We start from the raw sequence: 1,074,734 nt of genomic DNA on the forward strand, positions 1-1,074,734 counted from the left end.
AATTTCAGAACTACTGTGAATACAAAAGAAAGAAAGGTCCTGCCCAGGATGGGAGTCACTCCTATATATGGTGGCCCTGGGACAGCAGACCTTTCCTGTCACACCTCTTCCATGAGGGCCCTTACTTCAGTGACTGTGGTGCTTTCCTTCTCTCTATGGTCCATCTATCTATCTATCCAGTTGGTTGGGTTTCTCTGGAGAACCCTAATATACCAATGGACAGTAAGCAAATAAAACCTAGTATTACCACTAATTGCCATTGAGAAAAATATGCCTAGGCCAGAAGATTGGTGATGGTGGGAATAGCAGGGACATAGTTTAGACAAGGTCATTGAGCAAGACGTTTCTGAGAACTTGACCACTGGTTATCTGAGAAGAGACCTGAATCGTGTGAGGAGTGAGTCATGTGAATCCCTGGGGAGCAGGTACATGTGGGAGTCAGAGCATGGGTAGGTGGCAGAAATAGGGCAGAGCAGTGACAAGAGGCTGGTGTGAGTGGAGACAAGTGAGCTGGGCTGAGAGGAGTGGGATGAGCCCAGAGTTGACAGAGGGGCCCTGTGTTGAGGGGCTTGTAGGAAATGGTGAGACATTGGGGTTTCATTGCACTAAGAGGGGAAGAAGCTAGAGTGGCTTTGGGATGTGGTGGTGATGATGTGCCCTAATTCCCGTTTGAAAGGTTTACTCTACCTGTTGTGTGGGTGATGGACAGCGGCGTGAATGTCTCTTCATGTCCATTACCCATTTTTGAATGGCGTTGTTTTTTTAATGGATGAGTTGTAGTTTTTTTATGTATTTTGAATATTAATTCTTCATCAGATGTATGATTGGCAAATAGCTCCTCCCATTCTGTGCATTTTCTTTCCACTCTTTTAATAATGTCACTTGTTGCAAAAAAGTTTTTAAATCTGATAAAGTCTAATTTATCATTTTTCTTTAATTGCTCATGCTTTGGGTCATCCAGCCAAGAAACTACTACCAAATCCAATGTTCACAAGACTTTCCTCAATGTTTTCTTCTAAGGGTTTTACAGGTTTGACTCTTAAGCTTCGTTGTTTGATACATTCTGAGTTAATTGTTGAGTATGGTGTAGGGAAGGCTATGAATTGTGTCCAACATCATTCTTTTGCATGCGGATATCCAGTTTCTCAGCACCACTTGTTGCAGCACCATCTGTGGAAGTGAGGCTGACACATTTGCAAAATGCATTGAGCACTAGTACACCATGCATTTATTTACTTTTCTTTACTCCACAGTTGTTTTGAGGAGGCTTCCAGTGACAAACACAACAGAAATGAAAATACATGAATTCTTATAAAATCAATATCAAGTAGAATTATAAACTTTAAAATGTTAAGAGTGAGGCAAGGCTAGATCATTACTAGACAAGCTGAAACATAGACTGAAATGGAGGGTTTACGGTTTTCCTTGCTACAAATTTTGTTGGCCCACAATCTGTCATGCTTACTGCATAAGGGAGCCAGCCACAGGGTGGGTTGATAGCTCACATAACCAGTCCCTGGTTTCCTGCTTCAGAAACAAGTTCAGATTCTCTCCACTTACAGTAAAAAAGTGAATTGCAGGATGTTCAAAGTGAAGTTGACATCTACAAAGTCAACAAATAAGTAGTAAGTGTAGACCTCAGAAATTTAACAAGATTCTACTTTTTCCCCCAAAAAAATGTCCTCACAATTTCCTGCTGAAAGGAGAGGGTTCATTCAGGGGACCACATGATGCCGTTCTTCTGCTGCAGTTCTAAATTAAGTTGTCCTTCCCTCTAACTACAGGTCTCACAAACCCTTGCAGCCAGCTTCAATGATTTTAGCTTGACTAAGGTTTTGGGTTTTTGATATTGTTTGTATTTGAGCTGCAGCCTGGGGCTTAGAAATGTGACTTGGGTATTTTGCCAAAATGGTATGTTTTTCTATAGAATTTGACGTTGTGGAGACCCTGCTTTTCTGCCAGGTCCCCAGAGGGGATACAGTGCTTTGTACCTCTTTTTAGTACTTCATTAGCAGTGATAGAAGATTTGGAGTGAGGGCCTCCCTCAATCTCTACCCTCTGCCTAGTGCAGAGGATCATGGACTGTTGCAGTTATGGCAACAAAAAATTTCTCCAGACATAGCTCCTGTCCTCTGGTGGGAAAATCTCCCCTGGATGAGAACACTAGTTTGAGAGGTAGAGACACTCAGGAGCTGGGCTTGGACAGGGGAAGGGAAGAGGAGACAGACACAAAACGGAGTGGGGCTGGGAAACAGGCAAAGGGAGTTCAGGCCTGGAGGGACCTGGCCTGATGAGGCACATGAGGAATGGGGAGAGTGGCAGGATCTCCTATTGCCAGAAAATCGTACTTGTACCCACTGCATTCCCAGCCCTGGTGTATGCATCTCTAGGAAATCAGAATGAATTTGGCTATTATGGTGTCAGAAAGAGCCCTGAAGAGCCTCGTGTGCCTGTCAATGTAATGAAAGTGCAGGTGACAGCCCCTCCTGGAAATATTGTTGCCAAATGTTTAACCCAGATCTGCCTCGGTCTTTAGGAAACACAGCAGAGAGAAGAGCAAAGTAAAAGGCATCAGGGGAAATAATATGATAAATTCGGTGTGGAGAGCATGCTAAAGTTATTTGGCCTGCAATAAGTAATGCTGTTCTAAAAGAAAAAAGGATTAGTGGATTGTTGTAGATTACAGGTAACTAAAGGACACATAATCAAAGGCAATGAGTGGATATTTTATGGAACCAAGTTATAAAAATGTACAAAGAATAGATTGAAGAAGTGAAGATACTTGAATATGAAAGGACTTTAGATAATATGGAATTATTGTTTATTTTCTTTGGTGTGATAATGTAGGTTTTTACTCTTAGGAGATGCACGATGAGGTGTTTAGTGGTGAAATATCATGGGTCTAGCAAGTTACTTTAGAATGGTTCAGTCAAAAATCTTAGTCTCTTCATTCTGTCTCTCTTCATACATACACACACACATACACTCACATATACACACTATACAAACACATATAGCTGAAGCAGCATAAAACCTAGTTTCTAGTAGAGGGATGCAAAAAGGGAGGAGAATTGGTAAGTTAGAGTTTTTTGGCAAAGGACTGACAATGCGCCACATGGATAGGACTTCTATTCCGCTAGCTGGTGCTGTTGACCTTGAAACTCCATGTGCACTCCAGACCAAGGGCAGAGAGAGATGCTCACTGTGGCGGGTAGGGGGGATGTGTTCCTAGAAAATCACAATGACATTCCCCTGAGCTATATCCCTGGTTACTACAGCATTTCCTGATCTTGCCTAACAGGATTACTTCCCTGAACTGTAAAATTCCTGCAGCATTGTATACAGAGAAAGAATAGGAGACATGGCAATCATGGACAAGAAAGGAGGAAATCGTGATAGGAAAGTTAGAGATCCTGTTGCCAACACCCAGTCAGGCATTCGGAGGCTGGGGTCAGTCTAGAAGCCTTTCATAATGCCACGTGGTAGCTCCATCCAGAAATCCTCAGTTGCTCCCTGACTTCTTCCAGCCCCAGGTGATGGCTAGATCCTCCATGAAAGGAAACTGGTTCAAACACGGCCAATATGCCCAGCAACCCATGGGTAATGGGGGATTCTCCATGTTCTCCCCAGGAAGCCTGTCTCCCGTCTTGTAATGCTGGGAGCCACACTAATCATTTTTAAATGGCTGAAGGGGACCCAGTATTTGGTTTGATTTGATTCTAAAAATGGAGGCCAAGAGCCTCAAAATAAAAAAACAGAGTGGAGGTCTGCTCCTGTACTCACCATTCTGATGAATGTACCTTGGGATCCTGAATGAGCACCAAAAATAAAGCAGCACCTTTGTCTGGGGTGATACCTGAGATGCATTGCCTCATGCCAAGAAAATTAAGGACACAGACACACACAAGGAGTGAGTTTAGGAGTAGAGGTTTAATAGGCAAAAGAAAAGAAAGAGAAAGAAGAATAGCTCTCTCTCCTGTGAGAGAAGGGGCACGCAAGTGGGAATTCCAGCCCATGGCAGAGTGCACTGGATTTTATACACAGGCTGAAAGAGGTGTCTGATTTGCACAGGGCCCACAGATTGGTTGGACCAGGTGTGATGTTTACATAGTGCATGGGGAAGCTGACCACCCCACCCTAATCTTCTTATGCAAATAGGCTTTCCACTTGGCTGACACCATGTTGTCTGCTCCCTGCTGCACACGTGGTTGGAAAGGAAAAGAGAAGATGGAGCCGCCATTTGAACATGCCTAGTCCCAGGTAGCCTTTTCCTATTGGCACAACTGCTGGCATTCACTCAGGCAAGCTTCCAGCTTGCTTGTCTATGTCTGCAGCTCAATTTTACAGGCTGCTCTTTGTTAGAAAAGAAAATGATTTGGGGGCTGCTTTTCATTAAAAGGAAAACCTTACCAAGGACTTCTTTACTCTCACTATCTGCCTAAATAATTTCTTTTTAACTCCTCTATCAGTTACAAAATCAGTTTTAAAGCACATACTGTTCTGTGATATTGGGATATCTGGACATTTTGTTGTCATAGGAGTTTATCCTTGCAGGTATTACCAAACTGCTTCCTTAGCTATCAACATCCTAGGACCATGGGTCATGACAAGCAAGGAATGTACCCTGCTAGTTTAAAGATAAACTTGATTTGCGGGGAGGGGGTGGTTTTTAGTTACATGGGTAAGTTCTTTTGTGGTGGTTTCTGAGATTTTGGTGCATCCATCATCTGAGGAGTGTACATGTACCCAATGTGTAGTCTTTTCTCCCGCACCATCCTATGACCCTACCCTCTGAGTCCCCAACGTTCATTATATCATTCTTTTGCCTTTGCATGCCCATATAAGTGAGAACACATGACATTTAGATTTCAATTCCTGAATTACTTCTCTTAGAATAATGGCCTCCAACGTCATTCAGGCTGCTGCAATTGCCGTTATTTCACTTCTTTTTGTGGCTGAGTAGCATTCTACGGTATATATATATATACACCACATTTTCTTTTTTTTAATTACACTTTTTATTTTGAGGTAATCATAGATCCACATGTAACTGTAAGAAATAGTAAAGAGGGCAGGCATGGTGGCTCAGGTCTGTAATCCCAGCACTTTGGGAGGTGGAGAGAGCAGGATCACTTGAGACCAGGAGCTCAAGACCAACCTGGGCAACACAGCAAGACCCTGTGTCTTACCAATAAAATAATAATAATAATATAGAGAAATGTCATACATTCTTTACCCATTATTCTTCAATGACATGTTACAAACTACAGCATAATATCACAAGGGACACTGACATTGATATGGTCAAGACACAGAACAGTTCTACCACCACAAGGAGCCCTCATGTTACCCTTTTATAATCACACTGACCTTTCCCCGCTTCCATGCCTAACCCCTGGCAACCACTAATATATTCTCTACTTCTATTAAACTTGTCATTTCAAGAAAGTGATATGAATGGAATCATGCAGTATGTGTTCTTTTGATATTGGCTTTTTTTTTCACTCAGCATGATTCCCTAAAGATTCAAGGATTCATTTACATTCTTGGATGTATCTATCAATAGATTGTTGGTTTTTTTGTTTTTTTGTTGTTGTTTTTTTTAATTATACTTTAGGCTCTAGGGTACATGTGCACAACGTGCAGGTTTGTTACATATGTATACATGTGCCATGTTGGTGTTCTGCACCCATTAACTCTTCATTTACATTAGGTATTTCTCCTAATGCTTTCCCTCCCCCCTCTTCCCTCCCCCAACCCCACGACAGGCCCCAGTGTGTGATGTTCTCCACCCCGTGTCCAGGTGTTCTCATTGTTCAATTCCCACCTATGAGTGAGAATATGCGGCGTTCAGTTTTCTGTCCTTGTGATAGTTTGCTCAGAATGATGGTTTCCAGCTTCATCCATGTCCCTACAAAGGACATAAACTCATCCTTTTTATGGCTGCACAGTATTCCACGATATACACCACATTTTCATTTTCCACTCATTGATTGACGGACATTTGGGCTGGTTCCATATTTTTGCAACTGTGAATTGTGCTGCTATAAACATGTGTGTGCAAGTATCTTTTTCATATAATGACTTCTTTTCCTCTGGTACATACCCAGTAGTAGGATTGCTGGATAAAATTGTAAATCTACTTTTAGTTCCCTAAGGAATCTCCATACTGTTTTCTATAGTGATTGTACTAGTTTACATTCCTGCCAGCTGTGTAAAAGTGTTCCCTTTTTACCACATCCACACCAACACCTATTATTTTTTTATTTTTCAATTATGGCCACTATTACAGAAGTAAGGTGGTATTGCATTGTGGTTTTCACTGGCATTTCCCTGATAATTAGGGATGCTGAGCATTTTTTTATGTTTGCTGGCCATTTGTATATCCTCTTTTGAGAATTTTCTATTCCTGTACTTAGCCTTCTTTTTGATGGGATTATTCATTTTCCTCTTGCTGATTTGTTTGAGTTCCTTGTAGATTCTGGACATCAGTCCTTTGTCAAATGCATAGTTTGTGTATATGTTCTCCCTCTCTATGGGTCGTCTGTTAACTCTGTTGATTATTTCTTTTGCTATGCGGAGGCTTTTTTGCTGAATTAGGTCCCATGAATTTATTTTTGTTTTTGTTGCATTTGCTTTTGGGTTCTTGCTCATGAAGTCATTGCCTAAACCAATGTCTAGAAGGGTTTTGTTCAGTGTTATCTTCTAGAATTTTTATGGTTTCAGGTCTTAGATTTAAGTCTTTGATCCATCTTGAGTTAATTTTTGTATACGGTGAGACATAGGATCCAGTTTCATTCTTCTACATGTGAGTTGCCAATTATCCCAGCAACATTTGTTGAATAGGGTGTCATTTCCCCACTTTATGTTTTCATTTCCTTTGTCAGAGATCAGTTGACTGTAAGTATTTGGTTTTATTTCTGGGTTCTCTATTCTGTTTCATTGGTCTACATGAGTCTTTAGGGTTTTCTAGCTGTACAATCATATCATCAGCAAACAGCAACAGTTTGACTTTCTCTTTGCCAATTCGGATGCCCTTTATTTCTTTCTCTTGTCTGATTGCTCTGGCTAGAACTTTCAATACAATGTTGAAGACAAGTGGTGAAAGTGGACATCCTTACCTTGTTTCAGTTATCGGGGGAATGATTTCTAATTTCCCTCATTCAATATAATGTTGCCTGTAGGTTTGTCATAAATGGCTTTTACTACCTTCAGGTATGTTCCTTGTATGCCAACTTTGTTGAAGCTTTTAATCATAAAGCAATGCTGGATTTTGTAAAATGTTTGTCAAATGTTTTTTGTGCATGGTTAATACTAAGTGTCAACTTGATTTGGATTGAAGGATACAAAGTATTGATCCTCGGTGTGTCTATGAGGGTGTTGCCAAAAGAGATTAACATTTGAGACAGTGGGCTGGGGAAGGCAGATCCACCCTTAATCTGGTGGGCACAGTCTAATCAGCTGCCATTTAACATAAAGCAAACAGAAAAACAAGAAAAGGAGAGACACTGGCCTAGCCTCCCAGCCTACATCTTTCTCCCATGCTGGATGCTTCCTGCCCTTGAACATTGGACTCCAAGTTCTTCCCTTTTGGGACTCAGGCTGGCTCTCCTTGCTCCTCAGCTTGCAGACAGCCTATTATGTGACCCTGTGATTGTGTAAGTTAGTACTCAATAAGCATATATATATATTATATATTATATATGTTTTATATATATTATATATTATATATGTTTTATATATAATATATATTATAATATATATTATTCTATTATTATATTATTCTGTTAATATTAAATACTAACATAATATATATTATATATAAAATAATATATATATAACGTACTAACTTACATTTTGTGTGTGTGTGTATATATATATTCTATATATATATTCTATATATATATTCTATATATATATTCTATATATATTCTATATATATATTCTATATCTATTCTATATATTCTATATATCTATTCTATATATTCTATATATCTATTCTATATATGTTCTATATATTCTATATATATATTCTATATATATATTCTATATATATTCTATATATATATTCTATATATATTCTATATATATATTCTATATATATTCTATATATATATTCTATATATATATTCTATATATATTCTATATATATATTCTATATATATTCTATATATATTCTATATATATATTCTATATATATTCTATATATATTCTATATATATATTCTATATATATTCTATATATATATTCTATATATATATTCTATATATATATTCTATATATATATTCTATATGTATTCTATATATATATTCTATATGTATTCTATATATATTCTATATGTATTCTATATATTCTATATATATTCTATATATATTCTATATATTCTATATATATTCTATATATATTCTATATATTCTATATATATTCTATATATATTCTATATATATTCTATATATATTCTATATATATTCTATATATATTCTATATATTCTATATATATTCTATATATATTCTATATATTCTATATATATTCTATATATATTCTATATATATTCTATATATATTCTATATATATTCTATATATTCTATATATATTATATATATATATTCTATATATATATATTCCATATATATATTCTATATATATATTCCATATATATATTCTATATATATATTCCATATATATATTCTATATATATATTCCATATATATATTCTATATATATATTCCATATATATATTCTATATATATATTCTATATATATTCTATATATATATTCTATATATATCCTATATATATTCTATATATTCTATATATATATCCTATATATATTCTATATATTCTATATATATATCCTATATATATTCTATATATTCTATATATATATCCTATATATATCCTATATATATCCTATATATCCTATATATATATATCCTACATATATATCCTACATATATATATCCTATATATATATCCTATATATATCCTATATATATATATCCTATATATATCCTATATATATCCTATATATATATCCTATATATATATCCTATATATATATCCTATATATATCCTATATATATATCCTATATATATATCCTATATATATATCCTATATATATATCCTATATATATCCTATATATATATATCCTATGTATATATCCTATATATATATATCCTATGTATATATCCTATATATATATCCTATGTATATATCCTATATATATATCCTATATATATATCCTATATATATATCCTATATATATATCCTATGTATATATCCTATATATATATATCCTATGTATATATCCTATGTATATATCCTATATATATATCCTATATATATATCCTATATATATATATCCTATATATATATCCTATATATATATCCTATATATATATCCTATATATATATATCCTATATATATATCCTATATATATATCCTATATATATATCCTATATATATATATCCTATATATATCCTATATATATATATCCTATATATATCCTATATATATATCCTATATATGTATATCCTATATGTATATCCTATATGTATATCCTATATGTATATCCTATATGTATATCCTATATATATATTCTATATACATTCTATATATATATTCTATATACATTCTATATATATATTCTATATATATTCTATATATATATTCTATATATATACTATATATTCTATATATATAGTATATATATTCTATATGTATATATTCTATATATATTCTATATACATATATTCTATATATATATTCTATATATATTCTATATATATATTCTGTATATATATATTCTGTATATATATATTCTATATATATATTCTATATATATATTCTATATACATATTCTATATATATATATTCTATATATATATATTCTATATACATATATATTCTATATATATATTCTATATACATATATATTCTATATATATATTCTATATACATATATATTCTATATATATATATTCTATATACATATTCTATATATATATTCTATATACATATTCTATATATATATTCTATATACATATTCTATATATATATATTCTATATACATATTCTATATATATATTCTATATATATATTCTATATATATATTCTATATATATATTCTATATATATATTCTATATATATATATTCTATATATATATTCTATATGTATATTCTATATATATATTCTATATGTATATATTCTATATATATATATTCTATTAGTTCTGTCCCTCTAGAAAACCTGACTAATACAGATTTTGGTAACAGGAGTGGTTCTAGAGGAACAGAATATTAAGGATGGAGTTCTTTTGTTAGTTTAGGGGTTTCTGGAGTTGGTTGCTTAATATGATTAGACCCAAAAATGCTAAGGACTCTACTTCTAATAGTGTGGAGAATGCTGATAGTCCCTGGCATGAACTGTTTAGAGAGTAACGCAAAATAAATGCATTTCACACTATTCACTGCTCCTGAGAGGCAAGTTTAGTGACTCTAACCTAATAATTTTGACCATATGTAGAGAACCAAGGAACATAATGAAGCTGGTTGGTTGCTCCTAAGTTCAGTGGACAAAGTGATAAAAGAAGATAATGAACTCAGGGATTCTGTCTCCCAGCTTCAGAAGCAGATACTGAGCCTCAAATCTGCTAAGATTGCCCCATGAGTGACAGTCTTATCTCCTGTAGAGAAAGAGCTGAAATTGTGGAAAAACAGACAAAAGCTCCTATCATGTGAGTAGCTGACCTGCGATGAAAGATGCATACACAGCCTCACCAAGTGTCTACTGTTAAAGTGAGGGCATTGATCAGAAAAGAATGAGACCCTGCAACTTGGAATGGGGATATGTGGGAGGATCCTAATGAAGCTGGGGACACTAAGTGTGTAAATTATGATGAAACTTTTTTTGCTAGAAGAATCAGCTTCCCCGTCCCTAGTATTGGCAACATCCCCTCCCCAGCCCATGCTGTCATCAGCCTTTCCACCTTTATCTGAGAAGACAAACCCTGCACTGCCTGAGGCAACAGTGATGGCCTGCCCTGAAGCAGTTGCCAGGCAAGATAATGTTGATTCTCCTCAGGAGCCACCCCTAACACCTCTGTTTGCTTCTAGACCTATGACTAGACTAAAGTCCCAGCGGTCCCCTAGAGGTGAGGTTGAGAGTGTGACCCATGAGGAGGTGCACTACACTCAAAAAGAGCTGTTTCAGTTTTCTAATTTATATCAATAGAAATGTGGAGAACAGGCATGGGAATGGATATTACAGGTATGGGATAATGGTGAAAGGAACATAGAGTTGGATAAGGCTGAATTTATTGATTTGGGCCATTAAGTAAGGACTCTGCTTTTAATGTTGCAGCTCGGGGAGTTAAAGAAGGTCGTAATAGTTTATTTTCTTGGTTAGCTGAAATATGGATTAAAAGGTGGCCCACTGTGAGCAAGCTGGAAATGTCTGATCTCCCTTGGTTTAATGTAGAGGAAGGAATTAAAAAGCTTAGGGAGATTGGGATGGTGGAATGGATTAGTCAGTTTAGACCTACTCATCCCAACTGGGAAGGTCTAGAAGATTTACCCTTGACCAGTGCCTTGTGAAATAGGTTTGTGAGGGCAGCACCTGCATCTTTGAAGAGCCCTGTAATTGCTCTTCTCTGCATGTCAGAGCTAACAGTGGGAATCACAGTACTCAACTATAAAATTTAAATACAATGGGAATAATTGGATCCCGAGGTGTCAGGGGCCAAGTGGCAGCATTCAACCATCAAAGGCAAGGTGAGTGTAGCTACCATAATGGACAGCAGAGGCAAAGTGGCAGTCATAATAGTCCAACTCATGCAGAGCTCTGGCATTGGCTAATTAATCATGGTGTTCCTAGGAATGAAATTGATAGGAAGCCTACTTCATTCCTACTTAATTTATACAAGCAGAAAACTTCTATGTGCAATGGACAAAAGACTAATTTTAATCATAAAAACAAAGAATCATGGCCCCTCAGTCAATTTCCAGACTTGAGCCAGTTTACAGACCCAGAACCCCTTGAATGAAAAGGAAGCTGGGTCTCCTTGAAGAAGGACCCCACTACATTACTGACAATTTATGCAGTGAATCTTCTTCCATCCTTCTGTGAGGAGACCTCCAGCCTTTTACCAGGGTAACTGTGCACTGGGGAGAGGAAAATGATTAGATATTTCAGGAATACAGGACACTGGCTCTGAGCTGACATTGATTCCAGGGAACCCAAAACATCATTGTGGCCCTCCAGTTAAAGTAGGAGCTTATGGAGTTCAGGTAATTAATGGAGTTTTAGCTCAGGTCTGACTTACAATGGGTACAATGAATCCCCAGACTCATCCTGTGGTCATTTCCCCACTTAATGCATTTTCCCAATTAATTTTCCCAATTAATGCATCATTTCCCCAATGCAATTTCCCCAATTAATGCATAATTGGCATAGGAATAGTTAGCAGCTGGCAGAACCCCCACACTGGCATGCTGACTGGTAGAGTGAGGGATATTATGGTGGGATAGGCCAAATGGAAGCCATCGGAGCTGCCTTTACCTGGAAAAATAGTAAATCAACAATGTCACATCCCTGGAGGTACAGAGGAGATTAGTGCCACCATGAAGAACTTAAAAGACACAGGGGTGGTGATTCAAATCACATCCCCATTCAACTCTCCCAAATGGCCTGTGCAGAAGACAGACAGATCTTGGAGAATGACAGTGGATTATTGTAAGCTTAACCAAGTGGTGACGACTCCAACTGCAGCTGCTGCACCAGATGTGGTTTCATTGCTTGAGCAAATTAACACATCTCCTGGTACCTGGTATGCAGCCATTGACTTGGCAAATGCCTTTTTCTCCATTCCTGTCCATAAGGCCCACAAGAAGCAATTTGCCTTCAGCTGGCAAGGCCAGCAATATGCGTTTACTGTCCTGCCTCAGGGGTATATCAACAATCCAGCTTTGTGTCATAATCTGATTCAAAGAAACCTTGATCACTTTCCGCTTCTGCAAGATATCACACTGGTCCATTACCTTAATGACATTGTGCTGATTGGATCCGGTGAGCAAAAAGTAGCAAACACACTGGACTTATTGATGAGACATTTGCGTGCCAGAGGATAGGAAATAAATCTGACTAAAATTCAGGGACCTTCTACCTCAGTAAAATTCTAGGGGTCCAATGGTGTGGGACCTGCCAAGATATTCCTTCTAAGGTGAAGAATAAGTTGCTGCATTTGGCTCCTCCTACAACCAAGAAAGAGGCACAATGCCTAGTGGGCCGATTTGGATTTTGGAGGCAACACATTCCTCATTTGGGTATGTTACTCCGGCCCATTTATCAAGTGACCTGAAAGGCTGCCAGTTTTGGGTAGGGTACAGAACAGGAGAAGGCTCTGCAACATGTCCAGGCTGCTGTGCAAGCTGCTCTGCCCTTTGGGCTATATGACCCAGCAAACCCAATGATGTTTGAGGTGTCAGTGGTAGATAGGGATGCTGTTGGAGCCTTTGGCAGGCCCACATAGTTGAATCACAGCAGAGGCCTCCAGGATTTTGGAGCAAGGCCCTGCCATCTTCTGCAGATAACTACTCTCCTTTTGAGAGACAGCTCTTAGCCTGTTACTGGGCTTTGGTAGAAACTGAACATTTGACTATGGGTCATCAAGTCACCATGCAACCTGAACTGCCTATCATGAACTGGATGCTTTGTGACTAATCTAGCCATAAAGTGGGTCATGCACAGCAGCATTCCATCATCAAATGGAAGTGGCATGTACATGATCGGGCTCAAGCAGATCCCGAAGGCACAAGTAAGGTACATGAGGAAGTGGCTCAGATGCCCAGGGTCTCCACTCCTGCCACCCTGCTTTCTCTTCCTCAGCCTGCACCGATGGCCTCATGAGGAGTTCCCTATGATCAGTTGACAGAGGAACAGAAGAATAGGGCCTTGTTCACAGATTGTTCTGCACGATATGGAGGCACCACCCAAAAGTGGACAGCTGCAGCACTACAGCCCCTTTCTAGGACATCCCTGAAGGGCAGCAGTGAAAGGAAATCTTCCTAGTGAGCAGTTCACCTGGTTGTGCAGTTTGCATGGAATGAGAAATAGCCAGATGTGCGATTATATACTGATTCATAGGCTGTAGCCAATGGTTTGGCTGGAGGGTCAGGGACTTGGAAGAAGCATGATTGGAAAATTGGTGACAAAGAAATTTGGGGAAGAGGTTTGTGGATGGACCTCTCTGGTCAAAACCCACAAAGATATTTGTATCCCATGTGAGTGCCCACCAATGGGTGATCTAAGCAGAGGAGGATTTTAATAATCAAATAGGATGACCCGTTCTGTGGACACCACTCAGTCTGTTTTCCCAGCCACTTCTGTCATCGCCCAATGGGCCAATGAACAAAGTGGCTATGGCAGTAGGGATGGAGGGTATACATAGGCTTAGCAACATAGACTTTCACTCACCAAGGCTGACCTGGCTATGGCCACTTCTGAGTGCCCAATTTGCCAGCAGCAGAGACCAACACTGAGCTCTCAATATGACACCATTCCTTGGGCGATCAGCCAGCTACCTGGTGACAGGTTGATTATTGGACCTCTTCCATTATGGAAAGGGCAGAAGTTTGTCTTCACTGGAATAGACACTTACTCCGGATATGGGTTTGCCTATCCTGCATGCAATGCTTCTGCCAAGACTACCATCATGGAGTCACAGAATGCCTTGTCCACCCTTATGGTATTCCACACAGCATTGCCTCTAACCAAGGCACTCACTTCATGGCTAAAGAAGTGCAGCAGTGGGCTCATGCTCATGGAATTCACTGGTCTTACCATGTTCTCCATCCTGAAGCAGCTGGATTGATAGAATGGTGTAATGACCTTTTGAAGTCACAATAACAATGCCAACTAGGTGACGATACTTTGCAGGGCTGGGGCAAAGTTCTCCAGAAGACTGTGTATGCTCTGAATCAGCATCCAATATAGGATAGTGTTTCTCCCATAGCCAGAATTCTCGAGTACAGGAATCAAGGATTGGAAGTGGCAGCACTCACCATCACCCCTAGTGACCCACTAGCAAAATTTTTGCTTCCTGCTCCCACAACATTATGTTCTGCTGGCCTAGAGGTCTTAGTTCCAGAGGGAGGAATGCTGCCACCAGGAGACACAACATCGATTTCATTAAACTAGAAGTTAAGATTGCCACCTGGATACTTTGGGCTCCTCCTACATTTAAGTCAACAGGCTATGAAGGGAGTTACAGTGTTGGCTGGCGTGATTGACCTGGACTATCAAGATGAAATCAGTCTACTACTCCACAACAGAGGTAAGGAAGAGTATGCATGGAATACAGGCGATCCATTAGGATGCCTCTTAGTATTACCATGCCCTGTGATTAAGGTCAATGGGAAACTACAACAGCCCGATCCGGGCAGGACTACAAATGGCCCAGATCCCTCAGGAATGTAGGTTTGGGTCACTCCACCAGGAAAAAAAAACACAACCTGCTGAGGTGCTTGCTGAAGGCAAAGGGAATACAGAATGGGTAGTAGAAGAAGGTAGTCATCAATACCAGCTATGCCCACGTGACCACCTGCAGAAACAGGGACTGCAATGGTCATGAATATTTCCTCCTTCTTTTGCTAAAAGTCATGTTTGTGCATGTATACACTTGGACTAAGAAAATACCTTTATTTTATTTCCTTTTCCTTTATCATGTGACATAAGATTTATTGACTTCATGTCAGCATTTAAGTTTTATTAACTTTATGTAATAGTACTTGGGGATTGGTGCGTTTCTGGTTGTACGAAGGATCATTGTATTATGTTGGTGTAATTATGACCTTATTATTGTCTTTGTTTGAAGATTATGTATGATCTCAGGAGATGAGTATGGGTTCAAGTTGACAAGGGGTGGACTTGTGATGGTTAATACTGAGTGTCAGCTTGATTAAATTGAATGATACAAAGTATTGATCCTGGGTGTGTCTATGAGGGTATTGCCAAAAGAGATTAACATTTGAGACAGTGGACCAGGGAAGGCAGATCCATTCTTAATCTGGTGGGCACAGTCTAATCAGCTGCCAGCAAATATAAAGCAAGAAGAAAAATTTGAAAAGGAGAGAGACTGGCCTAGCCTCCCAGCCTACATCTTTCTCCCATGCTGGATGCTTCCTGCCCTCGAACATCAGATTCCAAGTTCTTCAGTTTTGAGACTCGAACTGGCTCTCCTTTCTCCTCAGCTTGCAGACAGCCTATTGTGTGAACTTGTGATTGTGTAAATTAATACTTAATAAACTCTTATATATATATATACACACACACACGTATATGTGCTATTAGTTCTGTTCCTCTAGAGAACCGTGACTAATACATGTATCTATCGAGATAACAATATTATTTTTGTTTTTCATTCTGTTTATGTGATGTATCACATTTATTGACTTGCGTATGTTAAACCATCCCTGCATCCCTGGTATGAAACCCACTTGATCATGGTGGATTATCTTTTTGATATGCTGTTGGATGGATTAACCAGTATTTTGTTGAGAATTTTTGCATCTATGTTTATTAGGGATATTGGTGTGTAGTTTACTTTTTTGGTTATGTCTTTTCCTGCTTTTGGCTTCATAGAATGATTTAGGGAGGATGCCGTCTTTACCTTTTGAAATAGTTTCAGTAAGATTGAGACCAATTCTTCTTTGAATGTCTGATGGAATTCAGCTGTGAATTCATCTGGTCCTGGACTTTTTTTGGTTGGCAATTTTTTTTTATTGCTCTTTCAATCTTGCTACTTGTTATTGGTCTGTTCAGTTTCTGTTTTTTCCTGATTTAATCTGGAGGGTTGTATATTTCCAGGAATTTATCAATATCAATCTATTCTAGATTTTCTAGTTTGTGTGTGTAAAGGTATTCATGGTAGCCTTGAATTTCTGTGGTATCAGTTGTAATATATCCTGTTTCATTTCTACTTCAGCTCGTTTGGGTCTTTTCTTCTCTTGGTTAATTTCACTAATGGTCTATCAATTGCTTATCTTTTCAAAGAACCAGCTTTTTGTTTCATTTATCATTTTTCATGCTTCAATTTTATTTAGTTCTGCTCAGATCTTTGTTATTTTATTTCTTATGCTGGGTTTGAGTTTGGTTTGTTCTTGTTTCTCTAGTTCCTTGAGGTTTGACCTTAGATTGTCTTTTTGTGCTCTTTCAGACATTTTCATGTAGGCATTTAATGCTATGAACTTTCGTCTTAGTACTTCTTTTGCTGTATTCCAGGGTTTTAATAGGTTGTGTCACTATTATCATTCAGTTCAAAGAATTTTTAAATTTCCATCTTGATTTTAATGTTGACTCAAAGATCATTGAAGAGCAAGTTATTTAATTTCCATGTATTCACACAGTTTTGAGGGTTCCTTTGGAGTTAATTTCCAGTTTCAGTCCACTGTGGTCTGAGAGAGTACTTGATATAATTTTGATTTTCTTAAATGTATTGAGACTTACTTTGTGACCTATCATATGGTCTACCTTGGAGAATGTTCCATGTGATAATGACAAAAATGTATATTCTGCAGTTGTTGGGTAGAATGTTCTGTAAATATCTGTTAAGTCCATTTGTTCTAGGGTATAGTTTAAGTCCATTTTGTCTTTGTTGACTTTCTTGATGACCTGTCTAGTGCTGTCAGTGAAGTATTGAAGTCCCCCACTATTATTGTGTTGCCACCTATCTCATTTATTAGATCCAGTAATAATTGTTTTATAAATTTGGAACCCCTAGTGTTAGGTGCATATATATTAAGGATTGTGATACTTTCCTGTTAGACTAATCCTTTTGTCATTATATAGTGTTCCTCTTTGTCTTTTTTTTTTTAAACTGTTGTTGCTTTAAAGGCTGTTTTGTCTGATATAACAATAGCTACTCCTGCTCACTTTTGGCTTCCATTTGCATGAAATATTTCCACCCCTTTACCTTCAGTTTATGTGAGTCCTTATGTGTTAGGCATTCTCTTGAAGACAGCAGATACTCGATTGGTGGATTTTTACCCATTCTGCCAATCTGTATCTTTTAAGTGGAGCATTTAGATTATTGACATTCAACATTAGCATTGAGATGTGAGGTACTATTTTATTCATCATGCAGGTTGTTGCCTTAATACCTTGTTTTTTCCATTTCATAGTGTTGTTGAAGAGTGATGGCTAAATGTATCCAGCATAATTCACCTACACTTAGTTTTCTAGATAATTGAGTTGGGTGGCCCCATTTTAATAATGACAAACATGAAATTCTAAATGCAATATCATCTTGGAGAGATTATTTGATTTTTTCCTATAGGAATTGTCTCCAAACTGCTTTCTAGACAGCCTCACAAAGCATCTAGAATGTATAAATTTGACTTTCATAATGCATTAATGATATGGTTTGGCTGTGTTCCCACCCAAATCTCATCTTGAATTGTAGTTCCCATAATTCCCATGTGTCATGGGAGAAATGTAGTGGGAGTTAATTGAATCATGGGGGCAGATCCCCCATGCTGTTCTCATGATAGAGTGACTCTCATGAAATCTGATGCTTTTATAAGCATCTGACATTTCCCCTGATTACACTAATTCTCTCTTCTGCTGCCATGTGACAAGGTGCCTTCTGCCATGATTATAAGTTTCCTAAGGCCTCCCCAGCAATGCGGAACTGTAAGTCAATTAAACCTCTGTTGTTTATAAATTACCCAGCCTCAGGTATTTCTTCATAGCAGTGTGAGAATGGACTAATACAGTAAATTAGTACCAGGAGTGGGGTGCTACTATAAAGATACCCAGGAATGTGGAAGTGACTTTGGAACTGGGTAACAAGCAGAGGTTGGGACAGGTTAGAGGGCTCAGAAGAAGACATGAACATGTGGGAAAGTTTGGAACTTCCTAGAGACTCAGAGGGCTCCGAAGACAGGAAGATATGGGAAAGCTTGAAACTTCCTAGAGACTTGTTGAATGGTTTTGACCAAAATGCTGATAGTAATATGGACAATGAAGTCCAGGCTGAGGTGGCCTCAGATGGAGATGAGAAACTTGTTGGGAGCTGGAATAAAGGTGATTCTTGCTACGCTTTAGCAATGAGACTGGCAGCATTTTTCCCCTGCCCTAGAGATATGTGGAACTTTGAACTTGAGAGAGATGATTTAGTGTATCTGCCAGAAGAAATTTCTAAGCAGCAAAGTGTTCAAGAGGAAGCAGAGCATAAAAGTTTGAAAAATTCGCATCCTGATGATGCAATAGAAAATAAAAACCCATTTTCTGGAGAGAAATTCAAGCCCACTGCAGAAATTTGCATCAGTAAGGGGGAGCTCAATGTCAATCACCATGACAATGGGGAAAATATCTCCAGGGAATGTCAGAGACTTTCACAGCAACCTCTCCCATCACAAGCCCAGAGGTCATCCTTAAGTGAAAAAATCAACCACAGGAGATGACATGATAATAGGCTTATTACAGTAGAGGAAGGTACAAAGTGTTTCTCATCATTGGTGTGTTTGTTAAAATGGGGAGGGGTTACTGAGTGAGTGGGCAGTGGGTGGTGGTGGTGACAACCACATTCTCTCACTGTGGCCCAACACTTTTGAAGCAGTTTCCCATTTCTCCATTAGATGTGTCTTCTCCACATGCAGAAAATGTAGTCTCATAGCTTCCCTATTGGGTGCTGGACTGTTGGCATTTCATTATTTTTTTTAAATCAAAGACATGGATATCTTTTTTCTTAGTTGATTTCTAGGACTTCAAGGTTATTTGGGGGAAGAAGTTGCTTGAGGAGGCTCCTGGGTGGACCATGGAGTCCCTCCTAGGGATTTATTTGGTGCTCCTGGTGTGGGTGACTATCTCCCTGAGTCCCAAAAGACAGCACATTCTGCCGGGTACCCAGAGGTGGGGACAGATGCTAACAGGTCCATCTTATAAGTGCAACATGAAATTTAAGGTCAGGGAATCTCTTAACTTTTCTTGAAGGACCTCATATTTAGCTTCTTGACTCAAAATCATTTGTGGATTTGAACAGGTTTCCTCTGCAATGTACTCTCTGGAGGGGAATACATTGAAAATACAGTTCATTTTCAGATACTCAATGGGATTGAAAAGTTGAATTGTGTGCTTTCTTGCAGTGAGCACAGAGGAATTTGCTGTCCCATGCCACTGGGACATTTTTAGGAGCACCATTCTCTTCCAGAGGGCTTGAGTAAGGTCAGTGAGGAATTAACATGTAGCATATTGGCAACTCCAGGGTTGAGCAGGGAGACACACATGTTTTTCTGATGTGTGAAGTTCTGAGGGCATTTTCCAAAGTACTTGTTCACTGAGCAGGTGTTTCCACTACTTGCATTAAGTCAGGGGATATGGAAGCCACTTTTCCAGCAATCAAACTCAATGAGAAGATGAACAAGAAGTGTTCTGAAAGTAAGCAGAAAAGGCCCTTTCCATGAATTTTCCTAATTTTTAGATTTCTCTTAAACAACATGCCTGAAGTTACAACCGCATCCTTCTCTAGCAGCTTCTAAATGAGAAAATCATCAAAAGGGTATTTAGTACTCAAGTGGTGGACACAGGATAAATGCTGAAAATCAGTGCTCGATTCGAAGATAGTGATGTTCCAGGATGTTGGAGTCTCTCAGGTGTCAGTAGGGAGGCGGGCCGGGAACTTCTCCCAGTAACCAGAAAGAAGAGCCTCAGGGAGATGAGGATGTCTCACAGCCAGGGACGGGACAGTAAAGGGCCCCATGTGAGTGCATCACAGGGATCTGTTCCTGTTTAGACTCCAATGCTCAGTACCCAGTGCAGAACATGGCAAGACTTCAGCAAATACATCAGTCAGCTGGATGAAGGAGGCAGGTGTGAGCCAGCAAAAAAAAGCTTGTGATTTTATTGGAGCATGAATTTAAAAGTGTTGATGTGGCTGGGCGCGGTGGCTCATGCCTGTAATCCCAGCACTTTGGGAGGCCGAGGTGGGTGGATCACGAGGTCAGGAGTACGAGACCAGCTTGACCAACATGGTAAAACCCCATCTCTACTAAAAATACAAAAATTAGCCGGGCATGGTGGCAGACGCCTGTAATCCCAGCTACTTGGGAAGCTGAGGCAGAGAATTGCTTGAACCCAGGAGGCGGAGATTGCAGTGAGCTGAGATCATGCCACTGCACTCCAGCCTGGGTGACAGAGCGAGACTCCATCTCAAAAAAAAAAAAGTGTTGATGTACCTACCTTGCAAGGAGGTAGATAGGTAGACAGAAGCATGGATAGATGGATGGATATTCTTTTTCTGTGTTTTTCTATTTCTGTTCTTTCTCTGTGTTTTGTCTCTTTCTCTTGCTCTGTCTGTATCTTCCACTGTTCCTTCATAATCATGTCTTAGCCATCATCAGTGACATCTTTTATCTGGTCTTATAAGATCTTGTCTGTCTGTTGTATTAGTAGCCACAGGACAGAAAAAGGAAAGGAGTCGTGAAAAACAAGATAAGGAAAAAGATGCTCCTGACATGGGGCATCGGGAGGATGTGTGGCCCTGAGGCTCCCGGGAGACAGGGGCTGCGCCTCACTGCAGAGTCCATCCTGCTGAACACAGAGGGGAAAAGCGCCCTGACAGCCCCGTCCGTGCTGCTCAGAAAAGACGGCTCCGTCTCCAGATCCTTCTCTCTATGTCCTTCAGTCTTGGCTCTCTAGGTACAATTTACTGCTATGAAAAGGGATTTGAGAATTCCCAGAGGAGGCTTTCAGCCTCTTTGCATGGCTCTTTCTGGCCTTTCAAAAGCGCCAGAGACATCAGAAATGAAATCGTACACACTTATTCGGAGTTTTCCACAATCATTGAAATTTCTGTGAGTGCCAAAGTTAAGTTTTTGGCAACCCCGTCAAAGCCGGGTGTGCCCAGGACAGTCAACTCAGGCGCTGGACTCTCATTCTGGTTGGATTTTATGACAGCCGTATTCGCCATAAGAATTCTAGAGCCAGACCTTGTTACTTCACAATTGCCTCACGTTGCAGGACAAGCAAATCTAGCCTGAGTCCTGTGGATTCCAGGGCTGCTCAGGAGACGCCTCCATCCTGGCGTGGATGACCTCAGGATCAGCCCCGTCTGCCCCACTCAGCCCGCAGCCTGGTCCCCGAAAGCGCTCAGTCAGAATCCGAGAGCACTGTGGCGGCGCCCCCGTGTGGCCACAGGACTGAAGACAGAGGACCCCGCTCCCCTTTCTCCCCAGCCAGGACGTCCCAGGCTCTCCCCCTGTTCCCCGCACCTGGACGGGACTCTGCACAGAAGAGAGTCTCCCGGTCTCGTGTCAGGCTCTGAGTTCATCCAGCTTCCCAAAATCCATGTTGATATGAACGTTTTCTCCCACAACTGATTGACTGGACTTTTGTCTCAGGGCAGAGGGAGGCCTCCAGACCAAAACAGCAGGATCAGGTCTGGAGCTGACTCAACCCCAAACCCTTGCTAATGCACGACCCAGTCCCCCAGCCTCCAGGATGGGACCTTGGCCTCCTGTCCCCTCCCTTGTTCCTGCCACTGCTCCTGCAGGTGGAGGCTGCTCATCCCAGGAATCAGTCTGTGAGCTCCAACCTTGGGGCCTCGGTCCAGGAAGGAGGGAGGCTCCAGAGAGCAGAAGGGAGATGAAATGGATCATAAGAGAAGAAGGAATCATACCAAACACTGGAACTGTAGGTCAATTAAACCTTTTTCTTTATAAGGGGGGGGGAGGAAGAGGAGGAGGAAAAAGGAGGAGGGTGAAAGGAGTCAGGGAGGAGAGAAAAGTGGGAAGTGTTTCTTTAGAAGGGGTGTGTGTGTGTGTGTGTGTGTGTGTGTGTGTGTGTAGGTGTGTGTAAAGCAGGAGGGAGTTCCTAGGATCCTGAAGAAAAGAGAGTGAAGGACAGGGGCTAAGGGGCCCAGCCCTGGTAGGTTGAGGGCCCCACTTTCTGTGCTCGGGCCTTACTGTCCTAGCAGAGTCCAGCCCCGGGAAGCCTGGGGTCACAGCACTCGGCTTGCTGGATGGCTGCCTCTTCATTGTCTTTGACAGCAGGAGCTACCTTGCCAGGCCCAGTGGCCACAGGGTCACAGGCAGAGAGCAGGTCCCTCTGCTGGCAGCCAAGGAGATGCTCTTGGAGGATACGTGCACAACTTAGCTGGGAGTCTGAAGATGGTGGTGGGTTACAAAGAGCTCAGCGATGAGCCTGGCCCAAGATTCTGACCCCTTGCCCTGGATCCTGAGGGTTCCACCCTTCCCTATTCCCAACAGGTCTCAAGAATTCTTCTGTTAGTCTCCTGCCCTCTTGGGACAGCCCCGCACTTCCCTCACTTTGATACCCTGGTACCCAGGCATCTGCCTCCTTCATTCTCCTCCAGCTACCCAAGCACCCCCAGGCCCTGCTCTCTGCCAACCCTGATCCCTGAACTCCAGCACTTTCCAAACCCACCCCCGAATTGCTGGATAATATAGTGGTTCTATTTTTAGATTTTTTAAAACTCTCCATACTGTCTTCTATAGTGGCTGTACTAATTTAAATTCCTATCAACAGCGTACAAGAGTTCCCTTTTCTCCACATCACCAGCATCTGTTATTTTATTTTATTTTATTTATTTTATTTTTGTCTTTTCAGTTGTGGCTATTCTATCTGGGGTAAGATGACATCTCATTGTGGTTTTGATTTGCATTTCCCTAATGATTAGTGATGTTGAACATTTTTTTATGTATCTGTTGGCCATTTATATTCTTCTTCTGAAAAATATTTATTCATGCCCTTTGCCCACTTTTTAATAAGATTGTTTGGTTTTTTAATTCTTGAGTTGTTTGAGTTTCTTATAGTATTCTGGATATTAGTCCCTTGTCAGATAAATTGTTTGAAAATGTTTTCTCCTGTTCAGCAGATTGTCTCTTCACTCTGTCAATTGTTTTATTTGCTATGCAGAAGCTTTTTTAGTTATTATAGTCCTATTTGTCTGGTTTTATTTGTGTTTTCTATATTTTTGAAGTCTTAGCCATAAAACCTTTGCCCGGACCACTGGCCTAGAATGTTTCCCCTGTTTTCTTCCAGTTGTTTTATAGTTTCAGGTCTTTCATTTTATTTAAGTCAACTTGAGTTGATTTTTAATAGGGTGAGAGATAAGAATCTAATTTCATTCTTCTGCATACGGGATATCCATTTTCCCAGCCCTTTTACTGAAGAGGGTGTCCTTTTCCCAAATGTGTGTTCTTGGCACCTTTGTTAAAAGTCAGTTGGCTGTAAATATATGGATTTATTTCTGCATTCTCTATTATGTTCCATTGATTGGCATGTCTGTTTTTATATCAATACCATTCTGTTTTGGATACTATAGCCTTGTAATGTATTTTAAAGTCAAGTAGTGTGATGGCCCTAGCTTTGTTCTTTTTGCTCAGGATTTCTTTGGCTATTTGGACTTTTTAAAAATGTTTTGGGTCCATAGAAATATTAGAATTATTTTTTCTAATTCTGTGGAAAAATAACCTTGGTATTTTTGTTGGAATTCCCTTGAATCTTTAGATTGCTTTGGGAACTATGGTCATTTTACTAATATTAATTCTTCTGATTCATGAGCATGGAATATCTTTCCATTTGTTTGTGTCCTCTTCTTTCTTTCATCAGTGTTGTATAGATTTATTTTTAAGAGATCTTTGACTTCCTTGCATAAACTTATTCCTAGGCATTTTTTTCTAGTTATCGTAAATGGAATTGCTTTTTTGATTTCTTTCTCAGCTACTTCATTAATAATGTATAGACATTATACTGATTTTTGTATGTTGATTTTGCATCCCACAACTCTACTGAATTTACTTATCATATCTAATAGTTCTTTGATGGAGTCTTCAGATTTTTCTAGAAATAGGATCATTTCATTGGCAGGGAGGGGAGAGAGGCTGAAGGTTAAGCTGATGGCCAATGATTTAATGAATCATGCCTAAGAAATATGACTTCCATCAAAACCCAAAAGGGCAGGGTTTGGAGAGCTTCTGGATAGCTGAACACAGGGAAGCTAACAGGAGGGTGAACAAGAACTCAGCCATGTGCCAGAGAGGGTGGCGCATCCCAACCCCATGGGACAGAAGCTCCTGCACTGGAAACCCTTCTGACCTTGCCCTATGTGTCTGTTCATGGGGCTCTTTATTTGTGTCTTTTAAAATATCTTTTTAAATAAACTGGTAAATATATGTAAGTGTTTTCCTGAGTTCTGTGAGCCATTCTAGCAAATTAATCAAACCTGAGAAACGGGTTATGGGAACACTGATTTAAAGCAAGTTAGTTAGAAACACGGGCAAAATGGCTTGAGACTGGCATCAGGAGTGGGAGGCTTGAGACTGGCATCAGGAGTGGGAGGGGGACAGTCATGGGGACTGAGCTCTCAACCCATGGGATGCGATGCTATCTCCAGGGAAAGAGTGGCAGAATTCAGTTAGAGGACACCCAGCTGGTGTCCATCACAGAACTGATTGCTTGTTTGTTGGAGAAATTCCCTACATTTGGTCAGAGAAGTCTTCTGTGTTGATAGTTGTTGTGGTGTGAGAGTAGTGGAAAACAATGTGAGATTTTCCACACTCAGAGTGGATCTAAATGTTGAGTTGCTTTTAAATTTGACTTAGTCGTGGCCTGACTAAACAGGATTAGATGTGAGAAATTTTTTGGTATAATGTATAGGAAGGAACTAAAGGCTGATGAGGATGGGAGTGTTGGAATAGATGTTCTGTGCATGAGTACCCCCTTCATCCTCTCTGTCTCCCAAGAACCAAAAAATACTCTCTCTGCAGCTTTAACAAATACTGGTTTGGAAGAGAGTGACTGCGTTTTTCAAAGTTCTAAATGGCTATGATTGCAGGACCTTTGTGATGCTCAGGAATGTCCTGATGTCAGCGGAGATGAAGGAAAACCAGAGATTCAAAAGTCAAAGGAAAGGGCCATTTACCATAATTCATATCATACATATTTCCTGGAAAAAAAAAGAAAAATTCCTTGGGGAAAAAGCATCAAAATCATCAGGAAGTCTTCCACACAGAAATGACTTCATTAATTTGATCTCTGTCATTCTTTCTTTTCATTCATGTATTATTATCCATAGAGATTTCTATCCTGTGGGTTTTTTATTTAATTTTTGTTTGTTTGGTTTTTTCAGACACAGTGAGACCCTGTCTCAAACAAACAAACGTCACAGGCTGCAGTGCAGTGGCACAATCATTGCTCACTGCAGCCTCGACCTCCCTGTCTGAAGCAATCCTCCAGCCTCAGCCTCATGAGTAGCTGAAACTACAGGAACATGCCACCATGCCCAACTAATTTTTTAAAAAATTTTTTTGTAGAGATGAGGTATCACTATGTTGCCGAGGCTGGTCTCAAACTCCTGGGTTCAAACAATTCACCCACCTTGGCTCCCCAGAATGCTGGGATTACAGGCCTGAGCCACGTACCCAGCCTCTATCCCATGTTTTGATTCATCATCATCTCCTAAGCCCTTTCCCAGCATCGATAGTCTACTAAACATGCCATGATTAAATTATATCTCTATACCTTGATATAAACAAAAAATTATATGAGCAGTAAAGACAAATATGAAAAAGTAAAATTACTGCCAAAGTTATTAGGAGGATAACCTAAATTATTTGGGTAGGAAAATCTTTCTTTTTTATTTTATTTTTTTTTCCAGCCAGGGTCTCATTCTGTCACTCAGGCTAAATTACAGTGGCCCGATCATGGCTCACTGCAGCCTTGACCTCCCAAGATTCAGGTGATCCTCTTGCCTCAGCCCCCTGAGTAGCTGAGACAACAGGCATGTGAGACAATGCCTGGCTCCTTTTTATATTTTTAGTAGAGATGGGGTTTTGCCATGTTACCCAGGCTGGTCTCAAACTTCTAGGCTCAAACGATCCACCCACCTCAGCCTCCCAAAGTGCTGGTATTACAGGCATGAGGCACTGTGCCAGCCTTTTTTTTTTTTCACATCTGCTGGAATGGAAAATATTTCTTAAATGAGACACAAATGTATCAAATTGAAAATGTTTAAACTTCAAAGGACTTACATACATATACAGTCATTCTTCGCTCAATGGTGAGATAGCTTCTGAGAAATGAGTCCTTAGGTGATTTTGTCATGTGTGGACATCATAGAGTGTCCTTACATGAACCTAGATGGTATAACCTACTTCACACTTAGGCTACGTGATAAGCCCATTGCTTCTAGGCTACAAATTATATAGCATGTTACCGTATGGAACATTGCAGCCAATTCTAACACAATGGTAAGTATTTGTGGATCTAAGCATGTGTAAACAGAGAAAAGGTACAGTAAAAATGTGATTAACAAAAAGATCTTTAAAATGGCGTATCTGTCTAGGACACTTACCATGAATGGAGCTTGCAGGACTAGAAGTGCCCTGGGTGAGTGAGTGAGTGGTGAGTGAATGTGAAGGCTAGGGCATTACTGTACACTACTTAGACTTTATAAACTTAGGCTACACTAAATTGATTTTAACATTGTCTTTCTTTAATAATAAATTAACTTATTAATAATTAACTAATAATTTTATTATTTATTTATTAACAATTAATAACTAATTAATAATTAGTTACCATAGCTTTCTGTAACCTTTTGAACTTTTTTGTTTTATTATTATACTTTAAGTTTTAGGGTACATATGCACATTGTGCAGGTTAGTTACATATGTATACATGTGCCATGCTGGTGTGCTGCACCCATTAACTCGTCATTTAGCATTAGGTATATCTCCTAATGCTATCCCTCCCCTTTCCTGCCACCCCACAACAGTCCCCAGAGTGTGATGTTCCCCTTCCTGTGTCCATGTGTTCTCATTGTTCAATTCCCACTTATGAGTGAGAACATGCGGTGTTTGGTGTTTTGTCCTTGCGATAGTTTACTAAGAATGATGATTTCCAATTTCATCCGTGTCCCTACAAAGGACATGAACTCATCCTTTTTTATGGTTGCATAGTATTCCATGGTGTATATGTGCCACATTTTCTTAATCCAGTCTATCATTGTTGGACATTTGGGTTGGTTCCAAGTCTTTACTATTGTGAATAGTGCCGCAATAAACATACGTGTGCATGTGTCTTTACAGCAGCATGATTTATAGTCCTTTGGGTATATACCCAGTAATGGGATGGCTGGGTCAAATGGTATTTCTAGTTCTAGACCCCTGAGGAATCGCCACACTGACTTCCACAATGGTTGAACTAGTTTACAGTCCCACCAACAGTGTAAAAGTGTTCCTATTTCTCCACATCCTCTCCAGCACCTGTTGTTTCCTGACTTTTTAATGATTGCCATTCTAACTGGTGTGAGATGGTATCTCATTGGGTTTTGATTTGCATTTCTCTGATGGCCAGTGATGGTGAGCATTTTCTCATGTGTTTTTTGGCTGCATAAATGTCTTCTTTTGAGAAGTGTCTGTTCATGTCCTTCGCCCACTTTTTTATGGGGTTGTTTGTTTTTTTCTTGTAAATTTGTTTGAGTTCATTGTACATTCTGGATATTAGCCCTTTGTCAGATGAGTAGGTTGCGAAAATTTTCTCCCATTTTGTAGGTTGCCTGTTCACTCTGGTGGTAGTTTCTTTTGTTGTGCAGAAGCTCTTTAGTTTAATTAGATCCCATTTGTCAATTTTGGCTTTTGTTGCCATTGCTTGGTGTTTTAGACATGAAGTCCTTTATAAACTTTTTAAACTTTTCTACTCTTTTGTAATAGCACTTAGCTTAAAACGTCAACACATTATACAGCTCTACAAAAATATTTTTCTTTATATTCCCATTCTAGAAGCTTATTCCTATTTAATTATCTTTACCTTTTAATCTTTTTTGGTAAAAATAAAGACATACATTAGCATAGGCTGACACAGGGTCAAGACCAACAATATCAACCATCTTCAGCCTTCACATCTTGTCCCACTGGAAGATTTTCAGGTGTAATAACACGCATGGAGCTGCATCTCCTATGATAACAATGCCTTCTTCTGGAATACCTCCTAAAGGACCTGGCTGAGGCTGTTTTAATTTTTTTATATATATAGAAGGAGCACACTCTAAAATAACAATAAAAAGTATAGTAAATACATAAAACATAGCATAGTCATTTATTATCATTATGAAGTATTATGTACTGTGCATAGCTGTATATGCTAGACTTTTTATAGGACTGGCAGTGCAGTAGGTTTGTTGACAGCAGCATCACCACAAACACATGATTAATGCATCATACTATGAGGTTATGATGGCTTCAATGTCACTAGGTGATAGGAATTTTTCAGGTCCATTAAACTCTCATGGGACGACAGTCATATATGCAATTCATCATTGACCCAAACATCATTATACAATGCATGACTCTATAACACAGTGGGGTGTGTGTGTGTGTGTTTGTATTTTGTGTGTAAGATTAACACTGAAATTGAGGTATCAACTAGGCACCAAGGTAAAAACATATTAACTTTTCCTGTGAGGTGTCAAATTACCCCATGCAGAATTTGAAATGCAAACGACCATTGGAGGCTTAGAGGTCTTCGGGTTCAAACCGTCAGAGAATAGCTCATTTTAAACTCATCCTCCCACAGTAAACAAGTATAAAAGTCACAAAAAACATACAATGCAGTTGTGCAGCCACAAAACAGCAACCAGCACAGGACTATCACCTTTTGGAGAATGGAAGTTCCTGAAAGGGAGATTCACATCCTTATCAGCTTTCTTTCCAGAAGCATTTGCCAAAATACAATGAAGAGAAATGGAACCCAAGCAGAGAAAATCAGTCTCATCGGCAAAGGAAACAGAGATCAGAGTTCAGGCTTGGCACATTGACTGGGATTTAGGGGTAGGGTGCTGAGGGAGGGAGTTACAGACAAGAAACCCCCAAAATCTGCACTCCTGAGCTGCATATGCTCCAGATGACACTCTAAGAAGCCCACTGGAGAACAGCTTCTTGGAGATTGCATGCTAAGTAGAAATGTCACAGGCTCCATAGTGTGAGGAGATGTTGGAATTTCAGCCCTGCAAAACCTGTGTTGAGACATCAGGATGGGGAAGCCGTGTAAGTGAGGACCGTGACCTTGGAGTAAGAACCACACTGAAATAGACTCACCCTAGCAAAGGCTAAAATCAAGAGGAAGCAGAATCAAAGTGGGTCTGATTTTTACTAAAGGTGATTCTTTGATAATTACCTAACTGTCAAACTATTACCAGTCTTTGGAGGAAGATAACAAAACCCAGAGCCTCTAAAATCCATCATGTAGAATATGTGCCATGCCAAGCAGCAGAGAGAATGCAGCAACTAAAGAAGAAATAATCAACAGAAGCCAACTCAAAGATGATCTGAATATTGAAGTCAGCAAACAAGGACATTCTTCAAAATATTTATGATTAATATGTTAAGGAAAATAGAGGAAAAGATGGGCAAACTATTTCAAAATTCCCAGAAAGATTAATCATAAGAAGAGAGAAAACACAAATGAACACTATGAGAAGGGACATTATAAAACTGTAGATTTTATTAAAACAAAAATAAGAGAAAGTTAGACACAACTTCATGGAAAGAGCTTTTAAAATTTAGGTATAGTGACATGAGTTCTTGAAAAAGACGGTTGAACAAAGCCAACAGAAAACTAAGTAGAAAATATAAATAATCCTATATCCATTAAGAAATTGAGTTCTAAATACATTCCTTCCCACCAGAGAAACTCCATGCCCAGACTTCTTCACCTGTCAATTCTTTCAAAAACTTTTTAAAAGGCATGTCAGCCTTATACAGTCTTCCTCTGGTACCTTTTGGGATGGGTTCTAGGGCACCTGTGGATACCAAAATCCATGGATGCTCAGGTCCCATATATAAAATAGCCTAGTATTTGCCTATTAGCTATGCACATCCTCCCATATACTTTAAATCATCTCTAGATTACTTATAATTCCTAATGCAATGTAAATGATTTGTAAATAGTTGTTACACTGTATTGCTTAGGAAATAATGACAAGAAAAATGTCTATACATCTTCAGTACAGACATAACCACTGTAGGTACTCCTAACTACAGAGTATACATCAGCAACAACATAACATTTTCAATCCTAAGGTTGTTGAATTCACAGATGTGGAACTCACAGACATGAAAGGCAGACTGTGTGCTATGGTTTGTCTGTTTGCCCACCCAAATCTCATCTTGAATTGTAGTTATCATAATCCCCACGCGTTGTTGGAGGGACTCGATGGGAGACAATTTAATCATGGGGGTGGTTCCCCTCATGCTGTTCTCATGATAGTGTGTTCTCACAATACTTCATGGTTTTATAAGGGGCTTTTTCTGCTTCGGTTTGGCACTTCTCCTTGTTGCTGCCATGTGAGGAAGGATGTGTTTGCTTCCTCTTCTGCCATGATTATAAGTTTCCTGAGGCCTCCCCAGTCATGCTGAACTCTGAGTCAATTAAACCTCTTTCCTTTTAAATTGCCCAGTCTTGAGTATGTCTTTATTAGCAGTATGATAACAGATTAATACACTGTCTTATATTTTTTAGATAATAAAGAGTAAACACCTTCCAACTAATTTTATGAGGCAACATAAGTCAGACAAGGACCTAAACATGACAATTATATTACAAGAAAAATAAACTCATCATCAAAATGATCTGATGAACATAGCCACCAAAATTCCAATTAAAATATTAGTAAATAGAACCAAATAATATATGAAATGGATAACACATAATGACCAAATGGGATTTATAAGAGAAATACATGGTAGATTTAACTTCAAAATGTCAGAATAATCTACCCCAAGAATAGAGAAAAGTAGGACAACATGTGGTTATATCAATAGATGCAGGAAAACCATTTGATAAAGTTCAGTAGGCATTCATAATAAAAACTAAATAAACTAGACATAAAAGGGAACTTCCCTAACAGAATACAGTTATTTACAACAAAGAAATACAAAGAAATACCTAAATCTAAAGTCATAATTAATGAAGAAATATTAAACACTCCTCTGAGGTGGGGACAAGAGAAGGATGTCCACTATCATCACTTTTATTTAACATTGTACTGTGTGTCCAACAGCAAAAATAGATTACATAAGATATATGACTGTCTTCTTCAAGGAAAACATTATCGTGTATGAAGAAAATTTAAGAAGCTCTATGAACAGACTATTAAAAATAAGTGAATTTGGCAAGGCCAGTATAAAGCAAAAAGTAACATTTCTATACGTGAGTAATAAACAGTGAGAAGAACTGACATTCTTTAAATAGCTCTATGTACAATACCACAAAGAAACATAAATTGTAGAAATAAATATAAAAGTTATACAAAATCTCATCATTCAGAATTACAAAACATTGCTGAGACAAATTAAGTGGATAGTTATTTCATATATATGAAGAAGACAATATTGCTAAGATACCGTTTATCCACAAAGTGATCCATGGAGTCAATGCAATTGTAATAAAACTCCCAACAGTTTTTTTTGTGGGAATTGACATGCTCCTTCTAAAATGTATACAAAAATGTGAGGAGCTTAAAATAGCCAGAACAATATTGGAAGAGAACACAATTGGAGGACTTAAACTATCAGATATCAACAGATATTTGAAAGCCATAGTGATTAGAAAAGTGAAGTATTTGTTCAGGGATAAACAAACAGGAAAAAATTATTAAAATAGAGCCCTCTCTATTTTCTTCTATGAGTTTTATAATTTAGCCCTTACATGTAGGTCTCTGATCCATTTTGTGTTGATTTATACATATGCTGTGAGGTAGGGTTTCAACTTCTTTGTTTTTTTTCTTTTGCAGAGACAGTGTCTGTGTCACCCAGGCTAGAGTGCAGTGGTGCAATCAGAGCTCATGGTAACCTTGAACTCCTGGGTCCAAGCAATTCTCCTGTCTCAGCCCCTCAAAATGCTGAGATTGCAGGTGGAGTCACCACTTCCAGCCCCTCAACTTCATCCTTTAGAATGTGGGCATCCAGGTGCCCAGCTCCATTAGATGAAGAGTGTATACTTTAACACATTGAGTTGTCTTAACACCTTTACTGAGGTTCTTTGCATATATCTCTTTATGTGTCTCTGAGCTGTTGTCTAGTGCCCTTTCATTTTAATCTGAATGACTCACATTAGTATTTCTTATAGGAAAAATCTACTGGCAATGGAATCTGTCAGTTAGTTGTTAATTAACTGGAAACATCTCAATTTCTCCTTCATTTATTTTAATTTATTAATTGTGATAAAATGCACATAACATAAAATTTACCATCTTAACCATTTGTAGTGGTAGTGTTCAGTAGTGCTAAGAACACTCACACTGTTTTGCAAACCAATCTCCAGAACTCCTTTCATATTGCAAAACTGCATATTTTCATTTTTGAAGAATAAGTTTTCTAGATATAGAACTTTTGGTTGACAGCTTTATTTTTGTAGCACTTTAAACATGTCATACCACTCTGACTTTCCTCAGTGTTTTCTGGTATGAAATTGGCTGTTAATCTCAATGAGGATCCCTTGTACATGATGCATTATTTGTTTCTTGCTGCTGTCCAAGTTCTCTCTGCTTCTATTTCAACAGTTTGGTTATAATGTTTCTTGGTTTGGATGTCTTTGAGTTTATTCTGCTTGGTAGATTCACAGATTTTTATCAACTTTGGCAAGGTTTCACCTGTTACCCTATATTTTTACTCTCTCTTTCTATCTCTCCTCTACTTTGGGAACTCCCATTATGCATCTGTCAGTCCACTTGATGCTGTACAGAGGTGTCATAGCCTCTGATCATTTCCCTTTATTTTTTTTTCTTCCTGCTCTTCAGATTGCATAATCGTAATTGGCCTATCTTCAATTTGCTGGTTCTTCTGCCTGCTAAACTCTGCATATATTAGTCAGCATGGCAGTGTCCCACAAGTCCCTTAGGCTCTGTTCACTATTTTTTGTTCCTTTTTTCATTTCTATTCCTCAAAGTCTATGATTTAAGATGACTTGGCTTCGAGTTTGCTGATTCTTTCTTCTACCTGTTCAAGTCTGCTATTGAACATCTCTAATGAATTTTTTTTCAGTAATTATATTTTCCCTTCTAGAATTGCTGTTTCCTTATTATATATATATATATTTTTTTTTATTTTAATTTTTATTTTTTTTATTGATCATTCTTGGGTGTTTCTCGCAGAGGGGGATTTGGCAGGGTCATAGGACAATAGTGGAGGGAAGGTTGGCAGATAAACAAGTGAACAAAGGTCTCTGGTTTTCCTAGGCAGAGGACCCTGCGGCCTTCCGCAGTGTTTGTGTCCCTGGGTACTTGAGATTAGGGAGTGGTGATGATTCTTAACGAGCATGCTGCCTTTCAAGCATCTGTTTAACAAAGCACATCTTGCACCGCCCTTAATCCATTTAACCCTGAGTGGACACAGCACATGTTTCAGAGAGCACAGGGTTGGGGGTAAGGTCACCGATCAACAGGATCCCAAGGCAGAAGAATTTATCTTAGTACAGAACAAAATGAAAAGTCTCCCATGTCTACTTCTTTCTACACAGACACGGCAACCATCCGATTTCTCAATCTTTTCCCCACCTTTTCCCCCTTTCTATTCCACAAAACCGCCATTGTCATCCCGGCCCGTTCTCAATGAGCTGTTGGGTACACCTCCCAGACGAGGTGGTGGCTGGGCAGAGGGGCTCCTCACTTCCTAGTAGGGGTGGCCGGGCAGAGGCGCCCCTCACCTCCCGGACGGGGCAGCTGGCCGGGCGGGGGGCTGACCCCCCCACCTCCCTCCCGGACGTGGGGCTGACCCCCCCACCTCCCTCCCGGATGGGGCGGCTGGCCGGGCGGGGGGCTGACCCTGCCACCTCCCTCCCGGACGGGGCGTCTGGCCGGGCGGGGGGCTGACCCCCCCACCTCCCTCCCGGAGGGGGCGGCTGGCCGGGCGGGGTGCTGATCCCCCCACCTCCCTCCCGGACGGGTCGGCTGGCCGGGCGGGGGGCTGAGCCCCCCACCTCCCTCCCGGACGGGGTGGCTGGCCTGGCAGAGGGGCTCCTCACTTCCCAGTAGGGGCGGCTGGGCAGAGGCGCCCCTCACCTCCCGGACGGGGCAGCTGGCTGGGCGGGGAGCTGACCCCACCTCCCTCCCAGACGGGGCGGCTGGCCGGGCGGGGGGCTGACCCCCCCCACCTCCCTCCCGGACGTGGGGCTGACCCCCCCACCTCCCTCCCGGATGGGGCGGCTGGCCAGGCAGAGGGGCTCCTCACTTCCCAGTAGGGGCGGCTGGGCAGAGGCGCCCCTCACCTCCCGGACGGGGCGGCTGGCCGGGCGGGGGGCTGACCCCCCCACCTCCCTCCCGGATGGGGCGGCTGCCGGGCAGGGGGCTGACCACCCCCACCTCCCTCCTGGACGGGGTGGCTGGCCAGGCAGAGGGGCTCCTCACTTCCCAGTAGGGGCGGCTGGGCAGAGGCGCCCCTCACCTCCCGGACGGGGCGTCTGGCCGGGCGGGGGGCTAACCCCCCCACCTCCCTCCCGGACGGGGCGGCTGGCCGGGCGGGGTGCTGATCCCCCCACCTCCCTCCCGGACGGGTCGGCTGGCCGGGCGGGGGGCTGAGCCCCCCACCTCCCTCCCGGACGGGGTGGCTGGCCTGGCAGAGGGGCTCCTCACTTCCCAGTAGGGGCGGCTGGGCAGAGGCGCCCCTCACCTCCCGGACGGGGCGGCTGGCTGGGCGGGGAGCTGACCCCACCTCCCTCCCAGACGGGGCAGCTGGCCGGGCGGGGGGCTGACCCCCCCACCTCCCTCCCGGACGTGGGGCTGACCCCCCCACCTCCTTCCCGGACGGGGCGGCTGGCCGGGCGGGGGGCTGACCCCCCCACCTCCCTCCCGGATGGGGCGGCTGGCCAGGCAGAGGGGCTCCTCACTTCCCAGTAGGGGCGGCTGGGCAGAGGCGCCCCTCACCTCCCGGACGGGGCAGCTGGCCGGGTGGGGGGCTGACCCCCCCACCTCCCTCCCGGATGGGGCGGCTGCTGGGCGGGGGGCTGACCCCCCCACCTCCCTCCCGGACGGGGCGGCTGCCGGGCGGAGATGCTCCTCACTTCCCAGACGGGGTGGCTGCCGGGCAGAGGGACTCCTCACTTCTCAGATGGGGCGGATGCTGGGCGGAGGGTCTCCTCACTTCTCAGACGGGGCAGCTGGGCAGAGACGCTCCTCACCTCCCAGACGGGGTCGCGGCCGGGCAGAGGCGCTCCTCACATCCCAGACGGGGCGGCGGGGCAGAGGCGCTCCCCACATCTCAGACGATGGGCGGCCGGGCAGAGACGCTCCTCACTTCCCAGATGGGATGGCTGCCGGGAAGAGGCGCTCCTCACTTCCTAGATGGGATGGCGGCCGGGCAGAGACGCTCCTCACTTTCCAGACTGGGCAGCCAGGCAGAGGGGCTCCTCACGTCCCAGACGATGGGCGGCCAGGCAGAGACGCTCCTCACTTCCCAGACGGGGTGGTGGCTGGGCAGAGGCTGCAATCTCGGCACTTTGGGAGGCCAAGGCAGGCGGCTGGGAGATGGAGGTTGTAGCGAGCTGAGATCACACCACTGCACTCCAGCCTGGGCACCATTGAGCACTGAGTGAACCAGACTCCGTCTGCAATCCCGGCACCTCGGGAGGCCAAGGCTGGCGGATCACTCGCGGTTAGGAGCTGGAGACCAGCCTGGCCAACACAGCGAAACCCCGTCTCCACCAAAAAAGTACGAAAACCAGTCAGGCGTGGTGGCGCGCGCCTGCAATCGCAGGCACTCGGCCGGCTGAGGCAGGAGAATCAGGCAGGGAGGTTGCAGTGAGCCGAGATGGCAGCAGTACAGTCCAGCTTCGGCTCGGCATCAGAGGGAGACCATGGAAAGAGAGGGAGAGGGAGACCGAGAGGGAGAGGGGAGAGGGGAGAGGGGAGAGGGGAGAGGGGAGAGGCAGAGGCAGAGGCAGAGGCAGAGCAGGAATTCAGATTTTTTTTTTTCCTTATATTTTTAATGAGTCTTTATTTGGTGAGATATTGTTCTTCTGGTTCCTTTACATATATACATATATATATACACACACATACACATATATGTGTATATATATACATATATATATACACACACATACACATATATGTGTATATATATACATATATATATACACACACATACACATATATGTGTATATATATACATATATATATATATTTACATATATAGAGAGAGAGTCCACGGTCTTTTTTATCTATTTGAGCATATTTAAACTATTGGTTTAAAGTCTTGGTCTAGTAAGTCCAATGACTTGGCTTCCTTAGGGACAGGTTCTGCTGATGTATTTTTTTCTGCAAATGGGCCACTTTCTTAAACTTCTAAATACCTCAAGAATTTTCGCTGAAAACTGAACACTTTGAATACAACAATCTAGTAACTCTGGATACCATATTCTTTCCACTCCCCAGAGTTTCTTGTTGCCACTTGAGGATGGAGTTGTTTCTTAGTGACTTTTCTAAACTATTGTTAAGCTGTTCTATGTCATGTGTGGTCACTAAAATCTATTCTGTTAGCTTCATGGTCAGCTAGTGATTTGACAGAGGTTTCCTTAAACAGCTGGAGCCAAAAAAATAAATAATTAATGCCCTCCCAGGTTTTGCAGATGGACTCTGAGTTGGGACACTTCTTCAACACTTAACCAGGCAGTTTAGACGTCCACCTTAACCTTCACTGGCTGCTTACTTGGAGGCTAAAGATCACCCAGAGGTAAAAGCCTAAGGTCATCTCAGGTCTTTTTAAAGAGTGTGGGCATCCAGGGCTAAATATCCAGTGTTTAGCCCTGGCCATGTATGTGACATTCTGATTTCCTCAGTATATGCGGGATATTTTGAAAGCCATATTGCCTTATGTATCTCCATCTCCAGCCTCTACCTCCCTAGGCTTTTCAGTCTGTCTGCTGTTAACCCATCCATCATTCCATGCCCCAGGCATCTGTGACTAGTATTTGCCTTTAAATGCTTTTGACAAACATTGCTATGGAGACCTCTCCAATCTTAATAAAGTTCCAAGAGGAGTGAAGCAAAGACCAGCCTCTAAGCTGATCTTTTTGGGGGCTATCATACATGTCAAAGGACACAAACACAATTCTTTGAAAAGAAAGTTCATTTTGCCTTTTCTGGCATCAGGAAACTACACCAGGAATGTGGGACACCGTCCCCATGGCTGCCTCATAGCTGAGGGTGTGGGGGTGGGAGTGAGTAGGTGGCTAAGGAATAGTGGCACATGCTCTCCTACCAAAATCTAGAGCTCCTTTTTCATTAAGCACTACTTTGGTTGTTGTAAAAAAAAAAAAAAAATTCATAGACTCCAGAGTACAGAAAAACTTAATTTTGATAGTTTTTTTCCAGGTTAATAGTTGCTTTAGTTGGGGAATGTGTTGTTGGAGTTCTCTACCATTTTTGGTGAAGGCATTACAGTTGTCTTTTAATAAGATTTTAAAATTATGAAAAAATCTTATGTATCTACCCATGTGCTTACCATTTCTGGTGCTCTTCATTACATATTTGCTTTTGGTATAATTTTCTTTTTGCCTGAAGGACTGAAACACTTATTACAGTTCGTGTCTGCTGGTTATGTATTTTTTCACTCCCTATAAGTCTAAAATCCCTTTTTTTATAGATATCTTTAGAGTCTGTTAAGTAGCTTGATGCAATCATTACACATGGTATACATATATCAGTACATCACACAGTACCTCATGAATGTATTATTATATGTCAATTAAAATTATACATATATATATGTTTTTAAAAGGTTTTTTTTCTGGAAATAGAATCTAGTTTGACAGCAGTTGTCTTTCAGAACTTTAGCGATGTTGGTCATCTGTCCCTCATTTGCATTGTTTCCAATGAAATAACTGCTGTCATCTTTATTATTCTTCTTATGTGTTGTGTTTTGTGTTTTTCATTTTTGCTTTCTGCTTTTTCAATTTTCTCTCCTTCTCTGGTTTTGAACAAATACATGTTACTCTCACTCACAACTATAAAGCGAACTTAGGAAACAATCTATAGGGAGAGTTTGTTGATGATTGGTTATACATTTTCAGAAACAGTTGTTTATTCCTTCCTTTACAAAGGCTAATTTCCTTAGAATATTATTGTATTGAAGAATGTCATAAATAATTTTATTTGTCACCTGGACCTGGTGCCAAGATACGTGGTCAAGCATTATTCTGGATGATCTTTTTAGGATGTTTCTTGGATATGATTAACATATAAATTGCTATACTTTGAGTAAAGTAGATTGACCTCTATAATGTGGACAGGCTTCATTCAATTCATTGAAGGTGTAAATTGAATGAAACACTGACCTTCCCCAAGCAAGATGGAATTCTGTCCTGGGATTTGAACTGCAGTATCAGTCACCTGACCCATAAAGAGCTGGTTGGTTTGTGTACAGCATTTGCAAGATGAATGGACAACACCCTGTTTGGAAGTCTACCCCTTTGATCAAAGAAGATAAAAACAGAACAGCTCTTGTGGGCTGAATTGCAGGGTGTTTTCTTAGCAGTGATGGAAGAATTGAACAATGATAAAAGCTCCTATGTTTTAGTTTTACTGACTTATGGGCAGTGACTGATGGCCTGGCCATATAATTAATTAAGAAAGCAGTGGAAAACTGGCCTATGAAAAGAATGCCCATATGAGACACAGTCCTATGGAAATCACTATGGTAATTTGAGGGGTGCATTAACGTAAGACATGTTGATGCCTGATATAGATTGGATGTTGTCCCCACCCAAATCTCATGTCGAGATGTAATTCCCAGTGTTGGAGTTGGGGTCTGGTGGGAGGTGACTCAATCATGGGGTGGTTTCTCATGAATGGTTTAGTACCATCCCCTCAGTGCTGTTCAATACCCATCAGAATAACTCCCTTCCAGGTTTGGAAGGTGATTGAAATCAACAAGCATTTATCTCTAAGTGCTTGCCAGGTGCACCTGTAGTCCCAGCTATGAGAGTGTCTGAGGCAGAAGGATATCTTGAGTACAGGCATTTGGGTTTAGCCTGAGAAATATTTGAGTCTAGCCTGGGAAACATATCAAGACCACATCTCAAAAAAATTTACATTTGCTTGTGAAGATCACCGGGGTCTACGAAATAAGTAGACACTGAGGCTGTAGCAATGCAGAGATGGGCTGAATCAAGACATACTCCCCTTGCATCCCCCACCTCTAATAAGCACAAAATACTCAGTAAAACTGTTCTTTTTAACAAGACTGGGCACAGTGGCTCACACCTGTAATCCCAGCACTTTGGCAGGCCAAGGTGGGTAGATCACTTGAGATCAGGAGTTTGAGACCAGCCTGGCCAACATGGCGAAACCCTGTCTCAACTAAAACTACATCAATTAGCCAGGCATGGTGGTGCACGCCTGTAATTCCAGCTACTCAGGAAACTGAGGCAGGACAATGGCTTGAACCTGGGAGGCAGAGGCTGCAGTGAGCCGAGATGGCGCCACTATACTGCACCCAGGGCAACAGAGCAAGACTGTGTCTCAAAAGAAGAAAAAAAAAGAAGTATTCTCTTTAACAAGAAAAGAGACAGAGACAGAGACCAAAAAAAAAAAAAAAAAACGTGAATGGGAGGTATTGCCACCATGTGGACCACTGAGCCACATTACACTAGGAAACACACTTGCCCAGAATGTCCAACAATGGTCAGAGAAATTTGTTCCTCAGAAGAAGAGTTTCAGAGAGAATTAAAATAGTCATTTGAAACATTGAGTGTATAAATCAGGAGCGGGGAGACATAAGCATGAAGGGCGGGCCTATACACCTTCATGAGTGTGCTCGCTCTTGACATGAGTGTGGACAAAGGAATGTCCCCACTAGAGAGTGTCCTCTTTTTCCCTGCTGGATCAGGGAAAGGTGCTGGTGTGATTCTACATACAATTCTTCCCTAAAAAATAATAAATAAATAAATAAATAAATAAATAAATAAATAAAAACAATCCTTCCCAAGGCCAGAAGACACTAGAATTATGACTATACTTTACCTCAACTTGCTTTTCTCATACCTGATGCAGTGGTCTCAGGACTAGGGATGCAAATAAAAGTCCAGGCACAGGAATTATTCCTGAGCAAGAAACCGTTAACATATTTAAAAACCATTATGCAAGACTGCCTAAGGGCCTGGAGTAGATGTGCCTTCACTGCATCTGGCAAAGTTGGAGCTAACATTGAATGCAGCTGTATTGCCTGGAAGCCAGATAGCCAACCAGTTCTCTGCCTGAATAACCCTAACCTCTATGAACTGGAATGGACTGATGGGAGACACTCGCTGTTACTAGCATGGTATAGCTCCCTGCATAGGCCAGCACAGCAGGAAAACCTAATGTCCCTTCCAAAATGAGAAATATTTGGTATAAATGCAGAAGAGGAAGAATAGTAGCTGAGGTGAAATGAATGAATAAATGGGGTATGTAATGAGGAAAATCCAATATAACATGATCTCCTCAAAAGAGGTATAAACAAATGATGATATTGTCTTTTATCTCATTTTTACCAGATGTCTGAAAGGTTGAAGCCGTATGTTGCTGAGACCATTGCTATTTTTGGACTGCAATGGGCGAATTGATAATGACTAAACAGGACTCTGGTAATGGGCCAGTATCTTTTTACTGCTATGATTCTTCTGCTATAGGAGATCTGTGGTTGGCCAAGCAAAGGGGCTCACATTTATAATTTCACCACTTTGAGAGGCCATGGTGGGAAGATTGCTTTTGAGGCCAACAGTTGCAGAACAGCCTGGGGCACATAATGAGACTGCATTTCTACAAAATATTTAAAAATTAGTCAGCCATGGTGGTGTGCACCTATAGTGCCAGCTGCTCAGGAGACTTGAGGCGGAAGGATCACTTGAGTCCAAGAATTTGAGGTTACAGTGAGCTATGATTGTGCCACTGCATTCTACCCTGGGCAACAGAGCAAGACATTGTCTCTAAAATAAAATAATAAATAAATAAATAGAAATTATAAGAAGAAATAATGTGGTTAAAGACCAGGAAGTGATCTGTGATCCAATAAATATATTTGGTCTTTGCCCCTAGTCCCTGACAGGCAGGTCCTAAAACGCTTGCAGTCCCTCAGTGATAAGCATGATTTTAATATGGCAATGAGATGACTATGGGGTGAGGGGCTCCTAGATAGTTTCAGGATGGAGGCTGCTTGCCAGAAACACCAGCTGTGATTAGAGGATTGGAACTTTCACTGCCATCCCCATCCTCTGGGGAAGAAAAGGGGGCTGGAAGTTGAGCTCAGTCATCAATGGCCAATGATTTCACCAATCTTGCCTACACAATGAAACTTCCATAGACACCTCTAGACAGTGAGTTTTGGAGAACTTCCCAGTTGGTGAGCACATCCGCATGTCCACGTGCTGGGAGGACGGCACACCTCATCTCCATAGAGACAGAGGCTTCTGCGCTTATATCTTTCTGTAAGGCAGACACCCTTGTTTCTAGGAGGGACCTAGGGTGGACTGTGGATTCTTTCTCTGGGGCAAATAAAAATGTAGAATCAGAAAATTCAGGCACTTTGCACTCCTCATGGGACACTCCAGCAGCACTCACGTGACCATCCTGAGAATGGACAGGACACCTGAGGTGGGGAAGGGAGCACAGAACCCAGACACCAGCCTGGACACAGGCACCTGGGATAATCTCCTATTCCTTGGAAAGTTCCAGTATCTGAGGGAGGAACAGTGACTTCTGGTCCTGACCTGAGTGGAGACCGAGGGACTCAGAAGAGCTGGAATCAGACCCCCACACACACTGAGTATGAGTCAGAGAACAAGGCCTGAGAGAAAAAGTCACAGTGCCCAAGACTGCTGCAGGGGTCAAAGGGGACTGCTGATCAGTGTTCCAGGGATTTGCTCCAGATTAATCTGAGTCATGGAAAAACTGCCTTTCTTTTGTTTCTAAACAAATACCTGCAAAGACAAAAGACCACATAAATCCCCAGGTGCACAACTTTTTCAGATTTAAAGAAAAAACAACCCCCGTCTTTCCCTCCATTCCCAGGAGAAGCTCACTCTGTGGCATCAAGCTGCCTGGGTGAGCTCTCTTCTAGAAGAGTCCAGGGGGACAGGCAAGGAATGGGAGGCAGGAAGTCCAGTTCAGGGAGGGGGATTCTGGGATGAAAAGTGAAGGGAGAGGGACTGAGCCCATGCTGAGGGTTTTTCTCTGGTTTCTCAGACAGCTCCGGGGCCAAGATTCGGGGAGACATTGAGACAGAGCGTTTGATATAAAAGAAGGGGGTAAGAGCCAAGTCCCAGGGCCCGGAGCTTGGCTCTCTGGGCTTCAGGCCCCGAGGGCGGTGCCTGGGATGGGCCGGCTCAGCTTTGGGGTTTCCCGAGCTCCGCTCTCTCTCTTCCACCTTTCCCAACCTGTGTCAGGTCCTTTTACCTGGATACTCATGATGCGGCCTCAGTTCTCACTTCCATTGGGTGTTGGGTTCCTAGATCAGCCAATCAGTGTCGCCGCGGTTCCTGGTTCTAAAGTCCTCGCCGGCCCACCGGGACTCAGATTCTCCCCAGACGCCAAGGTTGCGGGTCATGGAGTCCCGAACCCTCCTCCTGCTGTTCTCGGGAGCCGTGGCCCTGATCCAGACCTGGGCAGGTGAGTGCGGGGTCGGGAGGGAAAAAGCCTCTGCGGGAAGGAGCGAGGGGCCCGCCCGGAGGAGTAAATCTGCACATATATTTAATTACAGATTACAATTACAATCAAGGCAGAAATGATCTCATTTTTACATTACAACTCTGGAAAAGGCAATAGACTGAGATGCAAGTGTGCCCCCAAGTGATGGGCAGAAGGAGAGAAGGTGTTTTGGATGCATTCTAGAACACAGGTAATCTAAGGAGAGTTGATCAAGGCCGTGGAAGAGTCCTCCAGCCACTATTGGCCATCAAAGGAGTCCTCTGTGTCCCAGGAATGGTCCTGCTTTGGTGTCCCTGGTGTGACCCATCACCCGCTGGGAACAGCCTGAGAGAAGTAGGGCCTCTGCACCAATGCTGCTGAGGATGTCAGAGCACAGGAACGAGGCCTTGGGAAATTACCTGGAAATGCGACTGAAATCTTCCTTCCTGAGGGGTCTGGGCTCTTGGAAATCAAACCCTCTCAGGTTGGGTGGCTGGACGATTCTCCTCACACTTACAATGGGACAAGGGGAACCAGGAGGCCCCCAAGGGGATCCCTGGGTTCCACACGAACTCCTCCTACCCTCATTGTGTGACAGCAGCCATGCCTCCTCCTGGGGATCAGGATCTATTACCTGTGCCTGGAGAGGAGGGGACTCCTCTTCTCACCCGCTGGTCTCTGGACACATACTGTCCAATTCCCCTGTGGCAGCTGTAATGTGTAGTTCAATGGGCACTCATTTGTCCCCTTTTAAGGGTACCCTCCTTTAGAATCCAGGACCTTCTACCCTGCAGAGTGTGGTTTTGGGAGAGAAGTGCAAAATCCCACGACAGGTGAGTTGAAGGAATGGGATATGGAGCCACATCCACTTCCACCCCTTGGTATCTGGACCCACGTGTTCTTCCTACTGAGATTACAGAACTGTAGAGATGTCTTTGATTTTTAAAATGCACCATGTCCTGAAAGATGGCACCCTCCCACCCGCAGAGTGCTTCCTGCAAGCTGGCGTTGAGCTGTGCCTATAGAAGCTCTTTTCAACATTCTTTATGGCCAGCAGCCCTTGGTTGGTGCAGATGGTGATAGGACCAGTGGGTCCCACAGCATGGCCACACTGCACCTCCTTCGCTGTCAAGTGGGTCCCCCACGAAGATACTGCACGGAGAGCAGTGCCAAGCCTGTGGATCAGGAATATCAACAGCCCCCAGAGAGTGGTGCTGGCTGAGGGTCTGAGAGCAGGACAGGAAAACCCACCTATGGAATAGGTGCCTATCCCTGTGAAGATGAACCTCTGGCCCTTCCAGGATGGAAGGAGTGCAATGTAGTCAACTCCTCACTTAGGGTCTGGTTGGTCACCTAAAGAAATAGAGCCCTACCAGGGAAGATCATTGGGTTCAAATGCTGATGAGTAGGACATTTAGAGGTGGCAGTGTCTGGATCTACCTTGGTAGGAGGGAGTCAGTACTGTTGGACCCATAGGTAGCCTCATCCCTGCCACTGTGTTTGCTCCATTTATGTACCCATCCTACCCGGCCTGGGCTGACCCATGGGGAAGGCTGGCTAATTTCAGTGCTTCTGCTTGGTTGTTCAGGGCCATTTCAGGTTTGGGTGTTTTCTGGGGATGTTAACATGGGATTCAGGCTCAACTCACAAGAAACTTTTCCATCTCATGATGGATGCTGTTGGGCATGTCCAATGTATGACTTCATGAGTTACACAGATGCTAATTCGTAGGGGCACTTGGAATCACATGGTTGTTTTGTGTCCCATGGTCAAGCATTCTATCTTATCAGGGCCTACAGTAACATGCCAAAAGTTGCTTCCAACATATTTCTCTGCTTTGGATGGGGCATATTTCTGTGCTGTGGATGACATGGCCTTACTCCAGAATCCCAGGCCCTCCACTGTGACTCTCCTACTGGTGCTTGGTTCAGCTCCACCCCAAATCTTACCCCACCACTGGCACTTTCAGCACCAGGGGGTCTGAAGGATGGTGACTGCGCCATGGCCTGGATCTGCTGCAGTGTCCTTTCCTGTGGAGGCTCCACTCAAAGCTGGCATCCTCCTATGTCACCTAGAGTGTGGGTCAAAGCAATACACCTACATGTAGAATGTGATGTCAGAACTCAAACAGGCTCACCAGGCAGTGTGCTTCCTTCCTTGCATGAGGATGCAAGATGCAACAGTTTGTCTTTCACATTGGAAGGGACACCCCTGGATGCCCCTAACCACTAGACCTGTAAAACTTCACTGCAGTGGCCACTTCTGAATCTCTGTAAGGTTTATTTATCTTCACCCTCTGGAGAGAAGATGTTTTACCAAAGCCTCTAGTGTACCTTCCTCCTCTTACTCATCCATCCCAGTCAACATGATGTTGTCAATGAAATAAAGGAATTTAATATTCTATAGTATATCCAGGTTCTCCAGATCTCTTAAGACTGTACTATAGAGGCCTGGGGAATTATAATAGCCCTGAGGCAAACTATGAATTAAAGTGTTGTGGATCCCACATGAATCACTTTATATCCACTTTTGTGTGTGTGTGTGTGAGGCAGAGTCTTACTCTGTCACCCAGGCTGGATTACAGGTGCACACCACCATGCCTGGCTAATGTTTTGTTTTTGGTTTTGGTTTTGTTTTTGTTTTGTTTTTGGACAGAGTTTCACTCTTTTTGCCCAGGCTGGAGTGCGATGGCATGATCTCAGCTCACCGCAATGTCCGCCTCCCAGGTTCAAGTTATTCTCCTTCCTCAGTCTCCCAAGTAGCTGAGATTAGAGGCATGTGCCACCACGCCCGGCTAATTTGGTATTTTTAGTAGAGAGAGGTTTTCTCCATGTTGGTCAGGCTGGTCTCGAACTCCCAGCCTCAGGTGATCCGCCCTCCTCTGCCTCCCAAAGTGCTGGGATTACAGGCATGAGCCACCACACCCGGGCTATATCCACTTCTAATTGGAATGGAAGGGAATGCACTCACCACATCCACAGCTGCACACTGTGTGCCTGAGGCCTTATTAATCTGCTCTACCAGATATATCCAGCCAGCATGCTAGCTGCAATCAGGACTCCTACTTGGTCACATCTGGAGTAATCCCATTCATTCCTTAGTAATCCCATTCATTCCTTAGGCTCCATCAGGCTTATTTGCTAAATTACATGGAGATAATAGGCAACCCCAACACCACCCCACATCCTCCAGCTCTCTAATGGTGGTGCTACCCCCACAGCACTTGCAGTGCCTTCCACAAGATTCACCCTGGGACATACGATCATTTTTGATTTGGCCAGAATGGAGGCAGTTTCAGAGGTTTCCCTTTGGCCTTCAGCACAATGAGAGCCCTTACTCCACAGACTAGGGATGCAGTGTGGGGGTGACTCCAGCTGCCAGGGCATCAGTGTCAATTATGCACTAGGAGAATGGGGAGATAACCAGGGCTGGGTCTGTGGACTCAGTGACCCCATGGTGAGCCGTGATGTGTCCAGGTTTATTTCGTGGTCTCCGTAATCCCCAATGTGAGGGGGTCATGATGATGCTGTGGGCCTCTGGGCATCAATGTCATCTCACACCCAAAGTCAGTACTCCCCCAAGTTCTCCCTATTTCCCTTTCCCAGGGTACAGTCTCTAAAGTAAATGGCTGTAGGTCCCTTTGCACAATGGCTCAGGGAATTGACCCAGCATACACTTGCCACAGGGTTGCAGGGTCCTTCCTCCTAGGAATATGGACACCTCCTCCGTCACTGGGTTCTGAATCTGAAGCTTGGCTGAGATCTAGGCACTGAGAATGGATCATGATTTTGTATTGGTTCAAACACCCTCAGCCTCCTGCTCCTCAATTCTTGCTTTCTTATCATAGATACCAAGCAGTGCTCTTGCTGGCTGCCCTTCTGTTCTGACCCTGGAACACCACCCTCTATTAACCTTACCCACAACTGCAGGCAGGTCAAGCCCCCTCGGCTGCTCCTCTGGGGTTGCCATGGTAACCGTGTCCTCTGGCTTTTGCAGGTCACTGCCACCACTTGTTCTCTATCTCTTCAGGGCCACACCCTCTCCGTGGATATTAATGAGCCCAACTCTGGGACATCTTTTCCTACCATCACCCTCAGCCTTCAGAGAACAATACAATGAAACTTCTTAGTGATGCAGGTCCCTGTTGCCAGCACGTTCCTGAGGCTCTGGTGGAAGGTGGGCCCCCTGGGTCCTCTTATAAAGCACGGTTCCGGTGGGCTTTCCGGCCTCACGTAATGTCTCCATCCCACAGGCCAAATTCCCCCAGCCTCATTATTCCCTCTTCTACATGTTCCGGGGCAACTAAGTCAGGTCTAGCTTGTGAGATACCGGCATCATTTTTTCCCAGTCTACATGGATCACCCCAGCAGTGGGTTTGCCCCATGCCCTGGGGTCTTTGAAAAACCCATGTGATACGGTTGGCTGTGTCCCCAACCAAATCTCGTCTTGAATTTCCACGTGTTGTGGGAGGGACCAGGAGGGAAGCAATTAAATCATGGGGGCAGGTCTTTCCCATGCTGTTCTCATGATAGTGAATAAGTCTCATGAGATCTGATGGTTTTAAAAGGAGAAATCCCTTTCGCTTGGTTCTCATTCTTCTCTTATCTGCTGCCACGTGAGACATGGCTTTCACCTTCTGCCGTGATTCTGAGGCCTCCCTAGCCACATGGAACTGTGAGTCCATTAAACCTCTTTTGGTAAATTGCCCATTCTGGGGTATGTCTTTATCAGCAACATGAAATGGACTAATACATCATGCCTTGAGAAAGTGTTCCCAAGTCAAAGGATTTTTATCTATCTAGCTTGAAATTCTGTCCCTTTGATCAAATGCCCTCAAATTCCAATCCCAGAAGTGTTCCCCAGGATCCTATGTGGACATGCCAGCTAGTTCCTGCAAAGCTCCTGAGTGGAATTCCCGCTGCATTATAAGGGTGAGGCTTCTGCAGCATCTTCCAGCGTAGGAAGTGGGAACTATTACTGGAAAAGGCGAGCCTTCTCTGCATGCCCAGAGGGTACTGGAGGGCACCCATCTGATAATGCTGTCCTAGTTTGCAGAATCTCATGTTTCCCCACCAGGGCCCTGATTTTCCACAACAGGCCTGCCTTGGCTGAATGTCAAACATCTCTGGAGGTCTGTAACCCTCACAATGATATCTTCAGCTACCATTCCACACTATCTACCCTTTCGCTACAGGAAACAAGGGCCTCTCCATGAGACACTGCAGAGGCCCTCACACATAGCCAGTGACAGCTGTTAGAATCCCTCAGATTCTCATTCTCCTTTTATAGGGCATCAACACAGCTGAGCAGTAACCAGCCAGCTTCCCTGTTGTAGGTTTTCCCTCCCACCCTGTCATTATTGTGTAGAGGCTTCTATCACACCACCTGCCATAGCACCCGGTAACCAGGGCATCTTCTCAGGTCGGTGCTGGGGATATCCACAGCAGCTCAGCTGCACCTTGTGCCATGGACTTTCTCTGTCCCCAACCAACGTGGATGGCATTCTTGGCCTGCCAGGCAGTGGGCAAGCTCAGGCCCAATCCCCGTTTTTGTCTGTGTCTATGGACCACTCCTGAAGCCACTTGTGTTGGTTAGCATCCCCTGAGGAGCAGACTGCAATACAGAATTAAATGTGCCAGGATTTATTAGGGGAAATAGCCATGAAAGAAATTGGGGAGCAAGACAGAAAAGACTGGGAAAGCCATAAGACTGTGATGCAAGTGGCTTTTTTATTTTTATTTTTTGAGCAATCTCAGCTCACTGCAACCTCCACCTCCCAGGTGCAAGTGATTCTCATGCCTCAGCCTCCCAAGTAGCTGGGATTACACGCATGCACCACCAAACCTGGCAAATTTTTGTCTTTGTAGTAGAGGCGGGTTTTCACCATGTTAGCTAGGCCGGTCTCAAACTCCTGACCTCATGTGATCTGCCCACCTTGGCCTCCCAAAGTGCTGGGATTACAGGCGTGAGCCACTGTGCCCAACCAGACTGCAATGCAAGTTTAAACCCCAGTGAAGGAGAGAGGGAAGGAAGTTTGGCTGAAAGTATCCTAGACCCAGTGCAGGTTAAGAGAAGTTCAGTAATGGTGAGCCCTGGAGCCTCAGTGGGCCTTTAAAGGAGAGACAATCCTGTCTTTGTTTCTCCTGTTCTCTCAATTATTGAATCGAAGAAGCCAATGGCAAGTATGGTCTGAGAGCAAACGTAGCAATAGATTTCAGGCGGCAACAGCTGGAGCATCATCAGCTGTGCTTCCTCTAGCTGAGGGGCTGGGATGTGCATTCTCAAGACTGCCACAACAATCCAGTGGGGAGAAAGGACAAAGGGTAATGATCAAAGAGAAAAAAAGGTATGAACTGATGAACTGATACCTTTAAGTAGATGAGAAGGATGATGTTTGGGACACCAGTAGAGGGACTGCCTCTGGCTGGGAGCGGGAAGGTTAACCCACAACAACCATCCATGTGGTAGAAGACCCAGCATGCAGTGCAGCTGCAAATGCATGAGCAGATGGAATCTGTGAAATTGTCTTCTAGTGTGTTCAGTTTTCTCAGTGAAGTAGGAAGCAAGGTCATCAGCTGAAGTAAGAATGCAGATAGAAGGTTGGATGTGTGAGCAGAGAGAAGGTGTGTGAGAGTCACCCAGACCAGTAGGAGGCTGAGGGTGAGCCATGCTTGGAGAGGGTGATTGCTGGTCGTGGTGGGGGGTCCCCATGAGGTTTGGGTCATGAAGTTAGAGAGAGAAGTCAGCATGCTGTGTGCTGCTTTCCAGCCTCCTTCAGCTCATGGGGGCAGGTGCAGCGTAGGCAGAGGTGGATTCCACCAGCTGTGTAGTTTTGCCAAACAAGTATGGCAACGCAAGGGAGGGGCAAGGGAGGGATGGAAATTATTTACAATAGAATTCAAAATGGCTGAAGAGGGAGGAGAGGACATCAAGGGTGAGGGACAGTGAGTAGATGGCAGGATCACTGGATTGGGAATCCCAGAGTGGGTGGAAGGATTGTTGGAATTGATGTACTACAGGGCAGACTCCAAGCCTGGAAAGCAGGCACATAGGCAATGAGTGGTTCACTGATATTACGTCACAGCATATGATAAAATGATAGTATAAGTATCCTCAGAGCCTGTGGCCTCCGTGCAAGGGGATGAGTGGAAAGATGGTCAGAGAATGGGAAGTGTGAGATAGAGAGTATGGAAGGGCTGGGGTTCTTGGCCATGATGAGACCTAGGACTCTTTAGGGGAGAACAACAACAAAGCAACAGGATCCTGGTGTCAGGGACAGACCATGGCCATGGCGGGATGATAGCAGCTCTCCTACAAAATAATGCTTATATGACAAGGGCATGAGATTCAGGCAGAGGGAGGAGAAGGTCATGGAGGAGAGGAGTCCCAGCATCTGAGAAGCCAGAGGGCGATGCATCCTCTCTGCTCTATGGGTGTTTATTGCTGCCATAAAAATTAACACAAAACAAGTGGCTTTAAACAGCATCTCTTTATCATGTCACAGTCATGTGTGTTACAACTTCAACAGTCTCATGGGGCTAAAATCAAGGTAAGGGGAGGTCTGTGTTCCTTCTGACTCTGAGGAAAAATCTACTGTCAAGCTCATTCAGGTTCTTGTCTGAATTCACTTCCTTGCAGATAGGACTGAGATCCCCACTTCCTTGCTGGCTCCTGTCCAGGGGCCACCCTTAGCTCCTAGAGCCCTCTCTCAGTTCCTCACACATATCCCATGCAACATATCCAATCCTCCTGCTTGGAACCTCTGACCTCCCCCTTCTGCGGTGTCTCCTCTGCCTTCCTCCTCTGCAGCATCTGACTCCAGCCAGAGCAGCTTCTCTGCTTTTAATGGCTTGTGAGATTTGATCGGGCCCACACAGATAGTCCAAAATAATCTTGCAATTTTAAGGTCCTTAATCTTCATCACATCAGTATTTTCCCTTTTGCCATGTAATGCAACCTACTCGTGGGTGCCCAGGATTGAGATTGGACGTCTTTGGGAACCATTACTCGGCCCATCACATCTGAGTATGTTGAAGTCACCGAGGATCAAGGAGACAGCACTGCTGGAGAGGGCGATAGTGAACCAGGAACTACAAGAGTCAGGACTGAGAGGAACGGCCTGGGGCCCACAGGGAATGGCTGCAATGAGGGGAGTGGGGCCTGAATCTGATGACAGCTTTGGGGGCTTAGGAAGGAAGGAGGCAGAAAGGTCTGAGAACCACAGTGAGGAGTGAGGATGCCACCCCACCTCTGGGCCAAGGGTACAAGGTCCCTGTGCAAACTCCCCCATGTGGGAGGACTTTGGAAGGGACCACATCCTCTGGCAGACACAGACATCGCTGGAGCTGTGAGGTCCAGGAACATCCTGAGACAGGATGTGGAGGTTTTGCTGATCATGGGCTGAGAATTCCAAGGGGCACAGCGGGAAGACTTCTGGATTTGGGAATGGGGTATGGGGAGACAAAATAGGGGTGTGCAGAGCCTTGTGGGGATGTGAATGCAGGGTGTTTGGGGGACCCAGTGTGACTGACACAAACAGGGAAAAGGCATGATGAGCTCAGTCCTGGTGGACTCAAGGCAGATGATGGTGCTGAGGCTGTGGGAGACGAGGGAGGAGGCTCAGGGGTGGCTTTCACCTGGGCTCTGTCCATGGAGGTGAGGACAGGGAGATAGTTGGGCCTCAGTGCTGTGTGGACCCTTTCTTGTCTCCCTGATGACTGGATGGAGGGCCTGGAGGAAGAGGGGTCTTAGAGGATTCACTCATGTCCCTGGGGGAGGGGGACTCACTCCAGGTCTCAGGTCTGCACTGACACATTTGTTTGTGGCTTGGGGCTGCCTGCTATAAACTATTGGGGGTTCGTCCATTTTGGAGTTATAACCTAAGGCAGAAACTCAGATGGTTCAAATGTCCTCTTCATGAAGCAATGTTATCAGCGTATCATTTAGATTGTCTTGCAAGAGTCTCATTTGTTGTTTTTCTAAATGCCTGCCAATATTGTTTGAAAATCTACAAATGTGATAAATGTATCTTCAAAGTTAACTGGTTGCAGGTTGTTTAACCTTATATGTACAGTTTCACATATGTATAAAAACAGTAGTTTGGGCCTCTTATATTCTAATGATTAAGACTTTAAGCTGTGTACACATTGCAATGCAAGTATGCGTCATGCATAACCCTAGCACTAAGAGTCAAGAGGGAAAGTACCTCTCCCCTAACATTTTACAAAGTTTCTGTGTTCTTTTTCCACTGAGTGGGAACAAGTCAGCTAGTGAGGAACATGAGGCCTTTGGCCTCATCTAAAGTTACTTTAGCTACCAATTGTGAGAAGCACTGACCACCGGGAAGGCCTCCCTGCCTGGTTCCTGGACCTCTATACCATGGCAGAGGCCATCTTCCCTCCTAGTGCAGAGTGATGTCCCAGGTAGTGACCTGGTTAGCCATTGTCCACTCTCGGGCAGTTTTGCCTTCTAAGACATTGGTTTTTCTCTGAGGACCTCCCTGTTTTCAGATGATCAAAACTGGGGCCATCCACTCCCTTCTGAACCACCTCTGCCCAGTGGCCTGTGGCTGTGCCCTCAGTCACAACAGGACACCCCTTCAGAACACGCTGCAGGAAGCCGACATCTCTACACAGGCTCACACATGCACAGTGTGTGCACGGAGCTTTGGTTCTAGTTCAGGAAGAATGGGAGGAGGCTCACTAGTCCAACAGAGCTTGAGCCCTGTACCAGTGTCATATTCCAGGAGCCAGAGTTACAAGGGATACAAAGTGCCCAGACCTACCAGAGAAGGCAAACCCCTACAGCATGCAGGGCTAGACAGGGGCAAGAAACAAGGTCATTCTGGGCCAGCAAGAAGAGGGAAAGGGAAATTACAGTCATACTTCAGATATATGCAGGTTTGGCTCCAGACCATGGCAACAAAGCAAGTCACACAAATTTTTCAGTTTCCCAGTGCATATAAAAGTTATATTTACACTTGACTGTAGTCTCTTAAGTGTACAATAGCATTATGTACAAAATGAACTATGTACATACCTTAATGTAAAACTACTTTATTGCTAAAAAATGCTAACAATCACCTGAGGCTTCAGCTAATCCTAACCTTCTTGCTGTGGAGGGTCTTGCCTCAATGTTAATAATTGCTGACTGATCAGAAGGGTGGTTGCTGAAATCGCTGTGGCAATTTCTTAAAATAACACAACGAAGTTTGCAGCAAGATTATTCTCCTCACTTGGACACTTAGAGGCCATTGTAGGGTTACTAATCGGCCTGCCTTCAATATTTTTGTGTCTCACAGAATAGGGAAGGCCGGGAGAGAGAGAGAGAGTCAAGAAACCAGCCAGTTGGTGGAGAAGTCACAACATACACAACATTTATCAATAAGGTTCACCATTTTATAAGGGTGTGGGTCATGGTGTCCCAAAACAGTTACGAGAGTAACTTCAAAGATCACTGACCACAGGTCACCATACAGGTGTAATAATGAACAAGGTTGAAATACTTCAAGAATTACCAAAATGTGACACAGAGACATGAAGTGAGCACATGCTGTTGGAAAAATGGTGCCAAATAGACCTGCTTGACACAGGGTTGCCACAAACATTCGGTCTATAAATAAAAAAGCAAGAAAAAAGAAAGAAAGATGGAAAGAAAGAAAAAGCAAAGGAAAAAATGCAGTGTCAGCAAACAGTAATAAAGGAAAGCACAGTGGAAGGTGCACCTGCAAAGGGGAAATCAGCACTGAAGCAAAGTCAGGAAAAGCTTTCAAGTCAGATGGGCCTGGACCTGGGCATGAACCCTCCAGGTCCTCCCACCAGCCAGCTGAAGAGGCCTGAGCACATCTGACCCAGAGCTGGCCCCGACAGACACTTGCCCAGTGAGTGAGTGCTGAATGAAACCATCTGAGCCAGTTTCCTCATCTGCAAACCAGTGACATAATTCCTGCCTTGCAGAGTTTCAGAAGAATAAGTGAGAAAAGACACAGTGCCAAGAGAAACAGACACAAGACCTGTGGCGGGCTGGACACCAGGGCTCTAAAGCAAGTTCTGCCTAAACTGGCAAGAACATTTTTCAGGTCAGGAACAGGAGTTGTTCTGGATTCTGTCTGGGGTCAGGCTGGGAGGGAGCTGGGGGTGGCAGAGTAGGATGGGGGCAAGGGCTGTGGCAGGGCCTGGCACTGAAGTGAGGCCAAAGCCTGGAGAGAGTGGCTCCTGGTGGCTTTTGGGCAGCTCACGCAACTCCCTGCCTCACCCACTGTGTGAGTCAGCGTTCTCTAGAGGAGCAGAACTAATAGGATGTATGTACATATGTAAGGGAGTTTATTAAGGAGAATTGACTCACACGATCACAAGGTGAAGTCCCACGACAGACCGTCTGCAAGTTGAGGTGCAAGAAAGCCAGTGATGGATCAGTCCAAGTCCCAAAACCTCAAAAGTAGGGAAGCTGACAGTGCAGCCTTCAGTCTGTGGCCAAAGGTGTTTGGCTGCAGATTCCAGGACAGGACCTTCTTGTCCTCTGCAGTGACCCCCCACCTCGCCTGACTATATCTGTCCAACTTGATGGTGCCACCGAGGGTTCTGATGCAGGGAAGGAGCTGTGTGCTCTGTGTGGGAGGATGCCTTCTGCCTTTCTAGCTGGGCCTCAGGTCAGGGCTTTGAGCCTGAGCAGGGAGAGGAGATGGAAGGGAGATGGCCTTGGAGCAAACGTCTGCCCCTGCCAGTGCATCCCGTAGGTATCATCCCATCCACCAGTGCCTTGGCAGGACCCCACTCACTCAACCCTCCCCCTGGTGGTAGTCCCTGGTGGTGCCTCCTCAGGACCTCCTGCCTCCAGCCGCACAAATCCCCAAGAATGGCACGTGGGTACAAGGGTGTTGGGAAGTGTCATCCTCCAGTGCTGACTTGAGTGTGTGTGTGTGGCTGCACACGTGTGTGCATGTGTGCACAAGTGGGAATTGGAGTGTGTGTACACGTGTGTAAGTGTGAGTGTGAGAGTGGAGCATGAATGTGCAGGTGCCCACAGGCAGCAGTTGGGGTGCCAGTGTCCTCACTCCTGCCTGCTTTCCTTTCTCTCCAAAACGTGACCACACAGCAACTTAGTGACTATCTAGATTTAAGTCTATCAAACAGAAGGGAAACACAACTAGGATTCCTGTAGTGTAGGGAAGGGAAATGCCTAGCCCAGCTCTCTGATTCCCCTTTTAATGGGTTTGAGCTGCAATATGGGTGCAGAAGAGCCTCCCACAGCGCCACTGGTGGTGGAGGAAATAGCCCCTCTCATTGGCCCATTTTCACGCTGCTGATAAAGACATACTGGGAAGAAAAAGAGGTTTAATTGGACTTACAATTCCACATGGCTGAGGAGGCCTCAGAATCATGGCGGCAGGTGAAAGGCACTTCTTACATGGCAGTGGCAAGAGAAAATGAGGAGGAAGCAAAAGCGGAAACCCCTGATAAACCCATTAGATCTCGTGAGACTATCACAAGAATACCATGGGAAAAACTGGCCCCAGTGATTCAGTTACCTCCCCCTGGGTCCCTCCCACAACATGTGGGAATTCTGGGAGATACCATTCAAGTTGAGATTCGAATGGGGACACAGCCAAACCGTATCACTGGATGAGAGCAATTAGATTGATGTCATGATGTATATGGGTCCATGGGAACTTGAAAAAGTCTTCCCCTTCCACCTAGTTTAACAAGATAAACAGGAAAGGAACTTCCCTTAAGGGAAGATATTGACTCTATCCCTGAAATTAAATCACAAGAAAATAAGAAATGCATGAGATCTAAACTAAGCCATTTGGGTAAACTGTCTCAGAATTTAAAGCATCAGCAGTCACAAGCTATCAGTATCAGTGACGATTCTTTCACTCCATGGTCTAGTCCAACGAGACTGGTCAGGGCTTGCCGCCTGCTCCTCGGTGCTGTCCTGGTACTTTGAAAGTATCTGTGATTCTGTGAACTGCACCGCCAGCTGCCCAACAACTTCCCTTTGCTGATCTGAGCCAGACTCTGCTTTTATGGCTTACACCCAAATAATTCAAGTTATTTTAAAAAAATAATAATAAATCAAGTTATTCATTTATGAGTTATACAGTCCCATGTGGGGAAAGGGAAGGAGAGTGAGGTAATACTCAATTTTACTACCTGCTATGCATTTATAAGTGAGATACTTCTTTTTAAAGTCATATTTTTGGATTAGAACAAACTCTGGTATATTTAAGTAAATTCCCTGAAGAATGTGAACACCGTAAGCAGGTGAGTGCATTATTCTCTGCTTCCCCTCCACAGAGCTGTGGTTCACTCTCCTCCATCCTGCCCCCTGCACTGGGGGCACCACAGAGACAGCACGGCCTGTGCTCCTGCACCACCTGCTTCTGCTTGGGTGTGGATGATAACAGGCACCTGCAGGAGATGGGAGCGTGGGGGGAGAAGTAACTCAGGGTTTTCACTTCCCTCACTCCCTTTGGACAGCTCTGCGGTTCTGTAATCATTGCCGTCCTCTACCTACAGCCACAGGCCTGCAGGGCTGCCCCTAGTGAAAGCTACAGATTTCCGTGAGTTCTGGAAACTGCTCCCTCTTCCTTGTTCTTTCAACTCAGAGATGGAAACAGTTTCCTGCCACTGATCATCCCAGGGAGCTTCAGCACCCCTTGTGGCTTTCTTAGGCCTGCCAGCACCTCTGTAATGTGTGTCTTCTTTCTTTGTCATCTCTTTCCTGCCAGGACCCTGACTGTCCCACAGAAGAAGTGACAAGAATTTATTTATGACATGACAATAACACATGTATTCATGGTGTTAATTCGATTTGTTTCATAGAGACAGGGTCTTGCTATGTTGCCCAGGCTGGTCTTCCACTCCTGGCCTCAAGCAATCCCCCTGACTTGGACTTCCAAAGTGCTAGCATTACAGGTGTGAGCCATTGTGCCCAGCCCTTAACTTGAAAATCTGACAGTATAATAAAAGAAAAAAATAGAAGTATTCTGGAAATGGAAGAGGAAAGAAGGCTAAGGTGGAAATCATCAATCTGTGTCATCTGAGAAGCCCCACGTGCAGAGGCTGTCCCGGGACTTTAGGGGAGAACAAAAACAAAGCACCCAGGATCCTGGTGTCAGGGACAGAGCATGGCCACGGCGGGATGGTAGTGGCTCTCCTATGAAATAATGCTCATAAACATCCCTTGTGAGAAGGATCAGATCAACATATAAAAATATGCCAAATAAAGTGAAACTCAAGGCAGGAGTGGGACTGGCCATTCTCAGCCCGTGACCTCCATGGACTTGGAGAAAGGCTCAGCCTGGAGATGTGTGAGGCCTCCGACCTGGAGCAGCACCCGCCCCTAAAGACCAGGCACAAATCCCAGCACATGGAGGGATCCAGACAAATACACAAGAGATGACCACAGCAGGAGCTTTACTGGGCACAGAGCGAGGCCACACACCACTCAGCTCCTGCCCCTCCACCTGCCCTTCTCTCCCCACCTGCCCCTGCCCCAGCACAGCAGATCCTCAGAATCCAAAAAGAGAACCTAACTTCCATGTTTTATTAATGGCTTATAATATTTTATCACATCTTCAGAAAACACTATGCAGAAGATAACTGTAGAGCAAGACATCTATTTAGGGTGAGTGAGTCACAGTGGAGATCTGGGAGGGAGACCCTGTAACCCTTTCATTCCAAGAAAAGAAAGGTCGATCCAAAGAAGGGGACCCCAGGCCTGGATATTGGGATTACATGAAAGGGGTTCTGGGGCATCAGGGGAATGGGTCCCTCTCCCTACATCCTCCCGGGGCTGTGCTTGGGAGGACAGCAGCTGGGGGAAGAAAAGTCAGGGTCCACAGAGATATAAGGGGGCTGAGAACTATCTGTGTCTTGCTGGTCTGCACAAGGCAGCTCTCAAACTGTGGAGAACATGGTAATGACCAGATTCAGCTCAGCCACTCTCAGCCTTTACACCTAGAGCATTATGGGCAGCCCATCACCATCCCCTACCTTCAAATCCAAAGATCGCTACAGCCCAAAGCTGCTCCCTGGCCTCAACTCCTGTTGGTATCAGGCCCCAAGGAAGCTGTGAGCACGTCTGCCTGGGACCCTGTCACCATCTGGAGAATGACAATAAAGAGGACCCAGCAGCCTGCAGGAGGAGACTGTATTTGAGGCAGGACCATGGGATGGGTGAGGCACAGGACTGTGGCTCCATCCTCTCTATTTGAGGAGTTAGAGATGAGCTGCCTCTGCCACCCCTTCCATGGTGATATTTCTAGAGTACACCCCTGTGCTGAAATTCTTATGAGGAAAGAGACCTGATGAGATGCTATGGTGAAGAGGGGCCATAAGGGTCTTGAATACCAAGTTAATTTTGCTACCAGCTGAGATTAGGAAGTGAAGCCCAGGACCCAGGAGAGGAGGAGGAGGAGATAACACAGGACCCTGTGATCACTCTCCTGGCCATCTGTGTACAGTGAGATGCTTCCCTTCGGGGTTGGGAGCACCCAGTGTCATGGTCCTGAGTGTTGCTACCCTGCTGTTCTCATCTGTGAATGCAGCCAGACCACTTTCTTCCTCTGATATAAATAACTTGGAGGATCTGTCACCAGACACCTCATATCTACATATTAATAAATTCTGTACAGTGGTTTGGCTTAATGTTTTATATGTTATAAGAAATAAGCAAAACATAGGGATGATATTTTTAGTAAAGGTATTTCAGGGTATATGAGAATCAGATTCCTAGGGCCCTGGGTACCTCATCTTGCTGTTTAAAGTCCTCATGGAGGATCAGTGGAGTGCAGAGCCCAGAAATCATCCTGAAGGCTGAAGCTCCCTGGTGAAAAGGACCCTCTCCTGCACCCTGGGGCTCAGAGGGAACAACAAAGCTCCCTCCCAGGGTCTCCAGCCTCTGGCCTATACTGTCAGCCTGCACTTTCTTGGCCTTCCTGGCTGCTAATATTCCAGTTCCCAGCAGCCTCCTCTCTCACCCTTCACCTCTTCTGACTGGGTGCGAATGGTAACTAGACCAGGCAGTGCCCTCCTTGTCAGTCTGCCTGTCTGCCTGGTTCCCTCTCAGAGTTTGTGTCTTCACTCGGTTCATCATCCCCAGCCCCAGCAGGAACAGGGAGAAGTGACTTGGCAAATGCCCCACTCAAAATGGGATCCCTCAACCAGAGACCACTTGTGAAAGTCAGTTTTCCCTGACTAAAGAAACAGGACATTTACCCTGTTAGAAGTTGATGTCTGCCAGAGACCTCCACCTGGGAAATGCTGGTTCATGGCAGGGTCTCTCTTTTAGTAAAGGGAAAAATTCCTGGCTAATTGATAGCTAATAAGTCATTTAGAATCCAGTTCATGTAAAAGGATTACCTACTTAAAGGATTAACTCCATTATAATAAGGACACACATCCCACACCGCACATCCAATGTCATTTGTGAGATTGCTTTGATTCGCTCATGTAGAATGTTACTCTGCTGCTTTGCAGAGAGGCTTGCCACACATTTCAAATCTCTGCTCCTCATTTCACACCATCTGGCTCATGAGGTGAAGGTGATGAGAAGTGTCTTCAGACAATACTCCGAGGTTTGTCTATCAGAGTCATAGTCATATATTACATATAGAGATTATTTTCTTAGAAGTTGTAATTTATTGATATGTATTTTACTCATGGCATAGATAGATACTATCCAACAATTCGTTTTTATTACCTCTACATTACACTGCTTAGGTAGCCACTACTGGTACCTCTGCATTTTCTTTCTTGTATGTGACATTAACGTATAAGATTGTATGTACATGGTGGCTTGGTTTCCAGGAATTGCTGATTAGGTAATTTAGACCATTCCTTCCACTGAGTACAATGGGAAAAGGAGGAAAACATACATATTTGAAAAATCTGGTTGAGCAAATGGATGGGCTAACAAAGCAGTGAAGATTTGCCTGGCCAGGAACCAGGAGAGGGGAGAAATCCAGAAGAGCAACTTGAGCTGTGGGGCTGCTTTTGTGGATCAGAGGCAGTAACACCTGCTCCCTGGCCAGAAGCCAACTTCCAGGATTCAGGACTCAGAATTCAGAACTTAGACAGTCCCTTGGTCTCTCTAGAATTCAGTGCTCATTTAGACCGGGCTAAGACCCTCACACTCAATGGCTGGAGGATCCAAGCTTATGGCATGACTGCCTCTGGAGCATTTCATGCTAGAGAGATCCCAACAGGTGTAGGTAAATGGTCTAGAGGGTACTAGCCAGGCTTCCATGGAACTCTGTGTAAGGCACTTCCCTGTGTTGTTACTCATGTTGGCCATGTCCTCGGGAATTTAGTGGAACGGCCATGTCGTCTTGAGTGGAAGTGAGGACGGTGAGGGGGTCCCTGGGCAGTCAGAGATTTTGTGTCCCTGCGTCCTTTCCTTCCATCTCAACCAGAGACCACTTGTGAAAGCCCAAGAACAAATGTCATTAAATGTCCGAGGCGAATCCAAGACCACCGATCCATTGCGCCCAGGAGCCTTGGGCCATGTAGCCCAGCAGTAGTGAGGTCTGTGAGGCCTTGGTCACCCCCAAAGTGTTGCCCCAAGAGGAGCTGCCGCTCGTTGCCATCAGGCACCTCAGGAGCTGGACATGGTATTCATTATAATTTCTGATGAGGAACTAGAGAGGTCTCATAGCATATAGACCTTGATCAAATTGGGTCATGGTGGAGTCAGGCAAAACTCTGCAATGACTCACAGGTACCTAAGTATAAAACAAAGTCTCAACTCAGAGCATCCATCAGAGCTTCAGGCTCAGTAGTCATTCCTTTATGCTGTTGCTGTGTTTGTACTGTGATAACTGGTGCTTGAAGGGAGGACATATAGTTACATGTTGCGGGAAAACACATGTCATTAGAAAACTTGGCATGATTTAGGGACCATTGCCTTTTCCATGGTAGATGTGGGACTCTCTGTCATCTTCACCTTGTTGTTCCAAGTGCAGAAGAGAAAGCTTCTTCCTGCTTTCAGCTGCGTGACTGACAAGGGAAGCTGGAATTCAGAGAATCAGTGGCAGCCTCTGTCTCTCCAGGCCCCAACCCTGCAGGTTTAAGGAATGGACTTAGGTCTCTGGCACTTTGTTCTCAACACACATTTTCCTTCACTCATTCAGAAAAAAAAAAATAATAATAGAAAATGAACCAAAGGCTGCAATTCTCATGGCACCTAGAGAACTGGAGTACGGACCAAGGTTGCCACATGCCTGTCATTGCTCCACCACACTCGGTTGCCATGTGACCTCGGGAGAAGCTCTCTACCACTAGGGACTTTTAAACTCATCTGTGAATCCTGGATAAACACAGACATTCCGGTAACCTTACTGAAATGAAGTGAGGACCAATGAGTTGACAGGTGGAGAAAAATTTTTTTTTTTTTTTTTTTTGAGACGGAGTCTTGCTCTGTCACCCAGGCTGGAGTGCAGTGGAGCGATTTCGGCTCACTGAAAGCTCCACCTCCTGGGTTCATGCCATTCTCCTGCCTCAGCCTACCGAGTAGCTGGGACTACAGGCGCTCACCACCACACTCGGCTAATTTTTTGTATTTTTAGTGGAGACGGGGTTTCACCATGTTAGCCAGGATGGTCTCGATCTCCTGACCTCGTGATCCGCCCGCCTTGGCCTCCCAAAGTGCTGGGATTACAAGCGTGAGCCTCCGCGCCCGGCCGCAGAAACAGAAAAATTTAAGTGATGGCCTTTACTCCTAGACAGGGCTTTTTTAGGAACATGCACCTTAAAAGTAGGAGGAAAACATAATGCCAGCAACACCCTGCCTAAAAGCCCCTTTAGTGATGATAATTATCATTCATCTTTCTATAAAAGTACAGCAAGACTTTCTACCTCAATATCTCAAATCAGTTAAATATATCTTCTGATCATATACCAGTGTGGACCCACATGTTTTGCTCCAAGTGAAAATGAAAAGGAATGAGAACATCTCCACCTTTGTGTGGTGACCATGGGACCACGGAGGCTTGGAAGCCAGCCTACATCTGCCCAAACTCTACATCACCTGCCATTGTCAATTTTCAATCTATCCGTTCTATGCTTTGGAATCCTACATAATTCATACTCTTGAAAAATCTCATTTTCATATGTAGGGCAGGGTAGAAAAGGTGATATCTCTGTTTTAATTTGCTAAGACTTCCATAATAAAGTGGCACAGACTGGGTAAGTTAAACAGTAGAAATGTATTATCTCCCAGTTCTGGAGGCTACAGGTCCACGATGGAATGTATTGCAGGGCTGATTGCTCCTGAGGCCTGTCTCTGGCTTACAGATGGCCATCTTCTCCCTCTATCTTGTCAACATTGGCCTCAAAATATGTGTACAGGGACACAGTTTAGCCCATAAGAGTCTGCGCCATCCTTGGCGGTGCATATTATAAGAAATAAAAGAGAATACAACCCTTTGGCTGGACTCTGTTGATATTTTGAAATGTTGGTCTTGCAATAAGAACACCACCAAAGGCCAGGCGCAGTGGCTCACGCCTGTAATCCCAGCACTTTAGGAGGCCGAGGCGGGCGGATCACGAGGTCAGGAGATCGAGACTACCCTGGCTAACACGGTGAAACCCCTTCTCTACTAAAAATACAAAAAGAAAAATTAGCCGGGCGTGGTGGTGGATGCCTGTAGTCCCAGCTGCTCGGGAGGCTGAGGCGGGAGAATGGTGTGAACCCAGGAGGCAGAGCTTGCAGTGAGCCAAGATCTCGCCACTGCACTCCAGCCTGGGCGACAGACCAAGACTCCATCTCAAAAAAAAAAAAAAAAAAAGAACACTACCAAAACAAGGGAGCCGAAGTTTAGTTTTCCCTGGAAGGTGAGCACTCCCTGAGCCTGGCCGCCCCAGGGCAGCAAGACCCAGTGCTATGTAGTTCTCCAAAGTCCTATTTACTTTAGTGATTCTGATTCTGTATTTTTAACTGGGAAAAGGATTCTCTTTCAGGAAAGCAACCACTTCTGATGCTATTTAGGTATTATTCTCCTTATACTTATAGGAGAAAAAATTGATGTTAATGAACAGGAAATATTTGCCAAATTATCACACAAATAATTTTTGTATCATTTTAAAATACTCCTTATTGTACTGAGCTTGTTGGTATTTTAATAAAAATTATTGGCATATAATATTTATACATACTTTGGGGTACACATAATATTTTCATGCATGTGTAGAATGTGAAATGATCGAGTCAGGATATTTAGGATACTCATCACCTCAAGCATTTATCAGTTATTTGTGTTGGGTGAATTTCAAATCCACTCTTATAGCTATTGTGAAATACACAATACATTGTTGTTAACTACAGCCAGCCTGCTGTGCTATCGAATATTAGAATTTATTCCTCCTATTTAACTGTATCTTTGTACCCATTAAGCTACCTCATTTTATCTCCCAGATCCCCCACACACCCTTCCCAGCTTCTGGTAACTATTATTCTACTCTCCACCTCCATAAGATCAACTTTTTTTCAGTTCTCACATGTGAGTGAGAACATGTGATATTTGTCTTTCTTTGCCTGGTCTATTTCACTTAACATACTGACCTCCAGTTCCATCCATGTTGCTGCTAGTTATTATGAGGTAGTTCTAGCTGGAAGAATAGAGAATTAAAAGAAATCTTTGTGAAGCCCCTACCCAGGTTTGTCAATTTGTAACATTTTAATATTATTGGCTATATGTAGTATACATAGAAAATAATAGAAATATATGCAGATAGCCCTGATTCTCCACAGTTCTGTTATGTATGTGTTTCCGCTGAAACACATACAGTACAGTACTCTATGTACTGTACAGTACTACTGTACTGAGTACTGGACTGCCAGTGGGGAGTGGCGGATGTCTTGAATTTGGTGAATGCCTTTATATTGCTACAAAGTGTTTTTTTTTTTTGGTTGTTTGTTTTGAGACGGAGTCTCGCTCTGTCGTCCAGGCTGGAGTGCAGTGGCGGGATCTCGGCTCACTGCAAGCTCCGCCTCCCGGGTTCACGCCATTCTCCTGCCTCAGCCTCCCAAGTAGCTGGGACTACAGGAGCCCACCACCACGACCGGCTAATTTTTTTGTATTTTTAGTACAGACGGGGTTTCACTGTGTTAGCCAGGGTGGTCTCGGTCTCCTGACCTTGTGATCCGCCCGCCTCAGCCTCCCAATGTGCTGGCGTGAGCCACCGCGCCCGGCCTACAAAGTTTTTTAAATCCTTTCGTTTGACATGATTTTAGACTTTGTAAAAATTGTTTTTTGTTGAATGTATCATTCTGTGGCTTGCTTTATCGTTTAATATGGTCTATGAGGTGAACCCACACACCCATAGAAACAGTTCATTTGTTTTCAGTGCTGGATAGCATTTATGAGACGAATATCCCACAATTTATCTCTTCTCCTGTCCGCGACCTTTAGCTTGTTTCTGTTACAGACACTGCCACAATGAACATCCTGGGTCATCTCTCTCTGGTCCCCTGTGTGAGTTCCCCAAGATACGGATGTAGGAATGGGATTACTGTGCTTTTACCATGTGATGTTATAGGATGTCAAATTGTTCTCTGAAGAGGTTGTATCAACTCCCCCCTTTAAAATCTTCTTTGACATTTTACAGGTCAAGTTATCTTCCTCCCCAACTAGCTGCTCAGCCTCAGTCCCCCTTCATTGGCTCCTTTTGCTGTAGATGCTGGAGCACTGTGGGGTTTTACTGCCTCCCAATCACTCTAGTGTCCTCCACTCCCAGGATTTTAAATATCGTCTAGACACAGATGGCTCCCAAATGTATATCTCTACATATTTCTATAATCAAAAAACTAATGGTACCAAAACAGGTACTCTGATATATTGCAGATGGGCCTGCAAACTGGAAATGTTTTCAGGAAAGGCAGTATGGCAATTTCTGTCTAAATTAAAAATGCATACACCCAGTAGTCCCACTTCTAGAAATGTGTCCAAAAATAGACCTGCATTCCTGAAAAATGACTGTATTCAGAATTATATGATGCAACCCTGTTTGTAAAATCAAAAAGGAAAGAAGAAAGAAAATGAAAGATAAAAGAAAAAATAATCCAAATGTCTGTCACTAGCGGACTAGTTAAAAAAGCATTGCAAGCTGGGCACAGTAGCATTCACCTGTGAATACACTCTACTCCACTCTGGGTAACATGAGGAGGCCTCCCTACCTTCCTAAGAAAACCCAAACAAGCACTGCATATCTACACGGCTGAGTCTACAAACATTTAACACAAAAGAAGAAAGACATAGGAAACTCTTGATATTCCCTCATGGGATGGTCTCCATGATACATTGTTAAGAAGAAATAAAGCAAGGTGTAGAATAACATATAGAGTCTGCTAAAATTTGTGTGAAAAGGGACAAAGAGATATATATACACATTTATATTTGCTTGCATATGCATAAAATATATTTGGAAGAATAAGCAAGAAGATATCCCTGGTTGCCTGTTGGGGATGAGACAAGGTAAGAAAGAGACATTTTACCTTTTGAATATTTTGAATTTTGAATTTTGAACTATATCAAGAAATAAAAGATAATTCCTAGGGCAACCAAACAAACCCCAAAAAAATTCAAAATGAAAAACCTTTTAAAAACTAATAGAATTTTTTTACCTTTATTAAAATAAATTTTAAAAATTTTCTAAATATTATATTATTCCTTTAACAAGGAGGTTTACTGCCATTTTAATTCAGTACGTTGTTTTCTTTTTAATCGCATGATCTTTCTTTACATCTATCTTTTTTCCATTACAAGGTAAAATAACAGCATGATTAATTAAATGCAATTTGTTTGGTGAAGGAAATTTTGTTCAAATCTTGGTCTAAGTGGGAAAGGGATTCTAGGGGATCCAGTGCAGCAGTTATGGGTTTCAGTATGCTCACGACGCCCTCCAGTGTTTGTGTGGGCTCATGGATGCCATATCTAGAAAACACTGGAATTCTCAAGCACACGTGACTGAAGCCATTTGCCAAATGTTCAAGGTCCTATTAATGGCCCATCTGAGTACTTGTCATACGCGGTCACCCTATCTTTGGATCAGAAGGTACACTCAGAGCTCCTAGTGTCACATCCCAGGCCCAACCTGCTGAGATTAGTCGAGGAAGGTCTGGAGGTCAGTGTCGTGAGGGGTGGGAAGACTGAGGGTGTGGGGGCCAGTTGTGGAGTGGCGGGAGCCCCAGGTGCTGTATGAAGCCGAGCCTCTGGATCACCCTGTGACCCCACATTTGGTCCCTTCCTGGGTGTCTTCCATTCCCAGGACTCCCAGGAAATAAAATGCTGCAAGATTGGGGTGGGGAGCTGTCCAGGGTAGGTCAGGTGTGTTCTCACTGATCCCACACCTCTGCCTCCCAGCCCACTCCCAGCCCTCTTCTGATATTAGAAACCAACACAGATTGCCTTAGGGTGGTGGTTCTCAAAGTGTGGTCCTGGGGGAAGCAGCATTGGCATCACCTGGGAACTTAGATATGCAATCTTCAGGGCCTGGCCTGGACCTACTGTATCAGAAACTCTGCATTTAACAAGCCCCCAGCAGAATTCTGCTTTTCAAATCAGATCTCTCTCTCTCTCTCTCTCTCTCTCTCTCTGTTTCAAGTCTCAATATTGAGTAGCTGTGACTTCTGGATAGTCAGGTGTCAGACACCCTTTCTTGCCAGGAGGCACCAGGCTCCTCAATCAGCTTAGTCTCATTCTTGGCCTGGCCCAGGGAAAGATGTTCACTTCCTGGATTCTGAGCAAAGCTCTCCTATCCTGGGTGCCTGTGGGGCTCCCACTTACACCACAAAACAAAGCTCAAATAATATTTTTTTCTTTTATGAGATTTTTGGTATTCCTTCATTAGTCAGAGCTGAAGATCTACATATATGTCTACCAAGCAAGTGTGCATGTCCCACTAGCCAGTTTGTTAGTCTTGCCAATGCACCACAACGTAGCAGCCTCTCAGTCTCTCCTTGTGAGGTGTTACCTGGAGTTCTTTGTCTCACCACCAAGAGAATTAAGGAGCGTGGATACAAAGGGTGAGGTTGGAGCAAAAGTTTAATAAGCAAAAGAAGAAAGCTCTCCCCTGCAGAGAGGGGACTTGGAAGATGGTTGCCATTTTTACAGCTGAATGCAAAGGCTTTTACAAGAAACTGATGAGGGCTGGGTGTCTCATTTGCATAAGGCACGAATTTCCGGTAGCTCCACCCCATCCTCCTAGTGCCCATGCAGGCCCTTAGCTTGAGTTACTCCATATTGCTTTGTTTCCCTGACTGCCCACGTATCGGGGGACAGAATTTTCCATTGCGGGCATGTCTGGGCAAGTCTCCTGTGCAGCCTTTCTTATTTGTGCAGCTGTGGGCATGTCTTAGGCAAGCCCCCCTGTGCAAGTTCCCTTCTCTGTGCCTGCAGGCCGTTCTTTTGTTTGAAATAATTCAACTGAGGACCCACCATAACTGCCCGCCTGACCAGTTTCTTCCTTTTTTCTCTCTCAATTTGTGTTATGATTTCCTTACTGATCTCTGCCTGAGCAAGACTGGGCACGCCTTGAGGGCAAGGAGGGTTTATTTGCTCTTACCTCAGTTCCAGCTCCTCTTAAAACAATGCCCCACGCACAGTAGGTATTTGATAAATGTTTACCAAATGAAGGGATTGCCTGGAATGGCTTGGCAGACAGGAAAGCAGAATGAAAACCCACAGGCCAAAAATGGCTGGGAAAAGATTTTCCAAATCCTAGTGCTGGGCACAGGGCCCACTGAAATTCACTTTCGGAAACTTCCCATCTGTCTCGTTCTCCTCTCATCAGGATAGAGCCCACCTAGTCACACACTACCTTTCAGGACCACCTTCCAGATCAGCCAGGTACAAATCCCACAGACTTCCTGCCTGTGGCTCCAAATGCTCAGCTGAAATTCTGAGGCTAATTTCAGTGGAGTTAGAGGCTTATCCCTTAGGAGTGGCAATGGCTGGCTTTAAGATTCGAGAAGTAGTGTTTACATCTCAAAAGAGAAGACCGCTCCACCAGAAATGCAGAGTTTTTGTATGTGCGGGTCCGGGGTCTTCAGGAGATAAAGAATGATAGCTCCAGGAGCGCTGGGACCCCCGTGCAGCCACCAGTCACCACAGCCTAGGCAGGGGTTGGGCTCTCACCTCGGCCCCTCCTCTGCACGTCCTGGATGTGGATGGTCCCCGAGTGTGAACTAGCCTGGGCTCTGACCCTGGGTGCTCTTCCCGCCGTTGTGGAGCCTCTGCGGGTGTGGTGCATGCACAGGGGGCTTCACAGGAGACCCGGGGCCCTTTAGAGTCTCAAGGCCAACATTCTTGGAGAATCCATGTCAAGCATTCAGGCTCTCAGGGACTCAGATGCCCAAACTATGAAAATGAGGGAATCTATCCCACTCTCTCAGGTGTGGTGAGATTCCTATTATATGACTATCGGTCATCTATACATGGATTGTACTCTCAGAGTTGCCTTTATCAGTCGGCCAATGCCTAAAACCCAAAGATAGGTCAGGCATGGTGGAGGACGAGTTCCTTTCTTACCTTCTGAAGGTGCCATCAACAGGAATTTCTACCCTGTGGAGTCTAGAGGAGACTTTCCTTGAAGCTGAGTTGGGAATGGACATTTGGACTTTTTTTTTTAAGAGTTAGTAACTCCGTGGAGAACCACACATTTATTTGCTTACTTTAATTCTACAGCAACATTCGAGGTGGCTTACTGCAACAAACCCAGTGTAATAAATACATACGAATTACTTTAAAATAACACCAAGGAAAATATACATTTTAAAAGATTAAGGCTGGGGTAAAGCTGGAACATTACTAGGCGGGAAGGAACATCTGAAACATTTGCTGAAATGGAGTTGACCCTTTACCTGGCCATAGATTTGTTGCCTCACGATTTCATTACATCTGAGCACCAGGGAGGGGGGTGGCAGTTCAGGTCACCAGTCCCTTGTTTCCTGCTTCAGGAACAGTGTCCTGTTCTACACTTACAGTCAAAGCAAATTACATCGTTGTAAGATGTTTAATGATGAAGTCAAAGTCCACAGAGTCAGCAAGTAAGTGTAAAAACCTCAGGAGTCCAAGGACAGTCTACGTTTCTCCCCAGAAATGGCCTCACTATGCACTGTTGAAGGGAGAGGGTCCTTTCAAGGGGCCCCAAGATGCAGGAGCAATTGGGCTGCAGCTCTAAATAAAGATGTCCTTTCTACCTGCAGATTCCACAAAACCTCACAGGCAAATTTGGTGATCTCACCTGAGCTAGGAATTCGGTTTTTTGATGTTGGTTCTCTTTGAGCCATTGTGTGAGCTTTAAAATGTGATGTGGAGATTTTGCTATACTGGTATTTCCTTGCTGGAATTTGACATCCACAGTGGCTCTGGCTTCCCTGTCTGGTCCCAGGAGGAAATGGAGTGTCCTGCACTTTTTTTCAGCATCGCTTTGTGTAAGAAGGATCAGGAGACCTGGAGTCAGGGGCTCCTCCAATCTCACTCTCCTTCATAAAACAGTGTCCCTTAAGCTTTCTGGGGGTGAGGGCCTTAACACCGTGCTGTTCTGATGAATATAATTGTCCCAGCTCCCGAAACAAAAGCACAGGTGCACAAAATACCGACTGTTGCAAGCAATGCCAAGGTGGGGATGTTTCCTAGGTGCCAGGTTTAGCACTTTGACTTTGTATATACACACACAGGGGCCAGGCGTTGTGGTTTATGCCCGTAATCTCAGCACTTTGGGAGGCTGAGGCATGAGAATTGCTTGAAGCCAGAAGTTCAAGACCAGCATGGGTAACAAAGCAAGACCCAGTCTCTACCAAAAAAAAAAAGAAAAGAAAAGAAAAGAAAAAAATACACACACACACACACACACACACACACATACTGGGTGTGGTGGCTCCAGTCTGTAGTCCCAGCTACTCGAGAAGCTGAGGTGGGAGGATTGCCTGAATCCAGGAGTTGGAGCCTGCAATGAGCTGTGATCGGGACACTGCTCTAGCTTGACCATCAGAGTGAGACCCTGTCTCAAAAACAAACAAACAAAACAAAACAAAATACATACACACACACAGCCAGAGCCAGCACTGAGGGAGAGGCTGGCCTCAGGGGTGGGGTCACAGGCATTTCTCAGGTCCCTCTCAGTGGTCTTTGTCTCTTTTTCCTGGAGGTGGAGGAGTCTGTACTTCATGAGGAGAAGTCCTCTGAAGAAGGCGGGAGATACTCAGGAGCGGGGTCCGGAGAGGGAAAAGGATGAGGAAGTGGAGACAAAGTGGAGGGGGCAGGGCAAGAAGGGCACATGTGAGGAATGGGGAGGGGGAGGACCTTCCAGCTGTCAGAAAGGTCCCACGCAGAATTTGGCTCTTGGTTTTTCTGCTTTATCAGGATGGATTTGGGAAACCAGCCGGAGCGGGAGATAAGGAGTCTACTTTGCAAAGGACACGTGTGAGTCTCGTCCTAATTTGAACTCATGAGTAGCAGCTGACAGCCAGGACCCTTGCGTGGGGCGCGTGACGCCCCTTTGCAACCAGGGCGTTTTCTGCACCCCACCAGCCATCCCTCCTGGGACCACGCTGGTCCTCTCCAACCCTAACAGGGAGAGAAGGAAGGAGAGGTCTGGAGGCTTTGGGTCCTCCCTCGTGCTCCTTCTTCCTCTGCCATTTATTCCCTGAGTGTCCTTGACTTTCCTCCGCTACCCGGACCCCACTACAGCAAAGCACATCCTGCACACTGGCCTGGACTCCCTTTGTAACCACCCAGTGTGTTCACCTTGCTGACTGCCTAGACAAAGCCGATTTATCAAGGCAGGGGAATTACAATAGAGAAAGAGTAATTCATGCAGAGCCGGCCGTGCGGGAGACCAGAGTTTTATTACTCAAATCAGTCTCCCCGAAAACTCTGATCAGTTTTTAAGGATAATTTGGTGGATGGGGGGGGCCAGTGAATCAGGAGTGCTGATTGGTTGGCTCCGGTATGAAATCATAGTGAGTGGAGGCTGTTCTCTTAGGCTGAGTCAGTTCCTGAGTGGGGGGCCACAGGACTGGTTGGCAGGTCCAGATGGGGTCCTCCAGTTGTTAGAAATGCAAAAACCTGGCCTGGCGTGGTGGCTCACGCCTGTAATCCCAGCACTTTGGGAGCCCGAGGCGGGCGGATCACGAGGTCAGGAGATCGAGACCATCCTTGCTAACACGGTGAAACCCGGTCTCTACTAAAAATACAAAAAATTAGCCGGGTGTGGTGGCGGGAGCCTGTAGTCCCAGCTACTCAGTAGGCTGAGGAAGGAGAATGGCGTGAACCCGGGAGGCGGAGCTTGCAGTGAACCGAGATCGCGCCACTGCACTCCAGCCTGGGCGACAGAGCGAGACTCCGTCAAAAAAAAAAAAAAAAAAAAAAGCAAGAAAAGAAAGAAAGAAAAAGAAAAAAGAAATGCAAAATACATCTCAAAAGGCCGCTCTGAGGTTCACAATAGTGATGTTACCTTCAAGAGTAACTGGGGAAGTTGCAAATCTTATGACCTCCGGAATAATGGCTGGTAATATTCAGAATTCCAGCCCCTCTCATCCTAACTTAATGGCTGGCGGCCTTTCATTCGTTTTAAAAGAACACTTTCCCTTTAAACTATAAATTCCTTCCCAAGGCTAGTTCGGCCTATGCCCAGAAATGAACAAGGGCAGGTTAGCGGTTAGAAGCAAGATAGGGTGAGTTAGGTTTGATATCTTTCACTGTCATCATTTCCTTACTTATAATTTTGCAAAGGCGGTTTCACCTTGGCTTCAGCCCCACCCATGCAGTAACACTGTGCCCTGTCCTTCCAACCACTGCCACTAGGTGAAAGCAGAGAGAGCATCGCCCAGATGGGCTAGATTCTTCTCACAGGCTCACTGCTAGAACGAACATTCTTGAGACTTTAGATCTAAGCCAGCCTGATTTCTGAAAGCCTTGGACCGTTTCCAAAATCAAATCAATACTCCAGGAACAAGATCTGCCTCGACTTTGTCTCCATCCAAGGACGCTATGGCAACGCAGTTTTCAAACGTGCTTTGAGAATAAATGGAACAGGGTCCCCTGTGTCCCCACTCATTTGCGTTTTCCTTTTTATTACAGCCAACCCCTTTTGTAAATATTGTTACACATCTCTCTATTCCACTGAAAACATCTCTTTCAAAGGCACTTTAAGAAAGATTCAATGACATGAAAATATGAAGGATCCTCTTGAAAGAGTTTCTGGTGGTGGGTTTTAAAGAACATTTTGGTTTTTAAAACTCTGTAACCATTTTGGTGTGGGGCTTAGCTTCGTATTTTCAAATTGAAATATTCTCTTCCTTAACGTCCGCATAAATCCAAGTTCACAATTTTTATTATTTTAAAATTTTATTTATTTTTGTTTTGGGGACAGGTTCTCCTCCTGTCACCCAGGCTGGATTGCAATGGCACAATCATAGCTCACTGCAGCCTGGAACTCCCCGGCTCAAGCGATCCTCCTGCCTCCAATTCCCAAAGAGCTGAGATTATAGGCATGAACCACTGCAACTCACCCAAATCCAAGTTTATACTAAAAGATAAAATTCCAACATTTCAGAGAAAATGAAAGTCACAAAGTTATCCCAGTCTCTGAAGTCACTGTCAAAACTTTGGTGAGGAATCTTCCAGGTTTTCCCCTACTTAAAATATATATTAATATTATGTAAGTAATATTAGCGGCATTTTCACCCAGGCTGGAGTGCAGTGGCACGATCTCAGCTCACTGCAACCTCCACCTCCCGGGTTCAAGCAATCCTCCTGCCTCAGCCTCCCGAGTAGCTGGGACTACAGGCGCCGGCCACCATGCCTGGCTAATTTTTGTATTTTCAGTGGAGACAGGGTTTCACCATATTGACCAGGCTGATCTCCAACTCCTGACCTCAGGTGATCTGCCCACCTTGGCCTTCCAAAGTTCTGGGATTACAGGCGTGAGCCACTGGGCCCAGCCTCCTTAACCTTTTAAAAAAGGTTAAAAGTATGCTGGGCACTTCTTTTCATAGCAATACTTAAAAGCAATCTTACTCTTTTTAATGACTGTATAGAATTTTATAATATAACTCTTCTTTGGGAGACAATTGAAATGTTCTTTATCTTCACTGTGGTAGTGGAGATGTGGGTGTGTACAACAGCTAAAATTCAACAAGTTGAACACTTTAAATAGATGCAGTTTATTGCATGCAAAGTATGTCCCAATATGATGATTTAAAAATATTATCGTCTTTGAGATTTGTACTTTGCTTATGTGAAACAAAACAAAACAAAAACCCTGTTCTTGTGCCCAGGAGACACACCCTGACACATCTGGAGGTAGAGGGTCATGCTGTCTGCAACTTACCCTCACAGGCTCTGAAATAACAATAATAGCAGTATATTTACAGATTCAGAAAGAGAGAAAGCTATAGTAAAAATGTTCATAAGTAAAACTAGATAAAGGGCAAAAATAAATAATAAAACTACGTCTTTTAAATTTTATCTCTCCTTTATTTTTTCTCTCCCCTTTTCTTCCTATCTCTTCCCTCCTTTCTTAACACGTCCCCCTATCCTTCCCTCCTTTCACCACTCTCTGCACTTGATCCCCGGTGTATTCCAGCCTCCAGGCCAACACACTTCACCGCGTCCGCCTGGGGCAGGTCAGAAAAGGGACGCGAGGCGGCGCTGTCACAGCATTCTATGCGCCCCAGCGCCCTGGGCCGCGCTGGTCTTGTATCATTTCAGTGGTCCCTCCCGTCTTTGACGGGGCCAAACTCGGGGTGTAAATTAGGATCCTCACTGAAGCGGCGGGACCCTGAGAGGCTTTTTCCTGGCCCCTTAGTTGTGGGTTTTCCTGCGGGCGGTGGAGCCCGTTTCCATCAGAACCGCCCAGAGGCGGGCGCTGCCTTCCAGGGGTGAAGTGTTTTCGGACCCCGGAATCTGTGGGCGGCCTGCGGGAGGGGCTGAGGCGCAGTTCCCTACTCACCCAGGTCCGAATCCACCGCGGTGCTGTTTCCAGCGAGTCAGATTCCAGATCGCGCTCCAGCCTGGACTCGGAATTCCTGCCCCGCGGGTCTGCATTTTCACAGCGGCAGGTGTGAGTGCCGCGCAGCTGGAGACCAGAAGCCTGAGGCAGCTCGGCCCTCCCCAGCCCAAAGTGCCGTTATTCCGTTTCTGTATCAGTAAACACGTTTCATTTTCCGTAGACCAGGGAAGGGTGATGGGTGATCCCAGTCCTCGCAGTGAATTCCGGGCCACAAAATTCAAAACGCTTGCGGGCAAAGCCGTGCGCGGTGGCTCAAGCCTGTAATTCCAGCACTTTGGGAGGCCGAGGCGGGCGGATCACCTGAGGTCGGGATTTCCAGACCAGCCTGACCAACATAGAGAAACCCCGCCTCTACTAAAAATACAAAATTAGCCGGGGGTGGCGCATGCCTGTAATCCCAGCTAGTCGGGAGGCTGAGGCAGGAGACTCACTTGAACCCGGGAGGCGGAGGTTGCTGTGAGCCGAGATCGCGCCACTGCACTCCAGCCTGGGCAACAAGAGCGAAACTCCGTTTCAAAAAAAAACAAAAAACAAAAAGCTTTCGGGCGCCGAGGGCAGCCCCGCCCTGAATTTTGTGAGCGACCGCGCTGGGCCGTTTCTCTTTCTTTTCCGGACCCTGCAGTGGCGCCTAAAGTCTGCGAGGAGGAAGTCGCCTCTGTGCTCGTGAGTCCAGGGATCTAAGGCAAGTGCTGAGGGAGAAAACATAGTTGATGGGGCAGAGCAGAGGGGGCTGGAGGTGGGGTGGAGGGGGAGGGCTTTGAACAGAAGACCTGGGAGGCTTGGTGGGGGAGGGGACCCAGGCCTCGGCGCTGAGAAGCAACTCCCCTGGAGCTCAAGACCTTCTTGGCCTCCCCTAGCCCAGGGGAGGACTGGCTTCATGTCTCCCTGAAACCGCTTCTAAATGCCTTAGAACAAACCTTAAATATTCATTATTATTATTGAACTATTAAAAGTCTTTTTTGGAGGCGAGCTGAATGAGACCCTTTGCTGGAGCTGGCACACGGAGGAAGTCCTGGAGGGAGGGTAGACACCGTGGAGGGAAGGGCTTGGGACCTGTGTCAGGAGAGCTGGGTCCATCTGCCTCTCTGTCTCAAACTATGCTTATGATCTTTAGCAGTGAAAATAATCTCTCTAAGGTGGGGACAGGACCCCAGTCCCTGCTGTGCTTAATAAATTATGAGGATCAAAATAAATTATCAGTGAATGTGTATGGGAAGACTAAGAAATTGTTAAAATTCTCGAATACATTACATTTTCATCCACAGAAAAGTGTAGGCTAGGGATGATAGGGGAATAGTTAGTAATGACAGGGATAGTTGAACTTAAAAAAAAAGGTTGTGAGGCCAACAAAAAAGAAATGGACACAGTTCCTGATCCTGGAGGGTTCATAGTCTAATGGGGGAGGAGGGTAGAAGATGGTAGGTGATGGCTGGGTGTGTGGCACTCGCCTGTAGTCCCAGCTACTCAAGAGGCTGTGGTGGGAGGATTGCTTGAGCCCAGGCATTTGAGGCTGCAGTGAGCTATAATCACACCACTGCATTCCAACTGAGTGACACAGCAAGACTCCTCTCTTAAAAAAATAAAATAAAGTAAATGAAAAAAATAAGATTCAAGACAGGGCACAGTCGGTACCATCAGGAAGGTTCAAACCATGGGCTAGATCAGTAGTTCTAAAACTTGACTACACATCGGAATCACGTAGGGAACTTTAAAAGATACTAAGGTTTAGGTCCAACCTAGGTTTACTGATTTAACTGGTTGTGGCTGTGGCCTGGGAACATGGATATTAAAAACTCTCCAGGTGGTTCTACGCAGTGGCTAGGTTTGAAGACCACTGCCTAGATGTCCCAATGACTAAGAATGTGCGCTGGGGACAAGCCAATTCTCTTAGTAGAGGCTTTCCAGACAGAATTCTTATTATTGAGAATTGAGAATTCACATGCCACACATAATTTATCGTTTTAAAGTGTACAGATCAGTGGCTTCTAGCATAATCACAAGGTTGTGCCACCGTCACCACTATCTACTTGGGAAGATTTTCTTCCTTTTTTTCTTTTTTTTTTTTTTTTTTGAGGCGGAGCCTTGCTCTGTTGCCCAGGCTGGAGTGCAGTGGCGCAATCTCAGCTCACTGCAAGCTCCGCCTCCCGGGTTGACCCCATTCTCCTGCCTCAGCCTTCTGAGCAGCTGGGACTACAGGTACCCGCCACCACGCCCAGCTAAGTTTTTTGTATTTTTAGTAGAGACGGGGTTTCACTGTGTTAGCAGGATGCTCTCGATCTCCTGACCTCGTGATCTGCCCACCTCGACCTCCCAAAGTGCTGGGATTACAGGCGTGAGCCACCGTGCCCGGACCCTTTTTCCTTTTTTTTTTTTTTTAAAGGCTAGTCAAGTGAAACAGTGGGAGTGAAGATGAAACAAAAACATCTATAACTGGTTGTGATCAATTAGTTGTAAACACCACTGCACTCAGACCAGCCTAACTGGGAAGATTTTGAGGATATGCTGTGGTCTGATGGGTTCCAAGGCAGAGGTGACAGTAACCTGGAAGAGGGAGACTGCTTAGGCAGTGGCATCCTGGTGGGATAGGGTGAGGAGATCCCAGAGCCCACGTTTACTGCAACCCTGGGGAAATGTCACCAGAGAAATGGGGGTGGTGCCAGACAATAGATTGTGGGAGCTATGGTTTCCATGGTAGAGTAGAAGCATCCACCATGTGTGACATTCAGCAGATGGGGCGCTGTGGGTGGCTTGGAGCACTCTGGTTGTAACTGAGGCAGGCACAGTGTTTAGGAAGCCTGTGCAGTAATCCAGACTGAAGGGAGGGGAAAGCCTAGACTAAGACTATGGCTGTGGGATTGAAATAGCGTTGAAGGAGCTGACTTTGACTCCCGGAGATGAAGGAGAAAGAGGAAATCAGAAGGGACCAAGGATGGTGAAGTTCTTAAGAGAAACTGAGGAGGAAGAGAGGATGATGTGGTGGGAGACGTGTAGAGAGTCCTTGTAGATCTGTCATATTGAAGGGGACTATGGTCCCAGAGGTACAGATGTCCTAAAACAGGCTGGAAAAGGGAGTCTGGAGAGAGCTTGGTGTTGTAATGAACCATGGGGAGCCGCCTCGTTGGCCCTGTGATTACCCAGGAACTGAATAGAGAGGGGGCCCTGGGAGACCTCAGACACTTAGAGGATATAAGGGGGTGAAAGGGGGGACCTGGCTTTGAGTCGAAGGGAGGAGAAGGAGATTATATAGCTGAAACGTCTAAGAGAATTTGTGATCTGAGCGTTTCTACTGGGGCAAGTGCTTCTGAAAGGCAGAGGCGGCTGAGATCTGGAAACAGGTCTGCAAATCTGGTCACTGGTCTCATTGCAGTAACGCTGTGCGCGGTTGAGGGAGTGTATTGGGAGAAAAACCACGCGTTGTCTGTCCCGGAAGGAACAAGCCAGTGAGAGCCGGCCTGATGGGAGGACCGGCGAAAGGGGCTTGGTGAAGCCCGCGCTCCTTGGGGGTGGGAATGCGGGGATGGGGTGGTCGCGATGCAGGGAGGGCGACAGGGTCCAGGTCGTGCTCATAAGTTTGGAGCTGTACTCTCAGCTACTCGGGGCTGGTCCTTGATTTTGGCTGCGCTCGCGCACGCTCCCCCTTTTCTGGCCGCCAGGTCCCGCCTTCTAAATTTCCCCAGGTCTCCAGGCCGCTAGAATTTTCTCTTCTGAACGTGGCCCCGCCCTCTCCACTCATGATTGGCCCTAAGTTCCGGGCCTCAGTTTTCACTGGATAAGCGGTCGCTGAGCGGGGCGCAGGTGACTAAATTTCGACGGGGTCTTCTCACGGGTTTCATTCAGTTGGCCACTGCTGAGCAGCTGAGAAGGTGGCGACGTAGGGGCCATGGGGCTGGGCCGGGTCCTGCTGTTTCTGGCCGTCGCCTTCCCTTTTGCACCCCCGGCAGCCGCCGCTGGTGAGTGGGGTTCCTGGCGGTCCCCGGCGGAGCGGGAGCGGCGGGGCGTTTCCGGGGGTCCGGGTGGGTTGCCGCGAGCGCTGTGCGGTCAGGGCGGGGCTCAGGTGTGCTGTCTGGAGTGCAGGGAGCTGGACGCCGCCTGTTCCCGCCACACCTCAGCCCTGCTTTCCCATCTCCCGTCTCTTTTTTTTTTTTTTTTTTTTTTTTTTTTTTTTTTTTTCTTTCTGAGACGGAGTCTCTGTCGCCTAGGCTGTAGTGCAGTGGCGCGATCTTGGCTCACTGCAAGCGCCGCCTCCCGGGTTCACGCCATTCTCCTGCCTCAGCCTCCCTAGTAGCTGGGACTACAGGCGCCCGCCACCACGCCCGGCTAATTTTTTGTGTTTTTAGTAGAGATGGGGTTTCACCGTGTTAGTCAGGATGGTCTCGATCTCCTGACCTCGTGATCCGCCCGCCTCGGCCTCCCAAAGTGCTGGGATTACAGGCGTGAGCCACCGCGCCCGACCTCCTGTCTCCTTTCAGTCCTCCTCGGGATCGCGCATCACCCGCATTTTCTGGTCTCTCCTGCACTTGCTCTCCTCGCCTCTCCTCCGTCTCCTCTCACTTTTCGGACAAACCAGTCCTTCTGAGGCCCCTGGGTTCCCGGGCTGCTCCTGTGAATGGCATTGGAAGGCCGTTCCAGCGCGGCCGCTGAGGCAGCCACTTCCCCCGGTGCTGGGGGCGGATCTCAGGTCCCTGAAGTCCTGTCCTCTCCCGGAGCCGATGTGTTCTCAGCTCCTGGGCCGCAGCTCCTGGAGTTGGGGCCCTCCTTTCTTGGGACCCGGAGGTGGTGCTTCTTGCTGCTGTGGGGACTGTGGGGGGTCCTGACTCTCAAGCTGAGGGGTTGGAGTCTGCAGGCTCCGGGCAGAGGATTCTTCCTGCGACTTCTGTCATCCCCAGCTCATTCTCCCCTCGCCTCCGGCTCCGGGGGTCCTCTCCTCTCTCGCATCCCACCCCTACTAATGACCAATGATCTAAGGACACCAGATTCCCTCTCACCTCCTCCCTGCCCATCTTACGGCGCCCTGGGTCCTGTTGCTCTCCCAGCTCCCTGCTACCCCTTCCTGTGTGCTGTTCTCTGATCCATTTCTAGGGTGTCCTCTGCCTTCATCCCCCGCCCCCGCCACTGAAGGTCCCTCCTGCCTCCTTTATGGGCCTTTCCTGCAAGCAGCCTTCACTCCGTGCTGCCCCTATGCCTCCCCATTCCCAAATGTCCCTGACTCTAACTTTCTGGTGCTGCCTTTTGTCCGGGGGGGTCTTCCCTCCATCCCACTCCCCTCCAGACCCCCAAGGAGAGCCCTGATGCTAATGGCAGTTGGGCCTTAGGCAGGGCGCAGGGCAGCGCAGATGCCCCCTCCCCTCCAGTGCAGGTGCCTGCTCTGGGCCCTGCCTCATTGTGGCCCCTTCCCCACTCCTTCATCCTCAGCCTCACCCTCTTGAGGACCCCACCCTCCAGCCCACAGGTGCTGGACCATCCCTCCCTGGTCCCTCCGCCCCTCTCCACCTTGGGACCTTGTGCTGCTCCTATCTCTTGCCCAGCTGCCTGGGGCCCTCAGCAAGTTCTCATCTTTCAGTGGGAAAGTGGGAGTGCTGGAGCATATGACAGTGCTGAGAATCTTTCCCAAGCCCCACCCTCCCCCAGAGCACCCTCCCCTCCTGTCCTCACCCTACCCCAAGTTCTCCCACAGTCACTCCTGCCCCATGCTCATGCCGCCCTCCAGTTCTTGCTCTGCCCATCTCCCCTCCCCAACCCAGACCTAAAACAGGCTGTTGGGCCAGCTGTTCCTTGACCTTCCTTCTTTTCTTTTGGTTCCTTGACCCCAGTGGGCTCTCACTCCCCACACCGCATATCTAAAATCTGTTTTGCCTGCTCTTGGGGTGCCACTGCTCCCCCTCCAGCATTACTCCTTTTGGCAGGTCCTTCCTCAGGCTGAGAATCTCCCCCTCTACCTTGGTTTTCTCTCTCTGGCCAGCACCCCCACCCCTTGCTTTGTTTTTAATTTTTAACTTTTGTTTGGGTACGTAGTAGATATGTATGTATATATTTATGGGGTACATGGGATATTTTGACACAGGCCTACAATATGTCATAATCACATCAGGGTAAATGGGTTATCTATCACAACAAGCATTTATCCTTTCTTTGTGCTACAAACAATCCCATTATGCTCTTTCAGTTATTTTTAAATGTACAATAAATTATTGTTGGCTGTACTCACCCTGCTGTGCTATCTACTAGATCTTATTCATTCTAACTATATTTTTGTACCCATTAACCATCCGCACTCCCCCACTCCCCACTACCCTTCTCAGCCTCTGGTAGTCGTCATTCTATTGTCTCTCCCCATGAGGTCCATTGTTTTAATTTTTGGCTGCCACAAATAAGTGAGAACATGCGAAGTTTGTCTCTCTGGGCCTGGGGCTTATTTCACTTCACATGATGACCTCCAGTTCTTTGCAAATGACATGATGGCTGAATAGTACTCCACATACACGTGTGCACCACATTTTCTTTCTCCATTCGTCTGTTGATGGACACTTAGGTCGCTTGCAGATCTTGGCTATTTTGAATAGTGCTGCAATAAACATGGAAAAGTAGATAGCTCTTTAATATACCGATTTCCTTTCTTTTGGGTATATGCCTAACAGTGGGAGTGCTGGAGCATATGACAGCTCTATTATATTTTTAGTTTTTGGAAGAACCTCCACATTATTTCCCACAGTGGTTATACTAGTTTACGTTCCCACCAACAGTGTACAAGGGTTCTCTTTTGCTACATCCTCGCCAGGATTCCTTATTGCCTGTCTTCTGGATAAAAGCCAGTTTATCTGGGGTGGGATGATATCTCGTAGGAGTTTTGATTTGCCTTCATCTGATGACGAATGATGTTGAGCACCTTTTGATATACCTGTTTGCCATTTGTATGTCTTCTTTTGAGAAATGACTATTCAGATCTTTTGCTCATTTTTAAGTTGGATTATTAGATATTTTTCCTATAGAGTTGTTTGAGATCCTTATATGTTTTGGTTACTAATCCTTTGTCAGATGAATAGTTTGAAAATATTTTCTCCCATTCTTGGATGGTCTCTTCACTTTGTTTATTGTTTCCTTTGCTGTGCAGAAGCTTTTTAACTTGATATGATCCCATTTATGCATTTTTACTTTGGTTGCCTCTGCTTGTGGGGTATTACTTAAAAAATCTTTGCCAGTCCAATATCTTAGAGAGTTTCCCCAATGTTTTCTTTCATAGTTTTCATAGTTTGAGGTCATAGATTTACATCTTTAATCCTTTTTGATTGGATTTTTATATGTGGTGAGAGATAGGGTCCAGTTTCATTCTTCTGCATAAGGATATCTAGTTTCCCCAGCACCATTTATTGAAGAGACTCTCCTTTGCCCTGTATGTGTTCTTGGTAACTTTGTTAGAAATAACTTCACTGTAGATATATGGATTTGTTTCTGGGTTCTCTATTCTGTTTCATTGGTCCGTGTGTCTGTTTTTATGCCACTACCGTGCTGTTTTGATTACTCTAGCTCTGTAGTATAATTTGAAGTCAGATAATGTGATTCCGCTAGTTTTGTTCTTTTTGCTCAGGGTAGCTTTATCTATTCTGGGTTTTTTGTGATTCCATATACATTTTAGGATTGTTTTTCTATTTCTGTGAAGAATGTCATTGGTGTTTTGATAGCAATTGCATTGAATTTGTAGATTGCTTTGGGTAGGATGGATATTTTAACAAAATTGATTCTTCCGGCTGGGCACGGTGGCTCACTCCTGTAATCCCAGCACTTTGGGAGGCCGAGTCAGGTGGATCACTTGAGATCAGGAGTTCAAGACCAGCCTGATCAACATGGGGAAACCCCGCCTCTACTAAAAATACAAAATTAGCCAGGCGTGGTGGCATATGCCTGTAATCCCAGCTACTCAGGAAAGCTGAGGCAGGAGAATCGCTTGAACCCAGGAGGCAGAGGTTGTGGTGAGCTGAGATTGCACCATTGCACTCCAGCCTGGGCAACAGGAGCAAAACTCCATCTCAGAAAATAAAAATAAACATTGATTCTTCCAGTCCGTGAACATGGAATGCCTTTTCCATTTTTTGTGTCCTCTTCAATGTTTTGCATCAGTGCTTTATAGTTTTTATTGGAGAGATCTTTCACTTCTTCAGTTAAGTCTATTCCTAGGTATTTTATTTTATTTGTAGCTAATGAAAATGGGATTCGTTTCTTGATTTCTTTTTCAGATTATTTGCTGTTAGCACATAGAAGTGCTATTGTTTTTTGCATGTTGATTTTGTATCCTGCAACTTTACTGAATTTGTTCTTCAGTTCTAATAGTTTTTTGGTGGAGTCTTTAGGTTTTCCAAATATCAGACCACATGATGTGCAAACAAGGATAATTTGACTTCTTCTTTTCCAATTTTGATGCCCTTTATTTCCTTCTCCTGTCAGATTGCTCTAGCTAGGACTTGCAGTATTGTGTTGCATAACTGTAGTGAAAGTAGTCATCCTTGTCTTGTTCCAGATCTTAAAGAAAAGGCTTTCAGTTTTCCCCCATTCAGTATGTTACTAGCTGTGAGTTGTCATATATGGCTTTTGTTATATTGAGGTCTGTTCCTTGTATACTCAGTTTTTTTAGAGTTTTTATCATGAAGGGATGTTAAACTTATCAAATGCTTTTTCAGTATCAATTGAAATGGTGATATGGCTTTTGTCCTTTATTCTGTTGATACGATGTATTACATTGATTGATTTGTGTATGCATACCTGGAATACATTCCACTTGGTCATGAAGAATGATCTTTTTAATATACTGTTGAATGTGGTTTGCTAGTATTTCATTGATGATATTTGCCTCAATGTTCATCAGGGATATAGGCCTGTAGTTTTCTTTTTTTGATGTGTCTTTGCCTGATTTTGATATCAGGATATTCCTGGCTTTGTAAAATGAGTTTGGAAGTATTCCCTCCTCCTCTGTTTTTCAGAACAATTTGAATAGGACTGATATTTCTTGTTCTTTAAACGTTTAATTGTGGTAAATTATACATTACATACATTTTACTGTTTTAACCGCTTTTAAGTGTATACTCGGTGGCATTAGATACATTCACATTTTTGTGCAACCCAAAACTCTGTACCCATTAATCAGTAACTCCCCATTCCTCCCTACCTCTGGCCCCTGGTAACCATCATTCTACTTTTTGTTTCTATGAATTTGACCACTCTAGGTACCTCATTTAAGTAGAATCGTGTAATGTTTGTCTTTTTGATTCTGGCTTATTTCACTTATAATATTTCGAGGTTCATCCAGGTTGTAGTATGGGTCAGATTTTCATTCCTTTTAATGATGAATAATACTCATTATATGTATGTACCACATCTTGGTTATCCATTCCTCAGACAATGGACACTTGGGTTACTTCTACCTTTTGGATATTGGCAAATATTTCATTTCTCTTGGGTATATATTTATTTCTTTTGAGTATTTCTTTTGGGTATATATCCAGAAATAGAATTGTTGGATCATACGGTATTTCATTTTTTAATTTTTAGAGGAATCACCATAGTGTTTTCCATTGCAGGCGTGCCATTTTGTATTTCTAGAAGCAGTATACAGGGGCTTCAGTTTCTCTACCTCCTTGCCAAACTTGCTGTGTGTGTGTGTGTGTGTGTGTGTGTGTGTGTGTGTGATAATAGCCACCCTGATTGGTTTGAAGTGGTATCTCATTGTGGTTTGGATTTGCATTTTCCTAATGAGTACTGATATTGAGCATCTTTTCATGTGTTTATTGATCATTTGTATATTTTCTTTGAAGAATTGGCCATTGAAGTCTTGCCCATTTTTCTCCCCCACATAGCTTCTCATGGCTATTTTGCCCATTTTTGAGTGGGTTGACTGTTTTGTTGTTTTTGTCAAACTTTTTTGCATATTCTGGAAACTAATCTCTCTCTTTTTCTTTTTTTTTTTTTTTTTTTTTTTGAGATGGAGTCTTGCTCTGTTGCCCAGGCTGGAGTGCAGTGGCACGATCTCAGCTCACTGCAAGCTCCGCCCGCTAGCTTCATGCCATTCTCCCGCCTCAGCCTCCCGAGTAGCTGGGACTACAGGCGCCCGCCACCACACCCGGCTAATTTTTTGTATTTTTAGTAGAGATAGGGTTTCACCATGTTAGCCAGGATGGTCTCAATCTCCTGACCTGGTGATACACCCGCCTCGGCCTCCCAAAGTGCTGGAACTACAGGCTTGAGCCACCACGCCTGGCCTTCTGGAAACTAATCTCTTATCAGATATATGACTTGCAATATTTATTTCATTTCAGGGGTTGATTGCTTTCTCACTCTGATTGTGCCCTTTGATGCACAGATATTTTGAATTTTTCATGAGTCCAGTTTGTCAGTTCTTTCTATTCTATCTGTGCTTTGGCGTCATATCCATGAAAGCACTGTCAAACCCTATGTCATGAACATTATACCCAATGTTTTTTTCTAAGATATTTTTATGTTTTAGTTCTTGAGTTTAGAGTTTAGGTCTTTGATTCATTTTGAGTTAATTTTTGTATATAGTACAAATTAAGGGTCCAATTTTATATTATTTGAACATCCAGTTCCCCCAGCACTATTTGCTGAAAAGATGGACTTACTCTTTGAGACCCTGTCACCTGCCCACCCCAGTGGACACTAGCTGGTCCATCCAATTGCTGTCCTGGGGCCTTGTCATGCTACTCTTCCACTTTGGACCCAAGCCCACATCATTGCTCCCCTCTGGGATACTGACCCCACTATAAACTTCACTGGGGCTACAACCTTCCTACCCCTTGTGCCTCATGACCACCCCCTCCCTTGTCCCCACCATGCCCATGATGAGTCTTTTCTCAAGGCAGCTCGCCTTGCCTCCATCTCACCCTCACCTGTGCACCACAGCCACACTGGACATGGGTCCCTCTGAGCCTGAGTCCCTTCCCATTCCCACTGTCCCCTCTGGCAAGACCTTCCTTCCAACACTGCCTTCATGCTCCTCCCTTGCCCCTGCAGGGCAGCCTCTCCCCTTGGCCCCTATTCCCTTAGGGGGCTTGTGGCCACCCAGTCCTGGCACCTGACCTACAAGTTTGCCATCTTCATTCCCCCTTCTTCTGTTCATCAGCCCCCTCCTCTATCCTCCCACCCTCACAGTTTTCCTTGTATATGAAATCTTCGTTCTTGTCCTTTTGCCCATGCGCATTTCCTGCCTCCTCAGGGAGGTCGGGACAGCAGACCTGTGTGTTAAACATCAATGTGAAGTTATTTCCAGGAAGAAGTTTCACCTGTGATTTCCTCTTCCCCAGAGCCCCACAGTCTTCGTTACAACCTCATGGTGCTGTCCCAGGATGGATCTGTGCAGTCAGGGTTTCTCGCTGAGGGACATCTGGATGGTCAGCCCTTCCTGCGCTATGACAGGCAGAAACGCAGGGCAAAGCCCCAGGGACAGTGGGCAGAAAATGTCCTGGGAGCTAAGACCTGGGACACAGAGACCGAGGACTTGACAGAGAATGGGCAAGACCTCAGGAGGACCCTGACTCATATCAAGGACCAGAAAGGAGGTGAGAGTCGGCAGGGGCAAGAGTAATGGGAGGCCTTCTCCAGGAAAGTTGGAGACAGAGAGCAGGGACCTGTCTCTTCCCGCTGGATCTGGCTGGGGGTGGGGATGAGGAATAGGGTCAGGGAGGCTCAGCAGGGTGGTGAGCCGGAACTCAGCCCACACAGGGAGGCATGGAGGAGGGCCAGGGAGGGGTCGCTGCTGGGCTGAGTTCCTCACTTGGGTGGAAAGGTGATGGGTTCGGGAATGGAGAAGTCACTGCTGGGTGGGGGCAGGCTTGCATTCCCTCCAGGAGATTAGGGTCTGTGAGATCCATGAAGACAGCAGCACCAGGGGCTCCCGGCATTTCTACTACGATGGGGAGCTCTTCCTCTCCCAAAACCTGGAGACTCAAGAATCGACAGTGCCCCAGTCCTCCAGAGCTCAGACCTTGGCTATGAACGTCACAAATTTCTGGAAGGAAGATGCCATGAAGACCAAGACACACTATCGCGCTATGCAGGCAGACTGCCTGCAGAAACTACAGCGATATCTGAAATCCGGGGTGGCCATCAGGAGAACAGGTACCGACCCTGGCCAGGGGCTCTACTGTTCCCGCAATTCTGCTAGAGTTGCCTCGCCTCCCAGCTCTGTCCGGGGAAACCCTCCCTGTGCTATGGATGCAGGCGTTTCCTGTTGGCATATTGTGTCCTGATTTGCCTCTCCTGTTAGAGCCATTGGATAAAGACAGTGGGTCTGGGACTGAACTGTCCAGTGTTGTAATCTGGGAAAGCAGTGGGCCCTCTGACAGAAGCCTGAGCCTGGTGTGGGAGTTAGGCAGGAGAGGAAGCCCTCAGGGCCAGGGCTGCCCCCTCTGCCTCCCGGCCTGCCCATCCCGGAGAGTTCCCTCCTGGCCCCATGACCCAGGAGTCCACCCTTGACATCCCCCTCCTCAGCATCAATGTGGGGATCCCAGAGCCTGAGGCCACAGTCCCAAGGCCCATCCTCCTGCTAGCCTGGAGGAATTAGGCCCCAGGGTGAGGACAGACTTACAGAAGGTCCGGTATCTGTGAGGGATTCAGCCAGAGTGAGAACAGTGGAGAGGAGCAGCCCTGTTCCCTGCATCTCCCTTAGAGGGGAGCAGGGCTTCACTGGCTCTGCCCTTTCTTCTCCAGTGCCCCCCATGGTGAATGTCACCTGCAGCGAGGTCTCAGAGGGCAACATCACCGTGACATGCAGGGCTTCCAGCTTCTATCCCCGGAATATCACACTGACCTGGCGTCAGGATGGGGTATCTTTGAGCCACAACACCCAGCAGTGGGGGGATGTCCTGCCTGATGGGAATGGAACCTACCAGACCTGGGTGGCCACCAGGATTCGCCAAGGAGAGGAGCAGAGGTTCACCTGCTACATGGAACACAGCGGGAATCACGGCACTCACCCTGTGCCCTCTGGTGAGCCTGGGGTGACCCTGGAGAGGGTCAGGCCAGGGTAGGAACAGCAAGGACGGCTGTGGCTCTCTGCCCAGTGTATAACAAGTCCCTTTTTTTCAGGGAAGGCGCTGGTGCTTCAGAGTCAACGGACAGACTTTCCATATGTTTCTGCTGCTATGCCATGTTTTGTTATTATTATTATTCTCTGTGTCCCTTGTTGCAAGAAGAAAACATCAGCGGCAGAGGGTCCAGGTGAGAAAAGGGGACAGTTTCTGGAGATGGGAAAGCTCCTTTCTAGGCAGTAGGGTCTCCTCATTGCTCCTGCCCAGACAAGACGTAGGTGACAAGGCTGCTGGGACAGGGGATGGAAGCTGGGGTATTTGGGAGGGGAATGGGAGCTGCATCTCCATCTACACCCATAAGTGCTTCCCAAGCCAGGGCTGGGGCAAGGCCTTCGAATATCCAGCTGTGGCCTCCTCCTGCTGCAAGTGAGGAGTGGGCAGCAGGGAGGGCTGTGGCACCTGCTCTGTCCCCATCCCAGCCTCTCTGTCTCTCGGGCTCACTAGGGTGCGTCCAGGTGGGGTGAGTTGGGAATCACGTGCTGATTGCTGAGGGCCTGGATGATCATGGTGTCAGAGGGAGGAAATAGTAAAGGTGGCTGTGATCTGGGGAGGGCCAGAAACTGGAGAGGAATCCAAGGAGAGGCGATGCCCACCCGTGTGCCTCCTCCAGGAGGCACTTTCCAGGTTCCCACTACCTGGCCTCCCTGAGTTTCCTTGCAGATGACACAGATGAATAGATAAGCAGATGTCCCTGGGCCATTTGAGGAGCGGGGCCCAGCCCCTCATCAGGGCAGATGTGGTCCCTGTTTTCATCCTACCTCCAGCGTGTTTTCTTCTGCAGTCCCTGAGGGACACAGTCCCCAGGCGCCATCTCTTTGAGGCTTTGTTCTGTGCTCTGTGGCCTTACCTTGCCCTCCCTGAGCCAATTTCCCTTTCTCAAGGTGGTCACTGCCTGGTAAGTTTGGAGTAAGGGACAGTCAGAAGCATTTCCCCCACAGTCAGGTTGTTTGATGGGAGATGAAAAGAGACAGCAGAAGTTTTGTGTTTCTGCAAAAACAGAGGCAGTGCAGGGGACAGTGAGAGGCTGGGGTGTCCAGGAGACCTGAGTCTGGCGGTAGGGGCGCTGGTTTCTCATCCTTGAACCTAGTTGCACTGTCAGTCGGCCCCTCATGCCTGAGCAGATGGGAAGGTTCGTCCCCTGCCCTGCAGCAAGAGGGCCCCATCCAGGAGGCACCCACAGCAGGGGCAGTGCAGGTCTGTGGTCACTCCTGCTCTCACCTGCGGCGTCTCCCGTGGAGGGATTGTCACTTCTGGTTCCCTGTGGGCAGGAATGGTTTCCTCGTAGGTCACTGGGGTTTTGGCCAGGAAAAGGGTATGAAATTCATGTGCCAGTTTCTCAAAATTCCTGCTTTCAATGTTGATGTCCAATAAAGATGTTCGTAATTTCAGCTCTATAATCTTAATAGGATTTCCTCTAATACTGCTGTTGTAAAGCATATTAAATAAAACAGGAACTCAAATTTGGAGCCCCCTCTCCAGAAGGGTCTGTGTGGAGATGGTGGCTGTGGCAGCGGCAGTTCCCAGGTGCAGAGGGTGGGCAGAGGCAGCCTCAGGCTAAGGGGTCTCCCCTACTCCACGTGGAGAAAAGTCCTTGTAGGTTGCAAGGGCAGTGGCCTGGGTGGAATCCCTGCTAGGGACAGAGCAGGAAGGCCTCACAGCCTCACCAAGCAGCAGCCCTGGGGTGAAGTAAGTGGACCAGGAGTAAGTGGACCAGGCAGGAGCAGTAGTGACTCAACAGCAGGTCACAGGCCTAGGTGGGTGCTGAAGGTCATGGGAGGCCAGGCCTCCTCGAGCAAGGTGGGGGGTCCCAGGGTCAGGTCAGGTGCAGATCCTGTGGCAGCCACGTCTTTCCATGCTGGGCCTGCTGGGCCCCCCAGGCTTCCTGATGGGGTCCCCAGTTAGGAGCTGCCTGCTCAGGGCTGGGAGGGGAGGAGTGCTGAGCTGCAGATAGAGGGCAGGGCCCACAGTGGGCAGGGCCTGCCCTGGTGTGCAGGTGCCTCTGCAGGAGAGAAGGGCCTGGGGACTGAGAGCAAGGGTCAGGGCCTCTCTTTGGGGAGGCCTCTCACTGTAACAGGACTGGTCAGGCCTGAGAGGAGGGCACTGGGTTCCCTCTTGGGTCTTGTCCTTTTGTCTTGGGGCCCTTTCACTCCCTGCACGGTGAGTGGTGGGCACAGGACAGGGGCTGATGTTGATGGAGTGATGGGAGAGAACTGACAGGGGCTGGGAAAAGCAAGGAGGGAGGAAGAAAAAAGTGGGGGCCTCATCTTCTCTCAGAGAAAGGGCGAATCTGATTTTGGGGCAACTGAAGAGAGAAAAGTCCTTAGGGAATAAACACAACACTGCACCCAGTGGAGCATTTACCCGTTTCCCTCTTCTCCAGAGCTTGTGAGCCTGCAGGTCCTGGATCAACACCCAGTTGGGACAGGAGACCACAGGGATGCAGCACAGCTGGGATTTCAGCCTCTGATGTCAGCTACTGGGTCCACTGGTTCCACTGAGGGCACCTAGACTCTACAGCCAGGCGGCCAGGATTCAACTCCCTGCCTGGATCTCACCAGCACTTTCCCTCTGTTTCCTGACCTATGAAACAGAGAAAATAACATCACTTATTTATTGTTGTTGGATGCTGCAAAGTGTTAGTAGGTATGAGGTGTTTGCTGCTCTGCCACGTAGAGAGCCAGCAAAGGGATCATGACCAACTCAACATTCCATTGGAGGCTATATGATCAAACAGCAAATTGTTTATCATGAATGCAGGATGTGGGCAAACTCACGACTGCTCCTGCCAACAGAAGGTTTGCTGAGGGCATTCACTCCATGGTGCTCATTGGAGTTATCTACTGGGTCATCTAGAGCCTATTGTTTGAGGAATGCAGTCTTACAAGCCTACTCTGGACCCAGCAGCTGACTCCTTCTTCCACCCCTCTTCTTGCTATCTCCTATACCAATAAATACGAAGGGCTGTGGAAGATCAGAGCCCTTGTTCACGAGAAGCAAGAAGCCCCCTGACCCCTTGTTCCAAATATACTCTTTTGTCTTTCTCTTTATTCCCACGTTCGCCCTTTGTTCAGTCCAATACAGGGTTGTGGGGCCCTTAACAGTGCCATATTAATTGGTATCATTATTTCTGTTGTTTTTGTTTTTGTTTTTGTTTTTGTTTTTGAGACAGAGTCTCACTCTGTCACCCAGGCTGCAGTTCACTGGTGTGATCTCAGCTCACTGCAACCTCTGCCTCCCAGGTTCAAGCACTTCTCGTACCTCAGACTCCCGAATAGCTGGGATTACAGACAGGCACCACCACACCCAGCTAATTTTTGTATTTTTTGTAGAGACGGGGTTTCGCCAAGTTGACCAGCCCAGTTTCAAACTCCTGACCTCAGGTGATCTGCCTGCCTTGGCATCCCAAAGTGCTGGGATTACAAGAATGAGCCACCGTGCCTGGCCTATTTTATTATATTGTAATATATTTTATTATATTAGCCACCATGCCTGTCCTATTTTCTTATGTTTTAATATATTTTAATATATTACATGTGCAGTAATTAGATTATCATGGGTGAACTTTATGAGTGAGTATCTTGGTGATGACTCCTCCTGACCAGCCCAGGACCAGCTTTCTTGTCACCTTGAGGTCCCCTCGCCCCGTCACACCGTTATGCATTACTCTGTGTCTACTATTATGTGTGCATAATTTATACCGTAAATGTTTACTCTTTAAATAGACATTTCTGGTCTGTGTTTTATTTCATGCGTCTGGGAGCGGATAAAGTGTGAGGTTCAGGGAGAAGGAGAGGTCTGTCTCAATGCCTTGACCCAGCATCAAAGCAATCTCCCCTCCTTGTTCCCTTTCCCTGCTAGTTCCCAATGACTGACAGATTCACAGCAGAACAGAAAGGACTGGGAAGGGATGGAGGTGGGACATCTGGCGCCAATATTCAGGGGCTGACCCTGTGAGGGAACATCTGCCCTGAAGAGTTGGAGCCTTCATGTGATGACACAGAGATCTCTGTCACTGTATTCAGGGAAAGGATCAAGCCTCACTCCCCATGCAGGGAGGAGGTTCTGGCTGTGATCCGGCCTGTGGGAGAAGTGAGGACCCGCTCCCTCTACAGTGACAGCCAAGAACCTGCAGGTGACAGAGAAGGCTTCCCCTCAACTGTCTCCTATCAGGTTCTTCCAGGCATCAAGGAATAGACCTGGGACATTGCCTCCAGTGACATGAACACACCCAGAAGTGAGGTGGCCCTGCCAGGGGGTCCTGGTGCTGCCACTTGTTTTGGGAGCTCAGTGTCTGGAGAGGGGTGTGGAGAGTAGGCTTTCTGCAAAACAGTAATCATGACCTATAAATTATTTTATTCTTCATTAGCTTTTTGCCATAAAATAAAACAGGTACCCAAAAAGAAAAACTGTCTGAAAATGTTGCCCTTTAATAATAATAATAAATAATAATAATAAAAGATAAACACTCTTTAACCACCAGAGATATAGAAGTTTGTCAGCCAGCCCAGAAACCATCATTTGCCCCAGCTCAGTGATAAAGGCTTCCCTTCCCCACATAAAATCACAGCCTGACCTTTATGATGATTGCTTCTTTGTTCTATTTTATATTTTCATCCTCTGAAATTGTAGTTTAGTTTTACCTTGGGATGTATAATTTTTGTTCTCTTTTTTCTTTTTTTTTTTAAGACGGAGTCTCACTCTGTCACCCAGGCTGGAGTGCAGTGGCATGATCTCGGCTCACTGCAAGCTCCGCCTCACGGGTTCATGCGATTCTCCTGCCTCAGCCTCCCGAGTAGCTGGGACTACAGGCGTCTGCCACCACGCCCGGCTAATTTTTTTGTATTTTTAGTAGAGACAGGGTTTCACCATGTTAGCCAGGATGGTCTCAATCTCCTGACCTCATGATCTGCCTGCCTCGGCCTCCCAAAGTGCTGGGATTACAGGCGTGAGCCACCGCACCTGGCCTGTTCTCTTTTTTTCTCTATGCTCCTCCTTGAAATTTTATTGTCTGGCTGAGTTTTCCATAGTTTGCATTTTGCTGGCTCCACCCCAAGGCATAGTTTAATATGGACCTGTTTTATCTGTACTTTCTACAAATTGGTAGTTGGCTACAGAGATTTGCTTATAGACTGACTTGATTTTCTTCTTGAATACTTCATTTATGGCACTCCATTGTATTCTTCCATCAGGAGGAAGAACTTAGTACTGGTTATTTACTTCTACTCTACTTTTAATTGCCATTGCTTTTCAATGGCTAAATCTGTTAATTCGTTATGGGTTGCAAAAGAATTATAGTCTCAGTCTCTCATTCCTTCCCCATTCACTAGCTGAATAATTTCTAAAATAAGAGATTTACCCTTGGCTGGATGCGGTGACTTACGCCTGTAATCCCAGCACTTGGGGAGGCCGAGGCTGGTGGATCACCTGAGGTCGGGAGTTCAAGACCATCCTGACCAACATGAAGAAACTGTGTCTCTACTAAAAACACAGAACTAGCCGGGAGTGGTGGCGCATGCCTGTAATCCCAGCTACTCGGGAGGCGGAAGTAGGAGAATTGCTTGAACCGGGAAGGCGGAGGTTGCAGTGAGCCGAGATGGCGCCATTGCACTCCAGCCTGGGCATCAAGAGTGAAACTCCGTCTCAAAATAAATAAATAAATAAAGTGGAGCACTTGACGGCCATGGGAGAGAATCGGCTATGACCACACACAGCAAGATGATGAGCCCAGCAAAGATGATGAGCCCAACTACATGAAAACAACTTCTAATTTCATTCAATCAGAACCAACAGAACTCATCTACAGTGTTAAAAATCAAGACAGTGGCTACTCTAGGGTGGGGGAGGCTGGTTTATGACTCAACGGTGTTTCTTGGAGGGTGAAAATGATGTTGCTTGATGAAGGTGTTGTTTATCCGAGTTTTTACTTGGGCAAAATCCACTGCCCACCTGTGATTTGTCCACCTTTCTCCATGCATGTTGTCCTTCATTCAAGTTTACATTTCTGGTGTTTTGAAACAATTCTCTCTAAGCTAATATAGAATTTCTCCTACTCCAAGTCCTTAGAAATGCTGCATTGAAAATACCAGTGAATTTTTTTTTAATTCCAGGAAATAAATGCCCATGACTCAGATATAAAAAGGAGAATCTACAAGAGCAGTAGGCTTGGGAGCTGACACCAGAACAGCTTTGGAAAGGGCTGTCGAGCCAGGAACTAGGAATCAAAACCCAAACAAGACCACAGGAGGTAGAGGGTAGAAATTATGCCCCAGTAGTGCATGAATGAATGAATCAAGGGCAGTGACTCATGGGTTGCCTGGCCAGTCTGGAACTTGGGGAAAATAAAGTTGGAAAATTGGCGGATGGAAGAGAGAAGTGTGCACTGACCACTTTCCATGGGAAGAGCATGTGAAGATAGAGGTTGCATATGGATGCCTGCCAGAGGGTCTCCAAGGGGCTGGGGCTCCCTGTAACCAGGTGAGCGAGATGGCTTGATGGATGATGCCACTCAGCCGCACAAGGCTTGCTCATGAGTCCCTGCACAAAGTGGCCGTGGTGGCTGGGATGGACACTGCATGGACAGAGCAATTGAGTCACCACTCACCAAGGCTGACCTGGCAGCTGCCACTGCTGAGGACCCAGCCTGCCAAAAGCAGCTGTTTCTTTGAACAGAGAAAAAAAACAGACAATGTTAATTAAGAGCAAGACAGTGTTATGACAGATAAATATGCCACTGCAGCTATAGTAGAGATGTAAACAATCTTGAAATTATAAAAAAAAAATGTCGATGGAAAAGACTTACTGCAAGTAAGAAGTTAAAACAGTTGTAAAAATTCTATCTCTGCCCAACTATATACAGATTGTTTCACAGGGAAGTCCTACTAAACCTTCAAAGAAGGTTATTGGACTTATTTAAAATATTCAAGAGAATGGAGCAAAATACAGAAAGCTAGGCAACTCACTTTATCAGCTATGAATAGTGTTAATTCTAAAGCCAGTTAGGGAACAAATAATAAAGAAACAAGATAGGAAAATCACTATTAGTAATTAGATGTAAAATAGATGAGAAAAATAGTAGACTGTGTCCATCAGTGTGCTATAAACAAATTAAATATCTTGACCAAGTTATGAATCCCAAGAATAAAAGAATATTTAAACTTTAAATCTTTTAATGCATTTTAACACTTAATTCAATAATTTAAAAAGAGACAATCATATTTCACTAGATGTAGAAATCACTGTAGATGAAATCTAACACTACACCTGACCTACATTTCTTCAGTTATCTCCACTTTTAAGAATTTGTGATCAGTGCAGCACTATTCACAATAGCAAAGGTAAGGAATCAACCCAGATGCCCATCAACAGTGGAATGGATAAAGAAAACTGCGGCACAGGGCCAGGCGCGGTGGCTCACGCCTGTAATCCCAGCACTTTGGGAGGGTGAGGCGGGCAGATCACGAAGTCAGGAGTTCGAGACCATCCTGGCTAACACAGTGAAACCCCGTCTCTACTAAAAATACAAAAAATTAGCCGGGTGTGGTGGCGGGCACCTGTAGTCCCAGCTACTCGGGAGGCTGAGGCAGGAGAATGGCATGAACCCAGGAGGTGGAGTTTGCAGTGAGCCGAGATCACGCCACTGCACTCCAGCCTGGGTGACAGAATGAGACTCCGTCTCAAAAAAAAAAGAAAAGAAAAGAAAACTGCAGCACTTATACACCATGGTACGCTACCCAGCCAAAAAAACAAGAACGAAATCATGTCCTTCACAGCAACATGGATGGAGGTGGAGACCATTATTCTAAGCAAATTAATGTAGGAACAGAAAGCCAAATACCACATATTCTCACCTATAAGTGGCAGCTAAACATTGAGTACACATGGACACAAAGAAGGGAACAATAGACACTGGGGCCTCCTTGAGGGTGGAGGGTGGGAGGAGGGGGAGGATTAAAAAACTACCTATTGGGTATTGTGCTGATTACCTGAGTAACAAAATTATCTGCACACCAAACACCCGTGATACACAATTTACCCATGTAACAAACCTGAATATGTATCCCTTGAACCTAAAAAATCAAAAAGAAAAAAGTAAAAAAGAATTCCTGATCAGATTGAGCCAGGACAATGGCCGGGCGTGGTGGCTCACGCCTGTAATCCCAGCACTTTGGGAGGCCGAGGCAGGTGGTCAGGGTAGGCCTCTTGGAGGAGCCATGTGAGCAGACTTGAGAAGGAGAGACACAGCCATGCAGATATTTGAAGGAAGAACCTTCCAGTATCCCGCTCTAAGCATACCCAGGACTCTGCTCTGGGGCAGACCCTAAAGCTGCAGTGGAAATGGAGGTGGCCACACTCACAGAGACTGTGGCAGAGAGTGATGGGGATTTGGGTCTCCCCTTCCTGCTGTGGCTGTTAGAAGTGCTGGAGTTGGGGAGGGAAAGGCACTGGCATGTGGAGGAAGACTAGGAGAGGAGGGGAGGCTGAAGTGTGTCCCACTCTCACTCCACCTCTCTGTTCTCTATCTCCTGCATCCGGTGCCTCCCCGACTTCCCCAAAGTTGTGGTCCCTGACAAGGAAGACCCTGAGGGCAACCACACCTTGCCATGTAGAGCACCTGGCTTCTCACTTGCCAACATCACTCTGACCTGGCTGCAGGAAGGGGAGGAGCCAACTCTGGACTCAAGACTCAAGGGGACCAGACCCAGGAAGATGAGACATATCAGGGCTGGGCAGCTGTGGGGGGCCCTCCCAGAGAAGGCCTGAGATACACCTGCCTGCAGGTGCTCCTGGGCCTGGAGAAGCCCCTCAGTGTGACTAGGTGAGGTGTTGTCAGAGGACCAGAGGCTGAGGGTGGGGTGTCCCATCCAGATCCTGCCCCTCTCTCTGCCCCAGCACCCAAGGCCCCTTCCTCCCTCCTCTATGGAGATGCTGGGGATGTCCTCATTCTCCCTCTGAGCACTCACATCTCACCCCTCATCTGTCTCTCTAACCTCCTTCCTTCCTGCTGCAGCTTCTGCCCCAGCCCCAGGCTCTGGCCTCTCTCTCCCCAGTTCCACCCTCCAGGGGGTGATGGTTCACTTCCCTCTGAGGAGCCAGCACTAGGTGAGAGGCTAGGAGAAGGAAAAGCTCATGGGCCATGGGTTGGGAGGGAGAATGGGCACTGAAATGGAAGGGTAGGGAGACAGAAGAGGCAGGTATTTCCAAATCACCATTTTTCTGTCATGGTCCAAGGGTGCCATCCTTCTCCCAGGCCCAGGGATGTGGAAAGAGCAGCAGGAATTGGGAAATACTCCACAGGAAAGAACAATGTGCCTCCTCCCTCCACCGGCTTCTTCCTCTTGCCTATTCTGGTCAATTCTCTAAGTGAATCATGTAACCAAAATGTGAAATGTTTATTTTAGGAAAGTCTCCAAATATTAGGGAATAAAATTACTAGTGCCTAAGCCCTGCATACTGAAAAACAGAAGCTTTAAGAAATAAAGACCTGCATGGAAAATTGCTCATCAAGTCGGGGAAGTCAAAGTCTGAGCTGAATCAGCTCTTTTTTTCTTTCTCTCTCTTTTTTTTTTTTTTTTTTTTTTTTTTTGAGACGGAGTCTTGCTCTGTCGCCCAGGCTGGAGTGCAGTGGCATGATCTCAGCTCACTGCAACCTCTGCCTCCCCGACTCAAGCAATTCTCCTGTCTCAGGCTCCCAAGTAGCTGGGATTACAGGCATGAGCCACCATGCCCAGCTAATTTTTGTATTTTTCAGCAGAGACGAGGTTTCGCCATGTTGGCCAGGCTGGTCTCAAACTCCTGACCTCAGGTGATCCGCCTGCCTCAGCCTGCCAAAGTTCTGGGATTACAGGCATGAGCCACCATGCCCAGCTGAATCAGCTCTAAAGTGGTGCTGAAGTGAGAGCCATTTATGTGCCTGTGTGAGTTCACACAGGTCTTGAGACCTCTGTGTCCTCCTTAGAAGAGTGAAGTGAGCACCCAGTGCCTAGACCTTGGTTGTGCTAAGTCATTCTCTGATAAAAGGATTCAGGGCTCCATAGAAAAACAGCTGATTCTAGGGCTGGCATAGGAAAAATATAAGGTGAGCCTGGAACATCTTGTAATGCCAGAAAGTAACCGCCACCCATCTCCCAACCCTCACCACCAAAAAATAAGGGCATGTCAGAGGGACACAGGAGTCAGCCTGAAAGAGCTCCCTATGGACAAAGCCGGAATAATCCGAGCAACAAAGTTACAATAGTATTGGATTATGACCCAAAATATAAATAAATATTCATTCCACACTGATTTATTTAATCAAAAATAATTAAATAAATAAATAGGGAAGAAGGGGCAAATCTTCCTTACAGAAGAATTTCAAAACATATATTACGAGAATCTCTTTCCCAGGAGATTGGAATTTTATTTCTCTCACCTTGAATATGGGCTGGACTTGCTGACTTGCTTCCAAAGACTAGAGTATGAAAAAGGAAAAATAATAACTTTACAGTGGAGAAATGTAGCAGACACTACCAAGCAATCAGAGTCATGTTAACATCTTGCCCCCCAGAAATGATGTGATGAGGACACTCCCCTCTATGGTATTCTTCCCTTAAACCCATAACCCCAATCTAATCATAAGGAAGCATCAGGCAAACCCAAAGTGAGGGACATCCTACAAATTATCTATCCAGTATTCTTCAAAACTTTCAAGGTCATGAAAACAGGTAAAGACTGAGAAACTCATGATCAGAAAGACTAGGGAGACCCAAAAGCTAAATGCATTAATGGGCCCTGGAAAAACTGGTGAAGTCCAAATAAAGTCTACAGTTTAGCGAATAGTATTATAGCAATGTTAATTTCTTAGTTTCTTAGTCTTGACAGAATTTTGTTAGATGTTAACATTAAGGAAAGCTGGGGTTTATGGAAACTCTGTGTTCTAGCTTTGCAACTCTTTAAATCTATTATTGTTATTGTTATTGGGTTTTTTTGTTTGTTTTGTTTTTGTTTTTTTTTTGAGATGGAGTCTCGCTCTGTCGCCCAGGCTGGAGTGCAATGGCGCGATCTCAGCTCACTGCAACCTCCACCTCCTGGGTTCAAGCAATTGCCCTGCCTCAGCCTCCCCAGTAGCTGGGATTCCAGGCACCCATCACCACGCTCGGCTAGTTTTTGTATTTTTAGTAGAGATGGGGTTTCGCCATGTTGGCCAGGGTGGTCTCGAACTCCCGACCTCAGGTGATCTGTCCGCCTCGGCCTCCCAAAGTTAAATCTATTATTATTCAAAACAAATTTAACTAAAAGTGAAATGAAGCTAGGTACAGTAGCTCATGCCTGTAATCCCAGCCCTTTGGGAGGCCAATTTAAGCCCAGGAGTTTGAGAGAAGCCTGGGCAACATAGTGAGACCTTGTCTTATAAAAAAAATTAATTTAAAAAATGAAATGAATAGACATATATTAAATTAAATCGATAATTAATAACATTCAGAAACAGAAAACATCAGCCCCAAATGGGTTTACTGATAAATTCTATCAAACATTTAAGGAAAAAATTATACCAATTTTCTATAATCTCTTCCAGAAGACATACTTTCTTTTGTTGTTGTTGTTATTCAGTGTTAATTTCATAATCATAAACTTAATGCTGCAATCCAGCTAGGCATGGAAGGGAACAAGGAAAACATGAAACCCAAAGGGAACTGCAGTGAGAGCACAAAGATTCTAGATACTGCGAGCAGATGGATGGAGGGTGTTCTCCTGAGCTACAGAAGCAATGGTCTAGTGGTTAAGATAAAACACAAGTCAGGCCGGGCGCGGTGGCTCACACCTGTAATTCCAGCACTTTGGGAGGCTGACGCAGGTGGGATCACCTGAGGTCAGGAGTTCAAGACCAGCCTGACCAACACGGAGAAACCCCGTCTCTACTAAAAATACAGAATTAGCCAGGTGTGGTGGCGCATGCCTGTAATCCCAGCTACTCGGGAGGCTGAGGCAGAAGAATCGCCTGAACTCAGGAAGCAGAGGTTGCAGTGAGCCGAGATGGCGCCATTGCACTCCAGCCTGGCAACAAGAGCGAAACTCAGTCTCAAAAAAAAACACAAGTCAAACTTAGTCAAGTTGTGTACAGTCAGCGATGGTGATCTTCTTGATGGTCTTGCCATTCCCAGACCCAAAGTGCTCCATGGCCTCCACAATATTCATGCCATCTTTCACCTTGCCAAAGACCATGGGCTTGCCATCCAACCACTCAGTCTTGGCAGTGCAGATGAAAAACTGGGAATTGCCCGGGCTAGGTGGCTCATGCCGTAATCCCAGCACTTTGGGAGGCCGAGATGGGCAGATCACCTGAGGTCAGGAGTTCAAGACCAGCCTGACCAACATGGTGAAACCCTGTCTCTAATAAAAATACAAATATTAGCCAGGCATGGTGGTGCATGCCTGTAATCCCAGCTACTCAGGAGGCTGAGGCAGGAGAATTGCTTGAACCTGGGAGGCGGAAGTTGCAGTGAGCCAAGATCGCGCCACTGCACTCCAGCCTGGGCGACAGAGTTAAGACTCCATCTCAAAAAAAAGAGAAAAAAGAAAAACCGGGAATCATTTGTGTTGGGTCCAGCATTTGCCATGGACAAGATGCCAGGACCTGTATGCTTTAGGATGAAGTTCTCATCATCAAATTTCTCCCCGTAGATGGACTTGCCACCAGTGCCATTATGGCGTGTGAAGTCACCACCCTGACACATAAACCCTGGAATAATTCTGTGAAAGGAGGAACATTTATAATCAAATCCTTTCTCTCCAGTGCTCAGAGCACGAAAGTTTTCTGCTGTCTTTGGAAACTTGTCTGCAAACAGCTTGAAGGAGACACAGCCCAAGGGCTCACCATTGACAGCGATGTTGAAGGACACGGTGGGGTTGACCATGGCTGATAGTATGGGGCTCCTGATGGTGGCGTCTGCAAAGCCAAGACAGACACTTTCTATCTCATTTCATGAGGCCAGGATTCCATGAGGGAATACTTTCTAACTAATTCCATGAGGCCAGCATTAGCCAAATACCAAAATCAGATGAAGACTTCACAAAAAAAGAAAACCACAGACCAATATCTCTCATGAACATAGGTGCAAAAATCCTCAGCAAAATGCTAGCAAATCAAATCCACAATGTATGAGAAGAACAATACACCATGCCTAAGTAAGATTTATCCCAGGTATGCAAAGTTACTTCAACATTGGAAAATCAGTTAATGTAATCCATTAAATCAACTGGCTAAAGAAGAAAATCACATGATCATATCAATAGAGGCAGAAAAAGCAATTGACAACATCCAACACCCATTCATGATGATTAAAAAAAAAAATCTCTTAGCAAGCTAGGAATAGAGAAGACCTTACTCAACTTGATAAACAACATCCACAAAACATCCACAGCTAACATCACACTTAATGGTGAGAAACTAAAAGCTTGCCTGCTAAGATCAGAACAAGGCAGGAATGACCCTCTCAACACAGCTTTTCAACGTTGTACTGGAAGTCCTAGCTAAAGTAGTAAGACAAGAAAAGGAACTAAAAGGTATACAAATTTGGAACAAGAAATAAAACTGTCTTTGTTTACAGATGATATGATTGTCTATGTAGAAAATCAAAAAGAATCCACACATAAAAAACTCCTGGAACTAACAAGCAATTATAGCAAGGTTGCAGGATATAAAGTTAATATGTAAAAGCCAATCACTTTTCTATGTATCAGCAATGAGCACGTAGAATTCGCCATTTAATTTTTTTTTTTCAAGACGGAGTCTTGTTCTGTCGCCCAGGCTAGAGTGCAGTGGCGCGATCTCAACTCACTGCAACCTCCTCCTCCCAGGTTCAAGCAATTCTCCTGCCTCAGCCTCCTGAGTAGCTGGGATTACAGGTGTGCCCCACCATGCCCAGCTAATTTTTGTATTTTTAGTAGAGACGGGGTTTTACCATGTTGGCCAGGCTGATCTCGAACTTCTGACCTCATGTTCTGCCTGCCTCAGCCTCCCAAAGTGCTGGGATTACAGGCGTGAGCCACCGTGCCTGGTCCAGAATTTGCCATTTAAAACACAATACCACTTACATTAGCACCCCCAAAAATGAAACACTTAGGTACAAATCTAAGAAAATATGTACAAGATCTATATGAACAAAACTACAAAACTGACAAAAGAAATCAAAGAACTAAACAAATGGAGAGATATTCCATGTTCATAGTCAGGAAGGCTCAATACTGTTAATATATCTGTTCTTTCCAACTTGATCTGTGGAATGAATGCAATCTCAATAAAAAACCTCAGTAAGTTATTTTGTGGATATTAACAAACTGATTCAAACTTTATATGGTGAGGCAAAAGACCTAGCCAGCACAATATAGGAGAAAAATAAAGTCAAAGACCACCACTACCTGACTTAGACTTTCTATAAAGCCATAGTAATCAAGACAGAGTGGTGATTAGCATAGCCATTGTGGGAAACAGTATGGAGGTTCTGCAAAAATTTTAAAAATAGAAATACCACATGATCCAGCAATCCCACTAATGGGTATATATCCAAAGGATATGAAATCAGTACGTTGAGATATTTGCACTCCCATATTCATTGCATCATTATTCTTTTTTTTTTTTTTTCCTTTAGAGATAGAGTCTATGTTGCCCAGGGCAACTCCTGGCCTCAAGCGATCCTGCTGTCTCAGCTTCCCAATTATCTGGGATTATAAGCACGAGACACTGCACCTGGCTGCAGCATTATTCTCAATAGCCAAGATATAGAATCCACCTAAGTGTCCATCAATGGATGAATGGATAAAGAAAATGTGGTATATATAAAAAATGGAATACTATTCAGCCTTAAAAAACAAAATCCTGTCATTTGTGACAACATGGATGAACCTGGAAGACATTATGTTAAGTGAAATAAGCCAGGCACAGAAAGACAAATACAATCTCACTTATATGTGGAGTATAGAAAAAGCCAGACTCATAAATAGAGAGTAAACTGGTGGTTATCAGAGGCTGGGAGGTCGGGGAATTGGGGAGATGTTAGTCAAAGAACACAAGATTTCAGTTAGGAAGAATAAGTTCAAGAGATCTATTGTACCTTATGGTGACTAAACTTAATAACAACATATTGTGTATTTCAAAATAGTATGAGAATAGCTTTAAGCATTCTCATCACATACACACAAAATATGTATGTGAGGTAATGTACATATTATTAAATTGTTTGGTTTATCCATTCCACAATGTGTGTGTATGTATGTGCATATATATATAAACATGATGTACACCACAAATGTATAAAATTAGTCAATCGAAAAATTAATTTTAGAAAGACAGAGTGGCATTGGCAAAGAATAGACAAATTGATCCACTTGAGCAGAATAGAGAGCCAAGAAATAGTCCCACATAAATACAAGGAGCAAAGACAATACAATAAAGATAGTCTTTTCAGCAAATGCTGCTGGAACAACTGGACAGCCATGTACAAGAAAAATGAAAAGAGCTCTCTTAAAAGGTTACTGTGAAAGCCACCTGTGACAGTAACAGAAAGTGCCCAGCAGGGTCTCTGACACTTAGTAATGTAATCTCTCTCACTGTAATGTAATGGCTAAACTTCAACATCCCTCAGCCCCCATCTCCATAAGACTTTCCCATAGAGGCAACAATGATTCCTGTCAGTCACCCAGTCCTGCCAATCCACTGGGTAGGATACAATATTGAGGGGCCCATCAGCACACTGGCCTTAGGGGGCTCTGCAGCCCCTTGACCTTGTGGATGATGCTGGCCTTAATCTCCTCTTGTCCGTGGCTAAAGACAGGCCCCTTCTGCGGAGACCAGGCCAGAATGCTCATCTGATTAAGACTCTATATTAAGAGTCAGGAATAACAAAAACAACAATAAATAAATAAACACAGTAACATAATCTATGTGTCTTAGTCCGTTTCCTGCCGCTATAACAGAATACTACAGACTGGGTAATTTATTTTGTTGTTTTTTCAGACAGGGTCTCTCTCTGTCGCTCAGACTGGAGTGCAGTGGCATGATCTCGACTCACTGCAACCTCCACCTCCCAGACTCAAGTGATCCTCCCACCTCAGCCTCCTAAATAACTGGGACCACAGACCCGCACGACCACACCAGCTAATTTTTGTGTTTTTTTGTAGAGATGGGTTTTGCCATGTTGCCCAGGCTGGTCTCAAACTCCTGGGCTCAAGCCTTCCACCCACCTTGGCCTCCCAAAGTGCTGGGATTACAGGCTTGAGCCACCACACCCAGCACAGACTGGGTAATTTATAAAGACAATAAATGTTTTTCCCACAGAGCTGGAGGCTGAGAAGTCCAAGAGCATGACACTGGCATCTTATGAGGGCCTGGCTGCAGTATCATCCCATAGTGAGAGGTGGAAGGGCAAAGAGGCTGAACTGATTTCTATCATGCCATACAATGGCATTAATCTATTCAATCTAATCAACCCTGAAAGGTCCCACATCGGCTGGGCACGGTGGCTCATGCCTGTAATCCCAGCACTTTGGGAGGCCAAGGCAGGTGGATCACCTGAGGTCAGGAGTTCAAGACCAGCCTGACCAATATGATGAAACCCCGTCTCTACTAAAAATACAAAAATTAGCTGGGCGTGGTGGCATGTGCCTGTAATTCCAACTACTCAGGAGGCTGAGACAGGAGAATCACTTGAACATGGGAGGCGGAGGTTGCAGTGAGCTGAGATTGTGCCATTGCACTCCAGCCTGGGCAACAAGAGCGAAACTCCATCTCAAAAAAAGAAAAAAAAAAAGTCTTGCATCTTAATACCATTAGGATAGCAATTAAATGTCAACATGAGTTTTGGTGGGGACATTCCACTTTAGCACTAGGTATTCTGGTTTATGTATTTTTTTAGCTTAATTCCTTCATTTCTACAATTATGAGATCCACGATTATCCACTATATTTGGTTTTCTTTCTTTTTGGTTTTGTTTTTTGTTTTTTGAGACAAGAGTCTCGCTCTGTCGCCAGGCTGGAGTGCAGTGGCATGATCTCAGCTCACTGTAACCTCTGGCTCCCGGGTTCAAGTGATTCTCCTGCCTCAGCCTCCCGAGTGGCTGGGACTACAGGCGTGCACCACCATGCCCGGCTAATTTTTGTATTTTTAGTAGAGACGGGGTTTCACCATGTTGGCCAGGATGGTCTCGATCTCTTGACCTCATGATCCGCCCGCCTCGGCCTCCCAAAGTGCTGAGATTACAGGTGTGAGCCACTGCGCCTGGCCTCATCCACTATATTTGAACCGACCCAAAGGCCAGTGCTTTCTTAATTAAGTTCCCACAGGTGAACAAAGCCAAAATTCAGATTCTATTTTATTTATGGTTTAGAATTACCTACTGTGAAAAAAAAAAAAAACTAGCTACTATAAATTATTGGGGGTTAGTCCATTTAGTCCATTTTGGAGTTCATAACCTAAAGCAGAAACTCACATGGTTGAAATGTCACTTTCCCAAAGGATTGTTATTAGTGTATCATTTAGATTGTCTTGCAAAAGTCTCATTTGTTGTTTTTTCTAAATGGCTGCTAATCTTTTAAATTAACAGATAGAGGGCCAGGCACGGTGGTTCACACCTGTAATCCCAGCACTCTGGGAGGCTGAGGCAGTCGGATCACTTGAGGCCAGGTGTTCAAGACCAGCCTGGCCAACATGGTGAAACCCTGTCTGTACTAAAAATACAAAAATTAGCTCGGCATAGTGGCACACGTCTGTAATCCCAGCTTCTTGGGAGGCAGAGGCATAAGAATTGCTTGAACCCGGCAAGCGGAGGTTCCAGCAAGCAGAGATTGTGCCATTGCACTCCAGCCTGGGTGACAGAGCATTGCTCTGTCCACCTCCCAAAAATGTAGTTAATTTTTTTTCTTTTCTTTTTTTTTTTTTTTTTTTTTTTTTTTTTTTTTTTTTGAGAGACGGAGTCTTGCTCTGTCGCCCAGGCTGGAGTGCAGTGGCACAATCTCAGCTCACTGCAACCTCCGCCTCCCAGGTTCAAGCAATTCTCCTGCCTCAGCCTCACAAGTAGCTGGGATTACAGGTGGCTACCACCACGCTTAGCTAATTTTTTGTATTTTTAGTAGAGACGGGGTTTCATCATGTTCGCCAGGCTAGTCTTGAACTCCTGACCTTAAGCGATCCCCCTGCCTCGGCCTCCCAAAGTGCCGGGATTACAAGCATGAGCCACTGCGCCCGGCCAACTTTCAATGTTAATTAGTTGTGGTTTGTTTAACCATATACTGCATAGTTTCGCTTATCTATAATAACAGTAGTTTGGGGCTCTTATATTCTAATAATTAAGACTTTAGCTGTGTACACATTGCAATTAAAGTATGAGTCATGCATAACCTTATCACCAAGATACAAGAGGGAAAGCCCTTCTCCCCTTAAACTTTTACAAAGGTTCTGGGTTCTTTTTCCACTTAAGTGGGAAAAAGTCAGCTAATGAGGAACGTAAAGTCTTTGGCCTCATCTAAAGGTGCTTTGGCCCGCAAGTGTGAGAAGCACTGACCGCTGGGAAGTCCTCACTGCCTGGTTCCTGGACTCTTACACCATGGCAGAGGCCATCTTCCCTCCCAATGCAGAGTGATATCCAGATAGCGAGCTGGCTAGCAGCTGTCCACTCTCCAGCAATCCTGCCTTCTGGGGCATGGTTTTCTAAGGACCTTCCTGTTCCTAGATGATCAAAATTGGGACCAGCCACTCCCTTCTGAGCCACTCCTGCCTCTGGGCCTGTGGCTATGTCACAGTCCAGTCACAACAGGACATCCCTTCAGAACACCCTGCAGGAAGCTGACATCTCTATGCAGACTCACACATGCACGGTGTGTGCACAGGCCTTTGGTTCTACTTCAGGAGGTGTTGGGGGAGGCTCACTAGTCCAACAGAACTTGAGGCCAGTTGTACCAGTGTCATATCCCAGGAGCCAAGGTTACAAGGGATACAAAGTGCCCAGACCTACCAGAGAAGGCAAACCCCTACAGCATGCAGGGCTAGACAGGGGCAAGAAACAAGGTCATTCTGGGCCAGCAAGAAGAGGGAAAGGGAAATGACAGGCATACCTCGGAGATACTGAAGATTTGTTTCCAGACCATAGCAACAAAGTGAGTCACACAAACTTTTTAGTTTCCTATTGTGCATAAAAGTTATGTTTGTACTATATTGTAGTCTGTTAAGTGTACAGTAGCATTGTGTACAAAAAACTGTGTATATACTTAATGGAGTCTCGCTCTGTCACCCAGGCTGGAGTGCAGTGCCACGATTTTGGCTCACTGCAACCTCCGCCTCCTGAGTTCAAGCCATTCTCCTGCTCAGCCTCCCAAGTAGCTGGGACTACAGGTGCCCATCACCATGCCCAGCTAATTTTTGTATTTTTAGTAGAGATGAGGTTTCACCATGTTGGCCAGGCTAATCTTGAACTCCTGACCTCAAGTGATCCACCCACCTCGGCCTCCCAAAGTGCTGGGATTACAGGCGTGAGCCACTGTATCTGGCCATATACTTTAATTTTAAAATACTTAATTGCTAAACAAATGCTAACCATCATATGAGGCTTCAGCTAATCCTGATCTTTTTGCTGGGGGAGGGTCTTGCCTCCATGGATCAGGGGCATGGCTGCTGAAGGCTGCTTTGACAACTTCTTAAAATAAGACAATGATGTTTGCCATTTGCCGCATGGATTATTCCTTTCAATATTGTTGTGCCTCAGGGAATAGGGAGGCCTGGAAAGCAGAGTCGGGAGAATGGCCAGTTGGTGAAGCAGTCACAACACACACATTTTTCCATTAAGTTTGCTGTCTTATATGAGCATCGCTCATGGTGTCCCAAAACAATCACAATAGTTAACTTCAGTAACTGATTACAGGTCACTGTAACAAGTATAATAATGAAAACGCTTGAAACATTTTGAGAATTCCACAGCGTGACATGGAGACATGATGTCTGCCTGCTGTTGGGAAAATAGCACCAATAGACCTGTTTGATGTGCTTGACACAGGGTTGCCACAAGCCTCCAATCTCTAAATAAAAAACAGCATCTGCAAAGAGCAATAAAGGGAAGCACAATAAAAGGTACATCTGCAAAGGGGAATCAGCACTTAAGCAAGGTCAGGATGAGCTTTCAAGTCAGGTGGACCTAGACATGAACCCTCCAGGCCCTACCAACAACCAGCTATGGACCTTCGAGCACATCCAGCCTAGAGCTGCCCCCAACAGACACTTCCCCAGTGAATGCTGAATGAAACCATCTGAGCCAGTTTCCTCAGGTGCAAACCAGTGAGGTAATTCCTACCTTGCAGAGTGAAGTGAGAAAAGACAGTGTTAAGAAATGCCGGGTGCGGTGGCTCACGCCTGTAATCCCAGCACTTTGGGAGGCCAAGACGGGCGGATCATGAGGTCAGGAGATCGAGACCACCCTGGCTAACACGGTGAAACCCCGTCTCCACTAAAAATACAAAAAATTAGCCGGGCGTAGTGGCGAGCACCTGTAGTCCCAGCTCCTCGGGAGGGTGAGGCAGGAGAATGGCGTGAACCCGGGAGGCAGAGCTTGCAGTGAGCCCAGATTGCGCCACTGCACTCCAGCCTGGGCAACAGAGCGAGACTCCGTCTCAAAAAAAAAAAAAAAAAAAAAAAGACACAAGACCTGTGGTAGCCTTTCCTTTCTGTCTGGCAGCAGCCACTGGGTAAACCAAGATGGTGCATACAAGTACATCCAGAAGCTATGGAAGAAGCAGTCTGATGTCATGAGCTTTCTTCTGAGGGTCCGCTGCTGGCAGTACCACCAGCTCTCTGCTCTCCACAGGGATCCCCGCCCCACCCAGCCCAATAAAGCACGCTACTGGGCTACAGCCAAGCAAGGTTATGTTACATATAAGCGCCACGGTGGCTGAAAATCTAGTTCCTAAGAAGGCAACTTAACAGCAAGCCTGTCTATCATGGTGTTAACCAGCTAGTTTGCTTAAAGCCTTCAGTCTGTTACAGAAGAGCAAGCTGGATGCCACTGTGGGGCTCTGAGTCCTGAATTCTCACTGGGCTGGTTAAAGATTCCACATACAAAGTTTTTGAGGCTATCCTAGTTGATCCATTCCATAACACTATCAGAAGGAAACCTGACACCCAGTGGTCCACAACAAGCATAGGGAGATGCGTAGGCTATCTGCAGGCCAAGAGAGCCACGGCCTTGGAAAGGGCTGTAAGTTCTACCACACTATTGGTGGTTCTCGCCATGCAGCTTGGAGAAGGTGCAATACTCTCCAGCTCCACAGCTACCGCTAATGTTTGTAAAATTCATACCTAATAAACACTAGATCAAAAAAAAAAAATCACAGACCTGTGGTAGGCTGGGCACCAGTGCTCTAAAGCAAGTTCTGCCTAAACTGGCAGGGACATTTTTCACATCAGGAACAGGAGTTGTTCCTGGACTCTGTCTGGGGCCAGGCTGGGAGAGACGTGGGGCAGAGTGGGGCAGGGGCAGGGGCAGGGCTGGGGGCTGGGGCCTGGGCAGGGCCAGGCACTCAAGTGAGGCCAAGTCCTGGAGCGAACCAGTTCCTGGTGGCCGTTGGACAGCTCACACAGCTCCCTGCCAGGTCACCCGCCATGGTCCTCCCTCTGCCCTGGCTCTCTCGGTACCATTTCCTTCGCCTCCTTCTGCCCTCCTGGTCCTTGGCACCCCAGGGCTCCCATGGGTGCTGCTCCCAAAACCCCAAAGCAAGCATGGAAGAGCAGACCAGCTCCAGAGGAAATGGGAAGATGACGTCCCCTCCCAGGGTAAGTGGCACCACAGGTAGGAACAGAGGGTGTGAGAATTTACACTGGGGTGTGGGAAAAAAAAACCCTCAATCCCACCCTGCACCACCCCACACCATGCCTACCCCTGCAGCTCTTTTCTTAGTTCAGCTACCAACTCCTCTCCCCACCTCCCCCAGCCCAGACCTCAGGGTTCCCTTCCCTCACCCCACCCCCACCCACAACAGCACAGTCCACAAAGTCCTTGAACAGGATCTATTCCCCCTCACCTAACAGTTAATTATTTCTTAGCGGGGAGGAGCAGCTGATCCTCTTTCCAGTGACCCCATATCCTTGTTCAAGGAAGCCAGTTACAGCCCCTGGGCCAGGGAACTCTATTTGCTCCCCCTACTACCACCCAGAGGCCTATGCCCAAGACAGGAAGCTACCTGGCCTTCTCAGTACAGGTGTCCTTAAACGACCGGTTCAAAAACGAATAGGGAAGGTGGAATTTCTCACTTCCAGCCACAGCCTGCAACAAAGCTTCCCAGGGCCTCAGCCCCCTGCCCTGGCTGATGCTCCCTCCCTTAATTCCCTGACCAGGGCCCTGGGACCCACCGCACAGCTGAGCTGGCCCGAGCTGAAGAGTTGTTGGAGCAGCAGCTGGAGCTGTACCAGGCCCTCCTTGAAGGGCAGGAGGGAGCCTGGGAGGCCCAAGCCCTGGTGCTCAAGATCCAGAAGCTGAAGGAACAGATGAGGAGGCACCAAGAGAGCCTTGGAGGAGGCGCCTAAGTTTCCCCCAGTGCCCACAGCACCCTCCGGCGCTGAAAATACACGCACCACCCACCAGGAGCCTTGGGATCATAAACACCCCAGCGTCTTCCCAGGCCAGAGAAAGTGGAAGAGACCACAAAGCGCAGGCAATTGGCAGGCAGTGGGGGAGCCAGGGCTCTGCAGTCTTAGTCCCATTCCCCTTTGATCTCACAGCAGGCAGGGCACCCAGGCCTTATAGGAATTCACCCTGGACCATGCCCTAAAATAACCTCACCCCAAATACAATAAAGGGACGAAGCACTTATAGATACCACAGACACATGTGTTTCATTTTTAGTTTTGTTAAAAAAAAATTCTGACAAATCAGAAATGGGGGTTCAGGAGTGGTGGTGATGCAAAAGATGGAAGCCATGGGGTGGGGGCTGTCAGGGGTGGGGGCAGTAGTGTCTCCTTCACCCCCACCCTGGTGTCCTCTCCTGAAGGACAGACGGTCACATTCCAAAATGGGCGAGTCTTCTACCGTGTCTGTTCAACTGAGAAGAAAACGTAGCATGGTCAGAATAAGGCATGAAAAGGGGAAAGTGAGGCAGGAACACACGGCACACATGCAGACACTGGTGTACTGCCTGGGTTCAGAGGACGGACGTGGGGGTGAGGGAAGGGATGTAATATGATGAGAGAAGACAAGACACCCCACATAAAGGTCAGAAAAACATCCCAACACAGCATCAAAGACCAGGGGGCATGAACCAGTCAAGTGTCCATTATGCATCAGATGCCCATGACCTATGTGATGGGATTTCGGACAAACACACTAAGGAACAGGGAGGACCTAAAGGGTTTCATGAGATCAGTACTCACTGTAGGAGGAGATGTCTATCTCATCAGGCAGCTCACTAATATTGACCTCAAAGCGATCCTGCACATCATTGAGGATCTTGGCATCATTCTCATCGGACACAAATGTGATAGCCAAGCCCTTGGTGCCAAACCGGCCTGCTCTGGCCACCTGGAGGGAGACAGAGGGTAGCACTGGAAGACCGAAGAGGAAAGAGACCCAGAGGCAGGAATGAAGATGTACAAACAGAAAACAAGGGAATGGGAGAGTGGGATTTTTTCAGCCTGTGAGGTTTACCCGATGCAGGTAGGTGTCAGAATCCTCAGGCATGTCATAATTAAAAGCAATGTTCACCCGCTCGATGTCCATGCCTCGGCCAAATAGGTTGGTAGCCACAAGAATTCGTCGTTGAAAATCTTTAAACTGCTGATACCGAGAAAGCCTTTGTGAGAAAGGAAATTTAAAACATGTTGAGATTCCCTTCTCTCAACTGTCTTTTTCTCCCAAGGACACAAAATATCTTTCCCATCTTCAGCTCACCTCTCCTCCTGGGGCATCCCACGGTGGATGGCAATGGCTGGGAAGTTCTGCTCCACTAGTAGCTGGGCCAAGGCAATGCACCGCTGCACAGACTTCACAAAGATCACCACCTGTTGTGGGGTGGGGTGGGGGGTCGCAAATTGGGGGAATAGGGGTCCATGGTGTGTGAGAGACATTACGTGGGAGAGGGGAGTTTCTAGTAATTACGTTCTCAGGAATTCCTCTTCATTTCTCTTATTCCCCCACTATATATTTAGAGCAGAAAAGGAAATATAACTTTACTTCAGCACTGATTTTTCCCTAAGGAAGCTGGCCTCTGAGGTAGCACAGAGTTCAGAAATCAAAATTGCCAGACATGCTAGGAGATGAGGATGAGATCACCTCATGAAAAAGTGATAAAAAACTAGAATTAAGATCTGGAGGGGTAACTGATATTCCTGCTCACCAAAACATTAAACCTAAGGGAGCTATCCTAATTCTAGAAAGCAGTTTTAAATGCAAATAGACCACTCACAAGTATATTAATTAAACACTTTTTTGAGATGGGGTCTCACTCTGTCCCCCAGACTGGAGTGCAGTGGTGCAATCGCAAGTCACTGCAGCCTCCACCCTCCTGGGTTTAAGAGATCCTTCCACCTCAGCATCCCAAGCAGCTGGGACCACAGGTGCACACCACCACGCCCAGCTACTTTTTTTATTTTTTATTTTTACTATTTGTAGAGACGGGCGTCTCCCTATGTTACCCAGGCTGGTCTTGAAGTCCTGGGCTCAAGCAATGCTCCTGCCTCAGCCTCCCAAAGTACTGGGATTATGGGCATGAGCCACTGCCCTGCACCCAGTCAGAAATGCTTCTCTTGAATAAGCAGTTATTAGAGGAATTAAACATTCAAGAACCCTAACATGCCCCCAAACATCGTTTCAAGACTTTTAACAACTTCCTAAAATCCTTCAAGGACTTTTGGAGACAAGATCTCACTCTGTTGCCCAAGCTGGAGCACAGTAGTGCAATCATAGTTCACTGCAGCCTCAATTTCCTGGGCTCAAGCTATCCTCTCACCTCAGCCACCAGAGTATCTGGGACTACAGGCATACACCACCACACCTGGCTAATTTTTTTCTTCTTTGGTAGTGATGAAGTTTCGCCATGTTGCCCCGACTGGTCTCAAACTCCTGGACTCAAGTGATCCACCTCCCTCAGCCTCCCCAAGTGCTGGGATTACACACATAAGCCACCGTGCCTGGCCAAGGATCTTAATTTTTGAAGTTTATTTTCCTTGAGGTTATTGAGGACATACCCGTGCCAGCCATAGAATAGAAAAGCAGCTCCCACCTTACTCATGCTCAGCCCCTAAGATATTTATACCCTCATTATTCTCTCCCACATCACACATGTGATTTCCTCAATAAAAGTGTACTTAATATCCAGGTTTCTGCTACAGCTGGAGTGCTCCAATGCTCATCCCCCTACTGGACGTCTAACTGACCTGGTTGAACTCAAGGACATCCAGAAGGTCAAAGAGCTTCCGGTTCTTCTCGTTGTCCTTCAGTTTCACGTAGTACTGCTGCAACCCATGCAGCGTCAACTTCGTCTCATCATCCACGAAGATCTCCATTGGCTGGGGGGGAGGAAGGGGGTGGGGAACGGGAGGAGGGCAGAGTGGGGGGGTTAAACCTGGGGGGGTGGAGGAAGTTGATCTCCAATACACCCCATGGGGGGATGGGGAGGAAAGAGAAGATTGAAAACCCCACCCCACTCCCAAAAATACCCACATTTTACTGTGGTCTCTCTCACATTACATCTAATTTCCTTCCTATCAGATGAGTTTTAAGACTGCCCAACTAAAAACTATCATGGGAAAGAAACTGCAAATGAAGTCAAGGAGCAGTGAAACCACCCAATGGCACAGATGCCATTACCTCAAATAGAGGTGGGAGAGGAAAGAAAATGGGAGATGATTCTCAAAGGGAGAGCAAGGACCAAACATCTGGGAAATGATGGGAGGCAGTGACTCAAGGTCAGAATAACTCCATCAGAGGTGCTTCTAAGAACATGGGGTGGGGGGAGGACAACTGCTCCATTTGATTCTCCTACTTCAACTAAGAGAATCTCGTGTGCATTAGCAAAGTGGATGTCTTTTAAGATCAGAATGCTGCAATGGACAGTCAAAATGCCACTTAAGGAGAAACAAAAATTACTCAAGATGAGTTACTTGCCGTCAGACCACAACAGGATAGTTTTAGATGAGACTGGTCTCTTGACTAAGAATTAAACCATCTACAGGTTTACAGGAAAGGTATCAGTAAGTGGTGTTAAAATACCAAATTCAGAGCAGCAGATACACTTTTAAGGGACAGGATCTCACCATGTTGCCCAGGCTGGAGTGCAGTGGCTATTCACTGGCACAATCATAGCACACTATAGCCTCAAATTCCTGGGCTCAAGTGATCCTCCTGCTTCAGTCTCCTGAATAGCTGGGACTACAGGCACACACCATTATACCTCACTGCATTCATCTTTAAAATTAAAAAACCCCCTGAAGGGGAGGAAAGTAACAAAGACAGAAATTACCACAACTCCAAAGCCCAACTTTCCTAACACTTTTTATACTATCCTGGGGGAAGATAGTTAATATGAAGACCCAGAGGACAAAATAGGAAAGGATGCGTGTGTCATGGGAAAAAAACCAGAAGCCCAATCCCAGAAGGCAGGTTTTGTTTTTTGTTTTGTTTTGATACAGGGTCTCTCTCTATCACCCAGGCTGGAGTACAGTGGCACAATTACAGCTTACTGCCACCTCCACGTCCCGGGCTCAAGCAAACCCTCCTGCCTCAGCTTCCCAAGTAGCTGGGACTACAGGCATGCGCCACCACGCCCGGTTTTTCTGGTAGAGACAAAGTCTCACTACACTGCCCCAGCTAGTCTCAAATTCCTGGGCTCAAGCAATCCTCCCACCTTGGCCTCCCAAAGTGCTGGGATTAGAGGTGAGCCACCAGGCCCAGCCAAGGCAGGCTTTCTAAAGAGAAGTTCCATGGCCTCCTTCAAATCTCATTCTAGCCCCAAATACAGCTAAAGAGTGATCATCCCACGGGAAGGAACACTGCAGGGAGGGGAAGAACACACTCCACTGCTTATGCAATTGGCCCCACCTAGCCCCAAACCCTAACAACCACCCGATTACATCCACTTTACCTTTCCTATGTCCCTCTCCTCTGAGTATTAAAAAAAACAAAAAAATTTTTTTAAGAAAAAAAATCTACCACCCCATTCAGGACACCCCTCCCCAACACATATTGGGGGAAACGGGGCACGGCACGCGTTGGGTTCAGGAAAAAAACCGGGAACGGAAAAAGAGGCTGGTTTGGTCCTCAGCTTCCTGGTCAGGTTTCCCCGCGGCCTCCGCTGCCGCCATCCACCGCTGGGTGCCGTCTGCATTCCCTCGCCGCGCCACGGTGCTTCTCTGTTGCCGGCTCACATCAACCGAGGTTCCAGATGGGTGCAAGGAGATGTGGGTGGGAAGGAGTAGGGTATCGGGGATTGAGGTGCCAAAGGCCCCCACCCCTGGAGGTGGGGAAGGGGAGGATTCATTTGTGCTGATGCTCTTCTTTTGGACATGCCCTGCCATCTGTCTGTCCCTCTCTTGCTCTCCTGCCACCGGGAAGTAGGAGTTTTGGTGAGCAGAAGGCTCCAGCTGTACGCTCGATGCCACCTTGAGGGTGCGTGGCTGTAGGGTGCATGTAAGAGACGATGGATGGGTGGGTGGTAGGGCAGAAAAATCCTGCCCTCCCCCAAAGGGAGAAGAGGTTCAAAAATGTTGTGATTTATGAAAAAGTCGAACACTACCCGCTCTCACATTAACCCGACCAAGTCTTCCGGAGTTTCCCTGGCACCCGCGCAGGCCCTAACACTAGCTGTCTCTGCTTCTGTATGTCTCTTCAAGGAGTCATTACTCCCAGTTGGGCACAAGCCGCCTTCTTGGCACTTGAATGACAAGGGAGTCTGAGGAAGAGGGCGAGGAAGGGGAGGAGGCAGCGGGCGGGGAGTGGAGGGAGAGAAGGTAGAAGGGTATTTACATCTTGCATGAACTTGCGGCAGACTGGACGGATCTCTTTGCTCAAGGTAGCACTGAACATCATGACCTGCTTCTCGTGGGGGGTCATGCGAAAAATTTCCTGGACATCCCGACGCATGTCTACAAGAACAAGGAAAAAAATTGTAGGAGAAAATAAGCAGGTATGATAAACAAAGATTAGAGGTAGACTTCCCAGTGAGGTGAAGATTGCTGGAAATAGTAACAACACAATGGAAAGAGCAATGGACTTGGAATCAAGAAGTGGGATCAGATTCCAGCTGTTTGTTTTAACCAAGCAAGAAATAAGGTAAAACCCCAAAGTTCCCAACTATGAAATGGGGATAAAGCCCAGTGCAGAGGCTCTCAAGGCCTTCAAAACATGCTTTATGGGACCTTCTCCCAACCCTTTCCTGCCCAAGCCCCAGCCAGCCTTCAGCAGACTACAAATATCAAGCACATATTATATTCCAGATATCAGAGTCCATCTATGACTCTCTGGATTACTTTTCTATCAAGTCAGGCAAATATGACATCCCTACCTGGAGCCCACCTTTATAGCTCACCATATAGAATTGCCAAAGATCATTTGTAATGACTTATGGGGCCTATGTCCAACCCCACTCTCATTCACCAAGATTCAATTCTTACAGAAAAATCTTCCATTAACCCCACCTGGCACACTAGAATACCACATCACACAAACTGCTACAAACACTCTCTACATTAATCCCAGACCTGAGTCTAGACACTTATTCAGCTATAAATTCTGACTGTAAATGCTGTGCTGGAGATGCCAGAAGGGTACTGTCTTCTCTTTCAGTTTAGAATCTCCGCTATGACTCCCAGTATATGAATCTATAATGAAAACGGTGGTGGTGGTGATGACTTATGCCTAAAATTATCAAAGTCCCCTATTCTCAAAGGTTAAAAACAAAAATCATAGAAAGATGATAGATGACACCCTTTACTGTGCTTAAAAGCATAATAAAGACCAACCAGGGAACCCAGAGCCATCAGTCATGGGTGATAGATAAGAGTCGTCCTTGCACTGAGGTGCTCCTGTTTCAAATAAACATCATTTGGCTCCAAAGAACAACTCCCCAGCATTAGCCAAGCCCCAGCACTGCCACTCACCGAGCTGTTCAAGCATCTTATCACATTCATCCAAAATAAAGTGTTTAATGTGTTTGAGGTTGAGGCTCTTATTTCGAGCCAGGGCTAGGATACGGCCTGGAGTCCCCACGACGATATGCGGGCAGTTCTTCTTCAGCACCTCTTCATCCTTCTTGATAGACAGACCACCAAAAAAAACAGCAACCTGCCGAGCCAGAAGCAAAGAGTCTCAAAACAGAGGAAGGAAAGAGTCCAATCCCCCCAGGGTTCCCACTCTGTTTGAGCTAAACCAATTTTTAGCATGTTTCCAAACTAAAACTAACTTTAGAGGGCACCTAATTTAAAAATTTTATGTCCCCCCCACCAAACACTGAGGGTGATTGCCTAAAGTTACATGGCTAGTCGGAGCAGTCAGGACAATAATTCAGTTCTACTGACTTAATCTAACCAACTTCCTTCATTTATGAGGCCAGGCTTCATTTAAAAAATAAAGGAGCCAGGTGTGGTGGCACACGCCTATAATTCCAGCTACTCAGGAGGCTGAGGCACGAGAACCTGGGAGGCAGAGGTTGTGGTGAGCCAAGATCCCACCGTTGTACTCCAGCCTGGGCAACAAGAGTGATACTCCATCTCAAAAAGAAATAAAATAAATAAAAATAAAATAAAGCCAGGCCCAGTGGCTCACGCCTGTAATCCCAGCAGTTTGGGAGGTCAAGGAAAGTGGATCACTTGAAGCCAGGAGTTCAAGACCAGCCTGGCCAACACGGTGAAACCCCATCTCTACTAAAATACAAAATTTACAAATTTACTACTAAAAAACAAAAAATACAAAATTTAGCCGGGAGGCTGAGGCAGGAGAATCGCTTGAACCCGGGAGGTGGAGATTGCAGTGAGGCGAGATTGAGCCACTGTACTCCAGCCTGGATGACAGAGCGAGACTCCATCTCAAAAAATAAAAAATAAATAAATAAAGGACAGCAAGAAATCACCAGATTAGTGTAAAGTACCACAAAAAACACATGGAACATTAAGGTTTCCTAAATAAACCCAGAATCTCAAACTCTTTTCACACAAACCCCATGAAATTACTGCTTCGGGCTAAATATTATCATTTCATGTTAAAACCATTAGGTGAATAGTTGTTTGGGGATCTGGGCCTTGGTACAGTATCAAATAACACCAGAAACTACTTTCTGGTTTCAAGGGGGAAAAGAACAACTGTGGAATCAGACTGTCACGACGCTAATCCTATGGTAAATCTAAAATCATTAATGAGGCCAGGTGCAGTGGCTCACTCCTGTAATCCCAGCACTTTGGGAGGCCGAGGTGGGTGGATCACTTGAGGTCAGGAGTTCGAGACCAGCCTGGCCAACATGGCGAAACCCTGTCACTACTAAAAAAAAACAAAAATTAGCCAGGCATGATGGCACACTGTAGTCCCAGCTACTCGGGGGGTTGAGGCGGGAGAATCGCTTGAACGTGGGAGGCGCAGGTTGCAGTGAGCTGAGATCGCGCCACTACACTCACAGCCTGAGGGACACAGCGAGACTCCATCTCAAAACAAATAAATAAAAATAAAATAAAATAACTAACATAAGTCGACCAGATTTGTGGCATAACAGGAGATACAGTATCACCTATGAAGGATTCTTGCCAAAAATGCTTAACTTCAATCAGATTTTTTCTTTTTTTTTGAGATGGGAGTCTCACTCTGCCACCCAGGCTGGAGTGTAATGGCACAATCCCAGCTCACTACAACCTCTGCTTCCTGGGTTCAAGCGATTCCCCTGCCTCAGCCTCCCAAGCAGGTGGGACTATAGGTGTGTGCCACCATGCACGGCTAATTTTTGCATTTTTAGTAGAGAGAGGGTTTCATCCTGTTGGCCACATTGGTCTTAAACTCCTGACCTCAAATAATCCACACGCCTTGGCCTCCCAAACTGCTGAGATTACAGGTGTAAGCCATTGTGCACTTGGCCAGAATCCTCAATATTCACACACCACTGGAGCTGTTTTAAAGTTTCCGGCTTTCTCTGCCACATACCCCAAAATTATTAAACTGATATGATTCAAAGTCAGTATAAAGTAGTAAGAAAAGGGTGGTCTTGTGTTAAGCATCATCCATAGCCCAATTACGAATCCTCCTGTTACATAGGAACTCAACACTCTGTTACACCACAGCAAACTAAAGCTTCTCCAAAATTAAAGAGACTATTGGCCTACAAGTTTCTTATCCCTCCAACTTGCCACACCCTCACTCTCAGGTCTCTTTACCTTGGCTTACCTTGACATTGGGCATGTATTTAGAGAAGCGCTCATATTCCTTGCTGATCTGAAAAGCCAACTCCCGAGTGTGACACATCACCAGTACAGACACCTTAGGCAGGAAGTAGACGGAGACATATGGTAAATGTAGCTCTTCATTATCCCCTCTAGGGAAGTGACTGTCACAAAAACACACCTGGGCCGATAATAAATGACTTCAATTATGTGATCTAAATCATGAACCCCACGCTTGCGACAGAACATCCCCCACAGCTGTCAGGTTGTCAAGGGTAACAGAGGTCATGTGCTCATGGCTCTGCAAGCATCATGTAGCTAGGACAAAAACACCCTTCCCTTATAGTCCTAACCAAAATCCCCTCCCCAGCACTCTCCCCAAATATACCTGCCCAGTAACTGGCTCCAGCTGTTGCAGTGTGGCCAAGACAAACACTGCTGTCTTTCCCATGCCCGACTTGGCCTGGCACAGGACATCCATTCCCAGAATGGCCTGAGGGATGCACTCATGCTGGACTAAAAGTTGGGGGGGGAGGAAGATAAATTAGACTTCAGTCTCCAGATAACTCTACCTTTTTCACCATGCCAAGCCCATTTCTTACCACTCAATTCTCAAAGTCTAGTATTTACCTGGTTCTTGCCAACTTCCAGACCCATTTTACCTCTCTCTGCTCAATTACATTCACCTCAAAATCAGACTCTCCTAATTCCTCCTAGCTTTAGCCTCCTCCAGATCTAGGCCTTCCCAGTCCTAGTAACAAACCCCTTGCATCTACCAACCGCTCACCTTCAATGATCCTAGCTCTGTCCTTATTTTTCTTAATCTGTAACAATTCATGACATTTGAATACCTGCCACAGACCACTTCTCCTGCTTAGGTTGCTATACTTCGGGTCACGTAACTACTACAACCCTGGACAAAATGAAGGACTTGGTACCTGACCCAGAAGCCAGTCATCTCTAAACCAGTCATAGAGGTTTCCAGAGACCACAGTTGGCCTGGCCCAACAGAGGGAGACTACAGGTCCAAGCAGGACCTTTCTGGAAATTTAAAATTAGAAGTCAAGTGACAAAATTAAAAATAAGCAGACAAGAAAAGCCAGTCACAAGAATGAATGGCAGACCTGGAAGTCACTTTTGGATCATTAGCACTTTGGTGCTATCACGAAAGAAAGAATAAGCCTGTATAAGCCTCCTCTATCCAAAATTGTTTTTGATACTTATCCCCTGATTTTTTCTTCCTCACTGTCGCCCCGGCTGGTGCACAGTGGTGCAATCACGGCTCACTGAAGCCTCAACCTTCACCTGCTTAATTTCTGAACGTTTTGTAGAGACAGGAGTCTCGCTGTGTTGCCCAGGCTTCTCTTGCACTTTTGAGCTCAAGTGGCCACCCTCCTGCCTCGGCCTCCCAAAGTGCTGGGATTACAGGCGTGAGCCACTGCACCTGGCCCTGATCTAGCCTTAAGTATAAACCCTTACCACCACCTGAGCAACGACAAACACATCTTTGTATTGTACCCTTAAAGAGCCCAATGAGCACTACATGCCCAAGAGAAAATTTACCTTCTGACGGATGCTCAAAGCCACAGTCGACAATGGCCCGGAGCAACTCTGGCTTGAGCAGGAAGTCACGAAAGCCAGAGCTGTGGATGGAGACATAGGAGCCCTTGACATCCTTCTTGGCAGGGGCCTCAGCCCCATCTCCCCCAGCTGCTGTCTCCACCTCATCATCTTCATAGTCCAAGAGCTCATTGTCCACATCGTTCTCTGCCATAACTGGGCCGGCAGGGGAAGAAGGGAAGGGGGATCTGGATGGGTTCTCGCAAAATAGGTGAAAACAAGGGGTGAAGAGTAGGGGATTGAGGAACAGCAAAGGAAAACAAAGATACTATTTCTAACAGAAGAGCTGGAGGGGGGAAAAAAAAAAGCAAGACTTAATCACGAGCACAGCCTTCACCACCTCTTTTCCATCCCCAGTTCCCACTTTCCCTAAACCAGGAAACTTTTACCTGGAAAGAAAAACAGATACAAAACATAAAAACGAAAAGCAAATATAACAGAACAGAAAAAGCAGTACCAGGGAAAGTGGTTAGGACAGAGGTTCCCAACAAGATTAGCAATCACAGTAGCGGAAACCAGAAAAGTTGGAAGGGGAAGACCAACTTATAAATTCTTGATCTGAAAGTAACAGTGAGGAAATAGAATAGATAATAAAAGGTAAAATACGACTAATAACTTAGTAAAGTGGAAAATGGAGATGACAAGTAGAGTCCTGAAAAGTCCTCAAAGGAAGACTCCGCTTTCCCTATTATAATCCCACCGTTATGGATGCCTAACTCAGCAGCCATCAGTCAAGGGTGATAGATGAGGGTCATCACTGCGCAAAGCGCTCACCTTTCGAAAAGAAAACATCATATGGCCGCCGTCCACCTCCCATAGCTCTCAGCCTCCCACTTCTCAGTATCCTCCCTTCCGCTGTTTAAGCAAGCCTTGTGTAATTAGCATGGGGGGGAGGGGCGGTGCAAGACAAATGGCTCGGCCACAAAAAAACAAAATTCATGTCTCCACCCTACAATAAGAAAGCTAATAGGTGACAGAGAAAGGCAATCCCCGCCCAGGCTTTAACAGGATCTTTACCAAGTGGTCTCACATCACTGTTACGCTACGAAGGTGAGACTCCTTTTGGAGAAACATACAATGACACCAATCGTATCGTAAACACTTGGAAGGCACTCCAAATTAAGTTGGGCAAGTCAAGGTGAGAAAAATCCAACTGGGCCCAGAAACCAGCTCCTCCTCCCAGTCCCACCGAGGGCCGAGAAAGAGCTCAAGAAAGGACAAGGAAGGTGAGAAGAGCCCCGCCCTCCGCAAATACCAAGACCAAGGGACGCCGAGCGCCGCCTCTCATTGATGCTGAGGCCTCCAATATGAGAAGAACCCATTGGAAGAAGGGAGCAAAACGAACACAATGGCGCCGAGGACACCATCTTGGATTGGGTCCCCCCTTAGCTTCCCTTCCTTCCCCCAGGAGCTCTTTGCTCTCGAAAGGGATGCAAGCTAAGGAAATAGCGAACCAACTAGGCCCCAGCGACCAGACCATCGCCTGTGAAAAGGGTATCAGGAACCCATGTGACGGGATGGGTGCGGAGAAGCGCAGATGGAAACGGATTGTAGCGAAGGCCAAAGCTTACCTAAACAGGGAGAGCGCGTATGGCGGCAGCAACAGCGACGAAGGAGGGAAATCTGCCTTCACTTCCGGTTGCAGGCTTCCCTCTACTCCAGCCTCCCGCCTTCTTGGCTGCAAGAGCGCAGGCGCAAGGGACCGGAAACAGGGCCTTCCGCGGTTATACAGATCCGTGCGCTCCAGGCTTGCCTTTGGAAAATGCCTGTCTGAAATTTGTTTTAAAACCGTTTCTAACTTCACTGCTACCGCCAGTAACAAAAGATATAAAGGAAACTAACGTCTCCCCCCCACTGTTATCTTTATTCTCTTATCCTACTCCTCTCCATGCCCCTCATCTCTTCGTTTAGGTTTTTGCCACGCAGGTCTTCTCTGTAGGCACCCCTCCATGGATGCGCGAGGAACGAGTGTGGCGAAGGCTGCGAGTTCCCACGGGGTCCTTGGCCCGGTAGTGAAGGTGACCTGAGGACTGCTGGGCACGCACTAGGAACCGGCAGGCCCTAGCTGAGGGGAGGGAGGAGGGAAGTCTCAGGGAACTGGATTGCTCGGGGGTGTTTCCCGACTCTTTCCCAGTCGTGGGGCTGGTGGGCGGTATTTTCCCAAAAGGATGCTGTCCGAGGTAGCTGATGCCCTAGGGCCAGTGAGTCAGGAAGGTGTTCTGAATCCGAGCGGGAAGACGGGGTCTGGATTCGGCCCCAAGTGTTAATAGTAGGGCTTGAGGGTTATACTACATTCCATTAATACTGTTTTTGTTTTTGTTTTGAGACAGAGTCTCGCCCTGTCGCCCAGGCGGGAGTGCAATGTCCTGATCTCGGCTCACTGCAACCGCTGCTTCCCGGGTTCAAGCGATTCTCCTGCCTCAGCCTCCCGAGTAGCTAGGATTACAGGCGCCCGCCACCACGCCCAGCAAATTTTTGTTTTTTTAGTAGAGACGGGGCTTCACCCATGTATGACCTCAGGTGATCCACCCACTTCGGCCTCCCAGAGTGCTGGGATTACAGGCGTGAGCCACCGCGCCCGGCCCATTAATACTGTTAATTCGAGCAGAATGTTCTTGGCCCCGCCCCAACAGCCCCATTGTTCAACCTGGATTTTTTTCCTGAATGAAACATTTGCTATCCCCGTCTTTGAGATGGGGAGCTACAAAAGTAAGACCTGATGTCCTGCTGTGTAATAAAACAACAAACGTTTGGCCCTCTCCCTGTTAACATACTTAATCATTTAATACTAAGGAGTAGGTACCGTTATTCTCATCTTATTGACAGAAGCGAAGCAAAGCAACATATCTCAAGCAGTACGGCTGGTGAGGTTACAGCCAGGATGCAAACATCTCTCATTCTCTATTGTATTCTGCCTCCCTGCTCAAAGAATCTGGTTAGTAAATACACTGCAGGTTACCTTATTGGTTCAAATTCTTGGTGAAGTAAGCTTGTCTTCAGTGACAAATGAAGTAACTAATTCAAGAATGGTGTCATAGAAGGTATTTTCCCAAGTATCATTTAATTTATTCAAAAGTATTTATCAACTGCCTCCCTTGTGCCACATGTTGTCCTAGGATCTGGGGACACAACGGTGAACAGCCCTGTTCTCACAGTGTTTACATTACAGGAAAGAAAACACATAAACACAAATATAATGTCAAGTATCGATAAGTGGTCAGGGTGCAGTGGCTCAGGCCTGTAACCCAACCCTTGAGGAAGCCGAGCCCGAAGGATTGCTTGAGCCCAGGAGTTTCAGACCAGCCTGGGCAAGTGAGACCCCATCTCTACAAAAAATTTTAAAATTAGCAAGGCATAGTGGCACTCGCCCGTAATCCCAGCTACTCAGGAGGCTGAAGTGGGAGGATCATTTGAGTCCAGGGGGTCAAGGCTGCCGTGAGCTGGAACTCCAGCCTGGGCAACACAGCAGGACCTTGTCTCAAAAAACCAGTAGCAGTAAGTGCTATGAAGAAAATGCAAGGTAAAGGGGCAAAGAGCACTTGCTCCTACACTCCAGCTTTTCTCTACAGTTGCGATCTATAGTCCTCAGATTCCCAAATGAGGAACCATGTTTCTCACTTTAGAGAAATAATAAAGTACTACTTGTTCTTGTTTCTCCAAGAAGTTTCAAAGGATAGCCATTTGGGCTGTTTAGGGAATATGTAAACAAAAAACAAGAAAGTGACTGAAGGCCAGGCACAGTGGCTCACACCTCTAATCTCAGCACTTTGGGAGGCCAAGGCAGGTGGATCACTTGAGGTCAGGAGTTTGAGACCAGCCTGACCAACATGGCGAAACCCCATCTCTACTAAAAATACAAAAAATAGCCAGGCGTGGTGGCACACACCCATAATTCCAGCAACTTGGGAGGCTGAGGCAGGAGAATCGCTTGAACCTGGGAGGCAGAGGTTGCAATGAGCTGAGATCACGCCATTGTATTCCAGCCTGGGCAACAAGAGCAAAACTCCATCTCAAAAAAAAAAAAAACAAAGTGACTGAAAATGAGAAATGATGAGGCAAAAGGAGGCTGCTTCAACTCACCAATTTATTTGCCAATAATTATTTTATTGATACTTTTTTTATTGTTACAATGGGAAAGTAAGGTGTCAAGGATATAGAAAGGAAGGGCATGCATATGAGGGAACACAGTATCATTTTAGATCTTAGAAAGCAATGAGCATCTGATAAGTCTTTGGGGAAATAGGAAAGGAGGAAAATCTAATAAAGACAAAGATCAGCAAAAGAAAAACAAAGAGAGGCTACAAAATGCAGTTATCTACCTGGAATTATAAGAGAGGGGCTAAATGTAGTCATCTCCTCTTTTTGGAGATCAGAAGGTCTCTGGGAAAAGAGAAGAACCAATTTTTCAGAAAATAACTAGGGTCACAGAATGAACAAGTGGAATTAGAGAGCCAGTGATGGACGTGAGGAAACAGCTGTGTAGGTTTTGACCAGTGAGCAGGTGGTGGTAATAGTATCACAGGGTTGCTACTTACTGAATCACTGCTACAACATGCAAGGAACTGTGCTAGACTTTACAGAATGATTCCTAATCATTGAAGCAACCCTCACAAGGTAGGCATTATTATCATCCCAGTTTCACAGAGGAGGACATCGAGGCTACCAAGTTAAGTAGCTTGTCCTGGTTTCACAGCCAGCAAGTGACAGGGTCAAGAGAGGGACCCACATCGGCCAGACACTGAAGTCAGGATGTTTTCCACATTCCTACTTCCCCATATTACAAATTTCACAGAGGGTTTAGGTGAGAATGACTTGGAAGTTTACAAAGTCCCAGTGAGGGTTAAAGAACAACAAGGAGATTCAGATGTGAGCAGGATATTTATAAGTGTCACAGGAAAATTATTGGATCCTGCCTCCCAGGATTTCTAGGGGATGGAAAGAAGACAGGGATTATGGTGGGAGGTGATTTTGATTGGAGGATTTCTTTGAGGGAGGGAACTGGCAGAAGGAGTCAGGCCCTACGGTGGCCCTAGGCAGAAATCCGGTAGTTGGGGTGGACCTGGGGCCTGACGTCGCAGACCATGCCAAGAAGCTGGGCCAGGACACGCTCTCGGTTTCTCTGCTGGGAGCTCTGCATGCCCTGCACCTGGCGCCTTGTAGCCTGCTCCACCTCAGCAGACAGGTTCCCCTGGGAGCCCATGGCCTGGGGGGTAGGGAGAGGGGTGGAAGAGAGAAAGGGAAAAGCAGAAACAGACAAGGGTCCAGGCATATGAGGGGAAAGATCCTGAAACAAAGCCTAGAAGAAAGGCCCTCTCAGAAACCACCCCCATCCCACAGAAATATCCCAACACCAAAGAGATCAACACAGTCCCCTTTCCCCTTAGACCTAACATGCAACTTCATCCTAAAACAGACCGTAATATCCCCACCACCTCACCATCCATGACCATAAAACTCTACCCTCCACCACAAATGTTAATCATACTCCACATAGATGTTATACTTTACACAGACTGTGGCATTCCGCCCACAAGCTCTATGTGGCCTTCAAAACTCCCAGACTCTCCTACATATCATCACAAAGTTTCACCAATGTTGTGGTCCCTGCCAGGGTCCCCTCAGCCTCAGCCCTCTGCCACCATATTTTCTTGTTGAGTCACCCTTACACACCTCACTAGATGCACCCACCAACTTGCAGTGGGGTCTCAACCCGACTCTGCCTCAACTCACCGCCTGCTGCTTGCTCTGGAATTCGTGCTCTCGCTCTCTGCGGTATTGCTCCACCTCCATCTGTGCCTCCTCCTTTGCCTGCTTCAGTCGCCGGGCCTTCCCTGGAGGCAGAAGAAAGGACAGTGAGTGGGGATGGACCCACACACACACAATGTAATAGCAGGAGTCAGTCCCTTCCAGAAAGTTATACAGCCTTCTCTCAGCCAACCAGGTGCCAGATTCTAATATCCATCCATTTCTTCCCTCCTAACCAGCCTCCAGACCCTAGCTGTCTGTCTTCCCGCCAGCCTTGGGTTTTCCCAAAATGTTTGCTGTCCCCCACCCCCAATTTTCTTTCCAAACTCCTAAGGGAGGAAAGAGGAGACTCACTCTTTCTGGCATCTGCCACCTTCTCAGCTGCCCGCTTCTCAGCTTGCAGAAGCTGCTGGATACCTTGGGACTGACTGGCCATTTCTGTTGTTATGGCCGATGCTGTTTTGAATGCTGTCAAAGTACCAGATGGCTCCCACCCCCCACCGCTTACTTCTCCTCCTCCAGCTCGTTGCTGCAGTCCTCCACTACCCCTGGGTCTTAGTGCTCCCCTGCTCACTCAGCCTCCTGCACCGAGTGTCTCTCCCAATCTCATCCTCCTATTGATGACTGGTCCTCCTCTCCAGCACTTCTTGCTCAGGCAGTACCCAAAGGGGCCGCCTGGGAGCAGCAGAGACCAGGCCCAAAGCTGCGGGCTTACAACAGGTTAGCCATCCCAGTCGGAAAGGTCTAGGGATGAGGCAGGGGCGGAGACGGGGGAGTACTGAGGTGAGAGAAGGAGAACTTGATTGGTGGTAACAGAGGAAGCATAAAGGGTTGTGAATGCGGTGAAAAGGTAAGGATGTCATCATGCAACCTGTGTTGGGAAAAGAGCATTCTGGGCTTAATTCTAAACTAACTCTCTACCTTTCTCTCTCTCTCCACCATCCCGCCCCCTCCCCTGCCTCCCGTTGTTAACATCTCCATCTTTTTCTACATATTTCTCAAGTCCAAATTTTTGCATCTCACTTGCCCCATCCTACGATAGTCTTCTTCCGTCTTTTGTCTGTATTTTTTCTTTTTTTTTGATCTGTCCCTGTTGTTGTCCCACTGTGGTTTTTGTTTTTGTTTTCCATGTTTAATGTGATTTTTATCCTGTCTTTATCTCCTCTATTTTCTCTGTCTTCTCATCTTTTCGTCCATCACTGAACCATCTCCTCTCTCTGCCAAGTTAGAGGAGGCGGGAAAAAACCTCCAAATAACTCTCTTTTCTCCCTCCCCTCCCCTCGCCTCCTTTTCCTCGCCTCCAGTCCAGTCTTCTGGTTTCAGACGGCCCCTTTAATTTAAGTTCCCTAGTTTCCCCTGGGAGATCTGGCCAAGAACTACCCGGTCGGGGCGGAACGACATCCGGTAACGCCCCTCACAGTTCACTTCCGTCCTCCACCTGCGTCTCTGCTTGCGCCATTTCCTCCAGCCTGGAGTGTCTCCGCCCTTCCCGCCTCCCGTCTCCGAGCTTCTTAAACACAGGCCTTGGGCCTACGGCTCTGGGGGTACTTGGGGGGGCGGGGGCAGGTCTGATGAGTAACCCCTCCCCCCAGGTTCCAGAGGAAGAAGCCTCCACATCTGTCTGCCGGGTACATGATATTCAATTTCTAGATCATTATTGGAGATTATCTGTGACTTTTTAAAACTCAGATTTCTGCTGATAAAAATTTTCCCCATCCGGCCCTGTTGGGTTTTTTTAAAGTTCTTTGTTAAAAATTAAAAATTTACCTGGGCTCCTGAGCCTTAAACCAATTATTTACCCTTTTCTCGAATTTTACATTAAAAAAATTAAACCTCTGATCCTATCACCCCCCTCAAAAAAAATTTTTTTTCAAATCTATCATCTGATAAAGGATCAGGGTTAGGTTAGGCCTCATCTCTTGCTGAAGATATTAAAAAAAGACGGAACCAAAGGGAGAAACAACAGGGGATGTCAGAGATGGAGGGAGAAGGACCAGCCAAGGCTGAAGTCCTGACTGCTGCCTTTTTTCCTTCCCCAGCCCAAGAGTTCCATGGCCTCCACTTCCCGCCGCCAACGCCGAGAACGTCGCTTTCGTCGTTACTTGTCTGCAGGACGGCTGGTCCGGGCCCAGGCCCTCCTCCAGCGACACCCAGGCCTCGATGTAGATGCTGGGCAGCCCCCACCACTGCACCGGGCCTGTGCCCGCCACGATGCCCCTGCCCTGTGCCTGCTGCTTCGGCTCGGGGCTGACCCTGCCCACCAGGACCGCCATGGGGACACGGCACTGCATGCTGCTGCCCGCCAGGGCCCAGATGGTGAGTCTGCTCAGTGGGGAACAAGGTCATAAGCAGCTGACCAGACCTGAAATGAAAGCCAACCAATAGTTGAGAAATAAGCTGGTTATTTGGTCATCAGGACCTAGGGAAGGAGTTAACCAAGTTGGCATGTGGCTGTCATTTGTCCCTTTACATTACTGAGCTACCATTGTCTGAAGAACCCAACATTCCCCAAAGATCAACTGGTCTTCAAATTTCACATCTGTTTAGATTAGTAGCTACTTTGTTTCTTGACAGATTGTTTGCTCGTAGCCAAAAAGTAGCATAGAAGGTAGGCTCTGGAGTTAGATTGCCTGGATTCAAACCCCAGCTCCAAATCCCAGCTCCACACTTCATAGCTACGTATTCTTGGACAGGTTACTTGAGGCTTAGTTTGCCCATGTGTAAAAATTAAAATAATAACAACCTTTGCTATGTGCCAGACATTTCTTATAAAGTAACACATTTAATCCTCACAACAATCTTAGGAGGTGAGTACTGATATTATCCCCCATTTCCCAGCTGAGGAAACAGGGCATAGAGAAGTCATTTGCCAGAGTTACAGTTATTCACTGGTAGAGCAGAGATTATAACCCAGATGGACTAGATAGAGTGTCCATGCTTTTAACAGCTACATTGTCCTGTGTTATACATTATAGCATTGTACATTGATTGTGCCCATGTTCAGAGTACCCATGTTGTGCCATATATGTTTTGAGAATCAACTGACATAGTACATAATTAGAGTACCTGGCACACACGATAAGCACTTGGTATATGCTGGCGATTGTTGTTCCTGTTTCTCTGTTTTTTGTTTTTGTTTTTGTTTTTTATGAAGTTTCACTCTTCTTGCCCAGGCTGGAATGCAATGGTGCGATCCTGGCTCACTGCAACCTCTACCTCCCAGGTTCAAGTGATTCTCATGCGTCAGCCTCCCAAGTAGCTAGGATTACAGGCGCATGCCACCACGCCCAGCTAATTTTTATATTTTTAGAAGAGATGGGTTTTCGCCATGTTGGACAAGCTGATCTCGAATGCCTGACCTCAGGTGATCCACCAACCTCAGCCTCTCAAAGTGCTGGGATTACAGGTGTGAGCCACCACACCTGGCCTTGTTCCTGTTTTTGTTATCAACAGGTCCATACTCCCTTAACCACAATTCTAAACTCAAAAACACTCTGAGAACCAACATTTTTCATCAGGCTGCCACCAAAATTCATTTGGTGACAGAAACCTAATCTGAACTAAAGTAAGACTATTATTTATTTTCATCCTACTGATGTCAATATTCATACATTTCCCTGCAGAAACACTCATGTGTTTGGTTCTTGGGCTGCCTAGGCCCTCCTGGGCTACCTAATATAGAGTGAGTGTACTTTTAGGTCAGCCCTATCAAGTCCCAAAAACATTTGAATTCTGCAAAACCTTTGGCACTGAAGGATTCAAATGGGGAACCTGGTGATATTATAATAGTGGTGGAGGCCAGGTGCGGTGGGTCATGCCTGTAATCCCAGCACTTTGGGAGGCCAAGGCAGTCAGATCACGAGGTCAGGAGTTCGAGACCAGCCTGACCAACATAGTGAAACCCCCATCTGTACTAAAAATACAAAAATTAGCCAGGCATGGTGGCACACACCTGTAGTCTCAGCTACTTGGGAGGCTGAGGCAGGAGAATCACTTGAACCCGGAAGACAGAGGTTGTGGTGAGCCGAGATTGCACTACTGCATTCCAACCTGGGCAACACAGCAAGACTCCGTCTCAAAAAAAAAAAAAAGAGTGGTGGAAGCAGCTCTTTATAGGTAGAGCCCTGCTTACTAGAATAAAAGCTGAAACCTTCTTTCCCCATCTAGAGATTTCCTTCTGGAGTAAGAACATTACAGGAAAACCTCTAGATCCAGATGAACAACCCTAACATCCCCCAGCTCAAGTATAGACAGAAGGCCCCTCCCCCAAAACTCCCCCAAATGGTCAAAAAACCCCCTATTTAAAAATTTCCTTTAACGTACCTGAGATAGGCTAGCATATTCAGATTTGTTTCTTGTTGTTTTTACTTAAAACAGAGTAGGTTTACTGAGTGCAGGCATCTAACTTGACAGCTCATATTGTAAGAGGCAGGACCCTGGAAGGCAAAAGAGCGGATTACCCCGAAGCAGACCTGCATCCAGACCCCAGCTCTGCCATCAACAGGGACATGCAGCTTACCTCTGTGAGCCCAATTTGCCTCGCAAAAATGGGAGTTTTGTTTTTTGTTTTGTTTTGTTTTTTTGAGATGGAGTTTCCCTGTTGTTGCCCAGGCTAGAGTGCAATGGCGCGATTTCAGCCCACCTCAACCTCTGCCTCCTGGGTTCAAGAGATTCTCCTGCCTCAGCCTCCCAAGTAGCTGGGATTACAGGCATGCACCATCACGCCCGGCTAATTTTGTATTTTTGGTAGAGACGGTTTCTCCGTGTTGGTCAGGCTGGTCTCAAACTCCCGACCTCAGGTGACCTGCCAGCCTAGCCTCCCAAAGTGCTGGGATTACAGGCGTGAGCCACCGCGCTCAGCCAAAATGCCCCTGATAGTGTGGTAGGGATTTCCTTTATTGTTTGTTTGCTTGTTTGTTTTGAGACAGGGTCTCATTCTGTCTCCCAGCCTGGAGTGCAGTGGTGCAATCATGGCTCACTGCAGCCTCTACCTCGTGGGCTCAAGCAGTCCTCCCACCTCAGCCTCCCTAGTAGCTGGGACTACAAGCACACACCACCATGCCCAGCTAATTGTTTGTATTTTTGGTAGAGACTGTTTTGCTATGTTATCCAGGCTGTTCTGCATCTCCTGAGTTCAAACAGTCTGCCCACCTCGGCTTCCCAAAGTGCCGGGACTAGAGGCGTGAGCCACCACACCCAACTCCATTGTATTGAATTTTAAGAAGCTGGTGAGACTGATATTATCCCATTTACAGATGAGGAAAGCAGGGCCCAAAAGGTTCGGGAACTTGTCTGAAATCTCACAGCTCTCAGGTCATTGTCTTCCAAAGGGGGACCCAAGCTCAGTGCCTTCACTCCCAGACCCTGGTGTCCTCTCTGGCCTTATTTACTCCTGGTCCTCTGCCAGCCCTGCCACCAGATGGCCTTCTAACTCCTTGGTTGAAAGGCCCATCTCATTCAGCTTCCAGCTTCCTTTTTCTTTTCCTTTTGAGACGGAGTCTTGCTTTGTCGCCCAGGCTGGAGTGCAGTGGCATGATCTCGGCTCACTATAACTTCTGCTTCCTGGGTTCAAGCGATTCTCCTGCTTCAGCCTCCCAAGTAGCTGAGATTACAGGCACACACCACCATGCCCAGCTAATTTTTTTATTTTTATTTATTAATTTTTAAATTTTTATTTGTTTATTTATTTTTGAGACGGAGTCTCCCTCTGTTCCCCAGGCTGGAGTGCAGTGGCAGTATCTTGACTCACTGCCACCTCCGCCTCCTGGGTTCAAGTGATTCTCCTTCCTCAGCCTCCTGAGTAGCCGGGACTACAGGAGCCTGCCACCATGCCCGACTAACTTTTGTATTTTTAATAGAGATGGGGTTTCACCATGTTGGCCAGACTGCTCTCGAACTCCTGACCTTAGATGATCCACCTGCCTCGGCCTCCCAAAGTGCTGGGATTACAGGCATGAGCCACCATGCCCGACCTAATTTTTGTGTTTTTAGTAGAGATGGGGTTTCAACATGTTGGCCAGGCTGGTCTCAAACTCCTGACCTCAAGTGATCCACCCACCTCAGCCTCCCAAAATGTTGGGATTATAGGCATGAGCCACCGTGCCCATCCCACAGAATGTCTTTTGGTTTTGTTTTTGTTTTCTGTTTTGTTTTGTTTTGTTTTGTTTGAAAAGGAGTCTCATTCTGTCGCCCAGGCTGGAGTGCAGTGGCACAATCTCGGCTCACTGCAACCTCCACCTCCCAGGTTCAAGAGATTCTCCTGCCTCAGCCTCCCAAGTAGCTGGGACTATAGGCGTAGGGACTGTAGGCGTATGCCACCACGCCTGGCTAATTTTTTGTATTTTTAGTAGACACGGGGTTTCACCATGTTAGCCAGGATGGTCTCGATCTCTTGACCTTGTGATCTGCTCACCTCAGCCTCCCAAAGTGTTGGGATTACAGGCGTGAGCCACAGCGCCTGGCCAAAATGTTTTTATGTTTATTTTTCTTAGTATGAAACTCCAGCGTATTAAAGAGCATTGAGAACGGTTGATCTGGTAAATCGCTATAAAGGCGGCATTTCTTTTTTTTTTTTTTTTTTTTTTTTTTTGGCGAAGTGGGGGATGGAGTCTCATTCTGTCGCCCAAGCTGGAGTGCAGTAGTGTGATCTCGGCTCACTGCAAGCTCCGCTTCCCAGGTTCAAGCCATTCTCCTGCCTCAGCCTCCCAAGTAGCTGGGATTACAGGCGCCCGCCACCACGCCCAGCTAATTTTTTGTATTTTTAGTAGAGACAGGGTTTCACTGTGTTGGCCAGGCTGGTCTCGAACTCCTGACCTCATGATCCGCCCGCCTCGGCCTCCCAAAATGCTGGGATTAGAGGCGTGAGCCACCGCGCCAGGCCTAAAGGGGGCATTTCTAATACTGGAGAAAGGTGAACTTTTTTTTTTTTTTTTTTCCGAGACAGAGTCTCGCTGTGTCACCCAGGCTGGAGTGCAATGGCGCAATCTCAGCTTGCTACAACCTCCGCCTCCCGGGTTCAAGCAATTCTCCTGCCTCAGCCTCCTGAGTAGCTGGGCACCTGCCATCATGCCCAGCTAATTTTTGTATTTTTGTAGAGATGGGGGTTTCACCGTGTTGGCCAGGCTGGTCTTAAACTCCTGTCCTGACCTGAGGTGATCCACCCACCTCAGCTTCCCAAAGTGCTGGGATTACAGGCATGAGCCACTGTGCCTGACCAGGTGAACTATTTTATAAATAATATTGGAACATTTGGCTCATCTAGGGAAAAACAAGAGTCCCACCTCACACCTAATCAAAAAGTAAATTCCAGCAGATTAAATACCTGAATATGACAGGAAGGTACACACCAAATTCATGGGACAGATGGCCTGGGGAGGAATGAAACTTGGAAGGCGGTATCACGGTAAACTACCTTTATCTGTGATGATTTTATTTCCTTAAAATAAATTATACTACAAACATGACAGTACATTAACAAACCCTGTGGTAGGAATGGGGTTGTGTATTGTATTATACTTTGTATTTTTGAGAGTTTTTTAATTTCTTTTTTGTTGTTGTTGAGACAGAGTCTCACTCTGTCACCCAGGCTGGAGTCCAGTCGCGCAATCTTGGCTCACTGCAACCTCTGCCTCCCGGGTTCAAGCAGTTCTCTGCCTCAGCCTCCCAAGTAGCTGGGATTACAGGCATCCGCCACCACGTCAGGCTAATTTTTGTATTTTTAGTGGAGACGGGGTTTCACCATCTTGGCCAGACTGGTCTTGAACTCCTGACCTCATGATCCACCCACCTTGGGCTCCCAGAGTGCTGGGATTACAGGCATGAGCCACCGCGCCTGGCCGAGTTTTTTAATTTCTAAAAATAAAAATGAGTATACATCTAAAGTAGTAGAAGAAAATGCAGAGAATGTTTTATAATCTTAAAATAGAGCCTTCCTAAGAGTGAAGTGAAATAAAAAGTCAGAAAATAATATATTGATATAGATTTAACTACATGAAAATTTTAGGCCGGGTGCGATAGCTCACACCTGTAATCCCACACTTTGGGATGCCAAGGTAGGCAGATCACTTGAGCCAGGAGTTCAAGACCAGCCTGAACAACACAGTGAGACCTGGTCTGTACAAAAAATACAAAATTAGCCAGGCGTGGTGGTACGTGGCTGTCGTCCTGTAGTCCCAGTTACTCAGGAGGCTGAGGTGGGAGGATCGCTTGAGCCCAGGTGGGGCAGAGTTTGCAGTGAGCAAGATCATGCCACCGCACTGCAGCCTGGGCAACAGGGTGAGACCTTGTCTCAAAAAGAAAAAAAAAGCTTTTTTAAAGATAGATAGAAGAAAATGTTTGCAATATGTATAACACATACAGTATATAGAACCCTCATATCAATATATATAATTTCCAAAGAAAAAGTGGATAAAGAATATGAGCAATTCATTCACAAAAAATACAAATAGCCAAAAGACATGAAAAAGAAAAAAACATTGTTAATAAAATAATTTTTTAATCTATCCAACTGGCAAAATTAAAAGGGTTGATGATATTCAATTTTGGTAAAGGAAGACATAGGCACACTTGTATATTGGCACAAACTTATTGAGAGCAGTTTGACCAAATTGCGCATGTCCTTTGACTCAGAAATTCCACTTATGAAAATCTACCCCCACAGAAAGACTGTAAGATACTCATGAGGCTGAACATTTTTTGAAACAAAGTCTATCGATATTGGGGTAAGGAGATTTGTTTTGTACACACAGTGGAACACTAATTATAAAGTCGTCAAAAAGTATGAGGTAGACTGTATATATTCCTGTGGAAAAATATAAATGAGATGTTAAATGAAAGAAGCAAGTTGCCAAGCAATATTTGTAGTATGGTTACATATCTCCAAATAAATGTGTCATATGTATGCTTTTAGGTACACCAAGGTGGGACTGGAAGGGATCACAGTACACTGTTAATAGTTATCAAATTTGTTCGTCCTTCTTTAAAAAGAAAATTTCAACTTAATTATATCCCTTTCACATTAAAATGTCAAATAAAATTGGGGGAAAAGCCACCTACAGCCCCACCACCCATAGGCTAGAATTTTTACATATTTTTTGCCAGTCTATTTTTTTTCTTTTTTTTTTTTTTTTTTTGAGATGGGAGTCTCCCTCTGTTGCCCAGGCTGGAGTGCACTGGCATGATCTCAGCTCACTGCAACCTCTGCCTTCCAGGTTCAAGTGATTCTCCTGACTCAGCCTCCCAAGTAGCTGGGATTACAGGCACATGCTACCACGCCTGGCTAATTTTTGTATTTTTAGTAGAGACAGGATTTCACCATGTTGGCCAGGCTGGTCTCGAACTCCTGACCTCAGGTGATCCACCCGCCTCAGCCTCCCAAAGTGCTGGGATTACAGGCCATGAGCCACCACGCCCGGCCTCTTTTTTTCCAACCATAGGATTTGGTCTCTTGTTTTAGACAGTTATTATCTGATCCTCTCTCTCTCTCTCTTTTTTTTTTTTTTTTTTTTTTTTGAGATAGAGTCTCACCCTGTCACCCAGGCTGGAATGCAGAGGCGCGATCTCGGCTCACTGCAACCTCCGCCTCCCAGGTTCAAGCAGTTCTCTGCCTCAACCTCCCAAGTAGCTGGGATTACAGGCGTCAGCCACCACGCCTGGCTAATTTTATATATAATATAAAATATAATTATATATATATTTTGTTTGTTTGTTTTAGTAAAGACGGGTTTTCACCATCTTGGCCAGGCTGGTATTGAACTCCTGACCTTGTGATCCATTGTCCCCCCCCCCCAGCCTCCCAAAGTGCTGGGATTACAGGCGTGAGCCACCGTGCCTGGCCACATCTGATCCTCTCTACAGTTTTGTAGCCAGCTTTTTTCAAACACATGCCTCAGTTGTAGTGGCTGTTTAATATTATGTTTTTATAGTTGGAGGCCCTACTCCTTAAAACCTATGAATGTAAACCTCCCATGCAAGCCTGAGCACTCACCATGCTCACCACCTGAGCTCAGGTGGGGAACAAGCGAATGAGAGACAGGACCAGGTACTTTCTGGGTGGGACAAGTTGAGAGGGTCTGTGACAGGTCACAGCAGCACTAGGGAGAAGTGCCCCCCCCCACCAACCCTGATGTGATTTGGGTAGGGATGGTGGGCCTTCGCCAGCCACACCTGGGCCATTCTGTCTTCTTGCCTTCCTGGCCTTGCCTTCCCCTATTCCAGCTTTCTGCCAGGTAAACAGTACTTTCCAGCACTACCAAATAAAGATTTAAGGACTGCTAGCCCATTTCCTCTTACCCCGGGGAAAGAAAGTAGGTCCACAGGAAGGAAGGCTGCCTCCCTCCCCTTCTTCTATCCCCCAAGTGAAAGAGGTGGTTGGTGGCCACAGCAGGTGGGCCTGGCCAGGATGCCTGGGTTGGCAGTGAAGGAAGTAGCATGGCACTCAGCTAACCTTGGGCCAGATGCAGCAAGGTTGGGACTGAAGAAAAGGGGAGTTCAGGAACGTCGGTTCCTCTCCTGTTTTCTCTCAGCCCATGGGTGAGACCCTCTGTCACACTCCACTCCCTTTCCCCTGCCCTAGGTCAGCAGTCATTTGGAAAGAGCTTGCTCTGCCGCCGGCCATAGTTGTTGCCGGTTCACCTCCCCACCCCTCTCCCATCATCCCCTGGTAAGGCTGGCTGAGAGAAATTCCCCTGAAAACATTTATTTTACTCAGTTTATTGATAAGTGATAATAAAAGATAAGTATTACATATTTGTGTATTTATTAATGGCCCAGAGTAGAGCATTCAGATATTTTCCCAGTCTGATATATGGTTTCAGGTGAGAAAATAAGGGATTTATATAGTGACAATATTTTTAAGTGAAAAGTGGAATACATAGTCAAAGAATTTGGGCACTGCCTTGGTGGCTGGAGGCAGGTCAGAAAATGTCAGTTGGCATGGTAGAACTTCTAGGACGCTGAAATAGTTTGTGGAGACACAAGTAAGAATTTTTTTTTTTTTTTTTTTGAGACGGAGTCTTGCTCTGTCACCTAGGCTGGAGTGCAGTGGCACGATCTCGGCTTACTACAAGCTCCACCTCCCGGGTTCACATCATTCTCCTGCCTCAGCCTGCCGAGTAGCTGGGACTGCAGGCGCCCGCCACCAGGCCTGGCTAATTTTTTGTATTTTTTAGTAGAGATGGGATTTCACCATGTTAGCCAGGATGGTCTTGATCTCCTGACCTCGTGATCCGCCCGCCTCGGACTCCCAAAGTGCTGGGATTACAGGCGTGAGCCACCGCGCCTGGCCGAGAATATTTTAAACTACCACACTTACCATGCATGTGGTAAACTATCAGTCTGTATTTATCAGTGATGGTTATTTCCTAATACCCAGGAGGCATCCATGTGAGCCACCCTTCCATTGCTTTAAGACCAAGGGAGCGAGTGACCAGCAGGATTCAAGATGGCAGCTCTGCCGAGGAGTGGGAGTCCCAGCTAACTTCTGCTCCCTGCTCTCCCACCAACAGCCTACACCGATTTCTTCCTCCCGCTGCTAAGCCGCTGTCCCTCCGCCATGGGAATAAAGAATAAGGATGGGGAGACCCCTGGCCAAATTTTGGGCTGGGGACCCCCCTGGGATTCTGCTGAAGAGGAGGAAGAAGATGATGCCTCCAAGGAGCGGGAATGGAGACAGAAGCTCCAGGGTGAGCTGGAGGACGAGTGGCAGGAAGTCATGGGGAGGTTTGAAGGTGAGAAGTCCACTGCTATCCACAGCTGCCCTTCCCCACTGGCTGCTTTCCATCTGCATGAATGCGTCACACTAGGCTCCTCTGCCCCCTCCTCTGTGCTTCCCTGCTTCTTGGGGCCCATCACCTTCTCACAGCCTCTCTCCAACTACCCCCATCCCACCCTCCCAAACAGGTGATGCCTCCCATGAAACCCAGGAACCTGAGTCCTTCTCAGCCTGGTCAGATCGCCTGGCCCGGGAACATGCCCAGAAGTGCCAGCAGCAGCAGCGAGAAGCAGAGGGATCCCGTCGACCCCCACGTGCTGAGGGCTCCAGCCAGAGCTGGCGACAGCAGGAGGAGGAGCAGCGGCTCTTCAGGGAGCGAGCCCGGGCCAAGGAGGAAGAGCTGCGTGAGAGCCGAGCCAGGAGGGCGCAGGAGGCTCTAGGGGACCGAGAACCCAAGCCAACCAGGGCCGGGCCCAGGGAAGAGCACCCCAGAGGAGCGGGGAGGGGCAGCCTCTGGCGATTTGGTGATGTGCCCTGGCCCTGCCCTGGGGGAGGGGACCCAGAGGCCATGGCTGCAGCCCTGGTGGCCAGGGGCCCCCCTTTGGAGGAACAGGGGGCTCTGAGGAGGTACTTGAGGGTCCAGCAGGTCCGCTGGCACCCTGACCGCTTCCTGCAGCGATTCCGAAGCCAGATTGAGACCTGGGAGCTGGGCCGTGTGATGGGAGCAGTGACAGCCCTTTCTCAGGCCCTGAATCGCCATGCAGAGGCCCTCAAGTGACCCTAGGGAAGAAGCAAGAAACTTCGGGGCTGCAGCCTCAGGATGAGGCAGAAGGAAGGGTAAGGGAAAGGATGGGGACCACAAGGAAGAGCCAGGTGCTGCTCAGCAGAGGATATGGGTGGGAGCGAAAGTTGTAACAAGTGGGGGTGGGGGGTGCGGGCCGCCACCACTGCTCCTTGACTCTGCCGTTTCCTAATAAGACCTGGTTCCACATCTCACTCCCAGTGTCTCCTCTGTCTTTTTCCATTGCTGTGGTTTTCATCACCCATGACATCTCCTTTCCCGCCCCGCCTGCTGAAACCCACAGCTCCCACACACCTGCAACACACACGCACACGCTAACACGGGCTCTGAGCTGGAGGCAAGAAGCCTCTGCATGCCCCCTCAGTTCAGCCCTAAGAAGGCCCAGTTTGCCATCCAGTCTCACTCCACTCCCTACACTGGGGTCTTGTCCACCCTGCAATCTGTGGCTGGAGAAATAGATGCGAACAGAGGCAAAAAGGGGAACAAAACCAGTTTCCCTCCCCTCCCTGGCTCCCCAAGCTGAACCACATCCTCCTCCCCACTTAACACCCCCTTCCCCCAACACAGGGCTTTCCCTTTGCTGAGTCACTGAATGAGCGAGTTGGGGGTAGCCGGCGCTGGGGGGCCATGAGGAGGCTGGGGGAGGATGGGGAATACAAGCAGAATGGCTGGAGGAAGAGCCCTGTGGGGGAGTGGAATTTCAGTTGCTAAAATTAGGAGCAGGGGAAGGAGGTGGAAAGAGCAAAATTATGTAACATGGGTTGTCTGTTCTTGGGCAACTGGAGCTCCACACCCAAAGCCAGCCAGGCTGCTGGCTCCATCCATCTCTGCCCTCTAGCTTGTCAGTTGTATCTCTCTTCCTCCAGGGCCCCAATCCTCATCTCCGCCATTCAGCTGCTGCCCCATCCTAAACCTGAGTTCATCTCTGGGCAGCCCAGGCATGGCCTTCCCTATAAACATTTCCTTTTCCAAGAACCAGTAGTTGAAGTCCTGAGAGGTGGAGGGAGAGTCTGGGATTCCCACGGAGGAGAGAGGGGGGCTCCCTGGAAACTAAGATAGGTAGACCCCACTACCATCGCCCAGGACACAACTGGGAACTTGGCAAAAAGAAAGGACAGGGCTGCAAGGAGAGTACAGACATGTGCTGGTGAGTGCACTGTCTGCATAGTTACACCAGAGCATCTTATCAATCAGAAACTTATCTTTCAGGTTTTGAGCCCAGTTCTCTACAGGAGAATCCCAGGAGTGGAAGTGGAAGGCAGTAGAAGACAGGGAGGGCACGCCTCTGGGAACACGGGAACATGGGTGGGCATGAGATCCTTGAATAAGACAGCCTGAAGTTCGGAAGAGACCAAGGCCTCTGAAGGACCAGGCAGATGTTCAGGGTGCAGGAGGGGGAAGGGCTGGTGAGAAAGATCCTGTGAGAGGAAGCTGCTGTGATTCAGAGAAGAGACTTCAAGCTGTGTGTGACCCTGGCGTCCGGTTCCTCTCACAGGCTGGAGCTTTTCGGAAGTGGCATGCAAAGAGTCCAGGTTTGGCCTTGGGGGGAGTTGGGGTTAGGATCCCTAAGCTGGAGGTTGAGAAGTAAATTACAGAAAACTCTGGTGACCAAATTTGCTCCTCCACCCAGGAGATTTCTCACTGGTTTTTAAGCACATCATTTCCCCTTCTGCAAGAGTTACATAAAACCAAAGCAAAATAAGCCCTGAAACCTGGGCCCACCGGACCACAGTCTTTTCAACGTCCCTTCCTGGTGTCTGGCCCCCAGCCCTGGTGGGGGTTCCCCTGAGATAAGGGCTGTTCACTTTCTCTGACCACATGGTTTCCGCTTCTGTGTCTCTTGTTTCCTAGGCTGATAAAAATACTGAGCCCTAGAGGCCCTGGCTTCCTCTGACCCCTTGGGGCAGGCAGCAGGCATCCTGTCCAGCATGGTGGGGGCAGGGACAGGGGCCAGGGATTCCCAAGGGGTGACTCAGTGCCTGCCATGAAACAGTGGGTAGGTGGAAGTGTATCTCTGCTCTCTAGAGCTGGCACCAGGAGTTGAGTCTCAGTGGAGGATGCATTGGGATTCAATTGGAGGAACAGGCCTGGAAAAGAATAATGAGATTGAAGAGGGTCAGTTTGAGGACTCAGGTTGGGGCAGGTTTGGATTAAGTTAGGAAAAGGATCTGGGAGGGACTCTGTTCAGTGTAGGTCAACTGAGCATTATGTAGCCCAAAGATAAATTTAAACCCTGCTTCAAGCTTACAATCTAGTGGGGAGGCAGACCCATACCTAGTTAACTGATTCAAGGCATGATGAGTAAACTTTAAGATGATTACAGAAAGAGGGGAGATTAAGTCCATTTGAAAGCATCCAGGGAGCCTCTGAGGAGACAGCATTTGAACTTGCTCTAATGAATGGGTTCACTAGGTGGAGGTGGATGGAAAGGTTCCATAGGCGAATAACACGTCTTGAGCGAGCCTGACAAGTCAGAAAATGCAGTATGTTCTGGGAAAGGAGCGTCCTGAGGGAGAAGAAGCACAGGTGTGAGGGAACATGTGATGAAGAAAGGACCACAGAAAGTCAAGGTCAGAGATTGGACTGCATCCTGTGGGCAGTGGTCCAGGTGACGATGAAAAAGAGGGAGAACAGGTGAGTGCTGCAGTACAGACAAGGAGTAAGAAAACGGCCATCATCTTGTGAATTAATACCTACTGTGTGTTAACCAGCCCTTTTCCTAACACCACAAATCCTCTCAACGTCTGTCCAAAAGGTGGGTGGTGGTGGCCAGGCACCTCACTCCTGTAATCACAGCACTTTGGGAGGCCAAGGTGGGAGCACTTTGGGAGGATCACTTGAGGCCAGGAGTTCGAGACCAGCCTGGCCAACATGGTGAAACCCCGTCTCTACTAAAAATATAAAAACTAGCTGGGTGTGGTCTTGGGCACCTGTAATCCCAGCTACTCAGGTGTCTGAGGCACAAGAATCACTTGAACCCGGGAGGCAGAGGTTGCAGTGAGCTGAGATCATGCCTCTGCTCTCCAGTCTGGGTGACAGAGCAAGACTCTGTATCCAAAAAAAAAAAAAATTATTAAGCACCTATTAGGAGCAGGGCACTGCTTGACAATAGGTATAAATAATAAAGTCACTGCCTTCATAGAACTTGCAGTCTAATGAGACAGTATACAAATAATAACTATACATTATAGTTATAATGTATAGGTATGCCTGCTTAGGGTAATAAAGTGCTCAATGAAGGTTTGAGGTACCAGCATGACTCTCAGGTGGAGATTTCCAGAAAGCAGGTCTGGAGCTCAAGAGAAGTTGGGTCTGGAGGAACAGATTTGGGCATCATTCCCTTCCCAGTAGAGGTTGAGCCTTTGAGTGGACAGGATCTTCAAGGGAGGGGGCGGAGTGACCAGAAGAGCCCTGAGCATGATCAAAGGAAGAGAACCAATAAAGGAGAGGTTGGGGAGCAGTCAGAGAAGCAGGGCACGGGGGGCGGGGGATGCCAAGCAGAGACAGGGCAGCCATGTTTGAGGCTTCAAAGAGGTCTAGTAAATGAGGGTTGAAAAGATTGTTGGGTTCAGGAACTAGACGATTACAAATTTTGAGAAAACCGTTTCCATTTAATAGAGGGGCAGAAATCACTTTACATAGGTTGAGGAATGAGTGGGAGGTGAGGAAAAGGAGGTGGTGGGCATGAGGTCAGAATGGTGAACACAGAATAACTGAGAATCATCTCTTAGTTCTACCCACAGATTTTACAGTTGAGGGAAATTTTACCAGTTCCTGAAAAAGTGGTTCGTTAAGGGGGCTAGTCTTTTGAGACATCACACGAAAACGGAAGGTGAGATAGACTGGACATTTGAGGGAGAAATATTCCAAGGAAGGATCTTTTTTGTTGTTTATTTTCAAGAAATAAAATTGAAGGTAAAATGAAGATGCTTAAAGAGACAAAGATAGGCCAGGTGCAGTGGCTCACACCTGTAATCCCAGCACTGTGGGAGGCCAAGGTGGGCAGATCACTTGAGGCCAGGGGTTCAAGACTAGTATGGCCAACATGGCAAAACCGCATCTCTACGAAAGATACAAAAATTAGCCAGGCGTGGTGGCACATGCCTGTGGTCCCAGCTATTCACTGAGGTGGGAGAATCGCTTGAACTCAGGAGGCAGAGGGTGCAGTGAGCCGAGATCACACCACTGCACTCCAGCCTGGGTGACAGAGCGAGACTCAGTCTCAAAAAAAAAAAAAAAAAAAGCCCAGGTGCGGTGGCTCACCCTTGTAATCCCAGCGCTTTGGGAGGCTGAGGTGGGCAGACTATAGATATCAGGAGTTCAAAACCAACCTAGCCAACATAGTGAAATGCTGTCTTTACTAAAAATACAAAAATTAGCTGGGCGTGGTGGCACACGCCTGTAACCCCAGCTACTCAGGAGGCTGAGGCAGGAGAATCACTTGAACCCGAGAGGTAGAGGTTGCAGTGAGCCGAGATCGCGCCACTGCACTCCAGCCTGGGCAACAGAGCAAGCCTATCCCAAAAACAAACAAGAAAGGGAGAGATAGTGAAAACATAAGCAAGAAGTGGGGAGAGAATATAGTAAAGATAGAGGAAGTGGGATAGAGTACAGATAAAAGGATCAGTCTTGGAAACAAGAAAAAGTACTGTGAGTCAGTATGTAAGGAAAGATTAAATATAACAAAATTAAGGAAAAAGAGGGAAGTGAGATCCACACTTGATGGCCTTAAGCTCAATGAAATATTAATAGATGAGAGTGAAGAACATCAGAGGCACGGAGATTTAGAACATCACGCACAGTAGTATAATGGGGAGTCAACAAAGAATGAGTAAAAGTTGTGTCCAAGAACACTGATGACTCTCTGAGATTAGCTGGCCAGGATTAGTTATAGGCCTCTTATGGTGACTCAGCTGTCTACTGCAGCGCTTGGCAGCCTAAGACAAAGCCCCAAGAATGAGACCACTTAGTTTACCCAAGTCAATTTTTGAGACAGAGTTTCACTCTTGTTGCCCAGGCTGGAGTGCAATGGCTCAATCTTGGTTCCCTGCAACCTCTGCCTCCCGGGTTCAAGCGATTCTCCTCCCTCAGCCTCCAGAGTAGCTGGGATTACAGTTGCCCACCATCACGCCCAGCTAATTTTTGTATTTTTAGTAGAGATGGGGCTTCACCACATTGGCCGGGCTGGTCTCGAACTCCTGACCTCAGGTGATCCGCCCACCTTGGCCTCCCAAAGTGCTGGGATTACAGGTGTGAGCTACGGTGCCCGGCGGTAAGAGATTCTAAAATGCAGACAAAGTGGAGTTGAAATTGTTGACCATGCAGTACATGTTAAATCAACAAGCAAAACCAGGAAAGCAGAAGCAGCCGGAAGTCTTGGTAAGAATAAAGAACTGATTCAAGGGGAGGCAGAGAGTGGGAGATGTGAAAAGTGAGTGGTTGTGATGAGAAGGGTAATTCAGAGATCAAGATCTTGAAGGCATAATTCTTCCAAGTGATGCTGGGGTTTGAGGTACAACCTTACTCCTGGGTGGCTAAAATGGAGGAGGGAAGAAGAGGCTGTAAAACCAGTAGACTTGAGAAACTTGGAGAATTGAGAGGCCAGACTGTAAGACTCATCTGATCTGTGTGGCTTCTTTTTTTATTTTTATTTTTTTCCTCTGAGACGAAGTCTCGCTCTGTCACCCAGGCTGGAGTGCAGTGGTGTGATCTGGGCTCACTGCAAGATCCGCCTCCCGGGTTAATGCCATTCTCTCGCCTCAGCCTTCCGAGTAGCTGGGGCTACAGGCACCCACCACCACGCCCAGCTAATTTTGTTTTTGTATTTTTAGTAGAGACGGGGTTTCACCTTGTTAGCCAGGATGGTCTCGATCTCCTGACCTCGTGATCCACCCGCCTCAGCCTCCCAAAGTGCTGGGATTACAAGTGTGAGCCACTGCGCCCAGCCGATCTTTGTGGCTTTTAAAGTCACTAAAGATGGTGGTAGGAGGCCGGGTGCGGTGGGTCATGCCTGTAATCCCAGCACTTTGGGAGGCTGAGGCGGGTGGATTGCTTGAGCTCAGGAGTTCAAGACCAGCCTAGGCAACATAGCAAAACCCTATCTCTGGAAAAAAAAAAAAAATACAAAACTTAGCCGGGCACGGTGGTATGCGCCTGTAGTCCTAGCTACTCAGGAGGCTGACGTGGGAGGATCACTTGAGCCCAGGAGGTCGAGGCTGCAGTGAGCCAAGATCACGCCACTGCACTCCAGCCTGGGTGACAGAGCAATACCTTGTCTCAAAAAACAAACAAACAAGGATGATGGTAGGGATAAGATGTGGAGAAAGACTGAGCTAGTTATACAAGTTGTTAAGAGCATAATAAATATTTTGATGGATAAGATTGTGCTGTGAAGACAGGAAAAGCATGGCAAATGCAAAAGGCACGTGCTTTGGGAGATGAGGAGGAGTTTATCAGTGGTCTGGGGGAGAGAAAATAACGACCCCTCTCTTCTGCCTTCATTCCCCTAGTGATGGAGGTCGAAGAAAGAGCAACCTTCACCACAGAGAGGAGTAGCATCATTAGGGGAAAGCCAGGTTTCAAAATGCCCAGAGGAAAATGCTTTCAAACATAGAAGACAGGATTTGAAAATGTGAAGAGTTCCACCAAATATTGTGAAATGGATTGGTAGAAGGGTCCTTGTGGGGTAGGGAATTGAATCCAGGGAGGTTAAATCCCAGTGGGAATTCAGAAGACTAAGTCTGGAGAGTTTAGCTTCTAGGAGCAGGAGGTTGTTGCCTCTGGAATTCAGAATGGAAGATGCACTGCATCCATTGTGAGGGGAAACAAGTGCCTCAAAGGGGTCTTATAGGGATGCACAAGATAAGTTCCATGGCTTTAAACACCATCCTCATGCTGACCATGCCCAGGTTTCTTTCTCTAGCTTGGACCTTGCCCCTGAAATCCAGATGTGTATCTGCCCAGTGGCATCTCTACTTGCATGTCTAATAGACTTAGACTTACCACACCCAAAATAGAATTTTTTAGTTTTTCCATCCATCAGAATCCTGCTTCTCTCCCAGTATCTACATCTCCCACCCATCAATCCATCATCTAGTCCTGTTGTTTCTACCCCTGGAATGTATAATATATCCCAAACTTGTCTACTTCTCTCCATCTCCATGGCTGCCACTATTTTCTCTTCACCATCAATGCCACTGCCACCTGTCTCCTACCAGCCAGCCTAAACACAGGAGCCACAGTGATCTTTTAAAAACAAGTCCAGGCTGGGCGCGTTGGCTATGCCTATAATCCCAGCACTTTGGGAGGCCGAGGTGGGTGGATCACGAGGTCAGGAGTTCAAGACCAGCCTGCCCAACATGATGAAACCCTATCTCTACTAAAAATACCAAAATTAGCCAGGCACGGTGGCGCATGCCTGTAATCCCAGCTACTCGGGGGGCCGAGGCAAGAGAATCACTTGAACCTGGGAGGTGGAAGTTGCAGTGAGCCAAGATCATGCCGTAGCACTCCAACCTGGGCAACAGAGCGAGACGCCATCTCAAAAAAAAAAAAAAGTCCAGGCAAGGCTCAGTGGCTCATGCCTGTAATCCCAACACTTTGCGAGGCTAAGGTGCAAGGATTGCCTGAGGCCAAGAGTTGAAGGCTGCAGTGAGCTATGATGGTGCCATTGCACTCCAACCTGGGCAGAAAAGTGAGACTCCATCTCTTAGAAAAAAAAAACCAGGCCGGGTGCAGTGGCACATGTCTGTAATTCCAGCACTTCGGGAGGCTGAGGCAGGCGGATCACTTGAAGTCAGGAGTTCAAGACCAGCCTGGCCAACATGGTGTACTTTCTATACTAAAAGTACAAAAATTAGCCAGGCATGGTGACATGCACCTATAATCCCAGCTACTTGGGAGACTGACATAGGTGGATTGCTTAAACCTGGGAGGCAGAGGTTGCAGTGAGCCGAGATTGTGCCACTGCACTCCAGCCTGGGTGACAGAGCGATTCTGTCTTAAAAGAAAAAAAAAAAAAAAAAAGGCTGGGTGCGGTGTCTCACGCCTGTAATCCCAGCACTTTGGGAGGCCGACGCAAGTGGATCACCTGAGGTCAGGAGTTCGAGACCAGCCTGGCCAAGATGGTGTACTTTCTCTACTAAAAGTACAAAAATTAGCCAGGCATGGTGGCATGCACCTATAATCCCAGCTACTCAGGAGGCTAAGACAGGAGAATCGTTTGAACCCGGGCAGCAGAGGTTGCAGTGAGCTGAGATTACGCCATTGCACTCCAGCCTGGGCAACAGAGTGAGACTCCGTCTCCAAAAAAAAGAAAGAAAAAAAATCCAGGGCCAGTGTGGTGACTCATGCCTGTAATCCCAAAACTTTGGGAGGCTGGCCCAGCATGGTGGCTCACACCTGTAATCCCAAAACTTTGGGAGGCTGAGGCAGGCGGATCACCTGAGGTCAGGAGTTTGAGATCAGCCTGACTAACATGGTGAAACCCCATCTCTACTAAATACAAAAAATTAGCCGGGAATGGTGGCATGCACCTGTAATCCCAGCTACTTGGGAGGCTGAAGCAGGAGAATCGCTTGAACCCAGGAGGCAGAGGTTGCAGTGAGATGAGATCAGTCATTGCACTCCAGCCTGGGCAACGAGCGAAACCGCCTCTCAAACAAACAAAAAAAAACTTTGGGAGGCCAAGATGGGCAGATCACTTGAAACCAGGAGTTCGAGACCAGCCTGAGCAGCATAGACCCTGTCTCAACAAAAATTTTAAAATATTTTTTAAAATTAGCCAGGCACAGTGGCACACACCTGTAGTCCTAGATACTTGGGAAGCTGAGGTGGAAGGATGACTTGAGCCCATGGTTTTGAGGTTGCAGTGGGCTATGATGGTGCCACTGCACTCCAGCCTAGGCCACAGAGCAAGACACCATGTCAAAAGAAAAAAAAATCCAATCACCTCTGCTCACCTCCCTCTTTCTCTCTCTCTCTCTCTCTCCCTCCCCCTCTCTCCCCTGCAACACACACACACACACACACACACACACACACGCACGCATGCACGCACCACACACTCTGACGACCTTTAAAGGCTTCCTGTGGCTGGATGAAATCTAGAGGCTTTACCCTTCTTGCATGGCCCTGCATGACCTGGCCCCTGCCCTCCTCTCTGACCTCATCTCCCACCCGCCTCCCAGTCTCTCTCTCTGCTCCAGCCACACTGGCCTTCTGTTTGTCGTCAACACCCCCAGCTTGGTTCCGCCTTCCAGCCTTTGCAGTAGCTGCTCCCTTTACCTGAAATGCTTTGCTCCCAAACTTTTACCTGGTCACTATTTTTTGTCATTTGGGTCTCAGCTCCAGTGCCACCCAAACACTCAAAGAGGATTTTGCTGACTACTGTATTTAAAAGTAGCTCCCTGCCACTCTTACAACATCAGCCTGTCTTATTTTCTCATAGTACCAATTTCTTCTTCAGTTTCTTTCTTTTCCGTCTGGCCTCACTGGAATACAAGCTCCACAGGTGCTGGTACCTTCTCTGATCCCTTTGCCTCCATGTCCCTCCTGCCTTAGGACAATGCCCAGCATGTGTTAGGCACGCAGATACTCACTAAATGGAGGAATGGATGAATAATTCATAAAGCAGGATAAAGTTCAACTTTAGGCTTGTGGCTCAGATTGGACTTACATTTAGAGTCAGATTTAAGTTTAGTGTTAGGAGTGGTGGTAAACTGGTTTCAAGATTAGCCCTAGAAACAGGGTTGGGTTGGGGTAGAGGAGAAGTTTTATTTAGGGGGTTATTAATTGGGATGTGTTTAGATTTAAGGTTAGGGTTACAGTTGGGGTTGAGTTTGAGTTGTGATTTGGGTTGAGGTTAAATTTGGGTTAGGGTTGATGTTGGTATTAAATCCCAATTCAGGTTTTGAGGCTAAGTTCAAGTTTGAAGCTAATGTCATTTCAGTCTCATTTGGAGGCTTCAGAGATTTCACTAGTTTCTCCACAAAGACCACTATAAAGACTGTATTTCCCTGAGTCTGGGGCACAAGACTCCAGTCATCAGCTCTCCCACCCAGGGAAAGTCCCAAACCAACTGCTGGCCTGCCCAAGAAAGAAACCAAATTCATACAACCTCCGAAACTGAGATTGAAACCAAGATTGGCCCATCTCAAGGAGCATCCTTCGCATATCTCACATGCACGTGACACTGAGCCTCAGCCCAGTCTTACCCTTCCTTCCTCTGTGTCTCTCATGTCTCCCCATCACCCTTCTTGCCTTCCCTTTTTTGTCTTTCAATGTCCCATTCTTCCTCTTTAATTTAAATTTCTCTCTGTGTCTCACTGTTAATTGCAATACCTTTTTTTGTTTGCTTGTTTTGTTTTGTTTTGTTTTTTGGTTTGTTTGTTTGAAATGGAGTCTCACTTTGTTGCCCAGGCTGGAGGGCAGTGGCACGATCTCGGCTCACTGCAACCTCCGCCTCCTGGGTTCAAGCAGTTCTCCTGCCTCAGCTTCCCTAGTAGCTAGGATTACAGGCGCGTGCCACCATGCTCGGCTAATTTTTTGTATTTTTAGCAGTGATGGAGTTTCACCGTATTAGCCAGGATTGTCTCTATCTCCTGACCTTGTGATCTGCTCGCCTCAGCCTCCCAAAGTGCTGGGATGACAGGCATGTGCCACTGCTCCTGGCCTTGTAATAACATTTTATATTTTAATATAGCTCAGCTGGGGTCCCAGTCCATCAGCTCATACCATTAGAGAAGCAGAAAGAGACAACAGGAAGCAAAAAGGACCCTGAGAGAAAGGGCAACACAGAGAAAAAGAAAGGAGCAGGGGCTAAAAGGGAAACCCACACTGACACAAGAGATAATAAGGTTAAAAGAATGAGAAGAAGGTTGGGCGCAGTGGCTCACGCCCATAATCCCAGCACTTTGGGAGGCCAAGGCTGGTGGGTCACCTGTGGTCAGGAATTCAAGACCAACCTGGCCAACATGGTGAGACCCCGTCTCTACTAAAAATACAAAAAAAAATTTGGCGGGCTTGGTGGCGTGTGCCTGTAATCCCAGCTACTCGGGAGGCTGAGGCAGGAGAATAGCTTGAACCTGGGAGGCAGAGGTTGCAGTGAGCCAAGATCGTGCCACTGCACTCCAGCCTGTGCGACAGTGAGAAACTGTCTCAAAAAAAAAAAAAAAGGAAAAGAAATTTTCTGACCTATCTCATCTGATAGTAGGTTATAAGACCCTCATTCCAGAAGAGGTTCTGCCCTATACCTGGGAGGAAGGAATGCTGTACAGAGAGACCAAGAAGAATATGGCCAGGCCTTGCTGGGATCCCCCCAGTCCCAGTCTGTGACCATTAGATGATACTCCTTTTGTTCAATTACATTTCTGCACAGCTGTTCATTCTTCATCAAATCTAAGCATAAAAATAGTTTTCCCCTGGGTCCTTGGGTCTTCATTTCTGAAGGCTCCCATGTCACCTAAAACTTTGATTAAATAAATGTATTATGCTTTTCTCTTGTTAATCTGTCTTTTATTATAGGAGTATTGGCCATAACCCTTATGATGGGTCAGGAAGGGATCACCCCTTTCTGCCCCTACAGAAATAATAGCTAAGACTAGTAAAGCATAAAAGGCAAAGGGGCAGGTCCTCAAGTAGAGAAGAACAGGAGAAATAGCTCATACACACCCAGAATGTTACTTACATGTCCCTCCATGTTACACCAAGACCCCTCAGGGACCTTGTGCCTGGGGAGAGAAGTGGTCTGCCCCATGCAACAGTGGGCTTTACCCCGGGTCACCACCAGCCCCAGCTCCAACCCCTCTAACACTCTCCAAGTAAAATCACATCAGTAGCAGTAATAATATTTGAGGTGACAAGTTGGTATTATCTCAAACTTAGGAAAAGTGAATAAAGTCATCTTTAGAAACTGCTTTTTTTAAACCTTGTAACTTGCAAGCTAAGTGAAAATGGGCTCATGTATGAGAATGTTCGTGTTAGACATTTTTTGTGTTAGACAAAAACTAGAAACAAACCAAATCCCCATCAACAGAATATATTAGAATATATTGATACAATAGAATATTACATCATAATTTTTTTTAAAAACATTACTGATACATACAACCACGTATATGAATCTCACAAACATAATGCTGACTGAAAGAAGTCAAACAGAAATGAGTACATTCTGTGTGATTTCATTTATATGATGCCCCAAACCAGGAGGAAATAATCTATGGTGATAAAAGTGAGAGAGTGGTTGGTTATCTTTGGAGGGTATCAGCAGGGAGGGGGCATGAGGGAACCTGCTGGGGACCTGAAAATACGTGGAGCTGGGTGGTGGCTACATACAGATGGAAAAATTCATCAGCTGTACACTTAAGAGGTGTCCACCTCATACCTAAGTTACATATCAATAAAAAGGAAAAAAATTTTGGAAACTTTTTTTTTTTTTTTTTGAGACAGAGTCTTGCTCTGTCCCCCAGGCTGGAATACAGTGGTGCGATCTTGACTCACTGCAGCCTCCGCCTCCCAGGTTCAAATAATTCTCCAGCCTCAGCCTCCCGAGTAGCTGGGACTGCAGATGCGCACCAGCACGCCTGGCTAATTTTTGTATTTATTATAGAGATGGGGTTTCACCATGTTGGCCAGCTGGTCTCAAACTCCTGACCTCAAGTAATCCGCCCACCTCAGACTCCCAAAGTGCCAGGATTACAGGTGTGAGCCACTGCACCAGGCCTGGAACAATTTTAAAATAATGTATTGGCTCTGCAAATGCAGCTTCAGAACAAGTCCCTTAGCTGTCCCCACCCCACCCTAAGTCACCACCCTTAAGCCTCACCCATGTGGAATTCTGAAACTTCCTTTGTAGAAAACTTTGGAAGGTGTCTGCCACATTGATCCTGGAATGTGTGTTTATTTGGGGTTATATAAATCTGTTCTGTGGAAGCCACCTGAAGTCAGGAAGAGATGGAGGGCATCCTTCAGGAGTGAGATGAGACCTCATCATACTTGACTGTCCAGCATCATCTCTGAGTAAGGGGACCAAAAAATTTATCTTCCAAACTAGGACACTTTCAAGAGTGGAAGGGGGATCCATTAATATTTTCACCTGGACAAGAGGCAAACACCAGAATGTCCCCGATGAAGGGGATATATAATGGACCTTCTTGATGTGAAACCTGCCAGATGGGCTGGAAAGTCCGTATACTGGGACAAGTATGATTTGAGTTGTTTGGGACAAGGACAGGGGTACAAGAGAAGGAAATGGGCAAAGAGAGAAGCCTGTACTCAGCCAAGGGTGCAGAGATGTTATATATGATTGCTCTTCAGGGAACCGGGCCTCCAGCTCACACCCCAGCTGCTCAACCACCTCCTCTCTGAATTGACTGTCCCTTCTTTGGAACTCTAGGCCTGACCCCACTCCCTGGCCCTCCCAGCCCACGATTCCCCTGACCCGACTCCCTTTCCCAGAACTCAGTCGCCTGAACCCCCAGCCTGTGGTTCTCTCCTAGGCCTCAGCCTTTCCTGCCTTTGACTGAAACAGCAGTATCTTCTAAGCCCTGGGGGCTTCCCCGGGCCCCAGCCCCGACCTAGAACCCGCCCGCTGCCTGCCACGCTGCCACTGCCGCTTCCTCTATAAAGGGACCTGAGCGTCCGGGCCCAGGGGCTCCGCACAGCAGGTGAGGCTCTCCTGCCCCATCTCCTTGGGCTGCCCGTGCTTCGTGCTTTGGACTACCGCCCAGCAGTGTCCTGCCCTCTGCCTGGGCCTCGGTCCCTCCTGCACCTGCTGCCTGGATCCCCGGCCTGCCTGGGCCTGGGCCTTGGTGGGTTTGGTTTTGGTTTCCTTCTCTGTCTCTGACTCTCCATCTGTCAGTCTCATTGTCTCTGTCACACATTCTCTGTTTCTGCCATGATTCCTCTCTGTTCCCTTCCTGTCTCTCTCTGTCTCCCTCTGCTCACCTTGGGGTTTCTCTGACTGCATCTTGTCCCCTTCTCTGTCGATCTCTCTCTCGGGGGTCGGGGGGTGCTCTCTCCCAGGGCGGGAGGTCTGTCTTCCGCCGCGTGCCCCGCCCCGCTCACTGTCTCTCTCTCTCTCTCTCTTTCTCTGCAGGTTCTCCCCATGACACCACCTGAACGTCTCTTCCTCCCAAGGGTGTGTGGCACCACCCTACACCTCCTCCTTCTGGGGCTGCTGCTGGTTCTGCTGCCTGGGGCCCAGGTGAGGCAGCAGGAGAATGGGGGCTGCTGGGGTGGCTCAGCCAAACCTTGAGCCCTAGAGCCCCCCTCAACTCTGTTCTCCCCTAGGGGCTCCCTGGTGTTGGCCTCACACCTTCAGCTGCCCAGACTGCCCGTCAGCACCCCAAGATGCATCTTGCCCACAGCACCCTCAAACCTGCTGCTCACCTCATTGGTAAACATCCACCTGACCTCCCAGACATGTCCCCACCAGCTCTCCTCCTACCCCTGCCTCAGGAACCCAAGCATCCACCCCTCTCCCCCAACTTCCCCCACGCTAAAAAAAACAGAGGGAGCCCACTCCTATGCCTCCCCCTGCCATCCCCCAGGAACTCAGTTGTTCAGTGCCCACTTCCTCAGGGATTGAGACCTCTGATCCAGACCCCTGATCTCCCACCCCCATCCCCTATGGCTCTTCCTAGGAGACCCCAGCAAGCAGAACTCACTGCTCTGGAGAGCAAACACGGACCGTGCCTTCCTCCAGGATGGTTTCTCCTTGAGCAACAATTCTCTCCTGGTCCCCACCAGTGGCATCTACTTCGTCTACTCCCAGGTGGTCTTCTCTGGGAAAGCCTACTCTCCCAAGGCCACCTCCTCCCCACTCTACCTGGCCCATGAGGTCCAGCTCTTCTCCTCCCAGTACCCCTTCCATGTGCCTCTCCTCAGCTCCCAGAAGATGGTGTATCCAGGGCTGCAGGAACCCTGGCTGCACTCGATGTACCACGGGGCTGCGTTCCAGCTCACCCAGGGAGACCAGCTATCCACCCACACAGATGGCATCCCCCACCTAGTCCTCAGCCCTAGTACTGTCTTCTTTGGAGCCTTCGCTCTGTAGAACTTGGAAAAATCCAGAAAGAAAAAATAATTGATTTCAAGACCTTCTCCCCATTCTGCCTCCATTCTGACCATTTCAGGGGTCGTCACCACCTCTCCTTTGGCCATTCCAACAGCTCAAGTCTTCCCTGATCAAGTCACCGGAGCTTTCAAAGAAGGAATTCTAGGCATCCCAGGGGACCACACCTCCCTGAACCATCCCTGATGTCTGTCTGGCTGAGGATTTCAAGCCTGCCTAGGAATTCCCAGCCCAAAGCTGTTGGTCTGTCCCACCAGCTAGGTGGGGCCTAGATCCACACACAGAGGAAGAGCAGGCACATGGAGGAGCTTGGGGGATGACTAGAGGCAGGGAGGGGACTATTTATGAAGGCAAAAAAATTAAATTATTTATTTATGGAGGATGGAGAGAGGGGAATAATAGAAGAACATCCAAGGAGAAACAGAGACAGGCCCAAGAGATGAAGAGTGAGAGGGCATGCGCACAAGGCTGACCAAGAGAGAAAGAAGTAGGCATGAGGGATCACAGGGCCCCAGAAGGCAGGGAAAGGCTCTGAAAGCCAGCTGCCGACCAGAGCCCCACACGGAGGCATCTGCACCCTCGATGAAGCCCAATAAACCTCTTTTCTCTGAAATGCTGTCTGCTTGTGTGTGTGTGTCTGGGAGTGAGAACTTCCCAGTCTATCTAAGGAATGGAGGGAGGGACAGAGGGCTCAAAGGGAGCAAGAGCTGTGGGGAGAACAAAAGGATAAGGGCTCAGAGAGCTTCAGGGATATGTGATGGACTCACCAGGTGAGGCCGCCAGACTGCTGCAGGGGAAGCAAAGGAGAAGCTGAGAAGATGAAGGAAAAGTCAGGGTCTGGAGGGGCGGGGGTCAGGGAGCTCCTGGGAGATATGGCCACATGTAGCGGCTCTGAGGAATGGGTTACAGGAGACCTCTGGGGAGATGTGACCACAGCAATGGGTAGGAGAATGTCCAGGGCTATGGAAGTCGAGTATGGGGACCCCCCCTTAACGAAGACAGGGCCATGTAGAGGGCCCCAGGGAGTGAAAGAGCCTCCAGGACCTCCAGGTATGGAATACAGGGGACGTTTAAGAAGATATGGCCACACACTGGGGCCCTGAGAAGTGAGAGCTTCATGAAAAAAATCAGGGACCCCAGAGTTCCTTGGAAGCCAAGACTGAAACCAGCATTATGAGTCTCCGGGTCAGAATGAAAGAAGAAGGCCTGCCCCAGTGGGGTCTGTGAATTCCCGGGGGTGATTTCACTCCCCGGGGCTGTCCCAGGCTTGTCCCTGCTACCCCCACCCAGCCTTTCCTGAGGCCTCAAGCCTGCCACCAAGCCCCCAGCTCCTTCTCCCCGCAGGGACCCAAACACAGGCCTCAGGACTCAACACAGCTTTTCCCTCCAACCCCGTTTTCTCTCCCTCAAGGACTCAGCTTTCTGAAGCCCCTCCCAGTTCTAGTTCTATCTTTTTCCTGCATCCTGTCTGGAAGTTAGAAGGAAACAGACCACAGACCTGGTCCCCAAAAGAAATGGAGGCAATAGGTTTTGAGGGGCATGGGGACGGGGTTCAGCCTCCAGGGTCCTACACACAAATCAGTCAGTGGCCCAGAAGACCCCCCTCGGAATCGGAGCAGGGAGGATGGGGAGTGTGAGGGGTATCCTTGATGCTTGTGTGTCCCCAACTTTCCAAATCCCCGCCCCCGCGATGGAGAAGAAACCGAGACAGAAGGTGCAGGGCCCACTACCGCTTCCTCCAGATGAGCTCATGGGTTTCTCCACCAAGGAAGTTTTCCGCTGGTTGAATGATTCTTTCCCCGCCCTCCTCTCGCCCCAGGGACATATAAAGGCAGTTGTTGGCACACCCAGCCAGCAGACGCTCCCTCAGCAAGGACAGCAGAGGACCAGCTAAGAGGGAGAGAAGCAACTACAGACCCCCCCTGAAAACAACCCTCAGACGCCACATCCCCTGACAAGCTGCCAGGCAGGTTCTCTTCCTCTCACATACTGACCCACGGCTCCACCCTCTCTCCCCTGGAAAGGACACCATGAGCACTGAAAGCATGATCCGGGACGTGGAGCTGGCCGAGGAGGCGCTCCCCAAGAAGACAGGGGGGCCCCAGGGCTCCAGGCGGTGCTTGTTCCTCAGCCTCTTCTCCTTCCTGATCGTGGCAGGCGCCACCACGCTCTTCTGCCTGCTGCACTTTGGAGTGATCGGCCCCCAGAGGGAAGAGGTGAGTGCCTGGCCAGCCTTCATCCACTCTCCCACCCAAGGGGAAATGGAGACGCAAGAGAGGGAGAGAGATGGGATGGGTGAAAGATGTGCGCTGATAGGGAGGGATGGAGAGAAAAAAACGTGGAGAAAGACGGGGATGCAGAAAGAGATGTGGCAAGAGATGGGGAAGAGAGAGAGAGAAAGATGGAGAGACAGGATGTCTGGCACATGGAAGGTGCTCACTAAGTGTGTATGGAGTGAATGAATGAATGAATGAATGAACAAGCAGATATATAAATAAGATATGGAGACAGATGTGGGGTGTGAGAAGAGAGATGGGGGAAGAAACAAGTGATATGAATAAAGATGGTGAGACAGAAAGAGCGGGAAATATGACAGCTAAGGAGAGAGATGGGGGAGATAAGGAGAGAAGAAGATAGGGTGTCTGGCACACAGAAGACACTCAGGGAAAGAGCTGTTGAATGCCTGGAAGGTGAATACACAGATGAATGGAGAGAGAAAACCAGACACCTCAGGGCTAAGAGCGCAGGCCAGACAGGCAGCCAGCTGTTCCTCCTTTAAGGGTGACTCCCTCGATGTTAACCATTCTCCTTCTCCCCAACAGTTCCCCAGGGACCTCTCTCTAATCAGCCCTCTGGCCCAGGCAGTCAGTAAGTGTCTCCAAACCTCTTTCCTAATTCTGGGTTTGGGTTTGGGGGTAGGGTTAGTACCGGTATGGAAGCAGTGGGGGAAATTTAAAGTTTTGGTCTTGGGGGAGGATGGATGGAGGTGAAAGTAGGGGGGTATTTTCTAGGAAGTTTAAGGGTCTCAGCTTTTTCTTTTCTCTCTCCTCTTCAGGATCATCTTCTCGAACCCCGAGTGACAAGCCTGTAGCCCATGTTGTAGGTAAGAGCTCTGAGGATGTGTCTTGGAACTTGGAGGGCTAGGATTTGGGGATTGAAGCCCGGCTGATGGTAGGCAGAACTTGGAGACAATGTGAGAAGGACTCGCTGAGCTCAAGGGAAGGGTGGAGGAACAGCACAGGCCTTAGTGGGATACTCAGAACGTCATGGCCAGGTGGGATGTGGGATGACAGACAGAGAGGACAGGAACCGGATGTGGGGTGGGCAGAGCTCGAGGGCCAGGATGTGGAGAGTGAACCGACATGGCCACACTGACTCTCCTCTCCCTCTCTCCCTCCCTCCAGCAAACCCTCAAGCTGAGGGGCAGCTCCAGTGGCTGAACCGCCGGGCCAATGCCCTCCTGGCCAATGGCGTGGAGCTGAGAGATAACCAGCTGGTGGTGCCATCAGAGGGCCTGTACCTCATCTACTCCCAGGTCCTCTTCAAGGGCCAAGGCTGCCCCTCCACCCATGTGCTCCTCACCCACACCATCAGCCGCATCGCCGTCTCCTACCAGACCAAGGTCAACCTCCTCTCTGCCATCAAGAGCCCCTGCCAGAGGGAGACCCCAGAGGGGGCTGAGGCCAAGCCCTGGTATGAGCCCATCTATCTGGGAGGGGTCTTCCAGCTGGAGAAGGGTGACCGACTCAGCGCTGAGATCAATCGGCCCGACTATCTCGACTTTGCCGAGTCTGGGCAGGTCTACTTTGGGATCATTGCCCTGTGAGGAGGACGAACATCCAACCTTCCCAAACGCCTCCCCTGCCCCAATCCCTTTATTACCCCCTCCTTCAGACACCCTCAACCTCTTCTGGCTCAAAAAGAGAATTGGGGGCTTAGGGTCGGAACCCAAGCTTAGAACTTTAAGCAACAAGACCACCACTTCGAAACCTGGGATTCAGGAATGTGTGGCCTGCACAGTGAAGTGCTGGCAACCACTAAGAATTCAAACTGGGGCCTCCAGAACTCACTGGGGCCTACAGCTTTGATCCCTGACATCTGGAATCTGGAGACCAGGGAGCCTTTGGTTCTGGCCAGAATGCTGCAGGACTTGAGAAGACCTCACCTAGAAATTGACACAAGTGGACCTTAGGCCTTCCTCTCTCCAGATGTTTCCAGACTTCCTTGAGACACGGAGCCCAGCCCTCCCCATGGAGCCAGCTCCCTCTATTTATGTTTGCACTTGTGATTATTTATTATTTATTTATTATTTATTTATTTACAGATGAATGTATTTATTTGGGAGACCGGGGTATCCTGGGGGACCCAATGTAGGAGCTGCCTTGGCTCAGACATGTTTTCCGTGAAAACGGAGCTGAACAATAGGCTGTTCCCATGTAGCCCCCTGGCCTCTGTGCCTTCTTTTGATTATGTTTTTTAAAATATTTATCTGATTAAGTTGTCTAAACAATGCTGATTTGGTGACCAACTGTCACTCATTGCTGAGCCTCTGCTCCCCAGGGGAGTTGTGTCTGTAATCGCCCTACTATTCAGTGGCGAGAAATAAAGTTTGCTTAGAAAAGAAACATGGTCTCCTTCTTGGAATTAATTCTGCATCTGCCTCTTCTTGTGGGTGGGAAGAAGCTCCCTAAGTCCTCTCTCCACAGGCTTTAAGATCCCTCGGACCCAGTCCCATCCTTAGACTCCTAGGGCCCTGGAGACCCTACATAAACAAAGCCCAACAGAATATTCCCCATCCCCCAGGAAACAAGAGCCTGAACCTAATTACCTCTCCCTCAGGGCATGGGAATTTCCAACTCTGGGAATTCCAATCCTTGCTGGGAAAATCCTGCAGCTCAGGTGAGATTTCCGGCTGTTGCAGCTGGCCAGCAGTCCGGAGAGAGCTGGAGAGGAGCCGCATTCTCAGGTACCTGAATCACACAGCCAAGGGACTTCCAGAGATTCGGGTGTCTAGGCTTCAAATCACCCTGTCCTAACTCTGCAACCTGAACCAGCCACTTAACCTATCTATCCAATGGGGATAGGAATGTCCACCACACATAGGGCATGTGAGAGAAGGCCTGACCTCCATCAGAGGACCTCACTCAGCCCTTGGCACAGTGGGCACTTAGTGAATTCTGGCTTCCTTCAACCAGTTTCCAGCTGTTCTATCCCCTTCCATTCTCTCAGTGGGTGAAATCGAAGAGACTGAGGACAATAAAGAACAAGGAACCGAACTGCCGGACGTGGTGGCATGCACCTGTAATCCTACCACTTTGCAAGGCCAAGGTGAGAGGATCGCTTGAACCCAGGAGTTCCAGAGCAACCTGGGCAACATAGTGAGATCCTGTCTCTATTTTTTAAAAAAGAATGAAACATAGGAATAAGATGTGGGTGAAGGACTCACATGCCGGCTTGGTCCCACTGGTCTTTGTGGTGAAGGAGGGGAGAGGTGAGAGGTGGGTAATCCGGAAAGAGAAAAGCACCCCCTCCCTGGATGAAGGCTCTTCTGGAGAGAGTCAAAGACAAATAAGGGTGGGGCGCAGTGGCTCATGCCTGTTATCCCAACACTTTGGGAGGCTGAGGTGGGAGGACCACTTGAGCCCACTAGTTCAAGACCAGCCTGTGCAACATAGCAAGACCTTGTTTCTAGAAAAAAAATTAAAGATTAGTCAGGTGTAGTGGTGCATGCCTGTAATCCTAGCTCCTCAGGAGGCTGAGGCAGGAGGATCACTCAAGCCCAGGAGTTTGAGGTTACAGTAAGCTATGATCATGCCACTGTACCCCCGTCTGGGTGACAGAACGAGACCCTGTCTCAAAAAAATAATAATTCCAAAAACAAATATGGAGACGGAAATTGAGCCCCCCTAGACTGGGAGCCCCCACTGAGTTCGGAAATTAGGCTTTACCTCCAGCCCTGGGGTGCCAGGCAGGAGAAAACCATGTGGTAGGCTGAGGGGGTAGGGTGACCCATTGGGGTGACCTAGATAGGGCCTTGGGTCACCCTCTGCCTCCTCCAGCCTGTGGCTGAAAGTCAGCCATGAAGTAATGGGGGACACTGTTACTCATCCCAGAAGCACCCACACTTACTCACTTTTGGGAAGGGGGACCTAAAGTGTGAAAAAAAGGTGAGGATTTTCCGTCTCACCCTAAATGGGACACCCTAAGTGGGGCATCGGTTTTTCCTCCTCCCCAGAACTTCCTGGTGTTTTCAGGCACCACAGGCTCCTTCCTGCCATCCCCATCTCTCTCTAATATTCTCCCCTTCTTTCTCCTTCAGCCTCCTCCCTTCAGACCCCATGAGCCTTGAATTAAGCTCCTTGGAGGAGAAGAGTTGACTGTCGGGTAGGAGACAGAGAGGCCTTCAGGCAGCTCTAGGGGGAGAAGTGCGGGGCCCCTCCAGGCTTCATTCCTCTGTCATGATAGGGGCTTACTCTGCTGCTGGGCCTTTCTGAGTGGTGCTTGCTGGGCTCTGTAATGACCCCTCTCACTGTTGGGGGGTACCCAAGAGAAAAGAGTATGGTGCAGAGTCTGGTTGGGACCATGTGGCCCTGAAAATCAGGATGCCTAGAGAAGCTTCGGAGTTTGAGAAGTCCCCCTTCCTCCCACCCTCCAACTGGGCTAATGGTGGGGCCTGGCCATTCAGAGGCAGGGAGGGGGTGGGACAGGCAGACCATCATCCCTAGGAGCAAAGGCCATACACTGTGTTGTGATGAATTGTTTCAAGCAACCAGAAGAGTACTGAGAATATTTAACCCGCACCCGTGCACCCACCCTGAATTAAGACGTGTGTCGCAACTCAGCATCTTTATCGGCAGCACTGAAGCTTTCCATTCTTTATTTTCATCAGGTTCAAAATCAATTTCCAAACAGTCTCCTACATTTTTCCCACTGCCATGGGGTCCTGGGCGTCCGGGCCCCCAATATTCACGCACTCGCACCACGCACTCATATTCCCTCACCCCACCATCACGGCCCCAAAGAAGGTCTTCCCTCTCGCGAAGTCCACCATATCGGGGTGACTGATGTTGACGTACACCCTCTCGCCCCTCCGGAGCTGCACCAGGCCGCCGAACCCCACGCTCGTGTACCAGAGAGGCCCGTACCCTTGTCTCCTGGCCGGGTCCAGCACTGGAGTCACCGTCTCGGCGCCCTCGAGCAGCAGCTCGGGAGTGCCCGGCCCGTAGGCGCCCCCCGCCCGGTACAGAGAGCTGCGCAGCGTGACCGAGCGGCCCTGGGGGTCCCCGCCGCCAGGGGGCGCCCGGCCCCGGTAGCCGACGAGACAGTAGAGGTAATAGAGGCCGTCCTGCGGGAGCGCCAGCCCCTCGGCGTCCGAGAACTGCGTCCCGCTCGTCAGAAACGCCTGTTCCTTCGTCGTCTCCCAGCCTAGCCCCTGCCCCTTCAGCGGAGCGCCTGCGGAGACACGGGCCGACGCGCTCTTGGGAATGCGATCCTAAAGGCTTGGGACTTCTGGGGAAGTGGCGGCTTTTAGCCCCTGCGGGAGCCGAGCCGGGCCGGGGGAGGAGGGATGGTGCTGTTTCTGGGATGAGTGCGAGTTGGGGGCCGAGGGAACACGGATGTGGGGTGCAGAACGCTGTAGTGGGGACCTCCAGGCCGGCTTTTGCTTGCACCGGAGGGAAGAAGAAACTACACTGCGGGGACGAGCGTAAGAGTGGGCACGAGCGACAAAAGGTCGTGAAGCGGGTGGGAAACCGAGCACTGGAATCATGGAGCCGAAGGACTCTGGGCGAGCAGAACTGGAACCTTCGGATTATTTACACTCTTATTCAGGTCTTGGAGGTCCTTACCTATGAGGTGGGCAGCTGGGAGCCCGGGGCTGAGATCTGTTTCTGGCTCCTCCTCTGGCAGCTTCTGAAACCCTGGAAGGGGCAAAGAGTCCACGATTGGGGGCAGGGCAGCCACCCATGCAGGCTACCCTTGAGAGAACAGGGCGCAGGGATGGGGAGCCTGGATTCCTAGAGGAAGAGGTATCTGGGGACGCAGCAGGGAGCTGGGAGCCCCTGAGGGTCTGAAGCGGGGAAGGAGAGACAGTCTGCTCTTACCCAGTCCTTGCTGGGCCTGTGCCCCGGGGTCGGCCGTCTCCGTTACCTGGTTGGGTGGGGTCACAGTGCCCAGAGTTCAGATTCAGCTCATGTCACCCCTACCCCTCTGAAAGTGGACCCAAGCTGCAGGCCTGGGGTTTCTCCTACCAGCACCATCCCCAACACACACCTCCTTAGAAGGGAGAACAAGCAAGGCATAGGTACTTGGGCGGAGAAACAGATGTACCTCGGGAAGAGGAGAGGAGACACAAGGGGCTTATGTCGGGACACAAGCACAACATCACAGGAACATGGAAAGAGAGTCAGCAAAGAGACAAGACATCCCCACCAGGGACAGCCGAGCCAGCTGAGCCAGAGGGGGCAAAAGACCACAGGCACAACCAGAGGGAGCCAAGCATCCGCAAGATACAACTCTCCACCAGGGCCTGTTGCAGCCACTCACCAGTCCTCCCTGATCCTGGGGCACTAAGGCCAGCACAGCCAGGACAGTGATAGGCACCGCCAGCAACAAGGTCACCAGAGAAGTGGCTCCTGCCACAGCTAGCAGGAGGGAACCCCTCCCCTGGAGCCTCCCACCCCTGCCCTCCAGCCCCAGTGCCCCCATTGAGACTGAACCAGAGCCAGAGCAGGGGGCTTTCATACCTCAGGGACGGGCCCACCCCCTCCCTGTAGACCTGCACACCTGGCTGGGACTTTCCGCACACCCCTGCTCCCCTCACCCAGCTTCCTGTTTACCCAGAGCTGGGGTGGGGCAGCTGGATGCCTGGGTTCTCTGAACTGGGGAAGAAGTTGAGGTTAGGGAGACAGGCTCTCAGGGTGGAACCAAAGGGGTCTTTAGACATCTTCTGGCTCAGCAGAGAGAGAAACTGAGGCCCAGGGAGGGAAGGTAGCTTGCAGGAAGCCAGTCAGCAGAGCTGAAATGAGAACACAGATCTCCAGGTTTCCAATGTGGTTTGCATTCTTCTATACCCTCAAGGTAGGTGCTGGAGGAAGAGCTGATCCCGTCTCTGAGGTCAAGGGCCGGACTAGGACAAGGACTGGAATCTTGAGGGATGGATGTCTGGGTTCCCTGAGAAGAACTGATTCCCATACTGGGCTGACCTCCTCCCGTTCCCTTGCTCATCTCCAGCCCCCTGTGCTGAGTGAGAAAGGGAGAGGTAAGCCTTAGCCTCACCACTGACTACTGACTCACTAAGGAGGGATGGAAATGGAGCTTTACCTCCCTTGCTACAAAAAGTAAAGACAGATGGACGAGGCATACTCCCACCCTCAGAGAGCTTCCAAGTCTACAATGAGCCCTATCCATTAGTAGGTGCTTACTAAATGTTTATACATAAATGAATAAAAGGACAAATAAATGCAGGAATAACCAAAACAAAGCAGCAAGGACCACATGAATGGTAGATGTAGGCAGCATGAGTGGTTAAGAGTCAAGGGAGTAGCCGGGGTAGTGGCTTACACCTGTAATCCCAACACTTTGGGAGGCTGAGGCAGGTGGATCACTTGAGGTCAGGAGTTCGAGACCAGCCTGGCCAACATGGTGAAACCCTGTCTCTACTAAAGATACAAAAAGTTAGCCGGGCGTGGTGGCACGCGCCTGTAATTCCAGCTACACAGGAGGCTGAGGCAGGAGAATCACTTAAACCTGGGAGGCAGAGGTTGCAGTGAGCCAAGATTGCACCATTGCACTCCAGCCTGGGCAACAGGCTGAGACTCTCTCTCTCAAAAAAAAAAAAAAAAAAAAAAAAAGAGTCAAGGGAAGAAAGACCAGGTCCAAGGAAGCTGGAAGTGGCTCCAATCATCTCCCCTTCTTGGTAACATCTCTATGTGTTTCCGTAATACTAATAATAATATAGCTGACCCACAAAATGCACTTAACATGTTTATGCCACTGATTTACACACTTTAATAATTTTTTTTTTTGAGACAGGGTCTCGCTATGTCACCCAGACTGGAATGCAATGGCAGGATCATGGCTCACTGCAGCCTTGACCTCCCAGGATCTATGGATTCACCTACCTCAGCCTCCTGAATAGCTGGGACTATAGGCACATGCCACCATGCCCAGCTAATTTTTGCATTTTTTGTAGAGATGGATTTTTGCCACATTGCCCAGGCTGGGCTCAAACTCCTGGACTCACGTGATCTGCCCGTGTTGGCCTCCTAAAGTGCTGGGATTACAAGCATGAGCCATCATGCCCAGCCAATAATTATAATCCTGACAAAAACCCTAAGAGGAAACTGAGGTACAGAGAGGTTAAGAAACTTATGGAGCTCACAGAGTCAGTGGCAGAACCAGAATTTGAACCCAGGCATCTGGCTCCAGAGCCTTGATAACAAGACAGTTTAAAAACTGAATACTGGGGCTGGGCGCAGTGGCTCTTGCCTATAATACCAGCACTTTGGGAGGCCAAGGAAGGTGGATCATCTGAGGTAAGGAGCTCGAGAGCAGCCTGATCAACATGGTGAAACCCCATCTCTACTAAAAATATAAAAATTAGCGGGGCGTGGTGGTAGGCACCTTTAATTCCAGCTACTTGGGAGGCTGAGGCAGGAGAATCACTTGAACCCAGGAGGCGGAAGTTGCAGTGAGCCGAAATCATGCCATTGCACTCCAGCCTGGGTGACAAGAACAAGACTCTGTCTTAAAAACAAAAACAAACAAACAAAACAGTATTAGGCCAGGCGAGATGGCTCACACCTATAATCCCAGCACTTTAGGAGACCAAGGCAGGTGGATCACTTGAGGTCAAGAGTTTGAGACCAGCCTGGCCAACATGGTGAAACCCCTTCTCCATTAAAAATACAAAAATTAGCTGGATATGGTGGCACAAACCTGTAGTCCCAGCTACTTGGGAGGCTGAGACAGGAGAATCGCTTGTACCCAGAAGGCAGAGGTTGCAGTGAGCCAAGATCACACCACTGGACTCCAGCCTGGGCAACAGAGCAAGACTCCGTCTCAAAAAAAAAAAAGAGTACTGACTTGAGATTTGTATGTAAAATTTGCCTTCCTCAGGCCAGAAAAGAAATGGGGAAATAAATACTGAACTCCAGTCAATGTTAAGCTTCTGAAGGGTTTAGATGTAAAATGTACTGATATTTGTAATTTTAAAAGATATTTAAAAGTGAGATGGATTGATAAATATGTGATAAAGCAAATAAAAAATGTTAATAGAGCCAGGTGCAGTGGCCCACTCCTGTAATTCCAGCACTTTGGAAGGCTAAGGTGGAAAGATTGCTTGAGACCAGGAGTTCAAAATCAGCCTGGGCAACATAGTAAGACCCCATTTCTACAAAGCCTCATGTGGTAGCTGGTGTCTGTAGTCCTAGCTACTCAGAAGGCTAAGGTGGGAGGACCTCTGAGCCCAGGAATTCAAGGCTGCAGTGAGCTATGATTTCACCACTGCACTTCAGGCTGAGTGACAGAGTGAGACCCCATCTCAAAAACAAAACAAAACAAAAAATGTTAATAGTAGCATCTAGGTGGTAAGAATATGTTCACTGTACAATTATTCTCATTTCACCCTATGTTTGCACTTTTTAATAATAAAATGTAAAAAAAACAAAACAAACAAACAAAAAACCCTGAATATTATTCAGCATGGGGAACATGGAGGATGGGGAGAAGGGTGGGGGAGGAAGTAGAAGGTTCTTGAATTTGGAAGGGGAAACGCAAATTAATATGGACCCACCCAGGCACCACATCTCCTCCTCACCCCTTGCCTTACAGGCGCTCCCCAGTCTTCACCCTCCTCAAGGAGTGGGTGTGCAATCCTCCAGCACCCATCTCCTTCTCCATCACAGTGCCACTAAGAAGCCTTCACCCAGGTCTCTCCAGAGAGCCTCAGGCCGCTGCCTTTACTTAGTTCTGTGTTCAATGCCAGAATGCTGCCTCCTACAGGAAGTCCACCTGTATTGCCCACACCTCCTTTCCTGTCACCAACTTGTCACCAACTTTCTGTCCTTGATCTATCCACAGGGCTCATGTAGATCTAGTATGGCTGCCTTTAACTCTCATGTTTGTTAATCAGACAGCCAAGCAGCCTGCTGCATAGAGCTGCAGAACACCAAGTGGGTCACCAGAACACCAAATATGCCAGAGCTCCCAGTCTGAACTGGAGCAGGGTACATGTGTCCACAGACATATGCCAAGATCAAGAGGTCTCAACAGATGCAGTGTAAGAGGTAATAGAGAAGAGTTAATCAAGGAAGACACCTGAAGGTGGTGGGTGTTTGCTGACTAGTGGCAGGATCAGTGAAATGACTGGAGCTGAGGCAGATTATGGCCCTAGCTACAGGCCCAGAAGTTTGAAAAGAAAGATGTTGTAACCCTAACCCTGGAGCCGAACTTCCTCTCCTAACAATGCTGGGGAGGAACCCAGGCTGGGGGAGAAGTTAAAGCCAGAGGAGGGGCAGGAATGTCTGAGGTGGCAACACTTCTCTTCAGCCAGACAGCACTGGCCAGTTTGGAGTCTGTCCATCCTGCAGGCCACAAGCTCTGGGTAAGCTGGGAATGGGCAGGGACCTTGGTGGAAGGATGGTCACACCCCAGAGTGGGGTGAAGCTAAGATGAGGGGAGGGAGAGTATGGGTTTGAGTTTCCCTGGGCCGTCGAGGAATCCTCTGAGTCTCTGCTCCCCAAAGAAATTAAAGACAATTCATTTCTGTGCCCACGGCCCTTATGGCCTCCACCTGCACTTCTGCTCCCCACCCCCCAGAATTCCTCTTAAACCCAGAAGGGTCCCAGTTTCCAGACCCTAGTCAGTATATCTGGCTCTGGGGTGAAGAGAACGGCCCCCTCTTCACCCTCAAACAGGAACCAGTGGTTGGAGGGGAGGAAGTGCCTGAGGGGAAGTTATGGGGCCCCAGATACTCCTCCATGCCCCACTTCAGCCCTAGCAGCATCTGCCTGTGGGAAGCAGCTCTCCACACCAGCCAAGGGGGCCCCCACACTCCCGCGCTGCTCTGCGGCTCAGGGAGCAGCCCACCTGCTGGGTGTGCTGATATCACCCTCCCTTCTTCCCCCCAGTGCCCACACCCACCCAGGCCCAGGCTCCTTCCCCTCCATCATCCCCTTACCAGCACCTAGAACCATCCAGGGCTGAAAAGTCCCCTCCAAACCACGTGGTCAGCCCAGGGCAGAGGAAAGGGCTGGGCTCTGGAGTTGGGCAGAGCTGGCCTTAAACCCCAGCTCCACCTTTCTGGGATGGGTGACCTAGTAAAGTCCAGGCTTGAATCTCGGGTCTTTACTTGGGCAACGGGCACCATGATACCCTATGTTCTGGGGATTAGCAGTGAGGAATGGAAAGTGCCCAGCTCAGGGTTGGCACATAAGGGAGGCTCCCCAGCCTGGGAACGATTATAACAGAGGGCCCCTCACTTCACAGATGAGGAACTTGAGGCAAGTCACCAGCCCCTGATCATTTCGCCTAAAAGAGCAAGGACTAGAGTTCCTGACCTCCAGGCCAGTCCCTGATCCCTGACCTAATGTTATCGCGGAATGATGGTAAGTAAAGTGTCTCTTGCATCTGCATAGAGAGAGTCCTGGGAGCTTAGGAAGTGATGGGGAACAGTGATGTATGCAGCTCATGACTAGGTGGACAGGCCTCTGGGGACAGCTGGTACAGGAGGGAAAGGGACCTCACGGGAGGCCCAGAAACCTGGTAAGAGGTGAGGTATTAAGGTCTGGGATGGAGAAGCTCTGAGGGTATATTTTTCTGCCTCTAAAACTGTTGGAGAGGGAATCTGAGAAAGCTGCAACCAACCAGGAGGCTGGGGTACGCTGGAGAAGGAATGGGCTTCCTAACCTTGAGCCCTCTTCCCTGAAGATATATGTATCTACGGGGGCCTGGGGCTGGGCGGGCTCCTGCTTCTGGCAGTGGTCCTTCTGTCCGCCTGCCTGTGTTGGCTGCATCGAAGAGGTGAGCGCTGCACTCCCTCCCTCCCCCTGCAGCAGTGCCCCCTGTGCCCCCACCCCCACACGCTTTCCCACTGCTTTCCCAGAACACTGCCTGGCCCTGGAGCCACTGGGAAGCCAACAGGGGAGTCCACGCCTGCTGGTGGGGGGAGCCCGGGAGGGCCCGGGAGAAGCACAAAGGGTGGGCTGTGTTGAGCTTCTTCTTTTCTTCCAGTAAAGAGGCTGGAGAGGAGCTGGGTGAGTCTGGGGACAGGGAAGGGGGAGGGCAAGAGAGATCCTGAGTGGGTGAGTGGGGAGAAGCATGGCTGAGCGCTGAGAGGAGGGTTGGGGACGGGAGACAAGGAGAGAGAAAGTAGGAGCATGAGAGAGGCAGAGAAAATCGAGGCAAAAGAGAAAGAGAAAATGAGACAGAAACCAAGAGAAAAAGTGAGACAGAGGATAGGAGAGACAGGGAGAAAATGAGAGTGAGAGAGACACAAAGAGAAGAGCAATGAAAGAGAGAGAGAGAGAGAGGCTCCAGAACCAGGCACAGTGGCTCACGTCTGTCATTCCAGCTATCGCAAGGCTGAGGCAGGAAGATAGCTTGAGCTCAGGGGTTGAAGACAATCCTGGACAACATAGTGGGACTCTGTCTCCAAAGAAAAAAGAGAGAGAGAGAGAGAGAGAGAGAGAGGGAGAGAGAGAGAGAGAGAGGGAGAGAAGTAAGAAAGGCTGGAGGTGGGAGCAGAACTCACAGGGAAGGATCTGACGGCATCGCCTCCCATCAGCACCTTCTGTCCTGGTCCCAGGCCCAGGGCTCCTCAGAGCAGGAACTCCACTATGCATCTCTGCAGAGGCTGCCAGTGCCCAGCAGTGAGGGACCTGACCTCAGGGGCAGAGACAAGAGAGGCACCAAGGAGGATCCAAGAGCTGACTATGCCTGCATTGCTGAGAACAAACCCACCTGAGCACCCCAGACACCTTCCTCAACCCAGGCGGGTGGACAGGGTCCCCCTGTGGTCCAGCCAGTAAAAACCATGGTCCCCCCACTTCTGTGTCTCAGTCCTCTCAGTCCATCTCGAGCCTCCGTTCAAATTGATCATCATCAAAACTTATGTGGCTTTTTGACCTTTGAATAGGGAATTTTTTAAATTTTTTAAAAATTAAAATAAAAAAAACACATGGCTCACCCTTCCACCCACTCTGGGGTCAAATAGTAATTTATTGGGTGAATGACAGTGTTCAGGGACCCAAGCTCCCCTAACAGCCAGAAGAGGGTATGTGTGGGCCTGGCAGGAAAGGGCAGTTGCCAAGGAGGAGTCATATCTGATCCTTCCCATTTCTCAGGACAATCAGGCTCAGCCTCCTGGGACTGGGGGAAGCAGATGTGCTGAGCTCCCACATGGTGGTGGGAGGGGCGCTGGGACCACAGCCGGCAGCTGCCTTCTTGGACCTTTCCAGGTCAGACCTGGTGGAAGGGAAAGTTCAGAGTTGGGGGAATCCGGAGAGAGTAGATTTGGCATCTGGAGAATGGAGAAGAAAACACTTGAGACTCATGAGGAGTTAGTGGTGGGGCAGATTTATTGGGGTCTTTTGAAGAGGACTAGGGACATCTGGGCTCTGGAATCACTCCTCGGGGCCCATCTGAGGAGTGGCAGTGTGTTCCCATGTGACAGTGGCCTGGTCAGAGAGAGGACAGGAGCTGCTCAGTGTTGCAGTCCCGAGGCTCTCCTCTTCCTGGTCTCTGTCCTCCCTCCTCCCACTCTCTTACTGCCCCTCCCATCCCGTCCACTATTGCCCCTGGCTCCATTACTCACATTTGCCCTGGTAATAGACGGTGCTGCCCACGGCCACAGAGAGAAAGCTGACAGCATAGAATCCAGCCCGAAGGAGGAGGACTGTACCAGCCCCTAGCTGAGGATGTTCTGCATGGGGCAATGGAGACGGGGGTTGGGGAAGAAGTGCACACAGGCTCAGGGAGGGAAGGGGCCTCAGAGGAGCATCCCTGCCTCCCAAGGACATTGCCTCTTGGGGCCTCCAGCCAGGAGGAGACACCACCTCCCAGCATCTCACCTTTCTCCACCACCAGCCGAGTCCCATTCCCTGTCCCGACACCAAGGCCCAGCACCTCCACTCTGCACACGTAGATGCTGGCGTCATGGCCTCGCACGTCCCGGATGTGCAGCTCAGCCTGGTGGTCATGGAGGAAACGGGAAGAAGCAAGTGGGGCCAGGCGGCCCCTGAACTCTGGGGTTCCATTCCTCACCTCCTTCCCTGGAACCACCTCATCTCGGAACCACGTGACGGAGCCAATGGCCAGTCTCCCTTGGCTGGCATTGAAGGAGCAGGGCAGGAAGGCAGAGGATCCTTCCAGGGTACGAATCTCAGGGGGCTGGGACACCCAGAGAGCACAGGATCCTGGGGGCAGAAGGAAGACCCAGAGAAACACCTCCCCAGTTATTCCAAAGAGAAAAGACAACAGAGCTTGGAGTAGAACATCCCAGCTTTCTCCAGGCATAGGGTGCATGGGAATAGATACTTTGGGTGCCTCATTAAACCCTTCCCTCTTAACCAATCTGATTTCTTAACATTGCTTATTAAATCATTTTTCGGCTGGGTGCAGTGGCTCACGCCTGTAATCCCAGCACTTTGGGAGGCCGAGGTGGGCGGATCACCAGGTCAGGAGATCGAGACCATCCTGGCCAACATGGTGAAACCCCGTCTCTACTAAAAAAATACAAAAATTAGCCGGGCATGGTGGTGTGCACCTGTAATCCCAGCTACTCGGGAGGCTGAGGCAGGAGAATCGCTTGAACCCGGGAGGCAGAGGTTGCAGTGAGCCAAGATTGCGCCATTGCACTCCAGCCTGGGCGACAAAGCAAGACTCCATCTCAAAAAATAAAAAATAAAAATCATTTTTCAAATTCTTCCTATACCAACTCTCACTCTCACCCTCTGCCATCATTCTCCAGCCAGTTCAGTAGTAACTTGTCTAGCTGAAATGTAAACCATCATGGTGAAATTAAGCTCATTAATGAATGCAGCTGCCTAGTTAACTAATATCACTCATTATATTATCCAGGTATTATTTTAGTACAAATGGCATTGTACAGTAAGCCATCCTTCCTCTTTTTCTTTTTTCTTTTTTTGAGATGGGGTCTTGCTCTGTTGCCCAGGCTGGAATGCAGTGGTGCAATCTTGGCTCACTGCAAACTCCGTCCCCTGGGTTCAAGCGATCCTGGTGCCTCAGCCTCCCAAGTAGCTGGGACTACAGGCACCCACCACCACGACTGGCTAATTTTTGTATTTTCAGTCGAGACAGGGTTTCACCATCTGGTCTCAAACTCCTGACCTCAAGTGATCCACCCACCTCGGACCAGGCTGGTCTCAAACTCCTGATCTCAAGTGATCCACCTGCCTCGGCCTCCCAAAGTGCACCCAGCCACTCTTGGTTTTCGTTAAAGAAAGTAACTAATTAAATCTCCAGGTGAAGACGTGGCCTTAATTGGTTGAGATTCCTATTTAACCCGTCCATGTTGATGAATTAAACCAAATATTAAAATCCCTGATTAAATTATCTACTTAGGGAAATTTACAAGTCATTCTATTTCAGTGGTTCTCAAACTTGAGTGTGTATGGAAATTACCTGGAGCATCTGCTAGAACAGATTCCTGGGCCTACCCCCCGAGTTTTTGACTCAGTAGGTCTGGAGTGGGGCCTAAGAATTTGTTCTAGGTTCCCAGAAATCCACATTTTGAGAACTCCTGCATTTAGTTAATAATATGCCTGATAGTTAAGGTCTCTCAGTTCATTAAAAACAGTTTCGGCCGGGTGCAGTGGCTCACGCCTATAATCCCAACACTTTGGAAGGCCAAGGCGAGTGGATCACCTGAGGTCAGGAGTTTGAGACCAGCCTGGCCAACATGGTGAAACCTCGTCTCTACTAAAAATACACAAGTTAGCCAGCAGTAATGGCATGCACCTGTAATCCTAGCTACTTGGGAGGCTGAGACAGGAGAATCATTTTTACCCAGGAGGTGGAGGCTGCAGTGAGCTGAGATACCGCCACTGTACTCTAGACTGGACAACAGAATGAAACTGTCTCAAAAAAAAAGTTTCACCACCAGGCGGGCGCAGTGGCTCATGCCTATAATTCCAGTAATTTGGGAGACCGAGGCAGGCAGATCACTTGAGATCAGGAGTTTGAGACCAACCTGGCCAACATAGCAAAACCCCATCTCTACTAAAAATACAAAAATGGCTGGGCGCAGTGGCTCAGGCCTGTAATCCCCGCACTTTAGGAGGCCGAGGCAGGCAGATCACCTGAGGTCAGGAGTTCAAGACCAGCCCGGCCAACATGGTAAAACCCTGTCTCTACTAAAAATACAAAAATTAGTTGGGTGTGGTGGTGCGCGCTTGTAATCCCAGCTACCTAGGAGGCTGAGGCAGGAGAATTGCTTGAATCTAGGAGGCAGAGGTTGCAGTGAGCCAAGATCATGCCACTGCACTCCAGCCTAGGTGACAGAGCAAGACTCCGTCTCAAAAAAAAAAAAAATTAGCCAGGTGTGGTCGTGCGTGCGTGTAGTCCCAGCTACTCAGGAGGCTGAGGCAGGAGAATCACCTGAACATGGGAGGCAGAGGTTGCAGTGAGCCAAAATCGCACCACGGCACTCCAGCCAGGCGACAGAGCGAGACTCAGTCTCAAAAAAAAAAAAAAAAAAGTTTCACCAAGAAATTTATCATAGATTTACTTGGATCTCTCAAACTAAAAAGCCTCACAGTGGGTGACACAGAGAGACTGTGAATTGGGGGAGTCCACTGAGTGTCACCTTTGGAGCAGTCCCACTCCTCCCTCAGAGCCGTGTGTTTCAGCCCCCACCAAGCCCGTTCCCTATAGCATCTAGTCCAGCCTCCTGGATCTCCCTCCTCCCACCCACACTCCTTGGGGTCCTGAGCGCACGCCCTGTCACCTGGATGGACCATGATCAAGATGAGCAACAGCATCCAGGCCATGTCGGAAGATGTCCCAGTTGGCGAAGGGGATCTGAGCAGTGAGGTCTGGGTGGAGGAGGAAGGACTCACTACTTGTAGCCAGGCCTTTGGTCACCAGATGGGGATGGGGAGCTTCCTATGACACACGGGACTCACACATCACTTGCCAAGGACCACAACTGCCAGGGACCTCGAGCATCAAATGCTTGCCTCCCTGAGGAGAGAGGACAGATGCTGCTGGAGGAGATGTCAGGGTCTCTAGGAGGCCAAGGGGCCAGCTTGTGGCAGGCTAGCTAAGCGTGTGAGGGGGAGGGTGGGGCTTAGATGGCTGCTAACCCAAGGGTGAGTGGGCGGTTGGGCGGGTGAGACCAGGATGTGGGTTCCCCCACCTTCCGAGGTTCAAGGAGACCAGCTTTTACCCAGAACAAGCCTCCAGGAGCCCTCCTTGGCCCAGAAGCTAACCTACTTACCCTCCCTGCTGCTCACCAGTACCCAGACCCATCCCACCCATTCCCTTCCTGGAATCTGGCCTCACTGCACCCCAGGGCTACTCCAAGATTTCTATGAGGGATTAGGAGAAGCAAGCTGATTGGTGAAGCTATATTTAATTTGCATAGCAATCACCTTGTGTGTGTGTGTGTGTGTGTGTGTGTGTGTGTGTGTGTGTGTGTGTGTGTGTTTGGTTGGGTTTTTTTGTTTTTTGTTTTTTTTTTGAGCTGGAGTCTCACTCTGTTGCCCAGGCTGGAATGCAGTGGCACAATCTCGGCTCACTGCAACCTCTGCCTCCTGGGTTCAAGCAATTCTCTTGCCTCAGCCTCCCAAGTAGCTGGGATTACAGGCGCACATCACCAAGCCCAGCTAAATTTTGTATTTTTTGTAGAGACAGGGTTTTACCATGTTGGCCAGGCTGGTCTCCAACTCCTGATCTCAAGTGATCCACCAGCCTCGCCCTCCCAAAGTGCTGGGATTCCTGTTTTGGTTTTTTGAGACAGGGTCTGGCTCTGTCTCACCCAGGCTGGAGTTCAGTGGCGCCATCACGGCTCACTGCAGCCTCAACCTCCAGGGCTCAGTTGATCCTCCCACTTCAGTCTCCTGAGTAGCTGGGACTGCAGGCGCACACCACCACACCAGGCTAATTTTTGTATTTTTTGTAGAGATGGGGTCTCCCTGTGTTGCCCAGGCCGGTATCCAACTCCTGGGCTCAAACAATCCATCCACTTAGGCCTCCCAAAGTGCATGAGTCACCATGCCTGGCGAAATGTATTTCTTAAATAATGAGACTTGAAAGTCTAAATTACTCCTTAAACCATGGACTACAGGATGGATGTTATGTTAGCAGGCAGGAAAACAACATTCAGCTGGGCGTGGTGGCTCATGCCTGTAATCCCAGCACTTTGGGAGGCTGAGGTGGGAGGATCACCTGAGGTCAGGAGTCCGAGACCAGTCTGATCAACATAGAGAAACCCCGTCTCTACTAAAAATACAAAATTAGCCGGGTGTGGTGGGGCGCACCTGTAATCCCAGCTACTCGGGAGGCTGAGGCAGGAGAATCACTTGAACCCAGGAGGCGGAAGTTGCAGTGAGCTGATATCGCACCATTGCACTCCAGCCTGGGCAACAAGAGCGAAACTCCGTCTCAAAAAAAAAAAAAAAGAAAAAGAAAACAACATTCGTCTCTTTGGACATCTCCATCAGAGCTCTTGGATAACTATGTACATTGTCAATGAGCAGTAATCATTTTAAAGAAATCTTGTTTTTCGGAGCAGTAGACCTCAACAGTAGGCTTAAAATATTCAGTAAACCAGCGGGGCATAGTGGCTTACACTTGTAATCCCAGCACTTTGGGAGGCCAAGGTGAGAGGACGGCTTGAGGCCAGGGGTTTGAGACCAGCCTGGGCAACATGGCAAGACCCTGTCTCTACAAAAAAATTTAAACTTAGCTGGACATAGTGGCACACACCTATAGTACCAGCTACTCAGGAAGTTGAGGAAGGAGGATTCCTTGAGCCCAGGAGTTTCAAGGATGCAGTGAGCTATGATTTTGCCACTGCATTTCAGCCTGAGCAATGGAGGGAGACCTTGTCTCTAAATAAAATACAATTTAAATTGGGAATAGTAGTAAATGGAGTTTAAAAAAAAATAATTTTGGCTAGGTATGGTGGGTCACACCTGTAATCCCAGTACTTTGGGAAGCCCAGGAGGGCAGATCACTTGAGTTAAAGAGTTGGAGGCCAGGCCAGGCATGGTGGCTCATGCCTGTAATCCCAGCACTTTGGGAGGCTGAGGCGGGCGGATCACGAGTTCAGGAGATCGAGACCATCCTGGCTAACACGGTGAAACCCCATCTCTACTAAAAATACAAAAAATTAGCTGGGTGTGGTGGCATCTGCCTGTAGTCCCAGCTACTCAGGAGGCTGAGGCAGGAGAATCACTTGAACCTTGGAGGCAGAGGTTGCAGTTAGCCGAGATTGCGCCACTGCACTCCAGCCTGGGTGACAGAGCAAGACTTTGTCTCAAAAAAAAAAAAAAAAAAAAAAGAGTTGGAGATCAGCCTGGACAACCTGACGAAACCCTATCTCTACAAAAAATACAAAAATTAGCTGAGCATAGTGGCTCATGTCTGTGGTCCCAACTACTCAGGAGGCTGAGGTAGGAGGATCATTTGACTCTGGAAGGCAGAGGTTTCAATGAGTTGAGATCATGCTGCTGTACTACAGCCTGGGCAACATATTGAGACCGTGTCTCAAAAAAAAACAAACAAACAAAAAAAAGAAAAATTTTAAAATCAGTAAACCACGTTGTAAACAGATGTACTATCATCTAGGCTTTTATTTATTTATTTATTTATTTATATATTTTTTTGAGATGGAGTCTTGCTCTGTCACCCAGGCTGGAGTGCAGTGGTGCAATTTTAGCTCACTGCAACCTCCGCCCTCTGGGTTCAAGTGATTTTCCTGCCTCAGCCTCCCTAGTATCTGGGATTACAGGTGACTGCCACCACACCCGGCTAATTTTTGTATTTTTAGTAGAGACAGGGTTTGACCATCTTGGCCAGGCTGGTCTTGAACTCCTGACCTCAGGTGATCCGCCCACCTCAGCTTCCCAAAGTGCTGGGATTATAGGCATGAGCCACCACATCCAGCCATCTAGGCTTTATTGTTCCATTTACACAGCGTGGCAGAGTAAATTTAGCTAATTCTTGCCAAGTGCAGTGGTATGTGCCTATGTCTCTGCTACTCAGAAGGCTGAGGTGGAAGGATCACTTGAGGACAGAAGTTCAAGACTGCAGTATGCTACGATTTTGCTTGTGAAAGCCATGGCTCCATGGCACTCCAGCCTGGGCAACAGAGCAAGACCTTCTCTCTCTCTCTCTCTTTTTGAGACAAGGTCTCACTCTGTTGCCTAGGCTAGAGTGCAGTGGCACAATCACGGCTCACTGCAGCTTCAACCTCATGGGCTCACACCATCTTCCCACCTCAGCCTCCTGAGTAGCTGCCACACACCACCATGCCTAGATAATTTTTGTATTTTTTGTAGAGACAGGGTCTTACCATGTTGTCCAGGCTGGTCTCAAACTCCTGGGCTCAAGTGATTTGCCCACTCGACCTCTCAAAGTACTGGGATTACAAGCATGAGCCACTGCGCTTGGCCAACCTCAGCTCTACAAAAAAGAAAAAAAAAGTCCAGGCACAGTGGCTGACTCCTGTCATCCCAGCACTTTGGGAGGCCAAGGAGGGCAGATCACTTGAGGTCGTTAGTTCAAGACCAACCTGACCAACATGGAGAAACCCCGTCTCTACTAAAAATACAAAATTAGTCGGGCGTGGTGGCGCATGCCGGTAATCCCAGCTACTCGGGAGGCGGAGGCAGGAGAATCACTGGGAGACGGAGGTAGTGGTGAACTGGGATCGTGCCATTGTACTCCAGCTTGGGCAACAAGAACAAAACTCTGCCTAAATAAATAAATAGATAAAATTAGCCAGGTGTGCTGGTGTGTTCCAGTAGTCTTAGCTACTTGGGAGGCTGAAGCAGGAGAATCACTTGAGCCCAGGATTTCGAGGCTGCAGTGAGCTATGATCTTGCCACTGCACTCCAGCCTGAATGACAGGGTGAGACCCTGTCTCAAAAAAAAAAAATCACTACTGACAGATCATAACAGATAAAATAATCAAGAAAAAGTTTGAAATATTGCAAGAATTACCAAAATGTGCCACTGAGACACAAAGTGAGCACAGGCTATTGGAAAAGTGGCACCTACAGACTTGCTCAACACAGGGTTGCCACAAACTTCAATATATAAAAAAATGCACATCTGTGGAACACAATAAAACAAGGTAATACCTCTACAGGGATTGGTACAAGAGTATGCCAGACACTCTTGTATGTGTATCACACAGCTACAGGAGATAATACAGCACATAGAAGTGAAGGATGACATGTAATATGCCATGTGTCCACCCCTTACCGCATGCCCCCTTCTGGCTCCTTTTACTATTACATTTTTTAGAGACAAGGGTCTCACTCTATCACTCAAGCAGGAATACAGTGGTGTGATCATTGCTCACTGCAGCCTCGATCTCCTGGACTCAAGCAATCCTCCTGCCTCAGCCTCCCAAGTAGCTTGGAATACTGGTATGTGCCATCACACCTGACTTTTTACTTTTATTTATTTTTGAAAGACAGCATCTTGCTATGTTGTCCAGGTCTCAAACTCCTGGTCTGGCTCCTTTTATTTATTTTATTTATTTATTTATTTTGAGATGGAGTCTTGTTCTTGTTGCCCAGGCTGGAGTGCAATGGCTCAATCTCAGCTCACTGCAACCTCTGCCTCCCGGGTTCAAGCGATTCTCCTGCCTCCGCCTCCCGAGTAGCTGGGAGTACAGACGTGCGCCACCACACCCAGCTAATTTTTGTATTTTTAGTAGAGACTGAGTTTCACCATGTTGGCCAGGCTGGTCTCAAACTCCTGACCTTGTGATCCGCCCGCCTTGGCCTCCCAAAGTGCTGGGATTACAGGCGTGAGCCACCGCGCCCAGCCTGGCTCATTTTATATGAATACATGTTGTTGTTGTTGCTGTTGTTGTTGTGAGACAGTCTCGTTCAGTCGCCCAGGCTGGAGTGCAGTGGCACAATCTTGGCTCATTGCAACCTCTGCTTCCCAGGCTCAAGCGATTCACGTGCCTCAGCCTCCCGAGTATCTGGGTTCACAGGCGTGTGCCACCACACTCGGCTAATTTTTGTGTTTTTAGTACTGACGGAGTTTTGCCATGTTGGCCAGGCTGGTCTTAAACACCTGGCCTTAAGTGATCCACCCGCCTTGGCCTCCCAAAGTGCTGGGATTACAGGTGTGAGCCACCACACCTGACCTAATATATGTTTTTTCCTTTGTATCTGTGTTTCTAGCTCTGTGTCACAGTACTTTTGTAGACTGTCCAGTTCCCACCCATCACTGAAGTAATTCAGAGCTTTCTTTTGGAGAAGCAGTCATCTCATGGTTAAGAATGCTGGTTTGGAATGAGTCTAGGTTCAAATGTCAGCTCCCCCGCAATCCCCACAATTATGTTATACAACCTTTTTTTTTTTGAGACAGGGTCTCACTCTGTCAACCATTCTGGAGTGCAGCGGTGTGATCATATGATCATAGCTCCCCGTGGCCTTGAACTTTGAACTCCTGAGCTCAAGTGACCCTCCCACGTCAGCCTCCAGAGTATTTGGGACTACAGACACACATCATCACGTTTGGCTCACTTATTTTTATTTTTTGTACAGACAGAGTCTCACCGTGTTGCCCAGGCTGATCTAAAACTCCTGGCCTAAAGCAATCCTCCCACTTCGGCCTCCCAAAGTGCTGGGATTACAGGTGTGAGCCACTGTGCCCAGTCTAATCTTGAACAAATTATTTTACCTCCCTAAGCTACCGGAACAACCACACATGCCACACAACCTGGGAAGGACCAACTCAGCCATTCTCCAGCAGCGAAGTGGCTGCCACCCCAGGGATATCTAACTAGAGGATGTGGGATGGAGGCGTCATGGCAAGGCAAGGCCTGCCCCCTGGTGGTCAGAGAGCATGGGAGGCCCGAGCTACCAATGGTGGCTTTTCTCAACTGGGCCTTGATTCCAGCTTCTGCCCGATCCCCTACCTTGCTTGCCTCCTTCTATCAACACCCCATTCACACCCCAAAGGATCAATATAGGAAAAATTGTCTCTACTATCTCAGCTGTAAGAAGCCCACGGTTTGGGGAGGGAGAAGAGGTCACCACCAGTGGGGACGTGGAATAAGTAACTGGCTGGGGATAAAACTCCACTCTTCCGGCCGGGAGCAGTGGCCCACGCCTGTAATCCCAGCACTTTGGGTGGCCGAGGTGGGCAGATCACCTGAGGTCGGGAGTTCGAGACCAGTCTGGCCAACATGGTGAATCCCCATCTCTACTAAAAATACAAAACTTAGCCAGACGTGGTGGTGCGTGCCTGTAATCCCAGCTACTTGGGTGGCTGAGGCACGAGAATCACTTGAATCCAGGAGGCGGAGGTTGCAGTGAGCCAACATTGTGCCACTGCACTCCAGCCTGGGCAACGAGCAAAACTCCGTCTCAAAAAAAAAAAAAAACAAACTCCACTCTTCCACAGTGTACACTCAATCACATGGTTCTACTCCACGTCCCAAGGCAATGTGGCTTAGAAGACAAATCAGCCTAGGTTGGAGTCCTGGTGCCACTACTGTAAACTGGGGGTACCACCTGTAAACTTCCAGACCCCATTGCCCTAGGTGTTCAATGTGTGGTTCTTCTCCAGTGCTTCCCCCGTCCTGTGCAAGGGTGGCAGTGCCATTGCTACACCTGGACTCAAGGGCATCCTGCTCTCCCAGCTCTTTTCTATATCTAAGACTTCTAAACATTTGTCATAGCTAAAAATGTTCCAGATTCCAAAGACAGTATGTGGGGTTTTTTTTTCAGTCCATCTAGAATAAATCCTGATATGTGTGTACATTCAAGGGACCCCTTTTAATAACTCTGAGAACCTCTAGGGAAGGCTAACCTGCAAGACAGGAACTGCTGCGCTAATCAGCACAGTGGGCACAAGAATGGAACTTTTTTTTTCTTTTTTTTTTCTTGAGACAGAGTCTTGTTCTGTTACCCAGGCTAGAGTGCAGTGGTGCGATCTCGGCTCACTGCAACCTCCGCCTCCCGGGTTCAAGAGATTCTCCTGCCTCAGCCTCCTGAGTAGCCAGGATTACAGGCACCCACTACCATGCCCAGCTAATTTTCATATTTTTAGTAGAGACGGGGTTTCACTATCTTGGCCAGGCTGGTCTTGAACTCCTGACCTCGTGATCCACCCACGTCGGCCTCCCAAAGTGCTGGGATTACAGGCGTGAGCCACTGCATCCATCCTGGCCAAGGATGGAACTTTTCTAAAGAAATTATTCCCAGGCACTCAAGAGGAAAGGCAACAAATAAAACAGTGTTGAAGTGGATGTGCACTGGTCTCTGTTTTTGTGTGTGTTTTTTTTGTTTTTTTTTTTTTGAGAGGGAGTCTCGCTCTGTCGCCCAGGCTGGAGTGCAGTGGTGTGATTTCCGCTCACTGCAACCTCTGCCTCCCGGGTTCAAGCGATTCTCCTGCCTCAGCCTCCCAAGTAGCTGGGACTACAGCGCCTGTCACCATGCCTGGCTAACTTTTTTGTATTTTTACTAGAGACAGGGTTTCACCATGTTGGCCAGGCTGGTTTTGAACTCCTGACCTCAAGTGATCCACCTGCTTCAGCCTCCCAAAGTGCTAGGATTACAGGCGTGAGCCGCCGCACCCAGTCTCTGGTCTGACTTCTTTAACAACAAGCTGTGGGCTGGCTGGATGTAGTTGAGGCCAATAAACTCCCAACTCAGACCATGAAAACAGGTGAAAACACAAAAGTCCACAATCCAGCACAGGTGATCTCATCTTTCCCCCACCCCCACCAGGGTTCCTCTACGTGCTGGCAGGGGTGAGATTGGGTGACTTCTCTGGCCAAGTCTTATCAATATTTTTCAACTAATGAATGGCTCCCAGGTGATGATACTTTCAGCTTCTGAGAACAGCTTCTCCTCTGAGGCTCATAGCATCTGACCTCACGACCTTCAATCTCTCCTTGGTGTCGTCCACTCGCCCTCACATTCATCAAGAGCCCATCCCTGACTCTGCAGCCTCTTCTCTATTTATTTTTTCTTTCTTTTTTCTTTTTTCTTTTTTTTTTTTTTTGAGACAGAGTTTTGCTGTTGTTGCTGGAGTGCAATGGCGTGATCTTGGTTCACCGCAACCTCTGCCTCCCAGGTTCAAGCGATTCTCCTGCCCCAGCCTCCAGAGTAGCTGGGATTACAGGCACCTGCCACCATGCCAGGCTAATTTTTGTATTTTTAGTAGAGAAAAGGTTTCACCATGTTAGCCAGGCTGGTCTCGAACTCCAGACCTTGTGATCCGCCCACCTCGGCCTCCCAAAGTGCTGGGATTATAGGCGTGAGCCACCATGCCCAGCCCACTTCCTCTCTATTTCAACCTCTGCCAACTCCTTAATGGACTTAATGTCCATATGAATGACTTTTTTTTTTTTTTTTTTTGAGAGAGAGTCTTGCTCTGTCACCCAGGCTGGAGTGCAGTGGCGTGATCTCGGCTCCCTGCAAGCTCCACCTCCTGGGTTCACGCCATTCTCCTGCCTCAGCCTCCCTAGTAGCTGGGACTACAGGCACCAGCCACCATACCTGGCTAATTTTTTTGTATTTTTTAGTAGAGACAGGGTTTCACCATGTTAGCCAGGATGGTCTCAATCTCCTGACCTCGTGATCCACCTGCCTCGGCCTCCCAAAGTGCTGGGATTACAGGCGTGAGCCACCGTGCCCAGCCATAAATGACATTTTTAAACATTGATATATAATTTCATACAGTAAAATGCACAGATCTTAATGTACAGTTTGATGACCTTTGGCCAATATGTACACCCATGCAACCACACTGTAATAGAGATATAGATAATTCTCATTATCCTGGAAAATTCCTCCATGCCCCTTTTTGGTAAATCCCTTTCCCCTCCTAGATGCAACCATTTTACCATTTTTAACCTCTGTAGACTTTTTTCTTGGGACAGAGTCTTGCTCTGTTACCCAGGTTGGAATGCAGTAGTGCAATTATAGTTCACTGCTGCCTTGACCTCCTGGGCTCAAGCCATCCTCCCACCTCAGTCTCCTGAGTAGCTACGACTACAGGCATATGCCACCGCACCCAGCTAATTTTTTAACAGTTTTTTTGTAGGCTGGGTGCAGTGGTTTAGGCCTATAATCCTAGCACTTTGGGAGGCCGAGGCAGGGGGATCACAAGGTCAGGAGCTCAAGACCATGCTGGCTAACACAGTGAAACCCCGTCTCTACTAAAAATACAAAAAAAAAAAAAAAAATCAGCCGGGCGTGGTGGCACATGCCTATAGTCCCAGCTACTCGGGAGGCTGAGGCAGGAGAATTGCTTGAACCTGGGAGGCAGAGGTTGCAGTGAGCCGAGATCGCGTCATTGCACTCCAGCCCGGGTGACAGAGCAAGACTCTGTCTCAAAAAAAAAAAAAAAATTTTTTTTTGTAGAGACGAGGTCCTTCTATGTTGCCCAGACTGGATTCTAACTCCTGGGCTCAAGTGATCCTCCTGCCTTGACCTCTCTAAGTGTTGGGATTACAGGCCTGAGCCACTGCGCTCGGCCTCTATAGATTAGTCTGTTCTTGAACATCATATTAATGGAGTCATATAGTACATACTCTTGTATCTGGCTCCTTTCATTCTGCTTAATGTCTGTGAGATTCGCCCACGCTGTTGTATGTATCAGTGTTTCATTCCTTTTTTTTGCTGAGTGGTAATCCTTTATATGATGTAGCACAGCTTGTTGATCTATTCACCTGATGAAGTACAATTGGGTTGTTTCTATTTTTTGTTTTTCTTATTATGGCTCAATCTGCTATGAAACTTCTTGTACCCATCTCGCAAATGCCTTTTCAATACCCTAAGTGTGCAACTTCACAGTTATTTCACCTTGTCCACTCCAATCATCACCTTGACTCTCCATGACCTACATCTCAGATCCTGTCACCATGGAAGCTGTTTCACTTTGAAATCTCACCTCCTCTTTCCCAAGGACATAAAAGCCATCCAACCTGAGTCCCCCAGACTCCTGTACCCTAAACGTGTGCTTTTATACCACTGTCCTGTTGGAAAATTTTTGGGTTGTTTCTCCCACTTTTTTTTTTTTTTTTTTTTGAGACAGAATTTTGCTCTTGTTGCCCAGGCTGGAGTGCAATGGTGCGATCTCGGCTCACTGCAACCTCCGCCTCCTGCGTTCAAGTGATTCTTCTGCCTTAGCCTCCCAAGTAGCTGGGATTACAGGCATGTGCCACCACACCCAGCTAATTTTGTATTTTTGGTAGAGATGGGGTTTCACCATGTCGGTCAGGCTGGTCTCGAACTCCTGACCTCAAGTGATCCGCCTGCCTCGGCCTCCCAAAGTGCTGGGATTATAGGCATGAGCTAGCACCCCTGGCCCCACTTTCTTTTTAAAAAGTGTTATTATATATTTTTTATTATATATATTTTTGAGATGAGATCTCACTATGTTGCCCAGGCTAGTCTCAAAGTCCTGACTCCGGGCTTTAGGTGTTCCTCCGACCTCAGCCTTTCACGTAGCTGGGATTATAGGCATGCACCTGGCTTCCCACTTTCATTCAATAAATTTTGCGCATCTACCATGGCTTTCCTAGGCAATCCTGTCATAGCCACAGTTGTCACTACTGCTTATTCTCTGTCAAGTCCCCAATCTACATCTCCCCCTCAGGCCTCTTTCTTGAGACCTAAGTCCACACTATCTAACTGCTCTCTAGGCGGCTTACCCTGAATACTCCACAGGCATTTCAAAGTCATCAGTGTCCACTCAGACCAGGTCAGCCTCCTGTCATCCCTGTCCCAGTGAATGGAAACACAAAGCCCCAGTCACTTAAGGCAAACACCTGGGATTCATCCTACTCTGCCTTCTCCCTCAGTTCCCCCATCCAAAAGATCTCCAGGCCCTGTCCATTTTGCTTCTGAAAGATCGCAGGTGTCTTTCCCTTGCTCTTCATTCCACTGGTTGCTAAATCCCTCATCAACTCAAGGGGAAACGAGCAGAGTTGCTTCTCTGATGGGTAGTGTGGTTTCTGCACAGCATCCCCTTCATCCCACCACTGCTGGGCATTGAGGTTCATTCATCTATTCAGCATTGCTCTTCACGAGGGCCTTCCATGGGCCAGACACCCTATCTTCATCTCTCTTAATCGCTCTTTTCAGTATCTCTCTCCTTATCTCTCATATTTCCCACAGCTCTGTCCACAACTCTTTCTGTCTCACCATGTTATTCATATTACTTGTTTCTTCCCCCGTGTCCACTCAAACGCCACATCTCTACACACCCCTACCCCTCTGCCTCTCTGTCACATGCATACACACTTCTGCTTATTCACTCATTCAACAAATATTCAGCGAGCACCTTCCACGTGAGACATTCTATTTTTTTTCTTTTTTTTTTTTTGCGCTCTCAGCTCACTGTAACCTCCACCTCCCAGGTTCAAATGATTCTCCTGCCCCAGCCTCCAGAGTAGCTGGGATTACAGGCACATGCCACCACCCCTGGCTAATTTTTGTATTTTTAGTAGAGATGGGGTTTTGCCATGTTGGCCAGGCTGGTCTTGAACTCCTGGCCTCAAGTGATCCACCTGCCTCAGCCTCCCAAAGTGCTGGGATTACAGGTGTGAGCTGCCGTGTCTGGTCTGCCTCTCCGTCTTTCTCTCTCTCTGTCTTCCTCCATCTCTCTTCGCATCGCTTTCTGCCTCCCCATCATTCTCCATGTTTTCCCTTCCCATCTCTCCCCATCTACATACCTTATTCTTTTACTCCATTTCTCTTCCTTCCCCATTTCTCTCTGGGTGAGAGAATGAAGGAAGGCTAGTGACTAGTCACCTCTTCCCTTTAGGGGCCAGAGTTCAGGCCTGCCTCAGCTCTGCCAGGCTGGTTGGCACTACTCTTGTTTGCCCTTGGAGTCTCTGCACAAGGATGCTTAAAAAAAAAAGTTTAGGCCAGGCACAGTGGCTACCGCTTGTAATCCCAACACTTTGGGAGGCCGAGGAGGGTGCATCACGAGGTCAGGAGTTCGAGACCAGCCTGACCAATATGGTGAAACTCCGTCTCTACTAAAAATACAAAAAGTAGCCAGGCGTGGTAGCATGCACCTGTAATCCCAGCTACTCAAGAGAAGAATCGCTTGAACCCAGGAGGCAGAGGTTGCAGTGGGCCAAAATCACGCCACTGCACTCCAGTCTGGGCGACAGAGTGAGACTCCATCTCAAAAAAAAAAAAAAATTTGTGCAGCAGCGACAGAAAAGTAACCTACAATATTAGAGGAAGACTCACATCTCTCAGAAACTATATATTAAGCAGGCAAAAAAATTATTAAAGACAACGGGTGCGGTGGCTCATGCCTGTAATCGCAGCACTTTGGGAGGCTGAGGAGGGTGGATCACGAGGTCAGGAGGTCAAGGCTATCCTGGCTAACACGGTGAAGCCCCATCTCTACTGAAAATACAAAAAATTAGCCAGGCGTGGTGGCATGCATCTGTAGTCCCAGCTACTAGGGAGGCTGAGGCAGGAGAATCGCTTGAACCTGGGAGGTGGAGGTTGCACTGAGCTGACATCACTTCACTGCACTCCAGCCTGGGTGACAGAGCGAGACTCCATCCCAAAAACAAAACAAAACAAACAAAACACACGCACACACAAAGGTGGGAGTGTTATGTAAGAGAACTGCAGGGGATATTTCCACTCCCAGGCTCAAAGGGGTGAGGGGAGAGAGAGGTTACAGCAGTGGTTCTTAGTTATTTTGTGCCACAGATCCCTTTGGCATTCTAGTAAAGCATAAAATTTAAAAAATATACATACAAAAACAAATCGGCCAGGCGCAGTGGCTCACGCCTGTAATCCCAACACTTTGGGAGGCCGAGGCAGGTGGATCACCCGAGGTCAGGAGTTCGAGAGCAGCCTGGCCAACATGACAAAACCCTGTCTCTACTAAAAACAAAAAATTAGCTAGGCATGGTGGTCGGCGCCTGTAATCTTAACTACCTGGGAGGCTGAGGCAGGAGAATTGCTGGAACCGGGAGGCGGAGGTTGCAGTGAGCCGAGATCACGCCATTGCACTCCAGTCTGGGTGACAGAGCAAGACTCCGTCTCAAAAAAAAAAAATTGCATCGAAATCAAATTCCAGTTATCAAAATATTAATAAAAACTTTCAATAGAGTAAATTGAAACTGTCCCAAGATTGACAAGAATTGCATGCTGGGATCTGGGCAGAAATATAGTTATAATTAAGCATAAACCAGGCTGCACTTTGGCTCACTGCTCTATTCCTGCAAGTCTCCAGATCCTGACCATCTGCATCCCCGTTGTGCTAACATTAGGATGAGAATGTCTCTATATTATGATCCATTGTCTCTATATTTAAAAAAAAAAAAAAAAAGAAGCCAGGCACGGTGACTTACGCCTGTAATCCTGACACTTTGGGAGGCTGAGGAGGGCGGATCACGAGGTCAAGAAATCCAGACCATCCTGGCCAACATGGCAAAACCCTGTCTCTACTAAACATACAAAAAAATTAGCTGGGCTTGGTGGCGCGCATCTGTAGTCCCAGCTACTCAGGAGGCTGAGGCGGGAGAATCTCTTGAACCCATGAGGCAGAGGTTGCAGTGAGCCAAGATCATGCCACTGCACTCCAGCCTGGGTGACAAAGCAAGACTCTATCTAAAAAAAAAAAAAAAAAAGACCAGCACTGTGGCTCACGCCTGTAATCCCAGCACTTTGGGAGGCCAAGGTGGGCAGATCACGAGGTCAAGAGTTTGAGACCAGCCTGGGCAACATAGTGAAACCCCATCTCTACTAAAAATACAAAAAAATAATGGCATGAACCCAGGAAGTGGAGCTTGCAGTAAGCTGAGATCCTGTCACTGCACACCAGCCTGGGCGACAGAGCGAGACTCCGTCTCAAAAAAAAAAAAAAATTGCTGGACGTGGTGGCGGGTGCCTGCAATCCTAGCTACTTGGGAGGCTGAGGCAGGGGTATCACTTGAATCCGGAAGGTGGAGGTTGCAGTGAGCCGAGATCGCGCTACTGCACACCAGCCCGGGCGACAGTGTGAGACTCTGTCTCAAAAAAAAAAAAAAAAAGATAATTAGTCACCATGGCTGGGTGCAGTGGCTCATGTCTGTAATCCCAGCACTTTAGGAGGGCAAGGCAGGTGGATCACCTGAGGTCAGGAGTTCGAGATCAGCCAGAGCCAACATGATGAAACTCCTTCTCTCCTAAAAAATACAAAACTTAGCTGGGCGTGGTGGCGGGCGCCTGTAACCCCAGCTACTCCGGAGGCTGAGGCAGGAGAATTGCTTGAACCCAGGAGGAGGAGGTTGCAGTGAGCTGAGATCATGTCACTGCACTCCAGCCTGGGTGACAGAGAGAGACTCCATCTCAAAAAAAAAAAAAAAAAAAACCTAAGGCGTGGTGGCACATGCCTGTCGTCCCAGCTACTCAGGAGGCTAGGGTGGGAGGATCACTTGAGCCTGGAGGTTGAGGCTGCAGTGAGCCATGACCATGCCACTGCACTCCAGGCTGGGCAACAGAACAAGACGCTGACTCAAAAGGAAGAAAAGAAAGAGAAGAAAAGTCTATCTGGGTATGATGATGACTCCTAATATCTTCTCTCTGGTGGTTGATCTGGTCATTTGATAAGATCTCTAGGCAGGAGGTCTTAAGACAATTGCACTTCTTTTGCAAAGAAGTTTTTTCAGTCAGATAAGGAAATTCCAGAAAGTGTGGTAGGACAATTCTAAGGCAGCTTCTAAGGCCTCTCAGCATTTCAAAGCACCAGTCTTTGGGGTATCACTTTCTGAGCCCCAGCATCTTCTTGCATGTCTATTCTTTTCCCCTCATCTCTGTTTCCTTCTCAGAAGGCCCTGAGTTTCCTTCTCCACCCGCTTGTCTTCCTATATACCCTTCAGTATTCACTTTTTTTGGTGGGGGGGATGGAGTTTCGCTTATTGCCCAGGCTGGAGTGCAATGGCGTGATCTCGGCTCACTGCAATCTCCACCTCCCAGGTTCAAGCGATTCTCCTGCCTCAGCCACCCAAGTAGCTGGGATTACAGGCATGCGCCACCATGCCTGGCTAATTTTGTACATTTAGTAGAAACGGGGTTTCTCCATGTTTGTCGGGCTGATCTCAAACTCCTGACCTCAGGTGATCTGCCTGCCTCGGCCTCCCAAAGTGCTGGGATTACAGGAGTGAGCCACCGCGCCAGGCCTAGTCTTCATTTTTGTCCCACAGTCAGAGCAGCTGTCATTCTCTCTATCCCAGGCAGTTTTTCTGAGCATCTAAGCACTGTCTCACCCCAGTAGTCTGTCAAGCCATTCTCAATGGAAAGACCAGTCTGGGAGGCAGTCTCACTCAGAATAAAAGCCAGAGTCTTTACAAGGCCCTACCCAAGCTGACCTCCTCCTCACCTGGCTTCAGCAGCACAGGCCTCCCTGCTACTCCATGAACACTCCAGATATCCACACTGCTCTCACATCAGGGCCTTTGAACTTGCTGTTCCCTCCACCTGAAATGTTCTTCTCCCATTGTGATATTGTTATAATAAAAATATATATTTTTGGGCCCGGGTGTGGTGGCTCACACCTGTAATCCCAGCACTTTGGGAGGCCGAGGGGGGCAGATCACGAGGTCAGGAGATCAAGACCATCCTGGCTAACATGGTGAAACCTCGTCTCTACTAAAAATACAAAAAAAAATTAGCCGGGTGTGGGGGCAGGCACCTGTAGTCCCAGCTACTCGGGAGGCTGAGGCAGGAGAATGGCGTGAAACCAGGAGGCGGAGCTTGCAGTGAGCCGAGATCGCCACTGCACTCCAGCCTGGGCGACAGAGCGAGACTCCATCCCCCCACAAAAAAAAAGGCCAGGCGCGGTGGCTCATACCTGTAATCCCAACACTTTGGGAGGCCAAGGCGGTCAGATCACAAGGTCAGGAGATCGAGACCATCCTGGCTAACATGGTGAAACCCCGTCTCTACTAAAAACACAAAAAATTAGCCGGGCGTGGTGGCAGGCGCCTGTAGTCCCAGCTACTCAGGAGGCTGAGGCAGGAGAATGGCGTGAACCTGGGAGGTGGAGCTTGCAGTGAGCGGAGATCGCGCCACTGCACTCTAACCTGGGCAACAGAGCAAGACTCCATCTCGGGGAAAAAATAAATAAATATGTATATATATGGGTTGGGTGTGGTGGTTAACACATGTAATCCCAGCACTCTAGAAGGCTGAGACCAGAGGATCACTTGAGCCCAGGAGTTCAAGACCAGCCTGGGCAACCTGGCGAGACTTCATCTCTACAAAAAATTTTAAAATGAGCCAGGCATGGTGGTGCGGGTCCCAGCTGCTTGGGAGGCTGAGATGGAAGGATTGCTTGAGCCCAAGAAGTTGAGGCTGCAGTGAGCTATGATGGTGCCACTGCACTCCAACCTGGATGACAGAACAAGAAACTGTCTCAAAAAAAAAAAAATAAAAAAAAAAAAAAGGTCAGGCACGGTGGCTCAGGCCTGTAATCCCAGCACTTTGGGAGGCCAAGGTGGGAGGATTACTTGAGCCCAGGCAGTCAAGACCAGCCTGGGCAACACAAGGAGACCCTGTCTCTAAAAAAAATTTTAAAAATTAGCCAGGTGTGGTGGCACATGCCTGTAGTCCCAGTTACTCAGGAGGCTGACAAGGGAGGATCGCTTGAGCCTGGGAGGTCAAAGCTGCAGTAGCCATGTTTGTGCCACTGCACTCCAGCCTGGATAACAGAACGAGACCCTGTCTCCCTGTCTCAAAATATTAATGTGTGTGTGCGTGCGTGTGTGTGTGTGTGTGTGTGTGTGTGTTTTGGTCTCCATCCTGGCTCCTGGCCAGACCTCCTAAAGCCCTTGTAATTTCCTAAATGATAAAGTGAAGGGAGCTTTTGTTATTCATAACAAGCTCTTTTCAACCACAACTGAGTTTATGTTAGTAAGTTGACTTTTAGAAAGCCCCTAAGGTTGGGGTTTGTTGCCAAGGTAGGCAACTGTGTGATTAGAGAGTTAGAACTTTTAGCTCCAACCCTCTGACCTCCAACTAATGGCTATTGAATCAAGTATGCCTGCATAATGAAGCCTCCATAAAAAAAAACAAAAAAGATGAGGGTTGGAGAGCTGCCAGGTTGATGAACACATGGAGGTGCAGGGAGGTGCCCAGAGAGGACAAGAAAACTCCAAATCCCCCTTCCCCGATACTTTGTCCGGAGCAACTCTTCCATCTGACTGTTCCTAAGTTTTATCCTTCATAATAAACTAGCTAACATAAGTAAAGTGTTTACCTGAGTTCTGCGTGCTATTCCAGCGAATTACTGAGCCAGAAGAGGGAGTCATAAAAACAGTTAGGAGGCCTGGACTTGTTTGTGATTGGTATCTGGAGTGGGGGCAGCCTTGTAGAACTGAGCCCTTCAACTTGGGGATTAGATAACTGGTAATTATGGGTAGAGTGTCAGAACTGAATTAAACTGCAGGACTCCCAGTTAATATCTACCAAGAACTGAAGAATTGATTGGTGTGGGAGAAGTCTCCACATGATTGGTGTAAGAAGTGGTGTTCTTGGCCAGGCGCAGTGGCTCACGCCTGTAATCCCAGCACTTTGGGAGGCCGAGGCGGGCCGATCATGAGGTCAGGAGATTGAGACCATCCTGGCTAACATGGTGAAACCCTGTCTCTACTAAAAATACAAAAAATTAGCCAGGCATGGTGGCGGGTGCCTGTAGTCCCAGCTACTCGGGAGGCTGAGGCAGGAGAATCACTTGAACCTGGGAGGTGGAGGTTGCAGTGAGCAGAGACTGCACCACTGCACTCCAGCCTGGCCAACAGAGCAAGACTCCATCTCAAAACAAAATAAAACAAACAAACAAAAAAAACTGAGATTCTTTGCAAAGAGCCTGGAATAACTTCCTTTTAGTCCTGGACTATAATGATGATGATAAATATACCTCGATGTAACCCTGAGATCCCAAGATTCACTAGCCCTTGAATAAAAAAAAGGAAAAAGAAAAAAACAGTATATTTTTTCGTTTTGCAAATCACAGTTCCCTTATTAAGATGGAATTGCTGCCAATTACAGAGAAGCTATTTGCCTAAGCCAAAAATCCATGAGGTTCACATGGACTTATAGTTACACAAATTAGAAACAAATGTTATATTTAAAACCATAGAGAAATGCCCAGGTGATGAAAGCTGGGGTGAAGGAGTCTGCACATTCATTTCAAACTGTTAAAGGATTTGTGGGCCATGCAATGGTCCCTTGCATTAGAGAAGTCAAAGAGCTTTGTGCAATCCTCTCCTGTCTGTGATCTGGAAGACACGTGCTCATCACAGAGCTCCAGCTGCTCCGAGACTTTACTCCTTTCTTCAGCTGCACGCACTGCTCTCTCGCTTTTGTTAGGAATTGACTAATTCCTCCTCTTCCTCTTCCTCCTCCTCCTTGCCATCTCTAGGCCCAGTCAGCATCTCTTGTTCATCCTCTGATCCCATGTCCAGCTATGGTTCTGGATTCAACACTAGCAGCAACAGTGGCGCTGACTCCACTTTAGGATCAATAAATATTTTTCTGGCTAGGCGCAGTGGCTCACATCTATAATCTCAGTACTTTGGGAGGCCAAGGTGGGTGGATCACAAGGTCAAGAGATCGAGACCATCTTGGCCAACATGGTGAAACCTCGTCTCCACTAAAATTACAAAAATTAGTTGAACATGGTGGTGCGCACCTGTAGTCCCAGCTACTTGGGAGGCTGAGGCAGGAGAGTCGCTTGAACCCAGGATGTGGAGGTTGAAGTGAGCCAAGATCGCGCCACTGCACTCCAGTCTAGCGACAGATGGAGACTCTGTCTCAAAAAAAAAAAAATAAGTATTTTTCTTTCTAGCCGTATATCCACCTTACATGGTCCCTCAACTCCCCAAGCCCACTCTGCCTGCCCCATCTCCTCCTTCCACATCCTCTCCTCAACCTAGCACTTGGTTGGCAATGCCTTCCTCGATCCTCTGCCAAAGACCCTCTAGCCAGTGCTTACCCTGTCTGTTCTCTCTCTTTACCCAAAGAAATACATAAAGTTTGACCAGAATGGAAACAGAGATATCAGTGAAAAAAGGTGATTTGGGGAAGTGTGCAGGCCTAGGAAGACAGAGGCTTGTTCCTTTGCTTGCTTAAAATCTTTGATCAAACGGCCAGGCGTGGTGGCTCACACCTGTAATCCCAGCACTTTGGGAGGGCGAGGTGGGCGAATCATGAGATCAGGAGTTCAAGACCAGCCTGGCCAACATAGTAAAACCCCGTCTCACTAAAAATACAAAAAATTAGCCAGCTGGGCGTGGTGGCAGGTGCCTGTAATCCCAGCTACTCTGGAGGCTGAGGCAGGAGAATCACTTGAACCCGGGAGGTGGAGGTTGCAGTGAGTGGAGATTGCACCACTGCACTCTAGCCTGAGTGACAGAGTGAGACTCCATCTCAAAAAAAAGAAAAGAAATCTTTGCTCAAATATCACTTTTTCAGAGAACGCTTCTCTAACCACTCTATTTATTTTATTATTTTATTGTATTTTTTGAGACAGGGTCTCACTCTGTTGCCCAGACTGGAGTGTAATGGCACGGTCATGGCTCACTGCAGCCTTGATCTCCTGGGCTCAAGCGATCCTCTCACTTCAGCCTCCCAAGTGGCTAGGACCACAGGCGTAAGCCACCGTGTCTGGCCAGACCACCATATTTAAAACTGGGGACAAGTCAGGCTCACACCTGTAATCCCAGCACTTTGGGAGGCCAAGGTGGGAGGATCACAAGGTTAGGAGTTCAAGACCAGCCTGGCCAACTTGGTGAAACCCCATCTCTACTAAAAATACAAAAATTAGCCGGGTATAGTGGTGATCGCCTGTAATCCCAGCTATTCGTTAGGCTGAGGCAGGAGAATCGCTTGAACCCGGGAGGCAGAGGTTGCAGTGAGCTGAGATTGTGCCACTGCACTCCAGCCTGGGCAACAGAGCGAGATTCTGTCTCAACAAAAAAAGCTGGGTGCAGTGGCTCACGCCTGTAATCCTAGCACTTTGGGAGTCCGAGGTGGGTAGATCACCTAAGGTCAGGAGTTCAAGACCAGCCTGGTCAACATGGTGAAACCCCGCCTCTACAAAAATACAAAAATTAGCTAGGTATGATGGCAGGTGGCTGTAATCCCAGCTACTCGGAAGGCTGAGGCAGGAGAATCGCTTGAACCCAGGAGGCGGAGGTTACAGTGAGCTGAGATCAAGCCATTGCACTCTAGCCTGGGCGACAGAGTGAGACTCCGTTTAAAAAAAAAACAAAAAACAAAAAACAAAAAACTGGGGACCATTGGCAATAATACTCCTATGTCCCCTCTTCCCTACTTTGTTTTCCTCCATAGGCACCTGGCGCCTTTTTTTTTTTTTTTTTTTTTTTTTTGAGACGGAGTCTCACTCTGTTGCCCAGGCTGGAGTGCAATGGCGCGATCTCAGCTCACTGCAACCTCTGCCTCCCGGGTTTAAGCGATTCGCCTGCGTCAGCCTCCTGAGCAGCTGGGATTACAGGCACGCACCACCAGGCCCTGCTAATTTTTGTATTTTTAGTAGAGATGGGGTTTCACCATGTTGGTCAGGCTGGTCTCCAACTCCTGACCTTGTGATCCGCCTGCCCCAGCCTCCCAAAGTGCTGTGATTACAGGCGTGAGCCACTGCGCCTGGCCACCTAGCACCTTTAATATACTTATTTATTTGTATTGTCTGCCTTCCCCAATTAGATCAACCATGAAGACAAGAGTTTTCATTTGTTGGGTTCTCTGGGCCTAGAGGCATGTCTGGCATATAGTAAGCATTCAGTAAATATCTGTTGAGTGAACGTATGAATAAAGAAGTGAGTTCCTCCCAGCAGGCACTGAGAACATTGGGAGTACAGGGTTGCAGCTCTCTCTGCAGCAGGAGAATGTAGCTGCAATAAAGGGAAGTCAAGAAGCCAGAGTCCAGCCAGGTGCAGTGGCTCATGCCTGTAATCCCAGCACTTTGGGAGGCTGAGGTGGGTGGATCACAAGGTCAAGAGATAGAGACCATCCTGGCCAACATGGCGAAACCCCATCTGTACTAAAAATACAAAAATTAGCTGGGCGTGGTGGTGGGCGCCTGTAGTCCCAGCTACTCAGGAGGCTGAGGTAGGAGAATTGCTTGAACCCAGGAGGCAGTGGTTGCAGTGAGCCGAGATTGCACCATTGCACTCCCGCCTGGGCGACAGAGCAAGACTCCGACTCAAAAAAAAAAAAAAAAGCAGCAGCAGCAGCCAGAGGCCACTCCAGCATCTCCCCTACCTGGCTTGGGTCAGGGAGAGGGCAGTGAGAAGTGAAAACTCCCAGCTACAGAAAAGGAAATATGTTGGGGGGAAGGGAGAAGGAAAGGTGTCTTCATCAATGCCGGGGCAGGGTAGATGGAGCCCTGGGCAGGGAGTTTGGACCAGGAAATCTCAATGAGGGAAATGTGCTGTCCTCACCTCTCCAAGAAGCGACTGGCCAAACAGAGTGACAGAGGGGATAAAGGTTATGCCTAGGGAGGCATGTGTCAGAGGCTATCATCCACTCTGTTGAACCCACAGTGACCAGCACCACCATCACACAAACATGCCTGCATGTGTGCACGCACGTGCAGTGTGCAAACCTGATGTCAGCCTCACTCCCTGGCTCTTCTGTCCACAAACGCTGTTTCTTTAAGTACCACTTTCAGTTCCTCCAAAGAATCTACTTAAACTCTTAAATTCCTGATCTCTATAGATTTTACTAAAGATTTCAAAGGAGATAAGATGAGAGGGTTACGTTGCACATTCTAAAGCAAACAAATTAAAATGTTTTGTTAGACATTTCCATATTTTTAAGGGCCTCCTTGGAGCTGCCAGGCTGGGAGTGAGGTTTCTCTCCCTTTCTAAACCCTGTGCCCATCTTGTCACCCTCCTGGAGCTGCCAGCAGACTTCAGATTCTTCTCCGATCTACAGAGCAGAAAAATTCAGCCAGCCCTTCCTTGTCTTCCTATCCACAGCTGCCTGCCCAGACTCATGAAACCTGACAAAATGCAAGGTCTTATCATTACCTGAACCTTGGACCTGTTCAAAAATACTAGTTCCTGAGAATAAATATCCCTGGTGTCTTCCTGCCCTTCCTGCACACCTCCAGTGGCTTATCAAAATATTTGTTTCATGCGCACACTGGGCTCTCATTTAAGAGGAATTTGGGAGAATGTTATTTTCTAATCTGCATTTCACACCAGGCTCCCCCTCCTTCCTGGGGTGCTAGTGTCAGCAGAACCTGATGGGGAAGTGAGGTCTGGGAGGCAGAGGAGGAAGGAATGAGGGGAAAGGGGAAGTTTGGGAGGAAGGCTTCTGAGAAGACTGGTGGGAGAGAAGGAGAGCCTGCAGACAGAGGCCTCCAGCTTGGTCTGTCTCCCCACCTCTACCAGCATCTGCTGAGCTATGAGCCAAACCAGGGATTTACAGGGTAGGGAGGGTGGGATAGGCAGCGGCATTAGATCGGAGGAATGAGATGGACAGACCTGGGCTGTGGGCTAGGAGGGCAGTCAGCTGGCCTAGGGTAGCCCGGGCTGGTGTCAGGGTAAGGAGAGGAAGGGAGGGATGAGGGCTGATTAATTTTTTTCACCCCACAGGAGGAAAAGCTTTCGGACTGCTGAAGGCCCAGCAGGAAGAGAGGCTGGATGAGATCAACAAGGTAGAAGGAAGAACTAAGGGGGCAGAGCCAGGGGGATGGGGCGTGGATGGGGAGGGCCTACCCTGGCTCTTATTTTCCCCTCCATAGCAATTCCTAGACGATCCCAAATATAGCAGTGATGAGGATCTGCCCTCCAAACTGGAAGGCTTCAAAGGTGAGGGGGAAACTGTAGGCGGTGGAGACAGGGCTGGGGGTAGGAGGGTTAGGATTTCCACAAGAACAAGGCAGGAACAGCAGAGATAAAAAGTTTACTTTTGTGGTAGCAAAAGGGGAACCTGCCTTTATTGCCCTCCTGCCACACTGCGGTCCCTTTCCCGGGCCTGCCTCTCTCAGCATCCCCTCTAGCTCCTTACACCCTAGCGGGGCCCCTCAACTCCCCAACCCCACTTCCTCTGCCTGCCCCTCCTCCTCCTTCCACGTTGTCTCCTCCACCTAGCAGTTGGTTGGCAACCCCTTCCTCAGTCCCCTGCTGAAAACCCTCCAGTCAGCGCTTATCCCTTCTGCTCTCTCCCCTCACCCAGAGAAATACATGGAGTTTGACCTTAATGGAAATGGCGATATTGGTGAGAAACGGGTGATTTGCGGGGGCAGGGTGGTGTGCAGGCCTAAGAAGACAGAGGTCTCTCCTACATGCTCCATTCCTCATGATTTGGGAGGGGGCCCACCTACCACAGTGGGAGGAAGGAGAATGGGGATGCGGAAGTGGGAGAGGAGAGAGAGGGTCTCCCCACCTTCTCCCCATCCCCATCCTCTGCCCCCAGATATCATGTCCCTGAAACGAATGCTGGAGAAACTTGGAGTCCCCAAGACTCACCTAGAGCTAAAGAAATTAATTGGAGAGGTGTCCAGTGGCTCCGGGGAGACGTTCAGCTACCCTGACTTTCTCAGGATGATGCTGGGCAAGAGATCTGCCATCCTAAAAATGTGAGTGTCAATTTCCAACCTCCCCTGTACTTACCTGTTTTCTCCTCCCCCATCCCTACCCTTGTCCACAGGCTCAACATTTCTACACGTTGCCCATCATCCCTTCTTCCATCCTTAGAGGGACCCTTCCAAGGTCCCGACCCCATCCCTATCCATAGTCCTGGTCCCCAGAAACTCCAACCCCTGCCCTTCCTCTTCCCCCTTCCACCCTCACATCCCCATCCCCTTCTAGCCTTTCCTAGCACCCTATGATTTATTCCCTTGAGAGGAGTGTTCCCTGATCCCTGTGCCTCTTCCCATCTCAACCAGGATCCTGATGTATGAGGAAAAAGCGAGAGAAAAGGAAAAGCCAACAGGCCCCCCAGCCAAGAAAGCTATCTCTGAGTTGCCCTGATTTGAAGGGAAAAGGGATGATGGGATTGAAGGGGCTTCTAATGACCCAGATATGGAAACAGAAGACAAAATTGTAAGCCAGAGTCAACAAATTAAATAAATTACCCCCTCCTCCAGATCAAGTCAGCTTAGTTTTTATTTGGGTGATTTTTTTCCTGGGTTTGGGAAGGAGAGACAGGTCTTGAGGGAAAGGTGGCAAGGATTTGGCCATATGAACAATCCATCAACAACGCTATAGTGTGTCCACTACAGCAGATGGTTTCACGCACCAAGGGGGATTCCAGCTGTGTAAGACAGCCTTAACCTCAAAGAATGCAGGCAGGTCAAAAACACATGTCCAAACAAGGTACTCAGGCCCATGACAGATTTCATGAAGAGCAAGGAATACCATGAACCAACATTCTCCACCACTATAAGCTTTGTCACTTTGACAAATCACTCAGCCTCTGTGAGGCTTTTTTCTAAAAATGGGGATAAAGTGACCTATGCTATTGTGCCTGACATATCATAAGCCCTCAATAATGTTTAAAACTTGAATGAGCCGGGGCCGATGGCTTATGCCTGTAATCCCAGCACTTTGGGAGGATGGGGTGGGCAGATCACCTGAGGTCAGGAGTTCGAGACCAGCCTGACGAACATGAAGAAACCCCGTCTCTACTAAAAATACAAAATTAGCCTGGTGTGGTGGCGCATGCCTGTAATCCCAGCTACTTGGGAAGCTGAGGCAGGAGAATCTCTTGAACCCAGGAGGTGGAGGTTGTGGTGATCCGAGATCGCATCATTGCACTCCAGCCTGGGCAACTAAAAAGCGAACTCCGTCTCAAAAAAAAAAAACCGAACATACAAACAAACAAAAAACACTTGAATGGGTAGATGAATGAAAGAACTGGTGCTATTAAATAAAGCAAAGAATTTACAGCTGGGCGTGGTGGCTCACGCCTGTAATCCCAGCACTTCAGGAGGCCGAAGCGGGCAGATTACCTGAAATCAGGAGTTGGAGACCAGCCTGGCCAACATGGTGAAACCCCATCTCTACTAAAATACAAAAAATTAGCTGGGCATGGTGGCAGGTGCCTGTAATCCCAGCTACTCGGGAGACTGAGGCAGGAGAATCGCTTGAACCCGGGAGGTGGAGGTTGCGGTGAGCCGAGATCACGCCATGGCACTCCAGCCTGGGTGACAAGAGTGAGACTCTGTCTCAAAAAAAAAAAAAAAAAAAAAAAAAGACTGGAAGGAGAAACTCATTGGAGACAATGACTATGGACATCCCTTTTAAGAATTTTGCTGCAAAGGGTAACAAAACGGTATGTGTGGTAGCCGGCCGGGGAGAAGGGAGAAGAGAATCATTTTGGAAGTTTGAAAACAGAAGTCATCTTAAATCTTACTGAGCCTCTGACTAAAATTCTCATCTGATTTCCGCAAACTTTTCTGCCTTCACTTTTCATAATGAATAAGCCGCCTCCTTTATTTAGCCATATCAGCCTAGGCACAGGCCCCCAAACTCATGCCTCCACTAATCTGTTCTCTGCACCTGAGATGTACACCTTCTTCTGAAACTTGGGTAAGTTCTAACTCGTTCTTCATATCTATTTATTTATATATTTTTGACAGATATCTACTCCGATCATTCTTCATATCATTTTTTTTTTTTTTTCCTGAGATGGAGTCTCATGTTGGCCAGGCTGGTCTCCAACTCCTGACCTCAGGTGACCCACCCACCTTGGCCTCTCAAAGTGCTGGGATTACAGGCGTGAGCCACTGCTCCCGCTCCCGGCCCTTTTTTTCTTCTTTTTCTTTTTTTTTTTTTTTTGAGACGTAGTCTCACTCTGTCGCTAGGCTGGAGTGCAGTGGCGTGATCTCAGCTCACTGCAACCTCCGTCTCCCAGGTTCAAGCGATTCTCCTGCCTCAGCCTCCCAAGTAGCTGAGACTACAGGCACGCGCCACCAGTCCAGCTAATTTTTGTATTTTTAGTAGAGACGGGGTTTTGCCATGTTGGCCAGGATGGTCTCCATTTCTTGACCTTGTGATCTGCCCGCCTCAGCCTCCCAAAGTGCCAGGACTACAGGCATAAGCCACCACGCCCGGCCTCATATCTCTTAATAAGAGTTTTTCTAGAAACATTTCTCAATCACCCCAGGCATAATCATATTTTATTTCTCTACTTCTTTCTTTTTTTTTTTTTTTTGAGATAGAGTTTCGCTCTTGTTGCCCAGGCTGGAGTGCAATGGCACGATCTTGGCTCACCACAACCTCCGCCTCCCAGGTTCAAGCGATTCTCCCGACTCAGCCTCCCGAGTAGCTGGGATCATAGGCATGCGCCACCACGCCTGGGTAATTGTATTTTTAGTAGAGACGGGGTTTCTCCATGTTGGTCAGGCTGGTCTCGAACTCGTGACCTCAGGTGATCCGCCCGCCTGAGCCTCCCAAAGTGCTGGGATTACAGGCGTGAGCCACCGCGCCCATCCTTCTTTTTTTTTTTTTTTTTTTTTTTTTTTTGAGACGTAGTCTTGCTCTGTCACCCAGGCTGGAGTGCAACCTCCGCCTCCCTGGTTCAAGGAATTCTCTGCCTCAGCTTCCCGAGTAGTTGGGATTACAGGCGCCCGCCACCACGTAGGGCAAATTTTTGTATTTTTAGTAGAAATGGGGTTTCATCATGTTGGCCAGGCTGGTCTTGAACTCCTGATCTCGTGATCCACCTGCCTAGGCCTCCCAAAGTGCTGGGATTACAGGCGTGAGCCACCGCGCCAGGCCTTATTTCTCTACTTCTATAATATCCTGTGCATTATCTCCAGCGCCTTCAAATCATAGTCATTGAATGATCTGTTGAATGGGTATAACTCTGATGGGAGCAGAGAGTTCTAGAATCGGGTAGTAAGAGACAAAGGAGGGTAACAGTACTGCATTTCACAAAATGAAACCCATTGTTAAGAAATTACAAATTCCCAATAATTTCAAATATAAAAATTTATTCATGAAAATTATAGGTTATAAAATTAAATGTCCGTCTTAGTCGATGGTTGCCCATATTTTGATGAACGAGTCATTCCTAGCCTATCTTTGTTCAAATGATTTGCATACATTATGCAAATAGGTAGAACTGCCCGAAGAATGCCTACGCTGCGTGGTGCGGACGAAACGCTTCCCGGGGCCTTTGGATTGGTCTGTCTAGCCACCTCATTTGCATGACGTAATATAATAACTGGAAGGCCCCGCCCCTCTGGTGCATTTCCCCGCTCCAACCACCTCCTCAAACTCACGGCAAAGGGATGCGAGAGCTGGAACTCTTACCAGGCCTGCGGAAACTCAGCCCTCCGGCAGCTAATCCCGCCCGCCAGCCCCCGTCCTCTCTCTCTTTCTCCCTAGCTGAAGGCGCCACGGGCCGTGTGTCGTTGCCTTCCACTTTTGGCGTCCCAACGTCTCTCCGCTCCCATCTTTCTACTAACGTCCGACGCACGCTCCGCCTCTTTCTCCCACATTCGTCGTGTAAATTCTGCGTCCCAACCGCCCAGCCGACCTGCACCGCATTCCCGCCCCCTCAACACGGCTCAACGGCCGACGCTGGGGGCCCGCCTCCTTAGCCAATCGGGGTCCTAGTGCCCTTAAGTCCCTCCTCTTTATGCAAATAACCTCCGCATGCTCCGCGCGCCCGGCCCTTTTTTTTTTTTTTTTAAACTAAAGACAGCCCTGGAAGTAGAGGGTTAGGGTAGAAAGTGCCCCGCCCTTTATGCAAATTAAGGGGCGTGTCTAGGCGCGGAGGGAGGTGGGAGGTGGGAGGGGGTGCTCCCGGGGGCGGCGGTTGCCCGGATGGGCCGTTAGTCGGGGCTCAGCCGCGGAGTGAGCGAGGGAGACGGGAGGAGCCGAACCCGGCGCCATCCGCCGCCATCCTCCCCCGCCCCACCGCCATCCCGTCCCGGGGAGCCCCTAGGCCCGGGTCCCGGATCCCCGCGCACCCGGCCAGGTGAGTCTGGGTGAACCGTGCGCTGACGCCCTTTTCCGGCGCGGGAGAGGTGGTGGCGGTGGCGGTGGCGGCGGCGGCGGCGGTGGTGGGCCGGGGGGAGGAGAAGCTGCCATTAGCCGCCGCCATTTTGTCCTCCTGCTGCCGGGCCTGCTTGCCCCTCCCCCTCCGGTACCTCTACTCCGGGACCCGCACCTCCGGCAGTTCATTCAGGATCCGTAGTCTGCCCCTAACCACCCACCGTCTTGGCTTCAGGGGGTGACCCCTGCGCCTGGGTCCGTAACTCCCTACCCTCCGCTGCGCTCCTGGCTTTTCACCCCCATTTGTGGGCCCCCTCCCCGGCTGCCGCCCCGTGGTGGTGGGCCGCGCCCGACGGTTCTCTCGGAAGGGCGCTTTTCCTCCATATTGGACCCCCTCCTATCATCCAGCGCTGTGTTCCCCCCTCTGGACGCCCCTCTTCGTGTCGAGCCACTCCCACTCTAGAATCCTGCTTTTATCCCAGCATCTTTGCTTTCTATGTTGCTCAGTCGCCCTATGTCTGCTTTTTCATTTTTCCTGTTCCTCGTCTCCTTTCTCCCCCAACCCCGTTTTTCTTCTTGGGCCTCTGCCCCCTTACTTCGTTGTCTACATCCTTTTTTTTTTTGCCATTCCTGTTTCCATATATTTTCCACCTGCTTTCGTATTCATTATTTTCTGTTAGTTTTGGTCTATTCGCTACATGACTCTTGTATTCGTTTTCCCTTCATATATTTATCTTCACAGATTGGCCTCCTCAAACACCTACGAAGCAACATCCATCTTATCTCTAGCTTGTCATAAAGTTCTTTCTCCCCAATTTTAGCTTTCATTCTGGGCCTGTCTGGATTTCCCTGCTTTCTTCCCCACTATTTCTCATCTCTTTACACTGTTCCCGTCCATAAACGAATGCCTGGTCACTCTGGAATGGACTGAGAGACCTGTCGTCCGGCTTGCTTAGGGAGCTGGAGGTATCGAGTAAAGAAACACTGGTGATGGACATTTTTAATGAGGATAGGAAAACGAAGATGGCTCTGGCCTTGGCCCTCTGTTTTCTGGCCCATGGTTACAGGGTGCTAAGGTGGCTCCATAATGCTTTTTCTCAGTTCTTCATATGGTAAAACAGTATTTCATCTGGAGGCGATTTTTTCCAGGAGCCAATACAGGAGCAAGTTTAGGAAAAGATGGGATATTTCAAATACTTGAGGTTCCTATAGCCTGGGAGTATGTACAGCCCTAGTTGTTCTATGAGGATTTCTCTGGTACCAACCCCCATTCCGGCTGAGCAAGCTCATAAAATCCTTAAACTCCCAGCATACCTTCCTGCAAACCTTCCCAGATGGACACGAGGCTGCTGGGCTGGGAGCCTGGGGTACAGGGCCCTGGGGGCATGATTAGGGAGCTTGTGTCCAATAAACAGGGAATCTAAAGTGTTGTTTCTTCTTCTCTGATGGAATTGTATGCTTCTTTTTTAGTTTTCTCTTGCTTGAATTTGTCCTGTTGTAAGTCTCTGAAACGATTTTGGTGGAGAGAGAAGAGATTATTACTTGTAGGGAATTACTCTTTGTAGACAGGCACAAAGGGCAGAGTGTTTATACTAGGAGGATGCTGGATTTTTACTTAGATTTCCTTGACAAAGGTGTCTGGGGGAAAGGAGGGAACATGGCATTTGAGCTATGAGGGAGCTAAGTAGATCATGGTTGCTTGAGAAGAGTGGGCAGTTTACATAGACTGGAGGAAAAGACACCAGAGGGCCTCATATCTGAGTCCCTAATGATAATGCAATGGAGTTTTTAAGTTTCTGTTATGGTCTGTACAGGGGACAGAGACTGAGACACTTGCTGTCTGGCCCACAGGCTCTGGCACGTTTTGGGGGAGGTGCCTGCAGGACCCAACATACTCAATGAGCTTCCAGCGCAATGTCCGATCGCTCGGGGCCGACTGCCAAGGGAAAGGATGGAAAGAAGTATTCCTCGCTCAACCTGTTTGATACGTATAAGGGCAAGTCCTTAGAGATCCAGAAACCCGCTGGTGAGAGTCCTGCAAAGATGCTTCTGATGGTTGAAAGCTAGGCATGCATGGGGCATACGTTTTAGAGCTCTTTAAAGGGAAGTGGCTGTAGTAGAAATACCAAAAGACTAGAGGAGATTTCCCAACTTTACACTGGGTCCTTTAAAGGGGGTGTGGGCTCTGGGTGAACACCAGTTATCCTCCTACAAAGGCGTGTCTGTGGTTCCCTGTCTTTGGACACGTAAGAATTGGAGGAAAATAAATGTGGATTTGGGAAACTTTGAGGCCAGCTTGCTTCTTGCAGGCTCATGATCAACCAATCTCACATAAAAGTATTGAATGTTACATATCTCAGCCTTCTTGATAGGGATTTCATAGATTTTTTTTTTTTTTTTTTTTTTTTTGAGACCAAGTTTAGCTCCTGTTGCCCAGGCTGGAGTGCAATGGTGTGATCTTGACTTACCACAACCTCCACCTCCTGGGTTTAAGCGATTATCCTGCCTCAGCCTCCTGAGTAGCTGGGATTACAGGCATGCGCCACCACACCCGGCTAATTTTGTGTTTTTAGTAGAGACAGGGTTTCTCCATTTTGGTCAAGCTGGTCTTGAACTCCTGACCTCAGGTGATCCGCCTGCCTCGGCCTGCCAAAGTGCTGGGATTGCAAAGTGTGAGCCACCACAATCAGCGCGATTTCAGAGATTATTAAGGGCAGGGGAAGGAATCCCTTCTAAGAGAAGTTTGGAGGAAGTAGGTAATAAAATATTCAACATGTATAAATGTGTCCCAGGATAGGAGGCCATCAGATCTCCCACATGAGGCATTTTCGACCCTCTCTCCGTCTTGTTCTCCAGTTGCCCCTCGCCATGGCCTGCAGAGTCTCGGGAAAGTTGCCATTGCCCGGCGTATGCCACCTCCAGCCAACCTTCCAAGCCTGAAAGCCGAGAACAAAGGCAATGACCCCAATGTCTCACTAGTGCCAAAAGACGGAACAGGATGGGCAAGCAAACAGGAGCAGTCCGACCCCAAGAGGTAGACAGAGGCTTGGGGGACCTAGAGTGATGGGTATTTTAACTTGAACTTCAGGGAGCATTGGGGCTTGGTTTAGTCCAGCCACGTCTGAGCCAGAGACGAAGAGGTCCCTTTCTTACCTATTGCAGGTTCCTTGTTAAATGACTAAGGAATGGTACTAAACTTTAGCTTTTTGTCTTGGAGAGAGAGCATGAAAAAATAGACAACAGCCTACAAAGGATGACAAAATTAATTTGTCCTTATATTTGTAAATGGTAGCAATGGGCATGATTTCAGTCCTGAGTCTCCACCAGTTGGAGAAGTCAGGGAGGCATCTCAGGTGTGAATAACCTTCCCATTCTGTCCCCTCAGTTCCGATGCCTCAACCGCTCAGCCGCCGGAATCGCAGCCACTGCCGGCTTCACAGACGCCTGCCTCCAACCAGCCGAAACGACCCCCAGCAGCCCCCGAGGTACCTGGAGAACTGGAGGGGTGGGGAGGAAGAATGGTTCATAGCTGCCCCACCCACATCATTTATCATCTTTCTGAACACTTCCCCAGAACACTCCTTTGGTTCCAAGCGGGGTAAAGTCCTGGGCACAAGCCAGCGTCACCCATGGAGCACATGGAGATGGTGAGTGCAGCACTTAATTGGGGAGCTGTGTCTGGGCACCATGGGATGCATGAACCCTGCACTGTATTTTCAGCCAAGTGACCTTGGTCCTCTTTGGCTAAATCAAGGACCACCCATATTCAGTTTCATGGAGGCACATGAGCAAGTTTAAGTCTCAGTCTTATATGATGGAGTGTAGTGGTGCCAGAACTGACCTCCTTGGGGAATAAGCAGTTATTCTGTAGGGGGGTGAGTTTGAAGGCGGGAAACCTGATGGTCTGGTACCTGTCAGAGCCTTCCACTTTTTTTTTTTTTGAGACGGAGTCTCATTCTGTCACCCAGGCTGGAGTGCAGTGGCGCAATCTCGGCTCACTGCAACCTCTGCCTCCTGGGTTCAAGCGATTTTCCTGCCTCAGCCTCCAGAGTAGCGGGACTACAGGCACACGCCAACACACCCAGCTAATTTTTTGTGTGTTTTTAGTAGAGATGGGGTTTCACATGTTGGCCAGGATGGTCTCGATCTCTTGACCTCGTGATCCGCCCGCCTCAGCCTCCCAGAGTGCTGGGATTACAGGCGTGAGCCACCGCGCCCAGCCAGAGTCTTCCACTTTTATAGCATGTCCTCAGGAAATGTCTTCTGTCTCCTGTTCTGCATCCCCATCCTAATAGGTGGAAGGGCATCAAGCCTACTGTCACGATTCTCTCGAGAGGAATTTCCGACCCTGCAGGCGGCTGGCGACCAGGACAAGGCTGCCAAGGAAAGGGAGTCTGCCGAACAGTCGTCTGGGCCCGGACCAAGCCTCCGCCCCCAAAGTGAGTGGCTGCCTTTTGGCCAAGACATTACCTATTGCATCTCAGAGCTAGGTGCTGGCTTATTCACCTTCCTCCCCATCACTTTCAGCTGTGTTCACTTGTCCTCCAATCATTGATACCTCTCTCTACCTTTTCCAAAATACAGATTCTACAACTTGGAGGGACGGAGGTGGGCGTGGCCCTGATGAGCTGGAGGGCCCGGACTCCAAACTTCATCATGGTCATGATCCCCGGGGTGGGCTACAGCCTTCAGGCCCACCCCAGTTCCCTCCCTACCGCGGAATGATGCCGCCTTTCGTGAGTCTTGGTGTCTTGTCTTGGAACGATTACACTGGAAGCTGGAGAGCTAGGAATCAGGACTTAGTCTTTGACCTATGAGATAGAAGGGAGGGTGGGAGGATGATTGATAGCAGGCTTAAGGAGCTAGAAGGGTATATGACTGTCCCTCTGAGCAGCTACTGTTGGACCCTTTTACAGATGTATCCCCCATATCTCCCGTTCCCTCCGCCCTATGGACCCCAGGGGCCTTACCGATACCCCACTCCTGATGGGCCCAGGTGAGCAATCCAGGTCTGGGTTTGTGGCTGGGGGCAGGGGAAGCTTATTGGGGGAGGAGATGGTTTTCTAGCCAGGAGGCTCAGTCTAGGATCAGTCTCGCATGTGGTTATACAACATGCCATATTTCATTTTCTTTTTTGTGTACAGCCGTTTTCCCCGTGTGGCGGGCCCCCGAGGCTCAGGGCCACCAATGCGCTTAGTAGAGCCTGTGGGTCGTCCCTCTATTCTCAAAGAGGATAATCTCAAAGAGTTTGATCAGTTGGATCAGGAGAATGATGATGGTTGGGCAGGTAAGTGGATATTAAGGGTCAAGAATTTGGATCTTGAAAGGCAAAACCTAATGAGGAAAAAAAAATACAGGGTTATGTGGGTGAAAGGCAGACATTGAAGTGTAGGAAGACCAGGCCCAATGGCTCACATCTGTAATCCCAGTGCTTTGGGAGTGTTAGGTGAGAGGATCGCTTGAAGCCAGGAGTTCAAGACCAGCCTGGGCAACACAGCAAGACCCCCCACCTCTACAAAAAAAAAAAAATTTTTTAGTTGGGTGTGGACTGTGCATCTGTGGTCCCAGCTACTCTGGAGGTTGTGGTGGGAGGATCAGTTGAGCCCAGGAGTTGGAGGTCACAGTGAGCTATGATCGTGCCACTGAACTCCATCCTGGGCAACAGAGCGAGACTTTTAAAAGGAAAAAAAAAAAAGAGTAGGGGAGGATGGATGGGGAATACCAAGTCCTTGCAAAGTGGTGAGAGGAGTAAGAATGACAAGACTTCATTGGTGGATCTAGACTTCGGAGGGAAGGATATTGGCATTGGTAGTCCATCTTGTTACATAGTTCCAGACTACCTCCCAAGATTGGAGGGCAGAATGCTTGGGTTACTAATACTCATATTTCCCCTCAGGGGCCCATGAAGAGGTTGACTACACTGAAAAGCTCAAGTTCAGCGATGAGGAAGATGGGCGAGACTCTGATGAGGAGGGTGCTGAGGGCCAGTGAGTTAGGGCCATCAGGGGAGAAGAGGAGGGGGTCTTGGTTTGTATTTTGGTAATATACTCTTAGAGGAGTATATTAGTTGCAGCTGATTTTAATTTCACTGTTGATCTGCTCACAGCAGGGATTCCCAATCAGCTTCTGGTGAGGAACGGCCCCCTGAAGCAGATGGCAAAAAGGGCAACTCCCCCAACAGCGAACCGCCCACTCCTAAGACGGCCTGGGCAGAAACCTCTCGGCCTCCAGAGACAGAGCCGGGACCTCCTGCCCCAAAGCCTCCCCTACCCCCACCTCACCGGGGCCCCGCCGGGAACTGGGGCCCCCCTGGGGACTACCCAGTGAGTGTCTCCAATAAGGGATTGAGAGGGTCAGCTGTGGGAAATTGGTGTCAGCTGAGTAATTGAAGCGGTTGTGATATAGAGGAAGGGGGGTGCTAAAAATGGGCTGTGTGAAGTGCCAGGCTGCAGAACATCCTGGGAAGCTTTTAAATATCTTTGGTAATAGGGGAGTCTGGGTAAGAAGTGAGAAACTGGGATGCTAATGAGGAAAGAAGAAAAAGGAGCCCTGGGTGTTTGGGTTTCGGAAGGAGAGAGGGAACAGAAAAATAAAAAGACTAGGGTGGCTAGATAGCTGGATCTGTTAGTATGCATCAGTAGTCCAAGCTACTCAGCAGGCTGAAGCAGAAGGATCACTTGAGCCCAAGTTCAAGACCAGCCTGGGCAACATAGCAAGACGTGGTCTCAAAGAAGACCAGGATAATGAGTTTGTCACCACCCAGAGAGATCAACCCCAAAGCCTGGGTCGTTGCATCCTGCAAGTAGCGACAGTTGATTTGTTGTAAAAGAGATGATAGAAAGCATAGTAACTGATTCCCCTGGCCCTGCTGGGTCTTGCCAATTGACAGGATCGTGGGGGTCCTCCCTGCAAGCCCCCAGCACCTGAAGATGAGGATGAGGCATGGCGGCAGCGACGAAAGCAGTCGTCATCTGAGATTTCCCTGGCAGTGGAGCGGGCCCGGCGACGGCGAGAAGAAGAGGAGCGGCGCATGCAAGAAGAGCGCCGGGCAGCCTGTGCTGAGAAGCTCAAGCGACTCGATGAAAAGTTTGGGGCACCTGACAAGCGGCTCAAAGCAGAGCCTGCTGCCCCACCTGCTGCCCCTTCTACCCCAGCTCCACCACCTGCAGTCCCTAAAGAACTCCCTGCACCTCCAGCTCCACCTCCAGCATCAGCCCCAACACCAGAGACAGAACCTGAAGAGCCAGCACAGGCCCCTCCTGCCCAATCTACTCCTACTCCAGGTGTGGCTGCGGCTCCCACTCTGGTGAGTGGTGGTGGCAGTACCAGTAGCACCAGCAGTGGCAGCTTCGAAGCCAGCCCAGGTATGGAGATGGGGATAGGTACTACCAGATGTCAGATCACTGCTTCAAGGTGCTTAAAGGTGCAGGGTGGTAAGGCTGGGGATAAATGAAGTAGAAGGCAGTTGTTTTGGTTTATTGGACTATCAGTGATAGTGTTCTATCATTTGTATATCTGAAGGAGGGAAGGTTTTGTCTGGAATCTTAGGTTGTAGTCTAATACCATTTCTTGGCAGAGTACTGTAGCTCACGCCTATAATCCCAACACTTAGGGAGGCTTGGGGTGGAGGATCGCTTGAGCCTAGGGAGTTTGAGACCAGCCTGGGCAACAAAGCAAGACCCTGTCGGCCAGGCATGGTGGCTCACACTTGTAATCCCAGCACTCTGGGAGGCCGAGGCGGGCAGAACATGAGGTCAGGAGTTCAAGATCAGCCTGGCCAACATAGTGAAACCCGTCTCTACTAAAAATACAAAAATTAGCCAAGTGTGGTGGCATGTGCTTGTAGTCCCAGCTGCTTGGGAGGCTGAGGTAGTAGAATCGCTTTAACCCGGGAGGCAGAGATTTCTGTGAGCCAAGACCATGCCATTGCACTCCAGCCTGGGTGACAGAGCAAGACTCTGTCTCAAAAAAAAATCCTGTCTCACAAGAAATACATAAATAAAAATGAAAACTATTTCCTATAGGCCAAGACTGAAGAAAGTACTGTTGTTCTAATGGTTTCATAGAAAGTTAATGCCACCACCATAGGCTCATGAGAGGCCATGAAGTGCTTTAATGGGTCTTAAATGGGAGGGGCTTCAATAGAATAGATGTTGAATAGAATATTTTAGTCTTAAGGGAGCTAGAGATGAGACGTGAGATTCCTGGGGTGTTCATGGAGTGTCTATTGTTGGACTAGATCACTCTGTTGTGTTTTTTCCGATGCAGTGGAACCACAACTGCCCTCAAAAGAGGGTCCTGAACCACCAGAAGAGGTTCCTCCTCCTACCACACCCCCAGTTCCAAAGGTGGAACCCAAGGGTGATGGGATTGGTCCCACCCGCCAGCCCCCTAGTCAGGGCTTGGGCTACCCCAAATATCAGAAGTCGTTGCCTCCTCGTTTCCAGCGGCAGCAGCAGGTGAAATCAAGTTGTTTACCCTCTAAGGGCTGCTTTTCTTCCTGGCTTCGGTCCCTAATTCTCTTCATAAGTTACCTTCTGGGTCCCTTTGCTTCTTTGTCCAGTTGTCTCCATTGTCACGCCAATTTCCCCTAGTCCAAGTTTTTTCTTTGCTGATTCCTTTGTCCATGTGTGCTTTGAGCCTCTCTCATCTTGTCTTTCCTCCTTTCCTAGGAGCAGCTCCTGAAGCAGCAGCAGCAGCACCAGTGGCAGCAGCATCAACAGGGCTCTGCCCCTCCTACCCCAGTGCCCCCATCACCACCACAGCCTGTGACCCTGGGGGCTGTGCCAGCTCCACAGGCTCCACCCCCGCCCCCCAAGGCCCTGTACCCAGGTGCTCTGGGCCGGCCCCCACCCATGCCCCCAATGAACTTTGATCCCCGATGGATGATGATTCCTCCTTATGTGGACCCCCGGCTCCTCCAGGGTCGTCCCCCTCTAGACTTCTACCCTCCTGGTGTGCATCCCTCTGGTAAGGGGGCATGGGAGGAGTGAGAAACAGGAAAGTCCCCTCAGTCTTAGGCATTGGATATTAGGGTCTTACTGTGACTCTGGTACGATAGGTTTTGCCCATCATAGTGATGAGGGAAGGGCATATGCTTGGCACTGCTGAGATAGCTCTGTTGCAAAAATGGGCTTAGTTAAGAAATAAGCAGTGGTTGGCCAGGCATTGTGGCTCACGCCTGTAATCCCAGCACTTAGGGAGGCCGAGGTGGGCAGATCAACTGAGTTCAGGAGTTCGAGACCACCATGGCTAACGTGGTAAAACCCCATTTCTACTAAAAATACAAAAAAGTAGCCGGCGTGGTGGCGCTCGCCTGTAGTCCCAGCTACTCGGGAGACTGAGGCAGGAGAAACGCTTGAACCCAGGAGGTGGAGGTTGTAGTGAGCCGAGATTGTGCCATCGCACTCCAGCTTAGGCAACGAGCGAAACTCCGTCTCAAAAATGAATGAATGAATAGCACAACTCCATCTCAAAAATGAATGAATGAATGAAAGAAGCAGTGGTCCTTCATTTGCCAGGATTTATTTGGGGTGGGTTGATTCTCTTGTAGGGAATCTGAGTGGATAACCTTGTTATATAAGAGCAGGCAAGGCCCGGACCTACTGGGAACAAGAGATGGAAGAGCTGACTTGACCGCGAGGGGAGATGCTTTTTGGGCTGGAGGGCTTGTGACATGAATAGGATTATTTTTCTTTTTCTTTGGTTTCTTCAGGCCTAGTTCCCCGAGAGCGTTCAGACAGTGGGGGCTCAAGCTCAGAGCCATTTGACCGTCATGCACCTGCTATGTTACGGGAACGGGGCACTCCACCGGTGGATCCAAAGTTGGCCTGGGTAGGAGATGTCTTCACCGCCACACCCGCTGAACCCCGCCCACTTACCTCACCTCTGCGCCAGGCTGCGGATGAGGATGACAAGGGGATGAGGTGAGTCTTGGTCATGAGAAATGGGTGAGTTCACAGTGAAAGGATCTAGGCCTGGGAGAAAGGTACTTTGGGTTAGTGGTAGGGATAGGGATGAACGGGAAAGGAGAGGCTGGATGGAGTGGCTCATGCCTGTAATCCCAGCATTTTGGGAGGCTGAGGCAAGAAGATTGCTTGAGCCCAGCAGTTCGAGACTAGCCTCGGCAACTGGATGCCATCTCTGCCAAAACAAACAGAAAAATAGTAAAAGAGAGTCTGCATCATAATAAAGTGTTCTTTTCCCACCTAGTTCTGGTTTTCCTGAGATACTTATTTCCATTCTTTCTGTCTGTCTCTTCAGGAGCGAGACTCCTCCAGTACCTCCCCCACCACCCTATCTGGCCAGTTATCCAGGCTTTCCTGAGAATGGAGCCCCTGGGCCCCCAATCTCTCGCTTTCCTCTGGAGGAACCAGGGCCCCGTCCACTCCCCTGGCCCCCAGGCAGTGATGAAGTGGCCAAGATACAAACTCCACCACCCAAGAAGGAGCCCCCTAAGGAGGAGACTGCACAGCTGACGGGGCCAGAAGCAGGCCGAAAGCCTGCCCGCGGAGTCGGGAGTGGAGGCCAGGGCCCCCCACCACCACGCAGAGAGAGTCGCACAGAGACCCGCTGGGGCCCTCGTCCAGGGAGCAGTCGTCGTGGAATCCCTCCAGAGGAGCCAGGGGCCCCACCCCGCCGGGCTGGGCCTATAAAGAAACCTCCACCACCTACAAAAGTAGAAGAGCTGCCTCCCAAGCCCCTCGAACAGGGGGATGAAACCCCCAAACCCCCAAAGCCAGACCCACTCAAGATAACCAAGGGGAAGCTAGGGGGCCCCAAGGAGACCCCACCCAATGGAAATCTTTCCCCTGCCCCAAGGCTTCGGAGGGACTATTCGTATGAAAGAGTGGGTCCTACCTCTTGCCGGGGTCGGGGCCGAGGCGAGTATTTTGCCAGAGGGAGGGGTTTTCGGGGGACCTATGGGGGACGAGGGCGGGGAGCCCGAAGCCGGGAATTCCGCAGTTACCGAGAGTTTCGAGGAGATGATGGGCGTGGAGGTGGGACAGGGGGACCAAACCACCCTCCTGCTCCCCGAGGCCGCACTGCCAGCGAGACACGGAGCGAGGGTTCAGAGTATGAGGAAATCCCCAAGCGGCGCCGGCAGCGGGGCTCAGAAACAGGCAGCGAGACCCATGAGAGTGATCTGGCTCCTTCAGACAAGGAGGCTCCCACACCCAAGGAGGGAACACTCACCCAGGTCCCTCTCGCTCCCCCACCACCAGGAGCCCCACCTTCACCAGCCCCAGCCCGCTTCACTGCCCGGGGTGGGCGAGTCTTCACTCCCAGAGGGGTGCCATCTCGCCGGGGCCGAGGAGGAGGGAGGCCCCCTCCTCAAGTTTGCCCAGGCTGGAGCCCTCCAGCCAAGTCTCTGGCTCCCAAGAAACCTCCCACAGGCCCTTTGCCACCAAGTAAGGAGCCTTTGAAAGAGAAGTTGATCCCAGGGCCTCTGTCCCCTGTGGCGCGCGGAGGCAGCAATGGAGGTAGCAATGTGGGCATGGAAGATGGGGAGCGACCCCGAAGGAGGCGACATGGGAGGGCTCAGCAGCAGGATAAACCGCCTCGTTTCCGGAGGCTGAAGCAGGAACGGGAGAATGCCGCAAGGGGGTCTGAGGGCAAGCCCTCCCTAACCCTTCCAGCCTCCGCTCCTGGACCTGAGGAGGCCCTCACAACAGTCACAGTGGCCCCAGCACCTCGCCGGGCAGCTGCCAAGTCTCCTGATCTGTCAAACCAGAACTCAGACCAAGCCAATGAGGAATGGGAGACTGCATCAGAGAGCAGTGACTTCACCAGTGAGCGCCGAGGGGACAAAGAGGCACCCCCACCAGTACTGCTGACACCCAAGGCTGTGGGAACTCCTGGGGGAGGTGGAGGTGGAGCCGTACCAGGTATTTCAGCCATGTCCCGCGGAGATCTGAGCCAGAGAGCCAAGGATTTGAGTAAACGGAGCTTCTCAAGTCAGCGGCCAGGCATGGAACGGCAGAATCGGCGCCCTGGCCCAGGGGGCAAGGCTGGCAGCAGTGGCAGCAGCAGTGGAGGAGGCGGTGGGGGTCCTGGAGGAAGGACCGGGCCAGGACGAGGCGACAAGAGGAGCTGGCCCTCTCCCAAGAACCGAAGGTGGGTAGGAACAAACAAATTTATTGTGGTTTAAAAATTGGAGGAGGGGGAAAAAGCCTGAGGGAAAGATAAGTTTGGGTGGAGTGGAGATTGTGGCCTGAGGGGCCATGGGCTCTAGAATGTCAGTAGGATTTCCATGTCTGGCTAAGGCAACTGGAAAGCGGTTGGTAGGGTGTTAGAGTCAAGAACACCCACCTATGTATTCATTGCTGGTTCTTTGCTTTCCAGTCTGTGCATCTGTATGCATAGGAATCCTTAGAAGGACTCAAAAACACCTGGACTTTAATAGGGAAGAGAATAGGTTGTAAGCAGAAGTTGGGAAACATAACTTGTGGGAAAAAGTAACGATTTAGTGGATACTGGAGCTAATGCTCTGTTTTCTCCAGTCGTCCTCCAGAGGAGCGTCCCCCGGGGCTTCCCCTGCCTCCCCCACCTCCCAGCAGTTCTGCTGTCTTCCGCCTGGACCAAGTTATCCACAGCAACCCTGCTGGCATCCAACAGGCTCTGGCCCAGCTTAGTAGCCGTCAAGGGAGTGTAACTGCACCAGGGGGTCATCCAAGGCACAAGCCTGGGCTTCCCCAAGCCCCTCAGGGCCCCTCTCCTAGGCCCCCAACCCGATACGAGCCCCAGAGGGTCAACAGCGGCCTCAGTTCTGGTAAGCTGGAGGGGTTATGGGTGGGAATATCTCCATCCCCAGAGAAGGTCAAGTGCTGGAGGGAGCGGGTGGAGAACCTGGCCTAGGGACCCTGCTGCTGGGTGCGTTTCTGCAGGGAGCAAGGGTAGAAGAATTGGGAGGTGGAGTAGAGAGGAAAAGTTAGGGTCAGTGGCAGAGCCAGGCAGATGCTGACCCTTTTTCTCTTTCCCAGACCCCCACTTTGAGGAGCCGGGGCCAATGGTGAGAGGGGTGGGTGGGACTCCTCGGGACTCTGCCGGGGTTAGTCCCTTTCCCCCTAAACGTCGGGAGCGGCCTCCCAGAAAACCAGAGCTGCTACAGGAGGTAAGGGATGGGTTTGAGATTGTGCTTCACTGCACTCTTACTCGTGAAAATTCTTCTGGGTTATGTTTTCTCTGTTTTCTTTCCTGTTTCTTTCACTGTGTTTTTACTCCAGAATTCTCAGTATTAGTCTCCCATGTGTCTCCCTTGTTGTCCCCACACCCTGTGTCACCCCACTCTGTCCTGGCTTCCTATAATTCCCAATTCCCACCCAATTCATGTTTTGCTTCTGGCCCTTCTCATCTGTAGGAATCTTTGCCACCTCCTCATAGCTCTGGATTCTTGGGCTCTAAGCCTGAGGGCCCAGGCCCTCAGGCAGAGTCCAGAGATACAGGCACAGAGGCCCTGACCCCTCACATCTGGAACCGTTTACATACTGGTGAGTAAAGCTGAGTGAAAGGACTATGGTAGAAGGGTTAAGAATGAGAGGGGCTTCTGAACTGTCATCTCCTCACTTCTCTTCTGGTTGGTGCTCCCTTCTCCAGCCACTAGCCGAAAGAGTTACCGGCCCAGCTCCATGGAGCCTTGGATGGAGCCCCTGAGTCCTTTTGAGGATGTGGCTGGCACAGAAGTGAGTGAGGGTGGGAGGGTGTGTCTGAGCTGGGACTTTTTTGAGCACTGGTCATACCCCCCACCTGCTCTGGGTTGAGTCTGGAGCTGTTCTCTCACTTGGCTGTCCCCTTTCTGCAGTTTGTATGTGTGCATCAGTCAGGTATTGGGGTGCTTTCTACCCTGACTTAACTAGCTCCTTCTCCACTCCTCTCAGATGAGTCAGTCTGACAGTGGGGTGGACCTGAGTGGGGATTCTCAGGTGTCATCAGGTCCCTGCAGCCAGCGAAGTTCCCCTGATGGAGGACTCAAGGGGGCAGCAGAGGGACCCCCCAAGAGGCCTGGAGGCTCCTCACCCCTGAATGCTGTTCCTTGTGAGGGTCCACCTGGCTCTGAACCTCCTAGGAGACCACCACCTGCCCCCCACGATGGGGACAGAAAGGTAAAAGACCAAAAAAGGATAAGGGGAATGTTTCCAGGAATCTGACTTTGGCCCTACCTTTTTCTGCTTTTTCTCTCTGCGTGTGTGTTCTGGGCATTCCAATTTGGATTTCCCTTTCCCTCCCCCAATGCACTTTACTGTGTGCCCAATCCAGGAGCTGCCCCGGGAGCAGCCTCTGCCCCCTGGCCCCATTGGCACAGAACGATCACAGCGTACAGACCGAGGCACAGAGCCTGGCCCCATTCGGCCATCCCATCGACCTGGTCCCCCAGTCCAGTTTGGCACTAGTGACAAGGTCTGTGTGGGCTGGATCTGGGTATCCTGAGTTGGGTGGAGAGAAGGGAAGGACTAAAGGTGGGACATAGAGGACACATGTCTGTCACGGGACAATGTCTCCTGCCTTCTTGTGATCACAGGACTCAGACTTACGCCTAGTGGTAGGAGACAGCTTGAAAGCAGAGAAGGAGCTAACAGCATCAGTCACTGAGGTAAGTGGGAGTAAGAGTTTGGTGGAAAGGCCCAAGATTTCTGGGGAAGATTGCTGGGAGTGACCAGGGCGTCCAGGATGCCAGACATCCCTCTCCACGAGGCCTCTCCTTCCCAGGCCATTCCTGTATCACGAGACTGGGAGCTGCTTCCCAGTGCTGCTGCCTCTGCTGAGCCACAATCCAAGAACCTGGATTCTGGGCACTGTGTCCCGGAGCCCAGCTCCTCAGGCCAGCGCCTGTATCCTGAGGTTTTCTATGGCAGTGCTGGGCCTTCCAGTTCTCAGGTAGGCCCCGCTTCCCATTGCATGACCCCTTCAGTGAATAATAATTTTTTTCTGCCTGGTATGTATTTATAATCAAGCCTTTCTACGTTGCAGAGTTGTGAGATACCACTTTGTCACATCATTTTTCTCCCTACTTTTTGCTTCTATGGGTGGGATGGTGATCTTTTTTCTTGACCACAGATACTAAAGCTGTTTCAACCGTGCTCCTCTCCTGCAGATCTCTGGGGGAGCCATGGACTCTCAATTACATCCAAACAGTGGAGGCTTCCGCCCTGGGACACCCTCACTGCACCCTTACAGGTAAGACTCGATGCCTGTGGATCACAGAAGTACTTGGAGATGTGTTTCGGGGAGAGGGAAGGGGAAGACACAGTTCTAGGGTACTAGAAGCTAGTGGACTTAAGGCATTGCTAGGACTCTGGCTTCCTAACAGCTTTTCTCCCCACAATTTATTTTCAGATCACAGCCCCTATACCTACCCCCCGGCCCAGCCCCTCCCTCAGCACTGCTCTCTGGGTTAGCTCTCAAGGGCCAGTTTCTGGATTTCTCCACAATGCAAGCTACAGAGCTGGGGAAGTTGCCGGCTGGAGGAGTTCTCTACCCTCCACCTTCCTTCCTCTACTCTCCGGCTTTCTGCCCCAGTCCTTTGCCTGACACATCGTTGCTTCAGGTAAGAGGGGGGCAGGTATTAGATATTGGGGGATAGGGTAGGGAGAATGATTTTGTGGGGGTTGATATATTTCTCCCTGTTTCCCGACAGGTACGCCAGGATCTGCCATCCCCTTCGGATTTTTATTCTACTCCTCTGCAGCCTGGTGGCCAAAGTGGCTTTCTCCCTTCAGGGGCTCCTGCCCAGCAGGTATATTGTATCTTCACACTTCCCCTTCATTTGATTTCTCTGTCCAGTTGCTGGCTTTGATTTTCCCTGGTTTTCTGACATTCCTCCCTGCCCCCAACATGCACACCCAAATTTCTTGTTACAGATGCTTCTACCCATGGTAGACTCACAGCTGCCTGTGGTGAACTTTGGCTCCCTGCCGCCAGCACCACCTCCTGCCCCACCTCCCCTTTCTCTGTTACCTGTGGGCCCTGCTCTGCAGCCCCCCAGCCTGGCTGTGCGGCCCCCACCTGCTCCTGCTACTCGGGTGCTGCCTTCACCTGCCAGGCCCTTCCCCGCTAGCTTGGGGCGAGCAGAGGTAAGGTACAGGAACTGAGGGGCTAGGGAGCGCCAAGACTTGGGAGTAGGGATTCTGTATTTCAAGGTAGGCAGCTCATGATTTTTTTCCCCTCAGCTGCATCCAGTGGAACTAAAGCCGTTCCAGGATTATCAAAAACTGAGCAGCAACCTTGGGGGACCTGGATCATCACGGACTCCCCCAACTGGAAGGTGAAACGGAATAGGGATGTGGACTTTCCAAGTGCTTCCTTACTTTGGAACCAGGGTCTGGATCCTAGGCTTGCCTTAGACGCCCTTCTTCCCTTAGGTCCTTCTCTGGCCTCAATTCCCGTCTCAAGGCCACGCCTTCCACCTACAGTGGAGTCTTCCGCACCCAGCGCGTCGACCTTTACCAGCAGGTGAAGGAGAAACCCTTGTGGCCCCAACTCTAAATTCGAGTTGCCACCTGATTTCCTGTCCTTCCGTCTCATCGCTGACCTCTCACTGTGACTCACTGTTTAACACATGCCTGTCCCCTAGGCCTCCCCACCAGATGCCCTGCGCTGGATACCTAAGCCTTGGGAGCGGACAGGGCCGCCACCTCGAGAAGGGCCCTCCCGACGGGCAGAGGAGCCTGGGTCCCGAGGGGACAAGGAGCCTGGGTTGCCCCCACCCCGCTGAGGGAGTTCCTCTTGCCCCCTACCCCCGGGGCTTGTATATAGATTATAAATATATAAGGGGGAAAGGGGTGGGCGGGGAGGGGTTCTGGGGCTGGGGCCTCACTTCCCCTCCTCCCCCTTCCCCTGGTCCCCTGTCCCTGGGGCTGTTTGTTAAAAAAGAGTAATAAAAGGATTTAAAAAAAAAAACTTCTACAATGATTTGGGGGATGAGTTGTTTGCATTGTCTTAAAGCATGGTGCTGAGTGATCTGTAGTTTCAGTCAGGGAAATATTCATTACTTATTCCAGTGAGCTGTTGAAACTAAAAACATGACCATCGTATTGGATCTTTAAATTTTTGTGAGTCTGGAATTTGGGCTGAGCTCAGCTGGATAAATCTGCTTTTTTGTGCCAGTGAGCGAGGTCAACTGGTTATCAGTCTGCAGCTGACACCTGGGCTGGTCCCAATATGGCTTCCTTTGCATATCTAGGGCCTTGGTGGGACATCTGTAACATTACTGGGTTATCAACCAGTGTCTTCACATGGACTCTCCAGCAGGCCTGTTAAATGTCCGTGAGCTCATGTTCCAAGAGGTCTAGCTGGAATTTTCTAAGCTTATGCCATGCTTAGTTGATAAGAGCACTAAACTAGCCAAGGTAGGGGATGGGGGGGTTTAGAAGGGACTTCAACTGCATCTCAAAGGGACTAGCAAAGAATTTGCAGCCATGGGACTTCAGTTCTTTATGATGAACTAAGGGGAAATCTCTGTTAAGGCCTCAATGTTGGAGCACACTTAAGGGGCTCTTTGAATTGGATAGACCAATTCCAGCATTGTCAAACTAAGTGGGATTTCACATGGTAACGCTGCATGCTAGTTATGCTAAAGACTATACTTAGGTCTGCAGCTGCTCAGAAACTTTTTTTGATGGGTAATTTGAGAGCTCTATGCTAGTGTGCACCTGGAATATGCTCCCAACTCAAAATACAGGTTTTTTATTTATATATAAAGTGCTTTCGCACAAAAAATACAAACATCAGGCTGGGCGCGGTGGCCCACGCCTGTAATTCCAGCACTTTGGGAGGCCAAGGCGGGTGGATCACAAGGTCAGGAGTTCGAGACCAGCCTGGCCAATATGGTGAAACCCTGTCTCTACTAAAAATACAAAAATTAGCCGGGCGTCGTGGCGGACGCCTGTAGTCCCAGCTACTCAGGAGGCTGAGGCATGAGTGAGAATCACTTGAACCCGGGAGGTGGAGGTTGTAGTGAGCCGAGCTCGAGATCGGGCCACTGCACTCCAGCCTGGGAGACAGCAATACTCTGTCTCAAAAAAAAAAAAAAACAAACATCAAAACTGGCTTGTACAATTTAGCGTGCTGAGTAGAACACAACAGTGTTCCAAGGAAGTATTAATTTAAAAAAGTTCACACAAGATTAAGGGACACACTACCTAATGGAGACAATGTAGAGAGAAAGCAGCCAGAAAAATCCGACTTTTATTTCTTAAATACTGTGAAGGAAGAGGGGGGAAACGGTCCCCTGATGAGGAAGGGCCATAGAGCAAAGAGCTAAGGATCATCAGCAAAGGCCCGCTGGGCATTGGGGAAGCGCTGGGGACTGTAGTTGGGGTCTTCCTGCAGTCGTTTTTGTATATCAGACCGGAGCTAAAGAGAAAAAGTAAGCAGGTTGGAGAAACGCTGGCCAAGTCCCCATGATCCCAGCAAGCACACAAGGCCATCCCTCAGAAGCTAACATTTCCCCCCCCAAGCACACTGTCAAATAGCCCGGGGTGGCACTGTCAAGCCTTCCCAGATGCCAAAGGGGAAAACAAATGGTAGCACCAGGCTGACCAGTTCATCGCTGAAGGGATCCAGGGAAGAGGGACCCTAGCCCAACCCCTCCCACTAGACCATCCCTATTCTGCTTCAAGGTGGCACCTGCTGCCTGTAGCTCTCCTGAACCTCTGGTGCCTCCAGGTCCCGGCTCAGGCTCTCGGGGCTCGTCAGGGGCCGAGCTCCGGCTGCCTTAGCTGCCCGGCTCACAGCCTCTGAGAGAAGCAGCTGGGGGCCCTCACCCTGCATCGTCTGGGGGACAGGGGGTTGGGAGGGAAAAGAGGATCAACGTCAGATCCAGTGCCACCATCCGGCTCACCCTTTCCATGAGTCAACCACTCCACTGAGTCTCCATGCTAGTGGAGAGAGGGGAAATTAAGAGTCCAGGATGTGGTTTTTACAGCAGAAATGCCTTCCTAATTCTCTTTGGCACTAGCCAAAACTAAAGTGAATGTGCTTGAACGTGCTCTTCAAAACGAAAGGCAGAAGGGGTCAAGCCATCCGGGATTCAGAGCTAGGTAATCCACAAGAGGAAACCCACCTTAAAGGAAAATGGGATCTAAGCACATGGGGATTAGGCAGCTGAGCAACTAATACAGGACTGCTAGCAAACAGACTAAGGTCAAGTCCTGTATGGTTATGCAACAACCAAGAGCAAGTCTGAATCCCAGAAAAAGTTTCCTCATTAAACGAGGGGAGGGGAGACTGAATAACAAGAGCTCCCACCATCTCTACATAGTTTGATTCCAGGCATGACGGGGAAACCTGGATAGAGAGAGAGGCTTAGGGAAGAGGAAAACCAACCTTGCGTCTCTTGGCAGGCATACCACTGAGGTAGGCATCACTCAGAGGGGGCTGCGGTTTCACCTTCCGCTGGCTCTGAATGTCCTGCTGGATAATAGGGACCCATTCCTGGGGAGGAAAAGAGAAAATAGTAATGTCCTTGACTTTCAGCTGCCATGACCCACTGGATTACTTCCTGACACTTACTGGGGGGACTGCAGCTGCCCAAGGTTCTGTCTCAGCTGAAGCTCCATCCTGTTCATCCCGGGAGCCCCCCTCAGGAGCAGGAGGTGGACCTCGGGACATGGCCTCTTCTGCTGTTGTTCCAGGGGCTGGGGAAGCATTCTCCCGCTGGGTGTCAGATGGCGGGAAGAGCCAGGCTTCAGAATTTTTAGCCTCCAAACCTTTCTCCCCCAGCCCTCCACTCCACATTATCTGGCCCCTCAACCTCCCCCTCTCTAGAGTACCTGAGGCTCAGGGGAAGCTCTTTCTGCTCCCTGAACTTCCATTGGCTCCTCAGGAAGTGGCTGTGAAATTAAAGAACACCATACTTCCTCTCAGATCTCTCCAGTTCTCTCAAGTACCCTGACCCCATCGCCCAACAGGTCCCTTACCTGGGGGGGATCACCAACCCTGCGAACGTATCTGAGAATGGCATCAGGGCCTACAGGCATGTGCTCCAGTACCACCTGAAGCCTCAGTCCCATCATAGTGGTCAGCCAGCTCACCAAGGAGGGATTCACCCCACGAGACATACGACGCTGAGGGACAGAAAGCAGATTTAGAACACAAAACCCTCAACCACCTTTAGAAATAGATTAGATCCAGGTTACAGAATGTCAGTTTAGAAAAGAAAAATGAAAACTGCAGAGAATGGAAACCTCAGGAAACAAAAGGCTAAGGATCTGGGGCTAGGTGGTGCTTACAATTCGGCCATTGATAACAGCAGCAAGCTCCATCTGCTGTCCCCCCAAGCAGTGCAGGTTTAGGGCCAGGCATTCAAACAGGCCTTGGTTACACAACTCCAGCAACCGGGCCCCAAATCCACTATCTGTGGGCAAAATACAAGGAGGGAATGCTGGCACGTGGCAGCCCTGCACATGCAACAGGCCCCACTTGCCCCCGCCTGGCCAGCCCCTGACCTGTGCAATGCAGCACATGCGCAGCAATGCTATTAAACTGCTCTTGGAGAAATTCCAGGTTTGTCCGGATGATGTCCACACCTGGCTGAACCTGCACCAAGGACTGAGAGACAAGATAACACAAAGATCCCAAAATCAAGAATCATAAGACTGGGAGTGGAGGAGGCAGCTGCCTTGACCAGACCCAGGAGAGGAAAGGAATAGAGAAGGGTTACTCACAAAACTCTCCCGCACATACTCTTCTAGCCCCGTGATCAATGTGTGGGTTGCCATCTGTGGAGGAAACAGAACAGGTTTAGTTCAAAGCCTCAGTCCTCCCAAGACTTCCACCTCGACCCCAACAAGTCCAGGGCTTGTGTGGGGGCAATTGGAGCTTTACCTGGCAGAGAAGCAGTCAGAAATAAGGAATAAAATGTGCAAAAGAGGAGAGTTCTGGGGCCCCTGGCCTTCATTTACCCGGATGTTACTGGGTGTGGGCTCCTGACCACCCAGGTAGTGCTGGTGGAAGAAGGATCGCAGCTGGGGCTGGAGCCGTTGTAGTGGCTGGAAATGCCCATGGAGAAGCATCACTACGTCCACCATAGAGAAGTTCTGGCACAGAAGAGAAAGCAAGGCCCCAAAGAATCCTGGGGGACAAGGGCAGATGTTAGCAATGGCCTTTACCACCTGGCCTGCCCACCCACAACCAGATCATCAACCTCATCCCACCTTGGCAACACCCCTAAACCAAGGCCATCTACATTCCTCTGGCTGCCCCTTCCTGGAGCAAGCCAAAGCATCCTTTTTGCTCACCAAGGGCCCCATCAGCTCCAGGCTCAAAGATGTTGCTGGATCCACTGAGGCGTTGTATGAAGGCAGCAATACTTTCACTGCTGCCAGCCCGAGCCCCCAGGGAGCCCAGCAGGGAGCTGAGCACACCCTGCACCACTGAGGTAAAAAACTCCGGTGACAGGCTCTCAAGACCCAGGCCTCCAGGACTCCCTGCGCCACCAGAAGGGGAGCCTGGTGGGGGCATGGTCTGCTGCTCTGGGGCAGGTGGTGGGGGTGGAGGAGGTGGGGGTGGTGGAGGGGCTGTCTGTGTTGCCTGGCAAATAAAGAAAGAACAAAGAACAGAAAGTGAGGTGAGAATGAAGACACACGGAAATAATACGGCATCAAGAGGGCACAAACCAACGGGTCTGGGAAGATGGGGAGTTACATTCTGATCTTCACTGCTTAAAGCAGAAGTATGGTAGGTATTTAACAGAGTCAGGCAGCACAACTTACCTACCTCTTCCTCTGAACAGGCTGTCAGAAAGCAGTGACACTAATTACTATACTTTCTTTTTCTAAACCTCATTTTCTTCATCTTTAAAATGAAAGGTTCAGAGTCAATGAATTCCCAGGGCCCCTTCCCCTAACATGTCACTAGGGGCTCTTACCCAGTGGTTATATAATGGCAAGAAGGTACCACTGCCTGGCTGGGCCGGGGGACAGGAAGATGAGGTGAATGGCAAGCCAGCCACTCACCTGCAAGAAGTCAGTCATGCCTTGGAGAAAGGCAGGGACACCAGGCATCGCCACAGTGATGGTGGGAGAAGCCACACCAGACCCTCCAGCCCCTGGCCCTGCAGGCCCTAGCAGGTTCCCCAGAAGCTGAGAGAACTGAAGATCAGCCATGGAGGGTTGAGGGGTGGGTGGAGGCTGGGCAGGCCCCCCAGGAGCGGGGCCAGCTGTGGTAGCTGTGTTGGTGGTGCCAGCACTGGCAGAAGCAGTGGCAGGGGCTGGCGGTGGAGCCATACCTGGGGTCCCCTGAGCTGTAAGAAACCAAAAAAAGAAAGCTGGGCTGAGCATGGTGGCTCTTGGCTGTAATCCTAGCAACTTTGGGAGGCCAAGGCATGAGAACTGCTTGAGCCCAGGAGTCTAGGCCACATAGCAAGACCCCATCTCTACCAGAAAAAAAAAAAGACAATTACTAGCCAGGAGCTAGTACTGCTAGCTACTCAGGAGGCTGAGGTGGGAGAACTGTTTGAGCCCAGGAGTTCAAGGTTACAGTGAGCTTTAACTCACTGGATTGCACCATTGCACTCCAGTCTGGGTGACAGAGCAAGACTCTGTAACTTAAAAAAAAAAGAAAAAAGCTGGCCGGGCACGATGGCTCAAGCCTGTAATCCCAGCACTTTGGGAGGCCAAGGTGGGTGGATCACAAGGTCAAGAGTTCGAGACCATCCTGGCCAACATGGTGAAACCCCCTTCTCTACTAAAAACATAAAAAATTAGCTGGGCGTGGTGGCGTGCACCTGTAGTCCCAGCTACTCAGGAGGCTGAGGCAGGAGAATCACTTGAACCCGGGAGGCAGAGGTTGCAGTGAGCCAAGATTGTACACTGCACTCCAGCCTAGCAACAGAGTGAGACTCCATCTCAAAAAAAAAAAAAAAAAAAAAAAAAGCTGAAACCTGAAGACACAAGACACTACAGCAGCCCCATTCCAGGAAAGCAGGAACCAAGAAAATATGGAAAGAACTGGAAAGTGCCAGTGAGCAGACTAGGAAAGGAGTTTAAACTCTGAGTGGGGAAGAATGAAAACTCACCCACAAGGACTGGCTGCATAAGAAGCTGCCCCACAAGGCCGCTCACCATCTGGGCCAACGAGGCATTGGTACCCAGACCGGCGCCCTGCTGGATAGAGAGCAAGGGAGAATTTCAGACCTGCCCTTCCATGCACCACCACAGGAGTCTCTCCCTAGACTGTTACGCACTAGAACTCCCCGACCCTTGCTCACCAGTGTCCCAGAGACTGGGGGCCCTCCAGGATGGGAAGGCCGAGCCTGTGGAGGAGTGGGCCGGGCAATCACCACCCGGGTTGGAGCTGTTGGGAAGCCTGGCACCTGCTGTCCTGTGGGTGGCAGAAGAGACAGACCGAAGAGGGCTGAGGGCCAGGCCCTTGCCAGCCAGCTGCCACCATGGACTGTGCCCTACCTCCCAAGCCTCCCCTTCCAGGTCATTACCTGCGGCCGCGGAGGCAACAGCTGCCACCATGGCCTGATGAGTGATCTGGTGGGCGACGGCGTGCATGAACTCAGGGGGCAGGGAGGGCAGCTGGATGAGGGTGGAGCCTGGGGGGCGGGTCTGATGTAACCTTGAACCTGGACCCCTTCAACCCACCCACTCAGCCCTTCCCTTTCTCTACCCAGAGCTCAGCCTGCCCTGATGCCCTCACTCTTACCCAGGGTTTGGCCATGACCAGGGGGTCCCAGGGGGCCAGTGGGAGCACTCGGAACACCACCAGGCTGTGTGCCAGAATCTGGGCAGGGAGACAGAGACAGTGGCCCTGAGGTAGGTAGGGCCAAGGCCTAACTATATCCTTCTGAGATCAGGCATACTTCAGGCCCATAATCCCCCAATCAGAAAGCCTGCCTTTCCCTCCATCTAAACAGGGAGAGGTACTCCCTTCACCACACAAACACACCTCCAAAGACAAACCAACCCCCACACCCCCCACATCTGTCTACTTAAGCTTCTGCTCTGGTCCCCAGGCTACCACCACCAGCATGTGCCTCTCCCTTCCCCACCCTGTTCCCTCACACCTCAGCATGAACCTCCCTCATCATGCTGATCCTGCTCTTCTCGCCAGCAACTATTCTCACCTTGAATGTTCATGTGCATCATGACCACGGGTTCCACACTCTGGTGGGAAATCCGGATGACCCTCGGGTGGCTGGTGGCTGGCGGGGGAGCTGGACCTGGCGGGGGAGCCCCCTCAGCTGAGGACTCGACATTGGTAGAAGACGGAGCCACGGATGAGGCCTGCCCAGGACCAGGGGGAGGTGCCTCTGCATTGGGAGTTGGGGGGGGCCGAGTCCCATTTCCTGTCATGGTCACAGTGGTTCCCACATTGATCTGAAAAAGACAGATGGACAGGCAGATGTGAGAAAAATACAAGAGCCTAACCAAGAAAACCTCATGATAAACCTCTAAAGTATCTCCAGCCTTCATCACCATGTTTCCAGTCTCCTCCTTTCCTAACCTCCTTCAGGCCCAGTAGCTACCCTGGGTCACTCTATCAACACCCCTCACTCTCCCTCAGGCCAGACTCCCCCTAACCCACCTGTATGGGAATGGCTGCCTGCTGGAGCACCATGGGGGTGGTGTAGTGAGACATAGGCCGGACCACATGCAGGTGTCGTGGGGGCGTGCAGGCCAGATTGCAGCGCAGGTCAGACAGTGCAACAAAGGTGTTGCCCAGCAGTCGCAGGCTCTCCCCTACCAAGTTGATCAACCGCTGATCCTCCTCCCGGCCCTCGTGCTGCGCACAACCAGCCAAACACAAAAAGGCAGAAAATATCAAGCTGGAGTCCATCTCACTAATAAAAGCAATAATGCCTACTGAGAATACCATGTCCTCCAAAACTTTCAGTTATATCCTTGGAAGTTTACATGTAGACCAAATCTTTGCAAATAAATTATATCTTATTCACATAAGGAACATCCTATTAAAACACTACTATGAATCAGTAAGTCATCATATACTGATCTCCTGTACTTTACATTTTCTAAATTCATTCAGGGGCACAAGGGGTACGATACGAGGACAGTGCTTACAGCAAAGATTATCACCTTCTCTGTAAGGGAGGACAAAATCACTTACAGGTTTAGAGAGAAATTGTTTTGTTGCAATGTGTGTTTTTTTGTTTTGTTTTGTTTTTTGAGACAGTCTCGCTCTGTCACCCAGGCTAGAGTGCAGTAGTGCAATCTCGGCTCACTGCAACCCCCTCCTCCCGAGTTCTAGCGATTCTCCTGCCTCAGCCTCCTGAGTAGCTGGGATTACAGGTGTGCACCACTACATCCAGCTAATGTTTATATTTTCAGTAGAGATGGGGTTGCACCATGTTGGCCAGGCTGGTCTCAAACTCCCAATCTCAGATGATCCGCCCACCTTGGCCTCCCAAAGTGCTGGGATTACAGGCGTGAGCCACTGCACCTGGCCCTGTTGCAATGTTTTTCCAGGGAGGGAAAGAGTTATCTGCATTTCAGCCTGTTCTGTTTTGGGAGTACTGGGGCTGAGGAGAAAGGGCAGGGCCATCAAAGGGCTCACATTGTTATTGTAGTCCGTGGTGGCAGCAGCACCCAGAACCTCGTAGTAGCGCTGCAAGAAGGGCTGGAGGCGACTCTCCAGCCGCTGTAGCTCCTGGAGCACCTCGACATACTCCGCAGGGGAAGGATGGCTGTGGACAAACCCAAGGGGCAATGAGCCAAAGCCTTCCTCAGATTCCCACCCTCACAGTCAACAGGGACCACATGTGCCCTCTTTCTCCCTGGTCTCCCAGAGCCCTGGCCCAATCCTTCTCTGGACCAGCAGAGCTTCTATTCTCTTCAACCTCCGCCTCCCAGGTTCAAACGATTCTCCTGCCTCTGCCTCCCAAGTAGCTGGGATTAAGTTGCCTGCCACCACACCCGGCTAATTTTTGTTTTTTTTTTTTTTTTTTTTTTTTTGAGACAGAGTCTCGCTCTATCACCCAGGCTGGAGTGCAGTGGTGCGACCTCAGCTCACTGCAAGCTCCGTCTCCTGGGTTCACACCATTCTCCTGACTCAGCCTCCCGAGTAGCTGGGACTACAGGTGCCCGCCACCATGCCCAGCTAATTTTTTGTATTTTTAGTAGAGACGGGGTTTCATCATGTTAGCCAGGATAGTCTCGATCTCTTGACCTCATGATCCACCCGCCTCGGCCTCCCAAAGTGCTGGGATTACAGGCGTGAGCCACTGTGCCCGGCCTGTATTTTTTAGTAGAGACAGGGTTTCACCATGTTGGCCAGGCTGGTCTCGAACTCCTGACCTCAGGTGATCTGCCCGCCTCTGCCTCCCAAAGTGCTGAGATTACAGGCATGAGCCACTGCACCCAGCCAAAGCTTCTATTCTTTACTCCCACCCATGAGAGGATAGGGAGAAGAAAATGAACTGCTCCCACCCTCCCCACCACAATCCTGCACCTACAATGGTGAAAGACTAATTCTAAGAAAGAGAGCAGGCCTTCGTGAACTCAGAGGAGAATTCCGATCAGGCTCAGGAGATACCATTTGGATTTCCTTGCCGTAGGGAGAGCAGCAGTTCTTCTCAGCTGCCTGTCCTAGCGTCATTTACCTATACCGAGAGAGCCCCTCCTCGCCCCTCAATGCTAACCCTTCAACTAAGACCTCCAAGTAATCCTTTCCCTCCCTTGCCATGGTTCATTTCCTTCTCCCCATACTTCACTTAGGATTCCCCACCCACTAAAGATTCCCTCCATCTCTCACTTGGGTGCATTTGTTTCCGGGGCAGGTGTTGGGCCCGCTGGGGCTGGGCCAGGAGTGAGCTCCGGGTTCTGGGCTGGGGCACGCTCCTCCACTTCTTCTGCCTCCATGGGCTCCCGGGGAGGTGCTTCACTTTCAACTGGTTCTGATGTTTGAGAGCTCAAGGCTACTGGCTCCGGGGTCACAGCCGGTGGCTGCGGGGGCGGCTGACTGTGCTGCGGTTGGGGCCCTCCTCGACACTGAAGGTAGGGGAGAGTCAGGATACCAAAGGCAGGGTAAGACTGCTGCAGAGGATTACTCTACAGGAGACTGAACAGAGAAAGTATCCTAACTAGACTCCCTGAAGGCATGGCTCTGCAATTTTATCTCCGACTCGCTAGCAACTAGCATAAGACTGACACAAATTAGATGCATAATAAGCATCTGTAATTTTTTTTTTTTTTTTTGAGACAGAGTCTCGCTCTGTTGCCCAGGCTGGAGTGCAGTGGCATGATCTCAGCTCACTGTAACCTCCGCCTCCCAGGTTCAAGAAATTCTCTTGCCTCAGCCTTCTAAGTAGCCAGGCCTACAGGCGCGTGCCACCACACCCAACTAATTTTTGTACTTGTAGTAGAGACAGGGTTTCACCATGTTGGCCAGGCTGGATTGGAACTCCTGACCACACGTTATCCCCCTGCCATGGCGACCCAAAGTGCTGGGATTACAGGCAGGAGCCACCACACCCGGCCACAGCATCTGTAATATTTGTAAATAAATTTCTAACAAAGAGTAGAGATTGTGGTTTCCTTTCCTCCACAAGTTGGTTTCCCAGCCTCCACAAGTTAAGAGAGTAGAATCCTTTAATTGAAAAGAGATGCCATGAGACTAAGTCTGAAACAAACTCCCCAGATACCAGGCACCAAGAGGATTGGCAGAAATGAGAGAGCCTCACAAAGATACTTTTTCTGCCCAAAAGAATGAATACTGCAGAGAAGACTAGATTATGAAGGCCAAACCCTGTGGATGTGGCCAGTGAAGCCCTAACTCCCAGGCTGAGAGAAAAGGGAGAGGGAGGGTGGAGAGAGACCCTAGCCAGCCTTGCCCACTTACCTCCATCCGGGATAGTAAGGTCTGTATATCCCTGATCATGTGCTGAGCCATCACCAGCCGTACCCGGGGCTCACTCTACAATGAGAGAAGGTTTATCAGGGTAGGTTACAGATGAAGCCATGAGTTCTACCACCTACTAAATCAGGTCCCAGCCATCTCTCAGCCAGGTCCACCCCACCTCCCAGCCTCCTTCTCCCAGATCCCCTTCCCTGACCCTCGGAGGCCCCTCAATACCTGAATCGGGGCCTGTTCCATGTTGATGTGAACATCCACAGCAGAGCCGTCACTCTGGGGAAAGGGTAAGGGAAGTTGTTCTGGGAGAAGCCAACACTAAGGCCTCCACACCTCCAATTCATTCCCTGGAGCCCTACCTCCTTTTCTCCTTAAAGACTGAGACCAATAGCACACCACAGGGCCCCCTGAACCCAATCTAAAGATGGAAGCATCTATCTTATTAATTCCCTGGTGCTACCACAACCAAAGCTACCCACAAAAGCCCTCCCCTGTGGAACATAAGCTTACAGGAAGATTGAAGGTTCCAACCATGACATAGCTGTTGGCATTCCGGTCATGAACAGAGGCCCCAGGCCCCCGAGTACCAGGGGGGGATCCCCCACCATGAGTGGCTGAGGCAGACCCCGTCCCAGAAGATGCCCCAGAAGGGAGGTGAGTCTGAGGAGGAGCCCGTTCCACCAGGTGGATAACCTTTCCCCCAACATCTGCAGAAAAATAGACACACACCAAAACATAGTATGAACAGGTAAACCCATGGCCTCAGTTCATCCCTCCAGACAGTAGCCCCAACCTCTGAACTGCCTCCCCAGCCCCCTTACTGTATTCCTGAAGCTTCTTATCATCTTGCAGAACTCGTCCCTGGTAAATGAGCCGTTGTTTTTCAGATGGGATGCTGACAGAGGCAGCAATGTGCTCCTTAAACTCTTTTACATTCATCTGAAAAGAAGAGGCATGCACAGGAATGGAAAGAATGGAGGAAAGAGGAAGAACAAAGACAGACAACCGAGTTGTGGAGGTGAGGGGTAAAAACCACCACAGAATCACTACCCGTTTGTCTTGACCGTGAGATCATTACTGTGCAAACCCTTAAACTAAAGTAACAGCTGTCAAAATACAGACAATAAATTTGGCTTGGCGCGGTGGCTCACACCTGTAATCCCAGCACTTTGGGAGGCCAAGGCAGGCAGATCACATTAGGTCAGGAGTTCGAGACCAGCCTGGCCAACATGGTAAAACCCCTTTTTTACCAAAAATACAAAAAAATAAGCCAGGCATGGTGGTCGCCTGTAATCCCAGCTACTAGGGAGGCTGAAGCAAGAGAATCACTTGAATTCGGGAGGCGGAGGTTGCAGTGAGCCGAGATCGCATCACTACACTCTAGCCTGGGTGACAGAGAGGGACTCCATCTCAAAAAATTAAATAAATAAACTTAATGAAGCTCAGGTTATAGATCCAGGAAAAATAACACGGATGAAAAACAAAAAAAAAACACATGGACATTATATTATCTGTCTGGCATCCAAGGGAGTATGTGTCTAGAGACATCAGTGACCCCTTTCCAAACACAAGATGATACCAGTTTATTTACCAGACTCTCCTGTGATTTCCAAGATTAAAAAATGGCAAAGAAGATGGGGTCTGGTATCAGGTTAATGAAGAAAGACTAAGAAGATAAGAAAGCAAAAAAGGTCCCAGCACAGTGGCTCACACCTGTAATCCCAGCACTTTGGGAGGCCGAGGCAGGTGGATCACCTGAGGTCAGGAGTTCAAGACCAGCCTGGCCAACACGGTAAAACCCTGTCTCTACTAAAAATACAAAAATTAGCCGGGCGTGGTAGTAGGCGTCGTCTGTAATCCCAGATACTCAGGAGGCTGAGGCAGGAAAATTGCTTGAACCCAGGAGGCAGAGGTTGCAGTGAGCTGAGATTGCGCCCCAGCCCTCCATCCTGGGCAACAAGAGCAAAACTCCATCTCAAAAAAAAAAAAAAAAGCAAAAAGAGAAATATTTTTCCTAACTACAAACTGACTCTTGGGAAGTACCAGAGTATTTATATACATCTAATCACAAGTCTATATATGGCTTTCTTATATCCAGGTAATATCACATTTTAGAAAACCATGGACCACCCCACATGCAATTTGTCTCCAAGTATTACAGGAGTAAAGACACAGATAGCTATGTCCAAGGCTTTAAGCTCAAGAGACTCAAGCTATGCCATAAAAATTAGTAATTTCACTCAACAGTCTATCAAGGACCTATCTCCATTATGGGTTCTGATTTCTACCCTTTAAGAACACAGCATAGACCTGACCAATGTCTATCAGTAAGACACACTTGCTTAGGGTTCCTGTGCTGTTTCCCTTCCCAAAGGCCAGAGCCATGCCTGTCCCTTTGGGTTGGGGTCCACCCATGATGATGACACACAGATTCTTCCTTCCTCTGTATTTCCCTCTGCATTAAGTTCTATCCATGTGGAGGACAGAACAAAATCAGCCTCACTCACAAAACATCAGAAAACGTTCTACTGGAATACGAACAAAGGGATCAATAAAAATAAAATCTGAGGCCAGGTGCGGTGGCTCATGCCTGTAATACCAGCACTTTGGGAGGCCGAGGAGGGCACATCACCTGAGGTAAGGAGTTCGAGACCAGCCTGACCAACATGGTGAAACCCCGTCTCTACTAAAAATACAAAAATCAGCTGGGTATAGTGGCACACGCCTATAATCCCAGCTACTCAGGAGGCTGAGATAGGAAAATCGCTTGAACCCAAGAGGTGGAAGTTTCAGTGAGTCGAGATCGCGCCACTGCACTCCAGCCTGGAAGACAGGGCGTGACTCCATCTCAAAAAAAAGAAAAAAAAAGAAAATCTGGTGACCAGAAAATCAAGCTCATCTCTCAGGCTAAGGGGCCTAAACGAGGAAAAGCTAAAGGTGTCTTCCAGAACTAGTGAGGTGTCTCACCTGGGCCCCCACAATAAAGGTACGAGTTTGAGAGTCCAAGGTCTTCACCAACACCTCCAAGCTGTCAGGCTCCTCCACAGCGGTACTGGTACTATCATTAGGCTCCATGGCCGACAGGTCTCTAAAGAAGAACGAAGGAAGGAAGGCCCGCTGTTGCCCAGACCAGAGTGTACCCGAAAGACTCCCTAGCATTAATCCCTGCCCCAATACCTAAAAAGTTTCTCCTGCACACACACACATTCACACCTGTCCCCATCCCCCTTCTGATTCCGGGGCACAGGGAGAGAAACACAAAGGGCAGGAGATCGACGGCTTAGGGAGCTGGAGGACGAGAGGTGGGAGGGGCTCCACGACGCCAATCACAATAAGCAGGGAGCCAGTCAGATTAGGAAGGAAGCACGAGACCAGAGACTAGTGTCATCACCGGTCACGGCAGGACAAGCGCCCCAGAGGTCGGAAAATCCTGGGACAACGCGAAAGCGGTGGTCGCCCCACACTCTGCGGAGAAAGTGGTTTCGCGCACGCGCGCCACGCCCATCGAACCCTCCTAACTCACTATAGACCCGAAACGGCACTCACGGGGCGACAGACCTGCTAGCTGACTGCCCGCGTCTACTGCCTTCCCACGGTGTTCCAGCAGAACGGCACAACTAACCCACAGCCAAACACACACACACACACACACACACACACACACACACACACCCACCACCCCGCGGCTCCGCCCCCGACTTCCCCACGGACCGTCACTTCCGGTCTCCCCCAAACCTGCCACCGACGGCCACTTCCGTTTCCCCGATAGTATTTGGGGATCTCGAAGCGATACTTCCGGCTCCCCCCAGGTCCCCAAGCTTTACTTTTGTGGGGCACGACGAGAAAGTCCGCAGCCCCAAACAGTGAGTTTCTGAGGGCGAGTCGGGCCGGGGCCGGCCTAGGTGGGAGGGAGCCGAGCACCCCGAGGAGCCGCCACCGCTGTCGCCCGGGGGACCGTACTACGCCTGCGTGCGTCGCACTACGGATGCGTGGACACTTAAGCATCGCCCCACCCCCTCCCCCCTCTGGCGGCGTTCACGTCTGTGCGCGCGCTTGAGCGCTAGAAGATTGAGGTGGCTACCGTAAATGCCTGAAAAACAGTCACCAGCTGGGACTCTACCACTGCCTCGAGAGGGGCTATGGACGGTCGTATGGACCTTGGACTTTGGAGATGGGGGATTATGCCACATTCATCTATGTTTAAATCTTGGCAGGCTGATAATTTCAGGCGGCACTGTCCTAGCCAGCTAAAACTCTTCTCCACCCTATTGCCCTCGCTGCGCCCTTTCTTCTGTGCCTCCGGAAGTTACTCTTTCAGTAGGCGTTTGGGGGCGGCACTGGTCAATTTTGTTCTCGGTTGCTTGGTTGGGCTAGATTTCGGTTCTGCCGGGTGGGCGTTTTAAGGGCTGTGGGCGTCACATTCGTCGGTGTGTGGCCAAGGGGACATGACACGTTTTAGGAAAAGTAAACGTGCTACTAAGTTGCACGACTTGTCAAGAAAAGAGGCGCTTCCGAGTTTGAGAATTGGGAGCAAATGGAGTCCGAGTGGACAGAAAGACAAGACCCTGACCGTGGGGAATTTAAAGGCCGGCCAGCGTGCTTCCGAAGGCCGGGGGTGGAGGCATTACCGCCTCTCCGTGCCCTCTTCTCTTAACCTGCCCTGGGCCAAGGGCCTCGGCCCCGCGAAACTGCGAGTCCTCCAGAAAGACACATCGCTGTTGGGGTGTCCAACCTTTCTGGGATTCGTAGTTTATACCCAGGTCCTGGTTATATTTTAGTTAAGAGTTCTAATAAGCAGCTGTTTAATGAGCACTTGTGCCAGCCCATATACTACGGGTTTTGTGTATTATTTTAAAAAGCCTTTTAACGAGCTTTTAACATTTTTTAAGTGAGTACACTTAGACGAACATAAGTGTCAGAATTGACAAATCCAGGCCTACAGGACTCCAGATCGAGCACTTGTACTTTACTGCCCCAATAAAAAGCTGTTAACATTTTAGCTTATTTTTTTGAGAGAGGGTCTCGCTTTGTCGCCCAGGCTGGAGTGCAGTGGCGCAATCACAACTCACTGTAGCCTCTGCCTCCCGAGCCCAACCGATCTTCCCACCTCAGCCTCCCTAGTAGGGACCACAGATGCACACCACCACACCTGGCTAATTTTATTTTTATAGAGATGGGGTCTTGCTATGTTGCCCAGCCTGGTCTTGCAGACTTGGCCTCCCAAAGTGCTGGGATTATAGGTGTGAGCTACTGTGCCTAACCACATTTTAGCTTTTTATTACAAAAATTTTCGGCCGGGCGCAGTGACTCACACTTGGGAGGATGAGGCGGGTGGATCACGAGGTCAGGAGTTCAAGACCAGCCTGGCCAAAATGGTGAAACCCCATCTCTACTAAAAATACAAAAATTAGCCTGGCGTGGTGGCGGGCGCCTGTAATCCCAGCTACTTGGGAGGCTGAGGCAGAGAATTGCTTTGAACCCGGGAGGTGGAGATTGCAGTGAGCCAAGATCGCGCCACTGCACTCCAGCTTGGGCAACAGAACGAGACTCCCATCTCAAAAAAAAAAAAAAAAAAATTCAAACATTACACCAAAATAGAACAGTATTAATAAACTCTAATATACTGGTCACCCAAATTTTGTTTGTTTTTTAACTAAATCGCAAGCCTCAGCCCTCGGCAAATTTTTTGTGGCAGTCCATGGGATATAAATTTATCAAGCTAGGTGTGGTGGCTCATGCCTGTAATCCCAACACTTTAGGAGGCTAAGGTGGGCCGACTGCTTGAGCTCAGGAGTTTAATACCAGCCTGGGGCAACATGGTGAAACTCCGTGTCTACAAAAAATTAGCTAGGCGTGATGGCGTGCACCTATACCTCCTACTCGGGAATCATCTGAGCCGGGGAAGTCAAAGTCATGCCTGGGCGACAGAGTGAGACCCTGTCTTAAAAATAAATAAGTAAATAAATAATCTATCGAGGAAGATCCATCTCTCACAGCATTAACTGCTCCAGTCACTTGGTGCTATCCAAGGACAACCTATTTGGCAATTCTTACTGCCTATTATTTGAGAACTTATTACCCACCAGAAACTAAGTGCTTTGCAAACATTACTATTAATTATAGCAAATATATACTTTGGACTTACCATGTGCAAGTCTTTGCTAAGGGCTTTATGTGCATTATTTCATTTAATCCTATAAGATTGATGATTTGCCAATTTTACAGATGAAAAAACAGACATAGCAGTTAGGGGTTGGTGGTGTTTTGTTTGTTTGGAGACAGAGTCTCTGTCGCCCAAGCTGGAGTGCAGTGGCACAATCAGGGCTCATTGCAGCCTCGACATCCCAGGCTCAAGCAATCCTCCCTCCTCAGCCTCCCTAGTAGCTGGGACTACAGGCGTGTGCCACCACATCGGCTAATTTTTGTATTTTTTGTAGAGACAGAGTTTTGCCATGTAGCCCAGGCTGGTTTTGAACTCCTGGGCTCAAGCCATCCGCCCACCTTGGCCTCTCAAAGTGCTGAGATTACAGGCATGAGCTACCTGCCCTGCCTGTAGTTAGGGTTTGGACACATTCTGCCTGACACCAACATCTATCCTCTCTAACAGCCAGATTACATAGCCTCTTTGTAGTAATAAATGTTGAGTGAATGTGTCAGTGAACACTGCCAGGGTATACATATTTTTCTAATTGTAAACTAAAGAGAGCAATCCACCGTGCCCCAGCACCTGCATCATACCTGTTCTAAAGCATTTACCAAGTTGTATTGCAATGGTTTGTCTACACAGCTAGTTTTCCCTCTAACGACTTCTTCAAGATCAGGGGCTATGTCTTATTCGTTTTTTTATGTCCCCGGGGATTAGCTAGTTCTTGGGAAACAACTGGGACTTGGGATTCAAAACAGTTTGCTAAGTGAATGAATGAGAGGCCCAGTCAAGCTACTTCCCTTCAGTGCTGCACAGTGCAACAAATAACCAGCTCAGATACAGGTTCAAAGACCACAGGCTTCTCCCTGGACAGCTCAGCTCTCCTCATAACTCCTGAGAAACCCTGGACATGCCAGGGTGTACTATGGAGTGGTTGCATCCGGAAGAGGGGGAGGAAGTCCCAAACACTAAGTAATCCAGGTTTGGGTTGGAAAACAAGGTTGAAGTTACTCATTAGCAGGTGAAAGGGTCAAGGGTCGAACGCAAGGGAGCTGAAAGCAGAGTGGACTGAGCAGCCAGTAGGGGAGAGAGCAGTTAAGGCACACAGAGCACCAGCTCCCTCCTGCCTGAAGATGTTCCACCAAATTTGGGCAGCTCTGCTCTACTTCTATGGTATTATCCTTAACTCCATCTACCAGTGCCCTGAGCACAGTCAACTGACAACTCTGGGCGTGGATGGGAAGGAGGTATGGACTGAGATTGGGGGAAGCCTATGGTGGAGGCTCTGAGGGACTTGGGTGGATGGCCTAGGATGACTGGAGACCATCTTGGGAAAGGAAGAGAGGAAGGGGGTGTGAGTGTTGTGATAATGAAAGCAAGAAGAAAAATATCAGTACTGTGGCCATCAATGCAGAGGCATGGCAGAATTGGGGGGTGGGGTGGTTACCCAGGTTGACTGGGGAGGGGCAAAGAGGAAAAGTCATTTAATGACTCTTTGTCATGGATCCAATCCCCAGTTGGAAAGAGGAAGGCAGCCAACACCTCTACCCCTAAATCTTGCTGTTTTGACTGATGAAGAGGTTGAACCCATCCTGTGCTGGAACCCACCCTCTTTTGCTCCCTTCATTGTCTCTCCAGTTCCCAGAGGTCCACTTGGGCCAGTGGTACTTTATCGCAGGGGCAGCTCCCACCAAGGAGGAGTTGGCAACTTTTGACCCTGTGGACAACATTGTCTTCAATATGGCTGCTGGCTCTGCCCCGATGCAGCTCCACCTTCGTGCTACCATCCGCATGTGAGTGGTAAGGAGGCAGAAGCATCACTGGGTTCAGTCTCTGCCCAAAGTGTGAGAATCCACCCACCAAGAGCTGGCCTCTTAGCTGGTATATCTACTATGCTTGGCCCACGGAATTCAGTGGCTGTATTAATTGCCCTCTGGAGAAAGATGTGCCTAACCAATGCTTGGTAGCTTGAAACCCAAGGAGAGCTGGGCTTCAATAACAAATACAATGGAGTAAATAGAAGCCGGGACAGGCCAGACGTGGTGGCTCACGCCTGTAATCCCAGCACTTTGGGAGGCTGAGGCGGACAGATCACGAGGTCAGGAGATCGAGACCATCCTGGCTAACACAGTGAAACCCCGTCTCTACTAAAAATATAAAAAACTAGCTGGGCATGGTGGTGGGCACCTGTAGTCCCAGCTACTCACGAGGTTGAGGCAGGAGAATGGCGTGAACCCGGGAGGCAGAGCTTGCAGTGAGCCGAGATGGCGCCACTGCACTCCAGCCTGGGCAACAGAGTGAGACTCTGTCTCAAAAAAAAAAAAAAGAAGCTGGGACACTATGGTTGGGGTGATGCTCATTCTTTCCTCCTTGCCACCACCACCTCTGCAGGAAAGATGGGCTCTGTGTGCCCCGGAAATGGATCTACCACCTGACTGAAGGGAGCACAGATCTCAGAACTGAAGGTTGGTTCTTCCCAGCCCTCACCCTCCCTTGAGTTTGGTTCTGCATCTCTGTTCTCATACTTCTCCCACCTGCCTTGACAGGCCGCCCTGACATGAAGACTGAGCTCTTTTCCAGCTCATGCCCAGGTGGAATCATGCTGAATGAGACAGGCCAGGGTTACCAGCGCTTTCTCCTCTACAGTGAGTAGGGATACAAGGCAGGAAGGGTTGGAGGGAAACAAGGGAGGGCAGGAGAACTCCTCACTCTGGGTCCTATGACACCCTCCCAGGAAGAGCTAGGTGCTTCCAGGGGTTTTGACTGGCCTGACCCCACCTTGCCCTTCCAGATCGCTCACCACATCCTCCCGAAAAGTGTGTGGAGGAATTCAAGTCCCTGACTTCCTGCCTGGACTCCAAAGCCTTCTTATTGACTCCTAGGAATCAAGGTAAGGGGTTAAAATCTCATAAAACAGGATTAGGACTCACCAAGTCTTCTGGTGTTACAGGGTGAAAGAGGCTCGTGTGATGTCACCAGAGGGATGTGGCTAAGAGCTGTGATGTCACCTGAGGGAGGCAGGATGGGTTCTGGGCTACTCAAAAGAGAGGTTTCTGAGTTTGCACTGGATAAAGGGGGCAGAGGGTCATACGTGGAGGGAAAAGAGCCTTAGAGACTCCCCTTTGACACAGGGAATGAAAGAACACGTTCTCCCCCACCCCATTACTATCAACTTTGCTTTTCTCCCTGGACTTCCCTTCTGTCCTTCTTTTTCCCTCCCCCCATCACAGAGGCCTGTGAGCTGTCCAATAACTGACCTGTAACTTCATCTAAGTCCCCAGATGGGTACAATGGGAGCTGAGTTGTTGGAGGGAGAAGCTGGAGACTTCCAGCTCCAGCTCCCACTCAAGATAATAAAGATAATTTTTCAATCCTCATCTCATTCTGGGGTTTGTCTCCAGACGTCATTCCCACTCCTCCCATTTCAACATTCCCCCTGGATCCTCTACCACCTAAACTCCCAGCTGGACGGTGTCAGTAAGAACAGAGTGGCAGTAACTCTCACTTTGTAGTGGTATATTTAGGATTTGATGTGACACAGTTATTTATTGCTGAGTGAGCAAACCCCTAGCCCCCAAGTGGGGACTACAGGCTTCAGTGCTTCCCCCACACTGCCTGAGCTACCAGCCCTTCTGCACTGGCCCTCCTGCCAATACTGCCTGCACTGTCCCCACTCCCTCTGGCTCCCATGATCACCAGATCCGCCCTGCAGGCTCCCTGTCACCTGTGGGGCCCTATCCAGACCCCCTAATCCACTTGCCTAGCAGCCCCACTCTTCCCTCGATGGCTCAGATCCTGAGATCCAAGGAACACCCTGGGTTTCCCAACCACTCTCTTACTGCAGAGGTCTGTCTATCCTGCCCTGGTCTCCTCCACCCCAGGAGAGTTTTCAAAGGTAGAGAGGACCCTTTGGTCTTTATTCACCACCATCATACTTTTTTTTTTTTTTGCTTTTAAAAAGTGGAGGTGGAAAAAAAAAAAAAACTGAAGGTGGGAGAAAAGTAAAAGCAAAAATAACAGCTGGTGAATCCAAGAGCAGTGCCCTCACTGTCCATAAACACAAACACCCTAAATAGTTCTGTTCTCTCCTGTGTATGAAGGGGGGCCCTGCACCCTCGTACTCGGGTTTCTTCCCCATCCCTGAGGTCCCTATGCTTACAATTTGGGTCATGCCTCACACTTTTCTCCTAAAGCCCACACTCTCTTCACCCTTTGCCCCCACCCCACGGTCACAGCCCCTTTCCCGGGTCTCCCCTCTGCTCCTCACCTTCCCTCTCCAACCCCTCACTCTCCCAGTCAGTGGCCGCCTCATCCCCATTGGGCTCCCGGAGGCTGACAGCCAGCACCAAGGCCTGCAGGAGACCAAAGAGGCAGGCGAAGTGCAAAGGGTGGGCAGTAAGTAGGCTCAGAACAGCATGGAGCCCATGCAGGGCAGCCAGGAAGGACAGTAGGCCATGTAGCCAGAGGCCCAGCGGTCCACGCAGGCCCAGTGTGTCCAAGGCTGCCCGCAGTGGTCGTGAGCACAGGGCCAGCAGGGCAGAGGCCAGCAGCTCCAGAAGATGCAGGGTCAGGTTGGTGGAGATCTGCAGACACTCTTCTGGGCCCCCCAAGTACCGGGAGGGAGCTCCTGGTTCCCCCCGCAGCCAGCCCAACAGCTTCTCACGCCTACCAGGTTTCTCCAATGGGGCTCCTGGCCCAGGGACGCTCAGTCCCCCTTCAGGGGACACCCCTGGTCTCCTGGTGCCACCTGAATCCACATGATCCCATCTGAGTTTGGGACTGGCCCCTCCAGCCTCCAGTCTCCCAGACTCTTGAGTGCTAGAGATAGGCTGGTCCCACTTGAGGGAATCCATTCTTTTGCTCCCTAGCTGCTCAACTTGGGGCTCCTCCTTGCTTGGTTCGGAAGCAGCCCCAGAAACCCTCAATGCCCCCGAGTCCTTAGTCTTGGGATGCCCCACATCTTCCATGGTTTCTGGGGCACTATCCCAGTCACTTCCTGAATTCTCCGAGGAGCTGTCCACCCGTCTGGGTTCTGGGTAAGGCGGGTCAGGCCTCATTGGTTTCCGGCGGCCCCAAGGGCGAGGTAGCCAGCCACCAAGCCGTCGCAGGAACATGGCTGGGGTGTGTAATGGGCCCCCAAATTCTGAGGCTGCTTCCTGGCACTACTCAGACTCTCAGGATCTCCTCAGAAGCCAGAGTCTTTCTGGCTCAGAACAGGTATTTGCCTGGTGATGCAGTCCTACTCTGAATTCAGAAGTGGCTCCTCCCTTCTCTGAATAGTCATGCAGCCTCAAGTGTGGCAAGTAGTTTGCTTCCTCTTCAGTTCTGGGGTAAAGGGGGGCATACCCAAATTCATTCACCATCCACACCCCCACAATCTGAGATTCCAAGAATCTCAGATCTGACAAGGCCTGGGTCACCACCAGAGAGTCCTCTCTGCGTTTCCGGATTTCCTTCCCAGCAGGCAGCACCCCAAGTTTCACTCACCAAGGCCACACCCCAAGGTGTCCCAGAAACTGGGGAGGCAGTGCTCCATCCAATAAAGCGGGCAGGAAGGTGGCCCCAGGTCCTAGGTGCTCCTGGATCGTGTAGTCTTTAACTGCTGCCCCAAGGGACCTCAAGGAATAGGAATTCTCTTTGTTAGGAGGTGGAATGAAAGTGTCCAGCAAACTCCAGCCAGCAGCGTTCGTCCCTTGATTTAGAGGGCTATGATTTCTACAAAGTGGCCCGACTGGCCCGCGAACACGCAGCAGAGACGCGGCCTCCACAAGGTCAGAACTAAGATGTCCTCAGAGATCCCCAGTTACGAAGCAAAGCGCGGGCCTACTTCGGGACCTACGCGTCCGGGCGCTGTGCGCGGGGACCGCTCCCGGGCCCAGCGTCGGGGCCGCGGCCTTGGGGAGCCGCCGGGAGCCGCGAAGCCCGGAAGCAGCTGCACCAGGACTGGAAGGACCCGCGGGGGCGGTGCCGCAGCTCATGGGGCGGACCCTGCGAATAGACCGCCCCCGTATACCCCGCGCTGTCTGTGCGCGCCGGACCGCCAAACCGAGATTAGCAAGGACCAGGACCTTAATATAAACCCAGCTCCCCATTTTCCCGGGTTTCTCATGCTTCCCTAAACTCGGTCGCCCCCTACAGCCCCCTGCCCCTGGGTTCTTTTCCACATCCCCCACCACTCCTCCATTTCGCATCCAAGACTTCATGAAAGGCTTTCCCAGAAAAGAAAAAATGAGGAGTCTTGCGACTTGAACAGCCCTCCCCTGCCCGTCTGCAAATTTGAATTCCTGGATTTCACAACAGTGAGCTCTTCTTGTGCCTACCACCCGGCATGAGCAAGACAAGGGGGTGGGTGGTGGGAGAGTGGGGAAGTGTGGGAAAGAAAAGTGTAGACAAATGGGTGGAACAAAGAAGTTTAAAGTTTAGATTTGGGGGCTAGAGTTCTGGTCCCAGTTCAACTAAGTGTACAAGCTTGATAATCGTGGGCCTTCCTATCACACTGGCCTCTTCCAGCAAAACCCTACCCATTCTCATCTCTAGAGGCCTTGACTTCCCTTATCACCCTGCATTATAATATTTGATAACATGGGCCGGGAGTGGTGGCTCATGCCTGCAACCCCAGCACTTTGGGAAGCCGAGGCCGGCGGATCACCTGAGGTCGGGAGTTCAAGACCAGCTTGGCCAACATGGAGAAACCCCGTCTCTACTAAAAATACAAAATTAGCTGGGCGTGGTGGGGCATGCCTGTAATCCCAGCTACTGGGGAGGCTGAGGCAGGAGAATCCCTTGAACTCGGGGGGCAGAGGTTGTGGTGAGCCGAGATCATGCCATTGCACTCCAGCCTGGGCAATGAGAGCGAAACTGCATCTCAAAAAAAAAAGAAAAAAATTGATAACATGGCACTTTCCCTCTCCAGCTGTGAACTCTTTGAGGGTTGGGAATGTCTTTACCTGTATTCTTGGCACATAGTATATGGACTTATGTTTGTGAAATCAGTGAATTGGCTGTAGTCAGGGAACTCCTCCTGGGGGAAGTGAGACTTGCACGAAGCTGGGCAATTCTTGGTCCAGGGGGGTTGAAAGAATAGGTGGGGGACTCCCAGGAGGGTCTGGGACCTGAAAGTGAACCCAGATTGGCAGGGAGGTGACCTTATCATGCCACCTGGAGAGGCTGCCCCTTCTGACTCAGGTGGGACTTGCATGTGGCTCCCAGGCTTCTGTTTGGCTTCCTCAAAATAGCTTCCAGAAAAGTGAATAAACCACAAATGGTTGATTTATTTCTGACTCTCAGCCCGTCTCTCACGAAGACAGAGCCTATTGACCAAAAACTTCAGGATCTGCATCTGAGCAGATCCCAGGAAGGGGAAGTCAAAGGGCCCAGGTCAGAGGCCCAAGTTCAGACTTCAGCAGCAGACTAGGGTCAGACTTTACCAAAGTCAGAACTCGAGGTTCATGTAAGTCCTTAGATCCCGCTCCCAAGCCCTGTCTTTCTCCTCCCTCCTTCTCTCCTCCCTCCAGCTCAGTGTGGCCACCCGAGGGGGTCTCTCCCTCCCAGCCACAGCTCGGGTATCCCAAGCTGGGAAATGTGTCACTCGGGGCTGGGGTGCTGATCTGTAGCCTAGTCCTTCCTGGTCCCTCTTGAGGACAGTGGGGATGGGATTGGCACGGCCCTCACCCCGGGGTCCCAGCCCCATTCCTGGCTCCCAGCCCCCCCTCAGCAGCAGTTTGAAGCCCGGGCTGGAGATGGGCACCCCAAGTGGAAGGTTGGGAGGCTGAGGACCCTGCGACAGTGACAGCAGGTGAGCAGTGGATGTGCGGTGGTTGGAATCTTGGAAGTGGGTGTCACAGTTCTCGCAGTACTGGAGGGAGGGAGTAGGAGACCTGCAGAGAAAGAAGAAAAAGCATTAAGGGCAGGGGAAGGAAAAGGGGAAGAGTTGAGGCCTCAGAGGGGGCTGGCAGGGTAGAATAGGATCTTTTCAGCTTTTCTGCTAAGGAACAAATTGCCAGCTAGGCATAGTGGCTCACGCCTGTAATCCCAACACTTTGGGAGGCAGAGGCGGGCAGATGGCTTTGAGCTCAGGAGTTTGAGACCAGCCTGGGCAAAATGGCAACGCCTGCTTTTTTTTTTTTTTTTTTTGAGATGGAGTCTTGCTCTGCTGCCCAGGTTGGAGTGCAGTGCCATGATCCTGGCTCACTGCAACTTCCACCTTAGCGATTCTCCTGCCTCAGCCTCCCAAGTAGCCGGGATTACAGGCACATGCCACCATGTCCCGGCAAAGCCTGCTTTCTACAAAAAATATGCTTGAGCCCAGGAAGCGGAGGTTGCAGTGAGCTGAAATCACACCATTGCACACCAGCCTGGGCGACAGAGTGAGATGAGTGAGACTTTGTCTCAAAAAAAAAAAAAAAAAAAAAAGGGACAAATTGCCTTCCTTCCTACTTAACAGTGAGGGATCCAGGCTGGTCCAAAGGTGGTGGTGAGTTATCTGAATTAATTGTTCACTCAGTTACAGATCAAACTCCTTACTCCACTTTTCCCCTCCTTCTCACTACTGCACTTGACTTGTCTTAAAAACAAATTTCTTTAAACCATTGTGGGATCCAGAGCAGAATAGTTGAAAGAAAAAAATGGTAACCAGACCTAGCAAACTCTTGGGCAAGGGGAGGGACATTAGTCATAATGACTATAGCTAACATTCATGTATTGCATACTATGCGGCATGCACTATTCTAGCATTTTACATATATTAACCCATTGAATCCTAACAACAATTCTTACTACCCCCATTTCTAAGATGAGAAAACTGGAACATGTAGACATTAGGTTGTTTGCCCAAGTAAGTGGAATCAGGCTTTAAATCCAGGGAGCTCATGTTTATAACCACTTGACTATACTACCCTGTCAACCTACACATGAGGATAAGGAAAGAACTCTTCAGCACTGTGCTGGGGCGTCTGGTGTGGTGTGGCTGGGAGAGGCAGAACACAATGAGACATGGGTCTGAGCTAAAGTTTCCCCTTACCGGTTTTCCGGGCTCCTTGTCTCTCCATGGCTCTCCCTGACCATGCGGGCTACCTCAGGGAAGCCAGCTTCTTCAGCGAGCTGAGCCGCATCCCTGCCACTCAGCTCACAGACCCCCACCCAGGCAGCCCCACGGCCCAGGAGATAGCTCACAGCTGCCCCCTGGCCCGCTCGAGCAGCACACATCAGTGGGGTCCACCAGAAGGCATCCCGGGCGTTGATATTCCCCCCAGCTCCTCCTGCCTCATGCGGTTCCAGCAGTCTCCTAAGTTCTGGCAGGTCCCCCTCCTGGGCTGCCCTCAGTATCCGGTGAGTCATCTTATCCTCAGCCTCAAGGGATCTCCCTTGTCCATGTCTTCCTGATGCTCCTTCTGCCACTGCTTCTGCTGCTGGTGCCTTCATTATTCTTCTTTTCTTTCTCTTTCTTTCTCTGGCAGGTTCAGTCTGAGATCTCTGGGAGTCAGGAGCGCTGCTCTCATCCCCAATCAGGGCCTCATAGAAAGCTCGGGCTGCAGCCCCATCCAGGGTGGACTCTGGCTTCTCGGGCTGTGGCTGCTGCTGCCCATCCTTCCAGAGGTCGCTGGGGTCAGTGGCTGGGGTGAAGGTGATGAGCAAGGGCCGGGACATGGCTTTTGGGAGAACTGAGAAAATGATACCAGGCAAGGGAAGGATGAGACAAGTAAGCCAAGCTCGTGGTGACCCTGTAGCAACCACAGCCTCAGAGACCTGCTGGGATGAGAAAAAGTAGTCAAAAACACTTTCCTGCCACTAAAGTAACCCCACAACTTAGGACTCTGCAGGGCCTAAGGGAGAGAGACTTTGCGTAAAAACATGGAACCCTACAATACCGACTTTGCTCCTTAGTAAAGATTAATAAAACTCCATGAGACTGTTGTCCAGAGGTCCTGCGTCCGGCCCCCACCCCCATCCTCACCAACAATAAACACCAGCCTCTTTCTGAAACCACTTTCCCACCCCGTAAGACATACCAGTAGGAAAAAAAAATCAGCCTGGCCCTTTAAGTCTTCCGCGATCCCATTTCGGAGTTTCCTCTTCCCAAACAAAAATAGATGGGTCACTCCCTAGAAGATCTCGGGGAGAGTCTCCTATACGTGTTGCTGTGTAGCTTCCGTACCGCAAAATGGCGCCATTCTAATCAGAAGAGTTGACACAATCAAATAGCCACACGGCACGAAGACGCATGCGTGGCGACAACAACAACAAAAACCACAACCCACATTACTTGAGGGCTCGGGCGTGCGCAAAGCTCCGGGTTCAGTTTCCCGCGCTGGAACTTTTTCAATAGTAAACGAGCAAAGCTCCGCGCGCCCAGGTGGCGCGAGCACTAGGATCTGTCGGTTGGGGTCCTACTTTTACATAACGCCCCCACAATGCCCTTCGCCTTCCTCAACGTGGCCCCCGCTCCAAGCCCATTTTCTGGAGCCAGGAATCCACTCTGTGGGTTAGGAAAGGCCCTCAGGAGGCGGAGGGAAACCTGTGGAATGCCGAGAAGCCGTGTAATGAAATAACGTCACGCCTGCCCCTCACCATTACTCTGACCAGGGTTCGAAGGTCACACTTAGAGCCTAAGGGGAAATGGAGAAGTGCAAAGGGACGAGCAGAATGGCTGGCACCACCTCAGGTTAGCGCACTGGGACGTTCCAGTTCTCACACCGCCCACCCCACCCCACCCAAGTCCCTACGCACGGAGCCAAGCCGCACCTCTCCCCTCATGAGGCAGGAGCCCGGAGGAAACAGTATGCCCGTCAAGGGTCTCTGGCGGGACTGATTCGCACTAGGGGCCCAACAGGCAATAAGGACCCAGCGGATTGGCCGAGGATAGGCCAGTCCCCTGGGCAGCAGCGCCGCGCCGGGACTAGAGGGGAACGTGAGGAGAGCTGCGGAAAGAGATCCAGCCTGGCTCCCTCCTTTCCCCGCCCTAAGTCAGCCTCTTCACCCAGTGAGCACAAAACTGTATTGCCCAGACTCCCGGGCCCCGAACGCCATACCTGGCTTCCGCTTCCGGTGGCTTCTCGTTGTGCCCCGCCCGCAAGCGCCCTCCTCCGGGCCTTCGTGACAGCCAGGTCGTGCGCGGGTCATCCTGGGATTGGTAGTTCGCTTTCTCTCATTTAGCCAGTTTCTTTCTCTACCGGGGACTCCGTGTCCCGGCATCCACCGCGGCACCTGACCCTTGGCGCTTGCGTGTTGCCCTCTTCCCCACCCTCCCTAATTTCCACTCCCCCCACCCCACTTCGCCTGCCGCGGTCGGGTCCGCGGCCTGCGCTGTAGCGGTCGCCGCCGTTCCCTGGAAGTAGCAACTTCCCTACCCCACCCCAGTCCTGGTCCCCGTCCAGCCGGTGAGTCTGAAGTCGTCGCTGCTCCGAGTCCCTTGTCGCTGGGAGCGGCACATGGGGTCTCCGGACTTTGATGTGGGGGCGGGGGAGGAAGCGACCAGGTCCGGCACGAAGGAGGGAGAGGTGGCCTGAGGAGCGGAGGGGGGATGTGTGGATTCCGGTGAAAGGGACCTGACAATCGCCCCCAACCCGTGAGAAAAGGAGGAGCCCAGTTCTTGCTTGAGAATGATAAACTTGGAAACCCTTGGGAAAGGCGTGGGGGTCATGCAGAGACTTGTATTGGTAGGGAGCCTGAGTCGAGGTCCCTGCCGGAGTTGACACAGAGGAGAGAGGGCCCTGGCCTTCGGGAGCTCCAGGGATGTGGGTCGGGCTGGTGGGTCAAAGTATCTGTTGGCTTCTTTCAAGTGGTGGGACCCCAAAGAATGTTTAACTTCAAAGAAAAGGGGCTGAGATGTAAATTAGAGGAGCTGGAGAGGAGTGCTTCAGAGTTTGGGTTGCTTTAAGAAAGGGTGGTTCCGAATTCTCCCGTGGTTGGAGGGCCGAATGTGGGAGGAGGGAGGATACCAGAGGCAGGGAAGGAGAACTTGAGCTTTACTGACACTGTTCTTTTTCTAGCTGACGTGAAGATGAGCAGCTCAGAGGAGGTGTCCTGGATTTCCTGGTTCTGTGGGCTCCGTGGCAATGAATTCTTCTGTGAAGTGAGTTCTCTTCAACCTCCCTACTTGCCAGCTTCACATATCTTCCCACCAGACGTTCCTTCACATATTCCACTTCTGCACTGTTCTCTTACATGCTATTTGAAAACTTCCTATCAGCAAAGAGTCCCCCCTATAAACCCCGACGAACCTGTGCTAAAGTGGCAAAACTGGGGCCCAAGTCCTGAGTCTGCCACCGTCCAGCAATATAACGTTGGGCTAGTCAATTTGTGTCTTTTTCTTTTTTTTGAGACTGGGTCTCACTCTGTCACCGAGGCTGGAGGGTAGTGGTGCGATCTCGGCTTACTGCCACCTCTGCCTCCCAGGTTCAAGCGATTCTCCTGCTCCAGCCTCCCAAGTAGCTGGGATTACAAGTGCCTGCCACCATGCCTGGCTAATTTTTGTATTTTTAGTAGAGACAGGGTTTCACTATGTTGGCCAGGCTGGTCTCGAACTCCAGACCTCAGGTGATCTGCCTGCCTCGGCCTCCCAAAGTGCTGGGATTACAGGCGTGAGCCATTGCGCCCGGCCTGTATCTTTTGTTACTAAAGTGGCACTGCTAGTACTTGTCTCAGGTGGCCTTTAGGAAAACTGAAATGCTACACATTGAAATGTTTTGTTCAGAAACCATGCTGTTCAGCTTCCACCTTCCTTAGCCAGCTGAGAGGACAAAACTGGTTCCTAGAGACGGGATACAGGAGTGGAGTAGGGACAAAGATCTTGAAAAGAATGTCTAAGAAAAAGATTGCTGTATCTACTTATCCTTAGAAAAGAAAAGCCAAAGCTTTTATGGGAGAGAGTGTAGGTGAACTAGGGAGAGACACAAGTACTTCTGCTGAGTTGGGAGTGAGAAACAAGCACAACAGATGCAGTTGTGTTGATGATAAGGCATCACTTAGAGCATTTTGCCCAGGTCAAAGATGAGGATTTTGATATGGGTTCCCTCTTGGCTTCCATGTCCTGACAGGTGGATGAAGACTACATCCAGGACAAATTTAATCTTACTGGACTCAATGAGCAGGTCCCTCACTATCGACAAGCTCTAGACATGATCTTGGACCTGGAGCCTGGTGAGGCACCCTCAGGGTTGTTTTGTGTGTGTGCGTGCACTATTTTTCTCTTCAAATCTCTATTCACTTGCCTGAATTTTGAAATTTCCTTTGGTTCTCTGATTTCTTTAACCCCAAATTCATGCTTTATTTTGATCCTCCACCTGACTCTTGTCTAGTTTTGTGACGTATATCACTTGTTCTCATGTTTTCTAAATCCGCAATTCAGACCTATTCCAAAATGCGTTTCCTCATGGGTCTGGTTTGTTGTCTGTTTCTCCTGCTTTGCACCTTCCAGTCTAGAATTTCATCTTCTGCATTGACATTGTTGCAGTTATGTATTGAGGAGGGAGTTGGGAGGGAGAGCAAGGAGCAGAGGCTGAAAAGGTGTGAAGGGAAGGCAGAGCTGTCTTCGTTTGATGCAAGGGTCAGAAGCCCAGGTTTCTGGGTCCCATGCCCAGATGTTGGATGGGGTAAGGCCCAAAAGTAGGTGCTAGGCAAACTGAATAGCCCGCAGCCCCTGGATATGGGCAGGGCACCTAGGAAAGCTGAAAAACAAGTAGTTGCATTTGGCCGGGCTGTGTTTCAGATGAAGAACTGGAAGACAACCCCAACCAGAGTGACCTGATTGAGCAGGCAGCCGAGATGCTTTATGGATTGATCCACGCCCGCTACATCCTTACCAACCGTGGCATCGCCCAGATGGTGAGGCCTCTCTGCTCCTACCTGCCTCCTTCTGAGCAGTAAGAGACACAGGTTCCTGCAGCAAGAAGTCATGTTTAAGCCCTGTTTAAGGAAGCTAGCTGAGAAGAGGGGAAGAACCCCAGAACTTGGGCCTGGGAATTGAATTCTGATTGGGGGTCATCCTGAAGGGATTGTTTTCAGGGAGGGAGACAGACCTTGAATCAGAGAGTTGTGATAGACTGCCTCTTCCTCAAGGAACAAACAACAAATGGCTCTGATGGTTTGTAGCCTGCCTAATTGGAAGAAAGGCAACACAGAAGTTTGAGAGCCCATCTAGTCCAGAGAAGGGGCCTCTGGACAGAGGTGGGAGGAGTGGGGGACAGAGTGGTATGGGTTGGGCTGCGAAGGGAGTTGCCTCTTCTTTACATCTACCTGCCAACCCCTTCCATTGTATTCACCTCAGTTGGAAAAGTACCAGCAAGGAGACTTTGGTTACTGTCCTCGTGTGTACTGTGAGAACCAGCCAATGCTTCCCATTGGTGAGTGTTGAAGAAGGGAAAGGAAAGCACCGTGTGGCAGTCTTATGGGAAGGAGTTGGGGCTCAACACATTGGAGCCTGAGTCCTGAGGGGAGGTTAGGTAGGAATAGGGGGATACCTGGCCTGCTGAGTCTGGCTGTCTCCCAGGCCTTTCAGACATCCCAGGTGAAGCCATGGTGAAGCTCTACTGCCCCAAGTGCATGGATGTGTACACACCCAAGTCATCAAGACACCATCACACGGATGGCGCCTACTTCGGCACTGGTTTCCCTCACATGCTCTTCATGGTGCATCCCGAGTACCGGCCCAAGAGACCTGCCAACCAGTTTGTGCCCAGGTAGGGAGCAGGGAGAGTCATTAAGGGTCAAAGGAAAGGCCCAAGATCCCCCAGAGAGGGGAGGACAGGGCATGGCCCTTTCTTGAGGTCTGCTTCTCCCAGAATCAGGGCATCTCCCTGCTGAGTGACTGTGGGAAAGTTATTTGATTATCTGTGCTTGAGTTACCTTATTGTAGAATGTTCTTGAGCTGAGAAGTTGGGAACCACGAGGCTTTAGCTCTGAGCAGGTCCATAGAGGAGCTCAGGTGGGGAGGTGGGAATGCAGGTGACTGGCAGGGCCTGGATGGGGCTCATGCTGCTGCCTCTCTGACCTCTGCCCTGGCCTAGGCTCTACGGTTTCAAGATCCATCCGATGGCCTACCAGCTGCAGCTCCAAGCCGCCAGCAACTTCAAGAGCCCAGTCAAGACGATTCGCTGATTCCCTCCCCCACCTGTCCTGCAGTCTTTGACTTTTCCTTTCTTTTTTGCCACCCTTTCAGGAACCCTGTATGGTTTTTAGTTTAAATTAAAGGAGTCGTTATCGTGGTGGGAATATGAAATAAAGTAGAAGAAAAGGCCATGAGCTAGTCTGCTGGTGCTTGCTGTTGGGGAAGGGAAGGTGATGGTGTGTTGGACTCCAGGGGCCCTCATGGCCCAGCCCACCCTCCCCAGATTGAAAACCAGGACAGATTTGTGCTCAGTGGATTGGGTGGTGTTTTTAGTATGGAGCAGAACAGAATTCCTAGGACTGCGTGTGATGAAATGCAAGGTCAAAAGGAAAAGACAAAGCATATTTCAAAGATGAGAAATATTTGTTTGGATATCTATGACTGTCTGTTTATACTGTAAGGGGCTTAATCAGCAGCTCCATCTTTTAGTTTTAGTTCTAAAGGAAAAGTAGCCTAAAGTCAGTATAACTAAAGGGTGGAACGAGGTGGGACAAGGTCCGGAATTGCTGCTCAGTGATGTGTGTGTGCCTGCCGCTGGTGGAGCTGAGACTGCTCATCTCAGAAGGATGGGGATGCTTGATTTCCTGGCCAGGTTGTCCCAGCACAGTGGGGATTGGCCCTGTTGTATGACGAAGACAGCACATGGTGGCAGAGATAGATACTAACCCATGGACTTTCCAAGGGAGGGAATAGGTCTTTGGAGGGTATGCAAGACAAAGGTAGACACTGGATAAAGAACCCGGTAGTGCCCAGGTATTACCCCATCTGGGCCATTACTCCCACACTCAGGAACCAGACGTTGTGGGTGAGGACATGCTGTCCCTCCTGCCAAGTAATAACTTCCTTCCCAGCCAGGATCCTGCCCCAAGTAGGAATATAGCTCTGCATTTACAGCAGCTCCTGCTCAGACCTTGTCAAAACCACCCTGCAGCTTAGGATTAAGGAGCATGGTCACAGGAAGGTGGGGTTTCAGGGCATCCCCTCAGGAACTGCCCATCTCCCCAGAATTCCAAAATGAAGGTCCATATGCTTGTAGGTGTGCTGGTCATGGTGGGCTTCACAGTAGGAAAGGGTAAGTGGGGCCCAGGGGCAGGGAGGGAGGAAGGGGTAACTGAGTCCAGGAAGGGGGTGGAGCGTGGCCATGGATAATCGGGCTTCCTACTGGCCCAGGGTATTTGAGAGTGACCCAGTGCCTCCATCCCTCCTTCTGCCTCCCCAGTTCCTGTTCCCGACATCCGGACGTGCCACTTCTGCCTCGTAGAAGACCCTTCTGTAGGATGCATTTCAGGCTCAGAGAAGTGTACCATCAGCAGCTCATCCCTGTGCATGGTGATCACCATCTATTATGGTAAATAAGGTCCCAGGAAGGGGCTGCTGGTGGGGCAGCCAATGGCTTGGTCTTCTCTCCTCTCACAGATCAGGGCTGCTCCGGGCATGGGGTACAAGAAGAGAGGAGGGGCTGAGTGCAATGGCTCATGCCTGTAACCCTAGCACTTTGGGAGGCTGAGGCAGGTGGATCACTTAAGCTCTAGAGTTCAAGACCAGCCTAGGCAACATAGTGAGACCCTGTCTCTACAAAAAAATAGCCAGGCATGGTGGTATGCACCTGTAGTCCCAGCTACTCGGGAGGCTGAGGTGGGAGATCTCTTAAACTCAGGAGGCATAGGTTGCAGTGAGCCAAGATTGCGCCACCATGCTCCAGCCTGAGTAACAGAGCTAGACCCTGTCTCAAAAAAAACCAGAAGAATCTTGGAAGGAGGGGTCTAAGGTTCTAGGGGGCCAGCAGAGCTCACTTTTCTAGCCTCTTGAAGGACTCTGGGTTAGAAGTAAATTAGGTCTGGGTGAAGGATGGGAAAAGTCAGTAGCAGGGGTTCTTGGACTATGGGAAGCTATTGGAAGGGGTTATCAGCTTTCCCCTCTCCCTCAGATGTCAAGGTTCGCTTCATCGTTCGAGGCTGTGGACAGTACATTTCCTACCGCTGCCAAGAAAAACGCAACACCTACTTTGCAGAGTACTGGTATCAGGCCCAGTGCTGTCAGTACGATTATTGCAACTCCTGGTCAAGCCCCCAACTCCAGAGCTCTCTGCCGGAGCCCCATGACAGGCCCCTGGCCCTGCCTCTGTCTGACTCCCAGATTCAGTGGTTCTACCAGGCCCTGAACCTCTCCCTGCCCCTCCCCAATTTCCATGCTGGGACGGAGCCTGATGGCCTGGACCCCATGGTCACACTGTCCCTGAACCTGGGCTTGTCTTTTGCTGAGCTGCGCCGCATGTACTTGTTCCTCAATAGTTCAGGACTTTTGGTTCTTCCCCAGGCTGGACTCTTGACACCTCACCCTTCCTGAATTCCACAGTGCAAATATCTTTCTGTAACACCCTCAGCATCCTGCACTGCCCTCTCTGAAAACACCCACATTCTTTGGTCACTGTGATTTCTTAGGCCTCCGTCTGTTGTACCACTAGCATCTATATGACTTTTGTGTAATTTTCTCTCTTGAACTCTGGTGCTGTTTTTTTGTTTGTTTGAGACAAAGTCTCGCTCTGTCACCCAGGGTGGAGTGCAGTGGCATGATCTCTGCTCACTACAACCTCCACCTCCCGGGTTCCAGCGATTCTCCTGCCTCAGCCTCCCGAGTAGCTGGGACTACAGGCGTGCACCACCACGCCTGGCTAATTTTTTGTATTTTTAGTAGAGACGGGGTTTCACCATGTTGGTCAGGCTGGTCTCGAACTCCTGACCTCGTAATCTGCCCTCCTCGACCTCCCAAAGTGCCGGGATTACAGGTGTGAGCCACTGTGCCTGTCTGAGCTCTGGTGCTGTTCTTCCCCCTAGAAAAGAATCTCTAGTGTGGATTCTGCCCAGACAGGCTGACCTGAGAAAGGCACAGTGGTTCCTCCATTCCTTCCCCATCATCTGAGTGTTCCAGTATCCCCCATCCCTCTCAATCCAGTCACCTGCCTATTGACATCTAGCTCTGTTTCCCCTGTCTTGTCCATGTCTCTAAGACCCAGTACCAGACTGAACTAGCAGCAAGAAGGACGAGGAGGCCGGGCATGGTGGCTCACGCCGGTAATCCCAGCACTTTGGGAGGCCGAGGTGGGCGGATCACTTGAGATTGGGAGTTTGAGACCAGCCTGGCCAACATGGTAAAACCCGCTCTCTATTAAAAATAGAAAAATCAGCTGGGTGTGGTGGCACACCTCTGTAATCCCAGCTACTCAGGAGGCTGAGACAGGAGAATCACTTGAACCCGGGAGGCAGAGGTTGCAGTGAGCCGAGATCGCGCCACTGCACTCCAGCCTGGGTGACACAGTGAGACTCCGTCTCCAAAAAAAAGGATGAGGAATAGAATTCTGTGCAGATGTCCTGACTTGGCAATTTTGTGTCCCTGCCTCACTGTCTCCACCAACCCCCGCCTGTCCTAGTGTTGTTCTGCCTCCTGTCCTCTCTTGCTCTCTTGTCAGTCTCTGGCTTCCTCGGCCCCATTTCACTTCACTGAGTCCTGACACCCATCTCCCTAGGGGCCTGTGAGAGGAGAGGGAAGGGTCTGTTCTGCTCAGCTCCATGTCCCCCATTTTCCTCCACAATAAACTGGGACTGGGCTAAAACTGTGTCACATTGTTTGTGGGGTCAGGCTCAGGTGTGGGCAGGTAAACACAGATTAAAGAGGGTTAATGCCTGGCGCAGTGGCTCACGCCTGTAATCCCAGCACTTTGGGAGGCTGAGGCAGGCGGATCACCTGAGATTGGGAGTTTGAGACCAGCCTGACTAATATGGAGAAACCCCATCGCTACTAAAAATACAAAATTAGCCGGGCTTGGTAGCGCATACCTGTAATTACAGCTACTCGGGAGGCTGAGGCCGGAGAATCACTTGAACCTGGAAGGTGGAGGTGGCGATGAGCCGAGATTGCACCATTGCACTCCAGCCTGGGCAACAAGAGTGAAACTGTGTCTCAAAAAAAAAAAAAAAAAAAAGGGTTAGTGAGGTTTGGGATCCAAATAGGATTGCAGAGCCCTCTCCATTGCACTTGGCGTTTGTCGCTTCCTCTCGGCCTCCTGTAAAGGGCACACATCCCTCCCCACCCTCTGCTTAGCTGGAGATCAAAGCATGGGGACTGTGATTCTTCCCAGCCTTAAACATACCCTACAAAACCTGGAAAGTTAGACCCTGATGATGCCAGGTCTTTTCACCTAAGAAAAGAAACTTTAGGCCAGGTGCGGTGGCTCATGCTTGTAATCCCTGAACTTTGGGAGGCCGAGGTGGGTGGATCACCTGAGGTCGGGTTTGAGACCAGCCTGACCAACATGGTGAAATCTTGTCTCTACTAAATATGAAAAATTAGCTGGGCATGGTGGCTCATGCTTGTAATCCCAGCTACTTGGGAGGCTGAGGCAGGAGAATTGCTTGAACCGGGGAGGTGTAGGTTGCAGTGAGCTGAGATCACGCCATTGCACTCCAGACAGGGCAACAAGAGCGAAACTCTGTCTTAAAAAAAAAAAAAAAAGCCTGGGCGCGGTGGCTTGCCTGTAATCCCAGCACTTTGGGAGGCCGAAGCAGGCGGATCATGAGGTCAGGAGTTCGACACCAGCCTGACCAACATGGTGAAAGCCCATCTCTACTAAAAAAAAAAAAAAAAAAATTAGTTGGGCATGGTGGCACGTGTCTGTGATCCCAGCTACTCAGGAGGCTGAGGCAGGAGAATCGCTTGAACCTGGGAGGCAGAGTTTGCAGTGAGCCGAGATCGTGCCACTGTACTCCAGCCTGGGTGACAGACCGAGACTGTCTCCAAAAAAAAAAAAAAAGAAACTTTCTCTTTAAACCAGAAAGACTCAGGAACTCAGAGCCACATGCCAGAGTTACCTGCTGCTGGGGCCCTGGACTCCTGCCATTCCTTAGTTCTTTTCAAGGATTCTGGCATCCAGGATGCCCTCTCGAGGGGCCCAATTTGAGGGGCAAAGTGCTGAGAGCACTGATGTTGGGCTGCAGTGGTTGGATCTTCATGCTAATATTTTAATTTTGAAATAGTGCAAACGTATAGAAAGCAAGGATGGATACAACAGCCTTTTCCATACACTGGATAAACATGCTGGACATAACGCTGCTCTGAGTCAGGCTTGGTATTGAGCAGCAGGACTCCCAGATGAGTATAGCCAGGTGTCTGCCCTTCCAAGTCTTGCAGCCCAGTGCTTGGGTTATGAAACCTTTTTCTGAAAAGCAGTGCAGCTTTGTGGCTGGGAGGTCCAATCCCAGCCCCTCTACCACTTGGATATGTCAGTCTCTTCAGCCCCACCTTGGTCACCTGTCAAGTAGGGATAGTGCCTCAGATGATTGAGAAAACACATGTAAATGTGCATACACAAGTAGAAGTTAAGGCCTTTTCCCCCTCAAAAAAATATATTTGCCCTAGAGTCAAATGCATACACAATGTTCAGCTTTTTTTTCTAAGGTTCTTACTATGTTGCCCAAGCTGGCCTTGAACTCCTGGGCTCAAGAGATTCTTCTGCCTCAGCCTCCAAGTAGCTGGGACTACAGATGCACACCACCATGCTCACCTGGCTGATTTACTTATTTTCAAACCTTTTTGGTAAAACATTCAGAAGCTTGCACATATCACAAGATGGATTTTTGTAAACCACACATCTGTGTAACCAGCCACCAAATCAGCGTGAAGACCTTTACCTGCAGCCAAGCCTGCCTCTGTTCCCCTCTCCCAGGTGCTCTTCCCAGCTCTGGGGTAGCCGCTGTCCTGACTGGTAGTAGCTTAGATGAGTTCTGTCTGTGCTTGATGGAAATGGCATCGTACGCATCTGCTTTTACCTATATAGTGTTTTGCACACGTGTTAACAAATCTGTGTGGCCTGTACTCTGACGGAAAATACCAAACCAATGATAATTAAGTCATGAGGCAGTTGGCGTACAAAGAGAGGTACAAACCCTTAATGTGCCCCCCAACCCCCACCTTGCTAAGTCCACCCTTCTCCATGACCTCTGACGTCAGTATAAGACAGAGAAAGGCCCAGGTTTATAGCAGGTCAACCTGGAAGACACCCTCAGAGGCTGAAGAACTTGGCCCAGAATTGAAGAGACCAGGACTCCAATAAGGTCTAACATCTCTTTGAGAGTGGCCTTCTCGGCTCGGGGTGACTCACGCCTGTAATCCCAGCCCTTTGGGAGGCCAACGCAGGCAGATCACTTGAAGTCAGGAGTTCGAGACCAGCCTGGCCAACTGGTGAAACCCCGTCTCTACTAATAAAATATAAAAATTAGCCAGGTGTGGTGGCATGTGCTTGTAATCCCAGCTACTCGGGAGGCTGAGGCAGAAGAATCACTTGAACCTGGGAGGCAGAAGTTGCAATGAGCCAAGATCACACCACTGCACTCCAGCCTAGGTGACAGTGAGACTGTCTCAAAAAAAGAGTGGCCTTCTCACCCACCTCCTTCTACCTGGGCCTGGTCCTTTCGCAGCCCCCTTCCCACCAACATAGCCCTCTAAACGCCCCTAGCCCCCACACAGCTCTGGTCTGACAGCACTGCCGAGGATGCCCACTAACTTTCTGGCATTCACCATAGGAGGGCTTTCATTTCCTCTTTCTCTTTTTGTGTCTAGAGCAAATCACATACCAAGGCAGGACAAGAGGACAGCTCAGCAGAGCTGGGGGTCCCTTACCTGACCCATGGTAGGGCAGTTAGGCAGGTGCACCTCCCTCAGCCTTCACCTCCACCAGAAGAAAGAGACATACCAAACAGTTTACACACAAATTTATTTGGGAGAAACATCCAGGGACTAGGGGACAAGAGAGGAAACCTGGTGGGCAGTAGGGCTGGGGGTACAGAGTAGCAGTAAGTGTGCTGAAGGGCGTCAACCAAGAGGAAGAGCCAAGGCTGGGGTCCAGTGGCTGGAGGGAGGCAAGGAGGGCTGGTATGAGGGACTAGAAGTCCTGGCCAAGCCCAGATAGAAGTCAGGAAGGTGGCTGGAAACTGGTGGAATTTTACACCAAAGTTTGCTGCAGTCACACTAAGGAGTATAGAGCCCTCTGTTTTGAGGGTCATTGCAGAAATCCAGGAAGCAGTATTGAGAGAATATCCAGAAGCCAGACACCGGAGAAGTTCGGGTATTTGAACAATCACTCATCTGCTCCTTACTTCGGCAGTCACTCACCATGACGTCAGAACCGCTGCCTGGGGAGGGACAGTGGGCACCAGTGATACGGAAGTCCCCAGGAAGAGCCCCAAATCCTCTCATCCCCACACTCATAAGTCAAAAAAAAAAGAAAAAGAAAAGATTCCTGTAGTTAGGCATGGGTGGACATGCCCAGTGTTCACCAGCCATGGAACTCCACTGAAGTTCCCATGCAAGGCTGGAGGAAAAGAGCCATATGAAATGTAATGGTTGGAGGGGGAGTTGGGAGTTACTGAGCCAAGTGAGGAGAACTAGCACCATAGGACCATGTGAGAAAAAGCTGGGAAATGTTTTGGAGATTGGGTGGCAGGAAGGAGGTGTATTGTTATTTATTTTTCAGACCAAAAGAGAATAAGATGATGTCTGCTGCTGTTATACATAATAGAGAAAAATCTTTGTGCCTGCATCCCAAGAAGTCATGTTCAGGGATGTTTGCTGCTGCCCTGCTTGAGAGAAATGACCAAAATGCCCATCAATAGTGGGATGGGGAAATCAGCTGTGATATGCGCATGCTATGGAGTAGTATACAGCAGGTCAATAAAACAAGGAAGCTGTTTACAAACTGATATCGGAACATTCAGTTCCCCTAACTTAAATGTGGAATAATGTTTACAGTGGGATGCTACTATCTTGGGTTGGGGCGGGGGAAGAGGTGAAAAAATAGTAAACAGCATATTTGTGCAGGGTGGAATGTGCATAAAAGATTGCAGGAGGGATCATCCAGAAAGTAAAAAAAGTGGTCACATGTGCAGGGGAGCCAGGTGGGTTAGGGTAGTAGCGGGAGACTTTGGTTTGATGGTATTGTATACTCTGATATTTGACCCACATCTGTGCATCGGCTATGTTAAAAGGGTAGTAAGAGGACTTGAACACAGGCAGCTGCATGCAGTGGTTGTTGAGAGCACCATCTCTGGAGCCATCACAAATTCTGGCTCAGCATCTGTGAGACTCAGGCAAGGTTATGACCTTTCTGCACCTGTTTCCTCATCTGTAAAATGCACATAGTAATAATACCTGCCTCAGCGGATTGCAAGTGTTTAGAACAGTGCCTAGCACATATTATGTGTTACGTTTTTGCTAACTTAAGAAAGGTGGGGGGTCGGTGGAAGAGCAGGCATCGGGAAGGAGTCAATTTTCAGCGAGGGAGATGTCCAGTGGTCAACGGGATATGAGGAGAGCGGTTTGACATAACATTCAGATTCAGAAGGAAGTGGTATGTGGCTGCTGGTTGAAGCCAGCAAAGCAGATAAAATCCTCTGCTTTTGAGTATATGAAGTGGGAAGACAGCTAAGGACCAAACCTTGGTGAACATGAACCACTAAGGGTCAGAGAGAAAACGCTCCATGAAGGAGACTGAAGAAGCCGTGGAGGATGCAGGAGAAGAGCAACACCAGCAGTAACTGCAGACAGATGCGGAAGCAGACAGCTTGAGGACAGGCAAGGGCACCTGGAGATCTGGAGGGTCCCCGTCAAAGCTGCGCACCTTGATAGGGTAGAAGCTATTCAGCTACAGATTGAGGAGAGAAGGTTAGTGGAAGTGGAGACAGAGTGTGGCTCTGAAGAAAAGGGAAGAGAGGCTGGGCACGGTGGCTCACGCCTGTAATCCCAGCACTCTGGGAAGCTAAGGTGGGTGGATCACCTGAGGTCAGGAGTTCGAGACCAGCCTGGCCAACATGGTGAATCCCCATCTCTACTAAAAATACAAAAAATTAGCTGGGCGTGGTGGCGTGCACCTTTAATCCCAGCTGCTTGGGAGACTGAGGCACAAGAATTGCTTGAACTGGAGAGGTGGAGGTTGCAGTGAGCCAAGATTGCGCCACTGCACTCCAGCCTGGGTGACAGAGCAGCAAAAAAAAAAAGACAGGATTGGAGCAATGTCTTATGGGATTATGGGAACAAGACTTGGGGTGCAGCTTAGGAGGCTGAGAGAGTTTCCGTTTGGGAGAGTGCTGGGCCCATGACAGGAGAAGGCCACTTACTGTTCTTTTTGTGGAGAGTGATGCAGCTGCTGCCAGCTGGGGTGAGGCAGATGTCAGATCCCAGAAGGCACCCTAACTCCTTGGTCTCCAAGAGGCATCGGTAGCAGCGCAGGTATTTGGGGAATGGAAGTGGTTGAGGGGGTTCCCAATTGACAGGAACAAACTTACCTAGAACACAGAGAAGTGCTGACCCCACTCACACCCCATTCTACCTCACACCCTACCACTGCCTGATTCCAGGCCACTCAGCCCCACTCCTCCCTCCCTTCCTGTCTCAGAAAACCATCAAAGCCCCAATTCTCTGCTTCCTTCCCCAACTGCATACACATACATCCCCCTTTTCCTCTGGTCCTAAGGCCAGACCACATGTTAACAAATCCCCAGACCCAGCAGAGCACTTGGTGTTAGGCAGAGGAAAGTGCTAAACCAACACTTTGAATCCTGTGTCTCTGTGGCTGGTGCTTTGCAGCCAAGTGGGGAGCCCAGCAGGCTGGACTCAGTCTTGTTCTATCCTGTGGATTCTGGTTTTCTCATCCAGCACACTCCCTAACCCTCCCTATTCTATGTTGCCCTCAGATCCAGAGAGGATTCCTTCAGTATCTCTATTCAGGTCACTGCTGTGAAGTGAGACAGCCCTGGGGTGGTCACTAGAAATCTCCTTCAGAGGCTGGGTGCGGTGGCTCACGCCTGTAATCCCAGCACTTTGGGAGGCCAAGGCGGGCAGGTACCTGAGGTCAGGAGTTCGAGACCAGCCTGGCCAACATGGTGAAACCCCGTCTCTACTAAATATACAAAAATTAGCTGGGCTTGGTGGCTTATGCCTGTAATCCCAGTTATTCGGGAGGCTGAGGCATGAGAATCGCTTGAACCCGGGAGGTGGAGGTTGCAGTGAGCCGAGATCTCGCCACTGCACTCCGGCCTGGGATACAGAGCGAGACTCCATCTCAAAAATAATAATAATAATAAATTTTTAAAAATCTTCAGATTGCACATCAGTCCATGAGCAGGCATTCCCTACCAAACCCATCTGTCCCATCTCTCCTCCTGCATGGGTTTACCTGAGCATCCTGGACAGGTGTACCCAGACACTTGGTGTCTGTGGGTTTCTCCATCCAGGCCAGGAGACCCTTCTGAACCCTTGGAGCCACTTACCAAACACCAAGCTCATCATGACCAGCACTATTAAGAGGACCGTGTAGAGGGCTTGGGGGCTGCTGTGGAAGCACAGGGGACCCAGACTCTGGCTCCCTGCAGGGCCTGCCATAAAACGCATGACTGCCTGCTGGCCTCCAGTTTGGGCTTATATTGGTGGAAGAGAGGTTGGCCAAGAGGAAGGAGAGAGGCAACACCAGCTCAGGGTGGAAATCAGTGCCAGACCAGCCAGAGGGGCAGAATGTTCGCACCCACAGCCACTCTGGGGCATAACATCCTGCTTGAGGGCAGGGGACCAGCAATAGGGGAATGAGAAAAGGAACTGTCTTTCCTATTAATTGGACAGATGTTTATTGAATCACTGCATCAGATGCTGGGGATACAACCCTGCACAAAGTCTCCACCCTCACAGGGCACAGTCTAGTAGGGGAGACAAGTCCACCAGCAATGATGTGGGGAGGGCAGAGTGCTGCCAGGAGCACCTCGACAGTTAAACCACTGACCAGAGGGATTTCGGCAGAGGAGTAACTTGATCGGATTTCTGTTTATAAAAGATTGCCATGGCTGCACATTGCATTTGGGTCAAGAGTGGAGGCCGCCGGGAAGTAGGACGCTATTCCCGAGTCCGGTCACAAGATGGCGGACTGGTCCGGCAGAAGACGAGCAGGGACGAGGAAGCGGGGCTAATGAACCTGAGATACAGTTAGAAGACTGGACAGATTTGCTGTTGGACTGAACGAGGGGTGAGGGAACAGGGGTAGGCTTGCACAAGGAAGTGGTACCATTTTCCAAGATAGGAAACATGTGGTCTGTCTCAAAAAAAAAAAAAAAAAAGCAAATAGGGGGTGCCCAGTCCCACTTCTCATACCCTGGGGACACCTGTCAGACATCCTAAAACAAGGACACCTGGATCCCAAGCGATACGTACTCAGCTCAGTGCTCCCTTGGGGTTCCAGGAACCCAGCGCCTTCCCTCACCTCATCCTTTTTCCTGCCCCGCCTGTGCTCAGCTGCGGCTCAGTGGGCCTGAACTCCGGAGCCCACAGAATCTGGCGCTGGGCGTCCGCTCTCCGCGCCTGACCGCACCTCAGAACTCCGGTAGGACGGGGGGGTGGCCCCCCGCTCAAGCTCTGTTCCCTGGGGAAGAAACCTGGAAAGTGCGAACCGCGCGTCGGGACCCAAGCGTCGGGCCCCAGCGGACATCCGGAGCCCGAAGCGGCTCCCCAGGAAGGCGGCGCCGTAGCGCCACTCTCCCTCCCAGGCGAATTCTGGAGACCGCGGCCCCAGGCGTCTCACCCATTTTCTCCGCTGGGGACCCGCTGGGCTCCCCATCCACGCCTACTCGGTCCCCACCCCACCAGCTCAGTCTTGACTCAGAAACTCAGGGTTTTTACTTTTAGGATCGTTGGGCTGTGCGTTAGGGGAGGAGGTGGTCCTCAGCGTCCTGGAACGACACCACCTGCTCCAATTTCCCGTCTGGAGGTTCTGGTCGAGGCTCCGAACTCGGGTTCCCTGCTACCTCCCAGACTATTCAAGAATTATCCAGTCCCAGGATGATAAGGGGGAAGATGGGAAGAAACAGACGGGAGACGCCCGCCCAGAAAGACTGCGGGAAGAAAGAAATTCGAGAGGAAACTGCACGCCACTGAGCGCCTCCCAAAAGCCTTGGAATGAATGAATTTAAAAACTATATTAGGGCCGGACTGCGGTGGCTCACGCCTGTAATCCCAGCACTTTGGGAGGCCAAGGCGGGTGGACTACCTGAGGTCAGGAGTTCGCACCCAGCCTGGCTAACATGGTGAAACCCCGTTTCTACTACAAATACCAAAAATTAGCCGGGCGTGGCGGCTCATGCCTGTAATCCCAGCACTTTGGGAGGCCAAGGTGGGGGATCATTCGAGGTCAGGAGTTCGCAACCAGCCTGAGCAACATGGTGAAACCCCGTCTCTATCAAAAAATACAAAAACATTAGCCAGGTGTGGTGGCGCACGCCTGTAGTCCTGGCTACTCGGGAGGCTGAGGCAGGAGAATCTCTTGAACCTGGGAGGCAGAGGTTGCAGTGAGCCGAGATCGCACCACTGCACTCCAGCCTGGGCGACAGAGTGAGACTCTGTCTTAAAGAAATAATAACACAAAATAAATTGTATTAGAGAAAAGCCAGAGTAGTGGAGAACTGCAGAGGAACGCGGGGCACCTACATAAATGTCTTGAATGAATGAGTGCACAGAGTGATAGACAAAAAGAATCAGAGGGCCGGGCTCCGTGGCTCACGCCTGTAATCCCAGCACTTTGGGAGGCCGAGCTGGGCGGATCACAAGGTTAAGAGATCGAGACCATCCTGGACAATATGGTGAAACCCCGTCTCTACTAAACATACAAAAATTAGCCAGGAGTGGTGGCGCCTGCCTGTAGTCCCAGCTACTCAGGAGGCTGAGGCAGGAGAATCGCTTGAACCCGGGAGACGGAGGTTGCAGTGAGCCGAGATCGCGCCACTGCACTCCAGCTTGGCGACAGAGCAAGACTCCGTCTCAAAAAAAAAAAAAAAAAAAAAAAAAAGAGAGCCAGGGGCTCCTCTTGAAGCGAAGAGGGCAAAGGGCAAAGGGGAAGCACAGGGGAACTTCGCGGCGCCCTCTGAAGCTCCCTCTCGAATATAATCGCAACGAAAAGGCCAACGACTAGAGGCTTTGCGAGGCTGAGGCTGGGCTTCGGGAGGGGATTGCCCTGAGAGGTCCGGGAGGACTTGCTGTGGAATTCAAGCGACCGTGGGCCTTGAGGGAACCGGGGGGCAAGACACCCACCCAGCATTCGCGGAATATTTCCTCGAATTATTTCGGGGAGGGGTGAGGCCGGGGCAGGGTGGGGCCTTCTTCGGAGGGGGCGCGGCCTCCGAGTAATTAATCCCGTCTTTGTTGCGTTTTGCTCCTCTCCTGTCCACCCAGCAGGGCCAGCCCAGGGCGCGCTAAGAGTCCAGAGAGTTCGTTTCCATGGTGACGGGTTCCGCGAAGGTTTTCCTGGGGTGAAGAGGCAGGGCGTTGAATAATCGCCATGGCGACAGCAGCAGATGACGGTGTCCCTTCTGAGTGCTCCTACCTAGAGTTAAGGGATACCTGAGGGTAAGCAACCGAGTGACGAAACAAAGAAGGCGGGGCCTGAGGACAGAACGCCAAGGTTAGGGGAATGGAGCCAGGCAAACGAGGGGCGGGGCTGTAGATGACCCGGTCGGGAGAGGGCCACGGTTTGTTGGGGGAGCGGCTCGAGATTGCGTTCTAGAGAGGAACCAGAGAGAGGGTCTTTAACCTAAATATAAATGAATGACTGGATTCCTGAAGAATCCGGAATGGCTTGTTGATTGGATAGATGGATGGATGGATGGACGGACGGACGGACCGATGGATGGAAATCTGGCTATCACTGACGCCTGAGCTCCCCACCCTCTTGGGCCCTCCACCTCCGGAGCCCTCACTCGCTTGTGACAGCTGTACGAGAAATACATGCCTCTCCTAGGAGCAAACCCTCAACCCAAACAGGCAGCACAGAGCCAGTCCAGCACCTCACACTGGAGGCACTCAGGGTGGAGCCCAGGTCGATGAGACGGCGTAGGATGAGGCTTTTTGGCCCAGCTGGGAACCACTTCTTTCCAGATTTCCCGTCCAGAGTCTAACTTTCCTTTCTCCCAGCGCCATCTTTTCTGCTAGTTTGCCCAGCTCCTCAGGGTGCCTGGACTTTCAGGCCTCACCTTGTGTCCAGTATAGCAGGGTCCAGCGCCCCAGCAACTGGGAAGGTCTGCATCTCTGCTGATCATCCCCTGGAACTGCTGGAACTTTGCTATATAGGGTGAGGAGTGGACAGGGGCCTGCTTCCACCCCTGGGTGGGGATTAGTTCTGAAAACAAACACAGCTGCTCTGAACCTTATTGCATAGGGAGTAATCTGAAGTAGGCTGAGGCCCCTGGATGGGGGGGTTCAGAATTCACATGTTGAGCCTACCTTTCTTTCCCTACCCAATTTCAGGTATCTAAGGGCCCCTCAGGTCATCCACTGTTGTCTACAATTACATGCAGTAAGATGGGGGAAAGTGGCAGTAGGGGCAGTTCAGCAGAGTCCCTAATGGCCATGTCCAGGGAGGGGTGTCCTTTGTCCCCAGGGTATGGGAGGTGAGACTGGGCACCCCTATTTGCTTTTTTTTTTTTTTTTTGAGACAGAGTCTCACTCTGTCACCCAAGCTGGAGTCCGGTGGCACGATCACAGCTCACTGCAGCCTCAACCTACCGTGATCCTCAGCCAAGCGATCCTCTTACCTCAGCCTCCAGAGTAGCTTGGAACACGGGTGCATGCCACCATGCCTGGGTAATTTTTAAATTTTTTGTACTGATGGAGTCTCCCTATGTTGCCCTGTCCAGTCTTGAACTTCTAGGCTCAAGTGATCCTCCTGCCCCAGCCTCCCAAAGTGCTGGGATTACAGATGTGAGCCACCATGCCCAGCTCCTCTTTGCATTTAAGGAGCTTCCCTTAGCTGAACAAAAATTTAGTTTTCAGGGGATTAACTCTTCTGTTGGATCTGGGAGGATGGGATTCAGAACTGTGCAGCTGGCTCCAGAGCTTCATGTTCCACACTTCCCATCGTTTGCCCCCCTGGAATGGGATAGAGGAGAGGGCACCAGTATCAGCTATCCACCTGTTTGCTAACGGTGGAGCATTATGGAGCTGTGGTCACCTGCCTCTTCTAACTCCAAATTTCAGGCATCACATCACCTGATTAAGTCTCAGATCTCCACTTCCAGTGGAGACTCAGTATATCTTCCCTTAAGGAGTTGCAGCGCTAATGGGGGCACACACAGCCTCTGCCCTGGGGTTTCAAGAAGAGCTTCATGCACTGGGTTTGGAGAAGACACAGAAATTTAGCCAGAGACTCCATCTAGGACATTAGAACATTGTCGCCCACGTTAAGTATCTTGCTCAAAAGAATGGAGTTGGCCGGGCGCGGTGGCTCACGCCTGTAATCCCAGCACTTTGGGAGGCAGAGGCGGGTGGATCACGAGGTCAGGAGATCGAGACCATCCTGGCTAACACAGTGAAACCCCGTCTCTACTAAGAATACAAAAAATTAGCCAGGCGTGGTGGCAGGCGCCTGTAGTCCCAGGTACTAGGGAGGCTGAGGCAGGAGAATGGCGTGAACCCAGGAGGCGGAGCTTGCAGTGAGCCGAGATTGTGCCACTGCACTCCAGCCTGGGTGACAGAGCGAGACTCCGTCTCAAAAAAAAAAAAAAAAAAAGAATGGAGTCGGCTGAGGTGGGTGGATTGCCTGAGCTCAGGAGTTTGAGACCAGCCTGGGCAACATGGTGAAACCTGTCTCTACTAAAATACGAAAAATCAGCTGTGTGTAGTGGCACACACCTGTAATCCCAGCTACTTGGGAGGCTGAGACAGGAGAATCGCTTGAACTTGGGAGGCAGAGGTTGCAATGAGCTGAGATCGTGCCACTGCACTCCAGCCTAGGCGACAGAGTGAGAATCCATCTCAAAAAACAAACAAAAAACCATCCCCAACAAAATAAAACAAAACAAAAATGGACTCAGGGCGATAAACTTTGGGGTCTTTCATCTGGAAAAGAGAAGTTTCCAAATGAAGAAAGTGGCCAGCGGCCAGGCGCAGTGGCTCACACCTTTAATCCCCAACACTTTGGGAAGCCAAGGCGGTTGGATCACCTGAGGTCAGGAGTTCGAGACCAACTTGGCCAACATGGCGAAACCTCATCTTCACTAAAAATACAAAAATCAACTGGGTATGGTGGCGCATACCTGTAATCCCAGCTACTAGAGGGGCTGAGGCTGGAGGATCACTTGAACCTGGGAGGTGGAGGTTGCAGCAAGCTCAGATTGTGCCACTGCACTCCAGCCTGGGCAACATAGTAAGACTCCATCTCCAAAAAAATAAAAAAAACTGCCAGGCAACAAACCAATGGGTGGAAGAGGGATTTATTCACTGTGTTCCACAAGGTCCAAAGTTAGAGATAGATGGCAGTTATAGGGAACCAATTTCCTCAGGTACAACCTAAGCATCTTCTCCTAACAGAGCCGTCCAAAAGGCAAAGTATGGCTCTGAGAAGACATGAGTCCTTGGCACCTGGCCCTCCGTCCCTGGCAGGGCCTGTGTTTGTTGAACTGCAAAAAGGCTGTGAGGACAGAGACTTGATGACATGGCAAGGTGGGTGTGCAGGGTTTGCTGCATAAGACGTGGGGAGCAGGCCCTTCCTCACTCTTCACCAAGATAACAAGAGGTGAGCAATGAAAATTGGGGGTACTGCTAGTAACACCATGCAGGTTGAACCTGGAAACCAGCAGAAGCACTGGGTAGGTGAAATCGGATCCTAGAAAGCTCATGAGCCGTAAGCAGGAGGGGGCAACCATGGGCTCCTGGGGTGGTTGTATGCAGGAAGAACTGAAGAAGGAGGCGGGAGGGGCCAGGGAGGCTGCACAGTTGTGATAACAGTAGGCACATCAGGGACCGGGGAGGTTTGGGGACCTGCTGCCTGAGGAAAGCTCAGGTTAGGGGCTGAAGGCCTAGGGGGACACAGAGATGGGAAGGGTTAGATTAGCTAGATTGTCTAGAGTTAGGGTTTCCCAAAGCCCAGCTCTTTGGGGCCTCTGCTCTCCCCACTACCTGCCCCTGGCTCCCTGGACACTTGAGAAGTTATACAATTAGCCTGATAGTAGAAAAAATACCTTTTTATTAATTATTAGGAATAATCCATTCATGTAATGCAGGATGTATGTTGGAGAAGGTTAAGTACAGCCACATGAATGAGGGGAAACGTGCAAGAGGAACAGTGGTGAGAAGGGGGATGGTCCCCCACTTTCCACAAACTATAAACAGCAACATGAACACAGAGAATCACAAATAAGAGGGTCTTTCCTCATGTCTCCTCTCACCCCATTCTTCCATAATGAGTCCCAGTTGGTCCCTAGAGGTGCCAGGGCATCTGGAAGTTCTGGGCTGGGAGTGGGGTGCAGTGAGTGGCCTCAAAGTTGTGCAGATGCTTCCGAGCCTGAGGAAAGGAGGTGGGACAGGTGGGGTACAGAGCACTGTTGGGAGGGGCAGCCACTGGACTCCCTCCCCACCCTCCACTTCCGCATCCACCACCCACTCTACAAAAGCTGCCACTTCCAATGCTTATAGGGTATCCCCAGTCCCCCTATGTGAGCCCTGGCCATTCAAGAACCCTTCCCACTTCCCACTCCTTAGCTCACCAGAAACAAAGCCAGCTGCCGCCGTCCATCTGCACTCATGTCCTCCCCTGCAGAGAGGAGGCGCTCAAAATAGGCCACACATCTGGGTATTCATCCCCTTCCTAGGCCCTTCCCACCCTCTCTCCTGCCCCAGGAGCTCCTTACCCACGCTCCAGGGGAAGTCGGGCCCGTGTTCTGCCTGGTAGGAGCGGAGGACAGACAGACACCAGTCCTCTTCCACCTCCCATCGGCTATAAATTGAGGCTGGTCAGGGAGAGAGATGACAGCCAGTCAGCAACCTGACCTTGCTGGGCCCCCGCCCCAAGCCTCACTGGATCCCTTCTCACCTTCCTCCAGCTGTGAGGAGGCCTCCAACCACTGCCTCACCACTCGAAGACCCTCCTCTGCCATCACCCGGGGATACCTACGGAGGAAGTGCCAGGACAGGTCAGGGCTGATTTTTTTTCATTCACCATCCCTGAACCTTCCTCCCTCCTTCCCTGTGCTGGTATCAGTATCTGTGTGTGTACACTGCCCCCAGCGCGCACACACCCTGGCTCTCACCGATGCTGCAGGAGCTTCAGCAGGAGGTCATTGCCTCGGTTGGACATGATGTCCTCAGGAACCCTGGGGGTGAGAAGAATGTACCCTGGAGGGGCTGGAGGTTAGGAGGAAGGGTCTAGATACCCAGGTTTCTGGTGGGCAGAGGTAGAAGGGACAAGTTCCTGGCCATCTCTGGGGTTCCTGAGGGCCGAGATTCCCACGCACTCACGTGGTGGTGATGATCTCATCCTTGGTTCTCCGGATCAGCAGTACAGGACCCTGGTATCTTCAGAGAACAGAGCAGTGGGAAGGGAGAGCTCAGAGGGAGACGGGTGACAACTGGCCCACCCCTATCCCTGCACTGGTAGCATTCTTACCCTCCCCTTGCTATAGCACAGCCCTTGACCTAGCCCTTCACTCAGGGGTGAGAGGGGATTATTTAAGGGGCATGGTTCAGTCTGGCCCTGCTGGGAGACCCCTGCCGTGCCAGGCCTTAACCCTTTGGTTGCCAGATCCTGAGGTGGTCCAGAGTCCCAGGGGACCTGGGAGGGGTTAGGCCAGTTGAGGTGGTGGCAGGGTCACTCAGGATGTGAGCCAGTGGCCTTTTACCAACTTGCACTTTAGTACTAGTTTCAGGGTTTGAGCGCCCAGCAGAGCTGTATGGGGGGCAGGTGTTCAATGCCGGACGCTGGCCGGCCCTCACCTGCACAGCTGCTCCGCGTTGTTTAGATTGAGATGCTGCCTCACGGTCCTGGTCACCAGGCCCCCTAGAGTGGGATAAAGGTGAAGGGATGGCAGAGACAAAGCCCTTGCCCAACATAAAGGTCCTCACTATTCACGGAGAAAGAAAACTGAGGCCCCCAGACAAAGGAGTCCTCCTGCTTCCAACAATGGGGCGACTTACTCCCCACCCAAGAAAAGGGAGCCATCTCAGAACAGTTCCCAGTTCCAGCCCACCCCTTCCCAGGAAGGGCAGGCCTGGGAGCTGCACTCACTCCAGCTGTCTGGCATGACCTTCAAGGCCAAGGGCACCAGGTCATCAAAGGAGGCATCCAGGATCATGGCACTAACATCTGGGTAGGACATGGCTGCCCACGTGGCTGGTACCAGGGCAGGGAAGAAGAGTAAGAACTGAGAAAGGCTCCTTTCTCCCCACCACCCATGCTCTCATCCCACTGACCCTATAGGCCAACCCCATTCCCCCTATGTTATCCCTTGTTTTTTTCTTAACCTACTTCACTTGGTTAGGGAACTATCTGGAGAGGATGGGGATAGAACACTGGAGATAGTGCACTGAAGATAATGGGCAGGAAACATTCACTTTCCCTGATCTCCCCACCCAGGACCTGGGTCTGCTTTTCCTTTTAATGACTGGGCACAAGAGGGGAAGGAAAGGTGAAGTGTATGCAAATAGGATAGCTTCTTCCAGGCCCACTCAGAGATTCTACTTCCTCTCTCTTCTTCCTTGAGCCTCCACCCCACCCCATTTCCCCACCTCTCCCGGGTGGGGCTGGGTGGTCATGAATGTGTCTACAGTGGGGGATGGGAGGGAGGCTGGTACCAGTGAAGCCGCCGATGGACCAGGCGTAGATGATGATGTCCTGGGGCTGGAAGCCTAGGCGGTGGATGGCAAACTGGACCACCACATCCATGGCATTAGCCTCATTCTGCGGGAATGGCACCCCCTGCAGGAGAAAGGGCAAAGTCAGGAGTGTGTCAGCACCAAAGGCCAGCTCACCTGTCCCTCCCAACGTGGACCCCTCCTGCAGCCACCTATGACAGGCAGAGAAGGTGTAGAAGGAAGGGATGGTAGGAGAGGTTGTTCTCTCCAGAAGACGGATGTGTACAATGAGATCTACCTCCTCCTCTCCTGCTAGCCCCGCACTGTGGGGATGGGGGCATGGCTCCCAATGCTGCCTTCACAACCTCCTAGACCCCAGCCCTCAGGTGAGTGGGACGCCTTCAAGAAATCCACAGCCCCTCTCCTCCCTCCAATGGCTGACCAGAGGGAAACAGACATAATTCAGGAAAAGGAAGGGATTCCTGAGATGGTCTCACCGTGCTTCCAGCAAAGCCTGGATGATTCCAGCCCAGGACTGAATATCCAGCTGTAACACAGGGGGAGGAGGGACTGAGACCTTGTGGCCCACAGCCCTTTCTCCATCCCTGGGGGAAGGAAGAGCAGAAGTACCCCCCAGCTTAGATGCAAATAACTCCAAGCCTTCCCAGAAATAGGAGATGACACCAGAGGTTCTGAGGCAGCACAGGGAGCAGCATGTGATTGTGTGGGGTGTGTGGTGGGGGAATGGAACAGAATGAAAAGCATAATAGCTAGGGACACAGGCCAGGGGAGGGATGTAAGGTTATCAAAGCAAATGGCGAGTGGACTTTTCCCTAAAGCTGAGAGACTCAAAACCTCACCCAGAGAAAGCAGAGGCCAGGGGAGGTCAGGTCAGTGTGGGAGGCAGGGACATTCCCTTTCAAAGGGCGGAGATAAGGAGGCTGAGTCACCGTCCTACCTTCCAGGGGCGTGGAGACGCAGCCCACCTCATAAAACCCAGCATTCCCCTCACAGCAGATCACCTAGGAAGGAGGCAGGAAGGAAGGGCTGGGGGGCCAAGTTGGGACTGAAAAACTCCCTTTGGGCAGGGAGGGCAGCCCATGAAGAGCTTTGCAGGGAAGAGGAAAGGGCAGGTTTCTGTTTTCTCCAAGGGGAATGGAAGCTTCTCATTCCACAGGGTCCATAAGAGGAGAAGCAAAGGGATTACAAATACTCCTCAGAGGCTGACCTGCTCGACCACCCAGCCATGTCTTTTCCTTGGAAGATTACCAGCTGGATCTCTTTCAGGAAGGGGACTATGGAGATGTTTTTCCTTTCTCGTTTTCGGGTCTGTTATCTTCTGTGACCATTGCTATTGTGTGGTATGCTGATTGCTCTCCCTATCCCTCTCTGAGCTCCAGTCTTATGGTCAGATAAACTGTAATGCCATGGCGCCCCAAGCTGAAACCCACGAATGGTGGGATTTGCATGAACTCTCATAACAGATGGGCAGAGCCAGGACTAGAACCCAGCTCCCTAGACTCCTGGCTTAGCGCTCTTTCCACGGCTGCTTCATGGAGGTAGGAGACTTTGAGGCCAGGCTGCCTGGGTCCAAATACCAGCTCTACCACTTACTGTGAGGTCCAGGAAAGGTTTTCTGTGCCCCAGTTTCATCTCCTGTAAAATGGGCTAATATAAGCAGTACCTATCTCACGGGATTCTTTTGAGAATTAAATATATATGCTTCATATATATATGAGAATTAAATATATATAAGTGTGAAGTGCTGTCAAAGTGGTAACTATTAATATTAGTTTCTCGTCCTTGAACGTCTCTCCTACTTCATCTGTTTCTCTATCACAGGGTTTCACTACATCACAAGGTCTTTAGCGTGGAGCTAGGACATGAGATTATCCCCAGTAGTGGTTCCTTCAGGGAGGTGCTATAGCATTGGGGTCCCCAGACCTCTACTGCCTTCCTCACACTCACCCCACCTCTGGGCTCTCTGCTCCCTCTTACCAGCTTCTGTCCCTGGGGCTCAGCTGTCCCCCGCCGGTCCACAAACATGGTGTCAATCTCATTGCCATCACAGGCCAGCAGCTTTGCCCGGCGCCCATTACACTGAGTACGGAAGACGCAATGGCCAAGATGCAAGGGTCAGGAGGCCACATCACAGGGGTGGGGCGGGGTGGGTGGGGGTGAGAGGGGAGGGCTTTAGGGGATGTGCGGGCAGGGAAGCCTCACCTCTTCCACCAGTCGGGCCTGGCCCTGCAGCAGCACAGGCATGAGGGCCTTCTGCAGCAGGTACACAGAGCCTGGATACAGCATCCGGCGCCCTAGGGTGTGCGCCACCAGGTAGCTGTGGGGAACACAGGTTAACAAACCCCAACCCTGTTGAGGCCTGGGGACTGTGCTGGGGACCATCCCAGCCCTAGCACTCACAGACTGTAAGGCCTGCTTTACCCCTGACCTTCACAGCTTTACTTTCCTCTTTCAAGCCTTAATGAAATATGTACCAGGCTAGTGTTTTGCAAACTTTTCTTACTGCAACCTTTGTAAGATAAACATTTTATATTGTGGCTCAGTGCACACATATCCTGTATGTACAGAATTCTGAGAGTTTTATGATGTAACTGTCTATACATAATAAGTAAATGCAAAGTTATCATCAGATTATGATTCTGTTAAAATATAAGTACAACATATTAAAGGTCCCCAAATAAATAATGCTTTAAAAAATGATGGTTATAATTCAAAACCTCAAATATGGCTTGCCTCCCTGACTAATTAGCACACTGTCAACAACCAACCACTAAGTCCACCCTGTTCCTTGGTATTCTAGAAGCTGCCTCCTAACTCCCAGCAAAAGAAAATTCCCAGTGTCTGTTCCACTATAAGATATAGGTGGTTATTTCCGTTCCTTCTGACATCATCAGTACCCACGACTGAGCTTTATTTGGGATTTACCATGTGCTCTCAAGCACCCAGGCAAGGCAGGAGCCCTTCAGAACATGTTACCTTACTTAATCTCCTCAGCAACCTTGCAGGGCAGGTTCATCACAGGTGCAGACACTGAGGCACACAGGGGCCCGGAGCCAAGGTGGAATAACAACAGGGCAGAGGGGCCACGATGGGTACACAGATGCTACCAGAGCCTGCCCTAGCTACAAGTGTGTGTCCTCCCCACCCCCACCCCACCCCCACTGCTCCTTTTCAGCCTCACTGAAGGAGCTTTTGTTCATATCCCAGTTCTTTACTTACTACATTTGAGACTCCAGACCTCTCTGAGCCTCTTTTCTTCAAACATAAATATGGATAAAAATGACTTTGCCATAAATGATCTACACAAACCATACAGCACTAGGCCCAATGAGTGACAGCTATTTTACAATGGAGCGCCCACTCCCAGAGCACTCCTGAAATGGCCCCTCCACCCCAGTGGGCCTCTCCTCGCTGCTGTTTCCCACCTGGTGATCTGACAAGGCAGCTTCTTAACCCGGTTGAGGAGGGTGTCTGCTGTCCCCCGGTGCAGGGGCTCTGGGCGAAGCAGGGCCACACCCCGGCGGGAAGGGCCCCCTCGAGACTCCTTCCTGAGGAAGGGAAAGATGCAGGGAAGGATAGGGTCAGGAGCAGCAAGCTGGATGTCTGAGGTCTGGAGAACAGTGGGGTCTAGGAACGACATAATGGCATTGGAAGGCAGGCACTGTGACCTGAGAGGGCATGGAGGTGGGAGGGCAGAGCAGAGATTTTCTGGAATGGTTCTAAGGGGAGAGATACAGCAAAAGAACTGGGGCCTCACCGGCTGCTGGGTTCTTCCCAGTGGAAGTCGACTGGCCAGCTCCGGAAGTCAAAGTTGTAGTTGGCAAGCTGCCTCTGCAGTGGGCACGAGAGGCAAAGGGGTACTGAGAACTCAGGGGAGGCTCTCCTACCCACCCTCAACAACACCTTCGTTATCCAGGGGTCTGATCCCCACACATCATGGGGAAACCAAGCGGAGGTCAATACCCTCCCAATTCTCAGATGGAAAATTCTAACAGGACCAGAAAATCAGGGGAGATGGTATGCCCCATCAGGTATCAGGACTGGCCTGTCTGCCCTCTTCCAAGCTAAGAACCTAACACTCTGCTTTTCTAAAAAACTAAGTCTGACCCATCCCCAGGAGGAGTGGCTGAAGGTGCTAGTGCTTTTGAGTGACGGGTAGTAGGGGTCGCTGGCTGGTCACGGTCTATTCCCCACCTGGGTCCCTTATAGGGTGCTGTCTTAGAAGCTTAGAAATCTCCCAGCAGATCACACTGACAGACCCAAGGTTGAGTGAGACAGAGAGGAGGGAAGTCACGCCCACAGTGGGCTCCTCTGCCATGTGGGGCCACCCGTTGAAGGAAGCTCTGACTTCCATCCTCACAACTACATCCCTTCCTCAACTCCTGCAGCCATGGATCAGTGTTGCCCTACAGCCCATCCGAACCTCGGGCCACCCCACTGAGCCAGTCCACATGCCTTTTTTTTTTTTTTTGAGGCAGGGTCTCGTGCTGTTGCCCAGGCTGGAATGCAGTTGGTGCAATCATAGCTCACTGCAGCCTCAAACTCCCAGGCCCAAGTGATCCTCCTACCTTAGCCTCTGGAGTAGCTGGGACTACAGACATGTGCTACCATGCCCAGCTAATTTTTAAAATTTTCTTTAGAGACAAGGTCTTACTATGTTGCCCAGGCTGGTCTCCAACTCCTGGGCTGAAGCGATCCTCCTGCCTTGGCTTCCGAAAGTGCTGGGATTATAGGCATGAACCACCTCACCAGCTCCACGTTTTTTGACGGCAGTGGGAGCTGTGTCTTTTTTTTTTTTTTTTTTTTTGAGATGGAGTCTCACTCTGTCGCCCAGGCTGGAGTGCAGTGGCACGATCTCGGATCACTGCAAGCTCTGCCTCCCGGCTTCACGCCATTCTCCCGCCTCAGCCTCCAAGTAGCTGGGACTACAGGTGCCTGCCACCACCATGCCCGGCTAATTTTTGTACCTTTAGCAGAGATGGGGTTTCACCATGTTAGCCAGGATGGTCTTGATCTCCTGACCTCGTGATCCACCCGCCTCGGCCTTCCAAAGTGCTGGGATTACAGGTGTGAGCCACCGCGCCCGGCCTAGCTGTGTCTTAATACTTGACTATATTCGTCCCCCACCCCCTGAGCTCCTAGCACTCTATTTTGAGGGTTTTTATTTTCTGCACAGAAATTTTTTGACATTTCAAAAATAATTTGACTAACAGAGAGCAATAGAAAAATTATACAAAAAGGTAAATGGCAAAACAAAACAAGATGACTAAAAGCAAATTTCAGGCAGGCTTTGCTCAGACCTGCTCTCAAATCTGGACTTAGCCACTTTCTTGCTCTATGACTCCGAATGGGTCACTTAACCTCTTTTTGCCTCTGTTTTCTCACATTTACAAATAAAGGTAATAATGCCACCTCACTCAGCTGTTGTGAGGATCAGAAAGGGTGTGTGCCAAATGCTTCAGCCAGTAGCATAGTACAGGGCATCATTACGCAGCTCCATAGTGTGGAGTAGCCAGGAATGTGATGATGGTGGTCATAGCTGTTTGATCCTAGAAACCTCCCATAACAGAAAAGAGCTCTATGGGGCCCCAAAGCCCATCCTCAAAGATAATCACAGTCCAGCACCAGCCGGCTTGGCATAATTCCCAAGACACTGAGCCCTAGCTTTTCTCCCTCCTGGCACCATGCTGTACTCCCAGGCATAGGAGTGGACACACCTGTCCACCTTGTCCCATCCACAAACAAGGATAGCATGGTATTCAATGCATACAACAAAATTAAACATTTATAGAACTGAGCTGCTGTGATACAGAGAAAACTACCTTCTAAGAAACATTGTGGGCTGGGTGCAGTGGCTCACACCTGTAATCCCAGCACTTTGGGAGGCCAAGGCAGGTGGATCACCTGAGGTCAGGAGTTTGAGACCAGCCTGACCAACACAGCTAAACCCCATCTCTACTAAAAATACAATATTAGCTGGGCGTGGTGGCGCATGCCTGTAATCCCAGCTACTTGGGAGGCTGAGGCAGGAGAATCGCTTGAACCCAGGAGGCGGAGGTTGCAGTGAGCTGGAATCATGCCATTGCACGCCAGCCTGGGCAACAAGAGCGAAACTCCATCTCAAAAGAAAAAAAAAGAAACACTGTGGGCCAGGCACAGTGGCTCACACCTATAATCCCAGCACTTTGGAAGGCCAAGGCAGGCAGATCGTCTGCAGTCAGGAGTTCAAGACTAGCCTGGCCAACATGATGAAACCCTGTCTCTGCTAAAAATACAAAAATTGGCCAGGCACGGTGGCTCACGCCTGTAATCCCAGCACTTTGGGAGGCCGAGGCAGGCGGATCACAAGGTCAGGAGATCAAGACCATCCTGGCTAACATGGTGAAACCCCGTCTCTACTAAAAATAAAAAAATTAGCCGGGCGTGGTGGCAGGCGCCTGTAGTCCCAGCTACTCAGGGGGCTGAGGCAGGACAATGGCATGAACCCGGGAGGCCGAGCTTGCAGTAAGCTGAGATGGCGCCACTGCACTCCAGCCTGGGCGACAGAGTGAGACTCCGTCTCAAAAAAAAAAAAAAAAAATTAACTGGGCGTGGTGGTGTGCACCTGTAATTCCAGCTACTCAGGAGGCTGAGGCATGAGCATTGTTTGAACCCGGGAGTTGGAGGTTGTAGTAAACTGAGATTGTACCACTATACTCCAGCCTGAGTAAGAGTGAGACTCTGTCTCAAAGAAGAAAAAAAAAAAAAGAGGCCAGGAGTGGTGGCTCACGCCTGTAATCCCAGCACTTTGGGAGGCTGGGGCAGGCAGATCGCCTGAGGTCATGAGTTGGAGACCAGCCTAGCCAACATGGTGAAACCCCGTCTCTACAAAAAATACAAAAATTAGAGGGTGTGGGTGGTGCGTGCCTGTAATCCTAGCTACTCAGGAAGCTGAGACAGGAGAATCACTTGAACCTGGGAGGTGGAGAGTGCAGTGAGCCGAGATCGTGCCATTGCACTCCAGCCTGGGCAACAAGAGCGAAACTCCATCTCAAAAAAAAAAAAAGAAAAAGAAAAAAGAAACATTGTGGAATGTTTCTAGTTTAGCCAGTTCTTACAGGTGAGGGAGGGGGAAGATTGTTCTAGCAGAATATTCCATTAGAAGTGGTAGGGAGGAAAAATTCCTCAGGTGGACAGTTCACTAATGGAGGTGAGAAGGGATACAGCAATGTGCAAGCAAACACCCAGTGTGGTGGGTGGTAAAACACACCTCCTCTTCCTGCAGAAGCCAGTGTCTGGTGCTCTGAGGGACAACTGAGAAAGCTGCTATTGGGTGCCTGTGTGGCACTTTTCCTAGGGCCTCTCACCTTGTTTTCTGAAGACTGGTTCCGATGTGTTGCTTCCAAGATGGTGATGAACTGCCGGTACTGGGGGTTGGTCCAGCGGCCAATGCCTGGTAGAAAAAGGACAGGAAACAGTGCTAGGAAAACTGGGAAGCAGAAAGCCTAGGTTTTAGGAAAAGAATTGGAGATGGGCTAGAAGAAGGCCCTGTAAGAAAAAGTGAAAGAAAAAGGAACTGAGGGCATAGGATGCGGAGAAATAGATGTGAGCCAACCCCCTTCCTCCAAATCCAGCAACTGGCTACAGGACGCTTCTTCTCCCTAGCTTCTGCAGTTTGTGTCTTTATAGACAATCCTTAACCTACCATCTTCCAGAATGTTCCTCTTCCTCAGTCTTTAAACACTGTCATATAACCTATTAAATGACACTATTAAACACTATCATATAATACTATTCTCCCTTGCGAATATCAAATTTCTCTATTTTTCACTGCCATTCTTCTCCAATGTTTGCTTTCTGCCTCTTTTCTGTATATTCTAGCCCCTTGCCATCTGGCTTCAGAGTCTCCGACTCCTGCCCATAATTACTTCCTCACTGAATTCCTGACTCTTCTATCCTCATTCTCTTCAACTGTACTACTCAGCATTCTCCCTGTCCCTCAAGATTCTTCCTGCCTCTGCTTCCTGGGCCCATCCTTGACTCCTTCCAGTTCCTGAACAGTTCCTCTCCTGCCTCCTTTCTGCTTTCCTTTCTGAAGCAGAAGCAACTCTCAGTGCTGACTCTCTCTCCTCTCTCTTTTCACTTACACAGTCAGTGATTGCATCCACTCTCCTTTCACTGCTGAGCCACCTCAAACCCTAACTTCTCTCCTCACTGACTTGGCAGGTGTCGTGTGTCAGACAGGCACCGTACTACACACGGGAGACTCAGCAGGAAATGAGATACACAGCTCCTGGCTCTCAGAGAGCTGGCATTCTGGTTGGGGTTAGGTACAGCCAGGAGAAGACAATAAACAACATTTCAGAGAGGGATAAGTGCTACAGAGAAAATACAACAAGAATGAACCAGAACTTTATGTGTCATCAATGGTATTCCCCCAAAACGATATGATGAGAGAATGATGTGTGCTGCAGAATGATTTGTACAACATTTATGCCAAAAATGTAAAATGTGCAAAATAATACATACTGCTTATAGATACCATATTTCATAGATTCTAAAATGTATATTTTTTAACCCTTGAAAACTCTGAAATTAGAATTCATTTTACAATTGATGGCAGCTTAGACTTGAGGAACTGAGGTATATGTTTCATAAAAGTATGTGCCAGAAAAAAAAAAAACCCACACCAAATGACAATTATTACTTCTGAGGAAAGAGGAAGATGGGACTGAAAGGATTCCAATGGGAACTCCAACCCTAACTGTGGTGCTTTAGTATTTTGTTGACAGAAAGCATTTAAAGCAAATATCACAAAACTATATATAAAAAAAAAATCACAAAACTATACATCAAAAAATTTAAAAAGGCTTTTATATTTTGTTCTCTGGACTTTTCTGTATTTTTTCTTTTTTCTTTTTTTTGAGACAGTTTTGCTCTTGTTGCCCAGGCGGGAGTGCAATGATGTGCTCTCGGCTCACTGCAACCTCCGCCTCCCGGGTTCAAGTGATTCTCCTGCCACAGCCTCCCAAATAGCTGGGATTACAAGCGCCCGCCACCATGCACAGCTAATTTTTTCTGTATTTTTTCTAAATTAAAAATAAATAAAATAAAAAACTAAGACAAAACTGAGCAGTGGGAGCTACTTTTAGACAGGGTGGTCAGGGAAGGCCTCTCTGAGGAGAGAGCCCAGCCCTGCAGAGATCAGGGGGCAGAACACCTCAGGCAGAAGGTCCTGGACCCAACTGCGACCATCCAGCCCTGACCCCACCACCCCCATGTTGAAGCATCGCCCATCACCTGGTTGTCATCTTATGTACCCACTAGGGGTAGGTGATCTGTCCTCTTTATTTTTTTAAATTGCGAGATACAACATATGTACATAAAACATATATTCAGTTTAAAAAATACAAAGCAAACATTCATGTGACTATCACCTAGGTCAACAAAGAGAACACAGCCACCTCTCAGCAGGGCTCTCCCCCACTCTGTTCTCCCCCACCCCAGGTAATCACTCTCCTAACTTTTGAGAAAACCATGCCCTTGCTGGGCGCGGTGGCTCAAGCCTGTAATCTCAGCACTTTGGGAGGCCGAGGCGGGTGGATCACGAGGTCAGGAGATTGAGACCATCCTGGCTAACACGGTGAAACCCCATCTCTACTAAAAAATACAAAAAAACCTAGCCGGGTGTGGTGGTGGGCGCCTGTAGTCCCAGCTACTCGGGAGGCTGAAGCAGGAGAATGGCGTGAACCCGGGAGGCGGAGCTTGCAGTGAGCCGAGATCGCGCCACTGCACTCCAGCCTGGGGGACAGAGCGAGACTCCGTCTCAAAAAAAAAAAAAAAAAAAAAGAAAACCATGCCCTTGTTGTCTTCGGTGTTCTACCTCAAACATGCACATCCCTTTTGAATTTTATATAAATGAAAACATACTGCATACATTATTTTGTGGTTAGCTTCTTCTATTTAACACAACATTTGAGAAATTCATCTGCATTGCTTTTGTTTATCTGGAGACAGAGTCTCGCTCTGTCACCCAGACTGGAGTGCAGTGGTGCTATCTTGGCTCACTGCAACCTCTGCCTCCCAGGTTCAAGCAGTTCTCATGCCTTAGCCTCCCAAGCAGTTAAGACTATAGGCATGTGCCACCATGCCCAGTTAATTTTTTGTATTTTATTTTTTCTGAGATGGAGCCTTGCTCTGTTGCCCAGGATGCAGTACAGTAGCGCAATCTTGGCTCACTGCAACCTCTGCCTCTTGGATTCAAGCAATTCTACTGCCTCAGCCTCCCGAATAGCTGGGATTACAGGTGCTCACCACCATACCTGGCTAATTTTTTTTTGTATGTTTAGTAGAGACGGGGTTTCACCATGTTGGACAGACTGGTCTTGAACTCCTGACCTCTGGTGATCTGCCTGCTTCAGCCTACCAAACTGCTAGGATTACAGGCATGAGCCACTGCACCTGGCTTCATCTGCGTTGTTGAGCGTAGCTACAGTTTGTTCATTTGCATTGCTATATAGTGTTCTCTTGCATGGCTATTGCATGGAACTTTTTTTTTTTTTTGAGACGGAGTCTTGCTCTGTTGCCCAGGATGGAGTGCAGTAGCGCAATCTCGTCTCACTGCAACCTTTGCCTCCCAGGTTCAAGCTATTCTCCTGCCTCAGCCTCCTAAGTAGCTGGGATTACAGGCACGTGCCACCATGCCCAGCTAATTTTTGTATTTTTGGTAGAGACGGGGTTTTACCATGTTGGTCAGGCTGGTCTCAAATTCCTGACCTCGTGATCCACTGGCCTCTGCCTCCCAAAGTGCTGGGATTACAGGCATGAGCCACCACACCCGGCCACACAGAACATATTTTATCCATCCTACTATTTGTAGCCACTGGAGTTGTTTCCAGCTTAGGATTATTACAAACAATGTTGTATGCTGTATTCTTGTACATCTATATTGTTTATACATGTGCAGGAGTTTTCCTAGTATGTATACATATATAGAATTGTTGTAGGGTATATGCATCTTTTCTAGATAAAAGCAGCCAGGCATAGTGGCTCACATCTATAATCCCAGTACTTCGGGAGGCTGAGGTGGGAGGATCACTTTGAGTTCAGGAGTTTGAGACCAGCCTGGACAACATGGTGAGACCCTATCTCTTAAAAAAAAAAAAGCAAACCTTTTTGTTACTTTTCAGTTATTTTTTCATATTTATAACCCAAGTCTTTTAAGGAAAAGATCATGCCTTAAACCATTCTCAATGATTCCCTCTCGGAGGCCCATCACTAAAATGTATTTGCACAAGGTACTTAATTTTTAACCAGTGACAGTGACAGATAAGATTCAAACCAGGTTTCCTCTCCACCTACCTCGGAGGCAGGCCACACCTGCCAGAAGTAGCAGCAATGTCCCAGCATAGTGAGAAAACGGCACCACTTTGGACAAACTCAAGTAACCTGGGAAGGGAGAGGGACAATGTGAGACCCTCTCCGCAATGTCCCTCAGCTCCTCTTCCCAGTTCAGCCCCAACCTCCACCCCACACTCCCTGTTTGGAACAGCCATACCCTAAGAGGAAGAAGATGCCTGATGGAAGAGGGAAGCCAAGCCATCTTCACAGGTCCCCTCTCCTCTTTAGGGAGCTGGCTCATCTGCCAACAACCTGCCCATTTGCTACCCCACCACCTTTGAAACCACACTGACCTTTCCTGTACAAGTAGAAGAAGGCGAAGGGAGAGGAGTAATAAGAGATGGACCAGAATACTGAAGCCTGCAGCAGAGAGACAGGGACAGGCAATCAATACACACACACACACACACCTGCCATTCCAGGCATATACTATACACTCTGAGCAAGATGGACAACCTGAGGGATATCATATCATATTTGGTGTATGACACCATGAATACAGTAGGTGCTCAGTATTTGTTGAAAAGTAGTGTGTCAATGTAATGGAGGCTGGGAAAATTTGGTACAGGCTCTATTTTCTTCCTCTGGAATTATGGAAGAATTATGTCTTCCATCTCCAGACATAATTCCATCACATTTAAAGGCAGTCTCTCTGTCTACTCAAGTTAATCAAGCCTTTTCAATTGGCCCTGCTCAGGACAGCCCCTGGCCTGGTCCCCAAGAGATGCGCAAACGTCACCACAGGAACTGTGCCAGAAAGAACAGCTGTCCCTGCAGCCAAAGAGGTTAGTTGCCAGGGAGGACAGGTCACTGGGGAACTGCAGGACTTAGCACCTGCAGATGGTCCCAAGAGTAAACATGTTTTCCTTACGGCTCAGGTTGCCCCCAGAGAAAGCAGTGCTACATACCAAAGGGGAGTGCCAAGTATGCACATTTAGAGTGTGCCTGTGTGTCTGTGTTGGAGAGGTCTGCTGCAGAGCCCAGGGCATCCCCCAACCCCAGGGCACTGTTGCTCCCAAGTTAGGGAGGGCTAAGTTCAAGAGGACAGGTGGGTCTGAAAGATGCAGAGTCCCAGATGCCAGGGTAGACATACCAGTGCCAGGATGCTGTCAGCATGTTTCTCCAGGGCACGGGGCTGATAGTACGTATCCTGCCAAAACAGATGGCCTCCTTAAGGACCCTGCCCACTGGCAGGTCCTTTCCCTTCCCTTTCAGAAGCCCTGCTGTGTGTCCTCTGGTTCTAGTCTCGTTGACTATCTCTCTTGAAACATCCCTGGCCCCCACAGAAACTCCTCTTCCTCACCCTCACTCTGAACCTAATTTCCCACCCCTGACCATGGGAACAAACACAGGGAGCTGGATTTGGAAGCAAAAGTGAAAGCAGCATTGGACGATTTTTGCTCCTTTTCCACAGCCTAGTTTCAAATGGATTGCAGGCGCGTGCATGTGGGGAGAAGGGTTAGTTTGAGAAGAAAGAAAAGACACCTAGACAATCTAAGAAGGAAAGAAAAGCATCAGAAATAAGAGTAGTTGACTAAGAAGAGAATGTGGGTAGGAGCGGGCAGTTTGTAGGAGACAGTAACACAATGAGACAACTGATAAAAAGGAAGAGAATATTTAGAACAGCCTACCACCACCCGCCAGCTCTCCAGAATACAATGACTCGGGTCTCCAGGCTAGGTTGGGCGGGGGTTGAGGGGAGGACCGACGGATACAGGATCTGTAAAAGTCATTCTGAAATTCAAGGCGAGGGTAAAGGGAAGATAAAAACAGAGCCGGGGGAGGCATGAAGAGGCACTGAAGAAGAGGAAACTGGGAGTCTGACAGCAAAATTCAACGGCTCCCCAGTCCGCGCAGGGTCTCTTCCCGGGACTCAAGACTCAACTGGGACCGGCACGAACCACGACACACAGGGTCGGGGGGACGCGGAGAGGAAAGAACAAAGAGTGGCAGTCGGAATGAGAAAGCGGTAAAGAGCGAAAAAGAAAGGAGGCGGCCAGTCCGTAGGCGTGACTTTAACTCAGGAAGCACACAGAGCGCAGATTTTGCGGATAACTGGCTTGACAAGCAGGCTCCCCTTATTTCCCATTATGGGCACTTCTGGGGAGCAAAAGGCCGTAAAGGGTTTGGACTGTACCACGTTCTTCGGTGGGGAGGAACTCGACTCACCCAGGAGCTGGAATGGGGGGCAGTGACTGCCGTTGGCGTCTCAGGGACGCTGGCCGGGGCCCTTTCAGAGTCCCTCTCCCGGTAGATTTTGTAGAGCCGGGGGCCTAGGACGCAGCTCAGCAGCTTCGCCATGGCCCCGGCTCGGGCCGCTGCTCTTCCAGCAGCAGGTCCCCCTGCCGGCCCCGCCCTCCCTGCCTCTGAGGTGTTGTGTGCCCTTGACGTCAGCCCGTACCGGCTCCGCCTCCGGGCGAGTTGCGACATTTTCAGTGCTTCCTGAGAAGAGTTTCGCGCAGTTGGAGCTACGGGTACAGCAGTGGTCCGAAACTAGTGGAAGACCACTAGAACGCGGAGAATCAGAAAATTACCGGGCATGGTTCAATAATTTTTTTCTGTCTCATTATTGGCAGACTCTAGAGCGACAGCGGAAACGAGGGGTGAGATTAGGAGTACTTGATAAGAGTAACCGAAAACATAAGGTGTCTAGGAATGTATCTAGTACAAGAAATGCAAGGTTTTATGAAGAAAACTATAAAAAGTTATTGAAAAGGCAAACTGGCCCGGCCCGGCGCAGTGGCTCACGCCTGTAGTCCTAGCACTTTGGGAGGCCGAGGCGGGGGGATCACTTGAGGCCAGGAGTTCGAGACCAGCCTGGCCAACATGGTGAAACCCCATCTCTACTAAAAATACAAAAATTAGCCTGGCATGGGTGGTGCGCGCCTGTAATCCCAGCTACTCGGGAGGCCGAGACGCGAGAATCGCTTGAACGCGGGAGGCAGAGGTTGCAGTGAGCCGAGATCTTCCCACTGCACTTCAGCCTTGGTGACAGAGCAAGACTCTGTCTCTAAATAAATAAATAAAGGTAAACTGGCCCAGCGCGGTGGCTCACGCCTGTAATTCCAACACTTTGGGTGGCCGAGGGATGATTGCTTGCGTCCAGGAGTTCCAGGCCATGGCTCATGCCTGTAATTCCAACACTTGGGGTGGCTGAGAGAGGATTGCTTGCGCCCTGGAGTTCCAAGCCAGCCCAGGCAACATAGTGAGACCCCATCTCTACACAAAATACCAAGGGGGAAAAAAAAAAGACCTAGCAGGGTGTGGTGGTGCCCACCTGTAGTCCCAGCTACTTGGGAGGCCAAGGTGGGAGGGTCGCTTGAGCCCGGGAGTTTGAGATCGCTCCATGCACTCCAGCCTGGGTGACAGAGCCAGACCCTGCCTCAAAATAATAACAATAATAATTGAAAAAATAAAAAAAGAAAGAGGTAAACGAAAAGCTTTTCAATAAATGGAAAGCTACACCATGGTCCTGGATACGAAAATTCAGCACAGTAAGATATGCGGAATATTTGTAAAAAGAAAATAAATGAATCATTACTGTTATGCATGAACTGGATCTTAAAACCATGATGCTGAGTGAAAATAGAAAGCCACAGAAGAATGTATACGTGATACTAGTATATTAGATTCAAAAACACATAAAATTTAATGATAAAGCAAGTGGAGAAGAAAGAGAAAATTCAGAATTGTGGTTACACAGCATAGAGGATCTCTGACTGAAACGGAATATTCTTTTTTTCTGTTTTTTTTTTTTTTTTTTTTTGAGACAGGGTCTAGCTCTTTCACCCAGGCTGGAGCACAGTGGCACAATCACGGCTCACTGCCCTGATCCTCCACCTGCTGGGCTCAACCATCTTTCTGCCTCAACCTCCTGAGTAGCTGGGACTATAGGCCCACACCACCATACTCGGCTAATTTTACAAGGTCTCACCATGTTGCCCAGGCTGGTCTCGAACTCCTGGGCTCAAGTGAACCTCCTGCTTTGGCCTCACAGAGTGCTGGGATTACAGGCATGAGCCACTGTGCCTGGCCTGGAATATTCTATTTCTTTTTCTTTTTTTTTTTTCGAGACCGAGTTTCGCTCTTATTGCCCAGGCTGGAGTGCAATGGCCCGATCTCGGCTCACCACAACCTCTGCCTCTGGGGTTCAAGCGATTCTCCTGCCTCAGCCTCCCAAGTAGCTGAGATTACAGGCATGTACCACCATGCCCTGCTAATTTTTTTATTTTTAGTAGAGATGGGGTTTCTCCATGTTGGTCAGGCTGGTCTTGAACTCCTGACCTCAGGTGATCCGCCTGTCTCATCCTCCCAAAGTGGTGGGATTACAGGCATGAGCAACCGAGTCCGGCCTGGAATATTCTATTTATTTATTTATTTATTTATTTATTATTTATTTATTTTTTTGAGACGGAGTCTCGCTCTGTCACCAGGCTGGAGTATAGTGGCATGATCTCTGCTCACCGCAGCCTCTGCCTCCTGAGTTCAAGCGATTCTCCTGCCTCAGCCTCCTGAGTAGCTGGGACTACAGGCATCCACCACCACACTCAGCTAATTTTTGTATTTTTAGTAGAGACAGGGTTTCACCATGTTGGCCAGGATAGTCTCGATCTCTTGACCTCGTGATCCGCCTGCCTCAGCCTCCCAAAGTGCTGGGATTACAGGCGTGAGCCACGGCGTCTGGCCTTTATTTTCAGAGTTGGGGTCTTGCTCTGTTGCCCAACCTCAAACTTCTGGCTTCAATCAACCCTCCCACCTTGGCCTCCAAAAGTGTTAGGATTGTAGACATGAGCCACCATGCCTGGCCAGGCTTCTTTTACTCTCATTATATTGTGAGATTCAACTTTGTTGCAAATCACTAGGTTTGTTCATTCTCATTGCTGTCCAGTCTTCTACTCTGTTAAGCATTTATCCATTATATAGTTGTACTTCATATAGTTTTTGGTATGTATGGAATATTTCATCAAAATAATTTTAAAAATAAATAAATTACACATTAAAACTGTAATAACTGCATGAAGATCTGCCTTAGGAGTTTTTGCCGTTCAGAAGGATGAATCAGCCCGTTAGCCTTGTCCCTGAGTAATAATTTAATACACTTATTAGGGTTTCAGGAGAGGTCCGGGGTATGCCAGACAACCACAGGGAAAGTCATTCCAAATCATTTACGGGACACTGACTCGATACACAGTCTTGTGCTGGGTTCTGTGGAGGACCAACATAAAAACTCAAACTCAGTTTCTTCACTCATAGCTGACATTTCTTTTCTTTTCTTTTCTTTTTCTTTTTTTTTTTTTTTTTTTTTTTTTTTGAGATGAAGTCTCGCTCTGTCTCCCAGGCTGGAGTGCAGTAGCACGATCTCGGCTCACTGCAACCTCCACCTCCCGGGTTCAAGCGATTCTGGTGCCTCTCAGCTTCCTAAGTAGCTGGGATTACAGGCACATGTCACCACGCCTGGCTAATTTTTGTATTTTTTGTAGAGACAGGGTTTCGCCATGTTGGCCACGCTGGTCTCGAACTCCTGACCTCAAGTGATCCACCCAACTCATGGCTGACCTTTCTTAGGAGTGAAAGAGACCTCAGAATGTACTTCCAGACTGACAAGAGCTAGACAGGCAGGACCACTTCTCTGCATGGTTTTTTGCATGGAAAGTCTTTATTTGAGCCCCTTAGCTGATGTGGAATCAGAAGAGCAAAAAGGTCATCTTCAGAGTGGCCTGGGCTGGGTCCTTTTCTCTCCAGGATAGAAAAGTGGTGGTCACTTTATCCCTAGTAGACATGCTGCTGGGCTTTATCGCCCCAGCATTCCCATCCCCTCCAGAGCCCCTTGTCACTCCAGACCAGCGAGTGTGGGCCTTTATCTGGACTCTGCTTCCTCCCTGGGGACACCAGGTCTTGGAGCAAGAGAACTTGGCAGGCTCTCCCCATGGCAGTCTTATTCCTCCTCCTGTTCCTATGTGGAACTCCCCAGGCTGCAGGTAAGGGGCAAGAGGTACGGGATTCCTTAGCTATTTGCAAGGTTGGGGAGGGACTACTGCTCTTTCTCCTAGGAGCCTGGCGAAGGCATCTGACTCAAGAAGATAGAATTACCCCAACCAACCTCCTCCTGCCTCTGACACTAGGGAAGACCCAGAGGCAACGAGGGTCCAGGTTATGCAGTTTCCTTTATAAAATAAGAAGAATGAGTAAATGCTTCCAGAAAAGTAGAAATGAGTAGAAGAGATGTGGGCATTTGCCAACTTTCAGCCTTTTCCCTCTTGCCCTCAGACCCCCTCACTGGCTGGGGGAGAGAGGAGGAAAGCCCTTACCCTCTTCTCTCCACCTGTCTTATTTTTGTAGCTGTCACTTGAGAAATGTGGTCACCAGCCAGGCCTGTGCTGGGGGACCCCAGAAGGGAAGGAAGCCAGGGTTGAAGATCAAATGGGGGGTTATTGATCTGATGGAGGTCTCTGGCCTCATACAACCCTCTTCCCACAGACAACATGCAGGCCATCTATGTGGCCTTGGGGGAGGCAGTAGAGCTGCCATGTCCCTCACCACCTACTCTACATGGGGACGAACACCTGTCATGGTTCTGCAGCCCTGCAGCAGGCTCCTTCACCACCCTGGTAGCCCAAGTCCAAGTGGGCAGGCCAGCCCCAGACCCTGGAAAACCAGGAAGGGAATCCAGGCTCAGACTGCTGGGGAACTATTCTTTGTGGTTGGAGGGATCCAAAGAGGAAGATGCCGGGCGGTACTGGTGCGCTGTGCTAGGTCAGCACCACAACTACCAGAACTGGAGGGTGTACGACGTCTTGGTGCTCAAAGGTGAGTGGGGGCATGCAGACCAGGGGCTACTGTGGCCCAGGAAGTCCAGGTGAAGAACTGAGGAATCCCTCTCTCCCCTACAGGATCCCAGTTATCTGCAAGGGCTGCAGATGGATCCCCCTGCAATGTCCTCCTGTGCTCTGTGGTCCCCAGCAGACGCATGGACTCTGTGACCTGGCAGGAAGGGAAGGGTCCCGTGAGGGGCCGTGTTCAGTCCTTCTGGGGCAGTGAGGCTGCCCTGCTCTTGGTGTGTCCTGGGGAGGGGCTTTCTGAGCCCAGGAGCCGAAGACCAAGAATCATCCGCTGCCTCATGACTCACAACAAAGGGGTCAGCTTTAGCCTGGCAGGTAAACTGAGGAAGGAGACGGAAAGGGATGTTCTTTCACTTCAGCCTCCCAAGTAGCTGGAATTACAGGCGCCCGCCACCATGCCTGGATAATTTTTTGTACTTTTAGTAGAGACGAGATTTCACCATTTTGGCCAGGCTGGTATCAACCTCCTGACTTCTAGTGATCTGCCTGCCTCAGTCTCCCAAAGTGCTGGGATTATAGGCATGAGCCACCGCACCTTTAAATTTTTTGTAGAGACAGGATCTTGCTATGTTGCCCAGTCTGGTCTCAAACTACTGGCCTCAAATGATCCTCCTATCTTGGTCTCCCAAAGTGCTGGGGTTACAGGCATGAGCCATCACATCTGGCTATTTTTTCTTGAAAGAAAGGGTGAATTACTATAAAGGGTGTGAGGGGAAAGTGTGGTTATGGCTGGTGGTCTGCTCTGTAGTTGGTTGCCCATGCGTGAGCAGGGGGCATTGCCATTCTCTACTTTTTATTTTATTTTATTTTATTTTATTATTATTAGGCCAGGCATGGTAGCTCAATCCTGTAATCCCAGCACTTTGGGAGGCCGAAGCAGGCGGATCACTTGAGGTTGGGAGTTCAAGACCAGCCTGACTAACATGGAGAAATTCTGTCTCTACTAAAAATACAAAATTAGCCGGGTATGGTGGCACATGCCTCTAACCCCAGCTACTCGGGAGGCTGAGGCAGGAGAATCACTTGAACCTGGGAGGTGGAGGGCGCAGTGAGCCAAGATCACGCCATTGCACTCCAGCCTGGGCAACAAGAGCGAAGCTCTATCTCAAAAAAAAAATTGTATTTTTAGTAGAGACGGGGTTTCACCATGTTGGCCAGGATGGCCTTGATCTCTTGACCTCATGATCTGCCTGCCTCAGTCTCCCAAAGTGTTAGGATTATAGGTGTGAGCCACCACGCCTGGCCTTTTTTTTTTTTTTTTTTTTTTTTTTGGGATGGAGACTTGTTCTGTTGGCCAGGCTGGAATGCAGTGGCACGATCTTGGCTCACTGCAACCTCTGCCTCTTGGGTTCAAGCTATTCTCCCATCTCAGCCTCCTGAGTAGCTGGACTACAGGTGCCTGCCACCACGCCTGGCTAACTTTTGTGTGTGTGTGTGTGTTTTTTTTTGTTTTTTTTTTGAGACAGAGTCTCTCTCTGTCGCCAGGCTGGAGTGCAGTGGCGCAATCCCGGCTCACTGCAACCTCTGACTCCCTGGTTCAAGTGATTCTCCTGCCTCAGCCTCTCGAGTAGCTAGGATTACAGGCATATGCCACCACGTCCAGCTAATTTTTGTATTTTTAGTGGAGCCGGGGTTTCACCATGTTGGCCAGGATAGTCTCAATCTCCTGACCTCGTGATCTGCCCGCCTTGGTCTCCCAAAGTGCTGGGATTACAGGTGTGAGCCACAGCGCCCGGCCTCTTTTTTGTGTTTTTAGTAGAGATGGGGTTTCACCATGTTGGTCAGGCTGGTCTCGACCTCCTGACCTCAGGTGATCCACCCACCTCGGCCTCCCAAAGTGCTGGGATTACAGGTGTGAACCACTGCGCCTGGCCTCAATTTTTATACTTTCAGTAGAGATGAGGTTTCATCATGTTGACCAGGCTGGTCTTGAACTCCTGACCTCAAGTGGTCTGCTCGCCTTGGCCTCCTAATGTGCTGGAATTACAGGCATGAGCCACTGTGCCTGGCCGCCATTCTCTATGGGTCAGGGTGAGAGGCCTGGAAAGGGGCAGAGTAGGGTGGAGGATATTGTGGGCAGGGAAGCTTACAAAGTCTTCTGTTGGAAGAGCCCACCAGACTGTGGAGGGGAAGCCTCTCTTTGGGGCACAGGGACAGGGCCCCTCACTACCTCCCTCCCATCCCTCTGGTCTGGCCCTTACTACAGCCTCCATCGATGCTTCTCCTGCCCTCTGTGCCCCTTCCACGGGCTGGGACATGCCTTGGATTCTGATGCTGCTGCTCACAATGGGCCAGGGAGTTGTCATCCTGGCCCTCAGCATCGTGCTCTGGAGGCAGAGGGTCCGTGGGGCTCCAGGCAGAGGTGAGTCCCTCCCTCCCCGGGGAAAGAAGAGGGCACATGGGTGGGAGGCAAAGGGCTAGGCTCACACCCCGCCTCTGTACCCCACCTCCTCTAGGGGAGGGGGCGAGGAACACGGCTCTAAGTTGTCTGCTGACTTCTCTTCTGTATCCCTGATGGCTCCTTCTCCCCAGATGCCTCGATTCCTCAGTTCAAACCCGAAATCCAGGTCTATGAGAACATCCATTTGGCCCGTCTTGGGTGAGGAACAGCTAGGGAACAGAGGCTTAAATCCTGGAGGGGACTGGGGATGGAGAGGAAACACGGGTTGGGTTGGGGATGGGCCCTCGTTCCTGAGGATGTGAAAAGTAGAGGTATCCTTAATCTGTCTCTCTGGAAAACCCCACAGCCCACCTGCCCACAAGCCCAGGTGATTTTGGTGACATCTGCTGGGAAGTGTGACCTGCTGTCTCGCTGGCCATCTGGCACCTGGAAGATTCCTCGACAACCTTAGCAAGGGGGGCGGGACTGAGAGTTCGACTTCACCATCCAGCTGGCCTCCAGCAGCCACCAAGCTGTGTATGGGGAGGGGTGGGGGACTGAAGGAAAGGAGGAGCATTATTCTGTGATGTAACCTACAAAAAGGTTTGGTCTCCTGTCTTGTAGCAGCAGTGGAGGGATGGCCCTGAGCCCATAGTACTGTGGGGTTGAGGGGAGCCTGAGGTTGCTGGTGGGGGCAAGGAGGATGGGTGTGCACAGGGAGGAGACAGGAATCTGGAGACTTGAGCAATGGTGAGGAATCCATTGCAGTGGAGCTGAAGGACAAATGGGGAAAACGGGGGAAGAGAGAGAAGGGAAGAGACTCAAGTCAGAGAAAGTGGAAAGAGATGGACAGAGGGAGAAAAATAGAAGCACAAAGTGGGAGGATGGAGGGACAGAGAAAATGGAAAGCCTCAACCCATCTCTAAATTAAGCCAGACCCCCACTACCCCATGTCTCATCCTCACAAAGAAGAGAGGGAACAGGCATATTTAATCAACCCCAGACTTCCTCACATGCAAGGGGAGGGAACTGAGTCAGGATAGAGATGCCTGTGCTCAGCTCCCACCCGGGGCCCCCTCCTTATCCTTCCTTATCCTAGGCACACACTCTTCCCTGTGGCGCCTTACCGGGGCATTCAGAGCATGTGAGCAGCTATCGCCACTCTGGCACTTCCTTCCTGCTGCCCTGAGGTCACACCCTATTTCTCGGGGGCAGAGGGAGTGTCTACTCAGGCTGGCAGGCCCAGTGGGGGTATGTTATTTATTGGGCCGGGGCCATGCTGGGATGTCTGTGAACCATGGGCGAGTCTGGGCTGGTGAAGCGAGGGAGGATATTGATGCTCCCAACTTGGCCATTCCCTAGTCTCAGGCAGAAATGAGCTGAGCTCCAGCCACACCCTCACAAGCAGCTCCACTGGGTGCCCTTTTGTGTCTCTGCTCAAGCTTGGGCCTTACTGGAAAAAAGCTTTCTCAGAAGTCTCACCTAAAGGCTTCAGGCTGCAGGGGCTTAAACTAAGCCATTGGCAAGAAAAAGGACGAAAATGACACAGATGGAGAATGAGGGGAGTGCCGTGGTCCAGGTTCCAGCTCCAGCCCAACCCACCAAGCAGCTACAGTTTGCTCTTAGAGCACACACACACAGACACACACACACACACACACACACACACACACACACACTGCAGTATCTGCAGTATTACTGGACTCCTAGATAGACCTTTTATTAAAGGTACTCTTCATAGTCCCCCAAGCCCTCCATCCTGAGTTCCCGACCTACCACATTAGTCTTTCCTAGCAAGACTCTCCTCCTTACCATACCTGATGCTCCTTTGATCCCCTTGCCTGAGATCCACAGTGTCATCAAAATGCCTGCCTTGCCAGTGACCTGGGCTGACACGGGGCATCAGCAATGGGCATCTAGAAAAGACAAAAGACGCAGAATAGGTGTTCTTTATGAGGTTGGACTCTGGGCAGGTGCCTCCCCAGGCCTTGTGAGGGGTCTGTGAGGGGTCTGCTGAGAGATCTGGGGTCTCTGTACAAAATTAGGTTCTCGGGCATGTCTCAAAGTGTCTGTGCAGGTGTTTCCAGGGCCGCAGTGATGGCGGGGGGTATCCTGGGTTGGGGGCTGCAGATCCACGGAAGCTAGTGGAGGAGGTGTCCTCTCCCAGCGAAGCTGGCCACAAAGAGGGGCAGGGAGGCGAGGAGGCTGGTGAGCTGCTGTGGGGAAGCGGCTATGTTGCACAGGTCCTGCTCGCAGCAGTGGTGCCACAGAGTGTAGGAGTGCAGCCAGTAGGTGGCATAGCCTGGCAGAGGGCACTGGGCCCTTGAGAGGCAGCTTTTTCACTCAGTGATCTCACTCTGGTCTGTGGGATGAAAGAGGCATGCTGAGGCGGGGGCCACAGGAAAGGCCGGATGGATGGAGGTAGGGAGCCTCCTGGAGAAGGGCCATTGGACCAGAGTCCTACCTGAAGTGCCAATACTGATGCCACAAGCTTCATCGTCCCGACACTCGGTGGGAACAGGGTGGCAGGGTTTGGTGAAGCCACAGATGTAGCAGCGGAGCCTTCCCCGGGCAGGGGACATGGTGAGACCTGTTGAGGCAGCAGAGATTAGGAGAGCAGGAGAGGCAAACCCTCCCTGTGGGGCAGGCAGAGGCCAGATCCGGAGAGGGATCACAGAGAGAGGTGACACATGAAGCAGAGAGAGGAAAGCTGTGGAATAAGGGAGGAAAGCTGACAGAAGTAGAAAAAATAGCTGGGCGCAGTGGCTCACGCCTGTAATCCCAGCACGTTGGGAGGCCGAGGCGGGCTGATCATGAGGTCAGAAGATTGAGACCATCCTGGCTAACACAGTGAAACCCCGTCTCTACTAAAAATACAAAAAATTAGCCGGGCATGGTGGCACATGCCTCTAGTCCCAGCTACTTGGGAGGCTGAGGCAGGAGAATCTCTTGAATCTGGGTGGCTGAGGTTGCAGTGAGCCGAGATCATGCCACTGCACTCCAGCCTGGGTGACAGAACGAGACTCTGTCTCAAAAAAAAAGAGGGAGACGATGCAGGAAAAGAAACAGAGATGGAGGCAAGAGGGGTACAGGGATTGAGAGATGCGCAGACATGAACAGAAGCCACAAGAATCAGAGACCAACATAAAAAGAGTGAGACAAAAAGCCAGACCCAGCAGCAGGGAAGTTGAGGGGGTCAGTGAAAAAGTTAAGTAAATGGCACCAGAGACAGATAGGAAAATAGAAATTGACATTGACCAAAGGGCCCAGCACAGAAGCAACACGTGAAATAAGGGATAGGGGAGACAGGGGCGGATCAAAGATGCAGCAAGGGGGAGACAGTTATTCTCAAATGCCTTGAAAGGAAACTCTTCCTTTCCCACCTCATCAGGCTGGCCTTCCCAGTGGCTGGTCTCCCTGAAGTCCCCCACTCCCCCAGCTCTCTTCTTGGCCTCTTCCAGCACCCACACCCCTCTCCTCCCCAGCCCTCAGGTTCCTCCACATGCCCTTGTCCCCACCCCCAGCCCCCTGACCACTGAAGGTTCCCCAGCCCACCCTTACCCAGTGCCCCACAGAGGAACAGCACGCAGAGGAAGATGCTGGAGGTGCCCATGGCCAGACACAGGCTCAGGAATCTGGGAGAGGTGATCTGCACCCCGAGATCCCGGGATTTGTAGAGTTGGAGCATTTGAGCAAGACAGTGAGGAACCAGTAAACAAACACACCTAGGGAGTGAATCTGGGGGGCGGAACCATGACCAGATTCACCAGCCTGACCCAGCAGGCAGCGGGGGCCCCCAGCCTGCCCCTGCAAGGAGTCTGCCCTTGCCTGGAGGGTCTCCTCTGCTCTCTCAGCATGTTGTCTCTGTAACTTAGCTTCCTCTCCTGCTCCTGAGTTGTGTCTGTCGCCTTCCCTCCTACTCCTCCCCCTCCCTCCCCATGTCTCAAGCTGCTCCCTGGCTCTCTCAGCTTCTCTCTGTCTTTGTTTTCTCTGTCTTTCCCCCTCAGTGCTTTCATGTCTCTCAAAGTCACCCTCCTAAACAGCCCCGGCGTGGATCTGTTTGAGTGTAGAATCAACAATACCCCCACCCACACACCCACATGCACACACAAAGCCCAGCTGTGTAAGGGCGGACCCCACCCAGCTTCAGATCCCTTTGATCCCCCCAAGCTTCAACATTCCTACCCTGTAATTATCCCTGCCAGCTTTACTACCTTGGAGGAAAGAAATAACCACGGGTGGGGCTGGAGGGCCTGCTGATGTGCTTGCACTGGGGAGAAATCACTAGAAAGGAAGGCATGGATGGGATTTGGGGTAGGGGGGTGGTGATACAGCCTGGAAGGCTGGGGTTGAAGAGACTGGGAAGGAGGAAGGCCCATCTGGGGAATCAGAGCCAGCATGTACCAGGAGGAGTAAGACTAGGAACAGGGAGTGAAGATAGGGGAGACACAGGTGCCCAGGAGAGCAGCTCTTTTCAAAAATATTGATCTCAGGACCTCTTTACACTTTTCAAAGTTACTTAAGACTCTGAAGAGCTTTTCTTTATGAGGTTATATCAATATTTACTACATTAAAAATTAAAACAGAAAATTTAAAGTAGGTATTTATTGATTTATTTAAACAATAAAAATAATAAAGTATTACATGCTAACAAAATACAGTTTTGTGAAAAATAACTATTATTTCTCCACAGCACAGTGAGAAGCTGAGCATTGCTTTACATTTTTGTGAATCTAGTGTCAGGCTTCGTGGGAGATGCCTGGGTTTTCCTATCTGCTTCTGCATTCAGTCTGTTGGGATATGTTGTTTTCGTTGAAGTCCAGTATATGAAGAAAATCTGACCTTACACAGATAGTTGCAAAAGGAGGACCCTCAAGGACCCTGTGAAAGGGTATCAGGGATCCTCAGGGGTTCTTGTTGGTCCACAGACTGCTGCTGAGGATAAAGGAGTTTGAGGACTCCAGAGGATGCTGAGAGCATGCTGTGGGGCCCCTCCCTGTCCCCACTGGGGCCCTTGGTGCCTGCTGGGGGAGACTCTTTCTTCCTTTTTTATAGCCCTATAAAGCTCAAGGCACGGGGGATATAAGGCAGGCAGAGCCGGGCTGGGGAGGGGGGTGGGCAGGAGGTAGAGGCGGTCCTGACACGGGCAGACTGCGATGAAACCCCAGTTTGTTGGGATCTTGCTCAGCTCCCTGCTAGGGGCTGCCTTGGGTAAGGAGGCGGCCAGCTAGCTTCTCACACAGGCCTTCTGCCAGCCGGCTCCACCGAGGGCCCAGGTCCAGCGCCTCTTTTCTCCTGCCAGGAAACCGAATGCGGTGCTACAACTGTGGTGGAAGCCCCAGCAGTTCTTGCAAAGAGGCCGTGACCACCTGTGGCGAGGGCAGACCCCAGCCAGGCCTGGAACAGATCAAGCTACCTGGAAACCGTGAGTCCTCAGTTTCTCCCTCTTCCAGCAGCCTTTCCCTGCCTCCAGCCCCATGTCAATCCTTCTGGCTTCCAGAACCCTCCAGGCTCAGTCTGGCTCTGGGCAGATGGTGCAGCTGTTAGAGGAGAGCAGTCTGTACCCCTTCTGGCTCCTGGCACGGAGCCCCTGAGAGGCCCACAGTCCTTGTGCCCCCACTTCCCCACCTCCTTATTCTCCTAAAAGAATCTCATAGGCCCATTAGCTCACAAATGAAGAGCTCTGGCCCTGAAAGGCCAAAGTTAAAACCAAACTTCAAATTTTCGGCATTAGTTAAGGACCAGGGAGGGGTGTGTGTGTGTGTGTGTGTGTGTGTGTGTGTGTGTGTGTACATGTTTTTAATATTTTATTTTAACATAATTTTGGATTGACAGAAAAGTTGCAGAAATACTCAACTTCTCCTAATGCTAACATCTTACATAACCATAGCACAATTATCAAAATCACAAAATAACTGATACAATACTACTAACTAATCTACAGACTTTATTTGATTTAGCAAGATCCTACATTGCATTTAGCTCTCATGTCTTCTTAGTCTCCTCTGATCTGTGCCAGTTCTGTTTTTCTTTGTCTTTCATGACCCTGACACATTTGAAGAGCCCTGATAAATTATTTTATACCTGGAGTTTAAAAAATTACTTTTAGGGCCAGTGCAGTCACTCGCACCTGTAATCCCAGCACTTTAGGAGGCCAAGGTGGGAGGACCACTTGAGCCCAAGAGTTGAGACCAGCCTGGGCAACATAGGGAGACCCTGTCTCTACAAAAAACAAACAAACAAACAAACAAACAGATTAAAAAATTAGTTGGGTGTGGTGGCACATGCTTGTAGTCCTAGCTACTCAGGGGGCTGAAGAGGGAGGATCGCTTGAGCCTGGGAGATTGAAGCTACAATGAGCCATGATCACGCCACTACACTCCAGCCTGGGGAACAAAATGAGACCCTGTCTCAAAAATAATAATAATAATAATTTTTAGGCTAGGCTTGGTGGCACACACTTGTAATCCCAGCACTTTGGGAGGCCAAGGCTGAAGAGTCACCTGAGGTCAGGAGTTTGACACCAGCCTGGGCAGCAAAGTGAGACCCCCATCTCTACAAAAAATGTTTTTAAAAAATTAGCCAGGCATAGTGGCACACACCTGTAATCTCAGTTTCCTGAGAGGCTGAGGCAGGAGGATTACTTGAGCCCAGGAGTTTGAGGCTATAGGGAGGTATGATTGCACCACCACACTCCAGCCTGAGTGAGAGAGCAAGATCTTTTCTCTAAAATTAAATAAAATCATTTTTAGATTAAACAAAAATTACGTGCCGGATGCAGTGGCTCACGCCTGTAATCCCAGCACTTTGGGAGGCCAAGGCGGGTGGATAACCTGAGGTCGGGAGTTCAAGACCAGCCTGATCAATGTGGAGAAATCTCGTCTCTACTAAAAATACAAAATTAGCCGGGTGTAGTGGTGCCCGCCTGTAATACCAGCTACTCGGGAACCTGAGGCAGGAGAATTGCTTGAACCCAAGAGGTGGAGGTCGCGGTGAGCCGAGATCACACCATTGCACTCCAGCTGGGCAATAAGAGTGAAACTCCGTCTCAAAAAAAAAAAAAAAATTACAGATACTTGAAATACTAAAAATTATTTTATAGAATGTCCCTCGATATTTATTTATCTGATATTTGCCATGATGAGATTGAGGTCATGCATTTTAAGCAAGAATACTGCAGAAGTGATGTTGCATCCTTCTTGCTGCATCACATCAGGAGTTTACAAGGTCAATGCATTAACTTTGATCACTTGGTTTCAGGGAGGTGTTTTTTGAGGGGGCTGAAAATCCCTTTGGGCTCCTTGAAATCACATCTGCTCTGCCCCAGAAGGCAAGTCCTGAAGCCAGGAGTCCAACACCCCAGTTTCATTCTCTCTCTCAGCCCCAGTGACCTTGATTCACCAACATCCAGCCTGCGTCGCAGCCCATCATTGCAATCAAGTGGAGACAGAGTCGGTGGGAGACGTGACTTATCCAGCCCACAGGGACTGCTACCTGGGAGACCTGTGCAACAGCGCCGTGGCAAGCCATGTGGCCCCTGCAGGCATTTTGGCTGCAGCAGCTACCGCCCTGACCTGTCTCTTGCCAGGACTGTGGAGCGGATAGGGGGAGTAGGAGTAGAGAAGGGAACAAGGGAGCAAGGGAACAAGGGACATCTGAACATCTAATGTGAGAAGAGAAACATCCTTCTGTGAGTCATTAAAATCTATGAACCACTCTACAGCTGACTGGAAAATTACATCTATCTTTGGTTGATGGGAGGGCTAAAAGCGTAATATGGGGCATCCAGGTTCTAGTTTGGGGGTTACCAAGCAACAGCGGGCTTAATTACAGTGGTGCACTCCTTAACCAACTAAACCCCAAAGGGCAATGGCTTATCTGCCTTCTGTGGCTCCTGGATCCTGTTGCTGGGTTGAATCTTCCTTAGCAATGAGATTCATTGAGTGGGGTTGCCAGGGTTTTGTGAGCCTGAGTCTGGGTTTGCTCCCCTATTTCCCATTTGCAAGTTGGCTCCCAATAGGACTATTTTGAATTGAGAAAAGAAATGTAAAAACTGTGATAGGTAAAAACTGCTTGATGCCCTACTTACTAACTAGGCTAGGTGAGGCCTTTGACTCTAACCTGAGAGAAACTGAAGAAACAGGGTCTCAGGCCCCATCTCCATGTACCTCTCCTATCCTTTCTGGAGAGCCCTCAAGCCAGGCCGCACCTTCTTCTTGGCAATACATCAGGGGTGTGGCCTAAATTTAGGATATGAGTTGTTGTGTGCCACCTGGAGACACTGGAAGGGAGGATGAAGACCTGAAAAACCTGTTTCTCCATTTTCCCCAGCCCAGCCTCCCAGGGAACCTCCCTGAAGGATTCCTGTGTAAGGGAGGGAGATTGAGAGTATTATTTCCTGGGAGGTGACCTGACCCTTAGGTCTTCTTATAATAAATGTACATTTTATCAGACTCAGACATTTATTACTCAAAATGGAAAGAGGTGAGTATGGGGGATGGGGTACATATGGGAGCCTGGGTTTGGGGAGTCAGCTCTGTACAGTGAGGTCATCAGGTCCTTGTGGGAGCCTTCACTGGGGACAACACAGAAGCCCCATTTCAGGCCCAGATCCCAATCCCTCCTCAAGTAGGGGACAGCAGAGTATAGGAAGCAAAGTGGGGAGCCCTTCTAGGAGCCAATGGAGGTCCTGGAAGGAAGTGGGAAGGGACCCAGAAAAAGGAGAGTGAAGGGTGTGAGGTGGGAAGGATGGATGAGGAGACCACTCGGAACAGTGTTTAATTAAAGAAATGGGAGCTAGGGAGAGACGATTCTGTAAAGCCAGGGGATACAGAGACACAGGGAGAGAGGCTCAGGCCAAGGCAGGTGGGAGGAGGGGCAGCCAATGGAATGAGTCTCAGTGCAGCAGCCAGAGGCCAAGGCCAGCCAAGGAGGTAAGGAAGACAAGGCCCAGGGCTGGAGTGGGCCGGGGTCCTGCGCTGTTGCAGTTGTCCTTGTTGCAGCAGGTGGTGTTATATGTCAGACCCAGCTTGCGGTTGGTTTGGTTGAAGGCCTCCTGACAGGGCTCTTCTGGTGTGCCACAGCGCAGATTGGAGAAAACCCACATCTTACCTAGGGGTGGGAATGGGCAGGGAATCGGCCAGGATGGGCACCTGGCATGCCTGTGTCCACCTCCCCACCCCATCCACCCACCTAGGCTTCCTTCCTTCCCAACTCTGTCCCTGGCCCTCCCCTTCTCTTTTCTTAGTCTGATCTTCCTTCTGCACATCCTTACCCACCACTCCCCCAGTCCTGGTTCTATCACTTGCTGGCCATGGACCTGTTACTGTCTCTGTTTTTTGTTTTTTTGTTTTTTCCAAGACAGAGTCTCACTCTCGCCCAGGCTGGAGTGCAGTGGTGCCATCTCAGCTCACTGCAACCTCCGCCTCCCAGGTTCAAGCGATTCTCCTGCCTCAGCCTCCCGAGTAGCTGGGATTACAGGCGCCCACTACCATGCCTGGCTAATTTTTGTATATTTAGTAGAAATGGGGTTTCACCATGTTGGCCAGGCTGGTCTTGAACTCCTGACCTCAAGTGATCCAACCACCTTGGCCTCCCAAAGTGCTGGGATTACAGGCATGAGCCACCATGCCCGGCTGTGTTACTGTCTCTTTTTGAGGCCGTTTTCTCAGTATAATAATAGCACCCACATCACAGGGTTGTCATGAACATTAATTGAAAAAAAGGCATGCAAAGACATAGGATGTTGCCTGGCACACAACCATCTTTGGCCAAATATTATCATTGCTATAATCCTCTGCTTCTCCATCTCAGTCTTAGACCCATTTGGGCCTCAGTCCTGGTCATAGAGGCTCCCACCTCCCTGTTCACCCCACTAAGGAAGGGGATGTTACCAAGGTATGCATGTGTTGTCAGGCATTGCTGTCCTGGCTCCAGGCGGCAGGACTGCCGGTCCACACAGCCCAGCACAGGGACCTTGTAGCAGGAGTGACAGCGAATGTCAGCTGGGAAGACACAAGTCAGGCTGAGGTGATGGGGTCTCTGACTTACCTGGGGATAAGCTGAGCTGGGGGCAGGGGTGGAGGGTGGAGAAGAGCCCATCCCGTAGGTGCTCCAACCTGTTTGGCTGTTTGGTCTAGCAAGCACAGAGCAGGTGAGTGATGCAGGGAAAATGGAAAGTGGGCGGCAGGTAAGGGTAGAGCTGTTGCTTTGTGAAAGGCCCACGCCCTACATATCTTCCATCACTCCACCCCGTTTGGAGGTGAGTCAAGAGGGACAGAACTATGAAGAAAAACATGGGGCTGGAGATAGATGGAATGTGAGGAAGATACCATGGGGAAAGAATGTGGATGGTGAAGGAGGAGATGGAAACTTGAAAGAAGGAGAAATAATAAAAATGAAAATCATGAGGGTTACAACACTGTCAGAAATGCCTTGGAACTTGAGGCTGGCGAGAAAGCCATCTGTGGCCAGCTTTAGCAATTTACAATTTACTCTTCACCTCCTGGAGCTGGCAAGAGTGTGGCAAGAGGAACCAGACCTGAATAGAATCCTCTCACCCCAGTAGCTCTTCAGCAGAAAGGAATGATACCTGAGAGACAGATCACCAGATTCCATCTTAGCACCTTATCAAAATGGAGAGGGTGGATACAGAAGGTGGCACCCCAAGTTTCCTGCTTCAGTTAATTCAAGGTTTGGGCAGGCAAGATTTGGTGACGCAGGGTCCGAGGGTGGAAGAGCCTGGTAAGTGTACCTCAGTGAAATCCACTTCACCCTGGAGGTAAGTGGCCCAGTTGTCCCCTCTTCAGAAGGCTCAAGAAAACGCTCTGTTTCCATGGAGGCTCTTAGATGTCACTGCAACCATCTAGAAAGTTTGTATCCCCTGTATGGGAGGAGGTATGCAACCCAGGAGGGGAGTAGGGGGTATCTAGGAAAGGCCATGGCTGAGAGACTGAACATGTGAGTCCCTGATGGAGTAGATGGGGAGGGTAGGTTACAAAAGGAGCCTGGGGCTGGATGCCTAGGTCTTCGAGAGGACACCTTACTGAGCACAGCAGATAGAGGAGAAGGCAGGTAAGCTAGACTCTGGAGAGTTGCATATTGAAGTGGGGCTGGTTGGGGAACTGGATACCAGAGTTTCCAAGGAGGAGACACCTTGGAGTGGGGAACAGGGGACCCAGAGCCCTGGCAGGTGAGAGAAATGGGTCTTTCTTGGAGGTGGGGAGGATGGATGGAGACCTGGCTTTTTGAGAAATAGAGCAAGGAGGCTGTCATAGGGAAGCCTGGTCTTGGTGGCACAGGAGAGCTGAGCCAGTTGGGGCTGGGGGTGTTGGGATCCCGAGTGGTGGGTAGGGCCGGGAAGTGGGTAGAGCAGGGTGTAAAGGTCCTGACCAGGCAAACCAGGTCTTTGGGGCCCCCAGGTGCTCACCTGAGACCCAGCAGAGCAGAACAGACAGGGTGAGCAGCATAAGGGCTTTCATGGCGAGGGTCCTGAGAATGGTGGCAACCACAGCAGCTGATAGAGTAGATTTTCAAGGATCCAGCTCTAGGAGTTGAGTGGCCTTTTTGGAATTTATAAACCCAAAGGCTCCTCCCTTCCCTGCCTCTGGTAGCCCCTCCCTTCTCACTTACTACGCAGCTGACCAGAGAAAAGACAAGGGGTGGGAAGGCACTGAGCAGGACTGAGTGGGGAGTAGGGATGGGAGAGAGGGATGGGGGAAGGCAGGTGCCACTAGTGGCCAATGCCATTGTGGTTCTTGGTTTCAGGCCAAGATGCCCTTCCTGGTCCCCAGCTAAGAGTCCTGCTGCTCAGTCCTCTGAATGAGCATCATCAAAGGCCTCTGTGATTTACAGTGTCCATGGTGGCAGCTTCTGCTGGTTCCTGGAAAATGGACAAAAGGATGTGGCCCAAATTAATTGCTGAATTTGGGTCCCTGGGTCCCTGCTGGGCATTGATAGGGGCATGCTGGTGGAAATTGGGGGAGGAATGGGTCAAATTAATCTCCATTCAGCCCCCACTCGGTCTTTCCAATGCCTGCTCAGCAATAAGTGACTCACTGATGGCTTCTGTGATGCCACAGCAGCAGAGGCAGGGGCTGGGGCTACTCATCCAGGAGAGCCACCACAGGTCTGCTAAGTAGGGCTGCCTCAGGCTCCCATGAAGGTTCTCAGGATGTCACCCGTGCTCCACTTGCGCTTGGTGTGGCCTTGTTGCTCCAGTCCAGCAGCAGCAATTGTCCTAGGTGTGGCTGTGTGCACCTGCTCCAAAGCACCTCCCCAGTCAAAACCTGCCAACTTGGGCAGGGTACCAAGCCAGGAGGAACAGCATGGGCACAGAGAGGTGAGGTAGAAGCTAAAATAAGAATAGAAATAGTAGGCCGGGTGTGGTGGCTCACACCTGTAATCTCAGCACTTTGGGAGGCCGAGGTGGGTGGATCACAAGGTCAAGAGATCGAGACCATCCTGGCCAACATGGTGAAACCCCATCTCTACTGAAAATACAAAAATTAGTCAGGTGTGGTGGCATGCACCTGTAGTTCCAGCTACTCAGGAGGCTGAGACAGGAGACTCACTTGAATCCAGGAGCCGGAGGCTGCAGTGAGTCGAGATTGCACTCCAGCCTGGCCACAGAGCAAGACTCTGACTCAAAAAAAAAAAAAAAAAAAAGAATAGAAATAGTAATAATAATGGCAAGCACTTACATAGTGATCCTATGTATTCTAAGCAGTTTACATGTATTACTTTATTTCGTTATCACAATCCCCTACAAAACAGGAGTTTTTTTTGTTGTTGTTTTTGAGACAGGGTCTGGCTGGCTCTGTCGCCCAGGCTGGAGTGCAATGGCCTGATCACAGTTCACTGCAACCTCGACCTCCTGAGCTCAAGCGATCCTCCCTCCTCAGCCTCCTAAGTAGCTGGGATTACAGGCGCACCTGAAAAGTTAAGCAGGCCAAAGCATTTGTGTAAATGGCCCGAGCACACATTTTAAGTGAGAACCATTTGAAGACTCCGAGTTTGCCTGCGAGGATTCCCAAAGGGATCTGGGCAGCTGGTGGCCCCGCCCCCTCTCTTATCGGAGCCCCCCAGCCCCTCCGTTCTCCCCACGCCTAACTTCCCTCCGGTCCCCCCCCAACCGGCCCCACGCCGCTGATTCGCTCGCAGCTTCTCCTCACCACATCCTAACCATGGCTGTGTTTCTGCAGCTGCTACCGCTGCTGCTCTCGAGGGCCCAAGGGAACCCTGGGGGTAAGCGATCCCTGGGAGAGTTGTGATAGACGCAGAGGGGCTGAAGCAAGATAAGGGCCGCCTAGTAGGGTGGGTTGTGTGTGGGAAGATCCAGGATGGCTGGAGTGCAGAACAGAGAAGAGAAAGAGGAGACGGGATGGAGGGTCGTCTTGCCCTGTGGACGTGCCCTAACCACAGCCTCCGGCCTCTCCTAGCTTCTCTGGACGGCCGCCCTGGGGACCGGGTGAATCTCTCCTGCGGAGGAGTCTCTCATCCCATCCGCTGGGTCTGGGCACCCAGCTTCCCGGCCTGCAAGGGCCTGTCCAAAGGACGCCGACCGATCCTGTGGGCCTCTTCGAGCGGGACCCCCACCGTGCCTCCCCTCCAGCCTTTCGTCGGCCGCCTACGCTCCCTGGACTCTGGTATCCGGCGGCTGGAGCTCCTCTTGAGCGCGGGGGACTCGGGCACTTTTTTCTGCAAGGGCCGCCACGAGGACGAGAGCCGTACAGTGCTTCACGTGCTGGGGGACAGGACCTATTGCAAGGCCCCCGGGCCTACCCATGGTAGGTGCAGGCCTGTGCGCACAAGGGTACTTAACTCCGACACATACCCGGAGGAGGGAAGAGGGCCTTGGCTGGGGGTTCTTGAGCGGGACTGCTGGCTGTCCCTCGTCAAACCCCTGACCTCAGCATCCCTCCCCGCCACGCCTTTCCCCCAGGGTCCGTGTATCCCCAGCTCCTGATCCCGCTGCTGGGCGCTGGGTTGGTGCTCGGACTGGGAGCTTTGGGCCTGGTCTGGTGGCTGCACAGGTGAGCAGGAGGGACCCGGCCTCGTTAAATGGGGAGTGACCAGAGGTGGAAGGGGCAGGACCAGAACCTTCGCAAAAGAAAGAGCTAGACCTAGAGCTCTGGTCCTGGCTTGGCGAAGAATGGGAGAGGTCAAAGGTGGGAGCGAGGCCGCTGACTGGTGAGTAGAGCCCCACCAGAGCAGATGAGCTGGAAGTGCAGCAGAGTTAGAGCCTGGGCTGGACTGTCGGTGGGGTAGAGTCTAAGTTGTTTCCGGTCTGAGCCTTCAAGTTGCTGGGCTGTCCTTGGCGTGGCGAGTCCCAGGAGAACCAGTGAGACAAGACTGGTGGTTCTCAAAGACTCATATGTCCCTTACAGGCGCCTGCCCCCGCAACCGATTCGACCACTCCCTAGATTTGGTGAGACTAATTCCACCCCATTTTCTTTCTCCTACATGCCCACTCCCCACCCCTCAATTCCTGAGTCTGAGCCCTTGCTGGGAGCAGACACGTTGGTCACCTTCTCTCCATCCTTCAGCTCTGTCCCCCCCACATAGCTCCACTTGTGAAAACCGAGCCCCAGAGGCCAGTAAAGGAGGAAGAGCCCAAGATTCCAGGGGACCTGGACCAGGAACCGGTAAGGGCATGGGGATGGGAAGGGGATAGCCAGAATCTCTGAGGAAAATGGACCAAAAAAAAAAAGGCCTGAACCCCAAGGAAGACTGTGGAGACCATCTTGTCTTCCTCCCCTTCCTCCTCCAGAGCCTGCTCTATGCGGATCTGGACCATCTAGCCCTCAGCAGGCCCCGCCGGCTGTCCACAGCGGACCCTGCTGATGCCTCCACCATCTATGCAGTTGTAGTTTGAAGGGAAGCCCTTACTCCAAACCTCCCAAGCTAGGGGATCCCAGCTCCCCATAATCCCTCTCCCCTCCTTGGTTCCTCACCTGGAAGAGGAAGGCACCATGGTATAGAAATAAGTGCTAGACTGGGAGTTGGGAGACCTGGGTTCCAGGCTGTCTCTGCCACTGGTCTTACTTCTAAACTTACTCCCATCTCTCCTATAACCTCCATGTCTCCCTCACCACCAGTGTCCTCTCTATACCCAATCAAGCCCTAGCTCCTTTTTTTTTTTTTTTTGAGACGGAGTCTCGCTCTGTTGCCCAGGCTGGAGTGCAGTGACACCATCTCCCTCACTGCAAGCTCCGCCTGCCGGGTTCACACCATTCTCCTGCCTCAGGCTCCTGAGTAGCTGGGACTACAGGCGCCCGCCACCACGCCCAGCTAATTTTTTGTATTTTTAGTAGAGACGGGGTTTCACTGTGTTAGCCAGGATGGTCTTGATCTGCTAACCTCGTGATCCACCCGCCCCGGCCTCCCAAAGTGCTAGGATTACAGGTGTGAGCCACCGCGCCCGGCCTGATTCTTTAAGCTGTTTTTCTTTGTTGCTGGTGTTTTCTTTTTGGACTCCTCTTCCTTGCTCCATATCCCTACAGTATTTCCCACCATTCTAGGTTTGTCCCTTTCTCTTCTTCTGGGACACTCTCATCAACAGTCAGTCCTCAGCCCCCTCCTCTGCAAATGACACTCAGAACTCTCTCTGGCTCAGATCTCAGATTTGGGATTAACAAACTTCCACTTAGACATTCTGCCTGACTGACCTCAGGCATTTCGCACTCTGAATGTCAAACCCAACTCATTGTCATCTCTGAAGCTGCTCACTTAATTCTCCTCTGTATTCTCTTTAACAACCCAGTTGCCCAACCCAGAAACTGGGAGTCACGCAGACCTCCTTTCTCTCTTACTCCCACACAATGAGCCATGAAGTCCAGTCTTTCTATCTTAACATCACTGTCAAACCCACACTGTATTCCATGCCCAGCGCTGCCACGTGAATGTACTCTGCTCACTTCCTTCCTGGATTACCCATAGCCCCACCTCATCCTCCTACCCTTGCTTTCCTCCCTGAAGTCAGAGAGATCCTACTCAAGAGATAACTGCTCCTGACAGCCCTTATTACAGAACTGAAGTACTCTCCTTAGCTTCAGCTCTGTGCCCACGTGCCTTGGCTTTGGATACAAGGTACTACAGCACTTTGTCCACTCTCCAGGCTTACCTGTGTCATTCCACATGCACATCTTAGAAAATGCCAGCCTTAGAGAATTCTCCCTAGCCCCAAAATGTCTTTGCCCAGTGCAATTCCTTCTTCCTGTATTACCCCTTTCCCTCCTTCACACTATCTGCCTGGCTAATTCTTATTTATCCTTAGTTCAAGTATGGCCTTTTCTGGGAAGGTGACCCTCCTTGGCCACCCCTTGCATATACTTTGATGCCCTAGGGCGCACCCCCTTTATTTCCCTCATAGAAACAGCCTTCTGTAAATTGTTCCATGACAACCTGTATTTCAATTTGTAAGAAATTTGCATGTACTGTGAGCTCCCCAACGTCAGGAGACTGACCCTTTTGATATCATTGCTAAGCCTCATTAAATGAATGAATGAAAATGAATGTCCCTGGAAGTGTCATTTCTTTTTCTTTATCAAATAGGGGTGGACTGGTAATCTACCAGTCTCTGAATCATCTAACATTTAGATAAATTCAGTGAGCAATCCACCCATACACTCTTTTCTCTGCCCTGGACACACTTCCCATGATAGAAATTCTGTCTTGTTCATCTTGTGCTCAAGTACCTATGACATGGTTGGGCAATGAGTTGATAAGTACCTAACAAGATTTTTGAATAAGAGGCCTTCTTCCCTGCACTGACCCCAAACTCAGGTTTCAGCCCTGCCCTATCCCTTTGCCCCAGTAAGACACCAGTCACAGCCCAGTCTAAAAGGTCAATTCTATTTTATTGGTTCTGAGAGGGAGGATTCACCCAGTGGATCCTTTTCCCTACACTCTCCCCTCCCCCAATATTGAGGCTCTCTCCCAACTACTGCCTATTCAGCATTCTCTATCTAACCCTCCTTCCCCTTCTACTTCCTATACTATCCTACCCCTGGCCAGCAGTACCCCAAGGCCAGGCCCTCAGCTGTGGGGGCGTGTGCTGAGCACCAAGCAGAGGGAGCTGAGCCCGGCGCCAGCCTTCTCCAGTTCTGAGCAGGACACAGGTACCAGGGTGACATCAGAGAGCTTCTGCAGTGCCTGCACAGGGAAGACATGGAGTGGGGAGAGGGGAGTGAGACCTCAGGCTGAGCCAGGCCACTCTTCCAGCCAGCTCAGAGTGGCCCCACCCAGGCTTCTAGAGAAGGTACCCTTCCTTCCTCCCACTAGGAAAGCCTGAAACTCTTTTCTCTGATGGTGCTTGGTGTTGGAGTTCCTGCCCTCTCTCACCTCCTGGCTGTTGGGCAGATCCCCACCTCCACGGTGCAGGAGGAAAGGGGGCACACCAGGCAACCCAGGACGAAGAAAGAGACAGTCAGCAGCTGCGTCATCTGGGAGGGTCAGGGAGGCATATGGGTGATCTGTCAGCACTGCCATTGCCTAGAGGAAAGAGGAAGTGTTCGAGTCTCAGAACCTCTCCACAGCTGTGTCTGCCTGCTCAACCACCACTAAGGGCTGGGGACGGACTGACATTTGTGGAAAATAATGACAGCAAGCACATAGAGCTTACGATATGTCAGACACTAAGTACTTTAGTTACCTTTGCTAATTTCCACCTTGGAATCACATGCAGTTATTTTCAACCCCCTACCTTCCCCAGCCCCTCCTATCTGTCCTACCCATCCTTAGAGTCACAGTTTAGGTGCCACCTTTGGGGTTTCCTGAAACTCCGGAAGAGCAAATTAATCACCCCTGTTCCCAGTCCTGCTGTTGTAACTTCTTATTTTCTCCTGTGTTCTTTCATGTAAGATGGACAGCCCATTGAGGGCAGGGGTTAGGGCTAATTTCCTAAGCCTCCCAGCTCCCGGCCTCCCGGGCCCAGAACTGCGCCCACTTTCGTTGGCCCCGCCCCCTCCTCACCCGGACAGCCTTTTGGGCAGCGTCGCTGCTGCCTGCCACAACAGTGCGAGGTCCCCCCATGCCGCAGAGACCGCGCAGGTGGGAGGGACCCGAGACTGGCACAGTGGAGACGGCGAAGTCCTAGGGAGAGCGAAGGGAGGTATTCAGGGGCGCGGGAGGGGTGATGGGGTATCTTCAAACATAGGCTGCTCTCTGCCTCTCATTTCCTCAGCGGGCGCCCAGGCCCTTCCGACCCCCACCTGCACCCCCTCCCTCCCTAGGCTGGTCCCGCTCCGCACCCGGAACGTGTCCGCCACGATCTCAGCTCCTCGGTGATTGGTCCATTTGGAGAGGCCTACGAAAAACTCCCGGCCTGAGTCCGGGAGGCCGCGGAGGTTTGAGGGCGGGAGTGAGTTAGAAACAAGGCTCCAGACGGCCGAGTCTCCCAAACTCTACTTCCCTGTGCCAAGACCTATGCCTCCCCCCAGCCTCACCGGTGAAGAGAACGTCAGTGCCATCCAGCGTCGCGTTCTCGTCTCCTATTTCCACAATTCGGAGCCCCAGGTCTTGCAGGGCTTTGCGGACTCCATCGACCTTAGGATAGGAGAAGAGGGCACGGAGCTGTGACACCCCCATCCTCAATTCTTCCCCAAAGCCCCGACATCCAGTTCCTTCTGCCTTTCCCCATACCACACCCGCGCCACGGCGCTCACCTCTGGCCTACGAGCGGGGCTCCAGGGCCGCGTGATTAGGGCCGTGTCCCCTTGGATCACGGCCGTGTCGCCAAGCAGCGGTCCCAGCGGCAATGACTCCTCAGGTGGCAGTTCTAGCAGCTGTAGCCCCAGTCGTTGCCTCAGTTTACCTCCCAGCACCCCGTGCTCCCTTTGAGCTTTGGCCAGATCCAGAGCGGGAAGGCCAGCCCCCGCACCTTCCCCCGACGCCAGGCTCTCTGGGACTCCCCGGATCAGGGCATGGGAGCAGCGGCCCAGCCCCTCCCCCGGCGTCCCCATCCCATCCACACAGACTCCCCCTCCAACCGCTCGGATTTCTTAGTTTTCTTGTTTCTTCACCTGTCTGGGAGAAGAAACAGAAAAGGAGGAGACAGAGAAAAAGACATGCAGACAAGGGCGTTGGGGGTGGTTAAGAGCGCCCAGGTCTTCCTCCTGCCATCTCTAGGCGTCCCTCCCACTCCGCCCCACCCACTCCAGACCTTCCGCTCCTGTCGACCTCACTCTACCCAGCACCCTCAGGGGTCAGATTCTTTAAGAGGAGCCTGAGGAACAAGGCTAGGGTCTCTAATCTCCAAAACACCTGTTGCCCCTGCTTGGGGGCTTGTGAGGTCCCTGTCGGGCGCCCCTCTTGGCAGCCACTAGGATGCGCTCACTCCCCAAAAATGCAGCAGCCCCGCCCCCTTAACCCTCAGCTGCTCGCTACCGCAGGGACTGGAAGTCCAGCCCGCGACCCGCAGGGGTTATGGGACAGAAGGAGAAAGCTGGAGAGGCAGGGGCTGGGGAATGGAAGTCCTGAATACCCGAACGAGAAGGGAGAGAGGTGGGTAGGAAGGGAGGAGTTCGAGCCTAAGGAGTTAAGCATCCTCTCTCCGCCCTGGCTGGTCACGCTGCCCCTAGCGCGACCTAGTATAAACCAGACCGAGTCCCGAAGGACTGGGAGAGGTCTAAAACGAAATGCGAGGGGCGGGGTAACAGGGGGCGTGGTTCCGGGGCGCTGGCACTACTCCCGGCTCCAGGACCCGGTTCCCCGTCTATGTCCCAAAGTCCACCCCGCCTAGCTCCGCGCCCAAATACCGGCTCCCCATACTCTCTGTCTGGTGCAGGCATGGGCCCGGCACCCCCAAACTCCGGCCCCCACACGGTTCAGGGCCCCCCACGCAAGACTCACCTCCAGCGGCCACCCCCACTCCTGTCGCGCTGTGATCTCGGCTGGGGCCCCACCCCCCGAGGACAGAGTTGGTGGAGAAGGGAGTCCCCGTCTTCAAGCCTCGGGGACTGGGAGCTCTGGCTTTTAGCGCGGGTCCTTGTGTAGGCGAGCTCATATACTACGATGGGGCAGGGGCGCGACGGTCTGGCGGCTCCGGGGCATTGTCTAAGCGGGACGGGGCGGGGCTTCTTCGGGCCACGCCCATTCCGCCCTGCTAAGCCTCGCCCATTACATCCAGACTGCGCCCCCCTTGCCAGAAATCGGCACCGCCCAGCGAGCGCTGCCCAGGCCCACCCAGATCTGGCCGGCCCTGGCGACGGGGCTGCAAACGCTTCGTAGACCTCAGAACAGCGCAACGGCGGACCGGCGGACCGGCACGAAACATAGCAGCCCCACCACAAACATTTCCCTTCTTAATTCCTGGCTTCTGCCCTGAGCTCAAGATCACTGACCCACCCCTCATTCCATGTCGCCCACACTTTAAATCCCCATTGCGTAAAAACACTTGATTTTTATTCTGTATTTTATTACTGAAATATGTTGTCCTACTCATCCCACCCCACAATAAAAATCTGACCCAGGCCCCCCATTTCTTTCCCTCATCCCCTCTTCCACCACACCATCCCGGAACAAGTGCTCCAGGATTCCCTGCCCACTGGCCATTTTGGAGTGTGTCCATTGGGTAGCAATGTGGAAACCACCAGGGCCTTTGTGGAGAAAATGGAGGGGGTTGAGGGAGTCCCAGGAGGGGCTTATTTGAGGGCCTTTGCCACTTGCTCATAGGCGAGCTCGATCTCCTCATCATCTGGACAGGTGGAAGCGAATTCTTCCCGGGCGTAGGCATTGCTCAAGTACCGATGCACTCCCCGGAAGGCCTCGGGGATGGTGAATCCCCGGTACTTCTTACACACCACCTGAGGATGGGGAGAGGAGAGGGACCAACATGTTAGACCCAGGGAAGCCACCTTGGCTTTCCCTTCTCCCCAGGCCGACATGATAAAACCAGCTCAACTCCTCACTGTCTTGTACTGTCGTTAGCCTTCCTTCTCACTTACTGAAATCCTGGCTTTTAATAACCAGCCATTTTTCCTGAGTTTTTAAAACTTGAGATATAATTTACTTATAAAATTCTCCTCTTGAATTTCCACAGTGACTTTTTCCCCCTATACCACTTCAGGCACTGACACAGGTGACTTTTGTCTCTATATTTTTCATCAGACTTTTTTTTTTTTGAGATGGAGTCTTGCTGTCACCCAGGCTGGAGTGCAATGGCGCGATCTTGGCTCACTGCAACCTCCGCCTCCCGGGTTCAAGTGATTCTCCTGCCTCAGCCTCCCAAATAGCTGTGATTACAGGTGCCCACCACCATGTGCGGCTAATTTTTGTAATTTTAGTAGAGATGGGGTTTCACCATGTTGGCCAGGCTGGTCTCGAACTCCTAACCTCAGGTGGTCCACCAGCCTTGGCCGCCCAAAGTGTTGGGATTATAGGCGTGAGCCACCACGCCCGGCCCATCTGACTTTTCATCATATATTCTTAACTTTCATGTGAATATTTTATTGTCTCAGATTTCAACCCTTTGAGAGCAAGGCCCAGTCACCATACACTTGTGTATCTTTCAATGCTTAGTACACAGATGTTCACTACATAGTTGTGTGGCAGACTGATGTCAGGCCCATGTTGCACAAACTAAACCATAGCTTTGAGACTATGACAAAAACATGGGAACCAGCAGTTTTGATCTTCCACAAGAGGAAGTGAAGACTGAAGTTATAAAGAAAGTTAAAGCTTTGACTTTAGGAAAAGCCTGCTCTGTCTAATCTGGGAATTTGGCAGTGATACCGAGACAGGAAGAGCATTCTTCAAAAGTAATACTGGGATGTATTCCTCTTTGCTAGTCTGTTTGCACCCATGACTTACATCATGGAATATAATTATCTCAAGCAGTGGTCTTGTTAGCAATGACTGCTGCAAAGGACTGGGGTGGGGTCTGCCATTGGTAGCAATTTATGAAAACCACCCTAAGAAAGAAATCGTCTTTAGAGTGGTTGTCAGGGGAAGCCCATGTGGGAGCTCCTTAAAGGGCCACTCCAGTGGTCATCCTCTCCTCCCGCAATAACCACACACCTGTACTATGTGTAACTTTGGCAACAGGTTGCAGTCAGCCAGGGTGAGCTCGTTGCCATCCAAAAACTTCCTCTGAGAGACACCTTCATCTTCAGCACTGGTTTCATCCACTTCTTCTGGGAGGGGGGATGTTAAGTAATTGTCTAAAACCTTCAGGGCTTTCAGGAGTCCCTTCTCCAGATCTGTGCAAGAGAGGGAACTGATTAGAACTTCAGGAAAAGATTGACATAGTCCGAAAAGGCCCGTTGGGGGTGGATACTAATGGTGAGTCCAAAATAATAATAGCTAACACTCATGTAGTTACTTTTCTATGTGTTATTCTAAGCACTTTACATTTTATTTTATGTTAGACGGAGTCTTGCTCCGTTGCCCAGGCTGGAGTGCAGTGGCATGATCCCGGCTCACTGCAACCTCTGCCTCCTAGATTCAAATGATTCTCCTGCCTCAGCCTCCTGAGTAGCTGGGATTACAGGTGCCTGCCACCACAACTGGCTAATTTTTGTATTTTTTTCAGTAGAGACCAGTCATGTTGGCCAGGCTGGTCTCCAACTCCTAACCTCAGGTGGTGCGCTAGCCTCGGCCTCCCAAAGTGAACACTTTACATTTTACAAACTCATTTATATCGCCGGGTGCAGTGGCTCACTCCTGTAATCCCAGCACTTTGGGAGGCCGAGGCAGGTGGATCACCTGAGGTCGGGAGTTCAAGACCAGCCTGGCCAACATGGTGAAACCCTGTCTCTACTAAAAATACAAAAATTAGCTGGGCGTGGTGATGCACGTCTGTAATCCCAGCTACTCAGGAGGCTGAGGCAGGAGAATTGCTTGAACCCGGCAGGCAGAGGTTGCAGTGAGCTGATTGCACCACTGCACTCCAGCCTGGGCGACAGAACGAGACTCCATCTCAAAAAAAAAGAAAAAAAAAAATTTATATCAACCCATGAAATAGGTATTGTCATCCTAATTTTGTGGATCTGGAAATGGACTTACAGAGAGGTGAAATGATTGCTCAAAATTATACGGCTAGTTGGATTTGTACTCAGGTAGTCTGGATCTAGAGTGATGACTGTTCTTAAGCATGACCCTATTCTGCCAGAAAACAGGCCAGCAGCCAACTAACGTCCTCAGTGGGGCAGAAGAGGCTAGGGAACAAATGAGAAAAGCTTAAAAGTCTTGGCCAATGAAAATGCAGGGAAATATAGAGGTAAAGCAAAAATGGGAAGCTGGGGGAAATTTACGAACATCTGCTTCATCTCCCTGATATCTGAACGTCCAGGTGCCCCTAATGTCTCCTACCCGCTGGGTCCTCTCTATTCCTCCCAGGACCCAGGCCTCTGACCCACAAGACTCACTGTCATTGAGTGCTGGGTTTGAATTCTTGATGTAGGCAGAAAATTTGGCAAATATGTCCAGCCCAGCTGTGTTGGACTCAGGGTTCAGAGCTGCCAGCTTGGGGTACCTGAAAGCCAATGGGAAAAATGAGGTAAGATGTCTTCCTGGGAGGAACCTCAGCTAGCTCTCCTGCCCCAGCCCCACCACCATCTCTGTTTTCCATTTCTGCAAACTGTCTGTTTCCCAGAATCTCCCTGCTCCACCTCTCCACTTTCTGAGTGCCCCTATACCTGGGAGGGCACAGCACTGCCTCCAGAAATTCCTCAATCTTGTTGGTGTCTGTGTGCACTTCAGTGCCATACAGCAGGAATGGGAGCTGCCCCCCTGGGCACAGCTTCTGCACTGTCTCGGTCCGCCTGGAGAAAGGATCAGGAATCAGGACTGGAAATGGGGGTCAGGAAGAACCAGAAAGGGGGAATGGAGGACGTGGGATAAGAAAGGGACTCCAGGGGGAGGGCAAAAATGTTCATGACAGAAGGACTCGGGTGGGTGTGTGTTTGCACACATGTGTACACCAGGGGTGTTTCAAGGAACATAAGCAGGCCTACCTTTTGGTGTCAACGGTGGTAACATTGAAGGTGACTCCCTTGAGCCACAGTACCATGAACAGTCTCTGGGAGAATGGGCAGTTCCCAATCTTGGCCCCATCACTGCCAGCCTGAAAAGTAACCCCAACCCAAGGTTATGCCTGATGCACCCCACCCATCCCTAGGCCAGTCCCTGCATTCCCACTCCCAGACCAGCTGTTTTCTGCCTAGTCATGACACATACACTGTCCCCTCACTATGGGCTCTTTGCCCTTGGGCCTGGGTCAAACCTAAGGCAGATCAATGGGAAACTGTTTTGCAAAGGCAGGCTTCTGGTTCCCCAGACACTGAGGACAGGTGGGAGGTAGGTAGAGGGAGGAGGTCCTGGAGAACTTGGGAGGATCTGAATCCTAGAGAGGGAAGGGTGTGGAACTTCAGTGAGGCCAGAGTTGTAGGCTAGAAGCCTGGATTTCTGGGTTCCTGAAGGGAGTAGAGTCTGAAGACAGGAGAGGTGGGTGGGGTTTGGGAGCCAGAGTTTTGGTTCTCTACACCTCCAATCCAAGGTGTCTTTGGGTGGGGAGTCTAGTCAAGGGGCCCTGGGCCTCGCGCTAGAGATGTGGAGGGCCCTACAGAGAGGGGCTGCCCTCTAATTAGCAAGTGGTGACCTCATTGGCCCAAGGGACACCTCCCCCTAAGCTGAGGGTGATTCATCTCTCTGTCTCCGGCTTCCTTCCTGTCAAGGATGTGGGGGAAGGGACAGTGAGGATGAGGCCTGGGCAGCTAAGGCTACCCCTAACCTGCTGCCAGGGTCTCCCAGCACAAGTCCTCTGACTGCAATAACCATCCTCTCACAGGACACAGGGCCGGAATCTCTGCGGCACAGCCTCACCCACGAGTAAAAATAGCCCCGGAGGCGAATGTGAGAGTGAGGTGGGGACCACACCTAAGGGGGCGGACCCAAGCAGGCTCCGACTTCCCTGGGCCCAGGGAGAGGGAATGGCTGCCCGAGAAACCCAAGCAGAAGGGAGAGGGAGACACAGGCAGAGACACACAAAGATGAGAGAAACAAAAGGGGGGAAGGGGAAAGAAAGGCGGCAGGAAAGTGGAGAGTGGGGAGACGTGCGTGCCAACGGAGAGACACAAACGGAGCGGGGAGAAGAGGACACTGTTAAGGAAGGGAGGGAGGGGCACAGCCAGGAGGTCCCAAGACTGGGAAATGAATGCAGCAGCGGTAGGGAGGGGAGCGGCCGCTGCAATCAGAGGGGGGCTGGGTGACACCGAGAAGCCTGCTGCCTGCAGTTTTGCTACCCAAATGCCATAGGACCATCTCTCCTTACCCACACCCGCAGAGAGAGGAGAGAGTTGGGGCAAGTCTTCTACTTCTCCAACCCCCAAATCCCAAAATGCCCTAACCGAGCTCTTCTCCTCCGTCTGATCTCTCTCCCACCCATCCTTGTGGTAGCTACGTTAAACTCACGTCTTCTTGCCACCTCCCCTTCTGTCCCTTTCCCCAGTCCTGGGGATATTCAATGCCACCCGATCACCTCTCCAGCTCTGCTTTTCAAACTCCGATCCCAGTCTCCTGTTTTGTTCCGCCCCTCCAAAGCTTCCCAATTTACTTGCTCTCACTCTCAGGCCTCCCTCAACACACCGTCTTCCCTGAAGCGTCTCCATCCACACACACACACACACACACACACACACACACACACACACACCTCTCCTACTGCACTACTCACCCTCAGATCTTGTAGGGACACATGTCCTAACTGAGGTTCCCCTCTGTCCCTTCTAAACCCTGCTGGGCCCCCACTGTCCCTTCACCAGCTCGCCCTCTAACCCCACCCCAGTCTCACTTTTGGGAATTCTCCTTTTTCTCCACTTCCCTTCCTTTAGTCTGCTAGAAACTTGCACTTTTACAAACTTTTCAGGGTTGATCCTAGAATTCTCATTACTTGCTAACAAGTTAATGTCTTCCCCTCTCAAAACCACCCCTCAACCAAAGAGTGCACGTGGGATTGGGGGTGGGAGTCAAGGAGGGAAGGGATTGGGGAGTTAAGGCTGGACCGGGGGAAAGGTGAGAGTTGGCTTCCAGGAATTTGGGTGGCTGAGGAGAGAAGTGTTCTTACCTTCACGAACAATTCGACCTGCGGTTGTTCTTCAGCCATGGTTGCGTCGGGGACCAGGAAGTGGCCGTCCCTGGGGGAACTGGGAGGGGCTGGGACCGGGGAAGGCGGGTCTCACACTCAGGGACTCTCTCCCCTAGACCCAGGGCTGTCCCTTCAGCACAACACAAGCTCAATCAGACCTACTTGCACCCAAACTAGGCCTCCCCACCAGCCCAACGCACCCCACACCCAGCTCCTCCAGCTCGGTCCTCTCCCGGGCTGGATCAGAGAGCCGCTGACTCACCGACCGGCCCCGCCCTGAACCTGGGGAGGGGACTGGAGGGGGGCGGGACTCGACGATGTAGGGAGTGAGTCCGGAAGGGGAATCCTCGGATCTCCCACAGGATGGGGATGGGGGTGTTAAGGAGGAGTCCTGAAAACCTCCTTGTTTCTCCGACCTCTCCTGAACACAGGACTCTTTTCTGCCTCAGTTTCCCTGCTTCATTAATCTGAGTACAACCCGACTGACCCTCATATAAAAAACTTGACACTAACAGCTTGGGCACACCCGTGAAGATTCAGGGATGGGGACTTCAAATGGAAAGGTGGTCGTTTAATCATTCTGCATTTCTTCCAGACTCCAATCCAAATTCTGGGTTGCTGGGACTGTGGTCTGAGAGAAGAACTCGGAAGTGGAAGGCTGGGACTGCAGATAGGAACCGTTAGCCATGCAGCCTGGGATTAGGGAAGGGGTGACGCCAGCACTCCCTGAGCTGCCCAGACTGGTGTCTCAGTAGGTCCTGTGCCCCCCGCAGTCTACTGTCTCCGGGCCCAGCTCAGCACTAGGACTTGCAGTCCTTGTGGCCTACACTTGGGATTGGGCATAGGAAATAGAGTTAGGGGCCGGGTGAGGTGGCTCACGCCTGTAATCCCAACACTTTAGGAGGCCAAGGGGGGTGGATCACCTGAGGTCAGGGAGTCAAGACCAGACTGGCCAACATGGTGAAACCCTGTCTCTACTAAAAATACAAAAATTTGCCAGGCGGGGTGGTGGGCACCTGTAATCCCAGCTACTTGGGAGGCTGAGGCAGGAGAATCAATTGAACCCGGGAGGTGAAGGTTGCAGTGAGCTGAGATGGTGCCATTGCACTCCAGCCTGGGCAATAAGAGCGAAACTCCATCTCAAAAAAAAAAAAAAAAAAAGAAGAAGAAGAAAAGAAAAAGAAAGTAGAGTTAGGGATGGGAAGGGAGATGACGAAGTCTTTTGCGAAGGAAACATAAAGCCGAGGCAAGGGGCTTTGTTGCAGGGAGGGGTCTGTTCCTGTAGCTTGGTCAGCTTTGTGCTTCCACTTATGTTTCCTATTGGGGCCCCTTCCTGTGCCCTTTGTCCTCGTCTCACTGACAGGTTGCCTTGGAGATGGGGCAGAGGGGTGGGATTATCATGGCCCGATCCTGAAGTATGTGTATAGGGGGTGGGGTAGGGGTGTTGTTAGCTGGTCCTGTCATGGGGATAAAGAAAGATCAGACAGAATAGTGGGAGTAGAGTCCTTGGGGACACCTAAATAAATAAGCAGGGAGGACATAGGAGGAGCAGCTCTCTCTCCAGTAACCTTGATTTCTATTAAACCTTTATGACCTGCTGAAAAAATAAACCCAGAATTCCAGCCTCCATATCCTGAATTTCTCTCCTGTCCAACCATCCCTTCTCTATCCTCCTCATCACCCTCTGTCCAACAAAAGACCTACAGTTCCAGAAAACCATGGTGGAGTGCAAGAACACAGAACTAAAACAGAGCTTGAAACTTAAAGAAAGGGAGAGACTTGGGGGAGGAGTGGGGTGGAGTGACGTGATGTGCTGCTGGAAACCAGCAGTTGGTGGTTTCCTCTTGTGCTTCCTCTTCTGTGGGTTTTCTCCTGCTTGTGGGAGGGCCTTTTTCTCTCCTCCCGACAGAAAGGCTATCTTTGGTGTTCGTTCCCTTGAACTGTAACATCCTGTAAGGGTATGATTCCATGCCTCTGTGTGGGTGTGAATTCCCTCATGGTGACCCTCAAAATCTGCACACAGGACCCCTTCCCATTGAGGGGAGGGGATCAAAACAACTCTACTTCTCAGGGTCCTCTCCTGTTCCAACTGGTCTGTGTCCAAGAGAAGCCTTAGGTAAATGGGGCCAGCTTGAAGATCAAACAGGTTTGGCAGCCTCTCCCGGCCTCTCTTTTCTCTCCTACAGCTTTATAGCTACAGCTGCCTTGATATCAATATTGACTTTGGCTGGCTGGCATGACTACCCACAGGGTATCGTGCCTTAATTTACCAGGTGACAGGCAACGCTGCCCTCTCCTGGAACCATCCAGCAGAGCCAGGGCTGTACCCCCAAATCCTGCAACAGAGGTTTCCCTCCATCTCACCTCCCTGTCCCTGCATTTCTCCTATCTCAGTAGCTCCTCTTTCCCTCTCTGGGCTTCTCTTTCCACTCCCTCCCCTTCCTGGGCTTGGTAAACTAGTCCCTAATCTCTTCACACCCCAGATTGGAAGGTGGGTCCCTCCCTGACACTCCCCAGAGCTGTCACCAACCTCCTCCAAGTTTCTATAGCTCCATTGCTCAACAGATTTGCCAGGGGTAACCATTAACCCAGCCCTTAACTCTGTTCCCCCACCTTTCTTGCTGGAGGGGATTTTCCAATTACTGGTTAGCACAGCTAGGTCATCTCACCCCCACCATCTTTCCTAACTTCTTGGGTTGGGGGGCTGGGGAGGAATCTCCCCATCTCAGGGTACTAGGAACAAAGCTGGGGAGGATGGTGCATTTAAAGGGATTATATATATATATATATATATTTTTTTTCTTTCTCCCTCATAACCCCACCCCCGCAACACACACACACACACACACACACACACACACACACACAGACGCACAAATAAGCTTTATGGAGCAGTGACTTCATTATGTTCACCGCTTTGAGTCCAACCCCTGGCCCAAAATAGGCACTAAATAGTTGCCGAATGCATGAATGATAGATACCTCTCTGTCTTCAGGGGTGTGTAGAAGTGCGAAGGGGTATGGGCATGTCCCAGTAGGGGTGTGAGTGTTCTGATCAGAACTACTTCTCTCTGCCAGAATTTGATGTAATTCGAATGCTTCCACCTCTGCTTGAAGGGTTTAAATAATAAATTAGGCCCTGTCGTGCCATTATGGGGGTGGTCATACCCTGTACCCAGGAAACAGGCACGGTAGGGCTGAGACAGAAGTCCTGCTTGTTTCCGCTTATTTATTTGAAACACCGCTCATTTAGGTCTTACTTTGTTTGCCAGGCACTGTTCTAAGCTCTGTATAAATATTAACTCAGAGGGTACAAATATTAACTTAAGAGTTGTTGCAGGAAAAAAAATAAGCGCCTCTGGCTCTTTAAGTTTGGCCTCCCCCTCAAAACCCCCGCAACGGTCCCAAACCCCTTCCAGGGACTGGGACTACGGACCCTGGTCCGACCTTCTCGCGGGCTTCCCACTGCGCCAATCAAATCCCAGAAACAGTGAGTGCTAGAGGCCCGGCTGCTAAGCAACGGCAGAGGGCGGGAAGTTTGAACGTTCTGGACCCGCCCCGAAGGCAAATAGGCCAATCAGCGTCCAGACTCTTCAGCTACGGCAGTCCGCTTCTCCTCCTCGCCCTGTCGGATCTCTAGGCTGGATCCGGGCCTCTCCAATCAACAGCGGTTAGGAGGGCGGGGCGCGTGCGCGCGCACCTCGCTCACGCGCCGGCGCGCTCCTTTTGCAGGCTCGTGGCGGTCGGTCAGCGGGGCGTTCTCCCACCTGTAGCGACTCAGGTTACTGAAAAGGCGGGAAAACGCTGCGATGGCGGCAGCTGGGGGAGGAGGAAGATAAGCGCGTGAGGCTGGGGTCCTGGCGCGTGGTTGGCAGAGGCAGAGACATAAGACGTGCACGACTCGCCCCACAGGGCCCTCAGACCCCTTCCTTCCAAAGGGTAACCTCCGCGTGACAGGAATGAGGGTGGGGCGCGTGGAGTTTCCCACAATCTGTACTTTAGTTAAATACCCGAGAATTCACCTCCTGTGTCCACAGCTCTCCACGCCCCTCAGCCCTGCCCCGCAGCCCTGTAGCAGAAGTACTTAGTGCTTTGCATTCTGCGCGCCACCCTACCCCGGCCTCCTCTGTGAATCGTTGCTTCCGAACCGCCCTCACTTTTTGCATCCGCAGAGCCTCCAAGCTCATGGCCTCCTTAGGAGCGAACCCAAGGAGGACACCGCAGGGACCGAGACCTGGGGCGGCCTCCTCCGGCTTCCCCAGCCCGGCCCCAGTGCCGGGCCCCAGGGAGGCCGAGGAGGAGGAAGTCGAGGAGGAGGAGGAGCTGGCCGAGGTCTCTGAGGGGAGTAGAAACTTGAATGGAGAGTTGATGGGAAGTTAGAATAAAAGAGGGTTGGGAGCCGGGCGCGGTGGCTCACACCTGTAATCTTAGCACTTTGGGAGACTGAGGCGGGCGGATCACCTGAGCTCAGGAGTTGGAGACCAGCCTGGGCAACATGGCGAAACCCCGTCTCTACTAAAAATATAAAAATTAGCCGAGCGTGGTGGCACGTGCCTGTTATCCCAGCTACTGGGAAGGCTGAGGCAGGAGAATCACTGTAACTCGGGAGGCGGAGGTTGCAATGAGCTGAGATTGCTCCACTGCACTTCAGCCTGGGCGACAGAGCAAGACTCCGTCTCAAAGAAAGAAAGAAAAAAAAAACAGGGTTGGGAAGAGCTGGGCAAGTCTCTTACCTCCTGAGTGGCTGTTTCACATTCACTAAATGGGGGTGATGATGCCTATCTCAGAGATTTGAGAAAATGATTAAATTATATAAGACATGGTAAACCCTACACTTATGAGTGATTCTAATAGTGATTTCCTTTCTTCCTTGCTGGACAGATCCATCTGTGTGTGCTGTGGAATTCAGGATACTTGGGCATTGCCTACTATGATACTAGTGACTCCACTATCCACTTCATGCCAGATGCCCCAGACCACGAGAGCCTCAAGCTTCTCCAGAGAGGTGGGGATGGAACCATGAATTCCTCTGCTCTCTGGGATTGCAGATGTGTTACACACACACACACACACACACACACACACACACACACACACACACATATTTTTTTTTTCTAGACAGAGTCTTGCTCTGTTACCCAGGCTCAAGTGCAGTGGCGCAATCTTGGCTCACTGCAGCCTCCACCTCCTGGGTTCAAGCAATTCTCCTGACTCAACCTCCCGAGTAGCTGGGACTACAGGCGTGTGCCACCACACCCAGCTAGTTTTTTGTGTGTGTTTTTAGCACAGACGGTGTTTCACCATGTTGGCCAGGGTGGTCTCAAACTCCTGACCTTGTGATCCGCCCACCTTGGCCTCCTAAAGTGCTGGGACTACAGGTGTGAGTCACCACGCCCAGCCATGTTTTACTTACATTAACTCACCTCACTGTCTAGCATATTTTGTGTTGCTGTAAGGAAATACCTGACTCTGAGTAATTTGTTAAAAAAAAAAAAAAAGTTTTATTTGGCTTATGGTTCTGGATGGTTGGAAAGCTCAAAATTGGGCATCTTCACTGGTGAGAGCCTCAGACTGCTTCAACTCATGGAAGAAGGGAAGGCAGGGTGTGTAGAGGTCACATGGCAGAGAAGAAGCAAGGGGGAGGGAGATGCCAGGCTCTTTTTGACAACCAGCTCTCTCAGGAACTAATAGAGTGAGAACCTCTCACTCATACCCACCAACACACTCCAGGAAGGGCATTAATCTGTTCATGAGCGATCCACTCCCATCACCCACACACCTCCTGCTAGGCCCTACCTCACAACACTATCACACTGGGGATTAAATTTCAACACGATATTTGGCAGGGACAAATCACATCCAAACTATAGCACTGACTCAATATATTTTACAGTTGCTTCACAGAGGCTCCCTCTTTTGTTTTTATGAATTCATTTCATTATTTAACAAATATTTGTGAGGCTGTTTTTTGGTTTGTTTGGTTGTTCTTTTTTGAGACAGTGTCTTGCTCCGTCACTCAGGCTGGAAGTGTAGTGGTGCCATCTTGGCTCACTGCAACCTCCGTCTCCCGGATTCAAGCAATTCTCCTGCCTCAGTCTCCCGAGTAGCTGGGATTACAAGAATCTGCCATCACGCCTGGCTAATTTTTATATTTTTAGTAGAGGCAGGGTTTCACCACGTTGGCTAGGCTTGTCTTGAGCTCCTGGCCTCCAGTGATCTGCCTGCCTTGGCCTCCCAAAGGGCAGGGATTATAGGCATGAGCCACTGTGCCTGGCCACAAATATATATGACGTATTTACAATGTTTCAGGTGCTTCAGATTCAGCCCTGGGCAAATCAGTCATGTCTGTTCTCCAGGGGTTTACAGCCTAGTGACAACATCCAGAACATCCCACTTCCCTCTCACCATCCCACCACTCTTAACTACTTTTCTAAATCTCAACTTCTACCTGTGTTCCCACTGTGCAGAGCACTCCCTACTCCTAGGGAGGAAATGTTTTTGAGAAGGAGAGGGGTAGGAAGAGGAGGGCTATGGGTTTTCTCTTAGTCAAAGACAAAGATCCTTTAACTCATTTGATCTCTGTTCTCCTTCCAAGTTCTGGATGAGATCAATCCCCAGTCTGTTGTTACGAGTGCCAAACAGGATGAGAATATGACTCGATTTCTGGGAAAGCTTGGTAAGGACTTGGTAAAGGATAGAGGGAAAATGGGGAAGGACTAATATATGGAATATTCCAGGGGGCTAGAATTGGGTGAGAGGGAGTGTCAGACAGAGGTAGAAGGACTGAGATGTAAAGAATGATAGCCTTTTCTTTCCTCCCCCACAGCCTCCCAGGAGCACAGAGAGCCTAAAAGACCTGAAATCATATTTTTGCCAAGTGTGGATTTTGGTATCTCCTTCCTTTTGCTTTGCCTAACTCCCTGTTCCGGTGTCCCATTCTTTCCCCCAACTCTACCTTCATCATCACAGATCTCCCCTCTGCCTTATGTCATCCTAAACCTTTGTGCTCCTCATGCCCTATGACCTGTCCCCCCAAGATCTCTCCTGCTCCCTACCCTTTAATAACCTGCAGCTTATTGGGAAGCCTCTGCTTAAGTCATGTCTAGGGATGAGGGCCTCCCCTGAGGAGTGGTGACACTTTTTGGACAGGGTTTTATTGTTGGAATTCTCCCCATTAAGTTAAAGCCTTTTATCACCAAACCAAAAGGCACTGCCTCAGTGACCCTTATTATGATCCATAAGGCACTTCTATAACTTTCCTAGGTTTACAATAAGAACAGGAGTGTACTATCCTAATTAGATATTAAGGCATTAGTGTTACTAGTTCTATTAATACCATTATTTTGACCAAAATCCTCAATTCCAGACAGATGTCTACTTTCCTCAGCCATTTATCTTTCTCAGGCTGTGCTTTCAGACAAGTATCTTTATATTATATGTAGAATAAAAAGAGAATTAGACTAAGAGTCTGAAAATTTGGTTCTTGCTCTAGCTTTCCATTAACTGCCTGTGTGAGCTTGGGCAAGTCAAATAATCTCTCTTGCTTCTATTGTCTCATTCTTAAAATGGGGTGAAAAAATTGAGCTACAAGACCGTTCCCTTTGCTTGCCTCCCTCAAATAGGTCTGGAGATAAGCAAACAACGCCTCCTTTCTGGAAACTACTCCTTCATCCCAGACGCCATGACTGCCACTGAGAAAATCCTCTTCCTCTCTTCCATTATTCCCTTTGACTGCCTCCTCACAGTGAGATTGGTCCTGGGGGATAAGGGCTGGGAGGCGGCACAAGTGCTAGGGCTGAATTCTGGGAGGTACTGGCCTAGCCCTGGAAAATAGTAACTTTCCCTGGTGCTCTGCAGCCCCCAGGAGATTTAAGATTTACCCCGATTCCACTGCTGATCCCCTCCCAGGTTCGAGCACTTGGAGGGCTGCTGAAGTTCCTGGGTCGAAGAAGAATCGGGGTTGAACTGGAAGACTATAATGTCAGCGTCCCCATCCTGGGCTTTAAGAAATTTATGTTGTAGGTGATTCACCCCAACCCCAACCAAAGTAATGTGGGATTGGGAGGCCTGAAAAGTAAAGTGGGGGTGGGGTGTGGATGTGGCTGTGACCCAGTGGGTCAAGTGCTCTAGGACACCCGGGAGAATCTAAGGGCTAATGAGACTTTGGGAAGAAGACTGGGACAATATTCAGAGAGGGGGACAAAGGAAGTGGAGTTGTGGAACGAACTCAGACTGCTTCCTGCTTTTTTGTTTTCTGTCCTCAGGACTCATCTGGTGAACATAGATCAAGACACTTACAGGTAAAGAGGTGGAGGCATGCTGCTGTCTCTGGGGAGGGAGAAGGATTAAGTTTAATGCCCCAATAATCCTAATGAGGCTCTAGTTTCCCTAATCCTGGGGCTATTAAGATCTCTCTCCTTGAAGGAAAGGGAAGGGGGGTTTTGAGGGAAAGAGAGGAAGAAAAGCATAAAGATACTAGCTTTCTTTTCTATAGGGAGAAACTGAGGCAAAGAAAAGTAAGGGACAAACCTTACATCAAGATATGATCTCGGCTGGGCGCGGTGGCTCATGCCTGTAATCCCCGCGCTTTGGGAGGCCAAGGCGGGTGGATCGCCTGAGGTCAGGAGTTTGAGACCTGACCAATATGGTAAAACCCCGTCTCTACTAAAAATATAAAAATTAGCTGGGTGTGTTGTGCGCCTGTAATCCCAGCCACTCAGGAGGCTGAGGCAGGATTGCTTGAATCCAGGAGGCAGAGGTTGCAGTGAGCTGAAATTGCACCACTGCACTCCAGCCTGGGCGACAGAGCGAGACTCCATCTCAAAAAAAAAAAAAAAAAAAAAAAGACGTGATCTCAGGAGGATATCCCCTGTCCCCATTCCATTTATCAGTCCTCAATTCTTATTCCCTTCAAAAGTCCAAGTTACCCCAAACTCCTCCATTTCTCCTCGACAGTGTTCTACAGATTTTTAAGAGTGAGTCTCACCCCTCAGTGTACAAAGTGGCCAGTGGACTGAAGGAGGGGCTCAGCCTCTTTGGTAGGTGTGCCCCATCCCTCATCTCACATTACAAAGACCTACCAGAAAAGCAATTGGCTCCAAAGATGTGTCCCAGCCTCCCTTCCCACTTCACTCCCATTGTCAGATATCTCTTTCATGCCAATCCAAATTTCTTACCTATTTGTACCCCCCGCCCCCCAAGCTTGAGCATCTTCCCATACTTTGTGGCTGTACAGTGTTGTTGCATATCAGCCATTACTTTACCAATTCTGTGTTCCTTCCCTGGGTTTGTATGAATGTTTCTACTAGTTGGGTACCTGTTAGGGACTTTGGGAGACCTTGTGTATAGAGAAGAGTTTTGTAACTGCATAACTGCCTATTTGATTTGTATAGAGTCTTTATCAGTTGTCTCTGGCTTTAGGGTATATTAGGGACATCTCCGCAAATATCCATATAGTTTCATATCTCAGTAAGTTGTGTCCAGGTTTTTTTTTTTTTTTTTTTTGATACAGAGTCTCGCTCTGTCGCCCAGGCTGGAGTGCAGTGGTGCAATATCAGCTCACTGCAAGCTCTGCCTCCTGGGTTCACACCATTCTGCTGCCTCAGCCTCCTGAGTAGCTAGGACTACAGGTGCCCACCACGATGCCTGGCTAATTTTTGTATTTTTAGTAGAGAACGGGTTTCACTGTGTTAGCCAGGATGATCTCGATCTCCTGACCTCGTGATCCGTCCACCTCGGCCTCCCAAAGTGCTGGGATTACAGGCGTGAGCCACCGCGCCTGGCCAGTTGTGTCCAGTTTTGTGTGTGTGTGTGTGTGTGTGTGTGTGTGTGTGAGACGAAGTCTCGCTCTTGTCCCCCAGGCTGGAGTGCAATGGTGCGATCTCGGCTCAATGCAACCTCTGCCTCCTGGGTTCAAGCGATTCTCCTGCCTCAGCCTCCTGAGTAACTGGGATTACAGGCACCTGCCACCACGCCCAGCTAATTTTTGTATTTTTAGTAGAGACGGGGTTTCACCATGTTGCCCAGGCTGGTCTTGAACTCCTGACCTCAGGGGATCCACTCGCCTCAGCCTCCCAAGGTGCTGGGATTACAGGCATGAGCGACCGCGCCCGGCCGTCCAGTTTTTTACATATGTGTGTTGGGCTCTTGAGTTTTTTGTTTGTTTGTTTGTTTTTTAGATGGAATCTTGCTGTGTCACCCAGGCTGGAGTGCAGTGGTACAATTTAGGCTCACTGCAACCTCCGCCTCTTGGGTTCAAGTGATTCTTCTGCCTCATCCTACCTCAGCCTCCTGAATAGCTGGAACTACAGGCCTGCACCACCATGCCCAGCTAATTTTTTTGTATTTTTAGTAGAGATGGTGTTTCGCCATGTTGCCCAGGCTGGTCTCAAACTCCTGAGCTCAAGTGATCCTCCTGCCTTGGCCTCCCAAAGTGCTGGGATTATAGGCATGAGCCACCCTGCCCGGCCAGCTATTGAGTTTTTGTATTTTTGGAGGGGCGGGAGGGCTCTTGAGTTTTTTGTGTTTTGTTTGTTTGTTTATTTGTTTCGTTTTGTTTTGAGACGGAGTCTTGCTCTGTCACCCAGGCTGGAGTGCAGTGGCGCGATCTCCGCTCACTGCAAGCTCTGCCTCCCGGGTTCATGCCATTCTGCTTCAGCCTCCCGAGTAGCTGGGACTACAGGTGCCTGCCACCATGCCCGGCTAATTTTTTGTATTTTTAGTAGAGACTGCGTTTCACCATGTTAGCCAGGATGGTCTCGATCTCCTGACCACGTGATCCGTCTGCCTCGGCCTCCCAGAGTGCTGGGATTACAGGCGTGAGCCACCGTGCCTGGCCAGTTCTTGAGTTTTAACTAGGTCTGCTTTGTGTATTTTTCTGGCTAAGTGTCCCTGTGAGTGTCCATCCCTTCCCCCATCTCCATGTACGGTAATCCCAGCTCATATTTGTGGCCAGGCACCAGCTTTGGCTGCCTTTGTGCCCTCCCAGGCCAGCTTCCTCAACAACCAGCACCTCTGACCTGGATGCCTCAGCTTAGACACATAAACACATTCCATTCCCTGTCCCTGCCTTGTAACAAGTTCACTCCCTGCCTTATCCCTCACAGGAATCCTCAACAGATGCCACTGTAAGTGGGGAGAGAAGCTGCTCAGGTGAGTGGGTCCCACACATACTACACACTAATGCATGAATTCCATATGCACACTACATACTAAAGCCTACTAATGGCAGTATACAGATTCTCACATACACCACCCCACCTAGTAGTAGTAAAGCAACTGCCCTTTACTGAGCACTGGCTAACTGCATTTCATCCTTATAACAGCTTTGTGTAGTAGCTGATATGCATCTCATTTTTTGTTGTCAGCGCAGGTACACATATACCCATTGATGATACACAGACTTGCACACATACAAGCAGCAGGAAAAAACACAAAATGTAAGGCCGGGCACAGTGGCTCACACCTGTAATCCCAGCACTTTGGGGGGCCAAGGTGGGTGAATCACTTGAGGTCAGGAGTTTGAGACCAGCTGGCCAACATGGTAAAGCCCCATCTCTACTAAAATGCAAAAATTAGCCAAGCGTGTTGGTAGGTGCCTGTAATTCCAGCTACTCAGGAGACTAAGGCAGGAGAATCGCTTGAACCCAGGAGGTGGAGGTTGCAGTGAGCCAAGATTGTGCACTGCACTTCAGCCTGGGCAACAGAGTGAGACTCCGTCTCAAAAAAAAAAAAAAATGCTAATGTAACACATGGCTATGTTAGCATGGTTATCTTTAGTTATAGAAAACACACTTCACATTTCTGTGATGACTCTCAAATTTGTGTCTCTAGTTTTGAACTCCGTATGTGAATGTTAATTGCATATCACCACCTGCAGTTTTCACAGGCAGCTCAAACTCAGAGCATCCAAACTGATGCCCACCAGATCTGTTCCTCTTCCTGCATTCCCTTTGCTGGTTAATGGCATTGCTGGCAGTACACCTTCTCAAGCCATGAACCTTGGATTGATGCTAGAAACAAAAAACCTGTCATTCCAAAACAGAGATCTAAGCATGTCACTCCTTTTTTTTTTTTTTTTTTTTTGTGACTGAGTTTCGCTCTTGTTGCCCAGGCTGGAGTACAATGGCACGATCTCTGCTCACTGCAACCTCCACTTCCCGGGTTCAAGCAATTCTTCTGCCTCAGCCTCCCAAGTAGCTGGGATTACAGGCGCCCACCACCACACCTGGCTAATTTTTGTATTTTCAGTAGAGGCGGGGTTTCACCATGTTGGTCAGGCTGGTCTCGAACTCCTGGTGATCCGCCCACCTCGGCCTCCCAAAGTGCTGGGATTACAGGCATGAGTCACTGCGCCTGGCCGTCACTCCACTTTTTAAATAGCCTAAGTAGAAAGAAAATAACATAAACCTTAGGAGGTTTTCCCATTACCTTCAGGATTAAGATTAGCATCTTAAGCAGTATAATGATGTTCAGGGTCCATCACGTTTACCCCAGTTTTAATTTCCAGACTCACCTTCCAAAGCCCCTTCTAAGTCCTTTCCTACTGGATCTACCTTATATTCTAGTCATTTAGGGCCACTTGCCATTATGGAAACATGTCATGCCTGTGTTTATGCTGCTCCTTCTGGAAAGTCTTTTTTTTTTTTTTTTTGAGACGGAGTCTCCCTCTGTCACCCAGGCTGGAGTGCAGTGGCGCGGTCTTTGCTCACTGCAACCTCCACCTCCCAGGTTCAAGCAATTCTCCTGCCTCAGCCTCCGGAGTAGCTGGGATTACAGGGACCCACCACCATGCCTGGCTAATTTTTGTATTTTTAGTAGAGATGGGATTTCACCATGTTGGCCACGCTGGTCTTGAACTGCTGACCTCGTGATCTGCCCACCTCGGCCTCCCAAAGTGCTGGGATTACAGGCATAAGCCACTGTGCCCGGCCTGGAAAGTCTTTTCCTTGTTCTGTACCTATCAAAATCTTACATCCAGGTCAGGCGCGGTGGCTCACGCCTGTAGTCTCAGCATTTTGGGAGGCTGAGGTGGGTGGATGATTTGAGGTCAGGAGTTCAAGACCAGCCTGGCCAACTTGGTGAAACTTCACGTCTACCGAAAATACAAAAATTAGCCCAGCATCATGGCGCATGCCTCTAGTACCAGCTACTCAGGAGGCTGAGGCAGGAGAATTGCTTGAACTCGGGAGGTAGAGGTTGAAGTGAGCCCAGATTGCCCCACTGCACTCCAGCCTGGGCAACAGAGTGAGATTCTGTCTTAAAAAAAAAAAAAAGTGCATCCTCTTCAAGGTGCAATCCAACTGTTACCCTTTGGCTTTTACAGGTACCTGTAAGGAGTTGATGTGCACCTTCTTTGTGCTCACATAGTGCTTGTTTATGTTTTTCTAGTTGCACTGTCACATCATGTTAGAATTAGCAGTCAGTGAATCTGCTTGCCTCCATAGCTATGAACTCTATCTAGTAGCTATACCTGTTACCTCAGTGTCTGACACATGGTCTTGTACATAGTAGCACTCAATGTGTGAACACAACGCAAATGTAAACGCACTGGTGACATCATCTCTAAACAGAGTGGAAACCTTTGCTAGCCTCAGGTGCACAATCCTTCCCCTACCTCACCTCCCGCTGCAATATGTATCTTGTAGGAGTTAATTTAGGATAATCTCTGAGGTCATCTCCAGGTAATCAGCATCTCCAGGAATCGGCAGGGTAATTTAATTACCCACACATTCTTCAGTGCTTCAGGTGCAGATCTTTAATCTCAGCCACAGATGGGAGGGAGAGAATTCTCAGTGGAGAAGAGAGCTGGATTTAAGGTCGGGGAGGAATGCGTATTCCCCAAATGGAATCAGACAGGGCATGAGATCATATAACTTGAAGAATCATCATATAATCTAATGAACTAAGGACAGGTGACATATTTATTAATATTTCTGTATACGAATTTATTTTAATTTATTAGGAAATACCTCTAACGTACAAAAAGATGTAAATAATAATATAGGGCCAGATGTGGTGGCTCACGCCTATAATCCCAGCATTTGGGAGGCTGAGGCAGGAGGATTGCTTGAGGCCAGGAGTTCAAGAACTAAAAGCTGTACAGGCACCAAGAATATGACTGAATGTCACAGTATGCTCTAAAGGGCACTGTCCTAGGAGTCTGGAGACATGATTTTGAGACTTAGCTGTTCTCATTGGCGGTATGACTTTGGGCAAGTTGCTTATCTTTTAACGGTTTCATTTTCTCAGTTGTTAAATTTACAGTTTGGTTTAACTAAAGTCTCTCCCAGTACGAGCAGGGCGTGAGTCAGAGATACCTAAGTGTTTAGTGCAGCGCATGTGCTTTCTAAAGTGGGGATGGCTATTTACAGACTGGCCTACACTGTTCTGGTGGGAGCCCTCAGTGACCAAGGAGCAGAGGTACCTGAAACCCACCCTTGAAGCCATCTGGATGCTCCGCTTCATTCAAATCTGGGGTGTTCTAACCCAAAGTAACTGGCCACAGACTGCAATGTAAGATACAAATCTTCAGGACCTAGTGTGTGCACATGTTGGCTCTTATATAAGATGGCATCCTTAGTACTTGTTCTATGTAGAAAAGAATTTGTGGGCTCACAAGTCCCTACAGAGTCTCACACTCTCATGGCCAATAAGTATACAGGGATACCCGGAATTAGACAAACACAGATGAGACATTTATTTCTGTATATGAATTTATTTTATTTATTTATTTATTTTTTGAGACAGAGTCTCACTCTGTCACCCATCCTGGAGTGCAGTGGCCTGGCTCATTGCAAGCTCCACCTCCCGGGTTTACACCATTCTGCCTCACCCTCCCGAGTAGCTGGGACTATAGGTGCCCGCCAACACGCCCGGCTAATTTTGTTGTGTTTTTAGTAGAGACGGGGTTTCACCGCGTTAGCCAGGATGGTCTTGATCTCCTGACCTCGTGACCCGCCCTCCTTGGCCTGCCAAAGTGCTGGGATTACAGGCGTGAGCCACCGCACCTGGCCTGAATTTATTTTCATTTATTAGGAAATACCTCCAACACACAAAAAGATGTAAATAATTAGCCGGGCGTGGTGGCTCATGACTGTAATCCCAGCACTTTGGGAGGCCGAGGCAGGTGGAACACCAGAGGTCCGGAGTTTGAGACCAGGCTGGCCAACATGGTGAAACCTCATCTCTACTAAAAATACAAAAATTAGCCGGGAGTGGTGGTGCACCCCTGTAATCCCAGCTACTCCAGAGGCTGAGACACGAGAATCGCTTGAACCTGGGAGGCGGAGGTTGCAGTGAGCTGAGATCGCACCACTGCACTCCAGCCTGGACAACAGAGCAAGACTCTGTCTCAGAAAAAAAAAAAAAGATGTAAATAATAATACTATCGGGCCAGGTGCAGTGGCTTATGCTTGTAATCCCAGCACTTTGGGAGGCCATGGCAGGAGGACTGCTTGAGGCCAGGAGCTTGAGAACAGCCTGGGCAACATAGCAAGACCTCGTCTCTATAAAAACTATTAATAGTAATACAAATGGCCAGGCGCAGTAGCTCATGCCTGTAATTCCAGCACTTTAGGAGGCTGAGGCAGGCAGATCACCTGAGGTCACGATTTTGAGACCAGCCTGGCCAACACAGCGAAACCCTATCTCTACTAAAAATACAAAATTTAGCTGGGCATGGTGGCACACACCTGTAGTTCCAGCTGCTGGGGAGGCTGAGGCAGGAGAATCACTTAAGCCTGTGAGGCAGAGGTTGCAGTGACCCGAGATCCCGCCACTGTACCCTAGCCTGGGCGACAGAGCAAGACTCCATCTCAAAAATAATAATAATAATACAAATATCTATATATCCATCAGCCAATTTAAGAATAAGACATGCCGGGCGCGGTGGCTCATGCCTGTAATCCCAGCACTTTGGGAGGCCGAGGCGGGTGGATCACAAGGTCAGGAGTTCAAGACCAGCCTGGCCAAGATGGTGAAACCCCGTCTCTACTAAAAATACAAAAATTAGCTGAGCACAGTGGCGGGTGCCTGTAATTCCAGAACCTGGGAGGTGGAGGTTGCAGTAAGCCAAGATTGTGCTACTGCACTCTAGCCTGGGCGACAGAGCAAGACTCTATATAAAAAATAAAATAAAAAAAAAGAATAAGACACTATTGGCCGGGTATGGTGACTCACGCCTGTAATCCCAGCACTTTGGGAGCCGAGGCGGGCAGATCACGAGGTCAAGAGATCGAGATCATTCTGGCCAACATAGTGAAACCCTGACTCTACTAAAAATACAACAATTAGCTGGGCATGGTGGCGCATACCTGCAGTCCCAGCTACTCGGGAGGCTGAGGCACGAAAATCACTTGAACCCGGGAGGTGGAGGTTGCAGTGAGCCGAGATCGCATCACTGCACTCCAGCCTGGCGACAAAGCGAGACTCTGTCTCAAAAAAAAAAAAAAAACGAAAGAATAAGACGTTGTTGAAGCCCCTTAAATGTCCCTCCCCAATCCTTTTTTCTCTGCAGTGTTGACCATTATTATGAATTAAAGCTTATCATCCCTAATGGGACAGTTATGTTTTCACAGGAAGAATATGAAAAGATGAATGTCTGTTGCTGTTACCCAGAGACACTTTCACAGCTAAAAAGACATACAAACTCATACTGACTCACCGTCTCTTACTCAGCCTCAGAGTGAGCTGCAGTGTTGGCACACAAATACCTCAACACACTGCTCTCCTTCTAAAATATTGACAAGCTCCGTTACTTATATACATGGAATGACACACGGTCTTATCCGTTGAAACTGTGATATGTAGACACAATTATGCTCACATCTAGCAATTTTCAGTAGATACATGTAAACACACCTGAATGGGTAGGACACTGCACTTGCCACTACATTCCCATAGCACATCGTGGATACATATTGCCACAATCCCCAGGGACTGCAAGCACACTTTTTGGCAAACTGAGATCAAGATGATAGATGTAACTTGTAGTACCCCCACCCAAACCCTCACTTCCAGGCTATGGTTCACACGTCCGACTCATGACCTGGGGGAGCTCAGTTCTCGTCTGGACGTCATTCAGTTTTTTCTGCTGCCCCAGAATCTGGACATGGCTCAGATGCTGCATCGGCTCCTGGGTCACATCAAGAACGTGCCTGTGAGCCCAGGGTGGAGGGCAGGGAGGTGGGGAAGGAGGTTGAGGGCTGATACTGGGCAGTGGGCTTCTTGAGGGGCATTAGAGTGAGGGAAGAGAAAACAGCGGCTGTAACCTTGTCTGACTGTAGCTGATTCTGAAACGCATGAAGTTGTCCCACACCAAGGTCAGCGACTGGCAGGTTCTCTACAAGGTAAGGCCTTCCTTCTTGAATCCCAAAAGTCCAGGTAAAGGCCCTCAGCCTGTATTCCAGACTGTCTGTACCCTAGACATGCTGTCCAATTTTATTCTACCCTCTTTTTTTTTTTTTTGGAGACAGCCTCGCTCTGTCGCCCAGGCTGAAGTGCCATGGGGCGATCTTGGCTCACTGCAACCTCCGCCTCCTGGGTTCAAGCAATTCTGCCTCAGCCTCCCGAGAAGTTGGGATTACAAGCGCCCGCCACCATGCCTGGCAAATTTTTGTATTTTTAGTAGAGACAGGATTTCACCATGTTGGCCAGGCTGGTCTTGAACTCCTGACTTCAGGTGATCCACCTGCCTCAGCCTCCCAAGGTGCTGGGATTACAGGTGTGAACCACCAGGCCCGGCCTCCCTCTTTTTTTTTTTAACTTTGTATTCAGGAAAATGTAAAAAATATTTAGAATAATATAATTAACCCCCATGTACCCACCATGCAGTTTCAACACTTTAACTTACGCCAATTTTTTTTTATTTCTTTTTCTTTTTTTTTTTAGACAGAGTCTTGCTCTGTCGCCCAGGCTGGATTGCAGTGGTGCGATCTCGGCTCACTGCAACCTCTGCCTCCCAAGTTCAAGTGATTCTCCTACCTCAGCCTCCCAAATAGCTGGGATTACAGGTGCCCACCACCACACTGGAGTGATTTTTGTATTTTTAGTAGAGATGGGATTTCACCATGTTGGCCAGGCTGGTCTCAAATTCCTGGCCTCAAGTGATCTGCCCATCTCGGCCTCCCAAAGTGCTAGGATTATAGGTGGGAGCCACCGTGCCCAGCCTAGTATGTGTCATCTATATCTTTTTCTACTTTCCCCTCTTGGATTATTTTGTGGGTTTTGTTGTCGTTTGTTTGTTTTTTTAAATAAGGTCCTGCTTTGTCACCCATACTAGAGCAGAGTGGTGCAGTCATATTTCATTGCAGCCTCTAACTTCTGGGCTCAAGCAATCCTCCCACCTTAGCCTCCAGAGTAACTGGGACTATAAGCCTGAGATGCTGCACCTGGCTTTCTTGGATTATTTTGAAGCAAGTCCCAGCCATTATATCATTTCATCCATAAATATTTCAGTGTAATTTCTTTTTTCTTTTTTTTTTTTTTTTTGAGATGGAGTCTCACTCTGTCACCAGGCTGGAGTGCAGTGGCATGATCTCGGCTCACTGCAACCTCCGCCTCCCAGGTTCAAGCGATTCTCCTGCCTCAGCCTCCCATGTAGCTGGGATAACAGGCACATGCCACCATGCCCAAGTTTTTTTTTTGTATTTTTAGTAGAGACAGGGTTTCACCATGTTGGCCAGGATGGTCTTGATCTCCTGACCTCGTGATCCACCCGCCTCGGCCTCCCAGAGTGCTGGGATTACAGGCGTGAGCCACCTCACCCGGCCAATATTTCAGGGTAATTTCTAAAAGAAAATTATTTTTTAAAAAGAATAACAGTATTGTTATCTTACTTTAAAAATTGTATTATTTGGTATCATCAAATATCTGAAATTTTTCTTTTTTGAGACAGGGTCTCACTCTGTCACCCAGGCTTGAGTGCAATGGCACAATTGTAGCTCACTGCAGCCTCAAACTGTTGGGCTCAAGCGATCCTCCCCCCTCAGCCTCCTGAGTAGCAGGGACCACAGGTGATGGCCATCACACCGAACTAAGTTTTTATTTTTTGCTTGCATTTATTTATTTATTTATTTATTTATTTATTTATTTATTTTTGAGACGGGATTTTGCTCTTGTAGCCCAGGCTGGAGTGCAATGGTGTGATCTCGGCTCACCGCAACCTCCACCTCCTGGGTTCAAGTGATTCTCTTGCCTCAGCCTCCCAAGTAGCTGGGATTACAGGTGCGTGCCACCACGCCCAGCTAATTTTGTATTTTTAGTAGAGACAGGGTTTCTCCCTGTTGGTCGGGCTGGTCTCGAACTCCCGACCTCAGATGATCTGCCTGCCCCGGCCTCCCAAAGTGCTGGGATTACAGGCGTGAGCCATTGCACCTGACCAATTTTTTATTTTTTGTAGAGACAGGATCTCACTATGTTGCTCAAGGTGGTCTCAAACTCCTGAGCTCAAGTGATCCTCCTGCTTGGGCCTCCCAAAGTGCTGAGACTATTGGTGTGAGCCACGATGCCCAGTCAGATGATGGCCCTAGTCCTTTTTAATCTACCGGTTCCTTCTCTATCTTTTCTCTCTTGTTCTTTCTTTCTTTTTCTCTTTTTCTTCTCCTGGCAATTTGTTGAAGAAACTAGATTATTATTTGTCTTATAGTGTTTTCCATTAGCCTGGATTTTGCTGTTTGCATTTCCTAGATGTTTTTGGCACATTTCTCTCTCTTCTATAGTTTCTGTAAATTAATATTTAGTTCTAGAAGCATGATTAGGTTCAGAGTTTTTTTTTTTTCAATACTGTTTTAGAAGTAGAGGAACATAATGTCTGATATGTCCGATTGTCTCTCTTTTTCTGATGTTGGCAAATGTTCTGATGTTTAATACCTAAATCTATTATTCATTTATTTATTTATTTATTTAGTTTGAGGTGAGTCTCCCTCTGTCGCCAGGCTGAAGTGCAGTGGCACGATCTTGGCTCACTGCAACCTCCGCCTCCTGAGTTCAAGTGATTCTCCTGCCTCAGCCTCCTGAGTAGCTGGGACTTACAGGCGCACACCACCACGCCCAGCTAATTTTTGTATTTTTAGTAGAGACGGGATTTCACCATGTTGGCCAGGATGGTCTTGATCTCTTGACCTCAGGTGATCCACCCGCCTCAGCCTCCCAAAGTGCTGGGATTACAGGCGTGAACCACTACACCCAGCCATCTATTAATTCTTTAGCAATTACAAAGTAGTAGCATTTAAATCTCTGATTCTTTCTTCATTTATTAGCCAGAAATTTCTGTAAAGAGAAACTTCCTTTTATGTACTATTTGGTTGCCAAGTGATAGAAATCATATAGAAATACAGAAAATTGCTTGATATTTCCCCCACTCTTTTTTTTTTGAGACAGAGTCTTGCTCTGTCACCAGGCTGGAGTGCAGTGGCACAATCTTGGCTCACTGCAACCTCCACCTCCCGGGTTGGGTTTCAAGTGATTCTCCTGCCTCAGCCTCCCGAGTAGCTGGGACTATAGGCGTGTGCCACCATGCCTGGCTAATTTTTGTATTTTTAGTAGAGACAGGGTTTCACCATGATGGCCAGGATGGTCTTGATCTCTTGACCTCGTGATCCACCCGCCTCGGCCTCCCAAAGTGCTGGGATTACAGGTGTGAGCCACCATGCCCAGCCCTTTTTTTTTTCCCCAATATGGAACGCTTCTTGAATTTGTGTCATCCGTGCCCAGTGGCCGTGCTAATCCCTGTAACCTTCGAAATTTCAGTATATGTGCTGCAGAAATGAGCACCCCCCACCTTTATTTACTAGCTATCAATATGGTAAATTAGTTCCCTAACATTCTCCAAGATAGCCATGAGATTTTTTTGTTTTTTGTTTGTTTGTTTGTTTGTTTGTTTGAGATGGAGTCTTGCACTGTTGCCCAGGCAGGAGTGCAGTGGCGCGATCTCGGCTCACTGCAAGCTCTGCCTCCCGGGTTCGCGCCATTCTCCTACCTCAGCCTCCTGAGTGCCTGGGACTACAGGCGCCCGCCACCACGCCTGGCTAATTTTTTGTACTTTTAGTAGAGACAGGGTTTCACCCTCTTAACCAGGATGGTCTCAATCTCCTGACCTCGTGATCCACCCGCCTCAGCCTCCCAAAGTGCTGGGATTACAGGTGTGAGCCACCGCGCCCGGCCCTGATAGCCGATGAGGTTTTTTTGTCATTGTTCTTCTTGTATCATTACAGACTCATGGCCTTTTATAGCTATATTTCTCTTTCTCCCGACTCTGTACAAACTCCTTTGTTTTAGAGTTTGCACAACCCTCTATCAAAGCACCTACCACCTCACTTTTAAATCTTCTGCATGTATTTCTGTCTTCCTTCCTAGACTGTGAGCACATCTGGGACAGGGACCATATCTTTTTTTGTTTATTTGTTTTGTTTTGAGACAGAGTCTCGCTCTGTCGGCCAGGCTGGAGTGCAATGGCGTGATCTGGCTATAACCTCCACCTCCCGGGTTCAAGAGATTCTCCTGCCTCAGCCTCCCAAGTAGCTGGAATTACATGTGCATGCCACCAAGCCCAGTTAATTTTTGTATTTTGAGTAGAGACAGGGTTTCACCATGTTGGTGAGGCTGATCTCGAACTCCTGACCTCAGGTGATCTACCCACCTCAGCCTCCCAAAGTGCTGGGATTACAGGCATGAGCCACTGTGCCTGGCCAGGACCATATCTTAATTGTCTTTGTAGTTTCAGTGTTTGGTACAGTGCCTCTCACTGTTTCTTTTTGCCTTTGAGATCTTCCCTCTTTGTTACTGTGATCTTCCCTACTGGTCTTTGTTCTTCTGAGTCTGTCCCTATCACCACCTCAACCCGAGCTGGATGTGGCCTGTCCTCCTTTTTGTGTTTCTCTCACAGACTGTGTACAGTGCCCTGGGCCTGAGGGATGCCTGCCGCTCCCTGCCGCAGTCCATCCAGCTCTTTCGGGACATTGCCCAAGAGTTCTCTGATGACCTGCACCATATCGCCAGCCTCATTGGGAAAGTAGTGAGTAGAAGGAAAAAGGGAGTGCACCCAGGGAGGTCAGGGAGAGAGAATGCAGTGTGCAAGATGGGGAAACATGGAAGATATTGAGGTCAATTGGATAAAGAATGGGATGGTGGGAGGAGGCAGCAGAACTTCAGGGAAGTATCTGGAGGGTGAGAGTTAAAGGAGGACTGCAGGGAGAATTGGGGCCCAAGGAGAGCTGAGGAACAGGACAGAGGGTGCCAGGTCCTAAGAAACAGTACTTATCTCCTCAGGTGGACTTTGAGGGCAGCCTTGCTGAAAATCGCTTCACAGTCCTCCCCAACATAGATCCTGAAATTGATGAGAGTGAGTGTTGGGTGTGGATGGGCCTGTGAGCCCTGCGCAGTGATGGAGTACCATCCTTGGCAGGTGGTCACCACAGCTGGGGATCTTCATAGCAACCAGGGCAGGAGACTCACTTTTGATAACCACGTGTCTTCCACCCTCGTAGAAAAGCGAAGACTGATGGGACTTCCCAGTTTCCTTACTGAGGTTGCCCGCAAGGAGCTGGAGAATCTGGACTCCCGTATTCCTTCATGCAGTGTCATCTACATCCCTCTGGTGAGGGCAGGAGAGTGGGTGTAGCCTTCAGATGTCTTTTGGGGGAGATATTAGGCTTATGAAAGACATACTGGTAGATAAGAAAACTTGTGGGGCAGCCTGAAGAACATGAACACTTTTTTGTGGGGATACAGGGATCTTTTAAGCTCCCTCTAGGGTGGGGAGGTGTCCAGTAAGTCTCCAAGCAGGAGAGTAGAGTATCTCCTCTTTACTCTCCCCAGATTGGCTTCCTTCTTTCTATTCCCCGCCTGCCTTCCATGGTAGAGGCCAGTGACTTTGAGATTAATGGACTGGACTTCATGGTAAGACCCTCAACCTCTGTAAGGTGAGTGATGAGGAAAATGAGTCAGCAGCTGAGGAAGAGCGTTACTCTACAGCAGCACTGCCCAATATGGGATCTCTCCTCTGTAGTTTTACTCTGAGCTTTACCAGCACTGAGACAAAGGAAAGAGAAGTCAGAGTTAGGGGCTGGAGGTGGGGTTAGAAAGATGGGGAAGGAGAGGAGGACCAAGAGATGCAAAGTCCACAGCTTTGAACCCCTGTACCCAGTTTCTCTCAGAGGAGAAGCTGCACTATCGTAGTGCCCGAACCAAGGAGCTGGATGCATTGCTGGGGGACCTGCACTGCGAGATCCGGGGTGAGGAAAAGCCAGAGGTTATATGCATTGTAAGATGTTTAAAAAAAGCAGCAGCCAGGGGAAGGAGGGGAGTGGGCAACTTGGGGATGCTTCCAACAGGCCCCTCCTCTTCCTGCTCTCTGTCTCGCTCACTCTGACTCTATCTTTTCCTCTGAATGTCTTGAGGTCTCAGATTGTATCTGCAACCTGTTTCCAGATCCCCCTAGGGGCCTCTGCCTCTCCTTCACTTTCCCCTGGAACTGACCTCCAGCTCCCTTCCTCACCCACTCCCAGACCAGGAGACGCTGCTGATGTACCAGCTACAGTGCCAGGTGCTGGCACGAGCAGCTGTCTTAACCCGAGTATTGGACCTTGCCTCCCGCCTGGACGTCCTGCTGGCTCTTGCCAGTGCTGCCCGGGACTATGGCTACTCAAGGCCGCGTTACTCCCCACAAGTCCTTGGGGTACGAATCCAGAATGGCAGGTAAGAATAGAGGCGGGTGGAGGAATAGACATGAGGGGCCCAAAGGCTACATCTTCTGGGGGTTCATCTATCTTGATCCACAAGCCATGCGAGGTGCCTCTCCGCCCACTGCAGACATCCTCTGATGGAACTCTGTGCCCGAACCTTTGTGCCCAACTCCACAGAATGTGGTGGGGACAAAGGGAGGGTCAAAGTCATCACTGGACCCAACTCATCAGGGAAGAGCATATACCTCAAACAGGTGAGGAGAAGCCCTGCAGCCTGGGCCTCTGGCGTCTCCTGCATCTACTCCACCCCTACTTGCCAGCCAACTCAGGCTCCTGCAGCTCTTCTCCCATTTTCTGACCCCGCTCTTCATGAAAGGACCATCACCCACATCCCTGTGCTTCCACCTCACATGTTCTTATTCTCCACTGGAGAGCCATGCTCTAATGGAACTTTCCGTGGCCCAAATTCCTTCACCTGCCTCTGAGTAGGTACACACCACTCCCAAGTATGTCTCTGCCCACGTCCCGTGCCTCTTCACTGATTCTAAATTAGCCCACAGGGCTATGGTCAGGATTCGGGGAGGAGAGACAGAGTCAGTGTGTCTGTTACCTATTTCTCCTGTTTCACCCTGTCCATTTCTCTTTGATGTGCCATTCATGCCTTGAGCCTCACTTTCACCTCAGCCCACGGCACCAGGCCCCAGGCCCTGTCTCCTTCCCTATTCAGGTAGGCTTGATCACATTCATGGCCCTGGTAGGCAGCTTTGTGCCAGCAGAGGAGGCCGAAATTGGGGCAGTAGACGCCATCTTCACACGAATTCATAGCTGCGAATCCATCTCCCTTGGCCTCTCCACCTTCATGATCGACCTCAACCAGGTCAAAGGGAACAAAGGGAGGTGGGATTGAGGAAGGGGATAATGGGAAAGGAACCCCTGAAAATGCTCATAACAGGAAAGCATGCCCTCTGCTGCATGCCCTTTATACTAAAAGTGGGGAGCACTAAGGTCAGAGATAAGAAGAATCAATACCATAAACATTTCTTGAACCCTTGTTTCATGTGAGTCACTGTTGGCAAAGAGGATGAACAAAGCGTGCACCTCACCATTCAAGAACTTGCAGTGCAGTAGGGAGGGCATGTATACAGCTTTATTCACAGGCCAACTGTGGTCAGTGCGTTACGGGCTTCCAATACTAACTTTCCCTTGTCCACCTTATACCCAGCAGGTGGCGAAAGCAGTGAACAATGCCACTGCACAGTCGCTGGTCCTTATTGATGAATTTGGAAAGGGAACCAACACGGTGAGGGGAGAAACTGATGAGGGGAGAAACTAAGGAGGGGAAAATGGAGGAGGATGAAGGAGCATGACAGTGAGGCTGGGCCTCTGGAATGGAATAGGGCTGTGTGGGCAGAAAAGAAATAGAACACGAGACAGGGAAAGGCAGTGCAAGTGCAGAGGGGCATATGGGGTCCCCATGGCTCCGAATGCTAACCTCTGCCCTCTTTGCAGGTGGATGGGCTCGCGCTTCTGGCCGCTGTGCTCCGACACTGGCTGGCACGTGGACCCACATGCCCCCACATCTTTGTGGCCACCAACTTTCTGAGCCTTGTTCAGCTACAACTGCTGCCACAAGGGCCCCTGGTGCAGTATTTGGTGAGGAGACCAATCTAGCTCCTCGGGGACCCCCAGGCTGGGCATTTCCCAGAGGTGGGGATTGGCTCCTCTATCAGAACAAGGGCTCCCTCAGCACAGAGACCACATCCCTTCCCTTTTCTCCCTCCCCACAGGATTGGCCAAGGGTTTCAGGACAGGAAGGAGGTGATTGATGATACACTGTCTTTTATTCTCTTTTAAGACCATGGAGACCTGTGAGGATGGCAACGATCTTGTCTTCTTCTATCAGGTTTGCGAAGGTGTTGCGAAGGCCAGCCATGCCTCCCACACAGCTGCCCAGGCTGGGCTTCCTGACAAGCTTGTGGCTCGTGGCAAGGAGGTGATGAGATCCAAATGTGCAACCACCTCCACATCAGAGCTCCCTTTCATTCCTAGTCCTACTGGGCCTGGGTCTAGGTCCACAGGATTTCTGACCCTTATTTCCCCTTCTCTTCCCCACTCCCCTTACTCCTCCCACCTTCTTGCTTGTTCCTAGGTCTCAGACTTGATCCGCAGTGGAAAACCCATCAAGCCTGTCAAGGATTTGCTAAAGAAGAACCAAATGGAAAAGTGCGTATATGGCCCCAGTGTCTTTACCCTCTCTGCATCTTCTCCTGCAACTCTTCTCCCCTTTTCAGGGACTCAGCCTTCCTCCAGCACTTTGCCCTTCAGAAACCCACCATTTCTTTCTGAAATCCCTAAATCTTCAAGATCCCAGGTTTTCTGTGCCACAGCCTCTCCCCTCTGCCCAGGGATTTGGTTGTCCATTCTGCCATAAATCTTGCGATTTTCTCTCTTCTTCAGTTGCCAGACATTAGTGGATAAGTTTATGAAACTGGATTTGGAAGATCCTAACCTGGACTTGAACGTTTTCATGAGCCAGGAAGTGCTGCCTGCTGCCACCAGCATCCTCTGAGAGTCCTTCCAGTGTCCTCCCCAGCCTCCTGAGACTCCGGTGGGCTGCCATGCCCTCTTTGTTTCCTTATCTCCCTCAGACGCAGAGTTTTTAGTTTCTCTAGAAATTTTGTTTCATATTAGGAATAAAGTTTATTTTGAAGAAAGATATTGTTTCTTTAGTCTCAAAACAAGAGACTAGGAAAGATCCAAAACACAGAGCAGGAGTCCACAGGGGAACCTGCCCTGCCTCAGTAAAAATACAGTGTTGTTGCTGTAGGAAGACTCCCGGATTCTACCCCAGGATACTTCATGAGAACGAACCCCTTCAGAGAGGCCCTACAAAACAGATTAGAGGGAAGACAGAGGGGTCCAAGGGAGATGGTCTCTCTTCTCAAGTAGGAACACCCCAGCCTCAGACAGACACAGCAGGAAGGGGCCTGAGAGGCTGACAGAGGCAGGATGGGTGCAAGGCAGGGGTGGAGGGGAGGGACCAGCCCGGGCTGCACCAGTGGGAGTGGCTCCACCCTTCCCACCTCAGAGCCATGGGGAGCCAGGGCTCTGGCGGGGTGCCCTTGGTGCAGGCTCCCTACACAGTCCTGCTGCTGCCGCTGGGGACAAGCCGCCAAGACCCAGGGGCCCAGAGCTTCTTCCTTTGGGTGAGTATCAGCCCAACAAGAGGTCCCAGGGGAACTCTCTCAATAGATCTGCCCTTTATATTTCCATTCAACTTGAGGGCCCACAGTGTTCCCGCCTGCCTCCCCTTGCCCTCCAGGTCCTCAGTGGCCAGTCTGGGTTCACACTCAGTGACCACACAGTGAACCCAACTAGGGGTGGAGAGAAAGGGCCATAACCCAGAGCCCTACTGTGGCGTGAGAGTCAGCCTCTGTGATTGCCTTTCCCAGCTACGCAGGATGCAGGCTCTGGAGAGAGAACAGGATGCCCTGTGGCAGGGTCTGGAGCTGCTACAGCATGGCCAGGCCTGGTTTGAAGACCATCTGAGGGAGGCACAGCGACAGCAGCTGCATCTAGGGGCCCTTGGTGAGGTATGGGGGCTGCCCCTCTGTGTGAATGGGGGGAGGACCAGGGAGGGAGGAACAGGGAATGTGTAGACACAGCCTGAGACCACTCTGGAGAGGGGAGAGTTAATGGTCAGGGATCATGAGTTGGAGGCAGCATCGTAATGACAGGATGCCACCAAGTGTTAAGTTGGTGTTCATTGTTGGGGCTGGAGGAAGCTGGTCTGCATTCCATTCAGAGGGATTTGGATCACTCCATGGAGATGAGGGTGTGGCCTGGATTATTCCAATGGGGCAGGGATGGACAGGGAGGCTCCATGAAGAGTAGTGAAAGGGGGTATTGTGCTATTTGAGGGAGATGGAGGAACTGATGTGCTAAAGAGATGGAGGTGGAGAGTACTGGATTTTCCCACCTGCCTGGGAGGGTACTGGGACGAGGGGATCCAGATGAGAGGGATGGCCTGTGGTGACAGGAATAGAGTGGCAGACGACCTCAGGTTTTCACCATGTTGTCAGCCTCCAACTCCTCCTCTAGAATTTTCTAACAGATTTACACTCAGAGCCTGGTCGCCCCCCGTTAGCCCAGATTCAAAAGGTGAACATCTGTTTGCAGAATCTGATTCATGAGAAGGTGAGTTTATTGTTTTCAGTTTAGACTTTTGGGAAGTTGGACTAGAGAGGGGAGTTGTTGGGGTCAGTGCTGGCTTAACAGAAAACACAGCGAATTTCCCCTCCAGTTCTCCCCAAGTCCACTGAACAAGGCTAGTTCCTGCACCACCCAGGATTCAAAGGAAAGACGAAGGGAGCAGAACTTGTGGCAGCAACAGGTAAACTTCAAGAAGGAGGGCAGGAGCCCCACCCTACAGGGCTGGGAGGAGCCCAGAGGCCCCATCTGTTTCTCCTCCAGGAGTTGTCAAGGCAGCAGAAAGGAGTCACCCAGCCAAAGGAGGAGATGGCTCAGCGGGGCTGCACCAAGGGGCCAAGAGGCCCTACCCGTGTCTAAACCCTCCTCTCACTCCCCTAAGCCTGGTGAAAGAGTCAGAAGCCCCAGGCTCCTTTTTCTGTTTCTTAACTCAACAGCTAAAAAATGGCTCCAGGTAGTGAGTCAATGAAGTTCAGACATGTTGGTGTAAAGTTTCTCCTCTGCTCCTGAAAACTTCATCTTCTTGGTGTCTCATGTCCTCATTCTCCCCTATATGACATGCAAAAACGATCTTTCTTTGAAATCCCTCTGGGAAGAAGCATGTTTATTGAAACTGTCCTTCAGCCTTAAATACAAAAATAAAACTGAAACTGCTCCAGAAAGCAGCTTTCTCCAAAAATGTCTTTGGTTTGTTTCTCATAGGGTTAGGAAAAGTGCATTGTGGGAATATCCATTGCCCTCTATCCCAGTCTTGCAGGGTGTTTTGTTTTGTTTTGTTTCTGAGATAGGGTCTCACTGTCGCTCAGGCTGTAGTGCAGTGGTTCGACCACAACTCACTGCAGCCTCAACCTCCTGGGCTCAAGTGATCCTCCTGCCTCAGCCTCCCAGAGTGCTGGGATTACAGGCGTGAGCCACTGCACCCAGCCCCAGTCTCGAAGTTTCTAAGAAAGGAAAGGGATGTGATGGAGAAAGAAAACCTTCATTGGCTGGGCACGGTGGCTCACGCCTGTAATCCCAGCACTTTGGGAGGCCGAGGCAGGCAGATCACCTGAGGTCAGGAGTTTGAGACCAGCCTGGCCAACATAGTGAAACCCTGTCTCTACTAAAAATACAAAAAATTAGCCGGGCGTGGTGGCGGGCACCTGTGATCCCAGCTACTTGGGAGGCTGAGGCAGGAGAATCGCTTGAACCTAGGAGGCAGAGGTTGCAGCGAGCCGAGATTGCGCCGCTGCACTCCAGCCTGGGCAATGAGCAAAACTACATCTCAAAAAAAAAACAACAACAACAAAAAAGAGAAAACCTTCATCCCAGCTAGGAGAGGTAAGGTCCTAAGACCTATGTGACAAATGTGTCCCAGGTCTTCTTACCAATGGGGCAGGTTGAAAATAGTGCTGGAGACCCATCCCTTTAGAGCCCGTTGTGTCACCAGGAGGCCAGGCCTAGCAGAAGCAGCACCCCTCCAACTGTGCCCCACCAGGGGCTGCCCGCAGCCAGCCCTGCCCCAGCCCTGCCTTGAGTCACCAATGTGAAGGGGGAAAAGGCAGGGGTGGCCGTGGTGAGGATCGGGTCAGATGAGCCGGTAGGGGTGGTGTGCCGGTCCTGTGGGGAAAAGGAAGAGAATGACAGGGTGTGCTAGAGCTGTACTCAAATTAAACCTACACCACCCTCCCCGGCCTTGCCCACCCTGTGATGGAAAGTAGTGGTTCCTCACCTGCGGGGCTGGGGCCGATACCAGGAGCCGGAGGAAAGCATGAGTCGGGGGTACTGGGTTGGCTTCTCGTCCCCCTGCAGTCACAGTCACCATCACCACGGAATCCGGGGCCGCTGAATCTGGGACCTCCAGCCACAGGCGGCCCCAGGCCGACTCATTCAGTTCCAGGTGAGCCCTGGAGAGAGGATATAGGCGTCGCTAAAGCTCCAGGCTGCCCAGAGCCTAGAGTCGGGACGCCTGCAGGGGCACGGGAGCGGAGAGGAGGATTCTGAGGGCCAGTCGGAGGGGGACAGGGGCAGGGCTTGGGATAAGCATTGGCCGGGCAAGATGCCAGAGGGAGCTGGAGGGTTCATGAGCCTCACCTGGAGAGGTTGGAGGTGAGGGAGAAGCTGGGGTTGACGAAAGTCCTAAGGTCAAGATCCTGAGGGCCCGAGAAGCTGGCGATGCGGAGACTGAGCGGGACTTTGCTGCCCGGGGCCAAGAAACCCGAGGGGCCACTAAGCTGCAGAGAAGGGTTCTTCAGGGAAGGGGCCGCTCTAACTCTCTCCAGCCCCAGCCGCACTTTCCCCTGGCGTCTCACCTCCAGAAGGACAGGGACTACAGTGCTAGGCTGAGGGGCAGCCCTGTGCAGGCGCCGCCCCGCTGCGTCCTGGCCAATCAGCTCCAGGGAGAAGGGTCTAGGGGTGGACAGCAGCGTGGGCGACAGCGAGGCTGCGAGGAGACCTCGCTCCGGAGGTCCCACGGGCTCCAAGGGCACCTGGCCTAGTTCGGCACCCTCTGGGACCCCTCGAAGGATGACGTGGGAGAAATGCGGCTGAGGATCCCCAGGATTGGCTCTGGAACCCAACCCTGTCACTTCTACCAGCAGCTGGGTCTGAAGACCTGGGACAGGGGCGAGGAGGGGAGAACATTGTGAGATTCGGAGACACAGGGAGAAAAGAATTAATGGCCTTCAAAATAGGGGTTCCCTCTGGGGAGTATGGATGGGAAAATAGGTTACCTTCGAGGGGTATTGATGGGGAGCATCAGGAGGGAGTTCTGGGGTGCTGGAAATGTTCTATATCCTGAACTGGGTGTATTATATGAAATCCATCAAACTGTACACTTTAGTGCACATTATGTAAATTATAACTCAATATAAAAGTTATGCATATGCACAGATGTATGTATACATATATACATTATATATATAATATATATATTATATATTATATATTTTATATATATATATAAAACTGGGGGTTAGGTGGGTGGGGGCTCAGGGAATAAATGTACCTGCAACTGGCTGAGTCAGGGGGTAGAGGCCAGGGTGGGGTCCATCCTCCATGGGGATCCCAAAGTGGAAGAGGAAGTCCAGGGAGGTCTGGGCTGGGAAAGGGCAAAGGCAGTCAGAGCCCTTCCTGAAAGGAATGTGACTGATCGTGTTCTCTGAGGCCTGCAGTCTCTGCTTCCCCTTCCCAGGAACACCTCCCTCCTTACCTTGCACTCTCACCCCAGGGGTGTCCTCAGCTGTGACCTGGATCTCCCAGGTTCCTGTCTGTGGAGGGTCATCCATGGTCACCATCCAGAACTGCCCAAAGCGGCGAGTGTGACCTAGAGGACCCCCGCCTTCCTCCTGGCCCTGGGAGACCCCTGGGGTCAGGGAAGAGATTGTCACATGAAGCACTTGCTCTCCTTGAGTACATCCCCTCGATTGTCTATTCCCCGGTCCCCTCTCTTCCCTCTACCTTCAGAGGTACCTGCAGGGTTCTTGATCCAGAAGCTGCTGATGTCTCCGTGGATCCGGACTGTGATCTTCTGGAGCAGCCCATCCACGCTGAACACAAGTGGCTGCCCAGGCACCACAACAGGAGGGTCCAGGGGAAGAGTCACCTTGAGGGATTGGCAGGACCAGAAAATGGGGAAGAAGATGAGGTATGGGATGAGGAACAAAGAAGAAAGGGGAGATAGAAAGAAACCACGTCATTGGGCCGGGCGCAGTTGGTCACGCCTGTAATCCCAGCACTTTGGGAGGCTGAGGCGGGTGGATCACAAGGTCAAGAGTTCGAGACCAGCCTGGCCAACACAGTGAAACTACATCTCTACTAAAAAAAAAAAAATACAAAAAATTAGCCAGGTGTGGTGGTGGGCTCCTGTAATCCCAGCTACTTGGGAGGCTGGAGCAGGAGAATCGCTTGAACCCAACAGGCAGAGGCTGCAGTGAGCCAAGATTGTACCATTGCACTCCAGCCTGGGCGACAGTGCAAGACTCTGTCTCAAAAAAAAAAAAAAAAAAAAAAAGAAAGAAAAAGAAAAAAGAAAGAAACCACGTCAAACAGGCAGAAAGGGATACCAGTAAGAGAGGGGCACGGGGCCAGGGATGAAGTTATTATGGTCAGAGACAAAGTTGGAGGCAAGGGATTCAGGATGAGACAATCACATCTTGTGCCCCATTAAAAGATGATAGGCCAGGCGTGGTGGCTCATGTCTGTAATCCCAGCACCTGGGAGACCAAGGCAGGAGGATCACTTGAGGCCAGGGGTTCAAGAACAGCTTAGTCAATATAGCAAGACTCTGTCTCTGCAAAATACAAGCCACCTCCCCAAAAAGATGGTAGGACTTCCTGTGGTAACCCTGGAGGCAGAATACTGGAAGCCAAGTGGGGAGAGGTTTACTGATATAAAAGGACAATGCAGGCCAGGCGTGGTGGCTCGCGCCTGTAATCCCAGCACTGTGGGAGGCCAAGGTAGGCGGATCACTTGCGGTCAGGAGTACGAAACCAGCCTGGCCAAAAAAACGGTGAAACCCCGGCTCTACTAAAAAAATACAAAAATTAGCCAGGCCTGGTGGTGGGCACTGGTAACTCTAGCGACTTGGGAGGCTGAGGCAGGAGAATCCCTTGAACCCGGGAGGTGGAGGTTGCAATGAGCCGAGATTGTGCCACTGCACTCCAACCTGGGTGACCATAAGACTCCATCTCAAAAAAAAAAAAAGAAGTGGCTAGTCATGGATCTAAGAGGAAGAGAAACTTCCTTTCCTGCCCCGTGACTGGAAGAACAACACAGCAGTGAGAGTGATTCCCCTTTCTCCTATAAGAAGAGAGGTGCAGCCTGACCACCCTTCAGTTCCTAAGTGAGGGCCCTGGCCCCCACTTACCAGGGCAGCCATGCTCTCCCCAACAATGGCTGCCACGTCTCGAATGTGCTGGTCTTTGGTGAAGATCACCTCTCCTCCTGAGGCCAGGGCCACTGCTTTGTATGGCTCAAAACGCAGAGGGGACAAGATCTCACGCCGAGCTCGACCCTGAACCCTTGATGTATCTTCAGTCACCAGGAATGTTACCTGTACCCAGAAGAGAGCTCAGTGATTGGGGTGTCCAAGTGCCATCCACTATTATGAATGAGAATCCCTGTGCTCAAGCTTTCTCCAGAGCTGATGGTTTGTGATAAGGTCTCTGCCTGCCTTCTGGCTGCTGGGGTGGGGAATCCCAATGACAGAACCCCCTGCCTTCAGTTAGTAGTTGGCCACCCCCTTGTAACTGTCACAGTGGATTTTTGGCGACTAGAGCCCCAGTTCTTCACATTGTTTATTAGGCAGGGTCAAATAAAAATTCAGCGTTATTAAGGGTAGGGCCTCTTACGTATATCATTAAAGGTATCAGGAAATGTTCCACTCATTGTCTGCTTCTCCCACCATATACCAAGGCTTGTTGGGCCACCATAGTGTGGTGCAACCCTCGTTATGAGATTGTCATCACAGGGTCTCTCACATCCCTGGGAGGCTAACACTGGGTCTCCCACTAGCTCTGCTCACCCGGCAGCGCCGCTCCTGAGTCAGGGATTCCACCTGGTTGGTGAGAAAGGCATCCTTGGGGGAGGCATCCGTGAAGACAAAGATATCTGAGAGTGGAGGTGTGTGCAGCAGGGCCAGCTGGCAGGGAAGGCAACGACCAGTGTTAACAATGGCAGTAGGAGGGGAATGGGTAGAGCCACGGAGGATGAAGCAGAAGGGAATATGGCCCGGGAACCCTACAGTGAAGCTAGTGGATCTAGGTGCTGAAGGTGGTGGGGAGCCCCAGGAGGGATCTAGCTCCCCCTGGTGGTGGGGCCAGGAAACGGGGAAGAAGGGAGGGGCCAGACCTGCAGGGCTGACAGGCACATCTCAGGCTCGTCTCCACCCCCCAAGGCATGGATCTCATTAAGCTGTTGCCAGAAGCTGTCAGGGTCACTGGTTGTAAAGACAGGGCCGAACCCTGGGAAGGGGAAAGGAGGTTAAGATAAGTGAGGAAAGAGCTCCCCTCATTCTTACCCAGAGCCACCTCCCCAGTTGAGGGGCCTGGTGTGCTTCTGGAGCCGACAGGTATTGAAATAACAATACTCCATTATAAGACTCATACTTGGCCGGGTGCGGTGGCTCACACCTGTAATCCCAGCATTTTGGGAGGCCAAGGTGGGTGGATCATGAGGTCAAGAGATCAAAACCATCCTGGCCAACATGGTGAAACCTCGTCTCTACTAAAAAATATAAAAATTAGCTGGGCATGGTGATGCATGCCCGTAGCCTCCCCAGTAGCCTCCCCAGAGGCTCCCCAGTAGCCTCCCCAGCTACTGGGGAGGCTGAGGCAGGAGAATCACTTGAACCCGGGAGGCAGAGGTTGCAGTGAGCCGAGATCGTGCCGCTGCACTCCAGTCTGGCGACAGACTCCATCTCAAAAAAAAAAAAAAAAAGTCATACTTGTCAGTGCAGGGCGGGGCAGGGCGGGGCAGGGCAGGGCAGACCTAGGTGTCCCTGGTGGGAAGGTGGCCTCCACTCCCTGAAAAAAATGGTGGCATTTCCTGTAGGCCTTTATTGGCTACATGTGCGTATATAAAAAAAAAAATGGTCACACCTATTATCCCAGCACTTTGAGAGGCTGAAGTGGGAGGATCACTTGAGCCCAGGAGCTCGAGATCAGCCTGGGTAACATAGTGAGACCCCATCTCTACAAAAAAATACAAAAATTAGCCAGATATGGTGGTGCTCATCTGTAGTCCCAGCTACTCAGGAGGCTGTGGCAGGAGGATTGCTTGAATCGAGGCTGCAGTGAGGCATGATTGTACCATTGCACTCCAACCTGGGTGACAGAGTGAGACTCTCCCTCTCTCTCTCTCAAAAAAAAAAAAAAAGAAAGAAAAGAAAAAAAAAAACTGGGTTTCCTCATAAGAAAAGAGACCGAATAGCACTTACCTCAGAGGTTTATTGGGAGGACTAAATGAGTTGATTTTGCAAATCTTAAGATAGTGCTTTGACACATAAGTGCTAAGTTCTTAGTTATACCTTTATTTATATCTTCATCAAACATAATAAGTCTATTAAATGCCAGCCACTGTAGGATGTATGCAGGCAAATAAGACTCAAATTTAGGCAACTCTCAGTCCAGTAGGCATTTTATTTGATCATCATTTCAACTCTGGGAGTTAGGCAGGATGAGGGAGGTGTCAGGCCTCTGAGCCCAAGCTAACCAATCATATCCCCTGTGACTGGCACTTATACATCCAGATGGCCTGAAGCAACTGAAGATCCACAAAAGAAGTGAAAATAGCCTTAACTGATGACATTCCAACATCCTGCCCCACCCTGATGTGATAACTGATACCCATTTTACAGATGATGAAATCGAGGCAAAGAAAGTTTACATGACCAGCCTAAAGACACACAGTCAGACTCAAGCCAGAGAGTCTAACTTCTAATCAATGGAAAAGGAATACAATGTAGCTAGTTATCTCAGATGCTTCCCAGAAGCCTGGCCCCAACAACCCCATCTTGATACCAATCTCTGTCTATAGGAAATGGAGAGAATTGAAAATGGCGGCCGGGCACGGTGGCTCACACCTGTAATCCCAGCACTTTGGGAGGCCGAGGCGGGCGGATCACGAGGTCAGGAGATGGAGACCATCCTGGTTAACACGGTGAAACTCCGTCTCTACTAAAAATACAAAAATTAGCCGGGCGTGGTGGCGGGCGCCTGTAGTCCCAGCTACTCAGGAGGCTGAGACAGGAGAATGGCGTGAACCCGGGAGACGGAGCTTGTAGTGAGCCGAGATCGCGCCATGGCACTCCAGCCTGGGCGACAGAGCGAGACTCCGTCTCAAAAAAAAAAAAAAAAAAAAAAAAAAGAAAATGGTTTATTAGCATGAAAGCCTAAGAAAGCAGAGGCCACGTGCCAAAGCATGAATCATGCATTAAACTCATGGAAAGTGCTGCCATTTTAGAAAGAGTGGGAGGCAAGTCTGCTAGTTATCTTTTTTTTTTTTTTTAGAGACAGGGTCTCACTGCGTCACCCAGGCCGCTCTGGAGTGCAGTAGTGCCATCACGGCTCACTGCAACCTCAGTCTCCTGGGCTCAAGTGATCCTCCTGCCTCAGCTTCCCAAGTAGCTGGGACTATAGGCATGTGCCACCACACCCACACATAATTTTTATTAATTTTTTTGTAGAGACCTGTGTTTCTCTGTGTTGCCCAGGTTGGTCTTGAAATCCTGGGCTCAAACGATCCACCCACCTCTGCCTCCCAAAGTGCTGGGATTACAGGTGTGAGCCACCCCACCCAGGTTGCTGCTAATTTTCTGTATGCACACAGTAGAGGCTCACTCGGGACTACAGGAAGTGCCACCCCGAGCCCACTTCCTCACCACAGGCCTTTATCCCTTACCTTTTTATCTTTTCTTTTTTTTTTCTTTCTTTTCTTTTTTTTTTTTTTTTTTTTTTTTTTTTGTGACAGAGCTTTTTGCTCTTGTTGCCCAGGCTGGAGTGCAAAGGCACGATCTCGGGGCTCACCGCAACCTCTGCCTCCTGGGTTCAAGCGATTCTCCTGCCTCAGCCTCCCGAGTAGCTGGGATTATAGGTGCCCACCACCACGCCCGGCTAATTTTGTATTTTTAGTAGAGACGGGGTTTCTCCATATTAGTCAGGCTGGTCTCAAACTCCCGACCTCAGGTGATCCACCTGCCTCAGCCTCCCAAAGTGCTGGGATTACAGGCGTGAGCCACCACGCCCAGTCTATCCCTTACCTTGAATTTTCCTCCCCTCTACTGTCCTAGCCAGACCACACTTACCTGGGTCATGAAAAGGCACCAGGACATAGTGGACAGGCTCCATGGGGCTGCCTCTCCGCTGCTCCACAAGGTGGCGAGCCTGGATTTTGGCAGCGTTGATCTCCTCACCCATGCTGCCCGTGGTGTCCAGGACAAAGCTCAGGCTGGAGGCTGGGGTGATGTCCAGCAGCCTGGGGAGCAAGCCAGAGACACAGTGAAGGGCCTGCACGTTTGTCCCCAGCGCCTGGTTTCTCCCTTCCCGCAGGAGCGCCTCCCCATGAAGGGGTCCATCCCCAGGAGGCCACTCACCTGGAGAAATCCCTGTCTCCCAGGCGGCTTCGCAGAAGGCTGAAGGCCTGGATGGAGGCTAGAAGGGCCAGTTTTGCAGCCTGGAGGTGCAGCATGTGGTGAGGGGAGAAGCCTGGGGATGTGCTGTCCTTGTTGATGCCTCCCCTCGGTGGCTGGGAGCTGCTCCGGTCAAAATGGCCCCCGTGGCTACATTTCCCTGGGTTGGGGAAAGGGATCTGGAGAGTGGAGGTCAAAAACCCACTGCCTCCTAAGAAAATGAGGCCCTTTCAGGCCTGGCCTGACCCTCTCACCCCTCAGCAAGGGTTCAGCAAGAAATGATGACGGGGTTGGCGCGGTGGCTCACGCCTGGAATCCCAGCGCTTTGGGAGGCCGAGGCCGGCAGATCATCTGAGATCAGGAGTTCAAGACCAGCCTGGCCAACATGGTGAAGCTCTGTTTCTACTAAAACTATAAAAATTAGCCAGGTGTGGTGGCGCGTGCTTGTAATCCCAGCTACTTAGGAGGCTGAGGAAGGAAAATAGCTTGATCCCAAGAGGCGGAGGTTGCAGTGAACCGAGATCACGCCACTGCACTCCAGCCTGGGTGGCAGAGCAAGACTCGGTCTCAAAAAATAAATAAATAAATAAATGATGGCTGGGCACGGTGGCTCACACCAGTAATCCCAGCATTTTGGGAGGCTGAGGTGGGTGGATCACCTGAAGTCAGGAGTTTGAGACAAGCCTGGCCAACATGATGAAACCCTGTCTCTACTAAAAGTACAAAATTAGCCGGGCGTGGTGGCACATGCCCGTAATCCCAGCTACTCGGGAGGCTGAGGCAGGAGAATCGCTTGAACCTGGGAGGCGGAGGTTGCAGTGAGCCGAGATCGTGCCACTGTACTCCAGCCTGGGCAAAAAGAACAAAACTCCATCTCAAAAAAAAAAAAAAAAAAAAAGGATAAAAAGGATGGTGCTTTGTGGAGGGGAATTCTGGAGTAAATCTTAGGGCGTGGTGGTCAGTCACCACAGCACATGGTGGATCCCCTGATCCCTCCAGCCAGTCCCCCAAAACTGCCTATGACAAGGGAGAAATCCTATCAGCGGAGGAAGAAGTTGCTCCCCTACCTCAACCCCACCACAGCCTCCTCAGGGGACTTTCCTCCACCCACCCTGTTCCCAGCATCCTCTCCTCCTAGGAGGAGATGCCATAGCAAAGGCATACGGGCCTACAGGACAGAGATCCTGTAAGGGAATGACTTTCTCCCCTTACTTCTGGGGAACTTTCTTGTCTGGTACCTGGAGGTTTCGGGGGATGAGTTCCAAAGTAGCCAGAGGTGAGGAGTGTGAAGCCCAGCCAATTCCTGGGGCAGCTCAACTCCTCGCAATCGGAGCAGGTAGGATCGGCCACTGGGAAGAGAGGGCAGGGCTAGAACCCAAGATTCTGCCACCCCCAGCCTTTATCCCCACCCACCCAAACCTTTTCAGCTTCTCCTCCCAGCTGGGATGAGGCGAACACCCAGAAGTTCCCTAGCAAAGCTTTCTGAACTAAAACCTAGGATCATGGGCCCGCAGTGAGCCTGAATGTTTGAAACTAGGGCTGTGCTGGAAAACACAGCACAGGCTGGGTGCGGTGGCTCACGACTGTAATCCCAGCACTTTAGGAGGCTAAGGCGGGCAGAGCAGCCTGCGCCACACAGTGAGACCTCATCTCTAAAAAATAAATACATAAATAAATAATAAGAAAAAAACAAACACAGTACGTGTAGGGACCAATCCTATGGGGATTATGCCCTCTGTGAGTTGTGGACAGGAGGCAGCTTCCAGGTGAGAGGGTGAGGGGGCTGTGAGAGAAGGCCCCATGGGAGTCAGTGCGGGGAGGAAGCCACACTTAAGACGGGACTGAGGTCTGGAGACCTGGTCCTAGCTACTTTTCCCTGTGTGACCTTGGGGAAGCTGCTTAACTGAGCCAGGCGTTGCTTGGACTGGGGGACCTCAGTCCTTGTGGAGATTAAGTAACATCATACCCTCTGGGACTTCAGAATGTGACACAGTGGCTGGGTGGACTGAGGTGGCCCTGTGGACTCCTGCCTCACCACCAGGGTCACAGCCATACCTTGTGCCAGGTTCTGGAGCTCCTGCCTTGGCCAGAGGAGGTGAGGGTGTGGCTGCTGCTCGCCCAGCTCCACCCAGTTGCTATGACTGTAGAAATCCTGGTCCGGAGGACAGGAGAAGGGGAGTGAGGCACTAGTCTGGCCTTTCTCACCATCTCCAGCACTAATATGCCACTCCTTTGAGTTCCCCATCCCGAAAGTCCCCTCCCACCCCTACTGCTCCCACCAGACACCCCAAGTCCCCTCCACTGCCCTCTCTCCATTGCTCAGAGCAGAGCTTTGCCCAGGTGGAAACTGTCCCAGCATCTCTTCCCAGCTCAGAGTCTAACCCAAGGCCTCTCTCGGCCTGCAGAGTCCTGCTGCGTGTGCTGCTCCCTCAGCTCTCTGACCTCGCAGCCTTCCTCTCTCACCCTCACTTCTCTCCAGCCACAGCGCCCTCCTTGCTGTTCCTACAGGAAGCACTGCCAGCTTGGAGGTGGGGAACTGGGACACAGCCTCGGGGCACCGCGTGCCAGTGCCCACCCCTTCCAGAGTGGAGGAGACATGATCAAGAAGGCACCATAGGACGCGCTCCATCCCGGACAGGCACGGAAGTGAAGACCCCTCTGACCATCAACCCAACCCTGTTCTCACCTGCAGGGCATGAAGTGCAGCCCCGAGGCGCTGGCGAGCCAGGGTGTGGTCAAGGGCCCTGGCTGCCACCACGGTCTCCCGCAGAGCCCCTACCAGGCGCGCGCGTCCCTGACCCAGTCGCTCAGCATCAAAGTGCAGGTCGGGGTCATTCCTGGAAGTTGGCAGGAAGTCCTGGGCTGCATTGGCACGAGACACCTCACCTAAGGCTGCTCGGAACCGCCGAGAAGAACCAGGTCCAAAGTAGGCGGCAAAGAGGTCATCAGCAAGGAGTGTTCGACCCTGGGGAGAATAGCGGGCGACGGGGCTCCAGGGAGGCCCTTTGGATTGACTGTTGCCCACCTTATCTCAGCAACTGACACTCAAGGCTGGGTATGAGGGTCCTGAGCCCCACAAAGGAGGGACAGTCCCGGACCTTTCTAAGGAGGGGGACTCCTAATTTCAGGACCAAGACTACTGGGTATTATTGCTGCAGGGGTGGGGCCATGGGTGTCTCTTCTCTTGGCAACCAGAGCCCTCAAGGAGTAGAGGCCCCATGGAATTGGGGACTCTGGCAGGGGTGTGACAGGACCCTGGGATGCTCACCAGGAAGTCCTCAAGACGAAGAGGGGGGCGGCCTGGGGGTGGCTGCTCCAGGAAGAGCTGCAGGGTGACGTTGAGCGCTGCCTCCTCAGTTAGGTCTTGGTGGGTGATGGAGCCAGGGGCAGCCAGCAGGCTCCAGATGTTGGGGAAGAAGGCAGATGTGGGGGGCAGCAACAGCTGCAGCAGAAGCAACGCTGAGGGGCCCGGGTGGGATTGGGGGACCTCCGTGGGGAGCATGGCTGAGACATGGACCTGGGAGACAGAAGGCTCTCAAGGGAGGAGGAAGCAGCCGCGATTCCAGGGCAGGCCGGCTCTGCGGGTCTCCATGGGAACCTGCTTTACCTCAAAAGTCGTGTCTGCTCCAGCCTGGCTTCCCCACCCTCTCGCTGTCACCCAGACAACCTGAGGGCCTCATCGGACCATTAGGGACATACACACCTGCCAGGAGAGGGGTCCAAGGTTCCTCCCCCACGCCCCCCTCCCCAGTCCCTGGCTGCGTCCCCAGCCCTGCCGCAGAAACACTCCCCATGCTCAGGAAGCCTGAGTCCTCTCAGGCCCTCCCCTACCTGGTTGCTGGGTCTCCTGGGCAGGGCTGGCCCGGGCTTGACGTCACAGGGCACTTAGGTCAGAGTTATAATTAACCGAGGCTCAGCAGAGGGGGAGGAAGGCCTCAACAGGGTGGGGGAGGACAGGCAACCCCTGGCCCTTTCGCTCCTGCCTGCCCAAAGCCACAGGCAGCAGCCCACGCCAGGGCGGGCCTCCCTTGGCTGCAGTGCGGAGGTGAGTGAGAGCTGGGGAGGAGGAAGGGAGTAAGCAGCGTGACTCAGGCCTGGCACAGTGCCAGGGACAGACCCAGATAGACGCACCCCTCTGCCCTCCAGAACCAGGGCCTCACTCCCACCCTGCAGCCCCCAAGGATTCAGGCACCCAGCCCCTCTGCTCCCCTCTCTGCCCCCACCACAGACGACAAGAGGATTTTGTGGGAAAATATTTTATTGCTGCCATCCCCATGGTGAGCCGCTGGGGGTGAGGGGTGAAGCTGGGTGGTGGATCACAGCATCTTCTGGAATAGGGCGATGGCCTCATCCACCTTCCTGAGCTCTGCTTCTGTCTGTTGGAGCTGGAGTGGAACCAGGGGGTGGGTGAGGACCCAGGTCCAAGTGAAGAGACCCCCAAACACCCAGGACAACAAAGTTGGAAAGATGAGCGAGGACCATGGGAGGTCAGTAGCTCAGAGGAGGCGTGAACCTGGCTGGCCTGGCTCCCCACCCATTCCCACCAGCACCCCCACTTCCACCACCACCTCTTGGGTCTTGCCTTTTTCCACCAAGTGGTGAGTCCCCAAGAACAAAGGAACCTCAGAGCCTACGTGTTCCCCATTCAGTGTCCCCACCTAAGCAGGAGAGCACAGTCTCCCAGGCCGGTCACTTCATTTGTCAGATGATGATGATGATATTGCCCCCCTCCCAGGGCTCTTGGGAGAACCAAGTGAGATTAACCACGTCCACTCAAGGCTCTCTAGCTCTTGGCCTCCATGACTGGTTTTCTCTGTGTCTGTGCAGTTTACTCCACTGCTTCTCTCTGGCGGAACCCAGGAGGCAGGGGACAAACAAGACTGGCCTTCCAGGGTCAGCCCAGTAGGCTTGAAAGTAAGTGGTGGGAGGCCCAGGGCTCCCCGACTACATGTGGACCCCAAGCCCAGCCCCAGGCATGCAGGTTTCCACATTTTGGGCAGCTGGGTGGGGTACGAAGGGTCTGGCTGGGAGATAGGATGCCTGGTTCTAGGTCAGCCTCCGTCTCCCACCTGTTGTGTGACCCTGGGTTGTGCCCAGCCCCCAGCTGCTCCCCATGTGTAAGGGGAGGGCCTTCTATGGTCCCTGCTCAAAGCGCCTGGGCTCCATGCTCCCCAGTGGATTCCCCAGGGTTGGGTACAGAGTCCAGCTTCCAGACCAGGATTGGTTTTTGTTTTGTTTTGTTTTTTTTCCAGACAGGGTCTTCTCTCTGTTGCCCAGGCTCAAGTGCAGTGGCATGATCTCGGCTCACTGCAGTCTTGACCTCCCAGGCTCAAGCAATCCGCCCACCTCAGCCCCCCGAGTAGCTGGGACCCCAAGTGTGTGCCACTATGGCCAGCTAATTTTTGTATTTTTGTTGTAGAGATGGGATTTCACCATGTTGGCTGGTCTCAAACCCCTGGGCTCAAGTGATCCACCCACCTTGGCCTCCCAAATTTCTGGGATTACAGGTGTGAGCCACTGAGCCAGGCTGTTTTGTTTTTTAAGGCTAGTGGGAGTGGAGAAGGAACAAAGAAATCTGTAACTGGTTACGATCAATTAGTTGTCAACACCACTGCACTCGGACCAGCCCAGACCAGGGTTTTGATGGAGGAAGGGGATGGTGTGGGAAATGCCCACCCAGGCCACACACCTTGGCTTCATCTGCCTCCTGGACTTCGAGCGGCACCTTGACAGGATAGCCCGAGGCAGCACGGCGTTCCCGCAGACGCTGGGCCTGCCGCTGGGCCTCAACTCGCTTGGCTTGCAGCTTGCCCAGCTCCCGTGCAGGGTCCACCAGCCCCTGAAGCTGCAGGTGGATGGAGCAGCGATCAGAAGCCAGAGCCACAGCGCAACCCTGGGGGGCGGGAGCCCCCAGGGCCAGAACAGCCACCACACCTGCGCTGGCCAGGGCCTGCACGTAGCCCGACACCGCCGATGCCAGGGCGCCCGTGGCCTCATCCGCCACTTCCAGGAAACCTGCCAGGGAGGGAGAAAGGTGAGGCCTAGCTCCATGGAGACAGGAAACCAAGCAGTCACTGCCGGACACTGGGTCCCAGAGTAGGCTGAGGGGACAGTGGGATGGGGCGGACATGGGGGCCTGAGGCTCACAGTCAGGCCGGATCCGGGTGAGGTTGTAGTCGGCCCGCAGGGAGCGCACGGCTCGCGTGATGCTTAGCGCCAGCTCAAGGGCGGCTTCTGCCTCGGGGTCCTTCCAGGAGCACTGTGGGGTGGAGGAGGGGGTGAGGGGGCCTGGAGGGCAGGTCAGACTCCCCTCTCCAGGCCATGCCATACCTCTGAGGGCTCCGGGTAGGGGGTAACACAGAGGCTAGGGGGAGCTTGCGGCATCCTCCGGGGCAGCCTCTGGAACAGCTCCTCCGTCACGAAGGGCATGAAGGGTGAGAGCAGCCGCAGGCCAACGTCCAGGCAAGTGTACAGGGTCTGGCGGGCACACTCAGCTGCCACCTGGTCCACCCCATTCAGTACAGGTTTCAGGCACTCCTAGGGGACGAGAGGTACAGGGCTCACGGCTGGAGGTCTAGCCTTGAGCCCTCGCTGTGCCTGTGAGGACTGGGAAGGGGATGGGTTGGCTTAGGTCTCAAGGCCAACTCTGGCAAAACTGAGCCCAGGGCTCTGCTGCCCACCTGCCCCCACCATCCCCTGCCCCGCTGTGCTCCTTCTCACCAAGTAGACATCACAGAGCTCATAGAGCCAGAAGCTGTACTGGGCAGTGGTGACGGCCGGGAAGTCGTAGGCCTGGAAGCCTTGATTGCTGAGCCTCACAGCCTCTGTCAGGCGGCTGCGGATCCAGCGGTCCACCAGGCTCTCATGGCCTCCGGGCTTGGGGAGAGAGGGTGTATCAGCCGGCGGGCCAGGGGAGGGTGCCAGAACCCCATGGGGGCAGGAGTCATGGGCAAATCTTCATCCAGAGTCTGATGAGTCCAAAGCAACCACCTATGTGCCAGGATCTGGGAAGAAGTGACAGGCCCCAGCCCCCAATGCGCTGGGCTTTCCCTTTAACTGTCTGTCTCTGTGTCTATCTGTCCCCCCAGCTACATGGAGGCTGCTCCGGACAGGGGTACAGCCTGTGTGAGTGCTGCCAGCTTTGCTGCCCACCAGGCCCTTACCTGGGAGGTGGGTGAGGGCACAAAACCCTTCCCAAGGCCACGAAGGGCAAACTTGGTGGCATTCCAGAGCTTGTTGCAGAAGTGGCGGTAACCCAGTATCCGGTTCACATCCAGGTTGATGTCACGACCTGGGTCGGGGGTGAGATGTGAGTCCTCATCACCCTCTTCCCAGCCCATGCCCACCAGAGGCTCAGGGTGGAGAAGAGGGATGGGCCTCACAGAAGGAGGAAGGAGTGGCTGGGAGGGACGCTTTGGGGGCCATACCCTGGGACATGTAGGCACATAATCCAAACCGGAGAGCATCGGTGCCACATTCAGGAATCCCCGCTGGGAAGTCAGCTTTCTACAGGGAAGAGGCAGGGGGAGGAGCGTCCTCAGCCAGCCCCATCCACGCTGTGCTCCTGCTTAGCCCAGCCCAACCCTCCATACCTGCCCTTCTTTGGCCTTCTCCACCTCGCTGGGATCCAGGTTGCTGTTCAGCAGCTGGTTGTGGAGGCCCTGAGGGTGGAGTGGGAGCAGTCAGGTGGCTGTGACCACAGCCCCACGGCCCTTCCTGGCTGGCCCAGCACCCAGCCCACCTGCAGGGAGATTCCATAGATGACGTCCAGGGGATCGATGACATTGCCTAGAGACTTGCTCATCTTCCGGCCGTGAGCATCTCGCACGATGGCATGGAGGTAGACCTGCAGAGCAGGTGGGGAGGCCCATGAGACTCAGTCCTCTCCTTCCCCGGCCTCAGTGCCCCGACCAGGACTGTGTCTGGTCTACCCCACTGTGAACCTCAGGTCCCACTGAGTGTCCCCAAGAGCTCGTTGAGCGCCTTTATGTGAATCAGAAGCACTCCTTCCTCTGGGAAGATGAAGCCCTGGGCACAGGAATCACTGAGCAGGGCCCAGGCTGGATTTCAACCCCACACCAGCCCCCGGGTCAGGCCTGCCCACAGCTAACCCCATGCCCCAGCCACGCGGGGTCTGCGCTGCAGCACAGGACGGTAGGAGAGGAGGCTGGGGGCGATGGGAGGGTCTCGGCTGTCTCCGCACCTCTCTAAAGGGCAGCCTGCCCGTGAGCTTCAGGCCCAGCATGACCATCCGGGCCACCCAGAAGAAGAGGATGTCATGACCGGTCTCCAGCAGTGTCCCGGGGTAGAACACACTCAGGTCTTCTGACTGAGGGCAGACCAGGGTGTGAAGGGGAGCCAACACCCACCCTCCAGTCCCCTGTCCCGCCAAGCCCCGGCCCCAGGAACACACCTGGTTGGGCCAGCCCAAAATGGATAAGGGGAAGAGGCCAGAGGAGAACCAGGTATCCAATACATCCTCATCTGAGAGAGGCCAAAGGTCAGAGGTCAGAGGGAGTGGAGCTCTGCCCCCCACAACTCCCTCCAGACCCTCAAAGCCCCGCCTTGCCTTGCTGGAGACTGATCTTGTCAGGGGACACTCCGAACTCCTTGGCTGCCTTCTCCCGGGCCTCCGCCTCATTGCGTCCACTCACCCAGTACCGCCCATCAGGGTCCTGCCACAGGTGCAGTGATTACCCAAGGGGGTGTGTCTGCTTCTGGCTCACCCTGCCCCTCCCCCCACCAAGGACCCAGTAAACCCACCACTCCAGCAGGGTGTCCCAGCAGCTAGCTCTGGCCCTCTGCTCACCTCCCCAGGGGGCACCGCTGGGTCACTGACAGTGACAAAGTAGGCTGGGATGCGATGGCCCCACCACAGCTGCCTGGAAATGCACCACTCCCTGCAAATGTCGGGGAGGAGAAATCAGGGAGGGCCTGATGGAGCCTGGCCCGAGTGAGCCCTGCTCAGCCCTCGGCAAGCCCCTCCCACACTGAGGACCCTACACACCGGATGTTGTCCATCCAGGCATGCCATGTGCGCTGATGGGCCTCAGGCAGGATGCGGAGGTCACCCCGAGTCACAGCGGCGCTGGCAGCCTGGGCCATCTCCCCGCAGCGAACGTACCACTGCGGCCGCAGCAGAGGCTCTACCACGTCCTTCGACCGGCTGGGGGTACACGTAGGTGAGAAGGCCAGGCGGTAAAACCCTGAGGAGCCCTCCATCTTCCTCCCGTCCCAGGCCCCCACCCTCACTTGCAAAGTGGCACCACCATGGGGTTGTCCTCAATGCCACGGAACAGTCCCCGCTCCTTCAGCGCCACCAGCACCGCTTTCCTGGCCTCAAACCTGGGCAGGCCCTGGGTAGGAATGAGGCCTCATCATGGCGATGCCCAGCCATCCCTCCATCTCCCTGACCCGGGCACTCTTGCCTCAGGCAGCCTCACCAGGAAAGGCGGAGGCACATTGATGAGGGCCCCCCGGGAGTCCATGATGCTGATGGCCTCCAGCCCGTGCCGCTGCCCAACTTCATAGTCATTTTGGTCATGTGCGGGGGTGATCTTCACAGCACCTGGGTGTACATCAGGATGCCCAGGTCATGAGGGACTCCACGGAGTTCCTTCCTACACTCACCTCTTTTGCTGAAGGATGTAGCTCCGAGACCACTCCTGGCCCCCACTTGTCTAATACAGTCCCTTGAGAACCACCCCAAGCTCTGTCTATTTGGCTGAAGCTTATTTTCTTTTTCTCTGAGAGAAGATGGACAGCTAGGGTGCAGCTCCAGTCTTTTCCTCTCCCCACAGGACCAGCCCCTTGCCCACCTGTGCCAAAGTCCATGTCCACAAATTCATCGAAGACAATGGGAAGGCTCCGAGACAGGAATGGGTGGATCACGTTCTTCCCCTTCAGGTGCTGGGGGCGGAAAGATACCAAAAACGCATGAAGCAGGGCCAGACGCCGTGATTCCCACCTGTAATCCCAGAACTTTGGGAGGCTGAGGTGGGCAGATCACTTGAGGCCGGGAGTTGGAGACCAGCCTGGCCAACATGGGGAAACCTAGTCTCTACTAAAAATACAAAAAAAAAATTAGCCAGGTGTGGTGACGCGTGCCTGTAATCTCAGCTACTCAAGAGGCTGAGGCACAAGTACTGCTTGAACCCGGGAGGTGGAGGTTGCAGTGAGCCAAGATGGTGCCACTGCACTCTAGCCTGGGCGATAGAGTGAGACCCTCTCTCAAAAATAAATAAATAAATAAAAGCATGAAGGGGCCTGGTGCCATGGCTCACATCTCTAACCCCCACACTTTGGGAGGCTGGGGCAGGAGGCTTCCTTGAGGCCAGGAGTTCAAGATCAGCATGGTTAACAGAGTGAGACCTTGTCTCTATTTAACTTTTTTTTTTTTTTTGAGACGGAGTCTCGCTCTGTCACCAAGGCTGGAGTGCAGCAGAGTGATCTCAGCTCACTGCAACCTCCGCATCCCAGGTTCAAGCGATTCTCCTGCCTCAGCCTCCTGAGTAGCTGAGATTACAGGCACCCGCCACTACAACTGGCTAATTTTTTGTATTTTTAGTAGAGATGGGGTTTCACTATGTTGGCCAGGCTAGTCTCGAACTCGTGACCTTATGATTCACCTGCCTCAGCCTCCCAAAGCGCTGGGATTACAGGCATGAGCCACCGTGCCTGGCTATTTAACTTTTTAAAAATGCACGAAGGGCTGGGCCCAAGTCCTTCCTTTCCAGGGCCCTGACTATCCCAACACTTGAACTCCCCCAAACAGTCCCCAATAGCTCTACCCTCAGAGCTGGGAAAGAAGCTGAAGACCAGTTTCTAACCCAGTTTCCTCTCCTCAGCCAGGGGCCTAAGTCCAACCCCTCCACCCCATAAGGATGGGAGCCCTTTTTGGCCAGAACTCCTTCCCTAACTGTGGACAGTCCCCCACCTGGTATCTGGTATCTTTGGGGTGCACAGCTACAGCCACATCTCCCAGCATTGTCTCGATCCGAGTTGTTGCCACCACCACCTCCTCGTCGCTATCTGGGGTGACAGAAGGCCTTGTGGTCTTGGCCTTGGCCCCTTCCTGCCACTCCCAGCCCAGGATCCTGGTGCCCCTGGCTCCTACCTGAGCCTTGGACCTTATAGGCAAAGGACACGAGGACCCCGAACTCCACCTTCTCCTTGTAGCCAGGCACGGAGAGCAGGGTGCGACCTGTCAGCTCCTTCTTATCCACCTGTAAAATGGGTATTTAGAGGCGTGGCCCAGGGGCCAGGGCCAGGGCCAGGGTAGATTGGAGATGGAGACAGGCCAGGTTGGGGGGCGCACCTCAATGTCAGAGATGGCGGAGTTGAGGGTGCAGGACCAGTTAACAAGGCGGGTACTGCGATAGATGATGCCTTCCTCGTGAAGCCGGACAAAGGCCTCTGTCACAGCTGCTGAGAGTTTCTGGGGTGGAGGAGGGAGAAGTCAGAGAGATGGGCCTTGTGCCTGGAGGCCCAGGCAGACACCCAGGGCTCCAGTGAGGCCTTGCCCATACAGAGTCCCACTGGCCAGCACAAAGACCCCTCTGAGGGGAGTACTTTCCTTCTTTCCTTGAGGGGGAGAGAGGACTAAGGGAACACAAGAGCAGGCAACAAGCCTTGTAATGCTGCAGATGGCGAGGAAGACAATCAGCTGGGGACAAGTACTGGTGCAGAGGACACTGGGAGTTCAGGCTCCATGGGAGACGGGGTCCTGATCATGTGCCATCTGGAGGAATCTGGAGCTCCCAGAGCCAAGACAGGGAACATGAAGGGCCATGATATGGAAAGGGCCATGGCGAGGGGTGGGAAGTGGCATTTGCAGCTGAGCCCTCCATGGTGTTTTACATGGGCCAGCTCCTGAGAGAGGGCCACAACACCTCTGCTTTCTCCTGTGGGGGTCCCACCCTGGGGAGACTCCTACTCCTGCCCCAGCTTTGACACTCCTCCCACGCACAGGGTCCATGGTGAAACAGGCTCGATCCCAGTCCAAGGAGCTGCCAAGCTTCTTCAACTGGTGGTAAATCCGGTCACCTTTCCTGGAAGCAGACAGGCTGAGGTCAGCACTCGTGCCTGGGCTAGAGGGAGACATCAGGTGGCTGACTGGGCAGTGTGGAGATCACCCATCCCCCTGAAATTTACCTGGGCCCTAGAGCCAACTGACTCTGCCTCTGTGGGAGGGTCTGACCCTGTGGCCAAGGGGTTACAGGTGACAGAGGTCTTCTGGATAGGGGACAGGGAGGCAGGGCTGCGATGCCCACAGGGATGCTGCATACTCACTCCTCCTTCCACTTCCAGACTTCCTGTAGAAAGGCCTCGCGGCCCAGCTGGTGCCGGCTCAGTCCCTGCTCACGCCATAGCTTCTTCTCCACCACCACCTGGGTGGCAATACCTGCATGGTCACAGCCAGGGTTCCACAGGGTGGTCTCCCCACGCATGCGGTGCCTGTTAGGGGGCATGGAGGACCAGAGGGTGAGCCAGGCCAGTGGGGCCTGGCACCAAAGAAAGCAGAGGCTTCAGGCAAGGAGTCAGTGGACTAAATAAAGAAGCAGGGAGGCCGGACGCGGTGGCTCACGCCTGTAATCCCAGAACTTTGGGAGGCTGAGGTGGGTGGATCACCTCAGGTGGGGGAGTTCGAGATGAGCCTGGCCAACATGGTAAAACCCCGTCTCTACTAAAAATACAAAATTAGCTGGGCATGGTGGCATGCGCCTGTAATCCCAGCACTTTGGGAAGCCGAGGTGGGTGGATCACCTGAGGTGGGGACTTCAAGATAAGCCTGGCCAATATGGTAAAACCCTGTCTGTATTAAAAATACAAAATTAGCTGGGCGTGGTGGCATGTGCCTGTAATCCCAGCTACTTGGAAGGCTGAGGCAGGAGAATTGCTTGAACCCGGGAAGCAGAGGTTGCAGCAAGCTGGGATCATGCCATTGCACTCCAGCCTGGGTGACAGAGTGAGACTCCGTCTCCAAAAAACAAACAAAAAAAAAAAGAAAGAAGCAGGGGTGGAGCTGGAACCCTTGTGATTCTAAAGCTAGTCAAGGAGAAAAGATTTGAAGGAAGAGCCAAGGCAATATGGAAAAAGAACAAAGACAGGCATGCGTGGTGGCTCACACCTGTAACCCCAGGACTTTGGGAGGCCAAGGCGAGTGGATCACTTGAGGACAGGAGTTCGAGACCAGCCTGACCAACATGGCAAGACCCTGTCTCTACCAAAAATATAAAAATTAGCCAGGATGGTGGTGCATACCTGTAATCCCAGCTACTTGGGAGGCTGAAGCACGAGAATCGCTTGAAGCTGGGAGGGGGAGGTTGCAGTGAGTTGAAATTGTGCCACTGCACTCCAGCCCGGATGACAGAGTGAGACTCTGTCTCAAAAAAAAAAAAAAAAAAAAAAAAAAAGAACGAAGAGGAGGCTCCTGCCAAACAGGATAGCAAAAGTTCTAATTGTTAAAATAAGTTACTAAACAGGAACAAAATAGTACCTGGAAACAGATACAAGCAAATTTAGTGTTTGTGAAAGTTGGCACTTCCTATCAGTAAAATAAGGATAAACTATTCAAAATGTTTGAAACAACTAGCTAATTATTTGGAAAAAATCTCCCCCTTACCAATAGTCACAAAAAGAAACTTTAGATAGATTAAAGAATTCAAGCCAGGCACAGTGGCTCAAGCCTATAACCCCAACACTTTGGGAGGCCAAGGTGAGAGGACTGCTTGAGCCCAGGAGTTGCAGACTAGCCTGGGCAACATAGTGAGACCTAGTCTCTGCAAAAAAAAAAAAAAAAAAGCCAGGCATGGTGGCGTGCACCTTTGTTCCCAGCTACTTGGGTGGCTGAGGTTGAGGCTGCACCAAGCTATGATTGTGCTGTGATCATGCCGATGCACTCCAATCTGGCCAACACAGTGAGAGAGACTCTGTCTCAAAAATAAATAAATAAACAAATAAATAAAAATAAAAAGTTGATATAACTCTATTCCATTAAAGTAATGGGAGTGTCTCACATTTTATTTAAACCACGTTCACTGGAAAAAAAATGTGGCTACCTTAAGAGTTTTATAAGAAGTATGTGGCCAGGCACAGTGGCTCACACCTGTAATCCCAGCACTTTGGGAGGCCGAGGCAGGCGGCTTACTTCAGGTTAGGAGTTCAAGACCAGCTTGGCCAACATGGCAAAACTCTGTCTACTAAAAATGCAAAAGAATTAGCTGGGCGTGGTGGTGCGTGCCTGTAGTCCCAGCTACTCAGGAGACTGAGACACAAGAATCGCTTGAACCCAAGTGGTTGAGGTTGCAGTGAGACGAGATCGCGTCACTGCACTCCAGCCTGGGCGACAGAGCGAGACTCTGTCTCAATTAAAAAAAAAAAAGTAGTCATTCTGTTTTCATGTAAACAAACTTGGAGGCCAGGTATGGTGGTTCATGCCTGTAGTCCCAGCACTTTGGGAGACTGAGGCAGGAGGATTGCTTGAGCCCAGAAGTTCAAGACCAGCCTGGGCAACATAGCGAGACCCTCTCTTGATTTTATTAAAAAATTGAAAAACAGGGCCGGGCGTGGTGGCTCACGCCTATAATCCCAGCACTTTGGGACGCCGAGGTACGCGAATCACGAGGTCAGGAGATCGAGACCATCTTGGCTAACACGGTGAAACCCCGTCTCTACTAAAAATACAAAAAAAATTAGCCAGGCGTGGTGGTGGGCTCCTATAGTCCCAGCTACTCAGGAGGCTGAGGCAGGAGAATGGTGTGAACCTGGGAGGAGGAGCTTGCAGTGAGCAGAGACTGCGCCACTGCACTCCAGCCTGGGTGACAGAGCAAGACCCCATTTCCAAAGAAAAAAAAAAAATTGAAAAATTGAAAAAACAAAAACGCAAACACAAACGCAAACAACTTGGCCATTGTATGTTATGTGTATTTAACAGAACTGTTGGCTGGACGAAGTGGCTCATGCCTGTCATCCTAGCACTTTGGGAGACCGAAGCGGGAGGATCACAAGGTCAGGAGCTCGAAACAAGCCTGACCAACATGGTGAAACCCCGTCTCTACTAAAAATACAAAAATTAGCCAGGTGTGGTGGCATGCGCCTGTAATCCCAGCTACTCAGAAGGCTGAGGCAGGAGAATCGCTTGAGCTCAGGAGGCAGAGGTTGCAGTAAGCGCGCATCACTGCACTCCAGCCTGGGAAACCGAGAGAGACTCTGTCTCAAAAAAACAAAAAAAACAAAAAAAAAAACAGGCCAGGCGCGGTGGGTCACGCCTGTAATCCCAGCACTTTGGGAGGCCGAGGTGAGCAGATCATGAGGTCAAGAGATCGAGACCATCCTGGCCGACAGGGTGAAACCCTGTCTCTACTAAAAAAAATACAAAAAATTAGCCAGGCGTGGTGGCGGGCGCCTGTAGTCCCAGCTACTCAGGAGGCTGAGGCAGGAGTATGCTGTGAACCTGGGAAGCAGAGCTTGCAGTGAGCCAAGATTGCGCCACCGCACTCCAGCCTGGGCGACAGAGAGAGACTCTGTCTCAAAATAATAATAATAATAATAAAAATAAAAAAATAAAACATATAACTGTTTTCCTAGCTCTCAGTTACTTGCAAAATGCACAATCAAACATTATATTCCCAGTGCTCAGAGCAGAGGTGGCACATAGTTGGGCCCAGTAAATATTTTTTGACCACATTAATTTAGTACATAAGACACCAGAAAAAATTCTCAAAATTTAAATATAATAAACCCTGGTTTCCAAAAATGGTAAAGTTATTTTAAAATACTTTTTAAAAAGATTTGTCACCTAGAATATTACTTTGTATTTATCACTAATTAAAATATTAACAGTGAAAACAAATAGTAACAGAAAACAGGAGAAACATTTACAATTAACAGGAAAACTACCACACAATAATACAACAAAAACATTTACAATATTTAACAAAAAAATTGATACCCAGAACAGGTAAAGAATTCTCAAAAAAAAAATTAAAAAGAAAAAGAACGAAGAATCAATAGAAAAACGGGGAAAAGATAGATACAGACAATTCACATATGGGTAAACCTGACTGGCCAAAAAACATGAAAATAGGCACAACTTCAATAGCAATCAGAAAGGTACAAAGTAAAACAACAGAGGTATTTTTTTGCCCATCAGATTGGCAAAACTAATTAGGCAACCCTAATGCTCAGGCTTAGCAAGGGTGGGGAAATGAACACTCTCACAGCAATTCCTGGAGGTATCAATCAGCAAAGCCATTCTGCAGGGCAACTTGGCAGCTTCCGTTTGTACTTAATATAGGTGTGCCCCTGCCGACCTAGCAGTTTCACTTCTTGATAGCTACACCAGCGAAACCCTTCCACACATGCTTCAGCAAGCATATAGAGCAGGGGTATCCAATCTTTTGGCTTCCCTGGGCCACATGGAAGAATTGTCTTGGGCCACAGATAAAATACACTAACACTGGCTGGGAGCAGTGGCTCACGCCTGTAATCCCAGCACTTTGGGAGTCCGAGGCGGGCGGATCACGAGGTCAGGAGATCGAGACCATCCTGGCTAACATGGTGAAACCCCGTCTCTACTAAAAATACAAAAAAAAAATTAGCCGGGCGTGGTGGTGGGCACCTGTAGTCCTAGCTACTTGGGAGGCTGAGGCAGGAGAATGGCGTTAACGTGGGAGGCGGAGTTTGGAGCTTGCAGTGAGCCGAGACTGTGCCACTGCACTCCAGCCTGGGTGACAGTGCAAGACCCGTCTCAAAAAATAAATAAATAAATAAATAATAAAAATAAATTTAAAAAAATACACTAACACTAACGATAGCTGATGAGCTAAAAAAAAAAAATCGCAAAAAAATTCTTAAATGTTTAAACAAAGTTTACAAATTTGTGTTAGGCTGCATTCAAAGCCGTCCTGGGCCGCATGTGGCCCACAGGCTGCAGGTTGGACAAACTTGATATACAGGGATGTGCATTAGAGTAAGGTTTTCAACAGAAAAAAAACAAAAAACAAAAAACAGAATGAATCATTAATTAAAAAGTGACTCCAGGCCGGGAGCAGTGGCTCACGCCTGTAATCCCAGCACTTTGGGAGGCCGAGGCAGGCAGATCACCTGAGGTCAGGAGTTTGAGACCAGCCTGGCCAACATGGTGAAACCCCATCTCTACTAAAAATACAAAAATTAGCCAGGCGCGGTGGCAGGTGCCTGTAATGCCAGCTACTTGGGAGGCTGAGGCAAGAGAATCGCTTGAACCTAGGAGGTGGAGGTTGCGGTGAGCCGAGATCATGCCACTGTACTCCAGCCTGAGCAAAAAGAGTGAAACTCTGTCTCAAAAAAAAAAAAAAAAAAAAAAAAAAAAAGAATGACTTCACTATGGTACAGCCACACTATGAGATATTATGGAACAATTAAAAAGAAGGAAGTCAGTATGTGTGGTATGTGTGTAAGGACAAGGAAAGATCTCCAAGAGAAAGTATTAAGTGTAAGAAGAAAGCTAGATCATAACAAGTGTAATATGAACCCTTTATGTTAAAAAATAGAAAAGACTCACCCAAAAGGAGAACTATAAATTTCTATGGGTACGTGTATATGTAAGTAAATAGGAAAGATCTGGGAAGATACACATCAAAGTGATAACAATGGCTAAATCTTAGGAGGAAGTAGGTGTGGAGGGGGATGGTCAAGGAGATTTGAAACTTTAAATTTCTTACAAGAATATATTCATATATTTTGGTCAGTTGTGGTGGCGCATTCCTGTAATCCCAGCTACTTGGGAGGCTGAGGCAGGAGAATCACTTGAACCCAGGAGGCAGCGGTTGCCATGAGCCGAGATGGCGTCACTGCACTCCGGCCTGGGCAACAGAACAAGACTCTGTCCCCCCAAAAAAAAATATATATATTCATATGTTCCTAATTAAATTCAAAATAATGTTATTGTTACTAGAAAAAGAAGGGAGAGACTGGGTGTGGTGCCTCACACCTATAATCCCAGCACTCTGGGAGTCTGAGACAGGAGAATCACTTGAGCCAGGAGTTGGAGACCAGACTGAGCAACAAAGTGAAAACTCATCTTTACAAAAAATTAAATTAAATTAAATTAAAATTAAATAAAGAAAGAAGGGATAGAAGAGAGTCTGCAAGTGGCGGTGTTGCATGGGAGTACTGGACTAGGAGAGGAAGCTAAATGATCAGATTGGAATGACAGAGAGAAGTGTAGCACCACTGGGGGCAGAAGTGAGCACCAACCCAGAAGGAGAGAGGCTCGGGGGGCTGTCAGGGAAAAGGAGAGAGCCAGACTAGGCAGAGGGAACCAGAGGAAGGTGCAGATAGAAGCTCACCATCGAGTCAGGGAGTCCTGGATGGCGTTGGTGAGTGCATGGCCCAGGTGCAGGGAGCCTGTCACATTGGGGGGTGGGATGCACATCATGAAGACACCTCGGGGATTTGCTGCTGACACATTAGGACGCTGATGGTGGAGAAGGATGGCACATGTTTAAGGCCTCAGGTCACCTCTCCCAGCCCCTCCCAGGCAACACATCCTTCAGTCCTGCCCTTCCCCACCCCACCCACTCTGGGCCTGGGCAGCAGTGCCTACTCACCCCATACTCTGGCTTGAAGAAGCCCTGCTGCTCCCACCAAGGGTACCAGGCAGCCTCCACATACCGAGGGCTGTAGGAGTCGGGCATGGGGCCACTGACATCTGGGGGAGAGGAAGGGAGGGCTCAGTGCCGTGGCTGGGAGCACTCTGGGAAGGAGACGTGCTGGCAGAGAGGGATCGGGATCTCCGTCACTCACATCATAGGACAGGCATTTGAGGGGCCTAGAGGCAGGGCAGGGGGTCTGCAATTCCTCACCAAACAAAGTGGTGAGAGCAAGAATAGAGCAAGATAGGGTGAAAACTTAGAAGGGGCTGCTGAGGGGTGAGCCCCTTCCCACTCCTAGTACCTTTCTTTTCCCCGGGTGGGGTTGGGAGGTCATAGGTAATGACCCCAGGATCCCGTTTCTCCCTCTTCTCTGGTTTTGGTTTCTTCTGCTTGGGAGGGAGAAGACATAGGCCCAGGCATCAGCCAACCCATCACCGCACACATCAACTTTCCTTCCAGCTCCACCCTCGCCTCACCTCCCCTGGAGGTGGCTGCTGCTGTTGGATCTTCTGCTTCTGTTGGAATTTCTCTAGCTTCTCCCGTTTCTTTGCCTCTTTCTTGAGCTGAGCAGCTGTCTTTGGGAGGGCAGGAGCCTCGGGGCCTAGAGAGAGGTGCAGAAATTCAGACTCAGCCAGCTGGGGACCCTCTTGGACGGCCATACTAGGTTTCAGATGGGGTATTTTAGATGCCCGAGGTCTTGCCCATGCTGACCTCCCCCCTCTCCCTCCTCTCCCGCAGGACCCTGCCCCAGTGATTCTGCCATTTCTAGGAAAAAAAGAAAGTGAGTTGCATGGAAGGCCCCAGGGAAGCCCCTATCCTCCAACTCCTCGCCCTTCCTCACCTGGCTGATGAGAGAGAGGCCTGGCTCCTGAGTATAGAACCACTTCTCCTAGCACGGCTCGGAATTCTGGCTGCCGGACACACGTGACAAACCAGCGAGTCACATTATTCCAGATCCGGCGGGCAGGTGGGTCTAGGACCTGGAACAGGAAATAAATGACTCTTCTCAGTCACCCTACAGTGAGGTCTGAGGAGAGCAGTCTTGTTCTTCCCCAGGCCTGGTGACTCACGTATCGGAAAGGCAGCAGCAAGGCTGTGACAGCCGCCAGGTCAGCCAGAGTGGGGGCCTCCCCGGCCAAGTAGGTGTGCAGCCGAAGCCACTCCTCCAAGGGGCTCAGGGCCCTGCCCAGGGCCCCCAGCACAGCCTGGCAGGAAGGGGAAGAAGTGTGAGACAAGGTTTGGCCCACCTCCATCTCCCACCACAACCCAATCCATGTGGCCTCCCTCCACCCCACTCTCACAAATCACCACCTCTGAGTCCCATTTCTTCACTCAAATAGTCACAATAAAAATACTTCTGGGCGGATCACGAGGTCAGGAGATCGAGACCATCCTGGCTAACATGGTGAAACCTCATCTCTACTAAAAATACAAAAAAAAAATAGCCAGGCGTGGTGGCGGGCGCCTGTAGTCCCAGCTACTCGGGAGGCTGAGGCAGGAGAATGGCATGAACCCAGGAGGTGGAGCTTGCAGTGAGCCGAGATCACGCCACTGCACTCCAGCCTGGGCAACACAGCGAGACTCCGTCTCAGAAAAAAAAAAACAAAACACTTCTGACTCATCCAACAAATCCCTACTCAATACTTATGTGTTAGATGCAATATGTTAAGCATAGAAGTAAAGATTATATGAGGCATCTCAATAACTGCCAGGTTCAGAACATCAATAAATATGTATTAAGTACTTCTCCAGGGAATGAGAGGAAAACACGAACAGATGGACAGAACCCTGACCTGGTAGAGTTAACATTCTTGTAGGGGAACAACAAATGAGCAAATATAAAATGAAGTGCCCTATTTTTCTTAACTCCTATGAAGAAAAATAAAGCAGAATGAGGGGAACAGGGGCCAGGCGTGGTGGCTCACACCTATAATCTCAGCACTTTGGGAGGCCGAGGCGAGCAGACCATCTGAGGTTAGGAGTTCGAGACCAGCCTGGTCAACATGACAAAACCCCATCTCTACTAAAAATACAAAAAATTAGCCGGACAAGGTGGTGGGCGCCTGTAATCCCAGCTACTCAGAAGGCTGAGGCAGGAGAATCGCTTGAGCAGTGAGCTGAGATCGCACCATCGCACCGTGGCACTCCAGCCTGGGCAACAGAAGGAGATTCTGTCTCAAAAAAAAAAAAAAAAAAGAAAAGAAAAGAAATAAAAGAGGGGAACAAACAGGGAATTCCAGAAGAGAGGGACTCTATTTTATTTGTTTGTTTGGACAGACATTCTGAATGCAAGGACTCTATTGTAGATAGGGTGATCACAATATGAGGGAGCAAGTCAGGGTCTGCCACATTCATTCATCCATTCAAGAAATACTAATTTTCCATCATGTGCTCAATACCATGCAAGGAGGCAGAGTTGAAAGTACACCAAGGCACAGGTCTCCTTTGGAAGGACTGATAGTTACAATCTGGCAGGGTTATCTCTCCTCTCACTTACCTTCCTCATTTCATTTCTCTTTTATCTCCTCCCAGCAATTGTCATCTCTCCCTCACCCAGTCTTTTCCTACAATTCAAATAACTTCTATCCTCATCAATTTCAGACTCATCAAACTTTTACTAAGAGACTTTAAAAGTGCCTGGCACTAAACTATGTGCTCTGCGCACATCTTTTAATCCTATTAACTCAGTGAGGCAAGCATTACATCAACTTGCCTGCGTGTTCATAGACATAGGAAGACCAAGACACAGCGGGTCTATGAAACGTGCCCAGGGTTACCATACCAGTTGGCAATCTGGGATTTGATCACTCTTTTCCCACATCTGATGTACTACCTTCTTGTCTCATTGTCCATTCCAGTCCTCGCTTCCCTCCTCTGAATTTCTCCCCTCCCCCTCTTCTGTACAACCCCCTCACCTGGGGGTCCTGGGCCGAGCTTCGGAGTCCCAGGGCCGGCAGCGTTGCTCCACAGGCAGCTGGTATTAACTCCGTGTCGGCGTAACTGACCCACTGTTGGACAAGGACAGCCGCCCGGCTGCCCCCTGGGCCCCCCAGGCCTGCTGGCCACAGCAGCTGGGCCACAGCCGTGGCCCCCCACACCCAGAGCCCACCGGGCCCCTGCTCCAGGGCCGGCAGGCGGGGTGGGGGAAAGGGAGTCCTGCTAGTCGGGGGTGGCTGGAGACAGATGCGGGGGTGGGCTCCTCCCCATCCGGGACCCTCCCCAGCCTCCCCATAGCGAGCGGCTATGAGGGCTCGGAGGCTGGGGAAGGCATCTGGGTGAGGGGAGACGTAGAGGGTGGACATAGTTATGAGAAGGTCCGAACGAAGTGGAAAAACCTAAGGAGAAAGAGAGACAGGGGAAGACTGCGGGATCGAGGTGGGTCCTATGTTTGAGTAGAGAGGGGACCCTCACGGGAGCTCCTTCGCCGCAGACACCCGAGTCCCATAGGACTGAGGGTCTGACCAGGCAGGCTGTCAGGAGCCGAGGACCTGGCTCTCAGAGGGGCAGTGTCAGTGGGGAGTTCCTGGGGAAGAGGAACTATCCACCATCGCGGGGCTTCGGGGAGTGTGGAAGGCTCTCAGGAGCGGGTCGGCGTCTGGTTGGATGCGGGTTCGAGCCGCGTGTACGTACTGGAGGGAGATGGTCAGACTGGGCCGGGAATCCACCTCACAGCCAGGCGCCGGCCGCGGCTGGACCGGCCGAGCGGCCCGGGCGGAGGAGTCGAGCGGGCAGAGACGGTGGGCGGCTCTCCAGGTGACCCTAGTTCCCTAAGATCGCCGCCCCGGCAGCCGGCGCCCACGTGTTCCCCCCTTTGTGACAGGGAGCGTTTCCGGGCCTGCGGGTCCTGGCGGGGGCGGCCGTGCCCCGCCTGCGAGTGCGCGCCCGCCGTGTCCGACACTGCCCCGGGGGCCGCGCGGCTCGCCGCCCGCCGGTCTCACGAGGAACAGCGCGGGGCGCGGGGCGCTGGGCGCGGACGCAGGACGAGAGGACACCCCTGAGCACGACGCTCCCGTCAGGCGCCGCCACGGGCACCTTGTGCGGGTCCTCGGCCGGGTGGCGAGGGCGGCGCCCAGCGGGCAGCTAGGGAACTGGCCCAAGAGGGTCGGCCGGCCCTGCCGGTGGAGGGCGTTCCCCACCCGGTAGCGGGGAGGTGCCCAGCAGGGAGCCGCCTGATGAGGACCGAAGGGGAGGTCCATTTGCCGAGGCCCTGGCGTCCAGCTTCCTCTTTGAGCCTCATCTCCTCATGTATGAAAAAAGGGTGACGGCCGGGCGCAGTGGCTCACGCCTATAATCCCAGCACTTTGGGAGGCCGAGGTGGGCGGATCACCTGAGGTCAGAAGTTCAAGACTAGCCTGGCCAAGGTGGTGAAAGCCCGTCTCACGCCTGTAATCCCAGCACTCTGGGAGGCCAGGGCGGGTGGATCACCAGGTCAGGAGTTCAAGACCAGCCAGGCCAAGATGGTGAAACCCCGTCTCTACTAAAAATACAAAAATTAGCCAGGTGTGGTGGCAGGCGCCTGTAATCCCAGCTACCCCGGAGCCTGAGGCAGGGAATTGCTTGAACCCTGGAGGTTGAGGTTGCAGTGAACTGAGATCGTGCCACTGCACTCCAGCCTGGCGACAGAGCTGCAGTATTTGTAAAAATACAAAAATTAGCCAGGCGTGGTGGCACACACCTGTAAGCCCAGCTACTTGGGAAGCTGAGGCAAGAAGATCACTTGAACCTGGGAGGCGGAGATTGCAGAGCTAAGATCACACCACTGCAGTCCAGCCTGGGTGACAAAGTGAGACTCCATCTCAAAAAAAAAAAAAAAAAAAAAAAATTAGCCGGGCATGGTGGTGGGCATCTGTAATCCCAGCTACTCAGGAGCTGTGGCAGGAGAATCGCTTGAACCGGGAGGCGGAGGTTGCAGTGAGCCAGACCAAGCCAGTGCACTCCACCCTGGGCAACAGAGTGAGACTCCCGTCTCAAAAACAAAAAGGAGGGTCACACTAGATGGTCTCTAAGGGTCCCTTAAGGCTGAGAAGTCTCATCTGTATCATGAACTCATATTTGCTGAATGAGTGAATGAAGTTTAGTAATTCCCAGTCACAACTTTTCTCTAAAATATAAATTACATCACTTGTATTTATCTTCTATACATATTCAGAAAACATGAACTGATTTGGTTGGATTGGTGAAGTCTGGTAGCATGAAATGTATCTTATGACACTATCACATTAATGGAAGGACAGCAAGCACTCCAGTTGCAGGTATGGTATAAGCAAAAGGCCACAGGGAGAACATACAGGTAGGGACATGTTGGGGAAACATGGTGTAGAGCAACTGTATTATATGCTTTATACCAAGGAGAGTAGTGGGAAGCTGAGTTGGATTCTTGGCTGGGTTAACGCAGAGTAACAGGGGCTTGGATGAATTCGACATCCTTTTCCATGTCCCAGCCCCCTGCCCAACACATAGTAACAGAACCAAAACACAAATTTGCATCATAAATTTTATTCCCGATGCGGGACAGATTCCTTCCATCCCCAAATGAATCACATGCTGCCCTGGAAAGACCTAGGAAACTCTCCTACCATCTCCAGAGAAGTAGTGAGAAAGGCAGGTGCTGGGGACTGGGAAGGCTTTGAAGTTTCCCAGCCTACTTATCCTCCCCTTCTCAAGAGAGGATAGCTGTTCCCTATTACTCCTCTCATCCACTCATCCCTTAAAAAAAACCCACAAAACCATCATTAGTAAAAAAACAAAACCCCTTCAAGTATTGGGGGTTAGGGGTTCTGGGCTGGGACTTGGGGTTATGGGTCACCAATGAAAGAGGGAGGGGAAGAGGAGGAGGAGCCATCACTGTTTCTGCTGCAGGGCTTCCTTCCTTGCCGCATCCTGTAGCAACTGTGTGTCGACCTCATCTGCTGGCAGCTGCACGTATCGGACCACTGAGCCCCGAATGAAGCAGTTCTTCACTGATAACTAGACAAAGATGGACAAATATGAAAACACCCTTAAAAATGTCCTCTAACCACCCAGGGGCCTCCTGCTTTAGAGGTGTTTCCTCTTCTCCACAGACCCCAACTCACCATGTGAGGGTATTTCTCAGGGTCTGTGACACTGATGTCAGTTAGTTTGATGTTGAGATACTAGGAAAGGAAGATGAACACCATTATTATTATTATTTTTTTTTTTTTGAGACAAGAGTTTTGCTCTTGTTGCCCAGGCTGGAGTGCAATGGTGCCATCTCGGCTCACTGCAATCTCCGCCTCCTGGGTTCAAATGATTTTCCTGCCTCAGCCTCTCGACTAGCTGGGATTACAGGTGCCCACCACCACGCCCAGCTAATTTTTTGTATTTTTAGTAGAGACGGGGTTTCACCATGTTTGTCAGGCTTGTCTTGAACTCCTGACCTCAGGCCTCGGCCTCTCAAAGTGCTGGGATTACAGGCGTGAGCCACCGTGCCTGGCCGACGAACACCATTATTAACCCTAGAGACATGATGTAAGAACCCAACCCTTAAGTCTCCCCTCTCCTTCTCCAGGAACCAATTCTGGGGCCCGTGCTATATCTCACCTGATCCACAGAATGGAGGGTTCCACAGATGCTGTCAAGGGCAGAGGGAGAGAAGAATCAAATTAGTTTATAACAAAGTCAACATAGAGGTGACTTCAGAGCTGGGATGAGAACATGACTGGGAGAAGTCAAGGACTTGAGGATGTCAGAAAAGGTAGAACCAAAAGGGGGCATTCCTAAGCCCTGGAGTAGGAAAGACAACTAACAGAGTAGTTTATTTTCAACCCCACATCTCCTCTCCCTAAACCAATCCATTCTTTTTTTTTTTTTTTTTTTTTTTGAGATGGAGTCTCACTGTCAGCCAGGCTGAAGTGCAGTGGTGTGATCTTGGCTCACTGCAACCTCTGCCTCCCAGGTTCAAGCGATTCTCCTGCCTCAGTCTCCTGAGTAGCTAGGACTTCAGGCGCATGCCATCATGCCCGGCTAATTTTTTATTTTTAGTAGAGATGGGGTTTCACCATGTTGGCCAGGCTGTTCCTTAACTCCTGATCTCAGGCGATCTGCCCACTTCAGCTCCCCAAAGTGCTGGGATTACAGGTGTGAACCACTGTCCCCGGCCAAACCAACCTATTCTTAACAGCTACCATTAAACAACTGGTAAAGGCTAGACCTGTATTCTATATAGTATTTGTAATCTTTACAGCCATCTTTCAAAGTAGTTATTACCTTCCAGGGGCTCAGAGAGGTTGTTTTAAACTTTATGAGTTTAGAACAAATGGGAACTTCAGTCCAAGTCTGTGTGACTCCCAAAACCATCAGCTATTTTTTTTTTATTTTTGCGACAGGGTCTCACTCTATGGCCAAGGCTGGAGTGAAATGGCGTGATCATGGCTCACTGTGGCCACTTGAGTAGCTGTGATTACAGGCTTGAGCCACCATGCCCAGCTGATTTTTTTTTGAGATGGAGTCTCGCTCTGTCGGCCAGTCTGGAGTGCAGTGGCACAATCTCGGCTCACTGAAAGCTCCATCTCCCAGGTTCACGCCATTCTCCTGCCTCAGCCTCCCGAGTAGCTGGGACTACAGATGCCGGCCACCACTCCTGGCTAATTTTTTGTATTTTTAGTAGAGACGGGGTTTCACCGTGTTAGCCAGGATGGTCTCGATCTCCTGACCTCATGATCTGCCCACCTCAGCCTCCCAAAGTGCTGGGATTACAGGCATGAGCCACCATTCCCGACTTTTTTTTTTTTTTTTTGTAGAGAAAGGGTCTCACTGTGAATGTCACCCAGGCTAGCTATTTTCAAACATTTATTGCTTTGGAACCAGAGCCCATATGTGGATAAAGGTAGGTAGCATTACTCTTGATGATGCAGGCATGAGTGATGTCCTCTCCATTCCCCAATCCTCGAGCCCCTTGAAATGCTATTTGAGGAATGCTATCAAAACACCAGTGCTCTTTGAGAGAATGGTGCAAAAATTTAAAAAAACAGCCTTTGGCTGGGAATGGTTGTTCACGCCTATAATCCAAGCATTCTGGGAGGCTGAGGCAGGAGGATCGCCTGAAGCCAGCTGGAGAACAGCCCAGACAACATAGCAAGACCTCATCTCTATTTTAAAGTTATAAAATAAAATAACTGTGGCCGGGCACGGTGGCTCACGCCTATAATTCCAGCACTTAGGGAGGACGAGGCGGGCGAATCACGAGGTCAGGAGTTCGACACCAGCCTGGCCAACATCGTGAAACCCCATCTCTACTAAAAATACAAAAAATTAGCTGGGCATAGTGGCAGACGCCTGTAATCCCAGCTACTCGGGAGGCTGAAGCAGGAGAATCACTTGAACCCGGGAGGTGGAGGTTGTAGTGAGGCGAGATCGAGCCACTGCACTCCAGCCTGGGTGACAGAGTGAGACTCCATCTCAAGAAAAATAAATAAATAAAAATAATCGTAATAAATAGCAGTTTTAAAAACGTCCTTATCTTGCCAAAAATAAAGTTGGCAGTTCTCTGCCCCAATTTTTGTAAAATTCTGAAAGTCTTTAAAACCCAGCGTCTAGGCCATGTGCGGTGGCTCATGCCTATAATCCCAGAACTTTAGGAGGCCAAGGTGGGCGGATCACTTGAGGCCAGGACTTCAAGACCAGCCTGGCCAACACGGCGAATCCCCATCTCTACTAAAAATACAAAAATTGGCCGGGCGTGGTGGCTCACGCCTATAATCTCAGCACTTTGGGAGGCCGAGGCGGGTGGATCACGAGGTCAGGAGATCGAGACCATCCTGGCTAACACGGTGAAACCCCGTCTCTACTAAAAATACAAAAAATTAGCCGGGCATGGTGGCGGGCACCTGTAGTCCCAGCTACTTGGGAGGCTGAGGTAGAAAAATGGCGTGAACTGGGAGGCAGAGCTTGCAGTGAGCGGAGATCACACCACTACACTCCAGCCTGGGTGACAAAGCAAGACTCCGTCTCAAAAAAAAAAAAATACAAAAATTAGCTGGGCATTGTGGTGTGCACCTGTAATCCCAGCTACTCAGGAGGTGAGGCACGAGAATCACTTGAACCCAGGAGGAAAAAAAAAATTTAAAAATAAAATATAAAAATACAAAAATTAGCTGTGTGTGGTGCATGCCTGTAGTCCCAGGTATACAGGAGGCTGAGGCACGAGAATCATTTGAACACAGGAGGTAGAGGTTGCAGTGAGCCAAGATCATGCCACTGCATTCCAGCCTCGGTGACAGAGTAAGGATCTGTCTCAAAAAAAAAAAAAAAAAAAAAAGACCCACTTAAATATGCTCTAGGAAATTAATTTAAATGAACTAGTACTAGGCAATCATTATTTTTTTTGAGACAGAGGGTGAGTCTCTGCCTAATAACAAAAACAAAAACAAACACCCAGTATCTGAAACCCACTGCCTCAGTAATGTTCTCACCATATTGCTAGCTGCTGAAAAACATTTGACAGCACCCCACCATCTCCAGCAGTGAAATAACATTTGGGAATTGTACAAAGTGGTGTCATTTTATTAAGTCCCTTAAGGAGGGGGAGATACATAGCACAAAAGTGGTCTGACAACAAACATAAGAGAAAGAACTTTTGGCCAGGCGTGGTGGCTCACACCTGTGATCCCAGCACTTTGGGAGGCTGAGGCAGGAGGATCACTTGAGGTCAGGAGTTTGAGGCCAGCCTGGCCAACATGGTGAAACCCCATCCCTACTAAAAATACAAAAAATTAGCTGGGAGTGGTGGCATGCACCGGTAATCCCAGCTATTCGGGAGGCTGAGGTGGAAGAATCACTTGAACCCAGGAGGCAGAGGTTGCAGTGAGCCAAGATCGCGCCACCGCACTCCAGCCAGGGCAACAGAGTGAGACCCTGTCTCAAGGAAAAAAAAGGAGAAAGATCTTCTTTCTCATCCCAACAGAAAAGTCACTTTAAAGCCACACACATATTGGCTCACACCTGTAGTCACTGCACTTTGAGAGGCTGAGGTGGGAGGATCACTTGAGTCCAGGAGTTCAAGACCAGCCTGGGCAACACGGCCGAGACTCTGTCTCTATGAAAAATTTTAAAAATAATATAAAAAGGCCGGGTGCAGTGGCTCACGTCTGTAATCCCAGCACTTTGGGAGGCCGAGGCAGGTGGATCACGAGGTCAGGAGTTCAAGACCAGCCTGACGAAGATGGTGAAACCCGATGTCTACTAAAAATACAAAAATTAGCCAGGTATGGTGGCAGGCACTTGTAATCCCAGCTACTTGGGAGACTGAGGCAGGAGAATCACTTGAACCCAGGCAGCAGAGGTTGCAGTGACCCGAGATCATGCCACTGCACTCCAACCTGGGTGACAGAGTGAGACCCCATCTCAAACAAAAATAAATAAATAAATAGAAAAAAAAGAAGGCTGGGCGCAGTGGCTCACACCTGTAATCACAGTACTTTGGGAGGCCGAGGTGGGCAGATCACAAGGTCAGGAGATTGAGACCATCCTGGCCAACGTGGTGAAACCCCTTCTCTACTAAAAATACAAAAATTAGCTGGGCGTGGTGGTGCATGCATATAATCCCAGCTACTCGGGAGGCTGAGGCAGGATAATCACTTGAACCAGGGAGTCGGAGGTTACAGCACCACTGCACTCCAGCCTGGCGTAGACTCGACCAGAGCGAGACTCGTCTCAATAAAAAAAAGAAAAAAGAAAAAGAAAAGAAATGTTACTACGGCCGGGTGCAGTGGCTCACACTTGTAATCCCAGTACTTTGGGAGGCTGGGGTGGGCAGATCACGAGGTCAGGAGTTGGGAGACCAGCCTGGCCAACATGGTGAAACCCTGTCTCTACTGAAGATACAAAAAATGAGCCAGGCGTTGTGGCGCATGCCTGTAATCCCAGCTACCAGGGAGGCTGAGGCAGGAGAATCACTTGAACCCGGGAGGCAGAGGTTGCGGTGAGCCGAGATCACGCCATTGCACTCCAGCCTGGGCGACAGGGCAAGACTCTGTCTCAAAAACAAAATAAAATAAAAAAAATAAAGGTACTTTAGGGCCTAGGGTTATAACACAACAGTTAGGCTTCCCATGTAAAAGGCCCAGGAAGGAGAAAAGAGGAGAATCAAAAACAAGTCATCACACCAAATTGCCTAAGACTGATAGTGATTACCGTACTTGTCTTGCTCTGTGGCCCCAATCTATACACATCAATATCACTTGCATTGCCAGTGCTACAAATGGAAACCTGTGTTCTAAAACGCAAAGGCCCTTAAGTCCCTCTCCTCACCATTCCCTGCCCTGTCAACGTGTAACCCATGAAAAAATTATCTCACATAGAAATGTGGAAGACAGCCAGACACAGTGGCACACACCTGTAATTCCAGCACTTTGGGAGGCCAAGGTGGCAGGACTGCTTGAGCCCAAGAGTTTCAGACTAGCCTCGGCAACACAGTGAGACTCTGCCTCTCCAAATAATTAAAAAATTAGCTGGGCATGGTGGCATATAGCCCCAGCTATTCAGGAGGCTGAGTGAGCTATGGTGGTGCCACTGCACTACAGCCTGGACAACAGAGTGAGACCCCCATCTCAAAAAAATAAATGTGGAAGACGCTTTTGGGAAGAGAATACAATTGATCCCATCTTTCTAAAGGATAATGAGGTAACAGGTATCAATATTTTAAATGTACTTTTTTTTTTTTTTTGAGATGGAGTCTCAGTCTGTCGCCCAGGCTGGAGTGCAGTGGCCTGATCTCAGCTCACTACAACGTCCGCCTCCCGGGTTCATGTGATTCTCCAGCCTCAGGCTCCTGAGCAGCTAGGATTACAGGCGCACAACACAACATCTGGCTAATTTTTGTATTTTTAGTAGAGATGGAGTTTCACCATGTTGGCCAAGCTAGTCTCAAACTCGTGACCTCAGGCATCCACCCGCCTCGACTTCCCAAAGTGCTGGGATTACAGGTATGAGCCACCGCATCTGGCCTAAATGTACATATTATTTAAAGGACTGTACAGATAAGTACAGGGCCAGGTGTGCTGGCTCATGCGCGTAACCCCAGCACTTTGGGAAGCTGAAGCAAGAGGACTGCTTGAACTCAAAGAATTTGAAACCAGCCTGAGCAACAAAGTGAGGCACTGTCTCTAATTTTTAAATAAATAAATATTATTTTAAGAAAGAAAGTAGGACTAGGCGCAGTGGCTCACGCCTGTAATCCCAACACTTTGAGAGGCTGAGGCAGGTGGATCACAAGGTCGAGAGTTCAAGACCAGCCTGGCCTAGATGGTGAAACTCCATCTCTACTAAAAATACAAAATTTAGCCGGGCATGGTGGTGGGCACTTGTAATCACAGCTACTAGGGAGGCTGAGGCAGAGAATTGCTTGAACCCAGGAGGCAGAGGCTGCAGTGAGCCGAGATTACGCCATTGCAGTCCAGCCTAGGTGACAGACTGAAACTCCATCTCAAAAAAAAAAAAAAAGAAAGAAAAAAAGCTGGACAGAATCATATTTCAGTTGTGTCACTTACTAGTTTTGTAGACTTGAACAAGTGGTATAGCTGATCTAAGCCTCAGTTTCCTCGTGTAAAACAGCAATAGTATATATTACTTAGCAGTGTTTGAGAAATCAATCAATAAATGTATTCAGAATAGTGGTTAGTCAATACGTCTTCGGATATTATTTTTCTTTCTTTAAGCACCTATCATATAACTGGCCTATGCTAGGTATTAGATACACTACATGGTTTCACCATGTTGGCCAGGCTGTTCTCGCTCTCTTGACCTCGTGATCCACCCGCCTCAGCCTCCCAAAGTGCTGGGATTACAGGCATGAGCCATCGTGCCCGGCCTATGGCCTGTTCTTTTTTTTCTTTTTTTTTTTTTTTTTTTTTGAGACGGAGTCTTGCTCTGTCACCCAGGCTGGAGTGCGGTGGCACCATCTTGGCTCACTGCAAGTTCCGCCTCCCAGGTTCACGCCATTCTCCTGCCTCAGACTCCCAAGTAGCTGGAACTACAGGAGCATGCCACCACGCCTGGCTAATTTTTTGTATTTTTAGCAGAGACAGGGTTTCACCATGTTAAACAGGATGATCTCAATCTCCTGACCTTGTGATCCGCCTGCCTCGGCCTCCCAAAGTGCTGGGATTACAGGCGTGAGCCACCGCGCCCGGCCTGGCCTGTTCTTTTTTTGAGACAGAGTCTTCCTCTGTCAACCAGGCTGGAGTAAAGTGATACAATCATGGCTCACTGCAGCCTTGACCTCCTGGGTTCAAGTGATCCTCCCACCTCAGCCTCCCGAATAGCTGAGACTACAGGCATGTACACTACACCTGGCTAATTTTTTATAGAAATAGAGGTCTCATCACTATGTTGCCCAGACTAGTCTCGACATCCTGGACTCAAGTGATCCTCCTGCCTCAGCCTCCCAAAGTGCTGAGATTACAGGTGTGAGCCACCATGGCCAGCCTAGTACTTACTTTTTTTTTTTTTTGAGACAGAATCTCACTCTGTCACCCAGCTGGAGTGCAGCAGTGTGATCTCAGCTCACTGCAACCTCTGCCGCCCAGGTTCAAGCGATTCTCCTGCCTCACCCTCCCGAGTAGCTGGGATTACAGGCACCAGCCACCGTGCCCGGCTAATTTTTGTATTTTTAGTAGAGACAGGGTTTCACCATCTTGACCGGGCTGGTCTTGAACTCCTGACCTCGTGATTCGCCCACCTTGGCCTCCCAAAGTGCTGGGATTACAGGCATGAGCCACACGTCCAGCCCGTGAGCCACTGCGCCTGACCTGTATTTACTCTTTAAACTATATATTGCTTTGTATTGTTTTCCAATACACGATACAATCTCTAAGCTTATCTGTAAATTTAAGGCACAAGGCATTTATTTATTGCTAAATTTTAAAATTTTTCTTAGAGATGGGGTCTTGCTCTATTGCCTGGGCTAGAGTGCAATGGAGTAATCACTGCTCACTGCAGCCTCAAACTCCTGGGCTCAAGCTTTCCTCCTTCCTCAGCCTCCCAAAGTGCTGGGATTACAGGCTTGAGCCACTGCACCCTATCCATTTATTTCTTCTGTACATCTTCCACCTCGCCTAGCCCTGAAATATTTCTCAAATTAAAGAGGTTCCAGGGCCCTGGGCACACCCACCCCCAACAGACTTGTTGGAACAGGTACCTACCTCAGGTCATTCTTTAGTTCCACGACCACATCCTTGCCCACAAGGGACTTGAAAAAAGAATAGAAGAGCTATTGGGAGAGAGGGGGAAAACCATCATGTGGGAAGGAGCATGGTAGGGAGGAGTGTCCTTTGACAGTATTACCAAATACTGGTATTGTGAACCCCACTGCATCCCTGACAGTTCTCAAAATTTCACAGGAAAGAATAATTGGTTGACAGAGCTGAAAGGCTGGAGCCCAAATTATTCTGCACACTGCACTGAGCCCATCACTTAAAGTCCCAGAGAGACTCTGCCCTGCATACGTCGGCCTCCCCACTGTGCTCTCTCAGTCGACCACCTTTCTCGGGTACCTGCCCACTCCTTTCAATGAATTGTAGAAAATATCCCACCCGCACCCTGCCGAAGCTTGCCTGGCAGAGAAGTGCTCTGAGGTCTAACTTTTCCGTCTCCCGCTATCCTCACTGAATCTCTCTCAGGGTTGGGGTTTTTTCCCTCATCATGGAAAAAATATCCCATTTGTTCTCAGTGCCTCCTCAATGAACCTGAGAAACAGTACAGTACTAAAGATGAAGATAAAAACTCCGGACCTAACTCCAGCCTAGGGGTACAAAGGCCAGATCCCCCGCCCCAACCATGCGAGGTCCCCGAGGGCGCCCCCTTTTGACGTCACGGTACCCACCATGGTGCTGGCGCCGCGGGCAGCGGGCCGGACCGGGAAGACAGCAGGGTGCTGCGAGCAGGTCTGGGGAAACCGAAGCGCGAGCCCGCGCGTGGGGCGAGGCGGGACCGCGCAGGCGCAGCGGGAAGCGACGCAGAAAGCTCCAAGCGCTGACGGGCAAAGCGCGGCCGACTTGCGGCTGGGGAGCGCAAGCTGGGTAGAGTAGAGGGGAGGAGGAAGCCGGGAAAGGGGCGGGGTTTCCTTCATTCCGACTTCCTCCCTGGCCGGCCGGCTCCCATTGCGCAGGCGCGGACCCTAGCCTGGGCTGCCAGACGGGTGGCGGGACTCAGCGCCTGAGCTCAAAGGATTTTGTTCTTTTCCAGAATCCTGCCATCTACAGCGTGATGTGTTTGTGCCCTACACACACTTCCTATCGAGAATTGTGGGGAGTTTGTTAAGATTATGAAGTGTGCACTTTTCTATATTTGTTAAAGTAAAAACATAAAATTTAAAAAATAAAATTAAAAAATGTTTTGAATCTTAAATTCAGCTGATAAAAAGAAAAAAAGGCCGAGGGCCGTGGCTCAAGCCTTTAATCCCAGCACTCTGGGAGGCCTAGGTGGGTGGATTGTGTGAGGTCAGGAGTTCGAGACCAGTCTAGCCAACATGGTGAAACCCCATCTTCACTAAAAATACAAAAAAAATTAGGCGTGGTCGCAGGCTCCTGTAATACCAGCTACTCGGGAGGCTGAGGGAAGAGAATCGCTTGAACCTGGGAGGCGGAGGTTGCAGTGAACCGAGATCGCGCCACTGCACTGCAGCCTGGGCGACAGAGCAAGACTCCGTCTCAAAAAAAAAAAAAAAAAAAATGACCGGGAGCAGTGGCTCACACCTGTAATCCCAGCACTTTGGGCGGCCAAGGCAAGTGGATCGCCTGAGGTCAGGAGTTCGAGACCAGCCTGGTCAACATGGCGAAATTCTGTCTCTACTAAAAACCCAAAAATTAGCCGGGTGTGGTGGCACGCGCCTGTAAATCCAGGAGGCATAGGTTGCAGTGAGTGGAGATCTTGCCATTGCACTCCAGCCTGGGCAACAAGAGCAAAACTCCATCCCAAAAAACAAAAAATGTTGAGGCCTGTAAATCCCAGCATTTGGGGAGGCTGAGGCAGGAGGATCATTTGAACCCAAGAGTTACAGTGAGCTACAATCTCCCCACTGCATTCCAGCCTGGGTGACAGAGCGAGACTCTCTCTAGAAAAAAGAAAATTATAAACAAACAACGTTGAGCAGTCCCAGAGATAAGGAGGAGCTGGAGCACAAATTTTGATTTTATCAAAGGTTACCAATAAATACATTTCTCCAAAGGAGCCAACCTCAATCTCCGCATTTCTTACACACTTTTGCCAAGACTGTCCTGTAAAGGACTGTGTAAAACTAAAGAGACTGTGGCTCACAGATACAAATAACCCAGTCTAACATTTCACTGTTAAATGTTTCAAACACAAACAGACAGAAATGCAGTTACATATTATTCTAACTCATATCCCCCAGGTTTTTATAAATATGTATTAGGACACAGGTAAAAGAAAAAAATGTTTTTGAGATGGAGTCTCGCTCTATCACCAGGCTGGAGTGTGGTGCCACGATCTCAGCTCACTGCAACCTCCACGTCCCGGGTTCAAGCGATTCCTCTGCCTCACCCTCCTGAGTAGCTGGGACTACAGGCACGCATCACCGTCCTCAGCTAATTTTTGTATTTTTAGTAGAGACGGGGTTTCACCATGTTGGGCAGGATGGTCTCAATCTCTTGACCTCATGATCCGCCCGCCTCGGCCTCCCAAAGTGCTGGGATTACAGGCGTGAGCCACTGTGCCCAGCTGGTAAAAATATTTTTTCATGGACTGAGACTTCATAAAACTTGTATTTGTCATCTTGCATAGACATACTTATTTGTCAAGAGTTTGTTATAGAAATATTTTCTGGGGCTGGGCACGGTGGCTCACGCCTATAATTCCAGCACTTTGGGAGGCTGAGGTGGGTGGATCACCTGAGGTCAGGAGTTCAGAACAGCCTGGTCAACATGGTGAAATCCCGTCTCTACTAAAAACACAAACATTAGCCGGGCATGGTGGTGAGCGCCTGTAATCCCAGCTACTCATGAGGCTGAGGCAGGAGAATCGCTTGAATCTGGGAGGCAAAGTTTGCAGTGAGCCGAGATCGTGCCATTGCACTCCAGCTTGGGCGACAAGAGCGAAACTGTTTCCAAAAAAAAAAAAAAAGAAAAGAAATATTTTCTCCATGTAATGGATGTAAACAATGAACTCTGTGAGTGCATAGATGCTGAATCTCCTGGACCTTACCTATAAGTGACATCAGGACATCAAGCAGGATTTGTCCCTCCACCCCCAGTTGAGTCCTAAACTCCAAAACCAGCTTGTAACTGATTAAAAGCAGTTATAGTTTGCCATCTGTTCCATCTGTGCTAAAGGTGTCTGAGGATCAAAAATTATGTGGCTGATTGAAACAATGAGTTCATGGGCCGGGCACGGTGGCTCACGCCTGTAATCCCAGCACTTTGGGAGGCCGAGGCGGGCGGATCACGAGGTCAGGAGATCGAGACCATCCTGGCTAACACAGTGAAACCCCGTCTCTACTAAAACAATACAAAAAATTAGCCGGGCATGGTGGGGGGCACCTGCAGTCCCAGCTACTCGGGAGGCTGAGGCAGGAGAATGGCGTGAACCCAGGAGGCAGAGCTTGCAGTAAGCTGAGATTGTGCCACTGCACTCCAGCCTGGGTGACAGGGCGAGACTGTCTCTCAAAACACACACACACACACACACACACACACACACACACACAAAATGAGTTCATGAAAATTCAAATACTTTACCCTTACCAATTTAATCATTCACAGTGACCTCACAATCAGAGAACACATGCTCTCTCCATGAACTCTCCCCTTCAAGGTACATTCACAGCCTAAATACCAGAAGTAATTTTCTTTACGAACAAATTTACTGATTGACAAATAAGCATCCACACAGGAAGAAGAATGTTAGGGTGGCTGGAAATAACAGACATTCAAATACATCACACGGTTTAAAGAGGGGCCTAGTTTTCCTGAGTCCATTCCAAAGTCAGAAACAGGATGTGAGGGAGTGTGATAGGTGGTGCATGAGACTCCTTCTCCAGAATTTCCAAGGGATGGTAACTTAGATTCAGGTCTGGTCAAGAATAATAATGATGTTTGAAGATGAGGGGAATGAAATACATGTAGAGGCATCCTAGGATGCTTCAGTTCTAAAAAGAATTAATCTACTTCTTCAATTGTGGGGCCTGTGGCAGGCCTTCCAGGCACATACCCTGTTCCGCAGGCAGGCCCAGTGCATCCTCCTTGGTAGAGTTTTGTGATGATAGGGTTACACATCTGCTCCAATTCCTTTCTCTTATGATCAAACTCATCTTTCTCTGCCAGTTGATTGACCTCCAGCCACGAAAGGAGCTCGTTGCATTTATCCAATATTTTATTTTTATCAGACTCACTAATCTTGCCCTTCAAACCTTCATCACTCACAACACTCTTCATGTTAAAAGCATAGGATTCTAAGGCATTCTTTGCAGCAATTTTCTCCCTCTGGACCTCATCTTCAGCTTTATATTTCTCAGCATCCAGAACCATGCGCTCAATCTCCTCCTTGCTCAGGCGGCCCTTGTCATTGGTGATGGTGATCTTGTTCACCTTGCCGGTGCTCTTGTCCGTGGCTGTGACATTGAGAATACCATTGGCATCAATGTCAAACGTCACCTCGATCTGAGGAACTCCCCTGGGTGCTGGAGGGATTCCAGTCAGGTCAAACCGCCCCAGCAGGTTGTTGTCCTTTGTCATGGCCCTCTCGCCCTCATACACCTGGATCAGCACCCCGGGTTGGTTGTCAGAGTAGGTGGTGAAAATCTGTGTCTGCTTGGTGGGGATGGTGGAGTTGCGCTTTATCAGGGCAGTCATCACGCCCCCAGCCGTCTCCAGCCCCAGGGACAGGGGAGCCACGTCCAGCAGCAGCAGGTCCTGTACCTTCTCAGACTTGTCCCCCATCAGGATGGCTGCTTGTACCGCAGCCCCATATGCTACGGCCTCATCAGGGTTGATGCTCTTGTTGAGATCACGTCCATTGAAGTAGTCCTGAAGCAGCCGCTGCACCTTGGGGATGCGGGTGGAGCCCCCTACTAAAACAATGTCATGGATTTTAGCCTTATCCATCTTGGCATCCCGAAGCGCTTTTTCTACAGGCTCCAGGGTACCCCTAAACAGGTCTGCACACAACTCTTCAAATCGAGCTCTGGTGATGGATGTATAGAAGTCAATGCCTTCATAAAGTGAATCAATTTCTAGGTTGGCCTGGGTGCTGGACGACAGGGTCCTCTTGGCCCTCTCGCAGGCGGTGCGCAGCCGCCTCACGGCTCGCTTGTTCTGGCTGATGTCCTTTTTGTGTTTCCTCTTGAACTCCTCCACGAAGTGGCTCACAAGCCTGTTGTCAAAGTCCTCCCCACCCAGGTGAGTGTCCCCAGCAGTGGCCTTTACCTCAAAAATCCCATCATCTATGGTCAGAATTGACACATCAAATGTGCCTCCACCCAGATCAAAAATCAGGACATGTCGTTCTCCTTGACCTCCTTTATCTAAACCATAGGCAATGGCAGCAGCCGTGGGCTCATTGATGATTCTTAGCACATTAAGTCCAGCAATCACACCTGCATCCTTAGTAGCCTGACGTTGAGAGTCATTGAAATAGGCTGGCACGGTAATCACTGCATTGGTGACAGGGTGGCCCAAAAAGGCCTCAGCAGTCTCCTTCAACTTAGTCAATACCATCGAAGAGATTTCCTCAGGGTAGAAAGCTTTATTCTCCCCTTTGTAGGACACAAGGACTTTGGGCTTGCCTCCTTCATTAATCACTTGAAAAGGCCAAAGTTTCATATCTGCTTGTACAACAGGATCATTAAATTTCCTGCCGATCAGACGTTTAGCATCAAAAACAGTGTTCTGGGGATTCATTGCTACCTGGTTCTTGGCCGCATCCCCAATGAGCCGCTCGGTGTCTGTGAAGGCCACGTAGCTGGGGGTGGTGCGGTTGCCCTGGTCGTTGGCGATGATCTCCACCTTGCCGTGCTGGAACACCCCCACACAGGAGTAGGTGGTGCCCAGGTCGATGCCTATGGCGATTCCCTTGGCAGTAGCCATGGTTCTCTGAGGCCTATGGAGAAAGAATAAGATACTGTTTTGGGAGAGTGCTTTTCAATGTTATTTATTTTTTTGAGACAGGGTCTTCCTCTGTCACCCAGGTTGGAGTGCAGAGGCGCAGTCATAGCTCACTGCAGCTTTGATCTCCTAGGCTCCAGCAATCTTCCTGCCTTAGCCTCCAGAATAACTGGAGACAACATGCCCGGCTAATTTTTTTTTTTTTTGAGACGGAGTCTTGCTTTGGACTGCAGTGGTGTGATCTAGGCTCACTGCAACCTCCACCTCCTGAGTTCAAGCGATTCTCCTGTCTCAGCCTCCCGAGTGGCTGGGATTATGAGGGCACCACCACGCCCAGCTAATTTTTGTATTTTTAGTAGAGATGGGGTTTCACGGTTTCACTATGTTGGCCAGGCTGGTCTCAAACTCCTGACCTCAGGTGATCCGCCCGCCTCGGCCTCCCAAAGTGCTGGGATTACATACGTGAGCCACCGTGACCAGCTCTCTGCCTGGCTAATGTTTTAATTTTGTGTACAGATGGGGTCTCCTTATGTTGCTCAGGCTGGTCTCAAACTCCTTCAGGGCTCAAACGATCCTTCAGCCCCAGCCTCCCCAAGTACTGGGATTACAGGAGTGAACATCTCGCCCAGCCTATTTTTTATTTTTTATTGTGGTAAAATACATACAAATTGTACCATCTTAACCATTTTTAAGTGTAGAGTTTGGTAGTGAGTTCAATCACAGCGGTGTTCAACCAATTTCCAGAATTCTGTTCATCTCGCAAAACTGAAACTGTATACTCATTAAGTAACTCCCGTTTTCCCCTCCCTTTATCGCCTGGTAACAACCATTTTTTTTTCTCATTTTTTAGAGACAGGGTCTCGTTTTGTCACGCAGGCTGCACTGCAGTGGTGTAATCATGGCTCACTGCAGTCTTGACCTCCCAGGCTCATAGGATCCTTTTGTCTCAGCCTCCCAAGTAGCTTGGACCACAGGTGAATGCCACCACACCCAGCTAATTTTTTATTTTTTTGTAGAGACCAGGTCTCCCTGTTGCCCAAGCTAGTTTCTCACTCCTGAGCTCAAGGAAACCTCCTCCCACCTCCAAGTCACCAAGTGTTAGGATTATAGGCTTGAGCCAAGGCGCCCGACCTCTTTTTTCTATCTCTATGAATTTGACTACTCTTGTAACTTCATATAAGTGGAATTATACAGTATTTATCCTTTTGTGACTTTGCTTATGTCACTTAGCTTATGTGCACAGGTTTCATCCATGTTGTAACATGTCACAATTTCCTTCCTAAGGCTGAGTAATATTCATATTTATATACCACTGTTTTTGATTTTGTTTTGAGACAGAGTCTCACTCTGTTACCCAGGCTGGAGTGCAGTGGCATGATCTTGGCTCACTGCAACCTCCACCTCCTGGGTTCAAGCTAATTCTCCAGCCTCAGCCTCCCGAGGAGCTGGGACTACAGGCGTGCACTGCCACGCCCAGATAATTTTTGTATTTTTAGTAAAAACAGAGTTTCACCATGTTGACCAGGATGGTCTCAAACTCCTAACCTTAAGTGATCCGCCCGCCTCGGTCTCCCTAAGTTCTGGGATGGCAGGCATGAGCCACCACCGCACCCGGCCTATATACATTTTGCTTATCTATCTCTCGATGGATACAGATTACAGAATTTACAGAATAATGTTGCTATGAGCAAGCCTATACAAATACATGGAGACGCTACTGTCATGGCAGACTGCTTTTTGGACAGGGTAGACAAAAGTATTCTCAGCTACTCAAAGAAGTTGGGAAGCAAGTAGCTGTATATTGTTTTCAATTTCCCAAGTGACCTAATTCTACTGTCCTGTTCCTATATATTTTACTGTGGGATTCTGTCTCTTTATGACCCAAGAGTAGTGTACATTCTGGTCTCTTCAAGAGACATCAGCCTCCACACTTGAGTTCTGCTGCCTTCCTGGGATAATATTCTCTATTAGGGGTTCACCGGCAGTAAATTCCAGTCAGGCTGAAGATGACTGCTAGAAAACCACAAGCCTTCCAGTTTTCTCAAACGACATGGCACTCCAGACAGTATCTGTATCCTTCTCCTAAATAAAACTCCTGTTTTCTGGAGCCAATAACTGATCAATAAAGGGTTTAAGGGCGGGGGGCGGTGGCTCACGCCTGTAATCCCAGCACTTTGAGAGGCCGAGGCGGGCGGATCACGGGGTCAGGAGAACGAGACCATCCTGGCTACCATCCTGGCTAACACGGTGAAACCTCGTCTCTACTAAAAAATAGAAAAAATTAGCTGGGCGTGGTGGCGGGCGCCAGTAGTTCCAGCTACTCGGATGGCTGAGGCAGGAGAATAGCTTGAACCCGGGAGGTGGAGCAATTAGCCGGGCGCGGTGGCGGGCGCCTGCAGTCCCTGCTACTCGGAAGGCTGAGGCAGGAGAATGGCCTGAACTCGGGAGGCAGAGCTTGCAGTGAGCCAAGATCGTGCCACTGCACTCCACCCTGGGCGACAGAGCGAGACTCCGTCTCAAAAAAAAAAAAAAAATTAAAAATAAATAAATAAAAATAAAATAAAGGGTTTAGTGTCTATCCCTCTCCACACCGCAGATTCCTAGGCCGCACTCCCTTTCCCCCGCTTCCCAGTTACCCCGCCTCCCCCTTACCCCGCCTTCCCCGCCTCCCCATTTCCCCGACAGGCCGCACTCCCTTCCCCCGCCTCCCCCATTCTGGCTGCTCCGACCAATCAATCTGAAGCCATCTTAGCTTTCCCCAAGTGCTCCTCCTACCCGGATCAGCCAACGCCCACATACCTCAGGCTTAAACCAACTAGGGAACTTTCCAGTACTTTCCCAAACAAGGACCTACTGAGCCTTTCAGGTTCACAATCAATCAGATCCCTACTGGCTCACCTAGTCTCCCGACGCCTTCGCTTCAGTTTGGAAACGTCCAGATTACGCAGCCCCAGCGAGTAGGTGGGGGCTCCCTCAATATCAAACTGCACAACCGGGGTCCCCCCACCCCCCACCCCGTCCCTCCCTGCAAATTTGAGACGGCTCCAACTCAGTAATCTTTTTCCAAACTGGCCCATGAGGTCAGAGACAGTATCTCCATTGTAACGTGGCCGGGCGGTGTCAACACAAACGCCCCCACCCTCCCCTGGACGCGCGTAACCCGCTCCCCGCACCAGCCCCCTGCCCACAACTGCGCAGGCCCAGCAAGCCCCCACAATTAAAAGCCCAGCGCCGACCCTTCCTGTCAATTAGGCGCTGAAGCGCAGGCGGTCAGCATCGCCATGGAGACCAACACCCTTCCCACCGCCACTCCCCCTTCCTCTCAGGGTCCCTGTCCCCTCCAGTGAATCCCAGAAGACTCTGGAGAGTTCTGAGCAGGGGGCGGCACTCTGGCCTCTGATTGGTCCAAGGAAGGCTGGGGGGCAGGACGGGAGGCGAAAACCCTGGAATATTCCCGACCTGGCAGCCTCATCGAGCTCGGTGATTGGCTCAGAAGGGAAAAGGCGGGTCTCCGTGACGACTTATAAAAGCCCAGGGGCAAGCGGTCCGGATAACGGCTAGCCTGAGGAGCTGCTGCGACAGTCCACTACCTTTTTCGAGAGTGACTCCCGTTGTCCCAAGGCTTCCCAGAGCGAACCTGTGCGGCTGCAGGCACCGGCGCGTCGAGTTTCCGGCGTCCGGAAGGACCGAGCTCTTCTCGCGGATCCAGTGTTCCGTTTCCAGCCCCCAATCTCAGAGCGGAGCCGACAGAGAGCAGGGAACCGGCATGGCCAAAGCCGCGGCGATCGGCATCGACCTGGGCACCACCTACTCCTGCGTGGGGGTGTTCCAACACGGCAAGGTGGAGATCATCGCCAACGACCAGGGCAACCGCACCACCCCCAGCTACGTGGCCTTCACGGACACCGAGCGGCTCATCGGGGATGCGGCCAAGAACCAGGTGGCGCTGAACCCGCAGAACACCGTGTTTGACGCGAAGCGGCTGATTGGCCGCAAGTTCGGCGACCCGGTGGTGCAGTCGGACATGAAGCACTGGCCTTTCCAGGTGATCAACGACGGAGACAAGCCCAAGGTGCAGGTGAGCTACAAGGGGGAGACCAAGGCATTCTACCCCGAGGAGATCTCGTCCATGGTGCTGACCAAGATGAAGGAGATCGCCGAGGCGTACCTGGGCTACCCGGTGACCAACGCGGTGATCACCGTGCCGGCCTACTTCAACGACTCGCAGCGCCAGGCCACCAAGGATGCGGGTGTGATCGCGGGGCTCAACGTGCTGCGGATCATCAACGAGCCCACGGCCGCCGCCATCGCCTACGGCCTGGACAGAACGGGCAAGGGGGAGCGCAACGTGCTCATCTTTGACCTGGGCGGGGGCACCTTCGACGTGTCCATCCTGACGATCGACGACGGCATCTTCGAGGTGAAGGCCACGGCCGGGGACACCCACCTGGGTGGGGAGGACTTTGACAACAGGCTGGTGAACCACTTCGTGGAGGAGTTCAAGAGAAAACACAAGAAGGACATCAGCCAGAACAAGCGAGCCGTGAGGCGGCTGCGCACCGCCTGCGAGAGGGCCAAGAGGACCCTGTCGTCCAGCACCCAGGCCAGCCTGGAGATCGACTCCCTGTTTGAGGGCATCGACTTCTACACGTCCATCACCAGGGCGAGGTTCGAGGAGCTGTGCTCCGACCTGTTCCGAAGCACCCTGGAGCCCGTGGAGAAGGCTCTGCGCGACGCCAAGCTGGACAAGGCCCAGATTCACGACCTGGTCCTGGTCGGGGGCTCCACCCGCATCCCCAAGGTGCAGAAGCTGCTGCAGGACTTCTTCAACGGGCGCGACCTGAACAAGAGCATCAACCCCGACGAGGCTGTGGCCTACGGGGCGGCGGTGCAGGCGGCCATCCTGATGGGGGACAAGTCCGAGAACGTGCAGGACCTGCTGCTGCTGGACGTGGCTCCCCTGTCGCTGGGGCTGGAGACGGCCGGAGGCGTGATGACTGCCCTGATCAAGCGCAACTCCACCATCCCCACCAAGCAGACGCAGATCTTCACCACCTACTCCGACAACCAACCCGGGGTGCTGATCCAGGTGTACGAGGGCGAGAGGGCCATGACGAAAGACAACAATCTGTTGGGGCGCTTCGAGCTGAGCGGCATCCCTCCGGCCCCCAGGGGCGTGCCCCAGATCGAGGTGACCTTCGACATCGATGCCAACGGCATCCTGAACGTCACGGCCACGGACAAGAGCACCGGCAAGGCCAACAAGATCACCATCACCAACGACAAGGGCCGCCTGAGCAAGGAGGAGATCGAGCGCATGGTGCAGGAGGCGGAGAAGTACAAAGCGGAGGACGAGGTGCAGCGCGAGAGGGTGTCAGCCAAGAACGCCCTGGAGTCCTACGCCTTCAACATGAAGAGCGCCGTGGAGGATGAGGGGCTCAAGGGCAAGATCAGCGAGGCGGACAAGAAGAAGGTGCTGGACAAGTGTCAAGAGGTCATCTCGTGGCTGGACGCCAACACCTTGGCCGAGAAGGACGAGTTTGAGCACAAGAGGAAGGAGCTGGAGCAGGTGTGTAACCCCATCATCAGCGGACTGTACCAGGGTGCCGGTGGTCCCGGGCCTGGGGGCTTCGGGGCTCAGGGTCCCAAGGGAGGGTCTGGGTCAGGCCCCACCATTGAGGAGGTAGATTAGGGGCCTTTCCAAGATTGCTGTTTTTGTTTTGGAGCTTCAAGACTTTGCATTTCCTAGTATTTCTGTTTGTCAGTTCTCAATTTCCTGTGTTTGCAATGTTGAAATTTTTTGGTGAAGTACTGAACTTGCTTTTTTTCCGGTTTCTACATGCAGAGATGAATTTATACTGCCATCTTACGACTATTTCTTCTTTTTAATACACTTAACTCAGGCCATTTTTTAAGTTGGTTACTTCAAAGTAAATAAACTTTAAAATTCAAGTGATGCCTTTTATTCCTTTATTTGGGGGTCAGTAGGGTCTGCATAGGTTGTTTTTCCCATAGCGTCTAAAATGGAATGGCATTTTTGCTTCCAGTAAGGGCAGATTTTGCAGAGGTGTGACTATTGTAATGTGATCCATTTGTGTTAGACAAATGGTATCCTCCAGTAAAGCTTCTTGATTCTGGCCAGGAGTGGTGGCTCAAGCCTGTAATCCCAGCACTTTGGGAGGCTGAGGTGGGCGGATCACTTGAGGTCAGGAGTTCCAGACCAACCTGGCCAATGTGGTGAAACCCTGTCTCTACTAAAAACACAAAAATTAGCTGGGCGTGGTGGTGCGTGCCTGTAGTCCCAGGGAGGCTGAGGCAGGAGAATCGTGTGAACCCAGGAAGCAGTGGTAGCAGTGAGCCGAGATCACGCCATTGCACTCTAGCCTGGGCATCACAGCAAGACTCCGTCTCACACACACACACAAAAAAGTAAAGTTTGTTGATGCTGATTGGGTTTAGCCTGAGGGTACAGAAAAAGTTTAACACCTGGGAGGGTAGCCTTAAAGTGATGTTTGTGTAAGATTGGTCTCAAAAGAGGTGGGAGGGGGGCGGGGATGTTTCTGCAAAAGTGGTCAAAAAGAATGCAGTTAGATGGGAGGCCAGCGCTCCTACCTCCTGTAGGTACACCTGATATGCTCATGGACTTGATACTTAATCTAGATTCAACATGGAATGGAAGGAGTGTCCTAAATTTCAAAGTGAAAAAACGGGTACATTCACTGGCTTGCTGAGTTATACACATGTGCTTTAGTTGTCATCTTTTAAAATGGAAGGGTTTGGCTCGATGCCTCTCTCATGACTGAAAGCATACTGAAATAGAAATGTCACATTCTTAGCAGTTATCACCTACAATTTAAGTACGCCAGTGAGCACCCGGGCCAGGAAGACCTACAGACTTCACTCCCATGCACTTTCCCTTGGAGATGCTTCATGCCCCAGCCGCTAGCATCCTAGAAGTAATTCCCTCCTCCTTGGAAAACGCCCACTACAATCCTTAAAGCTCCCGGAGTGAGCCCTTTTAAAAATGAATTGTATCTGGCCGGGCGTGCTGGCTCATGCCTGTAATCCCAGCACTTTGGGAGGCTGAGGCAGGCGGATCACCTGAGGTCAGGAGTTCGAGACCAGCCTGGCCAACATGGTGAGGACCCCCCCCACCACCCACCTCCTGCACTAAAAGTACAAAAATCAGCCAGGCGCGATGGTGTGCGCCTGTAATCCCAGCTATTCGGGAGGCTGAGGCAGGCGAATCGTTTGAACTCAAAGGCAGAGGTTTCAGTGAGCCGAGATTGCGCCACTGCACTCCAGCCTAGGTGACAGAGCGAGACTCCATCTCAAAAAATAAAAATTGTGTCGGCCAGGCGCAGTGGCTCATGCCTGTAATCCCAGCACTTTGGGAGGCCGAGGTGGGTGGATCACCTGAGGTCAGGAGTTCAAGACCAGCCTGGCCAACAGGGTGAAACCCCATCTCTACTAAAAATACAAAAAATTAGCTGGGCGTGGTGGCGGGCACCTATAATCCCAGCAACTTGGGAGGCTGAGGCAGAAGAATCGGTTGAACCCAGGAGGTGGATGTTGCAGTGAGCCAAGATCGTGCCATTGCACTCCAGCCTGAACAATGAGTGAAATTCTGTCTCAGTGAATAAATAAATAAATAGTATCTAAGGGCGATGAAAATGTTTTGGAACCAGAGTTGACGGTTGCATAACATTGTAAAGGTCAAGGCTGCAGTGAGCCATGACTGTACCACTGCACTCCAGCCTGAGCAACAGAGTGAGACCCTGTCTCTAAAAAAAAAAAAAAGAAAAAAAAATCAATTGTATCAATATTACATTAAAGCACTTTATGAGCTTATGTGTACCTCAAAGCCCATCAAACCATTCACTAAATACTTGTTAATGAAGAAAATCCAGTGTTATGGGAAATGATACATAAAGGTAGACCTTGCTTTGGAAGTTTGAAAATAGAAAATAAATATGAAATGCTTAGGTTTCCAGGCCAGTCTACAGAGGAACATTTATCTCTTATGGTAGTTAAACTGTAGTACTGTGGACTCTGGCCACAATGTAAATCAATCTTCATGGGAATATGCCTTTGCTATAGGACCTCCTCTCCCCTTCAGAGCTGCAGTAGCATTTGTGACTCTGATCTGCAGACCCTGTAGTGACTCTAAACCAGGAGCAACTACCACTACTGTGGCATGGAGTGGGGAAAAAGGTAATTGGAAAAGGGTGGAGATGGGGAAGGACCTACCAAATGCCTTTGTTGACACAGTAGAGAAGTCATCAGACATAACATTGAATGGAGGCAATAAGAGAGTTCCTATGGCCCTATCAAGCTTATTAGTAGGTGTTTTAACAAGAAATATGTAAAAATTATTACTTGTCGGCCGGGCGTGGTGGCTCATGCCTGTAATCCCAGCACTCTGGGAGGCCGAGGCGGGTGGCTCACTAGGTCAGGAGTTCAAGACAAGCCTGGCCAAGATGGTGAAACCCCACCTCTACTAAAAATACAAAAATTAGCTAGGCGTGGTGGTGGGCGCCTGTAATCCCAGCTACTCAGGAGGCTGAGGCAGGAGACTCACTTGAACCCGGGAGGTGGAGGTTGCAGTGAGCCGAGATCGTGCCACTGCACTGCAGCCTGGGCGACAGAGCAAGACTCCGTCTCCAAAAAAAAAAAAAAAAAAAAAATTGTTTGCCTGCATACCCTAGCACAGAGTACTGTACCTTGAAATATTCACTTTGTAACCTCAAGAAAAGACGTTGAGGGAGCTGTGGAATTAGCAAAGAGAATGCAGTGCCACCCATAAACGGAGTGATGTTTTGAGGAGCAGAGGAACTTTGAGGGAGGAAAGTGCAACAGGAAAAATAACTGCAGGTGTGGAAAAACAAATATAAATATCTTCTCAATTCCAATCACCTCCTACCTTCCTATACCAGGCCTCAGAAGGCAGCAGGCTATGATAATAAATTTGATTTTATATGGCTTTGAACCCAGGATTTTATTTTATAACATATACACTTACTGTTATTCCTGGTCTTCAAGAGTTCTTGTCATCCTCAAAAAGACAAAAAAGGTACCAAAACAAAAAATTAACTACAGTATTTTATAGATGTGAGAGAAGTGGGCAGAAATAATACGGCTTTAGGCTAAAAAAGGAAATGAGGTTATTTCTTGGGGGAGCCAATATTGGCGATTTCTGAGGGAGCGATCCTTACGTGAATATAAAAAATTGTGACAGCCACCATTCCTCCTGCTAACTGATCTAAATCCATCCCCTTGGGAAACGCCCCTGAGGTATCTATCAGGTGTAGTTCAGCCAGAGGGAGTAAACCCACCGGGCCCTCGTCCTTTCCTAGCACCACCATTTAAAGGGATGTTTGAGGGGTAGGGCAGCGGAGCATTCCAGACACGGAGTTAAACCCGCCCCACCCCGCTGGCCCACGTCCAGCCCGATCAAGAATTGGAGGAGAGAGGAGCAGGGCGTGGTGGCGCGGGCCTGGAGTCCCAGCTACCCGGGAGGCTGGGGCGGGAGGATCGCTTGAGGCTGCAGTGAGCCGTGATTGCGCCACTGCACTCCAGTCTGGGCGACAAAGCGAGACCCTGCCTCAAAAAAAAGTGAAAAAAAAAAAAATTAGAAGGGAGGGCACCAGAGGAGGGCTGGAGCAGGTTCACAGGCTGGGACTACGGAGGAGCCCAGCAACCGAGAATCACTCCTGAGGGTCTAATTTTCTTACTCTCCTGATGCCTCACGGGGCGAGGGACTAGAACGGGGCGCTGAGCTGGCTGTAGGCAAAAGCCAACCGACTCCATCCCCTACTCTCCCATCAGTCGCGCGTCCCCGCGCAGACGGGTGCGCGCTGGCCGTGGGCGGTGGGGACCTTCTCTTCTCGCCTCTGGCCACCCAATGCATCTGATTTAGTTGTATGAAAGTTACAAAATTCTCCAATATTTTCGTCTTGTAAATCACCTAGTATGAGAGAAACTCGAAAGGTCCTTTCTTTCCTCCTTTAATCCCTTTTTGGAAAAAAAAAAACATCAGAAAACGCAGGAGTCGGATAGGCAGCCCCGAAGCCAGCCCCGCCCTCAGGCCCCAGCGGCCCCGCCTTTTCTCCCCCCGCCCCCCCCCCGCACTCCCCACCTTTCCTCCCCTTTGGCTGAGGCTTTTTCCCCCGTCGCTGGCTCTGCCCGAAGTTTCTAGAGTTTTCTGACCTTCAAGGCGAGAACTGCTGTGTCATTCTTAGGGACACTCCCCAACAAACTGCGCCACCCGAGTCTCTCCCTCCTCTCGCCAGCCGGCCCTAAAACATCAAGGTTAGTCAGGACTCTATATTTAACGTCCGGAAGATTCTGTGAACTATATGCCAACCTTGCCCTAGTAACGGGGCTCCCCCCTCCTTTCCCCTCTTTCTGCTTGAGCAATCTGTTCTATCGGAAAGGAGAGGCAGGGCTGGGAGAGCTGGAAGGTGGGGAAGGCAAGAGCTTGTAGGGGCCATGGTCTTGAGTCCGAAGAGCAGAGCAGCAGCCAGGACGGGAGTCCCTGGCTGATCACATACCCGTGGTGCCCTTAATGCTCGCAGAGGCCAACACTGTATTCATTTGTTTTCCTCTTTAGAGAATAAAACAATTAGGTCTAACCACAAAATTAAAAGCAAACAAAACCCAGTTAGGTTGATGAGCCAATGTGGGAAGGAGTACAAAATGAGTGTCAGAACCCGTGGGTCCAATCACCGGTTCTGTAACCTGTCATCTGGGTAACCAGATCAAGCCACTGAACTTCTTTGATCCTTGGTGCTGTCTTTGAAAATGAAAAGGTTTGACTGAATGGCCTGTGCCCGCAGATCTTAGGACAGTTTTTACATTAAGCTGAAAGCAGCTGTAGTCCTAATAATGGTCCCCAACTTTTAAACACCTAAATAAGAATGACTACGAGTCATATCCGAGAGTATGGGATCCCCAATAAAAGGAGGGAGAAGATCATATTCTCTTTGATCATGTAGGGAAAAAAAATTTTTTTATTCGAGACAGGATCTCTGTCTCCCAGGCTGGAATGCAGTGGCGTGATCATAGCTCACTGCAGCCTTGACCTCTTGTGCTCAAGCGATCCTCCTGCCTCAGCCTCCCAAGTAGCTGGGACTACAGGCACCTGCCACCACGCCCAGCTAACTTGTAAAGTTTTTAGTAGAGATGGTGTCCCACTATGTTGCCCAGGCTGATCTTGGACTTCTGAGTTCAAGTGCCTGCCTTGGCTTCCTAAAGCACTGGGATTACCGACCTGAGTCACCACACGCAGTTCAGTTATTGTTAATTATGTTTTAGAGATGAACACGTCGAAACTTGTGTTATTTAGTCAATGTACAAGTACTTCCTTGTTGAAAAGAAAAACAGCCTCACCAAAGAAGTAGAGCGCAGATGCAAATCCAGGATTTTCCCTTCCCAGATTTTTTCTTTCCATGCTGCTAGAAATGGCCAGGGTTCTCTTTGTCATTGAAGCATTTGTCATTCATTCAGTTAAGAATGCCTGCCTCTAGATTTCATATCAATTAACTCTTTTGCTTTCATTTAAGTTCATTTGGATAAACTTAAAATTATAACAGCTTTTTTTTTTAATTTATTATTTTTTTGAGACAGAGTCTTGCTCTGTCACCCAGACTGGAGTGTAGTGGTGCGATCTCAGCTCACTGCAACCTCCACCTCCCAGGTTCAAGTGATTCTCCTGCCTCAGCTCCTGAGTAGCTGGGATTACAGATGTGCACCACCACGTCCGGCTAATTTTTGTGTTTTTAGGAGAGAAGGGGTTTTGCCATGTTTGCCGGGCTGGTCTTGAACTCCTGATCTCAGGTGATCCACCCATCTCGGCCTCCCAAAGTGCTGGGATTACATGCATGAGCCATCGCGCCCGGCCTATACCATCTTTTAAAATGAACAAAATTAAGAAAACTACTGTTTGAGGAACTATAAAAAGGAGAGGGAGAAGGAAGGAAAAGACCCTGCAGCGTCAGCCTGAAGAAGGCTGTCTTACCCCACACTGCTGTAGCAATTATGTTCTTGGCACTCCCTCTTCAGTTCTCTTGTCCCTTTGAAAGCATCTAACCTGGCTTTCACTTTGGGGACTCTGAGCTCTGATCCTTCCAAACACAGAATCCAATAAAAACCTAATTCTGAAATTAATCACATTAAAGTTCTGAAAAATCTCCTGGGGTTCTTATATATTCACCTTAGACAGCAATTAAACTTGTGACTGGATTTCTGCCTTGGGAAGCATCCAGTCTGAAAGGAAAGAAAAGGCCGGCGTGGTGCTTCATGCCTGTAATTCCAGCACTTTGGGCGGCCCAGACGGGCGGATCACTTGAGGTCAGGAGTTCGAGACCAGACTGGCCAACATGACGAAACCCCCTCTCTACTAAAAATACAAAAATTAGCCAGGCGTGGTGGTGTGCACCTGTAATCCCAGCCACTCAGGAGGCTGAGGCAGGAGAATCGCTTGAACCTGGGAGGTGGAGGTTGCAGTGAGCCAAGACTGTGCCATTGCACTCCAGCCTGGGCGACAGAGCAAGACTCTGTCTCAAAAAAAAAAAAAAGAAAAAAAAAAGAAAATTCAGGTGACCCTCTCCTTGTCAGGAAATGGACAAGGAATATGTATGTGTGGGTTTCCAGTCTAGTCCACAGAGGCTTCACTTAAAAGCTAGGTCAACTATAGCACTGTAGACTCTGACTAGTGTGACTGATTGAAGAAAAACAGCATTTATATTGGATTTTTCTGCTATCCAGAGAGCACCCAAGATTTGGGGTCCCAACACCACATCTACTTGCTAGGCAGTTGAGACAGTGATGCCCTTTGCTTCATGCCAATAGAGAGGTTTTTTCTCCCCCTCTCCCACCCCCCACTCCCCACTTTTTATGTTTCTCAGCAGAATCAGAGAAGTATTTTATTTTTGAGAAGGAGTTTCGCTCTTGTTGCCCAGGCTGGAGTGCAGTGGCGCGATCTCGGCTCACCGCAACCTCCGCCTCCTGGGTTCAAATGATTCTCCTGCCTCAGACTCCCAAGTAGCTGGGATTACAGGCATGCGCCACCATGCCCAGGTAATTTTTTTTTTTTTTTTTTTTGGTATTTTTAGTAGAGACCGGCTTTCTCCATGTTGGTCAGGCTGGTCTCGAATTTCTGACCTCAGGTGATCTGCTGCTTCGGCCTCCCAAAGTGCTGGGATTACAGGTGTGAGCCACTGTGCTGGCCTTTTAAATTGTGGATTTGGAAGGAGGGAAGGAATGAATCCAGACCTGCCAGTAGTAGCAGTTGATGGTGAGGAAGTTTCCAGAGGGAGGGGTGAGGTTAAGGGTCTCTGGAAGTGTTGATACACTGTGCAGCTAAGATGAACATAGTTTGGGAGAATCTCCAGCCAGACATTTCATAGAGAAATGTTTGGGAAAATTCCTGAAGTTTGACCGGTTTGACTAGTTTAGAGAGGTGATTCATTAGGGAGCTAAAGCTGAATGTGAAAGTTATCACCTACCTGCACATACAGACACACACATATTGTTAAAGCAATTTATTTGCAACATGAGTTTAGATCAGTGAATTATAAACAAATGAATACCCTTAAATTCCAGGAAGAGGTGTTTTGATAGTGGACAGGTGTGTGTGTGCAGGTGTGCATATGAAAAGTGCCAATTGAGCAAAGTGTTTAAAAACAGGATTATTCCTTCATCAGTAACTTCTTCCTTTCATTTGTGCTCAAGGAATATCGCCATGGCAATGAGGCTATTTTTTTTTTCTTTTCTTTTTTTTTTTTGTGGTAGGTTGTAAACACAGTACTATTGCTTCAACCCCCTCACATTTTCCTTTCAGACGCCTAACAAAGGGTCTTGCATTCACACTAAGAATGAAGGAAAAAAACAAAGGGAAAGTAAATTACTAAATGCAACCGTATTTAAAACAGGAGGAAGGAGAATCCGCAGGAAGTTGGAATCTAGGATAAAAACTTAGACACATTCAGCCTGGCCAACATGGCGAAACCCTGTCTCTATTAAAAATACAAAAATTAGCCCGGCGTGGTGGCACATCCTGTAATTCCAGCTATTGGGGAGGCTGAGGCAGCAGAATTGTTTGAACCCCAGGGGCAGAGGTTGCAATGAGCAGAGATCTCACCACTGCACTCCAGCCTGGGCGACAGAGTGAGACTCAGTCTCAAAACAAACAAACAAAAACAACAGGCCGGGAATGGTGGCTCACGCCTGTAATCCCAGCACTTTGGGAGCCCGAGGTGGGCGGATCACGAGGTCAGGAGTTCGAGACCAGCCTGACCAACATGGGCGGATCACGAGGTCAGGAGTTCGAGACCAGCCTGACCAACATGGGGAAACCCTGTCTCTACTAAAAATACAAAAATTAGCCAGGCGTGGTGGCGCACGCCTGTAATCCTAGCTACTCAGGAGGCTGAGGTAGGAGAATTGCTTAAACCCGGGAGGCGGAGGTTGCAGTGAGCCGAGATCACGCCACTGCACTCCAGCTTGGGCGACAGAGCGAGACTGTCTCAAAACGAAAACAACAAACTTAAGACACATAACCTGAGGTGTTAAGAGGAGCTAGTAACTAGAACCTGGGTCCCAACCCCTCCTGCTTTCCAGCATCACTCCACACAGTTTGCTTAAAGAGGGCCACCTGCCAAACAGCTGTAGTATGTGATGTTAAAGAGAGCTAAACACCCCCCGCACCTCCCTCCCAGGGTCACCATCTTGTTAAATTTGACCTAAAAACGGTAACAGCCTAGGGGTTTCAGGGACAGACAGAAAATCTTACTCGGGACTGTGAGGTCCTACTTCTACACACCGTCCAGGAGTGAACCAGGAATTGAGAAAGTAGGAAGGAGGTGTCCCAGACCCCAAGCTAGGAATGGGGAGGGAAATGGAGGAATCCCAAATGCCTTAAGGACGGCCTACATACTAAGGAAAATTTTTTTCTAACTCCTGGTTGCAGCTGAGGGGAGCGGCTGAGGGCGGGGACAGGGGTGCGGCGGACCCACTGCTCCCATTACCCGACCAGCGCCTCCCTTCCTCCTTGGATGGGTGCCCCTGTCTTGCTAAGAACTGCCTGTTTACACAACTGCTTTCCTTGTGAAAATTTAAAGGCTCCTATTCCCAGTTGTTCTATCCTTGTAGGTTAAAGATTATGTCAAAAACTATATTGCATTATCTCTTTCCTTCTCCTTCCCATTAAGACGGAAAAAACATCCGGGAGAGCCGGTCCGTTTCTCAGGCAGACTAGGCCATTAGGTGCCTCGGAGAAAGGACCCAAGGCTGCTCCGTCCTTCACAGACACAGTCCAATCAGAGTTTCCCAGGCACATCGATGCACCGCCTCCTTCGAGAAACAAGGTAACTTTCGGGTTCTGGTTGTCTCCAAAGTCATCCGACCAATCTCGCACCGCCCAGAGCGGGCCCTTCCTGTCAATTACCTACTGAAGGGCAGGCGGCCAGCATCGCCATGGAGACCAACACCCTTCCCACCACCACTCCCCCTTTCTCTCAGGGCCCCTGTCCCCTCCAGTGAATCCCAGAAGACTCTGGAGAGTTCTGAGCAGAGGGCGGCACCCTGCCCTCTGATTGGTCCAAGGAAGGCTGGGGGGCAGGACGGGAGGCGAAACCCCTGGAATATTCCCGACCTGGCAGCCTCATCGAGCTTGGTGATTGGCTCAGAAGGGGAAAGGCGGGTCTCCACGACGACTTATAAAAGCCGAGGGGCGCGCGGTCCGGAAAACGGCCAGCCTGAGGAGCTGCTGCGAGGGTCCGCTTCGTCTTTCGAGAGTGACTCCCGCGGTCCCAAGGCTTTCCAGAGCGAACCTGTGCGGCTGCAGGCACCGGCGTGTTGAGTTTCCGGCGTTCCGAAGGACTGAGCTCTTGTCGCGGATCCCGTCCGCCGTTTCCAGCCCCCAGTCTCAGAGCGGAGCCCACAGAGCAGGGCACCGGCATGGCCAAAGCCGCGGCGATCGGCATCGACCTGGGCACCACCTACTCCTGCGTGGGGGTGTTCCAACACGGCAAGGTGGAGATCATCGCCAACGACCAGGGCAACCGCACCACCCCCAGCTACGTGGCCTTCACGGACACCGAGCGGCTCATCGGGGATGCGGCCAAGAACCAGGTGGCGCTGAACCCGCAGAACACCGTGTTTGACGCGAAGCGGCTGATTGGCCGCAAGTTCGGCGACCCGGTGGTGCAGTCGGACATGAAGCACTGGCCTTTCCAGGTGATCAACGACGGAGACAAGCCCAAGGTGCAGGTGAGCTACAAGGGGGAGACCAAGGCATTCTACCCCGAGGAGATCTCGTCCATGGTGCTGACCAAGATGAAGGAGATCGCCGAGGCGTACCTGGGCTACCCGGTGACCAACGCGGTGATCACCGTGCCGGCCTACTTCAACGACTCGCAGCGCCAGGCCACCAAGGATGCGGGTGTGATCGCGGGGCTCAACGTGCTGCGGATCATCAACGAGCCCACGGCCGCCGCCATCGCCTACGGCCTGGACAGAACGGGCAAGGGGGAGCGCAACGTGCTCATCTTTGACCTGGGCGGGGGCACCTTCGACGTGTCCATCCTGACGATCGACGACGGCATCTTCGAGGTGAAGGCCACGGCCGGGGACACCCACCTGGGTGGGGAGGACTTTGACAACAGGCTGGTGAACCACTTCGTGGAGGAGTTCAAGAGAAAACACAAGAAGGACATCAGCCAGAACAAGCGAGCCGTGAGGCGGCTGCGCACCGCCTGCGAGAGGGCCAAGAGGACCCTGTCGTCCAGCACCCAGGCCAGCCTGGAGATCGACTCCCTGTTTGAGGGCATCGACTTCTACACGTCCATCACCAGGGCGAGGTTCGAGGAGCTGTGCTCCGACCTGTTCCGAAGCACCCTGGAGCCCGTGGAGAAGGCTCTGCGCGACGCCAAGCTGGACAAGGCCCAGATTCACGACCTGGTCCTGGTCGGGGGCTCCACCCGCATCCCCAAGGTGCAGAAGCTGCTGCAGGACTTCTTCAACGGGCGCGACCTGAACAAGAGCATCAACCCCGACGAGGCTGTGGCCTACGGGGCGGCGGTGCAGGCGGCCATCCTGATGGGGGACAAGTCCGAGAACGTGCAGGACCTGCTGCTGCTGGACGTGGCTCCCCTGTCGCTGGGGCTGGAGACGGCCGGAGGCGTGATGACTGCCCTGATCAAGCGCAACTCCACCATCCCCACCAAGCAGACGCAGATCTTCACCACCTACTCCGACAACCAACCCGGGGTGCTGATCCAGGTGTACGAGGGCGAGAGGGCCATGACGAAAGACAACAATCTGTTGGGGCGCTTCGAGCTGAGCGGCATCCCTCCGGCCCCCAGGGGCGTGCCCCAGATCGAGGTGACCTTCGACATCGATGCCAACGGCATCCTGAACGTCACGGCCACGGACAAGAGCACCGGCAAGGCCAACAAGATCACCATCACCAACGACAAGGGCCGCCTGAGCAAGGAGGAGATCGAGCGCATGGTGCAGGAGGCGGAGAAGTACAAAGCGGAGGACGAGGTGCAGCGCGAGAGGGTGTCAGCCAAGAACGCCCTGGAGTCCTACGCCTTCAACATGAAGAGCGCCGTGGAGGATGAGGGGCTCAAGGGCAAGATCAGCGAGGCGGACAAGAAGAAGGTTCTGGACAAGTGTCAAGAGGTCATCTCGTGGCTGGACGCCAACACCTTGGCCGAGAAGGACGAGTTTGAGCACAAGAGGAAGGAGCTGGAGCAGGTGTGTAACCCCATCATCAGCGGACTGTACCAGGGTGCCGGTGGTCCCGGGCCTGGCGGCTTCGGGGCTCAGGGTCCCAAGGGAGGGTCTGGGTCAGGCCCTACCATTGAGGAGGTGGATTAGGGGCCTTTGTTCTTTAGTATGTTTGTCTTTGAGGTGGACTGTTGGGACTCAAGGACTTTGCTGCTGTTTTCCTATGTCATTTCTGCTTCAGCTCTTTGCTGCTTCACTTCTTTGTAAAGTTGTAACCTGATGGTAATTAGCTGGCTTCATTATTTTTGTAGTACAACCGATATGTTCATTAGAATTCTTTGCATTTAATGTTGATACTGTAAGGGTGTTTCGTTCCCTTTAAATGAATCAACACTGCCACCTTCTGTACGAGTTTGTTTGTTTTTTTTTTTTTTTTTTTTTTTTGCTTGGCGAAAACACTACAAAGGCTGGGAATGTATGTTTTTATAATTTGTTTATTTAAATATGAAAAATAAAATGTTAAACTTTTTCTTGTCTGTTAATATGTGAAGATAATGGATATTTGCGGAGGGATAGTGTCTGAATACCATCTATCTTTATAGTCTGAAAAGAACAGTACTGCTGAAGAGTTATACGTGTAGGAGTTAGAGCTACACATATTTTTGTTTGGGCTTAATTGTGGGCCTTAAGAGAAATTGCAGGTGCCCGTCTTGATTAGAGTGGGGCTTGTTTCAGGGAAAAGTCGGATGGCAGCTGCAAAACGGTATTGGAGGGGTGGTTGAGGTGGGTTCACTGGGGCGGGGAGGGGAGGGGTGGTGCTGAGATGGGATTATGGTGGTTTTCTCTCCCTCTTCTACTTAGTGAGCGGAGTCCACAAAAAAATGCTGACTTTTTTTTTTTTTTTTTTTGAGACGGAGTCTCACTCTCACTCTTGTCGCCCAGGCTGGAGTGCAGTGGCGCAATCTCAGCTCACGGTAACTTCCGCCTCCCGGGTTCAAGCGATTCTCCTGCCTCAGCCTCCTGAGTAACTGGGACTACAGGCGCCTGCCACCACGCCTGGCTAATTTTTTGTATTTTTGGTAGAGACAGGGTTTTACCGTGTTAGCCAGGATGGTCTCAATCTCCTGACCTCGGCTCATATTCATTTATATGTGGAATCTAAACAGTAGAACTCAGAAGCAGAGAAGTGGTGGTCACCAAGGGCTGTGGGATGGGGGAATGGGGAGACGTGCAAGGGAAACAAAGCCTTAGTCAGGAGAAATAAATTGTATTTTTTTTTTTTTGAAACGGGATATTGCTCTGTCACCCAGGCTGGAGCACAGTAGAGCTCACTGTAGTCTCAAACTCCTGGGTTCAAGCAATCCTCCCACCTTAGCCTCCTGAGTACTGGGTCTACAGGTATGTGCCATCATGCTCAGCTAATTTTTTGTATTTTGTAGAGACGAAGTCTTGCTGTGTTGCCCAGGTTGGTCTCGAACTCTTCAGCTCAAGCGATCCCCTTGTCTAGTCCTCCCAAAGTGCTGGGATTATAGGCGTGAGCCACTGTGCCCTGCCAGTTTTTGTGTTTTTTTTTGGGGGGGTGGTGGGTGGAGGGTATATATTGCATGGCATGGTGAAAATAGTTAATAGTGTATTGTATATTTCAAAATTTCAAATGTTCTTGTCACAAAAATATTTGAGGTGATATGTTAATTAGCTTGATTTAATTACTCCATATTGTGTTAATAACTACTTTGTACCAATATATGCAACTAAAGTTTGTCAATTTACAAAAAGAATTTAAAAATCAAATAAAATGGGCCAGGTGCGATGGCTCATGCCTATAATCCCAGAATTTAGGGAGGGTGAGGTGGGCGGATCACTTGAGGTCCGGAGTTCAAAACCAGCCTGGCCAACATAGCGAAAACCCATCTCTACAAAAAACAATAGAATTAGCTGGCCGGGCGTGGGGGCTCACGCCTGTAATCCCAGCACTTTGGGAGACCGAGGTGGGACGGTTGGATCACCTAAGGTCAGGAGTTCCAGACCAGCCTGGTCAACATGGTGAAACCCTGTCTCTACTAGGTGGGCACGGTGGGGCATGTCTATAATCCCAGCTACATGGAAGGCTGAGGAAGGAGAATCACTTGAACCCTGGAGGCGGAGGTTGTAGTGAGTTGAGATTGCGCCACTGTACTCCACCCTGGGTGACAGAGCAATACTTCATCTCAAAAAAACATAAATAAAACGGTTAAAGTCCTGTGTTGCACCTTTGTGTAAATCCTTACCCTCTAGGGTTTTAAAATGTTTTAAATCCTTAAAACGTTTTAAGGATTACATAATACTGGAAATCCTCCTTGAAAGTGTATAAAAGAAAAGGAATATAGTAAGTTTCTTTGGTTTTGGGGCCAAGTTTTTTTTTTTTTTTTTTTTTTTTGAGACAGAGTTTCACTTTTGTTGCCCAGGCTGGAGTACAGTGGAGCAATCTCGGCTCACTGCAACCTCTACCTCCCAGGTTCAAACGATTCTCCTGCCTCAGCCTCCCAAGTAGCTGGGATTACAGGCACCGGCCACTATGCTCAGCTAATTTTTTGTATTTTTAGTACAGACGAGGTTTCCGCCATGTTGGGCAGGCTGGTCTCGAACTCCTGACCTCAGGTGATCTGCCTGCCTTGGCCTCCCAAAGTGCTGGGATTATAGGCGTGAGCCACTATGCCCGGCCCTTGGGCCAATTCTTAAAGGCCTGTTTTATTAATGAAAGAGATGAACTAGGCCAGGCGCGGTGGCTCACACCTATAATCCCAGCACTTTGGGAGGCCGAGGCGGGCGGATCACCTGAGGTCTGGAGTTCGAGACCAGCCTGACCAACATGGAGAAACCCCATCTCTACTAAAAATACAAAATTAGCCGGGTGTGGTGGCGCATGCCTGTAATCCCAGCTACCCTGGAGGCTGAGGCAGGAGAATGGCTTGAACCTGGGAGGCGGAGGTTGCTGTGAGCCGAGATCGCGCCATTGCACTCCAGCCTGGGCAACAAGAGCGAAACTCTGTCTCAAAAAAAAAAAAAAAAAAAAAAAGAGGAACTAAAGCCTCTGACCATAGCACTTAGTAAAGGCAGCTTAACTGCCAAAACAGCAGGAATTAGGGCTTTCTGTATATATATATATTTTTTTTAAGGCAGGGTCTCACTCTGTTGCCCAGGCTAGAGTGCAGTGGTATGATCACGGTTCATGGCAGCCTCGACCTCCTGGGCTCAATTGATCCTTAGCCTCCTGATTAGCTGGGACTACACGTGTATGCCACCACCCATAGCTAATCTTTTTTTTATATACTTGCCAGGCAGTAGAGGGAACAAATACTTTAGCTTTGAGCCATGGCTCTCCACCGTAATGGAACAATAAAACGATTAAGGGATGCTAAAAAAATACAGATGCCAGGCCTCTCTCAGGCCAATTCAGAATCTCAAAGAGGGCAGTGTAGACATTTAAAGCTGCCCAGGTGTTTGTAATTTGCAGCCAATGTGGAGAAAACCACTGAACTGGGCTGGCCACGGTGGCTCACGCCTGTAATCCCAGCACTTTGGGAGGCCGAGGTGGGAGGATCACTGAGGTTCACCAGTTCAAAACCAGCCTGGGCCAACATGGTGAAAACCCCTGTCTCTACTAAAAATATATAAAATTAACTGGGTGTGGTGGCAGATGCCTGTAATCTCAGCTACTCAGGAGGCTGAGGCAAGAGAATCACTTGAACCCGGGAGGCAGAGGTTGTAGTAAGCCGAGATCATGCCACTGCACTCCAATCTGGGTAACAGAGCAAGACCCTATCTCAAAAAAAAAAAAAAAGAAAAAGAAAAAAAAAAAAAGGAAGAGGCCAGGCTCGGTGGCTCACACCTATAATCCTGGCACTTTGTGGAGGCCTAGGCAGGCAAATCACCTGAAGTCAGGAGTTCGAGACCAGCCTGGCTTACATGGTGAAACCCTGACTCTACTAAAAATATAAAAATTAGCCAGGCATGGTTGTGTGCACCTGTAATCCTTGCTACTTCGGAGGCTGAGGCAGGAAAATCGCTTGAACCGAGGAAGCGGAGGTTGCAGTGAGCCGAGATCCCGCCACTGCTCTCCAGCCTGGGCAACAGAGTCAGACTCCGTCTCAAAAAAGAAAAAGATACCAACACACACAACACACATCACCAAACATCATACGCGTTTATAAATGGGGGCGATAGGAAAGGGTCCAGAAAGGATTTGAAATGACTTATGAGTTTCAATAATTTTTTTTTTTTTGAGACAGAGTCTCGCCCTGTCGCCCAGGCTGGAGTGCAGTGGCGCAATCTCGGCTCACTGCAAGCTCGGCGTCCTGGGTTCACGCCATTTTCCTGCCTCAGCCTCCCGAGTAGCTGGGACTACAGGCGCCGCCACCACACTCTGCTAATTTTTTTTTAGTAGAGACGGGGTTTCACCGTGTTAGCCAGGATGGTCTCGATCTCCTGACCTCGTGATCCACCTGCCTCGGCCTCTCAAAGTGCTGGGATTACAGGCGTGAGCCACCGCGCCCGGCCTAATTTTTAAATAAATAGAGACGGGGGTTGGGTGTCACTATTTGCCCAGGCTGGTCCCGAACTCCGGGCCTCAAATGATCCTCTGCCTGGGCCTGTCCAAAGTGTTGAGATTACAGGCGTGACCTATTACGTCCGACCTGCCTTTTGGGTTTTTGGTTTTTGTTTTGTTTTGTTTAATTGAAGGTTAGGGTGCCTGACAGTCTGCGGGATCGAACTGGGAGGCAAATTCAGATTTCGCTGGGGGAACGGAGTGCGAAGTGTCAGGGTAGCTGGACGCTAAACTGGCGCAGCTGCGCGCGCCCGCGCGCGCGCGGGAAGAGTCCCAGGGTCATTAACGGACCATGGGCTGCTGGGAAACGGCTTAGGAGCAGCACCCGGCTGGCGCTGGCCGGCCGGCGCCGGGGACTTTCTTCCGCCTGGCCAGACAGATCCCTGTTTTTTGTTTTTCAAAATTCAGAAAGCATCTCCGAATATTTGCCCAGAGGAGTGTGAAACATACTTTCCTGGTCTTTCTTTCACTTTGTTTTATTTCTGTGTGGACAAACAATGGGGAAAATGCCGCGCGTCTAGCCAGGCAGATAAGAAAACAACTATACCCGTCAGGCCCCCAACCCGGCGCCGCCATAAATGGCCCCGGCCTCGCCATTTTAGTTCTTTTTGCGAAGTGGGCTCGTGGGTTGGCAGTATGAGAGTTGTAATGGCCCGACTGTTGAGTGAGGGGGAGCAGGGGATCCCAACGGCTTGCGCTGCCTTTGCGCAGCAGCCGGCGGGCGGCCACGTCGCGGCCTGGCTGGGGTAGGAGAGGGCGGTCCCCAGTGCAGTTGGGTGAACTACCGTTGCACACTGGAGTTTCTGGTGTCTTTGCTTGGAACTGACCTAGCTCGTGGCAGGGGGAACTCGGCTAGCGGCCCCACAGCCCCTGCTGACTCAAAACAACTGTGAGTGGGGTTGGGCGAGTGATTGCAAAATGGGGGTGGCGGTCGCCCGGGGATAGGAAGGGAGTGATGATGACCCCAGGTAACTCTTGAGTGTGTCGCTGATGCCATCACCGCAGCGCTCTGACCGCCCCCTCGGTCCAGCATTTCTCAGGCTCAACGAGTTCATGGCCAAGATTCCTAATCTTTTGTTCTGTTTCATTTCCCCGTTAGGAGTTGTAAGACGTTCATCGCCGTGTTATCCTTGAGTAAAGGTGAGTATTAGGTGCGAGAGCCTTTTGAATGCCTCTTCGGAAAGCTTTGTTCCCAAGCAAGCTTTCGTTCATGGGCATTATGCGCCTCCCTGCCCTTTTTTTTTTTTTTTTTTTTGAGACAGTCTCGCCTTGTCACCCAGGCTGAAGTGCGGTGGCACGATCTCACTGCAACCTGCGCCTTCTGGGATCAAGCGATTCTCCTGCCTCAGCCTCCCGATTAGCTGGGATTACAGGCGCATGCCACCAAGCCTGGCTAATTTTTTGTATTTTTTAATAGATAAGGGGTTTCACTGTGTTAGCCAGGATGGTCTCGATCTGCTGACCTCGTGATCCGCCCCTCTCGGCCTCCCAAAGTGCTGGGATTACAGGCGTGAGCCACCGCGCCCGGCCTTTTTTTTTTTTTTTTTTTAAGACAGCCTCCCTGTCACCCTGGCTGGAATGCAGTGGCAAGAACACAATTCAGTGCGGCCTTCAACTCCCGGGTTTAACCGATTCTCCCACCTTAGCCAATTTTTTCCTTTTTTTTTTTTTTTTTTTGAGATGGAGTCTTGATCTTGTTGCCCGGGCTGGCAATGGTACGATCTCCCTGCAACCTCTGCCTCCCGGGTTCAATCGATTGTCCTGCCTCAGCCTGCCGATTAGCTGGGACTACAGGCCCGCGCCACCACACTCGGCTAATTTTTCTGTTTTTAGTAGAAGGGGTTTCACCATGTTGGCCAGGATGGTCTCCATCTCCTGACCTCGTGAGCCGCTGTGCCCGGCCACTTTTTCTTTTTTGAGCTATAATCCATGTACCACAGGTGGTGACTTCCATTTGTTTGTTTTTGCTATTTTGTTTTTGAGACAGGGCGCAATGCCAGGATCTCCCTGCAACATCCACCGTCAGGGCTCAAGTGGTCTTTCCACCTCAGCTTCCTGGGACTGCAGGCACGTGCTACCACCACGCCTGGCTAATTTTTAGTTTTTTTACAGAAGCGGGCTTTTGCCATGTTGTCCAGGCTGGTCTCTACTCCTGGGCTCAAGCAGTCCTCCTGCCTCAGTCTCCCAAAGTGCTGGAATTACAGGGGTGAGTTGCTGCGTCTGGTGTTGGTGACTTTCTAGAGATTACTTTTTGGTTTACATCATTTTCCTTGTGACTATTTTTACTTTTTTGGGGGGCGGGGGGACAGTCTTACTCTTTTTAGTTTACATCATTTTCCTTGTGACTATTCTATTTTTACTTTTTTAGGGGGCGGGGGGACATGAGTCTCACTCATGTTGGTCAGGCTGGTCTCAAACTCCTGACCTCAGTTGATCCACGCCCTTCGGCCTCCCAAAGTGCCGGGATTACAGGCGTGAGCCACTTTGCCCGGCCTGTATTTTTACGTTTTAATAAATCCCCGTATTTTTGTTAAAGGCTGGGTAACCTGACTCCTCCCCTCATTTCTACTGCAAAATAGGAGTACACTGGGGCCTCCCAGTGGAGCTGTTCTCTGCTGTTTTAAATTACTTTCTACTCCTCCCTTTCTAACGTCCACTCCTGGACTCATTTGTTAGATCAATATATACTGGGACTGTTGTGTTTTCTTTGAGTGTACTAGATCTCTTTCCAGAAGAGCTTCCCTTGATCCAGATCTCCCTAATTGGGAATGATGATTTCACAGACTAGAGTCTCCGATGCTGGTCATGATGTCAAAACTAAGTTCTGACTCATTTAGGGAACTGGATACTTGGGTCTCCAGAAGGGCCAATGGGAGGGCCATAATTCTGTTTATTTTCAAATTGTCTTGTTTTCACCTTGTTAGAATGAACTCTGGAAGCCCAGCCAGGGACAATGCACCTTCACAGAGATTCTGCACTAATCTGAGTGAAGGTCTAAGGTTTGGAATCTCCCCCTCATGGAGAGAAGCTTTGTATGGCTGTCATGCTTAGACAGTGATTCCTGCAACTTGACCTTCAGGCTGGGAGAGGTGGAGAGCCATGCCTGTTCTCCTTCCTTGCTATGGTGAGTATCTTTTGTTTTGGCTCTCAGTGGGAGTGGTAATGATGATCTGGTTGGACAAGAGTCTCTGAGCTTTTCTCTGAGGATCTTTGAACCCACCTGATCCACCTTCATCCTGCCGGCAATCTCCTGTAATTCATGTTTTTATGGCCAGTTACTTACATGATGAGGTTTAATTGGCTATGGTTCTGCAGGATGTACAGGAAGCATGGTGTTGGCATCTGCTCAGCCTCTGGTGGGGGCCTCAGGAAACTATATTGCATAAGGTACAGAGGGAAGCAGGGATGTAGCATGGCCAGAGCAGCAGCAAAGGCAGGGAGGTGCCACACATTTTTAATAAATTGATCTCTAGAGAACTGACTGTCATGAGCACAGCATCAAGGAGGATGGTGCTTAAGCCATTCATGAGGAATCCACCCCAGTGATCCATTACAATTCAATATGAGATTTGGTGGGGAGACAGATCTAAACTGTATTACAGGGTCTCACTTTGTGCACAGGCTGGTCTTCAACTCCTGCCTCAGTGAGCCACTGTGCCCCACCCCAACATGTTTTGTGTGTTTTTTGAGACTGTCTTGCTCTGTCATCCAGGCTGGAGTGCAGTGGTACACTCTTGGCTTACTGCAGCCTCTGCCTCCCAGGTTCAAGCAATTCTGCCTCAGCCTCCCAAGTAGCTGGGATTACAGGCATGCGCCACCAGTCCCGGCTAATTTTTGTATTTTTAGTAGAGGGTTTCACCATGTTGGCCGGGCTGGTCTTGAACTCCTGACCAAGAGATCTGCCCACCTTGACCTCCCAAAGTGCTCAGATTACAGGTATTAGCCACCGAGCCCAGCCCGCAACATGTATTTTTATTTATTTTTTGTTTGAGATGGAGTTTCACTTTGTCGCCCAGGCTGGAGTGCAGTGGCACATTCTCAGCTCATTGTAACCTCAGCCTCCCGAGTACTTGGGATTACAGGCATGCGCCACCATGCCCAGCTAATTTTGTATTTTTAGTAGAGATGGGAGTTTTCACCATGTTGGTCTTGAACTCCTGATCTCAGGTGATTTGCCCGCCCTAGCCTCCCAAAGTGCTGGGATTACAGGTGTGAGCCATAGCATCTGACAATTTTATTCTATTTTTTGAGACAGTCTTGCTCTGTCACCCAGGCTGGAGTGCAGTGGTGCAGTCACAGCTCACTGCAGCCTCAACCTCCTGGGTGGAAGCTCACCTCTCACCTCACCCTTGGAGTAGCTAATGACTTACAGGCATGCACCACTATCCCCGGCTAATTTTTTTTTTTTTAAATTTGAGGATGGGTGTGGTGGCTCATGCCTGTAATCTCAGCTCTTTGGGAGGCCAAGGTGGGTGGATCACCTGAGGTCAGGAGTTGAAGACCAGCCTGGCCAACACCGTGAAACCCTGTCTACTAAAAATACAAAAATTAGCTGGGCATGGGTGGCGGGCGCCTGTAATTCCAGCTACTTGGGAGGCTGAGGCAGAAGAATCGCTTGAACCTGGGAGGTGGAGGTTGCAGTGAGCTGATATGGCGCCATTGCACTGCGCCATTGCACTTCACCCTGGGCAACAGAGCAAGACTCCATCTCAAAAAAAAAAAAGCTGTAGATAATGGGGTCCCACTATGGTGCTCAAGCTGGTCTGAAACTCCTGGGCTCAAGTGATTGTCTTGCCTTGGCCTCCGAACACTTCTGCCTTGGCCTCCCAAAGTGTTGGAATTGACAGGCGTGAGCTGCCATGCCCAGCCTCAGCTTTTATTGTAGATTTAGGGGGTATATGTGCAGTTTTGTTACTTGGGTTCATTGTATGATGCTGAGGTTTGGGGTAGGATTATCCCCATCACCCAGGTAGTGGGCATAGTACCCAATAGTTATTAAACCTTTGCCCCATTTCCTCTCCCCAGTGTCTGTTGCCATCTTTATGTCCATGTATACTCAACATTTAGCTCCCACTTACAAGTAAGAACATATGGTATCTGGTTTTCTGTTCTGTATTGATTCACTGAGGATCATGGCCTGTGGTTGCATCCATGTTGCTGCAAAGGATATGAAATCGTTTTTTTATTGGTGCATCTCATATGGTTCTAATGTTCTTTTTATTATTTTTCAGGAATTTGCTGACACAATATCTTCCGCCTGGTGCTGGGCATATCCTAAGAACTTACAACTTTCCTGTATTATCCTGTGTGAGCAGCTGTCACCTTATTGGGGGAAAAATGCCTGAAAATTAGGGGGCACTTCAAGTAGATAGCTTCTATTTCCTATATTTGTCTTATATACAAGTATTTGCTTTTATCAAAATAATTCCAATAAAGCATTTTAAAGTAAAGAAGACGTGGTTTGGTCTCAGAACAATGGTACAAAAAGATTAAGGGGGCTGGGCGCAAGTTGCTCATGCCTATAATCCCAGCACTTTGGGAGGCCGAGGTGGGTGGATCACAAGGTCAGGAGATTGAGATTATCCTGGCCAACATGGTGAAACCCTGTCTCTACTAAAACAAAAAAAGGACAAAAATTAGCTGGGTGTGGTGATACATACCTGTAATCCCAACTACTCGGGAGGCTGAGGCAGGAGAATGGCTTTGAACCAGGGAGTCCAAGGTTGCAGTGAGCCGAGATCGTGCCACTGCACTTCCAGCCTGGCGACAGGCTCCGTCTTAAAAAAAAAGAAAGATGAAGCCCCGTGAGCTAGTTAATGCTGAGTTAGGCTTAACTCTTAAGCCTAATATTAGAGATTCTTGGTTGGGTGACATAGTATTATGTATAATACACTAGACTTTTGACAATCATTTGAGATGGTTTTTCTGGCAGGGGAGGAGGTGGAGTTTCGCCCTTGTTGCCCATGCTGGAGTGCAATGGCAAAATCTCGCCTCACTGCAACCTCTGCATCTTGAGTTCAAGTGATTCTCCTGCCTCACAGCCTCCTGAGTAGCTGGGATTACAGGCGCCTGGCACCTCCCCTAGCTATTTTTTGTACTTTTAGTAGAGACAAGGTTTCACCATGTTGGCCAGGCTGGTCTCGAACTCCTGACCTCAGGTGATCCACCCACCTCAAGCCATCCGCCTGCCTCAGCCTCCCAAAGTGTTGGGATTACAGGTGTGAGCCACTGTGCCTGGCCGAATTTGAGTTTTTTTTAATGATTGTAAAGTGTCCACGGCTACCCAATTAGCCATCTTTTTTTTTTTGAGACAGTTGCACCTTGTCACCTGGGCTGGAATATAGTGGCGCAGTTTGGGTTCACTGCAGCCTCTCCCCGGGTTCAAGTGATTTTCGTGCCTCAGCGTTCCCAGTAGCTGGGGCTACAGCTGCACACCTTATTTTTGTATTTTTTGAAGAGATAGGGGTTTCACCATATTGGCCAGGGTGGTTTCGAACTCCTGACCTCAAATGATGTGCCTGGCCAGAACATTACCAATAACTTTGAAACAAACCTGTCTGATTCAATTTCTCTTTTTCTTCTTCCTACTTGGAGAATTAACTGGGTATATCATCCTCTGGCTTTTCTTAATAGTTTTACTGAGTGCATTGCTAAACAATATCATTTTAATTTTGCGTATCTTTTGAACTTTGTAAAAATGGAATGATTCACCAGACACGAGACAACATTTTTCTTTTTTGGGGGGATGGAGTCTTGCACTGTCGCCCAGGCTAGAGTGCAGTGGCGTGATCTCGACTCATACTGCAATCTCTGCCTCCCAGGTTCACCCCATTATTCTGCCTGGGCCTCCCAAATCACTGGGACTACAGGTGCCCGCCACCATGCCCCGCTAATTTTTTGTATTTCTAGTAGAGATGGGGGTTTCACCATGTTGGCCAGGCTGGTCTCGAACTCCCGACCTTGTGATTTGCCCACCTTGGACTCCCAAAGTGCTGGCATTACAAACAGCCACCATGCTGGCCCATTTTTCATTTTTCAAAAAGAATAAATCTTCATGTGTTCTACTGCAACTTTCTGCTTTTCTGGGGGGCGGGGGGGACAGAGTCTTGCTCTGTCGCCAGGCTGGAGTGCAGTGGCGCGATAGCTCACTGCAACCTCCACCTCCCAGGTTCAAGCGATTTCTCCTCCCTCAGCCTCCCGAGTAGCTGGGACCACAGGCGCGCACCACTATGCCCAGCTAATTTTTGTATTTTTACTAGAGACGGGGTTTCACCACATTGGCCAGGGTGGTCTCCAACTCCTAGCCTCACCGTCCGCCCGCCTCGGCCTCCTGAAATGCTGGGATTACAGGCGTGAGCCACCACGCCTGACATTTACTTATTTCATTTATCTTTGAGATGGAGTCTCGCTCTGTCGCCCAGGCAGCATGTAGTGGCGCGATCTCGGCTCACTGCAAGCTCTGCCTCCCAGGTTCAAGCCATTCTCCTGCCTCAGCCTCCGGAGTAGCTGGGACTACAGGTGCCCGGCTAATTTTTTTGTATTTTTAGTAGAGACGGGTTTCATTGTGTTAGCCAGGATGGTCTTGGATCTCCTGACCTCGTGATCCGCCCGCCTTGGCCTCCCAAAGTGCAGGGATTACAGGCGTGAGCCATCGCGCCCAGCCTTTTTTGTTTTTTGAGACATAGTTTTGCTCTTGTTCCCCAGGCTGGAGTGCAGTGGCACTATCTTGGCTCACCACAACCTCTGCCTCCTGGGTTCAAGCGATTCTCCTGCCTTATCCTGCCAAGTAGCTGGGATTATATGCCACCACGCCCGGCTAATTTTGTATTTTTATTAGAGATGGGGTTTCTCCATGTTGGTCGGGCTGGTCTCCCGAACTTAGGTGATCCGCCAGCCTCAGCCTCTGAAAGTGAAAGTGCTGTGATTCTAGGCCAGAGCCACCACACCTGGCCTGCAACTTTTGTTGTTGTTCATGTATTTTCCTGTAGTTCATTTGGAGTCCACCCTTCCATACACATTTGTGGACATAAAAAACTTCAGGGCCTGGCATGGTGGCTCATGCCCGTAATCGCAGCTGAGGCGGACAGATCACCTGAGGTCAGGGGTTAGGGACCAGCCTGGCCAACATGGTGAAACCCCATCTCTACTAAAAAAAATATAAAAAAGGGCCAGGCTCACGCCTGTAATCCCAGCACTTTAGGAGGCCGAGGCGGGCAGATCACGAGGTCAGGAGATCAAGACCATCCTGTCTAACACGGTGAAACCCCGTCTCTACTAAAAATACAAAAATCAGCCGGGCGTGGTGGCGGGCGCCTGTAGTCCCAGCTCCTCGGGAGGCTGAGGCAGGAGAATGGCGTGAACCCGGGAGGTGGAGCTTGCAGTGAGTCAAGATCCCGCCACTGCACTCCAGCCTGCGCGACAGAGTGAGACTCCATCTCAATTAGGGCCAGGCATGGTGGCTCACGCCTGTAATCCCAGCACTTTGGGAGGCCGAGGCAGGTGGATCACCTAAGGTCAGGAGTTCGAGACCAGCCTGGCCAACATGGCAAAACCCTGTCTCTACTAAAAATACAAAAATAAATTAGCCAGGTGTGGTGGCACACGCCTGTAATCCCAGCGACTCGGGAGGCTGACGCAGGAGAATCACTTGAACCTGGCAGGCGGAGGTTGCAGTGAGCTGAGATCATGCCATTATGCTCTAGCCTGGGCAACAAGAATGAAACTACATCTCAAAATACATACATACATACATACAGTTAACCGAGCATGGTGGCATGCGCCTGTAAGCCCAGCTACTTGGGAGGCTGAGGCATGAGAATCGCTTGAACCTGAGAGGTGGAGGTTGCAGTGAACCAAGATGGCACCACTGCACTCCAGCCTGGGTGACAGAGTGAGACTGTTTCAAAAAGATTCAGGAGCCAGACTGAACACTTACTGCTAGGTTAACTTTGGCTAAGTTCCTCAGTGATTCCCATAACAATTTCCTTGTTTGTAAATAGATAACAGAGTTCCTACCCACCCTCTTTTTTTTTTTTTTCTTCAGTAGTAGAGATAGGGTTTCACCATGTTGGCCAGGCTGGTCTCAAACTCCTGACTCCAGGTGATTCACCCACCTCCCAAAGTGTTGGGATTACAGGTGTGAGCCACTGCACCGGGCCTACCCTCTCTTTTTTTTGAGACAGGGTGTCACTGTTGCCCAGGCTCGAGTACAGTGGCAAGATTACAGCTCACTACAGCCTTGACCTCCTGGGCTCAAGTGATCCTCCCACCTCAGCCTCTGAAGTAGCTGGAACTACAGGTGCTCCATCATGCCCAGCTAATTTTTTTTTCTTTTTGAAAGAGAATCTTGCTTTGTCGCCCAAGTTGGAGTGCAGTGGTGCAATCTCGGCTCACTGCAAGCTCCACCTCCTGGGTTCACACCATTCTCCTGCCTCAGCCTCCCGACTAGCTGGGACTACAGGCACCCACCACCACGGCCAGCTAATTTTTTGTATTTTTAGTAAAGATGGGGTTTCACCGTGTTAGCCAGGATGGTTTCGATCTCCTGACCTCGTGATCCACCTGCCTTGGCCTCCCAAAGTGCTGGGATTACAGGCGTGAGCTACCGTACCTGACCTTTTTTTTTTTTTTTTGAGACGGAGTCTTGCTCTGTCACCCAGGCTGGAGTGCAGTGGCGCGATCTTGGCTCACTGCAAGCTCTGCCTCTCAGGTTCACGCCATTCTCCTGCCTCAGCCTCCCGAGTAGCAGGAACTACAGGTGCTAGCCACCACGCCTGGCTAATTTTTTTGTATTTTAGGTAGAGACGAGGTTTCACCGTGTTAGCCAGGATGGTCTCGATCTCCTGACCTCATGATCTACCTGCCTCGGCCTCCCAAAGTGCTGGGATTACAGGTGAGCCACCGCGCCCAGCCATGCCCAGCTAATTTTTAAATTTTTTATACAGTGAAGTTTTCACTATATTGCCTGACTGGTGTCTAACTCCTGAAATCAAATGATCTACCTGCTTTGGCCTCCCCAAATGCTGAGATTACAAGCTTGAGCCACCAAGCCCGGCCTATCCCGTCTCTAACAAAAAAGAAGCATAGTGCGGTGGCTCACACCTGCAACCCCAGCACTGTGGGAGGCCATGGTGGGCAGATCTCTTGAACCCAGGAGTTTGAGACCAGTCTGCCTGGGCAACACGGTGAAATCCAGTTCCTACAAAAAATTTTAAAAATTAGCCGGTTGTGATGGCATGCCGTGGTTCAGCTACTTGGGAGGCTGAGATGGGAGAATTGCTTGAGCCCTGGAAGTTGAGGCTGCAGTGAGCCATGATTGTGCCACTGCACTCCAATCTGGGCAACAGAGTGAGCCTTATCTCTAAATAAATAAATGAAGAGGTAGAGTCATGCTCTGTTGCCCAGGTCTGACTTGAACTCCTGGGCTGAAGTGATCCTCCCGCCTCAGCTTCCTCAGTAGCTGGGGCAACAGGCATATGCCACCATACTCAGCTTTGTTGGTTTCATTTCTTGTCCCCAAGGGTCTCTTCTGCATTCCCCTGCCCTTTGTATGGTTCAAGTCCTCCCCTGTGTGGTGGGTGCTAATCCCAGGTTTGGGGTATAAGACTGAGCTACAGCCATGGTAAGATGGTCACGTGAACTTCTTTTCTCACACAGTGGTGATGCTGAAAGACCTCAACCCCAAAATGCTATTTTCCTCATTTCTTTTTTTTTTTTTTTGAGACGGAGTCTCGCTCTGTCGCCCAGGCTGGAGTGCAGTGGCGCGATCTCGGCTCACTGCAAGCTCCGCCTCCCGGGTTCACGCCATTCTCCTGCCTCAGCCTCCCGATTAGCTGGGAATACAGGCGTCCACCACTACACCCGGCTAATTTTTTGTATATTTAGTAGAGACGGGGTTTCACCGTGTTAGCCAGGATGGTCTCGATCTCCTGACCTCGTGATCCACCCGCCTTGGCCTCCCAAAGTGCTGGGATTACAGGCGTGAGCCACCGCCGGCCTATTTTCCTCATTTCTTTAGGCCCCATTTCCATACCAGGAGTGGAGCAACTTCAGTAATAAACAGTCCTCCTTCCCATCCTCCCAGGCTGAACTCCCCAGCTTGCAGTTACTCTAATAGCGGCTAGCCTGCTACTTCAGCTACTGTAGGCAGTGAGCCTCCTAAGGCTTGGCCTCAGCCTGTCTCCCCACAGAAATGGGAGACAAGAATCCTTGGAATCCTTACCCACTGGCCAGTGTGCTGGCCCTCCAGGTGACACCTCTACCTGCCAGTTGCTTAGGCTAGACCCTTGGAATCTGCCTGACTGCTCTCCTGTTCTCACATGCTACATCTAATTTGTCAGCAAATCATACTGTCTGTATCTTAGAAATGACACGAGGATCTGTGTCTCACACCTTTACTGCTGCTCCATCCTGGTGGGAGCCACCATTGGCTCTCACCTAGACAACTGCAACTGTCTCCTACCTGGTCTCCTGGCTTCCACTTTTGCCCGTTACAGGCTCTCTCCACACAGCAGCCAGAAGGTTCCTTCCAAATCAGGAGTCAGGTCATGTCTCCCCTCTTCTGAAGATCCTGTAACAGCTGCCATTTCACTCAGAGTAAAAGTCTCCATCTTACAAGGGCCACCCAACAAGGTCCTCCCAGTCTAGCTCTGTCAACTTTCTGACCTCATCTTCTACACCTGAGGTTAGGGGTTGGGGACCAGCCTGGCCAACATGGTGAAACCCCATTTCCACTCTGCTTCAGCCATGCTACAGAAACCCAGGAGCTGCTTGGAGCTCTTTTGTCAGTGTTCGAGGAGTAAAATTTCTACCCATTGGCCAGAGTCACAGCCGCAGGCTTTGTGGGGTACACCCAAACCTGCACCAACAGAACTCATGGATGAAATTTGCATCTTTTGGGTTGTGAGGAAATTCTAGAGCCCAGAAATAACCTTAAAAACTTTTGGGGCTGGGTGCAGTGTCTCATGCCTGTAATTCCAGCGCTTTGGGAGGCCGAAGCAGGTGGATCACTTGAGGCCAGGAGTTTGAGACCAACCTGGTCAACATGGCGAAACCCTGTCTCTACTAAAAATACAAAAATTAGCCAAGTGTGGTGGTGCACACCTGTAATCCCAGATACTCTGATGGCTGAGGCATGAGAATTGCTTGAACCCAGGAGGTGGAGGTTGCAGTGAGCCAAGATTGAACCCCTGCACTCCAGCCTGGGCAAAAGCATGAGACTCTGTCTCAAAAAAAACAAAACCAACAACTAGTGGTACGTAATGTTTACATATTAGTTGTATGTAACATTAATATATGTTTACATACTGGTAGTATGTAAGCATATGTAATGTGCCTGGCCTCTCATTTCTTATTTTTGCATGTCTGAAATATTTCTTAGTATCTTAAAAACATAGCTTGGGGGCTGGGTATGGTGACTCATGCCTGTAATCCCAGCACTTTGGGAGGCCAAGGTGGGAGGATCACCTGAGCCCAGGAGTTCGAGACCAGCCTGGGTAATATTGCAAGACACCATCTCTAAAAATAAAAACCAAAAAAAACAACAAAGATACACAATAAACAAGATAAACAGCAGACCAACTAAATGAAGAATTAGTGAGTTGGAGGGAGAAATAATCCATAATGTGGAGCAGAGAAATCAGAGGTGATATGAAAAGGAAGTTTTGAAACATGAAGGATGGAATGAGATACTCCAACTCCAGAGCTGCTTTGTTTTTGTTTTTGAGATGGGAGTCTTGCTCTGTTGCCCAGGCTGGAGTGCAGTGGCATGATCTCAGCTCACTGCAACCTACGCCTCCCAGGTTCAAGCGATGCTCCTGACTCAGCCTCCTGAGTAGCTGGGATTACAGGTGGTGCCACCACGTCTGGATAATTTTTGTATTTTTAGTAGAGACAAGGTTTCACCGTGTTGGTCAGGTTGGTCTTGAACTCCTGACCTTGTGATTCACCTGCCTCGCCCTCCCAAAGTGCTGGGATTACAGGCGTGAGCCACTGCACCCAGCCTACTTTGTTTGTTACATGGATTTGTTACCTGCAGCCAGAACAGCCACAGAGCCATCATGAGCTCTGCTGCCCAATGGCGTACAGGGGTACCTGGTTTTTAGCATCTCAGGCCCATCTGTTAGTTTGTTGATTGTAGTACTTTCTTTTCATTAGCATTCTACTTTCCCATGACTTTTTTTGGGGGGGAGTGGGGTGGACAGGGTCTCACTGTGTTGTCCAGGCTGTAGTGCACTGGAGCCATCTTGGCTCACTGCAGCCTCTGCCTCCTGAGCCACCAAGCCTGGCTGTTTTTTTTTTTTTTTTTTTTAATTCTTGTGTTATTTTCCAAAGACTATATAAAGAAACAAATTATCCTAAGGGTTAAAGTACCTGCTGACTCTTGAAATGTTAAACTTTATTGCCTCCAGTCAGGTGAACCTCAGGTGGAAGTGGGTCACATTCTAGGCTGGCTGTTGCCTGTCTTAAATTCTAAAGAATGTAGTGAAGATAAAGGTGTCAGCTGATAATCCCCAGTTATTTACTGATGGCAGATAATAAACTGGGAAGGGGGAGCCTTCTTCAAAGGGCCTTGCAGCATTAGCTGGTACCACCTTGAAACAGGGAGCAAGTCCCATCTCCTAGTGCCACCCAGGGAATACCTGTGCTCCACACTGGGTTGATTGCCTCTAAAAGAGGCAGAGGAACTGTTATAAAACAAAAAAAAAACTTTTAAAAGTTTTGGTTGGGCGTGGTGGCTAATGTCTGTAATCCCAGTACTTTGGGAGGTCAAGGCAGGAGGATTGCTGGAGTGCAGGAGTTTGAGGCCAGCCTGGGCGGAGACCACTTCTCTACAAAATTAAAAAATTAGGTGTACTCCCAAGCACCTGTAGTCCCAGCTACTTGGGAGGCTGAGATGGAAGGATCACTTGAGCCCAGAAGGTCGAGGCTACAGAGCCATGATTGTTCCACTCACTGCTCTCCGGCCTGTGCGACAGACCAAGACCCTGTATCTAAAAGGAAGAAAAAAGAAAATTGGCAAAAACAATGATATTAGCATCTGTATGTACTTATATTTGGTAGGATCATTTCAAAGTATATTAAAGAGATTATGACATTTTATCCCTTTGTATTTGAGTATGCATCTCCAAAAAATAAGGATGTTCATCTGCATATTCACAATACTATTATACCTGAGAAAAGCAAATTTAATTCCCTAATAGCACTTAATATTCAGGCCAGTTACCATGGCTCACACCTGTAGTCCCAGCACTTTGGAAGGCCGAGGTTGGTGGATTGCTTGAGCCCAGGAGTTCAAGACCAGCCTGGGCAACATGTCGAGACCTCGTGTCTTCAAAAAATACAAAAATTAGCAGGTGTGGTGGCACACACCTGTGGTTCCAACCACTCATGGGGCTGAGGTGGGAGGATTGCTTGAGCCTGGGAGGTCAAGGCTGAAGTGAGCTATGATTGCAGTACTGCACTCCAGGCTGGGTGACAGAGTGAGACCCTGTCTTTAAAAGAAGTGTGTTGTTGAGCACAGTGGCTCACGGCTGTAATCCCAGCACTTTGGGAGGCGGAGGCAGGTGGATCACCTGAGGTCAGGAGTTTGAGACCAGCCTGGCCAACATGGAGAAACCCCATCGCTACTAAAAATACAAAAATTAGCCGGGTGTGGTGGTGAACACCTGTAATCCCAGCTACTCTTGAGAATCTGAGGCAGGAGAATTACTTGAATCTGGGAGTCGGAGGTTGCAGTGAGCCGAGATCATGCCACTGCACTCTAGCCTGGGTGACAGAGCGAGACTCTGTCTCAAAAAAAAAAAAAAAAAAAAGTGTGTGTGTGAGTGTGGCTGGGGGGAGAGAGTGAGAGAGTAGAGGAGGAAAAAGTTTAAAACAGTTTGGGAGTTTGGAGAGTTTTTCGTGAAACACAGACTCATCAACCTTTTTATTTTTTCACTCTAATTTTTTTTTTCTTCAGACAGAGTCTTGCTCTGTTTCCCAGGCTGGAGTGCAGTGGCACCATCTCAGCTCACTGCAAGCTCTGCCTTCCAGGTTCACTCCATTCTCCTGCTTCAGCTTCCCAAGTAGCTGGGACTACAGGCTCCCGCCACCACGCCCGGCTAATATTTTGTATTTTTAGTAGAGACAGTGTTTCACCGTGTTAGCCAGGAGGTCTGGATCTCCTGACCTTGTGATCCGCCCGCCTTGGCCTCCCAAAGTGCTGGGATTACAGGCATGAGCCACCGTGCCCGGCCTAAAAAAATTTTTTATAAAAGTATTTGACCTAATGTGCTGTGGGTTTCTTATTTGTTTGTTTTTGAGACAAGTTTCTTGCCCTGTCGCCCAGGTTTGAGGGCAGTGGTGCGGTCTTGGTGCACTACAGCCTCTACCTCCTGGGCTCAAGTGACCCTCTCACCTCAGCTTCCCATGTAGCTGAAACTACAGGTGTGGGCCACTGCCCCAGCTAATTTTTAAATTTTTTGTAGAGATGAGGTCTTGCCATGTTGCCCAGGCTGGTCTCAAACTCCTGGGCTCAAATGATCTGCCCGTCTTGGCCTTCCAAAGTACTGGGACTGGGATTACAGGCATGTAATTACCGCCTCTGGCCAGCTTTTTTTTTTTTTTTTTTTTTTTGAGACAGAGTCTCGCTCTTGTTGCCGAGGCTGGAGTGCAGTGGCGTGATCTCGGCTCACTTCAGCCTTCCCCTCTCGGGTTCAAGCGATTCTCCTGCCTCAGCCTCCTCAGTAGCTGGCATTACAGGCATGCACTACCACGCCTGGCTAATTTTTGTATTTTTAGTAGAGACGGGGGTTTCACCATGTTGGCCAGGCTGGTCTTGAACTCCTGACCTCAGGTGATCCGCCCGCCTTGGCCTCCCCAAAGTGCTGGGTGGCGTGAGCCACTGTGCCCAGCCTAATTTTGTATTTTTAGTAGAGACTGGGTTTCTCCATGTTGGTGAGGCTGGTCTTGAACTCCTGACCTCAGGTGATTCGCCTGCCTTGGCCTCCCAAAATGCTGGGATTACAGACATGAGCCACCGCGCCCGGCCTCTTTTTTTTTTTTTTTTGGGACAGAGTCTCACTGTGTCACCAGGCTGGAGTGCAGTGGCATGATCTCGGCTTACTGCAACCTCTGCCTCCCAGGTTCAAGCGATTCTTCTGCCTCAGCCTCCCGAGTAGCTGAGACTACAGGGGCATGCCACCACACCCAGCTAATTTTTGTATTTTTAGTAGAGACCAGCCTGGTCAACATGGTGAAAACCCATCTCTACTAAAAATACAAAAAATTAGCCAGGTGTGGTGGTGGGCACCTATAATCCCAAATACTCAGGAGGCTGAGGCAGGAGAATCACTTGAACCTGGGACACGGAGGTTGCAGTGAGTTGAGATCACGCCACTGCACTCCAGCCTGCCTGGGCAACAGAGCAAGACTCTGTCTCAAAAAAAAAAAAAAATCCCAGAGTATTAGGAAAAGGAAGACCTATACTTCTACTATGGTAATTTGAGTCTGTTGTGGTTTTGTTGTTGTTGTTGTTGTTGTTGGAAAGATGTCCAAGCCATTGCTTTGATCTTCCTTCCCAATCCTTTCTTGGGCAAAAATTATTAGATGGCTATGGGTGGGCAGGCCTGTAACTCTAGCACTTTGGGAGGCCGAGCGGGTGGGGTGGTCAAGGATCACTTGAGCCCAGGAGTTTAAGACCAGCCTGGGCAACATAGTGGGACCCTGTTTCTACAAAAATGAAAATATTAGCTGGGCTTGGTGGCAAGTGCCTGTAGTCCCAGCTACTCAGGAGGCTGAGGTGGGAAGATTGCTTGAACCCAGGTGGTCAAGGTTGCAGTGAGCTGTGATCATGCTACTGCACTCCAGCCTGGGTGACAGAGTAAGACCCTGTCTCAAAAAAAAAAAAAAATACTTTTTCCTATTCCCTCCTTGTCATGACTTTTGGTTGGAAGGATTACATTAGCAAAAAAGTATCCATGGTCCCTGGTCCCTGGTATTTGCTGTTCAGGTCAGTGTTCATTGTTACTGTCTCTTTCCCTTATTTAAGGGACAGCTGAGAAGACAGAGAGAGCTTGAGCTGGTTTGATCCTAAGCAAAGGGGCTGGGAGTGGGGATCAATGTGTGAAGGGAAGGAGGGCCATGCAAGGTGAAAGGGGATGTTGGGGAAAGGGTTTCATGCTAGAATTTGGCTGCTGATCCAGCGGGCACTCACCAGGCAATGATGTGCAAAGTCCACCGTAAAAAGAAAACAAAACTTCAGGACTCTAAGTTTATGCCAAGATGGAAGTTAAGCCTTGGAGACTGAGTCATGTAGCATGTTTGCAATTCTGCTTCTTACAGACTCTCCTCCTCATTGCTCTTGTTCTGTAATGAGACCTCCTTTCCAATCACTGATCTTTGTTGTAGATTAACTGCCTCCTTTATTGTCCTGTACCTGACTCAGACCAGATGGCACCCAAGACCCCATGACTATTGCATCTTCAGTGTGGAATGTAAAAAACACCTTCCCCCACCCCCCAAAAAAGAAAAAAAAAATTGACTAATCAGATCATTGTAACTATGCAATAAGCCTTACCATAGAACTGAGAGTTGACAGCGTGCTGACAGCCCTCGCAGCCCTTGCTGGCTCTCGGCGCCTCCTCGGCCTTGGCGCCCATTCTGGCCGCGCTTGAGGAGCCCTTCAGCCCGCCACTGCACCGTGGGAGCCTTCTCTGGGCTGGCCGAGGCCGGAGCCGGCTCCCTCGGCTTGCGGGGAGGTGTGGAGGGAGAGGCGCGGGCGGGAACCGGGGCTGCACGCAGCGCTTGTGGGCCAGCGCAAGTTCCGGGTGGGCGTGGGCTCGGCTGCCCCGCTCTTGGAGCGGCAGGCTGGCCCACAAGCCCCGGGCAGGGCAGTGAGGGGTTTAGCACCTGGGCCAGCAGCTTGCTGTGCTCGATTTCTCACGGGGCCTTAGCTGCCTCACCACAGGACAGGACTCAGGACCTGCAGCCCGCCATGCCTGAGCCCCAACCCCGCCGTGGGCTCCTGTGCTGCAGAGCCTCCCCGACGAGCGCCACCCCCTGCTCCACGGCCCCCAGTCCCATCAACCTCCCAAGGGCTGAAGAGTGCAGGCGCATGGGGCAGGACTGGCAAGCAGCTCCACCTGCGGCCCCAGTGCGGGATCCACTGGGTGAAGCCAGCTGGGCTCCTGAGTGTGGTGGGGACTTGGAGAACCTTTATGTCTAGCTAAGGGATTGTAAATACACCAATCGGCACTCTGTATCTAGCTCAAGGTTTGTAAATATACCAATCAGCATCCTGTGTCTAGCTCAGGGTTTGTAAATGCACCAATCGACACTGTATCTAGCTAATCTAGTGAGGACATGGAGAACTTTTGTGTCTAGCTCAGGGATTGTAAACGCACCAATCAGCACCCTGTCAAAATGGACCAATCAGCTCTCTGTAAAACGGACCAATCAGCTCTCTGTAAAATGGACCAATCAGCAGGATGTGGGTGGGGCCAGATAAGGGAATAAAAGCAGGCTGCCTGAGTGAGTAGTGACATCCCGCTCTGGTCATTTTCCATAGAGTGGAAAGTTTGTTATTTCCGTTTTTGCAATAAATTTTATTGCTATTTGTTCTTTGGGTCCACACTACTTTTATGAGGTGTAACACTCACCGCAGGGGTATGCAGTTTCACTCCTGACGCTAGCGAGAGCACGAACCCCCCGGGAGGAACAAACAACTCCAGAGGCGCCGCATTTAAGAACTGTAACACTCCCCGTGAGGGTCTGCGGCCTCATTCTTTAAATCAATGAGACCAAGAACCCACCAATTGTGAACACAGAACAATGTTGAAATTCTAAGTTTCCATAAACTTTCTGTTTATATAAGCGATTCCAAACTTCTACACTTTTGGAACATAGACTAATATTCTTTGGAATCTTCAGCTCTAGACGGGCCACTTCCTCAACATTTGCAGTTGGATAAACTCTTTTTTTTTTTTTTTTTTTTTTTTAAATTTATTTTTTTATTGATAATTCTTGGGTGTTTCTCACAGAGGGGGATTTGGCAGGGTCATGGGACAATAGTGGAGGGAAGGTCAGCAGATAAACAAGTGAACAAAGGTCTCTGGTTTTCCTAGGCAGAGGACCCTGCGGCCTTCCGCAGTGTTTGTGTCCCTGATTACTTGAGATTAGGGATTGGTGATGACTCCCAACGAGCACCCTGCCTTCAAGCATCTGTTTAACAAAGCACATCTTGCACCGCCCTTAATCCATTTAACCCTGAGTGGACACAGCACATGTTTCAGAGAGCACAGGGTTGGGGGTAAGGTCACAGATCAACAGGATCCCAAGGCAGAGGAATTTTTCTTAGTGCAGAACAAAATGAAAAGTCTCCCATGTCTACTTCTTTCTACACAGACACGGCAACCATCCGATTTCTCAATCTTTTCCCCACCTTTCCTGCCTTTCTATTCCACAAAGCCGCCATTGTCATCCTGGCCCGTTCTCAATGAGCTGTTGGGCACACCTCCCAGACGGGGTGGTGGCCGCGCAGAGGGGCTCCTCACTTCCCAGTAGGGGCGGCCGGGCAGAGGCGCCCCTCACCTCCCGGACGGGGCGGCTGGCCGGGCGGGGGGGCTGACCCCCCCCACCTCCCTCCCGGACGGGGCGGCTGGCCGGGCGGGGGGCTGACACCCCCACCTCCCTCCCGGACGGGGCGGCTGGCCGGGCAGAGGGGCTCCTCACTTCCCAGTAGGGGCGGCCGGGCAGAGGCGCCCCTCACCTCCCAGACGGGGCGGCTGGCCGGGCGGAGGGCTGACCCCCCCACCTCCCTCCCGGACAGGGCGGCTGGCCAGGCGGGGGGCTGACCCCCCCACCTCCCTCCCGGACCGGGCGGCTGGCCGGGTGGGGGGGCTGACCCCCCCATCTCCCTCCCGGACGGGGTGGCTGGCCGGGCTGAGGGGCTCCTCACTTCCCAGTAGGGGTGGCCGGGCAGAGGCACCCCTCACCTCCCGGACGGGGCGGCTGGCCGGGCGGGGGGCTGACCCCCCCACCTCCCTCCCGGACGGCACGGCTGGCCAGGTGGGGGGCTGACCCCCCCACCTCCCTCCCGGATGGCACGGCTGGCCGGTCGGGGGGGCTGACCCCCCACCTCCCTCCCAGATGGGGCGGCTGGCCGGGCGGGGGGTTGACCCCCCCCACCTCCCTCCCGGACGGGGTGGCTGCCGGGCGGAGATGCTCCTCACTTCCCAGATGGGGTGGCTGCGGGGCGGAGAGGCTCCTCACTTCTCAGACGGGGCAGTTGCCGGGCGGAGGGGCTCCTCACTTCTCAGACGGGGTGGTTGCCAGGCAGAGGGTCTCCTCACTTCTCAGACGGGGCGGCCGGGCAGAGACGCTCCTCACCTCCCAGACGGGGTCTCGGCCAGGCAGAGGCACTCCTCACATCCCAGATGGGGCGGCGGGGCAGAGGCGCTCCCCACATCTCAGACGATGGGCGGCCGGGCAGAGACGCTCCTCACTTCCTAGATGTGATGGCGGCTGGGAAGAGGCGCTCCTCACTTCCTAGATGGGATGGCGGCCGGGCGGAGACGCTCCTCACTTTCCAGACTGGGCAGCCAGGCAGAGGGGCTCCTCACATCCCAGACGATGGGCGGCCAGGCAGAGACGCTCCTCACTTCCCAGACGGGGTGGCGGCCGGGCAGAGGCTGCAATCTCGGCACTTTGGGAGGCCAAGGCAGGCGGCTGGGAGGTGTAGGTTGTAGTGAGCCGAGATCACGCCACTGCACTCCAGCCTGGGCACCATTGAGCACTGAGTGAACGAGACTCCGTCTGCAATCCCGGCACCTCGGGAGGCTGAGGTTGGCGGGATCACTCGCGGTTAGGGGCTGGAGACCTGCCCGGCCAACACAGCGAAACCCCGTCTCCACCAAAACCAGTCAGGCATGGCGGCGCGTGCCTGCAATGGCAGGCACTGGGCAGGCTGAGGCAGGAGAATCAGGCAGGGAGGTTGCAGTGAGCCGAGATGGCAGCAGTACAGTCCAGCTTCGGCTCCGCATGAGAGGGAGACCGTGGGGAGAGGGAGACAGAGGGAGAGGGAGGGAGAGCCGGTGGATAAACTCTTTAAACTAGATTCTAAGCCTGGTACAGTGGTATGTGCCTGCAGTCCCAACTCTATCTACTCTAGGAGGCTGAGGCAGGAGGATCCCTTGAACTTCAGTCTGAATCTAACCTGGGCAACATGGCAAGACTCCATCTGTAAAAAGCAACAACACTAGATTCTCAGCTTTTGTTCGTTTGTTTAAGACAGTCTCGCTGTGTCTCCCAGACTGGAATGCAATGGTATGATCTTGGCCCACTGTAACCTCTCGCTCCCGGGTTCAAGCGATTCTCCTTCCTCAGTCTCCTGAATAGCTGGGACTACAGGCGCGACCCACAACACCCAGCTAATTTTTGTATTTTTGGTAGAGACGGGGTTTCGTCATGTTGACCAGGATGGTCTTGAACTCCTGACTTCAGGTGATTCGCTTGCCTCTGCCTCCCAAAGTGCTGGGATTATAGGTGTGAGCCACAGCGCCTGGCCTAGATTCTGAACTTTTTAATTATTATTTTTTAGATTGATAACACTTACCCCGATTTTTTTTTTTTTGAGGGAGAGTCTCGCTCCATAGCCCAGGCTGGAGTGCAGTGGCATGATTTCAACTCACTGCAATCTCCGTCTCCCAGGTTCAAGCGATTCTCCTGCCTTAGTCTCCTGAGTAGCTGGGATTGTAGGTGCCTGCCACAATGCCTGGCTAATTTTTTGAATTTTTAGTAGAGACAGTGTTTCACCATGTTGGCCAGACTGGTCTTGAACTCCTGACCTCAAGTGATCCCCCTTCCTCAGCCTCCCAAAGTGCTAGGATTACAGGCGTGAGCCACCGTGCCCAGCCAACTTGCCCCAATTTTTAAATAACTTATTTTATTTTATTTTTTAAATATTTCCTTGGCCGGGTGGGGTGGCTCACACCTGTAATCCCGGCACTTTGGGAGGCCGAGGCGGGAGTATTGCCTGAGGTCAGGAGTTCGAGACCAGTCTGGCCAACATGGTGAAACCGGGTCTCTACTAAAAATACCAAAAAATTAGCCGAGCGTGGTGGCAGGCGCCTGTAATCCCAGCTACTTAGGAGGCTGAGGCAGGGGAATTGCTTGAACCAGCGAGGCAGAGGTTGCGGGGAGCCAAGATTGCGCCACTGCACTCCAGCCTGGGCAACAGAGCAAGACTCCGTCTCAAAAAAAAAAAAAAAATTTCCTCACAGAGTAGAGCTAACTCATAAGCAGTGTGCCCAGAGTCGGCCCACTTTGTCCCATTAGTACAAACAAGCTCTTTCCCCTTTCAGTCTCCTGCCACTTGTCCCAATCTTTCCTGTGTATTTTTTTTTTTTTTAAGATGAAGTCTTGCTCTGTCGCCCAGGCTGGAGGGCAGTGGCATAATCTCGGCTCACTGCAACCTCTGCCTCCCAGGTTCAAGTGAGTCTCCTGCCTCAGGCTCCCGAGTAGCTGGGACTACAGGCGTGTGCCACCACATATGGCTAATATTTGTATTTTTAGTAGAGATGGGGTTTTACCATGTTGGCCAGGCTGGTCTAGAACCCCTGACCTTGTGATCCGCCCACCTCGGCCTCCCAAAGTGCTGGGATTACAGGCGTGAGCCACTGCACCTGACCCTTCCCTGTGTATTAAAAGAAAAAAAAAAAGCTGGAAAAAAAAGGTTCTTTAACTATTTCTGCAACTTTGACATACATATAATTCATTTTAGCTGGACACTTGCACTTGTTTAAAAGTTCTGACCCTGGTTTTCAAACTTAAACGTATTACGAATCACCCAGAAGGCTTGTTAATGCCTGGTGGCTCCAACACCAGAGCTTCAGATTCCATGGGTCTGTAAAGAGTGAGGGAGGGAAGGTCAAGCTTTTTTTCTTTCTTGAAGGTTTTTTGTTTTGGTTTGGTTTTTTGGAGATGAGGTCTCACTCTGTCACCTAGGTTGGTGTGCAGTGGTGCAATCATAGCTCACTACTGCCTCGAACTCCTGGGGTCAAAGAGATCAAGCCATCCTCCCATGTAGCTAGGACTATAGGTGTGCGTTACCATGCTTGGCTAATTTTTAAATTTTTTAGACATGGGGTATTGCCATGTTGCCCAGGATGCCCTTTAATTTGATCATCCTGCCTTGGTCTCCCGAAGTGCTAGCATTACAGATCTGAGCCACCACACCTAGCCAGGAAGGTAGTGTCTGTCTCTCAAGCCTCCCAGCACTTCTGTTTCTAACAGGTAGTAGTTCATGGGTCAGACATTCATAGTGTCCTTTCCTTTTTGTCTTCCACTATTTCTTTTTCTTTTTTTTTTTGAGCAAGGGCTCTCCCACTTACCTGCAGGCTGAACAGATTCTTTTCATAAGCATCTGCCTGGGGAATATTTTCTTACATAATTTGCCATAGGAAGTGCTCACTTCTCTGTCAGGCTAGCTGGGACAGGATTCCCATCTGCATTTCACACACTTGCACCCTATTTCATGGAGGATGGTATCCTACCCCATGTTAGAAATATAAAACAGCGTGGATTTTTTTTTTTTCAGACGGAGTCTCACTCTGTTGCCGAGGCTGGTGTGCAGTGCTGTGATCTCAGCTCACTGCAAACTCCGCCTCCTGGTTCAAGTGATTCTCCTGCCTCAGCCACCTGAGTAGCTGGGACTATAAGTGTAAGCCAACACGCCTGGCTAGTTTTTGTATTTTTAGTAGAGATGGGATTTCACCATATTGGCCAGGCTGGTCTCGAACTCCTGACCTTGTGATCCGCCCACCTTGGCCTCCCAAAGTGCTGGGATTATATGTGTGAGCCACCACGCTTGGCCAAGTGTGGATTTTAAAATATCTTACAGGCTGGGTGCAGGGGCTCAAGCCTGTAATCCCAGCACTTTGAGAGAACATGGCCGGCAGATTGCTTGAGCTCAGCAGTTTGAGACCAACCTAGGCAATATAGTGAGACTTTGTCTCTACTAAAAATTAAAAAAATCAGCCCGCCGGCACCATGGCTCATGCTTGTAATCACAACACTTTGGGAGGCCGAGGCGGGTGGATCACCTGAGGCCAGGAGTTTGAGACCAGCCTGGCCAACATGGTGAAACTCCGTCTCTACTAAAAATACAAAAATTAGCCGGGTGTGGTGGTGGGCACCTGTAATCCCAGCTATTCGGGAAGCTGAGGCAGAAGAATCGCTTGAACCTGGGAGGCAGAGGTTGCAGTGAGCCGAGATCGCACCACTGCACTCTAGCCTGGGTGCCAGAGCAAGACTCCATCTCAAAAAAAAAAAAATTAAATTAAAAAATAAATAAATAAAAAATAAAAAATATCTTATGGCACTCCCTTCATACTCATTACACCTGTGAAGATCAACCTGTTTCTCGGTGATAAGAAGGAATGTAGGCTGGGTGCGGTGGCTCATAGCTGTAACCTCAGCACTTTGGGAAGCTGAGGCATGAGGATTGCTTAAGCACAGGAGTTCCATACCAGCCTGGGCAACATAGCGCAACCTTGTCTCTACTGAAAATAAAAATTAAAAAAATTAACCAGGCATGGTGTCACTGACCTGTAGTCCCAACTACTCCGGAGGCTGAGACGTGAGGATCACTTGAGCCCAGGAGGTTGAGGCTTCAGTGAGCCGTGATTGTGCAACTGCACTCCAGCCTGGGTGACAGAGCGAGCCCTGTCTCAAAAAAAGCAACAACAAAAAAAGAGGGCATGTCAAAAGGAAAAGAGGATTTGATTTGCCAAAGTCAGATTTTCACAGGCAGTACGCACATCAGGTCTCTCCCCAGAACTCACCCAGGCTCACAAGGATACATGAGGAAAACAGACACGAAGATGTGCATTGACAGAACCATAGAGACTCTACAAATATTCATTATCCTTCATTAAAAATTTTAAGTTACAAACATTTTGATTGATAGTCAGTCATGGTGGTGCACCTAGTCCTTACTCTGAAACCAAATATCCTGCCATCTGGGGACTTTCACCAGCCCTGTCGGTTATCTTACCGCAACACCAAAGAGGAGGCTCAGCCTTCCCCAGTTCCCTGAGTTCACATTGATTCAATTCTACAGCTCACTAGACCTGCCCAAGACAGGACCAATCAATGTCCCGGGAGGGCAGAGAGGGTGGTGGGGCCACACTTAGCCATATGGAAAGACAGTATTCTCAGATGAGGGCAGGACTTTTTTGTGGGAGAGGACGCCTAGCTTTCAGTCCTAAAGGAAGTGATTTCCCTGGTAAAGGGAAGGTGATTTTGCCAAGGCTGGAGTCTAAAGGAAGATGGAACTGTCTTTCAGGCGTCTCCAGCAGACCCTCTACAGACCCGTGTTCCTGAAGGCAGAGTCCTGAAGGCAGAATACCCCTGTGGCAGTGGCACAGCTCAGAGTGTCCCATAGACACTGATTTTGGCCACGGAGATGCTCTCTGTGTAGTGGTTCCGGCCTTTCTCATACAGGACGTAGAGCTGGGGGGCCTGCTCCTCTCCATCCATGCTGCCCTCCAGGGTTGCCAGGGATGAATAGCCACTGGGGCCTGGCCATAGCTGGACTGTCTCTTTCCGCCATGAGGTACCATTGCTGAAGCTCCATCGCAGGGTCAGGTTCACTCCTGGGGAGAGCAGGAGAGTCAGGGAGAGAGGGTCTCTGCCCAGGCCTTGTCTAGACACAGGGCTCTCCCTGCTGACCCCACCCATGAGGCACTCACGGAACTCTGGATGTGCTGGGTTGGAGAAGAAGACAATGCCGGAGCTGGTGACTACAGCTCCTGCAGCTACCACAGGGTCCACGAGCTCAGGGTCGAAGGTCACATCACGGGGCCTTAGTGTATCACAGGCATCATAGCTGCGGAGGACAATTCGGCAGTGGCAGTGGTAGTTGTTCTGGTTTCGGGCATTGATGACGACTGAGCCATCTGGGAGCTCATAGGGCTGAGGGGAGAGGACAGGACCTCAGGGAGGGAACAGGGAAAATGCCCTGTCCCCGAGGGGAGCAAGGGTGTGTGGCACTGAGTGGAGCAGTCAGACCCTGGGTCTGTGCGTGAAATGATGTTCTGGAGGGCAGGGAGGGTCAAATGGGTAGGGAACATCTCATGGACTCCTGACCTGGCATTCATCAGGATTGAAATCATTTTCCTGCTTGGGCTGACCGTAGGGGATGCCGCTGACCCCACTTCCGTAGCGCCAGGAGGCACCATGATCATCGCTGAGGAGACAGAAGACTCCGTCCCGCTCCAGCGTCCCATGGCCACACACGATGAGGCGGCCCTTCCGTGGCTCCCGCTGTTTCTGTGGGAAAGGGAACTGGGTGTCACAGAAGGAGACTCTAGGGGCTCAGAGGCAGGGACAGAGAACCCACCACTTCCCAAATGCAATCACATGTATGGTCCCCTTGAGTTCAGCCCTTGCTCACTGAGGGTTCCAGTCAGATCCCATAAATACACACCCTGTTTGAATTAAGAAGCTCTCCCAGGGTGTACAGCTGGACATGTGCACCAGGGGCCCAGCCACAGGGTGCATGAGAGCTTAAACCCAACCTGTGCTCACTCGCCAAGCTGTGCACCCTGGCACAGGCTTGTGTCTGTCCAAAGAGGCAGTGCCTTTTTCTACTTTGCATGAGGGTATTGCATGGACTAACGCAGTCCTGTTGACAATGCCAAATGGGAAGCCAATGGCAGAGTTCCCTCTTCTCCTGATAATGTGTTCCTACCAGGATGCCCTGTCTTTCAAGGAATCCCACCCAAGCCAGAAAATCTGACTTCAGAGAATCTTCCCCTTGGAAAGGAGTCCATTTGGGGGTATCCCTCAGACTCTCCACAAGGCAGCCCCCTCCACCTATCTCCTAGGACAGAGACCTGAATACCAGAGCCCGGTCCAGGGGCAAACACTTCAGTGCCAATATCCAGGGAGAGATTCCGGGGTGTGCTCCAGGAAACACCATCATCCTTGCTCCATACCAACATGGTAGAGGCCACCTGGCAGCCGGCCTTGTGAGCACAAAGGGAGTAGAAAAGAAATACTACTCCTGTCTCAACATCGCTCACTACTGCCCCAAGGTTCAGCCCATCGGGGACATCCCCATCATTGACAATGAACGCTGTAGGAGACCATGTGCTGCCTGAAAAAAATTGGAGGAAGAAACCCAGAGTGAGCACTCTGCAGGTACCCTTTCTACCACTTCCCGTTAATTTCCCACCTTCTGCTAGGGACCTCAGGCCTTCCGATGGTCCCAGGGTGCAATCCAACACTTGCACTATCTATACCTCTTGTCCTGTTTTATTTTTCTCCATTGCATTTATCACCTTGCAACAGACAAAAAAGTTTACTTGTTTATTATGCTTGTCTGTCTCCTTCCAGTACAATTTAAATCCTGAGGGCAGAGATTTTTGATCTGTTTTGTTCGTGGCTATATTCATGAAACCTAAAATAGTGCCTGGTATAGGTATATAGTACCCAATAAATGTTTGCTAAGTGAATGTCCAACTCCTTGGTGATCCCAATTTCCAGATCACTGTCCTAGACACTTGCCCTTCTCGGGTTCCCTCTACCCCTCAGGGACTCAGGCAACCAACCCTCTAAGTTCCCCTATCCTCAGGGCCCTTGGGCTCATTGGGCTGCCCACCCATCCAACCTAGCACCGGCTCTTTCACCCAGACATCTTTATACCCTGGTCCATGGACCTCCGCAGGGCGATGAACTTGGCCCCCTCATCGGATGAGGACATTTTCCTCGCCTCAGCAAAGGCGAGAAGAGTGCCCCGCGGAGTGGCTGTGATGAGCGGGATGCGGAAGGTGTCCACTGAGCCGATCTGTCTCCCGCTCACCCACAGCAGTTGCTCCATGGTCACCAGCGGCTGCACCTGTCATGGGAGGAGGAAGGGTCAACAAAGACAAACTTGTCTTGGGGGTTTTAGGAACCCACGTTCCGATGGGAGAGGGAGGATCTAATGGGGATCCCGAGTAGGGGATGGGGTCCCAGAACAAGAAAGAGGAACACGAAGGGGAGTTTGGAGCGAAGCTGGAGGCTCGGAGCAGGGGAGGGTCTACGAAAGGAGAAGGCGCCTTCAGGGAGGGAAGGGGACCCCAAAAGAGGAAGGGGCTCGAATGAGGAGAAGGACGGGGACCCGGAGAGGGAGAGGGGCTGGGAGCGGTAGGAGGAAACGGGGTCTGGGAGAAAGAAAAGGGTCCTGTCGCGGAAAGTCGGCTCAGCCGCCCGCGTTCCGGGGGACACTAGGTGTCGATCACCTGCGCGGGTCGGGGATGGGGCTATGCAAAGGGTGACTCACCAGACCGAAGTCGTTCTCAGCCTTGGACCAGGAGGCTGCCAGAGACAGCAGCAGGAAGATCGCGGCAAACACCCAAACCCTACAGCCTCCCCAGAAGCCCAGAATCCGCGGCCCCCAGCGTCTGTCCGGGAGCGCCGTGCTGGGTCGCTCCCCAGTCATCTCTCCCCGCAGCTGCCGCGACCCTGGCAGCTAGACTCCACAGAGTCGGGAGTCAGCTGACCCGGACCCTTTAAAGCGCAGATGTCACCCTTAAGCCCGCCCCGGTCTGGAGGCCCCGCCGCGCTTCCCGGACTCTAATTGGTCTTCAAGTAGCTCATCTCCTCCCACGTGATCACGCAGCATCTCGAAGCTTGCCCTTCCGATTGGCCCTCTTGGAGGCCCTCTTGGAGGCCCGGAGCGCGTGACCCGAACGGGAAGCGGACTGGCTGGGGTGAAGAAGGGACTGGCACCATCCTTATTGGGCTTTTTGATTGGCCGCGGCACCAGGACACGTCACAGGGGCGGGGCCGATTTTAAAGAGCCGGGCGCGGAAAAAAAAAGGCCGCCTGTCGTCGTGGAGAGAATGAGTCACAGATTTACTGAGTTAACAAAATATCTTTAATAAAATCTTTTTGTTTGTTTGTTTTGTTTTGGAGACAGAGTCTGTCACCCAGGTTGGAGTGCAGTGGCGCGATCTCGGCTCACTGCAACCTCTGCCTCCCGGGTTCAAGCGATTCTCCTGCCTCAGCCTCCCGAGTAGCTGGGATGACAGGTGCATGCCACCACTCTCGGCTAATTTTTGTATTTTTAATAGAGACGGAGGTTTCACCATGTTGGCCAGGCTGGTCTCGAACTCCTGACTCAGGTGATCCGCCCGCCTCAGCCTCTCAAAGTGTTGGATTACAGGCGTGAGCCACGGCGCCTGGCCTAAAACCTTTTTTTACCACAAAATGGAGACCTGTAAGGCGAAGTGAGGTTGGATGGCTGGACGGTGGGGGTGGGGTGCAGTCCTGGATCAGGGCCGGAGCTGTCACTTCTTCCTCTTCTTGTTGTCCGGGGGCGCCTCGTTCTTCTTGCCCAGAATCTTTAGAAGGCTCTTGGACATGTAGTAGGGCCGGTCCAGGGAGCCGTTGTTCCGCTCCAGGTCTTCCACTGAGCCGCAACAGAGACCGGTTAGAGCGGACCCTGGGGCCAGGAAATCGGGGACTGGGAGGCAAGCTGCCTGCGGGATTTGGAATCCAAGCTGCACCACCACCCTTACCCCCGGGCAGGTTATGTAATCTCAGTTTCCTCCTGTGAAGTGGGGTCGGGAATATTATGTTGCATAGAGCGATGATAAGAATTAGCGGAAAAAATGCATGTCAGTCGCTTAGGAGGAGACTGGCAAACCCTGAATGGATGCATGCTGTAGAGTAAGAAAATCCCCTGCCGCTACAGCCACCTGCTGGGAAGTCTCTCTAATGGCTCTTTTTTTTTTTTAATCTTTTTTCTTTGTTTTGAGACGGAGTCTTGCTGTCGCCCAAGCTGAAGTGCAGTAGCGCAATCTCGGCTCGCTGCAACCTCCGCCTCCTGAGTTCAAGCGATTCTCCTGCTTCAGCCTCCCAAGTGGCTGGGATTACAGGCGCCCGCCACCGCGCCCAGCTAATTTTTTGTATTTTTAGTAGAGAGGGGTTTCACCATGTGGGCCAGGCTGGTCTCGAACTCCTGACCTCAGGGTGATCTGCCCACCTCGGTCCCCCAAAGTGCTGGCATGACAGGCGTGAGCCACCATGCCTGGCCTCTAATGGCTAACTTCTACCCGAGATTTCTTAGGGAAGATAGCAGAGACCTCTCCATCAGAATGCTCCTTCTTTGGAGAGCCTACCGGCCTGGGGGCTCACTCTCTTCCTTCTTCCCTAAACGCCTGGCCTCAGGATGTCACAAGAAGCTCCCTCTGGTTCGTTTAGCTCACAAAGGCATTGTTTCTAGAAGCACCAAATCTCCAAAAAAAAAAAAAAATGCTTGAACGGCTCAGTACTTTAAGGTTGGGGACAGGTGGCTGGGGGTGTCACTCACGGAAGCAGAGGAAGAGCGTGTCCACACACATGCCGAAAACGCTGAAGAAGCCGCTGGCGATGACATAGGCCCCCAGGATGGAGGTCTGGAAGACATGACCCGTTGGGGTTATTGGGTTCCTCTGGGGAGTTGGGGGTGGAGCAGCAGAGAGGGGAGTCACTCACCATGATGGGCAGCCAGTAATAGTTGAGGTGGGGGCTCTTAAAGTCTTTACCCAGCCCCGGGATGCGACCGGAGAAAAAAAAGAAGGACAGGACCCCTGTGGAATAATTCTGGGGGTTAGTGCTGCACCTCTGAGGCCACCTCTTCAGCTGCCCAGCACCCCTACCCTCTGTCCCCACAGCTTCTGGTCCCTTACCCACGCCTCCGACCACCAGCAGCTTCCCAAAGAACAGCAGCAGGTCTGTGACTTTGTCCAGGACGACCACCCTGTGCCAGAAGTTAGGGCAGGTTGAGGGTGAGAGGCCTGGCAATGCTGAGAGTGAAATTGGCTTCGTAATTTGTGGGGACTGGTGCAAAATGAAAATTGTTCACGTTTCAAGATGGCAAGAGCAGAGCACTAAACTAAGTCTAGGGCCCGACTGAGCACAGCACACCCACGAAGCCAGCCTTGGGTGGGAGATCAGAGGAGGGAGCCACAAAGCGGGGGGGGAGCAGCCTAACCTGACAATGTTTCGCATGAGTAGCATGAACGCATTTTTGGCTGAGACACAGAAATTCTTCCCGTAGATGGCGATCTGAGGGAGGTGGAAAGGTCAGAGTTACCAAGGCGAGCTGCCTGGACCAGGATGGGGGTGTCTAGACCAAAGGGCACCAGAACAAAGGGTTGCTTGCAGTGTAGCTCACCATGATGTATGCATTGCGGTTTAGGAACTTGATAAATTTTTCCAGACACCAGAGGCAGCACTTGAAACAGCACATGATGCAGCGGGCTACAGGGTTCTGCACTCCTGGGAGCGAGGAAGGCTCATGTTTGGTCACTGCCCCTCCCTAATGGCCTTCCCCAGCTCCTGACTCCTACTCCGACTCCAGACTCACCTCTGAGCTTGTGGTCAATATACTCCAAGATGACCCGGGCTATCTGCACAAGGGTCAGGATGAGGGCTCCAAATGCCAATGACCCAGTGTGGTAACTGCAGAGGGTGTTATGCAGTCAGAGACAGCTCCAGGACCCCTGGGGCCCCCGTGCCTACAATGACCAGGCCCCTGCCCCATCCTTACCGGAGTGTGCGGATGAAGGCAGAGATTAAGGGGAAGGTAGGGATGTCCTGGGGCTTGTGGAAGGCCCAGTAGAAGGAGGCAAAGGCTCCAGCGAGGACGCATTGGCCCAGGGCCAGTACCCAGTTAAGGGTCCAGAAGAGCCCCAGGACCCCATAGATTTGCAGATTGAAGACAGAACGTTGGATTAGGCCTTTGGATGAGTAGCCCTGGAAGACGCACATCAGCCCTGGGCACGAGGAGTTCACAAGGTGGGCCTGGGAGGGTAGACGGGGATAGAGTAGGCTCAGGCATCGGGGGCCTCAGTATGGAGCCTGGGCGTCCCATTCCCAGTAGCTCCTGCCCCTCCCAGAGTTGACAGGTGGGAAGTAGCTTCTCTGGACTGCGGGAATCAAGTTCTGTCGGAGAGTTCCATCTCCAGGCTCAAACTCAGTTTGGTCTGCCTATAGCATAAGCATAATCAGCTCCCTCAGTCTCAATCAGAGGGGAAGGCACTCACTCAGCATTCCCATTCCAGAGCAGCCTCTGCAACGTCTACCAAAACCCTTTCCGGCAAATTGAACAGGCTGGGTATTTGATGATATTAAGGAATTATTGTTAATTTTGTGAGATGTGATAATGATATAGTGGCTATGCTTTTAAACAGTTCTTATCTGTTGAGATCCATCTCGATGCATGTACAGGTGAAATGGCATGATGTCCAGAATTTGCCTTAAAAGTCTCCAGAAAAAAAAATTTATGAGGCGGGTGCGGTGGCTTATGCCTGTAATCTCAGCACTTTGGGAGGCCGAGGTGGGCGGATCGCCTGAGGTCAGGAGTTCAAGACTAGCTTGGCCAACATGGTGAAATCCCATCTCTACTGAAAATACAAAAAATTAGCCGGGCGTGGTGGCAGACGCCTATTATCCCAGCTATTCAGGAGGCTGAGGCAGGATAATTGCTTGAACCCAGGAGGCAGAGGTTGCAGTGGGCCGAGATCGCGCCACTGCACTCCAGCCTGGGAGACAAGAGCAAAACTCCATCTCAAAAAAAAAAAAAATTATAGGTGAGGATATAGATGAAATAAGAATAGCAAAAAGTTGAGGGTTGTGGAATCTGGGTACAGGGAACTCACTGTGCTATCATCTCTACTTTTGCATATGTTTAAAAATTCCCATAATAAAAAGTAAAAAGTCACAAATTAAAAAGCAACCCTTTCTAGCAAATATAACCAAAAAAATTTTTTTTTGACACAGGGTCTCGCTCTGTTGCCCAGGCTGGAGTACAGTGGCTCAATCTCAGCTCACTGCAACCTCTGCCTCCCGTGTTCAAGCAATCCTCCTGCTTCAACCTCCCAAGTAGCTGGGACTGCAGGTGTGTGCCACCATGCCTGGCTAATCAAAAAATCTTTTTTTTTTTTTTGAGATGGAGTCTCACTCTGTCACCATATTGGCCAGGTTGGTCTCGAACTCTGGACCTCATGATTCACCTGCCTCGGCCTCCCAAAGTGCTGGGATTACAGGTGTGAGCCACTGCGCGCGGCCTTCTGTCAGTCTTTACTGCTAGATCACAAGCAAGTTGAAAACAACACTCACGTCATACCCAGCACAGTTGCTCATGTGTATAATCCCAACACTTTTGGAGGCTGAAGCAGGCAAATTGCTTGAGCCCATTTGTTTGAGACCAGCCTGGGCAACATAGTGAAACGCCATCTCTTAAAAAAAAAAATTAGCCGGGCATGGTGGCACTTGTTTGTAGTCCCAGCTACTTGGGAGACTGAGGTGAGAAGATCACTTGAGCCTGGGAGATCAAGGCTTCAGTGAGCCATGATCGCATCACTGCACTCCAGCCTGTGTAACAGCCTTTTTTTCATTAAAAAAGAAAAAAAAAAGAAAAAGAAAAAGAACCACATCATTTTGGGCTTTGTATACCCAGTGCCTGGCACATAGTGGGTCCTCTGTACATGTAAATAAACCTTTTTTTTTTTTTTTTGAGACGGAGTCTCGCCGCCCAGGCTGCAGTGCAATGGCGCGATCTCAGCTCACTGCAACCTCCGCCTCCCGAGTTCAAGCAATTCTCCTGCCTCAGCCTCCTGAGTAGCTGGGATTACAGGCACCTGCTACCATGCCTGGCTAATTTTTGTACTTTTAGTGGAGACAGGTTTTTGTCATGTTGGCCAGGCTGGTCTCAAACTCCTGACCTCAGGTGATCTGCCCACCTCGGCCTCCTAAGTGCTGGGATTACAGGCATGAGCCACCGCGCCTGCCAAACCTCCCCTTTTTAATAGGGGTGGGGCTAATGCCTGCAGCACAGCTCATGTTCCCAGCTCAGACGAGGTGAAGATATGACAGGTTTGAGAAGAGTAAATTCCCAGCAGCCCAGCGCCACTCCCGGGGAACCTCACAGGGGAATTTTGGAAGCAGCTTCTCTCTCGGGTCCCCCGCAGGGAGTCCCACCTGGCTACTACCTAGGGCTCTGTGTTCCAAGGGAGTAAGACTTAACAATATAATACAATTCAACCTGTTGTTGAGCTCTTATCAGGTGCCAGGCATTGTACTAAGCACTTTATGTGCCCAAAGTCATTTCATCTTCTCAGCCACCCCAGGGATGGGTATTATAATTATCCTCATTTTACAGAGGAATGGAGCTGCATGTGGTGGCTCACTCCTATAATCCCAGTACTTTGGGAGGTTAAGCCAGAGGATTGCTTGGGTACCTGACTACATCGGGGCAACCCCAGGAGTTCAAGACCAGCCCGGGTAACACAGCAAGACCTTGCCTCTACAAAAAGCTTAAAATTAGCCTGGCGTGGTGTCATACGCTAGTAGTTCCAGCTGCTCAGGAGGCTGAGGTGGGAAGATTGCTTGAGCCTGGGGGATGGAGGTTGCAGTGAGCTGAGATTGCACTGCTGCACTCCAGCCTGGGCAACAGAGCAAGACCCTGTCTCAAAACAAACAAACAAACAAACAAACAAACAAACAAACAGGAGTAGGCTGAGACTCAGAGGGTGAAGTGGTTGATGGTCCTCAAGTCAGAGCAATGTCCTGGGGAGGGGTGGAGTAAGTCCTGGTATCCAGGGCTGTCTCTCCCAGCCTCAGTTTCCCTCCCCACATGATGGATGGCTCAACAGGAGTACCAGGTATTCTGGGAACTGGTTTCTTCTAGCTCTGCTGGGGGTTGAGTGTGTGACCTTGCACAAGTTTCTTGCCCTCTGTGGCCTCAGTCTTCTCTGCACAATGAGGAATGTGGCCCCTACAGCCCCTCACCCCTACTAGTCCCGCCTCCATGTCCCCTGCTTCCTCTTACCGTGGGGTTGCATGATGTATTTATTGGCACTTTCTCACAGCCGGGGGAGCTGATGTTGGATGCCCAGAGCACATACTGGGGTTGCCCCGATGTAGCCAGGTACCCAGAGGGGAGTCAAGGAAAGCATGATCACACGAGGTCTCCACAGGTCACTCGCTCCTTAGGGACCTGTTCCTAGGTGCTTGTGCAGATCGTTTGCTGCACAGAGAGGGCTGAAATTCAGCCTGTGTGCACCCTTTCAACTCTGTTCAGGCACAGTGCTGGTGTGTCTGCCCAGAGAAAGGGGCACCTCTTCCAGTGACACCAAGGCACTCTACAGGGCAAGTATTGCTTTGTTTTCCATCACCCCCCAGGACTCCAAGAGTGGCTGGCTGCGTGGGCAGAGGATACAGAGCAGTCATGGCCCAGTAGGCAATGCAGATGAGGAGGAGGACAAAGGTGACCAGTGGGTAGAACATGGTAGACATCATCTGTCCCACAGCCCTGCAGGGAGACAAAGCTGTTAACCGGCACCGCCCCAGCTGTCCATCTTCTCAAGGGGCTGACCCCGGCCGGGCGCAGTGGCTCACGCCTGTAATCCCAGCACTTTGGGAGGCTGAGGCGGGCGGATCACGAGGTCAGGAGATCGAGACCATGCTGGCTAACACGGTGAAACCCCATCTCTACTAAAAATACAAAAAATTAGCCGGGCATGGTGGCGGGCGCCTGTAGTGCCAGCTACTCCGGAGGCTGAGGCAGGAGAATGGCGTGAACCCGGGAGGCGGAGTTTGCAGTGAGCTGACATCGCACCACTGCACTCCAGCCTGGTCGACAGAGCGAGACTCCGTCTCAAAAAAAAAAAAAGGGGGGGGCTGACCCCTCTGCCCTCACTGGGGCCTGCCCCACTCCCCCAGGGTGGGACCAACAGGGTTAGTGACATTGTCTTTCATATCTGTGTCCTCAGGGCCTGGTGCAGGGCTAGGCATACTGTAGGTGCTCACTGGATAAACAGAACTGAATAAATCAGGCTCACAGGACCCTTAGAGGAAACTGGGGTCACAGAGAAGCCACCTGGGGCAGCTTCGGGTGGAGTAAGGGAAGATCACCCCCAAGCGTGATCCCTTGGCAGGTGTGTGTGGCAGTTCCTGATCGGGAGCAAGCTGCTGCCCCTCCTGGCCCGGATTCCTGCCGTTCCACTCAGCCACCACCACTCCCACCAACCCCTCTAGAAGGCCTATGTCATATTCCAGGCACTCATTGAATCCTCAAGACAACCCTAGAAGGCAGGAATTATTGTTACCCCCATTTTACAGATGGGGAAGCAAAGCCACAGCAGTGTTCACCACTGTGCTATATTCCTCCCTTCTCCTCTGAGGCTCCCTGCCACCTCTCTAGCACCCCCTAGGTCCCCTAGCACTCCTGGGTCCACGCTGTCCTCAACCCCATCTCCCTCCCAGGCAGGCCCTAACTTGCTGGCCTCCTTCAGGAGGGCGATGGCAATACGAATCCGCTGCCGCAGGAAGATGAGCATCAGCAGCAGGATGGCTTCAAGCACCGCCAACACGATCACTGCAGAGGACGGGGCAGACAGACCTAGGTCAGGGCCAGGGCTGGGGCCGGGCATGGCCCAGGGCGGTCCTTGGGCAGCTGGTGGCTTGGGGGTGGGCAGGACACTCACGGGCGGCCAGCCAGGTCTCCTGCACGCTCTGGTAGGCACTGAGGTTGGTGGTGAAACCCAGCTGGGAGATGGAGGCGCCCTTGTCCCGCAGCACTCGGTACTCCTCCCAGCAGTAGTAGATGCCGTATGCCAGCACGCCCAGCACTCCCAGGATCAGCACCAGCACCAGGGGCCCAGCCACCAGGCGCAGAAGCAAGATAAACAGTAGGCTCAAGACCAGAGCCACCCCCAGGGCACTGTAGGCAGGGTGAGGACAGTGAGGTTCAGCCCTAGCCCCTCAAATCTTTCCCCTTACAGAGGCCCTCCCTGCCTTTCCACACACCACCCAATGTCCCCAGATTAGGCCTCTTTCCCTTATAAATCCTGTTGGTCTTGGAATCCATTCGGAGCTCTGGCTCCTCCTCCTCTGTCCAAAGCCTGTGTTTCAGACATTGGGCGAGGGGGTAGAGGATCAGGGAGGAAGAAGGCAAGGACACAAGAGGAGGGGAATCTGGTGACTCACACAAGAATCCAATACCAGGACTGGGCAAAATCTTCAAAGATCTTAACACTGATGTCTCGGGCATTGAGGCTGTCAATAAGACCGCTGTTGGGGAGACAGAGTCAGATGGGGCTGTGGGTGGAAGGGGTGTGGCCAGGATGTGGGGGAGGGAGGTGCCTACCTGATCCCCTGCTGTATGGTGGTGTCATTGGTGATCCCTGGGAGCGCCGGTGGAGTAACGTTGGTCCATGGAAAGCAGCGCCCCAGAGCTGGAAGGGAGAGCCGGGCTGCTGGGTTGGGGGCCAGGAGCTCTGCCTGGAGGGTCTCTGGCCCCCTCCCAGTCCACAGTGCCCTTAGGGGAGGGAAGGGTGATGGGCCTTGCATCCCTCAGTGGGCTGCTTTTGATTTCACAAATGGGCTTCTGCCCTGTGGAGCCCAGTCTATCCCCTGCCTCCCCTCCCTGTCGTGCCTTGGTTTGGACCCTCCTCTCCGCTGGCCTCAACTCTTAGAACACCCTGTCACCCTTCCATCCACCCTCCACCCGAGTGGAGTGCCAGGGAGACCGTGGCACTGCCTGGACTTCATCACTCCAGGGTTCTGGGTCCCTTTGTGACTCAGACATCTCCAGAGGCTCTGCCCCAGAGACAGCATCCACACTCCCTGGCCAGGCTTCCAGGCTCTCCTGTGCAAATCCAGCCCATGTTCCCTTCTACTCTGTACCTTTGCTCTTACTGTGCCTCTCTCTCAGGGCTCTCTTTCCACCAGAAATCCCATCCATGACTCCCTGTTCAAATCCAGCTCCATCTCACCTCCTCCAGGAAGCCTTCTGACCTTATCCCCACCTCCTTTGGCAACTGTTATGTGCCTACAGAGCCACTTACTGCCATCCTTGCAACAACTTTGCCAGGCAGCCTTGCTTTGTCATTTATTTATCTATTTATTTATTTATTTTCTTATTTTTGAGTCAAGGTCTTGCTCTGTCACCCAGGCTAGAGTGCAGCTGCATGATCATAGCTTACTGCAACATTGAACTTCTGGGCTCAAGCGATCCTCCCCACTTAGCCTCCCAAGCAACTGGGACTATAGATGTGCACCACCACACTTGGCTAATTTTTAAATTTTTTGTACAGATGGGGTTTTGCTGTGTTGCCCAGGCTGGCCTCAAACTCCTGGGCTCAAGCAATCCTCCCACCTCAGCCCCCCAAAGTGTTGGGATTACAGGTGTGAGTCACCTCACCTAGCTTATTTATTTTTTAGAGGCAGGGTTTCTCACTCTATTGCCCAGGCTGGAGTGCAGTGGCACAATCATAGCTCACTGTAACCTCCAACTCCAGGACTCAAGTGATCCTCCCGCCTTAGCCTCCTGAGCAGTTGGGACTACAGGCATGAGCCACTGCACCTCACTGTCATTTACATTCTAAAGATGAGGAAACAAGGTTCAGAGAGGTTGCATAGTTGGGTCAAGACCATAGGGCTGGAAAGTGCTAGAATTTATATTCAGATCTACTTGACTTTGAAGTATTCACTTGAGATACTCCTTACTGTACTTAAATTGATAACTGGATATCTCATCTTATGCTATAAATTGTCTAATTTTTTTTTTTTGAGATGGAGTCTCACTGTTGCCCAGGCTGGAGTGCAGTGGCACCATCTCGGCTCACCGTAAACTCCGCCTCTGGGCTCAAGCAATTCTCCTACTTCAGCCTCCCGAGTAGCTGGGATTTCAGGTGCCCACCACCACACCTGGCTAATTTTTGTATTTTTAGTAGAGACGGGGTTTCACCATGTTGGCCAGACTAGTCTCGAACTCCTGACCTTGTGATCCGCCCGCCTCGGCCTCCCAAAGTGCTGGGATTACAGGTGTGAGCCACTGCTCCCGGCCTAAAATTTTTGTTTGAGACGGAGTCTCGCTCTGTCAGCAAGGCTAGAGTACAGTGGCACGATCTTGGCTCACTGCAAAGCTCACTGCAACCTCTGCCACCCGGGTTCAAGCAATTCTCCTGCCTCAGCCTCCTGAGTAGCTGGGATAAGAGGTGCATGCCACCACGCCCAGCTAAGTTTTGTATTTTTAGTAGAGATAGGGTTTCGCCATGTTGGCCAGGCTGGTCTCGAACTCCTGATCTCAGGTGATCTGCCTGCCTCAGCCTCCCAAAGTGCTAGGATTACAAGCATGAGCCACCATGCCTGGCCTAAAAATTGTTTTATATTAAAAATGACATTTGCAACTGGGTGTCGGGGCTCATGTCTGTAATCCCAGCACTTTGAGAGGCTGAGGTGGGAAGATTGCTTGAATCGAGGAGTTCAAGACCAGCCTGGGCAACATAGCAAGACTTCATCTCTTAAAAAAAAAAAAAGACATTTGCTACTGGAAGGAAGAGCACACTGTAAAAGAAAAAAAGTTCAACTGTGATCCTACCACCCAGCCACGTTCACTTATAACATTTGAACAAATATCCTTCTAGCCTTTTCCCTGTGCATATATAAAAATGATATGTGTGCAGGCTGGGCGTGGTGGCTCATGTCTGTAATCCCAGCACTTTGGGAGGCCAAGGTGGGTGGATCACGAAGTTAGGAGTTCAAGACCAGCTTGGCCAAGATAGTGAAACCCCGTCTCTACTAAAAATACAAATTTAATAAATAAATTTAATAAATAAAATAAAAATAAAAATTAGCCGGGCGTGGTGGCGGGCACCATGTGCTGTAATTCCAGCTACTCGGGAGGCTGAAGCAGAGAAGCGCTTGAACCCGGGAGGCGGGGGTTGCAGTGAGCCGAGATCACGCCACTGCACTCCAGCCTGGGCAACAGAGGAAGACTCCGTCAAAAAAAAAAAAATGTGTGTGTAGATTCACCCATGTATGTTTTCATGAGATTTTCATACAGTCTCTTTGTGAACAACTCTAATCTCTTCACCTAGAATGTAGCTGAAGCAGGGAGCAGTTGTTATCCCTGCCTCTGTCCCCAGCACCTGGCACATAGTAGGTCCCCAAAACACTGATGGTCTGACTGCAAGGCCACATAACAAAGAGCAAAATGAAGACCTGATGCTAATTCCAATTTTGCCACCAACAAGCTATGTGACTTCACTCTCTCTGGGCCTGATTTCTTCATTCAAGCAATGAAAACACTGGACTAGATGACGTCTGAGGAAGGAATCTGTGCTTCTCACCTGGAGCAGAGGGGAGGAGGAAACTGGGGCAGAGTTCCTGTTGCAGGCTTGTGATCACCGTCTGTGGCAGGAGTGAAAGGACAGACACACAGACACAGAGCAGGATGAAGAAGCAGGTCCCCTCACCACCACCATGGGGCTCAGCCTGTCCCACACTCCCCAGGAGAGCCAACCTGGTGATGATCTACCCAACTCCCCCTCCCTCTCGTGCCCACCCTGGCCCTTCTGGGCGACAGTGATGAGGTTAGGGGCAATATTCACCATATTCCAGGGTACCCCTGGCAGACAAAAGTTCCTGTTTTTTGTATAGAAGACTTCCCCAACAGTCTGTGAGAACTCGTTTTTTCCCACAGTCCATGGGTCCTCCGGGCAGGAGGACACACACACCTGGGTGCAGAGAGAACACTAAGGGGCTGGAACCTGAGACCCTGGGTGAGATCTGGGGTAGAGGCAGGTCCCAGGCTCTGACCTGGGGTGTGGGGCACTGTAGGCCGTTCTCAGCAACTGAGATGATGTTGCTGGACAGGATGCAGCTGAAGATGTTGAAGTACAGGAGATACGGCTTATCTCTGTGGGAGGGGAGGGACCATGTGCATCAGGGCCTGGTCAGGTGTTGGGGGAGGGGAGGGACCACTAGGGTGGCTTCTCAAGAATACAGTGGGCCCAGCCCAGCGTGGCCCATACCAGTCACCTCCCAGCTCCTGGCCCTAGCTCAGCTGGGGAGGTAGGGAGATGCCTAGAAGATCTCTCAGAGTAAGTCACCATTGCAGCAGCTGACAAATAGCTCAGAGCATGAACTTGGAGCTCCACAACTTCATATCATCTTTATGATCTTGAGCAAGTCACCTGTTCTCGGTCTTAGTTCTACTCCATATAAAACAGTAGTGCCTACCTCATGAGATTTCAATGCGCTTGTGTGTGTAAAGTTTACTGCCTGCCTGGAACATAGTAAATGCTATATAAATATTTGAGGTTTTATTATTTATTGGACATCTGTATGTGAGGACTGTTGGCATTGCTTCTGGAATTCCCCTTGAATTTCAAATAAGGAAATCAAAGCTCAGAGAGCTTGAGTAACTTGTCCAAGGCCACACAACCAAAACTTGGTCCAGTTGGGGATCCAAACACCAATCTCTGAACTGTAAAACTCATACACTTAACACGACTCTCCACTGCCTCCCATTTCTGGGGGGACTCAAGAAGCTAACTGTCCAGCAATGGTTCTTAACGTGGCCTGGAGTTGTCAGATTCAGGGAGGCTGAGGTGGGGTGGGGACAGCAGGGAAAGGCTGTGGAAGAGCACGGACAGGTCTGGAGCCTGAGTTGGGGGGGTGTCTCCTGCCCACCCTACCTCGCCTCGCTCCTGCACTCCTCTTCTCGCCTTTGTACTCACTTGTTCTCCCCCATGCCACAGTAGGCCCCAGTAGAGTTCCTGGGGTAGAGGACTTGCCGGGGGTCTCCATACAACCAGGCTGCAGACAGAGGCACAGATGAGTCATTGGAGGGCAGGGACTTAGTGGGGCAGTTATGGGAATGGTCCCTCCCTGGGTTCCTGTCCCTCACCCACTGCCCTGGCTCTGAGCAGCTGGAAACTCACCCACAATCCCCACCACGATGTAACCTAGAATGAAGAGCAGGAAGAGGACGCAGCAGATGACATCTGTGCAGCTTCTGAGAGAGAAACGAAACGGGAGGCTGAGCTAAGGAGACTTGGGGAGGTAGGGCTTATGGTCTGGAGGGGTTAAGGGTTAGAGAGTTGGGTGATGCTGCAGCATGGGCATCAGTAGGCTTTATTTTTATTTTTTTATTGCTTTTACTTTTTTATTTTGAGACAGGGTCTCACTCTGTCACACAGACTGGAGTGCAGTGGTGCAATCTTGGCTCACTGCAGCCTCTGCCTCCTGGGTTCAAGCAATTCTCCTGCCTTAGCCTCCCGAGTAGCTGGGATTACAGGCGCGTGCCACTACTGCCCGGCTAATTTTTTTTAAATATTTTATTTAGAAAACCTAGCCAGGCACAGTGGCTCACGACTGTAATACTAGCTACTTGGGAGGCTGAGGCAGGGCAATCCCTTGAGGCCAGGAGTTTGAGACCAGCCTGGGCAACATAGTGAGATCCCATCTCAAAGAAATTAGCCTGGTGTGATGGTGCATGCCTGTAGTCCCAGCTACTCGGAAGGCTAGGGCAGGAGGATCACTTGAGCACAGGAGTTCGAGCCTGCAGTGAACCCCCATCTCCAAAACACAAAAAGAAAGAAAACCTTTTTCTGGGTGGGTAAACTTTCTTCTGAAGTAAAAGACAGAAAAGCACACAACTCGCAAGGGCTCAGCTGGGTGAGTTCTCTCGCTTGTGAAGCCGGCACTTAAGTCAAGAAACAGAACATCCCCCCAGAACTGGGAAGCCCTCGATGCCTGCTCCAGACACAACAATCCCCCCAGGGCACCACCCATCTGGGGCAGGAGTTTCTCTTTTTCACAAGTTTCCTACTAATATTTTAGCAAATACAAAGCAAATACTGGATTCCACACTGCACCCACCACCCCCGCCAGCCCCCGGAGCAGTGCCCAGAGCTCACCTGTTCTTGATGGGGCCTCGAAAGGAGGGGTCGTATTTGACTGGCTTCCCTGAGGGACATGAGAAGAGGTGTGGAGGATGAGTCTCTCTCTGCATATCTTGTCCTGCTGAGTCCTCCTAGCCCCAGGATCCTACCCAGGCCTCAGGTGTTTGGAGGGAGATGGGCTAGGGCAGGACTGGCAGGAGGGGAAAACTGGGGAGCAGGAAAGGTAGGATCCAGGCCTGGTCAGCAGCTCAGCAGCTCCCTGGGAGCTCCACCCAGGCTGCCATGGGGAGGGGAAGGAAGGCCTTTATAGTTTCCGGCTCACATCTCAAGGCAGTCAGTCTGGGAAATGGCCTTGGTCCCCTGCCCTACCCTGGCACGGTTCTCCTGAGTCTCCCTTTAGCTGGGATGTGGGACTCCCAGTGGCTCTCACTCCCTCATTCTCATCCCTGCCTCCTCCCTAATCCCTCCCCAGGGACCACACAGACCCACAGCCCCTCAGGGAGGTCATGGCCTCTTCCCCTATCTGCCCCAGGCCCTACCTTACCCTCTGGTTCAAGGCTATGGGGAAAGAAACTGGAGACAAAGGTGTCAACCCCAGCAGGGCCTGGGGAGGGAAGCGGCCCTGTACATCCTCACTCTGGTGGGACCTCAGTCCCCTGGCCACAGTGTGCTCCGGGCTCTGGGCCAGCAGTCAGAGTGACACCTGAGCCCAGCCATAGAGATTGCAGGCACGTTGAGTTCCTGGTCCTCCCTGAGTACACACACAGGGAGGAGGAGGGCTGGGCAGTCAGGGTTCCTTGTGGGCACTGAGGAGGGAGAGCCGAGGGCTGGGCAGGAGTCTGGGAAGGAGCGGGTGGGGTCCACTTTCCCCAGGTGCGCTGGACTCTGTCCCTCCATGGCTCATGGACAATGATTGACCTGAAGCCGCTCCAGGAAGTCTACTCGGGAGTCCTCACTGCCTGCTCCCCTATGGCCCTAAGGGACTCAAGCCTCTCCTCGAGAAGGTCCCTCATAGGGGTTCCTTCCCCTTCAGACCAGAAGACCAGGGGGGCCTCCGCAGGTGAGTCCCCAGCCTTCACTGCTCGTGGGGATCTGGAGGCCAGTCCCCAGCTCCCTCTCTCCTCAGAACCCCAGCCCCTTTTCCTTGCAGATTCTGGAAACAGGCTCCCTGCTGTTTCTCCCCTCAGGCTTCACCCTTCACAGGAACCCCAGGGGCCCTGTCCCTATTCCTCAGAGTACCCCAAGACCAGCTCCTGCTCCTAGCTCCTCACAGAGACCCCTAGGCAGGACCCCAGCCCCCTTTCCACAAAGACCCTCAGCCCCAACTCCTCACAGGGACCCCCAGCAGAACCCACTCCCTCTGCCACTTCTCCCAGAGACCCTGGCAGGCAGAGGCCAGCCCACTCAGGGTCCCCTCACTCCTCAAGGGAGCCGGCAGACCACAAGCAGCTTTCGCCCTCAGAGACCCAGACTCCAGGCTGAACCTCCTCCTCCTTACAGGGACCCTGGCCTCACTGGTTGCAGGCTCTGCAGCACAGGACACTCCCAGCATCCAGCCCTATTCTGCTCAGGGCCCCAACCTGCCACCTTCCATCTCGGCTTTGTTTCCTAGGGCCCTGCCCTTAGGGACCCAGAGTCCAGGCCTGAAATACCCCCCTCCTCCCAAGGACCTCAGCCCCAACTCTTCAGAGGCACCCAGCTTCACTCCCCATGGGCTCCCCAGCAACAGCCCCAGCCCCCGGGCCCCATCCTCCTCCCAGGACCCTGACTCCCTCCCTCCATGGCTCCCGGTTCCCGGGCCCTCCCCTCAGGGACACAGTACTCTCCTTAGTTCCTCTCCCTGGAGCCAGCCCCAGACACCATTCCCAAAGTACCCGTCCTCCCCTCCCTCCACAGGGTCCCGGGCCTCGCCCCAGTCTCACCGTAGGCCTCGTCATCCTCGTCCCGCTGCTTTCCCCCCATGGCTCAGTCTCCGGAGTGATTGGAGCCCTGGAGACCTGGCGTCTCACCTGCTGCCCGCCCCGCCCTCCCACACGTCACAGCCCCACCCCCGCCTGTGGTCCCCGACACACTCTAGTTCCTTCTTCTCAACTTTGTGCCCAGCGGGCTGGGGAGCTGGAGCCTGGGACGGGGGCTCAGGGCTATTTCCTGGGGGCACTACGGACCACAGTGAACGACCTGGCATGCTCTGATAAGAAAACGCTTTATAATCTCGCCAACTACCTTAACTGCCGTACACTCCCAACACGCTCCCGCCAAAGATTAAAGTGTGGAAATTGGACCTGTTTTTTCCTTTTTGAGATGGAGTTTCGCTCTTGTTGCCCAGGCTGGTGTGCAGTGACTCAATCTTGGCTCACTGCAACCTCCGCCTCCTGGCTTCAAGCGGTTCTCCTGCCTCAGTCTCTGGAGTAGCCAGGATTACAGGTGCCTGCCACCACGCCCAGCAAATTTTTTCTATTTTGAAAGATGGGGTTTCACCAAGTTGGCCAGGCTGGTCTTGAACTCCTGATCTCAGGTGATTCGCCTGCCTTGGCCTCCCAAAGTGCTGGGATTATAGGTGTCAGCCACCGTGCCTGTGAAACTGGATCTTCATAGTGGCCCCCCACCTCCCTGCCCCGCACTGGGCGGCCATCACACCAGCCACACCTGTCCAGCCTGCTTCCCATCCTATTCTGGCCCTTGGACCCACATTCCCTCTAGCCAAGTATGCTTTCTCCCCACCCCAACACAAAAATCGCAGTTTATTACCAAACCCAACATTTATTGAGAACAAAAGGAACCAGTTGGCATAGAGGCCCGACTTCAATTCATCAAACTTCAACTGAGGATGGGGAACACGGGGGGTGGCCAGCCCTGAAGTTGCCCTCCCAGGGAGGAACCAGCTCTGGGAGGGAGGGGCTGTCAGACCTCCAGGGCCTGGCTGGGATCTCTGGTCAGGAATGTGTGAAAGGGTGGTGGGGAGAGAAGATGGCAGCACCCCCAGGCATGGGCTGCGAGCAGCTGGTGGCAGAGGAGGCGGCTGAGCTGTGGCCATCCATGCTGGGGAGAGAGGGTGTGGTCCGTTCTCATGTGTTGACAGGGGGCAGGGAGCCGAGCTCGGGCAGCAGCTCAGGGTGTGGGTCCAGGCGGGCCAGACGGCTCTGCTCCAGGGCAATGGCTTCGGCTGAGTGCTTGCACTTCTCAGAGCCACATTGGCAGGTGAAATATTTGCTTTTGATGTCCCAGAAGCGGTCGCCATAGTCAAACCTGTCAGAGGAAAACAGGAGCTTGTGGGACCTGGACCCAGCCACCAAGAGCCCACCCCGAAGACCCTGTGGATCCTGCTCCCTGAGAGGGACCCGACACCCAACCTATCTTCTCCAGATGGGATCTGAGCCCCTTGTATGTTCTATGGACTTTCAGCATCAGCATTGCCTGGGGACTTTTTAGAAATGCAGAATCCTGGGCCCCATCCCAAGCCTACTGATTCAAAATCTCTCTGGGAGGCACAGGACTGTTTCCCCAAGTCCTCCAGGAAATACTTATGTACACTGAAATCTGAGAAGCTCTGCACTACTCCATGCCTGGACACCAGGTACATGCCAGCCTTCAGGTCCCAGGTTTGCTGCATCTCCCACCCCCTGGCAGAGCCCCTAGAGACCCCTAGAGTCTCACCCTAGCTCCTCCCCAGTCCGGATGTCTCGGGAACTGAAGAAGGCGATGCGTGGAAATCGCAGGTCTTGGTGCAGCATGAAGACCCGGACGGGAATGATGTTGGGGTCACACAGGTGGTTGATGAAGCGGCTGATGTTGCCATAGTAACGGGCATCTATGCAGTACACCTCTCCATCCTGGGGCAGGGGGATGGCACTCTTCACATCTCCCCCGACCCTGCTTGCCCTCCCCACCCACTGACTCCCCAGTCCCTCCTCCCCAGGTTTCCATTTGCTGACTTCCCAGAGGCTCCTGAAAGCCAGCCCTGGGGAGCAGCAGGGTAAGGAGGGTCTCCTGCTCACCTTGTTGTCTAAGTCGAAGAGGTAAGAATCATCCTCTCTCACATCAGCCTCAGCATCAGAGATCAGCTCCCCGACATACCTGTGGGACAGGAATCCATGGTTCTGAAGGTGAGTGTGGGCTATTAGGAGGTGGCTCCAGGCCCCATCTCTCTTCACAAGCCTGTGGAATCTGGAATGGGCAGGGCTGGCAGGTGTGGGGAAGGGAAGGCCTGGAGCAGCAGTGGTGGGCAAGTGAAAGGGCAGCATTCCAGCCTTGACAGAGGAAGCCTTCAGTCAGCACAGAGACAGACAACAAGCTCTGTGGTTAAGGGGATTAATGTGTAGGGGCAGTTGGCCTGGGTGGGGAAGTTCGGGTTTGGACACAGAGAGGTTTGTGTTCCAGGAGCCACCCGGCAGGAATGGGCGATATGGAACAGGAGAGGGGCCAGGACTGCAGGAAGAGCCAGAGGTACAGGAGTGGCAAGGAACTCAAGGCATGATTCGGGGCAAGAGCACCCACACATATCTGGACACCAGAGGGAGGAGAGGAGCCAGCTATCTAAGGAGGGTGAGCAGACATGGGAGATTCAGACACACGGAGAGGACGTGGGTGGGAAGTGACTGTCAAGAGACAGCTTCAGCAGAGTGGGAAGGGCAAAGGCCGATTTTGGCAGGGACAGGCAGTGAGTGGATGGTGGGGAAACTGAGGCCCAGCAGGAAGGGGCTGCTTGCCAGAGAAGTTGAGAGATGACATGATGGAAAGAAACTGGATGGTCTGTTGAACAGGCAAGTATGGTTAGAGGACTATCTTTTTTAAAGGCCAAAGAATGGTCAGGCACGGTGGCTCACGCCTGTAATCCCAGCACTTTGGGAGGCCGAGGTGGGCGGATCATCTGAGGTCAGGAGTTGGAGACCAGCCTGGCTAACATGGTGAAACTCCGTTTCTACTAAAAATACAAAAAATTAGCCGGGTGTGGTGGTGCGCACCTGTAATCCCAGCTACTTGGGAGGCTGAGGCAGGAGAATCGCTTGAACCTGGGAGGTGGAGACTGCAGTGAGCCAAGATTGTGCCATTGCACTCCAGCTTGGGCAACAAGAGTGAAACTCCGTCTCAAAAAATAAATTAAAAAAAAAAAAAAAAAAGAGCCAAAGGAGACTAAAGTAAGATTGAGGGTTGTGGGATGGCAGCCAAGAGAAAGGGGGAGATTACAGATGCTGGGCAGAGAAAGAACTGATGGAGAGGGACAGGCCCCTGAGGAGGTGGACAGATAGGTAGCTGTTATCACCTCCACTCTACAGACAAGAAAAATAAGGCTCAAAGAGGTTAAGTAACTTGGCCAAGAACATCCAGAAGCAGAGAGGGGCTCAAACCCAAGTCTGTTTGTCTCCCAAACTGGCACTTTCTCCAGCTAGGAAGGGCGAGGAGGGGGTGGAGGGGAAGGTAGAGGGTGGAGGTGGAGGGGAGGGAAGACAAGCTCTGTGGTCTGGGCAGAGTGGAGGCAGGTGCCATTCTCAGCTGGGGGGATGGGGGTCAGAGGCGGCTGGCTGCTCAGCTGCAGGAATAGGGGTCAGAGGAGGCTGGCTGGAGAGTGGCCAGATGGAGACATGTGACTCATCAGGGCAGATGGCTGAGAGGGAGGCCTGGCAGTCAGCAGTGGCCATGTATCCCCTTCCCACCAGGTGTTAAGGTGCTCCCGGTGACTTACTCGCAGATGAAGGTCCCCTGTGGGATGGTCTGCAGGGCGCGGACCCCCCAGCCCATCTTGGCTGTTCGGTAGAGCTGTAGCCGCACCCTGGGGGTAGGAGAGATGGCGCTGTTGGGTGGAGGCCCTGGAAAAGCCCCAGGGGCAGGGAGGAAAGGGTGAGGTGGGGAGAGGGTGGGCTGTGGAGCAGGGCCTCACTTGATGCCACTCTGTACGACCCGGTTCTTGCAGTTTCTCCAGCATGAGCACGCCTGGTTACACTCGAAAATCAGCGGAGGCTCAATCTTGTTAAATTCCTGGAGCAATCGCCCATCCTAGGGTGCGGAGGGGAGGATAGTGGTTTCTCTGTGGGGCCCACCTCAGCTGCCCACCCAGGAACCCCAAGACTCTACAGAGACAGGGAAGTTGGGGTTGGGGAGGTCACACAGGCTCTGAGATCCGAGAGCACGAAATGCAGGAGCATCATCCCTGGTTTGCATAGACCTGGGCACACGCCCATCGCTGTCCCAGCCACATCCCAGGATTCCCAGGCCTTGCCCAGTCCTCTCAGTCACTTCCCCCACAGGGTAGGAGGTGAGGGACATGGTCCCAGGGAGCTGGTTTATTGGAGGCTGGCTCCTCTGAAGGAGGGGCCGGGTGTCTGTGGCCAAGGCAAGGGGCACGCACCTTGTCATACCAGCACCGGATGCTGAGCTGGCCGCACAGGCAGTTGGAGCTAGAGCAGTCGTCCACACACGTGCAGTGCTGGGGCGAGGAGGCAGAGGTCAGCTCAACCCCATGATCGGTCTGGGCCCCTCTACTCTTGATGCCCCCTGACCCCCTAACCACTGTCCTTTCTTTGGGGTCCATGTGTTACAACAGTGGGTGGTGATGGTCCTAGGGTGACGGGTAATCAGTATGGTGGTGTCCCCAGGGCTACTGGGAGCTCATATGATACCTTGCTGTGACCTAGGAAAAGGATCCCTCCCCTGGTGGGGATGCGACCCCACACCAGGGCTCCCTTTCAGCCAACCCTTCCTTGGCCAGGTGCCTTTGCTGGTTTGAAGCTTGTCCAACTGTACTTGGCAGCTCTCGGTGTCCTTTTGGGGAGGCCCCGGGCCCCCTACTCACCTGCAGGTGGGTGATGTTGCGATCGATGTTCATGGTGGACGTCTCGCAGTTCTCTGAGATGTACTTGTAATCCTCAGGGCAGGGCTCCCCATCCACACCGTTGACACAGGGAATGGGCACGTTCTCATAGCCCCGAGCCACGTCCCTGCAGAAGACGGGAAGAAGGGGCTGGGAAGCTGGAAAAGGGGGTGAGGAGCTACTCCAGGTATAAGGAAGAGAGTTGGGGAGGTTCCTGGGGCTGGGGGCAGGGGAGTAAGGTTGCCAGGTAAGATGCAGGACAGCGAGTTAACATAGAATTTTAGATAAACAAGAAATAGCTTTTTAGTATGTCCCAAAAATTACACAGGACATTCTCACACTAAAAAAGTATGCATCTGTGCATCTGAAATTCCAGTTTAACTGGGTGTCTTCTATTTTTATTTGCTGTATCTGGCAACCCTAGTGGGGAGGGGGCCTGTGGGTGGTTCTGGGGATTCAGTGGTGCATGGGGAGGGGTTGGGGAATGTTGTGAGGATGCAATGGAGCCTGGGGAGGGTATGGGTGGGGAGGAGGTGGTCTTGGGTGCAGAGAGGGGCCCAGGGCTCACCGGCAGATGATCTTCTCTGTGCGGATGGCCCGATTTCCCACCCCAAGTCGGAGCTTGCGGTTGAGTTGAAGCGCAAACCACACGTCGGAGCGCTCGGGAGTCAGGTCCCATGCTGTGTCCCCCTCTTTGTTCCGCAGCTCAGGGTTGGCCCCACGTGACAGGAATAACCTGAAGAGGGGACAGGATGCCCAATGCAGGGTCTGAGGCTGCAAGAAGTGGGGGCAGGGGCATCAAGGGCGGGGCAGGGGCTCACAGCACGCAGTCATGGTAGCTCTCCCGAGCTGCGATGTGCAGGGGGGTGTCCCCATGGTAGTTGACAGCATGGAGGTCACAGCGCGCATTCAGAAGGACTTCGGCGATGGCGGCGCTGCCCGTGAAGGAGGCCCAGTGCAGGCAGATGTTCTCCTCCTGTGGAGGTAGGAGGGGAACAGATGAGGTGCAGGCAGCTGGGCCCTTGAATCCAGCCTCCACCTTGCTCAGGGGCCTGGGGCTGCCCTACCTCAACCAAACGCTCACTCACGTTGTCAGTGAGGGTGACGTCGGCGCCCCGCGTCAGTAGCATGCGGATCACCTCGATGTGCTTGTGCTCTGCAGCCCAGATGATGGGCGTCCACCCCCCACTGTCCTGTGGGTGGGAAGGGAGTGAGGGTGGGGGCAGCTGGCCCTGCTCACCAAAGCAGCAAATGGTCAAGATTGGCTGTGTGTGTGAATCCCAGCTCCACCATTCACAAGCTGTGGGACCCTGGGTAAGTCACTTAACGTCTCTGGGTCGCAGTTTCTTCATCTAAAAAATGGGACTAGTAGGGTCGGGCGCGGTGGCTCATGCCTGTAATCCCAGCACTTTGGGAGGCCGAGGCGGGCGGATCACGAGGTCAGGAGATGGAGGCCATTGTGGCCAACACGGTGAAACCCTGTCTCTACTAAAAAATAGAAAAAATTAGCTGGGCGTGGTGGCAGGCGCCTGTAGTCCCAGCTACTAGGGAGGCTGAGGCAGAATGGCGTGAACCCGGGAGGCGGAGCTTGCAGTGAGCCAAGATCGTGCCACTGCACTCCAGCCTGGGCGACAGAGCAAGACTCCGTCTCAAAAAACAAACAAACAAAAATGGGACTAGTAGCGTCTACCATCTGATGCCAGAGAGAAAATAAAGTAATTGTTCTCTTTCCAAAAAATACAGCCAGGAGCTGGTCATGGAGGTGCATGCCTGTAGTCCCAGCTACTCATGTGACTGAGATGGGAGGGTTGCTTGAGCCCAGGATTTCGAGGCTGCAGAGAGCTATGACTGTCTGTGAACTGCTACTGTACTTCAGCCTGGGTGACATAGCAAGACCCTGTCTCTTAAAAGAAAAAACGAACAAAAATTTCCTAAGTCTGCCCACTCAAAAGTCCTAGAAGCAGCGACAACCCAATAACAATAAACACTCCTAGGAACATAGATTGTATTCTCTAAAAAATGCTTCTGGCCGGGCGCTGTGGCTCACGAGGTCAGGAGTTCAAGATCAGCCTGGCCAATATGGTGAAACCCCGTCTCTACTAAAAATACAAAAATTAGCCGGGCATGGTGGTGGGCGCCTGTAATCCCAGCTACTCGGGAGGCTGAGGCAGGAGAATGGCGTGAACCTGGGAGGCGGAGCTTGCAGTAAGCTGTGATCACGCCATTGCACTCCAGCCTGGGCAACAGAGTGAGACTCCGTCTCAAAAAAAAAAAAAAAAGTTTCCCATAAAGGAAGCAGAGTTTCTTAGAGAAATGGTGGATTCTGAGTTGGGGGCAGGAAATGTGCTGAAAGGTCAGGAGGCTCTCAAAGGCCACTGGGCCACTGGGTCATGTCACAGCCACAGAGGCCTCTTAAAGGGGCTTCTTCTGGACAATGATGGAATAATTCAAAGACTGAGAAGAATGCCAATAAATGACTAAAACACATCCAATGTATGACAACCCAAGAGTTAATAAAAAGCCTCACTGGACACTTTCAGAGATTAAGACAGGAACTGATTATTCTGAAACTTGATAAAGAGAAAGAAACGAGAAAGAAAAGAATGAAGAGAAATACAAATGAGGAAGAAGAAAGCAATGAGGACAGACACGAGCAGTGTGAGGTCAGATGTAGGAAAGGCGGCCCAAAGCCTGAGGCCAAGCCAAGGAACCCAGGCACCAGGGACCCAGAGGGGCTGGGCTGGGTGGGCCGCTGACCTGGGCGTTGACGTCCACCTGTCCTGTGCTCAGCAGCAGGCTGACCATCTCCAAGTTCCCGATTTTGGCTGCGTGGTGGAGGCAGGTGGAACCGTCCTCCTCCTGAGGGAGACACGGGCAAATGAGCCTTTGGGCTGGCACCCCAAACCTGGTCCCTGACTCCGGGGGCCACGCCCTGCTGCCTGCGCGCACACCTTGCTATAGACACAGCCACCACGCTGCACCATGTAACGGGCTACCTCCAGGTGGTTGTTCACCACGGCCTCCATCAGTGGCGTCCGCTGCTGTTTGTCCACTGCATTTATGTTGGCTCCAGCCTGTGAGGGGGCAGGAGGGCTGGCACCAGGGAGGCATGGGGCAGGGGAGGGGCCTAAGGGCCTGGTGAATGAGGCATGGGGCCGGGCCCGTGCTGACCTGCAGCAGCACATGGCAGATCTCCACGGAGCCCTTCTGGGCGGCTGCATGCAGGGGCGTGCGCTTGCTCTGCTGGTCGCTCTGGAAGTTGGGGTCCAGGTTGTCCACTGCGGGGAGAGCCCGCCACACCGGGAGAGGGAGGGACAAGTGGTAAGCAAGCTAGGGGGCAGGTGGCACTTCTTTCAGGAAGGCTTCTCAGGGCCCCAAGCTGGATCAGGGCCCCTCCTGGCATTCTCCGAGCTTGCCTCCACCACAGCATTTATCAGAATAAGGAGTCAAAGGCATCAGCTCTGCCTGAATTCAAACCCTGCCTTGCTTCTCAGTACCACTGTGCACTGTGCAAGGTCCCTAACCTCTCTGTGCAAGCCAAGGCTAACAGGTATAAGCACTCAGAACAGGACCCAGCACCTATGAGTCACCACATCCCCATCGTTATGGGTTACATGTGTCTTTTCCCCACCACACTAAGTCCTTCAGGGCAAGGACTGTGTCCTTCACGACTGTACTCCTGGCCCTGTACCCAGTGCCTGGTATATACATGAAGCTTGGTCAAGGTCTGCTGAAGGAATGGGTGGCACTCACACAGCATCAGGATCACCTTCTGCAGCTCGCCCTGCTTCACGGACAGGTACAACTGCCGAGGGTGGAAACGGAGCTTCTTCCGCCTGCCAAGGGAGCACGGGAGCGGGGAGAGAAGGGGAGCTCCTCAGATTCCAGCATCAGCCTCGACACCACTCCTCTGGCCTCAGCCCCAGTTGCTGTGCCTGAGCAACTCCCCACTCACCTCTCTGACTCCTGGATGACCAGGGCCTTTTCCAGGGCCTCCCGGCCTGGCCCCAGTGGCAGCCCCACGGCTGAAAGGCAGCCCCCATTGGGCAGGGTCAGGGAGGGCCCTGAGCTGTCAATGGTGTCAGCCAGGGGATCGCAGGGCGGGCGCCGGGGTTCCCCATGCCCTCGCATCCGGGCACTGTGGAAGAAGGAGCTCATGTCCAGGAGCAATAGGGGTGGGGGAGGGAACAGACAGTACAGAAGGGGGAGGCCAGTACCTGGGCTGAGAAGTGTCTGCTCTCCCGGGGACATCCTGGGACAGGGGTGGGGGTGCAGGAGCTGCAGTGCCGGCCGGTGGGGTCACCCCGTCACCCCGGGGGATGGTCACCTCTTGAGCTTCAGAAGCATCCTCCCCACAGTGGGGACAGAAGACCATCCCATTCAGCTGAGACACACAGGCCTTGTGGAAGCGGTGGGCCACACGGAAGTCAGGGTGGCACTCCAGGAAGGTGCCCTGGGAGCAGGGAAACGACATGGTCAGGTTACTGGGGCCCCCTCTGCCACAGGGCATGCTACCTGTCTGCCCCACTGGTCACTCACCGCCGTGCAGAAGTAGCCGCAGCCCGGGCAGCAGTGGTGTTTGACCATGCGGGCGCGGTGGGTCTCACAGAGCACCATCAGGGCCACACGGCTGGATGGCCTCATGGTCTCCCGCTTGAGGATGGCGGCATTGCAGCCTGACAGCTGTGCGCAGTGAGGATGGGTGAGAAGAGAGCGTGAGGCTGGGGCCGGGGACTGGACGCCCTGGCACCTCTCCCACCAGCCCACGGCCCCACCTCTCCGTCCACACTCTCAGTGGCCATGCACTTGTGCCCCGCCCTCTCGCTGATGCGGTCAATCTTGGGTGCCTCCATGCGGCAGCTGCACAGGGGCAACTCCTCAAACCCTCGCTCTGTCTCCAGCGAAGATGTGTCATTGGACACCCCTTGGATGGAGGAAAAGAGGAGCTGAGGGAGGCTCTGCACCTCACCTACTGGGACCCCTGGCGGGTCCTCTCACTCCCTCCCTACCCCACCCCGCCATGCCCCAGAACCCCTAAAGCCTGGCCATGGACACCCCGGCTCTGGCGTGGTTCCCCTCCTTCCCTTTCCCTCCTGCCCTGAGGTCGCCCCCTAGTGGCTCCCTGTCCCGGCAATTGGCAATTACCAGCGTGGTTGGGGGAGAGGGTCCCCTCGCTGGGCAGCTCCAGGGACCCCAGAGGGACCTCCATGTACTCACTGGGGCCTGAGGAGCCCACACCATTCACTCCTGACACAGAGACAGAGAGAGTGAGAGTGCGAGCTCACAGGTGCCTGGACGCGTGGGTACATGCAGGTGGACATGCGAGAGCGTGTGTGTGCGTGCACACACTCTGGGGGGCCGGGCGGGGGCTGGAGGGCACCCAAAAGCAGCAGAGCCTCCTCACCTCGTGGCTCCTTGGCCCGCGGAGGCTCCCGCTTGCGCCGTTTCCGAGACGGCTTCACCCATGGGCTGTCTTTTCGCCATTTCTTCTTGGCCTTGCGCCGGCCACTGGAACCACTCTGGGAAGGGGGAGGAGGAGGAGTTAGGAACCCTCACCCCCAGGGGCCCCCCCAACACCTTCAGGACCAGACCTCCAGCCCCATAGTCTCCCACTCCTCTGGAGATATCAGCCTCCGTCTCTTACCCTATCTGACTGATTCCCTGACTCCTCATCTTCCTCTTCTTCTTCCTCTTCCTCCTCCTCTTCCTCTTCTTCTTCTTCCTCCTCTTCCTCCTCCTCCTCTTCACTTAGTTGTTCAGTTAGAGCTTCAACTTCAGACTGGGAGAGAGGCAGAACAGACATATCCAACCCCCAGGACTCAGACAATGAGGTGAGTAAAGAAAACCACCACCACCATTGCCCCCCGCCACTACCCACGGATGGCTGCTGGGGATAAGTGTGGGTAGCAGAGGAGACAAAGGGCCACATAAAGAGAGGGTGCATGGAATATTACACAGCAGTGAAAAAGTTACAGACAGCAATGTGCACAGATCTTGGTAATGTGATATTAAGTTAAAAAACAAAAAGCAAGTACCAGAAGATAAACATACTTTGATACCCCTTTTATGATGTTCATAAACAGGCAAGACCACCAATGGTTGCTAAAAACACTAGACACAAAGCTCATGAGAAACTTTATATGAAAGGTTCAGGCTGACATCACCTGAACCCACTGGTCAATCTTATCACTAACAAGAAAAATGACCAGATTAGATGTTCCATGCATCCTGATGTGATGTGGCCAGAAGCACTTGCACCCACTGTCAAGTCTTCTTGGCACCTGAAGCTGATTCCGCCTCTAGATCTATCAGTTTACAAGAAATATGGGCAGAGAGGATGTGTCAATCTCCACCCAATCAGCCAACTCCTAAATGTGAAAAATTCTGTAGGACAACTGAGCTGGTTTCTTTGACAAATAAATGGCAAAAAAAAAAAATCTTTCTTATTTATTTATTGAGTTTTGCTCTTGTTGCCCAGGCTGCATTGCAATGGTGTGATCTCAGCTCACTGCAACCTCCACCTCCTGGATTCAAGCAATTCTCTTGCCTCAGCCTCCTGAGTAGCTGGGATTATAGGCACCCGCCACCACACCCAGCTAATTTTCGTATTTTTATTAGAGATGTGTTTTCACCATGTTGGCTAGGCTGGTCTCAAACTCCTGACCTCAGGTGATCCACCTGCCTCCCAAAGTGCTGGGATTACAGGCGTGAGCCACCACGCCTGGGCCAAAAAATTTTTTTTTAGAAGATGAGGAAATCAGGCCAGGTGTGGTGGCTCACGCCTGTAATCCCAGCGCTTTGGGAGGCCGAGGTGGGCAGATCACGAGATCAGGAGTTTGAGACCAGCCTGGCCAACATAGTGAAACCCTGCCTCTACTAAAAATACAAAAAATTAGCTGGGCATGGTGGTGGGTGCCTGTAATCCCAGCTACTTGGGAGACTGAGGCAGGAGAATTGCTTGAACTCAGGAGGTGGAGCTTGCAGTGAGCCAAGATCACGCCACTGCACTCCAGCCTGGGTGACAGTGTGAGACTCCATCTCAAAAAACAAAAACAAACAAACAAACAAACACAAAGAAGATGGGGAAACCTAAATACTGAGAGAGACCTAAGACAAAAAAAAATTTTTTTTTTTTTGAGACGGAGTTTCGCTCTTGTTGCCGAGGCTGGAGTGCAATGGTACGATCTTGGCTCACTGCAACCTCCACCTCCCAGGTTCAAGCGATTCTCCTGCCTCAGCCTCCCGAGTAGCTGGAATTACAGGCACGTACCACTACGTCCAGCTAATTTTGTATTTTTTTCAGTAGAGACGGGGTTTCTCCATGTTGATCAGGCTGGTCTCGAACTCCCAACCTCACGTGATCTGCCCGCCTTGGCCTCCCAAAGTATTGGGATTACAGGCGTGAGCCACTGTGCCTGGCTGACCTAAGACAAATGTTAATCAAATCAAGGTGTGGGCCTCATTTGGATCTTGACAAAAACCATTTGTGAGAGCTGAGGAAATGTGAAGACTGACAGGATATTTGATGGTATTAAGAAATCGGTAAGTTTTTTTAGGTGTGAAAACAGTAGTGTAATGATGTTGAACGACAAAAAGAGGCCTTATATTTACAAATCTATATGGATATATGTTTAGGTAAAATGATATGAGGTCTGGGATTTGCTTTAAAATAACCTAGTAGGTGTGTGTGCTGGGAGATGTACAGATGGGTCAAGATGGACTGTGTACTGATAATGGCTGGAGCTGTGTATTGGGTACATGGGGGCTCCCTATTCTACTCTTTTGATTATGCTTGCAAGTTTTCATGATAAAATGTTAAATAAAAGGCAAAATCAGAGAGACTAAACATTCTACTGTGTAGGCAAACATATAAGATAAAACCAGACAAAGAGCAACGAAATAAGCAAATAAATGACAATGCAATGCTTTTGAATTTTATATAAACAGCATAACGTATGTTTTAAAAAAGTGCTTTCTGGTCATTTCTTTTTTTGTTTTCTTTTTTTAAACAGTACATGTCTGTTAAATGGTCATTTCATTAGCTGATTAAAAAAAAAAGAATACTAAATCCCATGTGCAGGGTGGTGGCCACCTTTGTGGATGAAACGGGCAGAATACACATTGAAAATGAGTTACAGCTGGGCGCGGTGGCTCACAGCTGTAATCCCAGCACTTTGGGAGGCCAAGGTGGGTGGATCAACTAAGGTCAGGAGTTAGAGACCAGCCTGGCCAACACAGGGAAACCCCGTCTCTACTAAAAATACAAAAATTAGCCGGGCGTGGTGGCAGGTGCCTGTAATCCCAGCTACTCGGGAGGCTGAGGCAGGAGAATTGCTTTAACCCTGGAGACAGAGGTTGCAGTGAGCCCAGATCGTGATATTGCGCTCCAGCCTGGGCGACAGAATGAGATTCCGTCTCCCCCCACAAAAAAAAGGAGTTATAGACAGCATGGGGCAATGACTTAGTGGATATTCAGAAGATAAAAAGGACAGAAAGCAGAAAAACAGGGAACAAGGAGGACTGGACAGTGAGCCCCAGCCCTGGGGGAGCACCGGCGGGGAGGGCAGACCAGCTCTGTCTCACCTTGCTGTCGGAGTCCACGCGCTCATCCACAGAGTAGGAATCATAGTAGAGACTGAAGTCATCACCCACCACCGTCTCCCACTCCTCCAGGGACCCGGGGTCCCCTTTCGTCAGGGTCACTTCTCCTGAACGCCGGGCAGAACCTAACTCCTCTGACTAGAAAAAGATCAGAAAAATTGAGGCCACTGACACCCTGCGCATTTCTACTGAGGATGGGATGCAGCCCCACCTCTGACCCTCCCTCAGAGCAGCCCCCGAGGGGTAGAGGCTCTGCCTCTGCTGCTTACCAGGCCACCTCCTGAGTTCAGCTTCCTCCTTTTGGCCAGATCTGGAAGAAGAGAGAGAATGGTGTGGGGCCTATCACCGAAACCTTCAGAACAGACCACATCAAGCCACCGGGGGTGGGGGATGGGACTGACCTGAGGTCACCTTTCCCAGTGAGTGGACATCATCACTCATGCGGAAATGCTGTATTTCAGGGGGCCGCTTCTCAGGGACCGGGGGCTGTGGGCCGAGAGGGAGCACACTGAGGGTCAGAGAGCACCTACAGTTTTGCCTGGGTTAGCCTGGAGCCCCAGGCGGGGGTGGGGTAGTGAGCCACACCTCCAAATGCCATGTGAGGCTCCAGTAGCCACAAACTGGCAACCACGGGTGCTATTTCCTCAGAGGAAGAGTGTCAAGCACACTAACACTCACTCATCTCTGCAACCATGCAGAGCAGGCCCTTTTCCATTTTACAGATGAGAAAACAAAGCTTAATAAAGTTAAAAGACCTTTTATATGTGGCCATATACACAGCAGGACTGTTTACAACAGCTGAGGTGCGGAAGCAACTCAAGTGCCACTGACAGATGAATGGATAAGCAAAATGTGGCATTTATACACAATGGAATAACATTCAGCCATAAAAAGGAAAGATATACTTTTTTTAAGAGATAAGGTCTCATTCTGTTACCCAGGATGGAGTGCAGTGGCATGACTATGGCTCACTTCAGCCTCGAACTGGACTCAAGCCATTCTCCTGCCTCAGCTTCCTGGGAAGCTGGGATTACAGGCACATGTCACAATGCCTAACTAATGTCTTCTTAATTTTTTTTTTTGGTAGAGAAGAGGTCTTGCCATGTTGCCCAGGCTGGTCTTGAACTCCTGGTGTCAAGTGATCCTCCCCAGAAAGTACGGGATTACAGGCGTGAGTCACTGGGCCTGGCCTTTGAAACATTCTTTTAAACTTCTTTTAGAGATGGGGTCTTGGTATGCTGCCCAGGTGAAAGGAAAGAAATTCTGACATGGTACAACATAGATGAACCTTGAGGACATTATGCTAAGTGAAATAAGCCAGTCACAAAAGGATAAATACTGTATGATTACACTTAGATAAAGTACTTACTCAAATTTATAGAGAAAGAAAGGACAGTGGTCCTTGCCAGGGGCTAGGGGGTGGAGGGAATGGAGAGTTATGTTTTAATGGGTACAGAGTTTCAGTTTTACAAGATGAGTTATGGTGACTGATGATTGCACATGATGAAAGTATTTAATACCATTAAATTATATACTTAAAAATGTTTTTTATTTTATTTTTAAATTTTTAGATGGAGTCTCACTCTGTTGCCCAAGCTGGAGTGCAGTGGCGCGATCTCAGTTCACTGCAGCCTCTACCTCCCAGGTTCAAGCGTTTCTCTCACCTCTGCCTCCTGAGTAGCTGGAACTACAGGCACATGCCACCACGCCCGGCTAATTTTTGTTTTGTTTTTTTTTTTGAGACAGAGTTTTGCTCTTGTTGTCCAGGCTGGAGTGCAATGGCAGGATCTCGGCTAACTACAACCTCTGCCTCCTGGATTCAAGCGATTCTCCTGCCTCAGCCTCCCAAGTAGCGGACTGTTACAGGCATGTACCACCATGCCCGGCTAATTTTGTATTTTTAATAGAGATGGGGTTTCACCATGTTCGTCCGGCTGGTCTCGAACTCCTGACCTCAGGTGATCCACCTGCCTTGGCCTCCCAAAGTGCTGGGATTACATGCGTGAGGCACCCCGCCTGGCCTAATTTTTGTATTTTTAGTAGAGACAGGGTTTCACTATGTTGGCCAGGCTGGTCTCAAACTCCTGACCTCAGGTGATCCTCCCGCCTCGGCCTCCAAAGTGCTGAGATTACAGGCGTGAGCCACTGCGCCTGGCCTAAAATTGTTTTTTAGATGGTAAATTTTACGTGACACTAGTCCCCTCTTATCCAGTTCATCAGCAGTGATGGTGGCATATTGTTAGAATTGTGCTATTTTTTTTGAGTCTCGCTCTGTTGCCCAGGCTGAACCGCAGTGGCGCGATCTTGGCTCACTGCAAGTGATTCTCCTGCCTCAGCCTCTCGACTAGCTGGGATTACAGGCGCACGCCACCACACCTGGCTAATTTATTATTATTATTATTATTTTAGTTAGAGACGGGGTTTGGACATGTTTACCAGGCTGGTCTCGAACTCCTGACCTCAAGTGATTGCCGGCCTTGGCCTCTGAAAGTGTTGAGATTATAGGCAAGCCACGCCTGGCCTACTGTTAGGATTACGCTATTATGTTATTATTGTTGTTAATCTCTCACTGTACCTAATTTATAAATTCAATTTTCCTTTTCTTCCCTATTCTTTACAAAATGAATTGCAACTATAAAAATTAATGTTTATCATAGTGAGAAAGGAAAGGTAGCTCATAGCAACCTGTGCTATGTGAAGCAGGCAAAATTGATCAGGCTCAGCGAGAAGTCAGCATGGAACGGTTAGGGCCCATGCCTGGAGGCAACTGCTTAAAGGCATTTTGTACCTGACTAGGGTGCTGCTTCACCCATTATCTTCATGTGCCTAATATCTGTGAGACAAAGAACAATGTATAGCAGATCAATAGCTTGTTATTCTAATGTAAACTGGTAAACAATTTAGGAACTGCCTCTTCTTTTCCTTTGTTATTTCTTCAATCTTTTAAAAAATTTTTATCTTTTTTTTTTTCTTTTTGCGGCTCCTTCCAGAGCAGGGCTAACTCCTACGCAGTGTGCCCAGAGTCAGCCTGTTTTTTTTCAATATCTTCACGTCATCCAATCTTCTTTTCCTTTAAAAACCTACTTGTGGGCTGGTTGTGGTGGCTTGCACCTGTAATCCCAGCACTTTGCGAGGTCAAGGCAGGAAGATTGCTGAAGCCCAGCAGTTTGAGACCAGCCTGGGCAACATAGTGAAACTGTCTTCAAAAACAAAACAAAACAAACAAAAAAACCCCTACTTATAACTGCTGCTAATCAGAGTGTATTTTCACGGCAACTTGAATCTTTGCTCCTAAAGGCTGTCCTCAAAACCTGACCAAATATACTTTACTTAATGTTAAGTTTGCCTCAGTTTTTTCCTTTAGGTCAACAATAGGTATGACCCAAGAACCCTAGAACTTGGTCATAAAGCTTCTGGTGCCCTTGTCACTTCCCTCCTCTATTATTTCTGTGGCCCTCATCTCCTTTCCCACTGGGATTCCCAGGAAAAACTTTACAAATAGAGCAGTGACAGATGAGTTCCCCAAGGGCTTGCTTTGAGGTAGAAAGGAAGAGTGGTTTGAAATTCCCTTACCTTGTCATTATCATAAGAGTAATTAAGACATTAACTATATAATTGACTCTTTAACATCAAACTTTCACCACCCAAGAATGTAAACTGCAGGAAGAGAGGAACCTGTCTGTTGGTTCACAGATCAAGCACAGCCTAATATTTGACACACAGCAGCCCCTTGCTTAAATATGTGAATGAGTAAATGGAGTAGAAGCCTTAAGTGAAACTGTAAAAGAGCTCACCAAAGGTTTATGGTTGATTATCCCATCTCTCCCATCCCACTCACCTGTCCATTTCCTGGTTTGGACATGGTTTTGCGGGCTCGGTGGACCTTGGGCTGTCCCTCTGGGCTCGTGGTGGCTGGAGGGGGTTCAGACCCTGCTGCTGCAGCTCCCTGGGCTCCTGGCATACTCAGTAGCCTCATAGCCAAACTCTGGACAGATGGAGGTGATTTTCCCGCCCCTGTCATTGACATCTTGGCCCGGCTAGGACAGGAACCCCCCTTGCTGGGGGAAGAGGGGAATGACTTTGTGGCATGGCCTAGAAAACAGGCAAGCAAAAGGCAAGATAAGAAAGAAGGCAAGAGTCAGAAATTTCCCACCAACCCCCCAGGCTACCCAGCCTCTCACCCAGCAGGATCCGGCCCCCACGGAGGTCCCCATCTCCCTCAAGATTCTCAGATTCATCCCCAATGAGTGGTGTAGCCCCTACAGGGGTGTCAGCCCCCTCATCACCAACAGTGACAGTGACAGAGGCTGGAGATGAGGGGCCAGCAGGCTCCAGGGAGTCGGGGGTGGCCTTGGGCAGGGTTTCTTCACTACGAGGGGTGTCCCCCAAAGAGCCATGAACTGTAGAGGAAGAGAAAAAGTTCAGAGCTAAGGGCTCAGGAGATCCTGTGTTTAGGGAAGGTGACGGTCCAATTGGGGCCCGTTTTAGCTGCACTCACCTCTCTCGGTGGCTCCTCTGGTTTCCTTCTCCAGCAGCAGCGCCCCCATCTCAGCGGGGGCCTCCCCCTGGGAGGGGAGACAAGGGACAGGAGGGCTGGTCAGCCCAGTAGAGAGTTGGGGGGTCCAGGATGCCTGGGCCCTGGGAAGAGAGAGTAGGCTCCGGGGCCTACCTCTTCCTCTGTGGGGCCCCCCCCTTCCGCGGCCTCGGCTGCCCGGAGGGGCCGCACGACCCCTCCCCCGGGCCCGCATCAACCCCCTCCCTCTCGGTAGACCCCGCATCTCTGGGGCCGAGAGAAGAGGAGGGGGAGGGGGCGGGGCCTCCGCGCCCCGGCCCCGCCCCCTCCTCCCGGCTGCACGCGCCGCTCCCCCTTTGTCCCCCAGGCCGCGGGGACCCCGGGCACCAACCCCTCCAGCACCCGCTGCCCCCCAGCCCGGTGGACGGCCCCTCGTGCCCCTCACGCGTGCTCCTGGGGCCCCGGCGCCCGTCGCCCACTCAGGGGCAGCCGGCGGCTGCACGCGCGCCTCCGTGCCCACTCCCCCCACCTCCCACACCCTGGTCCCCTCATCCGCCCCCGGTGCTGGCCCCCTGGATTGCTGCAAGTCCCGCCCGGGCCCCCCGGCCCCGTTGCACCCCCGGAGCATTGCACGGGCGCGCGCTTCCCCCGGGCGCGCGCGCGGGCATGCACCCGCCTCTCCCCCTCCCCTTCCGCACCTCGGCGGCCGCCGCCGCTGCAGCTCCCGCCGCCGCCGCCATCGCCGCTTGCGCTGGGGGCCGAGCCGGCGCGCGGCCGCCCCGGGTCACGTGGGCGAGGGAGGGAGGGCGAGGAGGAGCCTTAAAGGAGCCGCTACATGCTTTTTGGCCATTTTCCCCTGAGAGCGGCCTCGGAGATGGCTGTGACTGTCCTAAGCTGGGAGCTGCAAGGGAGAATTCCTGTCATTCCTGGCCTCAGTTCTGCAGGGACCGAGGGCGAGACACGCCTGGGCCCAGGTGTGGCGTCTCTGTCCCCATCTGGTTTTAGGTAACAAGCGGAGCTTCTGAACTTCTCGGCTCTCGGCAGCGGCTGTATTTCCTCTGGCCTGGTTGGGCTTTTCCCGCCTCTGGTTGCTTTTCTGCCTTTCTAGTTTTTGGGTTACCAGATAGAAGGCTTGGCCTCAGTTTTGGCCTCGCCTTTTTGCTCTTTCTAACGAGCACGAAGGGGCGATAGGGACGCGGAGGACACCTTTATTCTTGGCTGGTTCTAGCATGCTGCTTCATGTCCCCTGGAGCAGCGTGCCCTTCTGAAAACCTGTGGCTAAATGTCTCTTCTGTTTATATCAGGCGTGTTACACCTTCACACGCACTAGGGATCCAGGTAAGCCCAGCGGCCCGAACGTCATTACTGACTGGTGACACTGCAGTAAGTAAACCTTTTTTGCCGAACACTTCATAAGCACAGTCAGGTACTCCGTGGGTCATAGCCCAGCGGACAATTTAAGTATAAATGATATACACCAAGATAGACAATCTCGATAGCTGTATTTAGGGTACCATCCCTTTAGGTATTACGTTTTGGTCGAGTTTGGAAAAGATCTGTATGATTTCACACGCAGTATTTGACACAGGCAGGTGGGGCACCTGAGGCCAATTAAAGGCCTTCTGGGAACTGTAGTTCTCTTTGGTTAACTATTCCAGAGCTTTCTGGGAATTGTAGTTTTCCCTGCACCTTAATCCAAACTTAGCTTTTTTTTTTTTTTTTTAGCTTTCCTGAAGACATGACCTATTTACCCCAGACAAAATATGACCAAACAGACTCCTGCTTACAATTTCCGTGGGCAGGTTGGCCACCTGTAGCTCATCCCTAGCACTGATCCTAAGTCCCTCAAATAGAGTTCATGTGCATCCCCACGACTGCCAATCACTTGTACTGTGAGGTACCTGGCTAAGTGTTGAGATTGCAGAACTGGTGGAGGGCTGGGGGTGGGGACTTGGGGGAGTCCCTGACCAGAGGAGCTCACTTGTCACACTCCTCTCCCATGTTTAGGGCTGGGCTCCTTCAGGCAAGGGATATGCAGAGTTGTGACCTCTAGGTATTAAGAACGCAGCATCACAGGGAGAGGCTGTCTAGGGCAGGATAGTCATGTACACGCAGTTGCCAGAGTGTAAAGGAAAAAAAAAAGTTTTTTTTTGTTTTTTATTTTGTGGAAAACAAAAGCAGAAAAACTAAAACCCCAAACTCCAGAAAAAATCCTAAAAAATATGTTTTTTCTTAAAAAATACTGTATGTCTCTACTCCTCTCCCTCCCTCCCAACAGCCCTTCTTGTGTTCTTTCTTTTCTAAGTGCCCTATCCCCCCCACCCCCATGACTATCCATTGTTTCTTGCTATTGTACCCCCACTTCCCAATATCTACCCAGGATGCGCACCCCACGTTCTCTTACCTGGCGTCTTACTTTGTTCTCCCTCAAATTTCAGCAAGCCTCATACTCGCAGTCTCATTTCCCCAGCATGCAAGAACTGTCTCCCACTTCCTTTTCTGGGACTCAGTAATCTTTTCCCCTTACCACTCCCTCACCCCAGGTCTATTCTAAGCAGGAGCATGTCCTCCTGCCAAATTCCCTCCCTGTTCCCACCCACCCCCCAACCCTTCTTATCTCGAGAAATGTCAGAACCTTCCCCTGGGCAGCCTTAGCCAGGAATAAAACATTTTTGTCTTCCCTCATTCTATAGGACCCTTTTCCCTCCCTCCACATATACATGCACTTCTAAGAGAAGGAAATCTTTCTCTGGGACCCCGTATTCCCCTGGCCTCCAAGAACCCTTTTCCCAGCTCCAGATTCTTGCACTCTCAAGAGCAAGTCTCTCCAAGGAATCATCTTCCCTCTCTCAGGATGTGTGCATCTGCTCAGCCTCCCACTCTTACCTTTCTGCCCCAGACCCCCCACCCCCCAATTCTCCTGGGCCAAAGAGCCCTTTTTCCACGCAGCCCAGGGGCCCCAGCCTCCTGGCCTCCACGCCTGCGCGGCTAGCGGATGAGGACGTTAATCTCGGCCACACTGGCCTCCAGCACGTTCTCGGCCGTGGTCTTGCCGTGTTGCTCCTTGAGGTGCCGCCTAATGGCAGGCTTGTGGGCGAAGCGCACGTCGCAGTAGGAGCAGCGGTAGGGCCGCGCTCCCGAGTGCAGGTTGAGGTGGTCGTGAAGGGTGGACTTCTGTGTGAAGCACTTGCCGCAGATGCCGCACGAGTGTGACTTGACACCACGATGCACGTTCATGTGGCGGTTGAGGTTGCTGCTGTGGTTGAACTGCTTGCCACAGCGAGGGCACATGAAGATGAAGTGCTGCGCCCGCATGTGGAAGACCAGCTTCTCCACGCCCTGGAACACTTCCGGGCACTTGGTGCACTTGATGTTCTTTAAGGGGTTTCCACCTGAGAAGCCCCCAGGCAGGGGTCCCCGGCTGCCCCCCGCCCCCAGGCTGCCCCCCGCCCCCCGGGCAGCCATGGCCACCGCTGCTGCTTCCACCAGGCCCGAGGTGGCCCCCACGCTGGCCCGGCCTCCGGGAATCAACAGCAGGCCCTCCCCTTCTGCATCTTCCGACAGGCTATAGCAGGCCTTCACCACACCCTGCGGTGGGGCTACAGTGCTGGGGGGAACGCTGCTCTGGGCCAGCTCCCCAAGGTGGCCACCCACGGAGCCTCCAATGCCCAGACCCCCTCCCAGGCCTCCAGGGGGTTTGAGCCGGTGTGCCACCTCCAGGGCCGACTCCACCTTGACGATGCAGATGTCAGACACGTCCTCATCCTCATCCTCATCCTCTTCCTCGGCTTTCAGCTCCAAGTCTTCATCCAGTGGGAACTCCAGCTTCACTGGCCGCAGGAGTGGAGGGGGTAGAGGAGGTGGGGGTGGGGGCTTCGGGGCTGGCTTTGGGGTCCTGGCTGGAGGGAGGAGGGACTTGGTGGCGCTGATGCTGCTCACAAGGCTAGCCTCACTGACCCCATCCTCTTTGAGGCCTATTTTGGGCTCAATGAACTGGCTGAGGGCATTCCGGCATTTCTCCACCACGTGCTCCATCTGCAGGTAGGAGGCGGCTGTAAGGTAGTTGACGATGTCCCTAACAGCGAATTCCAAGGCGCCCGTGTAGCAGGAGAGGAGCAAGTCGGCCACGATGCGTGCACTGTGCATCAGGGAGACCTGCAGCTCCGAGCTGGGGTTCAGCAGGAACTGGTCCCGCAGGAAGGGTGAGCAGGCGGCCAAGATGACCTTGTGGCCTCGAAACTTGAGGCTGTCGGCCACAATGGTCACGTCGCAGAACCGCTCCTCTGCCCGGAGCTGGTTCATGTTCCGTAGCGTTGCGGCCTCGTGGCCGGGCAGCTGGAAGCGCAGGACTTCCACCCCAGAGGCCATTGTGGCGGGGGTGGGCAACCCTGGTTGGGAAGGAAACCGGTCAGAGACAAAGGTCTCTGGCTCTCCGAAGCCAAGGCTCCAGGACCCTCGCCCCCATTCTTGCCCAGCCCCCCGGCATCCGATCTCCCGGTCTTCAGATTTCTTCCTCAGTTTCCCCAACCCTGGGGAGGTGCTGTCCCTCTGAGAGGAGGGAGGCGTGGTTCTCGGGGGCGGGGCAGCGGCGTCCACACCCCCCAGCCCAGCAGCCCGCTAGGATGGGGCGAGCCCGCGCGCCCACGGTGGAAGGACGGAGAAAAAGGGGGGCCAGAGGCCTGGGGCTCTGGACTCCAAGGTGGCCCCGGTTGCAGGCTCTTCTCACCCCGCCCCCTTTACCGGCTGCCTCATTCCTCCGCCCCCCCCTTACACGTTTGCACGCGCTTTTCACGTCCTCCCCCCCGCCGCCAGCACGCACCGTGCACGCCCTGCCCCCACGCTCAGAGCTCCGTGGCACGCCCCCCCAGCCCCACGACCCTGAGTGCACGCTCCTCTCACCTGGCCCGGTTCCGCGCGCTGTTTTTTTAATCCCTTATTTTCCCCACCCCCCCCCGGGGCCGGCAGCGACCCCCACACACGGGCAGGGCCTGGGCAGCGCGCAGGCGCGGGGATGCACGGGACGCGCGCGCGCGCGGGGCCGGCTCCGCGTGGGCGTAAGGGGGGAGGGGCGGGGGCGGCTCGTGCCGTGTGTTCCAGGCCCCGCGCGCGCGGCGGCGGCGGCGTCGGCTAGGACTCGGGGAGGAGGAAGAGGGGAGGGAATTAAAGGAGCAGGATCCCCCCTTCCCGACCCCCCTTTCTTCACCAGCACCCCCACGCGGTTAAAGGGCCGGACGGCCTTGCCTCCTCTTTGGCCGGGATTATTTGTCCGCCAGAGCGGAAATACGTTCCACACCCCCCTCTTTCTCGCTCCCCCTCCTCTGTACCTCCAAGCCCCGCGGCCAGTTTGCGCGTGCGTGCCAAGTGCCGCGCGGAGGCCCGCTCACTCGGGCCCGCCCCCCAATCCCGGCTGCCCATGGCGCTACTCGCTCCGCGTCCCCGCGCCCCGCCCGCGCCGCATCCCGCAGCGCGCGCGCGCACCCGTTCTCTCGGCTGCGGGCGCTGCCACCTGCTCCCAGGGGTGGTGCGTCTCCGGTCCAGCTGTGCCGAGCGCTGCCCTGGGTGCATCCGTGGCACCTCTCAGGGCCCCATCCGCCCCGTGGCTAACAGAGCTGTTGGTAGCTATTACCCACGCCTGCCTCCTCTGCTGAGTGTGCTCACAGTTGCTCCAGACACATTCCCAGGCTTTTCCAACTCTTGTAAAGCTAGTAACCGCCTCAGCCCTTCAGGCCTGAAATATGATTTCACTTTCCACAAAGCCAGACGATCCAGTGCCCTCAACTTTCCTCCACTCCATGTCAGTCCTTTAAAATCACACCCGCCCTCCCCTCCATTCTCAGGATTGATCCCAACTTCTTGCCAAGGCAGTCGCCCTCCGCTTGTGCTATCGATGACCTTGCCCATTTCACCTTTAGTATATAATTAACCCTAGGACTAATTTTAATGATGTGATTTATTATGTTAGTATGATTCTACTCTAATCTTCCACCGCTCCGTCCCCCTTATTCCTCACCTCTCCTCCAGACTGACAAGGTCCAGCTCTAAACAAAACTTCCCTTCAACACTGCGCCCGGGCCTTCTCTTTCTCTTGTCTCTCTCAGACTAAGTTATAGTCTCCACAGCTTCAGCGACAGCACTTAGGAGCGTCTTGAAGGCTGGTGCCTTCCCTTCCACTTCCTCGTACCTACACCCACTTCCCCACCTATCCAAGTCCGCGTGAAGATGCCACTGTTTCCTGCCAATTGGATTTCTTTTTTACGTCCTTCAGGAGACTAGTGCGTTTTCCATACATTTCAATTCTGATGAAGTTTCTTATTATGTGTTCAATATCTGGTTTCCCCATTAGACTATAAACTTCTTGGTTGCAGGAATTATGTTGTGGGTTTTGTTTTGCAAATAAAAATCATGCAATAGGGAGGGTGTGGTGGCTCACGCCTGTAATCCCAGCACTGTGGGAGGCCGAGGCAGGTGGATCACCTGAGGTCAGGAGTTCGAGACCAGCCTGGCCAACATGGTGAAACCCTGACTCTACTAAATATACAAAAATTAGCTGGACGTGGTGGCAGGTGCCTGTAATCCCAGCTACTGGGGAGGCTGAGGCAGGAGAATCGCTTGAACCTGGGAGGTGAAGGTTGCAGTGAGCCTAGATTGCGCCATTGCACTCCAGCCTGGGCGACAGAGCAAGACTCCTTCTCAAAACAAAACACCAAAAAAGGTCATGCAACAAATGATTGTTGAAGTAATTCCTCTTTGGCTCAGCCAGCATCCACCCATAAAAAGTTTGTTCTTGAGCTGAAACTGAATTCTTGAACTCAAGGGATGCTGTTTGGCAGGAGGGTGGAGGCAGCGTAGACAGTGTTTAGGTGGTACCTTGACTTTTTGCCTTTTTCTTTTAAATTCTCTGATTTGTATGCCCGCACCCAGTTCCCTCTGTTGAATCTAAGAGTCTGTTCTAAACTGCTCTCTTTGTATTTAGGCCTTGTAGATTTGAGGAAGAACACCTGATTTTGTGTCAGACGCACCTAGGCTTAAAGCCACATTCCTAGGAGTTTCTGAGCCTACTCTGGCTCAGAAGGCTGCCAGATTCGCAAATCATTAAAAAAATAAAATAAAAGCCCTATTCCTGTACCAAATGAGGCCCACTGGGCAAGTTACTTAATTCTCTGAATCACAGTGTCCTTATCTTTGTCTCCCCCGCCCATCCTTAGCTCATCTGAAAGCATTTTTATCTTGAAGGCCCTGATCTCTCACAGGGCTAATGTGAGGTTTAAATGAGCCTGGCATGCAGTAGTTGCTGAGTAAACAATAGCTCTGTTCTCCTTTTCCTAATCTGGGAAACGGACTATGAAATTTTCAAAAGAATTTTATTTTATTTTAATTAATTAATTAATTTATTTAGCTGGAGTTTTGCTCTTGTCACCCAGGCTGGAGTGCAATAGCACGATCTTGGCTCACTGCAACCTCCGCTTCCCAGGTTCAAGTGATTCTCCTGCCTCAACCTCCCAAGTAGCTGGGATTACAGGTGCCCGCCACCATGCCTAGCTAATTTTCGCATTTTTAGTAGAGACGGGGTTTCACCATGTTGGCCAGGCTGGTCTCGAACTCCTGACCTCGGGTGATCCACCTTGCTCAGCCTCCCAAAGTGTTGGGATTACAGGCGTGAGCCACTGCGCCTGACCCAAAAGAACTTTAAAAATTCTGTTTTTCTATCTCATCTCTTCTTTTCCGCATTGCCAAACTTCTCAGAAGAATAGTTCACATTCCAGTGAGAGCAGAAATACAAAAAGCTGTCAAGTTAAGAATTAGAGTTTGTAAAATTTTGTTTCTTGTCCCTTTCTTGCTACTTTTCCTTTCTAGGAATGTAGATGGGACAGGGGGCCTAACTCAGCCCATGGCTCAAGACAGGTAGTCCTTGGTGGCAGGTGGAGTTGACAGCCAATGAATCCTTCAAGTGTCCAGCCCACCCAGTTACAACTCTGCGTAAAAACAAGCAGAGGTGCACAAACTCTTTTCCATGTAGTCTGGTGGAGAGATGATGTGGAGCCATTTCCCATGCATCCCATCCAGGGGGTTTACAATCATCTAGATCCTTGTCCCTTCTTCCCCAACTTCTGCCAGTATAAAACCAGGGGCTTTCCTGTCCTTAGCTTGCAGTACCAAATGCCTTGGTGTGGTGTCAAGAACAGATAAATTTAGGAGATACTTTTAGGATTTTTGGGTCAGGCTCAATGGTTCATTCCTGTAATCCCAGCACTTTGGGAGGCCGAGGCAGGAGGATCCCTTGAGCCCAGCAGTTTGAGACCAGTCTGGGCAACATAGCAAGACCCCATCTCTACAAATAATAAGAAAATTAGCAGGGCATGATGGTGTGTATGTGCTTGGGATCCCAGTTACATGAGAGGCTGAGGTGGGAGGACTGCTTAAGCCCAGGCAGTTGAGGCTGCAGTGAACCATGATAGTGCCACTGTACTCCAGCCTGGGCAACAGAATGAGACCCTGTCTTTTAAAAAAAAAATTAGGATTCTTAGTGAGCTTTAGAAATAAAATCTGGGCTGGGCACTGTGGCTTATGCCTGTAATCCCAGCACTTTGGGAAGCTGAGGTGGGAGGATCACTTAAGGCCGGGAGTTTGAGACCAGCCTGGGCAACAAAGCGAGACACCTGTCTCAAAAATAATAAAATAATAAATAAAAGTAAATACATTTTTTAAAGGAAATAAAATTTGACTAGGGATGCAAGGAATAACTAGGAGACAAAAGGTCCAGGTTCCAGTCCATCTTGAAGTCATCAAGGCTCCCCAGGTTTCAGTATTCTCTTTAATAAAATGGAGGGATTACTCTCTGAAGTATTTTCCAGTCCTATGAGTCCATAGCAGCTTACTTTGAAAAGGGGTGTTTATGTTTGTGGGCATCTCTGAGAGAAGCTAGCTCACAGCTTAGAGCACTACCCTTGGCTACTCATAGAGGTAAGGAGTGGCCTTGATAATCCAAAACCGTAGCAAACATTGGACATTTGTCTAAGACATTCAAAGTATTTTAGGCTGTGGGCTTACTTTTTACAACGATGCTTAGCACGTACTAGAATAACCATATTTCCTGAGCAATCTATAGGAAAGGAAGAGGTAAGTCAGCCTGGACTTTTAAATCCATAGGCTGATGAAACTGTCTTACATTACAACAAAACCTCCAACTTCTTTCTCTTTCTCCTTTGATCTGCACTCAGCTCTGCCCTCAGCGCAGGAACCCTGGTAAAAACTGCAGGATGTTTTGGCAATGTTGGAAGGGGCTTACTGCTTGGGGAAAGAAGCCATGTGAAAACAAAGTGCCTGCACCACTCCCATCCATCTGCAAAACCACCTTTTCTGAACTCCCATCCATCCCCCTTGACTGCTCCTCAATGCTGGCTCCTCCTCCTTCTTCAGAGCTCCTTATCCCTAGCTCTTCGGAGCCCTCTCCCAGCCTCAACCTGCCTCCAGACAAACTCTTCCCTCCCCCTCCTACCTCGGAGGGAATTTACTCCCTGCAGCCCACCACCTTTGCCATCGTCCAAGTCCTCCACACACCCTTGCTGACTCTGCCCAGATCCAGGTCTATCTGGGGAAATGGAGGCAGATTCTCCCAGCACCTTGTGAATTCCAGACAGAAAAAGACTCTTCCACTTCTCGACAAATATTCTATCCTCTGAGCCTCACCAAGTCTGCTCTGCTACCCTATGTCATCCTTGCTGCTTGAGCAACTGACTTTCGGGCCTGTGATACCTGCCTGGATCAGGTTGTCCTCCCCAGGCCTGCCTGTGTCCCTGCAAATGACCTAATCCATATCCCAAGTTTAAAAAAAAAATTGTTCATTTTATTTTTTTCATGGAGTCATTCGTGAGAGCAGAAATACAAAAAGCTGTCAAGTTAAGAATTAGAGTTTGTAGGGCCGGGTGCAGTGGCTCACACCTGTAATCGCAGCACTTTGGGAGGCTGAGGTGGCCGGATCATTTGAGGTCAGAAGTTTGAGAACAGCCTGGCCAACATGGTGAAACCTCGTTTCTACTGAAAATGCAAAAAAAATTAGCTGGGCGTGGTGGTGCATGCCTGTAATCCCAGCTACTCAGGAGGCTGACGCAGGAGAATTGCTTGAACCTGGGAGGCAGAGGTTGCAGTGAGTTGAGATCACGCCACTGCACTCCAGCCTGGGTGACAAGAGTGAAACTCTGTCTTAAAAAAAAAAAAAGCAAAATAAAAGCATTAGAGTTTGTAAAATTTTGTTTACAAACTCAAAATTCAAAGTTCAAAATTCAAAATGTAGTTTTGTTCAAAATTCAAAATGTGTAAGTACAATTCCAAATTCAAATTGTAAAGTTTTGTTCAAAATTTAAAAAATATAAGAGGGTACAAGGCTGGGTGTGGTGGCTTACGCCTGTAAACTCAGCACTTTTGGGAAGCCAAGGGAAGAGGATCACTTGAAACCAGCCTGGGCAACAAGGCAAAACCCAGTCTCAGAAAAAAAAAAAATAGCTGTGGGAGGTGGTGTTGCCTGTGGTCGCAGCTATTCAACAGGCTGAAGTGGGAGGATTGATTCAGCCCAGGGAGGAGAAGGCTGCAGTGAGCCTTGTTCGCACTGCTGCACTCCAGCTTGGGTGATGGCGCAAGACCCTGTCAAAAAAAAAAAAAAAAAAAAAAAAAGTGGTTTCTTTTGCTCAGGCTGGAGTACAGTGGTGCAAAGAAGGCTCACTGCAGCCTCGACCTTCCTGGACTAATTTATTTATTTATTTTTTAGACAGAGTCTTGCTCTGTCGCCAGGCTGGGGTGCAGTGGCACAATCTCGGCTTACTGCAACCTCCACCTACCAGGTTCAAGTGATTCTCCTGCCTCAGCCTCTGGAGTAGCTGGGACTACAGGCGTGCGCTACCACTTCTGGCTTTTTTTTTTTTTTTTTTTTTTGAGATGGAGTTTCGCCCTTGTTGCCCAGGCTGGAGTGCAATGGTACAATCTCAGCTCACTGCAACCTCTGCTTCCCAGGTTCAAGCAATTCTCCTGCCTCAGCCTCCTGAGTAGCTAGGATTACGGACGTCTGCCACCACGCCCAGCTAATGTTTTGTATTTTTAGTAGAGATGGGGTTTCACCATGTTGGCCAGGCTGGTCTTGAACTCCTGACCTCATGATCCGCCCACCTCAGCCTCCCAAAGTGCTGGGATTACAGGCATGAGCCGCAGCACCCGGCCATTTTTTTTTTTTTTTTAATTAAAAGTGGCAAGACTGGGTCTTCCCGTGTTGCCCAGTCATTGATCTTGAATTCTTGGGTTCAAGTGATACTCCTGCCTTGGCCTCCCAAAGTGTTGAGTCTACAGGCATGAGCCACCGTGCTCGGCCCAGATAAATCTTTTTATAAAAGTTAGAGTCAGTAGATACAGCAAATTTCATTGTTGTCTTATTTTAAGAAATTGTTGGCTGGGTGGGGTGACTCACTCCTGTAATCCCAGCACTTTGGGAGGCTGAGGTGGGCGGATCACCTGAGGTCAGGAGTTCGAGGCCAGCCTGGGCCAACATGGTGAAACCCAATCTCTACTAAAAACACAAAAATTAGCTGGGTGTGGTGGGGGTGCCTGTAGTCCCAGCCACTTGGGAGGCTGAGGCAGGAGAATTGCTTGAACCCAGGAGATGGAGGTTGTAATGAGCCGAGATTGCACCACTCCACTCCAGCCTGGGTGACAGCATGAGACTTCATCTCAAAAAAAAAAAAAAGAAAAAAAGAAATTGTCAAAGCCATCCCAACCTTCAGCAACCACCACCCTAATCAGTCAGCAGCTATCGATATCAAGATAAAATCCTCCACCAGCAAAAATGTTACAACTCACTAAAGACTCAGATGACTGTTAGCATTTTTTAGCAATACAGTATTTTAAAATTAAGGTTACATACATTGTTTTTAGACGTATGCTATTGCACACTGAATAGACTACAGTACAGTGTAAACATAACTTGTGTGCACTGGGAAACCAAAAAGTTGTTGATATGACTGGCTTTATTGAGGGGATCTGGAACGAAGCCCAAAATATCTCTGAGGTATGACCGTGTATACTTCATTTGCTTATTGTAATAGTTTCAGTATCTATGCAGTTGTAGGTTTTCCCGGACAGTTTAGTTTTGTCTGTTTGACCATCACACAGATGAATCATACTGTACATGTTCTGGGGCTGGCCTTTTCACTCAACATTATGGTTTTGTTGACTTGTGTAGCTGTAATTCATTCATTGTCTTTTAATTGGATGCTTATACTAGAATTTGTTTGTATACCTATTTACAGTTCTTTTGGATATATACCTAGGAGTGGAACTGTTGGATTATATGGCAATTATATGTTAAATTTTTAACGTATTATTATTATTATTTTTTTTTAGACAGGATCTCTGTTGACCAGACTGGAATGCAGTGGTGTGATCTTGGCTCACTGCAACCTCCACCTCCCAGGCTTAGCCTCCCGCCTTAGCCTCCCGAGTAGCTAGGACTACAGGTATGCACCACCATGCCTGGCTAATTTTTGCATTTTTGTAGAAACAGGGTTTCACCATGTTGCTCAGGCTGGTCTGGAACTCCTGAGCTCAAGGGATCCGCCTGCCTTGGCCTCCCAAATTGTTGAGATTATAGGCGTGAGCCATGGCATTTGCTCCCCCGCCCACCTCTTTTTTTTTTTTTGTAGAGATGAAGTCTTGCTGTGTTTCCCAGGCTGGTCTCGAACTGCTAGGCTCAAGCGATCCTCCAGCCTTAGCTTCCCAAATTCCTCTCAGCCTGGGATCACAGGCGTGAGCCACTGTGCCCACCCTATATGTTAAACCTTTTGAGGAACTGCCAAACTGTTTTCCACAGCAGCTGCACCATTTTATGTTCCCACCAGGAGATTGTACACAAGCTTCAATTTCTCCATATCCTTGCCAACAGTTGTTATTTTCTGTTTTTTTTTGTTTTTTGTTTTTTTTTGAGACAGCGTCTCACTCTGTTGCCCCGGCTAGAGTACAGTGGTGCGATCTTGGCTCACTGCAACCTCTGCCTCCCGGGTTCAAGGGATTCTCCTGCCTCAGCCTCCTGAGTAGCTGGGACTACAGTCACGCGCCACCACGCCTGGCTAATTTTTGTATTTATAGTAGAGATGGGGTTTCACCATATTGGCCAGGCTGGTCTCGAACTCCTGACCTTGTGATCCGCCCACCTCAGCCTCCCAAAGTGCTGGGATTACAGACGTGAGCCACCGCGCCTGGCTTGTTTTTTTTTTTAAATAGACATTCTAGTTGATATGAAGTTGTACTCATTATAGTTTTATTTTCATTTACTTAATGACTAATGATGTTGAGCATCTTTTCATGTCCTTGTTGGCCATTTGTGTGTCTTCTCTGGAGAAATATCTATTCAAGTCCTTTGCTCATTTTTTTTTTTTTGACAAGGTCTCACTCTGTTGCCCAGGCTGGAATGCACAATCATGACTCACTGCAGGCTTGACCTCCCCAGGAACAGGTGATCCTCCCACCTCAGCCTCCAGAGTAGCTAGGACTACAGGCACACGCCACCACACCCAGCTAATTTTTGTTATTTGTTGTAGAGACAGGGTTTTGCCATGTTGCTCAGGCTTAGAAGGCTTTCAAGCACAAAATGTATTACATTAGGATAATGTCTTGGGGGTAGAAATAGAACTATGAAAATAAGAATTCAGAAGAAATAGAACAATGTGAAATTTCTGACTGTTAAAGAAGATTATAATCATGTACTTTAAAAATGAATCATGAGCCCAGCACGGTGGCCCACACCTGTAATCCCAGCACTTTGGGAGGCTGAGGCAGATGAATCACTTGAGGTCAGGAGTTCAAGACCAGCCTGGCCAACATGATGAAACCCCATCTCTACTAAAAATACAAAAATTAGCCAGGCGTGGTGGCGCATGCCTGTAATCCCAGCTACTCGGGAGGCTGAGGCAGGATAATCTCTTGAACCCGGGAGGCAGAGGTTGCAGTGAGCCGAGATCGTGCCACTGCACTCCAGCCTGGGTGACAGAGCAAGCTTCCATCTTAAAAATAAAATAAAAAATAAATAAATAAAATGAATTGGGCTGGGTGTGGTGGCTCATGCCTGTAATCCCAGCACTTTGGGAGACCAAAGCGGGTGGATCACCTGAAGTCAGGAGTTCGAGACCAGCCTGAGCAACAAGGTGAAACCCCGTCTCTACTAAAAATACGAAAATTAGCCAGACGTGGTGGCAGGCACCTGTAGTCCCAGCTACTCGAGAGGTGGAGGCAGGAGAATTGCTGGAACCTGGGAGGCGGAGGTTGCAGTGAGCCGAGATGGCGCCACTGCACTCCAGCCTAGGAGACAGAGGGAGACTCTTGTCTCAAAAAATAAACAAATAAATACATAAAAAAAAAAATAAAATGAATCATGAAGGGAATGGTTAAAAAGTGAAATAAGACTTTTAAAAAAAGATCCATGTTTACAACACACTGGAATGGCATTCTTTTGCAACTAAACATTTGGGGAAAGTTTTAGATAGCAGCATAAAAACATGCAAGGGGTACATAATTTGCAAAATTCTTTTAATGTGAGCAAAAGGGTTTGAAGATTACATGCTTCTTGAAATCAGCATGCACATGAGTCATCTGGAGTTTTAATTCGGAGTCTGAGTCAGTAGGTCTGGGTGGGGCCTGAGATTCTGTGTTTCTTTCTTTTTTTTTTTTTCTCTCTCTTTTTTTTTTGAGACAGAGTCTCGCTCTGTTGCCCAGGCTGGAGTGCAGTGGCACACTGCAGCCTCCGCCTCCCGGGTTCAAGCAATTCTCCTGCCTCAGCCTCCCAAGTAGCTGGGACTACAGGCACATGCCACCACGCCTGGCTAATTTTTGTATTTTTAGTAGAAATGGGGTTTCACCATGTTGGCCAAGCTGGTCTCGCACTCCTGACCTCAGGTGATTTGCCCGCCTCAGCCTCCCAAAGTGCTGAGATTACAGGCATGAGCCACCATGTCTGGCCCTTTTTTTTTTTTTTTTTTTCCAATTTGAGACCGGGTCACTACGTTGCCAAGGCTGGTCTCTAACTCCTGGGCTCAAGCGATCCGCCCACTGCAGTCTCCCAAAGTGCTGGGATTACAGGCGTTGAGCCACCGTGCCTGGCCAGATTCTGCATTTCTACAAGTTCCTGCTGATGCTGATGCTGTCTGTCTGTGGACCACAGTCTGAGTAGCAAGCATCCACATATTCGTAAGAGTGGAGTTGCTGGATGTTGAGGTCTGCACCTGTTCAGCTTCCCTGCTAATGCTAAACTATTTTCTGAAGCAGTTGTACACCAGCCATGAGACTGTTGCTTCTTGGGAAAAAAGATATAAAGGCTTCAAATTTAATGGATATTATTCAGTGCTCCTCTTACTTGAGCTTTCTGCAGTCTGTGACATACTTGACCACACTGTTTGATCCACTGCTTTTCCCTGGTTTCCATGACACCCCTGTATCCAGGCTCCCTTCCTTCTATAATTTCAGTCTGTTCTATAAACCCTCACTCCTTTCCTGTCTTGACCTTTTCCTCTGTTGATGCCTTTGGCCTTCTAGGCCTTTATCTCATTCTCTCTGGGTGGTACCATGTGCTCTTTAGAGATTGGTTACCAGGCCGGGCACGGTGGCTCACACCTGTAATCCGAGCACTTTGGGAGGCTGAGGCAGGTGGATCACCTGAGGTCAGGAGTTCGAGACCAGTCTGGCCAACATGGTGAAACCCTGTCTCTACTGAAAATACAAAAAATTAACCAGGGTGATGGTGTGTGCCTGTAATCCCAGCTACTCAGGAGGCTGAGGCAGGAGAATCGCTTGAACCTGGGAGGCAGAGGCTGCAGTGAGCTGAGATCATATCACTACACTCCAGCCTGAGTGACAGAGCGGGACTCTATCTCAAAAAAGAAAAAAAAAAAAAAAGAGATTGGTTACCACATTGATGACTCTGTGATGGTTAATTTTATGTGTCAGGCCAAGCGCAGTGGCTCACGCCTGTAATCCCAGCACTTTAGGAGGGCAAGGTGGGAGGATTACTTGAGCCCAGGATTTCAAGACCACTCTGGGTAAGATGGTGAAACCCTGTTTCCACAAAAAAAAAAAAAAAAAAAAAAAGATGTGTCAATTTGGCAAGGCTATGGTGCCCTTGGGCACTGTATATATACACATTTGCATTATTATTTATCTTAATGAGATAGACTCTCACTATGTTCTCCAGGCTGAACTTGAACTCCCAGTCTCAAGTGATTCTCCTGCCTCAGCCTCCTGGGTATCTGGGACTACAAGCATGCCACCATGCCTGACTGTAGTCTGGATACTTCAGTGAGGGCATTTTGTAGATAACACTGACATCTTGGCTGGGCACAGTGGCTCACGCCAGTAATTGGAGCACTTTGGGAGGCCAAGGTGGGCAGATCACCTGAGGTGAGGAGTTCGCGACCAGCCTGGCCAACATGGTGAACCGCTATCTCTACTAAAAATACAAAAATTAGCTGGGTGTGGTGGCAGGCACCTGTAATCCCAGCTAGTTGGGAGGCTGAGGCACAAGAATCATTTGAACCTGGAAGGCAGAGGTTACAGTGAGCTGAGACCGTGCCATTGCACTCCAGTCTGGGCAAGTCTGGGCAACAAAAGCGAAACTCCATCTCAAAAAAATAAAACGAAGCAAAGACATTGCCATCTATACTCAGCTGACGTTAAGTAAAGGAGTTTACTCTTTTTTTTTTGAGATGGAGTCTCATTCTGTCACCCTGGCTGGAGTGTAGTGGCGTGATCTCGGCTCACTGCAACCTCCGCCTCCTGGGTGTAAGCAATTCTCCCGCCTCAGGCTCCCGTGTAGCTGGGACTACAGGCACCACACCCGGCTAATTTTTGTATTTTTAGTAGAGACAGGATTTCACTATGTTGGCCAGGCTGGTCTTGAACTCATGACCTCGTGATCTGCCCGCCTTGGCCTCCAGAAGTGCTGGGATTACAGGCATGAGCCACCGTGCCTGGCCCTTTTTTTTTTAAGACGGAATCTCGCTCTGTCACCCAGGCGCGATCTTGGCTCACTGCAACCTGCGATCCGACTCCCTGGTTCAAGTGATTGTCCTGCCTCAGCCTCCCAAGTAGCTGAGATTACAGGCACATGCCAACACGCCCAGTTAAGTTTTGTATTCACCGTGTTTCACTATGTTGGCCAGGATGGTCTCAATCTCATGACCTTGTGATCCGCCTGCCTCGGCCTCTCAAAGTGCTGGGATTTCAGGTGTGAGCCACCACGCCCAGCCAGGAGATTACTCTTGATATTGTGGCCTAAAGAGCAAAGACTTAGGTTTCCCAGAGAAGGAATTCTGCCTCAAGACTGTCACATAGAAATCCTGCCTGAGTGGCCGGGCGCGGTGGCTCACTCCTGTAATCCCAGCACTTTGGGAGGCCGAGGTGGGCGGATCATGAGGTCAGGAGTTCGAGACCAGCCTGGCCAATATGGTGAAACCCCATCTCTACTAAAAATACAAAAATTAGCTGGGCGTAGTGGTGTATGCCTGTAGTCCCAGCTACTTGGGAGGCTGAGGCAGAAGAATCGCTTGAACCTAGGAGGCAGAGGTTGCAGTGAGCCGAGATCGTGCCACTGCACTCCAGCCTGGGCAACAGAGTGAGACTCCGTCTCAAAAAAAAAAAAGAAGACTATAGTTAATGAACAAGCAATCGGCCGGGCGCGGTGGTTCACGCCTGTAATCCCAGCACTGTGGGAGGCCGAGACGGGTGGATCACGAGGTCAGGAGATGGAGACCATCCTGGCTAACACGGTGAAACCCCGTCTCTACTAAAAATACAAAAAAATTAGCCAGGCGTGGTGGCAGGCGCCTGTAGTCCCAGCTACTTGGGAGGCTGAGGCAGGAGAATGGCGTGAACCCGGGAGGCGGAGCTTGCAGTGAGCCAAGATCACACCACTGCACTCCAGCCTGGGCGACAGAGCAAGACTCCATCACAACAACAACAACAACAACAAAAACAATGAACAAGCAGTCATGGTGCAATGTGATAAGACACCCAGGTGTTCTGAGAGTCAGAGGAGGGCTCAGGGGCCCCGTGGTCTATGCCTCAACGTTGGTGCTGGCTTTCCCTTCCTCATTTCTGTGCTTGCTTTTAGCCCCTGTTGTCTTGCCAGGACTCTAAATGTCTCTTAACTGGTCTTCCAGCCCCTACATACTGATTCCAGAATAATATTTCTGAAATGCAAATCAAATCATATCACTTCCTTATCTAAAATTCCATATAGCAAATCGCCTTACAAGCTGTAAATGCTGTTTCTTCCATAAGGCATTCTCTCCTTCCTCCCTGGTCTAGTGTCATTGTGGCCTTCCTTCCCTCCCCAGCCCTGAAAGGTCCTGAACTTGCAGTTCCTTTAATGCGCTCTGGGGTTTCATTGCTCACCTGGATGCTTGCATCTCTTCCTTGTCAGGTAAACACTCATCTTTTAAGGCTATCTCAAGTTCATTGATGAAACCTTTCTGATCTTCTAGAGAGACCTAATATTCCCCTGTTTGTGTCCCTGTGAACTTTATATGGACTCCTATCTCAGCTTGTATCAGTCAGGATGGCTACATCATGCTGCAGTAACAAACAACCCTGGAATCTCAGTAGCTTAACACAACAGTTTTATTTCTCACTATTGCTCTCTGTTGGGTCAGTAGGAGTGTTAGAGTCTCTGATCATCATAGTCACTCAGGCATCCAGATCAAAGGAGGCTCCATCAAAAGAGGGTGCTGGAGTGTCTTGTGTTACATTGGCAGTTAAATACTTGTGCCTGACAGTAACAACACATGTGACTTCTGCTCTTATTTCACTGGCCAAAGCAAGCCAGTTAGGCCTCTTGCAGTGGCCTAACTTCAGGAGGGCTGAGGAATTCCATCCTATCATGTGCCTGGAAGGCAGAAAACGGGAAAATTCATGAAGAGCCTCAATGGCTGCCTCAACTCGGTGTAGCGCTGACTGGCTCACATATCTCTCTCCCACTGGACAGTGGGGGAACCAAACGTGTCACAGCGTTCCTACCCTTTAGCAGTTTGTGCTCCAGGAATGTGGAGAGACCAGTATATGGATGGATTATAACTCTGTGTTAATGTTACAGTCTGGGTTTGCTGGCGTGGAAGGAGTTTGTGGAAGAAGGGCAGTAGTTTATAGGGAGAGGAGGATGGAAAGGGATGATCTTAATTTTGGTGACCCTGACAGCAGAGCTTGAGACAGGACTTGGCCATAGGTAGTTAATTTAGGTGATCCCAGAAAGCAGAAGCGAGGCTATAGGGAGTGTGAGATCCTGAAGGAGGAAAGGCCAGTTTAAGAGAATGATGTTGGCCGGGTATGGTGGCTCACGCCTGTAATCCCAGCACTTTGGGAGGCTGAGGTGGGTGGATCACCTGAGGTCAGGAGTTCGAGACCAGCCTGGCCAACACGACGAAACCCTGTCTCTACTAAAATTGCAAAAATTAGCCTGGCGTGGTGGCATGTGCCTGTCATCCCAGCTATTTGGGAGGCTGAGGCAGGAGAATTGCTTGAACCTGGGAGGCGGAGGTTGCGGTGAGCAGAGATTGCACCATTGCACTCCAGCCTGGGCAACAGAGTGAGACTCCGTCTCAAAAAAAAAAAAAAAAAAAAGAGTGATGTCACTGTTGTGTGCAGTGGAGTTCGATTCCCCCAGGCCCTCCTGAGGAGAGAGCTGAATGTCTCCAGACGCTTTCCACCTGAAGGACAGGAGGCAGGAGCATCTGTCTACTGCTTCCCACTCTGCAATAATTGCAGGTTGACTCTGGGCATTAGTTCTCTGCCCTTTTTTTTTTTTTTTTTTGAGACAGAGTTTTGCTCCTTTTGCCCAGGCTGGAGTTGTAGTGAGCTGAGATAGCGCCACTGTACTCCAGCCTGGGTGACAGGGCGAGACTCCATCTCAACAAAAAAAAAAAAAAAAAAAAGGCTGGCTGTGGTGGCTCATGTCTGTAATCTGAGCACTTTGGGAGGCCGAGGCGGGTGGATTACCTGAGATCATGAATTTGAGACCAGCCTGGCAAACATGGTGAAACCTCGTCTCTACTAAAAATACAAAAATTAGCCGGCGTGCTGGTGGGCACTTGTAATCCGAGCTACTTGGGAGGCTGAGGCAGGAGAATCGCTTGAACCCAGGAGGCGGAGGTTGCAGTGAGCCAAGACGGCACCACTGCACTCCAGCCTGGGTGACAGAGTGAGACTCTGTCTCAGAAAAAAAAAAAAAAAGAAAAAAATTATGATACAGAGAACAATGAGATGTTTTATAAATTTATAGTTCAAAAGAAACATTTTATTTTGGTAAAAGCCAAGAAGTGAAAGATAAATAGTTTTGCAGCCATAAAAAAAAAAAATTAAATCATGTCCTTTGCAGCAACATGGATGGAGCTGGAGGACAGAATCCTAAATGAATTAGCGTAGGAACAGAAAACCAAATGCCTAATGTTCTCACTTATAACGGAACTAAATATTGAGCACATATGGACATAAATATAGGAACAATAGACACTGAAGACTACTAGAAGGGGAGAGAGGGAGGGAGTGTGGGTTAAAAAATTACCTAATTGGTTCTATGACTACCTAGTGCAATATACCCATGTAACAAACCTGCACCTGTACCCCCTGTATCTAAAATAAAAGTTGGAATTTTAAAAAAAGAAAAAAAGGCCAGGCGCGGTGGCTCATGCCTGTAATCCCAGCACTTTGGGAGGCTGAGGTAGGCGGATCACCTGAGGCCAGGAGTTGGAGACCAGCCTGGCCAACATGGTGAAACCCCGTCTCTACTAAAAATGCAAAAATTAGCTGGGCGTGGTGTCAGCCGTTTGTAATCCCAGCTACTTGGGAGGCTGAGGCAGGAGAATTGCTTGAACCCGGGAGGCGGAGGTTGCAGTGAGCCGAGATCACGCCATTGCACTCCAGCCTGGGTGACACAAAGAGACTCTATCTGAAAAAAAGAGAAAGAAAATGTGCTCTTATGTAAGTGAGAAATGTTCTGAAAAAAGAAAAAAGAGAAATATTTTAAAATGAAAAATTTGAGCTTTTCCGTAAAAAAATTTTTAATGAATTCCCAGCACTTTGGGAGGCCTAGGTTGGAGGATTGCTTGAGGCTAGTTCAAGACCAGCCTGGAAAACATAGCAAGACCTCATCTCTAATTAAAGTAAACAATTAAAAAAAACTTAGCCTGGTATGATGGCATATGCCTGTAATCTCAGCTACTCAGGAGGCTGAGGTGGGAGGATTGTGGAAGCCCAGGAGTTTGAGGCTGCCGTGAGCTATGATCAGGTCTCTGCACTCCAGCCTGGGCAACAAAGCAAGACCCCATCTCAAAAAAAAAATATTCCTCGAGGCCAGGCACAGTGGCTCACACTTGTAATCCTAACACTTTGGGAGACTGAGGCAGGAGGATCACTTGAAGCTAGGAGTTTGAGGCCAGTCCGGGCAACATACTGAGACCCCTGTCTTTACAAAAGTAAATAAATGAATAAATTAGCTGGGCATGGTGATGCATGCTTCTTGTCCCAGCTTCTTGGAAGGCTGAGGTGGGAGGATCATGTGAGCCCAGGAGTTTGTGGTTACAGTGAGCTGTGATTGCACCACTAAACTCCAGCCTGGGTGACAGTGAGACCCTGTCTTTAACTTAAAAAAAAAAAAAAATCCTGGCTGGGAGCGGTGGCTCACGCCTGTAATTCCAGCACTTTGGGAGGCCGAGGTGGGCGGATCACGAGGTCAGGAGTTCAAGACCAGCCTGGCCAAGTTGGTGAAACCCCATCTCTACTAAAAATACAAAAAAATTAGCTGGGTGTAGTGGCGGGCACCTGTAATCCCAGCTACTCAGGAGGCTTGAACCTGGGAGGCAGAGGTTGCAGTGGGCCGAGATTGCATCACTGCACTCCAGCCTGGGTGACAGAGCAAGACTCTGTCTCAAAAAAAAAAAAAAAAAAAAAATTCCTGGAAGGAATGGTTGGTGGGTGGTATATAGACATGAACCCAGACCGTCTATGAACCGAGACCGTCTATGAACTGAAGCTAGATGATGGATACATACATGAAAGTTCATTTTACTATTCTCTCTACTTTACAATATGTTTGAAATTTTACAAAATAAAACTTAATCTGCAGAGAGATTGTATCAGGGTCTCTTGTTAATAGTCCAGTAGGGTATTTCTTTTCTTTTCTTTTCTTTTCTTTTTTTTTTTTTTCTGGAGACGGAGTTTTGTTCTTGTTGCCCAGGTTGGAGTGCAGTGGTGCAATCTCAGCTCACAGCAACCTCTGCCTCCCAGGTTCAAGCAATTCTCCTGCCTCAGCCTCCTGAGTAGGTGGGGTGACAAGTGCCTGCCAACACACCCGGCTAATTTTTGTATTTTTAGTAGAGACGGGATTTCACCATGTTGGTCAGGCTGGTCTCAAACTCCTGACCTCAGGTGATCCACCTGCCTTGGCCACCCAAAGTGCTGGGATTACAGGCGTGAGCCACTGGGCCTGGCCTTGAATAGGTATCATATGTACCCAGTGAAAACTACAAGGAGTAATAAAGGGGATTTGGTGAAAATTAAGTTGCCTTCTTTACCTCCCACCTCATTTTCCAGCCCCCAGTTCTCCCCAGAGGCAACTCTCCTATCCAGTTTTTTGTAAACTTTTCCAGTGAAATTATATACACACAGAGAGCATATGTGGCTACTATCCTCTTTCCCTCCTTTTTTTGCATAAATGGTGGCATCCCATACATACAGTTCTGAATGTCTATCTAGTTTAAAAGTGTATATTATATAACATATATATCTGGAGACATTCAGCTCTGTACACACAGATAAGCCTTAAGCTTGCAGAGACTGCGTAGTATTCAGTTGTCCCCATACCACAATGTGCTGTGTCTGTCCCCTATTAATGGACGTGGGAGTTTCCAAACATTTCCTCTTGGTAACAGTGAATGCTAAAGCAAATATCCTGGTACCTTTTATACCTGTAGGGTAGCCGATCTTCTCCTTTTGATGGTCCTAATTCTCAAAGGTAACCTTAAGGGGAGTGTATTTTGCTGTTGGTTCTGTGGATGACAGGTGACAAAACAGGGTGAGTAAGGCTACGAAATAGCTAATGAATTTGCCAAGCCAAACCTGAGGTTCCAGGCTGTCTTAAGTCAAAGCCTGAATTCCTCATACCACACTGGGGCTGGGGCCAGAGACGGGGCAGGAGGAGCTCTTCTCAGGTATAACCTTTCATTTGTGTTGGGCAGGAAAGCAAGGCATGAACGTATGTCTTTCTACTGGGCAAGTTCCCTCTTCACCCCTTGGCAGCACTGGAGGAGTGAGGGCAGGAGGATTCTCCCATGTGAGCCCCAGGCTATCCTTTTGTCAAGAGGGTACTGGTACCCAGAACTGGGAAGGGGATGAATATCTCCCCACTCCCCAGGATAAAGGAAAACATTAGAGAGGAATTTTCAATGAAAGGGCAGAGGAGGCTAGTGAGGCCCCCACTGCCACCAATGCTAAGCCCAGAGCTGGGGTTGGGGTGGTGAGGACCGGAGCCAGGGCAATTCAGCCATAGGCCACCCCTCCCCCTGGCCCATCCTCAGCTGACCCCTGAGCACCTGAGTTGTGTTTACCACCCTCTTACCTGGGTTACCCAGGGCAGCTCCCCTGATGGGTAGCAAGAAGTGGGTGATAACATGCACCATGCCCCCCACCAGCCCAAGGACAGTGGAGACCTCAGAGGGCTGAGGTAAGAGCTGCGGTGTGGGCAGATGGACACCCTGGTACACCCCAGGCCTGTGAGTCTTTAGAGGTTGAGTTTTTGTCTGAAAGAGATATGGCGCCTACAGGAGGTCAGGGACAGGCCTTCTGTTTCTTGGGAGGCCCTACCCCACCCCTTAGTTCCTCGTTCCATTCTCAGGAATTGTTTGTGCAATGGATGGACAAGGACAGGAGGTTCAGTGTCTAACCCAGTGTCTGGGCCTGCAGGGTGGCCTCTGAGGCCCAGGGCCCTGGAAGAGCCTGGGCATGGGGAGGAGCCCCATGGGGCAGGGCAAAACCCTTTCTGAGGCTCTAAGGGTGATGTATGTGGAGATTCCTCAAGATCATAGTTGGGCAATCACTTCAAAGTTAGTAGGCAGTGCCTGCTAGGATGGGGGATGGTGTGTGTACCGAGGAACTTAGCAGAGGCCTTTGTGTGGAAATGGGTGGGGTCTGACCCAATGTAAATATTTTTATTAAAAAAGAAATGGATGAGAAACCAAAGCCAATTCTGTTGCTGACCTGAAAGATGCTATTTACTTGGGGTGGAAATAGGATGGGGGAGGGCATTGGCTTGACCTTACTTGGATAGCTCATTGTTTAAAAAAAAAACTCCTGGATCCTTCCTCTGGGGAGCTTGAGACAAGTGCACAAGTAGCTAGAAGGTGGGAAATGGCGTGGACAGGTCTTGTAGGAGTCTGGAAGATGAGGGATTTGAGAAGGATGGAAAAGAAGGTGTTATGGGAGAGGGGGTGCCAAGAGGAAAGAGCCTAGGGGAGAGAGGGCTTGGAAATGCAAGGGGCTGGGGTAGACTTCAGGGATGCGCAAGGAGCTCCCAGCAGTCACTAAAGAGAAGACGTGAGGAAGAGGCACTACCACTTGGTGGCTATGAGTGTGGACCCAGGAGCCATGCTGCCTGGGTTTGAATCCCGGCTCTGCTGCTTAGTACCTGTATGAACCTGGGGCAGCTCACTTAACCTTTGTGTGCCTCAGTTCCCTCATCTGTAAAGTGGGAGTAACAACAGAACCTGTGTCATAAGCTTGCTGTGAGGATTAAGTGAGCACCTACATTTAAGACTTAAAAATACTGTCTGGCACTATGTCCTGCTAATATGAAGTCTTCCTCCCCCAGAAGCAGACCTGGAGACAAGGGTTCCAGTGCAGACAGTGCATTCTGGAGGTGATCGCAAGAAACATGGGTAGTGGAGTGTGATAGAGAAGGAAGGCAGTCAATGAAGGGTGTGTTATCAGGCAAATTTACCATTGTGGGTGAGTGGAGGTCAATCCCACTCAGGAACCCTGGAGTGGTGCAGAGTTATCCCATGGTCCAGGGTGAGGGAGCCCAGTATTTATACCAATCAGTCATTGGTTGAAGGCCTTAATTCTCTGTCATTTCCAGCTTTCTGTGCACAGATGGTGCAGGACACCAAAAACAATCCTTGGGTAGAGACAGAGATGCTGCAGCTGGAAGTCAGTGGAGCACCCCAGTGATAAGGCCCAAGGGATATGGTGGGGCAAGGACAGATCCACTAAAACCACCAAGAGGCTTGCAGAGCAATGCTGAATCCCCATCTAAAGTCACACATTAAGGCTGTGAACCAGGCCAAGCCAGACTAGTTTTCCAATTTGGGGGTTGACCTGCAGTTGCCATAGAAGGTTGAGGGGTGGCAGATCCTAGGATGACCGCGAAGTCCATGCCCAAGTGGCCAGACTGGATAAGGAGTAGACTGGCCACTAGAGTGGGGTCGGCCTCTGCTATATGCCACGTTTCCTCAGAAATTTTCAGCTGCAAGGTGCTGAGCTCTCCAGGGGAGAATAAGGCATCCTGAGAGGCCATCAGAGCATCATTTCTGATTTTTAAACTCTGATTAGGGGGCCTGGCACAGTGGCTCACACCTGTAATCCCAGCACTTTGGGAGGCAGAGGCAGGTGGATCACCTGAGGTCAGGAGTTTGAGACCAGCCTGACCAGCATGGTGAAACCCCATCTCTACTAAAAATACAAAAATTAGCTGGGCATGGTAGCACATGCCTGTAATCCCAGCTACTTGGGAGTCTGAGGCAGGAGAATCCCTTGAACCCAGGAGGTGGAGGTTGCAGTGAGCCGAGATCGTACTGCTTCACTCCAGCCTGGGCAACAAAGCAAGACTTTGTCTCAAAAACAAAAAACCAAAAAAACCAAAAGCAAAAATCCAACTCTGACTAGGAGATGAAGTACAGAATTGGGGTATTGGTTTTTTCTCTTTGGAATTGTACCCTTGGAAGCAGATATTAGAAGCCTAGAATTGATAAGAAGAAATTTGGACAAGATGGAAGAAGCTGGCAGGAGAGGCATGTCTGTTTTTTAGATATTATTCACCTGCTTCCCTCTACCTGGAGTGAAAACACGGTTACATTTGCTGGGCTTTTGAATGGTACAAGAAATAGAGAAGCCAAGGTCGCCCTCATCTGGTGGGGTCTACTGAAAAGCTAATCGGGAGTGCCGAGGGGAATAAAGGTCTGGCATCTTTAGCCCCACAGGTCAGGTCATGGTCCTTCCACATTCGACTGGGCCTCCTGGAGAGCTGACAGTGGACTATAACTGACTTTTTGCCAATGGAATATGAATGGAAGAGTGGGGTGGGAGGCAGACTTGATGGAGACCCTGTTTCAACCATGCAGACAAGGACAATTTCCAAAGGCATGAACCACAGATGGAAGGAAGCTGGAGGCCTGAAGGAGGCTGATGAGCAGCTCTGCCAGCCAGGGCCACACACGCCATCTCAGCCTTGTCTGCTTACCCTGAGCCTCTTATTTTGTTTTTATTTTTTTTTTGTTGAGATGGAGTCTTGCTCTGTCACCCAGGCTGGAGTGCAGTGGCACGATCTCCGCTCACTGCAAGCTCCATCTCCCGGGTTCACGCCATTCGCCTGCCTCAGCCTCCCGAGTAGCTGGGACTACAGGCGCCGCCACCACACCCAGCTAATTTTTTTTTTTTTGTAGTTTTAGTAGAGACAGGGTTTCACCATGTTAGCCAGGATGGTCTCGATCTCCTGACCTCGTGATCCGCCCGCCTCGGCCTCCCAAAGTGCTGGGATTACAGGCGTAAGCCACCGCACCCGGCCTCTGAGGCTCTTATTTATTTATTTTTTTTGAGATGGAGTCTCGCTCTGTCTCCCAGGCTGGAGTGCAGTAGCGCGATCTCAGCTCACTGCAAACTCTGCCTCCCGGGTTCCTGCCATTCTCCTGCCTCAGCCTCCCGAGTAGCTGGGACTACAGGCGCCTGCCACCGCGCCCGGCTAATTATTTGTATTTTTTAGTAGAGACGGGGTTTCACCGTGTTAGCCAGGATTGTCTCGATCTCCTGACCTTGTGATCCACCCGCCTCGGCCTCCCAAAGTGCTGGGATTACAGGCGTGAACCACCGCGCCCGGCCTCTGAGGCTCTTATTTGAAAGTGCAGCAAAATTCTATCTTATTTAAGTTACTGTATTTTAGGGTCTCTTTATTACAGAAGTTTAACGTGTATCCTAATAAACACACTTCTCTGAGTGTTGCCTTTGGCTCTCACATTGATTTCTTGCTAGGTATATCAGTTAGACATGGTTTGGCTTTGTTATAACCAAGCTAGAATAACAGCAGCTTAAATGGTCTGAGCATAAGTGGTCCAGGTCAATCCTATTAGCTCTACAGGATTGGAGAGCAGGGCCTCTTTAATTTTGTTTCTTTATCATCATCCACATGTGACTTCCATTTTGTGATCTAGGTGGCTGTTCCAGAGTCCACCATTCTGTCCACATTCCAGCTGGTGGGAAGGGAAGAAGTTTTATACATTGAGGAGTAAACACTTCTCCTTAAGAACATACTCTGTGGGCCCAGAAAACTTGGGAGTTTTATTACTTAAGCAGGAAGAGAGAATGAATTCTGCCACACTGTGCCAAGTTGATGTAGCTCAACAAATACTGGGAAAAACTCATGAAAGAAAGGCCCTTTCTTTTGAAGGCAGCTGTTACATATTAGTTTGATGGCTTTAAAAGGCACCCAAAGTTTAGTGATTTGAATGTTCAGTCAGGTTAGGCTTCATTACGTTCTGGTAACCAACAACCTAGAAATATTTGTTGCCATAGGAGGGCTTACAAAATATAGCCATCAGTCTCTCCTATTCTGATGTGCCTGCCCCTTTGCCGTGTGACTTTGCCATTCCTCCTATCAAGAGGTAAATTCTATGCCTCCAGTCTTAAATCTGGGCTGACCTTGTGATTTGCTTTGACCAATAGAATGTGGCAGAAGTGATGTTATGTGACTTTTGGGGCTAGGCCTCGAGAGACCTTGCAGCTTATGTTTTGGATTCCTCAGAAGTTGTCCTGAGACTGCCATGCTATGAGGGCTAGGGAGGAAGGACCTGCTGTCCTACTGTTAACTGAACTCAGCCCCTAGCTGACTGCCGCTGCATGGAAGATCAGCAGAAGAACCTTCTGGCCAATATGAGAAAGAATAAATCATTTTTAAATTTCCTACATATTGGGTGGGTACTTTTTTTCCTGCATTAGTAGAAATGCAATGAATTAAAATAACAAAGGTTTATTTTTTGGTCATATTACTTATCCACTGAGAGTCAGCCGAGTATTGCGCTTTTTTTTTCTTTTTTGAGACAGAGTCTCCCTATGTCACCCAGGCTGAAGTGCAGTGGTGTGATCTCGGCTCACTGCAATCTCTGCCTCCCGGGTTCAAGCGATTCTCCTACCTCAACCTCCTGAGCAGCTGGGATTACAGGCGTATGCCACCACGCCCAGCTAATTTTTGTATTTTTAGTAGAGATGGGGTTTCACCATGTTGGTCAGGCTGGTCTCTAACTCCTGAACTCAGGTGATCCCCCTGCCTCGGCCTCCCAAAGTGCTGGGATTACAGGTGTGAGCCACTGTGCCCGGCTGGTACTGTGCTTTCGATATCACCCAGGGATCTTGGCTGGTGGAGCAGCCACCATCTCAGACGTTACCATACAGAGGGGAAGAGCAGGGTGAAGACTACATTGAGCTTCCATCAGGAAGTGATACATATCACTTGTACTCACATCTTATTGGCTAAAACAAGTGGCTGGGGAAATCCTATCCTACCATGTGATTGAAAGAAGACAAGGCTACAGTATTTGTGAACATCCTTAAATACCCCCCACCTTTACGATAGTTTATTTCTCTCTTGTAACAATCTAAGTGGCTGTGCAGGGCTGGTATGACATCAACACTGTGTCAGACACCCAGGCTCCTCTGTCTGTTTGCTCTGTCATCCCCAGCATGTTGCCCTCATCCTCCTGGTGGAAGACGGATCTCCGCTAGGTTTATATTCCAGCCCATGAAAAGAAAAGGCACACTGCCTTTTTATTTTAGGGACATAACTTGGAAATGACATACATAAGTTCTACTAACATCCCATTAGCCAGAACCAAGTCACCTGGCTACCTAGCTGCAAGGGAAGCTAGGAAATATGGTCTTTAGCTGGGTGACTGTGTGTTCCCCTAACCATCTCTTACTGTGGAAGGAGGGAGAAAAGATACTTGAGGGGCAGGGGAGGCACTAGCAGCTCTGCCACAGCAGCCACTTTGGAGTCCCTAACACCAGGATGTCCTGATTTTCATGCACTTAGCCCTGTCCAAGGGGAGTCTCAATTTGTGTACTCTTTTTTTTTTTTTTGAGACAGAGTCTTGCTCTTGTCACCCAGGCTGGAATGCAGTGGCATGATCTTGGCTCACTGCAACCTCTGCCTCCCGGGTTCAAGTGATTCTCCTGCCTCAGCCTCCCGAGTAGCTGGGATTACAGGCCCCTGCCACCACACCCGGCTAATTTTTTGTAATTTTAGTAGAGACGGGGTTTCACCATGTTGGCCGGGCTGGTCTCAAATTCCTGACCTCATGATCCACCCGCCTCAGCCTCCCAAAATGCTGGGATTACAGGCGTGAGTCACTGTGCCCGGTCTTATTTTTTTTTTTTCTTTTTGAGATGTAGTCTTACTCTGTTGCCCAGGCTGGAGTGCAGTGGCACAATCTTGGCTCACTGCAACCTCCATCTTCTAGGTTCAATCAGTTCTCTAAGGACTCACTTATAAATCAAAAGGGTTTTTACGAACCTAAATGATCACTTCAGAGAGGTTTCATGTTCATTTTTTTATTGGTCTTATTTATTTTTACCCTACATTGTTCAAAAAGGTATTGAAAAGACTTCTGTGGGTCAGGGAGACTAACACACTAGCTTCAAGTTTCTTTGCTTCCTGCATTTCATACAAGTGTAGGTTATGATTTAAAGGCATATCCCAGCCCCCGCAAAAGTTTTATTCCTTTGAGTAACCAACCCCAAATGTATTTACTTTGCCAGTTGGGAATTTCATCTACTAGACTTTCCGTAAAAATGTTGTAAACATTTTTCCTGTCTCCAAAACTAAGTGTTGATTTCATTTTTTCCACCTAGATTATCTCTAGGGAAGGATTGTAGGGAATAAAAAAGTATTGTCAATCTTCCTATTTATCAAGAAGTTCTAAAAAAATTAGTTTCACCCCCCTCGGAAGTTTATCTTCAAGAAGACAGAACTGTTCTAGGCTCTCAGGAAGTAAAACCCACTTGGTACAACCCAAAAGAACACTAAAACTTTACTTAAATGAAATATTTTGCAATATCTTGGATGGTTTGTGGGTTTGTGTGCTTTAGACTATTGACTATTCACACAAGAGCAAGGTGCATGTGTGCACACACGAGCCCAAATATGTGTTTGCCTGCGTGTTTGTGAGCATGCGTGTATGGTGCACATGTGCACGCATGGGTGGGTGGAGCGTGGGGGCAGTACACAAAGCCTGTGGGGGAGATCTATTGACCCTATAGATATATTAGCATCAGGGAGACAGGGCAAAGGTTTCACCCTTCAGTTCAGTCCCCAATCCCTGCTTATTATTTCCCTAACAGAAGACCATCCCCCTTGCCACTCCCTGGTTTTTCTTCTCTGGCAGCAATGAAGCAGCTGCTGACCCAGCTCTAGTTTTCGGGAAGTCAGATGACCTTTTCCCTCCCGCGGCTCTCTACCTCTCGCCGCCCCTAGGGAGGACACCATGGGCCCACTGATGGTTCTTTTTTGCCTGCTGTTCCTGTACCCAGGTAGGAGGCAGGGAAGGGGGAACGTCAGGGTCCTGTGTGTGAGGTTGGTGCTCCCAGCTTGAATTCCCATGTGTGAAACAGTCTCTTTTGCTTTCCTTTTCTCATCTGTGTCTTCCTTCTTTCTCCATTGCTGTCTCCTTGTTCCCACGGCTCTAGGTCTGGCAGACTCGGCTCCCTCCTGCCCTCAGAACGTGAATATCTCGGGTGGCACCTTCACCCTCAGCCATGGCTGGGCTCCTGGGAGCCTTCTCACCTACTCCTGCCCCCAGGGCCTGTACCCATCCCCAGCATCACGGCTGTGCAAGAGCAGCGGACAGTGGCAGACCCCAGGAGCCACCCGGTCTCTGTCTAAGGCGGTCTGCAAACGTGAGGCTCCCTGTGGGCTTTGCTCAGGGTGCTACACCAGGGGCCACCCCAGAACTTTTGTTTAGGAGTTGCTCAGGGTGGGACTTAACCTGACTAGATGGCAAAGTTGCTTTTGCAGAGGGCTTTTCAAAATATCCAGAAAATGTCAATTGCCAGTAGCAAGGAATTGGGAACAGGTCTTGATGGAGACTGTGGGGTACTAAAGCCAGGGATGACTTTTTATGTACAATTGACTGCCTAGTAGTGACCATTCAGAACAGATGCTGAATGGTCCTGGAGTCCTCTAGACATCTGAGGATCCCAAGGGGAGTGTCTGGGGAGGCCACGGCCCTCAGGAGACTGAGGGAAGTGGCTATTTATCAATCAGTTCGCTTAGACTCTGTGAAATTGGCAATATTCAATCAGTTGCCAAAAACAGCAATTTCACATGTTGCAACCTAATATTTCAGTGTTTTGACAGCCAGTTGACCATTCCCATGCATTCCAGCATAAAATCACCTGCTTAATCCCCAGCCCAGGTGTTATCCATCCAGTCCTATATTCCCCACCCACTTCCTCTCTCTCCAGCTGTGCGCTGTCCAGCCCCTGTCTCCTTTGAGAATGGCATTTATACCCCACGGCTGGGGTCCTATCCCGTGGGTGGCAATGTGAGCTTCGAGTGTGAGGATGGCTTCATATTGCGGGGCTCGCCTGTGCGTCAGTGTCGCCCCAACGGCATGTGGGATGGAGAAACAGCTGTGTGTGATAATGGGGGTGAGTTCTCTGGCTGATGGGCTACACAGGGGGCTGGGGTCTCCTGGGGAACCCTGGGGCCCAATGTGCATCCAGGAAGCCTCTGTGGGGATAGGAGTCTGTTGTTCAGTGTGCCATAATAATATTCCTGGATTTTGGTAAATTGAGGTCTACAGGTCACACATCACAAGTCTGCAAGGGCCAGGCCCCAGGCAGCTGGTGCTAAGCTTCAGATGTAGCATAAAGCCTCCACACACTCTGCCTGGCTTTTCTAAGTGCCTCAAAGCAAGACTTCATATTCAGGCCCCACAGATTGTTGTAGGGAAGATATGCTGGGAGAGAGTCAAGTACTGTGCTTTAATGCCTTGCCTTTAAAGCCAGGTTTGGGTTCCAAGCCCTACTCTGACTTTGACAGACTTTGGGAAGGCTATTTAACCTTTCTAGCCCTCAGTTTTCCCATCTGTAAGACAAGGATAGTGAGTGCTGACCTGAGATTGCCATCTGGATTAAATGAGTTGACATTAGTAAGCATATACAACAGCCCTGGAGTGCGGTGGCTCACGCCTGTAATCCCAGCACTTTGGGAGGCCAAGGGGGGTGGATCACAAGGTCAGGAGTTTGAGACCAGCTTGGCCAACATGGTGAAACCCCGTCTCTAGTAAAAATACAAAAATTAGCCGGGTGCGGTGGCGCATGCCTGTAATACCAGCTATTCAGGAGGCTGAGGCAGGAGAATCATTTGAACCAGGAAGTGGAGATTGCAGTGAGCCGAGATTGCATCATTGCACTCCAGCCTGAGTGACAGAGTAAGACTCTGTCTCAAAAAAAAAAAAAAAAAAAAAAAATGCCAGCCTCGGTGCCTCACGCCTGTAATCCCAGCACTTTGGGAGGCTGAGGTGGGTGGATCACCTGAGGTCAGGAGATTGAGACCAGCCTGGTCAACGTGGTGAAACCTCGTCTATACTAAAAATACAAAAATTAGCTGGGCGTGGTTAATCCCAGCTACTCAGGAGGCTGAGGCAGGAGAATCACTTGAACCTGGGAGGCAGAGGTTGCAGTGAGCCGAGATCGTGCCACTGCACTCCAGCCTGGGTGACAGAGTGAGACTCTGTCTCAAAACAAACAAACAAACAAACAAACAAAAAACAAAAAAAACAGCCCCTGGAATCTGATAAATGCCATGTACACTTTTTTTTTTTTTTGAGACGGAGTCTAGCTCTTGTTGCCCAGGCTGGAGTGCAATGGCGCAATCTCAGCTCACCGCAACATCTGCCTCCCGGGTTCAAGTGACTCTCCTGCCTCAGCCTCCCAAGAAGCTGGGATTACAGGCATGCGCCACCATGCCTCGGTAATTTTCTATTCTTAGTAGGGACAGGGTTTCTCCATGTTGGCCAGGCTGGTCTCAAACTCCTGACCTCAGGGGATTCTGCCCACCTTGGCCTCCCAAAGTGCTGGGATTACAGGCGTGAGCCACGGCATCCGGCCTTGTTTTTGTTTCTTTAAGAGACAGGATCTCGCTGTGTTGCCAAGGCTGGCTTCAAACTCCTGAGCTCAAGTGATCTTCCTACCTCAGCCTCCTCAGTAGCTGGGAATGCAGGCATGTGCCACCACACCTGGCCATAAGCACTTTTGTCATAGTTATTGCTGCCCCTGTGAATGGTGAGGGGCTCTGCTTGGCAGAAGTAGGGCTCCTAGGATTCCCTGGAGCTGCATTTGCCTGTGGGTTTGGGAGCTTCTTGGATCATGGTTCTTAGCACATCATACAGAAGACACGGAGTCCACAAGATGGCAGGACCACCTTCACCTAGTGGCCCAGACCATGGATCCCCACTCATGCCCTTGGGTTTTGGCAAATGGCCATTTATTCTGTAGGAGGGTGAAGTAGATGCCTGGTAAGACTGTGATAAGTAATGCTTGAATTATTAGACGTGACTCTAACTTATTTTAAAATTGAGGCATAATTTACCTATTGTAAAATGTACAAATCTTAACTATTCAGCTCAATGATTTGTTACAATGCATCCACTCATCTAATCACCACCCAAGACAGAATGAGGTTCCCTCTTGTCCCCTCCCACAAGGTAACTGCTCTTCTGACCTCTGTCTCCATGGACTAGGTACCTTGTGCTTACATTTCCTGTAAATGGAATCATGCGGGATGTGGTCTGTTGCTTCTGGCATCCTTTGTTCTATATTCTGCCTGTGAGATTTATCCATGCTGTTGTGTGTATCAGTACTTTGTTCTTTTTTATTGCTGTGTAGTATTCCATTATATGGGTATATTACAATTTATCCATTCCCCTCCTGATGGACATTTGGATTATTTCCAGTTTGGGGCCATTAGGAGTAAAGCTCTAGGAACATTCTTTTTTTTTTTTTTTTTTTAATTGATCATTCTTGGGTGTTTCTCACAGAGGGGGATTTGGCAGGGTCACAGGACAATAGTGGAGGGAAGGTCAGCAGATAAACAAGTGAACAAAGGTCTCTGGTTTTCCTAGGCAGAGGACCCTGCGGCCTTCCGCAGTGTTTGTGTCCCTGGGTACTTGAGATTAGGGAGTGGTGATGACTCTTAAGGAGCATGCTGCCTTCAAGCATCTGTTTAACAAAGCACATCTTGCACCGCTCTTAATCCATTCAACCCTGAGTGGATACAGCACATGTTTCAGAGAGCACAGGGTTGGGGGTAAGGTCACCGATCAACAGGATCCCAAGGCAGAAGAATTTTTCTTAGTACAGAACAAAATGAAAAGTCTCCCAGGTCTACCTCTTTCTACACAGACACGGCAACCATCCGATTTCTCAATCTTTTCCCCACCTTTCCCCCCTTTCTATTCCACAAAACCGTCATTGTCATCATGGCCCCTTCTCAATGAGCTGTTGGGTACACCTCCCAGACGGGGTGGTGGCCGGGCAGAGGGGCTCCTCACTTTCCAGTAGGCGCGGCCGGGCAGAGGCGCCCCTCACCTCCCGGACAGGGCGGCTGGCCGGGCGGGGGGCTGACCCCCCCACCTCCCTCCCGGACGGCGCGGCTGGCCGGGCGGGGGGCTGATCCCCCCACCTCCCTCCCGGACGGGGCGGCTGGCCGGGCGGGGGGCTGACCCCCCCACCTCCCTCCCGGACAGAGTGGCTGGCCGGGCAGAGGGGCTCCTCACTTCCCAGCAGGGGCGGCCGGGCAGAGGCGCCCCTCACTTCCCGGATGGGGCGGCTGGCCGGGCGAGGGGCTGACCCCCCCACCTCCCTCCCGGACGGGGCGGCTGGCCGGGCAGAGTGGCTCCTCACTTCCCAGTAGGGGCGGCCGGGCAGAGGCGCCCCTCACTTCCCGGACGGGGCGGCTGGCCGGGCTGGGGGCTGACCCCCCCACCTCCCTCCCGGACGGGGCGGCTGGCCGGGCGGGGGGCTGACCCCCCCACCTCCCTCCCGGACCAGGTGGCTGCTGGGCGGAGGGGCTCCTCACTTCTCAGACAGGGCGGCTGCCGGGCGGAGGGGCTCCTCACTTCTCAGATGGAGCGGTTGCCAGGCAGAGGGTCTCCTCACTTCTCAGACGGGGCGGCCGGGCAGAGACGCTCCTCACATCCCGGATGGGGCGGCCGGGCAGAGGTGCTCCCCACATCTCAGACGATGGGCGGCAGGGCAGAGACGCTCCTCACTTCCCAGATGTGATGGCGGCCGGGAAGAGGCGCTCCTCACTTCCTAGATGGGATGGCGGCCGGGCAGAGACGCTCCTCACTTTCCAGACTGGGCAGCCAGGCAGAGGGGCTCCTCACATCCCAGACGATGGGTGGCCAGGCGGAGACGCTCCTCACTTCCCAGACGGGGTGGCGGCCGGGCAGAGGCTGCAATCTCGGCACTTTGGGAGGCCAAGGCAGGCTGCTGGGAGGTGGAGGTTGTAGCGAGCCAAGATCACGCCACTGCACTCCAGCCTGGGCATCATTGAGCACTGAGTGAACGAGACTCCGTCTGCAATCCCAGCACCTCGGGAGGCCGAGGCTGGTGGATCACTCGCGGTTAGGAGCTGGAGACCAGCCCGGCCAACACAGCGAAACCCCGTCTCCACTAACAAAATACGAAAACCAGTCAGGCGTGGCGGCGCGCGCCTGCAATCGCAGGCACTCGGCAAGCTGAGGCAGGAGAATCAGGCAGGGAGGTTGCAGTGAGCCGAGATGGCAGCAGTACCGTCCAGCTTCGGCTCGGCATCAGAGGGAGACCGTGGAAAGAGAGGGAGAGGGAGACCATGGGGAGAGGGTGAGGGAGAGGGAGCTCTAGGAACATTCTTGCATGTGATTTTGGTACATGTATGCACTTGCTTCTCTTGAGTAAATGATCTAAATGTGGAATTGTCACATCACAGGCTGGCATATGTTTAGTTGTAGTAGAGGCTGAGAAAGTTTCACCCACGTACATGCCAGCAAGGTAACAGAGTGCCAGTCGCTCTGCATCCTCTCCAACACTTGGAATTACCTGTTGTTTCAGTGTTAGCCGTTTTGATGGGTGTGTAGGGATGCCTCACTGTGGTTTATGAAATATAAATGTTCTCTGAAGGAGTGGAGGGACCATCAGCTGACTTCTTCCCTGGGTCTCTGGGGGCTCTGGGACAGACATGGGTGCATCCCTGGGTTGGAACTGGGAAGCTTCTGCTGGCAACTGAGGCCGCTGAGGAGGCAGAGCCTGATGGGAGGGGGCTACTCACCTCTGCCTTCCTTTGTTCACTCGCAGCTGGCCACTGCCCCAACCCAGGCATTTCACTGGGCGCAGTGCGGACAGGCTTCCGCTTTGGTCATGGGGACAAGGTCCGCTATCGCTGCTCCTCGAATCTTGTGCTCACGGGGTCTTCGGAGCGGGAGTGCCAGGGCAACGGGGTCTGGAGTGGAACGGAGCCCATCTGCCGCCGTGAGTAGCTGCCCTGCCCTCCTGAGATTCCTCGGCACACCCGGCCACTGCCCCGGCTGACTCCTGTGTGGCTCTCCCCACAGAACCCTACTCTTATGACTTCCCTGAGGACGTGGCCCCTGCCCTGGGCACTTCCTTCTCCCACATGCTTGGGGCCACCAATCCCACCCAGAAGACAAAGGGTGAGTGTTTGAGGTGGGGTTTCTGGTTGAGCAGGGTGCTGGATCTGGGCCGGAGCAAGGGAGGATGCAACCTTCCTGGAGGCCAGGAGCCTTGGTGGGCTCAGCCACTGAAAGGGAGGGAGGCAGAGAAGCTGGACCTGCTTGGCGAGAGCGCAGGAAGGAGGTGGGGATCTGAATCCTCCCCTTCCACATTTCTCCAGAAAGCCTGGGCCGTAAAATCCAAATCCAGCGCTCTGGTCATCTGAACCTCTACCTGCTCCTGGACTGTTCGCAGAGTGTGTCGGAAAATGACTTTCTCATCTTCAAGGAGAGCGCCTCCCTCATGGTGGACAGGGTCAGGAATCAGGAGTCTGCCTGCAGCAGAGGCCTTCCTGTGCTCACTATCTCTCTCTGTCTCCTTCCCCTCCTCAGAACCCCACTCACAGCCCACCTCCTCCAAGAAGTCTTCTCAGATTATACTCATGCCATGTAGGAATCATGAATTCAATTTATACAATCATAATTTTTATTCCACAAGCACTGTTGGGACACTGTGCTGGGGCTGGGCGACAGCAAAGATGGAAAGGCTGAGGTCTTACTTTCCAGGAATTCATCATCTAGAACAGTGGTCTCCACAGAAAGGTAGTGAGATAACCCACAGGAGTGAAGCAGAAAAATACTGGTGCCCCTGTGGAATAATTTAAATCAGATTAATAATTTAATATTTAATAATTTCCTTTTAAAACTTCAACATTTTGTGCAGGCTTTAAAATGTGTGTGATAGACTGGGCATGGTGGCTAGTGCCTGTAATCCCAACACTTTGGGAGGCCGAGGCAGGTGGATCACTTGAGGTCAGGAGTTTGAGACCAGCCTGACCAACATGATGAAACCCTGTCTATACTAAAAATACAAAATTAGCCACATGTGATGGCGCACGCCTGTAACCCAGCTACTTGGGAGGATGAGGCAGGAGAATCGCTTGGATCCGGGAGGTGGAGGTTGCAGTGGGCTGAGATCACGCCATTGCACTCCAGCCTGGGCAACTAGAGCAAAACTCTGTCTCAAAAAAATAAATAAAATAAAATAAAATAAAATAAAATATGTGTGATAGAAGTTTGGAAGCCACTGGTTTAAGTTCCTCGCCAGAACTTTGTTTTGTAATTGTGCTTTTCACAATACTTCATGTAACATTATAGATGGTTTTCCCTCCCAGCTACATTTTAAAGAGGGCAGTTTCTGTGCTCTCTTGGGACTCAAAATTAAGTAACTCATTGCACTGCGAGGCGGCAACACACACCAGTTGGAGCAGTGATTGAGAATCATGTGACACATTCAGATCCCACTTCCACCTCCTCCTCATGGTGTGATGGGGGAAGGGGGACAAGGCAACATACCTCAGTTTCCTTATCCATAAAATAGGGGTCATCATGCCCCTCACAGGGTGGAGTGAAGAGAGTCTGTCAAAGAGAAAGATGTTCAACAAAGGTTTCTTCCTTAGCTGCTGCTGTTCCTTATTTTTATTATTATTATTATTATTATTATTTTTGAGATAGAGTCTCTGTCACCCAGGCTGGAGTACAGTGGTGCGATCTCAGCTCACTGCAAACTTTGCCTCCTGGGTTCAAGTGATTCTTCTGCCTCAGCCTCCTGAGTAGCTGGGATTATAGGTGCTTGCCACCATACCAGGCTAATTTTTGTATTTTTAGTAGAGATGGGTTTTGCCATGTTGGTCAGGCTGGTCTCGAACTCCTGACCTCAGGTGATCCACCTGCCTAAAGTGTTGGGATTCAGGCATGAGCCACCGCGCCCAGCCCCTAGCTTCTTCCTAACAGCCATTTCCTAGTGTCTCCCCTGGTCCTTGCCTCTGTCGGTCTCACTCCAGTTTCTCTGCCTCCTCCAGGGCCCTTTGTTTGCTCTCTTACCATCTCCCCTTTGGCTTCAGGGCCCTTTACGCTGCCTCTCACTTGCCCCGCACAGATCTTCAGCTTTGAGATCAATGTGAGCGTTGCCATTATCACCTTTGCCTCAGAGCCCAAAGTCCTCATGTCTGTCCTGAACGACAACTCCCGGGATATGACTGAGGTGATCAGCAGCCTGGAAAATGCCAACTATAAAGGTACGGGTGTCATCACGTGATGGTGATGAGAGAGGAGAAGATGGACCCTCTCAGGGCCTGCAAACAAATTCTGGATGAGTTAAAAAGAGAGTGAGGCCTCTTGGTGGCACCTGAGTCCCACGAGTCTGGGGTAGTTTCAACGTCCAGGGTTATGGTGGGGGAGTCCAGCTGCCCCCAGCTCATAGCTCATTCTGAGATGCTGCAGGTCCAAAGACACTGTGCAGGTCTTCAATTCCTTCCAGTTGCCAAAACCACACTGTCTGGTTTGCATGGCTGCACACTGCCATCTCCCCATGTCATTAGCCACCCATACACCATGTAAAGTGCCTGGTTGGCACTTAGCAAATGGCTGAAGCCACTCAAGGTTTTGGAAACCTCATCTTTGAATCTTGGGACTTTAGTGTGGTCTTGGATTGGGGTTATGCAATGAACATTTCTTTTTTCTTCTTCTTTTTTTTTTTTTTGAGGTGGAGTCTCGCACTGTCACCCAGGCTTGAGTGCAGTGGCACGATCTTGGCTCACTGCAACCTCTGCCTCCAGGGTTCAGGCAATTCTCCTGCCTCAGCTTCCCGAGTAGCTGAGATTTCGGGCACCTGCCACCATGCCTGGCTAATTTTTTATATTTTTAGTTGAGATGGGGTTTCACTATGTTGGTCAGGCTGGTCTCGTGATCCTGACTTTGTGATCCGCCCACCTCAGCCTCCCAAAGTGCTGGGATTACAGGCGTGAACCACCTTGCCCGGCCCTATGCAATGAACATTTCTAAGGTGGAAAGGCTTTTAAAGTTTGAACAAGCAATGATGCCACATCTCTATCTGAATGGCAAATGTCTGAGTTTATCAAAACAATCGATAAATTGCATTTCCAGGCCGGGTGCAGTGGCTCATGCCTGTAGTAATCCCAGCACTTTGGGAGGCTGAGATGGGCGGATCACTTGAGGTCAGGAAACCAGCTTGGCCAACATGGTGAAACCCCATCTCTACTAAAAATACAAAAAATTAGCTGGGCATGGTGGCTGGCACCTGTAATCCCAGCTACTTGGGAGACTGAGGCATGAGAATCACTTGAACTGGGGAGGTGGAGGTTGCAGTCAGCCAAGATCACGCCACTATACTCTAGCCTGGGTGGCAGAGCGAGACTCTCTCAAAAAAAAAAAAAAAATTGCATTTCCAATAATTGGGGGAATAGAGTGATTCCCTACCCCTAGGTGGTAGGTGGGAAGTTTCTAAGAGAGTCCTTCCTTTTGGCATATTCCAGATCATGAAAATGGAACTGGGACTAACACCTATGCGGCCTTAAACAGTGTCTATCTCATGATGAACAACCAAATGCGACTCCTCGGCATGGAAACGATGGCCTGGCAGGAAATCCGACATGCCATCATCCTTCTGACAGATGGTGGGTATCATGGTCTCTGAGTGTGTCTGGAATAGTGGAAGGGGCACCAATATGGGGTCAGAAGCCCTGAATTCTGATTCTCCCTCTGCCTGCCACTTTGGGCCCCAGTTTTGTTTTTGTTTTTAGAGATGGGGCCTTGCTATGTTGCCCAGCTGATCTCAAACTCCTGGCTTCAAGCAATCCTCCTGCCTCAGCCTCCCAAAGTGCTGGGATTACAGGCATGAGCCACCACACCTGGCCCAGTTTCTTATTTATAAAATAGGGCCAGTGTGGTGGCTTATGCCTGTAGTCCCAGCACTTTGGGAGGCCAAAGCGGGTGGATCACTTGAGGTTAGGAGTTTGAGATCAGACTGGCTAACATGGTGAAACCCCGTCTCTACTAAAAATACAAAACCATTAGCTGGGTGTGGTGGCAGGCGCCTGTAATCCCAGCTACTTGGGAGGCTGAGGCAGGAGAATTGCTTGAACCTGGGAGGCAGAGGTTGCAGTGAGCCAAGATCATGCCACTGCACTCCAGCCTGGGTGACAGACCAAGATCCTACCTTGTCTCAAAATAAAATAAATAAATAAATAGAATTAGTGTTGATGATGATGACCGTAACCACAATGACAGCAATGATGATCATGATGGCTGTCCTCCTTTCCTTACACAATTTTTATGGAAAGCTATTTAAGTTGCCTGTGTGAAAGTGCTCTGTGTTAGCTCTTGTTACCATCTGGGAGGTAACTTGGAGATAGATGAGGAAACGTGGCTCTTGAGCAGGAATGTCGAAGGGCACGGATGCAAGGAACAGTCTGTAGTGGATCTGGCCTTGTCATTTGCCTCTTGCTATTGTCCAAATTACACAGTTCCTCCAGGACTTAGTATATAAAATGAGGATACCCACTCTACCTGGGGTTTCATGAGAATTAAATGAGTTAAAGTATAGGAAGCACCTGGCCTGGTGCCTGGAATGTAGAACATTTCAGTAAAAGTGTGTATATATATATATGTATGTATATATATATATATGTATACATACATATATATATATATATATTTATTTTTTTGAGACAGGGTCTCACTCTATTGCCCAGGCTGGACTACAGTGGTGCGATCTCGGCTCACTGCAACCTCTGCCTCCCAGGCTGAAGCAATTCTCGTGCCTCAGCCTCCAGAGTAGCTGGGACTACAGGCATGTGTCACCATGCCTGGCTAATTTTTATTTTTATTTTTTGAGATGGAGTTTCACTCTTGTTGCCCAGGCTGGAGTGCAATGGCGCGATTTCGGCTCACCGCAACCTCCGCCTCCCAGGTTCAAGCGATTCTCCTGCCTCCTGAGTAGCTGGGATTACAGGCATGTGCCACCACACCCGGCTAATTTTGTATATTTAGTAGAGGTGCGGTTTCTCCATGTTGGTCAAGCTGGTCTCAAACTCCCAACCTCAGGTGATCCACCTGCCTTGGCCTCCCAAAGTGCTGGGATTACAGGCATGAGCCACCATGCCCGGCCACACCTGGCTAATTTTTTGTGGTTTTAGTAGAGACAGGGTTTCACCATGTTGCCCAGGCTGGTCTGGAACTCCTGAGCTCAGGCAATCCGCCTTCTTCGGTCTCCCAAAGTGCTAGGATTACAGGTGTGAGCCACCATGCCCAGCCTAAAAGTATATTTTGAAGCTCTCACAGGCAATGTAAATGTTGAGGTTCCCAGGCTAAATGCTTTCCTACTCTTCCAGGGCCTGGGGAAATCCTGATATTACCTAGAAGAATTCTTTATTCTCTTTGTTCTAGGAAAGTCCAATATGGGTGGCTCTCCCAAGACAGCTGTTGACCATATCAGAGAGATCCTGAACATCAACCAGAAGAGGAATGACTATCTGGGTGAGCCCCTGCCACTGCCACCACATTTGTTCTGCTCCTGCAGAGGTCATGAGATCTTCAGCCAGGGATCCCAGCATCTTAGCTATGGTCCAGAGCCACATGGTTTTATTTCTGCGTTGTTCTGTACAAAGGCAACTCATGTTGAAGAGCCTGGGGTCAAACTACTGCCCATGGTCTCAACCTTACCTTCTTTTTTTTTTTTTTTTTTTTTAAGACAGTGTCTCACTGACACTCAGAGTATATTCCTGGAAAGATGTCCACCCATGCCGGCCCAGAAGCTGGTCCAGAAAGTAACGATGTCCACCATGCCACCATGAAGTGCAGTGGTGCAATCATAGCTTACTGCAGCCTCAAATTCCTGGTTTCAAGTGATCCCCTCAACTCAGCTTCCCAAAGTGGTAGGATTACAGGTATGAGCCACTATGCTCAGCCCGTCTTCACAAATTTTTTAAAATTAATTTTTAAATTTTTTTTGAGACAGAATCTTGCCGTGTTGCCCAGGCTGGAGTGCAGTGACTCGATCTCAACTCACTGCAACCTCCACGTCCTGGCTTCAAATGATTCTCCTGCCTCAGCCTCCAGAGTAGCTGGGATTACAGGTGTGTGCCACCATGCCCGGCTCATTTTTGCATTTTTAATAGAGACAGAGTTTCACCATGTTGGCAGTCTGGTGTCAAACCCCTGGCCTCAAGTGATCCGCCTGCCTTGGTCTCCCAAGGTGCTGGGATTACAGATAGGCGTGAGCCACTGTGCCTGGCCAATTTTTAATTTTTTAATTATTATTTTTAATCAACAGCTTTAGACAGAGAACCTTGGTTTCATCTTCAGTGGGCTGTGGCCATGGGCAGTTTCTTCATCTGCAAAAGGGGAGTAGTACTAGGACCCAGCTCACAAGCTGACAGGGGAAGATGCTCAGACAAACACTGCCTGCCTGGCATAGAAAAATGCCCAGCATATGTTAGCCATGACCACGACCGTCGTCGTTATCATCATCATCATCATCATAGCATCTCATGTTTCAGGAAACTTTCCAGGAAGAAGGGACCTCGATTCCCTCTGGGGAATGTCCCTGGTGGTTGCTCTTTCAGCAGCACAGCTGGCTAACTAAGGCTTTGGCAGTTGCAGCCTCTAAAGGAAAAATTCCTCAGGTTCAGACTAAACACAAATTGCACTGACCTTTGATCAGAAAGTAATTTCAGAGAGAGAGATGCTCAGACAGGGAGGGCAGCTGGTTTTGAGCCCCAACCTTTCATCTTCCCCTTAGCTCCTCTCCTTTCCATTCACACTGCCCCCTCCCCCATCACCTGGCCCTCGGGGGTAAGCTGATTCCTCTTTAAAACTCTGGCCCAAGGAAGACAAAATTTAAAGCCCACTCCCTTCCTCCTTAGCATCACTGGACCAAGGTCAAATGCTACAAAAACATTTTATTGAAAATAAGCAGGAAACCAAACGAAAATAGTCAAAGAAAACGCACAAGGCACGATCGTTGTCTAGCTCCAACTGTAACTGTTTCTATCTGGGCCATTGCCAGATTGCCTCCTGGCTGAAGATCTCTTGGTCCACCTAAGCACCTTGCTTTTTACACACAACGCGGGGCTCTCTGAGAACAAAAATGGGCCACAAGGGGTGCAAAGGCTGGGAGAGGAGTAGACTCTGTGGTCTGTCTGAGGGCAGTTCTGACTGGCACCACAGTCGGAGGACAGGCGCGGCCTGTTGTGTGGGTCCAGGGCCTCCAGTGGGAAAACGTGGCTTTAGGCCCTTCTCCCAGATGCTACCTTTTACAGAGGAAGACCAGATCTGAGGTTTAGTTTCCATGTTGTGTTCTGAGTTCTTTCTATTCATTCAGTCATTTAAAAGTACTTACCAAACTACCACAAACCTGGGTGGCTTAGAACACAGAATTTCTTTTTCTTACAGTTCTGGAGGTTAGAAGTCTGAAATCAAGGTGTTGGCAGGGCCGTGCTTCCTCAGAAGGCTCTTGGGAAGAATTCTTTCCTGCCTTTTCCGGCTGCCGGCAGCTCCAACCTTGGCTTGCGGCAGCATAAACCCATTCTCTGCCTCTGTCTTCAACTCGCCTTCTTTTCTGTGTGTGCCTCTGTGTCATTACATGCTGTTCTCTTATATAGATAGGAGACCCACTACCTGTGTCTTTGTGTCCAAATTCCTTTCTTCTTTTTCTGTTCATTTGTTTGAGACAGAGTCTCGCTCTGTCACCCAGAAGCCCAGGCTGCAGTGCAGTGGCGGGATCCCGGCTCACTGTAACCTCTGCCTCCTGGGTTCAGGTGATTCTCGTGCCTCAGTCTCCCAAGAAGCTGGGATTACAGGCATGTGCCACCATGCCCGGCAAATTTTTGTATTTTTAGTAGAGACATGGTCTCGCCATGTTGGCTAGGCTGGTCTTAAACTCCTGGCCTCAAGGCGATCTGCCTGCCTTCGCCTCAAAAAAACTGCCGGGATTACAGGCATGAGTCACCACCATGCCCAGCCAGTTCACTTTTTTTTTTTTTTTTTTTTTTGAGATGGAGTCTTGCTCTGTTGCCCAGGCTGGAGTGCAGTGGTGCAATCTCGGCTCACTGCAACATCCGCCTCCCGGTTCAAGCGATTCTCCTGCCTCAGCCTCCTGAGTAGCTGGGATTACAGGTGTGTGCCAGCATGTCTGGCTAATTTTTGTATTTTTAGTAGAGACAGGGTTTCACCATGTTGGTCAGGCTGGTCTTGAATTCCTGACCTCGTGATCTGCCCGCCTCAGCCTCCCAGAGTGCTGGGATTACAGGTGTGAGCCACCGTGCCCGGCTCACCTCTTCTTTTTTTTTTTTTGAGACGGGGTTTTGCTCTTGTTGCCCAGGCTGGAGTGCAATGGCGCGATCTTGGCTCACCACAACCACCGCCTCCTGGTGATTACAGGTGTGAGCCACCACGCCTGGCTCTGGCTTACCTCTTCTTATAAGGACCTCAGTCATTGGATTAGAGCTCACCCTAATCTAGTATGACTTAATCTTAACTTGATTACATCTGCAAAGACCCTTTTTCCAAATAAAGTCACAGATACTGGGGATTAGGACTCGAACACATCTTTCTGGGGGACACAATTCCACCATTACAGGGAATAAACAGGATAAGAAAACCATAGAACCCAGCAGGTGGTAGGTGACACAAGCTAAGGGGTGTTGCCATGTTGCCCAGGCTGGTCTCAAACTTCTGGCTTCAAGGGATCCTCCCACCTTGCCTCCCAAAGTGGGGATGAAAGTTTGTCTGGGGCATTGCAGTTTTAGACAGGAAGACCAGGGAAGGCCTCACTGAGAAGGTGACATTTGAGCCAAGACTTAAAAAGGTACGAAAGTGAGCCATGTGGAAGTCTGGGGGGGAGGAGTGAACTAGGCAGAGGCACAGCTGGGCAAAGGGCCTGAGGTGTGACCATGCCTATGGATTTGAGGAACTTCAAAGAGGCTGTGTGCTGCAGGAGAGTGAAGGGCAGGGAGTGGCAGGAAATGAAGGCAGACAGGTAGCAGTGGGGAGGACGCAGGGGTCCAGCTCATGTAGGTCTTGATTGGACACAGTGAGTTTCAGATGACAGCCTCCTGTCTCATGGGGTAGCCCCAAAGCCACAGGAGTCTGGTGATTTCCCTCTTCCCCACCAGACATCTATGCCATCGGGGTGGGCAAGCTGGATGTGGACTGGAGAGAACTGAATGAGCTAGGGTCCAAGAAGGATGGTGAGAGGCATGCCTTCATTCTGCAGGACACAAAGGCTCTGCACCAGGTCTTTGAACATATGCTGGGTGAGTGAGCTTTGCCCTCCTTGGTGTGGGGAGGATGGTGAGGAGCCCGCCAGAGGCCCGTGTTGGGAACCTGGACACAGTGCCCCTCACTTGCCTCCTTCCCCATCTGATCCTCACACCCACAGATGTCTCCAAGCTCACAGACACCATCTGCGGGGTGGGGAACATGTCAGCAAACGCCTCTGACCAGGAGAGGACACCCTGGCATGTCACTATTAAGGTACCAGGAAGGAGGGGCAGGGCTTGGATTCCAGAGGTAAAAGCGGCCATGGGCCAGACATACTGCAATCTCTGAAAATCACCTGTTCCCCTGCAGCCCAAGAGCCAAGAGACCTGCCGGGGGGCCCTCATCTCCGACCAATGGGTCCTGACAGCAGCTCATTGCTTCCGCGATGGCAACGACCACTCCCTGTGGAGGGTCAATGTGGGTAAGGCAGGGGATGCACCAGCCTCCTGATCCTGAAGCCACAGATCCTACCACCTCACCCAGCCTCTGGCCCCTGCAGGAGCCCTGGTCTAGCCTAATCTAGTGTATCATTTCCAGGAGACCCCAAATCCCAGTGGGGCAAAGAATTCCTTATTGAGAAGGCGGTGATCTCCCCAGGGTTTGATGTCTTTGCCAAAAAGAACCAGGGAATCCTGGAGTTCTATGGTGATGACATAGCTCTGCTGAAGCTGGCCCAGAAAGTAAAGATGTCCACCCATGCCAGGTGCCTGGAGTCTGGGATGGGAGGGTGCCCTGCAGGGAAGAGTGCTCTGGAGATCCCTGGAAGAGATACTGGGGACAGGCTGGTGTGACCCTTGCTCTTCTCCCCAGGCCCATCTGCCTTCCCTGCACGATGGAGGCCAATCTGGCTCTGCGGAGACCTCAAGGCAGCACCTGTAGGGACCATGGTGAGTGCTGGGACTTATGGTGCTTGAGAGCTGGGGCCGGGGTTTGGGGGTGATAACAAGGACTAGGCTGCAGTCCCCAAGCCAGGAACCTGGATTCTGGGTAAAAGGACCAGCACCAACATCCCCTTCTCTTGACTATAGAGAATGAACTGCTGAACAAACAGAGTGTTCCTGCTCATTTTGTCGCCTTGAATGGGAGCAAACTGAACATTAACCTTAAGATGGGAGTGGAGGTGAGGGTCTCAGGTTGGGGATGCTGGGATCCCCCTGTGACAGCTCCCAGAATGTCTCTCTTCCTTCTCCAGGTCTGGCTGCTTTCTCTCTCTGACGCGGGTCACCCCTCCTCCCAAGCCTCACAAACCTGCTAGGTGTCCCTGGGTCTGCTTATTCTTTTTTTGTTGTTATTGAGATGGAGTCTTGCTCTGTCTCCCAGGCTGGAGTGCAGTGGCACGACCTCAGCTCACTGCAACTTCTGCCTCCTGGGTTCAAGCGATTCTCCTACTTCAGCCTCCCGAGTAGCTGAGATTACAGGTGCCCACCACCACACCAGCTAATTTTTGTATTTTTAGTAGAGACGGGATTTCGCCATGTTGGCCAGGATGGTCTTGAACTCCTGACCTCAAGTGATCTGCCTGCCTCAACCTCCCAAAGTGCTGAGATTACAGGCGTGAGCCACTGCACCCACCCGGGTCTGCTTATTCTACCCTTCTCTCTGGTTCCACCCCTGCTGCAGTGGACAAGCTGTGCCGAGGTTGTCTCCCAAGAAAAAACCATGTTCCCCAACTTGACAGATGTCAGGGAGGTGGTGACAGACCAGTTCCTATGCAGTGGGACCCAGGAGGATGAGAGTCCCTGCAAGGGTGAGTCCCTCACCATGCCTGGATTCCCAAGGGGAAGGCCACCTGTGTCTCTGTGGCCAGCATGCATGCCAGAACACCAGTCCACTGCCCTAGATGACACTGTCTCCTGTCACCCTTTGCTGGCAGGAGAATCTGGGGGAGCAGTTTTCCTTGAGCGGAGATTCAGGTTTTTTCAGGTGAGAAGGTAGAAGCTTGCAGGACCCAGGGGTTACAGGATCTCAGCCTTGTTGGGGGGATGAGGGAGGCCTTTGAGGGATCTAGGGAGGTTGGGGCTTACAGTTGGGGCTGTGGCAGCCTCCCAGCCAGTTCTCTCCTTTTCTCCAGGTGGGTCTGGTGAGCTGGGGTCTTTACAACCCCTGCCTTGGCTCTGCTGACAAAAACTCCCGCAAAAGGGCCCCTCGTAGCAAGGTCCCGCCGCCACGAGACTTTCACATCAATCTCTTCCGCATGCAGCCCTGGCTGAGGCAGCACCTGGGGGATGTCCTGAATTTTTTACCCCTCTAGCCATGGCCACTGAGCCCTCTGCTGCCCTGCCAGAATCTGCCGCCCCTCCATCTTCTACCTCTGAATGGCCACCCTTAGACCCTGTGATCCATCCTCTCTCCTAGCTGAGTAAATCCGGGTCTCTAGGATGCCAGAGGCAGCGCACACAAGCTGGGAAATCCTCAGGGCTCCTACCAGCAGGACTGCCTCGCTGCCCCACCTCCCGCTCCTTGGCCTGTCCCCAGATTCCTTCCCTGGTTGACTTGACTCATGCTTGTTTCACTTTCACATGGAATTTCCCAGTTATGAAATTAATAAAAATCAATGGTTTCCACATCTCTCAGTGCCTCTATCTGGAGGCCAGGTAGGGCTGGCCTTGGGGGAGGGGGAGGCCAGAATGACTCCAAGAGCTACAGGAAGGCAGGTCAGAGACCCCACTGGACAAACAGTGGCTGGACTCTGCACCATAACACACAATCAACAGGGGAGTGAGCTGGATCCTTATTTCTGGTCCCTAAGTGGGTGGTTTGGGCTTACTGGGGAGGAGCTAAGGCCGGAGAGGAGGTACTGAAGGGGAGAGTCCTGGACCTTTGGCAGCAAAGGGTGGGACTTCTGCAGTTTCTGTTTCCTTGACTGGCAGCTCAGCGGGGCCCTCCCGCTTGGATGTTCCGGGAAAGTGATGTGGGTAGGACAGGCGGGGCGAGCCGCAGGTGCCAGAACACAGATTGTATAAAAGGCTGGGGGCTGGTGGGGAGCAGGGGAAGGGAATGTGACCAGGTCTAGGTCTGGAGTTTCAGCTTGGACACTGAGCCAAGCAGACAAGCAAAGCAAGCCAGGACACACCATCCTGCCCCAGGCCCAGCTTCTCTCCTGCCTTCCAACGCCATGGGGAGCAATCTCAGCCCCCAACTCTGCCTGATGCCCTTTATCTTGGGCCTCTTGTCTGGAGGTAAGCGAGGGTAACCTTCCCTTCCTGCTGTCTCCAGCATCCCTCCTTGGCCTTTTGGGGCCAGGCTTCATCAGCCTTTCTCTTCAGGTGTGACCACCACTCCATGGTCTTTGGCCCGGCCCCAGGGATCCTGCTCTCTGGAGGGGGTAGAGATCAAAGGCGGCTCCTTCCGACTTCTCCAAGAGGGCCAGGCACTGGAGTACGTGTGTCCTTCTGGCTTCTACCCGTACCCTGTGCAGACACGTACCTGCAGATCTACGGGGTCCTGGAGCACCCTGAAGACTCAAGACCAAAAGACTGTCAGGAAGGCAGAGTGCAGAGGTTTGAGGGCAATGAGTGTGGGCAGTGGCCTAAGGCAGAAACAGGGCAGGCGGCAGCAAGGTCAGGACTAGGATGAGACTAGGCAGGGTGACAAGGTGGGCTGACCGGGAGTAGGAGCAGTTTTAGGGTGGCAGGCGGAAAGGGGGCAAGAAAAAGCGGAGTTAACCCTTACTAAGCATTTACCCTGGGCTTCCAGGCAGCCCTGGAAGTCAAGAGAACACTCAGAAATGGGGAGGGAGAAGCAGTGGAAATCCATATGGGTTGAGGAGTAGGTAAGATGCTGCTTCTGCGGGACTGGGAATGCGCTGTTTCTCAGTGACATGGTCTCCGAGACCAGGAGGGATACACCTAAGGCAGCCTTTCCCTCTTGATGACTTCTACTTGTCCCCCCTTCTCAAAGCAATCCACTGTCCAAGACCACACGACTTCGAGAACGGGGAATACTGGCCCCGGTCTCCCTACTACAATGTGAGTGATGAGATCTCTTTCCACTGCTATGACGGTTACACTCTCCGGGGCTCTGCCAATCGCACCTGCCAAGTGAATGGCCGATGGAGTGGGCAGACAGCGATCTGTGACAACGGAGGTGAGAAGCATCCCCTCCCCCTACATTGCTGTCTCCCTGACGGCGCCCAGCCCGAGGAGTGGGCACTCGGCTCCGGACACTGTAACTCTTGCTCTCTACCTTGCTCACGGGGCCTCAGGCTTCAGTGCTTACCTCGATGTCTCATACCTCTGCAGCGGGGTACTGCTCCAACCCGGGCATCCCCATTGGCACAAGGAAGGTGGGCAGCCAGTACCGCCTTGAAGACAGCGTCACCTACCACTGCAGCCGGGGGCTTACCCTGCGTGGCTCCCAGCGGCGAACGTGTCAGGAAGGTGGCTCTTGGAGCGGGACGGAGCCTTCCTGCCAAGGTGACCTTTGACCTGTACCCCCAGGTCAGATCCTGGTCTTCCATCCTACTGTCTTCTCTCCCCACCTCAACCCTGCTCTTTCCTCACTTTGTTTAAACCTCCCTGTACAACTATCTCACTTCTGAGCCTTTTATACCCTGGAAACCCATGATCCCCCGTCTCTTTGGTCACTGTATCCCTGACACTCCCAGACATTTGACCTCATTTCTGACTCTCCCAGACTCCTTCATGTACGACACCCCTCAAGAGGTGGCCGAAGCTTTCCTGTCTTCCCTGACAGAGACCATAGAAGGAGTCGATGCTGAGGATGGGCACGGCCCAGGTTTGAAGACAGAGAAGGGAGGCAGGGCAGGGAACTGGGGGAAAATGGAGAAGGGACAGAACTGTTAATGCTGGAGCCTGAGCCACTCTCCTGGCACCCAGGGGAACAACAGAAGCGGAAGATCGTCCTGGACCCTTCAGGCTCCATGAACATCTACCTGGTGCTAGATGGATCAGACAGCATTGGGGCCAGCAACTTCACAGGAGCCAAAAAGTGTCTAGTCAACTTAATTGAGAAGGTGGAATCCTCCTATCCCTGAACTCGGGGGAATGGAATCTCGCTGATCTTCCAGGACTAGCTCCCTGATCATTCCAGCCCCTCTGAACAACAGGGCCCCAGGAAAATCTCCAGGTCCTATTCTGTCCTCCTTCCCTTTTACTTGAAGCAGTTTCTTGACTGGTAATTCCTCCATGAACCTCAGCCCTTGAGCCTCTTACTGAGAGCCTCCCTGTCCCAGCAAAGTCGCTGAAATCTCCCAATCACAGTATTCTATTTTCAATGCCATGGCGCCTTGTTCTCCTCACCCACAGGTGGCAAGTTATGGTGTGAAGCCAAGATATGGTCTAGTGACATATGCCACATACCCCAAAATTTGGGTCAAAGTGTCTGAAGCAGACAGCAGTAATGCAGACTGGGTCACGAAGCAGCTCAATGAAATCAATTATGAAGGTCAGAGGTTAGGGAATGGTGGGAGGTTCACTTTGGGGTCAGGAGGTTCAGGGTGGAGGGGGTCATGAGACTACCTTGAGGGCGACAGGGAGGACCACTTTGTAGTCAAAAGTTGAACAGCAGGATCGTTGGGCAATGGAGGTTAGTGGGAACCTGTTGGGGGCTGGAAGGGCCACTTTGTGGTCAAAGGGAAGTCCGTGTAATGATGATTAACTTAAAAAGTTGAAAGATGTGGGATTTCAGTTGCAGATTGGTCTCTGGGGTTAAAAGATGGCTTGGAAGACCAGGTGAGGTGATGGTCTCTTCCCTCTCCACAGACCACAAGTTGAAGTCAGGGACTAACACCAAGAAGGCCCTCCAGGCAGTGTACAGCATGATGAGCTGGCCAGATGACGTCCCTCCTGAAGGCTGGAACCGCACCCGCCATGTCATCATCCTCATGACTGATGGTCAGAAGGGACCTCTCTCCTGTCCCAGCCTCCCCACCTTCTCAGACCAGCATGTGGCCCTTAAGTCCACTTGTAACACTATACCCATGGTTGGGGCCCTGAATGTGACTCATAGCTGGCTGTTCATCTCTCCTGTGACCCTTCATAAGGAATTCTTCCTAAGCCCTGTGATCAACTATCTCTAACCCTTCCTCAACTTGCTCACCCTGCCATGTGTATCCCTGCCTTTAGCCAGTTTATCTTCCTTATCTCCTACCCTCATGGTCCTGTCTCTTCTGCAGGATTGCACAACATGGGCGGGGACCCAATTACTGTCATTGATGAGATCCGGGACTTGCTATACATTGGCAAGGATCGCAAAAACCCAAGGGAGGATTATCTGGGTGAGTAACCTGCCTAGGACCCAGCACCCCACTTCCTCAGGGCTTGGACCCTCATCCTTCCTTTTTATCCCTCAGATGTCTATGTGTTTGGGGTCGGGCCTTTGGTGAACCAAGTGAACATCAATGCTTTGGCTTCCAAGAAAGACAATGAGCAACATGTGTTCAAAGTCAAGGATATGGAAAACCTGGAAGATGTTTTCTACCAAATGATCGGTAGGGAGATACAAGGGAATAAAGAACACAACTCTCCTCAGGTTCCCCTGAAGTAATTCATTCTTCCTCTACACCTGAAGCTCTAGTTGCCTGGAAAGCCTTCTTCATTCCTCCTTCTCTACCTCAGTGTCACTATTCTTGTTTCCTGGCACTGTTCACTTAACCTTAGAATCACAGAGCTCTGAGCACTTCAGAGATCTTTCTATAGTCCTACATTTGACACGTGGAAACAGAAGCCAAAGGAGGTCAAGGGACAGCAAGTTAGCAACAAGGGTGGGCTTGAAAACAGCCAGGCCTCTGACAGCTTGATCCCAAGTTCTTTCCCTTTTCAGTCCACCATAGCAGTTTTCTCCTAACACGAGGAAACAAATACCCGTGGTCTTTCCCTTTCTCCTTTTGGGCCTTTGCTCCCCATAGACTCCTACCCAAAAGGCTGCTGCCATTTGGGAATGAAGTGTTCCGAGTTTTCAGCACATTCTCCTTCTCTGCCAGATGAAAGCCAGTCTCTGAGTCTCTGTGGCATGGTTTGGGAACACAGGAAGGGTACCGATTACCACAAGCAACCATGGCAGGCCAAGATCTCAGTCATTGTAAGCACAGAATCCCAGTAGTGGGGACTTGGGGGAGGTGAGGTCAAGGTGAAATGGGAGTAGGGGAAGGAAAAAATGGCCATAAGAGATGGTGGTTTGTGAAAGTTGAGCTTTCCCTCTCTACTGTTGTGTCCCCAGCGCCCTTCAAAGGGACACGAGAGCTGTATGGGGGCTGTGGTGTCTGAGTACTTTGTGCTGACAGCAGCACATTGTTTCACTGTGGATGACAAGGAACACTCAATCAAGGTCAGCGTAGGTAAGGATGCAACTGAAGGTCCTGGGCTGCACCTATGCTCTCCAGGCAACACCTCCCACTTTCTACAGATCCTACACTCCACCCATCCTCAATGCAGCCCCATTCCTTGCACCCCAGACCAGTCAGGGATGGGGGAAGACGTGAAGTTAGGAATGACACGGGGCCAGAGGCAGGAAGCTGCCCACAAAGAGGTGGTACCTACTCTCCTACTTCAGGAGGGGAGAAGCGGGACCTGGAGATAGAAGTAGTCCTATTTCACCCCAACTACAACATTAATGGGAAAAAAGAAGCAGGAATTCCTGAATTTTATGACTATGACGTTGCCCTGATCAAGCTCAAGAATAAGCTGAAATATGGCCAGACTATCAGGTGAGAGCGTCCAGATCCCTGAGGAAAGGCTGGGAAAGGCTGGAGGACTGGGGTGAGGAGCAGGCCTGGTTTGCTGTTCTCCTTGTCCTTTATAGGCCCATTTGTCTCCCCTGCACCGAGGGAACAACTCGAGCTTTGAGGCTTCCTCCAACTACCACTTGCCAGCAACAAAGTAAGACATACTTGGCAAGAGGATAAGGATGAGATCCCAAGAGACAAGTGGGGCATGAGAGGGAGGTGCAATAGGAAGAGATGATGCCTGGCCCAGAACCTAGCTCTAGAAGGGCTTAGGGGACATCTACTGAGTGACAAAGGCAATGGGGAGATGACAGTGGTGGGAGCAGCTGAAGTGACGCAGTCTATTCGTCCAGAGGAAGAGCTGCTCCCTGCACAGGATATCAAAGCTCTGTTTGTGTCTGAGGAGGAGAAAAAGCTGACTCGGAAGGAGGTCTACATCAAGAATGGGGATAAGGTGAGAAACGGGCATCCTAAGGAGGCACTCTAGGCCCCAATCCTTCCTAAGCCACTTCTGTTCATTACTTCTCCATGCTTCCCACCTCCCCTACAGAAAGGCAGCTGTGAGAGAGATGCTCAATATGCCCCAGGCTATGACAAAGTCAAGGACATCTCAGAGGTGGTCACCCCTCGGTTCCTTTGTACTGGAGGAGTGAGTCCCTATGCTGACCCCAATACTTGCAGAGGTGAGAGAATGCTCTTTGGTTGTGCTACAAGTGCCCAAGGCCCAACAGTCCTTTTCTCTACAGCTTCTCCTCTCCTTGCAGGTGATTCTGGCGGCCCCTTGATAGTTCACAAGAGAAGTCGTTTCATTCAAGTGAGTCCTCCCTTTCCTATCTGGGGAGATGCCAAGTGGTCAGCATGGGCCCCAAAGCAGGAAAGCTCAATGCATGTGGCTAGTAATTCGAGGTAGGCAGAGCCTGCCTCACCTTAGGACCGCATGTCTTGCCTGCGTGTGTCAAGAACGAGGCTGAGCTGGGTCCCTAGTCTGATTCCTTTAGGTCAGCTAAGACACAAGCAGGAACAGCCATGCTTCCAGGATTAGGAATTCTACTGAATGATCCATGGCACCCCACTGCCTCTGCAGGTTGGTGTAATCAGCTGGGGAGTAGTGGATGTCTGCAAAAACCAGAAGCGGCAAAAGCAGGTACCTGCTCACGCCCGAGACTTTCACATCAACCTCTTTCAAGTGCTGCCCTGGCTGAAGGAGAAACTCCAAGATGAGGATTTGGGTTTTCTATAAGGGGTTTCCTGCTGGACAGGGGCGTGGGATTGAATTAAAACAGCTGCGACAACACCTGTGTTCCAGATCCTTTTGGGGCAAGGGAGTGGGGAACAGGCACTGGCCATGTTGTTACACTGAGATCAAACCTGACAGCCGTTTTTAAAGGTTTAACCCCAATCCCAAGTGCTGAAAAACCAGAGGCTGAGGGAGATGTGTAAGCTTCCACCTCAGTGTTTTACTGAGACCAGCATTGGGGCATATGAGGCACAAGGAATCCAGCTCTGTTCCCTAGAAGCCATCCACAAGGTTTTCCTTGTAGACGTCATCACTGTAGACAATCTGGGTCCTCTTGTCCCGGTGGCAACCCTTAGGGCTGTTCTGGACAGCTAGGGAGGGAGGAGAGGAACAGTTAAGGTCTAAAGGAGATCATAGAACAGACCCTGAGGCTGACTCCTGACCACCTCACTCCTGGCCACTGGCCCCTGGAAGCCCAGTTTCCACGCTGCCCTCTGGTGGCCAGGATGGCCTGTCTTCCTTAGCTCCTTTGTGCCAACCCATGGCCAAGAAAAGTATAAGTGGACATTTTGATGAATGTTTTGTTCTTAGAAAAATCCCAAATGTCATTGTTGAGACACGTGAATGATATTAACCCACTACTTACAGTCAGTATGTCAGAAGCTAAAAACTAGAAAACCTCTGTAGCCCTTTTTTGACATGCTGGTCAATTCTAGTTCCTTTCTTTTGCCTGAAGGGCCACTGTAGCTGAGCCCTTCTTTCTGCTCACTCCTTTCCCAGGAAAATCTACTTTCAGGGAAAATGGATTATTCACACTAAGAAATGCTACTAGCTCCACCAGAACTCATTCAGGGTGTAGCTTTGGCCCTCACCATTCTCTCTCAAGCCTCTAGCTGTTTCTTCCCCTTCCTCTTTCCTCCCTCCACCAGACATGTTACTCTCTTCACCCCATCCAATGGTTCCATCCCCACCACCCTTGAGCTACAGAGAATCTCTCTCACCCACTCCCATCCTGTGATCTCTGTGCCTCAACACTGCTGGCTACTCCCTCTTTCTCAAAGTGTGTGTCCTTTTGCTTCAGTGGCCCAGGCCCCTGCGGTGCTGCTCCCAGCCCTCCGACCCCTCCTCCTGTCTCCTTTGCTAACGTTAGGCTCAACGTTAGCCTAACATGTCAGGACAGCTGGGGACATGTGGGGTGTGAGGTGAACAGTCCTGTTTCCTAACATAGTCCCAGAGTACTCCTCAAACTGAGTCCTGGGTCGTTTTTTTTTCTCTGAAATCAGAGTCTCCCTGATGATCCTATTGTTTGGCAGCCACCCTGTGATGTGGATGACTTAATCTATGTTTTCCTTCCTTACCTCACACCTGAGTTCCAGATCCCTGATTTCGAATACTTATGAAACTCACTCTACTCCATCTCAAAATGAACAAGCCCCATGAGACACTCATCTTCCTCACCAATCTCACTCCAGCTCCCACTTTCTTCCCTGTTCCAGTCACTGCTTTGGAAGCTGTTTTCAATCCTTTTCTCTCCTTTCTTTACCTCTAACTGACAGAGGATCTGAAATTTTCCTTCCCATTCCCATAGCCTCCGCACACACTCTGACCTCGATCATCTCTAGGAAACCCAAGGATGTGTGGGGGAACCAAAAGGAATGGCCTGTGGGGGAGAGGATGGGAAAGGAAGAATCCCATTCTTACCGAGGGAGCCCCAGACAGACTTGCCAGTAGCGGCATCCAGCATGGGCTGTTTTCGGGCTATGTTGACTTTGAGCTGTACAGACTCCACCTGGGTCCCGTTGAGCTGAAGCAGAAGAGGGGAGGCAGAGGATGGGGAGGAAAACATTACAGATAAACCAAAGAAGTTATTCCAGGAGTTGCTATCCTAGGAGGAGACTGAATAAGGAATCTGAGAATGTGAGTTTTTCTGTGTGAATAGGGAGAGGCTTTCTTTATCAAGAGGAACCAACTTCTTCCTGGCATCTAGTATTTTGAGGAGAACACATGAGAACAGCAGAAGCGATGGGAAGAACAGATTTGGGAAGTTCCAACCTCAGCAACGGCCTGATCTGCTGACTCCATCTTTTCATAGGTGACGAAGGCACAGCTGGGATAAGAGAAAACACGGTCAGTGGAGAGCCAAGGGGCTCTTCTGGACCCAACCAAACCCAGTGATAATAGGCGGCTGCAGGGAGGGCAGCTTCTTCCCTCAGGTCTCACACCCCAGGATTCTCCCAGGACTTCTCATCATGCCCTGTTGTCATCCTTACTTTCTGGGTGGGTCCATGGAGAGGTCAATGATGTTTCCAAAAGGAGAGAAGGCCCCACGGAGAAGGGTGGGTGTCATGTCTTCTCCATATACATAGAGAGTATTCCCTTTCCTAGGGGCTCGCCGTTCAGGGAATGAATCCGACCCTTTGGGAGCACAAATCATAGTCACAAGACATAGACCATGCCACATTTCACTTAGTAGGACCCACATAAACCTCAGTTAAGGTCACCTTGACCTCCAGCCAAAATCACTCACTGCGGAAAGGACCCTCTCGGTCTCGGTCTCGATCCCGCTCCCGATCCCTGTCCCGTTCCCGGTCTCGATCTCGATCCCGATCCCGATCCCTGTCCCGCTCTCTGTCTCTGTCTCGATCCCGGTCTCGATCCCGCTCCCGATCTCGGTCTCTGTCCCGGTTCCTCTCATGGCTGCGGTCCCGGCTGCGGCTTCGGGGAGGGGAGGCTGAGGAGTGGGCACCACTGCGTTCTTCATAGCCCCAGTCAAAGCTTCGAGGGGGACCATCACCAGCCCCTGGGCCCTCTGCCTCTTCTCCATCTGGTCCTAGTTCTCGAAGTCGATCACTAGAAGACACAAAGCTGGGGAGATGCAGACTGAAGATCAAAGGGGGGTTTTACCTTCTCCCCTCAGACCCTGTGGAGACTCAATATTCCCTCTATAGCCCAGCTCCTACAGCCCAAACCTCCCAAGGACTCAGGCAATCAACTCCACCAAATGGGCCCAGCCTTATCTCTACTCTCTAACCTCTCATACAGAGATTTCCTCTGGGGACGTCTGGATGACTGTAAAAGAGACCAAGAACAGTTAAGATGATTTCCAGTTGCTGACATGTGGTCCAAAATATATTTGTCTCTCATATTCCTCCATCCCCAACCCCTCAGGGACAGAAATTAGGAGCCTTTACCTCTTGCAGGTCATCATCAGCAGATATGCTCCTCTGGAACGGCTGGAAAGTGGGGACTGGTCCCTTCTCGGGGTCCTGGAGTGGTGAGAGACCTACCTCAGTGTGGAGCAGGAGGTTGCCCAACCATGGACCAGAGGTGTTCCTCTTCCCTCACCCTCTTCTAGGTTTCCTCTGATCTTTTCTTCCCTTTTAATTCTACATACATTTCTTATTTGACGTGGTTTTACTTATTTTTTTTTTTTTTTTTTGAGACACGGTCCTGCTCTGTTGTCCAGGCTGGAGTGCAATAGAGCAATCGTAGCTTGCTGCAGCCTTGACCTCCCATGCTCAAGCAATCCTCCTACCTCAGCCTCCCTAGTAGCTGGGACTAGAGATGTGCTCTACCATGCTTGGCTAATTTCTGTATTTTTTTTTTTTTTTGTAGAGATAGGGTTTCACTATGTTGCCAGGGCTGGTCTCAAACTCCTGGGCTCAAGCAATCCTCCTACCTCGGCCTCCTAAAGTGCTGAAATTAACCAGGAATGAGCCATTGCCGCACCTGCCATTGTGGCTTGTTTTGTTTTGTTTTTGAGACAGAATCTTGCTCTGTCGTCCAGGCTGGAGTGCAGTGGTGTGATCTCCACTCACTGCAACCTCTGCCTCCTGGGTTCAAGTGATTCTCTGGCCTCAGCCTCCTCAGTAACTGGGACTATAAGTGTGCACCACCACATTCTGCTAATTTTTTTTTTTTTTGAGACGGAGTCTCGCTGTCACCCAGGCTGGAGTGCAGTGGCACAATCTCGACTCACTGCAAGCTCCGCCTCCTGGGTTCAAGCAATTCTCCTGCCTCAGCCTCCCAAGTAGCTGGGACTACAGGCGCCCGCCACCACGCCCGGCTAATTTTTGTATTTTTAGTAGAGATGGGGTTTCACCTTGTTAGCCAGGATGGTCTCGATCTCCTGACCTCGTGATCCGCCTGCCTCGGCCTCCCAAAGTGCTGGGATTACAGGTGTGAGCCACCGCGCCCGGCCTCACACCCTGCTGATTTTTGTATTTTTAGTAGAGACGGGGTTTTACCATGTTGGCCAGGTTGGTCTTAAACTCCTAATCTCAAGTGATCTGCCCACCTCAGCCTCCCAAAGTGCTGGGATTACAGGCATGAGCCACCACGCCCAGCTGGTATTTTTTATAAGTGACTCGATATATTATGTATTCAGTTTATTTGAACCTCTCTTGAACCTGATAACATTTTCAGCCCTTTCCATCCCTTAGGGCAACATATTCCAAGAGCTCCAATCCAAGGTGGATTAGAACCACAGAATTTGTAAAATGGAGAATTCAGGAGTCGTCTAGTTTTTTCATTTTATACATGAGAGGTGAAACTCAGAATGGTACAGCAATTTGCCAGTGCTTGAGTATGCATATTTTTCCCCAAACCCATCTACATTCCAACTTGGAGGGATGCCCTTTAAACAATCTTTCTGCTTGTGCTCACCTTTAACTTCCCCTCAAGGGTTCGAGAACGCTTGAAGCCTGAGTTCTTGGTCTCAGCCTTGATGGCACTGATGGCTCCTGACTTCACCAGCTGCTTTGCCTGCTCTGTTGCTGTGGCTGTGTCCATGACAGGCTGCTCTGATAGTGCTGGAGAGACAAGGGGAAGAGGCATTATGTTGGCCAAGCCATGATGAAGGTCAGCTCCATGCTGCCCACTTCCAGTCCATCCCCATTTCCCCTGTCACTCACAGCGTTTGACACCACCTTGGCTGGTTGTGCTGCTGCTACTTTGCTTCTTCAGAGCCAGCAATGCCTTTTTCTGGGAACAAGGGTGAGAAGAGAGAGGTAAGTGAGGGCCAGCCCCTAGCCGGTTCCTCTCCTAAGGCCCCTGGGCACATCACTCCAGGGACCGTCTTTCTTGATGCCCTCAGAGTGGTACACTGATGTGCTCTGCCTCTTGCCTCTGGTCCCCTAGATCATGTATGATGCTGGAAATTCCTAATCTAACCAAACCACGGAACCCAGAGGTTTTCCAGAGTGTTACATTTTTGAAGTTGAAGACAAATAACTCAATCATGGACTAGAATCCTAGGATATAAGCTGCAAGTAAGTATAAGTTTATGTGCCTTTCCTGGAAGCTTCATCCATCTATTTCCTGCATATTGAATGAGGCCCAGCCATGACTTCGTAACAGGGATATCCAGGAGGCTAATGCATTGTTCCTACCCTCAAGAAGCTTACAGTCTGAGAAATAAAATACATTGAGTTAGCAATACAATTATAAGAGGTGCAGATTATTCATAGCTGAAAGCTAGTAAGATTTTCTGATGTTTAATGGCTATTAAACTAGGCCCTCTCCCGTATCTCTGCACAACACAGAGAGGAGAAGGGTATTTTAGAAAAAGAAAACAGGGTGGCAAAGATGCAGAGATAAGAAGGCTTTGGGAATGCATCTTTTGGAAGTAGTGAATAGTTCTACTTTACTAGACAAGGCTGCCAAACTAAGGTTTTGAGGCTTTTTTATAGACAATGTGAAGCCATTTATGGTTTTTGAGAAACAGAGGGAGCAGAATTTTGTGTTTTCAATGGATCATTTGAACAGGAGTGAAGAAGTCTGTTCAAAAAAAAAGACTGAGAAATTTGTTGAGAGACCATTACAATGGCCCACATGAATGTCAATAAAGCCCTGCTCGGGGGAATGCACAGTGAAGAATAAACAGGAAAAATTACTTCAAAAGAAGAAACAATAAGACTTGGCAAAGGTTTGACTATGCAAATAGTGGGGAAGTCAGAGTTTTGAGTCCAAACATGTGGCAGAATTGGTGTAGTCAATCTTATTTGGAAGATCAAGAATAGAAAGATGATAGCTTCAACACTGAGTATCTGAAGTTTTTCAGTATAACACTGGATAGAACTGGAAAAAACAAACTTGGGGATCATCAGCTCTTAAGCGGTACTAAAAGCCATGGGAAAGGAAGACAATCCATGGCAAATTGCATAGAAAAGACAGAAGGTCCACACCAAGGCTTGGGAAAGCCCACCTCTCGAAGCTACACTGTGAGGTGATATGTCTCTAGGTATGGGCCAGAAAAACTTCCCCATTCGCTCACACTCACCCCATATCTTCTCAGAGTGCAGAGTCTGTGAAAGGTTAGGCCATGTCCACACACAGTCCCTCACCTTTTTCTTGAGCTTGTTGAATTTCTTCTGCAGAGCCTCCTCTTCCTCGCTCAGTCCGGGGGGTATCACCAACATGGTGGCTCCTAGTTCAGGGGCAGGGCCCAAGACATCTTTCTCCACTGTTACCACCCGGGGTTCACACGCCGTCCACACTGTACCCAACCCCACCCCTTCAGGTCTGCCTACTCTTGTCTTTGGCTTTCCCTACCCCTTGCTTAAACCAGGCTGCTGTCCAAGCTCCCGCTGGTCGGGATCATCCAGCATTCCCTCCTGTCTCCAGGGATCACAGACACCAGCACCTTTAGGTACCATGTGGTTCAAGGAGGGACAAATATCCACTCCGTCGGAAAGACGATGGCACCCGACCCCCCTACCCTCGCTAGGGTAAGGACAACCGCGGGGTTTGAACGGCAGAGAAGGCGGTGGAGCCAGCGTAGCGCCCGCAGAGCAACGCAAAGAGGAAGAACAGAGAAACGGCTATGAGAAAAAGGGCCGAAGAGTGAGAAGCAGAGGGCCTTACCCGAGGGGGCGGCAACCGGGGGCCCCACGGTCTCCGGCCGCGCCCGCGCTGGCCGCTGATAGCGGGCTCACAACGATGACGTAGCGAGGAGCGGAAAACGCGGTAACCAAGGCGGCCCCAGGCGCGCACTTCCGCCCGGCCTTCCACCGGTCCAGGTCTGCCCCTCCGCAGCGATAGTTCACGCTCTCGGCGGGGCTGTACCGGAAGTTGCCTCTACTTCCGCCCGTTCCGGGGCGGGGCTTACTTCGCAGCGACTACTTGCCGCACTTCCGGGCTGCCAGGCAGCTGCTGTGGCTCCAGGATGATGGAGACAGAGCGACTTGGTGAGGGGGAGGGGAGGGAAATGGAACGGAGTAGCCGATATGGAATGAACTTTGACCCCTGACTTTTGACCTTTCCCCGTAGTGCTACCCCCTCCAGATCCCCTGGACCTACCCCTTCGGGCCGTGGAGCTCGGATGCACGGGGCACTGGGAGCTGCTGAACTTGCCTGGAGCTCCAGAGAGTAGCGTGAGTGACTTTTGACCCTAACCTTTGACCCGCATTGAGTCCAAACCTCCTTCACCCTCCTCACAGTAGGATCTAGCTTAACCTTGTTCATCTGTGCCTGTACTCCTGTCCATCCCAGCCTGAAGGGGTGCTGGACAGATTACAGCCCAGTGTACCTGCAGTACATGTGAGGACAGAGCAGAAAGGGCTGGGGATATTTTTGCTTTGAGAGCTGCTCTTTCAAATGTGGCATTTCTCCGTGGAGCTCCCTTCTGTATCCAAGCACCAGGGCACTTGGTGACTGAGATGATAGGCTTTGAGCCTCCAACCTTTCATCCTTAGGTCTGGGACCCCTTTTTCTAAAATCAGTGAGTCTCCAATTTCAGTGTGCTTCATGATTAGCCAGGGAGCTTTTTAAAAATGCACATTCCTAGGTCCAGCCTCCATGTTTCTGAAATCCAAAATCTGCCCCAGGTAATTCAGTAGCAGGTAGTTTTTGGCCAAGCCTGATTGTCCTAGTCTGTTTGACACATCTGCCATTTCTGATCTGAACACAAGTCCCATCATCTCTTTTGTCTGCATTTTATCCTCTTTCCTTACCTAATGCCTCTCATCTTGCCCTTGTTTCAGCTTCCCCATGGCCTCCCTCCTTGTGCCCCAGATCTGCAGCAAGAAGCAGAACAGTTGTTTCTGTCATCCCCAGCCTGGCTGCCTCTGCATGGTGTGGAGCACTCAGCCCGGTGAGGAGTCTGGAGGGGCTTAGACTAGGGTGATGGGTTCCTGAAGGAAGCTGGGACAGAGGAAGAAAGAAGACCCAAAAGTTACTATTTTTCTCTCCAGAAAATGGCAGAGGAAGACGGATCCCTGGTCTCTTTTGGCTGTCCTGGGAGCCCCAGTCCCATCCGACCTACAGGCCCAAAGACACCCAACCACAGGCCAGATACTGGGTTACAAAGAGGTAGGAGGTCAGGGGTCATGAGAAACAGTTGGGGAGAAGGGGAGGTGGTCAGAGACAAGCTCAGCCTCATTGGGGCTCTGATCTCTTGCCTTAGGTCTTGCTGGAGAACACAAATCTCTCGGCTACAACCTCCTTGTCTCTTCGCCGGCCTCCAGGGCCAGCCTCCCAGTCCTTATGGGGAAATCCAACTCAGTATCCCTTCTGGCCAGGTGACTCTTGTGGAGATGGGATGGTAGAAGAGGGTGTCTTTAATCTCCAGGGAAGGGTTCCCCACCTATCTCGTATTACCCTCATCCCATGAATCCCTGTCTGTCCTGTCTCTTCCCAGGGGGGATGGATGAACCCACCATAACAGATCTGAACACACGGGAGGAGGCTGAGGAGGAGATAGACTTTGAGAAAGGTAAGGTGGGGCTCTGAGTCTGAGCCTTGAGGAGGAAGAGCCCAGGCTATCACTGGGCTACTGCTAGCCCTCCCATGTTTTTGAGAAAATTAGAAAAAGATATTCTGTCCATAACAACCTTTACTGTCATCTGCTGGGAAATTTCTACAACAACCTTTACTGTCATCTGTTGGGAAAGTGTCATAGCAAACATCCCTATCTACAGCATCTGTCCTGTAAATGGTATCTTTTAGGTTTATATAATGTACACAATTTGTTCACCAGTGTGCAGTGACCTGATTTCATGTCCCTATCCTACAGATCTTCTTACTATTCCACCTGGTTTCAAGAAAGGCATGGACTTTGCACCAAAAGGTTAGTTTTAGTTTTTGAGTGGGGTGTAGGAGAAGTCATGTCCTTCTCCTAAGGAACAGAGATGGACATGACAAGGTTGACCTTGTTGGCTTGCTCCTCAGATTGTCCAACTCCAGCTCCTGGACTACTAAGCCTTAGCTGTATGTTGGAGCCTCTGGATTTGGGTGGGGGTGACGAGGATGAGAATGAGGCAGTGGGACAGCCAGGAGGTCCCAGAGGGGACACTGTTTCAGCCTCTCCCTGCAGTGCTCCCCTGGCCCGAGCAAGCAGCTTGGAAGACCTAGTGTTGAAGGTTGGTGGTTCTGTGTAGTGGAGGCAAGAAAGAGCCTTGCCACCAGGATGTGGGCTGGCTAGGATGGGTCTGAGGGGAAGAAAGGGACATCTTTTGGGAGGAGTGCTAATTGAGAGCCCTCTGGTTGTATCTTTATCACTGCTACCCCTGACTCTTCCAGGAAGCGTCCACAGCTGTATCCACCCCAGAGGCCCCAGAGCCTCCATCTCAGGAGCAGTGGGCCATCCCTGTGGACGCCACCTCCCCTGTTGGTGATTTCTATCGCCTCATTCCCCAGCCAGCCTTCCAGGTACTTTGGCCCCATCTTCACACGCTCCTCTACCTCTTTCTGGGTCACACTCCCAGCCGACCCCTTGTCTCCTCTATTGGCCAGAGGTCAGATCCATCCCAGGCCAGTCTTGGTACTCAGTCCCAGCCTCGGCTGGCTCCGGCCTTCATCCGCCCGCCCTGCGTGCTCCATGAGCAGGAGGCAGCAAGGCCCCGCTCCTTTCTTCAGCTCCTGTCTATTTCTCTCTCCCATAGTGGGCATTTGAGCCAGATGTGTTTCAGAAACAGGCCATCCTGCACTTGGAACGGCATGACTCTGTCTTTGTCGCAGCTCACACATCTGCAGGAAAAACAGTTGTGGCTGAATATGCCATTGCCCTGGCCCAGAAACACATGACACGGTATGAGTTCCTTTGCCAACCTCCCCCTTCACCAGCCAGCCCCATTTTCTCCTGCATCCTTTGAAAATCTCATCTCTTCCCCCACCTCTCTAGCTCATCCTTTAAGTGAGAGGTTCAGGGCTAAGACTGAGACAAGAGCCCAGAGAGAAATGAAAAGACATGGTGGGGAGAAAGTTTAGAAGAATGACCTGGGTTAGTTTAGGAAGGGGTTGGGGACAGAATTTTTCTGGGGTTATATCATGCAGGAGAATGTAAGGGCAGTTTGGGTGAAGAAGAGGAGCACCTGAGCTTCTGGGGCATGCTTCCACGAGGGCTCCATGTGGGAGAGGAAGTGCGGGCCATGAGTCTGCGGAGGGACTGGCTAACTTCATGCTCTCTTCCCAGCACCATCTACACTTCGCCCATCAAGGCCCTGAGCAACCAGAAGTTCCGGGACTTCCGAAACACATTCGGGGATGTGGGGCTGCTCACCGGGGATGTACAGCTGCATCCGGAGGCCTCCTGCCTCATCATGACCACAGAGATCCTTCGGTGAGAGATGGACACTCAATACAGGGGAGTTTTGGCTGGGAAGATGTGGCCGTTGTGGAGAGTGTGCTGTCTGAGGAGGGGGTGGAGACGAGCCACTGGGGAGTCAATCCTTGGCCTCTTCTCCCCAGCTCCATGCTGTACAGTGGCTCAGATGTTATTCGGGACCTGGAGTGGGTCATCTTTGATGAGGTTCACTATATCAACGATGTCGAGGTAAGGGCCATGGGCTCCCCAGAACCCGGCAGTCCTCTCCTTTGGGACCAGTTGAGCGTCTCCCTTATTCCACACACTCAGGGCCCCTTACTGCTTTCTTTACCCCCATATGGAATCCTGTGCCTCTTTATGGGCAGAAGGGCGGCCCCTGCCCTCATGTGACCTCCCTTCCCTCTCTGTGCCCAGCGTGGGGTCGTGTGGGAGGAGGTGCTTATCATGCTACCTGACCACGTTTCTATCATCCTTCTGAGTGCCACCGTCCCCAACGCCCTTGAGTTTGCTGACTGGATTGGGTGAGACGTGTGTCCCGGGTTGCCTGGGTGAAGGGGGCTACAGTACTCCTTGATTCGGGTGGGGGACTAAGTCTACCACAGCAAGGAGAGCGGTCAGGCCTTAGGGGTGATGCTGGGGAACATGTCCCACCTGGTGGCTGTGGGATCCCCTTTGGGTCCAGATTACTTTGCATGTTGAAATGGGATGAGATGTTGGGGGATAGCCTTCCATTCTGGGTCTCAGAAAAGACTGGGTAAAGTTGGAGGGGTAGGGAAGGGGGTGGGGATGTGGGTTCCTTCCCACGTTCCCACCCCTGACCTGCTTCCCTCTCCTTTCTTCAGGCGGCTGAAGCGTCGTCAGATCTATGTGATTAGCACTGTAACCCGCCCCGTGCCCCTGGAGCACTATCTTTTCACAGGGAACAGCTCCAAGACCCAGGGGGAGCTCTTTTTGTTGCTGGACTCCCGAGGAGCCTTCCATACAAAAGGGTAAGCCTCGAGATGGGGGAAAGAGTTAGGGCTGGGCCCCCAGCTGGACATTGTGGCTACCCCTCCCTGTGCCCCAGGTACTATGCAGCTGTGGAGGCCAAGAAGGAGAGAATGAGCAAACACGCCCAGACCTTTGGGGCCAAGCAGCCCACACATCAGGGGGGCCCTGCACAGGTGAGAACTGGGAGGGTTTTGTACCTGCCAGCACCTGTTTTTCCTCCTATCTTTTTTTTCCCCTTGTCCCCCAGGGGTTTTGACTTGAGCTTTGAGCACTGCCCCAGTTAACACTAGCTCACCTCTCATTGGTTCAGGAACTCAACCTCTGCTCCTTCCCCTTCCCCTTCCTTCTCCAGGACCGCGGAGTGTACCTGTCCCTCCTGGCCTCCCTCCGCACACGTGCCCAGTTGCCCGTGGTGGTGTTCACCTTCTCCCGGGGCCGCTGTGATGAGCAGGCCTCAGGCCTCACCTCCCTTGACCTCACCACCAGTTCGGAGAAGAGCGAGATCCACCTCTTCCTGCAGCGCTGCCTTGCTCGCCTCCGTGGCTCTGACCGCCAGCTGCCCCAGGTGCGTCTGTGTGCGTCTGTGTGCGTGCATGCACACATTTGGCAGACTGGTGGGGATAGGGTGTTCCGAGACTCCATCCCTGACCATGGGCCTCCTCCCACCAAAGGTCCTGCACATGTCAGAGCTCCTGAATCGCGGCCTGGGTGTGCACCATAGCGGCATCCTGCCCATCCTCAAGGAGATCGTGGAGATGCTCTTCAGCCGTGGCCTGGTCAAGGTGCATGTGGTGGTGGAAAGGGACTCCTCAGGGTGCTTGTTGCCCACTTAGGGGCTGCCCAGAGGGCAGAGGGGCAGAGGTTTAGGCAGGCCAGTGCTGTGGTTAAGAATCTGGGCTCTGGATTCAGACTACCTGGGTTTGAATCCCAGGTACACCATGTATTCACAGTATCATCCTGGACCAATTATTTAACCTTCCTGAACTTTAGGTTTCCCATCTTAAAATGGGGATGCATAAGATATGAATACGTAGGTCTCAGAAAAGAAACCCAGGAAGCTAGCAAGCATTCGAAAAGTTATTAGTAATCAGAAATATACAAATTGAAGTACTCACAAGATACGACTTTACAGCTATTAGACTGGTAAAATTTAGGAAACTAGTTCATGCCGAGTGTTGCCAGAGATATAGGAGGTTGTAGGGTTCTGGGAATCCTTTACGGGATGCCTAGCCAGTTTGGAATGCACGCTGGCACTATTTAGACAAAATAACTATATTGGCCGGGCATGGTGGCTCACACCTGTAATCCCAGCACTTTGGGAGGCTGAGGTGGGTGGATCACAAGGTCAAGAGATCGAGACCATCCTGGCCAACATGGTGAAACCCTGTCTCTACTAAAAATACAAAAATTAGCTGGGCATGGTGGCAGGTGCCTGTAGTCCCAGCTACTTGGGAGGCTGAGGCAGGAGAATTGCTTGAACCCAGGAGGCAGAGATTGCAGTGAGCCAAGATAGCACCGCTGCACTCCAGCCTGGGCAACAGAGGGAGACTCCATCTCAAAACAAAAACAAACAAAGAAACAAACAAAAACTATATCATACTCTGAGCTTATATTTCATTCCTGGGTATATATCACAAAGAAATTCTCACCCTGGTCTGTGAGAGAACATGTACACCCATCCTTTGTTTGTGGTGGCATGGTGTTGGTAGTACCAGGGTGCCCTTCACTGGGAGAGAGGGAAGGTTAGTGTGGGGGATGCACCCATAGAGTGTTCTGCAGCAGTTGGAAGCAGTGGGTTAGATGTGGCCACAGGAACATGGACAGATGTTGAAACACTAGGTGGAGAAAAAGAAGCAAAAAAAAATCAGATATATAACCACTTTTTATATGAATTATAAACTACAAGCTCACAAAAGAAGACATGTTCTATAAGATCATATTTATATAAAAAGATATTTGTTGGATACATTGGAATGATTGCAGTCAGGGATGGGAATGGGATATGAAGGTAAAAGTTAAGAAATAGAAATAAGTAGCTACATAAGTAAAATGAGGAAAACAATAATACCTGCCCTATAGATTTGCCTGGAGAGTTCAGTGAGATCCCATAAGTAACAACTGGGATGGTGCCTTATGCCTACAAAGTAAGGTGGGCTTGGCCAGGGCTGGGGGTGTGTGTATGTAGAGCCTTTGCTGATCCTTTCTGTTCTCCTCTGTCCCAGGTCTTGTTTGCCACAGAGACCTTTGCCATGGGAGTAAACATGCCTGCTCGTACAGTAGTGTTTGACTCCATGCGCAAACACGATGGCTCCACCTTCCGGGACCTGCTCCCTGGGGAGTATGTGCAGATGGCAGGCCGGGCAGGGCGGAGGGGCCTGGACCCCACAGGCACCGTTATCCTGCTCTGCAAGGGCCGAGTGCCCGAGATGGCAGACCTGCACCGCATGATGATGGTGAGCGGGCCAGCATGCTCGGCAGGGCCCCAGCTCCAGGACCTTGCTGGATTCTGTCTTCGATTCTCCTCTCTTCTTTTTCTTCTTCCTTTTTTTTTTGGAGACAGGGTCTTGCTCTGTTACCTAGGCTGGAGTGCAGTGGCACAATCTCGGGTCACCGCAACCTCTGCCTTCCAGGCTCAAGGGATCCTCCCACCTCAGCCTCCCAAGTAGGTGGGATTCCAGGCACATGCCACACAGGCCTGGCTAATTTTTTTTTTTTTTTTATGCTTTGTAGAGATGAGGTTTTGCTATGTTGCACAGGTTGGTCTTGAACTTCTGGGCTCAAGCAGTCTGTCTGCCTCAGCTTCCCAAAGTACTGGGATTATAGGTGTGGGCCACAGCGCCCAACTTCCTCCGACTTTTTTGTTTTGCCTGGGAGAAGCTGAGGTAGGAGTGAGTGAATCCAAGGATGAGATTGGAGCCCATCTCTTCCAGTTTTCTCCCATGTGAATATGGAGCTAGATGGGGCCTTTGAGTCCATTTATTTCAGTTTGCTCCCTTATGTTACAGAAGAGGTGAGCAAGTGGTTTGTCCAAGGCCCCATGGTTGCAGAGCTAGGACCGGATCTGACGGGAGTAGGCCCAGTCCAGAAGACTGGCTGGGGTTCAGTAGGTCCCACCCTGATCTCAGTGACTTCTGTGACCTGACTCCAGGGGAAGCCGTCCCAGCTGCAGTCCCAGTTCCGCCTCACGTACACTATGATCCTCAACTTGCTGCGAGTGGATGCCCTCAGGGTGGAGGACATGATGAAGAGGAGCTTCTCTGAGTTTCCCTCCCGCAAAGACAGCAAGGTAAGGAGCCTGGGGTAACCAGTGTGTGGAGCAGGAGGTTGGCCAAAGACAGGCTGGGAATAGGTAGGCATCCAGAGGCCAGTGTGTTGAGGGTGGGGAGTGTGACAGATTGGGCCTGGAGACTCCCCTTTCACAGCTTCCCCTGCTCCCACCCAAGGCCCATGAACAGGCCCTGGCTGAACTGACCAAGAGGCTGGGAGCTTTGGAGGAGCCTGACATGACTGGCCAACTGGTCGACCTGCCTGAATATTACAGCTGGGGGGAGGAACTGACAGAGACCCAGCACATGATCCAGGTGAGCAAGTGTGAGTGCTGAGGAGGTGATAGGAGAAGGGAAGAGAAGATCGTGTTACTCTAGGTGCTACTAAACTTAGTCCAAGTGTCTGTCCCTGTGATGCCTCCTCCCATCTGTCCTTTGCTCTTCAGCGACGCATCATGGAGTCTGTGAACGGGCTGAAGTCTCTCTCAGCAGGAAGGGTGGTGGTTGTGAAGAATCAGGAGCATCACAACGCATTGGGAGTGATCCTACAGGTGAGGGTGATGGGAATTTGGACTCCAGAGGGTGGGAGGGAGCAAGCCCTCTCTCCATTTTCCCCACTTGGCCAGGGCAGGTTGCGTCATCATAGGGCCCTCATTTTCCCCTCTTGCCCTCCTTTTCACCCTCTCCCTTCCCATCACCACATCATGCTCACTCCTTCCTCCCACCACCCCAAGAAGTCTGCTCTGATCGCTTGACTTGGTTGCCCCTCTCTACTGGTGAGCTCTGCATGGTTGCTTCCTGATTCCTGCCCAAGGGTGGGTATCTGGTCTCTGCCTTTGATGTCTACTCATCACACCCCCCTCTCCTGGCCTCTCTGACCACCCCCAGGTCTCCTCGAACTCCACCAGCAGAGTATTCACAACCCTGGTCTTGTGTGATAAGCCCTTGTCCCAGGACCCACAGGACAGGGGGCCAGCCACTGCAGAGGTGCCCTATCCAGATGACCTCGTGGGATTCAAGCTGTTCCTGCCTGAAGGTGAGAGTGTGGCAGATGTCTGTTTTCTGCCAGCAGTATAAGCAGGATGCCTGGGTCCATGGCAATGTCTGCCCTGCTCTCCCCTTTTCACAGGGCCTTGTGACCACACCGTGGTCAAGCTCCAGCCAGGAGATATGGCTGCCATCACCACCAAGGTGCTCCGGGTGAATGGGGAGAAGATCTTGGAGGACTTCAGCAAGAGGCAGCAGCCAAAATTCAAGTCAGAGATGCTAGGGAGGCCCTTCTCCTCCAGAGGGGCACGTAGAGGCAGGGAGGGGCAGTGGTCTGGGAGTTTCCTCCAGCCTGAGGGAGACCATGAAGTGGTGGGGTTGTAGTGAGGGGGCTCCCCCAGCCTAAGGGAGACTGTGAAGTGGAGGTTGTAGTAAGAGGGCTTCCACAGCCTGAGGGAGGCTTCTGGGGGAGAGAAGATCTTACCCCAGATCTTAAGATCTGCTCCCTCTTCAGGAAGGATCCTCCCCTTGCAGCCGTGACCACTGCTGTCCAGGAACTGCTGCGTCTGGCTCAGGCCCACCCAGCCGGACCTCCCACCCTCGACCCTGTCAATGACCTGCAGCTCAAAGATATGTCAGTTGTAGAGGGTGGGCTCCGGGCCCGGAAGCTGGAGGAGCTGATCCAGGGGGCTCAGTGTGTACACAGCCCCCGTTTTCCTGCCCAGGTAGGACCCTGGGTGGTAACTCCCAAGCTGGGAGTAGGGGCTTTTCCTCTGTGGTCCCCTGTAGACTGACCGCCCCCATCTCAGCCCTTGTCCTCAGTGCACCCCTGCTAAGGGGCAAGGAGAAGGCTGACGGGTGGCTCTCTGCAGTACCTGAAGCTGCGGGAGCGAATGCAGATACAGAAGGAGATGGAGCGGCTGCGCTTCCTACTGTCGGATCAGTCATTGCTGCTGCTTCCTGAGTACCATCAGCGAGTAGAGGTGGGTGGGGCAGTGGTTGGGGCAGGGGGGCTAGGGGACAGCAGTGTGTCCAATGCCCACCCTTTTTCTTGCAGGTGCTCCGAACCCTGGGTTATGTGGACGAGGCGGGCACTGTGAAGCTGGCAGGGCGGGTGGCTTGTGCCATGAGCAGCCATGAGTTGCTCCTCACTGAGCTCATGTTTGACAATGCACTGAGCACCCTGCGGCCTGAGGAGATTGCTGCCTTGCTCTCTGGCCTGGTCTGCCAGAGCCCTGGGGACGCTGGGGATCAGCTCCCAAACACCCTCAAGCAGGTAGGGGACACCACCCCTTTCTCCCTGCCAGGGCTGTGGCATTCCTGACCTTCACCTTCAGGTAGTCCCCCAGGTGACCCCCTCCAGCCCTGTAAGTGCCCCAAGGATGGAAAATGGCTGCCTTCTTGATCTGGTCCTTCCCTGTCCTGGAGCAGGAAGGCAGGCCTTAACCTCTCCTTCTTTCCTGCAGGGAATAGAACGTGTCCGGGCTGTGGCCAAGCGGATTGGTGAGGTCCAGGTGGCTTGTGGCCTGAACCAGACGGTGGAGGAATTTGTGGGGGAGCTGAATTTTGGGCTGGTTGAGGTTGTATATGAGTGGGCCCGGGGCATGGTGAGTACCTGAGGTTTGGGATTTTGCAGACGGCTGGCTGGGGAGAACCTGCCCAGGCTGAGTGCATCCAGTCCTCACCCTACTTTCCCCACAGCCCTTCTCCGAGTTGGCAGGGCTCTCAGGGACCCCTGAGGGCCTGGTGGTCCGCTGCATTCAGCGCCTGGCTGAGATGTGTCGCTCACTGCGGGGGGCAGCCCGCCTGGTAGGAGAGCCTGTGCTGGGTGCCAAGATGGAGACAGCGGCTACCTTGCTACGGCGGGACATCGTATTTGCGGCCAGCCTCTACACCCAGTGAATGCCCCATGTAAAAACATGATGATAAAACAGCAAAGCACTGTTGTGTGCTTGAGTTGCTGGACAGGGATGACTCAGCTAAGAAGACAGCGAGAGAACCTCTTAGAAATATGCTTTTATTATCTGCACACAGAGATATGACTGCCTCCCTCTAAAGCATTACTATTTGGGAGAGGGAGTCTTGGGGGGTGATGGGAGGTCCTGAGTCATAGCTTCCACATACCATATGGGCAGGAAGGCGTAAGGTGCATCTTGGTGTACAGACACGGTGACTGGGCCGCCAGGCTCCCAAGAGAAGAGATGAACGAGCCTGGGGGGCAGATGGAGGCATCAGTTGAGGGCCAGAGGCTGGATCCTGGGATCCAGAGGGGAGGGACAGAGCTGAATGCCTCACCTGGGGTCATCCTGGACAACCGTGCTCTGGGCAAAGCTAAGGAAGGCGGCACAGAAGTTCATGCACACAGAGGGATTCCAGCCGTCACGGTCATTCTGGAGCAGGCAGAGGAGGAGGCAGAAGATGGGCAGTGGGGGTGGTGGGAGGAGAGAAGGCAGGCTGTTGCCCTGGATGCTAGACCTGTGGTCTTGGTGTTTGGGGATACGGGTGGGAGCTGCAACATCGTTCCCTTACCCTGACATATTCAAACATCTTCATGGTAGGAAAGGTCTTGAGGGAAGAGACAAAACCGTCTGGGTTACGGAAGCCAGCAACAACATTCGGGACCCCTGGGAGGAATGACTGAGCCCACCATTTCAGGAGCTTGTGTCTGACAGGAAAAGCAAGGGATCAGTGGGACCCCTCGTGCACCCTCCATTCTGCCTTCACCCTCCTCCCCAAGTCCCTTTCCCAGCCTTCAAGCCTAAGCTCTCGCCCTGCCCACCCCGATCCTGAACCTGTAGAAACTCCTCCATTGGCCAGGGCTGTGCATCTCCTTGGAGGTCTTGAGCTCCACATAGCAGGTTGGGGGCTGTGTGGATGGGGCTTGGGGGTCTGTGCAGTCTACCTCCCCTGAGAAGAGCAGAGGGTGGCTTCCCAGGCGGCTGCGTAGCACAGAGCAGAAGGCCACGTTGGTGTTAACCTCCCCAGAGGGGTCTGGGGAGCTTCCAGGTTTGTCTGCACAAGGAGAGAAGCAGCAGCAGGCGTGGGGGGCTCTCAACCTCTGGGAAGGGGAAGGGGGCTATGAAGCAGGGGCAACTCACCTGCACACATGTACTGCTCAAATTTGTATCCCATGTACATAAGCTCCCGGAGGAGCGGTGGCCGAGCAAGCCTCTGGGCCCGAGCGTTCGGTGTCTCCACTTCACTCAGGTATAGTGTTCCCTGGAACCGGGAGGCTGCCAGCTGCCAGCCCTCCTGCCGCTCATACGGTGTCGTCAGCAGTTTTGTCAGGTGCCCCCGCCACGTCACTATGGCCTCTGCCAGCCAGCCTGGACCCCTGAGAGGCAGGAGTTACAGGCTGAAGGTCTGACACAAGCATTAGTGAGATGCTCCCCTCGAAGAATAGTCTTGTTTCTTCTAAGGACTGATTCTCACCCCGGCTTTGGCTCTCCTAATTTTAGAGGGTAGGTACGGGTCTCCAGATATACTGCCTACCACGCTTTGCTCACCCCTCCAACCGGCCTCGGTGTTCCAGGAGCCAGCACAGCAGGTGGTCCAGCCTTTCCTGGACCTCCTCGTCCCGGGGCTGGTATCGATCCGGGTATCCGTCTCTGAGGTCAAAGTTGGGGCCTGGACCGTTAGTGGGGGGTGGGCTATAGTAGCGCAGGGCTCGGGCATCTCCATGGTACTGGCGTTGAGCATCCAGGGAGAAGCAGCCCAGTTCCGAAGGGCGCCGGTAGAAAGGAAAGGGCCCAGAGTAGAGGGCAGGGTCTGTGGGCAGAGAAGGTGCTGGACGAGGTAGTTTGTTCCGAGGCTCAGCTACCTCTGTCTTCTCAGCTCCTCTCTTGGTCCCCCTGGGATCCATGAGGTCCTAAGACAAGCAGGGGTACAGAGTTTCCATTCTACAGAGGAGGCCTGGAGAAGGATGACTGGTTTAGGACTAAGCGAGCCACCTGATCGCCAGGCTCTGGCCTTGAAACATTCAGGCCCCTCAGACGCCACCGCGGCCAAGCTCTCATCCTGCCTCTTTCCTTGCCCTTCACCCACCCTCCCTCCAGGTCCTCCAAATGCAGTGAGGTTAGGAAGGACGTCTGCGCTCAGATCAAGAATCCAGTTACCTCAAAGCTCCCCAACTTCCACCTCCGCAGAGCTATGACGTCATGGCAGGCACGCCAGAGGCCGAAGGATGCAAAAGTGGTTTTCTGCTTTCGATGATGCAATCATTCAGCGACAGTGGCGGGCAAACCCCTCCCGGGGCGGGGGAGGTGTGAGCTTCACGAAGGAGGTTGACACCAACGTGGCCACCGGCGCCCCTCCACGCCGCCAACGAGTCCCCGGGCGTGCGTGCCCTTGGAGGGAGCCAATCCGCGGCCGGCGTGGGGCCCGGCCTGGCGGAGGTGATGCTGGTATGTGCGTCGCCACCGCCCCTCCCAGCACTGACGGGCCTGAGGGACGACAAGTTGACGCTCCTTTCGTCATCACCTGGTCTAGGAGGGACGCCCGGGGAGACCGTACGTCACTGCTCTGCGCCGGAAGACCCTATTTTCAGGTTCTCTTCCCTCCATTCCTACCCCTTCCCCGGTACCATAAAATCCCGGGATATGAGCTGGAAGAGGCATCACCTGATCCCGGAGACCTTTGGAGTTAAGAGGCGGCGGAAGCGAGGGCCTGTGGAGTCGGATCCTCTTCGGGGTGAGCCAGGTAACCATGGCAACCCCGGGGGTGGGGCCTCGCTTCCGGTAGCCGAGAGTTTTGTTAGAACCGCGTCCCCGCCCCAGTTCCCTGTCCGTGAGCCGATTTATCTGCCCAGGGTCGGCGCGCGCGGCTGTCTCAGAACTCATGCAGCTGTTCCCGCGAGGCCTGTTTGAGGACGCGCTGCCGCCCATCGTGCTGAGGAGCCAGGTGTACAGCCTTGTGCCTGACAGGACCGTGGCCGACCGGCAGCTGGTGAGGGGCGTCGGTGCGACCGCCGGAAGCCCCTTTCCTAACTCCTGGAATTCCCTGTCACTCAGTCACTCCGCCAGCCGTTCAGCAAGCATTAGGCCTTTCAGGCGAGGGCACTGTGCCAGGCACTGGGGTGCCACAGAGACCCTGTTAAAAGTCCCGCAGGTAGTACAGGGCATTTCAAATCATGGAGGTAGAAGAACGAGGCTTTTGGGGAAACCGAGTCATGGGGCATGGTTCGAACATACAGCGCTGGGAGTGCAGTCAGACGTCAGATCATGACAGGCCTTGTACATCAGTGTTGTTTCCATCTTACACTGAGGCGATGGGCTGGTAGAGAATATCATAGAGAGAGGGAATGGTGTATTGGAGATAGTGGATGAGGCAGGGAGGTCAGCTAAGAAGATACTGCATCTGAGAAGTGGTGAAGGCCTAAATTAGGTCAGTGCAGTAGGGAGGGAGAGGAGAGTGAGGAAGAGGGAGGAGTCCAGGACAACTCAGACTTTCCAGATGACTGCGTGGCTGGTGGTATTAGGAGCACATTTAGTTGTTGGACTACAGATAATGTGTTTAATTTTATACAAGTTGAGTTGATGGTGCATGTGGAGCATCCAAAGACAAAGGTATTAGACAGTTGGATATGAGAGTTGGAGAGAATTCTGGGCCAGTGATAATAGAATTACAAGTCATGGAGGTGTGAATAGCAAGTGGTTAATTCTGTGATGTGGTGAGATCCAGTAGGAAGAGTGGGTAGAGGAGTGATTTCTAACCTTTTTGTAATCTTTAGAAGGTGATAAAAGCTATGGCTATCTCTCTCCAGAAAAATGCACGTTTGCCACATATACATAGGGTGTATGTATAGTTAGGGGGGAAATATTTTACTAATCCTGCGAGGTCCGTGGTTAAGGACTCCAGGTTTAGAGTGGAAGTTAATAGGGTCAAATCCACAATGCTGGGAAACACCATCATTTAAGGCAGTGTTACTGAATATATGAGCTGAGTTATTATGCCTGTGTCAAAATTACGTGGGCTGCTTGTTAAAAAAAATACAGGTTCCTGGGACTCATCCAAGGTTAATGAATTACGCTCTCTTGGGGCGGGATTTGGGACTCTACATTTTTGAACTGCCTCAAGTGCTTTTTAAGTGTGCCTTAAAATTTGAGATCCACTGACATAAAGGGAAAGCAGAAGAAGAGGAATCTGTGACAGAGGCAGAGAGGGACTTGCCTGAGTTAAGAGGAACCCAGAGGCCGGCGCGGTGGCTCACACCTGTAATCCCAGCACTTTGGGAGGCCGAGGTGGGTGGATCTCTTGAGCTCATGAGTTTGATACCAGCATGGGCAACATGACATAACCCCATCTCTACAAAAAATACAAAAATTAGCCAGGCGTGGTGGTACGCGCCTATAGAGCTACTGGGGAGGCTGAGGTGGGAGGATTGCTTGAGCTGGGGAGGCGGAGGTTGCAGTGAGCTGAGATAGCACCGCTGCACCCCACCCTGGGTGATAGAGCTAGACTTTGTCTCAAAAAAAAAAAAAAAAAAAGTAACCCAGGAAGAGGCCTACTGTGAAAGTAAAGAGATTTTTGAGAAAGTGAAGTAGTTGGCAGTATTAGAACCTGTGATTCAAGACAGTGGTCTAAGAAGAGGGAAGAGGTAAAGTAAAATATAAACTGAAATCTAGGCTGAGTGTGGTGGCTCATGCCTGTACTCCCACCACTTTGGGAGACTGAGGCAGGAGTATAGCTTGAAACCAAAAGTTTGAGACCAGCCTGGGCAACAAAGTGAGACCCCATCTTTACTAAATAACTGAGATCCCATCTCTACTAAATAAATAAATTAAAACACAAAAATTCTTAGCTGGGCATGGTGGTGTGCACCTATTGTTCTAGCTGTTTGGGAAGTTGAGGCAGAAGGAGTGCTTGAGCCCAGGAATTTGAGGCTGCAGTGAGCTATGATTGCACGACTGCACTCCAGGCTGGGTAACAGAGGGAGACCCTGTCTCTAAAAAAATGAAAACAACAACAAAAAAACCCAGAACTGAAATCTGTCCATTGGATTTAGCAGGTAGAAGGTTAATAGTGATCTTTCAAGAAAAGAGGAAAGAAAAGGAAGGCAGTCTAGCACTCACTTGAGGTGAGCTAGTCTCCCTGACTAGGTCTCCCGTGAGGAAGCATGCCAGATGGAACCACTCCTTAAGGAGTATTTGTTGATTTTAATGTATTGGTGTTAGCTTTTGTTTTTAAAAACCTTTAAAAGTTGCAGAATGAAAATATAAACATATATAATTTAAATGATGTTTATAAAGCAGATACCTATCTAGCCACTCCCTAGGTCAAACTATAGAATATGACCAGTATCCCACATATATCCCTCTCTGATCAAAATGTCTCTGATCAGAATGTCCCTGGGAGGTGACTGCTGTGGTCATTGTTGCCTTAGTTTTCCCTTTTTTTTTTTTTTTTTTGAGGTGGAGTGTCGCTCTGTTGCCCAGGCTGGAGTGCAGTGGTGTGATCTCAACTCACTGCAACCTCTGCCTCCTGGGTTCAAGCAATTCTCCTGCCTCACTGTCCTGATTAGCTGAGACTACAGGCACGCGCCACCATGCCCAGCTAATTTTGGTATTTTTAGTAGAGATGGGGGTTTCATCATGTTGGCCATAATGGTCTTGATCTCCTGACCTCGTGATCTGCCCTCCTCGGCCTCCCAAAGTGCTGGGATTACAGGCATGATCCACCGCACCCGGCCTAATTTTGTATTTTTATAGGGATGGGGTTTCACCCTGTTGGCCAGGCTGGTCTCAAACTCCTGACTCAGATGATCTGCCTGCCTCGGCCTCCCAAAGTGCTGTTTTTTTTTTTTTTAATTGTCTTTTTGATAATTCCACTATTTTTTTTTTTTTTTGAAAAGTCTCCCATGTCTACCTCTTTCCACACAGACACGGCAACCATCCGATTTCTCAATCTTTTCCCCACCTTTTCCCGCTTTCTAGTCCACAAAACCACCATTGTCATCGTGGCCCGTTCTCAATGAGCTGTTGGGCACACCTCCCAGATGGGGTGGTGGCCGGGCAGAGGGGCTCCTCACTTCCCAGCAGGGGCGGCCGGGCAGAGGCGCCCCTCACCTCCCGGACAGGGCGGCTGGCCGGGCGGGGGGCTGACCCCCCCACCTCCCTCCCGGACGGGGCGGCTGGCCGGGCAGAGGGGCTCCTCACTTCCCAGTAGGGGCGGCCGGGCAGAGGCGCCCCTCACCTCCCGGACGAGGCGGCTGGCCGGGCGGGGGGGGCTGACCCCACCACCTCCCTCCCAGACGGGGCGGCTGGCCGGGTGGGGGGCTGACCCCCCACCTCCCTCCCGGACGGGGCGGCTGGCTGCGTGGGGGGCTGACCCCCCCACCTCCCTCCCGGACAGGGCGGCTGGCCGGGCAGAGGGGCTCCTCACTTCCCAGTAGGGGTGGCTGGGCAGGGGCGCCCCTCACCTCCCGGACGGGGTGGCTGGCCGGGCAGGGGGCTGACCCCCCCACCTCCCTCCTGGAGGGGGCGGCTGCCGGGCGGAGATGCTCCTCACTTCTCAGACGGGGCGGCTGCCGGGCGGAGGGTCTCCTCCCTTCTCAGACGGGGAGGCTGGGCAGAGACCCTCCTCACCTCCCAGACGGGGTCGCGGCCGGGCAGAGGCGCTCCTCACATCCCAGACGGGGCGGCGGGGCAAAGGCGCTCCCCACATCTCAGACGATGAGCGGCCGGGCAGAGACGCTCCTCACTTCCTAGATGGGATGGCGGCCGGGCAGAGACACTCCTCACTTTCCAGACTGGGCAGCCAGGCAGAGGGGCTCCTCACATCCCAGACGATGGGCGGCCAGGCAGAGACGCCCCTCACTTCCCAGACGGGGTGGCGGCCGGGCAGAGGCTGCACTCTGGGCACTTTGGGAGGCCAAGGCAGGCGGCTGGGAGGTGGAGGTTGTAGCAAGCCGAGATCCCGCCACTGCACTCCAGCCTGGGCACCATTGAGCACTGAGTGAACCAGACACCGTCTGCAATCGCGGCACCTCCGGAGGCCGAGGCTGGCGGATCACTCGCGGTTAGGAGCTGGAGACCAGCCCGGCCAACACAGCGAAACCCCGTCTCCACTAACAAAATACGAAAACCAGTCAGGCGTGGCGGCGCGCGCCTGCAATCGCAGGCACTCGGCAGGCTGAGGCAGGAGAGTCAGGCAGGGAGGTTGCAGTGAGCTGAGATGGCAGCAGTACAGTCCAGCTTCGGCTCGGCATCAGAGGGAGACCGTGGAAAGGATAATTCCACTATTACTTGTCTTTTGGGGTTTGTTTTTATTCTCTCTTTGAGTTTTGTTTCCTTATGCGCCCAGTTACTTTTGAAAATGTTCTGGGCAGATTTGCCTAGATTAATAAATGCCCTCCATGTTCCAATTACTTTTTTTTTTTTGAGACAGTGTCTTACCCTGTCACCAAGCTGGAGTGCAGTGGTATGATCTTGGCTCACTGCAACCTCTGCCTCCTGAGTTCAAGTGATTCTCCTGCCTCAGCCTCCCAAGTAGCTGGCATTACAGGCACCTGACACCACGCCCAGCTAATTTTTTTTTTTTTTTTTTTTTTGAGACGGAGTCTCGCTCTGTCACCCAGGCTGGAGTTCAGTGGCATGATCTTGGCTTACTGCAAGCTCTGCCTCCTGGGTTCACCCATTCTCCCGCCTCAGCCTCCCGAGTAGCTGGGACTACAGGTGCCCGCCACTATGCCTGGCTAATTGTTTTTTTTTTTGTATTTTTAGTAGAGATGGGGTTTCACCGTGTTAGCCAGGATGGTCTTGATCTCCGGACCTCGTGATCCACCCGTCTCAGCCTGCCAAAGTGCTGGGATTACAGGCATGAGCCACCGCATCTGGCCTATTTTTGTATTTTTAATGGAGACCGGGTTTCATCATGTTGGCCAGGCTGGTCTTGAACTTGAACTTCTGACCTCAAGTGATCCACCCTTAGCGTCCCAAAGTGCTGGGATTACAGGCATGAGCCACCGTGCCCGGCCCCAGTTATTTTTATTTTTATTTTTTGAGTTAGAGTCTCACTCTGTCACCCAGGCTGGAGCGCAGTGGCATGATCTCGGCTCACAGCAACTTTCTGGGTTCAAGCAGTTCTCCTGTGTCAGCCTCCTGAGTAGCTGGGACTACAGGCACACATCACCACGCCCGGCTAATTTTTGTAGTTTTAGTAGAGACGGGGTTTTACCATATTGGTCAGGCTGATATTGAACTCCTGACCTCAGGTGATCCACCCACGTCAGCCTCCCAAAGTGCCGGGATTACAGGCTTGAGCCATCTCGCCCGGCCTACTTAGATGTTATATTAGTGGTAATTCCTGTTATCCTGTGAGCTCTTTAGTGTCTAAACAATTTTTTTTAAGAGATGGGGTCTCACTGTGTTGCCCAGTTGCAATCATATCTTACTGCAGCCTCAAACTCCTGGGTCAAGTGATCCTCTTGCCTTAGTCTCCCAAGTAGCTAGGACCATAGGTGTCTGCCCCCACGCCTGGCTGTTTTTACATTTTTTGTAGAGATGTGGCGGGTGGGGGGGTCTCACTGTGTTGCCCAGACTGGTCTCGAACTCCTGTCCTCAATTGATCCTGCTACCTCAGCCTCCCAAAATGCTGAATTACAGGCATGAGCCACTGTACCTGGTCTTAAACAATTTTAAAATAACATTTTTATCCAGGATTTTAGTTAATTTTCAACAGGTGGATTAGTTCTTGCTGTATTCTCGTAAACAGAAGTCCTGGTTTATTTTTATTTGTTTTAAACATTGAATCCCATACTCCTCCCCACCTTACCCTACCCAGAATTTAGACTGTTAATGTTTTGAAGCCACAGCCTGCATCTTAATCACTATTTTATCTTAGTGCCTGGTCTTAGAAATTATATTGACTCTTTGATAGACCATATATAAGGCAGGTGGATGAGAATGTGGGTAGCTAGTTGGAAAAGGCTGCTTGGTCATTTGCTTGATTATTTTCTCACACAGTTTTTCCTTTACTAAGAGAAAATGCCCCCATATTGGCAAACAAAATCTCCCTGCCTGAGAGCGCCCAGAGTATAGCAGAGCATCTTACCCTGATACGCCTCTTTTCACTCTCTTCTCTGTGGAGACAGAAGGAGCTTCAAGAGCAGGGGGAGATCAGAATCGTCCAGCTGGGCTTCGACTTGGATGCCCATGGAATTATCTTCACTGAGGACTACAGGACCAGAGTATGTGACTGTGTGCGTCAGGGGTGCTGGGGGGAGGGCACAGGTTGGGGGAGACAGGGAACTTGGGAAACAGAAATAAAAACAAAAGAAAGAATTTCCCTGCCCCCACATCCCATGGAGAGGGCACAGGGCCCTGGTAAATAGTAATATGAGGGAGAGAGACAGGAGGGAAAGAGGGAGGAGTGAGAGGGTAAAGAGGGGGGGAGAGGAGGGGGAGGAGGAGGAAGGAAGGAGGGGGAGGAGGAGGGGGGGAGGAAGAGGGGGAGGAGGATGAAGAGGAGGAGGAAGAAGAAGGGTATGAGAGGTGGAAGGATCTGAGCAAGAGGTAAGACAGGAAGAGAAATGCTGTCCTGGGGGTGGAGGTTGGTAGAGAGTGAGGGTGGGGATGGACCATGTCTCTCATCTCTGCTTGTAGGTCCTCAAGGCCTGTGATGGCCGACCGTATGCTGGGGCAGTGCAGAAATTTCTAGCTTCAGTACTTCCAGCCTGTGGGGACCTTAGTTTCCAGCAGGACCAAATGACACAGACCTTTGGCTTCAGGGACTCAGAAATCACGTGAGACTTGTGGAACCAACCAAAGTCAGGCATCTGGTGCTTCCCTGCCTCCCTCCAGTTCCATCCAGCCTGTCCTCCTGTTTTTTTGGTGAACCTGCCAGAAAAGCTGCCAAAAAGCTGACTCTTCTTGTTAATAAAATGACCCAAGTTTGTATTCCTCCCCACAAGAGAGGAGGCCTATCTTACCTGGGCCTTAGAAAGAGCCCTGAAATAGAATTCAGTTCTTGGTGGCTTATCAAAAGCACACAGGGGCCTGGCAGGAAGTGTAAAAGCTTGATGTTAATCATACTGGGACTAAGAGGATAGAGAATGGTAGGAGCTGGGATACCCCTAAACATTCACATTAAAACAAAAAAAACCCAAAGCTAAAAAACAACTGGGCAGGAGCTAAATAAAAATCTAATTTTGAGAGGCTGTATCTGGCTCAGGCCTCCTACTTTGTAACCCATGGAATATGTGAAAGCATTTGAAAAACTATAGCACTGATCTCACATGGGCAGACACACTCTCAGAGAGATGTGGTGGGAGCCATGGCGCAGTCTGCCTAGGCAGTGGCAGGAGCGCAGAAGACTCTGATTCCTCTCCTCGGTCCTAAGACCGAATGTGTGTCAGGACATGTGGTCAGGGAAGAGAAGCTATTTAACTGAACCAGTAATAGTAGCAGGAAAAGAAAAAGTGGAGGGAGGGCAGTCCAGGTAGGGGGCCTGGAACAAGCAACTGCACCAACAGAGGCAGTTGGTGCGAGCACAGAACCACCCCAGGCTGGGATTTTGTTATCCAGTCTCTCTTGCATGGTTGCCCGTGTTTCTGGAGACTTGTGTAAACATTAATGGATGAGGAGGAGAGATGGTTCTCAGAGCCCAGCCCTCATCTCTGCTGGCTTCCCACTGCCCTCAGGCATCTGGTGAATGCTGGAGTCCTCACCGTCCGAGATGCTGGGAGCTGGTGGCTAGCTGTGCCTGGAGCTGGGAGATTCATCAAGTACTTTGTTAAAGGTATCCCATCTGCAGCTCAAGCCTGCAGCCCCTCACCTTTTGGTGGCTCCTCAGGCCTCTAGGCCTTATTCACCTTTCCCCTTTCCTGTGCCACTTCTCCTCTAGGGCGCCAGGCTGTCCTTAGCATGGTCCGGAAGGCAAAGTACCGGGAACTGCTCCTATCAGAGCTCCTGGGCCGGCGGGCGCCTGTCGTGGTGCGGCTTGGCCTCACCTACCATGTGCACGACCTCATTGGGGCCCAGCTAGTGGACTGGTGAGTCTTTCCCTGGCCTCTGGCAGATTATGGAGCAATGACCCAAAGTGGGATTTCCTCCCAGCTCATGCTTAGTTTCCTAGTGAAGGCCAGTGGCTCTCATTCTTCTCTGGAACCCGGGAGCACCCCTTCCCAAGTTCTAAGTTCTCCTCACAGCTTGAGCCTAGGCGTCTGGCTCCAGCCTTGTCTTTCTCCTGCACAGCATCTCTACCACTTCAGGAACCCTCCTCCGCCTGCCAGAGACATGAAGATTCTGCTCATCATTGCTCAGCTCCTCAGAGTGGGCCGGGAGGGGACTAGAAGAGCTGCATGATGGTGGCTGAGACAGGGTCACCTTGGGAAGGCTTGGGAGCCAGGATGAGTGTCGGGCTCTCGTGTGTGCAAAAGGTCAGATGTGACTGCTGCTGTTTGCCTGGTTTCTGACCCAGTGGTGGGGTTTGAGCAATGCTTCTCTGCCCTTCCATGGAAAGTGGAACCAGAAATGGTGCCAAGGCTGTGGCTGTTCCCTTTCGTGTAAAATGGTGCTGTTATTACTCTGTCTTGAAATAGGAAGGTGGGATTTCTGGGGAGGCTGGTGAAGGAGGGCAGGGTTCTTTTCTCTACGTGTCATGTTAAAATTGCCAAATAAAGTACCTCTGCCTGTGATATTTTCTGGATGTCCTTTATTTACTGTGACGTGTGTTTGGGTGCCTTGTTTAGGGGTAGAGGTGAAGTCTGAGCTTTGCCTCATTCAGAGAGGAAAGGGGTCAGGGGTTCACTCTGACGTTCAGGCCATTCTCCCTGTGGAGTGGTGAGGGTGTACCTAATCTCCTAAACCACGGAATTTCTGTTAGGGCCTAAAAAAGCAAAAGCCTAGTATAGTTCAATTTGTGTTGGAATGAAAGTAAGAGACAAGTGTCTTAGAAGCCTGTCATTGTTTTGTGAGGGCCTTTAAATATCCTGTACTCGTGGGCCATGTTGGGCCCTTGTACGCCCAGGTATACATGAGCTTGTGTGCACCTATACCCTGATACAGATATACCTGGTAGGGGGAGGTGCTCAGGCACTGGAATGAGAGGAGTTAACGGGGAAGGACAGGGTTATTTCTGGGCCAAGATTCAGAGTTTCCCATGGACACCCAGGTGTCCGGGGTGCCCCCACAACTCTGGGCCTGAGGCCAGTTGCACTTCTTGGCTGTCACGTGGTTTCCCAGCTTAGCTGGGCTGGGGGAGGAGCAAGGTCCAGAGTCAACTCTGCCCCGAGGCCTAGCTTGGCCAGAAGGTAGCAGACAGACAGACGGATCTAACCTCTCTTGGATCCTCCAGCCATGAGGCTGCTCTGGGGGCTGATCTGGGCATCCAGCTTCTTCACCTTATCTCTGCAGAAGCCCAGGTCCTGGAGGCGGGATGCTGGGTGCTTGGATTGGGGCAGGGCTGGCATCGGGACCCGATTCAGGAGTGAGGGAGAGCAGGGGTGGAGGTGTCAGAGCGAAGTCTGACTGCTGATCCTGTCTGTTCTCCCCAGGTTGCTCTTGTTCTCTCCTTCTGTGGTTCATCTGGGGGTCCCCCTATCGGTGGGGGTGCAGCTCCAGGATGTGCCCCGAGGACAGGTAGTGAAAGGATCAGTGTTCCTGAGAAACCCATCTCGTAATAATGTCCCCTGCTCCCCAAAGGTGGACTTCACCCTTAGCTCAGAAAGAGACTTCGCACTCCTCAGTCTCCAGGTAACCAGACCCCATGCCCTCCTGCTGCTTGTGGGGGCCTCCTGCCCTGTTCCCATCTGTCTTGTAAGTGTCATCATCTTCCCACTGGCCTCCTCCCCTCCTGTCTTCCCACCCTGGCATTCTCCTTCCACGTTTCTCCCTTGGTCTCTGTCCTTTTTGGTCAGCTGTCTCTTGCTCTGTGACCCGCTCCCTCTCCCTCTCCCTCTCCTGACAGGTGCCCTTGAAAGATGCGAAGAGCTGTGGCCTCCATCAACTCCTCAGAGGCCCTGAGGTCCAGCTGGTGGCCCATTCGCCATGGCTAAAGGACTCTCTGTCCAGAACGACAAACATCCAGGGTATCAACCTGCTCTTCTCCTCTCGCCGGGGGCACCTCTTTTTGCAGACGGACCAGCCCATTTACAACCCTGGCCAGCGGGGTGAGTCTCAGCCCCAGGGCCTCAACCTTTAACCCCCTCCGAGCCCTCTCAGGATGAGTTTGGTGCCCCCTAAGTGAGATAACCTGAAAGAAAGTGCCACACAGAAGGGGTGCTTAGGAAACATTTGTCCCCTGCTCCCTCTGTGGAGTTTGACCCACCCTCCCCTTGCACATGGACCCCTGCTCACCTCTCTCCTCCTCCACTCCCAGTTCGGTACCGGGTCTTTGCTCTGGATCAGAAGATGCGCCCGAGCACTGACACCATCACAGTCATGGTGGAGGTGAGTCCCCGACCTCTGGCCTTCCTGATCCTGGCCACTGATGTGACCTCCTGCCTGTGAGCACTTCTCCCCTTGCAGAACTCTCACGGCCTCCGCGTGCGGAAGAAGGAGGTGTACATGCCCTCGTCCATCTTCCAGGATGACTTTGTGATCCCAGACATCTCAGAGTGAGCGCTCCCAATGTGGGGGCTGCCCCCAAGCTACACCACCCCAATTCCTGTTAGGCTCTCCACCTCCCACACAGAGGCACGTCCCCAGATGCCCTGACCCTCAGCCTCCTGAGCCTCTGGTTAACCCCCACAGTCCTCTTCCCAGGGAAGCAGGCTGCTGGCTCTCCGTGCCCCACTGTACAGATGGGCTGAGCCCCTTCCTTGTCCATTCTCAGGCCAGGGACCTGGAAGATCTCAGCCCGATTCTCAGATGGCCTGGAATCCAACAGCAGCACCCAGTTTGAGGTGAAGAAATATGGTGAGAGCTGGAAACTGGAGGGACAGGCAGCTGCTTTCCTGAAGGAAATAAGGGTGGAAGGAGAGGTACTGGGAGCAGCTCAGGGCAGGGAGATATGGGTGCCACAGCCCTGAGCAGAGGGGAGTCTTTGAGCTGGAGTCTGACCTGCCTATCCCTTCACCCTGGGTCAGTCCTTCCCAACTTTGAGGTGAAGATCACCCCTGGAAAGCCCTACATCCTGACGGTGCCAGGCCATCTTGATGAAATGCAGTTAGACATCCAGGCCAGGTAATACCTCCCTCCCCACCTCTGCCCACCAGCACCGGGTCCTGCTCCCTACTCAGTATGAATGGGCTCCTGCTTCCCTGCCCTCGGGCCATTATTCCCCCCAGCCCTTGGCCCACCCTCTTCTCTCTGCCACGACAGGTACATCTATGGGAAGCCAGTGCAGGGGGTGGCATATGTGCGCTTTGGGCTCCTAGATGAGGATGGTAAGAAGACTTTCTTTCGGGGGCTGGAGAGTCAGACCAAGGTAGGAAGGAGAATAGGGGCTGGGGAGGGGAAGGGGCAAGGGAGGTGAGGTGGGAGACTCAGTCTCACCCTATGTCCTGTTTCTTTCTATGCCCCAGCTGGTGAATGGACAGAGCCACATTTCCCTCTCAAAGGCAGAGTTCCAGGACGCCCTGGAGAAGCTGAATATGGGCATTACTGACCTCCAGGGGCTGCGCCTCTACGTTGCTGCAGCCATCATTGAGTCTCCAGGTGGGTGACTTTCCCTTATTGTAACCCCAGACCCTTGCCTCTGACCTCTGAGCTAACCCTCTGTCCTCCGGCACCAACACCACCCCACTTCTCACATCTCATCTCAGACTCAAAACCAGGAAACACCCAGGAGACCTGGTTTCTCTCCAACTCTGTCTCTGTGACTCGGCCCTTTTCCCTGGCTGAGTTTATTTATTTCTTTGCTCGTTCTGCTCATTCCTTCACTCCTCCAGTGGACATGTGTTGTTCAATGCCCCGTGCTAGGCCTCAGCATGCACAGACATGTTGGGGACCAGCCTCAACGCCACCCGTAGGGTTCCTGAAGTCCATTGGTGACACAGGAATGAGAAGAGACAGGTTAAGAGTTCATAAAGAGTGGGGGCCAGGGGGCCAATTGCAAAATGGAGGCTGCAAAAGGCTCAGAGCTCTGGTCTCCACACTATTTTTTGAGTACAGTCACTCAGATCTAAGAAGCAGATGTTCAGGGAGAAACAGTGAAAGGGAGGCAGTGGGTCATAGGCGTAATCTATAGCAATAGAGTTTTAAATGAATCTCCTTTGTGCTCAAACAGCATGTCTTTAAATTATCGGAGAGTAGCTGGTGGAAGTGGGCTTAGCTAGAAGACTGCATGTCTGTCCAATGCTTCAAAGGAGGGTCTTTCTCCTTGAACAGAGTGTTTACAGATAAGACAGGGGGTCTCACTCTGAGCATGGGAACATGATGGCAATTAGGAGGCTTTTCTTCTCAGAGGCCTCTTGTGGCTTTCCACAACTTATTGTCTCATATTTTTATGGACAGTTTATACAGGCACCCCACAAGTCCTTTTCCCAACATGCCCCCCTCCCTTTTTTTTTTTTTAACCGCTATTGCTATTATGGCTTATTTGTGGTGTTTGGTCTGTTTTCAGAAGTGTCTTTTGCATCTGTAGACTAAAAGTAAACAGCATAAACAGATACACATTAAAGTAAAATTTGTAATAGTTGATCCTTTAATGGTCTTAATCTGTTTAAGAGGATTTATGTTTGAAAGTCCGTCAGTAGCTCCAATGAGAATGTCAGTCTCAGGCAGGAGGGTTAAATGAGCCTGAGATGCTTTAAAAACCTGTTTTTTTAAAATTTGGTTATATTTAATGTTAAATTTTTATTTTTTTCTTTTAGATGATGTCTAACTTTTTAAAAATGATGTTTAGTAGTATTATACGAATGGGGAGTTATGTAGAAATTGGAAGTATTTCAATTACATTGTACTTCTAATTGATGTTTTAAGTTTATTGTACGATCTTCCATTTAAATAACAGTCTGTCTAAGATCATTTGTTTGATTTGTCAATTGTTGGTCTATTTGGGTCTGAGAATTCCACAATTTTGAGGAATTTTTTGTTAACTATTTATATATTTTGTAGTTTGAACAGAGGAGTGTAAAGCAATTCCAGCAGCCGCAGCAGTAGCTGTGACTGCAATAAGGCCCATAAGACTGTTATAAGGGTAAAAATAAATCTCTTTGTTTTGGTAAACACTTTTTTTTAAAACATTTTTGTGACAATATGAATGGAAGGAGAGGCTTTCTAAGGTCTATTGAGGGAAACCAGTATCCAAACTCCTTTCTTAGTTTTTATCAGTAACACAGATGTTTTTACACCGAACGTGGAATTAATACAGGTGAAAAGGTGACAGTTTTGACAAGTAATAGTTTGAGAATTAGGTCGAATGTCAATATTTTTGACCATTAACATAAAAGGAGGGTTGACACAACTCTGAATGGGCACTGTTTTGTTGGAAGAAAACTGATACGCAAATTGAAGTTTTTAACCTTTTTTTTTTAAAGATAATATATTTTTTTCTAAACTTAAATATGAGATTGGGCCATTATTAACTTTCATAATTTGGAGTGTTTAGGGCCTATTATTGGATTAATTATTTTGGGATGTGGGCCAGCTGTACTAAAATTGGTCCAAATTATGGGAAAATGAGCACGTTTTTCAGTGTAAGTAGTGTTACCTTTTTGATAGTATAGTTTCTGTTTTAGTTTTGTCTTGTATTTATTATTTTGATGGGTACAATTAACTGTAAAGGTCCCCTCAGGGGACCAATTAATGACAATTTCATAGGAATTATTTTGTAGTACCATAGTGTGATCAGAGATGTAATTTTTTTTAATTAATATTTTTAAATTATTTGACCATTGTTAAGGTTGTTGGCACCTCTTTTTTGGGGGCTTAAACTGTTAATTGAATTGAACTCTGTGAATGATCCGGGCTCCATCCAGAAAATAAATGATAGGATACTGGTCTTTGATTATGACCTGGAATTTTAACTAGTCAATGTTGTCGGTAGCCTTTTAGGCAACCGATAGTTGGCCTTATGTAAAGAGGGGGGAACTGATAACCTATGGACACATTTATTAACTTTTTTTTTTTTCCTTTGGGTGAGAGGGCCCATGAGTATTTGTAGGCTTAGGGATCCAAACGCTATTATTAACATAAACTTCAACTGGGGGTTTTAACCATGTGACAGGCCTAATTAAAGGCAGGAATGGGACACATGCCCAATAGGTATAATTTTGGGCTGTTGTAGCCACAGGTTTGTTAGGCGAGGAGGTCACTGTTTTTATTTTGGCTTTGTATTCTAGGATTAGTAAATAACAGAAGACAAACATGAGTATAATTAGTAACTTTTTTTTTTAGTAAAAGAGTGACCTGTAGTGTTACTTGGCATCTTAGTTTACTATATGTTATTAATGAGGAACCCCACTGGGGGTATGTTAATTTATTCTAGCTAAGCAGTTATGTTATTAGAAGCTGAGAAGGGGGTGTTTGTTAAAGTAACAGGGCAGAAGAAAGGCGGATTTAAGATACGAGCTTAATACAGTGTAGCAGGTATAGGTAGTAGGCAAAGTGAGAGAATTAAAAATGAATAAATTATTTGGCTTAGACTTTTGTTTTTTTAGTATAATGTCTGAGGCCTGTGTTGTTTGTGGAAGTCGCATTGTTGAGGCTGTAGTTCCTGTAGGGTCTTTTTTAGGCTGGTTCAAATGTTTTTTTATTTTTTAATTTTTTATCCTTTGATGAGGATGTAGTCTTTAGGCTGGTACTGGAAATTTTAGGAGTGGCGTCTGTGTTAAGAGACTTTTTACAATTTTTAAAGAGCAGGTTAGTGTTTTAAGAAAAACTTGTGTTTTATTTTAATGTTTAGTTTATAGAAAACTGGATGATATCTTTTTAACTTTAGTAAATACGTTTACACACGGAATTTTTTACAATTATCATTTTAAAACTTGTTTAGATCTTTAAAACAAAATTAAACAACCTTTTTTGTATAAATTTTTTATAACTTTTTTTATGACTTTTACAGACAATTTTTAACATGTCTTAACTTTTTATGTTTTATAATTTTTTTACTAAAGGTACATTTTTATAACTTTTTAAATTTTTTTACTTTTTTGTATTTTTTTGATTTTTGTCTTAGTCTTTTTTTTACTTTTATTTTTTTAAATGTGTAATAATTAGATGAGTGTTGGTAACAATGGATGTATGTACATATTTTAGTTTTTAAAATTTAGGGATGTGTTTAACATCTGTTTGCCAGAACTGACTAGGTTCCAATTCTTTACGGTTAACACCTATTGAAGGAGGGTATGTGCCTGTGAGCTGGTAATCTGGGCATTGTGGGATAATTTGTTTAGCCAGCCTCTGTGTAAGTTGAAATTATTTAGATAAGTTTCTCCAATTTTGGTGGAATAATCGATGTGATTGGGTGGCTTGGTCAAGCAGTGATGTCATAACCTGAAGGTCTGCTTGATTATTGCCGTAAGCCAATGGGCCAGGCAGAGAGCTGTGGGCTCGAATGTGTGTAATAAAAGTAGGATGTGTACCTTGGTCTAGTAATTGTTGAAGTTGAAGAAAAAGACCACACAGAGTGGGCTCCAGAGCAAACTTAAGGCTGTAATAGTTTTTAAATAAATACACAGAATAACCTTAGCTCTCTGAATGTTAGTAAATTCAGATCAAGTGATTGGATTATGTGGTCTCCACCAGACTGTTGCTTTTTCATGTTTACCAGACCCACCAGTAAAAACAGCTATGGCTCCTTCCAAAGGGGCATCACAAGTAATTTTTGGAAGAACCTATGTAGTTAATTTTAAGAATTGAAAAGTTTTTAGGATAATGATTATTAATACATCCAACAAATTTTGTTAAATTAATCTGTCATGTAACTGAGTTAATAAATGCCTGTTTAACCTGATTTTTATTTATTGGAACTATAATTTTTATTGGGCTCAGTGCCACAAAATTTAATAATTCATATATGAGCCTGTCCAATTAGAATTGCCATCTGATTTAAGTATACTGTAAGTGCTTTTATGGTATTATGTGGCAAAAAGGACCATTTAACTAAATCATCATTTTGAACAATAACCCCCATTATTGTGTGGTTAGTGTGAAGTAGGGAACACAATGAATTATAAAGGCAAGTCTGAGTCAATCCTACTGACCTGGGCTTGCTGAATTTTGTTTTCAATTACTGATAACTCTTTCATGGCCTCGGGTGTTAGTTCTCTGTTACTGCGTAAGTTGGTATTTCCCCTCAATATTGAGAAGAGATTAGACATAGCATAAGTAGGAATTGCTAAATTGGGCCAAATCCAATTAATATCTTCTAACAATTTTTGAAAATTATTTAAGGTTTTGAAAGAATCTCTTCTAATTTGAACCTTTTGAGGCTTAATGGCTCTATCCTGTACTTGTATTTTCAAATACTGAAAAGGAGTGGTTGTTTGAATTTTGTCAGGTGCTATAAGTAATTCAGCATTTGTAATTGTCTTTTGCAAAGATTAATAATATTGAATAAGTTGGTCTCTACTTTTTGCTGCACAAATCTGGAAACTGATCTCTAACAGGCTGGATAGTTCTGCCTACAAAAGTTTGACAAACTGTGGGACTATTTAACATACCCTGGGGCAAAACTTTCCAATGATATTTGGCTGCAGGTTTTTTGTTATTAACGGCAGGAATGGTAAAGGCAAATTTTTTGAAATCTGCCTCTGCTAAAGGAATTGTAAAAAAGCAGTCTTTTAAATCTATAATAACAAGCGGTCAGTCTTTAGGGAGCACAGTGGGGGATGGGAGCCCAGGTTGTAAGGCTCCCATCGGTTGAATTACAGCGTTGACGCCATCTACCGGACTTTTTCTTAATTACAAATACTGGGGAATTCCAAGGAGAGAAAGTGGGTGAAATATATCCTTTTTTTAGTAGTTTATTTTATAAAGCACCCCCAACTTTTCCTTAGGGAGCGGCCACTGTTCAACCCAGACGGGGCGCCGGGTCATCCATTTTAAGGGAAATTGCTCCTTCACTGTAATAACTGTAGGGTGAACCTGAATTGCCCCATCTCCATAATGAACTGTGGGTCGGGCAATAATGGGCACGGTGAGCCAAGTCTCGGGCTCCCTCCCCCTGCACCCACTCGGCTGAGGAGGAGGTGGCCATTCTGGACATTTCTCTACAGGAACCGTGGGCTGAACAATTTTTTGAGTAGGTTTAGGGAGACTGGGGAGATTGGCATAAATCATCTTCAGACTCTCCTTTTTGTTAGTACTCGGTAGAGGTGGTTCAGAGTTCTGATTATCAAACTCCTCTCTCTCCTCCTCTGACTCAGCCTCATTATCTGTCTGAAAAGGCTCCAGTGCTGCATGCACCAATGACCAAAGCGACCAAACAGGCAAAGGAATTTCCTTTCCTTCTCTATATGCTCTTTTAAGGTCCTTTCCAACTCCTTCTTAATGTTTTAATTTCAAAGTTTCCTGTTTTGGGAACCAAGGGCAAAATTGTTCCATAGCATGAAACAAATCCATAAGATTTTCCGTATCAACTTTTACCCCACCATGCATGCTTGAAGAGCTGCCGTAGGAAGCTCAAATACGTGGTGTACTTACTTTCAGTTTTTCCCATTGTGTCCCTAGCTTTCTCTGGGCGCCCCGCTTACCTGTAGAGGTTAAAACTTTTATGTCCTTGGGAGTCCTTTGTTCGTTGGTCCTCTGTTTCACATGCTTGAGCGTTTCCTCACCAGATTCTTTTGGGCCCCACGTTGGGCGCCAGAATGTTGGGGACCAGCCTCAACACCACCTGTAGGGTACCTGAAGTCTGGTGGTGACAAAGGAATGAGAAGAGACAGGTTAAGAGTTCATAAAGAGTGGAGGCCAGGGGGCCAATTGCAAAATGGAGGCTGCAAAAGGCTCAGAGCTCTGGTCTCCACACTATTTATTGAGTACAATAACTTAGATCTAAGAAGCAGATGTTCAGGGCAAAACAGTGAAAGGGTAGCAGTGCGTCACAGGCATAATCTACAGCAGAAGCGCTTTAAATGAATCTCCTTTGTGCTCAAACAGCATATCTTTAACTTATCGGAGAGTAGCTAGTGGGAGTGGGCTTAACTAGGAGCCTGCACGTCTGTCCACATTCCAATGCTTCAAAGGAGGGTCTTTCTCCTTGAATACAGTGTTTACAGATAAGAGAGAGCAGGTCTCGCTCTGAGCATGGCAATTAGGAGGCTTTTCTCCTCAGAGGCCTCTTGTGGCTTTCCACAACTTATTGTCCCATATTTTTATGGCCAGTTTATACAGGCACCCCACAAGTCCTTTTCCCAACACAGACAGGAATACGGCAGCCTGTGCCCTGGGAGCTCACTGTCTTGTGGGAGGGAACCACTCAAGCCACTCCCCACTTGTCCTCCTGTCCCTCTCTTCTTGGGCTCTGTCCCCCACCTCTCTCTGTCCTTTGTCTTGCAGGTGGGGAGATGGAGGAGGCAGAGCTCACATCCTGGTATTTTGTGTCATCTCCCTTCTCCTTGGATCTTAGCAAGACCAAGCGACACCTTGTGCCTGGGGCCCCCTTCCTGCTGCAGGTTTCTTCCAGAGGGGAAGGATGAGTAGGGAGGATGTGGTAGTTAGGAGGGCTCAGGGTCTGACCACTCTCTTTTGCCTGCCCTCCTTTACCTGCCTAGGCCTTGGTCCGTGAGATGTCAGGCTCCCCAGCTTCTGGCATTCCTGTCAAAGTTTCTGCCACGGTGTCTTCTCCTGGGTCTGTTCCTGAAGTCCAGGACATTCAGCAAAACACAGACGGGAGCGGCCAAGTCAGCATTCCAATAATTATCCCTCAGACCATCTCAGAGCTGCAGCTCTCAGTAGGACTCCTCGGACCCCTGGGAGATGGTGGGGGAAGGGGAGGAGGGTGAGCTGGGGTCCCAAGGATCCATGGCCTGACTTGGGGGGAAGGTGGGGTACTTGGCTCTGAGCTACTACCCTATTCGCACCTGACCCCCTCTCCAGGTATCTGCAGGCTCCCCACATCCAGCGATAGCCAGGCTCACTGTGGCAGCCCCACCTTCAGGAGGCCCCGGGTTTCTGTCTATTGAGCGGCCGGATTCTCGACCTCCTCGTGTTGGGGACACTCTGAACCTGAACTTGCGAGCCGTGGGCAGTGGGGCCACCTTTTCTCATTACTACTACATGGTGTGCATGAGCTGGGGAGTCACGGAGGGCTGGGGTGCAGGGAAGAGCCCTCTGGGTGGGGCTGGGGGGGTTCAAGGCTGAGGCTGTCCCATGAAGAGGCAACCACTCTTGTCCCTCCCATTCTTGGCCCAGATCCTATCCCGAGGGCAGATCGTGTTCATGAATCGAGAGCCCAAGAGGACCCTGACCTCGGTCTCGGTGTTTGTGGACCATCACCTGGCACCCTCCTTCTACTTTGTGGCCTTCTACTACCATGGAGACCACCCAGTGGCCAACTCCCTGCGAGTGGATGTCCAGGCTGGGGCCTGCGAGGGCAAGGTGACCGGGGTCAGGAGAGATGGCACTTGTGCCGAGGGGGTTGAGGACAGGGTGATTGCCAACAGGGCATGGATTTAGCTTGGGGGCAGTGAGGATACCGGGACTGAAGGAAGCTCTCCCACTCTGACCGCCCCCACCTGCCGCCCCTGCCAGCTGGAGCTCAGCGTGGACGGTGCCAAGCAGTACCGGAACGGGGAGTCCGTGAAGCTCCACTTAGAAACCGACTCCCTAGCCCTGGTGGCGCTGGGAGCCTTGGACACAGCTCTGTATGCTGCAGGCAGCAAGTCCCACAAGCCCCTCAACATGGGCAAGGTTTGTCCAGACCCTCTCCACAGCTCTCTCACCCCTCCATGGCTCATCCCCCTGCTTCCCTGAGCCTTGGGCGCAGCCCCTGGATCCCACTGAGGCTCCCCACAGTCTCTTCCCCACTTGGCCCTGTGGTCTCCATCTCCTGGCTCTGTATCCTTTCCTATCCCCCCATGTGCTGCCCTCTCACCTGTGCCGAGTGCTCAGTCCTGCCCCTCAGCCACACTTGGCTCCTAGCATTCCTGCCTTTCTTGCAGGTCTTTGAAGCTATGAACAGCTATGACCTCGGCTGTGGTCCTGGGGGTGGGGACAGTGCCCTTCAGGTGTTCCAGGCAGCGGGCCTGGCCTTTTCTGATGGAGACCAGTGGACCTTATCCAGAAAGAGTGAGAACAGAGAAGGAAGGGGAGTGGGTGGCGGGAAGATAAGGAAGGAGGAAGGGCCTGAGGGGACCAGCTGGAAGAGTCCGGGCAGGAAGGGCTGGGCAGGGGAAGGGGAGGAGGGGAGGAGGCCGAGTGCCTGACGGCTGGACTGCAGCCTTTCTCTCTACCAGGACTAAGCTGTCCCAAGGAGAAGACAACCCGGAAAAAGAGAAACGTGAACTTCCAAAAGGCGATTAATGAGAAATGTGAGTTGCGGGTGCCTAGGCAGTAGCTTGGGCTCTCCACCTGGGATCCGGGTTGGGGGTCTGCCTCTCTGCCCCTCGGCTCCTTGCTGAACCCACGTGTGGTATTTGGGGCCAGAGATCCGAATTCCGGGATTACGAGTGGAAGGTGGGCAGCTCTCTCCAGCAGCCTCTCTTATGTTGCTGGTCTCAAGGGGTCGGGGCGGGGGCTGAGGTGTATGTCCTTTTTGTCCTCTCATGCTCACCCCCACCTGGCCCTGCAGTGGGTCAGTATGCTTCCCCGACAGCCAAGCGCTGCTGCCAGGATGGGGTGACACGTCTGCCCATGATGCGTTCCTGCGAGCAGCGGGCAGCCCGCGTGCAGCAGCCGGACTGCCGGGAGCCCTTCCTGTCCTGCTGCCAATTTGCTGAGAGTCTGCGCAAGAAGAGCAGGGACAAGGGCCAGGCGGGCCTCCAACGAGGTGAGGGGCTGGGTGGGGCTAGGGCACAGGTGGCGGCGCTTGGAAAGGCAGAACGGTCCCCTCCTCACTCCCGTCCACCGTGGTCCCCCAGCCCTGGAGATCCTGCAGGAGGAGGACCTGATTGATGAGGATGACATTCCCGTGCGCAGCTTCTTCCCAGAGAACTGGCTCTGGAGAGTGGAAACAGTGGACCGCTTTCAAATGTGAGAGTGTGTGCCGGCCCGGCCTTTTCTCTGTGCTGTGTCTCGGGGCCAGCCGGGGTAGACGGGCCTTCTCTGCCTTTCCCTACACAGATTGACACTGTGGCTCCCCGACTCTCTGACCACGTGGGAGATCCATGGCCTGAGCCTGTCCAAAACCAAAGGTGATGTCACCCTGTCTGGGCCTCAGGTGACCCTGCTTCCATTTCCCTGTACCCCAGCTCCCTGTTCCCTTTGCTCTTAGTGTAGGAAGAGGGTCCAGTGATCTGGGGAGGTCTGTGCCAGCGTGCAGCTGGCGTGGGCCAGAGGGCAGAGGCGGACTGAGACAGAGCTGGGTCACCCCCACCCCTCCCTCCTGTGGCCCTGAAGCTTTGATGGCCCCTCTGATCTCTGCCCCTGTGCCCACGCTTCCTTTCCCTCAGGCCTATGTGTGGCCACCCCAGTCCAGCTCCGGGTGTTCCGCGAGTTCCACCTGCACCTCCGCCTGCCCATGTCTGTCCGCCGCTTTGAGCAGCTGGAGCTGCGGCCTGTCCTCTATAACTACCTGGATAAAAACCTGACTGTGAGGCCCCATAGGAGCCTGAGCATACAGGAGTTGGGGGAGCCAGGGCCCAGTGAGGGGTGGGGAGGCTAACCGGGCCAGGACTCTGGCCATCCTCGTTTTCCTGCCCTCAGGTGAGCGTCCACGTGTCCCCAGTGGAGGGGCTGTGCCTGGCTGGGGGCGGAGGGCTGGCCCAGCAGGTGCTGGTGCCTGCGGGCTCTGCCCGGCCTGTTGCCTTCTCTGTGGTGCCCACGGCAGCCGCCGCTGTGTCTCTGAAGGTGGTGGCTCGAGGGTCCTTCGAATTCCCTGTGGGAGATGCGGTGTCCAAGGTTCTGCAGATTGAGGTGAATGGAGCACCCCTGAATATAAGTCCCCGGGCCCCCAGCTTTGTCCTCCACCCTCAGCACTCTCTCTGCTGGCCAGGCCAGGGGCCCAACACCCAAACCAATGCCTTGGTCTGTTCCCATCTTCTACAATTCTGATCCAACTCTGTCCCTGGAGTTGAAACTCAAAGTTCTGGGGGAGTCTGCGCTAGCAGGGCAGGCTGTAGTCCTGTGTGACCTCACAACCATGTTTTCCCTGAGACAGAAGGAAGGGGCCATCCATAGAGAGGAGCTGGTCTATGAACTCAACCCCTTGGGTGAGTGACCCTCTACCTCCAGCCATTGGTTTCCTAAGTGGGTACAGGTGGTGGGGGATGTGGACAGCAGGACAGGCTGCCAACTTCCCCCATTTCCCCAGACCACCGAGGCCGGACCTTGGAAATACCTGGCAACTCTGATCCCAATATGATCCCTGATGGGGACTTTAACAGCTACGTCAGGGTTACAGGTGGGAGTGCCCTTTAGTCCCTTCCCAGTGGCCACCTTCGGATTCATGTGGGACTTGTGGATCCCTGCTTGGTCCCACTCCCCGTGAGCCTCTGACACAGAGTCCTCAGACCTCCACCCTCTCCCTCCCATGTAGCCTCAGATCCATTGGACACTTTAGGCTCTGAGGGGGCCTTGTCACCAGGAGGCGTGGCCTCCCTCTTGAGGCTTCCTCGAGGCTGTGGGGAGCAAACCATGATCTACTTGGCTCCGACACTGGCTGCTTCCCGCTACCTGGACAAGACAGAGCAGTGGAGCACACTGCCTCCCGAGACCAAGGACCACGCCGTGGATCTGATCCAGAAAGGTTCTGGGTGCAAGGGCAAGCAGGAGGGGGGCCAGGAAAGGACAGTTACTGGAAGATGGACAGCCCAGGAGGCTACAGAGGGAAAGAAAGGGGGCCCCTGATGAGGATGGGGAGCATGGCCTTGGGCTCAAACAGCAGAAGGGTGAGTGTCACCTGAGCGGCCACCTCTCCTCTCCAAGGCTACATGCGGATCCAGCAGTTTCGGAAGGCGGATGGTTCCTATGCGGCTTGGTTGTCACGGGACAGCAGCACCTGGTGAGCTTGGGAGAGTGGTTCCAGGGTTCTGAGGGGGTCAGGGCTGGGGCAGGGGTGGGACAGAGCTGGTATGATGGGAGGGTGGATAACCAGGCACCTGGGGGCGTGGGCATAATGAGAAGCAAGTCCTTATCCCCAACCCTCCTTTCCTGCCCTCCAGGCTCACAGCCTTTGTGTTGAAGGTCCTGAGTTTGGCCCAGGAGCAGGTAGGAGGCTCGCCTGAGAAACTGCAGGAGACATCTAACTGGCTTCTGTCCCAGCAGCAGGCTGACGGCTCGTTCCAGGACCCCTGTCCAGTGTTAGACAGGAGCATGCAGGTGCGGGCATGCTGGGGCTGGCCCGAGAAGCGCCTGTCGGAGGACTCTCTTTGCCCCTTCCCCCTCCTGTTTGACATCTTTTCTCCCCTTACTAGGGGGGTTTGGTGGGCAATGATGAGACTGTGGCACTCACAGCCTTTGTGACCATCGCCCTTCATCATGGGCTGGCCGTCTTCCAGGATGAGGGTGCAGAGCCATTGAAGCAGAGAGTGGTAAGTTCAGTGGCGTTTCTGCCCTCTGCTGGCCCCCAGCTCTCTCCCTTTTTCCTCAGGAACCCAGGGGTCCAGGCCCAAGACCCTCCTCCCGTTTTCTTCCAGGAAGCCTCCATCTCAAAGGCAAACTCATTTTTGGGGGAGAAAGCAAGTGCTGGGCTCCTGGGTGCCCACGCAGCTGCCATCACGGCCTATGCCCTGACACTGACCAAGGCGCCTGTGGACCTGCTCGGTGTTGCCCACAACAACCTCATGGCAATGGCCCAGGAGACTGGAGGTGAGGGGTGAGGCGCTCCTGGCAGTGAGCCTGAGGCCCAGGGGACCTTAGGATCCCTGAGTGTGCCCAGAGGGAGAGGCTGGATGAAGACTCAGAGGAGGAATGAAGTTATAAGCAGGGGTGGGTTGGGGGAGACTCAGGAGAGCCCAGCAGGGGGTGGCTAAGGGCCAGGGGACCAGGCTCTTCTCCCTGCCTTCCTGTTTACTCGTGGTCTCCCTTCACTTTCAGATAACCTGTACTGGGGCTCAGTCACTGGTTCTCAGAGCAATGCCGTGTCGCCCACCCCGGCTCCTCGCAACCCATCCGACCCCATGCCCCAGGCCCCAGCCCTGTGGATTGAAACCACAGCCTACGCCCTGCTGCACCTCCTGCTTCACGAGGGCAAAGCAGAGATGGCAGACCAGGCTTCGGCCTGGCTCACCCGTCAGGGCAGCTTCCAAGGGGGATTCCGCAGTACCCAAGTAGGGGCCGTCCCCGGGCTCTGGCGGGGGTGGGTAGTCCTCAGACCAAGGGCTTGCTTGAGTCCTGGCTCAACCTCCCTAGGACACGGTGATTGCCCTGGATGCCCTGTCTGCCTACTGGATTGCCTCCCACACCACTGAGGAGAGGGGTCTCAATGTGACTCTCAGCTCCACAGGCCGGAATGGGTTCAAGTCCCACGCGCTGCAGCTGAACAACCGCCAGATTCGCGGCCTGGAGGAGGAGCTGCAGGTGAACCACTCCCTGGTGAACCACTCCCTCGCCTGGGTAGCCAGGACACCTGGGCCTCGTGGCCAGGCCAGAAGCCGTCCCCACCCTCCCACCCGTGGAATCCCCGCAGCACTTCTTCCTGGGGTCTTCGGGGGAAGACTGACTTCCTGGCTGTGTGACCTGGAGCTCTGAGCTTCAGTTTTCTCACTTGTAGAGTAACATACACAGAGTTCACCCTACAGGGTCGTTAGAAGGCTGAAGTGAGATAATTCATGTGCTGGTATAAACTTTGTGGAAATGTGAGGTGGGGAGAGGAGGTGGGGCTGTTTTGAGGAAGGAGATAAGTTATTGGAGCCGCAAAAACAGGTTTGCTTGTGCCCTTCTAACATCGCCTTCCCTTTTCTGTTGCTGAAGTTTTCCTTGGGCAGCAAGATCAATGTGAAGGTGGGAGGAAACAGCAAAGGAACCCTGAAGGTGAGGGCCAGGGAAGGGGTGGGGCCAGGCACTGGTGGAGGAGAGGGTGTGGAGTGAGAGGCCTGTGGGCAGAGGCACATGGTCCGGGGAAGGAGGCAGACACCTCAGGGTTGGTGTCCCGTGCTTCCGTCCTGGGTGTTTTTCCCCCTGCTTGCTTTCGCTTGCTCTCCCCATCTCTGGGTACCTGTTGTTTCCTTTACCCGCCTCAGTGCTGGTGGCTCCGAATCCCACTCCTCAGCCCAGGCCTCTTCCCTGAACCATGGGCCCCACTCGTCCCACTCCCACAGCACCTCAGACGAGGCATGTCCCAAAGCCCTTCTTCATTCTGTGTCTCTTGTCTGGCTGGTGGGAGCCCCTCCCAGCCAGGAGCCCAGCCACTACTCTAGAGGCCGTGTTAGTGGCCCCTCTCCCAAGCCTGTCCTTATGTCCCTAGTGACTCCTCCTCTGCTCCCCTGCTGCCTGTGGCCCTTGGTGCTGCATCCTAGATTCTGTGCTGAGACGGCCTTCTCCCTACCTGGAACTTCTCTCTACCTCCTGTCTCCCCTGTCTGATCCACTGTCCACACGGCAGTGACACTGACCTTCCAAAAGCCCCAGCCAGATCAGCCTTGGGGAAAAGTCACTCCCCGCTGCCCACGGCTCAGATGGCTGGGCCTCTGCCCACCCCTCCGGCCAGACAGCTCTCCTTGTCTACACAGATCCCCTTGCCTTTCCTGTCCTTCCCTGCTTCTTGGCCCACAGGACAAGCTCTTTCTTCTCCTTCAAGCCTTGGCCAGAAGCCTTTCCTGAGCTTTTCAGTCCAGCCTCTTCCCAGCACAGTCTGGAGTGTTGGCCTCTGGGGGCAGGCCCCTGCTTCTTTACCTCTCTGTCTCGCCTGACGCCTGTGGCGAATGTGGTGCCACTCGTGTGTGTGGACTGTGCAGTGACGGGGAGGAAAAGGGGCTGAAGGCCTCAAATCCTGTAGCCCAGGGAGATGCCCTTAGGTATGGCACCAGAGAGGTCTGTGGCCTCACATGTCCCACGTCCTCTCCCTGCCCCTTGCTGAGCCAGGTCCTTCGTACCTACAATGTCCTGGACATGAAGAACACGACCTGCCAGGACCTACAGATAGAAGTGACAGTCAAAGGCCACGTCGAGTACACGAGTGAGTGTGGGGGTTGGGAGGCCTTGGGGCCAGGCAGGGGCTGGCGCAGGGAGCCGGGTGGCCATCCCAGCCCTCCTCACAATGCTTCCCTGTGCAGTGGAAGCAAACGAGGACTATGAGGACTATGAGTACGATGAGCTTCCAGCCAAGGATGACCCAGATGCCCCTCTGCAGCCCGTGACACCCCTGCAGCTGTTTGAGGGTCGGAGGAACCGCCGCAGGAGGGAGGCGCCCAAGGTGGTGGAGGAGCAGGAGTCCAGGGTGCACTACACCGTGTGCATCTGGTGGGCGCCGGGAGCTGCCCTGGGCCAGGGGAGGGAGGGCAGGACCCAGGCTGGGGCTGGGCTTCTGGAGCCCGCGCAGGCAGAACCTGGACGACAGCTCACACGTCTCCACAGGCGGAACGGCAAGGTGGGGCTGTCTGGCATGGCCATCGCGGACGTCACCCTCCTGAGTGGATTCCACGCCCTGCGTGCTGACCTGGAGAAGGTGTGGTCAGCCACCCAGGGCAACCCCCTCTGTCCCAGGTACTGAGCCCTGTCATGTGCAGGGCCTGTGACCAACTCCCCTTTTCCACAGCTGACCTCCCTCTCTGACCGTTACGTGAGTCACTTTGAGACCGAGGGGCCCCACGTCCTGCTGTATTTTGACTCGGTGAGTGGGGAGAGATGAGGCAGGAAGGGACTCGATGGCACCGGGTTTACTGAGTATGCGTTAGGAGGTTTCTCAGGAGACAGCTGTGTCAGCGGCTGGTGCTCTTGAGAACTTGTGATGTCATCAGAGAGAAGGACAAGAATGTGAGCCCGTGAGACACAGCAGAGTAAGGGGCAGACCTGCAGGCGGCAGGGACCGATGCCAGTCAGCAGGGACCCTCAGGGTTTGAGAGGGAGTCTTTCCTAATGCTGGTTTTATTCAGCTTGAGGGGCTGCCTTTGTTTTTTTGTTGAACTTCCTATCTTTTTTTTAATATTAAAGCGTATTTTCCTTTACAAAGTGATGGTGGCCATAGATGATAGTTGTATTTGTCTTTTCACGACCTTATTTGGCTAAAATAGTTATCAACCCTCTTACGGCTCTCAAAACATTTTTATTTATTTATTTAGTAAAGACAGGGTCTCGCTCTGTTGCCCAGGCTGGTCTTGAACTCCCGGCCTCAAGCGATCCTCTGGCCTAGGCCTTTCAAAGTACCGGATTTACAGGCCAGAGCCACCATGCCCGGCCTTCAAAAAAAGTTTTGGAACATTTACTGTAACCTCTGGGAGAAAATGTGAGAAAGGTGTGGTGGCTGTCATTAGCCAGCTGTTTGTAGGTCAGGGAGACCCCTACCCAGTGTGTGCAGAGGGGCCAGCCCCCATCAGCTGGGGAAGCCTGGCTGACACATCTGGGTTGAACACAATAGAAAACACAGAGCCAACAAGATTCCCGGATAGGGAGCTGACGGTGCAGCAGCCTAGCTCAGGAGGGACACTGGCACGGCACCGTGTGGACTGGGCCCGCGTGGGCACGAGGAGGGGTCAGGCCTGGGACCTGAGTCGGGGGGTCAGGCAGGATGACAGAACCTGCAGTTAGGTTGTGGCAAATAAAGGAGGACCCAGTTGTATCCATGACAAAGATGAGGCCGCGAGGAGGGCGAGTGGGTTTGGGGGCAGGCAGAGTGCCTTGGAGAACTTACAGGTCCTGCCACAATCCTAATGCAAGGATGGAGCTGCAAGTTCAGTTTGGGAATCATCAGCCTGGATTGGTTTGGTGGAAGCCAGGGAGTGGTTGAGACCCCCACAGGGGAGCTCTGAGGAAGGAAGTTCCGAAGGAGGGAACGTAAGAAATGACCAGGTCAGAACCAAGGGTGGTCCAGAAGCTAACCCTTAGCTTAGGGACAGTTTCACAGAGAACACGTCCATGATGCAAGACTCTGCTGAGGGCCTGGAGCAGTGAAGACTGGGGCAAGGTCACCCTCTGGGAAGTGAAGTCACCAGAGACCTTGCGGAGCAGCTTTGAGAGTTCTCTGAGTAGGAAGGTAACAGAATGTGAAGGACACTGGAGAGAAGGCCAATAGGAAGCAAACAAAAACAGGCCAAGGAAACCCAGTACAGGGGGCTGCAGGGCCCAGGGAGTGGGTCCCTCATCTCTCCTCCCCACGCTTGGCCAGGTCCCCACCTCCCGGGAGTGCGTGGGCTTTGAGGCTGTGCAGGAAGTGCCGGTGGGGCTGGTGCAGCCGGCCAGCGCAACCCTGTACGACTACTACAACCCCGGTGAGCACTGCAGGACACCCTGAAATTCAGGAGAACTTTGGCATAGGTGCCCTCCTATGGGACAATGGACACCGGGGTAGTGAGGGGGCAGAGAGCCCTGGGGCTCCCTGGGACTGAGGAGGCAGAATGGAGGGGCCTGTGCCCTAACTCCTCTCTGTTCTCCAGAGCGCAGATGTTCTGTGTTTTACGGGGCACCAAGTAAGAGCAGACTCTTGGCCACCTTGTGTTCTGCTGAAGTCTGCCAGTGTGCTGAGGGTGAGACTGAGGGCCTGGGGCGGGGCAGTGGAGGCGGGATGGCCGGGGCCCCCCCCACACTGTCTGATGGGTTCCCCAACTTCAGGGAAGTGCCCTCGCCAGCGTCGCGCCCTGGAGCGGGGTCTGCAGGACGAGGATGGCTACAGGATGAAGTTTGCCTGCTACTACCCCCGTGTGGAGTACGGTCAGTCTTCCCACCGAGGCCCTGGCCTGACCCTCCCTCGGGGACCGGCCGTTTTGGTCTCTCTGGGTGTAGCCTGCTCCTCTTACAGGTCATGCACGCAGCCTGTTTGCTCTGACACCAACTTCCTACCCTCTCAGCCTCAAAGTAACTCACCTTTCCCCCTTCTCCTCACCCCCTCTTAGGCTTCCAGGTTAAGGTTCTCCGAGAAGACAGCAGAGCTGCTTTCCGCCTCTTTGAGACCAAGATCACCCAAGTCCTGCACTTCAGTATGAAGCAAACCGGAGAGGCGGGCAGGGCTGGGGGGAGACAGGGAGGCTGAGGTGTGGCCGAGGACCTGACCATCTGGAAGTGTGAAAATCCCCTTGGGCTGTCAGAAGCCTTGGGCTTGGCCATAAATAGGGAGGCAGTGGCACCTCTCCATGGGGGTGGCGAAGGTGGAATGAGAGGATCTACACAGAGTCCCCAGCCTGGGCTCACCCTGCACCTTCTCTTCCCCTCTGACCACTTTTGCGCACGTCATCCCCGCAGCCAAGGATGTCAAGGCCGCTGCTAATCAGATGCGCAACTTCCTGGTTCGAGCCTCCTGCCGCCTTCGCTTGGAACCTGGGAAAGAATATTTGATCATGGGTCTGGATGGGGCCACCTATGACCTCGAGGGACAGTGAGTCATCTGGTCCCCTCAGTCTCTTGTCCTCCCCATGCCTCGCCACCTAGGCCTTGCCCCTCAGAAGCCAGATGCCTGTGCTCTCCGTTTCCACCTGCCATCCTCCCGAGCCCTGCTGACTGCCCCTTTGCCCCCTGCAGCCCCCAGTACCTGCTGGACTCGAATAGCTGGATCGAGGAGATGCCCTCTGAACGCCTGTGCCGGAGCACCCGCCAGCGGGCAGCCTGTGCCCAGCTCAACGACTTCCTCCAGGAGTATGGCACTCAGGGGTGCCAGGTGTGAGGGCTGCCCTCCCACCTCCGCTGGGAGGAACCTGAACCTGGGAACCATGAAGCTGGAAGCACTGCTGTGTCCGCTTTCATGAACACAGCCTGGGACCAGGGCATATTAAAGGCTTTTGGCAGCAAAGTGTCAGTGTTGGCAGTGAAGTGTCAGTGTGTGTTGCTAGGGCTGAGAGCAGTGCCCCTGCCCGATGCAGTTCTGGGCAGGCCAGGTTGACATAACCTTAGACTCTCTGAGCCCTGATGACCCTTGGGCTGTTCAGCTCTGCTAGAACCTCCCAGATGACCCGCTAGGAGTCTAGTGCTTCACAGGACCACCCCGAGCAGAACTGGGACCCAAGAGCCTGCACCCCAAGGACCAGAGTCCATGCCAAGACCACCCTTCAGCTTCCAAGGCCCTCCACTGCCCGGCTGTCGCCAGTCACCACGGCCTCAGACAGGGCTTGTGCTCAGCTGACACCTGTGACACAGCTCTTCTGCCTCATGAGCTGTTGTCCAGCTACACCTCCCCGACTCTGTCCTCGTGCTGCTGGCGGTTCTGAGGTCTGCAGATTTTAGCTGAGTTCCGGGCTGTTGAAAGCCTGCTGACGCTTGGTTCTGTTATCAGTGGAATGAGGTGACTTTCCCGGAGTTGTGCAATCCTCAGGTCCGGCAGTGTCTTCTTCCAGTTACTGGTTTCAAACAAGCCAAAAGTCTGACTTTGGTGTGTTTGTGAATCCTCTGAGGAAGCCGCTGTTCTCCTGGGGTCTCCCCTTCCCACCGGACCTGCCTAACTTTCCCCCATTTAGTGGCACACCTGGGGTCTTCAGAGATGACTCCGCGTCTGTCCAAAGAAGTTTGGTGAGATCAGTTTCCGTAGAGGTCATGACAGTTCAGCAGCCTGCCATCCAGTCATTCGACAGAAATTCGGGAATCTTTCACTTCATGCCATGCCCTGTGCCAGGTGCCAGAGATACAGCTGCTCACTCCAGGGCTCATCGCTGGGGAGACAGATAAGAGGACGGGCAGTCCCCACCCTCTGTGAAAGATGTGATGTCAGGGAGCAGTGTGGTCCTGTGGGGCATCTAACCAAGTCAGGGGCATTGCCAGGCAGGGACAGGGAAGGCTTCCTGGAGCAGGTGGCCTCCAAGTGGGGCTCTGAAGACTGAGAAGGAGCCAGGAAAAGAGCAGGGGTAGATGAGGGCATCTGGGGCAGAAGGAGAATATACAAAGGCCCAGAGGCCGGGGGCAGGACAGGGTACCTTTGGGGACATTGCATGTAATTGACCACATTCGGAGTTTGGATTTGGAAGTGGTGGAAGAGATGGAGATGGTGAGACAAGTAGTAAGCACGTCAGCCTTCCAGGTGCGCTCCTTTCCGATGAGCACTGTCTTATCCCACGTAACTTTGAGAAGTTTGGGCCTTTCCCACTGTGGCAGAGGTTTCCTGAGGCTCTTGCATACATGGCCCTATGGTTGCTCATCAGATCTTTCTCCCAGTAGCTGCTCAGCATGGTGGTGGCATAAGCCCATTTTCCGGAGCCAGGGATTCAGTTGCAGCAAGACCTGGCCCGGTCTGGGAGGTCAACCATGAAGAAGGCAGTAGCTGTCATTGCCCAACCCCAGAAATCCCAATCCTGTTTTCTCCCTCTCAGTCCTGATCATGGATTCAGCAGCAGCGAACTCGCCAATGTAGTGGGTGGCACAGCCAGGGTCTTGACTCTGGCTCTGCAGTAGCACAGTCTGGAAAAGCTCTGAGGGGAGAGAGACCCCCACTGGTCCGAGGGTCTGGCACAGAGCCAGAAATGGGGGGGAAGGTATGGGGCTGGGTCGCCTCTGACCTCTCAGGTACCATCCAGGAGGCCCTGGCCTCTCACTGAACCCGGCCACTCCTCTTTGGCATGGCCTCTTCCCAAATCCCCAAACTGCCTCCTTACTCACAAAAGTGGTCTCTGAGTGTCAGTCCAGTGGGACCCCCACCCCTTATGGCTTCAGTTCCCCAAATAGGGCTGGACCCTTGATCCTGATCCAGCTGTGGCTATCCAGCCCCTTCCTGGGGACTTTGGACTTTGAGGGGGGGCATGCCCAGTTGTGCTGGGAATCCATACTTTCCCTGGCTGGAGTAGAACCTGTGGACTGTAGTCCTGAGGGCAGTCATGTTCTGCCTGTGCCTGGAAACACAAGAAACTTGACTGCAGAGAGAAGAAAGAGGAGAGAGGAACAGAGCGAGGAAACTGCCCGTCTCCGGGGCTTTTTCTGTTCCCTATCCTTGGCTTTCTAAGACCAGTGGGGTCCCCTCCTCTGCTTCTTTTTCCTGAGTTCTGTGAAATTCCCCAATCCTTACTTTTTGTCTCAAACCAGCTCAAGGTGGGCTGTTTTCCTTTCAACCAAAGAAAGGTGCTCCTGGTGGCTAAAGGTACATATTCGACAGCTAGATTTCCAGGCTGGAATCCTGCCCTCCACAACATGCGAACAATACCCGTGTTGCATATAGAGCATGGCTGTGAAGAGTTGAGTGAGTGCCCACAAAGCACTTAGAGCAGTGTCTGGTACATGCTATTACTCCGCAGCGGGAAACCACTTCCTCCTTTGTCTTCTGGGCACTTTTGTGAGTGAAAGGAGGCACTAATAACAATCACACTGGGATACCTGTATATACTGGAATGCCCCAGGCAAACCAGGCTTAAACTGTATTACTCTATCTGTAGCTTAAACTAACAAACAAACCCACACAAATCACATTTTGTTCTTCAGGCGATTCAGGAAGGCCTATTAGGCAGGGACTGCCATTTTCTCTCTGAGACAAACATCATGCCAGTAAACTGGCCCACGGTGGGGTGGCAGAGGGAGAGGGCCCAGGTCGGGGCGGACACCCTTGCCTGCACGGGTGATGTGGAACCAGAAAGCTGACTCTGGATGCAGGAAAAAGGTCAGGGTTGCATTTCCCTTCCTTGCTTCTCGATGGGTGATTAATTTTTTTTGAAATACGGACGTCCCAAGGCCAATGAGACTGGTGTCATTCCAGAAAAGGGCCACTCTGTGGGTGGGTCGGTGGGAAGGCACCTGAGGGTGGGGTCAAGGGAGGCCCCAAAACAGTCTACACAGCAGGAGGGATGGCTGGGGCTCTTGAGCTATAAGTGGCACCTCAGGGCCCTGACGGGCGTCTTGCCATGCTGCTCCTGGGCCTGCTGCTGCTGCTGCCCCTGCTGGCTGGCGCCCGCCTGCTGTGGAACTGGTGGAAGCTCCGGAGCCTCCACCTCCTGCCTCTTGCCCCGGGCTTCTTGCACCTGCTGCAGCCCGACCTCCCCATCTATCTGCTTGGCCTGACTCAGAAATTCGGGCCCATCTACAGGCTCCACCTTGGGCTGCAAGGTGAGAGGCTGATCTCGCTCTGGCCCTCACCATAGGAGGGGGCGGAGGTGACGGAGAGGGTCCTCTCTCCGCTGACGCTGCTTTGGCTGTCTCCCAGATGTGGTGGTGCTGAACTCCAAGAGGACCATTGAGGAAGCCATGGTCAAAAAGTGGGCAGACTTTGCTGGCAGACCTGAGCCACTTACCTGTAAGGGCCGGGGGCATTTTTTCTTTCTTAAACAAATTTTTTTTTTGTTAGAGATGGGGTCTTGCTATGTTGCCCAGGCTGGTCTTGAATTCCTGGTCTCAAGTGATCCTCCCACCTCGGCCTCAAGTGGGAGCCACCTTCGGGGGCTTCCCCAATCCTCCAGGTCACTGGAAGCTCTTGGGGGGCATATCTTCAGGAGAAGAAGCAGGTGTTGAGGAGGCAGAAGAAGGTCAGGCCCTCGGCTTCCTTGGTCAGTTCCCACCCTCCAGCCCCCAGCTCCTCCTGCAGACAAGCTGGTGTCTAAGAACTACCCGGACCTGTCGTTGGTCTCTGCTCTGGAAAGCCCACAAGAAGCTCACCCGCTCAGCCCTGCTGCTGGGCATCCGTGACTCCATGGAGCCAGTGGTGGAGCAGCTGACCCAGGAGTTCTGTGAGGTAAGGCTGGGCTCCTGAGGCCACCTCGGGTCAGCCTCGCCTCTCACAGTAGCCCCCGCCCTGCCCGCTGCACAGCGGCCTGCTGAACTCACACTGTTTCTCCACAGCGCATGAGAGCCCAGCCCGGCACCCCTGTGGCCATTGAGGAGGAATTCTCTCTCCTCACCTGCAGCATCAACTGTTACCTCACCTTCGGAGACAAGATCAAGGTGCCTCACAGCCCCTCAGGCCCACCCCCAGCCCCTCCCTGAGCCTCTCCTTGTCCTGAACTGAAAGTACTCCATCCTTTCCTGGCAGGAGGACAACTTAATGCCTGCCTATTACAAATGTATCCAGGAGGTGTTAAAAACCTGGAGCCACTGGTCCATCCAAATTGTGGACGTGATTCCCTTTCTCAGGGTGAGGACCTGGAGCCTAGACACCCCTGGGTTGTAGGGGAGAGGCTGGGGTGGAGGGAGAGGCTCCTTCCCACAGCTGCATTCTCATGCTTCCTGCCGCAGTTCTTCCCCAATCCAGGTCTCCGGAGGCTGAAGCAGGCCATAGAGAAGAGGGACCACAACGAGGAGAAGCAGCTGAGGCAGCACAAGGTGGGGACTGTGTGTGGACGGCCTCCCCTCGGCCCACAGCCAGTGATGCTACCGGCCTCAGCATTGCTATGAGGCGGGTTCTTTTGCATACCCCAGTTATGGGCCTGTTGCCACTCTGTACTCCTCTCCCCAGGCCAGCCGCTCAGCCCGCTCCTTTCACCCTCTGCAGGAGAGCCTGGTGGCAGGCCAGTGGAGGGACATGATGGACTACATGCTCCAAGGGGTGGCGCAGCCGAGCATGGAAGAGGGCTCTGGACAGCTCCTGGAAGGGCACTTGCACATGGCTGCAGTGGACCTCCTGATCGGTGGCACTGAGACCACAGCAAACACCCTCTCCTGGGCCGTGGTTTTTTTTGCTTCACCACCCTGAGGTGCGTCCTGCGGACAAGCAAAAGGCTCCTTCCCAGCAACCTGGCCAGGGCGGTGGGCACCCTCACTCAGCTCTGAGCACTGTGCGGCTGGGGCTGTGCTTGCCTCACCGGCACTCAGGCTCACTGGGTTGCTGAGGGAGCGGCTGGAGGCTGGGCAGCTGTGGGCTGCTGGGGCAGGACTCCACCCGATCATTCCCCAGATTCAGCAGCGACTGTAGGAGGAGCTAGACCACGAACTGGGCCCTGGTGCCTCCAGCTCCCGGGTCCCCTACAAGGACCGTGCACGGCTGCCCTTGCTCAATGCCACCATCGCCGAGGTGCTGCGCCTGTGGCCCGTTGTGCCCTTAGCCTTGCCCCACCGCACCACACGGCCCAGCAGGTGACTCCCGAGGGTTGGGGATGAGTGAGGAAAGCCCGAGCCCAGGGAGGTCCTGGCCAGCCTCTAACTCCAGCCCCCTTCAGCATCTCCGGCTACGACATCCCTGAGGGCACAGTCATCATTCCGAACCTCCAAGGCGCCCACCTGGATGAGACGGTCTGGGAGAGGCCACATGAGTTCTGGCCTGGTATGTGGGGGGCCGGGGGCCTGCCATGAAAATGTGGTGGAGGCTGGTCCCCGCTGCCGCTGAACGCCTCCCCACCCACCTGTCCACCCGCCCGCAGATCGCTTCCTGGAGCCAGGCAAGAACTCCAGAGCTCTGGCCTTCGGCTGCGGTGCCCGCGTGTGCCTGGGCGAGCCGCTGGCGCGCCTGGAGCTCTTCGTGGTGCTGACCCGACTGCTGCAGGCCTTCACGCTGCTGCCCTCCGGGGACGCCCTGCCCTCCCTGCAGCCCCTGCCCCACTGCAGTGTCATCCTCAAGATGCAGCCTTTCCAAGTGCGGCTGCAGCCCCGGGGGATGGGGGCCCACAGCCCAGGCCAGAACCAGTGATGGGGCAGGACCGATGCCAGCCGGGTACCTCAGTTTCTCCTTTATTGCTCCCGTACGAACCCCTCCCCTCCCCCCTGTAAACACAGTGCTGCGAGATCGCTGGCAGAGAAGGCTTCCTCCAGCGGCTGGGTGGTGAAGGACCCTGGCTCTTCTCTCGGGGCGACCCCTCAGTGCTCGGCAGTCATACTGGGGTGCGAGAGAGGTGGGCAGCAGCTCAGCCTCCCCCCGCTGGGGAGCGAAAGTTTCTTGGTCTCAGCTTCATTTCCGTGAAGGGCACCGAGAACTCGAAGCCCTTCCAGTGGTACCAGCTCACTCCCTGGGAAAGGGGTTGTCAAGAGAGAGTCAAAGCCGGATGTCCCATCTGCTCCTCCCGTTCCCCTTAAGGAGGTGGCTCCCAGCACTCAACCAACCTCCCCGCAGAGCTCCCTTCCTGACCCTCTGCCGCAGAGGATTGAGGCTTAATCCTGAGCTGGTCCTTTCCAGCCAATAAATCAACTCCAGCTCCCTCTGCGAGGCTGGCATGATTGTTCCATTTCACCCAGCCGCTCAGTCCCTTGCCTGTTACACTGTGGGGCTGAAACCTAGGCAGGCCGAGCCCCAGCCACCCCAGCTCTGAGCCGCCTCCCCACCCCTCACCTGATGGTCCACTGTGCTCCCGTAGAGCCCGTTGAGGTTGGCGTAGTGGCAGTTCCTGTACCACCAGGCCCCTCGGTAGGAGACAGCGCAGGAGATGAGCAAGCTGTTGGGGTCCCGATCACGGGCAGAGAAGACACTGCCGCTGTGGTAGCTCATGGAGTCCCCTGGGCAGGGTGGAGGAAGGAGCCATGAGGGCCTCCCCTCCCAGCCTCACCCTCCCAGCCTCACAGCCTCTGCTTACCTGCGGTGCCGTGGTAGCCCTCCAAGTGGAGGCGGTAGTACTCCGCAGCCGAGTCTACGTGGAAGGAGTCGTACTGGGCGAACACAGCCTCGTCCCCAGCCCGCAGGTCCACGCGCATGGAGTAGTCACCTGCCTGTGTCAGGCTGTGCAGGGCCTCATTGCCTGGGGGTGGGATACGTGCCCTCATCAGGGTCCTGGTGTCCACAGGGCCCCCATCCCCATCCGTAGTTCCCCAGTCCCTGTGAGGCACTGACCCAGCCAGAACTCTCCAGAGATGTTCCCAAAACCATGGGCATAGTCCTCCCAGTCCCTCCAGAAGTCTGTCTGTCCATCCATGCGGCGCTGGAACACCTGGGAAGCAAGTGGGGGCACCATCAGCCTCTGGCTCCCGGGGCAACAGCCCCTTGCCCTGCACAGACCCCTGGGCTTCCCAATGCCACCCACCAGCCAGCCGCCCCCATCAGTCTCCATGTCCCAAAACACGTTCAGGGGCCGCTCCCGGTTGCCGTTGAGGAAGATGGTGCTGGTCCTGGAGGCACCGGCTCCGTTCTGCATCTCCTCCCCGCAGTCCCTGGGGAAGGGGATCCGCAGCCCACCTGGGAGAGGAGAGCAGGGGCCAGTCCTTTTCCAAGCCTTAGGCCCTGGCTGCCCACCCAGCCCCCGGCCCCGGGCCCGTGCGTCCAGGTACCCGTGGTGAAAGAGGTGGACACGGGCGGCAGGAGGCTCTGGCCCCACATGGCCTGGAGCCGTGCATTGTAGGAGGTGGAGGGAAAGAGGCCAAGGAGCTGGTGAGATGTGATCCCTCCTGGGAGCAGGATCTCCTGTGGGACAGACAAGGGGGGGTCAGGGGAGAGGGAGGTGGAGACCCTCCGGGAGGGCCAGAGGCAGCACCTCCTGGAATCACCCAGGGAGGGGAGTTGGGTCAGTGGGGCCGGGGCACCTGGTTCTGTCCACCAGGGGTGTGGAAGCTGAGCAGGTAGCCTGCGGGCCGGACTGGGGGCTCAGTCCAAGTGAGCAGGGCGGTGCGGGGGGTCACTTCCTTGGCCTCCAAGTCCCGAGGGGCCTCTAGCCCTAGGAGGGAAAGCAGGAAGAGGAGATGGGGATGAGGCCCAACCTGGCTCCCTCTACCTCCTCTCCCTGTCCCACACACCCCACAGACCCTACCTGTGGTGAAGGTGATGCTGGCTGGGGAAGTGAGGTTGGGGCCCCGCAGGCCACGCACTGTGGCGGTGTAGTTGGTGTGGAGGACAAGGTCATGCAGGGGGTAGTCCACCGCGCTGCCTGGGGTCTCCGCCTGCAGAGGCGGGGCTGGGAGTGTAGAGAGGGGCATCAAGGCCTGCCCCCTCCATCCTCGGCCAGAGTCCAGCCTCCCCCCTGCAATCCCCACCCTGAACAAGTCCCCTCCAGAGGCCTCAGGCCTGCTCACCCCCAGGGGCTGTGACCTGGACGTCATAGGTGTCCACAGGATTCTGGGGGGGCTTCCAGTGCAGCACGGCGAATCCCTCGGTCAAGTTCAGTGCACGCAACTGTGTGGGACCGTCAGGAACTGGGGGAAGGGGAGGGGCTCAGAAGGGTCCCCGCGGCTCTCTCTACTCCGTGCCTCCCCAGACTCCACTGGCCTCCCGTCCGCAATCGGAGCCTCCACCACCTCCCTTTCACCCTCCTCGTTCTCTCTCAACTCCCACCCATGCCGTTTTCTTGACTCCCACCTGGAGTTTCTGGGTCCGGGCCCGGCCGTCCACCTGCACACTCTGAGGCTCCCCTGAAAACGTTGGGGATCGAGGGTTACCCAGGGAACCCCAGGGCGGCTGGAGGGTGGGCAGAGTGCAGGGGGGAGAGGAAATGCGAGGCGATGAGCACATGGCAAAGGCACCACCTCCGTCCGCCAGCTGGTAGGAGACTTTGAAGCTGTCCGCCCGGGATGGTGGGGGCATCCAGTTGACCTTGGCTGAGGTCTCCCTGATTTCACTGAATTGGAGGTCACGGGGGCTCTCCAGAACTGCAGAGGGGTCAAGGAACAATGACGCAGGCAGGGGCAGGGAGGCTCCTCCCTGCGAGTCCCCCCCTCGCCTCTGCTCCAGCACAGGCTCACCACCCCTTTTCCTCTAGTCCCCAGGAATGGAAGTCGCTCTGCAGATTCCTCCAGGCCCACCACCAACTCGCCCACCCCCACCGCTGGCTGAGGCACTAGGTCCCCCCCGTGAAGTACAAAGACCCCCACTTTGGGGCAGAGTGTGTGTGGGTCCTTACCTGGGCTGAGGGTGCGGGCGGTTCCCTGGATGCTGTCGGCCTTGTGGGGTCCTCGCAGCCCATACAGTGTCAGGCTGTACAGAGTCCCGGAACGCAGGTCCCGGAGCACGGCCGAGTGCCGCGTCCCCGGCACCATCAGCTCGCGCTGCAGCAGTGGACGCGGATGCGGCTCCAGAGTGCTTGGTGATGGAACCCCAAAGCGGAGCAGGAAGGAGTCGAAGGCCCCCGGTGGGGCCTCCCAGTTGAGCCTCAGTGAACTGGTGGTCACGTCAGTCACAGACAGCTGGGACAGGCGGGGCCTTGACTCCTCTGAGGTCTGACCAGCAGGAGCCAGCCCTGCACGGAGTGGGTGGGGGAGAAGGGATTGGAGACAGAAGCACACCAGCTTGGTGACCCAGAGCACGTCCCTTCCACCCCCCTCCCTGCCCCCGTTTCTCTATCTGTAACCAGGGACTTGCAGCCACAGGGGGGTCCTGTGGGGCAGAGCTAAAGGCCACTCGCATCCAGCCCATCCATCCTCTCTCCCTGGTACCCGCCTCACGCTCTTTCCCTGCGACCACCCCTTCTGAGCCCCCGTTTCTCCCTTCTGAGTCCTAGGCTAGAGGCCGGAGACGCCTGGTGGTACCTGTGGTGCCCTCAGCTGAGAGGGGCCCCAGGCGCTTCCCTTCATGGAGGCCATAGAGGAGGAACCTGTAGCGGGTGCTGGGCTCCAGGCCTGAGATGAGGATCTTGCTCTGGTCGCCGTCCACGAGCAAGGCCTGGGGCTGCCCATTCGTGTCCTCATACTGGACCACGAAGGAATCAAAGGGGCCCTGGGCCACGCTCCACGAGAGGCGCATGGAGTCTGGGGTTGTGTCGGTCACGGTCAGCACTCCTAGGCGGGGCTCTTCAGGAGGCTCAGGGGCCTCTGGGGCTAACTCTGGGGCTGGTGTGTCCTCTTCTGGGGCTGCGTGGGAGAAGCCCAGGGGAGAATCTGAGTGAGGGGCGCCATGGGGTGCTCCATTTTTATCTTCCAGGCTTGGCCCAAGGCTGAGGTGGGAAGTTTATAGGTCCAGGCCCAGTCAGACAATGAAGTCGCTGTGGCCTCGTGACTCCTGCGAGCTCCCGCGCTGTCTGAGTCAGGTGCTCGCTTCCCCCTTCCACACCCCGGTGTCCTGCCGAGCCCACCTCGAGATATCACAGGCTCTGGCCCCACCCATGCCGGGATACATTCACTGAGCTTGAGGAGTGTGGTGCTCCCTTCTGAGAGAAGCTGAGGGTGGAACTGGCTGGTTGAGGTGACTGGCAAATCCCACCAGCCGTGCCGTGGTCAGGCCTGTCTGAGGTGGGCATCAGCGAGCTCTGGAAGAGGAGCCTGTACCACAAATGCAGCCACTGCTGTTGGTTTCTGTGTCCCCGCTCATTTTGTTTTCCAGTGATGTTCCTCTTAAGAAAATGCTCCTGACTCATCCACGGCAGGGAGGTTTGCCACTATCTGGACAAGGCCACCCTTCGGGGAGGCGACAGCAGCCCCAGCGAGTAATGAGGAGCAGCGGCAGTGACGGGGCAGAGTCGGGGCTGGGAGATTAGAGAGCCCCTCCCAGGGCCTTTCCCTCCCGCCTGGCCTGGCTCCTGCTCTGGACTCCTTGATGGATGTTGAAGCCCACAGGGCTGCAGACTCCTCCTCCTTCCTGGGCACAGGCCAGGTCACCCCACTCCGGCCTGCCCACTCCTGCAGTCATCTTTGTCTTCAGACCAAATGCACAAGTACTTTGTTAAAGGTATCCCATCTGCAGCTCAAGCCTGCAGCCCCTCACCTTTTGGTGGCTCCTCAGGCCTCTAGGCCTTATTCACCTTTCCCCTTTCCTGTGCCACTTCTCCTCTAGGGCGCCAGGCTGTCCTTGGCATGGTCCGGAAGGCAAAGTACCGGGAGCTGCTCCTATCAGAGCTCCTGGGCCGGCGGGTGCCTGTCGTGGTGCGGCTTGGCCTCACCTACCATGTGCACGACCTCATTGGGGCCCAGCTAGTGGACTGGTGAGTCTTTCCCTGGCCTCTGGCAGATTATGGAGCAATGACCCAAAGTGGGATTTCCTCCCAGCTCATGCTTAGTTTCCTAGTGAAGGCCAGTGGCTCTCATTCTTCTCTGGAACCCGGGAGCACCCCTTCCCAAGTTCTAAGTTCTCCTCACAGCTTGAGCCTAGGCGTCTGGCTCCAGCCTTGTCTTTCTCCTGCACAGCATCTCTACCACTTCAGGAACCCTCCTCCGCCTGCCAGAGACATGAAGATTCTGCTCATCATTGCTCAGCTCCTCAGAGTGGGCCGGGAGGGGACTAGAAGAGCTGCATGATGGTGGCTGAGACAGGGTCACCTTGGGAAGGCTTGGGAGCCAGGATGAGTGTCGGGCTCTCGTGTGTGCAAAAGGTCAGATGTGACTGCTGCTGTTTGCCTGGTTTCTGACCCAGTGGTGGGGTTTGAGCAATGCTTCTCTGCCCTTCCATGGAAAGTGGAACCAGAAATGGTGCCAAGGCTGTGGCTGTTCCCTTTCGTGTAAAATGGTGCTGTTATTACTCTGTCTTGAAATAGGAAGGTGGGATTTCTGGGGAGGCTGGTGAAGGAGGGCAGGGTTCTTTTCTCTACGTGTCATGTTAAAATTGCCAAATAAAGTACCTCTGCCTGTGATATTTTCTGGATGTCCTTTATTTACTGTGACGTGTGTTTGGGTGCCTTGTTTAGGGGTAGAGGTGAAGTCTGAGCTTTGCCTCATTCAGAGAGGAAAGGGGTCAGGGGTTCACTCTGACGTTCAGGCCATTCTCCCTGTGGAGTGGTGAGGGTGTACCTAATCTCCTAAACCACGGAATTTCTGTTAGGGCCTAAAAAAGCAAAAGCCTAGTATAGTTCAATTTGTGTTGGAATGAAAGTAAGAGACAAGTGTCTTAGAAGCCTGTCATTGTTTTGTGAGGGCCTTTAAATATCCTGTACTCGTGGGCCATGTTGGGCCCTTGTACGCCCAGGTATACATGAGCTTGTGTGCACCTATACCCTGATACAGATATACCTGGTAGGGGGAGGTGCTCAGGCACTGGAATGAGAGGAGTTAACGGGGAAGGACAGGGTTATTTCTGGGCCAAGATTCAGAGTTTCCCATGGACACCCAGGTGTCCGGGGTGCCCCCACAACTCTGGGCCTGAGGCCAGTTGCACTTCTTGGCTGTCACGTGGTTTCCCAGCTTAGCTGGGCTGGGGGAGGAGCAAGGTCCAGAGTCAACTCTGCCCCGAGGCCTAGCTTGGCCAGAAGGTAGCAGACAGACAGACGGATCTAACCTCTCTTGGATCCTCCAGCCATGAGGCTGCTCTGGGGGCTGATCTGGGCATCCAGCTTCTTCACCTTATCTCTGCAGAAGCCCAGGTCCTGGAGGCGGGATGCTGGGTGCTTGGATTGGGGCAGGGCTGGCATCGGGACCCGATTCAGGAGTGAGGGAGAGCAGGGGTGGAGGTGTCAGAGCGAAGTCTGACTGCTGATCCTGTCTGTTCTCCCCAGGTTGCTCTTGTTCTCTCCTTCTGTGGTTCATCTGGGGGTCCCCCTATCGGTGGGGGTGCAGCTCCAGGATGTGCCCCGAGGACAGGTAGTGAAAGGATCAGTGTTCCTGAGAAACCCATCTCGTAATAATGTCCCCTGCTCCCCAAAGGTGGACTTCACCCTTAGCTCAGAAAGAGACTTCGCACTCCTCAGTCTCCAGGTAACCAGACCCCATGCCCTCCTGCTGCTTGTGGGGGCCTCCTGCCCTGTTCCCATCTGTCTTGTAAGTGTCATCATCTTCCCACTGGCCTCCTCCCCTCCTGTCTTCCCACCCTGGCATTCTCCTTCCACGTTTCTCCCTTGGTCTCTGTCCTTTTTGGTCAGCTGTCTCTTGCTCTGTGACCCGCTCCCTCTCCCTCTCCCTCTCCTGACAGGTGCCCTTGAAAGATGCGAAGAGCTGTGGCCTCCATCAACTCCTCAGAGGCCCTGAGGTCCAGCTGGTGGCCCATTCGCCATGGCTAAAGGACTCTCTGTCCAGAACGACAAACATCCAGGGTATCAACCTGCTCTTCTCCTCTCGCCGGGGGCACCTCTTTTTGCAGACGGACCAGCCCATTTACAACCCTGGCCAGCGGGGTGAGTCTCAGCCCCAGGGCCTCAACCTTTAACCCCCTCCGAGCCCTCTCAGGATGAGTTTGGTGCCCCCTAAGTGAGATAACCTGAAAGAAAGTGCCACACAGAAGGGGTGCTTAGGAAACATTTGTCCCCTGCTCCCTCTGTGGAGTTTGACCCACCCTCCCCTTGCACATGGACCCCTGCTCACCTCTCTCCTCCTCCACTCCCAGTTCGGTACCGGGTCTTTGCTCTGGATCAGAAGATGCGCCCGAGCACTGACACCATCACAGTCATGGTGGAGGTGAGTCCCCGACCTCTGGCCTTCCTGATCCTGGCCACTGATGTGACCTCCTGCCTGTGAGCACTTCTCCCCTTGCAGAACTCTCACGGCCTCCGCGTGCGGAAGAAGGAGGTGTACATGCCCTCGTCCATCTTCCAGGATGACTTTGTGATCCCAGACATCTCAGAGTGAGCGCTCCCAATGTGGGGGCTGCCCCCAAGCTACACCACCCCAATTCCTGTTAGGCTCTCCACCTCCCACACAGAGGCACGTCCCCAGATGCCCTGACCCTCAGCCTCCTGAGCCTCTGGTTAACCCCCACAGTCCTCTTCCCAGGGAAGCAGGCTGCTGGCTCTCCGTGCCCCACTGTACAGATGGGCTGAGCCCCTTCCTTGTCCATTCTCAGGCCAGGGACCTGGAAGATCTCAGCCCGATTCTCAGATGGCCTGGAATCCAACAGCAGCACCCAGTTTGAGGTGAAGAAATATGGTGAGAGCTGGAAACTGGAGGGACAGGCAGCTGCTTTCCTGAAGGAAATAAGGGTGGAAGGAGAGGTACTGGGAGCAGCTCAGGGCAGGGAGATATGGGTGCCACAGCCCTGAGCAGAGGGGAGTCTTTGAGCTGGAGTCTGACCTGCCTATCCCTTCACCCTGGGTCAGTCCTTCCCAACTTTGAGGTGAAGATCACCCCTGGAAAGCCCTACATCCTGACGGTGCCAGGCCATCTTGATGAAATGCAGTTAGACATCCAGGCCAGGTAATACCTCCCTCCCCACCTCTGCCCACCAGCACCGGGTCCTGCTCCCTACTCAGTATGAATGGGCTCCTGCTTCCCTGCCCTCGGGCCATTATTCCCCCCAGCCCTTGGCCCACCCTCTTCTCTCTGCCACGACAGGTACATCTATGGGAAGCCAGTGCAGGGGGTGGCATATGTGCGCTTTGGGCTCCTAGATGAGGATGGTAAGAAGACTTTCTTTCGGGGGCTGGAGAGTCAGACCAAGGTAGGAAGGAGAATAGGGGCTGGGGAGGGGAAGGGGCAAGGGAGGTGAGGTGGGAGACTCAGTCTCACCCTATGTCCTGTTTCTTTCTATGCCCCAGCTGGTGAATGGACAGAGCCACATTTCCCTCTCAAAGGCAGAGTTCCAGGACGCCCTGGAGAAGCTGAATATGGGCATTACTGACCTCCAGGGGCTGCGCCTCTACGTTGCTGCAGCCATCATTGAGTCTCCAGGTGGGTGACTTTCCCTTATTGTAACCCCAGACCCTTGCCTCTGACCTCTGAGCTAACCCTCTGTCCTCCGGCACCAACACCACCCCACTTCTCACATCTCATCTCAGACTCAAAACCAGGAAACACCCAGGAGACCTGGTTTCTCTCCAACTCTGTCTCTGTGACTCGGCCCTTTTCCCTGGCTGAGTTTATTTATTTCTTTGCTCGTTCTGCTCATTCCTTCACTCCTCCAGTGGACATGTGTTGTTCAATGCCCCGTGCTAGGCCTCAGCATGCACAGACATGTTGGGGACCAGCCTCAACGCCACCCGTAGGGTTCCTGAAGTCCATTGGTGACACAGGAATGAGAAGAGACAGGTTAAGAGTTCATAAAGAGTGGGGGCCAGGGGGCCAATTGCAAAATGGAGGCTGCAAAAGGCTCAGAGCTCTGGTCTCCACACTATTTTTTGAGTACAGTCACTCAGATCTAAGAAGCAGATGTTCAGGGAGAAACAGTGAAAGGGAGGCAGTGGGTCATAGGCGTAATCTATAGCAATAGAGTTTTAAATGAATCTCCTTTGTGCTCAAACAGCATGTCTTTAAATTATCGGAGAGTAGCTGGTGGAAGTGGGCTTAGCTAGAAGACTGCATGTCTGTCCAATGCTTCAAAGGAGGGTCTTTCTCCTTGAACAGAGTGTTTACAGATAAGACAGGGGGTCTCACTCTGAGCATGGGAACATGATGGCAATTAGGAGGCTTTTCTTCTCAGAGGCCTCTTGTGGCTTTCCACAACTTATTGTCTCATATTTTTATGGACAGTTTATACAGGCACCCCACAAGTCCTTTTCCCAACATGCCCCCCTCCCTTTTTTTTTTTTTAACCGCTATTGCTATTATGGCTTATTTGTGGTGTTTGGTCTGTTTTCAGAAGTGTCTTTTGCATCTGTAGACTAAAAGTAAACAGCATAAACAGATACACATTAAAGTAAAATTTGTAATAGTTGATCCTTTAATGGTCTTAATCTGTTTAAGAGGATTTATGTTTGAAAGTCCGTCAGTAGCTCCAATGAGAATGTCAGTCTCAGGCAGGAGGGTTAAATGAGCCTGAGATGCTTTAAAAACCTGTTTTTTTAAAATTTGGTTATATTTAATGTTAAATTTTTATTTTTTTCTTTTAGATGATGTCTAACTTTTTAAAAATGATGTTTAGTAGTATTATACGAATGGGGAGTTATGTAGAAATTGGAAGTATTTCAATTACATTGTACTTCTAATTGATGTTTTAAGTTTATTGTACGATCTTCCATTTAAATAACAGTCTGTCTAAGATCATTTGTTTGATTTGTCAATTGTTGGTCTATTTGGGTCTGAGAATTCCACAATTTTGAGGAATTTTTTGTTAACTATTTATATATTTTGTAGTTTGAACAGAGGAGTGTAAAGCAATTCCAGCAGCCGCAGCAGTAGCTGTGACTGCAATAAGGCCCATAAGACTGTTATAAGGGTAAAAATAAATCTCTTTGTTTTGGTAAACACTTTTTTTTAAAACATTTTTGTGACAATATGAATGGAAGGAGAGGCTTTCTAAGGTCTATTGAGGGAAACCAGTATCCAAACTCCTTTCTTAGTTTTTATCAGTAACACAGATGTTTTTACACCGAACGTGGAATTAATACAGGTGAAAAGGTGACAGTTTTGACAAGTAATAGTTTGAGAATTAGGTCGAATGTCAATATTTTTGACCATTAACATAAAAGGAGGGTTGACACAACTCTGAATGGGCACTGTTTTGTTGGAAGAAAACTGATACGCAAATTGAAGTTTTTAACCTTTTTTTTTTAAAGATAATATATTTTTTTCTAAACTTAAATATGAGATTGGGCCATTATTAACTTTCATAATTTGGAGTGTTTAGGGCCTATTATTGGATTAATTATTTTGGGATGTGGGCCAGCTGTACTAAAATTGGTCCAAATTATGGGAAAATGAGCACGTTTTTCAGTGTAAGTAGTGTTACCTTTTTGATAGTATAGTTTCTGTTTTAGTTTTGTCTTGTATTTATTATTTTGATGGGTACAATTAACTGTAAAGGTCCCCTCAGGGGACCAATTAATGACAATTTCATAGGAATTATTTTGTAGTACCATAGTGTGATCAGAGATGTAATTTTTTTTAATTAATATTTTTAAATTATTTGACCATTGTTAAGGTTGTTGGCACCTCTTTTTTGGGGGCTTAAACTGTTAATTGAATTGAACTCTGTGAATGATCCGGGCTCCATCCAGAAAATAAATGATAGGATACTGGTCTTTGATTATGACCTGGAATTTTAACTAGTCAATGTTGTCGGTAGCCTTTTAGGCAACCGATAGTTGGCCTTATGTAAAGAGGGGGGAACTGATAACCTATGGACACATTTATTAACTTTTTTTTTTTTCCTTTGGGTGAGAGGGCCCATGAGTATTTGTAGGCTTAGGGATCCAAACGCTATTATTAACATAAACTTCAACTGGGGGTTTTAACCATGTGACAGGCCTAATTAAAGGCAGGAATGGGACACATGCCCAATAGGTATAATTTTGGGCTGTTGTAGCCACAGGTTTGTTAGGCGAGGAGGTCACTGTTTTTATTTTGGCTTTGTATTCTAGGATTAGTAAATAACAGAAGACAAACATGAGTATAATTAGTAACTTTTTTTTTTAGTAAAAGAGTGACCTGTAGTGTTACTTGGCATCTTAGTTTACTATATGTTATTAATGAGGAACCCCACTGGGGGTATGTTAATTTATTCTAGCTAAGCAGTTATGTTATTAGAAGCTGAGAAGGGGGTGTTTGTTAAAGTAACAGGGCAGAAGAAAGGCGGATTTAAGATACGAGCTTAATACAGTGTAGCAGGTATAGGTAGTAGGCAAAGTGAGAGAATTAAAAATGAATAAATTATTTGGCTTAGACTTTTGTTTTTTTAGTATAATGTCTGAGGCCTGTGTTGTTTGTGGAAGTCGCATTGTTGAGGCTGTAGTTCCTGTAGGGTCTTTTTTAGGCTGGTTCAAATGTTTTTTTATTTTTTAATTTTTTATCCTTTGATGAGGATGTAGTCTTTAGGCTGGTACTGGAAATTTTAGGAGTGGCGTCTGTGTTAAGAGACTTTTTACAATTTTTAAAGAGCAGGTTAGTGTTTTAAGAAAAACTTGTGTTTTATTTTAATGTTTAGTTTATAGAAAACTGGATGATATCTTTTTAACTTTAGTAAATACGTTTACACACGGAATTTTTTACAATTATCATTTTAAAACTTGTTTAGATCTTTAAAACAAAATTAAACAACCTTTTTTGTATAAATTTTTTATAACTTTTTTTATGACTTTTACAGACAATTTTTAACATGTCTTAACTTTTTATGTTTTATAATTTTTTTACTAAAGGTACATTTTTATAACTTTTTAAATTTTTTTACTTTTTTGTATTTTTTTGATTTTTGTCTTAGTCTTTTTTTTACTTTTATTTTTTTAAATGTGTAATAATTAGATGAGTGTTGGTAACAATGGATGTATGTACATATTTTAGTTTTTAAAATTTAGGGATGTGTTTAACATCTGTTTGCCAGAACTGACTAGGTTCCAATTCTTTACGGTTAACACCTATTGAAGGAGGGTATGTGCCTGTGAGCTGGTAATCTGGGCATTGTGGGATAATTTGTTTAGCCAGCCTCTGTGTAAGTTGAAATTATTTAGATAAGTTTCTCCAATTTTGGTGGAATAATCGATGTGATTGGGTGGCTTGGTCAAGCAGTGATGTCATAACCTGAAGGTCTGCTTGATTATTGCCGTAAGCCAATGGGCCAGGCAGAGAGCTGTGGGCTCGAATGTGTGTAATAAAAGTAGGATGTGTACCTTGGTCTAGTAATTGTTGAAGTTGAAGAAAAAGACCACACAGAGTGGGCTCCAGAGCAAACTTAAGGCTGTAATAGTTTTTAAATAAATACACAGAATAACCTTAGCTCTCTGAATGTTAGTAAATTCAGATCAAGTGATTGGATTATGTGGTCTCCACCAGACTGTTGCTTTTTCATGTTTACCAGACCCACCAGTAAAAACAGCTATGGCTCCTTCCAAAGGGGCATCACAAGTAATTTTTGGAAGAACCTATGTAGTTAATTTTAAGAATTGAAAAGTTTTTAGGATAATGATTATTAATACATCCAACAAATTTTGTTAAATTAATCTGTCATGTAACTGAGTTAATAAATGCCTGTTTAACCTGATTTTTATTTATTGGAACTATAATTTTTATTGGGCTCAGTGCCACAAAATTTAATAATTCATATATGAGCCTGTCCAATTAGAATTGCCATCTGATTTAAGTATACTGTAAGTGCTTTTATGGTATTATGTGGCAAAAAGGACCATTTAACTAAATCATCATTTTGAACAATAACCCCCATTATTGTGTGGTTAGTGTGAAGTAGGGAACACAATGAATTATAAAGGCAAGTCTGAGTCAATCCTACTGACCTGGGCTTGCTGAATTTTGTTTTCAATTACTGATAACTCTTTCATGGCCTCGGGTGTTAGTTCTCTGTTACTGCGTAAGTTGGTATTTCCCCTCAATATTGAGAAGAGATTAGACATAGCATAAGTAGGAATTGCTAAATTGGGCCAAATCCAATTAATATCTTCTAACAATTTTTGAAAATTATTTAAGGTTTTGAAAGAATCTCTTCTAATTTGAACCTTTTGAGGCTTAATGGCTCTATCCTGTACTTGTATTTTCAAATACTGAAAAGGAGTGGTTGTTTGAATTTTGTCAGGTGCTATAAGTAATTCAGCATTTGTAATTGTCTTTTGCAAAGATTAATAATATTGAATAAGTTGGTCTCTACTTTTTGCTGCACAAATCTGGAAACTGATCTCTAACAGGCTGGATAGTTCTGCCTACAAAAGTTTGACAAACTGTGGGACTATTTAACATACCCTGGGGCAAAACTTTCCAATGATATTTGGCTGCAGGTTTTTTGTTATTAACGGCAGGAATGGTAAAGGCAAATTTTTTGAAATCTGCCTCTGCTAAAGGAATTGTAAAAAAGCAGTCTTTTAAATCTATAATAACAAGCGGTCAGTCTTTAGGGAGCACAGTGGGGGATGGGAGCCCAGGTTGTAAGGCTCCCATCGGTTGAATTACAGCGTTGACGCCATCTACCGGACTTTTTCTTAATTACAAATACTGGGGAATTCCAAGGAGAGAAAGTGGGTGAAATATATCCTTTTTTTAGTAGTTTATTTTATAAAGCACCCCCAACTTTTCCTTAGGGAGCGGCCACTGTTCAACCCAGACGGGGCGCCGGGTCATCCATTTTAAGGGAAATTGCTCCTTCACTGTAATAACTGTAGGGTGAACCTGAATTGCCCCATCTCCATAATGAACTGTGGGTCGGGCAATAATGGGCACGGTGAGCCAAGTCTCGGGCTCCCTCCCCCTGCACCCACTCGGCTGAGGAGGAGGTGGCCATTCTGGACATTTCTCTACAGGAACCGTGGGCTGAACAATTTTTTGAGTAGGTTTAGGGAGACTGGGGAGATTGGCATAAATCATCTTCAGACTCTCCTTTTTGTTAGTACTCGGTAGAGGTGGTTCAGAGTTCTGATTATCAAACTCCTCTCTCTCCTCCTCTGACTCAGCCTCATTATCTGTCTGAAAAGGCTCCAGTGCTGCATGCACCAATGACCAAAGCGACCAAACAGGCAAAGGAATTTCCTTTCCTTCTCTATATGCTCTTTTAAGGTCCTTTCCAACTCCTTCTTAATGTTTTAATTTCAAAGTTTCCTGTTTTGGGAACCAAGGGCAAAATTGTTCCATAGCATGAAACAAATCCATAAGATTTTCCGTATCAACTTTTACCCCACCATGCATGCTTGAAGAGCTGCCGTAGGAAGCTCAAATACGTGGTGTACTTACTTTCAGTTTTTCCCATTGTGTCCCTAGCTTTCTCTGGGCGCCCCGCTTACCTGTAGAGGTTAAAACTTTTATGTCCTTGGGAGTCCTTTGTTCGTTGGTCCTCTGTTTCACATGCTTGAGCGTTTCCTCACCAGATTCTTTTGGGCCCCACGTTGGGCGCCAGAATGTTGGGGACCAGCCTCAACACCACCTGTAGGGTACCTGAAGTCTGGTGGTGACAAAGGAATGAGAAGAGACAGGTTAAGAGTTCATAAAGAGTGGAGGCCAGGGGGCCAATTGCAAAATGGAGGCTGCAAAAGGCTCAGAGCTCTGGTCTCCACACTATTTATTGAGTACAATAACTTAGATCTAAGAAGCAGATGTTCAGGGCAAAACAGTGAAAGGGTAGCAGTGCGTCACAGGCATAATCTACAGCAGAAGCGCTTTAAATGAATCTCCTTTGTGCTCAAACAGCATATCTTTAACTTATCGGAGAGTAGCTAGTGGGAGTGGGCTTAACTAGGAGCCTGCACGTCTGTCCACATTCCAATGCTTCAAAGGAGGGTCTTTCTCCTTGAATACAGTGTTTACAGATAAGAGAGAGCAGGTCTCGCTCTGAGCATGGCAATTAGGAGGCTTTTCTCCTCAGAGGCCTCTTGTGGCTTTCCACAACTTATTGTCCCATATTTTTATGGCCAGTTTATACAGGCACCCCACAAGTCCTTTTCCCAACACAGACAGGAATACGGCAGCCTGTGCCCTGGGAGCTCACTGTCTTGTGGGAGGGAACCACTCAAGCCACTCCCCACTTGTCCTCCTGTCCCTCTCTTCTTGGGCTCTGTCCCCCACCTCTCTCTGTCCTTTGTCTTGCAGGTGGGGAGATGGAGGAGGCAGAGCTCACATCCTGGTATTTTGTGTCATCTCCCTTCTCCTTGGATCTTAGCAAGACCAAGCGACACCTTGTGCCTGGGGCCCCCTTCCTGCTGCAGGTTTCTTCCAGAGGGGAAGGATGAGTAGGGAGGATGTGGTAGTTAGGAGGGCTCAGGGTCTGACCACTCTCTTTTGCCTGCCCTCCTTTACCTGCCTAGGCCTTGGTCCGTGAGATGTCAGGCTCCCCAGCTTCTGGCATTCCTGTCAAAGTTTCTGCCACGGTGTCTTCTCCTGGGTCTGTTCCTGAAGTCCAGGACATTCAGCAAAACACAGACGGGAGCGGCCAAGTCAGCATTCCAATAATTATCCCTCAGACCATCTCAGAGCTGCAGCTCTCAGTAGGACTCCTCGGACCCCTGGGAGATGGTGGGGGAAGGGGAGGAGGGTGAGCTGGGGTCCCAAGGATCCATGGCCTGACTTGGGGGGAAGGTGGGGTACTTGGCTCTGAGCTACTACCCTATTCGCACCTGACCCCCTCTCCAGGTATCTGCAGGCTCCCCACATCCAGCGATAGCCAGGCTCACTGTGGCAGCCCCACCTTCAGGAGGCCCCGGGTTTCTGTCTATTGAGCGGCCGGATTCTCGACCTCCTCGTGTTGGGGACACTCTGAACCTGAACTTGCGAGCCGTGGGCAGTGGGGCCACCTTTTCTCATTACTACTACATGGTGTGCATGAGCTGGGGAGTCACGGAGGGCTGGGGTGCAGGGAAGAGCCCTCTGGGTGGGGCTGGGGGGGTTCAAGGCTGAGGCTGTCCCATGAAGAGGCAACCACTCTTGTCCCTCCCATTCTTGGCCCAGATCCTATCCCGAGGGCAGATCGTGTTCATGAATCGAGAGCCCAAGAGGACCCTGACCTCGGTCTCGGTGTTTGTGGACCATCACCTGGCACCCTCCTTCTACTTTGTGGCCTTCTACTACCATGGAGACCACCCAGTGGCCAACTCCCTGCGAGTGGATGTCCAGGCTGGGGCCTGCGAGGGCAAGGTGACCGGGGTCAGGAGAGATGGCACTTGTGCCGAGGGGGTTGAGGACAGGGTGATTGCCAACAGGGCATGGATTTAGCTTGGGGGCAGTGAGGATACCGGGACTGAAGGAAGCTCTCCCACTCTGACCGCCCCCACCTGCCGCCCCTGCCAGCTGGAGCTCAGCGTGGACGGTGCCAAGCAGTACCGGAACGGGGAGTCCGTGAAGCTCCACTTAGAAACCGACTCCCTAGCCCTGGTGGCGCTGGGAGCCTTGGACACAGCTCTGTATGCTGCAGGCAGCAAGTCCCACAAGCCCCTCAACATGGGCAAGGTTTGTCCAGACCCTCTCCACAGCTCTCTCACCCCTCCATGGCTCATCCCCCTGCTTCCCTGAGCCTTGGGCGCAGCCCCTGGATCCCACTGAGGCTCCCCACAGTCTCTTCCCCACTTGGCCCTGTGGTCTCCATCTCCTGGCTCTGTATCCTTTCCTATCCCCCCATGTGCTGCCCTCTCACCTGTGCCGAGTGCTCAGTCCTGCCCCTCAGCCACACTTGGCTCCTAGCATTCCTGCCTTTCTTGCAGGTCTTTGAAGCTATGAACAGCTATGACCTCGGCTGTGGTCCTGGGGGTGGGGACAGTGCCCTTCAGGTGTTCCAGGCAGCGGGCCTGGCCTTTTCTGATGGAGACCAGTGGACCTTATCCAGAAAGAGTGAGAACAGAGAAGGAAGGGGAGTGGGTGGCGGGAAGATAAGGAAGGAGGAAGGGCCTGAGGGGACCAGCTGGAAGAGTCCGGGCAGGAAGGGCTGGGCAGGGGAAGGGGAGGAGGGGAGGAGGCCGAGTGCCTGACGGCTGGACTGCAGCCTTTCTCTCTACCAGGACTAAGCTGTCCCAAGGAGAAGACAACCCGGAAAAAGAGAAACGTGAACTTCCAAAAGGCGATTAATGAGAAATGTGAGTTGCGGGTGCCTAGGCAGTAGCTTGGGCTCTCCACCTGGGATCCGGGTTGGGGGTCTGCCTCTCTGCCCCTCGGCTCCTTGCTGAACCCACGTGTGGTATTTGGGGCCAGAGATCCGAATTCCGGGATTACGAGTGGAAGGTGGGCAGCTCTCTCCAGCAGCCTCTCTTATGTTGCTGGTCTCAAGGGGTCGGGGCGGGGGCTGAGGTGTATGTCCTTTTTGTCCTCTCATGCTCACCCCCACCTGGCCCTGCAGTGGGTCAGTATGCTTCCCCGACAGCCAAGCGCTGCTGCCAGGATGGGGTGACACGTCTGCCCATGATGCGTTCCTGCGAGCAGCGGGCAGCCCGCGTGCAGCAGCCGGACTGCCGGGAGCCCTTCCTGTCCTGCTGCCAATTTGCTGAGAGTCTGCGCAAGAAGAGCAGGGACAAGGGCCAGGCGGGCCTCCAACGAGGTGAGGGGCTGGGTGGGGCTAGGGCACAGGTGGCGGCGCTTGGAAAGGCAGAACGGTCCCCTCCTCACTCCCGTCCACCGTGGTCCCCCAGCCCTGGAGATCCTGCAGGAGGAGGACCTGATTGATGAGGATGACATTCCCGTGCGCAGCTTCTTCCCAGAGAACTGGCTCTGGAGAGTGGAAACAGTGGACCGCTTTCAAATGTGAGAGTGTGTGCCGGCCCGGCCTTTTCTCTGTGCTGTGTCTCGGGGCCAGCCGGGGTAGACGGGCCTTCTCTGCCTTTCCCTACACAGATTGACACTGTGGCTCCCCGACTCTCTGACCACGTGGGAGATCCATGGCCTGAGCCTGTCCAAAACCAAAGGTGATGTCACCCTGTCTGGGCCTCAGGTGACCCTGCTTCCATTTCCCTGTACCCCAGCTCCCTGTTCCCTTTGCTCTTAGTGTAGGAAGAGGGTCCAGTGATCTGGGGAGGTCTGTGCCAGCGTGCAGCTGGCGTGGGCCAGAGGGCAGAGGCGGACTGAGACAGAGCTGGGTCACCCCCACCCCTCCCTCCTGTGGCCCTGAAGCTTTGATGGCCCCTCTGATCTCTGCCCCTGTGCCCACGCTTCCTTTCCCTCAGGCCTATGTGTGGCCACCCCAGTCCAGCTCCGGGTGTTCCGCGAGTTCCACCTGCACCTCCGCCTGCCCATGTCTGTCCGCCGCTTTGAGCAGCTGGAGCTGCGGCCTGTCCTCTATAACTACCTGGATAAAAACCTGACTGTGAGGCCCCATGGGAGCCTGAGCATACAGGAGTTGGGGGAGCCAGGGCCCAGTGAGGGGTGGGGAGGCTAACCGGGCCAGGACTCTGGCCATCCTCGTTTTCCTGCCCTCAGGTGAGCGTCCACGTGTCCCCAGTGGAGGGGCTGTGCCTGGCTGGGGGCGGAGGGCTGGCCCAGCAGGTGCTGGTGCCTGCGGGCTCTGCCCGGCCTGTTGCCTTCTCTGTGGTGCCCACGGCAGCCACCGCTGTGTCTCTGAAGGTGGTGGCTCGAGGGTCCTTCGAATTCCCTGTGGGAGATGCGGTGTCCAAGGTTCTGCAGATTGAGGTGAATGGAGCACCCCTGAATATAAGTCCCCGGGCCCCCAGCTTTGTCCTCCACCCTCAGCACTCTCTCTGCTGGCCAGGCCAGGGGCCCAACACCCAAACCAATGCCTTGGTCTGTTCCCATCTTCTACAATTCTGATCCAACTCTGTCCCTGGAGTTGAAACTCAAAGTTCTGGGGGAGTCTGCGCTAGCAGGGCAGGCTGTAGTCCTGTGTGACCTCACAACCATGTTTTCCCTGAGACAGAAGGAAGGGGCCATCCATAGAGAGGAGCTGGTCTATGAACTCAACCCCTTGGGTGAGTGACCCTCTACCTCCAGCCATTGGTTTCCTAAGTGGGTACAGGTGGTGGGGGATGTGGACAGCAGGACAGGCTGCCAACTTCCCCCATTTCCCCAGACCACCGAGGCCGGACCTTGGAAATACCTGGCAACTCTGATCCCAATATGATCCCTGATGGGGACTTTAACAGCTACGTCAGGGTTACAGGTGGGAGTGCCCTTTAGTCCCTTCCCAGTGGCCACCTTCGGATTCATGTGGGACTTGTGGATCCCTGCTTGGTCCCACTCCCCGTGAGCCTCTGACACAGAGTCCTCAGACCTCCACCCTCTCCCTCCCATGTAGCCTCAGATCCATTGGACACTTTAGGCTCTGAGGGGGCCTTGTCACCAGGAGGCGTGGCCTCCCTCTTGAGGCTTCCTCGAGGCTGTGGGGAGCAAACCATGATCTACTTGGCTCCGACACTGGCTGCTTCCCGCTACCTGGACAAGACAGAGCAGTGGAGCACACTGCCTCCCGAGACCAAGGACCACGCCGTGGATCTGATCCAGAAAGGTTCTGGGTGCAAGGGCAAGCAGGAGGGGGGCCAGGAAAGGACAGTTACTGGAAGATGGACAGCCCAGGAGGCTACAGAGGGAAAGAAAGGGGGCCCCTGATGAGGATGGGGAGCATGGCCTTGGGCTCAAACAGCAGAAGGGTGAGTGTCACCTGAGCGGCCACCTCTCCTCTCCAAGGCTACATGCGGATCCAGCAGTTTCGGAAGGCGGATGGTTCCTATGCGGCTTGGTTGTCACGGGGCAGCAGCACCTGGTGAGCTTGGGAGAGTGGTTCCAGGGTTCTGAGGGGGTCAGGGCTGGGGCAGGGGTGGGACAGAGCTGGTATGATGGGAGGGTGGATAACCAGGCACCTGGGGGCGTGGGCATAATGAGAAGCAAGTCCTTATCCCCAACCCTCCTTTCCTGCCCTCCAGGCTCACAGCCTTTGTGTTGAAGGTCCTGAGTTTGGCCCAGGAGCAGGTAGGAGGCTCGCCTGAGAAACTGCAGGAGACATCTAACTGGCTTCTGTCCCAGCAGCAGGCTGACGGCTCGTTCCAGGACCTCTCTCCAGTGATACATAGGAGCATGCAGGTGCGGGCATGCTGGGGCTGGCCCGAGAAGCGCCTGTCGGAGGACTCTCTTTGCCCCTTCCCCCTCCTGTTTGACATCTTTTCTCCCCTTACTAGGGGGGTTTGGTGGGCAATGATGAGACTGTGGCACTCACAGCCTTTGTGACCATCGCCCTTCATCATGGGCTGGCCGTCTTCCAGGATGAGGGTGCAGAGCCATTGAAGCAGAGAGTGGTAAGTTCAGTGGCGTTTCTGCCCTCTGCTGGCCCCCAGCTCTCTCCCTTTTTCCTCAGGAACCCAGGGGTCCAGGCCCAAGACCCTCCTCCCGTTTTCTTCCAGGAAGCCTCCATCTCAAAGGCAAGCTCATTTTTGGGGGAGAAAGCAAGTGCTGGGCTCCTGGGTGCCCACGCAGCTGCCATCACGGCCTATGCCCTGACACTGACCAAGGCCCCTGCGGACCTGCGGGGTGTTGCCCACAACAACCTCATGGCAATGGCCCAGGAGACTGGAGGTGAGGGGTGAGGGGCTCTGGCAGTGAGCCTGAGGCCCAGGGGACCTTAGGATCCCTGAGTGTGCCCAGAGGGAGAGGCTGGATGAAGACTCAGAGGAGGAATGAAGTTATAAGCAGGGGTGGGTTGGGGGAGACTCAGGAGAGCCCAGCAGGGGGTGGCTAAGGGCCAGGGGACCAGGCTCTTCTCCCTGCCTTCCTGTTTACTCGTGGTCTCCCTTCACTTTCAGATAACCTGTACTGGGGCTCAGTCACTGGTTCTCAGAGCAATGCCGTGTCGCCCACCCCGGCTCCTCGCAACCCATCCGACCCCATGCCCCAGGCCCCAGCCCTGTGGATTGAAACCACAGCCTACGCCCTGCTGCACCTCCTGCTTCACGAGGGCAAAGCAGAGATGGCAGACCAGGCTGCGGCCTGGCTCACCCGTCAGGGCAGCTTCCAAGGGGGATTCCGCAGTACCCAAGTAGGGGCCGTCCCCGGGCTCTGGCGGGGGTGGGTAGTCCTCAGACCAAGGGCTTGCTTGAGTCCTGGCTCAACCTCCCTAGGACACGGTGATTGCCCTGGATGCCCTGTCTGCCTACTGGATTGCCTCCCACACCACTGAGGAGAGGGGTCTCAATGTGACTCTCAGCTCCACAGGCCGGAATGGGTTCAAGTCCCACGCGCTGCAGCTGAACAACCGCCAGATTCGCGGCCTGGAGGAGGAGCTGCAGGTGAACCACTCCCTGGTGAACCACTCCCTCGCCTGGGTAGCCAGGACACCTGGGCCTCGTGGCCAGGCCAGAAGCCGTCCCCACCCTCCCACCCGTGGAATCCCCGCAGCACTTCTTCCTGGGGTCTTCGGGGGAAGACTGACTTCCTGGCTGCGTGACCTGGAGCTCTGAGCTTCAGTTTTCTCACTTGTAGAGTAACATACACAGAGTTCACCCTACAGGGTCGTTAGAAGGCTGAAGTGAGATAATTCATGTGCTGGTATAAACTTTGTGGAAATGTGAGGTGGGGAGAGGGGGTGGGGCTGTTTTGAGGAAGGAGATAAGTTATTGGAGCCGCAAAAACAGGTTTGCTTGTGCCCTTCTAACATCGCCTTCCCTTTTCTGTTGCTGAAGTTTTCCTTGGGCAGCAAGATCAATGTGAAGGTGGGAGGAAACAGCAAAGGAACCCTGAAGGTGAGGGCCAGGGAAGGGGTGGGGCCAGGCACTGGTGGAGGAGAGGGTGTGGAGTGAGAGGCCTGTGGGCAGAGGCACATGGTCCGGGGAAGGAGGCAGACACCTCAGGGTTGGTGTCCCGTGCTTCCGTCCTGGGTGTTTTTCCCCCTGCTTGCTTTCGCTTGCTCTCCCCATCTCTGGGTACCTGTTGTTTCCTTTACCCGCCTCAGTGCTGGTGGCTCCGAATCCCACTCCTCAGCCCAGGCCTCTTCCCTGAACCATGGGCCCCACTCGTCCCACTCCCACAGCACCTCAGACGAGGCATGTCCCAAAGCCCTTCTTCATTCTGTGTCTCTTGTCTGGCTGGTGGGAGCCCCTCCCAGCCAGGAGCCCAGCCACTACTCTAGAGGCCGTGTTAGTGGCCCCTCTCCCAAGCCTGTCCTTATGTCCCTAGTGACTCCTCCTCTGCTCCCCTGCTGCCTGTGGCCCTTGGTGCTGCATCCTAGATTCTGTGCTGAGACGGCCTTCTCCCTACCTGGAACTTCTCTCTACCTCCTGTCTCCCCTGTCTGATCCACTGTCCACACGGCAGTGACACTGACCTTCCAAAAGCCCCAGCCAGATCAGCCTTGGGGAAAAGTCACTCCCCGCTGCCCACGGCTCAGATGGCTGGGCCTCTGCCCACCCCTCCGGCCAGACAGCTCTCCTTGTCTACACAGATCCCCTTGCCTTTCCTGTCCTTCCCTGCTTCTTGGCCCACAGGACAAGCTCTTTCTTCTCCTTCAAGCCTTGGCCAGAAGCCTTTCCTGAGCTTTTCAGTCCAGCCTCTTCCCAGCACAGTCTGGAGTGTTGGCCTCTGGGGGCAGGCCCCTGCTTCTTTACCTCTCTGTCTCGCCTGACGCCTGTGGCGAATGTGGTGCCACTCGTGTGTGTGGACTGTGCAGTGACGGGGAGGAAAAGGGGCTGAAGGCCTCAAATCCTGTAGCCCAGGGAGATGCCCTTAGGTATGGCACCAGAGAGGTCTGTGGCCTCACATGTCCCACGTCCTCTCCCTGCCCCTTGCTGAGCCAGGTCCTTCGTACCTACAATGTCCTGGACATGAAGAACACGACCTGCCAGGACCTACAGATAGAAGTGACAGTCAAAGGCCACGTCGAGTACACGAGTGAGTGTGGGGGTTGGGAGGCCTTGGGGCCAGGCAGGGGCTGGCGCAGGGAGCCGGGTGGCCATCCCAGCCCTCCTCACAATGCTTCCCTGTGCAGTGGAAGCAAACGAGGACTATGAGGACTATGAGTACGATGAGCTTCCAGCCAAGGATGACCCAGATGCCCCTCTGCAGCCCGTGACACCCCTGCAGCTGTTTGAGGGTCGGAGGAACCGCCGCAGGAGGGAGGCGCCCAAGGTGGTGGAGGAGCAGGAGTCCAGGGTGCACTACACCGTGTGCATCTGGTGGGCGCCGGGAGCTGCCCTGGGCCAGGGGAGGGAGGGCAGGACCCAGGCTGGGGCTGGGCTTCTGGAGCCCGCGCAGGCAGAACCTGGACGACAGCTCACACGTCTCCACAGGCGGAACGGCAAGGTGGGGCTGTCTGGCATGGCCATCGCGGACGTCACCCTCCTGAGTGGATTCCACGCCCTGCGTGCTGACCTGGAGAAGGTGTGGTCAGCCACCCAGGGCAACCCCCTCTGTCCCAGGTACTGAGCCCTGTCATGTGCAGGGCCTGTGACCAACTCCCCTTTTCCACAGCTGACCTCCCTCTCTGACCGTTACGTGAGTCACTTTGAGACCGAGGGGCCCCACGTCCTGCTGTATTTTGACTCGGTGAGTGGGGAGAGATGAGGCAGGAAGGGACTCGATGGCACCGGGTTTACTGAGTATGCGTTAGGAGGTTTCTCAGGAGACAGCTGTGTCAGCGGCTGGTGCTCTTGAGAACTTGTGATGTCATCAGAGAGAAGGACAAGAATGTGAGCCCGTGAGACACAGCAGAGTAAGGGGCAGACCTGCAGGCGGCAGGGACCGATGCCAGTCAGCAGGGACCCTCAGGGTTTGAGAGGGAGTCTTTCCTAATGCTGGTTTTATTCAGCTTGAGGGGCTGCCTTTGTTTTTTTGTTGAACTTCCTATCTTTTTTTTAATATTAAAGCGTATTTTCCTTTACAAAGTGATGGTGGCCATAGATGATAGTTGTATTTGTCTTTTCACGACCTTATTTGGCTAAAATAGTTATCAACCCTCTTACGGCTCTCAAAACATTTTTATTTATTTATTTAGTAAAGACAGGGTCTCGCTCTGTTGCCCAGGCTGGTCTTGAACTCCCGGCCTCAAGCGATCCTCTGGCCTAGGCCTTTCAAAGTACCGGATTTACAGGCCAGAGCCACCATGCCCGGCCTTCAAAAAAAGTTTTGGAACATTTACTGTAACCTCTGGGAGAAAATGTGAGAAAGGTGTGGTGGCTGTCATTAGCCAGCTGTTTGTAGGTCAGGGAGACCCCTACCCAGTGTGTGCAGAGGGGCCAGCCCCCATCAGCTGGGGAAGCCTGGCTGACACATCTGGGTTGAACACAATAGAAAACACAGAGCCAACAAGATTCCCGGATAGGGAGCTGACGGTGCAGCAGCCTAGCTCAGGAGGGACACTGGCACGGCACCGTGTGGACTGGGCCCGCGTGGGCACGAGGAGGGGTCAGGCCTGGGACCTGAGTCGGGGGGTCAGGCAGGATGACAGAACCTGCAGTTAGGTTGTGGCAAATAAAGGAGGACCCAGTTGTATCCATGACAAAGATGAGGCCGCGAGGAGGGCGAGTGGGTTTGGGGGCAGGCAGAGTGCCTTGGAGAACTTACAGGTCCTGCCACAATCCTAATGCAAGGATGGAGCTGCAAGTTCAGTTTGGGAATCATCAGCCTGGATTGGTTTGGTGGAAGCCAGGGAGTGGTTGAGACCCCCACAGGGGAGCTCTGAGGAAGGAAGTTCCGAAGGAGGGAACGTAAGAAATGACCAGGTCAGAACCAAGGGTGGTCCAGAAGCTAACCCTTAGCTTAGGGACAGTTTCACAGAGAACACGTCCATGATGCAAGACTCTGCTGAGGGCCTGGAGCAGTGAAGACTGGGGCAAGGTCACCCTCTGGGAAGTGAAGTCACCAGAGACCTTGCGGAGCAGCTTTGAGAGTTCTCTGAGTAGGAAGGTAACAGAATGTGAAGGACACTGGAGAGAAGGCCAATAGGAAGCAAACAAAAACAGGCCAAGGAAACCCAGTACAGGGGGCTGCAGGGCCCAGGGAGTGGGTCCCTCATCTCTCCTCCCCACGCTTGGCCAGGTCCCCACCTCCCGGGAGTGCGTGGGCTTTGAGGCTGTGCAGGAAGTGCCGGTGGGGCTGGTGCAGCCGGCCAGCGCAACCCTGTACGACTACTACAACCCCGGTGAGCACTGCAGGACACCCTGAAATTCAGGAGAACTTTGGCATAGGTGCCCTCCTATGGGACAATGGACACCGGGGTAGTGAGGGGGCAGAGAGCCCTGGGGCTCCCTGGGACTGAGGAGGCAGAATGGAGGGGCCTGTGCCCTAACTCCTCTCTGTTCTCCAGAGCGCAGATGTTCTGTGTTTTACGGGGCACCAAGTAAGAGCAGACTCTTGGCCACCTTGTGTTCTGCTGAAGTCTGCCAGTGTGCTGAGGGTGAGACTGAGGGCCTGGGGCGGGGCAGTGGAGGCGGGATGGCCGGGGCCCCCCCCACACTGTCTGATGGGTTCCCCAACTTCAGGGAAGTGCCCTCGCCAGCGTCGCGCCCTGGAGCGGGGTCTGCAGGACGAGGATGGCTACAGGATGAAGTTTGCCTGCTACTACCCCCGTGTGGAGTACGGTCAGTCTTCCCACCGAGGCCCTGGCCTGACCCTCCCTCGGGGACCGGCCGTTTTGGTCTCTCTGGGTGTAGCCTGCTCCTCTTACAGGTCATGCACGCAGCCTGTTTGCTCTGACACCAACTTCCTACCCTCTCAGCCTCAAAGTAACTCACCTTTCCCCCTTCTCCTCACCCCCTCTTAGGCTTCCAGGTTAAGGTTCTCCGAGAAGACAGCAGAGCTGCTTTCCGCCTCTTTGAGACCAAGATCACCCAAGTCCTGCACTTCAGTATGAAGCAAACCGGAGAGGCGGGCAGGGCTGGGGGGAGACAGGGAGGCTGAGGTGTGGCCGAGGACCTGACCATCTGGAAGTGTGAAAATCCCCTTGGGCTGTCAGAAGCCTTGGGCTTGGCCATAAATAGGGAGGCAGTGGCACCTCTCCATGGGGGTGGCGAAGGTGGAATGAGAGGATCTACACAGAGTCCCCAGCCTGGGCTCACCCTGCACCTTCTCTTCCCCTCTGACCACTTTTGCGCACGTCATCCCCGCAGCCAAGGATGTCAAGGCCGCTGCTAATCAGATGCGCAACTTCCTGGTTCGAGCCTCCTGCCGCCTTCGCTTGGAACCTGGGAAAGAATATTTGATCATGGGTCTGGATGGGGCCACCTATGACCTCGAGGGACAGTGAGTCATCTGGTCCCCTCAGTCTCTTGTCCTCCCCATGCCTCGCCACCTAGGCCTTGCCCCTCAGAAGCCAGATGCCTGTGCTCTCCGTTTCCACCTGCCATCCTCCCGAGCCCTGCTGACTGCCCCTTTGCCCCCTGCAGCCCCCAGTACCTGCTGGACTCGAATAGCTGGATCGAGGAGATGCCCTCTGAACGCCTGTGCCGGAGCACCCGCCAGCGGGCAGCCTGTGCCCAGCTCAACGACTTCCTCCAGGAGTATGGCACTCAGGGGTGCCAGGTGTGAGGGCTGCCCTCCCACCTCCGCTGGGAGGAACCTGAACCTGGGAACCATGAAGCTGGAAGCACTGCTGTGTCCGCTTTCATGAACACAGCCTGGGACCAGGGCATATTAAAGGCTTTTGGCAGCAAAGTGTCAGTGTTGGCAGTGAAGTGTCAGTGTGTGTTGCTAGGGCTGAGAGCAGTGCCCCTGCCCGATGCAGTTCTGGGCAGGCCAGGTTGACATAACCTTAGACTCTCTGAGCCCTGATGACCCTTGGGCTGTTCAGCTCTGCTAGAACCTCCCAGATGACCCGCTAGGAGTCTAGTGCTTCACAGGACCACCCCGAGCAGAACTGGGACCCAAGAGCCTGCACCCCAAGGACCAGAGTCCATGCCAAGACCACCCTTCAGCTTCCAAGGCCCTCCACTGCCCGGCTGTCGCCAGTCACCACGGCCTCAGACAGGGCTTGTGCTCAGCTGACACCTGTGACACAGCTCTTCTGCCTCATGAGCTGTTGTCCAGCTACACCTCCCCGACTCTGTCCTCGTGCTGCTGGCGGTTCTGAGGTCTGCAGATTTTAGCTGAGTTCCGGGCTGTTGAAAGCCTGCTGACGCTTGGTTCTGTTATCAGTGGAATGAGGTGACTTTCCCGGAGTTGTGCAATCCTCAGGTCCGGCAGTGTCTTCTTCCAGTTACTGGTTTCAAACAAGCCAAAAGTCTGACTTTGGTGTGTTTGTGAATCCTCTGAGGAAGCCGCTGTTCTCCTGGGGTCTCCCCTTCCCACCGGACCTGCCTAACTTTCCCCCATTTAGTGGCACACCTGGGGTCTTCAGAGATGACTCCGCGTCTGTCCAAAGAAGTTTGGTGAGATCAGTTTCCGTAGAGGTCATGACAGTTCAGCAGCCTGCCATCCAGTCATTCGACAGAAATTCGGGAATCTTTCACTTCATGCCATGCCCTGTGCCAGGTGCCAGAGATACAGCTGCTCACTCCAGGGCTCATCGCTGGGGAGACAGATAAGAGGACGGGCAGTCCCCACCCTCTGTGAAAGATGTGATGTCAGGGAGCAGTGTGGTCCTGTGGGGCATCTAACCAAGTCAGGGGCATTGCCAGGCAGGGACAGGGAAGGCTTCCTGGAGCAGGTGGCCTCCAAGTGGGGCTCTGAAGACTGAGAAGGAGCCAGGAAAAGAGCAGGGGTAGATGAGGGCATCTGGGGCAGAAGGAGAATATACAAAGGCCCAGAGGCCGGGGGCAGGACAGGGTACCTTTGGGGACATTGCATGTAATTGACCACATTCGGAGTTTGGATTTGGAAGTGGTGGAAGAGATGGAGATGGTGAGACAAGTAGTAAGCACGTCAGCCTTCCAGGTGCGCTCCTTTCCGATGAGCACTGTCTTATCCCACGTAACTTTGAGAAGTTTGGGCCTTTCCCACTGTGGCAGAGGTTTCCTGAGGCTCTTGCATACATGGCCCTATGGTTGCTCATCAGATCTTTCTCCCAGTAGCTGCTCAGCATGGTGGTGGCATAAGCCCATTTTCCGGAGCCAGGGATTCAGTTGCAGCAAGACATGGCCCGGTCTGGGAGGTCAACCATGAAGAAGGCAGTAGCTGTCATTGCCCAACCCCAGAAATCCCAATCCTGTTTTCTCCCTCTCAGTCCTGATCATGGATTCAGCAGCAGCGAACTCGCCAATGTAGTGGGTGGCACAGCCAGGGTCTTGACTCTGGCTCTGCAGTAGCACAGTCTGGAAAAGCTCTGAGGGGAGAGAGACCCCCACTGGTCCGAGGGTCTGGCACAGAGCCAGAAATGGGGGGGAAGGTATGGGGCTGGGTCGCCTCTGACCTCTCAGGTACCATCCAGGAGGCCCTGGCCTCTCACTGAACCCGGCCACTCCTCTTTGGCATGGCCTCTTCCCAAATCCCCAAACTGCCTCCTTACCCACAAAAGTGGTCTCTGAGTGTCAGTCCAGTGGGACCCCCACCCCTTATGGCTTCAGTTCCCCAAATAGGGCTGGACCCTTGATCCTGATCCAGCTGTGGCTATCCAGCCCCTTCCTGGGGACTTTGGACTTTGAGGGGGGCATGCCCAGTTGTGCTGGGAATCCATACTTTCCCTGGCTGGAGTAGAACCTGTGGACTGTAGTCCTGAGGGCAGTCATGTTCTGCCTGTGCCTGGAAACACAAGAAACTTGACTGCAGAGAGAAGAAAGAGGAGAGAGGAACAGAGCGAGGAAACCGCCCGTCTCCGGGGCTTTTTCTGTTCCCTATCCTTGACTTTCTAAGACCAGTGGGGTCCCCTCCTCTGCTTCTTTTTCCTGAGTTCTGTGAAATTCCCCAATTCTTATTTTTTATCTCAAACCAGCTCAAGGTGGGCTGTTTTCCTTTCAACCAAAGAAAGGTGCTCCTGGTGGCTAAAGGTACATATTCGACAGCTAGATTTCCAGGCTGGAATCCTGCCCTCCACAACATGCGAACAATACCCGTGTTGCATATAGAGCATGGCTGTGAAGAGTTGAGTGAGTGCCCACAAAGCACTTAGAGCAGTGTCTGGTACATGCTATTACTCCGCAGCGGGAAACCACTTCCTCCTTTGTCTTCTGGGCACTTTTGTGAGTGAAAGGAGGCACTAATAACAATCACACTGGGATACCTGTATATACTGGAATGCCCCAGGCAAACCAGGCTTAAACTGTATTACTCTATCTGTAGCTTAAACTAACAAACAACCCACACAAATCACATTTTGTTCTTCAGGCGATTCAGGAAGGCCTATTAGGCAGGGACTGCCATTTTCTCTCTGAGACAAACATCATGCCAGTAAACTGGCCCACGGTGGGGTGGCAGAGGGAGAGGGCCCAGGTGGGGGCGGACACTATTGCCTGCACAGTTGATGTGGAACCAGAAAGCTGACTCTGGATGCAGGAAAAAGGTCAGGGTTGCATTTCCCTTCCTTGCTTCTTGATGGGTGATCAATTTTTTTGAAATACGGACGTCCCAAGGCCAATGAGACTGGTGTCATTCCAGAAAAGGGCCACTCTGTGGGCGGGTCGGTGGGAGGGTACCTGAAGGTGGGGTCAAGGGAGGCCCCAAAACAGTCTACACAGCAGGAGGGATGGCTGGGGCTCTTGAGCTATAAGTGGCACCTCAGGGCCCTGACGGGCGTCTCGCCATGCTGCTCCTGGGCCTGCTGCTGCTGCTGCCCCTGCTGGCTGGCGCCCGCCTGCTGTGGAACTGGTGGAAGCTCCGGAGCCTCCACCTCCCGCCTCTTGCCCCGGGCTTCTTGCACCTGCTGCAGCCCGACCTCCCCATCTATCTGCTTGGCCTGACTCAGAAATTCGGGCCCATCTACAGGCTCCACCTTGGGCTGCAAGGTGAGAGGCTGATCTCGCTCTGGCCCTCACCATAGGAGGGGGCGGAGGTGACGGAGAGGGTCCTCTCTCCGCTGACGCTGCTTTGGCTGTCTCCCAGATGTGGTGGTGCTGAACTCCAAGAGGACCATTGAGGAAGCCATGGTCAAAAAGTGGGCAGACTTTGCTGGCAGACCTGAGCCACTTACCTGTAAGGGCCGGGGGCATTTTTTCTTTCTTAAAAAAATTTTTTTTTAAGAGATGGGTTCTTGCTATGCTGCCCAGGCTGGTCTTAAATTCCTAGTCTCAAATGATCCTCCCACCTCAGCCTCAAGTGTGAGCCACCTTTGGGGCATCCCCAATCCAGGTCCCTGGAAGCTCTTGGGGGGGCATATCTGGTGGGGAGAAAGCAGGGGTTGGGGAGGCCGAAGAAGGTCAGGCCCTCAGCTGCCTTCATCAGTTCCCACCCTCCAGCCCCCACCTCCTCCTGCAGACAAGCTGGTGTCTAGGAACTACCCGGACCTGTCCTTGGGAGACTACTCCCTGCTCTGGAAAGCCCACAAGAAGCTCACCCGCTCAGCCCTGCTGCTGGGCATCCGTGACTCCATGGAGCCAGTGGTGGAGCAGCTGACCCAGGAGTTCTGTGAGGTAAGGCTGGGCTCCTGAGGCCACCTCGGGTCAGCCTCGCCTCTCACAGTAGCCCCCGCCCTGCCCGCTGCACAGCGGCCTGCTGAACTCACACTGTTTCTCCACAGCGCATGAGAGCCCAGCCCGGCACCCCTGTGGCCATTGAGGAGGAATTCTCTCTCCTCACCTGCAGCATCATCTGTTACCTCACCTTCGGAGACAAGATCAAGGTGCCTCACAGCCCCTCAGGCCCACCCCCAGCCCCTCCCTGAGCCTCTCCTTGTCCTGAACTGAAAGTACTCCCTCCTTTTCTGGCAGGACGACAACTTAATGCCTGCCTATTACAAATGTATCCAGGAGGTGTTAAAAACCTGGAGCCACTGGTCCATCCAAATTGTGGACGTGATTCCCTTTCTCAGGGTGAGGACCTGGAGCCTAGACACCCCTGGGTTGTAGGGGAGAGGCTGGGGTGGAGGGAGAGGCTCCTTCCCACAGCTGCATTCTCATGCTTCCTGCCGCAGTTCTTCCCCAATCCAGGTCTCCGGAGGCTGAAGCAGGCCATAGAGAAGAGGGATCACATCGTGGAGATGCAGCTGAGGCAGCACAAGGTGGGGACTGTACGTGGACGGCCTCCCCTCGGCCCACAGCCAGTGATGCTACCGGCCTCAGCATTGCTATGAGGCGGGTTCTTTTGCATACCCCAGTTATGGGCCTGTTGCCACTCTGTACTCCTCTCCCCAGGCCAGCCGCTCAGCCCGCTCCTTTCACCCTCTGCAGGAGAGCCTCGTGGCAGGCCAGTGGAGGGACATGATGGACTACATGCTCCAAGGGGTGGCGCAGCCGAGCATGGAAGAGGGCTCTGGACAGCTCCTGGAAGGGCACGTGCACATGGCTGCAGTGGACCTCCTGATCGGTGGCACTGAGACCACAGCAAACACCCTCTCCTGGGCCGTGGTTTTTTTGCTTCACCACCCTGAGGTGCGTCCTGGGGACAAGCAAAAGGCTCCTTCCCAGCAACCTGGCCAGGGCGGTGGGCACCCTCACTCAGCTCTGAGCACTGTGCGGCTGGGGCTGTGCTTGCCTCACCGGCACTCAGGCTCACTGGGTTGCTGAGGGAGCGGCTGGAGGCTGGGCAGCTGTGGGCTGCTGGGGCAGGACTCCACCCGATCATTCCCCAGATTCAGCAGCGACTGCAGGAGGAGCTAGACCACGAACTGGGCCCTGGTGCCTCCAGCTCCCGGGTCCCCTACAAGGACCGTGCACGGCTGCCCTTGCTCAATGCCACCATCGCCGAGGTGCTGCGCCTGCGGCCCGTTGTGCCCTTAGCCTTGCCCCACCGCACCACACGGCCCAGCAGGTGACTCCCGAGGGTTGGGGATGAGTGAGGAAAGCCCGAGCCCAGGGAGGTCCTGGCCAGCCTCTAACTCCAGCCCCCTTCAGCATCTCCGGCTACGACATCCCTGAGGGCACAGTCATCATTCCGAACCTCCAAGGCGCCCACCTGGATGAGACGGTCTGGGAGAGGCCACATGAGTTCTGGCCTGGTATGTGGGGGGCCGGGGGCCTGCCGTGAAAATGTGGTGGAGGCTGGTCCCCGCTGCCGCTGAACGCCTCCCCACCCACCTGTCCACCCGCCCGCAGATCGCTTCCTGGAGCCAGGCAAGAACTCCAGAGCTCTGGCCTTCGGCTGCGGTGCCCGCGTGTGCCTGGGCGAGCCGCTGGCGCGCCTGGAGCTCTTCGTGGTGCTGACCCGACTGCTGCAGGCCTTCACGCTGCTGCCCTCCGGGGACGCCCTGCCCTCCCTGCAGCCCCTGCCCCACTGCAGTGTCATCCTCAAGATGCAGCCTTTCCAAGTGCGGCTGCAGCCCCGGGGGATGGGGGCCCACAGCCCGGGCCAGAGCCAGTGATGGGGCAGGACCGATGCCAGCCGGGTACCTCAGTTTCTCCTTTATTGCTCCCGTACGAACCCCTCCCCTCCCCCCTGTAAACACAGTGCTGCGAGATCGCTGGCAGAGAAGGCTTCCTCCAGCGGCTGGGTGGTGAAGGACCCTGGCTCTTCTCTCGGGGCGACCCCTCAGTGCTCGGCAGTCATACTGGGGTGCGAGAGAGGTGGGCAGCAGCTCAGCCTCCCCCCGCTGGGGAGCGAAAGTTTCTTGGTCTCAGCTTCATTTCCGTGAAGGGCACCGAGAACTCGAAGCCCTTCCAGTGGTACCAGCTCACTCCCTGGGAAAGGGGTTGTCAAGAGAGAGTCAAAGCCGGATGTCCCATCTGCTCTTCCCGTTCCCCTTAAGGAGGTAGCTCCCAGCACTCAACCAACCTCCCCGCAGAGCTCCCTTCCTGACCCTCCGCTGCAGAGGATTGAGGCTTAATTCTGAGCTGGCCCTTTCCAGCCAATAAATCAACTCCAGCTCCCTCTGCGAGGCTGGCATGATTGTTCCATTTCACCCAGCCACTCAGTCCCTTGCCTGTTACACTGTGGGGCTGAAACCTAGGCAGGCCGAGCCCCAGCCACCCCAGCTCTGAGCCGCCTCCCCACCCCTCACCTGATGGTCCACTGTGCTCCCGTAGAGCCCGTTGAGGTTGGCGTAGTGGCAGTTCCTGTACCACCAGGCCCCTCGGTAGGAGACAGCGCAGGAGATGAGCAAGCTGTTGGGGTCCCGATCACGGGCAGAGAAGACACTGCCGCTGTGGTAGCTCATGGAGTCCCCTGGGCAGGGTGGAGGAAGGAGCCATGAGGGCCTCCCCTCCCAGCCTCACCCTCCCAGCCTCACAGCCTCTGCTTACCTGCGGTGCCGTGGTAGCCCTCCAAGTGGAGGCGGTAGTACTCCGCAGCCGAGTCTACGTGGAAGGAGTCGTACTGGGCGAACACAGCCTCGTCCCCAGCCCGCAGGTCCACGCGCATGGAGTAGTCACCTGCCTGTGTCAGGCTGTGCAGGGCCTCATTGCCTGGGGGTGGGATACGTGCCCTCATCAGGGTCCTGGTGTCCACAGGGCCCCCATCCCCATCCGTAGTTCCCCAGTCCCTGTGAGGCACTGACCCAGCCAGAACTCTCCAGAGATGTTCCCAAAACCATGGGCATAGTCCTCCCAGTCCCTCCAGAAGTCTGTCTGTCCATCCATGCGGCGCTGGAACACCTGGGAAGCAAGTGGGGGCACCATCAGCCTCTGGCTCCCGGGGCAACAGACCCTGCCCTGCACAGACCCCTGGGCTTCCCAATGCCACCCACCAGCCAGCCGCCCCCATCAGTCTCCATGTCGCAAAACACGTTCAGGGGCCGCTCGCGGTTGCCGTTGAGGAAGATGGTGCTGGTCCTGGAGGCACCGGCTCCGTTCTGCATCTCCTCCCCGCAGTCCCTGGGGAAGGGGATCCGCAGCCCACCTGGGAGAGGAGAGCAGGGGCCAGTCCTTTTCCAAGCCTTAGGCCCTGGCTGCCCACCCAGCCCCCGGCCCCGGGCCCGTGCGTCCAGGTACCCGTGGTGAAAGAGGTGGACACGGGCGGCAGGAGGCTCTGGCCCCACATGGCCTGGAGCCGTGCATTGTAGGAGGTGGAGGGAAAGAGGCCAAGGAGCTGGTGAGATGTGATCCCTCCTGGGAGCAGGATCTCCTGTGGGACAGACAAGGGGGGGTCAGGGGAGAGGGAGGTGGAGACCCTCCGGGAGGGCCAGAGGCAGCACCTCCTGGAATCACCCAGGGAGGGGAGTTGGGTCAGTGGGGCCGGGGCACCTGGTTCTGTCCACCAGGGGTGTGGAAGCTGAGCAGGTAGCCTGCGGGCCGGACTGGGGGCTCAGTCCAAGTGAGCAGGGCGGTGCGGGGGGTCACTTCCTTGGCCTCCAAGTCCCGAGGGGCCTCTAGCCCTAGGAGGGAAAGCAGGAAGAGGAGATGGGGATGAGGCCCAACCTGGCTCCCTCTACCTCCTCTCCCTGTCCCACACACCCCACAGACCCTACCTGTGGTGAAGGTGATGCTGGCTGGGGAAGTGAGGTTGGGGCCCCGCAGGCCACGCACTGTGGCGGTGTAGTTGGTGTGGAGGACAAGGTCATGCAGGGGGTAGTCCACCGCGCTGCCTGGGGTCTCCGCCTGCAGAGGCGGGGCTGGGAGTGTAGAGAGGGGCATCAAGGCCTGCCCCCTCCATCCTCGGCCAGAGTCCAGCCTCCCCCCTGCAATCCCCACCCTGAACAAGTCCCCTCCAGAGGCCTCAGGCCTGCTCACCCCCAGGGGCTGTGACCTGGACGTCATAGGTGTCCACAGGATTCTGGGGGGGCTTCCAGTGCAGCACGGCGAATCCCTCGGTCAAGTTCAGTGCACGCAACTGTGTGGGACCGTCAGGAACTGGGGGAAGGGGAGGGGCTCAGAAGGGTCCCCGCGGCTCTCTCTACTCCGTGCCTCCCCAGACTCCACTGGCCTCCCGTCCGCAATCGGAGCCTCCACCACCTCCCTTTCACCCTCCTCGTTCTCTCTCAACTCCCACCCATGCCGTTTTCTTGGCTCCCACCTCTTGCCCCGGGTCCCAGTCCATCTCACCCGTGGTGAGGAAGCCTGTGAGAGGCTCACTCTCCTCAAAGCCTCGGACCGAGACCACGGTCACCTCATAGCGAGCGCCTGGGATCAGCCCCTGGAGTTTCTGGGTCCGGGCCTGGCCATCCACCTGCACACTCTGAGGCTCCCCTGAAAACATTGGGGATCGAGGGTTACCCAGGGAACCCCAGGGCAGCTGGAGGGTGGGCAGAGTGCAGGGGGGAGAGGAAATGCGAGGCGATGAGCACATGGCAAAGGCACCACCTCCGTCCGCCAGCTGGTAGGAGACTTTGAAGCTGTCCGCCCGGGATGGTGGGGGCATCCAGTTGACCTTGGCTGAGGTCTCCCTGATTTCACTGAATTGGAGGTCACGGGGGCTCTCCAGAACTGCAGAGGGGTCAAGGAACAATGACGCAGGCAGGGGCAGGGAGGCTTCTCCCTACGAGTCCCCCCCTCGCCTCTGCTCCAGCACAGGCTCACCACCCCTTTTCCTCTAGTCCCCAGGAATGGAAGTCGCTCTGCAGATTCCTCCAGGCCCACCACCAACTCGCCCACCCCCACCGCTGGCTGAGGCACTAGGTCCCCCCCGTGAAGTACAAAGACCCCCACTTTGGGGCAGAGTGTGTGTGGGTCCTTACCTGGGCTGAGGGTGCGGGCGGTTCCCTGGATGCTGTCGGCCTTGTGGGGTCCTCGCAGCCCATACAGTGTCAGGCTGTACAGAGTCCCGGAACGCAGGTCCCGGAGCACGGCCGAGTGCCGCGTCCCCGGCACCATCAGCTCGCGCTGCAGCAGTGGACGCGGATGCGGCTCCAGAGTGCTTGGTGATGGAACCCCAAAGCGGAGCAGGAAGGAGTCGAAGGCCCCCGGTGGGGCCTCCCAGTTGAGCCTCAGTGAACTGGTGGTCACGTCAGTCACAGACAGCTGGGACAGGCGGGGCCTTGACTCCTCTGAGGTCTGACCAGCAGGAGCCAGCCCTGCACGGAGTGGGTGGGGGAGAAGGGATTGGAGACAGAAGCACACCAGCTTGGTGACCCAGAGCACGTCCCTTCCACCCCCCTCCCTGCCCCCGTTTCTCTATCTGTAACCAGGGACTTGCAGCCACAGGGGGGTCCTGTGGGGCAGAGCTAAAGGCCACTCGCATCCAGCCCATCCATCCTCTCTCCCTGGTACCCGCCTCACGCTCTTTCCCTGCGACCACCCCTTCTGAGCCCCCGTTTCTCCCTTCTGAGTCCTAGGCTAGAGGCCGGAGACGCCTGGTGGTACCTGTGGTGCCCTCAGCTGAGAGGGGCCCCAGGCGCTTCCCTTCATGGAGGCCATAGAGGAGGAACCTGTAGGGGGTGCTGGGCTCCAGGCCTGAGATGAGGATCTTGCTCTGGTCGCCGTCCACGAGCAAGGCCTGGGGCTGCCCGTTCGTGTCCTCATACTGGACCACGAAGGAATCAAAGGGGCCCTGGGCCACGCTCCACGAGAGGCGCATGGAGTCTGGGGTTGTGTCGGTCACGGTCAGCACTCCTAGGCGGGGCTCTTCAGGAGGCTCAGGGGCCTCTGGGGCTAACTCTGGGGCTGGTGTGTCCTCTTCTGGGGCTGCGTGGGAGAAGCCCAGGGGAGAATCTGAGTGAGGGGCGCCATGGGGTGCTCCATTTTTATCTTCCAGGCTTGGCCCAAGGCTGAGGTGGGAAGTTTATAGGTCCAGGCCCAGTCAGACAATGAAGTCGCTGTGGCCTCGTGACTCCTGCGAGCTCCCGCGCTGTCTGAGTCAGGTGCTCGCTTCCCCCTTCCACACCCCGGTGTCCTGCCGAGCCCACCTCGAGATATCACAGGCTCTGGCCCCACCCATGCCGGGATACATTCACTGAGCTTGAGGAGTGTGGTGCTCCCTTCTGAGAGAAGCTGAGGGTGGAACTGGCTGGTTGAGGTGACTGGCAAATCCCACCAGCCGTGCCGTGGTCAGGCCTGTCTGAGGTGGGCATCAGCGAGCTCTGGAAGAGGAGCCTGTACCACAAATGCAGCCACTGCTGTTGGTTTCTGTGTCCCCGCTCATTTTGTTTTCCAGTGATGTTCCTCTTAAGAAAATGCTCCTGACTCATCCACGGCAGGGAGGTTTGCCGCTATCTGGACAAGGCCACCCTTCGGGGAGGCGACAGCAGCCCCAGCGAGTAATGAGGAGCAGTGGCAGTGACGGGGCAGAGTCGGGGCTGGGAGATTAGAGAGCCCCTCCCAGGGCCTTTCCCTCCCGCCTGGCCTGGCTCCTGCTCTGGACTCCTTGATGGATGTTGAAGCCCACAGGGCTGCAGACTCCTCCTCCTTCCTGGGGACAGGCCAGGGCGCCCCACTCCGGCCTGCCCACTCCTGCAGTCATCTTTGTCTTCAGCCCAAATGCACAAGGAAACCCACACAAGCTGGCTTGCTATAGCCAGGCACAGCAGCCTCACCTGTCATTCCCAGGGCAGAGACCGGGCCCAGGCGCTTTCCCCCAAGGAGCCCGTAGAGCAGAAACTTGTATTTCTTGCCAGGCTCCAGGTCCTCTACGGTGACTGTGCGCTGGTCTGCGGCCACAGGCACTGCCCTGGGCTGCCCGTCCGTGTCCCTGTACTGGACCACGAAGGAGTCAAAGGGGCCCTGGGCTACCGTCCAGGACAGGCGCAGAGAGCTGGAGGTCTCCTCAGCCACGGTCAGTTCCCCCAGGTGGGGAGGTAGCTCCTTCTCCAGGGGAGCTGTGCAGAGGGAGGAGGGAAAGCTCTTAGTCACATGCTGCCTTTGCCTAAGCCCTGGCAGCCTCCCGGAGGTGTGAGGTTCTGGGAAATGGTCCCTCCAGTGTAGCCCCAGGGACAGCTCCTTGAGGAGACACACAGGCCTGCTCCCGCCATGCCCCACAGGAATGAGGGAGAACAGCCCCCTCCTCCTCTGGAGGCTGCTGCCCAAACTCCTTCCTGCCCCGCCCCTTCCCTGCTGTGATCGAGGATGCGCCAAATTCATTACAGATCATCTCCCGAGGGATGGGTGGCTGGGGGTGCAGAGAGGGCCTTTGTTTACCCTGACCCCCAGCCCCTGAGCAAGAATGAGGCCAGAGCTGAGAGAGACTCCCCGGAGGTCTCTGGGTTGTCACGGAGACACCCCAAACATCGAGAGCTGGTCTGGGCAGCCGGCCAATGCACGGCTCCCATCACTGCCAGGCTGTGATCTCCCCCTTGTCCCCTTGTGGCCATCAGCCTGAACATCCGTGCCTCCTGCTTCCCCAGCCCCACACTGACCCCACTGGGCCGGGGCAGCCAGGGTGGGGCAGGGAGAAGACAGGGGATTAGCTGGGAGAACAGAGGGCAGAGCAGAGGCTTGCCCGGGTGGGGCTGGGGCCGATGGGTGGGGATCTGTACCCCGTCCCCACAGTGAGGGTTTGGGAAGAGAATTACGGAGTCCCAGGGACCCAGGCCCAGACTGGCCGGCTGCTCTGTCCTCCTCTGGGCATAGTGACTCATGGTCCTGGGAGTGGGGTGAGGGTCGGTGACCCACCACACCCCTTCCTCAGGGAGCTGAGTCATAGGCATAGTGACACCAGGTTTTTCCATCGTCTTTCCATAGCCAAGCCCTCCCTTTTCTTCCACCCCTCGGCTCCGAGTCAGGGAGGAGGGAGGAGGATGGGAACCACTACTGAGTCCAGCGCCATTCCCAGCATTATGCAGGTGAGGACACTGAGGTCCCGGGGATGAAGCGGCTTGTCCATGGTCACCCTGGCAAAGGCTAGGACTGGAACTGGAACACAGATCTGCTGGCCCCAAAGCCCGTGTCCCTTTTATTTCCTCAGCAGTCAGCGAATGAAAGGAAGTAATGCATATGCTTCAGAACTGTGCCTGACACACAGAGGGACTCACTTTCGGAGTTAAGATGGTTGTGTCAGGGCTGATAGAGGGAATCTCACGGGAAGGCTGCAGGGCCAGCTCTGAGGGCTCGGATGAGAGGCAGCTCTGGAAAAGGTGGAGGCTGGACTGGGACTCACCTGTGGTGCTGTCAGCAGAGATGGGGCCCAGTCGTTTCCTGCCTGACAGACCATAGAGCAGGAACCTGTATTTCCTACTGGGCTCCAGGCCCTGGACTGTGACCTCCCGCTGGTTGGCTGCCACCGGCACCACCTGGAGCCGACCATCCTTATCCTTGTACTGGACCACGAAGGAGTCGAATTCGCCCTCAGGGACCGTCCACGAGAGGCCCACGGAGTCAGGGGTCGCATCTGTCACAGTCAGCTCCCCCAGGCGGGGAGACGGTTTGGTGTCTGGGGCTGGAAAAGACAGTGAGGTGCATGGAGAGTGGGATGGAGGCAAAGGGGCCACGGAGCTTCCTGGGCTGCTATGGCTCTGTGAGCCGGTCCCAGGAACGGGAGGGTGACTGGGCCAGGAGTAGGAATAAAAGAGGAGCCAGACAAGAAAGCAAGTGTCCCCTGGGGTGCAGGGAAAGTAGGGAGAGGGATGAGTGTGAGTGGGAGAGGAGAGCTCAGGGCCTGGGTTTTCCTGGACCCAATAAATCAGTGGGTGCTGAGGACTGGAGTGTGGGGCACAGAACGTGAAATTCCAACAGGTGCCACAAGGGGGCGAAGGCTCTGGCCGCGGGAGGCCTCCAGCCCTCACTCACCGGTCCTGGCCTCCACAGGGACTGGGCCGTGGCGTTTCCCATTCTGGAGTCCAAAGAGCAGGAACTTGTACTTGCGGGCCGGGTCCAGCCCCGAGACGGCGACCGCTCGGAGGTCTCCGCTCACAGGCACTGCCTGGGGCTGCCCCTGCGCGTCCCTGTACTGTACCAGGAAGGAGTCAAAGGGGCCCTGGGCCACCGTCCATGAGAGGCCCACTGAGTCCGAGGTCACGGCCGCCACCGCCAGCTCCCCCAGGCGGGGCTCCACCGGCAGTGGTGTGGGCAGGGGCGCTGAAAAGAGCAGAGCAGGCCCATGGGTCAGGAGGCAGGACCCTGCGCAAGGGAGGCAGTGCTCTCCCAGGACTGGAGTGAGCATTTCTTAGCGGCCTCCTCTAAAACGCTTGTTTTAGAATCTGTGCCCTGCATTGCTGTAAGCAGCTCACAAACAGTGGTGCATTTAACCCTCGCACAACATATGAAGTGGGTGCCATTATTATCATCACCCCAACTTTGCAGGAATCTGAAGCACAAGGTTAGGAAACGCCTGCAAAGTCGCACAATCACTACATTCGAAGGCACATGCAGATCTGGGCAGCTGGATCTGAAGCACTTTCTGAGCCACTAAAATACTCCTTAAGGGAGCCTGAAGACTAACAAATGAGCACACGAGCAACATGGAGGTTCCAGATCACAATGGGAGAAGGAAGCTACAACAAACAGGGCATGGACTACCTGCCCATCTGACTCCACACAGTCTCCATGAATCCAAGGATGAGGCAGGATCATTAGCAACATGGGAGAAAAGACAGAAACCTAGAGGCCCAGTCAAAAGAGGTGCCAAGATCCAAAGGAGAAACACAAGGGGGCTGCAGAGGTAAACCTGGGGACGAGGGCCTGTCCCCCCACTCACCCGTGATGCCCACGGTGGACACTGGGCCCACGCGCTGCCCCTCGTGGAGGCCGTACAGATGCATCTTGTATTTGCGCCCGGGCTCCAGGCCCCCCACGGTGACCTCGCTCTCCTCGCCCCTGACACGCACCACCTGGGGCTGCCCGTCCCTGTCCTTGTACTGCACGGTGAAGGAGTCGAAGCGGCCCTGGGGGACGGTCCAGGAGAGGCTCAGCGAGTCAGGGGAGGATCCTGTCACTGTCAACTCCCCCAGGAGCGGCTCCTCAGGGGCCTCCGGGGCCTCAGTGCTGGGTTCTGTGGGGCTGGGGGTCTCTTCCTCTGCAGTGGAGAAGGAGGGAGAGAGAGTGAGGGGGATGTCCTTGGGTCCTGGGGAAAAGGAGGGAGAAGCCAAGGCTATGACTGGGGGACCTGAGGTCATTTCAGAGAAGTCCATTCTTGGGGCTGGGTGGTCCTGCTCAGCTGACAGCTAACACACGTAACAAGTTCCAGGGTCAGCTGTGGGGGACCTGGCACAGCCACCAGCACAGCAAAACTCCTGATGGCCCCTCCCTGCTCAGGGGGAGCCAGGGGTCAACCACATAGGAAGGCCCAAGGGGAGTCCCAGCCCCAGCCACAAGCAGTTCTGTGGTGCTGACCAGACCCCTGTCCCATTCCCCACCAGTCATCACCAAAGAGCAAGAGGTGGCCCTCCCACAGCTCCCACCCTGGGGCTCCCATCATTCACTCACCCGTCACCCCAATGGCAGACACAGGGCCTACGCGCTGGCCACCGTGGAAGCCGTACAGGTTCATCTTGTATTTATGGTCTGGCTCCAGGCCTGAGATGGTGACCCCGTCCTCGTGCCCCGGCACCCGCACCGCCTTGGGCTGCCCATCCCCATTCCTGTACTGGACCAGGAAGTGGTCAAACTGGCCCTCGGGAACCATCCAGGACAGGCTGAGGGAGTCGGGGGTGGCATCTGTCACGGTCAGCTCCCCCAGGCGAGGCTTGATGGGGGGCTCAGGGGTCATGGTAGGCACTGCTTGGGTGGTCTCGGCTTCATCCTTTGGAGCTGGACAGACACGTGTGGGGACAGTGAGGACCCTGGGTTCTCAGTTCAGCATAGAAAGGATGTGTCACAAAACACAAAGTGCCCAAGAACAGGACGATGCTGCCCACAGCGCCTCCAGCACAGCTCTTCATCCTCTCCTCCCCTGCGGCCTTTCCTATCCCTCACCCTGACCCCCCTGCCCTCGGCCCCCACCTCACCCCCACCTCCCAACACCCAGGCCACCTCTCCCTGTCCCTCCAGCACCGCCTCTCTTTTGAGCACAGCTCCACTTGGCCTCTGCACCCTTACCCTCCCTGCACTGGGGTCTCCTCGCCATCTTTTGTTCACTGGGCTTCTGTCTTTGCTCTGCAACAAGCTCAGCACACTCCTCCCGAGGCCAGAGCCTGGGGTGTGTTCCTGGACCCAGCCCCTCACCAGCTGCCAGCAGCCTCAGAGTTACCTCTCCCCCGAGTTTCCCTGGATACCTTCCTCCCCAACCTCCAGTCCCCGATCCTAGTTTGAGCCACTGTCACCTCTCACCAGGGCCACCAACTGCCTATTGGCTTCCCTGCCTCTAGGCTCCCTGCCACCCCATCCCCATCTTTAGCCCCCACAGATGAGCTTCACACAGGCACAGCTGCTGGGGCCATCTCAGCACAGACCTGGGCAATCACATCCTCATCCCTGGGAGACCCCAGGCCTCCTCTGCTCCCACACTTCAGGACTATCTATTCACTGCAAAGGACACCCCACTCAATCCTCAGTACTTCTCACACACCATGCTCTTTCTAGCCTCCTGGCCTTTGCACCACCTGTGCTGATCTGACACGCTTCACCTTCTCTCTAAAGCTGTCACCAAGCTAAGGCCTGCCTGGCCTCAGATCCTGACTGTCCCCTGAGTATCCACAGGTAGGGTGGTTTAGGTATTCCTGCCTGGCTCTGGGCTTCTTGTCACATGCTCACCCGCCTTTGCTTTCTTACTGGTCCACAGCCTGTCCCCCATGACGTTAGCCCCATTAGGACAGGAACTTTTCCCATTAGGACAGGAACCCTAACTCTGAGCCTAACCTCTGTGAGGATTCATGAATGCAAGAAAAATTCGCTTCAACAAATTCTAAGAGAGTTTCCAAATCTGTTACTGGGAGGAGCTTTGCTACAAAGGTGTTCTGTGATTTGCACACAAATATTCATAGCAGCATTATTCTTGATAGCTAAGAGGTGGAAGCAACCCAGATGTCCATCAATGGATGAAAGGATGAGCAAAGTGTGGTCTGTATGTGTAAAACGAAACATTATTCAGCCTGAAAAGGAAGGAAGTTCTGGCCAGGTGCAGTGGCTCTTGCCTATAATCCCAGCACTTTGGGAGGTCAAGGTGGGAGACTCGCTTGAGGCCAGGAGTTTGAGACCAGCCTGGGCAACATACCGAGACCCCCATTGCCACAGAAAATAAAATAAAAAGGAAATTCTGACTGATGCTACGACATAGATGAACCTTAAAGACATTGTATTTAATGAAATGAACCATTCAAAAAAGACAAATATTGTATGATTGCACTTATATGAGGTACCTAGAGTCAAATTCATAGAGACAGAGAGTAGAATGGTGTTGCCAGGGGCTGGGGCAAGGGGAGAATGGGAGTTCGTGTCTAGTGGGTAGGAAGTTTCAGTGTGGGAAGAGGAGTTCTGGAAGTGGAGGGTGACAGTCCACAGCAATGTGAGTGGACTTCATGCTGGACTGCAAACTAGAAAGCGATTAGAATGGCGAATTATGTCAAGTGTACTTTACTACAATAAAAAACAACAAAAAAAGTGTGTTCCTTGGACCAGTGGCATCAAGATAGATGAGAATCTTGTTAGAAATGGATGGTCGGCTGGGCGCCGTGGCTCACGCCTATGATCCCAGCACTTTGGGAGGCCGAGGAGGGCAGATCACGAGGTCAGGAGATTGAGACCATCCTGGCTAACACGGTGAAACCCATCTCTACTAAAAATATGAAAAAATTAGCTGGGCGTGGTGGCGCACGCCTGTAGTCCCAGTTACTCAGGAGGCTGAGGTAGGAGAATCACTTGAACCCAGGAGGCGGAGGTTCCAGTGAGCCGAGATTGAGCCACTGTACTCCAGCCTGGGTGACAAAGCGAGACTCTATCTCAAAAAAAAAAAAAAGAAAGAAAGAAAAAGAAAGAAATGCATGGTCTCTTGCCCTAGGCCAAGCCTGCTGAATCCAAATCTGCTTTTTAACAAAAATCTCCAGGCATTTGGATACACAAAGGAAGGAATACTCTTCAGAGTATGTTTTCACGAAGACTGGAGAGACAGCAGTGTCTTCCAGGGCCATCTTCCCCACCTCGCCTCACTCACACTTACTCACCTGTCACACCCACAGCGGACACTGGGCCCACGCGCTGCCCCTCGTGGAGGCCGTACAGGTGCATCTTGTATTTGCACCCGGGCTCCAGGCCCCCCACGGTGACCTCGCTCTCCTCGCCCCTGACACGCACCACCTGGGGCCGCCCGTCCCTGTCCTTGTACTGCACAGTGAAGGAGTCGAAGCGGCCCTGGGGGATGGTCCAGGAGAGGCTCAGCGAGTCAGGGGAGGATCCTGTCACTGTCAGCTCCCCCAGGAGCGGCTCCTCAGGGGGCTCCGGGGCCTCCGTGCTGGGTTCTGTGGGGGCGGGAGTTTCTTCCTCTGCAGCTGAGAAGAGGGGACAGAGAAGGTGAGGCAGCTTCCCTGGGGGATGTCCTTGGGTCTTGTGAGGAAGGAGAGCGAAGCTGTGGCCATGAGTGGGGGTCCTGGGGTCAGCTTGGAGAGGCCCATCTTTGGAGCTGGGTGGTCTTGCTCAGTTTACAGTCAACACACATGACAAGCTCTGAGGTCAGTGCTGGGGAACTTGGGACAGCCACCAACAGAGCTCACAGGGCCCTTCTCCACCCAGGAAGATCTGTCAGTCCTCAGGGAAGTGGGGAAAGACAAAAAAGTACCATGGCTCAGCCAAGAGCAGAGGGGCTTCCTGGGCCAGTTCACCCATCACCAGAGAAAGGGAGACCCTCCCACAGGCCCCACTCTGGGGCTCCCATCGTACACTCACCTGTCACCCCAATGACAGAGATGGGGCCCACGCGCTGGCCACCGTGGAAGCCGTACAGGTTCATCTTGTACTTGTGGTCTGGCTCCAGGCCTGAGATGGTGACCCCGTCCTCGTGCCCCGGCACCCGCACCACCTTGGGCTGCCCATCCCCATTCCTGTACTGGACCAGGAAGTGGTCAAACTGGCCCTCGGGGACCATCCAGGACAGGCTGAGGGAGTCAGGGGTGGCATCTGTCACGGTCAGCTCCCCGAGGCGAGGCTTGTTGGGGGGCTCAGGGGTTGTGGTGGGCACTGCTTGGGTGGTCTCTGCTTCATCCTCTGGAGCTGGACAGACACGTGTGGGGAGAGTGAGGTCCCTGGGTTCTCAGTTCAGCATAGAAAGGATGTGTCACAAAACACAAAGTGCCCAAGAGCAGGACGATGCTGCCCACAGCGCCTCCAGCACAGCTCTTCATCCTCTCCTCTCCTGCGGCCTTTCCTATCCCTCACCCTGACCCCCCTGCCCTCAGCCCCCACCTCACCCCCACCTCCCAACACCCAGGCCACCTCTCCCTGTCCCTCCAGCACCGCCTCTCTTTTGAGCACAGCCCCACTCGGCCTCTGCACCCTTAGCCTCCCTGCACTGGTGTCTCCTCGCCATCTTTTGTTCACTGGGCTTCTGTCTTTGCTCCGCAACAAGCTCAGCACACTCCTCCCGAGGCCAGAGCTTGGGGTGTGTTCCTGGACCCAGCCCCTCACCAGCTGCCAGCAGCCTCAGAGTACCTCTCCCCCGAGTTTCCCTGGATACCTTCCTCCCCCACCTCCAGTCCCCAATCCTAGTTTGAGCCACTGTCACCTCTCACCAGGGCCACCAACTGCCTACTGGCCTCCCTGCCTCCAGGCTCCCTGCCACCCCATCCCCATCTTTAGCTCCCACGGATGAACTTCACACAGGCACAGCTGCTGGGGCCATCTCAGCACAGACCTGGGCAACCACATCCTCATCCCTGGGAGACCCCAGGCCTGGTGAGTGGTCCCCTCCTCTGCTCCCACACTTCAGGATGATCCACCAACTGCAAAGGACACCCCACTCAATCCTCAGTGTCTCTCACACACCATGCTCTTTCTAGCCTCCTGGCCTTTGCACTAGCTGTGATGATTTGACATGCTTCACTTCCTCTCCAAAGCTGTCATCAAGCTAAGGCCTGCCTGGCCTCAGGTCCTGGCTGTCCCCTGGGTACTTGTGGGCAGAGTGACTTCACTGTCCCTTCCCAATCCTGGCTTGGCTCCTGGGCTCCACATGCTCATCCTTCTTTGCTTACTTTCCGGTTTTCTGCTTGTGCCCACAATTGTGAGCCCCATGAAAACATGAACTTGTGTGTGTCACTTTCCAGCTTCCGCCTATGAAAGAAAAAGGCAGCCCTGACACCCGTGAGCTGCCCTTTCCCTCTGCCAGGCCACGGCTGCTTGGGGCTGGCCTGGCACAGTCTGGTCTTGGCGTGGTCCAGTTGAACAGACAATTTCATGGAACATCAACATCAGACTAGGCCATTTGTCAGTAGGATGGATCAAGACAAGAACAAGGCCAGTCTGTGATCATGTCTCAGTAAGGATGAACTCTAACATTTTCCAAAGCACAAAAATAACCAAACATCACCCATCCAGCTAATCTGAGTGATAGCTGCTTCTTTACCAATGGCAGCTTTGGCCTTGCTCTAGTTGACCTCCCCAAAGATAAGACTTAGTGAGACGCCCGGTAATAGGGTTATCCCTTCTTCCTGACAGCGTCTAATAAAGAGCAAAACCTTGCTTCCTTAAATGCTTTCCTAAAACACCAAACACAAGCCCAGTTCCTTAACAATCTCTTTCTAAAGCCTCTTCCTAAGTCACCCCACAGTCCTCCTGCACTGCATGGAGCATAATTCCATCCATTCAATTTTAGGTGAGTTTCTGGAGGTCGTTGGCCAGAGGACATTGATACCCTAAAATTACAGTGTCCGGATCAGGGCAAGGAATTCTTTGCTGAATGAACAAATTGGCCCATTGGTGAGAAAGGTCTGTTCCTATTCCTATTCCAATAGTGGGCTTCCAGAGTGTGCAGTCGACGCGCTGCCCCTCACTGCCTTCTGTCTTCCTTCACGGCCCCTAGTCAACTCCACAGAGAAAGCACACTACCAGGAATCAGGGACGCAGAAAAATTCTCTTCAACAGATTTCAAAAGAGGGTCCAATTCCTTTGTCGTGAAGAACTTTGCTACTCAAGGGGCGTGATCATGGGCCAGCAGCATCCGCATCATTTCTTGTTGGAAATGCAGAATCTCTGGCCCTAGCCCAAACCTGTTGAACCCCAATCTGCCTCTTAGCAAGATCCCCAAGCATGGAAACGTGCAAAAGAAGCCCGGCTGGTGAGAATATTTTTGTTTTCATGAAGTTGCAGAGAAAGCAACATCTTCTAGGGCCATCTTCCTCACTCACAAACACTCACCTGTCACACCCACGGTGGACACCGGGCCCACACGCCGCCCCTCGTGGAGGCCGTACAGGTGCATCTTGTATTTGCGCCCGGGCTCCAGGCCCCCCACGGTGACCTCGCTCTCCTCGCCCCTGACACGCATCACCTGGGGCCGCCCGTCCCTGTCCTTGTACTGCACGGTGAAGGAGTCGAAGTGGCCCTGGGGGATGGTCCAGGAGAGGCTCAGCGAGTCAGGGGAGGATCCTGTCACTGTCAGCTCCCCCAGGAGCGGCTCCTCAGGGGGCTCCGGGGCCTCAGTGCTGAGTTCCGTGGGGCTGGGGGTCTCTTCCTCTGCAGCTGAGAAAAGGAGATATAGAGAGGATGCCAGGTGCCTGGGGGATGTGCTCAGGTCTTCAAGGGAAGGAGGGAGAAACCATGGCCACTACTGGGTATGTGAGGTCATTTCAGAAAAGCCCATTCTTGGGGCTGGGTGGTCCTGCTCAACTGACAGCTAACACACATGACAAGTTCCAGGGTCAGCTGTGGGGGACCTGGGACAGTCACCAGCACAGCAGAACTCCTGATGGCCCCTCCCTGCTCAGGAGGAGCCAGGGGTCAGCCTCAGAGGAAGGCCCAAGGGGAGCCCCAGCCACAAGCAGGTCTGTGGTGCTGACCGGACCCCTGGCCCATTCCCCACCAGTCATCACCAAAGAGCAAGAGGGTGACCCTCCCACGGCTCCCACCCTGGGGCTGCCATCATCCACTCACCCGTCACCCCAATGACAGAGATGGGGCCCACGCGCTGGCCACCGTGGAAGCCGTACAGGTTCATCTTGTATTTATGGTCTGGCTCCAGGCCTGAGATGGTGACCCCGTCCTCGTGCCCCGGCACCCGCACCGCCTTGGGCTGCCCATCCCCATTCCTGTACTGGACCAGGAAGTGGTCAAACTGGCCCTCGGGAACCGTCCAGGACAGGCTGAGGGAGTCAGGGGTGGCATCTGTCATGGTCAGCTCCCCCAGGCGAGGCTTGATGGGGGGCTCAGGGGTCATGGTAGGCACTGCTTGGGTGGTCTCGGCTTCATCCTCTGGAGTTGGACAGACACGTGTGGGGACAGTGAGGTCCCTGGCTCCTCAGTTCAGCATAGAAAGGATGTGTCACAAAACACAAAGTGCCCAAGAGCAGGACGATGCTGCCCACAGCCCCTCCAGCACAGCTCTTCATCCTCTCCTCTCCTGTGGCCTTTCCTATCCCTCACCCTGACCCTCCTGCCCTCAGCCCCCACCTCACCCCCACCTCCCAACACCCAGGCCACCTCTCCCTGTCCCTCCAGCACCGCCTCTCTTTTGAGCACAGCCCCACTCGGCCTCTGCACCCCTGGCCTCCCAGCACTGGGGTCTCTTCGCCATCTTTTGTTCACTGGGCTTCTGTCTTTGCTCCGCAACAAGCTCAGCACACTCCTCCCGAGGCCAGAGCCTGGGGTGTGTTCCTGGATCCAGCTCCTCACCAGCTGCCAGCAGCCTCAGAGCATCTTTACCCTGAATTCCCCTGGATACCTTCCTACCCCACCTCCAGTCCCCGATCCTAGTTTGAGCCACTGTCACCTCTCACCAGGGCCACCAACTGCCTACTGGCCTCGCTGCCTCCAGGCTCCCTGCCACCCCATCCCCATCTTCAGCCCCCACGGATGAGCTTCACACAGGCACAGCTGCTGGGGCCATCTCAGCACAGACCTGGGCAACCACATCCTCATCCCTGGGAGACCCCAGGCCTGGTGAGTGGTCCCCTCCTCTGCTCCCACACTTCAGGATGAGATACTCACCGTAAAGGACACCCCACTCAATCCTCAGTGCCTCTCACGTGCCATGCTCTTTCTAGCCTCCTGGCCTTTGCACCAGCTGTGATTATCTGACACACTTCACCTTCTCTCTAAAGCTGTCACCAAGCTAAGGCATGCCTGGCCTCAGGTCCTGGCTGTCCCCTGGGTACCCATGGGCAGGGTGACTTAGGCGTCCCTGTCTGGTCCTGACCTGAGCCCTGGGCCTCCCTATCACATGCTCACCCGCCTTTGCTTCATTTGCTGGATTGCAGCCTGTCTCTCCATGACATGTCTTTCCATAATGTTGCTATATTCCTTTCACTGTGAGCCCCATCAAGACAGAAATATGTATAGGAAAATGGTAGAGAAGGGCACATTTTCTAGGGCTGTCTTCCAACCCTGCCCCACCCACACTCACTCACCTGTGACGCCCACGGCAGACACCGGGCCCAGGCGCCGCCCCTCGTGGAGGCCGTACAGGTGCATCTTGTACTTGCGCCCAGGCTCCAGGCCCCTCACAGTGACCTTGCTCTCCTGGCCCCCAACACGCACCGCCTGGGGCCGCCCGTCCCTGTCCTTGTACTGCACGGTGAAGGAGTCAAAGCGGCCCTGGGGGACGGTCCAGGAAAGGCTCAGCGAGTCAGGGGAGGATCCTGTCACTGTCAGCTCCCCCAGGAGAGGCTCCTCGGGGGGCCCTGGGGCCTCTGTGCCTGGTTCTGTAGGGCTGGGGGTCTCGTCCACATCCTCTTGTGGGGCTGAAAGGTAATATAGGGGGATACAGAGTTTAAGGGTTTAAGGGCAACTTGCTTTGCTGGTGCTGTCAACAGAGGTCATACATCAAATGTGCCCCTCCAGAGCAGGCTGAGGGCTGGGGCAGCTTTGTGTTCGCCGTTCAGTGACTCTTGGAATAAGAGCCGGTGAGGTATCCCCGAGCCCCCGGCCTGTACTGCTGGCAGAGCTGCACTGTTAGAAACCTCCAGAAGGCAACTGAGACATAGTGTCAGGAGCCAAAGTAATTCTCATTTCCTTTGACCCAATAATCCCAGTTCTGGGCATCTGTCCTAAGAAAATTATTAAAGCAGGAAAAAGTTATAGCATGGAAGAACTCACGATGGGGTTATTCATGACAGCAGATGTGTCAGGAACACAAATGACCCGTAGAAGATGATTAATTTTGTTATAGTGCTTTCACCGCAACGCATCAAATAACCATTGAAACGATGATGAATGCTGGTTGTGTAGCCGTGAGGTGAATGATTACAATGTACTTGTGTACAAAAAAGGAAGTGCCAAGAACTTTATGAACACTGATTGCAACTTTAAAACACGCTCTGCATGCAAAATACAGGAAGGGAATGTGCACTACACACATTGTTATTAATGCCGGCAGCTGGGGGAGAAAGTAGGACTATGAGATTCTTGTTTTCTGTTTTTCAAGCTTTCCACATAATGTTGCTGTATTATTTTCACTAGAAAAACGTGGGCTAAAAAAGAAATTCTGGGCTGGGAGCAGTGGTTCACGCCTGTAATCCTAGCATTTTGGGAGGCCGAGGCGGGTGGATCACCTGAGGTTGGGAATTCGAGTCTAGCTTGGCCAATATCATGAAACCCGGTCTCTACTGAAAATACAAAAATTAGCCAGGCGTGGTGGCATGCACCTGTAATCCCAGCTACTCAGGAGGCTGAGGCAGGACAATCACTTGAACCTGGGAGGCAGAGGTTGCAGTGAGCTGAGATCACACCACTGCACTCCAGCCTGGGCAACAGAGTGAGACTCAGTCTCAAAAAAAAAAAAAAAAAAGAAAAAGAAAGAAAGAAATTCTGGGCTACAACAATTAATAATAGAGTGTGGGGTGGGGGTGGGGCAGCAATACACATAGAACAGGAGGGGCAGGGGTGGGTCCCTCAGCCTGTCCTCTGTCAGTTCTGTGGTTCCCCACAGTGGAGACAGGAACACAAAACTGAACGTGGACCAGGACAGCTTACCCCCGGAATGTGAATTTTTCTAATGTTCATTTTCCAATAATTTCCCTATTCCCCCTGTTTCCCAACACTCAGATGGTCCTCTGAACATGCATATGGAAATGAGGCCTCTCCCCCAGGAATCGGGGATGCCGATTGAGAGTGCTTCCTCTGTCTGGATGGCCTTTGGGAGATGAGCTCGCACCTCACTTGGTGCCACAGAGGTGGCGACCTGCCCTGCAAGAGACCGCCTCTCAGCAGGGCTGATTCTTCCCCATCGGTAGGAATTCTCGAAAAATACTCTAAGCCAGGCATAACAACCTGGCTGAGGATGACTTAGAAAAGGCAGCCTGACTGAGCATTTGGAATTCAATTAACCTCATGATCTCCACCCCTCCAATTTCTTATGGACTAGAAATTTTGAACTTCCTCATAATTAGAAATGAAATAAGTCTGGCTGGGCGCGGTGGCTCATGCCTGTAATCCCAGCACTTTGGGAGGCCGAGGCGGGCAGATCACCTGAGGTCAGGAGTTTGAGCAGCCTGACCAACATGGAGAAACTCCCTCTCTACTAAAAATACAAAATTAGCCAGATGTGGTGGCGCATGCCTGTAATCCCAGCTACTCGGGAGGCTGAGGCAGGAGAATCGCTTGAATCCAGGAGGCAGAGGTTGTAGTGAGCCGAGATCATGCCATTGCACTCCAGCCTGGGCGACAAGAGCGAAACTTCATCTCAAAAAAAAAAAAGAAGGAAATAAATGAAATAAGCCACAAGAGCGATAGAGGAGTAGGACAGATGGAGTGTAAAGAAGGAGAAGACATTATATATTTTCTCTTTTCCCTTTCCCTGATTGTAAAAGAAATGTTTGCCATTTAAGAAAATTTGGACTATGCAGAATAGAATAATACAGAAAAAAATGTGCTGGAATATTCTATTCTATCTAACAAATCAGGCAACCCGTGGGATGTGTTTCTTTCCAGTCTTCTTGCCATGCCTGTTACTTTCAAATGGTTGTGATTAGCATCCTTACAAAAATTTGGGCTCCTTTTTCTTCTTTTTTGAGACTGAGTTTGGCTGTATCTGCCAGGCTGGAGTGCAGTGGTGATCTCGGCTCACTGCAACCTCTGCCTCCCGGGTTCAAGCAATTCTCGTGCCTCCACCTCCCAAGTAACTGGGATTACAGGCATGTGCCACCATGCTTGGCTAATTTTTGTATTTTTAGTAGAGATGGGGTTTCACCATGTTGGCTAGACTGGTCTGGAACTCCTGACCTCAGGCGATCAGCCCGCCTCGGCCTCCCAAAGTGCTGGGATTACAGGCGTAAGCCACTGTGCCCAGCCTAGGCTCTCTTTTTTCAATGTAACATTATAAAGTAAGGGTCTTATGTTAAAACATTTCAGTGGCGGCATAATAGCTCTTTTTATAGATGTTGCCTAAATTATTTAGTCATCCCAACGTGGTTTGACGTTGGATTGTTCCTCTTGTGTGCATTTGTGTATGTGGTTATAACAAAGAATGCTGTTATTAAGATGGAAAGAAAGGAAAATTCTCGTAAGTCAGGCTTGGTGTGCGCCTGACATATTTCACTCTTGGAGGTTATCAGTGGTTGACCATTAGAGGGAGGCCACGCCAAAGTGAACAAGCAAACCGCTAGCATAGGCCACAGCCACAGGGCACAGAGGGAGGGCAGGACACAGGAGACAAGTCTGGACCCACAGGGCTTGGTGAAAGGGCACAGCAGTAAACCAGGTACCCATGAGGGAAAGGTGGTTACCCCGAGACTCCAAGCACTACTCACCAGTCACGCCCACGGTGGACACCGGGCCCACGCGCCGCCCCTCGTGGAGGCCATACAGGTGCATCTTGTATTTGCGCCCAGGCTCCAGGCCCCCCACGGTGACCTCGCTCTCCTCGCCCCCAACACGCACCACCTGGGGCCGCCCGTCCCTGTCCTTGTACTGCACGGTGAAGGAGTCGAAGCGGCCCTGGGGGACGGTCCAGGAGAGGCTCAGCGAGTCAGGGGAGGATCCTGTCACTGTTAGCTCCCCCAGGAGCGGCTCCTCAGGGGGCTCCGGGGCCTCCATGCTGGGTTCTGTGGGGCTGGGGGTCTCTTCCTCTGCAGCTGAGAAAAAGGGACACAGAGAGGATGGCAGGGTCCCTGGGGGATGTGCTTACGTCGTGGGGAAAAGGAGGGAGAAGGCTATGACTAGGGGACATATGAAATAGCCAAGGCTATGACTAGGGGACCTGAGGTCAGTTCAGAGAGGCCCATTCTTGGGGTCCTGCTCAGCTGACAGCTAACACACATGACAAATTCCAGGGTCAGCTGTGGGGGACCTGGCACAGCCACCAGCACAGCAAAACTCCCAATGGCCCCTCCCTGCTCAGGGGGAGCCAGGGGTCAACCACACAAAAAGGTACAATGGGAGCCCCAGCCCCAGCCACAAGTAGGTCTGTGGTGCTGACCAGACCCGTCCCATTCCCCACCAGTCATCACCAAAGAGCAAGAGGGTGACCCTCCCATGGCTCCCACCCTGGGGCTCCCATCGTCCACTCACCTGTCACCCCGATGGCAGACACGGGGCCCACACGCTGGCCACCGTGGAAGCCGTACAGGTTCATCTTGTACTTGTTGTCTGGCTCCAGGCCGGAGATGGTGACCCTGTCCTCATGTCCTGGCACCCGTGTTGCCTTGGGCTGCCCATCCCCATTCTTGTACTGGACCAGGAAGTGGTCAAACTGTCCCTCGGGAACCGTCCAGGACAGGCTGAGGGAGTCAGGGGTCGCATCTGTCACGGTCAGCTCCTCCAGGCGAGGCTTGATGGGGGGTTCAGGGGTGGGAGGTTCTGTCGAGGCTGGGGCCATTTCTTCATCCTTTCCTGGGGCTGCATCAGAAAATAGAATGGGTGGGCATGCCTGGTGGGCCTCCTTTTAACCAAGGGACTCTGGGATTCTCTTAGACACACCAAGGGCCCACAGTCTGGATGCTGGTGCCCCAAGCTTAGAATATCATTTTTCTGCTTTGAATGTTCAGTTAACACCACACCTGTGGTGAAGTCATGATGCTCAGGTGGCATCCCTGTGATGCTCAGTGTGCAGGCCTGGGACCCTTAGGAGCTGCCAAGCAAATTTGTTTTGCAGGACAGAATTGATGCTTTATAAGAACACCAACCAGGGCCGGGTGTGGTGGCTCAGGCCTGTAATCTCAGCACTTTGGGAGGCCGAGGCGGGCGGATCATGAGGTCAGGAGATTGAGACCATCCTGGCTAACACTGTGAAACCCCGTCTTTACTAAAAATACAAAAAATTAGCCAGGCGTGTTGGCGGGCACCTGTAGTCCCAGCTACTCAGGAGGCTGAGGCAGGAGAATGGCATGAACCCAGGAGGCGGAGCTTGCGGTGAGCCAAGATCACGCCACTGCACTCCATCCTGGGAGACAGCGAGACTCCTTCTCAAGAAAAAAACAAACAAACAAAAACAAACAAACAAACAAAAAACAGCAATCAGGGCCAGGCGTGGTGGCTCAGGCCTGTAATCCCAGCACTTTGGGAGGCCGAGGCGGGAGGATCACCTGAGGTCAGGAGCTTGAGACCAGCCTGGCCAACATGGCGAAATCCTGTCTGTACTAAAAATACAAAAATTAGCCAGATGTGCTGGTGCATGCCTGTAATCCCAGCTACTCGGAAGGCTGAGGCAGGAGAACTGCTTGGACCTGGGAGGCAGAGGTTGCAATGAGCTGAGATCGCACCACGGCACTCCAGCCTGAGAGCCTGGGTGACAGAGTGAGACTCCATCTCAACATAAAGAAAAAAAAAAAAAAGAAAACAAAGAACACCAACCAAACACAACAGGCAAGTTGTATCAGGAGGTTCATCCACCTGGGCTTGGAAATTCCACCTAATCCTGAGCATTTTTAGAAACCAACTTAGATTTTATAGCTGAGGGTAGAGAGATGAGACCACATGAGGGCATCTTTGCAGCTGAGTTGTCTCTGGACCTGCAGTAGCTCTGCTAACTTACGGCAGAGAGAGCACCTCCAGTGATGCCAGTTCTTTTGGCCCGTGTGAAATCAATTGCTTTGTTTTCATTGATTTCTTTAATCTTTTCTGCTCTTCATAGGGTTTTATTCTGCCTTGATAGTGGTATTACAAATTCATCACATTTCATTTGTCTGTTCTTTTTGAGAACTGAGTCTTAAGCATCTAGGGGGTAACAGCTATAAAAGAGCTTACAAAAGCATCAAAGAGCCGAGTTACAGGGTAATGAAAGGAAAATGCCTTATTAAGTTGTGCACATGGCCAATATTTACAATTAAAGTAATAGTATCCATGTTAACAGGATTCAGTGTTGTTTTAAAAATAAATGGGTATTAATTTGGGAGCTTAGAGAACACATACAATTTTTCCCACTGAAATCAGTGATAATTATGAGAATTTGCCCTAAGCGGTTTTCAGGAACTACCTACCTTCCTCAGAAGGGAAAGACTGCAGTTATCTCTCATTGTGTGTGAGAGCCAAGCCACACTCCCGCCCACCCTTCACGACAGGTATGGTTATTCCTTCTTTACAGATGAGGAAAAGGATGTACAGAGAGGTCGTGTGTCTGTTTTTTGTTTGCTTGTTTTGTTTTTTTGAGACAGGGTCTCACTCTGTCACACAGGCTGGAGTGCAGTGGCTCGATCTCGGCTCACTGCAACCTCCGCCTCCTGGGTTCAAGCGATTCTCCCGCCTTAGCCTCCCGAGTAGCTGGGACTACAGGCATGTGCCACCACACCCAGCTAATTTTTGTATTTTTAGTAGAGATGGGGGTTTCATGATGTTGGCCAGGCTGGTCTCGAACTCCTGACCTCAAGTGATCTGCCCCCTTCGGCCTCCCAAAGTGCTGGGATTACAGGCATGAGCCACCGTGCCCAGACAGGTTGTGTGAGTCTCTTGAGGACACACAGCTCAAATGGGCTGAAGCTATGGTCAACCCCAGGTGTGCCTCAGTCTGTGTTATTTTCCTGGTCCCCCACCTCTTTGGGAACCCAAAAAGCCCATGTGTAACGGGCAGAAGACCTGGGGCAATACCAAAGTCTCGGAGTGAAGGCACCAGCAGAACCATTCCCAGGAGCTTGGGAGGCTTGGTCTCAGGGAAAGTAAAATAAAGCCACCAGATACTGACAATAAAAGGGAAACTGAGTCTAGTTCAGGGCAGGGCCCAGTGCCCTACTGCACACTCACCAGTTAAACCAACAGCAGACACGGGGCCCACGCGCTGGCCACCGTGGAAGCCGTACAGGTTCATCTTGTACTTGTGGTCTGGCTCCAGGCCCGAGATGGTGACCCCATCCTCGTGTCCCGGCACCCGCACCGCCTTGGGCTGCCCGTCCCCATTCTTAAACTGGACCAAGAAATGGTCAAACTGGCCCTCGGGGACTGTCCAGGAGAGGCTGAGGGAGTCGGAGGTGATGTCTCTCACTGTCATCTGCCCTAGGCGCAGCTTTGCAAGAGGAGCATCAGGGGACTCCTCTTCGGGGGCTAGGAAGAGATAGAAACAGAATCTTTTCTCTTGCTGCAAGGAGGTGTTGAGGCCCCAGCTGTCTTGAATTCAGGTCAGAAGGTGGGCCCAGTCTGGCCCTAACTTAAGATCGATTTCTGATTATAATCATAATCAGATTTTGTGGCTTCCTTATGGTCCCTCAACCATGCCAGGCAGCCTCCTACCTCAGTACTTTTACAATGACTGTTCCCTCTACCTAAATGTTCTTTCCCCAGATATCTTCATGGCTCATCCCCACACTTCCTTTAAGTCTTTGTTCAAAAGCCACCTTCTTCTGTGGGCCTTCCCTGATTACTCTATTTAAAATTTCAGTTTTCTCAATTGCAATGTATCCTCCTTCTATAGACCTGATTTCAGCAACAAATTGGGAAACAACAATTATGAGACACTCGGGAGACTGTAGCACTACCTGGATACTTGATATCAAGGCATGATTGTTCACTTATCAAGGTATGCTAATTGTATTGTGGAATTTTATTATTTATTTATTTATTTTTTGACACAGAGTCTCACTCTGTCACCCAGGCTGGAGTGCAGTGGCGCGATCTTGGCTCACTGCAACCTCCACCTCCTGGGTGCAAGCAATTTCTTGTGCCTCAACCCCCGCCAAGTAGCTGGGACTACAGGCACGTGCCACCACGCTCCGCTTTTTTGTACTTTTTAAAATTTATTATTATTATTATTATTTTTAGTAGAGACGGGGTTTCACCATGTTGGTCAGGCTGGTCTTGAACTCTTTACCTCAAGTGATCCACCTGCCTTGGCCTCCCAAAGTGCTGGGATTACAAGCGTGAACCACCTCACCTGGCCATATTGTGGATTTTTTAAAAATAATTTTTTTAAAAAGAGATATACCTTTAAATATTTAGTGATGAAAGCATAGGATGTCTGTGGTTCGTTTTTAAAATACTGCAGTAGTATAACCACACAATGCAATACTGTTTGGCAATAAAAAGCAGTGTAGTGGCTGAGAGAGAGCAGGTGGCTCATGCCTGCTATCCCAGCACTTTGTAAGGCCCAGGCAGGAAGATTCCTTGAAGCCAGGAGTTTGATATCAGCCTGGGTAACACTGTGAGACCCCATCTCTACAAAAAATTTTTTTAAATTAGCTGAGTGTGGTGGCGAGCACCTGTGGCCCCAGCTACCTGGGGGGCTGAGATGGGAGGATGGCTTGAGCCCAGGAGTCTGGGGCTGCAGTGAGCTATGATCATGCCACTGCACTATAGCCTGGGCAATAGAGTGGGAATTTGTCTCAAAAAAAATCAATCAATCAATCAATCAATCAATCAATAGCAATGTAGTAAGTATAGTACTTCTACATGCTACATTGATGAACCTCAAAAACATTATGCTCAGTGAAAGAAGCTAGACACAAAAGAATACATATTGTTTGAGTCCATTTATACGAAATGTTCTGGAACAGCAATCTACAGAGAAAAAAGTAGATTAGTTATAAACTAGGGCTGAGGTAGGAATGGGTCTGGACCCAAGATTTCTTTTGGGGGTGATGGAAAAGTTCTAAAATTAGATCGTGGTGATGGCTGCACAAGTAGGTAAAGATACTAAAATCAGTAAGTTGTACACTAAAAACAAGTGTATTTTATGCCACATGAATTATATCTCCATAAAGGTGTTAATAAAGAAAACATTCAGGCCGGGTGTGGCGGCTCACGCCTGGAATCCTATCACTTTGGCTGAGGTGGGAGGATAACTTGAGCCCAGGAGTTCGAGACTGGCCTGGGCAACATGGCTAAACCCTGTCTCTACAAAAAATACAAAAAATTAGCTGGGCATGGTGGAGTGCACTTGTAGTCCCAGCTATTCGGGAGGCTGAAGTGGGAGGATCCCTTAAGCCCAGGAGGTTGAGGCTGCAGTGCAGTGAATTGTGACTGTGCCAGTACACTCTAGCCCAGGCGACAGAGTGAGACCTTGTCTAAAAAGAAAGAAAGAAAAGAATGAAAGAAAGAAAGAAAGAGAAAGAAAGAAAGGAAGGAAGAAAGAAAGAAAGAAAGAAAGAAAGAAAGAAAGAAAGAAAGAAAGAAAGAAAACATTCTAGTGATTCTAGTGGAGGAAGTGGGTGGGGCAGAGATGAGCCAGACTGGCCAGAAGTCGATATTTGATTGAAGGAGGATGGCAGGGTCTTTGTACTATTCTTTCTGTTTATACATTTGAAATTTTATTTAACAAATACTTATTAATTTAATTAATTTGTATTTCAAAAATGTGTTCCAATCTCACAAAAAGAGTTATGTATAGAGTTCCAAGGAAAAGCGGAGAGCCACAAACCAGCCAGTGAATCACCTCCCAAGAGGCCTCAGTCCCTGGGGGCCTTTCCCATATGGCTCCGACACTTCTCCTGGATTTGCTCTCTCTGTCCCCAGATCACACCTGTCCTGAGCCTTTAGTGAACAGGGTGTATTACAGGTTTGAGGTCTTGGGGTTCTGGGTCCCTAGTGGAGGAGATGCTGGAGGCTGTACTTTGCTAAGACCCAACCCAGAGGGCTCTGCAGTGCACACTCACCCGTGACGCCCACAGCAGACACTGGGCCCACGCGCCGCCCCTCGTGGAGGCCGTACAGGTGCATCTTGTACTTGCGCCCAGGCTCCAGGCCCCCCACGGTGACTTCACTCTCCTCGCCCCCAACACGCACCACCTGGGGCCGCCCGTCCCTGTCCTTGTACTGCACGGTGAAGGAGTCGAAGCGGCCCTGGGGGACGGTCCAGGAGAGGCTCAGCGAGTCAGGGGAGGATCCTGTCACTGTTAGCTCCCCCAGGAGCGGCTCCTCAGCGGGCTCCGGGGCCTCCATGCTGGGTTCTGTGGGGCTGGGGGTCTCTTCCTCTGCAGCTGAGAAGGAGGAAGAGAGAGTGAGGGGGATGTCCTTGGGTACTGGGGAAAAGGAGGGAGAAGCCAAGGCTATGACTGGGGGACCCGAGGTCAGTTCAGAGAGGCCTACTCTTGGGGCTGGGTGGTCCTGCTCAGCTGACAGCTAACACACATGACAAGTTCCAGGGTCAGCTGTGGGGGACCTGGGACAGCCACCAGCACAGCAAAATTCCCGATGGCCCCTCTCTGTTCAGGAGGAGCCAGTGGTCAACCTCACAGGAAGGCCCAAGGGGAGCCCCAGCCCCAGCCACAAGCAGGTCTGTGGTGCTGACCAGACCCTTGTCCCATTCCCCACCAGTCATCACCAAAGAGCAAGAGGGTGACCCTCCCATGGCTCCCACCCTGGGGCTCCCATCATCCACTCACCTGTCACCCCGACGACAGACACAGGGCCCATGCGCTGGCCACCGTGGAAGCCGTACAGGTTCATCTTGTATTTATGGTCTGGCTCCAGGCCCGAGATGGTGACCCCTTCCTCGTGCCCTGGCACCCTCACTGCCTTGGGCTGCCCATCTCCATTCCTGTACTGGACCAGGAAGTGGTCAAACTGTCCCTCGGGAACTGTCCAGGACAGGCTGAGGGAGTCAGGGGTGGCATCTGTCACGGTCAGCTCCCCCAGGCGAGGCTTGATGGGGGGCTCGGGGGTTGCGGTGGGAGGTTCTGAAGGCTTCTCCTCCTCCGGGACTGGACAGAGACATGGAAAGAGAGGACTGAGGTGGGCAGGGTATCCGCGGGACTCTGCTGTCCTCTGGACTCTCCCAGCCATCTGAAAGGAGGCATAGTGGGCAGAGTTCTCACCTGTCAGGGCCTCGACATGGACAGGACCTACATGCTTCCCATCACTGAAACCATACAGGGTCACCAGGTATCTGTGGTCGGATTCCAGGCCAGAGAGGGTGATGTCATTCCGGTCACCTCCTATGCGGACCATTTGGAGTTGCCCGTCTCTATCTGTGTACTGGATTTCGAAGGAGTCAAATTCTCCCTCAGTCACCATCCAGGAGAGATGCAGGGTGTGTGACGTGGCCTCCTCCACTGTCAACTCCCCGAGGTGGGGCTCAGGCGCTGGAGGGGTCGGGGCCGTGGTCTCAGTTTCCGTTTCTTCCCTGCCGGCTGGTTCACAGAGACAGGTAGAGACAGATGGCTGGTGTGTCGCTGCACCCAGACTCTCAGGAGGAGTGAGGGAGGAGAGGGAGTGAGGGCAAGCAGTCAGCAATCGAAAGACCAGCTTTTGCTGCACATGGGTGAATTTCAAAAGCATTGTGCTAATTGCAAGAAATGAAACACAAGAGACTGCGTATTGTGATTCCATTACATGGAGAGTCAAAATGCTGTCTCCAGGATGATCGAAAGCAGACAGTGGTTGCTGGAGGCTGGGACTGGGGCAACTGACTCTAAAGGGGCACAAGGAAACTTTCTGGATCAATGGAAATGATATAAAATGGGAAGCTCAGAGATCTTATGGCTCAGTCAGACCAGGAGAGCCAGGCGGGAAGGAGGCACAGGTGTTCCAGCTGCCGCACACTCACCAGTAATGGCGACGGCCGAGATGGGGCCCACACGCTTGCCGTGGTGCAGCCCGTAGAGCAGCAGCTTGTACCTGTGGGCAGGGTCCAGGCCCGGCACGCTGACCTCCCTGAGGCTGCCCTCCACGGGCACCACCTGGGGCTGCCCGTCCCTGTCTTTGTACTGGACCACAAAGGAGTCAAACTGGCCCTCAGGGACTGTCCAGGAGAGGCCCACGGAGTTCTGGGTCACGGTGGTCACCTGCAGCTCCTCCCCCAGACGGGGTTTTGGGGGACGCTTTGTTCCAGTATCATCCATAGCACTCCGGGCTTCTGAGATGGAGACACGGAGAGGAAACGGCTGAGCTGTTTCTGGAAGACTGGGTGACCTCGACGGGCAGGATTGAGAGGTCTGGAGACAGGGCTTTGCGTGGCTGAGTCCTGCCGGGCTGTGCTAGGGGCTTGTGCAGGGACGTGGGGAGCTGGATCTGAGCCGAGTGGCTGGGGCCAAATAATGGTAATGGCAGCCACCACAAGTGACCGTCTGCTGCTTGGCCTGAGGGGAGCAGAGCAGGGACCTGCAGGGAATGCCCCTCACCCGTGGTGCCGTCGGCAGTGAGAGGGCCATGGCGCTTCTTGCCCAGGAGGCCATAGAGGAGGAATCTGTACTTGCGGCCGGCATCCAGAGGGGTGACAGTGACAGAGCGCTCATGGCCCTCCACGGGCACCACCTGGGGCCCGTCTTTGTCCTTGAACTGGACCACAAAAGAGTCGAACTGGCCCTCAGGAACCGTCCAGGAGAGGCGCAGTGAGTCTGGGGTGGGGTCTGTCACCCACAGCTCCCCAAGGCGGGGTGGGGCCCCTGGGCTGGCGTCACCTCGGGCAACTGGAGAGGAAAGGTTCTTGTGTTTATTTTTTCCAAAACGACTCCTTGACTGCCTCCCTCTGGGGCTGGAAAAACCCAGAACTGCCCAAATGCTCAGTGCTTCCCCAAAATATTTCCATCACCTCCCATCCTCACCACCATCTCCGTCTGGTCCATGCCTCTCTCCCCTTGACCCAAGTGGGGAGGGTCACCTGTCCTGAGTCACCTCCAGGAAAAGAGATTCCCTAGCTCCCTGCCTCATCTTACTCCCCTTTCTGTCCAGCCTCTTTCCGCCTCTCACAGACTGCTTCCCCAGCAGGGTGCAGCTTCTTACAGACTGGGTCTCTATCTCCTCTTACCCAGGAGCACACGATTTGGCCGTGATTTGGCCGGCCCCTGAGGAAAGGGGTGATTTGGCCGGCCCCGAGGAGCGCAGGATCCCTGATGGGGGCACTCGGCAGGTCAGGGAGGCAGGATGTTACGACACAGGTAGTTCTCACCCTTCTCCGTTCCCTTTCTTATTCTGCACCGGCTGGCCCGGGAGAACTAAGGCTCCCACTGGGCCTGGTGAAGGAGCGTGGGCTGCCTGTGAGAATGTTGAGGGGGATGATGCCGGGGAGCTCAGGCAGGGAAGGGATCTGGTGTCTGCCTGAGGAGCCATCCCAGGGCTTGAGAAGGAGCTGGCCTGCTGCCTTCCTGGACGGTGAGGACGCTGACGACATTGTTATTGCAAGTTTTCTGGCAATAGGGAGCCCCCAGGGGCAGGGGAGGGCTTGGACTGAACCCTCGGAAAGGGGCACAGCTGGGCTGGGCTCCTCTGGTTCCCAATTTCTGAGACTTCAGGAGGAGGGCAGAGAAGGAAGGGCAGCCTCTGTAGGAGGCACATATGGGCCCAGACAGGCCTGAGCTAGGAGGGTGAGAACCTGGGTGAGAGTCACAGGGGAGACAACAAAGACTCTCAGGAGGTGATGGATTCGCAAGGCAGGAAGGGTTCCTGGCTCCCCTCGCCCCTTCTCCCAGCACCCCCAGGCTCCCACATCCACCCTGCAGGAAGAGGCCTGTAGGGGCTTCCCTCATCCAACAAAAGTGGAAATTACGAGAAGAGAGGCAGAGTCAGCAGGGGACAGCAGACCCAGGAACTGGCCCCACTCTCCTGGTCCTCATCTGCTTTGCGGCTTTTCTTTCTTTTTTTTTTTTTTTGGTCTTTTTTGAGACGGAGTCTGGCTCTATCACCCAGGCTGGAGTGCAGTGGCGCAATCTCAGCTCCCTGCAGCCTCCACCTCCTGGGTTCAAGTGATTCTTGTGCCTCAGACTCCCGAGTAGCTGGAATTACTAGCACCCATCACCACACCCAGCTAATTTTTGTCTTTTTAGTAGAGACAGGGTTTTGCCATGTTGGCCAGACTGGTCTCAAACTCCTGACCTGCCTTGGACTCCCAAAGTGCTGGGATTACAGGCATGAGTCACTGTGCTAGCCCCATGTGGCTTTTCAAATGAGACAGAGCAGGTGGACAAAGGGAAGACTCAGCAGAGGGAGTGAAGAGAAGGGTGGGAAGGCTGTGGCCTCAGGCTCAGCTGTGTAGGGGCCCATCTCACCCGTCTTTGCCTCCACAGAGACTGGGCTGCGTCGTTTCCCATCCTGGATCCCAAAGAGCAGGAACTTGTACTTGCGGGAGGGTTCCAGGTCAGGGATAGTGACCTCCCGCTGATCTGCAGCCACGGGCACCACCTGGGGCTGCCCGTCCCTGTCCTTGTACTGAACCACAAAGGAGTCGAATTCACCCTCAGGGACTGTCCATGAGAGGCCCACAGAGTCAGGGGTTATATCCGTCACTGTCAGCTCCCCTAGGCGTGGCTCCAGGGGAGGCTTGGAGGCCTCTGTGGCTGGGGCTGGTGGGAGGGGAGCTGGGATTTGGGAAGACAAAGAACATGGTTGAGATCTCTGAGGGGAGAACCCCTGGGCTTTGAGGGCCTCAGGGGGGCTGTGAACTGAGATGGGGAATAGTTACACCTTTACTTCCAGACCTCTAACTGAAATGCAGCATTTCTTTCCAAAACTAATATAGAAAACCCACCAGAGTAGAATTATTGTGACTTTGTTACCAATAGAAACCACAGATGTTTTCATGTCACCTTAGAGTTATTGCAGAAACTTTAAAATACCTTTTATATCCATCACTGCTTCTAAATTTTGTAGTTTAGTAAACGCGCCACCAAGTCCTGTTATTTAATGAACTAGTAAATAAGTCCAAGTATTACTAAATCGTAACTTTGGATTTTTAAGAAATATTTTGGGCCGGGTGCAGTGGCTCATGCCAGGCCGAGGCGGGTGGATCACCTGAGGTCAGGAGTTTGAGGCCAGCCTGGCCAACATGGCGAAACCCTGTTTCTACTAAAAATACAAAAAATTAGCTGGGTGTGGTGGCACGTGCCCGTAATCCCAGTTACTCGGGAGGCTGAGGCAGGAGAATTGCTTGAACTTGGGAAGCGGAGGTTGCAGTGAGCCGAGATCGCGCCATTGCACTCCAGCCTGGATGACAAGAGCAAAACTCCATCTCAAAAATAAAAAAGAAATATTTTGATAACTGTCTATAAATATAATGTTTCCTTTGTAATCCTATACAGCTTATTTTACAGATTTAAAAACATTGCCTTCAGGTGGGGTAGGGGTTTCACCAGATGCCACAGCACAACAATCATGGAGAACCTGTGCCCAGGAAGCCATGAGGGGCAGGAAGGAGCCCAGAGCAAGAGTGAGGCAGCCTCCTGGAGAGATGAAAACTCTCCAGGGCTGGGATGGAATGCAGTGCAGGCAGGTGGCAGAGGACTCCTGAGAAGGGACTCAGGATGTAAAGCACTTCGCCTCAACAAAAAAGGGCAGAAGCAGGAGGTGGCAGCTGTGTCCAAGTCACAGCAGGGTTGTAAAGAGAAGGGGTGGAAACAGCTGTGGGCAGTCGGAGAGGGGGAGAGAAAGTCTGTGGCTGGATTTAGGCCAAATGGAAATAAGACATTCCCCTGGGCGGGGGGCAGAGTGGAGATGGGGAAGGAGCTGGAGGGCTGAGAAGGCTCTAGCCCTGGGAGGAGTAAAGGGGTCAGGGAACAGAAAGACTGGCAGGGTCACCGAGCCAGGGCCTGAGGGGATCTAGCCCCTCAGTGAGGGTGCGGTGGTACCAAGGCAGGGCTGGAAGAAGGGCCATGGGGTGGGGGAGCTCTGGGTAACCAGAGATGAGGACTGAGTCCCCCCATTACTCACCCGTCACGATGACCACAGACAGGGGGCCCATGCGTTGCCCATCATGTAGTCCATACATGTTCATCTTATATTTTCTCTCAGGCTCCAGGTTGTAGACTGTGACCTCTCGCTGGTCTGCCGCCACCGGCACCACCTGGGGCTGCCCGTCCTTGTCCTTGTACTGGACTATGAAGGAGTCAAACTGGCCCTCGGGGACTGTCCAGGAGAGGCCCACAGAGTTGGGGGTCACATCTGTCACTGTCAGCTCTCCTAGGCGTGGCTCCAGCGGGGACTCAGTGGCTGGAGGGGTCTCTTCTTGTTGTGGGGCTGGGACAGAGATGGTAGGGGGCTGTTAGTAAAGAATCCCCCTTTTCTTATAGTAATGATGTCTAGTTATTTATTTTTTATTTTTTATTTTTGAGATGGAGTCTCGCTGTCACCCAGAGCAGTGGGCGACCTCGGCTCACTGCAGCCTCTGCCTCCCGGGTTCAAGCGATCCTCCTGCCTTAGCCTCCCAAGTAGCTGGGACTACAGGCGTGCGCCACCATGCCTGCCTAATTTTGTGTGTGTGTGTATTTTTAGTGGAGACGGCATTTGCCATGTTGGCCAGGCTGGTCTCAAACCCCTGACCTCAGGTGATCCACCTGCCTCAGCCCCCAAAGTGCTGGGATTACAGGTGTGAGCCACCACACCCAGCGATGTCTGTTGCATTTGTGGAACCCGCATGATGGTTTTGATGTAAAAGCGCATTGATCTGAACATCTGTCTGGTCAACAGTCCTTCACTAGGTCCCTGCTCGGTGTCTGAGGCTGCATTTGTTGGGGGAGAAGAGTATCAACCATCACTGACACCCTGGGAGAGCGCTGAAATTCCATCTATATGCCAATGACTCCAGATTTACACCCTCTGTCCAGACCTCTCCTGAACCCCAGACTAGTGTTCGTGCAACGTCTTCCTTGGAGGCCTACTTGTGTGTCAAACTCAACAAGTCCAAAACTGAGCCTCTGAGCTTCCTGACACCTGCTCCCGCCACAGCCTCCCCACCTCAGTAAGATTACAACTTTTTTTTTTTGAGACGGAGTTTCGCTGTTGTTGCTCAGGCTGGTGTGCGATGGCGCCCTCTCGGCTCACCGCAACCTACGCCTCCTGGGTTCAAGCGATTCTCCTGCCTTAGCCTCCTGAGTAGCTGGGATTACAGGCATGTGCCACCACGTCCGGCTAATTTTGTATTTTCAGTAGAGATGGGGTTTCTCCACGTTAGTCAGGTTGGTCTTGAACTCCCGACCTCAGGTGATCCGCCCGCCTCGGCCTCCCCAAGTGCTGGGATTACAGGCATGATCCTCCACGCCTGACCAGGATTACAACTTCATTCTTCCAGCTGCTCAGATCTAAACCGCCAGAGTCATCCCCGAGTCCTCTCTTAAACTCCACATCCGCCCTGTGGGTATCCGCCTGTTGTCACTACCTTCAGAGTCTGACCCCTCCTTGCCACCTCCAAGCACCACTGGCTCCTCCTGGATTATCACAACATTCTCTCAGGTCATCGCCTTCTGCCCTCACCCCCCTTTAGTCTGTTGGGTCTGCAGCCAGAAGGATCCTGTTAACACATTAGCCAGAGCTGGTTCCCGCAGTGGCTTCTACCTCACTCAGGGTGAAATCCAAGTCCTGCACTGGCCTCTGAGGTCCCATATTCATCTCTTAGATCATTCCCTATTGCCTGCCCTCCTCCAACTCCACCACAAAACATACTGCATTCCTCACTGTCTGCAGACATCTGGGGCTGCTTCTCGCCTGCCAGTCTCTGCATTTGCTCTTCCTTCTGTCTGGGATGCTCTTTCCCCAAAGGCCTAGGTGGCTGTCCTCTCACCTCCTTCAGGGCTTTCCTCAGACACTGCCCTCGCAGTGAGGCCCTTGCTGTCTCCCTACTAGGCTCTGCTTTTCCCCACCACTCATCACTGTCACATCCGGTGCCACTGACATATTTGTGCAATTTGTTGCCTGTCCCTCTCCACTAGAATGTGAGCTCCTCAGGCAGGAGCTCTGCTTTATTCACTGCTGTGTCCCAGTCCCTGGCACACAGTAGGTGCTCCACAGATGTCTGTAAAATAATGAGTGGTCTACAGGTCTGGGCTCAGGACCTGCAGATCCCCACCACTCCCGCATGAGGAAGCACTCATTAGTGAGCAAACTAGAAGGTGGTCCCAAGAGGCAAAATGGCAGAGAAGGTGGCTGGATGGGTGGGGCTCCCAAGAACTTGTTTCTCTGGCTTCCTCCGGAGGGCAAGACAAGGCTCCAAGCAAGTGACAACTGCTTAAAACAGGCTGGTGACCAGGCCTCGGGCAGACAGAAATGAGTCAGGCTGGGGAGGGCAGGCATGGAGGCAGCTGAGGTGGTGGGAGGGAGCAGAGTGACCACCAAGTATTGAACATCTACTATGTACAGGTACCAGGCTGGGCATTTTCTCTCATTTCATTTGCCTTCTAACCTTACTTGTTCCTGCAGCACCCATTCCCTGCTCCTTTTTGCCCTCTCTGCACTTCTTTCCATGAGGGAATGAAAATGTCCTTCACCATCAAGCTTTATTGCTGGTGGTTTGGATTAACTGGAAAGGTACAATTATAACGATTCATGACTCTGGCAGTCCCCATGCTGCATGTGGGACAGTCCTTTTCCAATTTAGAAGTGTGTCTAATGAGCTCCACGCACCTCTCCCCCTGGCAACTGCACTGTGTGTGCTGCCAGACACAGCCCCCAGCTTGGCGGACTCCAGCTGCTTCGTCCTTTTGCTGCTCTGATAATGCGCACTGATGCCCATTTCTTTCCTAAAGGGCCTCATCTATTTTATCCAGGACGTGTAAAATACATGTTTCAAAATATCCAGCATTAGAACATGGATATACAGGGATTCCCTCACGGGAAGGTCTGAGCAAAAGATGAATGAGCTGAGAAGATGCCAGACATGTTACATCACCACCTTTAACCGTGACAACAAGCTGGGCAGCGTTTACTCCCTCCTGAATATGAGGAAGCTGAGGTTCCAGGAGAGGAGGTAAGTTTTTCAAGATCATACAGCTGGCTGGGCACGGTGCCTCACGCCTGTAATCCCAGCACTTTGGGAGGCCAAGGCGGGTGGATCATCTGAGGTCAGAAGTTCGAGACCAGCCTGGCTAACATGGTGAAACCCTGTCTCTACTAAAAATACAAAAATTAGCCGGGTGTGGTGGTGGGCGCCTGTAATCCCAGCTACTTGGGGGGCTGAGGCAGGAGGACTGCTTGAACCTGGGAGCCAGAGGTTGCAGTGAGCTGAGATCATGCCACTGCACTCCAGCCTGGGTGACAAAGCAAGACTCTGTCTCAAAAAAATAATAATAAAATAAAAAAATAAAAATCATACAGCTGAGAACAGAGGAAGACAGGAAGGAACTCAGTTTGTCAGATTCCCAAACTCCATTTATCTCTACTGCACCGACTTGGTCAGTGCCTGACAGAGCCCATCCTTACCCCAGGGACCAGGCACAGGGCCTCACAGAGCCCAGTGTGGGTCCCTGGGACAGAGCGGCAGAGGGAGGGTCACTCCAGGAGCAGACTTGGCAGCATGTCTGGGCCTGGCACCAGCCTCCACCCTACAACCTCAGGCCCCAAGGACAGCCACTCAGGGTGGCTTTGCCGTCTCCCTCTTCTCAGGGCTGACTGAGGCAAAGAAAATAAATTGAGGGTGGAAGGTTCTGGAAATGAAATCAACCAAGTCATGATGAGGCTGAGCTTGGTGGAATTACAGAAACCATGTTCTGGAAAACTATCTATTTCTCTACTTTTAATTTTTTAATCTTTCCCCTTATAGTAAAAGTTATTTTTGAGAAAGGTGTGTCTTTGTTTCTGTGAGCAAAGGAAAAAAGAGATTCCCCTCACTGTGACTAAACCGGGCAGGTCAGCCCGAGGGTCCCAGAGGCACTGCTGTCCACTCAGCCTCTTGGGCTGAGGCCCTGGAGAGGAGGTGCCCAGGCTGGTCCTGTGTGGTGGTGGATGTGGCCCTGTAACCAGGCCTGAGAGAAAGGGTGGAAGGGATGTTCTTCTTTGCTGTAAAGTCACTCACTGGATGAGTATTAAAGAAAGCCTTGTGGCCGGGCGTGGTGGCTTATGCCTATAATCCCAGCACTTTGGAAGGCCAAGGCGGGTGGATCACTTGAGGTCAAGAGTTTGAGACCAGCCTGGCTGACATGGTAAAACCCCATCTCTATTAAAAATACAAAAATTAGCCAGGTGTGGTGGTGCATGCCTGTAATCCCAGCTACTCGGGAGGCTGAGGCAGGAGAATCACTTGAACCTGGGAGGCAAAGGTTGCAGTGAGCCAAGATTGCACCACTGCATTCCAGCCTGGGCAACAGAGCTCAAAAAACAGAAAGAAAGGAAAAAAAGAAAGAAAGAGAGAGAGAGAGACAGAAAGAAAGAGAAAGAAAGAAAGAAAGAAAGAAAGAAAGAAAGAAAGAAAGAAAGAAAGAAAGAAAGAAAAAGAGAGAAAGAAGAAAGAGAAAGCTTTGTGGTCAGGCGTGGTGGCTCACGCCTGTAATACCAGAACTTTGGGAGGCCGAGGCAGGTGGCTCACTTGAGGATCTGGAGTTTGAGACCAGCCTGGCCAACACGGTGAACCCCGTCTCTACTAAAAATACAAAAAAGTAACCAGGTGTGGTGGCACGCATCTGTAGTCCCAGCTATTTGGGAGGCTGAGGCAGGAGAATCACTTGAACTTGGGAGGCAGAGGTTGCAGTGAGCTGAGATCGCACCACTGCACTCCAGGCTGGGCAACAGAGTGAGACTCTGTCTCAAAAAAAAAAAAAAAAAAAAAAAGACAAGAAAGAAAAGAAAGCTTGCTTCAAGCTGTACTGATGAAGAGGCCAATGTCTCACGCGCATTCTCCCATCCAAGTACTAACCAGACCTGACCCTGCTTAGCTTCTGAGATCAGAGGAGATGATAGGACACCTTCAGGGTGGTATGGCCTTAGATTCATGTGCATTCTGACCAAGTAACTGAACCAGCCAAAGGGGACAAAGCAGACCTCAGAGTAAGAATATTTATAACAATTCTCACAGCAGACACTGGCAGCATATTTACTTTTGCCAGGCCCATTCTTGATGCTTTACATCTGTTAACTCACTTAACCCTCACAATAACTCTGTGAGGTAGGTGTCCCCATTTTACGGACAAGGAAACAGAGGTGCAGAAAGTTTAAAACTTGCTCAGGGCCATGAAAGCTGGTGGTACGCCAGTCCCCAGTGACATGCTCTTTCTAGGTCTTCCCCTGGCAGGCAGCCTCAAGGTTCCACTGGAGCAAGGAGAGCAACTGGCTACAGGGAAGCTGGGAGCCAGCAGTGGGAGGGAACCAAAGCAGGCCCCTGCCCCTCACTCACCTGTCACGCCCACGGCGGACACCGGGCCCACGCGCTGCCCCTCGTGGAGGCCGTACAGGTGCATCTTGTACTTGTGCCCGGGCTCTAGGCCTCCCACGGTGACCTCACTCTCCTTGCCCCCAACACGCACCGCCCGGGGCCGCCCATCCCTGTCCTTGTACTGCACGGTGAAAGAGTCGAAGCTGCCCTGGGGGACGGTCCAGAAGAGGCTCAGCGAATCAGGGGAGGATCCTGTCACTGTCAGCTCCCCCAGGAGCGGCTCCTCGGGGGACTCCGGGGCCTCCGTGCCCAGTTCTGTGGGGCTGGGGGTCTCGTCCACATCCTCCTGAGGAGCTGAGAGAAGAGATAGAGGCATAAAGGGCTGCTGGCTTTGCTGCTGCTGCCCACAGATGACAGCCATGGAAATGCCCTTACGCTGTGGGCTCAGGGGCTCTGTAGCCTTTGTATTTGCCATTCGGTCACTCACGGATGGAGAAGGCTGAGACAGCCCTTGCCCCATCCTGCTCTGGTGGGTTCTGTGGGGGTGAGGGGTCTCCCTTCGTGTCTGAGAAAGGAGCTGAGATGGGAAGAGAGGAAGCCTCTGAGGGTTCTTCCAAACCACGTTCACTGACAGTGCTGACCTCAGACAGTGAGGAGGGCAGTGAGGCCTCTTCCTACCTGTGCCCTCCCCAGGGCACTCTGGCTGCCCCACCCCTCATATGAGGATCTGACCATGGAATGTGCTCTTGCTGTGGCCTCCCCAGGCAGCCCTGCCCCTCCCTCCCCTTTAACCCCAAGGAATGAATTGCTAAGGCAGGGCTCCAGGCATGAGTGGGAGAAAAATTCTGGGGTGAGTGGGATCCAAGGAGAGACATGTCCTTCCCTGGCTGGCTCTGGAATCACAGCCCTGTGGGCACCTACCCGCCCCCTACAGTTAGGTCTCTGCTGAGGCTCCATGGAGTGGGGAGACTGTGGCACAAGGGAAACCAGCCCTTCTGTGACCTGCTACATGGGGGACTACTTTGGGATAGCAGATTGAGGAAAGAATTGGCAAGAATGACAACCCAGAGGAAGGGAGGGAGGTGGGGAGCAAAAAAGATTACTGGGAAGTGAGAGAGTCAGGGAGAAATTGCAGCTCACTCTGAAAATGCTTTGCTGCTCCAAGCACTATTCTAAGTGTGTGGGCTTTTTTTGTTTTTGTTTTTGTTTTTTTTTTTGAGATGGAGTCTCACTCTGTCGCCCAGGCTGGAATGCAGTGGCGCGATCTCGGCTCACTGCAAGCTCCGCCTCCCGGGTTCACGCCATTCTCCTGCCTCATCCTCTTGAGTAGCTGGGACTACAGGCACCTGCCACCATGCCTGGCTAATTTTTTGTATTTTTAGTGGAGACACGGTTTCACCGTGTTAGCCAGGATGGTCTCGATCTCCTGACCTCGTGATCCACCCGCCTTGGCCTCCCAAAATGCTGGGATTACAGGCATGAGCCACTGTGCCTGGCCTTTCTAAGTGTTATACATATATTAACTCATGTAATTCCAACAGCTCTGTGCAGAGGGACTGAAATCCAGCCACCTGACAGAAGGGAAAGCTGAGGCACAGAGAGGTTAAGCAATTTGCACAAGGTCCTACAGGAAGTAAGTTGCAAGGCTGGTAGTGAGACTCGGGCAGTTGGCTCCGGAGTCTTTGCTCCTAACCACTATCCACACTATCTCTCATCAAATAATTCACAGGCCAGGGGAATGGCACTGGACAGGGAAAGGCTGGGGACATGGAGGAACAGGCTGGGATGCTGGGCTGAACACAATCCCTTTGCCCTGTTCCAAGGGGGCTGGGAGTCAAGGAGTCGGGAGCTGAGAGGAGTCCTCTTCATGCTGCAAAAAGGCTAGAGAAACGTGGTGCTCTTGTCACTTGGATCTGCCACCTCTGAACACAGCAGAAATGGCAGGAGGTTGTGGGCAGCAGGTGACAGAAGCCCAGAAGTGACCATGGCCCAAACCAGACCATGAAGGAGCCCAGTAAAAACTGAGGGGTGAGAACACAGTGACCGAATGGTGAGGACATCTGTGGGGAGGACAGCCCCAGGTGGAAGGATGAGTCCAGGTGTTTGGAATGGGGGAAAATAGGACCTGCCCTTGGAGATGAAGAAGTGAGGCTGAGGAAGAGATGAGGAGGTGGAGGCTGGATGAGGGGGACCTGGCATGCAGAGGACAGGAGAGCAGTGCGGGAGGAAGTGGGTGGAGGCTTTGGCAAAATGAGCTGAGAAGGCGAAGATGGAGGGAGGCTGGAAGGAGCCCCAGCCAAGTCCCGCTCACAGGATGGGGCTAGCAGGGGAGGGAGGCCTGGCAGCCATGACTCACCAGTCTTGGCCACCACAGACTCGGGCCCCACACGCTGCCTGCCACGAAGCCCGTAGAGGTTCATCTTATACTTCCGGTCGGGATCCAGGCCGGGGACAGTAACCTCATTCTCATCCCCCGCAACAGGCACTGCCTGGGGCTGCCCCTGTGCATCCTTGTACTGGACCATGAATGAGTCGAAGGGGCCCTGGGCCACTGTCCATGAGAGACGCAAGGAGTCTGGGGTCACGCCGGTCACTGTCAGTTCCCCCAGGAGGGGCTGCTCCAGGAACTCAGGGCGGGGGGGCTCCTCTTTCCTCTCTGGAGCTGTAAACAAGGAGATCCAGCCAGGTGCTGAACTGGCAGCCTGGGACTGGGGCTTGGGGTTTCGACGGGATGTCACACCTATGGGGGGTGGGGGGTCACTAGTCCATTAATTCGAGTGCTAAACTTCTGGGAAGCCTGACACAGCCAGGGTATGACACACCTTCTGGGCCACGGGGAGCTGCTGCTTGGGATGGAAGGGGCCCAGCAGTGCGGGGGAGTCTGGCTGCCCCTCAGCCCTGGAGTGGGGCCGGGAAGCTGGAGTCAGCTGTCTTGCTGGGGGACCCCAGCTGGTTTTGGGCTGAAGGGAAGTGTGCATGGGGCTGAGAAGGGGTCACATGGGGGCTGAGGTGGCTGCTACTCACCAGTGGTGCCATCGGCCGTGAGGGGGCCATACCGCTTCTTGTTCGCAATTCCAAACAGAGTGAATCTGTACTTGTGGTCAGGGTCCAGTGAGGAGACAACAAATGAACGCTCGGGCCCTTCCACAGGTACCACCTGGGGCCGTCCATCCCTGTCCCTGTACTGGACCATGAAGGTGTCAAACTGGCCCTCAGGGACAGTCCAGGAGAGGTGCAGTGAATCTGGGGTAGGGTCTGTCACCCACAGGTTTCCCAGGTGGGGTGGAGTCCCTGGACTTGGGTCACTCTGAGGCACTAGGAAGAGTGGGTAGAGAGAAGGGAGAGACTTAGGTCCAAGGAGAATGGGGAAGCCAAATCCCACATAGGAATGCTGTGTGAGGCTGTGCAGGTTGTTCACTGCACAAAAGTGCATTTGCTGAGGGAGTACAGAGGGACTGAAATCCAGCCAGCACTCTGCTTGCCGAGCTGTGTGCCCTGGTGAGGAGTGGTGTCCACTTTAAGGAATGGGTGCCTTCTTTCAAACGGCATGGAAGCACTGCGTGGACTAGTGTGGCTCTGCCTCCAACCACAAACCAGAGCAGCAGGGAGCTTCAGAAAGAGGGGAGCCCAGCCAGGCCCTTTCACATCTCCATAGCCAGGGAAATCTTCCCAGTACAACCTCCACTGCTTCCAAGCCTAACTACTAGCTGGCTTCTTCTCCAAGAGAGGAGAGCACAATCCTTGAAGCGTTTTAACGTGGGACAGCCTCCCTCATCTATGCTGCAGGCCTCTCCTCCTCTTTGGGAACTTTGACCCATGGATGGACTCCCTCGCCTGCAGCACTGACCCTTCACTCCCCAGCAGCTGTGCCATCAGCATTTCAACAAGCTACTGTCACACCCCTCCTCACCCCCACTCTGTGTGCATCTCTCTCTAGCCTCCATCTTCCCTCTTTGCTCTCATTCCCAGCCCAGATTCCAGAAAGTGATGTCTACACTGATTGCAGCCATGTCCTCACCTCCACCACCCTCCCGATCCAGCTCCACCCCTCCACCAGGCAGCAGCTCTCATGCAGGCCAGGGGTGGCCTTGCCATTGCTAAATTCTGTGGACGCTCCGTAGCCCTTGAATCACTGTTCCGGAATCTGACAAGTCCAACCGCACCCTCCTTCCTGGAGTCCAGACAGCACCCTCCCTGGTTCTGCCCCTCCCTGCAAGTCACTCCGCAAGCTACCCTGTGGGCTCTTCTTCCTCTGCCTCCGCTGTGAGTGTAGGCTGTCGACAGGGTTCCAGTGGCCCTGTCTCTTCCCCAACCCCACACGACTACTCTGGTGCCTCAATTCTCCTGACCTATAAAGTAGGCATGCCTCCCAGGTGTGCTTTATGGGGTGTGATGATCCACTTAGAGAACATCTTGATCACAACTGACTCTCAATAAATGCACAAAAGGTATTTATGTAAGTGTCTCTTAGATATTGATCTAAGTTTATCTAAGGCGTTGTTCCCCACCTCTGCTGCTCCCTGCCTCAGGGAATGGGACTGTCTCATCCAGAACCCTGGGGGCTGCCTGGTACACCTTGCTTTCCTTCGCCTCCCCCATCCAGCCCCACTGCCACCATCCCAGCTGACCCATCATCATTTTTCTTTTTTTTGAGACAGGGTGTTGCTCTGTGCAGAGTGTGGATAGCACCCAGGCTGGAGTACAGTGGCACAATCATGGCTCTCTGCAGCCTCGGTCTCCTGGGCTCAAGCGATCCTCCCACCTCAAGCCTCTCAAGTAGCTGGGACTACAGGCACGCACCACCACGCCTGGCTAATATCTTTTGTTATAGTAGAGATGGGGGGTCTCACTATGTTGCCAGGTTGGTCTCAAACTCCTAGCCTCAAGCGATCCTCCTGCCTTGGCCTCCCAAGGTGCTGGGATTATAGGCAGGATCAACCCTGCTAGCCTTTACCAGCTCTTAACTCACTTCTCCAGCTAGTCTCAGCAGCCACCCGGTTATTTGCAAGATAAATATCTAGTCTCATCACTCTCCCACTTTACCCTTCAGAGGCCCTCTAGGGGCCTTCGAATGAGGCCCAAGCCCCTCAGCACAGCACAGGAAGCCCTGAGACCAGGCCCTTTGGCACCCCCCACATGCCCTGTTCTCCAGCCAGAGGAAACTGTAACAGTGATTCTCTTACTGGCCATGCTCTCCCCACCTTACTCACCGTGACTCCCTCAGGCTGCACTGAGCTTCTCAAACTCTTTGCCTGCCCCACCACTACTTTCCCTTCAGAATTCAGCTCATGCACCACTGCCTCCAGGAAGCCTTCCCGGAGCTCCCAAAGCAGGTTCCCAAAGCACTGAGAAAACCTCTTCAGGGCAGTACAGAGGGCAGGGTGTTACTGCTGTCACTCACAGATCTTGGCTTCAGCCACCAGCGGACCATGCCTCTTCTTGCCAACAAACCCATACAGGACAAATTTGTACTTGCGGCCAGGATCCAGGGAGGTGATGACGGCCGAGCGCTGGGGTCCTTCCACGGGCACCACCTGGGGCTGCCCGTCCCTGTCTTTGTACTGGATCACGAAGGAGTCAAACTCGCCCTCGGGGACCGTCCAGCGCAGGAGCAAGGAGTCGGAGGTCCTGTCTGTCACCGTCAGCTCACCCAGGCGTGGTGGGCCTGAGGACTTCCCAGGCTTCTCCTCATCCTTGTCTGGAGTTTGAGAGGCAAAAGCAAAGCATAGTGGACTCAACCGTTCTCTTGTCTGTGTCTCCTTCCCTCTCCCCTGCCCACCTCACTCCATCCTGGATAGATCCCTCCCCGGAAGACTCTATCTGCCCACCCCTCAGTGACTAGCTCTTCTGGAAGAGGGGCATTTCCCTCTCAATCTCTGCTTCTTCCCTTGTGACAGTTTCTCCATCCCTCACAAGGTCTTGGTCTCTCTGCACACCAGGATCTTTGCGGGGGTTTCAGGTCCCCCTGGTTCTGAATGAGAGTTTCAAGCCTCCCTGCTGCAGCATCAGAGCAGTCTGAAAGCTCCTCTGCCCACCTGAGCTGCTGTCTCTCTTACCACCCTCTCTTCCAGTGGTGAGCTTGACCTGGAGCTGGGGGATGAGTCAGCCACCCTGGTCCCACAGAGAGGAACAAAGAGGGGATGTGAAAGCCAGGTACCCCAGGACCTGTCTTTCACTGGTCCTGCAAACCTCATCCATGTCTGAAGTCCTGATGGCTGTGGAGCCCCCTGCCCCAAGGAGCCTTCACCCCCAGCAGAAACTGGCTGATGGGACCATGGACTGCTGTCCACTGCAAACCAGGCTCCCAGGGACGAGGTATTGGGGGCTGAGGGTCAGTGTCCAGAGGCCTTCCCATGCCCACCCTGAAAGATTTATAGGGCAGGGAAGGGCAGAGGAGCAACCGAAGAGTGGGGGCAGGGGACAGGGCAAGGAAAGCTGCAGGTGGAGGGCCAGGGACCTTCAGCCTCTCTCCTGGAATCTCTGTCCCACCCTCGGCCTTTTTACCTCTGCCTCTTTCCCCTCTCCCCACCCATCCTTATCATTGTTTTAAGATCCCCCTCGATCCATCTTCCTGCTGAACCTGCAATTCCTTTTCTCTCCTTTTCTCCTCTATCCAGCCCCAAACATCAGCCCTGCCCTTCACTGGCCCCTCAATATCCATCCTACCTCTGAAGTCCCAATAACCCCAGCTCCTCCCCCAATCTCAGGATATTGATCTGAGCAGAGTCCAAGATGTACCCATAATGCCTTGGTAGATGATGGGGTCAGAGGGCTTGCCCCCAGGAGGGACCCCATGAAGTGACAGCTCATACGGGGTTCCAGGAGGGGGTGGAGGCACCAGAGCCTGGCGGACGTCCCCTGGCAGCACTTCCTCATGTGCCCCCGGCCCCTCGGGCACCCGCATGCGCAGTTGGAAGTAGGCAAAGGTGTCAGGCTGGGCGGTCCAGACCACACGGAGGCGCCCTGTCTCATCTCTGCCCAGCACCCTCAACTCTCCCAGCTCCTGGGGGCGCTGCTGCAGGAGAGGAGCCTGGGCCCCTTGCGTCGTCGAGGGGCCTGAGGGAGGAGGCTCATCGGTAGTCCCCAAGAGGCCCAAGGGTGAGGACCCTGGGAAGGGGCAGGGTGAGAAAAAGAGGAGAGTCCAGTATGAGAACTAGAAAGGAATCCCCAGTCCCCAGGTTCTGCCCTCCAGCCTCTAAGAGCCTTGTTCTACTTCTACTTCTGGTTCCCTCACCTGGGCCACTCCCTCCTCCCAAAGGTCAGCCAATCCTCCAAACACCCCCATCTACCACATTCCTGAGCAGACGGGCCTGTGCTTCAGGCAGGTAATAGGTAAAATAAAGCCTGCTATCCTTCACCCCACAAGGCTTCCATGACCTCCAGCCCCCGGAGACTTCCATGTCCCTCCCCACATACATCCCCCCCACTGGGTGGTGGTCAGGTGGCTTCCATTAGTGCTGCAGTGAGAAGCCTGGAAGAAAGACAGTGGTGTTAGAGAGGGAGGATGCAAGAGGAGAGTGGGCAGTGGGAAGAGAGAGAGGGTGTGGGGGTGGACATCCAGGTCAGGTGGCATCTGGGCCCTATGGGGGAAGAAGAGGTCCACCACCCTCCCCACAGCAGCCACAGGGTGCCCTTTCCCCAAGCCCAGACATCGTTCCTGTGGGAGAGACCAGCATAAAGTGAGCCAGGGGGTCTGAAAAGCCAGCTTAAGAAGCAGTGGTTTCACCTCCCCAATATACAGTTGCTGCCTGATGGCACCCAGGCCACCCCCACGCAGTTCTGATGTGTCCCTTCAAGGTCAAGGCCAAATTGTGGAAAACAGTAACCACTAACCACAGTCTTCAGCCACTCTCACCACAGTGAGTCAGAACGGGAATCACTGTTTTCAATTCCCAGCCCACTCAAACTGCTCCAGTGAATCTTTGCAGGTGCCCCAACCACATCACCCTCTATTGCCTAAAATAACAATCCTGGAAGTGTCCCGGGAAACCCCAAAGAAGGCGCTGCCTTGACCTTAGGCATCCACAGGATGGATGCCAGGACCCTGGGGTGGGGACGTCTTCTAGGGACAATGGACTCGTGCTTTGTCCTGGGGGCCCCCTGGAGCCCCGGCCAGGTAGGGCCTGAAGGTAGAAGGGGGCAGTGGGGGGTGGCAGTGGGAGGAATTCATGAATGCAGGCTCCAACGGCAGGTGAGGCTGGACAAGGGATAGGTGTCCCGTGGCCCCAGCCCACACTACCTGTGGTGGTGATGAAGGCGTAGGACTTGGAGGTCTGCCCCGCCCGCACCCCGTGGACCTCCACGTGGTAGGTGGTGCCGGGCCTGAGGTCGGGCAGGCTGACGGTGCGCGTGGTGCCCGGCACAGTCAGCTCACCGCCGGGGCCCTCTGCAGGCGGCTGAGGCCGCCAGCGCAGCACCACGCGCTCGAACTGGCCGCGGAGCCCGTCGAGAGACACGAGAAGCGCGCCATCGGCGGAACTGCCCAGCACCTCTGGCTTGGGGTGGCGGGACGCAGCCACCCGGTCGACGCCTTCAGGCGAGAGGCCGTAGATTCCCTGGTTGGAGTCCCGTTTCCTGGTGCCGGGATCAGGGCTGGCGGTGGGGCGGGGGTGGCGGGGCGGGGGTGCGGGGGAGCCGGCTGGGGCGGCGGCCAACAGACGCCGCTGCAAGTATTCATGGATGTGGCGCGCCACCGACGTGTAAGTCTGGTTGGCCCGCAGTGGGTAGCCGTGAGCCCGCAGGTGGCGCTCCAGGTCCTGCACCGTGCCGCGGAAACGGCTCAGCTCGGCCGTCAGGTTGCCCCAAGGCCGCCGTGGGGGCTGGGACAGGCTTGGCCTGGGCGGGGACTCCTCCTCCCTTTCCTCTGCTGGCCTCGAGGGCCAAGGGGGCCGTGGGGGCCGCGGGGCTGGGGCTGGCCGGGGCCGGGACTTGGGGGGCGGGGCTGGGGGGCGCACCTCCGGGTAACTGTAGTGGCCTGGTGCTGCCAGGGGCAAAAAAGGGGAGAACAGGTCAGTGGCAGCTCCCTCCCGGCACTCCTTCCCGCGGCAGCCCCTCCCTCGATCCCTCCCACCAGAGCCAGAGGCCTCTTCCCTGTGCCCCAGCCCCACCTGGAAAGAGAACGGAGGGAAATCGGTCAGTGTCCCGCAGCCCCCCCATTCCCCTCCAAGCCCACCACTGTTGGTGCCCTAGAAAGAAGAGAGAAGCCCGTGGGTGGGGCCCTGTAGCTGAAGGAGAGAAAGGGGAGTCGGGGAAGAGAACATGAGCTACAGCGAGGTGGGTGTCCCCCTGTCACAGGAAAAGAAAAATATCCAGGTATCTGTTAAGAAACCTCGAGGTTTAGTGGAAAATCACTGCTGTGAGACCCACCTCCCAGCAATCCCAATCCAAAAGTCAACAGGACTGATGATCTCTAATCTGCCTAATTCCAGTCCCACAAGATCTATCAGCACAAGGCCTGTCCCGGTACCTAAATTTAAAAAAGAACCTCCCTTAACTGACTGGATCAGGCAGCATCTCCTATTCACTTCTCTCCCTGGGGCCATTCCTTTCATAGGCTAACCTGTAATAACCTTCCTACAGGACTCCAGGCATCTGAGGGCTCTGTCTCCCCAGTGGCCTCAGGACAGAGCAAGGCCCCCAGCAGGTGCCTCGAGACTGCCACACACCTGCCAGAAGCATTCAGAGGAGTCTGTGAGCCCTGAGCCTGGGCTCCTGAGGAGGAGGATCCAAGGCTGGGAAACCAGGGCCCTTCCCTAACCTCTGGCCAGCCATACCTGTGTTGGCCCTGACAGAAGCTGGGTAGCTGACTGCCCGGCCCCGCTCCGCTGTGACAGTCACCACATATTCTACGCCTGGCATCAGGTCAGTCAGCAGCGTCCCGTCTGCTTCAGGGGGCACTTCCAGCCTCACCCTCTGGTTGCCGGCACTGACGTAGGACACCACAAATCGGTCCACCTCAGCCTGGGGACGCAGCCAGCCAAGCTCCAGTGTTGTCGGTGTCACAGCCACCACTCGGAGGTCCTGGGGCCCATCGATCACTAGCCAGGTTAAAGAGGAGGACTCAGGTGGGTGTCTGGTTCTTCAATCATCATCTTTCCTTCCAAGAGCCTAGCCCCCATCCAGCCCCTTCCTTCTGCCCTCCCGGAGGGCAGATTCCCTCTCTAGTCCAGATCTCCACTCAGGACACCCCTCCCCACAGCCCCAGCTCTCACTGGTGGTGATGGTCTTGGAGGCAGGAAGGCCCCAGCTGGTCCCTCGAAGGGCTCGGACAGTGACCTGGTACTCCTGTCCAGGGGCCAGTCCTCTCTGGTCATAGGCTGAGGCAGAGCTTGGAACCCGTGCTGTGAATGGGGGGCTCGCCCCCTCTGTCTGTGAGAGAGAGCACCAGGTGGCTCAGGGGCTGGCACTCTTGCCTCTGCTGCTCAATCCCCCTTATCTCTTCTTTCTCCAATTCTAAACAGTGTCAGCATGGTACTGTGTGGAACTTGACCCTGTACAAGCTGGGGAGCAAACATGCTGAGAGCGCTAACTCCTTGTGAGCCACTGTTCTAGGCGAGGTACACACATGAACTCACTTAATTCTCACAACAACCCTACGAAACAGGTCCTATTAGTCCCATTTTACAGATAAGGAAACTGAGACACAGAAGGACAAGTATCTTGCCAACGTCACCAACACCAAGAAAATGGCAAGAATTTAGGCCCTAGCAGTGTGATCCCAGAGTCCCCTCTCATGGGCACCCCCTATTTATCTGTCAGAGTCCCCTCTCATGGGCACCCCGTGTTCATCTGCCAGAATTCCACCCAACATGCACCAGGACTCTCCCTCCAGCTTTGCCCTGGCAACTCTGACTACCTGGGCATGAGGAGCCTTTTCCTAAGCTTGGTCCTGTCAGAACAAATGAAGTAGATCAAGGATGCCCCTTCAAGTTGCACTTTCTCCTTAAAGGGTCTGCCTCACCCTGAACCTCCTCGTAGATGCCTGCTCATGGCTGTGTAACAGGAGTGGGACCCGCATCACAACCTTTCCCTTGAGGGACTTTTCTTGTCTCTTCACCCGGGTTGTAGGCTCCTCAAAACAAGAACCACCTGCTCAAAGTTCCACAAATATGTTTCCTGATTGTTGATTTTGTACCTGGCATCATGCTGGGCATTGGAGACACAAAAATAAAATATATGGTCCCTGTCCTCAGGTAGCTGAGACTCTAATAGCTAAATGTATGGCCACATCTTGAATATATGAGATACTTACAACAATCTCTATGCTTAGCAAATGCTTGTGAGAAAACAACACTCCTACAAGTGTACATTTAAGGAATTATGATTATGTGTGGTGCCTCCAAAGGGAATCTACTGGACCCTGCTCCAGGCAGGGTCTCCTGGAATGCCCACCACTGGGGAAACAGGAGGAACTGTACATCTGTGAGCATTCTAACAGCCCCACATTTTGCTGTGCTGTCCAGCTAGGACAGCCGCTAAGGATGCTGTGTTCTGCCTAGCTATGTTGGCTGTGATGGGGACACCTCCATTCAGCCAAGTAGGATTGGAAATTTCAAAAGGTACTCTCCTAAACCAAGAGAACTGTGGGGAAATCAACATAGTAAATACCGAAGTATAAAACCAGATGAGAAGGCCACGTAGAGATTTCTGGGTTGAGGATGAAGTAAAGCTTTGTCAGTTTTCTGGGTTGAAAAGTTTTCCTGGGCACATAGGACCTCCAGCCCTCTCCTATTCACCCTGCCTTAGAATACCCCAGCCTAGGAAGCCTTGGGTTGGCCTCAACTCAAGACCCATGAAATCCTTACCCTTCCCAGAATTTATTTGTTCATTTTCTCTGTGTGTGTGTATGTCTCTTTCTCTTTATCCACACCCACCCCATCCCCACAGCCGCAATACACACACCTTGGATGCTCCCTGATGATGTCTGGTTCTTTCAGTGAGGCAAGCCTATCCCCAGAGTTCTCCTTCTCCCTATATATATCCTTTAGACACTTCTTGGTTCCTCCTGAGATCCATCTGGGAACAGTCCCCTGAAAGTCCATCAACCTAACCCATGTCTCCTACGTCTCCTAGCACCATCTTACTGGTCTGAAGCAGGCTTTCTTTTTTCTTTTTTTGAGAGGGAGTTTTGCTCTTGTTGCCCAGGCTGGAGTGCAATGGCGCGATCTCAGCTCATCGCGAGCTCCGCCTCCCGGGTTCAAGCGATTCTCCTGCCTCAGCCTCCCGAGTAGCTGGGATTACAGGCATGCGCCACCATGTCCGGCTAATTTTGTATTTTTAGTAGAGACGGGGTTTCTCCATGTTGGTCAGGCTGGTCTCGAACTCCCGACCTCAGGTGATCCACCCACCTCAGCCTCCCAAAGTGCTGGGATTACAGGCGTGAGCCACCACACCTGGCCCTGAAGCAGTCTTTCTAAACAGATGCTGGCAGCTGGCTCTGCCCCTTGGTAAAGCTTGGCTGCTTCACTGATTTTTTTTTTTTTTGAGACGGAATTTCGCTCTTGTCTCCCAGGCTGGAGTGCAATGGCACGATCTCAGCTCACTACAACCTCCGCCTCCAAGATTCAAGGGATTCTTCCTTAGCCTCCCAAGTAGCTGGGATTACAGGCATACACCACCATGCTCAGCTAATTTTGTATTTTTAGTAGAGATGGGGTTTCACTATGTTGGTCAGGCTGTTCTCAAACTCCTGACCTCAGATGATCCACCCACTTTGGCCTCCCAAAGTGCTGGGATTACAGGCATGAGCCACTGCGCCTGGCCTGCTTCACTGATTTTGTTCTTGGGAAGTTTTAGAGTTTATCTCAATATTAACCTCGTGGCTCCAGATGAACTCTACCTTGGCTGGTCCTTGGAGCTTATCTCACCCTCATTGCTGTTTTTAGACTAGACCCAAGCAAAAACTTCTCTGAGGCTGTGAGGTTTTGAGTCCCAGTGAACACTTAGCCTAGCCCTGATTTCCAGGCTGCAGGACACACCCAGACAAGGAATATCTGAACCTCTTTCTCATTCAGGAACTCATCTCCCTCAGTTTCCCCATGCTTTCTCTCACATTCATAGTGGAGCTAGCACTTTGCAAAATAGCAACATTCCTTCACTTAGGGGGCCTCAGGCTGGAGGGGCATCAGAATCACCTGGAGGGCTTGTTGCAATACAGGTTACTGGGCTCTGTGCCCAGACTTTCTGACTCAGTAGATCTAGTGGGGGAGTCTGACAATTTGCATGCCTAACATACTCCCAGGTGATGCTGATGCTGCAGGTCCAGGGAACACACTTTGAGAACCACTGAGTCAGAGTAACAGTGCCACATATACAGGGAGAGGAGAAACTTTCTTCTTCTGCATTCTGAAAAATAATTCCAATAACTAGGTATGTCCCTTGATCTGGAATAGCAGAGTTTGGGCTTTGAGAGAGAAGTGCTTCTGGGAAGAGGGAAGGTAAGAGGTAGAGATAGGCTTCTAGGATGACAGCAGCAGCCAGAGGACAGACAGCTATTGAATATACTCTGTACCCACAGAAATGGACAAAGGGTAGCTGGGCATTGTGGCAGGTGTCTGTAATCCCAGCTACTTGGGAGGCTGAGGCAGGAGAATCGTTTGAACCTGGGAAGCAGAGGTTGCAGTGAGCCGAGATTGCGCCATTGCACTCCAGCCTGAGCAACAAGAGCAAAACTCTGTCTCAAAAAAAAAAAAAAAGAAAGAAAGAAAAGAAAAGAAATAGATGGCACTTGCCAAGGCAGAAGGTACGATGCCAGGGACCAGCTACAGACAGCAGAAAGCATGGTCTGAGGGTGGGTAGCCCAGGCCCAAGAGGAGTGTCTGGGGACCAATTTTACAGGAGTGTTTTCCACACCCAGGCTCAGAGAAGACCCAGAATGTGACAGATGCCCATACCGAGAGCAGAATGGATGAGCTAAGAACATGGCCAAGCCTGGCACAGGCCAACTTGGCACCACCATCCTGGCTCTGAGTGAGGGAGAAAGTCTAGGGCTTCAACTGGAAAGCGGCGCCCTTGACAACACCAAGGATCGGTTTGTATTTATTTACTCAGAGCAGGAGACAACTGCTGCCCTAAAAGCTCCTCTTATCTCAAGTGTTTATTTTAATTCTTCTTTCCCTGAAATTTCTTAAGAAACTTCCTTTTCGAAGTCCCACCCTTTCAAGATTAGAGCTATGTAAATAATATATACAGAGAAGAAGAGAGTGGGAGAAACACTTTAAAATGTTAGCAGTGCTTGTTTTAGTGAGGAGCAGCCAGGAATTGTTTTTCTTTTCTCTAGTTGCCAAATTCTTGTCTCGTGATTAAAGTATTTTTATAACAACAACAAAAAAAGATGTTTAAACAGAAGAAAAAATTCAAGCTATCTTGGTTGCGCCACGAAGTTGAGATTTCTGCTTCTGCTTTGGCTGGAGAGTGAGGAGAGGCAGAACATAGTAGGGGGCTGGCCTGAGGAGCATAATGACAAGACAAAGCAAAGTGGAGTGAGGATGACAGTTCCTCTGAGCTGTCCCCTTCTGTCCTAGTGCCTTCCGAGGCTTTAGGCCCAGGGAGTTGTTTATTTTTACAGAGTCCTGGCTAAGCTGATGAAGATGAGGATGACATGGCCCACACCCCATATGGCATTTGTGGGATGATGCAGGAAAACATGAGTTGGATGGTAGAAATGTCAGAAGATTTGCAGCTGGGGAAACGACCATATCTTAAAAGCCCAGTCTGCACAAAGGGAGGCCCCAAATAAGTGACCACAAGGCTTTGTCCTTAGGGTGTTCCCTCTAATGTTTTAAGAGCAAGTTGGATGGCCAGGAGTGGTGGCTCATGCCTGTAATCCCAGCACTTTGGGAGGCTGAGGCGGGCAGATCACTTGAGCCCAGGAGTTCAGGACCAGCCTGGGCATGCAACATGGAGAAACCCCGTCTCTACTAAAAATACAAACATTAGCAGGCTAAGGTGGTGCACACCTGTAGTCCCAGCTACTTGGGAGGCTGAGGTAAGAGGATGACCTAAGCCTGGGATGCAGAGGTTGCAGTGAGCTGAGATGGCACCACTGCACTCGAGCCTGGGCCACAGAGTGAGACTCTCTGTCTCAAAAAAAAAAAAAAAAAAAAAAAAAAAAAAGAGCAAGTTGGAGGGAGACAGAGAAAAAACTGGTTTGCATGTACTGATGACAAGGAGGTGGGAGATGAAGTTCACAGACTCAAAATTATTGCAACAGCCTAGACAGCTTGGCCCAAACCAAAAAAGATAACATTGAACAGGGCCAAATGCAAAGGCCTATATTTAGGTGAAAAAAAAAAAAGTGTATATAGTTGAATGTTGTCTTCTTTCCTTCCATCTTTTTTCCCTGCTAATCTGTATTTTCTAAGTTTTCTGCACGGGGCCTATATTACTTTTATAATTAAAAGTTACTTAAAAAACCAAATATGACCAAAACAGCTGCCTGCTTGTGTGACTACAAATTGCTATACGCCAGCTCTGAGAAAAGTGTCCATAAATTCAGAGTAAGTCAGTGGGCCCCTCTCTGTCCCCACATTTTGGGGGCACATGAAAAAAGCAAGAATCACAGGAAGGTAAAGGATTCAGAGAATAAAGACTTAGGGAAAAGGGGCGAAGAAACTGGGAGGTTTTGCCTGAGGAATGAAGACATCAGGCTGGTGTCTCCAAATACCTGAAGGCCTGTGGTGTAGGACACAGGGAAAGCAAAAAACATTCCAGCTGCTGATGAATACCCAGCTAGGGCCAACGGACAGGTGCTAGAATAGGGGCAGACGGATTCTGCAACAATGATAACAGCTAACAGTGATGACCAACAATGGACTGGACAGCCTCAGGAAGTACTGAGCTCTCTGTTACCAGGTGTTCCAACTGTGTGGGACCAATGCTTGCTGGAGATGCTGCAGAGGCCTCAGTGCCCAGTGTCAAGCAGGCTAAGAAAGCCTTTACAGCAGCTTCAGGTACCCAGCCATCTGGACTCAACCAATGATCACCTGGAACTTCCTCCAGGAGGTGAGCCCTGCCCCCCTGTCCTGCCCACTCAGTCCCCTCCTGGAGCCTGGCATCTCTCTCACCGTGGGGATGAACTGAATTTCATAGGCATCCACGGGGCCAGGAGCCGGGGTCCACTCTGTCCGAACTGTTGTCTCCTCCAAGAGATGCATCCTCATGCCCTCAATGGTTGGCACCTCTGCCCAAGAGAATGGGTTAGGGAAAGCTGGTTAGCACAAGGCAACCACCCCCACCCACAGCCCCTTTTACTCAGGGACATCGAAGAGGCCCATCCTAACTCCCACTCCTCTCTGCTAGTGGAGAATAGCTGACAGAGGGCTGAACGGGGCTTGGATCGCCTTCACCTTCTCTCCATCTTCAGGAGCACAGAATCTCCCTAAATGCAACTAAATGGGCCCCAACCTGCTCCTCAGAGATCTGAAGGCCAGTCCTGCCCACTGGAAAGCCCCACCCCTGTGGTTCTGCTGCCCCTGGTGGGCACTGGCTCCTTGGAATGACATGCTCTCCCTCCACTCTTCCTCAGGCTCAGGTCTTCCCCATGGCTCCTGTTCACAGAATCACAGTCCCAGAGTACACTGGGGAAGGCTGCCTGCTCACCTTCTCCGCAGTCTTCGCCAGCATACCCATCTTTGCAGACACAGCTGCCATCGTGACACTCTCCTCGGCCACGGCAGTCCCCTGGGCATGTCTGGATGGCACAGTCAGGGCCTCGGAAGCCCTCTACACACACACACTGGCCTGCCCGGCACAGTTCCCGGGGCCCGCAGCCTCCAGGGCAGGCGCTGGCTGGAGGCTCTTCCTGCCCGCAGTCCTCACCGCCATAGCCCACGTGGCACAGGCACACTCCTTGCACACACCGCCCACGTCCCCGGCAGTCAGCCGGGCACATGCGGGTGGCACAGGTAGGGCCGGTGTAGCCTGGGTCGCACAGGCAGCGCCCTTCCTCACAGCGGCCCCTCCCGTGGCAGTTGGAGGGGCAGGTGCGGATGCTGCAGTCCTCACTCACGTAGCCTTCCCAACAGATGCACACACCGTCCTGGCACACGCCGTGCTGGCTGCAGTCATTCGGGCACTGCCTCACACCGCAATCCTCGCCAGAGTAGCCGTCCTCGCACACACACCGCCCATCTAGGCACTGGCCGCGGCCTCGGCAGCCCCCGGGGCAGCTGCGCGTGCTGCAGTCTTCCCCTGAGTAGCCTGCGTCACACACGCACACGCCATCCTCGCAAAGGCCGTGCCCACGGCAGTCCCCGGGACAGCGACGGCTCCCACAGTCCTCACCGGTGAAGCCCGGGTTGCACACGCAGCGGCCATCCACGCAGCGCCCGCGCCCGCGACAGTCGCCAGGACAGGCGCGCGTGCCGCAGTCCCGGCCTGTGTACCCCGGCCAACACATGCAGCGGCCACTCTCACAGCGGCCCCGGCCACGACAGTCCCCAGGACAGCTGCGCACACCGCAGTCCTCGCCGCTGTAGCCCGCATTGCAAACACACACGCCGTTCTCGCAGCGCCCGCGACCTCTACAGTCGCGTGGGCAGGCGCGCGAGCCGCAATCGGTTCCAGTGTACCCCGGCCAGCACACGCAGCGGCCGTCCTCGCAGCGGCCCCTTTGGTTGCAGTCGCCAGGGCAGCTGCGCACGCCGCAGTCGTCCCCGCTGTAGCCCGTGTCGCAAATGCATTCGCCGTCCTCGCAGCGCCCGCGGCCCCGGCAGTCCCTCGGACATGTCCGCGTGCTGCAGTCCTCGCCTGTGTACCCGGGCCAGCACACGCAGCGGCCGTCCACGCAGCGCCCGCCCTCGCCACAGTCCCAGGGGCAGCTCCGCGTACCACAGTCCTCGCCAGTGTAGCCGGGGTCACACACGCAGCGCCCGTCCTTGCAGCGTCCCCGCTGGCTGCAGCCCCGAGGGCAGCTCCTCACCCCACAGTCCTCGCCAGTGTAGCCGGGGTTACACACGCAGCGCCCATTCTCACAGCGCCCCCTCTGACTGCAACCGCGAGGGCAGCTCCTCATGCCACAGTCGTCACCAGTGTAGCCTGGGTCACACACGCAGCGCCCACCCTCACAGCGTCCCCTCTGGCTGCAACCTCGAGGGCAGGAGCGCTGGCTGCAGTCGGGGCCTGAGAAGCCTGCCCGGCACACACACACGCCCTGCACGCAGCGCCCACGGCCTTGGCAGTCCCCGGGACAGGATGGCCAGCCACAGCTGGGGCCAGTGTAGCCGGGAAAGCACACGCAACGACCACGGACACAGCGACCCTGATCATTGCAGTCATCTGGGCAGGACCCCGAGGCTGAGGGTGGGGAAGAGGGAGGGATCTCAGCATCTGTGGGGTCTGAGCAGGTGGGCCCACCCCAGCCTGGCTCACAGGAACAGGTGCAGCGGCTCAGATCAAACACACCATGGAGACTGCAGAGGGTCCGCACATCTGTCTGACCTGGAGTAGGAGGGGAGAGGCAAGTCTCAGTCTCTCTCCTGGGAGAGAGGCTGAGCCTATGTAGTGCTCCTATGTGCAGGCCCCTAGCCAGGCTAGCCTCATCTCATAAGGCCATGTCTGCTCCCAGTTGCTAGTATGTGTAATGTATGCAGCCTCTCAGGGCCCTCGCATATGCTTTGGTTGACATGTAGCCCAGCTCTGCTCTCCAAGTTGTGTTCTGGGCTGCATCCACACCCCTCATGGTGAGGAAGGAGTGCCTTCTTCTAATTCATACCAAGGACCTTTATGGACTAGCAATGCCCACCCCACCCCACCTCTCCACCCTCTTCTGTGATCACCTGCTCACCTGTGCCAGCTTGGGCAGAGGCAGGACAACATCCCCCAGTGCACTGTTCCTTGAGCCCCTTCACCAACTCCTCCAGGATCTCTAGACGGACCCTCAGGGCCTGTACCTCTGAAGCAAGGACTGGGGGCTCGGTGCCTGGGGGACAGCCACAGCCAGTGGAAGGGGGCAGGTTAATGCGGTGGGTGAATACCACCTGCTTCTCCCCTCCTTCCACTGTGTGCTCGTAAAGCTGAGAAGAGGGGCTTCCCACTCCAGCCCCCACTGTGTGGCCCCCTGGCTGGGGAGGGGGCCGGGGGGCTGGCAGTGTCACATTGGACCGTGAAGAGAAGGGGCCTGCTCTGGCTGTGCTCAGCAGCACCAGGAGAACCAGGCTGGAGGTTAGAGCATACTGGGCTGGCATCATTCAGGAGGCTGCAGGGAGAAAGGGTAGGTATGAGAGCAGCTTCAAAAAGGAGACAAAATGAATCCCCCCTTCTCCAGCACATACCCACGGTCCCACCACCCACAAGTAATCTACCCAACTCACATGCATGTAAAAATTCACATTCCGCCCAACCCTAAAGGATACCCTCCCTGGGCAAGTCTGTTCTCTACCTCTCTGATATCATTTATTTACCCTGCTCCTCACCCCCTTTTCTATTGTGTTCCCCTACACTGGTTTTTTTGTTTTGTTTTGTTTTGTTTTGTTTTGTTTGTTTGTTTGAGACGGAGTTTCACTCTTATTGCCCAGGCTGGAGTGCAGTGGTGCGATCTCAGCTCACCACAACCTCCGCCTCCCAGGTCCAAGCGATTCTCCTGCCTCAGCCTCCTGAGTAGCTGGGATTACAGGCATGCCCCACCATGCCTGGCTAATTTTGTACTTTTAGTAGAGACCGGGTTTCTCCATGTCGGTCAGGCTGGTCTCAGACTCCTAACCTCAGGTGATCTGCTCGCCTCAGCCTCCCAAAGTGCTGGGATTACAGGCATGAGCCACCGCACCCGGCTCTACACTGGTCTTTTGTTTTTCCCACGAGCACTACAAGCTCTCACTACTCCAAGGGCCTTTGCATTGTGTGTTCCCTATGTCTGGGATGCTCTTCACTCTGCTCATAAAGGCTGGCTCCATCTTCAAATCTTAACTCCCAGTTAGGGCAGTCTTCCATTACTCTCTATCACAATATCCTGTTCCTGTTCTTCATGGCATTTACTGCTGCCTGAGTTATCAGTTTACTTATTACCTTTCTCTCAATGCTACAATGGGAGCTCCTTGAGAACAAGGACCTCATCTATCCCAGGACTGCTGTATACTTGTGTCTGGCACATAAATGTTCTATCTGACACATCAATGTTGAATGAATTAGTGGATGAGTACCTAGGGCCAATCCTTCCCCAAACACCTGGATCCCAGCTCCTACTGTCTTCTAAGAAAAGTGCAGATTATCTTCTCCCTCTCTCTCTCACTTTTTTTTTTTTTTTTGAGATGGAATCTTACTCTGTCGCCCAGGCTGGAGTGCAGTGGTGCGATCTCGGCTCACTGCAACCTCTGTCTCCTAGCTCAAGTGATTTTCCTGCCTCGGCCTCCTGAGTAGCTGGGATTATAGGTGCCCACCTCCATGCCCAGCTAATTTTTGTATTTTTAGTAGAAATGAGGTTTCACCATGTAGGCAGGCTGGTCTCGAACTCCTGACCACAAGTGATGTGCCCGCCTTGGCCTCCCAAAGTGCTGGGATTACAGGCATGAGTCACCGCACGACCTCTTTCTAATATAGAGACAGGATCTTGCTCAACCCCCTGGTTGAAGCTGGACTTGAACTCCTGGGCTCAAGCCATCCTCCCACCTCAGCCTCCCAGGTAGCTGGGATTAAAAGCATGAGCCACCATGCTTGGCTTCTCTCTCTTTTTTATTCAACTCCTCACTCTCAACTGGATCCTTGCTCAAATATCTCCAATTGAAAAAAAAAAAACAAAAATCCTCTTCCTCAGGACTTACATGATCAAATATCAAGACTTATTTTAAAGGTGCAAGGATAGACAGATGAAACAGAATAGGGCCCAGAAACAGGCCCACACATATGTGGTCAACTAATTAACGACAAAAGTGCCCCTGCAGTTAAGAGGAGAAAGGATGGTCTTTTTAGTTCCTGGTGCTGGGTCAATCCAACATCCCTAAGTAAAAAAAAAAAAAAAAAAAAAAAACAGTCATTCTCCACCTTATGTCTGATATACCGAAATTAATTTGAGATGAACCCAGGACCTAAATAAGAAAAGTAAAGCAATATCTTTCATAGCAATATCTTACAGAAAATTTCTGACCTTGGAGTAAGCAAGATTTCTTTTTTTTTTTTTTTAAGACTGAGTCTTGCTCTGTCGCCCAGAGTGGAGTACACTGGTGCTATCTCGGCTCACTGCAACCTCCGTCTCCCAGGTTCAAGTGATTCTCCTACCTCAGCCTCCTGAGTAGCGGGGATTACAGGCATCTGCTCCCACACCCAGCTATTTTTTGTATTTTTAGTAGAGACGGGGCTTCACTATGTTGGCCAGGCTGGTCTCAAACTCCTGAACTCAGGCAATCCGCCCGCCTCGGCTTCCCAAAGTGCTAGGATTACAGGCTTGAGTCACTGCACCCAGCCGCAAGATTTCTTAAGTAAAACACACACAAAACCTAACCATAGGCCGGGTGCAGTGGCTCGTATCTGTAATCCCAGCACTTCAGGAGGCTTAAGTGTGAGGATTGCATGAGCCCAGGAGTTGGAGACCAGCCTGGGTAAGATAGTGAGACTCTGTCTCTACAAAAAACAAAAAGAATTCACTGGGCGTGGTGGTACACCTGTAGTCCCAGCTACTCAGGGGCTGAGGTGGGAGGATTACTTGAGTCTGGGAGGTCGAGGCTGTGGTGAGCTGTGATCATGCCACTGCACTCCAGCCTGGGCAACAGAGCTGATACTCTGTTTCAAAAAAAAGAAAAAGAAAAAAACAAAACAAAATTTCAGGTCATCAAATTACATCATTAAGAGAATAAGAAGGCAGCTGGGTGTGGTGGTTCACACCTGAAATCCCAGCACTTTGGGAGGCTGAAGTGGGCGGATCATGAGGTCAAGAGTTCAAGACCAGCCTGGCCAACATGGTGAAACCCCATCTCTACTAAAAATACAAAAATTAGCTGGGCGTGGTAGCGGGCACCTGTAGTCCCAGCTACTCGGGAGGCTGAGGAGGAGAATCGCTTGAAACTGGAGGCGGAGGTTGCAGTGAGCTGAGATCATGCCACTTCACTTCAGCCTGAGAGGAAGAGTGAAACTCCATCTCAAAAAAAAAAAAAAAAAAAAAAAAATCTCTGCAAAACAAAATAAGCCAAAATCAGGAAACCTAGTTTTTTAAATTGTCAAAAGACAAACAGGTACTCCAGAAAAGAATATAGCCAAAGAGCCAATAAACATTTTATTTATTTTACCTGGGCTCAAGTGATTCTCCTACCTCAGCCTCTGGAGTAGCTAGGATACAGGCATGCGCCACATGCCCAGCTCATTTTTTTTGTAGAGATGGAGTCTTGCTCTTTCGCCCAGGCTGGAGTGCAGTGGTGCGTCTTGGCTCACTGCAAGCTCTGCCTACCAGGTTCATGCCATTCTCCTGCCTCAGCCTCCTGAGTAGCTGGGACTACAGGCGCCCACCACCATACTTGGCTCATTTTTTTGTATTTTTAGTAGAGATGAGGTTTCACCGTGTTAGCCAGGATGGTCTCGATCTCCTGACCTCGTGATCCGCCCACCTTGGCCTCCCACAGTGCTGGGATTACAGGCGTGAGCCACCGCACCCAGCCTTTTTTTTTTTTTTTTTTTTAGTAGAGACAGGGTTTCACCAAGTTGGCCAGGCTGGTCTCAAACTCCTGACCTCAAGTGATCTGCCTTGGCCTCCCAAAGTTATTAGGATTACAGGCATGGGCCACCACACCCACCCTATTTCATTTTATTTTAAGATAAACTCTACCTCTGTCACCCAGGCTGAAGCACAGTGGCACAATCACAGCTCACTGCAGCCTCAAACTCCTGGGCTCAAGTGATCCTCCTGCCTCAGCCTCCAGAGTAGCTGGAACTACAGATGGGCATCACCATGCCTGGCTAATTTTTAAATTTTTTGTAGAGATGGGATCTTGCTGTGTTGCCCAGGCTGGCCTTGAACTCCTGGCCTCAAGCAATCCTCCTGCCTCACCCTCCACAGTAGTTGGGCTTACAGGTGTGAGCCACTGCACCCAGATCCAAGGAGCATTTTAAAAGATGCACAAAATCACTAGTTATCGGGTAAATGTACGTTAAAACCACAATAAGATGCCACTAAATATCCTCCAGAATGCTTGTCCCTCTTCAAAGAGGCTGTCATTGCTTGATATTGGCAAGAATGTGAAGCAGCTGGAATTGTCATCTGTTGCAAGTGGGAGCATATATTAATGCAAACACTGGAAAGTTGTTTGGTAGTATCTGCTAAAACATATAGTCTATAACCCAGATATCTATAACTAAATATCCGGTGGGAATGACTGCATAGTTCTTCCAAAAGACGTAGACCATAATGTTCATGAGATTTATTCCTATATTAGCTAAAACTGAAAGCAACTCAAGTGTCCATTCATAAAGTGGATAAATAAATTGTGCCAGAGTCATACAATGGAATACTATACAGCAATAAAAAACACCCTATTGCTACATGCAACATGGGTGAATTTCACACACATAGTGCTGAGTAAAAAATATCACACACAGAAAGAGAATGCTCTTATACTCTTATATACCCTTCCTGAGCTACCAAAAAAAGAAAAAAGAAAAAAGAAAACACTCTGAATAATGCCGTTTATATGAGGTTCAAAAACAGGCAGAGGCTGGGTGCAGTGGCTCATGCCTGTAATCCCGGCACTTTGGGAAGCCGAGGCGGGCGGATCACGAGGTCAAGAGATGGAGACCATCCTGGCCAACACGGTGAAACCCTGTCTCTACTAAAAATACAAAAATTAGCTGGGCATGGTGGCACACACCTGTAGTCCCAGCTACCTGGGAGGCTAAGGCAAAAGAATTGCTTGAATCCCAGAGGCGGAGGTTGCAGTGAACCAAGATAATGCCACTGCACTCCAGCCTGGCAACAGATCAAGACTCTATGTCAAAAAACAAACAAAAAAACAAACAAAAACAGGCAGAGTTAATCTTTGCTTTTAGAAGATAGGATCAGATTACTTGTAGGGATTATTGACCGGAAGGAGTCATATTTCTGGAAATATTTTGTATCTTAATCTGGGTGGTTACATAGATATATACATATTCAAAAACTCATTGAGCTGCACACTTAAGACTTTGGCATTTTGCTGTATAAAAATTGAACCATGGCTGGGTGTGGTGGCTCATGCCTGTAATCTCAGTACTTTGGGAGGCCAAGGTAGGCGGATCACTTGAGGTCAGGAGTTCAAAACCAGCCTGGCGATCATGCTGAAACCCCGTCTCTACTAAAAATAAAAAATAAAAAAAAATTAGCTGGGCATGGTGGCAGGTGCCTGTAATCCCAGCTACTTGGGAGGCTGAGGCGGGAGAATCGCTTGAACCTGGGAGGCAAAGGTTGCAGTGAGTTGAGATTGTGCCACTGCACTCCAGCCTGGGCAACAGAGCGAGACTCCATCTCAAAAAAAAAAAAAAATGAAACCTTAAAAAACCTATCCCCAATCTCACACCCCCTCCAGCCACCACATATTTCTCTCCTCTACTTCATGGCCACAGTTGTCAAAATTTATTTGTATTTGATGTTTACATTTCCTTATAGCCTATGCATGCCTCAATCCACTCTACTCCCTCCAACCCACCAAACAGCTCCCTCTAGGGCTTCCCAATGACTTCGGTGCCACAAAATCTAAGGGACATTTGTCTTCATCTTGCTTGACCTTTGACTTCTCTCAAAATCACTAGACACAGTTCACCGCATCTTTTTTTTTTTTTTTTTTTTTGAGATGGAGTCTCACTCTGTCGCCCAGGCTGGAGTGCAGTGGCACGATCTTGGCTCAATGCAACCTCTGCCTCCTGGGGTTCAAGTGATTCTCCTGCCTCAGCCTCCCGAGTAGCTGGGACTACAGGCACCCGCTACCACACCTAGCTAATTTTTTATTTTTAGTAGAGACGAGGTTTCACCATCTTGACCAGGCTGGTCTTGAGCTCCTCAGCTCAGGTGATCTGCCCACCTCGGCCTCCCAAAGTGCTGGGGTTACAGGCATGAGCCACCACACCTGGCCCTTCTCTTTTAAAACATTCTGTATCCACGCTGACCAATATGGTAGCCAGGAGGGATATGAGGCTCTGCAACACTTGAGATGTGACCAGAACGACCAAGTAAGTGAATTTTACTCAGTATTTTTAAAAGCTCCCCAGATGATTGTAATGTGCAACAAATTTCTACTAAATTAATAGACCTACTGCTCTAGTCATCCACCTGGTACCTTCATCCAGACTTATAACTTCAATTTCCAAACTATACACCAATTTGTAAAACACCCCAGTCATCTTCCTCTCGCTCCACAGCAATATATCCACCTGCCTACTTGGCATCTCCACTTGGGCACCTCAAATTCACCATGCCTGTAACCTGAACTCACGGTCACCTTCCTGTATCCCATCCCCTCCCAGAATTCCCCATTGAAGCTCAGGACCCCACCATTCATCCAGCTTTACAAGCCAGAAACCTAATAGCCCATTCAAGGCTACCATATTTCCTTGTATCTACCTGTATTTTCTCATAAACATCTCTTTAATTCATTTCCTTCTCTCCCACTTACCTTCATTCTAATCCAAGCTTCCATCCGCCTCTTGCCTGACAACTGCAATTGCCTCCTGGCTGCTTTTTTTTTCTTTTTTTTTGAGACAGGGTCTCACTCTGTCACCTAGGCTGGTGTGCAGTGGTGCGATCATAGCTCGCTGCAGCATTGACCTCCTGTTGCTCAAGCAATCCTCCCACCTCAGCCTCCTGAGTAGTTGGGACTACAGGTGTGTGCCATCACGCTCAGCTAATTTTTAATTTTTTTTGCAAAGACAGGATCTTTCTATGTTGCTCGGGCTGGCCTTGAACTCTTGGACTCAAGCAATCCTCCCACCCTAGCCTCCCAATGTGCTGGGATTACAGGCGTGAGCCACTGTGTCCAGCCCTGACCCTTCCCTCTGCTTCCACTCTTGCCCTCTACAGTCTCACAAACGCAATCAGGATGTCCCTATCCTCAAAATGCTTCAGTGTCTCCCTTCCAAATTCTCTTAGAACACTGACAAACAGCCCTACCATCATGTATCCCCTGCTCCCACTTCACCACCCATAACATTTCCCTCCCTCCCTCCATTCCAGCTCCACTGACCTTCAAGTCCCTCATACTCTCTGTGCCCATCCCCAACCCCAGATCTTTGTATACTCTGTTCCATCCGTGTGGAACACTGTTCCCTTCTCTCTTGGCCTTCTCATCCTTCAGGTCTCAGCCCGCCATTTTTTTCACAGGGAAGTTTTCCTGACCAGGTCAGGTCCTCCTATCATGTGATATCACAGCATCATGCCATTCTCATGTGTAGCGTTTATAACAATTTGCAATCATATATAAACAAATATTTTTTTGAAGTCCAAAGTAATAATAAATATACTGTGAGATTATTTTATTACTTTCTTGCCCACTAGACTATAAAGTCCATGAGGGCAGGCATGGCACCTATTTTTTTTTCTTGGCTGCTGTATCCCTGCATCTGGCACATAACTGGTGCTCAATAAATATTTACCGACTATATGAATGAATGAAAAGTTCAATGTAAACGCAGGACTAGCATTAAGGCTGGAACCAAGGGCAGGACCAAGGTCAGGGCTAGGACCACGGACAGTGTCTGGGACTGGAAGTTGGTTAGACACAGCCACCAGGGCTGAGGCAGAATCAGAGGCCAGGCCAGGGAAGATCCTGGCAGGACCAGATGGTACAAGCACTTTGGAAAACTGTTTGACAGAATCTACTAAATGTACTAAAGGTGAACACATGCAAACCCTATGACCCCGCAATTCCACTCCTAGGAATATACCCAACATAGCTCATAATAGCCCCAAACTGGGAACTACTCAAACATTTCACATCAGTAGAATAAATAAATTGTGGTTTATTCACACCGTGGAATAAAATAAAGCAGGAATGAACTATAGTTATATGCAGTAGTGTGATGGATCTTACTAAGATGATGTTGAACAAAAGCCAGACACAGGAAAGAGCATGCTGCACAGTTCTATTTATGTGAAGTTTGAGGAGAGGCAACATTAATCTGTAGTGCTCCAAGTCAGAAGTGTGATACTCTTGAGGGGGTAGTGACTAGTAGGGGCATGGGGGGGGGGGCTTCTGGGGTGCTAAAGGTGTCTTGTTTCTTGATCTGGATGACGGTTACCCAGTTGTATGTGTTTGTGGAGTTTACTGAGGCAGGGATTGGGGAGCACACAGAGACAAGAGGTGGGAGGAAAGGTGGTAGGGGGGTCCCAGGATAAGACAGGAGACAGGGCTATGGCAAACCTGAGTGTGAGGGGGCCAGTCAGGATTCAGCTAGGGTGAAGAGTTGAGGAGAGATGTTGAAAGGTGCCCAGCTCTTCCAGACCAGAGGCTGGGGAAAGGAGGAGGGCAGGGTGGGTGTGGAAATGCTGACCGGTGAGGAGTGGGGGATGTGTCACTGGTAGGCGGAGGTGACTGTGACACACACACACCTCCACCCAACACGCACACATCTTCTGGCTTTCTACTCTTAAACTTTTCTCCTGGATCAGAGAAAAAGGAGTAATTGGGGCTACCAGCCATCACATTCTGCTACCAGCCAGCAAGAGACGGAAAGGGAGCTGAACAGGGACAGAGTGTTTCCACACCAAGAGGCTCCCCACCCAAGAAAGCCCAGGCCGAGAGGCCTGGCATACAGAGAGCTGCCCTTTCCTGTCTCCCCAGCCCTTCTCTCAGCCTGGAGTGTAGCCTTGGGTAAGAGATGGGCTCTGACCGACCCTCAAATCCTGTCACTTTGTGTCTAAGGCCATGCTAATCACTCCCACACCCTGGGAATGCTTGCACAAAGATGTGTACACATGTACACTTACAAATATATTAATGTGTGCTCATCCACAAGTACAAACATACCTGCACAGACACACAAATCCACCCCCAAAACCTGCATCCTTGTAGGTACACATATGGGTGCCCATGCACACACGTGCACACACACCCAATCTCCCCTTCAGGTTTCCTCCACACCTAGTCATTGGGTGATGCCTAAGAAGGCTGATTTCTTGTTGGCTCCGAGGGCAGCTCTGTGAGTGAAAGAACCTGGATGGTGTGAGAGGAACAAAGCAGGAGGCCCTTCCCAGTGGGAAGCAGCGGACACATGGCCTCCACCATACTTCCCCGTACCCCTGGAGGCCTCTGTGAGTTGTCCAGTGCCCCTCCCCAAATAAGTGGATTCCTCATCTTTCCCTGCACAGTGGGGGAAAGCAGAGAGGGTCTTTGCACCAGGAAGGAGTGAAGAGAGCTCACCAGCTTTTCTGGAAAGCTGGTGAGATTGGTCTAGAAGAGCAGAGCAGCCTCCATTGACCACACACCCAGAGGCTCCTTCCCAATCTCCCTCCCTGCCCTGTTGCCACCACCCAGCCCTCCAGCTCCCCATTCCAGCTCCTGGGATAATTCTGCTCTTCTCTCGGTACTGGGCAAGCAAAGAATTGGGTGTCTCTTGTGTCTCCCCTTCACCATTCCCCCTGCCACTATGTCTGGGGTGGTTCTCTGTAGTGTGTGTTTGGAGAGAGATATGGCCTCACCCTCTTGGCACCCTCCCCACAGTTGGAGGGCTGGCAGGGATGGGGGCATCTTCCCAAACTGTGACTCAGCTTCCTGGGTATTTTGTGTTGTAGCCAACTTTGACACTTTGCTCATTAGGGACTGTATAGGTCCCAAGGGGTGGGGAGAGGGGCTGGCTTCCATAAAAGATGTTCCACAGATGGGGGTTCTGGTCCTGCCCCCATGCCTCCCTCTGACCCTCCTGCTACACCCTCAGTTGAATCTGGCAATGAGAGGTGAAGGTAGAAGGATTCTAGGAGTGAGACTAAAAAGGGAATGTGGGGGTCTCAGATATTGGGCTGGAACCAGGTAGGAAGGAGGTGTCAGGGAGGGGTAGGTTGGGGAATCCAGATACCCCTTATTCTGGGGAGCTAATCGGCCTGGGAATGGAAAAATTAAGAGAAAGGATTTCCAGGCCCCAGCTGAAAATGGTTAGGGGTGCAATGAGAGACAGGAAGGCAGTTTCTGGTCCTGCACCTAGTGGCTAGGTCTGGAGTGAGCAAAGGAAGTTTGAGGAATTGAGGTGCTGGGTCCCCAGGGACTTGAAGGCAGGGTCAGGGAAAAGAGGAGGGGCTGGAGATGCGGGAAGCAGGGGCAGGGCAGGCAGCAGCTGTGGTGTTTCCGAGTTGCTTCCCAGTAGTTCCTCTCAGTTCCACTTCCAGTTGTTTCTATGCCATTAAATTCTTTCCAGGCGAGATAAGGGGCCCGCCCTTCCCACCCGGGGCGTGTCACGTGTACTGGTGGTGGGGGGCGGGGGCGGCGAGGTGAGGGAGAGTGCGGGTTCAGACAGACAGAGGCAAGGGGAGCCTGGAAGGGGCACAGAGTGAAGACGGAGCCCCTGTGCCCCCAGAGGCATCTCTCAGCCATCCCAGCCCTGCTGAACCGTGAGTCATGAGTGCAGAGCTCTGGCCAAGAACAAGTTTTAGGATCCTCTCTGCAGGCTCTGTGCACGTCCCAGACCCGAGTCCTGACTGTCCCATTTCAGTATTTCCTAAAGAGATCTCCCAGACCTCCCTCCCTGCAACTCTCACGCTGCCACCTAGGGAGTCCCCATTTGGATGCCCAAAGAAGCACCCTCTGGCACCTCCTGGAGCCTGGAGCCCCCAGAGCCTGGGCTCAGCTGCTCTAGCCCGACATTTGGGATTCCGCAAGCACTTTCCTTCCAAGGTTCAGCTGGCCACCAGTTCAGCCTAGTCCTATCTTCCCGCTAGCCCCAGCACCTCCAGGGCCCAGGGGCTCACCTCACCAATAACCACCTCTACCCTGGTTCCACCATCTGACTCCCGGAGTCCCTCGGTTTGTTCCCAGCCCCTCTCAGTTGTCTGCATCCCATCCAAACCCTGACACATACTGCCCACCCCAACACACACATACCACCCTCTCCTCCCAGACACTCCTTCACAGGGAGCCTGGTTCCCAGCGAATGCTCCTATGTCCTCTGTCCTGAACAGAAGTCCTTGCTCTGGAAGCACTGCTGAGAGCTCACCTGCCACACCTTCACCTGGGGCATGGGGATAGGCGAGAAATCCCTTGCCTCTCCTTCTGGGTCTCCCCAGAACTCTGTTCCTTACCTGGGCAACCGAGCAGCTGCAGTGCCTCTGCACCTGCTCTGTCCCCAACCCCGGGAGGGCGGCGTCTCAGGGCAGGACAGGGAAGTCTCCCTCACTTGTCCCCTGCAACAGGGGCTGAGCCACAACCGACTGTGGATCTCGGCAGCGACAGTGAGGAGGGAGTCTGCAGCGAGCAGGGGAGGAGAAGGGGAGGACCAGGATGAGGTCAGGGAGGGGAGCGGAGATAGGGCAGGTCCTCCCACCCCTCCCAGGCCCTCCCACATGCCACCCCTCCTCTTCTCCTGCCCCCACCCCAGCCCCCACTCCCTGTCTAGCATCACTGTCTCACCATACCCTCATCTCAACCCCCAGCCCCGGTCTTACCTCCCACGTCCTTTCCCTATGCCATTTTTAGCTCACCCTAATTTTTGCCCAACTTGACACCCCCCACCCTTCCTGCCATTTCTTTTTTCCCCACCATTTCTCCACCTGCTGCCCCTCCTCTCTGACCCCAGTGGTTTCCTCTCAGCCTATATCCTTCCTCATGGCCAGCCCCCTTCCCCTCCCTCCCCCATGCTCCTCTCCCATCTCTTCCCAGCCACTGCTCTAGCTTGGATCTCTGGATCGCACCCCATGTCTATCACCCAGTGCTGGCTCCCTCATCCTCTCACCAGTTCTCCCCTGGCAGTCTGGGGCAGGGAGCAGGGGCAGAGGGCAGGAGGCAAGAGGCAACCTCTTTCTCCAACTGGGACCGTCTCTGGGACCCCAAGTCCCCACCCTGCTCCAGTCCCACCATTTCTATCTTCTCGGCTTATCCCGTCCCCGAGCCACTCCTGCTGTCTGTTCTGTTCAGTCCCTCTCCTGTCACTGCCCCCTTTGCATTCTCCTACCTCAGCAAGTCCCTAGAGAAAGAGCAGGTGAGGCTTGGGCACTGGCAGGGCAAGGGCTTGGGTGAACACTGGGACATACAAGCCTTGGGGAGGAAGCTGGGGTTGGGGCGGACAAGGAAGGAAAGCCTGAAGGTTAGGAGGAAGGTTTAGGGTTGAAGAAAGGGCTAGAGACAGGAGGCAAATATAAGGGTGGGTCACCTGAATAGAGGGTGAAGTGGTGGAAAGCAGGGTGGGGGGCTGGTGCCTGGGTGCTGCGGGGGAGCAGGAACAGAGGCGGGGAGAGGTAGGGGCTGGAGGAAACGGACACGCTGTCTCTGGTCCCAGGCAGAAGACTGACAGCCAGAGGACAGGGGGGACAGGGAGACAGACACACCCCACATAAGTCTGTTGGGTGTTTCCCTAGCTTCATCTCCCCATGTGCTGCCCTGACAAGGAGCTGAAAAAGAGACTTTGCTACAGAGGAGAAATATCCCAGCTGAGTGGGAACCCACTACCCCCAGCTTCACAGTGAGGACTGGGTCTCTCTATCCTGCTACAGACCTCACCACTGAGGTGTAACTTGGCCAAGTCACGGGTGAAAGGTACGTGAGGGAGCCCATATGTGCTTGATTCTGCCACATGGGTGACGGCCCAGGTGTCTGCACACCAGGTCAGATCCCCATGGTGGCAGGTGTGTGGTGTTCCTGGGTCAGGGCGTGCCTGCACTGCATGTGGCTGTGGCCAGATGCCCAGTAAGCTCCATGTGGCCGAGGGCAAAGGCACACATGGGCTTTTGCGTGGGTGTCCCCGTGTGTGTCCGTGTGTCTGGGTGTGTGTGGCTGTTTTTTTCCTGGCTTTGATGGGGAGGATGAAGTCAGCATCTTGGACAGAGCCAGGCTCAGCTTCCTTCCTCTGCCTTGGCCTGAAGCCCCCAGAGCCAGCAGTAGGTAGCAGCTTCCCAAGGATCTCCTGGCAGGAGGTGGGGAGCCCTGCAGTGATAGGAAGAGGGAGGGTCTGGAGACAGTATCACACAGAGGGCAGAACACAGGGTATGAATTTCCTCTGACACCTTCAGATTTCTGTTCCATGGTCATATCCTTTAGTGTGTGTGTGCACGCGCGTGTGCCTATGCCCTATGTCCTGGCTTTATTATTTAGGAAGAATGGTCAACATAAGTACATTTGGCACAGAGAGTGGCCAGGGACCTCAGAGAAGACAGCAAGAAGGATGGTCCTGGGATGTTCTGGAAGCCCACTGTTGGGGTCTCAGAGAGAAATGTGGGATTCCAGATGTACACAAGCTTATAAGGCATTTGGGGAAGCCACTGGAAGCTTAGCAGATATAGTTTCAGGTTCTGAAATTATCTTTGTTTACCATTTGATTCACCCTTTGGTTTCCAGGCTCATGGAGAAGCTCATGTCTTGTATGTTCACATCTTGTAAGAAAAGCACCAAGCCTTGCACAGTGTAGGTGACCAATAAATGCAAGTCAACACTGAAATGTGAAAGGACTGGGAGAGAGGAGGGGGAAAGGGTAAGGAGCCCAGGCGTGAAGGCAGGGAAGCCCAGTGGTCAGAGCTGGGGTTGGCTTCACTGAGGTGTCTGGGTGGTGGTGGGTAGAAAGGTCAGTGTTGTCCAGAACTGTCCACAAGCTCCGGCTGTTCTCTGTAACCTCAGTCCCTGTGTCTTCAGCTCTGAGCCTCCCTCCTTGAATGATCCTCCAAGTTCCTGTCCTGACCTCAGGAGGAAAAGGGATGAAAGATAGAGAAAAGGAAAGGAAAGATAGGGAGGAGAGAAGGCAGACACATAAGAGTAAGGGCAATTGAGGGCAAGGACCTGAAGGATGAAGACAGGGGAACAAGAGATGCCAGGGGCTGCGGTCCAAGAAAGCAGTCCCAGAGAGGGGAAAGATAGAAAACACTTGTGCCGGGCTTCCGTTTACAAAACAGTTTCCTACACAGTGCGGGCATTAATCCCACTTTGTGGCTGAGGAAACGGAGGCTCATAGACATTAAGGGTCTTGTTCAAGGGGCTAAGTCAGTAGTGGTGAAGGTGGGTCTCACCCAGGTGTTCTCATTCCTAAGCCTGTATTCGCTCTTCTCCCCAAACAACTCCAGGAAAGGAAAGGATTGAAGACTTAGGGAACAAATGAAGTGGCTTCTTTGAAGCACTTGTACAAAGAAGGGTGGAGAATCCAGATTTTTGAAACTTTTCTGCATCCAGTTATTGTGTAGATTCACTTAGAAGAAATGGCATCAGATGGGGAAGGGGGTGGTCAACATTCCATTATTGAGAACTGGGGGTCGGGTGAGGATGGGGAACACAGAATGTAAAGACAGAGAGCAGGATGAAAGATGGGAGAGAACTAAGAGGCTACAGCTGAAAAGGGGGCAAGGGAGCCTCAGAAGGAAGGGTTTGGACCCTTAAAACTTCCTTTGCCTAGAGACATGGGTGTGGGGAGAAGGGAGGAGGAAGGACATTTCTATCTCGTGACAAAAGAAAGTCACACAATTGTTTTGTTCTCTGCTCTGAGGCGGGTGGGCGCCTGTATTTACCAGAGGGACCCAGGTCGCTGTGGCAACCACACATCTGGGCCCCGGAATCCAGATGTGCTGTATCCAGAAGCCATAGCAGAACGATGAGGCAAACATCAGGCTCCCCAGTGCTGGCCCCCACAGCTGGGAAGAGGATGGAGAACTGGTGTGGGAAGTAAAGGGAGTGGGGGAAGGAAGGAGGAGGAGAGGACCAAAGTGGGGGAAAAGAGAGGACATAATGGAAAGGGGCAAGAAATGTGGACGAGGGAGCAGAATGGGAAATAGAAAGGGGGCGGCATGAGAAAGGGAGGAGACAAGCACAGGGTCAGCAGCAGCAGCAGATGAGAAGACCAAGAAAAACAAAGGAAAAAGACAGTGAATTTAAAAATATATATATATTTTTAAATAAGGCCAGCACGGTGGCTCATGCCTGTAATCCTAGCACTTTGGGAGGCCAACATGGGAGGACTGCTTGAGGCCAGGAGTTCAAGACCAGCCTGGGTAACATAGCGAGACCCCACTTCTATTTTTAAATTAAAAAAAAAATTTAAGACAGTGAAGCAGTGGATGGGGTGGGGAAGATACAAAAGAAGAAAAAAACAGTGATGAATAATGGTTCAAAAAGAGGTTGTGATAACTGCTAATGAGGTAGAGAGCAAAGAAAGGCAGGAAAGAAGTCTAGAAAGAGGAAGGGAGGGATGATGAGGTCAGGGATGAGAGAGAACAAAAGGTGGGATCCTGAGGAAGAAATGAAGGAGATGGTGGCACAAGGAAAGCAGAACAGAAAGACAAAGTGGGCATAGGGCAGGAGGGGCCAATGAGGTGCAGGAGTGACAGCGACCTGGCATGCTGAGTGGCCTTGGGGGTGTGGCCAGAGGAATGGAGATCCACATGGGCCTAGAAGGCAGCAGCCCAGAGCCTGCCCGGCTTTCACCCTGCATCAGGTACCCACTCACCGTCCTTCTCAATCCTTCCTGCCACCACAATCCCTCAGCCAAGAGAGGTCTGATGTCTCATCCACACCAAAGTGCCAGCTGTCCCTTGCCAATCAGCAGAGGAGCAGGATGTCCCACCCCAGGGTGACCCCTGAGATGCCAGCACTTCAAGTACTTTCCCGAACTGGGGGCAGGAAGGAGGAAGACAATGGGACAACGAAACAGTAATGAACCCAAATGGGATAAAAGTGGAAGAGAGAAGGACAACAGAGATGGGGACAGAAAGGGGCAAGGGATGAGGAAAAGGTGTATCTATTATGGACCAGGCACTGAGGACGTCGTCTTTCATCCTGTCATCAACCCTGATTAGGAGGTAGGAACATCCCATCTTACAGATAAGCAAACTAAGGCTCAGAATGTTTAAGGACATCTACTAACGAAAGGCAGGGTAGGGAATCCAGCTTAGGTGATGTGCTTCCAAAATCCTTGTTCTCACTGCACCCCCTCCAGAGATACGGTGGATAAGGCTCAAGGACTCTGGGATAGAAAGCATAGCTGAGAAGCTGGGCTGCCCTCTGGAGGGAGGAAAGGTCTAGTTCCTGGGATCCCTGGTTCCAGGTTGCCATAGTTACTTGGTCTGTTTTCACCCCAAACACAGTAATGGGTGAGGGCAGTGGGAGGGGTGTGGGGGTTGCCTGGCTGGACACATGAGGTTCTTCCTCCCTCCTTCAGGCCTGGGCTTATGGCCCAGGCAGCCCCTGTCCAGTCATCTGGGCATTGAGCCCAGGCCCAGCTCACACCCTCCAGCTGACCCAGGACACTCCTGCAGGGTCAGGCCTGAGGCACTGCTGAACAGGAGCAGCTGGAGGGGGATTCTTCCAGGTTGGCCTCAGACTCAATCCCTCACTTTGTCCTGCTCCCCTTCCTCCTAATTAGAATGCACAGCCTAGCCAGGCATGGTGGCTCACACCTGTAATCCCAGCACTTTGGGAGGCCGAAGTGGGCAGCCTGGCCAATATGGTGAAACCCTATCTCTATTAAAAATACAAAAATTAGCCGGGTGTGGTGGCGTGCACCTGTAGTCCCAGCTACTTGAGAGGCTGAGGCAGAAGAATCACTTGAACCCAAGAGGCGGAGGTTGCAGTGAGCCAAGATCGCGCCACTGCACTCCAGCCTGGGTGAGAGAGCAAGACTCCGTCTCAAAAAAAAAAAAAAAATTAAAAACATAAGAATGTACAGCTTTTTCTGCCTGCCCCACTCTTGTCTTTGTCTTTCATCTGGACTCTCAAGTCTCAGTCCCCTCCAGTTTAGGGCTTAGAGGATATCCTGCCACATCCCCCTTCCCTTCCAAATATCACCCCTTCTTCACCGAGACCCCCACTTCCTGGGCTCTGAGCCTCTGGCCCCAGCTCTTGTTGTTTGTTTGAGCTGCTCATCCTGGACAGCAAGAAGAGGGGGAGAACCTGCTCGAGAGCAGGAGACCCAGAGGCTGCTCACCCTGAAGGGCGTGGGGCCCCATCTTTCCTGTTGACTCACATTCCAGGGATGCGTATCCTCTAGTCTGTCACGCCATGAGACATCGTTGCTAGACACAGATATACCCCAGAGTTGCAGGGGTGGGGGCAAGGGGATGACATGCGGTCTGTGATCCCGCACCCACCCCACCTCAGAGCCAGCTATGTCTTCAGTGCTTGATTCTTTGATGCTGGCTCTGGAAAAGCCACTTTCCCCCAAACTCCCCATCACGAGCCAGGAAGGCAGCCACCATTCCTTCAACTCCCTCCAAGTTGTTTATTTAATAATAATAAAAAAGAAATGCACACACATAAACCTGAACTCCCCCCCACCCCACCCTCCCTTACTCCCAGTAACTAGCTCCAAAATGAAAAAACTTCCCTTGTCCCACCTGGGGACTAAATTCCCACCTCCACTGCCATAACACTAGAGAAACAAAATAAAAAATATGCAGCAGCTCACCACCCACCCCACAACTGAACCTCACACAATCCCCTCAAACAAAGAAGCCAGGACTGGGGGTTCACAGGAATGAGAGGAGCCCTATATTCTGAAAAGGGATGAGAAGAGAGGTGAACACCCCCACCTCAAATAAGTGCTTAACCCCCACACCTGCTCTTTCCTTTACCAATTGCCCCAAGCCTGGGGATCAGGGAAATTTGAAACAGTCCCACCTGGCCACCTGGTACCCCCTCCCCCCGTTCTAAGTCAGTGTGAATGGCAGAGGTCAGGGATGATTGAGGTAGAGGGGCTGGTGGGAGGCCTGGTGGGCCTGGCTGGCTGCAGAGACTGGCAAGGGGCCACCTGTGGCATTGCCTGGGGTTGGGGATGGCTGTTTTCGGAGCGAGGGGGGCACTGTGGAGGTCTTGATGTGAATCACCCTGGTGTCCATGACCTCACACTCGATCTGCATCATCTCCTCATAGTCCCCCGGGGCCCCACGGCCTGACAGGGTCTCTGTGAGAAGGGGAGAGTTAAGGAAGAGGAGATGGGGAGGCAAACAGGGATTGCAGGGAGGAGGGGAGGAGGTCAGAAAAGTAGAGGTGAGCAGAGAGAAAAAGAAAGGGCAATAGTGAGGAGGCAGATCCATAGCGGGAGTTAAACAGGATGGCAGGGACAGAGTTTGGTGCAGGGGCAAGGAGAGGGTAGGAAAAGAAAAGGGCATTGAGTGTGGGGTCACACAGGAGAGGACATCAAGAGAAAAAAGTAAGTGAGAGTCTAGCAGGTTCCCGGCCCCCCGCCTCTGCCCAGTCATCTACCCAAGCACCTTCACCAGGGAAGGACCCTCACCCTTGTCTCCCTCCCAAGTCTCCTGCATGGTGCTCTTCCCTCCACCTACTTCCTGCTGCTTCTCACCTGTGGGTCCAGCAGCTCTCTGGATGCCCTGCTCCTCTCCCCCTTCCCCCTCAGCTCCCAGGCTGGATCTCCCTGTTGGAACTGCCCCCATACCCAGCAGGGAAAGAGTTACCATTGGGGGCCATGGCAGGCATCACCAGGGACATCTTGGGCCGGGAGGTCTTGTTGTGGCTGATGGCTGGGAGCAGCAGGTGGTCCTGGGGAACAGATGGGCCAGGCCAGAAGGGTGGAGGCAAAGATGCCAACAAGCTCCCCAGCCCTACTCTACATCCCCCCACTGAAGACAGACTGCTGGGAACCTGGGGTGACAGAGATGGAAGGGCAGGAGAAACTCACCCTTCGGAAAGAGACAACATAAAATGTGTCTTCCCGTCGGTCAATTGCATCCAAGAATGCTGGCTGCGAACGGTCTGGGTGGCGATATAGTTGCAGCTGGCCCACAGAATCCCTAGGCAGGTGGGGAAACAGGATTTGAGGGGAACTAAGCCCAATGCTCAGTTTCTACCAGGGAAGCGGGTAGGATGAGAGAAAAAGACAGGAGACCCCCAGTGGAGGAGGGAGGTATAATCCCACTGGTGACAGTAATGACAGGCACAGGACAGCTACTGGGGGTACAGCTCTTGAAAGTGGAATTTCACTTAATAAGTAAGCACCCCACCCCACACTCACCTTTCTGGGGGTCCAGGGGGTTGGATGGGGACTGCCTTAACTGGAGGTGACTTCTTCCGTGGCTGAGACTTCTGGAAGGAGAAGTATCTAAGGACTTGGAGAGGGTGAAGGGAAAAGGGAAAGAGACAAACAGCCCCTGGAAGCTGATGCCACCTCCCACTCAACCCTCCACTTCCTTCAAACGATCCCTCAAACTTCCACAGCGAGATGCCCACTAGAAATCCCCAGACAAGGCCTTTAGCCCTTGTCTTCAAGTGGCCTTCCTTGAACCAGCCACCCGCCCTACCTGTCTCTCCTGGGCCCTCTGAGGGATCTTCCTCCGGCCTCTCTGGTGGCGCTGGACCCAGCCACTCAACTCGTCAGCAAGCCTGGGGAAATGGAGGAGCTCAGGACCTCCATGCCAGGCCAAGATTCCCACCCTCCTTGCCCACCCACAGGAGTGAGGAGAGGGCAGGGAGCACTGGCGCTTTAGTACACAGGCCAGCCAGGCTGACTGCAGAAGGCCTTGGGAGGCCGGGGGAGCTGGATGCCCCAGCAATGAATCCCACACCTCAGGGACTCAGTGCGGTTGAAGTGCCGGCAATCAGAGGAGAGGAAGAGCTGGTCTAGGTCTCTTAGTAGTAGCTCCTTGGCGCCCCCAGGGAAGGCTGTCAGGTTGCTGGAGTGAAGCAGGAAGGAGACAACACTTGGAGACTGCCCAGCACTCCCACAACAAAGAAGGCGATGACGGCAAGAGAAAGCTTTGGGTCCCCCTCACTGAAAGCGGGGAGAAGACCAACTCATACCCTCAAACGAGAGGGGGCCCTCTCTCTCTCTCCTCACCTGAAACTGGGCTGGTCTGTGGGGCTGGGCTGGGGCTCCTTAGGGCCCTGGGAGGACCCCTGGAGAGGTTCAACTCCCTGAACTGGCTCTTGCTCTGAGAACCCCAGCAAGTGTCTCCGGGGTTGAGGCTCCCCCTTGTTCATCCGAGGAGAGATGGGAGCTGAAGGAGGCTCACTGATGCTGTGGATAAAGAAGGACTGAGCACAATGAAGAATTTCAGCTGTATCAAGTATCTAGGTAAGAATAAAGACTCTGCAGATGGACTGCTTGAGTTGCAATCTGTTATACAAGCCTGAGTCTGCCTCTGTAAGATGGGAATAAGGATGGTCCCTACATACAAAAAAGACAGTGCATCACCTAGAGCCTAGAACTCAGTAAGCACTTAATAGTCACTATTTCTACCAGCATTATCACCATCATCTACTCTCCACTGGAAAAATAATGGAGCAGGAGGCCGGGCGAGGTGGCTCAAGCCTGTAATCCTAGCACTTTGGGAGGCTGAGGTGGGCAGACTGCCTGAGCTCAGGAGTTCGAGACCAGCCTGGGCAACAACAGTGAAACCCTGTCTCTACTAAAAAATACAAAAAATTAGCCGGGCATGGTGGCGTGCGCCTGTAGTCCCAGCTACTTGGGAGGTTGAGGCAGGAGAATCACTTGAACCCAGGAAGCAGAGGTTGCAGTGAGCCGAGATCGTGCCACTGCACTCCAGCCTGGGCAACAGAACAAGGCTCCATCTCCAAGAAAAAAAGACAAATAATGGAGCAGGAAGGGGCTGGCCAGACACATCATCGGTGCCAAGGACACCAGAACCATTTGTATATAAGCAGAAGGAAATGGCCTGGGCCAAAGCAGGCAGCTAGGAGGCTGTAACGTGGGCTCCACCTGGAAGGTTCTAGTGAAGCAAGGAAGGTCTCACCTGACAGGTCCAAAGTTGAAGGCAATGAAGAGAAGGAAGACCATGATGCAGACCACCTTCCTGTTTCCAGACCCTAACTTGAGCTCGCTGTTCTAAGGTACAAAGAAGGAGACAAGAAAAAGGGGAATCATTCCAAGGAGGCTGTATTCCTGTTGGTCTCCCAGGGACAGACTGGTCTTACTTCAGCCAGCAGGGCCTCCAGCCGCCGCCGGAGGGCAGCATTCTCTCGGCGGAGCTGCTGGTTGTCAGCCAGTACTGCTTGCAGCCGAGCCTCCAGTCCCTGCAGATACTCTTTCTTCTTTCTCCGGGACTGGCAGGCTGACTCCCGGTTCTTGATCATTCGCTGCTGCCGCTTCAGCAGCTTTGCCTAGGCACCCGGAAGGTCAAAAAAGAATGACAGATGAGTTGGCAGAAGGAGACTATGCTCTCAAACCCCAAGGAATGATTTACCCAAAGCTCACATGGCCATTCCCCTGCCTTCCTGACCCACCTACATAGCCAGAGAGGTTTTTCCTCTCTACTCAAACACGCTAGGGAAGGGGCCCTTCTTTCAAACATTCCCTGCTACTGCTCCTCAGAGGTGGGAAAGGTTAGAGTGTGGGAAGAACTTTCTCCATGCTGGTGGAAACTCTTTCCTTCGTAACTCTTTCTTCCTGTCAGCCCACATTTGTAGGGTTCAAAGTTTAACCTTGTTATACTGCTTATACAGTTTACCTGATTTTCCCCTAGGAGGCAGCCTCCCTCCCCAACTATGGCCATGACCGTAGTCGTATAGTACAGTACGACTTCCTTGCCTTTAATTTATGGAGACCAACCCCATTTCTCCATCTGCAGTGACAGCAAACCTAAAGGACCCTAAAACTACCTGGAGTTGATATTCATATAGAAACAGGAGTCCATTCTGACCCTCAGAATGATCTAATGGGTCCGTTTCCTCACTTTTTTCTCCTAGGTATCGACTCCCTCCTCATCCCACAGTTCTCTCTATGGCAAGACTTCCCTCTTCCCTTCCCATCACTCGCCCTACTTCTCTCCTCCCCAACACTTACATCCACTTCAGGCGGGCAGGAGTTTCCAGGCATAGGAGCGGGAACGATGCTCTTCCTCTCAGGCCGTGGTAGAGAGGGAGCCGGCCCTTCAGGCTGGACTCGAATAGCACCCTGGATGAGGACAACTGGGGACACTGGGGCAAGTGAGCAGAGGTCAGAGGGCTGTGCGCTGGGTGGGGTCCTTGTGTCCACACCCACACAAGAGCACCCAAGGATTGGGCAGCCTCAATGGCTGCAAGCTCTCTGACAGGGTCAATGCAGCCCGCCTCCTTTTCTCCTTTTTTTCTTTTTTGAGATGCAGTCTTGCTCTGTCGACCAGGCTGGAGTGCAGTGGTGCGATCTCGGCTCACTGCAAGCTCCGCCTCCCGGGTTCACGCCATTCTCCTGCCTCAGCCTCCCCAGCAGCTGGAACTACAGACGCACGCCACCACGCCTGGCTAATTTTTTTGTATTTTTAGTAGAGACGGGGTTTCACTGTGTTAGTCAGGATGGTCTCGATCTCCTGACCTTGTGATCCGCCTGCCTTGGCCTGCCAAAGTGCTGGGATTACAGGCGTGAGCCACTGTGCCTGGCCTTTTTTTTTTAATTAATTAATTAATTTTTATTTTTATTTTTTGGTTTTTCTTTTTTCTTTTTTTTTTTTTTGAGACAAAGTCTCGCTTTGTCGCCCAGGCTGGAGTGCAGTGGCATGATCTCGGCTCACTGCAACCTCCGCCTCCTGGGTTCAAGTGATTCTCCTGCCTCAGCCTCCCGAGGAGCTGGGATTACAGGCGCCTGCCACCACTCCACGCTAATTTTTGTATTTTTAGTAGAGACAAGGTTTCACCACGTTGGCCAGGCTGGTCTTAAACTTCTGACCTCAGGTGATTCGCCCGCCTCAGCCTCCCAAAGTGCTGGGATTACCGGCGTGAGCCACCATGCCCGGCCCTTTTCTCCTTCTTCAGTACCTGGGGGTGGCTGGACGAGGGACTGCAGAAGGACTGTGGTGCTGGGAGGCACAGCTCTGGATGGCATTGGGACAGTGGTTAGCACTACAGGTTTGGGCTGCAGTGGCGGCTTCCGGGTGGGCAGGGCTTTGCCTGAAGGAAGGTGAGAGAAAAGAACAAGAAATGTCAGGACCAAAGGCCTCTCACTAGGGATTCCAAGTGTCAGGAGACTCCATTACCTGAGGAGCCATCAAGGGATGGGCCCATGCTGATCTGGACAGCTCCAAGTGAGGGGGCTGGGACATCCCACAGGAGGCATCCTGAAGGGGACAGGGACTCTGTCTTCACTTCCAGGACCTCCTCTCCTATAAAAGCCTATGTGGGGCATTCCAGAGATACATTAGTCAGGAAGAGTGTCGAGGAGAAGGAGCTGAAGAAGGGAAAGCTCTCATACCTCTAGGTCAGGAGGAACTCACTGGAAAACCTGGAGGAAGGAAGGAAGGTGGTGCTCACCTGGCTGGAGGAGTCGGCTGAGAGCAGGGAGGCCTCAGAGTTGACGGAAGAACATGGAGAGACAGGTTCTATCTTGGTCTGGACATCTGTGGGAGGCAGGATGAGGCAAAAGCTGGATATCATGTAAACACTGAAGGGTTAAGAGGGTTAAGATGGGAGGCTGGGCATGGTGGCTCACGCCTGTAATCTCAGCACTTTGGGAGGCCAAGGCGGGCAGATCACCTGAGGTCAGGAGTTCAAGACCAGCCTGACCAACATGGAGAAACCCCGTCTCTACTAAAAATACAAAATTAGTCGGGCATGGTGGCGCATCCCTGTGTCCCAGATACTCAGGAGGCTGAGGCAGGAGAATCGCTTGAACCTGGGAGGCAAAGGTTGCAGTGAGCCAAGATCGCGCCATTGCACTCCAGCCTGGGCAAGAAGAGCAAAACTCCATCTCAAAAAAATAAAAAAGAGGGTTAAGATGGGGAAATGGGTCCTTTCTCTTTGAACCTGAAAATAAAACTCTTCTGGCCCTAGATTACAGGCCATCCAGGAGGGGCAGTCACAGAGCTGCTCACCTGCTGGCTCTCCGCCCCGCTTTTCGCCTAGTGCTTCCCTTTCTCCTTTAGTGGCTCCTCTGATTTTTCTCATCCCTGCTCCATGTTCCTCAAAGCTGTCTTTGCCCTTCTGCGTTTCCCTCTTTCTTGTTCACAGAACTTGTCTATTCACATAGAATAGGCCTGAGCAGGGGAAGTGGCAGGGGGGTCTCCAGCATTCACATGGCCCAAATTCCTATCTTGCTGGATTTCCACCTTATCCCTGCCCAATGCATCTCCATGCTGACAACCGCCAAGTGTGCATCTCCCCCTGGCTGCTCACCTGCACCAGATTCTGACTTCCAAGCTGCCTGCTGGTCCCTTCCATTCTCATGCCTCACCAGTCACCCAAATCTAACTGGCCATAAATGAGGCTTCCTGATTGCCCCGTCACACAAGTTTTCCTCCCAGGCACCAAACAGCAAAGCCTCAGTCACCTCTGAGCCTCCATGGCCTCCAATAAATCTGCCTTTATGACTTGTTGATCACTCCATGAAAGAAAATGCTAGGCCCCATGTCGGTGAAATAAAACCCTTCTGAGGGCCAGATTCAGCCCACAGGTCAACAGTCCACCACTACCTCTGGTCCATACCGTTCACTTTGGTACTTAATTATATGATCACTAAGATTGCTTTTTAAAACTTCAATTTATATTTTTGAATAGATAATACAGTCATGATACAAATCCAAACGAACAAAGGAAAATTAAGTCAAAAAAAAAATCTTGGCGGGGCACGGTGGCTCACGCCTGTAATCCCAGCACTTTGGGAGGCCGAGGCAGGTGGATCACGAGGTCAGGAGATCGAGACCATCCTGGCTAACACGGTGAAACCCCGTCTCTACTAAAAAAATAGAAAAATTAGCCAGGCGTGGTGGCGGACGCCTGTAGTCCCAGCAACTTGGGAGACTGAGGGAGGAGAATGGCATGAACCCAGGGGGCGGAGCTTGCAGTGAGCCGAGATTGCGCCACTGCACTCCAGCCTGGGTAGAGCGAGACTCTGTCTCAAAAAAAAAAAAAAAAAAAACTTCCCTTCCCGGTCCTCCAGTCACTCAGATTCCCTACACAGAGATAACCACTATCAGAACTATTTAACCATGGCTGGGCATGGTGGCTCACGCCTGTAATCCCAGCACTTTGGGAGGCCGACACCCAACGCAGGTGGATTGCTTGAAGCCAGGAGTTTGACACCAGCCTGAACAACATGGCAAAACCCTGTCTCTACCAAAAATACAAAAAAATAGCCGGACATGGTGGCACGTGCCTGTAGTCCTAGCTATTAGGGGGGCTGAGGCAGGACAATAGCTTAAACCCAGGAAACGGAGGTTGCAGTGAGTGGAGATCACGCCAATGCACTCTAGCCTGGGTGACAGGGCAAAACTCTGTCTCAAAAAAAAAAAAAAAAAAAAAAAAAAGGGAACTATTTAACCATGATGTATTATAACCCTCACAAAACTCTCCAAAAGCAAGAACTATGTCTCATGTCCATTGAGGGTAAAGTACAGGCCCTCAAAAAATACCTAAGTATGGAGGAGAATCTGACTCTAATAACACTATGCAATGCAAAGCCACCAACAATCCTTACAATCCTTTTGCTGCTAATAGCAGTGGGCGATCTCGGCTCACTGCAAGCTCCGCCTCCCGGGTTCACCCCATTCTCCTGCCTCAGCCTCCCGAGTAGCTGAGACTACAGGTGCCTGCCACCATGCCTGGCTAATTTTTTGTATTTTTAGTAGAGATGGCGCTTCACTGTGTTAGCCCGAATGGTCTTGATCTCCTGACCTCGTGATCTGCCCGCCTTGGCCTCCCAAAGTGCTGGGATTACAGGTGTGAACCACTGTGCCTGGCCTGCTAATGGTATTTCAATCCTTATTTTGTGTATCTTTTTTATAACATGTATTAATCTGCTAGATATAATCTGTTTGTCCCTCCAAATCCACTTTCCATCCCTCCCTGCTGTGCTCCCTGAGATCCAGGGAGAATCTGAATGGACTGCATCAGCGGGCTCCCTGGTTGGAGTTCAGCCAGTGAGAGATGGTGCCAGGAGATCCAGAAGGTACTTTGAAATCAACAATCAACATGTCAACTGGGCATGGTGGCTTACGCCTGTAATCCCAGCACTTTGGGAGCCAAAGTGGGTGGATCACCTGAGGTCGGGAATTCAAGACCAGCCTAACATGAAAGAAGCCCTGTCTCTACTAAAAATACAAAATTAGCCAGGCGTGGTGGAGCATGCCTGTAATCCCAGCTACTCAGGAGGCTGAGGCAGGAGAATCGCTTGAACCCAGGAGGCAGAGATTACAGTGAGCCAAGATCACACCACTATTGCACTCCAGCCTGGGCAACAAGAGTGAAGCTCCATAACAACAACAACAACAGAATCAACATGTCCAACGCTGAATTCATCATCTTCCCTGACCAGAAAGCCCCTGCTTTTGCAGTCTCCATCCAGTGAACAGTAACATCACCCACCCACAGCCATCCTAGCCACAAACCTCTTTGACTCCTACCTCTCTCCAATGTCCAGGAGGTCACAACTCATCTATTCCACTTCATTCTTTCTCAAGTCTGCTTTCTTCATGACATCCGAATATCTTACTTGATCAACTGCATAAGCTTCTTCCTTGGTTCTCTTGCCTCTGGCCCTGCCCCTCTGCAACCCATTCTCTACTTTGCCACTAGAATCATCTTCCTAATCATATTACTTCCCTGCTTAATTCTCCAAAGGCCCCCACCTATCCACAGGATAAAAGCTAAGAGCCCCTTAGCAGGGGCCCCACCTGGCCCTGTAGCCCCTGCAGTTCCACATCACTCCCCAAATCCTTCTTACATCCACTCTGAAGAAATGCAGGGTCCTCAGACACAAGTCAACCCCCACACTGTCCTCCTGGCTAATTTCTACGTGTCCTTTAAAACTCTCAGGAAACCCTTCTTCCAGGGGCACATCCCAGATTCAGCGCCAATGTGGATGAAATGTCCCCTCTTATGAGCTTTCATGGTACCCTCTAGTGATTTTTTTTTTTTTTCCAGACGGAGTCTTGCTCTTTTGCCCAGGATGGAGTGCAGTGGCGTGATCTCGGCTCACTGCAAGCTCCGCCTCCCGGGTTCATGCCATTCTCCTGCCTCAGCCTCCCAAGTAGCTGGGACTACAGGCTAATTTTTTGTATTTTTAGTAGACACGGGGTTTCACCATCTTAGCCAGGATGGTCTCAATCTCCTGACCTCGTGATCCGCCCACCTCGGCCTCCCAAAGTGCTGGGATTACAAGCATGAGCCACCACACCCAGCCCCACCTCTAGTGATTTCTATCCTAGAATGACCACACCTGTATTGACTGGTACTTGTCTTTCTCCCATTACCAAATCACAGGGTTTGAAAGTCAGCATGGTGGTCAGGTCTTGTTCATCTTTGCATTCCCAGCATGCTGCTCAGTATCTGGCATGGAGTAGGTGCTTAATAAATATTTCTTTTTTATAATTATTATACCTCAGATATGATCACATCAATAAACATTTACTAAATACACAGCTACGAGTAAATAAACTTGGGAACACTTTAAAAATAGAACAAATAATGTTAATTGTAGAATCTAGTTTAGTATATGGTGTTCTAGCCTTTCTGTATGTTTAAAAATGTTTATGGGCTGGGCGCGATGGCTCACGCCTGTAATCTCAGCACTTTGGGAGGCGGAGGTAGGCGACTCATGAGGTCAGGAGTTCAAGACCAGCCTGGCCAACATGGTGAAACCCCATCTCTACTAAAAATACAAAAAATTAGCTGGGCGTGGTGGTGGGTGCCTGTAATCCCAGCTACTTGGGAGGCTGAGACAGGAGAATCACTTGAACCTGGGAGGTGGAGGTTGCAGTGAGCTGAGACCACACCACTGCACTTCAGCCCGAGCGACAGTGTGAGACTCTGTCTCAACAACAACAAAAATGTTTATAATAAAATGTTGGGTGGAGGGGAATCACACAGATACATATGCCCTAAACTGCTCACAAGTTTTTAAAAAGTAAGTTGAATGGCATGACAGAATACTAGGAACAAGAAAAAGAGAGAAAAATAATATCCATCTCCTCAGCACTGCCCTTGCTGTGGTTCCCTGAAATGTTTCCTCTCCTTCCTGCCTTCCCTCCTGGTTTTCTGCCATTTCCCCTCCCCACCTTTTTCTCCCTGTCCTGCTGCCTGCACTTCCCCTCCATCTACACACATACACACACACACATAACACATTCTCCCGTAGTAGAGCCAAGGATTGGGGGCAGGCTGTTTTATTACCTGAGGAATCATCAGAGGTGGGGATAACGTTGATCTGGACGGTTTCAAATGAGGATGTTGGGTCATCTCCCAGGAGACACAGTGGGGGTGCCAAGGACTCTGTCTTCACATGGAGCACCTCCCCTACCCCAAGAGCCTGGGTGAGAGTTGGTGTGGGGCAGGGGGCAGAAAGAAGGGCAAAAAACAAGGGAGATGTTGACAGTAAGAGCGAGAACAAAAGCTTTAGAAGTTTAGGGCTTACAAGCCATCAATTATTTGACATTCTGGTCTGAATGGTACTGACCATCTTTCTAACCTGTTCATTCTTTCTACTTTATTTCTGGGAGAATTGATGAAGTCTCATGACTTCAAATATGGCCTCAGAGTGGACAACTTGGGCAAGAACAGTTCCAGAATTCTCAGCAGTCAATAACTCTCTTCTTCCCAGCCCCACATAACTCTTTATATTAAAAAGACCCAAGATCAGGCGTGGTGGCTTATACCTGTAATCCAAGCACTTTGGGATGCCAAGGTGGGAGGATCACTTGAGCCCAGGAGTTTAAGTCCACTCTGGGCAACATAGGAAGACCCCATTTTTACAAACAATAAAAAAAATTAGCCAGACATGGTGGCATGTGTCTGTGGTCCCAACTACTCAGGAGGCTGAGGCAGGAGGATCACCTGAGCTCAGGAGGTCAAGGCTACAGTGAGCTGTGACCCTGTCACTACACTGTAGTTTGGGTGACAGAGGGAGGCCCTATCTCAAAAAAAAGCAAAAAACAAAAAACAAACAAACAAAAAAATCTTCACTGCTAGATAACCAAAGGGGATGTGGAAAATGAAGATATTAAGGAAACGGCAAAGGTAGTGGAGAAGGCCCCCCACACCTCACACACCTCATGACTCATAGCACACAAATCATTTAAATCATTTCTTTGTCACCCACGGGTGAAGGGAATGAAGCAGAGTCCCCGTCACAGAGAGTAAGAGGGATATGGCTCTCTCACCTCGCTGGATGGCTCTGTGGAGAGACGCGATGACTCGGAGCTGAGGGAGGAGGAAGAGCAGGGGGAAGATGGCTCAGACTTCACCTGAAGATCTGGAGGAAAGGGAGTTAGAAATTATCAGGAAGCAGAGCTTAAGAAGAGTCCAAAAAGTACCCAAGGACATGTCGGTGGGGATTCCTGTACCGCAGCAAGGGAGAAGAAACAAAAATAGGGGATTGAAGGAGAGAGGATAGGCACTTATGTAGAAGCGTGAGGATATAGGAAGCTACGTAGTTTCTGGGAAACAGTGGGAAGATGAGGGTTTCTGGAAATCTGAGGGAACGACAAAGACTACCTTACCTGGGAAGATCGGCAGGAGTTCCCATGGGGGCTCAGAGGGGCTGACATCCATCCCCACGTCCAGGGAGCTGCCGTCAAACTAAATAAGGGAGGATACAAGAGGGCAGGAGTGTGAGAAAGGATGAGAAAGTAGGGGTGACTCCAGATGAGTTATGGCCTGTGAATGGGTCCAGGTTCTGGGCTCACTTTCCACCCACCAAGGGTTAGAGAAAGGCTGGGGACACAATACCGGGACATCCTGCTCCGGGCAACGGAAGAGCTGCGTCTGCTCCTCGGCCACTTCATCTAGGCCAGAATACAAGGTGCTGTCTGCAAGAAATGCTGAGCGTCGGGGGGTCGTTCGGTGGCCCCAGCCTACAGATCGCACACAAGCCCCCGCCCCATCCCTCATTGGCTCCGCTCGGCCAGACCCACCGCCCGCCCACTTGAAAAGTGATACAACCAGGGCGCTTCAGCCCCTCCTTCCCCGACCCCGGAACAACTCGACGTTCCAGCAGGGAGCAGAGTTCTTCCCTGACTTTTGTATCCCCCTTAATGCACAACGAGCCCCCTGCTCCGCTCTCCTTCAGATGGCGGATTCCGTATTTGCCCAGACTTCCTCTTTAGGCCCCCGCTTCTTTCCCGCGTGCCTCAGGGACAGTTTGCCACAGCCCTCTCCCCTCCCCGGTGCCTCACTCTGCAGACCCCAGTCCTCCGGGCTAAGCAGGTTGTCGGTGAAGAAACGCGTCGGGTCAGCAATCTCGCTGAGCAGCATCAGCTCCGCCATCTTTCCCCCCCACCCCCCAACCAGGAGACGGTTCCCAAGGCCCGCCTCTCCCCATCACCAACTAATCAGTTGACTCTTTCAAAAAAGGGGGCGTCCCGGAAGCTCTACCGACCAGTAAGAGACCTGGGTGCTGAGCACGTGAATCAACAGATGCGGATGACTGTGTAGGCGGGCCCAATGGGAGCACAGCAGCAGGAAGTAACTTCCAGACAGTGCCATACCGCCAAGCGCATGCGCCAAACAGGCTCCAGTGATAAAGCGCCTGGGAGATGTAGTACCCAGTATTAAGGTCCACCATCTCCCCCAGCCACTACTAAGTTTAGTTTAGACAGCTTCTATGTGTCCTCGGAGATAGATAAGCCCCTCAAAAGGGGCGCACTGTGACCACTGCTACCTCCCCTAGGAAGCCAAAAGCTGAGAATGGGATATGGGCTGAAACCTTCCCTCTGGCCCCCCACCCCCAAATCTCACAGCACAGACCACAATTCACAAGTTCCTGTCTCTTTTAAGGTTTAACTTTTAATCAGCCAAACATCTTGCGCAGACCCTGAGCCAGCCCTGCATCCTGGTTCTTCCCCTGAATGACCACCTTCCCCAGTTCCTCCTGGGCTGCCCGGTTTTTGGGATCTATCGCCAGCACCTTCTTGAGGTCAGCAGTTGCTTTTTCCAGGTTCCCAAGGGCAGCCTGGGCAACCCCCCTTCGGTATAAGGCCTTTAAATGGCCAGGCTCCCGCTCCAACACCCGGTCACAGCTCTGGGCTGCCAACTGAGGCTGCCCTAGCAACAACTGACAGGCAGCCAGATTGGCATGAAGGACAGTTCGTTCTGGAGGGCCAGGTGGGGGTAAAGTCAGGAGCAGCCGAAGAGCCCGTCCATAGCATCGGGCAGCTCCTTCAGGGTTCCCAGCTCGAAATAGTTCTGTGCCCCTTGCACGTTCTTCCCTGGCCAGGGCTTCCTTCTCGCTAGTCTCCAGCTCCCAGGAGTCTCGGCCTTGAGTGAAGGATGCCAGTGTGAGCCTGACAGGAGGTCCAGAGTGCCCAGGCAGCTGAAGCTCTGCTTCCTCACCTTGACACATGGACTCCAAGCATTTCTCTATGAGCTCCCCCCAAGTTTCCTCCCTCCATGGCCCTACGCCCATAGTTAGCTCTGTCCAGCCCTCTGGCGGCCCTGATCCGAAAGGAAACCCCAAAGCCAGTACCCGGCAGCAGGAGCCTAGTTTGGGTTTGTCCAAGCCATGGCCACGGATTACGATCTTCTTGACAAAGCTCCCATCGGGGCAGTACCAGAGATCAGAAGCTTGAAGGGCCTCTGGCATCTGACTGGTTGATCCATGAGACTTATGAGAGTCTCCTTCAAGTTCAGCAACCAGTTTTTCAGCTCCTTGAGTATGCTCTAGAATTTGGCTGGCTGGATCTGGGCTTACTTCCAGCTCAAGCGTTTCGGTAGGAGGGTCTCGGGGCTGCTGCCTAATCTGAATAACTGAATCAAGGTTCTCCCGAAGGTTCTTTTCCCACTCTTGTTGCGGCTGAGAGGTGTCCTTTTCTCCAATTGTATTGACTGGTGGCGTCTCCATATGGATGCTTAGTCCCTTCCACGGTGAGTGAACAGTTTTGGTCAGAAAGGGATGAACCAGGTTCAGGTCAGCACCTGAAAAGAAAACCAAACAATGCTAATAGCAGGGTTCTTATTTAGACTCCTTTCTCGTCCTTTCCCATTCTTCTGAGACCCAGGCCCCTAGTCCTGAAAGTCCCCAGTTTTGCTTTCCTCCAAAAATCTGCTCCAGCTTCCCCGTTCCACCCACATATAATTTAGAACTATAAATTCCACAATTCCCTGCGGTTAAGGTAGCCGCGCCAACTACGGACACCCGGTCGGGTCAATAAGTACCTGCGCGGCCAAAGTGCCTAGCATGGTGACAGGAGGAGCCGGGCCATTCGAATCACCTCTCCTTCCAAAGCTAAATGGCTACTGAATGCTGCCCTCGGAGCCTTGCCCCACGCGGAGAGGGCAGCCGGAGAGGGGCGCGGTGCGGGAGGCGGGGGTAGGGGGCGGAACAACTGGGAAAGATACTGACAACTAACCCTGGAGCCCGCGAGACTCCGAATCTAGTCAAATTCCTGGCAGCCAATCGGGAGAAGGGAGGAATCTGGTTAGCCCGCCTATTGAACGTGACATCATTTCCTCCGCAACCATGAAGCTCCAGGCCTTAGCAACTGAACTAGGCCAGAGCAACCGAACTAGGCAGAATCGAACAGAATTTGGCGCGGTCGGGCTGGCCAGGCTGCTCAAGAGTCAAAGTGGGCCAACATGGTGAGACCCTGTCTCTACTAAAAATACAAAAATTAGTAGGTCATGGTGGCGCGCGCCTGTAATCCCAACTACTCGGAAGGCTGAAACAGGAGAATCGCTTGAACCCGGGAGACAGACGTTGCAGTGAGCCGAGATCACACCATTGCACTCCAGCCTGGGCGACAGAGCGAGACTAGAGACTCCGTCTCAAACAAAAAAAAAAAAAAAAAAAAAAAAAAAAGGTGGGCCGGGCGCGGTGGCTCACGCCTGTAATCCCAGCACTTTGGGAGGTTGAGGTCAGGAGTTCAAGACCAGCCTGGCCAACATGGTGAAACCCCGTCTCTACTAAAAATGCAAAAATAGCTCGGCGTGATGGCGGGCGCCTATATCCCAGCTACCCAGGAGGCTGAGGCAGGAGAATGGCTTACCTGGGAAGCGGAGGTTGCAGTGAGCCGAGATCGCGCCATTGCACTCCAGCTTTGGCAACTGAGACTCTGGGAGGCTGAGGTGGGCGGATCACGAGGTCAGGTGATCGAGACCATCCTGGCAACATGGTGAAATCTCGTCTCTACTAAAAATACAAAAAGTTAGCTGGGCATGGTGGCGTGTGCCTGTAATCCCAGCTACTTGGGAGGCTGAGGTGGGAGAATCGCTTGAACCAGGGAGTCGGAGGTTGCAGTGAGCCGAGATGGTGCCACTGCAATCCAGCCTGGCGACAGAGCAAGATTCCCGCCTCAAAAATAAATAAATAAATAAATAAAAAGCCGGGCATCGCGCACGCCTGTAATCCCAGCAATTTGGGAGGCCGAGGCGGCGGGGGGGGGCGGGGCGGGGGGAGGGGGCGGGGCGGCGGGGGGATCACTTGAGGTCAGGGGTTCGAGACCAGCCTGGACAACATGGTGAAACCCCGTCTCTACTAAAAATACAAAAAATTAGCTGGGCGTGGTGGCGGGCACCTATAGTCCCAGCTACCCGGGAGGCTGAGGCAGGAGAATGGCATGAACCCGGAAGGCGGAGCTTGCGGTGAGCCAAGATCGTGCCACTGCGCTCCAGCCTGGGCGACAGCGCAAGACTCCGTCTCAAACAAACAAACAAACAAACAAAAAGTCAAAGTGTAGAGAAGTCCTGGAATGGAGACTGGGGGCGGATGACAATAGAGTGGAGAATGGCAGAGGTCGTGGTAAATGATAGTGGCAGCAGCCTTTTATCTGGAGACTTCAGGCCCTCCTATGCTAACTATCTTTATGTTCAGAGCTCATTCAGTACAGGGTGTTCTCCAGGATAAAACCTCGGGACTCTCTCTCCAACCGGCCCTGTCCCTTGGGTGACTACCTGAGGCTTCTCTTTACCTTTCCTTTCACATCCATCATTGCCTTTCAAGTCCTCCTTCATCAAGAAATCTTAGTGCTTTTCAAACATAAGTGTGCATACATATCACCTAGGGAACTTGTTAAGTTGCAGATTATGATTTAGGAAGTCTGTTGTGGGGCCTGTGATTCTGCATTTCAATAAGCTGGTTAATGCAGATGCTGCTGGTTCATAAACCGTATGTTTTTCTTTTTTTTTTTTTTTTTTTAGAGAGATGGGGTCTGCTGTGTTTACCAGGCTGGTCTCAAACTCCTGGCCTCAAGCCATCATCCCATCTCAGCCTCCCAAAGTGCTGGGATTATAGGTGTGAGCCACCACACCCAGCAATGAACCAATGGGATGAGATTCTAGAACAGTCTCATCCCATTGTCTTCTCCCCTGGCTCTGTGCCCCTTTAGTTTATCCTACATTTTACATGTATAACTGGTGTGACCTGCTCCACTGGATGTTGCAGGTTCTCCTCCTAATAGAAGATGTAGAGACCTATTGTGATTCAGTCTTGCTTGTCCAGCTACCTACACAGCCTGGGCTACCACAGTTCTCCAGGAAAGAAGGATCCCTCTCTTGAGTACCTCACTTTGGCTCCCTCTTAAGTTTGCTCTCACCATTGTGCCTCAGACTATAAAAACCATGCCAGGACAGCCAGGAAGGGAGACGGTTTCATCATTAGCCAAAGACTTGTGTCAAAACAATTCTCTCCCTGGTTTTGTTTGTTTGTTTTTGTTTTTTTGTTTTTTGTTTTTTTTGAGACGGAGTATCACTCTGTCACGCAGGCTGGAGTGCACTGGCGAGATCTCGGCTCATTACAACCTCTGCCTCCCAGGTTCAAGCGATTATCCTGCCTCAGCCTCCCAAGTAGCGGGGATGACAGGCACCTGCCACCATGCCTGGCTAATTTTTGTATTTTTAGTGAAGATGGGGTTTCACCATGTCAGCCAGGCTGGTCTCAAACTCCCGACCAGAAGTGATCTGCCCACCTCGGCTTCCCAAAGTGTTGGGATTACAGGCGTGAGCCACGGCGCCAAGGCAGGCGGATCACTTTAGGTCAGGAGTTTGAGACCAGCCTGGCCAACATGGTGAAACCCCGTCTCTACTAAAAATACAAAAATTAGCTGGTGTGGCGCATGCCTGTAGTCCCAGCTACTCAGGAGACTGAGGCAGGAGAATCGCTTGAACCTGGGAGGCGGAGGTTGCAGTGAGCTGAGATCGCGCCACTGCACGGAGGCCGAGGCGAGCGGATCACAAGGTCAATATGGTGAAACTCCGTCTCTATTAAAAATTCAAAAATTAGCCTGGCGTGGTGGCACACGCCTATAGTCCCAGCTACTTGGGAGGCTGAGACAGAAGAATCGCTTGAACCCAGGAGGCGGAGGTTGCAGTGAGCCAAGATCACACCATTGCACTCCAGCCTGGGCGACACAGCAAGACTCTGTCTCAAAAAATAAATAAATAAATAAACACAAATACAAATATAGGCATTGAAACCCCTAAAAAAAACCTAATCCAAATCATCATGTATGAAAATATTTCTCTTTTTAAAAATATGGCCCATCAAGAGGTAAGCACAAACTTAAAGTTTTAGAAGAGTTCCCCAGAGAAGATAGCCATGGACCTGTAGATTCCCCCTAGTCTTAACTTGAGAAACACAGGACTAGGAAGGGACCAACAACCTGTGAAGATTCAGAAATAGGAAAGAGTGGCCAGGCGCAGTGGCTCATGCCTGTCATCCCAGCACTTTGGGAGGCCAAGGTGGGTGGATCACTCGAGGTCAGGAGTTTGAGACCAGTCGGGCCAACATGGTGAAACCCCGTCTTTACTAAAAATACAAAAATTAGGCTGGTGTGGAGGTGTGTGCCTGTAGTCTCAGCTACTTAGGAGGCTGAGGCAGGAGAATCGCTTGAACCCGGGAGGCAGAGGTTGCAGTGAGCCGAGATCACACCACTGCACTTCAGCCTGGCGACAAAGTCGCCTTATCCAATTTCCTTTCCTTTCCTGAGGTAGAAAGGAATTTGAGAAATTCTGTCTCAAAATAATAATTTGTAAAAAAAGAAATAAGAAAGAGTATAGGCTCTCCCCCAAAGTGTAGATACTACATGCTTGTTGACTGACTCACACTATCTCCCTCAAGTCTAATTGTGCCAGAGCTCAGCTCTTTGGAGGCAGTCATCAAGGAATCAAGACGAAAGAGAGCCACAAACCAGGAAGATTATATCCTTAAGCCTGGCTAGAGAACAAGACATTTGAGAAAGATACATAAAGAGGATGACAAGTGAAATTTGCTTATCTGTTGGGATAGATGCTTGGACTGGAAAGTGGGGAAACAGCAATGTCTCTCTCCTCTCCCTTTCCCCTAAAGATTTGAGAATGAAATGGAAGATGAGCAGGCATGAGAGGAAGAGATGAAAAGGAATCTTCTTCCCCAAGGGACTGGATCCAGTCTCTTCTTGTCACTACAAATTGTCCTCTGCTCCCTCTCTTCCTTTGGTGTTGCAGGGACCAACATCACCAATACCTCCAGAAATCGTGTGAATGCAAATGGGACATACTTACCCCGTCTTGCTACACAGAAACCTCTCGAAAAGTGAGACTCTGGGTTAAGAAGGTCAAAGAGGGCCAGGTGCAGTGGCTCACGCCTGTAATCCCAGCACTTTGGGAGGCCAAGGTGGGCAGATCACATGAGGTCAGGAGTTCGAGACCAGCCTGGTCAACATTGTAAAACCCCATCTCTACTAATAAAATATAAAAATTAGCCAGGTGTGGTAGCGGGCGCCTGTAATCCCAGCTACTTGGGAGGCTGAGGCAGGAGAATCGCTTGAACCTGGGAGGCAGAGGTTGCAGTGAGCCAGGATCACACCATTGCACTCCAACCTGGGCAATAGTGTGAAACTCCGTCTCAAAAAAAAAAAAAAGGTCAAAGAGACATCTAGGAGAATGCAAGAACTTGGGAGGAGGGCAATAATTCTGCTCTCTATGATTGCAGAATGTTAACTCCATTTTGGAACAATTCTCCACTCCTTTAAGTGAAGAAAATTGGACTGAGGGAAACCATATTTGACAAGTTTCTGGGGATTTACCTGCAAATATATTTACATCTTACCTGGAGTCACTTCCCTCCTTCCTTTTTTCTGGGTCCTCCCCTTCTAAGATGGCTCAGAGAAACTGGCCATACTCTGTTATTCTCCTTGTTCTATCCCAGAAGGGCATTGTTTGCCTTCATTCAAGACCTAACCTGAAGCCTGGGCAACATAGAGACCCTGCCTCTACAAAATAAAAATTAGCTAGGCAGGGTGGTGCACCTGTAGTCCTAGCTATTCAGGAGGCTAAGGCGGAAGGATTACTTGAGCCCAGGAGTTGAGACTGCAGTGAGCTAGGATCACACCACTGTACCCCAGCCTGGGCAACAGAGTGAGACCCTGTCTTTTAAAAAAAAAAAAAAAAAAAAAAAAAAGAGTTAACCTGAGGCAGAACCCAAGGAGAGGTTCAGGAGCTGGCTTGAGGTAGTTTGCCAGCTAGTGGTTGTTTCATCTTGTTCCTGCACACAGAGCATATGATGCTTGCCCTCTAAATGGATGAAGTAGAATTTTTTTCTTATTCATTCAGTAGCCCTTATTGAATACCCAGAATTTGCCAGTGAAATATGGAGACAAATACGGAGAATCCCCACCAGTAATCTAATGAGAGTGAAAAGTCAGATTAGCCAATGCTCCAGATGCAAAGGAAAAAGTGATAAGTGGCAGGGGAGTTATTTTCAACTGGGGTTGATCTGAAAATACCTCATGGATGGCTTCAGAGAGTTGAGACTTGAAAGAGGGCCGCAAATTTGATATGCAGAAATGGAAGAGACTGCCGGGCACGGTGGCTCATGCCTGTAATCCCAGCACTTTGGGAGGCTGAGGCGGGTGGATCACAAGGTCAAGAGATCGAGACTATCCTGGCTAACATGGTGAAACCCCGTCTCTACTAAAAATACAAAAATTATCTGGGCGTGGTCGCATGTGCCTGTAGTCCCAGCTACTTGGGAGGTTGAGGCAGGAGAATCGCTTGAACCCAGGGGGCGGAGGTTGCAGTGAGCCAAGATGGCGCCACTACACTCCAGCATGACGCCAGCGCAAGACTCCATCTCAAAAAACAAAACAAAACAAAACAAAACAGAAAAAAAGAAAAAGAAAAAGAAATGGAAGAGATTTATTGCAGGTGGAAGAAGCAGCACAAGGTAGGAGAAGTAAGGAAAGCCACTTAACACCCAGGATTATTCCTCTCCAGTCTGTGAGTCTCAGTTTTCCCAGGCTATTCCAATACTCCTTTGTGCTGCCCTGTCACCAGGCATTGAGCTGGTTGGAAGTTTTTACACTCTCACATTCCCCTGCGTTCTATACTCACCACATGGAACCATATGCTGCACTTATTCTCTTCCATTTATTATCTGCATGAGAGACAAAAATTCTAGCTTTCCAAAAGCTAAATAAATTTCCCCTTCTGTTTAGCTTTGGTGGTTTCTGTGGCTTTTAGTTTTGCTGGGATTTGTGTCAAAATCGTTCCTCCCTCCTTTTTGGTCCCAAAGCATTTTGCTGTGCTTCCCTTATAGTCAGGGTTTTCAAGCAGGAGGGAGGCAGCCTTTTTGGCAGTGAAGTGTTTAATGATAACAGCTTCACCTTACTAAACGCTGGCCATGCATTATGACCGTAATACTCAGCATTGTTCTAAATGTCTTGTATATATTAGCTATTTTTCTCTCACACAACTCTATGAACTACTTATTCATTCAGTGATTCAAAGAATTTTGTTTGTTTGGTTGGTTGGTTTTTGTTCTTGTTGCTGTTTTGAGATGACGTCTCGCTCTGTCACCCAGGCTGGAGTGCAGTAGCGTGATCTCGGCTCACTGCAACCTACGCCTCCTGGGTTCAAGTGATTCTCCTGCCTCAGCCTCCTGAGTAGCTGGGACTACAGGTGTGCACCCCCACGCCCGGCTAACTTTTGTATTTTTTTTAGTAGGGACAGGGTTTCACCATGTTGGTCAGGCTGGTCTCGGATTTGTGACCTCACGATCCGCCCACCTCAGCCTCCCAAAGTGCTGGGATTACAGGCGTGAGCCACTGCGCCCAGCCAAGAAATCTTTACTGAGGGCCTCCTTTGTACCAAGCACTGTGCTACATGCTGGGAATAAGGCAGTGGAAAAAGCCTTGGATCTCTGGTAACTTACATTGAATTGAAGATGACAGACGATAAAAAAATCAATAAAATTTAATACAATGTCAGGCACTAACAAGTGCTATGAACACCATGAAGCAGGGTGAGGGGTAAGGGAATGGGATAGAAAGTGCTCCCAGGTATGCATGGTGCTATATTTATTGATGATGATGATTATTATTATTTATAGAGTCTTGCTCTGTTGCCCAAGCTGGAGTGCAGTAGTGTGGTCATGGCTCACCGCAGCCTTGACCTCCTGGGCTTAAGTGATCCTCCCACCGCAGCCTCATGAGTAGCTGGGACTGCAGGTTCATGCCACCATGTCTGGCTAATTTTTTTTTTTTTTTTTAGAGACGAGGTTTCACTATGTTGCCTGGGCTGGTCTCAATCTCCAGGCCTCAAGCAATCCTCCTGCCTCTGCCTCCCAAAGTGCTGAGATTATAAGCAAGAGCCACTGTGCCTGGCCATGGTACTATATTTAATCAAGTGATGAGGGAAAGCCTCCTTGTGGAGGTGATGTTTGTGCAGATATAAATGACATAAAGGAGCAGTCATGCAAGTATCTGGAGGGAGAGTGTCCAGGAAAAGAAAAAGAGAGTGCAAAGGCCCTGAGGTAGAAAGGAATTGGATTTTTATGTTAAATTCAGAAAGGAGGTCAGAGTGAGTGGAGCAGAGTGAGCAAGGGAAAGAGTGGTAAGGGATGAAGACAGAGAGGTGGGGAGAAACAAGGCCAGGTAGGCTTCATAGGCCATGGGAAGGACTTTTTATTTTGTCCCACATGTGATCAGGAGGCATCAGAGGGTTTTGAGCAGGTAAATGATATCATCTGGTAATTTTAAAGATCACTCTGGTTTCTTCATAGAGGGTAGGCCACATCAGTAAAAAATAGAAGCAGAAAATCCAATTAAGGGACAAAGGAAGGGACAATGGAATCATGGGAGCTTGGATTAGGGTAGAGGAGAGGGCCAAGAATAGAGTCCAGAGGCTCTCTAATATTTAAAGGTCTGGAAAAGGAATAGGAGCTGTCAGTGAAGACTGAGAAGGAGCAGTAAATAAGGAACTAGGGAATGCTTTCTTTCTTTTTTGTTTTTGAGACAGCCTGTTGCCTAGGCTGGAGTGCAGTGGGGTTACCATGGCTCACTGCATCCTCGACTTCCCAGGTTCAAGTGATCCTCCTACCTCATCCTCCCAAATAGCTGGGACCACAGGTGTGTGCCATTATGCCCAGATAATTTTTTAATTTTTTGTAGAGATGGGGACTCCTTATGTTGTCCAGGCTGGTCTCAAACTCCTGAACTCAAGTGATCCATCTGCCTCAGCCTCCCAAAGTGCTGGGATTACAGATATGAACCACTGCACCTGGCAGGATAATTTTTTTCTTCTTTCTTTTCTTTTTTTTCCCCCACAATTTTAAACCCAAGCAGTACACCTGGTTGGTTGTTACATGATTACATTGCATCCTGGTGGGGATTGGGCTTCTAGTGGTGTACCTGTTACCCAAATAGTGAACATTGTACCCAATAGGTAAATTTTTTTTTTTTTTTGAGATGGAGCCTCACTCTGTTGCCCAGGCTGGAGTGCAGTGGCGCTATCTCTGCTCACTGCAACCTCCTCCTCGCCCCAGGTTCAAGTGATTCTCCTGCCTCAGCCTCCTGAGTAGCTGCAATTACAGGCTCACGCCACCATGTCAGGCTAATTTTCATGTTTTTAGTAGAGACGGGGTTTTGCCGTGTTGGCCAGGCTGGTCTCGAACTCCTGACCTCAGGTGATCTGCCCGCCTCTGTCTCCCAAAGTGCTGGGATTACAGGCGTGAGCCACTGTGCCCGACTTTTTTTTTTTTTTTTTTTTTCCCGTGATGGGGTCTCACTCTGTAACCCAGGCTGGAGTGCAGTGGTGTGACTCCAGCTCACTGCAACCTCTGCCTCCCTGGTTCAAGTGATCCTCCCACTTCAGATTCCCAAGTAGCTGGGACCACAGGCACATACCACTATGCCCAGCTAATTTTTTGTGTTTTTGGTAGAGACTAGGCTTGTCTCGAACTGCTGAGCTCGAGTGATCCACCTGCCTCGGCCTCCCAAAGTGCTGGGATTACAGGCATGAGCCGTCACACCCAGCCAAATATTTGGTTTTCTATGTTTGAGTTAGTTCACTTAGGATAATGGCCTCCAGCTTCATCCACGTTGTTGCAAAGGACATGATTTCATTTTTTTTTTTTTTTTTTTTTTGAGATGGAGTTTTTCTCTTGTCGCTCAGGCTGGAATGCAATGGCATGATCTTGGCTCACTGCAACCTCCGCCTCCCAGGTTCAAGTGATTCTCCTGCCTCAGCCTCCTGAGTAGCTGGGATTACAGGCACGTGCTACCATGCCTGGCTAATTTTGATATTTTTAGTAGAGACGGGGTTTCACCACATTGGCCAGGCTGGTCTCAAACTCCTGACCTCAGGTGATCTGCCCACCTCGGCCTCCCAAAGTGGTGGGATAACAGGCGTGAGCCACCGCGACCGGCCAATTTCATTCTTTACTATGGCTGTGAAATAATTATTTATTGTGTCCTCCAGTTGCAAGGAGTTTAACAGCATGCCTGGCCGCTGCTCACTAGACGCTAGGAGCACCTCCTCAGTTGTGATAACTGAAACAACTCTAGACATTGCCAAATGTTCCTGGGGGTGGGATGGGAGGATCACCCACTCTTGAAAACCACTGGTCAAGATGTCCCACAGGAGATACTTGGCAAGACAATGCACAGGTCAGACCCCCATGACAAAGAACTATCTGACCCAAAATGTCAATAATCCCTGAAACTGAGAAACCCTAGTTTAGACTCTAGTTGAGAACTTATTCCTGGAACTAAGCCAGGTTTGGCTGTGTTTTCTCGTGGCCCAATAACGAGAAGCAGACAAACTAGGAAAGAAGGGAATTTGTTGCTGTCACCGGATACAGGGAAAGGGTCGGAGATAATTCCACCAGACCAACTCAAAGTGTTACAATTTTCTTTTTTTCTTTTTTTTGAGACGGAGTCTCGCTCTGTCGCCAGGCTAGAGTGTAGTGGTGCGATCTTGGCTCACCACAACCTCCGACTCCTGGGTTTAAATGATTCTCCTGCCTCAGGCTCCCGAGTAGCTGGGACTACAGACGCGTGCCACCACGCCCAGCTAATTTTTGTATTTTTAGTAGAGACAGGGTTTCACCATGTTGGCCAGGATGGTCTCGATCTCTTGACCTTGTGATCCACCCACCTCGGCCTCCCAAAGTGCTAGAATTACAGGTGTGAGCCACCACACCCGGCCAGTGTTACTATTTTCTTAGTGTTTATACAGGTTTAGGTTATATGCCTACATGCAGTATGGCATTCACCAAAGTCTATCAGTAACTAATTTTGTTTCAACTAGAGGGTCAGAGGCAAAAAAATTCTTGCTAAGTCTGATTAAGCTGTGAGGGCCCCAGTACCTTCAAGGCCTGTTTACTGTGGTACCAGAGTGATTATTTCTATCTTATCTCCTTTACAGCTTGGTGCGGAGAGCTGCCTTAGATTCTCCAATGAATCTATTCAAACAGCTGCCTCTGTTACCTTGACTTGTCTCAGATATCGTCGACCCGAGACGAGTCCTGGCACTAGGAATGTAAGGCTGTCTCTGTTATTTTGACTTGCTCCAGCAAGGGAGAAGCCCATGCAAGGCTCTTACTCACCATGTGTTTCATTTCTAGCTTTGATGTCTGTACACCAATTCCCCTAGGTTTAACTATTTGCTCAATGTTAAGGCAATGCTGTGGAAATCTGTCTGTGTAACTGGGGTGCTATGCAGGCCTGTCTGTGTGACTGTCAGGGAGAATTGGCCTGCCACAAACTGACCCTTGACCATTGGGTTTAGAAACTTGGAGGTCATTTGTGACTCTGACATGTGGTTTAAGTAAAGTGGTGGGGATGAGAGCCTGATTGAGAGAAATTCAAGAGTGAATGAGAGGTGAGAAAGTAGAGGCAGTGAGAAGTTTTGTTAAGTGGAGAGAGAAGTGGAACACTGAGGGAGTGAGCTGGGTCAGGGAAGAGTTTTTAAATTTAAAAATAAATGCATTATTTTATACATATAAAATTATAATTTATATGCATAAATATATATGTATTACAAAGAATAATTTTGTGAACATCAGGCAGCTTATGAAGTAAAATCTTCCCATCAGGGCAAGGTGGCTCACACCTGTAATCCCAGCACTTTGGGAGGCTGAGGTGGGCGGATCACCTGAGGTCAGGAGTTGGAGACCAGCCTGGCTAACATGGTGAAATCCTGTCTCTACTAAAACATTAGCCAGGTGTGGTGGTGCGTGCCTATAATCCCAGCTGCTTGGGAGGCTGAGGCAGGAGAATCGCTTGAACCCGGGAGGCGGAGGTTGCAGTGAGCTGAGATCGTGCCATTGCACTCCAGCCTGGGTGACAGAGGGAGACTCCATCTCAAAAAAAAAAAAAAAAAAAAAAGAAAGCAAAAACAAGAGGTAAAATCTTCCCCAGTATAGTTAAGGCTCCCTGAATTTCCCTTTCCAGATTGCTTTTCTGCCAAAGGGTAAGCACCATTCTCTGAATGTTGTGCTTTTACTACCTAGGTGAGTAGCGAAACAGTTTTTTTCTTTCTTTTCAGAGATGAAGTATAATTTTATAGCATGTTTGCATAATGATGGGAGTGTTGCAGTACAGAGGGGTAAACTGATTAAGTGAGAGAGAGAGAGATAGGGGATAATTTCAGGAATAACATCTCTGAGCAGGTGAGAGGGAACAGGATCCCGGGGTACAGATGAGGTGGCAGGTGGGTGCATGTCAGCTTCTCTGCGGTAGAGTTGCAGGTAGACTGGTGAATTTGGGGTGGGAACATGAGGAAGTTCCCTTCTGAAAGTTTCTGTTTTCTCACTGAAATAGGAAGAAAAGTCATCATCTTGTGAAGTTGTGGTCTCAGATTTGGGGAATGTGAACTGAGTAGGGAAAGGCGAGCTGGCATGCCACACTGAGGGCCCGCAGGAAGCAAGACCAGTCAGTATGACTGTGTGTTTCTCCCCAGCTGTTGAATGCAGGTGTGGAGCAGGCAGAGTGGGATTTGACCAGGGATAAAATGTGCCAGAGGAAGGGGGGCCAGGAGTACAGGGTGAGGGCTGAGAGGCGATTACCATGTTGAACCTTGGAATCTAAACTGGGTAATGAGGAAAGTGAAGAATTGAGATCAAACAATGAAAAGTAAGTTAGTGGATGGGAGGCCCAGATGGGGTTGAAGAATTTTTGGGATAGGGGTACTGGGGAGCAACATGAAAAGACTGAGGATGAGATTTTAGAAGGGCAGTAGGTATTGGTGGCAACCAAGTTGAAGGTATGACATAGGGCGAGAGGGAAGCAGGGAGAAATAAATCACTGCAAGAGAAGGGCAGGGTGCTAGAGAATCTGCATGAACATTGAAAACAAAAATAATAAAACGGGGCCAGGCACTGTAGCTCATGCCTATAATCCCGGCACTTTGGGAGGCTGAGGCAGGCAGATTGTGTGAATTCAGGAGTTCGAGACTGTCCTGGGCAACACAGTGTGACCTCATCTCTATTAAATATCAAAGGCCAGAGGCCAGGCGCAGTGGTTTATGCCTGTAATCCCAGCACTTTGGAAGGCCGAGGCGGGTGGATCACGAGGTCAAGAGTTTGAGACCAGCCTGACCAATATGGTGAAACCCCATTTCTACTAAAAATACAAAAAATTAGCCGGGCATGGTGGCACACGCCGGTAATCCGAGCTACTCAGGAGGCTGAGGCAGGAGAATCGCTTGAACCTGGGAGGCAGAGGTTGCAGTGAGCTGAGATGGCACCATTGCACTCCAGCTTGGGCAACAAGAGCAAAATTCCGTCCAAAAAAAAACAAAAACAAACGAACAAAAAAACAGGCCAGGGGCGGTGCCTCAAGCCTGTAATCCTAGCACTTTGGGAGGGTGAGGAGGGCGGATCACCAGGTCAGGAGATTGAGACCATCCTGGCTAACACGGTGAAACCCCGTCTCTACTAAAAATACAAAAACAAAATTAACTGGGCATGGTGGCGGGTGCCTGTAGTCCCAGCTACTTGGGAGGCTGAGGTGGGAGGCGGGAGAATGGCATGAACCCGGGAGGCAGAGCTTGCAGTGAGCCGAGATCGCACCACTGCACTCCAGGCTAGGCGACAGGGTGAGACTCTGTCTCAAAAAAAAAAAAAAAAAAACCCAAAATTTATCCGGGCGTGGTGGCAGGCGCCTGTAATCCTAGCTACTCAGAGGCTGAGGCAGAGAATTGCTTGAATCCAGGAGGCAAGGTTGCAGTGAGCTGAGATTGTGCCACTGCACTCCAGTCTGGGCGACAGAGCCAGACTCCATCTCAAAAAAAAAAAATAAAATAAAAATAAAAAAAATTAGCTGGGAGGATCACTTGAGACCGGGAGATCGAAGCTCAGTGAGCTATGATCCTGCTGCTGCACTCCAGCCTGGGTGACAGAGCGAGACCCTGCCTCAGAAAAAAAAGAAAAAAGAAAAAGAGGCTGGGCTCGGTGGCTCACGTGTGTAATCCCAGCACTTTGGGAGGCCGAGGTAGGCAGATAACCTAAGATCAGGAGTTCAAGACCAGCCTGGCCAACATGGTGAAACCCTGTCTCTAGTAAAAATACAAAAATTAGCTGGGCGTGGTGGCAGATGCCTGTAATCACACCTACTAAGGCTGAGGCAGGAGAATCTATTGAACTCAGGAGGCGGAGGTTGCAGTGAGACGAGATTGCGCCACTGCACTCCAGCCTGGGCGAGAAGAGCAAAACTCCATCTCAAAAATAAATAAATAAATAATAAAAAGAAGAAAATGAAATGAGCGGTGGAAGTAGAGTGATCAGGTGCTGAATCTTCCATTGTAGAGGGGGAATGATGACCCAGAATCTAATCATGGTTTTCCCCCATCTGTATGAGAGCACCCATACAGATGTTATGGGAGGGCAGAGCCTCTCCTAGAGGATGGAGTCTCTGTCAGTAGAGGTGCCACAGCCAAGGGTATCACCTGCAGAGGGAGGTGAGTCAGATAGGAAGAGGATCACATTGTAACTTTTTTTTTTTTTTGAGACGGAGTCTCGCCCTGTTGCCCAGGCTGGAGTGCAGTGGCACAATCTCGGCTCACTGCAAGCTCTGCCTCCGGGATTCACACCATTCTCTTGCCTCAGCCTCCCAAGTGGCTGGGACTACAGGTGCCTGCCACCACACCCAGCTAATTTTTTGTATTTTTAGTGGAAATGGGGTTTCACCGTGTTAGCCAGGATGGTCCTGATCTCCTGACCTCGTGATCCGCCCATCTCGGCCTCCCAAAGTGCTAGGATTACAGGAGTGAGCCACCGCGCCCGGCCACACATTGTAACATTTTATTTCCTCATGAGGGAGGAGTCTGGGTGAGGTTAAGAGATCTGAGATTAAGAAACAAACATTCCTAAGGAAAAGCAAAAGAAAGCTAAGTCATTTTTTATTCATCTCTCCCTTTGCCTGATTCCTTTCAATTCAATTGAGTTCAAAGATTGGTAGAGGAGGTTTTATCTGATGAGGATCTGAAAAACAGAGATAAGCCAGATTTGACTCTTGCCTTCAAGTAGCTCACAAGGTAAACTGTGTATGTCAAGATATCAGGTGGGAAGAGATGAGAAAATATGCAGATAACATGAATCTTAGATCTAGATACTTTTCTCCTAAAGAAAATTGCCCGGGTTGAAGTCATTTTTTGGCCTTTCCATTCTCCCTGGGTGGTCCTTAAAGTGTCTGTAAACCTGTGATTCCCAACCTTAGCTGCCCTTTGGAATCACCTGGTTATGTCTTAAATACTGATGCCAGAGTTCCACCCCCAGAGATTCTTTTTTGTTTGTTTTGAGATAGGGTCTCACTCTGTTGCCCAGGCTGGAGCACCGTGTTCTGATCACTGAAGCCTCTGCCCCTCAGGCCCAAGCAATCCTCCCGTCTCACCCTCCCAAGTAGCTAAGACTACAGGTGAGCCATGGGGCTCGGCTAAATTTTTTTTTCTTTTTCTTTTTGAGACTGAGTGCCTCTCTGCCACCCAGGCTGGAGTGCAGTGGTGCAATCTGGGCTCACTGCAACCTCCGCCTCCTAGGTTCAAGCAATTCTTCTGCCTCAGCCTCCTGAGTAGCTGGGATTACAGGCATGTGCCACCATACCCGGCTGATTTTTGCAGTTTTAGTGGAGACGGGGTTTCACCACGTTGGCCAGGCTGGTCTTGAACGCCTGACCTCAGGTGATCCACCCACCTCGGCCTCCCAAAGTGCTGAGATTATATGTGTGAGCCACCGCGCTCGGCCTAGGCTAATTTTTTTTTTTTTTTTTTTTTTGAGACGGAGTCTCGCTCTGTTGCCCAGGCTGGAGTGCATGGCACGATCTCGGCTCACTGCAAGCTCCACCTCCCGGGTTCATGCCGTTCTCCTGCCTCAGCCTCCTGAGTAGCTGGGACTACAGGCACCTGCCACCACACCCAGCTAATTTTTTTGTATTTTTAGTAGAGACGCGGTTTCACCATGTTAGCCAGGATGGTCTCGATCTGGCCTAGGCTAGTTTTTAAACTTTCTTGTAGAGATGGGGTCTCACCATATTGCCCAGGCTAGTCTCGAACTCCTGGGCTTAAACGATCCTCCTGCCTCGACTTCCCAGAGTGCTGAGATTACAGGTGTGAGCCACTGGCACTGAGCCCAGAGATTCTGATTTAATTGTTTTAGGATGCGACATGGGCTTTCAGATTTTTCAGTGCTCCCCAGTGGATTCTAATGTGTAACCTGGGGTAAGAACCGTTGCTCCAAGGAATGCCTGAAGCTCTGTTTGGAAACCCACTGCTTTAATCTAACCCAGAGGAAAGAGAGACACCTTTTTGCTACAGTGAGGGATGAATTGATCCGGACTTTGAAAGATATTGTAAATAAAATTTGACCAAGTAGAGAGGCAGATGTCAAGAGGGGGAGAACATCATGAGCAAGAGCCTAGATGTGGTCTAAAGCCTCTGAAATTTGTGACAAGCTGCAAACAATTTGGTTTATAATAGGCAGAGATTTGGGAAGGAGGTCTAAGATTTGGGAACAGCTGGGCAAATACCTGGAGGTGGGAATGATGAGTAATTCAGTATGGTTAGAAATTAGAATGAACAGAGAAGCTGGATGATTTTAAATTATGGAAGGTGTTAAAGGCCAGATTAAAATTTTGTAAATAATTGAGTAGGCAATAGGGAACCTTGAAGGGCTTTTGAGCAGTGGAGTTATGAAAGTGTGTTTAGGGAGGCTGATCTGACAATAGTGTGGAGGGAGACTTGAGGTAGGGAGAAGTAGGAAGTAGGGAGACCTGTTGGGAAAGCTGATGCAATAATCCTAATGAGGTAATTTTTCCAGCAAGGGCTGGGGAAAAATTACAGATTCAAAAGACATTGTGGTGGCAGAACTGACTAGGCTTGAGAGCACACCAAAAATAAGGCAGGAGGGAGAGGGAGGAGGCGGCAAATTTCTAGATAAGGAAGAGTGATTGGGAAAATGGTCTATTAACAGAGACAGGGAAGCAGGTTTTCTGTGGCATTTCATCAGTTTGTTTTGGAATGTGTTGATTTTAGAGGACCAGCAAGCATCTTCCATGTGGCTATGATCTTCAGGCACTGGAAAAAACGTCTGCATGTAAAATACAGGTTGGAAAAGCATTTGATTAGCTGAGTTGAGTGAATGAGCTTTTCAAAGGAAAGTCTCAGAGAAGGAAAAAAAATCAGAGATGGACACTTAGGGGAAGGGAGGAGAAAAAGCAAGGAGGGAAGGCAGAGGCGGAATGGTTAGAGGTCTGTGTGTGTGTCGGGGGAAGGGAGGTAATACGTTCTTGAACCTGGGTATGTGGGGAATTCAGGGTCAAGGGACAAACATGGGAGGGCTTAGAGAGGCAGAATACTGTGAAAATGCCATTGATTTGGGATCTGGGTAATTGGTTGCCATTTGAGAGGGAGGTTTCAGGAGAATAGGGTGTGGATGCATATTCCAATAAGTCAAGAAATAGTGGGTATGAAAAAAAGACAGATACAGACATATCTCTGATAGCAATATTCCGCACCCCCCTGCCCCTTTTTTTTTGAGATGGAGTTTCGCTCTTGTTGCCCAGGCTGGAGTGCAATGACTTGATCTTGGCTCACTGCAACCTCCGCCTCCCAAGTTCAAGCGATTCTCCTGCCTCAGCCTTCCAAGTAGCTGGGACTGCAGGTGCCCGTCACCATGCCCGGCTAATTTATTATTTTTAGTACAGATGGGGTTTCACCATGTTGGCCAGGCTGGTCCCGAACTCCTGACCTCAAGTGATCCGCCTGCCTTGGCCTCCCAAAGTGCTGGAATTACAGGTGTTAGCCACCGTGCCCAGCCGTGAATTCTGTTTTTCAAGAAGTTTGGTAAGGTAGGCACATTAAATGCGAAACATCCAAGGGCGAACCCATGATATTCACACCTCACCCCACCCTCCTCCCACATCTCCTATCACATTTCCTATCTCAGTGCATGGCTTCCCTTCTAGATTGTAAGCTCCATGAGGTCAGGGGTCACACCTGCTGTCTGGGTGGATGTCTCACCAGCATCCAGCATGGAGTCTGCATGTTGCATAAATGCATAAATTAGGTTAGGACCCTGTCCTGTGGGTGTACAACCAAAGACCCAAGCCCACTGCTGGCAGCATCCCCTAATCACCACTCCCCTCAGAAAAGAGGCCTATTGGTTGACCTCAGGATAGGAGAGGGCAACTAGTCCCAGGGAGACTTGAGAGGCCATTGACCTCCTCCCTGGGCTCCCACAGCAATCTGCTCTCTTTGCCTTTCCTATACCCCCTACAGTCCAGCATGTGGGGCTCTAATCCAAGTTATCTGCCACCCTCCAGCCCACAGTCAGGAACAGCTATGGGCAGCTGGCATCTCTTCTTGGCCCCCATCACTCTATCCTTGACCAGCTTCTTCACCATGGTCTGCCCTCTCTGTTCTCTTGTCTTCCTGGAGTTCTGGGGATAGTAGGGAATGGAAAAGGGGTACTGGGGAAATAAAGCCTCACTAAGAAAATAAAGCCTCACTGAGAATGGACCCCAAGGTCTTCCTTGGTGGATTCCCAGGGAGCTCCCCTCCGTCCCCCATATTCACGTGTCTCTCTGGCGATCTGGGAATCTGTGTCCCTCACGTTAGTCTCTGTCGGGTTTTCTTTTTTTTTCCTTGGAAGAGGAGATGAAGGGAAGTGAAAGGCGGAATCAAAAGTGGGGAGGGTCTTTGCGGGGCCGCAGTCTTTGGAATTGCGGGCGATAAATCAACTAAGTCTCTTTAATATTGTCTTTCAGAAGTTCACACACACTCACACACAGATCAGAACAAGGCGGGGCCGCCGAGGGGAGCGGGGAGCGGGGACTTGGGAGGTCCATAGCCTGGATTCCCTTCTGCCCGGCTGCCCAGGGGCTGGGATGGGTGGAAGGGAGTATTTACAGAGCGTTTACAGGCAGGTTTCTTATCCCAGGGAGAAGGGTCCTACACCAGGAACTTCCCAAATGTCCTTAAAAAAAGCAAAAGGAAAGGTTCTGGGATTAGCAAGAAAATAGGCAGATACCTGGGTGGAGGAGGGACAAAAATGTACTTGCAAAAAACAGGAGTGTGGGGGCCTTACTACCCCAGGGCTCGGTCCTTTTGCCGGAAGAAAGGGAGGGGTCTGTCCGTCTGTGGGCGAGGCCTGGAGCCACAAACCCAATCACTGGACTGAATCACCCCGCGGAGAAGAAAAGAAGGCGGAGCCTGCCGACCTGGAGGCGGGGTTTTGTCAGAGCTGGGGCGGTGCTTATAGAGGAGGCGGGGTTTTAGGGACCAAACCGAGGTTGCTCGGTTGGGGGCGCTACACTTTGAGGGTGAGGGGGCCTGGAGCGACTGAGGGTCCGGCGTTTGGCCGGGATCCCGGAAAGCGGCGTCCCTGGGGGTGTGGGTTTTGGAGGGGTTCCTGAGGAACTGGATTCCGAGCTTGCTCGCAAGGCGAGACGTTCCGTGGAGGCGGAGTTTACGATGTATCCAAGTCTGACGGCCCCAGAAACGGGTGTGCAGGGCGCCCATTGGGTCCGCGGTATGACTGCAGAAAGAGCCTGGGAGATCGAGGGGCGCAGAGTGGGGCCGGACCAGGGGCGTTTTTAGGGATCCCAGTAGTTCTCGTGGTGCTGCGCGGCGATGATGATGACTACGGTGAGGATGGTACAGAGCACCATGGCCGCGATGCCCACGGCCAGGGAGATGAAGGAGAAGTTCCGGGCCTCGCGTGAAGCGATCTCGGCCGACACCATGTCTCCGCGGGCCAAGGCCGTGCGCACCTACGGAGGAGGGGTGGGGGAAGGAGGTCAAAGAGCTGCGGCCTCGTTCGAACGCCTCAGCCTTTCTCTAAGATGGTCCCCAGAACGCCCAGAACTCCCTGTCCCCGCCCCCAAACCGAGTATGCCCCTGCCCCCTACCTGCACGGCCTTGAAGATGGCAATGATGCCAGTAGGCCAGAAGCAACAGATGGTGGTCAGCACCGCGATGGGCATGTAGTCGTGTGGCGGGCGCCTCGGCTCCAGTAGGGCCAGCCCTGGGCCCTGGGGCGGCGGGGGGAGAGTGGAGGTCACTCCTGTTCCCCCCGGGGTCCCGCCTGCATATGGCTGTGGAAGGAAATTTGGGGGGCAGGGGCATCACTCTGACCCTCTCCCAGCCTACCAGCGTTGGGCGGCTGGCAGAGTGGCTTTAAAAGCACAATTTTTACCTATGGCTTCTCAAAATAAAGCACCCATTACCCTTCCAGGACACCCATAAATTCCACCTAAGCCCCTCTCCTCCCTTCCTTGCTTCATTAACCACCATATTCTTGGGCTTTCTACATTCTCTCCCGCAAGGTATGGTCCCACTGGGGCTGTCCTGGCCTCAGGTCAGACCTTCTTTCTTCCCTCCAGACACCTACCAGGCCTCCCCTACCCCCTTAGTCCCAGGCTTCTCCCACATCCCTCTTGGTTCCCAGCTTCCATTCCCCCCGTCCCCCGCCAGGCGGTTTCCTACTTTCAGACCTCCTCTGAACCTCTAGGCTCCGATCCCCCTCCCAGGCCCTGACTCTGGGCACCAGTAGACTCCTACTCCCGTGTCTCTCCCTAGTCCTTCCTGTCTCAGGCTCCCTTCTTTCTAGGGCTTGTCCCGGGAACACTACCTGTTCCCTGCCCTTGTTCCTCTATCCTACCAGCCCCCAGCGTATCCCCAATTTCAAGTCCTGTATCGCGTCCCCCTCTTTCCCATGTCCCTGTCTGCCCGGCACTCACCGTGCCCACCGGGTAGACCGGCACGTAAGCAGTGCAAGGCTGCAGCTGCAGGGGGTATCCGGGCGCTACGTAGCCCCCCAGCGGCAGCGTGCCCACAGTCCCCGCGTGCGTGGGCACCACGAAGCCAGGGGCCTGGGCAGTCTGGGCTGGCGCCGGCGGGGGCGGGGCGGCGGCAGCGGGCGGCGGCGGGGGAAGTGGGCCCTCGAAGCGAGTCTCCTGCAGGTAAGGGTCGGGTGGCATGCGGGGCAAGGTAGCGCAGCCGGGTGGGGGTGCCCCGGCAGCAGGGCCGGGAGGGGCGTGGTGGGGGGGCCTCGGCAGCGTGGCAGAGGAGGAGGGACCGCGCTGAGCGGTGGCCGCGGAAGAGGCCAGGCCCCCTGCCCCTAAGCGCGGGAGGGTGGCGGTGCCAGACTGATGGTAGTGGTGGTGGTGGTGATGGTGTGAGGAAGGGGCTGCCTGTGGCGGTGGGGCTGGGGGTTCGGCTGGAGGCTGAGGGGCATTGTAGGGCGGCGGAGAAGTGTGAGGGACTGAGTCTGGGAGTCCTGGGGGAGGTGAGTGGAGGAGAGTATAAGAGGAAAGATGACACAGTGATGAGTTGAGGAGGGGGTAAGGGGAAACACAGCCGGTCAGGGATGGAGAAAGATAATGGGAGAGACACATAGAGAGAGACGGGTGAGAAACCATCTCTAATTTGAGGGGCAAGAGAGGGGCTGTATCTAGGCCATCTGCCCCCCTCCTTCTTCCTTCCAATCTAGTTTTGAGGTCACAACTCTGGTCTGCTTCTTTTCTGTCTTTTTCATCACCATGCACCCAGCTCTCACCTGCAGACCTAATCCCCTCTCCTTTGCTATAGCTGCCTTTGGGCTGGCCTATCCGAGCTAGTCCTGTGTGTGCGTATGCGTAGACATGCAACCCTGTGTTAATATGTGCTCAATTCAACAGTTGTATAAACACATGTGGGATGACATGTGTTCCACTCTGCTGTTCCTTCAGTGGGGGGAGGAGTGCCCCAGCCTCTGTGAGAATCTCGGGACCTCTTTTAGGGCAGATTAAGAAGAGCCCTCTGGATTTTGCTCCCTTGACAACCCCCATCTGGTCATGTCTCCATATTTCCTCACAGGATGTCTCCATGCCAGCCAGTGATTGTCCATCTGTCACTCCCAATGATGCCATCCCTGCAAAACCTGGCTGTACCTCCTTCACCCTCTCAACCTACCCCCCTGACCATGTTGTTGGCAAGGGGCAGAGGCTGCCACTGGAAAGAGGAAAGGAAGAGAAAGGGGGAGACAGAAAGAGGAGGGGGACTGGGGGAGTGTTGAGAGCTGGAGAGAAGGGGAATGAAATAGAACCACAGCTGAGGAGGGGTAAGGGAGGGGGTTGGGGCAAGGGGGACGGAGAGTCTGGAGACAGTGGAGGGGGTGGGAGGTTTTGTTATTGTTTTTACCTGACTTTTCGGATGACATGCCTGCGGTCTCGCTGGGACAGGGTCCCTGCAGCCGGAGTGGGGGTCCTCGGCCGGTGCTGGAGTCTGGGTGCTGGATGGCGCAGCCGGCAGCAGCGCAGAGATGGAGAGATGAAGGCAGCGGCGGGGGGGGGGGGCGGGGGGGGCGGGCGGAGGGAGAGCGGGGAGGGGGGGAGCTTAAAGGGACCGAGGCGAGGGAGGGGGAGCGCTTCAGATGTTTCCCACTCGGTCTCTCTCTGCTCTCGGACCACCTCTCTCCTCCTCTTACCCCGGCATTCAAGCCCCCAGTTTGGGTTCCTTTGGAGTTGTCATGGAAACACGGAGGCTAGACCAGGCGAGGCGGGTGGGACTAAGGAAAGGAAGGAAGGAGAACTCTCTGGAGTCTCCCCCACCAAGACTCAGTGATTGTATTGTGGGAGGAAGTGAACAGGTTCTCAGTGGAGTTAATAACCCAGGTGCCTCCAGAGGCAGGTCGTCTCCCCCTCTTAGCTCCCTGCAAGGTGCCAGGGTCTTCTCCCAAATCCTTGGCCCCAGTTTCCTCCTCTTTAGAAGAGATAAATACTTGTGTGTGAGAGAGAATTGTGCAGAGTTCAGAACTGCGATGGTCTGAAAAGTTCCCAGGGTTTGGTGAACCTACCAACCTAGCAGTAAAGAGGGAGGCCCAGGTCTGTAAATCAGGGGGAGCTGGGCCTTGGAGGGAAAAGGGAGAGAGAGTTTGGGCGGTGTGCATACATACCTTCTTCGTCCAGGACTAAGGAGCTGAAGCTCTTTTGGAGGGGGTAGGGGGTATGACTTAACTGCTCATTTCTGGCAGCTCTGTTGGTAATGTGTGCTTGTTCCCCCACTTTCCCTTTGCTTTTGAGGCTGCTTAGAGTCTCTGGGCTGGTCAATGTTCAGATCCATTCCCTAAACCCCCCTACTCCCACCCACCACCTCCCACCAAGACGCATCTCCAGCTCCTGAGTCGACCTGCAGTACAGCGTTATTAGTCTTTTTATTTGCTTATTGCATCTTGGGAGCGCGTGGGTGGGTGAAGGGAGCGAGGATAGGAAGTCTATGGAGATTTACACCAGTTTTTTTTTTTTTTTAAACAAAAACACAGCCAGATAATTATTATTCTTCCCTTACGTCCCCCCAGCCCCCACCTGGGGCAGTCGCTCTCCCGGCTGCGTCCCTTTTCGTCCATGTCCTAGCAGAGACTACAGAGCAGTACAGAGGCTCTCGCTGAAACCAGTCCCAGGCTCCACAGAGTCAGATCACGGCTTCACACCAGTCGTTCTGGTCACTTAGGCGTTCGCGTGAGCGCTCAACCCCTTACCGCCACCTCATCGTCACTCTACACCATTCTGAGCGCAAAAATGTTTTGATTGAGACAAATTTAGACCAAGCAATGACCTTGTAAACAGAGAGAGGGGCTCAGACATGCTGAGAAATCCTTATCTCTAGAGAAACGTCTTTAAATGCTAAGTAAAAGCCCTAGCAAGTAAAAGCCCTGAGGCACTAGGGTGTCGGTTAGGGGTCACAGGCGGAGAGGTGGGGCGCCTGGGGGTTTCGGTAGGGAGCCACCCACAGATAACTCAGACAGCCAGATTCTGGGGGTCGTTCAGGTTGAAAGACTGGTCGAAATTACGCGGGCATGAGTCAGCGCATCCCTACGCGCCCTCCGCCCCTTGAGGGTGGGTCGCTTATAGGGAGGGGAGTAGAGTAGGGCAGGAGAAACTGGGCCAGGCTGCACTTAGCTCAAGGGGCCTCGAGGACTCTCTGCGTCTCTGGAGACAAGGGCACTACACGCACTTCAGAATGAAGAGTTGTAAGTCGCTGACCTGGGGCGGACTGGAGGGTGGGGTGGGGTGGGTGTTGAGGGGCACGCCCGGGCTGGCATCAGCCCTCCAGGCCACCCTGCCACTCACCCAGCACACGGCAAAATGCAGAGGACTACCTTTCCCTGGTCCGCCCCCTGGCCGCCCCTTGGGGAATGCAAACTTCGTGTTCTGCTGCGGAGCCAGACGCCTGTATTGGGAAGTGGGGAGAATCAAGGCGGGGAAATCGGACTTTTGGGTCGCTGGGGGCAACGAAGCCTGGAGAGGCCTTCTTTCCATTCCCAGAATATGTTTGCTGCTTTTTCCTCTCCCCACTGGCCTAAATGGATCGCTCCGCCTGTTTCCTCCCCAGCACCTAGGGCGCAATGGAATATTCCATTGCCCCTCCTGTCCTGGGTCTGTGTTGCGGGGAACGCTCGCGCGGTTGCCAGAGAAAGCCCCGGACGTGACGGATTTGCGCGACCCCAAGCAGCCCGCCCTTCCCCCTCCCATCCGTCATTCCCCTGCGCTCTCTTTCCTCACCCTTCCCCCCGCCACCGTGGGTTCCAGACTTGGGATAAGTAAACAGCGGGTGGAGCGAGGCCTACGGACCCAGGCCAGGTGGGAGTCTGCACTCTTCAAGGGGCCTGGGCTGCTGCTCACGGGTATTAAAGAACTCCGCGTTGTTCATGGCTGAGGCGATGCATTAGGAAGATCCTGGACCTAGAGAACAAGTCCCCCGAACGCTGAGTTGGAGGCGGGACTTCGGGTGCGCGTTGGTGCGTCAACGTGGTGGGGGGGTGTGTTTGTAGGGAGAGGGCTGGAGTAAGTTAAAAGTAGGCTATTTTGTGACACGGACCTGGTGTGGGAGCGAGAGGAGGTGGCTTGATTGCCGGGCGTCTGTTCCGAGGGAGGAGGGTGTTGCCATCTCCCTCACATGCCCTTATCACCCCTTTCTCAGGCGGGAGCATGCTGGGGCTCTGCGGGCAGCGGCTCCCCGCGGCGTGGGTCCTGCTTCTGTTGCCTTTCCTGCCGCTGCTGCTGCTTGCAGCCCCCGCGCCCCACCGCGCGTCCTACAAGCCGGTCATCGTGGTGCATGGGCTCTTCGACAGCTCGTACAGCTTCCGCCACCTGCTGGAATACATCAATGAGGTCTGGCAGGGGACACCTGGGTGCAGGGCGTTAGAGGCGTCTACTGTGGCAGGGGAGGGAGAGCGGGGAACTGAAAGCCACCCCTCTGGGCCTGCCCAGTTCCTCAGGGAGCTGGTGCTGGCGTGGGGGAGAGTTGGGGGACGGGATCCCTGGTTCTAGCAGGGTACAATAGACCTGTGGACGCGGGCCAGGGGGTGGCGTGTGGGAGCTTCTTAGCCTATCCCCGGTGGCTGCATTGCCCCCTTCCCACAGACACACCCCGGGACTGTGGTGACAGTGCTCGATCTCTTCGATGGGAGAGAGAGCTTGCGACCCCTGTGGGAACAGGTGCAAGGGTTCCGAGAGGCTGTGGTCCCCATCATGGCAAAGGCCCCTCAAGGGGTGCATCTCATCTGCTACTCGCAGGGTAGGCGACTCCCCTGCCCCTAACTCCTAAGCCCTATCTGAGGCTTGATCCTTATCTGAGGGACACTTCCTAGCGTCCCTTTTTCTGAACCACATTGCTCCAGGCACAACCCTGGTACCTGAGCCCTTCCTTTCTGACTTCCCTCAGCACCTGGGTCTCATCTCTGTCTTGAATGGGAGGGAGGCTCCCTACACTGCTGCCCTTTTGCTTCCTGTTACCCATGGTTCTTGGACATAAGGGCTAATGGGGCAGGTAAAAACATCCTAGAACTAGAGGCAGGAGGCCCAGCATCTAATTCGGGCTCAGTCACTTATATGATGTGTGACCTTTTGGCACAGGGTGTGCCTGCCTTCTGTAAGCCTCAGTCTCCTTTGTGTACAGTGTGTGTCTGTGTGTGTCTCTGTGTGTGTGTGTGTGTGTGTGTGTGTGTGTGTGGTGGGGGTGGGGGGTGCTGCTGGCTTTGCTGTCCTTAAGTGCCTGCCCAATGTGGTGTTCTGCTTACAGGGGGCCTTGTGTGCCGGGCTCTGCTTTCTGTCATGGATGATCACAACGTGGATTCTTTCATCTCCCTCTCCTCTCCACAGATGGGACAGTATGGAGGTGAGTGGGCACTAGACTCCATAGAATGCCCTGAGTTTTGGGGGAACAGAGGTTTATGGTCACTTAGCATTGCCATTCGCTTGCCAGACACGGACTACTTGAAGTGGCTGTTCCCCACCTCCATGCGGTCTAACCTCTATCGGATCTGCTATAGCCCCTGGGGCCAGGAATTCTCCATCTGCAACTACTGGCATGGTGAGTGGGGATGCTGAACTGGGGCTTCCATGGATCAGGTCAGTTGCTTCCACCTCTGCTACAACCAATAGCAGTGATGACAATAAAGATAACTTACATTTATTGAGTTATTTGAACAGGCTCTGTTCAGAATTTTTTTTTTTTTTGAGACGGAGTCTTGTTCTGTTGCCCAGGCTGGAGTGCAGTGCACCATCTTGGCTCACTGCAACCTCCGCCTCCCAGGTTCAAGTGATCCTCCTGCCTCAGTCCCCCTAGTAGCTGGGATTACAGGCAGGCGCCATCATGCCCGGCTAAGTTTTGTATTTTAAGTAGAGATGGAGTTTCGCCATGTTGGCCAGGCTGGTCTCGAACTCCTGACCTCAGGTGATCCACTCGCCTCGGCCTCCCAAAGTGCTGGGATTACAGGTGTGAACCATTGCACCTGGCCCAGAATGTTTTAAGTGTGTCACCTTATTGCCTTAGAAGGTTTAGTCTGATGTGGGAGTCAGCAAACCTTGTCTATAAAGGGCCAGAGAGTAAATATTTTTGACTTTGTAGGACATATAGTCTGTTTCACAACTCCTCAATTCTGCTGTTGTAGTGTGAAAGCAGCCATGTACCATATGTGAATGAATGTGCCTGTGTTCCAGTAAAACTTCATTTACAAAAACAAGTAGCAGGCTGGATTTGGTCCTTTGGTCACAGTTTGCCAACCTCTAGACCAGACCATGGGGCCAGAATACTTGGGTTTGAATCTTGACCCTATTGGGTGCCTTTGGGCAAGTTACTTAACCATTCTGTTACTCAGTTTTCCTTATCTGTAAAATATTATAGCATGTACTTCACCAGGTGGTTGTAAGGATTAAATAAATAAATGAATGCAATGTACTTTGAATAGTACCTGGCTCATATAGTAGATACTAGATAGAAGTACTTGCTATTGCCAGGTGTGGTGGCTCACACCTGTAATCCCAATATCTTGGCAGGGGGAGGTGGGCGCATCACCTGAGGTCGGGTTCGAGACCAGCCTGGCCAACATGGTGAAACCCCATCTCTACTAAAAATACAAAAAAAATTTAGCTGAATGTGGGCACACGCTTGTAATCCCAGCTACTCAGGATGCTGAGTCAGGAGAATTGCTTGAACCCGGGAGGCAGATGTTGCAGTGAGCGGAGATCCTGCCACTGCACTTCAGCCTGGGTGACGGAGTGAGATTTCATCTAAAAAAAAAAAAGTACTTGTTACTATGTTTACGGTTGTTATCACTACTATTATTATTTTGAGATGGAGTCTCACTGTGTCTCCCAGGATGGAGTGCAGTGGTGCAGTCTCGGCTCACTGTAACCTCCACCTCCTGGGTTCAAGTGATTCCAGCGCCCCGAGTAACTGGGATTACAGGCATGCACCACCACGCCTGGCTAACTTTTGTATTTTTAGTAGAGACAGGGTTTCGCCATGTTAGCCAGGCTGGTCTCAAACTCCCGACTTCAAGTGATCCACCTGCCTCTACCTCCCAAAGTGCTGGGATTACAGGTGTGAGCCACCGCACCTGGCCTACATTATCACTACTATTTTATTACTATCCACCTTGACTATTGCTGCAGCTTCCTTATTGGGCTTTTCACCACCAGTCTTGCCTCCCTTTTCTGCTTCTTTTTCTAACTGCTGTTTGTACCCAGATCCCCACCACGATGACTTGTACCTCAATGCCAGCAGCTTCCTGGCCCTGATCAATGGGGAAAGAGACCATCCCAATGCCACAGGTGAGAATTCAGGCTCCTACCTGTGTTGCTTTTTCTGCTTCTTTGACTCCCTATGTCTCCCTCTCCAACCTGGCCTGACCCCTGTGGCTGACTCAGCCTCTCTTCTTCCCATCCTACAGTATGGCGGAAGAACTTTCTGCGTGTGGGCCACCTGGTGCTGATTGGGGGCCCTGATGATGGTGTTATTACTCCCTGGCAGTCCAGGTAATAAGGGATTTTGTGGCCTGAAGATTGGCTAAAGACATCCCCCAACCCCAGTTGGTCTTTATCTCATGCCTAAACTGGCCTGCTCCTTCCACTGTTCAGTTAGTGCTCCTCCCCCCATTCATCATGTCACCCAAGACCAAAACCTGGGAGTCATATCCCAACCCCTTGTATCAAGCCAGTCACTAAGTCCTGCTGACTCTTCTCCTCTCCATCCCTATCACCCCCTCCCCCACTTTATAAAAACTTTTAATTTTGAAATTCTTATAGATTCATAGGAAATTGCAAAGATAGTATAGCAAGGCCCTTCACCCAGCTTCCCCCAGTGGTTGCATCCTATGTAATTATAGCACAGTATCAAAACCAGGAAATTCACATTGGTTCAATGTGTGTGTGTAGTTTTATACCATTTTATCACATTTCCTACCACCTCTTTACTTACCTGGACTATTATAACAGCCTCCAGCTTTGTCCCCTCCATCCTATTCCTTAGAAAAAAATCCATGGCTCCATGGTACTATGTGCTTGCCTGTGTTATAGGTCACCATGTGTGATCTGTAATGTCACCTGAGCTACTTGAATTGCTCAACAAATATTTATTCAACATTATGGGCGCAGGCTTGTTCTGGGCCCTAGGGATGCAGTGGTAAATAAAAGAGAAGTCCCTAATGTTATGTAGCTTATATTCTAGTTTGTAAGATAGCTGATACATACATACAAATATATATGTCAGGTAATAAGGCAGGGGAAAGGATTAGAGGATGTCCGGGGCCTAGTTTCAATAGTGGCCGAAGAAGTCCTCCTGGAAAAGTCACCATTCAATTAGAGACTGAAGGAAGTGAAGGAGGGAGTTGTGCTCTGGGTGGAAGAACCCCCCAGGGAGAAGGTCTGGCACCTGCAGAGGCCCTGAAGCACGTGTGAGCAATAAGGAGGCCAGCATGGCTAGTGCACAAGGAGCTGGGGAGAGGACAGGAGAGGAGCTAAAAGTGGTAGCAGGGGACCAGGCATGTCAAACCTTAGCAGGTCAAGGTAAGGCCCTTGATATTTTTTTTTCTTTTTTTTGTGATAAAATATACATAACATAAAATTGCCATTTTAACCATTTAAAAATGTACAGTTTTGTGGCATTAAGTATACTCACATCATTGTAAAACCATCACCCATCAGCACCATCCATCTCCAGAACTTCTTTTTCCCCAAACTGAAACCGTATACCCATTAAAAAATAGACTGGGTGTGGTGGCTCACGCCTGTAATCCCAGCACTTTGGGAGGCCGAGGCAGTGGATCACCTGAGGTCGGGAGTTCGAGACTAGCCCGACCAACATGGAGAAACCCTGTCTGTACTAAAAATACAAAACTAGCTGGGTGTGGTGATGCATGCATGTAATCCCAGCTACTTGGGAGGCTGAGGCAGGAGAATCGCTTGAACCTGGGAGGCAGAGGTTGCAGTGAGCTGAGATTGCGCCATTGCACTCCAGCCTGGGCAACAAGAGCGAAACTCCATCTCAAAAAAAAAAAAAAAAAAATATATATATATATATATATATCCTCATCCCTATTTCCCGACAGTCCCGGTAACCAGGCTTTTGATTTTTTTTTTTAAATTCTGAGTGAGATGGGAAGGCACTGGACAGTTTTCAGTGAAGGCAGGACATCTCTTAAAATATTGTAATAATATAATAGTAAGTGATGAGTTTTATGTACATCATGTCATTTCACATCTACCACAACCCTATGAATGACAGTGATAGCTCATGGTTATATAACATTTTTCATGTTCCAAGTCACTGTTTCTTCCTTTTTTTTTTTTTTGAGACAGAGTTTTGTTCTTGTCGCCCAGGCTAGAGTGTAATAGCACAATCTCGGCTCACTGCAACCTCCGCCTCCTGGGTTCAAGCCATTCTCCTGCCTCACCTCCCAAGTGGCTGGGACTACAGGTGCCCACCACCATGCCTGGCTAATTTTTAGTATTTCTGGTAGAGACGGGGTTTCACTGTGTTAGCCAGGATGGTCTCGATCTCCTGACCTTGTGATCCGCCTGCTTCGGCCTCCCAAAGTGTTGGGATTACAGGCGTGAGCCACTGCGCCTGGCCAATATATATCTCTCTCTATATATAGATAGATATATATTTTTTGAGTTGGAGTCTTCGCTCGGTCGCCCAGGCTGGAGTGCAGTGGCGTGATCTCGGCTCACTGCAAGCTCTGCCTCCCAGGTTCACGCCATTCTCCTGCCTCAGCCTCCTGAGTCGCTGGGACTACAGGCACCCGCCACCACGCCCGGCTAATTTTTTTGTATTTTTAGTAGAGACGGGGTTTCACTGTGTTAGCCAGGATGGTTTCGATCTCCTGACCTCGTGATCCACCCGCCTCGGCCTCCCAAAGTGCTAGGATTATAGGCGTGAGCCCACGCACCCGGCCTTGCCTGGCCAATATTTTTTAATTAAAAGATTTTAACTCCATCTGGCTGGGTGCGGTGGCTCACGCCTATAATCCCAGCACTTTGGGAAGCCGAGGCGGGTGGATCACCTGAGGTCAGGAGTTCGAGAACAGCTGGCTAACATTGAGAAACCCCATCTCTACTAAAAATACAAAAATTAGTGGGCCTGGTGGCGCACGCCTGTAGTTCCAGCTACTCAGGAGGCTGAGGCAGGAGAACTTGAAACCAGGAGGCGGAGGTTGCAATGAGCCGACAGGGTGCCACTGCACTCCAGCCTGGGTGACAGAGCAAGGCTCTGTCTCAAAAAAAAAAGAAAAAAAGGATTTTAAGACCTTTCTATTTTGAAATAATTTCATACTTAAGAAAAGTTTGCGCCTGTAATCCTAGCACTTTGGGAGGCCGAGGCATGAGCCCAGGGGTTTGAGACCAGCCTGGGCAACATGGCAAAACCCTGTCTTTACCTAAAATACAAAAATTAGCTGGGCGTGGTGGTGTGCCCTTGTAGTCCCAGCTACTTGGGAGGCTGAGGTACGAGAATTGCTTGAGCCTAGGAGGCCAAGGCTGCAGTGAGCCGAGATCTCACCATTGCACTCCTGCCTGGGTGACAGAGTAAGACCCTGTCTCAAAAAAAAAAAAAAAAGTTACCAAAATAGCAAAAAGCAGTCATTTATACTCCTCACCTAGATTTCGCAAATGTTAACATTTTGTCATGTTTACATTAATATCTTTTTTCTCTAAATATATATACATTTATTTATATACGTTAATGTTATATTTAAATATAAACATAGATTCAAATTTTCCTGAATATGCGCTCACAGATTATTCAAATTTTTCCAACTGTCCTTACAGAAAAAAATATACAGTGGAAGATCCAAATCAGGATCTTGAGTTGCATGATCTTGTTACGTCTCTTTAGTATCTTTTTGTTTGTTTGTTTGTTTGAGTTGGAGTTTCACTCTTGTTGCCCAGGCTGGAGTGCAATGGCAAATCTCGGCCCACTGCAACCTCCGCCTGCCAGGTTCAAGTGATTCTCCTGTCTTAGCCTCCTGAGTAGCTGGGATTATAGGCGCCCACCACCATGCCCAACTAATTTTGTATTTTTAGTAGAGACGGGGTTTCTCCATGTTGGCCAGGCTGGTCTTGAACTCCTGACCTCAGGTGATCCACCCTCCTTGGTCTCCCAAAGTGCTGGGATTACAGGCATGAGCCACCACACCTGGCCTCTTTTTTTTTTTTTTTTGAGACAAAGTCTCACTCTGTCGCCAGGCTGGAGTGCAGTGGCGCCATCCCGGCTCACTGCAACCTTTGCGTCCCAGAATCAAGCAATTCTCCTGCCTCTGCCTCCTGAGTAGCTGGGATTACAGGCGCCCACCACGCCCAGCTAATTTTGTATTTTTAGTAGAGACAGGGTTTCTCCGTGTTGGCCAGGCTGGTCTCGAATTCCTGACCTCAGATGATCCACCCTCCTCGGCCTCCCAAAGTGCTGGGATTACAGGCTTGAGCCACCACGCCCAGCTAATTTTGTATTTTTAGTAGAGATGGGGTTTCACCACGTTGGCCAGGCTGGTCTTGAACTCCCGACCTCAGGTGATCCGCCGGCCTTGGCCTCCCAAAGTGCTGGGATTACAGGTGTGAGCCACCTCGCCCGGCCAGTAATGCATTTTTGATGGGGTTTCTACAGAAGTGAGGTCGTATCTTCAGTGTATCACCTCATGAAGTACATTATATCCAGTAAGGTAGTTTTGAGTGTCCTCCCTGCTACCTGTCTCCCCAGTAGGCCTTGGGTTCCTTTGGGACCTTAGCCCACCTTGATTTCTTCCTTTCTTTTTTCCTTTTCTTTTTTCTTTCCTTTTTCCTTTCCTTTCCTTTTTGAGATGGGGTCCCGCTCTGTCACCCAGGCTGAAGTGCAGTGGTGCGATCTCGACTCAATGCAACCTCCACCTCCCGGGTTCAAGTAATTATCCTGCCTCAGCCTCTTGGGTAGCTGGGCTTGCAGGCATCTGCCACCATGCCCAGCTAATTTTTGTATTTTTAGTAGAGATGGGGTTTCACCATTTTGGTCAGGCTGGTCTTGAACTCCTGGCCTCAGGTGATTTGCCCTCCTTGGCCTCCCAAAGTGCTGCAATTACAGGCGTGTGCCACTGCGCCCGGCCAGATTTTCTCCAGCTCTTCTGATAACCTCCCCCCAAATCTCTTTGTAGCTTCTTTGGTTTCTATGATGCAAATGAGACCGTCCTGGAGATGGAGGAGCAACTGGTGAGCCCCCTGGGATTACTTCCCCTTCTAGCCGCTGTCCCACCTTATTCCAGAGCCCTCTCTGTGACTCCTGAGCTGAAGGGTTCACCCTGTGGGGAGGAGGTCCAGGATCCCAGCAGTAACTCACTTTGTCTCTCCTTGTGTCTCTCTTCCATGCTTCCACGCCCCTTCGACCACCTTGAAGGTTTATCTGCGGGATTCTTTTGGGTTGAAGACTCTATTGGCCCGGGGGGCCATAGTGAGGTGTCCAATGGCCGGTATCTCCCACACAGCCTGGCACTCCAACCGTACCCTTTATGAGACCTGCATTGAACCTTGGCTCTCCTGAGGATATATTCAGGGGTCCCCAGGAACTCCTCGGTCCAGAGACCAAGTGGTGGCCTTGGAAAGCAGATGTCAGGCTTTGGTGTGCCTGTGACCACCTCATTGCTCCCATATTATCCCCCATTTTTAGTAGAGACGGGGTTTTAGTAGAGACTTGGCCTCCCAGAACCCCCTTCCTCTGCTCCTCCATGAATGACAATTCCAGGCCTCCCCTACCTCATGTCCTCTCATTTGGGGGATTGCTCCGTGCTGTCCCTTTCTCTCAAGGCCGAAGTTGGGAAGTGAGAAACCATGTTTTTAACTTGTGGCTGCTTTTGCTGCTGCTGCTCCTCCGTATCTGGCTGTATGGGTGGAGAACCCACCCCCTGCCCACCACAGGGGTCTCCTTCCAGGCCACTCAGGACATTTTTAGCTTCTCTCCTCCCCATGTTCCCTTTTTTCTCTAAAGTCCCCTGACATCAGCCCTCCCAACTCCTAAGAGGGACTACCCATGAGAGTGGGGTTCTGAGGCTCCCCTATGGGGACAGTTCCGTTCTTGAAGTGTCAGTGTTGGGGAATATCTGTGGCCTATGAGGCCCATCTCAGGTTTGGGGATCCCCCAGTCCCTATGATCAGTGTTGGAGTACCCCCCTGGGAGAGCCTAGTTTCTTTGAGGCCCCAGGCCCTCTTTTAACTACCTTTGAATAGGTGTTATCCCTGTATTTATGGAAATAAAGTTCCATTTCCTCAGTGTGACTTGGCTCATTTCCAGGTGGAGGGGACCTGGCTCCCCAAGGAGGGTGGGGGTGGAGCCTGAGGCCTGGGTGCCCAGATGCCTGGTCTAGGGTGGGGACCCCCTTGGTGTTTCCGCTCTCTCTCAATGCCCATTCTTTGTGGGTTCCTGGTTCTCTGCGGGTTCTTTCCTGCTGAAGACAATTCTCTTCCTCTCCCAGTCCCCAAGACTGGGGGGTTAAGCTCAGGGCTCCAGTGGTTTGGGCCTCAGCCTCATGGGTGGAATGCGCCTGCCACCCCCAGGCTAGACGAGGGGGCAGAGGGTCAGGGTGGGCATTCGTTGTGCCGCTTTTGAGCTTTGTGGGCCAGAGCTGGGTGTAGGGCTGGACAATGAGCCTCCTCTTCCTTGAAAGAAGGAATTTTGGCTGAGACAATAGGGCCCTGTCTGTTCTGGCATGGGGGGTGGTGGCTGACTCAATTCTGTTCCCCCTAAGCCCTAACAAATGTCATGAAGAGAGGGGGGCAGTTTTCCCCTTGGTGCCCTGGGCTGCCCCCCTGCCCCTTTGTGACGACTTGCCCTTCTAGCTTTCCTCAGCTGATCTTGCTTTTTCTCCCATAACCTGAACTGCTTTGTTCCCTGCAGCTGGTTCTCTCCCTGCCCCCTAACTCTCCCCTAGTCTGTTTTGGGTTCAAGGGGGTACTGGTGGTGTTACAGAGCTCATAGCTTCTGATCTGGGGAGTCCAGAAATAGGGGCCTCAGAGGGTTGGAAAGATACTTCTAGGGAGCCCTTTGCTGGGGTGGGGATGAGGGTAGTGGGACTTGACCCTACTGAGCTGACCCTGCTGGAGCTAAGGAGGAGGCTTGTGGGAGGGGGCAGGAATGGGAGGACTCTCTGGCCCAGCCCCTCCTCTCCTTCTTAGCCTGCCAGGCCCACCCACCAGTCTGAGCTGCTTCTGCTGAGGCTGGTCTGCTTGAAGCCTCCCAGGAGAAAGAAGCCAGGTGGGAATGGAGAGAGAGAGGAAGGCAAGTGGGGAGAGAATTTCAAATGGGGAAAGAGTGGGGTTTACTCAGAGCCTTAGGGTGGGCATGAGTTGCGGGGTGTTTTGTTGGAGCAAGGGATGTGCATTTAGGGCGTTATGTGACGGTGTGGGTATATGAGGGGAGTAGCAGTGTGTGAAAGGTGTGGAGTTTCCAGGTGCTTGGTTTGTGTGTACGGTGTGAAGGTATATAGCTAGGGGTTTTTTTTGTTTGTTTGTTTTGTTTGTTTTTTTGAGACGGAGTCTTGCTCTGTCGCCCAGGCTAGAGTGCAGTGGCATGATCTTGGTTCACTGCAACCTCTGCCTCCAGGGTTCAAGGGATTCTCCTGCCTCAGCTTCCCGAGTAGCTGGGATTACAGGCGTCCACCACTGCGCCTGGCTAATTTTTTGTATTTTTTAGTAGAGATGGGGTTTCACCATCTTGGCCAGGCTGGTCTCGAACTCCTGACCTCATGATCCACCCACCTCAGCCTCCCAAAGTGCTGGGATTACAGGTGTGAGCCACCGCGCCCAACCAGCTAGGGTTTTGAAGGTATGAAGTTATAAGAGGGCATGTTAAAGACAGGAGGGTTGGCCAGGCATGGTGGCTCACACCTGTAATCCCAGCACTTTGGGAGGCCAAGGCAGGCGGATCACCTGAAGTCGGGAGTTCGAGACCAGCCTGACCAACATGGAGAAACCCCGTCTCTACTAAAAATACAAAACAAAATTAGCCGGGCGTGGTGGCAGGCGCCTGTAGTCCCAGCTACTCGGGAGGCTGAGGCAGGAGAATGGCATGAACCCGGGAGGCGGAGCTTGCAGCAAGCCGAGATCGCACCACTGCACTCCAGCCAGGGTGACAGCGAGACTCCGTCTCAAAAAACAACAACAAAAAAAAAACCAAAAAAAAAAAACCCTAGCTATATACCCTCACACCCTACAAAACAAAACAAAACAAAATTAGCCAGGCGTGGTGGCGCATGCCTGTAATCCCAGCTATTTGGGAGGCTGAGGCAGGAGAATCACTTGAACCTGGGGGGCGGAGGTCGTGCGGTGAGGCAAGAACATGCCATTGCATTCCAGCCTGGGTAGTAAGAGCGAAACTCCTTCTCAAAAACAAAAACAAAAAAAAACCCAAAAAAAGACAGGAGGGTCATAAGGGGAGGGTTGACTGTGTGTCCCTCCAGGTTGTGCAGAGGGGATTAGAAGTAAGTAGGTTAGAGGGGAGGTGGAGGGAGTGTGCTGGGGTGTGAGCTTTTATGATGCTGAAAGGATCATGATATGCTAAGGACAGGATAGTGTTGGGTTGTACACACAGGTGTAGGCAATCCTGGTGGCTAGTATGTAAAAGTGAATGTCCTGACTCCCTTAGAGGGTACCTGCAGAGTGCCCTTGGAGGGACTAGTGCTGGAGAAATTAATAGGAGAGGGGACGGGCATCCATTAACCTTTTCTTGCCTGCAGCCTGTAGGGTCCAGCGTCAAAGCGAATCATGGGGTCCAGGGCTGAGCTGTGCACTCTCTTAGGCGGATTCTCCTTCCTCCTGCTACTGATACCAGGCGAGGGGGCCAAGGGTGGATCCCTCAGAGAGAGGTGACAACAGAGGGGGTAGGGCCCGGGGTGAGCTCTTCTCAGGAGCCTTCTGCTGGGGGTGGGGCTTCACAGGAGGCAAAACATAACTGTAAGTTTAGAATGGGGGTGAGAGGCTGTCATCTGGAGGGAGAGCGGGGGGCCTCAGTAGCCTCTTGAGGGAAGTGGGACTCCTGGCTCCCCAGGGCCTGGCCTACTCAATCTCTCCCACCTCATCCTCTGGCATGGACGCAGTCAGGGAGTCTGCTCCAAGCAGACACTGGTGGTCCCGCTCCACTACAACGAGTCCTACAGCCAACCAGTGTACAAGCCCTACCTGACCTTGTGCGCTGGGAGGCGCATCTGCAGCACTTACAGGTGAGGGATGGGGAGATGGGACCCCAAGAACCCCAACTAGGACCCGTACTCAGGGTCCTGAGCCGGGCGCTGTGTTCCAGGACCATGTACCGCGTTATGTGGCGGGAGGTGAGGCGGGAGGTTCAGCAGACCCATGCAGTGTGCTGCCAGGGCTGGAAGAAGCGGCACCCGGGGGCGCTCACCTGTGAAGGTGAGGCTGGGTCTTCCGGGCCTTGCGGGAGGCGCGCCCCACGGAGCTGGGGAGCTGGGTCGTCGGTTTGAGTCTGAACCCCACTTCCTCTGTCCTCAGCCATCTGCGCCAAGCCTTGCCTGAACGGAGGCGTCTGCGTTAGGCCTGACCAGTGCGAGTGCGCCCCCGGCTGGGGAGGGAAGCACTGTCATGTGGGTGAGTCAGCTTGTCCTCCCCACCTACCCAGGTGCTTGCCCCCGCCCCCTCTCTCAGCCCCTTCCTTTTTTCGGTAACTAGACGTGGATGAATGTAGGACCAGCATCACCCTCTGCTCGCACCATTGTTTTAATACGGCAGGCAGCTTCACCTGCGGCTGCCCCCATGACCTAGTGCTAGGCGTGGACGGGCGCACCTGCATGGAGGGGTCCCCAGAGCCCCCAACCAGTGCCAGCATACTCAGCGTGGCCGGTGAGTGGGCAGGAGTACGGGCCACCCGAGGGACTCGGGACGGGCGTCCGGGCTCGGGTAGTGGTCACACTCTTGGTCTCCTTTGTCCCTAGTTCGGGAGGCGGAAAAAGATGAGCGCGCTCTGAAGCAGGAGATTCACGAGCTGCGAGGGCGCCTGGAGCGGCTGGAGCAGGTGAGCCAAGCCTGCTGGGTGGGGCGAGGCCAGACGTCACTGTCAATACCCTGAGGCATCTCTTCCTTTCTAGTGGGCCGGTCAGGCTGGGGCCTGGGTCAGAGCGGTGCTGCCCGTGCCGCCTGAAGAGCTGCAGCCAGAACAGGTGGCTGAGCTGTGGGGCCGGGGTGACCGGATCGAATCTCTCAGCGACCAGGTGCTGCTGCTGGAGGAGAGGCTAGGTGCCTGTGAGTCCTCACACTCCTCCCGCCTTGACTTCTATTCCCCAACTTTCCCCAAGACCCCTCTCCATTCAGGCATTCCCTCTTTCCTCCAAGCCCCTCTCCAACATTCACTATCCTCATGCCTCTCCACTTTACCATCGTTCTCTTCTGAAATCCTGTCCCCAGCCCAACAGTTTCACTTATTGTTTGGTGAGAGTGGCAGTGTAGTCCACTCCAGGCTGACCACAGCCACTGTGTCTGCCATGTCATTAACCAGGCTCCTGTGAGGACAACAGCCTGGGCCTCGGCGTCAATCATCGATAAGAAGCCTCTACAGCACCCCTGCCCCCTAATTTATACAGAAACCGGACCCACTAATCCTCTGGGATTGGCCGACTGTGAGCTGCAGATAAGGCTATCAGCCACCAAAGAGCAATGAACAATGGAAACTTCAGAGAGCTGAAGAAAGGGGGAGGCCTGTGTTCTTGGCCTGCCCCTGAGTCTTCTGGCTGGGGGCAGGTTGCCTGGGCAAGAACTGCTTCTTCAATTCCTTAACAAATGCAACCACCAACACCCAGATCTCTCTCTCTCTTTATTTTCAGTTTTTTTGCTGTTATCCAGATAATTAATAAAAACCAACCACGCAAAACTGGGTCCCACCCTCTCCTTTTGCTCCCAGCCTACCTCCCCAGTTGTGGGAACAGGTCTGGAGTGAGAGGCAGGGAGTGGCTAATGCCACCAGGAAGAAATGAAAACTGGCTCAGAGAGGGGGAAGCCTCAACAGAAAAAGAAATAAATTAAAAGCCCTCCTATCCCCTCCAGCCAGGGTTCGTTCCTTTCCCCAACTCCCCAGGGGGCAGAAGTGAGTGCAGCACCTGATGTCTGCTTCTTCCCCTTGTGTCTGGTGAGATGGTGCAGCAGGGCTGCAGGGGGCTGGGTGGGGTCATGTCCACTGAAGAACTGTACTATGGGGACAGAAAACCAGAAATGTGGAGACTGAACTGGTATCCCAGAGAGTGCACGACCCTGGGCATCTGGGCAAGGGCAGGCATGAGACCTCTGAATTAGAAGGGTCCAGCCCCCACTGACAGGAGGCTACACTGGGAGGGAAGGTGAAGGTGCTGAGGAAAGCTCCCATGATGAGCCTGGGAGTGCTTCAGGTATCAGCTTCCAGCCAGAGGGCGAGAAGTCCTCCTCACAAATGGATGAGTCCATTGAATCCATGGACTTTGGAGTGGGGGGGATTTGTTCCAAAGAATGGATGAGTCCACTGGCCAATGTGGGGTAGAGGGGTAGAGAAGACCACATAGGAAGAGACTCCACTGGGGATGGAATGTTCCCCTCCCTTGTGTAGGCTGAGTCACTGGAGATGAGGGGGAGGCAACTGTCCCACAGACAAGACAGTAGGAGGTGGGGGTCAAGAGTGGAGACTGCACCGAGGCAAGAGTCCATGGATGGGGCCAAGAGGGGGCAGGAGTGGCGCTGTATCCACATTCACTTCAGAAGTTGAAGATTCCAAAGAGGAGAATAAGTGGGGAGAGGGGAGACAAGGAAGAGGGTTTGGCCCTGCTTCAGGGCCCACTGGGTGGGTAGGTGTGGGGAGGAAGATGGGGACAGATGGGAGGAGAGCTCAGAGCCAGGGTTCACCCACCGCCCCCAGGCTTCTTCAGATAGTCACCACCACCCCGGCCATCAGTGGAGATTTCCCGGAAAACAGTGAGCATGGAGTGCCGGACTCTGTCAGCCAGAGCTGGGACGTCATCTGGTGTCAGCCCTTCCGTGGGCACTGGGGGCAGCACCCGCACCTGACATTGTCCTGGGGCAAGGGGAGCACCATCATGGCCTGTCCACCCAGGTCTTTGCCCACAGGTGGGGCCCAGCTTCCGAGTGATACTCTTCCTCAACCTTTCAGTTCTCTTCCCCCAACCCTGGACAACCATCCCTGGGCTTGCCAGCTGCCACTTCTGAGGCCCTTCTCCTATACAAAGCCTTCTCCAATCCCCAGTTCAGACATCTCCTCAGCACCCCTCCAGCCCCCCTCCTCTGGGTTTGGCATTTACTGCTGAATGAGTGTTATTCATTACAGCTTTGTGCACACAGGCCTTATCTTTCCTGTTAAGATTAGTAACAGCCTCTCTTGGTGGGACCAAGTGCTACCCATCTGGCAGGGTATGGTGGGTGCTTAGTAAAGACTTATTGGCTGATGTGGGGTTAGACTAGATGACTGTGTAGACATCTCATGGCTCTGACACTGAATGATCCCCCTGCCTCACAGGGATGTCCTCCCAGCCTCTCCGGACACACCCTACCCCAGAACTGCTCAAAGCCCTCACCCGAGGTGAAGCGACGCTCCTTCTTGCAGTAGAAGTCTTGGTAGGAGGACATGACTATGGGGACAATGGGAACCTGGGGAAGGGTTAAAGCAGGTCAGTCCACAGCTCTCTTCAGAGACTCCTACAATAAGCCCCTGCCCAGAGATGAGGGAATGGTGGGGGTTGGCAGCTGAGTAGCAGAACGAAGAGCAGTAGTCACCTGGGCCTGCACTGCAAGATGGAAGGCGCCACGTTTGAAGGGCAGCATGGAGCCATTGTGGTTTCTCGTTCCCTCAGGAAACACCCAGACCCTCACCTGGGGGAGAAAGAGGGTCAAAGAAGACAAATACATATGGAGGAGTCAGAATAGGTGTGATGTTATAATGGGACCTTTGAGGCCCACTGGCCCTGCATATCAGTTTATTTACAACTGTTCTACTCTGTATCCCTCCAATCCCCCATTTCCCCAGGATGACTCACGTCCTGGGTGAGCAGGGTCTGGGCGACCTCAGACATGACACTGATGGCATCCCCCGTGCGCTTCCGGTCGATGAAGATGACTCCTGCCAGCCAGCAGGCCAGCCCGGCAGAGCCAGCCCACAGTAGCTCGCGCTTGGCAATGGGCACACAGCGGCCTGGCAGTACCTCCATCATCCCTTGGGCAGGGTGGGAGTGGGTGAGGATCGGGGTGGAGGCAGAGTGTCACAGAAGGCAACCCACCTCACCCAGCTCATCACCCTCTGGTAGGGACTGGAGGTGAAGGAGGAGACTAGGCAGGGAGGGGGGCCCCAAGTGAAGGAAAGGGTGACCAAAAGTATATGTAACCTGCTTATGAGGGCAGTTCTACCCAGGGAATGAAGGCCTGAGTGGGAGGCAAGGGGGCAATGTCCCAGAGGAAGGGGAATTGAGGATCTCTAGGAGAAGATATTCTAGGGAAGGTTTCAGGAGGGGAGGCATGGCTGGGGGAGGTGTGCCCTGTGGTGGGGTCTCACCAAGCAGATCGAGAGAGCTCTGGTGGTTGGAGACAACAACATAGGGCTGCGAGGGAGGGAAGTGGTGAGCCCCTCGCACCTCCACTCGGATCCCGTACAGGTATTTGATGTGGAGCAGCATTAGACGCAAGATCCTGTGGGGTCATGGCAAGGGGTCCCAGTGGGATCCATTGATGTCCATCTGCATGCCTCAGCTCCCCCCACCTTACTGTCTTTCTGACCACCTTTGCAGTCCTCTCCCCATTCCCTGTCTCTGGTCTCTCTCAGTCTTTTCTACACACACCATGCCCCCTTCCCCCAATCCACTACTCACTTTGTACCCTTAGGTTCCCTCATTGCCCAAGACCCCTTGCCCCTCACTTCATGTTCTCGACGTTGCGTCCTCGCACGGCACACACAGGGATGGCGAGCACAGCCAGGAAGAGGATCCAGCCATTGTAGAAGGCCATCTTGAAGAAGTACTTGGCACTGGGGCTGCAGAACCACAGGGTGGGCAGCAGGAAGAGCAGCAGCAGGAAGAGCAGCAGCAGCAGCATCCATGCCCCTGGCCACAAATCCATTCTGGCCACCTGCAGGGGATGGGGCAAGGGACAATCAGCCTGGTTTCTGGAGGAGAGTGGGGTAGGCAAGGCACAGAAGGCAGGGCTGGGGGCTGGTGCTATGAGGACAAGGGCCTGAGACACAAACTGGGGCAGGGGTCTCATTGAAACCTTCCCAGGAAGGCTCTCTAGGATGAGGGTGGTGGAGAAAGAGCTCAGGACTGCTCTCCCACCACTCTTCCCAAAGGCTCCGGATATATTCAGACAAGAGACACAAGACACAGACATCTACAATTCACAGATACCTGATAATAAATGACAACAAGAATAATAGCTAACACTTGTAGCTGGTAAGGGTCTTATAATGGTCTATACTTGTGCTGTCCGAGAAAGTAGCCACCACCTACATGTGGCTACTTGAAATGCAGCTAGTCTGAACTGAGATGTGCTGGAAATGTAAAATACACATCAGATTTCAAAGACTGAATAAAAAACAAAATGTGAGATATCCATTACTAATCTTTTATGCTGACTACATTTTGAAATTATAATCTTGGGCCGGGCGCAGTGGCTCACGCCTGTAATCCCAGCACTTTGGGAAGCCGAGGTGGGCAGATCACGAGGTCAGGAGTTCAGGACCAGCCTGACCAACATGGTGAAACCCCGTCTCTACTAAAAATACAAAAATTAGCCGGGCCTGTTGGCGCATGCCTTTAATCCCAGCTACTCGGGAGGCTGAGGCAGGAGAATCGCTTGAATCCGGGAGGCGGAGGTTGCAGTGAGCCAAGATCACGCCACTGCACTCTAGCCTGGGCAATGGAGTGAGACTCCATTTCCAAAAAAAAAAAAAGAAATTATAATCTTTTGGATGTTATCAGATTCAAGAAAATATATTACTAAAATTAATTTCACTCTTTTTGCCTTGTAAAAATGTGGCTACCATAAAAAAATTACATTGTGGCTTGCATTATATTTCTGTAGAACAGTACTGGTCTATACATTAAGTTAAACTCTTAAAATGATGCATATGATAGTCTAGAAAGTACTATTACTATTTACATTTTATAGGAAATAGGCCCAGGGAGGCTAAATAACTTACCTGAGGTCATACAGCTCCTAAACAGCAGTTTCTAGGTTAAATCTAAGCCGCCTGTGTTCCTAACCACTCCATTACGCTGACACTGGTATGTATTGCATATATATATACGAACACAGCACACAGCATATATGGTGATTGTGACAGAACACTCACAGCCATATACCCAAGGGCCAAATGGCAAGATTAAAAGTTCGTGTCACTAATGCCAACAGACACACAGTCATACAAAGACTAACATGTTCACACATAGACACAAATTTATAATTACACCCAGTGACAGATAAAAGAATGTAAATGCATAACTAGAAAAATCCCTCTCCACCCAGGCAGCTCCCCTATTCCTAGGTAAACTTATGGACATACCTGGAATAGCTACAAAGACCAATCCTACCTCCAGACAGGCAAACGAATCCTACTACCCTTTCCCTTCCTTCTAGTGACACTTTGCGTGGGCAGGTACAGTGTGTGAGGCCTCACCAAGTGAAAAAAGGAGGGAATGGAGTAAAGGTGACCTAACAGCACTTGCCCTGGGAGAGGAAAGGGCTCAAGAGGAAGAGAGGCAGGAACACAGAACCTGTGTTCTAGGTTCTTCCTCCTTCCTCCACTCTGCCCCAGTGTTGGGGGCAGGGTAACAATTCACAAAAAGGGTGTTCAGGCAAATACCTGTCATTCCTACTGAGGCCACAGGCACTGTCTTCCCATGATGGGAAGGGCTATGCTCAAAGGTAAGCCTATTGCCAAGCGAGAAGGTAACAGGCAATAGAGGAAACAGGAGACCCTGCCAGTTGGAATACCGTAGGCTTTCTGAGCTGCTCCATCCCACTGCCCCTACAAGTTCAGAACAGCATCATTTCTCCCCTGAACTATGTGGAGTAGGCTCCCAACTCCCTCCAATCCATCTTCCACGTAGCAACCACAGAGATTTTTCTGTTAGCACAGATTTTTCTGAAACACAGAGCATTTCCCTGTCTTGCCTAAAGGCTCTTCTTGATAAGTTGACTTCTGCTTACATCTTCGACCACATCCTCACAAAACTCTTTGTTCCAGTCAAACTGATTCACTTCAGTTCCTCAGACACCATGATCTTTCATGCTTCCCCACCTTGAACATGCTGTTCCCTTTGGCTGGAATGCCTGTCTCTTCTCCTGCCTCACACAGCTCAGTGTCACCTTTTGGAGGGCTGCCTGAACCCCTCCAGGCCTGTGCTTTCCTTACACTTTTATCTTGATCAGCGGGTCTCGAAGTATAGAAATGCAAATTATTAGACTTCACCCCAGATCTACTGAATCAGAAATTCTGGGCATTAGGTCCAGCAATCTGTTTTTCTTTTTCTCACTCTGTCACTCAGGCTGGTTTTGAACTCCTGGACTCACGCGATCCTCCTGCCTCAGCCTTCCAAACTGTTGGGATTACAGGTGTGAGCCATCGTGGCTGGCTAGCAATCTGTATTTCAACAAGCCCTCTGGTGAGTCTGATGTGCGCCTGAATTTAAGAACCACTGATCTTGACAACACACTATGTGTTGACTGGCGTTTTTGTTTCCCTCCTTAGGCTGTAAGCAGCTTAAGGACAGGGACTCTGTCTTATCTCCAGTGCCAGGACAATAGGAGATGGAGTAGGTGCTCAATAAACACTTGCTGAACAGATTCTAAGGCTGTATACCCACCCATAGAGCCACAGTTAATGACAGAGATGGCGGTTCTGATCACAAATTAGATAGTTATCCTCTTGAGTAGAAGTGACTACTAAAAGAAGTCACTGAGAAAGTAACGAACACACCAAGCCTAATGGTAACCGACTCTGAATAGATACATGCAATACATAGCCATAATGAAGGCAGAGTAACAATAATCAGGAAGAGGTCATCTCACAAGAGAAATGTACCGAATGGGATCAAGATGCCACAGGGAAAGATGCTGCTCTCATCAAATGTGTGCCAACAGTGCAAAGAATGGAGGATAATGTCCATAAATAAATACCAACAATGGGGTTCACAGCAGGATTGACCCTGTGACATGCATTGAGCTCATGGACACAGACTGTACACAGCCACTGGAAAGATAATGTTTGTGTAGAGAGGTATGGGCCAGGGAGGTCACCAAGGTAAGGCATGCAGGGATGGTTCTTTGCAGACCTGGAGACCCAGTTACCTTCTTCTCTTAACACTTGATATTAAGTGACCCTCTTTGGAGAACAAAAGTCCAAGGATTTAGAAATGCAATGGAGGGCCAAATTTAATGAGCATACGGCTCACAAAATATACTGATGACAAATTTATAACACACATTCTATGGTCCTGTTACATCAGTGTATCATGCAAAGGCGCATACACATGTGTTCTGTGAACTGTGACTGGGAAAACACAGCAAACAGGCCAATTCAGTCAGACATCAGAGTGTGGGGTATTCAGCCAAGCCATGGGATCCCACACATGAAGACTACTGCAAATGGTAGGACCATGGACATGTCAGCCAAAGCAAAATAAGGTATATAACCTTCACATGCTGAAATAAACATGCCAAAACATAAAATGTGCAAGTAACATGAAATTATAGAACAGGTGCAATATATGAAAACTCACACACATGCGGTACTTAAAACATGTCAAAACTGGATGTGAGACATGGACACAAGAATGAAGAATGGGCAATTCTGATAGAAAATAACACACCATTTCTACACAGCCTATGGATAGCATTGGGACAACCTAGTTGCACACAAGCCATTAAACATGTCAAAGGCACACAGACTCAATGTAGAAAACATGGCTCCCATAAGGCATTTGTGTGTCAGTAAGGGTCTAGCAGTGTGGAAGGCCACTGAGAAACAAGAGGTCCTGTGCCTAGATGGAAACAGAGGCACCTAAGGGTATTCCTAAGAGGCAAATTCTGCTGGCCTTCTCCCCTCATGACCCTTCAAGAGTCATGTGGGGTCAAAGGGCAAGAAAAGGAATTGGGGAAGGTGTAGGGAATTCCCTCTCCAGGATTCCCTGTGCACGCTCCCAGTCCCAAATTCACAAGGGTTTCCATTTCTCCTCCCTCCCAGGTCTCTTCCATCCTTCCTCCCTCTCAGGTCCCCTCTCCTATCCCCAGCAACCCTCTTCCCAGTCGGCCCCTCTCCTTTCCCCAGCAACCCTCTCCCCCAGTCGGCCCTCCCAGACCCAATCTCTCCCCTTCCCCTCATCCTAGTCGCTTTCAGCACCCTCTTCCCTCCTCCTCCCATCCCTTTCCCGCCCACACCTCAGAGGGGTAGGGGGCCTGGGGGGCTGGCCCCCTCCCCAGCCAGGCTGCGGCAGCGGTGGTGGCGGATGGCTGTGTCTCTGTCTCTGTCGGGGTGTCGGTGCCAAGGGGGCGACGGGATTTGGGGGTGTCCTAGCCCCGGCCGATGGAGGGGAGGTGGGAGTGGGAGGTTGGGCCCATAGCGGTAGGAATGGTGGGGGGCTGTCCCCCCAGCACCCTCCCTCCCTCCCTTTCTGCTGTCTCTCTGAGGGCTGGGGCTGCTGCCGCCGCTATTCCCCCGCCACCCCTCCCCAACGCCTGCTGGTTTCCGGGGCCGGCCAGGAAGTGGAGGGCGGTGATGGGCAGCCTGTTTTGCCAATCGTCTCCCAGAAACTCTGGCATCTCCTCCCCACATCTACCAGTGTCCTCTTGCGAGCCCCGCCCCAGGGCTCTCCCTCGGTCTTTGCCCCCATCTCTGGCTCCAGCTGCATCTTTTTTTTCTCTAACTCCCTTTCAGCTCTGGATCCCCTGGTGCTGTATTCCTCCTTCCGCACATTCCTTCCTTTATTCTCCATCAGCTCTCTTTTAACTGCCACTTTTACTTGGTCTCTTTTTTTCTCAACTCCGGTTATCTGCTGCTTATTCCCCCCAACTATTCTTAAGGACCCCTTTTCCCGTACCCATTCAATTCTAAACATTTATCAAGCATCTACCTACCATATGACAAGCATTAAGTTCACCTCTCTTCTTTTTCTCTCCAGGACTCCATCTCACTCCATCTCACTCTCCAGTCCTCTGGTCTGGTTTCCTTTGCCCTTTGTCCCTCACTATCTCCCAGCAGTCCAGCTCCCCCCTCCACCTGCCTTCTCTGGCCTTTAAAGAGAAGAGATCTCTTTGGCCTTATCCCTGACCCTTTCCTTTTCCATGCTCTTTTACCTCTGTACCTTTTCTTTCCTACTTCCTTCGTATCAGTCTCCTTACTTGCCCAAGCTGAGACAACCCCTTCTCACAACATACAATATGGGTACATCTTTTCTTCCAATGGAAATTTGGCTTCAGGGGTGCTTTCTAGAAAAATAAAAAGTGAGGAAGAATGCCGATTCCTCTGGAATGCGCGTGCCTCCTTAATTTGGTAGCCATGTATCTAGTTTTCCACCCCCTCTTCTCTTCCTCCACTCCCATTATCCCTTTACTAGGATCATTCCATCACTTCACTCTCCTTCATTTCCACCTTTCCCTCTCAATATCTTCCTTCCTAAACCTCAAGCTTCCTGAATCCTCATCTGCCCCAGTCCTTCTTTACGCAACTGCTAACTTCTCATCTTTCCTTACTCTTGAGTCACATGGGATCTTTTATCAAGGTCCCCCCTCTAGCCACACCTTTACCCTGCATTAGTTTACATGCCCTCGGGAAGAGGATTGGTAGTGGGAGGACTGTTACCTAATTCTGCTCCTTTAGTCACAGTGAGGGTCAGTGATTGTAGGAAAAGCCCAAACTCCCCGGGGTCCAACCTGGGAAGAAGACCCTATTTCTGATGGGCAAATTATAAAGAGGAAAGGGCGGGTCTAGCCTCCGCGGGTCTCCTTAAAAGGGGCGGGCTTTGTCCCTTTTGCACCACTCACAAAGGGGTTGAGCCCAGAGCTTTCCTGCTCTGAAGGTTTAAAACGGAGTTGAAGTCAATCCTGTTCTACTCTGTGTACAACATTAAGAAAGGGGTGGGCCTTTAGTTCAGTTTTGCTCTGTAAATCACCTAATATGGGGAGGGCTGAGTCGTCCAGCCGAATGAGTTGGGTTAACACCAGCGCCGCAGATCGATGTTCCCACTATCCAAACGTCGGGCTAATCCCAGTTCTGCTCCCTTAACTAAAAGGGAGGGGCAGACCCAAGTTCTGCTCTCTACGTCACCAAAGGAGGTTGGAGCCATTTTGAACCCTGCGACCCTAGTGTTTTCCCTCTTTTCCTAGCTCTTCGCCGTCTTTCCCGATGTCGGCCAATCAGGGGAAAAGGAAAAGGCCCAATCAGCAGAAAGTCCACAGCTGAAGGACCCGGATGAAGCGAGCCTAGGACTTTGAAGTGCAAGCCTCGCCAATTGTAGAGCAGTCACCATGGCGACAAGATAGGGGTGAAGAGGTGGAAAAAGAGAAGGTTAAACCCTCACAGGATTGGCCCACCCCCGTCCCGCCGCGTGCTGCGCAGGCGCGTTTTACCTAACCACCATTTTCCGTCAAGTTTTAGCCAATGAGTTGATTTGGAGCCATACGCTCCAAAGTCCAATAGCAATCCGGACATTCTCTAAAAGAGGAAGCGAAGGAAAGAAAGGGGCTTATAGTGGGCGAGGTCTATAGGTAGTCCCGAGCAAATTGCTTATGGCTTTGGTTATGACTGACAACTACTCAGACGAATAAAGCCCTCCTTGGCCAGGCGACAGCGTGTAGCGAGTTATTACCAATCCCTTGGCATTGCACATTGACTTAGACCGTATCAGCCAATAGCCATTGTGCGAAGGCAGGACTGCACTAACCTTTTCCCGCCCCTACCCTTTGGGCCAATCCTTTCTTTTGAATTCTTTGTGACTGGCAGGCATTCAGACCAATAGTGATTAGGAAACCTTGAAGCCTGCCCAACGATCGTGGGCAGGAGGTGGTTTCTGGTTTGTTGGGGCGTGTGTATGTGTATTTGGGGGGACTGAAGGGTACGTGGGGCGAAACAAAACCGGCCATGGCAGCAGCGGAGGAGGAGGACGGGGGCCCCGAAGGGCCAAATCGCGAGCGGGGCGGGGCGGGCGCGACCTTCGAATGTAATATATGTTTGGAGACTGCTCGGGAAGCTGTGGTCAGTGTGTGTGGCCACCTGTACTGGTGAGAATCGAGGAGGGGGGCGGGAGGTGGTGGGTCTCGCTTATATACTGGAGAGGCTAGGAGCGAATAATCATACAGTCATACAGATAATCGGAGGGCACGTTCCCATAGGTGAAGCCCGACAGGAGACATAAGACTTTGCTGGTATGTGTGGGTGGGAGTATAACGGTCGAGATCTGTGGAAAGAAAGGTCTTAGGAACCAGGAGCTGAGGCACGTGATGTGCTGAGAAGAGAAGGTGGGGCGGGGAGTGGCAGGACAATGTGAGACCCGAGCCACCTTACCCCAGAGAAGTGAGGGGTCTTAGCTGTGCAGGTGGAAACAAGTGAGACACAAAGGTTAAGGGAGGCACGCATCAGTTGAGTCGGGGAGAACCAGGAAATATGGATCACATTCAGATGAGATCTGGGAGGGGGCTGGTATAAGGGCACTGTGGAGAGGCAGACTTGAAAGGTTAAAGGGTCATAAAGATAGGGACATTATTGAGCTTGAAAGTGAGTAATGGGGGAATGTGCTAGTAAAGGGGTTTGGTTTGGAGTGATGGGGTTGGGGTTGAAAAGAGGAGACCCAGAAAGAGGTGGCTGAAGGAAATTAGAAATTAACTTGAAAGGCAGAAAAGAGAGGGCACGAAAATTTGTATGTGTTTGTTGGGGAGAGGAGAAAGGAGAGGGTTGAGTGTGTTGAGGATGGACAGAGCTTTAGGTGTTGGAAGATCAGACAAGCAGGAAGGCTAACTAAGTTGGCTGGCATGGTAGAGGTTGCAGAAAATCTGAAAAGCAACAGCAGGTTGCTTGGGAAGAGGGGTTAGATGGGATTCTGCGAAGTCTAGGGTCTGTGTCTCTCTTTTCTGTAGCTAGTTTGACCTTTTTTTTTTTTTCTCCCCCATCCAGTTGGCCATGTCTTCATCAGGTGCGTACTCAGGAGATGAAGAGGGAAATGGGGAGGTCTGAGGAGCTGTAAGACCCTCTTGTATACTGGAAACCACCTTTTTTCTCCCCAGTGGCTGGAGACACGGCCAGAACGGCAAGAGTGTCCAGTATGTAAAGCTGGGATCAGCAGAGAGAAGGTTGTCCCGCTTTATGGGCGAGGGAGCCAGAAGCCCCAGGATCCCAGGTGAGAGACTGGAGGTGTTGCTTAGGGAAGATTGAAGGCTTCTGCCCTTGGAAAACGGTGTGGAAGATGGGAGGAGAAAAATCCCTGTTAACTTTCTCTCTCCACTTCCTCAGATTAAAAACTCCACCCCGCCCCCAGGGCCAGAGACCAGCTCCGGAGAGCAGAGGGGTGAGTCTTCTTGTCCAGTTGTGTCCCTTCCTTGACAGATTTGCCGGCTTCCTGTCTGACTTTTTCTGCCTCCCTAGGGATTCCAGCCATTTGGTGATACCGGGGGCTTCCACTTCTCATTTGGTGTTGGTGCTTTTCCCTTTGGCTTTTTCACCACCGTCTTCAATGCCCATGAGCCTTTCCGCCGGGGTACAGGTAAGAGTCACACTCAGCTCCCATCAGGGAGCCCTGTGAATCCCCTCAGGCCCCCTCCCAGCCTAGGAGCATATGCTTCCACAGCTTTCCTCTCTCCCACAGGTGTGGATCTGGGACAGGGTCACCCAGCCTCCAGCTGGCAGGATTCCCTCTTCCTGTTTCTCGCCATCTTCTTCTTTTTTTGGCTGCTCAGTATTTGAGCTATGTCTGCTTCCTGCCCACCTCCAGCCAGAGAAGAATCAGTATTGAGGGTCCCTGCTGACCCTTCCGTACTCCTGGACCCCCTTGACCCCTCTATTTCTGTTGGCTAAGGCCAGCCCTGGACATTGTCCAGGAAGGCCTGGGGAGGAGGAGTGAAGTCTGTGCATAGATGGGAGAGCCTTCTGCTCAGAGGCTCACTCAGTAACGTTGTTTAATTCTCTGCCCTGGGGAAGGAGGATGGATTGAGAGAATGTCTTTCTCCTCTCCTAAGTCTTTGCTTTCCCTGATTTCTTGATTTGATCTTCAAAGGTGGGCAAAGTTCCCTCTGACTCTTCCCCCACTCCCCATCTTACTGATTTAATTTAATTTTTCACTCCCCAGAGTCTAATATGGATTCTGACTCTTAAGTGCTTCCGCCCCCTCACTACCTCCTTTAATACAAATTCAATAAAAAAGGTGAAATATATTGATGGGATCTCTTCCCAAGTTCGCCCCCACCCCCGACAGAAGCATCTTCTCCCCAACTTGAGTAGATGTTTGGTATAGTATGGTGAAGTATGGGGGTGAGTCCCTTTCCTTCAGGGCCCTCAAGGGTATAGGGGTGAGGTTGTGTCTCATACACACACACAGACACACAAGAGCAAGATGTGTCAGGTGTTTAATCATCATTGTGGGGGGCTCTGGTTGTAGAAGAAAGCTTGGCAAGGTGGGGTTATACAGGAGAGAGATTATACAGGAGAGAGTTGGTCTGAGGCCAGAACAGTTCAAGGGAAAAAGAAAAGGGAGCTGATGGATGGGATCTGTCTGTGGGCCCCTCAAGGCCCTCCAGTACTACTCTCGCCTGCCTCAGGTTCCTCCGACTGATTCAGTTCTGCACGCTCCTCCTCTTCCTCCTGGTTTTCTGGGGCCTTCCTGAGGAGAAAGATTGGGGGGAATGCGGCACGTTGTCGTTCCACCCCCCGACCCCTCTTCGCTTGCTGCCTGGAAGCCCTAGGTCTGAGGGGTCTGGCTTTCTCCACTCACCTCTCCTCTCCTCGGCGTTGCCGCCTTTGCCACAAGATGACCCCAATGAGCAGGGCGGCTGTCCCCAGGCCTCCCAGGATCCCCAGGGCCAGGGCTAGAGTTCCCAGCCCTGATCCTCCCACAGAGCCTGTACGGAGACAGGGAAAATTGAGAGCACAGCCACCACCACTCACCATTCCTTTCTTGTTGACCATCCCCCCAGTCACATGTGTTGGGGGCTATCTTCTGCTTCCCTGACTTTATCAAACCCCTCACCTGCAGTTGGCCCCTCCTCGCCTGGTTCTGGAAGACAAAGTTGGATCCAGTCAGAAAGGAAGACTTCGGGTTGAGAGAGGGTTATTTAGTGGGAGCCCCAGTGGAGTCTTTCCCTTTCTTTTTTTTTTTGAGATGGAGTTTCACTTTTGTTGCCCAGGCTGGCATGCAATGGTGCGATCTTGGCTCATCGCAATCTATGCCTCCTGGGTTCAAGCAATTCTCCTGCCTCAGCCTCTCAAGTAGCTGGCCTCCCAGGTAGCTGGGATTACAGGCATGTGCCACCATGCCTGGCTAATTTTGTATTTTTAGTAGAAATGGGGTTTCTCCATGTTGGTCAGGCTGGTCTCGAACTCCCTACCTCAGGTGATCTGCCCGCCTCAGCCTCCCAAAGTGTTGGGATTACAGGCGTGAGCCACCGCGCCCAGCCGTCTGTTCCTTTTTTTAGCTCAGAGGGAAGAAGGGAGAGGCTTGGCTGCTCTCTTGGCAGAATTTGGGTGGGGCAGGGGAGGCTTGGGTGTGGGTGCATGGAGGGAGAGGTGGGGTGGCTGTTAGGGATAAGGCCAGAATGGGGCAGGAAATTAGAGCCTGTGCTGTCCTGCACCCTAGTCCCAGGGTCTGTAGGGCTTGGGGAGAGGTCTCACCGATGATGCTGATGCTGACAGCACGGCTTTCCTGGGGCCCGTGGCTGGAATGGGTGGCCACACAGCTGTAGGTTCCCTGGTCCTGAGGCCCTATCTCAGGGAGGATCAGCACAGGGCTGGGGGGAAGGGGCAAGGGCACACCCTGGTGGGGGAAGGGGAGAGGAGACTATTTCAAAACCCTTGTCTTTTTGTCTCCATATCTTCAGATACCCTCTCTTCCTCCTCAGCTCCTAGCCTGCCTTTCCCTCGTTAGCCCTCTGCCCTCCCTGTTGCTAGTTATGGTTCACCCTACCTCCCAGCCCCTCTCTCCAGGTCACTCACATCCTTCATCCAGTGGATTTGAGGAGAGGGCTGGGCAGGGACTTCACAGGTCAGGGTTACGGTTCCACCAGGAGCTACTGCTCCACCTTCTGGCTCCACCACCAATTGGACCTCCTCCAGAGGCACAGGCTCTGGGAGTTGGAAGGGTTTTGAGGTGGAGAGTTACACTTGTGAGTGATCCCAGTGGCCATGGGCTTGACTCCCTCTTTCCCTAAGGGTCAGACTTCCAGAACGTGCTCACGTGAGCTTGGGGCCCTCCCCACCTATGCTCACCCCAGACACGGGGCTGGATGGGGGCTGTGCGCAAGGCCCGGTGTCGGGGAAGGCCTGGGCTGAAGCTACAGGAGAAGGTGGGACGGGGATCTCCTCCCCGGGCTGGGGTCACCATTAGCTCCGACTGCAGTGTGAAGAGCCCTGTCTCAGGGTGTCTCCTGGTCTGTTCCTTCACAGATACTCCTATGATGGGAGGATAAGACAAATTATCCCAGGGTGGGTGTGGGAGTGAGATCAGGGAGAAGGCAGCTTGGGGGGCACCTTAGGACTCACCCTTCTCATTAGGCACCAGGGGCTTCCCATCCAAGTGCCAGCTAAGAGTCCCTGCAGGGTAGCTTCCCTCTGACACACATGTCCCCACCTGGGGAAAGAGTGGTGACCTCAGAATCCTTTGAAAATGAGAGATGCCACACACCCACACCCACACACACTCGCCTCCTGTTCACAGGGCCGTTTTCTACTTCTCCTGCTTTCTTCCACTACCTTATTGGGAACACCAGCCGTGAGTTCAGAGGCAGAATCTACAATTTCTGGCTTCCCAGGAATCTCTGAAGGAGGAAAAATCCAGTCAGAGGCTGTAATTGTGAAGGTTCTCAAACTCTGTGTGTGGAAATGAGGCCAGTGGAAGTCAGAGGCCCTCATGGGCCAAGGCTGGGGTTGAAGGCTTTTTCTTAGGTAAGAGGGAGGCCTTGGAGAAGACCCTGGAATTCTTACGGTAGACACGGACTCGGTAGTTGGACTTGGTCTCCTTTCCATTCCTGTTCATTGCCTGGCACCGGAAAATCCCCTCATCCTGGATCCCGACAGCCGGAAGGAAGAGGGAGCCGTTGGGAAGGACACGAGCCACACTGTCCCAGGGGCCTCCTCCCTGGGGAGACAGGACCTTCCAAGCTTCTGTCCGGCCTGTGTTCTAGAAGCAGAGAAGCAGGGCCTAAACAGTGCAAGGCCTTTGGGAAAGGACTGTGAGGCAGAGTGACGGGGATCCAAATCATTGCTGGTCTCCCTGGAAGTTGGGAGGCTGCAACAGGAGCCCCGCTTACCAGTTTCCATTCCAGCCGCTGGGGTGGTTTCTTGGGGGCCCCCTTACACTTCAGCACCAGTGGCTCGCCAATCCGGGCTGTGATGTTTTGAGCACCTACTACTGCCCCTGGGAGATAGCACCATGGTAGAGGGGTAGGAAGGGAATGAGGGCTAACAAAATTTGGACAGGGTGGGTGAGGGACCTTGAAAGGCACTTCCTCGGGTTCTGGGAAAAGTTCTAGGACGACTGGGGTGTGGGGTTAAAGTGCTTTCTGCAGGGAGGGTCAGTGGGGTTGAGGGAGTGGCTCACCCCACAGACTGAGGACCAGCACCCAGGCTCCAACTGCTGTTCCGGCAGCCATCCTGCTTCCTTCCAGGGTCCTGGCTCTGTCTGCCCCTCTCCCTGCTGTGGCCTCCGCCCTAGGTGGGGCCTGCACCCTCTCTCCAGCCCCCATCTTTCAGTCGTCTTGTCACAGGGAATGCTAGGAATTCATGCCTTTGGGACAAGAGTCCTTCAGGTACTAGAGAAATAATTATCACCCCACCCCTGGGTACTACCAGCCTCTGGGTACAGTCACTTCCCTGGGGGATGGGGAGTGTACCCTCTAGGGTCTCATTCCCTCAGAGCCCCCGATCCTATTTATTCCATCAGTCCATCAGGGCTGCCTGGTGACCCACTGGAGCCCCATCTTGATTGCGCAAAGTTGCATCAATAGGGTTCAGGCCAGACTGTTGTCTGCAAGGGTGCAATTGGGCCTGCATCATGAAGGCAAGGCTGGGGAACAGGAGAGAAACCTGTTTGGAACTTCGTGAAAGAAAATCATTTTTTTTCTGGGGTTTCTCATGTTTTTTGAAAAAAATTCTCAACTAAACCCAGGGAAAAAAGAAATTTCTTTATTTAAAACTGCATTTTGTTTTTTTTCTGTGAAACTACACAAGTTTACAAGTGAGGAGAGAACTGCCCCCGGCCCATGCCTCCCACCCCCCCACCCATCACACTTCCAACCTGTCCCCAGTCCTGCCCGGATCTTTAATGGGAGGGGTTCCCCACTCTGACAGTCTTGTAAAATCCTGAGAATGTCTGAGGGGATCAGATGGTAGCTAGTTCAGGGCTGAGGATGGGACAGTGTTGATGTTACTTTTCCCCCACATCTGGCTTTTTGCAACCTCCTCCCTCTCCCTACCCCTTGATTTTGGTGTGACAAAAAGATACCTCATTTATGGGGAAATTGAGGAAGATACATATACAAGCACCCCAACCCATATTTAACATATTTGGCAATAACTCCCTTCCCATTCTTCCCCCTCCAATTTTCAAATAGTAGTTTTTTAAAAAATTAAAGACATGTCACTCACAGGGGAAGATGGCATCTTCAATTTCCTCAAAATTACTGAGTCCAGCCCTGCCCAAGGGTTGTGGGAAGAAGGGGGATGAGAGGCCAGCAGGGCAAGCCCTTCACTGCCTCCACATCAAATGCGGCAGAAACCTGCCTGCATGAACAAAGAACACCTAAGGGATTTTAGGGGGCAAAGCTTGGTGCCCTGTAAAATTTACTTCCTGATGGACAGGCCTGGAGCCAGGGGGGCCTCTTTACCAGTTCTGTTTGTCCCCCTTTCTCTTACCAGAACCCCTTTGGCTATCACCCCTAATATGGGAAAGTAAGAAATAAAAAAAAAAAAAGACAAGAAATCAACATATTTATAAAAAAAAAAACAAGCTACTTCCCCAAACTAAATTAAAAATTAAGAACCACCACCACCACCACCACCAACAACAACAAAAACAACAACAACAACAAAAAAAACAGATGGATCCCAGGGTTTCTTTTTCTTTCTTTAAAAAAAAAAAAGTTCAACCCCAAAGCCCAGTCAATAATTCCCTAAAGTAGCAGAAACTCCCTCCGAGGTAGATATCTGAGTCAGACACTCTCGTCCACCGAGCGATTCTATTGGTTTAAGATGAGCTGCGTATGAGGTAAGTAAGCCGTCCGGAGGGGCGGGGGTGGGGATGCATGGGGGCGTGGCCCATGTCCTCTGTCCAGAAGTCATGTCCCCATTTTTGGCATCTCTGATTGGGCAGGGCTGGCGTCTCCACAGATTCCAGAGCATACAAGTGGGGTGGGGAAGGGAAAGTGGGGGAGCCCAGGAGAGAAACAGAATAGTTGCAAGTGGGAGTATGTGTGTGTGAGGTGTGGGAGAGGGAGAGAGAAAGACAGAGGAGAAAAAGGGGTCTGAGAAATAGGTTTCTCGGTATGTGTATGTTTCTGTGTAAGAAAGAAAGCGAGAGAGGAAAAAGATGGAAAAAAGGGAGAGACAGACCCCACACTCCCCTTAGAGGCCCCATTCTTCCTGCCATGTAATTAGCACCCCCAGCACAGAGAGTCTCGTTAGGGAGGGGATGACCCCATTGGCCCTTCTCTGTCTTGTGCTTCTCCTGTATTGGGGTTTGTCCTCTGGAAGCCTGCGTCCTCTTCAAGTCGCCTTGTGAGAGCCCCCACCCCTGTGACCCTGAGGGGCAAGATCAGTTGGAGGTATCAGAGTGAACACTCCCTGGTCCCTCCGTTGGGGATGTCACTGAAGAGGGGGTCACAGCCTCTTGCCAGCTGCCATTTGCCTGAAAGGAGAGACAGAGTACAGAAAACAGAGAAAGCCCTGGGAACCCTGTGTGGGCACAACATTACTAGGGAAAATGCCCCTCTGTCCTGTGAGAACTGGACAGAGAGGAGCTTCAGGATCCACTCACCCTCATTTCCCGTGGGCTGTACATCTGGCCTCCCCCGAGGTTATCCCCATAGCCCCCTGGCCCCATCGAGTGTCGGAGTGATTCCACCTGCAGGCAGCAGAGGAAGGTATGACAGTGAAGAGAAGCCTCAGAGGAAAGAGGTCTTGTATCCTAAAGTAGAGGAAATGGAGTTGGGGAAAGCCCTATTCGAGAGGAGATGGGCATCTGACCTGGGAAGCAGAATAGGAATCTCCGTTGAGCCCAGGCATCCCCAGAAACATGTCTCCAGATCCTGAGAGATTGAAAGAGCCGCCAGAGCCTTGTGGGGGCAGAGAGGGAAGAGTGTAATAGAGCCCGTGATGGTAGAGGATGAACCACAACTCTCAACTCTTGTGGGGACATGCTACTATACTCCAATTATCCACAAAATAACATTCCAACACACAGAAAGAGCAGGCTGTTCCTTGGCCACCCGTGGGAAGAAAGGCAGAACTAAGATCACTGGAATGGCCTCTGTCCCCTGACATCTCCAGCCTATCTCAGCTCGGTCCCTCTCACCCCAAAAGGCCCCCTCTCTGCTATGATCCTGCCTAGATAGGAAGTGGGAACAAAAGCAGGAAGTGTGCAAAACAGTCAGCCGGGGTGACAGTGGGATCCACCTGCAGAGGAAGGGGGTGTCGGGGAGCTGGTGCGGCTGTGGCCCCCCTGGGTGACTGACACGGCGGTCTTGACAGCATAGATGTTTGCCTCCTCTTGGAACTTTCCGATGTTTTTCTTATAGCGAATCCTCTTGTTGCCAAACCAGTTGGAGACCTGTGGGGCAGAAAGGAGGGTCAGGTAGAAACATTTGCCTCTGAAGTCCTTCACTGAATAAGATGTGAGTGACAGCATTTTTTTTTTTTTTGCTTCCTGGTCTCACTATGCTGTTGCCCAGGCTGGTCTCCAATTCAAGTGATCCTCCCACTTCAGCCTCCCTAGTAGCTGGGATTACAGGAACACACCACTGCACCTAGCTGAGATGCGTGCACTTTGCCTGACAACTCCTCCCGCAACCTCCATAATACCTGAGACACGGTGATGCCACACTTCTTGGCAAGCTCCTCCTTGGCCTCCTCACTAGGATATGGGTTACTCAGGTGGGAGTAGAAATACTCATTTAGGACCTCAGTGGCCTGTTTGCTGAAGTTACGGCGCTTTCGTCTACAGAGGAGGGAGAAGAGCAGTGAGGAGGATGTTGATGTCCTGGCAGGGCTGTCACATGGCATGACCCCAGAGTCACCATTGTCATGGAGTACCATGTTGTGCAGCATGGCAGCTCAGGGTCTTGGAGAGGAATGGGAAGGAGCCCAGTGCTGGGGGCCAGCCTGGGGTCCCTGGGCCCACCTGGCATCCAGGAAACGGGAGCGCAGGATCATCACAGCCTCGCAGGTGCTCTGCTTCAGCTGCATCTGGATGGCGCTGAACTTTCGATGGATGATGCTCACCATGCGTTCCATCTCTTTGGGGGCCACGGGCCTGGTGCGGCTCTGCTCCCTCAGCAGGTTCATGACATGGGTCGTGAACTCATTACATGCCTGTAGTGGGGGCCAGTGGGCTGGTGAGGAGGAGCCCTTTGACCATGGGATTCCCCTGCAAGAGCCCTTCCCTCCACCCACCCAAGCCTCCTCTCCTTACCTGCTCATACTTCTCCAGCTCCGAGTGGTATATGTGACGGATCTGGGCAAGTTTGCTGCGATAGTCCGAGTGTTCGATGGAGTTGTCAGGGGACACACCACCACCAGAGGCTGCAGCGGCTGCAGCTGCTGCTGCTGAGCCGCCCCCTTTCTCGGGCCCAGCCACACCCTCTGCCAGAAGCATGTTGTCCAAGCGCATCAGCTGTGGGTCCACCGGCTCCTCCTCCTGGGAGCTCCGAATGCTGAGGCCTAGCATGCAGGCGAGTGGACTTAGGGACCCAGAGACCCCAATACCCAGTGCTCAGTCCTCCTGGTGCTTCCTGGAGAGCCAAGTTCCCAGGCTTTGGTTCCTTCCCCAGTCCCCCTGACTCCTTACTTTCCTCAGGGCCCCAAGTTGTCACACTCTAGCCCTATAATGAACAGGGTTCTGTTCCCAGAGTTGAGCAATCCGGGGGGGGCCCACATACCAGTTTTCTCCTTGATTTCACACAGGACGCTAAAGAGAGCAGGCTTCATTCGGTGGCAGTTTAGGGCGTGTTTCCTTGGGAGGAGTGGGAGTGGGGAAAGAGAAAAGTTGAGGAGCTAGAGAAACAGAGCAGGGGGCCTGAGAACAAGGAGGGAGGAGGGTCAGTCTGCGGAGGGAGGAAGCGGATTGGGGGTGGAATGAGTTGGGGGTGGAATGAGGAGTTCTTGGGAAAAGATCAGCTCCCAGAGCATGGGGAAGCTCCTCAGCTTCAGGGAGACACAGGGAAGATGCAGGCAGCAGGTTAAAGGCTGCGGGCTTTGGGAGATGGTCTAGAAAGGTAGGAGGAGGAATCTGGGAGTGGATGGAGAAAGGAAAGTGACTTGGTAGGTTTCAGAGGGAGAGAGACAGAGGCTGGGGTTGAGAAGAGTCAGAGTTTGAGGTGGCAGAGTGGGGCTGGGGGTGCCGAGCTAACTGGGGAGATCAGTGTAGGGTGTGTGAAGGGGTCCTGGGGCTGAGCAGGTGGGAGGCTTTGATGCACCTAGTGTCTGGCTGAGCAGTGGAGAGGAGCTTTAGGGGCTCTGGAGAGGGTGTGGAGGTCTCCACATCTGGAGAGAATGAGGGGGCTGGGTGGAGAGTTAGGGGAGAAGATAACGTAGCCCAAGAACAGTTTCTTAGTCTGGGAGCCAGAGGGGGCTCCCGGGGATGGGGCTGTTCCAGGAGACTGCAGGGGTCGGCAAAAGGTTAGGAGTGGGGAGCCGGGCCACCGGGGGTTCCCTCTGTGAAGGTTTCAGGGCCTGGGGGTGAAGGGAGGTTTGAGAGGGATCACTTTTCTATGGGCTCCCAGGAATAAGGAGAGAAGAGAGCTGTTGGATCCTGGAGAGGGCCCTGGAGTTGGGGGGGGCTCCCAGAAGATTCAGAACATGTGAACGGGGTTTGCTGGGTCTGTGTGGGGTCCCGGAGTGGGGGCACTCACTTGGCCTGGGCCTCGTCCAGGCTCTGGTCGGTGATGGTCATTATCTGCTGCAGAATGTCCCCGATGTCTTGCTTCCCTCGGCCTCCCGGGACCCCCCCGCTACCCCCACCGGGGTCTCCGCCACCGGGAGGCTCGCCAGGGCCCCCAGGCTCCCCACTCACCAATCCCAGGCCCCCCCGGCCCCCGCCTGGAGGGGGCGGCCCCAGTAGCCGTTCGTCCATAGCTGGGGGGGGGCCCTGAGGCCCCCTCCCTGCTCCGCCCCTCCCCCCGCCTGGTTACTTCTCCCCCCAAACTCGCTGGGGCCGCTGCTCCCTCCGCCCCAACCCCCGCCCGTCTGCCCCCGGCTCCCGGCTCCCCCGGGGGTTCACCCCGGCACTGAAGGGAGACCTGGGATACCGGCTGGGCCCCCCACAGGAGACCCCGGCCCCCGGCGGCGGAGAAAATGGAGCCGGAGAGAGAGAGGAGGCCCAAGCGGGGGTGTGTGTGAGAGAGAGGGAGGAGGGAGGAGGGAGAAGGGGGGGGAGCGAGGGAGGGAGGCTGGGGGAGGGGAGCCGGAGAGGAAGAGGAGGGGAGAAGAGAGGAGGAACAGGGAGGAGCTGGGGGCGGAGAGAGAGACACAGAAACAGAGGAACTGAGACCTAGTGGAGGAGGGGAGAGGGAAGAGGGGATGAGGGGAGGAGACGGGCCATCTGAAAGATATGGGAAAGCCCCCTGGCTGGACTTCCGCGGCCTAGGAGTGGGGCTGTGTTGGCGGCTGGGGGCGTCTGTCACCTGGGTCCTGAATCAGGGATCTAAGCGATGTGGACTCAGGCCGCTGGAATGCCTGGGTTCACCGGCAGCTCAGTTCATATTTCTTGTTCTAATGACTCCCCTCCCTGTTCTACTTAATTAAAACCGAAGAGGGGGGCTGGGGGAGATAATTAGGGAGGTCTCCAGCCGCTGCTTAATGAGCCAGTAATTAACCAGCCGGGGAGGGGAGCTGGCCTCTGGCCAGACTGGGGAGAGAAAAGGCCTCTGGCCTCACCTTCCTACCTTTCACCCCGCCTGGGCCCCCCAGATACCAGTCTGCAGTCCAGAGGGGAATTATATTTATTCACACAACCAAAACATCAGACAGACTCAGCAGCAGTGGGGAGGGAGGGTGGGCAGGGCTGAAGGTCCATTCACAGCCCGTAAACCCCTCAGTCTCAGGGATCGGGGGTGCTGGTAGTGGGACTGGGAGAATAGTCTTAATCTCTCAGGTGCCCACCCACCTTCCCTTCTTACTGGGAGGAAGGGTAGAGCTGTCTCTCAGGTTATAACCTCTCAGGTGGAGGCCTGAGCCCTCAGACCCTACTGCCTAGTAGCTTGACAACTGGTGGTGTCCCCACAAGTTAGGGAAAAGACTCCCAGCCACTCCTTGAGATGGGTGCCTGGGATCCCCCTTACTGCCTCAAGCTCCCATGGACCTGTGGGCGGGGAGTTAAATCCCTGTTCCATCTCGCCTGTTCCCAGAGTTTGAGGACTTTCACCCTGTCCAGTTCCCAGGGAAGGTGATGTGGGAGATGAATATTGAGATTTGTGCCGTGTCTTTCAGTCTCTGGTACCCCTGCCAAGCAAGAGTTGAGGGCATGCAATGGGCTGCCCAGCTTTGAGACCAGTGGCAAGGAAGGGCTGGTTGGGGCTCAAGTCTCAGCAGGTGTGTGTGGGGGGCCGGGACCTTTGCTCCTCCATTCGACCCCCACCCTGAACTCTCAGCAGCAACTCCAGGAGCTCTTGCCCCCCTGGAGGGAGGGGAGGCTCTGACCGCTGGGCTTCCATCCGCTGGCACTGGAGGAGTGGAGGGAGAGGGAGAGCTTTGGTGAGGGTCTGAGAGGAGGAGGTTCTTGAGAGGATCAAGGGTTGGTATGGGGAGGCATATAGGAAACCTGTGAAGGCGATGGGGTGCCTAGGGAGAAACAGGAGTAGAGCCCCAAAGAGAACAGGGGCCAAGAGACCAGGAGGCCTGGGTTTGCCTCCTGGGGGGATGTCTTACCTGGTGACTGAGGATAGTGCTGTAAAGCTGTTCTCTGTCCTCGAGAGGACGGAGTGGGGCAGGGGCTAGGCTTGAGGGGTTTTGGGGGGTGTAGAAGGTGGCCCTCTGCTCCTCCAGGCGGCGGGACTGGGCTTCAGCCACCAGGTCCAGAAGGAGTTCAGTCTGCAGGGAGAGCAGGGAGGCCGAGCGGGGTCCCAGGGCTGGGGAGAGGGGTGTGGAGGGCTCAGAGACCCAGAGAGGTTGGCAGACAGGAGCCGTGGGGGAGTGTGGACAGGGTGACGTGATTAGGGACTTTGGATCAGAGGAGAGGGGGTGCAATGGGGAATCCCAAGGGGAGTCTGGAGGAGGTGGGGAGAGGGCCCACAATGGAGTGGGCCTTGGTAATGGGGTCAGGATGTGGGCACTAGGGTCGGGGCTCTCCCTGGGTGGGTAGGGGTACCTGTGTGGCGGGTCCCTGGAGGAGGAGGGGATGGAGGAGCAGATCGCCAAGGCCGAGTGGTGGAGTTTGGAGGGGGCCAGCCTTCCTCATCCTGAGGGGGGCCCTGATGCCAAAATATGTCCATTCTAGTCAAGCAGTGGTGGTTGAAGCGGGAGGAGTGGACAGGGGGCTAGGCCAGTGGCCCGTTTCCTCTCTGTGTGTCTCTGTTCCTGCCTCAGTTTGCCCAAGCCTTTCAAGGCCCCTGTGTCCCTACATTTCTGCCCCAGGTCCTCTCACCTCCCTTCTTTCCCAGTGTCAGCCTCCCCAACCCCGTGCCCAGCTCACCTGCTCACCATCCTCTTCTTCCTGGGGTCTCTCAGCCTCCATCCCCTAGAGGGGAGAAACTGGTGGGGGAGGGGTGGCTGGGATTTGGGAGGAGGGCTGGAACCTTGGGTTCCTGAGGGGAGTGGGGGCTGGAAGGGGTGGGGGTGAGCTGGGGGCTGGATGCCTGGGTACTGAGCAGGAAGCTGGGTTCCTGGTCAGCCCCCCCACGGGCCCCGCCCATCCCTGTCAACTTCCTCCATTCTCTTCCCACCCAAACAGCTTGTTCAGTCTCTCTCGCCCCAGGGCAGCACTGAGACTGGGAAAAACTCCTCCAGCTGCAGGAGTGGAGGGGGCTCATGGTGGGGAAGGACTCCTGGCGGTCTCATCTCCAGAGCCTCAGTAGTCCCCTAATCCCTGGCTCTGCTCCCTCCACCCCACCTCCTCTTCTGCTCTTTCTGTCAACACAGGAACTAGCTACACAGGAAGTGGTTTCACTCCTCAGAATCCCCCTCCCCCCAGCCAGGTCCCTTCCCTCCCTAAGATAGACCCTGGTGTAGGATTTGGCCCTCCCGATCTTCCCTCTTACTTACCGGGACTGGGAGGGGCATGGTTCCAGTGGGAAGTGGAGGATTCAGATCCAGGGATGTGGAGCTCTCAAATATATACATAAAACCCTAGCACCGGGTCCAACACATAGTAAGTATTCAATATATATGTATTGAATAATCATCCCTGACCTCTAGGTATTTAAAATCTATTCAGGAGATGGCCGGCTGCGGTGGCTCACACCTGTAATCCTAGCACTTCGGGAGGCTGAGGCGGGTGGATTGCCTGAGCTCAGGAGTTGGAGACCAGCCTGGGGAACATGGTGAAACCCCATCTTTACTAAAATACAAAAAATTAGCTGGGCGTGGCCACATGCGCCTGTAATCCCAGCTACTCAGGAGGTTGAGGCAGGAGAATTGCTTGAACCCGGGAGGCGGAGGTTGCGGTGAACTGAGATTGTGCCACTGCGCTCCAGCCTAGGTGACAGAGCGAGACTCCGTCTCCAAAATAAAATAAAATAAAAAATACACTCTATTCAGGAGACAAGATGTGTACCAAATAGAGTACGGGAAGGGTTCATTTTGGAAACTTATAGTTTAGTGCAGACAAGGGGCAGGGGAAATTTTATTTTGGGCATAAGAGATATAGATATGGAACAATGAGAGGCTGAGGTAGGAAGATTGCTTGAGCCCAGGAGGTTGTGGCTGCAGTGAGCCATTTGTGCCACTGCACTCCAGGCTGGGCAACAGAGCAATACCCTGTTTCAGAAAAAGAAAGAAATGAAATGAAATTGAAAAGGGAGAGGACTACCTCTCTGGCTTGGTCTTTGATCAATGCTAATCAGGCTGGTTGGCATCAAGGAAGGAGCAGGGCAGACAACCATTTGGTACCTCTAAATGGCAACCTGTCATGTTAGGGAGTTTATAGCTGAGTGATTTGGAATGTGAAATGTGATGAAGAGATCTGGTCCTGCCGCTTATTCCTTGCAATCTTGGGCAGATCTCTGTGCCTCAATTTCTGAGTGAAATAGGGTTTTAATAGCACCTACTTCATAGGGTTGATGTATTAATAATGTAATGAAGCACTTGATGCATAGTGAATACTTAATAAACTGTAGATATTATTGGCTTTCAAAATGCCTCATGACTCCATGTTTCAAACCTAGCAACATATTGCTGCAAGGTGGACAAAGTTTCAAGATACTCTCTCCATCTACTTGACTTGTGGCCTTAGGAATCTCCTAAGTGGCCATAAGTAAAAGCCCTAGGATGAGGGACAAAGTGTGTGCATCATCTAGTGCAGTGGTCTCCTACCTTTTTGGCACCAGGGAAGAGTTTCGTGGAAGACAATTATTCCATGGTCGGTGGCGACGGAGGGCTGGTTTCAGGATGAAACTGTTCCACCCCAGATCATTAGGCATTAGATTCCCGTAAGAAGCGAGAAACTTAGATCCCTTGCATGCACAGTTCACAATAGGGTTCGAGTTCCTATGAGAATTTAATGCTTATGCTGATCTGACAGGAGGTGGAGCTTGGGCAGTAATGCTTGCTCACCTCCTGCTGTGTGGCCCAGTTCCTAAGAGGCCATGGACCAGTACCAGTCTGTGGCCCAAGGGTTGGGGACCCCTGACCTAGTGTGTGCGGTTTCTCCCTTGGCTACTAGATTCTTGCTTTCAGATAATACCCTAAATTATCATAGGGCCCCTAAATATACTTATTCTTGCTTTTAAACTATACTTACATCCTCCATCCAATCCAAATGCTGAGCCAAAAGCACAAAATGCTGACATTATGCAGTCACTCCCATCTTTTTTCCCATTCTTCTCCCCAATTCCTCCAAAAAAAGGTAACACTTCAAATCAGCTTTATTATGGGTGACAGATTTAGGGTTCTTAAATAGCGATAGCAGTGGCTAGAAGAAGCGCTTCATCCCCACAGTGGAGTTCTTTGTTGTGAGGGGAGGGAATGCAAGGAGTCATCAGCGGGGGTGGCCCTTGGCCACTTTTCAGCACCTACACAGTGCCTGGCACATAGTAGGTGCCCAATAAATATTTGTCAGCCATTTGTGGGCAGTGGGGACAATGGATCATAGGGGCACCCTTTGGAAACCATATATAGGAAAGAACATCTTACATCCCATATGCCTGCAATTCTTGGTTCCAACTTAGGGGTATTTCCACTCCACTCTGCCCTCCTGTGGCCTGTCTTATTTTCTGGAGGAGGACTGGGCCTGCCTCATCCTAGCATCTTAAACCCTCTTTCCAGAGCTGCAGCTTCTCCACGTGGAAGATGTCTGCTCTGGTGGGCATACATTCATTTTAGGAGAGAAACTAAACTCACAACCCTTCATTTTGGGGGATCCATCTTAAAACCAGGAAGGCCTTCCAGCCTGCCTTTTAATGGGTAATCATTTTTGGAATTCCTCCCTACCATGTATTCTTCTATTTTTTACCCTCTCCTCCTTGGTTTATGGGCATTTCTTGGAGGGCTGGGGGACCACAGTCAAGTTGAGGTGATCCCCGCTCCGGGGACGGAGTAAGGCAAGGAGGCGGGATCGGAATGTTGGAGGCAGAACCGCAAGCTCCCAGGGCCACCCAATCACAGGGCCAGTCATCCGTTGAGACCCTGCCTCCGCGCCCGGCAGCCACTCCGTATCTTCCTCGCATTATCGCAGGGTTGGGCCGAGGCCCGCGCATGCCTGCAGAAAACCTACGGCCGCGAGGGGTCGGGCCTCCTCCTGCTCCTACTCCCGAGAGGCTCCGGCAATGAGAATAGGCCCCGCCCCCCCGCGCAGCCAAGTCTACGGACCAAGTCCGAGCCTGCAGACAAGCTCCGCCCCCACGAGGGCCTGCTCCGGCTGACAGCGTCCGGCAGCGCGGCAGAGCCCCGCCCCCATGCGGGGGCACGCTTACTGACACCGTCCGTGCGCGCGGGAAGGGCCCAGCCTCGCGGCCCGGCGTGGCTTTGTGACGGGCCTCTGGTGGCCCAGCCCCTTCCAGCAGCGTCAGCAGATCCCAGTGGTTACGTTGGTGAGCGACGTCCGCCGGCGCTAGCCCAGCCTGGTCCCGCAGCTCTCGGGCTGCCCCCAGCCCCAGCAGTAGCTGGGCTACTTCCACCGCTCCTTCCCGCGCCGCCAGGAATAGCGGCGTCTGCTCCTGTACAGAAGAGCCAGGGCCGATATCAGGGAAGGCCACGCCCACAGGACTGGGCCTTTCTGCCTTCACTTGCGCGACCACTGGCCCCTATCCCTTCAGGCTTTGCGGGTTACCGCACTTTCCATCTCTCGTGCGCCTGACTGTTTTGTGGGAAGCCCTCTGTCCCATCTAACCCTGTTGTCCTGGGCATCTTTATCGGCTCCGGCCTGGAGAAGCGAGCGGGCGGCTCGGGCGTTGTTCACGGCAGCAGCCCAGTGCAGCGCAGTTTTCCCTAGGGGACGACGTGGGAGGTTGTTACCCCAGTTGGGGGCCAGACGCCTGGGTTCCGGTTTCCCACGGGTTCTGGCCTTGGGGGAAGGGCTATTCGGGCCGGCTGGTCCCTCAAAGGCGGGAAGCGTTGCCCAGGAGACCACCGGCCTGCAGGAAGTGTTGCCCTGGTGACGTCACCAGTGCGCGGGAGGGACAATGGGGCATTGTTCTGGGGTCGGTGAGACCGGGAGACAGTCTCCCCCCACGAGATTCCCCCCCCTTTCCACAGACACTGTGTTCCATGCCAGTTCCCCAGTAAGCTGGAGCGGAGGGCCAGTGTGGTGTTGAGGGTGGGAGTTGGGGGGGGAAACTCACGCGGCCCGTACTTCCACCGCATCTCAGATTGACCGCCGTAACAGCAGGATGAGAGGGAATGCCCCTCTGCTGCACCTATATTTTGCACGCTATCTCCCACCCCATCTGCTCAACTTCTCTATAGCATACATCACCCCTTCCTCTACATACCCCATTTATCTCTGGCCCCCACGTCTGCTTGGGCTGCAATCAGTTCTTCAACCAGGTCTTCCACCGCCAGCCTGGCAGCCAGCATCAAGGGTGTGGTCCCGTCCTCTGTGCGAGCGTCCACTGCAGTTTGTCTGCTACGGAGCAGAAGCTGGGGAGACAGAGGGCCAGTGACCCCTGGGGTACCTTGGACTGCCAACTCGAGTTCCTTACACTATTAACCCCACTCGCAATCCATATTCAGCCATCCTCCGCAGTTTCCCTGTCAGGTTCCCAATCACACCAATTTCCTCCTTGTCAAACTCTAGGGGATGCTTCTGTCCAGCTTTACTTGTAAGCTCGCCCCATTCCCTGTAGGGACCTCAGTGTGTGCTAACCTGGCAGACCTCCCGAGCATCAGCAGCCACAGCAGCATGAAGGGGTGTGCGCCCTGCCCGGTCTGGCTGGTTGGGGTTGGCTCCAGCCTCAAGGAGGCGGCGGGCAGCGGTTGGCCGGGAGAATCGGGCAGCCAGGTGCAGGGGGGTCTCCCCAGTGCCCACGGTGTGAGCCTGGGGACAGGCCCCTCCATCCAGCAGAGGTTCCCAGGGCTCAGGACATCCCAACCATGCCCCTTGGAAGGTCCCGGACTGTACTTCCCCACAGCAAACTGCTGACATCAGGGGTGTCACCCCATCTGTTGGTAAGACAGAGTAATGGGTCAATCTAAAGGACACAACAAGGGGGAAGGGACAACATGTAAGCTCAGAGAGAATCAAAACCTGAGGTGTTGGGAAGCTAAGTTCTGGCTCTGTGTGGCTTTAGCCAAGTGACTTTTCTGCTTTTCTCTGACTTCAGTTTCTTCCTCTGTAAAAGGAACCTGCAGCTTAATTCTCTGACATTCCAGGGCAGTGGTTTTCTCTTTTTTTTTTTTTTTTTTCTGAGACGGAGTCTCGCCCTGTCACCCAGGCTGGAGTGCAGTGGCGCGATCTCGGCTCACTGCAAGCTCCTCCTCCCAGGTTCACGCCATTCTCCTGCCTTAGCCTCCAGAGCAGCTGGGACTACAGGCTCCCGCCACCACGCCCGGCTAATTTTTTGTATTTTTAGTAGAGACGGGGTTTCACTGTGTTAGCCAGGATGGTCTCGATCTCCTGACCTTGTGATCCACCCGCCTTGGCCTCCCAAAGTGCTGGGATTACAGGCGTGAGCCACCACGCCCGGCCTAGCAGTGGTTTTCTCAAACGAGTCTGGATCAGATTCACCTGAAGGGCTTGTTAAAACAGATTGCCTAACATTTTAAATTCCTGAGTCAGTAGCTCTGTAGTGGAGCCCAATAATTTGCATTTCTGACAAATTCCCAGGTGATGCTGATTTTGCTGTCTGAGGACCACACTTTGAGAATCATTGTTCTAAGGCACTCAGTCTAAAATTATTTCCTCTAGTTCTGATATTAAAGGACTCTCTGATTCTAATAGGGTCAAAGGACTTTTTTTTTTTTTCTTGGTCTGGGTTGACTCACATACCAGGTCCACGGGTGTCCAGGTCAGGGGCTTCCATCTCAGATTCCTGGGGAGGAGTTAGCATGGCTGCCTGAGGGAGCGCCCCACAGCCACCACTCAGAGACCAGAGCTGGCACGTGGAGGGTGGGCCTGTTTCTTCAGCCTTTGGGTAACAGCAAGGATCAGTGAAGGTTGATTTGCCCTTTCATCCCTTCCATCACCTCCAGACCATTCTTGCCCCAGCCCTTTCACCTGGCCCACCTCCTCTCCCTCCTCAGGGCCTGAGCACATCACAACTCCATCCTCATCAACTTCTGCCTTTGGCTTCAGTGCCCTGGAAAGGAATGGGTGGGTAGAGGTTACACGGAATTATGACCATCAGGGTCTCCAAAATTTCCAGCAGGCTTCCCACCCCTCTCTCCTTCCCCTATCTTTGACTTCTGCAATAGTATTTCTTATCTTTTCTGATTGTAAATATCGCCATAGGAGAGACTCCCCTTCCTGAGCCTGGGTTTCTCCTCATTCTCACTTGAGACCAATGCTGTCCTCGCCTAGTGGGGGCCGGCGTCGGTGGGGAGCTGACTGAGTCCGAGGCCGTCGAGTGAAACCAGGGGGCAGCCAGAGAGCTCCATGCTCTCGGCGTCGACGCCGGATGAGCTGGAGGACGAGAAGAGCCCCTAGGGCCAGGAGAATCACCCCGGCCACTGGGGAGCACAGCACAGGCCAGGGAAGCTGGTTGGCAGGGGGTGCTGGTGGGAGAGACAGAGTCACAAAGAGAGGCCACTCCTGGTGAGACTGATTACTATTGGGAGACCTTTGGACAAGTTTAGTAGCCGGTCTTTGCCTCGGTTTCCTTATCTGCAAAATGGGGATGATAATATAGATTGAGGTTGGGCACAGTGGCTCATGCCTGTAATCCCAGCACTTTGGGAAGCTGAGGCAGGTGGATCATATGAGGCCAGGAGTTCGAGACCAGCCTGGCCAACATGGCAAAACCCCCTCTCTACTAAAAATATAAAAATTAGTGGCTGGGTGTAGTGGCTTACTCCTATAATCTCAGCACTTTGGGAGGCTGAGGCGGGTGGATCATGAGGTCAGGAGATCGAGACCATCCTGGCTAACATGGTGAAACCCTGTCTCTACTAAAAATACAAAAAATTAGCCAGGTGTGGTGGCGGGCACCTGTAGTCCCAGCTACTTGGGAGGCTGAGGCAGGAGAATGGCGTGAACTTGGGAGGTGGAGCTTGCAGTGAGCCGAGATCGCGCCACTGCACTCCGGCCTGGGCGACAAGGCAAGACTCTGTCTCAAACAAAACAAAACAAAAACAAAAAAAATTATCAGGGCATGGTGGCATGCCATTGTAATTCCAGCTACTCAGTAGTCTGAAGCAAGAGAATTGCTTAAACCCAGGAGGCAGAGGTTGCAGTGAGCTGAGATGGCGTCACTGTACTCCAGTGTGGCTGACAGAGTAAGACTGTCTCAGAAAACAAACACACAAAAAAAGGCTGAGTATCCATAACCCCAATCCCAAATCTGAAATGTTCCAAAGTCTGAAACTTTTAGAGTACCAACATAACGCTCAAAGGAAATGCTCATTGTAGCATTTGGATGTTGTATTAGGGATGCTGAACCAGTAAGTATAATGCAAATATTCCAAAATAAATCCGAAATCTGAAACACTTTTGTTCCCAAGCATTTCAGATAAGGGATACTCAACCAGCAGTACGTGCCTCATGGGGTTGTGGGGGAGGATTAAATGAGGTAACAATGTAAAATGCTTAGAGTAAGGCACAAAGTACGATATAGCAGTTATTTTTCTTTTTTTTTTTTTGAGATGGAGTCTCCCTCTGTCGCCCAGGCTGGAGTGCAGTGGCGCGATCTCGGCTCACTGCAAGCTCCACCTCCCAGGTTCACGCCATTCTCCTGCCTCAGCCTCCTGAGTAGCTGAGACTACAAGCACCCGCCACCACAGCCGGCTAATTTTTTTATTTTTAGTAGAGACAGGGTTTCACCGCATTAGCCAGGATGGTCTCAATCTCCTGACCTCGTGATCCACCTGCCTTGGTCTCCCAACGTGCTGGGATTATAGGCATGAGCCACTGCGCCCAGCCTATTATTCTTTCATGTACTATGAATTGTCTGATACAAAGACTATTAGGTATTCTCAGTCTGGTAGAGAAGATAAACCATCCCTTTGTTGGAGGGCTATGACAGAGGTTAGGATAATGTGCTTAGGGAAATAAGGAAGGAGACTGTAGAACAAATGGGCCAGTGGGAGATTCAGTTAGAGAAAGCGGGGTTAGGGAAAGTAAGTCCCCACAAAGAACATTTTCAGTCTCAGCTGTCCTGTTTGATTCAGCCTCCATTGCCTGTTGCTAGCATGAGAGCTGGCCTGGGAACAGAGGTCAGAGAAAGTGGCAAGGGGTCACCTACCGGTCCCTGCATGAGGGTGGACAGCCAGCAGTGGTCCAGGCAGCAGGGGCTCCAGGGCTCCCACTGCAGCCATCGCAGCAAGGAAGCGGAGTAGAAGCCCAGGGTCCCAGGGACAGCGGGATGCCGGGTGGTCAGGGCCACAGCGGGACAAATCCACACCCATGACCACCACAAACCTGTAGAGGAGGCACCTCAGAGACCTCTGTATTGGTCCCTGGCTCCCTTTCCTCCCTCTGCCCTCTTAAAAAAACTGGTGTCTGGCCCTTCCCTCCACCTAGCTTCTTACCCAGCACTGAGGGAGTCGGTCTCCTTGCCCAGGGGCTGCGTTTGAGGGGCTGCTCTCTCCTGATAGGTGGGGTCCCGAGTTCCTCCTAGCTTTTCTTCAGCCCGGGCCCCAGGATAGGGGTACACCATGTCCCTGCCATCACGATCCTTCCTTACCCAGAGTCCTACCCTCAGAGTCAGGGACAGCACCCGGGCCAGGGCAAACAGCTGCTGGTCTAGGGCTGGGGGGCTCAGTACCACCAGCAGGGCCAGGGAGGGCCCCCACTCTGGGTCCCCATCTTCAGGCCTGCAGTCACCTCCATCCCAGCCACACTCTGCAGTGTTGCAGCCTTTCTCACAGTGCCCGTTGTGGAAGTGATCATGGCAGTACTGGTCATAGGCTGGACTGTGGGGTAAGGAGAGGGGGACTCAGGACCTCCCTAAAACCTGACTCTTTTCTTCACCCTAGAAAGAATTCCCCATATTTTGTGCCCTCTAGGGCTTTGGTTGCTAAGTGGGGGCAGCTGTGGAGCAATGAGCTTAGTCAAGTCCTGGATGGTAGTCCAGACACCCCAATGTCTGCTAACACCCCTGTCTCCCTAGACTGTCCCCTCTCTGTACCCTCCCAAGCTCTCCTCTGTTTCTAAAGGAGAGTCCCAGGCCCTTTTCCCTCTGTGAGGTGCTGACTGCTAGGGGAAATACTCCATGGCAGCAAGGCTTAGGGAAGGAGGCTTGAGACCTGAGTTCCTTCAACTCTTAGAGAGGAGCCCAAAGGCCACGCCCCACATTAAATACTGATGCCACCCCATTACCCTAGGTTGGAGTCCAGAGTCTTCGACCCCTGTTTAGTGATGGTTATTAGGGTGGAAACTCCCTGGAGCCCAAGGCTGTGGCCACACTGTAACTCAGAGCCATCTACGTCCTTCCTCCTCCTCTCACCCACCCCTCTCCTTCCCTGGCTCCAGTGGATTTCAGGCTCACGTGCAGGCTGGAGGGGTCTCACAGTCGTAGCCATCAAACAGACACTCTTCAGAGTCACACTGTGGGTGGCACTGCCCGTCCCGGAAGAGAAGCCAGCACCGAGAGTGGGAGGGGCAGCCCTTCCAGGGGTCTGGGACTCCCAGAGAGCAGTCCCCTCCATCCCAGTTTCCTCCCGGGCCACTGCAGCCAGCATCGCAGGCCCCATCTCCACTTCTGCCCTCACACCCCTTGGCTCCGGGTTTCTGACACCGGGGCCCTGGAGAGCTGTGAGGGCAGGAGCATCGAAAGCCTGGGCCCCCCAAGCCCGTGGTCTCTGAGCAGCTGCCATTGTATAGGCATGGGGAGGGAGGGCCACAGCCTTTAGGAGCTGGTGGGGTCAGGCAGTCAGGACCCCCATAGCCACTGAGGCAGGCACAGCGTGGTGGGAAGCCTGGCTTAGGGGAGGGCAGACACAGGCCTCCGTGGTGGCAGTGATGGAAGCCGCAGGAAGGGGCCCTGTGGCTGCAGGTGGGGCCTTCAAAACCCTGTGGAGGGGAGGGGAGATATTGGAGATGCAACTTGCATTATTCTTCCCGCTCTCCATCAAGCAAACTCTTGGGTTAAGACGGTGCAGAGGGTCCTAGATTCTCATATCTAAAAGGCGCCTCAGAGAGCATCAAGTTAATCATTTTGTGGATGTTGAAACCATGTCCTGTGGTAATTTCACACAATGACATATTACATTCTGTTGAAAATGGATGAAGCACAGCTGTGTGCAACAACCTGATGGACTGTGGCATTACAGTGCAAGTCCTAGAAGACTAAACAGTTAATAGAATGCTATTATATTATTATTATTATTATTTTTGAGACAGAGTTTCGCTCTTGTTGTCCAGGCTGGAGTGCAATGGTGCAATCTCAGCTCATTGCAACCTCTGCCTCCCGGGTTCAAGCAATTCTCCTGCCTCAGCCTTCCCAATAGCTGGGATTACAGCCATGCACCACCACGCCCAGCTAATTTGTATTTTTAGTAGAGACAGGGTTTCTCCATGTTTGTCAGGCTGGTCTCGAATGCCCGACCTCAGGTGATCCGCCTGCCTCGGCCTCCCAAAGTGCTGGGATTACAGGCGTGAGCCACTGTGCCCGGCCGGCTGTTATATTATTATCTTACTCCTTAGAAATAGGATCATATGTCTTCCTCTTCCTCTGGAGAGGGAACAGGATACAGGAGGAGGACTTAAGTAGATGTAAGTTATTATTAATATTGAAATTCTTGGGTTAGGTTCATGGGTGTTACATTGTTAGAATAATAAAATAAAAGAAGACCAGGCATAAACCAATGTCAGTGTATCAGGAACCAAAGCTTAAGATTAGTCTAATTCCATGCATCTGAGGTCCATAAATACATATACAAACACACACAGAGTTAAAATAACCTATCTGAGGCCACCCACCACGCAGCTTGAGCTTGGGGAGCTCCTGACCTTCCCTTAGGCAACGCCTGTGATTTTTGAAAATTCCATTCATGCTATCAACTGATCCTGCCTTGCCTTTGACTGCTTCTGAGAGACACTTCCCACTGTGAGCTTGGCATGGCTTTTTCCAATAATTTCCACATCAGTGCTCACCCACAGTCCCTTCTGGGATTCCAACTGAGGTATTCTTGCCTTGTCAGCATAGGGGGCAACAGAGAAGGCAGATTTGTGGTCACTTGCCTTGGGGCAGTGGCAGATGAAACCCAGGGGTGATCCTGCTGTGGCCTCACAGGTCCCTCCATGAAAGCAGGGTTGGCTGTGGCAGGGGTCTATCTCCACCTCACACCACTGGCCTGTAATTATGGGGGAGATTAGATGTCACACACTGCATCAGTCACTGCCTCCATCCTAGCTCATTCCTGGATGTTGGCCCAGTGCTAGATGTGCAGGTGAAGGGATCCTGGGGCATCTTTTCTGGGCGGGGGTGGGCGTGGAGGCAGGGGATGGACCAGGTGACGGCTGCCGCATGGGTGGAGACTATCTGGCTCTCCATGGTCTGCTTGGCTGTGCTCCAGACACACTTGTGCCCCTTGTCTTGGGGCCTCACCTGTGTGTCCAGGCAGACACTGGCAGTAGAAGGCATTGGCCAGAGAGTGGCAGGCTGCAGTGCCTGTGGGGTGGCAGGGCTGGTCCAGACACTCGTCCACGTCTCCCTCACAGCGTAGCCCCACAAAGCCTGGAGGGCAGGCACAGTGGAATCCTCCAGGTTTGGGAGTACAGGTTCCATGGTTGTGACAGGGTTGGGACTGACAAGCATCGAGTTCCTTTGAGCAGTTCTGTCCATCGTAGCCTGGGGCACACTGCAGACAAAGAGGATTAGACAGGGAACCAGTGGATGAGCCCAACCCAGCACTACAAGGGACCCAGCTCAAGATAGTCTGTCCAGTCCCCCACCTTCCAGCTCAACAGCATCACTCAACTCACCATCCATCATGGCCATGTGTCACAATCCTTCTATCTCAACTCCCCATGAGACACAATTGTTGGCGACACACAACTCAAACTTCCCCAGTCCCAAACAATCTCTATGACACACTGCCACCAAACACAGCACCATTTTTGGTAAAACCTTCCTCCCCTGCTAAATACCTACCAGGCTCTCTCATACTTTATTAATTCATAAGCATCTATTGAGTGCCTACTTTGTGTCAGGCACCGTTTTAGGCACTAGGAATACAAAGAAAGTTAGAACCCATTCCTATTTCCTGGAAGCTCTCAGTCAACCAGAGGAAAGAAATGACTAGCATTTATTGCATGATTTATATACATAACCTAAAAATCCCCCTAATGACATTTTATTTGGGTTATCTCATTCGATTTTTACTTTGCACGTAAGGAAGCTGAGTCTCTGAAAGGTTAGTGACTTGTGCAAGTCAAATAGCTATAGGTGGCAGAGCTGGGAATCAATGAAGGTCTGTGACTCCAAACCAATGCTCTTAACCATTTTCTGCTTCTTCATGCCACTCAGCTAGTGAGAGAAGGGTCATTGGCAAGATCTGTACCACGTGCTGGCTTCTTGCAAGAGGAAAGAGAGTGTGCAAGAGTACAGTACCAGGAAGGCAGGCTTCAAAGAGAGAAAAGGGAATTCACAGAGAATCCAAGGAGTGGTCAGAGAGCTGGAAGGAACAGGTGATGGGGGTGTTTTGGAGGAGGGAGCTTCATAAAAGAAGAAGTAAATAGCCGGGTGCGGTGGCTCACGCCTGTAATCCCAGCACTTTGGTAGGCTGAGGTGGGCAGATCACGAGGTCAGGAGTTCGAGACCAGCCTGGCCAATATGGTGAAACTCCATCTCTACTATAAATACAAAAATTAGCCGGGCATGGTGGCATGTCCCTGTAGTCCCAGCTACTCAGGAGGCTGAGGCAGGAGAATCGCTTGAACCCGGGAGGCGGAGGTTGCAGTGAACCGAGATCGCGCCACTGTACTCTAGCCGGGGCAACAGAGTGAGATGCTGTCTCAAAAAAAAAAAAAAAAAAAAAAAAAGAATAAGTAAAGCTGAGTAATGGGTGCCCAGAGGTTTACTACTGATCAGTATACTGCTTTTGTTTATGTTTGAAAATGTTCATAATAAAAGGTTAAAAAATAAAATAAAAAAGTGAAAAAAGAGGGTAGGTTAGGGTATCTGTCTTGAGCCTTCTATCAAAAGTTGTGGTTCTGGCCGGGCACGGTGGCTCACGCCTGTAATCCCAGCAGTTTGGGAGGTCAAGGCGGGTGGATCACTTGAGGTCAGGATTTTGAGACCAGCCTGGCCAACATGGTGAAACCCCATCTCTACTAAAAATACACACATACACAAAATTAGCTAGGTGTGGTGGCAGGCACCTGTAATCCCAGCTACTGGGGAGGCTGAGGCAGGTGAATTGCTTGAGCCCGGGAGGTAGAGGTTGCAGTGAGCTGAGATTGCACCACTACATTCCAGCCTGAGTGACAGAGCAAGACTCTGTCTCAAAAAAAAAAAGCTGTGGTTCTATATCTCAAAATAATAAAAGCCATATATGACAAACCCACAGCTAACATCATATTGAATGGGGAAAAGTTGAAAGCCTTTCCTCTAAGATCTGGAACAAGACAAGGATGCTCACTTTCACTATTTTTATTCAAGGTAATACTGGAAGTCCTGGCCAGAGCAATTAGGCAGGAGAAAGAAATAAAGGGCATCCAAATTGCAAAAGAAGAACTCAAATTATCCATGTTCACAGATGACATAATCCTATATTTAGAAAAACCTAAAGAAAACACTGGTTATAAACAAATTCAGTAAAGCTGTAGGATACAAAATCAATGTAGAAAAAGTAGTAGCATTTCTATACGCTAACAGCAAACAATCAGAAAAAGAAATCAAGAAAGCAATCCCATTTATAATAGTTACAAAAAATAAAAACAAATGAATAAATTTAACCAAAGAAGTGAAAGAGTACTGCAATGACAGCTATAAAACATTGATGAAATAAATTGAAGAGGACACAAAAAAATGGAAAGATATCCTGTGTTCATGGATTGGAAGAATGAATACTGCTAAAATGTCTGTGCTTACCAAAGTGATCTACAGAGTCATGCAACCCCTATGAAAATACCAATAATATTCTTTACAGAAATAGAAAAAACAACCCTAAAATTTATCTGAACTGTAAAAGACCCAAATAGCCAAAGCAGTCCTGAGCAAAAAGAACAAAGCTAGAGGTACCACACTACCTAACTTAAAAATATACTATAAAGCTATAGTAACCAAAACAGCATGGTGCTGGCATAAAAAACAGACACATAGACCAATGGAATGTAATAGAGAGCCCAGAAAAACAAGTCCAAACATTTAACAGCCAACTTACTTTCTTTTTTCTTTTCTTTCCTTTTTTTTTTTTTGAGATGGAGTCTTGCTCTGTTGCCAGGCTGGAGTGCAATGGCACGATCTGGCTCACTGCAACCTCCACCTCCTGGGTTCAAGCGATTCTCCTGCCTCAGCCTCCTGAGTAGCTGGGATTACAGGTGCGCACCACCATGCCTGGCTAATTTTTGTATTTTTAGTAGAGACGGGGGTTTCACTATGTTGGTCAGGCTGGTCTCGAACTCCTGACCTTGTGATCTGCCCGCCTTGGTCTCCCAAAATGCTGGGATTACAGGCATGAGCCACCACTCCCGGCCAGCCAACTTACTTTCAACAAAGGCACCAAGTACACACACTGGGGAAAGGACACTCTCTTCAATAAATTGTGCTGGGAAAACTGGATATCCATATGCAGAAGAAACTAAACCTAGGCCGGGCGGGGTGGCTCACGCCTGTAATCCCAGCACTTTGGGAGGCGGAGGTGGGTGGATCACCTGAGGTCAGGAGTTTGAAACCAGCCTGACCAATATGGTGAAACCCCATCTCTACTAAAATTACAAAAATTAGCCGGGCGTAGTGGTGTGCACCTGTAGTTCCAGCTACTCAGGAGGCTGAGGCAGGAGAATCAGTTGAACTTGGGAGGTGGAGGTTGCAGTGAGCTGAGATCATACCACTGCACTCCAGACTGGGCAACAGGGCAACAGAGCAAGACTCTATCCCCCCCCCCCAAAAAAAAAGAAAAAAAGAAACTAAATCTCTATCTGTCATCATATACAAAATAGATTAAAGCCTTACATGTACAGCTGGAAACTTGAAGCCACTAAAAAAAAAATTCAGCCGGGCACGGTGGGTCACACCTGTAATCCTCAAACACAAGGTCAGGAGTTTGAGACCAGCCTGGCCAACATGGTGAAACCCCGTCTCTACTAAAAATACAAAAAAATAGCTGGGCGTGGTGGTGGGCACCTGTAAATTCCAGCTATTTGGGAGGCTAAGGCAGGAGAATCGCTTGAACCCAGGAGGCAAAGGTTGCAGTGAGTCAAATTTGCGCCACTGCACTCCAGCCCAGGCGACGGTGCAAGACTCCTTCTCAAAAAAAAAAAAAAAAAAAAATCATTTGGGAAATGCTTCAAGACATTGGTCTGGGCAAAAGTTTTTTGGGTAAGACCTCAACAGCCAGGCAACAAAGGCAACAACAGACAAATGTGATTACATCAAGCTAAAAAGTGTCTGTGCAGCAAAGGAAACAATTAATGGAGTGAAGAGGCAACCTACAGAATAGAAGAAAATATTTGCAAACTGTCTGACAAGGGATTAATAATCAGAACGTATAAGGAACTCAACAGCAAACACCACCACTACCACCACCGACAAATAATGTGGTTTAAAAAATGAGCAAATTATCTGAACAGACATTTCTCAAAAGAAGACATACAAATGGCCAACAGGTATATGGATGCAAATCAGGGAAATGTAAATCAAAACCACAATGAGATATCATCTCACACCAGTTAAAGTGGCTGTTATTGAAAACACAAGGGCCAAGTGTGGTGGCCCATGCCTGTAATCCCAGCACTTTCAGAGGTTGAGGCGGGAAGATCATTTGAGGTCAGGAGTTCGAGACCATCCTGGCCAACATGGTGAAACCCCATCTCTACTAAAAATACAAAAAATTAGCCAAGCATGGTGGTCCACGCCTGTGATCCCAGTTACTTGGGAGGCTGAAGTACAAGAATCGCTTGAATCTGGGAGGCAGAGGTTGCAGTGAGCTGAGATCAAGTCACTGTGATCCAGCCTGGGCAACACAGCAAGACTCTGTCTCAGAAAAGGAAAAAAAATGCAAAAAATAGCAGATGCTGGCAAGGATGCAGAGAAAGGGGAACCCTCATACACTGTTGGTGGGAATGTAAACTAACACAGCCAGTATGGAGAAAAGTATGGAAGTTTCTCAAAAATTAAAAATAGATCTACCATGTGATCAATCTACTGTTCATTACATATCCAAAGGAAATCAGTATCTTGAAGAGATATCTGCATCCCCATATTTATTGCAGCACTGTTCACAATAGCTAACATATGGAATTAACTGAAGTGCCATCAACAAATGAATGGAAAAAAGAAACTGTGTCATATAGACACAATGGAATATTATTCAGCCAGAAAAAGAATGAAATCCTATCATTTTCAGCAACATGGATGAAACTGAAGGACATTATGTTAAGTGAAATAAGCCAGGCACGGAAAGACAAATATTGCATGTCTCTCACCTTCACCTTTGTGCCACTGCCTTAGTTAGTCCTGACCTTTCTTGCATTCCAGGTAGATACTTGCATCAGCCTCCTATTGCATGTGTAATATTGCTCCTCACTCATATGTGGGAGCTAAAAAAGTTAGTCTCATGGAAGTAGGGTAGAATGATGGTTACCAGAGGTTAGAAAGGGTGGCAGGGAGGGGGAGATGAAGAGAGGTTGGTTAATGGATACAAAATTATGGTCATATAGAAGGAATAAGTTCTAGTGTTAGATAGCAGAGAAGGATGGTGATAGTTAACAATTTGTATTTCAAAATAACTAGGAGAGAAGATTTGAAATGTTCTCAACACAAAGAAATGATGTTTGAGATGATAGATATCCCAATTACCCTGATTTGATCATGATACATTGTATGCATGTATCAAAATATCACATGTGTCCAGGTGCGGTGGCTCATACCTGTAATCTTATCACTTTGGCAGGCTGAGCGGGTGGATCACTTTAGGTCAGGAGTTCTGAGACCAGCCTGCCCAACATGGTGAAACCCCATCTCTACTAAAAATACAAAAATTAGCCAGGCGTGGTGGCGCGTTCCTGTAATCCCAGCTACTCGGGAGGCTGAGACATGAGAACTGCTTGAACCTGGGAGGCGGGGGTTTCAGTGAGCCAAGATTATGCCACTGCCCTTCAGCCTGGGGGATAGAGCGACTCTGTCTCCAAAAACGAGAGAGAAAAAAAAAAAGAAACCAAAAAACTCACATGTACCCCATAGATACGTATGACTACCGTTTGTCAATAACAAAAGAAAATAAAATGGCAACCACACACACAAAAAAGTTGTGGTTCTGAGCATATGAATCAGGCTGCTTAGACTTGAATGCCAGCTTTGCCTCTCCTGGCTTAGTGACCTGGACCACAAAGAAGAGGCCCTAATCCAGCCTGGGGAGAAGTTAGGGACATCTTCCTGAAGAAGATGCCTCCTGAACACCAGCCTGTGGAAGAGGGGTTGGGAAGGCCATTCCAGGTAGTGTCAATAGCAGGGATAAAGGCTGAGAGGCAAGAATCAGTATGGGGTACGTGGCAAAGTCAGCAGCAGTTTCATGTTGCTGGAGCAGAGAGTAGAAGGGTGGGATGGGGAGAGCTGAGGCCTGAGAGGCAGGCAGGGCTGGGTCATGCAGGCCTTGGACTTTATTCAGAATGAGGCGGGCAGCCTCCGAAGGTTCAGCAGGGGAGAGACAGGTCAACTGGACATTTTCAGTAGAGTACCCTGGCCACGGGGTAAAGGCTGAACCTATAGAAGGACAAGTGTGGAGGCAGAGACTGTAGTTAGGAGGCTGATGCAAGTATCTATCTGGAACGCAACAAAGGTCAGGACTCAGGCAGTGGGACAAAGGGTGAAGGTGAAAGCACAGACTTGAGAAAACTTCAGGAGATAAAGTGGCATGACTTTGTGGTTAGTTGGGTGTGTGGGGTTAAAAAAAATAAAAGGAGGTGAAATGGATACATTGGGTCTTCCCTCAGTCACTACTGTCTCTCCCATCCAGCCCACCCTTGTCTTTCCTCCCCCTTCTCCTGCAGACCCTCTCACCTGGCAGAGATACCCACTGGGCTGGGCCATGCAGGTGGCCCCGTTCTGGCAAGGCCTGGACTCACATGGGTTCACGTGATCCTGGCACAGGCTGCCTTGGAATCCAGGGGGGCAGTGGCAGAAATAGGAGGGGCCGCTGTCGACACAGAGGCCTCCATTGTGGCAAAGGGAAGAGACGTCTATGCCTGGGGAGAGAGACAAACAGGGATATACAAAGATAAGTGGGGGGCCGGGCGCCATGGCTTACGCCTGTAATCCCAGCACTTTGGGAGGCCGAGGCAGGTGGATCACCAGGTTAGGAGTGTGAGACCAGCCTGGCAAACATGGGGAAACCCCGTCTCTACTAAAAATACAAAAAATTGGTCGGGCGTTGTGGCAGGCACCTGTAATCCCAGCTACTTGGGAGGCTGAGGCAGGAGAATCACTTGAACCTGGGCAGCGCAGGTTGTAGTGAGCCAAAATCGTGCCATTGCACTCCAGCCTGGGCTATAGGGCAAGACTCCATCTCAAACAAACAAACAAACAAACAAACAAACAGAAACGGTAAATGGGGATGTGGCCGGGCGTGGTGGCTCACACCTGTAATTCCAGCACTTTGGGAGGCTGAGACGGGTGGATCACTGAGGTTAGGAGTTCGAGACCAGTCTGGCCAACATAATGAAACCCCATCTCTACTAAAAATACAAAAAAAAAAAAATTAGCTGGGCATGGTGGCACACGAATCCCAGCTACTTGGGAAGCTGAGGCAGGAGAATCACTTGAACCTAGGAGGTGAAGGTTGCAGTGAGCCGAGATCGTGCCACTGCACTCCACCCTGGGTGACAGACTGGGACTCCATCTCAAAAATAAATAAATAAATAAATAAATAAATAAATAAATAAATAAATAAATAAGGTATGTGAGGAGGAGGAAGGGTGTATTCAGGGCCCAATCTCTGGGTGTAGAGGCCTTTACCTTGGGGACCACTAACATTCCTGGGTGGAGACTGGTCTGGGCCCAAGGAGTTAATAACTCCTGGCACTGAAGAAATTAGACCATCGAGTTTTACCTCTCTCCTCACCCTTTCTGCCAGAATATTGGAGACATACCCCTAAAGCTTATCATAATGTTAAAGCAACTGTTTTCTTGGCTTAAAGCAAGGCTTGAGCAAGAAATAATTCAAGGTATGCCTCAAGTGAGGACAAGTGGCTTAAGTCTGTCCCCTGAGTTCTGCATTCCTTTAATGTTCTCTCCCTGTGATTCCCATCAGCTATCCCTTAACTCCATCATAATCTCTTTCCCGAGCTCTTCTCATATCAAACCTTATTTTAGTGTTCTTTTACAAAGAGGGTGGCGTGACATCGAAGTGAGTGGGGTGGGGTGAAATGCGTTGAGTGTAGCTGGATTAAGTGTGGTCCACTCTGCCTGGGTTATGATGATCAGGACAGAGTTGAGTTGCTCCACGTTGAGTCATGTCCCTCATGGTTGGGTTAAACTGGAATCCTGTGGAATGGGCTGGTTGGTGTTGCTTGAATTGCGTTAAATGAGGTAACAGGAATTGTGTTAGGCTTCTCTGATTGCACAATTCAACACCTCTGCAATCAAGAACTGATTTGTCTGTGTGGTTTTGATTCTCAGATGGTTGTTTTGGCCAAAAGCTGTGTGGAAGCCCACAGGAACGGGGCAGGTGAGAACACCCATATTTTCTTCATTTGCTCTCCAGTCAGTGCCGGCGTTGGTTACCTTGGCTCAGTGCAGCCTTCTGGCAGGAGGACAGTGGAAGGTTGCAGAGAGGCCCGGTCCATCCCTGGAGGCACAAGCAGTGGAAGGAGGGCCCAGTCTGGAGGCAGTGGGAATTGCGTGGGCAGGGCTTCTGGGCACATAAGTCCATCAGAGTCTGAGGGGTGGGAGGGAGCGTGAGGCAGGACATAGCATCAGATTCTCAGCCCAGAGATGGTCCTCTGCCCACTCCAGCTCCTCGAAATCCCTTACTTCAAAAACCTTCTCCTGAATGGCCTGGGACCAGGTGACCCTCCCTGGTTTCCCTCCCAGCCACTTCCCTCCTCAGCACGCCTGACTTCAATGGCCCTCACCTGGCAGCTGCCTCCGGTGTAGCCAGTGGGGCAGAGGCAGCGGGGACCCTGAGGGCTGTCCTGGCAGGTTGCCCTATTCCTACAGGGGCTGAACAAGACAGAGACAGGGCATGATAGGAAGAAGTTCGGGCAACAAGGGGAAGGTAGTGTGTGATATTGTCGGGAGGCAACCACAGGGAGGTGGCAAGCCAGGAGGGAAGGCGGAACGAGGTGTGGGGTGGGAGGCAGCCTGGAACCCAGGGGGAGATGAGAGGAGGGGTGGGAAGGCTGAGGGGTTTTCTCCCTTCTAGGGGTCTTTGGGCCCTGCTCACCTGTCTGCACAGCTGGGGCGGAGCTTTCCCTCACAGCGCGGGCCCTGGAAGCCCATGGCACAGAGGCAGGAGAAGGTGCCAGGCCTGTTCACACAGGTACCCCCATTGAAGCACGGGGCTGGAGAGAGGAGGCTGTGAGGGTTTGGGTTCCTTGCCTGTAACCTGGCCTGTGACCTCAGTCACACTGTACATAGGACATACACCCCCCACCCCCATCAAAACGACAGCTCACTGCCATCCAATTAATTTTTATTTATATGATATTTTATTGTTTTTAGATAGGGTCTTGCTCTGTTACCCAGGCAGTGGTGCCATCAGAGCTCACTGCAGTCTTAACCTTCTGGGCTCAAGTCATCCTCCCACCTTAGCCTCCCAAGTATTTGAGACTACAGGCCTTAGCCACTGTGTGCCCAGCTAATTTAGAGATGGAGTTTCATTATGTTTCCCAGGCTGGTCTGTTCAATTAAATTTTAAAAAATATGACACAAGCATACCCTCCTTAGTTCTTCCATTCTCCTGTGGACCCCAGCCCCATGACACAGTGGGCACTCACCAGACACACAGTAGTCAGTGCTGGTTTGGCACTGGGGCCCTGTGTGGCTTGGAGGGCAGGTGCAGTAGTAGCCTCCAGGGCTAGGGTTGCAGGAGCCGCCATTGAGACATGGCCCTGAGTGACAAGCTGTCATCTCCTCACTACAGGTGGGTCCTGAAGGAAACAGGTGGGGGCTGAGAAAGGGTGTCCTCCTTCCCTCCCTCCGCTCTCCTTCTCTTTCCTCTTCCTTCCCTTCCTCATCCCCAACCCTATTATTCTTTCCCATCAACCTCCGTTCTCACCACCTCCCACACATCACCCGTGTCCCCTGCAGTCCAGTTCTCCTTAGTGGTGACTGAGACTCAGGGCCCGTGGTCGCCTGCCTTACCCTTGACATAGGGGGTGACCAGCACAGGGTGTATATGGTTTAGGGAGGGTCTCACCTGTGTAGCCTGTAGGGCAGGTGCAGTTGTAGCCAGAGGGCTGGGGGTAGCAGGTCCCCCCATGGGCACAGGGTGCAGAGATGCAGCCCCCTAGCTCTGCCTCACACTCTGGCCCCGTCCAACCCACGTCACACACACATGAGGATCTGGTTGTAAAGAGAAAGGGGAGGGTTTTTCTCTTCTCCTACTGCTTATGTTCCCCTCCCTGCTGCCTGGACCCCTATGACTTCCTCTTCTTTTGGCCCTGAGATTCTGGCCTCTTTCTTCAGTGACTTTGCTCTCAGCACCGCCCCCATCCTCCCCAACACCTGCTCATTTTCTCCAACTAGATATATGCATCTATATATCTAGTTGGAGATATATATATATATATATACACACATATATATTCTTTCTGTAACTTACTTATTTTCTGTCTTTCTTTAGAATGAAAGCTCTACGAGAGCAGTTGCTTTATCTCTTTTGCTTTGTGTTTCCCCCAGGGCCTGGAACAGTAGCCACACAAAGTAGGTGCTCAGCAGATTTTTTTTTTTTTTGAGACGGAGTCTTGCTCTGTCACCCAGGCTGGAGTGCAGTGGCATGATCTTGGCTGACTGCAACCTCCGCCTCTTGGGTTCAAGTGATCCTTCCGCTTCAGCCTCCCAAGTAGCTGGGATTACAGGTGCGCCACCATGCCCAGCTAATTTTTGCATTTTTAGTAGCTACAGGGTTTCACCATGTTGGCCAGGCTGATGTTGAACTGCTGATCTCAGGTGATCCGCCCACCTCGGCCTCCCAAAGTGCTGGGATTACCGGCATGAGACCGTAATCAGCACTGCGCCTGGCCTCAGCAGATATTTTTCTAATGAATGATTAATTCGCCCTGGGATTTAGTGCTCTTCTTTCTGCTCTGACCCCCTGGTCCTCTGTTTCCACCAGTTTTTGTGGACTCTCTTCTCCTTGGATAACACTTACCAGTTGAGCCCTCCCACTGCCTTGCCCTAAGAACTTTGCCATCTCCTTCCTTTTCCCCATTGGTCATTTCTCACAGACCTACATCTCACTGGCTGTCTTCTCCTGTCCTAGCGAAGGGAGCCCAAAGGAGGGGGCAGATGGGGAGGGTCTGGAAGATGTTACCTCTGGCAGTGCCCGTGGTGGCAGGTGCAGTTGTCCTCAGGTGGGGCACAGCCAGGGCTTCCATCAGGACAGAGGCAGTTGGCCTTGTCTTTCTGGTCCTTACATATCTGCTTGGGCTGGCACAGGTTGGGAGCACACAGGGGAACCTCACAGAGCTGGCCTGGGGTGGGAAGATGGGTCAAAAAGAAAACAGCTCCTCCACATCCTTCATTGGGCCAAAGCCACATCCTTCATTGGGCCAAAGCCACTTCTTATGCTTGCCTTACTCACTCCCTATGAACCCATGAACCTGTCCTTCAATGGGTCCCTATTGCCTTTAAGATATTGTTTAACTTTCTCAGAATGATATGCAGAGTCCTGCAGGACATGACATTTGTACAACAGCTGTGTTTCTCATCTTTGCCTTGCTGTACCCTTAACTCTGACTTTCTTACAGTTCCTTAAATGGGGTGGGCTTTTCTTCCATCTGTGTCTTTGCACATGCAGTTATCTCCAGCTAAAACACACTATCTGGCACTCTATTTAGACAGACTCCTGACCATCCATCTTTCTATCTTTCTCTCTTTCCTCATTTCCTCCTTTCCTTCCTTTCCTTCCCTTCTCTCCTTCCTTCCTTCTTTCCTTCCTTCCTTCCTTCTTTTTTTTTTGAGATGGAATCTTGCTCTGTCACCCAGGCTGGAGTGCAGTGGAGTGATCTCAGCTCACTGCAACCACTGCTTCCCAGGTTCAAGCGATTCTCTTGCCTCAGCCTCCCCAATAGCTGGGATTGCAGGCGCCCGCCACCACGCCTGGCTAATTTTTGTATTTTTTTTTTTTTTTGAGGTGGAGTCTTACTCTGCCACCCAGGCTGGAGTGCAGTGGCGTGATCTCAGCTCACTGCAAGCTCCGCCTCCCGGGTTCACGCCATTCTCCTGCCTCAGCCTCTGGAGTAGCTGGGACTATAGGCGCCCGCCACCACGCCCAGTTATTTTTTTGTATTTTTAGTTGAGATGGGGTTTCACCGTGTTAGCCAGGATAGTGTCGATCTCCTGACCTCATGATCCACCCGCCTCGGCCTCCCAAAGTGTAATTTTTGTATTTTTAATAGAGACGAGGTTTCACCATGTTGGCCAGGCTGATCTCGAACTCCTAATCTCGGGTGATCCACCCGCCTCGGCTTCCCGAAGTGCTGGGACTATAGGCGTGAGCCACCACGCCCAGCCTCTGCTTATCTTTCAAGACTCATCTCAGCCATCACCTCCTCCATTTTTAGTCTGGGTTGGCTGGTCCTCTGTGCTCTTGTAATATCCTGCACGTTTTTCTCTCAGAGCACCTCTGTGGGCTATGATCAACAGGAGACTTGTTGGTCTCTCTGTATTAGACTTAAAGTCACATGAAGATGGCAACTGTCTTACTCAGATTTGCCTCCGTATCTGGCATAGTAGGCAGTTGGTAAGTGCTTGCTAAATAAGCAAGTGAATGCCTTTTCTTTGAGCCCCGTCCTCTGCTCCCAAGCCGCAATCACACCATTTACACTGGGCCCATGTGGGCCCTACGGTAACCCCTGCCCTTGTCCCCATGGTTGTACAATTGTGCAGGTTTTACACTAAATAACTTTAAAGGATACCATTCTCATTCTATTCTCACATCCCAACCATCAAACACCCACCAATGAACTCTGCCCCAACCCAAATGGAATAAAATATTCTGCCAGTTCTTTCCAGTGCCTCCCCTGTGAACCTGTGAAACCAGAGGGGCAGAGGCAAAAGAAGGCTCCTGGAAGATCAAGGCAGCTGGCTCCAACGGGACATGGGTCACTCAGGCACTCATCCACCTCTGTTTGACAGCGTGGCCCTTCAAAGCCTGTGGCACAGCAGGAAGGTCAGGGACCTGCACGGATGTCTGCCTCCTGCTCCCGCTGTCCCCCACAGTGTGTGCCCCAGTTTACCTGGGAGACACTTGCAGTGGAAGGCTCCAGGCTGGTCCTGGCACTGCCCACCATTGGCACAGGGAGAGCTTCTGCACTCATCGATATCCTCCTCACATCGGGTGCCGGAGAATCCTGGTGGGGCGGAAGTGGGTGGGGAGAGGAGGCCAAGGTCATCGAGGGAGGCACAGCATGGCGCCTTCCCTTGCCAGGAAAGGTGAACTTGCAGAGCTTCCCAGAGAAGACACCTGGGGCAGGTGAGCGTGGGGTGACAGGAGATGATGCAGAAAAGGTGAAGCTCAGCCACCTGCCAGCTGTGTGACTTTGGGCAAGCTGGTCAACCCTCTAGGCCCCAGTTTCCTGTTCTGTGTAAAAGGGGAATAATAATGGAACCTACCTCATGGTACTGTTAAAAAGATTAAATGACATAACGCCTGAAAAGTACTCAGCCAAATGGCTAGCCTGGAGTAAGTGGTGAATAAGTGTAGTTATTATAATAGCAGGGGACAGAGGAGTGTCCGGTGAGGCTGGAGAAGAAAGGCTTGGGGCAGCTTTTGCTGGGTTTATGATGAGAGTGCCAAGACCAGCCTGGGACCTCAACATGCATACACAGAGGCTGTGCAGGAGGACTGGAAAGGAGGGATCTTTGGGTGATTTGGTAGGACAGAGATGAGAATGGGCAAGTAAGCAAGGGAAGATTTGGGGATGTAAGAGTAGAGATTTTGGGGAGCAAAGACAGATTTGGAGGACTCCTTGGCTTGGCTAGAGAGAGCTTCAAGTGGCCTTGGGTGATTGCTGAGCCTGAACTCTGCAGGTTCAGAGGCCTGGGGTCTGAGGGTGGCCAGAGAGGCATCTGTACTCACCAGGCAGGCAGATGCACTGGAAGCCGTTGAGCAGGTCATGGCAATCCGCGTGGTTCAGGCAGGGAGCTGAGGCACACTCGTTGGTCTCCACCTCACAGAGCTGCCCTTCTAAGCCTGGGGACATGGGGACCATGAGGGCTGTGGCTCAGCCAGGTCTGCCTGGGAGACCTGTGTTCTAGAATCGGCCCTGCTCCTGACTTGCCCCACTCAGGCGGTCCTCCCCCGAGGTGCTGTCTGCATGGGGTTGAATAAGATGAACCCTGAGGCCCTGCTGCTTCGCAGTGTGTGGCCCTGCTCCTTGAGGTGTGAAAGGCCAGGGAACAGGGTGCTTGCTGGGGACCTGCGGGAGGACTACAAGGCTTTCTGGTGGCCATTCCTGTGTATACAGAGGGCGGGGCTCACCAGGGCAGGCTGATCAGCCTGGAGGACCTCAAGGTACAAATAGGAACAAATTGGCTTGGAGAATGAGTCCCGCTTCTTGTTCTCCCTGGGTGGGCCTCCATGCTAGGGAGAACAGAGATCCCAAAGTGGAGGAATTTGAAGTGCATCTGGGAAGCTTGTTGCTCCTATATTTGTCCCGTTGCTTTGGGTTCATCCTGGTCTCCACTGTTTCATCCTGAATTGAGGTGGGATCAACCTCTGGACCTTGGCTTCCTTTCTTTTCTTGCCTGAGGAGTCTGCTTCTGAAGCTCCTTGATATCTACAATGTTGTCCCTTGGGTTACCGAACCGTTTTCTCTTATTTCTCTATGATTGTCTGTTGGGTGACCTGAGCCAGTATCTTTGGGTGCCGCTCAGTTTAGAAAGTCAATATGGGGTAGTGGTTATAATTGTTGAAGCCCTTGGTTTGAATCTCAGCTCTGCCACTTGCTAGCTGGGTGACCTTGGACAAGTCACTTAAACTCTCTGTGCCTCAGTTTCTTCAGTTATAAAATGGGCAGTGCTGACCTCATAGGGTTATTGTAATAAGTAGATGAGACAATGCCTGTAAGATGCTCAGACAGTACCTGGCATAAAGTTGGCGATTATTTTTCTGATTTCATTCAACTCCTTGATGTTGGCTCTGTTGCTGTCTCCCTGGGGCGACTTTTCCCCCTTAAAACTAGCCTGGAGGTGGGTGCTGTCTTGCAGCAATTTTTTTCTTGTTGTACCAAATTTTCCTGTTGTATCACAGGGCTTTTGGGATTTTAAGGGATTACCTTGAATCTCTACATGGGAGAGTTTCTATAATCAGAGGGAGCATTCTGGGTTGACCTGAGCAAAGGCTGCAGCACAGAAAGTTTATGAACTGCTCTTCTACCCTCTCTTGCTGGGCTGCTGTGTACAGTGGACCAGGTTGTGCAGCCTCTATGATGACTATGAAATGAATGGCAGCTTCCCCCCAAGTTGAGGAATGCATAACCTCACTACCATCTGTGGTAACCCCTCTCCTAGGGGTCTTGGGTGTCCCTGAGTTTTCGTCTGGGGGTAGAGAGAGAAGCATCTGTGGTAACTTACGCCAATTGGCCTGAAGCTGTCCTTACTCTGGAGGGGGCATTCCTAGTGGGTTCAGGACTAGTTCCCTGTTTTCCCCACCCAAGGCCCCATCCAGCTGATACCTGGCGGGCAGAGGCAGTGGAAGGTGGCAAGTAGGTCCAGACAGGTGCTTCCTGGGTGGCAGGGCTGGGAGAGGCACTCATTGTGATCAGCCTCACAACGGGAGCCTGTGTAGCCAGGTGGACAGAGGCAGTTGAAGGAGCCAGGAGTGTTGAGGCAGGAACCGCCATGTTCACAGGGACTTGGGCCTTGCTGGGCTGGGAGGAGAGAAGAGCTGGGAGTCCACAGGGGTCAGGGCAGGAAGGGCAAGGAGGTGAGACTGTCAGGGAAGGTGTGGGGGCCTGCGTGTGGCAGACGAGACCAAATTGGGGAAGGGGCTTGTGTCTTTAAGATGGAAAGGAAATAAGGGACCAAACTCATGGGGACTGAGGGGCTGAACATTGGAGAGAGGGTCATGTAGGCAAGAGATGCCAAATCTGGGCAAATTCAAGGAAAAAGATGTTTGGTTTTTTAATTGGAAAAGCAATCTGCCCTTTTCTGTCTTCAGTGCAGAGGCCTGTCTGAGGCTCAGAGAGGCTCTGAAGTGGGAGTGGCCTCACCCATCAGACACTCGTCCAGGTCCTGGTGGCAGGTGGGCCCCGAATAGCCAGGCTGACACAGGCAGAGTGTGGAGCCTGTGAGGGGGTTGGTGCTGCATTGGGCATCCCCATGGCACGGCTGGCTCAGACACATGTCTTCCAAGTGGCACAGGAGTCCTGGAGGGGTAAGAGGGGGTGAGGCTCTCAAAGGCCACTTGAAGCTCCTAGCAGTCCTCCTGGTGCTTCTCTCACCCTCCTTCTCTACCTCCCACCTCCTGATACCCTCTACCCCCATACCTGTGCGTCCAGGTGGGCAGAGGCAGGAGAAAGAGCCCACCCGGTCAATGCAGGTGGATCCCGGGGCACAGGTGGCAGCAATACAGTCATCCAGGTTCTCCTCACAGCTTGTGCCGCCCCAGCCACTCACACACACGCAGTGAAAGCTACCAGCAGAGTTCTGGCAGGTGCCCCCGTTTCTGCAGTGAGGGGGACCCTGGGTCTCACACTCATCCACATCTTCGGAGCAGTCCCAGCCTGCAGGGGGTTGGGGAGGGGACGAGGGCTAAGGCTGGGAGCCCTATGAGTAGGGGAGGCCAGGGGCCAACTCTCTGGGCCATGGGTGTCATGGATGTGGCTTAAACAACTCACCTGTCCAGGTTTCTGGGCAGAGGCAGGTGTAGGTGTCCAGCCCATCCTGGCAAGTGCCCCCATTCTGACACTGGTGGCTGACACAGTTGTCTGGATTCACCTCACAGTCTGGGCCTATGAAACCTGACAGGGTCATGGATCAGCTGTGGGAGGAGGCTCCAACGGAGACATCCTGCCCTGCCCAGAGAGAGGGGCGGCCGGAGAGCCCCTGTGAGGACACACCTGGGGGACAGAGGCAGAGGTGAAAGGTGGAGTCTTTCTCTGGCATCAGCTGGCAGGTGCCCCCATTCGAACAGCCCCTAGGAGGGCAGGGTCCTGCCCGCAGCTCACAACGTGGACCCTCCTGCCCCACAGGGCAGAGGCACTGGAAGGAGCCCAGGGTGTTATGGCAGGAGGTGCCTTTGGGGCAGGGTCCTGGGTCCTGGAAGCACTCGTTGACATCACGTTCACAGGCATGGCCCTCGAAGCCCGGTGGGCAGTGGCACTGGATCTGGGGGTATGTGGCCAGACACACCCCTCCATTAACACATGGGTTGGCTGAACAGAAGTCCCGAAGCTGGCACTGCTCACCTGAGGCAGAGGACAGAGGGAGCCGTTTCTAGCATTGTACGAATTCTAGCCCATCTGAGGTTACCCAGTGCTCACTCTGGATTATCTCTGGGTCTCATTTTCATATTTCCTTCCCTTTATTACCATACTTTCTTTGCTCTGTTCCATCACCCCTGCTCTGAGCGATGTCATGGCTTGGGAGGGTTTATCTGGAGTGACCATATCTTCTAAAGTGATGATGAGAGTATTGCAAATTGGCCTTGCCTGAGAAAATCTGGGACGTGGGTGATCTTGGGGGAGGTGAAAAGCACCCCACGTCTGCAGGCAGGAGACTCAGGTGGCACCATGCTGTGCCACAACTGGTTGTATACCCTTGGGTGAGCCACTTTGCCTTTCTGATCCTCATTTCCTAATCTTTAAGTGGGTTTAGGCACCTGGAGACTCACTTCACAGTCCATGTGCACCAGTGGTAATGGCGGCAGCAGTGGAGGTGCCAGGTGCTGAGCTGAGCAAGCATCTCCTGAGCATCGGCCCCTTCTGTCCTCTCAGCAACCTTATGAAGTGTGACCATTACTCTCCCTGTTTGTCAGCTGACAACTGAACACCAGAAAGCTAAAATATCTTATATGAGGTCATGTAGCTGATCAGTGGCAGAGCTAGCATTTGGATCCAGGGGCTGGTGCAGAGCCCCTAGAATGAAGCACTAAGCTTGCCCCAGGGTTACACCCCTCCTCCTGGGGCGGCCCCCAATCCACTCTCTGGGTCACATCCTTCCCTTCCCGGTGCCCCTCCCACCACTGCAGTCTTCCCAGGTGATATAATGGCTCCCTCCACTCAGAATGGGAGCCATTCAGATGCTCAGAATGCAAAAGTCTGGAGGACCCCTGGTATGCAGAGCAATGACCCTCTTCTAGCTGCTAGGCAATGGGGAGATTAAAGGGGCTAGAACAGGCATCAGGATGGTGCACAAAGGGGGCTCATGGCACCCTTAATTTGGAAATATTTTAACATTTTAGCAATCAGTACAACCATGCTGGTGAATGTTGGTTGTGGGTAAGTGGATTGCCAAGAATTGGCATGTTGATTCTCATGGCTTCTGTCTTCAAAGGGCTTGCAGTTTCTCAGGCTCCAGTTCTATCTTCCCCACCCACAGCCTAGCCCATTGCTCCTGCCTGTCCCCTCCTGGCTGCCCCCAGCAGCGCTTACCTGTCCATCCAGGCATGCAGGAGCACTGTGGGCGGCCCGAGGCCTGGATGTGGCAGCGGCCCCTTTTGGAACAGAAGGAGGGAGGACAAGGGTCTTCAAGCTTGGCCTGGCATCTCTCACCAGTGAAGCCAGGGAGGCAAGTGCACAAGAAGCTGGGTGTCAATGGAGAGGGAGAGCTGGGGAGCCCTAGGGGAGCGGGAAGCAGGGCTTGGCAGCTGCCTCCATTTTGGCAGAGCTGGGCGTTCTGGCAGGGGTCAGGAAACTGGCACGTCTCACCCAGGAAGCCAGGGGCACACCTGGGCAGGGGAGGAGAGGAAAACTCACATCACTGGTCCCTCTTCCTATTCTTGCCCACTCCCTCCTCTGCCTTCATTTGTTTCCCTTCATCTCCTTCACTTCCTCTCTTTCTTCTTTGGTCTCACTTCCTCACCTCTCCCCCCCTGCTCTCCCTCCCCCTTTCTCTCCAGTCTCCCACTCCTGCAAGGCACACTCACTGGCAGGTCCCTTGTCCCAGAGACAGGCTCAGGCAGGTGCCTCCATTGGCACAGGGTTCTGGGAAACTCCCACACAGCAGCCCTGAGGGTGGAGAGGCAGGCGCAATGGAAGCCCTGGGTGCTGTGCCTCCACCTTTCCTCTTCTAGGTGCTCCTGAGAGACCTGCCCACAGCAGCTCCCACAGGTACTCTAAACCACCTCTTCTTCACATCTGTCCCCACTCTCCACATGGTACCCAGCCCCAGCCCCAGTGCCCTCCGTCCCAGTTACTAATCCCTACCCCCCTTTCCTGTTTATTCTCTGGCCTCCCAAGTCCAGCCTCGGACTCCATCTCTCGGAAGCAAGACAACAGGGGTCAGAAGAGGGGCGGAGGTGGCTCCCGGGAGGTGAATGGCTGAGACTTCGAAGAGATTTCCTCCCGGAAAGGCCGAGCATTGAGCCATCCGGGGGGTGGGGACAGCTGGACTAAGAAAGGGCTTAGTAGGCCTGACCTTTCATGTCCCCATCTCCTGCTTCCCTCTCATCTCCTCCCCAAGCAGGTGGTCAGTGTGTTCCCTCTTCCCCTCTTCCCTATGGCTGCAAGAGTCCTCCAGTGCCAGTGCTGACGAGGTTCTTCCTGGAGGTGGGCACCCTCTCACCCATCCCCCAGCAGTCACCACCCCTGGCACCAGGCCCGAAGCAGCTCCATGGGCAGAGCCGTCTTTCCCTGGAGGCCGTCTCTATTTGGGCAGTGAGAATCTCCTCCATCCAGCATCCCTCACACGGCCTGGGGCTTGGCCCTCTTCCCCCACCCCACTGATCATCCTCCTAAGGGAGCTGGGTCCCCTCACCTCACCCACGCCATGCCTCACCTCTGGGTCTGACCACTGAGACACATAGCAGCAGCAGCAGCAGCAGCAGCAGCAGCAGTGAAGGGGGCTGCATTCCACAGCCCCTTCTCCAAGCCCCGGTCCCTGTCCCTCTTCAGGCAGGGACCCTCAGAGCTCTCACTGGGGCAGGAGCCACCTCCTCTGCTCCCACTGCCCCTCTTCTTCCTCCTCGGCCTGCTGCAAGCCTCACGTCTGAGCTGTTTCCTGAGTCACACAATGTCCTGGACACCCTAGTAATGGGGGGCGGAGGAAGAGTGGAGGAACACTAGGGGGGATGAAGGAGGGGCCTTCTGTCCCTGACAACCCCTGGGGAAGTAGGGGGAAGTAGGACGGTGTGCCTGGAGGGCAGGTGATAGGAGGGGAGAAGGAATCTCGGAACCCCCTGGGCAGTCCCAGCCCTGCTGTTTGTTGATCTGGTCTCTCCTTTCTAGGGATGAGAATTGCAAGGTGGCTGCCCTGTGCCCCAGGAGGGGCAGGACCTGGAAACAGGTATTGGGTGGTTACAGAGTTCTGTATTCCTCCTCCCAGGAGAGGATGCTTAATTTGCCAGGTTATTACAGATGCTTCTCAGAGAACCTGCAACTTGTCATAATTTGAAACCACTCACCTTGGCTAAAGGAACCCAGGGGCTTCTGGGCCTTATCTTGGCTCTTGCCAGGACTTATTTTTCTCCTTCTGGCAAATGGGCAAGATGCTGGCCGGTTTTGGGGAAATCTTGGTCTTCCTGTTGTAGGGGAATGTTAAGACTGTCATTATCAGTGATAAATGAACATAGTCTACCCTAAATTTTGCAGTCTGAATTGTCTGTAACAAACACTGAATTTGGGTAGTTTTCACTTCCTCCATCTCTGCCTCCCTCCGCTGTCAAGGTCCTTGGGATGCAGGGAATGCCAGTCAGAATGCAAAATTGGAGTCAATAAAATCACAAAAGAGAATTCTTTGCCTCAGAATGCTCATCCTACCTTCTTGAGTCAACCCAGGACAACTTTGGGGTCAACCACACACTGAGTTCCTTTAGTAGCACAGGGAACTGAGAGTCCAGGGTGGCAGAAGGTGTCAGTGGCAGCTGTGCTCTCCCTGGTGTTGAGGCACTCATGGCTGCTGCTGGTGCACCTGAGAGCCTTCCCCTACCGGGGAATATACTTCACCAGCACCACTTTCTTCCTTTTTTTAGCTTTTTATTTTAAAATACTTTTAATCTCATGGGAAAGGGGCAAAAATACTAAAAAGAATTCCAGGATACCCTTCACTCAGATTCATCCACTAATATCATTTGACCACATTTACTTTATCATTATTTCTCTATAAATACACATTTGTATTTTTTTCTGAACCATTTGAGAGTAAGTTGCATACAAGATACCCTTTACCCTTAAATCCATCAGTGCAAATTTTCTAAGAACAAAACATTCTTTTACATAATATAGTACAATTATCCAAATCAGGAAACTTAGACCGATGTAATACTATGATCTAATTGACAGTCCAAATTCAGGTCCTGCCAATTGCCCCATAATGTCCTTCATGACAATTTTTTCCTTTGGTCTAGGATCTCATTTGGCATCCTGCATTGCATTTAGCTGTCGAGTCTTTTTAGTTTCCTTTAATATGAGTACAGTACCTTAAATGTACTTTGCCTTTCATTATATTGACTTTTTTTTTTTTTTTTTTGAGACAGTCCAGGCTGGATTGCAGTGGCACGACCTTGGCTCACTGCAACCTCCACCGCCTGGGTTCAAGCAATTCTCGTGCCTCAGCCTCCTGAGTAGCTGGGATTACAGGCGCCCACCACCACGCCTGGCTGACTTTTTGTATTTTAGTAGAGACAGGGTTTCACCATGGTGCCCAGGCTGGTCTCAAACTCCTGAGCTTAGGCAATCCACCCATCTTGGCCTCCCAAAGTGCTGGGATTACAGGCGTGAGCCACCGCACCTGGCCGATACTGGCATTTTTAAGCATACAGGACAGTTGTTTTGTAGACTGTTCCTAAATTTGAGTATGTCTGGTGTTTATGCATTTTTGGGCACGAGTACCAGTGTATCACATTAGGAAGCCCGTGAGCCAGCATCATTTATAATGGTCACCCAGTATTCTACTAGTTCATTTAAACCAATTTCCTATTATAGCATGTTTAGGTGGGTCTCAATTTGCTTTCTGTTTTTTTAGAGACAGGGTCTTGCTCTGTCACTCAGGCTGGAGTGCAGTGGCACGCACATAGCTCACTATAACCTTGAATTCCTGGGCTCACGGCAACCTCCTTCCTCGGCCTCCCAAAGCTCTGGGATTACAGGTGTGTACCACCACACCTGGCCTTCAATTTTTAAACATATAATAAACTGAGCTGTGGTAAATATTCTTTTTTTTCTTTTTCTTCTTCTTTTTTTTTTTTTTTGAGATGGAGTCTCACTCTGTTGTCCAGGATGGAGTGCAGTTGTGTGATCTCGGTTCACGGCAACCTCTGCTTCCTGGGTTCAAGCTACTCCTGCCTCAGCCTCCTGAGTAGCTGGGATTACAGGCACATGCCTGGCTGATTTTTGTATTTTTAGTAGAGACGGGGTTTCATCATGTTATCCAGGCTGGTCTCGAACTCCTGACCTCAGGTAATCTGACCACCTCTTTCGGCCTCCCAAAGTGCTAGGATTATAGGTGTGAGCCACCGCGCCCAGACCTTCGGTAAATATCCTTGAACTTACATATTTGCATGGCTAATTATTGCCTTAGGCTAAATTCTAGAAGTGAAACCCCTGAGTGAAAGGGTGAAGACATAGACTTGTTTTAAAGCTCTTGGTCTCTATGTGTTGCCAAGCCATTCTCCAGAAAGCAGTGAGGCCTTTCTACTCCAGTTAGTAGTGTCTGCCTGTGTCCTTACTCTCGCCAACCCTCCACATTAGAATCCTCGCCACTTTGATAGATGAAATGGTCTCTTATTGCTCCTTTAAACTGCACATTTGTTGTTAAATGTCAACATTCTTTTTAACTGTTTAATGGCTATTCGTGTTTCCTGTCCATGCTTTTGTGAGTTTCCTGTCCATGCTTTTGTCCCATTGTCCTATTGGTGTCATTGTCATTTTCCCATCACCTTCCTTAGTCGAGGAGGCAATTGTGGGTATGGGGAAGAGGAACCCTAGTGTAAAAGTCCCTGCTTTTGTACTCTCTGGTTTGCTGACTGGGGATTTGGTGCTGGTGAGTAGTGAAAGGAAAATGGGAAGAGACAACAGGTTTCTCATGGAACCGCGAAGACCTTGGTGGAAAGAACTGAACTCACCATTTCTGCAATGTTGACAATCTAACACCATTTGTGGAAAGGGAGGCTGGGGCACTAGGCTGGAGCTTGAGAAAAAGGAGAAATTGCAACGGAGACAGAGAAGTGGTTAGGTGGAAGGGAACCAGAAGTGTGGTGGGCAGAAGCTGAGTTTAAAGACAGTGTCAGGAAGCTGCCTGCCCACTTCTTGCTTTATCCTGCTTAAGGTAAGGCAGTGTGCACCTGCTCAGGCATTATGAGCTATGCTTGGGTCCCAGATACTTTTCCTGGCCTCTAAGACCTTACAGCCCAAAGCAGTATTGATGCTCCCCCAAGAGCTTGTTTCTCCTTCCCAATGGTTTCCCAAGGGTTGATACTGACCAGGGTGGTACCATCATCACTACAGTGAACTGCAGCATGCCAGGGATACAGATAGTTCCCTCTGGGAAATGACCCTTTTTCCTACAGTATTTCATCAAATAGAGATTCATTTTATTAAAGGGATTTTCTTTCATTGTATACCCCCTGAGAAGGATAAACCTGTCAGTCATTCACACTTCAGTCATAGGGACTTGTGACCTTAAAAGGTGAACTCCGAGGTTGGCCCTGATAATGTGTCCAAACACAAAGAAGGCAATAGGCCACTGTAGCCATAGAGATAAGCAAGAGTGCCAGGTGCAGCGGTGGCTCATGCCTGTACTCCCAGCACTTTGGGAGGCCAAGGTGGGAGAATCACTTGATCCCAGGAGTTCAAGATCAGCCTGGGCAACATAGGGAAACCCCATCCCTATGAAAAAATACAAAAATTAGCAGGCCGTGGTGATGCACACCTGTTGCCCCAGCTACTTGGGAGGCTGACGTGGGAGGATCACTTGAGCCCAGGAGGTTGAGGCTGCAACGAGCCATAATCATGCCACTGCAATCCAGCCAGGGTGACAAGGTGAGACCAGAGTGAGAAAAAAAAAAAAAAAAAAGAAATAAGCAAGAGTAATCCACTCTTGGAGATTATTTGTAAATATATGGTTCGGGAGATATGGAGCCCCTCGTTGCCCCAGGCCCCTCCCTCTCTGCCTCCCTGTTGGTTACTCTTCATCTCTCCAACCTCTTACCATTGTAGTGTCCATGGTTATTCCCTGGGCCTCTTCTAGTTTTCTGTCTCCCTAGGTGATCTCATCCAGTCTCCTGGCTCCCTACCAGATTCAGATACCATCTATGAAGACCACCTTTGTGCTGATGACTCTCAAGATCATACACTTCCCGGAACTCCAGACTTGTACTTCCAAGTACAAGTACCACAAACTTAACATGTCCAGAACTGACCTGATCTTCTCCCTTAACCTTCTCTTCCTTCCTGATAGAATTGAGTTTTGCAGTTCTATTCTTTCCATTGTTTAGGCCCAAATCCTTGAAGATATTGCTGACTCCTCTCTTTTTCTCATACTCCACATCCAAACTGTCTTAAATCCTGTGGACTCTACCTTCAAAATATGTATATCCAGGCCGGGCGCGGTGGCTCACGCCTGTAATCCCAGCACTTTGGGAGGCCGAGGCGGGTGGATCATGAGGTCAGGAGATCGAGACCATCCTGGCTAACAAGGTGAAACCCCGTCTCTACTAAAAATACAAAAAATTAGCCGGGCGCGGTGGCGGGCGCCTGTGGTCCCAGCTACTCGGGAGACTGAGTCAGGAGAATGGCGTGAACCCGGGAAGCGGAGCTTGCAGTGAGCCGAGATTGCGCCACTGCAGTCCGCAGTCCGGCCTGGGCGACAGAGCGAGACTCCGTCTCAAAAAAAAAAAAAAAAAAATATGTATATCCAGAATCTGAGCACTTCTCATCTCTTCTCATCCCTATTGCCAATATCCTAGTCCAAGCCTATGTCATCTCTTGCATCTCCTAACTTGTCTTCCTGCTGCTGTCCTTGCTCTCCTTGTCCATATCTCTACACAGCAGCCAAAGTGAGTCAGTTGAAATACAAGTTAGACCACCTCACTCCTCTGCTCAAAAGTCTCCAATCGCTTCTCCACTCACTCAGAGTAAAGCTAACTTTCCTACAGGGCCTGCAAGGCTCTGCACAAGGCCTTTCCCTCTCAATCTCTTTCTCTCTCTCTCTTTTTTTTTTTGTTGAGACGCAGTCTTGCTCTGTGGCCCAGGCTGGAGTGCAGTGGTGCAATCTCGGCTCACTGCAACCTCCGCCTCCCGGGTTCAAGCGATTCTCCTGCCTCAGCCTCCTGAGTAGCTGGGACTACAGGTGCGTGCCACCACGCCGGGCTATTTTTTTGTATTTTTAGTAGAGATAGGGTTTCACCGTGTTAGCCAGGATGGTCTCTATCTCCTAACCTACCTGCCTCGGCCTCCCAAAGTGCTGGGATTACAGGCATGAGCCACTGCCCCCCAGCCAAGGCCCTTCCCTCTCTAACCTCATCTTTGATTACTTCTCACCATCCAGCCCCATTAGCTTCCTGCTGTTCTTGAAACAGGCACATTCACACCTTAGAGCCTTGTTCTTCTCACTGCCTGAACTGCTTCCTTCCCCAGCTGTCTTCGTGGCTCTGTCCCTCATCTCAAAAGGCACCTAATCAAGGCCTTCCTTGGCTACCCCATTTCAAAACTGGAAGCCTTCTCTCATGTTCCCCACCCCCATTGGCTTTTCTCCTTATTATTTCTCACCATCTAACTAACATATATTTAATTTATATTTCTTATTTACTGACTGCCAATTCCACAAAGTCAAGGATTTTTGTCTTTTTCATTTACTTGTTTTTGGACTTGACCATGCCTCAGTGTGTGGAGCAGGACCTCAACTCAGCGTGCACTGTCTCACTTAAAATACCCCCAGGAGGAGGATACCATTACCTCCACCCACAGTGAGATGTGGAGCTCAGAGAAGTTGAGTCACTTGTACAAGTTCATATAGCTACTAAGTGTGTTTCAGATGTGAGTTATTCACATCCAAACCCATGTTCTTTCTACCCTGAGGCGCCATCTGTCTTAGTAGGGTTTATTTTTTGTCATTTAAAAAACTAATGTGGGCATGGCTGGGAAACAAGTTTCTGCTTCGATTACATCAGAAACTACAGATCCAGACATTCTCTTATGCCTTTGCTGACATTCAGTGCAGCATTCAGTAAGTACTGATGCATGTCATTTGCTTATTTACTTATCAATTCATTTACACAGTATTTATTGAACACAGTCTTTATACCCCGCAATGTTTTAGGCCCTGAATTTATGGTCTTGAACAAAATAGACAGATACCAAGTAAATATGAAATATAATATCAGATAGCGATAAGGAGTATGAGATGATATAAGGCAGGGTGAGGGGAGAGAGAACTTGGGGGCTACTTTAGATTGGGAGGTTGGTCGGGTGCGGTGGCTCACACCTGTAATCCCAGCACTTTGGGTGGTGGAGGTGGGATCATCTGAGGTCAGGAGTTCGAGACTAGCCTAGCCAACATGGTGAAACCGTGTCTCTACCAAAAATGCAAAAATCAGCCAGGCATAGTGGCACACGCCTGTAGTCTCAGCTACTCCAGAGGCTGAGGCAGGAGAACCACTTGAACCTGGGAGGTGGAGGTTGCATTGAGCTGAAATTAAGCCATTGCACTCCAGCGTGGGTGACAGAGCAAGACTCCGCCTCAGGCCGGGCGTGGTGGCTCACACCTGTAATCCCAGCACTTTGGGAGACCAAGGCAGGTGGATCACCTGAGGTCAGGAGTTTGAGACCAGCCTGACCAATATGGTGAAACCCCATCTCTACTAAAAATACAAAAATTAGCCGGGCATAGTGGTGCACGCCTGTAGTCCCAGCTACTCGGGAGATTGAGACAGGAGAATCGCTTGAACCCGGGAGGTAGAGGTTGCAGTGAGCTGAGATCGTGCCACTGCACTCCAACCTGGGTGACAGAGTGAGACTCTGTCTCAAAAAAAAAAAAAAAAAAAAAAAAAAGACTGAGAGGTCAATAAGAGATGGCACCTGTAGTTTCAAAAATAAGTACCAAATTAAACTGCTCATCACCACACCCCTACCATCTCTAATTAGGAGTATTGTGATAGTATCCTACCTGGCTCCCTTGCTTCCAACTTGCCCCCAACTGTTGGCCCAGGCCATTCTCGATGTGGTGACCAGTGAGAGATGATTGGGGCATGGTGAGTCTGATTTGGAATATATTTTAAAACTAGAGTGGGTATAGTTTGACTGAATAAGGGGTACACAGGTTGGGTCTCCAGGAAGTGGACTTTGAGATTTAACCCGGAGCTGGGATGGCCCTTCAGAGCCATCCCCAACTGGGGCAAGGGAGCTGGGTTTTTGCCCCCCACATTAATCAGTCACGGAAGGTGGGTTGCCCCTAGAAAGAGTGTGACCTTGGGGAAGCAATTATCTTCAGTCCACAAAGAGGGCTGAGAGGTGAGGGCTGTCCTTGAGCAGAAGACTTGGGTAACACTGTCAACTAACTAAGCCTAACGGACATCTATAAAACACTCTGCTAAACAATAGCAGGATATACCATTTTTCTCAAGTGTACATGGAACGTTCTCCAGGATAGGCCATATGCTAGGCCATAAAACACGTCTCAATAATTTTAAAAGGACTGAAATAATACAAAGATGTTCTCTGATCACAATAGAATTAAATTAGAAATCAACAACAACAGGAAATTTGAGAAAATTACAAGTGTGTGAAAATTAAACAGCATGCTTCTAAACAACCAATGGGTGGAAGAAGAAATCACAAGGAAAACCAGAAAATATTTCAAGCTGAATGAAAATTGAAACAGAACATATCAGAATTAATTTTTGACATGTAGCTAAAGCTATGCTTAGAGGGGATTTATAGCTTGTAATTCCTATATTACCTCATACCATACACAAAAAACCAACTTAAAATTGATCATAGACCTAAATGTAAGTGCAAAACTATAAAACTATTAGAAAAAGGCCTAAAAGTAGATATTCATGATGTTGGGCTAGGCAATGATTTCTTACATATGATACTTTCTTACATCTACACAAGCAATAAAATAGTATTTTGTTTTTGGAGACAGGGTCCTGGTATGTCACCCAGTCTGGAGTGCCATGGTGCAATCATAGTTCACTGCAGCCTCAACTCCCGGGCTCAAGTGATCCTCCTGCCTCAGCTTCCTGGATAGCTGGGACTACAGGTGCATACAACCACGCTTGGTTAATTGTTAAATTTTTTTTTTTTTTTTTTTTTTGGTGTGGAGACAGGGTCTCACTATATTGCCCATGCTTCACATAAAATATTGATAATTGGATTTCATCAAAATTGAAAACTTTTGTACTCCAAAAGGCACCATCAAGAAAGTGAAGGCTGGGTGTGGTGGCTTACACCTGTAATCCTAGCACTTTGAGAGGCCGAGGCAGGTGGATCACTTGGGGCCAAGAGTTTGAGACCAGCCTGGCCAACATGGTGAAACCCTGTCTCTAAAAAATGCAAAAATTAGCCGGGCATGGTGGTGCATGCATGTAGTCCCAGCTACTTGGGAGGCTGAGGCAGGATAATTTCTTAAACCTGGGAGTTGGAAGTTGTGGTGAGCCGAAATCATGCCACTGCACTCCCGCCTGGGTGATAGAGCAAGACTCTGTCTCAAAAAAAAAAAAAAAAAAAAAAAAAAAAGAAAGTGGAAATTGCCTTCATTAAGGAAAAAAACAAACATAAAAATAACAGCAACCATAAGAAAGTGAAAAGATAAACAAAAGCAATAGAATGAGATCAAGTATTTGCAAATCATTTATCAGATAAGGGACTTGTATCTAAAATATAAAAAGAACTTTTATAACTCAATAATAACAATAAAAAATGGGCAAGAGATTTGAATAGACATTTCACCAAAGAAGATACATAAATGGCCATCAAATACATGAAAACATACTGTTTGGGGTTCACTTAGCTTCTTGCATCAATCAGTTAATATCTTTTGCCAAATTTGGGAGTTTTTCAGGCATTGTTTCTTTGAGTACATTTTCCTGCTCCATTCTCTCTCTCTTCTTCTTAAATGCTGATGACAGAACGTTAGTTAGCTCTTTTGTTACAGTCCCATAAATGAACCTCTGTTCATTTTTTTCAGTCTATTTTTCTCCGTTGTCCAGATTGAGTAATTTCTCTTCTACCTTTAAGTTCGCTGAATCTTTCCTCTGTCCTCTCCAATCTGCTGTTAAGCCAATCTATTGAGTCTTCAATTTTCATGATTATATTTCTAAGTTCTAAAATTTCTATTTGATTCTTCTTCTTCTTCTTTTTTTTTTTTGGAGATGGAGTTTCACTGTTTTTGCCCAAGCTGAAGTGCAATGGTACGATCTTGGCTCACTGCAACCTCTGCCTCCCAGGTTCAAGTGATACTCCTGCCTCAGCCTCCCAAGTAGCTGGAATTACAGGCACCTGCCACCATGCCTGGCTAACTTTTTGTATTTTTAGTAGAGACGGGGTTTCACCATGTTGGCCAGGATGGTCTTGATCTCTTGACCTCATGATCCGCCCACCTCCGCCTCTCAAAGTGCTGGGATTACAGGTGTGAGCCACCTCACCCGGCCTGATTCTTCTTTATATCTTCCATTTCTTTGCCAAAATTTCTGGTTTTCATTTGTTTCAAGAGAGTTTGTAATTGCTTGTTAAATGTTGTTTTTTTTTTTTTTCCTTTTCTTTTTGAGACAAGGTCTTGCTCTGTTGCCCAGGCTGAAGTGCAATCATGGCTCACTGCAGCCTTGACCTCCTAGGCTCAAGTGATCCTCCCACCTCAGCCTTCAAGTAGCTGGTACCACAAGTACACACCACCATGTCTGGCTAATTAAAAACATTTTTTTTTTCCAAGGGGCTGGGACCACAAGTACACACTACCATTCCTGGGTAATTATTATTATTATTATTATTATTATTATTTTGTTGTTGTTTTTTGTAGAGACAGCATTTCCCTATGTTGCTGGTCATGAACTCCTGGGCTCAAGTGATCCTCCCACCAGGCATGAGCCACTGCACTTGGCTGTAAAGCTTTTTTTTTTTTTTGAGACAGAGTCTCACTCGGTTGCCCAGGCTGGAGTGCAGCAGTGCAATCTTGGCTCACTGCAACCTTCACCTCCCAGGTTCAAGTGATTCTCCTGCCTCAGTCTCTCGAATAGCTGGGATTATAGGCATCTGCCACCATGTCTGGCTAATTTTTGTATTTTTAGTAGAGATGGTGTTTTGCCATGTTGGCCAGGCTGGTTTTGAACTCCTGACCTCAAGTGATCTGCCTACCTCGGCCTCCCAGAATGCTGGGATTACAGATGTGAGCCAATGTGCCTGGCCTGTGAAGCTTTTTTATTTTTATTTTTATTTTTTTTGAGATGGAGTGTTGCTCTGTCACCCAGGTTGGAGTGCAATGGCATGATCTCAGCTCACTGCAACCTCTGCCTCCGGGTTCAGGTGATTCTCCTGCCTCAGCATCCCTAGTAGCTGGGATTACAGGCATGCACCACCATGCCCAGCTAATATTTGTATGTTTAGTGGAGACGGGGTTTCGCCATGTTGGTCAGGCTGGTCTCGAACTCCTGACCTTGAGTGATCCACCCGCCTTGGCCTCCCAAAGTGCTGGGATTACAGGAGTGAGCCAATGTGCCTGGCCTGTAAAGCATTTTTAATACTTGTTTTAAAATACTTGCTTGCTTTAAATATGCATCAGGTGATTCCAACATTTAAGTCAACTTGGGTGTTGATGTCTGTTAATTGTCTTTTCTTATTCAAGATTTTCCCGATTCTTGGTATGACAAGTGATTTTCGCTTGCATCCTGCACATTTTGGATTGTATGTTATGAGACTCTGGATCTTATTTAAGTCTGTTTTAGTGATCATCCTTTGACACCGCACTAGTTGAGCAAAGAGGGTGCTGCCTCACTGCTGTCAGGTTGGGGGAGAGGCCCAGGTTCCTCACCTGGCCTCTGTGAACACTTGAGGGAGCCGTGCTCCTTGTTATTGCTAGGTGTGGATGGGGGTTCAGGCTTCCCACTAGGTCTCTGCTGACACACCCTGGCTGAGAGAGTAAGAAGCACTTCATTCCTGTTCCCCACGGGGTCTCCAGTGACACTGGTTGTGATGGAGGGGGATTTCATACCACCAGGCGGGGCTGAGAGTCCCAGCTTCCTACTTGCTGGGGAGGGGTGCCTCAGCTGGGTGGGAGTTGATGGCTAAACTCCCCACTCATCCTTTATTGGCAGATATGGGGGTGAGAGTGTTGTTTTTTTTTTTTTTTTTTTTTTTTTTTTTTGCCTGAAATAGAGTAGTCATTGTCTAAAAGTTTTGTCTTTCCAGGATGTTCCTTTGTTGGTCCTTTGGCCAGAGACTTTCCGGGATTTTTTTCATCTTCCTGTTGGAGTTTCCTGGTTGCTGGCTTTTCCAGCACCCAGTCTTGTATATATGAGGCAAAAGCCAAACCCAGGGAACTCACCACTATATTGTTTTTTCGGGTCTTGAGATTCCTAGCCAGTCTGCCTTCTCTGCATCTTTCAGGATCTTCTTATGTTTGTTTTATATATACCATCCAGGATTGTAGCTGTATTTAGCAGGAGGAATCAGAAGAGCATCTACGTCATCTTGTCTTGGAGCTTGAAGGCAGCTGGTTAAGTCCTTAAAACATTCAACACAGATTTTCCATATGACTCAGCAATTGGGTTCCTAGGTATCTACCTAAGAAAAATGAAAGCAGGCCGGGTGTGGTGGCTCACGTCTGTAATCCCAGGAATTTGGGAGGCCGAGGTGGGCGGATCACCTGAGGTCAGGAGTTTGAGACCAGCCTGACCAACATGGAGAAACCCCATCTCTACTAAAAATACAAAAATTAGCTGGGCATGGTGGTGCATGCCTGTAATCCCAGCTACTTGGGAGGCTGAGGCAGGAGAATCACTTGAACCCAGGAGGCGGAGGTTGCGGTGAGCTGAGATTGCGCTGTTGCACTCCAGCATGGGCAACAAGAGCAAAACTCTGTCTCAAAAAAAAAAAAAAAAAGAAAGAAAAATGAAAGCGTATTGTCCACACAAATACTTGTATAAGAATTCATAGCAGTGTTATTCACAATAGGTATGAAGTAAAAACAACCAAATATCCATTGATCAGTGAATTGGTGAACAAAATATGGTGTGTCCCTTTGGGAGGCTGAGGCAGGTGCATCACTTGAGGTCAGGAGTTTGAGACCAGGCTGGCCAACATGGTGAAACCCCGTCTCTACTAAAAATACAAAAAATTTAGCTGGGCATGGTGGTGCACCCCTGTAATCCCAGTTACTTGGGAGGCTGAGGCAGAAGAATTGCTTGAACCTGGGAGGCAGATGTTGCAGTGAGCTGAGATCACACCACTGCACTCCAGCCTGGGTGACAGAACAAGACTCTATCTCAAAAAAAAAAAAAAAAAAAAAAGGTGTGTCCATACAATGGAATACTATTCAGCAATAAAAATGAATGAAATATGGATACATGCTGCAAAATGAATGAACCTCAAAAACATTATGCTAAGTGAAAGAAGCTAGACTCAAAAGGCTGCAGGAATCCACTTACATGAAATGTCTAAAATAGGCAAATCTATAGAGACAGAAAGATTAGTGATTGTCTAGGGCTCAGGTTTGGAATGGGGGCTAAGTGCAAAGGAATATGAAATTTCTTTTTGGTGTGATGGAAATGTTTCAAAATTAGATTGTGGTGATAGTTTTACAACTCTATAAATATACTAAAATCATTGAATTGTACACTTAAAATGGATGATTTTTTTTTCTTTGAGATGGAGTCTCGATCTGTTGCCCAGGCTAGAGTGCAGTGGTGCCATCTTGGCTCACTGCAATCTCCACCTCCCAGGTTCAAGCAATTCTCTTGCCTCAGCCTCCCGAGTAGCTGAGATTACAGGGGGCCACCACTACACCTGGCTAATTTTTGTATTTTTAGTAGAGACGGGGTTTCACCGTGTTGGCCAGGCTGGTCTCGAACTCCTGACCTCAAGTGATCCATCCACCTCGGCCTCCCAAAGTGCTGGGATTACAGCTGTGAGCCACTGCGCCTGACCAAAGTGGGTGAATTTTATGGTGTGTAAATTATGCCTCAATAAATCTGTGAGAGGAGAGGAGGTAGAGACATTTTGTGTTGTAGAATTTCTTAAGGAATTTTGCTGTCAAGAGCTGCAGAGAAAGTATGTCTAGCGAGACAGCATATGAGGTCATGAGAAATTTTAAAAAACTCATTATTTCAGAAAATTCATACACATAAATAGAGATAATGAAAAAGAACTCCCATATACCCGTGACCCAGATGCAATAATCATTAATTCAGGACCACTGATGCCTGTAATCCTAGCACTTTGGGAGGCTGAGGCAGGTGGATCACCTGAGGTCAGGAGTTCAAGACCATCCTGGCCAACGTGGTGAAACCCCGTCTCTAATAAAAAATACAAAAATTAGCCGGACATGGTGGTGCACGCCTGTAATTCCAGCTACTAGGGTGGCTGAGGCAGGAGAATCACTTGAACTCAAAAGGCGGAGGTTGCAGTGAGTCAAAATGGCATCACTGCACTCCGGCCTGGGCAACAGAGCGAGACACTGTCTAAAGAAAAAAAAAATTCAGGACCACTCTGGTTCCATCTCTACTCCCAACCTCCATACCAGATTATTTTAGAACAAATCCCAGATATGATATGATATGATATGACATGATATGATATGATATTGTATCATTTCTATCACAAATATTTCAGTATCCTAAAAGATAAGAACTCTTAAATAATATAACCATTTTGCTAGTATTATTTCTGAAAAGTTTACATAATTTCTTAATATTATCAAATATGCAATGTTTAGTTTTCCCAAATTCTCCATTAAATATATATACAGTTTGAATCAATATCAAAACAATATCCGTGCATTGTATTCAGTTGATATGTGTCTTAAGTCTCTCTTTCTCTTCTTTGAAGTGGAATTCACATTTTAGAACAGTTTTAGATTTCTAGAGAAACTGAGAGGATAGTACAGAGTATTCCCATGTGCCCTCCCTGGATTCAGTGTCCCTTATTAATAACATCTTACGTGAGTGTGGGTATATGTGTTATAATTAATGAATCAATATTGATAAATTGGTCGGGCATGGTGGCTCACGCCTGTAATCCCAGCACTTCGGGAGGCTGAGGTGGGCGGATCACCTGAGGCCAGGAGTTTGAGACCAGCCTGGCCAACATGGTGAAACCCTCTCTCTACTAAAAATACAAAAATTAGCCAGGCGTGGTGGAGCACACCTGTAATTCCAGCTACTTGGGAGGCTGAGGCAGGAGAATCACTTGAACCTGGGAAGTGGAGGCTGCAGTAAGCTGAGATCATGCCACTGCACTCCAGCCTGGGCAACAGAGCAAGACTCTGTCTCAAAAAAAAAAAAAAGATAAATTATTATTAAAGTCCATACTTCATTCATTCAGATTGTCTTAGTTTTCACCTGGTGTCTTTTTGTCTGTTCCAGGATTCCATATTTCTTTTCCTTTTTTTTTTGAGTCGAAATTTTGCTCTTGTTGCCCAGGCTGGATTGCAATGGTGTGATCTTGGCTCACTGCAACCTCCGCCTCCTAGTTTCATGCAATTCTCCTGCTTCAGCCTCCCGAGTACCTGGGACTACAGGTGCCCACCACCATGCCCGGCTAATTTTTTTGTATTTTGAGTAGAGACGGGGTTTCCCCATGTTGGACAGGCTGGTCTCGAACTCCTGGCCTCAAGTGATCTGCCCGCCTCGGCCTCCCAAAGTGCTGGATTGCAAGCGTGAGCCACCACGCCTGGCCTTCCAGGATACCATATTTCATGTATTTGTCATGTCTCTTTGGGCCCTCTTGGTTGTGACAGTTTTGCCAGTGTTCCTTGTTTTTGGTGACCTTGATAGTTTTGAGGTGTACTAGTCAGGTGTTATGCAGGCTGCCCCTCTTTTGGAATTTGTTTGGTGATTTTCTCATGGTTAGACTTGGAGCTTAAGTCTCTTTAAATCTTTTTTTACCCCCTTGACATTTATTTGTTGAAGAAATGGCTTGTTTCCTATAGAACTTTCCACATTCTGAATTTTGCTAATTGAATCACTGTACCATTTACCATATTCCTCTGCCTCCCCCATTTTCTTCTTAAACTGGTAGTTAGATTTAAAGACTTTATATGATTCATGATCTATTTTCTGGCAAGGCTACGTCATAGGTGGTATTGTGCTGTGTTTCTATCAGGAGGCATAGAATTCTAGTTGGTAGCCATGATGAGCATTGCTAGATCCATTATTTTCTTAGGGATTATAAAATGCAGATATTCTAAGTCTATTATTCTGTCTAAACTGATTTCATTTATACAGATTATGTCCCATCTACTATTTTGACATGACTTATTTAGGAAAGGCAGATTGATGCCATTCTTTCCCCTTTATTTAGCAGCTTTCAGAATAATGAGTTTGTTCTCTAGCATCTGCCAAAGGTAACCAATGACCCTTTATTTAGTATCACTATGAGTCAGTTGATTTGAATGTGTTTTAATCCGTTGCTATCACTATTTTTACTGAGGCTCCATTTATGCCATATTTGGGCAGTGCGAGCCTCAAGTTGATAAAATACTAATATCTTTGATGCCTTTCTTGTTTTCTGGTGATAAGATGTTCAGGCTCATCTTGTACATAAGCTGCTATATGTTTCTTTTTAGAGGAAATGGTACTAGGAGACCTCAGTTTGGGTGCTGAGGAAGGTTTGTATTTATTCATTTTTTATTTTCTAAGATAGGAGGAATAACATATTTGCTTGCTGATGGGAGTGAGCCACTGCAGAGGGAAAGGCGGTGTGCAGGAGATGGGGTATTGCTGGAGGAATGGCCCTGAGTAGGTGAGAGGCAGTGGGGTCTAGTGCCCAAGTGGAGGAGTTGGTTGTTAGTTGAAAGTGAGGAAGATGAGCTGAGCACATTGGCTCATGCCAGTAATCCCAACATTTTGGGAGGCTGAGGAGGGTGGATCACCTGAGTCAGGAGTTTGAGACCAGCCTGGGCAACATGGTGAAATCTCGTCTCTACTAAAAATACAAAATTAGCCGGGTGTGGTGGTGCATGCCTGTAATCCTAGCTAATTGGGAGGCCGAAGCAGGAGAATCACTTGAACCCAGGAGGCAGAGGTTGCGGTGAGCCGAGATTGCGCCATTGCACTCCAGCCTGGGCCATACAGTGAGACTCTGTCTCAAAAAAAAAAAAAAAAAAAAAGAAAGTGAGGAGGATGGAGGCTGTGTAATGAAATACAAGAAAGTGTGAAATAGTTGCCTTGAAATTCTGTGAGTGAGTGGCCAGGAAAATGCCGTATACTTCTTTTTCTTTTCTTTACTCTAATTCCATCACAGGTTATCTGCTGGGTGTTTCTAATGGCCAACTTGAAGTTTGTAAATGTTTGATGAGCATGGTTGAGTATTTTTATCCAACCACTTCAGCTGCTTGGATGCAGGCATGGAGTCGGTGGGAAGTTGGAGGTAGCCAGAGCTAGGCTTTTGACAGGCAGGCATGATGGAGGGAATGAGGGAAATAGGAGTTGAGATGCAAGATAGCTCTTACAACAATGCTTCATGAAACCTAAGCGGGATAAGGTTGGGAGGGCACAGGATCTCATAATGTCAGGGTCAAAGGGGTTGGAGGTCTGGAGAAGTGAAAATATTGTTTGATCTTTGGAGGTGGACACTAGAGGGAGTGATCTGCAAGGACAGGAAGGGGGATACTTAAAACTGAGATTATGGAGAGGTTTCAGGTACAGGTACAGGTAATGACAAGGTCTAGGTATGACTGTGGAGTGAGTGGCTGTGGTAGGGGGAGGACAAGATCACTGGAGGTGAGAAGGTCAAAAGGTCAAGGTGAGAGGCCAGGGTGTTGGGTGGAGTGTCTTGGTTGATAGAGAAGCCACAAAGAATGGTAGCAGGAGTGGGATGAAGAGAAAGACAGTGACCCAGGGACTGAAAATTTTAGTGAATTGTGAAGAGTGAGGAGTGACTGGAAGGCTGTTAAATGCTGGCAACAGGAGCAGCTGAGGGTGACGTTGGAGGCCACATGTACTGCAAAGCAGCTAAGGCCCTGCATTACTCTTGACCACCAGAGAAAAGTTCATGTATTCATTCATTTATTCAAGCAGTAAGTTAACCAAGCTTGACTATCTACCCTGTGCTTAGCAAAACCCTCCCTGCCCTCACAGAATGTATATGTATTCATTACAAAATTGTCCTTATAAAGTCAGGACATCTTCAGGACACTTCCAGTTAATCAGACACCCCCGTCAATCCTTCTAGTTAACTGACAGTTTTTTTGGTTGTTTGTTTAGCAGTGAATTTTAATGAATAAAACATCTGGGATTAAAACTCTTTTTTTTCCTCCATTTTTTGAGATAGGGTCTTGCTGTGTTGCCCAGGCTGGAGTGCAGTGGTGCGATCTTGGCTCACTGCAACCTCTGCCTCCCAGGTTCAAGCGATTCTCCTGCCCTAGCCTCCCAAGTAGCTGGGACTATAGGTGCACACCACCACACCTGACTAATTTTTGTATTTTTAGTAGAGATGGGGTTTTGTTATGTTGGCCAGGCTAGTCTTGAACTCCTGACCTCAAGTGATCTGCCCGCCTTGGCCTCCCAAAGTGCTGGGATTACAGGCATGAGCCACTGTGCTCAGCCATATTAAAACTCTTGTGTAATAAATTCGCAGATATGGAAATCCTTCATTTTCCACAAAAAAACCCCATCCTGTGTAGATACCAGGTGACCTCATCACAAGAGTCAAAATGAAAGTGCTGTCAGCGTGGTGAGAGAGGTGGTGATGTCAGATCACCTGTGGAAGTGAAAGGACCTTGGAGTTGAAAGGAATCTTCAGGATGGTCTTGCCTCTGGCTTTCAAACTTTTTCTTTTCATCATGTCAAATGTAGAGGAATTTTGTCCATCAAACTCATATCTAGAATCCCAAAATAGAGAAGAGATATAGGATCAGCGCTCTGGCTGAGTCTTTCCCCTCCTGAGACCCCACCCCTACCCAGAGTGACCCTTCAAGGTTGCCATGGGATGTAGGATGCTGGGGAACACAGCCTGGAACTGTTCACTTGGTCCCATTTCTTCTTTTACTGAGGCCCAGAGGGGAGACGCGACCTGCCCAAGGTGACACAGGCTTGGGACCCATGCCCAGTGTCCTGCTTGCTGGTCAGGAGTGGCTGAGGAAAGCAGAGCAGGGGTGAGGTGGGAGGAAAGGGCAGGGCCGCACTGCCTTGGTTCTGGAGCCCTCGCTGATAGCCTTGGGCCTTTTTCACTTGTTTTTCTAACTTTGGGGACAAAAGATTTTCTTTCTTTCTTTCTTTCTTTCCTTCCTTCCTTCCTTCCTTCCTTCCTTCTTTCTTTCCTTCCTTCCTTCCTTCATTCCTTCTTTCCTTCCTTCCTTCCTTCCTTCTTTCTTTCCTTCCTTCCTTCTTTCCTTCCTTCCTTCCTTCTTTCTTTCCTTCCTTCCTTCCTTCCTTCTTTCTTTCTTTCCTTCTTTCGCAACAAAGGCATGATAAGAAATTTTTTGGTGGGTAGAGCAGAAGAGTATATAATAGTGAAAAAAACACTTAGCTTAGGAGTTTGACACAGTGTGATGTTGGTCAGACTAGCTAACCTCTCTGAGCCTCACTCAGTTCCTTCATCTGTAAAGAGGTTGGGGCTGGCGTGGGTGAGTGGGTGGGTGCTGGATGAAGAGGGAAGGAGATGGACAGGAGGCACCTGGCGGACTTGGCCAGTGTCAGCTGCCGTCCTAGGAGACTCTGGGCTGGGGCGGCATTACTGGTTATCCCTTTCCTGGGGAGGTTGACAATTAACCCTGGAAACAGTCTTTAAAATTTTTACTGGACACATATAATTATGGATTGACAATCTTCCATTTTAAATTTAGAAACTACAGGCAAAAGTTAAAGATATCACAAATGAGTTTTTTATTTTTATTTTTTCATGACAAGGAAATTAGTTGTGTGCTGGGGTCTAGTATGGGGAAAGAATCTATTAAAATATATTTAAAAAGGTAAATCCAAAAATTTATAATTACAAGAGTGAATGACAAGATGATTGTCAATAAAATTAAATAAGCAAAACAACTGCTTGCCCTTTAGAAAATGTATCCAAGCTCCAGGGATCCAAAATGTTTATGAATCTGTGGATGTCTGTGTGTGTGTGTGTGCGTGTATATTTTTTTTTCGTTGTTGTTTCTCTGCCTCTCTCGCCAAACTATATGGAGCCCTGGCTAAGGATAGAGGACTGTCAGATGTGTTTTCAGGGGAATCGCTGTTTTCTTCACATCAGGGGGAAGTTCTTAGGCAGCTGAAAGCAGGGGCTCAGGTGGGCATGGGGGGGTGGGAGGGCTGAGGTTTAGGATGGGAGGGTGGGTGAGAGCTAGTAAGGGTGGGTGGGGCACTGGGGGTGGGCAGCGGGTACTTGGCTAGGGGTTCAGGACCTGTCTCAGGGCTGCTGTCCAGGGGGGTGGAGGAAGGGGTAGTGAAGGGGTCAGAGCACTCAAGATGCGCAGTGTAGGCAGGGGACAGGCTGCGGTGTGTGAAGAGGGTAGCCTGAGGTGGTGAGACTTGCTGATCACCCAGCTGGGCTGCCTTGGTCTACTCACAACTGGTCTTCCCTGTGTGTTTGGTAAACACCAAAGGAGGTAAACTCTCCAATCCTGGCCTGTGCTGATGGTGAGGCGGGAGAAGGCTTCCCTGGGTCCCAGGTCCCCAACCTGGCACAGTCATGGGTCAAGGGCTGCCTGTTCCTCACCTGCCTTCCTCACGGGGCTTCTGAGCCTAGCCTTGCTTCGGGCATTAGGAGAGTCTGCCTGGAAGGCTCTCTGGCCCCCAATGCCCTGCCCTCCAAGGCTCCCAGTCTAGGTGGGAGAGACATACAGAACAAATAGCATCGTGGGGGTGGTGGGAGGTGGTGTGAACATGTCTCCTGCAAGCTCTGGGAAGAAGCTGTGGCCACACAATGGAATGTCTCCAGCCCTGACCTCTCCTTGGAACTCAGACCTTTCTGCCTCTCTCGCCAAACTATACGGAGCACCTGGTAAGGATAGAGGACTGTCGGATGTGTTTTCAGTGGAATCACTGTTTTCTTCACATTCTTCACATCAGCCACCTCCTCCACTCCCCACCAGGATGTCAACTGAAACATGTCTCAGTCCAAATTCTTTATTCCCTGCTTCTGCAGCTATTCCCTCCCTCCCCGCAATCCTGGCACAGCGTATTGCTTAGGCTGGACTACGCTGTGAATGTGTCTCCCAAAATTCATGTGTTGGAAATTTAATTCCCATGCAACTGTTGGAAGGTGGGGCCTTTTGGGAGGGCCTTTTGGCAGGGCCTGCATGAATGGATTAATGTCATTATAAAAGGACTTGATGGAAAGAGTTCATCCCTTTTGCCCTTCCACTCCCTGCCACGTGAGGACACAGTGTTCCTCCCCTCCAGAGGATGAAGCAACAGATGCCACATTGGAAGCAGAGAACAGCCCTCACCAGGCAGTAGTGCCTTGATCTCAGGTTTTCTGGCCTCTAGAACTGTGAGAAAAGACATTTCTTTTCTTTTTTCTTTTTTTTTTTTTTTTAAGACAGAGTCTTACTCTGTTGCCCAGGCTGGAGTGTAGTGGCATGATCTTGGCTCACTGCAACCTCCGCCTTCCGGGTTCAAGCGATTTCCGGCTAATTTTTGTATTTTTAGTAGGGACGGGGTTTCACCATGTTGGCCAGGCTGGTCTCAAACTCTTGACCTCAAGTGATCCGCCCGCTTCAGCCTCCCAAAGTGCTAGGATTACAGGCATGAGCCACTGCGCCCGCCTCGTTTTGCTATTCTTCAACTTCGCATGTTTGGATTGCTACAGCTTGAGGTCTTTAGTGTCTGGTTTCCTTCGCTCCCTTCCACGGTTCTAAGATTGTTTTCTGCATCCTCCGTACCCCTCCCTCGGTGTCTTCCTGCTGGGAACTGCTCTTTCTGTCTGCCACGTGGTGGCCACAAGGGGGCAGCAGAGGCTGAGGAAAATCTGGTGAGACCAGGTTGGGGGCCTTTTCCCGGGCCCACGAGTTACTCCCCCCCGCCCACGGAGCACCTTCTGTCCGGGCGCCTCCCAGGCCGCTGCTGCTTCTTGGTTCTGCTTCCTTTTCTGAGACCCGCTGCTTTAGAGAAGATTTCTGGAGCAGAGATTTGGAGCAAGGATCTCCAAACTCTTTTGATCACACACTCCATTCAGTAATATATTTTGAACATGCAGCTAACAAACATATGCAAACATAATGCAGGTTGAAAGAACAAACGCAAATCACATTAAAAGGGCATAAGATTGAAGATTTTATAATAGTTCTAATATGTTCTCTGCCTTCTTTCCTGTCTCTCCAGATCCCTGGAGGACCCCTAGGGCTGGTGCCCCTAATCTGGTGGCCCCCTGTTTAGAGCTCAACTGAGCTTTGATGTAGACCTGGCCCCTGTTAGGGTTTGGCCACACGACCTGTGACCCTGGGCAGGTTTCCTCAGATCATCGAGGCTCTGTCTCTCAGCTGTAAAGTGAGGACAGTAAGGACCATCTCATGGTATTAAGCTAAAACATTCACGGAAATAAATATGTAATGCTCAGAGTAAGATGCCACCTAGTGAACAGTGGGCCTGAGTATTTGGTGGTGGTCATTAGAGAGCAGAGGCGCTGGCCTCAGGGTTCAGCCCACAGTTCTGCCTGTGGAGAGGAGACTCAGTGACAAGAGAGAAAAAAGTGTCCGACATCCTGGGGACTGAGAATCTGCCTCTCAGGGTTGGACAGGGCAGGGCCTCTTCTGCCTCCAGCACCCCAGGCCTCTCTCCTCTGATTCTATCAGGGACGGAGGCCAAGGTTGGAGACCCCTAGGCCTTTTCACCTAACTTGGTTTTCAGATTCCTCCCACTAGGACTTGTGTGTTTCAGCCTTAACCATGGATGGGCCTGACCTACACGGGATTGAGAGGGTCAGTAAATTCGTCCCCACCACTGACTGGGTCACCTACCTGGGCAGTACACATGCTGCTCTCGGCAACTGTTTCTTCTCCTGACACTTATGATTTTATATACAAATTGTTGGAAGTTATGTCGTAATATAGTCCTTTTGGTAAGAGTATATATGGTCAAGGATACTGTGACTGAATTTGAAGAGTAAATAATACAGCTGTGTATTGAGCTATATAATGACTAGGGCTCTCTTTATTTTGGGGACAGAGTGAGAACTTCTTCACTTATAAGGTGGCTTTGTCTTGATTGGTGAAAATAGAGAATTATTTCATTGTTGTATAAAAGTTCAGGCCGGGCACGGTGGCTCATGCCTGTAATCCCAGCACCTTGGGAGGCCAAGGCAGGCAGATCACCTGAGGTCGGGAGTTCCAGACCAGCCTGGCCAACATAGCAAAACCCCATTTCTACTAAAAATACAAAAATTAGCTGGGTGTGATGGTGGGTGCCTGTAATCCCAGCTACTTGGGAGGCTGAGGCAGGAGAATCGCTTGAACCCAGGAGGCAGAGGTTGCAGTGAGCTGAGATTGTGCCACTGCACTCTGGCCTGAGTGACAGGGCAAGACTCTGTCTCAAAAAAAAAAAAAAGTTCAAATATGTGTAATATGAAAACTGTGCAGCCAAAGGTGTGACTGGTGCTCAATATTATTTTATTGCATCTTTGTTCCAAATCCACTCCATCTTTGTCCTGCCTTGTGGTTCTGGAGCTGGACCCTATAAACATTTCTTCTTTGCCATTGGGCACAACGTTAGACTTTGACAGTAAATTGCACTGGAAGGAATACTGCAAGACATAGCAGAGAAAACAGCTTCATTCTAGTTCTGGTACTTTTTTTTGAGATGGAGTCTCACTCTGTCACTCAGGCTGGAGTGCAGTGGCGTGATCTCGGCTCACTGAAACCTCTGCCTCCCAGGTTCAAACGATTTTCCTACCTCAGCCTCCTGAGTAGCTGGGATTACAGGTGCACACCACCACACCTGGCTAATTTTGTATTTTTAGTAGAGACAGGGTTTCACCATGTTGGCCAGGCTGGTCTCGAACTCCTGACCTCAGGTGATCTGCCTGCCTTGGCCTCCCAAAGTGCTAGGATTACAGGCGGGAGCCACCGCGCCTGGCCTGCCAGGCTTTCTTAATATGCCCTACCACCATGAAACTTATATTGGGGGGGAGACTCAGATAGGGGCCAATGGGGGCAAGTTTGAGCCTTGCCAGGTTGATACTTGGGCACTGAGCAGAGTGACTAGTGTCTGTGTTTTGACATGTGTGTATAACTCCTGTTGGAATGGGAAATGTTAATTTAGTTCCCCCACACAACCTGTTGGGCTGCCTCTTGCAAAACTGGGGCCTTTTGCCTGTGGTTCCATGAAAAGAAAAGGAATGTTTTTCTTTTGTAACGTGGCTTGGCCCCCACAGCTACGGTGCAGCAAGCAGGGTCATCAAAAGCCACTCTGCTCTTCTGGAAGCAGCTGAGAAAGGGAAGCCATAAACCTGACAAGCTGGTAAAAAGCTAATTTCTTACCAGCTAGCCTCTGGCCTTTCTCTCTCTGTGCAAATGAGTTGAGTGAACAATAAAAATCACTGTTTGTCTCCTCTGCAAAGTTTTGATTAATAGGGAAGAAGATTTGTGTGACTAGTCTTAGGTTGTAGTGAATCTTGTGTACTTTTGCTACTTTGAACTATAAATATTTGTATTGTTTGGCCCCTTCTCAGAAATCACCTTTTTTGCCATCTTCCTTTGTCTTTGCCTTTTTGTGTCGTTCTGTCATGGAGAAGGATACCATAGGATAGAACACAGGCCTAGGATCCCTGTAAGCCTGCTGTTCAAGCCAGCCCTGCAGACTGGTCGGTTACAAACTTTGCTGCAGGTCCTTGGAACAAAAACTGGATGAGATTTCCCTTGTCTTGTTTTATGTGGTTGAGAGCTTGACTTTGTAACCATGTAGGGGTACTCTCTCTCTTGATCTCTGCCATCTGGAGGGTGGAAATTCTTGGGTTCAAGTCAGGTGGCTGGTCTGAGAGGACTGGGAGTCTGAGACACATTAGCATACTCTTCGTCCTGAATGTGTTGAGCCCTTAGGTGAGTTTTGTCTTAAAACGTCCCATCTCTGCTGGTTGGATTTATTAGGACAAAAAAACAGTCCTATCTCTACAGGACTTTTGTTGTATTTTGCTATCTTAAACCCATTTCCAAGAGGGAATACTTGGGGATGCCTCCTCTAGGAATACTTCTTGCTGCTTATATGGCAAAAACCTGGAAAATTACCATCTGCAATTTAAAAAAGGTGTTTGAGTCTCTATTGGAACTAAGTACACCATTGAAAGAAAAAGGATTTTAGAGATCTCTTATCTAAAACAATTGAAGGAAGGTTAAACAGTAGTGTCGTGGGTAGCCTTAAAAATTCTCTTGAGCAGTTAAAATCATTCGCAAGCTTGAAAATGACTGCTCTAGATTCTTTCTGGGAAGAGCACTGGCAACCACCCTATGCTGTAGCACAGTAGCTAAATCTCTGCCCTTTCACTATGGTGGCCTGGGATCACTTCCCAGCTTAGGGAATGCGTCCTTTCTGGTTTTGTATTTGTGGGACTTTTTGCCATTCATTGATGGACAGCTTCTGATTTCCTGTCTTGAATTTTCCTTGCTCTGAGATACCTTTGGGGTGATTCTAGATCTTGTAAAAAACTGCTTGGCATCTCTTTGGAGATACCTTGTGCATCTGTGGTTAAGTCATAACCCTAGTTAAGGCTCATTGGTTTCAGGTGGGAGGTTATCCTTGGTAGAGAGTTCAAAAGCCAGAAATATCAGCTGTTTGTTCCAGCTAAAAACTGGTAATAAGAGATCTGAAAGAATTTTCTTCAAGAGCTCTATAGTTAAAAGTCAACTTAATTAAAACTGATTTAGAATATATGTGTACAGATATTGTTTTAAAGCCTCTGCTCTCTCTCTGTAAAAACTTCTTAAGCAACTGAATTCTGTCTGCTTAAATTTTAATCTTTGTATGTAAAAGCTAGGAAACAAATATACTTTTAGAGATGGCTATTGACAGTTGTTTACAGTGAATAGTTATCACTACAGGGTGGTACTGCTTTTTTTTGCACATTTAGATAAGAAAAGCATGCTTTGGGGCACCTAGAAGGTATGGAATGAGGGCTAAGACTCCCATGGAGCATTAAGTGATTACAGAATAGGCTGATTGTTATAGGGTTGCCCACCAGCCTCAGGGGAATGTCCTTGCAGTGAAGTGCACCGTAAAAGCATTGCACTATCTTGTCCTGCGGTGTTCTCCTCTTTTGAGGACCCAGGATTCAGTGTAAAAGTTGGATCCTTAACTTTGGAAATCTGTTTTGCCTTCCAGCTGTGCCTGCTTATTAGGCCATAGAAACTGCATGCTTTCCTGGCCCTGTTCCTTAAAGGGCTCCACCCTAAAGCCAGTAATTCAATTAAGAAACTAACATCTTTAAAAAAATTTCAATGGGCAAGTGTGTCTGTTTTCCTAACCATCTTTTTTCTTTTTCTTTTTTTGAGACAGGGTCTTGCTCTATCACCCAGGCTGGAATACAGTGGTGAGAACATAGCTTACTGCAGCCTTGACCTCCTGGGCTCAAGTGATCCTCCCAGCTCAGCCTCCCCAGCAGCTGAGACCACTACGCCCAGCTAATTTTTGTATGTTTTTGTAGAGATGGGGTCTTGCCATGTTGCCCAGGCTGGTCTTGAGCTCTTGGGCTCAAGTAATCCTCCTGCCTTGACCTCTCTAAGTGCTGGGATTACAGGCATGAGCCACCACACACAGCTTCCTGGCCATCTTAACTGAACTTTTACTCATACCATTTTTCCTTGGTTTAAATAAAATATGAATTTTCTATTTCATTTCACTTAAGAATTGTGCCTTTAGAAATGCAGATTTGGAGTGGCATAGCTGACAATTATTTAGGGCAGGGAACAGGTAATCAGGAGAAGGTCCAAAATGAGGAAGAGAAACTTTAAAAACTGGCACATGAAGAATCTTACAAATCTATAAAATCTGCTTCTGTGTGTTTGTATGTCTGTGTGTTTATACATGTCATGTGTTTGTGATATTTTCACTACCAAAATATATGAAAAAGCTGTAATTAATGGCTTTTAGAAAAATAAGCACTTAAATATTTTATCAGAGAAATATATATATATACATATATATTTTTTAATACAGAGTCTCGCTCTGTTGTCAAGCTGGAGTGCAGTGGCGCAATCTCGGCTCACTGCAACCTCCACTTCCCGGGTTCAAACAATTCTCCTGTCTCAGCCTCCTGAGTAGCTGAGACTACAGGTACACGCCACCATGCCCAGCTAATTTTTGTATTTTTAGTAGGGCCAGGGTTTCACCTTGTTGGCCAGGATGGTCTTGATCTCTTGACCTCGTGATCTGCCCACCTCGGCCTTCCAAAGTGCTGGGATTATAGGTGTAAGCCACTGTGCCAGGCCGAGAAATAGAAATTTTAAGGCCTTTTAGTTCATGTGACTTCAGTGATCTTTGGTAAATAAAGATGGTTTTAAAGATTATTAATAAAATCAAATAACATCTTCAAAATGTATGCATTTGGTCTAAATTAGTCAAAGGTTTTGCAAGGCTACATCAAGGATGCAGTTATATTATTGGGCCTAAGCCATAGGGTGAAAGATATGGCCCAGGTAGAGAGTGAGAGTGAAAAGAGGTCAGAACCTTGGGGACATCATCACTTAAGGAAGAGGAGCTTCCCAGGGACAATGAGGACCACTACATGGGAGGCAGGATGCTTCAAGGCACAGAATAGTTTGAATCATAAAAGGCTTCCTACCTCCAGGAAAAGGGAAGAGCAGTGTAGTTAATATTTAGATTTACTTTGCATTGCATTTAATGGAAAATAAAGGGGAAAAAAATGTATCTTGTTAGTCCTATATCATCTGTGCTGTGGTTAGAAAGATTAAAATAATAAGTCTTTTCAAGAAGTGGGGGGATAGCCCTAATTTTGGCAGGCCATAAGACATGTAGTGTCTTCTAGAACTAGGGGAAGAATTAAGGCCAACCAGCATCAAGAAAAATAAGCACCTTGTTTACTGGGTTTAGTATCTGAGTCGTTTTGATGCTTTAGTTGGAATAGAAACCAAATTGAAAAGTGCAATCGATGGCGAGGAAGTAAAGAGTATGGACATGATTCCTCTGAAAAGCTTGGTTATAAAGAAAAGGTGCAGGCCGGGTGTGGTGGCTCACGTCTGTAATCCCAGCATTTTGGGAGGCTGAGGTGGGCGGATCAACGAGGGCAGGAGTTTGAGACCAGCCTGACCAACATGGTGAATCCCCGTCTCTACTAAAAATACAAAAAATTAGCTGGGCATGGTGGCACGTGCCTATAATTCTAGCTACTCAGTAGGCTGAGGCAGGAGAATTGCTTGATTCTGAGAGGCGGAGGTTGCGGTGAGCTTAGATCGCACCATTGCACTCCAGCCTGGGTGACAGAGCAAGACTCTGTCTCCAAAAAAAAAAAAAAAAAAAAAAGGTGAGAATAATAGGATATTTTGAAAGTTTTTTTTTTCTTTTTTGAAGATTGGAGAGTCTTGACTGCATTCATATGTGTTTGAGGGGTAAGGTATGGGCATGGGAAATAGGAAAGAGGTTGAAGATGAAGTATGGACTTCTGGGAGACAGGAGATGATGGAATCTAGAGCAGGATACTCAAAGGATGATCCGCAAATGGGTGGCACTGGCATCACCTGGAAGCTTGTTAGCAATACAAAATTGTTAGACTTCATCACAGATACAGTGAATTAGAATCTGTGGGTGTAGGGCTTTAGCAATCACCAGGTGATTTGGATACATGCTCAAGTTTGAAAATCACTTGGCTAGAGCACAGGTGAAGGGAAAAACTTTGTATGGAAGCAGGAATGCTACTTCCACTGAGATATGAGAGAAGGATGTGAGGATAGATCTCTGGGGCAATTAATAGAGTTGTGAGTTGATTAATTTAATTTTCTCTGTGTGTGTGTGTGTGTGTGAGAAATATTCAAAATAATAATGTCTTTTCAAGAGGTGGGGGGGATGGCCCTAATTGCGGCAGGCCATAAGACATGTAGTGTCTTCTAGAACTAGGGAAAGAATTAAGGCCAACAGCATCAAGAAAAATAAGAACTTTGTTTACTGGGTTTAGTACCTGAGTTATAATACAAAATTGTTAGACTTTATCCCAGATACAGTGAATTAGTATCTGTGAGAGTGGGGCTTTAGGAATGTACCAGGTGATTTTGATGCATGCTTAAGTTTGAGAATCACTTGGCTAGAGCACAGGTGAAGGGAGAAAATTTGTATGGAAAATCTGTATGGAAGCAGGAATGCCACTTCCACTGAGATATGAGATAAGAATGTAAGGTATGATCCTCTGCTGAGAATGAGGACTAGGAAGTGGTTTAAGAATATGCCTGAAGGTCTGCAAAAGCTGCCTTGGTCAATAGAAGGACATGCTTAAGTGAGCATGTTGGAGGCTCAGAGGAGCATGGAGCTGAAGAATTGGGAGTCCAACATGCAGACTTTTTAATCTTCTGACAACTGAGAGGGCAGAGTTAATTTGATCTAGTAAGCGGATGTTTGAATTGTGGGTGCAACTGAATTGACTGATCATGGTTTAGGCTAGAAAGTTTCAGGTAATGTAGTCGGTAAGGGAAGGAAGCTGACTGACTGGAAACAAAAGGGGGAAGTGCCTGAAGGTACTAGTGAGGTCAAAGAAGAAAGGCAGTGGGAACTCTAGAGCACTAGAGCTGCAAAGATATTGGGTTTTGGTTGGAGAGTGAGATGCTGATGTGTAAGGTTTCAGAAGGGACCTCTTAGTCTCATTAAAATGCAAAGAAAGTATCCAGTAACAAAGGCAGAGTTCAAAACAAGGAAGAACTTGGAAGAACAGAGACAATTCAGAAGAGACTTTAAAACACAACTATAATCAATGAGAAATAAAAGCAGGTATCACATCTATGAAAGAACAAGATACTTAAACAAGGGAAGGATTAACAAGTAAACAACTCCTGAAAACTTAAAATATGAGAGCTCAGAATAAGTATTTAATAAAGGTTTGGGAAGGTAAAGGAGAAGAAATATCCCAGCAAGTATAACAAAAACATAAAAACATAGGCAATAGGAAAAGCAAAGATGTGAAAATAGAGGATTGAGTTTATATCAGTTACTTCATTAAACTTTCCTATTATTTATAGTAATTTGTCTTTAGATTAATTTGTCTTTAGATTCTATGGTGTAATCATGTCCTCTGTAAATGTTGACAGTTTTATGTCTTCCTTTCCAATCTTTTGGTTTCTTTTTCTTATCTCATTATGTTGGTAATGACCAAAATACAATGTTGAATAAAAGTGATGATAGTAGTCTCCTTGTCTTCATAATTTTAATGAGAATGCATCCCAACTTTCTCTTTTTGGAAGATGTGTTTCAGAATAAGAAAAATAGATACCCTTTATCAGGTTAAAGAAGTTCTCTTCTATTCCTGGTTTGTTTATTTATTTATTTTATTTATTTATTTGAGATGGAGTTTTGCTCTTGTTGCCTAGGCTGGAGTGCAATGGCATGATCTCGGCTCACTGCAACGTCTGCCTGCTGGGTTCAAGAGATTCTCCTGCCTCAGCCTCCCAAGTAGCTGGGATTACGGGCAGGCATCACCATACCCAGCTAATTTTGTATTTTTAGTAGAGATGGGGGTTTCACCATGTTGGCCAGGCTGATCTTGAACTCCTGACCTCCGGTGATCAGCCCACCTCAGCCTCCCAAAGTGCTGGGATTGCAGGTGTGAGCCACTGCACCTGGCCTTATTCCTGGTTTATTAATTGTTTTTTTCTTTAAGCCAGGGATGAGCAAACTACCACCCAATGGGCCAAATACAGTCTGCAACTTGTTTTTTTTTTTTGTATAGCCCATGAGCTAAGAATGATTTTTACATTTCATGTAAAATGTCACATAATATTTTGTGACATGTGAAAATTATATGAAATTCAAATTTAAGTCTCCATAAGTAAAGCTTTATTGGAACATAGCCATGTTCTTCATTCATTTATGTATTGTCTATGACTGCTTTTGTGCTATAAAGGCAGAGGTGAGTAGTTGTGATGGAGCCCATAGGGACCTACAAAGCCAAAGTAAACATTTGGCCCTTTATAGAAAAAGTTTACTGATTCTTGTTTTAAGTCAAAAATGGTATTGGGGGAAAGTTAGGTTCATGGATGTGCAGACCAAGAATAAGGGAAAGATCTCAGCCCTAACTCCTTCTTATACAGATTTTCAATAGGTCCATCTTTTTCAGGTTTACCCTCTTACCCTAGACTTTCTTAGTTTTTAGCTTTCCATTTCTAGAGATTTAGGGCTCTGTCTAAACAGTGGTTTTCCTTCTGTGTAGCATTTCTTTGGATGCACAATAGGTTCCACTTTCATCAGCTCCGCTTTTCACCAGTTTTCCAGAAAAGCATTACAGTCTGTTGCTGTTCCCTGTTCCCCTTGTCTGCCTGATTATTTATTTTCAGAGTCATTTTAGCAGTGTTTGGGGAGGGAGTTATACCTTTTATTCCTCAGGTATCACCACTCTTCTCTTCCTACCGCGAAACAGCACAGTGAAAGGGAGGAGATGGAGTGAAGAGACCGAGGGCAGGGAGAGGGAGGGGGGTGTGACGGGGTGGGGAAGTGAGGAGGAAGAGGGGGAAGAGCTACTGGGGAGGAGGAAGATGGGGGAGGAAGAGGATGATGGGGTGGGGTGGTTCAGGGAGTGAATAGGCCGGGTTGGGTGAGATGAGGCTGGGTGTATGTGCTTGAGAAGTCCGGGAGTGCGGAGGGGCAGAAAGGTAGACAGTGCGTGCGGGAAGAGGGGATGGGGGTGGGGAGGCGAGGGCGGTCAGTGGGTTGAGAGGAGTGGGGAGAAGATTTAGGGCGAGAGAGGTGCCATCGTGCTGGGGAAGGCGGGACTAGGAGAGGTAAAAGAATGGGGAGAGAAATGGGAGGGAGAGAAGGAAGCTGAGGGAGATTTGAGGAGAGAAGGCGCTTGAGGGGGAACCAGGAGGGGAGAAGGCTTGTGAGGGGGAAATGTGAGAGGAGAAGGGGCGCGAGGGGGAACAGCGAGGGGAGAAGGGGTCCCGCCTCCTGGCCGCGCCGCCCTAGGTGTCGCCGCCTGGCGGTTACGAGGAGGCCGCCTCCTGCTTGCCGGCCTGGCGGTCCTACTCAACACCGCAAGATTTCAAAAGGGAAATTCCTCCAGGGCTGAGTCACAGGGAAGAAAGCGATTTCCTCCGCCTCTTCCAAAGCGGTAGGTTTCCTTCCTCCGCCTGCCTCTTAAATAACGTGGTATCTCGCAGTTTGGCTGAAACCTGAATTAAATGCAATGCTTTTTTGACTTTTACTTTCTCCCAGAACAACAGTTGTGATATGATCTGTTTTGGGGCCCTTCCTGCGCTCCGCCCTGGGCCAGAGTATGTAAAGCTCGTGGGTCTCTGTGTGTGTCTGAGCAGCTGCTCTGCCAAGACTCCACACAGCTGTGTGTGTGTCGGACCCAAGGCCTTGGTGGCATGGGCTCATGAGGGAATCTCCTGATCCACCAGTCGCAAAGATCCATGGGAGAAGCATGGTTTCCTGAGGTCGCACCATCACTCACTTCTTCCCTTGGCTGGGAGTGGGGGTTCCTTTGGCTCTGTGTCGCTCCCAGGGGGGCTGTCGCCCCATCCAGCTTTTCTTTGTTCTCTGTGGGTCGAGTTGTTTTCCTGATGAGTCCCAATGCAAGTACCTGGATATTTCAGTTGAAGATGCTGTATTCACTTGCCTCTTTTGTTCCTCTCTGTGAGTGCTGTGGACCATAGCTGTTTCTAATCAGCCATCTTGGCCTGGCAATCTACAGTAGTAAATGTTAACATTGGATAGTGTGATTCTTCCTACTTTACTATTCTTTTTAAATATTGTTTTAGCAATTTTTGTTCTTTTGACTTTACATATAGATTTTAGGACCAGTTTGTCTATATCTACAAAAGGAAGCTTTTGATAGGAAATGTGTTAAACCTATAGACCGATTTGAAGAGAATTGACATCTTTGTTGTCTTCCAGTTAAATGACACTGCATGTCTCTCCGTTTGTTTAGATCTATTTTTATTTTTTCATCAGCATTTTGTAGTTTTCAGCCTGCTGATTCTGTACATATTTTGTTAGATTTATACTTAAATATTTAATTTTCTTTGGAGTGGTTGTAAATAGTACTGTGCTTCAGTTTTGGCTTCCTACTTTTTATTGCTAGCATAGAGGAATACAATTGATTACTATTCTGTAACATTGCTAAAAATGTGTTTGAAGTTTCCTCGGAGTATTATCTCTGGATATAAGCTTCTGGGCTGATAGGTCTTATTTTTTAGCAGTTGAAAAATGTTGTGCTACTTTCTTCCTGTTTTGGGTTTTTTGGTGAGAAATCCACTGTAATTCTAATTGTTGTTCTCCTATAAATAATGCTTTTTCTTTCAGCATGTTTTCAAGATTTTTTTAAGTTTTCAGAAATTTGATTATGATGTATCTGAGCATAGATTTCTTTGAGTTTATTATATTAGAAGTTGCTTTAGCTTTTTGAATTACACATTTATGTCTTTCATTAAGTTTGAGAAGTCTTCAATCATTATTTTGTTAAAAAGTTTTTTCAGACCAGCCTGGGCAACATGACAAAACACTGTCTCTACAAAAAAAATAAAAAAAATTAGCTGGTCATGGTGGCATGTGTCAGTGGTCCCAGCTACTCGGGAGGCTAAGGCAGGAGGATCACCTAAGCCTGGGAGTTTGAGGCTGCAGTGAGCTGTGATCATGCCACCGCACTCCAGCCTGTGTAACAGAGTGAGAGCCTGTCTCAATTTTTTTTTTTTTTAGCACCCTATGCCGTCTCCTTCTGTAATTCCAGTCACAGGAATGTTAGAGACTTTGTTATTGTCCCACAGATACTTGTTGCTCTGTTCGTTTTTTCTTTTCTTTCTTTCTTTTTTTTTTTTATTATACTTTAAGTTCTGGGTTACATGTGCAGAATGTACATTTTTCTTACATAGGTATACATGTGCCCTGGTGGTTTGTTGCACCCATCAACCTGTCACCTATATTAGGTATTTCTCCTAATGTTATCCCTCCCCTAACTCCCCACTCTCTGACAGGCCCCGGTGTGTGATGTTCCCCTCCCTGTGTCCGTATGTTCTCATTGTTCAACTCCCACTTATAAGCAAGAACATGCGGTGTTTGGTTTTCTGATCTTGTGATAGTTTGCTGAAAATGATGGTTTCCAGCTTTATCCATGTTCCTGCAAAGGACACAAACTCATCCTTTTTTATGGCTGCATAGTATTCCATGATATATACGTGCCACATTTTCTAAATCCAGTCTATCATTGATGGACATTTGGGTTGGTTCCAAGTCTTTGCTACTGTGAATAGTGCCACAATAAACATGTGTGCATGTGTCTTTACTATAGAATGATTTATAATCATTTGGGTATATGCCCAGTATTGGGATTGCTGGGTCAAATGGTATTTCCAGTTCTAGATCCTTGAGGAATCGCCACACTGTCTTCCACAGTGGTTGAACTAATTTACACTCCCACCAACAGTGTAAAAGCATTCCTATTTTTCCACAACCTCTCCAGCACCTGTTGTTTCCTGACTTTTTAATGATCGCCATTCTAACTGGTGTGAGATGGAATCTCATTGTGGTTTTGATTTGCATTTCTCTGGTGACCAGTGATGATGAGCATTTTTTTCATATGTCTGTTGGCTGCATAAATGTCTTCTTTTGAGAAGTGTCTGTTCATATCCTTTGCCCACTTTTTGATGGGTTTTTTCTTGTAAATTTAAGTTCTTTGTAGATTCTGGATATTAGCCCTTTGTCACATGGATAGACTGCAAAAATTTTCTCCCATTCTGTAGGTTGCCTGTTCACTCTGATGATACTTTCTTTTGCTGTGCAGAAGCTCTTTAGTTTAATTAGATCCCGTTTGTCAATTTTGGCTTTTGTTGCCATTGCTTTTAGTGTTTTGGACATGAAGTCTTTGCCCATGCCTCTGTCCTGAATGGTATTGCCCAGATTTTCTTCTAGGAGTTTTATGGTCCTAAGTCTTATGTTGAAGTTTTTGATCCATTTTGAGTTGATTTTTGTAAAAGGTGTAAGGAAGGGGCCCAGTTTCAGTTTTCTGCATATGGCTAGCCAGTTTTCCCAACACCATTTACTAAATTGGGAATCTTTTCCCCATTGCTTGTGTGTGTCAGGTTTGTCAAAGATCAGATGGTTGTAGCTGTGTGGTGTTATTTCTGACGCCTCCGTTCTGTTCCATTGGTCTATATATCTGTTTTGGTACCAGTACTATGCTGTTTTGGGTACTGTAGTCTTGTAGTATAGTTTGAAATCAGGTAGCATGATACCTCTAGCTTTGTTCTTCTTGCCCAGGATTGTCTTGGCTACGCAGGCTCTTTTTTGGTTCCATATGAAGTTTAAAGTAGTTTTTTTCCAATTCTGTGAAGAAAGTCAGTGGTAGCTTCATGGGAATAGCATTGAATTTATAAATTACTTTGGGCTGTGTAGCCATTTTCATGATATTGATTCTTCCTATCCATGAACATGGAATGTTTTTCCATTTGTTTGTGTCCTCTCTTATTTCCTTGAGCAGTGGTTTGTAGTTCTACTTGAAGAGGTCCTTCACATCCCTTGTAAGTTGTATTCCTAGGTATTTTATTCTCTTAGTAGCAATTGTGAATGGGAGTTCACTCATGATTTGGCTCTCTGTCTATTATTGGTGTACAGGAATGCTTGTGATTTTTGCACATTGATTTTGTATCCTGAGACTTTGCTGAAGTTGCTTATCAGCTTAAGGAGGTTTTGGGCTGAGACGATGGGGTTTTCTAAATATACAATCATGTCTTCTGCAAACAGAGAAAATTTGATTTCCTCTCTTCCTATTTGAATACTCTTTATTGCTTTCTCTTGCCTGATTGCCCTGGCCAGAACTTCCAATACTATGTTGAATAGGAGTGGTGAGAGAGGGCATCTTTGTCTTGTGCCGGTTTTCAAAGGGAATGCTTCCAGTTTTTGCCCATTCAGTATGATATTGGCTGTGGGTTTGTCATAAATAGCTCTTGTTATTTTGAGATATGTTCCGTCGATACCTAGTTTATTGAGAGTTTTTGGCATGAAGGGGTGTTGAATTTTATCAAAGGCCTTTTCCGTATCTATTGAGATAATCATGTGGTTTTTGTTATTGGTTCTGTTTATGTGATGGATTACATTTATTGATTTGCGTATGTTGAACCAGCCTCGCATCCCAGGGATGAAGCCAACTTGATCGTGGTAGATAAGCTTTTTTATGTGCTGCTGCATTCGGTTTGCCAGTATTTTATTGAGGATTTTCACATTGATGTTCATCAGGGATATTGGCCTGAAATTTTCCTTTTTTGTTGTGTCTCTGCCAGGTTTTGGTATCAGGATGATGCTGGCCTCATAAAATGAGTTAGGGAGGAGTCCCTATTTTTCTATTGTTTGGAATAGTTTCAGAAGGTATGGTACCAGTTCCTCTTTGTACCTCTGGTAGAATTCGCCTGTGAATCCATCTGCTCCTGGGGTTTTTTTTGGGGTAGTAGGCTATTAATTACTGCCTCAATTTCAGAAATTGTTATTGCTTTATTCAGGGATTCGACTTCTTCCTGGCTTAGACTTGGGAGGGTGTATGTGTCCAGGAATTTATCCATTTCTTCTAGATTTTCTAGTTTATTTGCATAGAGGTGTTTATAGTATTCTCTGATGGTAGTTTGTATTTGTATGGGATCAGTGGTGATATCCCCTATATCATTTTTTATTGCATCTATTTGATTCTTCTCTCTTTTCTTCTTTATTAGTCTGGCTAGTGGTCTATTTTGTTGATTTTTTCAAAAAATCAGCTCCTGGATTCATTGATATTTTTGAAGGGTTTTTTGTGTCTCTATCTCCTTCAGTTCTGCTCTGATCTTAGTTATTTCATGTCTTCTGCTAGCTTTTGAATTTATTTGCTGTTGCTTCTCTAGTTCTTTTAATTTCGATGTTAGGGCATCAATTTTAGAACTTTCCTGATTTCTCTTGTGGGCATTTAGTGCTATAAATTTCCCTCTAAACACCGCTTTAAATGTGTCCCAGAGATTCTGGTACATTGTGTCTTCATTTTCATTGGTTTCAAAGAACATTTTTAGTTCTGCCTTCATTTCATTATTTACCCAGTAGTCATTCAGGAACAGGTTGTTCAGTTTCCATTTATTTGTGCAGTTTTGAGTGAGTTTCTTAATCCTGAATTCTAATTTGGTTGCACTGTGGTCTGAGAGACTGTTTGTTATGGTTTCCATTATTTCGCATTTGCTGAGGAGTGTTTTACTTCTGATTATGTGGTCAATTTTAGAATAAGTGCAATGAGGTGCTGAGAAGAATGTATAGTCTGTTGATTTGAGGTGGGGAGTTCTGTAGATGTCTGTTAGGTCTGCTTGGTCCAGAGCTGAGTTCAAGTCCTGAATATCTTTATTTTCTGTCTCATTGATCTGTCTAATATTGACAGTGGGGTGTTAAAGTCTCCCACTATTATTGTTTGGGAGTCTGGGTCTCTAAGAACTTGCTTTATGAATCTGGGTGCTCCTGTATTGGGTGCATATATATTTAGGATAGTTAGCTCTTCTTGCTGCATTGTTCCCTTTACCATTATGTAATGCCCTTCTTTGTCTCTTTTGATTTTTATTGATTTAAAGTCTGTTTTATCAGAGATTAGGATTGCAACTCCTGCTTTTTTTTGCTTTCCATTTGCTTGGTAAATATTCCCCCATCCCTTTATTTTGAGCCTATGTTTGTCTTTGCACATGAGATGGGTCTTCTGAATACAGCATACTGATGGGTCTTGACTCTTTATCCAATTTGCCAGTCTGTGTCTTTTAATTGGGGCATTTAGCCCATTTACATTAAGGTTAATATTGTTATGTGTGAATTTGATCCTGTCATTATGATGCTAGCTGGTTGTTTTGCCCATTAGTTAATGCAGTTTCTTCATTGTGTCAATGTTCTTTACAATTTGGTATGTTTTTGCAGTGGCTGGTACCAGTTGTTCCTTTCCATGTTTAGTGCTTCCCTCTGGAGCTCTCGTAAGGCAGGTCTGGTGGTGACAAAATCCCTCAGCATTTGCTTGTCTGTAAAGGATTTTATTTCTCCTTCCCTTATGAAGCTTAGTGTGGCTGGATATGAAATTCTGGGTTGAAAATTCTTTTCTTTCAGAACGTTGGATATTGGCCCCCACTCTCTTCTGTCTTATAGGGTTTCTGCAGAGAGTTCGGCTGATAGTCTGATGAGCTTCCCTTTGTGGGTAACCCGACCTTTCTCTCTGGCTGCCCTTAACATTTTCTCTTTCATTTCAACCTTGGTGAATCCGATGATTATGTGTCTTGGGGTTGCTCGTCTTGAGGATTATCTTTGTGGTGTTCTCTGTATTTCCTGAATTTGAATGTTGGCCTGTGTTGCTAAGTTGGAGAAGTTCTCCTGGATAATATCCTGAAGAGTGTTTTCCAACTTGATTCCATTCTCCCCGTCACTTTGAGGTACACCAATCAAACGTAGATTTGGTCTTTTCACATAGTCCCATGTTTCTTTTTTTTTTTTTGAGATGGAGTCTCGCTCTGTCACTGAGGTTGGAGTGCAGTGGTGTGATCTCGGCTCACTGCAAGCTCCACCTTCTGGGTTCACGCCATTCTCCTGCCTCAGCCTCCCAAATAGCTGGGACTACAGGCGCCCACCCCCACGCCCAGCTAATTTTTTGTATTTTTAGTAGAGACGGGGTTTCACCATGTTAGCCAGGATGGTCTCGATCTCCTGACCTCGTGATCCACCCACCTCAGCCTCCCAAAGTGCTGGGATTACAGGTGTGACCCACCGCGCCCCGGCAAGTCCCATATTTCTTGGAGGCTTTGTTCGTTCCTTTTTATTCTTTTTTATCTAATCTTGTCTTCTCTCTTTATTTCATTAAGTTGATCATTAAGTTGATCTTCAATCACTGCTTCATCAGTTTGGCTATTGATACTTGTGTATTCTTCATGAAGTTTTTGTGCTTTGTTTTTCAGCTCCATTAGGTCATTTATGTTCTTCTCTACATTGGTTATTCTAGTTAATTCGATTAACCTTTTTTTAAGGTTTTTAGCTTCTTTGCATTGGCTTAGAACATGCTTCTTGAGCTTGTAGTTTTTTGTTATTACCCACCTTCTGAAGCCTACTTCTGTCAGTTCATCAAACTCATTCTCTGTCCAGTTTTGTTCCCTTGCTGGCGAAGAGTTGTGATCATTTGGAGGAGGAGAGGCATTCTGGTTTTTGGAATTTTCAACCTTTTCATGCTACTTTTTTCCCATCTTTGTGGATTTATCTACCTTTGGTCTTTGATGTTGGTGACCTTCGGATGGGGTCTTTGAGTGGACATGCTAATCCTTTCTGTTTCTTTTCCTTCTAACAGGCCCCTTTGGTGCCAGTCTGCTGGAGTTTGCTGGAGGTCCACTCCTGACCCTGTTTGCCTGGGTATCACCAGCAGAGGCTGCAAAGCAGCAAAGATTGCTGCCTGTTCTTTCTTCTAGAAGCTTCGACCCAGTGGGGCACCTGTCAGATGCCAGCCAGAGCTCTCCTGTATCAGGTGTCTGTCGGTCCAAGCTAGAAGGTATCTCCCAGTCAGTATACATGGGGATCAGGGACCCACTTGAGGAGGCAGACTGACCCTTAGCAGAGCTTCAATACCGTGCTGGGAGGTCCACTGCTCTCTTCAGAGCCATCAGGCAGGGACGTTTAAGTCTGCTATAAGCCCCCGACTGGGGTTGCTGCCTTTTTTACAGAGATGCCCTGTCCAGAGAGGAGCAATCTGGCAGTCTGGCCACAGCAGCCTTGCTGAGCTGCAGTGAGCTCTGCCCAGTTTGAACTTCCCAGCAGCTTTGTTTATACTGTGGCCATAAAACCATCTACTCAAGCCTCAGCAATGGTGGACGTCTCTTCCACCACCAAGCTCAATCATCCCAGGTGAATCTCAGATTGCTGCTGTGCTGGCAGCAAGAATTTCAAGCCAGTGGATCTTAGTTTCCTGGGCTCCATGGGCGTGGGACCAGCCAAGCCAGACCACTTGGCTCCCTGGCTTCAGCCCCTCTTTCCAGGGGAGTGAACGGTTCTGTCTCGCTGGTGTTCCAGGCGCCACTGGGGTATGGAAAAAAGAAAAAAAGCTCCTACAGCTAGTTCAGTGTCTGCCCAATTGGCCACCCAGTTTTGTGCTTGAAACCCAGGGCCCTGGTGGGGTAGTCACTGGAGGGAATCTCCTGGTTTGTGGGTTTCGAAGACTGTGGGACAAGTGCAGTATCTGTGCTGGAGTTCCTCAGGCTCAGACCCTCATGGCTTCCCTTGGGTAGAGGGGAAAATTCCCCGACCCCTTGCACTTCCCAGGTGAGGTGATGCCCCACCCTGCTTCGGCTTGCCCTCCGTGGGCTGCACCCACTGTCCAACCAGTCCCAGTGAGATGAACCGTGTGCCTCAGTTGGAAATGCAGAAATCACCCACCTTCTGCCTCGATCTCGCTGGGAGCTGCAGACTGGTGCTGTTCCTATTCGGCCATCTTGAATCTTGCCTGTTCATTTTTAATTTTTTCTTTCAGTGTATTTTCCTCTCAGTTCAGGCTGGAAAATTTCAATTGCTCTATCTTTGAGTTCACTGATTGTTTCTTTTGTCATATTCATTCTGTTATTGAATCCATCCAGTGAGTTTTCATTTTGGTTATTTTATTTTCCAGCTATAAAATTTCCATTTGCTTCTTTCTTTCTTTTTTTTTTTAGAAATGTTCATCTTTTTATTTTAAGTTCCGGGGTACATATACAGGATGTGCAGGTTTGTTACATAGGTAAACATGTGCCATGGGTAGTGTTCATCTATAGCTCTATCAATGCTTCTTGTCTTTAAGTCTACCTTGTTTGAGAGCTATGTCAGCATTCTTTTTTTTTTTTAATTATACTTTAAGTTCTAGGATATATATGCACAATGTGCAGGTTAGTTACATGTCTATACATGTGCCATGTTGGTGTGCTGCACCCATTAACTCGTCATTTAACATTAGGTATATCTCCTAATGCTATCCCTCCCCCCTCCGCCAACCCCACAACAGGCCCTGGTGTGTGATGTTCCCTTTCCTGTGTCCATGTGTTCTCATTGTTCAATTCCCATCTATGAGTGAGAACATGTGGTGTTTGGTTTTTTGTCCTTGCGATAGTTTGCTGAGAATGATGGTTTCCAGCTTCATCCATGTCCCTACAAAGGACATGAACTCATCATTTTTTATGGCTGCATAGTATTCCATGGTGTATATGTGCCACATTTTCTTAATCCAGTCTATCATTGTTGGACATTTGGGTTGGTTCCAAGTCTTTGCTATTGTGAATAGTGCCACAATAAACATATGTGTGCATGTGTCTTTATAGCAGCACGTTTTATAATCCTTTGGGTATATACCCAGTAATGGGATGGCTGGGTCAAATGGTATTTCTAGTTCTAGATCCCTGAGGAATCGCCACACTGACTTCCACAATGGTTGAGCTAGTTTACAGTCCCACCAACAGTGTAAAAGTGTTCCTATTTCTCCACATCCTCTCCAGCACCTGTTGTTTCCTGACTTTTTAATGATTGCCATTCTAACTAGTGTGAGATGGAATCTCATTGTGGTTTTGATTTGCATTTCTCCGATGGCCAGTGATCATGAGCATTTTTTCATGTGTCTTTTGGCTGTGTAAATGTCTTCTTTTGAGAAGTGTCTGTTCATATCCTTCGCCCACTTGTTGATGGGGTTGTTTGTTTTTTTCTTGTAAATTTGTTTGAGTTCATTGTAGATTCTGGATATTAGCCCTTTGTCAGATGAGTAGATGCAAAAATTTTCTCCCATTCTGTAGGTTGCCTGTTCACTCTGATGGTAGTTTCTTTTGCTGTGCAGAAGCTCTTTAGTTTAATTAGATCCCATTTGTCAATTTTGGCATTTGTTGCCATTGCTTTTGGTGTTTTAGACATGAAGTCCTTGCCCATGCCTATGTCCTGAATGGTGTTGCCTAGGTTTTCTTCTAGGGTTTTTATGGTTTTAGGTCTAACATTTAAGAGGATACAAACAAATGGAAGAACATTCCATGCTCATGGGTAGGAAGAATCAATATCGTGAAAATGGCCATACTGCCCAAGGTAATTTATAGATTCAATGCCATCCCCATCAAGCTACCAATGACTTTCTTCACAGAATTGGAAAAAACTACTTTAAAGTTCATATGGAACCAAAAAAGAGCCCACATTGCCAAGTCAGTCCTAAGCCAAAAGAACAAAGCTGGAGGCATCACGCTACCTGACTTCAAACTATACTACAAGGCTACAGTAACCAAAACAGCATGGTACTGGTACCAAAACAGAGATATAGACCCTCAGAAATAATGCCACATATCTACAACTATCTGATCTTTGACAAACCTGACAAAAACAAGAAATGGGGAAAGGATTCCCTATTTAGTAAATGGTGCTGGGAAAACTGGCTAGCCATATGTAGAAAGCTGAAAATGGATCCCTTCCTTACACCTTATACAAAGATTAATTCAAGATGGATTAAAGACTTAAATGCTTCTTTCTTATATTTTATATTTGTTGCTAAGATGTTCCATTAAAAATAATTTCGAAGTTATTCATAATTGCTTGTTGGAACATTTTTTATGATAGCTGCTGCAAAATACTTGTGAGATAATTGCAATACCTGTGTCATCTTGGTGTTGACACTGTTTGAATTTTCTTATTTAGATTTTTGTGGTTCTTGATAATGACAGGTGATTTTTTGTTTATATGTTGGACATTTTGAATATGGTGCATTGAGGCCTGGTTTCTATTTAACGTTTCTGTTTTAGTAGGCAGTCAACTTGTTTAGGTTCAGAACACATGTCTTGACCCATGTTTATGGGCCATGATGCAAATGTTAATTTAGTGTTCAAAGTCTTTATGGTGCTATTCTGGCTTGTCCTACTTGTGTGCTACTTAGAGGTCAATCTGAAGCCTGGTGATGTTTCACATCACTGTTAAGTTCTCAGGTTTTGTGGATGTCATTTCTGATCAGTTTTTAAAATTTTTTTAAAATTATTTATTTATTTTTGAGACAGAGTCTTGCTCTGTTGCCCAGACTGGAGTGCAGTGGCACGATCTTGGCTCACTGCAACCTCTGCCTCCTGGATTCAAGTGATTTTGCTTCCTCAGCCTCCCGAGTAGCTGGGACTACAGGTGCGCACCACCACACCTGGCTAATTTTTGTATTTTTAGTAGAGATGGGGTTTCACCATGTTAGCCAGGATGGTCTTGATCTCCTGACCTCGTGATCCACCTGCCTTGGCCTCCCAAAGTGCTGGGATTACAGGCATGAGCCACCACGCCCGGCCTATTTATTTATTTATTTATTTTGAGACTGAGTGCAAAAGTGTGTCACCCAGGTTGGAGTGCAGTGGCGCTATATCGGCTCACTGCAACCTCCACCTTCTGGATTCAAGTGATTCTCATGCCTCAGCCTCCGAAGTAGCTGGGACTACAGGTGTGTGCCACCACGCCCAGCCTCTGATTAGTTTCTTACATGTACTGCTCACAAGAATTTCATACACAGATTCAGAATATTCCTTTCTCTTTTTTCTGTAATCTTACCAGCCCCACATACTTTAGTTGGGATAGAGAAGAAACTGCCTTGTGATTGCAGGGCAGGGGTTCTGCACCCTGTCTCTACAGCTGCTGCACCAGATACCTTTTGATTCAGAAATTACTTTTTTGGAAATTTAACTTCAGGAAAAATTTAGATAAATGTGTAAAGAGACATACATTTACTGTAGTGTTGGTTTAAATGAAAAGATAAAGTCCACCTACAGGGGAGTGTTTAAATAAATTATGCACTGATTAAATATTATATAGATACATATTATTATGGAAAAATTTTCATGGTATATTGAGTGAAAAGATGCAGGTATGTAAGTTTGAAATCTACTTGGAAAAATGAAGTATCTATCTGTATGTATACTCAGGCATTGAAGAAAGTTAATGATTTAACTTAAATGTTAATAGCAGAGTCATTTTAAGGGATGAGGATGGTTATAGTAATTTTCACTTCCCTCTTTTTTTTTTTTACATTTTTTAGTATTGTATGTTTTTAAATGACCATGCCTTGCTTTGTATTCAAAATAAATTACAAACTCTAATTTGAACAAATCAGATCTAGTCACTTATCTGATGACCAGTACAGTTTTAATCTTAATAAGTCTTCTATTGCCAGTCATTTGATTCTTGTATCTTATGCTGTCCTGCCTGAGAGTAGTCCTACCAAAACCAGTTTTATCTGAGGTTTTTCTTTTCCCTTTTTTTTTTTTTTTTTTTTAGAATTGCTTTCCTGTAGAGGAGAAGGATTGAGACATGACCTTTGGTGAAACTGAAGCTATAACTTGAATAATATTCGTTAATCTGGGGAGAATAAAATTTTGAAAGAAGAAATTTAATTTTGATGCTCTTCTTTAAAACCAAGGGCTCCACATTGTCTGTAAGATAAATAATTAAAGCTTTATTTACTATGGCATTCAAGGGACTTCTCAATTGGGCCCCAATCTACTTTTCTGATATCATTTCTGATACTACTTTTCACTTATAGTCCAGCAAGGCCTGTCCACTCACTCTCGTTAGACCCTTCATGCTGTCCTACCTCTGGGCATTGGCTCATATTCACTCCTTGGAATAGACTTGATTTCACCTTTTAAAATCCACTTTTATTTGCTTCATCTAACTTATGACTTCTTCAAAGCAGATCAAATATCATCTTTTTGTGAAGTATCCCAGCACTCTATTAGGGTGAAATTATCATTCCTCCTGTAATATTTTGTTCCTAAGCTGTTTGTTACTGTATATGATAGTTGTTTACTTTTTTCCTCTTAAGACTGAGATTCTTTCAGTAATTTTTGAATGATTTTCATGAACCAGCTAAGCTTAACTCTGGAGAAACAAAGACGAAAAACATCTGGTTTCTCACCTCCAGGTGCACAGAATCTAGTAAAGCGGGTAAACGTATAAACAGAGAATAATTGAGGTATATAAAAGTGGTTTGGGAACTGTGTGGAGGGCAGTCTCCCTTAGTAGGTGTTTAGGAAGACTTTACAAATGAGATGACATTTGACCTGAATCGCAAATAAGTAGGAGCTTGTCGGATGGATAAAAGGTAGAATGTGAGTCCTTTTAACACCTAGTCAAAAGTGATTGGATGGTGGTTAGTTTTAATGTAATTTTTCTTATTTAGTGTATGAAGATGTCCATAAGTTACAAAGCAGTGTGGTTTCATCAGAATTGCCACTGGACCACAGGGTACTTCATATGATAAAGAAGATGTTTCTTTCCACAGTCATTCAGTCCACCATTGAATAGATCTGAAAGGTGTAAAGTTCACTGATATGCATCTGATTTCTTTTTTTCTTTTTTTTTTTTGAGACAGAGTCTTGCTCTGTCACCCAGGCTGGAGTGCAGTGGTGTGGTCTCGACTCACTGCAAGCTCCACCTCCCAGGCTCACGCCATTCTCCTGCCTCAGCCTGTCATGTAGCTGGGACTACAGGTGCTTGCCACCATGCCTGGCTAATTTTTTTTTTTTTTTTTGTATTTTTAGTAGAGATGGGGTTTCACTGTGTTAGTCAGGATGGTCTCGATCTCCTGACCTCGTGATCCGCCTGCCTTGGCCTCCCAAAGTGCTGGGATTCCAGGCGTGAGCCACCCCACCCGGCCCATTTTTTTCTTTTCAACTTTTCTTAGGCTGGACAGACACATTTCAGTGATTGGCAAAGCACCTCATTAAACTTGGCTGCTATAATTTTTCTTCTTTTTTCATCTCATTTTCTATTCTCTCATTTTATTTTTGCCTTTGTTTAATCTACTCTTTGTTGGTTTGGAAGTTCCTTCTGTTTTTAGCTGATAAAAATCTACGACTAATCTCAGATAATTTTATTATTTTTCGTTAGTCATTTTGCTATTCAGGGGTGTTTTCTTTTTTTAAAAAAATAGACTTAATAGACTTAAATAGATAGTTATTATTTGGAATGGACTACATCCAAACAATTATGAGGAACAATTGTGAGGAACTCAGTTCCAGAAACTTTTGTATCCAGTAACTGATAAATAGATAAGTAATGTACTAATGGAAAAAACTCGATCAAATAATAAACCAAAGTCAATCTTTTTTTTTTTTTTTTCCCCTAAGATGGAGTCTTGCTCTCTTGCCCAGGCTGGAGTGCAATGGCGTGATCTTGGCTCACTGCAACCTCTGCCTCCTGGGTTCAAACAATTCTTCTGCCTCAGCCTCCCAAGTAGCTGGGATTACAGGCGTGCACCACCACACCCGTCTAATTTTTGTATTTTAGTAGAGATGGGGTTTCACCATGTTGGCCAGGCTGGTCTCGAACTCCTGATCTTGTGATCTGCCCACCTTGGCCTCCCAAAGTGCTGGGATCACAGGCGTGAGACACTGTGCCCTGCCAAAAATTTTTTTTTTTTGAGACAGAGTCTCGCTCTGTCATCCAGGCTGGAATGCAGTGGTGCGATCTCAGCTCACTGCAAGCTCAACCTCCCGGGTTCACGCCATTCTCCTGCCTCAGCCTCCTGAGTAGCTGGGACCAAAGACCCCTGCCACCACGCCCGGCTAATTTTTTTGTATGTTTAGTAGAGACAAGGTTTCACCGTGTTAGCCAGGATGATCTCAATCTCTTGACCTTGTGATCGCCCATCTCGGCCTCCCAAAGTGCTGGGATTACAGGCGTGAGCCACCGCGCCCAGCCCAAAGTCAATGTTTTGACCAAGAGCAAGGCTACCACTTGTTATTATTAATTAATTAATTAATTAATTAATTTTTGAGACAGGGTCTTACTATATTGCCTAGGCTGGCTTCAAACTCCCAGGCTCAAGTGATCCTCCTGCCCTGCCTCCTGAGTAGCTGGAATTACAGGTGTGTGGCGCCATGCCTTACTATTTATTTCTAAACACATTGCAGAACATGGAATTTAGGGAGGACAAATTTTGATGAATCAAATAGGTATAGTGATATGGGTAGAAGATTGGTTTACTTTATCATAATTCCTTAAATACATATTGTGTACTTGATTAATGAAATGTTAAAAATAAATGCTTAGATATCATTTGACATTAAATAACTCAATCACTAAGCATGAACTCCATATTTAAAAACTTTATAAAATTTTCAGAGCTCACACAGACAAAATTCCTTATTGTCATGATCACTACGTATAAGTTTGAGTTCTTTCTTACTTTTTTTTTTTGAGACAGAGTTTCGCTCTTGTCGCCCGGGCTGGAGTGCAATGGCGTGACTTCGACTCACTGCAACCTCTGTCTCCTGAGTTCAAGCGATTCTTCTGCCTCAGCCTCCCGAAGTAGCTGGGATTACAGGTGCCCGCCACCACACCCAGCTAATTTTTTTGTATTTTTAGTTGAGACGGGGTTTTACCATATTGGCCAGACTGGTCTGAACTCCTTATCTCAGGTGATCCACCTTATCTCAGGCGCCCCCCGCGATGCGGGGAGTGAGAGCCAGCCCCTCTTCCCTTGGGCCTCCCAAAGTGCTGGGACTACAGGCATGAGCCACAAAGCCCAGCCCTTTCTTACTCTTCATTACATTGTTGAGTATAGTATTAACTATCCTATCAACTGACATTTATATTGCCATTTAATCCAGTTTGATAATTTTTATTTTTAAAATGTGGCATTTCTTGTCCAACAGGAAAATATCACAATCCTAAATATATATGCACCTAACACTGGCGCTCCCAAATTTATAAAACAATTACTACTAGACCTAAGAAATGATATATACAGCAACACAATACTAGTGGGGGACTTTAATACGCCACTGACAGCACTAGACAGATCATTAAGACAGAAAGCCAACAAAAAAACAATGAATTTAAACTATGCCCTGGAACAAATAGACTTAACAGATATATACAGAACATTTTACCCAACAACTGCAGAATATACGTTCAATTCTTCAGCACATGGAACTTTCTCCAGGATAGACCACATGATAGAGCACAAAACAAGTCTCAATAAATTTAAGAAAACTGAAATTATGTTAAGCACTGTCTCAGACCACAGTGAAATAAAACTGGAAATCAGCTCCAAAAGGAACCTTTAAAACCACGCAAATACATGGAAATTAAATAACCTGCTCCTGAATGATCATTGGGTCAACAATGAAATCAAGATGAAAATTAAAAAATTATTCAAGCTGAATAACAATAGTGACATGACCTACAAAAACCTCTGGGATACAGCAAAGGCGGTGCTAAGAGGAAAGTTCTTAGCCCTATATGCCTACATCAGGAAGTCTGAAAGAGCACAAATAGACAACCTAAGGTCACACCTCAAGGAACTAGAGAAACAAGAACCAAGCCCAAAGCCAGCAGAAGAAAGGAAATAACCCAGATCAGAGCAGAGCTAAATGAAATTGAAACAAAAAAATACAGAAGTGAAACAAAAAGCTGGTTCTTTGAAAAGATAAATAAACTTGATAGACCATTGGCAAGATTAACCAAGAAGAGAGAAAATCCAAAGAAGCTCAAGTAGAAATGAAATGGGAGATAGTACAACTGACACCACAGAAATACAAAAGATCATTTGAGGCTACTATGAACACCTTTATGTGCATAAACTAGAAAACCTGGAGGAGATCGATACATTCCTGGGAAGAGAAAACCCTCCTACCTTAAATCAGGAAGAATTAGATACCCTGAACAGACCAATAACAAGCAGCAAGATTGAAATGGTAATAAAAAAATTACAAAAAAAAAAGTCCAGGGCCAGACGGATTCACAACTGAGTTCTACCAGACATTCAAAGAAGAATTGGTACCAATCCTATTGACACTATTCCACAAGATAGAGAAAGAAGGAATCCTCCCTAAATCATTTTATGAAGCCAGTATCATCCTAATACCAAAGCCAGGAAAGAACAAAAGAACATAACAACAACAAAAAAGAAAACTGAAGACCAATATCCCTGATGAACATAGATGCAAAAATCCTTAACAAGATACCAGCTAACCAAATCCAACAACATATCAAAAAGATAATCCACCATGATCAAGTGGGTTTCATAGCAGGGATGCAGGGATGGTCTAACATATGCACGTCAATAAATGTAATACACCACATAAACAATTAAAAACAAAAATCACATGATCATCTCAATAGACACAGAAAAAGCATTTGACAAAATGCAGCATCCTTTTATGATTAAAACTCTCAGCAAAATCAGCCTACAAGGGACATACCTCAATGTAATAAAAACCATGTATGATAAACGCACAGCCAACATAATACTGAATGGGGAAAAGTTGAAAGCATTCCCTCTGAGAATTGGAACAAGACAAGGATGCCCACTTTCACCACTTCAACATAGTACTGGAAGTCCTAGCCAGAGCAATCAGACAAGAGAAAGAATAAAGGCATCCAAGTTGGTAAAGAGGAAGTCAAACTGTCACTGTTTGCTGATGATATGATTGTATACCTGGAAAACCCAGAAGACTCCTCCAAGAAGCTCCTAGAACTGATAAAATAATTCAGCAAATTTCCTGGATACAAAATTAATGTACACAAATCAGTAGCTCTCCTGTACACCAACAGTGACCAAGCTGAGAATCAAATCAAGAACTCAACCACTTTTTACAATAGCTGCAACAAACAAACAAACAAATCACACAATCAAAAAAACTTAGGAATATACCTAACCAAGGAGGTGAAAGACCTCTACAAGGAAAACTACAAAACACTGCTGAAAACAATCATAGATGACACAAACAAATGGAAACACACCCCATGCTCGTGGATGGGTAGAATCAATATTGTGAAAATGACCATACTGCCAAAAGCAATCTACAAATTCAATGCAATTCCCATATAAATACCAGCATCATTCTTCACAGAACTAGAAAAAAAAATCCTAAAATTCATATGGAACCAAAGAAGAGCCCAAATAGCCAAAGCAAGGCTAAGGGAAAAGAACAAATCTGGAGGCATCACATTACCTGATTTCAAACTATACTGTAAGGCCATAGTCACCAAAACAGGATAGTACTGGTATAAAAATAGGGACAAAGACCAATGGAACAGAATAGAGAACCCAGAAATAAACCCAAATACTTACAGCCAGCTGATCTTTGACAAAGAAAACAAAAACATAAAGTGGGTAAAGGACACCCTATTCAACAAATGGTGCTAGGATAATTGGCAAGCCACATGTAGGAGAATGAAACTGGATCCTCATCTCTCACCTTATACAAAAATCAACTCAAGAAGGACTAAGGACTTAAATCTAAGACCTGAAACTATAAAAATTCTAGAAGGTAACATTGGAAAAACCCTTGTAGACATTGGCTTAGGCAAGGATTTCATGACCAAGAACCAAAAGCAAATGCAATAAAAACAAAGATAAATAGCTGGGACTTAATTTAAGAGCTTTTGCATGGCAAAGGGAATAGTCAGCAGAGTAAACAGACAACCCACAGAGTGGGAGAAAATCTTCACAATCTATACATCTGACAAAGGACTAATATCCAGAATCTACAACAAACTCAAGCAAATTAGCAAGAAAGAAAGAAACAATCTCATCAAAAATTGAGCTAAGGACATGAACAGACAATTCTCAAAAGAAGATATACAAATGGCCAACAAACATATGAAGAAATGCTCAGCATCACTAAGGATCAGGGAAATGCAAATCAAAACCACAGTGTGATACCACCTTACTCCTGCTTCTCTGAATCAGGGTTTTTCTAAAGAAATCTTTCAGAATCAGCAAAAGTGGGGATGACCCAGGCATCTTGATTTGCAAAGTCACAAAACTAAGTTGTCAATTATCACTGTAGATGAGCAACTCATCTTTTTAAAGTATAGTTACTGAACTGATTCTGAGAAATCTTTAGAGAGAAAAAACTCAACAGTACAAATTAACTAATTGGGAAAGTTAGAATGTCCTTTCTGAATTTTTCATTAAAAAATTACATTATCTGAAATAACATACAGCTACTAAACTGCTTTGTATTCTATTAAGAAATAGCTCCTAAAGATGTAGTCTTGTTTCATAGTTGTAAGCCCAATTCTTCTCTGTATAGAAAGGAAACATTGTGTACTTAATGAATTATTTATACAGAGCATTTGTTGCCAACTGTTGTTCCAGCTATCTACACAGGAGTCTGTTCTGAGGTGGCAATAGCACATGGGAAGATGAACTTTCCCTGTTTGTTTACCCGTTTTTCTTTGGCTGTATCTGATGACAGTATAAGATGTTCTTAATAAAGTTTTATGTTCTTTTTGAAAAAAAAATCAGAAAATAATAGAGGTTGGCATAGATGCGGTGAACAGGGAACACTTCTACACTGCTGGTGGGAATGTAAACTAGTACAACCACTATAGAAAACAGTTTGGAGATTCCTTAAAGAACTAGAAGTAGAACTACCATTCAATCGAGCAATGCCACTAGTGGGTATCTACCCAGAGCAAAATAAGTCATTATACAAAAAAGATACTTGCACATGCATGTTTATAGCAGCACAAGTTACAACTGCAAAAATGTGGAACCAACCCAAATACCCATCAGTCAACGAATAGACAAGGAAACTATGGCATATATATATGGTGGAATACTACTCAGCCATAAAAAGGAATGAATTAATGGCATTTGCAGCAATCTGGATGGGATTGGACACTATTCTAAGTGAAGTAACTCAGGAATGGAAAACCAAACATCATATGTTCTCACTCATAAGTGGGAACTAAACTATGAGGATGCAAAGCCATAAGAATGATATTGGGGACTCAGTGGGAAAGGGTGGGAAGGGAGTGAGGGATAAAAGACTACAAATTGGGTTCACTGTATACTGCTTGGGTGATGGGTGCATCAAAGTCTCACAAATCACCGCTAAAGAACTTACTAGTGTAACCAAATACCACCTGTCCCCCTAAAACCTATGGAAATAATAAATAAATAAATAAAAACTTAAGTAAAAACAAATAAAATGTGGCCATTTAGTCCATTTATAATTAATGGAATTATTGATTGATATATATGGGTCTAAGATTATTTTATTGCTCGTTTTCTATTTTTTCACCTGTTTTGTATTATATGTTTTCTTATGTTTTTGGCCTCCTATTTGTTTATTGAGACCGCATCTGGCTCTGTTACCCAGGCTGGTGTGCAGTGGTGTGGTCTCTCTTGCAACCTCCACCTCCCAGGCTCAAGTCATCCTGCCACCTCAGCCTCCCGAGTAGCTGGGGCTACAGGTGCACACCAACATGCTCAGCTAATTTTTGTATTTTTTGTAGAGATGGGGTTTTGCTATGTTGCTTGGGCTGGCCTTGAACTCTTGGGCTCAAGGAATCCACTCGCCTCTGCCTCCCAAAGTGCCAGGATTATAGGCATGAGCCACTGCATCTGGCCTCTTGGCCTCCTTTTGGAATGATTTTTATAAATTATTCTATGATCAGCCTTTGTTAGTTTTGTATTATGCATTTTAAATTGTTATTGTTGTTACTTAGAAAATACAAATATATCCCTGATGTGAGTACTTTATTTTAAAATTTATATATTTAAACTGACAAATAAAAATTGTATACAATTATCATGTATAACATGATGTCTTGAAATACGTATACATCACAGAATGCTAAATCATGCTAATTAACATATATCAGCTCATATACTTATCCTTTTTTTATGATGAGAACACTTAAAATCTACTCAGTGATTTTTCAAGAATACAATAATGTTGTTTTAACTATAGTCTCCATGTTATAAAATAGATATTCTGACTTCCTTATTTATTCTATGAAACTAAATTTTGTATCCTTTGACAAACAACTCCCCAATTCCCCCATTTTCTGTCCCCCATTTCCCTGCTCCCAGTACCTGGTAACCACCATTCTACTCTCTGCTTCTTCGTTCAACTTTTTAAGATTCCACATATAAGTGAGATCATGTGGTATTTATCTTTCTGTGCCTTACATTTCACTTAACATAATGTCCTCCAGGTTCATCCATGTTGTCACAAATGACAGAATTTCCTTGTTTTTTAAAAGCTGAATAGTATTCCACTACATACATACATATATATATATATATATATATATATATATATATATATATATATATATATATCACATTTTCTTTATCCATTTGATGCAGGACAGACATGCCCCAAAATTAGAGCTTAGCCCAGGAAAGTTCTTGACTTTGCCCAGGAATGAATTCAAGGGCAAGCCAGTGGTTTTAGACAGCAATCTTTTATTGAACTTTATTGCTCCTTGCAGAGCAGGGCTAACTCATAGATAATGTGCCAAGTTGGCAATGAATGGACTGTTGGCAACTCTATACCCACTTATACCCACTTTCAATCATATGCCAATCAGTGGTGGGTTAATGCAAATTGAGGAGTAGTTTATTTAAAGCTTTCTAGGAAAGGGGTGGTAACTTCTCGGTCATTGTCATGGGAAGGGGCAATAACTTCTGGGTCCTTACCATGGCATTTGAAAACCGTCATGGTGCTGGTGTCTTATACTAATGAGTAGTGGGGGCAACTAGGGATTGCTTTTGTTACCATCTGCTAGTTTCTGCTGTTTTTTTCACTTATCCTGTCAGTACTAGGAAATAAGTCCTGCCAGTCTCCTACCTCATTCCCCCCTCAGATATTAGATACTCCTCCTTAATCTTAAGGGGGCTGAAGAAGGGTGGAGGTCCATCTTCTGTAACTGCTTCCTGCTGATTTTATGGGCATAGGCCCTGATATGGTTTGGATTTGTGTCCCTGCCCAAATCTTATGTCAAATTTTAATCCCCAATGTCGGAGGAGGGGCCTGGTGGGAGGTGATTGGATCAAGGGGGTGGAGTTCCCCTTTGCCATTCTTATGATACTGAGTTCTCACGAGATCTGGTTGTTTAAAAGTGTGCAGCACCTCCCCCTTCTCTCTCTTCCTCCTGCTCCAGCCATGTAAGATATTGCCTGATTCCCCTTCACATTCCATCATGATTGTAAGTTTCCTGAGGCCTCCCCAGAACATGTACAGCCTGCAGAACTGTGAGCCAATTAAACCTCTTTTCTTTATAAATTACCCAGTTTCAGGCATTTCTTTATAGCAATGTGAGAACGGACTAACACAGAAAATTGGTACTGGGAAGTGGGGCATTGCTATAAAGATACCTGAAAATATAAATCTTAAACTATGAACTTTGGGTGATAATAACACATACACATAGATGAGACTATGAACAAATATTAGGAGAAGCAAATCGTAATTTTAGAAACAGTAAATATTAGTAATTGGCTAAAACTCAATAGGCTAATCAGGACATTAGACACTGAAAAGAAAATCAGTGAATTGGAAGGTAAACTTGAGGAAGTTGTCTATACTGCATTGCAGACAGACTTAAAAATACATAAAAACAAGGTTAACAGAAATAGAGACTAGAATGAGAAGATCCAAAATACATTTGAATTCCAGAAAGAGAATATAGAAAGCATGGAGGAAAAGCAAAGTTCAAAGAAAGAATGCTTAAGAATTTTTCAAAATTGATGAAAGACATTACTGTAAAGTTTTAAGATGCACCCTCCTAAAGCAGGAATAATGAAAATGGACTGGACACATAGTAGTGAAACTGTGTAACACCAAGACAAAGACAAAATTCTAAATATTACCAGACAGAAAAAGACAAAATAACCTGCAAACTAACTAGGTATTAAGCAGACTTCTTAAGAGCAAAAACAAAGGCCAAAAGGCAATGGATAACATCTTCAATTAGCTGAGAAAATACATTGAGTTCCTTATTCAGCAAAACTGTTATTTTACAATGAAGGCGAAGTTAATTTTTCTGGCAAAAGTCCAAGAATTTATTATTCACAGATCCTCATTTAAAAATGAAACCACAGGCGGGGTGCGATGGCTCACACTGGTAATCTCAACACTTTGGGAGGCCAAGGCAGGCAGATCACTTGAGGTCAGGAGTTCGAGACCAGCCTGGCCAACATGGTGAAACCCTGTTTCTATTAAAAATAGAAAAATTAGCTGGGTATGGTGGCACATATCTGTAGTCCCAGATACTCGGGAGGCTGAGGTGGGAGAATCGCTTGAACTCGGGAGGTGGAGGTTGCAGTGAGCTGAGATTGCACTACTGCGCCCTATCTTGGGTGACAGAATGAGAGAGCCTGTCTCACACAAAAAAACTAAAAACCAAAAAACAAAAAAATCAAACCACAAAGCAAGGATTAAGATACAAAGAGAAATAGTGAGCAATATTGGTAAATATATGAATATATCTGAAAAACACAGACTATAAAAATAATTTTATCATGACTAATTTTGGGGTGCATAAATGTAGCAGAATGAAAATATCAGACAACAATAGCAAAGACAGTGGAATAGTACTGTAAAATTATGCAATATGGAAAGCACTTGGTAAGGTGTCATAAACAAAACTGAGTAAATCAGTAATCATCATAAATACAAATGGTTTAAACTTGCCCCTTAAAAGATCTATACTCTAAGACAGGGAAAAAGGATCCAGTTATTTTCTATTCACAAGACTTATTGGAATCTGAAAAGTAAAATAATAGAGAAAGACAAAGCAGAGGAAAATATTAACCAAAAAGCTATTATTTAAAATAGAATTTAAATCAGAAATTACTATTTGAAATAAAGAATACTGGAAGTTCCTGGGAAAGATGGCTGAATAGGAACAGCTCTGGTCTGCAGCTCCCAGTGAGACCAATGCAGAAGGCGGGTGATTTCTGCATTTCCAACTGAGGTACCCAGTTCATCTCATTGGGACTGGTTAGAAAGTAGGTGCAGCTCATGGAGGGTGAGCAGAAGTGGGGTGGGTTGTTGGTTCACCTGGGAAGTGCAAGGAGCTGGGGACCTCCCTCCTCTAGCCAAGGGGAGCCATGAGGGACTGTGCTATCCGGACCAGGGACTGTGCTATCTGGACCAGATACTATGCTTTTCCCATGGTTTTTGCAACCCACAGACCAGGAGATTCCCTTGTGTGCCTACACCACTAGGGTGCTGGGTTTCAAGCACAAAACTGGGTGGCTGTTTGGGCAGACACCGAGCTAGCTGCAATTTTTTTTTTCATAGGCCTGTGGCACCTGGAACCCCAGCAAGACAGAACCATTCACTCCCCTGGAAAGGGGGCTGAAGCCAGGGAGCCAAGTGGTCTCGCTCAGTGGGTCCCACTCCCCCAGCGCCCAGCAAGCTAATAACCACTGGCTTGAAATTCTCACTGCCAGCATAGCAGTCTGAAGTCGACCTGGGACAATCCAGGTTGATGTGGGGAGGGGCGCCCGCCATTACTGAGGCTTGTGTGGGTGGTTTTCCCCTCACAGTGTTAAGGAAGCCACTGGGAAGTTCGGACTTTGCAGAATTCACTGCAGTGCAGCAAAGCAGCTGTGGCCAGACTGCCTCTCTAGATTCCTCCTCAATGGGCAGGGCATCTTTGAAAGAAAGGCAGCCCCAGTCAGGGGCTTATATGTAAAACTCCCATCTTCCTGGGACAGAGCACCTGGGGGAAGGGGCGGCTGTGGGAGCAGCTTCAGCAGACTTAAACATTCCTGCCTGCCAGCTCTGAAGAGAACAGCAGATCTCCCAGCACAGTGCTTGAGCTCTGCTAAGGGACAGACTGCCTCCTCAAGTGGGTCCCTGACCCCCATGCCTCCTAACTGGAAGACACCTCCCATCAGTGGTTGACAGACACCTCATACAGGAGAGCTCTGGCTGGCATCAGACTGGTGCCCTCTGAGATGAAGCTTCCAGAGGAAGGAACAGGCAGCAATCTTTGCTGTTCTGCAGGCTCCACTGGTGATACCCGGGCAAATAGGGTGTATAGTGGACCTCCAGTAAACTCCAGCAGGCCTGCAGAAGAGGGTCCTGACTGTTAGAAGGAAAACCAAAAAACAGAAAGCAATAACATCAGCTGGGCATGGTGGTTTATTCCCAGAACTTTGGGAAGCTGAGGCAGGCAAATCACAAGGTCAGGAGTTTGAGACCAGCCTAGCCAATATGGTGAAACCCTGTTTCTACTAAAAATACAAAAAGTAGCTGGGCATGGTGGCGCGCACTTGTAGTCCCAGCTACTTGGGAGGCTGAGGTGGGAGAATCACTCGAACCTGGAAGGTGGAGGTTGCAGTGAGCCGAGATCACGCCGCTGCACTCCAGGTTGGGCAACAGAGCGAGACTTTGTCTCAAAAAAAAAAAAAAAAAAAAAAAGGCAATAACATCAACATCAACAAAAAAAAGGATGCCCACACAAAAACCACATCCAAGGTCATCAACATCAAAGATGAAAAGTAGATAAATCCACAAAGATGAGGAAAAACCAGTGCAAAAATGCCGAAAATTCCAAAAACCAGAATGCCTCTTCTCCTTCAAATGATTGCAATGCCTCTCCAGCAAGAGCACAAAACTGGACAGAGAATGAGTTTGACGAACTGACAGAAGTAGGCTTCAGAAAGTGGGTAATAACAAACTCCTCTGAGCTAAAGGAGCATGTTCAAACCCAATGCAAGGAAACTAAGAACCTTGATAAAAGGTTACAGGAACTGCTAACTAGAATAACTAGTTTAGAGAAGAACATAAATGACCTAATGGAGGTGAAAAAACACAGCACAAGAACTTCGTGAAGTGTACACAAGTATCAATAGCCAAATTGATCAAGTGGAAGAAAGGATATCAGAAATTGAAGATCAATTTAATGAAATAAAGTGTGAAGACAAGATTAGAGAAAAAAAATGAAAAGGAATGAACAAAGCCTCCAAGAAATATGGGACTATGTGGAAAGACCAAACCTACGATTGATCGGTGTACCTGAAAGTGACAGGAAGAATGGAACCAAGTTGGAAAACAAGCTTCAGGATGTTATCCAGGAAAACTTCCCCAGCTTAGCAAGACAGGCCAGCATTCAAATTCAGGAAATATAGAGAACACCACAAAGATATTCCTCGAGAAGAGCAACCCCAAGACACAAAATCTTCAGATTCTCCAAGGTTGAAATGAAGGAGAAAATGTTAAGGGCAGCCAGAGAGAAAGGTCAGGTTACCTATAAAGGGAAGCCCACTAGACTAACATTGGCTCTCTCTGCAGAAACCCTATAAGCCAGAAAAGAGTGGGGGCCAATACTCAGTATTCTTAAAGAAAATAATTTTCAACTCAGAATTTCATATCCAGCCACACTAAGCTTCATAAGGGAAGGAGAAATAAAATCCTTTACAGACAAGCAAGTGCTGAGGGATTTTGTCACCACCAGGCCTACCTTAAAAGAGCTCCTGAAGGAAGCACTAAATATGGAAAGGAAAAACCAGTACCAGCCACTGCAAAAACACACCAAAATATAAAGACCAACGACACTATGAAGAAACTGCACCAACTAATATGCAAAATAACCAACTAGCACCAGGAGGACAGGATCAAATTCACACATAACAATATTAACCTTAAATGTAAATGGGCTAAATGCCCCAGTTAAAAGACACAGACTGGCAAATTGGATAAATAGTCAAGACCCATCAGTGTGCTGTATTCAGGAGACCCATCTCATGTGCAAAGATACACATAGGTTCAAAATAAAGGGATGGAGGAATATTTAACAAGCAAATGGAAAGAAAAAAAAAAGCAGGGGTTGCAATCTTAGTCTCTGATAAAACAGACTTTAAACAAACAAAGATCAAAAAGACAAAGAAGGGCATCACATAATGGTAAAGGGATCAATATAACAAGAACAGCTAACTATCCTAAATATATATGCACCCAATACGGGAGCACCCAGATTCATAAAGCAAGTTCCTAGAGACCTATAAAGAGACTTAGACTCCCACACAATAATAATAATTCCTGGACACATACACTCTCCCAAGACTAAACCTGGAAGAAGTTGAATCCCTGAATAGACCAGTAACAAGTTCTGAAATTGAGGCAATAATTAATAGCCTACTACCCCCCAAAAAAGCCCAGGAGCAGATGGATTCACAGGCGAATTCTACCAGAGGTACAAAGAGGAGCTGGTACCATTCCTTCTGAAACTATTCCAAACAATAAAAAAAGAGGGACTCCTCCCTAACTCATTTTATGAGGCCAGCGTCATCCTGATACCAAAACCTAACAGAGACACAACAAAAAAAGAAAGTTTCAGGCCAATATCTCTGAAGAAGATTGATGCAAAAATCCTTAGTAAAATACATGCAAACTGAATCCAGCAGCACATCAAAAAGCTTATCCACCATGATCAAGTCGACTTCATCCCTGGGATGCAAGGCTGGTTCAACATACGCAAATCAATAAACATAATCCATCACATGAACAGAACCAATGACAAAACCCACATGATTATCTCAATAGATACAGAAAAGGCCTTCGATTAAATTTGATACCCCTTCATGCTAAAAACACTCAATAAACTAGGTATTGATGAAACATATCTCAAACTAATAAGAGCTATTCGTGACAAACCCATAGCTAATATACTGAATGAGCAAAAGCTGGAAGCATTCCATTTGAAAACTAGCACGAGACAAAGATGCCCTCTCTCACCACTCCTGTTCAACATAGTGTTGGAAAATCTGGCCGGGGCAATCAAGCAAGAGAAAGCAATAAAGAGTATTCAAATAGGAAGAGAGGAAGTCAAATTGTCTCTGTCTGCAGATGACATGATTGTATATTTAGAAAACTCCATCGTCTCAGCCCCAAAACTTCTTAAGCTGATAAGCAACTTCAGCAAAGTCTCAGGATACAAAATTAATGTGCAAAAATCACAAGCATTCTATATACCAATAATAGACAAAGAGAGCCAAATCATGAGTGAGCTCACAATTGCTACAAAGAGAATAAAACACCTAGAAATACAACTTACAAGGGATGTGAAGGACCTTTTCAAGGAGAACTACACACCACTGCTCAAGGAAATAAGAGAGGACACAAACAAGTGGAAAAACATTCCATGCTCGTGGATAGGAAGAATCAATATTGTGAAAATGGCCATATGGCCCAAAGTAATTTATAGATTCAATGCTATTCCCATCAGGCTACCATTGACTTTCTTCACAGAATTAGAAAAAACGACTTCAAATTTCATATGGAACCAAAAAAAGGGCCCATATAGCCAAGACAATCCTAAGCAAAAAGAACAAAGCTGGAGGCATCATGCTACCTGACTTCAAACTATACTATAAGGCTACAGTAACTAAAAGAACATGGGACTGGTACCAAAACTGATATATAGACCAATAGAACAGAAGAGAGGCTTCAGAAATAACACCACATGTCTACAACCATCTGATCTTTGACAAACCTGACACACACAAGCAATGGGGAAAGGATTCCCTAATTAATAAATGGTGTTGGGAAAACTGGCTAGCCATATGCAGAAAACTGAAACTGGACCCCTTCCTTACACCTTATACAAAATTACCTGAATAAAGACTTAAACAGAAAACCTAAAACCGTAAAAACTCTAGAAAAAAACCTAGGCAATACCATTCAGGACATAGGCATGGGCAAAAAAGATTTCATGACTAAAACACCAAAAGCAATGGCAACAAAAGCCAAAATTGACAAATGGGATCTAATTAAACCAAAGAGCTTCTGCGCAGCAAAAGAAACTTGTCATCAGAGTGAACAGGCAGCCTACAGAATGGGAGAAAATTTTTGCAATCTATCCATCTGAGGAAGGTCTAATATCCAGAACCTACAGGGAACTTAACAAATTTACAAGAAAACAAAACAACCTCATCAAAAAGTGGGCAAAGGATATGAACAGACACTTCTCAAAAGAAGACATTTATGTGGCCAAGAAACATATGAAAAAAGCTCATTATCACTGGTCCTTAGAGAAATGCAAATCAAATCCACAATGAGATTCCATCTTATGCCAGTTAGAATGGCAATCATTAAAAAGTCAGGAAACAACAGATGCTGGAGAGGCTGTGGAGAAATAGGAACACTTTTACACTGTTGATGGGAGTGTAAATTAGTTCAACCATTGTGGAAGACAGTGTGGTGATTCCTCAAGGATCTAGAACCAGAAATACCATTTGACCCAGCAATCCCATTACTGGGTATATCCCCAAAGGATTATAAATCATTCTACTATAAAGACACATGCACACGTATGTTTACTGCAGCACTATTTACAATAGCAAAGACTTGGAACCAACCCAAATGCCCATCAATGATAGACTGGATAAAGAAAATGTGGCACATATATACTATGCAGTCATAAAAAAGAATGAGTTCATGTTCTTTGCAGGAACATGGATGAAGCTATAAACCATCATTCTCAGCAAACTAACACAGGAACAGAAAACTAAACACTGCATGTTCTTGCTCATAAGTGGGAGTTGAACAATGACAACACATGGACACGGGGACGGGGATATCTCACACCAGGGCCTGTCAGGGTGTGAGGGGCAAGAGGAGGGAGAGCATTAGGACAAATACCTAATGCAGGTGGGGCTTAAAACCTAGATGACAAATTGATGGGTGCAGCAAACCACCATGGCACGTGAATACTTATGTAACAAACCTGCACGTTCTGTACATGTATCCCAGAACTTAAAGTATAATAATACAAAAAGAAAGAAAGAATATCATTAAAATTAATAAAAGAAATTATTCTCCTGGAAAAAGCTGGATTCTATACACACAGAACAAATACTAAAAATGCATAAATGTAAATTGTATGAAGCAAAATTGTATCTCTTTACACAGTATACTAAGAAATCCAAGAAATGGCCAGAAAATTATTAGTAATGATATGAGAGTCTGATGTCACATTAATCAAGATAAATACAAAGATTACTTTTCTCTACACTTGTTAAAATTAATTAAAAAAATGTAAAAATCACACTTACAATGACAACAAAACATTATAGGTACCTAGGAGTAAATATAACAAGAACTAATATGAAGAAGTCTGTAAACTTTTCAGAAAGCACCAATTGTAAAGTCTTGTGAAAGCACCAATATGAAGACCTAAACCAATGAAGACTCATACAACATTTCTGGGTGAAGTGACTTCAGTAATAACAATAATGTCAAATATCTCCAAATAGTTAACTCATTTTCAGCCAGAATGCTATTTTTTTAGAGGGGAGTCAGGTAAAATTAAAGTTCATGTGGTGGAACATATTCCAAAAGAGCCAAGAAAACAAAGAACAAAGAGCAGAATGAGACATGCTTAATAGATACTCAAACTTTCTATATACCCTGTATAATCAAAGCAGTATGATATGACGTTTTTATCCTAATTGCCTCACTTTACAAAATTGTAATATTACCAATATACTGTATATCTGCTTGTGTATTTTATTGTCTATATATCTGCTTATGTACTTTATACATAAGCTGATAAGCAACTTCAGCAAAGTCTTAGGATACTGAACATCTGTGATTTATACCTGAAAAGAATAAATCGCAATAAATCATTGGATTTCTTGATCCACCCAGAACTCGTTTTTGACCCTTGGAGGGCAATGTGGCCCCTGTTGAGAATGCATGATTTAGGGGAAAAAGAATAATTGATTCTACAAATGCTACTGATATAATTTGATATCTGTCAAGAAGGAAAAAAAGTGAAACCTCTGTTCACACCATAAACAAAATGGATTAAATATTTAATTGAAGAGAAATAGAAAATAAAAATTATAAAAGAGAAAAAAATTAAGTGACTATAAATATGTGTACCATAGTAGTCAAGGAGACCATTTATTTATTTATTTATTTATTTATTTTATTTTATTTTTTCAACTTTATTTTAGATTCAGCAAGTACATGTGGAGGTTTGTTACCTGTGAGTATTGTATAATGCTGAGGTTTGGAATATGAATGATCCTGTCACTCAGGTAGTGAGCATAGTAGCCAACAGGTAGATTTTCAACCCTCATCCTCCTCTCTTCTTCCCCTCTCTTCTTGTCTCCAGTATCTATTGTTCCCATCTTTATGTTCATGTGTACCCAATGTTTAGCTCCCACTTGTGAGAACAAGCTGTATTTGGTTTTGTTTCTGTGTTAATTAGCATAGGATAATGGCCTCCAGCTGCATCTGTGTGGCTGCAAAGGACATTTCATTCTTGTTAATGGCTGGGTAGTATTCCATGGTATATATGTACCACATTTCTTTATCCAGTCCACTACTGATGGGCACCTAAGTTGATTCCGTGTCTTTGCTATTGTGAATAGCACTGCGATGAACATATGAACGCACGTGTCTTTTTGGTAGAATAATTTTTCTTTGAGTGTTATATATATATATGTAATGGGATTGCTGGGCCAAATGGTAGTTCTTTTAGTTATTTGAGAAATATCCAAACTGCTTTCCACAGTGGCTGAACTAACTTACATTCTCATTAATCATGTATATGCATTCCAAAGAGACCCTTTAGAAAGCCCAGAAGTTTCCGAGGATAAGGCAGACATATTTGACTAGATGAAATATATTTTTGTATAGTAAAATGTACCTTCATTTAATCTACTTCATGTCAGTTAACAAATCTTTGATGAGCATCTACTATGTGCGAGGCACTTTTCTAAGCATGGAGATTCAGCAGTGAACAAAGTCCCTTAGAGTTTACATTCTTGTGGGGCAGAAAGTCAATAAACAAAAATAAATATATGATGTCAGGTGATAAATGCTAGTAATAAAGATACATCAGGGCAAAGAGATAGAGAATGGGGGGTACTGTTTTACTTAGGGTAGTCAAATTTAAGCATATTTCTTAAAATAATTGAGTAGTGCATATGTTTGAGGGGGAGTGTTCAGGCTGATTCTGAAGCAAGAACATGCTTGGCAGGCATGAGGAGAAATGAGGAGGCCAGTGTGGCTGCATCAATGGAAGGGAGATGGAGAGTGGGTGATGAGGCTAGAGGAGAAGCCAGAAGCTAGATACTGTAAGGCCTTCAAGGCCAGGATAAGAACTTTCATGAAGCTGGGCCTGGTGGCTCAGCCTAATCCCAGCACTTTGGGAGGCTGAGGCGGGAGGTTTGCTTGAGCCCAGGAGTTTGAGACCAGCCTGGGCAACATAAGACCTCATCTCTAGCAAACCTAAAAAATAAAAAATTAGTTGGGCATGGTGGCGTGCATTTGTAGTCCCAACTACTCAGGAGGCCAAATGGAAGGATTGCTTGAGCCTGGGAGGTTGAGGTTGCAGTGAGCTGTGATCATGCCAGTGCACTCCAGCCTGGGCAACAGCTCGAGACCCTATCTCAAACTAACAAACAAGGAACAAAAAAACAACTTTGCAATTTTTACGCTGATGGGGGTTGGTCTTTGGAGAGTTTTGAGTAGAGAAGTGACTTCATCTGATTTATATTTTGAAAGCACGATTCCGTTGGGAGTGGGGAGTGGGATTGGGAAGCTCAGTTTGGAAGCAGGCACAGCAATGCAGGTGAGGTATGGCGATGGTTTGGACTTCTTGATGAAGGAGATGAGTAGTAATCAGATTCAAGATATAATTTTAGGGTACAGGTTGATGAATTGGATGTAGAGAAAGAATGAGTAGATTGGGAAAACATTTTCAACACAAATGGCAGATAAAAACTTAATATGCAAAAACACATAAAACTGAGTAAGACAAAGGGCAAACCACCAGTTTGAAAAGCAATTAAATCACAGGAGAGAAAATTCAAAATACGATTAAACTTATGAAAAAATGTTCAGTCTCACTAGTAGTCAGGAAAATACAATTAAAGAAACAGTTAGATACCACTTTTCTCAATAGACAAAGATTAAAAATAGCTACCGCTTCCAGCACCAGTGCAAGTATGGGGAAGATAGGACTCTCATATCTTCCTGTAGGAATATGAATTATTACAAATTTGGGGAAAAGGAATTAGGTAATATCTATTAACATTAAAATACACATTTCTTTTGATCTGGCAGTTCTACTTCTGGAAATCTATCCTAGAGAAATAAAATCCTGATCATATATAGAGATGTGTATTGCAGTATCATTTGGCAATGGCAGAATCATTTAGCCAAAGGCAAAAGGTTGGAAACAAGCTAAATGTCTATCTTTAAGGAAATGGTTGAATAAGCAGTAATTCATTCACACTACTGGATGCTGTGCTATTAAAATGTTAGATTGATGTGTTGCCCATGATGTATTGTTAGGCGAAGAAGACAAGTTGCAGAATTATGTATATAGTTTGACCCTATTTTTAGAAAAAAATTCCTACATATACTCATATTTGCATATATTTTTATATAAACATGGATTAAGATGTGGAGAGATTCATAGAAACTTAACACTGTGAGTTTTTAATTTTTGAAGAGAGAAACTTAATAAAGATTTGAATAGAAAATTTATTGAGACCTAGCTTACAACGTGTATAATCTGTAGTGTGGCATCTCAGGTTTGACTTCCCGGTCTTGGCAAGTGCTCAAGCTTCTGGATGATGATAGATAAGAGTGTCTTTATTCCTGAAACACTAAGATTACAGGCTTGTATTTCTTCAAAACCACAATTGGAACTTCTCAAGTAGAGTGTAGGAACACTAGTTGTTTTTTTCCTATTCCTGATTGTTTTTAAGGGGGAGAGTAAAGGAATCTCATCAAATATAAAACTGAATATTTTGATCAATTTTTCAGCTTATTCTTTTATTCCTTTGGATCCTGTTTTTTCCTTCTATATCTTGTCCCCTTTCTCGGTTCCCTGTATTCACTTCCTTGATATGTCAGTTATAACCTAGGGTGAGAGATATTTAGGGGAAAATGGGAAATTGCATTTTTTTATTTTTATTTTTTGAGACAGAGTCTCACTCTGTCGCCCAGGCTGGAGTGCAGTGGCACGATCTCGGCTCACTGTAACCTCTGCCTCCCGGGTTCAAGCAATTCTCCTGCCTCAGCCTCCTGAGTAGCTGGGACTACAGGTGTGCACCACCACGCCTGGCTAATTTTTGTATTTTTAGTAGAGACGGGTTTCCCCATGTTGGCCAGGCTGGTCTTGAACTTCTGATCTCATGATCTACCCTCCTCGGCCTCCCAAAGTGCTGGAATTACAGACATGAGCCCCACACCCAGCCAGGAAATTGCATTTTTAATGCACTACTAACTCAGGGAGTCTTTAATTGGGATAGGAGCCGCATTAACTGATTTTACATAAATTGTTTGTTTCCTAATATTTTGTGTTTCTCATTCAGCTTCATTATCTCTAAACTCACCTTTCTGCTTTTCTTTCCTATGTTCTGCTCCTAAATGAAAAATGACTAATTGAATTGACTTCTATTCCATTCTTGTGAACAGGACATTTGACATTTGTATTAGTTTATTTGCAAAACAAAATTTACTATTGATTTCTTAAGGTAAGTTTCACATTCCTACTTTTATATTGCCACTATCTTAGAAGTATATATTTATGTATTTTCTTAAAATTTTCATCATTTTGTTAAACATGGTGTCATTTTGATAGCTTGTCCTTTCTCCCTTGTTTGTTTGGGGTCCTTTAAGATTTCCACATGTGTATCTTTACAGGAGGGTTAACAATTGCTTTAAATTTGTCAGTTTTTCAGTGGCCTTTAGAAAATGGTCCACAGAATTTTTATAGTTGGGGTATTCTATTGTATGATTTACTTGCCTTCAAAGACCTAGTGGGAGTGCAAATGTTTTGACCCCAAGTTAGAAGTTATGGAGAAGATACAGGGAGGTTTCTATAGATCTATCTCTTCTGAATTCTTGCTTCAGTGGGACATACACACAGATATGGAGTCAGCTGAGCTGGGTTGCTGAAGCCTATCTACTGTTTTTTAGTAATTGCCTTGACAAGGTCCCTGCTTCTTACCAGAAATCTGAGAGAAGTTGAATTAGTCATACCCTTCTAAAACCTAGTAGTGGCTGGGCACAGTGGCTCACGCCTGTAATCCCAGCACTTTGGGAGGCTGAGGCGGTGGATCACCTGAGGTCAGGAGTTTGAGACCAGCCTGGACAACATGGTGAAACCCCATCTCTACTAAAAATACACTAATTAGCTGGGCTTGGTGGTGCACTCCTGTAATCCCAGCTACTTAGGAGGCTGAGGCATGAGAATCGCTTGAACCCAGGAGGAGGAGGTTGCAGTGAGCCAAGATCATGCCACTGCACTCCAGCCTGGGTGAAGAGTGAGGAAAAACAAACAAGCAAACAAACAACCTACTAGTTAGCTGTCACATGGACCAGAGGGGCTATAGGAAAAATGACATGAGAATGATGAAAATCTAATACTTTTAACTATGTGAAAATCTTTCTGGTCAAAAATGTTCCCTGATAACAGCATAATGTATGTAAAAGACATGCCAACAAAGGCTGGTAAAATCTCTAAATGTGTATTTTCCACAGATGACAAAAGCAACTTACAATATTAAAATCCATGTTTAATATCTGTCTTCTTCTCTCTCACTCTCTCTCTCTCTGGCAACTCAGTTTTGCTAAACCTGTGCAGCTCATCAAAGACCTGAGGATTCTGTGACTTCTAAAATTAACATAGGCTTCCATACCTGCGGCAGGGCTGTGAGAACACAGTAGACAGCCATACAGTGGATTAGATTGTGCTAGAAGTTATGGAGATACTCTTTTAAGGTTGTGATTGGGTAGCCTGAAACATTTATGAAACATTTTATACTTTGGGCAGAGACTAATGTCTGGTTTCTCTCCTTTTTTCATCAAACGCCTCCAAAGAATAGCATATCAGTATGAAAAGCTTCCTTGGAAGACATCTAGTTAGTCCAAAGAATTTGATAACTAGAATTATAGACTCTCAGGAAGTCTATTTGGAAGGGACCATAAAGATAACTTATTCCAATTACTCAGCTGTTTCCTGAGTCTCCTCTATGGCATTCTCACTGAATGAGCCTTAAACTCTTGCTTAAACTCTTTGGACCTCCACTTCTCCTTATTACTAAGATAAAATTTGTTACTTTGTACCTTCCATTCACTGATCTCATTTCTTTGGGGCTATACAAAATATTCTAATCCCTTATGAACTTTCACTATTTGAAAGTAATTCTCATTGTTTCCTCATATTTGTCTTCCCAGGGGAATTCTGCAACTTCCTGCACACTTGAGTCTTTCTCTCCTGAAGGCATTTAGTTTATCCACATCCCATGATTGAACTAAATGTATATTCAGGGTGTGGGCTAACCAGCACAGTATTGAACAGTATAAAAATAAAATTTCTAAAAATGATTATTTTAAAATAGACTAAAATAAGTTAACTCTGTTGGATGTTTGAAAGGCACATCCCACAACTACTTACTTGTATCTCTATATTCTTCCTGCTTACCTTCCTTCTCCTAGCTTCCTTTCTTTGGAAAGTGCTCTTTAGAAGTTCATTAGTCAGCTCCAAATAGCAACTACAGTGTTCTTTCAGTCCTTATTTTCCTTGAAGTCTCAGTCATTTTTTTCTCAAAACTCTCATCTTCCTTAATTATTGGAACATTCCACTATACAGGTTTTCCTTCTATCTTCCTATCCCTTAGTTAAATTTCTTCAATATATTACATATAACAAACTCAGTCCTTGGACTTCTGCTTTCGTTGGTCCTGTACTTCCTCCTTTGAAGAACTCACTCTTATTGCTTCAATTGTTACCTGTACTCATCTAATTCCAGATATCTCTTGAATGACAAATGTTATTGCTTATCCCCTTAAAACAATTTGTTGTTCCCTCCCTGTCCCCCAAATTAGTTCCTAGTTTGTTTGTTACCTAGTTTCAAAAGTTTTGAAACCATTGTTTTTTTCACTTTTCCTTACTCCTATGCAGTCAGTCATCATGAAGTAATGATTCTTCTTTGATTTTTTTCCTATTTATTCTCTTTCCATTACTTACTCCAAGTACTTCTTAATTAGATTTACTATCTATGATGTTTCTTTTTCTATCTTATTTTTCACAATCACATGATACAACCTTATTTTTAAAATGATACAACCTTATTCATTTCACTCTGTGTCTCAAACATTGTAGAATGCTTCCAGCTGCCTGAAGAGTAAAATATAAATTCCTGGCTTGTTTTTCAAATCCTTTTATATTCTCCTTTTCAAAATTATACCCCAGGATGCCTCCCATGAATCTTCCGTAACAGCAAAATTGCCTACTGCACCTGGAGCATGGCACGACAGCCTTTAACCCTTTACCTTTCTTTTACTCTTTGTAATTCACTCAGCATATCAACACCTTATCCATCTGCTGTGACATATTGTATACCACTACTCCCTTCCCCATGAAGTTACCACCTCTACTTTCTCATCCCATGATGGATTATGTTGTCCATCTAAACTTTTTGTAACTTAGATTTTACTTAAAAAATTGCCATGTATACATATATCACTATATATGTTATAAGCTACTTGATTGCAGGAGCTTTGACTTGTGTTTTTCTGTACACCCCTTATTGCTAGACCAGTGCCTTGCAAACATTAGGCTTGCCATGAGGAGTTACTGGTTGATTGGTTGGAAAGGCTATCATAGACATACTTGTCAAAGGAAATTACTATATATTTCTTTAATTAAAATGTTTTACTTCAGAAAGTATCCAGTCTTTCTTGACGGAATCATATACGTCTTAACTTATAAAACAAATATTTGGAAACTGAGGTTTGTGGCTGAGAGATTAAAAAGGGTGAAACTTCTGAAGAGCAGAAACTGTGATATGAAGATGAAAGGGATTTTATAATTGTAATCTGTTTAGGCAATGGCTGGGATATGGTTTGTATCTGGAGTATGGGAATCATAATAATCACTTGTCTTATGGGCCTTTAAAAAATTTATCCTTACTCTTCCACTTTTTTGTTGTACTTCCTTCCTGTATTTGCCTTCGCCCTTTTCGAGCCTTTTGATTTTTCACCATTGATTTCTGATTCTCTCTTTCCTTTAACTTTGTCCTTTCCTTTGTCACCTTTTGTGTTTTTGTCACCTTTTTCTTTTTTATTTGGATCTTTCTCTGCATCTCTCTCCTTTTCTTTATCATTATTTCCTTTATCCTCAAAACTCTCCTTCTTTTCTTGGGCTTCCTGTCCTTTTAGTACACCTGACTCACTCTTCTTTACTTGGGATTCCAGTGTTTCTGGTACACTCACCTCAGTGTTCTTTACTTGGGATTCTGGTCCTTTCAGTACACCTGCCTCACTCTTCTTTTCTTGGACCTCTTGTTCCTTTGGCACATCTGCCTCAGTCTTCTCTACTTGGCCTTCTTGTCCTTTTGGTACCTTCAACTCACTCTTCTCTACCTGGGCTTCCTGTCCTTTCAGTACAACTGACTCCCTCTTCTTTACCTGGGCTTCCTGTCCCTTTGAGACACCAGACTGACTCTTCTTTACTTGGGATTCCTGTCTTCTTGGCACACCCATCTCACTCTTCTCTACCTGGGCTTCCTGTCCTTTCAGTACAACCAACCCACTCTTCGTTACTTGGGCTTCTTGTCCTTTTGGGACACCTGACTCACTCTTCTTTACTTGGGACTCCTGTCCTCTTGGTACATCTGACACACTTTTCTTTATTTGGGCTCCCTGTCCTTGTGGTATACTCATCTCACTGATTTTTAGTTGGGTTTCCTGTCTTTTTGGTATTCCAGCGTCACTGTCTACCTTGACCTCCATTCCTATTTTGTCTTTCTCTAAATCAGTGCCTTTTCCTTCTCTTTCTGGCTCCTTTATGTGTGCTGATTTCAAGGATTCTACAGAATTCGTAAATATGATGTCATTCTTTAGTGCTTCCTTGTTTTCTTCTCGGCTATTCTGAGACCTTGCAGTGCCTCCACATTTTAGAATCTGGATTTTGGAACAAGATTTTTTTGCAAGTTCTTCATCCATGTAACCTGTTAATATAACTGAGCATACAACAAAAGGGCGTGATTTAGATATCAAGTATTTTCTCTTTATTTCTATTTTTTTCCCCTTGATACTGGTTCCTTTTTTGTCTTAAAACTGACAAACTAAAATTTTTCTGAATCTCAAGTTATCTAAAATGATGGTTCTCTGTACATAAAATTATAAAAGTATCGATAAAATTCTGGACTATTTTCAATAATTTGGAAGATTAATGAGAGAAAAGGTAAAATGTACTGTAAATGAACTGACATTTGTTCAGTGGATTATGGCTAATGAATAATGCTTAGTGGCTAACAGAGGATGTATTCTGAAAAGAAATAGAATTTGTTTTAAGGAAAAATTGTGGGAGGAAGCAATAATTATATTTCTCAAGACAGAAAAAGGAAACTCAAAAATGCTTTCCATATTGAATAAAAGCATATCTTATTATGCAAAAGTAATAACAGTACTAGCTGATAATTATTAAGTGCTTACCACATACCAAGTACTCACTGCTCTAAGCACTTTATGTATTAAATCATTTGATACTCACAACAACCAGGTAGGGTATTATTAACCTCATTTTACAGATGAAGAAACTGAGGCACAGAATACTTAAATGAATATGAATAAGGTTATGTAATCAGTAGGTGGTGGAGCTGGGATTTGAATCTGAGTAGTCAGACTCCAGTGTTCAGTTTTGATCATTACTGTAGACTACTTCTTGCAATATCTGCAAACTCTGCAAAAATTTCAGGTCCTTTGATCATGTTCAGGTAAATCAGCTGTTACGTCTCAATTCCTGTGTGATTTAACAAACCTGAATTTATTGGCTTCTGCTAGGTATTTTTTATTTGCTTTTGTTTTTTTTAAGTAATATGGTTCCCTGAATTAAGTAAAAGAAATATCTGAGCCACCAAGGAATTGTGTGGGTTCTTGCCGTGGAGCAGAGGGATGTCTTGCTTTGAGAAAATCTAATATTTAATATTTACTATAGTAGAAAGAATACTGAATATAAAAGCTGAATCAGAAGACTTGGGCTGGGGGCAGTGGCTCACACTTGTAATCCCAGCACCTTGGGAGGCCAAAGTGGGCGGATCACTTGAGGTTGGGAGTTGGAGACCAGCCTGGCCAACATGGTGAAACCTGATCTCTACTAAAAATACAAAAATTAGCCAGGCATGGTGGCACACACCTGTAACCCCAGCTACTCATGAGGCTGAGGCAGGAGAATCGCTTGAACCCGGGAGGCAGGGGTTGCAGTGGGCTGGGATTGCACCACTGCACTCCAGTCTAGGTGACAGAGTGATACTCCATCTCACACACACACACACAAAAAAAAAAAAAAAAAAAAAGAAGACCTAGGTTTATTATTCCTGCTAGCTGGGTTTAATGGGTTTATTAAGGTAAATCAGTTAATCCTCAAAGATTCACTGTTTTTATATTTAGTTTGATCTGCTCACTTTGTAGAGTTACTAAATATTGTAGACAAATGTTAAAGTAACATAGCCTTTGGAGACAGACTGGTTCAAATCCTGCCTCCGCACCTGCCTAGCTGGGTGACCTTTGGCAAACTTTACTTTCTGTCTGTAAAATGGGGGCAATAGTAGTAGCTACCTCAAAGAGGTGTTATGAGATTAAATAATGTTATCTAAATAAAAGCACTTGGTACAGTGCATGGGACATAAGTAGTCAATAAATATTGGCCATTACTACTTCCCAATGAGATAGTACAGGAAAAAACTCTCTAATTCAATCAAGACAAGGCATTCTTAGTTTCCAACAAATAATTTACAGGAGTGGTTAATTGTATTACAGGAAAATTTCTTTTTTTTTTTTTTTTTTTGAGATGGAGTTTCGCTCTTGTTGCCCAGGCTGGAGTGCAATGGCACGATCTCGGCTCACCGCAACCTTTGCCTCCCGAGTTCAAGGGATTCTCCTGCCTCAGCCTCCCAAGTAGCTGGGATTACAGGCATGTGCCACCACACCCGGCTAATTTTGTATTTTTAGTAGAGATGGGGTTTCTCCATGTTGGTCAGGCTGGTCTTGAACTCCTGACCTCAGGTGATCCACCTGCCTCGGCCTCCCAAAGTGCTGGGATTACAGGCGTGAGCCACCACACCCAGCCAATTACAGGAAAATTTCTTGCTTAAAAGTGAATTATTGGACTTTTCGTTTTTTACATTTAGGGTTTGATGTTTGAAAAATTGGCATACACATAACTTCAGAATTTTATCAATTATAAAAATGAGGCACACCTGTATTAGATAAGAAACTAATTATAAATCAAAAGAGTTGTTGTAGTTCAGTGTTTTCTTTTATTATTTTCAGCTGTTGACATCCAAATAAAAATAACATTAGGAAAATTACAGTAATGTTTTCTGAACCTTTTTGTATATGTCCCCACCTAGAGTTCTTCATTAAAATATGGTTACTGACATTTTATTCTAGACAATCAATTTTCAGTTTCCTAATGAAAATCAGTGGTAATATATTTCAAGCATTGCTAAATTGAGAAAAATAGTTCAGAATATTTTGATCTTCGACAGTGCTACCAGTGGACACTGTTTTGTTTTGTTTTGTTTAGGGGTATGGTGGTGTGGAATGGTAAGATCATGCTCCGCTGAAGTTTCTAACCTTAAGAATTTCATGGAATGTACTCCTCACATAAGCTGATTTTCCTTAAGCTATGAATATTTTTAGTTTTACTATCCCTTGGGGGTAATTATTTGCTACTGTGTGTAATACTTCATGACTCATTTTAACCTAAATTTACCTTCTAAATTATATAGGCTTTGTAAACCAAAATTAAGTATTATAGGATTTCCTGAAGCACCCAGTGTTTATTCTAGCTACACCTTTCCTAATTTCACAGAATTAAAAAACTTTTTATTCTTTCTCCCACTACACTGAAAAATACCTCTAGTTACTTCTAATAGAATCTTCATACCCTTATTTTAATATATTTGCTGTCATCTTTTAAATCTTGAATTTAATTAACATAGATTAGATTTACAGGATTTATTTTTGAGTAATCTAGCTATCCCATAAAGTGAGGTTCACTTTTATTTCAACTTTGCATTGCAGAAGTAAGCCACAAATCATTATTCCACCACATTCTAAGTTCTTTTCTTCCTTCTCCCAGATTTCAAGATAGTTCATACATCTTTTCCTTCTCTTGGACCTCATAATCATCTAACACATACAGTGTAAATCTTCATAATATAAAGACTTGGAAGCCCTGGCTGCAAGTACATTTATTGCAGGCAGTAGCCCATACTACAAAATTTTAATACAATCAAAAGATTTAATCAAGACTTTGGGGATCATCATAATATATTCAAGCTGAATAAAAAGTAATTATTAAAATTTTTAAATTGGATTAATTTTTGTTAAAGCTAAAAGATATCATGAAATAGCTATCACATTAACAATTCTATCTAAATGATACTTAACATAGAAAATAGAATGTGGGCTTTATTAGGAAACTAATCTTAGGTTCTTAATCCAGTGGTTGTCAGGGAGAGCACAATTGGATCTAGACTGTAAAAGATCTATTCAGTATCAGAGGGATAAATCATTATAGTTCTCAGGCTATGAATTACATTTTAAAAGATCATATACTTATTAGTTGAATGAGGAGGTGAGAAATAAGAGACTCAGTTTGCTGGGATGATGATGTTTGTTGGTTTAATCTATCTTAAACCTTTCTTTGAACATTGACTTAAACCTTAACCTCCTTTTTCTAAAAATATCAACTGGGGCCGATGCAGTGGCTCACACCTGTAATCCTAGCACTTTGGGAGGCTGAGATGGGAGGATCGCTTGAGGCCAGGAGTTCGAGGCCAGCCTGGGCAACATAGTGAGACCCCATCTCTATTTTTTAAAAAAAATAGAAAAACAATCAATTGGGAAAAATGTGTTTGAAAGAGTATATCAATAAGAATATGTCTTTTACAAAAAATTTTTTAAAAGATTAAACAGATTTTTCTCTGGCAACTTAAAAAATTAGTATTCATTAAAAATTTATTACCTCTGGGAAGAGACTTGGCCTGTGATCCCTTCTCAGAGCCCTTGTATTAGTCAGGGTTCTTCTGAGTCAAGTTGACATACAACATCAATCATCAGAGCCCACCTTTTTTTTTTGTAAGAGAAACTCACAAGATCACAGTCCTATCACTTTTTCTATGTGAGGAGAGCATTTGAGGGATGTTGGCGCATTATAATTTTTCTGAATGCATACTGTTTCTTGTACCATGAATCAAAAGAAATTAATTTCCCCGGCTGGGTGCAGTGGCTCACGCCTGTAATCCCAGCACTTTGGGATGCTGAAGTGGGCAGATCACCTGAGGTCAGGAGTTCGAGACCAGCCTGACCAACATAGTGAAACCCTGTCTCTATTAAAAATACAAAATTAGCTGGGCATGGTGGCACATGCCTGTAATCCCAGCTACTTGGGAGGCTGAGGCAGGAGAATCACTTGAACCCGTGAGGCAGAGGTTGCAGTGAGGCAAGATTGTGCCATTGCACTCCAGCTTGGGCGACAAGAACGAAACTTTGTCCAAAAAAAAAAAAATTAATTAATTGCCCCTTTCAACTTCATCTCCCTGCCTTCCTTTCCCTCCAAACCCACTCTCTTTCTAGTGTGAACTGAGAAAGAAGAATGAGGCTTAAACACGATTAAATATAAGGACATATTTTGTGTTTGTGTCAGTGTTTGGAATGTTTGAAATGCTTGAAACGTGTCTCACTAGGTTTAAGTCTTATTTGCTTCTTTTGATCATATGTTTACAGAATTAAACAAAAGTTATTATTCTACTTTGTTTTGTATGGTTTCCTTGCTTGAAGAGCTGAGTCATATATTAAGTAATCCCAATAGAGATAAATCTGAATCCAGAAAACAGTTAAAAAAGTCAAACATTGATTTAAATGCGGTCTTCTATTTTTAAAAGGATCCTTTTGTGTACATTTAGTTATCCAGCTTTTCTGTAGATGTATATTTGTATTTGCAAACATTCCATAAAGTTTCCTGACTAATCACAAAAAATGCATTTGTGATTCAGTATAGGAGGCAATGTGTTAGTATGGGAAGAGTGGGAAGAGTGTGTATTTTGGAGATAGGACATCCTGGGTTTAAATCCTGACACCAATGTTTACCAACTCTTTAACCTTGGGTAAATACCTGAGTTAGTTTCCTAATCTGTAAAATGGGGAATAATAATACCTACCAGGCAGGCATATGGTAAGAATAAGAGATGTTACTTTTGTAAGTGCCTAGCACAGTGCACAAATACATAGTCAATGCTCAATACCTACTGTCTTTCAAAGGTAGTTATTTAGAAGGCAATAGAAAGGAGATGGTATTTTGTTTTTAACTAGTTTTTTTCCCCCATTAATATGATTCAGAGGGACTTCACCTATAACTAAAAAAAAGTTCTAAATTCCCAGCAAATAACTAATGGAATTCAGAAACCAATCTTCCTTTCATTATGTTTTCCTGAGAATCAGGGAGGAGATTCTTTTTCAGAGCCTAGAAGATGGCCAGAGATTGTGGCACCCTTTCATATGAGCTTCATCTTCTCTACAGCAATCTCTTAAATTGTAGTTATTTAAAAACTTGGGGCCTGGCACAGTTGCTCACACCTGCAATCCCAGCACTTTGGGAGGCTGAGGCAGGAGGATCACTTGAGCCCAGGAATTCAAGACCAACCTGGGCAACATAGTGAGATCCTGTCTCAAAAAGAAAAGTGGAGGGCGGGGGGGAACCTTGGAAGTTTCTGGAAGATAGGAACATTCAAATTGGCCTTAGAAGCACAGGCCTCTATTTTGGGAGTAGAAACAGACAGGTCACAAAAGAATTAAAAGCAATGTAAAATATCAGAGTTGAGAATAGATATGGAACTTACCCACAGGAGTCAGTGCTAAAAACAAAACACAAAAGAAAGATCAGTGAGGATTTTCTAACTCAAGAGAAACCCACCTTCCAATAGTATCCTTCCTAGGTGAACTTAGAAACAGGACTTGGAGGGAGCACAAAACTCTGTTTCATCCTCAGGAGTGTTGCTGGCCAATGCTCCATATCGCACTCCACACAGAGGGTTATCTTTAGGATGCCATTTAATTAATATAGGCATTTGAAATCTTGGGTAGGTAAAATCACTTCTACTGAAATTCAAACTATTGTATTTCCTGCCTTTCTTTGTTCTTTGATAAGTCTTTCATATGTCTTCTGCAAAACAGTTTTTTGCTCACTGTTCTGGTCCGTTTGAAAAATGTATATTGTTGATCAATTACCAAAATCACATCTAGTCCTGACACATATTCTTTTTGTCAATCTTAGAGGATTTTCTTTTTTAGTAAAAATTATTAGTTGCCAGATTATAGCACAGAGGAAATAGGCTCTGTTGTGATAGATTAGCTGGGAATATATGCTACCAATAATCTTTGGTAGTAAATAACTAGAATCAAACACAAGACCATTATACTTTGTTACAAAAGGAAAATAGATAAGAAGAATTAAAATTGAAATATGAGGAAATCACTTATTGAAGAAATATTGACTGCTGTAAGGTAGAGGAACTCGTAACACAAGAACATTTGGGAAAAAGAACTTAAAGGTCCTAGGCACAGAAATAGGTAAGGCAAGGAAATGATCCAAACTTACTGATTTTTCCAGAACTGTCCACTGAAAGAGATAAAGGCAAACACATCAGTAGGTACTGGGCATTCCCTTCTTCCCAGTCCCCAAACCTCTGCATTGAGTGGGATCTGTGTCATTAACAACTAAATTTCATTTATTTAAATGTGAAGAAACTTCATTTCCCTTCCCCCTTCTCTTTGCCCAGTGTAGTTTACAAAGACCTTGTGATAAGCTACTTTAAATCACCTTTACTTATCATTGATCATTATCAATTTTGTCTAGAATGTCAAGATTACAATTTATAAAATATAGGACATATAATGGTCTTGCTTAGAAGATGTGTGCTAACATTATTTTTTGACATTGATACGAATTTTTTTTTAATATATTTTTTTGAGACAGGGTCTCAGTCTCCCAGGCTGCAGTGCAGTGGCATGAACATGGCTCACTGCAGCTTCCACTTCCGGGGTTCAAGCGATCCTCCAGTTTCAGCCTCCTGAGTAGCTGGGACTACAGGTGCGTGCTACCACACCCAGCTAATTTTTGTATTTTTTTGTAGAGACGGAGTTTCATCACGTTGCCCAGGCTGGTCTGGAACCCTGAGCTCCAGCGATCCACCTGCTTTGGCTTCTCAAAGTGCTGGGATTACAGGTGTAAGCCACCATGCCTGGCCTGGTACGAAATATTTAAGATACAGTTGTTACCAAGTACTGAAATATAGGTATATCTCTTGTGTTGATGTTACTTGATAAACCTAACATAGAAAGCACAAAATAGGCTGGCGCCGTGGCTCATGCCTGTAATCCCAGCACTTTGGAAGGCTGTGAGGCAGGCGGATGGCTTGAGCCTAGGAGTTCAAGACCAGCCTGGGCAACATAATGAGATCCCCATCTCTGCAAAAAAAAAAAGAAAAAATTAGCTGGGTAGGGTGGCAAGCACCTGTAGTCCCAGCTGCTCAGAAAGCTGAGGTGGGAGGATTGCTTAGGAAGTCAAGGCTGCAGTGGGCCATGATCACACCAGTGCACTCTAGCCTGGGTGAGTGAAACGCTGTTTTAAAAAAAAAAAAAAAGCACAGAATAATAAGAAAGCATGAAACTGTAAGAAACATATACCAGGATTGTTTACCAGAGATACATATGTGGAGTTAGGGTATTTAAAAATGGGAGTTGGCAAAATACAGCCCATGGAATAAATCTAGTTTTTCCATATAAATCTAGTTTTCCAAATAAAAATAGCATCTAGGACATGCTATTTTTGCATGTCCTGTGAGGTAAGAATGGATTTTACATATTTAAATAGTTGAAATCATCATCATAATAATAATAATAATAATAATAATATTTTGTGGCACATGAAAATTGTATGAAATTCAAATTTCAATGTCTAAAATAGTATTTTATTGGGACATACCCATGCTCATTCTTTTATATATTGTCTATGACTGTTTTTGTGCTACAACAGCAGGGTTGAGTAGTTGTGACAGAGACTTTAAGGCTTATAAAATTTAAAATATTTGGCTGGGCATGGTGGCTTATACCTGTAATCCCAGCACTTTAGGAGGCTAAGGCAAGGGGATCGTTTGAGGCCAGGACTTTGAGACCAGCCTAGGCAACATAGCAAGACTCAGTTTCTACAAAAAATAAAAAAAAGTTAGCCAAGCATGGTGGCACACATCTGTAGTCCCAGCTACTCAGGAGGCTGAGGCAGGAGAATTGCTTGAGCCCAGGAGTGGAGGTTGTAGTGAACTATGATCACACCACTGCACTCCAGGCTAGGTGACAGAGCAAGACCCTGTCTCAGAACAAAACAAAACCAAAAACACCAAACAAACCAAAAAACACAAAAACCCAGCAAACAAAAACAAACATAAAACATTAAAAACATTTGTAGAAAAAATTTGCTCACCCCAGCCCTACAAGAAACTAATGTAATAAAAATATATTAGGAACTTACTAGTGTGAACTTGAGGTATTCCTGAAAATCAAAACAAGAAAATAGGTTAATGGCAGCATTTTTGGAACAGAAGTACAGTTCTTTCCTACTCCCAATTCCCTAGTTGTTTTTTCTAGGGTACCATAAAGACTTCTAGCAGAATACAATGAAATATGATGAGACAACAGATCCCTTAGTGTGTTATAAGAACCTGACAGTTTTTACCACCTTTATGTGGTCCAACTTATTGTTGTCTCTCTAATTGAGCTCTCTGCTTTCACCCTTGCCTCCCAGTCAGTTCCCAGTACAGCAGTTAGCGGGACCCTTTTAAAGTGTCAGCAAGACTCCTGCTTAAGAGCCACCAATGGTTCCCCATCTTGGTTTAACAAAAGTCAAAATCACAACAGTGGCTTTCAAAGATGGCCCTGGAAGATCTGTCCCTCCAAATCTCTCTTATAGCTTCTTTTTATGTCACTTTTCATTCTGTTCCAGCTATATGGTACTTGCTATCTTGCTTTTCCTCAAATAGTCTGGAAATGTTCCTACCCTAGGGTGGTTTACTTGTTGTCTTCTCTGATTGAAATATTCCCCCCTCAGATATTGCCTGGCTAATTCTCTCACCTATTTCATGTTCCATCTAGTAGTTATAGCAATTGCTGAGAATGAGGCATTAAACTTTCCAACTGTAGTTGTGGGTTTTTCTGTTTCTCTTCAGTTCTAGTACGTGTTTTTTTTTTTCCCAGTGTGTTTTGAAGCACTGTTGTTTGGTTCATACATATGTAGAATTTCTTTGTCTTCTTGATGCATTGATATTTTTATCATGATATAATGTCCCTCTTTTGTCCCTGGTAAATTTCTTTGCATTTAGGTCCACTTTACGTGATATTAATGTAGCCACATCTGCCTTTTTTTTTGAAAAAATTAATGTTTCATGGCATATATTTTTCATTCTTTTTACTTTTATTGTTAAATTTGAGGTGACTTTCTTGTAGATAGGATATAGTTAGGTCATGTTTTTAATGTACTCTGGTAATCTTTTGAAAAAATTGGTGTATTTAGACCTACACAAAATAAATTTCTGTGATTTGCCTGATTGTTATGAGAGGCAAGTCCCAATTCTTTCAAGGAGGGGAAGTCAGAAAAGGCTTAATCTCTGCAGCACTAGTGGTCCAAGTTTAGATGTAATAAACTTTATGGAGGAAAAGGCAAAGATCAATCTTTCTTTTTTATCTTGAATTCTATTTTAGTGTTTTCTCTGTTTGCATTTTGCAGTCTGTCCCTTCTTCTACTCCCATTTGCTACATCTTCTAGTTTTTATTATTTCTACCTTTTATCTTTTGGAGTTTCATCTTGTGACCCTGTGGCTTCAGACTGTGATACAAACTTCTTAGTGTATTATTTCCATAGTCTTCCCAGCATATTTTCCCAGCATTATTTCCTCTGGCTTCTCTTTTGCAACTTAACTCTCTAACCAGAAGAACAAATTGATTTTGGTCCTTTCTATGTGGTTTCTTGTTTCTGTGGGCCTTTGACTTATTTAAAAGACAAAGACAGGAAGAAGAAAGAAAGAAAGGAAGGAAGAAGAAAGAACGAGCGAATGAACAAAAGAAAGAAAGAAAGAAAGACCCAAACTAAACCAAAATAGAAACCAAAAACAACAAAAGTGTCAGTGCAAATAAAGGAATCGAGATGCTACAAAAGACCAGAGGAAACTGAGAAAAACAGTAGGAGCTTACTGGTTGCTATTGGACCAATTGCTAAAAATAAAATAAAACAAATCAGTTTTTTTTTAAATTATGTATTGAGTTCCTATTGAAAATCCACTTGGAACACCAGAAAACAGACCTTTGGGAAACATTAAATCTTCTAGGAATATGCTATCTCTTATTAAGTCAATTTTAACTCCACTTTAATAACTTAAATATCCAGGCCATTTTGAATGGCACGTATGATGGGTTATATAAGTGAAGGCCACTTTTTCTAATGAAATAAAATATTTTTTTAAACATTCTTAAACTAGGTCACATTCTTTCAGGAGACTGGCTAATAGTTAAAGGTTACTAATTTATGTTCTCTCTTCATCGTCTTTTTTGTCTTTTCATGTTTTCTCTTCCTTTCAAATCTCTACCATTATACCAGCTCTCACTGTATTTTTTTTACAGTACAGAAAGTTTATTTGTAATTAAAATGTAGTTGAGTTTAGCACCTTTTCTTTTTCTTTTCAGTTTTTATGAGAATTTAAAACTCTTCAAGAGTTAGTAATACTTATTTTAAGTTTTGCTTCTTTTACTTTTTTTCCTATTTCAGTCTCTAATCTCAAAATATCTGTTCTCTTCTTCACCATTCATTGTATTCTCCTTCTAGATTTCCATTACTAAGTTTACTTACTCTTTGCCTTACTGTGGCAGGGCAGGTCTCGCTAACGCAGGCCTCCATAACAACTGTTTCAGCACTGACTGAGTGGTTAAGTTAAATGTTGAAAGCTGATAGAGCCAGGCTAGAATGTAACAAGCCCACCAAGAGTTTGCCTAGGCCTTTCCTGGGCCTTGAAGCATGACAAGATTACGAAGGAATTCTTAACAGGACCCGTTTAGGATTAAAACAAGTTTATTGGGGGGTCTGAAGAAACTCCCCAGGCCTTCACAAACAAGTTTATTGGGGGTCTTCTGAAGGAACTCCATATTTAGCAGGAGACAAGATAAGGGTAATCACTCCAGCACCTGGACCCATTTAGATTAAGTAAATTTACTGAAGCTCTAGAGGAAAGCCTTCAGGACTCACATCTTAGTCACAGATTAGAAGAAGTTAATGACTTATGTCTTTAGATGAATGCACACTTACACGTAGACATATAGCTTAGAAGGTATATTGGCTCTGGAAAACTTTGTAATTTTCAGTTGGTCTGGCAAAAATTTCCAGGCCTTCTCTCTGTACCTACTTATATAAATAAAAACTGTCTTCTTTCTCAGTTCATCTGCATCTCGTTATTGGGCCATGAAGAAAAGCAGCCCGATTCTCCTACCTCAGCCTCCCAAGTAGCTGGGATTACAGGTGTGTGCCACCACACCCAGCTAATTTTTGTATTTTTAGTAGAGATGGGGTTTTGCCATGTTGGCCAGGCTGGTCTCGAACTCCTGACCTCAGGCAATCCTCCTGCCTTGGCCTTCCAAAGTGCTGGGATTACAGGCATGAGCCACCACGCCTGGCCAGGTCATATGTTTTTTAAAGGTCTGTATTGTCAATAAAAACTGGAGGCAAATTGGAACTGAGAAACATTTTTCTTTTCTTTTTTAAGTTGCAGTGCTTGCAAGCAAGTCCTGTCTTCAGAAGAACTGGCTCACTTAATAAGAGACATAGCAGGAGTTTAAGGGGCATAATCTATAAAGTTGGTCAGTTTGCCAATTATTCTCATTGGTGGAAAAATAATTCTCCATCATAATTATATATTGGCAAGGGTCATAACACATTTGTATGACAGTGAAACAGCAAAATAACTAACATGAACTCTTTTTTTGTTTAAAGGACCTTCACCCATTCCTGCATGTAAGTTAGGACAATTTTAGAACACTAAGATAAAATGCAAAAACAGCAATCATGGAATTTTTGAAACTAACTGTACGACTAAGGGGGAATTATGTAAACAACTAATTATGTTTTGTTAAAGATTTACGGGAGCATTGTGACCTGACCAAGGACAAAGACGTTCCCAACCTCCTCTGACTCTTGCTGGCATCCAGATCTCTGTGTTCCTCAGTCATCTCTTGATTCTAACTCCTGCGCATAATTTCCCCATATCCCCCCTCCCATAGAAACCCTCCAGCCAGCCTGAAAGACATTAGAAGGGTGGTACTTTAGAATGCTGGTTCTCCATCTTCTCGGTTTGCTGACTCTCCAATATAATCTGCTTTTCATCCCACCAACCCTTGTCTCTCATGTCTGGCTTTTCAGCTGCAAGCAGCCAAACCTGGGTTTGGTTACTTACATTTATGTGTATCAATATTGTAAAAATCAGCACTAAAATTGTTTCCATTAGGAAGCCAGCAATGTAAAGCATATGAACTTAAGCCTTTATTTTAGGTTGCAGTGCTAAATGGAACTATTATTCAATTTAAGAACATATAAAGCAAGTTGTCTGTCCCTCCCTCCCTCCTTCTCTCCTTCCCTTCCTTCTGGTTTTCTTTCCTTCTTTTTTCACCTCCTGCCATCCTCAGTTTATCTCATGATACAAGGTTTTTCTGACTGTCATGTTTAATGTCAAGTGCTCAGGCAAAATAGATGATTTGGCTAGGCTAACAAAGTATTCATTTTGCAGTATTTCCATTTTTTTAGTGCATTTTCTTATGATTTTGAGGAAATTTTGCTTTCTCTCCACATTTCTATTTTGTTCCTTGTATTGTTAGTGCTTTTCCTTTTCTTTAATTTTGTTTCAAAATAATCAAAATTATTCTGTTATTTTTAAATACTTTTCATTTCATTAATTTTTGCCTAATAAAAGTAGGACATTTTTATTATTGTGTCCTACTCTTGAGATTTTTCCTTTTTTAATCATCTTGAGCTCATGTTTAGTTCATCAATTTTTATTAATGAATAATTTCTATTAAAACCATTTACCATAATAATTTCTCTCTAAATGATATTTTGGTTGTATCCTAAGTGTTTTGACAAGTAATGATTTTATACTCACTTATTTCTATATATTCTGTAATTTCTCTCACAATTTTGTTTGTAACCTGTGGATTATTTGGATGTATGCTTTTTTGTTTCTAAATATGTATATGTTAATATTTTTTGTTATTTATTTCTGTTTTGTTGCCTTGTGCTCAGAAAATGTGATTTATATTATGTTGAAGTGTACTTTGAAATTAGTTGAGGCTTGCTCTAGTTGAAGGAATTGGTGGTCAAGGTAATCTTTTCCATCTGTGCTTGCTTGGTGGAATGTTCAGTGTACATTACTAGATAAAGCTTTCTAAAATTATGTCAAAGCCTCTCTAGCCTTACTAATTTTTGTCTGTTTATTTTATGAGAGAAATATTATTAAAATATCTTTATTTAGTTACAGATGTCTTTGCTATTTTGTCAGTTTTTGTTTTATGTATTTCAAAGGCTATGCTATAAGCTCACAACTTTCACTTATATTTTATCTGATATTTGCACAATTATATCAAGTTTTGTTTTGTTGTTAATTGCCTGGTTTTTTTTTTTTTTGAGACAGAATTTCGCTCTTGTCACTTAGGCTGGAGTGCAATGGTGCAATCTCGGCTCACCGCAACCTCTGCCTCCTAGGTTCAAGTGACTCTCCAGCCTCAGCCTCTCAAGTAGCTGGGATGACAAGCATGTGCCACCATGCCTGGCTAATTTTGTATTTTTAGTAGAGACAGGGTTTCACCATGTTGGCCAGGTGGGTCTCGAACTCCTGACCTCAAGTGATCTACCCGCTTTGGCCTCCCAAAGCGCTGGAATTACAGGCATGAGCCACCGCACCTGGCCAATTGCCTGGTATGTTTTAAAATTCCTTCATTTAAATTTTTCTGTGTGTCACCTTATTTTAGGTATATTTCTTAATAGAGTTTAGCTATTTTTCTTATTTTTTTATAGGAAAATAGAAAAATTAAAAAAATTTAATTCTTTTAATTACATCTGAGAGTTTCTAGCTTTTAATCTGTGAGTTTAATCTACTATTGTATAATATTGTGCTAAGCAACATATTTAGACTTTTTTAACCCTCATTTAAAAAAATTTGCTTTTTCACGCCTGTAATCCCAGCACTTTGGGAGGCCGAGGCGGGCGGATCACGAGGTCAGGAGATCGAGACCATCCCGGCTAAAACGGTGAAACCCCGTCTCTACTAAAAATACAAAAAATTAGCCGGGCGTAGTGGCGGGCGCCTGTAGTCCCAGCTACTTGGGAGGCTGAGGCAGGAGAATGGCGTGAACCCGGGAGGCGGAGCTTGCAGTGAGCCGAGATCCCGCCACTGCACTCCAGCCTGTGCGACAGAGCGAGACTCCGTCTCAAAAAAAAAAAAAAAAAAATTTTGCTTTTTATTTGCTTTCTCTTTTTCTTTTTTCTTGCTTTCTTGTGGACTAATATAGTTTTCTTTCTTCTTTTTATTTTCCCTATGGGTTCAGAAGATGTATGTCACATTTCTATTATATTAATAGTTGTCTTTTATTTTTGCCATAAATATTCAAATGTATATATTTAATAAGATGAAAAGTTAATCAGTACATCTGACCTTTTGTCAAATTATCTTAGTTCATAATCATTAGCCTTGTCTCTAAGGTTTTTTTCCCTAATGCTTTAGGTCTACTCATTTTAAAGCACACTAATATATTTCTCCTTCACTCTCTCCTTCTCCTTCTTTTCTTCCTGCTTTTTTTTTTTTTTTTTTGACAGGGTCTTGCTCCTAGGCTGGAGTGCGGTGGCATGATCACGGCTTACTGCTGCTTTGACCTCCCAGGCTCGAGCAATCCTCCCACCTCAGCCTACTGAGTAGCTGTGACTACAGGCATGCACCACCACACTCACCTGATGTTTGTATTTTTTGTAGAGACAGGATTTCACCATGGTGCCCAGCCTGGTCTCCAACTCCTGAGCTCAAGCAATCCACCTGCCCTGGCCTCCCAAAGTGCAGGGCTTATAGGTGTGAACCACTGTGCTCAGCCTCTTTCTGCTTTTCCTTCTCCTTCTTCTCTTCCTTCTCTTTTTTTTCTTTATAGTCAACATTTTAGATTTACTGTCATGTTTTGTTGATTTGTTTTCTTACATATGTTTCTTGGTTCTAACTTCTTTTTGAGTTTTTACTCAAAAGTAAACTCCCTGAAGTATGTCCCTTTGATAATTCTTTCACTGGGGACCTGTGTTTAATGAGTTTCTATGTTCTTGAATATACAAAATGACTTCATTTCAGTCTCACTCATAAATGATAATTTTGCTGATTGTATCTTATGGGTTTATAGTAATTTTCCTTCAGTCTTTTGATGATATTGTTCTGTTGTATTCTTTTTAAAATTTTTTTATTTTTAATTTTTATGGGTATATAGTAGGTGCAAGTAGGTACATGAAATATTTTGGTACACTCATACAATGTGTAATAATGTGTAGTAATCACATCAGGGTTAACTGAATATCACCTTAAGCATTTATCATTTCTTTGTGTTACAAACATTGCAATTATATTCTTTTAGTTGTTTCAAAATGTACAATAAATTTCCTTTGACTATAGTCACCCTGTTGTGCTATCAAATATTAGATCTTATCCATTCTATCTAACTATTTTTGTACCTATTAACCATTCCCAATTTTTCTCTCTCCTGACTACCCTCCCCAGGCTCTGGTAACCATCATTCTACTCTCTATCTCCATGAGTTCAATGTTTTAATTTTTAGTTCCCACAAATGAGTATGGACATGTGAAGTCTGTGGTTCTATGCCTGGCTTATTTCACTTAACATAATGACCTTCATTTCCATCCAGGTTGTTGCAAATGATAGGATCTCATTCTTGTTTGGATTTCATTCTTGTTCTGTTGTATTCTGGCACATATTATTGCTAATGAGATGTCTAGTGTTAACATGATTTTTTGCAGGTGATCTGCTTCTCTGGTTGTCTTTATGATTTGCTTTTTAATGTCTGTCAGCTTACTACGATGAGTTTTGGCACATGTAAGTGTGTGTGTGTGTGTATATATCTGTCTGTGTGTTTTAAAGTTATCTAATTTCAGCTTTCAGTGGACCATTATGATCTGAGGATTTATGTCTCTTTTCTTCTGGAATGTTATTAATTATTACATTTAAAATTATTACCTGACATTTATTCTTTTAATTCTCTCTTATCAAATTCCATTACACCTGACCTCATTCTATTTACAGCTCTTCTTTTTCATATTTTCAATATCTTCTGTGTATTATTTTGAGCTGAGATTTTCAATATTTTCCATGTACTATTTTGAACTGAGATTTCCTCAGTTCTGTCTTCCAGTTTACTCTTTTAAACTGTGATTAATAATATTTAAATATTATTTACATATAGTTACATTAGAATTTATATATTATCTAATCATTGTTTCAATTCTAATAACTTTCTTATTTTCAAGGTTTCAGCTTGGTTCTTTTTTAAATCTGCCTGTTCTTTCTTCAAACTATCTCTCAAATATATATACATATATATATATATATATTTTTAATCTTTTTAGAAAGGATAGTCTTTCTTTTATTCCCCAATAGGTAAGCCACAACCTATCAGAACTCCAGCCTTTCGTGGCCTTTTCATGCTGTACTAGCTGTCATATGCCGTATCAGCTGCCTTACCGTTTAAAATTTTATTATCTCCTTCACCTCCTCCATTTAGGCATTTCTTCCCTCCTATCTTATCAAGGTTACTTATGACATTCATTTTGCAAAATTCCTTGTCAGTTCTTACTCCAAAAATTCATTGCTTAGCTGTTTTTGATGCTGTTGTTTATTTTTTCCATATTGAAATACTATCTTCTCTTGAGTGCTGCGAGACCCCCCCTTTACTGGTTCTCCTTCTTTCTCCCTGCTCACTACTTCTCTATATGCATAGTTAGATTTTTCTCATTCTAAACTTCTAAAACTGATTAATCCTTACCCCTTCATTTTTACATATACCTTTGATTATCTAATTTAGTCCAATCGTCTTAAATGTTACCTATATGCTGATTACTGTCTAATTTATTTCCCACCCAATCTCTCCCTAAATCTTCAGACTCAAATATTTAATTGCCTTTTGATATAGAGTATATGCTTGGATGGGGGGCAGAATGTTTAGTGGGATTTTTCTTGTTACTCCCAAATTGACAAGTAGGATCACAAAGCTGAGGAAAAAGAGGTTATAACTTCCCATTACCCTCCTCAGCAAACTGAGGTGAGACAAGCCCTCAGGAGGGATTGCAGCATTGCCAGCTCCATAATTAAAAGGGAAAGGATTCTTGAGGCTGTGCAGTGCAGAGGTGCTGCTCGCCGGCCTTGACATGATGGCCAAATTAGCTCTCCTATCTCAAGTGTCACCCTTTTTCCAAGACAACATAAGCAAACAACTGTAAAGGGCAGGAGATTTAAGAGTCTTTAGAGTTGTGAGTAGTTAACAAAGGAATGGTGTTGTAGGGGAGGAAGAATAGCGCTTTCTTTTTCTGAAGGCAAATGAGTAGCACTTTGAGATTTGCTTACAGTGATTGGGGGTATCTGTGAGAAAGGATGTGTGGCAACCCATCTCCTGGTTGAATAGTGGATTTGTTGATTTGTTTTGTGCCTATCTGAATGAAGGAAAATAAAATTGGAGAGAGACAGTAGTGCAGAGTGTCCTTGTTCTGTGATAAGGATTCTTGAGCCTCCTGAGGGTTCAGTGGGCAGTGCAAAATACATCCTGGCTTGAGCCTTCTTGCTAGTATGTCACTCAAGTGGGTGGCCTACTTGGTAAGGGCATCTCTGCAGTACGAGCAATGAAGTGTATTGCTCGAGAGGGAGTTGAGGGGCTCTGGAATTGGCAAGACTAGAGTCAGTACTCCCACATCAGGGACTAGGCATGGTCGAGTTCTTGTATGTTCCTCCAAAGAACTAGAATATGTATTGTACAAGACATTTGGGTGTCTGCTCTAGATGACATCAAAGGACAGTCAGTCTCAGGTTCTCAGAGAAAAGAACCTACAACTAACAGAGGAAGGAGATTGCATGCCCCAAATCCATCCTCTCAGCCTCAACAGTGGGAATTATAACAACGGTGGGAATTATAGCAACAAGGAGAGTGGACAGGAAGGGGAAGCACATTGTATTTCTCCTCCCCATTCTGAGTCAGTGTGCCTGAGACGGGCCATTAGGAGAGGAGAGGGTTTTAAAGGGGATGGCTTAAGCATTTTAAATAATTTAGCATAACTAGAAAATTATGGGTTCTAAGACATCATTAAATGATAGGAAGGAGACACATGGCAGAGAACATGCTTGAAGCTTGCTAAGGTCAGATTATTTAATTAATTAGTCCTAAATGTTCCAGGCATCTAGAACCAAGCATACACAAAACTGAACTCACAATAGCATCCTATAAATCTGCTCTTCTCCACTACCTAAATCAATAAATAGTTTCATTCGTCAAGTTTCTTAGACCCCAAATCTAGGAGTAACCCTTGGTGTCTTCTTTTTCCCTTAAAATCACATTCAGTCGAACAGCAGGCCCTGTTGGCTTTGCCCCCAAAATAAATAAAATCTGAAGACCTTCTTCCCACTTCCACTCTGATCACTCTTCTCATTGCCACACTCACCTTTAGTTTCAGGCCTCTTAACTGGTCTTCCTACTTGCCCTCTTGAGCCCTCACTCTCACTCCAGTTAATCCTCCACAATAATAGAGTGATCTTTTAAAATTATAAAGTAGACCCTATCATTTCCCTGTTCAAGCCCTTCAGTTACTTCTCATGATGCCTAGAATGAAATCTGCAATTTTTTATTAAGGACTGCAGGGCCCGACATAATCTGGCTTTTGTCGCTCTGGCCCTACCTCCTGCTCTGCCTCCTTCTTTCTAGCCTGGCTGGCTGTTTTGCACCTCCATAGCAGGCCTGTGCATGTTGTACTTGTTCCTTTTGCCTGAAGCACACTCCCCCTTCTATACCATCTTTCTTTAGTCTGTTACTCTTCTTATTTTTCTACATGAATTTATCTGCCTGACATTTACTGTATGTTTACTTGGCATTATTTGCCTGTTTTATCTCAACATATAAACTCCTTAAGTGCAAGGACTTTGTCTTGCTCATGGCTATATTTCCAGTGCTTAGGATAATGCCTGGCCTACAATAGGCCAATATATATTTGTTGAATACATATATTTTTAAAATGCATTAATATCTTTGAAGACTTTTTCTTTTTTTTCCTTTAGTGTTTGACTTGTTCAATGCTGTTAGGTTTCTTATTTTAGTCTTCTTCAGATTGCTCTAGTTATATTTCTCTGGGTTGGAATTCTCCAATTTGTTGGGACTTGTGAGGTATCACTCATATGGTGCTGGATTTTCTCATAGATTTCATAACTTTTAGTAGTTTCTTATTCCTTGGGGGCTATCTTTCATGGATATTCTATGATATAAATACCCTGGGTTGTGGATCCCTTCTTGGTGGCTATTGTCCTAACTTCCTGGGTACACTGCCACTGAACCAGATCTCAGCTGTTTTAACTTGGAATATTATGCACACTGCATGGGTAGCACACCTCCAGCAGGGCTCTGCACCCTGGACAGATCTAACTCTGGACCTGTGTGGATGGCTTTGTTTTCATGCCTGGGGCAGATGGGTGAAGATATTTTGGCTTCTCCGCGTGGGGAGGCAGCGTGTTTTCTGCTCCTGGCTTTACTCCAAGTGGTGGAATTCCAGTTTTCTACATGTTGTATCTTGAGGCTTTGTCCACCATCTAGGATCAGGTGTTGAAACCCTACCTTTGTTCCTGAGGCAAAGCTGCTACCTCTGTTTCCTCATCCCCTCACCATTCCTCCCAAGAGCTTAACTTTAGCTTTCCTTTCTTTATATGTGTTCCTATATTCCATTTCTGCTCCTTGGAAATCACTCTTACCCTCCTTCTTTATGCTTAGGTATGACTGTGCATTTTTCATTTAAAAATATTTCCAGCCAAGACTTAGCCAGCCAAAAATGAGGTGTTATAAACCCTAGTTACTTTGGCATTCCTTTTTTCTTTCTCCCTACCCCTCGGGTGTTGGATTTTTACATTATTTCCCTGCCCATCCTCTTTGATGACTCCTCTGAAAAGGACACTATGCATTCAATTTGGGTTCTGCCTTGTAATTTCTAGCTGTGAGACCAATAATCCCTTCTCCTGAACTTTGGTGGGCCTTGGTCTCTGTTCCCAATTATATGGCCCATGTGCAAACATAGACATCTGGAATTTCCAGCTTCATTTCTGGGTCTCAACCACTGAGTATGTATTTTCATCTGTGCAGTGAGAATACTTAGCTGATCAGCCTCTTTGCTCAGGCTTCAGAAAGGTATGTGGATAGGGATTTTGGAGAGACACTCACTTATAATTCTTTGTTGACAGTTCCATTTCTCTTCACTCAAATACCAATGTCTTTGTCCTAACATTATTGAAATTAATAAAATGTTGTTATTATGAAAACTATATCCAGAGTGTGTTTAGAAGGAACTGGAGGAGGATATATAAGCATATTTGAAATCTGTTAGAATAACATAGATGTCTTTCATGTTTAAAAATTGGAAAATTTTACCTACTATCTGGATTAAGTGAGATGCTTTGACAACTCTAGATGTGAATTCTTGCATGAAGAGGTTGGCTGGAGCTGGGCAGCAGCTACCTTCTTCAGACTATGCGTGTCCTCCCAGTTTAACACAGTTCCCAGGAGACTCACCTCAACTCGCTCATTTACTGACCTGCCTGGGCTCTTTTGGCATCTGCGTTTTTAACCTTGACAGGAACTTTGGGTTTTAATATTAATGTGATTTAATTTCAGGATGAGGAATCTCAGCTGATATTGGGTTTGCTTAAATCATTTGTAACTGAGATATGAGAACCAGATTTGCATTTTGGAAAACTAGGACACAGTGTGAAAGGTGCTTTCACGAATTCTATATTAAATATCATCATGGTCAACGCTTGATCTGGTTTAAAAATTGAGTCACTGTTGGTATGTGTTACCTTGGAAGTTGGGTTTAGAACTAAAATAATGGGGCTGGGCGTGGTGGTTCACACCTGTAAACCCAGCACTTTGGGAGGCCAACGCGGGCGGATCACTTGAGGTCAGGAGTTCAAGAACAGCCTGGCCAAATGAGGAAACCCTGTCTCTACTAAAAATACAATAATTAGCTGGGCATGGTGGCTTGCACCTGTATTGCTAGCCACTTGGGAGGCTCAGGCAGGAGAATTGCTTGGACTCGGCAGGTGGAGGTTGCAGTGAGCCTAGATCACGCCACTGCACTCCAGCCTGTGTGACAGAGTGAGACTCTGTCTCAAAACAAAACAAAACAAAAAAACCTAAATAATGGGAAATATTACAGTTATGAATCAAAAAGTTTGTCTTGCAGTCCTAATCTGGAGGACTTTGGGTAATGTAGAAGCAAATGAATATGAGAAATATGAGTCTCAATCTTTTGGATACTTAGAAGTGGAAACATCTAACATAAATCTCCACATATGACCAGCTGAGAAATAAAGAACTTACTTGCAGTTCTCTGCGAAATTACTAAAAAATAAGCAAAAAGAAATCCATTTAATTTTTCTCAAATGGAGAAAACATAGCATTATCTAACATATTTTGTTGGAGTCTGTGAGGGGAGGACTTGTGTGGGCAAAGAAGGAAGCATTCCAAACCACCCTATAGATTAGTTTTAGATTAGTTTTACAATGCAAAACTAGATATAAGATTAGGCAGTGATGATGTGATGAAATCAAAGGTAGGGTTTCCTTAAAGGCCCTCTTCATTTACTGGACCCAACAGCTTTGGGTATAGTCTCGGGTAGAGACTGCCATATCTTTCTGTTTCCTTTGAATAGCATTATAATGTTTGAGAGAACACTGAAAGCCTCTCTCCATTTAAACATCATTATGGATTTCATCTCTCAATAATTCTGCTTACGTGTTATTTCATAATATTGTTCAGTTTATTACTGATGAATCCTAGCTTAGTCCCTCTTTTAATTAGTGTTTAAAAAGATTCTCTGTAATATAGACCATGTAGGGTAATAAGGAAGCAAGGGAATAATGGGAACCACAAATCACTTTGACAGAAGTGAAGTGAAGGGGACCAAAGAGAACCAAAGTAGAAAAAGACATGTAATACTTACTTATAGGTGCTGCCAGCTGACCTAAAAAAATTAGATATCAGTGAAGATTTGTTTGAAAGGAGCAAGTTTCCTTCTAGGGAGAGATATTTGTGTTGGGGAGAATCTTGGTAGTCACACAGCTCTGGATGACAATGGCTAATTCTCTGTTAAAAGCTCCAATTCTTTATGACTGCATTCTTGGGTAAGTATTTGGGTCAGTTTCTTATCTCTTACAAAGGGGTTAGTGGAGTGATTCTAAGGATTAAATGGGATAATGTAATTAAAGCACCTATATAATTCTATAGGAGGTGCAAAGTACATATGTGTTTGAAATCATGTAAATGTAAGCTTCCTTCTCAGGGAGAAGCTAGATTAGCAGAGGGCAGAGGAAACTGGGAGCTTTGAGTCAGGTAGCTGCACACAGAGTTAGAAATGAGTAGGGTAGGCCAGGCGCCTTGGCTCACACCTGTAATCCCAGCACTTTGGGAGGTCGAGGCAGGCGGATCACGAGGTCAGGAGATCAAGACCATCCTGGCGAACACTGTGATGTTCTAAAAATACAAAAAAATTTCTCCTCCCTATTCTGAGTCAGTGTGCCTGAGACTGGCCACTAGGAGAGGAGAGGGTTTTAAGAGGGGTTGGCCTGAGTGTTTTTAATAATTTAACATGATTAGAAAATTATGGTATGCTACCAGGCTACAGTAAGCAAAACAGTATGGCACTAGTAGGAAATAGACACATAGATCAATGCAACAGAATACAGAGCCCAGAAATAAGGCCACATGACTACAACTATCTGATCTTTAACAAAGCTGAGAAAAACAAGCAATGGGGAAAGGGCTTCCTATTCAATAAACGATACTGGGATAACTGGCCAGCCATATGCAGAAGATTGAAGCTGGACTCCTTCCTTACACCACATACGAAAATTAACTCAAGATGGTTTAAAGATTTAAGTGTAAAACCCAAAGCTATAAAAACCCTGGAAGACCACCTAGGCAATACCATTCTGGACATAGGAATGGGCAAAAATTTCATGATGAAGACAACAAAAGCAACTGTAACAAAAGCAAAAATTGACAGATGGGATCTAATTGAGCTAAAGAGCTTCTGCCCAGCAAAAGAAACTGTCAACAGAGTAAATAGGCAACCTACAGAATGGGAGAAAGTTTTTGCAAACTATGCATCTGGCAAAGGTGTAATATCCAGCGCCTGTAAGGAACTTAAACAAATTTACAAGACAAAAACAATCCCATTAAAAAGTTGGCAAAAAAAGGGAATAGGCACTTTTCAAAAGAAGACGTACATGCAGCTCACAAACATATGAAGAAAAGCTCAACATCACTGATTGTTAGAGAAATGCAAGTCAAAACCACAATGAGATACCATCTCACACCAGGCAGAATGGCCATTATCAAAATGTCAGAAAATAACAGATACTGGGGAGGCTGTGGAGAAAAAGGAACAGTTTTACCTTGTTGGTGGCAACGTAAATTAGTTCAACCATTGTGGGAAACAGTGTGGCAATTCCTCAAAGACCCCAAAACGGAGCTACCATTCGACCCAGCAATCCCATTTCTGGCTATATGCCCAAAGTAATAAAAATTGTTCTATCATAAAGAAACACACGTGTGTTTATTGCAGCACTATTCACAGTAACAATGACATGGAATCAACCTAAATGCCCGTCAACGATAGACTGGATAAATAAAATGTACATATACACCATGTAATACCATGCAGCCATAAAAAGGAACAAGATCATGTCCTTTGCAGGAACATGGATGGAGCTGGAGGGCGTTATCCTTAGCAAACTAATGCAGGAAGAGAGAACCAAATACCACATGTTCTCACTTACAAATGGGAGATAAATGATGAGAACACATGGACACAGAAGGAAACAACAGGCACTGGGGCTTATTGAAGGGTGGAGGGTGAGAGGACGTAGACAGTCAGGAAAAATAACTAAGGGGTTCTAGGCTTAATACCTGGGTGATGAAATAATCTGTACAACAAACCTGCATGACACAAGTTTACCTATATAACAAACTGCACATGTATCCCTGAACTTAAAACTTAAATAAAAATAAAGAAAGCAAGTTGATACTACTTATCATAATATTTCCTTACAAGTAAATAAAGGAAAGCTAAAAAAAGCCAACCAAAGACATAATGAAATATTATTTGGCCATAAAAAGAACTGAAGTACTGCTGCATATTACCATGTGGATGAACCTGGTGAACCTTATGCTAAATGGAAGAAGCCAGGCACAAAAGACCTCCTATTGTTTGATTCCATTTATATGAAATGTCCAGAACAGCTGAATCTATAGAGACAGAAAGAAGATTAGTGGTTGCCTGGGGCTATGGTGTGGAGAGGGTTTTGGGTTGGGGGATAGTGGGAAGTGATTGCTAAACAGAGTTTTTCTGGGGGGTGATGAGAATGTTCTAAAATTCATTGTGGTGATGGTTGCACAACCCAGTGAATATACTAAAAAGCATTAAATTCCACACTTTAAATGAGTGAATTGTGTCATATGTGAATATCATCTCAATAAAGCTGTTATTTACAAAGATAAAAAAGATAAAATTATGGGTTCTAATGCATCATTAAGGGACAGAGAGGAGATATTTTCCAGAAAACATGCTTGAAGCCTGCTAAGGTCAGATTATTTAATTAATTAGTCCTAAATATCCCAGGCATCTAGAACCTAACATATGCAAAACTGAACTCACAATAGCATCCTATAAATCTGCTCTTCTCCGCTACCTAAATGAATAAATAGTCTCATTCGTCAAGTTTCTTAGACCCCAAATCTAGGAGTAACCCTTGGTGTCTTCTTTTTCCCTTAAAATCACATTCAGTCGAACAGCAGGCCCTGTTGGCTTTGCCCCCAAAATAAATAAAATCTGAAGACCTTCTTCCCACTTCCACTCTGATCACTCTCTCCTTGCCACACTCACCTTTAGTTTCAGGCCTCTTAACTGGTCTTCCTACTTGCCCTCTTGAGCCCTCACTCTCACCCCAGTTAATCCTCCACAATAATAGAGTGATCTTTTAAAATTATAAAGTGGGCCCTATCATTTCCCTGTTCAAGCCCTTCAGTTGCCTCTCATGACACCTAGAATGAAATCTGCAATTTTTTATTAAGGACTGCAGGGCCCGACATAATCTGGCTCTTGTCGCTCTGGCCCTACCTCCTGCTCTGCCTCCTTCTTTCTAGCCTGGCTGGCTGTTTTGCACCTCCATAGCAGGCCTGTGCATGTTGTACTTGTTCCTTTTGCCTGAAGCACACTCCCCCTTCTATACCATCTTTCTTTAGTCTGTTACTCTTCTTATTTTTCTACATGAATTTATCTGCCTGACATTTAGTATATGTTTACTTGGCATTATTTGCCTGTTTTATCTCAACATATGAACTCCTTAAGTGCAAGGACTTTGTCTTGCTCATGGCTATATTTTCAGTGCTTAGGATAATGCCTGGCCTACAATAGGCCAATATATATTTGTTGAATACATATATTTTTAAAATGCATTAATATCTTTGAAGACTTTTTCTTTTTTTTCCTTTAGTGTTTGACTTGTTCAGTGCTGTTAGGTTCCTTATTTTAGTCTTCTTCAGATTGCTCTAGTTATATTTCTCTGGGTTGGAATTCTCCAATTTGTTGGGGCTTGTGAGGTATCACTCACCACTCACATGGTGCTGGATTTTCTCATAGATTTCATAACTTTTAGTAGTTTCTTATTCCTTGGGGGCTATCTTTCATGGATATTCTATGATATAAATACCCTGGGTTGTGGCTCTCTTCTTGGTGGCTATTGTCCTAACTTCCTGGGTACACTGCCACTTAACCAGATCTCAGCTGTTTTGACTTGGAATATTATGCACATTGCATGGGTAGCACACCTCCAGCAGGGCTCTGCACCCTGGACAGATCCAACTCTGGACCTGTGTGGGTGGCTCTGTTTTCATGCCTGGGGCAGATGGGTGAAGATATTTTGGCTTCTGTGCATGGGGAGGCAGTATATTTTCTGCTACTGGCTTTACTCAGAGGGGCCTAATTTCAGTTTTCCGCATGTTGTATCTTGAGGCTTTTGCTGTCATTTGGGAGCAGATGTTGAAACCCTACCTTTGTTCCTGAGGCAAAGCTGTCATCTCTATTTTTTCATCCCCTCACTGTTCCCACCAAGAGCTTAACTTTAGCTTCTTCTTGCAATGTGTTCCTATATTCAATTTCTGCTCCTTGGAAATCTTACCCACCTTTTTTATGCTTAAGCTTGGCTGTATATTTTTCATTTATAGATATTGCCAGGTAACACTTTTTAAACTTTTATTTTAAATTCAGGGACACATGTGCAAGGTTGTTATATAGGTAAACTTGTGTCATGGGGGTTTGTTGTACAGATTATTTTTCTACCCAGATATTAAATCTAGTTATTTTTCCTGATCCTCTCCCGCTCCCACCCTCCACCCTCTGACAGGCCCCAGTGTCTATTTTTCCCCTCTGTGTGTCCATGTGTTCTCATCATTTAGCTCCCGTTTATAAATAAGAACATGTGGTATCTGGTTTTCTGTTCCTGCATTAGTTTGCTAGGGGTAATGGCCTCTAGATCCATCCGTGTTCCAGCAAAGGACATGATCTCATTCTTTTTTTGGCTGCGTAGTATTCCATGGTGTATATGTATCACATTTTCTTTATTCAGTCTACCATTGATGGGCATTTAGGTTGATTCCATGTATTTGCTATTGTGAATAGTTCTGTGTTTAACATAACTGTGCATGTGTCTTTATGATAGAATGGTTTATATTCCTTTGAGTCTATACCCAGTAATGGGATTGGCCAGCCAACACTTAGCTATCCAAAAAGCAGGTGGTATAATCCCTAGTTACTTTTGCGTGCTTTTTTTCATCCCCTCTACTAGGATGATATATAGGATCCAAGACCCTATATATCTATTGGGTCTTGGATTTTTACATCTTTTTCCTGCCCATACTCTCTGATGACTTCTCTGAAAAGGACACTATGCCTTCAATTTGGATTTTGGCTTGTAATTTCTAGCTGTGAGACCAGTAATCCCTTCTCCTGACCTCAGGTGGGCATTGGTCCCTGTGCCCAATTATAGGGCCTATTCCCAAACATGGGCATATGGATTTTGCAGCCTCATCTCTGGGTCGGAACCATTGTCTCTGTATTTTTATCTGTGCCGTGAGAATACTTAGCCGATCAGCCTCTTTGCTAAGGCTTCAGAAAGATGTGTGGATGAGGACTTTGGAGAGACACTGGCTAATTCTGTGTTAATAGCTCCAATTCTCCTCTCTCAAATACCAATGCCTTTGTCCTAACATTATTGAAATGAGTAAAATGTTATTATGAAAACTGTATCCAGAGTGTGTTTAGATGGAACTAGAGGGGAGTATGTAAGTATGTTTGCAATCTGTTAGAGTAACCCAGATGTCTGTCATGTTTAAAACTTGGAAAATTTTACCTACTATCTGGATTAAGTGAGATGCTTTGGCAACTCTGAATCTGAATTCTTGCATGAAGAGGTTGGCTGGAGCAGGCAGCAGCTACCCTCTTCAGACTATATGTGTCCTCCCAGTTTTACACAGTTCCCAGGAGATTCACCTCATCTCACTCATTTACTGACCTGCCTGGGCTCTTTTGGCATCTGCATTTTTAACCTTGACAGGAACTTTGGTTTTTAATATTAGTGTGATTTAATTTCAGGCTGAGGAATCCCAGCGATGTTAGGTTTGCTTAAATCATTTGTAACTGAGATATGAGAACCAAATTTGCATTTTGGAAAGGTAGGACATAGTGTGAAAGGCGGTTTCACGAATTCTATATTAAATATCATCATTGTTAGTGCTTGACCTGGTTTAAATATTGAGTCACTGTTGGTATGTGTTACCTTGGAAGCTGAGTTTAGAACTAAAATAATGGGAAATACTACAGTTACGAATCAAAAAGGTTGACTTGCAGTCCTAATCTTGAAGACTTTGGGTAATGTAGAAGCAAATGAATATGAGAAATATGAGGCACTTAGAAATAGAAACAACTAAGATAAGAAAAGTCCCCACATATGACCAGCTGAGAAGTAGAGTACTTACTTGCGGTTCTCTGTGAAATTACTGAAAAATAAGCAAACAGAAATCCATTTAATTTTTCTCAAATAGAAAACACATAGTATTATCTAATATATTTTGCTGGAGTCTGTGAGGGGAGGACTTGGGTGGGCAGTGAAGGAGGTATTCCAAACCACCCTATAGATTATTTGGTTTTAGATTAGTTTTATAATGCAAAACTAGATGTAAGATTTAGCAGTGATGATGTAATGACGAAGTCAAAGGTAGAGTTTCCTTAAAGGCCCTCTCCACTTATTGGACCTGAACAGCTTTGGGCATAGTGTTGGGAAAAGACCACTGGATCCTTGCACTATAATGTTTGAAAGAACACTGAAGGTTTCTCTCCATTTAGACATCATTTTGGATTTCATCTCTCTCTCTCTTTCTCTCTCCACCCCCCTGAAAATTCCTCCTACTTGTTATTTCGTAGTATTGTTCAGTTTATTGTTGATGAATGCTAGCTTAGTCCCACTTTTAATTAGTATTTTAAAAAAATTATAGGGCAAGCAGGGTAATAAGGAAGCAAGAGAAGAATGGGAAACTCAAATCACTTTGACAGAAGTGAAATGAAGGGGACCATAGAGAACCAAAGAAGAAAAAGAGATGTTATACTTACTTATGGGTGCCATGGGTGGACCTAAAAACCAAAGTAGATATTGGTGAAGATTTCTTTGAAAGAAACAAGGTTCCCTCTAGGGAGGTATATTTGTGTAGGGGAGAAACTTGGACACCTTTCTGGGTCTAAATTATGATTCTATGACTATGTATTCTTGAGTAAGTATTTGGCTCAGTTTCTTATCTCTTACAAAGGGATTGGTGGAATTATTCTAAGGATTAAATGAGGTAATGTAATTAAAGCACTTAAATAGTTCTAGAGGAGATACAAAGTAAATATATGTTTGAAATTATGTAAATATAACTTCTTTCTCAGGGAGAAGCTGGATGAGCAGAAGGCAGAGGAAACTGGAAGCTTTGAGTCAGGTAGCTGCACACAGAGTTAGAAATGAGCAGGGTAGAGACAGGTCTCTAAGCCTTGCAGGGAACAACAAGAACAACAACAGAAAAGAGTAGAAAAAGAAATTGAACTTACCGCGGGGTGCTGAAGGTGGACCAGCTGAAAAACAGAGAGGTATCTTAGCAACTGTTTTTTCTCCCATGATATTTTCCTTTCTATGTAGAGAGTTTCTTCTTGGTAGGTCATTATAACAATAGGGAAAACTTTCCCTTTGGTATTCATTTATTTTTAATATGAATCAGCAGAATGCGAACTTTCAAAAAATCATTAATAACTTCATGGAATTTTGATGATAGGAAAGTAAGTGGTTAAAGTAGTATGCACCCCAAGCCTGGAAATCTTAGCTGTACCAGGGAAAGGAGAGATTCCAGAATCCTACGGTGGTGAAAACATGGACATACTGATGGCAAGTGAAATGAATCCAGCTTGCAACTAGACCAGAAACAATTATCTCCTTTTTCTTTCCCCATTGCTCAAATTGTCTTTCAGTTTGTTAAGTCCCTTGTAATATATCATTTTGACCTGCTGATAAACTTTCTCCCCTGCCCTTTATTTTTTAATAAAATAGTAAGTTTGATTTTTTCCATAGAGTTATTTAAAAGGTGAGAGAATGATGTGTCACATGAAAGCAAAACACGGAGGAAATAACAACTTAAAGTTGTTATTTAAAGTTTAGGCTTAAATCCTCTAAAGTCTCTAAAAGGTGATACAAATTTTTCTTAGATGTTTTGGAATTTAAATGTGGAAAAAAGAGACCAGATATGGCAGGAGGTTCAAATGAAAAAGGGTTACAGAAACTTCTTATCTACTCCTTTCTCTCCTACCATTTTTTCCCTTTTTAAGGTAGTCTCTTGTTGATGGGCTTTGAAATTTTGTAAAATTTTTTTCTCTGCTCTGACTTATCTCTTCCCTTTTTGCAGTGACTGGTAACTGCTTGAAATCCTGCAGGGGATTGTAAATTGATAGTCTTAAAACTTTCCAGTACATCATGAATAATGCAGAGAGGTTTTGATAATGAGACAGCAAGAGGCCAAGATATATCTCAAGCCCTTTGTATCCCAATATGGGCAGATAAAGACTCTTGGACTCCACTAGAGACCGAGTCCTAAAGGAGAGAATTCAATGAACACATAGACTTACTGATTGTGTGAGGATGCGATCTGACTGAAAAACAAGCAAAGATACTTTTTGTTACCCCTTTCTTGTTTCTTTTCCTACTCATTTTTTTTTCTATTGGTAAATTTACTAGTGATATACTTGCTTGAACATTTTTTTTTTTAATCAAAGGCACTAGAAATTTCCAGAAAACTAATTATCAGCTGGTTGAATTCTGGATAATGGAAAAACAAAAGGCTGAGAAAATAGAACTTCAAGTTCCATGTTGCAACTCAAGTTCCAATAGACATCAGTGGACTTTGATAAGTGCACCACAGAGAAACAAATAAATAACTGACTAATTGCCTGTATAGATGACTTATCTAGAAAGCAGAAATGGATCTATATCATTTTTCTGTCATTTTTTTTCCTTCTGCATGGAAAGTTCCTAACATTCTTTAGAGTCATGTAAAAACTTTTTTCTCAGGTCTTTATTTTTTATGCGAGTCAGTGAATGTTCTAGAAACTTATTAATAATTTATTTATGCCTTTCTGCCCATGGATGCCATGGAAGAAGCATCATTAAAGTCTCTCTTCTCCTGGCCGTCTTATCTAAGTCAGAGTCTCCTAAAGAGCCAGAACAACTGAGGAAGCTCTTCATTGGAGGGTTGAGCTTTGAAACAACTGATGAGAGCCTGAGGAGCCATTTTGAGCAGTGAGGGACACTCCCGGACAGTGTGGTCATGAGAGATCCAAACCCAAGCACTCCAGGGGCTTTGGATTTTTCACATATGCCACTGTGGAGGAGGTGGATGCAGCCGTGAATGCAAGGCCACACAAGGTGGATGGAAGAGCTGTGGAACCAAAGAGAGCTGTCTCAAGAGAAGATTCTCAAATACCAGGTGCCCACTTAACTGTGAAAAAGATATATGCTGGTGGCATTAAAGAAGACACTGAAGAAATCACCTAAGAAATTATTTTGAGTAGTATGGAAAAATTGAAGTGATTGAAAACATGACTGACCGAGGCAGTTGCAAGAAAAGGGGATTTGCCTTTGTAACCTTTGATGACCATGACTCCGTGGATAAGACTGTCATTCAGAAATACCACAGTGTGAATGGCCACAACTGTGAAGTTAGGAAAGTCTGTCAAAGCAAGAGATGGCTAGTGCTCCATCCAGCCGAAGAGGTCGAAGTGGTTCTGGAAACTTAGGTGGTGGTCATGGAGGTGGTTTCGGTGGGAATGACAACTTTGATCATGGAGGAAACTTCAGTGGTTGTGGTGGCTTTGGTGGCAGCTGTGGTGGTGGTGGATATGGTGGCAGTGAGGATGGCTATAATGGATTTGGTAATGATGGGAGCAATTTTGGAGGTGGTGGAAGCTACAATGATTTTGGCAATTACAACAATCAGTCTTCAAATTTTGGACCCATGAAGGGAGGAAACTTTGGAGGCAGAAGCTGTGGCCTCTATGGTGGTGGAGGCCAATACTTTGCCAAACCATGAAACCAAAGTGGCTATTGTGGTTCCAGTAGCAGCAGTAGCTATGGCAGTGGCAGAAGATTTTAATTAGGAAACAAAGCTTAGCAGGAGAGGAGAGCCAGAGAAGTGACAGGGAAGCTACAGGTTATAACAGATTTGTGAACTCAGCCAAGCACAGTGGTGGCAGGGCCTAGCTGGTACAAAGAAGACATGTTTTAGACAAATACTCATGTGTATGGGCAAAAAACTCGAGGACTGTATTTGTGACTAATTGTATAACAGGTTATTTTAGTTTCTGTTCTGTGGAAAGTGTAAAGCATTCCGACAAAGGGTTTTAATGTAGATTTTTTTTTGCACCCATGCTGTTTATTGCTAAATGTAATAGTCTGATCGTGACACTGAAAAAAATATATATTTGTGTTCTGAGTAATGGAAAAATAAGGGACCAAGGAAATTGGAACATTATCATATCACAATGTGGATGCATACATTTTGGCTTAAGATATGTTAGACACTGCTGGAGATAATTGAGTTTCACTCATGAAGGGAAATGGTCAAACTTACAAGAGGATCCTGTAGCTGAAAAACAAAGATAAATCAACGTGTACAGCCTGCTGAAAGAGGAGCTAGTTTTCGTACTACTTTCCTGAAAGGAAATATCAGAAATGGCAATGGAAGAAACATCCTTCTTAGGTCAGGGGCATAGAGCGCTGTGCTGGGGAATATACCTGCCATCATGCCTTGTGGGGATTCTGCCTTCTGCTTAGTATAGGAGGCTGCAGGAAAGGGAGATGATTGATCTCTTCCCTTTTTGCAGTGAGTGGTTACTGCTGGAAATCCTGCAGGGGATTGGTAATTTCTTTAAACTGTGCTGCCTTTACCTTTCTTCTCCCTATTTCTGCCATCCTGTGAAAGCTTTCATTTATTCATACAAATATCCTTCCCTTCCCTTGTTGACAAGTCACTATAAACTTTGGGTAGTTTCCGAACTTTATCTCTCTATTTTGGGTTTGGTATTCTCCTTTATTCATTCCTTATAGGAGTGGAGCAGCAGCTAAATAGAGGAATAAGCAAAAGAAATGAAGAAATGTGAGTTTCTACACACACAAGACAGAAATGAGCAGAGAGGAAAAGTATGCCAGGCCCTATAGGAAGCCAAAGGCAGCTATCATACAATAGACATGGAACTTAACCAGTCATTTCTGAAGTTTCATCTGGTGGTAAAAAACGGAAGGAACACAAAATGGAGAAATCAACATGTGTAGAACCAAGTGAATTCAGTTCTCCCTTGATAGGCTTAAAGAGGGTAACTGCAGAGAGGATATGGGGGGCCCTAAAATCTGACAGCTCAGTGCATGTCCGGCCTTACGTGCCTTACTTTGTGCTTTGTAGCCTCAGACCTGTTTCTGCTGGTCTGAGGCAGGAGATTGGCTATAAAGTGGTAAAGTGAGGCTTTGTTCTTCCTTCTCATTTCATTTAGGGACAGTAGATGCTTGAAACACTTCTAGAGGTTCATAATGTCTTAAACTTATATGTACTTTTGTCAGTCTAATTTTCTTTTTCTTTTTTTTTTTCTTTTTGAGACAGAGTCTTGCTCTGTTGCCCAGGCTGGAGTGCAGTGGCATGACCTCAGCTCACTGCAACCTCTGCCTCCCAGGTTCAAGCGATTACAGGTACCTGCCACGAAGTCTGGCTCATTTTTGTAGGTTTTTTTTTTTGAGACGGAGTCTTGCTCTGTCACCCAGGCTGGAGTGCGGTGGCGTGATCTCGGCTTACTGCAAGCTCTGGCTCCTGGGTTCATGCCATTCTCCTGCCTCAGCCTCCCAAGTACCTGGAACTACAGGCACCCGCCACCATGCCCGACTTATTATTATTTTTTTTTTTTTGTATTTTTAGTAGAGACAGGGTTTCACTGTGTTAGCCAGGATGGTCTCCATCTCCTGACTTCGTGATCTGCCCACCTTGGCCTCCCAAAGTGCTGGATTACAGGCGTGAGCCACCAGTGCGCCGGGCCTAATTTTTGTATTTTTAATAGAGGCGCGGTTTCATCATGTTGGCCAGGCTGGTCTTGAACTACTGACCTTAAGTGATCTGGCTCACGGGGCCTCCCAGAGTGCTGGGATTATAGGCGTGAGCCACTGCGCCCGGCCTCATTTTTTTTTGTGTGTGTTTTTGAGACAGAGTCTCGCTCTGTCGCCCAGGCTGAAGGGCAGTGACACGATCTCGGCTCACTGCAACCTCCACCTCCTGGGTTCAAGCGATTCTCCTGCCTCTGCCTCCTGAGTAGCTGAGATTACAGGCGTGCACCACCACGCCCAGCTAACTTTTGTATTTTTTTTTTTTAGACAGAGTCTCACTCTGTCACCCAGGCTGGAGTGCAGTGGTGAGATCTCGGCTCACTGCAATCTCCACCTCCCAAGTTCAAGTGATTCTCCTGCCTCAGCCTCCCAAGTAGCTGGGACTACAGGCATGCGCTACCATGCCTGGCCAATTTTTTGTATTTTTAGTAGAGACGAAGTTTCACCATGTTGGCCAGGCTGGTCTTGAACTTCTGACCTCAAGTGATCCACCCACCTTGGCCTCCCAAAGTGCTAGGATTACAGGCATGAGCCACCTTGCCTGGCCAAATTTTTGTATTTTTAGTAGAGACGGGGTTTCACCATGTTTGTCAGGCTGGTCTCGAACTGCTGACCTCGTGATCCACCTGCCTCGGGCTCCCAAAGTGCTGAGATTACAGGCATGAGCCACCATGCCTGGCCCTGGCCTCATTTTCTTTAGTCACTCTTGTTCACTAACCTTTTAATTAATTAATTATATTTAAGAGGTACAAGTACAGATTTCTTATGTCATATATGGCATAGTGGTGAAGTCTGGGCTTTTAGTGTACCCATTACCCAAATAGTGAATATTCCACCCAATAATTTTTATTGACTTGAAAAGCTTTCTTCCTACTCTTCTTTACTAGGGCTGTTGCGAGCCACTAATTTTTGTTAAAGTCATTTAAATTTTAATCAGTTCATTTTGCACTTTCTCCAAATCGCTTATAACTTAGGGGAAAGCTAGAAAGGAATAAAATAGCAATATATTTTTCATTTATACACTATCATATTTTTAAATTGTTTACACATAAGGGAGAGGGAGTCAAGCAGGGGAGAAAAGGGAAAGGGAATTCATGTATCCATGTAGATTCTCTGGCACATGGTGGCTATTAGGGAACTGTGGACCAGATGTGACCCTTCCTTTAGCCCCAGTGAGATCCTCTGAGGTGAGCTGGCTTATGTTTATCCTCCCTGTAATAATTATGAGAACTTCCAAGGCTATAAGTCTTGGCAATCTGTGAGTACTGAGAAAAGCAGTCTTGATTCAGGGGAATAGTCAATAACAAATGGCTCTTATTCATTCACAAAAAGGATAGTTAGAACCAGAATTCAGGGCAGTAAATATCCAGTTTTAATGGTCGTAGTGTGGTTGTGTGGGATGCTGCCTGCCCTCTACACATTTTGGGTTTGTTTTCCCAAGTTATCTTATAGGACTGTAAACTCCATGGCGTCAGTGACCAACCATATCTTTCTCTCCCTTATTCATGACTTTATCCTCAGTGCTCAGCTTAGTATCAGATACATGGTAGGAGCTCAGCTAGATGAAGGAATGTTTGTTTGAATATATGTGACTTGCCCTCTGATAATTCTTCCTGCTTGACTTAAACTTTCTAATGCTATCCCTTAATTTCTAGATTCAGAATTTCCCGTGTCCTGGGGTTGGTTCGATGCCCTAGATTTTAACACCAGTTTCTCCCTAGCTCGTCACAATATGAACTTTCACTTTATTCTCTTCCATATGTGATGCTTCTGCCAGTTCCTGTAAATTACAGCCCAATTACTGTTATATCCTGTTCCATGAGGTGCTCTGTCCTATCTTTCTTTTCCTCTCTCTTTGTCGTGCGTGTGTGTGCGCGCGCGCACGTGTGTTGGGGATGTTTGGAGATAGTGAGCCGGATAGGACATGAGGAAAGAGAAAGGCCTTTGGAGAGAAAACTGTAGAACTCAGGTTAGACTAGACCCTGCATAGTATTTCCTGTTAAATTTTGTTGTCTTTTCTCCCTTTTGTATTTATTCTTAAAATTTGATTTTCTTTTCTCATTTCCTCCTCATTGTCTCCTCCATTATCTTTGAGTAGGCCCTTTAGAAACTACAAAGCACTTCAGAACTGGAAAGCTGCCCTTATTATTCTCTCTCTGCTACTTTAGAAAATTCTTGTATATTGTTATAGAAGACATTATGACTATTTCTGGGGACATTTTCTTACTCTTTTTCTTTTAAAAAAAATAGCCCTGGAGAATTCTCAGTAGGTTGAAATCAGGAAGCATAAAAACATGTGTAAAATAACTGCTCTTATGGCAGTGAGACACATCTAGGGCATTTGAGACAGGGAACAGGCCCTCTAGACACTGTAGAAGATCAAGGAACCTGGAGGGAGAAGGATAGATAAGGTACTTACCATTGGATCCAGGATATTGTACTAAAAAATAGAAACAAACAAATTAAACACACACACACACACACACACACACACACACACACACACTTCTATTTTTTGAGACAGAGTCTCTCACTCTGTCGCCCAGGCTGGAGTGTGGTAGGGTGATCTTGGCTCACTGCAACCTCCACCTTCTGGGTTCAAGGGATTCTCGTGCCTCAGCCTCCTGAGTAGCAGGGATTACAGGTGCCCGCCACCATGCCTGGCTATTTTTTGTATTTTTAGTAGAGATGGGGTTTCACCATGTTGGCCAGGCTGGTCTCGAACTCCTGACCTCAGGTGATCCTTGGCCTCCCAAAGTGCTGGGATTACAGGTGTGAACCACTGCGCCTGGCCCCAAAACACCTCTATTAGTGATATTTTCCAAAGGCAAGCAGTGAAAATGATTTTCTCAGGAATTACTAAATCTCAGTATTCAGGATTAAATATTTTTCACTGCACTGCTGCTGTACTCTAGCCTCTCCATAAGAACCAGATCTTCTTTTAGGAGATTATTAACCCTGTTTTAGCATAACCACTTCATTCTTGCTTTTCATTGTAGGTGTTGGAGATGAGATCCTTAATTGTATTCCTTTCCATATTCCCCCAGTGTTTTTCCTCAGATCACTCTGTTTCACTCTCAGCTATCTTTATGTTCTTGTTCATTTCTTATATTCTTTTCCAGATTCGATTACACCTTTGCCTTAGGAAGTTATTCTAATGATTACTGACAAGCCACTATAATCATTATTAGAACAATGCCTATCTATTATGAATTTTAAGGTAATGGAATTTCCATTTTCTAAAATATAATTGGTTGCCCAGAGAGATGGTTAGTGTTAATCCAAACTGCACCATTTTGTAAGCCTCCAGCAATTTGAAGACCTTGGTAAAAGTGAAACATTCCACGGGGGTTCGGGCTGTGAGAAACATTCTGCCTAACCACCTGAACACAAGGTGGACAAAGGGCCAACTAAAGAAACATCCCTGTCATATTCAGCTGGGAGAAAGTGCAAGGAACACTACATTCTGCAGGAACAAGGGCCAGAACCCCCTCATCATGGGAACATCTTATCAATATCCTGCCGGCCAGCAAGCCATACTACCCAGACCCCTCCCGCCTATACCTATAAGTACCCCCAGCCTGTAAGCAGCAGTGGGCACTGGCATTAGGCTGGTTCCCCACTTCTGTAGGTCTTATGCTGGACGTAAAGCCTACATTTGCTGTACAGCCGCCACTCTCTCTGTGTCTTTTCTTTAACCCTCGCCTTCCCTCCAAAACCTAACAGTTACGATATGGGGAAATGAAAGTCTAAGAAATATGATTTTCAGCTTCTTTAACCCAGATACTTAAACAGTTGGAGCCAGTCTCCTTCAGACATAGTAAGAAGCCAGTAGAGATAAGTTGATATATACAGGCAGCTTACCAATAGGTCCTGGAGTTTGCACTAAAAAGAAATTCAAATTGGCATATTAGTACAGTTATTTGGAGAGTGTATTTTTCACTAATTTTATCCTAGAAGTGAGGCTTTGAGAGGTAGAGCAGGGGAGAGGAAGTGATATCAGTTATGAGATCATTAGGGAGACTTAATCCAACTATATTAACTATAGAAAAAAGGAAAAAGGATATTTAGCATTTACTGCAATATTTCAGCCCAAGGTGAAGGTTTTTATAGGATCCTTGCCAACCTAAGGGATACTAGGGAAAGGCAAAACTTTGTTATTAGGTATTAACATTACTGATGGTAGGGAAAGGTGAAACACTTCCTGTCAGTAAGAGTAGAAGATATTTCTTTCTCAAGGGACTGTTCTTTCACTAAAATCTTTATTTCTGATCAACTAATATGTTCCAGAGGTAGACATTAGAATAGGAGGTAAGAATCTAGTTTCTTCTTCTCACAGCTTCCAGCTTATTGGAGAGTGATAGAGCAGTGACTGCTGCTTTGATTAGCTTTAGAGTCTGTGAGCAAAGAGTCAACAAAACCTTCTGTTTTTTTTTGTTTTGTTTTGTTTTGTTTTTTGAGATAAGGTCTCACTCTGTCACCCAGGCTGGAATGCAGTGGTGCAATCCTAGCTCACTACAGTCTCGACCTCCTGGGCTCAAGTGATCCTCCCACCTCAGCCTCTTGAGTAGCTAGGACTACAGCTGCATGCCACTATTCCTGGCTAATTAAAAAAATTTTTGTAGAGATGGGGTCTTGCTCTGTTGTTGCTCAGGCTGATCTTGAACTCCTGGTCTCAAGTGATCCTCCTGCCTTAGCCTCCCAAAGTGCAGAAATTACAGGTGTGAGCCCATGCCTGGCCAAAACCTTCAGTTTTTAATGAGAATTTGGCCTTCAGTTGATTTTCTAGCTCTGATCGCCTGGTGACCTGATAAATATCGAAAGCCTGTTATGTTTTTTTTGTTGTTGTTTTTTTTTTAGACAGAGTCTTACTCTGTCGCCCAGGCTGGAATGCAGTGGCATGATCTCGGCTCACTGCAACCTCTGCCTCCTGGGTTCAAGCGATTCTCCTGCCTTAGCCTCCTGAGTAGCTGGGACTGCAGGCGCACGACACCACACCCAGCTAATTTTTGTATTTTTTTAAGTAGAGATGGGGTTTCACCATATTGGCCAGGCTGGTCTCAAACTTCTGACCTTGTGATCCCCTGGTCTTAGCCTCCCAAAGTGCTGGGATTACTGCACCCAGCCGAAAGCCTGTTATGTTATTTAGCAACACTGCTTACATAAGAATGATCCTTGATGTTAGACTGCATCTGAACTGGGAGAATTGTAAATATGTATTAAGAAGCCATAACTTTGGGCTTCCCTGAGTGTAGTGACCCATGTATTTGGTCATATTCCTTACGGGATCCCTGCAGGTAATGTGTATGGGGTTCTTATAGGAGATTTTAGTTCCTGGTGGATCTGTGGGGTTTCTAAGCTAGGTCAGCTCCCAACTCAACTGACAGAAGGCCAAACAGAATAGGTCCTAGGTGGCTATGTGGACACCTGCATAGATCATGGCGAGTACTACTCCCACAGCAGAGGGATAGCTGTTAATGCCCTTGCTGGCAAACTGTGCTTCCTCCCTTAGGTCCTACTGAGTAGACTGTTCCCAGATGAGAGCTATGGTAATCTTCTAAGTCTGCGTGGTTAGTTGAATCTAAAAAGACCATATCTTCACCCAGTGGGCATTGCAGTTAATAATCCTTCACTTCAGTGTCACTCAGAATGAGAAATATCCACATTTTGATCAATAATCCTCGAACTTTTAACTCTGAATTTTTTTTTTCCTGTGTAAAACACCTGGAAGATGGCTTTCCAGATCTGGATACCCTTGGCTATGAGCAGTAAACCAGTTACACATTTAGATATTATGCTAACTTAATAGTTGCTTTGCCTGTATCTACAAATATGTATCTTTGATTCTGAAGTAGAAGTCTTATGATACCTGCCCTCTTGACATAAGTTACTAAATCCTTGGATAGGTGATCACTTCAAAATTTTGTTTCTTCAGTTTTTCTATATTTTCTTCCTTCCTTTCCGGTTTCAATTTGTGACTTTTTGTACCTTTATTTTTATTCTCTTTCTCAACATACTCATTTCCCTTCTTTATTCTCTTATGTGCCAATTCACTTACTCTTTCTGCTTCCAATTTTCTTCCTACTTTTGTTCTTTTTAAATTTTCTCCTATTTATCTCTCTCTAAACTGCATCTTCATTCTGTATCTGTTATTATTTGTGTTACTCATTCTCTCACTTTTTCTCCTCTAGGCCTTTACTACCCTTTAATCTCAATATTAGAACTTCATTTTATTCATTGTTAATAACCTGTTATAACACCCAAAAATGATAGTGGAAAGAATGAAGAGTTAGTAAAACTTCAGTCTTAATTTTATTAACTAACCCATCCTCTTATTTTTTTGAGAAATGACTCCTGACCCTCAGTTTCCTCATCTCTAAATATGGGGATAATAACTGCCTTACTCATTGCCATTTGAATGTTGTTTAGATGCAACAAAGTAATGTACGCGAGGGTTAAAAAAACAGTAGTAAGACATTATAGGGATCACTCAAAGAATGTGACTAGGTTGCTAAAAGTTGCTGAAAATAGAGCCTAACTCTTCTGGAGAGAACTTTTCAGGGCAATTAGAAAGGAAAGGAAGGCCAGGCGCAGTGGCTCACGCCTGTAATCCCAACACTTTGGGAGGCTGAGGCGGGCGGATCACGAGGTCAGGAGATCGAGACCATTCTGGCTAACAGAGTGAAACCCCATCTCTACTAAAAATACAAAAAAATTAGCCGGGCGTGGTGGTGGGTGCCTGTAGTCCCAGCTACTCGGTAGGCTAAGACAGGAGAACGGCTTGAACCCACGAGGTGGAGCTTGCAGTGAGTGGAGATCATGCCACTGCACTCCAGCCCGGATGACAGAGCGAGACTCCATCTCAAAAAAAATAAAGAAAGGAAACTTAAAATTTGCATTATTTTACAAAGTGAAGATAATCTAATAATGGAAAAATTATTTGCATGGAAAGCACAGCAGGAAGTTTAGGTGCTGGGTTCTAAGTCTTTATTAAGTATTGGCTCTACAGAGCTAGATTATATGCTGAAGTGGAAACAGCTTAGGACCATCTCTAGCAGGATATTTTTCACTTTGCATTTCAGCTTCATAGTTAATATATTTTTATTGCAGAACCTGGATGAGTCCAATCTGGAGTACTGGGTGAGATTATGAGGTGGCAGAAGGACTTGATCCTTGAGTCCTTGGGCATGAATAATTGAAATAAAAATAGATTGATGTTCTAAGTAAAGTACTAAAAGGCATTATAATTGAGAATCAGATGACTTACCAATGGTTTTTTGAGAGAGCTCTAAAAAAAAAAGAGAAAAGAAATCAGTAGCTATATATATATTTTATATATACTTTTTATTTATATACTTTAATTTGTATACTTTCCCTAGTAGGAATCTGCATCACTATTGTCAAGTTCAGCTGCAGTTGAGTAGTAGAAATGGTGACTTTCTTGCTATGGCAAACTAGTACATATAAGGGCCTCCTCATCTAAAAATCCCTTGTGTGATGCTGAGAAGCCATTGGAAATCTGCAAGGGTTCATTCTCCACTTTGTAGTTTGTTTTTATTGGTGAGGTGTACATTCACACAGCTAATCATGACTTACTGAAATGCTAGGTTGAAGAAAAATAAGGGTTGAAGAAAATGTGAACTCCAAACCCTTGAAATCCCAACATGGAAACCAGGTAGCGATCCCTAAGATACTGCAGGAAAGTAAAATGCTCACTGTGGAGAATCAGAGAGCAAACTTACTGATAGGTCCTGTAGCTCCGGCTGTGAGAGAGAAAGAGGGAGAAAGAAAAAGATATCAGTATGCTTCACCACTGTGAAGGAAATTTCCATTTCCCAACACTCGCTCTAGGGAGTATCATAAATAGAAACAACGGGAAGATCAAGAGTTGCTTGTATGGCGAGCCTCAGGCAGGCTCCCTGCACAATATAAGGGACCTACAGGAATGGAGGCCTCCTCCTGCTTTCAGTGATGGTTGAAAATCTTCAGAGGGTTGGGAAAGACTCACTCCATATTAATCTGTTATGCCTCTATTTTTCTTCTTACATTTTCTTGCCCCTTGCCCCTAGTTTCCTTAGAGACATGGTTTATTTGAAAGGTGTACCTTCCCTTGCTGATGGATCATTATGACTATTTCTAAGAGGGCTGTTTTGGTTTATATTTTTAAATGTTAGCCTGTGAGATTTCTTAACACTTCGTGCATGGCCTCTTTGGAAACTATGTAATAGGAATGCCAGGGGAGTTGAGAAAGACAGTGTTAAAAAAGCAAGTCACCCCTAAACCTCAGCATCACACAATATACCCATTAGCAAACCTGCATATGCACCACCGGAATCTAAAATAAAAGTTGAAATTATTTTTAAAAATGCAGGGCAGATCAGGCCCCAAGACCTTGTAGGTCAGATATCAAAGGGACCAGAGTGGAAAAACAAACTTGATACTTACGAATAGGGGCTGTGAATTGCACTGAAATACAAAAAGGAGGAAAGTGTGGTTTGACATTAATAGAATTTTCATTTTACCAGTATTGTTTCTAAAGAAACTATGAAGCAATTCAACCAGAGGAGAACAACTACTGTGGGACTGCAGATGATCTTAGCCTGGAAGCTGCATAACCCTCCTACCAGATCAAATCATTCAGCATCCATCTTAAATGAGAAATTTAAGTAACTAAAAATAATAAATATAAATAATTAAAATAAACTACAGTTTTAAACATGAATTATTTGGCTTTCCCTTGTCCTAAACTCAGTAGCAATTCAGGATATTGTGTCTGATTGCTTGGGCATCAGAAGGTGTCAGAAGATTTGAATACAATTAAGAAGTATGAGTGAGAAATCCTGCAGGGGTAGAAATGGTAACAGTTAGGATGTGGAGAGGACCCTATATCCTACAGAAGGCCAAAGAACATTAGAGGAAACAGAAAAGGAACTCACTTATAGGTCTAATAGTTCCAGTTAAAATATGGAAAAAACAAAATAGAACTAATGAGAAAATACTGTTTGCATTTAAATTCTTCCTGGGAAAACATCACAAATGTAGACACCAGGAGCAAAATTTCCACTTCAGTGGAGGAACAAATTAAGTTTATAAATGCTTCTTTCTTCATCTTGGAGGATCCCGGTTACTGGTGGAATCTGCCAGCTGGAACTGTGGAGACGCACATTTGGTCAGGCAGCGTTCCTTCCCCTTTCCCCACGGGTGTCCTGCTTGTATCTCAGGAGATTACACAGGCCATTGCCTGTCTTCCAGCTGGCTAATTTGAACTTGCTTAGCTAGAATCTATAGCCTCATCTGAAGGAGACAGTGGGAATTGCTGTCTCTGTAGTGATTTTGGCCCTTATTCAACAGAGTAACTTGGCCTGCCATGTAAAAGGGAATAGAAACTGCTAGGTTGACTTAAGACATTTATAGGTATGAGTGTTGGGCAAAGGAATTGAGACACTAGACCCACATACTTGTTAATAATGCAGTAACAGTCTTCTTCTTTATGACCACACACACACATACACATACACACACACACACCCCACCACACCTCTCTACACCTCATAGGCTATAAGTGATTCTCTCACCTTGGCCTCCCAAAGTGCTGGGATTACATGTATGAGCCACTGTGCTTGGCCTAATATGTGCTTTTATGATACCTACCCAGTATTTGCTCTCAAAGTTTGACTTGATTATTTTAATAATGTTCCATTTGTGTAAATACTCCAAGAGGAGTAGACACAGGATGTGATATACCATGAGCTTTAATTATCAAATCACTTTTTTTCTCCTTCCTTCAGAGTTAGTCCTGTCTCAGGGGCTCAAGCTCTGAACATCCTCAAAAATGAAGGATAGAAATGTGTTAAGAAGTGAATGAAACCCTGATGAGTTTCATCTTTCTTGTCTTTGGCTTTAAGGTCACTCTTGGTGTGGGGAATCTGCAGGGCTGGAAAAGCTGGTTAAATTTGGACCAAGTGCATTCATCTTTTTATTTCCTCTCTCAGGGCAGAGAATTAAAATCCTGTAGAGCAATGGTTCTTAAACGTTGGTATGCACGCAAATCACCTGGGAATCTTATTAAAATGCAGAGTCTGATTTAGTAGGTCGGGGTGGGCAATAGGCTGAGACTCTGCATATCTAAAACTCCAGGGTGACGTTGATGCAGGCCCTTGGACCCACTTTAAGCATCAAGGCCATAAAGGGCTGGCAAAATCTCAGATCATATAAAAGTCATTGTTTCCATTTACCATTTTTTTTCCTTTTTAAATCAACTTCCTCTCACTTATTCCTTATTCTCTATTCCCAACCAGTGCTTCTTCCAGAGATATATGCTACAGTTTCATTTAAAATTCTATCTGGATACTTATTTCAGATTTATTCTTTGTTCATAACAGGGGATATACATCCCACACAAACATCAGTGACAGTCTGGGATCCTCGGTCAGTGAGCTGGGACTCACTGCATGTCACTGAAATTTTCTTGGCGGGTCTTAAGTAGAATGGCCACCATCAAGCCTCTTTCTTTGAGTGTTACTGGGTTTTCTCACAGGGGAATCTTTCTTCCTTTCACTTGACCATTTTTTGTTCTTCACTCTTTTCCCTTTGCTGTTGAATCTCAAGATTTCGGAAAAGTTAAAGGCAATAGTACTTTCTTACAGAGGCACCCCAGTTTATTAAGATAAGAATAGGGAATAAACAAGGGGAAAGGAATGGACAATTTGTGAAAGAAATAAAAAAATCTAGGAATATGAGTGTCTTACATATTCTAACAGTTTAGTAAAGCAAAGCACATGAGAATTAAAGGGCAGAAAAAGAACTTACTCATGGCTCCTGCAGTTCTGGCTAAAATACAAACAAAAAAGGTGAGTTTGAAGAGAGCATGACTCAAGGGTGTTTATCTCAGGGAGTTTCAGATCAAGCATTTACTACATATTTGATTTACATGGAAAGGCAGCAAGAAGGTAAGTAGGCATTTTCCTTTTTTCCTTAGGAGACTGTTAAAATCATACTCCCTGCAGTTATTTTTCTTATTCTTCATTTTCATTATCTTCCTGCTGTCAAATCCTTCTAAAGTTATAGATAATTTTCCCTGGCCCCAGAATCTTTTTCACAATTTCATTAATTAATCTAGTTTTTATTATAAGAATTTCCACTTTGTTAAATGAAAAAATTAATCAGTCACTTAGAGGATCTTGAAATCAGTCTCAAATTCCTCACACTGGTAAAAGAGAGAACAGTAAAATTGCAAGTTTTTCTCCTTTCCTCCATCTTTATGTGCTTTCTCACCACCTTCCCCATTCCTCTGGTAGCAGGCACATTATAGAATATCAAAATCATTACACATGGTATGCATGTATCAAAATATCACATGTATCCCATAAATTTGTACAATTATTAGGTGTCAGTAAAAAAAGGACTGAGTTGTATATATGGGAAACTTACAAGGAGGTTCTTCAGTTGTTTGTAAACATTTTATACTACCTATAATAAAAATTGAAAAGTGTAACATTATTTAGATTTAGACTTTCAGAAGGCATGGAGATAGACAATCCCATTCCCTCCTCCCCCTCCTCAGGTGTGGTACAAACAGTCTTGAGGTTAAAGAGCTGAGTCCGACTTTTGCTATTCTCTAGCTCTGTGATTTTGGGCAAGTCACTAAATGTTTTGAACATTAATTTCCTCATCTCTAAAACAGAAGTTGTGTCCTCTGTCTTACCTATATTGTGAAGTTGCAGTGAAAAATCAGGAGTAATAACAGAAGGGAAAGATGAAAAGTTGTATTAGAAATGTTATGGAAAGAAATATTCAGTAACTATAAATGAATGAAACACTTCGGCAAAGTAGTAAGCTACTTTATATTTTACTTTTTTCTGCTTTAATTTTTCCTCTTATTTCTGACTGTCCTTTGGAAAGTTCTGAGTCCTGACAGCAGAGTATTATAATGTGCACTTAATTCTGTTTTTATTTTTGATTTATTAATTTCTGTTATTTTAATCTTTAAAACAACCCTATCTTCTTGTGTACCTTAGTACCTTAATTATGTCATTTTAATCTCTGTTGCTTCTGTCTTGAGAAATAACCAATCATATTTTAAGATGTTGAAAATTTTGCAATTTTTTTTCTTAAAATAATTGAATAATTTGTTTCCTTCTTTGTGTATAATTATTTTTCGCTTATTTGTTACTTTGCTGTTTTGGGGAGGGAAATAGTAGCTTTCCCCAGAAATGACAGGATCTACCCTCAGCATTTGGGAAGAGATGTCTGTTTTTCTATGTGGTATTTTAGGCCGTCAATCACTGAACTGTCAGTTTCTTGAGAAGGTGAAGCCACTCCTACCACCAAATAAAGATAATTTTAAAAGGACAGTTTTCATATACTTAATTTTTTAAGATTTAAGATATTAACCTATGTTAGGAGTGACAAGTATACTTGAGTTATGCATATTTAATTTTGATCAATTATTAATGACTATCTGGAGATGACAAGAATTTTAGGATACATGTGAGCTGAGCAGGAAAGAGAATCATGATAAATTACTGATTTCTGCCACAGGCAAAGGCATGAGCAGAAATGTAACACAGGTCATATATATTCCATTCCTGACCTAAAGTAATATGGAATAATGAGGAGAAAGGAATTTTTCTTTCTTTTTTTTTTTGAGACAATCTCTCTCTGTCACCCAGACTGGAGTGCAGTGGCACAGTCTCGGCTCACTGCAACCTTCACCTCCTGGGTTGAAGTCATTCTTGTGCCTCAGCCTCCTGAGTAGCTGGGATTACAGGCATGTGCCACCACGCCCAGCTAATTTTTGTATTTTTAGTAGAGATGGGGTTTCGCCATGTTGGCCAGGCTGGTCTCAAACTCCTGGCCTTGAGTGATCCCCTCACCTCGGCCTCCCAAAGTGCTGGGATTACAGGTGTGAGCCTCCATACTGGGCCAAGAAAGGAAATTCTTGAACTGAGTATTTTGTGGCGTTTCCCAGCTGAAGACAAATAAGCAGGGCAGTGGAAGGTATTTACTTGTTGCCTTACAGAGTAAAGAAGAAGATAAAAAAAACTTACGATGTACATATCCTGCCAAAATACTGAATATTGTGTGTTTTGGATTAAGGACATTGTCTCTGTGGATATTCTTCCTAATGGGAGCATCAGAGTTAGTTCTTTTAGAGAGTACCACATTTTCCATACCAGACAGAATTCCTGATTATCTCTGTGGGGATCGATCACAAACTCAGTTGCATTAAGGGGCCCAGCAGGTCTCATGATTGTGAATCTGCTAGTTATAAGGGATAGAGATGGTGAAAAGTCCATGCCCTACCCAGAGGCATTCAAATTCAAAATTTAAAGTAATACCATCCTGACCAAACAAAACACATCTATAGGTGGCACCGGGCTAGTGGTGGCTAATTTGGGAGCTCTGTTTTCAGATGAGAAGAGATTTAAGTGAGCACCATCTATACTTCAACAACAGTGCACTTTGAAATCAGTATCATATGGTTGTGGCCTGAGTTGGGATAGGGCAAGTGAATCCCTTCCTTTTCGTTACTTTAAGGATAGGTATTGGTTGGATCACATTTAATTAAAACCTGTGAGTAATAAACTTGTTCAGATTGTGAAGCATCTGGAAGTTTTGATACCTTTTAGAAAAAATAATGAAATATGATATATTTAATTCCATCTTTGAACAAGAAACAACTTTGCTAGTAGGAAATGTGACCCTAATATGCAACCACAAATGTAATAGTCAGTATGAAAACTTTTGTAGGAAAAGCACATAGATCAGAAAAAAAACCCTGTCCAGTCAGGATTATCTGTTTTGGATTTTTTGCCGATTTCCTCACTTCCCTCCTCCTCATTCCTGTCACAGTCTTCCCTTCATTTAGAAAATGTGTTCTTTTTTTTTTTTTTTGACAATCAATTGAAATCAGTTCCAGAAGGTTTATTTAAACTTTACCTCTTTGGTTTTCCTCCCTTCTCCATTCATTTTTTCCAGCTTCCCTCACTTCTCTGTTCTTTTTTTTTTTTTGAGATGGAGTCTCACTCTGTCACCCAGGTTGGATGGCAGTGTTGCGATCCTGGCTCACTGCAACCTCCTCTCCCAGGTTCAAGCAATTCTCCTGCCTCAGCCTCCCGAGTAGCTGGAATTACAGGAGCATACCACCACGCCCAGCTAATTTTGTATTTTTGGTAGAGACGGGGTTTCAGCAGGCTGGTCTCGAACTCCTGACCTCAGGTGATCCACCTGCCTCAGCCTCCTAAAGTGTCATGATTACGGGCATGAGCCATGGTGCCCAGCCTCTTCTCTGTTCTTTTATTTGATTAATTTTCAACTGGTTGTTGAAATTAGTTATGTAACGGACTTGAAATTTTAATGAGAGATTAAATAACTTGCCTATGTTCAAATAAATAGTAAGTAGGGAGCTGGGATACAACTCCAGTTAGCCTGGCTCTAGAGTCTGCATACTTAACTGCTAGGCAATACTCCTCTGTAAATTGAAAATAATTAACAAGCAAATTTATTTTAAAAGTGATTTTTTAGTAGGTCTTATTATATTATTCTCAATTCATGGAGAAATAGTGTATAGTTCAGATACGAAGTGAGCAATAACTTTTTCCTAAGCCTACAGTCAGAGTGTACAGCATAATTTCCTCCCTTGAAGGTAGGCTGTGATTAGAGAGGGACATAGTCAAGGGAGGATCTGTTTAAGATGGAAGAAAATCAAACCTGTTCTATACCTTAAGGAGAAGCAGTTAAAGGAAGGAAAATATTTAAAGATGTAGAAGAGAGAAGAAATGACTTCTGAAGAAATAAGGGGGTGAGAGGATGTGGTCAAAGGCAAGAATAAAATAATTTGCTTAAGCAAGGTGGGAGGTCTCATTGTCTTAGAGAGGGGGAAATGTGAGAAAGGTGGGCATGATCCAGTTAAGATGGCTAATGAAGGACAAGGTGGAGAATTATGAGTCTTAAGCCCTTTCACCCTGACATAGCAGGAAACAGGAAATAGTTAAGACAGGGAGAAGTCCTCTGCCTAGCATAGGAGCCCAACAACACCAGAGTTTGAAACAAGAAGATAAACTTACTCATGGATCCTTGAGGTAAAGCTAAAGAACAATAACAATTATTCAAGTCAGTCTAAAGTTTCAATAATCCATCAATTTCCCAAAAGTCTTCCCAGAAATAGTGTCCTCCCTCAGGTTATTAGACTTTCCATTCCCCTGTAGGTAGGCTCATAAAGTGGCCACACTTGCAAGTGATCCCATGTCTTTTCCCCCTTAGACACTATGCAGGAGTGAAAGTTTCAGGGGAATATTCAGCTTTACTATATTTCCAATATTCTGATTTCATTCACCACCTTTCTCCTGTCTTTTCCGTTTCTCCCTCCCTCTTTCTTTCATCTTTTCAGTTTGGAGAGTCTTCTTTCCCTAATGTGATAGCCTCAAGAACCAAAGAAAGGCAATGTTACAAAGGTTCTAGTTTTATAAGAAAAGAAAACCGAGATTGAGAAAGGGAAGGGCTGTGCCTGAGTATGCAAAAAATTAAAGGCAGTTTTAGCTTCCAGTTTGCTTGACTTTAAGTTCAGCACGTTTTCCTTCATATTCTTTACAATTTTCTCTTCTTTCTGAATATTCCTTAAACATTTTTTTCTTTAACGTACTGACCATCTTCCCTCTCCAACATTTTGTTTCTGTTCTTTTTGTTCAGCTCTAAAATGTTTCTCTTGTAAAATAACCTAAATTCTAGGGCAAGACTTGTAGAAGGTTTAATGATATTAACTTTGATAGTAATTTGTACAAGCTACCATAGAATGAACCCTCACTATATTCAGTGGAGAAAGTCTGGGCATTAGTCTTATTTGTCTTACATTGACTGTTAAATGACTATGCAAAGTTTGATAATTCTCACCATCTTTTGGAACTGCATTTATTTAATTTAATTTATTTATTTATTTTATTTTATTATTATTGTACTTTAAGTTTTAGGGTACATGTGCACAATGTGCAGGTTAGTTACATATGTATACATGTGCCATGCTGGTGTGCTGCATCCATTAACTCGTCATTTAGCATTAGGTATATTTCCTAATGCTATCCCTCCCCCCTCCCCCCACCCCCCACCCTCCACCCCACAACAGTCGATCAATGACAGGATTTAATAATTTTTCTTCTGCTCAACTTTTATGATTCAATGAGGCTAAATTCACAAACTAAAGCCCTGTGTTCTTGGGCCTTTTAGCCTTAGGGTAAGTTTTGGTAGGAGAAGCAAAAAGGCTGACTTTCTAGAAATAGGGCCTGCCTAGAAAGAGGTAAATAAGGAGGACAAGGTCCCTAGACAAACAAGCGTTTATGGTACTGAAACAACCAAGAACTTGCTCAATTCCCTTGTAAATTGTGCTAGATACCCACATCTCTAAGTGCACGCCAATTGCTTAAAAGCATCAGCGTTAATCCCCCTTTGAAAAGAAGATCAGAAAAAAAATCCCTCACACTACCCTCACCAGGGAGCATCAAATCCTCTATGCCAGCTGTAGTGTGATTTTTTCATGGATTGTTTAGGCATCTTATATTTTGGTGGTGTGGCCGAGGCCCAGAATGACATGTAGGACTGATGATGAGCAGAGAAGGTGATTCCCTTTTCCTTTTCTTCTCAGCCTTTGTAAAGACTGAAACTGTTAAGGAAACTTGGAAGACCTTAGGTTTTTTTTTTGGGGCTGGGGTGGGGGGGACAGGGTTTCACTCTGTTGCCCAGGTTGAAGTTCAGTGGTTGCATAGCTCACTATAACCTCTCACTACTGGGCTCAAGTGATCCTCCCAACTCAGCCTCCCATGTAGCTAGGACTACAGGCATGCCACCATGCCCTACTAATTCTTTTAATTGTTCTGTAGAGACAGAGCCTCACTATGTTGTCCAGGCTGGTCTTGAGTTCCTGGCCTCCAGGATCCTCCTACTTCGGCCTCCCAAAGTGCTGGGATTACAGGTGTAAGCCACCATGCTTGGCCCTTAGTCTTTTTTTTTTTTTTTCTTTTTCCTCTACTTGCTTTTAGGAGGTGGAGGACCTTAGTCTTGATTAAACTTTCCTTAGTTTCCCTATGTGCTCCCTTCTTATTATCTGTTTGCTCTCATTTCTCTTTCCTAAATTGAGAAATAGAAAATAAACTGAAATATGGTTCCTGGAATTGGCACTGAGGAATAATAATAAAAATCCACATCAGTCTGAGTTAATTGGTTTATAAAGTATATAATTCTCACCGAAATCATTTTAGAAAGGGGACCCTTGATTAGGTCTCATTAAGTACAATGGGCCATCAACTACTAGAATGCTTGGGTTTGAATTCTGGTTCCTCTACTTACTAGCTGTGTTACTCTGCCTGTTTTTTTTTTTATGCCTAAGTTTATTCATTTTAAAAATAGGATTTATAATATCTACTTTCTAGGATTATTATGAAGAAAAAATGTTTAGGACAGAGCCTGGAGCATAATGCTCAACACATATTATTATATCATCATTTCAGATTGCAGTCCTTATCTGTTTATACATGTATGGGTAATGGACCATAGTCTCCTCTATCTTGGGCACTACGCTAGTTCAAGATTTTCAAGGAAATAATAGGATCAAGTCCTTTGAGGTCCTGGTTTGAGAGGCCCTTTCTCGAGTTATCACAGTCCAGTGAATTGCCTATGAGAATTATCTCTCAAGAGGGCCTCATCCATTCTGTAGGAGCACACGTCATCTTGAGCTTCAGGGATGAATAGCTTCCTGTGGCCCTATGCATCTTTCAGCTAAATACTCTACATAACTAATTACTCATCATCCTTTGAGATTAATCCCAAAATGTGTCATATCCTCATTTTTTTTTTTTTTTTTTTTTTGAGACGGAGTCTCGCTCTGTCGCCCAGGCCGGACTGCGGACTGCAGTGGCGCAATCTCGGCTCACTGCAAGCTCCGCTTCCCGGGTTCACGCCATTCTCCTGCCTCAGCCTCCCGAGTAGCTGGGACTACAGGTGCCCGCCACAGCGCTCGGCTAATTTTTTTGTATTTTTAGTAGAGACGGGGTTTCACCTTGTTAGCCAGGATGGTCTCGATCTCCTGACCTCATGATCCACCCGCCTCGGCCTCCCAAAGTGCTGGGATTACAGGCGTGAGCCACCGCGCCCGGCCGTCATATCCTCATTTAATTTACTCACCATCCAAAGACAATTCCTCATCTTAAGGATGCTTATTATCATAATGCTTTTTATAATTCCTAATCGGACGTTCCTTCCACCTCTCCTTACTCCCTAAAACACACCATGCTGTCTGAAATTCATATCAGCAAATTTTCCTGTATCTTTAACTTCTCCAAACGTTTTCTTCACCGTCTTGCTTTAATATTCCTGTCTTTTAAAATACTGTATCTCAAGCCTGGGTGCGGTGTCTCATGCCTGTAACCCCAGCAATTTGGGAAGCCGGGGAGGGCAAATCACTTGAGGCCAGGAGTTCAAGACCAGCCTGGGCAAGATGGCAAAACCCTGTCTCTACTAAAAATACAAAAATTAGCTGGGTATTGTGGTGCACGCCTGTAATCCCAGCTGCTTGGGTGGCTGAGGCACAAGAATCGCTTGAACCCGGGAGGTGGAGTTGCAGCGAGCCGAGGTTGCACCCTGCACTCCAGCCTGGGTAACGGAGTGAGATTCTATCTCAATTTTTTAAAAAAATACTGTATCTCAGATGTTGCTCAAAGCATACAAAATTGCAGTTAGATGGGAGGAATACTTTCAGGAGATCTATTGTATAACATGGTGATCGTAGTTAATAATGTGTTATATTTGACATTTGCTAAGAGAGTAGATTTTAAGTGTTCTTACCACAAAAAGTATGTGAGGAAATGGATATGTTAACAGCTTGATTTAGTCATTCTACAATGTATACATATATCAACACATTATGTTGTATACCATAAATATATACAATTTTGTCAATTAAAAATTATAACATTTTTAAAAAACCATGTCTCTTACAGCCCTCTTAGATTTTTTTTTTTTTTTTGAGACAGGGTCTCACTCTGTCACCCAGGCTGGAGTGCAGTGGCGTAATCACAATTCACTGTAGCCTTGACCTCTTGGGCTCAAGTGATCCTCCCACCTCAGCCTTCCAAGTAGCTGGGACCACAGGTGCACACCACCATGCCAGCTAATTTTTTATTCATTGTAGAGACAGGGTCTCACTCTGTTGTTGAGGCTGTGATGTCTGGTTTTTTGTATGTTTGTTTTAGAAAAAATCCATACCCATATACATGCCTGAATGTAGGTAAATGTCATTTTTGCTCCCCATTGCTGTTTCCGAACAGTCTTCTCCAGTAGAAACTCCTGTTGTCTTTGAAGCACATATGAGACTTTACTCTGTACCTCTCTCCTTCTTGCCATCATAAATAAATATGATGGTCATTCTCTCCCATTTCATTCTCTACCAGAAGCCAGGGTTGCCTTTTTAAAGCATAAATGTGGCTTTATCCCTTCCCTGATGAAAACAATGGCTTATTGTGGTGCTCAGAATTGTTCTCCATATTTTATTCTAAAAGACTTTTTGTAATCTGGACTCTCCCTACCTTTCAAACTCCTCCACGATCTTTCACAACTGGCCTTCCTGCAATCTCTCATACATGCTACTCTTCTTCCCCTCTCAGGAACTTGGTGTTCTTTCTGCCTGAGATACTCTTCCCTAAGATCCTCCTGTGGCTGCCAGCTTTTCGCCATTCAGAGTCAGTTCAGATATCTCCTCAGGGAAATTTCTTCTAATCTCCTAGCTAAAGGCCCTTACTTCTTGGTCTTGCTCTATCATATTATCTTAATTTGTTTTCTCCGTAGAATTTACTATGATAGTCTAGTAATCATAGTAGGAATTATCTAGAAAGGGAAATCATTGTATTTGTTTGCTTATGTGTTTATTTTCTGTCTTACCTCACTAGAATCTATGCTGTCTGTGAAATACTTATGTTGTCTTAGGTATAGCAGCTGCAGTGCTCTAAATGATTTCCCCTTTGGAGGGTTTTTATGGCAAGCCTGCCTCACATGGGTCCTCTGCAGATTTTGCTGAAGAAACTGAATATTTGAGTTTATTGTTTAGCATGTTTCAACTCCCAAATATTTTACCCTTTCCATAAGTTAGATGCAAACAAAGTAAAACTAGATAAAACATGTTTTAATTATAAAAGTAATAAAATATTGAGCTTGATAGCTTTCTAAGGGCACCTGTTCACAGTTGTATATACAACAAAACAGCCTTATTCATGGGATAAGGTTATGGCACAGTATTGGATTAGCACACTAAGTCTGATATTTTATATTAATTTACATTTTAAGATTTTCAAATTACATTTTAAAAATTGAAGTAATATATTTTTAACATATGCATGATTTTCTAAATTCCTTGGAACAAACATTTTATTTCCAAAGAATACTTTGGATTGGAAGAGTAAACACATTTAATGATGTCCTGGGGGTAGTTGGACAACCTCAGGACTTGGAGTCCAAAGGCCAGTGTTTAGAACCTCAGTTTTACTCTTTTGCTAGCTATATGCCTTGGGTCAAGTTAAATAATATCTTTAAATTTCATTTTTTCCTCATGTGTAATATCTGTAAATAGTCAAGAAAGATGACTTGCTTTAATTACAAACCTCTCCTTGTCCCCTACTCCCATTCCCTGATCTCTTCACAAGCCTCTCTCTTCTTCCCTCCTATTCCTAAGTTAATGAATTTATTACTGTTTTGCTGAAACTATGATTGCCAGCTAAAACCATTTTAATCCTCTCTTTATTCTTTAATCGGTGGACTTCTCATTCTTCGAAGTTCTCATTAATTTTAGACAAAATGCTCAATGATGGGGAAGGAAAAGGAGGTGAGGGACAAAATCTCAGCAGGGTTAGGGAATGTTCCTTAGTTCTGTGACACACTAAAGAGACTTAGAATTTGGAAATATGAAATTTCCCTCCTTGCTCTCCTAAAAGTAAATATAAACAAAAAATTCATGTGGTTGTCTGGCTCAAAAACTATCCATTTCTTTCTTTTTTTTTTTTTTTTTGCAGGGGACAGGGCAGGAATGAGTATCAGAACCAGGAACGCCTGGGAGCACCAAACCCTTAGTGTCAGTTGCAGCTCAGGGGGATAGGGAATTAGCCATCTCTTCCATTGCTGCCAGCCTGACTTGGGGATGCCTCAGGGAAGGCTGCCCTTTCGTGCTAGCCATGTAAAGCTTTAAAATTCTGAGGACACAGCTAATATCATTTATCCCTCATTCTATATTATCTTCATCCTCATCTTATTTTTCTTACTAACTTTTTGCTCTTATCCTTTATTTACTCTGTTTTTCCAACACTTCAGGTTTGGAAATTGCTCTCTTCATGTCATCATAATAAACCACTAGAAACTTGCATTTACTTTTGACTGATTATTGAAGTGTCTGGTTATGGAGAACAAAGAAATTGGAGAAATGTGAAGCTTAAGCTTCTGCTGTGCTGCAGCGAAGAAGTCTGGGAAGTTTAGGAAGATATCCTCTTGATTAAATGGGGCTAAATGTCAGCAGAATTGAAGAAAAGTAAAGGAACTTACCAATACTTGATCGAGACAGTGCTAAAATAAAACACATCAAAAGAAGAATGAGTTCTGTTTGTCCCAGGGAGAACTTAGATGCCATAGACACTATATTGCAGAAAGGTTGTGGAAAAGAGGATAGAAATGAGTCACAACTTATTTCCTGGTATCAATTGCAATGCAATGTGGTGAGCAGCTGGATATCTACATATGGATTCCAATACTTTTGTGGTAAGGTGGGACTACAAGATCTATGCAACCTGTCTTTCAATTTTGGTAAGAGAATAAAAATATTTTTGGAGATTGCTAGTTTCTCAATCTGAGGACATTTTTCTGTCCCTATAAGTCTTCTTTCATTGGTGATTCTGCTGCTCTGTTCTTTCCTTCTCTACCTTTCCTCCACCTCTTCCTCTCTCTCCTTAATTTTCTTTCTGTTTTCCCTTTGTTCGAAAAGATTTTTTGTTACACCAAACAATTACCACCTAACTGCTTCAACAGGGGTTTCCACTTTCCAAAATTCACTTGTGCCCTATGGAGATGAAGAATAGCAAGAGACCAAATCAGGAAGTTCTTGAATAATATTAGAAGCTAAAGAGTCAAAGTAGTGAAAGTATTTAGAACCTCGGGGCTTACTGAAAGGGTGCTTGCTATTGAGGGGAATATTTCATCCTCTCCTTTAAGTGATTACTTTGAACATGGTATTTTTTAAAGTTTATAAAGTAGAGCTGAGCTTGAAAACTAAAAAGAGAAGTAATATATTCAAGAAAAATATATCAAGAAGGAACCCATATTCTTGGTAATGAATGAGAAGTTTTACCACCCATGTGATACCTTATTGGGGGACTGAGGCTTAAACACCTGATCACCAGCAGAAATCAAGGCCATAGGCCTCATGCATTGTAAGAACCTGGGATTATCTTCCTGTTTAATATGTTAGGTTACATGGAAAAAGGGAATTAATATTGCAGATGAAGTTAAAGTTGCTAATCAGCTGACCTTAAAATAGGATGATGATTTTGGTATATCTGAGTGGGCCTAATATAATCACAAAGATTTTTAAGAGTGGGAGAGGGAGATAAAAGAGAGTAAGAGAAAGAGGTACTACAGTGGAGGAAGGGCAGAATGGTGTGATGTGAGGACTTGATTCATTTTTGTTCACTTTGAAGATAGAAGAAGGGAGCCATGAACCAAGGAATGTGGCCAGCCTCTAGAAGCTGAAAAAGCAAGGAAACAGATTTGTTCCTAGAACCTCCAGAAAGAATGCAGTCTTGCTGACAACCTGATTGTTGTCCAGGGAGACATATATGACAGATTTATAACCTATGGAACTGATAGATAATAAATTTGTGTTGTTTTAAGCCATTAAGTTTGTGGTAATTTGTTAGAGCAGCTATAGAAAACTAATACAACGTGGTTGACTATTTCCCCAAAATTCCCTTGTAGTTAGGTGTGGCTATATGCTTGAGTTCTAGCCAATCTAATGTTGTTAGAAGTGATATGAAAGTCATCCAGGCTTGTTTGTAAAGTCATCCACTCATGATCTTCAAGCTTTTTTCTTTCTGTTCACTTAAGGTGGACTAACATGATGAACTTAGGAGCCATTATTTGAAGATGGTGGAGTCATTAGTTAAGATGAATTTGAGTGCCTAAGACACTGCTGAGAGAAGGGCCATCCGCCAATCTGGAATTCCTGTTTTGGACTTCTCATAAGTAAGAAATAAAATTCTATTAGGGAAAACCACTGAGATTTTAAGATCCGGGGCTAACTTAATCAGTGCAGATAAGAAATATAAAAGAGAAGTCACAAGATCTGAAAGATGGAAGGAAAATCTTTACATACATAGTAATTTTAGAAGTAGAGACTACAGTTTGTTGTTAGATATAGATACAAATATGGGCAAAATTCATAGCAATTAAAGTTAAATTTTTCTGTAATTAGAAAGATTGAGTCCACAGAATGGAAACTCTTGAATGTTTATGAGTGTGAGATTAACTTCATTTATCCTGCTCAGAGTAAATGGAAGCATTCAGGATTTTCCATTGTGGGTGTGAGATTCACTTCATTTATCCTGCTCAGGATAACCTCACACTCATAAAAAGTTAATCTCACACCTATAAACATTATAATTAAATGCAGAGCACAAAAATAAAGAGAATCTTGAAAATATATTTACTTAGGAACAAACATCAAACTAGTGATAGATTCTTATCAACAATAATAAATAATAAACAACAAGCAAATGGAATAAATCTTCAAAGTACAGAGGGAAAATAATGTTCAATTCTATACCTAGCTAAATTTTCATTTAAGGCTGAAGGTGAAGTAAAGCTATTTTCAGCCATATGAAGGCTTAGAAAATTTTTCACATACATGTAGAGTTTAAAGAACCAGTAAAGGATTGTATTTGGGCAAGAAATAGAAGAGAAAAGACACAGGATGTAGCAAATAATGTTAAGCAAAAACAATGCTGAAATATTGTTGTAAGTCTAAGTAATAATTAATTGTGAAAATAAATAATTATTTTGTCTTTAAAAAGAATACCACAAACAAGATGGAGAATTTGGAAAGAGTAGTTTGGAGGGAAGATGGTCAAATAAAAGTTATTATCTAGTCTTGGAAGAAGATACCGATTATCTTTAATTTTTAAAGAAAAGTTAAATAGTACACATGTTACAAATATCAGGATACATAAAACAAAATCCAGAAAAACACTAAGTAAAACAAAAGAAACAAGGAATTCTAATATACCAGCAGAAGGTAGAAAAGAAGATTTAAAAATGAAAGAACAGAGCATAGTACTGTAAGTTGAAAACACAATATAAATTGGAAACATTTAGATAAACATATAACAATTCACAATATAAAATGAACTAAATTCATCTATTAGGAAACAGAAAATTTTACATTGTTAATATGAACAAAGTCAAGCAATATGCCATTTAAAAAAGACACAAGACAAAAACAAACTTTTAAGGTTCAAAATAAAAGGATGAAAAATAGGCAAATACTAATTAAAACAAAGGTGTTAGAACAATGCTAATATCAGAGTGTAGAATTGAAGTAAAAAAATAGTCATGAGGATATGAGTGGATATGAGGATATGAGTTTCAGCAGCATTTAGAAGTTACTTAGATACTTATATTAGAAAATAAGAGCGCCCACTTTGGCAGCATATATACTAAAATTGGAATGATACAGAGAAGATTAGCGTGGCCCGTGTGTAAGGATGGCATGAAAATTCATGGTGTCCCATATAAAAATAAAATAAAAAAAGAAGATGAGAAAGTCTGGAAATTGATTAAGAGTTTCATACAGCAAGCTAGAAAAAGGAACAAAAATAAAGCAAAAGTAAAGAGAAGGAATTTTACCCATAGATATACATAGCCCAAGCTATGACAAGAAAATGGTTTTAAGAATTGGAAAAGGAAACTCAAGATTATCAGATTTTGCAGATGACATGATTTTTTACATATAGAATTCAAAAGAATCTGAAAATTATTAGAACTCTAAGAGCACAGCAGGGTGGCTAGATACAAAATCTACTCTCAAATATACAACATATAACTTATATTCCAACAATAATTATTTGTAAAATCCATGTAGAGAGATAGTATTCACATCCGAAACAAAAAACAAGTATGTGTATAAGAATTAATGCAGCAAAAGACATGCAAGACCTTTCTGAAGAAAATTATATTACATTATTGAAGGGTATATGAGAAAATTTGAATAGTAGGCAACCATGTTAATGCATGGGAATAATTGATTTTACCAATTAATCTACAGGCTCAATGAAATTTCAATGAAATCCTAATATGACTCATAGATTTTGAGAAATTATGAAATTCTTGTGTAAGAGAAAAGGTCAAAGAATAGCCAACACATTTCTGAAAAAGAACAAAGATAATGTGCTATTTTTTGTAATAAATGTTATAAAGTTTTAGTAGTGAAAGCAATGGAGTATTGGTTCAGTAAAAGACAAAAGATCACTGGAACAGAAAATAAAATCCACGGAAAAACGAAATATATAAGATGAAGATGGCATTACAAATCAGCAGAGAAAGAATGCACCAGTCAATAAATCTAGTTGGAACAAGATGAGACGAAATCCCTCTAGTTGGTTTTCCAGATGAAAGGAAAATTAGATCTCACCTGTATTATTACTAAAATCACTCACCAAAACCAAAAAACAATTAACAAAGCCCCATTTGGATTAAAGTTCTATATGTAGAAAGGGAAATTTCAAAACTATTAAGAGAAAGTATTAGATAAAATCTTTGTGATACCCAGATAAGGCCAAAGAAACTAAAAAGCAGAAACTCTAAAAGAAAACAAGAGATTGACAAATTTTATTACAATAAATTGTGTGGTGTTGGGGGAGAGTGAGTAGAGGCCTTCTAAAAGTCAAGAGACAGCATAAAAATTTAAAGCTAAGAGACAGAATTGGATGAGATAATTGCAGATATTTAACATAACATATAAAAGTTGATCTTTCATAATAATAAAGAATTACTACAGATCAATAACTAATAGATAAATGGGTAAAGTAAATGAACAAGCAATTTATATAGGGTGAAGCCTCACTAGCTAGTAAGCCTATGAGAAGATACTCAATTTCAGGAGTGAGCAGGGAATGCAGATTTTAAAAATTGTATACGTATTCAAGTGGCAATAATAGAAAAATATGACAAAATCTGGGATTGTTACTAATGCAGAGAAATTGGAAATATTTATTTATTTTTGTATGCCTCTATGTAACTACCAAGGAGCTTAATTAATAGCTACTAAAATTTAAAATATGCATAAATTACATAAATGCTCATATACAATGTGAACACTAATCCTACTTCAGGGTATGTACCCCGGATAAACTCTTTTCCATCTACTTAAGGACTGTCTTTGCAGCATTATTTGTGATAGCAGAAATTGGAAATATTGAGAATGCATCGGTAGTAGAAATAATAGAAAAACATTGTATATTCATAAGGTGGAATATTATTCAACAAAGTGTATAACCTGGATTTCAAAACTACATTTTGAGAGAAAAATGCAAATCGTAATGATACTATCAGACAGATGCCATTTTAGTAAAATTAAACATTAAAAAAAGATACTATATTTTGTTCAGTGATAGGTAGAGACTATAAATATATGTAAATAGACTTAAATATTTAAAATATATTAATAAGCCTTTGGGAAGAAGGGAGTGGAATATGTCTATGATAACTTGAGAAATATGACAAGAATATTATCAATTTGTCACATCTAAGGTGTGATATACAAGTGTTAATTATTTTTATACTTAATTTTAAAAACTTTCTTAAAAGAGAAAAAATACAGAAAAAATAGGGCTTGCAAACCAGATGACAGTAGAATTGAAAGAAAACCACAAAGCACTTACCTAGAGAGTTGGTTGATGGTGCTAAAATACACACACAGAAAACATGAGGTGAATCATGAGAGTTTGGATCCCTAATCTTTACATATCAGCTTCAGTTGCTGTCACCCCCTTCTCAGGAGTTAAAGTCTAGGCCCCGGGAGTCATCACTGATCTGGTGATGGGTACTGACAGCCACTCCCACCAGCTACTGCATATGCTTTCCATCTCTAAAAATGGGTTTAATTTTTAGTAGGCAGATGCCATTCCTACTGCCCTAATTCCTCCCTCCCTTTTTTCCCTCTCTATTTTCTTCTCTCTCTCCCTTTTATCTTTATTACTTTCCTTTTCTCTTGCTCATCACTTCTATTGTTTTCCTTTTCTCCCAGCCAGATCATTCTAAACCAGCACTAGAAAACTTTATCTATTGCTTAGTATTCATATGACTTGACATATGACAGGATTTCTCTTTCCTCCAAAGCATTTACAATCTAGGGAAATGTTACTAATAGGAAGCAAATTTTTGTTAAGAAGCAAGATAATACTTACTGTAATCTCTTTTGGATCTCTCTGAAAACATAAACAAAAGAAAGAAAAATCAATTTGGATATTCTATTTCTGTAGTTTTGGTATCACTACAGAGGATTACCCAATCAACACCCTCAAATATCCAGTTAGGCAAGAAACTGGAGACAAAATCTCCTCATGGCTTAATTTATAAGTTTAATGACATTAAAAAAACAGGCAGAGTTTAATTAAGGTAAATACATGTAGTGAGAAGAAATAATAAACTATACATGCAAACATTGAAACAGAAGAATGTATAGTTATAAGGTAAGTTGAGGTCAAATAAAAGAAGGAATGGCAAGATATTTACTCAGCTGACTGAGAATTCAAGTTCAGTGACAATATGGCAAATTATAATGAATGCAAATGTGTATATTGATTGCGATTGAATGTGCATCCTATGATCTAAAACTTGTTTCTTAGTGATGTCATGGAAACAGACTTTCTAAAAGATCTGGAGACAAAGCAAATTACATGGAAAACTAGTCATGTTATCACTGTTGTTTTCATAAAAGTGTAAAAGTAAATAGTAATATTGATACTTTGTAGTTGATTTAAATTATGTTGAATCATAATATCATTTGCTATTTCACTAAAGTATAGTTAAAGATATACTCAGAAATGTGAAGACAATAGTATTTTTTTTTCAGCTTCTTTTCTGAAAATGAGTGCTCTCCTTCCATACTTGGCAGTCATTGTGATGGGAATTAAGTACAAAACACATTCTCTGTTTTATAATAATGTTTCTTGTTTCTCATGGTTCTATGGGGATTTTAAAAACGGTGTCTCAAGCCTGTAGTCCCAGCACTTTGGGAGGCCGAAGTGGGTGTGTTACCTGAGGTCAGGAGTTCGAGACCAGCCTGGCCAACATGGTGAAACCCTGTCTCTAGTGAAAATACAAAAATTCTCTGGGCCTGGTGGTACACGCCTGTAATCCCAGCTACTCAGGAGGCTGAGGCAGGAGAATTGCCTGTGCCCGGGAGACGGAGATTGCAGTAAGCCGAGATAGTGCCACTGCACTCCAGCCTGGCCCACAGAGCAAGACTCTGTCTCAATGAAAAAAAAAAGGGAAAATATATCAAGATGTTAATAGAGTTGCCACAAAAATGGAAAATACCACTGAAATGCCGAACATTTTAATATGCTGCACTTGAAATTTGTTATAAAAACTTTCATGCGCTGCACTTAACATTTGCTAGAAAAATACTAAGAATAAATTTAATTTCAAAAAAATTTTGGAATAACCATGGCAGCTTTTATATGTGATATATTTAAGTTAAACTAAACTTTGAGTACTAAATTTCATGTACCTAAACTAACATAATGACCTTACCTAATATTAATATCTTCCTGCCAGAAGATTTCTATAGTCTCAAGTTGACCAGTACATTTATATTCCTATGTCTAGAAATAATGGAGGGAAGACTAGCAGGGCGTGGGAACCTAGAAACTTAGGATGACTGAGATTTATAGGTTATGTTAGGGGGACTGGAAAGTCAGAGAAATAGTCATTTGGGTTTATGAATTTTAAAGTATGACTTATTGAAACAACAATAAAATGTTTACTGATTCAAGTTTTTCCTTAAGAATGCAAGGGAGCCCAGATTAGAAAGATACTAAGATTGTAGGCTTGTACACTAAAGATCTGTAAACAGGAAATTAAAAATTAAGATATTACTAAATTACATAAGAATAAACTCTCTGACTGCCTAAAATTTGGAATTAGACAATTCTAAATTCCTATCCAGGTTGTCACTTCCAAGTCCTGTGGCCTTGGGCAAGTCATTAATGTTTTTTAAGCATAAGTTTCTCTTCTGTAAATTAGGGATAACAATAGTAAATTACTTTATTCATTTAAGAGGTACTTATTAAGGATCTCCCTCGCTGTGGTGAGGTGAATAGACTATAAGAAGGCAAGAGGAGTATCAAGGAAACAAGGTAGGAGGCAAGAGATATTGGTGTTTGGGCAAGGATTGTCATGGTGGTGGAAGGTGGTTTGATTTGGAGTATAATTTGAAAGCATCAGAGATGGGATTTGATGGTGGATTGGATGAAGAGAGTAGGAAAGGAGTTAAATATCATTCCAAGGTAGATAGTCTGAGCAATTAGGTGAATACAGGTGCTAGCACCAGTGTGTAGAAGGGATTAGGGCTTGGGTTTTAGACATGCTAAGAGTGAGATGCCTTTCATATATCTTCAGGACACGTGTGCTATGATTATATAGGTTGGCTCACTGCACAAAGGGTTAAGGGAACTGAAATCCCCAGCAGTGTCTCTGGGGTGGGGCTGCATTCACTTGCAGGAAGGAACACCTTTTCCTAATATGCACCAAAGCAACCTGTAGGCTACTGGAGGCCTTGGACAGCCAGGGAGGGATTTTTGGGTAGCTCACCTTTGTGTGGTTGACAGGGTTGTTTGTAGATATTCAATATTAATAAAATGAAAAAATGCTCACCAGAATGACTAACATATAGTAGGTGCTGAGTACATGTTAATTCTCCTCCCTTCTTATAGTGTGTAGTTTTATTTTGCTTATCCGTGTACCCTTAAATTCCTAACACTGAGGTAGCTTCTTGCACTGGTTAAATCTGGTATTCTGGTGGACTGTTACTGGAGAGGTTTTTTCCCAAGAAATATGAGATGTAAATGACAACAGTAGACAACAGCAGTATTTCTTTGCACCCTTGGAATTTTATTGCACAAGTCATATCTTAATGTGATGAACTTTTAAGAATTTATTCCTTGATTTCTTTTTATTATTATTATACTTTAAGTTCTAGGGTATATGTGCACAACGTGCAGTTTTGTTACATATGTATACATGTGCCATGTTGGTATGCTGCACCCATTAACTCGTCATTTACATTAGGTATATCTCCTAATGCTATCCCTCCCCGCTCCCCTCACCCCACAACAGGCCCCGGTGTGTGATGTTCCCCTTCCTGTGTCCAAGTGTTCTCATTGTTCAATTCCCACCTGTGAGTGAGAACATGAGGTGTTTGATTTTTTGTCCTTGCGATAGTTTGCCGAGAATGATGGTTTCCAGCTTCATCCATGTTCCTACAAAGGACACGAACTCATCCTTTTTTATTGCTGCATAGTATTCCATGGTGTATATGTGCCACATTTTCTTAATCCGGTGTATCATTGATGGACTTTTGGGTTGGTTCCAAGTCTTGGCTGTTGTGAATAGTGCCGCAATAAACATACGTGTGCATGTGTCTTTATAGCAGCATGATTTGTTTTATTATTATTATTATTATTATTATACTTTAAGTTTTAGGGTACATGTGCACAATGTGCAGGTTAGTTACATATGTATACATGTGCCATGCTGGTGCGCTGCACCCACTAACTCGTCATCTAGCATTAGGTATATCTCCCAATGCTATCCCTCCCCCCTCCCCCCACCCCACAGCAGTCCCCAGAGTGTGATGTTCCCCTTCCTGTGTCCATGTGTTCTCATTGTTCAATTCTTCTTTGGGTATATACCCAGTAATGGGATGGCTGGGTCAAATAGTATTTCTAGTTCTAGATCCCTGAGGAATAGCCACACTGACTTCCACAATGGTTGAACTAGTTTACAGCCCCACCAACAGTGTAAAAGTGTTCCTGTTTCTCCACATCCTCTCTAGCACCTGTTGTTTCCTGACTTTTTAATGATCGCCATTCTAACTGGTGTGAGATGGTATCTCATTGTGGTTTTGATTTGCATTTCTCTGATGGCCAGTGATGATGAGCATTTTTTCATGTGTCTTTTGGCTGCATAAATGTCTTCTTTTTAGAAGTCTCTGTTCATATCCTTCACCCACTTGTTGATGGGGTTGTTTGTTTTTTTCTTGTGAATTTGTTTGAGTTCTTTGTAGATTCTGGATATTAGCCCTTTGTCAGATGAGTAGATTGCAAAAATTTTCTCCCATTCTGTAGTTTGCCTGTTCACTCTGATGGTAGTTTCTTTTGCTGTGCAGAAGCTCTTTAGTTTAATTAGATCCCATTTGTCCATTTTGGCTTTTGTTGCCATTGCTTTTGGTGTTTTAGACATGAAGTCCTTGCCCATGCCTATGTCCTGAATGGTATTGCCTAGGTTTTCTTCTAGGGTTTTTATGGTTTCAGGTCTAACATTTAAGTCTTTAATCCATCTTGAATTAATTCAATGAGTAGTTAGCATTTGTGAGATCTGGGATGTTGAATTTCTCTTGACTACTCAGATTATTTTTTTCTTTTCTTTAGCTTTATTGAGGTATAATTATAAAAATTATATATATTTAAGGTATTACAGTGTGCGATTCTAATATATGTATACATTGTGAAATGATTGCCACAATCAAGCTAATTAACATATCTACCACTTCAAATACTTACTTCTATTTTTCATTTTGTGATGAGAATATGTAAAACCTACACTCTTAGTAAATTTCAAGTGTATAATACATTATAGTCACCATGCTGTACATTGGGTCTACATAACGTATTTGTCATAAAACTGCAAGTTTGTACCCTTTGGCCAACTTCTGCCCATTTCTTCCACCCCCTAACTTCTGGTAATCACCTTTCTGCTGAGTTCAACTTTTTAAGGTTCCATATATACATGAGATCATGTAGTATTTGTCTTTCTATGCGTGGCTAATTATACTTAGCCTAAGGTCTTCCAGGTTCATCCATGTTGTCACAAATGGCAAGATTTCTTTCTTTTCCTAAGGCTGTATAATATTTCATTGTGTGTGTGTGTGTGTGTATGTGTGTGTGTCTGTGTATCACATTTTCTTTATCCATTCATCCACTGATGGACACCTAGTTTATTCCTCTATCCCGGGTATTGTAAATAATGCTGCAATGAATATGGGAGTGCAAATATCTCTTCAGGATAATGATTTTTATTTCCTTTGAATATATGCCCAGAAGTAGCATTCCTGAATCATATGGTAGTTCTATTTTTAATTTATTGGAGGAACCACAATACTGTTTTCCATAATGGCTGTATTACTTTACATTCCTAACAACAGTGTACAAGGGTTCCCTTTTCTCCATATCCTTGCCAACACTTGTTATCCCTTGACATTTTGAATGCATCCTATCTGGTGTGAGGTGCATTTCCTTGATGATTAGTGATATTGTGCACCTTTATTTATTAGTTGGCTGTAAGTCTTCTCTGAAAAAATGTCTATTTAGGTCCTTAGTCCATTTTATTTTATTTTATTTTGTTTTTTTCTCTCTCTCTTTTTTTTTATTATACTTTAAGTTCTAGGGTACATGTGCACAATGTGCAGGTTTGTTACATATATATACATGTGCCATGTTGGTGTGCTGCACCCATTAACTCGTCATTTACATTAGGTATTTCTCCTAATGCTATCCCTCCCTGCTTCCCCCACCCCGCAACAGGCCCCAGTGTGTGATGTTCCCCACCCTGTGTCCAAGTGTTCTCATTGTTCAGTTCCCACCTATGAGTGAGAACATGCAGTGTTTGGTTTTCTGTCCTTGCAATAGTTTGCTGAGAATGATGGTTTCCAGCTTCATCCATGTCCCTACAAAGGACATGAACTCATCATTTTTTATTGCTGCATAGTATTCCATGGTGTATATGTGCCACATATTCTTAATCTGGTGTATCATTGATGGACTTTTGGGTTGGTTCCAAGTCTTTGCTATTGTGAATAGTGCCACAATAAACACACGTGTGCATGTGTCTTTATAGTAGCATGATTTATAATCCTTTGGGTATATACCCAATAATGAGATGGCTGGGTCAAATGGTATTTCTAGTTCTAGATCCTTGAGGAATCACCACACTGTCTTCCACAATGGTTGAACTAGTTTACACTCCCACCAACATTGTAAAAACATTCCTATTTCTCCATATCCTCTCCAGCACCTGTTTCCTGACTTTTTAATGATTGCCATTCTAACTGGTGTGAGATGGTATCTCACTGTGGTTTTGATTTGCATTTCTCTGATGGCCAGTGATGATGAGTATTTTTTCATATGTCTGTTGGCTGCGTAAATGTCTTCTTTTAAGAATTGTCTGTTCATGGACTAAGGTTCATGAACAGATATGAACCTTAGTCCATTTTAAAATCAGCTTATTTGTTTCAGCTGTATTTTGAGTTGTATCTTGCTTTTGAGTTGTATGAGTTCCTTATATATTTTGGATATTACTGTGGTTTTAATGTCCTCTCCGAAACTCATGTTGAAACTTAATCCTCAATGTGACAGCATTGAGAAGTGAGGCCTTAAAGAGGTGATTATATCATGAGGGTTCTACCCACATAAATGGATTAATCCACTAATGGATTAATGAGTTGTCAGGCAAGTGGAACTGGTGGCTTCATAAGAAGAGGAACGGGCCGGGCGCGGTGGCTCAAGCCTGTAATCCCAGCACTTTGGGAGGCCGAGGTGGGCGGATCACGAGGTCAGGAGATCAAGACCATCCTGGCTAACACGGTGAAACCCTGTCTCTACTAAAAATACAAAAATTAGCCGGGCGTAGTGGCAGGCGCCTGTAGTCCCAGCAACTCGGGAGGCTGAGGCAGGAGAATGGCGTGAACCCGGGAGGCAGAGCCTGCAGTGAGCCGAGATCGCGCCACTGCACTCCAGCCTGGGCAACAGAGCCAGACTCCGTCTCAAAAAAAAAAAAAAAAAGAAGAGGAACGACCTAAGCACAGCATGTTAGCCACCTTGCCATGTTATGCCCTGTACCACTTCAGGAATCTGCAGAGAGTCCCCAGTAGCAAGAAGGCTCTCTTGCGCCACATGCGCCCCCTCAGCCTTGGACTTTCCATCCTCCATAACTGTAAGAAATAATAATACATTTCTTTTCTTTATAAATTACCCAGTTTCAGATATTCTGTTATAAGCAACAGAAACAGATTAAGACAAATATTAACCACTTATCAGATATATGGTTTGCAAATATTTTCTCCTATTCTGTGAGTTGGCTTTCATTTTGTTGATTGTTTCCTTTGTTGTCCAGAAACAATTTTGTTTGACGAGATACCACTTATTTTTGCTTTTGTTACTGTGTTTTTGGTGTCATCTAAAACAACTTGCAAAGACCAATGTCATGGAACTTTTCACTGTTTTATTATAGGAGTTTTATAGTGGCAAGTCTTACATTAAAGTCTTCAATCCATTTTGAATTGATCTTTGTGTATGGTATATGATAAGGGCCAATTTCTTTTTGTTTTTGCATATGGATATCCGGTTTTCCCAATAACATTTATCCTTTCCCTATTGGGTATTCTTGGTAACTTTATTTTCTCCCATGTTAATTTTCTGTGTGGATGCTCTATTCATTGTCAATAATGGGTTACTGAAGTCCGCTACGGTTATTATATTGCTGTTTCTCCCTTCAGTTATGTAAATATTATATATTTAGGTGCTCTGACATTATGTGCATATGTACTTATAATTTTTATATCCTCTTGATGAATTAGCCCTTTATAATTATATAGTGAGCTCCTTTGTCTCTTGTTATAATTTTTGACTAAAAGTCTATTTTGCCTGATGTAAGTATAGCCACCCCTACCGTCTTTTGTTTTCCATTTGCATGGAGCATCTTCTTTTCATCCCTTTACTTTCATTCTATATGTATCCTTAGAGCTGGAGTGTGTCTGCTACAGGCAGCATAGATAGTTGCAACTTGTTTTTAAATACATTTAGCTACTCTGTGTCTTTTCATTAGAAAATTTAATCCATTTACGTTCAAGTAATTATTGATAGTTAAGGACTTAATATAGTTATTTTCTTGGTTGTTTTTTGGCTGTTTTGTATATCCTTTCTTCCTTTCTTCCTGTCTTTCTTTGTGATTTGCTGATTTTCTGTAGTGGTATGCTTTAATATCTTTCTGTTTTGTGTATCTAGTATAGGTTTTTGGTTTGTGGTTACCATAAGCTTACATAAAACATGGTTTCAACAGTCTATTTGAAGCTAATAATAACTTAGATTATTAAAATAGATTACATACAAAAACTCTACATATTATTCTCCCTACTTTTTACATTCTCAGTGTCAAAATTTACATTTAAAAAAATTGTATATTCATTAACAAATTATATACTTTTAATATTTTGTCTTTTAACTTTTATATTAGCATTAAAAGTTATTTATATACCATCATTACAGTATTAGAATATTCTGAATTGACTGTATATTTACCTTACCAGTGAATTTTATACTTGGATATGTTTTCATTTTACTAATTATTGGCCTTTCATTTCAGCTTGAAGAACATTCTCTAGCATTTCTTGTAAGGCAGATCTATTGGTGATAAACTCCCTCAGCTTTTGTTTGTCTGATAAAGACTATCTCTTTCTCAGATCTGAAAAACAGCTTTACGGGTAAAGAGTTATTGGTTGGCAGTTTTTTTCTTTCAGCAAATTGAATATATCATCCCACTATGTACTGGCCTAGAAAATGTCTGCATAGAAGTGCTAATATCCTTTTGATGTACCTTTAAATGTGATATGCTTCTTTCAAGATTCTCTCTTTAACTTTGATTATTGACAATTTGACATAATGTCTTGGAGAAGTCTTCTTTGGGTTAAATACAATTGGAGAGTTTTGAGTTTCATATATCGAGATGTCTATATCTCTTCACAGATTTGGAAAGTTTTTAGCAATTATGCCTTAAATAAGCATTTATTCTATTTTATTTCTCTTTTCCTCTGAGACTCCAATAATGCAAAAAGTTAGCTCCCTTGATGGTGTCCCATAAATCTTGTACATATTTCTTCATTTCTTTTCTTTGTGGTTTTTTTTTTTTTTTGTACTCTGACTAGATAATTTTAAATGATTGGTCTTTGACTTCTCTTATTCTTTCTTGTACTTGATCCATCATCTTGGAAGCTCTCTATTTCCTTTTTGTTTTAGTTTAGGCATTGCACCCTTCAGCTCCAAAATTTGTATGGCTCTGTTTTGTTTTTTTTTCTCTTTGTTGAACTTCTACTTTTGTTCTTGTGTTGTTTTCCTGATGTCATTATATTGTTTGTGTTGTCTTGTAGCTCACTGAGCTTTCTTATAACAATTGTTTTGGATTTTTTTGTCAGGCAACTGGTGGATTGATTTTTAGGCAAACCTTCATTTTTGGGGGTTAGTTACTGAAATATTATTGTGTTCTTTTAGTGGTGTCATGTTTCCTTGATTTTTATGACCTTGAAGTCTTGTCTTGTGTTTTCACATTTGAAGAAACAGTCACCCTGTTCAATATTTGTTTGTGCCTACTTCACAGGTGGGATTTTTTCCCTTTTTTGAGAGAAAATCTCACTCTGCTACCCAGAGTGGAGCAGTGGCATGATCGTGGCTCACTGCAGCATCAAACTCTTGGGCTCAAGCAATCCTCCCACCTCAGCCTCCTGAGTAGCTGGGACTGCAGGTGTGCACCGCCACATCCAACTGATTTTTTTTTTTTTTAGAGACGGAGTCTCACTATGTTGCCCAGGCCAGTCTCGAACTCCTAGTCTCAAGAAGTCCTCCTGCCTCGGCCTCCCAAAGTGCTGGGATTTCAGGCATGAACTACCACACCCAGGGTAGATGGGATTTCTAAGATTGTGCTTTCTCTCAATCCTGCAAAGCCAGTCCAGGTTCTGAGAGCCTTCCCTTTGTTTTCCCTAGGGTGGTGCTCTGGAATTCTCAAGTTTGTGTCCTTTTTTCCAATCCCACAAAGTCAAACTGACTGTGAGATGTTTCCTTTTGTTGTCCATGGTGGCTCATTTGGGGACTCAGCCTAGATGGGAGAGTGAAATGTGTGAAAGGCATGCCTGTGGGTCAGTAGTGCAAGGAGCATAGGTCACGCATCTCAAATGGCAGGCTTTCTGATGAGGCTTTCTGATGAGTGGGTTCTGCAGTCTCTTTTCCCTGCTCCCAGCCTCTCCTAACCATTCAACTATGCTGATCATCTCAATGTTCTGGGTGGAGTGAGAAATAAGTGGGCTTATCGGACAGCATCCTGAATGGCTGGGGGATGTGGGCACTCATTAAGTTCTGCACATTTTTTCTGTGGGAGAAATTGTGGGCCAAGTGGGTCTGTCTCAGCATTGAGTTGTGCCACCTTGGGGGAGGAGTGATGTGGGTAAAGTGAAACTGTTCTTCTTACCCTCTTTAATACATCTGTTCTAGGATTTTATAACCTGACAGCGTGCTGGAACTTCTCTGCTGGACTCCTGGACTCCCACAATGGTATTGTCTCATCTGTGGATAGTTGTCTAAATTGATGCTTCTGTGTGGGAAGAAAGCTCCTATTCTACTATTTTGCTGATGCCTTTCTCTCATATTACTTTTGTTAAATAATTAGGAGTTGGATAGGAGAGGAATTGCATAGCTTTGGGGAAAATGGTGCCTCATAGCGTGATGGTGAACATTTGTGAACATTTCTCAGAATATTCTGTAACTACTTTGATTTCTTCTTCTTTTTTAAATTTTGGTCAGTTTTTATAGCCTTTTATGTTGTGGCAGGAAGAAGCCTGATTTTCCTTTAATTTTACAAAAATCTCTACATATACTTACCTCGGTTATCATATGAAGTGTCTAGAGAATTGAAGAAAAATTATAAGATTCTTAATTTCTCATAAACAGACTCCTATATTAATTTCTTAGCAATACAATAATTTACCACTTTGTGTTGAATATGCATGTCGGGATCCTAAAAGAGAAGATAAAAACATAATGAGATTTTACTTCAACAAGTGAGTCTATATTATTTTTTGTTAGATAGAAATCTGTTTACCTCTTCCTCTTTTAGATCTCTGAGAAGAAAAATCTTTTAGGAAAGAAAAAAACATATTAACTTTACCAACAGTTCATGAAAAAATAAGTTTATCGGGCCGGGCGTGGTGGCTCACGCCTATGTTCCCAGCACTTTGGGAGGCCGAGGCGGGTGGATCACGAGGTCAGGAGATCGAGACCATCCTGGCTAACACGGTGAAACCCCGTCTCTACTAAAAACACACAAAAAAATTGGCCGGGCATGGTGGCAGGTGCCTGTGGTCACTGCTCAGAAGGCTGAGAGAGGAGAATGGCGTGAACCCGGGAGGCGGAGCTTGCAGTGAGCCGAGATTGCGCCACTGCACTCCAGCCTGGGCGACAGTGCGAGACTCCGTCTCAAAAAAAAAAAAAAAAAAAAAAAAGTTTATCATTAGTCTCAATCCAACTACTAAAAGATTTGCTAGTTTCCCAGATATTCCCATTTTCTTTAGGTTCCATTTCAGAAAATAAAGAGGGAATGCCATGGCACTGTGCTCTTCACTCTTGTTGTTCATGATAGATGAATCATAGAGGTAAGAAGGAGAAGGATGGACCAAGAGTCCAAGTGTGGGGCATGGACAGCAAGCGAAGTGACTGAGTTACTTTCTCTTTTCTTTCCTCAACTCTCAGGGATCTATATGCTTGTAGCGTGTGTGTGTGTGTGTGTGTGTGTGTAATTATTTCCACATCCACAATCTCATAACCTTATAGTTCTGGTGTAGCTGGTGGGCCTGGTGTGGACAACTTTAGTGGCTTCCAGCAAGAATGAGAGGTAGCTCTAGTGGTTCTTGTTGAGTTCTGGAGATAGGACTAGTCAGAAAGAGAGAAAGAGGGAAGGAAAGAGAGAGAGAGAGAGAGAGAAAGAGAGAGAGAGACAGCCGAGGGAACATCTATAGGCAGCCCTGGTGAGTGGATACTGAAAGAGAACATTGAGTGTTGGGGCGTGAGGGTTAGGGATAGCCATGGTACATTGAAATTAGTGGTACTGGTGTGTCCCTTCAAAAAAGTAGACAGCGCATTGCCGTCTTCTCATAACTCTCACGTTTCAAAACCTGAATTTGATATCCAGCTCCCTCCTCAGCTAGGTGAACTTGAGTAAGTCTCAATCTTTTGAGCATAAATTTCATCTTCTTAAATGGGGATAAGCTTTGTTTACCTCTTCTACTGTATGGCTTTCAAAGTGTATTTTCACATATACTATTCCATTTCATATTCATTTTATCCACATTTTAAACATCCAGGAAATTGTTTCGGAGCGGTTCCTTAACCTTTCTAATATCTTGGAAGTAGACAGAAGATGGAAATGAATTCTTTTGATGGTCTTAAGAAGGAGAACTATTTACCTTTTCTGAGAAAAATGCACAATTTTTCTTGAGAAAGAGAGGAGTGATAAGCATTTGAATATTATAAAAACGAAAGATATGCTGACTCAACAAATCATGCTCAAATGGAGATGAGTTGATTCACACTCTAAAGAGTATATTCCTTCATTAACTGTCTAGTAGTTCCTAATCTATTTACCTCTACCATCCTCATAGTCCAGAAGTCTAGCACCTAGAAAAAAAGGGAGAGCACATGATTTTGCTTCTTGATTATTAAATGAGGCTTTATTTAAGACTCTGAGAACTAATGTAAACATGAACTCCTAATGGTGAATAATGATGTGAATTAATTTACTTTGCAGGAACTAGGAATTGTGCATAAGCTACAAGAGCTGACGATGATAAGTGACTGTGTCAATCACCAATTTTATAATATTAGCCAGGCTAAATGATAGTCAGAAGGAGTTTCAGAGTTTCTTTTACCTCTTGATACTTCAGCAGCTAGTCTCCTGGTTTTTGCCTCATACCAATCCTGTGCTATCTTTCTTAACAACTTTGGCATCTCTCCAGACCTTTCCATGGAAAGTCTTCTTCAATTCTTCACATCCTGAAGTTGGTACTCTTGTCAATCATAATTACCCTAACTGTGTTCACTCTCGTTATTCTAGGATACATTATATTTTTTGGTCCGGCCACTTCACTAAGGCCATCTTCATGAATGGATTTAGGCTTTTTACTGAACCATCTGTTCCAGTGCCTGAACTGGAACAGTTCTCTGTTGCTGCTCTCAGACCACAGGAAGCATCTGAAGGGAGCCTCAGAATTATGCAGGCCTACCCAGTATTAATTAATTCTCCCCAACTCCAGTTTGGCATTCAGTACTGCTCAGAAATCTCTGGTAGATTTCTCCCACTCACTTAGAAGCAGTTCAGTTCATGCAATGGTGCACTATGCAAGGTTCTGGAAACACAACTGTAAACAAGACAGATTTCTTTCCTGACTTGTGAAAATTCTATAAGTACTATATTTATTTTTCTCATGAGTATAAGTACTTACTTTGTTCTGAACTGTATCTGGAGATATACATTTCTGTGGAAGAATTAGGCAAAATGTTTTTATTAGTTACTTAGGAGAAGTGTTCTTCCTCTGATCAAACTCTTCTCACTCTAAGCTATGCTTCTTGCTTACCAAGGTGGTCCTCCTGATATAATGCATTGTTGTTCTCACCCATTTTCCACATCTCCCATCAGCCCTGTTTTACCTATCTTTTCACACTACTTATGCTTTGAGGGCTCACAGGCATTGAGGATGGGAAACAGGGAGGGAATACAGCTGATTAGAAAGTTGTGGGAGAGAAACAGAAAAATCCAGGAAAGAGAGACCTTATGGCATAGAAATAGGTCTTAGCTTTTATGAGCTCCATCTCTATTTCATCGACAAGTACTACTCTGTATTTGTCTCTTCTTATCATCTCCCCAAATTAAGTCACTAAAAGTCTCCAATTCTTTTTATATAATACTAGATACTGGTGTTTAGCAACATACTGTCTTCTCACTTCTATTTTTTTTTTTTAAACTCAGGTAATTTCCCTTGGAGCTCAGGTAATTTTCTTTTAAAATATTCTTATTACTTTTGCTAAACTCTGTGATTTTTTTTTTTTTTTGAGATGGAGTCTTGCACTGTCACCCAGGCTGGAGTGCAATGGCGTGATCTCGGCTCACTGCAACCTCCGTCTCCTGGGTTCAAACAATTCTCCTGCCTCAGTCTCCCGAGCGGCTAGGCTTACAGTTACCTGCCACCATGCCCAGCTAATTTTTGTATTTTTAGAAGAGACAGGGTTTCACCATTTTGGTCAGGCTGGTCTTGAACTCCTGACCTTGTGATCCGCCCGCCTTGGCCTCCCAAAGTGCTGGGATTACAGGCGTGAGCCACCGCTCCCGGCCTGTGACTTTTTCTTTGACATTATTGATAATGTAAACCTTGGGAGTTAAAAGTGCAGGGACAATCACTAATAGGTCAGAGATTCTTTGACTCAAGTATTGAAACAGATTCCCAGAATATTGGCAAAGTCTCTAGCTGTTTGATGAGTGAGATGAACTCAGACTGAATCTTGGCATCCCTCCCTCCGTGGTTTTCACAGGAAATCTTCATTTTGACTCATTATTACTCACCACTTTGCTTACATCGTGCCCATCTTGTTAACAAAATAGCCAGGATGGCAAGTCCCAGTAGAGTCAGGATGACAGCCAAAGTTATTTCTGAAAACAAAAACTCACCTGTAAACATGCTTATTTAGACCAGGAAATTACCAGAAACAACTTCTGATCACCTCTTACTATCCACCAGATAGACTTTTTTTCTTTCCCCTTTCTGCTACTTCAACTCCTTTATTCTTTTATTTGCCGCATATTACTGTCCTCACATTCCCGCCCCTGCCCATTTTTAGCTCTTACATTGGTTCTTTGGTCGTATACTAAGAACCTCAGATGCTGTGTACCCTTGGTTTAGAGTTGGAAATCTGACAGATTTCCTCCTCAGTTGAACCCTTTACTCCCCAGGCAGGAAGAATGTTAAAGGGAATCAGTGGTCTACGAAGCTATCCACTGGGGTATGGGGAAAATATTAGAACTTCTATTTTCTGTGTAATTTTAACTCATACCTTTAAAGTTGCAAGATTTTCTGTATATATATATATATATATATATATATATATATATATGGCTATAAATAAGATTTATAAATATACTTTTATAGGCAATGCATACTCAAAACATTTTTATGAGTGAGTGATCAAAAAACTTTCAGCACCTTGACTGAAGGGTGCTGACTGAAGGTGGTTTTATTAATGAAAGCCACAGCAAAGGACAGAAATTTCTTGTCACAGAAAAACCTTTCAGCCATCACTTGCCAACCTCCTGATGATAAGATGGATATTTGCGAGGTTTGTTATTGTGGTTAGTAGGATAAAATATGCTGGGATTGCTTAACTTGTGTTTGTTTATGTGTCATTGATCTGCATTCAATTGATGTAAGATAGAGTCTTGCAGTCATAGGAGAGAAAAATCTTAGACAATATCATATGGTTATAAAGGGCAGTGGCTATGAAGGATCGGGGGAGAAAAAAAAGAAAAGAGAGAGAGAGAGAAAGGAAAGAAGAAAAAAACAACCATAAAACTGCCTGTGAAAGTAAAAACTCTGAAGAATATTGAGCTCTGAAAGACTAGGAAAGTAGATTACACCCACATTAAGACTACTTCAAACGAACAATAGGTGAATCCATCTCAAGATATAATAACACACCTCCAACCAGGGCAGATTAGGCATTTGTCTACTGAGTCTTCTAGGTGTTTGGTCCTGTGAGAAAATTCTCCTGCCAAATCAACTTTTGGAGATTTTCTACTAATGTACCTCTAAAATGAACAGCAAGTAGTCAATATGCCCTCTATTATGTGAATTTTTTTTTTCTAGTGTTAAATAACTCATCGGGGAGGAAAGGATAACTAGATGGTGTACTCAGTACTACTGTATATTCCTTTTCTTCCTTTAGTGTCTGAAATGCCCTGTCTATAGGGCAGTTAGAAGATGGTCCACCCTATTAATAGGGAAAATGAGAGGAAATCATTATTTCTGAGTTGAGGCAGATTATATAGAGTGACCATGCTACAGGAAGTGAGATAATGGGCTAAGGAATTTTTCCTAGTGCTACGGAGGATGGTTATTTTCTTTGTTCAGTTTAAACTCTAGAAACCAAAGGAGAAACCAGCACTATCAGCCTAGAGCTTAGTTAACTGTGGGTTGTTTCCCCCAGGCTTCCAGAGGAATCAATAAGAGTGAAAGAAAAAATACTGAATTTGAAAAGGAAGCAGGCAAGGAAGATAAAGCAGTTGTGTTAAAGTCCCTAAGTCCCTAAGAGGAGACTCCTGAACTACTAGAGTTGAGGAAGCCTCAAAGAGGGAGTTAGTCCATACCCAAGACTGTCATTTTCCATGTATTGTCTTCATCAGGTCTCGCATCATCTGGATTTCTTTGTCAGAGAGAGATCAAGGTAAAACGAAAAACTCAAGTTCACTGTTTCTGAGCAATATGAACTTGGGTGTCAGGGAGGCCCTTGTAGGCAGAGATGCAGAGGATCACTGAGAAATTGTGTGGAGCAGATTGATCAGACCTAAGCAAATGATGGGAGTGTGGCCTGTGAAGGTTCTAGAATCTGTGTCATAACAGAGACTTAGAACATTAGTGAGGCAGGAGAAAAGGCAGAGGATCAAAAGGCTAGGAAGATTTAATAATGCTTTGGAGGACCTTGAACTTGTATAGGATACTGGAAGGGAACTCACTCTTTCTGGGCTTTAGAATTATTTCTAGTTTTTCAGAGATTTTTAAGGCCAGAGATTGTACATCATTAATCTTTGTAACTCTTTTTTTTAATTTTTTTTGAAGATAGAGTTTCACTCTTGTTGCCCAGGCTGGAGAGCAGTGGCACCATTTCGGCTCACTGCAACCTCCACTTCCTGGGTTTAAGCAATTCTCCTGCCTCAGCCTCCCAAGTAGCTGGGATTACAGGCATGCGCCACCACACCCAGCTAATTTTGTATTTTTAGTAGAGATGGGGTTTCTCCATGTCGGTCAGGCTGGTGTCAAACTCCCTACCTCAGGTGATCCACCCGCCTTGGCCTCCCAGAGTGCTGGGATTACAGGCGTGAGCCACCGTGCCCAGCCTAATGTTTGTAACTCTTGAGGCAGAGAACCTTCCACAGAATAAGCATTTTATAAATGTTTGATAATTAAAAATGAGAAAAATGACTATATTTAAAAAGAGGCAGACTGGATAAAGAAAATGTGGTAAATATACACCGTGGAATACTACACAACCATAAAAAATAATGAGATGATGTCCTTTGCAGCAACATGGATGGAGGTGGAGACCACTATTCTAAGCAAACTAAAGCAGGAACAGAAAACCAAATACCATATGTTCTCACTTATAAGTGGGAGCTAAACAACAAGAACACATGGACACTAAGAGGGGAACAACAGACACTGGGGCCTACTTAAGGGTGGAGGCTAGGAGGAGGGAGACAGCATATCTCTTGGGTTTTATGCTTATTACCCAGGTGACTAAAGAATCTGTACACCAAACCCCCACAACACACAGTTTACCCATATAACAAACAATTACATACATGTACCCTTAAAACTAAAAGTTAAAAAAAGAAGAGCCTTGAAACAAATGAAGGTGAACAAAGGAAGTCAAGTTGTTGGAGTTAGATAGCAAGAAGAAATCCAGTCCAGAGGTCTATGGTGCTAGGAAGAGTGAGCCAGTAAATGGGATCTCATAAGCCACTGTGGAGAACAAGGAAGAGTAATAACACCTTTTATTGAGTGTCTATTGACTACAAAGTTCTATAGTGGGTACCTTATAAGCACAAACTTGTTTAATCCCTAATAAACTGTACGATGAAATTCTTTGAGATGGAGAGAGACACTAGAAGTTACCCAGCCAACAAATGGCAGAGTTTCTGACTCCAAAGCCCACACTGTATTCACAAAGCCACATTTTGTTTCAGTCTTCTATGCATCCTGTGGTGGTGATTTCTAAGTTAAGAAGTCAGTCACTTGAAGAGGAAGGTGATGACTTCTAGTTTTAGGATGCTCCACCTGCCAAAAATAATCTCAAAATTGTTGAGATTATTTTTCCATAAGTGTTTTATGCATACTTATGGAACACCATCAAACATACAAATATATGAATTATGGAAGTACCAAAAGAAGAAAAAGAGGAAGGGGCAGTAAGCTTAATCAATGGAATATTATCTGAAAATTTTCCAAATCTTGAGAGGGATATGAACATCCGGATTGAAGACGATCAAAGCATCCCAAGCAAGTTCAATTCAAAAAAGACATACTCCAAGATATATTATAATCAAATTGTCAAAGGTCAAACACAAAGAGAGAATTCTGAAAGAAACATCATGTGTAAGAGATCTCCCATAAGTCCATTACCAGACTTCTCAACGGAAACCTTGCAAGTCAGTATTTTTAACCTGCAGAATTGCTATTTATTTCTATAATTTCTCCTTCTGATATTCTCAAATTGCTGAGACATCATTCTTATACTTTATTTTTTAGACATGTCTTATTCTGCTAATTACAATGTCTGGGCTTCTTCAGAAACAGTTTCTTTTTATTATTTTCTGTGCATGGGTCATGATTTCTTTTCTCTTTACATGCTTCATTATTTTTTGCTGAAATCTAGACATTTTGAATATTATAATGTTGCAATTTAGAAACCAGATTTCCTCCCTCTACAGAGTTTGCTGTTGTTGCATTTGTTGTATTACTACTTGTTTGTTTGTTTGTTTAAAGATTTTTCTGATCTAATTTTATAAAGTCTCCATTCTTTCCTGAATGTAACGTTTGATGTTTCTGCCCGGTTAGCTTAGTCATTAGCTAATGATTGAACAGAGACAATGCCTAGAACCAAAGCAAACACTATGCTAGTCTGTGCCAAGGAACTCTGTGTGTGTGTGTGTGTGTGTGTGTGTGTGTGTGTGTGTGTGTGTTGAGGTACACCTTCAACATTCAACCAGTCTCACTTTTGCCCCTCCAACAAATGCCCAGTGAATTTGCGCCCAGTAAGGTCCAGGTCACCTTCTTCCTACAGGATTTAAAGCAAACCAAGGGGGATCTTGGCAAGCTTTCAGATGACCCTTATAGATATATAGAGGTTTTCCAGACTTTCACCCATATATTTAAACTCTCCTGGAGAGATGTTATGCTACTTTTGAATCAGACCCTGATGGACACTGAGAAGCAGGCCGCTCTGCAAGCAGTAAAGAGATTTGGGAATGAGCTTTGTATCACATATGGCATCAGGGAAGGGAGCAAACATTATCCAACTGGAAGAGAAGCAGTAAAAGTGAATGACCCTAAGTGGGATCCCAATGACAGGTGGAAGACTGGAAGAGGAGACGCTTTCAGATGTGCATAATGGAAGGCTTTTGTAGGACTAAGACCAAGCCTCTCAATTATACTAAGTTGTCCATGATCGACGAGGTATTTGATGAAAATCCTGCTGCCTTCCTGGAGAGACTAAGAGAGGCCTTGGTAAAGCATACCTGTCTATCTCCTGATTCAGTAGAGGGACAGCTAACCCTAAAGGATAAATTTATTACTCAGGCAGCTCCTGACCTCAGGAGGAAGTTGCAGAAACGGGCCCTGGGACCGGATAGTACATTAGAGGACCTTCTGAAAGTGGCCACCTTGGTCTTTTATAATACAGACAGGGAGGCCCAGGAAAGAGAGAGGAAATACAGGAAAGACACAGAAGCTTTAATGGCCACCAGGCAAGCCCACAAACCCCAGAATTCCCAGGGTACACCTGTTAACTACTAAAGATATGGCCAGAACAGTTATCTCATTCTAAAAGTTTATCCACTCCCATACAAGGTTTAATTTCTTTCACCAGGGTGAAACATCTCAGGGTACAATGTTGTTGTTAGTATATTTCACTTCTTATCTCTGTAATCTTTGGCACTAATTTTTTTTCCTTGTATAATACACGTATTTATTATAGTATGTATAGTATGTATGTATGTAGTTACAGTGTGTATAACTTGGGTATACATACCCAAGTATATATAATCCATGCATACTTAACCTTATAAAACTTGTTTTTTCTCTCACACCTGGAAGCCATCAACCTCCAAATGGTCAGGGAACCGGAGCCTTGGATGATGGCTCCCCTTTGCTAGGAACCCTTATATAGACCTCTGGGAAGAATCTGACTGCCGTTTTCCCCAAAACGATGCCCCTATCAGCAGGAAGCAGCTAAGACCCGTCATCATCCATATTCGAACAGCAGTTAGATGTACCTCTTCAGACAGGGGAGGTGATATAGAAGAGGGGCAGGGAAGTGCTGGTAAGGGAAGGGCATGGTCCCTGGCTAAGGCTCCACCCCTGGGCCTGTGCCCACAGACCTAGGTAAGGACAGACACTCCTGCCTTCATGCCCAAATGTTGCATTTCCCAAGACCACCCTGGCCTGCCATGCCCCCATCCTGTGCCTGTAAAAATCCTGAGACCCTAGCAGGCAGGGACAGAAGCGGCTGGACGTCAAAAGGAACACATCAGTGGAAGAACACACAAGTGGCTGGATGTCAAGAGGGACACATCGGTTAAAGATCATGCCAACAGGAACCAGCAGATGCTGGCATGCTGGCAGGCCATTGACCAGCGGAACAAAATGGAGTTTGGCCAGGGCAGTTGGAGGGGAACCCAGCTGCTGAGCAGCCTGACTCCAGGGGAAAACCACCTTCCCACTCCATCTCCCTTCTGGCTCCCCCATCTGCTGAGAGCCACTTCCACTCAATAAGACCTTGCTCTCATTCTTCAAGCCCACATGTGATCTGATTTTTCTGGTACACCAAGGTAAGAACCTGGGATACAGAAAGCCCTCTGTCCTTGCAATAAGGCAGAGGGTCTAATTGAGCTAGTTAACACTAGCTGCCTATACATGGCAAAACTAAAAGAGCACACAGTAACACATGCCCACTGGGGCTTCAGGAACTGTAAACATACACCCCTAGATGCTGCCGTGAGGCCAGAGCCCCACATCCTGTCCGTCTGTATGCTCTCCCTAGAGGTTTGAGCAGCAGGGCACTGAAGAAGTGAGCCACTCCCGCTGTTGCAAGCCCTGTGAGGGGGACAAGAAGACCTTTCCCATTTCAGTATCTTAGAAGGTGGTAACTGCTGTGAAAAGTGAAAAAGCAAGTCAGTGAAAGAGAACTACTGGCAGCTGCAGTGGGATTTCGATTTAAATAGATTATCCTGGATATACCTCTGTGAGAAGGCAATACTTGGGGGAAGTAGGGTAGACATCTAAGTGGATTTCTGAGTGAAGAGTTTTCCAGGCAGAGAAGACAACTACAGCAAAGACCGTAAGATAGGAATGTGTCTGGTGTTTTCAAGGAATATGAAGTGGCCAGTGTCACTGGTATGAACTGATCCAGGAAAACAACAGTAGGAAAATAAGTTAGAAAGATAATGGATCAGCCAGGCATGGTGGCTCATGCCTGTAATCCCAGCACTTTGGGAGGCCAAGGTGGGAAGACCCCTTGAACCTAGGAATTCAAGACCAGCTGGGGAAAGATGGCAAGACCCCGTCTCTACAAAATAATAAAAAAATTAGCCAGGCATGGTGGCATGCACCTGTAGTCCAGTTACTCAGAAGACTGAGGCAGGGGAAGACCCTTTGATCCCAGGAGGTTGAGGCTGCAGTGAGCTATGATTGTTCCACTGTACTCCAGCCTGGGCAACAGAGCAAGACCCCGCCTCAAAAAAAATTGTAACATCTAGTGAGCTACTGACAGGACTTTGATTTTAACTTGAATGAAATAAAGAGATAAGATGGGTCATTATGTAGGCAAATGACACGTTTTTACCTATGTCTGCATAAAGACATAAAACAATTTTGCTGCTGTGTTAAGAAAAGACAGTAGTGGGAGGAAAAGAAGAAGCAAGGAGACTACTGTTAAGAGTTATCCAGGCAATCATTGACAGTACCTTTGTCTAGTTTGTGAACTACTAAAGTGGTGAAATGCATTTAAATTTGTAGCAGTATTTTCCCCACTGGGGATAAGGGAATGACTGCCAAAGATTGCCAATACCTAGGCATTAAGGAGAACATAAATATAAGTATGGAATTTCATGCAGACCAGGGTTAAAGGGTCTAAGGATACACCTGAGACAATGTCTGAAAACTAAGGAAGGGAAGAAAAGTGAACAGAAATAGAGTTAAGTGGGAGTAGTTGTCAGAAAAGAAAGTAATGTCTAATTATACAGCTGTTTATTGATTAACAGAGGGCTTCTAAAGGGCAGTTATTTAGATAAGAACTTCTTAGATGAGAGTGCAACTTCGCTGAGCGTAGTAGATTCTAATCTTAGGCCCTTTGCCATAGACATTTTCTTTCCCTGATGATTTTTTTAAATCCATATTTTATATCTGCAAACACATTTTTCTTTCCCTCAGGTTCCAGAATCTGTGTCTCAAGCCTACGTGGCTTAGATGGGATCTAACAAGAAAAGTCTGTCCCCTCTCTGGGTTACTGGGTCCAACCAGTTGGCAAGTTTTAGCTCTGATTTTGTTTCTTAACTTCTAGAATAACAGAAATATAGGGTATCTTAGTATTTCAATGACAAACTCTGACAAAAGGATATATATCAGAGGTGGGGACTTTCAACAAATATTGGACTAGAGCAAATAAAACTGTCATATGCAGTTGGCATTATTGTGTATTTAGAAATTGCAAGAAATACTACAGCTAAATTTTTGGAATTAATAAGTTTACCAAGGTTATTAAATACAAGAATAATATCCAAGAACCAACACATTTTTATAAGACAGAAATGAAGAGAACATACAATTTGAAAAGAAAATACAATTCACATTATCATCAAAATTACACACTACCTAGGAATACATCTTTTTAAAAAGTTCAAAATATGTGGATTAAATGTAAAAAAACTTTGTCTTATAGATATCCAGATATAGCTATAGCTCTCTATAAATAAAGAGGCATGTATAGTTTTTAGAGTAAAAATAAATACATATTTTATTTTATTTTATTTGCTTGCTGCAAAACTTTTGTGACATATTGGCTCCTTAAGCAATATTTGGAAACAGGGTAATACTGTTGAGAAAACAAACATATTACATTTAGAGATTCGAAATGAGAATATATACTTTACAAATTAAACCACATACTTTGACATTTTCTTTAAAAACTACATTTATAAATTGTATGGTAACACCAATGTTTATCTATTCCCTGGGCCAATCTACTAAATTATCATGATATGGATAATAATCCTCCATGGCAATGTCAAAGATGGTATTTAAATAGACATTTGATAGATAGATAGATAGATAGATAGATGATAGACACACACATAAAATTTGTTTGATTTTGTGTTTTTATTATTTCTATACCTGGAGTCAAGGGGTTAACTGAGCTAGGTGCAATCTGATTCTTTTTATTCTAAGTAAAATAGCCAGGCACAGAAAGACAAATACTGTGATCTCACTTATACATGGAATCTAAAAAGTCAGACTCATAGGAGTGGAGAGCAGAATGGTGATTACAGGCTGGGGAAGTGGGGCGAATATGGGGAAGATGAGAAGATGTTGGTCAAAGAGTACAAGGTTTCAGTTACACAAGAGCAATATGTTTTTGAAATATATTGCTAATAATAATGTATATTTTACAAATTACAAAGAGGAAATTTCAGTCTGTTAACCAAAAAAAATTGATAAGCATGTGAAGTGATGATTATGTTAATCAGTTTAATTCAATCATTCACTATATAGCTTAATTTAATAATTCCACTATATATAATATATAGATTTATTTTTATACTTTTATATATTTGTATATAGTTATATATATCTATGAATATGTAGTTATATATTATTTATATATAGTTACATATTAGTATATATATTTATAGTCTATAAATATATGTAATATATAATATACATTATGTTGTACATAATATATATGCTGTGTATGAAATATATATAAATAGTTTTGAGGTACATATATCTGTCAAAACTTGATATTATGCCTCATAAATATATATATTATTTTCTATTATAAAAGAAAATATTAAATATAAATCAAATTTATTTATATACCAGTAAAGCATATAAAATTATATAAATATTGAAAACAAACCTATGTAAATATAGATATACCTCTTTATTTAAAAGACTTCCTACAGCCATGGATTGGAAAACTTAATATTACTAAGGTGACAATATTATCCAATGTGATAGGGAGATTCAATGTAATTCCTTACCAAAATCTTAATGGCATTATTTTTTGGATAGAAATAGAAAAATCTCTCTTAAAATTCATGTGGAACATAAAAGGACCTCAAGTAACCAAAACAATCTTGAAAAACAAGAAACAAATTTGCAGGACTCTCACTCCCCAGTTTCAAAACTTAATACAAAGTTACAGTAATCAAGAGCACATGCAGCACTGGTATAAAGAAAAATACAGAGACAAATGGAGAAGCATTGAGAGGCCAGAAGTGAACTCTCAATTCATTTACCACGGGTGCCAAGACCATTCAATGGGGAAACGGTGGTCTTTGACAAATGGTGTTGGGAAAATTAGACACCCACATGCAGGAAGAATGAAGTTGGATTCTTACTTTAAGCCATGTGCAAATTCAATCAAATTGAACCAAAGACCTAAATTTAAGTGATAAAACTGTAAAACTCTTAAAAGAGAACAAGGGAAAAATCTTCATGACTTTGGATTAGGTAATGGCTTCTTTAAAATGACACCAAAAGCACAGACCACAAAAGAAAAATTACATAAATTGGGCTTCGTAAAAATTAAAAACTTTTGTGCATCAAAATACACTTATCAAGAGAGTGAAAAGAAAACCTACAGAATTGTTTGCACAGATGCAAAGATTCTAATTAAAACAGTAAGATAAATCTAGTAAAAAATACATATAATTAAGTGTAGTTTAATCTTAAAAATATAAATTTTGTAATACATTAATACAATTATGAAATTATATACCTAATATAAAGCAAAAACAAAATTAAAAACAAGAAAATAAAAACTATATAATCTTAGATGGCACAAACATTTTAAAATAAAAGTTAATATCCACTCATGATTTTAAAAATAAAACAACAGCAGCAACAATATCCTCTAGCAATGTAAGAATAGAAGAAAATTTTCTGAGTCTACTAAATAGTGCCAGGGAAGAATCAAAAGCTAACATCAATAACAGTAGTGTTGTATTGCTCACTTTACCCCTAAAATCGAGAACAAGAAAAGAATGTCCTCTATTAGTACTTCCAGTAGTGAGGAGGACCTGGCCAGAAGAATAAAGCAAAATAATTAATTAATTAAAAGTAATAAAGATTGGAAAGAAAGAACACAGTATTGTCATTCACACATAATGTGCTTAAGTACTTAGATAATCGAATGGAATCTATAAAACCACCAAACTTCTAGAATAATTAATCAGGGATTTTAGCAAGGTCTCAGTGTACAAAATTAATAATGAAAATAAATTTTATTTCCATACATTAGTAATTAACATTTGGAAAATGAATATATCACTTACAATAGAATCAAATAGTATAAAATTCTTAAGAATATAGTTAACAAAGTATATGCAAGATACCTACACTGAAAACTGCAAAACCCTTCAGATAAAAATTTAAAAATACCTACATAAAGGAAGAGACCTAACAAAAGTGTTGTATCTAGACTATTTGAAGAATTTCTTCAACTTCATAAAAATATTAAATAATGCAACAAAATAGAACAAAGATTTGAATGAATATTTCATAAATGAAGATAGATGACTAAAGAATTCAACATAATCATCAGGAAAATGCAAACCAAAATGAGTTATTACTTTACACTCACTGACCTGGATATAATTTAAAAGGCTGAAAATATCAATTATTGGTTATGTGGAGTCACTGAAACTCTCATACATTGCTTATTTGAATGTAAAATAGTGCAGCCACTTTGGAAAACTGATTTGTAGTATTTTATAAAATTAAACACATACCTACTCTTTGACCCAGACATTGTATATGGAATGAAAAGTATAAAAGAAATGAAATATGTGTCCACAATAGACTTGAAAGAGAATGTTCATAGCAATTTTATTAATAATAGCCCAAACCTAGAAACATCCAGGTATCCATCAGCAGAAAAATGAGTGGAAAAAACTGAAGCATATTCATAAAATGAAATTCAACTTAAAATATTAAAAGAACATACACAGCAATATACATGATCTCAACATTATATTGAATGAAAAAAATTAGATACAACAGAGCAAATAGTGTATTATTACCATATGAAGTTAATGAAAAGGCAAAACTAAACTTTGATGATGGGAATCAGACTACTGGTTGCCTGTGAAAAATTAATGTTCTTTGTTTGGATTAAGGTATGAATTACTTGGGTGTATTCAATTGTTAATACTTATAATCTGTGCTTGTAAAAATACATGTCTGTAAATTATACTTCAATCATTTAAAAAAGAGAGATTACAAAATTTTGAGTTTGAGAGTAGAAATTCAAGCCTAATCTTCTTGAGCCTTTTAAGACTACTGGGTTGAAAGGGAGACAGACCCTAGCTTACTTTATAACACTGATGATATAGATTTGAGGTGAGAGAAAAAAAATATTTTTCATCATCCTAATGAAATTTATGTCTTCTCACATCCACAATTTTTTTCAATCTCATGTCTTTGGAAAATCCTGCTTCGCAAATATGGAAGAGAAAGCTATACCCTCCCCTCTAGGAATCAGAGGTTGTCCTAACGTCCTCTTTCACATCATTCTCTTCTATAAACCCAGTGTCCTTAAAATTAGTTAGGCCTATAGTCAAGTAAGCCTGTAATAATAAATATAGTAAGTGGAACTGCCAACCCTGTCTTTCCTAATCTTTTGAATTAGCAAAATATCCTTTATCCAAAGGGAAGAAAAGAAATCCTGTGTCAGGAGGACATAATTGCTATCTCTCCAGAAAAGAATGCCAATCCATGTATCTCTCTCTTTGTTTTTTTAGAGAGAGAGACAGGGTCTCTCTCTGTCACCCAGGCTGGAGTGCAGTGGTACAGACATGGCTAACTGCAGCCTCTATCTCCCAGGCTCAAGCAATCCTTGTCCTCCTGCTTCAGCCTCCTGAGTAGCTGGGACTACAGGCATGTGCCACCAAACTCAGCTAATTTTTTGATGTGTGTAGAAATGGGGCCTCACTATGTTGCCCAGGCTGGTCTCAAATTCCTGTCCTTAAGCTACCCTCCCATCTTGGCCTTCGAAAGTGCTCGGCTGTTGGGATTACAGGCTTGAGTCACCACACCAGCCTCCCTCTATCTAGAAACAGAATAAAGGTGAGGGGGTAGGTAGGCAGGATTAAACAAACAAAAAACACTGTCCTCTGTGAATGATCGATTCAACCAAATTAAAGACCATGTATCAAAACCCTGCACCATTCTCTCTACTGACAATCACACTCTTGCATAGTCCCTCACACTATAGCAGGAGTGGTCTGTATGACCAGTTGACAACAGCAGAAATTATGGTATGTTACTTCCTATATTAGGTCATGAAAACATTAAAGTCTTCCTTCTTCTCCCCCACTTCCCTCCCCTCTTCTCTCTCTCTCATCATCTGTTCTGGGGGAAGTCAGCTGCCAAATCTTAAAGACACTCAGGTGGCTCGGTGGAGAGGCCTATTGGTGAGGAACTGAAGCCTTCAGTCAACAGCCATGTAATGAGCCTTCTTGTAAAGAGACCCCCAACCCCAGTCAAGGATTCAGATGGCTGCAGCCCCAGCCAATGGCTTCACTGCAACCTATGAGAGACTGAGCCAGAGCTACCCAGCTAAGCTGCTCCAAAATTCCTGACCTGTAAGATAATATGCAATTGTTGTTTTAAGCCACTAAGTTTCCAGGTAATTTGTTACCAGTAATAAATAATTAATTCACTAAGAATCTGTCATAAGTGTGGCTTCTCTCTGGATTATGATTACTCACTTACTACAGTGGTTCCCAAAATGCAAGCCTAAGCTGAATCCTAGTAGTTCTTCTTTGAATGCAGCAGCTTTGCCCTTGATACATGACTTTCTCTCAGTTCAATTGTATTAAATATTTGAAACACAGAAATGCCTGCCTGGACCCTCACCATGAATCCCCATCCCTTCTGATACCGGAATCTGGTTGCTATTTCTAGAACATTTCTCATCAAGACATTATCCTAACTTATGGTTTCATTGCTAATTCATAGACACTTGTCCCATTATAGAGATCTAGTGATTTCCATGTGAGATTTTTGCCCTCACACATGCCAATTCCCCTTGTTCTACCTGTTTACCTAACATCAATCAGATGTCAATAATGGAAAAGAAAAAAATCAAGAAGTAGGAGCTTAAGACACTGTGTACTGGCAGGGCTATTGCTTATTTCTGCCGTACCCCTCTTTCTTGTCATCTCTTAGTTCAGATGCCTTGGCCCTGTGCATAGTGTGCTCTATCTCATGAATCTGAAGTAAAGAGAATCAAAAGGATGAAGAGCTTTAAATCTTTTGACAACATTTAAGAGAGAACAGGAAATTTTCCTCCCTTTTCCTGGAAGTCTTTGCTGATGAATGAAAAATTGGGTTTCCTTTATGTAACCTGTCGATGGGGAGGCAAAACTTGTCCAGAAAAAATAAAAATGTTCTCACTGTGCTATGTTACTAGAATTGTGATCTGAAGCCTGGAGCAGAACTTACCTATGCTACTCATCTCAATCCTTTTAGGCAGTGGCACTAGGAGCCTTACTCTGTTCAAATTTGGTGCCTTCCTACCGTTATGGAAGGAAGCTCTGTATTCTCCTTACTTTCTCAACCTTTGATCCTAACAGAGGCAGTTTCTTTTTCTTTTTTTTTTTAATTGATCATTCTTGGGTGTTTCTCGCAGAGGGGGATTTGGCAGGGTCACAGGACAATAGTGGAGGGAAGGTCAGCAGATAAACAAGTGAACAAAGGTCTCTGCTTTTCCTAGGCAGAGGACCCTGCGGCCTTCCGCAGTGTTTGTGTCCCTGGGTACTTGAGATTAGGGAGTGGTGATGACTCTTAACGAGCATGCTGCCTTCAAGCATCTGTTTAACAAAGCACATCTTGCACCACCCTTAATCCATTCAACCCTGAGTGGACACAGCACATGTCTCAGAGAGCACAGGGTTGGGGGTAAGGTCACAGATCAACAGGATCCCAAGGCAGAATTTTTCTTAGTACAGAACAAAATGAAAAGTCTCCCATGTCTACTTCTTTCTACACAGACGCGGCAACCATCCGATTTCTCAATCTTTTCCCCACCTTTCCCCTCTTTCTATTCCACAAAACCGCCATTGTCATCATGGCCCGTTCTCAATGAGCTGTTGGGTACACCTCCCAGACGGGGTGGTGGCCGGGCAGAGGGGCTCCTCACTTCCCAGTAGGGGCGACCGGGCAGAGGCGCCCCTCACCTCCCGGATGGCGCGGCTGGCCGGGCGGGGGGCTGACCCCCCACCTCCCTCCCGGACGGGGCAGCTGGCCGGGCGGGGGACTGACCCCCCCACCTCCCTCCCGGACGGGGCGGCTGGCCGGGCAGAGGGGCTCCTCACTTCCCAGTAGGGGCGGCCAGGCAGAGGCGCCCCTCAGCTACCGGACCGGGTGGCTGGCCGGGCGGGGGGCTGACCCCCCCACCTCCCTCCTGGACGGGGCGGCTGGCCGGGCGGGGGGCTGACCCCCCACCTCCCTCCCGGACGGGGCGTCTCGCCTGGCGGGGGGCTGACCCCCCCACCTCCCTCCCGGACTGAGCGGCTGGCCAGGCGGGGGGCTGACTCCCCCACCTCCCTCCCGGACGGGGCGGCTGGCCGGGCGGGGGGCTGACCCCCCCACCTCCCTCCCGGACGGGGCGGCTGGCCGGGCAGAGGGGCTCCTCACTTCCCAGTAGGGGCGGCCGGGCAGAGGCGCCCCTCACCTCCCGGACGGGGTGGCTGGCCGGGAGGGGGCTGACCCCCCCACCTCCCTTCCGGATGGGGTGGCTGCCGGGCGGAGACGCTCCTCACTTCCCAGACGGGGTGGCAGCCAGGCGGAGGGGTTCCTCACTTCTCAGATGGGGCGGCCGGGCAGAGACGCTCCTCACCTCCCAGACGGGGCGGCGGGGCAGAGGCGCTCCCCACATCTCAGACGATGGGCGGCCGGGCAGAGACGCTCCTCACTTCCTAGATGGGATGGTGGCCGGGAAGAGGCGCTCCTCACTTCCTAGGTGGGATGGCGGCCGGGCAGAGACGCTCCTCATTTTCCAGACTGGGCAGCCAGGCAGAGGGGCTCCTCACATCCCAGACGATGGGCGGCCAGGCAGAGACGCACCTCACTTCCCAGACGGGGTAGCGGCCGGGCAGAGGCTGCAATCTCGGCACTTTGGGGGGCCAAGGCAGGCGGCTGGGAGGTGGAGGTTGTAGCCAGCCGAGATCACGCCACTGCACTCCAGCCTGGGCACCATTGAGCACTGAGTTAACGAGACTCCGTCTGCAATCCCGGCACCTCGGGAGGCCGAGGCTGGCGGATCACTCGCGGTTAGGAGCTGGAGACCAGCCCGGCCAACACAGCGAAACTCCGTCTCCACCAAAAAAATACGAAAACCCGTCAGGCGTGGCGGCGCGCGCCTGCAATGGCAGGCACTGGGCAGGCTGAGGCAGGAGAATCAGGCAGGGAGGTTGCAGTGAGCCGAGATGGCAGCAGCACAGTCCAGAGGGAGACTGTGGAAAGGGGAGAGGGAGAGGGAGGAGAGGGAGAGGGGGAGGGGGAGGGGGAGGGGGAGGGGGAGGGGGAGGGGGAGGGGGAGAGGGAGAGGGAGAGGAGAGGGAGAGGTCTAATTTACAAATACAAATTCTTATGAGAAAAATTTTAATTACTGAGGATGTTTGGTTTGAAAAGAAGATTAGTTACTACCAGTATTAGTACTATTGCTACTATCACCTCTGCTATTAGTGTTACTATAAATATTGGAAGCTAAAATGAACCAAGTGTTCATCACAGAGAAGTCATAGTATTAAGTTCCCTATACGCTATCTCATTTATTTCTCACAATAGTCCTGTGCTGAATGCCATAATTATTTGCATTATTATGAGAGTTAGGTGTGCCTGAAAGAAGCAAGGTAACGTCACCAAGATCAGAGCTACTAAAGAAAGAGCAATTATCAAGATTCAGATCTTTTTGACTACAAGGCCTGGGATTTCAATCACTAGAAATAAAGGTGTATGAGAAGTGGATGGCCCAGTTATTACATAAACCCACAGAAAATGAAAATGAAGAGGCTTAAATGAAAGTGGACACACCATGACTGGAAATACTATAGGACTTAATTTTAAGAACAAGCAATAACGTAACAGGCGTTTGAAGAATAGGCAGGACCCCATCCTGAAAACCTTACCCTGGAACACTTTCAGGTGTGACAGCCATCCTGGCTAGACAGTCCTAGCCTGGCTGGAATAGATGGTTACTGAAGATCTTGCCCAACCCTAGCCTTCTAGGACTTACACATCGTGTATCTCCTAGGACGGACCACAGTTTTACCTAACCTTCCAGTTTTCTCCCTCTTGTTTTTCTCCATTCTGCCTTCCCAGTATTTGCAGCTTTCCTCCTTTTTTTTTTTTTTTTTTCCAACTATACATGCAGTGGCTGTTTCTCTGGATCCAGATGCAGCTCATCCCAACCTCATCCGATCTGAGGGTAGAAGATACACTTCTTCAACGGAGAATGTTCCCCGAACTGGGATGCCCCCACACACCAAGGACAAGGGGAATCCAAAACCATCTTCAGTGTTCTGGGTTTACCACAGGGGAGACATTACTTTACCACAGGGGAGACAGACATTACTGGGAGGTAGAAGTAAATAATGGGGACAGAAGTTGGACCAGGAACGAGATGAGCTCTGGGTGTTTGTTCAGCACAATGAAGAGAGAGTGGTGGTTTGTAGAAAGTCCAGAGAAGAATTTCTGCATGGTGACATGTGAAGAAGGAAGGGTCATGGCTCTCACTTCCTGCCCAGAGACTCTGTCAGGAGCCTCCCTGTCCCCCTAGAAGGTTTCCAGGACAGCAAGGCTGGAGACGTGTCTTTTCACAACGAGGTCGATTAGTCCCACATCTATTCTCTTACTGGAATCACCTTCTGTGGGATTTTCCATCCTTATTCTAGCCTTCAGAGTGCTGGCACATCTGTGACCTTCTGCTTAGATCATCATGAAAATTGTCCTGATTCTTTTCCAGTTACCCCTGTAACTTCTTTAACGAGTTGTGATAGAGATGTTGCCCAGGAAGCTAATGTTCTATTAGCATAATAAGCAGCGAAGTGTTGGCACCTCTGCTGTCTCCACTGGAGCATCTTCTAGGTACATTCACCAGGAAAGCTGTCCTTGGATGGTGAGTAGGTCAGTTTCACTAGGTGTGATTTCACTTTCTGTCAAAGAGGAAGAGGCAGAAAGTGAAGTGAGAGAACTGGAAAATGTCCAGGGAGATTTCCTCCGGTGCTGCTATTGGGGAAATACAGTCTCTTTGTGGGCAGCAACTATTTCTCACAAGAAAACTCCAAACAAGTTCATGGATTTCTCATCTGTTTTCATGCTGAGTGTGTGTTGAAGTATATAATTTTAAAGCTACATTTACAGGGAAATCTCTTCTTACTATTTTTGTTATCAAATATGGAGGAGGGGAGGCGTTTGAAGGGAAGTATTGCAGTAGAGTGAATTCTCACTTCCATTACCACTGTTGGAGATGCATAGGAATCTGTCCAAGTCCTTTAATAGCTCAGCGTGTTTGCTCTTCAGGCTCTAGTGTACAATCAACTGCTAATCTTGGACTTTGACAAGGGACGGAGAAGGCTCATGAATAATTGTAAATAATTGGAGGAGGAGCCCAAGCCTTCTGGAAGGAAAGAGCCCTTTTCTTTAATAAGTTCTCACTGGTCAGCAAGTCCAGAATTGTGTCCTATGTGAGAATGTGAATGAAAGAGGAGTCAATGTTGCAGTTTATACTTTAGGAGAGAAAGCAGTAAAGTAGAAATAAAGAAACATCTGTACCAAGAGTCATTGCTAACATTAACATTCTTTTTCTTCCTGACCTGTTCTGCCCACTGTTGAGGGTTTCCCTTGTCCTTGCTGCATGTAAGACTTCTCCAGCTGTTTATCATCAAGTTGTCTTCAAGGATATAGAATATGAGCTTCTCCTGCTTTTTGTTTGTTTGTGTATTTTTGTTTGTTTGTTTGTTTTTTCTTTGACGGAGTCTCGCTCTGTCACCAGGCTGGAGTGCTGTGGCACCATCTCTGCTCACTGTAACCTGCACCTCCCAGGTTCAAGCGATTCTCCTGCCTCAGCCTCCTGAGTAGCTGGGACTATAGGCATGTACCACCACGCCCAGCTAATTTTTGTATTTTTTTTAATACTTTAAGTTCTAGGGTACATGTGCACAACGTGCAGGTTTGTTACACATGTATACATGTGCCATGTTGGTTTGCTGCACCCATCAACTCATCATTTAAATTAGGTATTTCTCCTAATGCTATCCCTCCCCGCTCCTCCCACCCCACGACAGACCCTGGTGTGTGATGTTCCCCGCCCTGTGTCCAGGTGTTCTCATTGTTCAATTCCCACGCAGCCATAAAAAAGGATGAGTTCATATCCTTTGTAGGGACATGGATGAACCTGGAAACCACAATTTTTGTATTTTTAGTATAAGAGAGAGGGTTTCACCGTGTTGGCCCAGATGGTCTCCATCTCTTTACCTTGTGATCCACCCGCCTTGTCCTCAGAAAGTGTTGGGATTACAGGCGTGAGCCACCGCACCTGGCCGAGCTTCTTCTGTTAAATGAACCCTTTCTTCCTGATGATGGAAGAGATCCCCTTAGTTTTTCTTCTACAGTATTTGCAGATCTGTAAACCACAAGTGCCTCTAACAATCTGTCCTGTAGATGTATCTCCTTGGTGAAATTTCACGTCACACACTAAGTGGCAAAGACAGTATTCGAAGCCAGGAAGAATCAAGCCAGAGCCTAGTCCTAATTTCACTGACCCTAAAGGGAGGCTTACATATTTCATCAAGAAATAATCAAGGCAGGACAGAGGTAAATAAATGGTGATAAAATATTAATAGTTATAATCAAATGGACATGGTGGATGAGAAGGGATTTCTGGACATGCGAGCCCTAAACATGGGGGTAACAACAAAACAGGAACAAATGGGGTGGAACTGTGGTATAGAACACGAAATGTAACAGGTTCAGCCTTAGACATTTTACTTTTTTATACACTTAGGACATTCAGCATGAGGTTCAAGAGGAGTTTTTACTATCTCTTTTTCAGAGTCTAAATTCATATTTTTTCTACAACAAGATTCTTAAACTTGTCACTTCTTTACTCATTTTAATGGGTGTTTGTCCTTCTAAGCTTAGAGATTGGGGAGCAGTGGCTGCAGGTGGACATGGTAGAAAACGTGAAGGTGGATGGTTGATTGGACTCAGAGCTTTAGACCTGTCAGGGATAACAGTGTCCATCTTATTTTCATTTGTAGCTTTGAGTAAATCAATAAGTAGTGCAGGGTCTCCAAGTAGCCTATCCTTTCTGGAAAAGTGAATTCACCACCTGGCTACATCAATTAATTCTTTATTGCTGGACTACTCTGGCACTCCCATTTTTAGTAAAGTTTATGAAGGTATAATAAGACATTCCAAAAACAGAGTGACTCCACTGCAAAAAAGAAAGACCTGAGGGCAGGAATTATGTCTTATTAAGGATTGTATCTCTAGGCCTTAGCATAGTACATTCAACAGGTAAGATATTCAATAAATATCACTTTATGAGACAATTCATGCATTTTACAAATGTTTATTGATAATCAATGTATGTCATTTTTACAGGTTGTGGGGCTAGACAAGAAGGAAAAAAATCACTGTCCTCATGGAAGTTAAATTGTACTGACAAAGGAGGAAAATGTCAGGGAGTTAACAATTCAGTCTCTGTGGCTTCCTCCTGTCCTCTCCCTGAAACTGAGATCCAGCCAATCTGCACATTTATTCTGAGAGTGGCCCCACTTTAATGACTACACCCAGCTGTCTACACACCAGGAGGGGAGGGAACTGTATCCTGAGGCACCAACCCGATTACCCACCCAACAGCCACAGGGACTTCCAGTGACTGGGGCATCATCCTCAATGCCACCAACCCCTCTCCTTCCTGTGGCTTTTCTAACTGGAACTGGAACTCAGAAAGTACATTAATCACCAATTTGGGAAGCTATAGGAAAGTATGTTTTCTAATATACAGTGAGAGAATGTGACTGATAAAACCAATTTTCTTGAGACTTTCTCCCTGGAAAGTGAATATATGTATTCATAGGGCCTTCACAAGCACAGACTAACAAGCAAAGAGCTACATTCACTGGGAAGGAAGACTCAAAAGTAAGTGAAAAATAATAGTTAACCTTTAGATGTTGTGCAATAAATTATTTTTAATTACATTAAATCAAAATAGTGTTAAAATATTTTCAGGTAAACCTAGTATATTTACTAATAAATTTAAGTCTTCATAAATATAAAGATAGATCAATGTAAATGTAAAAATCATTTGTTAAACTCCAGAGATTATATAAACAAAAGGTGAACCTAATGTAAAACTGTGGACTTTAGTTGAAAATAATGTGTCACTATTCTTTCATGGGTTGTAACAAATGTGCCACACTAATGTAAGATGTTAATAATAGCAGAAATAGGGGGGAGAGAGGAGGGATCTAGGAGCTCTCTGGATTTTCCATTTTATTTTGTTATAAATCTAAAACTGTTCTTAAAAATAATGTCTGTTAATTTTTTTTTTAAAAAGGAAAGAAGCACTGATACATGCTATGACATGGAAGAACTCTAAAAATATTAGGCTAAGGGAAAGAAGCCACATACACATACACATACACAGATAGTTTATGGTTCCATTTATATAAAATATTCAGAATAGAAAAGTTCATAGGGACAGAAAGTAGATTACCTGGGGAGTAGGGGGTGAAAAATGGGTAGTAACTGCTTAATGGGTATGAAGTTTCGTTTAGGGCGATGAAAATATTCTGGAACTAGAAAGTGATGATGATGGTCACACAGCAATGTCACATATACAATACCACAGAACTGTACACTTTAAAATGGTTAAAGGGTTTTATTTTATGTTATGTATTTTACCACAATTGAAAAAAATGTTTATTAAAATTAATGTGTAAACATTTGTGGAAGAATAATGTGTAGTTTCTAACATTTATGTGTTTAAATTTATGAGTTTAAAAATAGAAAAAAAAATGATGGCCCAGAAGAGCAAGTTCAGAGTGCTGTTCATGAGTGATCCGCATGGGACCGCGATGCCTCTGACGTCTGCCATCCTGGAGAGCAGCAGAGCGTCACTAGCAGGTCCTCGTCTTCTCACTTCATAACATTCTTTCCAAAAGTCTTGTTGACATTCTTCTGTCTTCCACATATAGTTTATCTTCTTGAACTCATTATAACTTTAAAATATTTTTACTGTGTTACATGTACTGCTTATATTTGTTTATTTTATAATTATTAATTTTAAATTGTGCACTTTATTTTGCTCTAACAATAAAATTGACATGTTCGTATAGATGATACATAATTTTTCGCTTGGATCGGAAAGTGTAAAATTTTTTTCCTGACTCAATTTCCTGTATCAACTTTCTCAAAAAGTCTGGAGGAGGGATTTTACAACACTTCATAAGATTTTCAAGATTATATTTTAGTGATCAGATTTTTCTCCCCCTTATGCAGCTGTATTTTCTTTCACTTTTTTTTAACTGTATATATATATTTTTTATTTTCTCAGTTCCACCTATGTGGACAATTAATTGTCACCATCTTAAATAAACTGATCAGGCCAGGTGTGGTGGCTCATGCCTGTAATTCCAGCACTTTGGGAGGCCGAGGCGAGTGGATCATTTGAGGCCAGAAGTTTGAGACCAGCCTGGCCAACAAAGTGAAACCCCATCTCTACTAAAAATACAAAAATAGGCTGGGCATGGTGGCACATGCCTGTAATCCCAGCTACTCATGAGACTGAGGCAAGAGAATTGCTTGAACCCGGGAGGCAGAGGTTGCAGTCAGCTGAGATCATGCCACTGCACTCCAGCCTGGGTGACAGAGTGAGACTTTGTCTCAGAAAAAAAAAAAAAAAAAAAAAAAGAAAAGAAAAAAAAAAAAAAAAAGAAACTGACCAAATCCTTGATTATTCCTTTCATTTCTTCCTGTAGGCTAAATTGTATTTCCCATGGGATTTTCTAAGGGTCCTTGATTATCAGATGTCAGATTGTGATTGATAGGCCGGATCTCAGAGAACCTGGAACAGGATAGGTCTCTGAAAAGATCAGTCTCCAGCAGATTTTCCTGAGTAGAATTAAAACACCTTGAGTTAGTACTTCAATGATCATGGCAGCCCCCTTCAAGCAGTTAGAGAAATGAGAAATGATCAGGACTCAGAATATCATTCTGGTTTCCAGAATCCCAGATTGTTATTTTCCTGATACGTTGGAGATGTTCTTGTGGGTACAGAAAAAATGTCCAGAGAACCTACATTAGGGAACCAAAGAATGAAGCGGGGTGCAGAGTCCCAGAGAAGGAAGTTTTGGGGAAGGTGTAGATAGGGCACTTGCCAATCATGTTATAAGAGGAGAGGTATTCAGAGGCACGGTCAGGGGGATTCTGACTTGTTCAGGGGCCACCTTCAAGGGGATGGGGCTTGGAAGAGAGGGGATGGCCCAGAACTCATTTCTTTTGCAATCCATTGCCTAAAACTCACTGTCAGGTGACACAGAGATGACTCTTTCTTTGCAACATGTGCTTGGCAACCTCCGGGACCCATCGCGCCCTGTTCCCAGTCTCCACCTCTCAGTACCAGCTCCCTGACAGGAGTTCCCTCTGGCCCATAGAGCAGATAGTCAGATCTCTGTGGGATATCTGGCTGCCTGAATGTCCATGGATCACACGCTTGTTCTGTTCAGAAGAAATCAGTCTCAGGTGAGCTGTGTTTGAAGCCAATGTCACATTCACTGTAAAGAAAGAGAATCCATTCTGATAATTAATCAATATAATTTCATTCTATTAACAGCCAAACAGGAAGACAAGTGTTTCACGGACATAAGAAATTTAAAGTGGAAGCACTTTCTAGAGCACACAAAACAGCCTCCCTAACACATGAGAAGTCACCAGCAACACAGAAATCACCAACAAGTAGGTCACCACATTTTTAAAGATCATAGGAAATTGTTCACGCCAACAAATCTCAGTGAACCTCAGCTCTCAGCCTTGAAAACAAGGATGGCTGTACTACTCACTTTTTTCTTCTTCTTCCCTAACCAGATCACTGGGGAATGGGCAGCAGGAAATCAAATCATTATCTTTTAATCATTTTGCTTCTATTACAAGTGGAAACACTGACCTCATGCATCACTGAGCCTGGATTGCATGATAAGCCCTGGGCTTTCCTGTTTCTCATGTTTCCTTAGTTACTGGATATTCACTGACTGCCTCCCATAGGTGACTTGTGAAAAGGGAGGCTCGGGGAAGTACGCAGTACGGTTCCCACTGCAGTGTGCTCCGCTGTTTCTGTTTCCCTGACTTACCTCTTTTCAGCTCCTCTTCCTGGGCAGGCCTACAGCCACAGCAAGAAGCAATCCCCAAACAAGCAGTGTTTTCCACAAAAACGTCATCCTGGACTCTAAAATGGAAACCCAAGAATCCCTTGAAACTGTGAAACTGGGACAATATTAAGATTGTACTTTTCATCTGAGCAGCTTCTAGGCTGGAGAGAAGGGAGAGAATTTGGCCTCCCAGGAAGCAGTTGGCCTGCTCCTCCCTGCTCTGGAGATGCAGAGGAGAGAATGCAAGTATTTCATGTTTGCTCGTCTCAGAAATGTACACATGCACAGACAAGTTTTCCCTTCTCTCTTCCAACTATATCACACAATCACTGGAATGACTTGAGGAGGAAAGGATAAAATTACTCAAGCCGCAACCATGAAGATGGTATTAATAAAAATCAGTTTCTAATCCAGAAGAAAATCCTCCATGAGGGGGAAAACACAAAGTTCTGTAATTTAATTGTTTTCACATCAGAAGAAGAGAATTTAAAGAGAGAGAGTGAAAACAGGGTCAATTACGAGAATTTAGTGTGTATCCAATGATAAAAATAATTGCAGGGCGCTAGTTGAGGGTGTCAGAGAGAAACTCAGAGGAGTAGAATCCCTGGGTGTCCTGAAAACCAGCTTTGCAGAGGATAGCAGGAGACCTCGTCAGAGATCAGCAAATAAAAATCACAAAGGAAGAAGAGCAATACAATGAGTAAGTCTGAGTTGGTCTTCATATTTATTTTCCAAACCTGAAGGAACATAAGGAATCACCAACCTGAGAGAGAAAAAGTTGCGATTTTCTCCTCGCCCAAAAAGGGGATGCTGATGGAACAAGTGACGTCCACAGCGGAGATGTTTGTGACCCTTAGCAATGTCTGCACGTGGAACAGCCCGTGGCTGCCTTGAGTCAGGGCCTGGGAAGATGATGGTATCGTCTTTCCTTCCATGTCCCTCCATGGCACGTGGGGCTGTGGGAACCACCCATCTGAAGAGCACATCGGCTGCATTTCTCCATCTTCTTGCCCCTCCACAGTGATCAGTGGGGAAGAACCCAGACCTGGGGCAGAGAAAGCAACCAAAGCCTGGGGTCCTTTCAAGTGGATGAGTGGGCAGCAATTTCACTGGGAGGAAAGAAGGGGATGTGGAGGGCTTGGGGAAGGGAGAAAAGCTTAAGGGGGATTGCACTCCACTTAGGGATGAGGCTGGCTGGAGCATTTTCTTATTTTGTTTGTTTGCTTATTTTTATTCTTTGTATTCCTAAATCATTCTGGGATGATTAAGAGGTAAGGTAAATGTTCAAATCCAACATTTATTCTGTCCCTGAGAACAAAATAACTTCGGCCAGGGCATGGGTCACATGGACAGGATTAACATACGGAGTAGGAGGATATTCTCAAAAATCGAAACCTTATAAATATCTACGTCCAATGGCAGAAAATACGAGGCTCATGAAACTTCTCAACATGCGCTCCCATGGCTAAACGTGTTTATTAATTTAGAATCAAAATCCGTGGGAGAAACACGTAGCATATCCAAGACTTGGGCCTATATGTACTCAATGGCATCTGCTAACCTTGGACGTTTCAATTCTCACACACACGGACAGTGGGAAATGATGCTGCAGGGAGTGATTTCATCTTTTCTCCCCTGTCCCTGCCAAAACTGTCAATATTTATAATTTTGGTTTACACAGTGGATCCAGTTTAGTCTTCAGATGATTACAGTTTCTAGAATTTTATTGCATTTCTCAGAATTCTAATAACACACTGTGAAACAATGAGCCTTTTGTAAAATATGTAGTAAGATACTCAGATTTCCTTAAAGATATGGTCAATTTTTGAAGATACTGGAAAAGATACAAGTTATATGCCCAAATAATTAAATTTCATCCATTTGAGTTTGTGGATTTTAAGTAACTATGACAGTTTCACACACTGGAGGATTTGATATAAATTTGATGATGAATAAGCATTAAGAAAATTTCAAATGTCAGAGAAATTGTCCAGGAACTAGCATATTAAAGTGGCAGGAGCAGGTATTGAATACAAAATATCTATCTAGAATTCTTACTTACCACCTTCAGATCCAAACTGGCCTCCTGGTAGACATCATCTTTTTCAAAAAGGCAGCGGTACTGCCCGTCGTCCGAAGGTCTGGCACTGAGTATCTGCAGGGTCAGTCTGCCCTCGTCAATGGCGTCACTCACCAGTACAGTCCTCCCTCTGTACTCTGCCATCTGCTCTCCAGCCACATGGTCCCCATCCATATACACATGCACAGCAGGGTAACGGTGGGATCGGTCCCACCTCACCTCCATGCTCTGTGCATTCGCCTTGGGGGACAGGTAACAGGTTAGCTGTATATCTTCTCCCACTCTGACGAGGATGGGCTGGGAAGGTCCATTCACTTTTAAAGAAGCTGTTAAATAGAGTGGACAAAACACAATGAAAGAATCAAAATGGAACCAATAATGTCATCTCTAAGAACAGCTCCATTGGAGTTTAGAAACCATGAGCATCCCAGGGTTGCTGTGAGGCTCAGGGTCATCCTTAGGTGAGGTGGGGGTTTCATGGACTCAGAATAGAGGTTGCTCTTCTTTAAGGAGGAATCATTCCATGATGTGTGTCAGTCTGAGTAAAACAGTAATTGAATCCCTACCTGCTTCTACCTGTATTTTTTTCAGTTTACAGACCAATAATAAAATAATTTTGCAATTAAAACTCCCAGATAGGCTGGGTGTGGTGGCTCAAGTCTATAATCCCAGCACTTTGGGAGGCCGAAGCGGGTGGATCACCAGAGGTCAGGAGTTCAAGACCAGCCTGGCCAACATGGTGAAACCCCGTCTCTACAGAAATACAAAAATTAGTCGGGCATGATGGTGGGTGCCTGTAATCCCAGCTACTCAGGAGGCTGAGGTGGAAAAATTGCTCGAACCCGGGAGGCAGAGGTTGCAGTGAGCTGAGATCATGCCACTGCACTCCAGGCTGGGTGACAAAGCGAGACTTTAAAAACAAACAAACAAAAAACACCCAGAATAAAGTGAACAGTTTATAAATTTGGCCCCAGATGCCTCTGTACCTGACTCCTTATGTAACAAACTGCAATTTAACTTAGTACGTCAACTACTGAAAGCCTAACTTAGGTTGCAGTTTGTTACATAAGCACTCAGGTACAGAGGCATCCTGGGGCCAAATTTATAAATTGCTCATTTTATTCTGAGAGTTTTAATTGCAAAATTATTTTATGAATAAGCCTAACTTAGGAGCTAAGGCTAACTTAGGAGTACACTTTTGTAATAAATAGCTGAGTAGCAGCTGCTGCACTTCTGTTAGTTGCAGGCAGCCAACTGTTGAAACCCTGTTCAAATCGGCAAACGCCAGGCTGCAACCAATAGAGCTGTCTCTGTACCTCACTTCTGTTTTCTGTACCTCATTTCCATTTTCTGTCCATAAATGCTGTCTGACCAAATTGCTGCTTTGAATTCTCTGAAACCGTTCTGATTCTGAGGGATGGCTTGTTTATGAGTCATCCTTTTCTCAGTTAGACTCTGCTAAATTTAGTCTGTCTAAAGTTTTTCTTCTAACACTTCAATTCTGTATGATTTTAAACTACTTCTTAATCTGTCTTAAACTACTTCTTAATGCCTCAGTTTCTTAAACTGTAAATTTGCTATACAACTACCAAAATCATAATGTTTCAGAGTTGAACAAAATAGTTTGCATTAAGTGCCTGGAAGACCCTGCAGCGTGAGCAGAGGTGCACAGACCTGTGAGACTTGAAGGCGTTGGAGCCATCCCCACCCTCTGACGTGGTAATAGGGAGGGGTTTAAAAACATGTCTCATGTGGACTTTTGGTAATGATATTTGAAGAAGCTTTCCTCTAGGTGGACTTTATAGTACCTTGTAAGTCTGGTCCAGCCGCTATATTTTATTTCCCCAATGCTCCACATAGGTGGAGTTATAGACACACACCAGTTGAATGTCCTCAAATAATTTTGAAAATTAAAATTAACATTTTAAGATCAATAATTGGGGAAGTCGGCAAAGTACAAATTGTGAAACAATGATGAATGTAAAAAAGGGGTCTAATTCTCTCACTGTGCAAAGTGGGGAAAGATGTTCTCTGAGGGCTTTCCTGGGCCCAAGCTATATTACATTTTCCATTCTCATCAGGCCCTGCCCGTGCCATTTTTTCTCTATTCTAAATTAAGTGTCGTCCTTTTCTGTTAAATGATAAGAATGGTTTTGCATAAGGTGTGATCATTTATAATAGAAACACAAGCATAAAATTGTTGGTTCTCTGCATAGAGTCACTGGCCAAAGGCGTTAACATCCCATTATGTCATTGGCCGAAAACTGCCAGCTACCTTTGTAGAGAGGAAAGTCCCTGTCAACACAATTTGAATTTTCAGATTATTACCTTCCATTCCAGGTAACAGTTGACTCCCAGTTATTTCCAGCATTTTGTTTGCTTTGTCCTGTAATTTTACCTAAAACAATATTATTTTCCTCTCCTATGTATCTATTAAAGTCTGAAGACAAGAATCAGAAAAAATGGACTAGGGATTAGTTTGGGGCTGTTTCTGCATCCACATGGCTTACGGTAAATTACTTAATAAAACAGACTGTTTCCTCATCTCCTTTATCCATATGAGGATTTTATTCCCTGTCCGTGTGTGACCTGTGCACATATTAGATCTTAAACTGGCTTGCCCTGCCTGACATAGGTAATTAAGAGCTAAAATTGACTTCAATGGAGACTGAAGGAAGCAAAATGTAAGTATGGAGATTCAATTAATTTGATGCATTACAGATACAGACAAAACTCCTTTTGTCCAGAATCCAAGTAAAACTAAAGTTTAAAGTGCTAAAAAAATCATGCAGCCCTGTTTGTTAATAATTGATGTTCTACTAGAATACAAGCTCCTTGGGAGCCACTATGCCTAACCCACTTTTTTTTTCTTTCAATTTTAAGTTCCGGGGTACATGTGCAGGATGTGCAGGTTTGTTACATAGGTAAACATGTGCCATGGTGGCTTACTGCACAGGTCATCCCATCACCCAGGTGTTAAGCCCAGCATCCATTAGCTGTTCTTCCTGATGCTCTCCCTCCCCCATCCCCCAACAGGTGTCCAGTGTGTGTTGTTCCCTGCCATGCATCCATGTGTTCTCACCAATCAGCTCCCCCTTATAAGTGTGAACATGCAGTAGTTAACCTCCTTTTTCTATACGGTTTTGTACACAGCCTTCCAGACAATTTTGTGCTGAAATGTATTGCTTTGTTTTGTTTTGGTTATTGTTTGTATGTTCTGAATGCCTTCTGAATATCCACTGAAAAATTAATTCCCTTCTGGAGCGTGAAGTACACTGAATTATACACTGATTCCTTGAAACCTGATAATCTCATCATCATACCACATAATCCTCTTTCAATCAGCATATTCAATTAATGCACTATCTCATTTCTCAAATATGCTAAGTTATATCTAATCTCTTAGAACTGGACACTACATTAGAGATTAAATTCAACCTGTTCACTTTAAAGATGAGAAAAATAGAGATGAATGAGCTGACAAAGTCACACATAAGTAATTAAGGACTTGCACTGTTAAGTTAGATAGATGTAGATTAGAAGGTAAACATCACCATTTCTTCCTGATTTTTGGCAAACCATGTATGTCTCTAAGATTGTTTCTTAGCTGTAATATGAGGATAAAGCAATTAAACTTTATAATTATTGTAAGAAAAAATGAAATAATTCCCATAACATATTCAGCATCGTGCCTGGCATACAATTAATATTTTTAAAAACTATTATTTTTATAAATGAAAAACATTATTTGTAAGACTACAAGCAGTGATTTCAGTCTTAGGACTTCCATAGAGAGCTGGGTGTCCCATCATTAGAGCTCACCTGCAAAGCTTCCGTGCCCAGAGCCCTCCTCTCCCACCTGACAGGAAGCAAAGGGAAGCTCCATCTTTCCGTGTTGGTTAATTGTGGCCCCGGAGGTTACCATGACTTAGGAACAACAGGACATGGGGTCGTATTGTGTGTGCTGGGTCTCCAGTGGGTCTCAGAGAACTCAGAGGAGTGACTCTTCTCCTAAAACCTTCTTGAGAGACAGACTTGTGTCAACCTGCCCCAAACACTGGCTTTACTTCCTGATCTCAGAAGGGTAAGATACACAGGTGTGTGTCTCTCCTCAGATTGTGGAGTTACTTTGCGCCTTCCAGGGACCCTTCCCTTTATGTTTATGGCCTAATGGGGTTGAAGGTGCCATAGTAGACTCTGGTAGAGATTGGGTTGTGTTTGTTACCCTGATTTTCCTCAAAAACTCTTTTGTGGGCTGAAAGGTGTGCTTAAGCTCACCTAAAGCACACACATGGATACACATTCCTGGAGCAGGTGACTTGATGGAGAGCAAGGAATTGATGGAAAGAGCACATAAGGGATCCACGTTCTATGCACCTAGGCAGGGAGGCAGGCTGGTTGCCTTGGGCTGGGAGAAGAGGCCATAAAAAGGAGGGAGCTAGTAAGGAGGTAAAGGGGAAACTCAAAGGGGCTCAGCCATCGGCTGGTTATGTTTTAAACCACTTATCTCAGGTGCAGCAAAATAATACCCTCAGTCCAACTCCGAGATTTAAAAAACAAAAATTAGGCTGGGTGCAGTGGCTCATGCCTGTAATCCCAGCACCTTTGGGAGGCCAAGGCCGGCGGATCATGAGGTCAGGAGATCGAGACCATCCTGGCCAACATGGTGAAACCCCGTCTCTACTAAAAAAAAAAAAAAAAAATTAGCTGGGTGTGGTGGCGCATGCCTGTAGTCCCAGTTACTCAGGAGGCTGAAGCAGGAGAATAGCTTGAATCCAGGAGATGGAGGTTGCAGTGAGCCAAGATGGCGCCATTGCACTCCAGCTTGGGCAACAGAGCGAGACTCCGTCTCAAAAAAAAAAAAAATGCCCGGCGTGGTGGCTCACGCCTGTAATCCCAGCACTTTGGGAGGCTGAGGTGGGGGGATCACGAGATCAGGAGATCGAGACCATCCTGGCTAACACGGTGAAATCTCGTCTCTACTAAAAATACAAAAAATTAGCCGGGCGTGGTGGCGGTTGCCTGTAGTCCCAGCTACTTGGGAGGCTGAGGCAGGAGAATGGCCTGAACCTGGGAGGCGGAGCTTGCAGTGAGCCAAGATCGCGCCACTGCACTCCAGCCTGGGCGACAGAGCAAGACTCCGTCTCAAAAAAAAAAAAAAAAAAAAAAAAAAAAAAAAAAAAATTGCTACACTCACAGTATCCCAGGTTGCACTCAGAAAGTAACAGCTCCCTCCCAATAGTGATTAGCTTAGGGGTGTACTGGGGTGAGGAGCAGGTGCAGGACCCCATAGCAGAGTTGAGCAGGGAGGTGCTGGGTGCAACCCAGGTTGTCATAATGATGCTGCCCTTGTTCACACTTGAAATGTTTTCAAAGGGCCTCCAGGCCCCGGCCAGCTGTCTGCTGTCATCCCCCACACATTCTGAGGCAGCTCCCTTTCCCCTCAACACATAGAACAGAGATGATGCCATGCTTCCTATAGGTGTCCATCTGATGCTCACTGGAATCTCCATGAGCCCCCAAAGTGTCAGGTAACACAGCTGCAACCTCCTTGAATGAGGCCATTACTTTGCTGGTCTCCTCTGGTATTTAATGAACATAGGACCTGGTAAAATCGTGCCTCAGTTTTTCCTCTGGGTCACATGGTCTCGTGGTAGCTCCCCTCCCTCTGCTGGGGAGGGCAGAGGCTCCCTCCACAGGTGTGTGCCAGCACCTCGTACTTACCCAGCTCAGTCTGGAGTTTCTCTGGAAAAAGAACAAGAATAACATATTAAGGAATTTGGTGTAAGGGAAAGGAGAGAAACTATTTTTTAAAAAAGAAAGCAATTTATACATTATATAGGGAAGCTCAATTCATTAAAAAAATGAAATGCAGAAAAATACTGATTCTTTCCCACAGATTACCCAATGATACAGCTTTTTTTCCTTTTCTCTGCACAACAAAAATGCTGTCACTTCTATCTCCCCATGATTCTGTTGGTTTCTTCTGATATTTACAGCATAAATACTTAGCTATCAGCATGAAAATAACATATGTTCCTTTTATAGATACACAGAAAGTACAAAATTATATGGACATAAACAGTATCACCTAAATTACAAAGTAGAGAGACGAATTATATGTAATATACAATCAGCTTCATTTAAAATTAAAATGTAACATTAACTTTAAAGTTTTTTTAATCTATCCATTTATATGAATAACTGTATACTTATATCCAAATGTGGAGGGTATCCTGAAAGTTTTAGTGCAGTTATAAGTTATTTAAGGCCAGTAACTTTTATGTGATTGGAAATGTCAATTTATAGGTAGATGTCATGTTTATCATTGAATAGTGCATCATGAGGATTTTTTTCAACCATTAAAATTATTTAAAAATATCTTTTTATTAATGCTATAATGTATAGTAAGACAAGATTCCACACTGTACTGTTGTATTGGGGGGTTGGTTGTTTTTGCTGCTATTTATAAATAAGGCCATAATTAATATTCTATTATGCAAATAGTTGTCTACATCTCTGATTATCTTCATATGATAGATTTCTAGAAGTAATCAGCACAAGACAGCATAGGAAAACATTTCAGTTGAAGAAATATAGCTTTATTTTCTTTACAATGCAATGAATACTTGTGAGTAAAAACAATCAATGCAGAAGAAGGAAAGGTAGAACTCAAAAATAACGCAGGCGCCATAACAGCTATTCAAGTAAAATGTAGTGCGTATATTTCCAGTCATAAATGTTTTATGGCTTTCAATACATATTGCTATATGATAGATAATGTCTCTTGATAAAAATACGAGGTGCTATGGTGCAGTCCCTGGGACCTCTCCTGCTGATCTGAGCATGTGGGTCCTAGAGGCAGAGCACTGACCTGGGAGGCTGATGACCGACCCCTTCTCCTCAGTGAGGACGGGGTTGTGGACCAAGCAGGACACAGACTCTGCAGAGGCGTTCCTGACCACCAGGGTGGCTTCCGCATAGAACAGGCCATCTTTATCTTGGATGCGATGCTCAGACACGGCCAGCAGCTTCTCTCCCCGGATGTCTTCCCAATACACCTGGGGCTCTGGGAACCAGCCCCTTGCAGTGCACACAAGCTGGACTCCACTCTCCCCAGGTCCCTCCATGTGGATGCTAGGGGCAGACCCCAGACCTGCAGAGGGAAGCCACAGCTCTGACACCCAGAGCCCACAGAGGCAGAAATCACAGAGGCTGAGATCCCAGTGACGTTGCTCACAGGGAGGTGGCCGGAGTTCAGGAGTCTGAGGAGCAGAAAGTCGACCTCAGTCTCCCCATTCAAATGTGAGTTCAGATACACTTTATTTGTTCCCCAGTCTGGGTCTTTACATTTTAGCATCTGACCAGTACTTTTCTCCAGATCCAGAAAGGGGAATCGGAGAAGGGGGACATCATGACATTTTGCAACGCCTCTAGCACTGCAAACAGAGATGAGCTGTAATTTATTCATTAATTCCTCTGTGCCATGAACTCTGCCTTTTTCATCTTAAAATTATCTGTATTGGGCACATTGTCTGGTATTTTAGATGATGTCTTGAACTCCAATTTGATTGAAGATTTAACACAAAGTCAGAAATCACTCCCCAGGGGCCTGTTCTTCCTGCATCTTTTGCTGGTGGCTGTGATCTTCGGAAGCAAGTGGATAAACGGGAGCATGTGAAATGCGAATCTCCACGAGGCGTTATTTGTAGCTAAATATTCTATTCAATGGGTAAGATGGTTTTGAGAAATCCTAGTTTACAACAGTTTATGAAATCATGAATTTTTTTTCTCTATTTAACGTGAAACTCCCACACCCAAACTAAGGGGACTATATTTTCCATAAATGGGAATTCTGTCTTAATCACTTGCTGGTAAAAGAGAGATCCACTCCCTTCCCTTGGACCCTTAGAAAATGTGTGACTTATTTGTAAATGTTCCTGATATTGAAATACATCAGTACGTTCCCTGTCCCCCCATGTCAGAAATATATGTATTCCTCCATCCATTTTGAATCACCTTGAACACAGTAACAGTAATGGATGTTAAGAAAAAAAAAGGTATTAGGAAACAGCCTCCCAGGGAAGTAAAGAAGGAAGCAGTATCAGCTGGAGACGTTAACATCTCCAGAGAACTATTTTCCCCATTTGCCTTAGTAATTGGATTTACTTGATTTTCTCTTTAGAGCATGGAGAAGTTAGCCCTGTCAGGGAATCATATGATAGTTTACTTTTCATAAGACAGATCCATTCTTCAGTTGTCCCCTTCTTCCCTACTCCTTCCTGCTTAGCTAATACAACAGCAATATGAAGAACCTTCCCATTCACAGAGGGTGTGTCCAAAAGCATCTGTGAGTCCCCAATTCATTGAACACTAGTATATAACAATCTCCAAAGCACGACATTCTTAGCCTTTTCAGTCTTGTTGATAGCTTTCTAACTGAGGGCATTTCACAAGGAAAGAACATTTTCACGTCTCAGTTTCTGCATAGATGGGATTGGGTAGAGAAAAACCAATGCCCTGAGATACAGATGCCGGACGTCAGCTGGGCTCATTCATGCAGCAATTGGTTTGCTCTTGCGCACCAGCCTTAGGTAGCACAAATGTGTGTCTCAGCAAAATTGCTAAAGACTGCATGTCATGGATTCCAAATAATCCTCAAGAACAGTCAAAACTGTGCAAATTAAATTTGGGAAAATATTTTAACACTAAGCTTGAAGACTCCAGAACCACTTATTTTTAAATCAATCAGGGTAGAGGACTAAGCATTAGGAATTACCTTGATGATTCAAAAGGATTTCCTCAACTGTCACAAAGCTTACCACAAATTAATATATCTCTGCCTCTTGAGACCCTGTGTCTTTCCCCAGATATTCACCTGCTACTTTGAGCAGCAAGCTTGTTTCTCCACAGTAGTTCCCATCCTGGAAATGGCACCAGTATTGTCCATTGTCGGAGGGCTGGATGTTGTGTATCTTCAGTGCCACATTTCCCTTTGCAATGCCATTCTCTATCCACTCTACCCAGCCTCTGTACTCCTCCATCTGCATCTCAGTCACCTCCACTCCATCCCTGTGCACAAACACAGGTGTGCTGGGCTCTGAGCGGTACCACCTCACCTCCACGTGCATTGTGGTCCTCTTGGGGAGTAGCTGGCAGGTTAACAGGGCATCTTCCCCAACCCCGGCCAGGATAGGATGAGCAGGGCCAATGACTCTAAAGTCTTCTATAAAATAAGTGAAAAAGAGGAACGAGGAAATGCCAATCAGAAAATCATATGCATGCTTTGGGGTGTCCAGCCTGTCAAAATGGAGGCAACTAGAAGAGGGAGAGATATATGTTTAATGTTTTAGAGAAATCCAGCATGATGATTTGCACATCTGTTTGTTACAGAGTCAATTTTGTGTACTGAAAACAAATGCAGTTCAAAAATGTGGGTGAGGTTGCTGTCTGTCACCTACCAGCTATGTGATTCGGTGGCAAATCTATTACTCTTGGTAAGATTTTGAGATTTGAAGTCCTAATTTCTTCATCTTCAAGATATTAATACCAGCATACCTGGGTTGTTTTTATTCTCAAGTAAATTATTTATTCCTTGAGTCATTTATTCTCATGTAAATTGACTTTTTAAATTGGAAACCTTATTCTTGTTATTAACATTTTATTTTCCTGAAGTTTAGATAATAAATCCATTTATTAGCTTTTTTTAGCCTTTCAGGATTCCTCTTCTCTTAGATATAAAAACTGTTTTTTTTTTGTTTTTTTTTTGTTTGTTTTTTTCCCGTCTGGAGTTGGCAGGAGGCCAATTACTGGGACTATGTACAATGCAGTTTTCACAAGGACATTTTGTGCTGGATTAAGGACACTGGTTTGTCTAGAGATTTTTGGGTCTTCCAAACAAATTCTAAGACATGTCTGATCTCTTCCTTGTTATCTGCAAATTGAAGAGATGTTTAACAGTTATGTATGTTATTATGTTTGATCATTTTATGTCATGTATGATATGTTCTTTCTCATTCTAAATGCTCCGGGGCCATTTGCTCTTTCTCTGTGCAGATCCAATCCTGCTAGGAAGAACCTCACCCTACTTAGCTGCTGCTGGGTATCAAATAGATGCTGCTCAAAAGGTGGCTAAAGAGCCTAAGTGGAGATCTGCTTGTATTCTTCATTGATGAAGTCTAAATATGAAGCTAGAACTGAAGACATTCCATCAGATTGACTGTTACAGGGTAGGGAGCTGCAGCACAAGCACAGAGAAGCCAGCAGCTTCATCACATCACACCAGCTCTGCAGCGCCAAGGCAGACACACCAGCTCTGCGGCACCGAGGCAGACACACCAGCTCTGCGGTGCCGAGGCAGAGCCTGCGCCCTCTGATGCTCTGTGTCGTGTTTTTTCCCACTTCGCCATGCTGCATTTTCCTTAGGGCTCTGACATCTCCTTCTGACACTGATTTTTTTTTTTTGACACTGAATTTTTAAATAATTATTTTTCAAGGTGCAACATTTTGACGTCAAAATTCAGCTAGTGAGATTTCCAAAGTCCCTTTCTTCTAATTTCTTATTTCCAAGTATTTTTTTTAATTGCAGCTTAATTTATGATAAGAAGCAGCTGCATTTCTTGACCCCAAAGTACTAGAGTGAATTAATAATTTAACGTGGTGCAACCACTGATTCAAGTGCTTTTAATGTCTCATTTAATCCTAAAGCCTGTGCTGGCCTCTGAGATGTAGTTACTGCTGTTATTCTCATTAAAAAGATGAAAGAACTAAGGTATGAGGTGCTCAAGTAACTTTCCAAAGGTGACTCAGCTAGGAGTGGAGGAGCTCCTGGGAGTGGAGGAGCTCCTCAAAAGTGAGGAGTTCCTTTTTGGATACAGGTGGCTTGGCCCCAGACTTACACTCTTAGATGTTGTTCTCGACCTTTGGACCCAGACTAGCTCACTGGGACATTAGACTATACAGTAAAGGGAGAAGGGAATCCTACCTGACTGCTTCATTGTCAGCAGGATGAATAGGAAGGAGGCGACTGCACCAGACAGATTGTAGCCTGGAAAATCCACCATCCTCCCTGGAACAAAGACAAGGAAACGCTGTGCCTAAGTGAGGCTGTGACACACCCGGCACACTCCATGGCTTCCATTGGTTATGCAGTCTTAGCAGAGAATCCACATCAACCCCTGCACAGTCAGTGAAATGGGCTTGGCTCCATTTCTCTGCAATTACTGATCACATCCAACCCTTTACCTAACGTGTTATATTGTGAGACAATGTAGCAAATGTAAGAAGCCTTGCTTGCTCATTTCGGCTTGCTAGCATACTTTCACAAAGCCCCTGCTGTGATGACCTGCAGTTCTCCAGAAAGATGCTTCAAAGACAAAACAAGATTGAGCACACGGCCTCCCATCTCTCTTGCCTGAGTCACTCTACTCCTTAAAAGATAAGCAATAATAGTCCTTGCCTTTTCCTACACATAAGATAACGTCTGATTGAAGGATACCTCTGTAACCTATAACCAGATCTGCTCATACACCCAAACGTTGATGTAGTTCGGCTTCAATGTAGCTTCTGAGCTAATTTGATGTAGTGGTTAATATGTAACCTCCTGACATCGAAAAGGATATGGATTTGTTTCTGAATCATAAAGTTTTACTGATTGTTTTGTGCATGAAATATTTTAGTCTATATATTGTCATCTGTGTCCAATGATTGTAACCTCTGTATTGTACCCTCCAGTGAAAAAAGACAACTCCAATATGAAGAGCCCCTTTCTTTCTGCCTGAACTTCCTTACAAAAGCCTTCCAACTTGTAACAGACTTTGGACCACCCTCAACTTCGTTGGTGTGTCTTCCTACATCAGTCCTGACATTTGCCTTCCAATAGAACTTTATGAAATTATTCCTGCCTCAGCAACCCTAATTTCATGAGACAATATTTTAAGCAATTTTTTAGGTGTAAGGAAGTCTTGTGACTGAAATGAAAAAACACTTGAGGTAAAGGAACAATAATATTAAAAAAACCCCAAACCAAACCAAAGCAAACAAAACTCCTTAGGTTCATCTGTTGTGAGCTTGCAAAACTTATAGAGCAAGATTCAAATATTTTTTCCTGTCCTCCTCCCAACTCCTCCTGCAAAGCCTTTCTTTACCACTGTTTTCTACACATGGAGGAAAGGGCAGGAAGGCTCTGCGTCTCCACACTGCAGCCAGAAAGCCAACATTCAGTGCTAGCGCTCAGAGAACCCGGGACACAGAGATGCCGTGGAAAGTGAAAGAAAGAGTAGTAGAAAGATAGTCGGGAAAATATCTGTAAGTGGCCTTTTAGAATAGACTTAAAAACACGAATGAATTAAAAAAACAAAAAGCCCAACTGGCAGAAACTGGCAAACCCAGCAACCCCACTGTCCCAGCTGAACAAAAATACTTCACACAGCTAAAAACTTTAAAACTTACCAGGACAAGGATAGAAGGCTAGTTTTACCATTGAAAAATACAAACTTCAGAGTGAAAGAAGTCTAAGACTTATTATATGTGATGTGTCAAGTATTTTATTGAAAGAAAACTTGCTTCACACAAAGTAGAGAAACCAGCTCAGGAGCAATGTCAAGTCAATTACAGTTTCCCCCTTTCCAAGAAACTACTGCTAGTAAGATTTTATGGGACAGGGGTAAAAATCAACATTCTGAAATGGAGATTTAACAATCAAATGAGTCAGGAGATTGTTGTTACACAAATATTGCCCATTTGCTTTATAAAAAATATGTACTTTCATATAAGATATCTCTAAGGAAACTTATATGAGCCCATTCACAATACCTAGATCGAAAAGGGCAGTATGATATTTATGTGAAAATGGGGTTGGGTGTTAGAAGACAGTGCAGACCATGAGCACCTTGCCACCTGAAACTTACCAGTCACCTCCCCTTAGACTGAAGGGTGTTGCTGATGCCTCCCTGACTCCTTTTGTGAAAAGCAGGAACATTTTTTTCCACCAAGTAAGAGTAAAGAAAGCCCCACAACATCCATACCAAGCATGATTTCTCAGCCTTGTGAACTAAAATGAACTCACACTTGCTACAGACCACTTCAGAGGCTTGCGTTCCTGTAGGTCTTTCATGTCAAAGCGGTGGGAGGGAAAATCTACAAGTGAACTCTCAAAAAAATTGCTCAAATCAATGAAGCTTTCGAAGAATGTTGGGAGAATCCATCTCCAGTGCTCAGATAGACTGTGAGAGAATATATCAGGGAGGATAACCACCTTGGACCAGGGTTCTTAATGGGCAAAGAGGCTGTTTTGCCCTTAGAGGACATTTGGCAATGTCTGGGAACATTTTCAGTTGTCACGACTGGGGGAGGGGACATATATTGAGTAGAAACCAGGGGTGTTGCTAAACATTCTATGAGGCACGTGGCAGCCCCCACAACAAAGAGTCATCCAGCCCAGAAGGCCGGTGGTGCCGAGGAAATGCCCTGCCACAGGGTTTGCTGTCAGGATGCTGAAAAGCTTTGGCACATTTTTTGAAAATAGATAACTAGACTTAAATTGCCATCTTTAAGTAAAAACCTTTTAAAATGATAAGCTTTTGACCCCTCCGTTTTACTATTTGGATGTAATGCAAGAATCTTCTGAAACTGCTGTTCCTATTAAATATAGTAAATTTTGGTGTTGTCAAGATATATGATCTAATATGCAAATGTATCATCAAATTCTCAAAAACCCATGTTTAATTTAATTTAATTTTCTGGATAAAGTTTAAGTGTTAAATTGTAATAATAAGTGGTAGCTTATGTTTAGGCATTAGATGATGAACAATTCTGAATTTCAAGGCCTATCCTGCACTGCTAAAACTCATATCAAAGAAAATTGCAAATTACTACGTATCATGCATGGGTCATTAGAACTTTTTTCAGTAAAAGCCTCAAATGTTGCTCCTCAAAATGCCAAGCAGCCATAGTAACTGACTGGTAAGAATAAATTAACTTAGTTCACGAAGTTGAAAGCTTATGTATCTTAGTTCACGAAGTTGAAAGCTTATGTATCTATGTAGACATTAAAAACAGCTATAGTTTGTTTTTTTCTTGTAAATTTGTTTGAGTTCATTGTAGATTCTGGATATTAGCCCTTTGTCAGATGAGTAGGTTGCGAAAATTTTCTCCCATGTTGTAGGTTGCCTGTTCACTCTGATGGTAGTTTCTTTTGCTGTGCAGAAGCTCTTTAGTTTAATTAGATCCCATTTGTCAATTTTGTCTTTTGTTGCCATTGCTTTTGGTGTTTTGGACATGAAGTCCTTGCCCACGCCTATGTCCTGAATGGTAATGCCTAGGTTTTCTTCTAGGGTTTTTATGGTTTTAGGTTTAACGTTTAAATCTTTAATCCATCTTGAATTGATTTTTGTATAAGGTGTAAGGAAGGGATAGACTGGATTAAGAAAATGTGGCACATATACACCATGGAATACTATGCAGCCATAAAAAATGATGAGTTCATATCCTTTGTAGGGACATGGATGAAATTGGAAACCATCATTCTCAGTAAACTATCGCAAGAACAAAAAACCAAACACCGCATATTCTCACTCATAGGTGGGAATTGAACAATGAGATCACATGGACACAGGAAGGGGAATATCACACTCTGGGGACTGTGGTGGGGTCGGGGGAGGGGGGAGGGATAGCATTGGGAGATATACCTAATGCTAGATGACACATTAGTGGGTGCAGCGCACCAGCATGGCACATGTATACATATGTAACTAACCTGCACAATGTGCACATGTACCCTAAAACTTAGAGTATAATAAAAAAAAAAAATTAAAAAAAAAAACAGCTATAGTTTATCATATGTTAAAACAATACATTTTTATAGAGAAAGCTAAAATAAGATTTCTAGGAGACAAAGTGAATTGGGTTTTTGTGTGTGTGTGTGTGACCTTGGACATCTTTCTTTACTTTTTTGAGCCTGTATTTTCTCTGCTGTGTGGTGGAGACAATCATCCTAATGTTTTCCAAGCTGTGTCATGACCATGTGACATAAGAAGACGTCAAGGCTCAGGGACACATGCCCCACATCATCCATGACAAATGAAAATGTGATCCTGGTTTTCTCGTTTTTAATTTCGTGCTTCTTCCTCACTCAGCCTGCTTCACAAGAACACTGTGAGGGTCAAATGGGCTACAATCGCACTTTGAAGACTGCGCAGTGGGATATAAATGTAAGTGGGAGGCAGTGTAACAGGTGGCAGCATTTCCCTAAAGGACATTGATTCTGTCCGTATGTCCTACTCTGTAATCTGAGACAATGTCCCCAGCTTCCCGTGGCCATCCTTCACCAGGGAATCCAAACCACTCACGTGTCTCCCTCTCTCCTTTGGGGCGAAACCTGGTGCTACTGGGTCTTCTCACTTAGCCCCAGATGTATCTTCATCCACATAGCAGGTGGTCAGAAACAGGTCAGAGCCCTGGGGTGTGCTGATCAAAGACAGAACTGTGGGAGAGCCAGAGAGTGTGGAGGCCTCCTCCAGGACTTTGGGTGAAGGAGGATTTAAGCCGTCTCACCCCAGTTGAAGGCAGAGCCAAATCCCGGAGGCCCTGTGAAAATGAGATTGCATTCTGAAAATCAGAATAGCACATTCACCTCCTAACAGCTATAATCCTCTCAACAGTGAAACTCCGGGGACAAGTGGACTTTGGCTGGGTTCAGTTGTGAATTCTGCAGACGTGCACACAAAATCATGACACTGGCAATTCTCACCTTCCCCAGAAAGCCAAGGCCTTCATGGAGGCCTCATCTGCAACCCCCCAGTTAGGTCCTCACACAGACCCCACCGTCCCACACATCAGCGGGTGCTATCCACCCTTCCCTCCACCTTGCCACACATCAAAGATTCCCAACTAGTGCCAAGTCTCCACCAGAGCATGGCACTCATCGGGCTGGAGTTGGAAGCAAAACTGAATATCAAACGTGCCATCCCTCATTCCACTGATGAGAAAACAGAGACCCAGAGAAAGGAACTGCCCTCTCCAGGATCAGAGCTCTGGGCCAAGGTCCCTTGTGGGCTACTTTATTGCTCTTTTTACTCAGGTACTTTATCTCCCTTTGCTGAGTAATAAAAGGTTTAATTACTCTCAGATGTTTACCAAAGAAATGTAATAACCTTCTCAGCATAATATTTGGGCATGAAGAGTATAATGATAGGCATATTTTGTGTGTGTTTTTGTTTCTGCCAGATTTTCCTTTACGTTCCCCTTAAGTCTGTGTTCCTTGAGCTAGAGGGGGTCTCAGATATAGTCTCAGGATTTCAAGAGTTCTCCAGAACAATTTTTAATTTAATTGCAGATTTTCATGTCAATGTAATGATAAAAGCATATGCAGCATTATGATGTTACAAGGTTTGAGCCGATTTTTTCCTTAAGTTTCTTTCCCTCCCATTATGAGCAGCCCATAATTGGGTCCCCTGACTTACGGTTACGATTCTTAATGTAAGGGTTTCCCCCTCCATCCTTCAGTCTAGACAAAGACCCTCCCCTCACTGTAGAGGATGAGAGATTTGGAGAGAAGAGAAACATAATTAAACATGGACGAGGATAGGAGGGTCTCTTTACCCTGGTTCTCTCTCAATTGGAGTAGAGGGGAATGAACCCCACTTCACCTCCGGTTCCCAGAATGGTAGCGATGCCCACAGATGTCCCTCTCAGAGTGGCAGCAAAGGAAAAGTTCTCCAAGGCAAGAAGTGGCAGACTCTGGAAGGCTCCAACAGTGGGATGAAAGTTTGCTGCCTAAAATGCTGGGATGGAATGTTCCAGCAAGAGGAGAGTGGCATCAAGGACATAACAGTGATCGTCACCACTGTGGGAAGGACAGTGACGACCAGGAAACACGACGCGATAGTGACATATTGTGGGAGCTGATGATGCAAATGTGAGGAGAGACTTCTACACCAGCCCTGCTCCGCCTCCCACCTCAGAACTTAGAAATCACACGGCAGGTGAAGGAGAGGCTGCTATTAAATTAATTGTGTGAAAGCCCCTGAATTTATCTGGAAATTACCAGATGAACTCCTCTGTCAGAAGACATAATAATGCTTGGCATACAAATTAAAATCCGTAATAGGAAAATATAGAAATTTACTTTATACACCTGAATGTGTGAAAAGATGCCGCTCATTGCATGCATTCTGTAGTATCATCTCTATGGTACCAAATGCTGCAATTATTTGAATTTTTTATGGTCAGTCACATCAGCGCCAACTCACCGCGTAAAGAAGCTCCGTTTACACTCGCGTGTGTGTGTTCTCACAAATCATCTGCATACACTTTCTCAGAGGTCTGCCTGTGCTGAGAACTGTGTCCTAAATTATGCTACATATTATGGGAGGTCATTTTGTGCAGGAAGATGTTGGTGTGTGGGAGAGAAAAAAAGGAGTCACAATCTCTGCATTCTGACTAGAGTCCACCTCCAGGAGAAGCGGGAAAACAAGGCATAAGCTGCTAGAACTGAGGAGAGGGAAAAACAAGCATCCGGCGAGGGCAGGAGGAACAGGAGAGGGGAGTCATGGATCTGCCTGGCCACCAGAGGGCAGCAGAGACGGGCTCACTGTCGGCTTCAAGGATGTTCCGCAAGTCGATTCACTTACAGACTCTTCTTCAAATGCGGCGGTCACCTGTGACCCACATTCATAACTCCCTCAGCCACTAGACGACAAAAGAAGCCCTGAGTTTAGGCTGACTGAGATTTTCATTCTAGCTTTGCTATACATTTGGGCAAGCTTTACTTTGGGTAAGTCTGTTCTTTCCAGGGGTCTCAATTTTCTTAGTTTTTACACAGGGATAGTATGTGGGTGGCTCACATTAAAGTATCGTTGTAAGGATAAAGTAAGAATATAATCATGATACAAAATCCCTTTATAGCTATTAGGTGTCATTACTGGGAATGGAAGGTCTTGGAAAGAAGGTGGATAGAAAAATAGAGGAGATTAGAAATGAAGATAAGAAATCAAGGTCAATCCAAGAAATGTCAGGAAAGTGTTGCTATGAATATGGAGAAGTTCAGGCGACGCCATCAGCTGTTTCTTGGGGACCTGGTTGAAAGATGTTTTGAGAGCTCTTAGATCAACTCACCAGAAAGATGATTACTTTGTGGAGTCTCCCAGCAGTGAGACTTATACAGGTATCGTTTCCTCAGGGAAAGGAAAGAAAAATCAGCAGCTCTCATCTCCTGGAGGCACAGTGGCTTGTCCTCCACAGTCCCCTCGGTTTGCTGACTGACTGGAGGAGAGAGAGCACCTGCAGAAGCCCTGCGACTCCTCCCCCAGATGTGAGTGGGGGGCCTGGGATTCCCGAGGCCAGTGAGGGGAGGGTGGTGCTCACAGGACGGAGGCCTTTCCTCACAGCGTGGCCACGGTTCAATCTGCACCTCTGGCCATTTTTCTTGATTGGCAAAAAGAAGGAAAGAAGAAAGGAAGAAAGGGAGGAAGGGAGGGAGGGGGGAGGAAGGAGGGAGGGAAAGAAAAGAAAAGAAAAAAGAAGAAAAGAAAGAAAAGAGAAGAAAGGAGGAAGGGCAGGCAGTAGAACTTCTGAATAGGAAAATGCCCAAACATTTAGGGATGGAGGACTGAGGTATTCTTAGTTCTGGCTGACCTACAGTCTAAGTTGAGCTCTTTACATACATGGCTGTCATATACTTTACAAAAAGTGTCTGACAAACCAGTTCCTCTAAAACTTTTAATTTTAAAAAATTTAGGTTGGGTGTGGTGGCTCACACCTGTAATTTCAGCACTTTGGGAGGCCGAGGCATGTGAATCACCTGAGGTCAGGAGTTTGAGACCAGCCTGGGCAACATGGTGAAACCCCGTTTTTACTAAAAATACAAAAATTAGCTGGGCGTGGTGGTGCACGCCTGTAATCCCAGCTACTCCAGAGGCTAAGGTAGGAGAATCACTTGAACCTGGGAGGCGGAGGTTGCAGTGAGCTGAAATTGCGCCATTGCACTCCAGCCTGGGCAACAGAGTGAGACTCTGTCTCAAAAAATAAATAAAATAAAATAAAATAAATTTTTACTTTTAAATTTACTTTTATGAAAGAGTTACAGAAGTTTAAGACAATCACAATGATCATCTATTATTTTTTGAAAATGATGAAATTACCTAAAATTGATTCTACTGCAGGTGGGAGCCTATAAGACTAAAGTTCCCAGGAAGAGATGTAAGCTTCGGTGAAACCCACCTCAGTTGACTCCAAAACTAATGCAGATGCCCCCTTGGGGAATTGCGGGGAGAGGGTGTACAGAATGTGTTAATACCATCACACTCCTCCCAGGACCCCAAAGAAGCTGCACTCACAGAGATATCCGGGCATGTCTCACACTGGAAATAGGGGACCCTTCCAAATATTGGGAGAAAGAAGGCAAAGAAAATCATACCGATATACTAAGCCTCCTGCATTTGCACCCATCCAGCCTGCCATTCATCCTGGGTTCTTTTACTTGGTCCTCTTGGGGCCTCTGAGAGGATCTCCATCTCTGCGAAGTGCATTCCCCACCGGGCTGTTGCAGTTCCACACATGGCCAGTAGATGACAGGTTTGTTCAAGAACCGCCTCCAAGATTTTACTACTGCACCGCGATTTCAGAGTGGCGGGAAGGACTGAGAGTCCCATTTAGAAACTTCCCAAATCTTAACTGCCAATATCTTTCTTTCTAAAATTGTGTTTTTGTATTTCGTGGTAAACTCAGTTCAAAGCCGCGGATGGGGGCAGGAATAGGAAAACTGCTGCTGCTGCTGAATATGCTTCTCTCTCTTAAAGGTCCCAGCAGAATTCTGCCACTGAACCACCCTGGGAGAATGCGGGGGAAAGAGAGGAGGAGAGAAGGACAGAGAGAGAGAGAGAGCCAGAGAGGATATGAGGGAGATAGGGAGAGAGGACTGCTTCATTGTCTTAAATTCGTTGTAATCACGTCGCAATACCAGGCACTCATTCTTAAGGTAGCAAAGCAGAAAATATTATAAGTTCAGTTATTAATGTCATTTGCACTTTTGAGAGTAGAGAACATAGGCACTAATATTATAATAATTCAATAACTATGAAGGAATCAAGACAATCTTCAGGGAGGATGTGGTGCATGGAATGGAATGTAAGGAATCGTTCATACTTCATGTAGGTTTAGCATTTCTTGATTACAAGCTAAATAAGGGGTGGATTACTCATGAGTTTTCCGGGAAGGTGGTGGGCAATTCCTGGACTAAGGGCTTCTCTCCTTTTTAGACCATATAGGGTAATTTTGGATGTTGCCATGGCATCTGTAAACTGTCATGGCGCTGGTGGGAGTGTCTTTTAGCATGCTAATACTTTATAATTAGCATATAATGAGCAGTGAGGATGACCAGAGGTCACTCTTGTGGCCATGTTGGTTTTGGTGGGTTTTGGCCCGTTTCTTAACTGCAACCTGTTTTATCAGCAAGGTCTTCATGACCTGTATCCTGTGCAGACCTCCTATCTCATCCTGTGACTGAAAGTGCCTTAACCTCCTGGGAATGCAGCCCAGTAGCTCTCAGCCTCATTGTACCCAGCCCCTATTCAAGATGGAGTTGCTCCGGCTCAAACACCTCTGACATTTGTGGACACGTAGAAAAGGATAATTAATGGGTTAGCAGGATGAAAGGAAAACTATACCCCAAAGGATAGCCTAGCCATTGAAATTGATATGAACTGGAATATGAAAATAATTGGGGACAATTTAGTTTCATGACCATATATAAAACATTTAACTATGTCTGGTTGTATTTTAACATAAAATTGGGCATGGGAAACTATTTTTAAAATATTCTTTATTTTTTAAATTGACCTGGATTTTTCTTTCAACTTTTATTATTTTAAAAATTAGTTTAAGCCTAGCAGATTTCACATAATTTCAGACTCCTTTTGGCAAACAGTAAACATTACAGCCTGGAAAGCTTGATTGCTTATATATAAAACCCTAAGAGAGCTATTGAAAATGCCTAGAATGTGTGAATTTAACAATGGTAAAATACAAAAACAAATTGTAATTCTATACACCACAGCAGAATATCATATATAAAATTTAAAAATCACTTCATTATGACAGCAATAAAAACATAAAATACTTAGACATAAACTGAACCGAAAGATGTGTGATGTGAAACTATAAAATACTGATGAGAGAAACTGATAAAATTCTAAATGTGTAAAGAGATATAATATATTTTGATTTGGGAAGAATTGATATTTTTGAAATAACAGTTCTCAACACGATCTTGATCAATATTCCCACTGGGTTTCTTTGTGGCAATAGACAATTCTAAAATTTATATGAAAATACAAAGGATCTACAATAGCCAAAACTTATTTGAAAAAGGACAGAAGAAATATGCAAAGCTTGGTTTCAAGTCATGCTTCAAAGCTATGGGCAACATGTCAAGGCTAGTAATGTAAGTTAGAGAAACTTCAACAAAGAATTGTGCTTAGTTGTGGGAATCCATGGGAGATTCTGGAATGAAGATGCATAGGAAACAAATGCAAGAGATGAGTCCTGGGCCCTCAGTCATTTAGAAGTTGGGAAGATGGGAGACTTGGCAAGGCAGGCTGAGATCTGGCTGTTATTCTCGTGTGATGAGAATCTCAAGACAGTGAGGTTTAGTAACAAGTCAAGAAAATACATCAATGATGCAGTAGTGGTTAACTACATAAAATGCTTCTGATATGATGAATAAAATGACATCCTAGAGATGACCATTGGATTTGGCAACATGGAGCTAACACATGTCAGTGACAAGGAGTTCAGTTAAAGATGTGGACTGTAGCCTGATCTGTGAAGAGTGGAAGAAGAATGGGGAGGAATGGAAATAACAGGTGCAGCCCAATATTTTTAAGAGTTTCCTTCAGATTAGAAGTAAAAATTCATTAGCAGAGTTGGATTTAGGGAAAAGGAAATGCCGTGGCATGTTTATATGCTGATTGGAATCACTCACTAGAGAGAGGAAATTTTTTTGGTAAACTGGATAAAGATACTTACAACATATTAAACCATGAAAAGGATTAGTACCCAGAACATAGAAAGGCCTCCTACAAATCAATTAGTAAAGGACTATATTTTTCTGAGAAAAAAAATGGTAAAGGCAAGAAGAAACATTTTATAGTAACATGTATAAATGACATGTGAATATGTGAAAAAATTTCAAACTCTTCATTATAAGTCAGAGAAATGTAAATAAACGCCACACTGAAAAAACAATAAAAATATCAAAACCTAGCAAGGATGTGGGTCAATGTTTCTACCAACAGACTTCTGAAGGAAATAGAAATTGTTAGGATCATTTTGGAAAACAAGTCAGCATAACATAGTAAGGTTGAAAATATATATACATTATCATACTACATTACTACTACAATGCTACTCTAGAACATACATCAAGAACTATTGCAAGTTCATTACAACTTCATTCCTAATAGCAAAACATCAAAACAACTTAAGTATCCATTAACAACTGAATAACTTTATATATTTTCATATCAATTATAGTTATTTATACTATATAGTTATTTATAGTTAAATTCATAAATGGAAATAGCTTTTTTTTTTGAGACGGAGTCTTGCTCTGTTGCCCAGGCTGGAGTGCAGTGGCATGATCTCGGCTCACTGCAAGCTCTGCCTTCCGGGTTCACACCATTCTCCTGCCTCAGCCTTCCCAGTAGCTGGGACTACAGGCGCCCGCCACCACGCCCGGCTAATTTTTTGTATTTTTAGTAGAGACGAGGTTTCACCATGTTAGCTAGGGTGGTCTCGATCTCCTGACCGCGTGATCCTCCCGCCTTGGCCTCCCAAAGTGCTGGGATTACAGGCGTGAGCCACCACGCCCGGTCAGAAATAGCTTTTTTAGGGCTGGTAAAATGGCCTTCATCTAGATTTTCTCATGCTTGTTTGTGAATTGGCTCCCCTCTCGATGAGCTGGTGCACTATCATTATGAGTTTTGTGCAACATTGAGTTCTTGCTTGGCAAGTTTTGTAGAATTTCTTTCCTGGGTTTTGCATGCTGAAAACATGGCTTCATTGGGCATTGGTAAATCAAACGGAGAGGAGGCAGTGCGGCAAGTACAAAGACCATAGTTACAATACTCTAAACCAAAAATATCTGAGACAGATCTCAATCAATTTAGAAGTTTATTTTGCTAGGGTTTAAGACAATGCCCAGAAGACAAGTCTGTGGCTTTCTCCAAAGATGATTTAGAAGCCTTCAATATTTAAAGGTGAAAAGCAGACTGGAGGGAGAATTGAATAGCTCCAATAGTGTACTTTCCTTGGTAATTTTCACTCTTCCTTGGACTATCACATAGGTTGAAACTCTGATATATGTCAAGGTTGTAAACCAAAAAGTGTCTGAGACAGGTCTTAAGCAATTTAGAAGTTTATTTTCCCAAGGTTAGGGACATGCTGGAAAGAAAAAATCATCAAATGACACAGGCAATCTGGTCTGTGTCTTTCTCCAAAGATGATTTCAATATTTAAAGGGGAAAAGTGGGCTGACAGGGAAAGAGAGAAGGTATGGCAATCCACATGTTGCAAGGAAAAAGGGGCAGGTAGGGGAAGAGTCAGTTATGTATTCATCTTGCTCTCAGTAAATCATCGCTTTGCATATGATTAGGTGAACATAGAGTAGCTACCGGTGGGGATATTTTTAACCTTTTATCTGTAGCTATCTGCTTGGAAACCAAAGGAAAGGCAATTTCTTGCGTGACTCAGCTTTCACCTTAATTCTTTCCTTTTGACATGGTGAATTGGGGTGCCAAATTTTTAGTTTCCTTTCACAATTTATACAAAACACAACTCAACAGACATCCTCATATCCCAGTGTATGTGGCGGCTCTGGATTCTATTCCTGCTCACCTGGACCTGATTGATCTGATATAGGCAGCTTGGAAACTACTTAGGTAGATGGTGGGGAGGGAAACGTTCCAGCTAACCATGAGCAAGTAAAATACAACTTCACATCCATCATTATCCAGCCCCAAATCATCCAACATCTAGATAATTCCTTAGAGTAAGGGAACAAGATAATGGCCACAACCAAGTAGGAAAGAATCACGTATACAGACGATTTTCATTCCCAAAGATCAGAAGATGTAAATGCAAAGAGAAAAAGTGCTTCCTACGATGCCAGCTCCAGCTTGATAAGAATATATGCTATTTATTATGTGAGGGGGAAACATGTTCAATACAGCTAGCTGCTTCAGCTTCCATGTGGTGTTTGATACCTGTGTTCCTTTTCATTTGGCTCAACTTCCATTAAGCACAAAAACCCCACAAAATGTTCAAAGGGCTAGAGGGACAAATTTGGATTTCATGCCTCACAAATAAAGGAAGGACTCCATAAGATAAAAATACGCTTTCCATAGAAACCTTGGAAGTCTAATATGTGGAATAAGGTGAAACAGAAACAGATCATCCTTCATAGGAACTGAATCCTGAGTTCTAACTAACTAATCCTAGACTAGATTTGGGTGATTTGAGATATTAATGACCTTAGCCTCATAGCCTCATTGCCTGACACAAGCAAAACTAAATAACCTCTAGAGAAATATAATATTTCCTGGAGCCTCAAATTATCACTCATATTTTTCTTCTGCATGGCATCAATTAAAAAATATATAAGAAAACAAAAAATAATAAAATCCAAGAAAAACATAACAGAACATAAATATATGACTTTGACTTCTCTGTGGGATACTGCTAGATTAACTCAACACTCCCAGTACACCAGCTAGAAAAGTTAAAAATTTAAAACACAAAATTCGTACTTTAAAGGAAAAGGAGAGCTGTGGAAGCAACATGCACTAGATGAAATACAATTGCAGAGAATAGGTGATCCTTTTGAGGTGAGCTGACAATCACAGCTCTTCCCCTGCCACCCATGGGGCATTTGCCAATTCATTGTTCATACAGAAGAGGTGTCATGGGCTCAGGAGGGAATCTGCTGGAGAAAGGGAAACCAAGCAAGGGACACAGGGACAGACTAAGAAATTAGATATTTGAGGTTCTCAAATTCTCAAATTCATGGCGTGATTTCCCCACAAGATATTTCTTGAGCTGTGGTGCAGCACTGAGCTATGAGCCAGGCCCCAAACTCCAAAGGCAGAATGAGGACTCCTCCATGTTGCTTGTGTTCAGGACACGGAGAACTGCCTTCAGCCTGGGTCTGTCGAGCACAAGGTGGGTCTCCCCGTTTTCACATGTGCCTGCTCCTGAAGCCACCTGAGAAGGAGGCCAGGGAGCTGGGCCAGCAAGTACTGAAGTTCAGGGCTGAATCTCTCACTGACATTTGTAGGAACAGAGACCTACCTGGGTCTTAATTAAAAGCTCTGGAAGGAGAGTCATGGCCTCTGGTATTGACGGAGTAGTTTGTATTGAAATACCCCTCTTGCTGGTAACAATGATAAATTCTGGACCACCTTCATTTTCCAATTTATTTCATTGTGTTGTGATAAGAACACCTTACATGAAATATACCCTCTTTACAAGTTTTTAACTACAACACAGTATTGTTAACTATAGGCACAATGTTGTATAGTAGATCTCTAGAACTTATTCATCTTGCATAACTAAAATGTTATATTGGTTGAACAGTAACTCCCCCATTTACCTTGCCCCCAGTCTCTGGCAACCACCAACCTATTCTCTGTTTCTATGAGATTGGCTACCTAGACACCTCATATAAGTGGGATTGAAGCAGCCTCGTTTGTCTGGGGTGACCTGAGGTTTGTTGTCTCGTGGCCATAGAGATCAAGGATGCAGACACACAAAAAGTAAGGCTAAGAGTGGAAATTTAAAGAATGTCTTTATTCCTGTCTTCGTTTTGTTATTTACCCAGTAGTCATTCAGGAGCAGGTTGTTCAGTTTGCATGTATTTGTGTGGTTTTGAGTGACTTTCATAATCCTGAGTTCTAATTTGATTGCACTGTGGTCTGAGAAACTGTTATGATTTCCATTCTTTTGCATTTGCTGAGGAGTGTTTTACTTCCAATTATGTGGTCAATTTTAGAACAAGTGCGATGTGGTGCTGAGAAGTATGTATATTCTGTTGATTTGGGGTGGAGAGTTCTGTAGATGTCTATTAGGTCTGCTTGGTCCAGAGCTAAGTTCAAGTCCTGAATATCCTTGTTAATTTTCTGTCTTGTTGATCTGTCTAATATTGACAGTGGAGTGTTGAAGTCTCCCACTATTATTATGTGGGAGTCTAAGTCTCTTTGTAGATCTCTAAGAACTTGCTTTATGAATCTGGGTGCTCCTGTATTGGGTGCATATATATTTAGGATAGTTAGCTCTTTTTGTTGAATTAATCCCTTTACCATTGTGTAATGCCCTCTTTTGTCTCTTTTGATTTTTGCTGGTTTAAAGTCTGTTCTATCAGAGGTGTTTATAGTATTCTCTGATGGTAGTTTGTATTTCTGTGGGATCAGTGGTGATATCCCCTTTATCATTTTTATTGCATCTATTTGATTCTTCTCTCATTTCTTCTTTATTAGTCTGGTTAGCGGTCTATCTATTGATCTTTTTTTACAAAAAAAAAAAAACCCAGCTCCTGGATTCATTGATTTTTTGAAGGGTTTTTCATGTCTCTATCTCCTTCAGTTATGCTCTGATCTTAGTTATTTCTTGCCTTCTGCTAGCTTTTGAATTTGTTTGCCCTTCTCTAGTTCTTTTAATTGTGATGTTAGGATGTTGATTTTAGATCTTTTCTGCTTTCTCTTGTGGGCATTTAGTGCTATAAATTTCCCTCTACACACTGCTTTAAATGTGTCCCAGAAATTCTGGTATGTTGTGTCTTTGTTCTCACTGCCTGAAAGGAATTTAACCCATAAGGAGGCCAAGTCAATGCTAGCTTTCAAGGCTTTTAAGTACAGATAACGGTCTTGCTTGAGGGCAATGTTGCAGGCTACAAATTAAAGCCCTTTGTGATCCAGCAAGGTGAAAACCCCAGGACCTTCCTTTAAGAATATAAAAAGAGGCCAGATACGGTGGCTCACGCCTGTAATCCCAGCACTTTGGGAGGCCGAGGTGGGCGGATCACGAGGTCAGGAGATCAAGACCATCTTGGCTAACACAGTGAAACCCTGTCTCTACTAAAAATACAAAAAGTTAGCCGGGTGTGGTGGTGGGCACCTGTAGTCCCAGCTACTCAGGAGGCTGAGGCAGGAGAATGGTGTGAATCTGGGAGGTGGAGCTTGCAGTGAGCCGAGATCATGCCACTGCATTCCAGTCTGGAAGACAGAGCTAGATTCCATAAAAAAAAAAAATATATATATATATATATATATATATATATATATATATATATATATATAAAGTATATCCTGCCAGTACACTACAGGTGTAATAAAACATCATGGATGACCCATCTCCTCTTCCATGATTACATCCTAAATTGCTATGCCAGAGAAATAGAGAGGCATTGTCTGAAAAATACCATAACTTTCAAGATTTTGTTTATGGTTATTTGTTCTCCTGCACATCCTCCTGTTATTAATGATCTTTATCCCAATATCGAAGTGGTGCTTCTCCCTCTTTAATCCAACCAATGGATCAAGGAATTATAGCAGCTTTTAAGGTTTACTATCTGAAGAGGGCCTTTGCCCATGTTATTATGGTAACTCAGGAAGACACTGAGAAGACAGTGATGCAATTCTGGAAGGATAACAACAGCTATGGCTACATCAAGAACCTTGCTTGGGATGGGGATGATGTCACCGAGGAGTGTGTGAATGGCATCTGGAAGAAGACACTCAGGAGGTTTGTCTGTGAGTTCAAAGGGTTTGCCAAGGATGAGGAGATTGCAAAAATCTACAAGGCTTTGGTTGAGATGGCAAACAACTTTAAACTGAGTACGGATGAGGATGGCATTAGGAGCTCCTAGAGGTAGTTCCTTGGAATTGACTAATGAGGAGTTGTTGGAACTGAGACAGGAATGCATAGTTGAAGTAGTGGTCAGAAAAAAAGGAAACTGAAGGAGAAGAAGAAGAAGAACCCCAAATAAAATTCCCTGTGCAGGGTTTAGCAGGAGCTTTTGCAGACCTCAACAAGCTCCTTAAAAATTTGAAAACATGAACCCCAGCACAACAAGGTTTTCATTAATAAAGAGGAATGTTCACGGTGAATCATCTGCTTATAAGCAAATCTATGATGAAAAAAGGAAACCAAGCAAACCATCATGGACCTGTTTCTGAAGAGTGACACCTCCTCAAGAAGAGCCTCAAGCAGGTCCTTCAGGAGGAATTCCAGAAGAAAGTGTAGTTATCATAGGAGATGGCCTCTCCATGTGTGCTATGGCCCCTGAAGACATTTTGGTAGGACAAGATGTGGAAGTGGGAAACAGTGATATTGATGATCCTGACTCTGAGTAGGCCTAGGCTAATGTGTGTGTTTCTTAGATTTTTTTTTAAGTTTAAAAAGTGAAAAAAAAAAATTAAGTAGAAAAAAGCTCATAGTATAAGGATATAAAGAAAATATTTTTGTATAGTGTTTGTGTTTTAAGCTGTGCTATTACAAAACAGTCAAAAAGTTAAAAAATTAAGTATATAAAGTTTAAAAAGTTAGAGTAAGCTAAGGTTAATTATTGTAGAAAAACATTTTTCATAAATTTAATGTTGTCTTAGTTACAGTATTTATAAAGTCTACAGTAATGTATAGTAATGCCTTAGGCCCTTGCATTCACTCACCACTCACTCACTGACTCATCAGGGCAACTTCCAGTTCTGCAAGCTCCATTCATGGTAAGTGTCCTAGAAAGATCTACCATTTAAAAATCTTTCATATGGTATTTTCACCACACCTTTTGTATGTTTAGATACATAAACAGTTAGCATTGTGTTACAATTACCAATAGTATTCAATACAGTCACATGCTGTACAGGTTTGTCGCCTAGGGGTAATAGGGTGTACCATATAGCCTAAATGTATAGTAGGCTATAACATCTAGTTTGCGTAAGGACACTCTGTGATGTTCACACAAAGATGAAATCACCTAATGACACATTTCTCAGAGCTTGTCCCTTTAGCTAAGTGATGCCTGACTTCAGTTTTGCCCCATTTCTAGAGCATAGTCCTCCATGACTTTCAATGAAAAACCCGATAGCTTTCATCTCCTCAATCCTGAAGAGCTGAAGGAGATTTAGGCTGAACTTAAAGAAATTTTCAGCTTAGCTCATTAGTCTTCTACTCCATACATCTTCAACATTTAACAAGTGTTTTGAAAAAGACACCTACAAAGTGCTTGAAGTCATCAACTCTCAAATCTTGTCATTGCAGCACCACGTCAAATGACAAAACACTTGCTATTTTCTTAGTCCACTGGAGGAGCCTATTGTCAGAGGCCAAACCTGGATTATTAGCTCCAAAGAAGCACTCAGATCAGTAAGTGTCCTCAGGTGATAAGTGGTTGTTGCTACTTGGCATCAATTCACCAGTTCTTCTGAAACTTACGTCTGTTTTGTTTTAGGGCCCTTATCAATGGTAGGTCTTTGTTTCCTCAACACCACTGGACAGTGAAAGATTTTGCACTGCCTTTCAGAAGTTGACACTTTAGTTTTTTGTTTTACCTTCTACCGTAGCATCAGAAGTTAACCAACGTGTTTTGAAGAAACCAGAGTGTTTGAGATGCCTCAGTTTTCTAGTTACATCACACTGGCCCCATAATTGCTGCTGATTTCTTTCTTACAGCAGAAAACTGTAGGAAAATTGTAGCAGAAAACTTTTCTACAGCAGAAAACGGTAGCAGAAAAATGGCACTAAAACGCAGCGTACACTTGCAAACAGCAAATGCTACCAAGAGAAACAGTGATGTCCAAACGTCAGCTTACATTTGCATGGTTCTTCTTTGGAATTTTTATTCATCTAGTCCTATTTACTTTCTTAGCTAAACAATGCTTTTTAAAAATATACCTTTAAAATTTTATCCTATTTTTGTAGTTGTTGCCAGTGGGACAATTTGTCCTACTGTGACCCTAATGCATCTTATACTGTGGTGGAAAAAAGAATAAGATTTTAAATTGTGCTTTCTGAAAAACTGGATATAGAAACAGACAATGGCCAGACCATATATAAAAATAGGCCTGGCTGGGCATGGTGGCTCACGCCTGTAATCCCAGCACTTTGGGAGGCCAAGCGGATGGATCATGAGGTCAAGAGATCAAGACCATCCTGGCCAACATGGTGAAACCCCTGTCTCTACTAAAAATACAAATTTAGCTGGGCATGGTGGCACGCAGCTGTAGTCCCAGCTACTCGGGAGGCTGAGGCAGGAAAATCACTTGAGCCCAGGAGGTGGAGGTTGCAGTGAGCTGAGATCGTGCCACTGCACTCCAGCCTGGCGACAGAGCAAGACTCCATCTAAGAAAAAAAAAAAAAAATAGACCTTTGACCCACAGCCTACAGCAGCCTGCCTGGGGAACCAATTCCCTTATCTTCAATAAACAATACAGCAAGGTAGTCTGCTTAAGTCCGACTTGCAGGAAGTCAGATTGCTGTCTCTAGTAACAATCCAGGAGGCTAAATAATAACTTTTATAACAATTGTTTTAAAATGGCCAGGACTTGATTAATAACTGACAGTTCCCCCAATATTTGTGCCTGCTTCCAACTTAGGACCAACCAGGGAAAGCTAAATATGCATCCTACCCAATTACATAGGATACTCCACTTCCAGTTACCCCTTAAGCATTCCCCATGCCAACAGCCTCCAATCAGGTCCCTTTTAACCACTATAAAGTTTCCTACTTCTTTGCCTGTCTTTGAGTCTCTGCCAAAATGCAAAAGATGGTGGCTGACTCCTTTGTTATAGCAATTTGTGAATAATTTTTGCTCTTTTCATTTGGTTGATCTTCATGTATTTTCACATTATTAAGCTTTATATAAATTAAAATCCAAGAGGCTAACATTTAATTAATGACATTTAAGATCTTCTATATCGGATAATGCTATACATTATATTAGGTTTAATATTTCTATTAAGTATAGATTTAGTAAATTACTAAAAATGCTAAAAATTCATCAAATATATATGTAAGTACAAATAAGGAGAATGCAAAGAGAGATATTAGAAAGGGGTAATATATTCAGGAATAAATATTCAAGATATTTTAAGTTGGAGATATTGTCTGTTGGTACTAAATCAATTTCCCCCTGTTTTGTGCTTTTTTCCACATCACTTGGGGTTGAAGCCTGGACACCACTTCTTCCAGAGTCCCTTTCTTAGGAAGGCACTCACTTGCGATTAGAAGGCAGTGGAAAATTGCTGTCATTCTGCTTCTGACAGCAAGTAGCAGCAGCTGCCAGGAGTGTGGGTTTGTTTAGTGCTGCAGGGCCAATAGTAGCTTCCTGCAGTTCCTGACCTTTGGAAGCACAATTTTGCTTTTTCTGTCCTTACAAAACTTTTGCAATGCACTTCACTGTATTACATCTCTCTGGGCTTAAAATACCTTGAGTGTGTTTTTTCCCCCTTGTAAATCTGGGCTAGACTGAATAATCTTGTAAGTATGTAAATATAAGCAACTATTTTAAAATAACCTGGGTTTTTAAATGTAATACAGATGCTCTTCAACTTATGATGGGGTTAACTCCCAATAAATCCATTGTAAATTGAAAATATTGTGAGTTGAAAGTGTAGAGTATAAGTTGTTCACCTTCATGATCATGTGGCTGAGGCTGCCTGGCATTGTGAAAGAGTATCTTACTGAGTATCGCTGGTCTGGAATAAGATCAAAATTTAAAGTATGGTTTATACAGAATGGATATTGCTTTTACACCATTGAAAAGTCAAAAAATCCTAAGTCAAACCATCTTAAGTCAGGTGTGTCTGTAGTTTAAAAAAAATTACAAATAAAGAATATCCAATGTTGTTGGGAGTGCAGAGAAGATTTACAAGGTAAACATTGATTTGTTTAAAGTTTGAGAGAAAAAATTAGATAATATGCTTTATGATTTTTAAATGTTAATTTCAAAATAATTATACATTCACAGGAGTTGATGAAAATAGTACAGAGAGGTCCCTTGTACCCTTCACCCAGTTTCCCCCAATGGTTACATCATACATAACTATAGCACAATATCGAAACAAGGAAATCGACACTGATACAATGTATTTGCAGTTTTCTACTTTATCACATGTGTAGATTCATGTAACCACCACTGTGATCAAAATACAGAACTATATTCCATCACCACAAAGATCTTCCTCATGCCACTCGCCCTCCTTAAGAGTCACACCATTCCCCCACCCCCCACCATCCCTACACTGTGCCAACCACTAATTTGATTTTCATCTGTATAATTTTATCATTTAGAAAATGTTATATAAATGGAATTATACTATATGTGACCTTCCGAGACTGGCATTTTGTACTCAGAATAATGCCCTTGGGATCTGTATTAGGTGCTCCAGAGCAGTTGTACTAACAGGATATGTATATATAGAAAGATACTTCTTTTAAAGAATTTGCTCACATGATTGTGGAAGCTTACTGAGTCCAAATTCTGATGGAAGAGGCCAGCAGTGGAGGAGACTGGGACAGAGTTGCAGTTTGAGCCCAAAGGTAGTCTGCTGTGGAACCAGGAAGAGCCAGGATTGCAGATGGAGTCTGAGACAATCTGTTGGAGAGTTCCCTCTTATGCTAATCAGGCATTCAACTGATTAAATGAGGGGAACCCAGTTATGGAGGGCAATGTACTTTACTTAAAATCTACTGACTTAAATATGTAACTCTCACCCCAAAACTGCCAGATGATGTGAAATTCCATGTCCTCTACTTGGCTCCATTGACACTCAGATGGAGTAGATTAAACAACAGACATTTACTGAAAGTCCTCACTTAACATCATCAATAGGTTCTTAGAAGCTGTGACTTTAAGCAAAATGACATATAATAAAACTAATTTGACCATAGGCTAATTCAGCGATCCCCAACATTTTTGGCACCAGGGACTGGTTTTGTGGAAGAAAATTTTGCCATGGATGGGGGTTGGGGACTAGCGGTGGCAGGGAGTGGGATGGCACAACCTAGATCCCTCGCATGGGCAGTCCACAATACAGTTCACAAAGGTTTGCACTCCTGTGAGAATCCAATGCCTCTGCCGATCTGACAGCAGGCCATTAGTGGTCTGTGGCCCAGGGGTTGGGAACCCCTGGGCTAATTGATGCGAACAAGATTTAAGTTCCTGTGGCTTATTTCTGGTCACAAACACATCACCAAACTCCTAAATAAAGACTCAGAACACTTCTAATATTAAACATTAAAATAAATGGGAACTATATATACATTTAAGGTAGGTTTATAATAACAAGTAAGATAATTAATTATCCAGTTTTTGGTGAATTAGTGAGTGATGGTGGTCACAGTGGTGGTGGGTTACATTAAGGAACAAATGTTTGTAAAATGAAAATGGTAAGGAGCACCTCCTGCCACCACACAGCTCAAACACAAAGAAGAACAAATACGTTGAACTCACTGAGTACTTTTGTACCCCATTGTTTACTATTGTACAGTTGTATGAATATCATGTACTTTACAAATTTTTATTTTAGAAACATTTCTATTCATTCGCTTATTCATTTTCCAACCTGCTTATTCCAGTTCAAGGTCATGGATGACTGGAGCCTATCCCGGCAGCTCAAGGACAAGAGAGGAACCAACCTTGTATAGGATGCCATCCCATCCATTGTGGGATGCAGACACACACACACATACACACAAAGTCACTCTGCTGGGACAATTTAGACTCACCAATTAACCTAACATGCATGTCTTTGGGATGTGGGATAAAACTCAAATACACAAAGAAAACCCATGCGGACGTGGGGAGAACACACAAACTCCTCATGGACAGTGGCCCTGGCCAGGAACCTATTTATTTTCTCACCAACATTGTAACAAAACGTTGAACAAAACAATGCTGTAGGAGGACCCTCTGTGTTTCTCACAGTCCTGGAGGCTGGGAAGTCCAAGATCAAGATGCTGACAGGTTCAATTCCTGGTGAACTTAGAACTGAAGGCTCTCTGGCAGGGGTGCCTTGTGGCTGCAGGCTGGGTATAGAAACTCAGGCTCCCCACTAGGCCTCCACTTACAGAATCCTGACTGGGAGGGAGAGGGTCTCATCAGCGCTCCCACATGGCCTCTACTGACACCAGGAAGGGAGAAGTGCCTCCTTACACCTGGACAGTGGTGAAAGTCCCAGCTTTCTACTTGGCCTCCTCTGACAACACCTTGGCAAAGTGGGTGAGGAGTGCTTCCTTGCAACAGGGCAGGTGGAAGTCCAGGCTCTTCACATGGGCTTCACTAACACCACAGTGTGGAGGTGGCTGATTACTGATAGGCAGGGGCAAAAGTCCTAGGTCCCCAGTTGGCTTCCTCTGACATAAGCCTGATGGGTCTAGGTAGTGTCTCATTATCGCCAGGCAATGGGATAAGACAAAGCTCCTCACTCAGTGTTTGCTGACTGAGGCGGGATGGAAGCCCCTGATTTTTCTGTATTTGACTGGAGTAGTGCGGTTACTGTCAGTTATCTGCCTGGTAGGCTGCTCTTTCTTGTTCCCTTGGATAGAGAAACATGCTTTCCTTAGGATATTTTTGTCTGTGACTACTGATGTTTCCTGTTTTCCAGTTTCTCCAGCACTCATTCCTGGATATATTAGGCAGAAAGAAGACCTATGAAACTCACCACTCTGTCATTCCCCAATCCCATGGTCTGAGGCCAACCTGCTTCTCCTCTCCATCATTCAAGGGCTTTTTATGTCTGTCTGTAGCTGTACTTAGCAGGAGGAATAGGAAGAATTGTACCTACTTCATCTTGTCTTAGAACCAGAAATCTCTCACCATATTTTTTAAAATATGTTTTTGTCATATATTAAAATATTATACCTCTATCCTTAGATCCTTAAATAAACATATAATGTATCCTTAGAGTTAAGTTAATTTGGTAACAAAAATAAAACAAGACTAAAACTATTAATTATGTTAAAGCCATAAAAATATGCAAATTTTTTCCCAAAATATGGGAAATGTGCGTGTGTGTGTGTGTATCTCCTATGTATACACATATACCATATGACATATACACATAAAAAAAGACATAAAATGAAAATTGCCGATGTATCAATACCCGGGGGCAGGGAGTATTCTCAGGTTTAACTAAATACTCATATTCAAGTTTTTACCATAGGCCACACCTGGCTCTCAGATTCACTTAGAAGGATATTAGACAGGAGTCAAAGTATGCCAAAGTGCTGAATCAGGTCTTTTTCTTCAGTGGGAGAAGTTCTTGAAACAGTCTATAATTTATTCCAGGTGCTAGTTTCATCCTCTGCCCCCATCCCCCAAGTGACAACTCAGGTACAAGGAGCTGAATTTACACCTGTGGAAGTTGTGTCCACCCTAGCTTAGAATCCTCATGTCATCTACGAGCTAGTACCTCTTATAACAAACCCATGGGCACAGCTTCCAGAGTCCCTGTAAAGGGCATGCTCAGTTACAAGGGTCACTGCATTTGGAAATACCCAAACTATGGGTCCCCGTCATTTGTTACGGTTCATGAAATATTCTTCCCAGTAAAGATACAAAATGCCAACCAGAAGCCATTTGTGCCATAAGCAATGTTGTCTAAAAATCCAGCTGACATTCTTCCTCCATCAGGTTTCCAGAAAACAGCTAGAAAATTAGCCTAAGATTAAATACATCATGGAGAAGTAGAAAGGGTGTTATAAAGCATTTATCCACAAGATTCAAAATGAAATACAGTTAATTTTGTCCGTTTTAAGACATTATTTCAACCTTCAAATTATTTAAAAGAAGTACATCCTATATTTTGTGTGCTTATTCAAAAAAGGCATGGTAATACTTATAAAAAGACTTTAAATATTTTTATAAGTTTTAAATATTTTATAAGTAATTTTATAAATAAAATTACAAACCATTTAAGTGACCTAATTAAATCAAACACACTTTGAGTATGCACATAAGAAAAAAATTAGTTGAAGCATCCTGACTTAAGAAATCCTTGATCTTTCATAAGGTGTCTGAATACTCAATGTCAAAAACACTTATGAAGAATTAAACACTGTTGACCACAAGAGGGAAACCTAGTCCCAGTTATACTATAAATTAGAAAATCAAGGGAAAAATATGTGTCCTGAGAACTTTTGAAATAGTCACATATAAACATAGTATACAAGAAAAAACCAACCGTCATCCCTACCCAAGGACATGTTTGTGGTATGAGTGGTTTTAGTGTTTTGAGTGGACTGGTTCTTGGACTCCACATATTATTGGCTACAGAGATAGAGACTTGATTTAGAAAATCACAGTTGCCACTTTCTAAGTAAGCCCTTGACCAAAAGACTAGATTTCTTTAAACCCAGTTTTCTCAGGTAAAATGGAAATACAACTATTATCTAATAAATATAAGTAAGCTTTAGTGTCATAGTCATAGCAGTAGTATTTTCAATTGGTAAAAAGAAACTGGACCCCAAAAAAGAATTTCAGTGAAAGCAGTAACAGTCTTCTGGCATATTTCTCACCTTTCTTTCTACCTTAAAGGTTCAAAGTTCCTAAGTAATCTCAGAAACCTAAAATAGTTTATTCTCTATCCTCACTATTGGTTTTTAAAAAACATTTTGCAGCATGGACCACTGCTCGTGTACAGATGCTCTCCAACTTAACAATAGGGTTATGTCCCAATAAACCCATTATAACTTGAAAATATCTTAAGCTGAAAATGCATTTAATACACCAATAAACCCATCATAAAGTTGAACAATCATAAGCCAAATTATAAGTCAGAGACCATCTGTATTAGCTTAAGTCTTGGAATGGTTTATTTTTTAGATGCCATTTAGCCACTTATATTCTCTTCTATTTTATTGTGAGAACTAATTCCCCTCTTACATTCTGTGCTTGACCCATGCTATACTTAGTGTGAACAAGAGCCACCTTCTTCTCATGACTTCTATTTTTTTGTGAAAATTTCCTTCACTCATTCACGACATTTGGATTTGAAATCTTACCTACTTAAGTACTTTAAAAAATCATTTTCTACCATCTTTCTTATCAGGAGGCTCTAGTGATTCCTTCTCCACACTTCTAACTTCTCATCTTCACACTCCTTGTCTTCCTAACTTCACTACAGTAAGTGTTTTACATGTTTAGAACTCAGCTCCTTTACTATGATTGCTAACCATGTACCTTAAATAAACCATCTTCTAGTTTTTTGTTTCTTACTCTCAATTATACCTTTTAGAAAAGAATTAAGAGTAGAAAAAGACTGCTACATAGACATTCTTATGATCTTCAGAAATGAGCACAGATCATGCTTAATGAAAAAAGATTTCCAAACAATGCTGCATATGTCCAGAGAAAAGGTGGCAGAAATGACTGTCGTTTGGGGGCACTATTGTCTGGACATGGCCAGTTCTCAGAACTCCAGTCCCTAAATTCCCTTCTAACTAAAGGAAAAGCCTCTTAAGGGTCTTATAGAAATCCTGCCACTTTCACCTGAAAGAATAATCTTCAGTTATGTGGCACATGGCCAAGAGTAAAAGTCTTTAGTCACTTGGAAGCAGACAGACACTGTAATGCTAAATAATTGGACATAACATGGAACTTACTGAGGCCTCAAATATCAATTTTACTTTGGGAAAAAGAGCAGCATCCTTAAAAGTGATTGAAAGTAACTCAAGTTTATTCCTTAACAGAGTGATGCTTAATCTAACAAAAAACATGTTATATGCACACTCTTCTCCATTACCTTGTAAGAAAACTGGACTAGGAAACACAGCTGAAATGGCCAGTTCTGCCTCCATTTCCTAAACCGTGTTATAATTATGTCTATGTGACCAGTAACAGACAATGACCATGATTTATACTTTTTCATATGTTTGTTGTTTTGTTTTCAATGTTTGTGGTCTTTCCTCAGTATCAGCTAAGAGGCCATTAACACAGATATCTGTTTATGGACATGCGACACTGTTGTTCACCTCTTTTGCAGAATTCATAAAGAAATGATGGGGAAAACACATCAAAGATAGAGTGGATAAAGCAAATGTGCCACATATACACCATGGAATACTATGCAGCCATGAAAAAGAATGAGTTCATGTCCTTTGCAGGGACATGGATGAAGCTGGAAACCATCATTCTCAGCAAAATAACACAGGAACAGAAAACCAAACACTGAATTTTCTCACTCATAAGTGGGAGTTGAACAATGAGAACACATGGACACAGGGGCCTGTTGGGGGGGTGGGGGGCAAGGGGAGGAGAGCATTAGGACAAATACCTAGTGCTTGAGGAGCTTAAAACCTAGATGACGGGTTGATGGGAGCAGAAAACCACCACGGCACATGTATACCTATGTAACAAACCTGCATGTTCTGCACATGTATCCCAGAACTTAAAGTAGAATAAAATAAATAAGTAAATAAGGAATGATGGGACAAACAAGTTTCTGTTATTGTCTCTCTACTGACCAAAGGGTGGTCAGAGAGTATAGGATGAAGCAGATTTGTGATATCCTTGAATAGATCTGCTCTTTACTATGAATTCTATCATCTACTCCCAGCGTATGTGGGAAAGGGACCAACTTACTTGCCTGGAATTTAGTGAAATTGTTTTCTAGGGGGACCAAGAGTTTCCTCTACTTGATATGAAGTTGGGTGGTTGAAGATGATAGGATTGGCTTCTGCTTCCATCAGAATCCTAAAGGGCAGGGTATATGGACTAGTTGGTATTGGATCTTGGAAACTGTGATGCATTGGGAATGGTCACACTCCCAGAGTTTGTGGACACAAAGAATGTTTTAGTGTCCCCTACACACCAGACACGGGCCATGAAGGAATCTGAAGAGCCTACCAAACCTTGCACAAGAGAAAAGCTTTACTTGGAACATCATCCAGGCTCAGAGAACACAAATATTTCATTTCCAGTAAGACGTTTCTGGTCTTTTTCTCTTCCTCCCCTTCCCTGAACCTACCCTAGATGAGCTATGGCCTCAAAGTGCCAGTAGAACGTAAGAAGGAAGGAGAACCACACTCATTCCTGCCTTCAACAATTTACACAGGGATAGAAAGAGATTTATATTAAATCAAGTTGGGACTTTCAATTATTATATAGTACCAAACAATCTAATTGCTGAACTAAGATATACTTGTGCAATTTAAGGGAATTGTAGAATAGCATATTAATTAGAATCAAGAAAATAATTCATGAAGTATGCTATAATTCCTACCCAAGCGCAGGGGAATAGCATCTCTAATGAAATTCTCTAAAGAGGCAAGAGCAGGCACAATGAGTTTTTGTTTGATTAAAGATTCCATTTAGTGCTTATCCAACCTAGCAATTACATTTGTATGCTTCAGATGTTTTAAAAAAATAAACAAAAGAAAGTACCTTAAATAAAGAATAGGATCAAATAGTATTTAAACAATTGAGTAAATTAAAAAATTATATGAATTAGATTGATTGAAATTGATACTTTCCTAATTCTCCTCCTTCAACACACAGACACACACACACACAACACGTATGCATACAAACACATCTGAATTCTATAAAATCATTCTGACCTTGATGAGATTCCATAGTTTACTCATGCAACAGAACATAATGTCTAAATGAAGTTTCTGGTCTCTGTTTTACATGGATGATTGAGTAAAATCATTCCCTATTCCTGGAAGAATAGCTAAGAAAGGATTCACAGGTGAGGACATGCGTTTTTTCAGAAGATGAGAACAAAGATGAGAAGATGAGAGCAACAGAATGTCCTATATCCTAATTCTCTGTGCTGACTTCGGAGTGGCCAATATGATAGAGATGGAAGGAACTCTGAAAACAAATTGCCAGAATTTCTAAGGAACAGGAGATGTTGAGTGAGTGAATCAAGCCATGGACTGGCTGTATGGGGGCAGCTATTAGAGACAACTACCCTTAGACTTCTTTGGTGATTGGTCAAGCTAATCTTTTCCTTCAGAGTCTCTCAATTATAAGACTTAGCTTGTGCCATTTAGAACAGACAAGAACACAGAGAATTATAGAACAATCTGACTACAGGTTCTCAAGTTAAAGCAATGAAACTTGTAGTTGGCCGGCAGGAAAATATTCTGAGATGTGGATTCAAAGTTTCTAAGTGTGCACACGTACACACACACACCCCTACCTGCATGCATTTTGTAATTTACAAAGACTAGTCAAGTAAAGAGGGGTAATTTCACACCCCAGGAGGTCTGTATAAAGATAACTCTGGTCTTTAAAGCATCAGGTTTCAGGTAGAGGTGAAGAGAGAATGAATCAAACTCAAACTGCCATCCTCCCAGGTTAAAGATGAGTCCAGTCATCGTGGAGGCCTCTATTAACACAGGACATGCTAGGAAGGCCCATTAACCCACTGCCCTAGCACATTTGTTAACGTCCTAGTGCATTTGTTGATATCAACAGTTCACAGTTTTTATTCTGATAGGGATCTATTCCAGCAGACCAGCTTCTGTGACCTCTCAGGATGAGAAAAAGTAACACAAGAAAAGCTTCTTATGTAGTGAATTGAGAAGGAAATACCTAGATCAATATTCCCTCAGCACCTCTGGTAGGAAGTCCTTAGTAGGAGAAAAACACCATGAAGACCCTTAGTGCAGAAGGAAAAGGGGGTAGGGGGTGGTGGAAGGGAAGCTAAAAGAAGGGGCTGGAGGTTCTCAGAATTCAAACCACACAAACAAATGAAGTATTGAGGTCCCAGACTTGATCTGGGCCCAGTGTGAAAGCCCTAACTTATTTCTCCAGAAGAATATGTCCTCTGGTTTTAGACTTGGCACTGTGGGGAGAACCAGAGTGATCTATGGTGGATATACACACAAACATAGACACACATATTTGCATTTAGTAATTTTTGTAAAATTTCCATTTGCTTCTCTGATCCTGTCTGTATCTTTGGGAATAGATGTAAGAATATTACATCTCTCAGGCTTGCTCTGCCCCAGGTTTCTGAACATGGAATACATTTCTCCAGTGAAACTCAGTATTATGAGATTTGGGAGGTGGAAGTTAGGCCACAGCCATCTCAGGGACAGGTTTCACAGACATGAGTTTTGGCAGCAGCCTTGTGTTCTAAAGACATTTACTCCTAGGGGCTCTAGAGGATCTGCAACATCAGCAGAGGCTTCCTGTGGGTTCCTGATCTTTTAAAATTAGGGGTCTGCAGTGACTTGTGCTCCTCCAGACCCCCTAACAGTTTTAAGGGCTAATTCCCTGTAATATATTCAGTTCTGCTTAGACTGATTACAGGGATTCCTATTTCTTGACTGAATTCTCATGGCTATAGTGTCTCGTCACCATTTGACATCACCAAGAAGTCCTCATTCAGGTGCCTTTGGAAATTCCCTCAAACACACAGGAAATTAGAGTTTGAAAGAAAACGGAGAACCATGAGCACTGTCCAAATAGGAACTTCTCTCCTATCACAGAGAAAGGGAACTGAAAGTCATTTCTCAAGTGTCCCAAATTTAGTAATCTCACAAGAAGAACCAATCAGTGTTCTAGGACTAAACAGTGTCATAAGTTGCTGAGCAACAACTTGGATTGAAGATGCTATTATAATATATGAAATGTCTTTGAATTTACCATGTTTTTCTCAAGCACCATTTAAGAACAAGGCATTATGGCAGCCAGCAAAGGGCAGACATAGAAAATTATACATGGTTTTGCCTCTAAAAGAGGAGATGACAAGCTTAAATCATAGGATCAGACTCTTAGCACAGACTGATACCATAGGCTCTCATCTGGCCCATTCTCCTGACTCTTTAACTTTCAGGAAAGGTATTCCTGAAAAATTGCAGGAGAGACCATGCTGTAGGTCTCTTTCTAGCGATCTAGGAGTTAATGCCACAGTGTGTTCAAAGCCCTTTGATGCGATCAGATAATCAGTAATGTATGGAATATTTGTGTTCATAACTTGTGAGAACGGCTGCATGGCAGGACAAGACCCCAGCACAACAGTATGGAAAATCCACCCTAAGCAGACATGTCATGACTGATGTTGAACAATGGACTCACCAGCCAGGCACGGTGGCTCATGCCTGTAATCCCAGCACTTTGGGAGGCAGAAGCAGGCAGATCACGAGGTCAGGAGATCAAAACCATCCTGGTTAACATGGTGCAACCCCGTCTCTACTGAAAATACAAAAAAAAAAAAAAAAAAAAAAAAAAAAAAATTGGCCGGGCATGGTGGCGGGCGCCTGTAGTCCTAGCTACTCGGGAGGCTGAGGCAGGAGAATGGCGTGAACCCAGGAGGCAGAGCTTTCAGTGAGCCGAGATCGTGCCACTGCACTCCAGCCTGGGCGACAGAGCAAGACTTCCGTCTCGAAAACAAAACAACAACAAAAAAAAACAATGGATTCACCATCCGATGGGCTCCCTCACTGCCAGGTCACTCTTCATGGAAGTATTTGTATTCCAGTCCTTTCTGTGGAAAGAAATTAACATTCTCCTTTTCATAACACTGTATCTTCAGAAACAAGAGAGTCGAAGTCTCCTAATTTTCAGGACTGTCTATGTTGAACATCAAAATATATTCTTTAGAGCAGATCTTTAATAATCATATGACAAAAGAAAAACTTTCATAATCTTATGACATGAGGGAAGGAATATTAAAGCCGTTCTGTGGGTTATTATCTCTAACGTTCCCAATAGAATAGGCTTTGCCAGCTGGGTGTGGTGGCTCATGCCTGTAATCCCAGCACTTTGCGAGGCCAAGGCGGGCAAATCACGAGGTCAGGAGTCTGAGACCAGCCTGACCAACATGGTGAAACCCCGTCTCTACTAAAAATACAAAAATTATCCGGGCATGGTGGTGGGCGCCTGTAATCCCAGCTACTCAGGAGGCTGAGGCAGGAGAATCGCTTGAACCCGGGAGGCGGAGATTACAATGAGCTGAGATCACGCCACCAACTCCAGCTTGGGCGACAGAGCAAGACTCCGTCTAAAAAAAAAAAAAAAAAAAAAAAGAATAGGCTTTGCCCACTATACTCTCTCATATTCATTGACCTGAATCCTCAAATGAGGTGTGTCCATTAGTCAACTCCAATCTCTTGTCATATATAAGATGGTAGAGATGAGAAGAAGGTAGCTCCTTTACAGCCCACTATTTCCACTAACTACTACCTGTGTTTCAAGATACAGCCTTTCATCCTTCTCCAGTGTTGAGAGTGTTGAACCTCAGAGTTTCTCCTCTCATTTTCTCTAAATGAGATACAATGCCAGCCATCCCAAGCTCTTGGCCTGAGTTGATCATCTTGAAGTCTAGGACTCCAAGAAGCATGAAAGAGCTTCTTTAGTGAAGCTATGTCCTCAGTACTGCCAAAATTCAGACAATCTCCATGGCCTGACAATTTACCTTCTATTTGGGTAATTTATTGTCCCTTACGCAAACTCTCCAACTGTCATTGCACAGACATATGATCTGTATTTAGCTCTCACTTTAGGTGTTTCCATTGATTCTATTCTCACTAATGTGCTTCAGGTATATCCCTGTCTAGAAGTCAGATTGGGGTTAAAGAGTCTGTCCGTGATTGACTAACAGTCTTAAATACTTGATTTGTTGTTGTTGTTGTCCTGTTTGTTTAAGAACTTTACTTCTTTATCCAATGAACGGAGTATCTTGTGTCCTGGACCCTTTGCAAGAACCCTTCCCCTAGCAACAGATGCGTCATCTCAAAATATTTTTCTGATTGGCCAAAGAGTAATTGATTTGCATTTTAATGGTCAGACTCTATTACACCCCACATTCTCTTTTCTTTTATTCTTGTCTGTTCTGCCTCACTCCCGAGCTCTACTGACTCCCAACAGAGCGCCCAAGAAGAAAATGGCCATAAGTGGAGTCCCTGTGCTAGGATTTTTCATCATAGCTGTGCTGATGAGCGCTCAGGAATCATGGGCTATCAAAGGTAGGTGCTGAGGGAATGAAATCTGGGACGATAGACTACGAAGCATTGGAGAAAAGACCTATGGACATTTGGAAGATAATGTGTGGAGTGAAAGAATAGTGTGACAGGTATTATGTGGTCTCGACAGAAAGTATAACAAATTGTGGTTTGGTGGAGTTCTTCCCTCACCACAAACTGAAGTAAGTCAAATTTGGTTTAGAGGGTCAAAACTGAGTTGTGTATTGATGAATAGCAAGGTCCTGCTACAAGCCAAACTGGGGGTGGGGGTGGGGGTGGGGGAGGAAGAATATTTTCTGGCAAGCATTAACAAGTTATATTTCTGGGCTTTAATTATTCTTTCTGGAAAATTAGTAAAATTAAAAACTAAAAACCACACATAGTTTTGCTAGAATTAAATGAAAAAAAAAAAGTTATTAGCCCTGTTCTTATCTGAATACATGATACAGTAGTTATTTTTTGGAGTGTAAATCCTGTCGGTATATATTGAGCACATATATTGTGTTGAAGATTACTAGAAGGAAAAGTCATCAAAAAGCAACAATTTACCCCAGGAAAAGGGGAGGGAAGGCATGCTGATATGAGTTGCCTCATGGGACAGTGATAGCCATTCCCTGCCTTCCCATCTCCATGGTACAGCAGATCTTATATCATGTTAACTTAGTAATATTTCCAAGAGAGTAGAAAAATAAGTAAGGAAATGGGGAATCTGATATTATTCTCTCTCATCTCCAGAGCAACATTGGTGCTGTTGTAAAGATGTACTGTAGAAAAGTATTCTTCACCCAGCGTGACCCCCACAGAAGGTGTCAGGTAGACTTGAAATAAGCAAAGTAATAACCCAGCTCCCATACCCATAGTGGCAATTGTAGATTTCTATTGCCCCAAAAGAGCCATACATAGGGATACTTACCTAGAAAGACAGAGGATCTTCCCTTGGTTTGTGAAGAGGCAGCTAGTATATTTGTGTGTGTTTGCATAGATGCAAACGGTAAATAAATTCCTAGGTTTATCAATACACAGTCAAACATTAAAATCTCTCATCTTGGCTGGGCACGGTGGCTCACGCCTGTAATCCCAGCACTTTGGGAGGCCGAGGCGGGCGGATCATGAGGTCAAGAGATCGAGACCGTCCTGGGCAACATGGTGAAACCCCGTCTCTACTAAAAATACAAAAAATTAGCTGGGTATGGTGGCACACGCCTGTAGTCCCAGCTACTCGGGAGGCTGAGGCAGGAGGATTGCTTGAACTCGGGAGGCGGAGGTTGCAGTGAGCTGAGATGGTGCCACTGCACTCCAGCCTGGCGATAGAGCAAGACTCCGTCTCAAACAACCAAACCAAAACAAAACAAAATATCTCACCTTATCTTTGAAGACTAAGGAAAAAAAAAATCTCCCACTCATCGATACACTCCACAGAGGCAGCATACTCTCCCAGTGTAGCTTTCTCTTTTCATGTTCATTATTCCCTTGGTGTTGGTTATTCTCAATGTCAATCATAACAGAACATCTTCCATAATAACAGTCCCAATTTAAGGAGCATTAAGATAAAAGGTGGAATTGCCAAGGTCAATCCAGACGAGAACCTTCTCATAGAGGTAACCACCGTGTGGGTTTGGATGCTGGGAAGCAGGGGGACTATGACGCTACAAGGTCTCAGTCTTAATTTTTGGAGTACTTCAGTCCCCAGGTATATTTTCCATAGATTTGGCCCTTAAATAAAGAGAAGCTTCTGACTCTAAAATGTAAACAGTGCTTGTTACAGTCTTGTTGATATATTAAGAAATTACTCACCTTATCTCATTTAATCTTAAAAACAAACCCCTGACAGGATCAAAACCACAGCAGGGCTACATAATAGGAAAACTATACATAAATAGGTAGAATAATCTGCTCAGGATCACTAGGTAAGTTGCTGAATAAGAATTCAAGATGTTTTTGATCCCAGAGTTTAAAACCCAACCTTTCAAACAGCGTTTCTTTCTTCTTAGAGTACAATGTTCTGAGAAAGAGATCCTCTGGAATTCTGGCCTAAGTGTATTTAATGCCCGGGTAAAGAAAGTGAGAGAACATTTCTCTTTAGGGGCTGCTGCTGGATTTCTAAAAAGAAAATAATTTCTCAGCTAGTAACATGGAGCCAAACAACAGCTTCACAAGACTCTGGGTTCTTTAGCCCTCATCTCCTTCAATCCACCCTCTTTATAACCAGTCCTTCTTGTTTTTCCCCTCCCAGCTTTGTTCAGCAGCATGCCCTTCACCCAGACCTTGTCTTGTCACTCATCCCTACTCGCCATCATTCTTTCATTCCTCTTGGCCCAATCTCTCTCCACTACTTCCTGCCTACATGTATGTAGGTTATTCATTTCCCTCTCTTGATTCCCCCCACCCAACTCTCTTTCTCCATTTCTTGCCTTTCAGAAGAACATGTGATCATCCAGGCCGAGTTCTATCTGAATCCTGACCAATCAGGCGAGTTTATGTTTGACTTTGATGGTGATGAGATTTTCCATGTGGATATGGCAAAGAAGGAGACGGTCTGGCGGCTTGAAGAATTTGGACGATTTGCCAGCTTTGAGGCTCAAGGTGCATTGGCCAACATAGCTGTGGACAAAGCCAACCTGGAAATCATGACAAAGCGCTCCAACTATACTCCGATCACCAATGGTACCTCCCTCTCTGCTGCACTCCTGGACATGGGAATCCATAGTTTGAAAGTAGTTGCTTCAGCTCTTTGTGTTAGATTATTGTAACTGATTTTCCCTCCAAGGGTCTAACCTTGCCATTAACAAGCCCCAAATTCTCATGCCAGAGGTCTGAGAACTTTATGGGTTTGATCCTATCTTGTTGTGCTCAAGTCTTGTCTCTGTCATCCATGGTCTCCTACGAAGTCATTGCCCTAAGTTCATGCTGGGGGAGCCAGAAGGGAAGTCCTTGGATATCTTATACCTCAATATTGGCTCAATTTCTTGGGGAGGGGGTGCTGTCAGAGATTGTTATCTGAGGATGTGACATAGATTTCTCAGGGCACAATTTCAACTACTTTTTCAGCTTTAGGGTTTTTAGATACGTTTGTACCACAATTGAGCATGGGAGGGAGAGGGGTGAGCCTAAGCAGTGATGGCTGATTTCTGTCATGTCTGTCATGTGTCCCCCAGTACCTCCAGAGGTAACTGTGCTCACAAACAGCCCTGTGGAACTGAGAGAGCCCAACGTCCTCATCTGTTTCATAGACAAGTTCACCCCACCAGTGGTCAATGTCACGTGGCTTCGAAATGGAAAACCTGTCACCACAGGAGTGTCAGAGACAGTCTTCCTGCCCAGGGAAGACCACCTTTTCCGCAAGTTCCACTATCTCCCCTTCCTGCCCTCAACTGAGGACGTTTACGACTGCAGGGTGGAGCACTGGGGCTTGGATGAGCCTCTTCTCAAGCACTGGGGTATGGACCAACACTCAATCTCCTTTATTTCAAGGTTTCCTCCTATGATGCTTGTGTGAAACTCGGTGTTCTAACTGTTTCATAATATCTGCTACAATTAATATAACTGTCTTCTCCTACTATCCAGCTTCCTCCTTTTTTTAATCTGTAATTCTCTCAATACATCATTCTGTCTTCCTCTTCTTTAATCTATGAATAACTTTTCTCTTTATTAAGAACCCTACATTTGATTCTGAGTGTTACTTCTTCCCACACTCATTACCATGTACTCTGCCTTATTTCCCCCCAGAGTTTGATGCTCCAAGCCCTCTCCCAGAGACTACAGAGAACGTGGTGTGTGCCCTGGGCCTGACTGTGGGTCTGGTGGGCATCATTATTGGGACCATCTTCATCATCAAGGGATTGCGCAAAAGCAATGCAGCAGAACGCAGGGGGCCTCTGTAAGGCACATGGAGGTGAGTTAGGTGTGGTCAGAGGAAGACGTATATGGAGATATCTGAGGGAGGAAAACAGGGTGGGGAAAGGAAATGTAATGCATTTAAGAGACAAGGTAGGAACAGATGTGGCTCTTGATTTCTCTTTGCTAGAACGAATCAGACATTCGTATCATCTGGTATCCCAAAGCTTCAGGGTCTGTCATCCCTTTCTATAGACGGGCACCTTGATCACGGCTCCAGTCTTAGAAATCATCTCCAGTACCTAAAACCATTGTTTCACATTAGAATACTGAGTCTAGGGATCTAGAAAATACATTAGAATATGGAGTCTAGGGATCTAGAAAATACTGAGTCTAGGGATCTAGAAAAATAAGCCTCAAGATTTGGGCACATCCTAGCTTGTATTTCCTGGGGCAGGTCATCAGTTCAGAAGCATTTCCAGATCCTGGCTCCTTTCAGGTTAGGGTCAATTCATTGCATGAAATGGGAATCTCTTAGAGGCCAATGCCTGCTTTTGCTTCTTTAGTCTCAAATGTAGTATGAGAAACTCTAAAAAAAGGTAAAGCATGGTTGCTTATTATGTTCAGTTGGAGAGTAGGGTATACAGTTAGTTCATGTTGGAAAGGTTAGATGAACATTGAAAGAATTTTGCAAAGTCAAAGGATTAAGAGAGAAGAGGAAGGAATCTGAAGCAAGGAGCTCAAAACTGATCTTCAACTCCTTGGTAACTATGTGTGTCTTGCTATAGGTGATGGTGTTTCTTAGAGAGAAGATCACTGAAGAAACTTCTGCTTTAATGGCTTTACAAAGCTGGCAATATTACAATCCTTGACCTCAGTGAAAGCAGTCATCTTCAGCATTTTCCAGCCCTATAGCCACCCCAAGTGTGGATATGCCTCTTCGATTGCTCCGTACTCTAACATCTAGCTGGCTTCCCTGTCTATTGCCTTTTCCTGTATCTATTTTCCTCTATTTCCTATCATTTTATTATCACCATGCAATGCCTCTGGAATAAAACATACAGGAGTCTGTCTCTGCTATGGAATGCCCCATGGGGCATCTCTTGTGTACTTATTGTTTAAGGTTTCCTCAAACTGTGATTTTTCTGAACACAATAAACTATTTTGATGATCTTGGGTGGAATTTTTGGTGTTTAAGCCAGTTCTTTGGGTGGCGGTGGGGGGTGGGGAGTCGGTCCTGGGGAATATATGTGATCCTTTCCCGGTAAAATATCTGAATGTTGAATTTATCTTATAAATTCTAGAATTCATCAGACATATCCCGGTTCATTTGGGCTTGGTCTCATTTTGTGCATCTGCAGGCAACCCTCTTGTTGTGGTCTAGTCCTCATCAGGAAAACCTAAAGTGGGATTGGTTTGTTGGGAGATCTCTACTGAGCAATGATATAACTCTATCTTCAGTAGAGTGAATCTGAAACCCCAAGGTATGGATCTCAGAATGCATGGGATGGAGGGGAGCAGATGGGGTTAGAGTGGGGAGAAGGAAGACAGAAGAATCCATAAACATTGCAGGATTTACATATCAACATCGTTCATTCCAGATTTAATGAGCAAAGAGATTGGACACTGAAGACTGGCCTTACCCATTCTGTTAGACATAGTCTCAGATGCCTATTGTATTACCGAGAGAGTAGTCTGACTGATTCTTGAAACCACCTTATATTTGAAGATGTGTCTTTGAGTGGAAAAGCTGAGTGAAATTTGGGGTTGGGGAGAAAGATATGACATTAAGATGAGAGGAAGGAATATTTGAAACACGATGAACTGTTGCTCATTTGTCTATAAAACTATGACTTGATATTTATCTCTAAAATAGTTTCTAGAACCTGCCATAAACCACTAAGGTAAACTATTCATGATAGTGTGGTAGACTGCAAATAAATGCTGTTGAAATGAGTTAGGCTTGGGTTTCATCTTGGCTGTATCATTTACTAGCTATGTTTTCACTGGTATCTTACTTAACTTAGCCTCACATTACTCATGAAAATACTGGTGTTAATTTTTACTACATTGAATTAATATCAGAATTAAAAGGAAAACGCAAGCAAAGTAATTAGATACATGCTTAGTGATAATAAAATATTGCAAAAAATTATACATTCTGTTGTTTTTCTCAAAATTTCTATAGAGTGATGATAAAAATCTAAGAGAAGCTAAACAAAACAAGGATAAACCAAAGCATCATGACCTTCTAAGCCTTACTAATAAATAAGAAGTTTCTCGGCTGGGCACGGTGGCTCACGCCTGTAATCCAGCACTTTGGGAGGCCGAGGTGGGCGGATCACAAGGTCAGGAAATCAAGACCATCCTGGCCAACATGGTGAAACCCCATCTCTACTAAAAATACAAAAATTAGCCAGGCGTGGTGATAGGCGCCTGTAATCCCAGCTACTCTGGAGGTTGAGGCAGGAGAATCTCTTGAATCCGGGAGGCAGAGGTTGCAGTGAGCCGAGATCGCACCACTGCGCTCCTGCCTGGCAACAGACTGAGACTCCGTCTCAAAAAAAAAAAAAAAAAAAAAGTTTCTCTACTGTTGGTTCAGAGAATCAAAGCAGAATCTTGAGACTACTGATGGTAGAATAGGTATGAATGTCTTTCTTACATGACTACAAACTTTATTATAAAATAAATAGCTTAACACAGAGAATACACTAAAACTTAGACAAGCATGGATTAAGAAAGCAAAAAGTAAACCCATATACTACCATGTAAGAAAACCGTTTTTGGCCAGGCGCGGTGGCTCACGCCTGTAATCCCAGCACTTTGGGAGGCCGAGGCGGGCGGATCACGAGGTCAGGAGATCGAGACCATCCTGGCTAACATGGTGAAACCCCGTCTCTATTAAAAAAAAAAAAACAAAAAATTAGCCGGGTGTGGTGGCGGGTGCCTGTAGTCCCAGCTACTCGAGAAGTTGAGGCAGGAAAATGGCGTGAACCCAGGAGGCAGAGCTTGCAGTAAGCCGAGATCGCACCACTGCACTCCAGCCTGGGCGACAGAGCGAGACTCCATCTCAAAAAAAAGAAAAAAAAAAAAAAAAAAAAAAGGAAAACCATTTTAATAGACTTTTATTTTTAGAGCTGTTTTAAGCTAACAGAAAAATTGCAGAAATTGTATACAGAGCTCCCCCACCCCCAGTTTCTACAATGCTTAACATCCTGTATTAATGTGGTACACTTGTTACAATTGATGAACCAATACTAATAATTATTATTAACTAAAATTCATAGTTATACGAGGGTTCACTCTGTATTACACAGTTATATGGGTTCTGACAAATACATAATATCATATATCCACCATTACAGGATTAAACAAAATAGCTTCACTGATCTAAAAATGACCCAGGCTCCATCTACTCATCCTTCCTTCCTCCCTCTGAGCCATTGGCATTCTCTGAGCTATTTACTATTGTTTTGCCTTTTTCAGAATGTCACATACTTGTAATCATACAGCATAGAGCTTTTTCAGATGAGATTCTTTTGCTTAGCCATATGCATACAGGTTTCCTGCGTATATTGTCATAGCTTGATAGCTTATTTTTCTTTAATGTTAAATAATACTCCATTGTATAAATGTACTATGGTTTATTTACCCATTAATCTATTGAAGGACATCTTGGTTGCTTCTAATTTTTGGCAATTATGAATAAAGCTGCTATAAACATCCATGAACAGATGTTTGTGCAGACACAAGTTTTCCACTTTGGATAAATACATAGAAGGGCAATTGCTGGATCATATGGTAAGAGTATGTTTAGCTTTGTAAGAAACAACTAGAATATCTTCCAAAATGGCTGTATCATTTTGCATTCCTACCAGCAACGAATGAGAGTCCCTGTTGTTCTATATCCTTGCCAGCATTTGGTATTCTGGGGTTTGGGATTTCAGCAAGAAAGCCATTTTAATATTTTTTTATTTTAAAATAATTATAGATTCAGGGGAAATTGCAAAGACAGTATAGAGACATTCTGCATACGCCTTCACCCAGTTTCTCCAAATGTTTATATTTTAAGTAATTATAGCACAGTAGCAAAACCAAGAAAATACCTTGATACAATGTGTATGTATAGTTTTATGCATATGTCTTATCACATTTGTAGATTCATGTAACCACCACCACAATCAAGCACAGAGCTATTCCATATCACAGAGATCTTCATCATGCTTCCCTTTATAGCCAAATTCCCCCCACACAATCACCTTAACAACTTAAAACCACTAATTTCTTTGCTATTAATCTCTAGAATAGTGTCATTTTGAAAATACTAGTTAAATGGAATCATGCAGTATGTGACTGGTGTTTTTCACTTAGCATAATACCCATGAGATCCATCCAAGCTGCTGCATATATCAACAATCTTTTTTTTTTTTATTGCTAAGTAGTATTCCATGGTCTAAATGCAGCACAGTTTGCTTAACTATTTGCCTATTGAAGGACATTTTGGCTGTTTCTAGTTTGGGGTCACTATAAATAAGGCTGTTTTGAACATGTGTTTAAGGTTTTTCTATGAGCATGAGTTCATGAGTTTTCATTTCTCTGGTATAAATGTCTGGGATATAATTCATGGGCATATGGAAATATATGTTTAGTTTTTCAAGAAACTGCCAAACTTAGCCAAGTATGATGGCTTATACCTGTAATCCCAGCACTTTGGGAGGCCAAGGAAGAAGGATAAATTGAGGCCAGGAATTTGAGGCCAGCCCCAGCGTCTACACTTTTTTTTTTTTTTGAGACAGAGTCTCGCTCTGTTGCCAGACTGGAGTGCCGTGATGCGATCTCGGCTCACTGCAACCTCCGCCTCCCAGGTTCAAGCAATTCTTCTGCCTCAGCCTCTCGAGTAGCTGAGACTACAGGTGCACACCACCACGCCCAATTAATTTTTGTATTTTTAGTAGAGACAGGGTTTCACCATGTTGGCCAGGATGGTCTTGACCTCATGACCTCGTGATCCGCTTGCCTTGGCCTCCCAAAGTGCTGAGATTACAGGCATGAGCCACCGTGCCCGGCCAAATGTTTTGTTTTGTTTTTGTTTTTTGTTTTTTTGTCAGGTGGATGAGGTGGCATGCCCCTATAGTCACAGCTACTTGGGAGGCTGAGGTGGGAGGATTGCTTGAGCCCAGGAATTCGAGGCTGCAGTGAGCCACTGCACTTCAGCCTATCTGACAGAGCAAGATCCTGTCTCCAAAAGGAAGGAAGGGAGGGAAGAAGCAAGGAAGGAAGGAAGGAAGGAAGGAAGGAAGGAAGGAAGGAAGGAAGGAAGGAAGGAAGGAGAAAAAAGAAGGGAGGGAGGGAGGAAGGAAGGGAGGGAGGGAGGAAAAAAGAAAGAAGAAAGGAAGTTAAAAAGAAGGGAGGGAGGGAGGAAGGAAGAAAGGAAAGATGGAAGAAAGGAAGGAAGGGAGGGAGGAGAAAGAGAAAGAAAAAGAAGGAAGGAAGAAGGGAAGGAGGGAGGGAAGGGAGGAAGGGAGGGAGGGTGAAAGGAAGGAAAGAAGGAAGGAAGGAGAAAGAAAAGGAAGAGAGAAAGAGAAAGAAAAAAGAAAGAAGAAAGAAGAAAGAAAGAGAGAGAAGGAAAGGAAAGAAGGAAGGAAAGGAAAGAAAGAAAAAGAAAAAGGAAGGAAGGAAAGAAGGAAGGAAGGAAGAAAGAAAAAGAAAGAAAGAAGGAAGGAAAGAAAGAAAGAAAGAGAAAGAAAGAAACCGATAAACTATTCTCTAATTGCTTTGTGGGAGTATGGCCACTTTCATCATATTGATTTTTCCTTTTTTTTTTTTTTTTTTTTTTTGCGATAGAGTCTGGCTCTGTCGCCCAGGCTGGAGTGCAATGGCGTGATTTCGGCTCACTGAAACCTCTGCCTCCTGGGTTCAGGTGATTCTCCTGCCTCAGCCTCCCTAGTAGCTGGGATTACAGGTGCACACCATCACGCCTGGATAATTTTTTTGTATTTTTACTAGAGATGGGGTTTCACCATGTTGGCCAGGTTGGTCTCAAATTCCTGACCTCAGGTGATTCGCCTGCCTTGGCCTCCGGAAGTGCTAGGATTACAGATGTGAGCCACCGCGCCCAGACAATATTGATTCTTCCTTTTCCATGAACATGATATTTTTTTCCATTTATTTGTGTCATCTCTGAGTTCTTTGAGCAGTGGTTTGTAGTTTTCCTTGTAGAGATCTTTCTCCTCCCTAGTTAGCTGTATTCCTAGGTATTTCGTGTGTGTGTGGCAATCGTGAATGGGATTACGTTCCTGATTTGGCTCTCAGCTTGACTGTTGTGGTGTATAGGAATGTTAGTAATTTTTCCACATTAATTTTGAATGCCAAGACTTCGCTGAAGTTGTTAATTAGCTTAAAGAGCTTTTGGGCTGAGACTATGGGGTTTTCTTGATATAGGATCATGCCATCTGCAAATAGGCATAGTTCAATTTCCTCTCTTCCTGTTTGGATGCCTTTAATTCTTTTTCTTGCGTGTTGCCCTGGCCAAGACTTCCAATACTATGTTGGATAGGAGTAGTGAGAGAGGGTATCCTTGTCTTGCGCTGGTTTTCAAGGGGAATGCTTCTAGCTTTTTCCCATTTAGTATGGTATTAGCTGTGGGGTTGTCACAGAAGGCTCTTATTATTTTAAGTTATGTTCACTTACTACTCAGTTTATTAAGAGTTTTTAAATGAAGGGATATTGAATTTTATCAAAAACCATTCCTGCATCTATTGAGCTAATCATGTGGCTTCTGTCTTTAGTACTGCTTATGTAATGAATCAAATTTATTGATTTGCATATGTTGAACTAACCTTGCATCACCAAGATAAAGCATACTTGATCATTGTAGATTAGCTTTTTAATGTACTGCTGGATTCAGTTTGCCAGTATTTTGTGGAGGATTTTTGCATAAATCTTCATCAATAATATTTGCCTGAAGTTTTCTTTTGTGTGTGTGTCTGCCAGGTTTTGGTGCTGATCCTGATGATGCTGGCCTCATAGAATGAGTTAGAGAGGTATCCCTCTTCCTCAATTTTTTGGACTAATTATAACAGGAATGGTACCAGCTCTTCTTTGTACATCAGGCAGAATTCAGCTGTGAATTATTCTAGTCCTAGGGGTTTTTTTTGTTTGGTAGTCTACTTATTACTGATTTAATTTCTGAGATCATTATCAGTCTGTTCAGGGATTGAATTTCTTCCTGGTTCTGTCTTGGGAGGGTGTACGTGTCCAGAAATTTATCAATTTCTTCTAGTTTTCCTAGTTTATGTGCATAGAGGTGTTTTTAATATTCTCTGATGGTTATTTGTGTTTCTGTGGGGTCAGTGGTAATATCCCCATTGTAATTTCTGAGTGTGATTATTTGAATCTTCTCTCTTTTCTTCTTTATTAGTCTAACTAGAGGTCTTTTTTTTTTATTAATTTTTTTTTAGGAAACCAATTCCTGGACTCATTGATCTTTTGAGTGTTGTTTTTTTTTCTGTCTCAATCTCCTTTAGTTCAGCTCTGATTTTGGTTATTTCTTGTCTTCTGCTAGCCTTGATATTGGTTTGTACCTGGTTGACCAGTTCTTTTAGTTGTGATGTTAGGTTGTTAAATTGAGGTCTTTCTTTTTCATGTGGGCATTTGATGCATAAATTTCCCACTTAACACTGCCTTAGCTGTGTCCCAGAGATTCTGGTATGTTGTATCGTTGTTCTCATCAGTTTTAAAGAACTTCTCAATTTCTTCCTTAATTTCATTATTTACACAAAAGTCATTCAGGAGCAGGCGGTTCAACTTCCATGTAATTGTAGGGTTTTGAATGAATTTCTTAGTCTTAATTTCTAATTTGATTGCACTGTTGTCTGAAAGATTGTTTTTTATGATTTCAGTTCTTGTGCATTTGCTGAGGAGTATTTGACTTCCGATTATGTGATCAATTTTAGAGTACATGCCATGTGGTGATGAGAAGAATGTGTATACTGTTGTTTTGGTGTGGATAATTCTATAGATGTCTATCAGGTCCATTTGATTCAGTGCTGAGTTCAAGTCCTGAATATCTTTGTTAATTTTTTGTCTCGATGATCTGTCTAATATTATCAGTGAGTTGTTAACATCTCCAAGTATTATTGTGTTGGAGTCTAAGTCTCTTTGAAGGTCCCTAAGAACTTGCTTTATGAATCTGGGTGTTCCTGTGTTGGGTGCTGATCTGGTTTGGCTGTGTTCCCATTCAAATCTCACCTTGAATTGTAGCTCCCACAATTCTCACATGCCACGGGAGGCACCTGGTGGGAGGTAATTGAATCATGAGTGCGGGTCTTTCCCATGCTATTCTCATCATAGTGAATAAGTCTCATGAGATCTGATAGTTTTATAAAGAGGAGTTTCCCTGCACAAGTTCTCTTGTCTTGTCTGCCACCATGTGAGATGTGATTTTCACCTTCCATCATGATTGTGAGGCATCCCTAGCCATGTGGAACTGTCAGTCCATTAAATTTCTTTCTTTTGTAAATTGCCCAGTCTCAGGTACATCTTTGTCAGCAGCATAACAGACTAATAGAGGAGAGTGGAGCACTGCTGAAAAGATATCTGAAAATGTGGAAGTGACTTTGGAACTGGGTAACAGGCAGAGGTTGGAACAGTTTGGAGGGCTCAGAAGAAGATAGGAAAATGTGGGAAATTTTGGAACTTCCTAGAGACTTGTTGAATGCCTTTGCCCAAAATGCTGATGGTGATGTGGACAATAATGTCCAGGCTAAGGTAGTCTCAGATGGAAATGAGGAACTTGTTGGGAACTGGAGCAAAGGTGACTCATTATGCTTTAGCAAAGAGACTGGTGGCATTTTGTCCCTGTCCTAGAGACTTGTGGAACTTTGAACTTGAGAGAGATGATTTAGGGTATCTGGCAGAAGATATTTCTAAGCAGCAAAGCATTCAAGAGGTTACTTGCGTGCTGTTAAAGCCATTCAGTTTTATAAGGGAAGCAGAGCATAAATGTTTGGAAAATTTGCAGCCTGACAATGCAATAGAAAAGAAAATCCAATTTTCTGAGGATAAATTCAAGCTGGCTGCAGAAATTTCATGGGTAACGAGGAGCTGAATGTTAATTATTAAGACAATGGGGAAAATGTCTCCAAGGCATGTCAGAGGTTTTTTTTTTTTTTTTCCAGAGTCTCGCTCTGTCGCCCAGGCTGGAGTGCAGTGGTATGATCTCAGCTCACTGCAAGCTCTGCCTGCCAGGTTCATGCCATTCTCCTGCCTCAGCCTTCCAAGTAGCTGGGACTACAGGCATCCGCCACCACACCTGGCTAATTTTTTGTATTTTTAGTAGAGACGGGGTTTCACCATGTTAGCCAGGATAGTCTCGATCTCCTGACCTCATGATCCACCCACCTCGGCCTCCCAAAGTGCTGGGATTACAGGTGTGAGCCACCATGCCTGGCCATGTCAGAGGTCTTGATGGCAGCCCTGCCCATCACAGGCCTGGAGGCCTAGGAGGAAAGAATGGTTTCTTGGGCTGGGCCCAGTGTCCCCGTGCTGTATGCGGTCTTTGGACTTGGTGCCCTGTGTCTCAGCCACTCCAGCTGTGACTAAAAGGGGCCAACATAGAGCTCAGGCCACGGCTTCAGAGGATGCAAGCCCCAAGCCTTGGCAGCTTCCATGTGGTGTTGAGCCTACGTGTACACAGAAGTCAAGAGTTGAGGTTTGGGAACCTCCACCTAGATTTCAGAGGATGTATGGAAATGCCTGGATGTCCAGGCAGAAGTTTGCTGCCTGGGCAGGGCACTCATGTGGAACCTCTGCTAGGGCAGTGCAGAAGGGAAATGTGGAGTGGGCACCCTCACACAGAGTTCTCAATGGGGCAGTGCCTAGTGGAGTTTTGAAAAGAGGAACACCATCCTCCAGACTCCAGAGTGATGGATCCACTGACAGCTTGCATCATGCACTGGAAAAGCTGCAGACACTCAATGCCAGCCCATGAAAGCAGCTTGGAGGGAGGCTATATCCTGCAAAGCCACAGGGGCGGAGCTGCTCAAGACCAGGGGAACCCACCTCTTGTATCAGTGTGACCTGGATGTGAGATATGGAATCAAAGGAGGTCATTTTTTGGAGTTTAAGATTTAAGTGCTCTGCTGGATTTCAGAGTTGCATGGAGCCTTTAAGTCCCTTCATTTTGGCCAGTTTCTTCCATTTGGAATGGGTACATTTATTCAATGCCTGTACCCTCATTGTGTCTAAGAAGTAACTAGCTTGCTTTTGATTTTACAGGCTCATAGGCAGAAGGGACTTGCCTTGTCTCAGATGAGAATTTGGACTGTGGATTTTGAGTTAATGTAGAAATAAGACTTTGGGGTACTCTTGAGAAGGCATGATTGGTTTGAAATATGAGGGCATGAGATTTGGGAGGGGCCGGTGGTGGAATGATATGGTTTGGCCCTGTCCCCACCCAAATCTCACCTTGAATTGTAGGTCCCGTAATACCCACATGTTGTGGGAGGGACCTGGTGGGAGGTAATTTAATCATGGGGTAGGTCTTTCCCGTACTATTCTTGTGATAGTGAATAAGTCTCATGAGATTTGATGGTTTTATGAAGGGGAGTTTCCCTGCACAAGTCCTCTTCTCTTGTCTGCTGCCATGTGAGATGTGCTTTTCACCTTCCACCATGATTGTGAGGCCTCCCCAGCCATGTGGAACTGCGAGTCCATTAAACCTCCTTCTTTTGTAAATTGCCCAATCTCAAGTATGCCTTTATTAGCAGCATGATAATGGACTAATATAAATGAATATATATTTAAGAAATGGATAAATTCCTGGACACATACACCCTCTCAAGACTGAACCAGGAAGAAACTGAATTCCTAAACAGACCAATAATGAGTTCTGAAATTGAGTCAGTAATAAAAAGCCTACCAACCAAAAAAAGCCTGGGACCAGATGGATTCACAGCTGAATTCTACCAGATGGATAAAGAAGACCTGGTCCTATTCCTATTAAAATTATTCCAAAAAAATTGAGGAGAAGGGATTACTCCCCAATTCATTCTGAGGCCAGCATCATCCTGATACCAAAATCGGGCAGAAACAACAAAAAAAGAAAATTTCAGGCCAATATTCTTGATGAACATAGATGCAAATATCCTTAACAAAATACTAACAAACCAAATCAAGCAGCACATCAAAAGCTAATGTACCACGATCAAGTAGATTTTACCCCTGAGATGCAAGGTTAGTTCAACATATACAAATCAACAAATGTGATCCATCACATAAAGCAGAATGAAAGGCAACAACCACCTGATCATCTCAATAGATGTGGAAAAGGCTTTTGATAAAATTCAACAGCACTTCATGTTAAAAATGCTCAGTTCACGCCTGTAATCCCAGCACTTTGGGAGGCTGAGGTGGGCAGATCACAAGGTCAGGAGATTGAGACCATCCTGGCCAACATGGTGAAACCTTGTCTCTACTAAAAATGAAAACTTAGCTGGGCATGGTGGCATGCGCCTGTAGTCGCAGCTACTCAGGAGGCTGAAGCAGGAGAATCGCTTGAACCCAGAAGGCGGAGGTTGCAGTGAGCCAAGATCCCACCACTGCACTCCAGCCTGACAACAGAGAAAGACTCCATCTTAAAAAAAAAAAAAAACCTCAGTAAACTAGGCATTGGAGGAACATACTTCAAAATAATAAGAGCCATCAATGACAAACCCACAGCCAACAACATAGTGAATGGGCAAAAGCTGGAAGCATCACTCTTGAAAATCAGCAGGAGACAAGGATGCCCTCTCTCACCACTGTTTTTTTTTTTTTTTGGAGACAGAGTCTTGCTCTGTTGCCAGGCTGGAGTAGTGCAGTGGCGCGATCTCAGCTCACTGCAATCTCCGCTTCCCAGGTTGAAGCAATTCTCCTGCCTCAGCCTCCCAAGTAGCTGGGACTACAGGCACATGCCACCACGCCTGGCCTTTTTTTTTTTTTTTAGTAGAGACCAGGTTTCATCATGTTAGCCAGGATGGTGTTGATATCCTCACCTCGTGATCCACCCACCTCAGCCTCCTAAAGCACTGGGATTACAGGTGTAAGCCACTGTGCCCGGCCCTCCCTCACCATTCTTATTCAAGATAGTATTGGAAGTCCTGACCAGAACATCAGGCCAGAGAAAGAAATAAAGGGCATTCAAAGAGGAAGAGTGGAAGTCAAACTATCCCTGTTTGCAGATGATATGATCCTGTGTCTAGAAAACCCTAAATCTCCAAATCTTGGCCCAAAACTTCCTTTAGCTGATAAACAACTTCAGCAAAGTTTCAGGATAAAAAAAATCAACATATAAAAATCAGCAGCATTCCTATACACAAAGAACACTCAAGCTGAGACCCATATCAAGAACATAATCCCACTCACAATTTCCACACACACACATATTACCTAAGAATACAGCTAACTATGGAGATGAAAGATCTCTACAAGAAGAACTACAAAACACTGCTCAGAGAAATCAGAGATGACACAAACAAATGGAAAAAATTATCATGCTCATGGATAGGAAGACTCAATATCATTAAAATGGCCATACTGCCCAAAGTAATTTATAGATTCAATGCTATTCCCATTAAACTACCATTGACAGTCTTCACAGAACTAGAACAAACTACTTTAAAATTCATATGGAAGCAAAACAGAGCCTAAATAGCTAAGGCAATCCTAAGCAAAAGAATAAAGTAAGAGGTACTATGTTGCTCAACTTCAAACTATACTATGAGGCCACAGTAACCAAAACAGCATGGTACTGGTACAAAAGCAGACACACAGACAAATGGAACAGAATAGAGAGTCCAGAAATAATGCTGTACAACTCCAACCATCTGATCTTTGACAAAGATGACAAAAACAAGCAATGAGGAAAGGACTCCTCATTCAATAAACAGTGCTGTACTAACTGGCTAGCCATATGCAGAAGACTGAAGCTGGACTCCTACCTTACACCATATACAAAAATCAACTTAAAATGAATTAATGACTTAAATGTAAAACCAAAAATCATAAAAACCCTGGAAAGTAACCTAGAATATACCATTCTGAACATAGGACTTGGCAAAGATTTCATGGCAAAGACACCAAAAGCAATCACAACAAAAACAAAAATTGACAAATGGGACCTAATTTAACTTAAGAGCTTCTGTGCAGTAAAAGAAACTATCGACAGAGTAAATAGAAAACCTAGAGAATGGAGAAAATGTTAAGTCCTAATTCGGGAAAAGGAGTCAGGCTGGTGGGACCAGAAGAAAGCAAAGAGGTAAAACAAATAAGCTGTAAGTCTGTCTTTCCTCATGGTCCAGAACACACAGCCCTCCTGTGCAAATAACTCACAGTCTTCCCGTGCCCAACTATCATCAGACATCTATAAGCTAGCTCACTGCAACCCTGGCATTGTTGCTACTGCACATAGCACTCTGCAGCCTAAGAACCATCCTATAAAATCTCCTGCAAGCCCTTGTTTCCGTGCAGTCAGCTTCTCTTCTGCTGGCCTGCCTGCCTGTTGCCTCCTTGCAACATATTTTCCTACTTTCTCTAATAAATCTGCTTTTTTTTCTACCTACAACTGTCTTGGTAAATTCTTTTACCCTGGCGCCACTGGCCCAGATAGTTATTGCTCACCTGCAACAGAAAATATTTGCAAACTATGCATCTGACAAAGGTCTAATATCCAGAATCTATAAGGAACTTAAACAAATTTACAAGAAAAAAACCAAACCACCTCATTAAAATATGGGCATGAACAGACATGAACAGACACTTTTCAAAAGAAGACATACATGCAGCCAACAAACATAGGAAAAAATTCGCAACAGCACTAATTATTAGAGATATGCAAGTCAAAATCACAATAAGATACCATCTCATACCAGTGTGAATGGCTACTATTAAAAAGTCAAAAAATAACAGATGCTGGTGAGGTTGCAGGGAAAGAGAATGCTTATACACTGCTAATAGAAATGTAAATTAGTTCAGCCATTGTGGAAAGCAGTGGGGTGCAAAGAACTAAAAAGAAAATTACCATTTGATTCAGCAATCCCATTACTGTGTATATACCTAAAGGAATATAAACCATTCTACCATAAAGACACATGCACACATATGTTCACTGCAGCACTGTTCACAATAGCAAAGACATTGAATCAACCTAGATGCCCATCAACAGTGGACTGGTTAAAGGAAACGTGGTACATATACACCATGGAATACTATGCAGCCATAAAAAGAATGAGATTGTGTCCAGAATTGGTTCCTTCCGGTGGGTTCTTGGTCTCGCTGACTTCAAAAATGAAGCCATGAACCCTTGTGGTGAGTGTTACAGTTCTTAAAGATGGTGTGTCCGGAGTTTGTTCCTTCAGATGTTCAAATGTATCCCAAGTTTCTTCCTTCTGGTGGGTTCGTGGTCTTGCTGATTTCAGGAGTGAAGCCGCAGACCTTTGCTGTGAGTGTTACAGCTCTTAAAGGTGGTGCATCTGGAGTTGTTCATTCCTCCCAGTGGGTTTGTGGTCTCGCTGACATCAGGAGTGAAGCTGCAGACTTTCACAGTGAGTGTTACAGCTCTTAAAGGTGGTGCGTCCTGAGTTGTTCGTTCCTCCTGGTGGGTTTGTTGTCTTGCTGGCTTCAGGAGTGAAGCTGCAGACCTTAGCAGTGAGTGTTACAGCTCATAAAGGTAGTGCGGACCCAAAGAGTGAGCAGCAGCAAGATTTATTGCAAAGAGTGAAAGGACAAAGCTTCCACAGTGTGGAAGGGGACCTGAGTGGGTTGCAGCTGCTGGCTGGGTTGGCCAGCTTTTATTCCCTTATTTGGCCCTGTCCACATCCTGCTGATTGGTCCATTTTACAGAGTGCTGATTGGCACGTTTACAAACTTTTAGCTAGACACAGAGCACTGATTGGGGCATTTCTACAGAGTGCTGATTGGTGCATTTACAAACCTTTAGCTAGATGCAGAGTGCTGATTGGTGTGTTTTCACAGAGTGCTGATTGGTGCTTTTACAATCCTTTAGCTAGACAGAAAAGTTCTCCAAGTCCCTGCCCAACCCAGAAGCCCAGCCAGCGTCACCTCTCAAGATCATGTCCTTTGCAGGAACATGGATGGAGCTGGAGGCCATTATCTTATGCAAACTAACATAGGGACAAAAAACCAAATACCACATGTTCTCACTTATAAGTGGGAACTAAACATTGAGTACACATGGATACAAAGAAGAGAACAGTAGATATGGGGACCTACTTGAGGGTGAAGGATAGGAGGAGGGAAAGGATCAGGAAAAATACCTGTGAGATACTATGCTTATTACCTTGGTGATGAAATTATCTGTACATCAAACACCTGACATGCAGTTTACCTATAGAGCAAACCTGTACATGTATCCCTAAAACTAAAATAAAAGTTTAAAATAAAAAAGAAAGAAATTAGTTCAATACTTTTTTCTCAGTGAAATGCTTATGCAAACAAATATCATACACTTTTATTTCAGAGATTTCGGGATCATAAAGGGAGTGTACCAAGGACAGTTTGTGACTAGCCTCCTCACATTATCCCTCACATTATCATTTCTCATCTCTTCTCCCCTAAACTTTCATGCCAACAGCAGACTAGGTAAGTTTCCCTTTCCTGCATCTCTAATGATTCAGGGCGATTAAGGTCTCCTTCTCCAGCCCCCTGCACCACCATTCCCACCCCCATCTCATCTCATCTCTGCCCAGAAGGCTGGAAGGACAAGCTGAAGCTCCCTCCTGTGTTCCCTCCCACAGCAGACACACAGACAAATCCCCACTCTACACTCACCTACCTGAGCCCTCCTAATTCCTTCTGGCTCACAATCCTACACCCTCCCACAGGGTGCTTACGTGTGCATACACACACACTCCCTGTTCTCAGGGACCCTACTCCCCTCCCCCACCCGCCTTGCTCACCTCGCCTGTGCATGGAGAAGCTCTCAAAAACCCCGTAGTTGTGTCTGCAGTAGGTGTCCAACAGACCCCGCAAGCAGCCCAAGAGGTTCTTCTGGCTGTTTGCATTCCTGGACTCTTCTCCGCTCCAGCTCCGCCACCGCCCGGAACTTTCCGACGTCCCTATGGAAGCGCGCATACTCCTTCCGGTGTGGATGAGTCTCTGCACAAACCGCATCCGCTCTGTCCCATTGCAGAAATAGCACTCGTGTTTAATCTGCTCCAAGAAATGTGCCGCAGGGACATGAAGAACCGGTTTCTTGGGCGGCATCCTAGGAAAAGAGTGATGGCTATGCCCACAATCAGCAGGGCGAGGGGCGGAACACCTTGACTGGCCCCCACCAGCCACCCCCGACCACCTAGGGGTTCCTCTTCCATCTGCCTGAGGCGGAGGGAGGCTGCGAGGGGCGTGGAATACCATTTGGGATCCGCTACCCATTTCCGAGCTGAGCTGGACGCCTCTTTGCAAGGCTCTGGATCAGGATCACCTTCCTCATCACTGTCTCCTGCGCTTCCTCCTCCTGGGAGCCTCCATCCAAAAGACACTTCTGCTGCCTCCTATCATGCCACACTCTACTCATTCCTTAAACAAGACCCACTGCCTCCATTCTGTAAATGCTTCCTTAGTGCTTACCTTGTGTCTCATCTGTGCCGTCTCCTGGGAATCCAAACGGGAAAAATAGACCTCATCCCTCCGCTGGAGGAGCTTAAAGAGAAGTGAAATTGATGGCAAAAAACCAAACACGCAACACCTTATACAGGAACGAAAAATGTTAAGAGAAGTGTGGAGTTCTAGAAGAAAGAATAGGATGATCTAAATTACATTAGGGTGCCAGAGAAGGACTCTGAGAGTGACAGCTCAAATGTGACCTTACAGGTTTAGTGGGTGTGAGCCAGGGGGCAGAGTGGAGCCCGTGTGTGTCTCTGGACAAAAAGGGAGGCACATTTCAGGTAAGCATAATATCATGTACAAAAGCTTGAAAGAATTGATGAACTTCTTCAAGAAACCAGAAAAAAGTTCACTAAAGCACAGCATGAAGGAAAGGAGGGGAAAAGATTAAACTGGAGAAATCACAAGAAGGGAACAATTAAAATCATTGTCATGTTAGGATTTCGATTTATACTAAATGTAATGGGAAACAGTTGAAGAGTCCATGACCCCAACACAGGTCCACAAACTTTTTTTTTTGGACTTTCTAAATCCAGAAAACTCACGAATTCACTTGCTGTTGTTTTTAATTTGTTGCCGAAACTCATTTGGCAAATCTGATCTGAAGAGGTAAGGACTCAAAAGTGTCACAGAGCTCTTACTGGTGACATGTGCATCTGTAGTTTCAATATATATAAACATACAAACATACGTATGCATGTGTAAATACACACAGATTTCAAATACTGTGCATGTATATATTTTTGATGTTTTTGTATTTATGTTTAAATGAACTATGAAAAATAAAAAATAAAGAAAAATCCTTGTGTTTAATAAAATGAGATGAATAGAAAGCATTTTTAAAATAATAATTTTTTTTTTAAGTTCTGGGTACATGTGCAGGATGTACAGGTTTGTTACACAGGTAAACATGTGCCATGGTGGTTTGCTGCAGCTATCAACCCATTACCTAGGTATTAAGCCCAGCACGCATTAGCTCTTTTCCCTAATGTTCTCCCCAGCTCTGCCCTCCCCCAGCAGACCCCAGTAAGTGTTGTTCTCCTCCCTGTGTCCATGTGTTCTCATTGTTTAGCTCCCATTTATATGTGAGAACATGCGGTGTTTGGTTTCCTGTTTCTGTGTTAATTTGCTGAGGATAATGGCTTCCAGCTTCATCCATGTCTCTGCAAAGGACGTGATCTCATTCCTCTTTATGGCTGCATAGTATTCCGTGGTGTATATGTACCACAGTGAATAGAAAGCATCTTACATTATCAGTAGTATAAAATGTAGAATTACTACAGAAATCTGAAGCATTTTACTGAAAAATATTTGGGATAGTCGTCACCATTTATGACTTATAATTACCAGTTGTTGAAAGTTAATAGAGATAGTAATTATCAAGAACACATCAAAATTTTGAAATAAACTGCATAACGCAAAAAAGTAAAAATGAAAATCTTGAACCTGCATTGATTGAATGGATTCATCAAGAAAGCAGTGAATTTATGCAACTGTCTAGTTTTTTTTTTTTTTTTTTTGGCAATGAAACAAGCAAAACTAAGCCATGAAGAGCTGAACTAAGAGATAAATGTGTTTTAAAAGTGTGAGTCTAGAATTTTTAGAAGAAACACAATGTAAACCAGTGTTCTCAGCCTTGGCACTATTGACATTTTGGACTAGATAATATTTTCTTGGTGAGAGGAGCTGTCTACTAGGGTCCCTAGCTTCTACTTGTTACATGTCAGAAGAAACTCCTGGTGTGACAACCAAAAATGGCTCCAGACATTGCCAAATGTTCCCTAGGGAGTTGGGAGAGGGAAGGGAGGGACAGAGGGGTGGTGAACTATCCCTGGGTGAGACCCACTAGTGTAACCATCTGAAAAATCTATGGTTAAAAAGCCGCTATTAATTATGGAATATTTGAGATTTACACTGAAAACTCTGCCAATATTCTATCTATTTAAAATCTTGGTCCTACATAAAACTTAGGATTTTTAGGAATCTAGTCCCAGTGCAGAGCTATTTTTCTAGCAAAATTAATTCATTCAGAACCAAGGTTTACTGATTTATTTGCCTTCCCAGTCGCCAAGTCATATTCTTAATTTCTGTGTCACTGGTCCACTACTCACTGCCTCAGCTAATTCATTTTCTAACTTTCAGTTTCCTACTCCCAACAATACAAGGAGGCATCAAATTACCAACCTTGGACAGAGGCAGAACTCTCATTTCTGTAGTTAAGCCTTCTCAGAAGGGGAGTGCTATGGTTTGGCTGCGTAAGCATTTCAATCTTGTCTTGAATTGTAGCTCCCACAATTCCCACGTGTTGTGGGAGGGACCAGGTGGGAGATAGTTGAGTCATGGGGGCAGGTCTTTCCCCATGCTGTTCTCATGACAGTGAATAAGTCTTATGAGATCTGATGGTTTTATAAAGGGAAAAACCCTTTCGCTTGCTGTCATTCTTCTCTTGCCTGCCATCATGTGAGACATGCCTTTCACCTTCCGCTGTGATTGTGAGATCTCCCCAGCCACATGGAACTGTGAGTCTATTATAGCCCTTTTTCCTTATAAATTATCCAGTCTTGGGTATGTCTTTATCCGCAGCCTGAAAACAGACTAATACAGGGAGAAACTAAGAAGATGGCATTCTCTCATAGATAGTTTCCAAAAAACGAGCAAGTCCCCAGATTTTGCGTAGAGACTTTCACAAGCTCCCTTCACCCTTCAGAAATGATAGCAGAGAGGAGAGCACTTTGGATGAGATAAGGTCTATCTTATTATTCCTAAATTCTCTGAGCACCTTCTTCACAGATAAGAATGTTGAAAAATAAAAATATGTGAAGTTGCCGTCACTGTAGCTTGCATAGTTAGCACTGCAGTCTATGCTCATGTGCCAAGCTTAGATTGCCATATTTAGCAAATAAAAATAGAGGGTGCCTAGTTAAATTTGGATTTCAAATACATTATTGTTGTTTATCTGAAGTTCGGATTTAACTGGGTATCCTGTACTTTATTTGGCAACCTTAGCCCAACTTGCTAATAATGCTCAGAAGGAGTGAATTTAATACTTCTTTGTTTTCTTTAACACATGCCTATGACAGCGTGCACATAGGGAAGTTTTCAAATGATAAATGCAAAATGAATGAAAGTTTCTCCTTTACATTGGGACTAGCAGACCTTGCATCTCTCTCCCACCCTGAGACACACCCTGTACATAAGAAATTCTATCAATAATTCAGACTCAGTCTAGTCACTATTCACTAGTGGTTGTAAGCTCAGGCTCTAGAATCAGGAAATCTGAATTTAAACATGACCCCTTCTACTTGGGTTAATTTTAACAATCATTAACCTTTAAATATATATATAAAATGGATCCAACAGTAATATATTCCTCACAGGATTATTGTTGAGGGTAAAACTAAGCAGTGGCTCTTCTTAGTGCTGATAATATAATAATCACTCTAATATATTACCATTTTATTTTTACAATCCCTATAAAGGAAAGCTTCATTATTTTTCTATTCCTTAACTTCTAAAGCAAGTAACGTCTACATCATGATTTGGCAATTGTCTTTTATTAATTTAGCACTAATTACCATTTTAAACACATGAGGACAGAAACACTGGTTTATATATAATAATTCACATGCCTAAACCTCACACAAAAGGAGATTGCTGATATCGAAGAGAGGGACTTCATATATACTCAGATTTAAATTGCAATCGGATTTCTAGCACTAACTTTGTGACAGTGGGTAAGTTCATTATACCCTTTGAATTTTAGATTCCAAAGATGTATATGCTTTTAAATACCAAAGATATGATAGGATAGGTATTAGATTTCCATACCAAAATTTATAAGCCTGGTAATTAGTCACTGCAAAATATTACAATACTCCACGCTAATACAGACCAGATTTGCTTTGTTTATTACTCCATTCTCATCACCCAAGGTAATAACTAGTATATTCTAAGTCACTAATAAATATTGGCTGTATGAACTAATAGCCTTTTGCATAACCTGTCACCACTGTACACAGGGGCCTTCTAGTGCTTCATTGCCAATGACTGAGCATCTGTCTCTGGTTCACAGGTCATCCAGCTTCTTTGTTCATTTTCTTTAGATCCAGCTGGCTCCCTGATCCCAGAGCATAGTCTTTCCCTGAGGCTCGCTACTCAAAAGAGTCAAACTTCATCCAGCCCTCACTTCTTCCACCCGCTCTTCAACTGGTCCAATCCACTTTCCATCCTGGATACTCCACTGACTGCAAATACCAACTCCTCCAAACCCAGTACTTGCGTCTCTGTCACGTTCTTACTTCACTCACCTGTCAGTGGTTCTCACCACAACTGGCCACTCCCTCGCCTCGAAAAAATCATTTTTCTTTGATTCCCATGCATCACATTCCTTGGGTTTTTTTTCTCCAGCATCTCTGGGGAATCTTCTCAGTCCCTTATGCTGTCCTGTGGCCCTCTGATATTTTTTCTACACAAAAATCTATCTCCCTCTGCAACCTCTTCCACTTCCCTGGAATTTAACACAGAACCTGCATCGACCCCAACATAAATACCTCCAGCCCTGGCCTCACCCTGAACTCCTCTCTTATATTCAGTTGACTTCCTGATTGCTTCATGTGAGTTCAAAAATCATCTCAATTTTAATAAACACAATTGTCATTTCTAATCAACCACTTCAAATCATTTCCTCCCATATTCTTCCCTATTTCAATAAGCAGCACCACCATCCACCTATTTATCAAGGCAAAATACTTAGAAATAAGTTACATTTAATCCATTAACAAGACATGCAAAAAGACATCCCAAGTCTGTTCACTTTATCTGGATCTGTCTTTGTCACTACTACACTACATGAAGCCAAAAATTTGTCTTCCCTGGAGAATTCTGCTGTTCTCCACTTGTGAACCCCAACAATCCAATCTCCACATAGTAGCTAGAATTATTTTTAAAATTGAATATTATCGGGGGACCTGCCCGGATAATCACGTAGTTTCTTTTCTATTTTCCTAAGCATCGGCCGGCTTGAGAAATAAAGGGACAGAGTACAAAAGAGAGAAATTTTAAAGCTGGGGGAGACATCACACGTTGGTAGGATCCACAGTGCCCCACAAGCCACAAAAACCAGCAAGTTTTTATTAGGGATTTTCAAAAGGGGAGGGAGTGTGCGAATAGGTGTGGGTGACAGACATCAAGTACTTAACAGGGTAATAGAATATCACAAGGTAAGTGGAGGCAGGGCGAGATCACAGGACCACAGGACCGAGGCGAAATTAAAATTGCTAATGAAGTTTCAGGCACCATTGTCATCAATAACATCTTATCAGGAGACATGGTTTTGAGATCAACCGATCTGATCAAAATTTATTAGGTGGGAATTTCCTCTTCCTAATAAGCCTGGGAGTGCTATGGGAGACTGGAATCTATCTCACCTCTGCAATCTCGACCAGAAGAGATAGGTACGCCCCGGGGGGGCCAGTTCAGAGACCTACCCCTAGGTGCGCATTCTCTTTCTCAGGGACATTCCATGCTGAGAAAAAGAATTCAGCAATATTTCTCCCATTTGCTTTTGAAAGAAGAGAAATATGGCTCTGTTCTGCCTGGCTCACCGGCAGTCAGAGTTTAAGGTTATCTCTCTTATTCCCTGAACAATTGCTGTTATCCTGTTCTTTTTTCAAGGTGCCCACATTTCATATTGCTCAAACACACATACTGTACAATTTGTGCAGTTAATGCAATTATCACATAGTCCTGAGGCGACGTACATCCTCCTCGGCTGATAGGATTAAGAGATTAAAGTAAAGGCAGGCATAGGAAATCACAAGGGTATTGATTGGGGAAGTGATAAGTGTCCATGAAATCTTTACAATTTATGTTTAGAGATTGCAGTAAAGACAGGCATAAGAAATTACAAAAGTATTAATTTGGGGAACTAATAAATGTGCATAAAATCTTCACAATCCACATTCTTCTGTTCTGGCTTCAGCCGGTCCCTCTGTTTGGGGTCCCTGACTTCCCGCAACATAATATTAATGGACTCTCCTTGTAACCTCCCAGGAGCTTCCAATATGTTTAAATAAAACTTAATTCCTTACTATGGCCACCAAGGCCGAATATGATGCAGCTCCTGACTTTCTCTCTCTCTTACCTCATCTTCTGCCACTCCACCCCTTGCTTTCCATCCTTCAGCCCCTCTAACCTTCTTTCTGTCTCTTCAACACAGCACACGCCTTCCCATTCCTTGGCCTTTCCCCTTTTCTGTCTGTCTGGAACACTTGTCCCTTAGATCTTCACATGGCTGTCTTATTGTTCTTGTCTCAGCTAAATGTGAGCTCTCCTCAGGGAGGGCTCCCAAACTACCTGTGAATCCAATGTGAAGTTGGGTGAATCCAATTCTCTCTGTCCTATCACCCTGATGTCTTTTTTTAAAGGCATTATTGCTCTCTGAATTTTTCTTTTTTGTTAAATATTTATTGGGATATTGTCTGTCTCCTCTGGTATTGAGTTCCATGAGAGTAGGGATCTTTTTTATCCTATTCAAGTAGAAATCTCTGAGCCTAGAACAGAGACCAGAACAAAACTTTTGCTCAGAAACATACCTGTGGTCTAAATGAATAAACCGAAGTTCTGGGAACTGATCACTCTGGGTATTCTAGAAAGCAGAAAAGGGCTCAAGCTCCTACACCCTTTCATTCTAATGACATGCTATATCCCTTCTCCTCCCTGTGAGAAATTAAGGCAAACTTCTTTTCTCTCCTCTTTCTAGTTGGAAGAAGGATTCACAGATAAGGAAACAGTGATTGTAAGAAAGAAAAAAATTTTCATTAAGAATTACCTCTTTTCTGCCGGGCGCAGTGGCTCACGCCTGTAATCCTAGCACTTTGGGAGGCTGAGGCAGGCGGATCATGAGGTAAGGAGTTTGAGAACAGCCTGGCCAACATGGTGAAACCCCGTCTCTACTAAAAATACAAAAATTACCTGGGAGGTGGAGGTTGCAGTGAGCTGAGACTGCACCATTGCACTCCAGCCTGGGCAACAGAGCGAGACTCCATCTCAAAAAAAAAAAAAAAAGAATTATCGGTTTTTTTTTTTTTAATAGTTTAAGTTCTAGGGTACATGTGCACAATGTGCAGGTTTGTTACATATGTATACATGTGCCACGTGGTGTGCTGCACCCATTAACTCTTCATTTACATTAGGTATATCTCCTAATGCTATCCCTCCCCCCTTCCTCCACCCCACAACAGGCCCCGGTGTGTAAAGTTCCCCTTCCTGTGTCCATGTGTTCTCATTGTTCAATTCCCACCTATGAGTGAGAACATGCGGTGTTTGGTTTTTTGTCCTTGCAATAGTTTGTTGAGAATGATGGTTTCCAGCTTCATCCATGTCCCTGCAAAGGACACGAACTTATCCTTTTTTATGGCTGCATAGTATTCCATGGTGTATATGTGCCACATTTTCTTAATCCAGCCTATCATTGTTGGACATTTGGGTTGGTTCCAAGTCTTTGCTATTGTGAATAGTGCCACAATAAACATACATGTGCATGTGTCTTTATAGCAGCATGATTTATAATCTTTTGGGTATATATCCAGTAATGGGATTGCTGGGTCAAATGGTATTTCTAGTTCTAGATCATTGAGGAATCGCCACACTGATTTCCACAATGGTTGAACTAGTTTACAGCCCCACCAACAGTGTAAAAGTGTTCCTATTTCTCCACATCCTCTCCAGCACCTGTTGTTTCCTGACTTTTTAATGATCTCCATTCTAACAGGTGTGAGATGGTATCTCATTGTGGTTTTGATTTGCATTTCTCTGATGGCCAGTGTTGATGAGCATTTTTTCATGTGTCTTTTGGCTGCATAAATGTCTTCTTTTGAGAAGTGTCTGTTCATATCCTTCACCCACATGTTGCTTCGGTTGTTTGTTTTTTTCTTGTAAATTTGTTTGAGTTTTTTGTAGTTTCTGGATATTAGCCCTTTGTCAGATGAGTAGATTGGAAACATTTTCTCCCATTCTGTAGGTTGCCTGTTCACTCTGATGGTAGTTTCTTTTGCTGTGCAGAAGCTCTTTAGTTTAATTAGATCCCATTTGTCCATTTTGGCTTTTGTTGCCATTGCTTTTGGTGTTTTAGACATGAAGTCCTTGCCCATGCCTATGTCCTGAATGGTATTGCCTAGGTTTTCTTCTAGGGTTTTTATGGTTTTAGGTCTAACATTTAAGTCTTTACTCCATCTTGAATTAATTTTTGTATAAGGTGTAAGGAAGGGATCCAGTTTCAGCTTTCTACATATGGCTAGCCAGTTTTCCCAGCACCATTTATTAAATAGGGAATCCTTTCCCCATTTCTTGTTTTTGTAAGGTTTGTCAGAGATCAGATAGTTGTAGATATGTGGCATTATTTCTGAGGGCTCTGTTCTGTTCCCTTGATCTATATCTCTGTTTTGGTACCAGTACCATGCTGTTTTGGTTACTGTAGCCTTGTAGTATAGTTTGAAGTCAGGTAGCATGATGCCTCCAGCTTTGTTCTTTTGGCTTAGGATTGACTTGGCAATGAGGGCTCTTTTTTGGTTCCATATGAACTTTAAAGTAGTTTTTTCCAATTCTGTGAAGAAAGTCATTGGTAGCTTGATGAGGATGGCATTGAATCTATAAATTACCTTGGGCAGTATGGCCATTTTCATGATATTGATTCTTCCTACCCATGAGCATGGAATATTCTTCCATTTGTTTGTGTCCTCTTTTATTTCATTGAGCAGCAGTTTGTAGTTCTCCTTGAAGAGATCCTTCACATCCCTTGTAAGTTGGATTCTTAGATATTTTATTCTCTTTGAAGCAATTGTGAATGGGAGTTCACTCATGATTTGGCTCTCTGTCTGTTATTGGTGTATAAGAATGCTTGTGATTTTTGCACATTGATTTTGTATCCTGAGACTTTGCTGAAGTTGCTTATCAGCTTAAGGAGATTTTGGGCTGAGACGATGGGGTTTTCTAGATATACAATCATGTCATCTGCAAACAGGGACAATTTGACTTCCTCTTTTCCTAATTGAATACCCTTTATTTCCTTCTCCTGCCTGATTGCCCTGGCTAGAACTTCCAACACTATGTTGAATAGGAGTGGTGAGAGAGGGCATCTTTGTCTTGTGCCCGTTTTCAAAGGGAAAGCTTTCAGTTTTTGCCCATTCAGTATGATATTGGCTGTGGGTTTGTCATAAATAGCTCTTATTATTTTGAGATACATCCCATCAATACCTAATTTATTGAGAGTTTTTAGCATGAAGGGTTGTTGAATTTTGTCAAAGGCCTTTTCTGCATCTATTGAGATAATCATGTGGTTTTTGTCGTTGGTTCTGTTTATGTGCTGGATTACCTTTATTGATTAGCATTTGTTGAACCAGCCTTGCATCCCAGGGATGAAGCCCACTTGATCATGGTGGATAAGCTTTTTGATGTGCTGGTGGATTCGGTTTGCCAGTATTTTATTGAGGATCTTTGCATCGATGTTCATCAGGGATATTGGTCTAAAATTCTCTTTTTTTTTCGTTGTGTCTCTGCCCGGCTTTGGTATCAGGATGATGCTGGCCTCATAAAATGAGTTAGGGAGGATTCCCTCTTTTTCTATTGATTGGAATAGTTTCAGAAGGAATGGTACCAGTTCCTCCTTGTACCTCTGATAGAATTCGGCTGTGAATCTGTCTGGTCCTGGACTTTTTGGTTGGTAAGCTATTAATTATTGCCTCAATTTCAGAGCCTGTTATTGGTCTATTCAGAGATTCAACTTCTTCCTGGTTTAGTCTTGGGAGAGTGTATGTGTCGAGGAATTTATCCATTTCTTCTAGATTTTCAAGTTTATTTGCGTAGAGGTGTTTATAGTATTCTCTGATGGTAGTTTGTATTTCTGTGGGATCGGTGGTGATACCCCTTTATCATTTTTTATTGCGTCTATTTGATTCTTCTCTCTTTTCTTCTTTATTAGTCTTATTAGCGGTCTATCAATTTTGTTGATCTTTTCAAAAAACAAGCTCCTGGATTCATTGACTTTTTTGAAGGGTTTTTTGTGTCTCTATTTCCTTCAGTTCTGCTCCGATCTTAGTTATTTCTTGCCTTCTGCTAGCTTTTGAATGTGATCGCTCTTGCTTCTCTAGTTATTTTAATTTTGATGTTAGGTTGTCAGTTTTAGATCTTTCCTGCTTTCTCTTGTGGGCATTTAGTGCTATAAATTTCCCTCTACTTTAAAGCTAGAATTAGTTTCTAAAACTGAACATGAATTGACTCTCCTTGTAACCATCCAGTAGTGTCTCACATCTATTTAAATAAAATTCAGGCTGGGTACGGAGACTAATGACTGTAATCCCAGCAGTTTGGGAAGCCAAGGCAGGCAGATTACCGGAGGTCAGGAGTTCGAGACCAGCGTGGCCAACATGGTAAAACCCTGTCTCTACTAAAAATACTAAAAAATTAGCCTGGCATGGTGGCAGGCCCCTGTAGTCCCAGCTACTCGGGAGGCTGAGGCAGGAAAATCACGTGAGCCCAGGAGGCAGAGGTTGTAGTGAGCCGAGGCCACGCCATTGCATCCAGCCTGGGCAACAAGAACGAAACTCCATCTCAAAAAATAAATAATGAAATAAAAAAATGAAAATAAATAAAATAAAATTCAAATTTCTTACCATGGACATCAGAGCCTAATATAATGAGGCTCCTGACTTCCTCTCTGCTTCCTACCTCATCCTCTGCCTCTGCATTTCCTTGAATGCTATAGTTCAGTGTCTCTAGCTTTCTTTCTGTCCCTGCACGTAATTTCCCACACCAGGGCTTCCTGCTCCCCCTGCCCCCACATTCTGTCTCCCTGGAACTTTCGTCCCTTAGATCTTCACATGGCTCTCTACTTATTTTGTTGTCTCAGCTGAATGTCACTTTCTCAGGCAGAGCTTTCTAAACACATGAGCTAAAGTTGGGTGAATCCATTTCTCTCTTTTCCACAAACCTGATGTCTTTTCTTCAGTGCACTATTACTCTCTAACGTTATCTTCTTTGTTAATTGCATATTGGGTTAATGTCTGTCTCCTCTATTGTTGTGTAACTTCCATGAGAGTCGGGACCCTCTCTATCTTAATCAAATACAATGATTTGAACTTGGAATGGAGCCGAGTACACAGTAGCTGCTGAGAAAAATAAGTGTGGTTTACATGAATAAACCAGGGATCTGGGAACTGATCACTGTTTGGATCCTGGAAAGCAAGAAGGGGCTCAAACTCCAGCACTCTTTCATTTTGATGTCACACTAGACCCCTTCTCCTCCCGGTGTGAAATACAGGCAAAGTTCTTCTTTCTCCTCCTTCTAGTTGTAAGAATTCACAGATAAAGATTAACAGTGATTTAAGAAATAATAAATTTTTAAATTAAGATTCATCTATTTTTTGCCTGGGTGCGGTGGCTCAAACCTATAACCCTAGCATGTTGGGAGGTCAAGGCTGGAGGATTGCTTGAGTCCAGCAGTTTAAGACCAGCCTGGGTAACATAGCAAAGTCTCATCTCTAGCAAAATTACAAAAATCAGCTGGGCATGGTTTCCTGCCTGTAGTCTCCACTACTCTGGAGGCTGAGGAGGGAGGCTCGCTTGAGCCTGGGAGGCAGAGGTTGCAGTAAGCCTAGATCATAACACGGAACTACAGCATGGGTGACAGAGCCAGGCCTTGTCTCAAAAAAAGGAAAAAATCTCTTTCAATGGATCTCATAGTGCTCTGGGTCTGTGCAAGCTTTAGGAATTTCTGGAAATGATGACAACATAGCTGGGGAAAAATAAAAACTGGAGGAAGAGGTAAGCAGACATGGCTAATTAAGGAAAGCTGAGGGCATAATGGGTGAACCTATGAAATTTAAGACAAGACCCCAGTAAGACAATGAGTTCCCAGGACTTGCTCATTGACTTTCAGCCCTATGGGATGTGAACAATGTCCACATTGTCTCTATAACCCCACACAGTATATAGTTTGAACATTATTAAATTTCTGATATTTGACTGTTTTTGACTTACAAAAATAGAATTTCATATAATTTATCCTACGTTAGTTGAATATCTTCTTGTTATGTCTAGTTAGAGCATGTAGGACATGTAGGAGAAATTTCTATAGAAAGGTTAGAAGAGATTCGTAATAAACACTAAGCTGGGCCAGGTTTTCCGAGGATGCCTTAAGTTCTTTAGGCACGAAAGAACACCCCAGAGATGCTCTTTATCTGTAGGGTGACTCCAAGTACTAAAGATCTTAGCTTCAGTTCCAGGGATTTTTCCCCATAAGAAAGACAGAGCACTAAGTATAACTTCTGTCAGAGAACCTACATACACTACAGGGATATAGGCTTTATAAACATTGGAGTTAGAAAGAAAAAGAAAGGAGATAATGGGGAGGCCATTGGTACATCCTCACATTTGAGGAAGAGGGGCCAACACCAAAGTTCCTGTGGAGGACATAACCCAGGATCCTCTAGAAGAGACCCTTTGAATTCCCTTGACTCCCACAAAATTTTCAGTAAAAACGTCATTTTGTCTGACGTAAGTCAACATAATAAAGGGAAGTGCCGTATGGGGAAATTATTTTAGCATCCTTATTTCCAAATCCTCTAAACACCCTGAGGACATGTGATGCAAAGGTTTTATTGGTGGAGATTTGAAAAGAAATGATCTGTACGAAGGCCCCTTACACAGTCTCATGGACTGTGTCATGAGCAAGTAGTCAAGCTCCTTTCGTGGAGGAGATAATTTGGGATCCAATAATACAGATGCACAATCTCTGACCAAAAAGTCACAAAGTCTTAAGGGACATGGCCTGGGCACAATGTTAACAAAACTCCCTATTTTCCCCACCCCATAGTAGCTCAACACCCACAATGTGCACTTATATCCGGTGTCCCCAGCCAAAGCCAGTGGGAAGCTCAGCACCATCAGTGTCACTGTCAGCGCTGCCATGCGGGAGCCTCCAGGGAGCTTCACACACCATGCTGGAGAACAGGAAAGGACCAGGGGCCAGAGGAGGAGGCAAGTCTTACTCAGGAAGAACTATGAACCCCTCCACCCACATTCCAAATTATGGGGAGGAGGTTACTGACTTCCTTGCTCCTGGGTTGGGTAATCTCGTGTTGGAGAACCAATCAGCATCTGAGTTCAATAGCATCATCAGTTGCTGGTCAGAGATGCTGTATGAAGGTCCTCTTCTGAAACAGAATTTCCTTCTTTAAAGGATTGTTTTTAAATTAGTACTTGAAAGATTTGATCCAGTTGCATGTAAAACACTTTAATTGGGTCCGATTGTGAGCCAGCTCTGTGCTGGTCAGTGATGTGTTCATAAGTTTGAGCCTTGTAAGAGCATTCATTTCCCACTTAACAAGACAACTGTTTGCAGAAGTGAGTGTGTGAGTGTGTTTAGGAGTAAAGGAGATGGAAGGAACATGGTTGTAAATCCGGAGACATTTAAACTGGTCCTTATTGCACCATATCTTAATGTTGTAGATTTGGGAAAATTATTTCATGTCTCACAGTTGAAATGAAGGCACTGTGATCTTTCAGGTCTTTCGATACTGGAAAATGCTGTGATTCTGTGGACGCCTGAAGGAGCAGCAGCCCCGGGTATCTGATAATATGACAGAATGACAGCTATTGACTAGAGAGCTTAATCCGTACCTGTTTACAGGTAGGGATGTCTTTAATAAGTTAAAGGAAATTGAAAGTTTGTTAATAATTTAATCTGAGTAAGAATATCTTTTTCAAGTGTGTCTCCTGATGCTGCCCCCAGGTTTAGTGGCCCCTCCAGAACACACACAGGCAAGGGGCTAACAGGGGCCACCTATGTGCAATGGAGGGTCTGAAGGTGCCTTTGTATGGCATTTACCCTAACAATGTGATAAGGTCAACTGTGCAATCCAAGTATTCATGGGTCTGAGAGATCGATCGAAGACTGTGAAAGTTAGCTGTTCATAGAACAACTCTTTTTTTTTTGAGACGGAGTCTGTCTCTGTTGCCCAGGCTGGAGTGCAGTGGAGCGATCTCAGCTCACTGCAACATCTGCCTCCTCGGTTCAAAGATTCTCCTGCCTCAACCTCCCAAGTAACTCTGACTACAGGCACTTGCCACCATGCTTGGTTAATTTTTTGTATTTTTAGTGGAGATGGGTTTCACTGTGTTAGCCAAGATGGTCTCGATCTCCTGACCTCATGTTCTTCCTGCCTCGGCCTCCCAAACTGCTGGGGTTACAGGCGTGAGCCATCGTGCCTGGCCACATTATGTTTTAAAATAATGAATATTTTATGTGAAGAGTGTTCAATCCCTCATTCTTGGTTCCCATTATGATTTCCTCATTTGATTGAGGCTATAGCACTTTATATTATGTTTCTCTTGTTTTATCATAAGGGAAGATAAAAGACGACTTTGCTAACTAATACATTTCAGAATATTCAGGAAAGAGAACACTAGGGAAAACTATGAATTACATCAGTTGATGTAACTATGTAATATTAAACATATTATTATACATTTAGATAATTACTATGCTTTTTATTAATATAAATATAACATCTAAGATTCAGAATGGACTTCAGAATACAACTATGCTTATAAAGTTCTGCATTAATTCACATGCTACCACATAGGCACTCATTTGTCTTTTTTTTTTTTTGTTTGTTTGTTTGTTTGTTTTGAGATGGAGACTCGTTCTGTCGCCCAGGCTGGAGTGCAGTGGCGCGATCTCTGCTCACTGCAAGCTCAGCCCCCCAGGTTCATGCCATTCTCCTGCCTCAGCCTCCTGGGTAGCTGGGACTACAGGCGCCCGCCACAACTCCCGGCTAATTTTTTTGTATTTTTAGTAGAAACAGGGTTTCACCGTGTTCGCCAGGATGGTCTCAATCTCCTGACCTTGTGGTCTGCCTGCCTCGGCCTCCGAAAGTGCTGGGATTACAGGCGTGAGCCACCGCGGCTGGACTAAAGTCTGTAACCTGTCTTTATGGAGAACTACTTTTGAGGCCGTACACTTCTTTCAGTAACAATATTGTCTAAGTAATGGTATGGCAAAGTTGTTTCTACCTTTTCTGGAGCTATTTTGACATTCCATTTAGTTAAAGCCTACTTTGTTTCTTAGAATAACCGATGTAAGATTTGATCTGTAGGAGTGGCCAAAAGAATGTCATCCATAAAATGAATGATGTAAGCAGTAGGAAACATATTTCGAGGCTCCTTTAATGCCTGTCCTACAAAATGCTGACATAACGTAGGACTGTTAAGCATGCCTTGGGATAAAACTCTCCATTGATAGCAAGAAACAGGTTCTTTTTGATTAATAGAAGGCACAGAGAGGGCAAATCGAGGCTTATCCTTCTTGTGTAATGGTATAGTGAAGAAACAATCCTTAAGATGTATTACTACAAGAAGCCAATCTCTAGGAATGACCACTGGAGTTGGCAAACCTTGCTGTAATGGACCCATTGGTTCAATTTGTGCATTAACTCCAAACATGCAGCAGTCACCACCTTCCGGACTTTTTTGGAATAACAAACACTGGTGAATTCTGGGGGCTTACTGACTCCTCTACATGTCCTGTGTCCTGTTGTTCTTATACTAGCTGCTGAAGTTGTGTCAGCTTCTCCTGAGATAGGGGCCATTGATCCACACATACAGGTTTGTCACTGGCCATTCTAATGGTAAGGCAGAGGGTGGAGGAGAAATATCAATGACCCTCATCAGAAATCCTGACGTCCTAGCCCTCTTCTATCTGTTTTTTCCAGTTATTGATGTTGGGTTAGCTTTTCCTCGTAGGAATTTCCCTAAACCTTTCCCACTCTGATATCCCATGTCCTTCAACATTTTAAATTCTGGGTTATCAAAGTTTTCATTTGTAAGTCTCATATTCCATGCTGTAAGTAAGTCTCGATCCCATAAATTGATTGCCATATTTGCAACATAAGGCTGAAAAGTACATGGCTGTCCATCCGGACCAAGACAAGGTAAAATGTCAGCACTCTGTTGAACACTTTTAGCTGCTCCTACTCCCACTAGGGATGTGGAGGTTAGTCTGAGAGACCATACTGGGGGTCAGTCCTTACTGGATATTACTGACACTTCAGCTCCTCTATCCATAAGTCCTATGGGCTATGGGATGGGATAGATAGATTTCCCTTGTAGTTGTGCTCTCAAACCCTTTATTTCCTCGTTTCTCCTTTCGTGGAGAAGGATTTAATTTGCAGGGAATAAGCAACGACCGAGCAATATATTCTCCCAGTTCAAAAATGCAAAGATTTTCGACATTAAAACTACTTGAATTTCTCCTTCATAAATGGAATCAACTATTCCAGGGACTACAGTCATGCCTTGCAAGTTAAGGGGGCTTTTGCCTAAAATTAGTCCTATGTATCCTGTTGGTAAATATCCCCAAATGCCAGTGGGAACCTTGGTAGGTTTGTCTCCTCCAACTAATGTAGTTCTTTCTCTGGTGGGGATATCTAATCCTGCACTTCCTGGTGTTCCTGAGGTGAGGAACACCAGGAATCAATGTTTTTCCTGAGACCCATCCCTGAAGTGGGACTGTGGTCTGAACTGGAAATGCCCTCATTGCTTGAGGGGCCCGGGTCCACGCCCCCTTCTAGTTTCGTGACAGGTGGGTGCTGTTTTGATGAAATTTTGAGCGGCACTGATTAGCCTAGTGATTTCCTTTGTTACAGTGAGGACAAAGTCCTGGTGTTTTTTTCTGCTGGGTGGGGCACTGCATCGTAATGTCCTTTCTGTCCTGAGATCTGGCGGAATTCCTTTTTAAAATGTCCAGTTTTGGCTGGACACGGTGGCTCATGCCTGTAATCCAAGCACTTCGGGAGGCAGAGGTGGGCGGATTACAAGGTCAGGAGATCGAGACCATCCTGGCTAACATGGTGAAACCCCATCTCTTAAACAAATACAAAAAATTAGCTGGGCGTAGTGGCAGGTGCCTGTAGCCCCAGCTACTTGGGAGGCTGAGGCAGGAGAATGGCGTGAACCTGGGAGGAGGAGCTTGCAGTGAGCCGAGGTTGCACCACTGCACTCCAGCCTGGACGACAGAGCGAGACTCCATCTCAAAAAAAAAAAAAAAAAAAGTACAGTTTTTCCACGGTTATAACATTTTCCCATTTTAGGGTTTGACCCTTGGTTCCTTTTAGATTTGTCAACTGCTAAATTAGCCATTGCCTGCACTAATATTGTAGAGCAATGAAGCTCATTTCCCACATCTTGACAAGCTCTGAGAAAATTTCCCAAGTTTTTTGTACACCTCACAGGTGCCGATGCACGTTTACAATCTGCATTTGCATTCTCAAAAGCTAGAGTTAAGGTTAGCATCTCTGCAGCAGTGGTGTGATAAATCTGATGCTTCATTGCCTTCTATAGTCATGCAAGAAATTGTGCATAAGGTTCTTGTGACCCTTGCATGATATGTAAAAAGGATTGCACTGGGACTCCCTCTTCTGGAATTGTGGCCCAGTCACATTTAGCAGCCTGTGCACACTGCTGGCATTTGGGAGTGCCATTTGATGTTCCAGGTCTGAATAAGGGCCATTACCTAAGAGCATGTCCTCTGTAATGTCTCTGTGTCCAGCCACACAATTCCGTCTAGCCTGGTCTGCACACATTTCTTGCCAATTTAAATTCCATGTCAGGTATGCACTAGGAGACAAACAAGTGTGAGCCAAATTCTTTACATTGAAGGGTAGAAGGCGCACAGCACCAAATACAGATACTAGCAATCCTAAAGTGAACAGGCTCTGTACACCATTATTTACCACACTCCTTTCAATTCCTTCAACAACTTAAACTCTAGTGGAGTGTGTTCATGAATAAGCTGCTATGGATTATTTGGATCAGGCCTTACAGAAATAGGAAAAGTGCAAGGTCCTAAGGGCTCTCCAGCTATGGCAGCAAGGTGTAAAATTCTCTGTATTGGGGTCTCTATTTCTGCTACCGAAGGAGGCAGTACAGATGTTTCTGCTATTGGAGGAGGTGGTATAGGCCAATTTTTATCCTCCTTCTCCTGTTTTTTATTTTCAATTGGAGCTGTGGGTGGGACAACAGATTTTTTCAGATTTTTAGACTCAGAACATCACTCCTGCTGTCCAGCAGAATAAGAAGGAGATAATGGCAGAAGGACAGTATGGACTAAACTCCAAGTGGAGAAAATGGAAGGATCAACTTTGAGACCTTTTTACTGAGCCCGTTTTAATCCTTCTGCTCTGTCCCAATTTTCCATATCAAGAGTGCCTGTCTGTGGGAACCATGGGTTATGCATAATAACCTCCTGCAGCATTGTAGTTAATGTCTGAGATCTAACCTGAGCACCAGATTATTTCAACAAAACTTTAAGCAACTGCACATAATGTTTTTCTTCGATAGACAAATTCTGCCTCATGTTACTCTGATTCAGAAAACTTCCCATTCCCAATACTTCTTTAGAGCACTGACCTTATATTGCTCCCAGTACCTCTTTAGGGCACTGACCTTATATCAGCTGCCAGCAGACTCATCTCGGGATCCCCATTCATCTTGTCAAATTCAGTTCCTCTGCTCCACCAGATCTTCTTTGTTCACATTCTCATGTCCCTGTGTTTAGAAACCACTATGGTGTCGCCCTGTCGCTGTTTGAACATCACTATGCCATGGACCCTGTTGGACTGAACAGAGGAGGATGAATGTGGAAATAAAGACAAAAGAGTATATTTGGAAGAAGGGGTCAGGGGCACCTTGCTCTTTGTGAACAAAGGCCCTGAGCCTTGAGCTTCCTTTGTATTTACTGAGAAGAGATAGCAAGAAGGGGGTCGTTGTCGGTCTGCTGCTTGCTCCAGAGCAGCCTTCCAAGACTGCATTCCTTGAACAATAGATTCTAGATGTCCCAGTAGATAACCTGAAGGAGCTCAGCGCCAGGGAGTGATTGCCCTCAGCAAACCTTCTGGTGGCCAGCACAGAGGAGAGTTTGCCCCTGCTCTGTATTCATGATAAACAGTTTGCTGTTTGATCATATTGCCTCAGTGGAAATTCTGAGTTGGTCATGATTCTCCAGCCTCTGGCTCTCTACACTGAATGGATTCAACAAGAAAGTGGTTGAATTTATGCAACTGTCTAGTTATTTATAATGAAACAAGCAAAAATTAGCCATAAAGAAGTGAATTGGGTGATGATTGTATAAAAGATGTGAGTCTAGGCCAGGCATGGTGGCTCTCGCCTGTAATCCCAGCAATTTGGGAGTCTGAGGCGGGCAGATCATGAGGTCAGAAGATCGAGACCATCCTGGCTAACACAGTGAAAACCAGTCTCTATTAAAAAAATACAAAAAAATTAGCCAGGCGCAGTGTCAGGCACCTGTAGTCCCAGCTACTCGGGAGGCTGAGGCAGGAGAATGGCATGAACCCAGAGGCAGAGCTGGCAGTGAGCCGAGATTGTGCCACTGCACTCCAGCCTGGGTGACAGAGCGAGACTCCATCTCAAAAAAACAAAACAAAACAAAACAAAAAGATGTAAGTCTAGACTTTTCAGAAAGAGCACAGTGTGAACCAGTGCTCTCAACCTCAGCACTATTGACATTTTGGACCAGGTAATTCTTTGTTGGTGATGGAGGCTGTTGTGTACATTGCAGGTTCTCTAGAAGTGTCCCTGGCTTCTACTCATTAAATATCAGAAGAAATCCCTGTTGTGACAACCAAAAATTCCTCCAAACATTGCCACATGTTCCCCAAGGGTGATGGGAGGGAAGGGAGGGGTGGTGAACTATCCCTGGGTAAGAACCATGGGTGTGAACCATTTGAAAAAATCTGTGTTGAACAAGCCACTATTAGTTATGGAGCAGCTGAGAATTACTTTGAAAAACATCTGTTGAAAATCTTGGTCCTACAGAAAATGAAAATGTTGTAGAATTCTGGTCCCAATACAGTGCTATGTTTCCAGAAAATGAACTTGTGGAGAACCAAGATTTACTGATTTCCTTGCCTTTATAATCAGTCATCAAATCATATCATTTATCTTCCATAGCATCTTCTTTCTTAATTTCTGTGCCACTGGTCCACTAATTATCTGTAGTAATGAATCACAACCAGAGCCATTTTATTCCCATTTAATGCCCCAACTAACTCATTTCTCTCAGTCTCCCACTCCCAACAATACTAGCAGGCATCAAATTTCCAGCCTTGGCCAGAGGTAGAACTCTTGGTTTTGTAGTCAATTCCCCTCAGAAAGGGAGAAACCAAGAAAATGACATTCTCATACAGACAGTTTGCAAAAATGAGCAGGTCCCAGACTTTGAGTACGACCTTTGCAAAGCTCTCTTTGTCCTTTAGAAACGATGCCCTGGATCAAAAATGTCTGTCTTTTTATTCTTAAATTATCTAAGCACTTTCTTTACAGAGAGAAAGTTAAAAAATAAACATGTGTGAAGTCGCTGTCACTGTGGTTTGCATGACTAGCACTGTAATCCATGCTCATGTGTCCCAGTTAGGGTCAAAAGGTTTGGCAAATAAAACCAGAGGATGCCCACTTAAATTTGGATTTCCAATAAATTATGGTGTGTATCTGAAATTCAGATTTAACTAGGAACCTGTATTTTATTTGGCAACCTCAGGCCAACTTGCTAGTCAAACCTCAGAACAAGGAGTGATTTAATACTTCCTTGTGTTCTTCAACACATGCCCAGGAGAGACATATAGAACTTTTAAAATGATAAATGCAAAATGAATGAAAATTTCTCCTATACATTGGAATTAGCAGCCCTTGCATCTCTGCTCCCACTTCAAGAAACAACCTGATACATATGAATATCAGGAATTCTGTCAATAATTCAGACACAATCTGGTCACTACTCACTAATAATGGGCAGACTCTCAATCTCTAGAATCAGAGAATCTGAATAGAAACATAATCTCTTCTACTTGGGTCAATTTTTACTAACCAAAGCCTTTTTGTAATCTATCAAATGCATTTAATAATAGCATCATCTTCACAGGATTATTTTTAAGTGTAAAATTAAATAATGACTTCTTAGCACTGATCACATAACAAACACTCAAAAATATTTTCATTTTAATTTTTTATGATCCCTTTAACTGCAGCTCACATTATTTTTCTTATTCCTTGATTCTAAAGCAATTAGTATCTTCATCATGATTTTGCAATTGTTTTCTGTTCTTCTATTAGTTTCATAAAGAATTGTCATTCTGAAAACATAGGGCAGAAATACTAGCTTATGTCTAATAATGCAGTATACCTAAACAAACCTCACACAAAAGGCATCTGCTGACATAGGAGAAAGGGACTTTCTACATGCTCAGATTTAAACTGCAATCTGATTTCTAGCACTACATTTGGGATACTGGGTTTTACTTATATCTTCTCAATTTTAGATTCCAGAGATGTATATGTTTTTAAACACCACAGATAAAATAGGATCATTATTGAAATTGTATACTGAAAATCAAAGGCCTGGTACGCAGTCACTGCAAAATGTTATACGGCATGTACTGATGGAGACCAGATTCATTTTATTCATCACTCCATTCTCATGATTTAGAGTAGTAGCTGGCATATTCTAAGTCACTAATAAATATGGGCTGTGTGAAATATTGGCTGTGTGATGTTTTGCATGAACATTCACCACTGCACACAGGGACCCTCTCGTATTTCCTTGCCAATGATGACTGAGCATCTCTGGTTCACAGATCCTCCTGCTTCTCTTCAGCCTTTTTAGCCTTCTCCTTTAGATTCAGCTGGCTCCCTGAACCCAGAGCGCAGTCCTTCCCTGAAGCTCTCTACTCAGAACAGTCAACCTTAACCTCATCCTCACTTCTATTTGCTCTTCAAATGGTCCAATCCATTTTCCATCCTGGATACTCCATTGACTGCAAATACCAACTCCAGCAAACCCAGCACTTGCTTCTCTCTCACATTCTCACTTCACCCACTTTGTGATACTCATTGGCTTCTCCCTTCTTCTTGAAAAAAATCTATTTTCCTTGACTTACATGCATTGTGTTCTCTTGGTTTTTCTTCAACATCCCTGGGGCTCCCTCTCAGTCCCCTTTGCTGGCCTGTGACTTCTTCTTTTTTCTACACACAAGCTATTACCCTATGTATCCTCTTCCACTCCCTGGAATTTAACAGAGTACACGTATTGATGCCATCAACATAAACACCTCCAGCCCTGAACTCACCATGAGTCTCTTAAATTCCCTTGACCTTCTGATTGTTCCACATAAATGTCAATAAATCATTTCCAACCACCCACTTCAAATAATTTCCTCCCACAATTTTCCCTATCTCAATAAACAACACCACCATCCGCTTATTTGTCAAGACAAAATCCTTAGAAATAAGCTTGATTGTTCTATCCCCTTTACAGTAATCCATTAACAGGCTAAGCAAATTACATGCCGAGTGTGTCCCCAAGTTTAGTGGCACCTCCAGAACACACACAGGAAGGGGCTTGCAGGGACCACCTATGTGCAATGGAGGGTCTGAAGGTGCCTTTGTATAGCACTTACCCTAACAATGTGATAAGGTCAACTGTGCAATCGAAGTATTCAGGGGTCTGAGAGATTGATCAAGGACTCAAAGTCAGCTGTTGACAGAAAAACACTGCTGTAAAATAATTAATATTTTATGTGAAGAGTGTTCAATCCCTCATTCCTGGTTCCCATTAGGATTTCCTCATTTGATTGAGGTTATGGCCCTTTACTATTATGCTTCTTTTGATTTATCATAAGGGAAGATATAAGAAGACTGTGCTAACTAATACGTTACAGAATGTTCAGGAAAGAGAACCCTAGGGAAAAACTATGAATTACATCAGCTGATGTAATCATGTAATTTTAAACATATAATTCTACATTTAGATAATTATTATGCTTTATATTAATATAAATGTGACATCTAAGATTCAGAATGGACTTCAAAGTACAACTATACATATAAAGCTCTGCATTAATTCACACTGTACCACAGTTGAGATAGGCACTCCTTCCTTATGTGCCTTAGTGTTTCCAGGAGCAGGATTCTCACCATGCTGCAATAAAAATGCGCATTTGACTTTGTACTCAGAATTGTACTAAAAGCTTTCTATGCTTCATATTTTTATTTAATTCTCACATCAGCTCAGTAAAATAAACACCGTTTTCATGCTTACAGGTGGAGAGACTAAAACGATGGAAATAAAACAAATTTTGCCAAGATACACTAGTAAACAGTACACTATAGATTGAGCCAAATTATATACCTCTCAAGCTCAGCCATTAGATCATACTCCTTCAGAAAGAAGGGGAAAAGCAAAAGAAAAAGAAAAAAGAAACAAATTTGTGAAAAAAAGAAATTAATTGTGATAGTAGTAATCCAGGAAATCCAGCTAAGGTTCATGTTAGTATTTCAGGATAAAAGGGTGGTGATGCTGGCAGTGGCGAGCTGTCCAGAGTGGCCGGCTGCAGAGGGAAGTTGCAAGCGGTGGCGGCAGGAGCCACTGAGGGAGTAGTGGCCGTGGTGGGACCCTTGTGCCCCATATCCCCTGTGCCTCGCGTCACTGAGGCAGCTGACTGCACTGACCCCACTCTTGAACAGCCAGCAGGACCGCCTCCAGGCCCAGAGCCTTCACTCCTGCGTTGCTGCTCTCACCCTGCAGTTGTGGGGAGGGCATGGAGCTGGGGCCACCCTTCAGTGACCCGGGGTGGGACATGGGAGTGGCCTCACTTTGAGGACCCGGCCAGCGGCAAGGCCGCTCTCCCGCCCTGCCAAGGGCGCCCAGTTCCTGCGCCTCAGGAAGAGGCTCTGCTTGAGGCCGTCCAGGGTTTTGTCCCCGCGGGTGGCCACCCAGCCTGATGCTCCTGACAGCCAGGCCCGGGCTGGGATCTGTTCCCCAAGGTGCCTCCCCCGCCCCATCCAGGCGAGAAGGAGCCCCGGGCACCCTGAGTGCTAGCAGAATAACTTGCAGAGACATCACCCTTGCCCCACATGCTGGCCTGCGCCCAGCGAGGGGAGCTGCCCACCCCAGGCTGCCAGAAGGTGTGACAGGGGATACCTGCAGGCTCCACGGAATGGGTTGGAAACCCCACCCTCCCGGCCCTCCCCGCAGGCAACAGGATCCAGGCCTCTCTACACTCCACTCCCTCAAGGCTGAGAAGGCCCTCCTGTCCATGCAGCCTTGGGGGTGTCTGTTCCCACTTTCTGGCCTCTCCCTTGGCCTCACTCGGGTCCCAGGTGCCCACTCTGATCTCAGAGTGGAGTTGGGGCAAAGCCCCAGTGCTGTCACAGACTGGCTGGGTGTGTGCACGCTCAGGGCAGTGTTGACACACCAGCCTTTTGCCACCTCAGTCACAGGGAAGCCAAGGGAAGATGGGCATGTAATATTTGAAGTAAGTTTCTTATAGGGAGCATGTCGAAGAGTCATTGCTTTTCACTCTGGCATTTGTCTTTTTACACACTTTACATGTAATGCAGTTATTAATATGTGAGCTCTTATGACTGCCATCTGTTTTTTGTTTTCTTTTTTGTTTCCTTTGGTTTTTTCTTCTCTGGTTTCTTTTCCTATTTTCCAATGTGTTCCTTAAGCAATTTTTAGAATTCCATTTTTGAATCAATCTTTTTTTGGTGTATCTCATTGTATAGTTTTCGTGATTTATCTGTCTGTTAACATAACTTATCATAGTCTACTGGTGCTGACATTTTACCAATTTGACTAAAGTGTGGAAACTTTACCTCCTTTATATCCCTTTCCACTTCTGCATGTGTAATATATATGTTTTATTTTCTCTACTTGCATCAAAACCACATCTATCAATGTTGTAATTTTTGCCTCAACCATCAAGTTAATTTACAAAACTGAAGAAGTCTGTTGTATCTAACCATATTTTTACTCATTTGTTGTTTACTTTTTTCCCAATTGTCCAAGATTTCTTCCATTATCATTTCTATTCCAGTTAAAGCACTTCCTTTAGCCCTTGTTTTAACATAAGTCTCCTAGCATGAAATTCTCTTGATTTTCCTTCCTTTAAGTATGTCATGGCCAGGCGCAGTGGCTCACGCCTGTAATCCCAGCACTTTGAAAGGCCAAGGCAGGCGGATCCCATGAGCTCAGGAATTCGAGACAAGCCTGGGCAACATGGCAAAACCCTGTCTCTGCCAAAAATACAAAAAATTAGCCAGGCGTGGTGGTGTGTGTCTGTAATTCCATCTACTCAGGAGGCTGAGGTGTGAGGATCACATGAGCCTGGGACGCAAAGGCTGCAGTTAGCCGTGGTCGCGCCACTGCCCTCCAGCCTGGGTTTTTTTTTTTTAGATGGATCAAAACTCCATCTAAAAAACAAAAAACAAACAAAAAAAAAAAAGTAAAAGAAAAAAAAAAGTCATGATAGAACATTTTATAATAATGTTTTTACTGGATATACATTCTAGGTTAACATTCCTTTCAGCCATTAAAATATCTTGTGCCACTTCTGTCTGGTCTGCATGATTTCTAATGAGCAATACACTGTCATTTAATTTATTTTCTCCTGTGCATGAGAGTCCTTTCTCTCTTGTTGCTTTCGAGATTTTTTTTGGCATAAATTTCTTTGGATTTATTTTCATTTGGGTTTGCACAGATTCTTGAATTTTTACATTTAAGCCTTTGTCCAAATTTGGAAAGTAGTCAGTCTTCCTTCAAGCACTCTTTGGGCATCACCCATTTGTCATTTCTAAGACTCCAGTAACACAAATTTCATACCTTTTGTTATAATCTTACAGATTTATCAGCATGAAATCATACTAAATATTATGAAAAACTTTACAAAATAAATATGCATGTAATAAATAATTCAAAATGTACTGTGCATGTAATGAATAAATTATTCAAAATGTACAATGTACTGAAGCTGACAAATAACATAAAATAGGAAGAGTTCCACATCTCATAGAGAAAGTAAGTCCATTCTATAAAGCTTTCCCAAGACAAAACCCCAGGCTCATCTAGCTTCAGTAACTATTTTAAAATATTTAAGGAACAAACAACACTAACTTTACACAAACTTCAAACATATTTGAAAAAAGGAAAAGCACTTGCAGTTACGTTTGATGAGATCTGTGTAAACTTTACATCAAGACCTGAAGGGAACTCTACAACAAATAGGAATTAAGAGACCAATAACTCTTATGAGGTAAATTCTTAAGAAAATTTAGCCAAGTGAATTCAGTGATATAAAAGATGGCTACTATATCATGACCAAGTGGAGGTTATTCCAGAAATGTAAGGTTGTTTGAGCATTTGAGAATCAATCAGTGTGATTCACTACATTAACTGAAGGAAGGAGAATACACATGCAACCACCTGGATAGAGTCATGAAATACGATTTGACAGAATTTAGCACTTGGCCTTAATTTTTAAAAAACCTGTTTTCAAACTTGTATTAAAAAGATATTTCTGCAATCTGAGAAATGACAGCTACCCAATTGCACACATTAGTCTCAGCAGTGAAATATTTAAAACTGTCTCCTTCATATCTGGAGTACTAGAGGAGTTAGGCAATGATAATGGCAAGAAAAATATATCAAAGAGATAATAATTGCATCCAGGTAAAATGGTCATTATTTACTGTTGACATAATCAGATACTTACAAAATAAAAACAATAGACAAGCTCATAGATTTAATAAGTAAATTTAAATAATGTTGCTGATTACAAAGTCAGCATACATTAAACCAATTATGTTATTGATATAGTTTGGATGCTTGTCCCCTCCAGATCTCATGTTAAAATGTAACCTCCATTGTTGGAGGTAAGGCCGGGTGAGAGGTATTTTGGTCGAGGGGCAAATCAGAACTGTGAGTCAATTAAACCTTTTTCCTTTATAGATTACCCAGTCCCACGTATTTTCTTATGGCAATGTAAGAACAGACTATTACAGGTGGCAAGGAAAAGTAATTCTTTATGAATAACACACTGAAATAGGGTTAACGGGAGCACTTTCAAAACTTGTTCCCATCATTTTATTATCACCACAAAATGTTTCTGGAATATACCGCATAGGATTCTTTCTGTATTGTAGAATTTTCCAAACATTCTATGGGGACATTCTGCATGTACTTATTGCTTCAAGTTTCTTCAAATAACGATTTTTTCTGAATATACTATACCATTTTGATGGTTCTTTGGTGAATTTTCTGGTGTTTGAGCTGGTTATTTGCAGTGAGGGGAGCAGGAGATTTTATGTGATCGCTTCATCCTGAATTGTCTGAATCAAATGTATCATATAAGGTCTGTTATCGTTAGAGAAGTCAGATGGTCAGAAATGAGCAGGCAAGGGAGTCCCTGGGAAAAGAAGTCTTGGAGTCACTGCCCTTTGATAATCAGCACTGCGCACTAATAGCAAAAAGGGCAATGGCTACACTGGCTACATCTGGCCTTGTGGTTGGTCCCTCCACCCCTGGAGGGAACTTTTCAGGCCCTAGCCTAAAACAGCCATGGCAGGGACCTTCTCCACTGATGAAATTGTGCACTCCTCCAAGACCTTCCTGTAGAATAATCTTTTGCTCGTTATAATAATAAAAAACACACCTCTGGGTGGAGATTTTAAATACTGAGACATGCAACATGTGTAGTAACATGTGCAACCACAGAGCATGTGCACCCAAAGAGTCCTCCTGAAATATGTTTGCAAGTGACACCCCCTCAGGCCCCTTCATGAATAATCATGTGAGATTCTCATAGAGTCCTTCAGCACTGGCTGCTGCTGGCTCCTTCTTTTGAGCAGCCCACTCTGTCTCCTCTTTCAGAGCGTACTGTCTCTTTAAATAAACACTGCTACTACTATTTTTCCAGCTGGAACAGCCCAGAACTGTTTTCCACTCCTCCCTAGGAATGTACTTTATTTTCCTTCAATAATCTGTGATACTTAACCCTTGCTATGCATCTCTTGGCTGAATTCTTTCTTCCAGGTTAGACAAGAATGGAAGATTCCTATACTTCTTAGTAACAGAATTAAACAGAAATATCCAGGCTCATTGGGTTGGTCTCTTTCTGATCATGTGCAAGCAGTTCTGTTGCTGTGTTCTCATCCTCTGGAGGAAAAAGCTAAAGCAGGGTTTTTTGTTTGTTTGTTTGTTTGTTTGTTTGTTTTGTTAAGAGATCTCTACTGGGCAATGGGCTCAGAATCAGTTTTTGGTTCTTGAGCCTGCAAGTCAATGACATGCCTGTAGCTTCAGTAGACTAAATCTGAAACCCTAGGGTTTGGCCTCTGAGAATGGGTGAAACAGATGGAGAGGAGGAGACACGGGGTAGACTGGGGAGTAGAATGAGAGGAAGACCCACAAATATTACAAGATTTACATATCAGCATTGCTCATTCCAAACTTAATGAGGACTGAGATCAGACACTGAATATTGACATTGCCTGTTCTTTAAGAAAAAGCCTTGGATGCCTGTTTTAGTACTAGGAGAACAGTCTGACTTATTATTTAAACCATCATATATTTGTACATGTGTATTCGGATGGAAAAACTGAGTAACGAGAGCAGGGGCAGGATACAGCATTAAGATGAAAAGAAAATATTAGAAACACAGTGAGCTCTTGCTAATTTGTCTGTAAAAGTATGACAGTATTTATTTCTGAAACGGTTATGAGAACCTACCACAAACCATAAAGATGAGTTATCCATGACAGTGTGATAGACTACAAATAAATATTGAGTTAGATTTGGATTGCATCTGGACTGTATAATTTACAAGCTATGTTTTCACTGGTATCTTGCCTACATTACCCTTGGATTCCTCATAAAAATACTGATAGTAGTTTTCACTGCATTGAATTATTATCAGAATTAAAGGGAAAATGTAAGCAAAGTAATTAGGTACCATGTTTGGTGATAAAATATTGCAAAAACCATACATTTTTTTCTCAAAATTTCTACACCCTGATTATAAAAGATAAAAAAGCACACCCCAAGCCAGCATGACTTTGTAAGACTTACTAATAAATAACAAATTTCTGTACCTATGGTTTACAGAATCCAAGCAGAATTTCTAGAATATTACAGATAGAATAGGCGTGTTTTGTAACATATCTACAATTTTAATATAAAATAAGTAAGTGAGTAACAGAGAATGCCGTCAAATGCAGACAAATATGGAATAAAAAAGCAAAAATAAGTCCATATCATTTTATGTAAGGAGAACATTTTTTAAAGCAGTTTTAAGTGTACAGAAAAATTGCAGAGAAAGTTCAGGGAGTTGCCACACCCCTTCTTCCCTAAAACAGCCCTCTGTTCAGTTTCTCCTATTACTAACATCCTGCATCATTGTGGTACACTTGTTACAACTGATGAACCAATACTGATACTTACTGTTAACTGAGGTCCATAGTTAAATTAGGGTTCATTCTTATTATACAGCTCTATGGGTTCTGATAAATACATAATGCCATATAACCACCGTTAAAGTGAAATGGTGGATAAAGTGAACCCAAGAGTCCCTTAGACAGTTTTTGTTTAAATAAACATACAAATGGACACTTTGGGTCTTAAAGCTTGAAACTTATATTTGTTTTATCTGAGTTTCTTTCCAAATAAAGATCTCCCAGACCTCTCAAAAAGTATCAAAGAACTGGAACTCACCAGATCATCTCATCCAGACAATGAGACTCCCTGTTCCTCATTCATCATGATTGTTCCCTTACCCCTCCCTAGTTCTTGTTTTCCCATACCTAGCTACATTTCTTCCCTGATATGTAAACTCCTAATTTTAGTCAGTCACAGAGATGGATTTGACACTGGACTCCCGTATCCTCAGCTGCAGCACCTGATTAAAGATTAAAGCCTTCTTCTTTGGCAATACTCATTGTCATCTCAGTGATTGGCTTTCTGTGTGGTGAGCAGCAAGACCCAGACTGAAGCCCTTGTGTGCAAGACCTAGACTGAACCTGGTGTTTTAGTAACAAAAGTATCCTATGAAGTAGTTTCACTGACCTAAAATTGTCCTAGACTCCACCTTCTTATCCATTCCTCTTCCTCCTGAACCCCTGGAAACCAGTATTTACTGTCTCTGTATTTTTGCCTTTTCCAGAATGTTATATAGTTGTAATCATATGGGATATAGTTTTTTCAGACTGGCTTCTTTCACATAACAGTATGCATATAGGGGCTGGGCGTGGTGGCTCACACCTGCAATCCTAGCACTTTGGGAGGTCGAGGCAGGCGGATCATGAGGTCAGGAGTTCGAGACCAGCCTGGCGAATATGGTGAAACCCCGTCTCTACTAAAAATGCAAAAATTAGCTGGGCGTGGTGGCACGCGCCTGTAATCCCAGCTACTTGGGAGGCTGAGGCAAGAGAATTGCTGGAACCTGGGAGGCTGAAGTTGCAGTGAACTGAGATCACGCCACTGCACTCCAGCCTGGGCCACAGAGCGATCCTCTGTCTCAAAAAAAAAAAAAAAAAAAAGAGAGAGAGAGAGAGAAGAAACAGTATGCGTTTAGGTTTTCTCCATGTCTGTTCATAGCGTGATGGCTTGTTTCTCTTTAATGTAGAATAATAACCCATGGTATGGATATACCAGAATTTGTTTATCCACTCACTTACTGGAGGATTCCATGGTTGCTTTGAATTTTTGGCAGTTATGAATAAAGCGCTATAAACATTCGTGTACACTTGTTTGTGTGGACAGACGTTTTCCACTGATTTGGGTAAATACTTCAAATTGCAATTGCTGAATCTTATGGTAGAGTATGATTAGCATTATAAGAAACAGCCAGAGTGTCTTCCAGATGAGGCAGGAGAATAGGATCTGGAGGCAGGGAACCTAAGGCGGTTTCACACTGACTTCTGAATAGAATTAAATTCAAAAGAAATCCCTAAATTTCTATGCCTAAGTAACAAAATAACCAGAGACTACTCCCTTTGCAAACCCCCACCTTTTCTGCCTGGCATACGGTAAATGAAAATTACCTCTGATTGCTTGTTTTTTGCAACTAATCAGATGTTTGCATAGGAGTATAATTTTGTAACTTTATTTTGGTCTCTGATTGGTTGCAGAATTGTTTTCCTCAAAATTTCTGCAGCCTACTAATAAAAATCTAAGAAAAGCAAGATAAAACAAGCACAAACCAAGGTGGCATAACCTTGCAAGACTTATGAATAAATTACAAGTTTCTTTATCTATAGTTTAGAGAAAGCTGACTCTTGAGAATGTTGCAATTAAGTTTTTGTTAACATATCTACAATTTTAATATGAAATAAATAGATGAACAATAGAGAATACACTCAAACTCAGACAAGTATAGAATGAAAAGCAAAACTAAATCCATATCCTCCCATGTAACAAGACCATTTCTAAAGCAGTTTTAAGTGTAGAAAAATATTTCAGAGAAAGTTTAGGGAGTTCCCACATACTTCCTTCCCTAAAACAGCTCTCTGTTCAGTTTCTATTATTAACATCCTGCATTAGTGTGGCACACTTGTTACAATTAATGAACCAATACTGATACTTATTGTTAACTGAGGTTCATAGTTACATTAGGGTTCACTCTATTACACAGTTCTATGGGTTCGGATAAATACATAATGTCATGTGTCTACCATTAAAGTGAAACCAACCCAATAGTCCCATAGATAGTTATTTGGGTAAACATAAAAATTGACCCTTCTGCTCTTAAAACTTGAAATTTACATTTTTAAAATCTGAGTTCCTTCCTCAAGAAAGGATCCTAAGGTCTCTCAAAAATTGTCAAAGAGCTGGAACTCAGCAGATCGTCACTTCCAGACCATGAGATGCCAGTCCCCATCATTGATTATGATTGTTTCCTTATTGTCTGGAGTTCTTATTTTCCCATACATAGTAACATTCCTTCTTTGCTACATAAATCCCTAATTTTAGCCAGTCAGGGAGATGGATTTGAGGCTGATCTCCCATCTACTCAGCTGCAGTGCCTGATTAAAAATTAAAGCATTCTTCCTTGGCAATACTTGTCATCTCAGTGATGGCTTTGTGTGAGGCCAGGGTAGGAGCTAGACAAATCCAGGGTATTTCAGTAACAAAAGCATCATACAAAGTAGTTTCCCTAACTATGCCTGAGGCTCAACCTACTCACCCATCCTTCCTCCTCCTGAACCCTTGGCTACTTAACTGTCTGTATTTTTGCCTTTTCCACAGTATCATATAGTTGTAATTATACAGTATAGAGCTTTTTCAGACTGGATCCTTCCACTTAGCAATATGTCCATAGGTTTCCTCCATGTGATTTCATAGCTTGATATCTTATTTCTCTTTACTGTTGGAAAATACTCCACGGTATGGATGTATCACAATTTCTTTATCCACTGACCTTGAGGACACCTTGGGGGCTTCCAATTTTTGGCAATTATGAATAAAACTGCTATAAACATCCATGCACAGGTATGTGTGTACATAAGTTTTCCATTCATTTGGGTAAATACTCAGAGGTGCCATTGCTGGACTGTATTAAAAGTATGGTTAGCTTTGTAAGAAACACCCAGAGTGTCTTGCAAAGTGGCTGTACTGTTTTGCATTCCCACCAGCAATGAATCAGAGTCCCCGTTGTTCTACATCCTTGTCAGCATTTGGTTTTCTGAGAGTTTTGGATTCAGCCCCAAAAAAATTGCTTTTTTTTTTGAGACAGAGTCTCGCTCTGTCACCCAGGCTGGAGTGCAGTGGCGCGATCTCAGCTCACTGCAAGCTCCGCCTCCTGGGTTCATGCCATTCTCCTGCCTCAGCCTCCCGAGTAGCTGGGACTACAGGCACCCGCCACCACACCCGGCTAATTTTTTTGTATTTTTTTAGTAGAGACGGGGTTTCACCATGTTAGCCAGGATGGTCTCGATCTCCTGACCTCGTGATCCACCTGCCTCAGCCTCCCAAAGTGCTGAGATTACAGGCGTGAGCCATGGCGCCCGGCCGACAAAAAGATGCTTTTTAAAAACTTTTTACTTGGAAATCATTATAGAGTCACAGGAAATTGCAAAGACAGTACAGAGAACATATGCTTACCCTTTTGAGAGGTGAAGCCAGCTGGACTTCTGGGTCGAGTGGGGACTTGGAGAACTTTTCTGTCTAGCTAAAAGGATTGTAAATGCACCAATCAGTACTCTGTAAAAACGCACCAATCAGTGCTCTCAGTCTAGCTAAAGGATTGTAAATGCACCAATCAACACTCTGTAAAAATGCACCAATCAGCACTCTGTGTCTAACTGATTGTAAGTGCACAAATCAGCACTCTGTAAAAATGCACCAATCAGCACTCTGTGTCTAGCTAAAGGATTGTAAATGCACCAATCAACATTCTGTAAAATGGACCAATCAGCACTCTGTAAAATGGACCAATCAGTGCTCTGTAAAACGGACCAATCAGCAGGAAGTGGGCGGGGCCAAATCATGGAATAAAAGCTGGCCACCCGGGCCAGCAGCGGCAACCTGTGGGTCCCCTTCCACGCTGTGGAGCTTTGTTCTTTTACTCTTCACAATAAATCTTGCTGCGGCTAACTCTTTGGGTCTGCACTACCTTTATGAGCTGCAACACTCACCACGAGGGTCCATGGCTTCATTTTTGAAGTCAGTCAGACCAAGAACCCACCAGAAGGAATAAATTCCAGACACATTTTGGCAACCACGAAGGGACTATCACCTATCACCTATCGCCAAGCAGTGAGCACCATCAGGACCCTTTCACTTGCTATTCTATCCTATTTTTCCTTAGAATTCGGGGGCTAAATACCAGGCACCTGTTGGCCAGTTAAAAGCGACTAGCACAGCTGCCAGACTAAAGACACGGATGTCAGGCTTTCTGGGAAAGGGCTCTCTAACAACCTACTGTGTCTGG

The 1,074,734-nt window shown here is 48.3% G+C and overlaps 63 protein-coding genes, 18 long non-coding RNA genes, 10 other non-coding genes and 13 pseudogenes across 325 annotated transcripts, besides 154 other annotated features; 52 read left to right on the top strand and 52 right to left on the bottom strand.

Moving 5' to 3' along the window:
• Nucleotides 1–22,048: 22,048 nt before the first annotated feature.
• On the top strand, nt 22,049–27,355 carry LINC01149 (long intergenic non-protein coding RNA 1149). The gene is made up of 2 exons (NR_144465.1): nt 22,049–22,693; nt 25,860–27,355. It is a non-coding gene; the product is annotated as a long intergenic non-protein coding RNA 1149 (long non-coding RNA).
• On the bottom strand, nt 42,228–42,872 carry HLA-X (major histocompatibility complex, class I, X (pseudogene); annotated as a pseudogene).
• Nucleotides 42,857–44,056: an enhancer, noted in NCBI's record as "BRD4-independent group 4 enhancer chr6:31430252-31431451 (GRCh37/hg19 assembly coordinates)". NCBI's record gives its function as "activates an origin of replication core promoter dependent on BRD2, P300/CBP, MED14 and CDK7 cofactors, and independent of BRD4, by STARR-seq in HCT116 cells {active_cell/tissue: HCT116}" and the evidence as "EXISTENCE:reporter gene assay evidence [ECO:0000049][PMID:35650434]".
• Nucleotides 43,334–43,628: an enhancer, noted in NCBI's record as "tiled region #13996; HepG2 Activating DNase unmatched - State 4:PromP". NCBI's record gives its function as "activates a minimal TATA promoter and a strong SV40 promoter by Sharpr-MPRA in HepG2 cells {active_cell/tissue: HepG2}" and the evidence as "EXISTENCE:reporter gene assay evidence [ECO:0000049][PMID:27701403]".
• Nucleotides 43,562–46,191, top strand: HCP5 (HLA complex P5). Its single transcript, NR_040662.1, has 2 exons — nt 43,562–43,661; nt 43,753–46,191. It is a non-coding gene; the product is annotated as an HLA complex P5 (long non-coding RNA).
• A 5,419-nt stretch (nt 46,192–51,610) lies between these two features.
• Nucleotides 51,611–52,790, top strand: HCG26 (HLA complex group 26). Its single transcript, NR_002812.3, has one exon. It is a non-coding gene; the product is annotated as an HLA complex group 26 (long non-coding RNA).
• Nucleotides 55,504–56,004: an enhancer, noted in NCBI's record as "H3K4me1 hESC enhancer chr6:31442899-31443399 (GRCh37/hg19 assembly coordinates)". NCBI's record gives its function as "activates a minimal SCP1, AML or CMV promoter by ChIP-STARR-seq in naive H9 embryonic stem cells {active_cell/tissue: H9 hESC(naive)}" and the evidence as "EXISTENCE:reporter gene assay evidence [ECO:0000049][PMID:30033119]".
• MICB-DT (MICB divergent transcript) lies at nt 60,300–75,176 on the bottom strand. The gene is made up of 2 exons (NR_149132.1): nt 74,636–75,176; nt 60,300–61,740 (listed from the first exon to the last, which is right to left on the bottom strand). It is a non-coding gene; the product is annotated as an MICB divergent transcript (long non-coding RNA).
• Nucleotides 67,909–68,619: an enhancer, noted in NCBI's record as "H3K27ac-H3K4me1 hESC enhancer chr6:31455304-31456014 (GRCh37/hg19 assembly coordinates)". NCBI's record gives its function as "activates a minimal SCP1, AML or CMV promoter by ChIP-STARR-seq in naive H9 embryonic stem cells {active_cell/tissue: H9 hESC(naive)}" and the evidence as "EXISTENCE:reporter gene assay evidence [ECO:0000049][PMID:30033119]".
• Nucleotides 68,620–69,329: an enhancer, noted in NCBI's record as "H3K27ac-H3K4me1 hESC enhancer chr6:31456015-31456724 (GRCh37/hg19 assembly coordinates)". NCBI's record gives its function as "activates a minimal SCP1, AML or CMV promoter by ChIP-STARR-seq in primed H9 embryonic stem cells {active_cell/tissue: H9 hESC(primed)}" and the evidence as "EXISTENCE:reporter gene assay evidence [ECO:0000049][PMID:30033119]".
• Nucleotides 73,997–74,878: an enhancer, noted in NCBI's record as "NANOG-H3K27ac-H3K4me1 hESC enhancer chr6:31461392-31462273 (GRCh37/hg19 assembly coordinates)". NCBI's record gives its function as "activates a minimal SCP1, AML or CMV promoter by ChIP-STARR-seq in naive H9 embryonic stem cells {active_cell/tissue: H9 hESC(naive)}" and the evidence as "EXISTENCE:reporter gene assay evidence [ECO:0000049][PMID:30033119]".
• On the top strand, nt 75,300–91,506 carry MICB (MHC class I polypeptide-related sequence B). Of its 3 annotated transcripts, none has more exons than NM_001289160.2 (6): nt 75,300–75,377; nt 85,999–86,253; nt 86,525–86,812; nt 87,404–87,682; nt 87,782–87,913; nt 90,164–91,506. In NM_001289160.2, the coding sequence occupies exons 2-6, from the start codon at nt 86,025–86,027 to the stop codon at nt 90,289–90,291; spliced, it is 1,056 nt and encodes a 351-aa protein (NP_001276089.1). In that variant the 5' UTR covers nt 75,300–75,377; nt 85,999–86,024; the 3' UTR covers nt 90,292–91,506. The 3 variants fall into 3 exon arrangements, with proteins under 3 accessions (NP_001276089.1, NP_005922.2, NP_001276090.1); NM_005931.5 differs by lacking the exon at nt 75,300–75,377 and adding an exon at nt 78,527–78,645; NM_001289161.2 differs by lacking the exon at nt 75,300–75,377 and adding an exon at nt 78,527–78,645 and having other exon boundaries at nt 86,654–86,812.
• On the bottom strand, nt 99,359–100,712 carry PPIAP9 (peptidylprolyl isomerase A pseudogene 9; annotated as a pseudogene).
• On the top strand, nt 108,454–109,103 carry RPL15P4 (ribosomal protein L15 pseudogene 4; annotated as a pseudogene).
• MCCD1 (mitochondrial coiled-coil domain 1) lies at nt 109,344–110,614 on the top strand. The gene is made up of 2 exons (NM_001011700.3): nt 109,344–109,567; nt 110,129–110,614. Exons 1-2 carry the CDS (start codon nt 109,397–109,399, stop codon nt 110,315–110,317), a joined length of 360 nt encoding a protein of 119 aa, NP_001011700.2. The 5' UTR covers nt 109,344–109,396; the 3' UTR covers nt 110,318–110,614.
• ATP6V1G2-DDX39B (ATP6V1G2-DDX39B readthrough (NMD candidate)) lies at nt 110,601–127,230 on the bottom strand. Its single transcript, NR_037853.1, has 13 exons — nt 126,860–127,230; nt 126,491–126,591; nt 122,332–122,530; nt 120,704–121,046; nt 119,529–119,656; nt 119,145–119,237; nt 116,882–117,065; nt 115,749–115,867; nt 113,162–113,293; nt 111,678–111,787; nt 111,435–111,579; nt 111,161–111,308; nt 110,601–110,832 (listed from the first exon to the last, which is right to left on the bottom strand). It is a non-coding gene; the product is annotated as an ATP6V1G2-DDX39B readthrough (NMD candidate) (long non-coding RNA).
• Nucleotides 110,608–122,385, bottom strand: DDX39B (DExD-box helicase 39B). 3 transcript variants are annotated; one of them, NM_080598.6, is made up of 11 exons: nt 122,332–122,385; nt 120,704–120,916; nt 119,529–119,656; nt 119,145–119,237; nt 116,882–117,065; nt 115,749–115,867; nt 113,162–113,293; nt 111,678–111,787; nt 111,435–111,579; nt 111,161–111,308; nt 110,608–110,832 (listed from the first exon to the last, which is right to left on the bottom strand). In NM_080598.6, exons 2-11 carry the CDS (start codon nt 120,912–120,914, stop codon nt 110,816–110,818), a joined length of 1,287 nt encoding a protein of 428 aa, NP_542165.1. In that variant the 5' UTR covers nt 120,915–120,916; nt 122,332–122,385; the 3' UTR covers nt 110,608–110,815. The 3 variants fall into 3 exon arrangements, 2 of the variants coding, with proteins under 2 accessions (NP_542165.1, NP_004631.1); NM_004640.7 differs by having other exon boundaries at nt 120,704–121,046; NR_037852.2 differs by lacking the exons at nt 119,145–119,237; nt 119,529–119,656 and having other exon boundaries at nt 120,704–121,046.
• Nucleotides 116,756–116,831, bottom strand: SNORD117 (small nucleolar RNA, C/D box 117). Its single transcript, NR_003140.1, has one exon. It is a non-coding gene; the product is annotated as a small nucleolar RNA, C/D box 117 (small nucleolar RNA).
• SNORD84 (small nucleolar RNA, C/D box 84) lies at nt 121,483–121,560 on the bottom strand. Its single transcript, NR_003065.1, has one exon. It is a non-coding gene; the product is annotated as a small nucleolar RNA, C/D box 84 (small nucleolar RNA).
• Nucleotides 121,815–123,014: an enhancer, noted in NCBI's record as "MED14-independent group 3 enhancer chr6:31509210-31510409 (GRCh37/hg19 assembly coordinates)". NCBI's record gives its function as "activates an origin of replication core promoter dependent on BRD2, BRD4, P300/CBP and CDK7 cofactors, and independent of MED14, by STARR-seq in HCT116 cells {active_cell/tissue: HCT116}" and the evidence as "EXISTENCE:reporter gene assay evidence [ECO:0000049][PMID:35650434]".
• Nucleotides 121,815–123,042: a biological region, named in NCBI's record as "MED14-independent group 3 enhancer GRCh37_chr6:31509210-31510409".
• Nucleotides 121,892–122,813: an enhancer, noted in NCBI's record as "NANOG-H3K27ac-H3K4me1 hESC enhancer chr6:31509287-31510208 (GRCh37/hg19 assembly coordinates)". NCBI's record gives its function as "activates a minimal SCP1, AML or CMV promoter by ChIP-STARR-seq in primed H9 embryonic stem cells {active_cell/tissue: H9 hESC(primed)}" and the evidence as "EXISTENCE:reporter gene assay evidence [ECO:0000049][PMID:30033119]".
• Nucleotides 122,127–123,042: a silencer, noted in NCBI's record as "fragment chr6:31509522-31510437 (GRCh37/hg19 assembly coordinates)". NCBI's record gives its function as "represses an EF-1alpha promoter that drives an FKBP-Casp9 reporter gene in an ReSE screen in HepG2 liver carcinoma cells {active_cell/tissue: HepG2}" and the evidence as "EXISTENCE:reporter gene assay evidence [ECO:0000049][PMID:32094911]".
• Nucleotides 122,686–123,520, top strand: DDX39B-AS1 (DDX39B antisense RNA 1). Of its 2 annotated transcripts, none has more exons than NR_133674.1 (2): nt 122,686–122,778; nt 123,087–123,520. It is a non-coding gene; the product is annotated as a DDX39B antisense RNA 1 (long non-coding RNA). The 2 variants fall into 2 exon arrangements; NR_133675.1 differs by having other exon boundaries at nt 123,091–123,520.
• Nucleotides 124,826–127,124, bottom strand: ATP6V1G2 (ATPase H+ transporting V1 subunit G2). Of its 3 annotated transcripts, none has more exons than NM_138282.3 (3): nt 127,014–127,124; nt 126,491–126,591; nt 124,826–125,963 (listed from the first exon to the last, which is right to left on the bottom strand). In NM_138282.3, the coding sequence occupies exons 2-3, from the start codon at nt 126,548–126,550 to the stop codon at nt 125,790–125,792; spliced, it is 234 nt and encodes a 77-aa protein (NP_612139.1). In that variant the 5' UTR covers nt 126,551–126,591; nt 127,014–127,124; the 3' UTR covers nt 124,826–125,789. The 3 variants fall into 3 exon arrangements, with proteins under 3 accessions (NP_612139.1, NP_001191007.1, NP_569730.1); NM_001204078.2 differs by lacking the exon at nt 127,014–127,124 and adding an exon at nt 126,860–126,990 and having other exon boundaries at nt 124,826–125,921; nt 126,569–126,591; NM_130463.4 differs by lacking the exon at nt 127,014–127,124 and adding an exon at nt 126,860–126,990.
• Nucleotides 126,524–127,023: an enhancer, noted in NCBI's record as "H3K4me1 hESC enhancer chr6:31513919-31514418 (GRCh37/hg19 assembly coordinates)". NCBI's record gives its function as "activates a minimal SCP1, AML or CMV promoter by ChIP-STARR-seq in primed H9 embryonic stem cells {active_cell/tissue: H9 hESC(primed)}" and the evidence as "EXISTENCE:reporter gene assay evidence [ECO:0000049][PMID:30033119]".
• Nucleotides 127,233–139,211, top strand: NFKBIL1 (NFKB inhibitor like 1). Of its 4 annotated transcripts, none has more exons than NM_001144962.2 (4): nt 127,233–127,355; nt 128,545–128,821; nt 138,010–138,231; nt 138,404–139,211. In NM_001144962.2, the coding sequence occupies exons 2-4, from the start codon at nt 128,557–128,559 to the stop codon at nt 138,991–138,993; spliced, it is 1,077 nt and encodes a 358-aa protein (NP_001138434.1). In that variant the 5' UTR covers nt 127,233–127,355; nt 128,545–128,556; the 3' UTR covers nt 138,994–139,211. The 4 variants fall into 4 exon arrangements, with proteins under 4 accessions (NP_001138434.1, NP_001138435.1, NP_004998.3 ...); NM_001144963.2 differs by having other exon boundaries at nt 138,010–138,186; NM_005007.4 differs by lacking the exon at nt 127,233–127,355 and adding an exon at nt 127,990–128,133.
• On the bottom strand, nt 139,953–153,085 carry LOC100287329 (uncharacterized). Its single transcript, NR_149045.1, has 2 exons — nt 152,965–153,085; nt 139,953–141,104 (listed from the first exon to the last, which is right to left on the bottom strand). It is a non-coding gene; the product is annotated as an uncharacterized LOC100287329 (long non-coding RNA).
• LTA (lymphotoxin alpha) lies at nt 140,992–154,706 on the top strand. Of its 3 annotated transcripts, XM_047418773.1 has the most exons (6): nt 140,992–141,651; nt 151,874–152,037; nt 152,517–152,684; nt 153,116–153,223; nt 153,310–153,415; nt 153,663–154,706. In XM_047418773.1, exons 4-6 carry the CDS (start codon nt 153,125–153,127, stop codon nt 154,073–154,075), a joined length of 618 nt encoding a protein of 205 aa, XP_047274729.1. In that variant the 5' UTR covers nt 140,992–141,651; nt 151,874–152,037; nt 152,517–152,684; nt 153,116–153,124; the 3' UTR covers nt 154,076–154,706. The 3 variants fall into 3 exon arrangements, with proteins under 3 accessions (XP_047274729.1, NP_001153212.1, NP_000586.2); NM_001159740.2 differs by lacking the exons at nt 140,992–141,651; nt 151,874–152,037 and having other exon boundaries at nt 152,481–152,684; NM_000595.4 differs by lacking the exons at nt 140,992–141,651; nt 151,874–152,037 and having other exon boundaries at nt 152,671–152,828.
• On the top strand, nt 155,947–158,718 carry TNF (tumor necrosis factor). Its single transcript, NM_000594.4, has 4 exons — nt 155,947–156,309; nt 156,916–156,961; nt 157,149–157,196; nt 157,498–158,718. Exons 1-4 carry the CDS (start codon nt 156,124–156,126, stop codon nt 157,917–157,919), a joined length of 702 nt encoding a protein of 233 aa, NP_000585.2. The 5' UTR covers nt 155,947–156,123; the 3' UTR covers nt 157,920–158,718.
• Nucleotides 158,396–159,595: an enhancer, noted in NCBI's record as "P300/CBP strongly-dependent group 1 enhancer chr6:31545791-31546990 (GRCh37/hg19 assembly coordinates)". NCBI's record gives its function as "activates an origin of replication core promoter dependent on BRD2, BRD4, P300/CBP, MED14 and CDK7 cofactors, with strong dependence on P300/CBP, by STARR-seq in HCT116 cells {active_cell/tissue: HCT116}" and the evidence as "EXISTENCE:reporter gene assay evidence [ECO:0000049][PMID:35650434]".
• LTB (lymphotoxin beta) lies at nt 160,940–162,807 on the bottom strand. 2 transcript variants are annotated; one of them, NM_002341.2, is made up of 4 exons: nt 162,638–162,806; nt 162,196–162,241; nt 161,941–162,012; nt 160,940–161,545 (listed from the first exon to the last, which is right to left on the bottom strand). In NM_002341.2, exons 1-4 carry the CDS (start codon nt 162,797–162,799, stop codon nt 161,091–161,093), a joined length of 735 nt encoding a protein of 244 aa, NP_002332.1. In that variant the 5' UTR covers nt 162,800–162,806; the 3' UTR covers nt 160,940–161,090. The 2 variants fall into 2 exon arrangements, with proteins under 2 accessions (NP_002332.1, NP_033666.1); NM_009588.1 differs by lacking the exon at nt 162,196–162,241 and having other exon boundaries at nt 162,638–162,807.
• Nucleotides 162,406–163,160: an enhancer, noted in NCBI's record as "H3K4me1 hESC enhancer chr6:31549801-31550555 (GRCh37/hg19 assembly coordinates)". NCBI's record gives its function as "activates a minimal SCP1, AML or CMV promoter by ChIP-STARR-seq in naive H9 embryonic stem cells {active_cell/tissue: H9 hESC(naive)}" and the evidence as "EXISTENCE:reporter gene assay evidence [ECO:0000049][PMID:30033119]".
• On the top strand, nt 166,659–169,291 carry LST1 (leukocyte specific transcript 1). Of its 13 annotated transcripts, none has more exons than XM_006715206.4 (5): nt 166,659–166,697; nt 167,582–167,700; nt 168,023–168,115; nt 168,326–168,348; nt 168,879–169,291. In XM_006715206.4, exons 2-5 carry the CDS (start codon nt 167,682–167,684, stop codon nt 169,056–169,058), a joined length of 315 nt encoding a protein of 104 aa, XP_006715269.1. In that variant the 5' UTR covers nt 166,659–166,697; nt 167,582–167,681; the 3' UTR covers nt 169,059–169,291. The 13 variants fall into 13 exon arrangements, 11 of the variants coding, with proteins under 11 accessions (XP_006715269.1, NP_995311.2, XP_006715273.1 ...); NM_205839.3 differs by having other exon boundaries at nt 168,900–169,291; XM_011514914.3 differs by lacking the exon at nt 166,659–166,697 and adding an exon at nt 167,081–167,189.
• NCR3 (natural cytotoxicity triggering receptor 3) lies at nt 169,277–173,388 on the bottom strand. Of its 5 annotated transcripts, none has more exons than XM_006715049.4 (5): nt 173,239–173,388; nt 173,061–173,148; nt 170,164–170,508; nt 169,908–170,015; nt 169,277–169,558 (listed from the first exon to the last, which is right to left on the bottom strand). In XM_006715049.4, the coding sequence occupies exons 2-5, from the start codon at nt 173,101–173,103 to the stop codon at nt 169,449–169,451; spliced, it is 606 nt and encodes a 201-aa protein (XP_006715112.1). In that variant the 5' UTR covers nt 173,104–173,148; nt 173,239–173,388; the 3' UTR covers nt 169,277–169,448. The 5 variants fall into 5 exon arrangements, with proteins under 5 accessions (XP_006715112.1, XP_011512761.1, NP_667341.1 ...); XM_011514459.3 differs by having other exon boundaries at nt 170,164–170,281; nt 170,357–170,508; nt 173,061–173,388; NM_147130.3 differs by having other exon boundaries at nt 173,061–173,388.
• Nucleotides 170,162–170,662: an enhancer, noted in NCBI's record as "H3K4me1 hESC enhancer chr6:31557557-31558057 (GRCh37/hg19 assembly coordinates)". NCBI's record gives its function as "activates a minimal SCP1, AML or CMV promoter by ChIP-STARR-seq in primed H9 embryonic stem cells {active_cell/tissue: H9 hESC(primed)}" and the evidence as "EXISTENCE:reporter gene assay evidence [ECO:0000049][PMID:30033119]".
• Nucleotides 173,674–174,594: an enhancer, noted in NCBI's record as "H3K4me1 hESC enhancer chr6:31561069-31561989 (GRCh37/hg19 assembly coordinates)". NCBI's record gives its function as "activates a minimal SCP1, AML or CMV promoter by ChIP-STARR-seq in primed H9 embryonic stem cells {active_cell/tissue: H9 hESC(primed)}" and the evidence as "EXISTENCE:reporter gene assay evidence [ECO:0000049][PMID:30033119]".
• Nucleotides 177,611–178,111: an enhancer, noted in NCBI's record as "H3K4me1 hESC enhancer chr6:31565006-31565506 (GRCh37/hg19 assembly coordinates)". NCBI's record gives its function as "activates a minimal SCP1, AML or CMV promoter by ChIP-STARR-seq in primed H9 embryonic stem cells {active_cell/tissue: H9 hESC(primed)}" and the evidence as "EXISTENCE:reporter gene assay evidence [ECO:0000049][PMID:30033119]".
• Nucleotides 178,112–178,612: an enhancer, noted in NCBI's record as "H3K4me1 hESC enhancer chr6:31565507-31566007 (GRCh37/hg19 assembly coordinates)". NCBI's record gives its function as "activates a minimal SCP1, AML or CMV promoter by ChIP-STARR-seq in primed H9 embryonic stem cells {active_cell/tissue: H9 hESC(primed)}" and the evidence as "EXISTENCE:reporter gene assay evidence [ECO:0000049][PMID:30033119]".
• On the bottom strand, nt 191,465–191,738 carry UQCRHP1 (ubiquinol-cytochrome c reductase hinge protein pseudogene 1; annotated as a pseudogene).
• On the top strand, nt 195,616–197,397 carry AIF1 (allograft inflammatory factor 1). 4 transcript variants are annotated; one of them, NM_001623.5, is made up of 6 exons: nt 195,616–195,736; nt 195,903–195,964; nt 196,052–196,118; nt 196,486–196,527; nt 196,726–196,888; nt 197,198–197,397. In NM_001623.5, exons 1-6 carry the CDS (start codon nt 195,712–195,714, stop codon nt 197,280–197,282), a joined length of 444 nt encoding a protein of 147 aa, NP_001614.3. In that variant the 5' UTR covers nt 195,616–195,711; the 3' UTR covers nt 197,283–197,397. The 4 variants fall into 4 exon arrangements, with proteins under 4 accessions (NP_001614.3, NP_001305899.1, XP_005248927.1 ...); NM_001318970.2 differs by having other exon boundaries at nt 195,616–195,675; XM_005248870.5 differs by lacking the exon at nt 197,198–197,397 and having other exon boundaries at nt 196,486–196,892.
• Nucleotides 195,881–196,381: an enhancer, noted in NCBI's record as "H3K27ac hESC enhancer chr6:31583276-31583776 (GRCh37/hg19 assembly coordinates)". NCBI's record gives its function as "activates a minimal SCP1, AML or CMV promoter by ChIP-STARR-seq in primed H9 embryonic stem cells {active_cell/tissue: H9 hESC(primed)}" and the evidence as "EXISTENCE:reporter gene assay evidence [ECO:0000049][PMID:30033119]".
• Nucleotides 196,382–196,882: an enhancer, noted in NCBI's record as "H3K27ac hESC enhancer chr6:31583777-31584277 (GRCh37/hg19 assembly coordinates)". NCBI's record gives its function as "activates a minimal SCP1, AML or CMV promoter by ChIP-STARR-seq in primed H9 embryonic stem cells {active_cell/tissue: H9 hESC(primed)}" and the evidence as "EXISTENCE:reporter gene assay evidence [ECO:0000049][PMID:30033119]".
• A 3,699-nt stretch (nt 197,398–201,096) lies between the features above and the next one.
• PRRC2A (proline rich coiled-coil 2A) lies at nt 201,097–218,153 on the top strand. 3 transcript variants are annotated; one of them, NM_004638.4, is made up of 31 exons: nt 201,097–201,240; nt 203,072–203,283; nt 204,114–204,291; nt 204,643–204,742; nt 204,832–204,904; nt 205,553–205,696; nt 205,842–205,993; nt 206,174–206,253; nt 206,402–206,544; nt 207,154–207,244; nt 207,364–207,580; nt 208,147–208,621; nt 209,526–209,716; nt 209,930–210,227; nt 210,973–211,183; nt 211,521–213,374; nt 213,761–214,029; nt 214,241–214,371; nt 214,618–214,747; nt 214,854–214,939; nt 215,135–215,359; nt 215,514–215,654; nt 215,776–215,847; nt 215,964–216,131; nt 216,349–216,431; nt 216,591–216,801; nt 216,892–216,990; nt 217,115–217,327; nt 217,424–217,518; nt 217,616–217,706; nt 217,828–218,153. In NM_004638.4, the coding sequence occupies exons 2-31, from the start codon at nt 203,172–203,174 to the stop codon at nt 217,966–217,968; spliced, it is 6,474 nt and encodes a 2,157-aa protein (NP_004629.3). In that variant the 5' UTR covers nt 201,097–201,240; nt 203,072–203,171; the 3' UTR covers nt 217,969–218,153. The 3 variants fall into 3 exon arrangements, with proteins under 3 accessions (NP_004629.3, NP_542417.2, XP_047275292.1); NM_080686.3 differs by having other exon boundaries at nt 203,109–203,283; XM_047419336.1 differs by lacking the exon at nt 217,115–217,327 and having other exon boundaries at nt 203,109–203,283.
• On the top strand, nt 203,461–203,592 carry SNORA38 (small nucleolar RNA, H/ACA box 38). Its single transcript, NR_002971.1, has one exon. It is a non-coding gene; the product is annotated as a small nucleolar RNA, H/ACA box 38 (small nucleolar RNA).
• Nucleotides 204,213–205,160: an enhancer, noted in NCBI's record as "H3K4me1 hESC enhancer chr6:31591608-31592555 (GRCh37/hg19 assembly coordinates)". NCBI's record gives its function as "activates a minimal SCP1, AML or CMV promoter by ChIP-STARR-seq in primed H9 embryonic stem cells {active_cell/tissue: H9 hESC(primed)}" and the evidence as "EXISTENCE:reporter gene assay evidence [ECO:0000049][PMID:30033119]".
• Nucleotides 205,161–206,107: an enhancer, noted in NCBI's record as "H3K4me1 hESC enhancer chr6:31592556-31593502 (GRCh37/hg19 assembly coordinates)". NCBI's record gives its function as "activates a minimal SCP1, AML or CMV promoter by ChIP-STARR-seq in naive and primed H9 embryonic stem cells {active_cell/tissue: H9 hESC(naive and primed)}" and the evidence as "EXISTENCE:reporter gene assay evidence [ECO:0000049][PMID:30033119]".
• MIR6832 (microRNA 6832) lies at nt 214,169–214,240 on the top strand. Its single transcript, NR_106890.1, has one exon. It is a non-coding gene; the product is annotated as a microRNA 6832 (primary transcript).
• Nucleotides 215,061–215,224: a silencer, noted in NCBI's record as "fragment chr6:31602456-31602619 (GRCh37/hg19 assembly coordinates)". NCBI's record gives its function as "represses an EF-1alpha promoter that drives an FKBP-Casp9 reporter gene in an ReSE screen in phorbol 12-myristate 13-acetate-treated (for megakaryocytic differentiation) K562 erythroleukemia cells {active_cell/tissue: K562(+PMA)}" and the evidence as "EXISTENCE:reporter gene assay evidence [ECO:0000049][PMID:32094911]".
• A 1,256-nt stretch (nt 218,154–219,409) lies between the features above and the next one.
• On the bottom strand, nt 219,410–233,043 carry BAG6 (BAG cochaperone 6). Of its 73 annotated transcripts, none has more exons than NM_001387988.1 (26): nt 232,895–233,043; nt 232,038–232,158; nt 229,892–230,009; nt 229,581–229,777; nt 229,293–229,346; nt 229,059–229,133; nt 227,973–228,208; nt 226,776–226,905; nt 225,789–225,986; nt 225,328–225,580; nt 224,907–224,984; nt 224,689–224,796; nt 224,464–224,576; nt 224,272–224,356; nt 223,211–223,497; nt 222,494–222,785; nt 222,158–222,327; nt 221,921–221,974; nt 221,702–221,804; nt 221,486–221,610; nt 221,174–221,320; nt 221,027–221,086; nt 220,767–220,910; nt 220,581–220,688; nt 219,882–220,028; nt 219,410–219,608 (listed from the first exon to the last, which is right to left on the bottom strand). In NM_001387988.1, the coding sequence occupies exons 2-26, from the start codon at nt 232,143–232,145 to the stop codon at nt 219,513–219,515; spliced, it is 3,486 nt and encodes a 1,161-aa protein (NP_001374917.1). In that variant the 5' UTR covers nt 232,146–232,158; nt 232,895–233,043; the 3' UTR covers nt 219,410–219,512. The 73 variants fall into 73 exon arrangements, with proteins under 73 accessions (NP_001374917.1, NP_001374918.1, NP_001374922.1 ...); NM_001387989.1 differs by having other exon boundaries at nt 224,272–224,359; NM_001387993.1 differs by having other exon boundaries at nt 232,806–233,043.
• Nucleotides 231,912–232,491: an enhancer, noted in NCBI's record as "NANOG-H3K27ac-H3K4me1 hESC enhancer chr6:31619307-31619886 (GRCh37/hg19 assembly coordinates)". NCBI's record gives its function as "activates a minimal SCP1, AML or CMV promoter by ChIP-STARR-seq in primed H9 embryonic stem cells {active_cell/tissue: H9 hESC(primed)}" and the evidence as "EXISTENCE:reporter gene assay evidence [ECO:0000049][PMID:30033119]".
• Nucleotides 232,492–233,071: an enhancer, noted in NCBI's record as "NANOG-H3K27ac-H3K4me1 hESC enhancer chr6:31619887-31620466 (GRCh37/hg19 assembly coordinates)". NCBI's record gives its function as "activates a minimal SCP1, AML or CMV promoter by ChIP-STARR-seq in primed H9 embryonic stem cells {active_cell/tissue: H9 hESC(primed)}" and the evidence as "EXISTENCE:reporter gene assay evidence [ECO:0000049][PMID:30033119]".
• APOM (apolipoprotein M) lies at nt 232,786–238,592 on the top strand. 4 transcript variants are annotated; one of them, NR_045828.2, is made up of 6 exons: nt 232,786–232,933; nt 236,854–237,015; nt 237,607–237,680; nt 237,762–237,860; nt 238,007–238,105; nt 238,446–238,592. NR_045828.2 is itself a non-coding variant. In NM_001256169.2 (6 exons), exons 2-6 carry the CDS (start codon nt 236,956–236,958, stop codon nt 238,469–238,471), a joined length of 351 nt encoding a protein of 116 aa, NP_001243098.1. In that variant the 5' UTR covers nt 232,786–232,933; nt 236,854–236,955; the 3' UTR covers nt 238,472–238,592. The 4 variants fall into 4 exon arrangements, 3 of the variants coding, with proteins under 3 accessions (NP_001243098.1, XP_006715213.1, NP_061974.2); NM_001256169.2 differs by having other exon boundaries at nt 236,854–237,008; XM_006715150.4 differs by lacking the exon at nt 232,786–232,933 and adding an exon at nt 236,276–236,462.
• Nucleotides 233,072–233,651: an enhancer, noted in NCBI's record as "NANOG-H3K27ac-H3K4me1 hESC enhancer chr6:31620467-31621046 (GRCh37/hg19 assembly coordinates)". NCBI's record gives its function as "activates a minimal SCP1, AML or CMV promoter by ChIP-STARR-seq in primed H9 embryonic stem cells {active_cell/tissue: H9 hESC(primed)}" and the evidence as "EXISTENCE:reporter gene assay evidence [ECO:0000049][PMID:30033119]".
• Nucleotides 238,593–238,679: 87 nt separating the features above from the next.
• On the bottom strand, nt 238,680–241,160 carry C6orf47 (chromosome 6 open reading frame 47). Its single transcript, NM_021184.4, has one exon. The coding sequence runs from the start codon at nt 240,327–240,329 to the stop codon at nt 239,445–239,447; it is 885 nt and encodes a 294-aa protein (NP_067007.3). The 5' UTR covers nt 240,330–241,160; the 3' UTR covers nt 238,680–239,444.
• Nucleotides 240,258–240,795: an enhancer, noted in NCBI's record as "H3K27ac-H3K4me1 hESC enhancer chr6:31627653-31628190 (GRCh37/hg19 assembly coordinates)". NCBI's record gives its function as "activates a minimal SCP1, AML or CMV promoter by ChIP-STARR-seq in primed H9 embryonic stem cells {active_cell/tissue: H9 hESC(primed)}" and the evidence as "EXISTENCE:reporter gene assay evidence [ECO:0000049][PMID:30033119]".
• Nucleotides 240,374–240,668: a silencer, noted in NCBI's record as "tiled region #4681; K562 Repressive DNase matched - State 5:Enh". NCBI's record gives its function as "represses a minimal TATA promoter and a strong SV40 promoter by Sharpr-MPRA in K562 cells {active_cell/tissue: K562}" and the evidence as "EXISTENCE:reporter gene assay evidence [ECO:0000049][PMID:27701403]".
• Nucleotides 240,796–241,332: an enhancer, noted in NCBI's record as "H3K27ac-H3K4me1 hESC enhancer chr6:31628191-31628727 (GRCh37/hg19 assembly coordinates)". NCBI's record gives its function as "activates a minimal SCP1, AML or CMV promoter by ChIP-STARR-seq in primed H9 embryonic stem cells {active_cell/tissue: H9 hESC(primed)}" and the evidence as "EXISTENCE:reporter gene assay evidence [ECO:0000049][PMID:30033119]".
• On the bottom strand, nt 241,610–246,665 carry GPANK1 (G-patch domain and ankyrin repeats 1). 12 transcript variants are annotated; one of them, XM_005249403.4, is made up of 4 exons: nt 246,243–246,665; nt 245,223–245,385; nt 244,235–244,962; nt 241,610–243,092 (listed from the first exon to the last, which is right to left on the bottom strand). In XM_005249403.4, exons 3-4 carry the CDS (start codon nt 244,858–244,860, stop codon nt 242,648–242,650), a joined length of 1,071 nt encoding a protein of 356 aa, XP_005249460.1. In that variant the 5' UTR covers nt 244,861–244,962; nt 245,223–245,385; nt 246,243–246,665; the 3' UTR covers nt 241,610–242,647. The 12 variants fall into 12 exon arrangements, with proteins under 12 accessions (XP_005249460.1, XP_006715267.1, XP_047275306.1 ...); XM_006715204.2 differs by having other exon boundaries at nt 244,235–244,959; nt 245,477–246,273; XM_047419350.1 differs by having other exon boundaries at nt 245,477–246,273.
• Nucleotides 245,670–246,264: an enhancer, noted in NCBI's record as "NANOG-H3K27ac-H3K4me1 hESC enhancer chr6:31633065-31633659 (GRCh37/hg19 assembly coordinates)". NCBI's record gives its function as "activates a minimal SCP1, AML or CMV promoter by ChIP-STARR-seq in naive H9 embryonic stem cells {active_cell/tissue: H9 hESC(naive)}" and the evidence as "EXISTENCE:reporter gene assay evidence [ECO:0000049][PMID:30033119]".
• CSNK2B (casein kinase 2 beta) lies at nt 246,462–250,449 on the top strand. 2 transcript variants are annotated; one of them, NM_001320.7, is made up of 7 exons: nt 246,462–246,590; nt 247,203–247,285; nt 248,250–248,352; nt 248,921–249,036; nt 249,479–249,554; nt 249,701–249,890; nt 250,218–250,449. In NM_001320.7, exons 2-7 carry the CDS (start codon nt 247,214–247,216, stop codon nt 250,306–250,308), a joined length of 648 nt encoding a protein of 215 aa, NP_001311.3. In that variant the 5' UTR covers nt 246,462–246,590; nt 247,203–247,213; the 3' UTR covers nt 250,309–250,449. The 2 variants fall into 2 exon arrangements, with proteins under 2 accessions (NP_001311.3, NP_001269314.1); NM_001282385.2 differs by having other exon boundaries at nt 249,710–249,890.
• On the top strand, nt 250,358–253,928 carry LY6G5B (lymphocyte antigen 6 family member G5B). The gene is made up of 3 exons (NM_021221.3): nt 250,358–251,390; nt 251,538–251,666; nt 252,246–253,928. Exons 1-3 carry the CDS (start codon nt 251,333–251,335, stop codon nt 252,662–252,664), a joined length of 606 nt encoding a protein of 201 aa, NP_067044.2. The 5' UTR covers nt 250,358–251,332; the 3' UTR covers nt 252,665–253,928.
• A 3,137-nt stretch (nt 253,929–257,065) lies between these two features.
• LY6G5C (lymphocyte antigen 6 family member G5C) lies at nt 257,066–261,449 on the bottom strand. The gene is made up of 3 exons (NM_025262.4): nt 260,635–261,449; nt 259,483–259,650; nt 257,066–257,502 (listed from the first exon to the last, which is right to left on the bottom strand). The coding sequence occupies exons 1-3, from the start codon at nt 260,753–260,755 to the stop codon at nt 257,339–257,341; spliced, it is 453 nt and encodes a 150-aa protein (NP_079538.3). The 5' UTR covers nt 260,756–261,449; the 3' UTR covers nt 257,066–257,338.
• Nucleotides 260,495–260,702: a silencer, noted in NCBI's record as "fragment chr6:31647890-31648097 (GRCh37/hg19 assembly coordinates)". NCBI's record gives its function as "represses an EF-1alpha promoter that drives an FKBP-Casp9 reporter gene in an ReSE screen in K562 erythroleukemia cells {active_cell/tissue: K562}" and the evidence as "EXISTENCE:reporter gene assay evidence [ECO:0000049][PMID:32094911]".
• A 1,784-nt stretch (nt 261,450–263,233) lies between the features above and the next one.
• Nucleotides 263,234–267,232, top strand: LOC105375019 (uncharacterized). The gene is made up of 3 exons (XR_007059543.1): nt 263,234–263,361; nt 263,576–263,746; nt 266,705–267,232. It is a non-coding gene; the product is annotated as an uncharacterized LOC105375019 (long non-coding RNA).
• Nucleotides 267,233–267,336: 104 nt separating this feature from the next.
• Nucleotides 267,337–283,706, bottom strand: ABHD16A (abhydrolase domain containing 16A, phospholipase). Of its 4 annotated transcripts, none has more exons than NR_033488.2 (20): nt 282,994–283,340; nt 282,456–282,512; nt 281,656–281,722; nt 281,324–281,410; nt 277,330–277,415; nt 273,741–273,814; nt 273,409–273,531; nt 272,186–272,300; nt 271,961–272,062; nt 270,921–270,984; nt 270,460–270,509; nt 269,963–270,086; nt 269,397–269,501; nt 269,105–269,168; nt 268,631–268,687; nt 268,423–268,485; nt 268,206–268,282; nt 268,024–268,122; nt 267,880–267,926; nt 267,337–267,677 (listed from the first exon to the last, which is right to left on the bottom strand). NR_033488.2 is itself a non-coding variant. In NM_021160.3 (20 exons), the coding sequence occupies exons 1-20, from the start codon at nt 283,661–283,663 to the stop codon at nt 267,594–267,596; spliced, it is 1,677 nt and encodes a 558-aa protein (NP_066983.1). In that variant the 5' UTR covers nt 283,664–283,706; the 3' UTR covers nt 267,337–267,593. The 4 variants fall into 4 exon arrangements, 2 of the variants coding, with proteins under 2 accessions (NP_066983.1, NP_001170986.1); NM_021160.3 differs by lacking the exon at nt 282,994–283,340 and adding an exon at nt 283,532–283,706; NR_033489.2 differs by lacking the exons at nt 281,656–281,722; nt 282,456–282,512; nt 282,994–283,340 and adding an exon at nt 283,532–283,706.
• LOC105375018 (uncharacterized) lies at nt 270,031–271,698 on the top strand. Its single transcript, XR_926696.2, has 2 exons — nt 270,031–270,348; nt 271,140–271,698. It is a non-coding gene; the product is annotated as an uncharacterized LOC105375018 (long non-coding RNA).
• On the bottom strand, nt 281,411–281,473 carry MIR4646 (microRNA 4646). Its single transcript, NR_039789.1, has one exon. It is a non-coding gene; the product is annotated as a microRNA 4646 (primary transcript).
• Nucleotides 283,707–287,247: 3,541 nt separating the features above from the next.
• Nucleotides 287,248–291,061, top strand: LY6G6F (lymphocyte antigen 6 family member G6F). The gene is made up of 6 exons (NM_001003693.3): nt 287,248–287,340; nt 287,840–288,169; nt 288,253–288,516; nt 290,408–290,563; nt 290,734–290,800; nt 290,949–291,061. The coding sequence occupies exons 1-6, from the start codon at nt 287,289–287,291 to the stop codon at nt 290,971–290,973; spliced, it is 894 nt and encodes a 297-aa protein (NP_001003693.1). The 5' UTR covers nt 287,248–287,288; the 3' UTR covers nt 290,974–291,061.
• LY6G6F-LY6G6D (LY6G6F-LY6G6D readthrough) lies at nt 287,248–298,301 on the top strand. Its single transcript, NM_001353334.2, has 6 exons — nt 287,248–287,340; nt 287,840–288,169; nt 288,253–288,516; nt 290,408–290,563; nt 295,884–296,006; nt 297,963–298,301. Exons 1-6 carry the CDS (start codon nt 287,289–287,291, stop codon nt 298,184–298,186), a joined length of 1,149 nt encoding a protein of 382 aa, NP_001340263.1. The 5' UTR covers nt 287,248–287,288; the 3' UTR covers nt 298,187–298,301.
• On the bottom strand, nt 292,358–294,447 carry LY6G6E (lymphocyte antigen 6 family member G6E (pseudogene); annotated as a pseudogene). Of its 2 annotated transcripts, none has more exons than NR_024541.1 (3): nt 294,143–294,447; nt 293,046–293,171; nt 292,358–292,497 (listed from the first exon to the last, which is right to left on the bottom strand). The product of NR_024541.1 is annotated as a lymphocyte antigen 6 family member G6E (pseudogene), transcript variant 1 (transcript). The 2 variants fall into 2 exon arrangements; NR_003673.3 differs by lacking the exon at nt 292,358–292,497 and adding an exon at nt 292,723–292,943.
• Nucleotides 293,680–294,463: an enhancer, noted in NCBI's record as "H3K27ac-H3K4me1 hESC enhancer chr6:31681075-31681858 (GRCh37/hg19 assembly coordinates)". NCBI's record gives its function as "activates a minimal SCP1, AML or CMV promoter by ChIP-STARR-seq in primed H9 embryonic stem cells {active_cell/tissue: H9 hESC(primed)}" and the evidence as "EXISTENCE:reporter gene assay evidence [ECO:0000049][PMID:30033119]".
• On the top strand, nt 295,730–298,301 carry LY6G6D (lymphocyte antigen 6 family member G6D). Its single transcript, NM_021246.4, has 3 exons — nt 295,730–295,792; nt 295,884–296,006; nt 297,963–298,301. Exons 1-3 carry the CDS (start codon nt 295,738–295,740, stop codon nt 298,184–298,186), a joined length of 402 nt encoding a protein of 133 aa, NP_067069.2. The 5' UTR covers nt 295,730–295,737; the 3' UTR covers nt 298,187–298,301.
• On the bottom strand, nt 299,030–302,128 carry LY6G6C (lymphocyte antigen 6 family member G6C). The gene is made up of 3 exons (NM_025261.3): nt 302,010–302,128; nt 300,475–300,585; nt 299,030–299,692 (listed from the first exon to the last, which is right to left on the bottom strand). Exons 1-3 carry the CDS (start codon nt 302,059–302,061, stop codon nt 299,478–299,480), a joined length of 378 nt encoding a protein of 125 aa, NP_079537.1. The 5' UTR covers nt 302,062–302,128; the 3' UTR covers nt 299,030–299,477.
• Nucleotides 300,678–307,096, top strand: MPIG6B (megakaryocyte and platelet inhibitory receptor G6b). 7 transcript variants are annotated; one of them, NM_025260.4, is made up of 6 exons: nt 303,755–303,826; nt 304,021–304,368; nt 304,524–304,614; nt 304,969–305,009; nt 305,128–305,226; nt 305,352–307,096. In NM_025260.4, exons 1-6 carry the CDS (start codon nt 303,766–303,768, stop codon nt 305,423–305,425), a joined length of 714 nt encoding a protein of 237 aa, NP_079536.2. In that variant the 5' UTR covers nt 303,755–303,765; the 3' UTR covers nt 305,426–307,096. The 7 variants fall into 7 exon arrangements, with proteins under 7 accessions (XP_016866822.1, NP_079536.2, NP_612116.1 ...); NM_138272.3 differs by having other exon boundaries at nt 305,147–305,226; NM_138277.3 differs by having other exon boundaries at nt 305,128–307,096.
• DDAH2 (DDAH family member 2, ADMA-independent) lies at nt 307,422–310,645 on the bottom strand. Of its 4 annotated transcripts, none has more exons than NM_013974.3 (7): nt 310,433–310,645; nt 309,247–309,607; nt 309,028–309,127; nt 308,833–308,906; nt 308,555–308,674; nt 307,925–308,074; nt 307,422–307,735 (listed from the first exon to the last, which is right to left on the bottom strand). In NM_013974.3, the coding sequence occupies exons 2-7, from the start codon at nt 309,541–309,543 to the stop codon at nt 307,619–307,621; spliced, it is 858 nt and encodes a 285-aa protein (NP_039268.1). In that variant the 5' UTR covers nt 309,544–309,607; nt 310,433–310,645; the 3' UTR covers nt 307,422–307,618. The 4 variants fall into 4 exon arrangements, with proteins under 4 accessions (NP_039268.1, XP_011512750.1, NP_001289937.1 ...); XM_011514448.3 differs by lacking the exon at nt 310,433–310,645 and adding an exon at nt 310,065–310,181; NM_001303008.2 differs by lacking the exon at nt 310,433–310,645 and adding an exon at nt 309,744–309,897.
• Nucleotides 310,646–310,962: 317 nt separating this feature from the next.
• Nucleotides 310,963–317,700, bottom strand: CLIC1 (chloride intracellular channel 1). 3 transcript variants are annotated; one of them, NM_001287593.1, is made up of 7 exons: nt 317,178–317,700; nt 316,644–316,732; nt 314,536–314,645; nt 314,218–314,343; nt 313,948–314,054; nt 312,599–312,780; nt 310,963–311,385 (listed from the first exon to the last, which is right to left on the bottom strand). In NM_001287593.1, the coding sequence occupies exons 2-7, from the start codon at nt 316,680–316,682 to the stop codon at nt 311,224–311,226; spliced, it is 726 nt and encodes a 241-aa protein (NP_001274522.1). In that variant the 5' UTR covers nt 316,683–316,732; nt 317,178–317,700; the 3' UTR covers nt 310,963–311,223. The 3 variants fall into 3 exon arrangements, with proteins under 3 accessions (NP_001274522.1, NP_001274523.1, NP_001279.2); NM_001287594.3 differs by lacking the exon at nt 317,178–317,700 and adding an exon at nt 316,865–316,912; NM_001288.6 differs by lacking the exon at nt 317,178–317,700 and having other exon boundaries at nt 310,981–311,385; nt 316,644–316,912.
• Nucleotides 314,220–315,419: an enhancer, noted in NCBI's record as "MED14-independent group 3 enhancer chr6:31701615-31702814 (GRCh37/hg19 assembly coordinates)". NCBI's record gives its function as "activates an origin of replication core promoter dependent on BRD2, BRD4, P300/CBP and CDK7 cofactors, and independent of MED14, by STARR-seq in HCT116 cells {active_cell/tissue: HCT116}" and the evidence as "EXISTENCE:reporter gene assay evidence [ECO:0000049][PMID:35650434]".
• Nucleotides 315,094–315,388: an enhancer, noted in NCBI's record as "tiled region #5872; HepG2 Activating DNase unmatched - State 1:Tss, and K562 Activating DNase matched - State 25:Art". NCBI's record gives its function as "activates a minimal TATA promoter and a strong SV40 promoter by Sharpr-MPRA in HepG2 and K562 cells {active_cell/tissue: HepG2 | K562}" and the evidence as "EXISTENCE:reporter gene assay evidence [ECO:0000049][PMID:27701403]".
• Nucleotides 317,113–317,987: an enhancer, noted in NCBI's record as "H3K27ac-H3K4me1 hESC enhancer chr6:31704508-31705382 (GRCh37/hg19 assembly coordinates)". NCBI's record gives its function as "activates a minimal SCP1, AML or CMV promoter by ChIP-STARR-seq in naive H9 embryonic stem cells {active_cell/tissue: H9 hESC(naive)}" and the evidence as "EXISTENCE:reporter gene assay evidence [ECO:0000049][PMID:30033119]".
• Nucleotides 319,829–320,459: an enhancer, noted in NCBI's record as "NANOG-H3K27ac-H3K4me1 hESC enhancer chr6:31707224-31707854 (GRCh37/hg19 assembly coordinates)". NCBI's record gives its function as "activates a minimal SCP1, AML or CMV promoter by ChIP-STARR-seq in naive H9 embryonic stem cells {active_cell/tissue: H9 hESC(naive)}" and the evidence as "EXISTENCE:reporter gene assay evidence [ECO:0000049][PMID:30033119]".
• Nucleotides 320,330–345,232, top strand: MSH5-SAPCD1 (MSH5-SAPCD1 readthrough (NMD candidate)). The gene is made up of 29 exons (NR_037846.1): nt 320,330–320,444; nt 320,836–320,995; nt 321,545–321,668; nt 323,259–323,339; nt 323,490–323,552; nt 324,286–324,407; nt 324,521–324,681; nt 324,928–324,963; nt 325,619–325,701; nt 327,769–327,814; nt 333,683–333,821; nt 333,949–334,011; nt 338,547–338,675; nt 338,930–339,002; nt 339,148–339,257; nt 339,479–339,559; nt 339,807–339,894; nt 340,168–340,357; nt 340,472–340,598; nt 341,072–341,221; nt 341,570–341,644; nt 341,854–341,997; nt 342,200–342,337; nt 342,494–342,567; nt 342,802–343,550; nt 343,797–343,937; nt 344,446–344,541; nt 344,648–344,737; nt 344,818–345,232. It is a non-coding gene; the product is annotated as an MSH5-SAPCD1 readthrough (NMD candidate) (long non-coding RNA).
• On the top strand, nt 320,387–343,058 carry MSH5 (mutS homolog 5). Of its 4 annotated transcripts, none has more exons than NM_002441.5 (25): nt 320,387–320,602; nt 320,836–320,995; nt 321,545–321,668; nt 323,259–323,339; nt 323,490–323,552; nt 324,286–324,407; nt 324,572–324,681; nt 324,928–324,963; nt 325,619–325,701; nt 327,769–327,814; nt 333,683–333,821; nt 333,949–334,011; nt 338,547–338,675; nt 338,930–339,002; nt 339,148–339,257; nt 339,479–339,559; nt 339,807–339,894; nt 340,168–340,357; nt 340,472–340,598; nt 341,072–341,221; nt 341,570–341,644; nt 341,854–341,997; nt 342,200–342,337; nt 342,494–342,567; nt 342,802–343,058. In NM_002441.5, exons 2-25 carry the CDS (start codon nt 320,849–320,851, stop codon nt 342,911–342,913), a joined length of 2,505 nt encoding a protein of 834 aa, NP_002432.1. In that variant the 5' UTR covers nt 320,387–320,602; nt 320,836–320,848; the 3' UTR covers nt 342,914–343,058. The 4 variants fall into 4 exon arrangements, with proteins under 4 accessions (NP_002432.1, NP_079535.4, NP_751897.1 ...); NM_025259.6 differs by having other exon boundaries at nt 320,387–320,444; nt 324,521–324,681; nt 341,567–341,644; nt 342,200–342,247; NM_172165.4 differs by having other exon boundaries at nt 320,387–320,444; nt 341,567–341,644.
• Nucleotides 320,460–321,091: an enhancer, noted in NCBI's record as "NANOG-H3K27ac-H3K4me1 hESC enhancer chr6:31707855-31708486 (GRCh37/hg19 assembly coordinates)". NCBI's record gives its function as "activates a minimal SCP1, AML or CMV promoter by ChIP-STARR-seq in naive H9 embryonic stem cells {active_cell/tissue: H9 hESC(naive)}" and the evidence as "EXISTENCE:reporter gene assay evidence [ECO:0000049][PMID:30033119]".
• Nucleotides 320,871–321,089: a silencer, noted in NCBI's record as "fragment chr6:31708266-31708484 (GRCh37/hg19 assembly coordinates)". NCBI's record gives its function as "represses an EF-1alpha promoter that drives an FKBP-Casp9 reporter gene in an ReSE screen in K562 erythroleukemia cells {active_cell/tissue: K562}" and the evidence as "EXISTENCE:reporter gene assay evidence [ECO:0000049][PMID:32094911]".
• On the bottom strand, nt 337,333–337,435 carry RNU6-850P (RNA, U6 small nuclear 850, pseudogene; annotated as a pseudogene).
• SAPCD1 (suppressor APC domain containing 1) lies at nt 343,038–345,232 on the top strand. Its single transcript, NM_001039651.2, has 5 exons — nt 343,038–343,550; nt 343,797–343,937; nt 344,446–344,541; nt 344,648–344,737; nt 344,818–345,232. The coding sequence occupies exons 1-5, from the start codon at nt 343,437–343,439 to the stop codon at nt 344,911–344,913; spliced, it is 537 nt and encodes a 178-aa protein (NP_001034740.1). The 5' UTR covers nt 343,038–343,436; the 3' UTR covers nt 344,914–345,232.
• Nucleotides 343,632–344,187: an enhancer, noted in NCBI's record as "H3K27ac-H3K4me1 hESC enhancer chr6:31731027-31731582 (GRCh37/hg19 assembly coordinates)". NCBI's record gives its function as "activates a minimal SCP1, AML or CMV promoter by ChIP-STARR-seq in primed H9 embryonic stem cells {active_cell/tissue: H9 hESC(primed)}" and the evidence as "EXISTENCE:reporter gene assay evidence [ECO:0000049][PMID:30033119]".
• On the bottom strand, nt 344,517–345,970 carry SAPCD1-AS1 (SAPCD1 antisense RNA 1). Its single transcript, NR_126423.1, has 2 exons — nt 345,921–345,970; nt 344,517–345,102 (listed from the first exon to the last, which is right to left on the bottom strand). It is a non-coding gene; the product is annotated as an SAPCD1 antisense RNA 1 (long non-coding RNA).
• A 1-nt stretch (nt 345,971) lies between these two features.
• Nucleotides 345,972–357,710, bottom strand: VWA7 (von Willebrand factor A domain containing 7). Its single transcript, NM_025258.3, has 17 exons — nt 357,491–357,710; nt 356,928–357,176; nt 356,346–356,624; nt 355,715–355,811; nt 354,898–355,008; nt 353,624–353,819; nt 353,336–353,505; nt 350,383–350,495; nt 350,057–350,173; nt 349,400–349,585; nt 348,004–348,136; nt 347,744–347,896; nt 347,540–347,632; nt 346,845–347,146; nt 346,627–346,766; nt 346,265–346,439; nt 345,972–346,152 (listed from the first exon to the last, which is right to left on the bottom strand). The coding sequence occupies exons 2-17, from the start codon at nt 357,159–357,161 to the stop codon at nt 345,976–345,978; spliced, it is 2,676 nt and encodes an 891-aa protein (NP_079534.2). The 5' UTR covers nt 357,162–357,176; nt 357,491–357,710; the 3' UTR covers nt 345,972–345,975.
• Nucleotides 353,254–353,548: an enhancer, noted in NCBI's record as "tiled region #3149; K562 Activating DNase unmatched - State 5:Enh". NCBI's record gives its function as "activates a minimal TATA promoter and a strong SV40 promoter by Sharpr-MPRA in K562 cells {active_cell/tissue: K562}" and the evidence as "EXISTENCE:reporter gene assay evidence [ECO:0000049][PMID:27701403]".
• Nucleotides 353,254–353,568: a biological region, named in NCBI's record as "Sharpr-MPRA regulatory regions 3149 and 4553".
• Nucleotides 353,274–353,568: an enhancer, noted in NCBI's record as "tiled region #4553; K562 Activating DNase matched - State 5:Enh". NCBI's record gives its function as "activates a minimal TATA promoter and a strong SV40 promoter by Sharpr-MPRA in K562 cells {active_cell/tissue: K562}" and the evidence as "EXISTENCE:reporter gene assay evidence [ECO:0000049][PMID:27701403]".
• On the bottom strand, nt 357,900–376,134 carry VARS1 (valyl-tRNA synthetase 1). 5 transcript variants are annotated; one of them, NM_006295.3, is made up of 30 exons: nt 375,928–376,134; nt 375,213–375,632; nt 373,368–373,502; nt 373,139–373,277; nt 372,774–372,898; nt 372,599–372,683; nt 372,253–372,353; nt 371,992–372,119; nt 365,951–366,115; nt 365,628–365,709; nt 364,977–365,096; nt 364,776–364,884; nt 364,596–364,690; nt 363,478–363,568; nt 363,103–363,227; nt 362,912–363,015; nt 362,667–362,825; nt 362,469–362,559; nt 362,229–362,334; nt 362,073–362,143; nt 361,863–361,988; nt 361,401–361,505; nt 361,252–361,320; nt 361,087–361,165; nt 360,823–360,950; nt 360,380–360,535; nt 359,990–360,196; nt 359,807–359,918; nt 359,349–359,674; nt 357,900–358,044 (listed from the first exon to the last, which is right to left on the bottom strand). In NM_006295.3, exons 2-30 carry the CDS (start codon nt 375,597–375,599, stop codon nt 357,976–357,978), a joined length of 3,795 nt encoding a protein of 1,264 aa, NP_006286.1. In that variant the 5' UTR covers nt 375,600–375,632; nt 375,928–376,134; the 3' UTR covers nt 357,900–357,975. The 5 variants fall into 5 exon arrangements, with proteins under 5 accessions (NP_006286.1, XP_005249419.1, XP_047275253.1 ...); XM_005249362.3 differs by having other exon boundaries at nt 372,599–372,686; XM_047419297.1 differs by having other exon boundaries at nt 375,213–376,134.
• Nucleotides 371,732–371,892: a silencer, noted in NCBI's record as "fragment chr6:31759127-31759287 (GRCh37/hg19 assembly coordinates)". NCBI's record gives its function as "represses an EF-1alpha promoter that drives an FKBP-Casp9 reporter gene in an ReSE screen in K562 erythroleukemia cells {active_cell/tissue: K562}" and the evidence as "EXISTENCE:reporter gene assay evidence [ECO:0000049][PMID:32094911]".
• Nucleotides 372,388–373,587: an enhancer, noted in NCBI's record as "CDK7 strongly-dependent group 2 enhancer chr6:31759783-31760982 (GRCh37/hg19 assembly coordinates)". NCBI's record gives its function as "activates an origin of replication core promoter dependent on BRD2, BRD4, P300/CBP, MED14 and CDK7 cofactors, with strong dependence on CDK7, by STARR-seq in HCT116 cells {active_cell/tissue: HCT116}" and the evidence as "EXISTENCE:reporter gene assay evidence [ECO:0000049][PMID:35650434]".
• Nucleotides 375,732–376,586: an enhancer, noted in NCBI's record as "H3K27ac hESC enhancer chr6:31763127-31763981 (GRCh37/hg19 assembly coordinates)". NCBI's record gives its function as "activates a minimal SCP1, AML or CMV promoter by ChIP-STARR-seq in naive H9 embryonic stem cells {active_cell/tissue: H9 hESC(naive)}" and the evidence as "EXISTENCE:reporter gene assay evidence [ECO:0000049][PMID:30033119]".
• On the bottom strand, nt 377,778–387,348 carry LSM2 (LSM2 homolog, U6 small nuclear RNA and mRNA degradation associated). The gene is made up of 5 exons (NM_021177.5): nt 387,137–387,348; nt 386,457–386,524; nt 378,859–378,889; nt 378,372–378,431; nt 377,778–378,264 (listed from the first exon to the last, which is right to left on the bottom strand). The coding sequence occupies exons 1-5, from the start codon at nt 387,137–387,139 to the stop codon at nt 378,139–378,141; spliced, it is 288 nt and encodes a 95-aa protein (NP_067000.1). The 5' UTR covers nt 387,140–387,348; the 3' UTR covers nt 377,778–378,138.
• On the bottom strand, nt 390,001–395,665 carry HSPA1L (heat shock protein family A (Hsp70) member 1 like). Its single transcript, NM_005527.4, has 2 exons — nt 395,271–395,665; nt 390,001–392,367 (listed from the first exon to the last, which is right to left on the bottom strand). The coding sequence occupies exon 2, from the start codon at nt 392,352–392,354 to the stop codon at nt 390,429–390,431; it is 1,926 nt and encodes a 641-aa protein (NP_005518.3). The 5' UTR covers nt 392,355–392,367; nt 395,271–395,665; the 3' UTR covers nt 390,001–390,428.
• Nucleotides 395,028–395,857: an enhancer, noted in NCBI's record as "H3K27ac hESC enhancer chr6:31782423-31783252 (GRCh37/hg19 assembly coordinates)". NCBI's record gives its function as "activates a minimal SCP1, AML or CMV promoter by ChIP-STARR-seq in naive H9 embryonic stem cells {active_cell/tissue: H9 hESC(naive)}" and the evidence as "EXISTENCE:reporter gene assay evidence [ECO:0000049][PMID:30033119]".
• Nucleotides 395,632–395,851: an origin of replication, noted in NCBI's record as "HS-AB fragment; allows replication of a plasmid". NCBI's record gives the evidence for it as "EXISTENCE:genetic transformation evidence [ECO:0005027][PMID:8065368]".
• Nucleotides 395,632–396,289: a biological region, named in NCBI's record as "origin of replication in promoter of HSPA1A".
• Nucleotides 395,691–395,697: a protein binding site, noted in NCBI's record as "HSP-MYC A". NCBI's record gives its function as "may be important in replication origin activity" and the evidence as "EXISTENCE:protein binding evidence [ECO:0000024][PMID:1562593]".
• Nucleotides 395,761–396,289: an origin of replication, noted in NCBI's record as "C amplicon; peak of nascent strand synthesis detected by PCR of labelled, size-fractionated DNA". NCBI's record gives the evidence for it as "EXISTENCE:fractionation evidence [ECO:0000100][PMID:8065368]".
• Nucleotides 395,766–395,772: a protein binding site, noted in NCBI's record as "HSP-MYC B". NCBI's record gives its function as "may be important in replication origin activity" and the evidence as "EXISTENCE:protein binding evidence [ECO:0000024][PMID:1562593]".
• HSPA1A (heat shock protein family A (Hsp70) member 1A) lies at nt 395,925–398,324 on the top strand. Its single transcript, NM_005345.6, has one exon. It carries the CDS (start codon nt 396,139–396,141, stop codon nt 398,062–398,064), a length of 1,926 nt encoding a protein of 641 aa, NP_005336.3. The 5' UTR covers nt 395,925–396,138; the 3' UTR covers nt 398,065–398,324.
• Nucleotides 396,564–397,133: an enhancer, noted in NCBI's record as "H3K27ac-H3K4me1 hESC enhancer chr6:31783959-31784528 (GRCh37/hg19 assembly coordinates)". NCBI's record gives its function as "activates a minimal SCP1, AML or CMV promoter by ChIP-STARR-seq in primed H9 embryonic stem cells {active_cell/tissue: H9 hESC(primed)}" and the evidence as "EXISTENCE:reporter gene assay evidence [ECO:0000049][PMID:30033119]".
• Nucleotides 397,134–397,703: an enhancer, noted in NCBI's record as "H3K27ac-H3K4me1 hESC enhancer chr6:31784529-31785098 (GRCh37/hg19 assembly coordinates)". NCBI's record gives its function as "activates a minimal SCP1, AML or CMV promoter by ChIP-STARR-seq in primed H9 embryonic stem cells {active_cell/tissue: H9 hESC(primed)}" and the evidence as "EXISTENCE:reporter gene assay evidence [ECO:0000049][PMID:30033119]".
• Nucleotides 402,153–403,352: an enhancer, noted in NCBI's record as "MED14-independent group 3 enhancer chr6:31789548-31790747 (GRCh37/hg19 assembly coordinates)". NCBI's record gives its function as "activates an origin of replication core promoter dependent on BRD2, BRD4, P300/CBP and CDK7 cofactors, and independent of MED14, by STARR-seq in HCT116 cells {active_cell/tissue: HCT116}" and the evidence as "EXISTENCE:reporter gene assay evidence [ECO:0000049][PMID:35650434]".
• Nucleotides 407,048–407,859: an enhancer, noted in NCBI's record as "H3K27ac hESC enhancer chr6:31794443-31795254 (GRCh37/hg19 assembly coordinates)". NCBI's record gives its function as "activates a minimal SCP1, AML or CMV promoter by ChIP-STARR-seq in naive H9 embryonic stem cells {active_cell/tissue: H9 hESC(naive)}" and the evidence as "EXISTENCE:reporter gene assay evidence [ECO:0000049][PMID:30033119]".
• Nucleotides 407,883–408,512: an enhancer, noted in NCBI's record as "H3K27ac-H3K4me1 hESC enhancer chr6:31795278-31795907 (GRCh37/hg19 assembly coordinates)". NCBI's record gives its function as "activates a minimal SCP1, AML or CMV promoter by ChIP-STARR-seq in naive H9 embryonic stem cells {active_cell/tissue: H9 hESC(naive)}" and the evidence as "EXISTENCE:reporter gene assay evidence [ECO:0000049][PMID:30033119]".
• On the top strand, nt 408,120–410,636 carry HSPA1B (heat shock protein family A (Hsp70) member 1B). Its single transcript, NM_005346.6, has one exon. It carries the CDS (start codon nt 408,333–408,335, stop codon nt 410,256–410,258), a length of 1,926 nt encoding a protein of 641 aa, NP_005337.2. The 5' UTR covers nt 408,120–408,332; the 3' UTR covers nt 410,259–410,636.
• Nucleotides 408,513–409,141: an enhancer, noted in NCBI's record as "H3K27ac-H3K4me1 hESC enhancer chr6:31795908-31796536 (GRCh37/hg19 assembly coordinates)". NCBI's record gives its function as "activates a minimal SCP1, AML or CMV promoter by ChIP-STARR-seq in naive H9 embryonic stem cells {active_cell/tissue: H9 hESC(naive)}" and the evidence as "EXISTENCE:reporter gene assay evidence [ECO:0000049][PMID:30033119]".
• Nucleotides 414,435–415,133: an enhancer, noted in NCBI's record as "H3K27ac hESC enhancer chr6:31801830-31802528 (GRCh37/hg19 assembly coordinates)". NCBI's record gives its function as "activates a minimal SCP1, AML or CMV promoter by ChIP-STARR-seq in naive H9 embryonic stem cells {active_cell/tissue: H9 hESC(naive)}" and the evidence as "EXISTENCE:reporter gene assay evidence [ECO:0000049][PMID:30033119]".
• Nucleotides 415,298–420,143, top strand: SNHG32 (small nucleolar RNA host gene 32). Of its 9 annotated transcripts, none has more exons than NR_160946.1 (5): nt 415,298–415,582; nt 415,793–415,833; nt 416,795–416,899; nt 417,618–417,817; nt 419,925–420,143. It is a non-coding gene; the product is annotated as a small nucleolar RNA host gene 32 (long non-coding RNA). The 9 variants fall into 9 exon arrangements; NR_160949.1 differs by having other exon boundaries at nt 416,806–416,899; NR_160951.1 differs by having other exon boundaries at nt 415,298–415,439; nt 416,806–416,899.
• SNORD48 (small nucleolar RNA, C/D box 48) lies at nt 415,645–415,708 on the top strand. Its single transcript, NR_002745.1, is given in 1 exon segment — nt 415,645–415,708. It is a non-coding gene; the product is annotated as a small nucleolar RNA, C/D box 48 (small nucleolar RNA).
• On the top strand, nt 417,458–417,521 carry SNORD52 (small nucleolar RNA, C/D box 52). Its single transcript, NR_002742.2, has one exon. It is a non-coding gene; the product is annotated as a small nucleolar RNA, C/D box 52 (small nucleolar RNA).
• Nucleotides 438,041–443,203, bottom strand: NEU1 (neuraminidase 1). Its single transcript, NM_000434.4, has 6 exons — nt 443,000–443,203; nt 442,381–442,573; nt 441,570–441,832; nt 440,821–441,003; nt 440,424–440,646; nt 438,041–440,327 (listed from the first exon to the last, which is right to left on the bottom strand). Exons 1-6 carry the CDS (start codon nt 443,156–443,158, stop codon nt 440,101–440,103), a joined length of 1,248 nt encoding a protein of 415 aa, NP_000425.1. The 5' UTR covers nt 443,159–443,203; the 3' UTR covers nt 438,041–440,100.
• Nucleotides 443,384–444,009: an enhancer, noted in NCBI's record as "H3K27ac hESC enhancer chr6:31830779-31831404 (GRCh37/hg19 assembly coordinates)". NCBI's record gives its function as "activates a minimal SCP1, AML or CMV promoter by ChIP-STARR-seq in naive H9 embryonic stem cells {active_cell/tissue: H9 hESC(naive)}" and the evidence as "EXISTENCE:reporter gene assay evidence [ECO:0000049][PMID:30033119]".
• Nucleotides 443,574–459,379, bottom strand: SLC44A4 (solute carrier family 44 member 4). Of its 3 annotated transcripts, none has more exons than NM_025257.3 (21): nt 459,323–459,379; nt 457,416–457,464; nt 456,438–456,511; nt 456,234–456,312; nt 455,311–455,410; nt 455,103–455,228; nt 454,842–454,902; nt 451,856–451,943; nt 451,696–451,779; nt 451,194–451,429; nt 450,985–451,084; nt 449,927–450,019; nt 449,537–449,639; nt 446,255–446,508; nt 446,072–446,166; nt 445,880–445,983; nt 445,697–445,770; nt 445,392–445,462; nt 445,198–445,292; nt 445,034–445,118; nt 443,574–444,130 (listed from the first exon to the last, which is right to left on the bottom strand). In NM_025257.3, the coding sequence occupies exons 1-21, from the start codon at nt 459,360–459,362 to the stop codon at nt 444,009–444,011; spliced, it is 2,133 nt and encodes a 710-aa protein (NP_079533.2). In that variant the 5' UTR covers nt 459,363–459,379; the 3' UTR covers nt 443,574–444,008. The 3 variants fall into 3 exon arrangements, with proteins under 3 accessions (NP_079533.2, NP_001171516.1, NP_001171515.1); NM_001178045.2 differs by lacking the exon at nt 459,323–459,379 and adding an exon at nt 457,945–458,053; NM_001178044.2 differs by lacking the exon at nt 455,103–455,228.
• Nucleotides 444,010–444,633: an enhancer, noted in NCBI's record as "H3K27ac-H3K4me1 hESC enhancer chr6:31831405-31832028 (GRCh37/hg19 assembly coordinates)". NCBI's record gives its function as "activates a minimal SCP1, AML or CMV promoter by ChIP-STARR-seq in naive H9 embryonic stem cells {active_cell/tissue: H9 hESC(naive)}" and the evidence as "EXISTENCE:reporter gene assay evidence [ECO:0000049][PMID:30033119]".
• Nucleotides 444,634–445,258: an enhancer, noted in NCBI's record as "H3K27ac-H3K4me1 hESC enhancer chr6:31832029-31832653 (GRCh37/hg19 assembly coordinates)". NCBI's record gives its function as "activates a minimal SCP1, AML or CMV promoter by ChIP-STARR-seq in primed H9 embryonic stem cells {active_cell/tissue: H9 hESC(primed)}" and the evidence as "EXISTENCE:reporter gene assay evidence [ECO:0000049][PMID:30033119]".
• Nucleotides 450,660–451,593: an enhancer, noted in NCBI's record as "H3K27ac-H3K4me1 hESC enhancer chr6:31838055-31838988 (GRCh37/hg19 assembly coordinates)". NCBI's record gives its function as "activates a minimal SCP1, AML or CMV promoter by ChIP-STARR-seq in naive H9 embryonic stem cells {active_cell/tissue: H9 hESC(naive)}" and the evidence as "EXISTENCE:reporter gene assay evidence [ECO:0000049][PMID:30033119]".
• Nucleotides 458,190–464,586, top strand: EHMT2-AS1 (EHMT2 and SLC44A4 antisense RNA 1). The gene is made up of 5 exons (NR_174947.1): nt 458,190–458,460; nt 460,626–461,167; nt 461,443–461,503; nt 461,778–461,942; nt 463,055–464,586. It is a non-coding gene; the product is annotated as an EHMT2 and SLC44A4 antisense RNA 1 (long non-coding RNA).
• On the bottom strand, nt 460,141–478,080 carry EHMT2 (euchromatic histone lysine methyltransferase 2). 13 transcript variants are annotated; one of them, NM_001318833.2, is made up of 29 exons: nt 478,018–478,080; nt 477,305–477,371; nt 476,988–477,206; nt 476,645–476,898; nt 473,744–474,044; nt 473,208–473,292; nt 473,076–473,116; nt 472,789–472,944; nt 469,850–469,984; nt 469,610–469,724; nt 469,351–469,452; nt 468,981–469,129; nt 468,745–468,888; nt 468,423–468,658; nt 468,161–468,343; nt 467,959–468,041; nt 467,377–467,483; nt 467,157–467,279; nt 466,963–467,064; nt 465,273–465,398; nt 465,027–465,181; nt 464,774–464,941; nt 464,188–464,332; nt 463,744–463,821; nt 463,276–463,391; nt 463,081–463,167; nt 461,396–461,474; nt 461,055–461,230; nt 460,141–460,646 (listed from the first exon to the last, which is right to left on the bottom strand). In NM_001318833.2, the coding sequence occupies exons 6-29, from the start codon at nt 473,245–473,247 to the stop codon at nt 460,466–460,468; spliced, it is 3,027 nt and encodes a 1,008-aa protein (NP_001305762.1). In that variant the 5' UTR covers nt 473,248–473,292; nt 473,744–474,044; nt 476,645–476,898; nt 476,988–477,206; nt 477,305–477,371; nt 478,018–478,080; the 3' UTR covers nt 460,141–460,465. The 13 variants fall into 13 exon arrangements, with proteins under 13 accessions (NP_001305762.1, NP_006700.3, NP_001382089.1 ...); NM_006709.5 differs by lacking the exon at nt 473,744–474,044 and having other exon boundaries at nt 465,294–465,398; NM_001395160.1 differs by lacking the exon at nt 473,744–474,044.
• Nucleotides 477,223–477,919: an enhancer, noted in NCBI's record as "H3K4me1 hESC enhancer chr6:31864618-31865314 (GRCh37/hg19 assembly coordinates)". NCBI's record gives its function as "activates a minimal SCP1, AML or CMV promoter by ChIP-STARR-seq in naive H9 embryonic stem cells {active_cell/tissue: H9 hESC(naive)}" and the evidence as "EXISTENCE:reporter gene assay evidence [ECO:0000049][PMID:30033119]".
• Nucleotides 478,003–478,597: an enhancer, noted in NCBI's record as "H3K27ac hESC enhancer chr6:31865398-31865992 (GRCh37/hg19 assembly coordinates)". NCBI's record gives its function as "activates a minimal SCP1, AML or CMV promoter by ChIP-STARR-seq in naive H9 embryonic stem cells {active_cell/tissue: H9 hESC(naive)}" and the evidence as "EXISTENCE:reporter gene assay evidence [ECO:0000049][PMID:30033119]".
• On the top strand, nt 478,165–526,054 carry C2 (complement C2). Of its 6 annotated transcripts, none has more exons than NM_001282458.2 (18): nt 508,099–508,180; nt 508,337–508,574; nt 509,114–509,299; nt 513,992–514,165; nt 514,249–514,347; nt 514,548–514,681; nt 516,305–516,443; nt 517,701–517,841; nt 519,613–519,702; nt 523,341–523,481; nt 523,607–523,701; nt 523,798–523,909; nt 524,026–524,191; nt 524,299–524,375; nt 524,517–524,608; nt 525,109–525,235; nt 525,362–525,411; nt 525,560–526,054. In NM_001282458.2, exons 2-18 carry the CDS (start codon nt 508,406–508,408, stop codon nt 525,737–525,739), a joined length of 2,172 nt encoding a protein of 723 aa, NP_001269387.1. In that variant the 5' UTR covers nt 508,099–508,180; nt 508,337–508,405; the 3' UTR covers nt 525,740–526,054. The 6 variants fall into 6 exon arrangements, with proteins under 6 accessions (NP_001269386.1, NP_001171534.1, NP_001269387.1 ...); NM_000063.6 differs by having other exon boundaries at nt 508,337–508,546; NM_001145903.3 differs by lacking the exons at nt 508,337–508,574; nt 509,114–509,299.
• Nucleotides 479,995–482,468, bottom strand: ZBTB12 (zinc finger and BTB domain containing 12). The gene is made up of 2 exons (NM_181842.3): nt 482,219–482,468; nt 479,995–481,707 (listed from the first exon to the last, which is right to left on the bottom strand). The coding sequence occupies exon 2, from the start codon at nt 481,685–481,687 to the stop codon at nt 480,308–480,310; it is 1,380 nt and encodes a 459-aa protein (NP_862825.1). The 5' UTR covers nt 481,688–481,707; nt 482,219–482,468; the 3' UTR covers nt 479,995–480,307.
• Nucleotides 514,856–522,106, bottom strand: C2-AS1 (C2 antisense RNA 1). The gene is made up of 3 exons (NR_104191.1): nt 521,567–522,106; nt 515,722–515,784; nt 514,856–515,014 (listed from the first exon to the last, which is right to left on the bottom strand). It is a non-coding gene; the product is annotated as a C2 antisense RNA 1 (long non-coding RNA).
• On the top strand, nt 526,477–532,466 carry CFB (complement factor B). Its single transcript, NM_001710.6, has 18 exons — nt 526,477–526,667; nt 526,755–526,988; nt 527,389–527,574; nt 527,730–527,903; nt 528,124–528,225; nt 528,327–528,463; nt 528,756–528,894; nt 529,212–529,343; nt 529,625–529,726; nt 529,802–529,939; nt 530,432–530,529; nt 530,668–530,785; nt 531,001–531,154; nt 531,250–531,326; nt 531,526–531,626; nt 531,723–531,855; nt 531,937–531,986; nt 532,257–532,466. The coding sequence occupies exons 1-18, from the start codon at nt 526,604–526,606 to the stop codon at nt 532,410–532,412; spliced, it is 2,295 nt and encodes a 764-aa protein (NP_001701.2). The 5' UTR covers nt 526,477–526,603; the 3' UTR covers nt 532,413–532,466.
• Nucleotides 527,708–528,207: an enhancer, noted in NCBI's record as "H3K4me1 hESC enhancer chr6:31915103-31915602 (GRCh37/hg19 assembly coordinates)". NCBI's record gives its function as "activates a minimal SCP1, AML or CMV promoter by ChIP-STARR-seq in naive H9 embryonic stem cells {active_cell/tissue: H9 hESC(naive)}" and the evidence as "EXISTENCE:reporter gene assay evidence [ECO:0000049][PMID:30033119]".
• Nucleotides 532,469–539,353, bottom strand: NELFE (negative elongation factor complex member E). 6 transcript variants are annotated; one of them, XM_006715205.4, is made up of 11 exons: nt 539,274–539,353; nt 538,754–538,836; nt 537,323–537,392; nt 537,075–537,220; nt 535,601–535,675; nt 535,441–535,478; nt 534,937–535,259; nt 534,680–534,824; nt 534,462–534,516; nt 534,111–534,213; nt 532,469–532,780 (listed from the first exon to the last, which is right to left on the bottom strand). In XM_006715205.4, the coding sequence occupies exons 2-11, from the start codon at nt 538,826–538,828 to the stop codon at nt 532,683–532,685; spliced, it is 1,128 nt and encodes a 375-aa protein (XP_006715268.1). In that variant the 5' UTR covers nt 538,829–538,836; nt 539,274–539,353; the 3' UTR covers nt 532,469–532,682. The 6 variants fall into 6 exon arrangements, with proteins under 6 accessions (XP_006715268.1, NP_002895.3, XP_047275312.1 ...); NM_002904.6 differs by having other exon boundaries at nt 534,937–535,274; XM_047419356.1 differs by having other exon boundaries at nt 538,754–538,863.
• Nucleotides 537,221–537,322, bottom strand: MIR1236 (microRNA 1236). The gene has a single exon (NR_031601.1). It is a non-coding gene; the product is annotated as a microRNA 1236 (primary transcript).
• Nucleotides 539,557–550,133, top strand: SKIC2 (SKI2 subunit of superkiller complex). 4 transcript variants are annotated; one of them, NM_006929.5, is made up of 28 exons: nt 539,557–539,596; nt 539,679–539,782; nt 540,392–540,501; nt 540,602–540,719; nt 540,814–540,928; nt 541,048–541,122; nt 541,423–541,476; nt 541,578–541,768; nt 541,929–542,057; nt 542,291–542,436; nt 542,821–542,967; nt 543,096–543,180; nt 543,367–543,473; nt 543,795–543,941; nt 544,019–544,115; nt 544,295–544,507; nt 544,614–544,724; nt 546,165–546,395; nt 547,091–547,228; nt 547,386–547,523; nt 547,655–547,759; nt 548,097–548,244; nt 548,338–548,464; nt 548,710–548,920; nt 549,068–549,178; nt 549,253–549,471; nt 549,662–549,802; nt 549,897–550,133. In NM_006929.5, the coding sequence occupies exons 1-28, from the start codon at nt 539,575–539,577 to the stop codon at nt 550,095–550,097; spliced, it is 3,741 nt and encodes a 1,246-aa protein (NP_008860.4). In that variant the 5' UTR covers nt 539,557–539,574; the 3' UTR covers nt 550,098–550,133. The 4 variants fall into 4 exon arrangements, with proteins under 4 accessions (NP_008860.4, XP_011513117.1, XP_047275215.1 ...); XM_011514815.4 differs by lacking the exons at nt 549,253–549,471; nt 549,662–549,802; nt 549,897–550,133 and having other exon boundaries at nt 549,018–549,148; XM_047419259.1 differs by lacking the exons at nt 549,253–549,471; nt 549,662–549,802; nt 549,897–550,133 and having other exon boundaries at nt 549,005–549,122.
• Nucleotides 542,147–543,346: an enhancer, noted in NCBI's record as "CDK7 strongly-dependent group 2 enhancer chr6:31929542-31930741 (GRCh37/hg19 assembly coordinates)". NCBI's record gives its function as "activates an origin of replication core promoter dependent on BRD2, BRD4, P300/CBP, MED14 and CDK7 cofactors, with strong dependence on CDK7, by STARR-seq in HCT116 cells {active_cell/tissue: HCT116}" and the evidence as "EXISTENCE:reporter gene assay evidence [ECO:0000049][PMID:35650434]".
• DXO (decapping exoribonuclease) lies at nt 550,197–552,520 on the bottom strand. 11 transcript variants are annotated; one of them, NR_199379.1, is made up of 7 exons: nt 552,311–552,520; nt 551,702–551,963; nt 551,294–551,529; nt 550,988–551,134; nt 550,725–550,860; nt 550,491–550,585; nt 550,197–550,406 (listed from the first exon to the last, which is right to left on the bottom strand). NR_199379.1 is itself a non-coding variant. In NM_001371206.1 (7 exons), exons 3-7 carry the CDS (start codon nt 551,331–551,333, stop codon nt 550,259–550,261), a joined length of 639 nt encoding a protein of 212 aa, NP_001358135.1. In that variant the 5' UTR covers nt 551,334–551,529; nt 551,702–551,963; nt 552,311–552,520; the 3' UTR covers nt 550,197–550,258. The 11 variants fall into 11 exon arrangements, 7 of the variants coding, with proteins under 7 accessions (NP_001358135.1, NP_005501.2, NP_001425408.1 ...); NR_199378.1 differs by having other exon boundaries at nt 551,702–552,063; NR_199381.1 differs by having other exon boundaries at nt 550,491–550,649; nt 550,988–551,207; nt 551,702–552,063.
• Nucleotides 551,557–561,828, top strand: WHR1 (winged helix repair factor 1). Of its 3 annotated transcripts, none has more exons than NR_026717.1 (8): nt 551,557–551,656; nt 552,251–552,893; nt 553,003–553,139; nt 559,285–559,380; nt 559,796–559,935; nt 560,833–560,930; nt 561,036–561,183; nt 561,386–561,828. NR_026717.1 is itself a non-coding variant. In NM_032454.1 (8 exons), exons 1-8 carry the CDS (start codon nt 552,379–552,381, stop codon nt 561,429–561,431), a joined length of 1,107 nt encoding a protein of 368 aa, NP_115830.1. In that variant the 5' UTR covers nt 552,251–552,378; the 3' UTR covers nt 561,432–561,828. The 3 variants fall into 3 exon arrangements, 2 of the variants coding, with proteins under 2 accessions (NP_115830.1, NP_004188.2); NM_032454.1 differs by lacking the exon at nt 551,557–551,656 and having other exon boundaries at nt 552,251–552,598; nt 552,684–552,893; nt 559,285–559,392; NM_004197.2 differs by lacking the exon at nt 551,557–551,656 and having other exon boundaries at nt 552,745–552,893.
• Nucleotides 552,307–553,017: an enhancer, noted in NCBI's record as "H3K27ac-H3K4me1 hESC enhancer chr6:31939702-31940412 (GRCh37/hg19 assembly coordinates)". NCBI's record gives its function as "activates a minimal SCP1, AML or CMV promoter by ChIP-STARR-seq in primed H9 embryonic stem cells {active_cell/tissue: H9 hESC(primed)}" and the evidence as "EXISTENCE:reporter gene assay evidence [ECO:0000049][PMID:30033119]".
• C4A (complement C4A (Chido/Rodgers blood group)) lies at nt 562,439–583,063 on the top strand. 2 transcript variants are annotated; one of them, NM_007293.3, is made up of 41 exons: nt 562,439–562,554; nt 562,687–562,885; nt 563,100–563,301; nt 563,511–563,581; nt 563,660–563,748; nt 563,967–564,049; nt 564,220–564,316; nt 564,455–564,560; nt 564,658–564,790; nt 571,574–571,689; nt 571,789–571,968; nt 572,114–572,296; nt 572,429–572,614; nt 572,768–572,926; nt 573,178–573,304; nt 573,472–573,546; nt 573,807–574,004; nt 574,096–574,207; nt 574,298–574,368; nt 574,627–574,766; nt 574,880–575,089; nt 575,334–575,385; nt 575,487–575,576; nt 575,712–575,921; nt 576,101–576,176; nt 576,337–576,493; nt 576,589–576,705; nt 576,811–576,982; nt 577,211–577,443; nt 577,526–577,693; nt 578,087–578,146; nt 579,196–579,289; nt 579,387–579,573; nt 579,688–579,778; nt 579,869–579,943; nt 581,435–581,537; nt 581,703–581,792; nt 581,878–581,976; nt 582,159–582,242; nt 582,505–582,637; nt 582,781–583,063. In NM_007293.3, the coding sequence occupies exons 1-41, from the start codon at nt 562,490–562,492 to the stop codon at nt 582,920–582,922; spliced, it is 5,235 nt and encodes a 1,744-aa protein (NP_009224.2). In that variant the 5' UTR covers nt 562,439–562,489; the 3' UTR covers nt 582,923–583,063. The 2 variants fall into 2 exon arrangements, with proteins under 2 accessions (NP_009224.2, NP_001239133.1); NM_001252204.2 differs by lacking the exon at nt 579,688–579,778 and having other exon boundaries at nt 579,387–579,526.
• On the top strand, nt 586,018–589,291 carry CYP21A1P (cytochrome P450 family 21 subfamily A member 1, pseudogene; annotated as a pseudogene). Its single transcript, NR_040090.1, has 8 exons — nt 586,018–586,894; nt 587,002–587,103; nt 587,192–587,293; nt 587,395–587,481; nt 587,651–587,852; nt 588,053–588,231; nt 588,315–588,418; nt 588,516–589,291. The product of NR_040090.1 is annotated as a cytochrome P450 family 21 subfamily A member 1, pseudogene (transcript).
• Nucleotides 586,208–586,504: a non allelic homologous recombination region, noted in NCBI's record as "sub-region CH-4, recombines with sub-region CH-4' within the CYP21A2 recombination region". NCBI's record gives the evidence for it as "EXISTENCE:nucleotide sequencing assay evidence [ECO:0000219][PMID:11134109, PMID:1905948, PMID:22156666]".
• Nucleotides 586,208–589,034: a biological region, named in NCBI's record as "CYP21A1P recombination region". NCBI's record gives its function as "recombination_partner: LOC106780800".
• Nucleotides 586,674–586,681: a non allelic homologous recombination region, noted in NCBI's record as "sub-region CH-9, recombines with sub-region CH-9' within the CYP21A2 recombination region". NCBI's record gives the evidence for it as "EXISTENCE:nucleotide sequencing assay evidence [ECO:0000219][PMID:22156666]".
• Nucleotides 586,736–586,786: a non allelic homologous recombination region, noted in NCBI's record as "sub-region CH-6, recombines with sub-region CH-6' within the CYP21A2 recombination region". NCBI's record gives the evidence for it as "EXISTENCE:nucleotide sequencing assay evidence [ECO:0000219][PMID:19624807, PMID:22156666]".
• Nucleotides 586,787–587,071: a non allelic homologous recombination region, noted in NCBI's record as "sub-region CH-1, recombines with sub-region CH-1' within the CYP21A2 recombination region". NCBI's record gives the evidence for it as "EXISTENCE:nucleotide sequencing assay evidence [ECO:0000219][PMID:22156666]" and "EXISTENCE:restriction fragment detection evidence [ECO:0001124][PMID:12376740]".
• Nucleotides 587,194–587,447: a non allelic homologous recombination region, noted in NCBI's record as "sub-region CH-2, recombines with sub-region CH-2' within the CYP21A2 recombination region". NCBI's record gives the evidence for it as "EXISTENCE:nucleotide sequencing assay evidence [ECO:0000219][PMID:22156666]" and "EXISTENCE:restriction fragment detection evidence [ECO:0001124][PMID:12376740]".
• Nucleotides 587,462–587,828: a non allelic homologous recombination region, noted in NCBI's record as "sub-region CH-7, recombines with sub-region CH-7' within the CYP21A2 recombination region". NCBI's record gives the evidence for it as "EXISTENCE:nucleotide sequencing assay evidence [ECO:0000219][PMID:20970527, PMID:22156666]".
• Nucleotides 587,837–588,067: a non allelic homologous recombination region, noted in NCBI's record as "sub-region CH-5, recombines with sub-region CH-5' within the CYP21A2 recombination region". NCBI's record gives the evidence for it as "EXISTENCE:nucleotide sequencing assay evidence [ECO:0000219][PMID:22156666]".
• Nucleotides 587,974–589,034: a meiotic recombination region, noted in NCBI's record as "meiotic double-strand break mapped by DNA meiotic recombinase 1 chromatin immunoprecipitation followed by single-stranded DNA enrichment and sequencing in the germ cells of some male individuals with the PRDM9 A/A genotype". NCBI's record gives the evidence for it as "EXISTENCE:chromatin immunoprecipitation-seq evidence [ECO:0000229][PMID:25395542]".
• Nucleotides 588,069–588,181: a non allelic homologous recombination region, noted in NCBI's record as "sub-region CH-3, recombines with sub-region CH-3' within the CYP21A2 recombination region". NCBI's record gives the evidence for it as "EXISTENCE:nucleotide sequencing assay evidence [ECO:0000219][PMID:22156666]" and "EXISTENCE:restriction fragment detection evidence [ECO:0001124][PMID:12560361]".
• Nucleotides 588,183–588,184: a non allelic homologous recombination region, noted in NCBI's record as "sub-region CH-8, recombines with sub-region CH-8' within the CYP21A1P recombination region. This sub-region is marked as 3' partial since the 3' end of the sub-region is unknown". NCBI's record gives the evidence for it as "EXISTENCE:nucleotide sequencing assay evidence [ECO:0000219][PMID:22156666]".
• TNXA (tenascin XA (pseudogene)) lies at nt 588,802–593,405 on the bottom strand (annotated as a pseudogene). The gene is made up of 13 exons (NR_001284.2): nt 592,534–593,405; nt 591,909–592,244; nt 591,535–591,657; nt 591,368–591,420; nt 591,085–591,204; nt 590,823–590,966; nt 590,599–590,729; nt 590,347–590,479; nt 590,103–590,254; nt 589,913–590,009; nt 589,659–589,820; nt 589,418–589,581; nt 588,802–589,097 (listed from the first exon to the last, which is right to left on the bottom strand). The product of NR_001284.2 is annotated as a tenascin XA (pseudogene) (transcript).
• Nucleotides 589,255–589,504: a non allelic homologous recombination region, noted in NCBI's record as "sub-region TNXA/TNXB-1, recombines with sub-region TNXA/TNXB-1' within the tenascin XB recombination region". NCBI's record gives the evidence for it as "EXISTENCE:restriction fragment detection evidence [ECO:0001124][PMID:15081125]".
• Nucleotides 589,255–593,650: a biological region, named in NCBI's record as "tenascin XA (pseudogene) recombination region". NCBI's record gives its function as "recombination_partner: LOC106780803".
• Nucleotides 590,688–592,206: a meiotic recombination region, noted in NCBI's record as "meiotic double-strand break mapped by DNA meiotic recombinase 1 chromatin immunoprecipitation followed by single-stranded DNA enrichment and sequencing in the germ cells of some male individuals with PRDM9 A/A and PRDM9 A/C genotypes". NCBI's record gives the evidence for it as "EXISTENCE:chromatin immunoprecipitation-seq evidence [ECO:0000229][PMID:25395542]".
• Nucleotides 591,429–593,378: a non allelic homologous recombination region, noted in NCBI's record as "sub-region TNXA/TNXB-2, recombines with sub-region TNXA/TNXB-2' within the tenascin XB recombination region". NCBI's record gives the evidence for it as "EXISTENCE:nucleotide sequencing assay evidence [ECO:0000219][PMID:10207042]" and "EXISTENCE:restriction fragment detection evidence [ECO:0001124][PMID:10207042]".
• Nucleotides 591,635–591,647: a nucleotide motif, noted in NCBI's record as "nucleotide motif; similarity to the predicted 13-mer PRDM9 A binding motif (LD hotspot motif), CCNCCNTNNCCNC".
• Nucleotides 591,687–591,702: a nucleotide motif, noted in NCBI's record as "nucleotide motif; similarity to the predicted 16-mer PRDM9 C-type binding motif, CCNCNNTNNNCNTNNC".
• Nucleotides 591,719–591,731: a nucleotide motif, noted in NCBI's record as "nucleotide motif; similarity to the predicted 13-mer PRDM9 A binding motif (LD hotspot motif), CCNCCNTNNCCNC".
• Nucleotides 593,378–593,650: a non allelic homologous recombination region, noted in NCBI's record as "sub-region TNXA/TNXB-3, recombines with sub-region TNXA/TNXB-3' within the tenascin XB recombination region". NCBI's record gives the evidence for it as "EXISTENCE:restriction fragment detection evidence [ECO:0001124][PMID:12354783]".
• On the top strand, nt 593,772–594,566 carry WHR1B (winged helix repair factor 1B (pseudogene); annotated as a pseudogene).
• Nucleotides 595,177–615,800, top strand: C4B (complement C4B (Chido/Rodgers blood group)). The gene is made up of 41 exons (NM_001002029.4): nt 595,177–595,292; nt 595,425–595,623; nt 595,838–596,039; nt 596,249–596,319; nt 596,398–596,486; nt 596,705–596,787; nt 596,958–597,054; nt 597,193–597,298; nt 597,396–597,528; nt 604,312–604,427; nt 604,527–604,706; nt 604,852–605,034; nt 605,167–605,352; nt 605,506–605,664; nt 605,916–606,042; nt 606,210–606,284; nt 606,545–606,742; nt 606,834–606,945; nt 607,036–607,106; nt 607,365–607,504; nt 607,618–607,827; nt 608,072–608,123; nt 608,225–608,314; nt 608,450–608,659; nt 608,839–608,914; nt 609,075–609,231; nt 609,327–609,443; nt 609,549–609,720; nt 609,948–610,180; nt 610,263–610,430; nt 610,824–610,883; nt 611,933–612,026; nt 612,124–612,310; nt 612,425–612,515; nt 612,606–612,680; nt 614,172–614,274; nt 614,440–614,529; nt 614,615–614,713; nt 614,896–614,979; nt 615,242–615,374; nt 615,518–615,800. Exons 1-41 carry the CDS (start codon nt 595,228–595,230, stop codon nt 615,657–615,659), a joined length of 5,235 nt encoding a protein of 1,744 aa, NP_001002029.3. The 5' UTR covers nt 595,177–595,227; the 3' UTR covers nt 615,660–615,800.
• Nucleotides 613,807–614,187: an enhancer, noted in NCBI's record as "-4.6 to -5.0 fragment". NCBI's record gives the evidence for it as "EXISTENCE:reporter gene assay evidence [ECO:0000049][PMID:10608879]".
• Nucleotides 613,807–618,820: a promoter, noted in NCBI's record as "-5.0 kb promoter". NCBI's record gives the evidence for it as "EXISTENCE:reporter gene assay evidence [ECO:0000049][PMID:10608879]".
• Nucleotides 613,884–614,164: a promoter, noted in NCBI's record as "-235 to +30 promoter for Z transcript". NCBI's record gives the evidence for it as "EXISTENCE:reporter gene assay evidence [ECO:0000049][PMID:8589688]".
• Nucleotides 613,912–613,940: an enhancer, noted in NCBI's record as "F1 (-205/-177)". NCBI's record gives its function as "enhancer when multimerized" and the evidence as "EXISTENCE:reporter gene assay evidence [ECO:0000049][PMID:10608879]".
• Nucleotides 613,955–613,988: an enhancer, noted in NCBI's record as "F2 (-162/-129)". NCBI's record gives its function as "enhancer when multimerized" and the evidence as "EXISTENCE:reporter gene assay evidence [ECO:0000049][PMID:10608879]".
• Nucleotides 613,955–613,988: a protein binding site, noted in NCBI's record as "F2 (-162/-129)". NCBI's record gives the evidence for it as "EXISTENCE:protein binding evidence [ECO:0000024][PMID:10608879]".
• Nucleotides 614,045–614,066: a transcriptional cis regulatory region, noted in NCBI's record as "F3 (-73/-51)". NCBI's record gives its function as "contributes to enhancer stimulation by Nr5a1" and the evidence as "EXISTENCE:site-directed mutagenesis evidence [ECO:0005528][PMID:10608879]".
• Nucleotides 616,209–618,820: a promoter, noted in NCBI's record as "-2.6 kb promoter". NCBI's record gives the evidence for it as "EXISTENCE:reporter gene assay evidence [ECO:0000049][PMID:8582328]".
• Nucleotides 616,218–616,303: an enhancer, noted in NCBI's record as "-2574/-2489". NCBI's record gives the evidence for it as "EXISTENCE:reporter gene assay evidence [ECO:0000049][PMID:8390355]".
• Nucleotides 616,238–616,256: an enhancer, noted in NCBI's record as "enhancer B region". NCBI's record gives the evidence for it as "EXISTENCE:reporter gene assay evidence [ECO:0000049][PMID:8390355]".
• Nucleotides 616,238–616,256: a protein binding site, noted in NCBI's record as "enhancer B region". NCBI's record gives the evidence for it as "EXISTENCE:protein binding evidence [ECO:0000024][PMID:8390355]".
• Nucleotides 616,280–616,304: an enhancer, noted in NCBI's record as "enhancer D region". NCBI's record gives the evidence for it as "EXISTENCE:reporter gene assay evidence [ECO:0000049][PMID:8390355]".
• Nucleotides 617,123–618,788: a promoter, noted in NCBI's record as "1.6 kb promoter (BglII/ApaI fragment)". NCBI's record gives the evidence for it as "EXISTENCE:reporter gene assay evidence [ECO:0000049][PMID:2162843]".
• Nucleotides 618,254–620,056: a meiotic recombination region, noted in NCBI's record as "this region was identified as a region with an increased recombination rate within the HapMap CEU population". NCBI's record gives the evidence for it as "EXISTENCE:nucleotide sequencing assay evidence [ECO:0000219][PMID:20981099]".
• Nucleotides 618,254–621,526: a biological region, named in NCBI's record as "CYP21A2 recombination region". NCBI's record gives its function as "recombination_partner: LOC108004539".
• Nucleotides 618,629–618,650: a protein binding site, noted in NCBI's record as "H21-a". NCBI's record gives the evidence for it as "EXISTENCE:protein binding evidence [ECO:0000024][PMID:1517227]".
• Nucleotides 618,665–618,698: an enhancer, noted in NCBI's record as "cAMP response element". NCBI's record gives its function as "mediates induction by cyclic AMP" and the evidence as "EXISTENCE:reporter gene assay evidence [ECO:0000049][PMID:2162843]".
• Nucleotides 618,674–618,694: a protein binding site, noted in NCBI's record as "-120 to -100 DNase I footprint". NCBI's record gives the evidence for it as "EXISTENCE:nuclease protection assay evidence [ECO:0001106][PMID:1334085]" and "EXISTENCE:protein binding evidence [ECO:0000024][PMID:17666484]".
• Nucleotides 618,797–622,026, top strand: CYP21A2 (cytochrome P450 family 21 subfamily A member 2). 4 transcript variants are annotated; one of them, NM_000500.9, is made up of 10 exons: nt 618,797–619,006; nt 619,104–619,193; nt 619,476–619,630; nt 619,738–619,839; nt 619,928–620,029; nt 620,131–620,217; nt 620,387–620,587; nt 620,788–620,966; nt 621,050–621,153; nt 621,251–622,026. In NM_000500.9, exons 1-10 carry the CDS (start codon nt 618,805–618,807, stop codon nt 621,514–621,516), a joined length of 1,488 nt encoding a protein of 495 aa, NP_000491.4. In that variant the 5' UTR covers nt 618,797–618,804; the 3' UTR covers nt 621,517–622,026. The 4 variants fall into 4 exon arrangements, with proteins under 4 accessions (NP_000491.4, NP_001355072.1, NP_001355073.1 ...); NM_001368143.2 differs by having other exon boundaries at nt 619,457–619,630; nt 621,251–622,024; NM_001368144.2 differs by lacking the exon at nt 619,104–619,193 and having other exon boundaries at nt 619,457–619,630; nt 621,251–622,024.
• Nucleotides 618,942–619,238: a non allelic homologous recombination region, noted in NCBI's record as "sub-region CH-4', recombines with sub-region CH-4 within the CYP21A1P recombination region". NCBI's record gives the evidence for it as "EXISTENCE:nucleotide sequencing assay evidence [ECO:0000219][PMID:11134109, PMID:1905948, PMID:22156666]".
• Nucleotides 619,402–619,409: a non allelic homologous recombination region, noted in NCBI's record as "sub-region CH-9', recombines with sub-region CH-9 within the CYP21A1P recombination region". NCBI's record gives the evidence for it as "EXISTENCE:nucleotide sequencing assay evidence [ECO:0000219][PMID:22156666]".
• Nucleotides 619,464–619,514: a non allelic homologous recombination region, noted in NCBI's record as "sub-region CH-6', recombines with sub-region CH-6 within the CYP21A1P recombination region". NCBI's record gives the evidence for it as "EXISTENCE:nucleotide sequencing assay evidence [ECO:0000219][PMID:19624807, PMID:22156666]".
• Nucleotides 619,515–619,807: a non allelic homologous recombination region, noted in NCBI's record as "sub-region CH-1', recombines with sub-region CH-1 within the CYP21A1P recombination region". NCBI's record gives the evidence for it as "EXISTENCE:nucleotide sequencing assay evidence [ECO:0000219][PMID:22156666]" and "EXISTENCE:restriction fragment detection evidence [ECO:0001124][PMID:12376740]".
• Nucleotides 619,686–619,698: a nucleotide motif, noted in NCBI's record as "nucleotide motif; similarity to the predicted 13-mer PRDM9 A binding motif (LD hotspot motif), CCNCCNTNNCCNC".
• Nucleotides 619,873–619,888: a nucleotide motif, noted in NCBI's record as "nucleotide motif; similarity to the predicted 16-mer PRDM9 C-type binding motif, CCNCNNTNNNCNTNNC".
• Nucleotides 619,930–620,183: a non allelic homologous recombination region, noted in NCBI's record as "sub-region CH-2', recombines with sub-region CH-2 within the CYP21A1P recombination region". NCBI's record gives the evidence for it as "EXISTENCE:nucleotide sequencing assay evidence [ECO:0000219][PMID:22156666]" and "EXISTENCE:restriction fragment detection evidence [ECO:0001124][PMID:12376740]".
• Nucleotides 620,198–620,564: a non allelic homologous recombination region, noted in NCBI's record as "sub-region CH-7', recombines with sub-region CH-7 within the CYP21A1P recombination region". NCBI's record gives the evidence for it as "EXISTENCE:nucleotide sequencing assay evidence [ECO:0000219][PMID:20970527, PMID:22156666]".
• Nucleotides 620,573–620,802: a non allelic homologous recombination region, noted in NCBI's record as "sub-region CH-5', recombines with sub-region CH-5 within the CYP21A1P recombination region". NCBI's record gives the evidence for it as "EXISTENCE:nucleotide sequencing assay evidence [ECO:0000219][PMID:22156666]".
• Nucleotides 620,624–621,526: a meiotic recombination region, noted in NCBI's record as "meiotic double-strand break mapped by DNA meiotic recombinase 1 chromatin immunoprecipitation followed by single-stranded DNA enrichment and sequencing in the germ cells of some male individuals with the PRDM9 A/B genotype". NCBI's record gives the evidence for it as "EXISTENCE:chromatin immunoprecipitation-seq evidence [ECO:0000229][PMID:25395542]".
• Nucleotides 620,804–620,916: a non allelic homologous recombination region, noted in NCBI's record as "sub-region CH-3', recombines with sub-region CH-3 within the CYP21A1P recombination region". NCBI's record gives the evidence for it as "EXISTENCE:nucleotide sequencing assay evidence [ECO:0000219][PMID:22156666]" and "EXISTENCE:restriction fragment detection evidence [ECO:0001124][PMID:12560361]".
• Nucleotide 620,918: a non allelic homologous recombination region, noted in NCBI's record as "sub-region CH-8', recombines with sub-region CH-8 within the CYP21A1P recombination region. This sub-region is marked as 3' partial since the 3' end of the sub-region is unknown". NCBI's record gives the evidence for it as "EXISTENCE:nucleotide sequencing assay evidence [ECO:0000219][PMID:22156666]".
• Nucleotides 621,040–621,055: a nucleotide motif, noted in NCBI's record as "nucleotide motif; similarity to the predicted 16-mer PRDM9 C-type binding motif, CCNCNNTNNNCNTNNC".
• TNXB (tenascin XB) lies at nt 621,535–689,720 on the bottom strand. Of its 4 annotated transcripts, NM_001428335.1 has the most exons (45): nt 689,563–689,720; nt 678,178–678,588; nt 675,993–677,831; nt 675,458–675,573; nt 669,605–669,761; nt 669,167–669,430; nt 667,633–668,373; nt 666,132–666,500; nt 664,795–665,091; nt 662,418–662,708; nt 661,750–662,055; nt 659,415–659,747; nt 654,029–654,334; nt 652,372–652,680; nt 650,509–650,796; nt 649,935–650,243; nt 649,204–649,518; nt 648,772–649,089; nt 648,043–648,366; nt 645,203–645,499; nt 642,539–642,865; nt 641,779–642,102; nt 638,440–638,772; nt 636,968–637,285; nt 636,233–636,556; nt 633,770–634,093; nt 633,052–633,375; nt 630,380–630,703; nt 629,652–629,969; nt 628,745–629,032; nt 628,116–628,394; nt 626,557–626,838; nt 625,388–625,708; nt 624,763–625,098; nt 624,389–624,511; nt 624,131–624,274; nt 623,819–623,938; nt 623,557–623,700; nt 623,333–623,463; nt 623,081–623,213; nt 622,837–622,988; nt 622,648–622,744; nt 622,394–622,555; nt 622,153–622,316; nt 621,535–621,832 (listed from the first exon to the last, which is right to left on the bottom strand). In NM_001428335.1, the coding sequence occupies exons 2-45, from the start codon at nt 678,578–678,580 to the stop codon at nt 621,731–621,733; spliced, it is 13,476 nt and encodes a 4,491-aa protein (NP_001415264.1). In that variant the 5' UTR covers nt 678,581–678,588; nt 689,563–689,720; the 3' UTR covers nt 621,535–621,730. The 4 variants fall into 4 exon arrangements, with proteins under 4 accessions (NP_001415264.1, NP_061978.6, NP_001352205.1 ...); NM_019105.8 differs by lacking the exon at nt 667,633–668,373 and having other exon boundaries at nt 633,770–634,087; NM_001365276.2 differs by lacking the exon at nt 667,633–668,373.
• Nucleotides 621,990–622,239: a non allelic homologous recombination region, noted in NCBI's record as "sub-region TNXA/TNXB-1', recombines with sub-region TNXA/TNXB-1 within the tenascin XA (pseudogene) recombination region". NCBI's record gives the evidence for it as "EXISTENCE:restriction fragment detection evidence [ECO:0001124][PMID:15081125]".
• Nucleotides 621,990–626,504: a biological region, named in NCBI's record as "tenascin XB recombination region". NCBI's record gives its function as "recombination_partner: LOC106780804".
• Nucleotides 623,473–625,013: a meiotic recombination region, noted in NCBI's record as "meiotic double-strand break mapped by DNA meiotic recombinase 1 chromatin immunoprecipitation followed by single-stranded DNA enrichment and sequencing in the germ cells of some male individuals with PRDM9 AA, PRDM9 AB, and PRDM9 AC genotypes". NCBI's record gives the evidence for it as "EXISTENCE:chromatin immunoprecipitation-seq evidence [ECO:0000229][PMID:25395542]".
• Nucleotides 624,283–626,232: a non allelic homologous recombination region, noted in NCBI's record as "sub-region TNXA/TNXB-2', recombines with sub-region TNXA/TNXB-2 within the tenascin XA (pseudogene) recombination region". NCBI's record gives the evidence for it as "EXISTENCE:nucleotide sequencing assay evidence [ECO:0000219][PMID:10207042]" and "EXISTENCE:restriction fragment detection evidence [ECO:0001124][PMID:10207042]".
• Nucleotides 624,489–624,501: a nucleotide motif, noted in NCBI's record as "nucleotide motif; similarity to the predicted 13-mer PRDM9 A binding motif (LD hotspot motif), CCNCCNTNNCCNC".
• Nucleotides 624,541–624,556: a nucleotide motif, noted in NCBI's record as "nucleotide motif; similarity to the predicted 16-mer PRDM9 C-type binding motif, CCNCNNTNNNCNTNNC".
• Nucleotides 624,573–624,585: a nucleotide motif, noted in NCBI's record as "nucleotide motif; similarity to the predicted 13-mer PRDM9 A binding motif (LD hotspot motif), CCNCCNTNNCCNC".
• Nucleotides 626,232–626,504: a non allelic homologous recombination region, noted in NCBI's record as "sub-region TNXA/TNXB-3', recombines with sub-region TNXA/TNXB-3 within the tenascin XA (pseudogene) recombination region". NCBI's record gives the evidence for it as "EXISTENCE:restriction fragment detection evidence [ECO:0001124][PMID:12354783]".
• Nucleotides 626,304–626,555: a silencer, noted in NCBI's record as "fragment chr6:32013699-32013950 (GRCh37/hg19 assembly coordinates)". NCBI's record gives its function as "represses an EF-1alpha promoter that drives an FKBP-Casp9 reporter gene in an ReSE screen in HepG2 liver carcinoma cells {active_cell/tissue: HepG2}" and the evidence as "EXISTENCE:reporter gene assay evidence [ECO:0000049][PMID:32094911]".
• Nucleotides 626,969–628,168: an enhancer, noted in NCBI's record as "P300/CBP strongly-dependent group 1 enhancer chr6:32014364-32015563 (GRCh37/hg19 assembly coordinates)". NCBI's record gives its function as "activates an origin of replication core promoter dependent on BRD2, BRD4, P300/CBP, MED14 and CDK7 cofactors, with strong dependence on P300/CBP, by STARR-seq in HCT116 cells {active_cell/tissue: HCT116}" and the evidence as "EXISTENCE:reporter gene assay evidence [ECO:0000049][PMID:35650434]".
• Nucleotides 628,358–628,991: an enhancer, noted in NCBI's record as "H3K27ac-H3K4me1 hESC enhancer chr6:32015753-32016386 (GRCh37/hg19 assembly coordinates)". NCBI's record gives its function as "activates a minimal SCP1, AML or CMV promoter by ChIP-STARR-seq in naive H9 embryonic stem cells {active_cell/tissue: H9 hESC(naive)}" and the evidence as "EXISTENCE:reporter gene assay evidence [ECO:0000049][PMID:30033119]".
• Nucleotides 650,932–651,932: an enhancer, noted in NCBI's record as "H3K4me1 hESC enhancer chr6:32038327-32039327 (GRCh37/hg19 assembly coordinates)". NCBI's record gives its function as "activates a minimal SCP1, AML or CMV promoter by ChIP-STARR-seq in naive H9 embryonic stem cells {active_cell/tissue: H9 hESC(naive)}" and the evidence as "EXISTENCE:reporter gene assay evidence [ECO:0000049][PMID:30033119]".
• Nucleotides 652,827–653,683: an enhancer, noted in NCBI's record as "H3K4me1 hESC enhancer chr6:32040222-32041078 (GRCh37/hg19 assembly coordinates)". NCBI's record gives its function as "activates a minimal SCP1, AML or CMV promoter by ChIP-STARR-seq in naive H9 embryonic stem cells {active_cell/tissue: H9 hESC(naive)}" and the evidence as "EXISTENCE:reporter gene assay evidence [ECO:0000049][PMID:30033119]".
• Nucleotides 653,719–654,219: an enhancer, noted in NCBI's record as "H3K4me1 hESC enhancer chr6:32041114-32041614 (GRCh37/hg19 assembly coordinates)". NCBI's record gives its function as "activates a minimal SCP1, AML or CMV promoter by ChIP-STARR-seq in naive H9 embryonic stem cells {active_cell/tissue: H9 hESC(naive)}" and the evidence as "EXISTENCE:reporter gene assay evidence [ECO:0000049][PMID:30033119]".
• Nucleotides 658,890–659,010, bottom strand: RNA5SP206 (RNA, 5S ribosomal pseudogene 206; annotated as a pseudogene).
• Nucleotides 661,990–662,505: an enhancer, noted in NCBI's record as "H3K4me1 hESC enhancer chr6:32049385-32049900 (GRCh37/hg19 assembly coordinates)". NCBI's record gives its function as "activates a minimal SCP1, AML or CMV promoter by ChIP-STARR-seq in naive H9 embryonic stem cells {active_cell/tissue: H9 hESC(naive)}" and the evidence as "EXISTENCE:reporter gene assay evidence [ECO:0000049][PMID:30033119]".
• ATF6B (activating transcription factor 6 beta) lies at nt 695,646–708,628 on the bottom strand. 2 transcript variants are annotated; one of them, NM_001136153.2, is made up of 18 exons: nt 708,508–708,628; nt 708,053–708,132; nt 707,824–707,902; nt 707,485–707,576; nt 706,499–706,634; nt 701,645–701,730; nt 701,371–701,506; nt 701,153–701,284; nt 700,206–700,339; nt 699,338–699,523; nt 699,157–699,248; nt 698,241–698,420; nt 697,969–698,076; nt 697,705–697,786; nt 697,419–697,489; nt 697,086–697,197; nt 696,862–696,946; nt 695,646–696,350 (listed from the first exon to the last, which is right to left on the bottom strand). In NM_001136153.2, the coding sequence occupies exons 1-18, from the start codon at nt 708,587–708,589 to the stop codon at nt 696,121–696,123; spliced, it is 2,103 nt and encodes a 700-aa protein (NP_001129625.1). In that variant the 5' UTR covers nt 708,590–708,628; the 3' UTR covers nt 695,646–696,120. The 2 variants fall into 2 exon arrangements, with proteins under 2 accessions (NP_001129625.1, NP_004372.3); NM_004381.5 differs by having other exon boundaries at nt 708,499–708,628.
• Nucleotides 699,274–699,568: a silencer, noted in NCBI's record as "tiled region #2290; K562 Repressive DNase unmatched - State 5:Enh". NCBI's record gives its function as "represses a minimal TATA promoter and a strong SV40 promoter by Sharpr-MPRA in K562 cells {active_cell/tissue: K562}" and the evidence as "EXISTENCE:reporter gene assay evidence [ECO:0000049][PMID:27701403]".
• FKBPL (FKBP prolyl isomerase like) lies at nt 709,089–710,670 on the bottom strand. The gene is made up of 2 exons (NM_022110.4): nt 710,477–710,670; nt 709,089–710,236 (listed from the first exon to the last, which is right to left on the bottom strand). Exon 2 carries the CDS (start codon nt 710,160–710,162, stop codon nt 709,113–709,115), a length of 1,050 nt encoding a protein of 349 aa, NP_071393.2. The 5' UTR covers nt 710,163–710,236; nt 710,477–710,670; the 3' UTR covers nt 709,089–709,112.
• Nucleotides 711,887–712,334: a transcriptional cis regulatory region, noted in NCBI's record as "candidate enhancer chr6.1802 targeted for multiplex CRISPR interference". NCBI's record gives its function as "positively regulates FKBPL gene expression with high confidence in K562 cells {active_cell/tissue: K562}" and the evidence as "EXISTENCE:mutant phenotype evidence [ECO:0000015][PMID:30612741]".
• Nucleotides 712,050–712,258: a silencer, noted in NCBI's record as "fragment chr6:32099445-32099653 (GRCh37/hg19 assembly coordinates)". NCBI's record gives its function as "represses an EF-1alpha promoter that drives an FKBP-Casp9 reporter gene in an ReSE screen in HepG2 liver carcinoma cells {active_cell/tissue: HepG2}" and the evidence as "EXISTENCE:reporter gene assay evidence [ECO:0000049][PMID:32094911]".
• On the bottom strand, nt 728,745–733,465 carry PRRT1 (proline rich transmembrane protein 1). Of its 2 annotated transcripts, NM_001363780.2 has the most exons (6): nt 733,354–733,465; nt 732,477–732,557; nt 732,191–732,281; nt 730,750–730,965; nt 729,919–730,104; nt 728,745–729,780 (listed from the first exon to the last, which is right to left on the bottom strand). In NM_001363780.2, exons 2-6 carry the CDS (start codon nt 732,482–732,484, stop codon nt 729,604–729,606), a joined length of 678 nt encoding a protein of 225 aa, NP_001350709.1. In that variant the 5' UTR covers nt 732,485–732,557; nt 733,354–733,465; the 3' UTR covers nt 728,745–729,603. The 2 variants fall into 2 exon arrangements, with proteins under 2 accessions (NP_001350709.1, NP_085154.3); NM_030651.4 differs by lacking the exons at nt 732,477–732,557; nt 733,354–733,465 and having other exon boundaries at nt 730,750–731,288; nt 732,191–732,321.
• Nucleotides 729,463–730,000: an enhancer, noted in NCBI's record as "H3K4me1 hESC enhancer chr6:32116858-32117395 (GRCh37/hg19 assembly coordinates)". NCBI's record gives its function as "activates a minimal SCP1, AML or CMV promoter by ChIP-STARR-seq in naive H9 embryonic stem cells {active_cell/tissue: H9 hESC(naive)}" and the evidence as "EXISTENCE:reporter gene assay evidence [ECO:0000049][PMID:30033119]".
• On the bottom strand, nt 733,184–734,747 carry LOC100507547 (uncharacterized). 4 transcript variants are annotated; one of them, NR_037172.1, is made up of 3 exons: nt 734,671–734,747; nt 734,119–734,218; nt 733,184–733,554 (listed from the first exon to the last, which is right to left on the bottom strand). It is a non-coding gene; the product is annotated as an uncharacterized LOC100507547 (long non-coding RNA). The 4 variants fall into 4 exon arrangements; NR_037170.1 differs by having other exon boundaries at nt 733,184–734,041; nt 734,148–734,218; nt 734,620–734,747; NR_037171.1 differs by having other exon boundaries at nt 734,620–734,747.
• PPT2 (palmitoyl-protein thioesterase 2) lies at nt 733,910–744,057 on the top strand. Of its 3 annotated transcripts, none has more exons than NM_138717.3 (9): nt 733,910–734,018; nt 734,969–735,159; nt 735,412–735,565; nt 736,070–736,165; nt 736,253–736,360; nt 738,019–738,102; nt 738,222–738,306; nt 742,950–743,004; nt 743,189–744,057. In NM_138717.3, exons 1-9 carry the CDS (start codon nt 734,009–734,011, stop codon nt 743,330–743,332), a joined length of 927 nt encoding a protein of 308 aa, NP_619731.2. In that variant the 5' UTR covers nt 733,910–734,008; the 3' UTR covers nt 743,333–744,057. The 3 variants fall into 3 exon arrangements, with proteins under 3 accessions (NP_619731.2, NP_005146.4, NP_001191032.1); NM_005155.7 differs by lacking the exon at nt 733,910–734,018 and adding an exon at nt 734,523–734,786; NM_001204103.2 differs by lacking the exon at nt 733,910–734,018 and adding an exon at nt 734,523–734,776.
• Nucleotides 734,381–748,667, top strand: PPT2-EGFL8 (PPT2-EGFL8 readthrough (NMD candidate)). The gene is made up of 16 exons (NR_037861.1): nt 734,381–734,786; nt 734,969–735,159; nt 735,412–735,565; nt 736,070–736,165; nt 736,253–736,360; nt 738,019–738,102; nt 738,222–738,306; nt 742,950–743,004; nt 744,961–745,039; nt 746,520–747,002; nt 747,083–747,192; nt 747,292–747,387; nt 747,469–747,639; nt 747,732–747,811; nt 747,885–748,038; nt 748,292–748,667. It is a non-coding gene; the product is annotated as a PPT2-EGFL8 readthrough (NMD candidate) (long non-coding RNA).
• Nucleotides 744,977–748,663, top strand: EGFL8 (EGF like domain multiple 8). 2 transcript variants are annotated; one of them, NR_037860.2, is made up of 9 exons: nt 744,977–745,063; nt 746,520–746,648; nt 746,880–747,002; nt 747,083–747,192; nt 747,292–747,387; nt 747,469–747,639; nt 747,732–747,811; nt 747,885–748,038; nt 748,292–748,663. NR_037860.2 is itself a non-coding variant. In NM_030652.4 (9 exons), the coding sequence occupies exons 2-9, from the start codon at nt 746,548–746,550 to the stop codon at nt 748,336–748,338; spliced, it is 882 nt and encodes a 293-aa protein (NP_085155.1). In that variant the 5' UTR covers nt 744,977–745,039; nt 746,520–746,547; the 3' UTR covers nt 748,339–748,663. The 2 variants fall into 2 exon arrangements, 1 of the variants encoding a protein (NP_085155.1); NM_030652.4 differs by having other exon boundaries at nt 744,977–745,039.
• Nucleotides 747,420–748,172: an enhancer, noted in NCBI's record as "H3K27ac-H3K4me1 hESC enhancer chr6:32134815-32135567 (GRCh37/hg19 assembly coordinates)". NCBI's record gives its function as "activates a minimal SCP1, AML or CMV promoter by ChIP-STARR-seq in naive H9 embryonic stem cells {active_cell/tissue: H9 hESC(naive)}" and the evidence as "EXISTENCE:reporter gene assay evidence [ECO:0000049][PMID:30033119]".
• Nucleotides 748,594–758,490, bottom strand: AGPAT1 (1-acylglycerol-3-phosphate O-acyltransferase 1). 5 transcript variants are annotated; one of them, NM_032741.5, is made up of 7 exons: nt 758,383–758,490; nt 751,679–751,887; nt 751,319–751,452; nt 750,807–750,982; nt 750,547–750,642; nt 750,348–750,420; nt 748,594–749,830 (listed from the first exon to the last, which is right to left on the bottom strand). In NM_032741.5, exons 2-7 carry the CDS (start codon nt 751,876–751,878, stop codon nt 749,658–749,660), a joined length of 852 nt encoding a protein of 283 aa, NP_116130.2. In that variant the 5' UTR covers nt 751,879–751,887; nt 758,383–758,490; the 3' UTR covers nt 748,594–749,657. The 5 variants fall into 5 exon arrangements, with proteins under 5 accessions (NP_116130.2, NP_001358367.1, NP_001358366.1 ...); NM_001371438.1 differs by lacking the exon at nt 758,383–758,490 and adding an exon at nt 757,616–757,728; NM_001371437.1 differs by lacking the exon at nt 758,383–758,490 and adding an exon at nt 756,892–757,502.
• Nucleotides 749,681–750,880: an enhancer, noted in NCBI's record as "CDK7 strongly-dependent group 2 enhancer chr6:32137076-32138275 (GRCh37/hg19 assembly coordinates)". NCBI's record gives its function as "activates an origin of replication core promoter dependent on BRD2, BRD4, P300/CBP, MED14 and CDK7 cofactors, with strong dependence on CDK7, by STARR-seq in HCT116 cells {active_cell/tissue: HCT116}" and the evidence as "EXISTENCE:reporter gene assay evidence [ECO:0000049][PMID:35650434]".
• On the bottom strand, nt 750,412–750,498 carry MIR6721 (microRNA 6721). Its single transcript, NR_106779.1, has one exon. It is a non-coding gene; the product is annotated as a microRNA 6721 (primary transcript).
• Nucleotides 758,547–759,075: an enhancer, noted in NCBI's record as "H3K27ac hESC enhancer chr6:32145942-32146470 (GRCh37/hg19 assembly coordinates)". NCBI's record gives its function as "activates a minimal SCP1, AML or CMV promoter by ChIP-STARR-seq in primed H9 embryonic stem cells {active_cell/tissue: H9 hESC(primed)}" and the evidence as "EXISTENCE:reporter gene assay evidence [ECO:0000049][PMID:30033119]".
• Nucleotides 758,787–761,175, top strand: RNF5 (ring finger protein 5). Its single transcript, NM_006913.4, has 6 exons — nt 758,787–759,033; nt 759,923–759,941; nt 760,033–760,145; nt 760,259–760,313; nt 760,391–760,508; nt 760,611–761,175. Exons 1-6 carry the CDS (start codon nt 758,894–758,896, stop codon nt 760,706–760,708), a joined length of 543 nt encoding a protein of 180 aa, NP_008844.1. The 5' UTR covers nt 758,787–758,893; the 3' UTR covers nt 760,709–761,175.
• MIR6833 (microRNA 6833) lies at nt 760,198–760,258 on the top strand. Its single transcript, NR_106891.1, has one exon. It is a non-coding gene; the product is annotated as a microRNA 6833 (primary transcript).
• On the bottom strand, nt 761,351–764,635 carry AGER (advanced glycosylation end-product specific receptor). Of its 13 annotated transcripts, none has more exons than NM_001206932.2 (11): nt 764,553–764,635; nt 764,263–764,369; nt 763,937–764,090; nt 763,706–763,770; nt 763,496–763,583; nt 763,223–763,405; nt 762,950–763,080; nt 762,629–762,770; nt 761,988–762,014; nt 761,733–761,859; nt 761,351–761,621 (listed from the first exon to the last, which is right to left on the bottom strand). In NM_001206932.2, the coding sequence occupies exons 1-11, from the start codon at nt 764,602–764,604 to the stop codon at nt 761,525–761,527; spliced, it is 1,173 nt and encodes a 390-aa protein (NP_001193861.1). In that variant the 5' UTR covers nt 764,605–764,635; the 3' UTR covers nt 761,351–761,524. The 13 variants fall into 13 exon arrangements, 12 of the variants coding, with proteins under 12 accessions (NP_001193861.1, NP_001127.1, NP_001193858.1 ...); NM_001136.5 differs by having other exon boundaries at nt 763,937–764,132; NM_001206929.2 differs by having other exon boundaries at nt 763,658–763,770; nt 763,937–764,132.
• Nucleotides 762,710–763,228: an enhancer, noted in NCBI's record as "H3K27ac-H3K4me1 hESC enhancer chr6:32150105-32150623 (GRCh37/hg19 assembly coordinates)". NCBI's record gives its function as "activates a minimal SCP1, AML or CMV promoter by ChIP-STARR-seq in naive H9 embryonic stem cells {active_cell/tissue: H9 hESC(naive)}" and the evidence as "EXISTENCE:reporter gene assay evidence [ECO:0000049][PMID:30033119]".
• Nucleotides 763,229–763,746: an enhancer, noted in NCBI's record as "H3K27ac-H3K4me1 hESC enhancer chr6:32150624-32151141 (GRCh37/hg19 assembly coordinates)". NCBI's record gives its function as "activates a minimal SCP1, AML or CMV promoter by ChIP-STARR-seq in naive H9 embryonic stem cells {active_cell/tissue: H9 hESC(naive)}" and the evidence as "EXISTENCE:reporter gene assay evidence [ECO:0000049][PMID:30033119]".
• Nucleotides 765,115–770,584, bottom strand: PBX2 (PBX homeobox 2). Of its 2 annotated transcripts, NM_002586.5 has the most exons (9): nt 770,077–770,584; nt 769,105–769,178; nt 768,639–768,886; nt 768,348–768,538; nt 768,029–768,164; nt 767,624–767,777; nt 767,195–767,283; nt 766,986–767,072; nt 765,115–766,856 (listed from the first exon to the last, which is right to left on the bottom strand). In NM_002586.5, the coding sequence occupies exons 1-9, from the start codon at nt 770,295–770,297 to the stop codon at nt 766,764–766,766; spliced, it is 1,293 nt and encodes a 430-aa protein (NP_002577.2). In that variant the 5' UTR covers nt 770,298–770,584; the 3' UTR covers nt 765,115–766,763. The 2 variants fall into 2 exon arrangements, with proteins under 2 accessions (NP_002577.2, XP_047274795.1); XM_047418839.1 differs by lacking the exon at nt 769,105–769,178.
• Nucleotides 768,662–769,218: an enhancer, noted in NCBI's record as "H3K4me1 hESC enhancer chr6:32156057-32156613 (GRCh37/hg19 assembly coordinates)". NCBI's record gives its function as "activates a minimal SCP1, AML or CMV promoter by ChIP-STARR-seq in naive H9 embryonic stem cells {active_cell/tissue: H9 hESC(naive)}" and the evidence as "EXISTENCE:reporter gene assay evidence [ECO:0000049][PMID:30033119]".
• Nucleotides 770,371–770,939: an enhancer, noted in NCBI's record as "H3K27ac-H3K4me1 hESC enhancer chr6:32157766-32158334 (GRCh37/hg19 assembly coordinates)". NCBI's record gives its function as "activates a minimal SCP1, AML or CMV promoter by ChIP-STARR-seq in naive H9 embryonic stem cells {active_cell/tissue: H9 hESC(naive)}" and the evidence as "EXISTENCE:reporter gene assay evidence [ECO:0000049][PMID:30033119]".
• On the bottom strand, nt 771,148–775,905 carry GPSM3 (G protein signaling modulator 3). 2 transcript variants are annotated; one of them, NM_022107.3, is made up of 8 exons: nt 775,808–775,905; nt 775,119–775,211; nt 774,692–774,772; nt 773,423–773,506; nt 772,854–772,912; nt 772,530–772,632; nt 772,091–772,290; nt 771,148–771,885 (listed from the first exon to the last, which is right to left on the bottom strand). In NM_022107.3, the coding sequence occupies exons 5-8, from the start codon at nt 772,893–772,895 to the stop codon at nt 771,748–771,750; spliced, it is 483 nt and encodes a 160-aa protein (NP_071390.1). In that variant the 5' UTR covers nt 772,896–772,912; nt 773,423–773,506; nt 774,692–774,772; nt 775,119–775,211; nt 775,808–775,905; the 3' UTR covers nt 771,148–771,747. The 2 variants fall into 2 exon arrangements, with proteins under 2 accessions (NP_071390.1, NP_001263430.1); NM_001276501.2 differs by lacking the exons at nt 773,423–773,506; nt 774,692–774,772; nt 775,119–775,211; nt 775,808–775,905 and having other exon boundaries at nt 772,854–773,025.
• Nucleotides 771,326–771,504: a silencer, noted in NCBI's record as "fragment chr6:32158721-32158899 (GRCh37/hg19 assembly coordinates)". NCBI's record gives its function as "represses an EF-1alpha promoter that drives an FKBP-Casp9 reporter gene in an ReSE screen in HepG2 liver carcinoma cells {active_cell/tissue: HepG2}" and the evidence as "EXISTENCE:reporter gene assay evidence [ECO:0000049][PMID:32094911]".
• Nucleotides 775,225–804,449, bottom strand: NOTCH4 (notch receptor 4). Of its 3 annotated transcripts, none has more exons than NR_134949.2 (30): nt 804,238–804,449; nt 803,387–803,468; nt 802,893–803,188; nt 801,360–801,707; nt 801,138–801,260; nt 800,787–801,023; nt 800,511–800,666; nt 799,974–800,168; nt 798,779–798,880; nt 798,377–798,490; nt 797,535–797,648; nt 797,327–797,449; nt 795,608–795,767; nt 794,492–794,637; nt 794,070–794,222; nt 793,517–793,634; nt 793,206–793,293; nt 792,856–793,009; nt 791,134–791,318; nt 784,519–784,771; nt 784,152–784,264; nt 781,499–781,882; nt 781,213–781,388; nt 779,308–779,527; nt 779,040–779,112; nt 778,803–778,941; nt 777,681–777,976; nt 777,307–777,454; nt 776,706–776,803; nt 775,225–776,532 (listed from the first exon to the last, which is right to left on the bottom strand). NR_134949.2 is itself a non-coding variant. In NM_004557.4 (30 exons), the coding sequence occupies exons 1-30, from the start codon at nt 804,308–804,310 to the stop codon at nt 775,819–775,821; spliced, it is 6,012 nt and encodes a 2,003-aa protein (NP_004548.3). In that variant the 5' UTR covers nt 804,311–804,449; the 3' UTR covers nt 775,225–775,818. The 3 variants fall into 3 exon arrangements, 1 of the variants encoding a protein (NP_004548.3); NM_004557.4 differs by lacking the exon at nt 798,779–798,880 and adding an exon at nt 782,458–782,981 and having other exon boundaries at nt 779,031–779,112; NR_134950.2 differs by lacking the exon at nt 798,779–798,880.
• Nucleotides 775,970–776,750: an enhancer, noted in NCBI's record as "NANOG-H3K27ac-H3K4me1 hESC enhancer chr6:32163365-32164145 (GRCh37/hg19 assembly coordinates)". NCBI's record gives its function as "activates a minimal SCP1, AML or CMV promoter by ChIP-STARR-seq in naive H9 embryonic stem cells {active_cell/tissue: H9 hESC(naive)}" and the evidence as "EXISTENCE:reporter gene assay evidence [ECO:0000049][PMID:30033119]".
• Nucleotides 776,751–777,532: an enhancer, noted in NCBI's record as "NANOG-H3K27ac-H3K4me1 hESC enhancer chr6:32164146-32164927 (GRCh37/hg19 assembly coordinates)". NCBI's record gives its function as "activates a minimal SCP1, AML or CMV promoter by ChIP-STARR-seq in primed H9 embryonic stem cells {active_cell/tissue: H9 hESC(primed)}" and the evidence as "EXISTENCE:reporter gene assay evidence [ECO:0000049][PMID:30033119]".
• Nucleotides 777,533–778,313: an enhancer, noted in NCBI's record as "H3K27ac-H3K4me1 hESC enhancer chr6:32164928-32165708 (GRCh37/hg19 assembly coordinates)". NCBI's record gives its function as "activates a minimal SCP1, AML or CMV promoter by ChIP-STARR-seq in primed H9 embryonic stem cells {active_cell/tissue: H9 hESC(primed)}" and the evidence as "EXISTENCE:reporter gene assay evidence [ECO:0000049][PMID:30033119]".
• Nucleotides 835,394–836,051: an enhancer, noted in NCBI's record as "H3K27ac-H3K4me1 hESC enhancer chr6:32222789-32223446 (GRCh37/hg19 assembly coordinates)". NCBI's record gives its function as "activates a minimal SCP1, AML or CMV promoter by ChIP-STARR-seq in primed H9 embryonic stem cells {active_cell/tissue: H9 hESC(primed)}" and the evidence as "EXISTENCE:reporter gene assay evidence [ECO:0000049][PMID:30033119]".
• On the top strand, nt 835,555–988,112 carry TSBP1-AS1 (TSBP1 and BTNL2 antisense RNA 1). Of its 3 annotated transcripts, none has more exons than NR_136245.1 (4): nt 835,555–835,796; nt 946,162–946,221; nt 985,836–985,939; nt 986,499–988,112. It is a non-coding gene; the product is annotated as a TSBP1 and BTNL2 antisense RNA 1 (long non-coding RNA). The 3 variants fall into 3 exon arrangements; NR_136244.1 differs by lacking the exons at nt 985,836–985,939; nt 986,499–988,112 and adding exons at nt 842,994–843,191; nt 963,346–963,652; NR_136246.1 differs by lacking the exons at nt 946,162–946,221; nt 985,836–985,939; nt 986,499–988,112 and adding an exon at nt 929,894–930,421.
• Nucleotides 836,052–836,708: an enhancer, noted in NCBI's record as "H3K27ac-H3K4me1 hESC enhancer chr6:32223447-32224103 (GRCh37/hg19 assembly coordinates)". NCBI's record gives its function as "activates a minimal SCP1, AML or CMV promoter by ChIP-STARR-seq in primed H9 embryonic stem cells {active_cell/tissue: H9 hESC(primed)}" and the evidence as "EXISTENCE:reporter gene assay evidence [ECO:0000049][PMID:30033119]".
• Nucleotides 872,020–872,220: a silencer, noted in NCBI's record as "peak5754 fragment used in MPRA reporter construct". NCBI's record gives its function as "represses an SCP1 promoter by STARR-seq MPRAs in K562 erythroleukemia cells {active_cell/tissue: K562}" and the evidence as "EXISTENCE:reporter gene assay evidence [ECO:0000049][PMID:32103011]".
• TSBP1 (testis expressed basic protein 1) lies at nt 873,080–952,285 on the bottom strand. Of its 5 annotated transcripts, XM_024446307.2 has the most exons (27): nt 952,076–952,184; nt 950,279–950,365; nt 949,164–949,196; nt 948,307–948,339; nt 946,769–946,801; nt 946,655–946,684; nt 946,549–946,569; nt 936,031–936,051; nt 935,506–935,526; nt 930,122–930,211; nt 919,982–920,020; nt 919,361–919,381; nt 916,997–917,017; nt 916,294–916,314; nt 915,819–915,839; nt 912,416–912,436; nt 910,971–910,991; nt 903,973–903,996; nt 903,499–903,519; nt 902,868–902,888; nt 896,776–896,796; nt 896,154–896,174; nt 894,996–895,052; nt 882,991–883,011; nt 881,062–881,082; nt 880,304–880,318; nt 873,080–874,417 (listed from the first exon to the last, which is right to left on the bottom strand). In XM_024446307.2, the coding sequence occupies exons 1-27, from the start codon at nt 952,086–952,088 to the stop codon at nt 873,363–873,365; spliced, it is 1,824 nt and encodes a 607-aa protein (XP_024302075.1). In that variant the 5' UTR covers nt 952,089–952,184; the 3' UTR covers nt 873,080–873,362. The 5 variants fall into 5 exon arrangements, with proteins under 5 accessions (XP_024302075.1, NP_001273403.1, NP_001273404.1 ...); NM_001286474.2 differs by lacking the exons at nt 894,996–895,052; nt 946,769–946,801 and adding an exon at nt 923,620–923,640 and having other exon boundaries at nt 930,122–930,142; nt 952,076–952,285; NM_001286475.2 differs by lacking the exons at nt 894,996–895,052; nt 896,154–896,174; nt 946,549–946,569; nt 946,769–946,801 and adding an exon at nt 923,620–923,640 and having other exon boundaries at nt 930,122–930,142; nt 952,076–952,285.
• HNRNPA1P2 (heterogeneous nuclear ribonucleoprotein A1 pseudogene 2) lies at nt 905,580–906,903 on the top strand (annotated as a pseudogene).
• Nucleotides 933,259–933,365, top strand: RNU6-603P (RNA, U6 small nuclear 603, pseudogene; annotated as a pseudogene).
• Nucleotides 935,440–935,640: a silencer, noted in NCBI's record as "peak5755 fragment used in MPRA reporter construct". NCBI's record gives its function as "represses an SCP1 promoter by STARR-seq MPRAs in K562 erythroleukemia cells {active_cell/tissue: K562}" and the evidence as "EXISTENCE:reporter gene assay evidence [ECO:0000049][PMID:32103011]".
• HCG23 (HLA complex group 23) lies at nt 970,892–974,073 on the top strand. Its single transcript, NR_044996.1, has 3 exons — nt 970,892–971,135; nt 971,995–972,122; nt 973,831–974,073. It is a non-coding gene; the product is annotated as an HLA complex group 23 (long non-coding RNA).
• On the bottom strand, nt 973,721–987,563 carry BTNL2 (butyrophilin like 2). The gene is made up of 8 exons (NM_001304561.2): nt 987,427–987,563; nt 985,321–985,668; nt 983,317–983,598; nt 982,167–982,187; nt 976,421–976,768; nt 975,126–975,407; nt 974,345–974,439; nt 973,721–973,771 (listed from the first exon to the last, which is right to left on the bottom strand). The coding sequence occupies exons 1-7, from the start codon at nt 987,503–987,505 to the stop codon at nt 974,351–974,353; spliced, it is 1,449 nt and encodes a 482-aa protein (NP_001291490.1). The 5' UTR covers nt 987,506–987,563; the 3' UTR covers nt 973,721–973,771; nt 974,345–974,350.
• Nucleotides 994,608–994,883: a silencer, noted in NCBI's record as "fragment chr6:32382003-32382278 (GRCh37/hg19 assembly coordinates)". NCBI's record gives its function as "represses an EF-1alpha promoter that drives an FKBP-Casp9 reporter gene in an ReSE screen in K562 erythroleukemia cells {active_cell/tissue: K562}" and the evidence as "EXISTENCE:reporter gene assay evidence [ECO:0000049][PMID:32094911]".
• Nucleotides 995,080–995,228: a silencer, noted in NCBI's record as "fragment chr6:32382475-32382623 (GRCh37/hg19 assembly coordinates)". NCBI's record gives its function as "represses an EF-1alpha promoter that drives an FKBP-Casp9 reporter gene in an ReSE screen in HepG2 liver carcinoma cells {active_cell/tissue: HepG2}" and the evidence as "EXISTENCE:reporter gene assay evidence [ECO:0000049][PMID:32094911]".
• HLA-DRA (major histocompatibility complex, class II, DR alpha) lies at nt 1,020,269–1,025,428 on the top strand. Its single transcript, NM_019111.5, has 5 exons — nt 1,020,269–1,020,414; nt 1,022,830–1,023,075; nt 1,023,567–1,023,848; nt 1,024,138–1,024,303; nt 1,025,034–1,025,428. Exons 1-4 carry the CDS (start codon nt 1,020,333–1,020,335, stop codon nt 1,024,290–1,024,292), a joined length of 765 nt encoding a protein of 254 aa, NP_061984.2. The 5' UTR covers nt 1,020,269–1,020,332; the 3' UTR covers nt 1,024,293–1,024,303; nt 1,025,034–1,025,428.
• HLA-DRB9 (major histocompatibility complex, class II, DR beta 9 (pseudogene)) lies at nt 1,040,202–1,040,471 on the bottom strand (annotated as a pseudogene).
• Nucleotides 1,040,424–1,040,924: an enhancer, noted in NCBI's record as "H3K4me1 hESC enhancer chr6:32427819-32428319 (GRCh37/hg19 assembly coordinates)". NCBI's record gives its function as "activates a minimal SCP1, AML or CMV promoter by ChIP-STARR-seq in primed H9 embryonic stem cells {active_cell/tissue: H9 hESC(primed)}" and the evidence as "EXISTENCE:reporter gene assay evidence [ECO:0000049][PMID:30033119]".
• Nucleotides 1,043,020–1,043,220: a silencer, noted in NCBI's record as "peak5756 fragment used in MPRA reporter construct". NCBI's record gives its function as "represses an SCP1 promoter by STARR-seq MPRAs in K562 erythroleukemia cells {active_cell/tissue: K562}" and the evidence as "EXISTENCE:reporter gene assay evidence [ECO:0000049][PMID:32103011]".

Source organism: Homo sapiens, chromosome 6, assembly GCF_000001405.40.
Source record: "Homo sapiens chromosome 6, GRCh38.p14 Primary Assembly".
Classification (NCBI taxonomy): domain Eukaryota; kingdom Metazoa; phylum Chordata; class Mammalia; order Primates; family Hominidae; genus Homo; species Homo sapiens.

Excerpts from the sequence above, each read along its gene's own strand:
- TNF (NM_000594.4), top strand. The coding sequence starts at position 156,124 with ATGAGCACTGAAAGCATGATCCGGGACGTGGAGCTGGCCGAGGAGGCG. Across the intron at positions 156,310-156,915 it reads TCGGCCCCCAGAGGGAAGAG|TTCCCCAGGGACCTCTCTCT; the intron begins GTGAGTGCCTGG and ends TCTCCCCAACAG. Across the intron at positions 157,197-157,497 it reads GCCTGTAGCCCATGTTGTAG|CAAACCCTCAAGCTGAGGGG; the intron begins GTAAGAGCTCTG and ends CCCTCCCTCCAG.
- AGER (NM_001206929.2), bottom strand. The coding sequence starts at position 764,604 with ATGGCTGCCGGAACAGCAGTTGGAGCCTGGGTGCTGGTCCTCAGTCTG. Across the intron at positions 762,015-762,628 it reads TGTCAGCATCAGCATCATCG|AACCAGGCGAGGAGGGGCCA; the intron begins GTGAGACCTCTC and ends TTTGTCTTCCAG. Across the intron at positions 761,622-761,732 it reads CAACGCCGAGGAGAGGAGAG|GAAGGCCCCAGAAAACCAGG; the intron begins GTGAGTGGAGAA and ends CTTTCTCCTCAG.
- LSM2 (NM_021177.5), bottom strand. Across the intron at positions 378,432-378,858 it reads CCCTCCATTCTGTGGATCAG|TATCTCAACATCAAACTAAC; the intron begins GTGAGATATAGC and ends TTCCTTTCCTAG. Across the intron at positions 378,265-378,371 it reads CTGAGAAATACCCTCACATG|TTATCAGTGAAGAACTGCTT; the intron begins GTGAGTTGGGGT and ends ATCTTTGTCTAG.
- SLC44A4 (NM_025257.3), bottom strand. The coding sequence starts at position 459,362 with ATGGGGGGAAAGCAGCGGGACGAGGATGACGAGGCCTACG. Across the intron at positions 451,944-454,841 it reads CCTCCTCCCCTCTGCTCCAG|CTCTGGGGCGCTGCTTTCCA; the intron begins GTGAGAAGCACA and ends TCTCCCTTCCAG. Across the intron at positions 450,020-450,984 it reads CTCCTGAAGGAGGCCAGCAA|GGCTGTGGGACAGATGATGT; the intron begins GTTAGGGCCTGC and ends GTCTCCCTGCAG.
- VARS1 (XM_005249362.3), bottom strand. The coding sequence starts at position 375,599 with ATGTCCACCCTCTACGTCTCCCCTCACCCAGATGCCTTCCCCAGCCTC. Across the intron at positions 361,166-361,251 it reads AGAAGGCCAAAGAAGGGCAG|AAAGCTGACTTCCCAGCGGG; the intron begins GTATGGAGGGTT and ends TCTTCCCTGTAG. Across the intron at positions 360,536-360,822 it reads TGCCCTCACCCACCTCCCAG|CCCGGAGGCCATGAGAGCCT; the intron begins GTAAGGGCCTGG and ends TCTCTCCCCAAG.
- DDX39B (NM_080598.6), bottom strand. The coding sequence starts at position 120,914 with ATGGCAGAGAACGATGTGGACAATGAGCTCTTGGACTATGAAGATGAT. Across the intron at positions 119,238-119,528 it reads TGGAGCCAGTTACTGGGCAG|GTGTCTGTACTGGTGATGTG; the intron begins GTATATTTGGGG and ends TTCCTGCCTAAG. Across the intron at positions 113,294-115,748 it reads GCCGCAAGTTCATGCAAGAT|CCAATGGAGATCTTCGTGGA; the intron begins GTAAATACCCTT and ends CCTCCCCCCCAG.
- AGPAT1 (NM_001371437.1), bottom strand. Across the intron at positions 750,983-751,318 it reads GAGCTCTCTCGATCTGCTTG|GGATGATGGAGGTACTGCCA; the intron begins GTGAGACCCCAC and ends ACCCTGCCCAAG. Across the intron at positions 749,831-750,347 it reads GGAGCGTCGCTTCACCTCGG|GACAATGTCAGGTGCGGGTG; the intron begins GTGAGGGCTTTG and ends CCCTTGCCCCAG.
- HSPA1A (NM_005345.6), top strand. The coding sequence starts at position 396,139 with ATGGCCAAAGCCGCGGCGATCGGCATCGACCTGGGCACCACCTACTCC.
- CFB (NM_001710.6), top strand. The coding sequence starts at position 526,604 with ATGGGGAGCAATCTCAGCCCCCAACTCTGCCTGATGCCCTTTATCTTG. Across the intron at positions 528,464-528,755 it reads TAGTCAACTTAATTGAGAAG|GTGGCAAGTTATGGTGTGAA; the intron begins GTGGAATCCTCC and ends CCTCACCCACAG. Across the intron at positions 531,627-531,722 it reads ACATCAAGAATGGGGATAAG|AAAGGCAGCTGTGAGAGAGA; the intron begins GTGAGAAACGGG and ends CCTCCCCTACAG.
- TSBP1 (XM_024446307.2), bottom strand. Across the intron at positions 949,197-950,278 it reads GGCACGATGTAAGCAAAGTG|AAATGTATATCTCCAGATAC; the intron begins GTGAGTAATAAT and ends ATTCTTCCACAG. Across the intron at positions 912,437-915,818 it reads GCTCTCTCAAAAAACCATTG|TGCAAACTCCAGGACCTATT; the intron begins GTAAGTCATCTG and ends ATTTCTTTTTAG.
- EHMT2 (XM_006714974.2), bottom strand. The coding sequence starts at position 477,947 with ATGCTCCGGGGGTGCAACGGGGCCGGGGGGCCCGGGCGGGACTTGCAG. Across the intron at positions 467,280-467,376 it reads TCTGCCATGTGCTGCTGCAG|GCTGGAGCCAACATAAATGC; the intron begins GTCAGCACGGGC and ends GCCCCCTCACAG. Across the intron at positions 465,399-466,962 it reads AGGTGGACGTCAACGCCCAG|GACAGTGGGGGGTGGACGCC; the intron begins GTCAGCGGCCCA and ends TCCCACCCACAG.
- MICB (NM_005931.5), top strand. The coding sequence starts at position 78,576 with ATGGGGCTGGGCCGGGTCCTGCTGTTTCTGGCCGTCGCCTTCCCTTTT. Across the intron at positions 86,813-87,403 it reads GGTGGCCATCAGGAGAACAG|TGCCCCCCATGGTGAATGTC; the intron begins GTACCGACCCTG and ends TTTCTTCTCCAG. Across the intron at positions 87,683-87,781 it reads CACTCACCCTGTGCCCTCTG|GGAAGGCGCTGGTGCTTCAG; the intron begins GTGAGCCTGGGG and ends CCTTTTTTTCAG.
- ZBTB12 (NM_181842.3), bottom strand. The coding sequence starts at position 481,687 with ATGGCCTCTGGGGTGGAAGTCCTGCGCTTCCAGCTGCCCGGCCACGAG.
- LY6G6D (NM_021246.4), top strand. The coding sequence starts at position 295,738 with ATGAAACCCCAGTTTGTTGGGATCTTGCTCAGCTCCCTGCTAGGGGCT. Across the intron at positions 295,793-295,883 it reads CCTGCTAGGGGCTGCCTTGG|GAAACCGAATGCGGTGCTAC; the intron begins GTAAGGAGGCGG and ends TTCTCCTGCCAG. Across the intron at positions 296,007-297,962 it reads GATCAAGCTACCTGGAAACC|CCCCAGTGACCTTGATTCAC; the intron begins GTGAGTCCTCAG and ends TCTCTCTCTCAG.
- LTB (NM_002341.2), bottom strand. The coding sequence starts at position 162,799 with ATGGGGGCACTGGGGCTGGAGGGCAGGGGTGGGAGGCTCCAGGGGAGG. Across the intron at positions 162,013-162,195 it reads ACAGGCCCAGCAAGGACTGG|GGTTTCAGAAGCTGCCAGAG; the intron begins GTAAGAGCAGAC and ends TGCCCCTTCCAG. Across the intron at positions 161,546-161,940 it reads CCCAGCTGCCCACCTCATAG|GCGCTCCGCTGAAGGGGCAG; the intron begins GTAAGGACCTCC and ends GTGTCTCCGCAG.
- NEU1 (NM_000434.4), bottom strand. The coding sequence starts at position 443,158 with ATGACTGGGGAGCGACCCAGCACGGCGCTCCCGGACAGACGCTGGGGG. Across the intron at positions 442,574-442,999 it reads CTGAGAACGACTTCGGTCTG|GTGCAGCCGCTGGTGACCAT; the intron begins GTGAGTCACCCT and ends CTCCCATGACAG. Across the intron at positions 440,647-440,820 it reads TCAATCCTGATGAATGCCAG|CCCTATGAGCTCCCAGATGG; the intron begins GTCAGGAGTCCA and ends CTCTCCCCTCAG.
- VWA7 (NM_025258.3), bottom strand. The coding sequence starts at position 357,161 with ATGCTCCCCACGGAGGTCCCCCAATCCCACCCGGGCCCCTCAGCGTTG. Across the intron at positions 356,625-356,927 it reads TTCGTCTTGAGGACTTCCTG|GGTCGAACACTCCTTGCTGA; the intron begins GTGAGCATCCCA and ends TATTCTCCCCAG. Across the intron at positions 353,820-354,897 it reads TCATCCCCCGAAACCTCCAG|GGAAATGTAGCCACGGGGGC; the intron begins GTACCAGACAAG and ends TCCCCAACCCAG.
- C2 (NM_000063.6), top strand. The coding sequence starts at position 508,135 with ATGGGCCCACTGATGGTTCTTTTTTGCCTGCTGTTCCTGTACCCAG. Across the intron at positions 508,181-508,336 it reads CCTGCTGTTCCTGTACCCAG|GTCTGGCAGACTCGGCTCCC; the intron begins GTAGGAGGCAGG and ends CCACGGCTCTAG. Across the intron at positions 524,376-524,516 it reads CAGCACCTGTAGGGACCATG|AGAATGAACTGCTGAACAAA; the intron begins GTGAGTGCTGGG and ends TCTTGACTATAG.
- CYP21A2 (NM_000500.9), top strand. The coding sequence starts at position 618,805 with ATGCTGCTCCTGGGCCTGCTGCTGCTGCTGCCCCTGCTGGCTGGCGCC. Across the intron at positions 619,631-619,737 it reads TGACCCAGGAGTTCTGTGAG|CGCATGAGAGCCCAGCCCGG; the intron begins GTAAGGCTGGGC and ends GTTTCTCCACAG. Across the intron at positions 620,030-620,130 it reads ACGTGATTCCCTTTCTCAGG|TTCTTCCCCAATCCAGGTCT; the intron begins GTGAGGACCTGG and ends TTCCTGCCGCAG.
- MSH5 (NM_172165.4), top strand. The coding sequence starts at position 320,849 with ATGGCCTCCTTAGGAGCGAACCCAAGGAGGACACCGCAGGGACCGAGA. Across the intron at positions 333,822-333,948 it reads GTCACATCAAGAACGTGCCT|CTGATTCTGAAACGCATGAA; the intron begins GTGAGCCCAGGG and ends GTCTGACTGTAG. Across the intron at positions 339,895-340,167 it reads CCTGCACTGCGAGATCCGGG|ACCAGGAGACGCTGCTGATG; the intron begins GTGAGGAAAAGC and ends ACCCACTCCCAG.
- MCCD1 (NM_001011700.3), top strand. The coding sequence starts at position 109,397 with ATGGTCCTCCCTCTGCCCTGGCTCTCTCGGTACCATTTCCTTCGCCTC. Across the intron at positions 109,568-110,128 it reads AGATGACGTCCCCTCCCAGG|GGCCCTGGGACCCACCGCAC; the intron begins GTAAGTGGCACC and ends TTCCCTGACCAG.
- EGFL8 (NM_030652.4), top strand. The coding sequence starts at position 746,548 with ATGGGGTCCAGGGCTGAGCTGTGCACTCTCTTAGGCGGATTCTCCTTC. Across the intron at positions 747,003-747,082 it reads CGCATCTGCAGCACTTACAG|GACCATGTACCGCGTTATGT; the intron begins GTGAGGGATGGG and ends GCTGTGTTCCAG. Across the intron at positions 747,388-747,468 it reads AGGGAAGCACTGTCATGTGG|ACGTGGATGAATGTAGGACC; the intron begins GTGAGTCAGCTT and ends TTCGGTAACTAG.
- NOTCH4 (NM_004557.4), bottom strand. The coding sequence starts at position 804,310 with ATGCAGCCCCCTTCACTGCTGCTGCTGCTGCTGCTGCTGCTGCTGCTA. Across the intron at positions 800,169-800,510 it reads CCTGGACGAGTGTCTGATGG|CCCAGCAAGGCCCAAGTCCC; the intron begins GTGAGGCCACTC and ends CTCTCCTCCCAG. Across the intron at positions 777,977-778,802 it reads CCTGGACACCCGTGGACCTG|ATGGGGTGACACCCCTGATG; the intron begins GTATGTGAGTCA and ends TCTTACCAACAG.
- ABHD16A (NM_021160.3), bottom strand. The coding sequence starts at position 283,663 with ATGGCGAAGCTGCTGAGCTGCGTCCTAGGCCCCCGGCTCTACAAAATC. Across the intron at positions 268,688-269,104 it reads AACGCGGAGCAGCTGTGCAG|ATACCAGGGTCCTGTACTGC; the intron begins GTGAGGGCCGGC and ends TGTTCTCTGAAG. Across the intron at positions 268,283-268,422 it reads CTGAAGCTCCTGCAGCATCG|GTATCCCCGGGTGATGGCAG; the intron begins GTGAGAGCCAGG and ends CTTCCTCCGTAG.
- SKIC2 (NM_006929.5), top strand. The coding sequence starts at position 539,575 with ATGATGGAGACAGAGCGACTTG. Across the intron at positions 540,720-540,813 it reads AGATACTGGGTTACAAAGAG|GTCTTGCTGGAGAACACAAA; the intron begins GTAGGAGGTCAG and ends CTCTTGCCTTAG. Across the intron at positions 541,769-541,928 it reads TGGAAGACCTAGTGTTGAAG|GAAGCGTCCACAGCTGTATC; the intron begins GTTGGTGGTTCT and ends TGACTCTTCCAG.
- PRRT1 (NM_030651.4), bottom strand. Across the intron at positions 730,105-730,749 it reads CGGTCTACCCGGTGGGCACG|CCATATGCAGGCGGGACCCC; the intron begins GTGAGTGCCGGG and ends TTCCTTCCACAG. Across the intron at positions 729,781-729,918 it reads CCATCTTCAAGGCCGTGCAG|GTGCGCACGGCCTTGGCCCG; the intron begins GTAGGGGGCAGG and ends CCTCCTCCGTAG.
- BAG6 (NM_001388012.1), bottom strand. The coding sequence starts at position 232,145 with ATGGAGCCTAATGATAGTACCAGTACCGCTGTGGAGGAGCCTGACAGC. Across the intron at positions 221,805-221,920 it reads AGTATGTGCGGGAGAGTTTT|TCCTTGGTGCAGGTTCAGCC; the intron begins GTGAGTAACCCT and ends CTTGTCTCTCAG. Across the intron at positions 220,911-221,026 it reads GAGCTTCCCCTGAGCCTCAG|CGGGAGAATGCTTCCCCAGC; the intron begins GTACTCTAGAGA and ends TCTGACACCCAG.
- RNF5 (NM_006913.4), top strand. The coding sequence starts at position 758,894 with ATGGCAGCAGCGGAGGAGGAGGACGGGGGCCCCGAAGGGCCAAATCGC. Across the intron at positions 760,146-760,258 it reads CAGAAGCCCCAGGATCCCAG|ATTAAAAACTCCACCCCGCC; the intron begins GTGAGAGACTGG and ends CCACTTCCTCAG. Across the intron at positions 760,509-760,610 it reads GCCTTTCCGCCGGGGTACAG|GTGTGGATCTGGGACAGGGT; the intron begins GTAAGAGTCACA and ends TCTCTCCCACAG.
- C6orf47 (NM_021184.4), bottom strand. The coding sequence starts at position 240,329 with ATGTTCCTGCGACGGCTTGGTGGCTGGCTACCTCGCCCTTGGGGCCGC.
- LY6G5C (NM_025262.4), bottom strand. The coding sequence starts at position 260,755 with ATGCGTTTTATGGCAGGCCCTGCAGGGAGCCAGAGTCTGGGTCCCCTG. Across the intron at positions 259,651-260,634 it reads CATGATGAGCTTGGTGTTTG|GTAAGTTTGTTCCTGTCAAT; the intron begins GTAAGTGGCTCC and ends TCTGTGTTCTAG. Across the intron at positions 257,503-259,482 it reads CACTCTCCACAAAAAGAACA|GCAGCGGTTCTGACGTCATG; the intron begins GTAAGTGGCCTT and ends GTCCCTCCCCAG.
- LST1 (XM_006715206.4), top strand. Across the intron at positions 168,116-168,325 it reads GTGTTGGCTGCATCGAAGAG|TAAAGAGGCTGGAGAGGAGC; the intron begins GTGAGCGCTGCA and ends CTTTTCTTCCAG. Across the intron at positions 168,349-168,878 it reads AGAGGCTGGAGAGGAGCTGG|CACCTTCTGTCCTGGTCCCA; the intron begins GTGAGTCTGGGG and ends GCCTCCCATCAG.
- ATF6B (NM_004381.5), bottom strand. The coding sequence starts at position 708,589 with ATGGCGGAGCTGATGCTGCTCAGCGAGATTGCTGACCCGACGCGTTTC. Across the intron at positions 700,340-701,152 it reads CCTCGTCCAGCCACCCCCAG|TGTCCCCAGTTGTCCTCATC; the intron begins GTACTGAAGAAG and ends CACTTGCCCCAG. Across the intron at positions 696,947-697,085 it reads ATGTTGTCTCTTTCCGAAGG|GACCACCTGCTGCTCCCAGC; the intron begins GTGAGTTTCTCC and ends TCTGTTCCCCAG.
- ATP6V1G2 (NM_130463.4), bottom strand. The coding sequence starts at position 126,941 with ATGGCCAGTCAGTCCCAAGGTATCCAGCAGCTTCTGCAAGCTGAGAAG. Across the intron at positions 126,592-126,859 it reads GGTGGCAGATGCCAGAAAGA|GGAAGGCCCGGCGACTGAAG; the intron begins GTGAGTCTCCTC and ends TTCTGCCTCCAG. Across the intron at positions 125,964-126,490 it reads TCCAGAGCAAGCAGCAGGCG|GCCATGGGCTCCCAGGGGAA; the intron begins GTGAGTTGAGGC and ends CCTACCCCCCAG.
- LTA (XM_047418773.1), top strand. The coding sequence starts at position 153,125 with ATGACACCACCTGAACGTCTCTTCCTCCCAAGGGTGTGTGGCACCACC. Across the intron at positions 153,224-153,309 it reads TTCTGCTGCCTGGGGCCCAG|GGGCTCCCTGGTGTTGGCCT; the intron begins GTGAGGCAGCAG and ends GTTCTCCCCTAG. Across the intron at positions 153,416-153,662 it reads ACCTGCTGCTCACCTCATTG|GAGACCCCAGCAAGCAGAAC; the intron begins GTAAACATCCAC and ends GGCTCTTCCTAG.
- GPANK1 (XM_024446549.2), bottom strand. The coding sequence starts at position 244,860 with ATGTCCCGGCCCTTGCTCATCACCTTCACCCCAGCCACTGACCCCAGC. Across the intron at positions 243,093-244,234 it reads ACAAGGAGCCCGGAAAACCG|GTCTCCTACTCCCTCCCTCC; the intron begins GTAAGGGGAAAC and ends CTTTCTCTGCAG.
- SAPCD1 (NM_001039651.2), top strand. The coding sequence starts at position 343,437 with ATGGGGAGCCAGGGCTCTGGCGGGGTGCCCTTGGTGCAGGCTCCCTAC. Across the intron at positions 343,551-343,796 it reads CCCAGAGCTTCTTCCTTTGG|CTACGCAGGATGCAGGCTCT; the intron begins GTGAGTATCAGC and ends TGCCTTTCCCAG. Across the intron at positions 344,542-344,647 it reads AGAATCTGATTCATGAGAAG|TTCTCCCCAAGTCCACTGAA; the intron begins GTGAGTTTATTG and ends TTTCCCCTCCAG.
- BTNL2 (NM_001304561.2), bottom strand. The coding sequence starts at position 987,505 with ATGGTGGATTTTCCAGGCTACAATCTGTCTGGTGCAGTCGCCTCCTTC. Across the intron at positions 976,769-982,166 it reads GAAACTCCAGACTGAGCTGG|CTTCTTTAAAAGTGAATGGA; the intron begins GTAAGTACGAGG and ends TCTATTTAACAG. Across the intron at positions 974,440-975,125 it reads CGCAACTTTTTCTCTCTCAG|AGTCCAGGATGACGTTTTTG; the intron begins GTTGGTGATTCC and ends TTTCCATTTTAG.
- LY6G5B (NM_021221.3), top strand. The coding sequence starts at position 251,333 with ATGAAGGTCCATATGCTTGTAGGTGTGCTGGTCATGGTGGGCTTCACA. Across the intron at positions 251,391-251,537 it reads GGGCTTCACAGTAGGAAAGG|TTCCTGTTCCCGACATCCGG; the intron begins GTAAGTGGGGCC and ends CTGCCTCCCCAG. Across the intron at positions 251,667-252,245 it reads GGTGATCACCATCTATTATG|ATGTCAAGGTTCGCTTCATC; the intron begins GTAAATAAGGTC and ends CCTCTCCCTCAG.
- DDAH2 (NM_013974.3), bottom strand. The coding sequence starts at position 309,543 with ATGGGGACGCCGGGGGAGGGGCTGGGCCGCTGCTCCCATGCCCTGATC. Across the intron at positions 309,128-309,246 it reads GCCCCGCTCGTAGGCCAGAG|GTCGATGGAGTCCGCAAAGC; the intron begins GTGAGCGCCGTG and ends TCCTATCCTAAG. Across the intron at positions 307,736-307,924 it reads ATCTGCCCAACAGCCAGGAG|GCACTGCAGAAGCTCTCTGA; the intron begins GTGAGAGAGGGC and ends TTCCCTGTGCAG.
- CLIC1 (NM_001287593.1), bottom strand. The coding sequence starts at position 316,682 with ATGGCTGAAGAACAACCGCAGGTCGAATTGTTCGTGAAG. Across the intron at positions 314,646-316,643 it reads AGGTCGAATTGTTCGTGAAG|GCTGGCAGTGATGGGGCCAA; the intron begins GTAAGAACACTT and ends GTTACTTTTCAG. Across the intron at positions 312,781-313,947 it reads AAACCCAGCACTCAATGACA|ATCTGGAGAAGGGACTCCTG; the intron begins GTGAGTCTTGTG and ends TCTCTTGCACAG.
- NFKBIL1 (NM_005007.4), top strand. The coding sequence starts at position 128,077 with ATGAGTAACCCCTCCCCCCAGGTTCCAGAGGAAGAAGCCTCCACATCT. Across the intron at positions 128,134-128,544 it reads CCTCCACATCTGTCTGCCGG|CCCAAGAGTTCCATGGCCTC; the intron begins GTACATGATATT and ends TTCCTTCCCCAG. Across the intron at positions 138,232-138,403 it reads AGTCATGGGGAGGTTTGAAG|GTGATGCCTCCCATGAAACC; the intron begins GTGAGAAGTCCA and ends CCTCCCAAACAG.
- PRRC2A (NM_004638.4), top strand. The coding sequence starts at position 203,172 with ATGTCCGATCGCTCGGGGCCGACTGCCAAGGGAAAGGATGGAAAGAAG. Across the intron at positions 204,905-205,552 it reads CCATGGAGCACATGGAGATG|GTGGAAGGGCATCAAGCCTA; the intron begins GTGAGTGCAGCA and ends CCATCCTAATAG. Across the intron at positions 215,655-215,775 it reads AGTTTGGCACTAGTGACAAG|GACTCAGACTTACGCCTAGT; the intron begins GTCTGTGTGGGC and ends TTGTGATCACAG.
- FKBPL (NM_022110.4), bottom strand. The coding sequence starts at position 710,162 with ATGGAGACGCCACCAGTCAATACAATTGGAGAAAAGGACACCTCTCAG.
- NCR3 (XM_006715049.4), bottom strand. The coding sequence starts at position 173,103 with ATGGCCTGGATGCTGTTGCTCATCTTGATCATGGTCCATCCAG. Across the intron at positions 170,509-173,060 it reads CTTGATCATGGTCCATCCAG|GATCCTGTGCTCTCTGGGTG; the intron begins GTGACAGGGCGT and ends TTCTGCCCCCAG. Across the intron at positions 169,559-169,907 it reads CGTCTATTACCAGGGCAAAT|GTCTGACCTGGAAAGGTCCA; the intron begins GTGAGTAATGGA and ends CCCTTCCACCAG.
- HLA-DRA (NM_019111.5), top strand. The coding sequence starts at position 1,020,333 with ATGGCCATAAGTGGAGTCCCTGTGCTAGGATTTTTCATCATAGCTGTG. Across the intron at positions 1,020,415-1,022,829 it reads GGAATCATGGGCTATCAAAG|AAGAACATGTGATCATCCAG; the intron begins GTAGGTGCTGAG and ends CTTGCCTTTCAG. Across the intron at positions 1,023,076-1,023,566 it reads CTATACTCCGATCACCAATG|TACCTCCAGAGGTAACTGTG; the intron begins GTACCTCCCTCT and ends TGTGTCCCCCAG.
- LY6G6F-LY6G6D (NM_001353334.2), top strand. The coding sequence starts at position 287,289 with ATGGCAGTCTTATTCCTCCTCCTGTTCCTATGTGGAACTCCCCAGGCT. Across the intron at positions 290,564-295,883 it reads CCGTGGGGCTCCAGGCAGAG|GAAACCGAATGCGGTGCTAC; the intron begins GTGAGTCCCTCC and ends TTCTCCTGCCAG. Across the intron at positions 296,007-297,962 it reads GATCAAGCTACCTGGAAACC|CCCCAGTGACCTTGATTCAC; the intron begins GTGAGTCCTCAG and ends TCTCTCTCTCAG.
- MPIG6B (NM_138272.3), top strand. The coding sequence starts at position 303,766 with ATGGCTGTGTTTCTGCAGCTGCTACCGCTGCTGCTCTCGAGGGCCCAA. Across the intron at positions 303,827-304,020 it reads GGCCCAAGGGAACCCTGGGG|CTTCTCTGGACGGCCGCCCT; the intron begins GTAAGCGATCCC and ends GGCCTCTCCTAG. Across the intron at positions 304,615-304,968 it reads CTGGTCTGGTGGCTGCACAG|GCGCCTGCCCCCGCAACCGA; the intron begins GTGAGCAGGAGG and ends TGTCCCTTACAG.
- C4A (NM_007293.3), top strand. The coding sequence starts at position 562,490 with ATGAGGCTGCTCTGGGGGCTGATCTGGGCATCCAGCTTCTTCACCTTA. Across the intron at positions 575,577-575,711 it reads CAGCTACGTCAGGGTTACAG|CCTCAGATCCATTGGACACT; the intron begins GTGGGAGTGCCC and ends CCTCCCATGTAG. Across the intron at positions 578,147-579,195 it reads ACAGCAAAGGAACCCTGAAG|GTCCTTCGTACCTACAATGT; the intron begins GTGAGGGCCAGG and ends TTGCTGAGCCAG.
- AIF1 (XM_005248870.5), top strand. The coding sequence starts at position 195,712 with ATGAGCCAAACCAGGGATTTACAGG. Across the intron at positions 195,737-195,902 it reads CCAAACCAGGGATTTACAGG|GAGGAAAAGCTTTCGGACTG; the intron begins GTAGGGAGGGTG and ends TTCACCCCACAG. Across the intron at positions 196,119-196,485 it reads CAAACTGGAAGGCTTCAAAG|AGAAATACATGGAGTTTGAC; the intron begins GTGAGGGGGAAA and ends CCCCTCACCCAG.
- APOM (NM_019101.3), top strand. The coding sequence starts at position 236,349 with ATGTTCCACCAAATTTGGGCAGCTCTGCTCTACTTCTATGGTATTATC. Across the intron at positions 236,463-236,853 it reads TGGGCGTGGATGGGAAGGAG|TTCCCAGAGGTCCACTTGGG; the intron begins GTATGGACTGAG and ends TTGTCTCTCCAG. Across the intron at positions 237,009-237,606 it reads CTTCGTGCTACCATCCGCAT|GAAAGATGGGCTCTGTGTGC; the intron begins GTGAGTGGTAAG and ends CCACCTCTGCAG.
- HSPA1L (NM_005527.4), bottom strand. The coding sequence starts at position 392,354 with ATGGCTACTGCCAAGGGAATCGCCATAGGCATCGACCTGGGCACCACC.
- NELFE (NM_002904.6), bottom strand. The coding sequence starts at position 538,828 with ATGTTGGTGATACCCCCCGGACTGAGCGAGGAAGAGGAGGCTCTGCAG. Across the intron at positions 535,676-537,074 it reads CCCTTGAGGGGAAGTTAAAG|GACCCCGAGAAGGGACCAGT; the intron begins GTGAGCACAAGC and ends TCACCACTCCAG. Across the intron at positions 535,275-535,440 it reads AGGAAATCTCTGTATGAGAG|CTTTGTGTCTTCTAGTGATC; the intron begins GTTAGAGAGTAG and ends GCATCTCCCCAG.
- GPSM3 (NM_022107.3), bottom strand. The coding sequence starts at position 772,895 with ATGGAGGCTGAGAGACCCCAGGAAGAAGAGGATGGTGAGCAG. Across the intron at positions 772,291-772,529 it reads TCCAGGGACCCGCCACACAG|CCCTGGGACCCCGCTCGGCC; the intron begins GTACCCCTACCC and ends CCCTCTCCCCAG. Across the intron at positions 771,886-772,090 it reads GCACTATCCTCAGTCACCAG|TGCCAGCGGATGGAAGCCCA; the intron begins GTAAGACATCCC and ends CCACTCCTCCAG.
- HSPA1B (NM_005346.6), top strand. The coding sequence starts at position 408,333 with ATGGCCAAAGCCGCGGCGATCGGCATCGACCTGGGCACCACCTACTCC.
- C4B (NM_001002029.4), top strand. The coding sequence starts at position 595,228 with ATGAGGCTGCTCTGGGGGCTGATCTGGGCATCCAGCTTCTTCACCTTA. Across the intron at positions 596,487-596,704 it reads GTGATCCCAGACATCTCAGA|GCCAGGGACCTGGAAGATCT; the intron begins GTGAGCGCTCCC and ends GTCCATTCTCAG. Across the intron at positions 597,299-597,395 it reads GGCTGGAGAGTCAGACCAAG|CTGGTGAATGGACAGAGCCA; the intron begins GTAGGAAGGAGA and ends TCTATGCCCCAG.
- LY6G6C (NM_025261.3), bottom strand. The coding sequence starts at position 302,061 with ATGAAAGCCCTTATGCTGCTCACCCTGTCTGTTCTGCTCTGCTGGGTC. Across the intron at positions 300,586-302,009 it reads TCTGCTCTGCTGGGTCTCAG|CTGACATTCGCTGTCACTCC; the intron begins GTGAGCACCTGG and ends GTGTCTTCCCAG. Across the intron at positions 299,693-300,474 it reads GACAACACATGCATACCTTG|GTAAGATGTGGGTTTTCTCC; the intron begins GTAACATCCCCT and ends TCCCACCCCTAG.
- PPT2 (NM_138717.3), top strand. Across the intron at positions 738,103-738,221 it reads AGACCATCCCAATGCCACAG|TATGGCGGAAGAACTTTCTG; the intron begins GTGAGAATTCAG and ends CCCATCCTACAG. Across the intron at positions 743,005-743,188 it reads TGGAGATGGAGGAGCAACTG|GTTTATCTGCGGGATTCTTT; the intron begins GTGAGCCCCCTG and ends ACCACCTTGAAG.
- CSNK2B (NM_001320.7), top strand. The coding sequence starts at position 247,214 with ATGAGCAGCTCAGAGGAGGTGTCCTGGATTTCCTGGTTCTGTGGGCTC. Across the intron at positions 249,037-249,478 it reads ACCGTGGCATCGCCCAGATG|TTGGAAAAGTACCAGCAAGG; the intron begins GTGAGGCCTCTC and ends TATTCACCTCAG. Across the intron at positions 249,891-250,217 it reads GCCAACCAGTTTGTGCCCAG|GCTCTACGGTTTCAAGATCC; the intron begins GTAGGGAGCAGG and ends GCCCTGGCCTAG.
- TNXB (NM_001428335.1), bottom strand. The coding sequence starts at position 678,580 with ATGATGCCAGCCCAGTATGCTCTAACCTCCAGCCTGGTTCTCCTGGTG. Across the intron at positions 662,056-662,417 it reads CACGGCCGATGGCACCACTG|CTCCAGAGAGGAAAGAGGAG; the intron begins GTGAGTAGCAGC and ends CCTTGTTTACAG. Across the intron at positions 623,701-623,818 it reads CCAGGTCACAGCCCCTGGGG|CCCCGCCTCTGCAGGCGGAG; the intron begins GTGAGCAGGCCT and ends CTACACTCCCAG.
- DXO (NM_005510.4), bottom strand. The coding sequence starts at position 552,057 with ATGGATCCCAGGGGGACCAAGAGAGGAGCTGAGAAGACAGAGGTAGCT. Across the intron at positions 551,530-551,701 it reads CACCGAGGCCGGTTGGAGGG|GGGTCCAGGCTGGCTGGCAG; the intron begins GTGAGCAAAGCG and ends CCTGCCTCTCAG. Across the intron at positions 550,586-550,724 it reads AGATGTTTGAATATGTCAGG|AATGACCGTGACGGCTGGAA; the intron begins GTAAGGGAACGA and ends TGCCTGCTCCAG.
- WHR1 (NM_032454.1), top strand. The coding sequence starts at position 552,379 with ATGCAAAAGTGGTTTTCTGCTTTCGATGATGCAATCATTCAGCGACAG. Across the intron at positions 552,599-552,683 it reads GCCTGGCGGAGGTGATGCTG|GAGGGACGCCCGGGGAGACC; the intron begins GTATGTGCGTCG and ends CACCTGGTCTAG. Across the intron at positions 553,140-559,284 it reads CCGTGGCCGACCGGCAGCTG|AAGGAGCTTCAAGAGCAGGG; the intron begins GTGAGGGGCGTC and ends CTGTGGAGACAG.
- PBX2 (NM_002586.5), bottom strand. The coding sequence starts at position 770,297 with ATGGACGAACGGCTACTGGGGCCGCCCCCTCCAGGCGGGGGCCGGGGG. Across the intron at positions 768,887-769,104 it reads TGAAATCAAGGAGAAAACTG|GCCTCAGCATTCGGAGCTCC; the intron begins GTATGTGGGCCC and ends CCTGCATGCTAG. Across the intron at positions 768,165-768,347 it reads TCCCGTTTCCTGGATGCCAG|ACGAAAGCGCCGTAACTTCA; the intron begins GTGGGCCCAGGG and ends CCTCCTCTGTAG.
- LY6G6F (NM_001003693.3), top strand. The coding sequence starts at position 287,289 with ATGGCAGTCTTATTCCTCCTCCTGTTCCTATGTGGAACTCCCCAGGCT. Across the intron at positions 287,341-287,839 it reads TGGAACTCCCCAGGCTGCAG|ACAACATGCAGGCCATCTAT; the intron begins GTAAGGGGCAAG and ends CTCTTCCCACAG. Across the intron at positions 288,517-290,407 it reads GGTCAGCTTTAGCCTGGCAG|CCTCCATCGATGCTTCTCCT; the intron begins GTAAACTGAGGA and ends CCCTTACTACAG.